This window comes from Anolis carolinensis, chromosome 2, assembly GCF_035594765.1.
Source record: "Anolis carolinensis isolate JA03-04 chromosome 2, rAnoCar3.1.pri, whole genome shotgun sequence".
NCBI classification, from domain to species: Eukaryota; Metazoa; Chordata; class Lepidosauria; order Squamata; family Dactyloidae; genus Anolis; species Anolis carolinensis.
Window position 1 is genome coordinate 182938132 of NC_085842.1, and position 1098428 is coordinate 184036559.

Below are 1098428 nucleotides of genomic sequence, written 5' to 3' on the forward strand. Positions count from 1 at the left end.
AGAGCCGGCATTGTCTGTAGACACCTCCAAGATCATGTGGCTGGCATGACTGCATGGAGTACTATTGGATAAACATAGATGTCTATTCTAAACAATGTAATGAGCTATACAAAACACAATAATGGTTCAAAACATAAGTAGTACACAATATGTATATTAGAGCATCATATACAAATTACATTCACAGAATTAATGCTCAGTCCTTTGGTATCTAACCCAAAAATATCTAACTCAGTATTATAAATCAAACAAAATGATATAAGTCTCTGCAGTCCTAAAAAGATTAGATTGGCTAAAAGGCAAACCAATTCAGAGTCTCTGCAGTTCCGGCAAATGTTTTAATATTTCTTTATTGATGGCTCTGCTTCAGGTATTATGTTTGCAGTATCAAGCACCACAAAATCCACAGCAGCATATTGATACTGCAAACATAATACCTGAAGCAGAGCCATCAATAAAGAAATATTAAAACATTTGCCGCTTACCAGAATAAGAGTTACCGAAACTGGGATAAAACCCGGGAACCAGTTGTAAATGGCTTAAACCGATATATTACCACCTACTCCAGGCAATAACCAGCTACTCAGGATCTACATCAACATTGACTCTGTCTCCTTGGCTTTACTATTGTTTCAAAACCTGTGGAGTCTTGAGGAATCCTTCCGGACCTGCAGAGAGTCTGAATCAGTTTGCCTTTTAGCCAATCTAATCCTTTTAGGACTGCAGAGACTTATATCATTTTGTTTGATTTATAATACTGAGTTAGATACTTTTGGGTTATATACCAAAGGACTGAGCATTAATTCTGTGAATGTAATTTGTATATGATGCTCTAATATACATATTGTGTACTACTTATGTTTTGAACCATTATTGTGTTTTGTATAGCTCATTACAATGACTGCATGGAGTGCCATTACCTTTTCTCTGGAGTAGTACTTATTATTTCCCATTCTGAGATAGTTGGTTACACCTGTAGCTGTGGTTTTTGATAATGCTCTTTCTTTTCTCATTTTGAAACTATAATCCACATAGTCATCATGGATTTGGAGCATCTATTTGCATACCTTTTAGCACTTCAGTGGGGGGTGAAATGTCTTTTCTGTCCATAAAGAAGCTTCCCTCTCCATACTTGCAGAGCATCCAAAGCAACGGTACAGAAAGTAGATAACCATTCAAACTAAAGACTAGCTGGTGTTAGGGAAATGTGATACTACTTTTAAAATATCAGAACCCTATGACAAGCTGCTCTGAGCTACAGGTATTTTGAAAGTTGCTTTAAGACCAATGGGGCATGAGAGAACACAGCACTATATGAGCTCTGTATCTATGGGCCCAGTACCTATGTTTTCACTTACCATGTCCAAAAAAAAGATATTCTGTCCAGATGTTTTCTAGGTCCTGTAGCACAATTCCATTGTATGCTTCTAATGAACTTGACCACAGAGTCATGCTGGATCTCTAAGCATTTTCTAAGGGCACTTCCACGTAGCTGTATAACCCAGAATATCAAGGCAGATAATCCACAATGTCTGCTTTAAACTGGATTGAGTCTACACTGCCATATTATCCAGTTCAATGTGTATTTTATACAGCTGTGTGGAAGAGGTCTACGTCTTCCAGTGCAATTTTATGGCATGCTTCCACCAGAAGCCATTCGTTTAAATACAGTCACTTTCACATTTCCACAATAAGCCCTTGTAGAGATAGGAGTTGTACTGTATCTATCAAACAGCAAGGTAATATGTTTCATCTCAAAGATGAAAGCTTTTAAAATCAAGTCAGGGGGAAACTGTGATTTTTAACTTTGATAATGTTTTAATGGATTTTAACTGTGAAATTTTTAATACTGTTTATATTTAATTCTGTTTTAATGTTTGCATATTTGTATATTTTAAATTGTATGCTAATGCTGTTATGTTAAGCCACTTTGAGTCTCCTTCAGGAGAGATAAAGCAGAATAATAATAATAATAATAATAATAATAATAATAATAATAATAATAATAATTGTGCGGTTTTCTGGCATTGTATATTTCTGCCGCTTCTGTGACTGTTCATTTGTATTTTGATTCCGTAGCCCACTTGTCGATGGATGTCCAGAATCAGTAGCATCCACCGTGGTCCTTTTTATCCTGGGCGACGACCGAGCCAGTATAGACTTCGTTTTGATTTGATTCTCCATAATGCTAATGGGTTAGGTTCTCTTAGTTCTGCTCCTCAGCTGAGGCCTCTCTGGCTTGGTTGGACTTGCCAGTAGTTACACTACCACCAGCACAGCCCTCAGTCATCATTGGAGCAGTTAAGCCCCCCCCCCCCCCACGTCAAGATGGCACCTGCGGGGAGGGGGGGGGGCTGGCTCTGGCTCACGAATGAGACCCTGAAGAAGGAGACAGAAGGCCTGATCCTTGCAGCCCAGGAGCAAGCTATCAGGACAAATGTAATTAAGGCCAAGATCGAAAAATCAGCTGATGACCCAAAATGCAGACTCTGCAAGGAAACCGACGAAACCATTGATCATATCCTCAGCTGCTGTAAGAAAATCGCACAGACTGACTACAAACAAAGGCACAACTATGTGGCCCAAATGATTCATTGGAACTTATGCCTCAAGTACCACCTTCCAGCAGTAAAGAACTGGTGGGATCACAAACCTGCAAAAGTATTGGAAAATGAGCACGCAAAGATACTGTGGGACTTCCGAATCCAGACTGACAAAGTTCTGGAACACAACACACCAGACATCACAGTTGTGGAAAAGAAAAAGGTTTGAATCATTGATGTTGCCATCCCAGGTGACAGTCACATTGACGAAAAACAACAGGAAAAACTCAGCCGCTATCTGGACCTCAAGATTGAACTTCAAAGACTCTGGCAGAAACCAGTGCAGGTGGTCCCGGTGGTGATGGGCACATTGGGTGCCGTGCCAAAAGATCTCAGCCGGCATTTGGAAACAATAGACATTGACAAACTTACGATCTGCCAACTGCAAAAGGCCACCCTACTGGGATCTGCGCGCATCATCCGAAAATACATCACACAGTCCTAAACGCTTGGGAAGTGTTCGACTTGTGATTTTGTGATATGAAATCTAGCAGGTCTATCTTGTTTGCTGTGTCATACAATAAAATAATAATAATAATAACAACAACAACAACAATAGCTGCTGTAGGCCAGTTTGAATGTGGTGTTCTCCTACCAAGTGCACTATCCCCGACAACAGACATGTGGTAAGACAGCAGCACTCATGAATGCTAAGTAGATACTTCACTGGGAGATGGTTTCCATTTGTCAAATCGCATCTCCCTGTATAGACCATCTCGGGCTCTTTGGTCAGCGGACAAGGCCCTGCTCTCGGTCCCACCCACCCCCCCACCCCCGTCACAAGCGCGGCTGGTGGGAACGAGAGAGGGGGCCTTCTCCCCTCTGGAACTCTCTCCCTAAAGAAATTAATATAGCCCCCACCCTCCTCTCCTTTAAGAAACAGTTAAAAACACATCTATGCACCTTAGCATATGGAGAGGAGGAGGACTAACATAACTGCCACCCCATAGTAGCTATGGTCTAAGTAAAACTGAACAGTTTCAGCAACTTGGTCACTTTAACTGGTCCAGGTATACGCTCGCTCTGTGCAATAATGTTTTTACCGATTTTCATGTTTAAATTCATTGTTTTTTTAATGTGGAATTTTTATTATAATGTGTATGTTATGGTCATTTTATACTTTTGAAATTATGAAGAAATTGTGGCACTGAATGTTAGCCATTTATATGTATGTTAACTGCCCTGAGTCCCTTTGGGGAGAGTGGGCAGTCTAGAAATAAAGTTCTATTATTATTTTATTGTTGTTGTTGTTGTTGTTGTTGTTGTTGTTGTTAAATGTCTCAGCAGATGCAGGAAATATTGAAATTCTCCTCCACACAAATTACAGTCTGATGCCTTCCCAGCCTCCATGGTTTGTTTTCACTTTTAAAAAGATTCAATCCCAAGTCGTACAATAGTGTCATGACTGGCTTGCACTTAACCCTCTCCCCAGAGAAATCCCTTCCAATTTACGTCATTGGGACTTCATAGAGCTTTACTAAGTGTGCATCTACAATTGCTGCAATTTTGGCACCTCTTGCAATTGCCATGGCTCAATGGAATCATGTTTGGCATCTCCCCAAACTACAAACTCCAGGATTCTATAGCATTGAGCCATGGTGATTTAAGTGGTGTCAGACTGCCTTAATTCTACAGTGTAGATGCATCCTAATTCTCAAATCAGGCTAAGCGTAGCTTGAACTGAATGAGATACCGGTAATCTCTTTATAGAGTGACTAGCTTTGCCCGGCCATGCGTTGCTGTGGCTTATGGGAATCCTTTGTTGGCCAGGTGGAATAGCAGTGAATAGCCTTGCAGTCTCAAAGCCTGGCTGTTTTCTGGAATAGCTGGAGCTGTTTATTGTATGAACGTAGAGGCATGGATGAGGGGTTGTGGTGCCAAGTTTAGTGTTTCTGGGATGTGTAGTTTTGTTGTTTTGTCCTAGGCCGAAATTTCATTACTCTTTTATATATATAGACTAGCTGTGCCCTGCCACGCGTTGCTGTGGCGAAGTATGGTGGTATGGGAAATAAAGTATTGAGAAATTGGTGGTAGTTAAGGTAAAGGGTAAAGATTTTCCCCTGATGTTAAGTCCAGACGTGTCTGACTCTGGGGGTTGGTGCTCATCTCCATTTCTAAGCCAAAGAGCCAGCGTTGTCCGTAGACATCTCCAAGGTCATGTGGCCGGCATGGCTGCACGGAGCGCCGTTACCTTCCCGCTGGAGCGGAACCTATTCATCTACTCTCATTTGTAAGGCCTAACTCTGCCTGTCCCCTGGGATGAGTGGGTTGCTAGGAGACCAAGTAGGTGGAGCTTAGCCTTCTAACTGGCAGCAATTGGATAAAAACAATTATTCCTCTCCCTCTAATTAGGACTTTATTTTTCTTTTCTTTTTGTTGTATGAATGTAGAGGCATGGATGAGGGATTGTGCTGCCAAGTTTAGTGTTTCTGGGATGTGTAGTTTTGTTGTTTTGTCCTAGGCCGAAATTTCATTACCCTTTTATATATATAGATTCTGGCTTTATAGAGCAACAAATCTCCAGCCGTTTCCCTCTCTTAGGACCCTTCCATACAGCCATATAAAAAACCAGAACATCAAGGCAGATAATCTACAATATCTGCTTTGAACTGGGTTATCTGAGTCCACACTGCCAGATAATCCAGATAATGCCAGATAAACTAGTGAGGAACAATGTTAACTTATTGTCAGTTCAAGTTAAAATCATGTGCCAGTCAAATAAACCTGTGTATGGCCTGGGAATTGTGGGTTGGATCCCTTTTGTCCTTTGCTTCAAGCAGAAAAATGTTTTGGATTGTCCTCTACCATGATGGCTTGTAAAACTGGAATTATTTGGCACACATGTAGAGCACAATTCACACAATGTATTTCCAATGAACATGACAAGGCAGTGCTGCATGTGAACCAGCTTCACAAATTCTGTGCAAGACACAACTATCCATGTCAGCCTGCTGGATCTTGAAGCTGAGGGTGCAAGTGAGAGAGAAAACAGTGCCACACAGACTAATCAAACGACAGCCATTCCTACATCTTGTTACAGTTTTCACTTGTTTATTGACACACATTGGGGAGAGGAGGGGAATCACGAAGGAAACAACCCTTCTCTCCCTCAGTCCCCACAAGAACCACACACGAAATTTCCAGCTCTGAGCAGTACAGCAAAGCAAATGTTCAGTCTGATAGGAGGGAAAGGACAAGTGGCAAAGGGTACCGAGTGGAAGGAGAGAGGTTGGCTGACCTCTCCACACTTCCTGGCCATGATCCTTTCTGGGGACATAAGGGTTGGTCCACACTTTTCTAGGTTACTTCTGGGCTCCATTCAAGGAAGCAAATCTTTTTCAGACTAGGTCGCAAAGTAAAGCAAGTTCTGCTCTACTACAAGGAGTGGAGTACAATCAGTGAAAACTCCAACATTTATGTAGCCCTGACTTATCCTGAAGCCCATATTTTCTCATGACATGATACAGTTAGCTTTCTCCTTCCCTCAAATTCCATCTATGCTTGGTCCAACTCAATTTCACTGAAACACCAAACCAACCAAAGGTGAAGACAGATGTAGTATTCTACTAGAAGTTCTTGTTGACACACATAAGAATGGCCTCTGCTTCACAGCATAAGTTAAGTCAATGATGGGCAACCTTTTGCGCTTGGTGTGTCAAAATTCACCAAAAAAAACCTAGCATGACTTGAGTGGTGTGTCACTTCGAGAAAAAAAACATAATTTCACAATATGTATAGTTTAAATAACAAAAAATGTATAATTGTAATATATAACTGTATTTAATAAATCAGAAACTATTTACTACCATTATTTCCATGTACAACAATCTATGGTACCTCTTGCAGTTTCCACGCTGATTTCTCTCTATTCTAGTTTCAATGTAGTCATGAATAATGAATAATATAATAATAATATAGTAAGAATATAATATACTACAATAATAATAGAATAATAGAATGATATAATAATAATAATCTATATCTATCTATATCTATATATAAAAAATGTAATTTTCATAATTCCCATAGTGTAAACAACAAAACCACTGGACCAAATCACACCAAATTTGGTCACAAAAGACATAGTAATCCAATCAATCTGCATGTGGCAGTGTGTCAGCAAAAATGGCTAGGCGTGTCAGTGCTGACACGCGTGTCATAGGTTGGCCATCACTGAGTTAAGTGCATACCAAAAATTCAAATGTTGGTTGGAAAGGGCCAAGGAGATGGTTTGATCCACAGTCTTGCCTGATGCCAAGGACCTAAAGTCAGTCTGACTCTTTTTAATCTGCTATTTTTGAAAGGAATACATATGCTTTTATATTTAGCTACCTTCTTTTGTTTTGGACTCTATGGAGTATAAAAAAGGTAAAGGTTTCCCCTGACGTTAAGTCCAGTCATGTCTGACTCTGGGGGTTGGTGCTCATCTCCATTTCTAAGCCGAAGAGCCGGCGTTGTCCATAGACACCTCCAAGGTCATGTGGCCGGCATGACTGCATGGAGTATACAATACAACAAAACACCTCAGAAACATAAGAATGTCACATACATTTTAACAATGGCTGCAACCAAATGGCTACAGTGTATGGAGAAAGGAAAGTGAGGTATTTTTAAGTACTGGCCGGTAAGTGCTTCCCACAGCAGGTGTTTCCCTGGTTCGTAGTAAAGAACCGCAAACCTGCTCTGCTTCCAGGCACAGAAATGTACATTTATTTGGAGAGCAGGAGCAAGGCTATCAGATCACATCCCCACTCTTCAAATGTTGCATCTGTCTCAACCTCTGGGAAGTCTGGTGCGGTCTTCCCAAAATGCAAATCCTGAAGTCTCCAAGCTGGCCACCCAATTGGATCCTCTTACTCGGTTGGATGTTACTAACCATTTCAGAATTTGAGATGTATCAAGCCTATTCAAGCTGATGGCTGCCCTCTAACTCTTCCCGGTTCCATCTTCCCCATGTCTTTATATTCTGCAATCTTTCAGCTCCAGATCCTAGTTTCCATTTTGTGACTCTCTTGGGAGAGAAAATGTAGCCTCAAATCAGTTTAGGAATTACCCATTGAAATTGGAAAGGGAAGAGGATGTTTTCACCTCTCCAACCCTACCACCACCACATCTCCCAGTTTTGCAGCACATTACAAGCCTCTGCAACAGACATAGATGGATGTGAGGTGAGTTAACGCAGCAGGATTGTGATGAGTCCACAGCCTCACAGGGATTGGACTTCGGGCCCAGGCAGGGTGACTCTGAGCCCTCCTAATGGCAGACTGGAACGGTGGTTGAGCTTGGCTGTTGTTTTTAAATTCCTGGGCCCCTCAGGGCAGAGATATCCCCAGACGAGGGAGCAGGAAATGGAAGGACAGCCCCCACCCCTTGGGCGAGGGTGCTGGCGCAGCGTCGTGGCTGTGAAGCCGCATGCAGGAGGGTAGCTCATGCAAAGGGCAGCGGCCCAGGCTCTTCAGGCACCTGCGGACAGCAAGAGACAAGTTAAAGAGAGGAAGCTGCTGTGGAAACCAGACTCCATCCTGACTTCAAACAAATTCCTATTCCAAGCCACCCTCGCCCCAATGCAATCCAGAGACCTTTCACATCTTCTCATCCTAGTGCCAACTGACCTAGGTAAAGGTAAAGGTTTCCCCTGATGTTAAGTCCAGTCATGTCTGACTCTGGGGGTTGGTGCTCATCTCCATTTCTAAGCCAAAGAGCCGGCATTGTCCGTAGACACCTCCAAGGTCATGTTGCCAGCATGACTGCATGGAGCGCCATTACCTTCCCACTGGAGCGGTATCTATTGATCTACTCACATTAGCATGTTTTCGAACTGCTAGGTTGGCAGGAGCTGGAGCTAACAGCGGGTGCTCACTCCGCTCCTGGGATTTGAACCTGCGACCTTTCGCTTTGCAAGTTCAGCAGCTCAGTGCTTTAACACATTTCGCCACCGGGGCTCCGCCAACTGACCTACACATTCCTATATCACAGTCTTCCCCAACACTGCATCTTATAGATGCACATGGACTATAACTCTCATTTTCCCAATCAGGATGGTTGAGGAAAAAGTTGATTGTGGCCCAATGTTACAAAAATATAATGTGCAGATTTGATAAATGCGGACTTAATATGTGTGGATATGAATTAACTGTATGTAAGGAAGGAATTAATGAGAGCTAATAATTTTGAAGACACCAGTCTAAAGACTAAGGCCTGCAATGACTAACTACCTAGAATCATAGAATCATAGAATAGTTGAGTTGGAAGAGACCTCATGGGCCATCCAGTCCAACCCCCTGCTAAGAAGAAGGAAATCGCATTCAAAGCACCCCCGACATATGGCCATCCAGCCTCTGCTTAAAAGCCTCCAAAGAAGGAGCCTCCACCACAGTCCGAGGGAGAGAGTTCCACTGCTGAACAGCCTTCACAGTGAGGAAGTTCTTCCTGATGTTCAGGTGGAATCTCCTTTCCTGTAGTTTGAAGCCATTGTTCCGTGTCCTAGTCTGCAGGGCAGCAGAAAACAAGCTTGCTCCCTCCTCCCTGCTTGCTGAACTGTAATTAAAAGGTGCTAACTGTGATAAGACCTGTGACAGTGATAAGATAAATGTTTACATCTGTTTACATCTGTCAACATTTGCTGACTTGATGAACTTTTGAGGCAGAGACAATGGTTCTTTTAAGTTAAAGATGTTAAGAAGGAAGTCAGCACAAGGCCAACACTAATCAAGAAGAGTCAAAATCTGGTTCAGGAAACTGAGATGGAGCCAGGCTGGAAGACGTCTATCATTCACTTACAACCTTGGGACAACATCAGCAAATATATTGCTAGATAAGTGACCTTATGACAATACAGAAATAGTGATAGACAGCGATGCTGTTCACTTGCATGCTCAATGGAGATGGTTTATGGGAACATGGCAGATTTGCAATGGAATTAATCTGGTCACTGGGCCTCCTTTTCTCAAGGGAAGAGGAAGGAGTGCATTTTGGAGTCATGATATGTGTTGCAGGGAGTCAGTTCTGCTGTATGGAAAACAGGGGTCTGATCCCTGGCATCATTCTTAGGAAAAAAGAATGCATTTTGGAGTTTTGAAGTTTTGGCGTTATGGAAGTTTTGGAACTATGTGTTGGCAGGCTGCAAAGGAAGCAGGGCCTGGCCTAAGCAGGTGCTTCTCAAAGGAGGGAGAAAGGATATGGTTATATTTGGATGCATGAGCATGAATGCATGTACACATGTGTGTATGTTGAGTGAAAACCCAGGCTGTGGCGCAAGCTGGTGAGCAGCCAGCTGCAGCCAGCTGAGACCAATCACTCTGACCAAGAGGTCATGAGTTCGAGGCCAGCTCGGAGCCTGCGTTTGTCTTTGTCTTTGTTCTATGTCAAGGCATTGAATATTTGCCTTATATGTGTAATGTGATCCGCCCTGAGTCCGCTTCGGGGTGAGAAGGGAGGAATATAAATACTGTAAATAAATAAATAAATAAATAAATAAAACCCCACTTTGTTTGTTAGCCAATGTACTAGGGTTATTGTGAATTTAATGTAGTTGCATAGAATATGTATGTCTGTATGTCTAAATGTTGTTCTGTAAAAGTTCAGATATACCTCTCACACTGAAATTGCAATAAAAAGTGCCTATGATTTAAAGTTATTGAAAAGTTATTCATAACACCAATGCATCCAGAAGCCCTGGACTAAGGAAGGCAGATGGATGAACTCAAATATCTGTCACTATGCTTTTTTATGGCACACTACTTGTCCCATAAAAAGCAAGGAGTTTGGGGAGTTATTAAAAACACCAGGCACCTGGGTCAGATTAATGCCCTGGAGTGTGACTAGTTTAAAACCAGCTACATAACAATTGCCCTATGTAACATTGAATGTTTGCCCTATATGTACATAATGTGATCCGCCCTGAGTCCCCTTCGGGGTGAGAAGGCCGGAATATAAATACTGTAAATAAAATAAATAAATAACAGAGCTGGGGAATATGATTGCAGTTCCATCACCAGTGTTAGCTGGTATCATGAGGTGAAATAAGGAATAACCATCACGGATTGTGGAAGCAGCAGTTCAGTGTGGGTCACATTCTCTAGCTTGGCTACATTGGGTCTCTCATACAACATTTCAATTTCTGCTGCCCCCAGGCTAAAATCACATCACCTGGAGCAACAACCACTGTGCTGCAGGAAATGGAAGAAAACTACCTAAGGATATGGGGTACATTTGGAAATACTGTGAACTAGATGTCCCAGCACAAGAACCAAGCTGGGCACTACCAGCCAGGAGTCAATATAGCCACTGATAGTAGTTCATGCTACAATAGACTCTGCTGTCCATTCAAGTCATGCACGGACATGTGCACACTGTGCAACTGACACATGGGACTGCCATCATGCAAGAAAATAACAATGATTAGAAAAAACATATATTATTAGGAATTATAACTTAGATTCAAAAAATTTCTAGCTTTGTTTTTTTAAAAAAGTTATCATGATAAAGCACTTGTTCAAGACCTGTTTTTAATCTGCCTCTGGCTGGGACATGAGAAGATGAATGTGGAGTTAGGCTAAGAATAACTCTCTGCCTTGAAGAAATGGCCTCTCGCATAGTTTCCAACTCTGTGCTGTCAACAGCACTTTGGCAGAAAGTTTCACCATCCATCTCCAAAACTGGGGAAAGTTCCATCTGCTTTCTTTCTACAAAAGACAATGCTATTTAAAATGTATGCACAGTTATCTCCTCCAAGATCTCAGCATCTCCTTTGCACCCACCTCTCTGGTCACCATTTCCCATGCTGTCCTCCGGACGTGGCTTCTCCAATTTCCTCACCCTCTGCACCAGGTCCCATCTTGGTGATATGGCGCAAAAAAGAGGTGGCATTGATTGCTCTCTGTGAGGAGATAAACACACATCAGGGTTACCAAATGGACACAAATAACCCACGTTATTCTTTTTGAGACTTCAAGAGCAACTTTTATTGGCAAAAATCAACAGAAAAATTTTGAAGCAATGATAAGTGTTAGGTCTGTGCAATCAATGAAAACAAAATTTCAATACTCATTACAAAATTAGGGTGCAGGGAGGGGGATCATTCCTAAAGTGTTCCCAAAATTGGACAGGGTCCGTATCATAACTATAATGAATTAACTACTTTTTCGTTACATTTTGTTAAGTAATTGTGCCAATGAGAATCTTCAGGGGCTGATTTCTCCCTCGTTGTTAGAGCTATTGGCACGGAACTTGCTATGATTATTTTTGTGCATGTGTAAAGTTTTATTGTGGTATAGTGTGATGACTCATGGGCCTTGTAGTCCTGTTCCTAGTACTATTGTGACAGACGAAGAGGAAAACATGGGATTTTCGCCGGTTCAGCCAGAGCCGGAGCCTCTTTACCTGCAGGATGTTGATATTTGCCCACAAGAATCCAGCCAAACAGGCCTTGGACAGAACTCCCCCCCCGTTTTCCCGGAGGGACAATTATACCAAAGATAGGGGAGTCAGGGAGGCTAATCGCAGAAGCCTGAGAATCGCTGCCAAACAAATGGCTGATTAGGCCTGCTTCCCTTGGGAAATTCTAAGGAGTCATGCATCTGGACAGAGTTGGGTTTCGCTTCTCGTTCTCTAGGGAAAGAGTTCTGTTGGCGGGAAAACGAGACCCAATATAGGTGCTTAGCGCCAGGGATACTTTGCGGAGTCAATTGATCAGCTTGAGGAGAGAGATCGTGTGTGGACTTCATAATCCCAGTTCCTTGCTTCCCGGATCAAGTTTCAAGCCTTGCCTTTGTCTCATGTTTTTACCACGGACTATGTTTCATCTTCATGTTCGTCTTGCCTCCAGTCAAGGATCTAGTCGAGAATCAAGTTTATTCAGCCTTGTTGTCAAGCTTCATTGGACTTTAAAGACTCTGTTATTTCCCCACACTATTGCTTGGCAAAGTGTGTGTTTCGGTCAAGTGGATTAAAACTTTGAACTCTAATATCTTATATTGGACAATACATTTCTGGACTATATTTGACCTTATCTGAAAGGTCTGCTTCTGAACTATATTCTTCACTTGTTTTTATTGATTTTATATATTTCTTTAATAAAGATATTAGATAGAGTCTGGCCTCTGCGCATGGTTATTGGTGTTCTGCAGCCTGGGTCCTGACATATATGAAGAAAAAAACAATCTTCAAAATTCAACAATCGAGATAATTAAACGTATTTCGCTAATGCCATCACCTCCCCATTCCCACCCATGAACCACCACCCATGATTATAGAACACATTTACCACTGTTAGCTCATCAATTTTCAGAATGTTTCACTCATCCACAGATTATTGGGAATTTTCAAAAATTTTCGCTACAATTCCCGTTAAAAGGGCCAGGCTATGGCGCAGCTGGTTAGTAGCCAGCTGCACTAAATCACTACTGATCGAGACGTCATGAGTTTGAAGCCAGCTTGGGCCGGATTGAGCTCCCAACCAATAATATTTATTTATTTATTTATTTATTACATTTATATCCCGCCCTTCTCACCCCGAAGGGGACTCAGAGCGGCTTACAAATTAAATTTACATACAATATTATATTATTAGCATAGTACAATACTGGCAATAAATTTCTATATTGTACTATATCAATATATTGTAATATTATTAGTAATATTGCATATAAAATATAATATATAATATTATATTGTATTAGTATTATATCGTATTACAATATAATATTATGAATATTATATGCATATACAATATGTTATATTATTATATATTACTGTAAATTATATTGTGTGTGTGTGTGTGTGTATGTGTGCTAGCATAGAATGTACTTCAGCTGATGCAAAGAGACAAGATGGAACTCTCTTAATAGCCTAGCTCGTTGTTGACCTAAGCAACTCGAAAGACAGTTGCATCTGTCGAGTAGAAAATTTAGGTACCGCTTTATGCAGAGAGGCTAATTTAACTAATTTACTACACCATAAAAATGTCCAGCAGCATGCGGAAGAATGAGAAAGTACTCCACCAAGGACTCGGTGTCACAAGTGGACGATGAAGCGGCAGTTCCCCCTGTGGCCGGAATCGAGCATACCCTCATGAAGCCGGAAGTTGGAAAATGTTAAATTGCCTCTGTGTCAGTGTCTGTCTATTGTATGTCTAATGGCATTGAATATTTGCCATGTATATGTACATTGTGATCCGCTTTGATTCCCCTTTGGGGTGAGAATGGCGGAATACAAATACTGTAAATAAATAATAAATAAATACAATTCCCATAATCCCTCAGCTAGCAGAATTAGCAGTCCTGCTCTGTTGTCTAAACAGGCAATAGTTCCCAGCTCTGTTATATATTCAGGCTAAAGCTCCATTTGGGTTATTTTTAAACTCAAGTTTACAAAGACACAATATGGCCTCTACTTATGTGGAGATTAAAAGCAAGAGACCCCAGCAAAAGTGGGGAAATCAAGATAAAGATAGATCAATAATTAATTTCCCACTTTTGCCACACTTATCTAGTAATCTCTGTTCTCTCCAGAAATCTTGAAAACCTCCACTGTGACTCTTTCAGCAGAAGTTGACCATATCATTTAAATTCATCGAATTCACCAAAGTTAAACCCGCAAATGTGGAAGAGCAACTGTAAAACCTTTCTCCTTACCTTCCATTGACTGCGAGCAAAGTTCTTCTGGATCTGCTCACAAACAGAGCCATGAATGTCTTTCTCCAGTGCTGTGTCCCCAGAAATCCTGAAATGCACAAGTGGCAGAGGGAAAGCTTCCATTAGATTTCCACCCCCGTCTTCTGAAATGGATGTGCAATTCACACCTTGAGCATACTTATATGAGACCATCTTGACACACTTGTCTTCTATCAGCTTTTGACACTGTCTGCATAAAAGAGTGAAGGTGGTGTAAGCATAAGCAAACACAGAGTAAAGCTGTTGGAATAGCCTCTCTGTCAGCAGACATTTTTAGTGTGTGGGTTTTCCTTCGAATATCTGGCCAAAGATTTCATTCCGTGTAAATAAGTTTTCTGAAGCCAACTAAAACAATAAGCCATACATCTGCAGATGAAACCCATGGAATAAGCAATACATGTTGTGTAACTAGATGTAATGAAGTACAAATTTTTGGTTTACAAATGTTATGTTTAATTGTGTGTTTGTGTTTTAGAAGGGTAAGTATTGCAGTTGCTGCTCTCAGCACTCAGAGGCTGGTTGCCATGGAGAAGTGGGCGGAGCCAACTGCCGTTTTGCTGAAGAAGTGCAGAGTTTTAAAAAAGAGAGCCAGTCTGTGCTCTGATGAGGCACAGGGAAGACTGATCCTAGGTTAAGGGGATCAGGGAGACTCAATTGGTCAATTTGAGTCAGTTTAAAATAAGTTTGGTGACATATCACAGGAGTGACTGTGGTATAAAAGTGGCTGAGGAATGGAGTTTAACTACCTTAAGTAACAGAAGTAATATTTTAGAGAGTTGATTCATCTTATTCTAGTATTGTAACTGCTAATAAGAATACCTCTTCGTGAGAAACATCATTGTAACCATTAAGCTTTGTGCCTGAATAAATTTGTTCTTGTTTTTCCAACATCGAAGCCTCTGTCATATATATATATATATATTATAAACCAAGTATGCTACCATCTAGAGTGAATAAAAAGGAAGAAAGAAGTAAAAGTAACAGGTCTCCTCCCTGAGTCTTTGGTGGCTAGATCATCTCAATTGGTGGTTCCATCTTTCCAAATTGGTGGCAGTCATAATTAGCTCCATTACAAATTGGTGGAAGTGCTGGGATTAAAAAAAATTCCCCCCTGCTAGAAAGAGCCTTAGACGTAATAATAACCCCTTCACACTAGAAAACAAAGATTGGTCACACTTGTGCTTTATGCCTTTATAAGACCTGAAGCAAGGGCATTTTAAAGGAAATTATTACTTGGGAGTCCATTCTCGCATTCAAAAGGTTCATAAGCAGAAGCTTTTCCATTACATACAGTCCTGACATTCAGATTGTGCTAAAAGTTGTTTAACCAAAAAGGAGAAAGTCAATACAGAACTGCAAATACATTTGCAAACATCAGTATCTTGGCAATGTTTAGCCTTCCTCCTGCTAAAAAAGACTCAAATTAAATAATAAGTCTTGTCATCTTAGAAAAAAATGTTTTTAAAAGATATGTAACAGGGAAAGAAGAGGAAAGGGAAAAGGAGGAGGAAGAGGAGGAGGAAGAGGTGGTGGTAGTAACAGAAGTAGAATAAAACATCTGCAATAACATGCAGAATATTGGAAGCTAAGCAGATTCAGCCCTGATGAGCACTTGCATGGAAGACCACCAGTCCATACAGTTGTTATTAGCTACATTTCAGAGGAAGAAACTGGTAAACCACCTTTGACTGGTCCTTGCAAAAGAAAATCCTGTGAAATTCATGGGGTCACTTTAAGTTGTCAGGCAACTTAAAGACCCACATATGCATATCTATATATATAAAAGAGTGATGGAATCACGGCAGCGGACAAAACAACAAAGGGTTTGGGCTGTGGCGCAGGCTGGAGAGCAGCTGCAATCAATCACTGCAGTGAATCACTCTGACCAGGAGGTCATGAGTTCGGGGCCACTCGAAGCCTATGTTTGTTTGTCTTTGTTCTATGTTAAAAGGCATTGAATGTTTGCCTGTATGTGTAATGTGATCCGCCCTGAGTCCCCTTCGGGGTGAGAAGGACGGAATATAAATGCTGTAAATAAATAAATAAAATAAACAAAACTAAACACCCCACAACCTCGAAAATTGACAGCACAACCCCTCATCCACGCCTCTAGGTTGATACAACAAAAAGAAAAGAAAAATAAAGTCCTAATTAGAGGGAGAGGAATAATTGTTTTTATCCAATTGCTGCCAGTTAGAAGGCTAAGCTCCGCCCACTTGGTCTCCTAGCAACCCACTCAGCCCAGAGGACAGGCAGAGTTAGGTCTCACTTAGGCCTCTTCCACACTGCCTATAAAATACAGATTATCATATTTGAACTGGATTATATGGCAGTGTAGACTCAAGGCCCTTCCACACAGCTATATAACCCATTTATAATCTTATATTATCTGCTTTGAACTGGATCATCTTGACTCCACACTGCCATATAATCCACTTCAGTGTGCATTTTATCCAGCTGTGTAGAAGGGGCCTCATATAACCCAGTTCGAAGCAGATAATATAAGATTATAAATATACAGTAGAGTCTCACTTATCCAACATAAACAGGTTGGCAGAAGGTTGGATAAGTGAATTTGTTGGATAATAAGAAGGGATTCAACTACCACCAATTCCTCAATACTTTATTTCCCATACCACCATACTTTGCCACAGCAACGCGTGGCAGGGCATAGCTAGTGCAGATATATAATGAAGAAGACATTGACACAAGGATGGAAATCTTGTGGTTCACTGATTAAAGTCTATGTGTCTATTTGTCTCCACTGCAAGTCCAGACATCATGAATTGGTGTCCATTTGGACACACAACTATTAAAAATAATGGATTGCTTGGAAACACCATTAAAATGAATGACTTCCAATCCCAGCATACCACAGAATTGCACTAGATGATGAAGAAATTGCTAGAGCTATCTTCTCTAGGCATTTGCAGCACAGCTCCAGCTCAGGGGAAGCATACAATAGAATAGGTAAAGGTTTTCCCCTGATATTAAGTCTAGTCGTGTCCGAATCTGGGTGTTGGTACTCATCTCAATTTCTAAGCCGAAGAGCCGACATTGTCCATAGACACCTCATGTGGTCGGCATGACTGCACGGAGCTCTGTTACATTTCCACTGGAGCGGTACCTATTGATCTATTCACATGTGCATGTTTTTGAACTGCTAGGTTGGCAGAAGCTGGGGCTAACAGTGGGAGCTCACTCTGCTCCCCAGATTTGAACCGCCGACCTTTCGGTAAGCAACTTCAGCAGCTCAGCAGTTTAATCCAATACAATAGAATAGGTCTGGAAAATAACACTATGTAACATGATTTTTGTTCCTGGGTTATAAATGTTATTTCCTAATTGGTTCTATCATAAAAACATGAAAAAGGTTTATTAAACTGCAAAAACCTTGTTTTTGCGATCTGTACAAAAGGTTAAGAAATGGCATATGAAAGGTTAAAAATGGCAGCCACAACAACGAAGTTTCTGGAGTATAACAACTACTTTCAAAGTAAGTCTTGTACAATTAAAAAGGAAATAACACTTTCAAACTAGGAACATTTTTTCCCATAGAGATCATTTTCCCCTTGGATTCTGCAATTAGGTGGAGTATTCCCATCCAACAAGAAATTACCGCCCCTTCCAATGTGACTTACCATGGGTGTTGTAGAGCCTGTTCACAGCTGAATCGTTTCTCTGCATCACGTTCTAGAAGGTGTCGGATAAAATCCTTGGCTAGATGGAAAGAAATACATATATAATAGTGATATATATCACTCATAATCCTTTGAACCAGTGTATGAATGCATTTGCCGAGAGAAATATATGGCAACATTAAACCATTACCAGCACTGTACATGACTGAACACACAAGTTGTTATACAGCTTTGTTACCAAACAAACATATTTCAGATTTTGGGTGAAGACAGGCATACTATAAAGACCTTGCTGGGAGCAGACCCTCAACTGTGAGATGCAACCAGCATGACGAACGAAATTAAAATATTCATGCCAGCTAATCAAAAGCTGGCTCAGCAAGTGTGTATTTCTTCATTCAATCTTTGGCTAAATTATTAGGGAAGTGAAGCTAATGTTCTTGTGATTAGGAAGGATTTTCAAGGCTGACACAGTGTGTATGTGTTGGACCTACAAAGCTGGTTTCAGTGCAAAATTATAGAAATCACCTACTGACTCTAAAAAGAGGAGTTGTGTTTAGATAGAATAGAGAGGTGATATTTTTTCAGAGCCTCTCAAGCCGTTCTAAAAATAATAATATAATAATAACTTTATTTTTGTTTCTTGCCTCCATCTCTCCAAAGGGACTCAGGGCAGCTCACATGGGAACAAACCCAAACAACATAAATTAAAACATAAATCAGTAAAATTAAAACATTATAGCCACATAAAACAACACCAAACAATTCATGAAACTTCAAGCCTGCAACAACAGCTTACAAAATGGACTATAATTGTCAGAATTTCTCATCTAATATGGACAGTGATGCTGGCTGAAATATCCTTGGGGGGAGAAGTAAAAAAGGGTGACTTGTCCAAGCTCTACCTCTACCAATACTGAATTCCCCAACATTTCACAGATGAAAGCCAAGGCATGTGCAGCCAAGCAATATCACAATGTGGACAAGATGGCAAAAGTTATTAATAAAGAAGTCAGGAGAGGCTGCTATTGTTAGTAACAGTAACAGTAATAGTAGTAGTAGCAGTATTGGTAACCTGCTTTTTCCCAGGTTGGGACTCCATCTCTTTCTCTACTGTGTTAAATGCCAATGAATTTTCTACTTTAAACTCAGTTTGCATTTGAAGGCAAAGAGGGAAAGGGAGATGAAGACAGAAAAACTAGGACATTTTAAAAGCATCTGACAAAGCATGAGGATCTCGGACAAATGGAATTAATTATATATACGTTTTAAAGGTTTTTATAATGTGTTTTAATAATGCTATTAATGGATCTGTTTATATTGTTTTGGTTTTATGATTGCATTTTGGGCATTAAATTTTGCCAATTTTTGTAAGCCGCCCTGAGTCCCCTCAGGTGAGAAGGGCGGGGTATAAATGTTGTAAATAAATAAGTGGGATGACAGAGAATTAATTAGGACTGCCCCTGGCAAGTAAGACTGTTGAAAGGTATACTCTCCAGGCCTAAACTAGATGGATCATTTGCTTAGTTCAGTGGTTCTCAACCTTCCTAATATCGCAACCCCTTAATACAGTTCTTCATGTTGTGGTGATCTCCAGCCATACAATTATTTTTGTTGCTACTTCATAACTATCATTTTGCTACTGTTATGAATCGTAATGTAAATATCTGATATGCAGGATGTATTTTCATTCACTAGATCAAATTTGGCACAAATACTCTATACATCCAAATCTGAATACTGGTGGGGTTGGGTGGGGATTGATTTTGTCATTTGGGAGTTGTAGTTAACCTACAATCAAAGAGCATTCTGAACTCCACCAATGATGGCATTGAACCAATTTTGGCACACAGAACTCCCATGCCCAACAGAAAATACTGGAAGGGTGTGGTGGGTGACCTTGAGTTTTGGAGTTGTAGTTCACCTACATCCAGAGAGCACTGTGGACTCAAATAATGATGGATCTGGACCAAACTTGGCTCAATATGCCCAAATGTGAACACTGGTGGAGTTTGGGGGAAAGAGACCTTGACATTTGGGAGTTGTAGTTGCTAGGATTTATAGTTGAACTACAAAGTGCCCCTTGAACCCCACCAACAATAGAATTGGGCAAATTGAGCTTTTTCTGGGAGGATTCGCCATCTGTTTCCAAAAGGGAAGAGAAGGACAGGCAAATTGATATTCAGCCTTCTCTGCAAAACGGGTTTCAAAGACCATCAGAAATATGTGGTTTCTGATGGTATTTGGTGAACCCTCCAACACCCCCTCGTGACGCCCCCCAAGGGTCCCAACCCCCAGGTTGAGAAACATAGGCTTAGTTCAAGTACAAACAACTTGAGGTGCTTTGGATACTTTTGGATTTCAACTCAAAGAAATGCTATCCAGGACAGTCAATGACAAGCGATCAAGGGAGATTTACTACAAAACACCAGTGAGACAGCAGCAAATGTTCACCTCTTGCACACAATCCAACAGATACCCAACACTGTTTTCTGGATAGCATGCAAAAAGGGCTGGGAACCATTTGTCCTATGTACGGCTGTATTATATTCTCTTGTGGGAAATCTGTTGAGAATTGCATGCATGGTGGATAAAACTGAGCCATTGAAGGAATCAAATGCCCTTTTCTTTTCTTTTTCTCCTCTTTTCCTACTAGCTACCATTCATTTTCATTTTCTCTCCTCCCCTTTTTGTTTTCTAATCTTCCCAGCAAGAAGAGAAATTAAAACCGATGGCTTTCAGAGGGTATTAGAAGCAAGATCCATGACTGTCGGAAATGCTCCAGGCTGGACCCATTCTCACTGCCATGTTCTGTTGACTGTCAGAGGATGGCAGCGGCCTGTGGCTAAATGCCATCTGTGTGACTATTTGGCAGGTAGAGAACACAGCCAGACTAACACAGAGCCGACAAAAGATCTGAGTGCACAGAGATGCTCAGGCTATTGTGTCTACTACAACCTCATGTTACCCCAAACCCATGAAAAAAGAAATCACCATAATTGAATCCTAACAATGATATCAGCCCCAAGGAGTTTCTTTTCTTTTTCTTTAATTGGGAAAAGTTTTCCACCCCTGGCTCTCCATCGCTCAAAGATCAGCAACTGACATTCTTTGGGTTAAACGGGGCCTCTTGCATTTTCCACAGTTGCCAAATAAGAGGCAAAAGTAGTATAGGAAAGGAGAAAAGGCCTAGAATGCTGTGCTCCCATTTTGAAGAATACAAGGCAATACTTAGGATTTTTTAAAACACACTGCAACTCTCACAACCTTACACTGGCTGGAAGTGATAATTCCAAAAAATATTTTGCTCCAAGTACTAAGAAAAATACAGGAAGTTGCCTTACACCAAGTCTGATCACCTAGCTCAATATTATGAACTCTAACCAGCAAAAGCCTTCTTCTGGGATTTGGAGCAGGATGCTTTCCTAACCTTACCAGTAAAGCCAAGCATTGAGCCTTGGGACATTCTTTACCACCAGGCCATGGCTAAGGCTCTTCAGGGAAATTAATCTCTGAGCAATATCTTAATTGTAATCTATATAAATAAAATTGTAATGTCCGTCAGTGTGGGACATCATATCTTCAAAACTACTCCATTGATTAATATAAAATTTTGACGTAACATAGCATTCGAACTGATGAGTGTTTTAAGCCTACTCTCACAAACCTGAACCACCTGAGAAAGGTAAAAACAAGCCCCTAAGCAACGCCAATCAGTCTCCCACACCCTTAGCAACCATCCTAACAGACAGCTCCTCTCCTTAGCAACAGAGCAAGCAACGTCCAAGCAGACTTCACCCTTTAGCAACTGGCATGGCCAGGGCTGTAAAGGATGGCTTGGCCTACCTCTTCACCAGTCAAATCAGCTGGGCAAATGAGAGCTAGCCACGGAAAGGGAGTCAGCAATGGAAAGGGAGTCAGGAGCAACTTGAGAAACTGCAAACCGCTTTTTCCATATCTGTGGAAGGTCTAGAGTGGGAGAAACAACTTTTTTCTGCATGTGGCAGATGTGAATGTTACAACTGGCCTGCTTGAATAGCACTGAATAGCCTTGCAGCTTCAAAGCCTGGCTGCTTTCTACCAAGGGGAATCCTTTCTTGGCCAGCTTGAATAGCATTGAATAGCCTTGCAGCTTCAAAGCCTGGCTGCTTCCTACCAAGTCTATTACCAATCAGAAGCTAGAAATGAGGAGATTAAAATACAATAGTTTAATCTGCAGAAAATATTAAGGGGTGATGTTGGTTACAATCAAGTCAAGAAAGCTTATATTTTAATATGTTTAATGGTTTTAAATTGTATTTATATGACGATCGTTTCTAATGATTTTATGTTATGTTTTATTTGGTTTGTATAATGAGACACTGAATTTTTGCCTAGATGTATGTTGTATGTCATTCTGAGTCCCCTGCGGGGTGGGAAGAGTGGGATAGAAATGAAGTAAATAAATAAATAAACTCTATCCTTCAGTTCAGGAGCCCCGGTGGCGAAGTGCGTTAAAGCACTGAGCTGGACACCGAAAGGTCCCAGGTTCAAACCCCAGGAGCAGTGGGAGCGCCCGCTGTTAGCCCCAGCTCCTGCCAACCTAGCAGTTCGAAAACATGCAAATGTGAGTAGATCAATAGGTACTGCTCCAGTGGGAAGGTAACGGCGCTCCATGCAGTCATGCTGGCCACATGTCCTTGGGGGTGTCTACGGACAACGCCGGCTCTTCGGCTTAGAAATGGAGATGACCACCAATCCCCAGTCAGACATGACTTAACGTCAGGGAAAACCTTTACCTTTACCTATCCTTCAGTTAAGGAATGCCTCTGTTTTTCCTTGTCCCAATTTGTTCCAAAACAAAACAATCTTACTCAAAACAATCTTCTGTGCAATTTTACCTGCTCCATCTCTGCCTTCTCTTCTTCACCTTTACCCACATCTTTTCCCGTAGTGCAGTGGTTCTCAACCTGCAGGTCCCCAGGTGTTTTGGCCTACAACTCCCAGAAATCCCAGTCAGTTGACCAGCTGTAAGGATTTCTGTGAGTTGAAGGGCTAAACATCTGGGGACCCACAGGTTGAGAACCACTGACCTAGTGTTTGGCAACACCATCTCTCCCAAATTCCTTCACTCTCTTCTAACTCCTCCTTCCCCTCTCTTTAATCTATTCTTTAACTTTATCTTTCTTGTAAATTTCACTTTGCACATCTTAGCTCTTTTGCCACAACACTCTCTGCACCAAGGGTTTCCACTCACCTGACTCGGAGATATCGTCCCAGTAGGGAGAATCAAACTCATATTCAGCTTTCAGGATCTGGTTGAAAAGTTCAGAGTCATTCTCATCGTAGAAAGGAGGGTATCCGCAAAGCCTGCAGAAGAGCAGAGCAAAAGGCATCATAAGATCTTATGCCCGCAGAGCATAGGCAACAAAACAGAGGCCACACATAAGGCTACACATGTGACAGATGGAAAAGATACACACAGAATGTAGGAGATGACGCCAAGCGCCCAGGAGTCCACAGCTTTTCCATATGGCTTCTGCTCCAGGATCTCAGGGGCTGCAGAAGACACAATGGCCAAGAGTAAGAGAAAATTCAGGGTTCTTTATTCCAAATCTCACCTCCATTCCAATTTCTTCTTCCTACAGGATGGTAGATCACCTCTAAAGGACCACCCTGCCTCACCAATACTACAATCCCTTGTGAGGTACTGCTGGCCTCCTAGACTTGCACGTACATTCTCTCAGTGTTGCCATAATATGCCTCTTTCCTCCAATGAGCCCAAGGGGTAGTGTGTGTGTGTACTTATATACATTGTTATTTTACATGCCTTCAAATCATTTCTGACTCATGGAGAAGCTAGGTTGAAACTATCATTGGGTTTTCTGAGACTAAATGTGTGTTGGTAGCCTAAGGTCGCCCTGTGGGTTTTCATGGTTGATTGGGGTTATTGTGCTGGTATGGCTGTACCAGAAGCTCCAACTTTATTTTCTTTCTGCTAATGTTTGCAGTCATAGGGCAGGCCGCCTGTCCATCATCATTAAGTTTGGTTCCGCCCCTTGTTCAGGGCTCTGGGAGGGAAGGAGCCATTTTTAAGTCAGTCTCACTTAAGGAAGCTAAGCTATAGGACGTAGACCAGCTCGCCCCATAGAAAAGCTTCATATCTCAGGAACATCCGGGGATATAGAACATCCAGGGATATAGAACATCCGAGGAATCAGAAACAGAAATTCTAGGGGAACGGTCCCAAAGGTTCTGGCTAAGAGCTCACAGCCCCTCAGCCTCACAGTTCCTGAGGGAAACAGCCCTAAATTTTCCAAAGAAACCTTGGAAAGGGAACAGCACCACAGATCCACATAACCCCAGCTGAAACATCTGCAAGCCTTGGTTGGTAGGTCCACTCGATACCCAGACACATTTGTAATCGGTAGTGGGTCCCACATCAGCTAGGACCATATAATAGACAGCCTGGAAGAGGTTATAAGGGGTTTTTCTTCTTATAGCGAAAGCACAGTTATCCAAAGCCAATTGTCTGTCCCCTGGGGACGAGACCGAAAAGGCCAACAGTTTATTAATGAAACCTTGAAGTGTTATTTGACTCCTTGAAGATTTATTATTTGTTCAATAATAAAGACTTTGTTATCTCATTAAAGACTCAAAGGACTATACTTTTCAGGAAAATCCTCAAGAGCCTCTCTTTGAGGCGCCCTGGCTTCCCGCTGGGCATAAAGTATACGTCCTATACAAAGACAATAGCTACAGGCCCAGCGCATGACAGAACAGTTATGAACTTTGTTCTCTAGAGTTGTACTTCAATGCATGAACCATGTGGTGATATGTATACTTATATCCCTACTTCCCACTACCACTATCAAACAAAGTTACAGGGAGAGATCTGCTCCCCTGTTCAAGGAGCTCCACTGGCTGCCTTTTATTTTCCGGTCCCAATTCAAGGTGTATACCATCACATATAAAGCCCTAAACGGTTTGGGACCCACCTACCTTTGTGACCGTATCTCCTACCACAACCCTACACGATCCCTTCGCTCATCAGGGGAAGCTTTCCTGTCCTCACTCCCGATATCCCAGACCCGCCTTGTGGGAACAAGGGAGAGGGCCTTTTCTGCTGTGGCCCCCCGATTGTGGAATTCTCTGCCCGCGGAGATTAGGCAAGCCCCCACACTAGCAGCCTTCAAGAAAGACTTGAAAACATGGCTCTTTCGCTGCGGTTTTGGAGAGTAACCATTTTATATTTCTTTTCCGTTGCTCCCCCTAATATCTATCCTTCAGAATACCCCACTCCCTTATGACCCTGTTCGCTGTGGTTTTTATTTTTATGTCTTTCTCACCCCGAGTTTTAACTTAATGTTCATGTGGTCTGCCCTTGTTTTTATTGTCTCCTTGTTTTATTTTGTAATGGATATTATTTACTGTATTGTTTATTGTATTGTGTTGTGCTGTTCTTTTATATGCTGTTTACATTGTATTGTTTTGGGCGTGGCCCCATGTAAGCCGCCCCGAGTCCCCATTGGGGAGATGGTGGCGGGGTATAAATAAAGTTTTATTATTATTATTATTATTATTATTATTATTATTATTATTATTATTATTACTTAAAAAGAAGATCTCAGCAGAAGAGGCAGGAGGTAGACTACAAGAGAAACACCATTCTGTGTACTCCCTTCTCCAGCCTACAATAGTATTACAGTAGAGTCTCACTTATCCAACATTTGCTTATCCAACATTCTGGATTATCCAACGCATTTTTGGAGTCAATGTTTTCAATATATCGTGATATTTTGGTGCTAAATTCATAAATACAGTAATTACTACATATCATTACTGCATATTGAACTACTTTTTCTGCCAAATTGGTTGTCTAACATGATGTTTTGGTGCTTCATTTGTAAAATCATAACCTAATTTGATGTTTAATAGGCTTTTCCTTAATCTCTCCTTATTATCCAACATATTCACTTATCCAACATTCTGCTGGCCCGTTTATGTTGGATAAGTGAGACTCTACTGTATCCTTCTTGAAGGCAAACTTACCTACATAGCCAGGTGTACCACAAGCAGTAGACATGATCCCATCAGCCTCAATCTTAGACAGCCCAAAATCTGTAATCATAATCTTGGCATCCTCAAATGGAGTGGCATAGAGGAGATTTTCAGGCTGAGGAGAGAATAGAACAAAATGAAGTTACCCGCATCACATTAATATCTTTGGCCTAGAAACAGTGTTAATCTCATATTAATCTCTACAGCAAACATGGAAGGTAGGTGAAGCTGAGAAGCAGCAAGCAAATCAAGATTTTCAAGGGCTAAATGAGAATTTGAATCCCTCAGTTCTTAGTGCCCTTCCATACAGCCATATAACTCAGAATATCAAGGCAGATAATTCACAAGATCTGTTTTGATTATCTGAGTCCACACTGACATATAATCCAGTTCAATGTGGAGGAGCCTAAGTCTGATTTGCTTCTATACCTGACTAACGTCCAAGTCCACAAACACTGTGTAGCCTATCAAAAGATATTCCCACCAAGCTTCCCTCGGTGGAGTCTTCATAAAAATAACAGTCTCCAGTACCAATTTCTGTTGAAACTAGAAACTGAAAAAAACATTTAGAATTTTATATAATCCTTGTAATTGATATGAAGAAATAGTTGCATTAAAAGGGCATAAGGGCCCCCTGATGGTGCAGCGGGTTAAACCACTGAGCTGCTGAATTTGCTGAACAAAAGGTTGGCAGTTCAAATCCGGGGAGTGGGGTGAGCTCCCACTGTTAGCCTCAGCTTCTGCCAACCTGGCAATTCGACAACATGCAAATGTGAGTAGATCAATAGGTACTGCTCCGGCAGGAGGATGACAGTGCTCCATGCAGACATTCCAGCCACATGACCTTGAAGGTGTCTACGGACAAGGCCAGCTCTTCAGCTTAGAAATGGAGATGAGCACCACTCCCCAGAGTGGGACACAACTAGACTTAATGTCAGGGGAAAATCTTTATCTTTACATTAAGAAAAATATACACAATTGTCCTTCTTACCCCCTTCCCTCTTCTTTTGCAACATATTTAATACAGTAGAGTCTCGCTTATCCAACCTTCACTTATCCAATGTTCTGGATTATCCAATGCAATCTGCCTCCCGCCTGGATCCACAACTGTTTTTCTAGGCAGCAAGGACTGAACTTTTTACGGATTTAACTTCTGACAATGCTGCTACTGTAAGTTCATTTTATGAAATTCTGTCTTTATTTGTAGCCAGTTTTTTAGTAGTCCATGTTTTCAATACTTTGCAGTGTTTTGGTGCTAAATTTGTAAATAATGACTACAGAATGTTACTGTGTATTAAACTGTTTTATCTGTCAATTTGTTGTAAAACATGATGTTTTGGTGCTTAATTTGTAAAATCATAACCTAATTTGATGTTTAATAGGCTTTTCCTTAATCCCTCCTTATTATCCAACATTTTCGCTTAGCCAACATTCTGACGGCCCGTTTATGTTGGCTAAGTGAGTTCTACTGTATTTGTCATAATTTAATTAACTAACAATAACTTCCCCATTTTTTTTGCTTTTCCTTCTGTTTTGTTGTATACATTTATTTTTGTAATAATAAAGAATTATGTATTGGGCTAAAACTACCAAAATCCCCCCCACCAACTTACGGAAGATTGTGCTTGTGAGGATTCTGGAAGCCATGATCCAAACATGCAATTTTTGCTACCCTCTGGGTTTCAAACCCAGTAAATGTAGGCTACATAGTATACAGTAGAGTCTCACTTATCCAAGATAAACAGGCCAGCAGAACCTTGGATAAGCGAAAATCTTGGATAATAAGGAGGGCTTAAGAAAAAAGTCTATTAAACATAAAATTACATTATGATTTTACAAATTAAGCACCAAAACATCATGTTTTACAAAAAATTAACAGAAAAAGCAGTTCAATACACAGTAATGTTATGTAGTAATTACTGTATTTATGAATTTAGCACCAGAACATTGCAACACTTACTACAAAAACAATGACTACTAAAAGGCAGACTGCCTTGGATAATACAGAACATTGGATAAGTGAAGCTTGGATAAGTGAGACTCTACCGTATTAGCATTAGCTGAGATAAGAAATCAAGGGCAGGTCTTTGAAAATGAAGCAACTGGGTTGTGCATGTGTGATTTTCAAGGAAACATGCTAGCCGAACAAATGTGTTACTCACTACAGACACATGAAATCACGTGAATATTTCATTGGGATGGAGAGAATTTTTAAGGCAGAATTAAAAGGTGAGAGAATCAAAGGGAAATACAAAAGTAGAGTTTTGAAAAACTAATTATGCCAATACTGGAGGATTCTGTGAATCCTCAAAGAAAGCAAACTTTCCAAACTCTGGACTCATAGGCAGCTTCCAAAGCATCCCAGTGTCCTCTGCAGTCTCACCTTGAGATCCCGATGAACAATGCCCAGCTCATGTAGGTAGTTCACAGCCTCCAATACTTGCCGGATGAGCTGGCTAGCATCCTTTTCTGTATAGTAGCCCCGCTCAATGATACGGTCGAAGAGCTCTCCTCCTGTCACCCTGCAGGGCAGAGAGACCACAACGTTGCATCTTGAATTTTCCAACCATCATTCTTAATACCAAGATTAATCTGACGGAAATGTACAACATTCTTTCTCAAACTGAAAGGCAACCAAGAAATCCTGATATCAACTTAGTATGGATGATGCAATTCTCAGGTTTAGTCGCAAGATGCCACTGGACTGAGTTGGGTCTCATTACTGTTTTCTTCCATTGTACAGAAATGTAACATTCTTTCTAGCTTTTTGACTAATGAAGAACTGAGAACGGGAACTCTTGGCTCATCAGATGTTTTTACCTACTACTCACATTGGTATCATACAACATGACCAATGGTAAGGGATTGTGAGATTTACAGTCCAGGTTTCCCCACCTTAATCTAAGGCCCTATCTACACTGTATATAATCCAGTTTCTGAATCCAGATTGTTTTGAACTGGATTATATGGCAGTGTAGACTCATTTAATCCAGTTTAAAGCAGATAATCTGGATCCAAAAACTGGATTATATGACAGTGTAGATCCAGCCTAAGCCTTCCATAGCACTGTTAATTTCTAAAAATTATCTTTTATTTTGAGAACTCTGATCTGCCTTTATACTAGGGGCAACATGTCTAATTTAATCTCACTCATAATTAGCTGGGATCCTAGAACAAAACATCCAAGAGACTGGCTATTTCCTTTCTTATCTTTCTGAAAAAGATACCCGAGACATCTGGCCTCACTCATTGCTCACCAGGAAAAAACTACATTCCTCTATGTGTGTTTGCTTCCTGAGCCCTTTCAGTCCTCTCCTAACTGGGTTTACTCCATGGTGCCTGTTCAAACTATAAACCTTTTGGATGCAGAGATATAAACTATGTCATGGTTTGCAAAGATACTATATGTGTGCTAACTGGAAAATCAAATGCATTAAGCTGAGTTTGCAAGGACCTGGGAATTGGTTTTGCAACTGTTACTGTCCTGCTGCTGGAGAACCAGTTTAAACAGTTTTCTCTGTGTGTGTATGTGAGTCTACTGAGTACTGACTGAAAAGAAGATGGCTCTGTACTCAGAGAGGTCTGACTATTTCTGATGCCTTGTTTGCTGCTGATCTTCACTGAAGCAGATTTATGGACTAAGAGAGGACTGCTTATGACCGCTGATTTCTGTAAGCAATCAGAGGGACTATTGTAAATACCACTGTTCTGTTGATCTCTTGGACTTAGTAAAAGTTCCTGTGTTACTTGTTTTGCAAAGCTGAGTGGTGCATCATTCTGCGGGGTGACTATGGACTCATGGGTACACATAAGAGCTATCTATCATCCACAATCCCCAACAAACTAGGGATCGGTAACTTCTGTGAGTCACATCCCATCCCATCCTGTGAGGGATTTAACAGGTACATATAAGATATTGCTCAGAGTTATTTGTTTAATCCTGCCTTGATGAATTTTGCAGATCAAAACAAATCACTTTGAAGTCTCTCAAAGAAATGGAATAAGACTCAGAATGTGTGCAATTTACATCCAGCTGGCATACATCTAATAACTACTGCAAAATTCACTATCATTGCAAAACTGCCAGAAGTATAATTTTCTTAAAACATTAGGCATCTTCAACCCCATCACCACATTCCTTATGTGTTTTGTTTTGCTACAACTACAATGAGAATGAATAAGATACAATAAGGACTGTGGCAAGGGTCTAAAGATCAGCCAGGGGCGATCCACAATTCATGGCCATCAGGTTTTCCATCTCCCTGTTGTAATATAATGTACACAGAGATGTGCTATAAAAACACACCTATTATGTCTGCCCACTCCCTACTTCTTGAGAAAGAATCAATCACCTTCCATACAATCTTGGATCAATCCTCCAACCCAGTCTGAAAAATTCCCAATGCAAGAAGCCGCTACTCACAGTTGCATGGTCAGGTACAGGTGAGTAGGACTCTCATAAATGTCCTCCAGAGCCACAATGTTCTCATGCTGAATCCTGTAATACCAGTGAGATTGACAAAAATTAAGAGATGGAAAAAGGAATAATATTTTTTTAATCCTGATTTCTACTCTGACTGATTGTAACAAAACCTAAAGATGTATGTACAAAAATGAGAATCAGGGTACAGTCTGTCCTCCATATCAATGGATTCTGCATCCATGGATTCAACCATTTGCAGCTTGATTTTTTTTTTATTCCAAAGAGCAACCATTGATTTTACCATTTTATCTAGGGGATACCACTTTATTATGCCATTGTGTATAATAATGGGACTTAAGCAACCAAGGATTTTGGTATCCACATGGGGTCCCGGGACCAAATCTCAGTGGATACCTTTACCTTAGGACCTTTTATATATTGGAATTCACTTTGTTACTTTAGGAACTTAAAATATATTATGTATAAATATATTGCGTTAAAATCAGGCTTTATAGACCTGTATTGTAAAGAATAATTTTTGTTTTGCCTCGCACATAAAAACGGGCATAATCCCAATAAAAAAACACAAGAGACATAAAAAAAACTCTAAAATCAGAACAGTAAATAAAGAACAACACTCTGAAAACAGGAATTCCAGACATGAATCAATCAGGGGATGTAACACCTCCCAACGAAGGATTCCCCCAGGCAGGAATGAAGCTTGCAAGGCCACTAATGCTAATCAAGGTGATTAATTACAACATTCGTACTGGCCTCCAACAGACAAAAGTCCTTTCTCCCACCCTGGACCTTCCACAGATATCTAAACCTTCCTTGCTTAGTTTTTCCAATAAACCTCATGACTTCTGAGGATGCCTGCCATAGATGTGGGCAAAACATCAGGAGAGAATGCTTCTGGAACATGGCCACACAGCCCGGAAAACTCACAACAACCCAGAAGAAACATTAGTAAAACAGAAGAGATTGTCTTTTCTAGTCCTCCCTCTTGTCAAGCATACCTAAACACCGCATGAAAAGAACTGAGAAAAGAAAACCAAGCCCAGGAACTTCAATAATCATAAACTGTGCATTGCCATCTTTCTTTCTTCTAAGTATCTATACCTCATCCTTCAATATATTTCATGAAAGTCTTCCTGTTTCAATGGTTTTTAGGATTTTTGGGCAGCTTAAATATGTCACTCTATCTGAAAGATTTTGTTCAATGTCGTAATCCATTTTTCCATTTTTTAAATTTTCTCAAGGGAAAAAAAAACTTTGGAAAAAAAAACCCAGAGGGAAATAATTATTTCTTGCTGCACATTCACATCTGTAGAAACAACATACCTACAGTAGAGTCTCGCTTATTCAACATAAACGGGCCGACAGTTCGTTGAATAAGCGAAAATGTTGGATAATGAGAAGAGATTAAGGAAAAGCCTATTAAATGTCAAATTACGTTATGATTTTACAAACTAAGCACCAAAACATCACGTTTTACAACAAATCGACAGAAAAGCAGTTCAGTACACGGTAATGTTATGTAGACATTAGTGATGTGCATGGTATTTGTTTCATACATTTCATTCGACTATTTGTTTAGTATCGTCCATCCGGATGTACAAAACAAAAGATGCCATTTTTGGACAAAACAAAAGGTGACACGAAAGAGAAAGCTGCACGATTACTGTGCTTGCTTTCGTTTTCCTTTCGTTTCGGGCTACGTAACAATAAGCAGGTACTGACAGAGTTATCCATAACTGATGTGTACCAATGGGTGTTAATCATAATATTAATATTAATAACAATTGTTATTCTGGGATCTGGGTCTGAGAGAGGCTTGCTTCCCCATGACAGCTGATGTGTGCCAATGGGTGTTAATAATAATATTAATAATACTAATAATAATAATAGTACTCTGGGGAAGATCCAAATGTTTTAAAAGTTGGTGGGCTCAAAGGGGTTGAAATGCCCTCTATGTGTGGCGATTTTCACCCCTCTAGCCCAAAAACCAAGGGGGGGCTGAACCTCGGAAGCCCTCCCATTGCTGCCAATGGTCTGAAATTTTTTATTTTTTTCTTAAGCAAGACAAAAATCCTATTTGTATAGGCATCCTGTTTTTGGAAACGGGAACAAATAAAAAACAAATGAAACTAAACAAAACAAACAGCGATTCCATACAAATGCACACCACTAGTAGACATTACTGTATTTATGAATTCAGCACCAAAACATCACAATATATATAACAAGTAATGTTTGCTTTTGGTTGCCAAACATTTAAAGTTCCAGAAGAATGGAAGAAAACATACACACACAGAAATCCACTGACTTACTTTTTAAGAACAGCAATTTCATTTTCCACAGCTGCTTCTTTGCCTCTCAGGGCTTTCTTGGGAATACATTTGAGGGCTACAAGTCGTTGGGATCCATGCTCCTGGGCCAGGACGACCTCTGAAAATGCCCCTCTGTCAGAGAAAGGCAGTAAATGGGTCAAAGATGGCAAACATTATAAAGGAAGAGCACCCAAGTTAGGAGAGTCTGACTCCTCTTCTCTTTTTTCCCCAATCCGACTTAATGGAGTGCAAAACTACCGTGGCACTTTGAACTCAGTTTGCCAATACACCAATGAAAAAGAGGAAAGAGGGTGAAATAAAAGAATCCAGAACATCTTAAAAACAACTGGAGAAATCGGGTAGCAGAAGATTAATTGAGTGTGTTTCTGCTAAATTGAGACAGTGGGAGGAAAACAAGAAATAGGTGTGCCTACTAATAAAATTATATTATTAATGTAGTCTCTTGGGGGACCTATGCTGAAGAATTAATGCATTTATTTGGGCAACAAAATCACATATAGTAACAGTCTGGAGAGAAAACATAAACCTTGCCAGCTCTTCACGACTTCATGGAATTAAGCATGAAGTTGGTTTGGTATTTTATCGCTCATTATTTTATTTTTTTATTTTGTAAAGAAACATAATACATCGAAAGTGGTGGAACAATATATTGATAGGAAAGTGAGGGAGGTGTAAAGGGTTCTGAAAGTAGGTGAAGAGAGAAAAACAGAGGGGGGGGGGGGGGAGAAAGAAAGAAAAGAATAGAAAGAAGAAGAAAAAGAAAGAAAAAAAGAATTTAAAAAAATGGTTGACTTCCCATCTTGACCTTGGAGTTTTCTCTTTCGTTGATTACATATTGGTATTTTCCCTTAGTCTCTTTTCGCTTAAACCGTTTTATATTGTAGATAAGTCTATCATGAGGTCCATTCTTCTTTTTATCAAGAATTTTATGAAGTTTGTCCAGTCTGTTTTATTTTTACTCTCTCTTATTTTTTGTGTTAGCTTATCCATTTGTATCATGTCCAAGATTCTGATTAACCATTCCTCAGGAATAGGAAGTTTTTTCCCTTTCCAGACTTTCGCTATTGTTAGTCTGGCCGCTGTGCTTATGTAGAAAAATATTCTGTCCTCATTTTTAAAAAATTTTGAATTTGTAAAACTTAGTAAATACATTTCAGGTTCCAATTTAAATTTGATTCCTATGATGTCCTTTGTTATTTGATGTATTGTCTTCCAAAATTCTTTTAATTTCTCGCAGGTTCACCATTGATGATAAAATGTCCCAATTTTTCCCCACATTTCCAACATATATTAGATTTCTTTTTATTAAATTTTGATAATTTTTCTGGGGTGTAATACCATCTGTATTGCATCTTGTACCAGTTTTCTTTAATATCCGTTGCAGCTGTATATTTTAGTTTCTCTTTCCAAATTTTTCCCATTGTTCCAAATTCAAACTATGGCCTATGTCTTTTGCCCATTTTATCATACATTATTTTATGTATTCCTCTTCTGTTGCCCATTCTAGTAGTTGTTGGTATAATATTTTTATTAACTTTTGGTCTTTTTTCATTATAATTTCCCATGTTCCCCGTTCTTGATTGAATCCCTTTTTGGCATCTTCTTTAAAGCTTATTTGTAATTGATAATATTGGTACCATGAAATTTGTTTATTTGTTTGTGTAATTTCTGTATGAGTTTTTACTTTGTACTCGTTATCAATCTTTTTTAATATTTGTTGGTATGTTAACCAATTCTCTCTACTAAATTCTCTGTTATGTTTAGCTTCTATGGGGGAAATCCAGAAGGGGGTTTTACTATAAAATCTATCTTTGTATTTTTCCCATACTTTAATTAGAGAAGCTCTTATGAAGTGATTACTAAAGTTTTTTTCTGTTTTTCTTTTATCATACCAGATATAATTGAGCCATCCAGATCTAAGATCATGGCCTTCTAAATTTAATAATCTGCTGTTTTTCAAAGTTGTCCAATCTGGTTTGGTATTTTAAATGGCACAATGAAGAACCTCTAATGTCAAAAGTGGCAAACCATTTCGAAATTGGGTTGTTGTATGTCTTTCGGGCTGTATGGCCATGTTCCAGAAGTATTCTCTCCTGACGTTTCGCCCACATCTATGGCAGGCATCCTCAGAGGTTGTGAGGCATGGATAAACCAAGTAAGGAAAGGAAAGAATATATCTGTGTAGAGTCCAGGGTGTGGCAAGAGTCCTTTGTTACTGGGAAGCCAGCATTAATGTTTCAGTTAATCACCTTAATTAGCATTGGAAAGGTTTTTGTCTCTTGCCTGGGGGCATCCTTTGTTCAGTCATTAGCCCTCAGAGTGTTGGTTCCCATCTACTGTTTTTCTTTTATCATACCAGATATAATTGTGCCATCCTCAACACTCTGAGGGCTAATGACTGAACAAAGGATGCCCCCAGGCAAGAGACAAAAACCTTTCCAATGCTAATTAGGGTGATTAACTGAAACATTAATGCTGGCTTCCCAGTGACAAAGGACTCTTGCCACACCCTGGACTCTACACAGATATATTCTTTCCTTTCCTTACTTAGTTTATCCATACCTCACAACCTCTGAGGATGCCTGCCATAGATGTGGGCGAAACGTCAGGAGAGAATACTTCTGGAACATGGCCACACAGCCCGAAAGACATACAACAACCCTGTGATCCCGGCCATGAAAGCCTTCGACAACACATTTCGAAATTGTTCACTAGAGCTCCCAGGATGCCTTCCGGTGTGGATCTAAATAGGGCTGCTCATTGTGCAATGCCTTTGGACAACCATCTCTGTCGACAAGAGTGTTTATACTGTAGAATTAATGCAGTTTTACACCACCTTAACTGCTGTGGCTCAATGCTATGGAGTCTTGGGAGTTGGTTCACTGTTTGGTGGAAAAGACGAAGGACCTTGCAAAGCCACAACTGTCAGGATTCCATAATACTGGTAAAGTGGTGCCAGACTGCATTCATTCCATGATGATGCACCCAACATATCACCAAGTCCACATGGAGCCATGGCTGAATTAAAAAGGTGCTTCTATCACTCCCTCTCTGTCCCATCAGCCAATTGAAATATTCAGAGGAGAGAAAAGAAAGGATTTGGTGTCTCAGTTTGGAAAGGGTTAACCCATGGGTTGCTCTGGCTCCATCTCAATTCCCTGGGCTCTAGGTCTATTATTGTCCCTTCTACGTCATAGATGTCTGGGAGCCTCTCTCAGCCATTGGGAAGGCCGTATGCAAAGGAAGGCAGTCAGGCTGCAGAATCCTGGGGCCTCTTGACTCTCTCTGCCAAAGTGGGGAAGACACACAGCTGCTTCTTGTTTATTGAGCATAGAGAGTCCGAGATGAGGCTGCAGAATGCAAGATATTATTGCCTGGGGCAGCAGATTAAAAAGAGTGGGTAGTGTGAAAATCCCCAACACATTAGCACAATGCAAAGCAAAACATGTCACCTTTTCCAGCCCGCTTGCCTGGAGGGAAAGCATCTTTCTGCCAATGTGTTTATAATCTGTGCACTATAAATGCGTGCACAGTAGTACTTCTTCCATTCTGAGATGCTGTTGATTGCAAGGCACCAGTTAATTTCAGTTCCAACGACAGCAACAATGGGATGCACCCACGTTTCTAAGAGGCACTCCATTTTTAGAGATGTTTATAGAACTGAAGAAATACAGCTGCATTTGCCCACACTACCATATTTGTGCTCAGGGGGCAAGGTGGGAAAAAGAAATCACAGTTTGATCGCATGAGGCTGGATATACTTTACCCTATATCCCGGGACCCGATCCCAGTTTATCTGCATTGAACTGGATTATATGAGTCTACATTGCCAAATAATCTGGGATAAGGAGCCTCCAGTGGCCTAGGGGATAAAAGCCTTGTGACTTGAAGGTTGGGTTGCTGACCTGAAGGCTGCCAGGTTCGAATCCCACCCAGGGAGAGCGCCGATGAGCTCCCTCTATCAGCTCCAGCTCCATGCAGGGACATGAGAGAAGCCTCCCACAAGGATGGTAAAACATCAAAACATCCGGGCGTCCCCTGGGCAACATCCTTGCAGGCAGCTAATTCTCTCACTCCAGAAGCAACTCTGGTTGCTCCTGACACAGAAAAAAAGCTGGTAATCTGGGATCAGATCCTGGGATATAGGGAAGTGTGGAAGGGGCCTGAGTTTAGCAATGCTGGACTATTGCAAAAATCAAAAGGAAACAGGTGTCCTGTGAAATTCTCAAGTCTGCAATGTTTGCTAATCTTGAAAGTGCAACTAGGCTCTCTGCTGCTTTTGCTTCAGGTTTAAATTGAATCCTATGGAATTCTCAAATTGGTAGTGTTTAAGATACCAACGAATCCCCTGCTGCTTTGCTTCATGTTAAAATCGATAAGAAGTATCCATCCATACTTGCTGCGTTAGGGGCACAGGACCTCTGTGAAAGTGGGGAAAATGCAAATTATTATTTCAACCTGAGCAAACATCCCCCTAGGAGTCTCTATGTCCTCCAGTACAACTCTATGGTCAACTTCTGCTAAACATTAACCATAGAATCACACGGTCCTACAAATAGGTGCTTTGAATGCTATTTCCTGCTTCTTGGCAGGGGGTTGGACTGGATGGCCCATGAGGTCTCTTCCAACTCTACTATTCTATGGTTCTATGATTCTATGAAATACCTAAAGAGATGTTCCCTCTAAGAATCTTCAAAAGTTGGTAGCCAACTAGGAAAATCTATGTCCTCCAGCACAACTCTATAGTAAACAACTGGTGTGAGTTGATTAAACCATCACACTTGAGTACCTAGATTCCAAAAGAGAACATATCAATCAAATCCATGAAGATTCAAAAGTGAAACCCACAAATGTGAGGGGTGACTGGATGGAAGGGCAAGGATGGGAGAAGAGGAAGGCCTCTTCTATACTGCCATATAATCCACATTATTTGCTTTGAATTGGATTATCGGAGTCTGCACTGCCATATAATCCAGATAATTTGGATTTTATGTGGCAGTGCAGAAGGGGCCTGAGTAGAAAGAGAAGAGACTGGCTCTGGCTACTGAAGAAGGCCATTAGAAGAAATATAGGAATGATTAGAGGATAAAATCATAGCTTTGAAAAACTATTATTTTGAACTATAGTATCCGGGATCTCCAATCTAGTATTACCAGTGAGAATGTTGGCTGGCAGATTCTGGAAGTTGTACTCCACAAGTGCAAGCACCAAACGCAAACTGAGGGCAACAGGCAAGGAGCTACATGGCACCCAGTGCCACCCCACCCATTTCTTGCCAGGTCTCCCTTCACTCACGCGCCAAGCTTCTCTTTGATATCGTAGACACTGGAAATGTCCTCCACCTTTTTCTTCCAGCCTTTCCCGAGCGGCATCGTGGACTGCTATGAGGGGGCCGTGCAGAAGGAGCTGAGAACAGAGATGGAAAAGAAGGAGGAGAAGAAGAATGTCACACACAGAGTCACGCATGCACAGAGATCACAGAAAGGGGGTCAGCCCATTCCCACGGCTCTCTCAGCTGGAAACATCTTGGTTGCTCCTCTCGGTCGTGAGATACAGAAAACAGCTTAGGACCAGACCAAAACACTGTGGTGCTCAATGTGGAAAATTGTAAAATAACCTCCACTTCTATATTCCATTTGTTCCACTTCTCAATGTTTGTTTAAATCAGGGCTCCCTAAATGAAGGCCCAGGGCCGAATACGGCCCTCCAAGGCCATTTACCTGGGACCCGCCATAAACTTTATACTTAGGGCAACGCTAAGTCTGAAACAACTTGAAGGCACACAACAATAACAATCCTAATTAACTTGAAAGCAGGCCCACACTTCCCATTGAAATACTGGTAATTTTATGTTGGTTAAAATTGTTCTTCATTTGAAATATGGTATTGTTCTTTCATGTTATTTGCACTACAATAAGATATGTGCAGTGTTCATAGGAATTTGTTCATTTTTTTTTCAAAATATAGTCTGCCCCTCCAACAGTCTGAGGGACCATGAACTGGCCCTCTTCTTTAAAAGTCTGAGGTTTAAATGAATGAAACACGGGAATTTTCAGATAATCTATATGGCTTATACATCAGATGAAATAACAGCCCTAAGCTTGGACAAGTGAGACAACTGCCTCTAGCAACACAGATGTGGTAATGGACTGTCAGGATCACCATAGCAGCCTGGAGTTGGTTGCTTCAGTTCTCTGCTATAAAGAAGGGAGATAAAGGGAAGGCTGGGTACAGGGTAGTGTAGATAAGGCATCTGTTTGTGAGGGAAAGAGAAATTGCAGTTAACAGACTGTGGGCACAGTGTTTGGGGCAGATGGGAGTTGAACTGTCATATTACAGGAGGGTTGAGCGGGAAATCTTTAGAACTGTTATTCAGTGATTGTGGAAAGATGGAATAAATTATTTGCTTCCAGCATATTATATGCCGTGTGCATAGGAATTCATTAATGTTTTTTTCAAACTATAGTCTGTGTGATGGCGCGAGTGGCGCCATCTATATGTGGAACTGTAAGTTGCAAGATTTGAATTGTATCATGCCTGATTTTGCCTTTTTGCCCTGTAACTGTAGTTGGACTGATTGGTTATTTATAGCTATCAATCAATGTTGTTTGCACCAGTTATATTGCTCCCTCAGCTCAATTGTTTGGCTCCACCTCTTCCTGGAGTAGGACAGTGTTGCCTTTTTCATTCCACCATCAAGTTTTCTACCAGATTGACATGAGAGAGAGACTTAAGTTACCTCTCAGCATCAGTTCTGAGGTTCTTACCCTTGAGACTTATGCTTCATGTTCAAGGCCAACCTGGACGATGTTGAGGAGTCTCAAGCACCTTCAAATCAGTTCTTTGGCATTAGAGGAAGACTGTGTCTTCAAACATAGACCATTTTGACTGAGGCTGAGGATTGCTCCAGCATTCACAGCCATTGAGAAAGAGGGACCTGGAAAAGCTTCTCAGCTGCAAAGCTCCTTGGATTTAAGACAACCAAAGACTGTAATGTATATTTTCCTTTTACCCCTTTGAAACTTCCAGCTTATTGGGATAATCTTTTGTGAACAATAAAACCAGTTTTGAGTTATCTACAGTGTTTTGGTCCTTGAGAGTTCCAGTTTCCCTAAAGGAGGGCAAGAAGCAATCCCCTGGGGAAAGATGTCATGTCCATGCCTCTTTCGCTAAGAGTTATGGCACAGTCTGCTCCCCGCCCCCCTCTGCTGGTCCTCTGCTTTAAAAGTCTGAGCCCCTCTCCCCTGGTTTAAATGAATGAGACCTGGGAATTTCCAAATAAGCTATATGGCTTATGCATCAGATGAAATAATAACCCTACCCTTGGATAAGTGAGGCAACTGCCTCTAGCAACACAGATGTGGTAGTTGACACAGTATTCCCTTGCAGATACTGGAGGAAAAGACCTTCTTTCAGCCTACTGAGGGCCCTTCCACACAGCCATATAACCCAGAATATCACGGTAGATAATCCACAATATTTGGTATGAACTGGGTTATCTGAGTCCACCCTGCCATATAATCTGGTCCCATGTGGATTTTATATAGCTCTGTGGAAAGGGCCTGTACCTACAGATTCTACATCTAAGGAGTCCACCAACCACAGTCTGAAAATATTTTTTTAAATCCAAAAGGCCAACCATAAAGTTGCCCTTTTATATAATGCATATTATTATACTATGCAATTATATACATAGTATTATTACACTATGTATATAATTACATAGATTTTAGTCTCCATGTAGTGTCCCAGTAGATACCAAGGGCCCATTGTACTTCCACTGAAATTGTCATGCAAAAATTCTGTGTTGGTTTCTTTTTTTAACACAGGCAGCAAAATCCCAGGAGAATTGCCCTGATCTCACCCAATAGCCTCCTGCTTCACCACATTTAGTGGTGCTACAAAAACCCACCTTTCCTAGCAGAAAAGCAACCACTGGATCCCCAACAGTCATGGCTGACTCTAAGCCCTTCCATGAATTGATCATAAAGGGAGATCGTAACCCGGTTAAGACAGGAGCCATGGTACCACCATGGCTCCTGTCTTAACCAAGTTACGTTCTCCCTTTCTCCTGGGATTTTGCTGCCTGTGTTAAAAAAAGAAACCAACACAGAATTTTTGCATGACAATTTAATCAAAAAGCCACTGATAAGAAATGAAATGTCAGGCAGGAAGTGAAGCCGGATTATCTGAACCTGAGAAGCTATTTTCAGTCCCAAGGGTCAATTCTGGAACACAGAAATAACAGAGAATCTCCAGCAACACAAAATGGATTTTGTTCACCAGGGACCACAATCAATCAATTGAACATCTGAGTCAAGGCTCTGGTTTCTTTGGCTGTTGATATCCTCTCTAATAGCTATTAGAGGAGCCCCTGATGACGCAGAGGGTTAAACTGCTGAGCTGCTGAACTTGCTGACCAAAAGGTCAGCAGTTCGAATCTGGGGAGTGGGGCAAGCTCCTGCTGTTTGCCCCAGCTTTTGCCAACCTAGCAGTTCAAAAACATGCAAACGTGAGTAGATCAATAGGTACCGCTCCAGTAGGAAGGTAACGGCACTTCATGCAGTTATGCTGGCCACAGGACATTGGAGGTATCTACGGACAATGCCAGCTCTTCGGCTTAGACATTGAGATATGCACCAACCTCCAGAGTCGGACACGACTAGACTTAATGTTTTACCTAGCTATGTTTTACCTAGCTACCTAGCTACTATGGACAAAGCATTAGAAAGAACGGGTCTGATTTTATGTTTGAAATGTATATTTTTAATTCATAATGTATTTTAATAGTTTTTACTGTTTCATGTGCTGTTTTATATTGGTTTGTATGGGCATCTAATTGTTGCCACTGTTGTAAGCCACCCTGAGTCCCTTCGAGTGAGAAGGGCAGGATATAAATGTGAGAAATAAATAAATAGCTACAGTAGAGTCTCACTTATCCAAGCTAAATGGGCCGGCAGAAGCTTGGATAAGCGAATATCTTGGATAATAAGGAGGGATTAAGGAAAAGCCTATTAAACATCAAATTAGGTTATGATTTTACAAATTAAGCACCAAAATATCATGTTATACAACAAATTTGACAGAAAAAGTAGTTCAATACGCAGTAATGTTATGTTGTAATTACTGTATTTACCAATTTAGCACCAAAATATCATGATATATTGAAAACATTGACTATAAAAATGGCTTGGATAATCCAGAAGCTTGGATAAGCGAGGCTTGGATGAGTGAGACTCTACTGTATTAGAGAACATGATAGAGATATGTTCAAAGTGACATACGATTATTCATCCCTATCCTCTCATTGGAGGAGGTGGGCTTCGCAGATTCTTTTTGCATGGTCTGCCAGGGCTTTAATTGTGCTTCTTTTTTGACCTGGGTGATGGTTGGAGTTTTTATGTAGATATCTAGCTGTGTGTAGGTTTTTTTCTGCAGATCTAACTTATATAAAGCACAGGAACAGACAGATTGACTTACTGAGGAAGTGGTTTCTAATCTAGGAAAGTTCATGCTAAATAAATCTGTTATTCTTGAAGATGCCACAAGATTCTTTGCCAATATGCTGAAACATAGCACTGGAGCTAACCATTCAGAAATGACTATCTGTTTGTTTGTGTTTCTGGCCAGCAGAAATGACACATAGAAGAGCTCTTCCCAGGGAGTGGGGAGAGGGGACGATTATATAAATACCACACTTGTATTTATTCCTCTTCAGTTCTCACAAATACCAAGGAGCGTGCATAAAAATGAGGCATTAATGTCATATATGCTCACAGCAGCTACGATTGTTCTAAGTTATCTGCAAGAAACAGCAAAAAGATAATCGGTGATAAAAGAATGGCTGGCGGGGAGAAAGAGATTACGCATTAATGTCAAAACCGATTTGCCGTTTATGCACAAGAGATGGGGGAGGAAAGGATTGTTAGGAAAGATGGCCTTCTTTTACTAATTTGTAAAATAAGAGGGGCTGACTGATCAGGGTCAAATTTGTAAAGCATTTTATACCTCGTGGAAGTAGCGTATTATCTTGCACAATTCTTATGGACTGCCAGATGAAATATACCCAGCCCCACGGGTCATGTTGAAAAAATGGCATGTAGTCTCACAAAAACCTTTTGGGTGATGGTGCCAACATTATCATGGCTAACCTCTGAGTCAGAAGATTGTATACAGAAAAGGACTGAAGGAGAAAGCTGCCCTTTTAAGAACAAGAGGGTTCAAATCTATTTTAATTTTTTTTAAATGCTACCCAAGTGATTAAAAAAATTAATGCACAAAATACAATAGGTCCTACACTTTCATGGAAGGAGCAGTAAGGGGCACAAGATCCCTGGGAAATATTTAAAAATTTACTACAGTAGAGTGTCACTTATCCAAACCTCGCTTATCCAAGCTTCTGGATTATCCAAGCCATTTTTGTAGTCAATGTTTTCAATATATTGTGATATTTTGGTGCTAAATTCGTAAATACAGCAATTACAACATAACATTACTGCATACTGAACTACTTTTTCTGTCAAATTTGTTGTATAACATGATGTTTTGGTGCTTAAATTGTAAAATCATAACCTAATTTGATGTTTAATAGGCTTTTCCTTAATCCCTCCTTATTATCCAAGATATTCACTTATCCGAGCTTCTGGCGGCCCATTTAGCTTGGATAAGTGAGACTCTACTGCAATTCTATTTTGGAACTCAAGTGGACATCTATCTTGGAATCTCAAGGTCTTCCAAACAACATTATGGTCAATTTATGGTAGAAATTGATCATAGATTTGTGCTGGAAAACCTAGTTTCATAGGGCCCTACCACACAGCCATATAACTCAGAATATCAAGGCAGATAATCCACAATATCATCTTTGAACTGGATTATCTGAATCCACACCTCCAGATAATCCAGTTCAATGTGGATTTTATACAGCTGTGTTGAAGGGGCCCAAGAGAGAATGTATTAAGCTATTTGAGTCTTCGTCGAGAGATATAAAGCAGGGTATAAATAAATATAATATAATTAGTATAATTATTATAATTATTATATAATATCATTATAATTATAATGATGGAGGAGCCCCCGGTGGCGCAGTGGGATAAACCCTTGTGTCTGCAGGACAGATGACTTGAATGTTGGGTTGCTGACCTGAAGGTTGCCAGTTTGAATTCAACTGTTCTCCTCTCTGCCCTTTGAAGTCCCCATTCAAAGTCGAATCCAGGGAGATCGGGCAAGCTCCCTCTATCAGCTCCAGTTCCTTGTGGGGACATGAGAGAAGCCTCCCACAAGGATAGTAAAAACATCAAAACATCCAGGCGTCCCCTGGGCAACGTCCTTGCAGACAGCCAATTCTCTCACACCAGAAGCGACTAGCAGTTTCTCAAGTTGCTCCTGACACTAATAATAATAATAATAATAATAATAATAATAGCAACAACAATAATCAAATCTGCAAGAGTTAAAACTGCAAAATTGGAGAAGCAACTGTATGCAGGTTTTCTCTCACCCTTCCTTTTTGTTATATTATTCTTTAATTTGGTTTTTTTCTGTTTATGTATATGTGCTGGCACTGCTAGCAGACCCCAAGATGCTAGGATCAAGCCAAGATATTCTGCTGTTTTAAGTAAACCCTATTGGCCAGCCTTAAAGGAGCACATAGATATTTTGTCCCAAGCATCTTCTCTACCTGATGACATTGCAATATAGATCAGGAAGAAATCATAGAGGAAAAAAGTGAAAACCTTCCTCTTCTATGGCTTTTCCCATATTACAGTTTGGATACCCCTGCCCAAGAACTGAATGTGAAAGGCTCTAGGCCAGGGATCCTCAAACTTTTGAAGCCAAGGGCTGGTTCACCATCCCTCAGACTGCTGGGGAGCCAGGCTATAGTTTTTTAAAAATAATAATAATACATGAATGAATTCCTATGCACACTGCACATACATTATTTGTAGTACAAAAAAAGAAAAGAAAGGGAATACAATATTTAAAATGAAGAACAATTTTAACCAACATAAGCTTACCAGTATTTAAATAGGACGCGCGAGCCTGCTTTTGGCTAATGTTATGTTATGTTATGTTACCGTATATACTCGAGTGTAAGCCAACCCGAATATAAGCCGAGGCACCTAATTTTACCACAAAAAAACTGGGAAAACATTGACTCCAGTATAAGCTGAGGGTGGTAAATTTCAGAAATAAAAATAGATACCAATAAAATTACATTAATTGAGGCACCAGTAGGTTAAATGTTTTTGAATATTTACATAAAGCTCAAATTTAAGATAAGACTGTCCAACTCTGATCAAATCATTATTCTCATCTTCTTCAATGTAAATGTGCTTATGTATCCTTTTAATAATAATAGAGTAAAATAATACATGTAATAATAATAATAATAAATACAGGAAAATAATACAAGTAATAATAGAGTAAAATAATAAATGCAATAATAATAATAAGATCAGAGTGAAATAATAAATGTATTATTAATAATAATAATAATAATAGAGTAAAATAAATATAATAGTAGCAACAATAATAGAGAAAAATAATAAATGTAATAATAATACCAATAATAATAGAGAAAAATAATAAATGTACCATATATTCTCGCGTATAAGCTGACCCAAATATATGCCAACCAGGACCCTCACCCGAGTATAAGCCGAGGGGGGCTTTTTCAGTCTTTAAAAAAGGGCTGAAAAACTAGGCTTATACTCGAGTATATACAGTAATAAGGATGGTTGTTGTTGTGTGCCTTCAAGTTGTTTAAAATTTAAGGCGACCCTGTCTCAAGTTTAGGGTGGGGGGTAGGTAAAAGGCCTTGGAAGGCCCAATCCACTCAGCAGGCCGTTGTTTGGAGACCCCTGCTCTAAGCAAATGAATGAAAAAGAGAAAACCAGATCACCTGGTTTAAAGAATAGGACATCCCCTCTGCATTTGCCACCATCTCATCTAGTTTGACCTGTAGTGACAGGGATAGTTGGGGACAAAGAGCAGTGTATACGTACTTGTCCGAACGTATGATCTGCCTCACAGTTTAAGATCGTCGGGGAAGCCTTGCTCTCGATCCCACCACCTTGGTGGGGTCGAGAGCCCGGGCCTTCTCAGTAGTGGCCCCCCAACTGTGGAACTCCCTCCCTAATGAAATAATTGTTAATGTGGGATTTGTGTATTGATAGTGTTTAAATGCAATTTGTGCCATACTTGTATTGCAACTGACTGCATCATCCAGAATGTACCATAGTGTGGAAAGAGTTAATAGCCAAGAAGCTATGATGACCTTGATGTGTGGCTGGAACTAGGGAGTATCCAGACACAAATGTTTGTGCATAACGATTACATCAGTTCAGTTCAATTCAGTTGAGTTCTGTCTGCCTAGAGTTCGAGTCAAGTTCTGTTGGAGAACAGAACAATCCTGTGTTCGTCTGTTGTCTGCAAGTCTGTTTGTGTTGATTACTGCTGCATACAGTAAAACTTTGTAAATAGTTTTGAGTGTCTCTTTGTTCTGTGTTCCACTGCTTCCATCCAACTACTGCTGTGCTGCAAATTCTCTGACAATCAGGTTGGCTCCCTCCCTCATGTCCTTTCGTAAAAAAACGTAAAACTTGGGTGTGGGACCAGGCATTTGAGCAGCAGGTGAAACATTAATAGTAAAAATGATTTTATGACTTATAATGGACAGACCAGGATCATGACTTGAATTACGCTTTTTAAATTGATGTTTTTAATTAATGTTTAATTTGCTTTTAATTGTAATTGTTTAAAATTTTATGTTTTCTAGCATCTAATGACTGCTGAGTGTGAGGCCGCCCTGAGTCCCACCTTGGGGATGAGAAGGACGGGATATAAATGTCATAAATAAATAAATAAAACCTGCTTGCCCTCCACCAAAACATAGCCTAGCCTGTGTTGTCGAAGGCTTTCATGGCCGGGATCACAGGGTTGTTGTATGTCTTTCGGGCTGTGTGGCCATGTTCCAGAAGTATTCTCTCCTGACGTTTCTCCCACATCTATGGCAGGCATCCTCAGAGGTTGTGAGGTAAGGAAAAACTAAGCAAGGAATGTTTATATATATCTATGGGAAGTCCAGGGTGAGGGAAGAACTTCTGTCAGTGGAGGCCAGCGTAAATGTTCCAGTTAATCACCCTAATTTGCACTGAATGGCTACATCTACTAGCTACTTTCTGCCTGGGGGAATTCTTTGTTAACTACCCCTAGCTCCCATGTCTTCAGAGTGTTGTTTCCCATCTAATGTTCTGATTTTTGAGTTTTTTAATACTGGTAGCCAGATTTTGTTCATTTTCATGGTTTCTTCCTTTCTGTTGAAGTTGTTCACATGCTTGTGGATTTCAATGGCTTCTCTGTGTAGTCTGACATGATAGTTGTTGGAGTGGTCAAGCATTTCTGTGTTCTCAAATAATATACTGTGTCCAGGTTGGTTCATCAAGTGCTCTGCTATGGCTGATTTCTCTGGTTGAATTAGTCTGCAGTGCCTTTCATGTTCTTTGACTCTTGTTTGGGCGCTGCGTTTGGTGGTCCCTATGTAGACTTGTCCACAGCTGTATGGTATCCGGTAGACTCCTGCAGAGAAGAGAGGATCCCTCTTGTCTTTTGCTGACCTTCTCACAGAACTGAGAAGCTTAGCCTTCTCACAGAACTGGCATAGGAAATGTGCCATTTCTCTTGCCTGTTAGGCACAAAGCCCCCCTCCAGCAGCTGCCCGGCACAGAATTAAAAACTAGCACTGCGCTTCAACACAAAATGCCTCTGACTGAATGTGAATGGGTACACCAAGGCTGCACATTCTTGATTAGTGGGATGTATGTATCACCTGTAGCATGCCAGCCTGGAAATGTTCTTTTGCAGAACTACAAAGCACACTTTGTGTGTGAAAAATGATCCCGTAGCCTAGAAATGGAGACGATCATGACACCCAAGCAGAGACTGCTGTCACCACCAGAAGTGGTTTGATAGGATTCCTCATTTCATTCTTGGCCAATGTCTTTATCTTTGGGAGGGGAAGATGAGCAAAACTATGACACTTCCTACGGTAGCATTTGGGGATGGAAAATCACTCTCTTTTTTGAAAACAAAAATTGGAGTCTTATGTTTTGGGGGGTGTTTTGAAGGTCCTCAAAAAGAGACTGAGGGCTTTATGAGACCCACAGACCTCAGTGACCTTTCTTTTACTTTTAATTTATTATTTACTATTTAATTTACAATTTACTATTACCTCGCATTTTTGTTCACCAGCCCTGTTCTGAAATTCTATTGCCCAATTCCCTTTCCCCAAATTTAAGTACCTATCACTGCACAGATTATTGGTTGTTGATTATGCTGTTTTTGTGTTATTGTCTTCTATAATGTTGTTGATTCTATTGAGATATGTTTTAATCTATGTTTGATTTTAATTTTTGTTGGATCAGGCTTGTCCCCATGTAAGCCGCCCTGTGTCCCTTTGGGGAGATGGAGGCGGGATATAAAAATAAGGTTGCTGTTGCTATTATTATTATTATTATTATTGTGTAGGTTAGAAGAAAGATGAATTTTATGGCCAAGATATTGTGTGTGTGTGTGTGTGTGTGTGTATAATATTGTATTATATAGTATTATATTGTAATACGATATAATACTAATAATACAATTTAATAATATTAATTATATATTATATTTTATATGTAATATTACTAATAATATTACAATATATTGATATAGTACAATATAGTAATTTATTGCCAGTATTGTACTATACTAATAATATAATATTGTATGTAAATTTAATTTGTAAGCCGCTCTGAGTCCCCTTCGGGGTGAGAAGGGCGGGATATAAATGTAGTAAATAAATAAATAAAATATGATTGGTAAATGTCCTATGAGTAGGTTGTAATGTGAGCAAGTAAATTTAATAGCCTTTTATGAAGGAACAGGACTAGTCCTATCATTAAGCAGGGAAAGGCAAACCGCTCAGGAAGCAGATTTTGAATCTCAGGAAAGGACAGCAAGTAGTCCATTGTTTCATTGCTTATTATTTAATTTTTTTAATTTTTTTTACAAAAGAACAGGGTTTTCTACTTTCAGAACATGACTTGTTTTGGATGCAATGCACTTTCATTTGGACAGGTTGTGCCACTAATTACTTCTCCTCCCCAATATGTATTGGGATGTCTCTGCAAGAAACCAGATCCAAATGTCCCTTTTCTAAAACATCTTAAGAACAGCCATTTGACTTCTTCAATTCTTCTTGGTATGTGCCTTCAAGTCATTTCTGACTCATGACAAAGTTAAGGCAGATTTTGTTCAGTGGAGGTTTGCACTTGTCATCCTCTGAGGCTGAGGAAATGTGACTGCCAGTGGGTTTCCATAACCAAGTTAGGATTCGAACCCTGGACTCCTAACATTGGCTCTCTGGCTTCTTAAGTAGCTAGAGCCAAAAATGGGGAGTGGAGAAAACTAGTCTTCATAGCAAACAATGTTTCTGACAGATTCCTAAAATATCTGAGTTGAAGCAAGTTCCGGATTTCGGATAAATGAGGCGCTGAGCTAGTTAAGTTATGAGGTCCCTTACCTGGGCCCTGTATTTTTCAGGGTGACGGCACTTTGTTTTTCCATCTCAGGCTATCATAATGTAATGATAGTAAGGTAAAAAGGTAAAGGTTTCCCCTGACATTAAGTCTAGTCGTATCTAACTCTGCAGGTTGGGGCTCATCTCCATTTCTAAGCCGAAGAGCCAGCATTGTCCATAGACACCTCCAAGGTCATGTGGCCAGCATGACTGCATGAAGCACCATTACCTTTCTTTCCATTGATCTACTCACATTTGCATGCTTTCAGACAGTTAGGTTGGCAGAAGCTGGGGCTAACAGTGGGCGCTCACCCCGCTCCCTGGATTTGAACCGCCAACTTTTCTGTCAACAAGTTCAACAGCTCAGCACTTTAATCCGCTGCGCCACTAGGGGCTCCCACTCCACCTAATACTCCACTGCATTTCTTCAGTTCTAAGACAAACATTTGCCCCATATAAACATATTTAAAACAGAGTGAATTTTAGAATTGATGATCATATTCATATATATATATATGTATGTGTGTGTGTGTGTGTGTGTGTGTGTGTGTGTGTGTGTGTGTGTATATATATATATATATATATATATATATATATATATATATATAGCTGGTACTGAAATTAATGTGTGTGTTGCCATCAATGGCGTCTTAGAATAAAAGAAATAGGGAATTATATTATGCTTGCATTTTATAAATGAAGACTGGATAACTTGAGACCCTCTAGATCAGGCATTTTCCATTGAAAAATTCAGGGTGCCATGAGCTTGAATTGAAAAAAAAAATAATTTCTTATCTTTATTTTCTCTGGCCTCTAACTAAAATCTAGCATTTCCTTCTTTTATGAATATATGGAATGAATTACAGTAGTATTCATTTCTTATCGCATTATTCAAATTCCTAATTGCTTGCCGAAAATGACTGCTTGAACAGATGTTACACTATGTTAGGTTATCAGGGATTGCAATCATGGGAAAGTTGGAAAATGTAATTTTGGGTAATCTTAACATTAAAATACGTGTTGTGTGCCATAAATCTATCTGCTGTTACATTGTGAGAAGGGGTTAGAGGTTTTCACTTGACTGGCAAAAGGGTCTGTAGAATAAAAAAAAAGTTGAGAGCCCTTACTCTAGAGCAGACATGGGCAAACTTTGCCCTGTGGGTAATTTGGACTTCAACTCCCATAATTCCTAACAGCCTACCGGCTATTAGGAATTGTAGGAAACACCTGGAAAGTTTGCCCATGCCTGCTCTAGATGTTATGGGTCCCCATCATTCCCAGCCAATGGTAATGCTCACAATGACTGATATGAGTTACAATCCAGCAGCAACTAAAGGACTGCATATTCTCTTTAGAAACCCTACTACTCAGTTACCTCCTGGATATGTAGCTGTGAAAGGCTGAAAATGCCTTTTGTGTAGGAACCTGGGTATACTATAGCTATATGTCAGGTGTGGAGAAAGGATATATTAGATTGCTTTTACATATTTTTAATTAATGTGGATTCTCTATTGGGAAGCTGTAATGTTTTTGTTGTTTGCCTCCCCATGCTGCCTACATTTTGGGAAACTGTGTGAAAGCATGTGTAGATAACATTGTATGTTGTTGTTTGGTTTGCAGTGCCGCCATTGAAAAATAACATACAGTAGAGTCTCACTTATCCAAGCTAAACGGGCCGGCAGAAGCTTGGATAAGCAAATATCTTGGATAATAAGGAGGGATTAAGGAAAAGTCTATTAAACATCAAATTAGGTTATGATTTTACAAATTAAGCACCAAAACATCATATTTTACAACAAATTTGACAGGAAAAGCCGTTCAATATGCAGTAATGTTATGTTGTAATTACTGTATTTGCAAATTTAGCACCAAAATATCACGATATATTGAAAACATTGACTACAAAAATGGCTTGGATAATCTAGAAACTTGGATAAGCAAGGCTTGGATAAGTGAGATTCTACTGTACAAGTATATATGGTGTTTGAGATGCTATTTTGTGGAAAGAAATTTTATAATTTCCTGCATGTGGAAACTATAACATGCTAGCTGTATCTTATGAACACAGATGTGTTATTGCATGCTAACAAAATATTACATACATACAGGTGTCAATTCACAGTATTCTGGAAGCCTACATGGAAGGATGCGTCAGAAAAACCATGGATACATGTCTCTCACTACCTCTTTATGCATTATGTGTGTCGTATGAAGCACTTGACTCTGGTACAAACACCAAGAGCAGGAAAAACGTGGAAGTTTCTGCATGTGTTTGTGTATCATCATGGAAAGAGCGATCTGATGTTGTAAAGATCGATACGGAGACAGACATATGATATAAATAGGCATGAATGGGGATGGCTGGAGCAAATGGATTTGCTTGTAATGGCAGATAGGCAGATGGATGGAAATGGAGGCAGGCATGAAAGCTGGGGCAAATGTAAGACGATGGGGCATTAGCTAAAGGAGAGGAGCATTTCTACAAATGAGGCAGATAAGCATGTCAGAGGGACACGTGGAGACGGATGCAGTCAAGAAGATGGTTGGGCGAAGAGATGGCTGGAGAGAATGGATTCCAGGTAACAGAGCAGGGACAAAATGAAATGGTGTGGACAGAAGGAGGGATGAATGGGGTGAGTAAGGACAGGAAAAACATATTTGACAGCCCCACCACATAAGCCCAAGGCAAGCCAGTCTCGTGCATGCATTCAACAACAACAAAAAACAGATTAATTAAACAAACATTGCACATTCACACACGGGCAAATCCAGCTCTTCAGAAAATGATGCATCCACCTGTTTGGATACAAGTTGAGGAGGAAGGGCTTTGCCAAACACACACACAGAGAGAGAGAGAGAGAGAAGTCTCAAAACAGATCCACAGAAATACACATGGATTCATCTGCAGCAAAAGAGATGCCCACTCTTTGCCCATCAGCAAGCACCAAGCCCTCGAAGCACCCTAGACCCACAGAAAGTTTGTCAATAGTGCCTGTGGTAGCAGTTCGCCTGAGAACCCATTGAGGTCGACGCTCCGGTAAAGGTCTGAAATACCTCTGCGTCTTGGAAGCTAAGCAGTGTCAGTTCTGGGTAGTCCTTGGATGGGAGGCCGCCAAGGAATACCAGGCACAGCAGGCTAGATTTCAGAGAATGTGGATGGCGAAACTCCCTCTGAGGAAGAAAACCTCACAGAGTCACCAGCCATAGGTCCACAGGTGACTTGAAGGCAGCAAAATACCCAGTGTGCTCCCGCACTTTCCACCTATGTGCACACCTATTGTGCTCCGAGTGTGGGGTTATTTTTGAGCACACGGGGAAACACCTGTTGCCTACAGCCTTCTTGGGTTGTAATCTTTGGCCAACCCATTCAGCCACCAAGGTGGCCTTTAAGCCTCTGTTAGGGATGCTTTGATCGTGCTTTTCCTGCAGGGCTAAAGGTAGTGTGACTGGATGGCCCTTGAGATGACTCTCTTCCACGTCTGGGAGTCTAGGCTTTGATGAAGGCGCTGCCTGGGCTGCCAGTGCCATCAAGATGCGCAATGAGGCAGAGGATGGCCATCTGTCGGGGGTGTTTTGATTGTGCTTTTCCTACAGGGCTAAAGGTAGTGGGACTGGATGGCCCCTGGGATGGCTCTCTTCCAAGTCTGGGAGTCTAGGCTTTGATGAAGGCGCTGACTGGGCTGCCAGTGCCACCAAGATGAGCAAAGAGGCAGAGGATGGCCATCTGTCGGGGGTGCTTTGATTGTGCTTTTCCTGCAGGGCTGAAGGTAGTGGGACTGGATGGCCCTTGGGATGGCTGTCTTCCAAGTCTGGGAGTCTAGGCTTTGATGAAGGCGCTGCTTAGGCTGCCAGTGCCACCAAGATGAGCAAAGAGGCAGAGAATGGCCATCTGTCGGGGGTGTTTTGATTGTGCTTTTCCTACAGGGCTGAAGGTAGTGGGACTGGATGGCCCTTGGGATGGCTGTCTTCCAAGTCTGGGAGTCTAGGCTTTGATGAAGGCGCTGCTTAGGCTGCCAGTGCCACCAAGATGAGCAAAGAGGCAGAGAATGGCCATCTGTCGGGGGTGTTTTGATTGTGCTTTTCCTACAGGGCTGAAGGTAGTGGGACTGGATGGCCCTTGGGATGGCTGTCTTCCAAGTCTGGGAGTCTAGGCTTTGATGAAGGCGCTGCTTAGGCTGCCAGTGCCACCAAGATGAGCAAAGAGGCAGAGGATGGCCATCTGTTGGGGGTGCTTTGATTGTGCTTTTCCTGCAGGGCTGATGGCTCGTGGGGTTCTCTTCCAAGCCCGGGAGTCTAGGCTTCTTGGGATTCTATGCTGCCAGTGCCCAACCCAAGGGCAACCCCAGTGCTTTTGCCTCTCCACTGAGATCAAAATGATGGTGATGATGTTATTGAAACCCCTCTCCCTTCTGTAAAACAGCCTCGCTCACCTTTTCCCTCCCGGCTCCTTCTCCTCCGCCAGGTGTGCTGCTACCTGGCACCTACCTGTCCAAAGAGTTTCACTCTCTTCGGGGCTTCTCCCCTTCCTCCTCCACGCAGCGCTCTTCCACTGCAATCCGGGTTCGTTTACATTCCACGGGCGTCCGCATCCTGCGCGCGGCTCCCAGACTGGTGGGAGGAGTGGGCTGCGTGGCTCTCGCGCTCTCCCTCTCGCGTGGGATGTGCGCGCGCATGGGCGGCGGTGGGGGGCAACATGCCACCCCATCCTTTCCCTCCTCCCTCCACTCCTTCCAACCTTGGTGCCCCCCTCCCTCTGCCTCCTTACCTGCTGGCAGTCTTGGGCGCCCTCCGGAGTCAGCCCATGCTCCAAGCAACCCAAGTCCCCTCTTCTTCCCTCCCTCCTTGGCAGCCGGACCCGCCTCTCTTCTCCTTCCTTCGCCTCCCTTCCTTCCAGCATCTCTCCGGCCCTGCCTTGTAAGGGAATCACAGGCAGAAGGGAGTGGCTGAGGAGCCCCACACCAGGGCAGAAAGGCCGCCAAGGAAAGAGAGCCTCCACGTCCAGGAGCAGTGTATATTTCTGGGCCCTTCCAGACAGGCACTATCTCCCAGGATCTGATCCCAGGTTTTCTGCTTGAAACTGGATTATATGAGTCCGCACTGCCAGACTCATATAATCAGATCAGATCCTGGGAGATAGGGCCCGTCTGGAAGGGCTCATACTAGTAAGGAATGGGCGTAAAGCCATTGGGAGAGATCCTCCGTAGGCATGGGGCAAGGTACAATCAGTATGCTATTGATTTATCGTATCAGAGGTTTGAAATGGTTGAATAGAAGCTCTCTGAAGCTTTAGGTGCTCTTACTGCCTATTACAGGAAAAACCAGCTCATCCCTAATCCATCTAAAACGCAGACATGTGCTTTTCACCTTAAGAACAGACAAGCTCTGAGCTCTGAGCAGAGGCGGTCCAACAGCGAGGCGATGTAGGCGCCCACCGCAGGCGCACACCAACAGGGGGCGCTCTTGAGGCGCCACCGTGTAAGCACGGTGCCACTGCAGTGCCGGCACTGCCCGCCACCGCCTGCTGCCATCTTGCATCTTCTTTTGGCTGCACATCGCCTGGAAGGCGGGCCCAGGACAGTGTGCGTTGGCACGCAGGGTGGGTGGGTGTATGTTGTCCTGGGCCCGCCTTCCAAGTGACGTGCACGCTCTCAAGTCACCCAGAAGGCGGAGCCAGGAGAGGGTACGCCCACTCGCCCTGCGTGCCGCTGCACGCTCTCCTAGGCCAACCTTCCAGGTGACGTGCATGCTCTCATGTAGCCCAGGCGGGCACGCCTTCCAGGTGATGTGAGAGCATGCACATCACCCAGAAGGCTGGCCCAGGAGATCGTGTACACCCGCCCACCCTGCTTGCCGACACACGCTGTCCTGGGCCCACCTTCTGGGCGACGTGTGCGCTCTCATGTCACCCGGAAGGCAGGCCCAGGAGAGCGTGCATCGGCACGCAGGGCGTACGCTCTCCTGGGCCCGCCTTCCAGGCAGCATGAGAGTGTGCACCAGCACCATGGCCGCCGCAGCCACACCGCAGCCGCCGCCTCTGGTTTGTGTGGGGGTGGGGGTGGGGTTGGGCGCCAAAATGGGGGGGGGCGCCAAGTAGTAGGTTTGCCTACTACTTGAAATTACCTCAGGCCGGTTCTGGCTCTGAGAATCACCTGGGAAGGAATCCCACTGGAGCATTGCAGCACACCAACCCTGGACCATGCTCTGACTTACAAGAAGCACTGCTTGACCATCAAGCAAAAAGTGGGTGCTAGAAATAATATTGTAGGAAAGCTGACTGGCACAACCTGAGGATCACAGCCAGACAGTGAAAGCACCTGCCCTTGCTCTTTGCTACTCTGCTGCTGAGTACGCATGCCCAGTGTGGAACACATATCACCACATTAAAACAGAAGATGTGGCTCTTAATGAGATATGCTGCATCATCGCCGATGCCTTAAATCAAGAAATTGTTTTCTGAGATCTACAGAGATACTCACAGGAACACCTCAGCAAGTGAAAGTCCAAAAGTGGCAGGCTAAAACCTGGAACCTCAATCAGTGGCTGACTCCGGATGAGAGACTCCCTCCTGGGCACACAGAAGACTGGGCAACTTGGAATCATAGAATAGTAGAGTTGGAAGAGACCTCATGGGTCATCTAGTCCAACCCTCCGCTAAGAAGCAGGAAATCGCATTCAAAGCACCCCCGACATCTGGCTATCCAGCCTCTGCTTAAAAACTTCCAAAGAAGGAGCCTTCACCACAGTCCAGGGCAGAGAGTTCCACTGTCGAACAGCTCTCACAGTGAGGAAGTTCTTCCTGATGTTCAGGTGGAATCTCCTTTCCTGTAGTTTGAAGCCATTGTTCCGCGTTCTAGTCTGCAGGGCAGCAGAAAACAAGCTTGCTCCCTCCTCCCTACCCTGTTTCCCCGAAAATAAGACATCCCCAAAAAATAAGACCTAGCAGAGGTTTTGCTGAATTGCTAAATATAAGGCCTCCCCTGAAAGTAAGACCTAGCAAAGCTTTTGTTTGGAAGCATGCCCAGCGCCAGCCAAACAAAACACCATAGCATGCAGGGATTGGTAAATGTACATACCAGTTGTATATGGAAATAATGGTAGTAACAAGAAATTCTTGACAGGAGTCACAGTTTGTCTGGTTTAGTTATGTTGGTTTGTGATGACAACTACTGTACAGTATATAATAAATGTTCATTTTTTTGTTCAACAATAAATGTGAATTCTTCTTCATGGAAAAATAAGACATCCCCTGAAAATAAGACCTAGCGCATCTTTGGGAGTAAAAAATAATATAAGACACTGTCTTATTTTCGGGGAAACACGGTATGACTTCCCCTCACATATTTGTACATGGCTATAATGTCTCCTCTTAGCCTTCTCTTCTGCAGGCTAAACATGCCCAGTTCTTTAAGCCGCTCCTCATAGGGATTGTTCTCCAGACCTTTGATCATTTTAGTTGCCCTCCTCTGGACGCTTTCCAGCTTGTCAACATCTCCCTTCAACTGCGGTGCCCAGAATTGGACGCAGTATTCCAGGTGTGGTCTGACCAAGGCAGAATAGAGGGGGAGCATGACTTCCCTGGATCTAGACACTATTCCCCTATTGATGCAGGCCAGAATCCCATTGGCTTTCTTAGCAGCCGCATCACATTGTTGGCTCATGTTTAACTTGTTGTCCACAAAGACTCCAAGATCTTTCTCACATGTACTGCTGTCTAGCCAGGCGTCCCCCATTCTGTATCTTTGCATTCCATTTTTTCTGCCGAAGTGAAGTATCTTGGAATTATACCTGTTGAACTTCATTTTGTTAGTTTCGGCCCATCTCTCTAGTCAGTCAAGATCTTTTTGAATTCTGCTCCTGTCTTCTGGAATGTTGGCTATCCCTCCCAGTTTGGTGTCATCTGCAAACTTGATGATTGTGCCTTCTAACCCTTCGTCTAAGTCGTTAATAAAGATGTTAAACAGAACTGGGCCCAGGATGGAACCCTGCGACACTCCACTCATGACTTCTTTCCAAGATTGATGAGCACCCTTTGGGAGATAGTGCCCTCCAGACAGGCACTATCTCCCAGGATCTCATCCCAGGCTTTCTGCTTGAAACTGGATTATATGAATCCGCACTGCCGGATAATCTGGGATAAACAGAAAACCTGGGATCAGATCCTGGGAGATAGGTTCCGTCTGGAAGGGTTCTTACTAGCAAGGAATGGGCGTAAAGCCATTGGGAGAGATCCTCCGTAGGCATGGGGCAAGGTACAATCAGTATGCTATTGATTTATCGTATCAGAGGTTTGAAATGGTTGAATAGAAGCTAGAGTTAGATTGAGGGAATCCTTTCCCCGTTTCCAAAGCATGCCTAGATAGGATTCACCATTGTTTCCTGCTTCCCATCCTATTTAGGTCGGCCCACCCTTTGATGTTTCTAGAAATGTGATCTCTCCTAGGGCTTTGACGTAACTTCCCCAATTTGGCCTTTGGAATGTTTATGGCCCTAGAGAAGAAGCGACCCACAAGGCTTGGTCGCCATTCCAGCTTCCTGCTTTGTTCCAGAGAGGATGCACCTCTGTCCTCTAATAGCCAAGATGTACCTATCTAGAGCTTTGTTATTTTAATCCCTCTATGTGTATTAGAACAGGATAGATTAGATAGTTAGGTCCAAACCTTTTGTATCCATCAATGAATTTCCTTTTACCTCAATAAATGCTTTTAAACTTTAAAGCTAACTTTGTATCCCTTTGCCTTCCTGATGACAAAGAGGCCTTCCAAAATTCACACCGCGTAAGTCTCACCGCTGCAATTTTTACTCTGCTATTTTAATGGGAATTTACCTCATAAAGAGGGTGATTAGAGCTTAACAGCTCGTCCATTCCCAACACTCTGAAGCTTTAGGTGCTCTTCCTGCCTATTACAGGAAAAACCAGCTCATCCCTAATCCATCTAAAATGCAGACATGTGCTTTTCACTTTAAGAACAGACAAGCAGCTCGAGCTCCGAGGATCACCTGGGAAGGAATCCCACTGGAGCATTGCAGCACACCAAAAGACTTGGGAGTTACCCTGGACTGTGCTCTGACTTACAAGAAGCACTGCTTGACCATCAAGCAAAAAGTGGGTGCTAGAAATAATATCGTAGGAAAGCTGACTGGCACAACCTGAGGATCACAGCCAGACAGTGAAGGCACCTGCCCTTGCGCTTTGCTACTCTGCTGCTGAGTACGCATGCCCAGTGTGGAACACATATCACCACATTAAAACAGAAGATGTGGCTCTTAATGAGATATGCTGCATTATCGCCAATGCCTTAAATTAAGAAATTGTTTTCTGAGATCTACAGAGATACTCACAGGAACACCTCAGCAAGTGAGAGTCCAAAAGTGGCAGGCTAAAACCTGGAACCTCAATCAGTGGCTGACTCCGGATGAGAGACTCCCTCCTGGGCACACAGAAGACTAGGCGACTTGGAAGGCGATGAACAGACTGGGTTCTGGTACCACGAGATGCAGAGCCAACCTTGAGAAAAGGGGCTACACAGTGGAGTCCACGACATGCAAATGTGGAGAAGAGCAAACCACAGACCACCTATTACAATGCAGCCTGAGCCCTGCCACATGCACAATGGAGGACCTTCTTACAGCAAGACCAGAGTCGCCCCCCTGTTCAACTGGCCCTGACCAGAGGCACTCCAAGTGGCCAGCTACTGGTCAAAAGACATTTAGTATCATGCCAAGTTGTTGTTTTTTTTAAACTTTGTGTTTTCAAATACATTGCAACTTGTACCCTTGGTTCGCTTTCTGACATGATAAATAAATAAAATCATATCAGAAGCGAAACAGAGGGTACAGTTATAATGTATTTAGAAACACAAAGTTAAATATTTAGCATTATACTAAATGTCCTTTGACTCAGCCACTTGGAGTGCCTCTGGTGTCGCTGCGAGAAGGTCCTTCATTGTGCATGTGGCAGAGTTCAGACCACATTGTAGTAAGTGGTCTGTGGTTTGCTCTTCCCTAAACTCGTATGTCATGGACTCCACTTTGCAGCCCAATTTCTGAAAATTGGCTCTGTATCTCGTGATGCCAGAGAACAGTCTGTTCAGCACCTTCCATGTCACCCAGTCTTCTGTCTGCCCAGGAGGAAGTCTCTCATCCAGTCTCAGCCATGGATTGAGGTTCCGGGTTCTAGCCTGCCACTTTTGGACTCTCACTTGCTGAGGTATTCCTGCGAGTATCTCTGTAGATCAGTGGTTCCCAAACTTATTTGGCCTACCGCCCCCTTTCCAGAAAAAAATATTACTCAGTGCCCCCTGGAAAGGGGGCATGGCTTAGAGGGGTGGGTGTGGCTCCTGCTCAATAGGGTGGGGCTGAGCCTTTCCCCTAGTCCACGATGCAGGGCTGAGAGGGGGAGGGGGAGGTGGGTGGGGCCACAAATGGGTGGCCAGGACTGGGATGGGCGGAGTTACAAGCTCTGAGGCAGGGCTGAGCTATCCCTGTCCTGTGGTGCCTGGCCGTCTGCAAGGGCATTGCCCAGGGGATGCCCAGATGTTTTGATGTTTGTGTATCCTTGTGGGAGGCTTCTCTCGTGTCCCCGCATGGGGAGCTGGAGCTGACAGAGGGAGCTCTCCCTGGATTCGACTTTGAATCGCTTCAAAGGGCAGAGAGGAGAACAGTTGAAAACTTCTGGGTAAAATGAAGAGTGCATCTACTCTATAGAATTAATGCAGTTTGACTGCATTTTCACTGCATGGAATCCTAGAAGTTGGAAGTTTGATGAAGCACTCTTTGGCAGAGAAGATGAAAAACCTTGCAAAATTATAACTCCCACAATCCCATAGCAGTGAGTCATATTGGTTCAAGTGGTGTCAGATTGCATTCATTCTCATTGTATATGCATCCGCTATCTTTCTTTAGGGGACAGATATAGACTATGCTATATTCCCAAGGGGAGCCCCGGTGGCGAAGTGTATTAAAGCACTGAGCTGCTGAACTTGCAAACTGAAAGGTCGCAGGTTCAAACCCCAGGGGCGGAGTGAGCACCCGCTGTTAGCTCCAGCTTCTGCCAACCTAGCAGTTCGAAAATATGCCAATGTGAGTAGATCAATAGCTACCGCTCCGGCAGGAAGGTAACGGCGCTCCATGCAGTCATGCCAGCCACATGATCTTGGAGGTGTCTATGGAGGTGTCTTCGGCTTAGAAATGGAGATGAGCACCAACCCCCAGAGTCAGACATGACTGGACTTAACGTCAGGGGAAACCTTTACCTTTTACTATATTCTCAAGGAAGAACAAGACATTCATAAGTCAACAAGCAACTTGAGGGCACATACACACACATAACACCAAAAAAAGCATCTCTGTATATAGTAGTCTTCTGCATTTGTATAAAATCGCTACCCATTTCTGTTTGTTTCATTCGTATGGCCCCGTTTCCATGTCCGTCAGCTGCTTCCGAAACCAGCACCCATCCGAATGTGCCCTTTTCAGACCATCCAAATATAAAAATGCATTTGTCTCATTGGCGGCAATGGTCGGGCTTCCCAGGCTCCCCTTCCACACAGTTTTAAAGCTAGAGGGGTGAAAATCACGACACATGGAGGACATATCTACCACTTTTAGCCCTCCAACTCTTACAACTCATACCCGAAATTTTAGGGATTTTCTTTTTCTATAAATAAAATCTCCTTAAAGACATTCCCTCTTTCCCCACTGTTTCAGCCCTCTAACCTAAGGGCTTAAGATACCAGTGATTCTGAGATGTTTTATTCTTGATCTGCAGAGGAGACCTGAGCTTAAAGGGAGGGGCTTAAGGCACCACTGATTCTGAGAGGTCTCCCTCTCCATCTGCAGAGGAGACCTGAGCTTAAAGACAGAGGCTTAAGGCACCACTGATTCTGAGAGGTCTCCCTCTTGATCTGTGGAGGAGACCTGATCTTAAAGAATAATCTGACTGCAAGGCAGGCACTGAGGCAAGCAAGAGGCAACAAGTTTAGCAGGCAGAGGAACGAACAGCAACAAAGCAAATGGTTTTGTGCTGCTTTCACTTTTCTTTCACTGCTTCATCTGTGTGGGGAGGGATCTGCCATACCATGCAATATGAATGAACGGTAAAGTATGAAACCACGAATGAAACATATGAAACAAACACCGGGCCCTACTCTAGCATATAAGGTAAAGGTAAAGGTTTCCCCTGACGTTAAGTCCAGTCATGTCTGACTCTGGGGGTTGGTGCTCATCTCCATTTCTAAGCTGAAGAGCCAGCGTTGTCTGTAGAAACCTCCAAGGTCATGTGGCTGGCATGGAGTGCCATTACCTTCCCGTCAGAGCGGTACCTATTGATCTACTCACATTTGCATGTTTTTGAACTGCTAGGTTGGCAGGAGCTGGAGCTAACAGCGGGTGCTCAAGCCACTCCCGGGATTTGAACCTGGGACCTTTCGGTTTGCAAGTTCAGCAACTCAGTGCTTTAATGCACTTCGCCACCGTGCATATTACTATATGCACTCTAGCATATAGTAATAGAGAAAGACAGTGTTGTGCAGCTTGTGGTCCATAGATGGCATGCTTGCATCAGCTAGCCAAGTGACATGAGACTAACTGAAGCACGTGGCTCGCAAGCAGCAGACTACATAAATATAGGGATGACTGCAGTGTGAAGCGAGATGACGTGCATGTGTGGATGGGCCATGGCTACAGACTTCAGGTTGTGTTGCTTCTAGCGCCAGGCTTCTTTGCCAAGCATCTTCACACATTCAGTGTGTGAAGACATTAATTAAACTTGGGTCCAAAAGAGATAAATATGAACCAAGTCCATCTCCGGCAGATCTGGGAAGAGTTTTACTGTTTTGTTTTAAGCAAATGATTCTAATTCTAGAAAGAACAGCCTGTCTGAATATTGCCCCTTCTTCTCTATAAATGAAAATAAATACAGCTTAGAATAGAAAACATTGCTATTTGCATGTAGAGGACAAAGGCTCAGGTTAACCCCTCCTCTATATGTAGTTGTTATCTGCCTTTGAGTCATTTGAAAAAAATATCACAGGGTTTTCTTGACAGAATTTGTTTTGAGGCAGTTTGCCCTTTCTGGCTTCATTGTGGGGTGATAGATATTATAGAAATACATCACCTCTCACTGGCAGCTTGAATTAAAGTCAAGAAAAAGCTTTTTCGGTAATGGATTCTGGCAACTGGAAAAATTGGCCCCATGGACAACTGTCTAGGATTGAAGGCATATATGATTTGTGCCAGAAGGAGCAGACAGCTCAGTTGCTTCTGGCACGTTTCTATGGAGTGTGTCTATGAGAAGGAGAAGCAGCTTCAGCATTGCATAAAGACTCTGAGGGCCTTTCCACACAGCCAAATAGAATAATAAGACAGAAAATCCCACATTCAGCTGTTTGGAAGGGGTTCCAGAAACCCACGTTTAAATGCTTGTTTGGTCATGGAACTCAATCAGGTGGAGACTGCTCAAGTCGTAAAATCCAAGCACTAACGCTCTTTGGCAGGGAAGGCTAAACACCTTGTAAAACTATGTTTCCCACGATTCCATAGCATTGAGCACAGTTAAAGTGGTGTCCAATTGCACTAATTTTACAGTGTAGATGCAACCCCAGCCGTACAGACAGGCAATAGAAAAGCCCTTTAGAAAAAATCCAGCCAAGAAAACTCTGGTAGGTTCACTTTGTTGTAAGATCTTTTCTTGGCAAGACTTGTGCAGTGGGAGTTTGCCTTTGCCTTCCTCTAAGATTGAGAGAGTGTGATTTGTACAAGATCACCTAGTGGATTCCCACGACTAAGTGGGGATTCGAACTCTGTTCCCCGAAATCACACTCCAATCATTATACGAGTCTAAGTAAAAGTAAAGGTTTTCCCCTGACATTAAGTCTAATCGTGTCCGACTCTAGGGGTTGGTGCTCATATTCATTTCTAAGCCGAAGAGACGGCGTTGCTGTAGACATCTCCAAGGTCATGTGGCCGACATGACTGCATGGAGCACCATTATTTCCCACTAGAGCGGTACCTAATGATCTACTCACATTTGCAGGTTTTCAAACTGCTAGTTTGGCAGAAGCTGGGGCTAACAGTGGGAGCTCACCCCGCTCTCCGGATTCGAACCGACCTTTCGGTCAACAAGTTCAGCAGCTCAACGGTTTAACACACTGCACCATCGGGGGCTCTACACTTAATGTACGAGTCTACACTGCCATATAATCCAGTTCAAAGCAGATAATCTGGATTGTATATGGCAGTGTAGAAGGGTCCTGAGAGACAGGTGATTTGATTGTGCATCTTGGGCAAAAGGATGATTGTTACTCTCTCACACATGTCTGCAAAATGGGGACACAAAGGACCATTCTTACCATTTGGTAGAGGGGGACAACTACCCCAGGCATAGAACTGAGAAGTAAGATGCTGCTAATAAAACATAATGGTGTTGTTGTGTGCCTGCCATCCATTACTGACCTATGGCAGCCTTAAGACAAACCTATAATGAGGTTTTTTTGGCAGAATTTGTTCAGAGGGGGTTTGTCCATCTGTTCCTCTGAGGCTGAGAAAGTGTGACCTGCCCATAGTCAACCAGTTGGTTTCCACTTTCCAGCAGACATTCAGACCCTGTTCTCCAGAATCATAGCCCTATCACTCCAACCACACCAACTCCTGCAATATATTTCGTTTAATATCATAATGTATCATAGCAACAGATTCTTTATTAGACCCCAAAGTAATCTATTACCTGTACTAGATTACTTCAGGGGCTAAGGTAGGAGCAGCAGCATTAAATTGGATAATAACATAATACAGATTGGCATTGGTGTAATGGGAATCATTTGCTTCTTACCGTGAAATGTATTTTAGGGATTTGGAATTTTAAAAACAGTTGAAATGTATCACACTCATTCTTTTTCCTTATGAACAATGAATAATGACTTGCTTTGTGCTTTTAAAAAACAATACTAACATGCTAGCTTTTGGAATAACATTTCCAAGGTCGGTTTGTCCCAATTCCCTTGGTACTTTTTTTTCCTGCTGGAGGACAGAGCTGTCTGTGCCACGTCATCTTTCCTGTCCCCACGAATCGTCTGCTTTCCACAGAGGTGATTTAAGATACTCTCCTGAAGTCAACTTCAGCTTCCATTGCAGTTGGCTTCCATGTATGGAACTGGCAGTGTGTGGAAGGATACATCCTGTCCATGGCCTCAGGAGACATGGTACCTTATAGGTCAGTCCTGTCCCCAAGGCATATCACATACTGGAACTAGTCAGGTTCGTAAGAACTGCTGTGTCAAACTTCCTATCTCCAAATTCCCATTGCTGGGTGGTCAGCCAGGGACTTCAATTTATTTATTTATTTATTTCTCACATTTATATCCCACCCTTCTCACCCAAAGGAACTCAGGGCGGCTTACAACAGTGGCAACAATTAAATGCCCATACAAACCAATACAGGGCCCATACAAACAAGGGCCCTTCCACACAACCCTATATCCCAGAATATCAAGGCAAAAAAATCCCACATTATCTGGGTGTGGATTTAGTTAACCCAGTTCAAAGCAGATATTGTGGGATTTTCTGCCTTGATATTCTGGGATATAGGGCTGTGTGGAAGGGCACCAAGATAGCAATAATCAATGCATTTAGAAAACATCTTTTCCATGTTTTAATCCCTAGCAAATATCATCTGAAACATTTTCTCCTACTTTTTCCAACTGTAAAGCCTATTACTGTGGGAGGCCCTTTTTGTGGAACCTGGGGCCCCATCTACACTGCCAATTATCTGATTCCAGATAATCTACTTTGAACAGAATGATATTGTGTGGATTAATTTAATCCAGTTCAAGACAGATAATATGGAACCAGATATTGGATTATATGTGTAGATCCAGCCTGGTTCAACTTTGCAGCATTGCTAGATTTATCCTGGGCCATTTGCAGTTTTGCACTTACGGTCCATGATAAACCCGGCAATGGAACATTTCTATGTTCTTCCCCTTCCCTTGTTCTTTGACTTAATGGTTAATCCAGACCTAGCTGTACAAGGTTTTCAAAGAACTCTCTGGCTGATCATTCTGCATGTTCAGCCATACAGGGGCCAGGCTGTGGCGCAGGCTGGTAAGCAGCTGCTGCAATAAATCACTCTGACCATGAGGTCATGAGTTTGAGGCCAGCCCGTAGCGGGGTGAGCACCCGTTAATTAAAATTTTTTTAAAAATAGCCCCTGCTCGTTGCTGACCTAGCAACCCGAAAGATAGCTGCATCTATCAAGTAGGAAATAAGGTACCACTTATAAAAAGTGGGGAGGCAAGTTTAACTAATTTACAACGTTGGAATGAGGAAGTGCCATCAGAGTGGATGATGAAGCAGCTGCTCCCCCCTGTGGCCAGAATCGAACATCCCCTCAGGAGAAGGTTATTGCCTCTGCGTCTGTCTGTCTGTCTGTCTCTGTCTCAGTTCGATGTGTTTATGGGCATTGAATGTTTGCCCTATATGTATGTAATGTGATCTGCCCTGAGTCCCCTTCGGGGTGAGAAGGGCAGAATATAAATACTGTAAATAAATAAATAAATAAATAAATAAATAAATATAGAATAATGGACAATAAAGTGGGATCATATCACTCTAACGGTGTAGTGCGAAAGGGCACTGGCTTTCAAATTATTGTAAAAGAGCTATGGCTTAACTGTGTTAAAGGTCCTTGCAGACCCCAGGGAGAAATGTAGGACCCAACGCAGCTTACATTGTAACTTTTTTTTTTTCGTGTCAGGAGCAACCGGAGTTGCTTCTGGAGTGAGAGAATTGGCCGTCTGCAAGGACGTTGCCCAGGGGACGTCCCGATGTTTCGATGTTTTACCATCCTTGTGGGAGGCTTCTCTCATGTCCCCGCATGGAGCTGGAGCTGATAGAAGGAGCTCATCCACGCTCTCCCCGGGTGGGATTCAAACCTGGCAGCTTTCAGGTCAGCAATCCAACCTTCAAGTCATGAGGCTTTTATCCCCTAGGCCATCGGAGGCTCCCATAATGTAACTTAACATAACATAGCAAAAACAGTACATGGTACTAAAGTATTAAAAGCAATTGACCTGATTAAAAAAAACATTGATTTAAAACAGTTAAAACACACATTAAAACAGGTTACATATTAACAAACAGCAAGCACACTCATCTTTCCCAACCAGTTAGCAGTGGTTCTCAACTTGGAGTACCCAGATGTTTTTGGCCTTCAGCTCCCAGAAATCTTAACAGCTGGCAAACTGGCTGGGATTTCTGGGAGTTGTAGGTCAAAAACATCTGGGGACCCCAGGTTGAGAAACACTGAGTTAAAGGCTGCGAGTGAAAAGGGCCCCTTCTACACTGCCATATAATCCAGATTATCAAATAAACCCTTTAAACGTTTATTATATAACAAATACATTAAACAAGAAATACATGAACTCATTGCTCACTCAAAACTTCCAAAACCTACCTTACCCGAGTATAAGCTGACCCAAATATAAGCCGAGACAACTAATATTACCACTGAAAAACTGGGAAAACATTGACTCCAGTATAAGCCGAGGGTGGTAAATTTCAGAAATAAAAATAGATACCAATAAAATTACATTAATTGAGGCATCAGTAGGTTAAATGTTTTTGAAAATTTACATAAAGCTCAAATTTAAGATAAGACTGTCCAACTCTGATCAAATCATTATTCTCATCTTCTTCAATGTAAATGTGCTTATAAAGGTAAAGGTAAAGGTTTCCCCTGACATTAAGTCCAGTCGTGACCGACTCTGGGGGTTTGGTGCTCATCCCCATTTCTAAGCCGAAGAGCCGGCATTGTCCATAGACATCTCAAAGGTCATGTGGCCGGCATGACTGCATGGAGTGCCGTTACCTTCCCGCCGGAGCGGTACCTATTGATCTACTCACATTTGCATGTTTTCAAACTGCTAGGCTGGCAGGAGCTGGGGCCAACAGCGGCCGCTCATTCCGCTCCCGGGATTTGAACCTGGGACCTTTTGGTCCGCAAGTTCAGCAGCTCAGCGCTTTAACACACTGTGCCACCAGGGGCTGAGATAGTGACACCTTTATTTTCTGATGGTTCAATGGATATAAATGATTGCATATAAAATTAGCTTCAGGCCATATGAGACATAAATTAATTTAATATTTAGTTGGGCCCCTTCTCCAGAATGTCTCATCATATATGTGTAAGTACGCCAAAAACTTTTTAAAAATCCAGAAATCCAAACCACATTTTGCTAGTGTTTTTAGTTTACTTATTAGTGCGGGCTCTATTGTGCAACCTCTAGTTATTGTGTGTGTGTGTGCTTTTAGTGCATAGAACATTGCTCAGAGAACAAAAAGATGATATAAAAGTAAAGTGACACAGTGGGTTAAACCGCTGAGCTGCTGAACTTGCTGACCGAAAGGTAGGTGGTTCGAATCCGGGGAACCAGGTGAGCCCCAGTTTCTGCCAACCTAGCCGTTTGAAAACATGGAAATGTGATCAGATCAATTGGTATCTCTCCGGCGGGAATGTAACGGGGCCGGCCACATGACCTTGGAGATGTCTACAGAGAACACCGGCTGTTCGGCTTAGAAATGGAGATGAGCACCTATAATAATAATAATAATAATAATAATAATAATAATAATAATAATAATAATACTTTTATTCTTGTACCCCGCCTCCATCTCCCCGCAGGGACTCGGGGCAGCTTACAAATACAAAACAAGCATACATACAATAACATCAAATACCGAAAACGCACGAATGAAAATTAAAACATACGATAAAACCAACCCCCAGAGTCATACACAACTAGACTTAATGACAAGAGAAAACCTTTACCATTACCTTTACTATAGAAGCACAACATACGGTATCTCATGAAAGCCTTTAAAAAAAAGAAACCCATGATTTGTAAGATATCAACATACTTTCCCAAACTGTTTGTCATTTACAAGTAGCAATATGTAAATATGTGCAAGAATTCTCTCTCTCTCTCTCTCTCTCTCTCTCTCTCTCTCTCTCTCTCTCTCTCTCTCTCTCTCTCTCTCTCTCTCGGGCTGCTCCCTTGATGTATTCGTGACATCATAGACCACTTCTTATAAAGATCAGGAGACCTTTATGACCTCATAGAATTTCTCCATGCCTGATGTTCTCATATTGAAGCTTCTCTAACAGAAGTAGTTCTGGTTGACTACTATACAGTAAGAATATTTCTTGGAGCCTGCTCTTATGTGCTTCTCTTGGGGACTGTAGTCTTCCTGCAGAACGTTCTCAGTTATGAAAAACCAGCCTGGGCAACAACTGGCTTGGATTTGTCATCTCAAGAACGAGAGCAACTGTGGAAGAGAGAGCCATTTAATGTCTGTATTATTTTTGGCCTAGACATTTCAGAAAGGACTCTAAAGAAGTGGTTTATTTGTGGTGCGGTGCTACTAGTTACAGCGATTTGTATATTTATACTCTACATTTTACGGAAACACATGAAAAACGTTAAGGTAAGTTATATGTATGCATTACACAATGAACGGTATGGTCCACCCATTTGAGTGTCTCACATATTTTATTTTATTTGCATATTTCTAATGAAAACGTATTTGCATTGTTCTCTACGCATGCAAGAAGAAGAACCTTACAAAAAGGTTACAGCACTTTTTACAGGTCTCCTCCCTGTATTTAACAGCAGACTGACACTTTGAGAAAATGTCACTTTAGTCTGTGCTTTCTATGCTTACTATCTACACATCAAGCTTCTGTTAAGAGACACAAAGATAGGGAGAGTAAAACAAAATGGCCATTTTGATAAACCTCTATTTCTTTTTTCCCTTAAATTGTTTTGTTGTTTTTCCCAGCCCAGTCAGGCCATGACTGAAACACCAGCCACTTTAGAAGTGGAATACAAATGGATCTAGGATCATACAAAAATGCTGGAACAGTTGTGAAAAGCACCCACAAGATCGATAAACGCATGGAGAGGAAAATAATGAAATCTCAATTACGAACAAGAAGAAAGATCTATGAAACTGAGGGCGGGGATTCAACCCCAGTGTGTTTCTCCTCCGATTCTGGTCGAGAAGAAGGAAGAAGGGGAGTGTAATGAAGTATGAATTTTTGGTTTACAGATGTTATGTTTAATTATGTGTTTATGTTTTAAAAGGGAAAGTATTACAGTTATTGCATCTCAGCACTTGGAGGCTGGTTGCCATGGAGAAGTAGGCGGAGCCAACTGCCGTTTTGTTGAAAAAGTGCAGAGTTTAAAAAAGGGAGTCAGTCTGAGCTCTGATGAGGCACAGGGAAGATTGATCCTAGGTTGAGGGGATTGAGGAGACTCAATTGTTCATTTTTGAGTCGGTTTAAAATGGTGACTTATTTAATGTAGTCTGTGTCCTGGTAAGGAACAGAGAATCTGTTATCGTATATCACAGGGTGACTGCGGTTTAAAAGTAACCGATGAAGAAGTTCTAACTACTTTAAGTAAAAGAAATGACACTTTAGGGAGTTTGTCTTACCTCATTCTAGTATTGTAACTGTTAATAAAAATGCCTCTAAGTGAGAAACAATATTGTAACCACTAAGCTCTGTGCCTGAATAAACTTGTTATTGTTCCTCCAACATCTAAGCCTCTGTCGCATATATTATAAACCAAGTTGGGTTACCATCTAAAGTGAATAAGAAGAAAGAATTTTTTTTTAAAAAAAAAAAGGTCACCTCTCTGAGTTTTTGGTGGTTGCATCTTGACAAATTGGTGGCAGCAGTGGGATAAAAAGATTCCCCCTGCCTGAAAGAACCTTAGTCGTTCTTAGTCCTTTACAAATTGGTGGCAATCGTTAATAAATCCTTTACAGGGAGAAAGGAGAAAGGCAAGAAAGAAAAAGGGGATGGGAGGCGGGGGAAAAAACAGGAATGTGAGAGTTAGTGAAAGGTAAAAGGGGGTGGGGAACTGAGGAGGGAAGGTTGGGAGAGTTAGAGTTGGGGGAGGGGGGAGTAGGGGAAAGGGATAGGTGTAAAGTTAATTCAGATGTTTTAAATAAAAGTTGGCCATGTTTCAATCCACACTGTTGTCTGGTCTCTTATTGCAGGGGTGGGATGGCAAATGTGACACAATATAAATTAAAGCAATGCAATTGTACTGTACTAAAATATTAAAAATACATTTTAAAATGACAGCTAATTGCCTTCCCCCAAAACTGCATTTACAAATGAACTACAATTATGTACTTTTAAATCTAATGTCATCTGTTTACAAACTACATATAGTCTTTTATGTACTTTTGCCTAGTTCAGTATGGAATGGGAACTAAAGAAAGGAAAGCTTCTTTCATATATTTTCCCCTTATCCTACCCCTATACCCGTGCATGTCAAAATATATTAATTAAATATGATTTTTGCCAAAATCGCCTCCCACTGACCTTACGGAGGAATTTCCTAAGGCTTCGGGTTGGGCCAATCCCTTGAACAAAGGTGACCATCCAAGACTCATCAGGTGTGTGTACAACCCAGGGGGAGACTTCTGTTCCTGAACTGGTACTTGATAGACCATGGAAACGGAAACCCAACAGATGCACACAATGGACTCCTTTCTTTCCGGCCAAGATTTTATTGAAGAAATTGCCACTTATTGTTCTGGAAGCCCGCACCCTTGTTTTTTCCCAAGGAACTTCCTTCTTGCCAAAGACGGAGACAATGAAAGCCGATCCAAAATCCATTTGCATTTATTGATTCAAACACTAGACTTTTCTGGGGCTTGCCTCCCTTGTGTCATAATGACTCATGTCATACAACTATGAGCTCCCCAGTACTGACACAGAGCACATGGCCCAAAGGGAGGATAGGATGCTGGAAGGACACATGAACCATAGAGGGCCATAGAGATCAATTGCCCGGATATATGGGGATGGGGTATCTGGTATATAGGAAAGAGCAGGCACGAGAGGTTTTGAGTGATTTCTGACACTGTAGTATAGCCTCTTGTATTCTGAAAAATAAAGATGTATGGTACCTTCAGTCCCTGTGTGTCTTTTAGGAGGCTGCCCCTAACAGCTGACTGGCCTACTTGAGGCCAGCCCCTTCCATCTCCTCTCTTTCACCAGGGAATCTCTAACTGGGGCGGCAATGTCATCGGAGAACCAGCCAATCAGGGTGCGAATCCAAGCCGGACCCTTTTTTGGTCAATCATGAAAGGGAGCAGGCAGAGTGGAAATGTTTTAATAGCTGTCATATGTATAAAAACTCATGTCTCTGGATTCATGGTTATGCATGTACTTTTGGCACGACCCTTGCCCGTTTCCCTTCTGGCTGGATTGCGAAGAAATCTCTGTAGATGCCTTTGGTGAATGTGTTCTTCAATTGGGCAAATTGGTCTCTTTTTTCGATAGAGTTACAAGTTGGGTAGATGCAGGGAATGCCGTGGATGCAGCATATCTGGATTTCAGTAAGGCCTTCAACAAGGTCCCCCATGACCTTCTGGCAAACAAGCTAGTCAAATGTCATCTTGGCAGAACTACAGTTAGATGGATCTGTAATTTGCTAAGTGAACGAACCCAAAGGGTGCCTACTAATGTGTCTTCTTCCTCCTGGAAAGAAGTGACGAGTAGAGTGCCATAGGGCTTTGTCCTGAGCCCAGTTCTGTTCAACATCTTTATTAATGACTTAGATGAAGGGTTATAAGGCATGATCATCAAGTTTGCAGACAACACCAAACTGGGAGGAATAGTCAATACTCCAGAAGACAGGAGCAGAATTCAAAACGATCTTAACAGATTAGAGAGATGGGCCGAAACTAACAAAATGAAGTTTAGCAGGAACAAATGCTAGATACTCCACATAGGCAGTGTTGGGAATGGACGAGCCGTTAAGCTCTAATCACTCTCTTTATGAGGTAAATTCCCATTAAAATAGCAGAGTAAATTTCAGCAGTGAGACTTACACGCAGTGTGAATTTCGGAAGGCCTCTTTGTGATCAGGAAGGCAAAGGGATGCAAAGTTAGCTTTAAAGTTTAAAAGCATTTATTGAGGTAAAAAGAAATCCATTGATGGATAGAAAAGGTTCAGACCTAACTAGCTAATCTATCCTGTTCTAATACACATAGACAGATTAAAATAACAAAGCTCTAGATAGCTAGCTACATCTTGACTAATAGAGGACAGAGGTGTGTCCTCTCTGCAACAAAGCAGGAAGCAGGAAGGAATGGCAACCAAGCCTCATGGGTCGCTTCTTCTCTAAGGCCATAAACATTTCAAAGGCCAAATTGGGGAAGTTACGGCAAAGCCCTAGGAGAGATCACATTTCTAAAGCATCAAAGGGGTGGGTTGACCTAAACAGGACATGAGGGAGGAAACAATAGTGAATCCTATCTAGACATGCTTTGGAAACGGGGAAAGGATTCCCTCAATCTAACTCTATCATCTATCTGACTACATTTAGACTTGAGTAGTCCAGGATGAATCCCAACAGGCAGAAAAAATGAAATGCAAAGATACAGAATGGGGGATGCCTGGAGACCCAGGGTGCAGAACCATGGCTTCAAACTACAGGAAAAGAGATTCCACCTGAACATTAGTAAGAACTTTCTCACTGTGAGAGCTGTTTAGCAGTGGAACTCTCTGCTGTAGAGTGTGGTGGAGGCTCTTTCTTTGAAAGCTTTTAAGCAGAGGCTGGATGGCCATCTGTTGGGGGGTGCTTTGAATGTAATTTCATGCTTCTTGGCAGAATGGGGTTGGACTGGATGGCCCACGAACTCTCTTCCAACTATGAGAAATTGGGTTATAGCATCAACCCTCACCGGGTGGGGCCTTCATCGTGATCTGTAGTCTAAATTCGACCTCAATAGAACATCTAGTCTGTTCCATTATGAAGCTGAATCTACTTCTTCTTCAATGTACTCTTCCAATCCCAATGTCTTTTTCTTCCTAAGGGACAAAGCATACTGGAGACAGATTCCAATGAAAGGCTTGATATCTATTCTGGAATGAAAGCTAATATGAAAGGTAACAATATCCTAATCCTCAAGATAACTAGAAAGGCTCTGTCTGTCCGTTCACCTTTAACACCAAGGGACAGAGCCAACCTAAAATATTTTGCTAAGAAGAAAGACACAGTGGCAAGTCTTTCCCAGTCCACACACAGAAGGTGAGTGGATAGGCAGTTGGATTTTACTTTGACATCGGCAATGGGGCAGTGCCATTCATTATACCGGAGGCGGCAGACCAGTTTAGACAGGCAGGAGAGGTTTTGTGGCATAAATAGGAAGTAAAACAGTTGGAAAGCTCAAAAGGAACACGAATGTTGTTTTTGCATCTGCTGCCTGATGTGGAAACCTCACGCTACATAAACACAGGGCCAACCCTGCCAATTACATGTTGTACTTCCTCTTTTACCAGATCGTTCCTTGAACTGACAGCCCAAGGCTATATCTATACCGCAGAATTATAGTAGTTTGACACCACATTAACTGCCATGGCTCACTGCTATGGAATGTAGGAATTTGTAGTTTTGTGTAATATTTACCCTTTGCAGTCAGAGAAGCCTAGTGCCACAAGAAACTGTTAATCCCAAGGATCTATGAATTGGAATGATGGCAGTCAAAGTGGTGTCAAAGTGCCATAATTCTGCAGTATGGAGAGTTTCCAGTTCCCAGGCTCTCAGGAAACTAATAGTGCATCCACATTCTACAATTAATGCAGTTTGACACCACTTTTAATGTCAAAAATCAAGTCTATGGAATCCTGGGAGTTGTAGTCTGTTGAGTTCCCAGCATCTTTTGGCAGAGAAGGCTAGAGACCTTGTAAAACTACAACTCCCAGGATTCCCTAGCATTGAGCCATGGCAGTTAAAGTGGTGTCAAACTGTATTATTTCCAAGGTGCAGATCACACATGGGCAAACTTTGGCCCTCCAGGTGTTTTGGACATCTGGTAGCTATTAGGAATTGTGGGAGTTGAAGTCCAAAACATCTGGAGAGCCGAAGTTTGCCCATGCCTGGTGTAGATGCATCCCAAATAGGCAAGTTTCAAGCCATCTCAAATTGAAATGTAGTTCCATGGGGTTACAGCAGAGGGCACCATTTTCATTCCAAGCTTGCTAACATTGCACTGTCTAAACCAGGGGTCCCCAAACTAAGGCCCGGGGGCCGGATGCGGCCCATCGAAGCCATTTATCTGGCCCCCACAGCACAAGCGCAAAAGGGGGTTGGGCTAAATGGCCCAAGGGGTTTCTTCTTCTCTTACAACCATTATTATTATTATTATTATTATTATTATTATTATTATTATTATTATTATTATTATTATTATTATGGCTGGGTGGCCATCTGTCAGGGGTGCTTTGCTTGTGCTTATTGCCTTCTTTGAACTAAAGGCCTTCTCAAACTGGAGCTTAAAGCAGGGGTCCCCAAACTACGGCCCATGGGCCATATGCAGCCCATCGAAGCCATTTATCTGCCCCCGCGGTGGTTTCTCCTTCCTCCTCCGTCGAGGAAGGCACGTGCGGCGCGAAGGAGGGAAAGGTGTGCACCTTTCCCACCTCCTCACTCGCACCGCACACACCTTTCCTTCCTCCTCCCTCACCCAGTGCGCGTCTTCCAAAGCTTTGCTTGTTTATAGCAGTATTATAATTATTATTTAAGTAATTATTAATTATTACGGGCTGCTTTGATAGTGCTTTTGGTGTACAAAGGCAGAAGGGGGCTGGACTAAATGGCCCAGGGGGTCTCTTCCAACCTTCTTTATTATTATCATCATCATCATTATTAACATTGAGGCTGTATTTTTCCCGTTTTGTTTTTTTTACTTCAAAATAAGATATGTGCAGTATGGATGGGAATTTGTTCATAGTTTTTTTTAAACTATAGTCTGGCCCTCCAATGGTCTGAGGGACCGTGAACTGGCCCCCGGTTTAAAATGTTTGGGGACCCCTGGTCTAAACTCAGGACCTCATTGACTTATAGGTAAAGGTAAAGGTTTTCCCCTGACATTAAATCTAGTCGTATCCGACTCTGGGAGTTGATGCTCATCTCCATTTCTAAGCTGAAGAGCCGGCGTTGTCCATAGACCCTTCCAAGGTCATGTGGTCAGCACGACTGCATGGAGCGTTGTTACCTTCCCACCAGAGTGGTACCTATTGATCAACTCACATTTGCATGTTTTTGAACTGCTATTGGCTTCTAAGGCCCCTTCTATTCTGCCATATAAAATCCAGATTATTTGAGCATACATACAAACACTGAGATAGATAGATAGATAGATAGATAGATAGATAGATAGATAGATAGATAGATAGATTTTACACTTGACTTTTCCACTATCCTTCTTTTTGTGTGAAAAATAATCTATTCACATAATGAAAGAGAAAAATATGTGTGTGTGTGTGGCTGGGGCGTCCACTTACATAGACAGGCTCCCACTTCCATGAATAGCTATAGCTCCCACTAAGGAGTCACCAAAGGCCTTCCCTCCAATTACATTGCAGGTTATAGAGAGTGCTATGAACATGAATAAGAGCCCTGTCAATGTCCTCCACAAACACCGTCCTGCCCACCACCCAAGTGAAGGCTTTCATACGAGGACAATTTCCTCCTAGATTTTTTGTATTTCCTCCACCATTGACACATCCCAGTGTTCCTTATGCTCTCCATTGGTGTGGAATTTGCATGACTCCGCCCACTGCCTCTCCCTTAACCCTTTCCTATTATTTTCTATAGCACACAGCAAACAGGAATTGATCAGCAACTGAACATACTAGAGAGGTTTGGGAAGAAGTCACCATGATTTAGTTGTAGGTACTGGGATATATAGTTCAACTGCAATCAATGAGCAGTCTGAACTCCACCAATGATGGACCTGGAACTAATTTGGCACACAAAACCCCCATGAGCTACAAAAAAATACTGGAGGTCTTTGGAGGGATGTATAGGAGTTGTAGTTCACCTATATCCAGAACGCACTATGAACCCAAACAATGATGAATCTGGACCAAACTTGGCATGCATACCCGATATGCCCAAATTTGAATACTGGTGGGTTTTGAGGGGAATTGGCTGGACATTTTGGAGCTGTAGGTACTGGGATGTATAGTTCACCTGCAATCAATGACCACTCTGAACTCTACCAAAAATGGAATTGGACCAAACTTGGCACACAGAGCCCCCATGACCAGCAAAAAAATATTGGCGGTCTTTGGGGAAAATTCACCTTCATTTGGGGGAGCTGTAGTTCACCTGCATCCAGACAGCATGTGAACCCAAACATGGATGGATCTGGATGTCACGCCCTAGCAGCGGAGCACTAAGAACCGACACACGGAGGCCAATAACAATCTAATATCTTTATTAAGGAAATATTATAGTAGGATAAAAACAAATAGAAAATGTAGTCCAACAATAGACCTTTCTGGGAAGGTCAAATATAGTCCAGAAATATATTGTCCAGTATATAATATTAGAGTCCAAAGTTATAATTCCAGAATTGAAACACACTCCACTTCCAAGCAGTTAGAGTGGGGAAAGTGTCCAGGAGTTTTTCTGAAGTTAATGTAAGTCCAAGGCAGGGAGTTGGAGACAAGATTGGATACTTGGCACAAGATGCAAGGCTGGAAAACACGGCGAGATAGGTCATGAAACACGGCAAGGCAAGGCACGAAGGAACTGGAGGTTGCAGACTCAAACACAGTCCACACTTGGCTGGAACCGAAGTTAATCCTTAAGCTGATCTGTTGACTCCGCAACGGATTCACCAGTGTGGGGAACTTTTAAAGAACTTTAATCTTCCTGCAGAGCAGGTGTCCAGAGCTTCCTTTCCCAAGGGAAAAAGAAGCGAAACACATCTTCGTCCATATGCGTTTCCTCCCTGAAAGCTCCCAGGGGAAACTAGCTAATTAATGTCCTGTCTGGCTGCTAATCTCGCGCTTCTCCTCGTTTGTTCCCTTTGGAAACGGCTTGCCTGATAGAACTCCCTTCTCGCAAAGGGGGGAGAAGCGCTGGGAAGAACTGGTTCAAGGTCTGTTTTAATGAGTTCTTGGCAAGAATTGTCCACAACAGGCATCTGGAATGGCTCCGTCTCCTGCTGAGACGGCAAAAAACCCATGTTTTCATCATCATGATCCATGATGGCGCTGGGGTCAGAACTCCGAGGCCCATGGGGCATCACACTGGACCAAATTTGGTACACATACCTGATGTGCCAAAATTTAATTACTGGAGGGGTTTGGTGGGAGGGGAGGGGCGACTGACCTTCCTTTCTGGGAGTTATAGTTCACCCACAATCAAGGAAACTGTGACCTCCACCAATGATGGACTGGAACCAAACTTGGCACAAAGAATCACCATGACCAACTGAACCTGCCGGAGGGGGTTGAGGGGACTGATGCAACATAGTGGGAGTTGTAATTCATTCTACAGTCAGAGACCACACTGAACACCACCAATGATGCATCTTGAACAAACTTGCCCAACATAACAAACTTTAACTACTGATGGAGTTTCTCAGGGTTAACCTGGCATGATGTCAGTTGTAGTTCACCCACATCATTATGCATTTTGTACAAAAATTGACTTTTTCAAATAACCCGGGCAATACCAGGGACCCAAGCTAGTAATAATAATAAAAATAAATATGCACAAACTGCATTTCTGGTTAACATCCTGTAATTTACAAAATACTCAGTTTGGAAACCCTTTGGAATTCAGCAGTTAAGCGTAAGGGATCCCGATCCCTGTTTGAGATACAGTGGGCTTTCAAAGGACCTGGCTGAATTTTCACTGTTACTTTTGAAAGGGGAATTGAAGCTTACCTGGTTATTTGGCATAAAGAAAACAAAAGTTAATCAAAGTACAATTAGGTTCTGCAAATACTTTTGCGTTTAAAATAACAAGGAGACAACACCGGATGGGAGAATGATGTAGTATTACATTATGTTGTAGCCTGAAATGTGATCAGAAAAGCATTGATTCACACAAGAGACTCACATGATTTTACGCCTGTGCCAGCGGACAAAGCTCTAAGAGATCAAATGATGTGTCCTAGGTTACGGAAGAAATGTGAGGCAGAGCCAACAATGACTACCCTTCTCTTTCTCTTTCTATGCTTCTTTTCATTCACTCACGCTCCTTTAAAAAATCCCCAGAGTGGTTTTGGTTGTTCTGTACAAATATCAGCAGGTCTGCGGATCATCGCCAGCGTTTCTTGCCAAACCCAGATGGTCTGCTAGCCAATACCAAATCCCAGAAGGCATTTGATGAATTGCAACGGAAATTTCCCCTCCTTCTGGAATGAGGTGGAAATCCCCCCCTTTCCTCCCATGTCATCCATATTTTGGTCACCATTTGTTCTTGATCACAAAGAATGTTACTCACCATCTGGTGACTTTTGCTCCATCTGGGATACGTGGCAAGTACAGTAATATGTCAGCTGAAGAATCCATGTCTTCATGCACATACTATGTCCCACAGAGGCCGTGACCTTTTTATCTATGCAAGGAGACATGAGAAGAGGGAATGGGATATGGGGTCTGGGTGAGGTTTTCAATTCCGATAAAAGTCGAAGGGCAAGAGGGATTTTCTTGTCTCAGCAGGACAAGCTAAATGAGTGCAGTGGAACTTATATTGGGCTTTTCTCTTTCAAAAAGCCTTTTATCCTGCATATTTTTTTTTATCAATCTCACCGTACTGGTGAAACAGCAATTTTAGAACACATGGGACTTTTACAGAATCAGTCGGGAGACACCGTGCCCCTTGGAGTTTGAAATCTAACAATGCAAAACAGTGCAAAAGCAGAATTGGTGCTTGTTATGATTAGATAAGAGATGTGTGTAAACAGGGAAAGCCAGAGCTCTTCACTAACAGATACTCTCTGTTGATGGGGATAAAAGTATAAAATCAAAGAGATGTAGAGACCCACTGACCTTTGGGTTCAGCTTGTCAACCAATTACAAATCCATCTAAAACCAATTACAAATCCACCTAAAACCAATGATGAATCCACCTAAATCCACCATTGTCTCAGCCAAATTTTATAAGCTTGTTTGCCAGAATATAATGGAAAACTTTGTCAAAGGTCTAACTGAAATAAAAATGTGCTACATCCACGGCATTCTTTTCCTCTTCTATCTGAAAAGAGAGAGAGAAGATTAGTTTGGTACGCCTAATTTTGAGAATCCCATGTTGACTTTTAATTATCATAGTCATTCCTTTTGAAGTGTTTCTAGATTGCCACTTTAAAAGCATCCCTGGTATTGATATGAGGCTGATCAGATGGCAATGATTTAAGCCCTCCCCCCCCCCCGCCTTTTTGAAGATGGGAAATTTGCCCTCCTCCAGTTTGCTGTTCTTGAACAACGCTCTAAAGCCCCTTTCTTCACTGCTATATAATCCAGATTATCAAAGCAGATAATCCACATTATCTGCTTTGAAAGGGAGTCTACAGTGTTATATAATCCAGTAAAGGTAAAGGTTTTCCCCTGACATTAAGTCTAGTTGTGTCCAACTCTGGGGGTTGGTACTCATCTCCATTTCTAAGCCAAAGAGCCGGCGTTGTCCGTAGACACCTCCAAGGTCATGTGGCCGGCATGACTGCATGGAGCGCTGTTACCTTTCCGCCGGAGCGGTACCTATTGATCTACTCACATTTGCATGTTTTTGAACTGCTAGGTTGGCAGAAACTGGGGACAAAGCAGATAATCTGGATTTTATAAAACAGTGCAGGTCCTTCCACATTGCCTCTATATCCCAGGATCTGATCCCAGATTATTTGCTTATCCCAGTTTATCTAGCAGTAGGGACTCACATAATTCAGTTTAAAGCAGATAATCTTGTTATCGACCGCGATTTAGTAGGGATCAACCCTGTGAGGGAGATCCGATCCGTCTCTCGGATGAGGGAACGAACCTTGGCGAGCCGACCGAAAAGTAGAAAATAACCCGGAATATAATTTACCTGAGACCGAAAGGAAAAAGGCTCTGCCAAGTTGAAGGAAAAAACCGTCAAAGCGTTTTATTTAAGCCATTCAGCTGAAAAGGACATCAAGCCGCGATAGTTTGACATGCAAAATGTAACATTACAGTGAAAATAAAGCCATTTTATACATTTCCAAGTTTGAAGTCTGTTTGAATTTTCCATCCCGTCCCTCCGCCCATCTGGCTGCTGATATGTCGAGGGCGCCGCACTAGGTGGGAATTGGTTTCCTGCCCTGCGCCTTGGCCAATGAGGAACAACCTTCGTCTCTGTCAGGGCCAATCAGGTTGAGGGAGGCGGGAGTCAGCTAGACAATGGATTTTGGTAAATGAATCATTGGAGATATCTTATGCAAAGTGATTACCTGAGGCTAGCGCCTTCTAAGATAATCTAAGATTATTGCTGTCCGGGGTTTTACGCACGTACACAGTTCATGAACACCTAAGGTGTGGCGGAGGTGACAGCAAATATTGATAATATGGGGTTATGGTGGCAGGACCAGCGGGGGGCCTTCCTATGGCTCCCCAGGGGTCCAGGTGAGTTAGTGGTCAACATTACATATGAGATTTAATCACCCGGGGGACTGCTCCGATCTGGGGTGGCTCAATCTCTCGCTATGGGCCATGCAGATGCAAAATAGATTAAATTTTATGGTGACAGTTTATCCTTTTTTGTGTGTGAAGCCCAGAGTACAGGGTGAGGGAAGGCGGGAATTTTCGGGGTTAACTAGAGTTCAGGCTATGCCTTCATTGATTAAAATATACCGGGGAATGATATCTAAAGTAATAATTAAAATAATATCTAAGATATGCCATACACTCACCGAGGGGAAGTTCATGTAGAGTATTTGGGGAATTCAGTGTGTGTGTGTGTAACAGCAATTCATAATATAATCAAAGTTCATGTACAGAGTTCATAGACAATAGAGGAAGTTCATAGACATGTGGTTCAGAGTTCATGAAAAGTTCATAAGCAGCTCAGGCACCTGGAAGTTCATAAAAATAATAAAGTGAAAGAATTCAAGTTGATTTCTGTCCTTGGGGGCCCGGCAATCCATGGAACTGTAGGTAAGTATATGAATGAAGAATTCGGTCATTCATAAAAATGAATGAATGAACAGAAGAAGTTTGTCCGGGAGCCCTTGCCGCCATGGAGATCACAGCTGGTCCTTGAAGAAACTACATTCCTCTTCCAGGGGGGATTGCAGTCCACCACCAGCAGCCCTGGGAAAAACCCATGACCTTGCAGAGGAAACCCGCCAGCCACGAAAGCCGAGGAGTGGCTGCGGCTGGGAAAGAGCAATCAGAACCGGCTTTTTGACAGTCAGCTGATCCGAAGTTTTAAACTGGACCGATTCTGGCGCTGTTGGTTGTCCCGGAACCAGGAGCCTCCAAAAGTGTTAGATATAAAAGATAGGCATGCTTGGAGTATTTTTGATGAAGTTATGGGTCAAATTGTTCCGTCCGCCATGTTACTCAATGGCAGGGAGAGCCCGGGAGGCTCCCCGCCAGAGTTTGAATGGCGGCTGGGTTAGTGGAGGAAAGGAGAGAGGTTTTTCATGCAGAGGAGTCAGAAAAGGGATACAAAATAACCATTTGAGAGAATTTCAAGTTAAAAGAAAGGATACTTTTATTTAGGGATTAGTTACAATGTTAGGGCTGGGGGAAAGTAATGAAAAGAATTTAATAATACTTTGTTGCAGTCAGAACACTTTCCCACTCCGCTGGCAATCCGGATCTGTGGAACTCCCCGCAGTAGGTCAGATGAGCTTAAAAGCGGGGGTCTCCGCTATCAATCTGGGATCAGATCCTGGGATATAGGGCAGCCGTATGAAGTCCAGATTATCTGCCTTTAACTGGATTATATGGCAGTGCAGACTCAGATAATCCACTTCAAAACGGATGTAGATTATCTGCCTTGTTATTCGGGATGATATGGCAGTATAGAACGGCCCTAAGACTGATGCCAATGTTTCTGGGTTCACTTTTGTTAGTTTTTTTTAATGCCTTTGGATGCAGTTTCTCTGACCCTGGAAACTTGAATTTGTTTGGAGTAGTCAGGTATTCCTATGCAACCTTTTTTGCTATTCTGTGCTGTTTTACCTCTACTGAGGGTCCTTCCAGACAGCACTAAATCACAGGTTTTAAACAGGGGCAAAAAAATCCCAGGACTTCAGAAGAGGTCCACATACAGACCTGTTAGTCCCAGGATTCCTGCCTCCGTTGTCCAGACTTGCTGCTTTGTTCCAAGATTTAGAGGCTACCAAGATGGGACTTTCGCCGGAAACCTTGGCAGCTTTTTTTTTTAAGCCCTGGGATGCGGATATATGGATATGTGGATAAATGGATATGTAGATTTCTACAAAGTTCTGTTCTTTGTCCTGGCCAGAAAAATGGTGCCCTCCAGACATTTTATGAAGTATCTGCCACACAAACAAACCTAATGGGGTAGGACCACTTCTGGCCAAGTCAACACTGCATAATGAAACAGGAGCACACACTTTCAAACCAGAAACAGAACTTTGTCATTATTGACACTTTTTAGAGCCTGGCTGCCTGGCCATCTGTCCAGACAGATTTGGTTGTGTACTTGTGGCATGGAACAATAGGGTGCTGTTCCTGGGTTACACTTGGCTTTTTTTAGCCAGCTGCATGACCTTGGCTCTCCGTATTTACATTCATCTCCAGCACATCCATGTCCCAACAGCCAGTAGTAAGTTTTTGCCATTTACTGTACCCATGTTGTCAGCATACACTCAAATGAGGAACAGACAAGTATAACCCGGCAACATCATCCAGTTGTTTCCTGGCACAAGTACATTGTGAAACCTGTCTGCACAGATGGCCATACAACAAGGTCTGACTAATTACAGTAATGGTGACATTCTGTTCCTGGTTTGAAAGTGTCTGTTCCTGTTTCATTATGTACTACATAATGTGACAGTACTTGTTGTACCCCAGGAACTTCATTTATCTGCCACAAACTTCATTAAACAGGTGAAGGACGAAGTTCCTCTTCCCAGGACAAAGTTTTTGCCTTCTACTCAAGTGTCACCCTCATTTTAGGAACTGGCCAATCAGGAATAAACATCTATATGGGAATAAACATCTATGTGAAGTTTTGACTCTGCCTTTTCCTCTCCTCTGCTTTAGTTCCCTCTGTTTAGGTTTTCCTAATAGTGTAGATACCTCCACTTGTATTAGTTTTAGGTGGAGCATAAAATCCCCTAGAGACCAGCCTTAGTCTATTCCATTTGTCTTTATAGAGCTTTCTTGTTAGACCCCTCCATTCTTTCTGCAGCAGAGCTACAGTGATTAGAGAACTGGTCATTGTCTTGGGCCCAGGCAATCCAAAAACAGGCATCCTTAGCACCTGCATTCAGCAGTATTCATATACCACCAGTCCCAGAGACAACAGAAGCTTTTGGTCAACCTACTTTTCACAAAGTAGAAGATCAAGATAGCTTACAAGTAGGTTTTCCCCTGATGTTAAGTCCAGTCATGTCTGACTCTGGGGGTTGGTGCTTATCTCCATTTCTAAGCCGAAGAGCCGGCATTGTCCGTAGACACCTCCAAGGTCATGTGGCCAGCATGACTGCATGGAGCGCCCTTACCTTCCCGCCGGAGCGGTACCTATTGATCTACTCACATTGGCATGTTTTCGAACTGCTAGGTTGGCAGGAGCTGGAGCTAACAGCGGCTGCTCACGCTGCTCCCGGGGCTTGAACCTGGGACCTTTCGGTCTCCAGCTCAGTGCTTTAACACACTTCGCCACCGGGGCTCCTTAGCTTACAAGTATCAACTTGTAAACCATCGCTTTGCATCAGAGGCAAAAGACTTTCAAGATTTCTAGAGAGATGACTGCAACCAGCAAAATCTCCTTTTGTAATGCATTGTTTTATGCTGTCTTACAATAGCCCCTGGTGGAGTTAACCCTTTATTCATCTTGTTTTCAGTAAACTCATTTTGGTTATCTTTTCATCTTGCCTAAAGTGCCTATCTGTGTTAAGGGTCTTGATCTTAACAGAAGGTATACAGATAGCCCCCGAGTAAAGCCAGACACTATAGTTTTCCCAAACGCTCAGGTGTGCCATCACAATCTAAAACCCGGGAACAAACCCGGATAAAACATTCTGTAATTTCCAATTGCAGGGACATACAGACATGCTAAGATCTGGATATTCGGCTAAAAACCGCGATATCCCCATACCTGGAAATCTCGCATTTTTTGCCTTTTGTAGCAATTGCTGTCGAGTTTACAGGGAATGGTGTCTGGCCACGCTCCTGTTTGCTGCGGAAGCTCCTGGGATAAAGGTACTGTCTGGACGGGCCCTGTGTCATTTTCTCCATTGTTTGCCTCTTGGAAGAAAAACCAAGGCAAAGGTGTTTTAATAGAGCTCCCTTTTCTCTGTCTTCCTGTTAGCATTTGGCGATCTTCTCCACACAGTCACCCTACAGTTTTTCTATTATTTCTTTTGCCAGGGACATAGGTTAAAAAAAGGTAAAGGTTTCCCCTGACGTTAAGTCCAGTCATGTCTGACTCTGGGGGTTGGTGCTCATCTCCATTTCTAAGCCGAGGAGCCGGCGTTGTCCGTAGACACCTCCAAGGTCATGTGGCTGGCATGACTGCATGGAGTGCTGTTACCTTCCTGTTGGAGCAGTACCTATTGATCTACTCACATTGGCATATTTTCGAACTGCTAGGTTGGCAGGGACATAACAAGAGTCAAAACATTTTTTATCATTTGTAGTTGAGCTCATTCTGAACCTTTCTGACCTTCTCCTCATATATGTTTACTAGCTGTGCCCGACCACGCGTTGCTGTGGCGAAGTATGGTGGTATGGGAAATAAAGTATTGAGGAATTGGTGATAGTTAAGGTAAAGGGTAAAGGTGTGGAGTCCAGATAATCCAGTGCAAAGCAGATAATATAAGATTATAAATGGGTTATATAGCTGTGTGGAAGGGCCTTGAGTCTACACTGCCATCTAATCCAGTTAAAATTTGATAATTTGTATTTTATAGGCAGTGTGGAAGAGGCCTAAGTGAGGCCTAACTCTGCCTGTCCCCTGGGTGAGTGGGTTGCTAGAAGACCAAGTGGGCGGAGCTTAGCCTTCTAACTGGTAGCAATTGGATAAAAACAATTATTCCTTTCCCTCTAATTAGGACTTTATTTTTCTTTTCTTTTTGTTGTATCAACCTAGAGGCGTGGATGATGGGGTGTGTTGTCAATTTTCGAGGTTGTGGGGTGTTTAGTTTTGTTGTTTTGGCAGTCGCCAGGATTCCATCACTCTTTTATATATATAGATAGAGCCAGGAGGGTCCCCATTTTATGGACAGAGCCTATTTGGGATGGCATGACTAGAAGGAAAACCCACAGGCAGAGCTCAACACACAATCTGCCTGTTTAGCGAAGGCGTACAGTTTTCAGCAAATAGCACAGGAGGTGAGGTAGCCTTCCCCTGATTTTCTGGCAACCCAAGGCAAAACAACAACCAAGCTATTTTTGTTTCCTGGTTATTTGGCAGCAGCGCACGCCATGAACAGGCATCTATCCTGTTCCTCAGTGGGTAGGAGGTGGGGGAATGAGCCTCTTCGGGGAATGATTGGTACACACATGCCCATCCCAAGAGGGAAAAGCTTCCCTGCCCTAGGAACTGACGGACAGTAAGGAATAGAGCCTGGCTGGGCAGCTGGCATCCTTCCCTGGCATCATGTGCCTGAGCTTGGATTCCTTTTTTTAAAGCGATCCCTCCCAGGCTGGGTTAAGAGGCAAATCCTGTTTATTTCAGGAGGTTGGTGGCTTATGCAGCGTGCTGGCGAAGCAAAGTGATTAGAGACGTAAACTATCTTATATCTCCAGCCAGAGACTGCTTGCTACTCCCACATTCCTCTGACACACACATACACAACACACCACCACTGTTCAACTCCTCCTATTTTGTGAACAGATGCAATTGTACAAATGGACATTTAAAGCAACAGAAAGCAAAATTTCTTAGTCGGGGTTCTGTCAATTATGAATTTTAAATCCACGTCCTGTGTCTACGGTATTTTAATCTTATGTTCTGTGTATTTTAATATGTTTATTTTATATAAATATGTTTTAATCTATGTATTTTACTGAATGTTTTTATGATTATATGTTTTCACTATATTGGGCCTTGCATTGAGCTGTGAGGAGAGACAAGCATAAATACATTTTTTTTCATAATCATAATCATCATCATCATCATTAATCCCTGGACACTGCAAAGTGACTAAAAGTCCCATATTGTGATATAATTCATTTTGTATCTTTCCCTTAAACCCTGTTTCCCCTAAAATAAGACATCCCCAGAAAATAAGACCTAGTAGAGGTTTTGCTAAATTGCTAAATATAAGGCCTCCCCCGAAAGTAAGACCTAGCAAAGTTTTTGTTTGGAAGCATGCCTGCCAAACAGAACACCAGAGCATGCAGGGTCGGTAAATGTACATACCATAAAGTCTTGTACATGGAAATAATAGTAGTAACAAGAAATTATTGATAGGACTCACAGTTTGTCTGGTTATGCTGGTTTTTGATGACAACTACTGTACAGAATATAATAAATGTTCTTTTTTTTGTTCAACAATAAATGTGAATTCTTCATGGAAAACTAAGACATCCCCTGAAAATAAGACCTAGCGCATCTTTGGGAGCAAAAATTAATATAAGACACTGTCTTATTTTCGGGAAAACACTGTAGTTCTCAACCTTCCTAATGCTGTGACCCCTTAATACAGTTCCTCATGTTGTGGTGACCCCCAACCATGAAATTATTTTCTTTGTTACTTCATAACTGTCATTTTGCTACTGTTATGAATCGTAATGTAAATATCTGATATGCAGGATTTATTTTCATTCACTAGACCAAATTTAACACAAACACCCAATATGCCCAAATCTAAATACTGGTGGGGGGAGGTTTGGGGGCGGGATGATTTTGTCATTTGGTTGTTGTAGTTGCTGGGATTTATAGTTCAACTACAAGAAAGAGCATTCTGAACTCCACCAACGATGGAATTAAACCAAACTTGGCACACAGAACTCCCAATGACCAACAGAAAATACTGCAAGGGTTTGGCGGGCATTGACCTTGAGTTTTGGAGTTGTAGTTCACCTATATCCAGAGAGTACTGTGGACTCAAACAATGATGGGTCTGGACCAATCTTGGAACAAATACTCAATATTCCCAAATTTGAACACTGGTGGAGTTCAAACCTTGACGTTTGGGAGTTGTTGTTGTATAGAATGGATCATTTGCAGGTGCATGCCTTTTGTCTTTGACTTTCTACTTTTACATCTGAGTGTGTGCTGTGTGTATTGCTTGTGCATCAGGAGAGATGTGTGCTAGGAAATTTTTCCCTCTCTTTCGAACTCTAGGGAGATGGAGTTATAGACTAGCTCTGACCCAGTTAATTATTAAGAAATTTAGTTATTATTTTTGTAAATAAACCTTTTGTAATCTTCAAGATTGAACACTGGATCTTTTCCTCCTACGCTGTAAATTCTTTACAGCCACATAGCACTTCATGCTCTTCTTGCTGTGAGCTGAATGCTCAACGATGAGCATCCTCATGTTATATATATATATTGGTGCTCTGCTGTATTTTTAGAATTTTCCCTAACAAAATCCTAACACATATCAGGCAGTTTCTAACATTATATGGGAGTGTAGATGGGATCCTGGGCTAGGAGTAAAAGTGGGAAAACTAAAATTATTTTATGCATCAGCAAAGAGCGAGTACTTCAGTGGTCTCTTGGAAGCATGTGAGAGAGGAAAGCAGCTAACGAGACTAGTAAGAAAAACTGGTAGAAAAAAAAATTAAAAAATTTTGAACTTCCGTTCAGCCCTTGTTCCTGTTCAAGTTTATTTTATTCTGCTTCTTTTATTTCTCTCCCGTTTACTTTAAAAGAAAATCTTTTCGCCTATCTGTTCTTCAAGGATTGTACTTTAAATTCATATACTCTTCAAATACCGACCAGTCAGTCTTCTTTACACCCTTGCCAGTGTTTTTTTTTTTTTCAAATAATATGTTAACTGGTCCATATCTTTTATCTCCCATACTTTTTTTAACCAGTCCTCTCTGTCTGGTATCTTCTCCAACTTCCACATCTTTGCAAAGGCCATCCTTGCTGCCGTTGACAAAAATATAATTAATTTTTCTTTATTAATGTCCTGAAAAATGTCTTTGTCCAGAATGCCCAAAAGCTAAGTCTCTGGTTTCATTGAATAGTTCATCTTTAAAATTTTCTGATTTTCACCATGCACCATATTCCAAAATTCTCTTGCTTTGTTACAAGTCCACCAACAATGGTAGAATGTGCCCTCCTTGGTCTTACATTTCCAACATTTATCGTTGGCTTGTTTGTACATTAGACTAGTTTTTTGGGGGTCAAATACCATCTATGTATCATTTTTAAACAATTTTCTTTTAGATCCGTGGCATAAGCGAACTTCATTCTTCTTGTCCAAATCTCAGTCCACTCTGAAAAAAAAATTAACCTACCTATATTTTTTGCCCAATTCATCGAATTCTTGACTACTTCTGTTTCCATTTCCCATTCCAACAATTTATTGTATAATTTTGTTATTAGTTTTTTTTCCGACTTTAATATACCTTCCCAAAAATCTTCCTTCACCCTGAAGCCTAATCTTTGATCAGAATTAAAATGTTTGTTTGTCTGCATATATTGTAACCATGTTACATCTTTAAAGTCTTTTTTCACCATCACATGGCTTCTTAATTTTATTTCATTATGTTCCTCTATCAATAAGTCTTTATATGTGGGCCATCTTGTCCACCCTAATAGGCGTCTTTGATTGGCTTCTAAAGTAGATAGCCATCTAGTTGTTCTTTGATAAAAGTATTTTTTTATATCAATCCCATACCCGGATTAATGACGAGCGTATAAAATGATTCCCAAAATTTTTCTCTTTGGCTGATTGTCCGTACCAGATATATGAATGCCATCCTTTTCTTAAATCGAAACCTTCCAGGACTAGGATTTTTTTCCTCTCTTCTTTTTTATTATTTTCATTTGTCTTTGGCTCTTTACTTATTTTTCCAAACTTTCCTATAAATATTGTTCCCCCTCTTTCGATGTATAAGTAGTTTGAAAATCTCTAATAAAATTATTACACAAAAAAAAAGAAAAACTGGTAGGCAGTTACTGCTTCTTCCCAGTGTCTGCTGCCCCAGTTTGCTTGTTGATGGGGCTGGAAATGCCAGTTGCCACACTGCCGTCATCACACACACAATCATCAGCACCCGCTGTTCCTGCTTAAGCACAGCCTGGACGTGGAGGAAGAGCGAGCAAGGAATCCCCTTCTACGGTCTGTCATACACCGCCCTGCTGAGAGAGCCCTCCAGGAACCAAACTGCATAGCTTGATACTGTGTCTGTGTGTGCATGTGTGTGCACATTACAAAACTCAAGCTCAGCAGGAAGCAGTCTGATGGGACCATAAAGATGAGGAAATTTATTGTGGCATTGGATATTTTATGGAGCAAAAACAGATGCCACTTGAACATGCTTCCTGGAAATGCTGATACTGAACACTGACACTTGCTTAATGACAAAACACACATGCACACACAGGTTTGCTTCTTTGAAATGTGGGCATCAACCCAAAATCTGACTTCTTTGTTGAAAATAGCTGGCAACATGCCCGGAGAACACTAAAACCTGGACAACTGTTTTGTTTAGGTTGGCATTGTTGGCAATCAAAGTACTTCCAAACCAATAAAATTTATTTCTCCTTCCTTTATTTGGAAATTTGAGTTCAGGAGGTGGAAACTACCGGGTTCTATTGTTTGTTAGGAACAGACAGTAGAGCTGACACTAAAGGCAGCCCTTACTGCTTTTTTCAAATGAACAATTCTTAGGTCTAAAGGCTATACATGACGGGTGCAGCGGTCGCTGTATTCATTGGCAATGGTCTCAATTCAAAGTCCTGGCTTTAGCTTACAAAGCCCTAAATGGTTCTGGCCCAGTCTACCTGTCCGAATGTATCTCCCCCTACAAACCACCCCTGAAATTGTCTGGGGAGGCCCTGCTCTCAGTCCCACCACTTTCGCAAGCGTGGTTGGTGGGGACGAGAGATAGGGCCTTCTCATTGGTGGCCCCTCGGTTGTGGGACTCCCTCCCAAGGGGTCAGGTCAGCCCCCTCCCTCCTGGCTTTCAGAAAGAGAGTTAAAACTTGGCTTTGGGAGCAAGCCTTCAAGAAGTAGTTGTGCAATACGTTTACTTGAAATTGTGCCATTGACTCTGGATTGGCCTTAGACCTTGCTTTTTGGATGCTGTGTCTTAACATTGGATTGTACTGAAATATGTTTTTATGTATGCTTATTTTAATCCGGAGCCCCGGTGGCAAAGTACGTTAAAGCACTGAGCTGCAGACCAAAAGGTCCCAGGTTCAAGCCCCGGGAGCAGCGTGAGCAGCCGCTGTTAGCTCCAGCTTCTGCCAACCTAGCAGTTCGAAAACATGCCAATGTGAGTAGATCAATAGGTACCGCTCCGGCGGGAAGGTAATGGCGCTCCATGCAGTCATGCCGGCCACATGACCTTGGAAGTGTCTACGGACAACGCCAGCTCTTCGGCTTAGAAATGGAGATGAGCACCAACCCCCAGAGTCAGACATGACTGGACTTAACGTCAGGGGAAACCTTTACCTTTACCTATTTTAATCCTAATGTAACTTTTTTATGTTTTATGTTGTAGGCACTATGTAGTGCCATTTGTAAGCCGCCTTGAGTTTCCCCAGGGGTTGAGAAATGTGGGATATAAATATATGGGGGTAAATAAATAATAAATTTCAGGCTTAGTTTGAGGCAAAATTTGGTCCAAAAGCCTATCAGTATCTGAATTTTGGATGTAGAACCACAGAGAACCTATGGCAGCATATGTTTAAAAACCTCCTTTTCTGGAGGTTTTTAAACAGAGGCTGGATTGCCTTCTGTCAAGACTGCTTTAATGGTGTGTTCCTGCATGGCAGACAGGGGTTGGACTGGATAGCCCTTAAGGTAGTGGTTCTCAACCTTGCTAATGCCGTGACCCCTTAATACAGTTCCTCATTTTGTGGTGACCCCCAAACATAATATTATTTTCATTGCTACTTCATAACTGTCATTTTGCTACTGTTATGAATCGTAATGTAAATATCTGATATGCATGATGTATTTTCATCCACAAGACCAAATTTGACACAAATACCTGATACACCCAAATTTGGATACTGGTGGGGTCGTAGGGGGGGTGATTTTGTCATTTGAATTTATTTTTGCTGGGATTTATAGTTCACCTACAATCAAAGAGCATTTGGAACTCCACCAACAATGGAATTGAACCAAACTTGGCACACAGAACTCCCTTGACCAACAGGAAATACTGGAAGAGTTTGGCGTGCATTGACTTTGGGAGTTGTAGTTCACTTACATCCAGAGAGCACTGTGGACTCAAACAATGATGGATCTGGATCAAACCTGGCACAAATACTCAATATGCCCAAATCTGAAAATTGGTGGAGTTTGGGGAAAACAGACCTTGACGTTTGGGAGTTGTTGTTGCTGGGATTTATAGTTCATCTACAATCAAAGAGCCCCTTGAACCCCACCAACGATTGGATTGGGCCAACCTTCACACACAGAACCCCCATGGCCAACAGAAAATACTGGCTTTTGGCAACCCCTCTGAACCCCCCTCATGACCCCTCGCAGGGGTCCTGACCCCCAGGTGGAGAAAGGCTGCCTTATGGTCTCTTCCACCTCTACGATTCCAGAAGCAACTTCAGTTCCTCTTAGACATAAACTAAAGAGTGTGTGCAAGTTTTCAATTTATGGTGACCCCATGCATTTCACAAGATCTTCTCAGGCAAGGAATACTCTGAGATGGTTTTTCCAGTTTATTCCTCTACATAAACACAGCAAGGGCTACATCCTAAGTCTTAAAAATGCCAAATATCCCTGCATGCCATCAAACATTTCACAGATGAAACCTGGGATGTGTCCACACAATAAAGATCAGAGTATGGTCATGACTACAAAAGTGGAGCCTCCAGTGGCGTAGGGGATAAAAGCCTCGTGACTTGAAGGTTGGGTTGCTGACCTGAAGGCTGCCAGGTTCGAATCCCACCCGGGGAGAGTGCGGATGAGCTCCCTCTATCAGCTCCAGCTCCATGCAGGGACATGAGAGAAGCCTCCCACAAGGATGGTAAAAACATCAAAACATCCGGGCGTCCCCTGGGCAACATCCTTGCAAACGACCAATTCTCTCACTCCAGAAGCAACTCCGGTTGCTCCTGACACGAAAAAAAACTACAAAAGTTACTAACAATGGAGAACAGACAAGCTGGGGAAGGCTGCCGCAGTTTTCTTTTGACTGGGCTACTGGGAAAGGCAAGATATTTGCCCCCCCCCCCCAAACTTGGCGTTTCTCCTGCTGAGTTGAGTGCAAACAACTCCTGCACTTTTACTCAGTTTGCCACAAGTGAAGTAAATTGAGAGCAAACAGCGAACGTAGACGAGAGAATCTTCTATTTGAAGGTAATTGATGCTGTTGAATCCAAACGTGGTTTATATATAAAGATCTCATAAAGCAAAGAGCAGCTAGGGGTATTTTCCAGTGAACAGCACCTGGGTGACAAGCTGAATTGCAGACTAGAGATGAAAGCAGCAGATCCAAAGAAGCATCATCCTAAAAAGTCTTGTCCAAACAGGATCTGTCACTAGGAACGAAGGATTCATTGCCCTCAAAATTGGCAAAGTTATTTGTGTATGTGCCAGCAGCAGAAAATATTGTGTTCCTTTTCGAAGAGAAGAGATGGAGGTGATGGAGAAGACAGATGAATTATTATCTGCACCCAGTGTGCCGATCATTATGATGATGATGATGATGATGATGATGATGATTATTATTATTATTATTATTATTATTATCTGCTGAGCAAATCAAGCGCCAACTGCTTTTGCACTTTGAAATCAATTTGGAGCAACTGAAGTAAGCTGAGAACAAAGAGGTAATAGGGAAAGAAAAACTGAGATGTTTAAAAATACAGTAGAGTCTCACTTATCCAACATAAACGGGCCGGCAGAACATTGGATAAGCAAATATGTTGGATAATAAGGAGGGATTAAGGAAAAGCCTATTAAACATCAAATTAGGTTATGATTTTACAAATTAAGCACCAAAACATCATGTTATACAACAAATCTGACAGAAAAAGTAGTTCAATACACAGTAATGCTATGTAGTAATTACTGTATTTACAAATTTAGCACCAAAATATCACGATGTATTGAAAACATTGACTACAAAAATGTGTTGGATAATCCAGAACGTTGGATAAGTGAGACTCTACTGGAAAAGTGAGATAATGAGTGTTAATCAAGTTTGCCCCTGCCTAATTGGGACAGTCAGAGTGTATGTTCACATTATTAAGTATTTATTATTTTCATAGTAAAGTTAAAGGTTTTCCCCTGACGTTAAGTATAGTCATGTCTGACTCTGGTGGTTGGTGCTCATCTCCATTTCTAAGCCGAGGAGCCGGCGTTGTCCGTAGACACCTCCAAGGTCATGTGGCTGGCATGACTGCATGGAGCGCCGTTACCTTCCCGTTGGAGCAGTACCTATTGATCTACTCACATTGGCATATTTTCGAACTGCTAGGTTGGCAGAAGCTGGGGCTAATAGCGGGAGCTCACTCTGCTCCCCAGATTCGAACCGCTAACCTTTCGGTCAGCAAGTTTAGCAACTCAGCGGTTTAACTTGCTGCGCCATCAAGGGCTCCTATTTATTTTCATAAATGTTATTAAATGAAGTTGTCCCTCCCAGATTGGGGGCCTGGGGGGTGGTGCCAGCACATTTTCAACAGTTTTTTTTTTAAAATCAAGAATCACTGGAGTGTTGTGTAGTTTTCAGGCTATATGGCCAGGTTCTAGCAGCATTTTCTCCTGATCTTTTACCTGCATCTGTGGCTGGCATCTTCAGAGGATCATGATCCTCTGAAGATGCCAGTTACAGATGCAGGAGAAACATGAGGTGAAAATGCTACTAGAACCCGGCCATACAGTCTGGAAACTACACAATACTCCAGTGATTTCAGTCATGAAAGTCTTTGACAATACAAATCGAAAATCAGACTAGCTGTACCACAACAGAGGCTGGGTCTATACTGCCATTTAATATAGTTTGGGACTTCATTATGTAGTAAGTGTAGATCCATATAATGCAGTTCAATGCAGTTCAAGAGAGTTATATGGATCTATACCATTGATGGCCAACCTATGACACGCATGTCAGCACTGATACGCCTAACCATTTTTGCTGACACGCTGCCGCCTGCAGATTGATTGGATGACTTTGTCTTTTGTGGCCAAATTTGGTGTGATTTGGTCCAGTGGTTTTGTTGTCTACTCCAGGGGAATTATGCACATTACATACATACATACATACATACATACATACATACATATATATATATATATATATATATATATCATTCTATTATTATTCTATTATTATTGTAGTATATTATCATATTATTACTATTATAGTATTTATTATTCATGACTACATTGAAACTAGAATAGAGAGAAATAAGTGTGGAAACTGCAAGAGGTACCCTAGATCGTTGTACATGGAAATAAGGGTAGTAAATAGTTTTTGATTTATTAAATACAGTTATATATTACAATTATACATTTTTGTTATTTACACTATACATGTTGCAAAATTATGGGGTTTTTTTCTCGAAGTGACACACCACCCAAGTCATGCTGGGTTTTTTGGTGAATTTTGACACACCAAGCGCAAAGGCTTGCCCATCATTGATCAATACTGACCATGGAGCCCTCGGTGGCGCAGAGGATTAAACCGCTGAGCTGCTGAACTTGCTGACCAAAAGGTTGGCAGATCAAATCTGGGGAGCGGAGTGAGCTCCCGCTGTTAGCCCCAGCTTCTGCCAACCTAGCAGTTTGAAAACATGCAAATGTGAGTAGATCAATAGATACCGCTCTGGCGGGAAGGCAACGGTGCTCCATGCAGTCATGCTGGCTACATGACCTTGGAGGTGTCTACAGACAACGCCGGCTCTTCTGCTGAGATATGGAGATGAGCACCAACCCCCAGAGTCGGACATGACTGGACTTAATGTCAGGGGAAAACCTTTATCTTTACTATACTGACCATATAATGCATTTCCAAGCTATATTATATGGCAGTGTAGATTCAGACACAGTGAGGCAGCCATTCTAGGTGACATAAAGTGCAAAAGAGTGGCAGCAAGGTGTTAGGAGAACTGAACAACATGGACCACATGATTTACCCTATGCCTCTAAGCCGGCTTGTCATCTGTAGAAGAAAACTATGCTATCCCCAATACCCTGTTCCCCCTAAAATAAGACATCCCCAGAAAATAAGACCTAGTAGAGGTTTTGCTGAATTGCTAAATATAAGGCCTCCCCCGAAAGTAAGACCTAGCAAAGTTTTTGTTTGGAAGCATGCCTGCCAAACAGAACACCAGAGCATGCAGGATTGGTAAATGTACGTACCATAAAGTGTTGTACATGGAAATATTGGTAGTAATAAGAAATTCTTGATAGGATTCACAGTTTAACTCAAAACGCAGATGTCTATAGTCTACAGTGAAACGTAAAAAGATAGTATGGTATGTAATGTGTGAGTACTATGTTAGTAATGTAATATTATCTTCTATATAAACAAGTTTTAGTGGCACTTGTTATGCAAGCTGCCAAAGAAGGGGATTATGGTATCTTATTAACATCAATCAAAATTGGATTTGATTATTAACAGTGGTAGATCATAGCCCTCTAGAATCTCTTACATTTACTGATAGTATATATTACAATGAATACTTTACTTTAGGTATCCACTACCTGTATTAACTTTGACTACATTGGTATGATTCTTAACATAAATGGAATACACTCAGCAACACTTACAAAGGTATTATGGAAAAACTATTCCTCTTTATAGTTTCAGTGTCAGTTCTGTCAAATAGAAATCAAAACCAGACAAAGTCTTATTGTTGACTTAATAACAATCAAAATAGTTGTGGCAGCGTTGAATCGAAGTAAATAAACAGTTCTTAACATATATATGTACAACAAGACAACCCTTCACATAAGTCTTAACATAAAACTGTTGTAGTCTCTAGATTGGTTACAATCTTATCCAATCAAATAAATGAAAAATAAGCAGAATCTACTGCTTTCTTAATAGTGTTCTCAAGTATTGCTGGAGCGTAGAAAAAGATAGTTCAGTAATTAATATATCATCTTTATAAGTTCTTCTCAGAGTAGCTCCTGGATACCAGACATACATCCATGTCTTAAGAGTTAAATGAATAGGTTGTTGTTTTTAGATGTTGATACCAATCCGTTGTAGGGTATCTGGGATGGCCAAGTGATCTGTGGTGCCGGGGATGGTTACGACTGGTTTCCCGGGTATAGGCCAGTTTCGTTGCTTCTTCAGGTAAACAAGATTTCCCACTGTTTGTTTGGGCTAAAGAGTGGTGTGGCTCTGCCTTCTTGATTCTTCTATACATATAGAAATACAAAGAACAACTATCTAATATACACTTTAAAGGTAAATTAAAAGTAAAATATACCATACTTTAAATAGACATGTTAGAAAACACCCCAATAAATGTATAACAAAAGAGAAGCATAATATAAGGATTATGGTTAGAACTTACATGTCCTAGGAGGATCTTTACACACAGTAAATGTAAGAGATTCTAGAGGGCTATGATCTACCACTGTTTCTAATCAAATCCAATTTTGATTGATGTTAATAAGATACCATAATCCCCTTCTTTGGCAGCTTGCATAACAAGTGCTACTAAAACTTGTTTATATAGAAGATAATATTACATTACTAACATAGTACTCACACATTACATACCATACTATCTTTTTACGTTAGGATTCACAGTTTGTCTGGTTATGCTGGTTTATGATGACAACCACTGTACTGTATATAATAAATGTTCATTTTTTGTTCAACAATAAATGTGAATTCTTCTTCATGGAAAAATAAGTCATCCCCTGAAAATAAGACCTAGAGCATCTTTGGGAGCAAAAATTAATATAAGACACTGTCTTATTTTCGGGGGAAACACGGTATTAAACAAAGAAATCCAATCAAATTCTTTATAAATAATTGAGAAGAGGGGCACAGAAGCTGAGGCATGTTTTTCCTTTTCCACCAAGAATGAAGATGCCCTTGACCAGCTCTACCCACAAAATGCCTTGACTTTACCAGTGGGAGCCTTGTCTAAAGCATTCTTGGCACCAGAATGAGAGCAAGAGATACCGAGAGGAAGGCTTGTGCTGAAGAAATTGTTTAGTCTACAAGTACACAGAGAAATACCCAGTCCTTTGTATAAATTGTGTCTTTCCTTATCACCACTTTTTTTTCCCATTGTCAGTACCTGTGTGTTTTATGTGGGAGAGATGAGTGTGAGATGGTACATAGGGTACAATTGTACACACTCACAGGCACAAGATGTGTGGTTGACGTGTCAACAAGTCCTTGAAGGAGCAAAAGAGAAAGGAGTGCCTCTAAGCTACTACCAGGAATCAGAACACACTTCTGGAATTATTGCTGCAATTCATATTCCTGGAAGAAAGCCCTATTGAACTCCACTGACCGACCTGAGTAGGACATGGGCACTACTGTATTGCAAGCACAAAGGTGGGAGGCATGCGTCACTCCCCATGTTGTTGAGAAATGCTGGGAGTTGCAATGCAACTGCATCAGGGGGGCATCTCAATTCCTGCATACCACCATACTTTGTCTTAGGGATGTAGCTTATGGAGGGCACCATCCCAAATATAATTTTTGCCCACCTCCAATTAGATATTTTTTCCCTTCTTTTTCCAGATTTCTAGCATTGCTGTACCTTCAAGCTTCAAATGCTCCAATCAATTGAAGCATCCAAAGAAAAGGAATATTAATATTTACTAAGAGAATGCAAAGAGAAGAATTCTAGCTGTCACCGAGTCCTCTCTCTTGGCAATGCATGCCTCAATTTTAACCCAACCCTTGTAGTGCCACATATTGTGCTATAATTGACAAACATGCTCTGATTGTAAACTTTCTTACAGGAATATGAGTCTAATATAATTCAAGTAAGTTTATGAGGCTTAAGGTTCAAGATGTATACTGAGATCACAGTCTTGTAGGAACATGCTTCTAAATTTATCGTTGTTTTGAACAACTTTCATGCCGCTCAGAGCAGCTCCCATAATAAAATATACTGTATATACTCGAGTATATATACTCAGCCCCTTTTTTAAGACTGAAAAAGCCCCCCTCGGCTTATACTCGGGTGAGGGTCCTGGTTGGCTTATATTTGGGTCAGCTTATACTCAAGAATATATGGTACATTTATTATTTTTCTCTATTAATATTGGTATTATTACATTTATTATTTTTCTCTATTATTATTGGTATTATTACATTTATTATTTTTCTCTATTATTATTGGTATTATTACATTTATTATTTTTCTCTATTATTATTGGTATTATTACATTTATTATTTTTCTCTATTATTATTGGTATTATTACATTTATTATTTTTCTCTATTATTGTTGCTACTATTACACTTATTTTACTCTATTTTTATTATTAGTAATAATACATTTATTATTTCACTCGGATATTATTATTATTGCATTTATTATTTTACTCTATTTATTATTACTTGTATGATTTTCCTGTATTTATTATTATTATTACATGTATTATTTTACTCTATTATTATTAAAAGGATACATAAGCACATTTACATTGATGAAGGTTAGAATAATGATTTAATCAGAGTTGGACAGTTTTATCTTAAATTAGAGCTTGATGTAAATATTCAAAAACATTTAACATACTGATGCCTCAATTAATGTAATTTTATTGGTACTGTATCTATTTTTATTTCTGAAATTTACCACTCTCAGCTTATACTGGAGTCAATGTTTTCCCAGTTTTTTTGTGGTAAAATTAGGTGCCTCGGCTTATATTCGGGTCAGCTTATACTCGAGTATATACGGTATTTAAATCTATAAATTGAAAAAATATATTTAAATCTATAAATGTATTTAAATATGTTTAAGATAAGCCAGAGTTTGAAAATTTACTTGTTTAGGGTAGTTTGTTCCTGACAATTATCACAATGCTATAAAAGTAATGAATTATGTAACTCACAACACTACTCCCTACTTAAGATTGCTTTTAAAAAATAGAGTTGGTTAGAGAATGGCTTGAAACTTGAAAAATCTTCCCCAAAAAACTCTAAAATTGTCAGTAAAGGTAACTTTGGTAAACAGCTAGAAACAGTTACTAGCTATAACACTAAAGGATGGTTGATCCCACTTGAATTATCTCTGAAATTCCCCAAAGAACTAATTAAGAGTAACTACAGTTATTGCAGTTCACTACTTCTAAACTTAGACCAGCCACTTATCAAGGAGTTAAAAAATATAATTAACTAGTTGTGCCTGGCCACAAGTTGTTGTGGTGAAATGTGGTGGTATGGGAAATAAAATATTGAGGAATTGCTGGTAGTTAGTATATGTTGTTTCCTAAAGCTTGTGACTATACAATATTTCTGGTTGTTCCTTTCTTTTTTTGTCTGTTGGAGATGAGTATAAATGCTGCAATTAGTCAGAATGATTAGCATGTAATGGCCTTTCAGCTACAAAGCCTGGTTGCTTCCTCCCTGGGGGAATCTTTTGTTGGGAGGTGTTAGTTGGCCCTGATTGTTTCGTGTCTGGAATTCCCTGTTTTCAGAGTGTTGTTCTTTGCAATTTTTTATGTTCTTCTACCGTCTGTGTAGATGAAGTGCTTGAGTGCACACACTCAAAAAGAAAGGCTGTGGCCCTCAGAAAACATAAGATTTGCCAGGCTTTGATGATACAAGGCTATTCAGTGCTATTCATGTTGGCCAACAATGGATTCCCCTAGGTAGGAAGCAGCCAGGCAAGTGGGGTTCATATCCCTGTAGAATAATGTCCAGGGTGGGAGAAAGAAATCTTGTTTGTTAGAGGGAAGTATGAATGCTGCAATTAGCCTGAATAATTGGCATTTAATTGCCTTTCAGGTTCAAAGCCTGGCTGTTTGCTCCCTGAGGGAAACCTTTGTTGGGAGGTGTTAACTGGCCCTAATTGTTTCCTATCTGGAATTCCCCTGTTTTCAGAATGTTGTTCTTTATTTACTGTTCTGATTTTAGAGTTTTTTAAATACTTGGAGCCAGATTGTGTTCATTTTCATGGTTCACAGCAACACAGTAATAATAATATTAATCGCAGTAGTAATAATAATGACTCTGATAATGCACACTACTTTTCTCCCTCCTCACCTTCCTCCCTGGGGGAATCCTTTGTTGGGAAACATCTGACTTACAAATGACTCACAGTTAAGAACGGGAGGTGAGACAACAGGAAGAGAGAGAACTCTACCCCTCAGAAGGGAAATCCACTCCTGGAAGAGTTATGATCTTTGGGAAAAGGTGTCTCCACTGCAGCTTTACAAAGACAAATATCCACTTATTACAATAATACAGAAATCATTAAACCTAAATTTAGTATCAATACATCAATATGAAAACAGATACAAAAGGAGTTGTTAAACAATCCACTGCAGCTTTATCACCAATCCTTGTTTCCTCAACAAGCCACATTTTTCAAAATCCAGCTGTCACAAGGACAGAAAGGGAGGTGAAATCTTCTGAACAGGGGCACAAACAGCAAAACAAACATCACAGACTTGTTAGCTCTTCCCTATGCTTTCCAAAGCTGAGGTGTGTGTGTGTGTGTGTGTGTTTATGGCTGGAGTTACACTTTAAAAAGTCCCTGTTCCTACTCACATACAGATTCAACCTATACTGTAAATACACACACATACAAATGTATTGTATATACATTGTATACATTGTATATACACACACATACACATATACTTATTGTATACTATACACTGTGGGGGCCCCTGGTGGTGGCGCAGTGTGTTAAAGCGCTGAGCTGCTGAACTTGCAGACCAAAAGTTCCCAGGTTCAAATCCCTGGAGCGGAATGAGCGCCTGCTGTTAGCCCCAGCTCCTGCCAACCTAGCAGTTCAAAAACATGCAAATGTGAGTAGATCAATAGGTACCGCTCCGGCGGGAAAGTAGCAGCGCTCCATGCAGTCATGCCAGCCACATGACCTTGGAGGTGTCTACGGACAACGCTGGTTCTTCAGCTTAGAAATGGAGATGAGCACCAACCCCCAGAGTCGATCACGACTGGACTTAACGTCAGGGGAAAACCTTTACCTTTACCTATACACTGTATACAATATATGCAATATGTACATATACATATACACCCTTATTGTATACTGTACTCTGCATAGACACATATATGTAAGGAATATGCCTTTGGATTGCGTGATTTTAAAGAAATTGGTTTTAAGATTATGATATTTTAATTATGGATTTTAATGTATATGTGTTGTTTTTACCCTTAGTATGTACATGTGGCATTGAATTGTGCCCTTTTTTAGTCACCCTGAGTCCCCTTTGGGGTGAGAAGGACCAGATATAAATGCAGTAAATAAATATATACACATTTATTGTATATGATATACAATATACTGTATATTACGTGCCTTCACATATATACACTTATTGTATACTACACACATATTCACACATTGTATATTATATACATTATACTGTATATATGTGATGTCGAACTAGAATTTGGAGGGTCTCGCCCAAAGGGAGAGAGCCCGCAGAACCACCAAAAGAAAACGGTCCAATACCCTGGCAAGAAAAGAGAGCCTTTAGGATCCGAATTTCCCCTATATTTCCCAAATAAATCTCACCAGAGCTGAAGAAAATGCCACCGAGTTGTTTTATTGCGATCCAGCTGGAAAGGATGTCAAACCGCGATCATTCGTCAAGCAGACATACCACACAAAGCATTACAGTATACTTTATAGCAGAAAAACAGGGCAGTCAATTTTGAATCTCCTGCTCCCTCCCCCTCTGCCGGCTCCATGATGATTGGTTGTTGTCATCAGTTGGAGAGGAGGCGTGGATGCCTCAGCCAATCAGAGAGCCAGCACCACTTCGGCCTCACAACCTCTGAGGATGCCTGCCATAGATGTGGGCGAAACGTCAGGAGAGAATAATAATAATATAATAATAATAATAATTTTATTCTTGTATCCCGCCCCATCTCCCCGTAGGGACTCGGGGCGGCTCACATGGGGCCTTGCCCAACATCACAATATAAAAACAAATCAAAACACAGAAATTTACAACAATAAATCAATAATATCAGTAAACACATCATAAAAACAATATTGCAGGAAAAAGCGTTAAAAACAGATATAAAACACAAGTCTAGGCCAAAGGGCGAATGTGTCAAATCGGGGGGAGGTAGTTACGTAATTGACATATCCATTAAAGTACTAGAAATGACAATAATGACAATAAGAAGGCGAATCAGTGGGTCTATTATTACGTAGGCAGACAACTTGAACCAACAGAATTCACTCATCAAAGGCTTTCCGGAAAAGCCAGGTTTTCAGGTTCTTCCGGAAGGAGAACTTCTGGAACATGGCCATACAGCCCAGAAAACATACAACAACCCTGTGGATGCAAGTCGCTATTAGGACTTCAGTAAAGAAGTATGTCTTGTAGACTTCAGTGAGTATAACTATACCTAAAAACTATGGACTATTAAGAATGATACCCTGCGTTCTCAACACACAGACAGAACTGCATCCTATCTATAACTGAACTTAAATAAGAAATGTGCCTGTTTGCTGAATTAATACAAGATGTTTGTGAGTAAACAAGATATGCTATTTTTCAAATGCTTTGTTTTTTAATCTTTGAGTGCATATTTTAAACTTTTTTTCTTTTTCTTTTCGTGTCAGGAGCAACTTGAGTTGCTTCTGGAGTGAGAGAATTGGCCGTCTGCAAGGACGTTGCCCAGGGTACGCCTGGATGTTTTTGATGTTTTTACAATCCTTGTGGGAGGCTTCTCTCATGTCCCCACATGGAGCTGGAGCTGATAGAGGGAGCTCATCCGCACTCTCCCCGAGTGGGATTCGAACCTGGCAGCTTTCAGGTCAGCAACCCAACCTTCAAGTCACTTAGTCCACTACGCCATCTGGGGGCTCTTATTTTAAACTAAGAGGTTTCAATGGAGTGTATATCTCTTGTGCTATTACAACTGCAAGCGCAACTGCAATTTCAACTTCAAAGAAACAAGCATTGTCTGCTAACTGAATATATTTTTGTAGAGGCATGTCTTTGTCCTTGACAGTTCAAAGACATGGTTCTTCAGTTTAACAGCTGAGTTACTTGAGTGCCACTACATGAATGCTTATGAGTATCACTTGTTCAAAGGGTTGACTTCTTACAAGGTCATGCTTTTCTTGACTAGTGGTTTTCAAAAGGTGGTCTCCACATGTTCATGGAGATTCACATTTGCCAAATGGATACAACATCATTTTTCCTTTTCAATAAGGTTAAGATTGCCATTTATTTCCAAAAGGATATGTGCCCAGAAACTGGGTGCAGTTATTTTCATTTATTGTATAGTGTATGCTATATATATATATATATATATATACACACACACACACACACACACACACACACACACACACACACACATACTGTATACATACACATATAGATACACCTATTGTATACTGTATACCAGACATGGGCAAACTGTTTTGCCTTGGGGGCCACATTGTGGGCCCATCTTGGAGCTTGTCCTCATGGCGTAAGGACAGGGCTGCTCACCCCATCCTTCTGCTGGGAGGAAAACTAGACGTTTGCAACTGCCCCGTCCTCTCTCAATATTCGGGCTGTCCTCTCGGCATTATGCTGGGAGGAGAGTGAGGCAGGCAATGCCTGAGAGCACCCCAGAGGGCTCTCAACCGCTGCGTGCCTTCCTCAAGCTGTCCTCCCAGCATAAAAGATAACCTATTATCACCAAACTCCACCAGTGTTCAAATTCGGGCATATTGAGTATTCATGCCAAGTTTGGTACAAGTTTGAGTCTACAGTGCTCTCTGGATGTAGGTGAACTATAACTCCAAAACTCAAGAGTCAATGCCCACTAAACCTTTTCAGTATTTTCTGTTGGTCATGGGGGTTCTGTGAGACAAGTTTGGTTCAATTCCATTGTTGGTGGAGTTCAGAATGCTCTTTGATTGTAGGTGAACTACAACTCCCAAATGACAAAATCAATCAATCCCCCAACCCCACCAGTATTCAAATTTGGGCGTATCGGGTATTTGTACGAAACTTGGTCCAGTGAATGGAAATACATCAGATATTTACATTACAATTTATAGGAGCCTCCGATGGCCTAGGGGATAAAAGCCTTGTGACTTGAAGGTTGGGTTGTTGCTGACCTGAAAGCTGCCAGGTTCGAATCCCACCAGGGAGAGCACGGATGAGCTCCCTCTATCAGCTCCAGCTCCATGCAGGTACATGAGAGAAGCCTCCCACAAGGATGGTAAAACATCAAAACATCCGGGCGTCCCCTGGGCAACGTCCTTGCAGACAGCCAATTCTCTCACTCCAGAAGCAACTCCGGTTGCTCCCGACACAAAAAAAATTACAATTTATAACAGCAGCAAAACTACAGTCATGAAGTAGTGATGAAAATAATTTTATGGTTGGGGGTCACCACAACATTATGGCATTAAGGGGTTGCAGCATTAGGAAGGTTGAGAACCACTGGTATACACAGGGAGAGAGAGGGGGGAGGGAGGGAGGAAGGAATTGAGGGAGGGAGAGAGGAAGAAAGAGGGGGAGAGAGCAAGGGAGAGGGGAGAGAGGAAGGGGAGAGGGAAGGAGAGGAGAGGGGGACGGAGAGAGGTGGAGGGAGCTGGAGGGAGTGGGGGAGAGGGAGAGAAGGAGGGAGGGGGAAGGAGGGAAGAGTGGGAGAAGGGGAGGGAAGGGGAGGGAGGGGGAAGGAGAGAGGGAAGGATGGATGGAAGAGGGGAGGGAGAGGGAGGGAGGGAATGGGATAGGGGGAGGGAGAAAGATGGGGGAGGGAGAGGGAGGGGGAGCAGGAGAGGGTGGGAGAGGGGAGAGGGGGAGAGGGAGGGAGCAAGAGAGGGGGAGGGAGAGGGAGAAAGAGGTAGCGGGAGAGGGAGTAGGAGAGGGGGAGAGAGAAAGAGGGGGAGGGAGAGGGAGCTGGAGGGAGTGAGGGAGCAGGAGAGGGAGGGAACGGGAGAGGGGGAGTAAGAGGAGGAGAGGGAGGGAGCAAGAGAGGGGGAGGGGGAGGGAGAAAGAGGGGGAGGGGGAGGGAGTGAGGGAGCAGGAGAGGGGGAGAGAGAAAGAGGGGGAGGGAGAGGGAGCTGGAGGGAGTGAGGGAGCAGGAGAGGGAGGGAACGGGAGAGGAGGAGTAAGAGGGGGAGAGGGAGGGAGCAAGAGAGGGGGAGGGGGAGGGAGAAAGAGGGGGAGGGAGAGGGAGTGAGGGAGCAGGAGAGGGGGAGAGAGAAAGAGGGGGAGGGAGAGGGAGCTGGAGGGAGTGAGGGAGCAGGAGAGGGAGGGAACGGGAGAGGGGGAGTAAGAGGGGGAGTGGGAGGGAGCAAGAGAGGGGGAGGGGGAGGGAGAAAGAGGGGGAGGGAGAGGGAGTGAGGGAGCAGGAGAGGGGGAGAGAGAAAGAGGGGGAGGGAGAGGGAGCTGGAGGGAGTGAGGGAGCAGGAGAGGGAGGGAACGGGAGAGGGGGAGTAAGAGGGGGAGAGGGAGGGAGCAAGAGAGGGGGAGGGGGAGGGAGAAAGAGGGGGAGGGAGAGGGAGTGAGGGAGCAGGAGAGGGGGAGAGAGAAAGAGGGGGAGGAAGAGGGAGCAGGAGGGAGGGAGTGGGAGAGGGAGAAAGAGGGAGAGGGAGAGAGCAGGAGAGGGGAGGGAGGGGGAGGGAGGGAACGGGAGAGGGGGAGGGAGAAAGAGGGGGAGAGGGAGGGAGCAGGAGAGGGGGAGGGAGAAAGAGGGGGAGGGAGAGGGAGCGGGAGGGAGTGAGGGAGTGGGAGAGGGAGAAAGAGGGAGAGGGAGGGAGCAGGAGAGGGGGAGAGAGAGGGAGCTGGAGGGAGTGAGGGAGCAGGAGAGGGAGGGAACGGGAGAGGGGGAGTAAGAGGGGGAGAGGGAGGGAGCAAGAGAGGGGGAGGGGGAGGGAGAAAGAGGGGGAGGGAGAGGGAGTGAGGGAGCAGGAGAGGGGGAGAGAGAAAGAGGGGGAGGAAGAGGGAGCAGGAGGGAGGGAGTGGGAGAGGGAGAAAGAGGGAGAGGGAGAGAGCAGGAGAGGGGAGGGAGGGGGAGGGAGGGAACGGGAGAGGGGGAGGGAGAAAGAGGGGGAGAGGGAGGGAGCAGGAGAGGGGGAGGGAGAAAGAGGGGGAGGGAGAGGGAGCGGGAGGGAGTGAGGGAGTGGGAGAGGGAGAAAGAGGGAGAGGGAGGGAGCAGGAGAGGGGGAGAGAGAGGGAGCGGGAGGGAGGGAGGGAGTGGGAGTGGGAGAAAGAGGGAGAGGGAGGGAGCAGGAGAGGGGAGGGAGAATCAGGGGGAGGGAGTGGGAGAGGGAGAAAGAGGGGGATGGAGCAGGAAGGGGGAAAGAGGGGAGAGGGAGAAAGAGGGGGAGAGGGAGGGAGCAGGAGAGGGGGAGGGAGAAAGAGGGGGAGGGAGAGGGGGAGGGAGCGGGAGGGGGGAAAGAGGGGAGAGGGAGAAAGAGGGGAAGGGAGGGCCAGAGAGGGGGGGAAGAAGAGAGAGGGGAGGGAAGGAGGGAGAGGTAGAGAAAGTGACTGTGGGAGTGAAACAGGGAAAGAGGGAGAGGGAGGGGAAAGAGAGGGAGGAGAGAGGGAGAGAGGGGAAGGGAGAGCGAGGGTGGGAGGGGGAGAGAGGGAGAGGGAGGGGATGGGAGGAATGGAGGGGGAGAGAGGGAGAGATGAAGAGAAAGGGAGGGAGGGGGAGAGGGAGGGAGGAGAGAGAGGGGGAGAGAGGGGAGCGAGGGGGGAGAGAGGGAGGGGATGGGAGGAATGGAGGGGGAGAGAGGGAGAGATGAAGAGAAAGGGAGGAGAGAGGGAGGGAGGGGGAGGGAGGGGGAGGAGAGAGGGGGAGAGAGAGTGAGATGAAAAATACGGAAGGAGGAAAGAATGATCCAAGAAGGAGCCAGAAGCCATTGCACCGCAAAGGGCATCATGGCAGAGCGCTGGAGGAGAAGGCGAGGAGGCGGGAACAGGTGCAAAGGGAAGGAGAGGAGCGGAGGCCCTCCCTCTCCAGCCAGGGATGGCTTCTCTCGCCTCATCGCGGCGCTGGAGCGTGAAGGGGAGGAGGGGGAGGCGGGGAGAGCGAGGAGGGGCGCTGACGTCACGGAGGGGCGGTGATTGAGAGGCGGCGGCGGCGGCAGCAGAAGCGGAGGCAGCGGCAGGCACAGAAGCTCCCGGGCAGCTCCCAAGGAGAGGCAGCCTCGCCGCGGACGGGAAAGGCTTCCTTTTCTTCCCCCTCCGGGTGGGCTCCTGTGGGGGTCCCCCCCCTTTCTCTCTCGGCAGCAGCAGCCCCTCCGCCGCCGCCGAGCCCCGTCCTCCGGCAGCCGCCTTCCCCCCTCCCCGCACCCATTGACCACATGAGGTTTTTCAGGTTGACCTTCAAGTGCTTCGTGGATTGCTTCTGATCCCCCCGCCTCCCTCCCCCGTGTACTCCCGCGGACAGTCCCTTCCTTCCTTCCCTTCCCCCAGGCCAGACCCAGACCCACACCACTACAGAGACCCCCGCCCCAATTCCGCCCTCTTTCCGTCCCCTCTTCGCTTCGCCCCGATCCGCCTGGAGGGGGGCGGCCGAGACTCCGGGGCTCCCCCCGGAGCCATGGCGAAAGGGGCTTCTTCGGAAGGAGGAGGGGGAGGAGGAGGAGGAGGCATCTACAGCGTCTCCTCCGGCGACCAACTGGACAAGAAGTCGGGGGGCGCCGCCGCTTCTGCCGCCGTGGCCGTGATGTGCCAGGGAGCCCCCCCGCCCGGCAAGGGGGAGCCCCTGGAGCCCCACTGCCTGCCGCCCCCGCAGAGGGAGACCTGGACCCGGCAGATGGACTTCATCATGTCCTGCGTGGGCTTCGCCGTCGGGCTGGGCAACGTCTGGCGCTTCCCTTACCTGTGCTACAAGAACGGCGGAGGTGAGCCGGCCGCACGTGGGGACACGCGGGGAGGGGAGGGGAGGGCCCACGGCACCCTCATCTGTCCAGGGAGCGTGGATCGGGTCCTCCTGCAATGGCACGATGGAGTTGGACTGGACGGTCTTTGGGGTCTCTTCCAACTCTAGGTGATTGGCTCTCAGAAGAGGCAAAGGGACAGTCAAGGAATATGAGTCTAAATGGGTGGCCCTTGGGGTCTTTTCCAACTCAGTGATTCACTCTCAAAGGAGGCCAAGGGGCAATCAAGTGATGGAAGGAAGGAAAGTGTGGAAATCTGGGTAAAGGGTGGGCTGGACCCCCTCTGGCTGTTGGACAGGGCTTTGATTGGGTCTTCCAGTATGGCAGGATGGGGTTGGACTGGACGGCCCTTGGGATGTCTCCCAAATCTAGGTGATTGGCTCCCAGAAGAGGCAAAGGGACAGTCAAGGAATATGAGTCTAAATGGGTGGCCCTTGGGGTCTTTTCCAACTCTAGGATTCAGTGATTCACTCTCAAAGGAGGCCAAGGGGCAATCAAGTGATGGAAGGAAGGAAAGTGTGGAAATCTGGGTAAAGGGTCGGCTGGACCCCCTGTGGCTGTTGGACAGGGCTTTTATTGGGTCTTCCAGTATGGCAGGATGGGGCTGGACTGGACGGCCCTTGGGGTCTCTTCTAACTAGGATTCTAGGATTCCCTCTTGAAGGAGGGAAGGGAAAAGTCAAGGAATATGAGTCTAGGAAGGGGACTAGATGACCCTTGGGGTCTCTTCAAACATTAGGTTTCTCTGATCAACTCTCAAAAGAGGGAAGGGGCCAATCAAGAAATGAGGGTCTAAGGAAAGGCAATGGGTGGCCCTTGGAGTCTCTTCAAATTCTAGGATTCTCTAATCCATTCACAAAGAAAGGAAGGGGGCAGTCCAGTGATAAAAGGGAGGGAAGTAGAAATGTGGGTAAAGGGTGGCCTGGATCCACTCATGAGCAGGGCTTTGGATCTTTCTGCATGGCAGTATGGGGTTGGACTGGACGGCCCTCTTCCAACTAGGTTTCTCTGATCCACTTTCAAAGGAGGCCAAGGGACAATCAAGTGATGGAAGGGAGTGTAGTGTGGAAATCTGGGAAAAGGGTGGGCTGGACCCCTGTGGCTGTTGGGCAGGGTTTTGATTGGGTCTTCCAGTATGGCAGGATGGGGTTGGACTGGACGGCCCTTGGGATCTCTTCTAACTAGGATTTTATGATTCACTCTCAATGGAGCGAAGGAATAAGGGTCTAGGAAGGGGAATTGGTGGCCCTCGGAGTCTCTTTCAATTCTGGGATTCTATGATTCGCTCTCAAAGGAGGCAAAGGGGCAGTCAAGGATATGAGTCTTGAAAAGGGAATGGATGGCCCTTGGGGTCTTTTCCAGCTAGGTTTCTCTGATCCACTCTCAAAGGAGGGAAGGAGGCAGTCAAGTGATGGAAGGGAGGGAGGGAAGTGTACAAATATGGGTAGTGTGAGCTGGACCCACTTTTGGGCAGGGCTTTGATTGGGTGTTCCTGTATGGCAGGATGGGGTTAGACTGGATGGCCCTTGTGGTCTTTTCCAACTCTAGGATTCAATGATTCACTCTCAAAGGAGAGAATGCAGCAGTCAAGTAATATGGGTCTAGGAAGAAGAATGGGTGGCCCTTGAGATCTCTTCCAACTCTGGGATTCAATTATTCACTCTCAAAGGATGGAAGGAGGCAGTCAAGTAATGAAAGGAAAGGAAATGTGAAAATGTGCGTAAAGGGTGGGCTGGATCCACTGGTCGGCAGGACTTTGGGTCTTCCTGTATTGCCGGATGGGGTTGGATTTTATCGCCCTTATGGTCTCTTCCAACTCTAGGATACTATTATTCGCTCTCAAAGGAGGCAAAGGGACAATCAAGGAATATGAGTCTAGAAAGAGGAATGGGTGGCCCTTGGGGTCTCTTCCAACTAGGTTTCTCTGATCCACTTTCAAAGGAGGCCAAGGGACAATCAAGTGATGGAAGGGAAGTGTGGAAATGTGGGTATAGGGCTGGCTGGATCCACTGATTAGTAGGGCTTTGATTGGATGTCCCTGTATGGCAGGATGAGGTTGGACTGGATGGCGCTCGGTGTCTCTTCCAACTCTAGGTTTCTCTGATTCACTCTCAAAGGAGGGGAGGGGGCAGTCAAAGAATATGGGTCTATGAAGAGGTCCGGGTGGCCCTTGGGATCTCTTCCAACTCTAGGTTTCTCTGATCCACTCTTGAAGGAGGAAAGGGTGCAGTTAAGTGATTGGAGGGAGAGAAGTGTGGAAATGTAGGTAAAGGATAGGCTGGATCCACTGGTCAGCAGGACTTTGTTTGGGTCTTCCTATATGGCAGGATGGGGTTGGAATGGATGACCTTTGTGATTTCTCCCAACTCTAGGATTCTATGATTCGCTTTTGAAGGAGGGAAGGGAGAAGTCAAGGAATATGAGTCTAGGAAGGGGACTAGATGACACTTGGGGTCTCTTCAAACATTAGGTTTCTCTGATCAACTCTCAAAAGAGGGAAGGGGCCAATCAAGAAATGAGGTTCTAAGGAAGGGCAATGGGTGGCCCTTGGAGTCTCTTCAAATTCTAGGATTCTCTAATCCATTCTCAAAGAAAGGAAGGGGGCAGTCCAGTGATAAAAGGGAGGGAAGTAGAAATGTGGGTAAAGGGTGGCCTGGATCCACTCATGGGCAGGGTTTTGGATCTTTCTGCATGGCAGTATGGGATTGGACTGAATGGTCCTTGGGGTTTCTTCCAACTCTGGACTTCAATGATTCACTCTCAAAGAAGGGAAGGAATATGGGTCTAGGAAGGGGAATGGGTTGCTCTCGGGGTCTCTTCCAACTCTGGGATTAAATGATTCACCCTCAAAGAAGGGAAGGAATATGGGTCTAGGAGGTGGAATGGGTGGCTCTTGGGGTCTCTTCCAACTCTGGGATTAAATAATTCACTCTCAAAGAAGGGAAGGAATATGGGTCTAGGAGGTGGAATGGGTGGCTCTTGGGGTCTCTTCCAACTCTAGGATACTATGATCTACTCAGACAGGATGGAAGGGGGCAGTCAAGGGATATGATTTTAGGAAGGGGGCTGGATGTTCGGCTGTTGGGGTGCAGTTATGAGATGAATAGGTTAATCCTGGCAGGGGAATATTTTGGAATAGAGAGATGGAGGAGGGAGGGTGCTCTTCCTTGTGACAAAGATCCAGGATTCAACTTGTTCCTGCCCATTGGAAAGCTAAAACCTGGCAGAGCATTCAGCCCTGAGGACAGAGACTCGGTGTGCTTCCTCAAACTTCTCTTCCTTTGGCCTCCGCAGCCGAAGGGTGACTGCCCTTCATTCTGTTCAGACACAATAAAAAAGGGCAATTTTGATGCATTGGAAGGACTGGGGCTCATTCTTTCCTACAAAAGGAGCAGAGAACAAAGCCGATTCTGGGGCATGTGAGCATTTTGCTGCAGGAAGCCTCCCTCTTAAAAAAAATCCTAGAATGGTTTCAAACCCAGAGGTACTGGGACAACGGCACCATGTCCCAGCCCCGTCCGCTCCTGGAATTGACCAGAGAGGGTGTGGGATTCCTGAGCAATGTTGACAGGCCCTTGCATTGGGGAAAGGAGAAATGAGCGGTGAGTCATAACATCACGAGGGAGCCTTGCCAGGTTGATAATCCTGGAGGCAGCAGATGGATCCCAGAGGTGAGATGCCAGGAAGACAGAGGTGCAGGTGCAGGTGTGCGTTGGAGAGAGCCGTACCTAAAAAACTCCTTGGGCTGAAGGAGTTCGATAAAGAGGCCCCAGCCGCCTCTTCCCAAGAAAGCTGGTTTAGAGTATCTGCAAATGATGCGTGGAATGGGATCTTGATCTGCCCAAACTGAAATCTGAGTGAGTGGAGATAGAGGTGAGATTAGATACAGGAGGAGGAATCCTGCTTCGGCTGGAAATGCCCAAGGCCAGGGGAGGATAAGACTTGTTGGCACAGCGCTGTCCCAAGTATGACACCACCCCACACATCTGTTTGATAGGCAAGGAGCAAAGTGCAACCTCAGTGCCTTGCAGAAGGAAGTGCTGGTTGCTTAAAGCAGCAATATTATCCTTCTCTGGGCAAAAGAAGAAAGAGAGAGAATTGTCGTCATCAGAGGTGGTATAAAATAGATGAAGCCTGTACTCAGCTGGACATGGGCAGGAGGGCAGTGCCATCACTAACAATGCAGACGAGCAAGGATTCAGCAAAAGTCCCTCTTTACTTGTCTGGTATACTAGATTGTACCATCAAAGAGACTTTTAGATTGGTTCCTCACAGTCTTTGGGATCCTCTGAAGATGCCAGCCACAGATGCAGGTGAAACATCAGGAGAACATTAATTCATTTATTTATTTATTTACAGCATTTATATTCCACCCTTCTCACCCCGAAGGGGACTCAGCGCGGATCACATTACACATATAGGCAAACATTCAATGCCTTTTAACATAGAACAAAGACAAGACGAACATAGGCTCCGAGCGGGCCTCGAACTCATGACCTCCTGGTCAGAGTGATTCATTGCAGCTGGTTACAGCTGGCTTGCTCTCCAGCCTGCACCACAGCCCGAGCCCTGGGCTTCTAGAATACGGCCATACAGCCTGGAAACCACACAACCGCCCCTTTTGGTACTTGTTTGCCCATCCCAGTGTCTTCCCCTGTTTGACATGATGCAAATATCTCTCCTAAGCTTACCCAAGAAATGTTTATGGCTCAGGTTGGAATGGGACCAAGATCCATACGTAGCATTTGTGCATACTAGTGCACGCACGCACACACATTTCCTTTTAAGCAGGGATGTTCTCTCGCACTTCTAGTCCTGTTGCATGAGCAGGAGCTGGGCAAGAGCATGACTTTCTAGATTCTGAGCCATTGCTGCTTCCAGATCCTGCCTGCCACCTTCTTTCAGGGCATCCAGAATTTCCCTTTTGCAGTAGGACTGCCTCAGCCTGTGACAGCAAGATGGGGCAAATCCAGCTGTAGGGCAAATATGGGGTTGATGATTTTGAAACAGCAGTGGGGGAATAGCTGCAAGGCTTTGCTCTGCCTTCCCTTATTTTCTGCCTTCCCCTGTTAAAGAAATGGTCCCTCACCTGTTACCAAGAAGCATTTGGTGAAAAATAAGCCCACTCTGATAATTTGTGAAGGCACTTTTGTAGGCGATAGTGGGCAGGCATCCCTTTCGCTTAGGCTCCACTCTTCCCTTGTATTCACTGTTACATTGACAAATATGGGTCAAAGGCATGCATGCCTCTAGTTTTTTGCTTTGAGTCTTAGGGATTTGTTACTTGTTTATTACATTTATCTTTCTCCTTTTCTTCAAGGAATTCAGGGCATCATACATAGGTCATATATGACCCTGACTCCCATTCTTTTTATCCTGTGTGGTAACTGACCTAAGGTCACCCAAGAAGCTCCATTATTATTATTTATTGTATGACACAGCAAACAAGATAGATATGCTGGATTTCGTTTCACAAAATCACAAGTCAGACACTTCCCATGTGTCTAGTACTGTGTGATGTATTTTCGGATGATGCGCGTAGATCCCAGTAGGGTGGCCTTTTGCAGTTGGCAGATCGTAATTTTGTCGATGTCTATTGTTTCCAAATGCCAGCATGGCACCCAGTGTGCCCATCACCACCGGGACCACCTGCACTGGTTTCTGCCAGAGTCTTTGAAGTTCAATCTTGAGGTCCTGATAGCGGCTGAATTTTTCCTGTTGTTTTTCGTCAATGCGACTGTCACCTGGGATGGCAATATCAATGACCCATATTATTAATATTATTTATTATTATTATTATTATTATTATTATTAATATTCTTCCCTTCTCCCTGAGGCGACTCAGAGTGGATTACAGCATATAAACAGACACAGGTAAACATTCAGTGCTTTGTTACAGTGAAATACAATAAGACACAAATACACAGACAAAGGCAAAGGCTTCTGCTTTCATTTCTGGTTCTGCTCATCTCCGGCTCTGGAGGAGGTGCTCTTCTCCATTTCCAAGCCGAGGAGCCTGCATTGTCCATAAACACCTCCTGGTCATATGGCCGGCATGGCTGATTGGAGCGTCTTTTTGACTTTTCCCACCGAAGCAGTACCTATTGATCTACTCACATTTGCATGTTTTCAAACTGCTAGATTGGCAGGTGCTAGGGCTATCAGCAGGAGTAAAGAAGTGGAGATGTGATTCAAGCCCCAAGTCCTCCTTTGGCATTCTAATTTCCACTTTCCACTTGGGCCCCTTCTACACTTCCATATAATCCAGTTCAAATCAGATAATCTGGATTTTATAAAGCATTGTAGAAGGGGCCTGGCTCTCCAGACTAGAGGTGCTGCTTATCTCTTGAGTTTCAGAGAAGCCCAGGCTTACTCATAAGCTTTCCCACCTTCCAAAAACACCCAGCACTTACACTAGAAGTATCACAAACTGATGCCTTCAGGGTGGATATTTTTGTTTCTTGTTTGGCTTCCATCATGCCACTGGGGCTAGTAGCCAGAGAATATGGGAGCTGAGTAGACCCAAACATTGGAGAACCATAATTTGGGGAGAAACTGATTTGGGGTCTTATAGTCATACATTGTACACAAGAAGGCAAACGGCAAGGGTGTAACTGCCACAAAGACTGAATCTGCAGACAGCCTGGATAGACAAGAACTATCTGTCAGGCCTATTTCCCCTCAGTCAAGCTCCAAATGGTCATCCCACAGTCTTGGAGCTAGCACAAAACAGTTTGTGATTGTCAAAAAGGACAATCATGCAGAGAAGGAAATCAATGCAACTCATTCCCAGACTGGTGCGTTTCAGTAGCTCAGCATAATGCCAAAGTGTTCTACTAAAAGTACATGAAAAGAGTGAGACGGTAGAGGGAGTGGAGAAAAGGTAGACATCACCATCAGGGCTTGAGCTGAGCTGCAGGACCTATTTCTCCAGCCGAGGCTCTGATGCAAAGCAAAGGAAGAAACAGCTATGCCTACAGTACATTCTGTGCACCACCACATAAAGTCTGGTAGTCAGCCATCCATGTATAGAGGTACAGTATAGCATGATTTCCAAGCCAGAAGTTCAAACCTTTCAGCCTAGCTTGGATCTTCTTCTGGCATTCCTGTACTTAGAAATGGAGAACAGGGAGCTGGCTCGGGAGTCTCCTGCCTGCCTGTGATGCAGTGTCTGGATCCCACTCTGCCTCATGTTTCTGTCATTGCTCTGTTCTTGATCCAGTGCCAATTGACTAGGTAGGACAATGCCAAGTTTGCCATCTCATTCTCCCTAAAGATCTCATGGTTTTTTTTTTTTGGTGTTTTTTTTTTTTTTTTGCTTACTGCCTTTTGGAGGAGTGAAAGGAAGGACGACTCAAACATAGACTGCAAGGTGAAGGTTTTCTTGTGATCACATACTCAGCTTGATTGATTGACTAGTAAAACCACCAATACAGCTGCGACCTCTGTGTATGTTTTCCCCGAATCAAGTACCTTTTAACCAAGCCAAGGTAGTTGGTTTTGTACTTGGGGAATTTGGGATCATACATCTGCTCAAACTGATGAAAAATTACTTGGTGATGTGTGTTGTCGAAGGCTTTCATGGCCGGAATCACTGGGTTGTTGTGCATTTTCTGGGCTGTTTGGCCATGTTCCAGAAGCATTCATAATAATAATAATAATAATAACAACAACAACAACAACTTTATTTTTCTATTCCACCTCCATTGCCCCACAGGGACTCAGGGCAGCTAACACAGGGCCAAGCCCAAAAACAAATAATTAAGATAAAATACAGCATCTTCAACTGAATAAAACACATTAAAACCAAACGATACAATATAATAACAGTAAAAACCAATTTAAAACATGGTATAATGACATAGGAGGACCACCTTTTAGGAGAAGTAAAATGGGAGGGCGGTCTCTCCTGACATTTTGCCCACATCTGTGGCAGGCATCCTCAGAGGTTGTGAGGTATATGGAGAAACTAAGCAAGGGAACACTTCCTTTGCTCGGAGGTGTTAGCTACCCCTGATTGATTCATGTCTGTAATTCCTCTGTTTACAGAGTGTTTTTCTTTGTTTACTGTTCTGATATTAGAGTTTTTTTAATAATAAAGAATTCCCCCAGGCAGGAATGAAGCTTACAAGGCCATTAATGCTAATCAAGGTGATTAATTACAACATTCACACTGGCCTCCAACAGATGAGAGTCCTTTCTCCCACCCTGAGCCTTCCACAGATATATAAACCTCCCTTGCTTAGTTTTCCAATATACCTCACAATGCCTGAGAATGCCTGCCATAGATGTAGGTGAAACATCAGGAGAGAATGCTTCTGGAACATGGCCATACAGCCCGGAAAATGCACAGCAACCCAGTTACTTGGTGACTTTGGGCTAATCACAATAGTATTAATAGGAGCCTCCAATGGCCTAGGGGATAAAAGCCTTGTGACTTGAAGGTTGGATTGCTGACCTGAAGGCTGCCAGGGTCGAATCCCACCCGGGGAGAGCACGGATGAGCTCCCTCTATCAGCTCCAACTCCATGCGGGGACATGAGAGAAGCCTCCTACAAGGATGGTAAAACATCAAAACATCCGGGTGTCCCCTGGGCAACGTCCTTGGAGACGGCCAATTCTCTCACTCCAGAAGCAACTCCGATTGCTCCTGACACGAAAAAAAAACAATAGTATTTCCCATTGTGTGTATGTAAACATCATTCTTTGGTAGCCAGAGCCACATGTATTGTGCAAGGAATATGACTGCAGTGAAAGGGCCAGCTGTATTAACATCTTGTCTTTATTGAGGACTAGAAACTTGAAGAAAGTGTGCATTGAAAAAATAAAAGAACATATATTTTGACAAGGATATGTTTTTTTGTTTTGTTTTTTGTGATTTGGGTGATTACAACAGAAAGTTCAAACCTTCATATGTGTTTGTGAAGTCAGTGTCCCCTATGTTATTTTCAAGGGATTTATTTAGGCAGTATAAGCAAATTCTGATTTCACTTTCCTTCTGATAGAGAGAGAAGGAAGCAAGGAGAATATTTTTCCCAATCTCAGAAGTGACGAGGCAGTCGAAATTGGCCAACAAAGCTGGAGAACAAAAGGTTTCAGCCCTAAGCTATTTGATGCAAGCACCTTCTGGGAAGCAGGAATTATTCCCTTTTTTCACTGGATGGGTCTGGGATTTATCCTTCCTGGATGTTTTGACACAACTTGTAGATCTTGTTATGCTAATAAAGTCTCGTAAAATGGACTGAAGTTGAGCTAACACCCAACTATTTGCCAAAACCTTGAATTTGGCAAGTGGCCTAGAGGCAGTGTGTGTTTGTCTAAGTGTATGAGAATGGCACATGACCCATGCCATTAGATGCTTGGATTTTGCTTTTTCCTCCCCTGCTACTGTCCTAGACCTTGGGAAAAGAATGCATTTCTCTAGACCAGTAAAGAAGGGGGGGGGGGGGAGAGAGAGGGCAAAAACAACCCTTAGCATGGCCAATATATCTCTCTTGATTCTCAGCCATGACAGGGTGAGAGTTTAAACTGCTCTAATAATATTTTGAGGCTTATAGGAGCTCAGGAGGAGAAAAAATATGATCCTGGCAATCAAAGGAGTCAGAAGTGGCTGCAGCAGTCAAGAAGAGAATCATAGACATGCAATGGGATACAGAAAGTTTAGAAAAGGGTTGTGTTGGAATGTAGGGGATTGTCAGTATTGGTTGCGGGTAGGTTACAGCTGAATTTGGAGATAAAGAGGCATTCATTGGGCAACCTCGCCAGCCTGGAATGGCTTTTTTTTCTTCCAGCTTGGCTGCACTTTCTAAGGAAAGTGTCTGAAAGGGGGAGAGTGCTGGCTTATGCTGAGGCTGGAATCAGCCAGTGCTGGCCTTTGGAGTGAGGGCAGCACAACGGAAACTACTTTGTTTTAATGTGCCGCCAGCCAGTACCAGCTTTGATAAATTGTAAAGATGTCCCAGAATGGTGTGGGCCAAGGCCGCAGTTCCTGGGGGCTGATTCCATGGTGGCAGGTGTCTTCCATGCTGTATATCTTGATGCCTAGTTTGGCTGGGGGCTGGAGAGTCTTTTCCCGTGGCAGCGAGGAGAGGGAAATTGTCTTTGCAGCACAGTGTCTGTGTGGGCTCATTCAAATGCGCAAATAGCTATATAATTTTTCAGCCAGTGATTTGTATGTGTGGGCTCACTTATTTTCCAAACCGGAATTTTAGGGCATCTTCTGTTGCCGGCTTGTCACAAGATGCCTGGTGACGTCAAAAGGAGTGGGTGACTCAACCTCGGTCTGACTCTGGTCTCCCAAAGGCAAATCACTGACACACCACTAGCAAGCTGGTGGTCTTTTCAATGCAGCCATACCTTTGAATAGGAGGAAGGTCAGCACAGGTTTCTTTCAGGTGTGAATTCAGCCTTGGCTGTCAGGAGTCCCTTCTGAGGCTTGGTTTGTCACTCCCATTTCTCCTGTCCTCCTGTCTTCTTTGGGTATTAATTTATTTTTCTAATTCACAAAGAGAAGGAGGAAATCTCTTCTTCCATTGAAATGAAAATAGTCCCAGGATGGCAGATTTATTAGGGCTGCGGCCCACTTCCATCATGATTTGTGATCCAAAATCTGAGCTGCAAACAGTGGGCAGACTGGGTTGTTGTATGTCTTTCGGGCTGTGTGGCCATGTTCCAGAAGTATTCTCTCCTGACGTTTCACCCACATCTATGGCAGGCATCCTCAGAAGTTGTGAGGTATGGGCAGACTGTGTTGTCCAAGGCTTTCATGACTGGAATCACTGGGTTACTGTGAGTTTTCTGGGCTGTATGGCCATGTTCCAGAAGGATAACATGATCATGAGCTGGTCATTGACCATAATAAAGTGAACTTGCAACTAACATGGTCATCCAGCCCGGAAAACTCACAGCAACCCAGCGCGAAGACTGTGGACAGTGAAGGTTAGAGAGTGGAATTCAGTACAGAAAGTACTGACAGTGGCAATTGCATCATGAATGCGGGCCATTCACAAAACCTTTGTTGTGTGTGGTGTGAGCATGCTGGCTCCAGGCAACCAGCCTTCTGAAGCTGTCCCCATGCAAATAGTTGCTGCCGAGTAAAAACTATGTGCTCAGAAGTAGATTTCTACCTCCTCTCATCTCTATCTATAATGAGTCACTCATCAGTTATGTAGAAAAAACACATGACATGCATTTATACTCCACACATATATTGACATCATAACTCTCTTAATTGCCGTTGCTTTCTTCAAAGTATCCTGGGAATCAAAGCTTCAAAAGAAGGCTGAAAATGTTGTTGGTTCTCCATCATAAAACTCCAATTCCCAGAGTTCTTTGCAGAGGGAGAGGAGAAAAGGAAAGAGTTTGAGACAAGTACTTTTGAAGCATTTAGCACTAGCACCTGGAAAGTAAACATACCCATTATACTAGAACTGATAATTAAGAAAACTAACAGCCAGATTTGCTGAGGATTACATCTGATTAGAATCCACATTTTCTATTCTGGAAGCCCTGCTTACTAATCCCAGGAGTGCAGCGCTAGTTACGGTGATTCTGTGCCGCGAGCTCTACAGAGCGCTTGGAAAAGCTCCTTTTTTGGATTACAGAAATGTCAGTGGCCATGTTGGCTGGGGGACACCGGAGGGGTCTCCGTCCAAAGAGCTAGTATTTCCAAGCTGTCTTAAAAATATTTTGAATATTCTTAGAGGCATTCTTTTCTTTCATTATTTCTGCACGTAATCAGTAATTGATTCTGACTTGAAAACTGAGCTGGGATTTAACTATGAGAAACACTGGACAACACTAAAGATAGTCAAGCAGGAGACAGCTAGATATGACTCATGAGGCACAAACCTGATACTGTGCAGCTCCTGTTTGTCTGAATTTTTCGGAAATAAAAACTTTGAAAGTACACACCAGCTTAGCTTACTTCTGATTCAGGTCCTGTTCTCATGGTACATTAAAGCAGCACAACTACAGATGGACAATCGTTGTGGTTATTTTAAAAAAACAAATCCATGCATATTAAAACTGAGGATAGGAAGGAAACAAAGCTAGAACCATTACCTCAACATGTTAGCTTTCTAAATGGTAGGACTCCATCCCTTTTTGTCCAGGGTTTTGTGTTTTAGCCTTCAACATGCCTTTGTTTTTTTAGCCTTTTAGATTTTATGTACATGCTTCTATAAGACTGTATCCCACTTATGCTGGTCTATGACCATAATAAAGATTTTGATTTGATTTGACAGAACTAAAAAGAAAAATAATGGAGAAGTACAACTAGTGCTAGGCTGCAGAGAAAGCCATGCACCCTTCTTGGTCCTGGATACCTTCTCCACCTCCCAAAGATGAATGGGTTCCCCAACTGCGGCCATGTTAATCCACATGGGAAAGATCTTACGTCCCCCAGATTATCCTCTGAACTGGGGATTTGCAAGAAGAAGAGCAGGGCTCAGGGCTCCCCATAGCCCAGGGAGTGTGGATATAAATAGCATCCCCTGAGGTGATTCACACTAAGACCCACGTGTGCACTGGGAACACGCAGTCTTGTCAATCATAGCCTTGGGGCTGGTGTGTCAGTGTCACAACTGCAACAAGGAAAGCTAACGGCTGTTTAGGGAAGTAGCAGAAGTGCAGGATTGCCCACAGAAGTGCAGATATTGTAGTCGATATGGCTAAAGCCAGGTACCAAGGGGCTCCTTCTGGTCCTGGGAACTGAAAAGAGACTTCACAAAGATGAAATTTAGACAGACCCAGGCAGATTTTTTTTAACATAGAGAAAACAGAATGTTTTCTGCTTATCCTTTTTCTAGCTCCCTAGCAGCTATCTCAGACATCTGTTCTCCCTCTCTATTTTGCAGCCCTTTGTCCATTCAGAGTTTTGCCTTGGAAACAATAAATCTCCCAACAGAGCTGCCAGGATGTATCTCTGTTCAACAAAAGCGATTTGGAGGAGAGTGATTAAGTGGTGTGGGTTCTATGTAGATTGTAATTCACCAAGAAATCCAGGTATTGGTACTGACTGCCAAATGCCTTCTATATGTAGGTTGAGCACCCCTTAACCAAAACATGAAATGTTGCATATTCCAATATTATCCACATGTGTGGCTGAGATCAGTAACAACTCTGTTTTAGGGTACACAAACGCTTTGTCATGCACAAAGAGTTTGTGTGTATGAAATGACCTTCAGGTTATTTGTATGAGGTATATGTGAAACATCACTGAATTTTGTGTTTATACTTGGGTTCCTTCTCCAAGATATCTCATGAGTATGTATTTGCAAATATAGGTGTTCCAAATCAAAATAAATCTGAAATCCCAAACACTTCTAGTTCCAAGCATTTCAGACGGGACATACACAACCTGTATAGAGGTATGGATTGAGTCTAGACCAAGAATAGTGAAGAATATACTATGGGTATACTGGCTTGGTGATATCAGAGAAACCCAAAGGATGAATGAATTAATGAGTTTGCATCTATTGTCCTGTATAGACTCAAGTCTTTTACCACTGAAGAAAGCAGAAAGCCAAGAAAATCTTTGAATTAAGAGAGTTTATTGGAATGTCTTTATTTTCTACATGACATATGGCACAATTTAGATCACTTGATAAAAATATATTTTGAAAAAATATTGGGGCTAAGATAGAAATATGATGGGGCTCTTGCTTACTTTGTACTGCTCACCTGGCCACAGGTGTGTTCCTCATCCCTTACCTTCTTATTGCCCTCATTGGCGGGATTCCCATCTTCTTCCTGGAAATTTCCTTGGGGCAGTTCATGAAGGCCGGGAGCATCAACGTGTGGAACATCGCACCACTGTTTAAAGGTAAGAAATTCCCCATACCTTGGGCCTACGAGTTCCTTCTTTTTTCTGTCTGTCTCTGGGATTGATTCCCAACAGGTTGCTACCTGTTGCAAAAGTTACAGCTCAGCTTCTGAATTCTCTCTCCTTCTGCCTTAATAAGATTCCGTGGTGTTTACACCATGGTGGCAAAAAATAAGCGATGAGTAGCCCTATAAACAGCCATTTTAATGTCCCATGATTCTCTGAAAATCACATGGTGGGAAATTATTATGTAGCCAGTTCTGAAGGCCAACTCACAACCCGAAATTGGGAGCTGGCTTGTTTGTTTCTGAGGTTTTCTATTTGATCCCTTTCTCACCCCGAGTTTTTTAATTTAGTGTTCATGCGGCTCGCCCCTGTTAGATTGCTTCTTGACTTTGTGTTATACTGTATATTTTATCAGTTGTGTTGGTTAATTGTATTTTGATATGTTGTTTTTATGCTGTTTTATACTGTATTGTCCTGGGCAGGGCCCCATGTAAGCCGCCCCGAGTCCCTTTGGGGAGATGGTGGCGGGGTATAAATAAAGTTTTATTATTATTATTATTGTTGTTGTTGTTGTTGTTGTTGTTGTTGTTTCTTGATGAGAGCCTGGGTCTGATACTGGCATTAAGCCCTCTTAGGTCATTGAGAACCCTAGGTTGCTAGATGTTGGCAGTGGTTCTGATGGAAATTCCTATTCACATTGCCATGGATGAGAGCAAGATCCTCAAACTTTTAAAGTGAAGGGCCGGTTCACAGTCCCTCAGACTGTTGAGTGCCCAGACTATGAAGAATTAGGATTCTTCTTGTTGTGTGCCTTCAAGTCTTTTCAGACTTTAGTCAACCCTAAGTCTAAAATTTAGGACAGGGGCCAGGTAAATGACTTTGGAGGGCCGCATCCGGCCCATGGCCCTTAGTTTGGGAACCCCTGGATGAGAGAGTCTGGAATAGGGTTGATAGATATTGCAATGAATTTAGTCTGCTTCCTCCCTTCCTCTTCCTTGTGGTTGATTGAAAGATCTTTCCATGACTGTTGATCTGAAGGACACAAATTCACCAGCTCCTTCATTCAGCTGTTGTTCTCAGAGTTCCTCTTCTTCAGGAGTTGTGGCCATTCAGATGTTATTTGGCTCCAACTTCCATCATCCTTTGCTGGCTCTTAGTGGAGTTGCAGTATAGCATTGGTTGGAAGGGCACCCAATCCCCACCCCTGCTGTTGAAGTTGCAGTTCCAGCCGCACCAGTTGATTCCCGAGGTCTCTGTAATCATGAGCCACCTATCCTGGATGGGAGATTTGGTTCATACTTTGAAAACATTAGGCTGCAGGCCAGGATTAGGAATTGTGGGCTCTCCAGTTATTATCGAACTGTTTGCAGCCTTAGCAGTCATAGATGTTGGGAGTTACAATTTAACAATATCAAGAGGGAGAGTGATTCCCATTACTACTTCTAGTCAAAATGATTTTCAACTTCGGGCTATGCAATTCTTTTGGACTTTACTTACCATATATTTCAGCCTGTATGGAAAACGGGATGGAAATGAAAGAAATCTGGAAAGCTATTGGTTCAGAACTCCTGCTCTAACTATTCAGAGCTGATAACCCCATTATTACTGTTAACTGCTTAATAGTGGACCAACAACCTGACTGCAAATCATAATTTTTTATCGAAAGATTTCATGGTCGGAATCACAGGGTTGTTGTGTGTTTTCCGGCTGTATGGCCATGTTCCAGAAGTATTATCTCCTGATGTTTTGCCCACATCTATGGCAGCCATCCTCAGAGATTGTGTGGTATATCTCACAACCTCTGAGGATGCCTGCCATAGATGTGGGCGAAACGTCAGGAGAGAATACTTCTGGAACATGGCCATACAGTCCAGAAAACGCACAACAACTCAAAGCATAATTGATTCATAGGCAATGGATTGGGGAGAAATGAGTTGAGCAAGTTGAAGTTAGGATGTTCAGGAGAAATGCAAAGTATGAAAGGTCTAGTACAGCCAGCCTTCCAAATCAACAGATTGAATCCTCCATTGCTTGAAAATATTCCCCCAAAAAGTCCATAAAACAAATCTTGATTTTGCCATTTTATAAAAGAGACACCATTTTACTTTACAATTGTATTTAATGGGACTCGAGCATCCATGTATTTTGGCATCCAAACAGAAAAGGGGGACCAAACCTCAGCAGATACCATGATTCTTGAGGAGCACAGCATGTCTTAATGGCTGCCTAATTATTTCTGATAATCTTAACTTTTCATTTTAAAAAAGATTTCTAGACCTAATGCATGAGTAAACAGTGCCTAATGGACTCTGAGAAGCCAAGGAGATGACAGAGTATGACTTCTAATGATCAGAGATGGAGCAACAGTCCTTGAATTGCTCTTAGATTCCTCTCCATAAGTAATAGAGGCATAGTCAATTACCCAAATGATCCAAATTTGCTTAAATGACATACTTTATACCATCTGGAGAATACTAATTTAGTTGGTGCAGAATTAAAACTTTTGCAGAAACTATCCCAGTTAAATGAAAACCAATTTGCTCATTGAAATGGCTGGGACCTGAGGCAACACTTGACACTTTTAGAGAAAAAGCACCTCCTTATTGCAGGCTTTTCTTTACAAGTAACATAACTTCTTCAAACAGGATTGGGGTTTGCATCCATGGTGATTGTCTTCTACTGCAACACCTACTACATCATGGTGCTTGCCTGGGGTTTCTACTACCTGGTGAAGTCTTTCACGGCCACCTTGCCCTGGGCCACCTGCGGGAACCCGTGGAATTCCCTGGAGTGCGTTGAGATCTTCCGGCACGAAGACTGCGCCAACGGCACTGCCCATGGCAACCTGACCTGTGATGAACTTTCTGACAAGAGGTCACCAGTCATCGAATTCTGGGAGTGAGTCTGGACACTTCTCTAACCCCCTGGAGCCCTTGAGATGGGTTTATTTTTGGTGCCATCTTGACCAGCCTGCTGGTTTGAGAAAATACCTTCTCCCACAACTTCTTCTCAGTGTTCATGTTTCTTCTTCCTGGTTGCAGGAACAAAGTGCTGAATCTTTCGGGAGGCCTAGAGTTCCCTGGGGCCATCAATTGGGAGGTGACCTTGTGCCTCATCGCCTGCTGGGTCCTTGTCTATTTCTGTGTCTGGAAGGGTGTCAAGTCCACGGGAAAGGTAGGTTGCTTGGAGGAGATATCTTGGCTGGAGAAGGTGCTGGAATCTGAAGGAGAAACAGTGAATCAATTCTAGCAGATGTGAATTTATACTGTAGAATTTGAAACCACAGTACGTGCCATAGTTCAGTGCTATGGAAGTTGTCGGAGTTCTGGTTTTACATCGGCTTTAGCCTTCCCTTGCTTAGTGTGTGGATACCTTTCCAGTCTACAATTCCCAGGAGCGATGACAGTCAAACTGCATTAATTCTACAGTAGAGAGGCACCCATATCCTGTCAGAAACATATGCTGTACTGTATTAAAGTATTCTCAGTTCTCTTTGAAATCATCGTTTTCCCAAGGAGCCATTGCTCCTGGCTCCGTGGCCTACTCTGACTGGTCTCATGCCCATTGAGGAGGCACCACACTTGGATGGGAAGACTTGCATTAACATGTCTGCTTGTACCTCTTTCCTTCCAAAGAACTGGTTCGCCTCCCAGTTTTCATCTTCTCAATGATCTTATACATTTGGTTACTGAGATTGATGGCTAGGGAGATGATTGGTTCTCAAGAATGGTGAGGATTTGTGAGAGTGGGATGACCAGCCCTCTGGCATCACCATCCAGCACCTGCAAACCAGTATTGGGTATAGCTTTATGACACAATGGGGCTGGTGGATTCAACAAGTGCATACTTGCATCCTATCAGTTAGTGTTGGTAGTGACAAGATAAAGTCAAGTATCTAACTCAGTATTATAAATCAAACAAAATGATATAAGTCTCTGCAGTCCTAAAAGGATTAGATTGGCTTAAAGGCAAACCGATTCAGAGTCTCTGCAGTTCTGGAAGGATTCCTCAGGACTCCACAGGTTTTGAAACAATAGTAAAGCCCGCACCACAAAATCCACAGCAGCATATTGATACTGCAAACATAATACCTGAAGCAGAGCCATCAATAAAGAAATAATAAAACATTTGCCGCTTACCAGAAGAAGAGTTACCGAAACTGGGATAAAACCCGGGAACCAGTTGTAAACGGTGTAAACGGATATATTACCACCTACTCCAGTCAATAACCAGCTAGTCAGGATCTACATCAGCATTGACTCTGTCTCCTTGGCTTTACTATTGTTTCAAAACCTGTGGAGTCCTGAGGAATCCTTCCAGAACTGCAGAGACTCTGAATCGGTTTGCCTTTAAGCCAATCTAATCCTTTTAGGACTGCAGAGACTTATATCATCTTGTTTGATTTATAATACTGAGTTAGATACTTTTGGGTTATATACCAAAGGACTGAGCATTGATGTATATGATGCTCTAATATACATATTGTGTACTACTTATGTTTTGAACCATTATTGTGTTTTGTATAGCTCATTACTTTGTTTAGAATAGACATCTGTGTTTATCCAATAAGATAAAGTGAAGATAAAGTGATAGATAGCTCTTTGTAGTTGCTTGTCAGAATTGCGGCTGTATAGGCCCCACTCCTGACTATGCGCATGTTGGGAGCAGTAGCCCCATAATTAGTAATTTGTCATTAGTGACCTCACACACACTTTACACATTTAATGTGAAAAACAGAGGAATAGGGAGCTAGAGGAAATAGAAAATTCTAGAGAGAACGTTGTAGGAATTCCTAGGTGCTCTAGTGCTGTTGTATGGTAAGCTTCCAGTAGAAGTCAACTATGGAGTCATGATGGAAGAACCTCCAAATTACTAGAGAGATGTTCTCCCATTTAAAAAACCTAGCATTTTTTAAATTCACATTTTCACTTTCATGTGTGTCCTGCATGGTGTAGTGGTTTGAGCATTGGACTAAAATTCGGGGAGAGTTCAGGGTTCAAATCCCTGCTTAACCGTGGAAACCCATTGGCATCAGAGGGAAGCAAGAAAAAATCTCCTTGGAACAAATCCTGCAAAGGAAACCCTGTAACATTTACTTTTGTGTCACCATGAAATCAGAAATGGCCTGAAGACACACAATAATTGCAACCATTCATTTCAAATATAGGAGACAGCAGTGGTAGCATGTAGAAATGTTGTCAGTATATATCGGGGTCCTCAAACTTTTCCACGGTCTCTCAGAAGGTTGGGGGGCCCAACTATGATGAAATTGTCCAAAATTAGGATTGTTATTGTTGTGTGCCTTCAAGTCGTTGCAGACTTAGGTCAACCGTAAGTCTAAAGTTTAGGACAGGGGCCAGGTAAAGAACCTTGGAGGATCGCATCCAGCCCATGGGCCTTAGTTTGGGGACCCCTGATCTAGACAATCTCATAAGACCATAGGTAAGGAAAGTGACCCTCAAAGGCCATCTAGACAATCTCATAAGACCATAGATAAGCAAAGAGACCTCCAAAGACCATCTAGATGGTCTCATAAGATCAAAGGTAAGGAAAGTGATCTCCAAAGACCATCTAGATGGTCTCATAAGACCATAGGTAAGGAAAGTGACCTCCAAAGACCATCTAGATGGTCTCATTAAGACCATAGGTAAGGAAAGTGACCTCCAAAGACCATCTAGATGGTTTCATAAGACCATAGGTAAGGAAAGAGACCCTCAAAGGCCATCTAGACAATCTCATAAGACCATAGATAAGCAAAGAGACCTCCAAAGACCATCTAGACGATCTCATAAGACCATAGATAAGCAAAGAGACCTCCAAATACCAGGTAGACTTAGGTCAACCCTAAGTCTAAGTTTAGGACAGGGGCCAGGTAAAGGACCTCCGGCCCACGGGCCTTAGTTTGGGGACCCCTGGTATATATGATACACATGAAAGCGTCGGTCAGGTAGTGGCAAGTAAAAGGCAGGAGAGGTCCTGAATATGTTGCTTCCTGAGACAGAAAATCCAAGAGGACACTCCTCGCCCTCTTTCCAAAGAGCAATGATACATTTATAAGTTCTCCGGTGCTTCTGCCATGGGTGGGAATGGGTGCTGTCCTTCATGTCATTGGGGGATTCCATAGGAAAAACGTTTTGATTTTCAAGCATGACGTGACATCCACAGCCATAGCTCTGGTCTTGCCTCATCTATATAAAGCAGAAGAGGGTAACAAAATACATAGTAGGGCCTCGGAGGGCAGGTTGAACTGTTCCCCTGCCTGCATATTTTGCCCAAAACATTATATGGCCCAGCTGTCGCCTTTTTTTCATTCTAGTAGGGCTTGCTTCCATTTTGGGAGCCCATTTGTGGGGGACAAACAGCAGCTGGGATTTAGCAGCTGTGAGGCAAACATTTGCATGCAGGAAAGTGTTCAGACTTTTTTTCCCCGACTGTTCATGCCAAACTTTATTTCACACTAGTATAAGTATCCAGCATTGCCCAGGTGTCAGGGGGGCTGCTGCCCTACTCCTTTAATCCTCCTGTCTCTATCGCTTTCCTCATATTGTTTCCACTTTCCTTTGTTTTCCTTCCTCCTCCTCCCAATCTCCACTTTTCATATGGGTTTGACAGATAGTCCAGTTTTAACACATAAATCTTCTCCAGGCTCATTTTTTTTTCTTTGGTTGATTGTATTTCTGAGTTTGTCATGGTTGATCTAAGCCCAGAACTGCATCCTGAAGCAAATGCCTTATTTTGCTTCAACTGCTATTTCATATCCTGGGCAAAAGGTGCTCACTTTGCAAAGTATGTGGTCTGATGGGAAACATGAATATCCTTTCTTATTCAAGCTGTTCTGTGGCTGCATTTACTCCCCATCCATTTGTTGGGAATGTGCAGATACTGAGGCAGCTTCCCTTATAAGGTAGAGGTAAAGGTTTTTCCCTGACATTAGGTCCAGTCGTGTCTGACTCTTGGGGTTGCTCATCTCCATTTCTAAGCCAAAGAGCCAGCGTTGTCCATAGACACCTCCTAGGTCATGTGGCCAGTATGACTGCATTGAATGACGTTACCTTCCCACAGAAGCAGTACCTATTGATCTATTCACATTTGCATGTTTTTGAACTGCTACATTGGCAGAAGCTGGGGCTAATAGTGGGAGATCACTCCACTCCCCAGATTCGAACCGCCAACCTTTCGGTCAGCAAGTTCAGCAGCTCAGCGGTTTAATCCACTGAGCCATCGGGGGCTCCTATGAGGTCTGATGGGAAACATGAATATCTTTTCTTATTCAAGCTGTTCTGTGACTAGGTTAAAAAGATTTTCCTCTGACATTAAGTCCAGTCGTGACCAACTCTGGGGGTTGGTGTTCATCTCCATTTCTAAATTGAAGAGCTGGCATTGTCCGTAGACACCTCCAAAGTCATGTGGCTGGCATGACTGCATGGAGCACCGTTACCTTCCCGCCGGAGCGGTACCTATTGATCTACTCACATTTGCATGTTTTTGAACTGCTACATTGGCAGAAGCTGGGGCTAATAGTGGGAGATCACTCCACTCGCCAGATTCGAACCGCCAACCTTTCGGTCAGCAAGTTCGGCAGCTCTGCGGTTTAATCCACTGAGCCATCGGGGGCTCCTATGAGGTCTGATGGGAAAGATGAATATCTTTTCTTATTCAAGCTGTTCTGTGACTAGGTTAAAAAGGTTTTCCCCTGACGTTAAGTCCAGTCATGACTGCCTCTGGGGGTTGGTGCTCATCTCCATTTCTAAGCCGAAGAACCTGCATTGTCCGTAGACACCTCCAAGGTCATGTGGCCGGCATGACTGCATGGAGTGCCGTTACCTTCCCGCCGGAGCGGTACCTATTGATCTACTCACATTTGCATGTTTTCGAACTGCTAGGTTGGCAGGAGCTGGGGCTAACAGCAGGGGCTCATTCCGCTCCCGGGATTTGAACCTGGGACCTTTCGGTCTGCAGGTTCAGCAGCTCAGCACTTTAACACACTTCGCCACCACCAGGGGCCCATTCTGTGGCTACTATCTGCATTTACTCCCCATCAGTTTGTTGGGAATCTGCCGGTATTGAGGCAGCTTTCCTTATAGTGGGCAATATTTCGCACTTACTTCACTTCTTCACTTCACTTTATTTCTTAATTAGTCGCTCTCCACCAGAGTGCTCCGAGCAACTTACAATTTAAAATATCATTCCACAATATAAAAACGTTCAACATAAAAACATTCAACCTAAAAACATTCAACAGTGACTATTTGGCAAATTAGATCTGATTTACTTAAATGCACAACCAAACAGCCAAGTCTTGAGCGCTTTTCCAAAAGGTCGCAACTCCGATATTGCTCTAACATAACTTAGGCCATGGCTCCTCATTTTTCTGGTTGCAAAATTATCCTGAGAAGGAACGTTTCAGCATTCTTGTCTTTAAAGAAGACAAAGAATCGAATAATAATGCTAGTGAGGTTTGTCCGGGATTGTGGCTGTCTGTGGCTCTCAACACATCTTCCAATTGTGGGAGTGGACCAAAACAAAGACAAAAACGTTTTACCCCAACTTTGACTGTCAGTCCAAGCCTGATTTCCCCTGACTATAATTGTCAATCTGAAAAAGGACATTGTGGCAAGTTGGCCATGAGGCAGGGACCTTCCCTTTCTCAGCCTACTGCCAGAGTCTTTCCTAAATGGAAATTCTAGGGTTTAAACTTTAGGCTTACGTGTGCAAAATTTGAGCTCTGTCCCATTCTCAGGCATGTGTCAAAACCTTCTTTGGCCACACAGGGAGCCTATAAAATGTTTCTTTCTCTGTCACACACACACACACACACAGACACACACAAAGGCATGCTTCTTTCCCCCCTCAGACTCCCAGTGCCTGCTTCTCTGTCTCCTCGGCATTGCAAACTGATTTGAAATCCCACCCGTCAGCAAGTTCCACGCCTGAGAGCATCTGACATTTCTCCCCAGACAGCAGCTGGAGGTGGAAGGCAGGAGGCTCAGGGCCCCAGCAGACAAGCAGGCAGGCTGGCAGGCACACACGTGGCACCACTTCCCACACTTGGCCACTGGTGTTCACGTGGCCTGGGTGAGGGAGAGGTTGCCCGTTTGAGAGGCAGATGCTTCTCCAGAGCAGTGTTCATTCTCTCTCTCTCTCTCTCTCAATCTCTCTTTGCTGTGGGTATAGATTGAGATGTAGAGTGATCCTATGAAAATAAGGACAGAGCTTCTGAATGATAAGAAATGCCAGCTGAAATGCCTAAACCAAGGTTCAGGGCTTCTGTCTTTTTTCGGCCCACCTACATTGCCAGATAAGGAGCCCGCAGTGGCACAGTGGGTTAAACCGCTGAACTGCTGAACTTGCTAACCAAAAGGTTGATGGTTCGAATCCAGGGAACGGAGTGAGCTCCCGCTGTTAGCTCCAGCTTCTGCCAACCTAGCAGTTCAAAAACATGCAAACGTGATCAGATCGATGGGTACTGCTCCAGCGGGAAGGTAACAGCGCTCCATACAGACAATGCGGGCTCTTCAGCTTAGAAATGGAGATGAGCACCACCCCCCAGAGTTGGACACAACTAGACTTAATGTCAAGGGAAAACCTTTACCTTACACTGCCAGATAATTACAGTCCCCGAGTTACAAACATCCGACATACAAATGACTCATAGTTCATAATGAGGGTGAGTTCATAATGAGCTGCCCCTTGGAAAGGAAATTCACTCCTGAAAGTGTTATGATCATAGGGAAAAGGGGTTTCCATTGAAACTTTCTCATCAATCCTTGTTTCCATACAAGCCAAACCTTTCAAAATCCAGCTATAACAGGGACAGAAAGAGAGGTGAAATCTTCTGATCAGGGGCACAGACAGCAAAACGAACACCACGGGGGTATTAATCCTTCCCTGTGCTATCCAAAGCCCGCTCTCTCCCTCTTTGTGTGTGTGTGTAGCTGAAGTTGCACTTTCAAAATGTACCTTTTCTGACTTCAAAAACAAACCTACACAACCTCTCTTGTTCGTAACTTGGGGATTGCCTGTAGCGAAGTTTCAATACATTACTGAACAAAACTCTTTAAGTATAGGCAGTGCATTTAGATCTGAATCCTTTGTTCCTTAACGTGTTTCTTCTAATGCCAATTGAGAAAAAAGTTGTTAAGAAGTGGCGCCTAAGCACTGCTTCAAGGAAGACAGTATTGATTACCTGTGGGTTTATTAATCTGTCAGAAGGAAGCGAGATGAAAGCCAGCTCCTTAAAGTGTGTGTGTAGAGAGAGAGACAGAAAGAGAGCACTTCCATCTATAACAGTAGGCACTTTGTAACTGCTGGCATCCCAACAATCTACTGAGTTCATGAATATATGGGTCCGCTGCCTGAGCATCTTAGAGGGTGCCTGTGTAGTTTTACATATCCCGATGCACTAGGAAATCAGTCACTTTCTGATTCTCCAAAATGTTGTGTTTTGGAGAATCATTGTAGTGTAATGGGGTGAATTTCAGGTGTGCCATGATAGTGACTGGAAGAAAATGGAGAAAGGCAGTACATGGATGCTGGGATTTCCTTTCCTTGCACAGCCTAAAGGGGTGTAGGATTTTTGGAAAGTGGGCCCTCGCAGGCTGGATCTACACTGCCATATAATCCAGTTTCTGAATCCAGATTATCTGCTTTGAACCGAATTATAGACTCATATAATCCAGGGTTCTCTAGCAGTGTAGATCTAGCCACAGTCCGTGTTGAGGGCAAGGGGTGGTGGGATGTTTTCATCCTAGGGTTGGACCATAATATTTTGCTTCATGGGGCAAATAGTGTCACCCTTCCAATTACAGGCTTCTGCCAACCTAGCAGTTCTAAAACATGCAAATGTGAGTAGATCAATAGGTACCGCTTCGGTGGAAAGGTAACGGCGCTCCATGCAGTCATGTCAGCCACATGACCATGGAGGTGTCTATGGACAACACCGGGTCTTCAGCTTAGAAATGGAGATGAGCACCAACCTCCAGAGTCAGACACACACCATTACCTATCCAATTACATTGTTCCCTAGACTGGCCAGTATCAATATGGAAAGAAATTGTGAGGTTTTCAGAGATAGAAAGTAAAGCAAACCACAGCCACCCATACACTACATGGGGACGATGGATTATAGTGAGACACAAACACCCTGCTATGGTAATGAATACAAGTATAAACCTGGGTAAATTGGCCACATGGACAGGCTTTTCCCATACATCTGTCACAAAACCTAAAAGTAACAAATGACCAAAAAGTTGTTAAATTAGTTGCCTTGTTGTACCAAGAATATAACAAAGTTCCCTTTGAAAAGAAAAACATTGTTGAGAAAGTAACAGTTTCTAATTATTTTCAAGTTAACACATTTTAAGAGGCATTTTGACAGGACATACTCTCTTATCTGTGAAAAGGGTTTGGGGGATACCTTATAAAGTAACAAAAAGTACTGGGAAAATAATGATAAAAGCAACAAGAAAAGTATTTTTATCATCATTATGAGGCCTCTTCTCCACTTCCATATAAAATCCAGATTAGCTGCTTTGAACCAGATTATATAACAGTGTAGACTCATAATGTGGATTCTCTGCTTTGAGGATCTGAATTATATGGCAGTGTAGAAGGACCCTTAGGCCCCTTCTACACTGCCATACAAAATCCAGATTATTTGCTTTGAACTGGATTGTTTGACAATGTAGACTCATATAATCCAGTTCAAAGCAAATAATGTGGATTATCTGCTTTGATCATCTGGATTATATGGCAGTGTAGAAGGGGCCTAAGTCACTTTAATCAGTAACCGTCCTGAGTCCCCTCAGGGAGATAGGTGCGGGGTATAAATAAAGTGTTATTATTATTATAACAAAACAAATTACTCTCCAACAGCTGGCACCAAATCACCCCTCCTTCCCTTATGTTTTCCCAGCAATAAAAATAATGGCAATGATCAGGATAAGGAATTAAAACGGGAATTTACTGCCCTTTCATGACACCTGGAATCAAGCAGCCAACTTTGAGCACTTTATTCTGCTTAATGGTGAAGCCAGCCTTGCTTTCTCCACCCACCCATTCTGCCCTTTGGGGTTTAAAAAGAAAACTTCACTTCAATCTGAAATGTCAGTGGATGACTGTTTCCCAAACAATTCAACGTCAATGCGCTAACACTGACATTTTCGAGGTTTGACAAGAATCCGCGACTACTGAATTTTTGAAATCGCAGTGGAAGCTCAGGGATGGTCAGTAGTTTCCCTGCTGAATGTGTTAGGCCCCTTCTGCACTGCCATATAAAATCCCGATTACAGTAGAGTCTCACTTATCCAACGTTCTGGATTATCCAATGCATTTTTGTAGTCAATGTTTTCAATACATCGTGATATTTTGGTGCTAAATTCATAAATACAGTAATTACTACGTAGCATTCCTGCATATTGAACTACTTTTTCTGTCAAATTTGTTGTATAACTTGATGTTTTGGTGCTTAATTTGTAAAATCATAACCTAATTTGATGTTTAATAGGCTTCTCCTTAATCTCTCCTTATTATCCAACATATTCGCTTATCCAACGTTCTGCCAGCCTGTTTATGTTGGATAAGTAAGACTCTACTGTATCTTTTTTAAACTGGATTACATGGCAGTATATACTCATATAATCCAGTTCAATGCAGATAATGGCAGTGTAGATCCATCCTGAATAATGTGGCAAAAAAGTGAAAGGTTAATTCGTCCCAGGAGAACCTAAAAGAAGCACCAAGTCTTTCTACTCTCAGAACCTTTTCTGGCTTTTTTGGATGCCTGAGCAGGGAAATGGTGGCCAGGGCTTCACATTGTCTTCTTTGAACTGGATTATATGAGTCTACACTGCCATATGATCCAGTTCAAAGCAGATCTTTCCCTCTCTGTGATATGATCTTCAACATCTATAGGACTTATATATGAGGTAAATTTATACATGAGTATATACCGTAGTTCCTGCACTCCCAATTATGGTTGGCACAGACAAAGGCAAAGGCTTCTCCTTTCATTTCTGGCTCTGGAGGCGGTACTCACCTCTGGCTCTGCGGGAGGTGCTCTTCATTTTCAAACTGAGGAGCCTGCATTGTCACCTCCTGGTTGTGTGACTGGCATGACTGCTTAGAGCATCTTTTGTGCCTTTCCTAGTATCTATTTTTTCTACTCACATATGCATGTTTTCAAACTGCAAATTAGCTAGGGCTAATAGCGGGAGCTCACCCCGTCCCATGGATATGAACTGCCAACCTTCAGGTTAGTGGTTCAGCAGCACAAGGGTTTAACCCATTGTGCCACCATAGCCATGTTGTGGTAATCTCTGAGCGGTTAGACTCAATTTAACCCTCTCTGGGGGGGATTCCACCAAAAATCAGCCGAGTAGCAAAAGCAGAAGCTTTCAAATGCAACAGTCACTTACACGGGGTGAGCAAGAGAAGCCTTTGACCATTTAGGATTGCAATGGACTGCAGAGTCTCAGTAAAAGTTCAAAAAATATTTATTCAGGTAAAAAGAACTCCATTGTAGATAGAAAGGCTTGGGAGCTGTCTAGTCTACTCTAGACTGGTTTCTAAGGAAAAATAAGAATGGAAAAATAACAAATATCTAAATAGTTACATCTTGCCAGGAGAGATGGCGAGATGCTTCTTGCTAGAAGAACAAAGGGAGAAGAGACTGAACCAAAATGGTTCGAACTTCATGGTCCAGTTTATTGGGGCCATAAAAGACATTCTGACCAATGAGAAGTTACTGACCCTAGAGATTCACATTTCTACTAACTTCAAAGTAAGGGATGTGACGTAAACAGGATAGAGTGAAACACAGTAAAGCCTGTCTAGGCATGCTTTGGAAACAGGGAAAGGATTCCCTCAATCTAACTCTATCATCTATCTGACTACATTTAGACTTGAGTAGTCCAGGGTGATTCCCAACAGGCCACACAATATGTATTGTGCATTTTATTTATTCATGATATGTGAAGAAGTGCATATGAGATTAAAAAAAAGCATTTCTTGTCTAAATTTGCATGTGATCTCCAAGATGTCCCATTACGTAGGTAAATGCAAACATGGGTATTCTCAGATCCGAATTCCAAAAGACTTAGAGTTCCAAACCTTTTGGATAAAGGATACTCAACCTGTAAAGACTATGAACTAATGGTAACAGATTGCATTTTTGGAGAAACCCTCCAATCTCTGATCTCTCTCCCTGCTCCCTTTTTCTCTCTTTCAACCCAGATTGTCTACTTCACTGCTACATTCCCTTATGTGGTGCTCATAATACTACTTATTCGAGGGGTGATGCTGCCTGGAGCTCAGGATGGGATCATCTACTATCTCAAACCCGACTGGTCCAAACTGGCCGCCCCTCAGGTAAGTGGAGGGCCTGGACGAGAGTGGGGCTGGGTGGAGCTGAAGTGGGTTGACAACTTATTAACTGCCTTCTGTAGCTGGAACAGCACTTTGGTATGTAGAAATCAATAGAGAACACTCAACAGTGCAATGCCTTAAAGCAAATTTCTAATCCCATCTTGTAAAAAAAAAATCCAAAAGCAAACAGTTGTGAATATAAATCTAGATATGAGGAAGACATAAATCCCAAAATGTTAGGAGCACATGGTTTAGTGTTGTTGTGTGCATTCAAGTATTTTCTAAATGATGGTGACCATATCACAGAATTTTCCTGGCAAAATTTGTCTAGAAGAGGTTTGCTCCTGCCTTCCTCGGTGGCTGAGAGTGTGACTTAGGGCCCTTCCACACAGCCATATAACCCAGAATATCAAGGCAGAAAATCCCACAATATCTGCTTTAAACTGGCTTATGTGAGTCCACACTGCCATATATTCCAGTTCAAAGCAGATAATGTGGGATTTTATTCAGCTGTGTGGAAGGGGCCTCAGCCAAGGTCACCCAGTGGGTTTGATGACCAAGTGGAGATTCGATCCCTGGTCTCCAGAGTTGTAGCTCAGTGCTCAAATCACTATACCACAGTGTTCCTAAGCTAACACAAGGTGCTACAAATCTTTTGTTTTATTCATGGCTGTCCTGAAGAATTTTAGTACCTAAAGCTGAATCTACACTGCCATATAATGCAGTATGCCACTGCATTATACAGTCAGTGCAGACCCTGATAATATAGTTCAGTGCCGTTAAACTGCATTATACAGGTTTACACTGACCACACAGTGCAGTTCCAAACTGCCTTATATGGTAGTGTAAATCCAGCCTGAGACAGATTATCATATACAGTAGAGTCTCACTTATCCAACACTCGCTTATCCAACGTTCTGGATTATCCAACGCATTTTTGTAGTCAATGTTTTCAATACATCGTGATATTTTGGTGCTAAATTTGTAAATACAGTAATTACTACATAGTATTACTGCGTATTGAACTACCTTTTATGTCGAATTTGTTGTATAACATGATGTTTTGGTGCTTAATTTGTAAAATCATAATCTAATTTTATATTTAATAGGCTTTTCTTTAATCCCTCCTTATTATCCAACATATTCGCTTATCCAACGTTCTGCCTGTCTGTTTATGTTGGATAAGTGAGACTCTACTGTATGACAGATTTGTGTGGCTCTCTTTTAAGAATATTATTTTTATGTGCATCATAGTAATAATACAGATTCTATTCAAAGCATAACATTTAATGAGTCCACAACATCTGTGACCAGGAGCTATTTTGGTCCAAAAAAAGTTAAAATGTTCAAGCTCTGATTTTATTTACTGTTTATACTCCACTCTGTGAGATTTGCAAGTCCTGGAAAGTGTTTTAGAAACTGAGTAGCAAATGACATGAACGAATTGAATAAGCCACTCAAAGTAGTAAACAGCACTTAAAACCTTTCACAATGGGAAGGTTGAAGGGGCTGGTTGGAAAACTGGCAACTCTGTTCAGGAGTGCCTTGGAGCCAAGGACTTCAAGTTTCATCTCCAATCCCTGTCTCAATCTCTCTCTCTTTCTCTTTCTTGTTCCCTTGCAGGTGTGGATCGATGCCGGGACCCAAATCTTTTTCTCGTATGCCATAGGACTGGGGGCGCTCACTGCCCTGGGCAGCTATAACCGGTTCAACAACAATTGCTATAAGTGAGAGCCCATTTCCTATGTAGCTATCTGAAGGCAAGCCAGCAGGGCATGGGAAGACTTGGTGCTATTCCCTGAAGGGTTGCCACCATTTCCCCCCATCCACCCCAGCCCTGGCTCCTGACCACTTGATAGACATTCAACAGGCCAAGCACCATCACCCATTGCCTCCAAGCTAGGAAGAGCTGACCTGTTGGTTTGTGAAGACGTTAGCCAGAGGTCTCCATACCACACAGAAGGTGTCACCTGCTGTTTTCTGCACATCAAAGGGATGTTAAAGGAGGAAGAACCAGCTTTTGTTTACTACTTGGTTATTTATGTCCAGTTTGCAACCCAAGTGATTGAGTCATCTAGGGTGCAGAGCAGCTTTTCTCAAGAGCCTATTAAAAAGGCATGGCAGAGTAGGACAGGGAGAGGAAAACATTCCCTTTGCCCTCTCTCTAGTTTCCTGTTTTCTCATACTTTATTGCATTCTGAGCTGCAAGTTAAAAGTGAAGATGACCAAGGAGGGCAGAAGGTATATCGCAATCTATTTGCAGATACCTGGAAGATTAGTCAAAGCAGATGCTCAAAGACTTCTCATTCCCACTATATTCAGGAGCAGATCAGCTAATAATGCCTTTCCTATTTCTAGAATGAATAAAGCTTAGAGGGACCAGGAATGCATTTTTGAGTGGAAGGACTTTTGAGTCCCTTTCAGTTCTGGTGCTCAAATTTAAAACGTCTTAGTATATATGTTTTTTGCACTATGTTGGGTTTTTTTTTTTAAAAAAAATCTATTACAACAAATGAGATTTCTATCCATTTTGTGATTTGAAAGAGGGCCATGAATTCAATTATTAAATCTCATTATTCATTTTAATAGCTTTATGTAGTTTTTTTTTAGTAGCCTTAAAAAACTGAAGAAGTCCATACATATTCAAAGACAACTCCATGGAAAAATACAGAGAAAAAACCATTTTCCATCTCCTATCCTCTCCCCCTACTGAGATCATTGCGTACTTTGAACTCAGTTTTGCAGGAACTGAGTGTGTACCCAGTTGGATTAAAAAGATCAGAAAGTCCCAGGTGTTTCTGTTCTTTCTTATTTGATTATTTATTGTGCACATTTTCTCACAGAATACCAGAAAGAAAAGGAACAAAATCTAAAGCTTTTCAATCCGTCTACATGTGCCCAAGTTCATACCTCGACGACTGCAAATGTTCATAACCTGTGGCTGAATTTAGTAGTCAACTTATTTTTTTTCTTAGTGCCTGTAAATTCCAATCCCAGCATAATTCCATAGTGCCTGTCATGGTAAGACCATGCCTAGACAAGCTGGATCCTGTAACCAGAATCCTTTTAATAAAAGAAAGGACTTTTTGAAAGATTTGTTCATTTATGTGTTTGTATAGAAAGATGAACTGAGCCTTGTGCGCAGTGACTGCTATAGACATTTCTCACAAGCCGTGCCACAATGGAGTGCTCTAAGAGAAAAAGTGGAAAATTACTGAAAAGGCTTATAGTATGGGCTTTCTGCCACTATCCAGCGGCCACAGGATTGGTCAGTTCTGATACTGAAATTTGGTGACAGTCGCTGAATTTTCCAGTACCAAAGTTGCTGCCCAAATTCAGCAGACCCTGTAGCAGCTCTTTTATGATGCAAGAGATATTCGAGCTAACCCACTGAGTATTGCCAGATTGCAAAGCACATAGGGCAGTGGTTCTCAACCTGTGGGTCCTACAATTCCCAGAAATCCCAGCCAGTTTACCAGCTGTTAGGATTTCTGGGAGTTGAAGAACAAAATATCTGGGACCCACAGGTTGAGAACCACTGACATAGGGCAAAGAGAAGGGAGAGAAGGAAAAAGAGCAATCTGATATAGTTTCTGTAACATGGATGGTGGGGATAAGAGCAGCAGGACCTTCAAAACAGGGAAACAAGAGCTGCCTAAACCTCCAAGGCTGTGAGTTTCCCATTCTTGCTTTGGAGTGAGTCTTGAGCCATTAGGAGCTATTAGTATCCCAAAGAAATATGAAGCATGAAGATCATTTAAGTAGGAAACCTTTGTCTGTCCACCAGAAGTTTTCGATACCTAGTACAGTAGAGTCTCACTTATCCAAGTTTCTGGATTATCCAAGCCATTTTTTTAGTCAATGTTTTCAATATATCATGATATTTTGGTGCTAAATTCGTAAATACAGTAATTACAACATAACATTACTGTGTATTGAACTGCCTTTTCTGTCAAATTTGTTGTAAAACATGATGTTTTGATGCTTAATTTGTAAAATCATAACCTAATTTGATGTTTAATAGACTTTTCCTTAATCCCTCCTTATTATCCAAGATATTTGCTTATCCAAGCTTCTGCCGGCCCATTTAGCTTGGATAAGTGAGGCCCGGTGGCGAAGTGCGCTAAAGCACTGAGCTGGAGACCAAAAGGTCCCAGGTTCAATCCCCGGGAGCGGCGTGAGCGGCCGCTGTTCGCTTCAGCTTCTGCCAACCTAGCAGTTCGAAAACATGCCAATGTGAGTAGATCAATAGGTAACGCCCCGGCGGAAAGGTAACGGCGCACCATGCAGTCATGCTGGCCACATGACCTTGGAGGTGTCTACGGACAACGGCAGCTCTTCGGCTTAGAAATGGAGATGAGCACCAACCCCCAAAGTCAGACATGACTGGACTTAACGTCAGGGGAAAACCTTTACCTACCTAAGTGAGACTCTACTGTACTTCATATTTTGGCCTTTTCATCTGAAGCCTCTGGAGTCCAACATACCTAGAAGGATAAGGGTTCTGCTCCCTTGTTTTGTACAGTTTTGATAAAGTAGCTTAAAATTTGCCACTAAACTGAAAACAGTTTCTTCAGATGTTGGCAACTGAGCAGTCTGTAGCTTCTACTACCAAATATTCCAATGAATGGGATATTTAGGAATCTTCTCCGTGCAGAATTAGCTGTGGAGTGAGTATGCATAGGATCACACTAACAGTGGAAAGGAGACAAAAGGAAAAAACACTTAAATAAAAACCTTTTGACCATACCAGGACTGAATCATTACCTTCTCTTGGAACAATTTCTCCCCATAGAGATGTTCAATGTGTTGTCGAAGGCTTTCATGGCTGGGATCACAGGGTTGTTGTATATCTTTCGGGCTGTGTGGCCATGTTCCAGAAATATTCTCTCCTGATGTTTCGCCCACATCTATGGCAGGCATCCTCAGAGGTTGTGAGGTACCTCACATAGGTACCTGCCATAGATGTGGGCGAAACGTCGGGAGAGAATACTTCTGGAACATGGCCACACAGCCCGAAAGACATACAACAACCCTGTGATCCCAGCCATGAAAGCCTTCGACAACACATTACCTTCTCTGTTTACTCACAAGGCTGATGAAATGTTTTATGAATCCAGCAATGAGGAGCTGCCACAAATCCATTAAAAAATCCTGAATGCCCAACACAGCTCAGTTCTAGTGAATGGAACAAAGAGCAAGCAACCTGTGCCACCTTCAAGGCTCTTTCTGCCTTTGGACTAACCAGGTTTCCTCAAACCACAGCCCTCCAGCTGTTTGGGCCTCCAACTCTCAAAAGCCTTAGCCAACTTGTCCAATGGTCAGGAATTCTTGGGTTTGGAAGCCCAAACAACTGGAGGACCACAGTTTGAGGATGCCTGGTTAGTCCAAGAACCTTGAAAGTGGCACAGGTTGCTTTGCCCTTTGTTCCATTCACTAGAACTGAGCTGTGTTGGGCATTCAGAGCTAAACAACAAAACTCCATACTATAGCATGGTCTCAAGGAGTGCTTGGAGGTTCCTCCGCCAAACTATCTCTGCACCTCCACTTCTGCCCAGTATGCAACATATCCTTCCTAGTGGTGCTCGATTTCAGGTCCCAGCAATTTTAGTTAGTATAGCAAGTGGTTGCCCAACTATCTGGAGGACCACAAATTGTCCACACATGTCCTAATCAACTGCTTGGATATGCATGCATGCTTGCCCAATGAAATGCTCTACATATCTTTCCAACCCCAAGCTTTATTGTTTTGGGTTGAGTGGCAACCCTTCACTGCCAACCTTCACCTGGTCTTATGAGATCACTGAAAAAATACATGGATGACATAAGTCTAACCCTCTTGCGTTCACCTCCATGCTTCCTCTTCTTGCTTCTGTGGCACAGACCCTCCCTTGCCACCAAACCTCTCTGCCTCCTGCTTCTATCAATTCTTCAGCAACCTGATCCCATGCAACATTAGGCATGCCTAATTCCCATTAAGCCCAGGATCACCTGTTTCTCTTTTTGAGCTTCGGATCTCCTAATACACAGCCATCAAGTTCTAGAATTGTTGTCGTGCCTGCCAGTGGAAAATGGATGTCCTTGTCCTCTGCTGACAAGATGCCAAGCCCATGACTTTGTATCTGCTCACTGAGTTTATTAGGCATTGCTGGTGAAATCTGCCTTTTCTTTCTTATTTCTTACCAAATAAGAATATTTAAAAGTAAAATGAGTTGCTATCTTAGTATCAAGTGCCCCTTCAAATGTAGTTAGCTGCATTCTAGTGGTGCTTTTTAAAAACTAGAACTTTACTTCCTCAAGTCTCCCAACTGAAATAGCTACTGCTTGGCTACCTTCTAAAATATTTGAATCAAGAAATAAAAAGATGCACCCCTCCAGATGTTGGACTGCAGGTCCCAGCAGTTCTAGACAGCATAGCCAATGGTAAGAAATGCTGATCTGAATTCTACAGAGCAGAACACATTAGCTTCACATTCCTCTTACCATTACCTCTGAACCCACAAAAGCACACAAGCCATGGGATATTCCTATTATTTAGCAAGGCCACAAATAACCATATAAGTAACTAAAATATTCAGTTATATATGCAAAAGGAATGTTATTAAATTACTGTTGTACTTACTAGTTTCTATAATAATAATAATAATAATAATAATAATAATAATAATAATAATAATAATAATTTTATTTTTGTACCCCACCACCATCTCCCCAGAGGGACTCGGGGCGGCTTACAGATATAAAACCAGCATACGGTAATATCAAATATAAAAACACACAAATAAATTTAAAAGGCATAAAAAAGAGTAGTTACAGTCTGCCTTCCACATTTGCATATACAGTAGAGTCTCACTTATCCAACACTCGCTTATCCAACGTTCTGGATTATCCAACACATTTTTGTAGTCAATGTTTTCAATACATCGTGATATTTTGGTGCTAAATTTGTAAATACAGTAATTACTACATAGAATTACTGCATATTGAACTACTTTTTCTGTCAGCATGGTGTTTTGGTGCTTAATTTGTAAAATTATAACCTATTTTGTTGTTTAATAGGCTTCTCCTTAATCTCTCCTTATTATCCAACATATTCGCTGATCCAACGTTCTGCCGGTCTGTTTATGTTGGATAAGTGAGACTCTACTGTTTAACTTTTGCAATTTTGATTATATGTGAATTTAATACATTATCTCTGGGATTCTCTAGATCATTCAGCATAACTAAGAGGTAAACTTCTTCCAGAGGTTCACCATATAGTAGCTTTGAGGAACGTAGAGGTTCCTAGAGAGAACATTTCTCTAGGCATTTGTAGGTGCTTTGGCTGGAAGCTGATTACAGAGTTGTGCTGGAGGACTTAGATAATCTAGAAAAGTGTCCCCATGGATAAAAAAGTGGTTTTACTTATTCATGGATTTCTGTTCCAACCAGCTCAATGTTCTTTGTGCCGATTACCAGTCACTTTCCAGAGTCCCAGGCAGCTTCAGTAAAAACCCCTTCCCATTCCTTTCCGCTCCAACAGTATTGACCTTACTTAGTCTTTACCTTCCCTCCCCAGAGACGCCATCATCCTGGCGCTTATCAATAGTGGGACCAGCTTCTTCTCCGGCTTCGTGGTTTTCTCCATTCTGGGCTTCATGGCAGCAGAGCAGGGAGTAGACATTTCCAAAGTGGCCGAGTCAGGTGAGTGCACCAGCAAGACACTTTACCTGAGAGTATGAGTGCTTGGTTGAGTCCCTGTTTCTGTGATAAGTTACTTAAGATCAGGGGAGAGAAATCAACCCGTCCAAAGGTATTTGCACAATATGACTTAGATGCAGGCTTTCGAACAGACCCATATCTCCCCATATGATCCTGATTGAAAGAGCTCCTTCTTCCAACCCCTCCATTTTTACAGATATGGTTGGTGAAGGAACCTTCTCAAAGGATGCCCCAAGTTTCTGAAACTAGGATGCCTGAAACAGCTCCTCCTTACTGTCTCTTCATCAGAAGACAAAGAGTGTATCTACACTGTAAAATTAATGCTGGGAAGATTGTGGGTAGAAATTGGAGAGAGTTGGGAAAGATACTTAGTTTTAAATGTAATTTTAATTTTATGAGTATTTTTGTTGTCTTTTAATTGTATTTTAAGTTGTATCTATGACATAAATATGTAATTTTTAATTTTTTAATGTTTTTAAATGTATTGGGTTGTGTCATGTTATTGTAAGCCACCTTGAGTCTCCATGGGGAGAAAGGTGGGGTAAAAATAAAGGTTATTATTATTATTATTTTAATAATTTTAATAATAATAATACTTTGGACAGAAAAACAAGAAAACTCATGACCATTCATCATTCGCTGCACCCTTGCAGTGATGTTGACCAGCAATATCTGCCTAGAAGATCAGGGGGCAGAGGACTCTTACAAGTCAACAAGCAGTAAAAGAAGAAGAACATGCCCTGGCAGAATATGTAAAGCAAAGTGAAGAACCTGCTTTGATTGAAGTCAAAAATCAGAAACTCCTCAAAGCACAGCAGACAAAAATCAGTACAAGAAAACCACACTACAAACTAGAGCTGACAGCTAGCACAACAAAACAAACCGACGACATTGATCATCTCCTCAGCTGCTGTAAGAAAATTGCACAGACAGACTACAAACAGAGGCACAACTACGTGGCCCAAATGATTCATTGGAACGTATGCCTCAAGTACCACCTCCCAGCAGTAAAGAATTGGTGGGATCACAAACCTGAAAAAGTATTGGAAAATGAGCACACAAAGATACTGTGGGACTTCCAGATCCAGACTGACAAAGTTCTGGAACACAACACACCAGACATCACAGTTGTGGAAAAGAAAAAGGTTTGGGTCATTGATATCGCCATCCCAGGTGACAGTCGCATTGACGAAAAACAACAGGAAAAACTCAGCCACTATCAGTACCTCAAGATTGAACTTCAAAGACTTGACAGAAACCAGTGCAGGTGGTCCCATTGGTGATCGGCACATTGGGTGCCGTGCCAAAAGATCTCAGTCAGCATTTGGAAACAATAGACATTGACAAAATCACAATCTGCCAACTGCAAAAGGGATCTGCACGCATCATCCGAAAATACATCACACAGTCCTAGACACTTGGGAAGTGTTCGACTTGTGATTTTGCTGTGTCATAATAATAATAATAATAATAATCTGACTGGCACAACTGTCAAGGACAGAACGCCACAAGATAAGATATAACAAAGTTTATTGGAGTTACAGAACCAAAAATGCCCGTAAAAGACAAGGGCTAGGCAAACATTGGCCTTAAAAGTAAAAAGACACAAGGAAAACGTCCAAAAGATAAACCGGATTAAACCGGAGTTTAATCCGGGTTAAACCAAAAAAAGCTTACTTCAGCCTGGGACTAAAACAAACAAAAACTGGTGAACAAAAGGTTCAAAGGAATACAAAAAACTGGCAGCAGATGCTTCTCTGCTGCCAAAAGCTATGTTTGAGTAACTAAGAGGTTACTCCTCCACACAGCAAGCAATTTCCAGATACAAACGCAGCATTCAAGGGCAGAAGCGGTCAGCGAAGTTCCAATCCGGTCCGAAGGTCTTAAGGCAGGTACAGACGTTTGTAGTTCACCAGGTCCAACGATAATCACAGGAAGGAGAGTCCGAGGCCGTAGTCAGTCAGTCAGTCAGTCAGTCCAGAATAAACAGATGGCGTCCGTCAAGAAGACGACGGAGGTCCAAGCTATTAAGATTAAGCACAGGTTGCACAACAAAAGCCCACACAGTTCCTCCCGCCGTCTATGCCCAGTGTCCTTGGTAACTTACGTAGTCAGCAAACGAATCACACCCGTCTTCAGGAATTTCCCACACAGAGCCCAAGCGTTCGTCCAGATTACCTTGCCCAACGCAATTAGCCATTGCTTCCAAACCCCATTTTATGCCAGTTTACAGCTCCTCATCACTATCAGCTGTTACACTAATTCCAGGCGTTTCCTCATCACTTTCCTCATCAGAACTGAAACACCTTTGACTACGCCCCACAGCATCCCCAGCTGTGGATCCCGTCCCATCCCTCCAGCTTGTCCACGGGTCTAATCCTGAAGGTCCCCAATAGCCTTCCATACTATCATTGCCAGTGGCACCCAAATCCTCCCTCACATGAGTCCATTCCATGTCATCCTCCTCTGAGCTAACCATCTCTTCCTCCATTCTCTCAGTAAAACCCTCAAAGGAATCCTCGTCAGATGGTTCTGCAAATAAGTCCCGCAGCCGCTTCCTTTCTCGCTCCTCGAGAGTATCTGACTCCCGAGGAGTCTTACGACCACGTCTCCCCGTATCGGAGCCATAAGGCTCAACCATAACAACAACCTGGGGATCACAATCAGAGACAGTGAAGACATCTACCCTTGCGCTTTGCTACTCTGCTGCTGAATACTCATGCCCAGTGTGGAACACATCTCACTACGTTTAAACAGTGGATGTGGCTCTTAATGAGACATGGCACATTATCACAGAATGTTTATGCCCCACACCACTGGATAAATTATACTGTTTAGCCGGTATTGCACCACTTGACATCTGCTGGGAAATAGCAGCCAGCAATGAAAGGACCAAGGCAATGACATTTCCAGCCCCTCCCCTGTTCGGATATCAGTCAGCATGCCAACGTACCACTTTAACTGCCATGTCTTAATTCTATAGAAGTCTGGGATTTTCAGTTTGATGAAGCACCAGTAGTCTTTGGTAGAGATTATAACTCCTGTTGTTCTATGATGATTAAAGTGATGTCAAATTGTAGATGCAGCCAAAAACTGCTTTATATGCAGGGTTTAAGAACTGAAGGCCTTTAGGGAAAAGATTGGTAAGAAGGTATATATTATTCAAATTGTACTGTATAACTTTTAAAATTATTTCTGAAGCATTCTTAGATTGTTCTTTGTTAACGTTTTGTATGTTTCTCACTATATTGCAGTCGTTTTTGTTGGTACACTACCTTGACTCCAAATCATGGAGAAAAGATGGGGTATAAATCAAGTTAATAATAGCAGCAATAACAACCATTGCCAGTCCAGGCTAGGTTGCTACAGCTTGGGGCAAATGACGCACTTCTCCCAAATGGTGACCAGTATAAGCATCAATAGCACAACTGTGCAGCCAGGTTCATTTGTAAGCAGGCAAGTGAGAGATTGATTTCTGGGCAATGTAAGTGTAAGTGATTTACACAATCAATCAATTCATGGCACACAGCATATTTTGATCCAAAGAGTCAGACCATTTGGAGGGTTGAGCCTTGGAATCAGAAATGTGTTGTGCATCATTCTTTTCTGGCTAGGGTTAGAGTTTCTTTATCAGTTCTTTGCCTATTTGGGGAGCAGGTTATTGGCATTCCAGTAACAGCCAACACTAGTACTCCGACCTTTACTGCAATAGAATGAGAGATCATTGTAGAAATATAATCAGATTTGGAAAGAAGTGAATGGACCACAGGTTATCCCATAAAAGGAATCTTCGGCAAATCCCAACTTTTATTTTAAAAAGGGGGAAATCAATATATAGATAAAGCAGGTTCTTAATGATTGTGAGTCTAAATGTCAGTTCTGTGCTTTGGCACAACAGAAAAATCCACCTTATACAAAATAAATAAAATTTATACACATAATAAAAATGAAAATAGGTATGTATGTGTGTTGCTGGGGTGGCCACTTACACAGACAAGCTCCCACTTCCACAAATAGCTTTAGCTCCCACTACCCAGGACACCAAAGGCCCTCCCTCCAATGACATTGCAGATCATAGAGAGCACATTGAACATGTCCAAGAGCCCAGGCCAATGTCCTCCACAAACACTATACTGCCCACCACCCAAGTAAAGGTGTTCATACAGGGACAATTTTATCCTAGATTTTCTGTTTTTCCTACACTAAAGATACTTCCTTACTCTCTCCATTGGTGTGGAATTTGCACGATCCCGCCCACTGTCTCTCCCATAACCCTTTCCTATTCTTTTCTATGGTTTTGAGGGGAATTGGCCTGGACATTTTGGAGTTGTAGGTACTGGGATGTATAGATCACCTGCAATCAATGAGTACTCTGAACTCCACCAAAGATGGAATTGGACCAAATTTTACAGAGCCCCCATGACCAGCAAAAAATGCTAGAGGTCTTTGGGGAAAATCCACCTTGATTTGGGGGAGTTGTAGTTCACTTACATCCAGAGAGCACTGTGAACCCAAACACTGATGGATCTGGGCCAAACTTGGCACACATACCTGATTCTAGACCAGAATGAAGAAGGCGGGGCCAGGAAGACATCTTTCCACCATGTCTCCTGTATCAATTTAACAATATAATAATATATAACAATATTATACTATACTAATATTATAATATATTGTATATACATGTAATATTAATAATAACATGATGATGTAGGTAAAAGGTAAAGGTTTTCCCCTGACGTTAAGTCCAGTCATGACCGACTCTGGGGTTGGTGCTCATCTCCATTTCTAAGCTGAAGAGCCGGCATTGTCCGTAGACACCTTCAAGGTCATGTGGCCGGCATGACTGCATGGAGTGCCCTTACCTTCCCACCGGAGTGGTACCTATTAATCTACTCACATTTGCATGTTTTCAAACTGCTAGGTTGGCAGGAGCTGTGGCTAACAGCAGGCGCTCATTCCGCTCCCAGGATTTGAACCTGGGACCTTTCGGTCTGCAAGTTCAGCAGCTCAGTGCTTTAACACACTGCGCCACCACCAGGGGCCCTATTACGATGTAATACAATGTAATAATAATTATACTTCACTATTATAATTGTATATTTATATTACATGCAATATTACTAATAATATTGCAATATAGTCTTATAATATAATATTCTGTATGTATATATACTTGTAAACAACCCTGAGTCCCCTTCGGGGTGAGAAGGGTGGGATATAAATGTCGCGAATAATAATAATAATAATAATAATAATAATAATAATAATAATAATATGCTGAAATTCGATTACTGGAGGAGTTTGGGGGAACTGACCTTCCTTTCTGGGAGTTGTAGTTCACCCACAACCAAAGAAACTGTGACTTCCACTGATGATGGATATGGGCCAAACTTGGCACACAAAACCCCCATGACTAATTCGATCTACTGGAGGAGTTTGAGGGGACTGACTCACAATAGTGGGAGTTATAGTTTACTCTACAGCCAGAGAGCACACTGAACCCCACCAATGACGCATCTAGAGCAAATTTGCCCAAGATAGTAAACTTTAAGTACGGATGGAATTTCTCAGGGTTAACCTGGTATGTTGTCAGTTGTAGTTCACCCACAACCTTATGCATTTTGTACAATTTTTTTAAAATGACGTTTTCAAATAACCCAGGCAACGCCAGGTACCCAAGGTAGTATTAATGTAAATCCAGGATATGGTTTAAGGGCACACAATGCAGCCACTTTACTGAAATTAAGTGGCACTGGGAAGTTCTGAGAATCCCGTTTGTGAGTTTCATCTAAATAAATCAACCCAATATTTTCACACGTATTTCCTCCAGAACTGGGTTTGCAGACTGTTATGATTGTCAGTTCCAGCTCTCTTTTTTTCCAAACATTGTTAAAGCAGGAAACTTTCCACTGTCTAGTGTACCCCATTCTGCTCTTCACTTCGATTCATCTGTGTATCTTTTAAATCACTCTGTAATTGGAAACTTGGCCTTTGTTGCTTTTTCGATCAAAGAGTAGCCACTGTGTTTAAGCAATGAGGCATTTTATGTGAATGTGGCCAAGAATGCAGGAGAAGTTAACATCAACTATCTAACCAGGGTCGATGGGAGTTGTAGCCAAATACATCTGGAAGGAAGGTTCACTGGAACAGGAACGGGCAACAGCAGATGATTATAGCTCCTATTGGGTCTTACTATTGGCTATGCTGGCATGGGTTACTGGAAATTGTTTGTAGTTGTGCTCCCACCAAAAAACCAAATAACATTCCCAAGGGTTATATTTGCTTATTACAAGTAGAGATAAGCTTTGTAAACTCTAACCAGAAGTGAACCAGGGGTACAAGTTGTAATGTATTTGAAAACACAAACAAAATTTAAAAAAACTTGGCATTATACTAAATGTCCTTTGACCAGTAGCTGGCCACTTGGAGGTCCTCTGGTGTTGCTGTAAGAAGGTCCTCCATGGTGCATGTGGCAGGACCCAGACTGCATTGTAATAGGTGGTTTGTGATTTGCTCTTCTCCACACTCGCATGTCGTGGGCTCCACGTTGTAGCCACAGTCTGTTCAGCACCTTCCAAGTCACCCAGTCTTCTGTGTGCCCAGGAGGGAGTCTCTCATCCGGCGCCAGCCACTGATTGAGGTTCCGGGTTTTAGCCTGCCACTTTTGGACTCTTGCTTGCTGAGGTGTTCCTGCGAGTATCTCTGTAGATCTTAGAAAACTATTTCTTGATTTAAGGCTTTGGTGTGCTGGCTGATACCCAAACGGGGTGGGCCGGAGATGTCAATGCCTTCATCCTTTCATTGTTGGCTGCTACTTCCCGGTGGATGTCAGGTGGTGCAATGCCGGCTAAACAATATAATTTTTCCAGTGGTGTGGGGCATAGACATCCTGTGATAATGTGGCATGTCTCATTAAGAGCCACATCCACTGTTTAACGTGGTGAGATATATTCCACACTGAGCATCCATATTTGGCACCAGAGTAGCAAAGCGCAAGGGCAGATGTCTTCACTGTATCTGGTTGTGTTTCCCAGGTTGTGCCAGTCAGCTTTGGTACAATGTTATTTCTAGCGCCCACTTTTTGCTTGATAGTCAATCAGTGCTTCTTGTAAGTCAGGGCACGGTCCATTGTAACTCCCAAGTATTTGGTGTGCTGAAATGCTCCAGTGGGGTTCCTTCCCAGGTAATAAAATAATAATAAAACTTTATACCCCGCCACCATCTCCCCGCGGGGACTCGGGGCAGATTACATGGGGCAGAGGCCCAAAAAAGAGGTAATCCTCAGAGCTCGAGCTGCTTGTCTGTTCTTAAGGTGAAAAGCACACATCTGCTATTCTTGAACATATATTTTCCTCCTTTAATTAAAGGACTAGACATTTTCACTTCCTCCCTTCCCCCCGGTCTTGTGTTAAAATCAAAATGTTTCAACAGAATGTGATTTGGTAGCATTGCAGAAGCCCAATTATAGGGATGCTTGTACATCCCTACAGCTGGAGATGAAAATGTATTTAATGAAGTGAGGAGATAAGTGAACCACGACTCTATGTCAGCAGAGGAAATGAGAAGGAAGATTATCCTCATTACCTCTTTAGATGTCTAATTAATGACCAGATTACAGAAAAAAACTATCTCAGGGATTTGTTGCATAAGATTCATAATTGGTCATCTAGATTTAAATGTCTTTTATTCCCTAAGTGGAGTTCATAATTTATCCATACTTAAGATTATTTATTATGTTTGGTCCGCACCAGTACTAAAGCTGGATTTGAATGTATGTAATTTTACAATGGAGACCGCGGTGATGCAGCAAGTTAAACCGTTGAGGTGCTGAACCTGCTGACCAAAAGGTCGCCGGCTCAAATCCGGGAAGTGGAATGAGCTTCCGCTATTAGCCCCAGCTTCTGCCAGCCTACCAGTTCGGAAACATGCAAATGTGAGTAAATCAATAGGTACCGCTCCGGTGGGCCACATGACCTTGGAGCTGTCTATGGACAATGCCGGCTCTTCAGCTTAGAAATGGAGATGAGCACCAACCCTCAGAGTCGGACACGACTAGACTTAATGTCAGGGGAAAACCTTTACCTTTACTAATTTTACAATGGAGTGAGGAGCAGATGTTGGACTGCAGATCCGGTGAGACCTTGCCATGCTATGCAGCCAGAACAGGGGTTGTGTGAATTGAAGTGACAGCCCAACAGCATCAAGAGTGTGTACACATTCCCCACGTTGTTCACAATGAGTATGGAATTTATGTCACATCACTTTTCACTTGTGATATGAGTCACCATATAGAACAGGAGATGGAGTTGTCAGGATTTCTTTTACACAACTGAACCTTTTTATCTGTTATTCTGCATACTCGGCATTAAGAACGTTGCTTAAACATTGTCTGCTGTTTTGTTTTGTTTTTTCATTAGTGGTCAAATGGCATCCATCCCTTGCTATCGGTTACTTTATCAAATAAACTATGGATAAATTGTTCTTCTGTTCCAAGAAAAACTGGTTTTTGAGATCTAGATCTATTTGAGCAATTTGCATTAGCAATTCATATGTCAGTGGTCACATGGAAGGCAATGAACTGCATGGAGAGTTTAGGTCCTTTCAAGGTGACAGCACTAAATGCTTTTGTTTTTGTTTTTTTCTCTTGTTCATATTTTGCCCATGGACCAGTCAAAGCCATAAGATTTAGGCCCGTTCTGCACTGTCCTTATATCCCAGGATCTGGTCCCAGCTTATCTGCTTTGAACTGGATTATATGAGTCTCCACTGCCATTTAATCTGGGATAAGCAGATAATTTAGGATCAGATCCTGGGATATAAGGACAAAGTAGAAGGGGTCTTTGATACCTTTTTTTTTCTTTTGAAGTAGGGAAAGTAAAAGCTGAGATTCTGTGGGTTCCACATTTCAAAACCAGTTCAATTTAGGATTTCACAATACTGGAATTTTGAGAATAACTAGCCCAGTGTGAAATTTACTCTGATAGCATCCAGTTACTGTGGCAATTTGAGCCCGCCGTCCTCCACCAATTTTGCAAGTCACTTGATCTAAGATAAGGTTGAAAACAGTACTGAGTCCTTAACTCTTGGCAACTGGAGTTACAAAAGTATTTCTTCAGCCACAGAGACTAAACACCTGTGTTGCTGTTCGTAAACTAATGCTGAGCATTTGCAAATGGTTGTTGTGTGCCTTGAAATCATTTCCAACTTATGGTTCCCTAAAATGAAACTATCAGGGGCCGGGCTGTGACACAGGCTGGTAGCAGCCTGCTGCAATAAATCACTCTGACCATGAGGTCATGAGTTCGAGGCCAGCCCGTGGTGGGGTGAGCACCCGTCAATTAAAAATAAAAATAGCCCCTGCTTGTTGCTGACCTAGCAACCTGAAAGATAGTTGCATCGATCAAGTAGGAAATAAGGTACCACTTATAAAAGTGGGGAGGCAAATTTAACTAATTTACGACGTTGGAATGAGGAAGTGCCGTCAGAGTGGATAATGAAGCAGCTGTTCCCCCCTGTGGCCAGAATCGAATATCCCCTGAGGAGAAGGTTAAATTGCCTCTGCATCTGTCTGTCTCGGTTCTATGTGTTTATGGGCATTGAATGTTTGCCCTATATGTATATAATGTGATCCGCCCTGAGTCTCCTTTGGGGTGAGAAGGGCAGAATATAAATACTGTAAATAAATAAATAAATAAATAAATATCATGGGGTTTCCTGAGGCTAAGAATGTGTGACTTGCCCAAGGTCACTCAGGGCCCATCCAGACAGGCCCATATCCTGGGATCGATCTGGGTTTTTACGAGGGGCATCCAAACAACGCTTCCGGTAAAAACGAATTAACACGGAATAACCTCTGTTATTGCAAATTAATTAAATAGCACACTAGATCCAGGCTTTCCCAAAAGGTATTAGGCCTGTGGGGACTCACTCCCAGGACTTCCTGGGGGTGAGTTCCCATTTGCCACCCCAAATCTTTTGGGCTTCTGGAGCCCAAAGGTCTGGGATGGCATACAGCCCCTCCCCCAACCCCACAGCAACCCTTAAAAGTTAAAAAAAACTTACCTGGCTGCCATTAAGGTTCTCCTTGCATCCTCCTGGCGCAGGAAATGGCGTGTCATTTCCTCATACCAGGAGGACACAAGGAAGATTTTAATAATGGTCACGTAAGCTTGCTTTACTTTTAAGGGTTGTTTTGGGGGCCTTCAGGGTGGCTGTATGCCATCCTGGCTGGGAAAGCTTGGGTTTTGGGTGGCTTGTGGGGACAGAAATGTGTGCCAACGCGAGTTTTAAAAACCCACTTTGGCATGCATTTCTAGCCTGCCTGGAAGCACCCTCAGTGGGTTTTCATGTCAGAATGGGAATGCAAACCCTGTTCTCTAGAGTCATAGTCCAACATTTAGGCCAATGCGCCATGTTGCCTCCATATATTTGCAGGATAAACTGAAGTTGAGGGGTTAATAAATGAGGAGGAGTTGTGAACAAATTAAGGTAACTGCTCAGTCTGGAGAAAAGCTACTGGCAACTTCATTGCAGATAATGAATTCAATGTGGGGTATTAGTTTGTGTGTGTAAAATGACATTATTGTTGTTTTAAACTGTTTATTTTATGATGTTTTATACTTTTTATCAATGTGTTTGGATTGTTGTTTACATGATTTAAATATGTTGTGTGGCACTTTGGGTCCTGTGAAGGAGAAAAGTAGGATATAAATAAAGATTTATTATTATTATTATTATTATTATTATTATTATTATTATTATTATTGACACAACGACGTTGTATGACACAGCAAACAAGATAGACATGCTGGATTTCATGTCACAAAATCACAAGTCGAACACTTCCCAAGTATCTAGGACTGTGTGATGTATTTTTGGATGATGCGTGCAGATCCCAGCAGGGTGGCCTTTTGCAGTTGGCAGATCGTAATTTTGTCAATGTCTATTGTTTCCAAATGCCGACTGAGATCTTTTGGCACGGCACCCAGTGTGCCCATCACCACCGGGACCACCTGCACTGGTTTCTGCCAGAGTCTTTGAAGTTCAATCTTGAGGTCCTGATAGCGGCTGAGTTTTTCCTGTTGTTTTTCGTCAATGCGACTGTACCCTGGGATGGCAACATCAATGATCCAAACCTTTTTCTTTTCCACAACTGTGATGTCTGGTGTGTTGTGTTCCAGAACTTTGTCAGTCTGGATTCGGAAGTCCCACAGTATCTTTGCGTGCTCATTTTCCAATACTTTTTCAGGTTTGTGATCCCACCAGTTCTTTGCTGCTGGGAGGTGATACTTGAAGCTTTACTTCCAATGGATCATTTGGCCACACAGTTGTGCCTCTGTTTGTAGTCTGTCTGTGCGATTTTCTTACAGCAGCTGAGGATATGATCAATGGTTTCGTCGGTTTCCTTGCACAGTCTGCATTTTGGGTCATCAGCTGATTTTTCGATCTTGGCCTTAATTGCATTTGTTCTGATGGCTTGCTCCTGGCTGCAATTATTATTATTATTATTATTATTATTATTATTATTAACTGAATAACTTCACAATTTTGTGTAGCACCAATTCTGGGAGCCGGACACCCTGAGAATGTTCTCTTCTCTCTTCTTTCCCTCCCTACACAGGGCCCGGACTGGCATTTATTGCATACCCACGAGCAGTCACCCTGATGCCAATTGCTCCACTCTGGGCTGCCCTCTTCTTCTTCATGTTGCTGCTCTTGGGCTTAGATAGCCAGGTGAGATTTGTGGCTGGTTGAGAAGATACAGGAAGAATGAAGTAGAGAGCAGCAAAGAAGCTTGTCGCTCTCATGAGGCAGAGAAGGGCAGCAGGTCCTTCGCCCAATATCTCATTTTCTCCCTCCCTTCTTTTTCCTTTTGCTTAACCTTTCCAACCTGGCAGTTTGTGGGTGTTGAAGGTTTTATCACTGGCATCCTGGATTTCTTCCCAACCACCTACGCCTTCCGATTCCAGAGAGAGGTCACTGTGGCTGTCACCTGCGTCGTCTGCTTCTTCATTGAGTTGTCGATGGTGACTGAGGTAGGTCTGCCTGCAAAGGCACTGCATGTTGGTTGGTTGGGTGAGCAGCTAAGTAAAGAAAGTATGCCTGCTGATTTTGGGGAGGAATTGGAATTAAAATGGGAAGTTTAAATGGAAATACACTGAACACAGAATCATAGAATCATAGAGTTGGAAGAGACCGCATGGGCCATCCAGTCCAACCACCGGCCGAGAAGCAGGAATCCCCCGCTTCCTCATGAGATTTAGTAAATGTGAAAGGGGTTTCAAGGGACAAATGCTAATTCACATACAGATGCCTATGCAGGAATCAATGAAATGAATAGTGATATTCAGATCCTCTGAAGATGCCAGTCACAGATACAAGCAAAACATTTAACATATTTATTAATGACTTAGACAAAGGGTTAGAAGGCACGATCATCAAGTTTGCAGATGACACCAAACTGGGAGGGATAGCCAACACTCCAGAAAACAGGAGCAGAATTCAAAACGATCTTGACAGACTAGAGAGATGGGCCAAAACTAACAAAATGAAGTTCAACAGGGATAAATGCAAGATACTTCATTTCGGCAGAAAAAATCGAATGCAAGGATACAGAATGGGGGACGCCTGGCTAGACAGCAGTTCATGTGAAAAAGATCTTGGAGTCCTCGTGGACAACAAGTTAAACATGAGCCAGCAATGTGATGCGGCTGCTAAGAAAGCCAATGGGATTCTGGCCTGTATCAATAGGGGTATAGCGTCTAGATCCAGGGAAGTCATGCTACCCCTCTATTCTGCCTTGGTCAGTCCACACCTGGAATACTGCGTCCAATTCTGGGCACCGCAATTGAAGGGAGATGTTGACAAGCTGGAATGTGTCCAGAGGAGGGCAACTAAAATGATCAAAGGTCTGGAGAACAAACCCTATGAGGAGCAGCTTAAAGAACTGGGCATGTTTAGCTTGTAGAAGAGAAGGCTAAGAGGAGACATGATAGCCATGTACAAATATGTGAGGGGAAGTCATAGTGAGGAGGGAGCAAGCTTGTTTTCTGCTGCCCTGCAGACTAGGACGCGGAACAATGGCTTCAAACTACAGGAAAAGAGATTCCACCTGAACATCAGGAAGAACTTCCTCACTATGAGGGCTGTTCGGCAGTGGAACTCTCTCCCCCAGACTGGTGGAGGCTCCTTCTTTGGAAGCTTTTAAACAGAGGCTGGATGGCCATCTGTCGGGGTGCTTTGAATGCGATTTCCTGCTTCTTGGCAGGAATGGATGGCCCATGAGGTCTCTTGCGACTCTACTATTCTATGATTCTAGGAGAAAATGCCGCTAGAACACAGCCATACAGTCCGGAAACCACACAAGACCCCAGAATAGAGATATTGTTTACAAGGGATTGGCACACAATATTCCTTATGTAATGGTATATATGTTCTGAAATAATCTTATGTGTGTTACAGCCTATAGATCAAACATATCTTTGATAGATTTCAAGAAGCTCTGAATGTTTTTTGACACATTTTGCTCAATGATTTGCTGTGTAAGGAGTACAAAAGCTTACATACGATTTTAAGTTATTTTGGTTGGCTTAAAGACCACAATCAACACTATACAGATTTTGGAAAGTCTGCCACCGTTAATGGCATCAAACACTTTGTCCGTACTAGCACCAGCTTCTACATAGCTGCCGTAAACGAAGTACTGTATATACTCGAGTATAAGCCGACCCGAATATAAGCCGAGGCACCTAATTTTACCACAAAAAACTGGGAAAACATTGACTCCAGTATAAGCTGAGGGTGGTAAATTTCAGAAATAAAAACAGATACCAATAAAATTACATTAATTGAAGCATCAGTAGGTTAAATGTTTTTGAATATTTACCTAAAGCTCAAATTTAAGGTAAGACTGTCCAACTCTGATTAAATCATTATTCTCATCTTCTTCAATGTAAATGTGCTTATGTATCCTTTTAATAATAATAATAGAGTAAAATAATACATGTAATAATAATAATAATAATAATAATAATAATAATAAATATAGGAAAATAATACATGTAATAATAAATAGAGTAAAATAATAAATGTAATAATAATAAGATCAGAATGAAATAATATTTATTTATTTATTTATTTATTTATTTATTACAATATTTATATCCCGCCCTTCTCACCCAACAGGGGACTCAGGGCAGCTTACAATAAAACACACATATAAAACCTGTACAATACACTATAAATCAGTTAAAAATTAACTTACATAAAACATTCATAAAACGCATTATAAAATACAGATAGGCGTGTAAATAATAAATGTATTAATAATAAAAATAGAGTAAAATAAATGTAGTAATACCAATAATAATAATAGAGAAAAATAATAAATGTACCAAATGTACCATGTATTCTCGAGTATAAGCTGACCCAAATATAAGCCAACCAGGACCCTCACCCAAGTATAAGCCGAGGTGGGCTTTTTCAGTCTTAAAAAGAGGGCTGAAAAACTAGGCTTATACTCGAGTATATACAGTACATTCGCCTTGATTTAGAAATTGTAGCTCTTTGACCTTTCTTATTAATTCTAATGATTCAACCCTTTCTTGTTTCTTGTCACTGATCATGCAACAAAACTGCTATACTTCTTTTTTCAAGTGATGCTGATAATTATAATGGAGAAAACACATAAAAACACTACTTCCATACTATTAAAAAAAACTATGCCCCAGTAATGAAAATTGATATATGTCTGCACACAAGGTTTGCAAACTTCCCTTAGTATCCATCCCCACTCCTGAATGGCTGCTGTTGCTCACTTACCCACTATTGATACCATCCCTTGATAGCAGAATATAGTGTGTTCCTATATCAACAGAACTCCTACCCGAGGCTTCATTTATTCATCTTCAAAAAAAAAAAAGGTGTTCTCTAGGCATTTTCTAGGTCCTCCACCATGTTTTTTATGCTTTGTTTATACTGGAAGATGGCCAAAGAGTTGCTCTGAAGGGTCTATAACCACTAGAGAGATGTTCTCACTTGGCTTTCTCTAGGACAGGCATGGGCAAACTAAAGCCCAGGGGCCAGATGCAGCACTTACCACAGGCCCTCCTAATTCTCCCTGTCATCTTGGCATAATGACACAATGGCCTGCCATGGGAGGAAGGCACACAGCAGCTGAGAGCCCTCTGGAGCATTCCCAGCCACTGCGTGTCTCATCTTCCTCCCGGCATAAGGACGGGGCAAGCAGCCCCATCCTTATGTCAGGAGGACAGCTCAAGGAAGGCACGAGGTGGCTGAGAAACCACCAGAGCACTCTCAGCCACTGCCCAGCATAATGCCAAGAAGACAGCCTGAGGATCAGGGGAGGAGGATGGGGAGGAGGATTGGGACAGTCGTTGCATGTCTCACCTTCCTCCCGGCATAAAGATGGGGCAAGCAGTCCCGTCCATATGCCGGGAGGACAACCTTAGCATGACCCAGGCCGTGCTCTGTCCCTTCCTGGCTCAACCCTCTCCTGGTCCCTCCTGGCCCAGCGTGTGCCCAGCCATCCTTCCTCCCGGCATGCGGCCCTAAAGCAAAAAAGTTTTCCCATGCCTACTCTAAGACCTTTGACATTATTCTATGCTATGTTTCTGTCAGAAGAGGTTCATTCAGTAGGGTTTGCTATTATGGGTAGTTTTGTATTTCCATTATAAGTGCTGGGAAATATATTCCACAGTTCTAGGGGATGTACTGCGTAACTTTAGGTATCGGTAAATGCAGCTTCTAAACTTCTTTACCAACGGGCATTTATGGCAGCAGCTTTTGGGCAACATTAAAGTGAAAGGAGCTGCCTGTCAAAGGCTGGGATACTTTATTTATACTTCTTCTATTGATACGGTATTGACTCTATTGATAAGAGGAGACATGATAGCCATGTATAAATATGTGAGGGGAAGTCATAGGGAGGAGGGAGCAAGCTTGTTTTCTGCTGCCCCGCAGACTAGGACGTGGAACAATAGCTTCAAACTACAGGAAAGGAGATTCCACCTGAACATTAGGAAGAACTTCCTCACTATGAGGGCTGTTCGACAGTGGAACTCTCTCCCCTGGACTGTGGTGGAGGCTCCTTCTTTGGAGGCTTTTAAGCAGAGGCTGGATGGCCATCTGTCGGAGGTGCTTTGAATGCGATTTCCTGCTTCTTGGCAGGGGATTGGACTGGATGGCCCATGAGGTCTCTTCCAACTCTACTATTCTATGATTCTATGATACTTGAGATATGTGGGAGAGTGTATGTCGACTGAGCAACGTTCCCTTTTGCACGAGGCCTGCTGTTGTCTTTCCTTCACCCTTTTCTCTTCCCAGAGGGGAAGAAGTGGGTTCACACATGCATTCATCAGAAAGGAATGTTGCTCCCACCAGCTTTTATGGGCAAATGTGCTGCCCTTAGCAGCTCCCTATGAAAAGACTCCCTCTGTGTTTCAAGCATTTGGGGTTAGGGAGGGAAGAAGTGGGTACTAGATAGCAGGGGCTGAGAGGGATCAATTTTGAAAGTGTTCTGTTATGTCAGGCCAGCCTCACACTCAGGCCCTTCTCCCCAGGGGGGCATGTATGTCTTCCAGCTCTTCGATTACTATTCAGCAAGCGGCACAACACTTCTGTGGCAGGCCTTCTGGGAGTGTGTGGTGATCGCCTGGGTTTACGGTAAGTGGGAGTTCTATATTTGAAATTAGGTTGAAAAGACAAGGAATGTGGCGCAAATATTGGCACTCTGGACCAGGGTGGACATCTACATAGAACCTGATGGTCAGTTTTTACCAGCCCCCTCTCTGCAAATCATGCATTACCCAAACAATGCTCCCAATATCTCTATCCCACCCGAATCCTTCCCTAAATGGTGTCTAGAAGTATTGTCCCTCACTTCCAATCATCATTTTGAGGACTCCAATAATCTTTGGAGGTGCTGTAGGATTCTGATGGTTTTTTTGGGTGGTTTTTGGTGCACATTTTAAAATTGTGCAACTTTGACAGGGGTTGGGGGCCTTTGGGAAACGGACAGGGAGCCTTCAGGAGGTACAAAATGCCTTACCCACAGAGATCCACTAAAATGACAGTCACTTCTCACACAGATATTGTAAAGAGGTTTAATAACGGCTGAGGTTCTTCTAGGCAGGGGGGAAATCTTTTGAATCCCACCTCTGCCACCAAATTGCAATGATGTCATCAAGGGGGAGGAATCTTTATATTTTATATCCGCTGCCACCAGTTATTAAAGATGTTTTATTTAAAAGCTGCCACCAGATGTTAAGGGGATTATCAACTCTTGCCACCACTATAGAAGATGTAGCCACTGGCTACTTAGAGAGGAGACTTTTAAAATTTTATTTTTCTTCTTTCTTGTTTGCTTTTGATGGTAATATAGATGACAGAAGCTTAGATGGTAGAAAGAACAATAACACGTTTATTCAGGCACAAGCTTAATGATTACAGTAACTTCTCTTTAGAGACACTTGGACTAACCGTTGCAAAGCTATATTGAGGTGTTTCAAACTTTTTAAAATGTTACTTCATTCTCTACTGCTTTAAACTGCAGTCATCCTGTGAATTACAATCAGACTTCCTTATCTGGAAACAGACTACCTTAAAATAAGCCACCAAACTTATTTTAAACTGACTCAAATAAACCCCTACTGCTTTAAACTGCAGTCACCCTGTGAATTACAATCACAGACTATCTGTTCCAAACTTATTTTAAATTGACTCAAAATGACCAATTGAGTCTCCCTGATTCTCCAACTGAGAATCAGTCTTCCCTGAGCTTCAACAGAGCACAGACTGACCGCTTTTTAAAACATTCCCTCCTTTTTCTCCAAACAGCAGTTGGCTCCACCCTCATTACTATGGCAACCTGCCTCAGAATGCTGAGCTGGCTACCATCCCCCACGCACTGGTGACTCTAATACTTACCATTTTAAAACACAGTTAAACATGACTTTTAAAACGTAATTAAACATGATATCTGTAAACTAAAAAATTCACACTTCTTTACAGATATGTACAAGACAATGCTTTTAGTCCTTAAGAATGTGAAGGGAGAAAAACGTGGGACACATTGCATGCATGACCTTCCCTCCAACACAAACATATAAGGTCAATTGCGGTCTAGAGTAGTATAAGATTACTACTTGTATAGTTCAGCATTAGCGCATTCTATATTCCATATTCAAAGCCCAAGTGGCTAAAGAATTCAGAAAAGCATACTTCAAGGTGGAGGTGAACATTAATTGACATTACCTTGTATATACAAAGCCTCGTGTTTAAATATCACCTCCTGATTCTGAGTTCACAATTGCTAATGTAGATTATAATCTGCTTGGTAAACATTTACTGGCGAGAGTGAGGAGGCGGGCTTTTCCCTTTGCTTCCATTCAGCCATCTAAGTGAGAAGTATGGAATATGCAAGGGGCATTTAAAGGGCACTGAGCAGTAACTAATTCATTTGAACTTGACCAGTTAATGATAGTGTGTTCAGGGACCCAGAGTTTGGAAGCAATTCCAACTTAATATTATTGGAAGTAATGGGAAGTATGATTTTGCGCTTGTAGCAAATATTGTCAAATGTTGGGCTTGATGCATGTTCCATTTGGCGCCATCGTCAGTCAAGGGCATCTCTGTTTTCACTTTCTGCCAAGGCAGAAACTTGTCTTTGAATGGCCCTCAACTTATCTCCAACCATTGGGAAAGGAGGAGCCAGTCCAACTAGGTAGAAGGAAAGCAATCCAAGATACCAGGAAGTAGCAGGTTGGATCAAATAAAGGAGCACATAGGAAGCAGAAACTTTTGCTTTGCAGAAAGAGCCTGCCTGTGAATATCAGCCATGGGGAGCATGAACAAGAGGATGCCAGTTTGTCCTACCTGTGGCATTTCCCAAAGATTTTGGTTGGCCAGTGTGTGGAAACAAGGTAGATACCATTGTGTGGGGACAAATGGTCCAGCAATAAATTTTCAAGTGTAAGTGGCCAGCAGGACCATATCAATTGCTCACCCTCACTCTCCAATGACAGTCTAAAAATTCAAGGGAGAAGGAAGGAAAGACAAAAGGCAAAGGAAGGGAGGGAGAGAAAGAAAGGAAGAGAGGGAAGGAGGGAAAGGGAAGGAAGAAAAGGACAAAAGAGAAGGGAATGGGGGAGGGAAGGGAGAAGGAAGGAAAGACAAAAGACGAAGGAAGGAAGGAAGGAAGGAAGGAAGGAGAAGGAGAAGGAGAAGGAGAAGGAGAAGGAGAAAGGAAGAGAGGGAAGGACAAAAGGGTTGAAGGGAAAGATGGAGGGGAGAAAGAAGGAGGTAAGGAAGAATGGGAAGGATGGAAGGAGAAAAGAAAGAGAAGGAAGGAAGGATAAGATAGTGAGAGAGAGGGGGGAGGAGGGCCTAAGAAATAAGCCCAAAGGGCCACATCCGGCCCCCAGGAATGGGTTTATCCATACCTGTACTAGATGCTGTTGAGACATTACATCAATGTAATTCCAAATCGTGCTAGTGGTGGTCTTTCCTACTCACTGACATAAGAAGGCATCCAGTATCACCTTACACAAGCAGCAGTACAGTCAGATAGCTTAAAGGCCAAAATGGCACGTAAGCACTGTAGTGTCCTTCCATGAACTGCTAATACTACTGGAACATCATGCCGAATGTCAACGTAGCAATGCAGTGGGTAAAGCATTGAAGAGGATTGTGGCCCCCACAAGATCAAAATGGCTCTATTGCATTGCAATTAGATAGTTGGCAACACTATATATCTCCTTTCCTTCTCCACCACCACACTACTTTGAGGACTGCAGTCAAGCTCAGAGAGAACAGGGAAGCCCAAAGAAGGTGGGAGATGAGATCATGGTTGCTGCTAATCCAAAGGCTTTGGATGTTTTGACTTTGCAAGCCTTGTCTCCCCAAAGCACTCACTCTGATTCTCATACAGGAAGGCTCTCCTCTTATTCTTTTCAGTTGAACCTCCCTTCTATATTGGTCTAGGTGCTGACCGTTTCATGGATGACATCGCCTGCATGATTGGCTACCGGCCCTCCTCATGGATGAAGTGGTGCTGGATGTTCCTGACCCCTCTCGTCTGCCTGGTAAGAATGCTGTGGGAGAGATTGATTTCAGAGAGAGAGAACTGCAATGCAGAGGGAGGCGGAGACTTGACTTCTAGTCTGTCCACACAAAAGCTTTTCATTATCTAAACTCACTGGTTGCTTTTCTCTGGCAAGAACAATTAAGCAAAACCTGAGAAGCAGAAAGTCAGCTCACTTGTTAGACCTGTGCCTTGAATCTCACAAGTAAGGCCAGCACAAAGAGCTGCTCAAACCAAAGTACTAAATTCACTAGTGCTTTAATGCAACAAGTGAACCTTTCATGGCTCAATATAAGGCATCTTCTTTTGAATTGCATCCTTTTAATGGCAGCTACAGACATGCATGTATTTTTGGACACTGAAGATTTTTCTGGCCCAGAAATAAGTTGGAATATTGTTATGGTAAAGAGGATTAGTCCACCCCCAAACAAAAGGGTCAATTCATTGCTTGCAACCAAAGCTAGGCTTTTAACAGGTGTAGGTGGGAAAACGGTATAATAATAATAGGGGGTTTTTTTTGTTATTGATTGTTATGGCTCGAAAGGAAAGAAAAGGACTGGTTCAAAAGAACTAGGCAGATATTTCCACAGAAATGATTGTGATCATAATCAACCTTTGCACTAGAGATGGCTTATATAGAGCAGGATGGGCACACCAAGCCCTCAAGGATACTTTAGTGCCCTTCCACACAGCCATCTAACCCAGAATATCAAGGCAGATAATCCACAATATCTGCTTTGAAGTGGGTTATCTGAGTCCACACTGTCATATAATCCAGTTCAATGTGGATTTTATACAGCTGTGTGGAAGAGGCCTGAATGAATCTTGACTTCTACCCTTTTTCTGACAAATGAGTAGAGTAAAAACTATAGCAAAATATGCTGCAGGATGTCCCACCAAAAAAAGTTTTTGTAGTTTGATAAACCTCTAAGCTTTAATGAAAAAACCAATTAGGAAATGACATATATAACCCAGGAACAAAAACCATGTTACATAGTGTAATCAAAGCACTTCCAAATGATGACCATCCAGCCTGTTTAAAAAGCTAATATTCAGGTGGAATGTCTTTTCTTGCAGTTTTAAGCTGTTGCCCTGGAGTAGCAAAAAACCAGCTGGTGCCATCTTCAATATAACATCATTTCAAATTTTCATTTCCTTGTACTATAAAAATAAGACACGTTGCCTCCCACAAATGGCTAACATGGACCTATGTAGTGAGGCTCAATGGCATCCACAAAAGCAGTGCCCATAGCATGGATTCTCCAGAGAGAATTTTGAATTCTTCCTCTCAGTCTTCTGGGTTCTTATTAGATGAATGTTTCTTCAGGCAGAACACATTGCAGTAGCACACTATAGAGTCCTTAGCATGAGTCCTGTCCTTTCATCTTGGATTGTTTTTTATCTGACTAGCTTGGGTACCTGGCAATGCCCGGGTTATTTGAAAAGGGCCTTGTTTGTTTTTGAATGTGAGATAATATCAGTTTGGTCATATGTTGCTCTATTTCTTAGAAAAGAACTCAATCTTTGCTTTTGTTGTTTATGATGCTCCCATTAGAAAATGCATAAGGATGTGGGTGAACTACAATTCCCTAAAATCTTGGGTCAATCCTCCCAATACTCCCCCAGTATTCACAGTTCGCCATGTTGAGTCTGTGTGCCAAATATGGGTGACCTATAACTCCTGGATGTCAAGGTCAATCACCCCCAAACCCTGCCAGTATGCAAAGTTGGCTGTGTTGGGTCTGTATGCCAAGTTAGTTGCAGGTCCATCGTTGGTGGGGTTCAGACTGCTCCTAGATTGCAGCTGAACTATACATCTCAGTCACTACAACTCCTATAAATCATGGTGAATTCTCCCAAAACCTCTCTAGTACATTCAGTTGCTGATGAATTCCTCTGTTTGCTGTGTGCCATAGAAAAAGGTAGAAAAGGGTTAAGGGAGAGGCAGTGGGTGGGGTCATGCAAATAGAGAGAAAAAGGAACACTGGGATGTGCTCACTGTAACCTACAATGTCCTGGGAGGGAGTGACTTGGTGGCTCCTCAGCACTGAGAACTATAGCCTGTTTATGGAGGCCGGAAGCTGTCTGCGTGAGCAGACACCTGTGCCGCATACACACATACAGATTTTCACTTTTATTATGTGTATAGATTATGCATGTAGGCCCATGCAATCCAGGATGGCAGTTCTTGCAGTGGGCGGAAGAAATTCTTCAAATGCTTCCTGGAGATGCTACCATTTGTTGCCATACATCCCTCAAAAAGTTATTTTCTTGAATTGCCGCTCCTACAATGCCACTGGTCATTCTGGTTTGGGGATTCTAAAAGTTGTGGCCCAGAGAAACAAACTGTCACATTTATGAAATATTAGAGAGGTGTAGCAAAAGCCATCCCCCCCCCCCCCAAGTGTAATCTTGTGTGTGTATATCTATATATATAAAAGAGTGATGGCATCATGGCAATTCACAAAACAACAAAAGTACAGGCCCCTCAACCTCAAAATTTGACAACACAACCCATCATCCACGCCTCAAGGTTGATACAACAAAAAGAAAAGAAAAATAAAGTCCTAATTAGAGGGAGAGCAATAATTTTTTTTATCCAATTGCTGCCAGTTTAGAGGGCTAATCTCTGCCCATCCTAATCATTTTTCCTAATTGCAGCATTCATACTTGCCTCCAACAAACAAACAAAAAACCAATCAGAAATATTGTATATTCACAACCTTTAGGAAATAATATCCCCTGATGGCGCAGCGTGTTAAAGCGCTGAGCTGCTGAACTTCTGGACCGAAAGGCCACAGGTTTGAATTGGGGGAGCGGAGAGAGCCCCTACTGTTAGCTCCAGCTTCTGCCAACCCAGAAGTTCGAAAACATGCAAATGTGAGTGCATCAATAGGTACTGCTCCGGCGGGAAGGTAACACCGCTCCATGTAGTCATCCCACATGACCTTGGAGGAGTCTACGGACAACGCCGGCTCTTCGGCTTAGAAATGGAGATGAGCACCAACCTCCAGAGTAAGACACGCATGGACTTAATGTCTGGGGAAAACCTTTACCCTTGACCTTAACTACCACCAATTCCTCAATACTTTATTTCCCAGACCACCAGACTTCGCCACAGCAACGCGTGGCCGGGCACAGCTAGTATATATATAATTTGAACACAGGAAATGTGATTGCTGTAGTGTTGGAAGAGTGTTGGAACAAGAGTGTTGGAGAGATTTTTCACATATCCATCATCTATTCCCAGGGCATCTTTCTTTTCAATGTTGCCTACTACAAGCCATTGATCTACAACAACAGTTACACCTACCCCTGGTGGGGAGAAGCCATCGGCTGGGGTTTTGCACTATCCTCCATGCTGTGTGTCCCTCTTACCGCCCTCTACAAACTAATCCGTGCCAAGGGAACGCTGGCAGAGGTAAGACAGGTTTCTAAATTGGTCGAACTTTAAAAAAAAGATGGGGATTCAGGACACTCATGACTAGCAAGTGTGGGTCTGGATGCATGTGCAAGATAACTTGCCACATAATGTCTAGAATACAACAGTAGTGAACAAAGTTTAGCATCTACAATAGTCTAGCTATCATCCATAAATCAGACATGGGGATCCATGCTGAAGTCACATACGTGGAACTGAACTTCTCATCAGAAGATTCAGTGAAATCAGCCAACTGCCACTGTTGAGCAATGACTGGGCTGGGCAGGGTTGGGCAAGTGTGGAATTTATAGCACAGGTGGATAGTGTGTGTTTGTATGATACAGCAATAGTTTTCAAGCTATAGTCCTCTAGAGTATTATACTTCAATCCACAGTCATTGTAAAAATATGGTCAAGTGTTAGGAATTCTGAGATCTGAAGTCCCAGGCATCAAGATGGGAAGAGTTTGAGAACCAATGCCATAGGGCAAAAATGATAACTTGCCCCTGCCGGTGACATCATTAATTTGCAAAGGGAGAGTGTCTCTTCATTCACTAAGGCTTTTCTTGGCAGCCTTGACCACAGCTTGGAAAGTTACTTGGCTGCTAGCTGAGGGATTTGGGATGCTGCAGTCCAAAAAAGCAGCACTTCTAATCCCTCAGCTAGCAGCCAAGTAACTTTCCAAGAATTGAAACCAGAACATTCATTGGTTATGCACGGGCCAGTCTGATTCTGTTTAGTCAGGCTTCTCTCAACATGCTCAACTTCGTTTCGTGTTCAAAAAGGGGCCACAATCATTCATTGCCATTCTGCTAGTAGTAAGACTGAAGGCGTTTCCACACAGGACTAAAATCCACGCCGAAGCAGGTTTAAATAACCTGCTTTGGCGTGAGTTTCAGTCCCCACACCCAAACAAAAACCTGGGCTTTCCCAAGGAGGGTGGCTATATGCCATCCCGATTAAAATCCCTTAGTTCCGAATTAATTTGTTTTTACAGGAGGCATAATTTGGACGCCTCTGGTAAAAACCGAGACATGTCGAGCATTTTGGGTCTGTCTAGATGAGACCTGAGTGCGTGTATATGTGCTTCCAGGTTTATGGCGACCCCATGAATTTCACAGGGTTTTCTTAGGCAAGGAATACTCAGAGATTGTTTTGTCAGTTCCTTCCTCTGTAATATTTCAGGTATTTCTTGGCTGTTTCTCAACTAACGACTAATCAGGACTGGCCCTGTTTGGCTTCCAAGATCAGACAGGATCTAGTACCTTTAGGGCATGCTTTTAAATGCTCCTGTAATCCTTGAAATGCAACGTGGATTTTTTTAAATGTAAATGTATGGGGAATGTAAAACTGGGGAACATCCTATTACTTGCCCTCTAGTAAAGATAAAGGTTTCCCCTGACGTTAAGTCCAGTCGTAACCGACTCTGGAGGTTGGTGCTCATCTCCATTTCTAAGCCGAAGACCCCTCCAAGACCCCTCCAAGGAGATGTGGCCGGCATGACTGCATGGAGCGCCGTTACCTTCCCGTCGGAGCAGTACCTATTGAGCTACTCACATTGGCATGTTTTCGAACTGCTAGGTTGACAGGAGCTGGAGCCAACAGGGGCCGCTCATGCCGTTCCCGGGGTTTGAACCTGGGACCTTTTGGTCTCCAGCTCAGTGCTTTAACGCACTTTGCCACCGGGACTCCTCTATGTACCTGTTAAACATAGGTTAAAACTGCAGCTAAACAAATTAGATATTAAACTAAACCTAGCAGAAATATTTTTTTAAAAAAGTATTTTTTTAAACATTCAGGCTGCATATAACCTATAATTTGGTTATAACTTTTTTAAAATGCTCTAGGAGAGCTCTGGTTTACATTCATTGAAATGAGTCTTCTCTGGGTATTGGTCTACCTATGTCAATGATGGACAACCTTTTGCACTTGGTGTGTCAGAATTCACCAAAAAACCTAGCATGACTTGGGTGGTGTGTCACTTCGAGAAAAAAACCCATAATTTCACAATATATATAGTTTAAATAACAAAAATATATAATTGTAATATATAACTGTATTCAATAAATCAAAAACTATTTACTACCATTATTTCCATGTACAACAATCTATAGTACCTCTTGCAATTTCCACGCTGACTTCTCTCTATTGTAGTTTCAATGTAGTCATGAATAATGAATAATATAATAATATAATAGTAATAATAGAATAGTATACTACAATAATAATAAAATAATAATAGAATATATATATAATGTAATGTGCATAATTCCCATGGAGTAAACAACAAAACCACTGGACCAAATCACACCAAATTTGGCCACAAAAGACATTAGTCATCCAATAAATCTGCATTCGGCAGCGTGTCAGCACAAACGGCTAGGCATGTCAGTGCTGACACGCATGTCATAGGTTGGCCATCACTGACCTATGTAGATGTCACAGAATTTGTTTTAGCTTTTTAAAAAAGAATGCACATTGATGGAGTGGCATGGTTATGCAATTGAATCGGAAGAGCTGAATGGGGAAAGGTATATAAAAGGGGCATGTAGACAACATGTGTGTCTCAGTGCTCCTTGTGCCTGGGAATGCTTGCTACTTTGTGGGAGGGAGAATGAGTAATGAACACAGAGAACACAGAGAAGGTATTACACACTGATTTACAGTACAGAAGTTGATGTAGATTGGCATTTGTCAAAACATCTCTCTCTCTCTTTCTCTCTACCTCCCTCCTCTACAGCGCTGGCACCACCTCACCCAACCAATCTGGGGGTTGCACCATTTGGAATACAAGGTGCCCGAATCCGATATTGGCGTTCTGACCACCTTGACCCCGGTCTCAGATGGGAGCGCCAAAGTTGTCATCTTGGAAAGCGTGATGTGACCAACACCCGCTCACTGTACCCTAACAAGAAGCATCATTTCTCTGTGCCACTCGACCCCTGGGTTTTGGTTGGGATGGGAGGGGAATGCATGTTGCCTGCCATGAGCTGAGTTGGGGGGCAGTGCTCCCTGTGTGTTGGGAAAAGGTATTACTGGTTCTTTATCCACTTCCCACCTTTACATCTCTGGGCCCAGAATTAACCCTGGCTGAGCAGGAGAGATAGCCAACTGCTTCGATCTCTGAGTGAAAGGTGGGAGCTTTAAAGGCCATAGGGGTGGTGGGAGGGACGGGGGGAAAGAGAGCCTTAGATTTACATTTTTTTAAAAAGAAAAAAACATTATTTTTAAAAAATAAAGTATTTTAAATTTCTATATATACATTATATATAAATAAAATAAATATATATGTGTGTATTTAGCCAAATGCATGGGAGGCAGAGTACCCTCCCACCAAATAGGTTGTATTTTTGGGATCCAGAATTCCTAAACTTTTATTTCCCTGCCCTCTGCAATCATACCTGGCTCCAGTTGGGAGATCTGATTCCTATCTCCAACCGGTGTGAGGGATGCAGAGTCACAGAGGCAATTGGAAAAAGCAAGAAGGGTTAGAAAGGGCTATGGGAACAAGGACACCTGGGATTTGGATGGGGAGATAAAGCCAGTAGTTTGCAAACTGCTAGGGCCCTCTCCTCAACTCCTTCCCAGTTTGGTTGGGTTGTTAAATGTGCTCGTTCTTACAGCATGTCCACAGACAATTGGGTCCATGCAGTTGCCTTGCCTTCTGGCCCCATTGCAAGGAGACTGAATGTGACAGCAGCCCTTTTTGGCCTCTCTTGATCAGCCAGTCTCAGTATTACGGGAAGTCCCTTTCCCTACCTTTACTTCTCTGGCTGACATTTATAATCATGTGGAAAGGAATTACAATCTTTGTCTACCTGGGAGCTGCCAAAGCTTGGAAAAGTTAGCTCGTTCAACTACAACTTCCAGAAATCCCCAGGTAGCTTAACAGTATTCTAAAACTTACCATTACCCCAAAGAGTAGGGAGTGTCTTTATCCATCCATACAGCTGATGGAGGAAAGAGCTAGGATGTCTTAATTCAGAATAGAAAGGTTCTTTTGGGACAACCTTGCTTCTTTCCCACCTCCCTTCTCTTGTGAGCGCCGGTAGTGAGTGATTTTTTTTTTTCGTGTCAGGAGCAACTGGAGTTGCTTCTGGCGTGAGAGAATTGGCCGTCTGCAAGGACGTTGCCCAGGGGACGCCTGGATGTTTTGATGTTTTTACCATCCTTGTGGGAGGCTTCTCTCATGTCCCTGGAGCTGATAGAGGGAGCTCATCCGTGCTCTCCCCAGGTGGGATTTGAACCTGGCAGCCTTCAGGTCAGCAACCCAACCGTCAAGTCACAAGGCTTTTATCTCCTAGGCTACCGGAAGTTCCTAGTGAGTGATGAAAATAACCCGCCAAGCTCTTACGTCCTCAGTGGTGTTTTTTTACACACTGGAGGTTGTACATTAGAAAATGAAGCAGACATTGAGTTGCCTCCCTCACTTGCAGTATTCAAGACACAAGACCATTTTGTACAGTGGCTGGGAGATATGTTCTCTGTTGTTCCTTGCCGTTTCAGTATCTGTGTACCAGACTTGTGTGCTGGAAGAGAAGAGGAATGTAGAATTCTCCCTTAACAGAGTCAATTTGATTCCAGCAGAGGGTTCAAAGTGTTAAGAGATTAAAATAAAGACAAAAGAAGTGATGCGAAAAGACAGGAAGGTTACAAGTAAGGGCCCTTCCACACAGCCCTATATCTCAGAATATCAAGGCAGAAAATCCCACAATATCTGCTTTGAACTGGGCTATCTGAGTCCACACTCAGATAATGTGGGATTTTCTGCCTTGATATTGTGGAATATAGGGTTGTGTGGAAGGGCCCTAAGAAGATGTGTTATCTGGAAATACCTCCCCACCCTTCCAAATTGCCATGGAGCTAGAAACACTCCTAAAAAAGAACCCAGGTGTCCTGTGTCTCCTAAGCCAAGACTATGTTTCAGACTTTTCCCCTGCATGAGAGATAAAATACCAACATCTACCTGAATATCAAGGATGGGGAACCTGCAGCCTTGCAGATATTAGACCACCACTATCGTGATTCCTCTCGTGTTCCTCATGTAAGATGGGGTTGATGGGAGTTGGGGTCAATCAGCAACCAAAATCCTGTTCAGTACCAGCAGATCCATATACAGTTGTGATGTACCAGCCAATCTTTTGGTGGTTGTGTCAGATCCTTGCCAGTAATGAGAGATCTTTGCCATTGCAGGTGCTGGGGACTATGGGCAAGGGGCTACTGGATACATCCTTATCTAACAAAAACAAGATCCCTCAAACTGGAATTACACAAGGATTATGGCCATAAATTGCAGGGCCAGTTTCCCCACCCCTGCTCTTCATCTAGTATCTGATGTTCCTCTGTGCTCAATTGCTCCTCCCAGAAGGCGGGGGACAACCTATTTGTGGCTTTTAATTTGCACATTTTGTAAAAGAGAGAGAAACACTGTATGTGTATATATATGTGTGTATGTGCATTTTATACATGCACGCACACGTCACTAGCAAACTGAACGTTAATTGTGTGGAAAGCTACCCACTTCTCTATTTTTTTAAGGAAGTATGCAAGAAAGAGAAATGATGGATTTTTCTTAATATTTTCTGCAGGGTATACAAAAATATATATGGCAGAAGAATGAGAGATATCACAGAATTTTATTTTGTGGCAAGAGTTATAAATATTCTGTCTATATTTGTTTCATAAAACATACATCTATACATATATATATATATATAGACACACATACATGTGAGATAACATAACAAGCCAACCTCATGATATAGGGATTGGGATATTTGGGGTTTTAGGGGATAGTGGGGTTGGGGAGGAGGGATTTTTTTTCAGTATAGCAGGTAGTGATGGTGGAGGGAAAGTGGACAAGATCGGCAGGGGGGTGGGTGGGGTTGAACTAAGCTGTGTCCACACTAGCCAACCCGTTGTGTGATTTGTTCCATCCTCTGCTCTGTGTAGCTTGCTTTTGTCTGCACCGGATACCGTCTTCTGCTGAGATCTGCTTTCAGGGCTTTTAATGTATTAATAGCAGCTCCTTCACATAACAGGTGAGACACTTCAGGCATGACAAAAGTCCTGGCACTGAAAGCTGAGTGTAACTTCCACATTCAGGTGCTGTTTATACCAAGAATACTAATGGCCTAATAGAATATGAACAGGAAAGGTTTCCAGTTCATGCCCTGCCTATAAGCCAACATTTGGGAATCTATGGTTTGTTTGGACTATGGGTTCCAGACTCCCCAGCCAGGTTGGTCCCTGTTGGCAGTCTGGTGGATTCTGAAACACAACCAATGTTCTGAAGCTCAGTTCAAAAGTATTGTGTTTGCTCCTATTGCAAAGAAGACATTGAACTGGAGGGATTCATCATCCTATAAGAGTCCTTCTTAAGGCTTGATGTTCAATTATTTTTTTATTATTGTTGTTTACTGTATTTATATCCCGCCTTCCTCCCCAAGGGGACTCAAGGCAGCTAACAGTCACACACTTTTGATCAATTTAAAACAAAGCAAATACAAAAATTTAAAAAACCAATTAAATAATACTGTGTGTGTTAGGTTACAAATACAGTAGAGTCTCGCTTAACCAACATAAACGGGATAAGAATGTTGGATAAGCAAAAATGTTGGATAATTAGGAGGGATTCAGGAAAAGCCTATTAAACATCAAATTACGTTACGGTTTTACAAATTAAGCACCAAAACATGTTTTACAACAAACCGATAGAAAAAGCAGTCTCAACTGCGCCCCCGTATGTTTTGCGCCCGAAGCGACCGCTTAATTCGCCTCATTGTTGGACCGGCTCTGGTCTCACTTATAAAGGTTCATAAGTAAGGCCAGCACAAAGAGCTTCTTAAACCAAAATACTAAATTCACTAGTTCTTTAATGCAAAAAACCAATAGAAAAAGCAGTTCAATACACTGTAACATTATGTAGTAATTGTTATATTTATGAATTTAGCACCAAAACATTGCAATGTATTGAAAAAATTGACTATAAAAACATTAATTACTAAAAGGCAGACTGTGTTGGATAATATAGAACATTGGATAAGCAAAGATTGGATAAGCGAGACTCTACTGTAGTCAAAATACTATAAATACAATTAAAATGCATTTTAAAATACCAAATCCCCCCGCCCAATCCTATATTTACTTTTAGTGGGAAAGAGCACGAGACATGCCTGTACCACCTTGCATTGGATCATCATACTTACTTCATTTTGCTGTGCTCACAGCTGTCCCTGTATTAGGCCTAATAGTCTACATGCAAGCTATCTGCTATTTCGTGCACTAATGTATGGAAAAATTTGTCATGTCTCAACTGTTTACTGTGATGTCTTTTGGTGCCAGTTTGGGCAATGAGTTTAGATCCTTTCCATTCTGGTCGTCCTCTTCTTCCATCAGTTTGCTTATCGGTCCCACTCTGGCTAATTATTGAATGCTTACTTGATCTGTTGCCTGCCTTCTAACCACTTAAATAGAAATATATTTGTATATTACCAAAATGTCTAATATGGGTGCCTTTCTGAGATGTTTGTCATATGATCAGCCTAAGGTTGTATGTGACTCAGTGTTAGAATGAAAAGGCCATCTTTTAACGTTTTCCTCTGTTGTTTCCCTTTATGGTAGATGATCAGAGCCAAAATAGCCTCAAAAGATCTGTGCTTTTTATTCTCAGCCACAAAAGTCAAGGCTGCCCTTCTGCCCCCCTGCTGTTCAACTAAAATTGAACTTTGCAGTCCTCTTTCTCAGGCCCATATCTGCTCAGGTTCAACAAGCTTTATTAACAGAGGCGCCCTTTCAGTCTTTTGCACTGGCCCACATGTCCATTTGTACATGCTTCATAATCATCTTTCCAGTATTTTTAAATGATTTTTTTGCACGCGCACATGCACACACCACTTTGAGCAACATCTAATGGGGGGTACAAATCAAATGCAATTTTGTTTTGATTTTTAAACAAAACCTACTGCAATTGCATCCCCTAAACCAGTGGCTCTCAACCTGGGGTCCCCAGATGTTTTTGGCCAACAACTCCCAGAAATCCCAGCCAGTTTGCCAGCTGTTAGGATTTCTGGGAGTTGAAGGCCAAAAACATCTGGGGACCCCAGATTGAGAACCACTGTCCTAAATGGAAAGAACAGCTGTTTTTCCACCTCCGTTATAAGAAAGAAAAAATTTCCTATGTTGTAAACAGAATACAAACAATGAAAGAAAAAGCAGCATGTAAGAACAATATGTTAAAAAAAGCAATATATTAATTTAAGGATTCTGCTGTGGGAAGCAGAAGTCAGTTTTGGTACAGGAAATGGATAAATTCCAGGTTATTATTCTTTTTGGCACTTTGGGAAAATTAATTAGGATCTCATCAATCCTGTTAAAAATTATTGCTACTAACATACTGGTCTGTTTTTCATTTCTTTTCCGAAACATCTATTTCAATGCCCTGTGGCTCCGACCCCATACCCTTCACAAAATTGTAAATACTGTGCCATCCAGTGATATTTTTATTCACTCTTTCAGCAGTCCTATTGAATCTTTTGCTTTTCAAAGCCATTCTGCTGCTGCCACTTGGACTTTCAGTAATGTGAGCAATGGTGGTCATGGAGGAATCATTAGACATAAAACTGGCCAGGGATTACTAGCACTGTAGGAATTAATCCCTGGCCACTTGTGATAATTGATGACCACTTTTCCGATCTCGGTGGACAATCACATTATAGGTTTGCCTCAGAGCTTAGGAAAGTTACCTTTTTTGGACGAACCCTTAAGAAACCCCAGCCAGGCAGTCATGTGATTCCAAAATAAGTTCTGCTTTTTGTCCAGCTTGAGATGGAAGGGGTGTTTCTAGCATAGGAGTGACACATCCCTTGCCAATTTTACACTTCTCTAATGGTTCCTCATCTCTTCCCCAGTTCTCCTTTTCCGCATAGCCGTTAGTGCTGGTCTCTGCCTGACACAGGCCCTGTGCCACCCCACATTACCAGTAAACAACAGGACCTTTGATACAGGAGTTTGAGGTTCCAGGACTTCAGACTGAAGAAGAGTTGAAATTCAGCCAGCTTTTGCTGTGGGAGTCTCCCCGCCCACCAACCCCCCATGCCAAAGGCTATTAGCCACTGGCATAGGTTGCCAAATACACAGCCATCAATTTCCTCTCTCATTCCTAGACCAAAGCAAACCTCTAAAGAGATGATAAATTTAACTGCCTTGCTCATATAATGATTAGAGAGGAATTTGAGCCCGCTTGCCAATTATCTGTACTCTTTTGTTCTTGCTCTCAGTCGGGCAGCACTCTCCTTACGTGCTGAACTGTGGCACTAGTTTATTTATTTGTACACACTTTTCATGTTTCCTATACTAAAATGCAAGGCTAGAGTCAAGGTAATATGGCCATCCATATTTTCCATTATTGGATCCTGCGGACATGAGTTGACATGGCATAGGAGGTGCAAGGTGAATTGTGTAAATATTAATTCTGGGCTTCTAGTCACATTTGTGCTCTGAGATCTGAGAATTTCTAACCAGTCCCACCAGTTCCTGTTTCCATGAGAATTGTTGGAATTCCTCTCTTTGCCCATTCTCCCTGCGCAATTGGGTCCCTTGCTATGGATATTTCCAAGCACTTGTTGCTTCTGATAAGATGGCCGCAGCTTTGTGAAAGTGCCAAGTCTTATTTAGTCTCCTTTCAAAGGAAGGAGCAAGTGGCTATCACCTGCTCAGGGCCAGATTTCTCACAGAAGGGCAAATCCATGTCTTCTCACACATACACGCGCGCGCACATGCACTCACGCCTGCATTCGCAGCACTGTGGGAGAATCTAAATGCCGTCTTCCAGGGTTTCAGCTTTAACTCCACCAGTGTTGTCTCAATGCCAAGTGTTGTTTCCAAACCGTCCCCTTTGCGCCCCGAGCCCTGCCTAGTGCAGGTGATGTATACTGTTTGTGGTTTTTCATTTTTGTGCGCTGACTTTATCATGGAACATAGCAATAAAAGGAACCACCCTGACTTTCCATCCAACTGAATGTTCGTGTTTCTGTCTTTATTGAGGATGGCAGGGAGGGGGTGAAAAAGGTAGGGAAGGAAATTCTGTGTAAAAGCCATTAGATCTGAATGTAGATTCTGAACAGAATTCTTGCAAGCTTACACACACATTAGGCAAGAAGTACAAAAAATTCTGAAATGGCATATGTATATAATCGTCCAGTCATTTCCGACATATGGCAAGCCTAAGGCAAGCCTATCATCGGTCTTGGCCAGATTTGTTCAGAGAGGATGTGCCTTTGCCTTCATCTGAGGCTCAGAGTATGACTTGTTCAAAGTCACCCAGTGAGTTTCTACACTGAGTAAGGATTTGAACCTTGGTGTCCAGAGTCATATTTATTATTTGTTTACCATATTTATATTCTGCCTTTCTCAACCACTGGGGGACTCAAGGCAGCTTACAAACAGCACTACGTGGTGCCTAAGGCATAAAACATAAAAATGTTACATTAAGATTAAAGTAAGCATACATAAAAACATATTTTTAAATACAATCCAATGTTAAGACACAGCATCCAAAAACAATGGCTAAGGCCGATCCAGAGTCAATTGCACGATTTCAAGTAAACTTACTGCACAACTACTTCTCGAAGGCTTGCTTCCAAAGCCAGGTGTAAAGAAGTGTGAAGTTTTTAGTTTACAGATGTCATGTTTAATTGCGTTTTAAAAATCATGTTTAACTATGTTTGAAAGGGTAAGTAAAAGAGTTACCAGTGCGTGGGGGATGGTAGCCAGCTCAGCATTCTGAGGCTGGTTGCCATAGTAACGAGGGCGGAGCCAACCGCCGTTTGGGGAAAAAGGAGGTAATGTTTTAAAAAGCGGTTAGTCTGTGCTCTGTTGAAGCTCAGGGAAGACTGATCCTCAGTGAAGGTATCAGGGTGGCTCAAATGTTTCATTTTGGGTCAATTTAAAATAAGTTTGGTGACTTATTTTAAGGTAGTCTGTAATCTTAATTACTGTTAAGACTGATTCTCAGTTGGAGAATCAGGGAGACTCAAGTGCTTATTTGAGTCAGTTTAAAATAAGTTTGGTGGCTTATTTTAAGGTAGTCTGTTTCCAGATAAGGAACAGATAGTCTGTGATTGAAATTCACAGGGTGACTGCAGTTTAAAGCAGTAGAGAAAAAGTAATGTTTTAAGAAGTTTGAAACACCTCAATATAGCTTCGCAACTGTTAGTCCAAGTGCCTCTAAAAAGAAGTTACTGTATCCATTAGGCTTCTGCCAGAATAAACGTGTTATTGTTCTTTTTAACATCTCAGTCTCTGAAATCTATATTACCATCAAAAGCAAACAAGAAAGAAGAAAAATAAATTTTAAAAATCTCTTGTCTAAGTAGCCAGTGAATATATCATCCCATAGTGGTGGCCGCACTATAAACATCTTTAATAACTGGTGGCAGCGGATATAAAATATATAACAATAATATAAATATAATTAATTAATAGAAACTCCTCCACATCTCCGCAATTGGTGTCAGAGGTGGGATTTTACAAAGATTTCTTCCCCCTTCCTGACATCTTGGCAATTTGGTGGCTGTGGTGGGATCAAAAGAATTCCCCCTGCCTAGAAGAACCTCAGCCGTTATTAAACTTCTCTGCACCAGGTTTTAACTCTTTCTGAAATCCAGGAGGAAGCGGGCTGACCAGACATCACTAGGAAGGGAGTTCCACAGCCGAGGGGCCACCAATGAGAAGGCACTATCTCTCGTCCCTACCAATCGTGCTTGCGAAGGTGGTGGGACCAAGAGCAGGGCCTCTCCAGACAATCTCAGACTCCGAAGTGGCTCATAGGGGGAGTCCAATGCTGAAACTTATTACCCCACACTAACTCTTGGTCACTTCATACTCTCTAACATTTCATAGCAGAAAACCAGGCTATATGTAGTCAAGCAACATCAGAGTGTAATCAAGATGGTAAAAGGGATGAACGAAGGACAGGCAGGCTAAGAGAGGCTGCAGCAATTTGCTTGTCTCTGAATCCACCTTTCCTGTTGGGTTAACAAGAAGCTTTTTATTTTGCAGTTCCAAACTGCATTATATGGCATTGTAGATGCAGCCTCAGATTTGAATGAGTTGAATGATATACTATGAGTAACTGTGATTGATGCTTTATGACAGCACCAGGGAGTGCCCCTTGATATAAGGTCATCCCTAAGTCTAAGGTTTATAGCTCAGGATCTGGGATAATCCTGATTTGACAACCTGACACAAGAGATAGTAAAATTAGAAAATTATTAAGCTTAAAGTCCAACTGAAATGCTCATGTTGGCAGGAGAGGAAAAGATAACTATTACAGTTATTTAAGTTTAAGTTGCCAGCATCCAATAGTGGCCTGTCTAGAAAATTTGAAACTTGAAAATGCCATTTTCCATTTTGCTCCATGTTCCCCTTCTCTTGGTCTTGAGCTCAGGACAAAAAAAAACTGTATGAATTTTTAAAAACCCCATTTTTTGTCTACACCACCCAAACACCCCTTCCTTCCTCTCACCACTATAACATAAAATTAACACCTATATGTGCAGGAGTTAGGGGTACAGGACTCCTGTGAAAATAGAAAAACCACAGATAAAACATCCCACTCTTTCTACCCAAGAACATCTGTCTAGGACTCTCTTGGTCATACATCATGATTCTATGGTCAACTAGAAAACTTAGAGCAGTGGTTCTCAACTTGGGATCCCCGGATGTTTTTGGCCTGTTCCTGGTGTTATTTGGGGCACTGAGTCAGAAAATTGCATTGGATAGACCACATCAGCTTTAGATTATTAAATATGGTTTTATGTGGGCGAGCAGATGACAACACAGATGACGACTATTGGATGACATATGTTGTGTATCAGAAACTAGGGCTGATGTGGTCTATCCAATGCAATTTTCTCATTCAGCACCCCAAATAACCAAACAAATCTAAAGTTGACCAAAAACAGATTCATAACCCTTTTGGTTCTAATGTTGGAGAGTGGTCTCTGGTTAAAGTGATCCCTGGTCAAAAAAAGGTTGGGAACCAATGCACTAGAGCAGGGGTCCCCAAACTTTTTAAACAGGGGGCCAGTTCACGGTCCCTCAGACTCTTGGAGGGCCAGACTATAACTGAAGAAAAAACTATAAACAAATTCCTATGCACACTGCACATCTCTTATTTTGAAGTTAAAAAAAAACCAAACAGAAACAAATACAGCCTCAATGTTAATCATAATCATAATCATAATAAAAATAATAAAAAGGGTTGGATGCATCACACAGCCCTAAACGCTTGGGAACCTGTGATTTTGTGACACGAAATCCAGCATACCGTATATACTCAAGTATAAGCTGACCCAAATATAAGCCGAGACACCGAATTTTACCACAAAACAACTGGGAAAACATTGACTCCAGTATAAGCCGAGGGTGGTAAATTTCAGAAATAAAAACAGATACAAATAAAATTACATTAATTGAGACATTGGTAGGTTAAATGTTTTTGAATATTTACATAAAGCTCAAATTTAAGGTAAGACTGCCCAGCTCTGATAAAATCATTATTCTCATCTTCTTCAATGTAAATGTGCTTATGTATACTTTTAATAATGATAGAGTTAAATAATACATGTAATAATAATAATAATAAATACAGGGAAATATAACAAGTAATAATAAATAGAGTAAAATTATAAATGCAATAATAATAATAAGATCAGAGTGAAATAATAAATGTATTAATAATAAGAAGAAGAAATATAGTAAAATAAATGTAATAGTAGCAACAATAATAGAGAAAAAGAATAAATGTAATAATACCAATAATAATAGAGAAAAATAAGAAATGTACCATATATTCTCAAGTATAAGCTGACCCAAATATAAGCCAACCAGGACCCTCACCCGAGTATAAGCTGAGGGGGGCTTTTTCAGTCTTTAAAAAAAGGCTGGAAAACTAGGCTTATACTCGAGTATATACAATACAATACTTATCCAACACTCGCTTATCCAACGTTCTGGATTATCCAACGCATTTTTGTAGTCAATGTTTTCAATACATTGTGATATTTTGGTGCTAAATTCGTAAATACAGTAATTACTACATAGCATTACTGCGTATTGAAGTACATTTTCTGTGAAATTTGTTGTAAAACATGATGTTTTGGTGCTTAATTTGTAAAATCATAACCTAATTTGATGTTTAATAGGCTTTTCCTTAATGCCTCCTTATTATCCAACATATTCGCTTATCCAACATTCTGCTGGCCCGTTTATGTTGGATAAGTGAGACTCTACTGTATATATCTTGTTTGCTGTGTTATACTGTGTCTTTGTGTCAATAATAATAATAATAAAGAGGATTGGAAGAGACCACTTGGGCCATTTAGTCCAGCCCCCTTCTGCCTTTGTGCACAAAAAGCACCAGCAATTAATTAATTAATAATTAAATTAAAATAATAATTAATAATTAAAATACCATTATAAACAAGCAAAGTTCTGGAAGGCACGAACCGGGCGAGGGAGGAGGCGGGGGCCAGATAAATGGCTTCGATGGGCCGCATGTGGCCTCCGGGCCTTAGTTTGGGGACCCCTGCACTAGAGGATCTACTGATTCCAGAGAGGTATTCTTCCAATATGATTCTGTTGTCAATTTCTGGTAAATGTCAACCATATCGTTGCACTGGAGGATCTAGAGTAGTGGTTCTCAACCTGTGGTCCCCAGATGTTTTGGCCTTCAACTCCCAGAAATCCTAACAGCTAGCAAACTAGCTGGGATTTCTGGAAGTTGTAGGCCAAAACACCTGGGGACACACAGGTTGAGAGCCACTGCTCTAGAGAGTCTCAAAGAGAACATTTTAATCAAATCCATGAATAATCAAATCCACAAAAGTCAACCCTGCAATGTGGAGGACTGATTATAATCGCCTTAGCCTCATCTTTTTTTAAAAAAACTTACTACAGAAGTCAAAAGACTCAAGGTTAAGAATTTCAAATTTCAGTTTCCTGGAACAAATAAGCAGCCTTTGTTCGATGCCTCACGTAGAATATTATAAACTATCTGAATACACAGCCAGCCTTCTGCTGATTTTCTCTTATTACTTGATGGTTTGAAACTTTTTAACCCTTACAATTGGTTGAACCATTTCTTTTTTTCCTAATGATTTTTATTAATTACCCATTTTCCAATATAATAAAAAAGCAAAATGAATAAACAATGCATACACACGATGAAAAAACTTTAAAAAGCGGGTGAGGGGTAGATAATAAAATAACACTATAACAACAAAACCACCCAGTATAAACACTTCCGATTGTCTTTGGAGTGATCTAGTCTTTTCTTCCATCCTAAACCAGTTCTTAGCCCATCTGTCACAGACAGAACGCCACCAGATAAAGTTCAACACAGTTTATTAAAGGTACAAAACTAAAAAGTGCCCGTATGAAACAAAGGACTAGGCAAACACTTGCCTTCAGTGTAAAAGATACACAAAAAAGACTCCGCTGATACTAAAAGCGGTTCAAAAGATAAACCGGATTAAACGGGAGTTTAATCCGGGTTAAACAGAAAATGCTTACTTCAGCCCGGCAATTTAAACAAACAAAAGTTGATAAACAAGGATTCAAAGAAACATAAAAAGCTGGCAGCAGATTCCTCTCTGCTACTCGAAGGCTGCAAATGAGTAACTAAGGTGTTACTCCTCCGTGCAACAAACGGAATCCGGATCCAGGCACTTCAATCAGGGTAGCAACGGTCAGCAGGGTTCCAGTCCGGTCTGAGGTCGAAAGCCAGGTACAGATGTCTTTGGTTCACCAATTCCACCGAAAGCCACAGAAGGGGTAGTCCGAAGTCGTAGTCAGTCAGTCAGTCCAGCGTCAATCCAGAATAGGCAAATAATGTCCGTCAAGAAGACGACGGAGGTCCAAGCTAATAAGATTAAACACAGGTTGCACAACAAAAGCCCACACAGTTCCTCCCGCCGTCTATGCCCAGTGTCCTTGGTAACTTACGTATTCACCAAACGAAACACACCCGTCTTCAGGAGATTCCCAACAAGAGCCCAAGCGTTCGTCCAGATTACCTTGCCCAACGCAATTAGCCCTGGATTCTAAACCCCATTTTATGCCAGTTTACAACTCCTCATCGCTGTCACCTGTTACCCTAATTCCAGGTGCCTCATCATCATCATCCTCATCAGAGCTAAAACACCTTTGACTACGCCCCACAGCATCCCCAGCTGTGGATCCCGTTCCATCCCTCCAACTCGTCCACGGGTCCGATCCTGCAACCCACCAGTCGCCTCCCATACTAGCATTGCCGGTGACACCCAAATCCTCCCTCACACGAGTCCATTCCATGTCATCCTCCTCTGAGCTAACCACCTCTTCCTCCATTCCCTCGGTAAAACCCTCAAAGGAGTCTTCGTCTGTTGGTTCTGCAAATAAGTCCCGCAGCCGTTTCCTTTCTCGCTCCTCAAGAGAGTCTGACTCTCGAGGAGTCTTACGACCACGTCTCCCAGTATCGGAGCCATAAGGCTCAACCATAACACCATCTCTCCTCTTTCTTTTAAAATCCGGCGGGATAATTCTTTATATTATTACTTTCTTCTTATTTCTAATCATGTAATCTTCTACTTTCAACCAGTCCATCTTCTTTATTGGTTTTCCTTGATGTTTCTTCATTAAATATGTAAATCTGTCAATGTTTCTCATTTCCCACAGTTTTAATATCCATTTATCTTTTGAAGGTATTCTGTTAAGTCTCCATACTTTTGCAAATACTATTCTTGCCGTGATCACTAGATAGTTTAATAATATTTCCTCATTCTTTTCTAATTTTATATCTGTAATACCAAGGAGATATAGCTCCGGTTTCATTTGAAATCTTTTCCCCATTATTTTTTGACACTCTTTTTGTATTTCTTTCCAATTTTTTTTTTTGCATGACCACCACATGTGGTAAAAGGACCCATCACTTTGATCACATTTCCAGCATTTCGTCTGTAATTTCTTGTTGTATTTGCCCAATTGTTGTGGCGTGATGTACCACCTGTACATCATTTTCTAACAGTTTTCTTTCAAATCAAAGGCATATGTGAACTTCATTTTTCTATTCCAGATACTTTCCCATTCTTCATATTTTATTGGTCTGCCTATGTTTCGGGCCCAGTGTATCATGCATTCTATTATTTGTTCCGTTTCTGTGCTCCATTCCAATAATTTCTTATATATTTTTGTGATTGGTTTTTTCTTCATCCAAAAAACTTTGTCCCAATAAGTTTTTCTCTCCATGAATCCTCTTTGTCGATCTATATTGTATCTTTCTTTTATTTGTCTATATTGAAACCAGGAGATGTTTTCAAAAGTTTTGGCAATCTCTTCCTGTGTTATTATCTTGTATTCTTTTCCTTGTCTTCTTAGGATGTCTTCGTAAGTAGGCCAACTCGTTCCACTTGATGTCCTCCTTTGCAGGGCTTCCAAGGATAAAACCCAGAGGGAGGTTTTAGGAAACATTCGTATTTTATACTTCTCCCAAATTTTAATCAATTGGTTCCCAATTTTTTTTGTTTTCTTTTTATTGTACCATACATAGGAGTGCCATCCCATTCTGAGATTGAATCCCTCTAGGTTTAGGATCTTTTCTCTATTCAACCAGAGCCAGTCCCTGATCCAAATAAGGGCACTGGCTTCATAATATAATTGAAAGTCCGGTATAGCTATTCCTCCTTTTCTTTTATCATCTGTTAAATTTTTATGCTTGATCCTTGGTTTTTCCCTAGCCAAATAAATTTTGTCAATTCTCTTTTCCACACTGTAAAGGCTTTCTGATTTTGTAGTATGGGTAGATTTTGAAATAAATAAAGTAGCTTCGGGAGGACACTCATTTTGATAGCAGATATCCTTCCTAGCAGTGACAATTTCAGATGTTTCCAATTGTTTAGTTCTGTCTTAATCTCTTTCCAACTTTTTCATAATTATTTTTCAATTGGATAAAAGAGGAACAAACAGTATTCCTGCTAAATAGAAATATAAAAGATAATGCTAGAACAATTCTGGACTTGATAGAATATTATGAAGAGAAAAATCATTAAGAAGCACTATTCCTAGCCCTAGACACGGAGAAAGCATTCGACAATATAAATTGGGATTTCATGAAATTATTGATGGAGTTTGATTGGGGATTTCAAATCCAAAACACAATAGAGGCCATATATGACAAACAAGAAGCCAACATAATTGTAAACGGGTTGCAAGCTGATAAGATAAAGATACAGAGGGGTACAAGACAAGGATGCCCTCTCTCACCGCTATTATTCATAATGACTTTAGAAATTATACTGAATAGTATAAGGGAGGACAAGAATCTAAGAGAGGCCAACATACAAGGACAAACATATAAGAGCTTTTGTGGATAATGTAATATGTGTTATTGAGGACCCAACTGACAATTTTAAAAAGTGGATGGAGAAGATAAAAAAATTTTGGAGAGGTGGCAGGGCTCAAGATAAATATGGAAAAGACACAAACATTGACAAAAATATCACAAAGAGACAGATGTTGCTAATTGAAAGAACAGGGCTGAAAATAATTACAAAAATGGCATGTTTATAACTGCCAAAATTCCCAGTGGTTGAACAATTTCTGATCAGGGACAAAAGTAAACAGAGATTCCTACTTTCTATTAAATAACCACTTGGGAAATGTAAAACTTATCTGTGTTTCTTATCATTAAATAACAGAATCAGTAACTGAACTGGGATGAATGTAAGACTGGAAGTCCAATCTAAGTCAATCCATTAAATTCAAAGATAATTGTCAACAAGTACCTTCCCCCCCTTTTTAAAAATAGAAACAAATTGCTTGCAATTAGTTATTCCTATTGGAAGGATGGAAAGGGAAACTGCTAAAGAAAAATAGTTGTAGCAACAATACAGACCTTAAAGCACTTTAAAAGTTCAAATCAAAAGTTCTTGATTTTGCGTTGATTTTGTCTGCATTGACTATTACTGGTTCTTGTCAAGCACTGATGTGTCCAATATTATGACTCCCATATCCATTGTTTTATTTATCCACATCCAACAAAACATATTTTCTCTAGTCCTTTCATGAGAGATTTAAAATAGTCTTTCCTTTGTTCATATGGATGAATTCCTTCCAGCAGCTCATGAAGAAAGAGTACATTTTAAATTCTGTTATGTCTCTCTCTCTGCTTCTTTCTTCCAACTGTCTCTGCGCCTGCTTAACTCAAGCCTGAACAAAATTGCAACAGTATCAAAAACTCCCAGGCTAAACAGCTCTCCAGACATGGCTCAACCAATCAGCTTCATGCATCTTATTTTACAGCTGGCACACACATTAACTGATTTCTTACATATCGTAACAAGAGGCTTTTAACATTTTCAGGAGAGAAAATTTAAGTGTGGGCTATCATAGACTCAGACTGCTAGAATTTGGCAGTCCTCCATAAAGTTTATTGCAATTGAGTCAGGACTGACAAAAGGGAGTATTTATTCACACTCTGCACTGTTAACTTAGGAAACCACAAATGTGGTGATGGACCCTAGCCAGAACATCTTTTTTAATAAGAAAAAGGGATTTAGACAAATTCATAGATAGGCGCATCAAGATTGTTTATTAACCAAGATGGTAAAAGAGCGCCTCTGTGACTAGTCGCTGCTGGACAACAGGGGAGCCCTCTTCTTCAGCCAAATGGTTTCTATGTCCTTATTTTTCAACATTTACTAGAGAGAGGCTAACCTCTCCCAGCGGTTTCATGTAGATGTTAAAAAGCATGGGAGAAAGAATGGAACCTTGCGGGACCCCACAGGTCAAAGGCCAGGGGTCCAAGCAGGTTTCCCCCAGCTTTACCAACTGGTTGTGGCCCTCCAAGAGTGGAACCACTGCAGAGGAGTGCCCCCAATACCCATTCCGGAAAGCTGCCCCAGAAGGATACCATGATTGATGGTATCGAAAGCCGCTGAGATGTCCAGGAGAAACAACAAGGACACGCTCCCCTTGTTGTCCAGAGGTCATCCACCAAGGTGACCAAAGCTGTCTCGGTGCCGTGACTAGGCCTGAAACCAGATTGCGATGGTTCCAGATAATCAGTTTCGTCCAAGAATCCCTGGGAAGTGGTTGTTTCAGGGGAAACAATGTTTGTTGATGGAAGGATAAGACTCCTTGATTAAACAATAGATAGTAGCAGTCCCAGGATGATGGGTTTGGGATTTCTTTCCTTATAGAATCATAGAATAGTAGAGTTGGAAGAGACCTCATGGGCCATCCAGTCCAACCCCCTGCCAAGAAGCAGGAAATCGCATTCAAAGCACCCCCGACAGATGGCCATCCAGCCTCTGCTTAAAAGCCTCCAAAGAAGGAGCCTCCACCACAGTGTGGGGGAGAGAGTTCCACTGCCAAACAGCTCTCACAGTGTGATCGAGGTGACCACCCTCCCCCCCAGGACTTTGTAAAAGATAGTTCAAAAATCAAGACTTTATGTTCTATATTCCATATATTTATAGTAGAAGGTGATTGAGACTTTTTACTGGAGTTTACTGTGGATTATCCCTGCACTCTGAGGCAAGAGATAACAACTTCATGAATTGTAAAATCATGCTGCTAAAACTCCACTTTTATGAATTTCCATATTGGGTTCCCCAGATGTTATGAACTTCGTACTTATCAAATGTTTTTCAATTGTTTATATCACTCATGATTCCCCTTTATGCAATGTAACTCACTTTTATGGATTCTCCCTTATTTCCATGAAATCTATCTGTCTGCCTATATGTATTTGTACTCTTTGGGATCCCCGGAAAATATGTATTTTTCCCAGCAGGGTTTATATTCCAACTTTGTTTTATTTTTCATTTTATTTCATATAATTGTCAAGTCATGAAATCAAATAGGAAATATTCTGAACTCAACCTGAACCCTAGAACCCATCCCAGCTCCTATGACCCAGGCTTCCCTTCCCAAAAACAAAAGGTGATTCGCCCCCAAGGCAAACATTGTCATATCTCATCCTAAGGAAATTCCAGGACACCTCAGGAAGGCGCCCTGCAGAGCCTGTAAATATGGCTCATTACCACCCATCCTTACTTCCACCTCTGACACCCCAAGGCATATCTAAAATCTGTATACGTGACAGGAACCCTTGATTGCTGTCATTAATCCCTTTAGAAATCGGTCTAGCAGGAATTAATATGATATTTCCTGCCCTGTCACTTCATTGTTTCAATAACTCCTGCCTTCTCCTTCCTGATTGGCCCGGGTAGAGACAAAAAGCAGCTCCCTATTGGGCCAGCAGAGCAAGGCGGGAAACGAAAGCCCGCCTCGTTCAACACTCTAGCCTATCCGCGATCAGATGGGCGGGGGAGCGGGGCGGGAAATTCAAGGGGCTGTCAGACTGAAACATTGTATAAATATGGCTTTATTTTGGTTATATGGTACCCTAGTAGACTGAATGATCACTACTAGAGTCCTTTTCAGCTGAATCGCTCAATAAAGACTCCTTGGCGGAATTTTCCTTCAACTTTGGCGGACCTTCTTCATTTCGGCTTCAGGTTGTATTGCGGCTCATATTTTCCTATTGGCTCCGCCAAGGTCCGTTCTCTCAGGACCGGATCGGGACTCTCCTTAAGGGCCCGATCCCCTAAAGTGCGGTCGACAACAACAGTGAGGAAATTCTTAATAATAATAATAATAATAATAATAATAATAATAATAATAATAAGTTTATTTATATCCTGCCTCCATCTCCCCCAAAGGGGACTCGCGGCGGCTTACAGCCAAATCAAAATACAAGCAATGATAAAATATAAAACATCAAAGGACAAAAACAAAAACCAATAATACAATATACACAATAGGTGAAAAAACACAACACAGAATTAAAACATCAAATTAAAAACAATGAGGTTGCAATAGTGGATAAGCAAGGAGCACATAGAATCATAGAATCATAGAATAGTAGAGTTGGAAGAGACCACATGGGCCATCCAGTCCAACCCCCTGCTAAGAAGCAGGAAATCGCATTCAAAGCACCCCCGACAGATGGCCATCCAGCCTCTGCTTAAAAGCCTCCAAAGAAGGAGCCTCCACCACGGCCCCGGGGAGAGAGTTCCACTGTCGAACAGCTCTCACAGTGAGGAAGTTCTTCCTGATGTTCAGGTGGAATCTCCTTTCCTGTAGTTTGAAGCCATTGTTCCGTGTCCTAGTCTGCAGGGCAGCAGAAAACAAGCTTGCTCCCTCCTCCCTATGACTTCCCCTCACGTATTTGTACATGGCTATCATGTCTCCTCTTAGCCTTCTCGTCTGCAGGCTAAACATGCCCAGTTCTTTAAGCCTCTCCTCATAGGGCTTGTTCTCCAGACCCTTAATCATTTTAGTTGCCCTCACCTGGACACATTTCAGCTTGTCAACATCTCCCTTCAACTGCGGTGCCCAAAATTGGACACAATATTCCAGGTGTGGTCTGATCAAGGCAGAATAGAGGGGGAGCATGATTTCCCTGGATCTAGACGCTATACCCCTATTGATGCAGGCCAAAATCCCGTTGGCTTTCTTAGCAGCCGCATCACATTGCTGGCTCATGTTTAACTTGTTGTCCACAAGGACTCCAAGATCTTTTTCACATGTACTGTTGTCTAGCCAGGCATCCCCTATTCTGTATCTTTGCATTTCATTTTTTCTGCCGAAATGAAGTATCTTGCATTTATCCCTGTTGAACTTCATTTTGTTAGTTTCGGCCCATCTCTCTAGTTTGTCAAGATCGTTTTGAATTCTGCTCCTATCTTCTGGAGTGTTAGCTATCCCTCCCAGTTTGGTGTCATCTGCAAACTTGATGATTGTGCCTTCTAACCCTTCATCTAAGTCGTTAATAAAGATGTTGAACAGAACCGGGCCCAGGACAGAACTCTGCGGCACTCCACTTGTCACTTCTTTCCATGATGAAGACGATGCATTGGTGAGCACCCTTTGGGTTCGTTCGCTTAGACAATTACAGATCCACGTCACCGTAGTTTTGTCTAGCCCACATTTTACTACGGTAGTTTGTTTGCCAGAAGGTCAAAACAATTATTAAACAATAGTAATTGATAGCAGTCCCAGGATGATGAGTCTGGGATTTTTTTTTTGGAGAGACCTTATCATATTGGGATATAGGACCTTATCACATTAGAATATAATTCATTTATATCAGTATGCATCCCATTTTTAAAGAACTGGATGCATACTGTATTGAGACAGGATGCATACTCTCCTCATCACACTTGATTATTATGATTCTTATTATTTGAAAATACAGTAGAGTCTCACTTATCCAACATAAACGGGCCGGCAGAACGTTGGATAAGCAAATATGTTGGATAATAAGGAGAGATGAAGGAGAAGCCTATTCAACATCAAATTAGGTTATGATTTTACAAATTAAGCACCAAAACATCATGTTATACAACATATTTGACAGAAATAGTAGTTCAATACGCAGTTATGTTATGCAGTAATTACTGTATTTACGAATTTAGCACCAAAATATCACGATATATTGAAAACATTAACTTAAAAAATGTGTTGGATAATCCAGAACGTTGGATAAGCGAATGTTGGATAAGTGAGACTCTACTGTACTGTGCTTTGACCCATCACACCACGAAAGGCTAGCTCCTCCCAACCCATTCAAAACGCCTCCTACATCACTCTACGACCTTTTAAAAAGTATCATTGCTGATGGGATGTATACAGATTTTCCTGTCACACATAAAAACAGTGCTTCAGCAACTGAAGAATCTGTAGTATTTCAAAAAAACACAGTTAGAATTCCATCTGCAAATAATCCGTTTCTGCGATGCTTTGCAGACGCATTCTGATGGAATACTGACGGGATGGGACAAACGTCATGTGATGGGACCAGTTTGAATTCCATCTCAAACAGACTCAGAAATAGAGTATTTCCTAATGTGATGCGGTCCTCATTCCAATCTCAGTTCTAAATCCAGGGATGAGGCTGAAATGGAAATTCTAGCACCTTGAGCCGATTATGTGGAGATGGGGGAAAGGAAAAATTGGCAGTGATGCTTGGCCTGAGGTGTTTTCCTGCTTCCAAAGCCAATCTGAACCCCCATTTTGGAGGTCCCAGTTTCAGATAACAGCAGGTAACCACAAAGTGCAAATTCAAGGACTCCATAGGATGTTGCCCCAGCAATTAAAATGAAATCATAGTGCTGTAACTCTATACTGTGAAAAATCCCTTCTTGGAATTTTCACATACCAAGAGCAACACAATCATTTGCCAAAGAGGGAGAGGTATCACATAAAATAAAGTAAATATTTGGAAATTCCATGTTAGTGGATCTTTCTCAAAGATTGACTTTCTCTTTGCCCTTAAGTAAAGGCCAAGCTAGATATCGCCATGTCTATCTTGGCCCTCAAATGAAGGCAAACACAAAACTAATCTAATTGCCAGGTATTTTTTAAGCATATGAAGAGCTAAGGATATTTGTTGCCAGCCTGATGCACTCTTCACCAGTGAATTCAATCTTTTCCATTCCTTTTAATGCTGACCTGTAAGAGGTTATATTTGGAAATTTTAGAGAACAGATAACACAGATTTAAATGCCGTTCTTTGCTGTAGTCATTTATTATTAAAATATAGACTCCATACTTGGATAACATATCTTGAGCCAACCCAAAGTGCACAAAAATATGCATGCTTTTGAGGTCTTCAGATTTCTTCATCAGCTGAGAGGCATTGTTTGGGGTGAAAAAATGAGCACATGCTCAGGAAACATCCAAGGCCCTAATCTACACTGCCATTCAAAACTCATATTATGTACTTTGATAATCTGGATTAGATGGCAGTGTAGAAGGGGCCAAAAATGATGAAGAAATCTACTTCAGCAAATTAAATATCCTCTATTTCACACATTTCTGGCATTGTAGAGTGAAACAGTGAAAATCATTTACATCTAGGATGTCCACACTCACTGAGGTTAGGGACACAGGATTCCTACAAATGTAGGAGGAAAGTAAATAACAATTTCAACAAAAAGTTCTTCCTCTTCTTCTTCATTATTACTTGAGAGAACATGAATCTAGATACCTCTCGGTCCTCCAACATGGCTCTATAGTCAACATGGTGGAAATAATGATAGAATTGTACTGGAGAAGCTAGATATCAAGATAATCAATTCCGCAAAAGACAACCCCACAAATGACTGGAAAAGCACATTCACGATAGTCCAGTCCAAATCCAAGAAACACAGGAACCAGGAATGCCAAGCTGTAGAGCCAGGACCCAAAGCCCAACAGGAAAAACAGGCAGGGACAAACCTACGCCAAAATGACACTTTGCCTTCTGCAAAGGATCCCTATTTCAGACCCTATTTTTATCTTACACATCATTATCTGAAGATGAGCTGGCCTCCACCCCATCATCATCCCTCACAGCTGTTCCTGTCGTTACACGTGAACCCCGCCCATCATCCCTCCAGCGCCTCCATCTTCTATCAAGACTTAGGTTTCCCCATGCCCTGGGTGTATCAGCTGTTTGCCAATCCTCCTGTCCTAAAAACCCCACAAACGTATCACCAGAAGTTGGTTCTGCAAACACATCCCTCATTTCTTGTACCCTAGTCCAGTTCAATGTGCCCTCCACATTTTCATCACTCCCAGACCCATCATCCCCAGAGAAACCCAAAAACGACTCCTCCTCTGTGGGAGCAGTAAGTATATCCCAGAGCTTTTTCCTCTCCTTTTCCTCATCTGATTCCTGCTCCTGAGTAACCCTTTTAATTCCTCTATTCACATCCATCCTGTTTCCTCCCTCAATCATTGATTCCTCATCACTTGAAAACCCTTCAAACATGTATTCCTCAGAAGGTGCCATAAGTATCTCCCGGATCTGTTTCCTTTGTTGTTCCTCATCTGGCACCTGCTCAAGATTACCCCTTTTCCTCCTACTAGTACTTCTACTACTGTTTGTAATATTGCCAGGCGACTCAACTACAACACTTAGGTGCTCTTTTGTAAAAGCATGTCCATAGCAGTGCGTTAAATACTTTGATAAAAGAAGAGATTATTTAAAATATCTTGGGCCTTCTCCACCAAAATGTCTTGGTCCTTTTCCACCAAAGAATGCTGATGCCTCATCCAACTAAAGATCCTAGAATTCCATAGCATTGTGCCCTGGCCATTAAATTACAGATGTCATCCCTCAAATAGAAGCTGCAAGTGCTCCTGAAACAGCTTTCCCTTTTTCTTTGGCTTAGCATTACGCAAATCTAATGCACACCCTAATTTTGCAAGGTGATTTAACCAAAAAAGGTGAGCATTAAATTTGAGTAAATACAGTAATATGAATGGACCCTTAATTAATGGTGTCTTTTCTTATCTGCAAGAATGGTGAGGAGAAACAACCAGATGGGCATTTTGTTTCTGCAGTAAGAGAAAAGCACTCGCTGTCATACTTTGTCTAATGGGCAGAGACGGCTGAAGCTATAAGCCGGGTAAGCAACTGCGGGTGGCGCAAAATCCGCTAGGGACACCGTTGAGGCGCCGGGGCCTGGAGCGCCCAGGGAGGGTTGCGAGGTTGCCGCCCAGCATCCTGGTTCAGCCCCGAGGCCTGGCCCTGAATAATGATCATTATTATTATTTCTTGATCATCTGGAAAAAAATACACTATGTTGTTGACGGCTTTCATAGCTGGAGCCATTGGATTGCTGTAGGTTTTTCGGGCTGTATGGCCATTTTTCAGAGGCATTTTCTCCTGATGTTTGCGGGGAGGGGCACCAAAATACTGTTTTCTTACACTTGAAAATTACCTAGGGCGGCACTGCTAATGGGAAACCTGCTATCATACCATAGACTGCTGTGAAGGAGCAGCACAGCAAAGGCCTTGGGAAGCTGTTAACCCAATATGGGATAAAATACAAATACCTTTGTTTACAGCCATCCCAGGGGCCAAGCACAAGCTGTTCCGACAGACAAGCCCTTACTTCTCTTGAGCAGTGCAAGAAGCCAAATTTCTGACTCTCGGCTCAGGAGGTTGGGCTCCTCTGGAAGCCTAGGGCATCAGGTTTTACTACACTCCCATTTCCAGGAAAGGGCACATGGGAGAAGAGAGGGTCATTGAAGCCAATACAGACCAAGATGTTTGTTTGCTTTCTCTGAGTTCGTTCAGCAGAAAAACACATTCAGAAGCTTGTTTGGGAGGCGGTTGTTAAAGAACCATGGAGATAGGTCAAGGGAAAGGTGGGCAAAGTACAGCCCTTGTGCTGCCCTGTTTGTTTGTGTGGTCCCCAGAAGGTAAAAAATTGTAAACTTCTTTTTGGATGAATGTAATTTTGTTACAAAATAATTTTTCAATTATCTTTAATGGATGTAGAGGGTATTTCCAAGTTTTTGGAATTTTACAAAAGTAGGAAAAAAAATGTTTGCCTCTACCCAGGAAGGTCCACAAATATGTCCCATAAAGGCTATATGGGGAAATTTGAGTCCCTTTTGGGGGAGATAAGGCAGAGTATAAATAAAATAATAATCATAATATATGTATTTGTGTTGTCGAAGGCTGTCATGGCCAGAATCACTGGGTTGCTGTGAGGTTTTCAGACTGTATGGCTATGTTCCAGTAGCATTCTCTCCTGATGTTTCATCTGCATCTGTGGCTGGCATCTTCAGAACTTCTATTGCTAGTGAGGCAAGTGGGGTGTGTATATATATACACACACACATATATATAGAGAAAGAGGTAAAGATTTTCCCATGACATCAAGTCTAGTCGTGTCCAACTCTTGTGGGTAGAGGGGTGTTCATCTCCATTTCTAAGCCAAAGAGCTGGCATTGTCCATAGACACCTGCAAGGTCATGTGGCTGGCACGACTGCATGGAGCACTGTTACCTTCCAGCCGGAGCAGTACCTGTTGATCTACTTACATTTGCATGTTTTCAAACTACTAGGTTGGCAGAAACTGGGGCTAACAAGTGGGAGTTCACCCCGCTCCCCGGATTTGAACCGCCAACCTTTTGGTCAGCAAGTTCAGCAGCTCAGTGGTTTAACCCACTGCACCACCGGGGGCTACACACACACACACACACACACACACACACACACACACACATCTATTTGAATCAAGTGTGTTACAATTAGCAATTAAAAACCCCAGAATAAAGACAGTAAATAAAGAACACTACTCAGAAACAGGTGAATTCCAGACAGCAAACAGCCAAATGCCAGTAAACACCTCCCAAACAGAGGATGCCTTCAGGCACAACAGCCAAGCTAGCTCTATGCAAATACCTTGACTGATTGACTTTGCAGCTGCAAGGCTACTCAATACAACTCAAGTTTGCGAACTACAACACTCACACTTGTTTCAAAGAGACAAGGGTTCTTTCTCCCACCTTGGACATTCCACAGATATATATACACCCCACTTGCTTCACTTCCAACAGACCTCTGAAGATGCCAGCCACAGATGCAGGTGAAACATCAGGAGAGAATGCTAATGGAACATGGCCATACAGTCTGAAAAACTCACAGCAAACCAATTTATGTATTTATTTATTAATGCTATCCTAAGGTATACAGAAGGGCTGATGTGGGTTCCTAGTTTTTCATGGTTGCCCATCCCTGGAATAAAGAAGGAGGGAACTGCAAAAGAGAGGATTTGGCGTCTGTGATGAATTTCACTCAAGGAAGTTTACAGAGAAGGTTAGGGGAGGCTGTGGGTGCATCTACACTGTAGAATGAATAGAGTTTGATATATAATTCTTAAACAAGGGAAATATAATAAAAAGAGGATAATTTGGGAGAGGTATTTAAAATAATAGAAAAATCTAAAGAAAAGGGTGACAGAAATAATATATACATTGATGGTTAAGGATAACGAATACATGGTAAGAACAATACAAAACTAATTGCAAAGAGAAGGCCCTCTCGCGAACCAAACAATGCAGAATATAATGAAGGGGATGAAGAAAATTAAAATGGAGAAGCATAAAGAACTGGAAGGAAATGTATACTAAAATGGTACAGGAATATGGCCCAATTATCATACATGATAAAAGGATTAAGCCCAATGTGTTGGCACTGTGGTACAAATAAGTGATGGGAATCCCCAAAGGCAACTCCCTTTTGGGAGAGGATAAAGAAAACAATGGAAAAAATATTTAAAGTGCCACTATGGGTAGATTTAGTGGGATAATAGGTGATAGCAGAATGAAAACAAAAGAATAAAAACTGTTCAAAAGTATGATTCTGACAGGGCAAGTGGTAATTGCATAGCAGGGAAAGATGAAAAAAATGGACGATGGAAAACTGGAATCGTTACCTATATGGTCAGATCCAATTTCAAATTATAACAGGCATAACAAGGGATGATACACAAGAAGACAAAATAAATGAAATAAAGAACAAACTGATGAATTATATGGAATGGGTTAAAAAGGGGGAGGCCAACACAAACATCTTACAGAAATTAAAAAAACCTGTGTGCATGGTTAAAGATAATTATATATATAAAAGAGTGGTGGAATCCTGGCGACCGCCAAAACAACAAAACTAAACACCCCACAACCTCGATAACTGACAACACAACCCATCATCCACGCCTCTAGGTTGATACAACAAAAAGAAAAGAAAAATAGAGTCCCAATTAGAGGGAGAGGAATAATTGTTTTTATCCAATTGCTGCCAGTTAGAAGGCTAAGCTCTGCCCACTTGGTCTCCTAGCAACCCACTCACCCAGGGGACAGGCAGACTTAGGCCTCAGGCCTCTTCCACAGATTATCTAATTTGCACTAGATTAGATGGCAGTGTAGATTCAAGGCCCTTCCACACAGCTATATAACCCATTTATAATCTTATATTATCTGCTTTAACTGGATTATCTGGACTCCACACTTTTACCCTTTACCTTAACTACCACCAATTCCTCAATACTTTATTTCCCATACCACCATACTTTGCCACAGCAACGCGTGGCCGGGCACAGCTAGTATATAATAAATATGTGGTCAGAGGGAGGGTTGGGGGGTAACACAGGTGACTTTAACATTTTAAAAATTATTTAAATGTTTATCCATTTTGAAGAGAAAAAAGAATGTATATAAGAAGACTTACGTTAACAGCCTATTGAATTAAAATGGAATGCATTGTTGCGCAGCTGGTTAATTACCAGCAGCAATAAATCACTGCCGACCGCAAGGTGGCAAATTCAAAGCCTGAGTCGGATTGAGCACCTGACCGTCTAATAGCCTAGCTTACTGTCCACCTAAGCAGTTTGAAAACAGCTACAGGTGTGAGTAGATAAATTAGGGACCGCTTAAGCGGGGAGGTTAATTTAATTTACGACACCATAAAACTGCCGGCGATCAAAGAGCAAGGAGGAAACTTTCAAAAAGGCCTCGGCATCATAGTGGATGAAGCGACAGCTCCCCCTGTGGCCAGAATCGAGCATAACCTCCTGAAGCCGAAGTTGGAAGAATGTTGAATTATCTCTGTCTATCTGTATGTGTTGTATGTCTATAAATAGCATTGAATGCTTGTCACGTATATGTGCATTGTGATCAGCCCTGAGTCCCCTTTGGGGTGAGAAGGGCAGAACATAAATACTGTAAATAAATAAATAATGCATTGATATTTTATAGAACTATACTATATATGTATGTGTGTATATGTGTGTATATATATATATACACACACAAACACACACACTCCGTTTCCCCCAAAATAAGACCTACCCTGAAAATAAGGCCTATCATGATTTTTCAGCATTTCTGAGGATGCTTGAAATATAAGCCCTATTTCAAAAATAAACCCTAGATATAGTTCATTTAAAAAGACAATTTGGAAAAATAAGACTGCCCCTGAAAGGAAGCCCTAATGCATCTTTTGGAGCAAAAATTAATATAAGACCCTGTCTCATTTTGGAGGAAACAGGGTACATAATTTGCACTTTCGGCCCAGTTCCTTTTGGAGCCAACCCAAGATTTTATCATTATAGTTTCTTGTATGTGATTTTTTATTACCTGTTTTTATTGTTGTTGTTGATTCATTTGTTTTATTGCTTTGTTTTTATATTGTTGATGTCCAGGCTTGGCCCCATGTGAGCCGCCCCGAGTCCCTTCGGGGTAATGGGGTGGGGTATAAAATTATTATTATTATTATTATTATTATTATTATTATTATTATTATTATTATTATACATATACATACATATTGTTTGTACACTGTTATTGTTTTGTATCTGATATTTCTGTAAGCCGCCCCGATACAAATAAACTTATTATTATTATTATTATTTTACTGTATGACACAGCAAACAAGATAGACATGCTGGATTTCATATCCTAAAATCACAAGTTGGACACTTCCCAAGTGTCTAGGACTGTGTGATGTATTTTCGGATGATGCGCGCAGATCCCAGTAGGGTGGCCTTTTGCAGTTGACAGATCGTAATTTTGTCAATGTCTGTTGTTTCCAAATGCCGGCTGAGATCTTTTGGCACAGCACCCAGTGTGCCCATCACCACCGGGACCACCTGCACTGGTTTCTGCCAGAGTCTTTGAAGTTCAATCTTGAGGTCCTGATAGCGGCTGAGTTTTTCCGGTTGTTTTTCGTCAATGCGACTGTCACCTGGGATGGCAACATCAATGATCCAAACCTTTTTCTTTTCCACAACTGTGATGTCTGGTGTGTTGTGTTCCAGAACTTTGTCAGTCTGGATTCGGAAGTCCCACAGTATCTTTGCGTGCTCATTTTCCAATACTTTTGCAGGTTTGTGATCCCACCAGTTCTTTACTGCTGGGAGGTGGTACTTGAGGCATAAGTTCCAATGGATCATTTGGGCCACATAATTGTGCCTCTGTTTGTAGTCTGTCTGTGTGATTTTCTTACAGCAGCTGAGGATATGATCAATGGTTTCGTCGGTTTCCTTGCATAGTTTGGGTCATCAGCTGATTTTTCGATCTTGGCCTTAATTGCATTTGTTCTGATGGCTTGCTCCTGGGCTGCAAGGATCAGGTCTTCTGTCTCCTTCTTCAGTGTCCCATTTGTGAGCCAGAGCCAGGTCTTCTCCTTATCAGCTTTTCCTTCAATTTTGTCAATGAACTTTCCATGCAATGTTTCATTATCTATATATATAAAAGGGTAATGAAATTTCGGCCTAGGACAAAACAACAAAACTACACATCCCAGAAACACTAAACTTGGCAGCACAACCCCTCATCCATGCCTCTACATTCATACAACAAAAAGAAAAGAAAAATAAAGTCCTAATTAGAGGGAGATGAATAATTGCTTTTATCCAATTGCTGCCAGTTAGAAGGCTAAGCTCCACCCACTTGGTCTGCTGTCAGTTAGAAGGCTAAGTTCCACTCACTTGGTCTCCTAGTAACCCACTCAGCCCTGGGCCACTTCAATCAGGCCTCTTCCACACTGCCTATAAAATACAGATTATCTGATTTCAACTGGATTATATGGCAGTGTAGACTAAAGATGAGCACCAACCCCCAGAGTCAGACAGGACTGGACTTAATGTCAGGGGAAAACTTTACCCTTTACCTTAACTACCACCAATCCCTCAATACTTTATTTCCCATACCACCATACTTCGCCACAGCAACGCGTGGCCGGGCACAGCTAGTATATACTAAAAAAGAATGAATAGAATTCAATACCACTTTAACTGCCATGGCTCAATGCGCTGGGAGTTAAAGTTTTGCAAGGTTTTAAGCCTTCTCTGCCAAAGAGTGCTTGTGGCAAAGTGGAGTCAAGCTGAATTAATTCTACAGCATAGACACATTCCGTGATTCAAAATCCAGCACTTGGGGATGGGGGGGAGGTGATGGAGGCGCATTCACTGGAATTTTCCCAACTCTCTGCTAAACATTTTCTTGAAAATACTTGCATTTGTCCAAGAGGAAAAACACATCCTGCCGTTGAGAAAAGGAGGTCAAGTCCCCCTCCTGTCCTTCCAGGGCTCTTGGCCAAACTCGTCCTCAAGAAGGAGAAAGAACAGGCCTGCAATTGAGAAGGACTCTCTCCACCTTGCCAGGAAAGCTGCCTGAGAAGCAGCTTTTAAGGCTTGTTACTCCTGGCTTCAGCCCTGCTTTTTCACCATGATAAATTACCTGGCAGGGCCTGGGAAAACAGATCCACCAGAGCACGAGCACAAGCCCAGGCAGGGGAGGGAGACAAAATTTTCCACTTCAAGCTGTAGGTTTTGGAAGGCCAGGCAGAAACCCTGCAGTGATGTCCACATAGACTTTGGGCCAACTCTCTTGCAAAAAAACAAAAACAAAATAGGTAACATATTACTTAGTTCTGGTTTCAGGGAAGGGCATGGATGATTGTTATTAGCAAAACACAGTAAGTTACACACCCAACACTGATGATGATAGATGGCCTCATGTGATGGATTATTGACAGCAGTGAGCAAAGGGTGAAACCCATCAGATGTGGAATAGGAATAAAGCCAACCAGCTAGAGCCTTTACTGGCTGCTCCAAAGTCCTTTACATAAGTTTAAACCACGTATATTTATGCAGAGCATGGAAAACACACTATCTTGAGTTCTTAGAGTCCCTATTTGCCATGCTGGCAGGAGGGTTCTGTGGATGTTTTTTGCTCCAAAAATGTAACATCCCCAAATTCTGGAAGGAAATACGGTAGCCACTAGCTATATTACCTTTAAAGGTTTTGGGTTTTTTTGCAATATAGTTTTTATTTATTTCTTAAAGATAAGGATACATCGAAAGTGGGGGAACAAACTAGATAGTGGAGAATAGTAGGAAAAGAGAGTAAGTGAAGGAAGGACACAGAGAGAAAAATAACAATAGGATTATATATATATGCAATAAGAGGAGGAGAAAAATAAATAAATAAAAGGGGAGGAGTGGTGCTTTGACTTCCCATCCATGCTTCAAAGACTTTTCTTTCGTTTTCTTTGACAGTTTCTTTCATTTATTCTAGCCTCCATCTTTTTATTTGTTTTTATATGCAAGACAGATGTATCATGAAGTTCATTCTTCTTTCTCTTAAGAAGTTTACGACTTTTGTCCAATCTGTTTTATTCTTCCCTTCTCTTATCTTTTGTGTCAGTATATCCATGTGCATAATATCTATTATTTTAATCAGCCAATCTTCAACATTTGGGACTTCTTCCTTTTTCCATATTCTTGCTAAAGTCAATCTTGCTGCTGTGCTAATATGGAATAATATTCTATCTTCATTTTTGTTTAATGTTGTAGTTGTGAATCCTAATGTTTCTGGTTTTAATTTAAATTTAATTCCTAACATTTTTTGCATCATTTTGTGTACTGACTTCCAAAATTCTTTAATTTTTCTATTACCTTTAAAGTTTATGTGGAGTAGAGGTTGTTTCATCCAATGTTTTCGCAAGACACGTTTGAGAATTCGCAAGTTCTTTGTCCTCATTGCACCACCACGGATCACACTGAATATGTAATTCAAGGATCAAGTTGATGTTGTTGTTGTTTTCATTAACAACTTTATTTATACTTCCCCGTGTGGCTTGAGCTGTGTCTGGTAGTCTTCTGTGGTGTGGAGGAGGTTAACAAGGTGGACAGGGCAAATATATGTTTTGTACCACAGGCTGGCATTTTATGCTATTCAGGGGTTTCATAGAATTATAGAATAATATTTACTTTATTTCTACCGGGGACTCAAGAGTTGGAATAGACCACATGGGCCATCTAGTCCAACACCCTGCCATGCAGGAAAAGCACAACCAATGTATCCCTAACAGATGGACATCCAGCCTCAGTTTAGAAGTTTCCAAGGAAGAAGCGTTCACCACACTCCGAGGTGTTGAAAAGCTTGTATGGTCAGGAAGTTCTTACTAATGTTCAGGTGGAATCTCCTTTCCTGCCATTTGAACCCATTGCTGCAAGTCCTAGTTTCAAGGGCAGCAGAAAACAAACCTGCTCCCTCTTCCTTGTGCCATCCTTTCACGTATTTCTACATGGCTATCATGTCTCCTTGTTTTAAAGTAAAAGTTAACCAGTTTACTTTCTTCTGAGAAATAGATATGGAATACCTTTGTTTTAAATAAAAAGGCACAACACTAAAAGCACTGACTGGCAGAGGGAAGATGTTGATTAGTAAAAAAAAAAAAAAAAGTTCCACATTTTAGAGTAATACCGTGTTTCCCCGAAAATAAGACAGTGTCTTATATTAATTTTTGCTCCCAAAGATGCTCTAGATCCTATTTTCAGGGGATGTCTTATTTTTCCATGAAGAAGAATTCACATTTATTGTTGAACAAAAAATTGAACATTTATTATATACTGTACAGTAGTTGTCATCACAAACCAGCATAACCAGACAAACTGTGAATCCTATCAAGACTTTTTTGTTACTACCAATATTTCCATGTACAACACTATGGTAAGTACATTTACCGATCCTGCATGCTCTGGTGTTTTGTTCGTTGGGCATGCTTCCAAACACAAACTTTGCTAGGTCTTACTTTTGGGGGAGGCCTTATATTTAGCAATTCAGCAAAACCTCTACTAGGTCTTATTTTCTGGGCATGTCCTGTTTTAGGGGAAACAGGGTACATCCTATCAGTATAATTTCTCTAGTGCTATTTCTGTATGACCAAGTGAAAAAAGAAGGCTGCTCAGAGACAAATGGTAAGACCCAGGTCTCTTCCACACAGCTGAATAAAATCCCACATTATCTGCTTTGAACTGGAATATATGGCAGCGTGGACTCAGATAACCCAGTTCAAAGCAGATATTGTGGGATTTTCTGCCTTGATATTTTGGGTTATATGACTGTGTGGAAGAGCCCCAGATCTACTGATTTAGGGCCCTTCCACACAGCCCTATATCCTAGAATATCAAGGCAGAAAATCCCACATTATCTGTTTTGAACTGGGTTATCTGAGTCCACACTCAGATAATGTGGGATTTTTTGCCTTGATATTCTGAGATATAGGCCTGTGTGGAAGGGCCCTTTGACCCTAAGCATTTCCTCATCTGTCGAAGATGGTGTGGGGAATCCTGCAACTTTCCAGAGATTCATGGACTGCAGCTTCCAGCATTCAGCACATTTGTCTATGCTGCTGTCAATTGCAGCCTTGCAATATGTAGTAGACTGCTTGATTTCCATGTCTACCAGAAGTTAAAAGGAGCTGTCTCCATAAAAGGCATTCAGCCTTTGTTTTAAAAATAAAAGGGAACTTCTTAATGTCTGCTACTAATGTTCAATACACACCATTTTTCAATATGATTTGAGCATAATTGAATAGAGTGCTTTCATCTCCTGCCGAAAATAGCATACCAAAGAACAGCAATTATGTCCCGCAACTCTAGAGCTTCTGTCCTAAATAATTCTAAAAGAGAAAGTTCTGTAGATTTGAAAATGTATAGACCCTAATTTTAAATTGCTTCAAGCAATCCCACTTTTTATTTTTCAGGTGATTTGTCACCACAAGACACCCAAAGAGGGCAGATTTCAAATCAGCAAAGGTTCCACAGGACCAGCACCTACAACAGCAGATCAAGGCTGGATCTACACTGCCATATAATGCAGTTTCAGAATGCAATTTAACTGCATTGAACTGGATCATATGGCAGTTTATCCTCATATAATACAGTTCAATGCAATTAAACTGCATCTGAAAATTTCCACTTTCCTATATGTCTCTATTTCACCAGACGTAAGGACAAAGATATCAAGTCCAATTTCCTCCTACATTCATTCACTTGACTGAAATTGTGAAACTATTCCAAGGCCTCACTATCTTAAGCAATAGAACAAATTCCTTGGGTGGACTGGGGACCTCTTGCTCTAGGAGAGGGTTAGGGAAGGTGTAGTCATCATGTTGTTGTACTCCAGCCATCTATGTAAAATGAGATTTACAAAGCAAATCTCACATGAAGCCCAGATGTCTTAGTTCCACCTCCACACTTGTCTACAAACCTTACCCTATACTTCAACTATTTATGTTGGGCACATGTGCCATTAAGCCCAGCATCACTCAACACATGGAGCTGAAGACATGAGCAAATTGGATGTCTGCCCTGCTTCGCCCTCACTCAAATCCACTTTTATAAACTGGTCATTGTAAGCTTTGTGTTTTCATGTACATGCGAGGGAACATTTTCCAAGATGCATCAGTTCCCATTCTAAAATGTATCTGTTCCACAGCTGCCTGTATTGGAATAGTAATCAGTATTGCCAGATGGTCATTTTGAAGTCTTGTGACCAAGACTTTAAAAAAAAAATCTCATGTGCTCTTCAGAATTTTTAATAGGGCAGCAGGAGAGATGTAAACTTCCAGCATAATCTCTTTCTATAACTCTTGTGGGTGATATGACAGGCCACTTCATTGCAGGAAATGCTTGACATGATAGTCACTAGGCTTGCTCAAATAATTCGATTTCCCCGTTACCCGTTATTAATTCGTTATTTTCGTTTGTTTTGAAGCAATATACGGCCTTGATTGTCCACACGTCTGGATATTGCGGTTTCGAATCGCGAGAGGCCGTTTTTTCTTATTTCTTCGTTTTTTTGTTAGGAAAAAAAAGCTTTTGCAAATCACCCAAACTCCCACCATTCAGGCCCTTTCCTTTTGCCCCTCAGCAAAAGGGGCGTCACGGGCTCAGCCAATGGGAGGGGGCGAAGGGGAAGGAGGCCGAGGAGGAGGAGGAAGACGGAGGGAGGAAATGGCCGCCGCCGCCTCGCCTCAGCTCAGGCCTGGAGAGACCGAGAGAGACAGAGAGGGGCCCGGCGGTGAGGAGGAAGAGGCCCGGGATGCGAGGGGGTGTGGGCCAGGCCCGTCCTCGGCTGCTCCCGGGGAGGGAGGGAGGACTACGACTCCCAGGGGCCCAGATTCGCACCCTCCCTCCCCCCAATACAGGTCTCCATACCACGCTACATGAACTTGAATGGATACTGTGGTTGTGTTGTCGAAAGCTTTCATGGCCGGGATCACACTGTTGTGGTATGTATTCTGGGCTCTATGGCCATGTGCCAGAAGCATTCTCTCCTGACGTTTCACCCACATCTGTGGCAGACATAGAGGTTTTGACGTCTGTGCGAAGCTAGGCAAGTGGGGTTTATATATCTGTGGAAGGTCCAGGGTGGGAGAAAGAACTCTTGTCTGTGGGAGGCAAGTGTGAATGTTGCAATTGGTCACCTTGATTAGCATTGAATAGCCTTGCAGCTTCAAAGCCTGGCTGCTTCCTACCTGGGGGAATCCTTTGTTGGGAGGTATTAGCTGGCCCTGATTGTTTCCTGTCTGGAATTCCCATTTTCTGGGTGTTTCTGGGAAGGTAATGGCACTCCATGTAGTCATGCCGGCCACATGACCTTGGAGGTGTCTATGGACAACACTGGCTCTTGGGCTTAGAAATGGAGATGAGCACCAACCCCCAGAGTCAGACATGACTGAACTTAACGTCAAGGGATACCTTTACCTTTACCTATATATACACACACACACACACACACACACATATGCAGGGACTATATATATATACACAGTATATATCACACACACACCAATTTAACAAAGTTTCAGCCACAAAAACAAAGTTTCTGAAGTAGAACAATGACTTTCACAGTAAAGACAACCCAATTTAACAGGAAATAAGACTTTCAAACCAGGAACAGATTTCTGCAATTATTAAAAAATGGTTTATTATAAAAGCTATGAAAATTCGCCAAAAATCAGAGGATAAGGGAAACGTTCCAAATTTTGGTGAGCTATCAGTGTTAAATGTGTTCTACCACTGTACCAAGTTTGAAGAAGATCACTCAAAAAATGAGGGTGGGAGAGTCCTGTAAAGTCCTCTCCCTCTGTGCTGTTTTTGGGAATTGCGCATGCGCGTCCGCCATTAACGAATTAATTTTGAAAATAACGAATTTTCGTTAATTTCGAATTTTTTGGGGGGCAAAATTCGGAAATACCTTCAGAAACGAAACGCTGCCCCCCTCTAGTTTTGAAACGAGTTTAGAATCAAATTTTTCGTGGATCGATCAAGCCTAATAGTCACACCTGTTATTTTGTGACTGCAAACTCAAGTACCTTACAAAAAATTGTTAATGAGTTGTAGGGGAATCCTAATGTAAGTGAAATTCTTAACCAACAGAAGAGCAATGTTTAATGCTCACCATTTCCCTTTCTGCCACTCTAAATCATCTCCATGAAAGCTACTTGTAAAGAACTCAGGCAGGGGGGAAATCCTTTGAAATCCCACTGCTAATACCGATTGTGGAGAAGGATGATGTTTCTATTAATTAATTATTATATATTTTATATCCAACTACATCCGCTGCCACCAGTTATTAAAAATGTTTATTTACTTAAAAGCTGCCACCAAATTATAGAGGTTTTATGATGCTGCCACCAAATTACAAAGGGATTATCAACTCTTGCCACCACTATTGGAAGATTTAGCTACTGACTACTTAGAGAGGAGACTTTTAAAAGTTTATGTTTCTTCTTTCTTCTTGCTTATTCTTGATGTGTGTATGTATGACAGAGACTGAGATGTTTGAGAGAACAACAACAAGTTTATTCAGGCACAAGCTTAATGGATACAATTCTCACTTAGAGGCACTTTCCTTAACAATTGCAATAACAGAATGAGGTGATTCAAACTTCCTAAAATGTAACTTCTTTCTCTACTGCCTAAACCTGCAGTTGCCCTGTGAATTTCAGTCACAGACTATCTGTTCCTTATCTGGAAACAGGTTACCTTAAAATAAGTCACCAAACTTATTTTAAACTGACTCAAATCCAACCTTTGAGCTACCCTGATTCTCCAACTGAGAATCAGTCTTAACTGCAATTCCTCCGATTACAGATTACCTTAAAATAAGTCACCAAACTTATTTTATCCCTGATCCCCTAACTTAGGATCAGCCTTCCCTGAGCTTCAACAAAGCCCAGACTTCCCTGTGGTTCACTGACCACTGACTGACTGACTGACTGAGTTTCCCTCCAAATTCTGCTCTCTCTTCAGCTAACCCAGTTGGCTCTGGCCCCTTCTCCATGGCAACCAGCCTCTGGTGCAGAGTAACTGAAATATTAACCCTTTTAAAAACATAGTTAAACATGACTTTTAAAACACAATTAAACATGGCATATGTAAATAAAAAATCACACTTCTTTACACTACTGTTCTCAACATAAAGCACAGTTATATCTTGGGCCCAACTTCTGAACATCTGTCCCATGATTGCTGGCAGATACAGTTCAATAGCATCTGAAAGACATCAGGATTCCCTGAACGTTGTACTCAACATTGAGGGAACTTGTGGCTACCTAAGGACGTTCTCAGTGGGCCGCTCACTGGGATCAACAATGCACAGGAGAGAAAGACAAGAATCATCATGGGGATCTTTTGGGGAAGGGTCAGGTCCCAATTACACTATGTAACAAAAATTGAACAAAAAATGTTCCTGGTTTGAAAGTGTGATTTCCTTTTAAATTGTGCGGTACTTATTTTGTTATACTCCAGAAACTTCATTTCTGTGCCTGCCACAAACTAAGTTTAATTGGTTGAAACTCAAATGAGATATTCATTGAAAAACTATAGCAAAATGTACTGCAGGATGTCCCACAAAACCAACGTTTTGGCAGTTTAATAAACCTTTTCCATGTTTTTATGGTAGAACCAATCAGGAAAGGACATTTATAACCCAGCATCAAAAATCGTGTTACATAATGTTATTTGAGTGGAAAATAAGTGTCAATGGCAATGTTGGATTAAGAGGGCTGGGGACCTGTTCTTCTTCTGTTCTGGACACAGAAGAAGTCAAAGAGGTCATGATAAAATGGGCAAGGGAGGTAGGCCATACTATTAATTTAGAAGACTGGGAGAAGATTTGGAAGAAGAAACTGAAATTCACATATGCAGCAGAACTGAGGGAGAATTGTTATAAGACCAGTTATAATATAATATAATTATATTATTGTTATAATATAGATGTATATCACACTGGAAAGGCTGGCGAAATTTAGTAAAGGCAAGGCGGATGGGAAATGTTGGAAGTGCGGAAAACACAAAGGGGATTTTATACATATGTGGTGGAGGTGTAAGAAGATTAAAAAGTTTTGGCAGGAAGCACGCAAAGAAATAGAGAAAAAACTTCAAATAAAACTTGACCTAAAACCGGAATACTTCCTCCTAGGATTAACCGACTTTCAGATGGACTTTAATACGGAAAAGCTCTTTATATATATGATAACGGCTGCTAGGATTAATATAGCAAAATTTTGGAAGAGACAGAAAACCCCCTCAATAGACAATTGGATGTTGAGCCTAATAGATATTAAAAATATGGATTAACACAAATTATATCACAGAATATTTCATTGAAACATAAGACAGATTGGACTAAATTAAGACAATACCTGAAAAGGGTAAACACTGAACTTTTATGAAACAGGTTTACAAGCAACCTTAAGCAACCTTAGGCGGTAGGATGTTCACAGATGTTCGCCGGATAATATTATGAAACGAAGAAAATGTATTTCCTGGTGCAGAGGATCTGGAAGGATACATACTTTGTTGGGTGTGTTGTTGGGGTTTTCCCTTTTTTCTTTCTTTCGTTCTTTCTTTTTTTTCCCCCTTGTCTTTTCTTATAATCTGTCTTTCCTATACCTGTTTATTGTTCCCCCACTTGTTATGTACATTCAAAACTATAAATAATTAAAAAAAAAAAAAAAAAGAGGACTGGGGACATGGAGCAACTCCCCAAGTAGGACCTCCTTTATGTTTATAAGAAGGCTGTTCTGGGAAAAGTGAAACAAATAAGTAAATAATAAATTGCTGAACACAATAAAGCAGCAGAGAAATCTTCATATGGGAGACAGCAGTGCAACTTCATTGAGTTTAGCAACTAGATTCCATACACTTTCATTCCGTTTTTTTACACACAACGCACAAAATATTGGTAACAGAAACCTTAGGAGGTTCAAAAAGAGACTGCAGAAGCATCAACAGAAGCAACATACTCCTTTCTCTTCCAGCACTGGAGGCTCTCAGAGAAATTGCACCACTTGGAGAATCTATAATCAAACCCTGCTCAATGATCTAAGTTGGAATAGGCTAATTATGGGACCCGTGTCTTCCAAAAGAAAACTTTTTTTTCTGTGGACCACCTGAATAACCAAGCACCTCCTTGCAGAGGTTTGTTGTATAAATCAGAGATCTATGAAACTGAAGTTCCCATGAACCCCTGCCAGCCAAGTTAATGGTGATGAATGCTGGGAAGTGAAGTGCAATAACATATGGAGGGCTGCATTATTTCCATCTCTATTTTTCTTCTTCTTCTTCTTCATTCACACAGTCGTCTCCGACTCTTCGTGACCTCATGGACCAGTCCAAGCTAGAGCTCCCTGTCGGCCGTCGCTGCCCCCAGTTCCTTCAAGGTCAAGCCAGTCACTTCAAGGATACCATCCACCCATTTGGCCCTTGGTTGGCCTCTTTTTTTTTCTTCCATTTTCCCCAGCATATATCTCTACTATATCCACCACTAATGGGTATAAAAAGGTACACAGCAGTACTCTCTTTTGCCTAAGTTGGTGAATGGTAGCAAAGTACAAAAAATGTCCTTTATATGTAGCATTGCTAGAAACATGACCTGTAATATGACCTGATCTTGCCAAGGTGGTCCATGCCTTAGTTACCTCTAGACTGGACTATTGCAATGCGCTCTACGTGGGGCTGCCCTTGAAGACAGCCCAGAAATTTCAACTAGTTCAACGCTTCTAAATGGAGCTAATTATAGGGAGGGGTCATCCCTCCTGCTTAAGGAGCTCCACTGGATGCCATTCACCTTCCGGACCCAATTCAAGGTGCAGGTGATCACCTACAAAGCCCTGAAAGGTTTGGGACCCTCCTACCTTTGTGATCGCCTTTCCCCCTACGAACCTGCACGATCTCTTCGTTCTTCGAGGAAGGCCCTCCTCTCGCTCCTGCCTCTGTCATAAGCGCGATTGGTGAGGATGAGAGAGGGGACCTTCTCCATGGTGGCCCCCCGGCTCTGGAACTCACTCCCCAGGGAAATTAGGCAAGCCCCCAACCTGGTGGCATTCAGGAAGAGCTTGAAAACCTGGCTTTTCACACAGGCCTTTGGATAAAGATTGCCCATCCCCATAACAATCATGTTCCATGACCATTTCTGTACCGGTTGCACTTTTTCCTGGTTAATTTGACAATGAACTCAGGGTTTCTCCCATCCCAAATTGCTCTCCCGTGAATTTGCAGCACTTTATCGGTTACCTCGAGTTTACAATTTTTACAATGTGCACTTTACCTAGTCTATTATTACAACCTTGCTGTTTTTAATTTCATGTTTTATTAAGTCTGTTTTTTATTTTTATAGGTTAATGTTTAAATTTTATCACTGCGTACGTTTTTGTCTATTGATGTATTGTACATTGTTATCATTTTTATCTGGGCCTGGCCCATGTAAGCCGCCCCAAGTCCCTTTCGGGGGAGATGGAGGTGGGGTATAAATAAACTTATTATTTGAAACACTGCAAGATGAGTCTACAACAGACACTCTGCTGGCTGCTGAATTGGATCACACGTCGGACACTTCCCCAGTGTCTAGGACTGTATGATGTATCACGAATAATGCGAGCAGATCCCAGTAAGGTGGCCTTTTGCAGCTGGCAGATGGTAATTTTTGTCAGCGCCAACTGTGTTTAAGTGCAGGCCAAAGCCTTTAGGCACTGCACCCAGTGTGCCGATCACCACTGGGACCACCTTGACTAGCTTGTGCCAGTCTTTGTAGTTCGATCTTTAAATCCTCATATCGTGTCAACTTTTTCAGTTGTTGTTCCTCAATCCTGCCGTCACCTGGGATTGCAACATCAACAATCCATACTTTGTCTTTTAACACGATCGTAAGGTCAGGAGTATTGTGCTCCAAAACCCTGTCTGTCTGAATTCGGAAGTCCCAGAGTAGCTTGACATGCTCATTCTCTGTAACTTTTTCCCACCAGTTCTTTGTCGCAGGCAGATGGTATTTGTGACACAAGTTCCAATGAATCATTTGAGCAACGGTGTTATGCCTCTGCTTGTAGTCTGTATTATTATTATTATTATTATTATTATTATTATTATTATTATTATTATTATTATTATGGCTTTCCCTGCAAGGATTACACTGGGCAATACTGCTCCTTCTAGTGTGTTTGCCTACCAAAGCTTGTTCAGAGGCCTTTAATTCTCGCATCTCTGTGAGAATCCCCACGGGGCTTGTATCCCCACCCACTCTTCCATTAAACCCCTTTCCTCTTTCTTGGTGAAATGTCTCAACCGGAACAACTTGCCCCACCCTCTTCTCTTTTCCCCAGCTATCCTGCACTCCTTTACCCCAATCATCAGATCTCTTTTCACCTTAAGAGTGAAATACTTTCCTTGTTTTCTGATGTGCTTGCAGTTGGAGGTGTCTCTTCTGTGGCCACCTTTTTGGCACCAAATGAGAAACTGCACACACTGGAAGCTTGTTGTCCTGTCCCTGACTGACCGCAGGAGAGGTAAGGTCAAGTACAAAGAAACAACATCAGAGCCTTGTGCATAACTGGACTGAGGAGCCAAGCTGGAAGGAGATAAACACAGATGGCGCAGCCCAGGCTGGGAAAAGAGGAGCTAAAGAGCCGTGGGCCTCAAAGGCAATCATAGAGATGGTCTGTGGTCTAGCCAGGTAGACTCAAGATGTTCACCCATCATTAATCCAGAACAGAACATTCAGTGTCAAAAGGTCAAAGATATAATGTGTGGGGAATCAGATTCAACACCATAGGCAGAGCAATGGCTACCATTTTGGATGGCATGTGAAAGATGCAGATACAGGTCCTCCTAGTGGACAGCCAGCAGGTCACAACATAGATTATACAGGCCTTCTCTTGAACCCTACATGGTTCAACCTATCTGCTAATTTCTCTCAGAGACCACACCACAAACACTGTGCCAGAGATTTAATGTGAAGCTTTATACAGCCACTTTGTCTGTAGTATACACATATAAAAAATTAAGAGGAGTGCGGACACAGATCTTTCTTCCCTCTAAGACCCAGTCAATATCTACAAGAACACATAAGCACACAGATACTCATGTTCCTTCTAGTCCTGGGATATCACACTCAAAGACTCTGGGAACTCGGACACAGCTGAAAGGCGAGGGGCAGCAGCATGAAGAGGGCACGCCAAAGTAGCCAGTGGGCCTTCAGCACGTGCTTTTGACCCTAGAAATCCAGTCTCCCCTGCTTCCTCAATAAGAAAAGCTTCTCCTAGCCCTTTGGGATAAAATCCCTTGGGATGCTAAATCAGGCAGCTTTAGCATTTTGGGTAAAGTGATCATCAGTCTCTGATCCAGAAAATTTTAAACAGTGGGCATAGAGAGAGTTAGCAGTCCATTCAAAAGCAGTAGCATCAAGGACGTTGTGTGAGGGACTAAGGTGTGTGGAAGAGAATGATGCTAGAATGGGTATACCAACCCAATCCATACCCAGGATATGGGGGAGGGGACTCAATTCGTTCCCAGCTCTCACCAAAAAGAAAAAGAAGAAAAGGATGAATGTACAGCAACCAGCAGGTAGGGTGGAGTTTGGCCAGAACTGTTGGTCTGGGGATCACTCTTCCTTCTTATCCTTTGGGCCATCGTAAGATGCCTGAGAGAAAAACAAAGAAAAGAAGAAAGTGTTAGGAGAAGAGTGGAATGGTCTTGTTTTGCAAGCTTAAGAACAGAGTTATAGATTCTGTTGGCCCTTGGTATCCACTGGGGTTTTGTTCTAGGATCCCTAGTCGATATTAAAATCCATGGTAAAATGGTATCTCTCCTCTGGCAAAGGGTATTCTTTTTGAATTAAAAATATTTTCAGGGTGTAGAATGGTTGGATCAGTGGATAGAGTAGATTCAGAATCCGTGGATATGGAAGGTCAAATGTATTCCATAGTGAGGGATGAGATGGGAGGGGCCTGCATCTGTATAACTAAGGCTGCATTTTGCAACCAGCAGAAACTTTAGAAGCTTGCATAGTTAGTTCTACAAATTTTCACTAGAGAGATGCAAGTTGTTATATAGGGCAGGGCAGTGTTAACTAAAGCCACAGGGAATGTTATTCAACTACCCATTGGCTTCTGAGATAGCAACAGGTGCTGAACCCACAAACATTCTAGCCTGTACACAGGCATTAGGGATTAGAAACCTGGGGAGAGCAGAGAGCAAATGGAGGTTCCAAAGAAGCTGGATTCCACATCTATTGCCACATTCTGTGCTTCTGTTGCACTCCTTCAGCATCAAGCCTAGGGACAGATCTACTTAAGAGGCCCACAAAGCTACACAAACAGCAGGATAGAACTGTCACTAAGGGCGTTTCCACACAGTCATATAACCCAGAATATCAAGGCAAAAAATCGCACAATATCTGCTTTGAACTGGGTTATCTGAGTCTACACTGCCATATATTCCAGCTCAAAGCAAATAATGTGGGATTTTTATTCAGCTGTGTGGAAGGGGCCTAAGATAGTCTCTGCAGCTGAAAACAAAAGACAAGCCCACTGTCACTTTAGGCCAACAATAGGCCAGTCATAAGATTCTGCAGGCTCAAATACATACTAGAACAGGCTGACTCTCTGCTGGCTGATGACGTAACATCTCTATTCAAACCATTGTTCTTTGTATTCTGCAAGGTTATGAGCTGTTCATTCTTAGGCACATCATTCAATTTTGTCACATTTGTCTCTGTGTCATACATGCCGCAGGGTGGTCAGCGCAACCCCGGCCTTGTGAAAGCAGTATTCTGGCATATTTCCTCAAACAACTGCTGGCTGTATCATACCTACTGAATGGTTAAGCATACTCAAACATTAGCAAATGTTTACTGCATGCCACAGTTATGTGGGAACAGAGATCAAGGTACTGTTGTGTTAGGAGAATACAATGTTGCTTCCTGAAGACCAACTTTTTCATAAACAAATCTAGTTCTTGCTGCCTCCAAAATACAATTGAAAAGGCATGAGCAGTGCCTACTGATATTTTACAACGCCAGCAAGGGACCGCTGAACAGGATTTTGAGGGATTCAGTGACCCATAGTGTTTCCTGTTTTATTCTATCACTATTAAAACTAAAATTTAAATTAATGCAAATGCAGTTTGGTCACTATATTTTCTGGGATTAGGAGCACAAGAACCCTGGAAAAGTTAACTACCACAAATAAGAATCCCACTATTTTTTTAACGTGACAGAAAACTTCTCTCGGTCCTCCAGAGTGATTCTATGATGAACTTCCACCATATGTTTACCATAGAGTGACTGTAGAGGACCTAGATAAGAGAGAACATGTTAATCAAATCTGTAAATAATCAAATCCACAAAGTCAAACCCACCAATGTGAAGGCTGTACTGCGTATATACCCTACTTTATATTACTCCAAACTTGGATCTGAGTTTAGGATTTGGATTGCCTCCCATGACACACTGGCATCTTTGGTAATCTGTCCTGTGAGCAACTGAAATTGCTGTGTGACGTTACACAAATCCGTGTATCTTAGGCTAACTTACCACATGAGGTTGGTATATAGATAAAACAAAGATGGGAAAATCTGTATGTGCTGTTTTTGAGCTCAGTGGAGGAAAAATCAGATAATGTGATGGGCACACGGTTTGGATTCTAGCTCAGCCATGGAAACCTACTGCTTGACTTTTGACAGGCCAATCTTTCTTAATTTCAAGAGAAGACAATGGCAAAACCTCCTCTGAATAAATCTTGCCAAGAAAACTCTATGAAAGGGTTGACCTATACTGGAGTCGACTTGAAGGCTTACACAACAACACCATTAGGAAATAATCCAGCTTAGAGTAGCAGGAAGCTGAGGCTGAGATGTAATGCTTTAGCTAAGGCCACAGAGGCGACATTTGAATAGGGAACTTAGGTTTATAGCTCAGTCATAGCCACTCAGTGAATCACAGGCATCAACTAAAACTAGCTAATCAGCTTGAAAGCCACAAGTGTTCAGTTTCTACTGGAGCAAGTTATATTAAGGTACGTGAGTTTTTACATGAATTAGAGCAGTCCAATGGCACCACAGTCTAAAGGAGAAAGACAGAATGGCTTCCACTGGACCAGAACGAAAAATTGTTTTCGGAGTGAAAATACTCTCATACTAGATGACCAGCCATGCTAGAAAAAATCCTATCCCATGATTAAGTGTCAAGCTCGGTTTTGTTGAAACATATTCTGCCCAGCTGTCGTTCCATAAGAGCAACAGCAACAATTGAATTTTGCTTCTCCGCCAATTCTTTTACTAGTGATCCTAGACGAAAGATTCATTTACAAACCTCAAGAGGCAGGAAACCACCTAGCCGCACGGGGGGATTTTTACTACACAACTTGAAAACCACAGAAAGGAGCTGATTGAGATAACCATGGTGACAATCTCCCTTTCAGAAAGCCGAAGTATTAAAAGAATTAGTTGGCTGCTCAAAATGCTCCTGACTTACTTTCCTTGGAACATGTGGGCTGGAGAATTCTGCTGATCATCCATAACTTGGATTGCCTCTTTCTTTTGGGTCTCACTTTCACCCTCTTTCTGCAGGATTGCAACCCATTAACAGTCAAGCCATCACTTCCTTCATTCAGTCCTAGTATATCTTCCTCTTTTCCTACTGCCTCTCACTTTACCAAGCATAACTGTTTTTCCCAATAAGTAAACTATGAGAGAGCAGAAGCAGCCTCTTGGAACTCCATTTATCAGGTGCTTTTTTTAAAAACCACAAAATGAGAAAAGATAGACATGTGATGGTTACTCAGCAGAAAACTTTGTTGGGAAAAAGGTGTGCCAAACCATACTGTGTGGAGTCCTGCTCTTCAGATCTGTTGGATTATAACTGCCATAATTCCCAGAATAGTTTGTATCCCTTCTAAGGTTTTTTGTTTTTGTTTTTTCGTGTCAGAAATGACTTGAGAAACTGCAAGTTGCTTCTGCTGTGAGAGAATTGGCCGTCTGCAAGGACGTCGCCCAGGGAATACCCAGGTGTTTTGATGTTTTACTTTCTAAGATTAAGGGAAGCTATATTCGTCACTATTCTCCACATCACCTACATACACGTAAATGCATTGGAGAAAACTGAAACAACTTGATTCCTGGCTATAGAAAATGGAGAATTCTGTGCAATGTAGAGAATAGACTCATCGGCTGGAACTAATCCGAGTTCCAACTCAATACCCCCACCTCTCCATACACACAACCTTGGAACTCTTTCACACTATTCAACTGTAGTAATATGATTCCATTTAGTTAGCCATTCTGTCTATGGAATTATGGGGCTTGTAGTTTGGTGATGCTCCCTGATTAAAACTATGAACCCCATCCCCACAAAACCCAGGATTCTGCAGGGTGTCATTGTAAAAGTTAAAGTACAGTATGGCACCCATATCCAAAGGGGATATCTTCCTGGACTTAGCATGTAAACATGAAAATAGTGATAACAGCAAATCTTATTGAAATGAATGACTTCCAAAGCAAGAATACCATAGAATCACATTGGAGGGCTTAGAAAACTCCTAAAGAGAATAGCTCTCTAGCATTTTAAAGTCTTTCATTATAACTCTATGGTCATCTTCCAGCAGAAGAAGAAAGATCTAAAAATGGCTAAAGAGAACATATCTTTTCAGATGTAGATAAGTGAAATTGCAAACACCAGGTACAGTGCAGGAGTCATACTGTAATATTATATTTGTGTTGTGTGGCAGGGCCAACACAACCACAAAATAAGAACAAAAAATCCTTGCTGTTGTTCTTAACATGGCGGTAGTGATTCTGCAGCCTTTTGGAAGTTGTTGCATGGCCATTCCAAGCATTCCTTGCCACTGAGTTAGTTTGTAGACCAAAATATGTAGAAACCACTTGCTTTTTAAACCCTGCACTAGAGACACCATTGTCTGGGTGCAATATGTTCAAGGGCACCCAAGTGGAGAGGGATGCTTCTCTTGCAGATGCCAAGCTGAAAGAGATGCCATTCCTCAGAGGTGGCAGCAAAGTCATTAGAGCAGCCAAACAGAGGTCCTATTTATAGGCAGCTAGGGAGGGAAAACTATTACTGGAGTATGGCAGCCTGATCACGCTGACTGTAACTGCACAGAAGGGAGGAGAGAGCGTGGGGAAAGGAGAAATTGAGAGGGGGGGGGGAGAGAAAAATTCAAGCAGATGGCTGCAGATGGCAAAGCCAAGATAGAACTCAATATGGGAGGGGGTGGAGAAGCACTGGAAGGAGGATATTCCTAGACAGTGCATTAGAATTAGCTCTGGTCAGAGCCAGCTCAAAGACACTGCTAAGGAGGCAGTGTATGTATGTGTATGCTAACTCAGTTCTGGAGGCTGAGGACTTATTTAGTAAGCACTATCTTTGGAGTCCAGAAGACCTCAAGACATCAACTGCAGAGCCATATATGTGTGTGCCCGAGATTAAAAGGCAAGCCAATGGCACTTCTCCCAATTTTGTCCTGGGTCCCAGAAGGATGCAGTTATACACAGTGATACCTTGAGTTAAGAGATTTAATTGTTTTGTGACTGAGCTCTTAACTCAAATCACTTATTTCAAAGCTAATTTTTCCATTGAAATACAATTAATCTGTTCAGAACCCCCCGATTTTTGGTTACATGTTTTTAAATAAGAACATTTACTTTATAAATAACAAATAATAAATAAATGGGGGGGGGGGGCTGGTGGCACAGTGCGTTAAAAGCGTTGAGCTGCTGAACTTGCAGACCAAAAGGCCCCAGGGTCAAATCCCGGGAGCGGAATGAGTGCCCGCTGTTAGCCCCAGCTCCTGCCAACCTAGCAGTTCGAAAACATGCAAATGTGAGTAGATCAATAAGTACCGCTCCGGCGGGAAGGTAACAGCGCTCCATGCGGTCATGCCGGCCACATGACCTTGGAGGTGTCTACGGGCAACACTGGCTCTTTGGCTTAGAAATGGAAATGAGCACCAACCCCCAGAGTCGGACACGACTGGACTTAACATCAGGGGAAAACCTTTACCTTTACCTTTAATGAATAAATGCACATTCACATGGAACAATAAAAAGAAAGATCAACTTTAAATGATAGAGCCACAGTTATGGCAAGGAAGCACATTTGAGGAAACAAAACGTTTTGCCCAGTGTAACAACAAGGCAAAACCTGCACATTCACATGGACCAATAACAAAAAAAAGAGAAAGACCAACTTTCTAATGGTATAAGTACAAAGTTGTGGTAAGGAAGCACAAAGCACACAGTGAAGAAGCAGAAGCATCATTTTCTTCATACTGTACTCATTCCAGCTTCCCTCCCTCTCTCTCTTCATGAAGCCAAACATACCAGGAATAAAAACGACACAAAATCAATTAACCCCAAATTCCTCAAAGCATACAAGACCAAAGCAGACAACAATCTTCCAAAGCAGACAAGAGTGCAAGGCATGAGGCACAGAGCTGCTCCCTCGAAGCCCTAAAGCCCTGTACTCTGGTGCTAGCGCTCCTTCTTGTGCTAGCACTTCTGCTGGTGCTAGATCTTAATTCAAAATGCATTTGATCTTATGTCAAAAGAAACCCCAGGACGAGTGATGGCTCTTAATTCAAAATGCCCTTAAGCTGGGACACTCTTAAGTTGAGGATCCATTGTACAAAAGAAACTTTGGTCTTCCATTTATCAAAGCCTCATCTCAAATAATAAAGCTTTCCACGTGCTCATAATAATCAAACAACGAACTCTAGCTACTCTTTCTTTGACTTGACTACTTGTTCATGTTTCTTCCACTGAGTCTTTGATACAGCGGCTGACCAACAGAACCCCAAATAATTTGCATGAGCAACTCAACCTTTCCCCCCAGCCAGACTGACATACGGAAGATACCAGGAATCTCTTCAAAATATTCACCTCACTCTGAGACCCTAGTAAAAGTTGTCTAGTACCTTGGTGAAACAGGTGGGAATGGAAAGTGGCATTAACCAAATTAAGTTGGAAAGACATGGGGAAAAACTAGAGGGGCATTAGAGATATATGTACGTACACAAAGAAAGGTCTCTGGTGTTCTGATTTACCCAACACTGGCAACATTTCTTTGACCCAAAAACAAGAATTGGGAGCTTTCTCAAAAAAGTTCTAAACTTTGGGGAAATCAGTCAGGCCTGAACGTCCACAGTATCTCTCACATCTTTGTGAGTTGCACCCTCTTGCCTGCCAGTGAAAGAGAAATGAAAGGGCCCAAGCCCTGCTCCTGAACCTATCTTATTCAGTCACTTCCTCATAACATGCTGGGCCTGCCTGCTCCTTCACCTTTATCAAGCTGCTCCCAGGTGAGGCAGTCTTATGACATGCTTACGTGCCACTGCAAACGTAGAGGGATGTTTGCCAGGAAAGCTCCCAGGGAAGGCCTCCAACTGGTTATCCTCCTCTTCCCTGGAACCCAAGGCAAGAAGGAGAGGAGGAAACCACAGCCAAACCATGCTGTAATGTTCTTCACAACCACTGCATGGAGATTAGGTTGTCCTGGCAACAGATGTTAGATTATTTTTAGTCATACGTGTGTGTTAGAGAGAGGTGAATATAGTGTGTGTGTGTGCTCATGCTGGGCTTGCAATTTAATTGTCATCAGTCTCTGATTCTGAGTGGCACAATAAGTCTTGTAAGTGTTCATATATTTAGCTAGGAATCAAAGACTGTCTGTCAGCACACTGGATTTTCTGTGCATTCCTATTCCCTGAAAATAAAGTATTTCTCCTGTTGTAATGGCGTTTTTGGTGGGCAACAGTTGAAAAATGGAGGCCCCAAAGCTGTAGACATGGGCCATTCCATGACTTCCACAACAGACAAATCTTAGAATCATTATTAGAAACAAACCAAGAGAAAAGTTCAAAAAGAGACTTTGATAGGGTTCCTAAAGGTCAAGAGAGGAGCTCTTATGAGGAAAATTCTAATTGGCTTTGAGGGCAAATGGGGTATTTTTAAAAAAGAAAACAAAAAGAAGAGTAGAATTGAGGTGGCAACTAGGAATTGAAGGATAACAGGGTTCATCATTTCCTTGAAATCTCAAACACATGTAAGCTATGTGCTTCTTTAGGCAAAACAGTTTACCTCTAGAACAAAAAATAATTAATGGTGCCATTTTGTTGGAGACACCTTATATTTCCTGCCTCGCAAAACACTGAAACTGCAAGATCCCCAGGGAATGGCTGCAGAGAAGCATTTCCACTTGGAAATTCACCATTTACTATCGCACTCTAGATTAATCACAGTCTTCTACCTTTATCTGTTATGTCCTGAAAAGGTAACCTTGGTCTACATTTCTCTGAAATCACTGGCTATGCTGGCTGAGACTTCTGAGAGTTGAAGGTCAGAAGAATAACTTAACCAGGTTCTGCATTCAGTGAAGGGCAGTTGGATGCTCCGAGGGGGAAAACCTCCATGCGAGAATGAAGCTTCCAATAAGTAAGCCTGGGAGCGAGCAAATGTAATGAACAGACTGAATGAATTGTCTGTCTGGGGCCTAAAGGTCTGGCAAGGCTGAAGACACCATCCCAAAAATGAAATATGGAGAACAAAGGAGGTGAAGAATTCGATGAAGTATAGTAAGAGAGGTGCTAATGAGAACTGAGCTGAAAACTCTGTTTACATAGTCAAAGTTCTTTATGTTAAAGATGTTAAACAAACTATCTGTTCCAGTATTGATGTGGTTTCAGCAGGTCCGAGCTGAATAACAGAGATTATCTAAACAACCAAATAATGGATAACCAAAAATCGCTACATAAGGAGACCCCTTTCCATAGTGTATGAACGTCAGATCTGAAGGATGTAGCTCTGTCCACCCATCTCTCTTCTCCAGCAGCAGGCCTGAATGGAGGAGGATGGTGAGCATGAATGTTTAATGTATGTGAGTAAATGCTGAGTATATGTGATATTTCCCTTTTGCCTGTGTAACCAATATAGCAATTATAAAAACCAGTACTGGGGTCTGTGTACCTACTTCTTTCTCTGAAAGTGCCTGATGTACTCTGCCCCACTGAAAATGGATTAGAGAACATGTTTAAGGTTCAAAAAGTCTTTATGACACAAAAAGGGCAAGGACTCACCTTCCTTCTTAGAAGATGTGGATCATGCCCTTAGTACTGCACTTCTAAATGTGACCAGAGTCACGTACTCTCTGCAAGTTGGCAACAGAGCCTAACGACACATGTGCCATGGTTGCCTTCTTCTGGCCCTCATCTAGAATACTTTTATCTCACAGCAGCTTTAATAACAACAAATGCTTAGGGGAGCGTGATAAGTTTTGGTTTCAGTTTCCTAACAGCCCAGTAAGACCAGGCAGCAATGTGTCAGTTTTTGGCCACTCCATTTCCCTCCCCTTGGCACCTGAAGCTTGGCATGTTCATCCAGCAGTCTGTCATACTCCTTGGTCAGTCCTTCAGCCTGTTTGCGCATAGCCAGGGCCTCACTGTCGGCTTTCTCCAAAGCTAGAGAACAAGGAAGAAAAGATAAGGGACAGCATTAGAGAAGTAAGGTATTGTCAAATCACCAGTTTGGGAATAGCAGGCCAAGTCACAGGCTGTTTGGGGTGGGGGTGGCAGTGGCGATTTCTACACAGGAAAAGAAGTCATCTCAGATTAACTGGGGGATGAATGTGGCAAAGGCAGATCATAGCTTCTTTTCTCCTCCAGGATTAGAACAAATCGATATTTTTTCCAATCAGTGGCAAAGCTGTGATCTTCTGCAAGTCATCTCCTCTGATTGCACTTATGCCACAACCATAGAGCCTAGGTGAATAAGCTGCAAACAACAGATTTTGCACCAATTTTACAATCAAGGAAAAGGTTATCTATCAAGTAATATTTCTTTAAATTAGCAGTGTGGAACTCATTTCACACAGTCTGGCACCTAGCTACCCTCGGCTGCTGAAAACATTTTTTTTTAAAAAAAATTTATTTATGAAATTTTTCAAAAAATACAGTGAAAGTGGGAGAACATTATGGGTTATAGTACAGTGGGAAAAATAGGAAGTGTGACTTAAAAAAGAAAACAGAAAAAAGGTAGAAGGAGAAAAAAAAGAAAAAAAATGGATAGAAAATAAGTAGAGAATATATATGAAATAAAAATAGATTGAGTCCATAGACTTCCATCTTCATCTATATTGATTCTGATCCTTATGGGGGTCTATCCCAATGGTTCTGTTTTTTTTTTGTTTTTTTTCCTTTTGATTGAAGCTTCACTATCGTTAATATTGTTGTTATACTTGTATATATTTATAGGATTGTCCCTCTTTGGTTATTCTGTAATTATGTTACTCTTAAATTCTTTTCTTTCATTAGAAAGTTTATTAGTGGTTGCCAGTCGGTATTTTTCTTTGGTAATCCTTGTTGTTTGACTAATAGGTATGTTAATCTGTCCATGTTCTTTATTTCCATTAACTTTAGTATCCATTGATCTACATCCGGTATTATTTCTTGTCGCCAATTTCTTGCGTAGACGATTCTCGCCGCTGTTATCATATAGTTGAGTAGGAGTTCTTCATTTTCTTTTAAGTTTTCTTCCAAGATCCCTAATAATAGGTATTCTGGTCTCATTTGGTATTTTATGTTTAAGATTTTTTGAGTTGTCTCGTGGATTTCTTTCCAATATTTTTTTGCTTTCTCACAAGTCCACCACATGTGGAAGAAGGATCCTTGTTCTTTCTTGCATTTCCAGCAATTAGTCTGTTGAGATTTGTTTATGAGTCCTAATTGTTTTGGGGTTATGTACCATCTATGGAACATTTTTATCCAATTTTCTTTTAAGTCATACGAGTACATTTGTTTTAACTTTTTGTTCCAGATGTTCTCCCATTGATCCATATAAATAGTTTTCTTAATATTCATTGCCCATTTTGTCATACACTCTTTTACTATTACTTTCTCCGTTTGCCATTCTAGAATTCTTTTGTAGATTTTTGATGTAAATTTTTTCTCCGATTTCATAATTCTGTCCCAGAATGTTTCTTTTGACATGAATCCTTCTTTCCTATCGTTGTTATAATATTCTTTTAGTTGAATATATTGGAGCCAAGAGAGGTTTATGAAGTTTTTCTTGATATCTTCTTGGGATTTCATCTCAAAGTTTCCGGCAGTCTGTTTTAATATATCTTTATAGGTGGGCCATTTCCTCCAGCCTAACAATCTCCTTTGTCCCGCTTCTAGTGGGGATACCCAAAGGGGGGGTTTTGGGTAAATTCTAGCTTTATATTTGTTCCAGATTATTACAATTGCTGATCTTACGAAGTGATTTCCAAAGTTCTTTTCCAATTTTATTTTGCCATACCATAGGTATGCATGCCACCCTATTCGGAGGTCGTGTCCTTCTAACGTTAACAGTTTTTCTTTCTTGAATGTCATCCAATCTTTAATCCATATGAGGGCATTAGCTTCGTAATATGATTTCAGGTCCGGTACCCCTAGACCGCCTCTTTTCGTTTCATCAATTAAATTGATATATTTAATTCTAGCTTTTTTGCCTTGCCAGATAAATTTGGTTAACTCCTTTTCCCATTTTTTAAATATTTTCATATTTCTGAGGATTGGTAAATTTTGGAATAAGAAGAGCATTTTTGGCAGAATATTCATCTTAATTGCCGAAATTCTTCCTAAAAGTGAGAGGTTTAAATTTTTCCAGTTTTCCAATTGTCTGCTTATTTCTACTGCTGAAAACATTTGTGCTGGAGCAGCAGTTAGCTCAAGAGTTAATACAATGATTCACAGATCTGGGTAGTTTTTGAGTGCAATTTCTACTGAGCAGGACAGAAAATAAACAAGCAGAATGTGTTTTCCTCTAAAATGGATGAAGATATTATTACTATTTTAACGACATGGCTGTATTCACAGTAACCAATTTTTTAAAAAGTGGATTTTGCATCTTTTCAGGATATGGTTGGAAACAAAAGTAGAGGATGTAACTCACTCAGGGTTGCAAATATGGAATCAAGTGGTGGTAATTCTAGCAGGGGAAAATAATGTACGTCATATAGATTGACTGAAATATCTTAAAGGCATCAGATACTGTCTGATCTTGGGAGCTAAGTAGGGTAAGACCTGGCTAGTACTTGGATGACTCACTGCCAATAAAGACCATGTGCTGTAGGCTATATTTTAGAGCAGTGGTTCTCAACCTGTGGGTCCCCAGGTGTTTTGGGCTACAACTCCCAAAAATCCCAGCCAGTTTACCAGCTATTAGGATTTCTGGGAGTTGAAGGACAAAACATCTGGGGACACACAGGTTGAGAAACACTGTTTTAAGAGACAGGAACTGGCAAAAACCACCTGAGTATTCCTTGCGCATATGTATCCTAGCTTGGCCTAGATTTTATTGTCTTTGCTTTGCTTTGTTTTGAGTGAGTGCTTTATCTTTATTTCAGTGTATGTTTCTCCAAGCACCACAAGTTTGGCTTCTGGGAATTAGCTGTTTTTCAAAACATTTACATCTGTTGTGGCAGCCATTTAGGAAAGGTGGAATGAGCCCCAAATCCCCTCTTGTTCCATTTCATGGAAACCATACTGTGACTGCACCTAAGGCATTATTTCCAAATTCCAAAATAGGCCCACCAACCTATCCTACTTGGGACAGTTCACTTTGTGAGGAACATGGTACTAAAGAGACAAAGGGGTCTCTAGTTTACATAAACTACCCTGCCAAATCCAGCAGCTTTTCTGACTTTTCGGTTAGCACTAGTCAAGTGCTTTATGCCAGAAAAATAAAACATGATATAGCACTCTCTACCCAACTATAAAAAGGGCCTGCTGGAAGAAGAGTAATCTTACTTTGCCCTGGCATTAACAGACAGCTGCTCTACCTCAATGCTAAATTCTCTTGCCCCTCATTGCCTGCCCCAGTCCCCAAAACAACGCAACTGTCATAATGAACATGAAGGTCTCTTAGCCTCTTGCTGTGAGAAGGGGAGGAAGGTAACAGAGGGCAATTGTGATTTCGTATACATGCCCACTGTTTCATTCAATCTGGTGGGACGGTAGTGGAGATGGAAGTGGAGACCATGCTGAAGAGTTACACTGCCCTCTCAGCAACGAGAAGGTCAAAAAGGTTACAGCTTCACAGCTCCTGGATTCCTGCTGAGCTGATGTCAATGCCCTTGATTTGCTGGCTCTGGAAATGGGATCTAGAGAAGCAGCTCAAACTGGTTGATGCTGCTGCTGAAAACAGCAGTCCCTCCCTTTTTTATAAAGGGAAAAAGCGTAAACAAACACACACGTGGGGGAATCCTATTACACTAGTGCACAGTTCAGGAGCTGTCTATCCTTCTCTCAGAGCTGGTCAATGGTAGGGGTAGTCACGGCTAGTGTCTACCACAACCCTGTTCTTTGTTATGAAAGTATTAAAGGTTTTCGTTGTAGCCCTGTATTCACAACAAAGGTTCACCACACACACACACACACACACATACAATCATACCTACAGCCCCACTCTCCCAAAGAGGCCTTGCTGCCATCTACTTGTGTGCAGAGTTAATTTCTCAGGTATGCTTTTACTGGACTTTGTCCTTGCGGCAAGGTCTTTTTATAGCTATGGAGGTTTGTGCTACACTGCACCTTCTCTCCAATGCCTAGGAGATTGGGACTGGTGCCATATTATCGGTTGGGCTCACAATGTCTCCTCCCGGACAAAGATAATTCACTTGGAATGGAGCTTTGGGAATAGATGGACCAAGGTCTTGAAGTACACAGACTCTGGAACAAGTCCTGCCACCACTGGAATTCTGACACCCCATTTACTTGCCCTGTACTTTCTCACCGTAGACAATGAAAACTCAGAAGCACCCAGAAGGTCCTGATGTATTATGTATGTTGGCTTTGCCCAGAGTAAAAGATGCAGAAGGCACACACACACATATCAAACCCGTACTTATTTCTGAGAGCCCTACATAGTTTGAGTCCAGTTACCTGCAGAATCGCCTTCCCCAGTATAATGTGCCCCTTAGCACACAGGTCCTCTGAGTGAGTTTACTCCAGCTAGCCAGAATCTGACTGAAAACCATCACCCAGAGGAACTTTTCATTGGCCATCCCATGACACTGGTATGACCTGCCAGAAGGTCGTATGGCTAAAATGAATTATCTGAATTCAAGAAACAATTGAAGATCTATCTTTTCCCACAGACCTACTCAGTCGATTTTAACTGTAAATTTTAACTTTACACATTTTATTAGTATTGATGATAATCTTTGTTCTGTGTATTTTGATATATGTATTTTAATACAGTTGTATGATATTTTAGCTCTCTGTTTTAACCATGTTGTATACTGCCTTGAGCTGTAATAAATAAATCAATATTATTATTATTGGGTTGCTGTGAGTTTTCAGGACTGTATGGCCATGTTCCAGAAGCATTCTCTCCTGATGTTTCGCCCACATCTATGCCAGACATCCTCAGAGGCTGTGAGGTCTGTTAGAAACTAAGCAAGTGGGGTTTATGTATCTGTGGAAAGTCCAGGTTGGGAAAAGGAGCTCTTATCTGTTTGAGGCAAATGTGAATGTTGCAAATGGCCAGCTTGATTAGCATTTAATGGCCTTGCAGATTCAAAGCTGGTTGCTTCCTGAAGGAATCCTTTGTTGGGAGGTGTTAAGTGGCCCTGATTGTTTCTTGTCTAGAATTCCCATTTTCTGAATGTTGTTCTTTATTTACTGTCCTGATTTTAGAGTTTTTAAATACTGATAAGAATTCTTTCTCCCAGTGTATTATAATATCTCAGAGATTATGCGTTGAAATACAGCATCTCTTCCAGCATGCCTATGTAGACTATAAATTTTAACTTTACATTTTATTAGTGTTGATGTTTTTATCTTTGCTCTATGTATTTTAATATAAGTATTTTAATGGTATTGTGTTTTATCTGGGTGTTTAACTACCATATGTTGTACTCTGCTTCATGGTGTGAGGAGAGAAGAATAACAACATTTATTGTTGTTGTTGTTGTTGTTGTTACTACTACTGCTACTACTACAATTATTCACATCATCTGTCTGGGCTGAGGAGAGCTGCAAGTCCAGCAGTATTTGAAGGGACACAGCTTGTCCTGCCTCTGCTCTAGCAGCACCTTCTGATAAATTGTTATGTCCTTAAACAATTCCCCTTTGTTTCAATGGCTCATGCAGCAGACATCCCACTCCGTTGTGCTTCATGGCTCAAGATGACATCCCTTTCATTTCCATGAAACTGCCTGATCAATTCACCACACTGCAGGGGCCCCTCTGGGATCATGGTAAATCAGGACAGTTAAACCAACTTGAGCTGCATTTAAGTCACAGGAGAAGGATAAGGGAGTTGGACACTAAGTTGTTTTTAATGGATGTGGGGGCACACAGAATGATATTGTTATAGGATTGGATCTGATAAGAAGTTTCAATCATTTCAAGACAGCATTGCATGTGCTAAGATACCCACTCTTAAAAATGCAAGCACTCTAAAATCTGGAAGAAATTGCCCCTTTGCCATAGCCTATTCAATTATCAGGACAATTCATTCTAAAGGCAGAGATTGGGAGGGGGGGGGCGCTGCTGCTTTGAGGGCAGCGAAGAGCCAACCTCGTGATTTCAGATAAATCCTAGTGTTTACAAACAAATGCTGCAGGGCTGGTCCATTTATTCCCAAAGCTCCATGCCAGGCAAATTATTTTAAGCAGAGAGGAGGGATGGGGCATTTTGAGTTAGTACACGAGGAAAGCACATGGATGTACAGCTCTTGGGGATATAAATAGATCCTGTATCACCCTTTCACTGGCTTTCAGCCCTGATGAGCCAGCTGTGCACAATTTGGAGGGGAGGATATGGCAAAAGGGAGAAAGTCAACTCCTCTGCTATCTTTTCCTAATGAAAATGTGTGGCCACTATTTGGAGAATGAAATGGCTCCACAATTGTCCGCCACCTCTCACCTCTCTTTGTGGAGGTCAACTCTTCCTTCAGCTTTCGGACTTCAGCCTGCAGGGCTTTGTTCTCTTCCTCAGCCCCAGCACCTTTGGTGTCCAGATCAGCTACTTCCACTCCAGCCAATTTCAGTTGCTGTTCATGGGGTCAGGGAAAGGAGAAGAGAAGAAGGGCACAAAAATAAGCAGGTGCAAAAAGACCAAAAGCAGCTAACAACTTAAAAAACAATACGGTTAAGAATACAGAAATGGTAAATACTGAAATAGAATTCAACTAATTCAATTATTTAAACAATTGAATTAAATTAAAGGATAAAATTAATGAAACAATCTGTCAAAAACATATCAACTAAAACAATGAAACACTCCCTAGCCTATTTCTGTTTCAAAATCCTACCTGAACAAAGGTTTCAGTCTGCTGCCGGAACAACAACAAGGAGATACAATCTGGCCTGAGTGTGAAGGAAGTTCCAGAGCTGAGCTTAAGAAGGCCCTCTCTCGTGTTCCCATCACACCATGCTTGTGATGCTAGTGGGGCTGAGAGAAGGGCCTCTCCTGATGATTTCTCAGAGGGAAACACAGGGAGATATGATATGCCAAACAAGCTGAACCTGAACAATATAGAGTTTTCTAATCTAAACTATTGATTTAGACTATTGTTTAAAGTCTGTCCGGAAATCAAATGGCAGCCAATACAGCTATTGTAGAAAGGGGGTTTAGCCAGCCCCAGTTAACAATCTGGCCACAGCTCTTTGGACCAGATGAATACAAACATTCTTCAAAGGCATTACAGTAATCCAAAAGAAGCAGTCCTTTCAGATCAGCTTCCCAAAACCAGAACTATATGTGGCTTTTCACCAATTTGGATTCTTTATCCCTGTGAAGGTACAACACCACGGGAGTCCAGATTCCTCCAGAATTCAGAGTTGCTCTTCTCCAACTCCATGTCCTTTGGATCTGCTGGATTACAATTCCATCATTTTCTGCCAATCTGGCCCTGGGTGGATGGGAGTGGTGCAAGTTGTAAGTTCAACAGATCCATAAGGTAGGAGATTGGTATGAAGGAAGCTAGAAAGACAGGGGCCCCTTGGATAGCCATGGTTTCTAGTCCACTGGAAGACGGTATTTAAGAGCCACATGCTCCCTCTACCTTTCTGCCTGACCACCACAACCATGTCTCTTTAAATATTTCTGGACACAACCAATACAATGGAGGAGGTTACAGGCAGACAACCCTTTAGAGCAAAAGCCCAGGAAGGTGTTCGGGGAAAAGGAGAATTGCTTTGGTGGCTGGATCAATTTATATATTGTGAATATCTAGTCCCTTGTTATAACAGCTTCACTGGCTGCGAGTTGGTCTCCAGACGAAATTCAAAGCACTGATCATTAGATAAGCCAATTTTACATAAAAGAATGCCTTCCCCCATCCCAGAAAATGAAATGTCACCTTCTTCCTCCATGTTTCTTTTCCCTGCATACAGTACTGTACACCAAATTCTAATACTATTTTTTTATTTACAAGAAACCCCAAATGTTACTTGAAACAGTTATCCCTTAGCCCATACAATTTTTTTCTCCCTATCCAGTAAAAGCACCGAGTAATTCCACCCAGCGATTGAACTGCCAATTGCGGACTTAGTTTGCAGAAGAGGGTATTACTTCCAGGCAGTGCTGAATGGAAAAAGACAGAGAGAATAAAAGCAGCGGAGTGTTTTATCTTCCAGAAAGCAGAAACAACTAACACAAAGTGTGTAGGAAGGGAAAAGGGGGCAGAGTTTGTGTAAGGTTTTATCCTTAAATAAAAGGGAAGGGGTGGGAGTATTTCCTACAGCATAGTTGCTCTTCTATGAGGAGCAGCCATGACTGGAAGCACTGGTATGGGAGACAGCACCAAGGAGGAATCTTAACATTAGTGATGCTATGTATAGAAAAACTGTTATACAAGCTCTACGTAAGAGAGGTGAGCATGCCTGTGGCAAGTCGTGCCAGTGAGTGTTTATATCCTTTGTTCTCCTTTTCCAGTTTTTTTTTTCTCTCTCCCTCCCTGTCCTTTTCCCTGTGACAAACAGGCAAGCTGTATGCGTTAACAGGATGGCGAATTTCATTCACTCACAGCATAAATACCATCTACACCCCTCCAGTCTTTTAAAAAAAGTCATCCTGTTACAGAGGTTGCAACAAATTCTTGAAACTTCTTCTAGATAGGTAACATTCAAAAGCAAGTCTCACTCTGCAAAGATACATGAACATGTTTTGGATGGGAAATGTTCCAAAGAATGTGGGATTTGATCAAAGGCCCGTTTAGTCCTATCCACTGTTCCAAAGTGGCAAATTAGATACCCCAGCGGGAAGAATGTGAGCAGGACATAAGTCAAATTGTACCCTCCTGCTCATTTCCCACTTGCAATTTCGATTCAGAGGCATGTGACCTCTGACAGTGGACAGAAAAGAGAGCCATCAGGACTTGTGGTGGTTCACAACCTTTTCTTCAGAAACCCATCTAATTCCCTTTTAAAGCTGTCCCATTCAGTAACATCACTCTAACTCTAAAATCTCACTAGGAGCTTTGTGAAGACCAGCTTAAAAGCACGGACTGTATTATTTGCTTTGTGATAAGCCATTGTTCCAGCCCTCCAAGGTGGCTAGATCTCGAAGCCATACTAGTCTGTTTATCAACACAGAGCTAAAGAAGCTAAAGACTTGAAAGGAAAAGAAAAAAACAAGGGCCCTTTTGTTGTGCTTTCCTACCTCATTACTTTATATACCACACATGAGTCCCCGAGCAGAAGTTGGCATAATTAAAAGAAGATTCATTTGTAGAAGGGTGATGACATTCTGATACTTACTAGAATGCATAGTGATCACCAATCAAGCCAGCTTTAAAGAACACAGGAATCAGAATCCAACATTCAGAAGACAATGTGCATAACTGGTTTTAGCAATCTCTTGCTGAGCAAAAAGATTAGACCCCCCTCCATCAACTGATTCAAGAGTCACAAACACTAATGAAGCTACTATGTATACAGAAAAACCATAAAGCGTGAAGTCAGATCTAGCCTTCAATGAACGAGAGACTATGACAAGAAATCCAACATTCTATGGAAACAAAGAAGTGAAAGGTTTCCCATGATGCATGACACTATGATAAAGCTGAGTAAAGAAGACCTGCAAAACCACTCCTGAGTAAACTTCAAACAAGGACTCCCTTTCAAGCAACAGCTGACCTTAGGACCAGTGTTCGGAAATGCTGCTCCTCTGAAATACAGCTTTTATAAATCCCCACAACTAGCATGCCCAATGGCCATGGAGGCAGGAGAGGGTAGGTCCAGAAATTGTAGTTCAACAGGTACATTTTCCAAGTTCTGCTTAGAACCTTGGGGATGAAGACTCATCTAGGTAAGCTTGTTGTGCTTCAAGCCCTCCTTCACAACACAGGTCTAAGCAAACAAAGGATGGGCAAGTCAAGCTGAACTGTATAGCAAAATAAATTGAGCCCTCCATTTGCATGATGCCTGCTCTGTTCACCATGGGAAAACCTGACTACAAAGCTCTATGCCATCCATACACCTTCTACTATCACTGATCTGGAACCAAGCCAATACATTCCATTGTAATTTTGATCATCTGATAGTTTCAAACTAGATTGTATTGTGGAAAAGGTGGATTCTTAAGTAAATAAATACATAAAATCTGCACCAAGGAAAGATCCTCAACCCTCACACTCCTCAACCCCACAAAATTAAATCAGGTCTAGATGGTGGAAGGTTTCACACAGTCAGAGAAAAAAGAGAAAAAGTCCTTCCCATGGATAACATTCTCCAGATGACGCTACGTGACTCCGGTGATAGATGGGGCTGGGAGTTTGGTTGTTGGACTAAGACTAGAAATACAGGGTTCAAATTCCCATTCATTTACAGAGACCTACCAGGAGACCTTGAGCAAATCAGACTCCCTTGATTTCGGAAAAGGCAGTGGTAAAACGTTTCTGAAGAAAACCTACCAAGATAACTCTGTGACAGGGTGGCCACAGGGTCACCATAAGTCAGGAACAACTTGAGGACACAAAGCAATGGGTAGAATTCCACCCGTTGGACTACCACTTTAATCTGTTTTAATGCTTGGTCAACAAAGAGCATTTAAGTATAATCTCAAGGATTACGTAACAGTGAAGACACAAGACCTGTCCTCTTCAACCATGAGAATCTACAATTAGAACCTACTGCAAATATAGCCAGCATGATATGGGGCATTGGAACCACAGAAACTATCTAGTCCAATCCCTTGCTATGCTATTATTAACACCGGCATCCCATTTAACAATTCTCAGAACATCTCAACCTTACAGAGAACACATATGCTTGCTAGTTTCAGTATTTAATTTCCTCCATGTAGATTGGGGGGGGGGGGGGGGGCTTTCTTGCCAGCAGAGATATTGTTCATGTGAGCTGATTCCCTGAATCCTTAAAACACATTCTTTTACGCTGTGATTTCTGCACAGTGATAAGAAATCTGCGGCTTTGTGTAAATTTCAGGGCCAGTCTAAAGAGCAACTGATTGTTTATTAGAACAGAATCCTAATTTTATTATTCAGGTTGAATCCCCCCTTTCAGTGCAAATGAAGATTCTGTTATTGTTCCTGTTGTATGCCTTCAAGTTTATTTATTTATTTATTATATAGTAGTATCTCATTTATCCAACCGTTGCTCATCCAACATTCTGTATTATCCAATCCAGTCTACCTTTTAGTAGTCAATGTTTTTGTAGTCAATGTTTTCAATACATTGCGACATTTTGGTGCTAAATTCATAAATACAGTAATTACTACATAACATTACCATGTATTGAACTGCTTTTCTGTCAATTTGTTGTAAAACATGATGTTTTGTGCTTAATTTGTAAAATCATAACATAATTTGACGTTTAATAGGCTTTTCCTTAATCCCTCCTTATTATCCAACATTTCAGCTTATCCAACGTTCTGCTGGCCTGTTTAGATTTGATAAGCGAGACTGTACTGTATTTATACTCTGCTCTACTCACCCCAAAGGGGACTCAACACACCATACATTTCTAATTTATGGCAACCAAAAGGCAAACTTGGAATTTTAATATCAAAATTTGTTCAGATATGTGCCTTTTGCTTCCTTGGATGAGTAACATACTCAGTCACCCAGTTGTTTCTATGACCAAGCAAGGATTTGATCCATAGTCTCCATAGTTATAGTTCAATGATCAAATCACTATACTACACTGGCTCTCTTCAGTTAGACATTACCAAATCATTCTTTTTATCTTTTATTGTGTATGCTGTGAGGATAAGTGAATGCAATTAAGTCTAGTTAATGATGATCCCATGATCATCATAAAAAGACTGGTTGGTTGAACTGAAGCATTATCAGAAAGGGAAGTGGTAATACTCTTATGTCCTTGAACAATGTGTGTCTTTTTTTAAAAAAAAACTTGCTGTTCTGCTTATGGTTACAGCTTGGAGAGATATCCAACCACCTCTGCCATTCAGCAGGTCAAGGCTATCTGCTAATGTGCCACTTTTAATTAACTTGACTCCATAAACATTCTTCCCTATTTGAAACCATGTGCTTGTAGCAACCTGAGATGTGGGGTCTGACTGCCCTCTCGAGGCTGATGCACACAGTGTTTGAGAAGGCGAAGGGCTTTAAGAAGCAGCTGTGAGCAAACAGACCAATGTGAAAAGTCTCCTCTCTTTCTCCACCCCCATCCACCCCCTATTCTTTAAATAGACCTTATGCAACATTTGTTTGAGTTTTTATATAAAAAAATCCAGGAATTTCCATGATCCAGGTTGTTGGCTTTTCCCATTATGGAAGAGAGAAAGTGGGGCTGACACACAGAGGAAGACTGCAACCAGACAAAATACATAGAGGGAGGGATGGGGAGGAGAAGGAAACTGGACCCAGATCATACAGCTCTAATACAGCCTCAAGACATCCCAGTGTAATCCCCTAACCTATGGGCAATTTCCTTCTGTTTTGCCCATCAAGAAGCAGAAGACTGGTCCCTTCTAAAGAAAGAAACCTAGAAATGTCAGGATTTGGCAGCCACTCCCTGCTTGTGTACTAGAGGCCTCAGCAGCAACAGATTCCCAGAAATCCCAACACACTTGGGAAGGCCAATGTGATTTATTTTGGCCAGGCTGTATTTTTCACATTTGCACTGTCCACGTGAGCTCAATAATCTCAGCGTTCACTTAAACCTTGAAAAGACAATAGCCATAGAGACTATCTGAACATTTAATAAGCCTTTGCTTAGCAAAATCTTCAAGGAAATCAGGGGTAAGGAGGAATGTTGATGTGAATCAGGCTTTTTAGCATCCAAGCCTTTCAAATATTTCTCTTCCAGGGGCAAGCAGGCCTCAGGTTTTCAGGCTGCCCCCTTTCACTCTCAGCCAGGGGAATTGCTACCCAAAATAACCAAATGCCATGCACATTAATAGGGTTATTGTTTTTACTGCTTCAAAATATCCCGTGGGTAAGCTCAATCCCCCCCCCCACTATTTTTATGCACGTACTACAGAATCCTCTTTGCCATTGCTGCTAACACATTCAAGTTGCAAGCCACACAGCAATCAATACAATGTCAACATTCGAGAAACCAAAGAGCAGCAGGTGGGACTGATTCAGCTACCCAGATGCTGCTGAACTGGGGCCCCTATTATTGCTCATTGTGGACTGCATTGGTTGGTGATATTGGGAGTTGCAGTCCAACATCATCTGGAGGGCTGCTTATTATTTTCCTGCTCCATTCCTGCAACCAGATCATTGCCACAGCCTGGAAAAATTGCTTTATTGTACTACCTCTCTTAGAATTTCTTACCCAGTATGCCCACTGATTAATCTGGCTGGGGGAATCTGAAGCTATAGCCCCAAGAACAAAAACAAAAGCTGCATGCAAAGACTTGCTGTTCCTGTCCGTCTACACTCAGTGGAGGAAGGCAAGTCCACAATGCACCCCATAATTAGAAACATAGAAGTAGGAGGAACCATGGCTCAGCAATAGGAACCTTTGATACAGTCTTATAAATATATTAGCTTTGGATAGCAGGGGTAACACCCCTGTAATATTTCTTTTGCTGTCTATGCCCCTGTTTGGAATACTTCATCTCATTTTCTATCTCTGACACCTGGATTTTGAAAAAATTGGTTTTTTGTAGACACAAGGAGTGCTGGGAAAGCTTCAGTGAAGACACCCTTTTCTAATGATAACTCTTCCAGGAGTGAAGTTCCCTTCCTAGGGGTAGATTTATCTCACTTCCTGTTGCCTCACCCCTGTTCTTAACTATGATTTGTATGTAAGTTGGATGTTTGGAACCCAAGGACTGCTTGTATAAGTCAGAAAACAATATGCCTCAGCCATAAGACAATCAGAAAGCACTAACTAGAACCATTTTTGAGGAATGTCGTGGTTTTTTAGGTGCCTTCAAGTCAACGCCAGCTTTGGTGACAATTTAATAGGGTTTTCTTGTCAAAATTTCTTCAGAGTTTGTTTGTTTTTTTGCCATTGCCTTCTTCTTAGGATGAGGAGTGTGACATGACTAAGGTCCTATAATTCTTTTCCATATTGCAGCATTTGAGGATCTGAACCCTGGTCTGTGGGACTCCTAATCCAACACTGAAACCACTACTGCATGCTAGCTCTATAATGTTTTACTTGTGCTAGATCTTGGAGAAGTCATATTTTGAACTTGGCCAGTAACTATGCAGGGAAAAGATGGAGTGAGTAGTGAGGGCAAAGACAGCATAGAAAGGAATCTCCGAAGCCCTGAAGATGGGGTAGAAAGATTCTGGGGTTATAGCCCTAAAAAAGAGCACCTCCTCCAGCTCCGATTTATTTGCACAACCTCAAGTCTCTTGCTAAGGAGAACAGGAATCGCAACGCCAGCTATGCTATGCTTGACATTCGCTAGTACAGCAAATTAGAAGAGTCAAATAATCCACAAGAGTATTCCTGGAAACCACACGGCATCACTGTATGGTTAACCTGGTAAGGTTACTGCCATAAAAGGGGAGCTAGTGTATAGAGTGACAAACAAGTTCTTAGCCTTATAAGATTACAACTCCAACTAATAAATAAAGGCAACCATAAATCACAGTTCAGGGTAGGAAGAACAGGACTTGGCCAATGGAATTGTCCACAAGGGTTTTTCATCTATTTCCACCAGCACAGCAGAGGCCTACAAGCTAGGGTGTTGCAAGCCACTTTCAAAACTCAAGGAGCTTAAAAGTAGTTTGTAAAACAGTGTACAGAGAGATACAGAGTGTTAGACAAACTCTTAGCTTTACAGGAGAGCATCATCAACAAATAAAGGCATCCATATAGGAGGACTCTGAAATCTGCGATATATCTTTGAATGTCAAAATCTGGCTGGTCCATGCCATAATAGAAAGCTGATGGGAAGAGAAGCAACTCGTTCAAAATACGGCACTGGAGAAGAGTTCTGCTGATACTATGGACTATCATAAAGACAAATGGGTGGATCTTAAGAGAAAATAAGCCAGAACTCTCCATAGAAGTCAAAATGGCTAAATGGAGGGCACTGTATTTTGGATATGTATAATTCGAAAAGACAATACATCTTGGCATAATGAAAGGCAGTAGAAAAAGGGAGAAGACCACATTATAACAATTAAAGCCTTAGCAGGGCTATTAATGACAGAGTAACTTGAAGATTTCTCATTCAAAGAGTCACAATAGGTGAAAAGCAAATTAAGGCCAATTAACAAAGACAATACTTGATCAAAGTAAAAAAAAAAAAAAAGCAGATGGTTCACCTTAAGGAACTTCCTAAAATTTCAAATAAAAAAAAACATCCAGTACCTTGAGCCACCTCTTAGGAATACAAATTTAAATTTTGGTTTTCCAAGAATCTCGGCATGTATCTGCAACTTATTTTTAAAAGCACATTAAAAGACTGGCTCCCAACTCTGGCAACCACAGTTTCCTCTCCTGATTTCTTTCACAGATTGAGAATCTACATTTGGATGAGAACTCCCAGATACATCTACAGACTGAAAACATTGACCTGCATGCTTAAACTCTTCTGGTTATTTTGGGACTATTGACATGATTAGTGCAATGAAACAATTTACTTGTTTTTTACAACAGTTAACTCAAAAATTCTTCTCTTTGGTAACACAATCCCCCAATCTGTTTGTATTGGTTTAAAACAAAACAACCATTGATCAAAAACATCAAAAAGGACCAGTTTCTAGTCCTCTTGATGTGAACCATCGGCTACACTCCCAATGTGTGTTACAATTTGTTAACTGAGGAACTGTTTAACAAGGTTTTCTTTCTACTCCATTTTCCCCCTATACTCATTGTAACTTCTTTCTTTCTGCTTGTTATGTCCCGCATTGCCAAGCAGCCACATCTTTCCCTCTATCCATATTTTCCCACCCAAAGAAAACGTGACAAAGATATATGTGAGTACACTAGCAGGGCCATATTTGTGCAAGATCTTTTAGCACAGAACACAAAATTGCTCACCAACCTGGTCTAACTAAAAATGTGTTAGGACAAAACAAACAATCTAATAATCCTTTTTAAGTTTGCTTCCTTTGTACCCAGCAAGAAATGGAAAAGAGGTGTATCCTTCCGGATGTTTTTGAATTTCTAAAATCAGAATCCCTGGCCAGCATATCAATGGCTAGGAATTAAGAAAATTGCAGTCCTACATATGGAGGCCCATCCCTACAACAAAATGTTAGTTGCAAGGCATCCTCATGCTAAATTTCTTCAGCAAAGGAAACTCAACATCCTCAATCCCATTTCAGGTTTATAATATAATGTATACATCAGTATGCAGAGAACGTCAGACATCATGGGGTTATAATTAGAATATAATATCACAAGATCTAGTTTGCAGAGAGCCTGAGTGTAGTTGGGATGGGAGTTTCAGAGAAGCCACATTTCTTGTAATTACACATACACCTAATTTTGCATGTGGATGAATACATCTTAATATCTATACAAGGAAGGAAGGGTTTCCTGTACACCTTCCTTTATAGAAAAACATTATCCACTTAAATGCCAACAAGAAGCTAGTGTAGGGAGTTGTCAAGATGTCAGCACTTTATCCCCATCCCTGGTCCTATTGTCCTACATTTTGCACAATCCTTGCCCTCTCCCTTACAACTTATTTAGCCACTTCTTGTTCTGATGTTCATGGATGTATTTTATGATGTTTTACTCTGTGGTTTCAATTGTCTTTAATTTACTGTTGTTATGTATTGTATTGTATTGTATTGTATTTTATTTTATATATATTTGTTTTGGGCTTAGTTCCCCATGTAAGCCACCCTGAGTCCCCTCGGGGAGATGGAGGCGGGTTATAAAAATAAGGTTGTTGTTGTTCAAGATGCTACTCTTCTACAGCATCCTTACTCAACCTGGTTGCCTCCAAATGATGCCTTGCCACTAACCATGTTAGCTGGAACTGATGTGATCTCCATCAAGAGGGCATGGGTTGTGGAAGACTGTTCTTGACAGTAGAAACATGTGATGTCCCAAAACCACCATTGACCTCACAAGATTAGAGGCAGAAGGACTACATTCCTCTCTCTGAAGCCCTCCATTCCTCAGCACCATTACCTTCTTCAGTTTGTCATTCTCCTCCATGTACTTCTTGGCTGCATCACTGGCTCCTTCGGCCTGCTTCTTGAAAGCTTCGTTAGAGGCCAAGATGGTGGCATGCTGGGAGATCAGGGTGACTAGGCGTCTCAGCAAGCTGTGAAGAAACACAAAAGCTATGACACTGAGAGCACTAAAAGCAGGTCCAGAGCCATCAGAGCTACTTCTCTGCAGCCACCCCATCATCATTCCCTCCCACAACTACTGAACTATTCTCATTGTCCCTGCACTTTAACATGGACTAACCCTTTGAAGCTTAAAACCCATGGCTGTTTGCCTTGGCACGACCTTGAGCTTATGTGCCTTCCCATTGTCTGTGATTTATGATGTTTTCATTCATTTCTTAAGCAAAAAATATTCAGAAGTGGGTTTTGTCAAGTCGCTTGTCAATGTATGGCAAACCCATGATTTTCATAGGCAAGGAATGTGCAGAAATTGTTTTGTCAGCTCCTTCCCCTGAAATATAACTGAGAGTACCCGATATGATATTCAGTGGCAAGCTTTCAAGGTCAGATGGGATCTGGTGCTTTAAGAATATTTAAGTCCACTTGGCACCACTAGAGAGCATAAATACAGATCAACACGGCCATGTAAAGCAAAGCTCCCAACCTACACATAGCATTGAGCTGGGATAGGCAGCCCCCATTCTTCTCTTTCTCCATTTCAAAAAGGGTAGCTACACTTCCCAGAGGCAAGGGACCAAACACCACAGAGGAAGAGACAAAAAAGCAGCACTCTTCCCCCAGACATGCACCTTCCTGCTGCACAGCAAGGCTTATGCAACTATCCACTCGAATGCTTGCTCATTTTCCCCCAAAGGAAAAACTGCCACTTCTTGGAGCTCCCAGAAGAGACATGCTGTGCCAAAGTGGCAGCAGGAAATAAGCAAGAGCTTCACCCACAGACTCCACTTTTTCCTGTGATCAGCCACACCAATGGGGTGCCCGCCATCACTGACAACCTGCTTGGTAGCCATAAACCAACATGGTCAAGAGAAAAAGAGCAACTGCACAGGGTGTCAACACAGCTTGGTGCAGCTTCCTTTGACTCACTTAAGAGATAGTTGCTGGCTCAAGTCAGTGAGACTATCAGCTTAGTTTTACTGATTCCTGTAGTAGTGTATCAGCTCGATCTCCTGCACGCAACCCTTGCCCAAACTGAACACCAAACAGGAGGCTTCACAATTATCGTCTGGCCAAAATGGGAGTCACAGTACTATATAATTGTATAATGTGAAAGCGACTGAAGAAAGGGGGAAAGCAGGGGGGGGGGAAGAACCTATCTGATGCCAGAGTCATCTTGGGAAGATCCAACATCCATCTTTGCAGTACTTAAAAAGATACTGAACACAGACGTGGCAGTCTCAGGTCCAAAAGATAGAACATCCTGTACTTGGTGGCTAGGTATTCAGAAATGGACATTATGGCTCGACTCCCTTTCCCAGTCCCAGCTGCAGTATCTTGCGGCTGACTTTTGTATGCATCACTGTGTCCAGACTGCTGATTTACAACCCATGGGTATTGTTTGCTCGGTTTGTCTGCTGCCTCTGCTCCCGCCAGCCAGGAGCAGCTGGCAATTCAACATAAGAGCTGGAGAGGCAGCCACCAGAGTAGACAGTGAGACCCTCCCAGTGCCAGGAGGGAAGGACACAATTGTCTCATTCAGTTGTGCTGAGGAAAGTTGCCACCAGTGGCGAGAATTGCCAAAATGGATAACGAACATGAGAGCTCCTTTATAGTGGGAAGAAAGTTTTACACTTAGGACTCTCATTTGTTTTTTGCTGTGAAATCCAAATACATGTGGGCACGCAAAGCTCATGGGGCATATGCACCCATCTGGTATCTGTGGCCTTTGCTGCCCCTCATTTGCTGCTGCTAAGATCTCAACCGTGAAATTTGGCAACAGCACTTCAGGAATTTTTTAAAAGAACAATAAAAAGGTACAGAAACTACAAGATCCCCTATTCTAAAATATGAAAAGGGTACATTCTGTCTTAAACATTAATATGTTCCTGGATCACAAAGAAGTGCCAGCATTGCTGCTGGATTTCTACAGCAGTATTTTGGACCCTGGTAGGATCTCTAGCATCATCAAAATGCCCCCGACAGATGGCCATCCAGCTCTGTTTAAAAGCTCCAAAAAAGGAGCCTCCACCAGACTCCAAGGCAGAGTTCCACAGTTGGAAAGCTCCTATGGTCAGGAATTTCTTCCTAATGTTCAGGTGGAATCTCCTTTCCTGGAATTTGAACCCATTTTCCGAGTCCTAGTCTCCAGAGCAGCAGAAAACAAGCCTGCTCCCTCATTCCTTGTGCCACTGGGGCATATTTCACCAGATTTTTCATCCCACATGCTGTTTTAGACCCAGGAGAAGCCTGTTTGGAAAACACAAAATGATTAGAAATATGCCTTTCCATGGCCTAAAACAGCTGACAGGAGCAATAAAAATGAAATGAAATTTCCAGGACTCCCAAAAGTGGGGTTAATTTGTCTTGAAATGTATTCAAGGTGGTCCAGGGGCCATAAAACAACGTTGAGTGCACTTTTGTTGCCTCTGTTCTAGTTCTTTATGAGCTCTGAGGTTGCCTAAACCCCCATAGATGAGAAAGAAAACCTGCCTTTCACCAAGAGGCAAGAAAAGATTACACTGGTCTGCCACCTTGTGGTAGCACAGGTCAGCTTGTTCCTGTAGCAACATCATTTTAAGTTTGTTTTTATATTTTTAAAAATTGGGAAAACCAAATTTTTCAGACTGTTATGCTACTAGCATTTCTGGGGATTCCTTCAATTAAAAACCCCAAACATGTCCCACATCATACTAGTAAGGCAAACAGAGATTAAGGCCGGAACCTTTAAAAGGCTAAGCTGGACATCTGTTGATTTTTGATGTCAAAATCGAGTGACACCCAAAAGAAAAGGCATTATTCCTTTAATGTGTTGCTTTGACATTTAATAAATCAGAACAAGCTGTTCATCTGCCTCCCTGAAAAGCAGCATCACAGTGCCAGGAATGCAGACACACTCTAAATCAAAGGTGATCAAGGAGTGAATGCCTCCCCTTAAAGCAGTGGTTTCTAAACTCTGATCCTCTAGATATTTTGGATCTCAACTTCCAGAAGTCAAGAAGCATAGTAAATGTTCAAGGGTTATGGGAGTTGCTTTCAAAAACACCTGGAGGCCCAAAGGTTGAAAATAATGGAAACAGAGACAAAATAGAACTTTTACTATAAATGTGGTATGCTATACATTGCTGTGTCACACATTTTCAGAGGCAAATCATTTATGATGACCGGGAGCCATGAGGGAACCAACATCACCATAGTCAAACTGCTAAAAGTAAGAAATTGTACGAGACAGCCACCAATGCCCTATGATCAGTTCACGCAACATCACAGCAAAGCCTGTGACACCTCATGTTCCCACCATGTGTAGTAAACAGATGATTTAGAACACACATATCAAATGCAAAGCCTATGGGCCAAATCCAATCTGCCGTGTCTTTTTATGTGTCTTACGAGGCTTTCAATGCTAGGACATAATGGTTACATTTCTGCAATCTTATAATTACAAATGGCCCATTGAAGGCTGATGTAGCCCTCGGTGAAAATTAGTTTTGACACCCCTGATCTACAACATGTCAACATTTTTTCCGTGGCTTCAGAACATAATGGGCATAGGCTCCTGATACACAAAGAACATCAGCGTCATCTAAAGATCCCAGAGAAATAGCAGATCCTTCTAAATGCAAAGATATGCTTTGGAAGCATATGGACATTTATCCCCAGGGAGACCCTAATAGCAGGAGAAGCTGTTGAGTAAGATTCTCAGAGTTTGGAGGAAATATTTCAAGGCTCTGCAAAGCTCTTTGTCACTCCCTCAGAACTAACAAAATACAGATGGTAAACATGCTCAGCCTTCACTGTTTACAGTTCACAGTATTCAGTTTGCCTTTTCTATTATTAGTTTTGTTCTTTACAACCCACCCTCTTAGGGAGTTTTCCCAACCGAGACAACTTCATGATACACAGATATAGTATTTAAAAGTGCACACAATTTATTTGTCTTTTCAAAAGAATAAAGAACGCCTAGGCCCATGCTGTACATAAAGCATTGCTGAAGAACCAGTTGCACAATTTATAATATGCTCTGTCTGCAGCTATCGCATAATTCAGGATCACTGGGCCAAACGTTCATTTTATGCAATTCATCAACCCAACAACAAATGTATTTTTGGATCAAATTGAAGAGAATCAAACCCCTGGAGACCTCAAAAGCCAGATATGTGGCCTCACTCCATCAGAAGATATTATTATCTGTTTGTTTATAATTTAAGGGGTAAATAGTTTGGGAGTGAGACAAAAAAGTTTTGATGGGCGCAGACCACAGTGAATCCCTGTAGGAAATGGCTCAAACCTACAGAAGTTCCCCAAAACAGATTCAAGAGAATTGGACAAGGGGAGATGACCAGATCTGCCTAAATTAGAGGTGTGGAAATTTCGGCCCTCCAGATGTTTCCGACTTTATCCCTCAAAATCCATACCCAACAGGGGAGTGGAAAGGCATTATGGGAATTTTGAGGTCTAGATACTGTTCTCTACCAAGCAGAGCATAGGGGTCTCCTGCAATGGAAGGCCAAGGATACTCCCTAGGGAACTTCATACAAGAACGGACTTTTCTGCATTTTGTTGTCACAATTTAGAACTGAAATGGATTTACCTGGCATGGTTACCACTTGATGTAAGATAAACAATTTATTGGTTTATTGTGTATGTTTGTGACACTCATGTGAAGTACATTTCTGCATACGAAGGATATGCTGGGAACCTCCCCTAACACATCTGAAGGACACCACAGGCATGAGAAGGTTAATTTTTGGTCTTCCTGACAACAGTTTTGCTTTTGCTTTCATGGTAATGCAAATTGGTTGCAGCTGGTATCGCTACTTTTCTTAGAAGTGGTGGCTTCAGGGCACCTTTCTAGCATCTCCTACCCTGCTGGGCATCAAATGTCAACGAGATGTCCCTTCTCCCAAAGATACTTACAAGGCCATCAGTAAGGAAAAGCCGGCAATGTAGAGGTTTCGTTGGGCTCTGAAGAGCTTCATGTGAAAGTGCTCAACAGCACCAGGGTTGTTCTGAAGGTTTACTTTCTCCGTCACATCATCATATTTCCGGATCTCACGAATGGCATCTGTAAAAGAGTGAAAACAACGTCAGAGACCTCTATGGATTTGAAAGTTGTTTGCAAAGCCTCCCTTGAAACCAAGTGGCACCTCTTTGCTAAGCATTTAGCCCCAGGTCAAGCACTGTTCTGGAAAGTAGTTTTTAACTTTTCTCTAATAAATACATTTCTAATATATGAAAGAAAATGTCTAAAATCAGGAATGGGAAGCATGCCGCCTCCATGATGCGTTGGATGGCATCACCCAGTCTTATTCCCCATTGGCTAGGAATAAGAAATGGTACAACATAAATTTCTACCAGTACACCAGTAAGCCAGGCTTACAATGGATCATTACACAACAGGTAGCGATGTCTCACTTTCCCTGTTGCACAACCATTACACCACTCATAAAAACCCTGACATAGGCTGCCACAAAATGCAACCACTTTAAAGTTTAGCCACCAATAAAGTACAACAGTATTTAAACCAGCATACATCATTAAGGAGCCAATGTGACACAGTGCTTTGAGCACTGGATTAGGAGGCTAGGGCTCAAATCCCTGCTTGGCTATGGGAACTCACTAGCTGACCTTGACCAAGCCTCACTATTTCGGCCTCAGAGGAAGGCAATGGCATCCCCCTCTAAACAAATTCTGCCAAGAAAGCCCCGGTTGCCATAGGTCAGAAATGACTTGAAGCACCTAGCAACAACCACAGGCCTACCTGGCAGCACCAAGATTCACCGTTCAACGTTATCACAGAAAGGTTGCACAGTTCCCATTCCATCCCTCAATACAACAATGAGAGAAGAACCATTGAATTAATACAAATTTGGTAAATCATTATGGATGGAAACACTATTGAATCAACAGGCCTACTTTGCTTGGACTACCAACTGGATTTAGGCCAAGTTATTGAAGCAACAACTAAAATTAACTGAGGTCCCGATTAGGTGTGGCCGATACTCTTGATCATATGTTCAGGGAAACTTCACTTCCAGCAACATTCTTGGCTACTAATAAAGGATCCTACATTCATTATCTATGACAAATCAGCAACTGCCATGGATAAAGCAAGGGTTACCTTTTTGGACTATAACTCTTGTCAGTCTAATCCCAAAAGGCAACATTTCTAAGTTCTGGCTATTCCAGTCAGAGGTATTCTCCTGAATAATTTTTAACTGGGTGTTGTTGGCAAAGAACTCAAGAATAGAGAAATATGTTTTAAATTGATTAAACCATTCCACAGTAGTAATTATATAAATATTGTATGTATACATTATGATCAAATGCCATGTGGGTTATGAGCCAAGTTAAACAAATTGAATATCCCTTATCAATATGCCTCATGTGGGGACATAGAATCATAGAATCATAGAATAGTAGAGTTGGAAGAGACCTCAGGGGCCATCCAGTCCAACCCCCTGCCAAGAAGCAGGAGAGAAGCCTCCCACAGGATGATAAAACATCAAACATCTGGGCGTCCCCTGAGTAATGTCCTTGGGGACAGCCAATTTTCTCACATCAAAAGCGACTTGCAGTTTCTCAAATCGTTCCTGATATGAAAAAAAAATCGGTATTTATTTATTTATTTTATACATTATATCCTGTCCTTCTCACCCCCGAAGGGGGACTAAGGGCGGCCTTACAAATGACAATCATGAGATGCCAACACAACAACAATAACAAGTACAGTTAAAACAATTATGCCAGGGATCTGAAGTGTATTGGATTTTAGAGTTTAGAACACTTGTATTTGTATATGCATGCATAATAATAAGTAATGTAATAAGTAAGTAATGGATAATGACTAGTAAGTAGATGATGATGATACAAGCAACAGATAATAATCTGTAAATAATGGAAAGAAGTAACTAGAGGGCTGGGTTCATGATTTGTTACATGCATTCCTTTTTTTTGTCCATCAAACAGAGCTAAAAATAAGTTGTCTTTGATCTCCTGCTTCTTGGCAGAGGATTGAACTGGATGGCCCATGAGGTGTCTTCCAACTCTATGATTCTATGATTCTATCTCATTGTGCAGTCTATATAAGGTTCAAAAACATATATTGTATGTTTTATACCTTGTTGTTAGCCACTTTGAATCCCTGATGGGGAGGACAGGGAGATATAATTATTTATTATTATTATTATTAATAATAATAATAATAATAATAAATAAATAAATAAGCTTTATTTATATCCCATCCCCTCTCCAAACAGGACTCATGGCGGCTTAAGTAAAAACACAAATTACAAAATTTCAACATACAGTAATACATACACAATAATATCAAAAACCTAAAAAATAAACCACAATACAAAAAAAGTAAAAATAAAATATACTTAATGATAACATCAAAAAACTTGACAGGCCGACATAACAATAACACAATAAAATAACATGAATTAAATTTTTTTTGCTGGGTTTAAACATGTTGTTGACCAGAGGCAAAACCAGTTCAAGCCAGTTGGCATTGGTGTAACTAAAAACCACCAAAAATTTTGAATGCCTGCTTCCATGTCCAAGTTTTTAATTTTTTCCTAAAGGAAGCTAGGGAGGGAGCCTGTAAAATTTCTTTGGGGAGGGCATTCCAGAGAGGGGAGCCACCACCGAGAAGGTTCCCACCAACCATGCTTGTAAGGGAATAATAATAATAATAATAATAGTAATAATAATAATAGTGAGATACCTTGGAGACTGAGCCCAAATCTAAGTCCAACATTCATTTACATCTTCACACAGTCGGAAGTTAATTTTATATACATTATTTGAAATAATTTTATACATGAAACAAAAGTTTGTGCCCATTGAACTATTAGAAAGCAAAGGTGTTACTATCTAAGCCATCCATGTGAACCATTTTGGAGTATTTCAGGTTTCTGGATAAGGAATGCTCAACCTGTACTCAGAAACCTCTTTCAAGACAATGGCTCTCCATATCAAGGGCTTGCCTGTAGGAGCCTTCATTCAAGACAAATGGGGAAGGATGTCCTGCCCCTGCCATTCCTCTAAAGCACATCACGGTAGCAAGGAACCTAATGCATGCTCTCCAGACATAATAAAGCCTACTTCTACCTTTAAAGTGTTCAATAACTAGCCTTGCAAACAAGTCATTAAAATTCATTAACCCACAAGAATGTAGAAATTGAGCTACTGACATGTCATGCAAACATGGTTAAGCTGGTAGCTATAGAGGCCTTCCTACCTGATTGCCTAGAGGTAATTCATATTTATCATAAGCACTGGTGCTCTTTTCAGTTTCCATGACAGCAGGCTCTGAAACTAGCATAAGAAGCACCTGAACAGTCTCTCTATATACTAGAAAGACTGGCCATAAAACAAAAGTGGGCAACTGTTGTTTTTCTGTTTTTGCACTTCAACTCCACCATTTACTATGATGGCTAGGGCTATAAGCCAAGAATGCCTTGATGCTATTCCTTGACCATGCCTGTTGTGCAAGAAAGGGAAAGAGCATAAGAATTTTTGCAACATTATGTATTGTGTTGTAGGGGAAACTCAGGCTCCTATAGGCTATATTTCAGAACTATGAACACAAGATACTGTATGCACAGCACAGAGTATTTATCATAATAGGCTGACAGTAGGATCCCAAATCACATCACAACTGTGGGTCACAAACCCAAATGGGGTCCCTTTAACACAATGTTAGAAGCACAAAAATTTGAAAACAGTTTAAGGTTTCTGAATACCACTCATTTACACAAATCTGTCAGCAACAACATGCAGTGTTTACAGTGGATTCTGCAAAAAATGCTTCAGCTGTGCTTGACAAAAGAAAAAACAGACTGTTTAGCAAACCCATCTAATTTATTATCATTAATATTTGTTTTTTATACCTATTTTATATAACAATATACCTGGGACACATAAAAATGTCAAAAGTAGAAAGGCATTGCAAGTGGATTTTTTTAAACCCTTATATAAACCATTTTACCTTGTGTGGTATTTGTGTGATCTTATAGCAGTTTTTGGGTTGAAAGTTGCTATTGATTGTCTTTTGCCAATGCAGCCAATGGTGAAGGATGCTTGGCGCTGCCATTATACCTGGAGAGCCACATAATTATCTGATGAGAACCTAGTTACCATTCCCACAGCAGCTTTGCTCCCCTCCTAGCCCAGCCAGCTCTAAAAAGATGCCTTTCCCAAGCAATGTTTTGCTGGATTAGGATGCAACAACAAAGGCCTTGCTTGGAGATAATAATAATAATAATAATAATAATAATAATAATAATAATAATAATAAATAATCTTTATTTATACCCCACCACCATCTCCCCGAAAGGACTTGGGGCAGCTCACAAAAGCACTTCAAGTGCCATACATAACAAACAATACATAAGCATATAAAACAGAAACATAACTGTAAAAAAACCACATATACAACCCCATCTAATAAAATTGTACCATTCATAAAACACCGTAAGAGCTGCAAATAAAGCTGGCTATCTACAATTAACAAATCAAAGTGGCAGAGTGAAGCAATCGCTGAGTCCTCAATCTGACCACAGATTACACAAGATCAAAGGTCTGTCTAAAAAGCCCTTTTTAAACTAGCCCAAAAGGCTTGGAGAGTGGGGGCTAACCTAACTTCTCTAGGGAGGGTATTCCAGAGCCACGGGGCCACCAGTGAGAAAGCCCTCTCTCGCCCCCACCAACCATGCTTGATAGCTTTTGGGGGGACATTATACTTCTTACAAGAGTGTCACATGCTACTGGTTTCTTTGCAGATCCAACTAGAGGCACTGGTTTTTCGCCTTTAGAGCTTCAGGCGACCTGGATTTAAGCCCAGGCATCAATGGGACCAGCTCAAGTGGTTTCACCTACATGCATTTGACAAAATATATCCCCTCTAGGTACTGTTTATATCCCCAGGTTGATTCTATGGTGTGCTCTTATCAGACACTGTCTTAAAGGTTTGATGGAGAACATAGTAAATCCCACCTCTCTACAAAGTTTCTAGGTCCTCCAGTGAGATGGTAGGGTAACTTCCAGTGGAAATTGTTCATTTCAAAAGGATTCACTATTATCCATCATTTCCCATTTCAACAGTAAGTTCAGGTGAAACAGACAGGCACATTCTTGCCCATCCCAATGCAAATTTCCTCAGTCCGCTATTTCAGAAAAATAACAATGGAAGATTGTAGTTGAAAATTAATGAGAATAATTTTCTTCATACAACTCATAAGAGAAAGCCTTTTCAAAAAGTATGACCACTTGTGGTGTTTGTGTCAGTCTGCACAGAAAAATGCACTTCTCATGGATACTTCACTACCATCCTCTGGAGACTACGGAAACTCATCAAGAGCATTGAAGTACCCATCTTGGCTCTGAGTTCTGCTCCACAGTCTCCAGGGGCCAGCATAAACCCATGTTCAACCTAGCTCCACCTCCCTCTACAGAAGCTTATGGAAATGCTAGGGATAGTCCAGGATCTCTTGCTAGATGGGCCAAAACTAGAGAAACCAGTTGGAAAGCAAATACCTAAGAGTGCTTCAAGGAAAAAAGTGGCTGCCACTGTCCACATGATACAGCCAGAAATTTCAATGCCTAGAAGCCCTGCTGTTAAGTCAGAATGGGGCAGCTTTTTAGATGAGAGAAGGGGGGGGGGAATATGTAGCCCTTCAGATGTTGACAGACACAACTCACATAAGGTCTAGACTGCATAGATAATGGAGAGGGATGATAGAACACATATTCTCAATACAAACTTTAGTGGGATATGTGTCCCTGTGATTGCGTCATGTTCCTGGTGACATTCTCAAATGGAAACTAAAGACTCAGATCCTTTATTTATTTATAATGCATGTGTTACTATTCTATCTCAAAGACAAGTAAAGTCTCTATATAACTAATATGGCATTATAAAACAGGATTAGCAGCAACACATCAAGAGGAGATTCATAGGCTTTACAATAGACCCCTGTGCCGCCATAAAGAATAACAATGTTATTATAGTACAGACTTTTGTAAGTAGGCTTTTTAGAGCCCACTTTGTCAGTGTTGTGTTACTCTGAATCTTCAGATACTGCAGCGAGATTTGAGGCAAATCTATTCAAGGAAATAGTGACACTGATAATTAACTAACACTGGCCAATCACAGAATTGCTCCTCTTAAAAACTTCTTGGCACTAGGTTAAGTTGTTCTAGTTCAGGCCTACACAACCTGTGGCCCTCCAGATGTTTTGGACTTCAGCTCCCAGAACTCCTGGTCATTGGAACAGCTGGCTAGATTTCCTGGAGTTGGAGGCCCAAACACCTGGAGGGGCGCTGATTGTGCACCCTAAATAAAAAAGCACACAACTGATGGAATAAGTTCATAAAATAGTTCATAGGAATCACTCATAAAAGCTTAGGTTATAATAAATGTGTGAGTCTTTAAGGTGCTATATGGGTCTGGTGTTTTGAATTCAACATAGCAATACCATTAGCCCTCTGGAAATATTTGCAATGGGAAGCACCAATGTTTATAAGACATCAGCCCAAACAGAGTTTTGTACTACAGCCAAGATGATTCCATCCCACAAAGATGAAGATTCAATCCCTGGCAATGCAGGAACACATAACAGAGGATGTCAGAGGTCACCTACCATAATTATAAACTAGACTCTGAAAAAGCAGAGGGGAATCAACCCAGCAGCCCTCTTTCACAACATTTCTGCCTTCTTGGGGTCTGCTGACTCAGACACTAAATATGTGGCATGGAATCATATGACCATGGTGTACAAACGTGATATTTGGCCTCTCGGTTCAGTTCTCGATACAAGGTGGAGCTGTCTAGTCTCTAGTTCCCATTGAGGCATACACAATGATGGGTCATAGTGCAGTGTGCAGAGATAATAAGCCCCAGGGAAGACCCTTTAGAACAAAGACCTATGGTATATCCCTTCATGTCCCATCTTGATATCTCCCCCACACCTATTTTTGGTTATTCTTCTTCTTGCATTTTTAAGAACACAAAATGCTCAAGTAAGTCCTTTCCATATCTTCACAAGCATGTTGGGTGGAAATTTAAAAAGAAGGGGTTTGGCCTGGCCAACCACAGAGATTCGTTCAAATAGGTCACATCTGAAAAACAGTATTTTGTAGCCAGATTGAACATTCTGGATAAGTCAGTCTTAGGTTTGCATTTGAGGCAATTCAAAACAGTCCTCTTGATTCAGGAAAACACTCACTAAGATCAGGAGGAGGGGTGCATTCCCCTGGCCTTCACCATTCCTGGTTACAACTCTGATTTGTTGGCACCCCCAAGAGCCAGCAGCAGGAAGCAACAAGGGAGCAGAATGCCCACATTCTGAGCAGAATCCAGCAAAAAAAAGTAAAGGCAGGAGTATACATCCCATGAGAGACTGGTAATAAAAGCCCCCACCTTCCCATCTTCTACTCACCAAGAAATAGCAGGATAAGGATGATAATGAGCACAATGAAGAAGGTGTTTCCATATGCCACCACAAGCTGCACCAAACGGGACTTGAAGATCTTCTGCCATCTATGGAAAAAAGGTTGAGATTTAGGATCAACATGACATACAGTGTATGCTGTAGCCTGTCCACTGGAGACAAGGGTTTTTATCTCAAAGAGGCAGTTTCCTCTTTGTACCAGATTCAGGCGTTTATGACATTTTAGATTCAGGGTGGGTTGCCTACAGGCAGACCCTAGAAAATACATCTGCTGCCTCTAAAACTTTCCACCAGTCAAAGAACCCGGCCATATATTGTAGGGCAATTTGTGCTTGAAAACTGCAGAAAATACCACCAACGTATGAAAACACACAAAAATAGCCCACACCATTCCAAATTCCTCTATTTTTCTCAGTAGTTCCTCTCAAAGTAGTTTCAGGAACTGAACCAACATCACTTCCAGTTGCCATTTTGACAAGAGTCTACAGAGAAAACTATTTTTGCTTGCTAAGGAGGAGGCAAGTTATTGGCCACTGCCTTCCATGCCCACCACTGTTTAGATCAGTTATCATCAAACTTCAGCTCTCCAGCTGTTTGTGCCTCCAACTCCCAGAAGTCCTAGCCAGCTTGTTTAATGATTTCACCTTTCTCCCTATTTCAAGATTACTGTCCAACAGTAATGGTTGCCAAAATGGTGCCTTTCAGATATATTGGGACTACATGCCCCATCAGCACTAGCCAACATGACCAATGGTCTGTGGTGATGGAAGCTGTAGTCCAAACGATGTGGAGAATAAGTTGTCTACCCTGATACGGATCAAACACCTCCATCAAGTGAGATCAGGGAGCTACTTCAAGGTGGAAAGAATTTTAGGGATGCAGATAAACATAAGCTTTGGAAAGAGAACAGTGTTAGGAAGCAGTTACTAAACAAGTACTCCAGGTTTCTCGTGACTTTTGGCCCACCTTGTATTTTAAAACATTTAGATTCCACTTAATCTCTGCCATAAGGTAACTAAGAACAAATTGACTCATTCAAAGTTGTGGCACTACAACAGTATAGAACAAAATAATATAATTCACAGTGGTCTTCTATTCTGCATTTAAGTCAAGAATGAAGCTTTGTCAGTCAAGAGCAACAGATCTTGTTCACTGAATTATGCAGTTTGAAAAGGCTGGTGTAAATCTAGCTTTTCTAGCAAGTATCAGTCCTCTTATAATATCCTGGAAATGACATTCAGCACGCACAGACCAGTAATGAGAGTCCTGCTGCAACTTTTGTCATGTACTAGAAGTTTGTTAACAAAAAAAAAAATCCGTTCTTCATGCTAAAACCAAAGGAAGCCTGAGAAACTCTTCACCTACTTCCCTATCACCCACAAATAAGCATGCCAATTATTCCAGCTTCTCATTGATTCCCAGAAGCAATTGTCAAAAGATATTTTCTTATCAGTAATGGCTGTAATTAATCCTCATAGGTCCTTACTCAGAGTCATCCCAATGTTGGATCTTGGAAATCAATGTTGTAAGTCTACTGCAACCTCACACAAGCTAGGCTTTTCTTCTGTGCTGCAAGACAACTCCCATCATCCAGTTTTCAGCCATGACAACTAGGGATGATGGGAGTTCTACTCAAAAATATCTGGAGCACAAACAACTTGAAAGGGGGGGGGGGGCTGGCTCTGAGGCTTTTTGAACACATGACCCACCAAGGTTCCCAAAACTATCCATGCACACATGACATACAATTGGTCCTGTGCCCAAACTGCAGCTCCTCACCTTGTTGCAGAAATGAAAGGTATGCATAGGAGAAAGACAAGGAGGACTTCTGCATACAGAAATGTGGCCACTGTTGCCCACTGGAGACTCATGATAAGAGCTTTAGAAGGGATTCAGCTCCTAAAGGGTGTTTGATGCTGAGTGGAATTCTTTTCTGGAAAGATAAGAAAATAACAATGATAAAATTTGAATGCAAGATTTGAAATGCAAAGTCCAGCATCCAGGAGCTTTGCAATAGTCACTAAAGAGCTCAGCTGCAACATGATTTTCAGTAAATGCAAGAGAGCGTACAAATATAGATGTGTCTTTTATTCACCTTTTGAAAGCCTTCCTGGGCTACACATCATCACGTTTGCTTTGGATCATGATGTCAAAGGTTTTCAAGTAAGCCTTTTAAATGAGGTTTGCGTTACTAATAAGAGAATATAAGAAAGGACTACATTTGCCTCCATATGTTTCCGACAAACAATTCCAATCACTACCTTCCCAATGGTAAGGGATTGTGGAGGTTGCAGTCCAACAAAATTTGGGTGACCTCATGTTCCTCATCTTTGCCCTAGGAACAACACCTGCCTCTTCCTTCCACTGGCTGGAATAGATCTCATAAGCATGTGCTTAACATCACATTTGCCTGTCACCCACAAAAGGCAAACAGATGATGGACTCCATCCCTTCAATTTGAACAGCTTCTCTGCACTTTCAGGAGAACCAGCAACATTAGTAGAACAGCAAACAGACATGTAAAGTTCTTCCCTCATAAACAATGTTGAAGAAGAAAATGTTTACAAATTAGCTTTTCCCATTAACTCAAGACAGTAAAGTTGTGGGAGAAATAAAAATTCTTTCTTCCTAAGAAATCTAACACAAGGTATTCTGCTGGAGGGCTTTCCACAGCTGGCAACTGGTTAGCTACTGTGTGAATAGCATGTCAGATTCCACAGGCTCTTGAGCTGAACCAGCAAAGTCTACCCATTGTCTTTTTTTCAACAAAAGGGGGGGGGGCACCAGTCTCCTGCAAATTTGTGAGAAACCTCAATACTCCAAACTGTGTTCCTCCAGATGTTTTGGACTTCAGTTTCCACAATTCCTAACAGCTGGTAAGCTGGCTGGGATTTCTGGGAGCTGAAATCCAAAACACCTGGAGTAGTTTGAGAAACTAGAAGGCAGCCTTCACACATGGTGTACCACATAAGTCTCTTTCAAAGGTCTGTAAGATTTTGATGACAGCCCTCGAAAATCCAAAGGGCTAATCAGGATAGCAGCTGACTCTTTTGAGACCAAAAAGATTGTTTTTCGTTTACTGATGACAACAAGCAGATAATAAGCTTTCCAGAGGCAGGTGGACAGTTTAAATCACAAACTATATCAATTTGTGCCATGAAACAGTCACCACACCTAATTTTATAAGCACCCTTGGAAAGCCACATGATTTTATTTTGATTAAGAAATCAAAACTTTCAAGGGATTAAGGCAAGTAATTAAAGACTAAACTAGACTCTCCTTGTTACTGCCATTCCGACTTCTTCGAAAGTGGCAAGCACATTTACATTAGGAACATAGCATCATATGGGTTGAAATTTGGCAACAGGTAAAGAAAGTTTTGGTGTATGTTGGCTTTGATGCATTCATTAAAACCTAAAATGTTGAGAACATTCAGACTCCAAACAACTTAAAGGGGAGAAGAGTAGGGAGGTGCTACCATATATCAGTGGTTCTCAACCTGTGGGTCCCCAGATGTTTTGCCCTTCAACTCCCAGAAATCCTAACAGCTGATAAACTTTCTGGGATTTCTGGGAGTTGTAAGCCAAAACACCTGGGGACCCACAGATTGAGAATCACTGCCATATATAGTAAGGTAAATGTTTTTCCCCTGACACTAAGTCCAGTTGTGTCCGACTCTGGGGGTTGGTGCTCATCCCCATTCTGAGCCGAAGAGCCGGCATTGCCCATAGACACCTCCAAGGTCATGTGGCCGGCATTACTGCATAGAGTGCAGTTACCTTCCCGCTGGAGCAGTACCTATCGATCTACTCACATTTGCATTTTTTTTAACTGCTAGGTTGGCAGAAACTGGGGCTAACAGTGGGAGCTCACCCCGCTCCCCAGATTTGAACTTGGCAACCTTTTGGTTAGCAAGTTCAGCAGCTCAGCGGTTTAATCCACTGCACCATTGGGGGCTCCTGCCATATATACTCATGTATAAAATGAACTCACATAGAAGTGATATGGCCTTTTGATATGGCCTGTGAATACTTCAAGGGTCATTCTGAACATTGCTATTTTCCACCATTTCCACACAGCCATCCACCCCTCAGTGAAGTCTCTGAATCAGAAGATTTTAGTGGGGATGATTTAAATTGGTGCTTGTTGTTCGCCTTCAAATAATTTCCAACCTATGTTGATCCTAAGAAGAACCTACCACAGGGTTTTGTTTTATTTTTGCAAGATTGGTTCAGAGGAGGTTTGCCATTGCCTTCCAGGGAGGCTGAGAGTGTGTGATTAATTCAAGGTTACCGAGTGAGTTTCATGGCTGAGAAGGGATTCAAATATCTGTCTCCAAAGTTATAGTTTAATGTTCAAACTGCTACATAACATTGGCTCTACATATTAAAAAAATCCAGGAAGCATCAGTAAAAAGTAAAGCAATGCTCTAATCAAATCATTTAATATACTTTATGGTTATGAGTGTATTGAATTAAATACTGTTACGCTGTTGTTGCTGCTACCTTAAATGAATTGTATACTTTTAATGATTTTCTTTATTAACTGCCTGGGGAGGTTGTCTTGTCTTGTCTTGACAAGCACAGAAATATACTTAAATAAACATAAGAAACCTCCTCTTTCACAAGCTGCAAACTTTGTTGAACAGACACAAGGAGACTGAATTATATGCATTAACCAAGCATTTACATGAGCTCAGAAGAGAACTGAGATGATGTAAAAGCTCTGCAACTCCTTGTTGCACTATTCAAATATTTCATTAAAAACAAAACCATTCTGAGGCCTGATAAAAGATTTGCAAAAACGAGAGGGATGTTTATCTTTCTATGATTTACCTCCACACCCTACTTTCTAACAAATATCACAGAAAACATCAGAAAATCTTTGTGAATCTAATACTAACAGTCTCGTGGAAGAGATTTTAAAAGTAGGTGGAAAGAATAATAATTAGGAGTATAGAATCCATGTGAAAGTGGAAAACCACAAATAGGATTTCCTAGGACTTTCAGCATGACTCTATGGCCAGCTTCCAATGTAAGCTGACCACAGAATTTCACTGAAGGACCTTTGGAAAAGGTGTTCTCTTTAGAAATCTCAAGGTCCTCCAGATAGGAAGTTGACTATAGTCACACTGGAGGACTTAGGTTCCTAGGATCAACATTTTTTTATCAAGTCCATGAATAATCAAATCTGCAAAAGTCAAAGCCAAAAATATGAAGGAACATCTGTACACCATGTGATACAATGGTTAGAGTAAGGTTTGGGAATGTGTAGTCCTCCCAGTGTGGCTGAATTCCAATTCTTATCAATCCTTATCAATTCCACAAACTATGTTGAAATGGTTGAGGCTCTATGAGATATTCATTGAAAAACTTGAGCAAAACGTGCTGCAGGATGTCCCACAAAAGCAAACTTTTGGCAATTTAACTTTTCCCATGATTTTAGAACAGAACCAATTAGGAAATGATATTTATAACCCAGGAACAAAAATTGTGTTACATAATGTTAAGATCTCTGGGTGGCTTTATTTAAACTCCTTCTCTTAGGCTAAGTCCCCTTCCACACTGTATAAAATCCATACTGAACTGAATTATATGGCAAGGGACTCAAGATAACCCAGGGCCCTTCCAGACAGGCCCTATATCCCAAGATCCGATCCCAGATTTTCTGCTTTAAACTGGATTATAAGAGTCCATACTGCCAGATAATCTGGGATAAACAGAAAACCTAGGATCAGCTCCTGAGAGACAGGACCTGTCTGGAAGGGCCCTCAGGTAACAGCAGATATTGTGGATTATCTACCTTGATAATGTGGGTGATATGGCTGTGTGGAAGGACCCTAAGCTACCTACCAGAGGAAAAAATGGGGGAAATAATAAAATGGGGAGAAAGGATGAACTGTTTACGCTCCTCTTCAAGTTGCGCTGAGGAAAGCTGGGATATCAGTGTAATAAATCAAGCATTGTGATAGAGGCAGACGTAACAAGCACGGAATACCTGCACTTAAAGACACATAATAATTAGTTCTTCATGCCACAGAGAGTGCCAGCAAGTGCCCCTGACTAAACTGCAAACTTCAGGGCTTCATGGGATATAACCATGGCAGTTTATCTTGGCGTCACCTTAGATCGAACACTAACATTTAGGAAACACTGTGTGAACAAGCACAAAGTAGCTGCCCGCAGTAACAACCTGTGGAAATTTGCTGATAGCACATGGGGTGCAGACCCAAAATGAGTAAGAATCAGCTCTGGCCTTGTCTTACTCAACTGATGAATATGCCTGCCCTGTCTGGCATAAATCTGCCCATGTGAAGCAGGTGAATATAGCAATGAATGAGACATGTAGAATAATCACAAAACGTCTTAAACCTACACCTGCTGACAGACTTTATAAGCTAGCTGGCATTGCCCCCTCCCCCAATGTGCAACGGGAAGTTGATGCCAATTGCGAGAGAAATAAGGTTGAACACTGTGAAAGCCACCCACTGTACAGGTATCAGTCTCCTCCCAGTAAACTCAAATCAAGGAAAAGTTTCACGAGAACCACTTTTCTAAATGTTCCTCCAGCAACAGCAAGAATATCCCTGTGGGCAACAAAATCAGACAATGCCAACTGTATGACCCCTTACGGGTATCTTCCTCCAGGGGCAAACCAAGAATTGACAACTTGGAAGTCCCTGAACAGACTCAGAAGTGCAGTTGGCAGATCAAAAGACAACCTGGCAAAATGGCACTACCTAAAAGAATTCTCCATTTTGTGTGATTGTGGAGAACAAACAACCCAGCATCTGTATGCTTGCCCACCATGCCCTGCCTTATGCATGGAAGAACTGTTTAAAGCTACAGACAATGTGATCACTGGGTTGTTGTATGTCTGTAGGCCTAGTTTATCCATACCTCACAACCTCTGAGGATGCCTGCCATAGATGTGGGCGAAACGTCAGGAGAGAATACTTCTGGAACATGGCCACCCAACCCGAAAGACATACAACAACCCTGTGATCCCGGCCATGAAAGCCTTCGACAACACAATGTGGTCACTGTTGCCCGTTTTTGGTTCAAAATTATTCAGCAGCTTGTGCTCCATTTATTTTATGTTTTATACTTATTTATGAAATGCTTTTGACACTAAATAAATAAATGGAAGCTAAAGTGGAATCATAGTGCTATAGCTGTGTGGTGTGACTAGCCCGAAGGGCAATTAATGGAGTCGGTGGTTTTCAAGAGGAATTGCGGAGGCTGCTGAACAGGTTGATTCACATCTCTCCCCCTGGGCCCCGCCTATGGATCTGCAGGCCCTTTCCACATTCTCAGCTCCTTGCAAGATTTCATGTACCGAAAGGCCACGCCACGGCCTTCCTCCTTCTCCAAGGCGCCTGGACTCTGCAGTTGGAAAACAGGGCAAGGAAAAGACGACACAGGGAAACAGGCTAGCCCCACACCCAGGGAGGGATGTGGGGCCAGAATAATTGCACACCACGAAGCTCTGGCTGGAGGAGAAAATAAGTATTAGTGGGATTCACCAGCATGACACAAGCAGGGAGGCTTCCAATAGGGAGTCACCACATTAAGAAACCAAAACATTAAGAAAGTGGGACATGAATACACCTAAAACGTAGGGTGGGTAAGTTTGTAGTCCTACTTTCTTCCATAGGAGTATTATTAAGGAATCATAGCCCTCTTTCCTATTGAAGGAAAGGAGGCCTTTCTCAACCCGCAGAAAAGTACAGCAACACCCATTACATACCACACTGACTGCCAGGCCAAATTGCTTCCAGTTGCACAGCTGCCTCAGCCACGAGCGGAAACAGGGGAAAGATTAGAGGGGGAGGAAGAGGAAGCATAAAGGTGGGCGGTCCCCTTGGAAAGAGGTTCCCCGCCGCCCAATGGTAAGCAGCCCTTCCTCACCCAGGGACAGGAAAAGCCACCAGACAGGCAGCTGTAAGGAAGACGGAAGTGGCAGCGCGATTGGTGGCGGTGCTTGTCACTCAAACACAGGGTGGGAAGGGAGAGCTAGACGCGCTGCCATTACAGTAGAATCTCACTTATCCAACATAAACGGGCCGGCAGAATGTTGGATAAGCGAATATGTTGGATAATAAGGAGGGATTAAGGAAAAGCCTATTAAACATCAAATTAGGTTATGATTTTACAAATTAAGCACCAAAACATGTTTAACAACAAATTTGACAGAAAAAGTAGTTCAATACGCATTGATGTTATGTTGTAATTACTGTATTTACGAATTTAGCACCAAAATATCACGATGTATTGAAAACATTGACTACAAAAATGTGTTGGATAATCCAGAATGTTGGATAAGCGAGTGCTGGATAAGTGAGACTCTACTGTATAGGGAACGCGCCTCGAAAGAGAGGAGGGAGCATTCATATGAGAACCTTCCCCTTTTAGTCTCGACATATCCTAGGGCCCTTCAACACAGCCCTATATTCCAGAATATCAAGGCGGGAAATCCCACATTTTCTTCTTTGAACTGGAATATATGGCAGTGTGGACTCAAGATATCCCAGTTCAAAGCAGATATTGTGGGGGCCCTTCCACTCAGCCATATAACACAGACCAGGGGTCACCAAACTTTTAAAACAGGGGGCCAGTTCACGATCCTTCAGACCGTTGGAGGGCCGGACTATAGTTGGCCACCAAGCAATAATAATAATAATAACAAAGAGGGTTGGAAGAGACCCTTTGGGCCATTGAGTCCAACCCCTTTCTGCCTCTGCACCAAAAGCACTAGCAAAGCATCCCTGACAGATGGCCACTCAGCCTCAATGTTAATAATAATAATAATAACAATAATAATAATAATAATAATAATATAAAAGAGGGTTGGAAGAGACCCCTTGGGCCATTTAGTCCAACCCCCTTCTTCCTCTGGGCACCAAAAGCACAAGCAAAGCATCCCTGACAGATGGCCACCCAGCCTAAATGATAATGATAATAATAATAATAATAATGGTTGGAAGAGAAGAAGAGACCCCTTGGGTCATTTAGCCGAACCCGCTTCTGCCCTTGTGCCGTGGTGGCCGGATAAATAGCTTCAATGGGCCACATCTGGCCCCCGGGCCTTAGTTTAGGGACCCCTGACCCTAACAAAACAGAACAGAAAATGTCACAATATCTGCTTTGAACTGGTATATCTTGAGTACACACTGCCATATATCCCAATTCAAAGCAGAAAATGTGGGATTTCCCACCTTGATACTGTGAGTTATATGGCTGTGTGGAAGAGGCCCCAGACAGACCCTGTATCCCAGGATCTGATCCCAGGTTTTCTGTTGATCCCAGATTATCTGGCAGTTTAAAGCAGAAAACCTGAGAGAAAACAGTAGGTAGCATAAACTCTTCTAGGCAAAGGGTGTATCTAAGGGCCCTTCCACACAGTCACATAATCTAAATATCAGGGCAGAAAATCCCACAATATCTGAACTGGGTTATCTGAGTCCACAGTGCCATATATCCCACTTCAAAGCAGAAAATGTGGGATTTTATTCAGCTGTGTGGAAGGACAACGGAGGTCCGCATAGTCAAAGCAATGGTATTCCCCATAGTAACCTATGGATGCGAGAGCTGGACCATAAGGAAGGCTGAGCAAAGGAAGATAGACGCTTTTGAACTCTGGTGCTGGAGGAAAATCCTGAGAGTGCCTTGGACCGCAAGAAGATCCAACCAGTCCATCCTCCAGGAAATAATGCCCGGCTGCTCACTGGAGGGAAGGATATTAGAGGCAAAGCTGAAGTATTTTGGCCACATCATGAGGAGACAGGAGAGCTTGGAAAAGATCATGATGCTGGGGAAAATGGAAGGAAAAAGGAAGAGAGGCCGACCAAGGGCAAGATGGATGGACGGTATCCTTGAAGTGACTGGGTTGACCTTGAAGGAACTGGGGGCGGTGACAGCCGACAGGGAACTCTGGCGTGGACTGATCCATGAGGTCACGAAGAGTCAGAGACGACTAAACAACTGAGCAGCAGCAGTGTGGAAGGGGCCTAAGATGGAATTAATGCAGTTTGACACCACTTTAACTGCCCTGGCTCAGTCGATGGAAGCCTAGGAGTTGTAGTTCTGCAAGGTCTTGAGCTTTCATTGCCAGAGAATGCTGGGGCCTCACCAAACTACACCTCAGGATTCCATAGTCTTGAGCCAGGGCAGTTAAAGTGCTGTCCAACTGCATTCATTCTTAAATGCAAATGAACCTTAACACTGCTCAGACCTAATTTATATTACTCACCATCTCGCCCACCAGCTTTTTAAAAATCTGTTCAAGCATTCATCCAATTGTTTTCCCCCAACAGATCCTTACATTATTACCTATGCTATGCCTCATGTACCTAATTGTATTTTACCTTCCTTACTCTAATACATTCAACGCCAGATCTGGCTCTTTAACATCTACATGAAACCGCTGGGTGAAGTTGGGTGCCAGCTCTATGCGGATGACACTCAATTTTACTACTCTTTTCCACCAAACTCCAAGGAAGCCTCCTGGATCCTGGACCAGTGCCTGGCTGCTGTGATGGAATGGATGAGGGCTAACAAACTGAAACTTAATCCAGGCAAGACAGAGGTCCTCCTGGTCAGTCACGTGGCTGATCGGGGGTATAGGGTGACAACCTATGCTTGATGGGGTTACACTCCCCCTGAAGTCACAGGGGGTCCTCCTGGACTCAGCACTGACACTTGAAGCTCAGGTGTTGTTGGTGGCCAGGAAGGCCTTCGCACTGTTAAAGCTTGTGTGCCAACTGTGACTGTACCTCGAGAGTGCTGATTTGGTCACGGTGGTCCATGCCTTAGTTATCTCCAGATTGGATTACTGCAATGCACCCTGTGGGGCTGCCTTCGAAGATGGCCCAGAAACCCCAATTAGTACAAGGGGGGGTGGGCGGCCAGGTTGTTAAAGGGGGTGAATTATAGGGAGCAATCAACCCCCCTGTTTAAACAGCTCCATTGGGTTTCCGGTCCCAATTCAAGGTGCAGGTTATTACCTACAAAGCCCTAAACGATTCGGAACCTGCCTATCTTCACAACCCCTGCGAATCGACGCGGACCCTAAGATCTGCTGCTCCATATCTTTATCATTGTCCCCTGCCCTATAGATTTAGCATTCTAAATGACATTGCCCTTCTAGCCCTAATTTATTATTGGCTCCTGCACTTTCTCAACAGCCCTGTCTTAAAGCTCTGTTACACAAGCTCCTACCCTTTGAGTTTCTATATTTATTACTGTTCAGGCTACTGGTTGTTGATGATGTTGTTTTTATGTTGTTTAAATTTTTCTAGAGTTGTGTTTTACTCTATATATGGCCCCATGTAAGCCGCCCCAAGTCCCTTCGGGGAGATGGAGGTGGGATACAAAAATAAAGATTATTATATTATTATTATGGTCACGATAGTCCATGTCTTAGTTACATCCTGTCTGGATTACTGCAATGCTCTCTACATGGGGCTGCCTTTGAATACTATTCTGAAGCTTCAGCTGGTTCAGAGATCAGCAGCCAGACTATTAACTGGGGCTTCATACAGGGAGAAAACCACTCCCATGTTACGGCAGCTCCACTGGCTTACCAGTCTGCTTCCAGACAAAATTCAAAGGGCTTTAAAGCCCTAAATGGTTCGGGCCCAGACTATCTAGCTAACCGCATCTCCGCATACAAGCCTGCCCAGGCGCTGCAATCAGCAAATGAGGCCCTGCTCTTGGTCCCACCCCACCCCATCTCAAACACAGCTAGAGGGAACGAGAGAGGGGCCTTCTCCATGGTCACCCCGTCTTTGGAACTCCCTTCCTAAGATTAAAGCATTGCCATTCTTGCTCTCTTTTTAAAAAAACGAAAGACCTTTCTATGCTCACAAGGATATATAAAATACCTGGCACAAATGGAATGGAATGGAATATGAAATGGCATGTTATTCTGGCTTTTAATTTTTAATGTTTACATCCTATTAGTTTTAATTTCTAAGCTTTGTTTTCAAATGCTTATTAGTTTAAATGGGCATTTTAGCAGTGTGATGCCTAATTTGTTGTGATGTTTCACTATTGTCTTATGTTGATGCCTAATATGTTATTAGTTGATTTATGGTTTGTTTTTGGTCGCACTGGCATTGAATGTTTGCTGCTGTATGTTGTGAACCCCCTGAGTCCCCACCAGGGAGATATGGCAGGATAGAAATAAAGTTTTTAATTATTATTATTTATTATAACAATATATTGCTGTGAGTGGGATTTTGGGGTGCTGTCTTGTTTTTAAATGTGATTTCAATTATATTTTAGCCTTTACACTCATTACATGAATATTTCATTGATGTTTTAAATATATATTCATATGTATGCGTTTTTGCCATTTTAAATTTTGTTGTATTGTATCACGTCATTGTTAGTCACCTTGAGTCTTTATAGAAACGTGGGATAAAAATAGAGTAGATCACCATCGTCTTTTTTTTAAGTCTGTATTATCATATGTCTTGCCAAGCTCCAAATCATCTGGTAGACAGCAGGATGACTAAAATGGTAAAATGTTGAAAACTGAACCCTGTGACACATGCCTTAGGGAGCTGGGTTTATTTACTTGGAGTAGAGAAGACTGAGAGGTGGCACGATAGCCATCTTCAAACATTTGAAAGAATATAATTTAGAAAAGGTGTCCGCCTGTTTTCTGCTGCTCCAGAGGCTAGGATAAGAAATGATTAATTTGAAGAGAGGTTCTGCTTAAACATTAGGAAAAATTTCTGATGGGACTGGCAGTGGAATGTCCTGGATGTACGGTATCAAAGTACTATTATTGTGTAGCATGAAAGGTGTCACGGTTTGTTGTCACAGTGTGCCTTGAAATCCTATAACAGGGTTTTCTGGGGCTGAGAGTATGTGACTCACTCAATGCCATTCAGTGGTTTCCTCAACTGAGCAGGGGATCCAACCCTGGTCTTTAGAGTCACAGTCCAATGATCAAACCACTCCAATAATTGACTCTCGTATACCAGAACAATAAAAAAACAGTTTACTAAATTCACTTTAATTAATGGATTGTGACATCCTTGGCCCTTAATGAAATCTAGTTTGAATACAAAGGTTTTTGTTCGCAATTTATTTATTCTATATATTGATTAAGGAGCCCCCGATGGCGCAGCGGGTTGAACTGCTGAGCTGCTGAACTTGCCAACCAAAAGGTCAGTGGTTCAAATCCAAGGAGCGGGGTGAGCTGCCGCTATTAGCCCCAGCTTCTGTCAACCTAGCAGTTTGAAAACATGCAAATGTGAGTAGATCAATAGGTGCCCAGCAGGAAGGTAGCGGTGCTCTATGCAGTCATGCGAGCCTCATGATAATGTCAGGGGAAAACCTTTTCCTTTACTATGTATAGATTTAATAGGGCCTGTTATAAGAAGCCAGCCAAGCTTTCCAAATACACATAGATTCAAAGAAGGAAGAAACTATGCAATTATAAAACGAGTGCCAGACAATTATGAGTTGGAAGAGACCTCACAGGCCATCCAGTCTAACCCTGTGCAAGAAGCAGGAAAATCTCATTCAAAGCACCCCTGACAGATGGCCATCCAGCCTCTGCTAAAAAGCCTCCAAAGAAAGAGCCTCCATCACACTCCGACACAGAGTTCCAGTGCCGAATGGCTCTCACAGTGAGGAAGTTCAGGTGTTCAGGTGGAATCTTCTTTCCTGTAGTTTGAAGCCATTGTTCCGCGTCCTAGTCTCCAGGGCAGCAGAAAACAAGCTTGCTCCCTCCTCCCTATGACTTCCCCTCACATCATGTCTCCTCTTGGTCTTCTCGTCTGCAGGCTAAACATGCCCAGCTCTTTAAGCCTCTCCTCATAGTGCTTGTTCTCCAGACCCTTGATCATTTTAGTCACCTTCCTCTGGACGCTTTCCAGCTTGTCAACATCTCCCTTCAACTGCGGTGCCCAGAACTGGACACAGTGTGATTCCATGTGTGGTCTGACCAAGGTGTAATAGAGGGGTAGCATGACTTCCCTGGATCTAGATGCTATACTCCTATTTATGCAAGCCAAAATCCCATTGGCTTTTTTCACCATCGCATCACATTGTAGGCTCTGTTAATGTAGGATTTGTGTATAGATAGTGTTTAAATGAAATTTGTGTCTTTCCAGTATTGCATACTGATTGCATCATCCAGAGTGTACTATAGTCTGGAAAGAGTTAATTGCTAAGAAGCTGTGTTGACCTTGATGTGTAGCTGGAATTGAGGAGTGTCCAGACACAAGTGTGTATGCTTTACTGATTACATCAGTTCTGTTCTGCTGTCTGCTGAGAAGTCAAGTCCTGTGTCCATTGTCTGCAAGTCTGTTTGTATTGTACAGTAAAACTTTGTATATAGTTTTACCATTGTCTCTGATGTCTCTTCGTTCTCCATTCCTCTGACTCCATCCAACTGCTGCTGCTCTGCGTAAATTACTCTGACAGGCTCATGTTTAACTTGTCCACGAGGACTCCAAGATCATTTTCACATGTACTGCTGTTGAGCCAGGCATCCCCCATTCTGTATCTTTGCATTTTATTTTTCTGCCTAAGTGGAGAATCTTGCATTTGTCCCTGTTGAACTTCATTTTGTTAGTTTCGGCCCATCTCTCTAATCTTTTAAAATCGTTTTAGATTCTGTTCCTGTCTTCTGGAGTGTTGGCTATCCCTCCCAATTTGGTGTCGTCTGCAAACTTGATGATCATGTTTTCTAACCCTTCATCTAAATCATTAATAAAGATGTTGAACAGAACCGGACCCAGGATGGAACCCTGCTTATGGCACTCCACTCATGACTTCTTTCCAGGATGAAGAAGACGTATTGGGTTCGTTCACTTAACCAATTACAGATCCACCTAACCGTAGTTTTGCCTAGCCCACATTTGACTACTTTGTTTGCCAAGTCATGAGGGACCTTGTCGAAGGCCTTACTGAAATCCAGATAGGCTACATCCACAATGTTCCCCGCATCTATCCAGCTTGTAACCAATGGCATATACAGTGGGGCCTCGGTTCCAGCGTCTCCCATGAATACCAGCCTCTAAGGACAGGTACGATAGTGACCTCAAGCCCAGAGAGTAATCATTTCATTCATCATCTTCCTTCCGACGTTTCTGAAGATCCAGATATGGTCGCCTCCAAGCGGAACCGGAAGTAAACTGCGGTAGAATTCTTATTCTTAGCCACTCCCTTTTCTACTCTATTCCTCCAACCTGAGCTCCGCTCAGACCCAAAGGACTTGATGGTTGCTTTCAAAGGCTAAAGATCTCCGGGAATGAGTGCCACAGACAAAAAGCGCCACTCAGGAACAATGGTATTTCCGGTTCTCAGATGACATTGCCACCCTGCTAAATGCCCAACAGGTTTGTTCAGAGATCAGGATTGCGGCCGAGGTCGACTTTCAATTTAATTCTGGAAGTTAGTTCAGAGCACCATTCTGTATTTTCTCTAGGAACAAATTAAAGGCGCCGGGAAAAAAATGCCCAAAGAGGCAACGCTCTCCCATTCTGTCGCTAGACTTCAGGTTTCCATGCGAAGACAAAAGAGAGCTAGATTCATTCATCTGTCGGCTACTCACGTTTCCTCCTGAAAACCATCAAATAAGCAGGGTGTGATGTAGTTCTTCCTTAAATCAAAAATAAAGTTATTTTTAATTGCTAGATGGAGCTTTGGTTGTGACACATATAGAAATGGTGCTATGCCACTTAATTTCTCTCCTTTCTTCTCCTAATAGGCTTGCCAGGGGGGAAACAGGAGTCGTTTCCTGTATCTTTAAACAGGAAGCTTAAATTTGTGTATTGTTGTTGTGTGCCTCCATTTCCCACTTACGATGACTCCCAGGGTTTCCTGGGGCTGAGAGTGTGTGACTCATACAGTCAATCAGGAAGCTTCCACGGCCGAGACAGGTATCGAACCTCAATCTCTGGAGCCATTGTCCAAAACTCAAAACACAAGGCCACACTAGCTCTTGCCACTTGTTACCTAGCAGCACCTACTTCAAATTGGCATGTTGTGGCTGATAGGAGAAATAATACCAAAAGAAATCCTTTTGGGAGGCTTTAAATAAAGGAATAGTTTATTTTAAGGAAAATCAGCTGGAACTGACAATAGCGTGGATTACTCCAAAAGGCACTAGAGTGAAGACGAAGAGCTATCCTCCTTTATTTATACATTTTCAGGATACAGTCAAACAAAGAACATTTTTTGGCATATGTATCATCACTGGTGGCACAGTGCGTTAAAGCACTGAGCTGCTGAACTTGCGGACCGAAAGGTGCCAGGTTCAAATCCCGGGAGTGGAATGAGCGCCCACTGTTAGCCCCAGCTCCTGCCAACCTAGCAGTTTGAAAACATGCAAATGTGAGTAGATCAATAGGTACCGCTCCAGCGGGAAGGTAACAGCGCTCCATGCAGTCATGCCAGCCACATGACCTGGAGATGTCTATGGACAACGCCAGCTCTTCGGCTTAGAAATGGAGATGAATACCAACCCCCAGAGTCGGTCACGACTGGACTTAACGACAGGGGAAACCTTTACCTTTACCTTATCATCACTACGTCACTTTACACATCATAAAAAGCCCCTTTTACCTTTTCTACATACATGGGACACATATATGCATGTCCCCCAGCATTTTCCTATCTAAGGCACTCTGAAAGCAGCTTGCAGGTTCTGCTGTAGAGATCAATCAAGGGGGGCTGTTTTGACCTATCAAGAGGGAGGAAGAGAAAGACCCACTACTTAATTTAAGTCTATGGCCCATACCAAGCTGTTCTAGGCCTCTGGAATGTATAGATAACAGCCCCCCCTTTCCTACCTGTCCTGCCAGCTTGTGCATCCCTAAGAATCTAACACATAGAGAGTCTAATTTTTCTACATTTCAGTGCTTCTAATGTGCATACAATATATGCTCATTTGTTTTTGAGTTTGTTGTACCTCGACTCAAGCCAGAGGCAGGTAATAAATGTGTTGTTGTTGTTGTTGCTGTCGCTAATATAACTGCTTGGATTCCAGAAACTGCACTATGAGGAGATCATACTAGAGATAAACAGTAGAGTTGACTGGAACCAACATAGACATATCTATATGCTGATCATATAATGCAGTTTAAAGCTAACTTCAAACAGAAGCAGCCAGACAACACACTCTGCACTGCAGCGTGCTTTAAGGAGTTTAAACCAACTTAAGGTATGTTGCGGGAAAGCCCAAAATAAGGAAAAACGATTCCACCTAAGCATTAGGAAGAATTTCCTGACGGTATTCAGCAGTGGAATATGCTGCTTCCTTGGAGTGTAGTGAGTCTCTTTCTCTGGAGGTTTTATAAGCAGAGGCTGGATGGCCATCTGTCAGGGGTGTTTTGATTGTGTCTTCCTTCATGGCAGAAGGGGTTGGACTGGTTGATCCTTGTGGTCTCTTCCAAGTCTAGGGTTCTATCATTCTAAGCCCTGAATTGCTGCAGCATGGGTGCATTTCAAACCACATTGCATTGGGAAATTGGCTCCGCTGATATACGTTGTTAAATTTGGGCATGGTATGAAAAATGCCCCAAGGGTATTTCTGGGCAGCAGTAGCTCATGGGATAGGAAATGGAATATATCCACTGCTATCGTTTTCTGCTTATCTTTTGCACCTTGTGTGCCTCCAAAGCATGTGTGCATCCCCCCCCCCCCTGGAAATGGGAGAAAAGATATACATTCTTCAGTAGCAATCAAGCAATAAATACAGCAGTTCAAAGCCACCTTCCAGAGTTAATGTAATCACCACCCTGGCCTCGGACCTGTTCCAGAAATGGCAATCAAATCATCTGTACAGTGAAACTGGTTTCTGCAAAACTGGTTTGGAACCAACCTCAGCGGCCGTGTAGATGAGCCCTCAATTGAACCAGTTCACCTTATAGCAAGCTCCAAAAACTGGTATCCCCTGTGTTGCTCCAGCTCTAGCCACCACAGTCAATATTAAGGAATTGCAGTCCAGCAACATCTGGAGATGATATGATTTCCACCCATTTGACAAGCTTGGATGTGAATGCTTCTTGGATTCTTGTTATAGACATTTTTTGGGGGGGGAAGCTTATTATAGGTAAAGGTAAAGGTTTTTCCCTGATGTTAAGTCCAGTCATGTCTGACTCTGGGGGTTGGTGCTCATCTCCATTTCTAAGTCGAAGAGCTGGCATTGTCCATAGACACCTCCAAGGTCATGTGGCCAGCATGACTGCATGGAGCGCCGTTACCTTCCCGCTGGAGCGGTACCTATTGATCTACTCACATTGGCATGTTTTCGAATTGCTAGGTTGGCAGAAGCTGGAGCTAACAGCGGCTGCTCCTGCTGCTCCCAGGGTTTGAAACTGGGACCTTTCGGTCTCCAGCTCAGTGCTTTAACACACTTCGCCACTGGGGCTCCTAAGCTTAGAATCATAGAATTGGACGAGACCACAAAGGCCATCTAGTCCAATCCCCCTGCCCTGCAGAAATACACAGCCAAAACATCCCCAACAGAGAGCTTTCCAGCCTCCAGAGAAGGAGACTCCATCACCCTCCAAGGCAGTATATTTCACTACTAAACAACTCTTGTCATCAGGAAACTTTTCCTAATGTTTAAGTGGAATTTCCTTTTCTCCAATCTGAATCTATTGCTCTATTGCAGTGGTTCTCAACCTGGGGTCCCCAGATGTTTTTGGTCTACAACTCTCAGTAATCCCAGCCAGTTTACCAGTTGTTAGGATTTCTGGGAGTTGAAGGCCAAAAAACATCTGGGGACCCCGGGGTTGAGAACCATTGCTCTATTGTCTCCTAGTCTCCAGAGCAGCATAAAATAAGCATGGCCTCATTCTCAGTGAGACATCCTTTATCCTGTAACAAGACTCACAGACCCCATCTTGATCCTGACCTTTGCTTATGTAAGTGTGCATTGTAGTGATAAACTGCCTCACATCCAATGAGAACACATATAACTGTGTTCTCGGGTATACCCATGGAGTCCAGGAGTGCACTTTGACTCACAGATAAAGAATGTTAGAGCAGACTGAAATTTCTTCTGGCTTACCACAGAGGAACAACATCTCTTTCACCTTCATTCCAAAGAAACGAATACAGGGATATATAGGGGAACCTATGAAACTGTAGACAAAGAAGAAGCAGATATTAGTCTGGAGCCTATGATACCTTTAGATGTATTATTTAAATAGAAAATGGTGACCCCTTAAAGAAAATATATTATCTGAGAAAGGATTATGGGACACTAATAGCTGGGAAGTATTGCACAGTATACAACAAACACTTATAATGTATGTCTATTTGAATAAATAAAAAATTGAATATCTATTTTGGTCACATCATGAGAAAACAGGAAAGCTTGGGAAAGATCATGATGCTGGGGGGAATGAAAGAAAAAAGGAAGAGAGGCCGACCAAGGGCAAGATGGATGGACGGTATCCTTGAAGGGACTAGCCTGACCTTGAAGGAGCTGGGGGCGGCGACGGCCAACAGGAAGCTCTGGCTTGAACTGGTCCATGAGGTCACAAAGAGTTGGAAACGACTGAATGAATAAACAAAAATCTATCTATCTATCTATCTATCTATCTATCTATCTATCTATCTATCTATCTATCTATCTATCTATATTTTAACCCCCTTGCTATTTTTGTGGCCATCAACTCCTCCATATTTTGTGTGCGAATGAGGTGTATCTCCTATAATACCCATATGAATCCATCTTTTCAGTAGGTGGAAGGGTTCCAGTGACACATTCCTCTCTTGTCTAAAACTGGAAATAATAGAATCATAGAGTTGGAAGAGATCACATGGGCCATCCAATCCAACCCCATTCTGCCATGCAGGAAAAGCACAATCAAAGCACCCTTGACATATGGCCATCCAGCCTCTGTTTAAAAGCTTCCAAGGAAGGAGCTTCAATCACACTTCGAGGCAAAGAGTTCCACTGCTGAACAGCTATTACATTTAGGAAGTTCTTCCTAATGTTCAGGTGGAATCTCTTTTCTTGTAATTTGAACTGATTGCTTAAAGTCCTAGTCTCCAGGGTAACAGAAAACAACCCTACTCCTCCTTCCTTGTTTCCTGTTCTTTCCAGGACTTTTTTCTTTTATTTCTTGCGATCTCCAGATGAGCAGGAAACTGGCCCCCAACCTGCTACAGTGGCTGACACTTGAAGGAGTGGGACAGATTCTGGATGGTGCTGCTGTTTTTGAGAACTGTATCTGAAGAATGACAACCTTTAGCCTCTTCCGATTGAGAAAGCACCTTTTTGGGGCTAAGCCAGACAACCCACAGAGACAAGTTGGAGGGCAGAGTTTAATTCTAATCTCTGTGGTGCTAGCTGTGACCTTTGCACAACCATTTCTGCTGCTCGTGGTCCTTGAACTACCGCTTTTCTTTCTTGCATGTGGCCAGTTTCAGCAGAAGGGAGTCACAGAGTCAGGGACACCACAAAGTTCCCTCCTGTCACATAAAATACATCTGCTATGGCTCAGGATTCATTCTCTCTCTCTCTCTCTCTCTCTCTCTCTCTCTCTCTCTCTCTCTCTCTCTCTCCCCCCCCCCCCCCCCAACCCGGAGGTTTTTAGATTACAACACCCACATCACCACTGGCTATTCCTGAGGCCATGGAATCTGAGGGGGCACAGTCGTCCAGCCCTGGATTACGACCTTTGAGTCTGCATGATGCCAGCTATCTTTTTCAAGCACCCATAAACTGCATTATCTTCCTCTGGCTGGATAACACTGAAGAACTTTTGGCACCAACTGTTTGCAATGGCAGAAATTGCATAATGGCTCCTAGTGCGCTCACACATACATCTCAATGAGAATAATGGTGATGAATCTCCTCAAAGTCTTGTGAAAATGGACAAGAAACAAAAAGGCAACTAGGCTTGCAACAGGACAGAATTTTCACCTAACAGGATAGACCTTGATATGGTCCAATAAGGAAGTCTGCCAAAGTGAAAACTGAGGACAGCTCCTATCTCTTTAATAGTTGGGTGGAAAAGAGAAATTCAACTGGTGTTTGTCATACAACCATTTAACAAGAAACTACATCGATTTTTACACAGCTTTTCTCAGTTTCCACTCTGAAGAACTAGCAGGCTTACCCAGCCAATTTTAAACAGCAAATATTAAATTTATATTCTATTGGTATTTAAAATATGTCTTTGCATTGTATTTTAATCATTGCACTATGTATTTTAATTTACGTATTTTGTGATTGTGTGTTTCATTACATTTATTTGATGGTATGTGTTGAATGGTGTTGTGTTTTAACTGAGCCATGAGGAGAGGTGGGTAACAAATAAATTCTTATTCTTAGTTCCTTTTCTTCCACACATACATACACTTCATACATCAGGAACACACATTCATTGATAAGTCCTTTCTCAACCAGATGACAAAAAACCACCAAATATTGCTGTCAAGCCCTTAAAAAAACACAGCCATCCAAATTAACATTTTTTCCACCCCAAACATTTTGATTGTTGTTGTTTATTCGTTCAGTCGCTTTGTGACCTCATGGACCAGCCCATGCCAGAGCTCTCTGTCGGCCGTGGCCACACCCAGGTCCTTCAAGGTCAGGCCAGTCACTTCAAGGATACCATCCATCCATCTCACCCTTGGTCGGCCTCTCTTCCTTTTTCCTTCTATTTTCCCCAGCATCATTCCCTTCTCCAAGCTTTCCTGTCTTCTCATTATGTGGCCAAATACTTCATCTTTGCCTCTAATATCCTTCCCCCCAGTGAGCAGTCGGGCATTATTTCCTGGAGGATGGACTGGTTGGATCTTCTTGCAGTCCAAGGCACTCTCAGAATTTTCCTCCAGCACCACAGTTCAAAAGTGTCTTAACTTCCTTCACTCAGCCTTCCTTATGGTCCAGCTCTCGTATCCATAGGTTACTACTGGGAATACAATTGCTTTAACTATGCGGATCTTCATTGCCAGTGTGATGTCTCTACTCTTCACTATTTTATTGAGGTTGGTCATTGCTCTCCTCCCAAGAAGTAAACATCTTCTGATTTCCTGGCTGCAGTCTGCGTCTGCAGTAATCTTTGCGCCTAGAAATACAAAGTCTGTCACTGCCTCCACATTTTCTCCCTCTATTTGCCAGTTATCAATCAGTCTGGTTGCCATCATCTTGGTTTCTTGATGTTTTACTGCAACCCACCTTTGGCACTTTCTTCTTTCACCTTGGTGATAAGGCTCCTCAGCTCCTCCCCGCTTCCAGCCATCAAAGTGGTATCATCTGCATATCTAAGGTTGTTAATGTTTCTTCCAGCAATTTTAACTCCAGCCGTGGCTTCATCAAGTCCCGCACCTTGCATGATGTGTTCTGCATGCAAATTGAATAGGTAGGGTGAGAGTATACAGCCCTGCCGTACTCCTTTCCCAATCTTTAACCAGTCTGATATTCCCTGATCTGTTCTGACTGTTGCTACTTGGTCGTTATGCAGATTCCTCAAGAGACAGACAAGGTGACTTGGTGTCCCCATACCACCAATTTTGCGTTTTGATATTAGGAACTGAAACCACTCCTTTTTGTTAAAACCCTCCTTGCCAGAGCTTGTAATGATGGATGTGCCAGATCAATCCAAACCAACAAAGCAATGGAGGTTAGACAGCATTCTTGCAAATTCCTAAGCATATTGACTAGCTGGGACAGGTACTTACTTAGGCGATCCCTCGTAGCTCGAGGAGGATTGTCTTCCATCTCTGGTGTTTTGGGGGTGGGTTCTTAGGTGGCTGAAGAGATCTATTCTTGATTTGCATGTTCTCCCACAGTGAGGACATCGGTTTCCAGGTGGAAGGCGGTCCCGGTCAGGGTTGGCTTGACGGGCCTTCCTCTTGTTGTCGACCGCGTTTTAGGGGATCGGGCCCTTAAGGAGAGACCCGATCCGCTCCTGAGAGAACGGACCTTGGCGAAGCCAAAAGGAGAATTACGAGCCGCAATACAACCTGAAGCCGAAATGAAGAAGGTCCGCCAAAGTTGAAGGAAAATCCGCCAAGGAGTCTTTATTGAGCAATTCAGCTGAAGAGGACTCTAGTAGCGATCATTCGGTCTACTAGGGTACCATACAATCAAAATAAAGCCATACTTATACAAAATTTCAGTCTGACAACCCTTTGAATTTCCCGCCCTGCTTCCCCGCCCATCTGATCGTTGATAGGCTAGAAGGTTGAACGAGGCGGGCTTTCGTTTCCCGCCTTGCTCCGTTGGCCCAATAGGAAGCTGCCTTTTGTCTCTACTCGGGCCAATCAGGAAAGAGAAGGCGGGAGTTATCGAAACAATGAGGTGACGGGGACAGGAACCAGAGGATTAAATCCTGCTAGACCGATTTCTAAAGGGTGCTTAATTTATTAATGGCAGCAATCAAGGGTGTCCGGGTTTCTGTCACGTATACAGATTTTAGATATGCCTTGGGGTGTCAGAGATGGAAGCAAAGATGGGTGGTGATGAGCCATATTGACAGGCTCTGCAGGGCGCCTTCCTGAGGTGTCCTGGTTTTTCCTTTGGGTGAGATATGACAATGTTTGCCTTGGGGCGAATCACCTTTAGGTCAGCAAACTCCGAATTCGGCGACTCAAGCCCTATATTGTCCATGCAATTTGAATTTGATTGGGTTTAGCGGTGGCAGATTATCCTTTTGTTTTTGGGAAAGGAAGCCTGGGTCATAGGAAATGGGATAAGTTCTGGGGTTCAGGTTGAGTTCAAAATATTTCCTATTTGATTTCATGATTTGACAATTATATGAAATAAAATGAAAAATAAAATAAAGTTGGAATATAAACCATGCTGGGAAAAATACATGTTTTCCGGGGATCCCAAAGAGTACAAATACATATAGGCAGATAGATAGATTTCATGGAAATAAGGGAGAATCCATAAAAGTGAGTTACATTGCATAAAGGGGAATCATGAATGATATAAACAATTGAAAATATTTGATAAGAACGAAGTTCATAACATCTGGAGAACCCAGCATGGAAATTCATAAAAGTGGAGTTTTAGCAGCATGATTTTACAATTCATGAAGTTGTTATCTCTTGCCTCAGGCTAAAAGGTCAAACACCTTTTGTGCAGAGAGTCACAGTAAACTCCAGTAAAAAGTCTCAATCACCTTCTACTATAAATATATGGAATATAGAACATAAAGTCTTGATTTTTGAACTATCTTTTACAAAGTCCTGGGGGGGGGGGGTGGTCACCTCAATCACACTCTTGGCATGTTTCTTCCTTGAGCCCTCCAATCCATGCCTCTTCGAACTCCTCAGCACTGCTGGTCGCAGCTGACCTCCAATTAGAGCGCTCAAGGGCCAGTTGTCAGTGTCTATGCCACAGTTTTTAAGGTTGGCTTTAAGCCCATCTTTAAATCTCTTTTCCTGCCCACCAACATTACATTTCCCGTTCTTGAGTTCGGAGTAGAGTAGCTGCTTTGGGAGACGGTGATCGAGCATTCGGACAACGTGGCCAGTCCAGCGGAGTTGATGGCATAGGAGCATCTCTTCAATGCTGGTGGTCTTTGCTTCCTCAAGCACGCTGACATTTGTCCGCCTGTCTTCCCAAGAGATTTGCAGGATTTTTCTGAGGCAACGCTGATGGAAATGCTCCAGGAGTTGAGTGTGACATCTGTAGACCGGCCACGTTTCACAGGCGTAGAGCAGGGACGGGTAGCCTCATTACACTAGAGCAGGGGTCCCCAAACTAAGGCCCAGGGGCCGGATGCGGCCCTCCAAGGTCATTTACCTGGCCCCCGCCCTCAGTTTTATAATATAATATTTTATATCATTTTAAATAATATAATATATTGTGTATACATATAATATTGATAAAAATAGTATAATGTTATACAATATAATACTAATAATAATACCATATAATAATATTAATTATATGTTATATATTACATATAATATTACAGTATAGTGGTATAGTTCAATATCTATATATATAAAAGAGTGATGGCATCAGGGCAGTGGACAAAACAACAAAACTACAGGCCCCCCAACCTCGAAATTTGACAACACAACCCATCATCCACGCCTCTAGGTTGATACAACAAAAAGAAAAGAAAAATAAAGTCCTAATTAGAGGGAGAGCAATAATTGTTTTTATCCAATTGCTGCCAGTTTAGAGGGCTAATCTCTGCCCACTTGGTTGCCTAGCAACCAAGGGACAGCCAGGTTTCAGTTAGGGGACAGGCAGATTTAGGCCTCACTTAGGCCTCTTCCACAGATGATCTAATTTGCACTGGATTATATGGCAGTGTAGACTCAAGGCCCTTCCACACAGCTATATAACCCATTTATAATCTTATATTATCTGCTTTGAACTGGATTATCTTGACTCCACACTGCCATATAATCCACTTCAGTGTGCATTTTATACAACTGTGAAGAAGGGGCCTCATATAATCCAGTTCTAAGCAGATAATATAAGATGATCAATATACAGTAGAGTCTCACTTATCCAACGTAAACAGGCCGGCAGGATAAGTGAATATATTGGATAATAAGAAGGGATTCAGGAAAAGCTGATTAAACATCAAATTAGGTAATCGTTATACAAATTAAGCACCAAAACATCATATTATACAACAAATTTGACAGAAAAGGTAGTTCCATGCGCAGTAATGCTATGTAGTAATTACAGTAGAGTCTCACTTATCCAACACTCGCTTATCCAACGTTCTGGATTATCCAACGTATTTTTGTAGTCAATGTTTTCAATATATCGTGATATTTTGGTGCTAAATTCATAAATACAGTAATTACTACATAGCATTACTGCGTATTGAACTACTTTTTCTGCCAAATTTGTTGTCTAACATGATGTTTTGGTGTTTCATTTGTAAAATCATAACCTAATTTGATATTTAATAGGCTTTTCCTTAACGCCTCCTTATTATCCAACATATTTGGTTATCCAACATTTTGCCAGCCCACTTATGTTGGATAAGTGAGACTCTACTGTACTGTATTTACAAATTTACCAGTAAAATATCACAATGAATTTGAAACACTGACTACAAAAACATTGATTATGAAAAGGCAGACTGTGTTGGATAATCCAGAACATTGTATAAGCGAATGTTGGATAAGTGAGATTCTACTTTGATATGAAATTATTTCTAGGATAGAATAATGCAGAACAATATAATCTCTAAAACCAGGACAGTAATAAAGAAATAAAGAAAGTAAATAAAGCAAGGAAATTGGAAATTCCACAAAGGAAACAATCAGGGCCAGCTAACACCTCCCAAGAAAGGATTCTTCCAGAAAGGAAGCTGAGAAGGCAGTGAAGCACTATGTATTACCAAAGTCATTATTATTACTATATTACTATCCTTACTATTATTATTATTATTATTATTATTATTATTATTATTATTATTATTGTGTTGCGGTCAACCGTGAAAATGAATACAATCTGGCTCCAAGTATTCAAAAACACTAAAATCAGAATATATAAAAATTAATGTGGTATAATAAAACAGAACAATACAATCTCTAAAATCAGAACACTAAATAAAGAACAACACTCTGAAAATAGGGGAATTCCACACAGAAAACAATCAGGGCCAGCTAACACCTCCCAACAAAGGATTCCCATCATCAAAGTCTGGCCAATCCTCTGTTTTCTCAGGGCCACAGACAGTAGAAGCATATAAAATATCGCAAACAACACCACTCTGAAAACAAGGTAATTCCAGACAGGAAACAATCAGGGCCAGCTAACACCTCCCAACAAAAAAATCACTCAGGGAGGAAACAGCCAGGCTTTAAATCTGCAAGGCCATTACATCCTAATCATTTTTCCTAATTGCAGCATTCATACTTGCCTCCAACACACAAAAAAAACCCAAAACAATCAGAAATATTGTATATTCACAACCTTTAGGAAATAATGTCCCCTGATGGCACAGCATGTTAAAGCGCTGAGCTGCTGAACTTCTGGACCGAAAGGCCGCAGGTTTGAATTGGGGGAACTGACAGAGCCCCCACTGTTAGCCCCAGCTTCTGCCAACCCAGAAGTTCAAAAACATGTAAATGTGAGTGCATCAATAGGTACTGCTCCGGTGGGAAGGTAACGCCGCTCCATGCAGTCATCCCACATGACCTTGGAGGAGTCTACAGACAACGATGGCTCTTCGGCTTAGAAATGGAGATGAGCACCAACCCCCAGAATCAGACACGACTGGACTTAACGTCAGGGGAAAACGTTTACCCTTTACCTTAACTACCACCAATTCCTCAATACTTTATTTCCCATACCACCATTCTTCGCCACAGCAACGCGTGGCCGGGCACAGCTAGTAGTAATATATAATGCTAATATTGTGCTATGCTAATAATATATTGTATGTACATACAGCTGCTCTGAGTCCCCTTCGGGGTGAGAAGGGCGGGATATAAATGTAGTAAATAAATGTAGTAAATGAATAAATAAATAATTTTAGACTTAGGCTCACCCAAAGTCTGAAATGACTTGAAGGCACACAACAACAACAACAACAATTCTAATTAACTTGACTATCTCATTGGCCAGAAGTAGGGCCACACTTCCCATTGAAATCCTGATAGGGTTATGTTGGTTACAACTGTTTTCATTTTTAAATATTGTATTATTTCATTGTTATTGCTGTTTTGCACTACAAATAAGACATGTGCAGTGTGCATAGGAATTTGTTCGTTTTTTTTTCCAAATGATAATTCGGCCCCTCCACAGTCTGAAGGGTTCTTTAAAAGTTTAAGGACCCCTGCACTAGAGCATGAATCCACTTTAAATCCAGTTTCTGACTCCTGCAGAATTCTGGGGTTTGTAGTTTGGTGAAGCCCAGGACCTGTCTAGCTGAGCTGTTTAAAGCCCCCTCCTAAAGTGGATTTAAAGTGGATCCAAGCGCTAGTGTGATGAGGTCCTATGTCTCATTTAATCCCACGGGATTTAACTTCAGGGTTGGTCTTAAAAAATGATCCCACGCTTGAGCACAGAGAAAATGCCTTTCTCTGTAAAACCTTGGTTTGTGCAGAGGTCCCTGCGGTGCTCCATCTAGTGGCCGCCTGGAGGAACGACCAGGCCTCTGTGTTGTTTTTTTCCCTCTTCCTGCTACGTCTTCTCTAGGCGTGGCCTCAGGGTTTTTCTATGATCTAGAGGAGGGTGGCCCTTTCCCTGTCCCCTCCCAGAGTGTCAGTTGGAGGGTGGGTCATTATGGGATGAGAGCGGAGCCTGGCTGAGAAGCCAGTGTTGCCACAGCCAGGCAGAGAGCACTAGGCTGAGCTGGAGGAGGAGGCAGAGGAAGAGGTGGAGGAGGAGGGAAAGGGGTCAGCAGCAAGGGGCCTTGAGCCCACCTTGGTGGCACCATGCCCCTAGCCACTGCTAAGGTGGCATCGCGGCTGACCCAAGGGGTGACGGCAAAGAGAGCTGCAGTGGCGCTGCTGGTGGCTGCATACGGTGCCAAGAAGTTGTATCCCATCCTCAGGAGACAGTGGGCCACCTCTGAGCTCCGGGCAAGCTCAAACAGCAGCCCCAGTGCCAATGGATCACCAACTAAGTGGGAGACGCCAAGTGAGGCAGCTGCGGCATCACCACCCGGGGTCAATAGAGTCTTCTTCCTGCGCCTCCTGCGCCTCCTGCGGCTTCTGTTTCCAGGGCCACTGTGCCGGCAAACAGGGCTCCTAGCCTTGCACTCTGCCGCCCTTGCCAGCCGCACCTTCCTCTCGGTCTATGTGGCCCAGCTGGACGGGCGCCTGGCCCGCTGCATTGTCCGCAAGAACCCACAGGACTTTGCCTGGCAACTTTTGCAATGGCTGCTCATTGCCCTCCCAGCCACCTTCGTCAATAGTGCCATCCGGTACCTGGAGGGGCAGCTGAGCCTGGCCTTCCGAGGGCGCTTGGTGGACCATGCCTACCAGCTGTACTTCCAAGGCCAAACCTACTACCGGGTCAGCAACATGGACGGGCGCCTGCGCAACCCAGACCAATCTCTCACCGAAGATCTGGTGGCCTTTGCCAACTCGGTGGCCCATCTCTACTCCAACGTGACCAAGCCAGTCCTTGACCTCATCGTGACGTCCTACACCTTGGTCAGTTCGGCCAGATCCAAGGGGGCCGACACTGTCTGGCCCTCGGTTATCGCCGGGCTGGTGGTGGGCATCACGGCCAAGGTGCTGCGCGCCTGTTCACCAAAGTTTGGGCAACTGGTGGCCGAGGAGGCCCGCCGGAAAGGAGAGCTGCGTTACATGCATTCCCGGGTGGTCGCCAACTCTGAAGAGATTGCCTTCTATGGGGGGCACAAGGTAAAGTTGTGGAGAACTTGGCGAGAAAAGCCAAGTTGCCCTGATAGTTGACAGGCTAATGGTAGAAGGAAACCTTAAGAGGGAATTGAACTATGGAAAATTTCAGAAAAGGTGGTTGGGTGTTTTTATTTTTTCCTAAAATTCCCATTTCCCCTTTTCTATAGAAGTGAGCTGTGAAATGAAGGCAGTCAACTTCTTAAATTCCTGCCCAGGCTGAAAGGAAATTGGCTCTGCAAAAGAGACAATATGCAGCCCCGTTGTTTACTTCTCTTCTTTTGTATGCTTTTTCATTGACTTTGACCCAGGCAAGGCTGAGGCCCTGACCTGATTTTATCTCCTTCGGGAAGTGTCTCCTCATGCTTCGGGATTGGTAGCTTTCCGTTTTCCTCTAGAAACCCTGCTTGGTTTCTGTTGCTCCCCGCTTGATTCCTGCTTGAGCAGTCAAAACAGCCCCGGGGCCTTCCATGTTTGGCATCAAGGTGGCACTTAAAATAGTTTTGCATTCCCAGAGAGCAGAGTAGATTGAAGAGTAGCAACTGTGAGTGCACCAGGATGACTACGTTCTTTCTGTCATTGTTTCTGAAGGACAACAGAATAAGGTTTTGTTATATCAGAGTGTCTTCCTATTCACAGTCAGATATATTTTTTGCTTTCCCTCCCTCCATTGCAAATACAGCTGCATCGGGGCACTTTCAAGGCCGGAGGCTCTCCTACCTCAGGCAAGTTGCCAGAATAATAAGCAATTTTAGGTCACGCACAAGAAGTACATAATACTTCCCTCCCGCCCCTTCTCACTTCCTTTCTCTCCCACTCTCTCTCTAATGGTTATTAGTCTTTTGTTCTCTGCTTCTTCTTAGAAGCAAGATGTGTAGGGAAAATGAAGAAACACTCATACCCAGATCCTTTGTACAAAAAGGCTTGTGTGCAACAGTTGTTCTTCGAAAAAAGGCTAGACAATGCATCCCATGACCAGCTATTACTCATCAGAATATTTGTTGTACAGCAACAGGTTGCATGGTGTTGTTAACCCTGACATTCACAGCCCACTCAAATGCTCAAAAGCCTTCTAGGCAGGATTTTGGTGCATTCACGATACCCTCCCTTACCTAAGGGGCCCCTTCCACACAGCTGTATAAAATCCACATTGAACTGGATTATATGGCAGTGTGAATTCAGATAACCCAGTTCAAAGCCGACATTGTGGATTATCTGTCTTGATGGTCTGGGTTATATGGCCGTGTGGAAGGGTCCTGAGTTTGTCTCTGACTTAAGATGATTCCCCATACTGGCTACGCACGGCAAAGAGGGACCAGGGCAGGAAGGAAATCCCTAGGCAATAAAAACACAGAGCTCCTAAATCTTGTTCTCATTTGAAAGTCACACACATAATAGAATATCCCCCCCTTCCATTCACATGCTTCAAACACCTTAAACACCCTAAACCAGGGGTGTCAAATTCATTTTCATCGAGGGCAACATCAGCCTTATGATTGCAATGCATTAAATCCATGGATGGAGAATCCATACAGAGGGACAACTATGATTTTTTGTTTACCTAGCAGTCGGTGCTCTTTATTTTTTACTCAGTTTGGATCCCCAGATGTTAATCAAACAACAACTCCCATCATTTTTTATTATCTGCCATGCAGACTGGGGATAATGGGTCTGCAACCCAATAAATAGCAATTGTCAATCTTGGGTTGAGAAAGGCCAAAAGATCAGATATCATATCCACAAGCCTTGTGTCTCAATTCAAACCCCACTATCTTGACTAAAGAGAACATATTGCTGCCTTCCAGATGTTCCTGTATCACAACCCCCATTACCACTAATCATGATGTCTAATTATGGGGAATACATGAGTTGTAGTCCAGCATCTGGAGGGCCACATAAAATGACAAGGCTGTCTGGATTTGCCCTGCAGGCCTTGAGATTGACATATGTGCTGTAGGCTATACGCTGTTGATTCTCTCTCAGTAAATGCATTCATTGGGAAGTGCTGATCCATGGGAAGTCTTACTCAGTGGCTTGACTATCCTATCTGAGGGCCCTTCCACACAGCCCTATATCCCAAAATATCAAGGCAGAAAATCCCACATCTGAGTGTGGATTTAGATAATCCAGTTCAAAGAAGATATTGTGGGATTTTCTGCCTTGGTGTTCTGAGATATAGAGCTGTATAGAAGGGCCCTGAGTGATTCTGAAAGCTGTAATCCAAACACTAGCTTTCCTATGCTCTTAGGCTGACTGAGACTGGATCTACACTACTAAATAATCCAGACTGCTTAAACAGATAATCCACACTATCTGCCTTGAACTGGATTATATAAATCCACACTGTCATATAATCCAGTTCAAAGCAGATAATCTGGGTTTATATGACAGTGTAGATGGGGCCTGACATAGCACACTTTCAGTCCCAAGTTTGACCTTAACACAGGGTTGTACAGTCAAAAGTCCTGTGTAGACTAATTTATTGGCATTTTTGCAGTCAGGTTTAACATAATCTATCAGGCCAATAGCCAACGAGGCTAGTTCCTATGGAGTTTTAGAGACAGATATAAGTTCAAATGCAAGGAGGAGAGAACAGTATAAGAGAGTGACACCACAGCCTGAACTTCCAGTATTAAATTAAAATCCGGCATAGGTCATGACTGTCTATGGATGCAAACAGGAATATTGCTTCAGCATAGTTCATGTACAATAGTGATTCTCAACCTGCGGGTTCCCAGGTGTTTTGGACTACAATTCCCAGAAATCCCAGCCAGTTTACCAGCTGTTAAGATTTCTGGGAGTTGAAGGCCAAAACATCTGGGGATCCCGTAGGTTGAAAACGACTGCTGTACAATAAAAGCCTCAATGATAATACTGGCCAGCATTCATTTGCTGATTCCAAAAGGCACCACTTTCCCCCTATCAACTCCAGTTTTTGAGATACAGAACATATGCCATTTACCAGTCGTCATCTACCAGTCTTCATCTGCTCACCCATAGAAAACCATGATAACAATATCGTAAGAAATTAGAGTTGATGCAGTGTATCTAATGCAATTTTCTGAATCAGCACCTCAAATAACCTCAGGAACAGGCCTACAAACCAAGACACCAATGTATATTTGTTGAGTTGTGTAATCGGTGCAAAGCCAGTGAGGGATGCCTTTAGAACTGAGGTGTCAGTTTGTTTGTTGAAAGTTTGTGTAAATTCAAGTGATATGCCCCTTGGCAGACTTTCCCTCTCTTTCATTTAAAAACAGACACATAAGAAGCTTGAGAACATGGCTTTTTAGCTTGATGATTAAAGCCAGTAAACCAAGTTCCTGTTGTTGAGGCTCTGGGGAGGCCTAGATTCATTTCCCCTAACCTGGCATACTCTAGATGTACTAGAATACAACTTCCAATTTCCCCAATTATTTTTGAAGAGGTGGGACCTGTTCTCTACCTCATCTGCACAGTTGTCGATTGAAAAAGGCTGAAGTAGAGTCTTTTAGGCTTCCATTCTAGGCAAAAATCTGTGTGAGCAAGCCTACTGAACATAATTAGGACTTACTTTTCAGTTGATCCGTATTAGGTTATGCTATAAGGCTAATATTCTAAATATCATCATATTTCATGGAGAGTAGGTTCCATTGAACTTACTACCAAGTCAACAGACACAGGCTTGTGCTGTTAGAACAAGTAAAGGGCAAACTCCATCATTTGCTTAGTCCATCATTTTCCCTTGGGAAATAGTTTCATATCCTTCCCTATACCACTTAAAATTATCTAGTTCAATCATAAAGTCACAGTGTTGGAAGAAAGCACAAGGGCCACCCAGTTCAACCCCCTTCTATGCAGAAATATACCATCAAAGCACTCCTGACATGTAGCCATCCAGCATCTGCTTCAAATGAAGGAACCCCTGCTATGCTCCAAAGCAGCATATTCCACTGTCAAACAGCTCTTACCATCAGAAAATTTCTTCCTAACGTTTAGGTGGAATCTCTTTTCCTGTAGTTTGTATCCATTGCTCTGTGTCCTCGTTTCTGAAGCAGCAGAAAACAAGCAAGCTGCATCTTCAATATGATATCCTTTGAATATTTAAACATGGGTATCATGCCACCTCTTAACTCTCTCTTCTCCATGCTAAATATACCCAGCCCCTTCAGCCATTTCACATAGGGCATGGTGTGCAGAACTTCAACTATTTTGGTCACCCTCTTCTATACATTTTCCAGCTTATCAATCTCTTTTTTAAATTGTGACATTCCCAACCAGACTCGGTATTCCAGGTGAGGTGCAACCAAAGCAGAATAGAGTAATATTATTACATCCCTCGATCTAGACACTGTATTCCTGTTGATGCAGACTAAAATCACATTAATTTTTTAGCTGCCACATCATTCTGTTAACTTAAAATCTACTAAGACCTCTAGATCCTTGTCATATGCAGTGTTATCTGTCTACATGTACTACTTTCCATTTATTTGCAAAGAAATTATTTTTGTTTGTTTTGACCCAGCTTTAATTAGTTATAAAGTCATTTTGAATTCTAATCCAGTCCTCTGGAGTATTAGCTTCGCCTCTCAATTTGATGTCATCTGCACATTTGATAAGCATGTCCTCTGTTGCATCATCCAACTTAGGTAGAAAGATGTTGAATGGCACTGAGAAGATCCCTGTGGCACCCCACCAATCACTTCTCTCCAGGATGAGGAGGAGCCATACAACCATATAACCCAGAATATCAAGGCAGGAAATCTCACATATCTAAGTCCTCACTGCTATATATTCCAGTTCAAAGCAGAAAATGTGGGATTTCCTGCCTTGATATTCTGGGTTATTATGGCTGTGGAAGGGCCCCTAACAGTAGGATTGTCTAGCTCACATTTTATTAACTTGTGTATAAGAACATCATGGAGGAACTTGTGAAAGATCTTACTGGTAGATCTACCAAACTTAGTAAGTGAAGGGAATGCTTTAGATACACTAACCCCACCGCATTCCCTTCATCTACTAAGTTTGCAACTATAAAAAAGAGATAGGTCTGACATGACATGTTGAAACCCTTATTGACTTTTAGTGATCATGACATTCCTTTCTAAGTGCTTACAGACTGTGTTTGTAACAATTTACTCTAGAATCTTTCCTGAAATTGATGCAAGGCTGACTGCCAATTGAGTCTTTTTTCCCCCTTTGGCATTTGCATTCTTCCAGTCTTTTGTTCTCCAGAAATTTGCCTTTCCTGTTTTGTCTATTTCTCTAAAATAGGTCCTTATTACTACATTCCATTCATGAGACTCATCCCACCAGCTTTTGATGATGCTTATTATACTATATTTGCATGGCTGTGTCAAAAGTTCAAGTTTAACTTGTTTATTTCTCATGTTCTGTGCATTAGTGTAGAAACTTCTAGAACCATGGGCCATTCCTCCTCGTTGTTTATTTAAGATCTTTTTACTTCCTAGTGTTGAGTTCTGGAACTGTTTGCCCTATTGTCTCCATAGCAGTTGGGCTATTAAGTTAGGCATGTTGCCAGATTACTTATAACTTGATAACTAGTAAACAGAGAGCTATGTCTTCTTTTTAACCAGCCTCTGCCTTTATGTATTTATCAGTAGTTTGCTTAAAGTGGTGGCTGAAGCATTTGTTGTTGTTAAGATAAACAATTTAATATGATTGTGCTGTTGGCAACCTTTCTCTGTTGTATTTGCATTGTATTCATCTCAGAATTCTGTATGTTCAGTTAGAGAACTGCTCTGGCTCATTCATATGTCCCAGTCAACTTTTATACTGCCTCAAGACATCCTTCGCTATGCAATCCTTCGCACAGCCCATTGTGTTTCTTGTAGCAAAGAACAACAAATGGCTAATTAAAGTTGCCACCTATCTTTGGCTTTTTTTTTTTTACAAGGATAGGTCTTTCTGTCATGTCTTTAAGAACAGGCCAAAGTTCACAAACTGAGCAGGTGCTACTCTTCCTAACATGACAACTAAGGCCCCTTCCGCACTGCTAGTTAACCCAGGTTATCAAAGCAAAAAATCCACATTATCTGATTTGAACTGAATTATTTTAGGACCCTCCTACACAGCCATGTAACCCAAAATATCAAGGCAGATAATCCACAATATTTGCTTTGAACTGGATTATCTGAGTCCACACTGCCATGTAATCCAGTTCATTGTGGATATTATACAGCTGTGTGGAAGGGGCCTAAATCTACACTGCCATATAACCCAGTCAAAAGCAGATAATGTGGATTTTATACAGCTGTGTAGAAGGGGCCTAAATCTACACTGCCATATAATCCAGTCAAAAGCAGATAATGTGGATTTTATACAGCTGTGTAGAAGGGGCCATAGTGATAATGAAAGCATCACCGAGGGCCCTTCCACACAGCTATATAACTTAGAATATCAAGGCAGAAAATCCCACAATATCTGCTTTGACTGGGTTTTCTGAGTCCACACTGCCATACATTCCAGTTCAAAGCAGAAAGGTAAAGGTTTTCCCCTGACATTAAGTCTAGTTGTGCCCGACTCTGGGGATTGGTGCTCATCTCCATTTCAAAGCCGAAGAGCCAGCGTTGTCCATAGACACCTCCAAGGTCACATGGCCGGAATGACTGTATGGAGCGCCATTACCTTTCCGCCAGAGCAGTATCTATTGATCTACTCACATTTGCATGTTTTTGAACTGCTAGGTCGGCAGAAGCTGGGGCTAACAGCAGGACCTCACCACATTCCCTGGATTTGAGCCTCCGACCTTTTGGTCAGCAAGTTCAGTAGCTCAGCGGTTTAACCAGCTCCACTACTGGGGGCTCCGCTCAAAGCAAAAAATGTGGGATTTTATTCTGCTGTGTGGAAGGGACCTTAGATCTTTATGTTGACCAGTCCATTGCTAACGGCACTAGAGCAGGGATGTGTAAAGATGACTACTGTAAAACTATTGGACCTTCTTATGATATGCATACAGATAGTGACACAAAAATGTTGATATCTGAGGGCACTTCCACACAGCCATATAGCCCAGAATATCAAGGCAGATAATCTACAATATCTGCTTTGAATGGGATTTCTGAGTTCACACTGCCATATAATCCAGTTCAATGTGGATTTTATACAGCTGTGTGGAAGGGGCCTGAGTATCAGGCCTCTATTTCCCACCTTGCATGGTTCCTTTCTGGATTACCAGTTAGCCCACAAGCACAAAAGCATTCTTTAAACTGGGGTGGAAAATGTTAAGCCAACTTCAGACATTGTTAGACCAATTTCAGTTTATGGCGGCTCTATGAATGAAAGACAATGAAGTCATCAGTACTGCTCAGGTCTTACAGACTGAGGGTTGTGGCATTCTTGACTGAGATGATGATGATGATGATGATGATGATGATTAGAGCCACTGTATGTTCCCTGAATGTCATCTGTTGCAACGCTTTATCTGAATGTCTCTTTGGACTGCTCCCTTCTAGGTGGAATTGTCACTCCTAAGGCACTGCTATCGTGAGCTGGCCTCCCAGATCAATGTATTGCTCCTGGAGAGACTCTGGTATGTCATGCTGGAGCAGTTCCTCATGAAGTATGTGTGGAGTGCTGCCGGGTTGGTCATGGTGGCTGTACCAATTATCACTGCCACTGGCTACTCTGAGACTGGTGAGTACATGCAGTAATGCAATCAGCACGGATCAAGAGGGGAACTTTCCTTAAGTTCAACCACACAGCCATATAACCCAGAATATCAAGGCAGAAACTCCCACATCTTTGAACTGGGTTATCTGAGGGCCCTTCCACACAGTCATATAAACTAGAATATCAAGGCAGAAAATCCCACAATATCTGCACTTGAACTGCGTTATCTGAGTCCACACTGCAATATATCCCAGTTCAAAGCAGATAATTTGGGATTTTATTCAGCTGTGTGGAAAAGACCTGAGTCCACGCTGCCATATGTTCCCATTCAAAACTGTGTAGAAGGGCCCCCTGAGAGCAGGAATGCAGTGAATAGTTTTGTATCATCTTTAAGACTTCCAGGATTTATTTGTTAGAAACTTTGATGGGTTGCAGTCTCTTAGTAAAGATCATTAAAGTTTCTCTTGAAATTCTCACCATTCCAGCTGTAATGCCAAGGAATATATTGAATGCATATAGAGAGTCCTAACTTGCCAGGTGAGTAGAGGAAAAGCGTCTAGCGCAGTGGTTCTCAACCTATGGGTCCCCAGGTGTTTTAGCTACAACTTCCAGATATCCCAGCCAGTTTACCAGCTGTTAAGATTTCTGGGAGTTGGAAGGCCAAAACATCTTGGGGACAGATAGAGATCACTGGTCTAGAGCAGGGGTCCCCAAACTTTTTAAACAGGGGGCCAGTTCACAATCCTTCGGACAGTTGGAGAGCCGGACTATGCTTGGCCACCGAGCAATAATAATAATAATAATAATAATAATAATAATAATAATAATAATGGGTTGTAAGAGAAGAAGAGACCTCTTGGGTCATTTAGCCCAACCCCCTTCTGCCCTTGTGCCGTGGGGGCCGGATAAATCGCTTCGATGGGCCGTATCCGGCCCCCGGGCCTTAGTTTGGAGACCCCTGGTCTAGAGAATGGCTGAGGCAAACCAGCAGGTGTAGGAAAGGATCAGCACGCATGTTACTTGTCTATCCAAGTGCAGAAGCTGTTCTTGTTACACAGTAGAGATGAGTATTCCCAAATATCTCCTTCTGTGCACAGTCGTTCATTAATTCTCCTTGATGTTGGTTCCTGGACTATGTATGTATACACACAGGACTGAGAGCTTGTGTCCTTCAGTACAAGCTTTGCCTTTGGAAAGAGATTTGAGCTAGAAAGAAAGAAAGAGAAGTTGTAGATCTGCAAGGGGCAGAAAATGTGTGGCATTCCAGATAGCGTTGAACTGTGTCTCCTATAATTCCTATCATAGTCAATTGTGAGGGATGATGGACATTGGAACTCAAAAGCATCTGGAAGATGCCACACCTTCCTCTTTTTTGACTTCTCAGACCACAGTGTTATACCAGTGCAAATAGTGGGTTTGGGAGGATCCTCTGTGAAGGGTGTCCTGTAAGGTGTGTGCAAGGAAATTATATACGTACATATATGATAGATGGTTTATGATACGTAATGGCAACTCTCTCAATTAATCATAATTCATTAGCTGACCAGTCAGCCTATGTGTCCCACACATTTAAACACCTGCATGAGTTACTGTAAGATTATCATCAGGATAATATGTAGTTTGTTGAAATCTTAAATCATTTCGTAGCTCCTAATTGATACTAATAATCTATTATTAAATAACAAGTATATGTGGGAAACAGTGTAGTTCGACATTGACATGTTGGTGTGCAAACCACCCTCCATATGTGGCTCAGACTCACAGGGCTTTTTTTACACTACACAGATATTTATTTATTTATTTATTTCAATCATTTATACCCCGCCCTTCTCACCCGAGGGGACTCAGTTATAGCAGTATGATTCCATTTCAACTGCCATGGCAACGTTCTGTGGAATCCTGGAATTTATACTTTTGGGAAGGGCATTTAGAATCCTCAGCCAGAGCTCTGGTAAATCTGGCCAAACTTCCATAGAATGCAGCCATGGTAATCAAACTGAAATCATAAGGCTATGGTAGTGTAGTATGCACGGGCTTCTAATGAAATTTCCAGAAGATGGAGAAATTGCATTTTTGATGCACAGTTCCCATTCATCATTCTGGCTAGGGCATTTTCGAAACTGTAGCCTGATGTAACATTTCCAAATTCTGGAATTGACCCAGGAAGAGCAAAATTAGCTGATCACCAAATTCCTTCTCTTGAGTTTTAAAACAGGTGTCCATAGATCTTTCTTGAGCCAGTGCCAGGCTTTCTGAATAGCTCTACCCTTTAAGTCTAGATAGGCTTGCTAGTCCTGGTGTGCTGGACTACTATCATTCCCAACCTATGTAGCCAATGGAGATCACTATGGAAAGAACTCAAGCTGGGAAGGACCTTTTTGGTGCGCAGTGATTTGCTTAGTAATTTTGAGTTTCTAAGCTTTCTCTGCCCTCATTTGCTTTATTTATTTTCATAAAGCCTGAAAAGGGCCTTTGTTAGTTTTAATCTCTGCAGCATGTTCAGATAAAGTAAAGAAAGGTCATGGGAAATCATGATAACCCACAGGGACCTCTTGCTTGTTCCTAGCCATGGTATCTGATATTAATGGGATAGTCAGGTTAAAAACAGGAAAGGGTTCCTATATCTTTAATAGTTATGTGCCTTCACGTCATTTTTTAACTTATTTTAGCCCTGAAACAGACCTATCGTGAGTTTTTCATGGCTGAAGTTGTTTAGAGGGGGTTTGGCCTTGCCTTCCTTTGAGGCTGAGAGAGTGTGACTTGCCCAAGGTCACCCAGCGGGTTTCATGATTCGATTCGAACCTTGATCCCTCAGTTTAGGCCCCTCTACACTGCCATATAAAATCCAGATTATCTGCTTTGAACTAAATTATATGGCAGTGTAAACTCATATAATCTAGTTCAAAGCAAATAATGTGGATTATCGGATTTGATAATCCGGATTATATGGCAGGGTAGAAAGGGCCTTAGTCCAACACTCAAGACTCTGTGGCTAACAGCAGGAACTCACCCTGCTCCCCAGATTTGAACCACCGACCTTTCAGTCAGCAAGTTCAGCAGCTCAGCAGTTTAACCCACTGTGCCACCCGTGGCTCCTATATTGAGGCATTAGAACAGAGGAACTGCATACAAAAGGATGAGATTTCCAGGCAGTGTTGAAATCAGAAGTACATTAAGGATGTAGAAAGCTATGCTGCCTAAGAGTGTTTGTTGATATCTTCATGCATCTCCTTCAATCTCACAAATTTGGTTCCATGCCAGACTCGGAGGCAGTGAAGCAAGCGGCTTTGGAAATGGAGGAGCAAGAGCTAGTGAGCTTGAGGACCGAAGCCTTCACCACCGCCCGAAGTCTGCTGACTGCAGCAGCAGATGCAACAGAGAGGGTCATTTCATCTTACAAAGAGGTACAGTTTGCAACTAGGCTAGCCTTCCCCCAATTTGACACCCTCCAGATATACTGGATAGCTCTCATTCATTCTGGCCAACAATGCCAATGGTTCTGGTGGATGACTGTGAAGGGAGTTGCAGTCCAGCTCAGCACTTGAGTTGCTTGACATGGCAGGCGATGAGGATTTCTGATTCTTAGAAGAAAGGAATGATGCTGGATCTACGCTGCCATATAATTCAGATTATCAAAGCAGATAATCCAGATTATCTGATGTGAACTGGATTATGAGTCTACACTGCCATATAATCTTGATTTTATTTAGCAGTATAGATGGGGCCTGAGAGACAGCCCTAAGAAATGTTTTTAAGTGGCATTGAGGCAGCAATCAGCAAGACCTGGTTTACTCAAGGCAGATCAAGGTTCAGTCCTGATCACTCTAGGTGCAAAGCATCCACACATTAGCTGCCTCACAGCACTCTGTCTTCTGATTCTTTATCTGGTAGTATTTTCCCTCACCCACTGATGTGATCTTTGACCTAAGACTGCTGTCTGCTGATTCACAGTGTTTATGTTGATGTACAACAGTCGAAATACTTTGAAGGGAGCATACCCAAATATACCATCATGTATGCATGTTTACATTGCTTAAATAATATCCTGAAGGCATCAGATTCCATTTGACCTTAGAAGCTAACCAGGGTCAAACCTAGTTATTATTTGAATAGTAAACCACCAACAAATACCAGACATTTTAGACTATATGTCAGAGGAAGGAACTGGCAAAACCACCTCTGAGGGCCCTTCCACACAGCCCTATATTCCAGAATATCAAGGCAATCCCACATTATCTGAGTGTGGACTCAGATAACCCAGTTCAACGCAGATATTGTGGGATTTTCTACCTTGATATTCCAGGATATAGAGCTATGTGGAAGGGCCCCGAGTATTCCTTTCCTAAGAAAACCCAATGAAATTAATTGGTTCAAAATAAGTCAACAGGCAAATTGAAGGCATATACACACACATACAAGCTTGCTCAGGAGCCAGTCACATTTCAATTCAATGGGATTTGCATGTGAGCAAATAGGCCAAGGAATAGGCGAGAATGTTGGTTACAATAAATAGTTTTTCCAAACTCTCAAAGGGACTAACATGCTCACTCTTTCTCTAAAGGAGGATCCACATTGCTGTTGTTAACCCTTATTTTGATTTGAATGGAATATGCTTAGCTATTTTCTCAAAGAAAGTTAGAAATCATACTTTCACAAATGAACTTTCTTGATGGTTGATTCCCACCCTTCCATTAAGTTACTGTTTGTGGACTTAGGCAGTTGGAAGGAAGGTCAGCAAGACAAAACTGAAACATTTTATGTTTAGAATTCCTTAGATTATTAGGACACTGGGAGAACAGTGTGAATTCCTGTTCGGCTTTGGAAACTCACTGGGTGACTTTGGATACTATTTCAGTCTCAGAAGAAGGCAAGGACAAACTCTGTGAACCAATACTGCCAAGAAAAGCCTGTGATAGGGTCACCTTAGTGTTTCCTTAAAGTCGCCATAAGCCAGTAACCACCTGAAAATACACAAGACGACTAATAATTTTCTCCACATATACTATGACATCTGTGTATCATAGCCATGTGCAATCTGTTGCTGCCTATAGAAGCTTTCAGTTTATGCTCTGGATATACTGAATTGCAACTCCCAACTTTCTCATCCAATATGGCTACTGGCTGGAAATAATGAAAGTACAGTATGCATGGAGGGCCATGTATGGTTCCTGGTGAGAACCTCTGCTTTTGGAATTTTCTGCCTTTGAAGTTTCCTTTGGGAAGTTATTAAAGCCTCATTTTGAGTGATGAATCAGTCGTGAAGCATTAAAGGGACTTCAAGTTTACTCTTAGACATCTCCAGCATAAAGGCTGAGGTGATCGGAAAGACAGAGTTGAGAAACTACTACCAGTTAGAGCTGACAGTATTGGGCAAGCTGAATGTATGGTCTTACCTGGCATAAGGCAGTTTATCAAATCTATATATTAATCTATGGATCTGTAGCAGGAATGGGCAACTTCAAAGGTATGCTAGGATCACATCAGGCCTCACTCTACCTTCTGGGCACCACAACCATTTCTTGTTACCCCACTATTATCATTTTGTGGTCTTTACAGCAGTTGGCAATGATAACTAAAATCCAGTTGAACAATGAAACACTTAAAATAACAACTCATCACAGTGACCAATAGCCACAGTCATAGCAATTCTGAACTTTTGAGTCCTGAATGTAAATTTAATTATACCTTCTCAGTGTCTCTTGCAGGCACAAACCTGCATGTTTGCAGACAAGTTTCCAGTAGCATAAGGATTAACAAAATGTTAGAATGTATTTCGGATGTCTCAACCTAGTTGTCAAGTTCTGAGCTAAGTATTTCATCTCAAAAATATCCCCACTCTGAGGCAAAGACTAGAAAAGGCAACCTCTGGCTTTCCTTTCAGCAGTAAGATTCTATGTTTCTTCCTTCCTCTGTTAGGTGACTGAATTGGCTGGCTATACTGCCCGGGTATATGAGATGTTCCAAGTGTTTGAAGATGTGCAACATTGCAACTTCCGGCGTCCTGGAGAGTTTGAGAAGGGGCAGCCTGGTACAGGGACAACAAGGCAGCATGGCGTACGGGTGGAAGGACCTCTCCAGATAAGAGGTAAGCCACTCTAGCCGTTTTGTGGATTTGGCTAAAGAAGTGTGATTTTCCTCTTACTGCTGGCTTAATAACTGCTAGATGAGCTCTGCATGTGGGTTCTCACAGTAGTTGACTCTTTGTAGCATCTGACACCATCATGGGATCAAATCAAGGCTGCAAACATTTGCACGCCTACCTGGAAAGAAAACCAGTGAGACTTTCTTCCAAACCAATGTTTATAGGATCTAGTTATAGAAATCCAGAGGTAGCTGAATGTTACCAAGAAGCATCTTCCTAACTTTGAACTAGCCTTTCTTTTTTCAATTCCTAGCCTACATTGCCTGAGACTCTTGACTGGTCAGGCCTCAAGTCCTTGATATTCTACTTAGTTTTCAGTGCCATGAGCAACTTATGTTGAGTTTGTGTCAATTCAGGCTGCAGGTGGTGTCTTTGCAGAAACTGACTCAACTCAAAACCATGGGTTTGGTTAACTGTTGACCACCCCTTTCTTTGAACAATAGCTAAGGATATTGATTTTCAGTGCTTTGTTTTATTCATTTGTTTGTTTCTTCCAAAAGTCTCAGTACATGAATGGCTGAAAAGAAAACTAGCATGTCACAAAGAAGACTAGCTAGGATGTGTCCCCCAGTGGTGGTTCTGGCACCTCAATGGGAACCAGGTCTCAGACTAGAAAATTGGGGATGTCTTCTAGCCAAAGTCCCTGATCTGTTTGATTTTCTGTCTTTTCTCCTTCCTTTGCAATGTAGTGTATGATTGCAGATGAGAAGAGACAAGCTGTATCCATTGTTGTAACCCATAATAACATATGTTATCTAAGTATCAAATCTTTGTAGGCAACATATCTTATTATGGGTTATGACAGTTGATACAGTTGATTAACTACCATAAGATAAGGGCAAACTAAACCACAAAAAGAACCTCAAACCAGTTTTGATAATAAGAATGGTCACAATTATCCATATCTAGCTAAGCATCAGATGGTTTTGTGGCAGAAAGTTCCTTTCGGTCTTTTAGTTTCTGCTGCTTTGTGTCCACTCTTATTCTTCTTTCCAATGTTGTATCTCTTTCCTTTCTCTCTCTCTCACTCTATGTCTCTCCAGCCTCATGCCTGCTTCTTCTTTTACTATCCCAAAGCAACCTTTTCTCCTTTCATTTCTTCCTTCACATTCTACACTCCTTTCATAGTCCATTCACCCAGCAGTCTATCCTATTATGGAAGTCGGCAGTATGTATGCTCCTTGTTGTCTGTCACCAGTTGCTTCCCTGGCTTCTAGACAATGCAGTTCTAATCCAGAATCTGTGCTTGTGGTTGGTTGGTTGGCTGGTTGTGTGTATGGTGTGTGTGGGTGACAGAGAGAGAATTAGATTTATATCCTATCTTTCCACAAAGAAAAAAGGAGGATGGCCAATAATGCAAGAATTGATAAAGTTCATCAAGGCCAACACTCTCTATTGTATGTCTGTAGATTTAAAATATCATTTTTAAAAATCCTCTAGGTCAGAATTGTCAAACTGGTGTCCAGATGTTTCAGACACCAACTCCCAGAAGCCCTAGTCAGCTTGTCCAATGGCCATGATTTCTGGGAGCTGAAGTCCAAACCACCTGGGGAGGCCATACATTTGATGCGACTGTGAGTCTAAGATAATAGGACAGCCAAAATCTTTCCTTACTCCTTGGTAAATATAATGAAATTTGGGCCTTCTCTTATATTTGGAACACATGCTCAGCCAAATCATGTCCCACCTTAGTACCTGTGTGTTAGGGTCAGTTTGGACAACATACCAAACCACAATTCACCTTCTTTGATTGTGGTTTAACATGTCTGAGTTGACAGTGGGTGTGCCTCTGTATGTGTGTTTGTATGTACATATTTCCATACAAGGAACGGAGCATTGGAGCACTGACTTTCATTGTAGATTTGATGCCCGGTCTTTTCGTCCCTACCCCCCATCCTATGCACCTTGCCCTTTTTTGCTGACAGGACGTGTGGTTGATGTGGATAATGGCATTATCTGCGAGAACATCCCCATCATCACACCTACAGGAGATGTGGTGGTCGCGAGCCTCAATATCCGAGTAAGTAGTCAAGACATTATCAGGTGGGGTGGGTGGGTGTCAGAAAGACCTTGACTGGAATAGTCACACTTAGACTCTCCCCATGTAGTGCAGAGGCACATGGTACATAAAAATCAAGTCCTCTAACCTGAATGTATGCATCTGTGACTTCAAAAATGTGAGTCACCAGTTCAGGTTACTCCTGCTGGATAAGGTGGCCTACTTCTGACAGAGTTGTACCTTTAACAAGGAGCAAATGATAATACAGTTCATTGCTGGACCCATGGGACCAGCATCCATGGTTTCTTTTATTCATGCTCCAAAAATATGTCCTCTCTGGGCAATTTCTATGTCCTACAGTATGAGTCTATGATAGTCTTAGTCCAGAAGTCCTTCATTTCAATAGGGTTCACTATTATCTTAAGTTTTGCCCATCCATGCAGAATCTAGAAATATATCCCCCCCCCCCCAATTCAGGGTTGTATTGTACCAATAGCCACACTATGACTAATTTCTGCTGATCACATTGCTGTGGAAGATTAAATCTATTTCTTCCTCCTCATCCCTTTCCTGCTTCCTATTCCATTGACAAACTTGTACATATTACACATGTTGTATTTTGTATTATTGCTTTATACATCCTGAGACAAGGTGTTGGTGCTAGAGAAAAAAGTTGGTTTTCTTACAGGGTATTCAGCTCTGATGTGTGCTTGTTCAGTCACTGCAGTAGAACAGAGGCAAGCAGGAAGAGTAGTGGTGTTGGGATCACTGGCTTATTATTATTATTATTATTATTATTATTATTATTATTATTAGTATTATTAGTATTATTATTATTTGCTAGAATTCAGAGTACAAAGGATGTGTAGCAGCAGAGCTGGGAACTTTGGGTTCATACTAACTTTGACCCTTCCAAGGTTAGATAGCAGGGGTAAAGGTGTTTGTGGGGTTGTGATAAGACTGTGATTGCAACATTCCAGCCATTATCTTTTTGTGAGTATGTAGAAAAGTCTGGGAAAAGGAGTGCAAGATTGGATGTGGAAGAGAGAGAGTGAGCTGACGTGGGACAGAGATTGCTATTAAGGCCCCAAATGGCATGTGGCCTCAGTTGGTATATTGCCTAGAGGGGCTGACAGGTTATGGAGATAGAAAGGGAGGGCACTGACTGTAAAAGCAAAGGGAAAGCCAGTCCTTCCTAACTTTCTCTGCTACCTCTTTGCAGGTGGAGGAAGGCATGCATCTGTTGATCACAGGCCCAAATGGCTGTGGGAAGAGCTCACTGTTCCGAATTCTGGGTGGACTCTGGCCGACGTATGATGGCATCCTCTATAAACCTCCACCCCATCGGCTGTTCTACATTCCACAGAGGTATCACAAGGCAGAATTCAGATGATCTTCAAGGATGGGGAAGGAACGTGGCATAATCAGAGCTTGTTTATCTTTATTAACGACTTAGACACAGGGTTAGAAGACACGATCATCAAGTTTGCAGACGACACCAAACTGGGAGGGATAGCCAACACTCCAGAAGAAAGGAGCAGAATTCAAAACGATCTTGACAGACTAGAGAGATGGGCCGAAACTAACAAAATGAAATTCAACAGGGACAAATGCAAGATACTTCACTTTGGCAGAAAAAATGGAATGCAAAGATACAGAATGGGGGAAACCTGGCTAGACAGCAGTACATGTGAAAAAGATCTTGGAGTCCTTGTGGACAACAAGTTAAACATGAGCCAGCAATGTGATGCGGCTGCTAAGAAAGCCAACGGGATTCTGGCCTGCATAAATAGGGGTATAGTGTCTAGATCCAGGGAAGTCATGCTCCCCCTCTATTCTGCCTTGGTCAGACCACACCTGGAATACTGCATCCAATTCTGGGCACCACAGTTGAAGGGAGATGTTGACAAGCTGGAAAACGTCCAGAGGAGGGCAACTAAAATGATCAAAGGTCTGGAGAACAAGCCCTATGAGGAGAGGCTTAAAGAACTGGGCATGTTTAGCCTGCAGAAGAGAAGGCTGAGAGGAGAAATGATAGCCATGTACAAATATGTGAGGTCAAGTCATAGGGATGAGGGAACAAGCTTGTTTTCTGATGCCCTGCAGACTAGGACACAGAACAATGGCTTCAAACTACAAGAAAGGAGATTCCACCTGAACATTAGGAAGAACTTCCTCACAGTGAGGGCTGTTCGGCAGTGGAACTCTCTTCCCCGGACTGTGGTGGAGGCTCCTTCTTTGGAGGCTTTTAAACAGAGGCTGGATGACCATCTGTCGGGGGTGCTTTGAATGCGATTTCCTGCTTCATGGCAGGGGGTTGGACTGGATGGCCCATGAGGTTTCTTCCAACTTTACTATTCTATGATTCTATGATTCTTGTAATTGTAAAGTTTTGCAATTAAGTTCCCAGAATCCTGCATCTAGATGGAAATCCTGGTTGGAGGATTCTAGGAATTATAATCCAGAAAGTTTCTTTTGCATTTGTATCACAACTCAGTGCCAATTTCATTCCAATGACCTACTTTAGAGGACTGTGGGGAACACAACTGAGGGAAGTTATGTGGGGAAATGCTTTGGAGCCTCTCATGTGAAGGCTAAACATGATATGCCTATTTGTCCTTCCAATTCTAGGCCATACATGTCTGTGGGAACCCTGCGGGATCAGGTGATCTACCCAGACACAGCAGCAGACATGGCATGCAAAAGAATGACAGATGCCAATCTGGAGCAGATTCTGGACATTGTCAACCTCAACTACATTGTGCAGCGTGAGGGAGGTGGGTGCCAGGGATGGTGTGGGCAAAAATAGGGCAGTGCTGGTGTTGAGTTCATGGAGAATAGCTGGAAACAGAAATTGTGTAATGTTGCTTCCCAGTTGTCCCTTTGCTCAAATGAAGAAGGAAATGACAGCACAAAAAGGTGGTGTGGGAAGGTACAAGACACGGTCCCAATTATGTAACCATTGAAATACCATGTCTTTCCATTTGTGGCCAGGCTGGGAAGCAGTCAGCGACTGGAAGGACGTGCTTTCCGGTGGCGAGAAGCAGCGAATGGGGATGGCACGAATGTTCTACCACAGGTTAGTGGAATGACGAATAAGGAATACAGCAATCATCTTCCATCTAATACATTTGCACCTCCTCCTCCTAGCTTAGCTATAAATTGTGTGAGGAGTGTGATCATAAATATGTCCAGAGCAAAGGCTGAGTGACACATCAGGGAAAACAAAGAAAGATGCAGATGAGAAATGTAAGATCACAGACAAAAGGTAGAAGAGGAGATGCAAACGGTCATGAGTGAGAAACAGGAGGAGGTGAAGAAATGTAATGAAGGAAAGGGGAAGATAGAAGAAGTGCAGACGGGGTCAACACTGAGAAATGATGTGTGAAATCGCAATGAAGGAGTGGGGAAGATAATGTGCTCTGTGTAGTATATACCAAGTGAACAGCCACTTTAGATCTCTAATTTTAGCCTTTGATTATTTCTCAAGGCCACAATATGCTCTCCTGGATGAATGCACCAGTGCAGTCAGCATTGATGTAGAAGGCAAGATCTTCCAGGCAGCAAAGGATGCTGGGATAGCCCTACTCTCCATCACCCATCGACCTTCATTATGGTATGTCTCCCCATAGATTCGAAGCCAGCATTCTATGCTTCTTTTGGTCTTCCTTACCCAATTCACTGACCTTTGCTCTGTGTTATTTAAAACGAAATACCGGTATATGTCTATTAAACAAGTATCCCAGAATAACATGGGGACTCAAAGAGTTACTGATCAAGTGTCCCATTCACCAAATGTTATTTTGCACTTTATTGTCGATTTCAACCGTGAAATACCTTCCCCATTCCGGCACATTCTGTACTGGGTTTTATGAATTAGTCTCCTGTTTTAATATTGTATGCTTCATGTTGATTTTATCGATTGTTTTACTGATAATTGAGGTTTTATTGGTATAATTGTTTTATTGTTGTATCATTGATATTTGATTGTTTTATCGGGCTAGGCCCCATGTAAGCCACCCCGAGTCCCTTCGGGGAGATGGGGCGGGGTATAAAAATTAAGTTATTATTATTATTATTATTATTATTATTATTATTATTATTATTATTATTATTAAATCTCAGTAACTTTGCAACATCAGACTCCCTCAGGCTTCTACCCTTTAGATATGCTCGAGGACTTTTTCTCCTACAACAGTATTCTTCTAAAGGCTCTGAGCAGAAATCAAAGATGTAGCAGTGTTAATCTGGACTATCAGTATGCAAAGGGATCTTTTAGCATCTTAGATACTAACAGAGAGAATGAAGTTTAGGTAGCATAAGATTTTGTAAACTAAGTCTGAAGAAAGTAGACTTACAGTCTATGAATGCTTTCTCTGTCAACATTGTTCTCTCAAGTTAGTTTCAAGGTGGTGCAAAATCCCTTTCCACAACCCCTTCTGGAATCACCCAGCCACACTTCAGAGCTTATGTTACTGTTTATGTACTTACTATGTACCATGTACTATGTAGTTACAGTAGAGTCTCACTTATCCAAGCTAAACGGGCCAGCAGAAGCTTGGATAAGCGAATATCTTGGATAATAAGGAGGGATTAAGGAAAAGCCTATTAAACATCAAATTAGGTTATGATTTTACAAATTAAGCACCAAAACATCATGTTACACAACACATTTGACAGAAAAAGTAGTTCAATACGCAGTAATGTTATATTGTAATTACTGTATTTATGAATTTAGCACCAAAATATCATGATATATTGAAAACATTGACTACAAAAATGGCTTGGATAATCCAGAAGCTTGGATAAGCGAGGCTTGGATAAGTGAGACTCTACTGTACTTAGCATGTTATATTTTAACTATGTTGATTGGGCTCGTCCCCATGTAAGCTGCCCGACTCCCTTCAGGGAGATGGAGGCGGCTTACAAAAAGAAGTTGTTGTTGTTTGTTGTTGTTGTTTTCTTGTTGTTGTTGTTGATATTATTATTATTATTATTATTATTATTATTATTATTTGGAGGCAAGATCAATAGAATCCCTGCCAAGTACTACTTCAGTGGTGCACCATGAGAATGTACCCCACACAATAATCTCTGTGCACCAAAACATCATGTTATACAACACATTTGATAGAAAAAGTAGTTCAATACGCAGTAATGTTATATTGTAATTACTGTATTTACGAATTTAGCACCAAAATATCATGATATATTGAAAACAATTGACTACAAAAATGGCTTGGATAATCCAGAAGCTTGGATAAGCGAGGCTTGGATAAGTGAGACTCTACTGTACTTAGCATGTTATATTTTAACTATGTTGATTGGGCTCGTCCCCATGTAAGCTGCCCGACTCCCTTCAGGGAGATGGAGGCGGCTTACAAAAAGAAGTTGTTGTTGTTTGTTGTTGTTGTTTTCTTGTTGTTGTTGTTGTTGATATTATTATTATTATTATTATTATTATTATTATTATTATTATTATTATTATTATTATTTGGAGGCAAGATCAATAGAATCCCTGCCAAGTACTACTTCAGTGGTGCACCATGAGAATGTACCCCACACAATAATCTCTGTGCACCAAAACATCATGTTATACAACACATTTGACAGAAAAAGTAGTTCAATACGCAGTAATGTTATATTGTAATTACTGTATTTACGAATTTAGCACCAAAATATCATGATATATTGAAAACAATTGACTACAAAAATGGCTTGGATAATCCAGAAGCTTGGATAAGCGAGGCTTGGATAAGTGAGACTCTACTGTACTTAGCATGTTATATTTTAACTATGTTGATTGGGCTCGTCCCCATGTAAGCTGCCCGACTCCCTTCAGGGAGATGGAGGCGGCTTACAAAAAGAAGTTGTTGTTGTTTGTTGTTGTTGTTTGTTGTTGTTGTTTTCTTGTTGTTGTTGTTGTTGTTGTTATTATTATTATTTGGAGGCAAGATCAATAGAATCCCTGCCAAGTACTACTTCAGTGGTGCACCATGAGAATGTACCCCACACAATAATCTCTGTGCGCCCATCAAAAATCACAGGTTATCCCTTTCATGCTTATTTCCATCCATGGATAGACTTGGGACTCGGTAGAGGGTGGGTAGACGGTGTGCTCACCTAGGCAGAACATAAAATAAAACTGGAATGATATAGGGAAAATGAGCATGATCCATAAAAGGTAGGCTGGGAGGGAAGGAATGGGGAGCTGGTTGAGGACCAGATTTGGGAGATAGTGAGTTTTATATATTTTTTACATTATATCTTGCCTTTCCTTCAATGGATTTCAAGGTAGTGCTACTGCACCTAGACTACCCAAATTTACCCTCACAAAATCACAAAAGACGAGTCAGAAAAAGAGCACGACTGGCTCAAGACTATCCAGTGAGTGTCATGGCTCAGTGAGCATTAAAGTACCATACAAAATTGGGATAGGTAGAATAAAAAAATAGAACCAACGCAAAAGTAGAAATACAATAGAAGATGCATTTTGAATAACAATATAAAATCACTGCAAATATTATCTACAATAACAACAGTCACACTAGAACTTAGGTGTCACAACCATACTGTAAAAGTCTTCTATTGTCAATCACTGTTGAAATGTAAAGAACCAAAGATTTTACAACCTCAACTCGAGTTTTTTGGGGTTTTTTTGTGTGTCAGGAGTGACTTGAGAAACTGCAAGTAGCTTCTGCTGTGAGAGAATTGGCCATCTGCAAGGATGTTGCCCAAGGGACGCCTGGATGTTTGATGTTTTACCATCCTTGTGGGAGGCTTCTCTCATGTCCCCACATGGGGAGCTGGAACTGAAAGAGGAAGCTCACCTGCTTTCCCTAGATTCGAACCAATGACCTGTAGGTCAGCAGTCCTGCCGGCACAAAGGTTTAATCCATTGCGCCACCAGGGACTTCCGGCCTCAACTCCAGTGGTGTAGAGTAGGTCATAATAAGACTACTGTAAAAATCACTGCACAGATTGTTGCACTTTCTCAGAAGATGTGTACATGCAGTGTCTAGCTAAGCCAGTTGTTCTGCATTTGTACATAAACAAAATTCTCTTTAATATTTGATTTGGTCAGTGTGGAACACACTTATTGTTTCACAGCAGCTGACCTCTAGTGTGACTGCTGAAACTCTGAAAAGGCCAACGTTTCAGCGGTTTAAAATATTTAGCTGAAACATTAAAGATGTTGGTGGTGAATAACCCTGTTATTCATTGACTTCCAATTCCTCCCCAGTCACAAAACTGACAGAATGTAAGTCCCAGTCCAACACCCTGAACAGTACTCCCCTTGGCTATAGTTTTCTCAGGAGGCTGTCTGTATCACATCACTTCTTCCATTGATCTGATTCTGCCTCTCTTGGAAATATGCTACATTCTTCCAACCACATGCCTAGGTTAGGTATACCTCATTCCTTCAATAACACCGTTGCTCCAAGTTAATGTTTATTCTGATTGCAGTTGAAGTTGACCAACATACATAAGGATAGGAAAGGCAATCATATATCCGTCTAAACATTGATAAAATTATTACACAATTTTAAAAGCTACATAACAACTCACATTCAAATATATGTATCACTACAAATGGAAAACACACTTTTCAAGAGAGTCGTTTAGTCCTTGGAAAAAGTAAAAAAACAGATTGATGGCTGCAATGGCATTTCAGTCCTTCATCTGATATAAAATCAGTTATCATCATTGGGGAGTGCATATCTTCAAGTTATCTGGTGCCACCTTCACCATGAAACACCTTAAAAAAATAAACTGATGAAACTGTGGGAAGGGGAAGAAATTTTAGTGCAAATCTGTTATGCATACATTTATTCTTTCAAGGTTGTTTTATGGTTGAAGAAGACAAAACCTGTTTGTAAAAAAAATGGCTTTATATCACATGAAGGCCCAAAATACAAGTTAAATGTATTTGTAGTGATATATTAATCTGGATGTAGATTATTTTTGTCACATCTAAACTTGTGTAATAATTCCATAAATTTCCATGAATTTAGTTGCATATCCTAACTTTGTCCATTTCCATTGGTATACGTTAGATCAGTGGTGTTAAAATTGTGGTTTTCCAGAGGTTTTGGGTTTCAGCTCCCAGAATTCCTAGTCAAGTTGGCTAGGGTTTCTGTCAGTTGGAGGCCCCAGCATCTAGAGGGCGACATGTTTGACACCTTTGCGTTAAGATTAAAACTAATAATTTTATAAATTAAAACAGGTTTACTGTCATTTTCTAACTTCTGTTGGTCAATTTCTGTTGGTTTAAGTAAGATTATAAGGTTAAAAAGGTTTTCCCCTGACGTTAAGTCCAGTCATGTCTGACTCTGGGGGTTGGTGCTCATCTCCATTTCTAAGCCGAAGAGCCAGCGTTGTCTGTTGACACCTCCAGGTCATGTGGCCGGCATGACTGCATGGATCCCCGTTACCTTCCCGCCGGAGCGGTACCTATTGATCTACTCACATTGGCATGTTTTCAAACTGCTAGGTTGGCAGGAGCTAGAGCTAACAGCAGCCGCTCACGCCGCTCCCGGGGATTGAACCTGGGACCTTTCGGTCTCCAACTCAGTGCTTTAACGCACTTAGCCACCAGGGCTCATAAGTTAGATTATACTTACTTTCTTTTCCGGCTGTGGTAATATCAGTTTCCGGCGGTAATATCAGTTTCATTATCTCATCTTCCCTTCTGCCATCATGGTAGTGGCTACTATATGTCTCCCTCTCCAATATGAATTCTTTTGCCTCTGTCGCCTGTGTCTTCTCTTTTGGGGAAATCTCCTGCAGCACACATTGCTATCTTTTTGCAAGGCCTGGCAGCTTTCCTTGAACCCGGTGTCCTTTCCACACCAAAATAATTATACAGCATTTCAATATGAATGAAAGTGATACATGTAGCCTTTGCAACTCTTTTCCGTCACTTGACCTCCATTTGTTGCCATCACGGGGCTGCAGGACCTAGATGATGAAATCTTGGGCCACTTTTTTTTCGTGTCAGGAGCAAGCTGAGTTGCTTCTGGAGTGAGAGAATTGGCCGTCTGCAAGGACGTTGCCCAGGGGATGCCCGGATGTTTTGATGTTTTACCATCCTTATGGGAGGCTTCTCTCATGTCCCCGCGTGGAGCTGGGGCTGATAGAGGGAGCTCATCCACGCTCTCCCCGGGTGGGATTTGAACCTTCAAGTCACAATGCTTTTATCCCCTAGGCCACCAGAGGCTCCTTATGGCTACTTAGAATGCCATTTGAGGAAGCTGTACCTCTACGTGTTGTCGAAGGCTTTCATGGCCAGGATCACAGGGTTGTTGTGTGTCTTTCGGGCTGTGTGTGCTTCTGGAACATGGCCACACAGCCCGAAAGACACACAACAACCCTGTACCTCTACCTCGGGAGGCATTTGGGGTGAAATGGCACAGCAAGCAAAGAAAACATTATTTCAGGCTCATAGTTTTCAGCTTTCTACAAACCTGTGCTAATCCTCAGCTGATAAAGACCTCCTTTTTGAGAAGGCAGGCAAGTTCCCACCCCACCCATAGCCACCCACTTTTAAGGGCAACAAGGAAGGCTTCCTTGCGATGCTGGACTTGAGGTTTCCTCCGTGACCAGCAGAGGTTGCTGGTGTTCCCCTGGTTTGCCTTGGCTGGAGTTGGGACAGCTCAAAGAGTTTCCTGGGACCACCTCCTAACACAGCTACCTGATCCCAGATATCCTGAAGATCCCTTTTAAATAACTAAACTGTTCTGAGAAGAGAAAGGAAGCATCTGCTAGAATCCTCCTTCCTGCTTACTTTATGAAGGGACAGGAAGCTGGGTGTGTACAGAATCTGGCCATACTGGGGCTTGCCCTCCTTCCTCCCAGCTCCCAATGGCTTCCTCTCCTTCTAGTCTCTCTCCCTGTTTCCTTCAGCCCCTCTAGTCCCTGGCTGCTTTCCCAAGCAGGGAGTCACGTCCCCAGCAGGAAGCAGTGGCGGGGGCGGCCATCACAGTCTCATCTCTGGGGACTGAGAGCCGCTTTGTTCCTGACTCCCCCAGAGTGGTGGAAAAAAGATCCCTCTCCAGGAACAGATGGGCATGCCAACCCCACCCACACATCAGAGCACTAGCTGGACCCAGAGGAATGAGGGGCAGCAGCTGGAATGGGGCGGCAGTGGCCTTGCTAGAGATAGGAGGGAGGTTTTTTTTCATGTCAAGAGCAACTTGAGAAACTGCAAGTTGCTTCTGATGTGAGAGAATTGGCCGTCTGCAAGGACATTGCCCAGGGGATGCCGGGATGCTTGATGTTTTACTATCATTGTGGGAGACTTCTCTCATGTCCTCGCATGGGGAGCTGGAACTGACAGAGGGAGCTCACCTGCTCTCCCTGGATTTGAACTGCCAACTTATTGATCAGCGGTCCTGCCAGCACAAGGGTTTAACCCATTGCGCTAAGAACAGTATCTCAGTGGCCTCTTCTTTCTTTCTCCCCCCCCCCCTTTCCAGGAAATACCACACCCATCTCCTCCAGTTTGATGGGGAAGGGGGATGGCGTTTTGAAAAGTTGGACCCTGCGGCCCGCCTGTCCCTCCGGGAAGAGAAGCAGCGCCTGGAGCAGCAGCTGGCTGGCGTCCCCGAAATGCAACAGCGTCACAATGAACTCTGCCAAATCCTGGGAGAAGACACAACAGCCTCTGTGGCAGTGGAACAGGTTTAAAGTGTGGATGCCCTGAAATGTCCACTTCCAGCTCAGTCTTGTGCTCAATAAGAGGGATCCTGGTCGCTGTGCTTTACTCTCAGGAGCTGCACACGGAGGGACCGGGATCACCCCAGCTCAATGAAGGAACAATCCTGTTTTTCCCCTTATTGGGGCAGTACTCATTTCTGGCACCTATTTTCTGTGCACTTAGTAACCTTCTCTCACACCCTGCCTTGGTTCAGGGTAGGGAGGGGGGTCAGTTTATACTGCCAAGCATCTATGAACTCTGCCCTTCCATATGGGAGCTAGCTTCCTATAAGCACAGTGCCTAAATATTCCCCAAAGCTCCCTGTCCAGTGTGAATCTGATGCCCCACTGCCAGCTCATCTTCTGTGTCTGCTGATGTTTCAGGGAGGCCTCCCTCCAGCACCCATCACTATCTTTTTACAAGGATTGGCAGTATGCTTGGGCAGGTTCTGGCCTTTCCAAACCAAAATGACTGCACAAAGTTTTCAACATGAATCAAAGCCATGAATGTAGCTCATGCAACTCTCATCCCTTTGCTGCCTTCTTCACCTGACCTCCACTTTTTGCCACTGCTAGTCTACAGAATCTAGTTGGACTGTGTGATGCTGAAATCCTGGGCTACTTGGGATCCAACTTGAGCGTGGGGCAGGGGGCCCAGTAAGTTAAGAAAACATTGTTCTATGCTCAATGTTTTCAGCTGTCCTCTATGAACCCCTGCTGTTCCTTAGAAGACCAAAGGCAAAAAGTTCCACATTTAAACAGGTATGTCCATACTGTCCCACAGCAGGACTCCAATCTGAGACTCATTTTAAGTGTGTTCTTTGGGTGCCATAGTTCCAATTTGCTTGGCACCCATATATATGTATGTGTGTGTATGTGTGTATATATACAGACACACACACATATGCATACATACATTCACACATACATATATATATAACACCCTGGAAACTACTCTCAGAAGAGAAACTTAAGCGGCAAAGAGGTCTTACAGCAAGTTGTTTTTGAAAACCACTGTTCTAGGACCACTTGAGACACACATACTTGATCACAGTGCCACTTGAAATATCCATACCTTTACAGCAACCTTGTCCACATTTTTTTTTTAGTCTTGAACTTGAATGCTTCTTTATCTTGCCAAAGTAATGGGTGAGTGTCCCCAAAGATATGCCCTAGAGAGAATGCAGTGCCATTTGTGCACTGTTGTTGGACATTGTCATTTCAAATATGCCAGTCCTTCAAACATAAAAGCGGATACAGGAACTCTCAACCCTTGTCTAGAGCAGGCTATATAGATAGGAGCTTGGAAAAGCTGATTTGGAGGACTGCTTTCCTGAGAATTCTTGGAGTTGTAGTCCAAAAAAGCAACTTTTCCTTCTAATTCAGAAATATTTTTACGCGCAAATGAGGGGACCTGCACCAATGAAGTTACATTTATTCAGCTTTCTAGTATTTCTCCACATAAAGAGGGCAGCAACTTGTCTTTTTCCCCCCTCTTCCTATTGTGTGTGATGTTACTGACAACGGGGTAAGGCAAGGGAAAGAAGAAACCACATTTCCTTTTTTTAGAAAATGGTTGTGCCTCCTCCCATGTAATTTTGGCAGTATATCTTCACACAGATGCTTCTGTTTTCAAACAAACAAACCCTGCGCTGTCCTGCAACTCATGAAGGTTGTTGTGTTGCTTTTGTTGTTTGAATACTTGCTACCAGTTGTGTTTTCCATGTGAAGGAACAGATCAGCAACCTAACTGTGATCTGCTATAGCATTTGCTGTAGCTATAAAAGAGACCCTTTCTGCAATTCTGAGATGCTGGCTTCAGGGGTCATGATTTGAGTTGACAAAGTGCAGAAAGCTTGATATTTGCACCTTGCTGACCTTTTTCTCTCAGCTCTGCCATTTTGCACGCATGTTTCACATGAAGCCATTGCTGCTGTTCCAGAGTGTGCTTCTCCCTGGGTGCCACTTCTGTTTTAAGTGAGAAAAATGGCTGCTAGTGAAAACAAGTGAACTCACATCCTGTTTCTTTTTTCTGAGGAATTAATCCTATAGGGCTGGCATCTGTATTCAAAACACTTGGGCCTGATGATCACTTCCCCTTCTATGTTTGGGTCAAGGAAGCCATACAAAATGCTAAGTTTATCAGACGACTCCAGAGCACTGTGGGAATTTTAGAAAGTTTGCAGCATTGGAATGTTTGCAGTTAGGAATGGGAATCATACAACCATTCAAATTTCATTGGATGGCAGCTCCCAGCATTGCTCACCATTGGCAATGCTAGCTAGGGCTGATGAAAACGGTGTCATAAAAAGAATTTTATTCCCCACCTTTTTTGCTTTATGCTATGAGCAACCATTAGGGCCCTGCTTATTGGTCTGTGGTCAGGGGATACCTTGGGCTTTTAAACCCATCCAAGCAGGCCTCTGAGCTACTGCCATGTGTCTTTCCTGCTCTATTTAGGCAATTGCTTTCACAGCTTTCTTTGTTGCTAGAAGCAGCAATTGTCACTCTGGTCCACACAAGGTAATTTTGTGTGGGCATAAACACAAAGAAGCACATAGGCAAAGGGGGAGAGGGCCACCAAGATGGATCATCCTACACTGTTCTGTTACAGTGTCCTCATGATTTCATCACAGCTAATGCGGGCAATTGCCATATCAACCTCATGGTTAGTTTTAGAAGCACACGGGCCAGGTCTCTGACCACTTTCAGCTCAGGCTGGGACATCTTTCAGTGTTGCTCTTGGGCAAAGGCTGCACACATAGGAGAATGAGGTGGTGCGATCCAGAGTGGGTGAAAGAGTCAGTTCAGACTCTCATTTGAAAAAACATTTCCTAAGAAATATGTGCAAGAGCTTTACTTGCAAACTAAACTGGTGGGGAATAGAGCAGGCTAGAATCCTGATCACTTCTCCCCGATATTACTATTTTTTATTTGCAGAGAGTCTGCATATCTGCCAGCATTATAAAAAAAATCTGGGTTTCCCCATCTGCATTTGAGGTTGCCTGTCACTTTTTGCATATGCAGTTATAGCTTTAGGTTTCTTTCATTTCTGCTTTTTTGAAAAAACAATTATATTTTCATTCTTTCTTTAGGTCTTGAAAAGTACATTTGGCAATGTTGTTTTGTTCCTACTTACTCGCAGCTCCTAGAAGCTCATTCTTTTAGCTGTCATTGCTAGTGGGACTAAGGGGGACTTGTGTCTCCTGCTTTCCAAATTCTGTTGCAGTCCTGATCATAGACCCTCATCTAGCCAACTCCATCCAAAGCAGTTAAACTGAGCCATTTTTAGGCAAGTGCAAGCCCACACTACAGTTCCATTAGGATCAAGTCTGTCACCTACTTTATTGTGGCTATGAAGTTTCCATGAGACTATTGGAGCATACAGGATTTTGGAGTGGGCTCAAGTTAAATGTTAGAACTGAGAGAAGAAGGTTCAGCTTGTTTTCTTCTGTGCTTTACTGTACAGGTTCCTAATTTATTTAATTGCATTTGATCCTTCTGTCTGTGTTTTGTAAGATGTTTTTAAAATGCATCGTTGAATCCTTCTGGGGCAATCTTTTGAGTCTGCCATCCACTGGATGCCCTTCCTAGAATGGAAATCCCAAGAAGCCAATAGTAAGTTTTTATTGCTTTATTTGGGGGGATAGAAAACCAAAGTGTGTGCCATTGAGGTTGAATGTGTGTCAAAATTAAGATTCTCACAGAGGAATGATGTTGTCACTATCTGTCACCTCTGATGTTAGAATTTTACAAACTATGCAACAAAGTTCTCTTTTTTTGTAGCTACAGAACTACCCCACCCTACCCTTTTCTCTTTTCCTCAGTGCCTTTGACCCTGGCAATAGCCAGGTTTCTTCAGATAATAAAAATATTATATATCACAAACAGCTGTCTGTGTGATTCTGAATTCAGTGGTGGCTACTAAACTCGGGCATGACCTCTGCCAAGCATAGGAGCAATCACAAATAGCAGAGAGAGAAAGTCTAGATCAGTGATTCTCAACCTGGGGTCCCCAGATGTTTTTGGCCTACAACTCCCAGAAATCCCAGCCAGTTTACCAACTGTTAGGATTTCTGGGAGTTGAAGGCCAAAAACATCTGGGGACCCCAGGTTGAGAACCACTGGTCTAGATAAACTTCCCATGAAATTTAAAATTTCAAAACATGTAGACGGTAATACTGCTCCATCTTATGAACTAGTAAACAGCATAGTTTATCAAAAGGGAGTGCTTTGACACACTCCCCTCCCCTTTGTCCCAAAATTCATTGACCTGTTTCCCCTTGTTCAGCCTCCTTTAGTCTCAGTCCCTCCATAGGTTTTGGGCTACTGTTACACTCTGTCTCAGTCAGCATGGTCAATGGTTAGGGATAATGAGAACTGTAGGCTAAAACAGATGAAGGGAGACAATGGAGGAAGACTGTCCTATTCATCCAGCCACATTTTAAAGCAAGGTGGTGGATCATGTAACTCTCCAAATGGTGGTGGTCTAACTCCCTCCATTAATAACCCAACATCTGGAGGACAACATCTGCATGATCCCATTCCGATGTCATGAGTCCATCCCTCCTCACAGTTCAGAGGTATATTATTGTCTTTCATTCTTGTGTCTCGGTTGTTCTAGTCTTCTCATTGGATTTTCAAGTAAGGAGGTTGGGTTTGCACAAAAAATATCCTTCCTGCGCTTCTAACTCCTTGGAAGCCAAGAGCAAAGAGAACATAGCCCAGCAGCCACCAGCTTCCTGAAGCTCCCAAAAAAAGCCATTTCCCTAGTATTTGCAGCGGGCAAAAAGGAGCTAGACAGGGTTTGGGTATGAATGGGCTTCATGAAAACAGCTTAGTGAAGTTATAAATATGGTGCCACTTCAGTGGCATTGGAAGGCACCTATGTGGCATATCATTTATTTTAATTTTTTGGAAGTAGGTGAGAAAGAGGGAAGATGGAAGTGCACTCAAGGGTCTGATTGAAAAAAGGTATGTAATGAATGAAGGAAGATGGTGGACCCTTATAAGTCATCTAGAAATCCAAACAGAAAAAATTATTCAGGGATCCTAAGGAGTTCAGTCTAAATGAGGGAGAAAAATCAAGTCCCAGCAGTTCTAGCTAGCTTGAGAAAAATGTCGAAGAGTTTCAGTCTCCCGATTTTTCACTGGGAAACAGCAAATGCCAAAGCATAGCAAAGGATTATCCTATTCCCCTTGCACAATCTTCACTAATAGATGCTTTGTTTTAATGGTTTCCTTTAAAAAATATTTTACATTAAATATAATTAGTTCAATACATTATGTTAAATTAAACCAGCACCCAAGGGCTTCTCAGCCTCTCCCAGTGCATCTGCATTAATAAACAGCAGACAAGAGTGGGTTATCTGGCTGATCAAGTCTGTGTAATACAGCTTTGTTTCTTTCTTTGCTTATTTCTTTTGTTTGTCTTTGTCACAAGTTGAAAAGTCAAGAAAAGCATCTTGGAACCTCAATACTAAATACAATGGGTCTAACAGAACTGAGCAGAACTTCTTTCTGAGCCTGTGTTTCAAGGACTCCATGGTGAATATCCCAGGGGGAATCATATGTATAATAGGTCTTTCCTTCAGATTTAATCTACACGGTAATTGCACCCCACTGGAAGGATGGTTTTTTTTTTCCTGTGGCATAGCATCCTGTTTTTAGGGTGTTTTAAATAAAAGTTGCCACTAACAGATGTTCCCATGGGAAGCCTTCAGGTGAAAAGCCTGCAGTGAACTTGCAGCCTACATTTTGACAGCAGGGAAGACAATAATAGTAAACAAAGCAGTTCTACATCCTTAGGCTTAAATATAATGGATGTTGTGGAGTCACAAGTTAATTCACCTTTGTTGTTGTTGATATGTGCCTTTACGTCAACTCCATGTGATGGTGCCATTCATCCTAAGGGTTTCCTAGGCCGGATTTGTTTAGAGAGAGTTTGCCATTGCCTTCTTCTTCGGCATGACTTACTGAATGGCACCCAGAAGGTTTTCCATGGCTAAGCAGAAATTGAAATTCTGTGCTCACAGAATATATTTATTGGTTTTTAACTGGGAATTTTTAAATACTACTTATATTTAATCCTGTTTGCATATTTGTATATTTTGAATTGTATACTGATGCTTTGATGTTAAGTCGCCATAAGTCAGAAACAACCTTTTTTCAATCAGACCCTTCAGTTAAGGTGAAACTATCACAGGATTTTCTTGGCAGTTTTGTTTTTAGAGGGGGTTTGCCATTGCCTTTCTTTGAAGCTGAGAAAGCGTGGCTTGTCTGAGGGGACCCAAGTCTGTCTCCATGGCTGAAATTCAACTGCTGCAACCCGTCTTAGCTTATGTGTTCATCTTTGCTTATAACTTGTGTCTTTTGACCACCCTCTGATGCCCCTTGGCCAAACATATTCCACCTATTGAATGTTGGAGAGTATGTATCTGTGGCCCAGCCCTGACAATAACTTCATCTGCAAGAGATAGCCCTCTTGACTCCGATAACTTTTATTTCAGAGTGAATAAAAAAGGTCACAGAAGTTTCCTTTTTTTATTAGAGCCCCTGGAATTTGCCATTCAGAATGGCTACACAGGTTATTGAGGGTGAGAGTGGGAGTGGTGCTGCAAATTTGTATTTTCCAAGGTCTGGTATGGTCAACCAGTATTGAATCTAGCTACATTGTTATGGATATCTTGTATGCACATATAAGTGGCTTGGCTGCTTCTGGAAGTGGAAAAATCACATCCTCTTGAAAGTGTGGGTGGCAATGCAAGCAGTTTTTTACTGTTAAGTATTTTGCAGTAAATAATGAGGCTAAGCTGGGAGTAGAAAATTAATATTGGTAAAGATGTTGATTTTTAAGGTTTCTTGTTCACACTCCAGTTCTTGCGCATCCCTCCCTTAAGCATATATAAATAAAAGCAGACCTTTGAAAGCCACATGGGGCAATGTGGCATTTCAGTAATTAGTGATACAATACTTAAAAGAGAATTTGTCTGGAATGTTTACAACCCAGATTTGGACATTTGCTGTAACAGGTAAGTTTATAACATCTATGTGGAGCTGCTTAAATCTTGGGGACAGCCACTTTATTCTATGCTTTTTTGAAAACGTTTTTGTAAGATATTTGGAATCATAGAAAAGAATCAAAGGATTGCAAGGGGATTCATGGGCCATCTAGTACACACACACACATATTCAGTATCAGATTTCCACTTATATTTTCCATTTATTTAAAACTAGCTGTGCCTGGCCCCGCATTGCTTTTGCCCAGTCTGGTTCAACGGGAAAGAAAGGATAGACAAAGAGTAGGTTTCAGATATATGTGATTTCACAATGCCTGTGGGTAGCCAATATTTGTGGTGGTTCCATTGTCTGTGCAGATATGGAAATTGTTTGGTTTGGCGACTCTGAAACACGGAACATATTACTGTCCATGTGATAAGCAATCCGTGTCCTGATGTAAACTGTAGAATTCTAAAGATTGCTGCTGAGTGTAAACATAGATAGATAGATGGATGGATGGATATAGATCTCTTTCTTTCTCTGCCCTCCCCTTTGGGAGAATAACAGGGGGTGTGGCTTTCTTGTTGGCCATGCCCCTGTTATTTTCCTGCTGGGAGAGGCCTTAGGCCCCTCCCAGGGAGCGCCCCCAGTGCCTCCTCCTCCCTGTTATTGAAAAGCTGGCTACCAGTATTTAAAAAGTCTAAAATCAAGAAGAGTAAATAAAGAGCACCACTCAGAAAACAGAGGAATTCCAGACATGAAACAATCAGGACCAGCTAACACCTCCCAACAAAGGATTCCCCCAGGCAGAAAGAAGCTAGACTTCGAAGCTGCAAGACTATTCAATGCTAATCAAGCTGGCCAGTTGCGACATTCACACTTGGCTCAAGCGGAAAAGAGTTATTTCTCCCAACCTGGAACTTCCACAGATATATAAAGAGAAGCCTCCCACAGGATGGTAAAACATCCGAGCATCGAACTGGGTGGCAAGGAGGTGGACCTAGCCATCCCTTGCGGCCACACCCACGCTGGTTGCTAAAGAGAGGAGACTGCTTGGCCATTGCTAAGGGGAGGAGCCCTCTGGAACAATGGTTGCTAAGGGAGGAAGAGACTGATTGGCTGTTGCTAAAGGACATGGTTTTACCTGTCTCAGGTGTGACAGGTTTGTGATAGTAGGTTTGTGAATACCTTAAAACACTCAATAGTTCAAATGCTACATGCTATCCAAATTTTGTAGCAACTTCAGTGTAGAAGTTTGGAAGATATGAGGTCCTCACAAATGAACATTACATTTTTATTTATATAGATTAAACTTTAGCAAATATTCTACTTTCCTGTCTGAAGACATGGCAGATAATGGTAATAAAATCCAACCAGAATGTACACCTGAAAGTTGCAATCTAAAATGTTTGAGTTTTAATAATTGTTTCCCAATGTTTCATAAACTCCCAACTGCGCTGTTGAACAGATAAGTTTTTTGCTCATACCCAATGATCTGCCCAGATTTAGCAGAGAGAAAAACCAAAAAATATTATATACTGTGAGCGTTGAGTTCTCTGGGGAGCAACATCATTTCCAAATAAGACCTCTATGTCAATTTGGCATTTCTAGAGAGTTTTTTTCTCAATTTATCCTTTCTGTATTTGTGAATTGTTCTTTTGCTGATTGATGTTACATTTATCCATCTGTGCATTTGTACTTTATGACTCATACACTTATGCAGTGCTGGATTAATGTATTCCACTTTTACTTGCTGATTTCCTTTGCAACATTCATGACGGCATTGTACTATGAGTAGCACTCTGTCAAGCTTTGAGGAGGCGGACAATTGAAATCAATTGGTCTACAGTTCAAATTTGTCTTCAGGGTTTCAGTGGATCTGCTATAAGCATAATTAACTAACTGTACACCAACATCAACAACATGAAGGCTATTCCTACCTGCTCCATGTGCATTTGCAGAGCCTGGACTAGAGGCATGGGTGTCCTGCCCTGATCACACATATTGATCTGGATGTAACGTGGAAGAAAACTCTGACAGCAAAATGAAATTATTATTGTTATCATCATCATCATCATCATCATCATCATCATCATTATTTGATACCTACCTCTCCTAACAGCTCAAGACAGAGTACAGTGTTCCCTCACTTATCGCGGGGGTTACTTTCCAGGACCACCCGCAATAAGTGAAAATCTGTGAAGTAGGGACACTATATTTATTTTAATATTTATACATTACTAGCTGTGCCCGGCCACATGTTGCTGTGGCTTATGGGAATGATTTGTTGGCCAGGTGGAATAGCAGTGAATAGCCTTGCAGCCTCAAAGCCTGACCATTTTCTGGAGTAGTTGGAGTAGCATCCTCAATCAAAGATTTGAAGCCTGGCTACTTCCTTTGTAGGGGAATCATTGTTTGGCCAGATCGAATTGCACTGAATAGCCTCGCTGCTTCAAAGCCTGGCTGCTTTCTACATAGGGCATCCTTGCTAGGTCAGGTTGAATGGGACAGAGTAGCCTCGTGGCTTCAAAGCCTGGGGATTTTTCAACTAGGGGAAATCTTGGTTGGCCAGGTTGAAAAGCACTGAATAGCCTTGCTGCCTGCAAGCCTGGCTGCTTTCTACCTTGGTTGGCCAGTTTGAATAGCAGGTATGAATGCTGCAATTAGGCACCTTGATTAGCATTTAATGGCCTTGCAGCTTCAAAGCCTGGCTGCTTCCTGCCTGGGGGAATCCTCTGTTGGGAAGTGGTAGCTGGCCCTGATTGTTTCCTTTCTAGAATTCCCAATTTCCCTGCTTTCAGAGTGTTGCTCTTTATTTACTGTCCTGGTTTTAGAGATTATATTGTTTGTATTATTATACCACAGTAATTATCTCATACTCTATTTATAATCTTATATTATCTGCTTAGAGGTGGATTAGATGAAGCCCCTTCTACACAGCTGTATAAAATCCACACTGAAGTGGATTATATGGCAGTGTGGACTCAATATAATCCAGTTCAAAGCAGAGAATATAAGATTATAAATTGGCAATATAGCTGTGTGGAAGGACCTTGAGTCTACACTGCCATATAATCCAGTTCAAATCAGATAATCTGTATTTTATAGGCAGTGTGGATCAGGCCTAAGAGCACACTACCTCTGCCCTGGGCGCCATTTTGGCTGAGGGAGTTGCTAGGATACAAAGGGGGCGGGGCCTAAAGGCAGCGGGGGGGGGGGGGGGCTAAAGGCAGCAGAGCCTACCTTTCTGACTGGCAATTAGGGAGAGAAAGGCTCTTCCTCATCCTCTGTAATTTGGACTATTTTTCTAGGTTTTTTTTAATTGAAAGGCATATTTTGGATGACTATGTCTTTTGTCCAAGACATTATAGAAGTCCAACTTTGAGGAATTCCAGCAGTGGAATGGCACAACAGTACAAAGTATAGAATCATAAAGTTGGAAGAGATCACAAGGGCCATTCTATCTAACTCCCTGACATGAAAGAATGCACCTCACAACAGATGAAAAGAGAGATTGGGATAGGGAGGATAAAGGACTGCACTACAAGAAAATGCTTGGCTATTTGGAGGAAATACCAGAGGACCAAGAAGAATGTGGATGCACCAAAACTGCATCCATTCTGCACCACTGTTTATCATGCCCAGCATTGATGGAAGTGGCAGGGAATGGCCCATGTCTTGCTTGTGGAAGTAATGTACAGCTGTACAACAGTCAAGACAGTTACCACATTAAAAGCTAAAATTTCAAAAGAAAAGAACAATTTCAGTAAGGGCTCACGAGAGGTCTTTGCCCCCCCCCCAAAAAAAAACACACCTTTAGAAGCCCATTTGAGATTGAACAAACTATGGAAAAGCAGGTATATCTTATACAGTATTCTGCCACCAATGCAGAGCACTCTTCTATGTATTTGCAACTTATGTGGCAGCACCTTTGTTCAATTATGGCAAATTAGAATAACGCAAATTAATCATTATTTAAAATGCCGGACACCAGCACAAAACCACCACAATACCCTCATCAACTAGAAGATAGAAAGGGAAGAGGAAGATATCATTTCCACTGAAGCCGAGAGGAATATGGGAACTGCAGTGAGAGAAACCATCACACAGGAATTAAATTGTGTCCCTGGTGGTGGCGCAGTGTGTTAAACCGCTGAGCTGCTGAACTTACAGACCGAAAGGTCTGAGGTTTATTTATTTATTTATTTATTTATTTACAGTATTTATATTCCGCCCTTCTCACCCCAAAGGGGACTCAGGGCGGATTACAATGAACACATATATGGCAAACATTCAATGCCAACAGACAAACAACATATATAGACAGACACAGAGGCATTTAACATTTTTTTCCAGCTTCACGATTCCGGCCACAGGGGGAGCTGTTGCTTCACTGTCCACTAGTGGCTGTACTTCCTCATTCCTTTTCTTGTGTTTTGCTGGCAGTTTTATGATGTTGTAAATTAGTTAAATTAGCCTCCCGCATAAAGTGTACCTAAATTTCCCTAATTGACAGATGCAACTGTCTTTCGGGGCTGCATAGGTCAACAGCAAGCTGGGCTATTTAATGGTCGGGGGCTTAACCCGACCCGGGCTTCGAACTCATGACCTCTCGGTCAGTAGTGATTTATTGCAGCTGTTTACTAGCCAGCTGCGCCACAGCCCGGCCCCAGGTTCAAATCCCGGGAGCGGCATGAGCGCCCGCTGTTAGTCCCAGCTCCTGCCAACCTAGCAGTTTGAAAACATGCAAATGTGAGTAGATAAATAGTTACCACTCTGGCGGGAAGGTAACGGCGCTCCATGCAGTCATGCCAGCCGCATGACCTTGGAGGTGTCTATGGACAACGCCAGCTCTTCGGCTTAGAAATGGAGATGAGCACCAACCCCCAGAGTCGGTCACGACTGGACTCAACGTCAGGGGAAAACCTTTACCTTTATCTTTATAGCAGCAGTATGCAGGCAACTGACACTTTTCTCCATTAAAGCGGAAACGTGCCACAATAACAAAGCCAAGAGAAAGTAATGGGAGAGACTCGACATTGTGTGATAAATTCCTCCAGCATATTTAATCATCCTGTCATAATTGTAATGGGTCAGGCTCGTATGATAATATCCTAAGTCTAGACCAGTTCCATAAATGATGGTGCTTGCACCCCACTTTTTCTCCATACAATTCAAAGCAGTAGGCATGGCCCTCCCATGTTTTATCCTGTAGCAAATTAGGTTGACAGTGTGTAACTGGCCTAAAATCACCCAGCAGCTTAATGTTTGAATAGCTTTCAGAGTTATTACTTTTTTCTTCTTCTTTTCTTTTCACTTCACACTTCACACTTCCCTATCAAGACAACTATCATTTGGTTTTAAGTAAATGTTGTAATTCCTCACTTCTCTCCCCACCCACACACCTCAAAATCTTTGAAATAAAAATGATTTAACAGAGTGATGACTGTCTCAGTCACTGCACATCACTGAGATCATCAACATCATCCATAATTTTTCGTTTATTACCCGTCTCTCTTCACAGCTCGAGGTAGGACACAACACTGTTAAAATATATCATCAAAATAAATGCATTCAATAAAGTGCATATATTAAAACATTTTGTTGTTGTTTATTCATTCAGTCGCTTCTGACTCTTCGTGACCTCATGGACCAGCCCACGCCAAAGCTCCCTGTCCGCTGTGGCCACCCCGAGCTCCTTCAAGGTCAAGCCAGTCACTTCAAGGATACCATCCATCCATCTTGCCCTTGGTCGGCCCCTCTTCCTTTTTCTTTCCATTTTCCACAGCATCATTATCTTCTCCAAGCTTTCTTGTCTTCTCATTATGTGGCCAAAGTGCTTCATCTTTGCCTCTAATATCCTTCCCTCCAGTGAGCAGTCGGGCATTATTTCCTGGAATATAGACTGGTTGGATCTTCTCGTGGTCCAAGGCACTCTCAGGATTTTCCTCCAACAGTTCAAAAGCGTCTGTCTTCCTTCACTCAGCCATCCTATGGTCCAGTTCTCACATCCATAGGTTACTACGGGGAATACCATCGCTGTAACTATATGGACTTTTGTTGCCAGTGTGATGTCTCTGCTCTTCACTATTTTATTAAGATTGGTCATTGCTCTCCTCCCAAGAAGTAAACGTCTTCTGATTTCCTGGCTGCAGTCTGCGTGTGCAGTAATCTTTGCACCTAGAAATACAAAGTCTGTCACTGCCTCCACATTTTCTCTCTCTATTTGCCAGTTATCATTCAGTCTGGTTGCCATCATCTTGGTTTTCTTTTCTGCAACCCGGCTTTTGCACTTTCTTCTTTCACCTTGGTGATAAGACTCCTCAGCTCCTCCTCACTTTCAGCTATCAAAGTGGTATCATCTGCATATCTAAGGTTGTTAATATTTCTTCCAGCAATTTTAACTCCAGCTCTGCATGTCGCATGATGTGTTTTGTATACAAGTTGAATAGGTAGGGTGACAGCCCTGCCGTACTCCTTTCCCAGTCTCAAACCATCTGTTGTTCCGTGTTCTGTTCTACTTGGTCTTTATACAGATTCCTCAGGAGAAAGACAAGGTGACTTGGTATCTCCATACCACCAAGAACTCATCACAATTTGTTATGATCCACACAAAGGCTTTAGAATAGTCAATAAAATAAAAATAGATGTTTTTTTCTGAAATTCTCTGCCTTCCTCCATTATCCAGTGGATATTGGCAATTTGGTCTCTCATTTCTCTGCCTTTTCTAAACTCAGCTTGTACATCTGGCAGCTGGAGTCTACCTTGCAGGATTTTGAGCATTACCTTACTGGCATGGGAAATAAGTGCCACTGTACAAAAGTTTGAGCATTCGTTAGCATTTCCCTTTTTTGGTATGGGGATATAAGTTGATTTTTTCCCCCAATATGATGGCCATTCTTGTGTTTTTTGTATTTAATAATAATAATAATAATAATAATATATTATTATTATTATTATTACTATTTTTCGTATTTGCTGGCATATGGCATGCATCACCTTGACAGCATCATTTTTCAAGATTTTAAACAACTCAGCTGGGACCCTGTCATCGCCACTGCCTTGTTATTAGCAATGCTTCTTAAGGTCCAGTCCACCTCACTCTTCAGGATGTCTGGTTCTAATTCACTCACCACACTGTCAAGGCTATCCTCAATGTTATTATCTTTCCTACACAGGTCTATTTAGCTGTTTGTGATTCCTTTATTTTATCACTTTTAAACTTATTTTTTGTGCAATACTTTTGACACAATTTTTTTTAAAAAAGGTCTTTTGTATAGTCTTGCCACCTTCTCTTGATCTCTTCAGCTTCTGTAAGGTCCTTGCCGTCTTTGTTTTGATATTTTTTGCCTGAAATTTACCTCCGATTTTTGCCTGAAATTTACCTCCGATGTTTCTAATTTTCTGGAAGAGCCAGAAAACATATTTCTACAAAATAGACATATTAAAATACAAACAAAGATTAAAATACAAGAAACACAGAATGTTAATTTAAAATTCATAGTTAAATACTGACTGGGTATGTATTATCTGACCTCATCACAACAGATCAGCATGAATAAGGAGGTCTTTTTATGAGCATTTCTGGCATTTAGCTTTGACCCAGTACAGAGTGGTAATGGATTTTCTGCACAAGTATTGACACACAATCAGTCTATTTATTTGTAAACAACAAACGAGCATGGATTAAACTGCACTTCCACCTAATCTATAAACAAGTTCAATTTTAGTTGTTGGATGTATTCCAAACTGTTTTATAACTAAATGCTCCAGCTGAATTGCCTATGCAACTCAGCCATTGTCTTATCCTAAAAGTCAGAGTCAAGGTTTTAGAATGCAATTTAGCAAAACATTGTGTTAAAGACACCAGTCTTAAAATTTATATAATTTGCAAAAAATTAAAAAAGAAGAAGATGCCTTTTTTGGCCCAACAGTTTTCAGCACAATTCCCAATGAGTACTTTTCTGGAAGCCTCAGTAGTATAGTTTATCAATGAAGAACTCAGATAAACATAACCATAAATCATGGGTATTTGATACAAGACATAAAAGGAAGAGTGGCGAGGATCCAAAACGTTATTTTAGACATTCCACCTTCAAATCAATCATCGCCATCCCCTTACGTAGCAACATATCCCCCCCCCCCCCCCCCAAGTGTTGCTTCCTCAGAGGTGGGGATAATCCTGGCCTGGAGTTACAGGGATATATCACCACTTGTGAGTTAAAATATTATTTCACAGATGAAAAGTGGCCAAGCAACATTAGGGTGAGATCAAGGTGGCAAAAGTTATAGATGAAGATGAGCACACAATTTAGGAGAAGCTGCAGCAATTTGCCTTTGCCTGAGCCTATTGGAAAGGGATCATGTTATTTACCTATTAAGCAGTAGACCCTCTGGATTGTTTTTAGGATTCATTCAGCACTTTAAGTATTACACCTGCTGTATAATTATCCCTCCCTGATAACTTGATATTGCTTTGCACTTGGCCTGGATCTTTTGACTCAAATCGGGATTTTAATATTATTGTGTATATTGACTTTTATGACTGTTTTTAATCATGTTGAAGTTTTACTGCTCGGTTTAATGTTTTATCTGATTTCTGCTGTCGTGTCTGGGCATGGCCCCATGTAAGCCGCCCCGAGTCCCTCCGGGGAGATGGGGCGGGATATAAGAATAAAATTATTATTATTATTATAAAGTGCCCCCTGCTTATCTCTCCTTGCTAAGTTGAGTGAAAAGCATTTTTTTTTTTTGCAATTTGAACTTTGTTTGAAACAAGTATGGTAAGCTGAGGACAAAGGGGGAAGGTGAGAGGAGGCCAGAGAAACTGGAGCCCCTTCTACACTGCTGGTAGATATCCCAAGATCTGATCCCAGATTATCTGGCAGCGGAGACTCATATAATCCAGTTCAAAGCAGACAATCTGGGATCAGATCCTGGGATATAAGGACAGTGTAGAAGGAGCCTGGGACATATTAAAGTAGCTGAAGGAGTGGTAGGAGTGGTAGGAAGGAGTGGGGAAGGAGCTGGAAGGGTATTTTTTATTTTTTTTAGTTGGATGTTACTCTGTGTTCCAGGAAGCAACAAAGCAAGAGGGATGGATGGACAGATGAATGGCTGTATGGACAGAAGGAAGGAAGGAAGGAAGGAAGGAAGGAAGGAAGGAAGGAAGGAAGGAAGGAAGGAAGGAAGGAAGGAAGGAAGGAAGGAAGGAAGGGAGGAAAAACCATGGTTGGGTAGATCTGTAATTGGTTAAGCAAACAAACCTAAAGGGTGTTCCCCAATGCTTCCTCTTCATCCTGGAAAGAAGTGACGAGTGGAGTGCCAGCAGCAGGGTTCCGTCCTGGGCCCGGTTCTGTTAAACATCTTTATTAATGACTTAGAATAATGAAGGGTTAGAAGGCACAATAATCAAGTTTGCAGACGACACCAAATTGGGAGGGATAGCCAATACTCCAGAAAACAGGAGCAGAATTCAAAACAATCTTAATGGATTGGAGAGATGGGACGAAACTAACAAAATGAACTTCAACAGGGACAAATGCAAGATACTCCACTTAGGCAGAACAAATAAAATGCAAAGATACAGAATGGGGGACACCTGGCTTGACAGCAGCATGTGTGAAAAAGATCTTGGAGTCCTCGTGGACAAACAAGTTAAACATGAGCCACCAATGTGATGCGGTGGCAAAAAAAGCCAATGGGATTTTGGCCTGCATAAATAGGAACATAGTGTCTAGATCCAGGGAAGTCATGCTACCCCTCTATTCTGCCTTGGTCAGACCACACCTGGAATTACACTATGTCCAGTTCTGGGCACCGCATTTGAAAAGAGATGTTGACAAGCTGGAATGTGTCCAGACAAGGGTGAATAAAATGATCAAGGGTCTGGAGAACAAGCCCTATGAGGAGCGGCTGAAAAAGCTGAGCATGTTTAGCCTGCAGAAGAGAAGGCTGAGAGGAGACATGATGGCCATGTATAAATATGTGAGGCAAAGTCATAGGGAGGAGAGGGCAAGCTTTTTTTCTGCTGCCCTGGAGACTAGGATGCGGAAAAATGGCTTCAAACTACCTGAACATTAGGAAGAACCTCCTAACTGTGAGAGCTGTTCAACAATGGAACTCTCTGCCCTGAAGTGTGGTGGAGGCTCCTTCTTTGGAGGCTTTTAAGCAGAAGCTGGATGGCCATCTGTTGGGGTTGCTTTGAATGTGATTTTCCTGCTTCTTGGCAGGGGGTTGAACTGGATGGCCCATGAGATCTCTTCCAACTCTATGATTCTAAAGATGGACAAGAGGCAGACAGGCAGGCAACATCAGTGGAAGCAAATTCATAATGCCCACCTGCTGTTATGAGAGCTAATCACTAAATTATAACTATGTCTAAATACCTGTGTGTGCTCTACATAGTCTGTGATTCATTTCTTCTTTATATTGTCTTCCTGACTAGACAAGGTCTCCTCCCCCCCCCTCCTTCCACCGCACCCCAGACAAGTTATAAAACTGCTGAGCTTAATGGTTTGCTCAGGCAATTTCTCGTCACAATGACTGTTTGAAATCCAACAAATGCAGTACTATGGAAAAGAATGAGAGGCTGCATGCCCGCGCCTGCGTCTACACCAACAATGTCAAATCAATTTCCTGAAAGAATCCAATATTTCTGTTTGTATCAAGTTAAGTAAACATGGAACAAAAGGTGCATCTACACTGTAGAAATACAGTAGAGTCTCACTTATCCAACACTCGCTTATCCAACATTCTGGATTATTCAGCGCATTTTTGTAGTCAATGTTTTCAATACATCGTGATATTTTGGTGCTAAATTCGTAAATACAGTAATTACAACATAACATTACTGCACATTGAACTACTTCTTCTGTAAACTTTGTTGTATAACATAATGTTTTGGTGCTTAATTTGTAAAATCATAACCTAATTTGATAATTAATAGGCTTCTACTTAATCTCTCCTTGTTATTCAACGTATTCACTTATCCAACATTTTGCCGGCCTGTTTATGTTGGATAAGTGAGACTCTACTGTATTGCAGTTGGAAACCATCTTAACTGTCATGGCTCAGTGCTATGGAACCATGGCCTTAAGTCTTCCCTGTCAAAAGAGTGCTGCTGCCTCACCAAATCACATTACCTATGATTCTTTAGCATTGAGACGTGGCAGGTAAAGTGGTGTCGAAATGCATTAATTCTCCAGTGTAGATGTACACAAAGTTGCGGTTGAAGTATTTACCACACATAACAGAACATCCACTTTAGTATGATGTATGCTCACCTATTTCCCAAATACATTTTTCTAGTTTCTACAGGTAGAGAATATGTACGTAAATATCCAGATGTTATTATATCTAATTTATGAATACAGTGTTCTGTCACTTATCATAATAATAATAATAATAATAATAATAATAATAATAATAATAATAATAATACTTTATTTATACCCCGCCACCATCTCCCCAATGGGGACTCGGGGCGGCTTACATGGGGCCATGCCCAGACACCATACAATATAACAAAATAAAACAGCAAATCATAACACAATATAACAGTGCAAAATCATCACATATATTACAACACAAATCAGAGAAAACAATGAAAACCAGGGCAGGCCACATGAACACTTAATTAAAAACTCGGGAGAGAGAGACATAGGAATAAGGGAACAGGGATATAAAATGGTGAAGCAGTCTAAAGTATAAAATCCAAGGGGAATAACCAGAGTGATATATTACATTTACTCCCCAAAGGCACATCGGAAAAGCCATGTTTTTAGATCTTTCTTAAAGGCTAACAAGGTGGGGGCTTGCCTGATCTCAGTGGGCAATGAATTCCACAGTCAGGCCACAGCAGAAAAAGCCCTCTCCCTCGTTCCCACAAGACGGGCCTGGGACAAAGGCAGTGGCGAAAGGAAGGCCTCTCCGGATGAACGAAGGGAACGAGCAGGTTTATGGTAGGAGATACGGTCACTAAGGTAGGTGGGTCCCAAACCGTTTAGGGCTTTATAGATGATGGTCTGTACCTTGAATTGGGACCGGAAAGTGAACGGCAGCCAGTGGAGCTCTTTAAACAGGGGAGTAGATCGTTCCCTGTAGCTCGCCCCTGTTATTAATCTGGCCGCCGAACGCTGAACCAATTGTAGTTTCCGGGCCGTCTTCAAGGGAAGCCCCACGTAGAGCGCATTACAGTAGTCCAGTCTAGAGGTAACTAAGGCATGCACCACCGTGGTCAAGTCAGACTTCACGAGGTATGGTCGCAGTTGGCGCACAAGTTTGAGTTGTGCGAAAGCCCTCCCGGCCACCGCCGACACCTGAGCCTCAAGCGTCAACGCTGAATCCAGGAGGACCCCCAAACTGCGGACCTGTGATTTCAGGGAGAGTGCAACCCCGTCCAGCACAGGTTGCCACCCAATACCCCGATCAGACGGGCGACTGACCAGGAGGGCCTCTGTCTTGTCAGGATTGATCCTCAGCTTGTTCCTCCTCATCCAGTCCGCCACAGCGGCCAGGCACTGGTTCAGAATCCGAGGGGCTTCCTTGGAGTTAGATGGAAATGAGTAGTGGATTTGCGTGTCATCTACGTAGAGATGGCAACACCCTCCAAAACTCCGGATGACCTCTCCCAACGGTTTCATGTAGATGTTAAATAGCATGGGGGATAAAATAGACCCTTGCGGGACCCCACAGGTCAATGGCCAGGGGTCCGAGAAGGTATCCCCCAGCTTCACCATCTGGGAACAACCCTCCAGGAAGGACCGGAGCCACTGCAGAACCGTGCCACCAAGCCCCATCCCGGAGAGCCTCCCCAGAAGGATACCATGGTCGATGGTATCGAAAGCCGCTGAGATGTCCAAGAGGACCAGCAGGGTCACACTCCCCCTGTCCAGCTCCCTGCGGAGGTCATCCACCAAGGCGACCAGAGCCGTCTCGGTACTGTACCCAGGCCTGAAGCCAGACTGCGAGCGGTCCAGAAAATCAGTGTCATCGAGGAACTCCTGGAGCTGCGTGGCAACCACCCGCTCCAGAACCTTGCCCAAAAACGGGAGGTTGGAGATTGGTCTGTAGTTGTTACAAACAGATGGATCAAGCAAGGGCTTTTTTAGTAGTGGTTTTACTACCGCCTGCTTAAAGTAGAATGGAACTGACCCCTGAACCAAAGAAGCATTTATTATGGTCACAAACCAGTCCAACAACCCATCTTTGGCCAGCTTAACCAGCCAAGAGGGACAAGGATCCAGAGCGCAGGTGGTCGCCCTCACAGACCCAAGAATCCCCTCCATCAGGAAGAACAAGCCGGAAAGAATCCCATAAGATCGAACAGACAGGTACCTCGGTTACCTCCACTGAGACCACAATTAAACTGGAGTCTAGCTCAAGGCGTATCTGAGCAACTTTGCCTGCAAAATGGTGCGCGAAATCGCTGCACCCAGTTGCCAAGTCATCGGGAAGCCCCTGGGCCTCAGGAGGCCGCAGGAGCTCCCCCACAACTCGGAACAACTCCGATGGCCTGTTGGCTGCAGACGCTATGCGGGCAGTCGTGAAAACTTTCCTGGCTGCTCGCAGAGCCACGGAGTACGCCTTAATAGCGGCTTTAGCCCGTGCTTGGTCGGACACGTCCCGAGATTTCCTCCAGATGCACTCTAGTCCCCTCCTCCTACGCTTCATCACAGCCAACTCCTCGGTAAACCAAGGAGTCGACGCGACTCTACGCAGTGAGAGGGGACGTTCGGGAGCGATCGTGTCCAATGCCCTTGATAGCTCACTATTATAGCGATCAACCAGGACATCGACAGGATCGCCAGTCTCCAGAACAGGAAGATCCCCAAGAGACCTCAGAAGTCCATCCAGATCCATCAGTCTTCTGGGGCGGACCATCTTAATGGGTCCACCACCCCTGCAGAGGTTAGAAGGCACGGCGATACTTAAACAGATCAGATGATGGTCAGACCATGACAATGGAAGAATGTTTTGCTCTTCCACTCTGACTGTCCCACCGTCCACAAGGTCCAAGGTGTGTCCCGCCTGATGTGTGGGCCCTGATATAACTTGAGACAGCCCCATGGTTGTCATGGCAACCATGAAATCCTGAGCTGCACCTGTCAATGTGGTCTCGGCATGAATGTTAAAGTCTCCCAAAACTATCAGTTGTTGGGAGACAAGGGCCGCATTGGAGACCACATCTGCTAGCTCGGACAGAGAGACTGCTGGGTCGCGGGGTGGACGGTACACCAACAGAATCCCCATGCTGTCTCGGGTGTTACATTCCAGGACCGCCCGCAATAAGTGAAAATCCACGAAGTAGGGACACTGTATTTATTTTAATATTTGTACCTTATTTTAGTACAGTAGAGTCTCACTTATCCAACATAAATGGGCCGGCAGAACGTTGGATAAGTGAATCTGTTGGATAATAAGGAGAGATTAAGAAGAAGCCTATTAATGCAGTTTGATACCACATCAATTACTAAGAAGAATCAAATTAGGTTATGATTTTACAAATTAAGCACCAAAACATCATGTTATACAACAAATTTGGCAGAAAAAGTAGTTCAATATGCAGTAATGCTACGTAGTGATTACTGTATTTACGAATTTAGCACCAAAATATTTCAATGCATTGAAAACATTGACTACAAAAATGTGTTGGATAATCCAGAACGTTGGATAAGCGAATGTTGGATAAGTGAGACTCTACAGTAGTTAGGTGGCCTTTCTCTCCTTCGCAAGCCCGTTTGGCACTGTAGTTGTTTTAGTTTGGTGAGGTGGGCAGCAATTTGGCAGAGAAGGCTGTAAACCTGCAACTCCCAGGATTCCCAGGGATCCAGTGAAGCCTTTCCGGAAGAAGGGGTAGGGCGAGAGCGCATGTGCGAAAGAGAGGCGCTGCCGCAGCCTAGTCTTCCGTAAGTTGCTTTGTGTTGTTTAATTGGTTAGTTTGATAGATAGATACCACTTTTGATTGGATAACATTAAGGTCCAAGGCATTCTGAAAGTGCTTTGGACCACAAAAAAAACCCACGAAACAGTGCGGTTGTGAAAAGTAAACCGTGAAGTAGAGAGGGAACACAGCAATCAATTTGAAAAAAAATCAGTCCCGCAAATGAGAAGGAATAACTCCACTTGTTTTAAATTGTAGGCTGCCTTTTGTCCTCATTTTGAGAAAAGGTAAAGGTTTCCCCTGACATTAAGTCTAGTCGTGTCTGACTCTGGGAGTTGGTGCTCATCTTCATTTCTAAGCCGAAGAGCCGGCGTTGTCCAAAGACACCTCCAAGGTCATGTGGCCGGCATGACTGCATGGAACGCTGTTACCTTCCCGCTGGAGCAGTACCTATTGATCTGCTCACATTTGCATGTTTTCGAACTGCTAGGTTGGCAGAAACTGGGCTATCAGCGGGAGCTCACCCTGCTCCCTGGATTTGAACCGCTAACCTTTCGGTCAACAAGTTCAGCAGCTCAGCAGTTTAACCCGCTGCGCTACCAGGGGGCCTATTTTGAGAAAAACAGGATATAAATACAGATGATGGTGACAGTAATGATAACTGGAGTACAGTCCCCATCATTCATCACCCGTAAAGTCAGTGGTGACAGGTGATGGAAATGGTAGTCCATGTTATTTATTCCTCATTCTTGATTTACAGCAGACCTTCTCTGTCTATTTGATGTGAGAGATTGGATATTATTTTTGTATAATGTGAAAGGGATCTAATTGTTTCCCACTGGGTTAAATTGTTTCTTTCCTTTCTGCAAAGAATCAATTGCCAATGGCTTGGGGAACACTGCTAGCCCAAGGATCATGACTATAAGTAGCACTCATTTAGTGGGTTGTTGTACATTTTCCAGGCTGTATAGCCATGTTCCAGAAGCATTCTCTCCTGACGTTTCACCCACATCTATGGCAGGCAACCTCAGAGGTTGTGAGGTATATTGGAAAACTAAGCAAGGGAGGTTTATATATCTGTGGAAGGTCCAGTGTGGGAGAAAGGACTCAACCAGAGAAGTCAGCCATAGCAGAGCACTTGATGAGCCAACCTGGACGCAGCATACTATTTGAGAACACAGAAATGCTGGACCACTCTAACAACTACCATGTCAGACTACACAGAGAAGCCGTCGAAATCCACAAGCATGTGGACAATTTCAATAGAAAGAAGGAAACCATGAAAATGAACAAAATCTGGCTACCAGTATTTTAAAAAACTCTAAAATCAGTGATTCTGGCCATGAAAGCCTTCGGCAACACCCTCATTTAGTGTTGCCTTACTTCAGGATCTTAGTGAGAAAAATCATTTTAGACATTTTGGAATAAACAGTCCAACAAAAAGAACAGCATCCAGAGGTGATATCTTTCAATTTTGAAATGCAAGGGGAATTTTACCTTTCCTGTTGCTGTCTGTATAAGTGCTATTTTTGCCTAGTCAACATGTGGAGTGTCTTAGAAGTTTCAAGAGCAGTGTGAGGAACTGCTGTAGATCCCGCAGAGTCAGCTCCATGCTCCTGATGATGTGTGCCTTTTGTTCTTGTTGTGACTTTCACATGACTGCCCATTTATGTCTATGTATATGCATTTTCAGACTCGATTAGCAAGCAACATAACACTAGTTCTGCTTTATGGGTGCTCCTTGTCTCTGGATACATCTACAGTACACTGTAGAATTAATGCAGTTCGACACCACATTGACAGCTATGCTATGGAATCATGGAAAATGTTGTTTTACTAGGTCTTTACCCTCCTCTGTCAAAGAGTGCTCATGTCTTACTAAACTGCAAATTACAGGGGTTATAGTGTCGAGCCATAGTAATTGAAGTGGTATCAAACTGCATTAATTCTACCAGGTAGACGGACCTCTTGCTAACATACAGTTCTCACAGAGGAAAGATGCATTGTGTTCTCCTCTTTCTTCCCTACTTAGCTTCAGATACAGTGTCACTACAATCTATATATATAAAAGAGTGATGGCATCAGGGCAGTGGACAAAACAACAAAAGTACAGGCCCCGCAACCTCGAAATTTGACAACACAACCCATCATCCATGCCTCCAGGTTGATACAACAAAAAGAAAAGAAAAATAAAGTCCTAATTAGAGGGAGAGCAATAATTTTTTTTATCCAATTGCTGCCAGTTTAGAGGGCTAATCTCTGCCCACTTGGTTGCCTAGCAACCAGCCAAGGGACAGCCAGGTTTCAGTTAGGGGACAGGCTGATTTAGGCCTCACTTAGGCTTCTTCCACAGATTATCTGATTTTAACTGGATTATATGGCAGTGTAGACTCAAGGCCCTTCTACACAGCTCTATAACCCATTTATAATCTTACATTATCTGCTTTGCACTGGATTATCTTGACTCCACACTGCCATATAATCCACTTCAGTGTGCATTTTATACAGCTGTGAAGAAGGGGCCTCATATAATCCAGTTCTAAGCAGATAATAGAAGATTAGAAATATACAGTAGAGTCTCACTTATCCAACATAAACAGGCCGGCAGGATAAGTGAATATGTTGGATAATAAGAAGGGATTCAGGAAAAGCCGATTAAACATCAAATTAGGTAATCGTTTTACAAATTAAGCACCAAAACATCATGTTATACAACAAATTTGACAGAAAAAGTAGTTCCATGCACAGTAATGCTATGTAGTAATTACAGTAGAGTCTCACTTATCCAACACTCGCTTATCCAATGTTCTGGATTATCCAACGCATTTTTGTAGTCAATGTTTTCAATATATTGTGATATTTTGGTGCTAAATTCGTAAATACAGTAATTACTACATAGCATTACTGTGTATTGAACTACTTTTTCTGCCAAATTTGTTGTCTAAGATGATATTTTGGTGCTTCATTTGTAAAATCATAACCTAATTTGATGTTTAATAGGCTTATCCTTAATGCCTCCTTATTATCCAACATATTCGCTTATCCAATATTCTGCCAGCCTGTTTATGTTGGATAAGTGAGACTCTACTGTACTGTATTTACAAATTTACCACTAAAATATCACAATGAATTTAAAACACTGACTACAAAAACATTGATTATGAAAAGGCAGACTGCGTTGGATAATCCAGAACATTATATACATGAATGTTGGATAAGTGAGATTCTACTTTAATATGAAATAATTACTGGGATAGAATAATGCAGAACAATATAATCTCTAAAACCAGGACAGTAAATAAACAGGGGAATTCCACACAGGAAACAATCAGGGCCAGCTAACACCTCCCAACAAAGTATTCCCATCATCAAAGTCTGGCAAATCCTCTGTTTTCTCAGGGCCACAGACAGTAGAAGCACATAAAATATCGCAAACAACACCACTCTGAAAACAAGGGAATTCCAGACAGGAAAGAATCAGGGCCAGCTAACACCTCCCAACAAAAAATTCACTCAGGGAGGAAGCAGCCAGGCTTTAAAGCTGCAAGGCCATTACATCCTAATCATTTTTCCTAATTGCAGCATTCATACTTGCCTCCAACAGACAAAAAAACCAATCAGAAATATTGTATATTCACAACCTTTAGGAAATAATATCCCCTGATGGCGCAGCGTGTTAAAGCGCTGAGCTGCTGAACTTCTGGACCGAAAGGCTGCAGGTTTGAATTGGGGGAGCGGAGAGCCCCCACTGTTAGCCCCAGCTTCTGCCAACCCAGAAGTTCAAAAACATGCAAATGTGAGTGCATCAATAGGTACTGCTCTGGCGGGAAGGTAACGCTGCTCTATGCAGTCATCCCACATGACCTTGGAGGAGTCTATGGACAACGCTGGCTCTTCGGCTTAGAAATGGAGATGAGCACCAACACTCTGAGTCAGACATGACTGGACTTAATGTCAGAGGAAAACGTTTACCCTTTACCTTAACTAACACCAGTTCCTCAATACTTTATTTCCCATACCACCATATTTTGCCACAGCAACGCGTGGCCGGGCACAGCTAGTCTATATATATAAAATGATAAAGTTGTTTGCGCAGTGACTATAACAACAAAACTAAACATCCCAGAAATACGAAATTTGGCAACACAATGCAAAATGCTTGCCTCCAGGTTACAACAACACAACCACACCACAAAACCACAATCCGGACCCACAAAACTCACAACAACGCATCATGTGATAACAACACAACTAAACACCCCAGAAATACAAAACTTGGCAACACAATGCAAAAGCCTTACCTCCCAGTTGTAACAACACAACCACACCACAAAACCACACAGGACCCACAAAACTCACAACAACGCATTGTGACTATAACAACACAACTAAATGCCCCAGAAATACGAAACTTGGCAACACAACGCAAAAGCCTTCCCTCCAGGTTGTAACAACACAATCACATCACAAAACCACAATCCGGACCCATAAAACTCACAACAACGCATCGTGACTATAACAACACAACTAAACGCCCCAGAAATACGAAACTTGGCACACAACTAAACACCCCAGAAATATAAAACATGACAACGCAAAAGCCTTGCTTCCCGGTTGTAACAACACAACCACACCACAAAACCACAATCCGGACCCACAAAACTCACAACAATGCATCGTGACTATAACAACACAACTAAACGCCCCAGAAATACGAAACTTGGCACACAACTAAACACCCCAGAAATACAAAACTTCACAACACAACACAAAAGCCTTGCCTCCCGGTTGTAACAACACAACTACACCACAAAACCACAATCCGGACCCACAAAACTCACAACAACGCATTGTGACTATAACAAATACAAAATTTGACAACACAACTCATCCACCTCCCCAATCACTACATTCACACTTGGCCTCCAAAAAAACAATTACAATAACAACAACAATAAGAATCAACACCATCACAGGCAAGAAACAGCCAGGCACTGAGACTGAGAGGCCAGTCAGTGCTACACTGGGCCTCCAAAAAACAATACAGTAGCATCTAACTTATCCAACCTTCATGACCACAACAACAACAACAATAATAAACACCTAAACAGACAAAACAAAAAAGGACTATTGTACCACAATAAAAATATAAACCGCACTCAGCAGAATCAGACATTACAACTAACAACAAACCAAAGACAACAGGGATCTCAAGCAATTATCAATCAACACAAAAATTGAAGACGGTAACAGACTTCAAATACTACTACTAATGTGAGTATAAAGAAGGTGGAGGTCACAGCATCAATACAACCTAATGTAGACTGACCAACACCACCAGACTAAGCCACAGCAACGCGTGGCCGGGCACAGCTAGTACGATATATGAATGTTCAGGAGATTCAACCTGAAAATTAGAAAGAACTTCCTCACTGTGAGAGCTGTTCAGCAGTGGAACTCTCTGCCCCAGAGTGTGGTGGAGGCTCCTTCTTTGGAGGCTTTTAAGCAGAGGCTGGATGGCCATCTTTTGGGGGTGCTTTGAATGTGATTTTCCTGTTTCTTGATAGGGGGTTTGACTGGGTGGCCCGTGAGGTCTCTTCCAACTCTATGATTCTATGATACTATGACAGTGCTTTCTTCTCTCAGTTATGAGTCACCGATAACAATAAATTATACGACTTTCTCATCTACATAGTGTACTCATCTCATTTTGTGACCTTCGTTGAATTTTAAAAAGTGCTTCCCATAGATGTATCCGCACTGGATAATTGTAGCAGTTTAATTGCACTTAAACTGCCGTGGTTTCAGCCAATGGAATCCTGGGGTGTTCAGTTTGGTGACAGATCTAGGCAGGAACCTGGAACTGTTTTTAAGATGGGAGGGGACCTTAAAACTGACAGACAAATTGTTATTGATTTTGTCTCTTTGCTGTTACCCGCTGGAGGAAGGAAATGCCTTTTCCTACCACTGTCAGTTAAATATGAAGATTCTTACACGCAGAAAATATACATAGAACAGTCCTCGTCCAGTGCACTGCAGGTGTGTATTTATTTATTTATTTATTTATTTATTTATTTATTTATTTATTTATTTACAGTATTTATATTCCGCCCTTCTCACTCCGAAGGGGACTCATTACACATATAAGGCGAACATTCAATGCCTTAACATAGAACAAAGACAGAGACAAATGTCCGAGCTGGCCTCGAACTCATGACCTCTTGGTCAGAATGATTTGTTGCAGTTGGCTGCAGCTGGCTGCTCACCAGCCTGCGCCACAGCCCGAGCCCATAAGATGAATTACAGGCAGTCCTTATTATTCCTGGCCCATTAATTGTTATTGTTATTGGATTTATGACATCCTTCATGATCTCTGGGCACTAACTGCCCTGCTCAGGTCTTGCAAGCTCAGATCTATTGCTTCTTTAACTGAGGCCCTTTCCACACAGCTGAATAAAATCCCACAATATCTGCTTTGAACTGGAATATATGGCAGCGTGGACACAGAAAATCCAGTTCAAAGCAGATATTGTGGGATTTTCTGCCTTGATATTCTGGGTTATATGGCTGCGTGGAAGGGCCCTGAGTCAATTCACTGTTGTGCAGACTCCTTCTGTTCCTTCTAACTTCCAAAGCAGTATAATCTTTCCCAATATTTCATATGGTCTCAAACCTCAATTTTTTCACTTCTGGTGGGAGTGAAAGCTTGATTTGCTCTGTTAATAGTATTTCTGATGTCTTTGTATGGTTGGGACAGCAAACAGAGAAGAAAACTGCCAGGAAATAAAATATCTCATTTGAGATTTGGTGCTGGATGACAATTCTATGGACATTATAAACTGCTAAAAAGACAAATGAATGAGTCTTATAACAAGTCAACCCATGGCCAATGCACAGGCATTACAACAGAGGATCCCAACCTGTAGTCCATGGACCACCAGTGGTCCCCATGAGCTAAAATATGGTCCACAGCCTCACCGTTACTACATTGTTGCAACAAGAGCGACTGGTCTTGCGAAACCATCTTATAGTGCCAAGGCAATGGGGATGTCTGGAGGGGAGAGTCTGACTACCCACGAAAAGCACAACAGCAAGCCTCCTGACTGCTGCTTCTCCCCCTCCCTCCCTCCCCCTGAGCAGAGCCAGTCCATGTGGCACTTGGAAGCAGGGCAGCCTTGGTGAATCGCTTTTAGGCCTTTCCTGGAGTTATTTGGGGCACTGATTCAGAAAATTGCATTGGGTAGACATCTGCTCTAGATTATTAAATATGGTTTTCTGTGGGCAAGCAGATGGCGATTACTGGATGGCATATGTTCTGTATCAGAACCTAGATCTGATGTGGTCTATCTCATGCAATTTTCTGAATCAGCACCCCAAATAACCAAACCGAATCTAAAGTTGACCAAAAACTGATTCGTAACCCTTCTGGTATTAATGTTGGAGAGTGGCCCTTGGTCAAAGTGGTCCCTGGTCAAAAAAAAAGGTTGGGAACCACTGCATTATAGGGATTATATCTCCAATATGCTTACATCTGACACAAACAATTGTGAGTCATTGATTCAGTGTAATGGTTAAGATTCTCCTTGACTGGACTTTGATCACCCTCCAACATTCGGCCTAATGGGTCAGGAAAAGTCTATGCAGTCCAAAGCTGTGCATATACTTTCCTTGACCCATTAGTTGGAAAGATCAACTATTAAATCCTCCTTCAACCAACACCTATGGTAGGGATTTAGGCATAAGCCAAATAATCTACAGCTCAAGGATATGCAGCGGTGACCCTCTAGAGATTTTCCCCTATAACTCCCATCAGCTCTTCTCAGAACATCCAAACAGAAGGATTACATGAGTTGAAGTCCAAAAACTTCTTGAGGATCAAAGTTGCATGTCAGGTTGTTAGGGCTTCATATGTATGTGTGTGTGTGTGTGTGTGTGTGTGTGTGTGTGTGTGTGTGTGTATATATATATATATATATATAGAGAGAGAGAGAGAGAGAGAGAGAGAGCAAAACAATGGGGCTTCTTAAACTTGATACATACCCCAGCCAGCCCTCCACATTCACTCAGGCTAGTGGCATAGGACCTCTGTGAAAATAAAAAAATAAAATAACATTTTGCTTTTTTTTTGTCTGAAATAACATCTTTCTAGAAATCTTTAGGTCCTCCTGCAGGAATCTATGGTCAACTTCTGGCCGTATAGTTAACTATACAGTTGCACTGGAGGACGAAGAGATTCCTACAGAGGACATTTTAATCATATCTGCAAATAACGAAATCTCCAAATATGGAGGATCAACTGGACTTTCAATCTAAACATGTCTTGTTCTGAGAGGGTGCATTTTATTTCAGAAAACCAGCAAGGACAAAGGATTAACCACATCCTCTCTGTGTTCCATGCCTTCTCCTGCATATTTTGAGTTCTCTGTCCCTGTTTTAAACTTTTAAAGTCAGCACATCCAGTCATATACCATCTGTATCATGTGGGGTTTGGTCCTTACCATCCTAATAGTGGAGAAAAGGGAGTTTCCAAAACACATCTATTGTGCCAGCACAGCATATATTAATATTCTGTTGAGCTATGGCCATTTCCATGTGATAGCAAATGGGTCAAGTAGCTGGAATATACTTTCCATGGAGGTTAAATTCTTCCCATTTCATCTTTTTGCAAGGCTTTACAGATAGCCACTGTTCTGCTTTGGGCAACAGCTTTGCCATCTGTGCATTTTATGTCAAATTAGATGCAGTTAAAAGAACATTATGAAATCCGATTCTCAGATCAGTTCCTTTCTGAGACTGTAACAAAGGGGAAATGTCTAATCCCTGCCTTCTCTTTCACTTGGAGGAACAGAAATGGTAAAAGGGGAACATTTTACTCTAAGTCGCTGCTCTTCACTCCTAGTCCGAGTTCAAATTAGCATTATGGGAGGAAACATGTGCCCTCTAAACCCATCTTTCTGGGCTGTAACATCTAGCATTCTACACCATTTCTATAATATGGTACATAGGATAGTCAGGGATTGCAGCCCCACGGCATCTGGAGGTCTTCTCTTTACCTGGATTAGGGCTTCTGTTATTGCTCTTCGAAAGAAAAAGACTTGGAGTACTTCCAGATGAGCTTTTCATCTCACCATAATCCTGCCTCATTCATGTGGTGAGGGGGGAGCAGCCTGGGATGCAGATGACATTATCTTTTACTCATACGTTTCCTATGCTTTCACACAGTTTCTTGAATTTTCTTCTAGAGAAAAAATAAGAACGGGAACCTTGCGTCTTTCATGTTGCACACTTAGAAGCCTAACATCTAGAAGTACCCTTGGTTAGACCCATGTGAAGGAATTAAAAATATGCATATGTAGCCCGAACTTTAGCTAACAGCTGACGCTGAAGGGACCATAAGCCGGAAAATAGTAAACTATGTAGCTTTGCCTTTGCATATGCCCCTCCCTTCTTGTGAGCTAGTGCCTTTCTCCAGAAAGTTCCAAGACCAAAAGTTAGCTTGAAATCAACAAGTGAGGTCACAGGTATCACTTATGCCAAGTAGGTGTGGAAGGTGAGGAAGACCCTCAGCAATTGGTCAATTTTAGATACGCCAAAGGTATATATTCTTTGCTTGCTACGCACATGTTGCGGCAGCCATTTGCAAGTACAAACCTTTTGGGGTGTACGGCTGTTCGCCTTCTCACAGCTGTGGTGAAAATAAACTTTGCTTTTTGCATCTCTCACGAGACTGAGTTTTTCTGCCTGATTTCCCTCCTGAGCCAGGACCCCTTGAAGGTAATTGACTTACAACACAAGTAAAGCAGGAGAGTAGCAGAATAATATGTGTATCCTGTTGTGCAATCATATATGCTCCAGTTTACTATGCAATCTATACACATAATAAAAGTGAAAAATGTGTATATGTGTATGTTGTAGAGGTGTCTACCTACACAGACAGAGTCCCACCTCCACAGACACGCTATAGTTCCCACTGAGCAGGAGACACCAATGGCCCTCCCTCCACTGACATGCAGGTTATAGTGAGTGCCATGAACATGTAGCCCAAACCCTGCCAGTTTCTTTCACAAACACCATTCTGCCCCCCACCCAAGTGAAGGCTTTCATGCAGGGATAATTTCTTCCTAGATGTTTTGTTTTTCCTCCATAATGGATATCTCAGGGTTCCTTAATTTGCATGACCCCACCCACTGCCTCTTCCTTAACCCTTTCCTACCCTTTCCTATGGCACACAATGAACAGAGGAATTGATCAGCAACTGAACAAGAGGTTTGGGGAGAATTCACCATGATTTACAAGAGTTGTACTTGACCTACATCCAGAGAGCACTGTGAACCCAACCAATAATGGATCCAGACCAAACTTTCCATGGATGATGGGACTTGCAGTACCTTCACTGATACTGTAACTCCCACCAACAATAGACTGGGACCAAACTTGGCATAGAGAAGCCCCATGATCAACTGAACACACTGCAGGGGTTAGTGGGAATGGGCCTTGATTTTGGGAGTTTTGGAAGTCACCTACATCCAGAGAAACAGTGACCCCCACCCAGAGCCGGCCCTAAGTATTTTTCCAGTGTAGGCGAACAGAATTTTGCCCCCCCCCCAAACCAATCACTGAAAAATAAAAGTGTTGGATAGGTGAAAATGTTGGATAATAAGGAGGGATTAAGGAAAAGCCTATTAAACATCAAATTACATTAAGATTTTACAAATTAAGCACCAAAACATCATGTTTTACAAGAAATCAACAGAAAAAGCAGTCTCAACTGTTTTGCGCCCCAAGTGACCGCTTAATTCGCCTCATTGTTGGACCGGCTCTGCCCCCACCACCAATGGACCAGGACCAAACTTGGCACAGAGAAGCATACTGCAGAGGTTATAGTTATAGTTCACCTGCATCCAGAAAGCACTGAACCCAGCTGACGTCACATTTGGACCAAACATGACACACAGACCCAACATGGCCAACTGTTCATACAGGCAGGGGCGACTGAACCTATACGCAAACTATGCAAATGTGGAAGGTGCCAATCCCCTGGGGGCACTATTGAGGCGCCCGGTTCGGTGCCTAGAGAGAGAGAGAGAGAGAACAAAAGTTCTAGGAAACAGCAATGTGCCCTGGGTTTCCCTAAACCAGGTCTTTGCTGGAGGGAGGAAACTCTTCCCCAGCACTTTGGGGAAATCTCCATGGCTCTCTTCTTCCACTCTCACTACATTGGGAGGGAGGGGGGGCGCCAAAATAGTGTTTGCTTACACTTGAAAATTGCCTAGGGCTGGCCCTGCATACAGGCCTGGTTTGAGGCTGATTGACCTCGGTTTTGGGAGTTGTAGTTCACTAAACTTGGCACACAGACCCAACATGGCCAACTGTGAATACTGGCAGGGTTTGGGGGTGATTGCCCTGGGAATGTGGGATTTGTAGTTCACCCTTATTCAGACAGCATTGAACACAACCAACGACAGATCAGGAACAAACTTCACTGATATTATCTAACATCACAAAACAAACAAAGCAGGTCCCCAAGCTGCTGCTGCTCAGTCGTTTAGTCGTCTCCGACTCTTCGTGACCTCATGGACCAGTCCACGCCAGAGCTCCCTGTCGGCCGTCACCGCCCCCAGTTCCTTCAAGGTCGAGCCAGTCACTTCAAGGATACCGTCCATCCATCTTGCCCTTGGTTGGCCTCTCTTCCTTTTTCCTTCTATTTCCCCCAGCATCGTGATCTTTTCCAAGTTTTCCTGTCTTCTCATGATGTGGCCAAAATACTTCAGCTTTGCCTCTAATATCCTTCCCTCCAGTGAGCAGCCATTGGGCATTATTTCCTGGAGGATGGACTGGTTGGATCTTCTTGTGGTCCAAGGCACTCTCAGGATTTTCCTCCAGCACCAGAGTTCAAAAGCGTCTCTCTTCCTTCGCTCAGCCTTCCTTATGGTCCAGCTCTCGCATCCATAAGTTACTATGGGGAATACCATTGCTTTGACTATGCGGACCTTCGTTGCCAGTGTGATGTCTCTGCTCTTCACTATTTTGTCAAGGTTGGCCATTGCTCTCCTCCCAAGAAGTAAACATATTCTGATTTCCTGGCTGCAGTCTGCATCTGCAGTGATCTTTGCACCTAGAAATATAAAGTCTGTCACTGCCTCCACATTTTCTCCCTCTATTTGCCAGTTACCAATAGGTGTGGTTGTCATGATCTTGGTTTTCTTGACGTTTAACTGCAACCCAGCTTTTGCACTTTCTTCTTGGTGATAAGGCTCCCCAGCTCCTCCTCGCTTTCGGCCATCAGAGTGGTATCATCTGCATACCTAAGGTTGTTAATGTTTCTTTCAGCAATTTTAACTCTGGCCTTGCATTCCTCAAGCCGTGCACGTCGTATGATGTGTTGTGTATACAAGTTGAATAGGAAGAGTGAGAGGATACCGTCCTGCCGCACTCCTTTCCCAATCTTGAACCAGTCTGCTGTTCCGTGATCTGTTCTTACTGTGGCTACTTGGTCTTTATACAGATTTCTCAGGAGACAGACAAGGTGACTTGGTATCCCCATACCACCAAGAACATGCCATAGTTTATTATGATCCACACAGTCGAAGGTTTTAGAATAGTCAATAAAGCAGAAGCAGATGTTTTTCTGAAACTCCCTGGCTTCCTCCATTATCCAGCGGATATTGGGAATTTGGTTTCACGTTCCTCTGCCTTTTCTAAACCCAGCATTCCCAATTTGAGAGCATTCCCAGGACAGTGCGTGGCTGGCATTCCGGCCTCGGCCGGCAGGGGGCGCACGTGAGCCTTCGGGGAGGAGGCGCCGGGAATAGGCTGCGAGGAGCCGAGGAGAAAGAAGGGAGCCGCTCCGTTGTTGGCGGCGGTGCATTGTGGGCGAGCGGCGGAGAAGGCGAAGGAGGCAACGGAGGGCAGAGTTCTTCTCAACTTCTCCGGCCAGGTAAGGCTTTGTTTTTTTGGGGTGGTGGTGGCGCTCCTCGGTTTTCTTTCCTTGGAAGAAGAAGGGGACCGCCCTTCTCCAGGTCCCCACTTCTCTTTGATGCAATTCATGCTCAGATTTTGAGCTCCCCAAACAATCCCTGCACACTTTCGCCTTCCTTCTTTCTTTCCTTCCAAGGCTGCATCTCCACCTTCGAATGGATGCAGTTTGACACCGCTTTAACCGTGTTGGGATCGGAAAGTTTGGCAAGGTCTTTCTCCTTCTCTGCCTCGCCTAAACCACAATGTGATCCCATAGCATTGAGCCAGCCAAGGCACTGCAAGTGGTGTCAAACTGCATCAACTCTGTAGTGTAGATGCACCCCTTGCAGAACTACAACTCCCGGGTCCCATGGCATTGAGCCATGGCAGTTCAAATACAGTAGAGTCTCACTTATCAAAGCTAAACGGGCCGGCAGAATTTACGAATTTAGCACCAAAATATCACGATATGTTGAAAACATTGACTACAAAAATGGCTTGGATAATCCAGAGGCTTGGATAAGCGAGGCTCTACTGTATTCATTCTGTAATGTCAATGCACCCCTTGTAAAACTACAACTCCCGGGATCCCATAGCATCGAGCCATGGCAGTTCAAATAGTATCAAACTACAGTAGAGTCTCACTTATCCAACGCTCTGGATTATCCAATGCATTTTTGTAGTTAATGTTTTCAATACATTGTGATATTTGGTGCTAAATTTGTAAATACAGTAATTACTACATAGCATTACTGAGTATTGAACTACTTTTTCTGTCAAATTTGTTGTATAACATGATGTTTTGGTGCTTAATTTGTAAAATCATAACCTAATTTGATGTTTAATAGGCTTTTCCTTAATCCCTCCTTATTATCCAACATATTCACTTATCCAACATTCTGCCGGCCCGTTTATGTTGGATAAGTGAGACTCTACTGTATATTAATTCTGTAGTGTAGATGCACCCCTTGTAAAACTACAACTCCTGGGATACCATAGCATTGAGCCATTGCAGTTCACATAGTATCAAACTATATTAATTCTGTAGTGTAGATGCACCCCTTGTAAAACTACAATTCCCACGGTCCCATAGGATTGAGCCATGGCTGTTCAAATAGTTTCATACAGTATCAATAATGCAGTGTAGATACATCCCTTGTAAAACTACAACTCCCGGGATCCCATAGCATTGAGCCATTGCAGTTCACATAGTATCAAAGTGTATTAATTCTGTAGTGTAGATGCACCCCTTGTAAAACTACAACTCCCAGAATCCCATAGTATTGAATGATAGCAGTTCAAGTGGTGTCAGACTATATTAACTCTGCAGTGTGGATGCACCCCTTGTAAAACTACAACTCCCACAATCCCATAGCATTGAGTCATAGTAGTACAATGGTGTCAGACTGTGTTAACTCTGCTGTGTACATGCTCCACTGGTAAAACTACAACTTCTGGGATCTCATAGCATTGAGCCATAGCAGTTCAAGTGGTATCAAACTGCATCAACTGAACAGTTTAAAGCTACAGTATCCCATAGCATTGAGCCATGGTCGTTCAAGTGGTGTCAAACTGCATCAACTCTGCAGTGTAGATGCACCCCTTGCAGAACTAAAACTTTCCCCACTTTACTATTTATTTGTTCCTTCTTCAATCTTTTGTACCCCCTCTTTCCCCAATTCCTTCTCTTCCTTGCCTCCTCCCCCCTTCCGTGGACTTCTCCCCGTTTCCCCTCTTTTTTAAAAACCTCAGCACATATCTTGACCTCTCAACAGATAGAATGGAAGTACCTTGGATCAGTGGGAGCGCCTGAGTTTTGAGATCTTGCTGGTGTGCGCCTCCAAGCCCTTTGAGACCTCTGGCCACAGGGTTTTCTTGGGAAGAAGAGGTTTGCTCTTTCCCTCTCTGAGGCTGAGAGAGTGTGACTGGCCCAAGGGTCAGTCAGTGGGCTTCCATGGGACAAGTGGAATTCAAATCCTGGTCTCCAGAGAAAGCTCTAAGACTCATGATTTTGAGGGTCGAAGGAAAGTGATGTGGGGCAGGATGGGGTAGATCTTTGGATGCTTTGTGTGAGTTTTGCTTGGCTTGGCTTGTCTGGGAGGATCTGAGAACAAGCCCTGGGAAACAGGTGCCTGGGAAACTGGGTGTGGAGGTGGAAAGGCTGTGATTATGCTTTTGAAAGACTGGGAAGGGGGTGTGTGGGTGAATCCTGGGTGCGGAAGGGTGTGTTCCGGTTTGGAAACTCACCTTCCCTAGTATGCCTGTAATTTCACTTCAGAATGAAAGGATGCCGTTTGACACCACTTGAATTTCCATGGCTCAATGCTATGGGATCCTGAGAAGTTTAGTTTCACAGCTGAATAAAACCCCACATTTTCTGCTTTGAACTGGAATATATGGCAGTGTGGATACAGATAACCCAGTTTAAAGCAGATATTGTGGGATTTTCTGCCTTGATATCCTGGATTATATACAGTAGAGTCTCACTTATCTAAGCTGAACAGGCTAGCACAAGCTTGGATAAGCGAATATCTTGGATAATAAGGAGGGATTAAGGAAAAGCATATTAAACATCAAATTAGGTTATGATTTTACAAATTAAGCACCAAAACTTCATGTTATACAACAAATTGGACAGAAAAAGTAGTTCAATACGCAGTAATGTTATGTTGCAATTACTGTATTGACGAATTTAGCACCAACATATCACGATATATTGAAAACATTGACTACAAAAATGGCTTGGATTATCCAGAGGCTTGGATAAGCGAGGCTTGGATAAGTGAGACTCTACTGTATATGGCTGCGTGGAAGGACCCAAGGTCTTTAGTCTTCTCTGCCAAAGAGTGTTGATGCTCCTCAAGGCAACAAGACTCCAGAACACCATAGTATCGAGCCTCAGCAGTTAAAGTAGAGTCAAACTGTTAATTATACAGTGTAGATGCCTCCTAAGACTGCGGGCCCCTCCACACAGCCCTATATCCCAGAATATCAAAGCAGAAAATCCCACAATATCTGCTTTGGACTGGGTTATCTGAGTCCACACTGCTATATATTCCAGTTCAAAGCAGAAAATGGGGGATTTTGTTCAGCTGTGTGGAAGGGGCCTGAGAGAATGTGACTTGACCAAATCAACTGTTTGGTTTCCAGGGCTGAGTGGGGATTTGAACCAAAGCAATACAGTAAAACTGATCCTACTGAGCCCCAGAGTTGCTTGGCAGATCCTGACACCATCCCCAAAAAACCCTTTCATAGGATACAGCTACACTGTAGAAGTAATGCAGTTTGAACTTTTTGAATGCCATAGTCCACGCCATGGAATCCAGGGAGTTGTAGTTTTACAAGTCCTTTACCCTTCTCTGCCAAGGAGTGCTCACTGATCTATGACTCCCAAGAAAGTCTATAGCAGGGCCCCCCAAACTAAGGTCCATGGGCCAGATACGGCCCTCCAAGGTCATTTACCTGGCCCCCGCCCTCAGTTTTAGACTTAAAAGTAAATGTAAATTAAGTTAAGTCCAGTTGTGTCCGACTCTGGGGGTTGGTGCTCATCCCCATTTCTAAGCCGAAGAGCCGACGTTGTCCGTAGACACTTCCAAGGTCATGTGGTCAGCATGACTGCATGGAACGTCGTTACCTTCCCGCTGGAGCGGTACCTATTTATTGATCTACTCACATTTACATGTTTTTGAACTGCAAGGTTGGCAGAAGCTGGAGCTAACAGTGGGTGCTCACTCCACTCCCCGGATTTGAACCTGGGACCTTTCTGTCTGCAAGTTCAACAGCTCAGCGCTTTAACACACTGAGCCACCGGAGGCTCCATGTTTTAGACTTAGGCTCATCCAAAGTCTGAAATGACATAAAGGCACACAACAACAATTCTAATTTATTTATTTATTTATTTATTTGCAGTACAGTAGAGTCTCACTTATCCAACACTCGCTTATCCAACATTCTGGATTATCCAATACATTTTTGTAGTCAAAGATTTCAATACATCGTGATATTTTGGTGCTAAATTCGTAAATACAGTAATTACTACATAACATTACTGCGTATTGAACTACTTTTTTCTGTCAAATTTGTTGTATAACATGATGTTTTGGTGCTTAATTTGTAAAATCCTAACCTAATTTGATGTTTAATAGGCTTTTCCTTAATCCCTCCTTATTATCCAACATATTCACTTATCCAACATTCTTCCGGCCCGTTTATGTTGGATAAGTAAGACTCTACTGTATTTATATTCCGCTCTTCTCACCCCGAAGGGGACTCAGGGTCGATCACAATGTACACTTACATATCAAACATTCAATGCCATATGAGCATAGAGACAGAGACAGAGCCGGAGACACAGAGGCAATTTAACATTCTCCAGCTTCCAGCTTATTGAGGGTATGCTCTATTCTGGCCACAAGAGGGAACAGCTGCTTCATCATCCACTGTGACACCGAGTCCTTGATGGATACTTCCTCATTTCTCCTTCCAAACGTTGCTGGATGATTTTTATGGTGTCATAAATTAGTTAAATTAGCCTCCCCGCATAAGTGGTACCTAAATTTTCTACTTCATAGATGTAACTATCTTTCGGGTTGCTTAGGTCAACAATGCGCAGGGCTATTTTTTAATGGTCAGGTGCTCACTCCGACACGGGCCGGCTTCGAAGTCATGACCTCTTGATCATAGTGATTTATTGCAGCTGGCTACTAACCAGCTGCGCCACAGCCCGGCCCTTCACTAATTAATTTGGTTTACTTTCAGGTGGGAAAGGAGGGAGATTCCCAGTTTATTTCTATTTACCCCACTTCCTGCCTAGAAACATCAGAGAACTGAAAGTTGAATCAGTGTGAATTTGAGGAAGGGCAAAATGAGCTCCTCCTTAAAAGTCAGTTTGCTCAGGTTAGTCGGGGCTGTTCCTCTAACTGGGTGCGGATGGGGGCATGAGTGATCTTTCCCTGGGGTTTAATTTGTGGTAGAACCGATTTCTGGTCTCTGTTTTCACTGCTGGGGATGAAGGGTCCCAGAGGAAGTGCAGAGTTCGTTTCTTTTATTACTGTTGAACTACAGAAGGAACCCAGGCACAAAGAATAAGGCAGAAGCACTGTCAGGTCAGACGCTGTGTTTCCAGGCAGACTTGAGCTTCGTCACCCTGAAATAAAATTAACAATAAGTACGGAACAAATTCACAAAAAGCACAAATCTGTTTTTTCTCAGCAGAAAATGTCATAGTTCAAACAGGCAGGAGAAGAAAGATTTTGTTGTCCATAAGGCAGTGATAAAGCATGTAAATTAGATTCAGAAGGGTCCTGGATTCATTTTGCAGAAACATTTGGGAAAGTCCCCTGTCCAGAAATATAGAAAGCTTCCTCCTAGTGAACACATAGACCAGGGGTATGGTGGAGCCAGGGGTGCATTTTCTACACTATAGAATTAATGCAGTTTTAAACCATTTTCACTGCCATGTGGGCTTGCCTTTGAAGACTGTTTGGAAGCTTTAAGTCAGGGGTCCCCAAACTAAGACACATGCAGCACATCAAAGTCATTTATCTGGCTCCCGCTGCGGCAGGTCCCTCCCTCCGTCACCCGGTTCGCGCCTTCCAAAGCTTTGTTTATTTATAATGGTATTTTAATTATTATTTAATTAATTATTAAGAGGTGCTTTGCTAGTGTTTTTGGTGCAAAAAGGGCAGAAGGGGGTTGGGACTAAATAGCACAAGGGGTCTCTTCCAACTCTCTTTGTTGTTGTTGCTGTTGTTGTTATTATTATTATTATTGGCACAAAGATATATTATAACATAGCAAATGAGATCTATATGCTGGATTTTGAATCACAAAATCACAAGTCGAATGCTTCCCAAGCATTTACGACTCTGTGATTTTTTATTATTATTATTTTATTATGACATCAAACAACATAGATATGCTGGATTTCATATCACAAAATCACAAGTCGAACACTTCCCAAGTGTCTAGGACTGTGTGATGTATTTTCGGATGATGCGTGCAGATCCCAGCAGGGTGGCCTTTTGCAGTTGGCAGATCGTGATTTTGTCAATGTCTATTGTTTCCAAATGCCAGCTGAGATCTTTTGGCACGGCCCATCACCACCGGGACCACCTGCACTGGTTTCTGCCAGAGTCTTTGAAGTTCAATCTTGAAGTCCTGATAGCGGCTGAGGTTATTATTATTATTATTATTAACAACATTGAGGCTGAGTGGCCATCTGTCAGGGGTGCTTTGTTTGTGCTTTTGGTGCACAAAGGCAGAAGGGGGTTGAACTAAATGGCCCAAGGGGTCTATTTCAACCCTCTTTATGATGATGATGATGATGATATTATTATTATTACTATTATTATTAACATTGAGGCTGTATTTGTTCTCATTTTGGTTTTTTTACTTCAAAATAAGATACAGTAGAATCCCGGTAGTCCGAGTTAAATGGGCGGACCTCAACTCGGTCAACCGGATAACTCGGATTACCAGGCGGGACGCAGGCTGGATCGGAAGGTGCTGCAAACGCCTCCCGATCCAGCCCTCGTCCCCACGGAGAGACCTCCCCGCGCAACGAAGGGGCTCTCCCTCCCTTTGGCGGAGGCCTAGAGCCAGGGAAGTGACTCCCGCTTCCCTGGCTTCAAGCCTTCGCCAAAGGAAGAAAGCCCCTTCGTTCGGCGGGTGGGTTAACGGGGAGGGTCGCAAAAGCCCTCCCCGTTCACCCACCCACCCGCCCGCCCGTGCCTCGGCTCCTTCGTCACGCCGGGGCGGCAGCAGTGTGGCAAAGGAGTCGGACGTGCGTGTTGCTAGGTAGATAGCAAGCTACCTAGCAACACGGACGGGGCGCTCGCCCCTTGGGAGGTGCCCCCTGCGTGTTGCTAGGTAGCTTACTATCTACCTAGCAACACGCAGGGGCCACCTCCCAAGGGGCGAGCGCCCCGTGCATGTTTCTAGGTAGCTTGCTATCTACCTAGCAACACGCCTCCCCGTTCACCTGCTTGGATTGCACGGAGGCTCGAACGAGCAGGGCTCGAACGAGCGGGGTTTTACTGTATGTGCAGTGTGCATATGAATTTGTTCATAGTTTTTTTAAAAACTATAGTCTGGCACTCCAAGGGTCTGAGAGACTGTGAACTGGCCCCCAGTTTTAAAAGTTTGGGGACCCCTGCTTTAAGTAGTCCAGTGGGCGGCAGCCAGATTGCTAAATGAAGCAACATACAAGGTGCACACAACTCTCCTGTTGCGCCAGCTCCACTGGCTGCCAGTCTGCTACCGAGTACTATTCAAAGTGCTGGCTTTAGCCTATAAAGCCCTGAACGGTTCCAGCCCAGCTTACCTGTCTGAACCTATCTCCCTCTGTGAACCAGGACGGATGTTAAGATTTTTTGAAGAGGCCCTGCTCTCCGTCCCACCTTCTTCAGAGGTGCAGCTGGTGGGGATGAGAGACAGGGTCTTCTGGGTGGTGGCCCCTCAACTGTGGAGCTCCCTTCCTAGCGATGTGAGATGAGCCTCCTCGCTCCTGGCATTTAGAAAACAAGTAAGATCCTGGCATTGGAACCAGGCATTTGAAGATTAGCTACAATGCAATAGACAGCTGTGAATTAATCTGACTGTAACTGGAATGGCTCATGGACTCTGATTATGGGCAGTGTGGTTGTTTTAATTGCTGTTTTAAATCCTGTTTTAATTAATTGAATTTATATGTTATTGTTTTATGTTTAACGATTTAATTTTTAAAGTATAATTGGTTGCATTTATATTTTGATGTGGCATCAAATTGTGCCTACCGTGTTTCCCCGAAAATAAGACAGTGTCTTATATTAATTTTTGCTCCCAAAGATGCTCTGGGTCTTATTTTCAGGAGATGTCTTATTTTTCCATGAAGAAGAATTCACATTTATTGTTGAACAAAAAAAAAAAAAGAAGAACATTGATTATATACTGTACAGTAGTTGTCATCACAAACCAGCATAACCAGACAAACTGTGAATCCTATCAATAATTTCTTGTTACTATCATTATTTCCATGTATAACAATCTATGGTACGTATGTTTACCGATCCTGCATGCTGTAATGTTCTGTTTGTTGGCATGCTTCCAAACAAAAACTTTGCTAGATCTTACTTTCGGGGGAGGCCTTATATTTAGCAATTCAGCAAAACCTCTACTAGGTCTTATTTTCTGGGGATGTCTTATTTTAGGGGAAACAGGGTAGTTGTAATCCGCTCTGAGTCCCCCTTGGAATGATATAGGGCGGGATAGAAATATGGTAAATAAATAAATGGGTTCTTGGGGGTTGTAGTTAGGAAAGGCACCATCACTCTTTGGCAGAAAAGGTAAAGATTTTGTAAATCTACAACTCCCATTATTCCATAGTATTGAGTCATTGCATTGCCCCAGTGGCACAGTGGGTTAAACCGCTGAGTTGCTGAACTTGCTGACCGAAAGGTCAGCGATTTGAATCTGGGGAGCGGGGTGAGATCCCGCTATTAGCCCCAGCTTCTGCCAACCTAGCCGTTCGAAAACATGCAAATGTGGGTAGATCAATAGGTACCGCTCCGGCGGGAAGGTAATGGCACTTCATGCAGTCATGCAGGCCACATGACCTTGGAGATGTCTATGGAAAACGCCAGCTCTTTGGCTTAGAAATGGAGATGAGCACCAACCCCAAGAGTCGGACACGACTAAGCTTAATGTCAGGGGAAAACCTTTAACTTTACCTATTGAATCATAATAATGAAGTGTTGTCAAGCCACATTAATTCTACAGTGAAGATGTATCCCAGGACTCAAAGGATCACAGTGCCAGGACCTCTTCCCATGCAGGAAAAGAATCTTCCCTATTCCCCAAAGTGATTTAATATTCACTTTTAAGCATAGCTGCTTTATATTAATTTCCTTGATGCCTGGAAAAGAAATTCCTGGGCAGGTAGGTAGAGTGGGTGAGCTTAGTAATCAGACAGTGAACAAAAGGAGAAAACTTAAACCCCTAAAATAAATGGGGCACCGTACCTGGCGTCATTCATGCTGACGTCAGTGTCACAACCTGATTCACCTGCCCTTCTCCTTTAATACATTGTTTTTATTAAATTAAATTATTAAATTATGCAGATATTTCAGACAGATTACACATACACCCAAGCATAAAATGATAGTATAAATGACAGGTTGAGCATCTTGTATCCAGAATTCCAAAATACTCCAAAATTGGCCCCATGGTAGTTGAGATGGTGATACATTCACTTTCTGATTCTTCACAAAATTATTACAAAGATTGTATGCATTTCCTGTCAGGCTGTGTGTATAAGATATGGAACATTGATGACTTTTGTGTTTAGACCTGGGTGCCATCTCTCATGATACATATGCAAATACAGGTATTCCAAAATCTGGAACACTTACAGTCCCGAACATTTTTTTTATAAGGGACACTCAGCCTCGACTAGCAGCGACGCAGAACAAAGAAGGGTGAGTGGTAGGACACAAGCAATCTGTTGACAGCACCACGCCCACCCACCATTTGCTGAGTTTAGGGAATTGCCTTGCTGGAAAACCCATGCTGGTTTTGCCCTTCCCTCCTTCTAGTTCTCCCCCGCCTGCTGAGCCTGTTGTGGTTTGGGGAGAGGATATCTAAATGGATATGCTAAATGGTACCAAGGCAGCTTTTTCCCCTCAGTGCAGTGCAGCTGCAGTTATAACAGAGTAAGCAGACATGCGTTTCTGCCCAAGCTTGGGAAAATCACTGTTTGGGACTACAACTTCCAGAATTGCCTTGCCAGCCAATATGATTTGCTTTCGTAAATACTGGTGGGGTTTTTTTCCTGGGCAACAGTGTGTGGTATTGGTACTGACAGTGACTCTGTGTGTATTCAATAATAATTAAAAAGGTAAAGGTTTCCCCTGACGTTAAGTCCAGTCATGTCTGACTCTGGGGGTTGGTGCTCATCTCCATTTCTAAGCCGAAGAACCGGTGTTCTCCGTAGACATCTCCAAGGTCATGTGGCCGGCATGACTGCATGGAGCGCCATTACCTTCCCGCCGGAGCGGTACCTATTGATCTACTCACGTTGGCATGTTTTCGAACTGCTAGGTTGGCAGGAGCTGGAGCTAATAATATAATAATACAATATCCCTATATAATAGTAATAGTAATAATAACAACTTTATTTATATCCCACCACATCTCCCAAACGGCCTCGAAGCAGCTTACAAGACATCACATATTAGTGCTATAACACACAAAATACAAATACAGTAGAGTCTCACTTATCCAACATGAACGGGCCGGCAGAATGTTGGATAAGTGAATATGTTGGATAATAAGGAGGCACTATGGAGAAGCCTATTAAACATCAAATTAGGTTATGATTTTACAAATTAAGCACCAAAACATCATGTTATAAAACAAATTTGACAGAAAAAGTAGTTCAATACGCAGTAATGCTATGTAATAATTACTGTATTTACGAATTTAGCACCAAAATATCATGATGTATTGAAAACACTGACTACAAAAATGTGTTGGATAATCCAGAATGTAATACAAATAATAAATATATAAAATATATATCTGCATGGAATGTTTTTCTGGACAACACATTGTTTTTCTGAACTTTGTATGGATACATGAAACTGCAAATAATAGCATACCCTATTGAAATGAATGACTTCTAGTCCAATAATATAATAGAAAATGTCTAAACAGGTGAGACTTTGTTGTTTAGGGCTTTCATGGCCTGAATCACTGGGTTGTTGTGCATTTTCCGGGCTGTTTGGCCATGTTCCAGAAGTATTCTCCCCTGACGTTTCACCCATATCTATGGCAGGCATCCTCAGAGGTTGTCAGGAGAGAATGCTTCTGGAACATGGCCATATAGCCCGGAAAATGCACAATAACCCAAGTGATATTTTGTTGGGAGAAATGAAAATATGGGTTCTTATCCTATGGATATGGGAATCAGACTGTATATCAACTCTTTCCAAACTATGTATCATGGTACGTTAGTGTCACCTGCAGTGTGTAGGTGTGTTCTTGGAATATAATGAAACATCTCGTCTGTGTGAAACAAGCAATAAATCATATACAGTAGAGTTTCATTTATCCAACATTCGCTTATCCAATGTTCTGGATTATCCAACGCATTTTTGTAGGCAATGTTTTCAATACATCGTGATATTTTGGTGCTAAATTCGTAGATACAGTAATTACTACATACTGGGTACTAAGCTACTTTTTCTGTCAAATTTGTTGTATAACATGATGTTTTGGTGCTTAATTTGTAAAATCATAACTTAATTTGATGTTCAATAGGCTTCTCCTTAATCTCTCCTTATTATCCAACATATTTGCTTATCCAACGATCTGCCGGCCCGTTTATGTTGGATAAGTGAGACTCTACTGTATTTTAGAAAATATAAATGAAATGTTTTTGTGAGCTATGTTGTGTCCCCATACATTTCATTATTACAGTTTATGTTTGTGTTGTATCATTTATAATGGGTTTGTTTAACCTCCAGTTTGCCAGCAAAACTGAATTTCTGTGTTGTGAAAGGATACATGTCTAAAAAAAGTGTGTCACCAACATGAAATGTTTGGAAAGCTCTGCCTTAGAAAGGCTGTATTTTGTTGGGATAAATGAAAATGTGGGCTCCAGTCCTGTGGATATAGAAATCATGCTGTATATGGTTATAGGAGAACTCACAGGGCAGGCTGTCATGTGTCAGTCTGCAGGTGAAATGGGAGTCTCTCCTCACTCTTGGATTTCTTGATGTTGACTCCAAACAAAGCCCAACAGGCTTGGCTACCATCAGTCACATAGCGTTTGAGTTGACAATAACTATGTGCTGATTACTTCACCTTTTAAAAGGTTTGGAGTGTATTTAATTTGCTCTGTGTGGGAGGGAAGAGGAGCAAAACAGATGTCATACTATGCTTTTTTCTCTGCCCAGAGACTTGAGCCAGTGGCTTAAGTAGTGCATTGGGATGGGTTGTTGCGGGGAGGCCTGGATTTACCAAGAACTCAGGATCACATGATTCTAATCCGGTGGCAGCATCCTTCTCTTCTTCTGCTCCTCCTCCCTTCACACAGTGTTGTCAGGGATGGAGAAGGATTAGTGCCTGTCTTCCCTTAATGGGACTGTTTACCAGAGGCAAGCAAATAGTGCTTAATGTCTGCCTGGATTATATAACAAACACAATGCTTATCTCCCAGTCTCTCTTGCCTCCATACAGTTTGTCCTGCTTGGGACTTGGTGGGGTGGGATGGGTGGAGGAAGAACTATGCTGTGTGATTCCCTTACAGTTGTGGGGTCTCTTCTCGTGGATTGATATTCTTTTGGTTGTGGGAATGTTTGATTGTGCAAATTCTTCCATTTGTTTATCCGTCTCTCTCACACTGAAACATCCTCCACAACCACACTCCCTTTTTGTAGTCTCCTACAGTGACTTCCAGCCCCACTTGCTGCTGGTGTGATGTATGTGTGAGATTATCAGAGGCTGCCCACGCTTTTGATTCTTGTGGGCACCAGTGGTGCTGGGTTGGCTTTTCCACTGTGTTGCTTGCAGCCCAGCGCGGCAACCGGTGCCAGGTACATTGCGGGCAAAGCGAGAGCCGGCTTTCTCACGGAAGCAGGTGTGTTTGCAGAGCCTGAGGGTGGTGTAAGCAAGAAACCTGTGGGCAGTGCGTTGAGAAGCAGTGGATCCCACTCTGAATAATAATGGTAGGTTATTGTTGGTGTGTATTTCTGTACCTGTTGCTGGATGCCAACTTGCTGGATTGAGATGCAAAGATATGCTGAATTTAATGGGGTAATGCTGGGGAGAGTTATGCAGATCCTGAAGTGTGAGAAATTTAGAAACAGAAGTGGGTCGTGGCATGGTACCAACGCCCCCATTTTGGCTATGGTCCCTTCACGTCTGGCCCACATTTTTGCTGGTGTCTCATTTCACTTCACGCTCTGACTTGCTTTGACGCCTTCTTTGAATTCTCTGCATGTTTTCCTACCCCAGAACTTGTTACCTTGGAAGGAGCTCAAAGCCCCATTGATTTCCTCCTGTACCACCGGCTGCTTTCCCTGCCCTCCTCCGTTCTCTTTTCAACCCCTCTTGGTAGATAAGCCTTTGTCGGGTTTACAGATCCATAGGTTGGAATGGAGGGGGAGAGAAAGATGCCAGGTTACTCCACCTGCCAGTGTTGGGGCTTCCCAATAGATTGCGGCTGGGTTTTGGTCCTTGTGGGGTTAAACAGGCTAGGGAAGGACACCCAGAGCCAGAATCTCTCATTATCCCTTGGACTGTTATCAGAGGTGGCTCTTTCCCTGCCCCCTACCCTGAGCCGGACAAAGGGGGCATTCAGAAGCCCCTGGACTGGCATGGCTCTCCCTACGCCTGTTTCCCGCTGTGGGGGCGGCTGGGCTGGGTGCCCGCCAAGGAACTGCAGCTACTTCATGACCCTGACACCTCCCCAGCCTCTGTCTCTTCTCATTGAGGGGGGCACAGATAACTTCGGAGCTCAGAAGTAGGTATTGTTGGGGTAGAGAAAGATGGATGAGTTTAGCATGAGGTTTTGTCTGTAACAGACTTGCATACTTGCCCTTATTCCTAACTTTACAGGGATGGGAAGGTAGGTGGGATTAAATATGCTGGAATCTAGTTTTCTTGGTAGGACTAGATGAATCAACACCTAAAAACTAGGGGTGTCAAACTCATTTTTATCAAGGAGCCCATGGTGGCGCAATGGGTTAAAGCCTTGTGCCGTCTGGACTGCTGACTTGATAGTTGTGTTGCTGACCTGAAGGTTGCCAGTTCAAATCCGGGGAGAGTGTGGTTGAGCTCCCTCTGTCAGCTCCAGCTCCCCGTGAGGGGACATGAAAAGAAGCCTCCTACAAGGATGGCAAAACATCAAAACATCTGGACGTCTCTTGGGCAACTCGCATCAACACTGGTGTAATGATAACGGGAGTTGTAGACCAGCATCTGGAGGGCCACATAAAATGACATGCTAGTCCAGATTCAGTCTTGAGTTTGACACGTATATATTAAACTTTTGATTGTTCGTTCTCTCTCTCTCTCTCTCTCTCTCTCTCTCTCTCTCTCTCTGTGTGTGTGTGTGTGTAGCTATACACACATACAGTCTTCATTGCATATTTGCTGGAGTTAGGAATATGCAACCTGAGAGAACATTTCTCTAAGGTCAAGTTATACAAGTTCCTGAAGAGGTGTTCTCTCTAAGAATCTCTGGATCCCCCAACATAACTCTATAATCAACTTTTGGCAGTAGTTGATCATAGAATCACACTGGAGAACTGAGGTTCCTGGAGAGAATATTTTAATAAAATCCACATAATTCAAACCTGCAGAAGTCAAATCTGTAAGAATGGAAGGTCGACTGTATATTTACATATACACACAGTATGTTTACTTTCTGCCCCTCTGTTTCTAGCCTCATCCCTAATTCTTGCCACCGCCCCCTTTGCTGGCAACAATATTAATCTTGCTCCCACTCCCATATGGGAAATGCTGTGCCTATCTCTGCTCATGCCAAATGCCCCAGATTCTTTGGCTTTTTGCATAGAAGGGTCGATGGGACTTTAATGGAATTGCTAGTGTTGGGAGGATATAATAATAGTGTGGAAGAGGGCTGTTTCCAGGGATTGAGGTTGGAGGAAAGGTGTTAGCACGGATTAGCCGGACAGCTGCAGATTGACGCTGAGTCCCATCATCTGCCAAGCCCACAGAGGCCTTGGAGCATAGTCAGCTCAAAGACTGTTTAGAGTTTGCGCAGTCAGGCCTGCTATCACTCATGTTTCTGAACAGAGCTTAGGAAAATGACTCTTTTAGATTCCCCAAACTCTCAAGTTGCATTACCAGTTATAGTCCAAAAACAGTAATGGTTCCAAGCTGGGCTTCAGAATCAGTTCCAACATGAGAAAACTGCATGGTGGTAGCAAGATTAGAAATTAAGGAGTCTTTCCACATCCTCTGATTGTAACACAGTAAATCCACTTGAACTGACATGTGTAACTTGAGTTTGACAGGGCGTCTTGTTGTGTGCCCTCACAATGTATGGCAACTCTAAGGTGAATCTATTGCAGGGTTTTCTTGGCAAGATTTGTTCAGAGGACTTTTGCCTTTGCTTTCCACTGGGGCGGTGAGAGAGTGATTTATCCAAGGTCACCCAGTGGGTCACTATGGCCAAGATTCAAATCTTGTACTCGGAATCAGACCAGTACACCATCTCTTCCCCAATTTATATTTTGTTGTTAATTCATTCAGTCGCTTCTGACTCTTCATGACCTCATGGACCAGCCCATGCCAGAGCTCCCTGTCGGCCGTGACCACCCCCAGCTTCTTCAAGGTCAAGTCAGTCACTTCAATGATACCATTCATCCATCTTGCCCTTGGTTGGTCCCTCTTCCTTTTTTCCTTCCCTTTTTCCCCAACATCATTGTCTTCTTCAAGTTTTCCTTTCTTCACATGATGTGACCAAAGTACATCATCTTTGCCTCTAATATCCTTCCCTCCAATGAGTATGGAGTATGAACTGGTTGGATCGTCTCAGGATTTTCCTCCAACACCACAGTTCAAAAGCATCTATCTTCCTTCGCTCAGCCTTCCTTATGGTCATCAATTTGTAGATCTTTGTATACCACAGATTGTTATTCTGGCAAAGTGAAATCATAGTGCTTTGGTTCTGTAGTGTGAACGGGTCCCACATCTGTGAGACCCAACAAATGGGGAAGTCCTGTTCAAAATAGCCAGGATCTTCCTCCAGTAGGCTTTGTGAGCGAGAATTTTGCCATAGATTGGACCTTGGTATGCATTACCCTGTTTCCCCGAAAATAAGACATCCCCTGAAAATAAGACGTAGTAAAGGTTTTGCTGAATTGCTAAATATAAGGCCTCCCCTGAAACTAAGACCAGCAAAGTTTTTGTTTGAAAGCATGCCCGCCAAACAGAACACCAGAGCATGCAGAATTGGTCAATATACGTACCATAGATAGTTGTACAGTAGAATCTCACTTATCTAACATAAACGGGCCGGCAGAACGTTGGATAAGCGCATATGTTGGATAATAAGGAGGGATTAAGGAAAAGCCTATTAAACATCAAATTACATTATGATTTTACAAATTAAGCACCAAAACATCATGCTATACAACAAATTGGACAGAAAAAGTAGTTCAATATGCAGTAATGCTATGTAGTAATTACTGTATTTACGAATTTAGCACCAAAATATCACAATGTATTGAAAACATTGACTACAAAAATGTGTTGGATAATCCAGAACATTGGATAAGCAAGTGTTGGATAAGTGAGATTCTACTGTACATGGAAATAATGGTAGTAATAAGAAATTCTTGATGGGATTCACAGTTTGTCTGGTTATGCTAGTTTGTGATGACAACCACTGTACTGTACAGTATATAATAAATGTTCATTTTTTTTGTTCAACAATAAATTTGAATTCTTCTTCATGGAAAAATAAGACATCCCCTGAAAATAAGATCTAGTGCATCTTTGGGAGTAAAAATTAATATAAGACACTGTCTTATTTTCGGGGAAACACGGTAGGAGCAGTGCCACAGAAGACATGCATTTTTTCTTAATCGTGTCAGAAGCAACTTGAGAACATCCTGCAAGTCGCTTCTGGTGCATGCACACACATGCACACACACATTGCAATAAACTCGAGCACTAAATTTTAGGAGACTAAACCAGGAGGAAAGCCGAAACGCCTAGACAATTAGCAAGGTTTTGAAAACAAACTTCAAATTTGGGAATGAGTTTGTAAATTGGTTGTGTTTTGCATTTTGACTTGTTTTTGCCTTGCTTAAAAATGCCTTGCACTCCAAAACTCAAATATGGAGTTGAAAAGTGCCCCCTGAAGTCCCAGGAAACCAGGCACGATCACACCCACATTTCTGTCCGTCTCTTTTGCATTCTGTCCCTTCCATTAATCAATAACTCCATGCAAACAAATTACAAGGGCTTCTTCTGTTCCCCGCCCTGGGGCGAGACACAAGTCCTGACCTGTCCATTTCTCCTGCTGCTTCAGCCTCTGTCCCGACACCCGTCTGATCAGCTGATGCCCTGGCTTGCTTGCAATAGCTGCCTTCTTCTTTCTCCTCTCTCTCTGGCAGTGGCCTTCATTCTTCACCCACTACCCCCCCATTCCCTCCACCCCGTGTTCATTTTCTCTGGGGTGCCAGGGTCATGTGTCTCAATGCTGTGAGAGCTCTATTGCTGTGGGATAAAGGGCCCCTTTAGCCCCCGTGTGGCTCTGTGATGGCACAGCCGAGAGGGGAACAGTGGGGGCTTTGATGGGAGGGGGACGCTGATCACAGCAGCCATTGATACAGCCTTGAATTGCCATCTAACCCCAGCCCCCCTCCATATCAACTCACACGCTGCCTTATCGCTTTCTTCTAGGGATGTCCGCGGAGCCCTACGGCTGCTGCCACTGCCTGACGTTACCATGCGGGAGCTGAAATGTTCTCAGCGTGGCCAGCGGGTAAGTGCAGGGAAGTGATACGTGCGTGGGACCAAAATGGGATTTAACGGTGGAGATCAGAGCCTGTCAGCAGTTGGAACTCCTGAGTCTGAATCCGATCATGGTCCCAAATAGAGGAGAATGACTGAATTCATGAAACTTACATACGTTGTGGGGCTACCCAGTTGTCATTTAATTAGTGAGTGTATTCTAGTTTGGACTAACAGTGGGATTTCAGTCCAGGATTCTTTCTCTGGGAGGAAAAAGGTGGGCTGTATATGTTATGAAGTAAAGTTAGTATTGGAAAGATCCAGTTCTTTTGGGTAACATCTTTCTCTGTCAGGTACTACAGTAGAGTTTCACTTATCGAAGCCTCGCTTATCCAAGCCTCTGGATAATCCAAGCCATTTTTGTAGTCAATGTTTTCAATATATCGTGATATTTTGGTGCTAAATTCATAAATATAGTAATTGCAACATAACATTACTGCGTATTGAATTACTTTTTCTGTCAAATCTGTTGTATAACATGAAGTTTTGGTGCTTAATTTGTAAAATCATAACCTAATTTGATGTTTAATAGCCTTTTCCTTAATCCCTCCTTATTATCCAAGATATTTGCTTATCCAAGCTTCTGTCGGCCCGTTTAGCTTGGATAAGTGAGACTCTATTGTATTTGCAAATATTGTGATTCAAATGTTAGTATCACATAATACTGAAGCATACATTTTGGTAACATTCTGGGACTTCTATCTGTGTGTCCATGTGTGTATCTGACTCTCATTAACCACATATAATTTCCAGTATGCAGACAATATTACTTCAGGGTTTATTTCTTCTCGGACTTTGTGATCCCCCTGTAACTATAATTTTGTAATGAAAAAGCATCTGGATGATTCAAAAGCTCACACATGTTGTGAGGCTTTTATTTAGCTGAGACACTAACAAAGATATTTGAATTCTTTTTTTCTTCTGACAACTAACCCTGCTTTAGGTTGCTTCCATGCTGAGAGAGTATATTTGGAACTGGCATCCCGCACACACATATGTTTTCATTCCCCTGGAAATGTATGTGCGAGAGGGGTGCCTTTTGTCTCCTTCGCAGCCCCACCCCTTTGCCATTGTCTGTGAATGCGTCTCGTGCACCTTCCCCAGGGAGGTGTGTGTTTGTATGAAGGAGTGTGTGTGTATATATATGATGGTGCTGTTACTATGCTGCTGCCTCTGCTCCCTTCCAGCTGTGGCCAGAAGGCAAGAAATGGGGGCAGGGTCTCCTGTAAGCTCCTGTGGTCCCTGGCTTCCTGCCTGCCCATCCACCCCCACCTGATACTGAGTGGTGGGTGTTCGGGTGGCGGAGAAGCAGAGGAGAGGCAGGAGCTTTGATTTCCAGCCAGGATGTTTGCGTGTCTGGATTCTTCTTCCCTTCTAGTAGGCAGATGGTTGCATTTGCTGGGTGATGAGATAGGAAAGGGTTTGGTAGTATTGGGGGTGGGTGGGTAAGAATTCAAGAGTGCCCTTCTACTAGAGCAGTGGGGGTGAGGCATAAAACACCTTCACATCTGTGTGTTTCGGCAACAGCTGGGCCAAGGGAATTGGAGCAAAGATGGGGGGAGGTTGTCCTTTCTCCCTCTCTCTTAAGTGCTCTCTTCCTGTTGGTATCTGTCTGTCTGACCCACAGGGAGAAGGGAGCAAACCTTGAAAATTTGCACTTCTTTGTTGGAAGGGTGCAAATGTGGCAAAGTAAACTTTGTCTGTGTTGGTAATACGCTCTGTGTCCCTCAACTGATGTTGTTAAACCTGTTAAAAAGGGATATTTCTTATTTCCGGTTGGTATGTAATTTATTTCAAAATACTACTACTACATGGAAGATATGATCAATATTAAATTCCAAGGATCACACACCCAGACCCTCTCGCCTTCCCTTGAGGGAAGAGTTTGGGTGTTTCTGCAGTTCGTACCTTAGTAGGTCATTCAAAATACACAAATGCAAATTTCCTAAAAGCATCAGGTCCTGTCTGGTCTTGGAAGCTAAGCAGGGTTAGCTCTGGTTAGTTCTTGGATGAGAGACTGCCAACAAAGATCCGCTGCTGTAGGCTATATTTCAGAGCAAGGCTCTGGCGAAACCACCTCTAAGTATTCCTTGCCTACGGAAACCATGGGTCTTTTTTCATGTCAGGAGCGACTTGAGAAACTGCAAGTCACCTCTGGTGTAAGCAGGCATGTAGCCAGTGGGGGGGGGGCTTGAGGGGCTTCAGCCCCCCCCCCCCAAATTCTCAGGGTGGTCCGCGAGAAGGCCTTACATTTATTATTTAAACTATGTTTATTCATATCATGATCTGATCACCATGTTCAATATACCCCATATGCATGGGGGTATTGGGATAACGATACAAAAGGTTTGCTAGGGTAGACCCTCTCCCGCTCAGACTCAGCCCCCCCCCCCCGAACCAAAATCCCCCCCCCCCTCCCAAAACAAAATCCTGGCTATGGGCCTGGTTGTAAGAGAATTGGCCATCTTCAAGGATGTTGCCCAGGGGACGCCTGGATGTTTGACCATCCTGTGGCAGGCTTCAGTCATAATAATAATAACAACAATAATAATAACGACAACAACAACAACTTTATTTTTATATCCCTCCTCCATCTCCCCGAAGAGATTTGGGGCAGCTCACATGGGGACAAGCCCGAACATCACAGTTAAAATATAGCATAGGATTCATAAAAACAACATCATAATAAACAAAATAGGCAGCACACAAAATAACACAGTATAAACACCATCAAGCCAAACACTGGTCTGAATAATAAACAGTTCTGAGGGGCGTAGCAGGACTAGTGCAATTCAGTTGCAAGGACAGGGCTCATAGATAAAGTGCAGGAGTCATATGATGAAATTGCGGGTGGGGGGCAATGTAAGATGGAGCCCTATATCTTTCCTAAAGTGCAAGGGTTAGACTTAGGTCATGGCCAGGCCAAACTTATCTGGCTAATCAAAAGCACAGTGGAACAGCCAGGTTTTGAGATCTTTAGGAAAGGTGGACAGGGTGGGCACAAGTCTAATCTCCCTGGGGAGAGAGTTCTAGAGCTTGGGGGGGGGGGGGGCACTGAGAAGGCCCTCTCCCTTATCCCCCTCAGCCGCGCTTGTGATGGAGGTGGGAGCAAGAGGAGAGCCTCCCCAGCCAATCTTAGGGATTGTGCAGGTTCGTAGGAGAAGATGCGGTCATGAAGGTAGGCAGGTCCTGAACCTGTTTAGGGCTTTATAGGCGATAACCTGCACCTTGAATTGGGACCGGAAACTTATTGGCAGCCAAAGGAGCTGTTCAAACAGGGGGTTGACCGCTCCCTGTAATTCGCTCCAGTTAGTAACCTGGCCACATGTTCTCATGTCCCTGAATGAGAAGCTGGAGCTGACAGATGGGAGCTCACCCTGCTCCCCGGATTCAGACTGCCAACCTTTCAGTCAGCAGTCCTGCCAGTAAAAGGATTTAACCCATTGTGCCATCGGGGGCATAATAAGTCCACAAGCAATTTGAAGGCACTTACATACACACAGTAAGAATAGAAATGGGGCTAGACGGGAGGGTACTTGGGGAAGAGGATAAAACAAAGAGTTTATCCAGTCACTGCCTGATTTTGATGGGGAAGTTCTGGTTCTGTCTGCTACTGTTAAAAGCCTTGGGGTTGTGTTGGACTCATCGCTGACGATGGAGGCCCAGATCACTGCCATAAGTAAGCAGACCTTTTTTCATCTTCGCCAGGCAAGGAAATTGGCATCCTACCTTTCGACAGAAGCATTGGCCAGGGTAATCCATGCAACAGTCACCACTAGGTTGGATTATTGTAATGCCTTATACGCCGGCCTTCCAAAGACAAAAACCCAGAAGATCCGAATGGTCCAAAATGCGGCGGCCAGGCTGCTAGCGGGGTCATGTATAAGATCCCATATTACACCGATTCTGAAACAACTGCATTGGCTACCAATAGAACATCGGATCTCTTACAAGATACTGATCCTGACATTTAAAGCTTGAAATGGTCAAGGACCATTATATCTTAGGGACCGCCTCATTCCTTTTTTTCATCAATGGTCACCTTGATCCTCCCAGGAAAATCTCCTATACGTACTGGGCCCTAGGGAGGTACACCTGGAAGCTACAAGGCGTAGAGCCTTTTTGACCTTTTCCAATTCTGTGGAACTCATTGCCTCCATATGTTAGAGCAATGTCGGAGTTGCGACCTTTTGTAAAAGCGCTCAAGACTTGGCTGTTCGGTTGTACATTTAAGTAAATCAGAACTAATTTGCCAAATAGTCACTGTTGAATGTTTTTATGTTGAATGTTTTTATATTGTGGAGTGATATTTTAAATTGTAAGTTGCTCGGAGCATTCTGGTGGAGAGCGACTAATTAAGAAATAAAGTGAAGTGAAGTGAAATAAGAGACTATGAACAGCATACAGAAGAGTTCTGGCTGTGAATGATTTTCAGTGTTCCACTCTGCAGTGCAAAACTAGTAGGTAAAAGTAAAGGTTTTCCCCTGACATTAAGTCTGGTGTCCAAATCTGGGGTGTGGTGCTCATCTCTATTTCTAAGCCGAAGAGCTGGCGTTGTCCGTAGACACCTCCAAGGTCATGTGCCTGACATGACTGAATGGAGCACCGTTACCTTCCTGCTGGAGCGGTACCTATTGATCTACTCACATTTGCATGCTTTTGAACTGCTAGGTTGGCAGAAGCTGGGGCTAACAGCAGGAGCTCACCCCACTCCCCTGATTTGAACCGCTGACCTTTTGGTTGGCAAGTTCAGCAGCTCATCGGTTTAACAAGCTGCGCCACCGGGGGCTCCTCTACTGACAGTAGAAGGGGAAAATTCATGCATGAGGGCTATGTCCTCAACCCCACCCCACCCCCCCACCACCACCACCACCATTAGCTATATTCCTAGGCTGAAGGCAGAATAAGGGCTGGGCAGTGAAACTGGGATCATCTGTGTGCCATTCATGCCCCCACCAGCCACTCTCTCCTGCTGTGTCTGGCGGGTGTCTGAGCTGTGACCTCTCTGAGAGAGGGGGGTTAATCCCTATGGGACGTGGGCTTAATCGGCCTTCTCTGGGCTTCTAAATCCCAGCCGGGTGTTGGAAAGGGGGAGGCTAGTGCTCATGTCCAAGGTGAAAGCGGCTTGAGAGAGTGCTGCCCCTCCTTCCAGTTGGACTGAGGGGATGCTATCATCTTCCTTCCTCTCCTTTCAGGACCGTCCCTGCCTATGATAGAGGATAGAGTGGACCACTTCTGGTAGCACCGTGAAGGAGAGGCTATGCTAAGGCAGGGATTTATTCCTTTTTCCCAGTAATATTGTTACTAATTTTTAATTGTTTCAATCCTCCCAACCCCACCACCCAACACATATTTACTCTATATCTTTAACCATGAGCACAGCTTTCTTATTTTCTGTACAATATTTACATTGGCTTCACCACTTTTTATCAATTTCATATAAACCCTCCATTTATCTTTAATTTCTCTTATTTTTATCATCCTTCGTTTCATCCTGAATTAAATATTCTATAATTTCAGATTGAACCTGATCGTAAAGATAATTACTGTATATACTTGAGTATAAGCCTAGTTTTTCAGCCCTCTTTTTAAGACTGAAAAAGCCCCCCTCGGTTTATACTCAGGTGAGGGTCCTGGTTGGCTTATATTTGGGTCAGCTTATACTCGAGAATATATGGTACATTTATTATTTTTCTCTATTATTGTTGCTACTATTACATTTATTTTACTCTGTTTTTTATTATTATTTATTATTATATTTTTATTATTAAGACATTTATTTTTTCAGTCTGATATTATTACAGGAGAGTCTTACTAATCCAAGCCTCACTTATCCAAGCCTCTGGATAACTGAAGCCATTTTAGTAGTCAATGTTTTCAATATATTGTGATATTTTGGTGCTAAATTCGTAAATACAGTAATTACAACATAACATTACTGTGCATTGAACTACTTTTTCTGTCAAATTTGTTGCATGACATGAAGTTTTGGTGCTTAATTTGTAAAATCATAACCTAATTTGATGTGTAATAGGCTTTTCCTTAATCCCTCCTTATTATCCAAGATATTCGCTTATCCAAGCTTCTGCTGGCCCGTTTAGCTTGGATAAGTGAGACTCTACTGTATTATTATTGCATTTATTGTTTTATTCTATTTATTATTATTTGTATTATTTTCCTGTATTTATTATTATTATTATTATTATTATTATTATTATTACATGTATTATTTTACTCTAGTCTTATTAAAAGGATACATAAGCACATTGACATTGAAGAAGATGAGAATAATGATTTGATCAGAGTTGGACAGTCTTATCTGAAATTTGAGCTTTATGTAAATATTCAAAAACATTCAACCTACTGATGCCTCAATTAATGTAATTTTATTGGTATCTATTTTTATTTCTGAAGTTTACCACCCTCGGCTTATACTGGAATCAATGTTTACCCAGATTTTTTGCGGTAAAATTAGGTGCCTCGGCTTATATTCGGGTCAGCTTATACTCGAGTATATATGATATCTTTAATTTCTCTTATTTTTATCATCCTTCGTTTCATCCTGAATTAAATATTCTATAATTTCAGATTGAACCTGATCGTAAAGATAATTATTCCAGTTTTCCATAGTCTTTTTTTGTCGTTTTTTTGTCGTGCTATTATTGACTGTCCTGCTAAGATTATGGTTTTGAACCATTCTTACTCTTTTGCATTAATCTTGTTGTTGTGTAATTAGCATCAAATCTATATTCACTTGAAGTGATAAATAGTTTTTATCTATTTTTTTTCACTATTTTTCCCAAAAGGCTGTTACTTTTTAACATTCCCACCACACACAGGCATACCATCCTTTAATTCACTGTGCCAACACATTGGGCTTTTCCCTGTTACCATATATGAAAGTTGAGCTGGGGTCTTAGACCATTTCAATATGAATTCCCTTTTCAGTTCTTTGTATTTCTCCATTTTAATATTATTGATCCCCTTCATTAATCTCGCTATTATTTGACTTGTGAATGAGCCTTCGTTCTGCCATTCTGGATCTGGATTCTCTTGGCTTCCAGTTGTACTGTTCTTGGGCTTGTTTTGAGTGGAAGGGAAGGAACTTGATTCACTGCTATGTATTGTCCTGTGTCCTCAAGTAGTTTTTGACTTATACTGACCTGAAGATGACCCTAGAATGGGGCTATTTTGGAAAGATTTGCTCAGAGGAGCTTGGCTTTGCCTTTCTCTGAGACTGAGAGAGTGTGACTTGCCCAAAGTCACTCTAAGGTTTTCCATGAATGAGCTTTCAATTACTCCTTAGCATCCATCTTTTTGGGATAGCCTAAATATCCTGAAGGTGTCAAATCCAATCTTACCTTGGTAATTAAACTGAATCAGGCCTGGTTAGTATTTGGATGAGATACTGCCAGGGAATACCATATGCTGGAGGCTATGTTTTAGAGGAGAGCAGTGGCAAACAATCTCTTAATGTTTCTTGCCTAAGGGAACTCCATTAAATTAATGGTGTCAACATAAGTTGATTGGTGATTTTAAAGCACATAGCAGACACAACACAGATCTGGGAATTAATGTGTGTTTGTAAAGAGTGTCATTTGTAAATGCACTGAAAACAAGAAATAGAAGCATCAAGGGCAGTGTTATACTAGTATGGTTTGTTGTTGTTTGTGTTGTTGTTTTGTGTGTCTTCAAGTTGTTTGTGACTTATGTGACTCCAAAGTGACCCTATACAGGTTTTTCTGGGGCTGAGAATGTGCAAATAACCCAAAGTCACCCAGTGGGTTCCCATGCCTAATGGGAAATCAAACTCTCAAGCAACTATACCATGCTGCCTTTTTTTTTGGTTGACTTATGGCAGTGGTTCCCAACCTTTTTGGGAGCCCCTGATGGCACAGTGGGTTAAACTGCTGAGCTTCTGAACTTGCTGACCAAAACGTTGGTGGTTCGAATCCAGGGAGTGGGGTGAGCTCCCTCTATTAGCCCTAGCTTCTGCCAATCTAGCAATTTGAAAACAAGCAAATGTGAGTAGATCAATAGGTACTGCCTCAGCAGGAAGGTAACTACGCTCCATGCAGTCATGCCGACCACATGACCTTGGAGGTGTCTACGGACAAGGCCAGCTCATCGGCTTAGAAATTGAGATGAGCACAAACCCATAGAGTCGGACACGACTAGAGTTACTATTAAGAGGAAATCTTTACCATTACCTTCCAAAAAAAAATTTCTGATCAGGGACCACTTTGGCCAGGGACCACTTGACCAGAGTAGCAAAAGGGATACAATTCAGTTTTTGGTCAACTTTGGATTCGGTTTGGTTATTTGGGGTGCTGGTTCAGGAAATGCATTGGATAGACCACATCAGCTGTAGTTTCTGATACAGAACATATGCCATCCAGTAGTCGCCATCAGCTTGCCCACAGAAAACCATATTTAATAATCTAGAGTTGATGTGGTCTATCCAATGCAATTTTCTGAATCAGCACCCCAAATAACCTCAGGAACAGGCCTTTAAAATAATTTTGGTTGGGATGTGTTATTATCCATAATAGTAACTGAGGCTGTGGACCATATTTTAGTTCTTGCAGACCACTGGTGGTCCATGGACCACAGGTTGGGAACCACTGTCTTATGGCAACCATAAGACAAGCAGCCTGTAAAGTTTGTCAAATAGCCCATAAAGCTATAGCCTTTGAAAGTGTGTATAGCAGAGGTGAGCAATGTTTCAAGGCTGGAGTACATACTATCCCTTATTGTTGGTGATGCTATCTGACGCTAATGGGAGTTGCAGTCTTAAAATGCTACTCATACATGATATAGAAGGGATTATACCTCTTCTCCATTTGGATACATCTCAGTTATTACTCTCTGGCTCCCTAAGCCTGCTGGCTGGCTAATAATGACTGGAATTCCAGCTTCACTTGTCAGCATATCTTTAGCAGAGTGGAAATAAATCTTCCTTTGTCTCCTTGAAATGTCATCAAATTGGCAGAATGTCTTTTAATTTGCACAAATTAGTCTGGGGTGGGTTGTTGTCTAGTCTTAGGACTGGGCAAAAGGGGATGCTTACGCAGGCTCCTTTTGCAATGTTATAACTTTCCAAAAAGAAAATCCAGACCTTGATCAGGAACAGAAGAGGGGAAGATTTTTTTCCATAGGAGAGAAAAAATCTGGTGTAAAATTACCCCTCCCTTCTAGAAGAGCAAGAATTCATCCACACACAATTGCTCTGTGTCAAGCATGGTAGATCACTTTTTGAAAACTTCTTGTGCAAGTAACATGCATGTCAGATACAACAGAATTGACACTCTTTCAAGGAGGGTACCTGTTATATGCTTGCGTGAGTCCTTGCCCTGGGCCTGACAGATTGTCATTCAAGGAATATGCCCCAATCAGCAATATGTGCAGAATGAAAGGGACAAAACAAAGTCAAATGTGTCTTACCATTGTACACACTAACATGTGCGGCCCTCCAGATGTTGGTGGACAGCAACTACCAGTGCATACTAAAAGGTTTTTTTAAAAATAAAAAAGGTTTTTCAAAGTATTAATATTGGACAGCTAAAACAACACAATAATTGAGAGACTTTCTGCAATGGCTGATTGTTAGTCAAAGGCTTGAGTAAACAAAAAGGAGAGAGAGATGGGAGAGAGTGGCAACTTGGTTTCCTGTTGAAGGCGGTTTTACAGCCTGGAAGCAGCCACCAAGAAGGCCCTCCATTGTGCTCTGTGACCATAACAGGACTGAAAGAAAGCCCTCCCATTATGAGTTTAAAACCGGGTAGGCTTATACTGGGAGGTACAGTTTTTCAGATAACCTGTGCCTAAGTTAGTAATAGAATTTGGTTAAAGTGGTCCTTTCAAACCTAATCTTAGGGTCTGCAAGGTAGTTGAAATTGAAATTGAATCCAGACAAGACAGGTCCTCCTGGTCAGTTGTAAAGCCGAACAAGGCATAGGGTTACAGCCTGTGCTGGATGGGGTTACACTCCCCCTGAAGGCGCAGGTTTACAGCTTGGGAGTGATCCTAGACTCATTGTTGAGCCTGCAATCCCAGGTCTCAGCGGTGCCTAGGGGAGCTTTTGCACAACTAAGACTTGTGCGCCAGTTGTGACCGTACCTTGGGAAGCCTGACTTAGCCACGGTGGTCCATGCTTTGGTTACATCCCGTATAGACTACTGGAACGTGCTCTACGTGGGGTTGCCTTTGAAGACTGCTAGGAAGCTTCAGCTGGTCCAATGGGCAGCAGCCAGGTTGCTCACCAGAGCACACAACTCCCTTGTTATATCAGCTCCACTGGCCGCCAGTCTGCTACTGAGCACAATTCAAAGTGCTGGCTTTATCCTAAGTAAAAGGTAAAGGTTTTCCCCTGACATTAAGTCCAGTCGTGACCGACTCTGGAGGTTGATGCTCATCTCCATTTCTAAGCCAAAGAGCTGGCGTTGTCCGTAGACACCTCCAAGGTCATGTGGCCGGCATGACTGCATGGAATGCCGTTACCTTCCCGCCGGAGCGGTACCTATTTATCTACTCATATTTGCATGTTTTCGAACTGCTAGGTTGGCAGGAGCTGGGGCTAACAGCGGGCGCTCATTCCGCTCCCGGGATTTGAACCTGGCACCTTTCAGTCTGCAAGTTCAGCAGCTCAGCACTTTAACACACTGCGCCAGCACCAGGGGCTTTAAGCCTATAAAACCCTAAATGGTTCCGCCCCATACCTGCCTGAATGTATTGCCCCCTATGAACCACCTCGGAGATTAAGATCATCTGGGGAGGCCCTGCTCTCAGTCCCGCCTGCCTTGCAAGTGCGGCTGGTGGGGATGAGAGACAGGGCCTTCTCAGTGGTGGCCTCTCAGCTGTGGAACTCCCTCCCCGGTGACGTTATATCAGCCCCCTCCCTTTTAGCCTTCAGAAGGAAAGTAAAAACTTGGCTCTGGGATCAGGCTTTCAGTGATTAATATACCAGTTCAATAATAGACTTGGAATAATATATAATTGACGACAGAATGGCCTTGGATTACGATTTTCGGATGATGTGATTTTAATATTGAATGTGATGTTTTTAGTTGTTTAATATGTATTAATTTTAAATTGATTTTTAGTCTCTGTTGTATGTATTTTAAGACATCTAATGGTTGCCATATATGAGCCGCCTTGAGTCCCCTTTGGGGTAGAGAAAGGCAGGGTAGAAATAAGGTAAATTAAAAAATTAAAAAATAGTACTTAGGGTTATTAATCTTGAAATCTGACCGTCCTTTCTCTTTTTCCCCCTTTGTCTAGGATTGGACCATGTCCCTCGGCCACCTGCTGCTATCCCCTGTAGTTGTGGTGACGCTCTTGCTGCCATTGTACTCAGCTGCACGTCCTCCTTCTTACCCATCTTTCCTGGCCCCTAATGCTACCTTTAATCACCTGGCCCAAGCCCAGAACACAGGGGCCCTGTATGTGGGCGCCATCAATGCCTTGTACCAACTGAGCCCTGAACTGAGGCTCGTGGGACTGGCACGCACAGGGCCAGACCAGGACAGCCCTGAGTGTCTCCCCTTCCGGGATGCTCGTGAATGTCCACAGGCTAGGCTCACAGACAATTCCAACAAGCTGCTGTTAACAAACGAGCGGGCCGGGGAATTGGTGGTCTGCGGACAGCTGTTCCAAGGAGTGTGCGAGAAGCGAGCCCTTGCGGACATTGCCAAAGTACTATACCGTCCTGAAGATCCTGGTGACAACCAGTTTGTGGCTGCCAATGAGCCACGCGTTTCAACTGTGGGCTTGCTGGGACGGCATGGTGGCCGCGACCTGCTCTTTGTCGGCCGAGGGTTGACCGCCAAGCTGTCTGGAGGGATCCCGCCATTTACCATTCGTCAACTGGAAGGAGCCCAGGCTTTCTCTAATGAAGGAATGGGCAAGTTGGTGGTGGGAGACTTCTCTGACTATAACAACAGTTACGTGGGTGCTTTTGCTTCTGATGGCTACGTCTACTTCCTATTTTCTCGCCGTGGAGCGAAGGCCCAGATGGAATACCGCACCTATCTCTCCCGGAGCTGCATGGAGGACACCAATCTCTATTCCTATGTTGAGCTGCCCCTTGAGTGTCAGGATGCTAAAGGACGTATTTACAATCTGGCTCAAGCGGTGCATCTGGCCCCTGGTTATGCTGGGCAAGGGAAAACTCTCTTTGTTGTCTTAGCTGCTGGGCAGGGCTCCACTGCAGCCCCCACAACGCAGACAGCTCTCTGTTTGTACAGCCTGAGGGACGTGGATGAAGCCATGGAGCGAACCCGGCAACTGTGTTATACCTCAGCCGGAATTGGCCCCACTAAAGAGGAGGAGGCTGCCATAGAGTATGGTGTGACCTCACGCTGCAACTCATTACCCAAGGTGAGAGAGAGGACAAAAGGGACATCATTTTAAAGGGGAAATTATGAGCTCCCTATCCCTCCATGCCAGGTGGCTGCATTTCTGTCTTATTTTCCATATGGTCCATTTTCAGGAATCCCCAGAAGCCTACCCCTGTGGGGACGAACACACACCTAGTCCCATCGCTAGCCGGAAGCCGCTAGTAGCTGAGGCTCTTCTGACCACTGTGCCAAGCCTCACAGCTGTGGCAGCCATGGTGGAAGCAGGGCATACCATCGCATTCCTGGGAGATGGCGTTGGGCAGCTGCATAAGGTAATTGCAGCAGTATCTGTAATTCCTGTCTATGTACCTAAACCAGAGCCCTCCAAATGTGGTGACCCAGAACCTCAGAATTGTCTGTACTGGCTAGAGCTAATGGGAGTTGTGATCCAGGAGTCTTGGACAACTCTTTAAGTTACAGAAAACTGCCTCATTGTTTCTCATCCAACTTGAGTTTGTTATCCTCTGCAGTTGATGGCTTCCATGCAGATACATCCTTGTTAGTTTTATCATTCTTCCAACATAGGAAAGAGTAATAATCTCTACACAGAGGTTCAACATGTAGAATGGCTGTCATGTGTTAAAAGGGCTGCCCTCTCCGAGGCATACTCCTGTAGGGATGCTTTATGTGTGTCTCACTACCAATTGTGTGTAAACTCGTACAATCAACCCTCCACAGTTATTGGGATTAAGGGCACATGACCCCCATGAAAGTGGAGCCAGGGGATGTAAATTCAAAAATATTAATCTGAGAGAACACCACCTTAGGAATTTCTAGGTCCTTCAGCACATCTTTTTGGTCAACCTGTGCTAACAGAAACCCTATGTTGGTGCTGAAGAACCTAGAAGTGCACAGAGGAGTGTTGTTTCTAGTCCATCCAAGCTCAGTATAGCAAACGGCTGTCCCAAAAGTACCTGGGCTTCAACATGTTGGAGCTGTAAAATACCTTTGTAATTTGCTATTGACTTTGACTTATAGTGTCCTATGAATGAGAGACCACCCAGACAGCCTATTATTATAACTGTCCATTTCAGGTCTTGCGAACCCAGGGCTTTATCAAAGCAATCCACCTGTAAAGTGCTCTCTATCTTTTCCTGTTGTTTCCAGCTTTACCAGGCTTTATCATCTTTTGCAATGGGTGATGTGTGTAACCTAGAAGTGGAGAATTTGTGAATTCTGAACTCTTGCTTCTTTTTCACTGTATGCTAAGTTTTAGACTTGGGGTAAGAAACTCAGCATTTGGGTGTTTCCAGATTTATAAGACTGCACGGAGGTGTTTGCGAACCACAAAAAGTGGTTGTTTTCACAGATGGAGCTAGGGGAGGAGCAGGCAAGTAGCTGTAAAGTTTCAGAGGCCCCTTCTACACTGCCAGATAAAATCCAGATTATCTATTTTGAACTGGATTAGATGGCAGTGTAGACTCATATAACCCAGTTCAAAGCAAATAATGTGGATTGTCTGCTTTGATAATCTAAATTATATGGCAGTTTAGAAGGGGCCACAAAGATGCCTTTAAGGAGATGATCAATGTGTCATAATGCTTCTGATACCAAACAGGAAGTCGAGTGGGATATTCAGTTCTAGGAGGGGTAAGAGTCTGCCAGATATTGTTGGGCTACAACTCCCAACATTCCTCTCTGCTAGTTATGCTGATACAGCTTTAGGAACTTGTGGTTCAACAATAACCGGGAGCAGGGGTGGGGAGGAATGTCCACATCTAAATATAAAACAATAATTCAATATTATTATTTCGCCTCTCCCTGAGTGGAAGCTAAGGAAACAAGTACAATCCTTCTTCCAATTGCATCATGTTTACAGACTTCAGAATATAGCAGAGTGTGGTTCACCCCAGAGCAGAATTTAACTTTTTTTTAGGTGTCAGTATGAGTTTGATAAAAGGTATAATTTTCTGTGACTTACTGAGTATAAGATGCTTTATCTTCCCACAAATGAAGGACTGACTGTTCAACCTGTTTGTGGGGGCGGATTTGATGTTTTTGTTTTCATTTAGTGAAATTCCATGTCTCGGGCAATTTAAAATTGCAAGCTTCATGTATGCTGTATCAGCACCTACTTCTCTTTTAGGCTATACCTGAAATCTCCCATCAGGCATAGCAAAAAACCACCTTTTCACTGGCAAGATATTTGAAATGTCCTTGTGTAAGATCATTGAGATAGTCATTATGCTTGCGCCATGTGATGAAAGAATAAATTGTAAATTATACTTAACAAGACACATACACACAGATCCATCATAACAGGCAATCTGTCTAGATATGGCTGTTAGAGGGCAGAGTGCTCCATTGTAATTTCTGATTTTCCTGTAAGGATGGAAGTGAAAGGAGGAAGGTACCTCCCATCACACTTTCAGCTCTGGCAAAACAAAAAAATGCTGATGCATGGATCAGAGGGGTACCTCGTGTCCTCATACAGCTTGCCAGCTCTGTCTGTCTTCTGGAGAATTTCTGGCTCTCCCCTGACATGTGATTTCCTCTAAGGGCTGTCCACTGATTAAATGGTTTTGTTGATTTATTTGCCTTTTAACAAATTTGCCAATTTAAACCCATTAAATAAATTTGTTTATTATAAAAAACTCTCAATGTAATTGCCTAGTAAGGATAATGAAGGAAATGCAAGAGAACATTTTACAATGTAGTAAACTGCCTTCTTTCCTCTGGAGGAAATCCTTCCACAACTTTTAATATTTTCTTTCACATTCCAGAATAAGTCATACTCAAACAACATGTGGGCCTTTCTTTTGTACTCTGCCACAAAGATGGGGAGCTTTTGTCTCTCCAGATGTTTCATCCTGCAACACTTATTTACCTGGTCCAGCATGACCAGTAATCCATGCTGGATTTTGGGAATTGTAAGCCAAAATACCTGGAGGGCCAAGGTTTTCTCCTTACCTGCTCTAGAACTGGGAAAGTCTAATACAGTGGTTCTCAACCTGGGGTCCCCAGATGTTTTTGGCCTTCAACTCCCAGAAATCCTAACAGCTGGTAAACTGACTGGGATTTCTGGGAGTTGTAGGCCAAAAACATCTAGGGAGCCCAGGTTGAGAACCACTGGTATAATATTTTTTAATTCATAGCTTCATCAGCAAAGGCAAATTTTAAAAAAAGCTTCCTGTCAGTTAAATCAATTATTAACTAATATCATGTTTGAATACCATATCTCCCTGTCTTTCCTGTTAGTGACACATTTTATGACTTTCCCCTTAACTCTAATTATCAGTGCAGAAGCAAGAGTAATGATGCATACCTATCCCTAGCTTGGTGCCCTGCCAAGATATTTAACTAAGGGTGCATCTACACCAGTTATGGGCAAACTTTGATCTTCCAGGTGTTTTGGACTTCCACTCTTAATTGGCTTTTAGGAATTGTGGGAGTTGAAGTCCAAAACATCTGGAGGGCTGAAGTTTGCCCTTGCCTGATATACACAGTAGAATTATTTTGGTTTGACACACCTTTAACTACCATGGCTCAGTCTTATGGAATCCTGGGAATTTTCTCTTTGTCAGAGAAAGCTAAAGATCTTGTAAAACTACAAAATAACAAAATCCAGCATATAGATCTCATTTTCTGTGTCATACTATGTATTTGTGTCAATAATAATAATAATAATAATAATAATAATAATAATAATAATAATAATAATAATTTAAAGATCGAACTACAAAGACTCTGGCACAAGCCAGTCAAGGTGGTCCCAGTGGTGATTGGCATACTGGGTGCAATGCCTAAAGACCTTGGCCTGCACTTAAACACAGTCGGTGCTGACAAAATTACCATCTGCCAGCTGCAGAAGGCCACCTTACTGGGATCTGCTCGCATTATTCGCCGATACATCACACAGTCCTAGACACTTGGGTAGTGCCCAACATGTGATCCAATTCAACAGCCAGCAGAGTGTCTGCTGTGGACTCATCTTGTTGTGTTTCAAATAATAATAATAATAACAACAACAACAACAACAACAACAACAGACATCACAGTTGTGGAAAAGAAAAAGGTTTGGATCATTGATGTCACCATCCCAGGTGACAGTGGCATTGGTGAAAAACAACAGGAAAAACTCAGCCGCTATCAGGACCTCAAGATTGAACTGCAAAGGCTCTGGCAGAAACCAGTGCAGGTGGTCCCGGTGGTGATGGGCACATTAGGTGCCGTGCCAAAAGATCTCAGCCGCCATTTGGAAACAATAGGCATTGACAAAATTACGATCTGCCAAATACAAAAGGCCACTCTGCTGGAATCTGCGCACATCATCCAAAAATACATCACACAGTCCTAGACACTTGGGAATGTTCGACTTGTGATTTTGTGATACAAAATCCAGCATATCTATCTTGTTTGCTGTGTCATAAAATAATAATAATAATAACTTTATTTTTGTACCCTGCCTCCATCTCCCCAAGGAGACTCAAAGTGGCTTACATGGGGACAAGCCCGGCCAACATCAAAAATATAAACACATTAAAATACATACAGAAAACCCATGATTACATAGCATTGAGACATGGTAGCTAAAGTGTTGTCAAATTGCATTAATTCTACAGTGTGGATAAACCCTATGCCTTCCATCTGCATCAGCCTGCTGTGCGGAGTTGTATACCCACACATGTAGAAGGCTCCAGGTTTGATGGATAGTTTCATGTAGAGTGTTTTGTCACAGCTGTGTAGCAAATTCATTGAGTTTTCTCAGCATCAAAAGCCTTGTACATGAATAATTCAGGAAATAGTCAACTTACTCCATATTGTTCTGCAGGTTAGCACATATATTCTAAAGGCTCACTGTTGCCCTTAAGGGCAAAATTGACTTACATTTAGCATCTGTGAATTAACAGTGTGATGTGTTGACAAAAAAAAATCTAATACAATTCCAATCTGCTTTCACAGGAGTTTAGTGTCTAGAATCAGATCAAGGGAAGTAATATTACCAGTATTACCTGCTTTGATCAGGCTTCTCTGTGTTCAGTTCTGGATGCCATAGATCAAGAATGATACTGCCTTCATATTATAATTTATTATGCTTTATTTTATATAATAAAAACATTCCTAAAATAAAAAGTGATACAACAGACCATAGGATAATTCTGTCTGAAATGCAGGCATTTATATTCTACCATCTAAGAAAATACATTAGAAAGTATTTTAATGTACTAAAAAGCAAAAATATACTATCCTAGGAGTAAGAACATGATTTATTACTAGCCTTAATGAAATATAGACTTATCATAAATTCACATTATATTACTCTTTTATATCTCTCTGTTAACCAAATGATGACATAACTGCTTGGAAATTCTGACTATTATTATTATTATTATTATTATTATTATTATTATTATTATCCAACTGTTGTACTGGAACAACAATGATTGTTTAGTTTAACTTTAACAGTTATTGGCAGTTCTTTGTTAGAACATTACAAATGTCAGCTGCTTCTAACCTAGCGATTTTACTCGAAGTGTTTAATGCCAGTGCTAATGCTTTTTTGCTTTTGCTTTTTGGTGTGTTTCTTTGCCAAGTATTTTTGCATTTTTATATCGCCATTTGTTCAGAGAGAGAGAGAGAGAGAGAGAGAGAGAGAGAGAGAGAGAGAGAGATATGTATATATATATATATATATATATATAGAGAGAGAGAGAGAGAGAGAGAGAGAGAGAGAGAGAGAGAGAGAGAGACTTAAAAAAAAAAGAATGATACTGGGATGTTCAAAGATGGTAACCAATTTGGAAACCAAGTCCTATGAAGAACAGCTTATGGAGCTGAGGTAGTTTAGCTTGAAGAAGAGAAAACCAAGAGGTGATATGAAAGCCACATGTAAATATCTGAAGGGGTATCAAGGACGGAGCAAGTAACGTACTTTTGCATGGAAAGGGGTTGGATTGGATGGTCATTGTGGTTACTTTCAGCTCTATAGTGTATGATCCCGAGAACCTCAACTGTATTTCTAGAAGGCGAGTGGGGGACATAACAAAGTGGCATAGCCCACGTTTTGTAAGCAGAAGGAGGTCTCATGTCCCGTCCTGTAAGACAATGGTGGTGCATGCTAAGAAAGATATCTCCTTGTGGCCCCAAAAGATCTTTCTCTGTGGCTGCTGGTGAGATTAGCTCTTGTTGTGCTAGATAAAGAAACAGTTTGGTTTGAAACTGTGGGTGATACGTGGTGACATTTCTAACATTTTCCTGGAACTGAGTGGACCTTCCAAAAGTCTGGCTTTGATGCCAGCTCTCCCTCCCTGTGGAATGTTTTCTAAGCAGTCTATTTCTGTACAAGAGAAAACTGGACAAATATATATATTTTTAAAAATTGTGGATGGAACTGTTCATTGTTATCAGTCACAATGATTCTTCAGTATCAGAAGGAGAATGCCTTTGAATATCAGTTGCTGGGGAACTCTAGTGGGAGGGTGCTTGTGCCTTCATGTCCTGTTGGCTAAATTCCCTTAGGCTTCTGGTTGCCCACTATGAGAACACAATGATGGATTAGATAGACCTTTAGTCAGATCCAAAACAGCTCTTCTTATGTTCTTACATTCTAGGCCTGTGGTTCTCAGCCTGGGGTCCCTGGATGTTTTTGGCCTTCAACTCCCAGAAATCCTAACAGCTGGTAAAGTGGCTTGGATTTCTGGAAGTTGTAGGCCAAAAACATCTCGGGACCCCAGATTGAGAACCACTGTTCTAGGCTGAATTAAGAAAGTTGATTTCAGAGGACATGTGTCTTCTGAGCCCATGTTTTCCACGCAGTCTTGCAGTCCTTTAAACTAAATCGGGATGAGATAATAGATCAAGGTGTACTTGTTCAGCTTCTAGGTGATTTGAAATGGAGTAACAAGCATGTCTGATTCCCATGATTTAATGTTATTGTTGCTTTGTGGCTTCAAGTGAACTCTGACGTATGGAAACCTTGTTGCAGGGTTTCTTGGCAAGCTTTCTTTTGCAGAGATTAGCCATTGCCCAGAGAGTGTGAGTTACGCAAGGTCACAAAGCAGGTTTCCATGGCTGAGCTAGGATTCAACCCTAGTATCCTTAGGAGTCCTGCTCTAGTGACACTGTGCTGTCTCCACCATTATTTAATATCAGCAGTCGAAATTAGGTCGTTGAAATGAAGAAAGCATGGAGTAATTGGGAATGAATTTTTTATATGAAAGGATTGTCATTACAATTCTCTTATGCAATCCACATATAATCCAGATAATCAAATCAGATAATCCACATTACTTGCTTTGAACTGGATTAATCGAGTCTACACTGCCATATCATCCAGTTCAAAGCAGATAATCTGGATTTTATATGGCCGTGTAGAAGGGGTCTAAGAGTAGCTCTCAACATATCTCAACATAGTCTATGATGGCTCTATTCAGCAACAGTTATTCTTCATTCTAGTGAATCCCCTTCTACACTGCCATATAAAATCCAGAGCTTTGAACAGGATTATATAGCAGTGGAGACTCATACAATACAGTTCAAATCAGAAAATGTGGATTGTCTGCTGGATTATATGGCAGTATAGAAGGGGCCTTAGAGGTTTCCATGTGGCCCATGTTCTGCTTCCTCCCATTTGTTAATGATAATTCTAACCCAATCACGAAATTGGCCCTTAACACTAATTGAATCTACTCACTTCAAACGGCAAAACTTCCAACTAGAATTTTTTTAAAAAACAAAACATAATATAAATGTGACTTCCAACCAAACTGTCATTGCCAGTTGTCATTGGATGTGCTGTACAGTTTGCCAATAGCTGAAAGATCCAACAATAGACTAGTGACTCTTTGTACGTGCTCAACTCCACATTAGGCAAAGTGAGATATCTGCCCAGGTGTGGTGAACTGTGTTGCCTCCAAGGCTGACAAGACCACAGATCATTACCTGGATCTAGATCAGTCCTTCTCAAGATATCTTATGGGAGGGGGCAATAGGGCCCCTTCTACACAGCCATATAAAATCCAGATTATCTGCTTTGAACTGGATTATATGGCAGGGTAGACTCACATCACCCAGTTCAAAGTAGATAATGTAGATTGTCTGCTTTGATAATCTAGATTATATGACAGTGTAGAAGGGGGCTAGGTTCTCCCCACAAACAACATGCCAGGGGTAGTCCCCATCTTTGTGCCCATTGACTACAATTCTTTTCTTTCTTTCCTGGATAAGAGACTCAACGCAGACTGACATTCAATAGTTTGCATGCTGCAACAGGTTTGCAGACCACCACTTGGACTCACTGTGACCTAGAGGACCCTCAGGGACAAAATTGGGTGGTTCTCAGGGCAGCATGCCTGACTCAAGCAAGATCATCTCTCAGTCATCTTTTTGGGATCTAGCCAGTTCTCGGGGAAAGTGGAAGGAAAAAGGAAGAGGGGTTGACCAAAGGCAAGATGGGCCGACCAAAGGCAAGATGGATGGATGGTATCCTTGAAGTGACTGGGTTGACTTTGAAGGAGCTAGGGGTGGCCACGGCTGACAGGAAGCTCTGGTGTGGGCTGGTCCATGAGGTCACGAAGAGTCGGAAGTGAACAAATAAACAACAACAACAAGCCAGTTCTCTGAATAAGCAACTGGTGCTGTTCTCCATTGGGCTCTCTGTGTTGCTTTCAGAGTTAGACTGAGAGCAGTGGCCATGATTGGGTGTAGGGTGCCTGCAATTCTCTTAATGCTCAGGCGGACAGGCCGTCAGTCATTTATTTCTTTTCACCACGCCATGCTCTCATTCTCAGCTGGCAGAGGTCTAGCCACCTGCACAGTCCTCTCTATTGTTGGGGATTTTGTCTGTAAACATGAGGATGCCACAGATGGGCAACCCGTGACTGGTGGGTGATGACTCCAAAGATTAGCAGGCACTCCCTCAAAATATTTCCTGCTGCATGATTAATTTCCCTAATATTTAATTGTTACAGGGTATCGCGGTCCCATGGTTTTAATTCTGTGTTTTGAAGTCAACTCTCACTTACATCAATCATCTCATAGGTTTTTCATGACAAGGTTTATTCAGAGGAGGTTTGCCCTTGCTTTCTTCTTAGGCTGAAAAAGGATTTTTTTTCATGCCAGGAGCAACTTGAGAAACTGCAAGTTGCTTCTGGTGTAAGAGATTTGGCCATCTGCAAGGACGTTGCCCAGGGAACGCCTGGATATTTTGATCTTTTTACTATCCTTTTGGGAGGCTTGTCGCATGTCCTCGCATGGAGCTGGAGCTGATAGAGGGAGCTCATTCACGCTCTTCCTGGGTTGGATTTGAACTGGCAACCTTCAGGTCAGCAGCCCAACCTTCAAGTCATCAGTCTGGCTGGCCCAAGGGTTTAAATCACTGCGCCACCAGGGGCTCCACTGAGAAAGGATGACATGCTGAAAGTCACCCAGTGGTTTCCCAAGACCGAGAGGGGATTTGAATTCTGATCCAATACTAGTCTTAATCCAGTACTCAAGTTTGTATGCCACACTTGACTCCCTGCAGCCTTAAGTACCATAATTTTAACTCCTTGTTTTCCTAATTGTGATTTCTTCATCTCCTTTCACTTCCTTAGCCTATTTGCCTTCTGGGATTGCTCATAGTTTGGGGTGAAATATAGCTTATTCAGACTTTATTCCACGTGCTGCCATGTACCTTCCTTGAGCTGTCTTCCCGGCATAAGGATGGAGCTGCCACACAGTCCTTATGCCAGGAGGAGGATGAGACACACGGTAGCTAAGAACGCTCCAGAAGGCTCTCAGCCACTGTGTGTCTGCCTTCACCATGCCATGTCCTTATGTCAAGAGCACGGAGAAAACAAGGGAGGCCTGAGATAAGTGCCCAGGGAGCCACATCCGGCCCCCAGGCCTTAATTTGCCCATGCCTGATCTACATTGTAGAATTAATACAGTTTGAAAACACTTTACCTGCCACTGCTCAGTGCTATGGTATCCTGGATATTGTAACTCAGTGAGGCATTAGTAGTTTTGGCAGAAACTTTGTGAATCTACAACTCCCATAATTCCATAGCATTGAGCCATAGCGGTTAAAGTGGGGCCAAACTGTATTAATTCCATGATACACCTCAAGAGTTTTCAGTACTTATTTTCAGTGCTTAGACTTCTCAGATGTCCTTAGCTTGACTCAGAGAACTAACTCCGAATGTCTTTCTTGCACTATGAGCTTTCTCTCTTTCAAGCAGAATGCTTCAAGGCTCTGGCCCTCTTTATCTTTTCCCTTTTATCCTATGAGTCACTCATCTAACGTTTATTATCACTTTTAAGCCACCACTTTTTTCATCTTCTGTACTACCTTTGCCTCCTGTGTGCCTGTGTTTGTGTGTTTAAGTTTGTGTGCTTGCCTTTGTTGCTATTTCCGTCTATCTATTTTCTTATTGCGCCAAACATAACCATTTGAAACTGATCCCTTGTGCTGTAGCTTTCTCTTTATTCCCCTCTTTAATCTGTTTCCACGCCTCCCTCTCCCTAGCGTCTTTGGATATTTTTTCCTTTTCTTCCTTTAGTCAAATAATGTCAGTATCTGTTGTTTTCAACTTGAAGGTTACAGTCCTACCCTCTCAGGGTGGTTGTTGCAAGGACTGCCAGTGTAGTGTAATGTTTTTACTACAACTCTGGAGATCAGGAATAAAATCCCCACTCGATTATGAAACCCAAAGGGTGACCTTGGTGAGTCACACTTTCCTAGCCTCAGAGGAAGGCAAGGACAACCCTTTTCTGAACAGATCTTTCTAAGGAAACCCGTTGGTAAGTTCTCCTTAGGGTTACCATAGGTTGGAAACAACTTGAAGGCATACAACTACAAGGATATGGCAGATCTCTCTTTCTGCCCACTGCCCCAGACCTTTGTGTTTTGAGCATGGAAAGCTTGGTTGCTGGTTGCTGTTTTACAATTGATATGACAAAGGAAGAGGGTGATTCCAGAGGCAAATGGAGAACAGATTAAGATTTGTTTGTTGTTGTTTATTCCTTCAATCGCTTCTGACTCTTCGTGACCTCCTGGACCAGTCCACACCAATCGCCACCCCCAGCTCCTTCAAGGTCAAGCCAGTCACTCCAAGGATACAAACCATCCATCTTGCCCTTGGTCAATCCCTCTTCCTTTTCCCCAGCATCATTATCTTCTTCAAGCTTTCCTGTCTTTTCATGATGTGGCCAAAGTACTTCATCTTTGCCTCTAATATCCTTCCCTCCAATGAGCAGTCAGGCATTATTTCCTGGACTATGGGCTGGTTGGATCTTCTCGGGGTCCAAGGCACTCTCAGAATTTTCCTCCAACACCACAGTTCAAAAGCATCTATCTTCCTTCGCTCAGCTTTCCTTATGGCCCAGATTTGTTGTGGGTTTCAATTTTGCACACACAAAGGGAGGAAAGTATGTCAGTCCTGAATATGGTGCATGTAATTTTCAGAATTTGGAAACATAGCTTTTTGGGACCACACCTCTCAGAATTACCAAGCCAGTAGCTGAGGGTATTGGTACCAATGTAGTCCAAAAAGTTTTCAAAGTTCTGCTCATTTTCCTTCCAGTTGCCCCATGTCCCAACCATTTGCTCGGCAAGGCGTTGTCTCCATGCCCTCCCTTCCACTCTTGTGTTGTTCTGCCTTGCAGAAAACTCAGCACTTTTTGCTTTCTCTTGCTACTGGCAGGTCCTGCTCTCTACTCTGCTCTGGATATGATGAGCCCTCCTTCGCATTCCCAACTGGGAAAAGGCTTGAGGTGGGGAGAGGGCTGTAGCCGGGAGGGGGAGTTAGGGGTTTAACCCCCCCCCCCAAATTTTCAGGTTTGAAAAAAAATGGGTTTACTCATTAATTTTAACTGGTTAACCAAATCCCCATGAGTATCCACTGAAGTTTATCAATAGAGCCTGATTTCTAAATTATTTTGTGTTATGGAACTACTTTTGATGATTTGCTATAAAAAGTTTCAACTCCCCCCTCCCCGAATTTTTTTTCTGGCTATGGCCCTGGGTGGGGAGTATCTAGGCACCAATGCCACTGTTAGTGTTGTGTATTTCTTCCTCAAAGTGTATAATCTTTTTTGTCCTAAGCTAAAGATGTCAAACAGTCCTTTCCTCTATTGTATGCTGTCTACTACGGCTGTCAGCACAGTGGCCCTAAACAGTGGGATTCTGGAGCTCATGAGAATATGGATGGGTTTTGGCTTTTAAATTCCATTATTAATGTTTTTTCTCCTTCCTTCTCTGCTATATCCATATCAGCGTACAGTATCCTCTTACTTGGCTGTTATTATTATCTCTTCCTTCTGTTTTTGCCTCTTTCTTGGCTGGTATCTGTTCTCAGAACTATTCCTGTGCTTTCTCCCCCACCACACATCTTGTTTTGTCCACATTCCTCCTTCGTTAAACTCCCTTTCCTGGCTCCTTTCTTTTAATCTCTTCAGTCTTTGTGTTGCTTCTTTATCTTACTTCTCTCTTTAGCTGTCTCTCTTTGCCATTTTGTTCATTTCTGCTCTATAGATCAGAGTATTTTCTTCTGTTTTAGGCTTTCTCTGTTTGGCGCTCCTGCTAGTCCCTGTGTCTGCAATATTTAGATTCTCAGCTGCCCCTCCTTGTAAGTGTTCACACAGCATCCCCAAATTTTTTTTTTTTTTGGTGCTGCTTTTTAAAATGATCTCTGGCCCTATTTACACTGTCATTGTAATTTAGATTGAACTTCATTATATGGTCAATGTGGACTCATATAATGTAATTTTACTGAATTGAACTGGATTATATGAGACTACACTCACCGTGGAGCCCTCAGTGGTACAGTAGATTATACTGCTGAACTGCTGAACTTGCTGACCAAAAGGTCGGCAGTTCGAATCAAGGGAGCGGAGTGAGCTCCCGCTGTTAGCCCCTAGCAGTTCGAAAATATGCAAATGTGAGTAGATCAATAGGTACCGCTCCGGCGGGAAGGTAACAGCACTCCATGTTGGCCACATGACCTTGGAGGTGTCTATGGACAATGTCCCAGCCATTTGCTTTGGCTTAGAAATGGAGATGAGCAGAAGCCCTGAGAGTCAGACACGACTAGACTTAATGTCAGGGGAAAAACCTTACCTTTTTACACTGACAGTATAATGAAGTTCAATTTGCATTGTAATGGCAATACAGATGGCTTTTGCTATCCCCCCCAGGTATTGTTTTGATATCCCTTACTTTTTTATAATAGTTTGGTATTATGTGCTTTAAACTGTAAACCAAAGAATTGAGTTTGTCCTCTTAAAATTAATCACTCTACAAAACTACAGTCTGAAGTGTCTTAATATTCAGGTTAAAATTATCAGACTGGGCCCTTGGTATCTGCTGAAGCTTGGTTCCAAGATGCTTCATAGATACCAAAATCTGTACATGCCCAGATCTCAGTATATGCATTGGCACAGTACAAGGTTCCCCTTATATAAAATGGCAGAATCAAGCTTTGTTTTTTCAAATATTTAAAAATATTTTCAAGCAGTGGTTGGTGAAATCCATGGATATAGGGTTTGTGGGTGTGGCAGGCCAACTGTGTTATTCCCTGTGGCTGAAAATAGGAAGAGCACTGAAAAATGCAATACAAGATTCAGATTTATTCAGACAGCTGAGAATATTTTCCTTGGTTTCGGGCCAGCAATTTATCTTGACATTTGGACACAGTAGCATGCATAGTGTCCAGCAATGGTAGCTACTCAGATGCTGCTGCTTTGCAATTCCCTTGATCCCTAGACAGTGTGGAAGGATGCTGGGTGTCCTGGTTGAACAGCATTTAAAAGACCACATATTCCCCATTTCTGACCTGTAGGTTGGATTAGGTTTGTGTGTAGACCCTAACCCAGAGGTCCTCAAAGTTTTTAAGTTGGGGGCCAGTCCGCGGACTCTCAAGCTGTTGGGGGGCCGGACAATAGTTTGAAGAAAAAAATATGATAAAATACCTATGCACACTACACATATCTTATTTGTAGTACAAACAAACAATGAAAGAACAATACCATATTTAAAATGAAGAACAGTTTTAACCAACTGAAACTTACCAGTCTTTCAATGAAAAATATGGGCCTGTTCTTGGTTGATGAGATAGTCAAGTTAATTTGGATTGTTGTTCTTTTGTGCCATCAAATCAGTTCAGACTTAAGGCAACCCTCAATCTAAAGTTTAGAGCAGAGGGCAGGTAAATGACCTTAAAGGGCCGCATCCGGCGCATGGGCCTTAGTTTGGGAATCCCTGCCCTAACCCAACTTGCACAAGATGCTCCTAAATTCTCCAAGATTACATAAGGGTATTTTGTTAAGCTGCTTAGAGCAGTGTGCATGATTCTTTCTGTTTTTATTCCCACACCAATCCAGTGAAGTAGAATATGCTAAAAGAACATGACCAGTTTTGTTAGTTTTGTATCTGAGACCCCTTCTACACTGCCATATAATACAGATTATCAAAGCAGATAATCTGGATTTTATATGGCAGTATAGAAGGGGCCTTTTGAATAGTCTTCTCTCAATTCAATATATTAACACTATATTTTATCTACCATGAAAAAATATATTAAGATGAAATTCTGTCAACTTTTATATGTGTATGTGTGTGTATACACACACACACACATGTACAGAGCTATAACTATGATCTGTAAAGCAGCACGCAATCAAAATACTATATTATGGCAAAAATGCTTCAGAAAATACAAAAGTGAGCAGCCGTGCTTAAAAGTGTGAGATCCCATTCTTAAAGTCGGCCTAAAGCTAACTGTAGGTGAATGAAGAATTATTCGACCAAAAAAATATTATTTTTAATTAGCTTCCAACTGATTAGCTGAGAGAAAACTTCCCTGGATTCAGTTCAGCTTGTTCTGAATAGAATAGATAGGTTTGTACTGTTAATTAATAAAGTCAACTCTTACGTTTGTGAGTTTGATTACACTATGTAACCCTATATGGAAAAAAATTCTGTTCCTGGTTTGAAAGTGTTATTTCCTGATTAATTGTGCAGTACTTACGGTATATACTCGAGTATAAGCCAAGTTTTTCAGACCCTTTTTGGTGCTGAAAAAGTCCCCCTCGGCTTATAGTCAAGTGAGGGTCTTAGCAAGAAGGCGTGGGGCTGGAAGAAGCCCTTCTTTCAACCGCACGCCTTCCTGCCAAGACCCTCACTTCTTCACACTGTGCCGAGTGGGGAGGAGACGATGTGTGCCTTCCTTTCCTCAGTCCTTCTCACTTCCTCTCTTCCCACCTTAGTTTCCCCCCCATGTTTCCAGCATGTCTTTACTATCCCCAGCCCCTCTCTCCTGGTACCTTTCCGTCTCCAGCTCAGTGCTTTGGTAGATAAAGGTAAAGTAAAGGTTATCCCCTGATATTAAGTCTAGTCTTGTCCGACTTTGGGGGTTGGTGCTCATCTCCATTTCTAAGCCGAAGAGCTGGCGTCGCCCGTTGACTGCTCCAAGTTCATGTGGCTGGCATGACTGCATGGAGCGCCATTACCTTTCCGCCAGAGCGTATCTATTGATCTACTCACATTTGCATGCTTTTGAACTGCTGGGTTGGCAGAAGCTGAAGCTAACAGCGGGAGCTCACCCCGCTCCCCGGATTTGACCCACCAACCTTTTGGTCAGCAAGTTATGCAGCTTAGTGGTTTAACCCACTGCACCACTAGGGGCTCCCAATTTTTATTGGTATTTATTTTAATTTTGAAATTTACCAGTAGCTGCTGCATTTCCCACCCTTGGCTTATACTCGAGTCAATAAGTTTTCCCAGGTTTTTTGTGGCAAAATTGGGTGTCTTGGCTTATACTCAAGTAGGTACTTTGAAAGTAGTTGTTCTACTCCAAAAACTTGATTTTTGTGGCTGCCACAAACTATGTTGAATTTGTCGAGACTTTATGAGAGATTCATTGAAAAACTATAGCAAAATGTGCTGCAGAATGTCCAGCAAAAACAAAGCTTTTGCATTTTAATCCATTTTGCATTTTTTCCATTTTTAAATGATAGAACCAATTAGGGTGAAGGTAAAGGTTTCCCCTGACGTTAAGTCCAGTTGTGTAACTCTGAGGGTTGGTGCTCATCTCTATTTCTAAGCCGAAGAGCTGGCGTTGTCCAGAGACACCTCCAAGGTCATGTGGCCAGCATGACTGCATGGAGCGCCCTTACCTTCCCGCCAGAGCGGTACCTATTGGTCTCACATTTGCATGTTTTCGAACTGCTACCCTGTTTCCCCGAAAATAAGACATCCCCGAAAAATAAGACCTAGTAGAAGTTTTGCTGAATTGCTAAATATAAGGCCTCCCCCGAAAGTAAGACCTAGCAAAGTTTTTGTTTGGAAGCATGCCCAGCGCCTGCCAAACAGAACACCAGAGCATGCAGGATTGGTAAATGTACATACCAGTTGTACATGGAAATAATGGTAGTAACAAGAAATTCTTGATAGGATTCAGTTTGTTTGGTTATGCTGGTTTGTGATGACAACTACTGTGCAGTATATAATAAATGTTCATTTTTTGTTCAACAATAAATGTGAATTCTTCTTCATGGAAAAATAAGACATCCCCCAAAAATAAGACCTAGCATATCTTTGGGAGCAAAAATTAATATAAGACACTGTCTTATTTTCAGGGAAACACGGTAGGTTCGCAGGAGCTGGGGCTAACAGCAGGTGCTCATTCCGCTCCCGGGATTTGAACCTGGGACCTTCTGGTCCGCAAGTTCAGCAGCTCAGAGCTTTAACACACTGTGCCACCAGGGGCCCCAGAACCAATTAGGAAATGACATTTATAACCCAGGAACAGAAATCGTGTTACATAGTGTTATTAATAGATTTGTTCTCTTTCGAGTTTCTTCCAATGCGACTCTGTGATCAACTTCTGCCAGAAGTTGACCACGGAATTGCTGTAGGAGACCTAAGGATTCCTAGAGATGTGTTCTCATGGGTTAAAAAGAATGGAGTTTTTCCGCTTTCAAAAGTTAGCTCACCCTTAACCCCAGCAGATTTGGTTGGCCTACTATAATTATGTTAAAGGTCCTCATTATGTTTATTAAACAAACATACACTATTATGCTGAGAATTCTTGTGATGCCACATTGTGAGGCCGCAGCACCTAGCACCCCCCCCCCCCCAATTGGTTTTACTGCCTAGGGCTGCTGAGAGTTGCAGTCTAAATATCATCTGGAGGTTGTCCGGATGAGTTCCAACCCTGCTCTTGTAGCGCCATAAGGGCTGCAGTCCATAGACAAGCTCATGCCTCTACTGGCTTTCCCACACAATGGCCCCTTCTTGCAGAATAATCGCGTCCCACATCTCTGCCTGTTTGCCTTCTCATAAATGACTTTGTGAATACATGAGTCAGATCTCTATCATTGGAAAGCTGAGTGGGAGGGGAAGGCCAGAGGCAAGGCTTGCCATTTTTCACCTGGGAGAGAAAGAGAATGAGAGAGGGAAAAGGGGAGAGAGAAAGGGGGAAGAATTCTCTCAAAATGACCCTCTCTTTTAAGAATGATATTTGAAATATATATCTGATTTAGAAATGTTATTTTATTTATTTATTTACAGTATTTATATTCCGCCCTTCTCACCCCGAAGGGGACTCAGGGCGGATCACATTACACATATAAGGCAAACATTCAATGCCTTAACATAGAACAAAGACAAGACAAACGCGGTCTCCGAGCTGGCCTCGAACTCATGACCTCTTGGTCAGAGTGATTTGTTACAGCTGGTTGCAGCTGGTTGCTCAACAGCCTGCGCCACAGCCCGGGCGGTGGGCTGTGTAATCTATTGATTACACAGCATAGAAATAAAAACACAAGTTGCTGACAGCAGTAGTTTGTGCGTTCCAATCACCTGTTATATTCTACCAATCTCATGTATTTCAAAGGATATTCTTGTGCAAGGAATACTCAGAGGTAGTTTGCCATTGCCTTTGAATGAAATATAGCTTATAGCATCATTTATTCAAGTGGTTCTCAACCTCCCTAATGCCGCGACCCCTTAATACAGTTCCTCATGTTGTGGTGACCCCCCAACCATATTTCTTTTTCGTTGCTACTTCATAATGGTTGTGAATCATAATGTAAATATCTGATATACAGGATGTATTTTCATTCACTGGACCAAATTTGGCACAAATACCCGATACGCCCAAATTTGAATACTGGTGAGGTTGGGGGGATTGATTTTGTCGTTTGGTAGTTGTAGTTCCTGGGATTTATAGTTCACTTACAATCAAAGAGCATTCTAGCGATGGAATTTAACCAAACTTGGCACACAAAACTCGCATGACCAACAGAAAATACTGGAAGGTTTTGGTAGGTTTTGACCTTGAGATTTGGAGTTGTAGTTCACCTACATCCAGAGAGCTCAAACAATGATAGATCTGGACCAAACTTGGCACATATACTCAATATGCCCAAATGTGAATATGTTTTCTGATGGTCACCCCCTTGCGACCCCCCCCCAGGTTGAGAAACGCTGATGTATTCCTTAGCAATGTCATTTCCAAGTACAGTAGAGTCTCACTTATCCAATACTCACTTATCCAATGTTCTGGATTATCCAACGCATTTTTGTAGTCAATGTTTTCAATATATCGTGATATTTTGGTGCTAAATTCGTAAATACAGTAATTACTAGATAGCATTACTGTGTATTGAACTACTTTTTCGGTAAAATCTGTTGTATAACATGATGTTTGGGTGCTTAATTTGTAAAATCATAACCTAATTTGATGTTTAATAGGCTTTTCCTTAATCTCTCCTTATTATGGAACATATTCGCTTATCCAACGTTCTGCCGGCCCGTTTACATTGGATAAGCGAGACTCTACTGTACTTACCAGTCTTGATCCAGCATAGAGGTTATGTATTTATTATTATTATTTAACTAAAAGACCCCAAATCCCCATCAGCCAGGTATCCCTTGGCATTATCATTTCCCAGTGCTTACCAGACCTGATCTGGCATAGCTTTCAAGGCTATTTATTTATTTTTTAGACTATAAGTCCCCAAATCCCCATTGGCCAGGTATTCCCCAGTATTATCCTTTCCTAGTACTTACTAGACCTGACTTGGCTTAGTTTCCAAGGCTAAGTATTTCTGATTTGGACACCAAGTTGCCAAAGTTGATTTTCCATCCTGTGTTTGATAGTTTGGCAGGGAAGCAGATTGTAAAAGTCTATGACTTCTACGTGAGGGAGAGTGGATCGGAAAGAAAACAGAATAAATTATAGATTAAAAATATAGTAGCAAATTCCCCTACAGGTACTCTTGCCTCTAACATTTTAACATGCTTTAGCTACAAAGGGTAAAAGGCTGGCGGCCAAGAATGTGTGTGGGAACACAGAGGTGACCAGCCCGCAGCATTCACCTGCATACATTCTTCATGTTCTAGACATGCATTTGACCGTCTGTAAGATTGGAATCAGTGGTGCATTAATTTTGCTAAACCGCAGGCAATTAAGAGAGCATCATTTAACAAATTAACTCCCTAGTAGGGGTACAACCTCCTATACTGTATGAATAGGAAGAATTATAGTTCAGTGGTATAACATCTATGTGACATGTGGAACCATTCAGGTTCAGTTCTTTCTGTATCGCAAATAGCAGAGTCTAGCATGTCTGAATAGACTGTACTGGTTTGATTCATTATTTTAAAAGCTCCTTCCTTGGAAGCTTTTAATCAAAGGTTAGATGGCCATCTGTCAGAGGTGCTTTGATTGTGCTTTTCCTGCATGGCAGGGGGTTGGACTAGATGGCCATGTGGTCTCTTCCAATGCTATTATTCTATGATTCTATGAAAAGAGTTTAAGGTAGTTACAATAACTGAGGCAGTCTTACCTTTTCTCATACCCCCTACATTTTTAGACTATAACGCACATCATCCCCAGCTGATGCCATACTGACTGGTAGATGGTGGGGTTTGTAGTCCACTGTGACTGCAAGAGTTCATAATCGGGATAGGTGGTTTTGATCTTCATTATGAATATGTGTTTGCTTTGGAGTTGACAGTATAAATATTGTTGTATCTTATACTTGTAGTCAGTGTTTGTATACATTCTGGCTTCTGTGTATTTGCACCAATATAAGCATATTGTTTAAGTCCTCCTAACATCCTTGTGAAATATTTGTGTTGCGATTTGGCATGATGCACCACACTGACGTGACGTCTGCCTGTCTCCCGAAGAATGGTCTGCTATTTCCGATAGGCATTAAATGTGTTTAGGGTTGTCTCTTTAGCATAGTAATCCTATTGAGCTAAGAGGGGTTTTATGCCCTGCTAAAGATGCATAGGATGGAATATACAAATACTTTAGTAAAGGTAAAGGTTTCCCCTTGACATCAAGTCTAGTCGAATCCGACTCTTGAGTGTGGTGCTCATTTCCATGCGAAAGAGTCAGTGTTGTTCATAGACACCTCCAAGGTCATGTGGCCAGCATGACAGCATGGAGCGCCCTTCCCGCCGGAGCAGTACCTATTGATCTACTCACATTTGCATGTTTTTGAACTGCTAGGTTGGCAGAAGCTGGGGCTAACAATGGGAGCTCACCGTGCTCTGTAGACTTGGTCAGCAAGTTCCGCAGCTCAGCGGTTTAATCCGCTGTGCCGCCGCGAGTTTGATATTTTAGAGATTGATAAATGTTCCCCACTTGTTTCTGTGGGGTTGCTCTCTGGGGCCCCCTTTACACTGCCATATAATCCAGATTATCAAATCAGATAATCCAAATTATCTGCTTTGAACTGGATTATATGAGTCTACACTGCTATATAATCTAAAGCAGTTAACCTGGATTTTATATGGCAGTGTAGAAGGAGCCTGACTGTCTCCTTTACTTTAAAAATTTCTGGACTGCATTATAGGGGAAAGCTCTCTCAGGGTATCTAAAAGTAAAGCATGATGCCAATAAGATGAAGACATCAAGACAGTAGTTAACACGTTTGAAAGTCTAGCATCACATATTAATTTGAAAGCTCTAAGGAGGAGCCCACAACCAAGAAGTCAGTTTAGTATTAAGTTTAATCTTTTCCTTTTAAAAACAAAAGGCTGGGAGACAAAGGCTATGTATGTCCAGGAGGAATGGCGCTTCTGTCCCACCTCAATTTATGTTGACTTTCCCACACTACCTGTACTGGGCCTACCATTCAGTGGAGGTGAGGTGGTTGCCTCCAGCATGTTATGTTGGGTGCTTACAAAGTATTCATTACCAGTTTATATTTTTTGTAGGATGGGATAGGTAGGGAGTGAACCGCTGGGAGCTTTCTCCTCAAGCACATTAATGTTTTGAACCTTCTCTGATCCCTTGTTCTCTAGGTGTTGCTCTACTTTCTTTCCACAAATATTCCAATTATGAGTTTGTGCATGTGTGTGTGAGCATGAACACACATAGGTAGATGCTACCTGCAAAACAGGCTTTTGAAACCTTATGCAAAACAAGCACCTGCCCACAAATAGATTTGTGTAATTAACTTAAAGGGCGGCTTTTGGATTGCCTTGGCCGTAGAGTTGATAAACAGCATTTATTTTATAACCATTTTGCACACAATGACATAAAACATTATAAGTGAGTCTTTGTTCAGGTGCTACACTTTAGAAGTATTTATTGCTTTTCACGGCTTGACTTGACTTTTATTTGTAACTAGCTTGGGTACCCAGCGATGCTCGGGTTATTTGAAAAGGGCTTTGTTTGTTTTTAGATATTACGGTAGGTAATATAAGTTTGGTCATGTGTTACACTATTTCTTAGAAAAAAAACTCAGTCTTTGCTTTTGTTTTTTATGAATGCTCCCATTAGAAAATGCATAAGGTTGTGGGTGAACTATAATTCCCAAAAATCTTGGGTCAACCCTCCAAAATCTCCACTAGTATTCCCAGTTGGCCATGTTGGATCTGTGTGCCAAATTTGGTCCAGATCCGTCATCTACTGGGTTCAGTGTTCTCTGGATAAGGGTAAACTACAATTCCCAGATTCCCAGAGCAATCACCCTGAAACCGTGCCAGTATTCACAATTGGCCATGTTGGGTCTGGGTGCCAAGTTTGGTCCATATCTGATGTTGGCTGGGTTCAGTGTTTTCTGAATACAAGTGAACTATAACTCTTTGATGCCAAGGCCAATCATGCACAAACCCTGCCAGTATTCACAGTTGGCCATATTGGGTCTGCGTGCCAAGTTTAGTCCATATCCATCACTAGCTGGGTTCAGTGTTCTCTGAATACGGGTGAACTATATGCCAAGGTCAATCACCTCAAGTTGGAAGTGTTGGGTCTGTGTGCCAAGTTTGGTCCAGAACCATCATTGGTGGGGTTCAGAGGGCTCAGGGAATACAGGTGAACTATAACTCCCAGAGATAAAGGTCAGTCACCTCCAAAGTCCACCAGTATCCCCAGTTCATCATGTTGAATTTGTGTGCCAAGTTTTGTCCAGATCTGCCATCAGATGGGTTCAGTGTTCTTTGAATACGGGTGAACTTATGGTCAGTCACCCCCAAACCCTGCCAGTATGCAAATTTGGCCATGTTGGATCTGTGTGCCAAATTAGTTCCAGGTCCATCATCGGTGGGGTTCAGAGTGCTCTTAAATTGCAGGTGAACTACATATCCTATAACTCATAATCATGGTGAATTCTCCCCAAACTTCTCCAGTATGTTCAGTTGCTAATCAATTCCTCTGTTTTCTATCTTCCATAGGAAAGGGTAGGAAAGGGTTAAGGGAGAGGCAGTGGGCAGGGTCATGCAAATAGCGAGAGAAAGTAACACTGTGATGTGCTCGCTGTAACCGGTAATGTCCTAAGAAGGAGCGACTTGGTGGCTCCACAGCACTGGGAACGATAGCCTGTTTGTGAAGGCCTAAGGCTGTCTGTGTGAGCAGACACCTGTGTCACATGCGCATATACAGATTGGAGCAGATATGGGAGAAATCAGCACACGGACCAGGGCAAAAAGCTGTATATTCTAAGCAATAAAGATCCGCAACTGAAAACAAGTTCCTCATCCAGTTCCCAGGTAGTACAGTTTGCTCTCCTGAGGCACAGGATTCTTGCTAAAGTAGGAACTTCACAAAAAGACATTTTTTTAAAAATCTGAGAGAACGCTTCCCTAGTAAAATAATAATAATAATAATAATAATAATAATAATAATAATAATAATAATAATAATAATAATAAACTTTATGTATATACCACCCTTTCTCCCGGAAGAAACTCAGGGAGGTTTACAGCAGGTACAGACATACAGTACATAACAATATAAAACACAAAAAATAAATTTACAATAAAATGACAGTCAGTAAAATCACAGCAGCTTCCAATCGGGAGTCAATAATGCCATAGGTTAACATGGACCATGATCAGAAAAAGATGAGACTGTATAGTATATCTAATCTTTCAGTGCAACCTTATGGTCAACTTATTCTGGGAGTTGTCTGTGGAATTGTATTGGAAGACCTAGAGATTTCTAGAGATATTGTATCAATCAAATCTGTGCATAATCAAATCTGCAAAAGTTAAACCCACAAATGTGGAGGGCTTGTTTTATATTGTTGTGGACAGTCCTTTCAACAATCTGCGGTGTCTGTGGACTTTGCAGTTTAGGAAAAAAACATTCAGGATTCTCAGCCAGGTAATCCTAATGACTTCCCAAATTACAAGTCCCAGCATTCCACAGGATGCAGCTATGGCAGTTCAAATGGAATTATGTTGTTATATTTATATAGTGTAGGAGGATCCTTACAGTTGCTTTTTTTCTATGACATCCCACAATTAGTTTGCTGCACACAAACAGACCTAAGTCAAAGCAGTATCAACAACAATGGCCAGCAGTGGAATTCAAGGACCAAGAATACATGATCAAGCACAAAAGCAGGCGGGGGCATTTGTAGCCATCCAAATGTTGCTGGATTACATTTTTCACCATCCCTCAGACATAGTCAAGCTGGCTGAATCTGATGAGGAGTTGAACTCCAGCAACATTTGGAGAGCTGCAAATTCCCCAGATCTGGACTAGATCTATGTAAACTGAGATACCTCCTTGGTGAGATATGTGCTAGATATCTTAGTAATAGACAGCGATGCTTCTATTATTTCGTATAGGTTTATCTGAATGGCTCTGCAGCACAAGTCTACAGCACAATACCCACTGGTCAGCGCTCTCCAGTCAATCCAGACCTCCTTCTTGATACCAGCGGGGCGTACCTGTATGTGATGACAACGTTCCAGGTGAGTTGCTATAAGGCTTAACTTTCCTTTCTATCTGCATTTCTTTTGAGCATGGTCATCAGTTTGTCCAGGGGAAATTCTGTATAGCCTGTTGTTAGTAGAAGCTGTTGTAGTCCTTTTGCTGTTTCCTCTACTTTTCTAACAAAGTAATATACTTTATTTATATTCCGCTGAATCTACCAGAGGGGACTCGGAGTGGATTACAGGTACATGTATGGCAAACATTCAATGGCGTTATACAGTTGACAAAGACAGAACAGTACATAAACAGAGGCAGACTTCCCTCTTTTTTCCATCTCTTATCTGGAGGCTGTGCTCAACTCGGCCATGAGGAGGTGCTGTTGCTTCATTCTTCCACGCCGAGGAGCTTTGTCGTTTATAGACACCTTCCTGATTGGACCACTAGCATGTTTTTCAGGGGCGCTATTTTCTTCCCCGCTAAAAGCAGTATCTATTTATCTTCTCACGTTGTTGTTTCCGAACTGCAAGGTAGGCAAAAGCTAGGTTCACTCTGCCCGCGGCTTGAACTGCTGACCTTCTAATAAGCAGGATCTTTGTAGCTGGCGGTTAACTGGCTGTGCTATGCCACAGTTTTGGTTTTGAATATGTGCAACATTTACTCTACTTGTGTGTGCAAGACATTATATATATGCTTAGAGAAAATCCAGTTGCCCCATTAATGATGGTGATAACAATTTTATTTCTTACCCTCCCTCCTCACGGCTTGAGGGAGGGCACAGCATAGTTAAAACACATCATCATAAAGGTAAGGTAAAGATTACAGAGGATGAGGAAGAGCCTTTCTCCCCCTATTACCCATTTATAATCTTATATTATCTGCTTTGAACTGGATTATTTTGAGTCCACACTGCCATATAATCCACTTCAGTGTGCATTTTATACAGATGCGTAGAAGGGGGCTCGTATAATCCAGTTCTAAGCAGATAATATAAGATTATAAATATTATATGAAATAATTACTGTGGTATAATAATACAGAACAATATAATCACTAAAACCAGGACAGTAAATAAAGAGCAACACTCTGAAAGCAGGGAAATTGGGAATTCTAGAAAGGAAACAATCAGGGCCAGCTAACACTTCCCAACAAAGGATTCCCCCAGGCATTAAGCAGCCAGGGTTTGAAGCTGCAAGGCCATTAAATGCTAATCAAGGTGGCTAATTGCAGCATTCATACCTGCCACACTGAAACTCTTAATTGCTATTCAAACTGGCCAACCAAGGATTCCACAAGGTAGAAAGCTGCCAGGCTTGCAGGCAGCAAGACTATTCAGTGCTGTTCAACCTGGCTAACCAAGATTTCCCGTAGGTAAAAAATCCCCAAGCTTTGAAGCCACAAGGCTACTCTGTCCCATGCAACCTGGCTTAGCAAGGATGCACTATGTAGAAAGCGGCCAGGCTTTTAAGCTGCAAGACTATTCAGTGCAATTCAATCTGGTCAAATAAGGATTCCCCTACAAAGGAAGTAGCCAGGCTTCAAAGCGGCTCTTTGATTGAGGCTGCTACTCCAGCTACTCTAGAAAACGGCCAGGCTTTGTGGCTGCAGGGCTAGTCACTGCTATTCCACCTGGCCAACAAATGATTCTCATAAGCCACAGCAAGTGGGCACAGCTTGTGTTTAATATATCTATGAAATATATATATTAAAATACACAAAACAAAGATTAAAAAACAGTAAACACAGGACAAATTTAAAATTCGCAGTGAAAAATTGGCCTGTTGGAAGGGATAGATTTTCAGTTGTCTCTTAAAGGGAGTAATTATCTCATTACTTCCTTAAGTGGAGGGATGGAGAATATGAGGTCTTCTAGACATTAACGGATTACAACTCCGATCACCTTTTAGTCATCCTTACCAGAAGTGAGGGATAATAAGACTTGCAGTTCAGCAACATATAGAGGACCACTTGCTTTCCATTCCTGAATTACAGAGTTGACCATTATTACTGAAAACAATTTACAGAACATTTTTCTTATGTCTGCCTTCCTTTGCAATGTATGGCTTGGTTCATTTGTTTTTAAGATACCACAAATCTCCTCCGTTTATATTAGACCCGTGGAATCAAAGTCCATTTGTTCCTTTCTCTACTGTTGCCACCTTTTCCTTATTTATACCATTCTTTTGCCATTCTAAAATGGTAAATTTTATCAATCCCCCCCCCCCAATATAAAGTAGTGAAAAGATGCAGTGGTAGCAGCTGCAATAGTAGTCGTTTTGGTTTTATAATCAATCTGCACTTTGTTTCATTTTGGAAATAGAATGAGTTGTCTTCAACTCAGAGTGGTTCTATCACACATTTTTCTGGGGCTGAGAGTGTGAGGCCCCTTCTACACTGGGGTTGTTGTGTGTTTTTCGGGCTTTATGGCCATGTTCCAGAAGTATTCTCTCCTAACCTTTCACCCATATCTATGGCAGGCATCCTCAGAGGTTGTGAGGTACAGATCCCATAGATGTGGGCGAAGCGTCAGGAGAGAATACTTCTGGAACATGGCCATACAGCCCGAAAAACACACAACAACCTTGTGATTTCGGCCATGAAAGCCTTCTACACTGCCATATAAAATCCAGATTATCTGCTTTGAACTGGATTATATGGCAGTGTAGACTCAAATAATCCAGTTCAAAGCAGATAATGTGGATTATCGGCTCTGATAAACTGTATTATATGGCAGTGTAGATCCAGCCTATGACTTGGCCAGGGCCACCCAGTGGGTATTCAAGGACAAGCAGGCAACTGAACCTGGTCTTCATAGTTCAGTGCTTAACAGTGCTACACTATTTCTGGTTCTCAAATACAGATTGCCTTTCTTTTTCCTCTGAAGGAGAATGGAGCTCGACAATGTTGACTTTTTTTTCTGCTGCAGGTTTCCAAGGTCCCGGTCTCTGAATGCCCTCATTTCCAAGACTGTGCCTCATGCCTGCGTGCCAGGGACCCCTTCTGTGGTTGGTGTGTTCTTCAAAGCAGGTGTGTCTTGGCTGAAAGACAGCAGAACAGGCATGTTTCCTTAAAAGGAAGGCTCTGTACTCAGTTGCCCCCTCTCTAATACATTTATCTGATTTCGCAGGTGTACCCGGAAGCTGGAATGCGAACGCCATGAAATGTCCAATCACTGGCTGTGGAGCTATGGAGTTGATACCCAGTGTTTGAGAGTGGAGCAGATGTCACCAGCCAACCAGAGCCGAGAAGAACAGACAGAGGTGAATGCAAAAGATGGAAGTATTTTTGTGAATAGGGCCTCTCTAGTCCAGTGGTTCTCAACCTGGGGGTCCCCAGATGTTTTGGCCTTCAACTCCCAGATATCCTAACACAGTGATGGCCAACCTATGACATGCGTGTCAGCACTGATACGCCTAGCCATTTTTGCTGACATGCTGCCGCATGCAGATTGATTGGATGAACTAATGCCAAATTTGGCCAAATTTGGTGTGATTTGGTCCAGTGGTTTTGTTGTTTACTCCATGGGAATTATGCACATTACATACATACATACATACATATATGATTATTGTAGTATATTATTATATTATTACTATTATATTATTATTATATTATTCATTATTCATGACTACATTGAAACTACAATAGAGAGAAATCAGCGTGGAAACTGCAAGAGGTACCATAGATTGTTGTACATGGAAATAATTGTAGTAAATAGTTTTTGATTTATTAAATACAGTTATATATTACAATTATATATTTTTGTTATTTAAACTATATATATTGTGAAATTAAGGGTTTTTTTTCTCGAAGCGACACACCACCCAAGTCATGCTAGGTTTTTGGTGAATTTTGACACACCAAGTGCAAAAGGTTACCCATCATTGCCCTAACAGCTGCTAAACTGGCTGGCATTCCTGGGAGTTGTAGGCCAAATACCTGGGGACCCACAGGTTGAGAACCACTTCTCTAGTCCATGGTCCAGGTCCAGTCACTGGGGAGAGTCCCCTATTCAGTTTGCATGCTGATGTCTTTGTCATTGTTAATTCCTATTAAAAGGTAACTGATAAGCCATAAAGTCTCCAAGATTTATAAATTGGGTCTCCTTCCAAAACAGCTCATTTGGTGAACTAATGTGACCAAAATTAGAACGTTCCTGTTGAGACTGTAAAATAGGGAAGCATGCTATTTTTTCTAAAGCAGAAAAACCAGTCTAACAAAATTCCAGTTTTTAAAAAATATGTGCCTTCTGCTCTTCTCAGGTCTCCCTATTGATCCCGCATCTCCCTGCACTGGCTGAAGGAGAGAGTTATCACTGTGCCTTTGGGACCCAGGATAGCCCAGCCCAGCTGCAAGACTCTTGGGTGCGCTGCCTTTCCCCAGTTCCCCAGCAAGTGCCGCCCAACCAAGAGGGGAAAGGTGAGATGTGGATCTGGTACCTAGCTTTACAATAGGGCACATAATTTGCCGCCTCTCCACCGTTTCCAACAATGGGGGCGTGGCTGACAGCACAGCGTTTTAGCTACGCTGCAGGAAGGGAGAAGGGGGAAGGGCTGAGGACACAAGCGGGGAATTTACTGGAGCAGTACTTCTCAAACTCATTTATCTATATGAGACATGCCTAGATTTCAATGGGGATTACATGAGATTGTAGTATTGGGATGTGTCTTTTAGCTTCATATGGTAAATTATTTCTCCTATACTTTGTCCTTTTTAAAATCCAAAACATAACCTACTTTGTGGATAGCCCTCGTACATACATACATACATACACACATACACTTTAGATAGCATAGAAAAGGGTTAACACCCCTGTGGTTTTTTTTTTGCCGTCTGTGCTTCTGTTCAGATGATCTCTGAATCGGACCAATTTCAAATCTTCTCTTTTTGGGCAAGGTTCTGGAATGAATGGTGGCTTCTCAGTTTCTGGATTTCTTGACTGAAACCGATTATCTCGATCCATCGCAGTCTGGTTTTAGGCCTGGTCACAGTATGGAGACAGCTTTGGTTGCCATGGTGGATGACCTCCGCAGAGAGCTGTCCTTGTTGGTTCTCTTGGATATTTCAGCGGCTTTCAATACCATCGACCATGGTATCCTTCTGGTGCGGCTCTCTGGAATGGGTTTTGTGGGCAATGCTTTGCAGTGGCTCTGCTCCATCCTGGAGGATCGTACCTAAATGGTGAAGCTGGGGGACACCTGCTCGGACCCCTAGCCTTTGACTTGTGGTGTCTCACAAGGTTCCATTCTATCTCCCATGCTTTTAAACATCTACATGAAACTGCTGGAGTTTTGTAGTTTGGTGCCATCTGTACGCAGATGACACTCAACTCATTACTCTTTTCCACCTAATTCCAAGGAAAGCCCCCCGGATCCTGGAACAGTGCCTTACAGCAGTGATGGACTGGATGAGGGCTAACAAGCTAAAGCTTAATCCAGACAAGACAGAAGTCCTCCTGGTCAGTCACAAGGCTGATCGGGGTATAGGGTGGCAAGCTGTACTCATCAGAGTTACACTCCTTAAGGACACAGGTCTGCAGCTTGGTGGTCCTTCTGGATTCAGGTGTCGGTGGTGGCCGGGAGGGCCTTTGCGCAGTTAAAAGTTGTGCGCAAGCTGCGACCGTACCTCTAGAAGCCTGACTTGGCTACGGTGGTCCATGCCTTGGTTACATCCAGATTGGATTACTGCAATGCACTCTATGTGGGGCTGTCTGAAAATTGCAATTGATACAAAGGTCGGCAGCCAGGCTTCTAACGGGAGCTGATAATAGGGAGCGCACGACTCCCCTATTAAAACAGCTCCACTGGCTGCGAATAAGTTTCCGGTCCCAATTCAAAGTGCAGGTTATGACCTATAAAGTCCTAAACAGTTCGGGTCCTGCCAATCTTTGAGACCGCATCTCCCCCTATGAACCATTGCGTGCTCTAAGATCAAGTTTTCAAATGAAAACTTGTCATTTGACAACGCTTAGTCCCTAGTTATAAATGCCCAGTCCTTAGGTTCCCTGATAATATTTTGTTCTTTGCACTTCATCCAATATCCCGGCCTTATGTCATGCTGCTTGCATTATCCCATGTCCAGCCCTTTTATAGCCTTGTCACGCCCATTGCACTACTGGCTATTGGTTTTTGTTGAGCATGTTTTTGATTGAGTCCCAGCACTGCTGTTTTGTATTGCTATGGTTTATTTTAATTGTGCTTTTAAATGTTATAAATGATTGTTATATTTTACTATGTTCTTATATTAATTATGTTTTGCTCTAATTCATATTTTGTATTCATGTCTTGTGGGCATTTTGTCCCATATGTATGCTGCCCCGAGTCTCTTCGGAGAGATGGTAGCGGGATAGGTAAAAGTAAAGGTTTTTCCTAACATTAAGTCTAGTCATGTCCAACTCTGGGAGTTGGTGCTCATCTCCATTTCTAAGCCAAAGAGCTGGCGTTGTCCAAAGACACCTCCAAGGTCATGTGGCCGGCATGACTGAATGGAACACCGTTACCTTCCCGCCTGAGCGGTACCTATTGATTTACTCACATTTGCATGTTTTCGAACTGTTAGGTTGGCAGAAGCTGGGCCTAACAGCGGGAGCTCATCCCACTTCCTGGATTCGAATTTGGTCAGCAAATTCAGCAGCTCAGCAGTTTAACCCGTTGCGCCACCAGTGGGATATAAGAATAAAATTATTATTATTATTATTAATCTCACCTCCCTTTCTGTCCCTGTGATAACTGGATTTTAAAAAAGTGGCTTGTTGTAGAAACAAGGATTAGTGATGAAGCTTCAATGGAGACATTTTTGCCCCATGATAACTCTTTCAGTGAATTTCCCTACCAATAGGAGTTTCTTTTCCTATGGGTGGATTCCTCTTTCTTAATGTTCTTAAGTATGAGTCATTTGTAAGTCGGATGCCTGTAACTCAGGGACTGTCCCAAGCCTCGAGATAGAATACAAAATGGAATGAAAATACAATACATAATTCACAACATAATACCCATGTAAAACACATAGATTAAGATCACATAAGATTAGAACACACATTAAAAGCATCCATACTTATAAAATGCCTATTTAATATTTATAGTTCAAAACCGACTGGCTAGACCTGCTGGAAGAGATTGATATCAGTTCTTTAAAAAATCAGATCATATGTTTAGCCGTCGGATCTCTTCTGGCATGTTAGCCCACAGTCTAAGCGCAGGCAATGAAAAGGTCCTCTGAATGACAGTATTCAATAAATAAATATGTTCCTACACACAGAAAGTTCACATGTCAGGGACGAATGTCCTAGTGTGTGTCCTTGCTTGATTTGTGTAGAAATGACTGAGTATGGACCCTTTTTGGAAATGTGTATAGGTTTGATCACAAGTAAATTCCCATTAAAGGAGGTGTGCATATATGGCATCATATTCCAGCCTTTGTAGATAGATAAATATATATGTAGATATATAGATATAGATGGATATATATATGCACATATATTTTTACTACAGTGGCTGGAACTGGATGGCGCTGTCATTGATTTCAGGCCCGTGAAGCCTCTTGGGCTGCCTTTGAAAATGTTTAAGATTCAGGGCCAGGCTGCCTTGTGGATTTAGTGGGAGAAAATGTGTGCGTGTGTTGCCTAGTAACCAGGAATGCTTTTGGCCTACACCAAAGAGAGAGTGGCCTTCGACAGGGAGAGAAAGGAAGAGGTCACTTGTGTGTCTGTGTGTGTGTGTATGTGCCAGGCCGTTCCACCTTGCAGAGTGCATAAATTGTAGGGAGCATGCCTTTCCCGGTGTCTCAACATCCCCTTTTTTTCTCCCCTCAGATCATGTGACGGTGGCACTAGCTCTGATGTTTCGGGACGTTGTTGTGACCTCTGTGGGGTTTTCCTTCTACAACTGTAATGCTGTGAGCCAACTCGCTGATGCCACCCCGTGAGCAAATGTTGAGTGGGGATGGATGTGCGGGGAGGAGGTGCGGATTTGGGATTGAGGGGCATTTGCAAGATAATGGGTTCCTACTAGGGTCCTTCGACTGAAAACTAGAAGTGGTTCCTATACATGTAATGGTTGTGTAGCAGATAGAGCTTCTACAAGTGATGCTTGTCATGCAACCAGGTAACAAGCAACACCTCCTGAAGTTTCCTTTTCTGCTAAGGAATTAAAGTTACCGTGAAACCTCAACTTAAGAGCATCCCAACTTAGGAGCATTGTGAGTCACTTGACCCAGTTTTGCTTTGACATAAGAGCAGTGTTTTGAGTTAAGAGCTAGCAACAGGCAGCATAAGCTGAAAATACAGGGCTTTAGGGCTTCAAGAGAGCAGTCTCCATGCCTTGTGCTCTTGTCCACTTTGGGGAAGTTTGGGTTAATTGATTTTGTGTGGTTTTTATTCCTGGTATGTTTGGTTTCATGAAGAGAGAGAGAGCAAGAGAGGGAGGAGGCTGGAATGAGTGCAGTATGAAGAAAAGAATGCTTCTGCCTCCTCACTTTGCTCTTTATAATAATAATAAAACTTTATTTATACCCCGCCACCATCTCCCCGTGGGGACCCGGGGCGGCTTACATGGGGCAGAGGCCCAAACAACATAAGGACAAAATATAAGCAACATAATACAATCACAATATAAAACAGATAAAACAGTAATGCAATACAGTAGAGTCTCACTTATCCAACACTCACTTATCCAACGTTCTGGATTATCCAACGCATTTTTGTAGTCAATGTTTTCAATAAATCGTGAAATTTGGTGCTAAATTCGTAAATACAGTAATTACTACATAGCATTAATGTGTAATGAACTACTTTTTCTGTCAAATTTGTTGTCTAACATGATGTTATGGTGCTTAATTTGTAAAATCATAACCTAATTTGATGTTTAATAGGCTTTTTCTTAATCTCTCCTTATTATCCAACATATTCGCTTATCCAACATTCTGCCGGCCCGTTTATGTTGGATAAGTGAGACTCTACTGTATATCAATTAAAACAACAATACAGGATAAAAAAATTACATTAAAAACACATAAAAGGTAAGACCATAATAAATACAGGATAGATTATTAAAAACCCTCTGGGGCTGATTAATTAATGACTGTATCTCTGAAGGCCTGCTGAAACATCCAAGTCTTCAGTTGTTTTCTGAAGGAAGATAGAGAGGGAGCCAACCTAATCTCCCTGGGGAGGGAGTTCCAGAGTCGAAGCACTCTTTGTGCTTCTACCCTTCTAAAGTTGATCTTTCTTTTGTTATTGTTCCATGTGAATGTGTATTTATACATTATTTGCTATTTATAAAGTGCTTTTCTTATTTAAAAACATAACCAAAAATGTGGGGTTTTTTTTCGGGGGCCAGAATTCAGTGGGAAAATTCACTTTGGGATAAGAGCATTTTGAGTTGAGAGCTCGGTCATGGAACAAATTAAACTCTTAAATCAAGGTATCATTCTATAGGATTCCACTCCATTTTTAACCCTGAAAACACTTTTTGTTTGAATGTGAGGGAAAGCCATCATGGGGGGAGGCAAGAAGCTTTCCACTGGAAAGAAGATTCTATGTAATTTCCCCCCAAAAGCTGCTAAAGAAAAACCAAATTTTGGGATTCCTCAGTAAAATATAGAAGTTTAGTATAAGTACCTATACTCAGTTTGATCTTTCGAAGTTGATTATTCTATAGAACTGCTGCTTGAAGTGTTTTAAATTAATGTTCAAGGCTTAAAAACCAAGATAGCAAGATTTTTTCGTTGAGCTGTAATTGGTAGTGTGATAACAACCAAAAGTGTTTCCCCTCACTGCTAGTGGTCCCAAACCTCCAGGTTGGTAGTCAAACAAGGCATGGTAGGAGCTTGCACTTCATTTTTTTAAAAAGTGCCTGTCCTTCTTGATGCTTTTGGCAATGCAGGTCTCCTCTCAGAAAGGGTGTGTTCCTTGGGAGCCTTGTTTTCAGCCTGAAAATGCATATTGAAGTCCACAACACTTGGCAGTATTTGTCCGTGGGGTGGGCCTTTTTGTTGCCAACCTCTTCTTATGCAGGCTAAAAATAAAAATAAAAGGAAAACGTTATAATTTTTGTCAGTATCAAGTTCACAAGGATGTCCACTCCCTTTTCTTGCTTAATCGTACTGGTTAAAAATCCTTTTGTTTTGGCTGCTTTCTCCCATAGGTGTGGAACATGTGTAGACAGTCCCTGGATGTGCCACTGGTGCCCATCCAGTCACCATTGCATTCCCGGAGGTCCCTGTCCGAAAGGAGAGAGACTTGTTTACAATCAGAAGGTGAATGATTTTAATGGCTTGGTAACAAATGAAAACAGGGAAATAACAAAAATGTGCAGCTGCATATAACCCTTCCATGTCTTCCAGGTGCTCACTGAAGAGCTCCGGGGTGCAGCTGCATGTCCAAGTGTGGGGAGCATTGGGGAGGGACACCTAATTCCTGCTGGTGTAGAAATGCCACTGAATCTGGTTGCTTGGAACTTGCCCTTGTTGATGGTGAGTAGATTAAGCATCCTTAGTCAAGACAGGAGGGTGAGAGAAAATCGGGAGCTGGAGAAAATAGTTGGTGACATTAATGTATCTCATTTGCAAAGTGGATCTCTTCCTAATGTATCCTAAACCAGGATATCTTCATTTTTTCCACTCACGATTACTTTCTACCCAAGATTCTTTTTTGTGACCCTTTCCCAACCAAACATTTTTTACCTGACCCTGGATATATAGGTAAATAAAATAGGTATAAAGATCAAACATTTACAGATAAGAAATCAACATTTGTAAGTCTTGTGAAACAGATGGATTTTTCTTTTTATGAAGTATAGCTGAAGCATCTTCTGCAGAGTCCACTGCATGTTGTTGCAAAAAGTAAAGATAAAGGTTTACCCCTGACATTAAGTCTAGTCATGTCTGACTCTGGGGGTTGGTGCTCACCTCCATTTCTAAACGGATGAGCTGGCGTTGTCTGTAGATGTCTCAAAGGTCATGTGGCTGTCATGACTGCATGGAGTGCCGTTACCTTCCAGCCGGAGCGGTACCTATTGATCTACTCACATTGGCATGTTTTCGAACTGCTAGTTTGGCAGAAGCTGGGGCTAATAGCGGAAGCTCACCTTGCCCACTGGATTTGAACCACCGACCTTTCGGTCAGCAAGTTCAACAGCTCAGCAGTTTAGCCCGCTGCGCCATCGGGGTCACTGTTGTTGCTAAAAGATTCATGTAAATGTCTGAAACAGCCACTAGATATCATTCAGAAACTTTTTATTGTTGCCAAGCTTTTCTTGACCCCAACATTGAGCTAAGAAGACCACATTTGGGGTCAGGACCCACATTTAAGAAGTAGTGTCCTAGACCAATTGTTCTGAAGTTAGTTGTCTATTTATTTATTTACAGCCTTTATATTCCGCCCTTCTCACCCTGAAGGGGACTCAGGGCGGATCACATTACACATATAAGCAAACATTCAATGCCTTTTAACATAGAACAAAGACAAGACAAACATAGGCTCCGAGCGAGCCTCGAATTCATGACCTCCTGGTCAGAGTGATTCATTGCAGCTGGTTGCAGCTGGCTTGCTCTCCAGCCTGCGCCACAGCCTGGGCCCAGAAGCCCAAGCAGCATAGCTAATACAGTAGAGTCTCACTTATCCAACATAAATGGGCCAACAGAATGTTGGATAAGTGAAAATGTTGGATAATAAGGAGGGATTAAGGAAAAGCCTATTAAATGTCAAATTACGTTATAATTTTACAAATTAAGCACCAAAAACATCATATTTTACAACAAATCTACAGAAAAAGCAGTCCAAAAAACAGTAATATTATGTAGTACTTACTGTATTTATGAATTTAGCGCCAAAACATTGCAATATATTGAAAACATTGACTACAAAAACATTGGCTACTAACAAATTGATTCCAAATAAAGATAGAATTGCATAAACTGAACTTACAGTAGCAACATTTTCGGAAATTAAATCCATAAAAAGTTCAGTCCTTACTGCCAAGAGAAACAGCTGTGGATCGGGGTGAGAGGCAAACTGCATTGGATAATCCAGAACGTTGGATAAGCGAATGTTGGATGAGACTCTACTGTATTTTGGAAAACTGAGACATGAAGTCCAAAATGTCTAGAAGACCAAAAATTGAAAAATCACTGTCCCAAACATTCTGGGAATTATCCTGGCCATGGCAGTTCTGCCTCTTATCTTGTGGGTACAGATAGGCTTTGCAGACTAAGATCCCCAAGATTTTGAGGGTTTCTGGAAATATTAACAGGTTTGAAGAAGGTCATAATTTTGAGACGTGTCCTTGGTACTGCCTCTTTGAAATGTCTGAAATAACTCAACAAGGTAGAGGATAGCAGGACTTCGGCACCTAGAACTTCAGCCAAAATAAATAATGGAGAGAAACTGGGTGAATTTTTTCCCAAACATCATAGGGCCATATTCCCTAACACAGTGGTTCTCAACCTTCCTAATTCCGCGACCCCTTAATACAGTTTCGCTTATTGTGGTGACTCCCAACCATAAAATTATTTTCGTTGCGACTTCATAATTGTCATTTTGTTTCTGTTATGAATTATAATGTAAATATCTGATATGCAGGATGTATGAAATTTGCCACAAATACCCTATACGCCCAAATTTGAATACTGGTGGGTTTGGGGGGGGGGGGGCGCGTTATAATTCACCTACAAACAAAGAGCATTCTGAACTCCACCAATGATGGAATTGAACCAAACTTGGCATACAGAACTCCCATAAACAACAGGAAATACTGGAAGGGCTTGGTGGGCATTTAGCTTTGAGTTTGGGAGTTGTCGTTCACCTACATCCAGAGAGCACTGTGGACTCCAAACAATGATGGATCTGGACCAACTTGGCACAATATATCCAATATGCCCAAATTTGAACACTGGTGGAGTTTGGGCAAAATAGACCTTGACACTTGATTGTTGTAGTTGCTGGGATTTATAGTTCACCTACAGTCAAAATGCCCCTTGAACCCCACCAACAATAGAATTGGGCCAAACTTCCCACACCAAATCCCCATGGCCAACAGAAAATACTGGAGGGGTTTGGATTCCAAAGACCATCAAAAATATGTGTTTTCTGATAGTCTTCAGCAACCCCTCTGAAAACCCCCTCACGACCCCCCCCCCCCCCAGGTTGAGAAATGCTGCCCTAACAGCATGCTAGTTCGCTGTAAAGATTTGACAAGTGTGGCAGTCCCTGGCACTTCACATTGCATTCATAACTGAAACTAGCATGGAATTGGTTTTTGGAAAGCCAGATGGGTAGATCAGAGCTCAACAGTCTTTGGAGTAAGCTGATGATGAAGTGATTGTTGAGTCACACAAGCTCTTGACTCCTTGTCTTCTTTTTAAGGGTCCAATAACAATCTCCTGTGTGTTGGAGGTGGAAGGAAGTCCGGTTTTGGTTCCAGCAACTCTGGAAGAAGGTGACAGAGGAATATCCCATCGGGTGCAGTGTCTGCCTCAAGCATACAGCTATACACAGCCTGTTTCAGAGCTACATGTTCCTCTGTACATTCTGGTAGGGAATGACCAGCGCCTTGACAGCCGTGGAGACCTCCATGGTAAGAGATGAGCCCTAGAAGCTGGATTATAGAGCTGTAATATGCCCAAATCTATATATGATCCATAGTCTCATATTCAGCTCCCTTTTAATTCTGAACAAAAGCTTGTTTCTAGTCCACATGCACACAAAGATGAATCTGAAAGTGTATGGATAGTGAAAGTTTAAATGCTGGGAGGGATTGGATGGGAGATACATGTTCATTTCTGTACAGGTTATGGATGGGCTTTGGATAGTCCTCTCCATCTAGAGGGACCCCTGGTAGTACAGTGTGTTAAAGCGCTGAGCTGCTGAACTTGCGGACCAAAAGGTGGCAGGTTCAAATCCCGGGAGCAGAATGAGCGCCCACTGTTAGCCCCAGCTCCTGCCAACCTACCAGTTCGAAAACATGCAAATGTGAGTAGATCAATAGGTACTGCTCCGGCGGGAAGGTAACGGCGCTCCATGCAGTCATGCCGGCCACATGACCTTGGAGGTGTCTATGGACAACTTCGGTTCTTCGTCTTAGAAATGGAGATGAGCACCAACCCACAGAGTCGGTCACGACTGGACTTAACGTCAGGGGAAAACCTTTACCTTTACCTTTTTATCCATCTAGAAATGAAAGAACATGAGCTCATTGGATAATAGATTAGTCCAATCTAGCAAATATATTTTGGCTCTTAGAATTTCAGCATAGTACACAAGGTTGGATAAGCAATAATTGGGCTACCCTGATTCACCAGAATTGTTTTTTGTGACTTCAGGAGGCTTCACCATTGAAACTCCTGCTGGCTTTGCTGGATTTCCGCAATGGCAACAAAACCTGAGTTTTTCTTTAAAACATAAGGATATAGCACATGAGGAGCCCCGGTGGCGAAGTGCATTAAAGCACTGAGCTGGAGACGAAAAGGTCCCAGGTTCAAACCCCAGAAGCGGCGTGAGCGGCCGCTGTTAGCTCCAGCTCCTGCCAACCTAGCAGTTTGAAAACATGCAAATGTGAGTAGATCAATAGGTACCGCTCCAGCGGGAAGGTAACGGCACTCCATGCAGTCATGCCGGCCACATGACCTTGGAGGTGTCTACGGACAACGCCGGCTCTTCGGCTTAGAAATGGAGATGAGCACCAACCCCCAGAGTCAGACATGACTGGACTTACGTCAGGGGAAACCTTTATAGCACATGAAGGCTTACCAGAAGTTTGATTCTGCTTTAAAATAAGGCACATGCATGCCTGTTTAATTTGTTATTTAAAGGAAAATGTGTCTTTTTTGTTTTATATTACAAAAATTTGGCAGAGGAAGAGAGCTCTTTTCAGCTACCTGGAGGCTTAAAAAGGATCCAGTATACTTTCAGGATGTTATTTCTCCCTGTTTTAAAGCTGACAGAAATGATGGGGTTTTTTTTATTTCAATGCAAAATGTTAATGCAAAATGGGTTTTTTTTTGTTTTCAATGCAAGATGTTATTTCTCCCTGTTTTAGAGCTGACAAAAATAATGAGTTTTTTTTGTTTTCAATACAAAATGTATTGTTTGTTTTCAATGCAAAACGCAAATGTTTTGTTTTCAATGCAAAATGCAGAATATTCTGAATATACTCCATTGCTACCACCTCCCTTTCTTTAATACTGCTACCTTTAAAAATTCAATATGCTCCTGCCTACTTATTCTTCCTTGGTTAACAAATCAATTATGTCTGGTAATAGAAATCTTTGTAGGAACAATGCAATTTGAATGCCATCTTCCCTGCCTTACATTTTTCCTCCTCAGTGACGTTGTACAATTGTTCTGCCGGCCGTTCTGACTGCAGCCGCTGCAAGGCTGCCCCCCCACATTTTCGCTGTGTCTGGTGTCCTAGCAAAGAAGTGCCTGGCTGTGTCTACGAGGAACTATGTCCAACCAAAACTGTGTCAGTGGCTTGCCCATCACCAGTGATTCATTCGGTAAGCACCCATCCTATTAGGACCATTGCTGCTTTTGTCTCCAGATCCTGGTTAGTTTTTGTCCAGAGTTTGGAGCGAGAAGCAGATAGGGACCCAATTCTGCTCACTTGGACCCTTTTGGCCAAAAGCTGGGTCTGGTTTGTTTCACTTCACATTGCTTATAGGAGGGTGTATAATTGGGCTTCCTTGTAAAAGGAGTTTCATAAAAGGCACTGTAGACTAACTCAACCAGAAAAGTCAGCCATAACAGAGCACTTGATGAACCAACCTGGACACAGTATATTATTTGAGAACACTGAAATGCTGGACCACTCTAACAACTACCATGTCAGACTACACAGAGGAACCATTGAAATCCACAAGAATGTGGACAATTTCAACAGAAAGGAGGAAATTATGAAAATTAACAATATTGGCTACCAGTATTAAAAAATCTAAAACCAGGACAGTAAATAAAACACAACACTCTGAAAACAGGGGTATTCCAGACAAGAAACAATCAGAAAGCAGCCAGGCTGTGAAACTAGAAGGCTATTTAATTCTAATCAAGCCGGCTAATTGCAACATTCACACTTGTCTCCAACAGATAAGAGTTCTTTCTCCCACCCTGGACATTCCACAGATATATAAACCTCACTTGCCTAATTTCCAACAGACCTCACAACTTCTGAGGATGCCTGCCATAGATGCCTGTCAGGAGAGAATGGAACATGGTCATATAGTCTGGAAAACTCACAGCAACTCAGTGATTCCAGCCATGAAAGCCTTTTACAACACTTAGTCTCCTAAGTTAGAAAACACATAGAGTAGAGTCTCACTTATCCAAGCCTCGCTTATCCAAGCCTCTGGATTATCCAAGCCATTTTTGTAGTCAATGTTTTCAATATATCGTGATATTTTGGTGCTAAATTCGTAAATACAGTAATTACAACATAACATTACTGTGTATTGAACTACTTTTTCTGTCAAATTTGTTGTATGATGTTTTGATGCTTATTTTGTAAAATCATAACCTAATTTGATGTTTAATAGGCTTTTTCTTAATCCCTCCTTATTATCCAAGATATTCGCTTATCCAAGCTTCTGCCGGCCCGTTTAGCTTGGATAAGTGAGACTCTACTGTATAAGTATTCATGTTGGGTTGTCATTCTTACTGTGATTGTTAATGATGTAAAGACTATTGAATTGAACAAGAATTCCTAAGTTGGACATCTGCTCTTAGATTCTCTCATCCTTAAATGTTTATTATTTATGTGCCTCTTTGTGCCACTGTTTGCAGCTGTACTCAGAATGTTAGACTTTACAGTTCTAGTTTGTTTGTTTTTAGTAGATGTCAATATTGAAATCTGCCCAAACTAGTTTTAAAGTGCCATTGTGGGTTTTGTTTTGTAGCTGTTGTCATATTGCAGAATCTGGAAGGAGAAGCTAGTTTCAGCTGTAATGCCTTGTTTCTGTTTTCTAGATCTATCCCCTTAGCGGACCATTGGAGGGGGGCATCTCTCTCACGGTGACAGGATCCAACCTGGGTCATCGATTTGAGGATGTGGCCCAGACTGTGACGGTGGCTGGGTTGACATGTATTCCTGATCCTTCCCAGTATCTAGTCTCTACCCGGTAAGGGAATCAGTAGTCTCAAAGAGGAGCAGTATTGGATCGAGCATCACAGGAGAGCTTAGAGGGCTTCATTCCCACAAAAGTGTCAAAAAGTGCTTTGCCTTTATATGCTGCAGAATGTCCCCTGGAGTATGTGTGTGTGTGTGGTGTTTGTGCCACTCCCTGTGGTGTTTTAGGCTGGGGAATTGCCTTTTGCACATCATAAGACCTTCTAACAAATGAACTAGTCAAATGTGGGCTAGGCAAAGCTACGGTTAGGTGGATCTGTAATTGGCTAAGCGAACAAACCCAAAGGGTGCTCACCCAAGGCTTCCTCTTCATCCTGGAAAGAAGTGACGAGTGAAGTGCCATAAGCAGGGCTCCGTCCTGGGCTCGGTTCTGTTCAACATCTTTATTAATGACTTAGATGAAGGGTTAGAAGGCATGATCATCAAGTTTGCAGACGACACCAAACTGGGAGAGATAACCAATACTTCAGAAGACAGAAGCAGAATTCAAAACAATCTTAGCAGATCAGAGAGATGGGCCAAAACTAACAAAACCAAGTTCAACAGGGACAAATTCAAGATACTCCACTTAGGCAGAAAAAACGAAATGCAAAGATACAGAATGGGAGACACCTGGCTTGATAGCAGTACATGTGAAAAAAGATCTTGGAGTCCTCGTGGACAACAAGTTAAACATGAGCCTACAATGTGATGCGGCAGCTTAAAAAAGCCAATGGGATGTTGGCCTGCTTCAATAGGAGTATAGTGTCTAGAACCAGGGAAGTCATGCTACCCCTATATTCTGGCTTGGTCAGACCACACCTGGAATACTGTGTCCAGTTCTGGACACCAGAATTTAAGGGAGATGTTGACAAGCTGGAAGGTGTCCAAAGGAGGGCAACTAAAATGATCAAGGGTCTTAAAGAGCTGGGCATGTTTAGCCTGAAGAAGAGAAGGCTGAGAGGAGACATGATGGCCATGTGAGGGGAAGTCATAGGGAGGAGGGAGCAAGCTTGTTTTCTGCTGCCCTGGAGACTAGGACATGGAACAACAGCTTCAGACTACAGGAAAGGAGATTCCACCTGAACATTAGGAAGAATTTCTTAACTGTGAGAGCTGTTCTGGAACTCTCTGCCCCAGAGTGTGGTAGAGGCTCCTTCTTTGTAGGCTTTTAAACAGAGACTGGATGGCTATCTGTCAGGGGTGCTTTGAATGCGATTTTCCTGCTTCTTGGCAGAATGGAGTTGGACTGGATGGCCCATGAGGTCTCCCAACTCTATGATTCTATAATTTTATAAGAAGACCTTGGGTAGAACCAGGAAACATAAAAATGTCCTGAAGAGGAGGAATGCATGGATCCTGCGGGTCACACAACACTACTATCCCACCACACTATCTCTTCTTTATTCATGTTAAATGCCTTAGGAGAAAATACTCCCATTTTTTCATTGTCCACTTTGAGGGAAACTCTGGACTTATGAAAGAAAGCTTTGATTTTAGCCAAAGCCCTAAGAAAAACCTTGAGTTTAGGCTTGCAGATGGCTCAACTTCTGTGACGTGGGCAGCTTTATTGAAGTTAGGGAATGCAAAATAAACATTAGAAATATGCTTCACAATGAAACAATAAAAGCTTGCAGTCTTGTCTGGCTTACATGAGTAAGTTTTGAGAAGAATCTTCAAGATGGTTCATCTATAGCTTCAGAGACAAAGATTCGACTTCTCCTTTATAGAAACTGTTTTATATAATGTTGAATCACAAATTGGTTGCGTACTTCCATTTTTCCCACAATGGAGAACGATAAGGCTGTATCAGCTTGGGAAAAACCCTCTTTGTCTCTAGTTGACTCATGTAGCCTTGACCGTTTGTGCACCCAACAATCTATCTTCTCTCCTGATAGTATTGATTTATTATATTTGTTTGGTTTTTTTGCTACAAATGAAAGAGACTGTCCAACATCGCTAGAGAGGCCTGTAATGTACAGGCATGGTTTTTCATTCTAAGATCTTGAAAAAGGAACTTTTCAAGACTACAGAATGTCTTTCAGAATGTGCCAGTGCTTTCTTGGGGATTATGGGAGTGGCAGTCTATTAAAGTAATATTTCAAAAGTCAGCTCCCTCTCTAAATGTACAGCTGGCTGTTCACATTTACAGGGGCACCAGCACTGGCTCCTTTCCAGTGCCAGATAAAAACATAGTCCAAACCTGCACACGTCCATGGGTTGAAATGGTTTTAAACTGTTTTAACTAGCATTGAAGTATCTCATTTTAACATGGTAAATTGTTTAATACCTCTTCCATTTGTTTTGAATGATTTTGAAACATTTACATTGGTTTTATTGTATGCTACTCTGAGGTCCCATGATATGGGATGGAGAGTAAAATAAAAGATGGTGGTAAAGTTTTCGACTCTCTCCATCACATACTTAGATTTCTCCCAAAGAAATATTTCAGATTTCTATGTTGTTTTGCTTTAGAATGCACATTTAAAAACTTACTTTGTGAAAATGTGATATTAGACCTAGGTGTTCATGAAGATTCTGGAGCCATCGGTTAACAAACTCTTTTTTTAAAAATGCTAATTTTGGTCTGTTTTACTCAATTTGAAATAAGTGAAATCATCAGTTGCCCATTGCGCACAGCTATCTACATTTTTAAGTACAGCTTTCTATGTTTTATATATTTTTCTGTTTTTAAAAAGCCATACTCTTATTATACTATACTAATATTATAATATATAATATATTGTATATACATATAATATTGATAATATTATGATGTAATACAATGTAATAATAATAATACACTATTATAATTGTATATTTATATTACATGCAGTATTACCAATAATATTGCAATATAAACGTATAGTACAATATAATAATATATAATGCTTATATTGTGCTATACTAATATAATATATTGTATGTAAATATAACTTGTAAGCCGTCATGGTTCCCCTTCGGGGTGAGAAGGGTGGGATATAAAGTAAAAGTAAAGGTTTCCCCTGACATTAAGTCCAGTTGTGACCGACTCTAGGGGTTGGTGCTCATCTCCATTATTAAGCCGAAGAGCCGGCGTTGTCCATAGACACCTCCAAGGTCATGTGGCCGGCATGACTGCATGGAGCGCCGTTACCTTCCCGCCGGAGCGGTACCTATTGATCTATTCACATTTGCATGTTTTCGAACTACTGAGTTAGCAGGAGCTGGGGCTAACAGCGGGCACTTATTCCGCTCCCAGGATTTGAACCTGGCACCTTTCAGTCCGCAAGTTCAGCAGCTCAGCGCTTTAACACACTGTGCCACCAGGGGCACAAATAAATAAATAAACAATACAGTACATTTCAGTCTTTCTCTGTACATAAGTCAATAGTTCTTTTTCTAACTTTGGATATAGACTGGAAACAATCCCCCCACTTTTCTGATTGAGGTGGAGGACAAAATGGAAAGCTTGTCCTGGAAGCATCAACTGAACCTTTATTTGAGCTAAATTTAATTTTTCATCTCTTACATCCAAGCCCAATGCATTAACTGTGAGGACAGAAAACATAATGAGTCTGTCATTTTACTTATATTTTCTCATACACTTCTTCTGCTGTTTTTCTCTTACATGTGCTATCTTATTATTCTTGAATGTGTTATCTTGATTAGAGGATAAGTATCATATATACCCAGCATTGCCTACAATTGCATTTTGTTTGTGACTCTTTTCTTCCTTTTCCCTTTTTTCCTTGTTTCCCCTCATACACTTTCCTCTTTCTTTCTGTCTTTCTTTCTTTCTTTCTTTCTTTCTTTCTTTCTTTCTTTCTTTCTTTCTTTCTTTCTTTCTTTCTTTCTTTCTTTTCCTTCCTTCCTTCCTTCCTTCCTTCCTTCCTTCCTTCCTTCCTTCCTTCCTTTTCAAAAAAGATTAGAAACTTTTCTATGCCACCATAGGGTTTTAACAATAGCTGGCAGACTTGACAACTATCCAAATCTATTCTTCATCTTTTTAAAGAGTCTATGCTATGTGTTTCTTTAGGCTTTCTATAACAGAGTTTGTGTTCATATTCTTCAGGATTATCTGTGATGTATCTCCTGGAAGGCGAGGGTTATCTGGCCCTGTTGAGGTCACTGTAGGAGACCAACCACCAGGGATTTCTGGAAGTTACTTCACTTACCAGGTTAGTGTCTGAGTAGGGCAGATGTCCAAGGGAATTACAGTATTTTGAAAGCAATGGTAAGAGGATAAAGATAGCAATGTTTTTCATCAGTGGTTCCCATATAATGTGCGCATTTCTTTTATCACTCTTTGTCTTAGAAAGGGTATGGGAGGAGATTACCAGCTTTCATTGGCCGGAATGAAACAGCTGCTACAAGCAGCAGATGTGGGCTGTTTCCCAAAAATGATGTTTTAGTTGCTCGAGGGGGTTAGAGGTGCTTGTAGGACTTTGCATCAGGATCTAATCAAAACATTTCCTGTTCCACCCCAGCAGTAAAATGCCTTGACCCATCACAAACTGTGACTACCAACAAGAATAGCTTGCACCTGTAACAAGTACTTCTTCCCTCAGGATCCCACTCTTCTTGATCTGCACCCCAAGCTGGGCCCCATGGTTGGCGGCACCCGCATCACCATCACTGGGAAGGAGCTGGCGACAGGCACTGAGATTGCTGCCTACGTCGGGGACCTGCCATGCATCATGTGAGTTGGGGGTCTTTCTATCTCCCCCAGCGATGACTTTCTCCAGTCCATTTGATCATAAAAAATACCCTAAGACCTCACAGACTCTCTTTGCTCTTTTTCACCTGGCAGTGAGGAGCCTGTTGAACCTGGGGCTATTGTTTGCCGCACTAGTGCCAGCTCCAGACCGCAAGAGGCACAGGTCTGGATCCAGTATGGTGGAGTCCGGCGCCAATTGCAGGAGAAAGCCTTCCATTATATGCTCAACCCACATCTCACTGGCGCTTTTCCTTCCTCTAGCTTCCAGGGGTAAGCACTGACATGGTTGGGGAGCCAAAAAAATCTTTGTCAACTTATCTGTTCAAATCTTTGTTAATGAGAATGAAGGCAGGAAAAAATAATCCTGTATATACTCAAGTATAAGCCTAGTTTTTCAGCCCTTTTTTAAGACTGAAAAATCCCCCCTCGGCTTATACTTGGGTGAGGGTCCTGGTTGGCTTATATTTGGGTCAGCTTATACTCAAGAATATATGGTGTATTTATTATTTTTCTCTATTATTATTGGTATTATTACATTTATTATTTTTCTGTATTATTGTTGCTACTATTACATTTATTTTACTCTATTATTATTATTATTTTATTATTGTTGTTATTGTTATTAATACATTTATTATTTCACTCTGATCTTGTTATTATTATTAAATTTATTATTTTACTCTATTATTATTATTATTATTATTAAAAGCATACATAAGCACATTTACATTGAAGAAGATGAGAATAATGATTTGATCAGATTTGGACAATCTTATCTTAAATTTGAGCTTTATGTAAAAATTCAAAGACATTTAACCTACTGATGCCTCAATTAATGTAATTTTATTGGTATCTATTTTTATTTCTGAAATTTCCCACCCTCGGCTTATACTGGAGTCAATGTTTTCCCAGTTTTTTTGTGGTAAAATTAGGTGCCTCGGCTTATATTCGGGTCAGCTTATGCTTGAGTATATACAGTACTTATTTTTTGTATCTGTGTATCATGACAGACACCACATTCTAAAAGGCATCCTTGGAAGAGGAGATGGGCTGCTACATCTAAGCACATGTATTCCATTTTCAATACTTACAAATAATTGACTGTTATCCTGTTAGTGAGTGCAATTTACCCCATTGTAACTAATCGCTTGAGCCTCTGGTGACACAGTGGGTTAAACCGCTGAGCTGCTGAACTTGCTGACCAAAAGCTCAGCAGTTCGAATCTGGGGAGCGAAGTGAGCTCCTGCTGTCAGCTCCAGCTTCTGCCAACCTAGCAGTTTGGAAACATGTAAATGTGAGTAGATCAATAGGTACCTCTCCGGTGGGAAGGTAACGGCGCACCATGCATTCATGGCAGCCACATGACCTTGGAGGTGTCTATGAACAACGCCAGCTCTTCGGCTTAGAAATGGAAATGAGCACCAGCCCTCAGAGTCAGACACGACTAGATTTAATGTCAGGGGAAAACCTTTACCTAACAAATCGCTTTGGTGTTCCAGAGATTGGGTTTCTTTACTTATAGCACAAAAATTCTGCCCTCTTCTCCAAACCCACCATTTCTTTGCTATGCTCCCCCAACATGACTATTGCCTGGAGGGTAGGGCTATTAGCCATGAATCATCCAACTCTATTCCTATTTCAATAGATCCTCTGGACATCCCTAAGGAAGAGAGGGACCTAGACACAATATAGTGTTCTTACACATGTCTGATCTATCTCCTTATCCAGGATGTTTAAAATCTCATGACTCATAATGAGTGGTGTCTTTTATAGCGAGCCTTAGGACTATGCAGCTCTCTAGATATTGCTGAATTACAGCTCTCATTGTTCCTCAATATTGTTTAGACTGAAGTACAGCACCTTTTATTATTCATTAAAGGGATTTTTAATTTGTTTAGCCTAACAGATAATCTGCCAAGCGTTGCATATGTGATATTTGCTAATATTGATGTTAATAGCACAGCAGTACTATCCACATACGTGAGAAAATAAGATAGGTCCTTGCTCCAGGAACATGAAGTATTAAGTGCCAAATCAAACATGGTTTTGCTTACATCTGTAGCCTGTGTTTGTTAAAACAAATAGTTGGTGCTATAGTGGGGGTTGCAGAGAGAGCAAAATCTGAACTATGTGTGGTATTAAACTTAAATTCTCTGACCCTGCCTCCCCCTTGGTCCAAATCAATATCCTCCTGCAACAACTATTAATTTATTTTAAAATATACTGTATGTCATTCCTTCAAGATCTAGTTGCAAAAATGTCATGTCCAGCTTGATTCTAAATGTTGCTACCAATGGGGGGGGGGGAGCGAAAAAAGGTAAACAGGAGTGTCAGAACAAATATATGCACATGCATTACCTTGCATTCCTAGGTTTGATTTCACCAGAGAAATAGCCCTTAGTTCAAGTGGGCCTTGAGTCAGGCAGGCTCTTGAGTTTTTAATTATATAGCGTTAGCTAGTGTAGTGTAATAGTTCAGGTTTTGAACTACAACTCTGGAAACCAGGGTTCAAATCTTGGCCATGGAAACCCACTGGCTGACCCTGGGAGTGTTATACTCTACCAACCTCAGAGGAAGGTAGAGACAGCTTGTTCCAAAGAAATTTGCTAGGTAAACCATGTGACAGGTTCAATTTAGGGTTGTCATAAGTTGAAAATGATTTGAAGACACACAACCACAAAGTAGTGTGAGTAAAATGGTGTTTGGTATTTCATTTTATTTTTAATCTGTTATTAATCATTGTGCCTTAAATGTGTTTGCAAGTATTCTAATCATGGCTTTTAATCTTATTTCATTCTTCAGAAACGTTTGTAGAGTGAGATTTTAATTTAATCTCATTTTAATCTTCTGAGTTCCATCTCAGCAGAAAGGCAGGGTATACATTCAATGAATAGAGATTTTTGTGCCAAAAGTTTCACATAGGGTAGAGGTCTTGAGCCTGGTCTTGAAGGGAGGGAGAAAAATTAGAATGTGTAAATTGGGAGGGCACTTCCTGCAGAGCGGAGAGCCATGTTTTTACTTGACTGGCCATTTAGGTATTTTATCTCTGAAGGTGCCATGGCATAAGGAGAAGTAGGTGGCAATGAGTAGTATTTGAGAGCAGGGATAAACAGAATTGGCAGAAATAAATCAGGTAAAAGATGTAAACATGAGGACTATAGGCTGGTTTCATTACAAATATAAAATATAAAGATATTAAGGAATATCTTCCCAAACCCACCAAGAATTAATTAATTGTTATTTGAGGAGATGATCTATTAGTGATATACGGTGTTCCATCACTTAATGCAGGGGTTACATTCCAGGACCATTTTCAAAAGTGAAAATCCACGAAGTAGAGACGCTATTTTTATTTTAATATTTATACATTATTTTAATAGTTAGGTGGCCTTTCTCCTCCTTGCAAGCCCTGGGGAGCCAGTGAAGCCATCCCTACCAGTGCTGGCAGGCCCCTTTCTCCATGCCTGCCATGTTGCTCTGGCTGCCTCTACTCCTGCAGCCAGGGAAGAAGTAATGCCAGTCCGCCCAGTGAGTGAGCGAGCAAGCGAGGGAGGGTGGATAAGAGTGAGGGTGGGCGACAGTAGCGGCGGCAGAAGCAGGAGCCTGAAAGAGGCGGCCAAGCTTTTGCTTCTGCCACTGCTCCAGCTGGGCCATGCCTGGAAATGTGGAGGACTCAAAAGAGGGGGCGGGACTCATGGAGGACTCTGCCCCTTCTTCCGAGCCCTCCACGTTTCCCGGCGTGGCCCAGCTGGCGCGGCGGCAGAAGCAGTAGCCTGGCCACCTCTTCCAGGCTCCTGCTTCTGCTGGCGCTGCCGCCCACCCTCACTCTCTCACCCACCCTCGCTCGCTCGCAACATGGCAGGCACGAAGCAAGGGCACAGCCTGAGGAGGAGAAGCAGCAATGGGGTAAATAAATAAATAAATAAATAATTTTCCTGCAAAAAAGCAAGGGAGCGAAAAGTGAACTGTGAAGTAGCAAGGGAACACTGTATTTAATATTTATTTATTTATTTATTTTTCAAACTTATATGCCGCCACTCCCCTAGGGCTCGGAGCGGCTTACAAGAACCGGCTAAAATCAACAATTTAAAAAACATTTTAAAAACATCTTTAAAAAAAAAAACATCTTAAAAACATCCTAAAAGCACCTTTTAAAACATCAGCAACAAAACTCAAAAGCCTGCCGAAACAGGTGTGTCTTACATGCCCTGCGGAAGGCCAACAAGTCCCGCAAGGCACGAACTTCAGGTGGCAAGGTGTTCCACAGAGATGGCGCCACTACTGAAAAGGCTCTGCGTCTAGTTGCAGTTAGACGCAAGGTCTTAAAACTGGGGACTTCCAGCAGGTCTTGGTCCTCAGAACGGAGGGATCTCTGGGGTTTGTAGGGGGTGAGGCGGTCCCTCAGGTACATCGGCCCTGGACCATGTAAGGCCTTGAAGGTAAGCACCATCACTTTGAAAGTGATCCGGTGCTCAATTGGTAACCAGTGCATCTGCCGTAAGATTGGTGTTATGTGGCATCTTATCGGGACTCCCGCAAGGAGCCGGGCAGCTGCATTTTGCACCAGTTTGAGCTTCCAGATCACCGACACAGGAAGGCCAATGTAAAGGGCATTACAGTAATCCAGTCTCGAGATGACTGTAGCCTGGATCACTGTAGCCAGGTTGTCCCTAGATAGATGGGGGGCTAGCCGTCTAGCCTGCCGAAGATGAAAAAAGGCAGTTTTGGTAACGGCGGAGACCTGGGCCTGCATCGTCAGTGAAGGGTCCAAGAGGACTCCCAGACTCTTTACTAGTGAAGACGGGCGTAGCACTTCGGCATCCAGGGTTGGCAACTGGATATCCCCACTGCCCGGTCGGCCCAGCCATAGGATCTCCGTCTTTGCTGGATTCACCCTCAACCTACTGGAACGCAACCATCCAATAATGGCCTCGAGGCACTGGTGAAAACTGTCGGGTACAGACTCCGGTTGGCCTTCCATCTTTAACACAAGCTGAGTGTCATCAGCATATTGATAACACTCGAGCCCGAAATCTCGGACCAGCTGAGCAAGTGGTTGCATATAGATGTTAAACAACAGAGGGGAGAGAATGGCCCCCTGAGGAACCCCACAATGTAGAGGGGACCTCTCAGAGACCAGGCCTCCCCTCTCCACTCGCTGTCCACGGTTGTGAAGAAAGGAGGCCAGCCAATTTAAAGCTGTCCCCCTAACTCCAGCAACGGCAAGGCGGTGGGTTAGAAGATTGTGATCGACTGTGTCAAATGCTGCTGTGAGATCCAATAACACAAGCAACACCGACCCGCCCCGGTCAAGCTGGCATCGGAGATGATCTGTGATGGAAATATTGCTGGAGGAACTATGAAATTTAATGTCCTGTTACAGTGTAGACAGTAATACTGTCCAAAATGAAGGTTTCCTGTTCCACTTGAATGGGGAAACCCACTAAAGCCTTTGAAATACAGTAGAGTCTCACTTATCCAACATTCTGGATTATCCAACGCATTTTTGTAGTCAATGTTTTCAATATATCGTGATATTTTGGTGCTAAATTCGTAAATACAGTAATTACTACGTAGCATTACTGCGTATTGAACTACTTTTTCTGTCAAATTTGTTGTATAACATGATATTTTGGTGCTTAATTTGTAAAAATATAACCTAATGTGATGTTTAATAGGCTTTTCCTTAATCCTTCCTTATTATCCAAGATATTCACTTATCCAATGTTCTGCTGGCCCGTTTATGTTGGATAAGTGAGACTCTACTGTACTTACAAAACCCAAGTTTCTGCTTGATTAATAACTGACAAGATAATTTGACTGGTGTAGTCAGTTGCATGGCATGAGGGAATTAATGGTTTAGCATCCAATTTTGTCAGAATACTATGACAATATTTGATCAGTGAGTTTCCATATTTAATTTTGCAGGGTGGGTGGGAGGGAGTTGGAAAGTCCAGCAGAACTGCTGAGGGCCTCACGATGTCCAACCATGACATGTTATTGTCAGCGGGATTTTCTGTTCCTAAGAGGCAGCAGGGAAGAAAGGACAGAGAAGTAAATAATAGATTTTTGGAAGATGAGAGTAAAACCCCTTCTACACTGCCGTATAATCCAGATTATCAAAGCAGATAATTTGTATTATCTTCTTTGAACTAAATTATCTGAGTCTACACTGCCATATAATCCAATCCAAAGCAGATAATGTGGATTTTATGTGTGAGCGTAGAAGGGACCTGAGAGAGGAAGGAGGAATCAAGGATGGAGCAAATTGACAGAAAACTTCAAAAGAAAATCATGATTTCAGATGCTGTGAGCTTTGGCCAGCCTCATGGGTACTATGCTGCCCATCACTTTGACATGAATACTGTCAAGCTAATGCCCTCCATTTGTGCATTACAACTCACAGTATGGCTGGGTGGAGGGTATTGTGGATTTCATTTCAACTCATCTAGAGGGTACCAGCTTGAGGAAGGATGCCTTTGCATTTTTGGGCTTGTTTACATGAACACAAAAACCTGAACTCACCTTGAATTTGCCACTGGTTGTCTAAACGCACAGGTGCTTCCTGAGAGTATCTTCTTTTTCTGCCCTTAACCTAAATTTGCTGTTTTTGGCAAAATTGGGGAATATTTTGTATTTTACAGCAAACTCTGGGGTATCCCGGGGCTTTGCAATCGTAGTCCATTTTGAACCGATCCACTGTACATGCAGACACTACCGCTTCTCTCCACTGGCCACAAAGCCTCCTGCAAGCAACTAACCATCATGACTGTTGATGTCGGAATGCTATACCCATGCAAAGAGAGTAATGCTAACCTCTCTTTGCTGATCGCATGGTTTCCTCATTCTGACATCAGCAGACACAACAGGAAATAGCCAGGTGCTTGCAATGAGTTTGTGGAGAGTGGGGAGTGGCAATGCTGACATAGGGACAAAGGGATGGGCCAGGCAGGAGATGGGGTAGGTGCTGTATCCCAGCAGAATACCCCAATGTAACCTCTAGATATAGCCTGTGTCAAAGTGATGAGTGGCCTGAGAAACACCTCTGTTTCCATGATATAGAAGTAGCCCTCTGATGTAGCCACTTTTCACCTTCCCAAATGCCATGTCTTTCCAGGGGTGGACGGATCATCTATGTGGAGGGGACTAATTTGGATGTGGTGCAACAGCCACTCATCAAAGCAATCCTGCAACCAGAGGAGGTGAAAAACAGGCGGAAGAAAAGAACGTGTGGCACTTTTCTGGGTTCCCATGTCCCATTGACCCCTGCACCTCCACGTCCATGTGCCGAGGTGGGAGATTTGTTAGAGGTGAGTGCATGAAGGCATTTTTGGCTTGAGACGTGCAATTTAGGAAGCATTTTTTTCCACTAGCTTTCTCACCTAATTTTTGTATCTTGACAGTGTTGGGAAACTTGCTGCATCAATTCCTCAACTCTCCTTCTCTGCCCATCACCGGCTATACCATCGAATGCTCAATTCCGGAACCTTATTTTTGAGATGGATGGACTCCGTGTCCCTTTTAGCAATGCCAGCGAAGGCCACGATTTCTCCTATCATCCCAATCCTCACTTGCGCTGGCCTGGTCGGGATTCCTCAGGACGTCCTTTTAGTCTCAAGCCAGGCAATATCTTGGACATAGAGGTGAGTGCTAGATTAGGGTGGGAAGGTAAAATATGACCATGTGAAGCAGTAGTTCTCAGCCTAGGGTCTCCAGATGTTTTGGCCTTCAACTCCCAGAAATCCCAACAGCTGGTAAACTGGCTGGGATTTATGGGAATTGTAGGCCAAAAACATCTGTGGACCCCAGGTTAAGAATCACTGATGTAAAGTGACCTCTCACAACCTCTGAGGATGCCTGCCATAGATGTGGGCAAAACGTCGGGAGAGAATACTTCTGGAACATGGCCACACAGCCCGAAAGACATACAACAACACAGTGATCAGCCCTCAAGTGTTAATGAAATCCAGTAGTATATTGTATATTGAGACATGCTAATATGTCAAGTGATTATGTCATAGTCTACCTGAAATTTTGAATTAGGCTTGCCAAATGGGATGAAAGAGACTATAGTTCACAAAAGTTCATTATGTGGTAAATTATGAGAAATTAGACTTTAAGATGCGCCAGGAGTCTTTTCTGCTCTGGGCATTTTGGCCATTCATACCCCTAGGATTGGAAAGGCTGACAGTGGAACTGCCTCCCTCCTCCTCCCAAACTCCTGACGTTTGATGTCGGAATATAAAAATGTGATTTGTGGATTCTGTAGTTTATAAATATTTTATGAAGGATATCAAGGATGGTCTGCAGGTCACTGATGCTACCTGCTGCCTAGTGCTGAGCTTTAGGCTGGCCAGAAGCCTCAGTATGGGCATCATCGCTGCCCTAAGCCTTGATCGATGGGGGAAAGAATGGAAATGCCAAGAAAGAATATTAACTGCTGTCTGCAAGCCAGCCAAGAAAATATGTGTTTTTCTTTGAGCACACAAATGAAATCTGTGTTCAATTCCAATCCAACCAAAATAAAATTTATGATCAGATTAGCAAAACTTGAAAACCACATCCTAGTACAGTGGTCCCAACCTTTGGGCCTCCAGGTGTTTTGGACTTCAACTCCCAGAAATCCCTGCCAGCTTACCAGCTGTAGGAACTGTGGGAGCTGAAGTCCAAAACACCTGGAGGCCCAAAGATTGGGAACCACTGTACTTGTAAAATGCAGTTCAGTTGCCCTTGCCATTCATCCTGCCAGATGTTCTGCTCCTTCCGTCCTTCCTTCCTTCCTTCCTTCCTTCCTTCCTTCCTTCCTTCCTTCCTTCCTTCCTTCCTTCCTTCTAATACGTCTTCCAGAAACTCACAACCAGTATGGCCACTAGAAACACTGGCTAGGAAATTCTGAGAGATGTAGACCCAGAATTAACATTTCCAAACTCTACTTCCATATAAAGCTGGTATCCATGTTTAACAGGTCTAGAACAATCCCTATGAGAAGCAACTTAAAGAGCTGGGCATGTTTAGCCTGCAGAAGAGAAGGCTGAGAAGAGACATAATAGCCATGTATAAATATGTGAGGGGAAGTCATAGGGAGGAGGGAGAAAGCTTGTTTTCTGCTGCCTTGGAGACTAGGACGCGAAACAACAGCTTCAAACTACAGGAAAGGAGATTCCGTCTGAACATTAGGAAGAATTTCTTAACTGTGTGAGAGACCTGTTCAGCGGTGGAACTTTCTGCCCCGGGGTGTGGTGGAGGCTCCTTCTTTGGAGACTTTTAAGCAGAGGCTGGATGGCCATCTGTCGGGGGTGCTTTGAATGCGATTTTCCTGCTTCTTGGCAGGGGGTTGGACTGGATGGCCCACGAGGTCTTTTCCAACTCTAGGATTCTATGATTCTATGATTTTTAAAAAGGATTATTGTGTTATTCTAATTTTCCATAATTGGATAAACGTACTGCCATGTCAGTTGCAAATACATAGAAAAGTGCTTGGCATTTGTGGCAGAATATTGTGTGAGATATAATTACTTTTCCGTAGTTTGTTCAGTCTCGAATGGGCTGCCATAGATTTTTTGGGGGGAGGGCAAAGACCTCTCTTGAGCCCTTACTGAAAGTGTTATTTTCTGTTGAAATTTTAGCTTTTAATGTGGTAATTGTCTTGACTGTTGTACATCTGTGCAAGACATGTGCCATCCCCTGCCACTTCCATCAATGCTGGCCATGATAAACAATGATGCAGAATGGAGGCCGTTTTGGTGCATCTATACTCTTCTTGGTCCTCTGGTATTTCCTCCATATAGCCAAGCATGTTCAAGGCTCAAGTTTGTCCTTCACAGCTACAGTGGAGTTGAGGAGTACTGTATCTGTATTTTTCCAGCAAGAATAAACTGTTGCAAACGTTTCTTGTCAGGAGATATGAATATTTTTTGTTTTGTAAGGTCCATTACAAAAGACCCACTCATTGAACAATGTAAAACTTTTGCAAATGTTGATATAGAGCTTGCCTGCATTCTGGGAAACATTCCTGAAGAGGCGATTATAGGGATGAGCACATACTCTTAAAATTTTACCATTGCAGCTCTGGCTGGTTAACTAAATTCATCACAGGTAGTATAGATCTAGTGTCATTTTTACCCTTGCCCCCGCTTAAACCTTACCTTAAGGGAATAATTAATTTTAATCTTTTTATTCTGTATTTGCACAACTACCTAGGAGTGGGTTGGTAGTCTAGTAGGCCGGGATGCTTTGTTTTTACATGGTTAACATGGTTTTACTGTATGTACGGGTAAGTGTGTACGTTTTGTATGTTTCACATGTTTTCATATGGTCAAAATTGACTAATCAATAAAGAGTTGTTGTTGTAGTGTCATTTTAAACTGTCAGCATAGGGAGTTATGTACTTGCTCTGCTTGGTACTGAAAATTTTATTTATTTATTTACAGTACTTATATTCCTCCCTTCTCACCCCGAAGGGGACTCAGGGCGGATCACAATGCACATATACATGGCAAACATTCAATGCCATTAGACATAAGACATATATAGACATACACGGAGGCAATTTAACGTTTTCCAGCTTCCGGCTTTATGAGGGTTGCTCAATTCTGGCCACAGAGGGAGCTGTCACTTCACCATCCACTTGTGACACCGAGTTCTTGATGGAGTACTTCCTCATTCTTCTGCACACTGCTGGAAGGTTTTATGGTGTCGTAGATTAGTTAAATTAGCCTTCTCGCATAAAGCGGTACCTAAATTTTCTACTCGACAGATGCAACTGTCTTTTGAACTGCATAGGCCAACAGCAAGCTAGGCTATTAATGGTCGGGAGCTTAATCTAACCTGGGCTGGCTTTGAACTCAGGACCTCTTGGCCAGTTGTGATTTATTGCAGCTCGCTACTAAACAGCTGTGCCACAGTTAATAAGAGCTTTCTTATTAAATATCAACTCTGTACTGCAGTTTGAACTGGAGTGTGGGGACAATTGCATAAGTATACACGAAGCAAATGTGCACCATTCCTTGGACCAGTTGCCAAATCTGGCCCCAGTCTGTTTGGTACTACCACTCCAAGAATGCCTTATCTTTTTTTCTAACTGGTTGGGCTTGATGGAACTGAAACCCAAATCATAAGGAAGACACCCGATTGCGAGAAGCCTGTTTGGTACTTAGAGCAGAGCAGCATTTATCTTCAAGGGAAAGGGACTGAGGATGATGTTACACAAAGCACTGCCCCAACTTTAGAGTGCCTACATGACACTGCAGATTTGACTTTTTACCTCACTTTCTCCATCCCTGCAGGGAGAAGGCTTGAACCTTGGCATCAGTAAGAACGAAGTGCGGGTCATTATCGGCAACAGCGCCTGCATCATCAAGACTCTGACGCCCACCAATTTGTACTGCGAGCCCCCTCTGCTGCCCCCGCAGCCACTTAATGCCTCGTCTGTGCTGCCAGAGTTCATGGTGAGTTCAGGAAGCAGAATGGTGGGAGTGGAAATACATGACATATTCAAGAGTCCTCAAACCCACCCACTTCTGTTTTGCACCCTATGGGAAAACTTCGATCTCCCCTGGCAAACTTTGAAAGGCTCTACTTCATTGTGGAATGAAGCTCCCTCTTATTGAGGCCTGTGACTTGCTTCAGATACACAGACAAGATCACACCCTTGTAGTTTGCATAATAGCAAATGATTCTGTAATCATGGCTTCTACTACAAGTTAGATTTCCCACGCCACCCATAAAGCAAGCTGCAAATCCGTTGTACAAATATGACCCTGCTTTTTAAAACTGTGCCTTCATTCCTCATAATTTTGCTTTATTGCTTTATGGTAGGTCTGGAAACCTCCTGGGGATTTGCACAAATGAGAGAAGCTATTCTGAGGCAATGATAGTGATTTGTTGTCATTATTCCATGCCTTTATGTCTTTTCTGACATATGGTCACCCTAAGGCAAACCAATTATGAATTTGTTCAGAGAGGGCTTCCCCGGTGGCTGAGAGACTGTGACTTGCCCAGTGAGTTTTCTTGCTAAGCAGGAATTCAAACCTTAGTCTCCCAGAGTCTTGTCCAGTGCTCCTCTCATTACACTGTGCTGTGATATTGATCTAGTTGTATTCTGTTGTTATTATTTTGGATTGTTAGTATTATTTTCATTATCAGTTTATGTTTATGGTACTCTTAATTAAACCTGGTTCTGCTGAGAATTCTTATATCCCCGTCCCTTCTGCTGGCAGAGAACTGGAGTTCCCTGTGGAGAGGGAGTGACTATTAAACTAATTTATGTGGGTAGAGTCAATGTTCCTTAGAGATACAGATCTGTTTAACAACCCTTTCTCTGTCTGTACTATGAATACAAAGGGATTAAAGGGGTGGCGAGCTGAACTGTGTGGCCCCGAATGTACTTCCTTTCTCTTCCTAACAAACATCTATTCCAGGCCAAATAGATGTTTGTTGTTAGCACAACTAAGCCTAATCTAGAGGTGGTGTTTGTGAATGAACACTTTAACACACTCAAACCATGCTGCTTGGGTGAAATCAATGCCCCGCTGCCACACAGTTGAACAGAATAACACGGGGAAGCAATTTGATACCAGTAGGCCCTTCCAAAATGGCAGAGGAGATTTGCCTCCCTGTATCTCCTCCCCGGTGGAGCCCCGGTGGCGAAGTGTGTTAAAGCACTGAGCTGCTGAACTTGCAGACCGAAAGGTCCCAGGTTCAAACCCTGGGAGCGGAATGAGCGCCCACTGTTAGCCCCAGCTCCTGCCAACCTAGCAGTTCGGAAACATGCCAATGTGAGTAGATCAATAGGTACCGCTTCGGCGGGAAGGTAATGGCGCTCCATGCAGTTATGCCGGCCACATGACCTTGGAGGTATCTACAGATAACGCCGGCTCTTCAGCTTAGAAATGGATATGAGCACCAACCCCCAGAGTCGGACATGACTGGACTTAACGTCAGGGGAAACCTTTACCTTATCTCCTCCCTATTTGCAAACACCCCTTTGTGTTTTAGTCATGTTGAAGACTGGACAATTTTGGATTCATAGCCAATGAAAGAAAGTTTTCTTCAAGGAGTCTTACCCGCTCCTGAAAAGAATAAACCTTCTGCGTTGTACAGAATAGGTTCTATATTGGAATCTTTACCAACATGTCCTAACTTCTGCATTGCCCATTATTTAACACACATTATTCTGAGAGGTCTTTACTTTCTTTTAAAACAAAACACATGCTAAGTACGCCCTTGATATTTTGGGAAGTTGGAGAAACGGGTGCAAAAATCAGAGGTTTGTAAGAATTCACTCCTTCCCATTAAGCGATCACTTAATGCAAGGGAGCCCCTGGTGGTGCAGCATGTTAAAGCGCTGAACTGTTGAACTTGCTGACCGAAAGGTCGCATGTTCGAATCCAGGGAACGGAGTCAGCGCCTGCTGTTAGCCCCAGCTTCTGCCAACCTATCAGTTTGAAAACATGCAGATGTGAGTAGATCAATAGGTACTGCTTCGGCAGAAAGGTAATGGCGCTCCATGCAGTCATACTGGCCACATGACCTAGGAGGTGTCTACGGACAACGCTGGCTCTTTGGCTTAGAAATGGAGATGAGCACCAACTCCCAGAGTCGGACAGGACTGGACTTAATGTCAGGGGGAAAACTTTACCTTTTTTAGTCAGCAACCCAAGTTCAGGGCTGCCACATCTGCCCCTCACGTTCCTCCCGAAAGTATTATTTTTTACTTTAAAAATATTTACCTCTCTCCCTGTGCCTCCTGTATTCTCATGGGGATGATGCAATGCCCGCCAATCTGTTTGAGGCCTCAGAGGGAGTTTTTCAAACCAGGAAGCAACCTTAAAATCACTTCTTGTTTGGAAAAAGGTTACCTTTGAGCTTCAACAATTTCACTTAGAGGAACATGATAAGAGTGTCTCTACTCTCTATAGAGATTGCAAGAGCAGGATATCTTAGCAATTTGACCCTCTCCCATAATGCATCTGTAACTGTCGATGATTCACATTATTTTTGCTCTTTGTGTGAGCATGATGGTGGCCTTTGTTATCTTTTGCTTCCTGTTTGCTTTGAGAGTACTGTTCTGGGTAACCTGAATCTGTACCTTTTGTCATGGCCTTGGGCTAGTACAATAAACTATTTCAAATTGATAACCTTGATAGTGAGCAGACAAGGAGCTCTCCACATTCACTGTGGTTAGGGATGCAGGACAGCCATGAAAGTAAAAAATTACTTTTTTATCCCTGAACTAATACTTCTCTAAGTATATCTTTGTTTTCCAGTATGACTTAATAATAATGATAATTTTATTCTTGTATCCCACCCCATCTTCCCGAAGGGGCTCGGGGCAGCTCACATGGGGACCAAGCCCAATAATACACAATAAAATACATCAACATAGGTACATTGATGGTAAATGTACCTACCTGCACCGGGCTGTGGCGCAGGCTGTTGAGCAGCTGCAATAAATCACTCTGACCATGAAGTCATGAGTTCGAGGCCAGCCCGTGGCAGGGTGAGCACCTGTCAATTAAAAATAAAAAATAGCCCCTGCTCATTGCTGACCTAGCAACCTGAAAGATAGTTGCATCTATCAAGTAGGAAATAAGGTACCACTTATAAAAAGTGGGGAGGCAAGTTTAACTAATTTACGACCTGGAATGAGGAAGTGCCATCAGAGTGGATGATGAAGCAGCTGCTCCCCTCTGTGGCCAGAATGAAACATCCCCTCAGAAGAAGGTTAAATTGCCTTTGCGTCTGTCTCTGTCTTGGTCTCTGTCTGATGTGTTTATGGGCATTGAATGTTTGCCCTATGTGTGTATAATGTGATCCGCCCTGAGTCCCATTTGGGGTGAGAAGGGTGGAATATAAATACTGCAAATAAATAAATAAATAAATATCTGAGAGTCACCTATAGAGTTACACTGGAGATTTTTAGAGATAACAATTTAATCAAACCTGTGAATAATCAAATCAGCAAAAGGCAAACGCATAAATGTATGTGGAAGCTCCTGCCCAGTATAAATAGGTTTTCAGATCTGATCTCTTCTCTCAGGTGTGACTGTATTTTAACAACAGTGGAAGACTTAGGCCCTATCTACACTGCCATATAATCTAGGTTCTGGCAGTGTAAACTCACACAATCCAGTTCAAAGCAGATAATCCATATTCAGAAACTGGATGATATGGTAGTGTAGATCCAGCCTTAGCAGCCTTTCCCTACATGAAGCCTATTCTAGCTTGGGATGATGAGTTCTGTAATCCAAACAATTTTGTAGTGTGCTAGATTGGAGAAGAGTGAATTTAGAGGATGAACATAGAGAAAGATAGGAGTCCAGTTCTTCAGCTGTATACAGTATGTTTTAGGTGACCATTTAGCTCCTTCTCACTACCTTTCATGCATCAGGTGGAGTGTGCTTTGGCTCCCAAATACTCAATAGGTCTGTTAGCTTTCTCTCATTTTCTGCCTTGGGTAATGTATGTGCCTCTTTAGAATGGATCTTCTATGTTCTCATCGTTGCTACGCAGGTCCAGATGGGAAACTTACGCCTGGATCTTGGTCGAGTTCGCTATGACACAGAACCACCATCTCGATTCCCCCCGGAAGCCCAAATTGGTTTAGGGGTGGGAGCAGCAGTACTGGCTTTCGTTGTGTTACTGCTTATCCTGATGTACAGGTAACAGTGGAGGGTGATGGTTAGTTGATGGGGAGGCAATATGTGTGCATCGGAAGTAGGTAGTCCTGCTTCCTTCATCATCACGGCTCCTTTCAAAAGCTGTATCTTCTTTTTCCTCCCTATCTACTACACCCTCTGGGCAGACGCAAGAGCAAGCAGGCTTTGCGGGACTACAAAAAGGTGCTGGTACAACTCGAGAACATGGAAATCAGTGTCGGGGATCAGTGCCGCAAGGAATTCACAGGTATGGAAGGAGAAGCAATTGGGGATGTTGTATTGCTTTTTTTCAACTTGGGGAACCCTGCGTGTGTTGGACCGAGGCCTTTATTATCACCAGCAGTCTAACTGCAATGGGGGATGTTAAGAATTGCAGTCCAATATATTCCAAAAGTCTCCTCTTGGAATTAAAGGCACAGAAGCAGATCCTATAGGAACTGGCCAGAATCGAACATCCCCTCATAAGAAGGTTACATTGCCTCTGCGTCTGTCTGTCTCTGTCTCGGTTCAATGTGTTTATGGGCATTGAATGTTTGCCCTATATGTATATAATGTGATCCGCCCTGAGTCCCCTTCGGGGTGAGAAGGGCGGAATATAAATACTGTAAGTAAATAAATAAATAAACTGCGGCAGTGGGAGAAACCTGTGTTGCTTGAGAAGATGGTGAGCTCTTCCCCATCTACCTTGACCATTGGTGAGGAACCACAGGAATAATACTTCATCAATATTTGGAATATCATAGGTTTCCCAGTCATCACAGTTTTTTCCTTCAGAAAATAACCTTCAGGTTCACGCAGCTCTGACATAAAATTTATGGGGATTTCAGAAGCATATTTGCTAAAATATGAAGCAGCTGTGTTTTGACAGTTTTTTCACTCAGATTTTTGTTTGTTAGTTTGTATGGATAACGGAACGTTCCCCACTCATTTTTTCCTCTTCTTTGCCCTTGTCGTCTTTTGCCTTGCTCATCCTCTCTCTCCCAAACAATCCCTTCTGCTGGCTTCAGATCTCATGACAGAAATGACTGACTTGAGTGGGGAGCTGGAGGGCTCAGGGATCCCTTTCCTGGACTACAACACCTACACCCAGCGTGTCTTCTTCCCGGCTCAGGGGGATGTGCCACTGCGGCGTGTGTTGGACCTGCCGGAGGGGCGCCGTGCCACAGTGGAGCAGGGCCTAGGGCAGCTCTCCAATTTGTTGAATAGCAAAGTCTTCCTGCTGACGGTGGGTATCTTGGGGAAAGAGAACATTCTGGGAAGCAGCTGGGCTGGGGGATAGAGACTAAGGCCCCTTCTATACTGCCATATAATTCAGATTATCAAAGCAAATAATCCACATTATCTGATTTGAACTGGATTATATGAATCTACACTGCCACATAATCCAGTTTAAATCATAATCTGGAAGAGGCTTGAATGCTGGTCGTGTGGGGCAGGGAGATGGGAAGGGGGTATAGGTCATTCTGTAAGTCAGGTGCAATTAAAAGGCCAGTCTTCAGCTGTTGTTGAACTGCAGCTATCCTGGTCAGTGGTGAGATGGGAGTTGCAATCCAGCATCATTTAGAAAGCCAATGTTTTTCCCACCCCTACAGTAACTGGATATGTGTGTTTATTTGTGTGGAGATGAGATAGGTTGTTATGCAGAGACCAGCACCAGATCTCTATACTATTAGTTGTAACAGGAGACAAAGCAGGCTCTAAGGAGCACAACTGACCAGTAGAGTTTCACTTATCCAACGTAAACGGGCCGACAGAACGTTGGATAAGCGAATATGTTGGATAATAAGGAGAGCTTAAGGAAAAGCCTATTAAACATCAAATTAGGTTATGACTTTACAAATTATACACCAGAACATCATGTTATACAACACATTTGACAGAAAAAGTAGTTCTATACGCAGTAATGCTATGTAGTAATTACTGTATTTACGAATTTAGCACCAAAATATCATGATATATTAAAAACATTGACTACAAAAATGCGTTGGATAATCCAGAACGTTGGATAAGTGAGACTCTACTGTACTTGCATTCTACAGTACAGTCAACCCTGTACATTTGCAGGTTTAACTTTTTCAGGATTGATTATCCATGGATTTGATTAATGTGTTCTCCATCAGGAAATATAGAGCCTCTGTGGTGATCCTGTAGTCAGCTTCTGTTAGAAGTTAACCCTGTAGGATCTAGAGATTCCTAGGGAGGTGTTGTCTCATTTTTAAAAAGTGGGTTTTTTAAATTTGTGTTTTTTCCACTTTTGTGGGGATTTTTTGCCCCCAATCCTACAAAAATAAATTATTGTCGTAGGAGAGACACTGTAAATGCATGGGCAAGGGAGATCTACTGCTGAATATCTTCCCTCTATTTAAAGATATGCCAACTCAGCTCTAATAATAATTTTAATTGAACTTTTAAAGAGTTTTAAAGAACTTATCATGTTGTAAAGTGTGCACTGTATTATTGCTATGTTTACTTATGCTGTTATATTATTTTTATTGAGTTTGCTTTTGATCTATGTTGTTTTTGGTTTTTGACATTGAATGTTTGCCACTGTGTTTTTTATTATAAGTCGCCCTGAGTCCCCTTGGGGAGATAGGGCGGGTTAAAAATATTTATTATTATTATTATTATTATTATTAAACTAAAGAACAGTGCTGATTTGTAAATTTTTGCTTGACACATCCAAGATTGTTGTGTGTGGAATATACCAGATTATGTTAGACTACAATTTCAAAGGCCCTAGACAGCTTGGCCATGGGTGCACATAGAAAATATAATCCCATTACACCATGGCAGGCCAGTCCTTCCACATCTCTTATCGGAATAGCTGATAATCTCAGCTTCTGCCCCAAGTTGTGTTTCCAGCCTGGTAAAGGAGTGGTACTTTTTTTTCTCAAGTCAGGAGAACTTGAGAAACTGCAAGTCGCTTCTGGTGTGAGAGAATTGGCTGTCTCCCAGGGGGCGTCTGGATGTCTGATGTTTTACTATCCTGTGGGAGGCTTCTCTCATGTCTCCGCATGGAGAACTGGAGCTGACAGAGGAAGCTTGCCTGCTCTCCTCAGATTCAAACCACCAACCTATCAATCTAGCAGTCCTGCCGGCAAAAGGATTTAACCCATTGCACCACCGGGGGCTCCAGGAGTGGTACTGAAGCGGTGACTAATGTAGGACAGGGATCCTGGCAAAAGGAGATAATCTTTTCCTGTCTCCCCAGTTAATTCGAACATTGGAAGCCCAACCTACCTTCTCACAGCGAGATCGATGTCATGCAGCATCACTCCTCTCGCTGGCTCTTCACGGGCGTCTGGAGTACCTAACGGACATCATGCAAACTTTGCTGAGTGACCTCGCTGCTCACTGTGTCTCCCGCAATCCTAAACTCATGCTCCGCAGGTAAGCCTGTTCACGGGAAACTGAGTGCTAGCACCGTGAAAAGGGACAGAGGAATGTAAGGTGCAGAATGGCGCCCTTTTATCAAGATATATCCAGTAACCAAGTAAACGCACATGCCTTCCCATTTGGTGGTGACATCTCTAAGGGTTGCCAGCGCAAATGTTTTTCCTTCCTGGCCTGAATCCTCCCTCCCTAACCTGCCAGAGAGTAAATTGTCATACCAAATAATACTTGATATTACTGCTGGTACAGTGAAGTAGCTTTTGTTGACACAATGAGTGATTGAGACTTACTGGGCCTCCAGAACAACAAATGTTTGTGCTACAATGCACTTGTTTTCAGTTCAAAAACCACCAAGATGCACTTGTTTTGCTTTTCAGTCTCTATGGAAAAAAAAAACCTCCATGGTATTTTTGATAGTTGTAAACAGAATCTATTCTCAAGAACTTAGATTGAACTCTATTCAGAAGTGGTCTCTGTACTTAAAAAACAAAAACAAAACCACAAGCACACTCTAAATTCATTGTAAAGAATTCATTTGTGTAAGGCACCAGAAGCTTCAGTATCAACACTATTCTATTGAAATGATTCTATTAATCCCGATACTCCATTCTGTAGAATGAAGTTTGAAAATCACAAGTTCAGGCACTGCAGGCAGTTTATGTTCTTCAACACCATATGATCAGAAGAAGGCTTGCTATATGCTATATTGGAGTGAGAGGGAGAAAACCAAGTCTAGGGGGAAGCCTTGGCAAGAGGGAAGAGTGGGAAATCATTGGAATAACTGTGCTTATGCTCCATAACTGTTCTGCAGGACAGAGACTATGGTGGAGAAACTGCTGACCAACTGGATGTCCATCTGTCTCTACTCCTATCTCAGGGTAAGCGGTACAGTCTGTAGTCTGATTTTCCCAAGTGCTTACTTCAGAAAAGTCTCTTTCAAAGTCCTATTTCTTAATACATAAATAAATAGAAATCAGTGACCAAGTGGGAAATAGATAATCTTCCAGATGTTGGACTGGAACTCTCATCATTTCATGGTTGCAGGAGAAACTGGAGTTCAAATTCAGCGTTATGTGTAAACTGTCTTACCCGTGTCCAGTCCCCTTGTTGGAGATAGACAGAACCACAAATGTTGTATATATGATACTTGCCATTGTGTTTCTGAAAAGGAAGTAATGTTCTAATTCTCACAAATCGTGTCTGTCAGGAGACAGTACTAAATGGCCCTTGGGATTGCTTTCAGCTCTTGTTCGTGTCATTCTGATTCCTGTGCTCTGTATCTAAGGCCTCTTCTACATTGCCATTTAAAATCCAGATTATCTGATTTAAACCGGATTATATGGCAGTGGAAATTCAGATTATATGGCAGTGTATCTATATGGCAGTGTAGATTCAGATAATCCAGTTCAAAGCAGATTATCTGCTTTGATTACTGGGATTATATGACATTGTAGAAGGGACCTACCGGTAAATTGGGAAAGGTAGCAGAGAGAGTGGTTGAGGGAAAGGGGATGGGACAAGAAACAAGCCTAGACTTGAACACTTGGATGTTTTAAGATGATGTTGCTGTGTTGCCACTGGTGTTTCCTCTTCTGTTTACTGTTTCTACCTTGTTACTTGACTTGCAAAGTCTTAAAAGGGATACCTTTCAAACAAACTCTCCTTGCCCTCTTTTGGCTTCTCTTAAAAGATGGTCATGGTTTAAAAATCCTATCAGCACTCCTATCCAGACACACTCTGGATACAATCTACTTTATTGTAAGTGGAAAATGACATTAGTTGGCCTTCCATATCCACAGTCTCTGTATCTATGGATTCAAACATCCATAGTTTGATTTTTTTAAAATCCAAAAAGCAAATCTTGATATTGCCATTTTTCATAAGGGATACAATTTACTACTTCTGTTGTATATAATGGGACTTGAGCATCCACAAGAGGTCCTGGAACCAGACCTCAGTAGATACCAAGATCAGCTGGATTTCTTGCCAGTTTTCAAAAGGAACTTGAATAATCATGTGTAGGGTTTCCCCACAACTGCTTTTGATTCTTACAACATCCCCACCTGTCTGGTATGTCAAACTGGGAGAGAACAGTTCACTCAAAGTCAAACTTATACATTTTGTGCTAAATGGGAATTCTGAGTCTGGGCCCCAGTAGTCCTGGAGACACACCTGCCTGTTTCCGCCTCTGGTGCTCAGTAGCCTGTCACATGAGTGTCTGTGTCACCATAGTTTGTGATAGGGCTGCCTCCCATTACCAGCTAGCTGTTGAAGCTCCTGCCCACATTGTCTGACAGCCTTTAATGTCACAAAGATTCCCATCCCACTCCTTTGGCTATTTTCATTCTCATTTATTTTGGTGATCCCACCTACTCACAGCTCTTGAATAGCCAAAGGAAATACAGTAGAAAAACAAAAATGTGTTCCCTTTGCTACAGTCACTGCAATTGCCTGTTTAGCTTTCAATTTCTTTGGCTGTTTGCTTTTCACTCATCCACCGCTCACATCCATCTGTTGGGAGCCACCCTTCTACTGCCAATACTTAGAATATAATCAGGACTATGTTTATTCTAAAAAAATAAGTCAAACATAAATTGGATGCCAGCATCATACTAGCCAAATAAGAAGGAAATTGTGTGACTTGTATCAGCAAATTAAAAGATTGCATGATTATTTTTCATCCCGTGTCCTTTTTCTGCTAGTAGTGGAAGTTAAATATGAGCCTACAATGTGATGTGGCTGCTAAAAAAGCCAACGGGATTCTGGCCTGCATAAATAAGGGTATAGCATCTAGATCCAGGGAAGTCATGCTACCCCTCTATTCTGCCTTGGTCAGACCACACCTGGAATACTGTGTCCAATTCTGGGCAGCACAGTTGAAGGGAGATGTTGACAAGCTGGAAAGCGTCCAGAAGAGGGCAACTAAAATGATCAAGGGTCTGGAGAACAAGCCCTATGAGGAGCGGCTTAAAGAACTAGGCATGTTTAGCCTGCAGAAGAGAAGGCTGAGAGGAGACATGATAGCCATGTACAAATACGTGAAGGGAAGTCATAGGGAGGAGGGAGCAAGCTTGTTTTCTGCTGCCCTGCAACTAGGACGCGGAACAATGGCTTCAAACTACAGGAAAGGAGATTCCACCTGAACATTAGGAAGAACTTCCTCACTGTGAGAGCTGTTCGGCAGAGGAACTCTCTGCCCCGGACTGTGGTGGAGGCACCTTCTTTGGAGGCTTTTAAGCAGAGGCTGGATGGCCATCTGTCGGGGTTGCTTTGAATGCGATTTCCTGCTTCTTGGCAGGGGGTTGGACTGGATGGCCCATGAGGTCTCTTCCAACTCTATGATTCTATGATTCTATAAGATTGAGGGACAGGCAGAAGTTTCACTGGATTGGTAGCTGAACATGGCAATGGGAAATAGTTCATCACCATCCCTTATACCCTTAGAGCAATGGTTCTCAACCTGTTCTCAGGTTTTTTTGGCCTACAACTCCCAGAAACCCCATCCAGTTGACCAGCTATTAGGATTTCTGGGAGTTGAAGGCCAAAACATCTGGGGACCCACAGGTTGAGAACCACTGCCTTAGAGCAGCAGGCTGGCTTAGGGGATGAAGGAGTAGCTGTGCATACAAACAACTCTGCTCCAGTGGAGGTGGCTGGCTGAAATGAGGTTCAAAAGAAATGGCTTTGGTGGACTTCTACCTGTGTTCCACTGGAAGCAAATGCCTCACTGTGCCTAGTGATGGGATTGAGGGGAACCCTGGCTTCATTATTATCCAATTTCTCTCATTCTTGATGAAGGAAGTAGCAGGGGAGCCCCTGTATATGCTCTTCCGAGCCATCAAGTATCAGGTGAACAAGGGCCCCGTAGATGCGGTGACCGGCAAAGCCAAAAGGACGCTGAATGATGGGCGGCTCTTGCGTGAGGATGTGGAGTATCGGCCACTCACCCTGACGGTTCTGGTGCGTGGGGCTGGCCCTAGTGGTGGCTCTGAGACTCAGCGCATCCCAGTCCGTGTCCTCGACACAGACACGATCACCCAGGTGAAGGAGAAGATTTTGGACCAGGTTTACAAGGGCGTGCCTTTCTCCCAACGCCCCTCCGTGCACTCCCTGGATTTAGGTAAGATCTGCGCCCTGGAGACTCTCATTCTGTTCTCCAGGGCAGAAGTTTTTGCTTTAGATAAGGAAGGATCAACATCTCTTGGGGATGACTCATTCTCTTCTGCTGATCTTTTATCTTATGTCTTTTAATGGATCTGTTTTAAAGGGCAGCAATTCTAGGCATTGTTTAATAGTATTTTAATATAGTCAGCCTTCTACATTTGTGGTTTGACTTTTGTGGTTTTGATTATTTGAAAATTTAATTGAAATATTCTTTCAAGAAATCTCTAGATCTTCCATCTCATTTGAGATGGAAGACCTAAAGATTTCTAGAAAGCATATTTTCAGGAAGAATACTAGCTGTGCCCCGCTGTCAGGACCCTGGCTGCAGAGCACCAATAACCTTACACAGAGGCCAGTCTCTATCTAATATCTTTATTAAAGAAATATATAAAATCAATAAAAACAAGTGAAGAATATAGTTCAGAAGCAGACCTTTCAGATGAGGTCAAATATAGTCCAGAAATGTATTGTCCAATATAAGATATTAGAGTTCAAAGTTTTAATCCACTTGACCGAAACACACACTTTGCCAAGCAATAGTGTGGGGAAATAACAGAGTCTTTAAAGTCCAATGAAGCTTGACAACAAGGCTGGAAATAAACTTGATTCTTGACTAGATCCGTGACTGGAGGCAAGACGAACATGAAGCATGAACAGAGTCCGTGGTAAAACCGTGAGACAAGGCAAGGCTTGAAGCTAGATCCGGAAAGCAAGGAACTGGGATTACGAAGTCCACACACGATCTCTCTCCTCAAGCTGATCAATTGACTCCGCAAAGAATCCCTCACGCCAAACACCTATATTGGGTCTCGTTTTCCCGCCAACAGAACTCTTTCCCTAGAGAACGAGAAGCGAAACCCAACTCTGTCCAGATGCATGACTCCTTAGAATTTCCCAAGGGAAGCAGACCTAATCAGCCATTTGTTTGGCAGCGATTCTCAGGCTTCTCCGATTAGCCTCCCTGACTCCCCTATCTTTAGAATAATTTTCCCTCCTGGAAAACGGGGGAGAGTTCTGCCCAAGGCCTGTTTGGCTGAATTCTTGAGGGCAAACATCAACATCCTGCAGGTGAAGAGACTCCGGCTCTTGCTGAACCGGCGAAAACCCCATGTTTTCCTCTTCGTCTGCCACAATAGTACTAGGAACAGGACTACAAGGCCCATGAGTCATCACACCCGCCACGCGTTGCTGTGGCTTATGGGAATCCTTTGTTGGCCAGGTGGAACAGCAGTGAATAGCCTTGCAGCCTCAAAGCCTGGCTGTTTTCTTCTTATGGAAATCCTTGTTTGGTGAGCTGGAATACAATGGCTTCCTGCTTGGAAGGCTGTGTATTTGCGTTCTAGGGGAATGGTTTTTTTGGGCTGCTACAGTAGAATTGCAATGAATCGCCTCACTACTTCAAAGCCTGGCTCTTTGCTACCTAGAGAAATCTTTGGTTGGCCATTTTCAATAGTACAGAGTAGTATCGCTGCTTCAAAGCCTGGCCATCTTCTACCAAGGTTAATCCTTTGTTGATCTGGTTGAATTGCACTGAATAGCCCTGCAACTTCAATGCCTGGCTGTGTTATACCTAGGGGAATTCTTGTTTGGCGAGCTGGCGTAGCACCCTCAATCAAAGAGCCACTTTGAAGCCCGGCTACTTCCTTTGTAGGGGAATCCTTGTTTGGCCAGCTTGCACTGAATAAGTGAACCCTGCTTGTTCCCTGGGTGCCATTGTACCATTGTGGCCGAGAGGGTTGCTATGACACGAAGGAGGCAGGGCCTAAAGGCAGTGGGACCTACCCTTCTGACTGACAGCCAGGGGGAGAACTGTGTGTTTGAGGAGGGAGGGAAGTCCCTCCAAGAAAAACAGCCCTGGTAGCTGGCTCTCTCTTTACCTGCTCTACTCCATGTGCCAGGCTCCCCGTCATCTGTAAACATAGCCGCCGCCCCCGCCCCCGGGCAAGGGCAGAGAGTGAAGGGAAAAGAGGGGAATGTACCATTCTGGCCAAAAAGGGAGGGGGGGGAAGTGAAAAATAGATATAGGCCAATTGGGGTTTTTTGGGGGGTGGGTTGAGTGAAGGATGTACCTTGGATGTGTTGGTGCATTGTGGCCAAATTTGGTAGCATTTGGTCCAGTGGTTTTGTTGTTAACTCGGTCCTAATTATGTACATTACATTTATATATACAGTAGAGTCTCATTTATCCAACATAAACGGGCCAGCAGAATGTTGGATAAGTGAATATGTTGGACAATAAGGAGGGATTAAAGAAAAGCCTATTAAACATCAAATTACATTATGATTTTACATATTAAGCATCAAAACATCATATTTTACAACAAATTTGACAGAAAAAGCAGTTCAATACACAGCAATGTTATGTAGTAATTACTGTATTTACGAATTTAGCACCAAAACATCACAATGTCCACGCTCTCGTTACATCCCGTTTAGACTACTGCAACGCAGTCTAAGTGGGGCTGCCTTTGAAGACTGTTCGGAAGCTTCAATTAGTCCAACGGGAGGCTGCCAGGTTAATAACTGGAGCGGCGTTCAGGGAGCGTACTTCTCCTCTGTTACACCAGCTCCACTGGCTGCCGATTAGCTACTGAGCACAATTCAAGGTGCTGGCTTTAGCCTATAAAGTTTTAAACGGTTCCGGCCCAGCTTATCTGTCCGAACGTGTCTCCCGCTATGACCCACCTCGAAGCTTAAGATCCTCAGGTGAGGCCCTGCTCGCGGTCCCGTCAGCCTCACAGGTGTGGCTGGCGGAGATGAGAGACAGGGCTTTTTCAGTAGTGGCTCCCCAACTATGGAACGCCCTCCCCAGTGAAGTCAGGCAGGCTCCCTCCCTCCTAACTTTCCGTAGGAAATTCAAAACTTGGTTGTGGGGCCAGGCCTTCGAATAACAATTAGCAGCGCTAATTATTATTATGTACGCTGGAACTCAATTGACAGACCCAGTCTTTTAAACTTGAACACACCCATTTGTATTTTAGAATGTTTTTATGAATGTTGATGTAAATTAATAATTTTTAATCTGATTTATGTGTACTGTATAATTTTTATATGTGTGTTTATTGCAAGCCGCCCTGAGTCCCCTCTCGGGTGAGAAGGACGGGATATAAATGTTGTAATAAATAAATAAATAAATAAATAAATAAATAAATGTATTTAAAACATTGACTACAAAAACGTTAACTACTAAAAGTCACACTGCGTTGGATAATCCAGAATGTTGGATAAGCGAATGTTGGATAAGTGAGACTCTACTGTATATAGATTTTAATAGAGCCATACTGGAAGACCTAGAGATTCCTAGAGATGTTTTCTCTCAGGTTAAAAAAAATTCAAATTTCCAGTTTTTCACTTTCATGGGGACTCTGTGCTTGTAATCCCAGTGAAAGTGGAGGGCTGACTGTAATACCTTTTAATATGTTTCCCACCTCTCTTTTTATAACCGTTTTTATGTAGATTTATTTTAACTTTTGTAAACTGGGTTGGGGCCTAATATTGGGAAAAGCGCATAATATAAATGAAATGTTATTACTGTGATAAACAGTGGATTTGGACTCGGCAGCCTTTTGTAGAGACTGGGGAGAGAATGTCAAAATAGAAGGTGCTCACCTGCTACTCTTCTCTTCCTCAGAATGGCGATCGGGCGTTGCTGGGCACCTGACACTGTCTGATGAGGACCTGACATCTGTCACGCAGAAAGAATGGAAGAGGCTCAACACACTTCAGCATTACAAGGTGTCGGATCAGATAGATAGGAGTGAATGGGAGAAGGATGAGGGGAAGTGGGGTGATGGTCTACTTTATTAATGAGCATTAAAGAATGCCACTGCTGTTGAGCAGAGTAAGATAGCTGCCTCAAATAGCAGGTTCTGGGTATGTGTTGGTTATTTTTTACCATCAGGACAGAAGAGAGGCACTTGAGAGATGTTCTGCCTCAGGTGCAGAAATAACTCAGCTGGCTTTTAAACACTTGTCATTCTGACTTTGATAGTTTAGGGCACAATTTTTTGCTCTTCCTTGGGCAGTAATGTATCTTGTGACATCCCTGGTTGTGATAGAGGCTTTTCCCTGTGCCGGCGGTTTGTTAGATTAGTTCTTTTTTCTTTTCCTTCCCAACTTCATTATATGAGAGGAAGACTTCTGTTTTTGATTCTCTCATTCAAAGATATTCTCTTCATGCTGAGCCTAAATGTTCCTGCTTTTTCATTGCTTATTTCCTTTCTTTCCTTTACTTTCCCCTCCAGGTTCCAGATGGAGCCACAGTGGGCCTCATCCCTCGTCTTCACAATGACATCTCCCAAGGCACAGGACAGAGTTTCTTCTCTGGAGAAAGTGAGTATCTCTGCCTGTCTCTTGCCCTAAAAACCTTGTTGTCTTGTGGAAAGGCTCATCCCCCCGCCCCAACTTCTCTTATCTTTGCCTTTTAGACTTCCCTCAACATGGTATTCCCTGGCTTCATCCACAGCTTAGAATTGGGAAAACCCATATTTCTTATTATGGAGTAAAGTAGTAGGTGGAGGGGAGGGGGGATCCATTCTACATTTGTTATAATTTTCGACACCTTATTTTTCTGTGTAATAATGAAAAAGTTCAGGGGTAGAGGACTGCAAAATCTTAAGCTTCTAAATTGATGTTCGTTTTGTTGTTGTAATTTTCTTGGTTTTGTTCTCTTCTTTTTCTTTTTCTAGTTAATGTCAATGTAAGCTGTTGGGGGTAGGATATCTTATTTGCATGTGCATTAGTATGCTTTTCAAAAAAAAATGAAATGAAAGAGTGTGGCAATCTGCATTTTTTTTGGTCTGGGAAAGAAAAGAACAAATAAGTAAACTGGTATTCAACAAACATTATATTCGGTGTTGCAATGTGTTAAATCTTTTATATATTGTATTTTACTATGTTATTTAACTATTTTAATTGTTGTATTATTTTATTGTATTATGATATACTGGTAGTGATCCTGCCAGTTGTGTAAGCCGCCCTGAGTCCCCTCGGGGAGAAGGGCGTGGTAGAAATATCAGAAATAAATAAATTGTGGGAATGCTGACAAAAGGGTATATGGGACTAGAGCAGTGGTTCTCAACCTGGAGTCCCCAGATGTTTTTTGGCCTACAACTCCCATAAATGCCAGCCGTTTTACCAGATGTTAGGATTTCTGGGAGTTGAAGGTTAAAAACATCCAGGAATCCCAGGTTGAGAACCACTGGACTAGAGGCATTCAGAATAGCAATTTTAGAGTGGCAGTGAAACCTCTTAAGTTGAGTGATGTAAACCTATCCCTTGGTGGTAAACATTTGGGTTTTTTTTTCTTTAATGCTTACCCATTTTACGTTTTTCTTCGCTGTTATGATGACCATATACTTGCCAGTTGGTTTCTGTGGAAACAAAGGGAAGCGTAGCCTTTGTGAGAGCAATTGAGATTCCTCATCTCAGTAATATTTGTTGTTTTCTAGTATAGTCTTGACCTTGATACAGAATCATAGATCCCTGCACTGCAAACATTAGTATCACTTTCCTTTGTGATTCTGGCCTATCTTGCTTGTTTTTTCAGCAAACAGAGCCAGCAATCCTCCAGTTCAAACTGACTCAGAGAGGGAAAAAGAATTATCTGATTTAGAAAGAAGACCCTGGGAGCTCATTCCCATTGTAGACTTATAGCGTTATTATTCCCCTTTACCTGCCATGTCTCCTTCCTGTAGAATCCTAGGACTTGTGGTTTGATTAGAGGCACCAACCTTGTTTCCCATTTGAGAAGTCTGAATGCCCCTCTAAACTGTAAATCCTGGGATCCCATAGGATGTTGCCATGACATCTAAAGTGGAAGCATAAAACTATAATTGAGTGTGAAAGGGGCTCTGGGGCTCTAAATACTCCTTCAAACAAGTCTCACCTTTTCCTTCACACATTTGTTCGCTGCTGCCGTTGGCCAGTATTAGATCAGCAGGAGTGACTGCAAGTTTCAGCTGCGCACAGTAAGAGGGGTTGGTCCTTAAGGCCTCCTAATAAGGGTTGTGGTGGCCCATATTCATGTTCTTAGAGGTCCTACAGGTTGAGAGTCTCTTATCTGGAATTCCATTATTCAAAATTGTCTATGTGGGGAGTTGAGATAGTGACATCTTTGCTTTCCAGTTAGTTGTTCAATGTACCCAAAACGTTGTGCATAAAATGATTTCAAATGTTACATCCAGGCTATATTTGGAAGGCATTTGGGAAATTTGAATGACTTTTGAGTTTCAATTATGGTTTCCTCTCCAAAACATCTCCTATAGACCTATATAGAAGTACAAGTATCTCTAACCCAGGAAAAACTCTAAAACACTTCTGATGCCAAGCATTTCAAATAAGGGATACTCAATCAGGACTGCCTCCTTTGTAGATACGCCAATGCTAGAGGATGGTGAGGAAGGCGGGGTGCGACTCTGGCACCTAGTGAAACCCTCTGAAGAACCTGAGCCCACAAAGCAGCAACAGGACCGGCGCAGCAGCCTCCGAGAACGGGCCAAGGCAATCCCAGAAATCTACCTCACTCGCCTGCTTTCCATGAAGGTAAGGGACAGGGCTCCCCCCCCCCCCCCCACACACACACACACATATCCCCATTCCACAATAATATAATTTTTAGACACATGCCTTCCTATATCAGTAATAACAACCCAGCTTCCCTAGAAGACATCTCATCCATTACAGTCAGTCCACCATTGCCTTGCTAAATTCCAGAACCACGTTGATTGCATTCAGTGTGTTTTCAGTTTGCACAAAGGGGCATATGTTCAAGACCCAGAAGTTGCATGAACTTGGAACTCATTTAAAAAAAACTAAGGATATTTTCTACTTTACTCTTCAAAATAATTTGACCTCCCCTCCCCCGCTCAAGACATTGCAAACAAAGCTGGCATTCTGGTATGAGAGAATTGGCCATCTGCAAGGAAGTTGCCCAGGAGATGCCCGGATGTTTTTTGATGTTTTTACCATCCTTGTGGGAGGCTTCTCTCCTGTCCCCCTATGGAGCTGGAGCTAACAGAGGAAGCTTATTTGCCCTCTCCCAGGGTTGGATTCAAATCAGCAACCTTCAGGTTAGCAACCTAACCTTCAAGTCATCAGTCCTGTTAGCACCATGGTTTAACTCACTGCACCACCGAGGGCTCCCATGATCAAATAGAATACAGAGCTGAAGAAAACATGGACAGTTTTTGCAATGGACAGGTATAAATGCAGGGCCATTTAAGGATCTATGTTGCTGGTAATGCTTTTAAGCATGTTCTTTAATTATCTGGAGGTAGGGATAAAACAGCAAGGTGGGCAAACCAACTAATGATATCCAAATACAGTAGAGTCTCACTTATCCAACATAAACAGGCCAGCAGAACATAGGATAAGTGGAAATGTTGGCTAATGAGGGATTAAGGAAAAGCCTATTAAACATCAAATTTTACAAATTAAGCACTAAAACATCGTGTTTTACAACAAATTTGACAGAAAAAGCAGTTCAATACATTATAACATTATGTAGTAATTTCTGTATTTACAAATTTAGCACCAAGATATCACAATGTATTGAAAACATTGACCACAAAAACATGAACTACTAAAAAAATTGACTACAAATAAAGATAGAATTGCATAAAATGAACTTACAGTAACAACATTGTCAGAAGTTAAATCCGTAAAATGTTCAGTCCTTGCTGCCTAGAGAAACAGCTGTGAATCCGGGCAGGAGGCAGACTGCGTTGGATAGTCCAGAAGGTTGGATATGCAGAGGTTGGATAAGTGGGACTCTATTGTAACACAAATAACAACAATAGATCAGCGACAAACTCTAAAAGGTTCTTTCCAGAACGGGAAAACTGGGATTAAAATGGCAATTACAAAGGAAGTAATTGTAAAGAGGTGCACATCATGCCAGAAAAATCCTAACTAATGTATACTTTGTTGAGCTTTGAACTGATGGGAAGGGATCTTTGGGGTTGTGTCAAGTACATTCATGAAAATACTGATGGAGTGTGAAATTGCTGTAAAAATGCAAATTCTATGTTGGGGCCATTAAGGAAAGAACCTAACATACTGCCTGTATCATGATGCCTATCTATAACTCTACAGTATGATTGTGCTTAGCATACACCGTATAGTTCTGATCACTATATCTCAGAAAAGATATTGTACCACTAGAGAAAATTCAGAAAAAGAGAATCAGCATGTTAATAAGGGTGAGGAAAGATTAAAGCCCTTTAGCTCCAAACAGAAAGACATCAAAAGAACTGTGTTTAGACATCAAAAGAACAAGAAAAATAAAATCCTAATTAGAGGGAGAGGAATAATTGTGTTTTTTTTTTCTCCCATTGCTGCCAGTTAGAAGACTAAACTCCGCCCACTTTGCTCCTAGAAACCCCTTAAGCCATTTAATGGTGCCCAGGGCTGCTTCAATCAGTCCTCTTCCACACTGCCTATAAAATACAGATTATCTGATTTGAACTGGATTATATGGCAGTGTAGACTCAAGGCCCTTCCACACAGCTATATTACCCATTTATAATCTTATATTATCTGCTTTGAACTGGATTATCTGGAGTCCACACTGCCATATAATCCACTTCAGTGTTTATTTTATACAGCTGTGTAGAAGGAGCCTCATATAATCCAGTTCTAAGAAGATAATATAAGATTATAAATATACAGGAGAGTTTCACTTATCCAACATAAACACCCCGGCAGAATGTTGGATAAGCAAATATGTTGTATAATAAGAAGGGATTAAGGAAAAGTCTATTAAAGTCAAATTACGTTATGATTTTACAAATTAAGCACCAAAACATCATGTTGTACAACAAATTTGACAGAAGACGTAGTTCAGTGCGAGGTAATATGAAATAATTACTATGGTATAATAATACAGAACAATATAATCTCTAAAACCAGGACAGTAAATAAAGAGCAACACTCTGAAAGCAGGGAAATTAGGAATTCAAGAAAAGAAACAATCAGGGCCAGCTAACACTTCCCAACAAAGGATTCTCTCAGGCAGGAAGCAAACAGGCTTTGAAGCTGCAAGGCCATTAAATGCTAATCAAGGTGGCTAATGTTAGCATTCATACCTGCCACACTGAGACTATTAATTGCTATTCAACCTGGCCAACCAAGATTTCTCCTAGATAGAAAACTCCCAAGCTCTGAAGCCACGAGGCTACTCTGTCCCATTCAACCTGGCCTAGAAAGGATGCCCTATGTAGAAAGCGGCCAGGCTTTTAAGCTGCAAGACTATTCAGCGCAGTTCAAGCTGGCCAAACAAGGATTCCCCTACAAAGGAGGTAGCCAGGCTTCAAAGCGGCTCTTTGATTGAGGGTGCTACTCCAGCTACTCCAGGTAATGGCCAGACTTTGAGGCTGCAAGGCTATTCACTGCTATTCCACCTGGCCAACAAATGATTCCCATAAGCCACAGCAACGCGTGGCCGGGCAAAGCTAGTCTCTTATATATTTCTTGTAGAAGTGAATTCCATAGTTTGACATGTGCACTTTTTCACAAGTCTCCACCATTCTTATAATTTCCATTTTGGTGGCCAAATATATAGATCTTCATTCTCTTTTTATATCCTTGTTGGAGAGGGTAAATCATACGTGTGTCCCCCCCCCCCTTTTTGCATTTCATGCATGCTTAGTAAGGACTTTCTGAGGCATCTGCTTTTTACACAGCTTCAGTTGGAATGACTAGAGTAAAAGTCCACTTTCCCCCATTTTAAGATTCATTGCACTGCTTACTACAGACTTACTACAGCAACCTAACTCTAAAAATCTCTTGTTTCTCAAACTCTCCTTTACCATACTCCCAATGCTGAAGCTGCTAAAAACCTTCCCTGTTGCAGACAAAGGTTGAAAAAAATTAATGCTGGGCTGGCACTTTGTTAGAAGCTTTGTTCCACTGAGGTCTACCTGTGTTTGTGTACCAGCCTTAGGCCTATTCTTGCAGACAAACACATTTGCAATACACCCGAGTGTATACTAAATACACTATAGATTAAGAGCTTGTTCTGTGAGAATAGAAAAGGGCTCAAGTAGCATATTAACTGCTCCCAAGATAAATTTCTCTCCTTGACATGAATTGTTTGTCTTATCTGTACCCCATCAACAATATAGCAGGTTAAAACTTGTTTGGGTTGGACTTGTTTCATTCTGTCGCCATTGGAGAGTAAGCTTACAGGTCACTGAACTGAAGATTAGGCAAATTAATTCATATTGTTTTACGATTAGTTCCAAAAAATTTCCTTCCAGAGATCTGTGTGTGTGTGTGTATGTGTGTTTGTGTGTATGTGTCAGGAGCAACTTGAGAAACTGCAAGTCGCTTCTGGTGTGAGAGAATTGGCTGTCTTCAAGGATGTTGCCCAGGGGACTCCTGGATGTTTGATGTTTTTACCATCCTTGTGGGAGGCTTCTCTCATGTCCCTGCATGAGGAGCTGGAGCTGACAGAGAGAGCTCATCCGCACTCTCCCCAGATTCGAACCAGCAACCTTCAGATCAGCAACCCAACCTTCAGGTCAACAGTCCTGCCAACACAAGGGTTTAACCCACTGTGCCACCGGGGTCTCCTCCAGAGATGAGAACTCAGTAGCACATGTTTCATTAGTTTAAAGATATGCCATAGAAGAACACATACACACAGAGAGAGTCTTTGAAGATAGGCTTTTGGATGCAAACTTTTGGTTGTCTATACAGCAGAGATTACTTGAAGCGGTTAATGTCCATAGGTGGGATGCATTGCCACTGAAACTTGTGCTTCCTAGAGATCTCATGGGTTCTTAACCCCCTTTTCTCCCATTCATCCTCTAAAGGGAACACTACAAAAATTTGTGGACGATGCTTTCCAGGCTGTGCTGAGTGTTAACCGGCCAGTACCAATTGCTGTCAAGTATCTTTTTGACTTGTTGGATGAGCTGGCGGTGCAACACGGGGTCAACGAGCCAGAGACGCTGCATATCTGGAAAACCAACAGGTAGGATGAGCAAGGTGGACTGAGCCAGGAATGAACAGCAGCAGCAGCAGGGATTAAAATTTAGGAAGTGGCAGGCAGCATTGGGGGAATTTATCATTATTAGGTTTCAAGGTATAAGAAAGCTACATTTGATGTAGAAATGTAAATACAGTAGAGTGCCACTTATCCAAGCTAAACGGGCCGGCAGAAGCTTGGATAAGCAAATATCTTGGATAATAAGGAGGGATTAAGGAAAAGCCTATTAAACATCAAATTAGGTTATGATTTCACAAATTAAGCACCAAAACATCATGTTATACAACAAATTTGACAGAAAAAGTAGTTCAATACTCAGTAATATTATGTTGTAATTACTGTATTTACGAATTTAGTACCAAAATATCACGATATATTGAAAACATTGACTACAAAAATGGCTTAGATAATCCAGAACCTTGGATAAGCGAGGCTTGGATAAGTGAGACTCTACTGTAGATAGTAGCCTAGAAGAAGTTTGATGGTTTGGAAGTTATCTGTATTTTTCCCTTTGTATTTTATTTTAGTTAATAAATAAAAATAGTAATAGCTTTATTTATATCCCGCCACCATCTCCCAAAAAAGACTCAGGGTGGCATTACAGCACATAATGGTGCCATACAAAACACATACAATAGAGTCTCACTTATCCAACATAAACGGGCCGGCAGAACGTTGGATAAGCAAATATGTTGGATAATAAGGAGGGATTAAGGAAAAGCCTATTAAACATCAAAGTAGGTTATGATTTTACAAATTAAGCACCAAAATGTCATGTTATACAACAAATTTGACAGAAAAAGTAGTTCAGTACACAGTAATGCTATGTAGTAATTACTCTATTTACGAATTTAGCACCAAAATATCACAATGTATTGAAAACATTGACTACAAAAATGTGTTGGATAATCCAGAACATTGGATAAGCAAGCGTTAGATAATTGAGACTCTACTGTAGTTGTGTGTAGCCATAGCTAATTTCTTTTTTTCTTGAAATTTGTTTGTATGTAGTTGCTTTAGTCTTGGTATTTGTATTTTTCCTATATGTATATTTCATGTGTACAGGTGTAAATGCATATATGCCTGTATCTGTATTTGTATTCATACATACCTACATACATACACACAACACATATATATAGTCAAAATATGTCTGTCTGTTTGTATCACAAAGGCTGTTTCTAGAGGAAGTGGACCCCTGTGATGTCACTAGATTGGCTATTGCTAGGTGAAATGGCTCTCTGTGATGTCACATGGAAAGAAAGGTGACATGTATATGAAGGGAATGGAGGGAGGGAAGAAAGAGCCATGTAGCCATGGAGACATTGTGAGATATGCCCTTTCAGATCTGGAGAAGGGAGAAGAAGGAAGGATGGTAGGAGAAAAAAAGAAGGGAATTGAGAAAGGAAGGAGGGAGAGAAAGAAAAAAGGAAGAAAGTAAGAGAAAGTAAAGGAGAAAAGATATGAAGGGAGGGAAAGAGAAAGAATTAATGAAATCAGGGGGGCAGCAGTACCAACAACATCTGTGTATATGCACTACTATACGTGTGTATGATGTTAAAATATTTTTTAAAAAACATAGGAAATGGTAGTGGCAGAGACTGAATACTGGCAGATAGCGAGAGAGTGTCAATCACCCAATTTTAAAGGATTTCCCCCCTTTTGCCCTCCCCAGTCTGTTGCTGCGTTTCTGGGTGAACACGCTCAAGAACCCCCAGTTCATCTTCGACGTGCGTGTCTCTGACAACGTGGATGCCAATCTGAGTGTCATTGCTCAGACATTCATTGATGCCTGTACAACAGCTGAACACAAAGTTGGCAGGGTAAGTCTATGTATGTGTGCATTTGCAGGAAATGGGCCAAAGGGCTTCTGAGTGTGTCAGTATAAGTTTGGTAGCAAAGCCCATGCTTGGCAAGCAGGAGGTCCCAAGTCTGATGTCCCGCATCCCTGGATAGGTGGGTGAGAGTTCTGCCTGAAGCCTGAAAAGTCTATGTTGACAGCACCAGGCTTGATGACCTAGAGGCCTGACAAGATATAAAACAATTTCTTTTGTTTCTCATTCACATCAAAATACGTTAGAGGTTATTATGATCCAATTTGACAAAGCATGAAGTCCTAAGATTTGCTGGGTTATTCCACTGCTCAAAAGAGGGTCCAACCAAAGCACCGAACTTGCAATATTAGCCCCAACGCTACTACCCTAAGTCATTCTAATGTGAAGCAAAATGGGTGCATTTAAGGGTAGCAGCATGAAAGATGGGACCTATAGAATCCGCAGTCTACTCAGGTGTTCTCTTACATTCATCTTCTTCACTGAAACTTGTTTTGGGGAAATACTTCCAAAGGGTTATGCACAGTGTTAATTACAGAGCCCAGCAAAAAAATCCTTGGTTTTTAGGCCTGTTCCTGGAGTAATTTGCAGCTCTGATTTAGAAAATTGCATTGGATAGACCACATCAGTTCTTGTTTCTTAGATATGGTTATCATGGTTCATCTGAGCAACCCATGACTGCTCAGATCAAGACTTTATTTTTATTTGTTCAGTCGGTCCCTCTTCCTTTTTCCTTCCATTTCCCCAGCATCATTATCTTCTCCAAGCTTTCCTGTCTTCTTGTGATGTGGCCTAAGTATTTGCCTCTAATATCTTTCCCTCCAGTGAGCAGCCGGGCATTATTTCCTGGAATATAGACTGGTTGGATCTTCTTGTGATCCAAGGCACTCTCAGAATATTCCTCTAACACCACAGTTCAAAAGCGTCTATCTTCCTTCGCTCAGCATTCCTTATGTTCCAGCTCTTGCATCCATAGGTTACTACAGGGAATACCATAGCTTTAACTATGTGGACCTTCATTGCCAGTGTGATGTCTCTACTCTTCACTATTTTATCAAGATTGGTCATTGCTCTCCTCCCAAAAAGTAAATGTCTTCTGATTTCCTGGCTGCAGTCTGCGTCTGCAGTAATCTTCACGCCTAGAAATCCAAAGTCTGTCACTCCCTCTACGTTTTCTCCTTCTAGTTGCCAGTTATCAATCAGTCTGGTTGCCATAATCTTGGCTTTCTTGACATTTAACTGCAACCCAGCTTTTGCACTTTCTTCTTTCACCTTGGTGATAAGGCTCCTCAGCTCTTCCTCACTTTCAGCCATCAGAGTGGTATCATCTACATATCTAAGGTTGTTAATGTTTCTTCCAGCAACTTTAACTCCAGCCTTGGATTCCTCAAGCTCCACACATCGCATGATATGTTCTGCATACAAGCTGAATAGGTAGGGTGAGAGTATACAGCCCTGCCGAACTCCTTTCCCAATCTTGAACCAGTCTGTTGTTCCCTGGTCTGTTCTGACTGTTGCTACTTGGTTGTTATACAGATCCCCAGGAGACAGACATGGTGACTTGATATCCCCATACCACCAAGAACTTGCCACAATTTATTATGATCCACACAGTCAAAGGCTTTAGAATAATCAATAAAACAGAAATAGATGTTTTTCTGAAACTCCCTACCTTCTTCCATTATCCAGCAGATATTGGCAATTTGGTCTCTCGTTCCTCTGCCTTTGCTAAACCCAGATGAAGACTGGTATATGGCATATGTTCTGTATCTCAAAAACTAGAGCTGATGAGGGAGAAATTTGTGCCATTTTTGGAATCAGTCCATCGGATATACCTAGGAACAGAGCTAACATTTGGAGCACTGGCCAAGTTTGGATATCCTGCCTCTGGCACCAAATTACCATGGCCTTAGTCCATGGTTTGAGCTGTATAGTTAATGACTTGCTATAATAAGTAAAGAGTGGAATTCAACAAAGTGTTTTTATCAAACTATTTGAAAAGCAGCATAATAAAACAGTCCAGATTTCTCAAGGAACCCAGTCAAGCACTTTTGTACTAGAATATTATACAGTTTTTCATAAGAGTGTTTAACCATATCCACAGAAACCACTGCACCTAATATCCCAGTTTCTGATTTCCCAGAAATAGTCAAAGATCTTGAGCAAAAGAGGTGAAATGGCTGATATTAAGTGTAAGCATGACTCCTCACATCTGTGGATAAAGGCCTGGACCTTCCTGAGTCAAGATGTTGAGGATATATGCAGAAAATGCATTTTGAATTCAGGGTATTTTTCATTCACCAAAATGTCTCCTCTGTTCCATGGGGCCTGTTGTGTTTTCACCCTGTTTAAAAAACACATTTGTACAAAATTGCTGATTTCAAAATGCTTATTGCTGATTGTGTGGGAATGCCCATCAAAATTATGGGACTGTTTAACATTCAGACATTTTTAATTGCATTGCAATTAACACCCGGTGTTGCAAAATGTCTCTTTTTCCACATCGTAGCATTTTCTCATTTTGCATAGTAAATTGCTAGCTTTAATTTTTTCCACCTTCTATATGGGTGTGCACTAAGATGGTGACTGAAAATAGCTCTCAAATTCAAGAAAACATGGACACTTCAGATGACATCCCACAGGCTAAATCCGACGCCCGTGTGTTCAAAGTCTAACTTCTTCTCATCATTTTGAGTCATTTTTTTCAGATGTGCAGAAATCATTATAGTACATTGAAGGATCAGAATAAATTTTTCTTACGTACTTAGTCCATTTCACTTCATGTTACCTATAGAGCAAAAATAGTATAGTGGTTTGCGTGTTGGACCACGATTTAAATCTCCACTTGACCTTGAGCAAGTCACACTCTGAATAAATCTTGCTGAGAAAACATCCTGATAATTTCCTTTTAGGGTTGCCATAAATCAGACACATACTGATGACACAGCAACAATGTTAGCTAATTTTCAAGTGATCGTTGTTGCTGAATAAAATCTGTGATTATAGGCATGTCGACGTGGAATACCAAGAGGCTTGGAAGGTATTTCATTGTTATTCTAAGGATCTGCAGTTCCACCACAATTCTGATAATCCTGGAATTACAGGGGCTCCATTTCCTTTTTGAAAGATGTGGAAGAGAAACTCTCCAAATACTCAATGATACTCGTTTTGCGTAATACAAATACACATCATTTTTATAGGCTCTAGGCTTGAGAGCTTGGCTAAAATTAACCTCCATTTTACAAATCCATTAGTCCCATACCAGTTCCTGGAAACACCTTGTTGAATATCTCAAAATCTCAGGGTAACTAACAAATATCTATATATTTTTTATGAAATAGTCATTTAAAATCATCATAAAACATACAAAGTAACTTTAAACATATGTATTGGTTAAGCTTTTCAACCTTGATTTTCAAAGTATCTGAATCTATGTATGCATAGATATAGAAATATATGGTAGATCCATGAGGAAGGGTTTGTTGGTTCTGCAATATGTTGAACATTAATGTTTGCATTCAAGATATTTCCAAATAACCTTTGTTTTCATCTTTCTAATTTTTGTTGGTTATTGCTTAAGGTGAATTCCCAGTCCTTATAATGGCATTTGCATAATGCCTTTGGGATAAATTCTTTTTGATTTGCATAGAAAGCCTACTTTTGCAATCAGGAGTGAGGCCAGGAAGAAATCTGGAGTGTTAGGGAGAAAATAACTTTGGGTGCTCTTTTGTACAGAAAAAAAAGATCTCAATCTCACTTACAACCTGTTGAACTGGTCAGACCAGACGAAGACCTTGTTGCGGCTCCTTTCAGTACCAGTGGTTCTCCTGTCTCACTTTCTTTCCTCCATGATCAAGAGCTCATTGAATGAATGATGCTGTCTATGCTTTTTAGATGCAGGCATTTTTTTACTTAATTCGGAATTTGGTTTACCTTTTTTCTTAGTAGATTTTTTCCCCTACTTATGGCATTCTGCTTGGCATCCCTTTCCAGGAATGCCTAGACTTGGAAGTTTTAAGGGTAATGAGTGTTAAGAGAAGTTGTCAGATAAAAGGAATGGGAAAGAGGATGAAAAGAATGCTTGTCTTGGGAAGAATAATATTGGGAAGACCAAGATTATGATGCCTCTTACTCATCATAATCTATAGTGGAGGCTCCTTCTTTGGAGGCTTTTAAGCAGAGGCTGGATGGCCATCTGTCGGGGGTGCTTTGAATGTGATTTTCCTGCTTCTTGGCAGGGGATTGGACTGGGTGGCTGTGAGGTCTCTTCCAACTCTGTGATTCTATGATTCTTAAATGTGTGTGTGTAAGGGGACAACATACTTTATGACGTTTCCTGCATTGTTTGTTTGTTTATCTGCTTGTGTTTTAAGACTTTTTTCTGCTTTTCAGTATAATAATTCCAAAGCAACTTTACAGTCTTGTAAGAAACCACACTTGGCCATACAAACCTAAAGGGCGATCTTGGCCCAGTCACACTCAGCTTCAGAGAATCGCCTTTGAGTAAATCTTACCAATGAAACCCAGTTTCTGGGAGAGTCAGCACAACTTATGCTGGACAAGGACTCTTGAGAGTCCAAGCTTTCATTCTCGTCTCAGCCATGGAAACCCATTGGATTCCCTTGGCAAGTCACTCTCAGCCTTAGAGGAAGACAATGGCAAGCCTCCCTTTACTGAATTTTATCAAGGACACTCTATGAGAAGGTCACCATAAGTTGCAGATAGATAAGAAAGTAACAAACATTAAAAGCTCAGGAAATGCAATAGCTGTCAGGAAATAGGGTCATATATTCATATGTGGTGGTCATGTAAAATTACACAAAATATTTGGGAAATGATATTTAAAGAAATAAACACAATCAGTATTATTACTTATTCATGACAATACAATCCCCTCACAAGAGGAGAAAGAACTGGTTTCTACTTTGATAACTGCAGCAAAATTGCTAATAACAAAAAACTAGAAAGAAAAGAAGGAAATTCAGTTAGAATAATGTACAGGGAAATCTGGAACATAGCTATTAATGACAAGCTGACTTGCAATATTAAAATTAAAAAGGGAATATCAAAGCAAACAGATTTTTGTAAAATATGGGGAAAATGAATTGAGTATATATTTAATGAGGGAAAGGGGTACAAGCCAGCAACAGAAGCAATGAAATTTTGGACTTGTGAAACAATATGAGTTGGTTGGTGAAGTGGGCACAAAATAAGGGGAAGGGGAAGAGGGGGGAAAGGAATAATAATAATAATAATAATAATAATAATAATAATAATAATAATAATAACAACAACAACAACAACGCCAAAAGATCTCAGCCAGCATTTGGAAACAATAGACATTGACAAAATCACTATCTGCCAACTGCAAAAGGCCACCCTACTGGGATCTGCACGCATCATCCGAAAATACATCACACAGTCCTAGACACTTGGGAAGTGTTCGACTTGTGATTTTGTGATACGAAATCCAGCATATTTATCTTGTTTGCTGTGTCATAATAAAATAATAATAATAATAATAATAATAATAATAATAATAATAATAATAATTGGGTGCCATGCCAAAAGATCTCAGCCGGCATTTGGAAACAATAGACATTGAGAAAATTACGATCTGCCAAATGCAAAAGGCGACCCTACTGGGATCTGCGCACATCATTCGAAAATACATCACATAGTCCTAGACACTTGGGAAGTGTTCGACTTGTGATTTTGTGAAACGAAATCCAGCATATCTATCTTGTTTGTTGTGTCATATAATAATAATAATAATAATAATAATAATAATAATAATAATAATAATAATAATACATGTATAAGTAGATAAAAGGTGCGTAGTAGAGAGATATGTAGTAAAGTTGTAATGGAAAAGTTAAAAACTGATAAGAAATATGCTTAAAGATCTGTTTGATTTTTACTTTTTTTTTACTGTCGGATTGTATACAATATGACATACTCCGTTGTCTAAATATTGTAAAAAGATGAAAGAATGTATACTTATATATTTTGATTGATAAATTAATTTAAAAATTAACAAAAAAGGAAATGCCATAAATCCAGGGAATAAAACAATAATGGTTAACTGGCTAGGCTGATGATGATTAAGAAAATGCCTCTACAAAGAACTCTTCAACTAGCAGCTAAAACATGTTTGGAGCCTTCATTCCACTATGTCAAAAAGCAATAGATTTGCCTTTCATATCTTTTTTTTTTTTGCTTCACAATAAGCTTTTTCCTCAAGCCTTTTTAAAGGTTTGTTTTGAAGGCAAGCTGAGGAAAGCACACCTTCTTATGGCTCCACCATCATTCAACAAGGTGGTACATCTGTGGCTGTAAGCAAGCTTCAGACTGCAAATGGGAAGTTACGCCACACTTCTCCTCCTTAGAAAGCAACCTGAACAACACTGTAAAAAAGAGAGCCAGTGTGTCTGGGAAAATACTTGTGTTTGGACTATTCTCCTTGAGATCATCTCTTCTATAGACGGGGAATTTTTCTCTGGATGTGTTGAATTCTGTCATGTGAGCTCCACCTGGAGTCTGAAGTGGTGCAGAATAGCACTGATACAAGTTTCGTGCCCAGAGAGAGAACTAGACTTACTTAAGCCTGCTTCTCTCTCCTTCTAACTGAAGAATCCTGGCAACAAGCCCGCTTGCCTTGGGCATGCAACACAATCAGTTCCCTTATTGTTGGGAGTATGTTGTGCCTGCTCAGGAATGTGTTTGGAAAGGGTGAGGGAAGATTAAAGCATGCTAGATATTAAGTGACAAGTCAAATAGCAAGCATTTTTAAAATCAGGAAATGTGTCAAGGCTGAATTTTCCCTAGAAGTCATGCTCTTTGAACTAAAACAGTTGTACTGCGACTGAAGATGTGAGACCATGTTAGGACTCAGCACATGCTCAGAGGAACCTCCTTCCTCCCCTTTTTTCCACTTTATATCAGTTATGCAGGATCTTCCATTTGAAGTGGGATTTGGAATCCAAACATTTATTCACATTGCGTCCAGCTTTGGTCAAGTTATATTGCCAAGTCTTCTCTTCTTTTTAAATTCTTTTATTAAAATATAGGTTTAATTTTTTTTAAAAAGGTTTTAGTTCACTTTAAGACCATAGCTCCCCCTGTGGCCGGAATCGTGAAGCTGGAAAAAAAACGTTAAATGCCTCTGTGTCTGTCTATATATGTTGTTTGTCTGTTGGCATTGAATGTTTGTCATACATGTGTTCATTGTAATCCGCCCTGAGTCCCCTTCGGGGTGAGAAGGGTGGAATATAAATACTGTAAATAAATAAATAAATAAATAAATTGATTTAGAATAAATAAATTGATTTTTTTTAAAAAAACATGGCATGGATTTTCAAAGTTACTTGAATTGTGATTTTAATGTTATTTTGTGACAGAAAACTTTAGTAATTAATCTATTTATCATATTTATGAGGAGCCCCTGGTGGCACAGTGGGTTAAACCGCTGAGCTGCTGAACTTGCTGACCGAAAGATCAGCAGTTCAAATCTGGGGAGTGGGGTGAGCTTCCACTGTTAGCCCCATCTTTTGCCAACCTAGTTTGAAAACACACAAATGTGAGTAGATGAAGGGAAGTCATAGGGAGGAGGGAGCAAGCTTGTTTTCTGCTGCCCTGCAGACTAGGACACGGAACAATGGCTTCAAACTACAGGAAAGGAGATTCCACCTGAACATCAGGAAGAACTTCCTCACTGTGAGAGCTGTTCGACAGTGGAACTCTCTCCCCCGGGCCGTGGTGGAGGCTCCTTCTTTGGAGGCTTTTAAGCAGAGGCTGGATGGCCATCTGTCGGGGGTGCTTTGAATGCGATTTCCTGCTTCTTAGCAGGGGGTTGGACTGGATGGCCCATGAGGTCTCTTCCAACTCTACTATTCTATGATTCTATGATTCTAGATCAATAGATACTGCTCCAGCAGGAAAGTAACAGCTCATGCCGACCACATGGCCTTGGAGGTGTCTACGAACAACGCCAGCACTTTGGCTTAGAAATGGAGATGAGCACCAACCCCCAGAGTCAGACACGACTAGACTTAATGTCATGGGAAAACCTTTACCTACCATATTTATACCCCGCCTTTCTCACCCCGAAAGGGACTCAGAATAAGAAACTTTTAAATGTCAGGAAGACAGTTCTTTAGTTCTGGAGCTGTTGTAGAAGAGACTGCTTTCTGTCTTTATCAATGGATTTCACACAAAGGACAAATGGTGCAGACTGAAGTCATGATCTCTCTGTTTCCCCATCTAAGCCATCTCACAGGGTAGTTGTGAAGGAAACAATGAGTGTGTACATGTATGTGTGTGTACATACATATGCACACATCCAGCACAAATTATCTTTGCACTAGGAGAGCTCATCTTCTACTTTGTCACATTTGCATCCCACCCTTCCTCCAAGAAACTTTCTTGCGCTTGTTTATCCCCTTTTTATCTTGCAACCACCTTGTGAAACAGGTCAATGGGTGGAAACATGAATCCATCCCCAGTGTTTTCTCCAGAGCACAGCACTGTGTTCCACACTGGGACCAGAACCACAGTGCCCTCTGCAAACTTGTACCTTGCCATCTGAAAAATAAACCTATAGTATACTGAGATGCAGAAATGTATTTGAGAATTTGTGTACATGCTTATGCGTGTACTTTCTAGAAGCCCTTTTAATCAGTTTCATTTTTCTTTTCTTTTTTTTCTTTTGGCTCTTCCTCTCTTTTTCTGCAGGATTCACCAGTCAACAAGTTGCTCTATGCCAGAGAAATCCCGCACTACAAACAGATGGTGGAGAAGTAAGTGTGAGCATAAAGTAAATAAGGTGGGAGTAGGAGAGAGAAGGAAAGTACTTCCTCCTGCTGAAAACATGGGTTTGGGGCAGGCATACTTTTTGGTACTATGACCTCTGTACTTCAGATGACTGTAGTTATGTTTATATTGTATAGGAATACCTCAGTTAACACAGTAGATCAATTCCTGGGCATTACTTCCTGAATAGTAATACAGGCAATACCCGAGTTACAAACATCTGACGTACAAATGACTCATGATGAAGAATGGGAGTGAGACAACAGAAAGTGAAAGAAATCTACCCCTAAAAGGGGAAAATCTCCTCTGAAAAAGTTATCATGGGGAAAAGGTATCTCAGTTGAAGCTTTCTCATCAGTCCTTGTTTCCACAACAAGCCATTTTTTTAAAATATCCAATTATCATAGGGACAGAAAGTGTGGTGAAATCTCTTGAACAGGGCACAGACCACAAAACAAATACTACAGGGCTGTTAATACCTCCCACTATGTGTGTGTGTCTGGAGTTATACTTACAACATGTACCTGTTCTGACTTACAAACAAATTTAATTTAAGAACAAACCTGTTCATAACTTGGGGACTGCCTGTATTAAGGAAGAAATAACATGAAATGAATATGGAGAGGTTCCTACACCACAAAGAATAGTTTTAAATGTTTCACCATTTCTCCCAAAACAAATAATATGCGCATGTGAAATGAAACAGCCATCGTTTTAATTGTGTTGCTGTTTAATACTGCTTTAATCTTAATTTCATGTTGTTAATCATTTGCATGTTTTTTACTATACTGTATATTTTTTTATTGTATCGTCTTCCTTTTTGTAAGCCACCTTGAGCCCCAGTTTGAGAGAAAGGCAGAATATAAATAAAGGGATTAATAGAGACAATTACACCCCTCCACATTAAAAACAAACAAAGTTTGAAACAAACCTCTGACATGTTACATCTTTGGCTGATACATTGTTTTGATGTTTACTGTTGGGATGTACACAAAATGTTGTAATGTAGGAGGCTCCTGTTCAGTGTTCTAGCCAGTCAATAACATTACACAGCATGGGTTTTTTTTTGGTTTTTTTACAAAAGGCTATTTTGACTATATCAAATATTTTGTAGCTCAGCTTCCAGAATTCCTTGGCAGCATACCTAATGGTCAGGAATTCTAGGAGCTGACGTTCAAAACACCTGGAAAGGATTTTGAGAATCATTGAGCTATATGTGATGAAAGGATTTTGGGGAATGAGCTCAGTAGTCATGGTGCAGCATAAAATCATAAAGCAAAACCACATGGGCCCCCAGTGGCACAGTGGATTAAACCACTGAGCTGCTGAACTTGCTGACCGAAAGGTTGGCGGTTCAAATCTGGAGAGCAGGGTGAGCTCCCGCTGTTAGGCCCAGCTTCTGCCAACCTAGGAGTTTGAAAACATGCAAATGTGACTAGATCAATAGGTACCATTTTGGTGGGAAGGTAACGGTGCTCCATGCAATCATGTCGGCCACATGACCTTGGAGGTGTCTACAGACAGCATTGGTACTTCGGCTTAGAAATGGAGATGAGCACCAACCCCCAGAGTCGGACATGACTAGACTTAATGTCAGGAGAAACATTTACCTTTACCTAGTCATGGTGCAACATAAAATCATAACACAAAACCACATGACTTTTTTTTTTAAAAAGAAGGTATCAACTCATTAATAATAATAACAATAATAATAACAATAATAACAGCAACAACTTTATTTTAATATCCTGCCTCCATCTCCCCGAAGGGACTCAGGACGATTCACATGAGGACAAGCCCGAACAACATAGATTAAAACAAGAATCAATAAAATTAAACATTATAACCAGATAAAACATCATACAACAACATCAAACAGTGATTTAAAACCTGAACAGTAATAATTACTGAATATTCAGAGGGTAAAAATTGTGCATAGAACTCTGCGTTGGGCTTGTGGATGGTGTAAGGGCAGTCATAAATAGGGGCAGAAGAGCAGCATCAATGAAACACTAAAATCTATAGGGCAAAGGACAATGATAAAGTGCAGTAACTGGTAGGAAGTTATAAATACATCATTTAAAATGATGTTAAAATGAAAGCAACAATAATACTTCAAGCACTAGGTAGATTGGCCTCATCCCCTGCTGGCAGCTACTGGGAGAGCTGGACCACTCATCCCATTTCTGTCTTAGGCTAGCCCCACAATAGAGTCCTTTTGCTCTACACTAAGGCCAGGGTAGACTCATACAATGCAGTTTAACAGCATTAAATTCATTATATGAGTCTACAAGATCATTTAATGCAGTTACAAACTACATTATATGGCAGTGTAGGTGGAGTCTAAGAAACTGTCCTTAGCATCAGCTTGTATTGAGAGGTAGTATTTCCGTGGCAGGGACTGTAGGTTACAACTATGCATTAAGCCTTGAGCTTTTTGAAATGTGCTATGTAGCAGTGAGAGAAAGATCCCTTTAGATCTCCACCTGTTTACAGCAACTGGTAAACAGTCTTGCTCACATGTTTTTGCTTGTTATGAAACATTGCTGTGTGAAAAGAAACAAAGCACACACCATGTCATTTTACTATGCTAAACATGCAAATTCGGATTGGGTGGCTGAAGCTGATGCATTAATGGGTAAAGTGCCTTTTATTGCCAGGTTGACTTTTCCCATTTGTTCTTCTGACCTCCTAATCCTTTTTTCTTTTCTGCTTCCCTGTCCTCTTGTTTCTGTGGCCAGGTATTATGCTGATATTCGACAAACTGTTCCTGCCAGTTATCAAGAGATGAACTCGGCCCTGACAGAACTTTCAGGGGTAAGTCATTGCTGCTACTCTCTCATCAGCCACAAATTTGTGATCCGAAATAAGAGATATATTCTAATATTCTAATTTTAAACGAGCATTCCTCGTTTGAAACTTGTCTATGTTTGATTTCAACCAAGGAAAGATTATACACAGATCAAATAAATCCCTCAGATCTCTAAACATTATCTGACTCCTTCTCTGTATCACACCCACACATTAATTGATCTTTTTGGCAGAATCTGCAGTAAAGATATCTGGGATATGATACAGCCAATCCTTAAAATAAAGTCTTTAGAAAGTAGAGTGAACAAAGACTGCTTGTGTCAAGATTTTTATGACTTGGACCATTTACCAGATGGCTTTGTCACATGCCAGTCCACTGAAAACACATTCTGTAAGCTTCTGATAAGCACTGGAAAAAGGACTTTAAAAGTCTGTGCGTGCTGGCCTCAAATTTGGTGTGTGTGCATGAGAGTGAGGGGGGGCATTACTAAAAATATACACTGTTAATACAATGTGTACAAACATACAATGTAAAAACAGTTGTACTACCATGAAAAAGAAATCATAACTTTTTTCCCACGTTGTCTTTTTTTAACAGAAATACTCCTCTGACCTGAACTGTCTAGTGGCTCTGCAAGAACTTTACAACTATATTAACAAGTATTATGACCAGGTATAGTAAAAAAAAAAATTACGTTCTAACTCAGATCCTCCAGAGAGGTTGTCTGTAGTGTAGGACCAGACATCCTAGAAGGTTTCCATATAGAACAAGCCACTAGTGGCAAGAAAGCTATAGAGCTTATGTTGACAAGATATTTGAACAAGTGGTAGACATTTTACTAGATTGCATAAGCAGGTTTCTAAGTCCTATTTATACAAGCACTCCCCCAGGTTATACTACAGACCATACCCGGAAAGTTGTTGTTTTTTCCGGTAAATTTTTATTAATAATAAATTTTAATAATAATAATAATAATAATAATAATAATAATAATAATAATAATAATAATAATAATAATAATATAATAAATACATGGAAAATGGGAGAACAATATGGGTGGGGAGAAAGAAAGAAAAATGAAGAAAAAATGAAAGAAAGAACAAGGAGGGGGGGAAAAGGTATGTGGGAGGGGTTGACTTCCATCTATTCCTTGGTGTTTGTATTGTGACTTTCTGTATTTTAGTATTTTATAGTCCAAACCGTCTTCTTCCCCTTTGTCTCTAATATTTTCTTGTTGTTCTTATCATTTCAAATTATAAGCTCCATTTTAAGTTGATTAAAATATTCTTTTACCGTGTCCCAGTTCGTTTGTTTTTTCGGTAGTCCTTGGTTCTGAGAGAGCCAGTAAGTTAATTTATCCATATTCATTATTTCTAAGACTTTATTTTGCCATTCTTCTCTTTTCGGTATTTCTTTTGACCTCGACTTCTTCGCATATATTATTCTGGCTGCTATTGTCAGGTGGTTAAATAGAATATCTTTGTCTTTATCCAGATCCAACATTCCTAGCAAGAAATATTCTGGCTCCTTTTTAATGTTAGTCTTTAATATTTTTTGTATTTCTCCATGTATATCTTTCCAAAAAAAATTTACAAAAATTTTACAAAAATGTCTCCAACAAATGTTGGAAATGTGAACAACAGGTAGGTACTTTTTTCATACATGGTGGACCTGCCCAAAAGCTAAAAATTTTTAGAAAGGTATTCCAGAAAGTTGTGTTATCATTTCTCCTCACTTCCCTCTCCAGCCTGTGTGTTTAAAGCCCTCCACTGTTTCGCAGTTTTGCGGAATCTCAGGATCTCAGTTAATACACTCGTTTTGTGTTCCTTTTTTCAAAAAACAGATAATCTTTGCCCTAGAAGAGGACCCATTGGGCCAGAAGATGCAACTTGCCTATCGATTGCAACAAATCGCAGCTCTCGTAGAGAACAAAGTGACTGACTTGTGACATTCCCCAATCTGCTGCCTGCCCAGACTGAGTGCGACAACAGTGCAATCCTAAGCATGTTCGTTCAGACCTAAATCTCAATGAGGCTTACTCCCCAGTAACAGCAATCTACAGTTGCAGCCTAAGGGAACCTGAAAGTTCCTTACTATCCAGTTTCGTGTTTGCACGCACACATTGCTGTCCCTCCCAGTGCCTTAACTGCACAGATGCTGCCGAGTTCTCCTGCATTCGGTGTGCTCATGTGCTGTCTTGCTCTCTCTCTCTGTCTCTCTCTTTTTAAAAAACTAGTTGTAAAGGGACTCCTCCAGTCTGATACACTGGCTTTGTAAATAAAAGGGTGTATTTATTTCTGTCGCTCTCTGAGGAGGGTGTTGGCTACTGTCTCCCATTGGTGGGGCAATGGGTTTTCCGCAGCTGACCACTACAGCGTTTGCAATTTGGGGGTTTCTCCCTTCCACCCCAAATGCCCTCACTGGTAATGCACTAATATTGGGGTGGAACTTTCCAGTTTCCTTGGTACAAACAGACTCTTAACTAGTCCCTATTTTAACCCTCATCTCTTATTCCCTTCCCAATTTTATGTAATATATAAATATGGGAGCTTTCTGCTCCAGGACTGTATTTATTTTATTGAGAATTTGAAGAATAAAAAACAAAACTTTTCAGAAAAAATACACTTGTCTGATTTATTCTCAGAATCGAAAAGTGGTGAGAAGGAAGGGAGGAATGGGTCCTGTTAAACAAGATTACTTCCTCTTATGAGTGAAAGCTGAAGTTACTAAGGAGGGAAAAAATTAATAGCTCAGTCATTAATCAAAAAGAATACAGTCAAAAATCAAGAAAAGACTAATACAGTGTTCCTTCACTTATCGGGGGGTTACGTTCCAGGACCATCTGTGAAAAGTGAAAATCCGTGAAGTATATTTGTGTTGTTTGAAAGTAGCATCTCTGTCCCCTCTTCACCTCTCAAGCACACGCATGTGCGCTCCCACGGCTGCTGCTGCCTTGTGAGATGAAAACAAAGCTGTTTCAACCTCTTTTTCTCTGTCTTCCTTAGGCTTCTCCTTGGGAAGGAAGTAGAAAGAAGGATTTATAAGGGATTTATAATATTATTTTATGATTTATACTATTTTAGGGCGCAAAAAAGTGAACCACAAAGTAGCGAGGGAACACTGTACTTGTACATTCCTTCTGGCTCTGTCTTGGGACTATGAGACACAGAATAATTTATGTGACATGAGATCAAATGGTTATCTTATATAAGGCTCTAGAATTGAGGTTTTCTTTATACAAGAATGTGGGTTAGTATAGAATTTTGATATATGAGGGTTGAATGAAAAGTAATGTCTCCACCTTCGTTACTTCAGTTTGAATGGGAGTATTTTAATAAATCAAACGCAGAAATAATCCTTAGAATGTGCTCTTTAACTGCCACTATTCACTTTTCCACATAATCACCAGAATTGGATACATGATGAACAAGTTTTCTGAAGCCATCACGGAAGAAGTCGACACTCTGTTTCTGCAACCAGCGTCTCACAGTACCCGTCGTGCACAGATCTTCCAATAGCCAAGCAAAGCAATAATGTGATCCACATGTTCTTGTGAAATGCCGATTATGCTTGAAATTTCTCTCTGAGTGATAAAACAATCATCCTGAATCAATCTGTCAACCTTTTGCTTGTGAAACTCGGTGGTTGCTGTCACAGGACATCTAAGTCAGATATTCCCACCTCAACATCTTTAAACTTACTCACCCAACGACGCACAGTACTCACATCAACACAATCACCATAAACAGCTTGCATTCTCTGATGAATCTCTTTTGGGGTGACACCTTCTACTGTAAAGAATTCAGTGACTCCATGTTCCTTAAGTCTCATTGACTGACTGTCTGCGCAGGGTTCCATACTTCGCACTTTAACAACACAACCGTTCAATGCTAAAGCTTCCCGCCAAATGGAACTGTAGAGGAGAGTCTACTGAACAAGCCAGTATTTGCCATATACCAGGACTGCCATCTGTTGAGTTATGAAGGTGGAGGCATTACTTTTCATTCAACCTCTGTGTGTGTGTGTGTGTGTGTGTGTGTGTGTGTGTATGGATGGATGACACTAAGCCTGAATGAAGTCTCAATTGAGATTCTGCTTCAGTCACCAACCTGCTGCATGGCCTCGGGCCTATTAATAAGTCCCACCAAGTCTGTTCGTTCCTGACTACAGGCGATAATATAGCAATCCTGGATTTTGTTTAAACAACAGTGTTATATTAAGTTCAGTCACTGACTTGCATATGCAGATGGGCAGGTGATCTGAAATAAAACAAGTTACATGAAGGAGTAGGTCACTAAATTCCCTTTAAACATACTGGGGGGGGGGGGGTGATATTTGGAAAAATAACAATTCCATCCCTGGAAATTCAGCTTGACTTCCATGGAGAATAACTATTGAGAAAAGCAAACCCCATTGAACCTATCCATGCCTCTAAATAGAAAAGTTAAATTACAAGTTTAAAAGGTTTTTTAAAGTGAAGGAAAGGAATCTAGTAGCACCTTTAAGAGTGAATTTTCATGCAGTTCAATGAGCCTCTTCAGATGCATTGAATGGAATACAATATTCAAACCACAGGATGTATCTTCCATACCATCAGACGTTTGCCTTCATGGATTCAGTATCCACTGATTCAACCATTTGTGGCATGAAAATATTCCCCTTCCCCACATCTAAGAAATGCCTCTTTTTGACATTTTATATAAAGGATAACATTTGAACATGCCATTGAATATACAATAGGACTTGAGCATCAATTCATTTTGGTAGCCCAGAGGGGTGGGGTGTTCCTGGAATTAAACTCCAGCTAATACCAAGGGCCACTGTAGATTAACTATATTTTATGAGAAGATACACTACCTTCTCTTTTTTTCTTGAACCTCCTACAAATCAGGCTAATTGAATGACCCCAACTTATTGTCATGGAACCCAGTTACAGGGCTTTGGTAATTCAGCCCTGTAACTGGGAGTCATAACATAAACAATCCCAGAAGCACCTGGCAGAAGAAGATAGAATATGCCTGGGAACTTGGGGCCGAAAGTATAAACAATTATAATTGGTCTAGTGTGTGAAAATGGTAGTAATGTGATATTGGGGGTGGGACTTGATGATGATATTTACGTGTGGTGTTACGTAGCATCAAAAGTTATAAAAATAGTTGTATGTAAACATTGGGTCATTCCTGACTTTTCCAAAGTCATGTATTCTTCAATAAAGATTGGATTTGAGAGCAGTTATCTCTGATCTGCGTTCAGACTGATCCTTTGAAGTGAGCAGGACAATTAAGTCAGGAATCCCGTTCTCACCCTCCTGCAAATTTGCAGTGAAGTGATAATGAGCAGGGAAGGAGATCAAAGCCATGACGGAGCAAAGGGGCCTTCGCTGGGAGCTCGGCCGTTGGCAGAAGAGACATTGCAAGCCATAGCTTCCTCTACGGGGTACCCCAAGCCGGATGGCGTGACCCAGAGGATTCCCAGAGGGGGAAGAGGCGTTCCGGCGGCGGCAGAAACCAGTTGGGGATCTGGAGGAAGCATGCCGGAGACCGTGGCCCTGCGGTTATCCATCCTGGAAACTCATTTATCCAGGCTGTCGGATACCGTGGGGAGAATAGTGCCAATATTGGAAGAGAATCTCCAAAAAGAGCACATCCGATATGGCGCCGAGAGAGAGCCAAGCAAAGGAGGCGATTGGAGCCAGAGGGGACAGCGAGCTTCAACGCAGAGTCCCGCGGCGGCAAGGGACGAGGGAGACGAGGAATATTGGCAAGAGCTGGAGTTCCGGGACAGAATGGCGCGCGAAGTGGAGCGCCAGCAAGCTCTGGGAATTCTGAGGCCGCCAACCCCAACAGAGCTCCCAACCCCCCGAATGGGCGTCGGAGTAGAAAGACCACTGGGGCCAGGGATCGGGTCCAGTGGATTAGCTGACGAAGGCGGAGAGGAGCAGGAGATCCAGGAAGAGGAGGAGGACGTGCCGTACGACGAGGAAAGGCGAGATGCGGGGGCTACAGCGAGGCCAGTATGCGGATGGGGGGAAGGGCCGACAGCGGCGGCAGGATTTCGGGAGCCGCGCAGAATGACCACCGGAGTGGGGCGCGGCGTGTTCCAAGGGGCCATCCAAGGAAACCCGATGCAACCCTTCCCCATGCCTCCCAGACAGCATCAACGGGCCACCGAATGGATGCCAAGAAGGGAAGATCTCAAGCTAGAATACGGAGGGGAATCAGCCGAGCTGAACTTTTTTCTAATTAGCATCAGGGGATACATGGAAGACAATGCACACACATTCCCCTCCGAAGCAAGCAGGGTTCGGGCCATCGGCAACACACTAAAGAGAGGAGCGGCCAGCTGGTATGTGCAACTACATGCCAGACAGGACCCATGCCTGAGGTCAGTGCCCCGCTTCCTCGCCGCACTGGAAAACCGGTTCAGAGACCGGCTAGAGCAATTGAGAGCTCGAGACCAGCTTAGAGGAATAAAGCAGAGGGACAAAACGGTGCCCGAGTACGCAGAGGAATTCCTCAACCTCGCGGAAAGGGTGCCGGAGTGGTCCGAAGTAACCAAAGTGGAAATATTTAAAGAGGGACTACGCCCCGAGGTTTTCAGCTGGGCAGCGCACAGAGATGACCCCGAAACGTTACAGGGATGGATTCAACTAGCGGGGCGCGTTGAATCCACCCTGGCCCAAGTAAAGCGCTTCAGGAGCAGCGGCGGCCAGCAAAGACCGGTGGCGAGAGGTCGAGGAGAAACGAGGAAGCAGGAAGGACCCGGAGGGAGACCGGGGATTCCCTCCAGAGGAGATGACAACAAACCTAAACCGGGATGCTTTGTATGTGGGAAGACGGGCCATCGAGCAGCAGAATGCTGGGCCCGGAAGGGGGAGCCGCCAAAACCCTCAAAGCCCAAGCCAGCAACCGGGAGGCGTGCGGAGGAGGAGGTGCAAGCCCCAGAATCTTCAGAAAAATTGGTGAGTCGGGACAAACGCATGATAGTAGTGCCAATCTGCCTCTCGGGGCTAGAGAATCGGGCCACCTGCAAGGCATTTGTGGATTGTGGTTGTTCCAGGAATATTATAACTCCAGAGTTAGCAGGAGCGTTGAAATGCCAGCAGATGGCGCTTGACTCCCCAATTGCGTTTTCGCAGCTAGACGGATCAGTTGCTACTGGGGAAGTATCTACAAAGGAAATACGGGAGGTCCCATGTAAAATAGGCAAATGGGAAGGAAGAATATCCTTTGTGATAGCCCCTATTGCCACATACCACGTAATATTAGGGATACCATGGCTCGAACAGGCAAATCCCGAAGTAGATTGGAGAGGAAAGAGCCTAGCATTTAAAGAACAGCAGACGCAATGGGAGATAAGCAAGATTGCAGAAGAGGAGGACGAGGGAGATGAAGAAGGTGAAATAGACCCACAGCTATTGCCACCTGAATACAGAGACTTTGTGGATGTGTTCAATCAGAAAGAGGCAAGTAAATTACCTCCCAAAAGGAATATAGAAGTAGAAATTGAAATAACCCCAGGAGCAAACTTACCAAAACCAAAAGTGTATCCCATGTCTGTGCAGGAGAAGGAGGAATTGAGGAAATACATTGATAAAAACCTGGCGCGGGGCTTCATTAAGCCATCCAATTCTCCTCTCGGGGCCCCAGTGTTATTCAGGAGAAAGAAAGACAACTCCCTAAGATTGTGCATTGATTATCGAAATTTAAATGCAATTACTAAGGACAATAAATACCCTATGCCCTTAGTAAAGGATTTAATTACCGTATTGAAAAAAGGGAGCATATTTACTAAACTTGATTTAATTGAAGCATATCATAAATTAAGGATCAAACCGGAGGATACTTGGAAAACTGCATTTTCCTGCGCATTCGGCCATTTTGAATATAAAATTTTGCCTTTCGGATTAAAAAATGGAGGCGGGTGCTTTATGCAGCTTATAAATGAAATACTGCACCCATTGTTGTACAGAGGGGTATTCATATTTCTTGATGATATCTTGATTGTGACTGAAGATAAGGAAAAGCACGTGAAATTGGTCCGGGAAGTTTTGCAGAGACTAAGAGAAGCAAAGCTGTACGCAAAACTGTCCAAATGTGAATTTAATAAAACTCAAATTGACTTTCTGGGGTATCGGATATCTCCAGAAGGGTTAGCTATGGATCCAGCTAAAGTATCAGATGTAAAAGAATGGGGAGTGCCTCAAACAAGGAGGCAATTGCAATCGTTTCTGGGGTTTGCAAATTTTTATAGGTCCTTCATAAAAGGCTTCGCGCAAATAACCGCACCCCTTACTGAACTTTTAAAAACAAAAGGGAAAGGAGAGACAGCAAAAGTAAAAGCTCCTGGCGCCAAACTAAGTTGGACGCCAGAATGCCAAAAGGCATTTGAAACCCTAAAAGAATGCTTCACAGAAAGACCCATTCTAAAACACCCCGATATCAGGAGCCCTTTCATAATCCATTGCGATGCCTCAGACTGTGCGTATGGGGCAGTACTATTGCAAAAGGATCAAAATGGGAACTTAAAACCCTGTGGATATTTGTCCCGGAAGTTCAGCGAAACTGAAAAATGTTGGCCGATATGGGAAAAAGAGGCACTAGCCATATTAAAAGCCTTAGAATGCTGGCGACACTTTCTCGAAGGAAGCGGAATCCCATTTGAAATTTGGTCTGACCATAAGAACCTCCAGTATTTAAAGTCCCCTCGAAAATTGTCCCCCAAACAGATTAGATGGGCACAATACTTCAGCAGGTTCGATTTCCAATTAAAGTTTTTTCAAGGGAAGCAGAATGTCTTGGCAGATGCTCTTTCACGCATGCCTCAACACGAAGGAATACCCACAGCAAAAGAGGGGACAATATTCTCTGATAAACAATGGGGCTTAGCTGTCAGAACAAGAGCACAAACCCAAAAGGAGAACACTGCTATGGTTGAACTCGACGGAAAAGATAATTGGGGAAACGAGCTGAAACAGTCTTATGAAGGAGACCAGTGGATCGCATCCAATGCAGAACAGGGGGAGCAGAAGGGGGGATTTTGGTTTGTGAACAAGAAACTGTATATCCCAGCAACATTAAGGATCAAGATTTTGCATCGTTTTCACAATAACCAGAGCGCTGGTCATACAGGAATTACAAAAACAACAAAAGCAATAGCAAAACATTGCTGGTGGCCAGGGATGAGGAAGGACATAAAAAATCATGTTGTTCAATGTGATGATTGTGCCAGAAATAAATCGAGAGGAGGGAAGCCAATGGGATTATTACAAACAGTAGCAGAACCTACCAGACCTTGGGAATGTGTAGCTATGGACTTTGTGGGGGAACTACCGGTTAGCAAAGGACATCGTTATATTTGGACAGTATTGGACCTGTTTTCTAAACAGGCCCACTTTATAGCACTGACGAAACTACCATCAGCCGAGAAACTAGCTGAATTGTACATAAACCACATTTACAAACTGCATGGATGTCCCAGTAGAGTGGTCAGTGACAGAGGAGTACAATTCACAGCAAAATTTTGGGGAAAATTCCTGGAAATGCTAGGAGCAGAAAGGAGTTTAAGTTCTGCTTTTCACCCCATGACAAATGGGGCGGTAGAACGTACTCAGCAGACACTTGGGCAGTTCCTTCGAATGTACTCTAACATGAGACAAAATGACTGGTCTCGGTGGTTGGCTTTTGCAGAACTAGCTTTTAATTCGACTATACATTCAGCAACAAATAAAACCCCCTTTGAAGTAGTTTACGGGTATGAAATACAGCCTCTGCCCCAGCTGCCGAGATGGACAGAGAATGAGGGAACAGAGGCAGGGAAATGGAAAGCGCAAATGATGGAATGCTGGAGTCAAGTGACTGCATCCTTAAAAGAAGCACATAAAAAGTATAAAGTATTCGCAGACAGAAAGAGGGTGGAAGGTGATAAATTGGACAAAGGAGATTTAGTGTGGCTAAGTACCCAAAACATCAAACTGGGGCTACCTTCGAAAAAATTGGGCCCTAAATATATTGGACCATTTAGAATACAGGGTGTTATCAACGAGGTGACTTTCCAGTTGGCATTGCCAAAAAGTTTAGGGAAATTACACCCTGTATTCCATCGTAGCTTACTGAAAAAATATAGGGGTACTTTGGACAAAATGGACACATAGAATTATTGTTTTGTTTCAGACTTGTGATGAAAGAAGAACCGAAGAGGAGGACGAAGAAAAGGAGGGCACCATGTCATGGAACCCAGTTACAGGGCTTTGGTAATTCAGCCCTGTAACTGGGAGTCATAACATAAACAATCCCAGAAGCACCTGGCAGAAGAAGATAGAATATGCCTGGGAACTTGGGGCCGAAAGTATAAACAATTATAATTGGTCTAGTGTGTGAAAATGGTAGTAATGTGATATTGGGGGTGGGACTTGATGATGATATTTACGTGTGGTGTTACGTAGCATCAAAAGTTATAAAAATAGTTGTATGTAAACATTGGGTCATTCCTGACTTTTCCAAAGTCATGTATTCTTCAATAAAGATTGGATTTGAGAGCAGTTATCTCTGATCTGCGTTCAGACTGATCCTTTGAAGTGAGCAGGACACTTATACTATGAGAGATTGCAAAATCTATCCACAATATAATTCCATCAACCTTTGGTAAGTTGCGAGTACACTTCACATCACACCACATTTCGGGGGGTGGGTTAGTACCCCTTCTACCTTACGGAAAATGCCTATCAACATGTCTTTAAATGCAGGATTCCTAAATAAAGCCCCGAGACTGTTGGTTGTATACTTGAGCTTTGTATGCAACATGACAACTTCTTTGTTCTCTGCTGCCACATCTGGTATTAGCTGAGAGGTCAGCCTATGACATGGCAATGCAGCTGCTTCAACATCATCCTTCTGTATTGGAATGCCACATATATGGGTTTTATTTGCTGTCACCATTAACCACACTGATGTTCAGTTACGTGCAGATCAAGTACCGAGCTGTGATGCAGCTGGTTAGTAGCCAGTTGCAATACATCACTACTGACCAAGAGATCATGGGTTCAAAGCCAGCCTGGGTCGGAATGAGCTCCCGACCATTAATAGCCTAGCTTGCTATTGACCTAAGCAGCTCGGAAAACAGTGGCATCTGTCGAGTAGAAAATTTAGGTACCGCTTTATGTAGGGAGGCTAATTTAATTAATGTATGACACCATAAAAAACTGCCAGCAACCTGCGGAAAGGAATGAGGATGTTACCATCAAGGACTCAGTGTCACAAGTGGACGATGAAGTGGCAGCTCCCCCTGTGGCTGGAATTGAGCATATCCTTATGAAGCTGGAAGCTGGAAAATGTTAAATTGCCTCTGTGTCTGTCTATATGTTGTATGTCTAATGACACTGAATGTTTGCCAAGTGTATGTGTGCACAGTAATCAGCTCCGAGTCCCCTTTGCAGTGAGAAGGGCGGAATATAAATACTGTAAGTAAATAAATAAATAAATAAATTCAATGCTTTTGAAAGGGTGGTTCCATATTCCTTTCAGTGAATTTGTGCCACTGACTGCCTGTAACTTGAGAATTTATAATCCAGTTGCTCCCCTTTTTGATTGCTAGGATCCTGTTTCTTGAATCAGTTGTAAAGGAACACAACTTTGCATTAGGTGGTGTATGGTTAGTGTCATCAATTTTAACAGATGCATTTTGCCTCTGGAAAATTCCAAAGTTTTCATCACAGTGCAGAACACCTGTACAGAAAAGGTTATAGGAGTCCTGCTCCCACCTAGCATTGTCATAATGCAAAAAGATTATGGAAGTTGCAGTCCAACACATGTTATAGAACTGGTGAATCATAATTCCCATTAAGGTAACATTCCTGTATTTGAGGTATACCATCTGAGACCACAGGTAAGTTCAGATCTCTTATGAGTAACCCTTCTCCACATAGAAGATCTCTCTCCACATAAAAAGCTGGCATGACAAGAACACACACACCTTCCTGGAGTATTTTTCTCTGTGTGGAGGGATGTCCAGGCTACCCACCAATATCAAAGAGTTCTACATCTGCAGATTCAACACATCCATGTCTTGAATATGTTTTTTTAATCCCCAAAGACACATGAATTTTGACATTTTATATAAGGGACATCATCCTACTATGGCATTGTATATACAGTAGAGTCTCACTTATCCAACATAAACGGGCCGGCAGAATGTTGGATAAGCGAATATGTTGGATAATAAGGAGGGATTAAGGAAAAGCCTATTAAACATCAAATTAGATTATGCTTTTACAAATTAAGCACCAAAACATCATGTTATACCACAAATTTGACAGAACAAGTAGTTCAATACACAGTAATGCTATGTAGAATTTACTGTATTTACGAACTTGGCACCAGAATATCACAATGTATTGAAAACATTGACTACAAAATAGCGTTGGATAATCCAGAACATTGGATAAGCGAGTGTTGGATAAGTGAGACTCTACTGTAATAGGACCTGAGTATCCATGTATTTTGATATCCACATGAAGTCTTGGAGTCAAATCCCAGTGGATACAGAGGCTCGCTGTATTGATTTCACCCTCCAGGCAAAAATGAGTCTTGCACTGTTAGTACAGGTTCCCATGATGACAACTAGCCCTCATCTGTCTATTATGGTTTAATAAGTAAAATATTCTTCATATAGTTCCATGTACAGGCCACTTCAGATATGTCTTTTCTCTCAGATAGAAAGGACACAGGACTCCTACAAAAGGGGAAAATTGCAAACAAAAATTGTTGTTGTTGCTGCTGTTGTTACCTGAGAGAACAGCTCTCTAGGAATTTCTAGGTCCTCTGGTGCTAGAAGTTGATTGTACTGAAAGGCCTAGGCATTCATAGAGATGTTATTGAAATCATGGAACCTCAAAAACCATGGTCATGGAAAGATCTTAAAGAAGTTTCCGAACACCCTCCTGGGTTCTCTTCCTGGGAACCCATTTAGGCAGTTTAACACCCATTGCTACCCATTATTCCACCAACATGTACCCCAATATGGGAAACGACCACAGTTAGCACCCATTACCTCAAACCCATCCACATTCTTTCCTTCACACACAACATGAGAGGCAGAACAAACAACAGCCCAAAAGGGTTGTTGTATGTTTTCCGGGCTGTATGGCCATGTTCTAGAAGTATTCTCTCCTGACGTTTCGCCCACATCTATGGCAGGCATCCTCAGAGGTTGTGAGGTATTGAAAAACTAAGCAAGGAATGTTTATATATATCTATGGGAAGTCCAGGGTGAGGGAGGAACTCTTGCCAGTGTGAATGTTCCAGTTAATCACCCTAATTTGCATTGAATGGCTACATCTGCTAGTTACTTTCTGCCTGGGGGCATTCTTTGTTAACTGCCCCTAGTTCCCATGTATCAGAGTGTTGCTTCTTATTTACTGTTCTGATTTTTGAGTTTTTTTAGTACTGGTAGCCAGATTTTGTTCATTTTCATGGTTTCCTCCTTTCTGTTGAAGTTGTCCACATGCTTTTGGATTTCAATGGCTTCTCTGTGTAGTCTGACATGATAGTTGTCAGCCCAAAACTTAATATGAGCAATGACAATTTTTTCCCCAAACCCAGAGACCAACTGGCCATGATGACAGACAGCGCATCCCTGCCAACCAGCCTGCAGATCCTAGTCTGCCATGACCTGGACCAATTGACATTCAAGGCAACAGAAGCCCTTTGTTTTAAACTACTGTCAAAGTGCTATAAATATTTCTGTATGTTTGCATTGAGGTATGTCTGTTCTTTGCAGTGACATCCTCTTTGACCACTGAGAAAACCTCTGATTTTCCTTTCATCTGGCCTCTGGGACGCTTGACACTCCAAGCCCCAAATCCATGGTTTTAGCAGTGCCGAAATCACACAACGAAGAGGCCATATTAATCAAATCCACAAATAATCAAATCTTCAGAAATTATACCTGCAAATGTTGGGGGCCATCTGTAATACTGTGGCACTATAGATGCTTGGTTCTAAGGGAGGCAGTGCTTTGTTTCATCTCCAATCACCAGACCAAAAAGTATGCAAATTTCAAAGTGAGCTGCCTACAAGTCTTCCTACAAAGAGATCAGGTTTTCCAGTCCTGGTTTAGCTCTAGGTTGGCATCAGAAAGCAGAACAATTTATATAAGCCAATGATTTGAAATGAGATCCTACAGTTGTTACGCCATCACTTGTGGATTGCTCAGGTAGGGTTTAGTCAAGGCGTTGTGCTGAGAAGTCATGGGCTATGTAGTCCATAGGTTGGGCTACAAGCTGAAACATGCTAGATAATGAAAATTCGTTATAAATTGCCTGGAGGGCCCATTGAGGGTCAAAATGAGAGCGGGAAATTTAACAACTCTCCCACCCACCCACATGCGCACAATATTTCGTCATTGAATTTTGCATAACTTCAGTTGCAACTTTCCAACTTATAGGTGTAAATATTTAAAATTCAATGTGTTGTCGAAGGCTTTCATGGCCGGAATCACTGAGTTGCTTTATGGCTATGTTCCAAGGCATTCTCTCCTGACCTTTTGCCTACATCTATGGCAGGCATCTTCACAACCTCTGAGGATGCCTGCCATAGATGTGGGTAAAACGTCAGGAGAGAATGCTTCTGGAACATAGCCATAGAGCCTGGAAAATGCACAACAACCAATTTAAAATTCAATTACACTATGTAACAAAATTTGAAAAAAATTATGTTCTTGGTTTGAAACTGTTAATCCTGTTTCATTGTGGAGTACTTACTTTGAAAGTCATTGTTATACTCCAGAAACTTCATTTTTGGGGCTGCCACAAACAACGCGGAATTGGTTGAGACTCTGTCAGATATTCTTTGAAAAACTATAGCAACATGTGCTGCAGGATGTCCAGGAAAACAAAGTTTTTCCAGTTTAATAGACTTTTTCCACGTTTTTAAGATAGAACCAATTAGGAAATGACATTTATAACCCAGGGACAAAAATTGTGTTACATAGTATTATTATTATCATCACAGAAAACCCAGGTGATTATTATCACAGAACACTGTTCTAGCACTATTATTCCACTTTAGCTTCTATGGCAACACCCCATGGATTCTTGGGATTGGCAGTGAAGCGATCTTCAGTCTTGGAACTCTGAACAAACTACAAATCCCAGGATTTCAAAGGATGCAGCCATGGTACTTATAATAGAACTGTAGTGCTTTAACTGTGAGTGTGAATAGACTCTCAATTTCAGCATCAAATTATTTGGAGAATTATCCTGCATAACAGCTTTAAGATGTTAAGTCAAGCATGGAAGCATTATTGCCCCTGTCACGACCCAGGCTACAGAGCACCAATAACCATACACAGAGGCCAGAACCTATCTAATATCTTTATTGGAGGAATATAAAAAGTTAATAAAAACAAGTGTAGAAAATAGTCCAGAGTTAGACCTTTCAGGAAAGGTCAGAATTAGTCCAAAGAAACAATGTTCAATATGAAATATTAAGGTCCAAAGTTGTAATCCAATAACCGAAACACTCACTTGTCAAGCAAGTGAGGGGAGATGACAAGGTCCTTTAGTCCATGAACTTGAGCAAGGCTAGGAAATAACTTGATACTTAGAACACAAGGCTTGATTCAAGGCAACAAGGTAACGAGGAGCAAGAACAAGATCCGTGGAATTACTTGGCAAAATCCGGGAAAACAAAGCAAGGCTGAGCCCTGGGAAACAAGGCAAGGTCCGCGAAGGTAAACAAGGCTGGAAACAGGAGCGAAGGCTTGGAATCAGGGACAGGGCTTGAAACAGGAGCGAGGCTTGGAACGGAGCGCGCTGTCCAGACACAACTCGCTCCGGAGGCTGACGAATTGACTCCGCAAAGTTACTCCGCGGGTAAAACACCTATATCGAGTCTAACTTTCCCGCCGAGAGCAGTTCTCTGGGAACCAGAAACGAAAGCTAATCTCTGAGACCAGATGTTTGACTCCTTAAAGATTCTCATGGAAAGCAGGCTTAATTGGCTAAATTCTTAGCAATTATTCTAGCACTCCTGCGCGAGGCCGCTTCCAAACCTCTCTGTTGTTTACAAAACTCATGGCGAGAAAACACAGGAGATGTAGCCTCAGTGTTTGTTTGACATACCTCTGGAACATAACCCTCTTGCAGGTGCAAGGTTCCCAGATCTGGCTGGGAAGAATCTGTCTGGGAAGAATCCAGTTCTGACTGGGAAGGTAAAAAACCCAAGTTTTCTTCTTCATCAGGCATCACAATGCCATGAGCAGGACTACAAGGTCCATGAGTCATCACAGCCCCTAGGGAAAAAAATTATGATAATGATAATGATGTCTGTACGTAAAAAATGTCTCAGTTCAGAGTCAGCATGGCATAATGCTTTGCGTGTTGTATGACTCCAGACTATGGTTCACATTCCCACTCTTTTGTGGAAATCCACTGGGGGACCTTGGGCAAGTCACACTCTCTCAACCTCAGGGGAAGCCAAAAGCAAATAGTCTCTGAACAAATTCTGCCATGAAAACCCTGTGACAGGGTTGCTTAGGATCATTCTAAGTTTGAAATGATTTGGACACACCACATTAGAGAAAAGGATGTGAGAAGTGTGATTCCATGCACTGGGATTCAAGCCAGACTGCGATAGAGCAGGCATGGACAAACTTTGCCCCTCCAGGTGTTTTGGACTTCAACTCCCACAATTCCTATCAGTCTACAGACTATTAGGAATTGTGGGCGTTGGGAGGCCAAAAGACCTGGAAGGGCAAAGTTTGCCAATGCCTGGGATAGAGACTTAAGGTCTTCTCTTAGCCACCCTCTCCAATTGCTCAATATGGGGATTAATACAATACCGGCCCAACAAATATTTTAATACCCATAACAAAAGCCCAATCCGACATGAAATGCAATTTAAAGCTAGATTGTATGGTCAGTGTAGACTCATACAATGCAGTTTATACGGCTTCAACCTGGATTCTTTGACAGTGTAGCTGAGGCCAAAGAAATAGCTGTCCCACCCTCTACGCTCTTCCTAAATAGTACTGAAATCCAGCCAAGTTATTCTACCACAGGATGGAGATATTCCTTAAAGCACCCGTCCCTTTCTTTAGCAGTAAAAATAGTATAATTTTAACACATGAGATTATTTATTCTCCCTTCATGACACTCGGCTGCCAGAATCCCAAGTGACGGATTCATCTATATGGCAAAATTAATGCAGTTTGACACCATAGATCAGCTGGGAAAATGTTGGATAATAAGGAAGGATTAAGGAAAGGCCTATTAAACGTCGAATTACATTATGATTTTACAAATTAAGCACCAATACATCATGTTTTACAACAAATCAACAGAAAAGGTAGTTCAATACACTGTAACATTATGTAGTAACTACTGTATTTACGAATTCAGCACCAAAACATCGCAATTTATTGAAAACATTGACTGCAAAAACATTGGCTACTAACAAATTGACTACAAATAAAGATAGAATTGCATAAAGCGAACTTACAGTAACAACTTACAGATAAATCCATAAAAAGTTCAGTTCTTGCTGCCTAGAGAAACAGCTGTGAATCCAGGCAGGAGGCAAACTGCATTGGATAATCCAGAATGTTGGATAAGTAAAGGTTGGATAAGTAAGACTCTATTGTGTTTCACTTTCTGTTAGGTTCTTGAGATGGCCGTTTATGTATTCTGTTTTATTATTTGCTTTGGTTTTTGCACTGTGTTTATTTTCTGCAAGCCCTGTTTGGAGAGGGGGCAGGATATACATTATTATTATTATTATTATTGACACAACGACGTTGTATGGCCATGTTCCAGAAGGATTCTCTCCTGACGTTTCGCCCACATCTAAGGCAGGCATCCTCAGAGATTGTGAGATCTGTTGGAAACTAGGCAAGTGGGGTTTATATATCTATATACCTTATTATTATTCTTGTATTGATCTGTTGTTGTTTATTCGCTCAGTTGCTTCCAACTCTTCATGACCTCATGGACCAGCCCACACCAGAGCTCCCTGTTGGCCATTGCCACCCTCAGTTCCTTCAAGGTCAAGCCAGTCACTTCAAGGATACCATCCATCCATCTTGCCCTTGGTCAGCCTCTTTTCCTTTTTCCTTCCATTTTCCCCAGCATCATTCTCTTCTCCAAGCTTTCCTGTCTTCTCATGATGTGGCCAAAGTACTTCATCTTTGCCTCTAAGATCCTTCCCACCAGTGAGCGGCCGGGCATTATTTCCTGGAGGATGGACTGGTTGGATCTTCTCGCGGTCCAAGGCACTCTCAGGATTTTCCTCCAGCACCAGAGTTCAAAAGCGTCTATCTTCCTTCGCTCAGCCTTCCTTATGGTCCAGCTCTCGCATCCATAGGTTACTATGGGGAATACACTTGCTTTAACTATGCAGACCTTCGTTGCCAGTGTGATGTCTCTACTCTTCACTATTTTATCAAGATTGGCCATTGCTCTCCTCCCAAGAAGGAAACAGCCCCACCTGCTTTGGGGGCCGGGCTGTGGTGCAGGCTGTTGAGCAGCCTGCTGCAATAAATCACTCTGACCATGTGGTCATGAGTTCAAGGCCAGCCCGTGGCGGGGTGAGCATCCATCAATTAAAAATTAAAAATAGCCCCTGCTCGTTGCTGACCTAGCAACCCGAAAGATAGTTGCATCTATCAAGTAGGAAATAAGGTACCACTTATAAAAGTGGGGAGGCAAGTTTAACTAATGAGGAAGTGCCGTCAGAGTGGATGATGAAGCAGCTGCTCCCCCCTGTGGCCAGAGTAAAACATCCCCTCAAAAGAAGGTTAAATTGCCTCTGCGTCTGTCTGTCTCAGTCTCTGTTTGATGTGTTTATGGGCATTGAATGTTTGCCCTATGTGTGTATAATGTGATCCGCCCTGAGTCCCCTTTGGGGTGAGAAGGGTGGAATATAAATACTGTAAATATATAAAATCTTCTGATTTTCTGGTGGCAGTCTGTGTCTGCAGTAATCTTTACGCCTAGAAATAGAAATTCTGTCACTGCCTTCACGTTTTCTCCCTCTATTTGCCAGTTATCATTCAGTCTTGGTTTTCTTGATGTTCAACTGCAACCCAGCTTTTGTGGATCTACCTGACCATATAGGAGCCCCCAGATGGTGTTGTGGACTAAGTGACTTGAAGGTTGGGTTGCTGACCTGAAAGCTGCCAGGTTCGAATCCCACCCGGGGAGAGTGCGGATGAGTTCCCTCTATCAGCTCCAGCTCCATGCAGGTACATGAGAGAAGCCTCCCACAAGGATGGTAAAAACATCAAAACATCCGGGCGTCCCCTGGGCAACGTCCTTGCAGACGGCCAATTTTCTCACTCCAGAAGTGACTCAAGTTGCTCCTGACACGAAAGAGAGAAAAAAAAAACACCTGACCATATAATCCAGCTACACTAGATTCTATGGGTTCTCCATTGACCATAAAATGAGTGCAATGACCCACTGCATTGCATGGATCATTCAATCTACACTGACCTTATAATGCAGTTGCAACCTGCTTTCTATGGTAGTGTTGTCGAAGGCTTTCATGGCCGGGATCACAGGGTTGTTGTATGTCTTTTGGGCTGTGTGGCTATGTTCCAGAAGTATTCTCTCCTGACGTTTCGCCCACATCTATGGCAGGCATCCTCAGAGGTTCTATGGTAGTGTGGACCCATCAGAAGTCTCCTCCTCCTCCCCCCTCCCTCTCAGCCTCACGTGGTGGAAGCCCAAGCAGCTCTTGCAGCTGGGAAGGGGCCGGTCTGCGCATGCGCAAGGGTCTCTTGGAGCTTGCATGGAGCTCACAGGGGCCGGGGGGGCCATGAGCAGCAAAAAAGGTAATGCTCGGGATCCCAACAGCAAAAAAAGGAGGGGAGGCATGCATTAGGGGGGGAAGGGTAGCAGAGGTCTTAAAAGAAAGGAGACCTATTTGGGGGGGGGGGGATGTGCCTCTTCTTGGGTTGACTTTTCTGCTGCCTGTCTGGGAAAGTTTTGCAAGCAGAAGGATCTTTCCTCCAAGCCCACGTTCACTTACTCTAAATAGATTCTCCTCCTCTTCTTTTTTGAAAACCCCGGATCGCAGGCAATGGTCGAGGCAAGAAGAAGAAGCATAAGAAGGAGAAGGGAGCACCCCCTCCCCCGCCCGCGGAAAGCGAGACCCCCACTGGGTGAGCCCTGGAAGGGATTCTGGGTGGGAGGCCAGGAGAGGGATTGCATGCACTTCTGCACATGGCTGCCTTGGGTGCAACATGCTGTGTGTGGGACCTCCCTTTCTGGGAGCCAGCCTGCTTTGGGGGCTGGAGGGGTAGCAGGCTCAGACCCCTTCCACTCTTGCCCCTATATCCCAAGATCTGATCCCAGATTGTTTTGTTATCCCAGATTATCTGGTAGTGTTCAAAGCAGATACTCTGGGATCAGATCCTAGGATATAAAAGGTAAATGTTTCCCCTCCAGTCGTGTCCAACTCTGGGGGTTGGTGCTCATCTCCATTTCTAAGACGAAGAGCCGGTGTTGTCTGTAGACACCTCCAAGGTCATGTGGCCGGCATGACTGCATTGAGCACCGTTATCTTCCCGCCAGAGAGGTACCTATTGATCTACTCACATTGGCATGTTTTCAAACTGCTAGGGTGGCAGAAGCTGGAGCTATCAATGAGCGCTCACTCCGTTCCCTGGATTCGAACCTGCGACTTTTCGGTCTGCAAGTTCAGCAGCTCAGCACTTTAACACACTGAACCATAGGGAGCACCGTTACCTTCCTGCCGGAGCGGTACCTATTGATCTACTCACATTGGCATGGAGCCCCCTGTGGCATAATGGGGTAAAGCCTTGTAACCTGAAGGTTGGGTTGCTGACCTGAAGGCTGCCAGGTTCGAATCCCACCTGGGGAGAGCGCGGATGAACTACCTCTATCAGCTCCAACTCCATGCAGGGACATGAGAGAAGCCTCCCACAAGGATGGTAAAAACATCAAAACATCTGGGCGTCCCCTGGGCAATGTCCTTGCAGACGGCCAATTCTCTCACACCAGAAGCGACTCAGGTTGCTCCTGACACAAAACAAATTGGCATGTTTTCAAACTGCTAGGGTGGCAGAAGCTGGAGCTATCAATGAGCGCTCACTCCGCTCCCTGGATTCGAACCTGCGACTTTTCAGTCTGCAAGTTCAGCAGCTCAGCACTTTAACACACTGAACCATAGGGGGCACCGTTACCTTCCCACTGGAGCGGTACCTATTGATCTACTCACATTTACATGTTTTCAAACTGTTAGGTTGGCAGAAGCTGGAGCTAACAATGAGCGCTCACTCCACTCCCTGGATTCTAACCTGCGACCTTTCGGTCTGCAAGTTCAGCAGCTCAGTGCTTTAACACACTGCGCCATAGGGGGCTCCATCCTAGGATATAGGGCAGCGTAGATCTAGCCTTAGTGGGTTTTCAGGGACAAGATCAGGAGCAGATCTGGTCTAGCAGGGCAGGTGCATCTACACTGGGAAACCAGTGCAATTTGACACCACTACTACTGCCAGGGCTCAATAGCATGGCATCATTAGTACAGTAGAGTCTCACTTATCCAAGCTAAACGGACCGGCAGAAGCTTGGATAAGCAAATATCTTGGATAATAAGGAGGGATTAAGGAAAAGCCTAATAAACATCAAATTAGGTTATGATTTTACAAATTAAGTACCAAAACATCATGTTATACAACAAATTGGACAGAAAAAGTAATTCAGTACGCAGTAATGTTATGTTGTAATTACTGTATTTACGAATTTAGCACCAAAATATCACAATATATTGAAAACATTGACTACAAAAATGGCTTGGATAATCCAGAGGCTTGGATAAGCGAGGCTTGGATAAGTGAGACTCTACTCTAGTTTCAAAAAAGAAAATGGGTTCCCTGGAACTACAAAGACAAGTATCCACTATTACCGCAATATAGAAATCATTAAACCTAAATTTAGTTCAATACATCAATATGAAAACAGATACAAAAGGCGTCTCATGTAACTATATGTGTTGTAAACAACTGGTAGCCACTATCTGTGTTCTCTATAGGATTCACATTTAAAAAACTCAAAAAAAAAACCAACTGAAAAAAAGACTACAATACACCTGATGAAGACTCTTTTGAGTTGAAACCGGTTGTGGTTTTGCAGTCTATAATAAAGAAACAAGAACAATCATTATATATAAGAATAGCCCTTATCCAAAAGGCTTGCATTTCAGATCCTTCTGGATGTCAGATCTTTTTGGATTTTGGAATCACCGTATTGGCACATATAATCTTGGGCCCCTTCCACATAGTTGTATAAACTCCACATTGAACAGGATTATCTGGCAGTGTGGACTCAGATATTCCATTTCAAAGCAGATATTGTGGATTATCTGCCTTGATATCTTGGGTTATATGGATATGTGAATGGGCCCTTGGAGATGGGACCCAAGTTTAAACACAATATTCCTCTGTGTTGCGTATTGGCCTTATAAGCATAGCCCAAAGGTCATTTCACGTGCAATATTTAGAATAATTTTGTGCACAAAACCAAGTTTAAGAGGATTGAAGAAAGCAAAAGGTATCCCTTGCTCAGCCAATTTTGGAGTACAATCAGCTCTCTGTATTTGCCAATGTTAGAGGCACAGGGCCCATGTGAAAGTGAAATACTGTACCATGAATAAATAATAATAATAATAATAATAATAATAATAATAATAATATGTTGTTGTCAAAGGCTTTCATGGCCGGAATCACTGAATTGCTGTGAGTTTTCTTGGCTGTATGGCCATGTTCCGGAAACATTCTCTCCTGATGTTTTGCCCAAATCTATGTTGTAAAGTTGTGGATCTGAGGATACCTGCCATAGATAATGACGTTTTTATTTCTTATCCACCTCTCCTCGTGGCTCGAGATGGGTTACAATATAACTAAAACACATAAACATTATATAAAATAGGGGAAAAAAAGATAAAGGTTTTCCCTGACGTTAAGTCCAGTCGTGTCTGACTCTGGGGGTTGGTGCTCATCTCCATTTCTAAGCTGAAGAGCCGGCGTTGTCCGTAGACTCCTCCAAGGTCATGTGGCTGGCATGACTGCATGGAGCTCCGTTACCTTCCCGCCGGAGCAGTACCTATTGATCTACTCACATTTGCATGTTTTCGAACTGCTAGGTTGGCAGGAGCACATATATATTAAAATACACATATATTAAAACATATTTCTACAAATACATATGGTATATTAAAGTACACAGAAAAAAGATTAAAATGTAGTGAACACAAGATGAGAGTTTAAAACTGGGTAGAAATTGCTGTCTTAAAAAAATACATGACTCTGATTGACTTTTTCTGGAAGCTGACCATGGAATCGCACTAGAGGAAATAGAAATTCCGAGAGGTATGTTCTCTTTAGAAATCGCAAGGTCCCTCAGCAGGACTGGGAGAAATTGACCCTGGAGTTGCCCTGGAGGACTAAGGGTCCTTCCACACAGCCCTATATCCCAGAATATCAAGGCAGAAAATCCCACAGTATCTGCTTTGAACTGGGTTATCTAAGTCCACACTGATATATATCCTAGTTAAAAACGGATTGTGTGAGATTTTATTCAGCTGTGTGGAAGGGGCCCTAGAGATTCCTAGGATGAATGCTTTTATCAAATTTGTGAATAATCAAATATGCAAATGCCAAAACTGCAAATGTGCAGGGACAATTATTTTTCAGATTTCAGAATTCCACCTAAGGGATGAGTCTCACTTGTGAATGGCTCAACATTGTTGGTGTGACTCCATACGGAAGTCACCTGAAACACAGTGTTTTTCAAGGAAGGAATTTCACTTCAGCACCCATCTTTGGCTGTTGCTCATGTTCCGCTAACTTTTACTGCCTTGCAGATGGCCGTCTTTACACAGGCATATTCGTCACTGGATGATGTGCATGTGTGAATGGACCATCTGAGGCGTGACATCTCATAAAGAACTTCAGCATGAATGGCAAGTCAGTGGAGTCAATTTACACATTCGGCTGAAAACAGCTGAGGTTTGAGAGAGCCAAATCATGGGCATGGCTGTGCAAATCAGGCTTAATCCCTTTTAGGAAAAGTAAAGGGAAACACACGCAGACACAACATCACAGTGATCTTACTGCAGTGGCAACAGTTATGCTCATTTTTTTTGCAGGAAGGGCTTTGTAGCGTATGCTGCTTCACTGATGCGTGAGATGGAGATGAAAAATGATAAATAATTCGGGGATTTCACACTAGGCTTAGCTGTTCATCAGCTGCAAAAAAAATAAAATCTAAATTATGCTGGTTATCTTTGCTTTCCTTGGGGTCTTTGCCTCTTGCCTCCTTTTTTGTTCCCATTATCCTGCTTCTTAGGATGGGAGACTTTGTTGTCTTTGCTGCATTGCTGCCATTGTACATAACTTGTGATAACCATGTGGTCGTGCTATAAGTTTATGTGGTTCATAAACTTGACCAGGCATATTTTGCTGTGCAGTATCTATAATGGATGAATAGCTCAGGATTATTTAAATTAGGGGTGTCCAAACTTTTTAAGCTGAGTGCCAGTTCATGGTCCCTCAGCCTGTTGAGGGGTCAGACTATAGTTAAAAAAAAAACATGAACACATTCCTATTCTCACTGCATATGTTTTATTTGCAGTGAAAACACACACACACACACACACACACACAAAACAATGCAGTATATAAAATGAAGAACAATTTTAGCCAAAATAAACATACCAGTCTTTCAGTGGAAACTGTGGGCCTGCTTTCGCTGATAAGAAAGTCAAGTTAATTAGGATTGTTGTTGTTGTGTGCCTTCAAGAGTCTGGTGGAGTCTTCTTTAAAGGGTTTTCAGCAGAGGCGTCATGGTCATCTGTCATAAAGGCTTTGATTGTGGTCAAGAAAGGGAGGGAGTGAAGAAAGAAGCAAAGGAGGCCTGGAAAGAAAGGACCAGTAGAAATTTTAGCAGGGGCCGCAATTGGCCCCTGGGCTGGAATGTGGACATGCCTGATTTAAGTGAACCAAGTTGTCTAATTTCAAGGTAAAGCTGTTACCCTAAATGTAAGCCTTGCACATTTTCGAGGGCTAACTCTTTGGGCCTGTCTCTAAAAAGCACCTGCAAGTTACTTCTACCTCCAAATATCTGCCATTTCAAGGATCTCACGAGCAAAAAAGCACAAATTAGTGGTATTGAGAGGAAGGAATAGGGTTGTACTAAGAAAGCTGTGTACATCTTAATACATTTTAAGTATTGAGCAATTTGTTGACATCAAAAACTTCAAGGTGTATATGTGTATGTGGCGCAGTGTGTTAAAGCGCTGAGCTGCTGAACTTGCAGACTGAAAGGTCCCAGGTTCAAATTCTGGGAGCGGAATGAGCGCCCGCTGTTAGCCCCAGCTCCTGCCAACCTAGCAATTCGGAAATATGCAAATGTGAGTAGATCAATAGGTACCTCTCTGGCGGGAAGGTAAGGGCGCTCCATGCAGTCATGCCGGCCACATGACCTAGGAGGTGTCTACGGACAACGCTGGCTCTTCGGCTTAGAAATGGAGATGAGCACCACACCCCAGAGTCGGTCACGACTGGACTTAATGTCAGGGGAAAACCTTTACCTATATGTATGTGCACATACCTTTAAATGGCAATATTTATTGTCTTGGTACAACAATCCTAATCTCTGGGTGTTTTGGACTTCAGCTCACAAAATTTCTGACCAGTGGCCGAAGTGGCTGAGGCTGCTCGAAACAGATGTCCAAAACACTTGAAGGACCAGTAAAACTTAGCAGAATATATTCTACAATGGGAGTTACTGCCTTAGTAGACATGCTAAGTGTGTCCTGAGAAATACAAAATGTTTCCTTATCATAAGATGGCTTCCTCTGCAGTAAGGTTCTGTTTATCATTTGGCCGTGTGATACCGACCTCATCTAACTTTGTGGTTTTAGATCAAGTGGTTCTCAACCTGTGGGTCCCCAGATGTTTTGGCCTTCAACTCCCAGAAATCCTAACCTGGCTGGGATTTCTGGGAGTTGTAGACCAAAACATCTGGGGACCCACAGGTTGAGAACCACTGTTTTAGATTATCGAAAACCAAGCCAAGAACCTATGTATTTGTTGTATTGTTGTATTAAGCTGGTTGCCTCTCAAATAAGTAGGGCCATAGAGAAATGTTGTAGTTGGGTGGTGGTGTTGAGGGACCTTATTACGAAAATAAAAATAGAGACTCATCTGTGAATGGGAGACAGAGTTGCATAGCTTAGTGCACGGGTCCCCAAACTAAGGCCCAGGGGCCACATGCGGCCAATCGAAGCCATTTATCCGGCCCCCACAGCACAAAGGCAGAAGGGGGTTGGGCTAAATGACCCAAGGGTTCTCCTCTTCTCTTTTTTTATTATTATTATTATTATTATTATTATTATTATTATTATTATTATTAACATTGAGGTGGAGAGGCCATCTGTCAGGGGTGCTTTGCTTGTGGTTTTGGTGCACAAAGGCAGAAGGGGTTGGACTCAATGGCCCAAAGGGTCTCTTCCAACCCTCTTTATTATTATTATTGTTATTATTATTATTGTTATTATTAACATTGAGGCGGGGAAGCCATCTGTCAGGGGTGTTTTGCTTGTGCTTTTGGTGCACAAAGGCAGAAGGGGGTTGGACTCAATGGCCCAAAGGGTCTCTTCCAACCCACTTTATTATTATTATTATTATTATTATTATTATTATTGTTGTTATTATTATTATTATTAACATTGAGGCAGGGAGGCCATCTGTCAGGGGTGCTTTGCTTGTGCTTTTGGTGCACAAAGGCAGAAGGGGGTTGGACTCAATGGCCCAAAGGGTCTCTTCCAACCCACTTTATTATTATTATTATTATTATTGTTGTTGTTGTTGTTATTATTATTATTATTATTATTATTATTATTATTAACATTGAGGCAGGGAGGCCATCTGTCAGGGGTGCTTTGCTTGTGCTTTTGGTGCACAAAGGCAGAAGGGGGTTGGACTAAATGGCCCAAAGGGTCTCTTCCAACCCTCTTTATTATTATTATTATTATTATTATTATTATTATTATTATTATTATTATTATTATTGCTACTACTACTACTATTGTTTGGTGACCAACTATAGTCCGGCCCTCCAATGGTCTAAAGGATCGTGAACTGGCCCCCTGTTTAAAAAGTTTGGGGACCCCTGGCTTAGTGCGTATTATATATACAGCATTTGGGGAGATTGATTTGTTGTGAAGAATAGTGCCCAAAGAGGGGGAAAATGATGAGAAAGTAAACAAAGTCCATAGCCAGTTGCATGGGAGTTGTGGCTGCAAAGGAAGGCTCCTGTGTTTGGATGTTGTTCAGATCCACCTGTTACCCCCACCCCGCAAAGTCTGCACAGCAAACTTGGATATTAGAATACTGTGCAAAACATCTTCTCCCTGGTAGCTGGGCTTTGAAAGGGATTGTTTTCTTTGATGGAGACTCATCCAGATATGTGAGGCCACACCTGCAGCCTGCAGTCCTCTGGTTCAGACCTAGGATTACTCCTTGAGAGGCGGGTCCCACAACAACCAGAGCAGGCTGCTGTCCCCAGGCCAGTCTCACCCCCTCCTCCCAAATGCCATTCCCATCCTGGGTGGCAGCTGTTGGGGGCTGCTGGGCTATTTTTAAACCCCTGTCAGCCTCTTGTCTCTGTACGCATTTGGGCTGTGACTGGGAGGAGGGTTCTGAGCTCACGCGGTATTAATTCCTCTTTTACTAATGAGAGGAACATGTGGGACGGAGAAGGCGGCTGGGCACCAGCCTTCTCTGCTTGGACAGGATCTTCCCGTTTCCATCCCAAAGGACACTGGACGTCGGCAACCCATATCTAGACCTGAGAATCTCTCCTCTGACAGGTTGTGCCTTCTCCCTGGGGAAGAAGACACCAGAAACCCAACTGAAAGGTGTTGGATGATCCACATCCACCAATATATAGCCTTTCTGGCAAACATTTTCCATTTATGATTAGCCTCTGTGAATCCCTCCCCTGTGTATCTTTTGAGATGGGGGAAACAGAACAAGAGGGACTTGGAGGCAGTAGGTAGGTACAAAATATTGCGGGAGAGGATGGTGGCATTTCTGGTTTGCTTAACGTGGTGTTGATATATCTTTCAGAGTAATAAAAAAGATAGGCCTTTGCCCTGACATGTCAGATTTCACCAAAAAAAGTGATCGAGTTAAAGGGGAAGAATATGAACAAATGAAGCTTTAATACAGGGGTCTCCAAACTAAGGCCCGGAGGCCGGATGCGGCCCTCCAAGGTCATTTACCTTAGTTTTAGACTTCGTCTTGCCCAAAGTCTGAAATGACTGGAAGGCACACAATACCAACAATCCTACTTAACTTGACTATCTCATTGGCCAGAAGCAGGCCCAGACTTCCCATTGAAACCCTGATAGGTTTATGTTGGTTAAAATTGTTTTTAATTTTAAATATTGTATTGTTCCTTCATTTACTAATACTGTGCTATGGTAATAATTGAATATAATGTGTATACATATAATATTGATACTAATATTATAATGTAATACAATATAATGCTAATAATTATACGATCTAATAATATTAATAATACAGTAGAGTCTCACTTATCAAACACTCGCTTATCCAACGTTCTGGATTATCCAACGCAGTTTTGTAGTCGATGTTTTCAATAAATCGTGATATTTTGGTGCTAAATTCGTAAATACAGTAATTACTACATAGCATTATTTCGTATTGAACTACTTTTTCTGTCAAATTTGTTGTCTAACATGATGTTTTGGTGCTTAATTTGTAAAATCATAACCTAATTTGATGTTTAATAGGCTTTTCCTTAATCCTACTTATTATCCAACATATTCGCTTATCCAACGTTCTGCCGGCCCGTTTATGTTGGATAATTGAGACTCTACTGTATTAATTATATATTATATTAAATGTAATATTACTAATAATATTACGGTATAGTGGTATAGGACAATATAGTAAGATATAATGCTAATATTCTGCTAAGCCAATAATATTATATACTGTATGTTCATACAACTTGCAAGCCGCTCTGAATCCCCTTCGGGGTGAGAGAGGATGGGGTATAAATGTAGCAAATAAATAAATAGTTGTTGGTTTTTGGTTTTTTTTTGCACTACAAATAAGACATGTGCAGTGTGCATAGGAATTTGTTCGTATTTTTTTTCAAATGATAATTTGGCCCCTCAACAGCCTGAGGGACCATGAACCGGCCCTCCACTTAAAAGGTTTGAGGACCCCTGCTTTAATATCTTCGTAGGGTTGTCCATATGTGCGAATTCCACAGAATACCACTCAAGAAAAACAGTTACAGGTAAGCAACTACAGTAGAGTCTCACTTATCCAAGCCTCTGGATTATCCAAGCCATTTTTGTAGTCAATGTTTTCAATATATCGTGATATTTTGGTGCTAACTTCGTAAATACAGTAATTACAACATAACATTACTGCGTATTGAACTACTTTTTCTGTCAAATTTATTGTATAACATGATGTTTTGGTGCTTAATTTGTAAAATCATAACCTAATTTGATGTTTAATAGGCTTTTCCTTAATCCCTCCTTATTATCCAAGATATTCGCTTATCCAAGCTTCTGCTGACCCGTTTAGCTTGGATAAGTGAGACTCTACTGTATATCTTTTCCGGGCTGTATGGCCATGTTCCAGAAGTATTTTCTCCTGACGTTTCGCCCACATCTATGGCAGGCATCCTCAGAGGTTGTATACCACACAACCTCTCAGGATGCCTACCATAGATGTGGGTGAAACGTCAGGAGAGAATACTTCTGGGACATGGCCATACAGCCTGGAAAAACACAGCAACCCTGTGATCTCGGCCATGAAAGCTTTCAACAACACAATATTTTAGTAACTTCGCAGTTCTTTGTTTTCAAGGGTAGTTCACTCAGAAAGGCGTGAAGGATATCTGACTGATCAGGAGAAGCAAGATAAAAATGAAACTAAATCAGTGCATGTTGTTATATTCTTGGTGTCTTATGATGACTTGCCTTTCTGTCTCTTTGTTTGTCTCCCTTTCCTTGGCTGCCCATTTTAAGGCCGCTTAGTCCGTCCTGCTTAGAGGATGCGTCATGCAACCCCTCAATACCTCCTCTGCCTCTTCCTGCTGCAATCAGAGGGGGTCTCTTGGGATCTGATGATGAAGAACAAGAGGACCCTCGAGATTATTGCCGAGGTATGTATTTCTGCCAACCTAGCAGTTCGAAAACATGCCAATGTGAGTAGATCAATAGGTACCGCTCCGGCGGGAAGGTAACGGCGCTCCATGCAGTCATGCCGGCCACATGACCTTGGAGGTGTCTACGGACAACGCCGGCTCTTTGGCTTAGAAATGGAGATGAGCACCAACCCCCAGAGTCAGACATGACTGTTCTTAACGTCAGGGGAAACCTTTACCTTTACCTATGTATTTAGGCAGTGTGTGGAGCAGGATGTACTTTTCCCAAGGCAATGTGGGGAGCAGCTCACTTTACATAAATGGGGATGGGACCCTCAAAGGTATCATTTGTTTGCCTAACACATGGTGGGAGCAGACACTGAGCTGGCTTTAATAATAGTAGTAGTAATAACAACAATAATAGTAATAATAATAAATTTATTATCCACCTCTTCCTGTGACTCAAGGCAGGATACAGCATATTTGAAACAAGTGATAAACCACTATTAAAAGACATACAACATGATAGACAGAGTTAAAATACAAGTCAAAATGCAGATTAAAATTCACAACTTTCCTTCCACAGCTTGGATGGCATACTATTGGTTAGTCACAAATATAGTATGGAACCCCCAGTGGTGCAGTGGGTTAAATCCTTGTGCTGATAGGACTGCTGACTTGAAGGTTGCCGGTTCAAATCCGGGGAGAGGGCAGATGAGCTCCCTCTGTCAACTCTAGCTCCCCATGAGGGGACATGAGAGAAGCCTTCCACAAGGATGGTAAAAACATCAAACATACAGGCGTCCCTGGGCAATATCCTTGCAGACAGCCAATTCTCTCACACCAGAAGCGACTTAGTTTCTCAAGTCACTCCTGACATGAAAAAAAACAACAAAACAAACATTGATGATACAGCAGTAATTGAACCACTTATTGAATGATGAGTCTACATGTAGGCAAATCTAATTGATCCATTGGGTTTACTGTATAAGGAAAATTATCTTGATTCATTAAATTGGAAGAGACCCCCCAGAGCCATCCAGTCCATCCTCCTGCCATGTATGAATGCACAATCAAAGCATTCCTGATAGATGACCATCCAGCCTCTGTTTAAAAACCTCCAGAGTAGGAAGCTCTGCCATGCTTCCAGGCAGCAGATTCCACTGTCGCACAGCACTTCTAATCAGGAAGTTCTTCCTGATGTTAGGTGGAATCGCTTTTCATGTAATTTGAATATTTCACTCTGTGTCTTGGTCACTGGAGCAGCTAAAAACAAGGTTTCTCCTTCGTCAATATGACATCCTTTCAAATATTTAAACATGGCTTTTATCTCCTGGCTATTGGCCAGGACTCAAAGTAGAAGATAGTGCTACTGAGATTTGAAGGAGCACCTGCTCTTAAGATAAGATGCTGGGTTGTCGAGTCTTTTACTGAAACACTCAACAAGCCTAGTTGGCACAGGTCCTGGTGAAATATGATTGGAAATGGGACTCTTAAAACATTGGAAAGACCATAATATTTTAAATAACAACAACAACCAAGGTATAAACATTTTTTAATATAATTTGTTGATACAATACAATAGCATTAGGTTGAACTTGTTCTGAATTCAGTGAGTCAGTGCCTGTGTGTATTCCTGGCTCTCCATGTGCCATGGCTCTTGCAACTGGTACAATTAACTAGCTTTATCTCGTCTTCTTACTAGGTGGTTACTATCCTGTAAAAACTGGGGACTTGTTCAACGGACGCTACCATGTTGTGCGGAAACTTGGCTGGGGGCATTTTTCTACTGTCTGGCTTTGTTGGGACATTCAGTAAGTACTTATTTTTATTTTCTATTGCCTACTAAGAATGGATGTGAGAAATAGAGTGGTAGAATCCGTTTTTTAGCAACGTGGAAAAAAGAGATAAAAGAAATGCAAGTTGTGCATCCTTTATTTGAAATGCTTGGGGCCAGAAGTGGTTTGGATTTGGGATATTCCCCCTTAGGTTTTATCATTCATGGACTTGCATATATAGTGGGCCTTCATACATGGATTCCATCATCATGTCTTACATTTTTTTTAAAAAAATCCAAAAATCAAACATTATATTGTGTCTACAATTACCTTCATGCTATGTGAATATAAATAAAACATAAATAAATGCAATGTTTTGCTGTGGGTCTCATCTCTAAGGTATTCCATTACGTATCTACAGTAGAGTCTCACTTATCCAAGCTAAACGGGCCGGCAGAAGCTTGGATAAGTGAATATCTTGGATAATAAGGAGGGATTAAGGAAAAGCCTATTAAACATCAAATTAGGTTATGATTTTACAAATTAAGCACCAAAACATCATGTATTACAACAAATTTGACAGAAAAAATAGTTCAATGCACAGTAATGTTATGTTGTAATTACTGTATTTACAAATTTAGCACCAAAATATCACGATATATTGAAAACATTGGCTACAAAAATGGCTTGGATAATCCAGAGGCTTGGATAAGCGAGGCTTGGATAAATGAGACTCTACTGGTTCTAAGCATTTCAGATAAGGGATGTACAAGCTGTATTCTTATAAGAGTGCAGCCTATGGCTCATAGTTAGCTATACCATAATCACAATCACTAGGGAGGTTGAAACTTACTAGTGCAGTTACTTACAAATCTTAAAGTGACACCTGCAGTTTCAGGGTTTCTCAGGGATAAGTGTATCTATGAGAATGAGATGATAGGCAATGATAGCCAGGTGGCTTATAACAACACATACTGCTGTTTGCACTGAGTTATTTGATATTCAATTTTGAACTTGTTTAATAAATCATTTTAATGTTCTTTCTTAAAACCTTATTGTAAACAGTTTTGAGGTTGGTGTTGGGGCCGTGAAGTAGAATCTAAACATTTCAGCAAGTAGAAGCGGGAAGCCAACAAAACTTCACTTGCTCCTTTCCTTCTCCTCAAAACAGGCGGAAGCGTTTTGTGGCCCTCAAAGTGGTGAAGAGTGCGGTGCATTATACGGAGACAGCTGTGGATGAGATAAAGCTGCTGAAATGTGTGAGTTTTGTGTGTTGCCTCTCCATATTCTCCAAGTCCTGCACCCCTAAATCCTGCGAAAACTTTGGGGAGAGTTGGCTTATGCAATTTAGCAGCAATATGCATGTTCAGAAACCCTCTCCTGACAGAACTGAGTAGTTGAGCATCTTAAGAACAGTGGTACTCTGGATCGGTACATTTCCCGAGGATGCTCTACTTCGGTTCTCCTCTATGCATTTGTAGATGAGCAGTAAAATGTTTCCTTCTTCTAGGCTCTTAACAGATTCTTTCTTTGTTTTGTTTTGATACTTCTATTTTGATTATAAGTTGCCTTTTGCATTTATTAGTATAAATCCTGAAAATAAATAAACAGAGACCACTCTGTTTACATTTGTGCATTTCAGACAGTAGTTGAAGGACTTAATGTTTTCTTCCATTAATAAAGGTTGAGAAATAGCACAATGGAAGCAGGGATTATGTTTTGATCATCTGCCTGAAATGCTAGGTGTCTACATGCAAAGGGTTCAAAATCATTCTTAAACATACAGTGCTTCAGTGGCAGTCATATAATTAAGCTCAATATGTAAAGTGACTATAATACCATGGGGCCACAATGGGTTAAACCCTTGTGCTGCTGAACTGCTGAGCTGAAGGTTGGCAGACGAGGTGAGCTCCAGCTGTTAACCCTAGGTCCTGCCAATCTTAACAGTTCAAAAACATGCAGATGTGAGTAGAGAAATAGGTACCACTTCAGTGAGAAGTGCATAAGATGCTCCAAGCAGTCAGGCTGGTCACACAACCAGGAGGTGACAATGAACTGTAAATGGAAAGGGAGAAAGAGTACTCCCCCCAGAGCCAGAGAAAGCCGTAAATGAAAGGAGAAGCCTTTGCCTTTGTTTGCGTATACGTGTCTCATTGTATTGTAACAAGGCACTGAATGTTTACCTTTATCTGTTTACATTGTAATCTGCTCTGAATCCCCACAGGGAGAAGGCCAGAATATAAATAAAGTATTATTTTATTATGACACAGCAAACAAGATAGATATGCTGGATTTCATATCACAAGTCGAACACTTCCCAAGTGTCTAGGACTGTGTGATGTATTTTTGGATGATGTGCGCAGATCCCAGCAGGGTGGCCTTATTATTATTATTATTATTATTATTATTATTATTATTATTATTATTATTATTTCATGACACAGGAAACAAGTTAGATATGCTGGATTTCGTATCACAAAATCACAAGTCGAACACTTCCCAAGCGTTTAGGACTGTGTGATGTATTTTCGGATGATGCGCGCAGATCCCAGTAGGGTGGCCTTTTGCAGTTGGCAGATCGTAATTTTGTCAATGTCTATTGTTTACAAATGCCAGCGGAGATCTTTTGGCACGGCACCCAATGTGCCGATCACCACCGGGACCACCTGCACTGGTTTCTGCCAGAGTCTTTGAAGTTCAATCTTGAGGTCCTGATAGCGGCTGAGTTTTTCCTGTTGTTTTTCGTCAATGCGACTGTCACCTGGGATGGCAACATCAATGATCCAAACCTTTTTCTTTTCCACAACTGTGATGTCTGGTGTGTTGTGTTCCAGAACTTTGTCAGTCTGGATTCGGAAGTCCTACAGTATCTTTGCGTGTTCATTTTCCAATACTTTTTCAGGTTTGTGATCCCACCAGTTCTTTACTGCTGGGATGTGGTACTTGAGCCATAAGTTCCAATGAATCATTTGGGCCACATAGTTGTGCCTCTGTTTGTAGTCTGTGCGATTTTCTTACAGCAGCTGAGGATATGATCAATGGTTTCGTTGGTTTCCTTGCACAGTCTGCATTTTGGGTCATCAGCTGATTTTTCGATCTTGGCCTTAACTGCATTTGTTCTGATGGCTTGCTCCTGGGCTGCAAGGATCAGGCCTTCTGTCTCCTTCTTCAGGGTCCCATTCGTGAGCCAGAGCCAGGTCTTCTCCTTATCAGCTTTTCCTTCATTTTTGTCAAGGAATTTTCCATGCAATGTTTTGTTGTGCCAGCTGTCAGCTCTAGTTTGTAGTGTGGTTTTCTTGTACTAGTTTTTTGTCTGCTGTGCTTTGAGGAGTTTCTGATTTTTGACTTCAATCAAAGCAGGTTCTTCACTTTGCTTTACATATTCTGCCAGGGCATGTTCTTCTTCTTTGACGGCTTGTTTTACTTGTAAGAGTCCTCTGCCCCCTGATCTTCTAGGCAGATATAGCCGGTCAACATCACTGCGAGGGTGCAGTGAATGATGAATGGTCATGAGTTTTCTTGTTTTTCTGTCCAAATTGTCCAGTTTCACCTGTGTCCAGTTTATAATGCCAGCAGTATATCTTATGACAGGTATGGCCCAGGTGCTTATGGCCTTGATGGTGTTGCCTCCATTGAGCTTGCTTTTGAGAATTTTTCTGACCCTTTGTGTGTATTCTTACTGACCACAGTTTTCACATGTTCATGCTTGATGTTGTCCAGCTGTAATATGCCCAGATATTTATAGGCCTCTGGCTGGTGACACTTGATTGTTTGGCCATTATGCATATTTATGCTCTCACTTTCAATGATTTCTCCCTTCTTCAATGCCACTGTCGAACATTTGTCCATGCTGATATCAGTGCTAAAAATTCGGACAGTGTTAATCAGAGACTGGATTTCAGTTTCCGTTTTCCCATACAGCTTCAGGTCATCCATGTACATCAGATATGAAATTTTGTGAGATTTCTTAGATATTTGATAAGGTTTGATTATTATTATTATTATTATTATTATTATTATTATTATTATTATTATTACCATCATCAGACAGTCTGTTCTCCTTGTAATGGGGATGGGTAAAACATGAACTGAAGAAGGAATAGCTTGATGAGATGCCTTAATCAGCGGCTGATTTCCTCTTATGGGTTAGCTTGTGTTGGGCTAGAAATTGAGCTCTTCTCCTCTGAAGTTCTTTTTGCATCCAGTTTTTGCTTAGAAGCCTGTAGTCGCTAACCTCAAGAGTTGCTCCTGAAACTTGTAGTTCATGAAATCACTGTTTACTTGGTACTTCTCTTTTCCTCCCTTCCAGGTGCGAGACTCTGATCCCAGTGACCCCAAGCGGGAAACCATTGTACAGTTGATTGATGATTTCAAGATCTCAGGGATCAATGGTGTCCGTATCCTTCCTTCGGGGACTCTGAAAAAAAATATTCACTTGATGTTCCTGTTCAAACAATATTGGCATCTTGTTTGAAACACATGGTTTCTTAAAGCACCTCACCTGCATGTCTGGTCTAGTCAACACTTTGTAGATAGCAGGCAAGGCAGTACATGATCAGCAAAACAAATAATGATGCTACTATATTAGTTAGAAAGCTAACAGATAAGGGAGAAAGCAAGCCTCATGCACGTTTGGTGATGTTTCTCCAGGAGATCATTAAGTTCTGCAGCCTGCCTCCAGCAATCTTTCCAAGGACAGTTTGAACTAGAATGAGCTTTTTTTTGTATAAGATTTGGGCATGGACTGTAAATACTTGTTGCTTTTTATTGGTTGACCGGCGAACAATGGCACAATTGTTCTAGGGCTATTGAAATATTTTTCTCCAAATTCAATGAGAAGGAACGTTCAAGGTGTTTGTAGTGCATAATGCCTCATACAAGCTGGGCTTATGCAAGCATATGTGTTTGTAAACTCATTCATTGTGCAAGAGAATATTCACTGTATCCCGCCTCGAGCCGCATAAAGAAGCAGGTAATAAATTCATTATTATTATTATTATTATTATTATTATTATTATTATCTTTTTTCACATTTATTTCGTGTCAGGAGCAACCGGAGTTGCTTCTGGAGTGAGAGAATTGGCCGTCTGCAGGACGTTGCCCAGGGGACGCCCAGATGTTTTGATGTTTTACCATCTTTGTGGGAGGCTTCTCTCATGTCCCCGCATGGAGTTGGAGCTGATAGAGGGAGCTCATCCGTGCTCTCCCCAGGTGGGATTCGAACCTGGCAGCCTTCAGGTCAGCAACCAAACCTTCAAGTCACAAGGCTTTTATCCCCTAGGCCACCGGAGGCTCCTTTTCACACATCTTTTCTGGAGATGCTGGAAACGAAAAACATTTTTTCTCTAAACCACAACCAAATTCTGGCCAACTCCCCCTTTCTTCTTTCAGCCGCTGAATGGCCATTAGTGTGGTGAAGTTGCTTTCCATATGGAGGAAAGTGTTACACAAAGAGGATACCTTCTTGCATAGTGAATGTCAAAGCATCAATGGTTGGCCCTCTATATCCATGGATTCAGCCATGAAATTTTTTTAAAGCTTAAAGCAAACCTTGATTTTGCCATTTTATATAAGAGATACAATTTTTCTATGCTATTTTAAATAATGGGTGCATCCATAGATTTTTGTATCTATGAGGGAACCTGGAACCAAACCTCAGTGGATACCGAGGGCCTACTGTATGCGTGCGAAAGCCCTGGTTGTATTAGTGCATGTCACCAACCATCTTCCAGCTGTTATTTTCTAAGCATATTCATGATGCAATGCACACATTACGTATTGTGGCTGTACACCATCAGAGTACTGTAGTAACTGGTAGCCCTGACAAATGGGGAGCAGCTGCCTAGGATCCTATATTGGGAAAGAGGCGGCATATACATTCAGTCAACCAACAAGATATGCAGGATATCTGTAGTTTTTTGTGAAAGGTTTTTAAAAGGTGATAATTCTCCTGCTCTTTATTATACTCTCTTAAAATACTTTTTTCTAACAAAGTAGAGTCCAAATTCATAGCTACAGTTGATCATGAAGCTCTGCTTCTTGTTATTGTGAGGATGAAAATGGAGAAGATATTACTAATTTTTGCTCTTTTCAGCTAGGAGAGAAATGTAATTAATTAGTTGGGGTTGTTGTATGTCTTTCGGGCTGTGTGGCCATGTTCCAGAAGTATTCTCTCCTGACGTTTCACCCACATCTATGGCAGGCATCCTCAGAGGCTGTGAGGAATGCCTCATAGATCTGGGCGAAACGTTGGGAGAGAATACTTCTGGAACATGGCCACACAGCCCGAAAGACATACAACAACCCTGTGATCCCGGCCATGAAAGCCTTCGACAACACAATTAATTAGTTGACACCTTTATAATACTTATATGTGGTTTAGTGGATGGAGTTCATCTCCATTGCTAATGTGTGCATCCGCCTCTGCATTCAAAAAAGCAAATGCAGCAAAGCAACCAACATTTTCCTGCGAAAAAGTTTCCCTCTGCATTCGTACTTAACTTACTTACTTACTTATTTACTTAGGCAATGCCTCACTGTCCAAGGATGATTGTCTTTCAGGTGTAGTGTTCTGGCGGTGGGTACGTAGGTGACTGTGGAGCCCTATTCTTGACCCGCATGTTCTTCCACAGTGAAGACATCGGTTTCCAGATGGAAGGCGGTCCCAGTCAGGGTTGGCTTGATGTGTCTTCTTCTTGGCACGTTTCTCCCTTAAGTCCTCTATTCATGCCTCTTTAAATTCCACAGCACTGCTGGTCACAGCTGACCTCCAGCTAGCGTGCTCAAGGGCTTCCAGTTCTCGGTGTCTATGCCACAGTTTTTAAGGTTGGCTTTAAGCCCATCTTTAAATCTCTTTTCCTGTCCACCAACATTCCGTTTTCCATTCTTGAGTTGGGAGTAGTGTAACTGCTTTGAGAGACAGTAATCAGGCATTTGGACAATGTGGCCAGCTCAGTGGAGTTGATGGCATAGGAGCATCGCTTCAATGCTGGAGGTCTTTGCTTCTTCCAGCACACTGACATTTGTCCGTTTGTCTTCCCAAGAGGTTTTCAGGATTCTTTGGAGGCAACGCTGATGGAATCTCTCCAGGAATTGAGTGTGACGTCTGTACACTGTCCATGTTTCACAAACATATAGCAGGGTTGGGAGGACAATACCTTTATAAACAAGCACCTTGGTCTCCCTACAGATGTTGCGATCCTCAAACACTCTCTGCTTCATTCGGAAAAATGCTGCACTCGCAGAGCTCAGGCGGTGTTGTATTTCAGTGTCAATGTTGACTTTTGTGGGGAGGTGGCTGCCAGAGGTTCTCTCACAAATCCCGCAACAAAAAATGAGGGATGAGCTTGCAGAGCTGCCTAGCTTGGAGGAAATCTGCAATGCCATCAGCCAACAAAAAAATAGCAAAACCAGCAGACCTGATGGGATTTCTGCTGAAATCTTTAAAGAGGGTGGACCCGAGCCCTCTGCATTCACTGTGCTATAAAAAAAGAACCCAGGTTTTGTGGATTTTTGAAACTTCGCCATGTCTCTGATGCAAATGCAGGTGTCTCGAAGACCTTTATTCAGCATTCTTTTCTCTGAAGGATATTGGTACAATTCTGTTTTTCTCTTCTTGCCCATAATCTTATTTTTTGGAAAATTATTCATTGATAATTTTTGGGAGGAAATGACAAGGGACACTGCCCTGATAGGTTCCTCACTTCAAGAAAGTTATTCTGACCACTGTGATTTCTTCTTGACTTGACCGTCTCCAGATGTTTGCATGGTCCTAGAAGTTTTAGGGCATCAGCTGTTGAAGTGGATCATCAAGTCCAACTACCAAGGGCTTCCTATTCCTTGTGTCAAGAGTATTCTACGTCAGGTAAAGGTGGCTTTTGTTAGCATGTTTCCTGCAAAACGATGGTTTGTTTGTGGTCTGTTTGTGCAGCCAAAATAATTTCTTTCTTATTTGATTTGTTCTTACATAATTTGCTGTTTATTGAATGAATAACTTCCAGCAGAAGGATACCATAGGTTTGTGCTAGAGGACCTAAAATGCCTAGCGAGAACATCTCTCTGGGCATTACTAAGTCCTCCAGTGCAATTCTATGGTCAGTTTCCAATTGAATTATAGAATCATCTGTTGGACTTAGAAAATGGCTTGAGAGAACATACTTTGTCAGATGCAGGGAGAAAGTGGTCACACTGGGAGTCAAGGCTCTTCTGGATTCTTGAACCAGTTCTTAAACATGCTTCTGGAATGAGCTTTGTGTATTCCAAATAGACTGGAACATACTTAGTCCTAATCTTTTTTCTTATACTGGTTTTAAACTACTTCTCTGGATGTGTTGCAATAGCAGATTCCCAGATTAGTTTAGTGCTTACACCTTATTTTAATTTTTTGGTTATTTAATATTTAATGTTTATTTTACTTAAGTGATATTTGTCTTTAAAGTTCTAATGTAGCACAACTCCTATGTAAAATCATACTACAGTAGAGTCTCACTTACCCAACATAAACGGGCCAGCAGAATGTTGGATAAGCGAATATGTTGGATAATAAGGAGGGATTAAGGAAAAGCCTATTAAACATCAAATTAGATTATTATTTTACAAATTAAGCACAAAAACATCATGTTATACAACAAATTTGACAGAAAAAGTAGTTCAATACGCAGTAATGCTATGTAGTAATTACTGTATTTAGGAATTTAGCACCAAAATATCACGATGTATTGAAAACATTGACTACAAAAATGCGTTGGATAATCCAGAACGTTGGATAAGTGAGTGTTGGATAAGTGAGACTCTACTGTATGTATTTTTGACATTAATATTGAAATCTGAAATACATACAGAAAAACTTTACTTTGCTGAAGTAAAACTGTGAGTCACAGTCCAGCAGATTATAGTGTAATGTTGATCAGACTACATTCTCAATATTTATGAGATATTAGCATCATTAAAACTCTGAAGGATTACTGTTTTGGATTACAACTCTCAGCATCATCCAGGAAAAGCTGGATGTTGTTTTACAGGAAAGTAATTTTGCCACATCAGCTGATTTTCTACTTCCTTCCAATCAGAGAGTTTATGGATAGTTCACAATTCTTTCTCTCTTTCTACTTGTGGGGCCTGTTAACACAACCTACAGTACTAAATTGGCTCAGATGTTCCCAATTTGGACTCTAGAGTAATGGACATAAACATTGTGAAGAAATCTCAATTTCTTGGCATGGAAATTGAAGAGACTTTTATTTGTTTCCCACTTGAGCATGCATATTCCTCCCAAGGTATTGCAGGGCCTTGACTACCTCCACACCAAGTGCAAAATCATCCACACAGACATAAAACCGGAGAATATCCTGATGTGCGTAGACGAGGGCTATGTGCGACGCCTGGCAGCTGAGGCCACCGTTTGGCAACAGACTGGGGGGCCTCCACCTTCTGGGTCTTCAGGTAAGCCGTCCCATCCTACTGAGTACCTCAATTCTGATTAAAAAAGGGTTATGCCTTCTCCTACTTCTGATCTGGTGTGTGGCAAGGCAGGATTTCTAACCTCTGGGGAAGTCAAAGTTGTAGCTTGCAAGCAAGCAAGCATATCCATTAAATGGACCTTAAAAATCCTGAGTTTTTCTGAATTTTGAGGAACTTGGCGAATGAAACAGCTTTGATAAGCCAGTTAATACATGAGACATACAGCTAAAGTTAAAAGATGGGGAGGGAAGGCTGGAAATCATATATCCAAAAAAGGAGAATAGAAAACTTCAGTTGAGCAGAAAATTCAGGTAAAAGTAAAATAGCACAGAGATAACATTGATTATTACTAGAGTTTCCTTTCTGTTTGACAGGTAGTGGATATGCATGAGAAAACATATGAGTAGGCCAGAAGGTTAATAGAAGGATGCAATGAAAACTCTAGACAAGACAGGAATGAGGACTTGAGGTGGGATACAACAGGGTTGAACAGAATGACAAAACACAACACTATTAAAATACATATACAGTAGAGTCTCACTTATCCAACACTCACTTCAGTCTACCTTTGAAGGTGAAGTGGCCCATCCTTTGTTCAGCAAGTACAGTAGAGTCTCACTTATCCAACACTCACTTATCCAACGTTCTGGATTATCCAACGCATTTTTGTAATCAATGTTTTCAATACATCGTGATATTTTGGTGCTAAATTCGTAAATACAGTAATTACTGCATAGCATTACCGCGTATTGAACTACTTTTTCTGCCAAATTTGTTGTCTAACATGATGTTTTGGTGCTTCATTTGTAAAATCAAAACCTAATTTGATGTTTAATAGGCTTTTCCTTAATGCCTCCTTATTATCCAACATATTCACTTATCCAACATTCTGCCAGCCCGTTTATGTTGGATAAGTGAGATTCTACTGTAAAAGTAAAATTGCACAGCGATAACATAGATTGATTATTACTAGTTTCCTTTCTGTCTGACAGGTAGTGGATATGCATGAGAAAACATATGAGTAGGCCAGAAGGTTAATAGAAGGATGCAATGAAAACTCTAGACAAGACAGGAATGGGGACTTGAGGTGGGATACAACAGAGTTGAACAGAATGACAAAACACAACACTATACAGTAGAGTCTCACTTATCCAACACTCACTTATCCAACGTTCTGGATTATCCAACGCATTTTTGCAATCAATGTTTTCAATACATCGTGATATTTTGGTGCTAAATTCGTAAATACAGTAATTACTGCATAGCATTGCTGCGTATTGAACTACTTTTTCTGTCAAATTTGTTGTATAACATGATGTTTTGGTGCTTAATTTGTAAAATCATAACCTAATTTGATGTTTAATAGGCTTTTCCTTAATCTATCCTTATTATCCAACATTCGCTTATCCAACATTCTGCCGGCCCGTTTATGTTGGATAAGTGAGACTCTACTGTACGAAACACAAGACCACATCTGCAAAATGTCACTTAAATCATAATAATTATGATGATAATATTAAGTTGTCATATGTGGATAATGAAACTGCAGGTACGAGTTTCATGAGTAGCAGTAGTCATAGTATACATGAAAATGATCCTTCTTACTGGGTCTTACGTTGGTGTAAATAGCGGTTGTATTCATGTGAGTTGGGAATAATGGTGTCCTCCTGGTGTTGTTCAACTGCAACTCCCAGCAGAAGACAACAGCATAACTAATAGTGAGGAATTTAGGGAATTTTGGTCCAGGAATGCCTGGGAAAGTACATGATTGCCACCCTTTCAATAGTGCAGCATTTCTCGGGACCCCTGAGGGGGTTGCGAGGGGGTGTCAGTGGGGTTGTCAAAGACCATCAGAAAACACATATTAATTCACAGTACTTTCTGGAGGTAGGTGAACTACATCTCCCCTAAATCACTGTCAATTCCTCCCAAATCCCTCCAGTATTTTCTTTGTATTCTATCATTGGTGGGGTACAAGGGGCATTTTGATTGTAGGTGAACTATAAATCCCAGCAACTACAACACCCAAATGTCAAGGTCTATTTCCCCCAAACTCCACCAGTGTTCATATTTGGGCATATTGAGAATTCGTGCAAGTTTGGTCCAGATCCATCATTGTTTAAATCCACACAGTGCTCTCTGGGTGTAGGTGAACTACAACTCCTGAACTCAAAGTCATTGCCCACCAAATCCTTTGATTGTAGGTTAACTATAAATCCCAGCAACTACAACTCCCAAATGACAAAATCAATCCCCCCTCCAACTTCACCAGTATTCAAATTTGGCATATCGAGTATTTGTGTCAAATTTGGTCCAGTAAATAAAAATACATCCTGCATATCAGATATATACATTACGATTCATAACAGTAGTAAAATGACAGTTATGAAGTAGCAACAAAAATAATTTTATGGTTGGGGGTCAACATGAGGAACTGTATTAAGGGGTTGCGGCATTAGGAAGGTTGAGAACCAGTGCACTAGTGGATCTGTTTCTGATGTTGCGTAAGGAGATATCCAGTATATCCTTACACAAGAGGTTTGCTCATACAGAATAATTGCTGCCCAGTGGCACTCAGGTCCAGTTCTGTCTTACCAGGCACTTATTGGCCACAAGAGTGCATCAGAAAGAACTCCCTCATTTTACTGGTGAGGTGGTTGCTTCCATCCTGTCTCCCCAGTAGCCCAGCTTCTGATAAGTACATTGGCAGAATTTGATGCTCTCCCTGCTTCATACACATATATACATGTAGCACCGTTGCTCCAAGCACTGTAAATCTTTGGTCTTCCTGTGGTTTTAGAAATTTTACCAGGCATTCATAACATGATTTCAAGGATAACTCTGGCCGCCATATGTCTAAGCACGTGGTCTTTATATAAAGGAGGATCTGAGATCCTCAGTATATAGACTTCTTGGGACATAACCAAGTTATTGATATGGCTGTTGTATAATGAACAATGTTAAAAGCTCAATTTTTGCTGTAGTCCAAAAGTGTGCAAGACATATTAGATGAGGGCAAGATTGCTAAAATATTCAAACATCACTGTAGTGGTTGAACTCTAGGATAAAGTAGGTTTGGGGGGAGGTGGAGGTGGGAAGAACTAGGACATCACCCCCCTATATATATACAGTAGAGTCTCACTTATCCAACACTCGCTTATCCAACGTTCTGGATTATCCAACGCATTTTTGTAGTCAATGTTTTCAATATATTGTGATATTTTGGTGCTAAATTCGTAAATACAGTAATTACTACATAGCATTATTGTGTATTGAACTACTTTTTCTGTCAAATTTGTTGTATAATATGATGTTTTGGTGCTTAATTTGTAAAATCATAACCTAATTTGATGTTTAATAGGCTTTTCCTGAATCTCTCCTTATTATCCAACATATTCGCTTATCCAACATTCTGCTGGCCCGTTTACGTTGGATAAGCGAGACTCTACTGTATATTTTAGTTAGCTTGGAGCCTTGGAGATTTCCCCCCTCTTTTTTCCTGCATCTTAGCATTATTGGACAATACATGTTTGCTTTGAATTCCTTGGCTTTTTGATTCTGGGATTCAATTCTGTCTCGTTCTCTCTCCCTCTTTTCTCTCCTTCCATCTATGCACCTCTTTCCTCAGTCAGCTCTGCACCCCAGGAAACCCTGGTAAGTCCCCCTTTCCCTCATCTAGAAGTGATGAGAAAATGAAGTTTTGTTTGCCTGTTGTTGTTTTTAACCCTGTTTGCCTTGTGGAGCTAACCGGCTTCTACTCCCCACCTCTGTTGGCTTTAAGTGGATTACTTTTTCTTCAATAATAATAATCATAATTATAATAATAACAGCAACAACTTTATTTTTGTAACCCACCTCCATCTCCCCGAAGGGACTCAGGGCGGCTGACCAGGAGGAACTCTTGTCTTGTCTGGATTAAGCTTCAGTTTGTTAACTCTCATCCAGTCCATCACAGCAGCCAGGCACTGGTCCAGGATACGGAGGGTTTCCTTGGAATCCGGTGGAAATTAGTAGTAGAGGAGTGTCATCCGTGTAAAGATTATCTTAGGCTAGTGATTGAATCTGCATTTTCCAATAGTCGGCTGGTAAATCCAAACGTAGGCAACCATCTTCCATAAGCAAACTGGTTTCATAGCCTCTGAACACTGGGGAACGACAAGGAATAAGAACTGTGCCTTGGCTTTCTTATAGCAGGTTTGATAGCTTGGCATCAATAATAATAGGTCCATAACTCATCAATAATGATAATAATAATAATAATAAAAATAATAATAATAATACAGTAGAGTCTCACTTATCCAAGCCTCTGGATAATCCAAGCCAGTTCTGTCGTCAATGTTTTCAATATATCGTGATATTTTGGTGCTAAATTTGTAAATACAGAAATTACAACATAACATTATTGCTTATTGAACAACGTTTTCTGTCAAATTTGTTGTATAACATGAAGCTTTGGTGCTTAATTTGTAAAATCATAACCTAATTTGATGTTTAATAGGCTTTTCCTTAATCCCTCCTTATTATCCAAGATATTTGCTTATCCAAGCTTCTGCCGGTCCGTTTAGCTTGGATAAGTGAGACTCTACTGTAATACATTTTATTTATTGCCCGCCTCGCTGATGGCTTGAGGCTGGATACAGCAAATTAAAAAACAAATTAAGAAGAGTTCAACAGCTCAGTGGTTTAATCCGCTGAACCACCAGGGAACCTAGTTATCTTTAAACAATATAAGCATGGTGAAGGCCATGGGGAATTTGTGAATGAGTTGGACTGTCTTGGAGAAGAAATGGCATGCCTTGAGGATTGCTTCCAAATGGTTAAGGAACTCTAGATTAAATATCAGAAACTTCCCAAAGTGGCAGATTCATCTTACTTCTTCTCCTGTGATGCGTTCATGCTCATGAATCCTACCTTCCATATCCATATTCCCATAGGATGAAGGGTAACAGCAGTGTTTCTCAAACATTGGTCTTCCAGCAGTTTTGGACCTCAGCTCCCCAAATACATGACTGTTGGCCAAATTGACTGGGGCTTTTGGAGGTGAAGTCCAAAACAGGTAGAAGAAGGAAACTTGGAGATCACTGGATTAAATATTTCCTTATTCTTGCAAGCTTGCTCTCTTGTTACCTCTTCTTTCATTTTTTTATTCTTCTATTTTGTCATATGCCTACTTAACTATTGTGTGGGTTTCTTTTTTATCTGTCATTGTGTTAGTGTTGTTGTTGTTACAAAGGCTTATCTTTATTAATGAGCCTGCAGAACAACTGCCAGTCAGAAGATATAAAATGCGGGTAGATAAACTGCTCTGGTATAAGTGAACTTCCTGTTTTCTGATACTAATATTTGTACGATTAATTTTTCTTCCTTGAAAGAAGGACAGAAGCAGATATATAACAAGGCTTTTTTGCCCCAAGGAGCTCTGATGTGCATTCTGGGATTTCGGAAAATGTCTTGGGTGAAATCCATAGAACACCAGAGCTTGGAAAAATGTTTTTTTATATATAAATAGCTTGGGTATCCGGCGATGCCCAGGTTATTTGAAAAATGCATTGTTTGTTTTGAGATGTTAGGTAATATCAGTTAGGTAATTTATAATGCTATTTCTTAGAAAAAGGTCAGCCTTGGTTTTTGTTTATTATGAATGCTCCCATTAGAAATAGGGTAAAGGTTTCCCCTGACGTTAAGTCCAGTCATGTCTGACTCTGGGGGTTGGTGCTCATCTCCATTTCTAAGCCAAAGAGCCGGCGTTGTCCGTAGACACCTCCAAGGTCATGTGGTCGGCATGACTGCATGGAGCGCCGTTACCTTCCCGCCGGAGCGGGAAGCTCAAGTACTTAGTGGCACAATATATCTGCATTTAACATTTTCCACGTTATACTAGATATGGAGCGGTATTCAAACACATGAGCCTGCATTTGGTGGGGGGGGGGGGGGATGGAGAAATAATCCTTGCGCATAGAATACTGACCTCTCAGAAAACTTCTGTACATAATAGTTTTCCATATTTGTAGATCAGCTTTTATGGTCCCAGTAGCTGCAAAAAGGTTTCATCACATACTAATCGCCCCCCCCCCCCCAAAAAAAATGGAGGGGAAGTGTGAATATTATAGGATGAAATACAGTATTATGCCTCTTTGGGGCACAGCACTCTGTTGAATCTTTACATGTGTCTATGTACGGACCTTGTTTCAGTGGTCAATAACATGGCTTATATGTAGGTAAAGGTAAAGGTTTTCCCCTGACATTAAGTCTAGTCGTGTCCGACTCTGGGGAATGGTGCTCATCTCCATTTCTAAGCTGAAGAGCTGGCCTTGTCTGTAGATACCTCCAAGGTCATGTGGCCGGCATGACTGCGTGGAGCGCCGTTACCTTCCCGCCGGAGCGGTACCTATTGATCTACTCACATTTGCATGTTTTCGAACTGATAGGTTGGCAGAAGCTGGGGCTAATAGCAGAAGCTCACCCTGCTCCCCGGATTCGAACCACCAACCTTTTGTTCAGCAAGTTCAGTGGCTCAGCGGTTTAACCCACTGCAGCACTGGGAGCTTACATGTAGATGGCCTCAAATGCAATCTGAAAATAAATAAGATAAGAAAAAAATTCTTTTCTAAGTTGCTTCAGATATTTTGAATGGGGAATCTGTGGTCCTGTAGCTGTTGCTAAGATTCTAACTCCCATCATCCTTAGCCAAAATAATGGCTGGAATGTCACTCTCGTCTCCATCTATATATATAAAAGGGTAATGAAATTTCGGCCTAGGACAAAACAACAAAACTACACATCCCAGAAACACTAAACTTGGCAGCACAACCCCTCATCCAACAAAAAGAAAAGAAAAATAAAGTCCTAATTAGAGGGAGAGGAATAATTGTTTTTATCCAATTGCTGCCAGTTAAAAGGCTAAGCTCCGCCCACTTGGTCTCTTAGCAACCCACTCAGTCCAGGGGACAGGCAGAGTTAGACCTCACTTAGGCCTATAAAATACAGATTATCAGATTTGAACTGGATTATATGGCAGTGTAGGCTCAAGGCCCTTCCACACAGCTATATAACCCATTTATAATCGTATATTATCAGCTTTGAACTGGATTATCTTGACTCCACACTGCCATATCATCCACTTCAGTGTGCAGTCGGACACAACTGGACTTAATGTCAGGAGAAAACCTTTACCCTTTACCTTAACTACCACCAAGTCAATACTTTATTTCCCATACCACCATACTTTGCCACAGCAACGCGTGGTTGGGCACAGCTAGTGTTTATATATGTGTCCTGAGGATCCCATGTTGGTCCAGTCAGTATAAATCACTGAAATGGTACTGATTTCATTCCATTTGGTTCATAACACCTGCATTCTTTTATAAACTATTCCTAGTGCTTCTCATATATATGTCATGCATTTTTGCTAAGTCTTTTTACTTTTTGTTTGTTTATTTGTACATATCTATCCCCTTGCACATTGTATGTTATGGTGTGGGGTCACACAGTCTTGTTTTCCTAGGATCCCCTTACCTACTTGCTTCCAGGGGATCCCTTTGGTTTGTTCCTTCCCTTTCCCTCTTGACATCCCCAAGCATCATGAGCTAGCATGTATCACATATGCATGCTCACCCAACCTCCTCCTCCATCACTTTCCTGCACCTCCCTGGGAATTCTGAATAGTAGGGCAGTGTGACATGGGGCCCTCTCATCTCCCAGAATGGGAAGCTGTCCAAGAACAAGCGGAAGAAGCTGAAAAGGAAGCAGAAAAGGCAGAGCCAGCTCCTGGCCGAACGCCTTCGGGACCTTCAGCAGCTGGAGGACTTGTCCGTTGCAGCCGCAGGGGATGCCAGTGGATCTACCCTGACTTCAGGTGAGTTTGAAGGTAGAGAATTACCTGCAAGCATAATAATAATAATAATAATAATAATAATAATAATAATAATAATAATCCCAGGGGACAGCAGGATTGAAGAAAAACAACTGGAAAAGCTGACACGATATGAGGACTTAAAGATCGAATTGCAAAGACTCTGACACAAGCCAGTCAAGGTGGTCCCAGTGGTGATCGGCACACTGGGTGCAGTGCCTAAAGACCTTGGCCTGCACTTAAACACAATCGGCGCTGACAAAATTACCACCTGCCAGCTGCAGAAGGCCACCTTACTGGGATCTGCATGCATTATTTGCCAATACATCACACAGTCCTAGACACTTGGGAAGTGTCTGACGTGTGATCCAATACAACAGCCAGCAGAATGTCTGCTGTGGACTCAGCTTGTTGTGTTTCAAATACAGTAGAGTCTCACTCATCCAAGCCTCGCTTATCCAAGCCTCTGGATTATCCAAGCCATTTTTGTAGTCAATGTTTTCAATATAACGTGATATTTTGGTGCTAAATTCGTAAATACAGTAATTACAACATAACATTACTGCACATTGAACTACTTTTCTGTCAAATTTGTTGTATAACATGATGTTTTGGTGCTTAATTTGTAAAATCATCCCTCCTTAATCCCTCCTTATTATCCAAGATATTCACTTATCCAAGCTTCTGCCGGCCCGTTTAGCTTAGATAAGTGGGACTCTACTGTAATAATTATTATTATTATTATTATTATTATTATTATTATTATTATTATTTATATTCCGCCCTTCTCCCCGAGAGGACTCAGAGCAGATTATAGCATATAAACAGACAAGGCAAATATTCAATGCCTTGTTACAATGAAATACAATGAGACACAAATACACAGACAAAGGCAACAGCTTCTCCTTTAATTTCCGACTCTGGAGGCAATTCTCATCTCTGGCTCTCGGGGAGGTGCTCTTCTCCATTTCCAAGCTTGCATTGTCCGTAGACACCTCCTGGTCGTATGGTCGGCATGACTGTTTAGAACGCTTTTTTGCCTTTTCCTGCAGAAGCGGTACCTATTTATCTGCACACACTTTGCATGATTTTGAATTGCTAGGTTGGCAGAAGCTAGGGCTAACAGCGGGAGCTCACCCCATCCCGCAGATTTGAACTGCCAACCTTCAGGTCAGCAGTTCAGCAGCACAAGGGTTTAACCCATTGCGCCACCGCACCATAACAACCCCATCATCGTAAGTGATACCTCGTGGTTGTCTTCCAAGGGTAGAATCTTGGCAGTGTGTTCATAAGTGACTTTAGAGATCTAATTGGATTATGCAACCCAAGGTTACTCTCAACATCCTGTTTCTACATCTCCATTGGTGGCATTATGTACAGCTAAAAAATCTAGACCTGTATAATTTCCCTCACTGCTTTAAAGTTGGTTTCCATAGGTTTACATGGCCTGTTGTTTGTTTCTAGTAATGACATGCTCCATTGCAAGCTTGGCTTCTAGGCTTGATCATATGTCATTGTACTGCACAGGTTATTGACTTAGCCAGCCTGTCCTTGTTGTGTAGCTTTGCATTTCTATGGGCAGCTTCTGCTGGGCATATTTACTGAATATCATGGGCTTGTCTACAGTGGGTAGTTTAGCAGTCTCATAGCAGTCTCAAATCCAGCACGCATATGTTGAATCCAAGGCTGTTGTTCAGATGGGCTGGGACTGCATTGGCCCTGCTGGACTTTCATCTTCACTCTTAACAAGCCACGGAGCTCCGTGCAAACGCCTGGCCATTGCTAGGTGCATCTTTGATATCAAAATGTCATGCCTGTGAGGCCAGCAAGAAGGACGAAGTTAACATCCCCTCCTTCCTGGTCATATGAGTAGACATAGATACAATAGGCGATGGCCAGGTGCTTGAATGGAGCTCCATGCTTGGTTAGGAGTGACAGCAGAAGCATTATTGTATACCCTTCTCCTTGACTTATGTCTGAAGGAATTATGAGCCCCATCCTTCAGTGTGAGATAGTGCAGCCAGCAGACATAAGCCAGCCGCCTCAATGAGTCACAGTGACGACTAACTGGTATGCTTTGTAAATGCTGTTAATTAGGTAGAGTTGGCCTTCTACATGTGCAGCTTTGACTTTTGCAGACTTGACTATTTGTGGATTTGATAAAAATTCTTTATCTAAGAATTTCTCTGTCTTCCAGAACAACTCTTATGTTTTGCCTTCTGTGATAAGTTGATCATTGAGTCATGCTAGATAACTTCGAGTAGGCCTCCTCCAGCTGTTTGGGCCTCCAATTCCCAGAAGCCCTGGCCAACTTGTTTAATGGTCAGGAATTCTGGGAGTTGGAAGCCCAAACAGCTAGAGGACCACAGTTTGAGGATTCCTGGCTAAGAGAGATTTCTTTAAAAATGCAATTCTATGAGCAGCTTTCAGCAGAAGTTAAACATAGAGTCATGTAAGAGGTTCTAGATCAGTGGTTCTCAGCCTGTGGGCCCCCAGATGTTTTTGGCCTTCAATTCCTAGAAATCCTAACAGCTGGTAAACTGGCTGGGATTTCTGGGAGTTGTAGGCCAAAAACATCTGGGGACCCCAGGTTGAGAACTACTGTTCTAGAGATTCCTTGAGAGGTATGTTTTCTCAAGTTAAAAATGTTATTTAATTTACAATTTTCACTGTGAATGAGGCTGTGTGTCCCCTAACCACAGCAAATGTGGAGAGCGGACTGTATTTGTCATAAAAAAGTTTTTAAAAATATTTTAATATTCTAATTATGGAGTAGGTTTGTCTGTTTGATAATGTAAAGGCAAACCGATTCAGAGTCTCTGCAGTTCTGGAAGGATTCCTCAGGACTCCACAGGTTTCGAAACCAGAACCTGGGAACCAGTTGTAAACGGCGTAAACGGATATATTACCACCTACTCCAGGCAATAACCAGCTACTCAGGATCTACATCAACATTGACTCTGTCTCCTTGGATTTACTATTGTTTCAAAACCTGTGGAGTCCTGAGGAATCCTTCCAGAACTGCAGAGACTCTGAATCGGTTTGCCTTTAAGCCAATTTAATCCTTTCAGGACTGCAGAGACTTATATCATTTTGTTTGATTTATAATACTGAGTTAGATACTTTCAGGTTATATATCAAAGGACTGAGCATTGGTTCTGTGAATGTAATATGTATATGATGCTCCAATATACATATTGTGTACTACTTATGTTTTGAACCATTATTGTGTTTTGTATAGCTCATTACATTGTTTAGACTAGACACCTGTGTTTATCCAATAGTATTGTCTGTTTGATAGTCAGGTCTTGCTTTTTTTCCTTGGATGACAAGTCTCTTCTCTAAAGCATGTAACAAATGCAGCTGTGGGTTGCTGTGAGTTTTTCAGGCTGTATGGTTCTCAACCTGGGGTCTCCAGATGTTCTTGGCCTACAACACTCAGAAATCCCAGCCAGTTTACCAGCTGTTAGAATTTCTGAGAGTTGAAGGCCGAAAACATTGTGGGACCCAAGGTTGAGAACCACTGCTGTATGGTCATGTTCCAGCAGCCTTCTCTCCTATCATTTCGCCTGCATCTGTGTCTGGCATCTTCAGAGGATCCATCTTGACCAATTACACAAGGTTAATAAACTATGGGATATCCTTTTCTTTCTTTCTCCTATAGAATTGCAGGGTGGGACCCCCATCTCTGTCTCCACAGTTGGAGGAACAGAGCCCTTGGGGGGCTCTCTAGCTTGCAGCCCCCAGAGCTTGACCTCCTCCTCTGGTTTCTACACGCACAATGCCTACGACAGCTGCAATGGACATTCTCCCCCAGGAACTGCCAGCCGCCACTTCAGCCCAGAATCAGCAACTTCCGGCTTCTCAGGGTCCCTCTTCTCCGGCTCAGCCATGTCCAATGCCTCTAACCAGCGGGAGCGTGGAGGTCTTCTTTCCCCCAGCAGTGAGTATCTTTTTCTCGCCCCATAATCCTGGTCTAAAGGAGTTTGTTGTCCCCCTGCCCATTTATCATGGTACCTCCAACCCCAAGATATGATAGCAGAAATAAAACTGCAAGTGGACTTCACTCTCGCAGCCCACATATTTAATTTTTGTGTTTAAAGCAGGCATGGGCAAACATGAGATGCCTTGTATTTTGATCCTTGGTATGTTGAGAGTGGTTTTTGAAAAGTGGCATCTGAAATAATAATAACAACAAAAACAACTTTATTTTTGTACCCCGCCTCCATCTCCCTGAAGGGACTTGAGGTGGCTTACATTCTGCTCCTTTCCAGAAGAAAGGAGCAGAATTCAAAACGATCTTAACAGACTAGAGAGATGGGCCAAAACTAACCAAATGAAGTTCAACAGGGACAAATGCAAGATACTTCACTTTGGCAGAAAAAATGGAAATCAAAGATACAGAATGGGGGACGCCTGCCTAGACAGCAGTACGCGTGAAAAAGACCTTGGAATCATCGTGGACAACAAGTTAAACATGAGCTGACAATGTGATGCGGCTGCTAAGAAAGCCAACCGGATTTTGGCCTGCATCAATAGGGGTATAGCGTCTAGATCCAGGGAAGTCATGCTACCCCTCTATTCTGCCTTGGTCAGACCACACCTGGAATACTGCGTCCAATTCTGGGCACCACAGTTGAAGGCAGATGTTGACAAGCTGGAATGTGTCCAGAGGAGGGCAACTAAAATGATCAAAGGTCTGGAGAACAAGCCCTATGAGGAGCGGCTTAAAGAACTGGGCATGTTTAGCCTGCAGAAGAGAAAGCTAAGAGGAGACATGATAGCCATGTATAAATATGTGAAGTGAAGTCATAGGGAGGAGGGAGCAAGCTTGTTTTCTGCTGCCCTGCAGACTAGGACGAGGAACAATGGCTTCAAACTACAGGAAAGGAGATTCCACCTGAACATTAGGAAGAACTTCCTCACTGTGAGGGCTGTTCGACAGTGGAACTCTCTCCCCCGGGCCGTGGTGGAGGCTCCTTCTTTAGAGGCTTTTAAGCAGAGGCTGGATGGCCATCTGTCGGGGGTGCTTTGAATGCGATTTCCTGCTTCTTGGCAGGGGGTTGGACTGGATGGCCCATGAGGTCTCTTCCAACTCTACTATTCTATGATTCTACATGGAGACAAGCCCAATCAATATAGTTGAAATATACACATATGAACATACTAAGTGCATACATAGTACATAGTAAGTCCATAAACAATAACAGAAAAAAGGAACATTATAACAAAAATAAATCAACCATCAAACCAGCCAATAAAGTTGAAATAACTGTCAGTTCCTAGGCCTGGGAGGGCAAGCTGGTGCAAATCAATTTTAACGGGATTACCCATTCCCATTGCATTAGACACCAAATGGAAAGAATGCGTGCTTTGAGCTGACAAGGAGAGTTTAAATTGTCTGATTTGTGTGTCTCATGATTCTCTAGCCTGCCTTAGCAGCATACCCTGGGCTCAGTGTGGAGCTGAGCCCTCACTCAAGTTAATTTGCAGTAATTTCACCACTGTATGCTGTCTTAACAAATTCTTCACTTCACTTCACTTTATTTCTTAATTAGTCGCTCTCCACCAGAGTGCTCCGAGCGACTTACAATTTAAAATATCATTCCACAATATAAAAACATTTCAACATAAAAACATTCAACAGTGACTATTTGGAAAATTAGATCTGATTTACTTAAATGCACAACCAAACAGTCAAGTCTTGAGCTTTTACAAAAGGTCACAACTCCGACATTGCTCTAACATGTGGAGGCAATGAGTTCCACAGAATTGGAGCAGAGGTCAAAAAGGCTCTATGCCTTGTAGCTTCCAGGAATACCTCCCTAGGGCCCAGTACGTATAGGAGATTTTCCTGGGAGGATCGAGGTGACCACTGATGGAAAAAAGGAATGAGGCGGTCCCTAAGATATAATGGTCCTTGGCCATTTCGAACTCTAAATGTCAGGATCAGTATCTTGTAAGAGATCCGATGTTCTATTGGTAGCCAATGTAGTTGTTTCAGAATCGGTGTAATATGGGATCTTATAGATGATTCCGCTAGCAGCCTGGCCACTGCATTTTGGACCATTTGGATCTTCTGGGTTTTTGTCTTCGGACAAAAAATTTCTCCCATGGTTCTTCCCACCTCAAATGATACTCCTGCTATCACCTTTATGGAGCTAAAAACTTTTATCTTCTCCATTGCACTTTTCTCACTTCCTTTCTTGGCACCTATTTCCAACAGTTTATAGTGCATTGTACAATTTTTATATATGTGTTTTATTGTAAGCTGCCCTGAGTCCCCTGTTGGGTGAGAAGGGCGGGATATAAATATTGTAATAAAAATAAATAAATAAATAAATAAATAAATAAATAAATAAATAAAACAGTGAGATTAATAGATCCTGTATATGCACAGCAATATTTGTATTTTGTTTATGGAATTTCCCACTCCGCTGGAGGTGTTTTTGGTGCATACCTGCCCAACTACATTTGAAACAGTTTGCTGGTTTTTCAGTTTAGAAAGTGGATGCTAAGTGTGTGTGTTTGGCTCTCTGTTACAAACAAAGGCTTGTGTGGGTTGCTGTGAGTCTTTCGGGCTGTATGGCCATGTTCTCGAAGTTTTCTCTCCTGACATTTTGCCCACATCTGTGGCAGGCATCCTCATAGGCTATGAGATAGGCTCTGAGGATGCCTGTCACAGATGTGGGCAAAATGTCAGGAGAGAAAACTCTATAATATGGCCATACAGCCCGAAAGACTCACAGCAACCCAGTGATTCTGGCCATGAAAGCCTTCAACAATACAAAGGCCTGTGTGTTTGTTTATCATGCGGCTTCCCTAACTTTGTTTATCTCAACAGCTTTTGGTACCTCTGAATTTCTGGTGAACCCCTTGGAACCGCAGAATGCAGACCAGATCCGGGTGAAGATAGCAGATCTAGGCAATGCCTGTTGGGTGGTAAGCGTGTTACAGGGCACTTCCCACAATAGTAGTTTTGGTGGGGCTGTCAGGGGGTAGTGGGGATAGAAAACGGTTGTATTTCTCAAAGTATGGGTTAATTTGTGGGCCTAAACGGGGAGTTGCACAAACTCTAGCAGGAGAAATAAAGGAGATTTTTCACAAGACTTCGTCTGTGAAGAACATAAAGCTAATACTTCTCTGGAAATATAAAGAAGGGATTTGGACTGGATGGCTCTTGTGGTCTCTTCCAGCTCTATCATTCTAAGACTCCCCCTGTCCAACTCCAAAGAAAACAAAATAATAAATTACAATTGCAAGGAACTATATGTTTCCTCTTAATGTGCATAACCTATAATGATTTCAGGTTTTTCCTTGCAATGCCACAAAGCTTTGAAAGCAAATAAACTCAACCTTACTCCTCTCTCTTTCTTCCATAATTTTTAAATGATTGTGAATTTTCCATCATCTTTACGTGAACTTCCTAACTAAAGTAAGAAAGGTCCATACATGCAGTGTGTGTATGTATGTTTGTATGTACACTCACATACACATACACATAACACATACATATATACATACATTCCCCAAAAATAAGACAGTGTTTTATATTAATTTTTGCTCCCAAAGATGCACTAGGTCTTATTTTCGGGGGATGTCTTATTTTTCCATGAAGAATTTATTATTGAAGAAAAAAAATGAACATTTATTATATACTGTACAGTAGTTGTCATCACAAATCAGCCTAACCAGACAAATTGAATCTTATCAAGAATTTCTTGTTACTACCATTATTTCCATGTATAACAAGTTATGGTACGTACGTTTTATCGATCTTGCATGCCCTGGTGCTAGGTCTTACTTTCAGGGGAGGCCTTATACAGTAGAGTCTCACTTATCCAACATAAACGGGCCAGCAGAACGTTGGATAAGCAAATATGTTGGATAATAAGGAGGGATTAAGAAAAAGCCTATTACACATCAAATTACGTTATGATTTTACAAATTAAGCACCAAAACATCATGTTATACAACAAATTTGACAAAAAAGTAGTTCAATATGCAGTAATGCTATGTAGTAATTACTGTATTTACGAATTTAGCACCAAAATATCATGACGTATTGAAAACATTGACTACAAAGATGCGTTGGATAATCCAGAACGTTGGATAAGTGAGACTCTACTGTATTTAGCAATTCAGCAAAACCTCTACTAGGTCTTATTTTCAGGGGATGTCTTATTTTTGGGGAAACAGGGTACATACTTTTACCATATCCAGTTTTGTCCAGAAATCCATGGACTATATAAATATGGATTCTCTACTTGTGTGTATACATAGTGTACCTTAGTTGGCATCCCAGTGGGCACTGCCAAAGAGCAAGAGATGGGCCACAGGCATGGGTAGCCAAAAAGGTGCAGGACATTTGGAAATTAAGTAGGACGACAATTGGTAAGCCCTGAATACCTGCTCTGAATTAGTTGTCATGTCGGAAGAGGTTGACCCACTGCACTGTTATTTGAAGGGGTTGCCTGTTAAGGATGTTGTATTGTGGAGAGTGCTGACTGAACTGTTTCACCTATTTATTATTATTTTTACTTGTGTCAGCCAGTGGAATATTTACCTTGTTCATAATGTCCTCAGCACAAACATTTTACAGAGGACATTCAGACACGGCAGTATCGGGCACTGGAGGTCCTAATTGGTGCCGCCTACAACACCCCGGCCGATATCTGGAGCACAGCATGCATGGTATGTTCCCAGTTCCTTCCTAGTTTTTGTTCCTTATCCTTTTAATGCAATATTCTGGTTGCTTATTTCATTACTTTGGTTTTAGGTTATTAAAACATATCTATAAATGGTTGCGAGATTGCTACTTGACCATGTCCTGCAAATGGAAGGGAAAACTGTTAGAGTGGTATACTCATATTCTTTTTGTGCTTTCCCCCCTTTCTCTGGCTGTTTGCACCAAACCAGTCCCTCAGTTCTAGAGGTCTCAGATATATACTTTAAGTAGTATGGGTTAGTAATAGGCTTCAAAACCAAGGGAAAGCTATCATTGCCTTTCCAGATCTCTTGCAGACTGGTAGAAATCTGTGAAGGCAATGCCACCTTGCTTCTCCAGTCTGCAGAAGAGCATTGGATACCACTCCCAAGCAATTTGTTAACTATTTGTGCTCAGTATATCTGGTAGTTCTGACTCTTCTTCTCCTGTTGGCTTCTCAGGTTTTTTCCCCTCCCCTTTCTGACCCTGATCTTAAATTTCTGCTTCTGGGTAGTTACAGTAGAGTCTCACTTATCCAACATAAACGGGCAGGCAGAACGTTGGATAAGCGAATATGTTGGATAATAAGGAGAGATTAAGGAGAAGCCTATTGAACATCAAATTAAGTTATGATTTTACAAATTAAGCACCCAAACATCATGTTATACAACAGATTTTACCGAAAAAGTAGTTCAATAAGCAGTAATGTTATGTTGTAATTACTGTATTTATTTCTTTCTTTCTGATATTTCTACCCCGCCCTTCTCCCCAAGGGGACTCAGGGCGGCTTACACAACTGGCAGGATCGCTACCAGTATATCATAATACAATAAAATAATACAACAAAATTAGCACCAAAATATCACGTTATATTGAAAACATTGACTACAAAAATGCATTGGATAGTCCAGAACGTTGGACAAGCGAATGTTGGATAAGTGAGACTCTACTGTATATGTTTCTCTTTTATATCTCAAACTGAGAAAGAAGGTGCAGTTATCCACCAGGGTCGGGGCCAGGCTGTGGCGCAGGCTGGTTAGTAGCCAGCTGCAATAAATCACTCTGACCAAGAGGTCATGAGTTCGAGGCCAGCCCTTGGCGGAATGAGCACTCGACCATGAAAATAAAACAAATAGTCCCTGCTTGTTGCTGACCTAAGCAACCTGAAAGATAGTTGCATCTATCAAGTAGGAAACTTAGATACCACTTATATGTGGGGAAGCTAATTTAACTAATTTACGACACCCTAAAAATTGTCCAGCAAGCATTGGGAATGAGGAAGTTGCTGTCGCTGTGGATGATGAAGCAGCTGCTCCCCCTATGGCCGGAATTGAGCATACCCTCAGGAAGCTGGAGAAGTTTAAATTACCTCTATGTCTGTCTCTGTTCTATGTGTATATGGCATTGAATGTTTGCCAATTATGTGTATATTGTGATCTTCCCTGAGTCCCCTTCGGGGTGAGAAGGGCGGAATATAAATACTGTAAATAAATAAATAAATAAAGTGCAAGACCTCCATGGATGTGGGAAAACATGACAAAGAAAACCCTTAAAAAAAATTAAAATCGGAGACAACACTTCTCTAGAAATCTGTAGGCCCATGACTTTTTAGTCAGCCGCAGCTGGAATTTCTCTAGGAATGTCCATATTCTCCAGCATGACTTTATGAGCTATTTCTATAGAGTTGCCCTGGCGGGTCTAGAAATTCCTGTAGAGAACCTTTTAACCAAATCTGCAAATAGTCAGATCCACAAAAGTAAAACTTGTAAATGTAGAAAGCTGACTGCAGTTTCTTGTCAGTCTTCTCCCAGGCTCTTTCTATACCACTGTATAAAATCCACATTACCTGATTTGAACTGGATTATATGGCAGTATGGATTCAAGGCCCTTCCACACAGCCATATAACCCAGAATATCAAGGCAGAAAATCCCACAATATCTGCTTTGAACTGGGTAATCTGAGTCCACACTGCTATATATTCTAATTCAAAGCAGAAAATGTGGGATTTTATTCTGCTGCGTGGAAGGGCCCATAGATAACCCTCAGATAATGTGGATTTTCTGCTGTGATAACACGGATCATCTGGCGGTGTAGAAGGGGCCCCAACTAATTTTCTCTTTTCAGGGCCCTTCCACAAGGCCCTGTATCCCAGAATAACTAGGCAGAAAATCCCACATTATCTGGGTGTGGACTCAGATAACCCAGTTCAAAGCAAATATTGTGGGATTTTCTGCCTTGATATTCTGGGATATAGGGCTGTGTGGAAGGGCCTTCAGAGGTATTGTTTCCTTGTTGAATTCTGTAAGGCTTGCTTCCTTCACTAACCTGTTGTTGTTGTTTTTGTTTATTATTATTATGTTTATTATATCTATTTATGTATACCCCACTTTATCTCTCCTGAAAGAGACTCAAAGCAGCTTAACATAAAAGCACTAGCATACAATTTAAAAATATGCAAATATACAAACATTAAAACAGGATTAAATATAAACAGTATTAAAAATTCCCAGTTAAAAGCAATTAAAACATATTCAGCGTTGATCTTTATCAAACATTTAACTTTCCTGCTTCCTGTGCTAAACATCTTGATGTCTATATCTTAACTAAATCTTTCATTTCTAAATGATTAACCTTCCAAGTGATTTAGCTGCCAAAATAGAGAAGTCGGTCACATTATTTACAAAGATTATTGAGAGCTCCCCAGTGTTCTCTTAGACCTGGAGAAGTGTGTTGAACTTTTGCAAATTCGGAAAGACATTTGGTTCCTAGCCATAAAGGTTACATAGAACTTCCAGACTCAGAAACAATTGAATACAAGTTACAGGAAAGCTACAACAAACAAGATTTACTGCCTTCCTGTCGGGCAGGCAGCTGGTTGGCCCTTGGGAAAAACAGGATACTGAATTCAATCAAGCTTTGGCTGGTTCCAGTGTTCCCTTGTTTATGTTGGGATGCAAAAGACGTTTCAAGGGAGAAAAGTCTCCTGAACATAGTGGTGAACTTTAGAGGGACTTGGAAAAACAACAAGTTCATCTCAAACAGCCAGTCCCTGCGTTCTGTAGGGCAAGACCATTGTAGTTGAGATGTGTACATGGAAAAGACCTAACAAGATTGATCACCATCAGAAGAGTCCTAAGTTCTAGGTCCTAATCCTCACTATGCAGTACATTTTGAACATGACAATATCTCTGGAGTTTTGAAATGTTAAAAGTAGTGTCTCCTTCCTACAACAATGTGGTGTGCATATCTGCGCCTTCAAGTTGCCTGTTGACTTATGGCGACCCCACAAATTTCATAGGGTTTCCTTAGGCAAGGAACACTCGGGTGATTTTGCCACTCCCTGGTAGCTTATCTTTATTCTCACTGTCCTCACACCACCATTGCAGGCTTCTGTGCTACAGTTGTGAAAAAGTGAAATGCTAAATGGTGAACGAATTAACTATCTATATATAAAAGAGCGATGGAATCCCGGCGACCAACGAAACTAAAGGCCCCCCCAACCTCGAAAATTGACAGCACAACCCCTCATCCATGCCTCTAGGTTGATACAACAAAAAGAAAAGAAAAATAAAGTCCTACTTAGAGGGAGAGGAATAATTGTTTTTTATCCAATTGCTGCCAGTTGGTCTCCTAGCAACCCACTCAGCCCAGGGGACAGGCAGAGTTAGGCCTCACTTAGGCCTCTTCCACACTGCCTATAAGATACAGATTATCTGATTTGAACTGGATTATCTTCCACTGCCATATAATCCACTTCAGTGTGCATTTTATACAGCTGTGTAGAAGAGGCCTTATATAATCCAGTTCTAAGCAGAAAATATAAGATTATAAATATACAGTAGAGTCTCACTTATCCAACATAAACAGGCCGGCAGAACGTTGGATAAGTGAATATGTTGGATAATAAGAAGGGATTCAGGAAAAACCGATTAAACATCAAATTAGGTAATCATTATACAAATTAAGCACCAAAACATCATGTTATACAACAAATTTGACAGAAATAGTAGTTCCATGTGCAGTAATGCTACGTAGTAATTACTGTATTTACAAATTTAGCACCAAAATATCACGATATATTGAAAACATTGACTACAAAAATGGCTTGGATAATCCAGAAGCTTGGATAAGCGAGGCTTGGATAAGTGAGACTCTACTGTACTTTATTTCCCATACCACCATACTTGGCCACAGCAACGCGTGGCTGGTCACAGCTAGTCCTTATTTATAGGAAGTCAAGTTTGTTATGCAGTAGCCACACATTTACATAACCCTAACCCTAAAGCAAGGATTTGTATCAAACCTCACATCTGCTAGAAACGTTAAGACAGTTGTGATAGACATGTCTGAGATTGACTTATCTGGCATCAGTTTTGCTTTGCATCAGAGTTTTCGAAACATTTCATGTTGATGACAGACTATTTTTATACAAGCATCATTTTGCGACACAGTAATTCAATGTTACTGGCAAACCAGAGGTCAAACCAACCCCTTGTAACAAATGCAAACACATATATAAATTGTAATAGTGAAGTGTATCAGGACATAACACATCTTCATGAAATCTTTTCATTTGTATTTTTAAAGCATATAATATAATATAATATAATATAATATAATATAATAATAACTTTATTTTTGTATCCCGCCTCCATCTCCCCAAGGAGACTCGGAGCAGCTTACATTATATTCTATGATGTTGACTCAGGATGAGCCCGGTCAACATCATAGAATATAATCACATTAAAATACATACACAGTATCATAAAACAGAATAAAACAACAACAATTATAAACAACATAACAGTTGTGATAGAATAAAAGCAATCTCAAAACCAACCATCAACGAGCCTGTAATAAAGTCCATTTCTAGGCATGGATGGGCAGGCTGGTGCTACTCACTTTTGAAAATAGGGTTAATGGATAAAGTGCACAAGCCCAATGAGTAAGGGTTAGCAATGTAAGTTGGGGAATAATATCTTTGGGTAGAGGTATATGATTTACTGTTTATTGCATATAAACTCAGAGGTTTCTTATTACATTCATGCAACACAATAGCTGACATACTGACATGCCGTGACACACAGTTTGGAAAGCTTTGTTCTACATAGAAGATGTAAAATGGCCCCTTGTGATGCTTTTGTCATATTGTTAAAATTCCCATGGAGCTGCTTAGGGTGCATTAGAGGCAGTTTCTTCTAAGGTGCAAATATTTCAAAAGGAAAGACTGACTGGCTAGATGTCCACATAGCCCCCTCCCATCCCAGCCTTAACTTAAACATGTTATGTCAGTTACTGACATGAACATTACAAGACAGCTGGGTATACAAAAAGTAGTCCACAAAACACGTCAGCATGATCGTCACATGCTGAGAATAGCTCTCTCTCTCTCTCTCTCTCTCTCTCTGCATCTTGCCAATGTGATTTTACTTGTTGGTGGGACAATAATAATAAATAATAATAACTTTATTATTCTATCCCACCACCATCTCCCCAGAGGGACTCGGGGCAGCTAATTTATTTATTTATTTATTTACAGCATTTATATTCCGCCCTTCTCACCCCGAAGGGGACTCAGGGCGGATCACATTACACATATAGGCAAACATTCAATGCCTTTTAACATAGAACAAAGACAAGACAAACATAGGCTCCGAGCGGGCCTCAAACTCATGACCTCCTGTTCAGAGTGATTCATTGCAGCTGGTTGCAGCTGGCTTGCTCTCCAGCCTGCGCCACAGCCCGGGCCCAACTAACACAGGACAAAAGCCCGAAAGCAGTAATAAATTACAACAAATAACAACATATTACAATGAATAAAAACACAGTAAAATCGACATTGTGCAAGAACAATACAATAGAGATAAAAACTCATTTAAAACTTACAATGAGTAAAAAGAATCAAAACAAATTATTCAGGTGCTCCTTCTAAGTTTTTTCTTGTAAAAGGAACAGGGAGGCTGGGTAGTGCTATATTGGATTCCCTTTGCGGCTTAGATCAGTGACTAATCCTGCCTGAAAAAGATTTACAGAGTTCAGGCAATGCTGTACAAACTTTTTGGCCTGTTGCTTTGGGTTCCTTGTTGCCTTCATTAGTTTCCTTGATGTTGCAAACTTTTATAGAGTTGAAAGGTGGGCGGTGACATGCGTTGATTCATATTCCACTTAATTTTGGGCTTGAGAACTTAGCTTCACATTGGCACGAGCCTAGCATCTTCCATTGGCAGCAGGTTAACTCAAGGGATGCACAGCATGACATATGTGACACATACCTGTCTATCTTCTGACAACTTGCTGCCTCATCCCACCTGCTAGAATCTGTGGTGATCTCAGTCTGGGCCATCCCTAGGCAGAGGATAATTTTCTTAACTATAGATGTGGTTAACCCCATGAATTGGTATGATACCCCTGGTACATCTTTCTTTGACAGGCATTTGAGCTGGCAACTGGCGATTACCTCTTTGAACCTCACTCAGGCGAGGATTATACCAGGGATGAAGGTAGAGTGCTCTAGTTGTTTGAATCAGTGGGAATGGGGTATATAATGTTGGGAAATTGATTTTACTGGGGATTGTTTATTTCAAATTATGGGCACTAATGGGTAATTTCCCAAAAGATACAACACACTGAAGGGTTTGCCTTCTGCTCAAGTTGGCCTTTTCTTCTTCAGCAGATCTGATTTTAAAAAGGAAGTGGAGTAGAAAAGGAATTACAAAACAGAGCCATGAAGCAAAGTTGTTGTTTTTTAAATTGTGCCTTCAAGTTTATTCCAGTGTAAGATGATCTTCTCATAGAATTTTCTTGGCAAGATTTATTCTAAGGAGGTTTGTGCCCTTGCCTTCCTCTGTGTTTCAGGGATCACACAGTGGGCTTCCATGACCAAGCAAAGATTTGAACCCTTTTCTTCCAAAGTCCTAGCTCAGCACTTAAACTATTGCAGCCCACTGCCAATGATAGTTAAGAAGGTACATCAATCAACATTTGTGAGGCTGTTATTCCAAGATCACCACACATAATTGTCTCCACATGCCCTCTTTTTATTGGACGGAAACCCAGCTTGCGCTCCTTGCTCAGTTCCCATCTATGCAAGTTGCTAAGATCTGGAGCATAGTCTCCCAACAGCATAGTTGTTGAGTGTGACATGGCTGTGTTACTGGCTTAACAGGGAAGATTATTCCCATCGCAAGGCCTGTAGCTTCTGTGCGTTCTGTTTTTCAGATCATATTGCTCACATTGTTGAATTGTTGGGCGACATCCCTCCACACTTTGCTCTTTCGGGGCGCTATTCGCGTGAGTACTTCAACCGAAGAGGTAAGTTGGCAAATGTTAATTTTGCTGTGTTGGAGGATATGTTTTGGAAGGGTCAATATTGTATTGTTTTTACCACTGTTCACTGCGGTATCATCATCATCAGCAACAGCATCATCATCTCTGGTGCATGTGGTTTTGGTCTCCCAATAATAATAATAATAATAATAATAATAAAAATAACAACAACTTTATTTTTATACCCCGCCACATCTCCCCAATGGGGACTCGGAGCGGCTTACATGGGGACCAAGCCCGAAAACATACAACAATAAAATGATAAAACAATTTTTCCAACAGTAAAACATCAATATCAATAAAACCATCATAGTAATCAACATATAGCATAAAATATTAAAAGCAGGAGAGTAAAACAAGGATCTGGGCCAAAGTGCAAAATATATCAAAATGGGAGAGGTAGTTTCTCAGTAAAGTGCAAAATAGTAGTGGCAGAAAAACCTGTAGTTGGATGGGCAGATAGTTCAACCTAATAATTATCTGAGAGGAGTTGTGAAAAGTGGGGCACATAGATGAAATGAATAAAATCAGGGATTGGGTGGGATCCAGTCAGAAAATGTGGAGGCTCTGCTTCTCCTGATTTATGGTAAAGGCTAAGATGACCACCCTATTTATTGGAAATGGGGTTCTAGCATGCTTTCATGCACAAGAACCATAACCACCATGGTAGTGTTTAAAATATGGTGTGTAACCCATATTTTTTGTTTAAATTAACATCAGAATTTAATCTTGTGTACAATCCTTGTTCATCTAGGCTTGTATGAAAGAATGTAGTGAGGGGAACCAATTGGAGGAGGAGTTGCCCTAGATGGGGAAGGCCAAAGGGCTTCTTCACATTTGTACAGTATTTTGAGGCTGACCTGGAATAGGCTGTGACCATAAGAACATAGAGAATAGGGCTGTGCAGAGACCCAGGACTAAGCATCAGGCTTAAGAAACCACTGTTTGTGGCATCCTTTCCTTTTAAGGATGCTACAAACAGTGGTTTCTTAAGCCTGATGCTTTAACCCAGGGCTAGCTGAAGGAGATTAAAGAAAAGGATGCCAGAAACAGTGGTTTCTTAAGCTTGATGCTTTAACCCAGGGCTAGATGAAAGAGATTAAAGGAAAGGATGCCAGAAACAGTGGTTTCTTAAACCTGATGCTTTAACCTAGGGCTAGCTGAAGGAGATTAAAGGAAAGGATGCCAGAAACAGTGGTTTCTTAAGACTGATGCCCTAAAAATGATGGAAATGAGAGCCTCGTAAGTTCCCCATTGCCACCGATGGGCCAGATCTTCCCGAATCTTTTGGCTGCCAAACTAAAAAACTGATTTCTCCCTGGCAGAATTTGGGGGCCTCCCGAAAAACAAATCGAAAGGGCCACCAAAATTGCACACCCCTAGTAGAGAAAGAACATAATGTCAAACAGAGGTTTTAATGTCTTTCAGATTTTTTATTTTTAAATGACAACATTTCTTCTTGCTGTAGATAGACATTTGAACACATAATGGGGTAGTGTCTTGAAAAGATTCCCTTTAGCACCTTGCATAACTTGAGCACTTTTGTTTCTACCAACGATTTCTTGAGTAAGATATATAACTTATACAACATTTCTCAGTGTGTGTACATTGCCAGATTCTCTCTCAGTGTGAAATGGGCACAACTCTGACCGTTGCTCTTTCTTCACCAGGGGAACTGCGGCACATTAAGAACCTGAAACACTGGGGCCTGTATGAAGTCCTGGTGGAGAAATACGAGTGGCCTCTTGAGCAAGCGGCCCAGTTCACAGACTTCCTCTTGCCCATGATGGAATTCCTCCCAGAAGAGCGCAGCACAGCCGCCCAATGTCTGGAGCACCCTTGGCTCAACTCCTAATCCTGAAAGGACTGGTTGCTCATAGAAAGGAAACCCCTGCTCATGAGGATTTCCCTGGTAGAGGGATCCTTGTCCCCTCAGAGAGGCGAAGTAGGAGGTTTGTGTTTTCTCCAGGGCTTCTCCTTCTCCCCACTCTGTGATTCGAGACGGCTGCTCCAGCCAACAGTTTACATGGTGGACTAGATCCCCAGAAGCCAGGTGATCATTTTGCCGCCAGTTCCAAAGCACCCATCATCTCTTGTCTTGTCTCCTTTTCTCTGGAGATGTTGCCTTCTTGGAGTGATCAATAGCCATCTTTTTCTTTTTGGACTGCCCTTGACTGATGTTGTTTGATTCTTTTGTTTTGTTTCATTTGTCATGGGAGTCCTTGCAGTTTACTTCCCCCAACCCTCATGAACACCAGAGTGGATGTGAAGCAGTGCAAGAGGAAAAGTTCTCATCGTGTGTGAGTGTGGTACAGGAAACATGCATGTGGGTGATCTGGAAGAGGTACCTGGATGTTTGCGTGGTAAGATGGAAGTGATGGAATCACCTCGCCATTTAAACCTAGAGTGGACGTGATGTATGCCCCTTCTTTGTCCAACGGTCCAAACCGAGGAAATGTGGCCTTTCTTGCGTAAACAGATGAATCTGATGTAGCCTTGGTCTGGTTGGTCAATGATAGGGCTACTTGGGAAAACAGGAGAAGGTAGGTAGCCCCAAAAAGAAAGTAGTAGTAAGTTAAATAAGTGGCAAAGGGGAAGGTAAGGAGTTGTTTCTAGAGGGTTGTCTACCTTCTAGCATCTCATATAGCTGTCTATACAGGCACTGACTGAGGAGCATTTCTAATTGTGATGAATTCATTAGGGCGCTTCCATATTTGCAAGTCCTTTTCCCCACTGCTTGTATGTATTATGCTGTCGTCTCTAACACTTCCCAGGAACTCAGTTCCAAATATCTGCTCATAATTTGATATTCCGAAGAAAATTAGCTGTGTATATTTGAGTTTGGGTGACTACCTTCCAGTACATCTCCTGTGTGTGTCCCGTCACCCGCTAACATTGTTACCATCTGAAGCGGTTACTGCATTTCTATTTAACATGTTTATTACCTGTGATGACTTTCTCATGAGAAAACAGCTACTTCGTGCCTTTTGAGAAAAAGCCAGTTTGCTGCATGTGATGAAGGACTGAAGAGACTGGAGCTAAAAGAAGACCCTCCCAGTAGCAGGCCTGTAGCGAGGGGGGGGGGAGTTAGGGGTTCAAACCTCCCCCCCCCCTCCCGAATTTTTTCAGGTTATAAAAAAAACCTGGTTTATTCATGAATTTTAACTGGTTAACCAAATCCCCATGCTAAATCTATGAGACGCAAAACATTAAGAGTCCCTCCAGGCATTATCTCAAGCAGATATTGACAGGTTTGTAGTGGGGGGGGGGGGGGTGCCAGGGGTTCAACACCCCCCCCCTCCAAATTTTTTTTCTGGCTACGGCCCTGCCCAGTAGCAGTGGTTTCTAGTCTTGTTTGTTAGAATACATGCTGGCCATAGTTTGCTAGGTTTTGGGGGACATCATGTCCGGTAGCAGGATAAGAAAGCCACAGTGGGTTAGGCAAAGTGGAGTCCCCAAAGTCATTATTGTGACTCTCAGGCCACTGAAGGTATGACCGCCCTCCCCCCAGATACCCTCTGGGGTGTTTAGCTGATATTTTTTTACCAAGGTTTAGATTCCTTGAGCCATTTTAGGTCCAGAAAATGCCTTTTTTAACCAGGAAGAAATCTATCCAGGGCTTAGAGCACTAGGAAACTGCTCCTCCACAGCCCCAGAGGCCATTGGGAGTATTCCCCTTGAAGTCTCCTAATGCAACCCTTTACCCTCCTATAGTTGCCCACTCCTGCACTATGTTGTAGCCTCCTCCCCCCAAGGTTATGATCAGAATAAGCTAAAGAAAAGGCATGGGATCATTGTAAAAAGATCCCTGGAGCCAATTTTAACACACCCTACCCCACAACATTGCTCACTTGATTGATCCCCAAGATAGCATCTAAACTACAGTAGGTTGAGCCATTTATTTAATTAAAAAGTACATTCAACCCACCTCTGTCAACAGTACTGGCACCTAACTGTTGCCTTCTCCCCTTCTTGCATGCTGAAGTCTTAGCTTGCTGTAGGGTGTAGCATTACCCTAGGGGACCTCCTTTAAGCCAAAGTTGGGTTCAGGACAACTTGGCGTTAGAAAAGTGAGACATTTCCTTGCACTTCAGTCTCTTGAGGGGAAAAATAAGCCATGGTGTTTGCTGCGGATGTGGTCCATGTGTGCTAGTGTTGGGGGAGTATGTATGTGTGTGTGTGGTTGTTCTGAATCCCCCCTGTGCTGTTACAGGGACTGAATTTAAGACTTTTCATTAAAAGATTTGCGATAGCCTCTGTCTCCTCCTCTCTTAGAGCATGATATAATCAATCATGGTAACGAATGAGGAAAACTGATCCACAGCTGCTCCTTAATTTTTACAAGGGAAGAGGGCTATGAGGATTATACCCTTATGAAGAATTTTTGCAATTTAGGTGTTCTGCTCCTTCCCACACATTTGTCATAGAACAAGATAAGAGCTGTGGAAAACTGAAAGTCCCAAAAATTAATGTAATTCAGGAGCCTGGCAGTATCAGCTTCTCATTTGAAGGAACCAGTCAAGGGTTACAAGGTGTCTGCTGATGGATAAGCAAGACTCCCATGAGGATCACAGTGCGTCTTCAGGCACAAAACTGCTTTTTCTCCTTGCCTATTAAGATTGGCTGTATACTTTGAAGGGCATGCAGCTTCTGGTCACTAGCACAAACATAAATGTTACATCAAAATATTCTTCTTATCCTATTTAATCATCTGGAAACATAGCTCCTTGATGCAGGATCTGAGGCTATAGTTTAATTCAGGGGTCCCCAAACTAAGACCTGAGGGCCCTTCAAAGTCATTTATCTGGCCCTTGCCCTCAGTTTTAGACTTAGGCTCACGCAAAGTCTGAAACGACTTGAAGGCACACAACAACAACAATCCTAATCAGCTTGACTATCTCATTGGCCAGAAGCAGGCCCACACTTCCGATTGAAATCCTGATAGGTTTATGTTGGTTAAAATTGTTTTTAATTTTAAATATTGTATTGTTCTTTCATTGTTGTTGTTGGGTTTTTTTTGCACTACAAATAAGACATGTGCATAGGAATTTGTTCATATTTTTTTCCAAATGATAATTCGGCCCAACAGTCTGAAGGATTGTGGACCAGCACTCTGCTTAAAAGGTTTGAGGAATCCTGGTTTAATCTGAAAGGGTGATTTAAAAAAAAAACTATTATCATCTAAAAATTAAGAACATACAGCTAAATGGCAAAATAAATATTTTTGGTACCATCCTATTCTTTGGACACCTAGATTTTGCCTGAAACCAACTCTTTCCAAACCAGGTAATCCTGGCCACTAAACCCACATGCAGTCTTTACTTACATCTGTGAGTTTCTCAAAAATATTAGCTTAGGAAAGGAAGCTAGGACTCGTAGCAATGGGTTCAAATTACAGGAAAGGAAATTTCACCTGAACATTAGGAAGAACTTTCTGACCGTAAGAGCTGTTCAACAGTGGAACATTCTGTCTTGGAGTGTGGTGGGGGCTCCTCTTTGGAGGCTTTTAAGCAGAGGCTGGATGGCCGTCTGTCAGGGGTGCTTTGATTCTGCTTTTCCTGCATGGCCAATAAGGTCTCTTCCAACTTCCAACTCTCATAGAAGGAGCCCCCCAGTGGCGTAGTGGGTTAAAGCCTTGTGACTTGAAGGTTGGGTTGCTGACCTGAAGGCTGCCAGGCTCAAATCTAACCCGGGGAGAGCATGGATGAGCTCCCTCTATCAGCTACAGCTCCATGCGGGGACATGAGAGGAGCCTCCCATCAGGATGGTAAAAACATCAAAACATCTGGGCGTCCCCTGGGAAACGTCCTTGCAGACGGCCAAATCTCTCACTCCAGAAGCAACTTGCAGTTTCTCAAGTCGCTCCTGACACGGAAAAAAAACTCTCATAGAATAATAAGAGTTGGAAGAGATCATGTGGGCCATCAAGTTTGCAAATCTCTTAGAGAAAACATTCCTTCCAACTTCTATGTGATGCAATCCATCCTGTGCCAGGAGCCCATCTTCGTGGAAAAGCAGGCCATGGTCCAAGAAGTCAAATCATTCTTGATGACAGCATTTACAGAGCCAGTTGTTCACCTCTATTTTTCTCATTCTTCCTGGGCCGCATCATGCAACTGGGAGATGAAAAGACAACCGGGATATTACGACCCTTTAGTTTTCTCCAAGGAGCTTCAAAATCGCTTCTGATATTTTGTAGACTATGCCTTGCAGCATCTTTGGTTCCCAAATGAACCAACATCCCAAAGGGTCAGTCTGATGAGGAGTCTCATCAGCGAGTCAGTTACATAGTGGATTTTTGCCCCAGGAAAATAGCATAATTCTTGAGGCATCCTGTCATGTTTGCAAATCAGCGCTTCTATTCCTCTTAGGAGAGAGTCTCCTACTATCCTACTATGTTTTCTCTGGGGAGTGACAGGGTCCCTTTCCTGTGTTGACTCTGGTAAGATGCAGATCTCATGAGAATTGACCTTGTTTATTCCTGCTCCTCTTCATTTTCGACTGAATTCTGCAGCTCTGAACTATCCGCTTCCTCAGAGATATCATTCTTGAATTCATCAATCCACTCAGCTGTGTCCAAGAACTGCTCATCCTCCCCAGAGTGTTCTTGTCCTGCATCATTTATGAATGGGGAAAGAGCTTCCACTCGATTCTGTAACTCCAGATTCTGTTTGTGAACTGCTCCTCCTCCTCAGAGACATCCAGCATGCATTCATCAAGGAAAGCCCACTCAGTTGTATCCAAGAACCTCTCATCCTTGCTAACATGTTCTAATTCCTCATATCATCTCTTGACAGGGTAGAGAACTTCAAAGTGATTCAGTAATTCCAGATTCCCAGAACAATACTTGGTCCTCCTCCTGCTTCTTCTGTGTGTTACATTCCTCCAAGCATCAACCTCCTCCACATTTGAAGTTACCTTCTCTTAGCTATTCTCTGTAGGTTCAGTTGATAAGTGTTGTACGTCTAAGATGGTCTACTGAGATGTTTCCAAGTAAAACTCAAGCTCCTTGTTGTCCTTAAGTGTAGAGATTCGTGCCTCCAGTTGCTGGATCTTCCCAACCAGAAAAGCAACTGGTTTGCATTTGCTGTTGATGTAGTTTGCCAGGTGTTCTTGCAAAACGACAAACATTCCACAGGTCCTGCGGATGATTGCAGCTCCATCTTCCCACTCTATAATTGGGTGATGTAGGTTAAAAGCAGGAACTTTTCTCAGAATTCTTATCCCTCTCTTTAAAACACCGCAGTAATCTCCTATTTTACTTTATTCAGAGCAGAATGCACACAAGCCAACTAAACCAGTCAAAACGGGTCCCCAAATGTTTAGGATTTTTGGGAGTTGAAGGCCAAAAGCATCTGGGGACTCCAGGTTGAGAACCACTGCATTGAACCAATATTAGAGCTTTAAAAAAACACCACTTTACAAAGAAATACCCAGCCTTTAAACAAGAAACAAACACTCAGATTTCAAGCATACTCCAAAAGTTAAGGTTTTCCCAAGTAACAGTTCACCTCCTGCTCTATTGTATGATTCACGTACAATCCATTTCTTTATACATTCCTACTAGACCATCTAAAAGAGACATATATGACAAGATCTCACAACTGTATTTATTTAATTTGCTGAGGAAACGCCAACTCAAACACTATGTACAGAAGGTGAATGTTGTGCTTGGACACTTTGGAGTGGAAGGACCTGCTCCATTTATAGACAACAGATTTTATTTTCAGCAGTAGGGAGCGAACATTGCTTCAGCTTCATGTTGTCACTGGAAAAAAATGAGGGTAAAAGAGTTAACTTACAACTTTGACCAAGCTTATTTTTCCCGTTATGCCCACTTACATTTCAGTATGTACAGAAACTTTTTTTAAAAGGGGAGAAATACCCTCAAGGATAGCAAATCCCCTTCTACTCTGCCAGATAATCCAGGCTATCAAAGCAGAAAATCCACATGATCTGACTTGAACTGTATAATCTTAGGCCCCTTCCACACATTATCGGCTTTGAGGAGCCCCAGTGGCGAAGTGTGTTAAAGCACTGAGCTGCTGAACTTGCAGACCAAAAGGTTGCAGGTTCAAATCCCGGGAGCGGAGTGAGCGCCCACTGTTAGCTCCAGCTTCTGCCAACCTAGCAGTTCGAAAACATGCCAATATGAGTAGATCAATAGGTAACGGCACTCCATGCAGTCATGCCGGCCACATGACCTTGGAGGTGTCTATGGACAATGCCGACTCTTCAGCTTAGAAATGGAGATGAGCACCAACCCCCAGAGTCAGACATGACTGAACTTAACGTCAGGGGAAACCTTTACCTTTTCTTATCTGCTTTGAACTGGAATATATGTCAGTGTGGAATGAGATATCCCAGTACAAAACAGATGTGGGATTTTCTGCCTTGATATTTTTGGATATAAGGCTGTGTGGAAGGGCCCTGAGTCTACACTGCCATATAATCCAGTTCAAAGCAGGAAATGTGGATTTTATATGACAGTGTAGAAGGGGCCTGACTTTTAACTGGTCTCTGCTTCTGGGTACTTCAAGAAGCCCCACTGACTTTCTCGAGGTTCGAGAAGGGAAGAGCTAAGCTTACATCAATCTTGCTGTCCATCTCTCCCTATTTCCTGCATTACATTTCATTCCTAAAGATGGCATAAACTACCAGGAGACATATAAACATGGTTTGTCATAATGGGTTAACTTTTTTTCTTTGAAAACAGTTTGCTTCTTGTCCCACCACTGTTCTTATTAAAGACTGTAAGCAATATGTTAGAAGCAGCAACATATTATTTTCAACTTCTGCTAGAAATGTCTACCTCAGCTTTCTGAGGATTCAATCTTGCACACACCATGCCCTCACCTTAAAAGGTTTCTGGTTATGTATATGTAAAATAAAACATTCAATATAGTATGTGAGCTTATTGAATAGTTTCAGTTATACCCAAAGAGCTTTGAATAACATAGAACAGAGATCCTCAAACGTTTTAACCACAGAGTCAAACAGTTGGAGGGTCAGACTATAGTTTGAAAAAAACATGAACACATTCTTATGCACACTGTATATATCTTTTGGTAGTGCAAAAAAGAAAGAAAGAATACAATATTTAAAATGAAGAACAATTTTAACCAGCATAAACTTACCAGTCTTTCAATGGGAAGTGTGGGCCTACTTTTGGCTGATGAGATAGTCAAGTTAATTAGGATTGTTGTTGTGTGCCTTCAAGGCATTTCAGATTTAGGGCGACTCTAAGTCTAATGTTTAGACTAGGGGCTGAGTCAATGGCCTTGGAGGGTTGCATCCAGCCCCTGGTTTGTGAACCCCTTCTATAGAATAATGCACAAGGACCTATTGCTTTCTCTAGGCCCCCAGTTTGTTTCCATGGTCAACCTCTACCAAATGTTGACTACAGAATTGTGCAAGAGGTATAGAGGGTACATTTCTTTAGGCATCACCACGCCCTTCTGCATGATCCTATTGTAGATTTTTGCTGGAGGCCAAGGGCAAAATCCATTTCAGGTAATTAAAATAGAGTTCCACATTACACACAAAAACCAGGCCCTGGAACAGGCTCCTCATTCCAGAGTGAACATGAAACAGGCTTCTCATGCAATATGTGGGTCTATAAGAAAACAAAATCTAAACATTTTGATGATACCAGGAGGCACAAAAAAGCCTAATGCATGTAGCCATCCTGTCTATCTTACCTGCATCAAGCCAAGATCTGTCTTCTTGATATGTTTCAGAATTGACTGAACTGCTTCTGAGGTGGTTCCCTGGCCGCCAATATCTAGGGTATGGGTCTGGGGAGATGAAATAAAAGAATTATGGTACATTCTCTAAACCCCATTCACAGTATTGCAGTGTAGCTAAATCAGAATACAAAATGTACTGTATAGCCTTCCCTGAGATAAAACATTTTCAGAACTTGGAGCCCATTTAGTTCAAATACACAGTTTAGAAGCCAATTCTTGAGTATTTTGCTATATATTTCTACAATCTGAGGGCTGGAGAGTAATCCACTTCAGTAGCTCAGGTCATGCCCCTCTGTAATGGACCCTCGCCTACCAACTGGAGATCAATAATCACATTATTAGTCAAACCTCCAGTAGAACAATGGGGATGTTTCTATACTATGGCACTTCCCCTGTCATACAGAACTGTAGTCTGGGTTCAGTAGGGATTTTACCAAATTAAAAAAGCTAAGGTATGGCTTTCCGCAAGTGAAACGCACTTGGTTGCTAAGTGAGGCCTACACTTCTTGACCTGCAACCCCACAAACACATGACAGTTTTTGTAGCTCAGAACCCTCCAAAGCAACTGCCTGAAATAAAAGGCATTATTGTATGAAACTGTTTCTCTGTAGGTCCTGAGGACAGAATTCTTACATGTGGAGGGAGAAAAAAGTGAAGGAAATAAGCTGCTTTTTCCCATGCTCAGTCAACTCACACCAGCTAACTAGGAGATAGTGGTGGGATCAGGGTACCTCTTTTTTGACACTGCATTCAATGGTGCAGAAAGAAATGACACTACCTACAGAACTGGCATTGTTTCCTACCACTACTCTACAGGTGGATTGGGAATGGAGGAATTCTGCATATGCTATTTTTGCACACTTGTTTTAGACGTTTCCACTATTAAAGGAATTCCCATGCCAAAGAAGCACTGACTTCAGATATTTCCACTACTGCAGCTTGTGATCATGCGCTTAAAAAACCTTGCAGATCAGACGGCCCCTTGTCTCAGGATTTCCCTGGCCCATTTGCAGGCTGCTTGTTAACATCAGACAACTTCCCACTCTGCCATCTTTGATTCATCATAATTTCTTTAGTAATTATTCCAACCTGAACATGGACCCATATCTTGGAATGCCAAGGCCTGCTGTGTATTCATTCCAGGATGAACATGAAACCAACTGGAAATATTTAGCACAACTTTAAAAAACCACACATTATGACTCTGACTCAGAGAATCCCTTTTTAGCAGGTTCCCAAATGTCTTGATTCACAATTGGTCCAAGAAGAGAAAAAGGACAACTCACGACTGGATCATCCATAGAGGCCAGGACTGCCTTGCGGATAACAGATGCGTAGTTGTGCAATCTGAAATGGAAAACAGATCAAAAGGATAAATGCCAACCTAAATGCCCCCTCTATCCATCCCATTCCATTTCCACTGATTGGGATATTGATTCAATTCATCTTTATCTCATCCTTCCTGCAAGTAGCTCAAGGCAGCATGTGTTGCACTCTCATGTTATCCTTGAAATGCTATGTTGACCCACTGCTCAGACTACTGACACCTATGTTTTATAGCAAAGCCACTATTAGAAGGCATGCCTCCTTATAGGAAAATCCCTTACCCCTCAATCCCTCTCAATTATGAACTGGAATTAACTAGATCTGAGCAGCAGTGTTACAGCTGCTTCTGGGGATCAGGAGAGGAGGGAAAGGGCCAGAGCACTTACTTGAGATGGTCCAGCATCATGCAGCCAGCTAGCAGTGTAGCAGTAGGGTTGGCAATGTTCTTGCCAGCAATGCTCTTGCCAGTATTGCGTGTGGCCTGGAAAGATAAGGGAGGGGGGAAAAGCGGGGGGGGGGGGAATCAAAGGTGTGACACATAAAAATATCGGAAATTATAACAAATGGATCACTTCTGAGCAACTGCCAGAAACAGGGATCGTTATGTTGCCGAAGGCTTTCATGGCCGGGATCATAGGGTTGTTGTATGTCTTTCGATTTGTGTGGCCATGTTCCAGAAGTATTCTCTCCTGACATTTCGCTCACATCTATGGCAGGCATCCTCAGAGGTTGTGAGGCACAACCTCTGAGGATGCCTGCCATAGATGTGGGCGAAACGTTAGGAGAGAATACTTCTGGAACATGGCCACACAGCCCGAAAGACATACAACAACCCTAGGGATCATTATATTTTCACGGTCTAGTAGAGATCCTGGTTCTTCTGGTATCATCTGTTCCAGCTTTTTGGGTTTTTTTCCTCCCAAAAAGGTATTTGAGCTGAGGCCTAGCTAGAAATTGCATTGGTTACATTGGGCACTCTTCCTCCAGGGGCTGACTGCACACAGAGGGATGAAATAAGGCAGTAGTGGCAGCAAGAACCAATCCCACAGCAGCCAGCCACTACCTGGCTTTCCACTGCCTTTAAGGTAGCAGTTTAATAAGTAATTCTGGACATCTTGGTTTTTACAACACCTCTCTTTATGCCACACAATTCCTCCTGCATTTTTGAAGCTACTGCCTTCCTTTCCTCTATTCCCTCCTCATGCCCAAACCCATACCTTGCAAGTTCCCTAGGGCAGGAAATATGTTTTAAAAGAAATCCCTTCTGTGAGCAAGGGTTGACAATATGTGGCTCACAACCCCACACCAGACTGTTTTGTGGCCTGCATCTCTATCCCTCCCCGCTTTCTGATGCCTCCTTGCCTTTGCAGGAAATATCCACCCCCTTAATCCCCCAATATTACAGCTGGCCATCCACATTTGCAGGTTTCACTTTTGCAGATCTGATTGTTCACAGATTTCATTGAGCATCTCTAGGTACTCCAGCACAGAGGCTGACACAGAAATTTCTAGAGAGATCTTTCCTCTAGTCATTTGTAGATACTCCAGCATGATTCTATGGTCATACTTTCAGCAGAAGGTCACTATAGAGTTGCACTGGAGGGAGGATCTAGAGATTCCTGGAGAGTTCTCTCTCAAGAGGTTGCTTTCTAAACTTGTTTTCTTTTCACTTCTGCAGGGGTCCTTGTGCCCCTAACCCTAGTAAATGTGGAGAGATGACTGTACATTTAAGTAAGATGGCCATCCTTCCCCCTAAATAAAATATAAAAACTGAAAAACCAGTGACTATCTCTGGCCCTGGATTCTACAACTATACCACTACAGGGTTTTCCTACAGGTATAAGATCCCTTCTACCACATCAGTGTTGCAGTGCAGCACCTGGTTTCAAATTTTGGTTAAGTTGAAATTCCCGATGGCCTCAACCATCCCTACTATTGGGATGGGAAAAAATGGGAAATGGGAAAAAATGGTCCAAAATGCTGTGTCCTGCTCTTAATGACATCAATAAGGATCTCAAACATTTCAGTTTCTATCACTGTAAAAAAATCAGTTGGGAAGTGCTGGAACTCAACCATATCCTGTCCAAGTTTATACTCCTCATCAAGGAGCTAGACAGACAGCTGAGTTAGCTGGCAGGTAGGGAAAGCCTTTCCCCTATTTGCTCTCTTTGGCCGCTTCCACACAGCTGAAAACGATCCCACATTTTCTGCTTTGAACTGAAATATATGGCAGTATGAACTCGGATAACCCAGCTCAAAGCAGATATTGTGAGACTTTCTGTCTTGATATTCTGGGATATAGGGCTGTATGGAAGGGCTCTTTGTCTGCCTCTATTTCACTCCTGCTGTTATTTCACTCCTGTTAGAATGATACTTCTCAGGGACAGGCCTCTTTTTAGTCAGTTTCCAGACTGCATGGCAAGCCCCTGAATTCTCTATTTTGTTCTTCCCTCATGAGCATGAAGAAAGAGACAGGATATCTCCAGAGAGATAGGCCCTAATTTTTCTATATAGAAATGTAATTCTTACAAGAAAGTCTTTTGCAACTTTTAAAGCCTGACTCTGTTCCTGTAATTGCTGAAGCTCATTCATTCTACTGCTAGCTCAAGTTGCTTCTAATCTGTTAAAGCTACAGTAGAGTCTCACTTATCCAAGCCTCGCTTATCCAAGCCTCTGGATTATCCAAGCCATTTTTATAGTCAACGTTTTGAATACATCATGATATTTTGGTGCTAAATTTGCAAATACAGTAATTACAACATAACATTACTGTGTATTGAACTACTTTTTCTGTCAAATTTGTTGTGTAACATGATGCTTTGGTGCTTAATTTGTAAAATCATAACCTAATTTGATGTTTAATAGGCTTTTCCTTAATCTCTCCTTATTATCCAAGATATTCGCTTATCCAAGCTTCTGCCGGCCCATTTAGCTTGGATAAGTGAGACTCTACTGTACTACTATTGCTATTGCTGCTGATTTAATTTTAAAAGGCTTTTTCCTTTTTTGAAATTACCTAACAGGAAGTACATATTGCTATCCACAGCTGCTGTCATATCACTCCCCCGCCCCCAGTTTTACTGAAACTTTGACATTTCAATCTTGTTTTCACTCTCACCGTTTCAAACACCGCATAGTTGCGACCGTAATTAGCCCCTGGCACCAGACCCGGGCCCCCAACCAATCCAGCACAGACATTGTTGACAATGTTGCCGTAGAGGTTTGGCATAACCATGACATCAAATTGCTGTGGACGGGACACCAGCTGTGAATTCAGAGAAAGCAGTGAGTGGGAAAAAGTCAACAGCGATCAACAGTAGTCAGGATGAGTTTGGGAACAAAAACTACTAACAAACCAGTAGTTCTTCAATATCACTACAGAATTTCACATTGTTTTGTGAAGGACAGTTCTCAGTAATAATTTTATCCACAGGAAGGCTATGGGGAGAGAGGCAATAATTTAGAAAGTGGAAGTGTCGCTTTAGGAAAATCCAAGAAAACATGCAAAAGCAACTTAGGAAATGTAAAGAGTATAAAATAAAAGTATATTTTAAATAGTATAAAGCCCTGAGCTTCGCTGCCAAGGGAATGCAGAAAACCAAGGCTTGGATTTTCTTTGCAGACTCAAAAAGTTGTGCATTTGAAAATGCATCCAGACACGAAATCAGAGTGGCATCCGTGTACCTGCATTGTAGTGTTGTCAACAATCATGCTCTCAAAGGTGATGTTTGGGTACCCTGCTGCCACGTCTTTGCAACACTGCAGGAAGAGACCATCACCCAGCTTCCTTTAGGAGAGGAGAGAAAGAGCCAAGATCAGCCAAAGTGCATTGACTGTAGCACAGGCAGCAGCATTGATATAAACCATAGGTAAGGAAAATAGTCTATGGAGTTGGGCTGGATATCAGGTCATGCTTGCTTCTCCTCACTATACTAAAAGGAAAACTGCTCCAAGGCACAGCAGCCATTCCTGGAGTATATATAACACTGGCATCATTTCCTCCAGGGGAAAACTGTAGTACACTAGGTACTATGAGCCAAAAAACTCTTACCCTAAACTACAACTATCCTGGTTGACCCTCTACACCACACAAACGCCCACCGCACAACTCACATGATGTTGGCTTTGTGGACAGCTGTCACCTTCTTCCGCCCTGCTTCATGTGCCAACTTGAAGGCATATTCAGCAATGCGCAGGGACTTGACCCTGGTGATGATCTTCAGGCTTTCCACGACACCAGAAACACTCTGAAGGGAGAAAGTGTCAGAGTATTTGCAGCGCAGCAGTAGTTGGATGGAATCAGTGGAACACAGAACGAAGAGACATCAGAGACGTTAGTAAAACTATATACAAAGTTTTACTGACTTCAGTAATAATCAAGACAAACGGACTTGCAGACAATAGACGAACACAGGACTTGACTCTCACTCTAGGCAAGTTTTACTGACTTCAATAATAATCAAGACAAACGGACTTGCAGACAATAGACGAACACAGGACTTGACTCTCACTCTAGGCAGACAGAACTCGACTCAACTCAGAACTGAACGCAATCAGTAATGCACAAAACACTTGTGTCTGGACACTCCCTGGTTCCAGCCACACGTCAAGGTCATTACAGCTTCTTAGTAATTAACTCTTTCCAGACTATAGTACACTCTGGATGATGCAATCAGTAAGCAATACAGGAAAGACACAAATTTCATTTAAACACCATCTATACACAAATCCCACATTAACAGAAAGAATCCCAGGATTGGTTCTACATTGCTAAGGTGGTGCCAAGGAAGAAATGAGGGCTGGGAAGAAAAGGAGACCTATTGTGCAAGGATGCTGCCAACTCTGATTCAGAGGACTGCTAACCCTAGGAAGCCAGTATTTCTCCTCCTGGATCTCCATCTGACATATCTCAGAAACAACTTTTTACAGGAGCTGCATCATTCACTAAACAGCTCCTGAGTTCGCCTGTCTATTTAATTCCATGTTAAAGTAAAAAACCAGCTGCATTTTGTCATATAAACCAGAAACTAGGCTGGTCACTTCCATTTGGCTTTCTTTGATTTAGCGCAGGCTGGGCAGCCAAGAACTAGAGGATGAATAATCTGCAAAGTCATTGGCTATTTGAACCAAGGAGAAGAGGAGGAAAAGAGGTTCTCTGTTCACTGGGTTGCTGTGTGTTTTTTGGGCTCTTAAGTCAGCTATAGAAGATCACTTGATGAACCAACCTGGGCACAGAATATTATTTGAGAACACAGAAATGCTGGACCACTCTGACAACCATCATGTCATTGAAATCCACAAGCATGTGGACAATTTCAACAGAAAGGAGGAAACCATGAAAATGAACAAAATCTAGTTACCAGTATTAAAAAAACACCAGAATCAAGACAGCAAATAAAGAACACCACTCAAAAAAAGGAAAATTCCAGACAGCTAACAATCAAGTGCCAGTTAACACCTCCCAAACAAAGTATCCTCCCAGGCAGCAACAGCCAGGCTTTGAAGCTGCAAGGCTATTTAATGCTAATCAAGCTGGCTAATTGCAATATTCACACTGACCTCAAACAGACAAGAGTTCTTTCTCTCACCCTGGAAATTCCACAGATATATAAACACCACTGCCTCATTTCCAACAGACCTCAAAAACCTCTGAGGATGCCTGCCATAGATGCAGGCGAAACATCAGGAGGAAATGCTACTGGAACATGGCCATACAGCCCAAAAAACTCACAGTAACCCAATGATTCAAGTCATGAAAGCCTTCAACGACACAACTCTCGTTCATATCATGGTTAACTTAGGAGAAAGCACTGGGTGGTATCCTCAATCAGAAAAGAGATCTTTGAGATTATTGGCTATGTTGACAATTCGGTTGAAACCCTGGAATAACAGTTTCAGGTATTACACAGGATCCAGCTCAGACAGTGAACTAAAAAAGACAATTAGTTCACACTCACAAGATACATCTCTAGCCACTACGCACGATAGGTCCCAACATGGCTCTCCTGCTCTAGAGAGCTGACTAGGCCCGTTAAAAGGCAGTTTCATCTTGCCTAACCCTACTGAGGGGGTAGGTGGTCCCCAGGGGGGAAAGATTGAGGTCTTGTGGGGGAGGAGGAGAAGCGGTCACCAAAATCCCAGGGAGAAGCGCAATAGAACACTTGCGACCCTGGAGAAGGAAAGGCGTGGTAGTCCTCATGACAGTCCCTTCGGGCTTAAAGTCCTGCTGTTGAATGCCAGGTCTGTTAATGGTAAGACCTCCGTCATCCAGGATTTACTCCTGGATGAGAGGGCAGACCTGGCCTGCATCACCGAGACCTGGTTGGATGAGCTGGGTGGGGTTAACCTCACTCAGTTGTGTCCTCCTGGTTTCGGGGTGCATCAGCAGGCCAGGCTCGGGGGGCGGGGAGGAGGGGTTGCGGTGGTCTTTCGGCAATCCATCGCCGTGGCCAGGTGCGCTGTTCCGCAAGCCTCAGGTTTTGAGTGTGTCCACCTGAGGGTAGGTGTCCGGGACAGTTTGGGGATTCTGCTGGTGTACCGTCCACCCCGCGACACAGCAGTCTCCCTCCCTGAGCTTGCAGAAGTGGTCTCTGGCGTGGTGCTGGCCTCCCAGCGCCTGGTGGTGCTGGGTGACTTCAACATTCACGCGGAGGCCCCTTTAACTGGTGCAGCTCAGGACTTCATGGCTGCCATGACAACCATGGGACTGTCCCAGGTCATCTCTGGACCCACCCATCAGGCAGGACACACCCTTGACCTAGTATTTATTGCCGACAGTGGATTGGTTGGAGTGGAAGAGCAAACTATTCTTCCATTGTCATGGTCCGACCATCACCTGGTCACTTTAAGACTTACCGTGACCACTAACCTCTGCAGGGGTGGTGGACCCATTAAGATGGTCCGCCCCAGGAGACTAATGGATCCAGACGGCTTCTTGAGGTCTCTTGGGGATCTTCCTGTCATTGAGGCTGACGATCCTGTTGATGTCTTGGTCGATCGCTACAACAGCGAGATGGCCAGGGCGATAGACACGATTGCCCCTGAACGTCCCCTCTCAACCCGCCGACGCACCAGGGCTCCCTGGTTCACAAGGGAGCTGGCCGTGATGAAGCGGTCGAGAAGGGGTCTAGAGTGCTCCTGGCGGAGAACTCGTAGGGTATCCGACCGAACACGGGCTAGAGCCGCTATTAGGGCCTATTCTGCGGCCTTGCGGGCAGCCAGAAAGGCTTTCTCGGCTGCCCGCATAGCATCTGCAATCAATAGACCAACGGAGTTGTTTCGGGTTGTTGAGGAGCTCCTCCATCCTCCCCAGGGGGAGGAGACCCCTGACAACCCAGCAACCCAGTGCAGCGATTTCGCGCACTTTTTTGCAGATAAAGTCGCTCGGATACGCTCTGAGTTAGACACTGGGGTTAGTGCAATGCCAGGTGAGGTGCCTGAGGCATCTGTCTGTCCGATCTTGATGGATTCGTTTCGGCTTGTTCGCCCTGATGACGTGGACAAGTTCCTTGGAGCTACGAGAGCGACCACTTGTTCCCTAGATCCTTGCCCCTCCTGGTTAATCAAACTGACCAGGGGAGATTTGTTAATTTGGCTTGAGAAAATTATCAACTCATCTCTGGAACAAGGGGTTTTTCCATCTAGCCTAAAACAGGCAGTAATTAGGCCTTTTCTAAAAAAGGCATCCCTGGATCCGTCTACTCTTAACAACTATAGACCAATTTCCAATCTCCCTTTCTTGGGCAAGGTACTGGAGAGGGTGGTTGCTTCTCAGCTCCAGGGATTCTTAGACGACACTGATTTTCTGGACCATTCACAGTCCGGCTTCAGGCCTGGTCACAGTACTGAGACGGCTTTGGTCGCCTTGGTGGATGACCTCCGCAGAGAGCTAGACAGGGGGAGTGTGTCCCTTCTGGTTCTCCTGGACATCTCAGCGGCTTTCGATACCATCGACCATGGTATCCTTCTGGGACGGCTCGCTGGGATGGGCCTTGGGGGTACTGCGCTCCAGTGGCTCCAGTCCTTCCTGGAGGGCCGTTCCCAGTTGGTGAAGCTGGGTGATACCTGCTCGGACCCCTGGCCTTTGACCTGTGGGGTCCCGCAAGGTTCCATTTTATCCCCCATGCTCTTTAACATCTACATGAAACCGCTGGGCGAGGTCATCCGGAGTTTTGGAGTTGGGTGCCATCTCTACGCAGATGACACTCAACTCTACTACTCATTTCCACCTAATTCCAAGGAAGCTCCTCAGATACTGAACCAGTGCCTGGTCGCTGTAATGGCCTGGATGAGGGCGAACAAGCTGAAGCTCAATCCTGACAAGACAGAGGTCCTCGAGGTCAGTCGCAAGTCTGATCGGGGTATTGGGTGGCAACCTGTGCTCGATGGGGTCGCACTCCCCCTGAAGGCGCAGGTCCGCAGCTTGGGGGTCCTCCTGGACTCATCACTGACACTTGAGGCTCAGGTGTCGGCGGTGGCCGGGAGGGCCTTTGCACAATTAAAGCTTGTGCGCCAGCTGCGACCATACCTCGTGAAGTCTGACTTGGCCACGGTGGTCCACGCCTTAGTCACCTCTAGACTGGATTATTGCAATGCACTCTACGTGGGGTTGCCCCTGAAGACGGCCCGGAAACTTCAGTTAGTCCAACGTGCGGCTGCCAGGTTGTTAACTGGAGCAAACTACAGGGAGAGATCTACTCCCCTGTTCAAGGAGCTCCACTGGCTACCGATTATTTTCCGGTCCCAATTCAAGGTGCAGGTTCTTACCTATAAAACCCTAAACGGTTTGGGACCCGCCTACCTTTGTGACCGCATCTCCCGCTATGAACCCACTCGTCCTCTTCGTTCATCCGGTAGGGCACTTCTTTCGCTCCCGCCACCATCCCAGGCTCGGTTGGCGGGGACGAGGGAGCAGGCCTTTTCTATTGTAGCTCCCCGGATCTGGAATTCCCTTCCGGAGGAGATCCGGCAAGCACCCACCCTGGCTTCCTTTAAAAAGCTGCTTAAAACCTGGCTCTTCCGCTGCGCCTTTGGATAACCGAGCCCATAGCTATAGTAGTTGCACAGGCCATCTCTCTGACTTGAAACACTGCACTTTATTCCTCTGCCCCAAAGCATCTTAGAATATCACATTGCATTTTAGTTCTAGTGGTCCCTCCAGGCCATCCTCTCCTCCATCCCAGTGGTCTTTTTTTCCCCTCTTTCTTTGCGGATTCATGTTATTTGAGTGATTATATTCCTTCTGCTTATGTGATTGATTGTTTTAGTCAATTGTTATGTTTTGTTTTTGTTCTTATAGCGTTTTATAGTGTTTTCAGTGTTTTAATTCTTATAGCGTTTTATAGTGTTTTCAGTGTTTTATTGTACAATGTTTTATGCTGATTTTATATTGGAAACCGCCCTGAGTCCCTTTTGGGAGAGAGGGCGGTATACAAATAAACTTTTACTTACTTACTTACTACTACTCTGCTGGCTACTGTAGGTCACTTTGAGTTGGTCCTATCCCTATACCCTTAGCTACACCTGTTCACCAATTCCTTGCCAAATTGTAATTCTACTGAGGCTAAAAAAGGTTCTCCAACCCTCAACACTTTTGGATCTGAAACAAACAGACAGTATGGAAAACAAACAAGTCCACCTAGATCGGAAAGGGTATTGATCTCATGAAAAGCTGGTTCCCTTGACCAATCAGTACCTCATGCTCCAGGTTGCTGTACTCCCCCTCTGTGTTCTCCCGGATGATGAGGATGTCAATATCCTGGTGCCTGGTTGCCACTCCTGGAAGGCTCTTGCAATGAATAACATTAGCAAAGAGATCTAGGTTGGTACTGTGGAAGCAGAGGGGAAGGAGAAGGTCACACAGAATAGACTCGGTCACCAAAATTATTCCAGAAAGCATTTTCCCCATTTCTGCTGTCCCAGACGTCAGCTTCTTCCCCATCTTTCCAAGAGGCCCAGCTAACTAAGACTCCTATTATTAACATTATACACTTCCCAGACATAGGAAGGAAGTGAGACTAGTAGACCTAACTAAGGTCGGGAATCCTTGGCTTGTGCTTGCATTTGCTGGGCTATCTTGTAGTCTGCTAATCCTCAATTCAACAGAATAGTACAAACCCAACCCGGTGTTTTTAATAGTCCCAGAGAGGCTCTTCACAATGATGGACACTAATGGTGGACTTTCTATAAAAGGTCACAAATTGAATGAGATTCATTTAGCCAATTCCAAGACTTGGCCTAGCCTCTAAGACAGGCCTCTTTCATCTCACCGCAGGATGTTGTTCCGAGACTTGTGGGAAGGTGGGAGGTTATGGTTCGTCTCAATATTTCCTATAAAACCAGAAAAAGAGAACTAGTCAATCAGAAGTCTCACTTTTGGGTCTCCCAAGCATGAGATGATGAGATGGGGCAGCTTTGTAACAGTGCCGATAAAGACTGAGCATCCCTTTTCTGGAAGTCATTTCCATAAAGCTCACTATCACCCAGTTTCCTGTTTTCACAGGAACATATCTCCTGTGGATTACCCAGCTCATTCTGTATATCTTAGCTTTGACTTTCAAACCCTCTATCACTGTGCTCCACAATAGCAGCATGGAGGAGCAGCAGTCTATAGACTCAAGAGGTCCACTACAATTTTTACGAGAACTACAAGGCCCCTTCCACACAGCTGAATAAAATCCCAAATTATCTGTTTTGAACTGGAATATATGGCAGTGTGGACTCAGATAACCCAGTTCAAAGCAGATATTGTGGGATTTTCTGCCTTGATATTCTGGGTTATATGGCTGTGTGGAAGGCCCCCAAGATCCACCAAAGAAAACCAAAATACATATTCCACACCAAACCCAATACATATATTCCACATGAACAGAAATACATATTCAGAACTAAAGAAATATAGAACTCAGGAATTTGTTTAAAGTAACCTAACTGCAATGTTCTCACAATCCTTGCCATTGTGGTTGTGACAGTCTTCCTTCAGAAATATTACTTAGAGTGGGAGTCATTTCATTGCTGATCTACTGAAAATCTCCTAGAATGTAACAGTAGATCCAGATCTACTTTCCACCTAATCCAAGTTACCACATCACACAAACACCATCCCCACTCCATCATTTCAGTCTACCTTTGAAGGTGAAGTGGCCCATCCTCTGTTTAGTAAGTATATGAACAGTCAAACTTTTTACCTTTGAGGGCCACACGGTTACGCCTAATGGCCATCAAGGCATTCTTCATATCCTCTTCAGATGCCGCTGAGCTCACAAGAACCTCTTCGAAGTCCACAGGTACGCAAGCATGCCTGGGCGAAAGGAGAAAAGGACAGTCCTGGTCAGTGATTGTCAATCCCAATTCAAGTTCTGGCAAAGGCATGAGATCCTAGCTGAATATTTATGAGTCCTCTGAGTTAGGCTGTCTGTATTTTATGCCTGGTTCTAAGGCAGCACAGAAAAGAAATTATAGGATCAGGCTGGGGAGTGGGAGATCCTGTTCTGAGTCTCCACTGAGTCAAAAGATTCATTGTTAGCCTTGTGCCCATTCTTCTGGCTCTCTCTCAGTCTTGCCTACTTTGTGGGGATGATGTGCAGATAAAAATGTGCAAGGGAAGAGCCTTTGAGTCACCAGAAGAAAGGCAGGATATAGAGCAGACTAATAGTATTAGAAACCAAGTATAATATAGTGGTTTGGGTAGAATTATAACTTTGAAGACCAGGCTTTGAATCCCTGCTCAGCCATGGAAACCCATAAGTTACACTGTCTCAGCCATAGAGAAAAGTAATGCCAAACCTCTTTGGAACAAATCTTGCCAAGAAAACCCCATGATGGCTTGCCATAAGTTGCTAACGAGTAGAAGGCAAACAACAAACCACATATAGGTATTAAGCTCTGGATATAGAGAAGTGTAGGTTTTTGTACCTGAAAACCTCCTTGACATGAAGCATGAGCTCTGGCCCAATGCCATCTCCGGGGATCATGGTAACGGTGTGCCGTCCCCCATATTTGGCAGGAGGTGGCTATAAGGCAAGGCAAAGGGACATAAGCAGATGAGAACAAAATCCAGGCATTTCATTCCTTTTGGTTACTACACCCTTTCACTGCATGCTAACTGGGGAACACAGTTGTCTCGAAGGCTGTCCAGTTCAATGGAAAATTGGGTTGGAAGTGAAGAGAAAAAAACTGGCTCACTTTTCCTTTTAAAGAGGTTGCAGGAAATCAGAACCACTTTTAAAACTGCTGAAGTAAACCCTCTGTCCACAACTATAACGAAAACTTTTAAAGTGTACTCCTAACCATGTAACATCCAATGCGATTCTTCAAAGACTGCATACATTCTGCACAATATAATAAAATATGTATATATAGTTCATATCAAACTATATATAAAAGGAATTATGGATGCATAATTCCCAGAGTCTTTAAATTATTTTATCCCCCATTGCAACCCTAAGTGGGGACATTTCTTATACTCTTTACCCCTTGTCCATTGCCATCCAGATTTGGGACTTCTACATATTTGGTTCTGGACAGAAGGGCTCTGACCATTGGCTAGAAGTTTTACTTTAACAATGCCAGCACTGAGAAAACTACTTACAATTGTCTGTTGCTGAAGACCAGATATTGGGGGAGAAAAAGACAAAAAAATATGTTTTAGACAGCATGTAGAAGATGCAACCTTAAGGAAAGTAATGCCTGCATAGATTATTCAAACAGTATTTTTATCAGTCTTATATTATTACCATCACTCAAAATTTGTCACAATATTTGCAATATCTATTTTTAAAATATAGTTGCTTCTTTTCACAAAGCAGTACAGCCATCTAAGGCTGTTATTATGTTGGTGAAAAGTGGGAGGCCTTATGTACAATGAGGCAATTGCCTCAGGCAGCAAATGTGGACAGGCAGCTTCTTGGCTGTTTCTTTTGAGCTGCTCAGCTGTTTCTCTCAATTTTCTCTCACTTTCTGTTGCCTCATCCCCATTGTAACTAGGAATCATATGTAAGATGGAAAGTTGTAACTCAGGGACTACCTAGATTTGTCTTACAACTCCATACCAGGCTGTTTTGTAGGCTGCATCTCCCTCCCTCAGAATTTCCTGATGCCCCATTGCCTTTCCCCCTCCTAAATAATCCCCCCAATATACAGTTGTCCATCTATCTGCCCACTGCTATTATTATTATTATACTTTCATCTCCAAAAGGAGACTCCTTGACCCACTGCTGTCTTAGCAGTGTTGGAGAACATTCTCATATCATTAGTCTTGAAGTAAGATTCAACTGACAAGTGGCTTGGAATAGAGAAAAGCATTATCTCGTCCTTTGCCTTTACTGTCTGGGGATGTGGGACAGTGGTAATATGCAGCAGGTTGTGGTAATATGCAATAATCCACGACTGTCTCCTTGATCCATCTTTTTAGAATCTCTCTCCCATCCAGAATAATTCTTATATGAAAAATAATTATGAGTTATACAAACCGAGGCCACATTTCTGCGGTTACTGTCCTTTAGAGCCTGGACCTGTGAAGGACAGGAAAAATCAGATTAAATCTGAGAAGGGCATTTGGGGAATCAGGAAGTCATCTCTGTTTATAAGTATAAAAAATAACTATTTGAGATTACTGATGCACTAAACTGGGATTGGGAAATAATCAGTCAATTGGTCTTGCAGCTCTTCTGATATCTGTTGTGGAATAACCTTTGGCCTGTAGAGCCCAGTTTAGGTGGTTCAGTTCACCTTGGAGGAAGTGGGGTTAGCAGATTATTTTTACATGGTCTGCCAGGGCTTTTTACTGTGCTTCTTTTTTATACCAGGGTGATAGCTGGAGTTTTAGCGTAAGTATCTATCAGTGTGTTTAGGCTTTCTGTAAACTGTGTGGCCCAATTGTTGATTTGGTTTGCGGATGACTAGGACATCTAGAAATGGTAGTTTTTCTTCATTTTCTTTTTCTATTGTATATTGGATGTTTGGGTAGATGTTGTTGATGTGATCCAGGAACTTTTTTAGTTCTTCTTCTCCATGGCTCCAAATAATGAAGGTGTCGTCCACATATCTGAACCATATAGTGGGCTTTTTTGTTGCTGTTTCCAGGGCTTGAGTCTCATAGTGTTCCATGTAGAAATTTTCTATGTTCGGGCTAAGAGGGCTCCCCATGGCTACTCCATCTTTCTATTCATAGAATTCATTGTCCCATTGGAAGCAGCTTGTGGTGAAACAGGGCTGTGATGTCTTCTGGGAAATTCCAGTTGATGAGTGCGATGGTGTCTGCTATTGGGACCTTGGTGAATAGGGCACCAGTTGAAGCTGATCAGTTTGTCATTGGTGCTGAGTTTGAAAAGGCTAATTTTTTTTCTATGAAGTGGGCCGAGTCCTTAATGTAGTGCATAGTGAGCCCAATATGGGTTTGTAATTATGTGGCCAAAATTTTTGCCAAATCATATGTGAGGGATCCAATGGCGCTTAAGATGGGTCTGAGTGGAGTGGAGTCCTTATGGATCTTTGGGAGTCCATAAAGCCTAGAAGGGAAGGCTTTATATTGTAAACCGCCCTGAGTCCCCTGATGGGTGAGAAGGGTGGGGTAGAAGTGATGTAATAAATAAATAAATAAATAAATAAGGCTTCTGATTTGCATAGTTGTTGGCGTATATTATGATTAATTGAGGAGTTCTTAAAGTATTGGTTTTTCTGCTGATTTTGTAGGTTGGGACCTGTTTCAGTTTTTGGTATGTTGTGGGAGTTGTCTGATTTTTTCTTTGTATGGTTCTATTTTCATGATTACCATGGCATTCCCCTTGTCTGCTGGAATTCCAATATTTATTGCAACGAAATCAAGGGCAATCTTTGTGTCTGAGATATTAACTAGGTAAAACTTTATCTAACAAAAGAAAATAAGCAGGCACTTTCTTTGGGTTGTTGTGTGTTTTTCGGGCTGTATGGCCATGTTCCATAAGTATGCTCTCCTAACGTTTCGCCCACATCAATGGCAGGTATCCTCAGAGGTTGTATTGGAAAACTAAGCAAGAGAGTTACAACCTCTGAGGATGCCTGCCATAGATGTGGGCGAAACGTCAGGAGAGAATGCTTCTGGAACATGGCCACACAGCCCGAAAGACACACAACAACTAAGCAAGAGAGGTTTGTATATCTGTGGAAAGTCCAGGGAGGGAGAAAGAACTCTTGTCTGTTGGAGGCCAGTGTGAATGTTGTAATTAATCACCTTGATTAGCATTAATGGCCATACAGCTCGGAAAATTCATAACAACCCTGTGATTTCGGCCACGAAAGCCTTCGACAACACTTGGCCCCATGATAATCCTCTGGTGAAACGGCCCTGACTTCACCCCTTTTTAAACCATCCTTCAATCCACAGCCACACTATTTCTATCACCCAATCGGAACGAAGCCTGGCGCACCTAATCCCGCCCACCCGTTGCCAGGATAGAAACTCTTCCTCATCAACCATTCCGGGGTTCTGAACCAATTGAAAAATCGTCTTCTCCCTTTTGGCCCGCCTATCACCTACTCAGCAGCCAATCAGAAAGCTTCGTACCCGACCTTTTCTTTTCCTTCCCCTCCCCCTCAAGCTTCCCTTGAAACGAAACCCAACATGAACGTCAATTCCCTTCGCGAACCGCAGTCAGGCTTCTCACCGAGCGAGGTGCCAGCAAAGCCGGCCTCCAGAGGTGCCTGGCGGTGCCCAAAGCGACCGAAACTGCCATCTTTAAATCTCCTTGAAGGGGGGAGGGGGGGGAGAGGAGGCGTGGAATGGAAGAAACTTATCCAAGCAACGCGAGGGTTGGGACGAAATCGCGCGAGAGGTTCCCAGAATACAGTCTTGCGAGGGCCCGCCTTCCACGAGGCAAGCCCCGGCATCTATGCTCCCAGCCGTCCTAGAGCGGTCGTGGTAGATAAGCCCCGCGCAGGCGCGTCCCCGCTCTCTTTTCCGCTCGGCGAGGTGAGTACGAGGAGTGTGAGGCGGGCGCTGAGAGAGGAGTGTAGGCCTCAGGCCTGTCCTCGGTGGCGTTGGAGGCCTGCAATTGACATTCTCTGCCTTTCTCTCCTTCCAGACCCGCAGCCATGGGCCGCCGACCCGCCCGTTGGTGAGTTCCCCGCCTCCCTCTTCCCCAAACGTAGATTCGTCGTGTTTGATTGATCACCACCCACTCCTTGGCTGGGTCTGGACGTTTTGTTTTCGCCATATTCATGTGGCCCCTTGGGTCGGAGCCGGAATGCTGACTCATGGTGCATCCACACTGCACTTTGGGCCGCACCAGACAGGCCCTATAGCCCAGGATCTGTTCCCAGGTTTTCTGTTTATCCCAGATTATCTGTCAGTATATAATCCAGTTTAAAGCAGAACACTTGGGATCAGATCCTGGGATATAGGGCCCTTTGACACCACTTTTGTTGTGTCTGCTCTGGATCCAATGCTGTGGAATGCTGGGATTTGTCGTTTCTCAAAGCCTTCTCTGCCCAAGAAGACTGGGGCCTCACCAAACTGCACATCCCACAGCATTGAGTCATGGCAGTCAAAGCATTGGTACATACTTACATGGTTTTCTTAACGTTGAAATGTATAGGTTTTTAGATACTTGCCTGCCAGTTTGTGCCCTCATTGGAAAGCTTGGCATAAGAATCTATGCTGGGATAGGTTATGAGGAGACACTCGGTCCTCCGCATTCGCAAATTTAGACACATCCATGGCCTGAAAACACTCAAAATTCTGAAAAGAAATTTTTAATTTAATAGTAATAATAATAATTTTATTTCTTGCCCGCCACTCCTCACGGCTCGGGGTGGGTTACAAAACAATTAAAATACATAAACACAGCAAAAACACTACAAATTCACACATTAAAATGTACATAGACGTTACATATCAAAATGTATCTCTGTGAAATACATATTAAAATAGGCAAAACAGATTAAACAAAGGACATGCATTGTAATTTATGTTTATGTTTAAAGACTGTCTCGGTAGGTCTGCTGGAAGAGGCAGGTCTTCACTTGTGTCTTAAATTCTGACAGCTGATTTAACTGTCAGAGTTCTACCGGCGACTGATGAAAAGGTCCTCTGGGTGGTAGTTGCCAGTCGGGTTCTGGATAGTTGGAGCAGACACCCCCCAGAGGACCGAATTTATATAATTTATTTGTAATATGAGTATAGTATAATATGAGTGTTATATATTATTATATTGTTAAAATTGATATAGGAGACATGGTGGAAAGATGTCTTCCTGGCCCTGCCTTCTTCATTCTGGTCCAGGATGGCAGTTAGACCTTAGTTACTTAGTTAGATTGGTTTCGGAAAAGATGATACTGTAGGTAACCTGGACCCAAACCATGTAGGGCAGCAGTTCTCAACCTGCGGGTCCCTAGATGTTTTATTGATTGATTGATTGATTTGCAGCATTTATATTCCGCCCTTCTCACCCCGAAGGGGGCTCAGGGCAGATCACATTACACATATAGGCAAACATTCAATGCATTTTAACATTTGGCCAGAAATCTCAGCCAGTTTACTAGCTGTTAGGATTTCTGGGAGTTGAAGGCCAAAACTTTGGGGGCCCACAGGTTGAAAACCACTGACGTAGGTCTTTAAAGATCAAAATGTTTAGAGATTTGGTTGTTTTATTCAAGGAACACCATTTCATAGCACCATTGTGGTGCTACTTGAGTAAAATCAAGACCCCAGAGGATATTATTATATTTATACCGAGCTTTATCTCCCCAAAGGGCAAAGCAGTTTGACTTAAAAGCATTGGTATGCAATTTAAAATATACAAATATTAAAACAGAATTAAACACAAACAGCCCTGAAAAATCACAGTTAAAATCCATCGAAAACATTCATAGTTAAAAACCACAGACCCCATGACTAGATCTAATTTATTCAGTGATGATCGTGGCAGTTTTTCTAAATGTTCTACCTTACACTGTGTCTTCTTGTCTAGCTATCGGTACTGCAAGAATAAGCCTTATCCCAAGTCCCGCTTCTGCAGAGGTGTTCCTGGTAAGTAGAGTAGTGACCCAAACTTATAAAATTTTATGTGTGGCAGGGGCATAAGATGAATTATAAATAAGAGTTTTCTGATTCTAGAAAGCAGTACAAGTTTTAATTTGAGATTTCTTGTTGAGACGCAATGTCAAAGTGGTGCAGGCTGAGTATTCCTTATTGGGAATTCTCAAATCCAAAATGCTTCCAAAATTGTCCACATGGATTGCTGAGATAGTGACAGCTTTGCTTTTCTGGTTGGATAGACACAAACTTTCTCATACACAGTATTAAAATATTATTTATAACCTCTTCTGGATGAATGTATGAGTAAATATGAAGTATATATTAATTGCATGTTTAGACTTTAATCCCATCTCCAAGATATTTGGAACACTTTTGGTCCCAAGCATTTTGGATAATGGATACTCAGCCTGTATTAATTTGGCCAGTAGCTTCCCTACCTTTGAATGTCAAAGGCTTTAGCTTTAGATGTTTGTCTGTACAACTCTGTCCAAGTAGCTGATGTAATTACATTTTCCTGCAGACCCCAAAATCAGGATTTTTGACTTGGGCAGGAAGAAGGCGAAGGTTGATGAGTTCCCTCTCTGTGGGCACATGGTGTCCGATGAGTATGAACAATTGTCATCAGAAGGTAAGGAGTGCTGAGATGTCATATAGTGTGTTGTGGGCAGTAATGTTGCAGTCTGTCTCCTACCTGCCTCACTTTCTCACTCTGTCCTCACAGCTTTGGAGGCTGCCCGGATCTGTGCCAACAAATACATGGTGAAGAGCTGTGGCAAGGATGGCTTCCACATCAGAGTGCGCCTCCATCCCTTCCATGTCATCCGCATCAACAAAATGTTGTCCTGTGCTGGAGCTGATAGGTAAGAAATGGGTTAGAGACTTGGCTCTGGTTGTAGCTAACATTGAGACTCTGCAGTCAATTAAGCCGACCAGCCCCTGTTGCTATCAGTGGATGGTGTGCAATGACTGCACACAGCAAACTCCCTTGGTTGTGTACGTGCTCCGTTCCTTGTACAGAGTACCTTAAGGGACCTTGGGAACACCTTTGACTCTGGGTGAAGTAGTACCTTTGGTGATGGACTCTCTCTGCTTACATTTTCACCAAGAGAGTTTAGCTGGTGCCATGACAGCATTGTTCATACCTTGGAAGTCATAGACTAAGATATTATGCTGTGGATTCTGTTGTAGGCTCCAAACGGGGATGCGTGGAGCCTTTGGCAAGCCTCAGGGGACCGTAGCTCGTGTTCACATTGGCCAGGTCATCATGTCCATCCGTACCAAGGTGCAGAACAAGGAACATGTTATTGAAGCCCTGCGCAGGGCCAAGTTCAAGTTTCCTGGACGTCAGAAGGTAATGTGTGACAACCAGTCTTTTTTCCCAGTACATCAGCCTCCAAAACACTTAATTGAAACCATCTTGTTGCTTTGTTGTTATAATGAATTCATCATGGACCCAAGGTTTTTAATCTCATTACTGACTTGCTTTGTAGGCTAGTAGGGAAGACTGGATTATGGGAGCACTTGTGCAGTTGCTGAAATGTAGTAGTAAATGCCAGTAGTGATGCTTGTGTTAAGTCACATGCAAGAGAAATTTGGGAATTGTGACTCAATTGTTTGATAACTCTTTGTGTTGTTCCACAGATCCACATTTCCAAGAAATGGGGCTTCACCAAATTCAATGCTGATGAGTTTGAGGAAATGGTGGCTGAAAAACGTCTCATCCCTGATGGTTGTGGAGTGAAATACATCCCCAGCAGGGGCCCTTTGGACAAGTGGCGTGCCTTACATGCAGCATGAGGGCCTGTCAATAAGATGCCCCATTGATTTATTCTTGAAAGAAAATTCATAAGAATAAAGAGTGTTCTCTAGTTCCTGTGTTGTTAAATGTTTTGGCCAACTGGTGGGAAGTGTTTCTCTATTGCAGGGGTCCCCAAACTAAGGCCTGGAGGCTGGATACTGCCCTCCAGGCTCATTTACCCAGCCCCTGCCCTAAACCTTAGACTTAAGACATGATAAAAACCATCCTCATTAACTTGTTTCTCTCATCAGCCAAAAGCAGGCCCACACTTTTCATTGAAATACTGGTAAATTTATATTGGTGAATATGGTTCTTCATTTTGAATATTGTATTGATTTATTTTTTGCACTACAACTGAGATGTGTGCAGTGTGCATAGGAATTGGTTAATGTATTTTTGAAATTATAGTCTGACCACCCCAACAGTCTGAGGGACCATGAACCAGCCCTCTGCTTAGGTTTGTTGCAAAGTTGATATTTGTTCCAACACCTTATGGATATGATGGCTGACTTTAAAGTGCCCTTTAATCTTTCCCCAACCTCAGAGCCACAAGTGCTGTTGGGTTGCAATACCCATTTTCCTCAATTTGTATGGCGGATCATCAAAAGTGATGAGAGCTGTTCAATAACATCTGGGGAGCCAAACCGAGTAAAAACTAAAAAGCAGTGACCAATATGTAAAGAAATAGTTTGCCTTCTGTATACATGGATTCTCCATCCATGGATTCAACGGCCCTTGGAAGGCAACCATAAGGCTGATGTGGCCCTCTATGAAAATGAGTTTGACACCCCTAATTTACATCAAATGTATCTTAGACTCGGGCTTTCCTACTTAATTTTCTGGTGTGGGGATCGGGTATATGCTTGCACATGTAACAGTTTTGAGAGCTTTGATATCACTTCATGGATAATTAAAGAATCGTGATGCTTCATTAGAAAATGAAAATGTACACTACCAAAATCTTATTTTTGTTTCAAAACATGCCAATCATCATCAACAACAAAATCTTCAAAATTTGGCAAAAAGATATATTTGAGCTGGGAAAAAACCATGAGTAAAAATGAAGATGCTTAATGATGATAAAACAAGAGGCGGCTTGTCTCTTCCAAATTTACAACTACTTTCATGCATGCTGTTTTGACTGGATTAAAGAATGGGTGACCCTGGAAGATAATGAACTATTAGATTTAGAAGGCATAAATCTCCCATTTGGATGGCATGCATATTTGGATATACAAAAGGCCAAACCAACAGGGATATTTAATTATCCTTACACACGAAGACCAATTCTAAACACCTGGAACAGATACAAAAAAAGAATTTACACAAGGACATCAGAGTGGATGTCCCCACATGAGGCATACTACAAAAGGGAGAACATCTTACAAGGGAAATGGTTAACTTACAGGGAACTGGTCCAGACCAACTTAGAAAATTCAGAAATGAAACCCCTAGAAGAACTGAACCAAATGGGCCTTAAATGCAATTGGCTTCTATATAGACAACTGTGAGTAATTTAAAGAACAACTTAGAACCTCAGGCTTCTAGACTGCAAAAACATGGTTTGTTGTGGCGATGTTCCAGAAACCAAAAGGACTTCCTATATATACAAAAATCTGATTTGGCACACAGAAGAGGAAGTAGTAAAGGACTCAATGGTTAGATGGGCTCAAAACATTGGCCAAGAGATAAAAATGGCCCAATGGGAAAAAACATGGAAGAGAAGACTGAAGTACATGGCATGTCAAAACCTAAAAGAAAACATCTATAAAATGCACTTGCGATGGTATCTCCCTCCAGAGAGATTAGCGAAGATGTACAATTGCACCGACAAATGTTGGAAATGTGGGAAAGAAAAAGGCACATTTTATCACCTGTGGCGGTCATGCAACAAAGTAAACAACTACTGGAAACAGATTCATGTACATCTAGAAAATATATTAATACAAATTTTAAAATGTACCTTTTGAACATGCCCGAAGTAGAACTGGAAAGGACATTCGGAAGAATTTTGTTTTACGTGACAGTGGCAGCTTGAATAATATATGCTAGATATTGGAAAACCTCAGAGGTACCTCCCTTAGCAGAATCGGAACAATACATTACAGACTTCCTGATAATGGATAAAATAACTGTACACTTAAGAGGAGAACCTTTAGATACCTTTGTTAATGAATGGCAACCAATGATCCAATATCTCAATGTAAAATTAACTTTAAAATGTACATAGAGGAAGCTAAAAGACTGAAGGCAAGGAGGAAACGGATATTAAGTTGGAGCCTATAATATCTTTATATGTACTATTCAAACAGAAGACTGTGACCCCTTATTGAAAATATATTATCTGAGAAATAATTATGAAAGACTAATAGATGAAAAGTACTGCACTGTATGCAACAAACACTCGCAAATGTATGTATAGTTGAATGAATTTTTCCTTACATTTTCTTTTCCTATATATATATATATATATATATATATATATATATATATATATATGAAAAGAAAATGAAAATGTAAGGAAAAATGGGAGTGTAAAAACTTCTGAGAAATTAACACTTTTAATCCATTAGTTTGAAAAGGAAGAAAAATACCTGAGCCTTGGAATAATTTTATTTATTTATTATTTATTTACAGTATTTATATTCCGCCCTTCTCACCCTGAAGGGGACTCAGGGCGGATCACATTATACACACATAGGGCAAGCATTCAATGCCCATAAACACATCAAACAGAGACAGACGCAGAGGCAATTTAACCTCCTGAAGGGATGTTCGATTCTGGCCACGGGGGGAGCAGCTGCTTCATCATCCACTCTGATGGCACTTCCTCATTCCAAGTCGTAAATTAGTTAAACTTGCCTCCCCACTTTTATAAGTGGTACCTTATTTCCTACTTGATAGATGCAACTATGTTTCGGGTTGCTAGGTCAGCAACGAGCAGGGGCTATTTTTTTTTTTAATTAGCAGGTGCTCACCCTGCCACGGGCTGGCCTTGAACTCATGACCTCATGGTCAGAGTGATTTATTGCAGCAGGCTGCTCAACAGCCTGTGCCACAGCCCGGCCCCTTTTGTATGGTGGTTAGATTTTGTATGGTGGTTAGATTTGGACTGTTCTATGTTTAGGGGGCAAGCAAGCTATCTGTCCCAATGTGGTTCACTCTCCATGATATTTGCAAAAACAGGGATAACCCTGGGCAATACCCCCAGTTCCTTTGTTTTGCCTTTGAGGTCTAAGGAACAGGAGAGAAGCTGAAGATTCAGAGCTCTCGCTGGGCTTTAGGGGCAAGCCGCAGGTTCACCTCCACAGGATAATGGTCACTGATTCCTAGGGCCTGTAGAAAGGAGATAGTTGAGGATCATTTAGGTCTCTTCCCATCATATTCAACATAACAATTTGTGCAGCATCCATTGCATGTTTCTTTGTATTTACTTTCAAGGGAGCCCATAACTTCACCTACCTCTTCTTCGGATAGGCCAAGTGCTTGCGTAAAATTGAAAGCCTTTGCTGATCTGGGCACAACAGCACCAAGCAGCTCTTCTCCATGGACTATGATCCTAGCAAGAAAAAAACAACGTCAGGAGGGAAATGCGTTGCTCTACCTTTAACAATGAGTGTGTTATGAATGTGACCAATATATTATCACAGGAAGTAGAAGTCAATGGTATAGTTCAGGGGTCCCCAAACTAAGGCCCATGGGCTGGAAACGACCCTCCAAGGCAGGAGTCCTCAAACTTCTTAAGCAGAGGGCCAGTCCACAATCCTTCAGCCTGTTGAGGGGCCGAATTATCATTTGAAAAAAAAAACTGAACAAATTCCTATGCACATTGCACATGTCTTATTTATAGTGCAAAACAACAACAGCAACAACGACAACAACAACGACAGAACAATACACTATTTAAAAATAAAACCAATTTTAACCAACATAAACCTATTAGGATTTCAGTAGGAAGTGTGGGCCTGCTTCTGGCCAATGAGATGGTCAAGTTAATTAGGATTGTTGTTGTGTGCCTTCAAGTCATTTCAGACTGTGTGAGCCTAAGTCTAAAACTGGGCCCCTGGTGGTGGCGCAGTGTGTTAAAGCGCTGAGCTGCTGAACTTGCAGACCGAAAGGTCCCAGGTTCAAATCCCGGGAGCGGAATGAGCGCCCGCTGTTAGCCCCAACTACTGCCAACCTAGCAGTTCGAAAACATGCAAATGTGAGTAGATCAATAGGTACCGCTCCGGCGGGAAGGTAATGGCGCTCCATGCAGTCATGCCGGCCACATGACCTTGGAGGTGTCTACGGACAACACCTGCTCTTCAGCTTAGAAATGGAGATGAGCACCAACCCCCAGAGTCGGTCACGACTGGACTTAACATCAGGGGAAAGCCTTTACCTTTACCTAAGTCTAAAACTGAGGGCGAGGGTCAGGTAAATGACCTTGGAGCAGGGGTCCCCAAACTAAGGCCCGGGGGCCACATGCGTCCCATCAAAGTCATTTATCTCCCTCCCTCCTTCACCCGGTTCGTGCCTTCCAAAGCTTTGCTTATTTATAATGGTATTTTAATTATTATTTAATTAATTATTAATTATTAAGGGGTGCTTTGCTAGTGTTTTTGTTGAAAAAAGTGCTGAAGGGGGTTGGACTAAATAGCACAAGGGATCTCTTCCAACTCTCTTTATTGTTGTTGTTGTTGTTGTTGTTGTTATTGGCACAAAGACATATTATAACATAGCAAATGAGATCTATATGCTGGATTTCGAATCACAAAATCACAAGTCAAATGCTTCCCAAGCATTTAGGACTTTGTGATATATTATTATTATTATTATTATTATTATTATTATTATTATTATTATTATTATTATTAACAACATTGAGGCTGGGTGGCCATCTGTCAGGGGAGCTTTGTTTGTGCTTTTGGTGCACAAAGGCACAAAGGGGGGTTGGACTAAATGGCCCAAGGGGTCTCTTTCAACCCTCTTGATGATGATGATGATGATGACTATTATTATCATTGAGGCTGTATTTGTTCCCATTTGGTTTTTTTTACTTCAAAATAAGATATGTGCAGTGTGCATATTAATTTGTTCATAATTTTAAAAAAAACTATAGTCCGGCCCTCCAACGGTCTGAGAGACCGTGAACTGTCCCCCAGTTTAAAATGTTTAGGGACCTCTGATATAAACAAAACAGCAACCAAAATAACAGAACACTTGTAATACTTGCAGGAAAAAAATGTGATATGAATCATAATTGTAATTAGATAATGTCAGCTCTGTGCCAAAGTGCATAAGAATTAAAGGAGTTTCAGCAAGTATAACATAGATGTTTAGCCTTAATGCAGTACTTGGAAGGTGGATTTACAAAAATGTTTATGTGATTATATCTAACTATAGGGATATTTTGACACAAATTGAATTTTTTTTGCTGAAACACTCCACAAAAAATTTATAGATAGTAATCTTGATGTCACCTTTTCCAACGGTATCACTTAGTGCAGTTGCACCTGATGAGTGATACCACTAGCGGAAACCAGCTTATCCCAAGATGAGCAAAAGTAGTGTTCATTGTCATTTGGAGGAGCACATGTTTCCCATCTTCTTGCAGGAATGGTGATGGCAGACCTGTTTTTGTGACTGGTGAGAACACCAACTTTGGAGAAAGAGGTTAGCTGGATCTGAAGGTTTTGTTTTGATACCTGTCATAGGCACAGCAGGTCCGGTGGCTCACTGTGGTGTCCTCCGTGTCGCTGATGAGCCAGTGAAAGCCAAGGTCTTGCCGCAGGCGGATCCTGGCCCAAGCATTTGCTGGGATGTAAGCACCAGCAGCATTTAGGTCTCCCAGCACCATCACATTCTGCTCAAATGCAAGTGGGGAAAGTGATGGTGAGTATTTACCCGATTAGCATCTGGAGCCCCCAGATGACGTAGTGGACTAAGTGACTTGAAGGTTGGGTTGCTGACCTGAAAGCTGCCAGGTTCGAATCCCACCTGGGGAGAGTGTGGATGAGCTCCCTCTATCAGCTCCAGCTCCATGCGGGGACATGAGAGAAGCCTCCCACAAGGATGGTAAAAACATCAAAACATCCGGGCGTCCCCTGGGCAACGTCCTTGCAGACGGCCAATTCTCTCACTCCAGAAGCAACTCTGGTTGCTCCTGACACGGAAAAAAAAAACCCGATTAGCAGCCTCCTCCATCCCCACATCCAAAAAAATGGTACCTCAGTTTTCCACTGCTCCATCAGTTCCTTGCACATATCAAACAGCAGGTTCAGCTCATGGGCAGCTTCACGAGGACTAGTATGATGTACTATGAGCACAAAATCCAGGATGGCTTTAGTTGCACAATAGCGGTTCAGATGTAGGGAAAGAATTATATATGTATTATTTAAAGGGATAGTCATGTAATTCTGTTTTCGGTTTAAATGTACAGTCAGCCTTCTGTATGCACGAGTTCTGCATTCACAAACTCAATCAGCCCCAACTTATACTCTACAGTCCATTATTTTCATCCGTGGTTTATACTAGAACTTCCTTTTTCCCTGTTAGGGTCAAAGGTTCTAGAGCAGTGTTTCTCAAACTCTGCTCTTCCAGGTGTTTAGAAATTCAGATCCCAGAAATCCCAGCCAGCTTACCAGCTTACCAGTTTGTAGTCCTTCTGGATGAGAAAATGGCATTGAAAGTACAGTAGAGTCTCACTTATCCAACATAAACGGGCCGGCAGAATGTTGGATAAGCGAATATGTTGGATAATAAGGAGAGATTAAGAAAAAGCCTATTAAACATCAAAATAGGTTATGATTTTACAAATTAAGCACCAAAACATCATGTTATACAACAAATTTGACAGAAAAAGTAGTTCATTACACATTAATGCTATGTAGTAATTACTGTATTTACAAATTTAGCACCTAAATATCACAATGCATTGAAAACATTGACTACAAAAATGCGTTGGATAATCCAGAACGTTGGATAAGTATGTGTTGGATAAGTGAGACTCTACTGTACCAGTGGAAATGGACTGATCAAATTCCAGAAATAGTGTGTATATTTTTAATGTTAAAAGGCATATTTGGAGCAATGGTACTCTAAATCAATTTAGGAAGAAGATACAGCGAGAGAACTATTTGGTGAAATAGTAACATTAGCTAAACAAATCACTTAGATTTTATTATCTTCTGTAATTTATATTGGCTGAAAGGACAGTCTGCATTCTGTATTCTGCAACCATCCATGGCTTGAAAATATTTGAAAAAAACCCCAAAAAGCAATAGTTTGATTTGTTCATTTTATATAAGTGATTCCATTTTAATATACCACTGTTTATCATAGGACTTTAGCATATAAGGATGTTGGTATTGATAGTTTATCAGGAATCTCTGGATCCATACTTTCTCATAAAAAACTAAGCATTACCTGTAAATAAAGAGTGGAAGCGAGCCGCAAATGGCCCCCTAACAAAGGCTTCAGTGTTTCCAATCTTCTCATCCTCAAATTGGCGCCAGTCAATAATAGATACAACATCCATCCTGGCAGTTGGGGGAAAATGGGGAGAAGGAGAGACAAAAAGACACAGCATCCAAGCGGTATCATGGTTCAAAAGCTCACACTAGGAATCCTCCCTCAGGAAGTCTTAATGTTGGCAGCAAAGTGTGGAAATCCTGGAAAATCCATTAAAAACAGCTCCAGTCCATTAAAAATAGCTCCAGATCCCCATATAATCTGTAGGAGCAATATTTTTGCCTCCCCAGGGCCATTTGGGCTGAAAGGATCAAAGGGGACTGAAAAAATGTAGCAGATATTTCAGGGACAATTACTTTAAAAATTTGCTTTGGGTGACTCTCTCATTTTATTTATTTATTTATTTATTTATTTATTTATTTATTTATTTATTTATTTATTTATTTATGGTACTTCTACCCTGCCTTTCTCAACCTTGGAGGGGATTCAAGGTGGCTTTACACATTGGTAGCTATTTGATGCCTTTAAAAACAGAGTATAAAAATAAGCATTTAAAATGGAATGATAAAAACAATTAACAACACTAAAAACATTACACAATACCATCACAATGAATCACATGATTCACAACCACAATCTTATGGCAACCCCATCAATTTCATAGTGTTTTTTTTTTTGGACAATAAATACTCAAAGATGGTTTTGCCATCTTTTGAAATAAAGCCTATAGCAACTGGTTCTTATTAGTGGTCTCCCATCCAAGTACTAACTTAAAGATCAGATCTTAAATTTACCTTGATCCAATCTATGAGAAAGTGAATTTGGACCTGGGCACTATGGGCCTACTGCAGGCACAATGTAGCTTTGTTAGTTGATGTTTTTATGCCTCTTTTATTCCAAGCATATCTCAGTCTTTTTATCCTCACAATAACCCTATAAGGCAGTGATTGATCCAAGGCCACTCTGATGAGTAAGGATGTGGACTTTAAGTCTTCTTACCACAAGTCCTAATAGAATACCACTACACTCCCATCACAAGTCATATGATTCTAATTTCCATGGAAAGGGATTTATTTATTATAATGATAATCATATCAGTGTAAGACCCACTCAATAGTTTCAGTAATTCATTCCAAACATAACTACAGGCAGTTCCTGAGTTATAAACATCCGACTTACAAAGAACTCCCTCAGAAGGGGAATTTACTCCTGAAAGTTATCATGGGGAAAGGGGGTCTCCTCTGAAGCTTTCCCACCAATTCTTGTTTTCACAACAAGCCAATTTCCCCCCCCCCCCCCAAAATCCAATTATCACAGGGACAGAAAGTGAGGTGAAATCTTCTGAACAGGGGCGCACATAGCAAAACAAACACCACAGAGATGTTAACCTTCCCTACGTTATCCAAAGCTTATTTATGGCCAAAGTTACACTTTAAAATGTACCTTTTCTGGTGTACATACAAATTCAACTTAAGAACAAACTTGCAGAACCTATCTTGTTCGTAACTTGGGGAGTGTCTGTATATGATTCTAGTGAGAGACAGGACTCAGTTTCTCTATACGTTGTGTTGTGGGAAAGTATGGTGTCGGAGATGAAAGAGATGACATTATGACATCCAGGTTCAAATCATAGCTCGACTTTGACTAAACTTAGGAAGTCACTTTCTTGGAGTGAGATCTGTCTAGCACACTTGAACGCGGTAAGTTCAAAAATCTGGAAGAAATCAGTGACCTATATTAACATGTATACATTATAGTGGAAATCTGAGCAAGTACTATGGAATGGGTGGTTAAAATATCATTCTGAGGCTAGCTGGAGCTCCTGCATTGAGGGGAGTAGGGGCAGGACTGGATTTGGTAACCTATGGTTTGCTTTCTAGTTCTCTCATTATATAATGCATTTTGTTATGAAGTTTTAGGACATTACCGATACACAAAGACGTTCTGTTCCTTGTAGCTGCCTCGACCAAGTCTCTTGCTCTCCAGGCGGCTATAGTGATGAGAACGATCATACCTGCATACAAGAAAAAGCCCATCATGCCACTTATATGCCCTCCCAGAATAATTGGGAATTGTGTTTGATTTCCTTTCTCCCTGCTCTAAAATGATTTACCAGTCAGGCCCCTTAGGATGTATGAGACATTAAAATACTAAGATACTAATTGTACCTGCCTCCTGTCGGCTCCTATTTCAATGCTATGCTGAATCCATAGGAGTCTTATGGCACTGGATCTATTTAATACAGTAGAGTCTCACTTATCCAACACTCACTTATCCAACATTCTGGATTATCCAACGCATTTTTGTAATCAATGTTTTCAATATATCGTGATATTTTGGTGCTAAATTTGTAAAAACAGTAATTACAACATAACATTACTGCGTATTGAACTACTTTTTCTGTCAAATTTGTTGTATAACATGATGTTTTGGTGATTAATTTGTAAAATCATAACCTATTTCGATGTTTAATAGGCTTTTTCTTAATCTCTCCTTATTATCCAACATATTCACTTATCCAACGTTCTGCCGGCCCGTTTATGTTGGATAAGTGAAACTCTACTGTAATAGGATTCAGCACCCCAGATAGCTCTTTTGAAACTTGGATTAAAGCTTGTATACACTTGTAGAAGATGACTGCAAAGTTGGCTCATTGTTTTTGCTGCCTGAATCATGACAATGAGCAGATGCCTCCCTCCCTGCCAAAGCAGGCCGAATTGTTTTTGAACCTGTGACATAAAATTCCCCTAGTGATTCTCCTTAGAAGTACAAGTACAATCATAAATATCCAACAAGGATTTGCTTTCATTATTCACAAATTTGTCTGTCAAACACAGCAAACTCACTTGGCTCCATTTTAGGAATGGGGGTTATAAAAAAACAGAATGGACTGTAGTGGCAAGTGCTGTGTTTGTGGATGTGTGGATATTTGTGCATGCCAGGCTCTGGCACAGCTGGTTAATAGCCTGCTGCAATAAATCACTACTGACCGAGGGGTCATGAGATCGAAGCCCTGATTGGATTGAGCTCCCGACCATTTAATAGCCTAGCTCACTGTTGACCTAAGCAGCTCAAAAAACAGTTGCATCTGTCAAGTAGAAAATTTAGGTACTGCTTTATGTGGGGAGGCTAATTAACTAATTTACGACACCATAAAAACTTCCAGCAGCATGTGGAAGGGAATGAGGAAGTACTCCATCAAAGGACTTGGTGTCACAAGTGGACGATGAAGCGGCACCTCCCCCTGTGGTCGGAATTGAGCATACTGGAAAATGTTAAATTGCCTCTGTGCCTGTCTATATGTTGTATATATAGCTACGGACAATGCGTTTGCTGTTGCCCGTTTTTGGTCTAAAACTATTTAGTTGCTTGTGATTTCCTTTTTTTTCATCATTTTAAAATGTATTTGTTATGCAATGCTTTTGACACAAAATAAATAAATATATGTTGTATGTCTAATGGCATTGAATGTTTGGCATGTATATGTACATCGTGATCTATTCTGAGTCCCCTTCGGGGTGAGAAGGGCGGAATATAAATACTGTAAGTAAGTAAGTAAGTAAGTAAGTAAGTAAATAAATACCTCATTGCCATAAAAACTCACTATGACTGTCAACAAGATAGCACAACCTTCCCTTAACTATGGCCTTCTGGATATTCTGCTCTGTAACCTCTGTTAGTGGTAATACATTATAGCAATTAGAATCCAAAATATCTGCTGGGCACTGGATTAAGGAAAGTTTTAACAGGCATAATCAGGGATTAGAAGCCTATTTCAGTCTTTTTCTTGGCCTGAGATTTCCAAAGTGCTGCTTAAAATAGTACTTGGTTTTTTTATATATCACTTGATCTGATGTAGATGGGAGCTATGATGTAGATGGCAGAATTATCACCTGTTCAGCTCCCTCAGCAGCATCTGAATAGCTATACCTCTGGAGTCACGCACTTCTTGAATGGCAGTGATATCACACCGAGAAAGGATCTGGGAGAGGAAGAATAGTAAGCAGGTAAAAGTTGGAGAGAGACACCTTTTTAATGAATGAGTCTCTTTCCTGTTGGGACACTCCGGCTACTGATCATCCCCTCCAAAACCAGGCTGCTTCAAATCTCAAAAGAAAGTGTGGATAGTGATGAACTTGAGAGATATTTTTTGAAACTTTCTCAAAGTACAGTCTTCTGCATCCACAGATTTTGTATTCGTGGATTTAACCATCAAGAGCTTTAAAAGATTCCTTTCCTCCCACCCAAAAACAAAAAGTAAAGCCAGATTTCAACATTTTATATAAGGGATGCCATATGACTATGTTTGTTGTGTTCATATTCCCTGGGTAACTTTGGCTGCCCCTTGTCTTTGGGTGCTGAAACCCTACTTCTAAATGCTCAATTGATGTTCTAAGTTACTTCAGTGATAGCAATTTGATGACTGGAAGAGGAGGGAGAGAGGAAAGAAAGAAGAAAGGGAAGGGAAGGGAAGGAAGGAGAAAGATAGAAAGGGAAGGAAAGAATGAAGGACAAAAGGGTGGAAGGGAAGGAAGGAGGGAAGGAAGGAAGGAAAGAGAAAGGAAGGAAGGATAGGACGTTGAGAAAGAGGAGGGCCTGAGAAAAGACTCCCAGGCCTGGGTTTGCCTATACCTGCCTTACAGTATGTGTTCGAAAAGTAACACGTGATTTCAGTTTCGTTACTATTTTTAAGGAAATGGGATTGACTTGAAGCATTTCAAAATGTCTTAGTTTATAGTGCCTAATGATGCTCTTCAAAAAGTAGTCATAAATAGTCATAAGTAATTTTCCCTTCCATAGCTTTGTTCCTATGTATTGCGTTACTTGCAACTTGTCACTGCCAAATTTTGGGATACTTTGAGGAAGGAGCCCCGGTGGCAAAGTGCGTTAAAGCACTGAGCTGGAGATCGAAAGGTCCCAGGTTCAATCCCCGGGAGCAGCGTGAGCGGCCGCTGTTAGCTCCAGCTCCTGCCAACCTAGCAGTTCGAAAACATGTCAATGTGAGTAGATCAATAGGTACCGCTCCGGCGGGAAGGTAACAGCACTCCATGCAGTCATGCCGGCCACATGACCTTGGAGGTGTCTACGGACAACGCCGGCATAGAAATGGAGATGAGCATCAACCCCCAGAGTCAGACATGACTGGACTTAACGTCAGGGGAAAACCTTTACCTTTACCTTTGAGGAGGGGAATGCTGAAACTCTAGCCACTATACCAGATTTCTCTCTCCACATAACATAATTTCCAATGAATGTTGACAGCTAGTACTCATCCTAGAAGAATCAGAACATCTCATTCTGTAGCACCTACACTGTAGGAGCCCCTGATGGTGCAGTGGGTTAAAGCCTTGTACCAGCAGGACTGGTGACTTGAAGGTTGGGTTGCTGACTTGAAGATTGCCGGTTCAAATCCAACCTGGGGAGAGAACGGACGAGCTCCCTCTATCAGCTCCAGCTCCATGCGGGGACATGAGAGAAGCCTCCTACAAGGATGGTAAAGACATCAAAAACATCCAGGTGTCCCCTGGGTAACGTCTTTGCAGACGGCCAATTCTTTCACACCAGAAATGACTTGTAGTTTCTCAAGTCGCTTACACGGGGAAAAAAAAATACACTGTAGAATTAATGCACTGCTCTGATCCAATGCTATGGAATAATGGGAACTGTAGTTTTACAAAGTCTTTAGTCTTCTCTGCCAAAGAGTGGTGCCTTACCAAACTACAAATCCCAAGATTTCATAGCACTAAGCCATAGCAGTTCAAGTGGTGTTAAACTGCATTCATTCCACAGTTGCATATAGACTCACCTGGACAAGAGCTCCCATGACCTTTTGGTTGGCTGCCTTGGCTCTTCCAAAACTACGTATGTTGAAAGCACAGATTTTGAAGGCTGCGGCCACAAGATGCACACCCAGCAAGGTGAGCAGAAAGGTGAACAGGCGTGCCATGGCACTGGCCCATCCTGTGATTCCTGGATGAAGGTATGTGTCCGACTGGACAAGAGGAGCCTGTGGGTCCAGAGGACTCTGTTGCTGTGTCAGCAACCAGGCAAGGGAACATAGGGCCTTTTGTCCTGCCTGCGGAGTGTGTCATCTGACAATCAAACAGAAAAACAAATGGGATTCCTGCAGAAGGGTCACTGACGCAGGGAGAATGGAACCCTGCTTTTCTCCTCTTTGCTCTGTGTTTATTTCACTGTCTTGAACCATCAAGCAATCAGAAGGAGCCCAGTGTGCTAGACGTATAATGAAAACATGCAAGTCCATTCACCTTTATGAATTTCTGACTTTATTGACCTTTTCAAATTTGCTGTTGAGTTCACTGAACAACAAGAGCATATCACAGATGAGGCTAGAGTAAGAAAGAGAGAGTGTATGTGTTATTGTGTCTGTGTGGGTGGGATGCATCTATCCTGTAGAATTAATTCAGTTTGATCCCACTTTAACTGCCATGGTTCAACACTATGGAAGCTGTTGTTTGACAAGCCTTCTCTGTCAAAGAGTGCTGATGCCCTGCCAAGTAAAGGTAAAGGTTTCCCCTGACGTTAAGTCCAGTCATGTCTGACTCTAGGGGTTGGTGCTCATCTCCATTTCTAAGCCGAAGAGGCAGCGTTGTCCGTAGACACCTCCAAGGTCATGTGGCCAGCATGACTGCATGGAGTGCTGTTACCTTCCCGCCAGAGCAGTACCTATTGATCTACTCACATTTGCGTGTTTTCAAACTGCTAGGTTGGCAGGAGCTGGAGCTAACAGCGGGTGCTCAAGCCGCTCCCGGGATTTGAACCTGGGACCTTTCAGTCTGCAAGTTCAGCAGCTCAGCACTTTAATGCACTTCGCCACCGGAGCTCCTATCACATTAATTCTACTCTGTAGATGCACACTGGGTGACCTTGGGAGAATCATGCTCTCTCGGCCTCAGAGGAAACCCCTGTGAAAGGTTTGCCATGACTTGGAAACAACTTGAAGTCACACAACAACAACAACAACAACAACAACAACAACAACAACAACAAGCCATGTCAATTAGTGCTGTTAACCCACAAATGACACGGAATGATAGCAAAGAAAAGAGAATACAAATCAAGACTTTAGGAAATGAATCCTGGAACCTGGAAATGAACCTGGAACTTTGCTGAGGGCAGTTCAGACAGCATTGCAATATGTTAAAAATTACAAAACCTTTTCCATTGAAATTTAAACAAAAAATAGTATAGAAAAATAGAATAGTATCTGAAGCTTCTGCAGGCAGTAGTGAAAACTGGAAGGCACACAGAAATATAGAGTTGCAGAAAAACATGATGGAGTTCCATGACATGATGATCATTGAATTAGAAGTTCTTACAAAATCTTGCCAGAATTCTTCTAAGAGGTAGAGTCCATCATGTTTATGCTTTTCTTTGTAGAAATTGAATTTCAGATGAAGTCTAAAACAGTAAGGCTATGGGAGCAACTCCACATGTGCAATATTGTCCTGAGCCAAACATAGGAAATCTAACAATGTATTTAATCTTCGAGATGAGTCCCTGTTTTTACATTTTTATTGTTTCTTCCTTGACCTAAATTGCTTTGCTGTTCAGCAAGAATGAAATGCATCCTATAGAGGTTTTTTGTTTCAAAAGATCCTCTACAGAAACTTTCTCTGCAATCCAGACACACTTGCAAGGCAAGTACATTTTTCATCCTGGCCACTAAGGATGATAGGTAAGACAGTAGTTTTAAATCAGCAGACCATTTCTGTATCCTTCAAGATGCTGTTGGAGTGTCGGGCAGTGCTAGGCACTACAGAGGATAGTGAGGAGTGCTGGCAGTTGTAGTCCATCAACAGCTGGAAGCTGCCCTGTTCGCACCACTGATTTAAACTACAGAGGTAGATCTAAGACAAACATTACAAGTAATTACTCTTGAGGAGCGCTTCAACACTGAGCAGATTAGAGAGGAGTCAGAAAGTGCTTTTCCTTTCAAACTGGAACACATCTGTGATGGACGCTTTAGGCGTGGCAATGTCTGATTTTTAAACTTTAATGAAAAAGGTATATAAGGCAAGCTTCCTTGTTTTTCTTTGATTTAGAATCCAAGCAGAGGATTCTATTTTCTAAAGCCATTCCCCACTTTTAGGTGTTCTGCTTTTTTGTCCCTTTTCAATTATACTATTGAATAAACACAGATGTCTATTCTAAACAATGTAATGAGCTATACAAAACACAATAATGGTTCAAAACATAAGTAGTACACAATATGTATATTAGAGCATCATATACATATTACATTCACAGAGTCAATGCTCAGTCCTATGGTATATAACCCAAAAGTATCTAACTCAGTATTATAAATCAAACAAGATGATATAAGTCATACGGCGTAAACGGATGTATTACCACCTACTCCAGTCAATAACCAGCTACTCAGAATCTACATCAGCATTGACTCTGTCTCCTTGGCTTTACTATTGATTCTAAACCTGTGGAGTCCTGAGGAATCCTTCCAGAACTGCAGAGAATCTGAATAGGTTTGCCTTTAAGCCAATCTAATCCTTTTAGGACTGCAGAGACTTATATCATCTTGTTTGATTTATAATACTGAGTTAGATACTTTTGGGTTATATACCATAGGACTGAGCATTGACTCTGTGAATGTAATATGTATATGATGCTCTAATATACATATTGTATACTACAGTAGAATCTCACTTACCCAACATACACGGGCCGGCAGAATGTTGGATAAGCGAATATGTTGGATAATAAGGAGGCATTGGGGAAAAGCCTATTAAACGTCAAATTAGGTTATGATTTTACAAATGAAGCACCAAAACATCATGTTAGACAACAAATTTCGCAGAAAAAGTAGTTCAGTACGCAGTAATGCTATGTAGTAATTACTGTATTTATGAATTTAGCACCAAAATATCACGATATATTGAAAACATTGACTACAAAAATGTGTTGGATAATCCAGAACATTGGATAAGCGAGTGTTGGATAAGTGAGACTCTACTGTACATATGTTTTGAACCATTATTGTGAACCTATATATTCAACACATAGCCTTCTCCTTCAACCTATATTATTATGTTTTCACAACCTTCCACATGTTTCTACAGTCATGTGCTACTTTTTTGTCTGCCAACTGTGTTGTTTAGCTTTTGTGCACATTTGGAAGCAATATATAGTTCATTATACAGTGGGCCCCTCGGTATCTGCTTCCAGGATCATTCTTGGATAACAACATTCATGAGTGTTCAAACACCATTATGTACAATTACACAATAAGGTGGCACCTCTTATTTAAAAATAGTTTGACACCACTTTAATTGCTGTGGCTCAATGCTATGGAAACATGAGAACTGTAGTTTTACAAGGTGGTGGAGGATCCTTCTTTGGAGGTTTTTAAACAGAGGCTGAATGGCCATCCGTCGTGGGTGATTTTAATTCAATTTTCCTGCTTCTTGGCAGGGGTTTGGACTGGATGGCCCACAAGGTCTCCTTAATTTCTATGATTCTATGACTCTAAGGCATGGGTCCCCAAACTAAGGCCCGGGGGCCGGATGCGGCCCATCGAAGCCATTAATCCGGCCCCCACGGCACAAGAGCAGAAGGGGGGTTGGGCTAAATGACCCAACGGGTCTCTTCTTCTCTTACAACCCTTATTATTAATATTAATATTAATATTGAGGCTGGGAGGCCATCTGTCAGGGGTGCTTTGCTTGTGCTTTTGGTGCACAGAGGCAGAAGGGGGTTGGACTCAATGGCCCAAGGGGTTTCTTCCAACACTCTTCATTATTATTATTATTATTATTATTATTATTATTATTATTATTATTATTAACATTGAGGCTGGGAGGCCATCTGTCAGGGGTGCTTTGCTTGTTCTTTCGGTGCACAAAGGCAGAAGGGGATTGGACTCAATCGCCCAAGGGTTTATTATTATTATTATTATTATTATTATTAACATTGAGGCTGGGAGGCCATCTGTCAGGGGTGCTTTGCTTGTTCCTTTTGTGCACTAAGGCAGAAGGGGATTGGACTCAATGGCTCAAGGGGTCTCTTCCAATCATTATTATTATTATTATTATTATTATTATTATTATTATTATTATTATTAACATTGAGGCTGGGAGGCCATCTGTCAGGGGTGCTTTGCTTGTTCCTTTTGTGCACTAAGGCACAAGGGGATTGGACTCAATCGCCCAAGGGTCTATTATTATTATTATTATTATTATTATTATTATTATTATTATTAACATTGCGACTGGGAGGCCATCTGTCAGGGGTGCTTTTCTTGTTCCTTTTGTGCACTAAGGCAGAAGGGGATTGGACTCAATGGCTCAAGGGGTCTCTTCCAATCATTATTATTATTATTATTATTATTATTATTATTATTATTATTATTATTAATTATTATTGCTCGGTGGCCAACTATAGTCCGGCCCTCCAACAGTCCAAAGGATTGTGAACTGGCCCCCTGTTTAAAAAGTTTGGGGACCCCTGCTCTAAGGTCTTTAGCCTTCTTTGCCAAAGAGTGTTGGTGTCCCACCAAGCTATACATCCTGGGACTCCATTGCATTCAACCATGGCAATTAGTACTGCATTGATTCTATAGTATAGATTTACCCTGTGTCCTAGCTGGAGATGGGAAAAATGGGACCTTCTGCAAGCAAAGCATAACTCCCTTAGAATTATAGTTCTCTCTGATTGGAATTGCATAGAATACTAGAACTCATCCTGGGAGCCTGAACCAACTAGATTAGAACCTTTGAAAACACACGCAGATCCCTGGCAGGGACCAGAATTCGGATTCATGACAGTGCAAAACAGTGTGCTGTGGATGAGGAAGCAACCTCTTCCCAGCAAAGCCAAGGTGCATTAGTACTTTGATCCGTTATTTTGTAATTTGAGGCAGATACAACTGGCGCTTTTTATGGCAGTGAAAACAAAGAAAGTCTAAATCATCCGAAATTAAACAATGAAGGATTTGCTAGCCTTCTTATACCACTCAAAAAGCGGCGACCTGAGACAAACATCTTCCTCTGCTTAATGGTAAGACTAGCTGACTTGTGTTAACACATGGCTGCCATTTCAACTGCCATTGCTATATCTTGATGTAGTCTGGGGTTTATAGTTTGGTCAAAGACACCAGAAGAACTTCCTGGCAGAGCATTCTAAAGGCCCCTCTCCAAAACTGCAAATCCCAAAATTCTGTAGGATGGAGCTATGGCAGTCAGACTAGAATCATTGTGCTATAATTCTGTATTTTCAATGAGTCCAGAAGACATGTTCAACTGAACCTTGCTTAACTAGAAGCCTTCTTTGATACTTTTCTGTTTAGAAGATCCAAAGGACAACCTGGATGAGTGAAGTCCATCCATGACCTAAAAGTATTTTATTCAGCTGTTCAGTGGTCCGACACATAGTGAAGAATGCAGATCTGGCAGGTTCATCCCGATTCCTAGAAACTTGCATAACTTACTTAAGTGATCCCTCGTTGTCTGAGGATGATTGCCTTCCAGGTGCAGTGTTCTGGCAATGGGTACGCAGGTGACTGTGGAACCCTATTCTTGACCAACATGTTCTTCCACAGTGAAGAACAGATGGAAAGTGGTCCCGGTCAGGGTTGGCTTGACGTGCCTTCCTCTAGGCATGTTTCTCCCTTTTGCCCTCCATTCATGCCTCTTCAAATTTCACAGCACTGCTGGTCACAGCTGACCTCCAGTTAGAGTGCTCAAGGGCCAGGGCTTCCCAGTTCTCAGTGTCTATGCCACAGTTTTTTAAGGTTGGCATTAAGCCTATCTTTAAATCTCTTTTCCTGTCCACCAATATTCCGTTTTCCATTCTTGAGTTGGGAATAGAGTAACTGCCTTGGGAGATGGTGATCAGGCATTCGGACAACGTGGTCAGTCCAGTGGAGTTGATGGCGTAGGAGCATCACTTCAATGCTGGTGGTCTTTGCTTCTTCCAGCATGCTGACATTTGTCCACCTGTCTTCCCAAGAGATTTGCAAGATTCTTTGGAGGCAACGCTGATGGAATCATTCCAGGAGTTAAGTGTGACATCTGTAGACGGTCCACGTTTCGTAGGCGTAGAGCAGGGTTGGGAGAACAATACCTTTATAAACAAGCACCTTGGTATCCCTACAGATGTCCCGATCGTCAAACACTCTCTGCTTCCTTCGGAAAAATGCTGCACTTGCAGAGCTCAGGCAGTGTTGTATTTCAGTGTCAATGTTGACTTTTGTGGAGAGGTGTCTGCCAAGATAACTAGAAGCCTTCTTTGATACTTTTCTGTTTAGGAGATCCAAAGAACAACCTGGACAAGTGGAGTCCATCCATGATCTAAAAGTATTTCACTCAGCTGCTCAGTGGTCTGACACATAGTGAAGTATGCAAATCTGGCAGTTCCATCCTGATTCCTAGAAACTTACATAACAGGCACTTGTAGATGAGGCGTTCACTATACAATCACATTGTCCCAGTTGAGTAATTTTAAGGGAGGGCCAGACAATTATGTCTTTTTCTGTAGCCATCTCCATGTTCCTCTACTCTTTCACAGGAGCATTTTTGTCCCTTTGGAAGTACTCAACATTTTCAAAACACGGATTACACCAATTAAATGGATCCATCTCCTTTGAGGCTGTTGTTCTTTGGACAGATGAGATGACAAGACCCACGTAAAAAGATGATAATGCTTTGTAAAGCAGAAAGCAGTAGGAAAAGGAGAAGATCACATCCCATGTAGATTGGTTGAATTGAGGAAGTAAGGCTGTCCTGAGTTTGCAAGACCTGAGCAGAACTTTTCATGATTAGGGCTCTCAAAGATCTTTCATTTATAGGGTCTCCATGAGCTAGAGTCAACTTTGGCAGCAGTTAGCAATTGATACAAATCTTGGACAGATGTCACAATCCCGGGAGATTTGGGAAAGTTTCAAATGCCATGTCCTGTACCAGACAGCATGGCTATAGCCAAGAGGAAAAGACCAAATGGTTGGATTGGCTGGAGTCCCCAACAGGCTGAATACAGCTCCACCTCAACAGGATAATGATCACTAATTTCCAAAGCCTGAAACAGTGAAAAGAGAAAGAGAGAATATCAGGATGTTCTGGTATTTAAACTATGAATAAATAACATTAAAAAACAGAAATACAATTAGCCCTCCACATTTGCAGGTTTGACTTTTATGGATTTAATTATTCTCAGATGGGTTGCTGTGAGACCTCTGAAGATGCCAGTCACAGATGCAGGCAAAACATGGCCATACAGCCGAGAAACTCATAGCAACCCAGTGATTCCGGCCATGAAACGTTCAACACATTGAATATTGTCAGATGGTCTCTCCGAATTTCTGCATTTTCCAGTGCAATCCTTTGCTCACTTTCTGCCAGAAGGTGACCATCGAATTGGGCTGGAAGACCTAGGGATTCATAAAGACAATTTGCGGCCAAATGCACATCGGTGCAAAGTCCCTCTTTGGAAGGTAAAAGTGCCTGTCCTCTTTTGCATCTGCTTCCCACATTTACTGCTCATTGTGGCCCCACAACTGTGTGTGTAGGGACTGGTGCATCTAGAGTCACTACAGTTGGATGGTGCACTCAACTCCACCATGAGCCCTCATGCATCTATTTTATTAACAGGAATTGGTTATGGTTGCCTTTGAATCTCATGCAGCTATTCAGGCATGGGCAAACTTTGGTCATCCAGGTGTTTTGGACTTCAGCTCCCACAATTCCTAACAGCCGATAAGCTCTCTGGAATTTCTGGGAAGTCCAAATAACCTGGAGGACCGAAGTTTGTCCATGCCTGAATCTATATATATAAAAGGGTAATGAAATTTCGGCCTAGGACAAAACAACAAAACTACACATCCCAGAAACACTAAACTTGGCAGCACAACCCCTCATCCATGCCTCTACGTTCATACAACAAAAAGAAAAGAAAAATAAAGTCCTAACTAGAAGGAGAGGAATAATTGTTTTTAGCCAATTGCTGCCAGTTAGAAGGCTAAGCTCCGCCCACTTGGTCTCCTAGCAACCCACTCAGCCCAGGGGACAGGCAGAGTTAGACCTCACTTAGGCCTCTTCCACACTGCTAAAATACAGATTATCAGATTTGAACTGGATTATGTGGCAGTGCAGACTCAAGGCCCTTCCACACAGCTATAAAACCCATTTATAATCTTATATTATCTGCTTTGCACTGGATTATCTTGACTCCACACTGCCATATAATCCACTTCAATGTGCATTTTATACAGCTGTGTAGAAGGGACCTCATACAATCCAGTTCTAAGCAGATAATATAAGATACTTTATTTCCCATACCACCATATTTCGCCACAACAACGCGTGGCCGGGCACAGCTAGTATCCTACTAAAAGGATAGAGACTTGCATTATTATAGCCCTCCAGCCTATCAGAACTAGAATAAGTGAGGTCAAATTATACAAATGGCAGAGTGTATTCAGACTTCAGAAAAATACAGACCATGCTGGCTGGGGTATATGGGGAGTTGTAGTTCAAAAAAAAAATGTAAACTTCTCAGAAACTCTGAGAGAACAATGCAGGATTGGAAGAAGAAGAGGGCATCTACACTGTAGAAATAATGTAACTTGAGCCCACATTAACTGCTGTGGCTCAAAGCTATGGAGTCATGGGAGTTATAGTTTGACATGGTCTTTAGCCTCACCAAGCTACAACTCCCAGGATTTGACACCACTTGGGAGTTGTAGTCTGGAGAGCACGAACACTCTTTGGCAGAAAAGGCTAAAGACCTTGTCAAACTATTACTCTGCATTGAGCCAGGGTAAATACAGCTTTTTAAAAATTCAGACAGGTGTTTAAAGATGAAGGTTTTTAAAATCTAGTTGGGGGTGCTGTGGTTTTTATCTTTGAATATGTTTTAATGGATTTTAACTGTGAATTTTTAATACTGTTTTAATGTTTGCATATTTGTATATATATTTTAAATTGTATGCTAATGTTTTTATGTTAAGTCGCTTTGAGTCTCCTTTGGGGGATATAAAGTGGGGTATAATGATAATAATAATAATACTAATAATATTACTACTACTACTACTAATAATAATAATAATAATAATAATAATCAACTGCAAAAGGCTACCCTACTGGGATCTGCACGCATCATCCGAAAATACATCACACGGTCCTAAAAACTTGGGAAGTGTTCAACTTGTGATTTTGTGATACAAAATCTAGCATATCTATCTTGTTTGCTGTGTCATACAATGTTGTTGAGTCAATAATAATAATAATAATAATAATAATAACAACAATGTCACACTGTATCAATTCCTGAGTGTAGATGCACACAAAGAAGAAGGCACCCAAGTATGAGCTGCAGGGTCAGCATCTTGGGATTTTCCAGGAATCTGATACAGAAATAGTCTATATGCTGCCTACAGCTTTCCCCTGTCATTGTACTGCATGGATATCTTCTAATAAAGAATATTACAATGACATTGGAAATCTCTTGTACTTTCACTTCCAAAAATCATTATCTCAATTATTCAGGCTTCCTAGTTTTTAGGAGGGGAATACTTGAATAGATCTTGGCTTTTGGTCAGGTATCATTCAACAAATATGGGACTGGAGGCTGATAAGCATAGCCTATGTTAAGATCTAGTTTTGCAAGAGTTTATCAGTTAGCTCCTTCCCCTTCTATGTAGTGCAGTGTGTAAATGGATCTGGCCCTACTTCAGGTTTACTACGCTGGCTATCCAGAGATGTGAGGTTGTCATAAAAGGGAAGCAAACTTGTTAGCTGCTGAAATGTTTATTCCTTATTTGTGGTTTCTCAGGCTCAAGTGACAATTGAACTTGGCCAGGTTTGGGTGTTATCGTTTCATGAACACCCACCCCACACTTTCTATGACAATTGGAAGCATTGGTTTGATCCACAAACCACCAGTGGTCCTCATAAACCTCAATTAATCTGTTCATGAAGCAAAAAATAGCTTAAGCTAGGCCTAGAACTCATGCCAGGCCTACAAGGCTGTGGCAATTTCTATTTCAGTAGGGTGATGTATCCATTGTGAGTTTTAGCCTGAATTTTAGAGGAGTATATAGTCAACCCTCTGTATCCAGATTCTACATCAATGGATTCAATTATTCATAGTTTGATATTATTTAAACAAACAAAACCCCAAAAATCAAATATTGATTTTGCCAATTTATATACTGGACGCTTTACTACTCCACTGTATTGAGCTCCTGGGTTGATACCAAGGATAATTTGAAACAAAACAAGGATCAGCACCACGGACAGTATCTTTAACATTCATGCTAATCTGGAGTAGATTTATCACTCTATTCATAGGAAAGCCACTCTGAAATACACTAGAGTCTCGCTTATCCAACCTTCGCTTATCCAATGTTCTGGATTATCCAACGCAGTTTGCCTTTTAGTAGTCAGTGTTTTTGTAGTCAATACTTTGCGATATTTTGGTGCTAAATTCGTAAATACATTAATTACTACATAACGTTACTGTGTATTGAACTGCTTTTTCTGTCAATTTGTTTTAAAACATGATGTTTTGGTGCTTAATTTGTAAAATCATAACACAATTTGATGTTTAATCGGCTTTTCCTTAATCCCTCCTTATTATCCAACATATTTGCTTATCCAACATTCTGCCGGCCTGTTTAGGTTGGATAAGTGAGACTCTACTGTACTTGGATTGTGTTTTGTATGCCTTTTTTTTTTTTTTTGCTAAAGTGTTCCAATACAGCATTGTGTAAAAACTATTTTGTTTGGTTACTAGTTTGTTTGTTGGGGCAATTCACAATCTTAGTTTTCACTTACAACGCTCTAACTGTTATGACTGCTCTCTCTTTGAAAACAGGACATAATCATAGTGCTTCTGGAATGGAATGGTATTATGCACATATAACAAGCAATGGCTTTCATGTCCAAAAGAGAAGCCCTGGTACCTTTTCCTCCGAGAGTCCAAATTCCTTGGAGAAATCAAAAGGCTGAGCAGAACCAGGCACAATTGCATCCAGACAGCGCTCACCATGCACCACAATCCTGTTTAGGAGTCAGGGAGAATAAGACATGCATTAAAACAGAACAAGTCATGACAATTTTCACCTGAGTTACTGTATTCAATCTAGTAAGATCATTTGAAATGCTTACATACGTATTACACCAGGGATGCAAATCCTTTGGGCCTGCCAAATGTTGTGGGCTATCATTTCAACACTCCTTTATCATTAGCAATACCGGTTTCCCAAATCCCTGATTTACACAGACTTAATTATTTCCTTTGGTCCACTCTTCAAATTGTGAAATTTGGGGGCACTCTTGTTCATCAGGCACTGATTCATGGGTCTGGGACTTGGTTTCTGGACATTTGCCCCAAAGGGAGCTTAAATGCCTTAAAAGCATCAGATATTAACTCGGAAGTTCAGCAGGATCACCCCTGGTTAGTATTTGAGTAGAGACTGCTGAATATCACCTGTACACTATACTTCAGAGGAAGAAACTGGCAAATCACCTTTGAGCATTCCTTGCCTAAGAAAGTCTTTTGAAATTCATAGGGTCACTATAAGTCAACTGGCTACATGAAGGACACACAAAGACAAGTATGTACTGTTGGAAAAAAAACAGGGGGTTGAGGGTGGGTAGGTACAGTAGAGTCTCACTTATTCAACATAAACGGACCGGCAGAATGTTGGATAAGTGAATATGTTGGATAATAAGGAGGCATTGGGGAAAAGCCTATTAAACGTCAAATTAGGTTATGATTTTACAAATTAAGCACCAAAACAACATGTTATACAACAAATTTGACAGAAAAATTAGTTCAATACGCAGTAATGCTATGTAGTAATTACTGTATTTACGAATTTAGCACCAAAATACCATGATGTATTGAAAACATTGACTACAAAAATGCGTTGGATAATCCAGAACGTTGGATAAGCGAGTGTTGGATAAGTGAGACTCTACTGTATGTGATTTATAGTTTTCTTCTTTCTCTATCACATCCCTTCTATGTTGCACACCAGACAGATTGCCTCAGGATAAGCTATTAATCAAACCAAACATTGCAGAGTCTTTTATCAGTAGTCAGCAGAGTTTTACTGCACATCCCCCGATCTTGTTACTGCACACTGTTTTTAAGAAAACACTTAACTCTGGTTTTCATCCAGACTTTCAGTGGAGGCTTTAATCTTGACATATTGCTTATGTACAGCAATATACACATCAGGATTCCCTGATTTCCTATCAGTATATACAAAGTTATACTCACAACTGATACAGCAACAATACAGCAAGAGTCGTGCCAAGAACACCCAGGCAACAACAACATCAACAAAAATAACAACAATCATAACAACAGGAAAAACTCAGCTGCTATCAGGACCTCAAGATTGAACTTCAAAGACTCTGGCAGAAACCAGTGCCAGAGTCCGGTGGTGTTGGGCACACTGGGTGCCATGCCAAAAGATCTCAGCCGGCATTTGGAAACAATAGACATTGACAAAATTATGATCTGCCAACTGCAAAAGGCCACCCTACTGGGATCGGCACGCATCATCTGAAAATACATCACACAGTCCTAGACACTTGGGAAGTGTTCGACTTGTGATTTTGTGATACGAAATCCAGCATATCTGTCTTGTTTGCTGTGTCATAATAATAAATAAATAATTAATTAATAAATAATAATAATAACTTTATTTTTGTATCCCGCCTCCATCTCTCCAAAGGGACTCGGGGTGGCTAACACGGGGCCAAGCCCAAACAATTATAATAAAATAACATCAAATACAAACAAGACACACAACAGCATTCAATATACAATAACAAAGTAAAACAAACGTAGTAACAATGGCATAATAAAACAAAGTATAAAAACAGTACAAAGTTTAAAATGAAGGCGAGCTGGGATAAAATGCAAGGCATAAAAAGGTAAAACCCGTGGGTGAGGTAGATAGGTAAAGTGCTGCATGTAGTGAGGAAACTCTGGTGGGCTAAACAATGAAATTACTCTCAGGTGAGGCATAAGATAAAGTGCATCAGGAAAAGAGCAAGGCTAGAGATGTATGGCAAGAGAGAGCACATATACCAGCTATTCTCTTTTATACCCACAGCTTCTAGTCATCAAACAGGGACAACAATGAATTACAGACCCCTCATCATGCTTGACACATGGTCATGTCCCTCCAATTCCACATCATCGCTTGCTTAACCCTTTCAGTGGATATGTGCCACATGTCTATTAGAACTGTATTTTTCCAAACAGTAGTGCACAATGGAGTTACAGACAGTGCATTTCTATCTAACAGTGCATTATGTACCTACCATGTACCTGCCCCAAAGTCCTACATTGATGGCACCAACAATCCTACCTGTCATAGGCACAACGAGTGTTCTCTCGAACAGTAGTGTCAGCTTTGTCACCAATGAGCCAGTGAAACTCAGGCTTTTGACGTAAGCGGATATTCCCCCAACGTTTCTTTGCCACGTAGCCACAGTCTGCATTGAAATCACCCAAGAAAATCATGTCCTATGATGGGAACAAAAGAGAGTCTATTAGGTCTCCAAAAGTCTTAAAGTGAACAACAAGGACAATGGATAACTACAGCACAAAATATACAGACATTGTACAGTAAGACCTCTGAATCCACCAGGGATAGCTTGCAAGTTAGGCTGTGGTTAAATGAAACTGCATATGCGACTGAATACCATTAAATTACCTGACTTCCAGTCCCAGCATACCATAGAGTCACTCTGAAGATCATAGAAGAAACTTCACAAAGAATTTGCTAGGTCTTCCAGGGCAACTTTATGGTAACTTCCAGGGGAAGAATATGATAGAATTGCCTGCAGGACCTAGAAATATCCTAGATACAATTTTTCCACAGGTGTGGGTAAGCAAAACAGAGGCTATTGTTCCGCAGTTATATCAACTGCATGGGAGTTTTTTGGTTAGATGGCAAAAGAATAGTTCTTTGAGCCGTATCCAAAAAGGGACCTATACACAAAAATGTCACTAAAAGGATACCAAGGCAGATCTACCACTTTTGGCAGCCATGCCTAACACTAGGACTGACCCTAAAACTGGGTTCTCACCCAGTCTGGTATTAAAAAATAGCAACCAATATTTATAAACTGTTTGTTGAATGCCAATAGCATATCACGAAGATTGTCTTATAATCTTTACAAAGGCCAAAATTATTACCCCCTCCCCTCAATTGGCTTTGCAAAATGATGGCCTACCTAACAGCCTTGTTGTGGGATTAACAGTGGAAAAGTAATACAGTAGAATCTCACTTATCCAAACCTCGCTTATCCAAGCCTCTGGATAATCCAAGCCATTTTTGTAGTCAACGTTTTCAATATATCATGATATTTTGGTGCTACATTCGTAATTGCAACATAACATTACTGCGTATTGAATAATAAAATAATAATAAAACTTTATTTATAGCCCGCCACCATCTCCCCAACGGGGACTCGGGGCGGCTCACATGGGGCCATGCCCAAGACAATACAATAGACAAAATATAAAAACAACATATCAGAATGCAATTAAACAATGCAACAATAACACTACACAATACAGAACAAAAAAGCAGAACGTAGCATAACATAACAAGGGCGGGCCGCATGGACACAAGGTTAAAAACTCGGGGTAAGAAGAGATAAGAATAAAACCATGGGAACAGGGTCTACAGAATACATGTTGGGGAGAGAAACACAGGAGGTATATACAATTACTCTCCGAAAGCACACCGGAAGAGCCATGTTTTTAAAACTTTCCTAAAGGCTAAAAGAGTGGGGGCTAGCCTGATCTCAATGGGCAGTGAGTTCCACAAACGGGGGGCCACAGCAGAAAAGGCCCTCTCCCTTGTTCCCACAAGGCGGGCCTGTGATAAAGGCAGTGGAGACAGGAGGGCCTCCCCAGATGAACGAAGGGCTCGGGCAGGTTTATAGTAGGAGATGCGGTCACGAAGGTAGGCGGGTCCCAAACCGTTTAGGGCTTTATAAATGATGGTCTGCACCTTGAATTGGGACCGGAAAATGAACGGCAGCCAGTGGAGCTCCTTAAACAAGGGAGTAGATCTCTCCCTGAAACTCGCTCCCGTTATTAATCTGGCCGCCGAGCGTTGGACTAGTTGTAATTTCCGGGCCGTCTTCAAGGGAAGCCCCACGTAGAGTGCATTACAGTAGTCCAGTCTAGAGGTAACTAAGGCGTGCACCACCGTGGTCAAGTCAGACTTCACGAGGTATGGTCGCAGTTGGCGCACAAGTTTGAGTTGTGCAAAAGCCCTCCCGGCCACCGCCGACACCTGAGCCTCAAGCGTCAACGCTGAATCCAGGAGGACCCCCAAACTGCGGACCTGTGATTTCAGGGGGAGTGCAACCCCGTCCAGCACAGGTTGCCACCCAATACCCCGATCCGACGAGCGACTGACCAGGAGGGCCTCTGTCTTGTCGGGATTGATCCTCAGCTTGTTCCTCCTCATCCAGTCCGCCACAGCGGCCAGGCACTGGTTCAGCATCCGAGGGGCTTCCTTGGAGTCAGATGGGAACGAGTAGTGGATTTGCGTGTCATCTGCGTAGAGATGGCAACGCCCTCCAAAACTCCGGATGACCTCTCCCAGCGGTTTCATGTAGATGTTGAAAAGCATGGGGGAAAGAATAGACCCTTGCGGGACCCCACAGGTCAAAGGCCAGGGGTCCGAGCAGGTGTCCCCCAGCTTCACCATCTGGGAACGGCCCTCCAAGAAGGACCGGAGCCACTGCAAAACAGTGCCACCAAGCCCCATCCCAGACAGCCGTCCCAGAAGGATACCATCGTCGATGGTATCGAAAGCCGCTGAGATGTCCAGGAGAACCAGCAGGGTCACACTCCCCCTGTCCAGTTCCCTGCGGAGGTCATCCACCAAGGCGACCAAAGCCGTCTCGGTACTGTGCCCAGGCCTGAAGCCAGACTGCGAGCGGTCCAGAAAATCAGTGTCATCGAGGAACCCCTGGAGCTGCGTGGCAACCACCCGCTCCAGAACCTTGCCCAAAAATGGGAGGTTGGAAATTGGTTTGTAGTTGTTACATACGGATGGGTCTAATGAGGACTTTTTAAGTAGCGGTTTTACTACCGCCTGCTTAAAGCAGGATGGAACTGACCCCTGGCACAAAGAGGCATTAATTATAGTCACAAACCAATCCAACAGCCCCTCTTTGGCCAGCTTAACCAGCCAAGAGGGACAAGGATCCAGAGCGCAAGTGGTCGCCCTCACAGACCCAAGAATCCCCTCCACGTCATCAGGAAGAACAAGCCGGAAAGAATCCCACAAGATCGAACAGACAGGTACCTCGGTTACCTCCGCTGGAACTACAATTAAACTGGAGTCCAAGTCACGGCGTATCTGAGCAACTTTGCCTGCAAAATGGTGCGCGAAATCGCTGCACCTGGCTGCCAAGTCATCGGGGAGCCCCTGGGCCTCAGGAGGCCGCAGAAACTCTCCCACAACTCGGAACAGCTCAGTTGGCCTATTGGCCGCAGACGCTATGCGAGCAGTCGTGAAAGCTTTCCTGGCTGCTCGCAGAGCCACGGAGTAAGCCTTAATAGCGGCTTTAGCCCGTGCTTGGTCTGACACGTCCTGAGATTTCCTCCAGATGCACTCTAGTCCCCTCCTCGTACGCTTCATCACAGCCAGCTCCTCAGTGAACCAAGGGGTCGACGTGGCTCTGCGCAACGAGAGGGGACGTTCGGGAGCGATCATGTCCAATGCCCTTGCCAGCTCACTATTATAGCGATCAGCCAGGACATCGACAGGATCGCCAGTCTCCAGAACAGGAAGATCCCCAAGAGACCTCAGGAGTCCATCCGGATCCATCAGCCTCCTGGGTCGGACCATCTTAGTGGGTCCACCACCCCTGCGGAGGTTAGAAGACACGGCGAAACTTACACAGATCAGATGATGGTCAGACCATGACAATGGAAGAATATTTTGCTCTTCCACTCTGACTGTTCCACCGTCCACAATAAAAACAAGGTCCAACATGTGTCCCGCCTGATGTGTGGGCCCAGATATAACTTGAGACAGCCCCATGGTCGTCATGGCAACCATGAAATCCTGAGCTGCACCTGTCAATGTGGTCTCGGCATGAATGTTAAAGTCTCCCAAAACTATAAGTTGTTGGGAGGCCAGGGCCACATTAGAGACCACATCTGCTAGCTCGGACAGGGAGACTGCTGGGTCGCGGGGTGGACGGTACACCAGCAAAATCCCCACACTGTCTCGGGCTCCCACCCTCAGGAAGACACACTCGAACCTCGAAGTTTGCGGAACGGCACATCTGATCAGGGCGATGGACTGCCGAAAGATCACCGCGACTCCTCCTCCCCGCCCCCCAGCCCTGGCCTGCTGATGCACCCCAAAACCCGGTGGACACAACTGAGTGAGGTTCACCCCACCCAGCTCGTCCAACCACGTCTCGGTGATGCATGCCAGATCCGCCCCCTCATCCAGGATTAAATCCTGAATAACAGCTGTCTTACCATTGACAGATCTGGCATTCAGAAGCAAAACCTTAAGGCCGGGGGGTCTGTCCTGAAGACTACCACACCTATTCCTCTCCAGGGTCGCAAAAACTCTGTTGCGCTTCTCCCTGGGTCGCAAGTGACCGCTCTTCCTCCTCCTCCTCCCCCACACTACCTCAATGGTGCCCCACCCGTGGGAACCCTCTACCTCCTGGGGGGTTAATTGATTAGGGTTGCCTTTTAAGGGGGTTAGTCAGCTGTTCTGAAATGTGGGGCCCACAGAGGTATTTGTTTGATTAAGGAAGGGACCCATCTCCATTAGAGGTAAAGAGAAGGAGTCATCTGACTTAACGTCATCTGACATTGACAGGGGGCTGAACAAGGGTAATGTCTGTGGGCAGGGTTGAGAGGTGGGACCGGCATAGTTTAAAATTGGGGAGGGAGTCTCAAAGTGGAACTCTGAAAAGGGGGCCAACACCGGCGAGCGTTCGACCCAGTTGTTAGAGGTTACTAAATCTTGTGTGTCGGAGGTCAGCCCGCTGACCAAGGGGCGAATCACTGGATCTACTAATACTCTTCTAAGAGTGATGCCCAGCAGTTGTAATTTAGGCCCAAGCGAGAGCAGTTCCTCCAATAACAATTTGTCTTCCAGTCCAATGAGGAGGCGTATGGAGCGGTTCCAAGAATGGTGATCTCTACGAAGCCAGTCAATAGTCTCAATCTTCACTTCCGGCCGGCTTACAGATAGTATTTGTGATAGAGATGTCTGTACCGCTCGCTTAGATGACCATCTGCCTCTGTTCAGTATTGAATCTGAAACTTCCACTGCCACCCTATTAGTTCGTAACAGAAGCTGGGGATTGCAGGGAATGTCCAGTGATTGTCCAATCAATTCAGAGGATGACGCCTTGTTAGTCCTCCAAGAGGCTCTGTTGATCTCCTTCCACCCATCCCTCCCCTGTCCCTCTCCCCCAGATAGCAGCCCCCTTCCCTCACTAGTCACTTCAGCATCTAACCCATTAGCTACCTTCTGCTCCTCCAGCCTCTTCCTCCTTTGGCCTTCCAGAGCACTAAATTCCTCTTCCAGGTTAGCGAGATTGACTGGTATAGTTGCTGTACTGTCTATAGGGGATGGATTTTCCACAATCAGGGAAATTCCTTTAAAAAGAAGATCAATTTTCTTGTTCAGTGTCTCAATCTGAAGTAAGACAGCACTGAACGATTTCCCCAAAAGGTCACATAGGTAGGAGAGATCGTTCTTCCGCCGAGTTTCCTGCATACTCAATGTCTATTACCTTCTCAGTGACCTTCTTATAGTAAACCACTCAGATCTTTCTTTCCTATAGTAAACCACTCAGATCTTTCAACAAATTCAGAGCTGACATCCCATTCCTGATATCTAATTCTGTCAGCCTCTTGCACATTAATATATCAACCTACATACACGAACCATCTAACACATTCCAAAAACCATCAGATTCAACCATCAATTGAACTCGAAGTACTCTCTAATCCTATGTGATTACTTCCTATGATCTTTGATACCAGACTCTCACATCCACTTCCTATCACAATCGGATCTGTATCCCCTATTAGATTAAATTAAATTAAAATAAGTCTTTCTTACTCCCATCCTTAATACACAACTATATACACACACACATACACTCAAAAAAAAAAAAAAAAAAAAAGGCAAAGTGGCAAGCTGTAGCACTGATGAATTCTAGGAGGTGCTGCTCCACACAGGACCACCCGGTCCACACGTAGCCTCTGGTGATCGAACGGAGAAAGGCTGGCCGCGAGGAGAGCTGGTGGGTTCACCCGGTACAGCACAGTCTCCAATGCCTAAGGGAGGCTAGAGGAGGCCGCCCGGTACGGCGCGACCTCCGATGGCCTGGCTCGCTTCTGGGTGACCAAGGAGTAGGTTAGAGGTAAAGGAGGCCACCCGGTTCGGCGCGGCCTCCACAGGCCTGGTCTTTGCAAAGATCGAAAAGCAGGATGAAAGATGAAAGAAGCCACCCGGTCCGGCGTGGCCTCCAAGGCTGAGGAAGGCCGATGAAGAAGCCAAGAGAGGGCTGTAGGAGGCCGCCCGGTTCGGCACGACCTCCGAAGGCCTCGATCTCTTGGAAGGCCGAGAAGGGGGCTGGCGGTAGGTCGCCCGGTCCGGCGCGGCCTCTACGACCCTGGATATCCCCGTGAGAACCCGCTGGAAGCTATAGCCGAATGCACACGCGCGGCGGCCGAAGGAGTTAATGGAGGCCGCCTAGTTCGGCGCGGCCTCCACAGGCCTAGCCTCTCCTGGAGCAGATGTAAAGGCTACAGGGAGCCGCCCGGTTCGGCGCGGCCTCCAAGGGCCTTGTTGTCCCCTAAGGGTTGGAGGAGGCCGCCCGGCACGGCGCGACCTCCAAGCCGGAAAGGAAGCCGACGGGGAAAAAGAAGATGGTCGCCCCGGAGGCCGAGGTGGGAGCAGAAGAAAGCCTCACAAGCTAGTAAGGCGCCCAAGGAGGCAGATGGAAAGGGCCTGGGGCTGCAGTCTACTCACAAGGAGTCCCAGAGGCAGCAACAGGCAGGCTGGCTGGGGATGTTTCTGGCCTCTTCTGCAGCACAACAGCAGGCTTCTCAGCCCTGCCAGGGCCTTGTGGACTCAGGCTTTATAGATGGTCCTTCTTAGGAAGTGCTGAGTCACACCCAGATGGAAAGGGCCTGGGGCTGTAGTCTACTCACAAGGAGTCCCAGAGGCAGCAACAGGCAGGCAGGCAGGCTGGCTGGGGATGTTTCTGGCCTCTTCTGCAGCACAACAGCAGGCTTCTCAGCCCTGCCAGGGCCTTGTGGACTCAGGCTTTATAGATGGTCCTTCTTAGGAAGTGCTGAGTCACACCCAGATGGAAAGGGCCTGGGGCTGTAGTCTACTCACAAGGAGTCCCAGAGGCAGCAACAGGCAGGCAGGCTGGCTGGGGATGTTTCTGGCCTCTTCTGCAGCACAACAGCAGGCTTCTCAGCCCTGCCAGGGCCTTGTGGACTCAGGCTTTATAGATGGTCCTTCTTAGGAAGTGCTGAGTCACACCCAGATGGAAAGGGCCTGGGGCTGTAGTCTACTCACAAGGAGTCCCAGAGGCAGCAACAGGCAGGCAGGCAGGCTGGCTGGGGATGTTTCTGGCCTCTTCTGCAGCACAACAGCAGGCTTCTCAGCCCTGCCAGGGCCTTGTGGACTCAGGCTTTATAGATGGTCCTTCTTAGGAAGTGCTGAGTCACACCCAGATGGAAAGGGCCTGGGGCTGTAGTCTACTCACAAGGAGTCCCAGAGGCAGCAACAGGCAGGCTGGCTGGGGATGTTTCTGGCCTCTTCTGCAGCACAACAGCAGGCTTCTCAGCCCTGCTACTTTTGAACTACTTTTTCTGTCAAATTTGTTGTATAACATGAAGTTTTGGTGCTTAATTTGTAAAATCATAACCCAATTTGATGTTTAATAGGCTTTTCCTTAATCCTTCCTTATTATCCAATATATTTGCTTATCCAAGCTTCTGCCGGCCCGTTTAGCTTGGATAAGTGAGACTCTACTGTACGTAATTGCAACCAGTTACTATTGTTGAAGCCAAGAATAATTTCCAAAGTAGGGCATTGTGATCTGTTTTATGTTGTTCTGTTATTCTGAAATACTTAACAACATAAAGAGCCCTAGAAGAACTCTAACTAGTCTATCTTTATTGGTCATTTGTTAGTCTTAATTTATAACCCTCACTTCTAAGCTTTATCACACTTAATAGTATAAAACATGAATCAATATTAGAGACCTTCTTTTCTATCTGATGCTTTTCCCCACCGGTTGTGGATGAGTTGAATTAGATGACCTTTATGGTCTCTTCCAACTCTATGATTCTATGAAAAAACAGGAGAGATCTTTTTTTTTTTACAATACATCCTTGCTCACATCCTACCTTGGTATTCCAGCGTTCTTTCACATTCAGGAAAACATCATAGAGTGCATCAATTTCAGCTTCAGCCTTGGAGGGCATTGTATGTTGTGGGATCAGCACCAGCTCAGGAAGTGCTTGAAGGTGTGGAAATGGAGAATATCACCACAAGGGAGAGAAGAGGCATGCCAGCTTGGACTTCATTTCTCAGATATTAAGACTATCTCATTTTACATTTCTCCCTCTCCCTCTCCCTCCCTCCCTCCCTCCCCCCCCTCTCTCTCTTTCTCCCTCCCTCTCTCCCTCCCTCACTCACTCAATGTAAAACAGGATACAGGATGATGAAGAATATAAAATGAGTACTTTTAAGAACCTCAGACTATGTATAAGATTAATAGGATTCTGAGTGATAATAGAATAGCTGGTAAAATCAAGGGAAATGATTACATGCTTGATCATACTGAGGTATAAATATTCAATAGCATTTCTGTACCATATTATGTAAGGAGAAGTCAAGAGTGGGGATTTATGGGTGGGAATGGGGAGGAAAAATACTTGTATTTTGATTGTGGAATATCAAGATTATATGTTTCTATGTGTGTGTGTGTGTGTGTGTGTGTGTGTGTGTATCTATATATATAAAAGAGTGATGGCATCAGGGCAGCGGACAAAACAACAAAACTACAGGCCCCCCAACCTCGAAATTTGACAACACAACCCATCATTCACGGTGTGAATGATACAGTAAAAAGAAAAGAAAAATAAAGTCCTAATTACAGGGAGAGGAATAATAGTTTTTATCCAATTGCTGCCAGTTAGAAGGCTAAGCTCCGCCCACTTGGTCTCCTAGCAACCTAGGGGGACAGGCACCATTAGGCCTCACTTAGGCCTCTTCCACAGATTATCAGATTTTAACTGGATTATATGGCAGTGTAGACTCAAGGCCCTTCCACACAGCTATATAACCCATTTAGAATCTTATATTATCTGCTTTGCACTGGATTATCTTGACTCCACACTGCCATATAATCCACTTCTGTGTGCATACTAAACATAAAGACTACCATACAACAGACATTCAATACCACCACTACCTCAACAATTTCTCACCAACACCACCAGAAAATGCCACAGCAACGCGTGGCTGGGCACAGCTAGTATATATAAGTGTGTGTGTGTGTGTGTGTGTGTGTGTATATATATATATATATATATATATATATATATATATATATATAAGCTGTGCCCGGCCACGCGTTGCTGTGGTGAAGTCTGGTGGTATGGGAAATAAAGTATTGAGGAATTGGTGGTAGTTAAGGTCAAGGGTAAAGGTTTTCCCCAGAGATTAAGTCCAGTCGTGTCTTACTCCGGAGGTTGGTGCTCATCTCCATTTCTAAGCCGAAGAGCCGGCGTTGTCCGTAGACTCCTCCAAGGTCATGTGGGATGACTACATGGAGCGGCGTTACCTTCCCGCCGGAGCAGTACCTATTGATGCACTCACATTTGCATGTTTTCGAACTTCTGGGTTGGCATAAGCTGGGGCTAACAGTGGGGGCTCTCTCCGCTCCCCCAATTCAAACCTGTGGCCTTTCGGTCCAGAAGTTCAGCAGCTCAGCGCTTTAACACGCTGCGCCATCAGGGGATATTATTTCCTAAAGGTTGTGAATATACAATATTTCTGATTGGTTTTTTTTGTTTGTTGGAGGCAAGTATGAATGCTGCAATTAGGAAAAATGATTAGGATGTAATGGCCTTGCAGCTTTAAAGCCTGGCTGTTTCCTCCCTGAGTGAATTTTTTGTTGGGAGGTGTTAGCTGACCCTGATTGTTTCCTGTCTGGAATTCCCTTGTTTTCAGAGTGGTGTTGTTTGCGATATTTTATGTGCTTCTACTGTCTGTGGCCCTGAGAAAACAGAGGATTTTCCAGACTTTGATGATGGGAATACTTTGTTGGGAGGTGTTAGCTGGCCCTGATTCTTTCCTGTTTGGAATTCCCTTGTTTTCAGAGTGGTGTTGTTTGCGATATTTTATGTGCTTCTACTGTCTGTGGCCCTGAGAAAACAGGATTTGCCAGACTTTGATGATGGGAATACTTTGTTGGGAGGTGTTAGCTGGCCCTGATTGTTTCCTGTGTGGAATTCCCCTGTTTATTTACTGTCCTGGTTTTAGAGATTATATTGTTCTGCATTATTCTATCCCAGTAATTATTTCATATTAAAGAAGAATCTCACTTATCCAACATTCGCTTATACAATGTTCTGGATTATCCAACGCAGTCTGCCTTTTCATAATCAATGTTTTTGTAGTCAGTGTTTTAAATTCATTGTGATATTTTAGTGGTAAATTTGTAAATACAGTACAGTAGAGTCTCACTTATCCAACATAAACGGGCCGGCAGAACGTTGGATAAGCGAATATGTTGGATAATGAGGAATTAAGGATAACCCTATTAAACATCAAATTAAGTTATGATTTTACAAATTAAGCACCAAAACATCATGTTAGACAACAAATTTGTCAGAAAAAGTAGTTCAGTACACAGTAATGCTGTATAGTAATTACTGTATTTATGAATTTATCACCAAAATATCACGATATATTGAAAGCATTGACTACAAAAATGCGTTGGATAATCCAGAACGTTGGATAAGCGAGTGTTGGATAAGTGAGACTCTACTGTAAATACTACATAGCATTACTGCGCATGGAACTACTTTTTCTGTCAAATTTGTTGTATAATATGATGTTTTGGTGCTTAATTTGTATAACGATTACCTAATTTGATGTTTAATTGGCTTTTCCTGAATCCCTTCTTATTATCCAACATATTCACTTATCCTGCCAGCCTGTTTACGTTGGATAAGTGAGACTCTACTGTATATTTCTAATCTTATATTATCTGCTCAGAACTGGATTATATGAGGCTCCTTCTTCACAGCTGTATAAAATGCACACTGAAGTGGATTATATGGTAGTGTGGAGTCAAGATAATCCAGTGCAAAGCAGATAATATAAGATTATAAATGGGTTATATAGCTGTGTGGAAGGACCTTGAGTCTACACTGCCATATAATCCAGTGCAAATTAGATAATCTGTGGAAGACGTCTAAGTGAGGCCTAAATTTGCCTGTCCCCTAACTGAAACCTGGCTGTCTCTTGGTTGCTAGGCAACGAAGTGGGCAGAGATTAGCCCTCTAAACTGGCAGCAATTGGATAAAAACAATTATTGCTCTCCCTCTAATTAGGACTTTATTTTTCTTTTCTTTTTGTTGTATCAACCTAGAGGCGTGGATGATGGGTTGTGTTGTCAAATTTTGAGGTTGGGGGGCCTGTAGTTTTGTTGTTTTGTCCACTGCCCTGATGCCATCACTCTTTTATATATATGGATTAATAATTAATAATTAAAGATATGGACACTCATTAACTACAGTTTAAACAAATCACAGTTCCTTGGAACCAGACATCCAAAGGAAGGATTTAAAAATAAATACTTCCCGTTACCTCCTCCAGCATGCAAAAGTGGAGGAGAGTGGAGATTCGTGACAGGTTCATCTTAGGATTGACCTAAGTTATTTCTAAAAGCACACAACAACAAAGGATGACATTGGGAAGCTAATGAAATCTTCCTTTCCCAATATAAAAGGTAAAGGTAAAGGTTTCCCCTGACATTAAGTCCAGTCATATCTGACTCTGGGGGTTGGTGCTCATCTCCATTTCTAAGCCGAAGAGCCGGCATTGTCCGTAGACACCTCCAAGGTCATGTGGCCGGCATGACTGCATGGAGTGCCGTTACCTTCCCGTCAAAGCGGTACCTATTGATCTATTCACATTGGCATGTTTTCAAACTGCTAGGTTGGCAGGAGCTGGAGCTAACAGTGGCCGCTCACGTACCAAAGAAGTACTATTAAGAACAGAAAGAAATGGATTGTGTGGATCAACCATAGCCCACTGGTATAATTTCCAGTATTCCTAGTTACCTTCACAAATATATAAAGTGAAAGGAAGGTTTACTTTATTATTATCCAAGAGAACTTGGGCCCCATCTACATAGCCATAAAGGCAGTTTGAAAATTTAAATCCTGTGTTTTAAGTCCTGTGAATTGTTTTGCCTATTTTTGTTCAGGTGAGCATTTTTAGAAAAATTAACACAATCTTTTTTTGAGCATCACCCATCTTTCTTCTGTGCAATTTCATGTTTCATCTTGTATTTTTTGAAATTGTGGTTTAGTATTTGATACTCAGGCACAACCTGTGAATTATAATCACTCTCTTGAGAAAATTGCCTAGCACCATCATTTAGTGCATGGGGTGTAGACCCAAAATTAAGAAGAAAGTCAGTCCTGGCCTTGTCTTACTCAACTGCTGAGTATGTCTGCCCTGTCTGGCATAAATCTGCCCATGCGAAGCCAGTGAATATAGCACAGAATGAGACATGTAGAATAATCACAGGATGCCTTAAACCTACACCTGTTGATAAACTCTACAAGCTATCTGGCATTGCTCCCCACCCCCCATGTGCGATGGGAAGTTGCTGCCATTTGGTAGAGAAATAAAGTTGAACACTGTGAAAGCCACCCACTGTATGGTTATCAGCCTCCTCCCAGTAGACTGAAATCAAGGAAAAGTATCATGAGAACCACCACTCCTCTAAATGTTCTTCCAGCAACACCACGAATATCCCTGTGGGCAGCAAAATCAGGCAACCCTAATTGAAGGCCCCTCACAAGGGTTTTCCTCCAGGGGCAAACCAAGAATGGGCAACTGGGAAGTTCCTGAACAGACTCAGAACTGGAGTGGACAGGTCAAAAGACAACCTGGCTGTAACAAAGTGTGAATTTTTTAGTTTACAGATGTCATGTTTAATTGTGTTTTAAAAGGGTCAATATTTCAGTTACTCTGCACTCATGAGTTGGTTGCCATGGAGAGGTGGGCGGAGCCAACTGCCGTTTTGGTGGAGAAGTGCAGGTTTGAAAAAGAAGCAGTCTGTGCCCTGATGAGGTACAGGGAAGACTGATCCTCAGTTGAAGGGATCAGGGAGACTCAAGTGCTTATTTTTGAGTCATTTTAAAATAAGTTTGGTGATTTATTTTAAGGTAGTCTGTCTCCTGATGAGGAACAGATAATCTGTGATTGTAATTCACAGGGTGACTGCAGGTTAAAGCAGTAAAGAAAGAAGTGACATTTTAAGAAGTTTGAAACACCTCATTCTAGCTTTGCAACTGTTAACTAAAGTGCCTCTAAGGAGAAAGCTACTGTAACCATTAGGCTTTGTGCCGGAATAAACGTGTTATTATTCTTTCAAACATCTCAGCTTCTGTCATATATATTACCATCAAAAGCAAACAAGAAGAAAGAAGAAAAACAAAATTTAAAAAGTCTCCTCTCTGAATAGCTAGTGTCTACATCTTCCCATATTGGTGGCAGCGTTTAAATAAAAACATCTTCACACTGGTGGCAGTGGTTATAATATAATATTATATATATATATATATATATATATATATATATATATATATATATATAAAATTAAATAAAAACAACATCTCTTCTCTGCACTGGCAAAATAACCCTACCGAGAATAATCTTCCACCTTGTGCGACTGTGGAGCAGAACAAACAACTCTGCATCTATATGCTTGCCCAGAATGCCCTGCCTCATGCATGGAGGAAGGACTGTTTAAAGCTAAGGCAATGCAATCACTGTTGCCCGTTTTTAGTCAAAAACTATCTAGCAGCTTGTGATCCCTTTTTATCAGTTTTAACTTATTTATTTATGCAATGCTTTTGACACGAAATAAATTTATAAAATCCGGTTTCTAGATCATTTTCCTTGTGAAATTGGTATTTTGTGCTGCTGTATGAAGTCAAATATTGAGCTGGTTGTTTGGGGATGAGATACAACTTCTACTTTGTATTCATTTTCTTAGGCACCTTGCTTATATTTGATGTGGACTTCAGCAGGAGCCATGCCATGACCCTTTATGCCAGTAGGGCAGATATTTTGGGGCATTTTCTTGTGATCATTATATGACCCCCAATCTTCCCACCCATTCAGAACAGCTGGGCAATGGAGCACGGTCATTTAATGAGTTTGGAAGAAATATGAAGAGGACTTAATAATAATTAATAAATAATTTATTATTATTATTATTAATTATTAATTAATAATTAATAATTAATAAATAATAAACTGGGCCCCTGGTGGTGGCGCAGTGTGTTAAAGCGCTGAGCTGCTGAACTTGCAGACCGAAAGGTCCCAGGTTCAAATCCCAGGAGCGGAATGAGCGCCCACTGTTAGCCTCAGCTCCTGCCAACCTAGCAGTTCGAAAACATGCCAATGTGAGTAGATCAATAGGTACTGCTCCGGCGGGAAGGTAACAGCGCTCCATGCAGTCATGCTAGCCACATGACCTTGGAGGTGTCTACGGACAACGCCGGTTCTTCGGATTAGAAATGGAGATGAGCACCAACCCCCAGAGTCAGACATGACTGGACTTAACGTCAGGGAAAAACCTTTACCTTAACCTAGGAAATTATTGTCTCCCTTCATCATAACATCACAATTTCCAAACCCTGAGATAGAAAAATAACTTCTGATATTTTCTGAGCCTTTACCTTTGTTTGGCAAGCTGAAGCGCACAATGAAGGGCTCACGCGCAAAGACATCAGGCCGCTCTGGATGTTCATCTTCATATTTATAAGAGTCCAACACCCGTGTTCTCTTATTCCTACAGGGATTGAGAGGCAGAGATAAACAATGGGAGATCTGGCTTCAGGGGGGAAAAGAAAAGGTGTGACACTAAAAGTGTGTGGAGTGTCCCACCAAAGGAAATAAATTAGCGGGAAAAGAGGCAACCCCACGCAGGGACAAGATGGTGTCCCTCACCTGTAAAAGAATACATAGCGTTCTTGATAGTTGCTCCGACCCAGTAGAGGACTGGTGATGTAGCTGTAGATATCGGCCCCATTTTCAAACCTGATGGGAAAGGAGGCAATGAATTTGTTTGAAAAAATAACAAAACAAAGTACGTATGCAATAGCAAAGCTCTCCATCCCACCTCAACAAGATATAAATGGGCAGTCCTATTGGTTTCATGCTGGGTCTTCTTCTTTCTGCTGCTTTCAGAGATACTGGTGACAAGATGGGACCAGGTCATCAGGCTGGAACATTGCCACCAAATGTCTTTATTTTGTGTGTCAGATGATACTGGTGAATCAGCCTTCTGTACTACTAGCAATGTTTCTCACTGCCCTCTTACACCACTATCCCTTCCCCGATCAATGTCCCCTTGATAGCATTTCTCTCCCATTACTTATGCTCACTGATTCAGGGCTGCTGCCAAAGCAGGAATGGCTTTTCCCTTTGCATCCATCACTTCTTGTAAAACAGCAATATCACAACGAGCCAGGATCTGTAGGATGTGCAGGAAAGGGGTACCAGTTAGCAAATACTTTTTGAACCGATTTCTTTTTTCCTCTGTGGCACAGTGGGATAAATCACTGAGCTGCTGAACTTCCTTGCCGAAAGGTCGGTGGTTTGAATCCAGGGAGCAGGGTGAGCTCCTGCTGTTAGCCCCAGCTTCTGCCGACCTAGCAGTTCGAAAACATGCAAATGTGAGTAGATCAATAGGTACCGCTCCGGCGGGAAGGTAACTGCACTCTGGAAGGGAGTGACTTGTTGGCTCCTCTGCACTGGGAACTGTAACCTGTTTGTGGAGGCTGGAGTCTGTCTGTGTGAGCGGACACCCGTGCCACATACACACATATGGGTTTTCACTTTTATTATGGATATAGATATAGATATAGATATAAATAGATATAGATATAGATGTCTATGCTGTTAGTTCCTTATGCAGTACGTGTGAAAAAGACCTTGGAGTCCTTATGGACAACAAGTTAAACATGAGCCTACAATGTGATGCGGCTGCTAAAAAAGCCAACGGGATTCTGGCCTGCATCAATAGGGGTATAGCGTCTAGATCCAGGGAAGTCCTGCTCCCCCTCTATTCTGCCTTGGTCAGACCACACCTGGAATACTGCGTCCAATTCTGGGCACCACAGTTGAAGGGAGATGTTGACAAGCTGGAAAGCGTCCAGAGGAGGGCAACTAAAACGATCAAGGGTCTGGAGAACAAGCCCTATGAGGAGCGGCTTAAAGAACTGGGCATGTTTAGCCTGCAGAAGAGAAGGCTGAGAGGAGACATGATAGCCATGTATACGTGTGTGAGGGGAAGTCATAGGGAGGAGGGAGCAAGCTTTTTTTTCTGCTGCCCTGGAGACTAGGACACAATGGAACAACAGCTTCAAAGTACAGGAAAGGAGCCTCCACTTGGACATTAGGAAGAACTTCCTCACTGTGAGAGCTGTTCGACAGTGGAACTCTCTCCCCTGGGTTGTGGTGGAGGCTCATTCTTTGGAGGCTTTTAAGCAGAGGCTGGATGGCCATCTGTCGGGGGTGCTTTGAACGCGATTTCCTGCTACTTGGCAGGTGGTTGGACTGGATGGCCCATGAGGTCTCTTCCAACTCTATTCTATGATTCTATGATTCTGCTATGGTTCAGTCACATGGGATCACTGGCCATGATTCTCCTCCCCTCCTTCATTCTCCTTGCTTTTTATGAGCAGCCTACTTTTGTTCCTACCCCCATTTCTTTTCTTTTTTCTTTTTTAATATTGCATTTCTAAATTTGCAAAATGGTGGTTCAAAAAGAGAAAAAAATTAAAAATCCCCAGAGTGATGCTGAGTAGGACATAGGGCATCAAGATGAAGTTATGAAGGCTATGAAGACAGATCCCAAAGCAGCGCCAATGTGCTAGTGCAGATAAATGTGACAATAAATGTCCTAAACATGGTATGTTTCCACTCCCTGCACTAACATGATTGCCACAAGGCAACAGACTGGCCTGATTAAGTCCAATGCCAATCTAAGATAAGGCACCCCACCCACACTAGTAGCACCACGAGAGTTCAGAAGATGCTGAAATGAGATCTCAGCTTCCTTCCACGCTCTTCCCTCCCTGGGATTGTATTGACACTCCACCTTGACAAAAATGTCCATGACGTGGGCTTTCTCCACCTTCCCTTGGGCGAAGCGCTGAGCATTGAAGGCACAGATCCGGAAGGAGGCTCCCAGGGAGCACAGCATCAAAAGGAGCAAGATGGACAGAAGGCACGGGGGAGCCATTCTTTGGGATTCTATCTGGTTCCTTTGTAGATCCTGTGGGAAATCAAACAAACAGATTGAGGAGGAGCTGGGGACTGCAGGGAGAAATGACTGTAGAGCTAATTGCGGGTGTTTAGGACCCAGCCTTTGACATCATCTAAATATAGAGGTGAGGAGCCCTACTGAATGAAGAGCAAGGACAGCTGCAACATCCACAACAGTTCATGCTTCCGGTGCTCATCACAGTACAATAAGTACAGTCAAGCAGTACGTACTGGAATGCTGGTTTTCTTTTGAAAGGAACAGCAGATACGGAAGAAGAGTGTCAGAGTGAGAGAAACAGAGACAGAGAGGGAAAGTGAGAGCGATAGTTTTTACTTGTTCCATAGTGCTAAGGAAAGCATTAAGCTTGTCAAACTCTGAACTATGCACGTTACAGTCCTGACTCTGATTGGGGGCTCATCCTGGAATTTTAGGCAACAAATCATATTAAATGCAATACAGTGTTCCCTCACTACTTCACGATTCACTTTTTGCAGATTTGCTGTTTTGTGGTTTTTCAATAAACTCTAAAACAATATTATAAATCATAAAAAAATTACAATTTATAGCCTAAGGAAGGGAGGAAGGAAAAGCTGAAGGGAGAGAAAAGGAGCCCAAGCGACAACGGGAGGAGAAGGAGGTGATTTATCAACACACAATTGGTTGATAAAGACTTAAAATAGTGCATAACTACTAAAATAATGTATAAATATATGGCGTCCCTACTTTGCGGATTTTCACTTAGTGCGGGTGGTCCTGGAACCTAACCCCCATTATAAGTGAGGGAACATTGTAATGTGATTCATTTAAATCAGGGGTCCCCAAACTAAGGCCCAGGGGCCGGATGCAGCCCATTGAAGCTATTTATCTGGCCCCCACGACACAAGGGCAGAAGCGGGTTGGGCTAAATGATCCAAGAGGTCTCTTCTTCTCTTCCAACCCCCCCCCCTCCTCCTCCTCGTCCTCCTCCTCCTCCTTCTTCTTCTTCACATTGAGGCTGGGTGGCCATCTGTCAGGGGTGCTTTTTTTGTGCTTTTGGTGCACAGAGGCAGAAGGGGGTTGGACTAAATGGCCCAAGGGGTCTCTTCCGACCTTTTTATTATTATTATTAACATTGAGGCTGGGTGGCCATCTGTCAGGGGTGCTTTGCTTGTGTTTTCGGTGCACAAAAGCAGAAAGGGATTGGACTCAATGGCCCAAAGGGTCTCTTCCAACCCTCTTTGTTATTATTATTGTTGTTGTTGTTGTTAATTATTATTATTATTATTAATTATTATTGCTTGGTGGCCAACTATAGTCCGGCCCTCCAACAGTCTGAAGGATCGTGAACTAGCCCCCAGTTTTAAAAGTTTGGGGACCCCTGATTTAAATCCTTGTTACACCTGCAACTACTGGCAACAATAGGCCTTAGACCAGGCATACGCAAACTTCGGCCCTTCAAGTGTTTTGGACTTCAACTCACAGAAACCCCAGCCAGCTTACCTGCTATTAGGAATTGTGGGAGTTGAAGTTCAAAACACCTGGAGGGCCCATGCTTGCCTTAGACTATGGGTACGTCATCTACACTGTTGAATTAATGCATTTTGACACCACATGACCTGTCATTGTTCAATGCTAGATAATCATGGGAGTCATAGTGTTATATGGTCTTTAGCCTTCTCTGTCAAAGAGTGTGGAGTCCTAACGCAACTACATCTTCCAGGATTCCATAGCATTGAGCCATGGCAATTGGGGCTGGGCTGTGGTGTAGCTGGTTAATAGCCAGCTGCAATAAATCACTACTGACCAACAGGTCATGAGATCAAAGCCTGGGTCGGATTGAGCTCCTGACCATTAATAGCCTAGCTTGCTGTTGACCTAAGCAGCTTGAAAGACAGTTGCACCTGTTGGGTAGAACATTAAGGTACCGCTTTATGCGGGGAGGTTAATTTAACTAATTTATGACACCATAAAAACTTCTAGCATCGTGCGGAAACAAATGAGGAAGTACTCCATCAAGGACTCGGTGTCACAAGTGGACGATGAAGTGGCAGCTCCCCCTGTGGCCGAAATCGAGCATACCCTCATGAAGCTGGAAGCTGGAAAATGTTAAATTGCCTCTGTGTCTGTCTATATATGTCGTATGTGTAATGGCATTGAACATTTGCCATGTATATGTGCATTGTGATCCACCCTGAGTCCCCTTTGGGATGAGAAGGGCGGAATGTAAATACTGTAAATAAATAAATAATAAATAATGGCAGTTAAAGAGAGGCAATACTGCATTATTTCTACAGTGTAGATGCTGCCTTTGTTTCTTCCATCCCTGATCATCTGACCCATGGACTGAACAGGGTATGTGGTATAGTGGTTGGAGTAAGATTCAAGAGAATCAGTTTCTAATCCACTCTGAGCCAAGGAATATACAGAGCAATTTTGAGAGGTGGGAGCTTACTCTCTCTGCCTGATCTACAGATTGTTCTAACCATAAAGTTGGGAAAATGAAAGCTAGATATGTTGGAGGAATGAGTAGCATGAGATCGTAGTAGCCACCAAATCGCAGCAGCCCAACATTCAAACCCAGTAGTGAGAAATGCTGAGAATAACATTTTAATCACATTCCACAGGCTACGTGTTTCTGGCCCCCGTTTTACTGAAACGGAAATATGTACATTCAAAATACTTCCTCTTTCACTCCCAGCAACAATACGACCAAACCCACACAAAAAGACATTTTTTTTTAGATTTTAATAATGTACCCTTCCTTATCTGAGTGCTCTCCAGAAGTTCCAGATTACAACTCTCATCACAATCTGGCAGCACATTATTTAAGGATGATGGGGAGTGTAGTACAACACATCTGAAAGGGAAACCAGCTTGGGGAAGGCTGCCATAGCATTTTACAAATGGTACAATAACTTTCTGTTCTCGTTGAGAGGGTCAATCTTGTCGCTGCAGTCTAGTACAGACAGGCCCTATATCCCTGGATCTGAGCCCATGTTTTCTGCTTTGAACTGGAGTCCGCACTGCCAGATAATCTGGGATAAACAAAACACCTGGGATGAGATCCTGTCTGGAAAGGCCCTTAGACTCACTGAGAGCTCAAAGGCACTTAATCCAGTCTGATCTTGGAAGCTAAGCTGGATCAGCCCTGATTAGTAGTTGGATGGGGGACTACTAAGGAATACCAGAGGCTGTTGTGTGGCTTCAAGTCTTTTCCTCCTTCTCCTATTTATCATGTTTATTTGTACCCCACATTTTCTCTCCACAAGGAGACTCAAACTGGCTTATAGTGATCCTATCTCTGTGTGTTTAACTTGCCCAAGGTCTCAGCGGGTTTTCTTGGTTTAGCAGGGATTCGAACTCTTGTTTCCAGAATCACAGTGCAACGCTCAAATCACAACTCAAATGTTATCCTTGGATCTATTGTTGCCAAATTTCCAGGAAAGAATAAAACATTTGCAGTATAAATATTGGGCATAAATTTAGTGCCTATCCCTGGGGAAAATATTGGCCAGTCCTCTTGATCAAATAGTTCTAGATGCATAGATACAGGTTCAATTACAGTAGAAGGGAACAGCAGGCTTCAAGGCAGATGTGTAAACACAAAGAGATAAGAGATTCATTAACCTGAGCAGACATATAAAGTGAAATTCTCCAGCAGAGCTTTTCAAACTATGCGTTGCAACATATTAGTGTGCCAGCTGTAGTATGTAGGGGTGTGATGTGAACCTGTAATGAGAAACCACTGAGTCTGTGTAAAATAAGCAATAAATCAAGACTGTCATGAAATATTTTGTGTCCCCATACATTTCGTTATTACATTTCATGTATGCATCCATATTTCTTTTAAGGGGTTGATTTATCCTCTGGTTTGCTATTGAATTACTATGTCATGAAATGATGCCTGTCTAAAAAGTGTTTCACCAGTGTGAAATGGTTGGAAAGCTCTCCCCTACAGCATACTCAAATATTGCCATCAATGTGCAAACCAACAGAAACCGTAAAATTACAGCAACAAACAGATAACATTTAGCACCAACCACAACATGCCCAAAAGCGCAGCCCCATCTCAATTCAAAGCAATGAACAGGTGTTGAAATTGCTTTAGGTAACGGTAAAGGTTTTCCCCTGACATTAAGTCTAGTCGTGTCCGACTCTGGGGGTTGGTGCTCATCTCCATTTCTAAGCCAAAGAGCCGGCGTTGTCCATAGACACCTCCAAGGTCATGTGGCCACATGACTGCATGGAGCACGGGTTCCCAAACTTTTTAAGCAGAGGGCCGGTCCACAATCCTTCAGACTGTGGAGGGGCCAAATTAGTATTTGAAAAAAAAAAAAACAAATTCCTATGCATACTGCACATGTCTTATTTGTAGTGCAACAACAACAACAACGAAAGAACAATACAATATTTAAAAATGAAAACAATTTTAACCAACATAAACCTATCAGGATTTCAATGGAAAGTGTGGGCCTGCTACTGGCCAATGAGATAGTCAAGTTAATTAGGATTGTTGTTGTTGTTGTTGTTGTGTGCCTTCAAGTCATGTCAGACTTTGGCCGAGCCTAAGTCTAAAATTAATTATTTATTTACTGCATTTATTTACTACATTTATATCCCACCCTTCTCACCCCGAAGGGGACTCAGAGCAGCTGTATGTACATACAATATATTATATTATTAGCATAGCACAATATTAGCATTATATATTACTATATTGAACTATACCACTATTCTGTAATATTATATGTAATATATAACATATAATTAATTAATATAATAACATAATATTATTATCAATATTATATGTATATACAATATATTATATTATTTAAAATGATATAAAATATTGTATTATAAAACTAAGGGCGGGGGCCAGATAAATGACCTTGGAGGGCCGCATCTGGCCCCCGGGCCTTAGTTTGGGGACCCCTGGCATGGAGCATTGTTATCTTCCAGCCAGACTTAATCTACTCACATTTGCATGTTTTCGAACTACTAGGTTGGCAGAAGCCGAGGCTAACATCAGGAGCTCACCCTGTTCCCCGGATTCAAACTGCCAGCCTTTCGGTCAGCAAGTTCAGCAGCTCAGTGGTTTATCTATGGCAAAAACTAACAGCAGATTCTCCCGCTGCCATTACCCTGGGTCTCCTCAAACGTTCATGGTGTGTGTCTGTGGGACAGAGACACTTTTCAAAAGCCTCTTGATAGATCTGCCTTCCTGCTCAGTATATTTTGGATGCATCTACACTTGCAAGGGCCCCTGGTGGCACAGTGCATTAAAGCGCTGAGCTGCTGAATTTGCGGACCAAAACGTGCCAGGTTCAAAACCCGGGAACGGAATGAGCGGCCGCTGTTAGCCCCAGCTCCTGCCAATCTAGCAACATGCAAATGTGAGTAGATCAATAGGTACCGCTCCGGCGGGAAGGTAAGGGCGCTCCATGCAGTCATACCGGCCACATGACCTTGGAGGTGTCTACGGACAACGCCGGCTCTTCGGCTTAGAAATGGAGATGAGCACCAACCCCCAGAGTCGGTCATGACCGGACTTATCGTCAGGGGAAAACCTTTATCTTTACTACACTTGCAGGATTAATGCAGTTTGACACCACTGTAACTGCCATAGCTCAAGCGTTGCAGTTTCAGCCTTCTCTGCCGAAGGGTGCTGGTGCCCCAGTAAACCAAGAATCCAAGGATTCCATAGCATTGAGTCATGGCAATTAAAGTGGTGTCAAATTGCATCAATTCTACAGTTTAGCAGTTTACTCAGGTTACCAGATCCATCACAATATTCAGTCGAGGATTTAAGACTTGCAAGGCAATACTCAGCCCAGGTGAGTATTGGCAGCAAAGAGGAAAAGGAAGTCAAGGAAGCCAGAATAATAATAATAATAATAATAATAATAATAATAATAATAATAATAATAATAATAACTTTATTTTTATACCCCGCCTCTATCTCCCCGGAGGGGACTCAGGGCGGCTTACATGGGGCCAAGCCCGAATAAAAACAGTAGCAGTATAAAACACAGCAATAGACAAAAACATGCACAATAATAATAATAATAATAATAATAATAATAATAATAAAAAAATTAAACATTAGCCAATGAAAAACAAGAACTAATAAAAACATGGTTTAAAACTGAGAGATTGTAAAAGTAGACTGGGTAAGGTGCACCATATAAATATTGTAAACACGAGGTGACTGATAAAGTGCTGCAAATTCTTGGAAGTGCAAATTGGGATGGGAATAGACCCTGTGTCTATATTGAGTTGACAAAGGTAAAAAGTGCAAACCGGTACAAGAATGGTCACAGATACAGATTGCTTCTGGATTAGCAATCTTTATCTAAAGGCTTGAGTAAAGAGCCAGGAATACTTACAAGAATAACTGCCGTTGACACTGCTGGATGTGTTGGTTGTGCATGGAAGGAAGCCCGATCTTGCAAGAATCAACAGTAGATCCCCAAACTGTCAGATCTGGAATCCTCAAAGGATGCCTCCCTTCCTGGAGAAAGATCAGAATAAATTTTCCTGGGTGGATTTCATCTGGCATGATGACACACTTAAGATACTAGAAAAGCCAACCAAGGGCAGCTCCCATTGCTCGGTGTGTGTGTTGGGTGTATGAGTAAGTGTTGCATATATAAGTGTGCTGTGTGTATGTATGTTTTCTCCTTCCTTTCTCCCCCCTTCTGTCACTCCGCTTCCTTTTCCTCTTTGCTGTCAATACTCACATCTTTTCTTACTGCTCCCCCATCTGGCTGCAATATATTACATGCCATACCCTAACAAGAGAGAGAGAGAGAGAGAAAGTTGCCGCCTGCCTCCAAGGCCTGATGTTGCAACCGAAACCTGAGCAAGATTGGTGACAAAGTCCTGACAAAGCTGTTTCTCAGCTAGATCAGACTGTGGGCGAAGCCAGTGAGTGCGCCTCTGAGCATGTACAGAGAGGGAAGGGAGCGATGACAGGTTTCTGCCTGAGGCAAGAATGGCAGTGTATTTCTTCATCTGGAGCCAAGACTGTTCTCATTTTAAATTAAAACTAATTACTGTTGAAAGCACAGGACTTTATTTTTCAAACAAAATGCATTTGAAAACATCACCCTGAAACACAATAAATAAAACAAACACCATCTACAAATAAACTAACACAACTGCAAAACAGTAATACAACATACAGTATATATTCTACCCTTCAGAACCGATGTCTCATTCAACTCAGTGCATCACTCCATATGTTACAGCATTAGTACAGCAAATAAATATTAACCATAACTGTTTTATGTACAAGTCTCCATTCAGTTGCTTGACTCTTTGTATAAACTTTCGGAGAGAGCAAAGTCCCTTGTTTTTGCATACTGCAATGTGATGTTCAGTGCATTTCCTCATTTCCATTGCTGAATTATTAACTCTCTAGTGGCCAAAGGAAATAAAGAACTTTCAAAGAGGAAAGTTTCCAACAGACTTCACAACCTCTGAGGATGCCTGCCATAGATGAGGGCAAAACGTCAGGAGAGGATGCTACTGGAACACGGCCATACAGCCCAGAAAACACAGCAACCCACTGATTCCGGCCATGAAAGCTTTCAACAACACAAGGAACTAAATAAGTTGTCTTATTAAAAACATTAATGTAATGTACATTGAAAGGCAAGTAAAACATAAGGGTGACAAAATTATCTTGTGGCTTGGTGGTTGTATGTTTTCCGTGCTGTATGGCCATGTTCCAGAAGTATTCTCTCCTGATGTTTCGCCCACATCTATGGCAGGCATCCTCACAACCTCTGAGGATACCTGCTGCCATAGATGTGGGCGAAACGTCAGGAGAGAATACTTCTGGAACATGGCCATACAGCCCGGAAAACATACAACCACCCTGTGATTCCGGCCATGAATGAAAGCCTTCAACAACACATACCCTGTGGCTGTTAAGTGCCTTCGATTCTGACTTATGGCAATCCTATCACAGGGTTGTCTTGGCAAGATTAGTTCAGAAGAGGGTTGTCTTTGGCCCCTTTCACACAGCTGTATAAAATCCATATTGAACTAGATGATATGGCAATATGGACTCAGATAACGTAGTTCAAAGCAGGTATTGTGGATTCTCTGCCTTGATATTCTGGGTTATATGGCTGTGTGGGGAGCTCCTGATTGTGCAGCAGATTAAATTGCTGAGCTGTTGAACTTGCTGACCGAAAGCTTGGTGGTTTGAATCCAGGGAGCAGGGTGAGCTCCCACTGTTAGCCCCAGCTTCTGCTAACCTAGCAGTTAGAAAACATGAAAATGTGAGTAGATCGATAGGTACCGCTTCTGCAGGAAGGTAATGATGCTCCATGCAATCATGCCAGCCACATAACCTTGGAGGTGTCCACGGACAACGCCGGCTCTTCGGCTCAGAAATGGAGATGAGCACCAACCCCCAGAGTCGGACACAACTGGACTTAATGTCAGGAGAAAACCTTTACCTTTACCTTATGGCTGCGTGGAAGGGCCCTTTTGTCTTCCTCTGAGGCTGAGAGTGTGTGACTTGTCCAAGGTACCCTAACAGGTAACTATGGCTGAGTGGTGATTCAAATCCTGTTCTCTAGGGTTGTAATCTAATACTCAAATCACTAGTACGCTCCAATTATAGGGCTTTATAGGTCAGCACTGTCACTTTTAATTCTGCCTGAAAATGAAGGAGTAGTTTGTGAAGCTGTTTTAACAGGATAGTTACACATTCTCTGCAAGCAGCCCCACTTGTTGTATTTTCCAAATAACTGGTTGTATTTTCGAAATGACTCTCCCTATTTCTGACCCAAATTGAAATACACATTACTCAAAGGCAGCCAAGTCATTTTGGAATCTGATGAAGACAACCCCATTATGTGTCTCATTTTCTGTCTTTAGAAGGAAAAAAAAATCTAAATGAAATATTTGATAATATACTTCCATTTCATGGCATATTAGGGCCCTTCCATACAGCCATATAACCCAGAATATCAAGGCAGAAAATCCCACAATACCTGCTTTGAACTGGGTTATCTGAGTCCACACTGCCATATATTCCAGTTCAAAGAAGATTATGTGGGATTTTATTCAGCTATGTGGAAGCTCTGCCTCATATTGGGCCAGTTGCCCTGCTGAAGAAGCATACCAAGTTTGATCGGGAAAGCTAGCTTTTGAACTACAAATCCCATTATAGCAAAATCAGTGGGGCCACGATGCCCAGGATTTGGAAATTGTATCCAGATGGGTTGGGGCGCCCTGGTGGCACAGTGTGTTAAAGCGCTGAGCTGCTGAACTTGTGGACCAAAAGGTCCCAGGTTCAAATCCCGGGAGCGGAATGAGTGCCCGCTGTTAGCCCCAGCTCTTGCCAACCTAGCAGTTCGAAAACATGCCAATGTGAGATCAATAGGTACCACTCCGGCGGGAAGGTAAGGGCGCTCCATGCAGTCATGTCGGCCACATGACCTTGGAGGTGTCTCTGGACAACGCCGGCTCTTCGGCTTAGAAATGGAGATGAGCACCAATCCCCAGAGTCAGACACGACTGGACTTAACGTCAGGGGGAAACCTTTACCTTTACCTTTCCAGATGGGTTAACCAAGCTTCCAGGATATATTGAAATAAATATAAATAAACCTAACAATAATATTGATTTTGTTCGAATCTCAAACAAATGCAGTCAGAAGGGAACTGTAACTAGAAGCAATCCTTTATTTAATGTTACAAATTATCTATAAAGAATAGTGCAACATTGAGGGAAATTGTCTCACTTGCCATTAGAAAAAAGGGAGAGAGAGCTGGGTCATATGAACTGGTATTTAGGGTTTGGGATTGCAAGTTTCCTGCATTGATACCTGTTAACACAACCCAAATGAGGATATGGCAATTTCTGTAACTGTGGTCTCTGTGTGATCCATCTTTGTTGTTTATTTGTTCAGTCGCTTCCGACTCTTCGTGACCTCATGGACCAGTCCACGCCAGAGATCCCTGTCGGCAGTCGCCACCCCCAGCTCCTTCAAGGTCAAGACAGTCCCGCCAAGGATACCATCCATCCATCTTGCCCTTAGTCGGCCTCTCTTCCTTTTTCCTTCCATTTCCCCAGCATCGTTCTCTTCTCCAAGCTTTCCTGTTTTCTCATGATGTGGCCAAAGTACTTCATCTTTGTCCCTAATATCCTTCCATCCAGTGAGCATTTGGGCATATTTCCTAGAGTATGAACTGGTTGGATTTTCTTGCGGTCCAAGGCACTCTCAGAATTTCCTTCTAACACCACAGTTCAAAAGCATCTATCTCCCTTTGCTCAGCCTTCCTTATGGTCCAGCTCTCACATCCATGGGTTATTACAGGGAATACCATTGCTTTAACTATGTGGACCTTCATTGCCAGTGTGATGTCTCTGCTCTTCACTATTTTATCAAGATTGGTCATTGCTCTCCTCCAAAGAAGTAAACGTCTTCTGATTTCCTGGCTGCAGTTTGTGTCTGCAAGAATCTTTGCACCTAGAAATACAGTCTGTCACTGCCTCCACGTTTTCTCCCTCTATTTGCCAGTAATCAATCAGTCTGGTTGCCATAATCTTGGTTTTCTTGATGATCAACTGTAATCCAGATTTTGCACTTTCTTCTCTTACCTTGGTGATAAGGCTCCTTGCTTTCAGCCATCATAGTGGTATTATCTGCATATCTAAGGTTGTTGATGTTTTTTCCAACAATTTTAACTCCAGCCTTGGATTCATCAAGCCCTACATGTCGCATGATGTGTTCTGCATACAAGTTTAATAGGTAGGGCAAAAGTATACAGCCCTGCCGTTCTCCTTTCCTAATCTTGAACCAGTCTGTTGTTCAGTGGTCTGTTCTGACTTTTGCTTCTTGGTCGTTATACAGATTCCTCAAGAGACAGACAAGGTGACTTGGTGTCCCCATACCACCAAGAACTTGCCACAATTTATTATGATCCACACGGTCAAAAGCTTTAGAATATTCAGTAAAACAGAATTGGCCCAAACTTCCCACACAATATTATTTTTTTAATTATTATTAAACTTTATTTGTACCCCGCTAGCATCTCCCGAAGGACTCGATGCGGCTTACAAAGGCCAAGGCCTCAACACACAATATAACAATACAAAACAAAAGGCAAATTAAAACAGTATAAACAACAAGCAATAAACAATACGCTAAAACACAATAAAACTGGGCCGGGCCAGAGTAATGGGTACAAGATTAAAAGTGCTGATGTGACAGGTGATATATAAGGCTTCTAGGGCAAGTGCAGAGTGCGATATACGATCTAGTTCTAATAAAGTGCTTATGGGACTTGGAGTTGGAGATTTCCTATTAATCTGGGAAGGCACATTGGAACAGCCAGGTCTTCAAGTTCTTTCTGAAGACTGCCAATGTAGTCTTTCTGAAGACTGCCAAGTCTGAGATCCTTGGGGAGGGTGTTCCAGAGTCAGGGGGCCACCACAGAGAAGGCCCTGTCTCGTGTCCCCACCAACCGCGCTTGCGACGCAGGCAGGATCACGAGCAGGGCCTCTCCAGATGACCGAAGTGAACGCGTGGGTTCGTAGACGGAGATGCGGTCACGGAGGTAGGATGGTCCCAAACCGTTCAGGGCTTTGTAGGTAAGCACCTGCACCTTAAATTGGGCTCGGAAAGTAAATGGCAGCCAGTGGAGCTCCTTGAACAGGAGGGTTGACCTCTCTCTGTAAGGGGCCCCAGTTAACATCCTGGCTGCCGCTCATTGGACCAGTTGGAACTTCCGAGCCGTTTTCAAGGGCAGCCCCACGTAGAGCGCATTACAGTAGTCCAGTCTGGAGGTGACCAAGGCATGGACCACCCCGGCCAGATCAGCCTTCGCGAGGTACGGTCGCAGTTGGCGCACGAGTCTCAGTTGTGTGAAGGCCCTCCCAGACACCGCCGACGCCTGAGCCTCGAGCGTAAGCGATGAATCCAGGAGGACTCCCAGACTGCGGACCTGTGGCTTCAGGGGGAGTGTAACCCCGTCCAGCACAGGTTGCCACCCTATACGATCGACCAGGAGGACCTCTGTCTTGTCGGGATTGATCTTCAGCTTGTTCCTCCTCATCCAGATAGACACAGCGGCCAGGCACTCGTCCAGCACCCGAGAGGCCTCCTTGGAATTAGGTGGAAAGGAGTAGTAGAGTTGTGCATCATCTGCATAGAGGTGACACCCAACTCCAAAACTCCGGATGACCTCTCCCAGTGGTTTCATGTAGATGTTAAAGAGCATGGGAGACAGAATAGAGCCTTGCGGGACCCCACAGCTCAAAGGCCAGGGGTCCGAGCAGGCGTCTCCCAGCTTCACCATCTGGGATCGACCCTCCAGGAAGGATCGGAGCCACGACAAAACCGTGCCCTCGAGACCCATCCCAGAGAGTCGTCCCAGAAGGATACCATGATCGATGGTATCGAAAGCCGCTGAGATGTCCAAGAGAACCAACAGGGTCACACTCCCCCTGTCCAGCTCTCTACGGAGGTCATCCACCAAGGCGACCAAGGCTGTCTCGGTGCCGTGACCAGGCCTGAAACCAGACTGTGACTGATCTAGGTAGTTGATGTCATCTAGAAGGCCCTGGAGCTGGGAGGCAACCACCCGCTCCAGCACCTTACCCAAGAAAGGGAGGTTGGAGATTGGTCTGAAATTGTTCAGCACCGTGGGGTCAAGGGAAACCTTTTTAAGGAGTGGACGAACCACAGCTTGTTTCAGATGAGATAGAAGAGCCCCCTGCTCCAACGATCATTAATGATCAACACAAACCAATCAACCAGCCCCTCCCTGGCCGATTTAATTAGCCAAGACGGGCAAGGGTCCAGAGCCGACGTGGTTGCCCTCACAGCCCCAAGGACCTCCACCACGGTCTCAGGAAGAACAAGCCTAAAAGAATCTCACAAAATCGGAAAAGCAGATGCCTCAATCACCTCCCCTGGCACTGTGGTGAAATTGGAGTCGAGCTCAAGGCGTATCTGAGCGACTTTGTCTGCAAAATGGTGTGCGAAATTGCGACACCGAGTTGCTGGGTCGTCAAAAGTCTCCTCCACCACAGGTGGCTGAAGGAGTTCCCCAACGATCCGAAACAACTCCGATGATCTATTTGCTGCAGACGCTATACGGGTAGTCATATAGGACTCCTTGGCTGCCCGTATAGCCACGGTATACGCCCTAAGACAGGCTGTAGCCCGTACTCAGTCGGACACGTCCCGAGAACTCCTCCAAGTGCACTCTAGCCCCCTCCTCGTATGCTTCATCACAGCCAGCTCCCCGGTGAACCAGGGAGATGGCTTGTCATGACGCAACGCGATGGGGCATTCGGGAGCGATCGTATCTATGGCCCTGGTCACTTCCCTGTTATAGAGATCGACCAGGATGTCGACAGGATCGCCAGGCTCCATGGCAGGAAGGACCCCAAGATTCCTCAGGAATCCCTCCGGATCCATCAGTCTCCTGGGGCGGACGATCTTAATTTGTCCTTCACCCCTGCGGAGGTTTAGGGTTGCCGAAAGTCTAAAACTGACCAGATAATGATCAGACCATGACACAGGAAGGGTGTTTTGTTCTTCCACTCTGATCATTCCACTGTACGCCACAAAAACTAGGTCGAGTGTGTGTCCAGCCTGATGGGTAGGACCAGCTATAATTTGTGATAGCCCCATGGTCGTCATGGCGGCCATGAAATCCTGAGCTGCACCAGTCAAGGGGGTCTCAGCATGAATGTTAAAGTCTCCCAACACCACCAGGCGCTGGGAGACCAAGGCCGAATTGGAGACCAGCTCTGCTAGCTCAGTCAGGGAAACTACTCGGTCGCGGGGTGGGCGGTACACCAGCAGAAACCCCACGCTATAATAATAATATAATAATAATAATAATAATAATAATAATAATAATAATAATAATAATAAAAAAGTGGGGAGGCAAGGTTAACTAATTTACGACCTGGAATGAGGAAGTGCCGTCAGAGTGGATGATGAAGCAGCTGCTCCCCCCCTGTGGCCAGAATCGAACATCCCCTCAGGAGAAGGTTGACTTGCCTCTGCGTCTGTCTGTCTCGGTCTCTGTTTGATGTGTTTATGGGCATTGAATGTTTGCCCTATGTGTGTATAATGTGATCCGCTCTGAGTCCCCTTCGTGGTGAGAAGGGCGGAATATAAATACTGTAAATAAATACTGTAAATAAATAAACTCTGAAGTAGATGGTGTTATAACGAGAAATGGCAGAAACCCCCCTCTGACCTGGCAAAGGCTTTTCAGTGACAAGTGAACTCCATTCCCTCCCAACTGCCCAGTTTCTGAAACAGACACAGAATGGCTCCATACACAGAAATGCTTTAATTGAATAATTAAAAAGATTACAAAATTAATCAAAGAAACAAATGCAAAGGAATTAGGGCAGGCTATAATGGGACAAATGCCTGACCCCATAGCTATGTCACGGCACAAGTTTAAACCTACACACCTCAAAACTCACCAGGGCTGACCTAGGACAAGCAATGCTCCATGGGCACCAATCCACCCCATTCCTCCATAGCACCCCATCCCATCATCTCTCCAGCTGATCCTTCTCTGCTCCTCCCATAGACACACAATCCTAAAATCATTTCATTTAGTATTGAGTTGTTTGATTGGTCCCAAGAAAGGTGGAGAAGAAAATTTGTGTTGGTCTCGAAACTCTATTTTGAGTCAAGATTCTGTCACATAGGAACTGCAAGGCTTTCACACCCTAAACACAAGATTTTGGGAAGCAATGCAAGAACCCAGGGCAACACACAGTGGCCAGATGCCAATACTTCCTTTTCTCCAAATCAACATGGCCCTGCAGAAGAATCAGACTTGAAACAGTGGGAGAAATTCCCTACAACCATAAGCATCAAGGACTAAGTCTTGCATTTTCCTTTTTTGCACCATGGCCTCCCCATATCCTGTCAAAATGCATGAAGCCCAAATGATGGAGTGGGGGGGGGGGGCTATATGGGCCAAGAACAGTTTCCAGCTAAATTTCCTTATCAATATAGTGCCATCAACTACAGATAGGGCTTTCACCTTGTCTCACACAGGAGCAGCTTTACTTTACTTAGGCCCCTTCTACACTGCCATATAATCCAGTTCAAAGCAGATAAATCTGGATTTTATATGGCAGTGTAGAAGGGGCTTCGGTTGTCCCCAGATACATATACTAAGTTTTGAGTCCATATACAGAAAAAGTGAGGGGAACCTCAAACTTTGGCCCTGCAGACACTTTTAGACCACAGTCTGCAGGCTCTTTGACCATTGTCCCTGCTGCCATGGGCTTCTGGGAGCTGAAGTCCAAAACAGCTGGAAAATCAAAGTTTAAGGAACCACTGCTGCAACTGTTTTGGAATTCAGCTCCGAGAAACCCCAAACAATGTGGCCAAGGGATTATGGATTTGTAATACAAAGTATCTGGAGGGCAATATAATTCCCACACCAATACACAATGAGAGAGAGAAATGTGAACATATGGCCTTAGATTCATGATTTGACTTCTTCTCAAGGTCAGGGCTTACAGATCATGTCCTATCTATACAATGTGAGGAAACCCCTATCTCTCTAACATCAAAGAACACTGTGCCGCCACATGCAGGAAGAAATACAACAGAGGGACTGGAACAAAAAGCTAAAGACTGCCATTCCCTACATAGGCATATAAATTAGGAAATTTCCCCATCCCCTTTCAAAAGAGCTTGGGATCCAACCAGAAATTTCCGTTTCATGCCTTCTGGATCTCACCCAAAGGAACCCACTTGCACAAAACATGCTTAACTAATTACAGGACATTTTTTTATGACTGCTGGAGACTGGGGGTTGTTAAGGAACAAATGTATCCCCCTTCCTCTCCACGCAAATTCAGCAGCAGTTTTCTCCATCTGAGCATATAATGACTCAAAAGAAATGTACAGCAGTTTGGGAGTGGGGACAAAAATCATGTGCTTTATGATTAGACACATGAAATGGAGAGAAAAACATTCACCACATCCCTCTTAAGAAAAAGGTGGCACAGTACTTTCTTAGCACTGAGAAGGGCAAGCTGGGTCTGATTGGAAGCAAAAGTGCCCTCCTCCTCCCCAATTCCAAAGTCTCCCCGCAAGTGCTCTCTGGGTTTACTTGTGCCCTGTCATGGCGTGCACTTTGTCCAACTGGAAGCAATGAGGTTGCTGGTGTTTGATTCATGGCTGCTGGTAGTATTGCATTGATGATCACTGATATTTGGCACATCGAAAGCCCTTTTAAACACTATGTTCAATTCCACTGAGGTCAAATGATCGTAGATTGTGCTGTATCCATTATTCATTGGCTCCTCTTTCCAAACGGAGTCACATTAGGAAGGTACAGCCATGTCCACCCCGAACTTCATTGTGTGAGCCAAGCTCTTGGCTTCAAAGAGAGTCTATTAAACAAAACACAAAAAAGCCATACATTCCATTAAGACTCAACCACATAATCCAAGTTCTAAAACTCTACCTAGTGTCTCTTGTAATGCAGCTGGACCATTAGCAAAACAGAAGCTATTTTGCAACATGGAAGTTGTTAGAATGTTCGAGTAGCAGAAAAAAACGGAGCTCAAATCCCACTGCTCTGCCACGGTGGCGCAGATGGTTAGCAGCCAGCTGCAATAAATCACTACTGACTGAGAGGTCATGAGTTCGAAGCCAGCCTGGGTCGGAGTAAGCTTCCTACCATTAACAGTCTAGCTTGCTGTTGACCTATGCAGCCTGAAAGACAGTTGCATCTGTCAAGTAAGAAATTTAGGTACCACTTATGCGGGGAAGCTAATTTAACTAATTTACAACACCATAAAACCTTTCAGCAGAGTGCGGAAGAATGAGGAAGAGTACTCTATCAAGGACTTGGTGTCACAAGTGGATGGTGAAGCAGCAGCTCCCCCTGTGGCCAGAATCAAGCATACCCTCAAGAAGCTGGAAGCTGGAATGTTAAATTGCCTCTGTTGTCTGTCTATATATGTCATATGTCTAATGGCATTGAACGTTTGCCATGTATATGTGTATTGTAATCCACCCTGAGTCCCCTTCGGGGTGAGAAGGGTGGAATATAAATACTGTAAATAAATAAATTAAATAAATAAATTACTGTATGTGCCCTAGCTTTATAGTCCCTGGATTCCAGAGCAATGAATCATGGCAATTAAAGAGGTGTTAAAGAAGTAAGTGTATTAATTCTACAATGTAGGTTCACCTTAAGTCACCACTTTTGTCAAGAACAACAAATTCAAAGCCACAAAGATGTGAATTTCATCCCAACAGTTCAGTAATTCCATGCTGATGGGACACAAAACTCTGGCAAAAGAAGTGGCAGGACTGCATAATGGCTCCTACTCTGTTCAACATATTCCTGTATGATTTACCTCAGGCTTTAGCGTTGGTGAATGGTCATAGTCCCAAGTTCCACGATACCCATGTTCCCTTACTCTTATATGCAGATGATGCTGTGCTATTGTCTTTATCTAGTATTGGCCTTAAACACTTAATGCATTGTTTTGCCAATTACTGTGAAATAAATAGACTGGAAATTAGCTATGTTAAATCCAACATTCTCATTTTTGCCTAAAAGTGGAAGCCCATGTCTTGGCAGCTCAAAGGCTAAAAAATTGAACAGGTCAAATACTTTCAATACCTTGGTATTTGCTACAGATGTTTATCTAACTGCATCTCTCTATATAGACCATCTTGTGCACTGTGGTCAGCGAAGGAGGCCCTGCTCTTGGTCCCTCCTTCATCACAAGCATGGTTGCTGGGAATGAGAGAGGGGACCTTCTCCGTGATTGCTCCCTGCCTCTGGAATTCCCTCCCCACTCTCCTTTCCTTCAAAAAACTTCTGAAAACACACTTATGTACCTTAGTGTATGGAGAGGAGGAGGACTAGTACAGTCTAATTAGCACTTTATGGCTGCTACGGTTACCCCTTTATCACTGCTATGGCTACTATGGGCCCCTGGTGGTGGCGCAGTGTGTTAAAGCGCTGAGCTGCTGGACTTGCAGACCGAAAGGTCCCAGGTTCAAATCCCGGGAGCGGAATGAGCGCCCGCTGTTAGCCCCAGCTACTGCCAACCTAGCAGTTCGAAAACATGCCAATGTGAGTAGATCAATAGGTAGCACTCCGGCGGGAAGGTAACGGTGCTCCATGCAGTCATGCCGGCCACATGACCTTGGAGGCGTCTACGGACAACGCCGGCTCTTCGGCTTAGAAATGGAGATGAGCACCAACCCCCAGAGTCGGTCACGACTGGACTTAACATCAGGGGAAAACCTTTACCTTTATGGCTACTATGGCTTGTATGGACATTACAATTAATGGTAAGCATTTTTAAGTTCTAGTAGTTTCTGTGTTAGGATATATGTTTTTGTGAAATTATGTTTTATTAGTGCAAGTATGTTTTATTTAAGTATTTGTATTTCTTATAATGTTTAATTTTAATTATTTATGATAAGTTTTTTAATATTCATTTCCTATTTTTGACTGGTGTGTTTTAAGCATAGCATTGAATGTTTGCCTGTTTTATATATACGTAAACCGCCCTGAGTCCCTACGGGGAGAGAGGACGTTCTAAAAATAAAGCATTGTTGTTGCTGTTGTTGTTATATAACCTGCCATGGCTCTCACAGCGACAAGTAGCAATGGCTTCTGCACATACCAATATTGCAGCAATATATTGTTTCTTCTACAGTAAGGGTAACCAATATATCACTGCTGACTTCAAAGTTTTTGAGGCTAGGACTGGGTATCTGTTACTGTATGGCTCCACTATTTGGATTTCCATAATCAATATTTTTAATACATTACATTCCAAGTGTCTCTGGAAACTAATGAGGCTCTCTAGATGTGTGTCTTATGCCATGCTATGCATTGAGACAGGTCAAACCACTCTTGAAACCTTGGCATGGATGAAAGCTATAAAATTCTGGCAACATATACATTTTCAAGTAGACCCCAATAGCTATATTCCCTTTCTGTTATCAGATCATTTTATTTCAGAATGGTATTCAGAAAAATCAAAGCAATTGGTCTGTCTTTGGAAGCACTCTTAATGCTTACAAATGTGGAAGCCTGCAAATCAGTCAAGAGCAGACTTTTGGATCTTGACTTTCATAATCTGCAGCAAAGACAACTTGTTCCCCTACTACATCATTCATTCCATGCAAATGTGGAGTCATGACAACTTATCTTCACATTTTGATTAATCCCACACAGAGGAGAGCTTTAGCGACTGCAAGATGTAATGTGTTGCCATTCGCTCTTTTCGATGGGAGATATAAAAAGTGGAATGTTCCAAAAGGGTTTGTTCTTGTGACTTGGTCTCTGTTGAACCATTTTACCATTCAGTTTGTTTGCCCCAAATATGAAAATATACAGCTGAAATGAAGGAATTTCATTTTTTCATAGTGTTCCCAATGGCAAGGGTGTTATAAAATTCCATATCTTCTGAGCAACTCTAATACATTCTTTTGTGAGACTGTTGCAAATTGTATTCCTGGGATTAGTAACTTTTAAGTATGTTTTACTTTTTATCTGTGACTTCCTCTTGTTGTATATGCCTGTGCTGTGATTTTGCTGGTGTATGCTAATAAAGGCCATGTGTGTAAGAGGTGGCATAAAAAACAAGAAAGACAAAACGACTCTGCAACTCACCGGGTGGTGGACGTAGGCTTGGCACTCATAGCACCAGGCAGAGAGATCTGCAAAGCTGAGCACCAGCGGATGCCCCGATTCTGAATTGTGAGCGACCATGTGCTGATTAATATAGCGACCACAGCAAACCTGAATGGAGTGGGACAAGGGGATGGGTAAGACTACAGAGATAAACCAGTGGCACGTTTGCTAAAAATATCATCAACCTTCCCACACACATACATACACTAATGAACACAGAGGTAAAGGAAATTTGGTTCTCCAGATGTTTTGGCCTACAACTATTGGCAGGCTAAGGATGAAGGGAATGGCAAGTTACTGAAATGGCCTGAGATTAAAATCATATCAAATGAACATCTAATTAAAAAAATGAAAATACAGGTGTATTTCAAGGGATTCTGAACCTTGTGCAAAATAGAAAACTAACTGAGCATATTTATGGAGAAATTGTTATATTCCTGGGAATATCTGAATAAGCATGGCGATCTCTGGGATATCTTACTGGAGTGCTTTACTGGAAAAGCAGGGAGCTAGACTGTTTAATTGATGACCTCTGGAACAATAGATAGTATAATTAGAACAGGATGGATTCAACGTTGGTATTTTCATTAAGACATCCTAGTCTATATATTTGTAGAAATGCTCTGACTCACTGCCTGCATATTATAATTTATTATGCTTTATTTTATATAATAAAAGAACATTCCTAAAATAAAAAAGTGATACAACAGACCATAGGATAATTCTGCCTGAAATGCAGGCATTTATATTCTACCATCTAAGGAAATACATTAAAAAGTATTTTTAATGTACTAAAAAGCAAAAATATACTATTCAAGGAGTAAGAACATGATTTATTACTAGCCTTAATGAAATATAGACTTAGCATAAATGCACGTTTTATTATTCTTCTATATCTCTCTGTTAACCAAATGATGACACACTGCTTGGAAATCCTGACTATTATTATTATTATTGTTATTGTTATTATTATTATTATTTTTCCAACTGTTGTACTGGAACAACAATGATTGTTTAGTTTAACTTTAACAGTTTTTGGCAGTTCTTTGTTAGAACATTACCAATGTCAGCTGCTTCTAACCTAGCGATTTTACTCAAAGTGTTTAATGCCAGTGCTAATGCTTTTTTGCTTTTGCTTTTTGGTGTGTTTCTTTGTCAAGTACTTTTGCATTTTTATATCGCCATTTGTTCAGATTTATTATATATATATATATAGAGAGAGAGAGTGAGAGTGTGAGAGAGAGAGACTTTAGCTTTGTTTTTGGTTTTTGGTTTTTCTCTCTCTCTCTCCCTTTTTGATCCTTCTTTAATTGCAGTTTTCCTACTTTCTATACAATCAAATGTTCTCACTCTTTTGATGTTAATTTATCTTATAAGGTAAAACTTCAATAAAAATATATTTTAAAAAAATAAAGAAAAAAAATGAAAATACTCTGCACTGCTGCATTAGCCAATGGTGGGACAAGGAATCCAATCCATGTCTCTGTGGGACAACCACCTTACCTTGTAGCAAACCAAGCAGATCCAATTCTCCACCTTGCTGCCGCATTCTGAACAAGGCTCCAGCACATTCAAGCCAGTGGGAGGAACAGGTAACACCGAGTCAAGGTGCGGACACCATGATAAGGGTGTGACAGCATAGAACAGCCCCTAGAAAGTAACCATATAATAATACCTGTATGCTGGCATATTAACCTTTGCAAAGTCCAGGAAATTCAGTTCCCTTAGCCTTAGGAAAAAGACCTTCCCCTCTCCTTCTGCCCACACTAAAGGGAGGTGGGCTGTCCCAAACTCACTCCATCCACTGGATCATCTCCAAGTGTCTCACAGAAGGAAGAACATCCACCTGTGGCTTCATCCAGTAGCTCTATCTCAACTTTTACTGTGGGGTGGTCTGGTGGGCTCACCTGGGGAAGGCACGGCACAGGACAGAGAAGAGATTAGAATGACATGGTTGATACAAAATATATCTGCAGTTTACACCAAGCATAAAAATAGCCCTGCTGTGATTGCTTCTCTTTAACTTTTTTGTTTTGATGGTATTGGGATGGCAATATTCTCTCTTTCAGTCACTTAGTTGTTGTGGAGAGATGTAAAATTTCCAGGTTTTTAAGTTTACTGTATTTTTTCCCCAAAAGGTTTTTAGGGAGAAACGGAGGCTATTACCACCAGTTCAAACTAACATGTCTGGTATATTAAAAATAGAGTTAAGTGAGACAGCAGTTAAAAACTGAATTCCCCTTTTAATTGATTTTATTGCAAAAAGGTATAAGAACCTCTTTGGTTCTGCTATTTTATTAGAACAAGAAAAAAGGAAAAACACAATCAACCAATAACTCTATGTAACAAAATTGGAAAAAATATGTTCCTGTTTTGAAAGTGTTATTTTCTGTTTAATTGTGTGGTACTTACTTTGAAAATTGTTGCTCTACTCCAGAAACTCCCTTTTTGTGGCTGCCACAAACTATGTTGATTTGGTTAAGACTCGATAAGATATTCATTGAAAAACCACAGCAAAATGTGCTGCAGGATGATCCGCAAAAACAAAGTCTTTGCAGTTTAATAAACTAAATATGATAGAACCAATTAGGAAATGGCATTTATAACCCAGGAACAAAAATTGTGTCACATCATAGTGTAATATTTTTCCACTCCAAAGAACAGAAAGAGAAGAAACCATCAACATTAGCCAAAAAGATAAAATTACTTTTTCTCCTCGAGTCTTCCACAGTGTCAGGTGGATATAAACCATTCATTTCTATAAAAACAAGTGAGAACAGGATACCAAGCACAGGAATTGCAATGATCAGATGTTGTACCTGGATTACATAAAGGCCTTGCTGTTAGATAGCTTTAGAAATTACTTTGGTGAATAGAATATATGAACATCTTACTCTAGATTTTTCCTAATTGTTATAGAGGAAAATATTCCAAAATTCATCCTGTCCCCTTTTCCCATATTTTCATTTTTTAATGTAAAAAAAAATATATGAGGTTGTATGTGTGTCAGTTCTCCAGGGCCTTCACATCCTTATACTGGATTTGGGAAGAAAGAGAAGATCATGACAACACAAATATGTTGTTGGGTTTCTTTTAGTGACAGGCTCCTCGGTGAGGAGATAACTAAGGGCCTTTCCACATAGCCATATAACCCAGATTATCAAGGCAGATAATCCACAATGCCATATAATCTACTTCAATGTGGATTTTATACAGCTGTTTGGAAGGGGCTAAAATTAATTTAAACACAATAAAATGTGATTAAATAATAATTTTGATAAAATAGGATTAAATTCTAAAATGAAAGCAGGGGGAGTGACGAGTGTAAAAGAATTTAAATAAGCTCATTGCCATGACAAGGGTCCCCATTTTGTGAGATAAAGAGATTTCCCAGGTGGGCAGCTTTTATGATTAATTTGACTAAGCATAGATTCCCCCCAGAAAGAAAATAGGACAGCTTGGCAACTGGATCCCAGTTGGTTGTTCTAACGATAGTGGTTCCCAACCTTATTTTGACCAGAGACCACTTTGACCAGGGACTACTCTCCAACATTAGTACCAAAAGGGTTACGAATCAGTTTTTGGTCAACTTTAGATTTGGTTTGGTTATCTGGGATGCTGATTCAGAAAACTGCATGGGATAGACAACATTAGCTCTAGTTTCTGATACAGAACATTCACCATCTGCTCACCCTCAGAAAACTATACAGTAGAGTCTCACTCATCCAACATAAACGGGCCGGCAGAACGTTGGATAAGTGAATAGCCAGGCTGTGGCGCAGGCTGTTGAGCAATCAGCTGCAGCCAGCTGCAACAAATCACTCTGACCAAGAGGTCATGAGTTCGAAGTCAGCTCGGAGCCCCGTGTTTGTCTTGTCTTTGTTCTATGTTAAGGCATTGAATGTTTGCCTTATATGTGTAATGTGATCCGCCCTGAGTCCCCTTCGGGGTGAGAAGGGCGGAATATAAATATTGTAAATAAATAAATAAATATGTTGGATAATAAGGAGGGATTAAGGAAAAGCCTATTACACATCAAATTAGGTTATGATTTTACAAATTAAGCACCAAAACATCATGTTTAACAACAAATTTGGCAGAAAAAGTAGTTCAATACGTAGTAATGCTATGTAGTAATTACTGTATTTACGAATTTAGCACCAAAATATCACGATGTATTGAAAACATTGACTACAAAAATGCGTTATCCAGAACGTTGGATAAGCAAGTGTTGGATAAGTGAGACTCTACTGTATTTAACGATTTAGAGCTGATGTGGTTTATCCAATGCAATTTCTGAATCAGCACCCCAAATAACCCCAGGAATAGGCCTAAAAACGAACACACCAAAAACGAAAACACTGAGGTACCCCACTTCCAGGCACCACTTGGAAAGGCTCTACTCAGGGGGAGGGAGGAGGAGAAGTAGTAGTCAGGAAGCTTGTTGTTGTTCCTTTCGTGGCTAGTCAGCCTCTCCCCTACTGACATCTCTGTTGCCTCGGCACAATAAGAGGGTTTCGCAAGGCCAGTCACTCTCGTTGCAATGGTGTAGTAATGGTGATGCTGCAGACTATATTTTAGTTCTTGGGGACCACTGGTGGTCCATGGACCACAAGTTGGGAACCATTGTTCTACCCAAAAACAGTTATAAATATTGGGATCTCATCTTGGCATACAGATAACAATCAAACAAAATATACACAATATGGCTGGTGCACCACAGACGCACGTTCATTGAGAAAAGAGATAGATTAGACAAGCCAGCATGACACTTACTTCTGCCTCTTTGTCCGAAGACTCCACTTCGACAGAGGAGCTCCCCGTTGACATGCCTTCTCTCTGGCTCTCATCGGTCGGCTCAGTCTCTTCCAAGGAGCTCGCAACTTTTGGCTGAGCCTCTTCACTTACTGAATTGGAATCAGGTGAGAGAGAGCTGGAAGCCATGTCTCCTTCCTCCGCAAGGCTGTCCTCTATTTGGAGGGAGCCCAAAGCCACGACCACTTCGTCAGCAGGATTCACGAGTTGAGCTGTGGGGCTCTGAAGGAGTTCCTGGGAAGCTTTTATAAGGAAGTCATTTGGAATGGGAAATCCCTTCCCAGACCGAGTCCTAGGCTTCTCCCACAAAAGAGCAGGCACTGGGGAGGGGAAAATACACCAGCTTTACTTTCCCTCTTCATTCTGGGGCAGGGCTACTTAAACTTTTCCACTAGGGACCCATTTCGGCCTGAGGAATTTTTATTCCCCAGATATATATATGCTACATTATAAACATTGCACAATAAATTCCCCCTTCCCCCTAATGCAGGGCTTCTTAACCATTCTAAGACTGTAGAATGACCATCTCTTCAGGCAGGTCTATCCAGTCAATTTAACTGCATTTATCAGTGGATTTTAACCTGTAATTTAACTCTGTATCTTGTTGTAGATGTTTTTAATAATGTTTTACCTCTTGCTTTATTTTTTGTATAAATGTTTACTGTGATATATGAGAAAAAAACAACAACATACAATCTTCAAGATCCAATAATCAAAATACAAGTATTATTTCCCCTGTCCCACCACCTCCCCATTCCCACCTGTGACTTCCAATACCACACCATATGGTACTAGCATCTCACAAAAATCCATCCTCATCTTACATGAATAAATTCCCCGTTCGGCTATTTCAAAATCTATTTTTGTCTTCTTTTTATAATACCCAAAGGCCAGTCTCCATTTTCTAATGAATTCTCTTTTGTTTCCTCTAATGCTATTGGAGATCATGGCCATTTGGATAGACTCAACTACTTTTCTTCTCCAATCCTTAATAACTAGTTCTTTCCCCCTCTTCCAAGATTTTGCTATAACGATGCTCGCTGCCACACAACTATATTAACAAATTTCAACATTGTTTTTGCCAATTCTCTTCTGAAACAAGCCCAATAAGCACATTTCTGGGGTTTTCTTAATCATTTTGTTGATTTCTTTAGTCACTTTGTTCCAAAACTTTTTTGCCACCATACAGGTCCACTAAACATGGAAGAAGATGCTTTTCTGCATTTCGCATCTATTGTTTTATTGATATTGTATTCCAACCTCAAGCTGTAAAGAGAGACATGTAATAATAATAATAACAATAATAATAATAATAATAATAATAATAATAATAATAATTAATGTTAAGCAATGTGCAACTGTGGAGCAGAACAAACAACTCAGCATTTATATGCTTGCCCACAACGCCCTGCCTCATGCACAATTCCAACTGGATGGACCCCCAAGGAGGGTCTTCCTCCAGGAGCAAACCAAGAATAGGCAACTTGGAAAACCCTGAACATACTCAGAAGTGTAGTGGGCAAATCAAAAGACAAAATGGCCCTACCTAGAAGAATCCTCCACCTTGTGCGATTGCGGAGCAGAACAAACAACTCCCCAATTGTATGCTTGCCCACAATGCCCTGCCTCATGGACGGAGGAAGAACTGTTTAAAGCTACAGACAATGCAGTCGCTGTTGCCTGTTTTTGGTCTAAAACTATTTAGCTGCTTGTGATCCCTTTATATTATCAGTTTTAAACTTATTTATTATGCAATGCTTTTGACACAAAATAAAAAATAAATTATTATTAATGTAAGTGCTAAAACAGGCCCCCGGTGCGCAGTGGGTTAAACAACTGAGCTGACTGAAAGGTCGGAGGTTTGAATCCAGGGGAGCAGAGTGAGCTCCCGCTGTTAGGTCCAGCTTTTGCCAACTTAGCAGTTAGAAAAATGCAAATGTATGTAGATCAATAGGTACTGCTCCGATGGGAAGATAACGGCGCTCCATGCAGTCATGCCAGCCACGTGACCTTGGAGGTATCTTTGGCTTAGAAATGGAGATGAGTACCAACCCCCAGAATCGGACACAACTCGACTTAACATCAGGGGAAGTCTTTATCTTTACCTAAGTGCTAAAACAGTCACGAGGTGAAACAAAAATTGGCAGACCTCAACACTGAGGGTTTTTTTTGTGTCAGGAGCAACCTGAGTTGATTCTGGAGTGAGAGAATTGGCCGTCTGCAAGGACGTTGCCCAGGGGACGCCCGGATGTTTTGATGTTTTACCATCCTTGTGGGAGGCTTCTCTTCTCAACACCAGGGAGATGTTGACAAGCTGGAAAGCGTCCAGAGGAGGGCGACTAAAATGATTAAGTGTCAGCTCACCACAGCCGCTCCTGAATGAACACACGAGACTCTCTGTGGTATCACCAGGAACTTTTACTGTAGGAAACATGAACATCAGAAAAGCCAAGAATGGGAGGCTCCGGCCAACCCTCCTTTATATACCCTCCCCCTCATTTGAACAGTCTCTTCCCGCTCAGTAAAACCCCGCGCAAATTCCCCGCCAAGTCCATCAGCCGTTTCTCCTCCGAGTCCTGGGACGCAGGTGTCTTATCAATGTCAGTGACCCTGAAACTCAGAGCCACATCCAGGCTCTAGTAGCAGGGTTCTGACATGGCGTCCTCCTCCCCTTCGTCCTGGAAGGAAAAGATTAAACACAACTATTGTTCTCCGCTGTCCAGAGTTCCTTTATACTTTTTTAACAGGCTGCAATGGAATACCGGGTGTACCTTTCCTAGGTCCTTTGGTAGCCTCAGCTCATAGGTCACTTCGTTTATTCTTTTTGCTACCCTGAATGGCCCTATATAGCGTGGAGCCAATTTCTTGGATGGGAACCCCAATTTCAGGTTTTTTGTGCTCAGCCAAACCAGATCTCCTTCGCCCAATTTGTCCCCCTCTCGGCGCCTACGATCCGCAAAGAGCTTGTACTTCTTTTGTGTTTCCCGCAATGCCTCTACCACGGTTTGCCACCCTTGCTTGATTTTGGCCGGCCATTCCTCGTCGGTCTGGCCCTCCCCTTCCTTCCACTCGGGTAGCCTGGGGAAAGGTGCCACCTCCTGTCCGTATACTATTTCGAATGGGGCACGACCTGTGGCCGAATGTACGGCCCCGTTAAAAGCCATCTCAGCAAACGGAAGAAGGTCCGCCCAATCATCCTGTCTATAATTGGTGTACATCCTTAAGAATTGGCACAGTGTCTGTTGGGTACGTTCGACCCCCCCGTTGGTCGCGGGATGAAAGGCCGAGCTCAGGTTCCTTTCTGCTCCTAACAGCTGTAAGAATTTTCCCCAAAATTTTGCAGTAAATTGGACTCCCCGGTCACTAATTATCTTGTCGGGACACCCATGTAGGCGATATACATGCTTCACATACAAATCAGCAAGTTTTTCAGCTGAAGGGAGTTTTGGCAGAGCCACAAAGTGTGCCTGTTTTGAGAATAGGTCCAATATTGTCCAAATGTATCTGTGGCCTCTGCTGGGGGGTAGTTCGCCTACAAAATCCATGGCTACGCATTCCCATGGCCTCATGGGCTCCACCACCTTCTGCAATAGCCCCTGGGGCTTCCCCGGTGGTGTTTTTCCCTCTGCACATAATTCACACTGCGTGACGTATCCCCTGGCGTCTTTCCTCATTCCGGGCCACCAGCATTGTTTGGCCAACAGTTTAATAGTCCTGGTGGGGCCTAGATGACCCGCACCCTTGTTATCATGGTACTTCCTTAACATTTCTCGTCTTAAACATTCAGGAATATACAATTTCTTATTTACAAACACCAAATCCCCACACAATTCTCCCTTTTCTTTGTTTGTTTGTAACCATTTGTCCATTCCATACGCTCGCTTCAACTCTTCCTCCCATATTTCTCCTCCCCCCGTGGAAATGGCAGTACGTTTGTTTTCTTTGGCCGCTTGTGCTCGAGTTAGTACTGCCAGGCCCCATTGCTTATCAAGAAAAATACTCCCTTCAGATTCCTGAATTCCTCCCCCGTGCTGAGGCATCCGAGAGAGAGCGTCAGCGAGTATATTATGTTTCCCCTGGAAGAATCTGAGTCTGAAATCAAAACGGCTGAAATATTGGGCCCATCTAATTTGCTTCGCTGATAGTTTACGAGGGGATCTTAGATACTGTAAATTTCTATGGTCAGTCCACACCTCAAACGGTGTTCCACTTCCTTCCAGAAAGTGTCTCCAGCACTCTAGTGCTTTTAGAATCGCTAAGGCTTCTCTCTCCCAAATCGGCCAGTTTTTTTCTGTATCGCTAAACTTTTTTGACAGATAGCCACATGGCTTCAGGTTCCCCCCCTCGTCTTTCTGTAGCAGAACTGCCCCATATGCCCGGTCTGACGCATCGCAATGTAATACAAAGGCTTTAGACATATCAGGGTGCTGTAGGACAGGCTCCTCAGTAAAACGCTTTTTAAGGGCTTCGAAAGCTTCCTGGCATTCTATTGTCCAGGTCAGTTTGGCCCCTGGGGCCTTCACTTTGGCTGTTTCTCCCCTACCTTTAGTCTTTAACAAATCCGTTAATGGCAAAGTGAGGCGCGCAAAGTCCTTGATAAATGTTCTATAGAAGTTTGCGAACCCTAGGAAGGATTGCAGCTGCTTCCGTGTTTTGGGGGCTTCCCACCCCCTCACGTCTTCTACCTTCGCAGGGTCCATCGCCACTCCCTGGGAGGAAATCCTATACCCCAGAAAGTCTATCTGGTCTTTATTGAACTCGCACTTGGCAAGCTTCGCATACAGTTTTGCTTCTCTCAACTTTTGCAGGACTTCCCTGACTAGTTCTATGTGTTGCTCCTTTGTCCGAGATACTAACAATATGTCATCTAAAAAAACAAAGACTCCCTTGTACAACAATGGATGCAACACTTCGTTGATTAATTGCATGAACGCGGCGCCTCCGCCGCACAAACCGAAAGGGAGCACACGATAATTGAATAATCCGAATGCACAGGAGAAGGCCGTCTTCCACCTGTCCTCTGGTTTAATCTGCAATTTATGGTACGCTTCAATTAAGTCCAATTTAGTGAATATCTGTCCCTCCGATAACTGGGCGATCAAGTCCTTCACTAAAGGTAGGGGGTATTTATTTCCAGAACTGATTGCATTCAGGCCCCTGTAGTCAATGCAGAGCCTCAGCGTTTGGTCCTTTTTGCGCCTGAACAACACAGGCGCCCCTAGAGGGGAATTTGAAGGCTCTATGAAACCCCTCGCTAGGTTTTTATCAATGTATTTTCTCAGTTCCTCCTTTTCCCTAGCCGACATTGGGTATATTTTTGCCTTAGGAAGCTCTGCTCCTGGGACTAGCTCTATCTTCACTTCAACTCTCCGCTTCGGTGGGAAACTGTCTGCTTCCTTCTCATCAAATACGTCCACAAAATCCCGATACTCTGGGGGTAATTTATCTGCCAGTTCTGCTATCCTGATAGAGTCTTCCTCCCCCCTTTTCCCCGGCTCCCTTTCCACTTCCTGGCTCCCTCCTTCCAACTTCATCCTGAAGATCATGCTCTTATCCTCCCAGTTGATTTGCGGGTTGGCCTGCCCCAGCCATGGCATGCCTAGTATAACATTATAGCTGGCTATTTGTGATATCACAAATGACACCTTTCCTTCCCAACTCCCTATCTTACACTTTACATCTTCGGCACTGTACTTAGCTAATGATCCCGATGCTGTGGATCCGTCCAACTGCGAAAAAGCTATTGGGGATTCTAGGTTCGTTCTTTCGCATCCCAATCCCTCGGCTAATTCAGGGGAGATGATGTTCCTGGAACATCCACAATCCACAAATGCTTTGCAGGTTGCTTGTTTGCTGCCACTTTCCAGCTGAATGGGGACCACTATCATGGCTTTGTCCTGACTTACCAACCCCCCCGAGTGGTGCCTCATCGGTGGTTCTTCCTCGGCGCGTTTCCCTGCCACGGCTCTTGGTTTGGGCGGGCCTCCGCCTTCCCCTTTTCTCTGCCAGCACTCGGCAGCCCTGTGGCCCAAACGGCCGCACACGAAGCAGCCCCTCCTGCTGGTGCTCACGTTCCCTGTCGGCTCCGTTCTCCTCCCGGCTGGGGTTGATCCCTCCTTCCGGCTCCCCTCTTTCATCTGCGGCCGCTGCTGTAGCCCTCCTCGGTGCCTCCTCGCCTGGGCCAGCGATGTCTCGATGCGCCCCGCCAGCTGAATCCATCCGCGCAGTGTGTCAGGCTCATCACGATGCACCGCCCAGGAGAGGATCTCCCGCCTGAGCCCCTCTTTGAAGAGTTCTATCTTTGTCACTGCAGACCATTCCGGCACCTTTTCAGCGAGGCATTGGAACTCCTCCGCATACTCAGATACCGACCTCTGCCCCTGGGAGACGGTCTTCAACTCCTCCCTCGCCCGGATCTGCTCCAGTGGATCTCGGAAACGGGTCTCCAGGGCCCCCATAAAGCGTCGGAGTGACCCCAGACATGGGTCGCGCCGCGCGTGTAGTTGAACGTACCAGCTGGCCGCTCCCCTCTTCAACACTGCACCAATGGCCCGTACCCGGCTGGATTCCGTTCTAAAAGTGTGGGCATTGTCCTCCATATAGCCCCTCACCGTGGTCAGGAAAAAATCCAGTTCAGAGGACTCTCCCCCAAACTCGATCCTTAGTTCCTCTCGTCTCGGTAGGGGTCCCTGTGGTGGCAATCCCCAATTCTCCGCCCGTCGCAAGCCCCCTTGCGGGCCAGTGGGCCCCGCTGCTGCTTCCCTTTGTCCTGTGCCACGCCCGGCATTCGCCAGGGGCACCAGGGTCTCAGTTGGGAGCGTAGCCGGGATTCTCGGAGGCTTTTCCCCTTCGTCGTCACTCTCCTCCACCCGCGTCAGGCTCGTTTGGATCTTGGGCCGGGCACCGGGCTCCTTTCGCATTTCCCTTCCCTTCGGTGCTGGGAGGTCTGCAAAGCCCTGGCTGCTTCCCATGCTCACGTCCCACATTGAGCTAGCCCGGAGTTCCCTTCCTCGCTCCGGCTCCGCCAAAACCGCCAGGCGCTCCATCGCCCTCGACATCACTGCCAGGGTGGTCTCCATCGCCGACATCCTCTCCTCCAGAAACACCATCTTTTGCGGGCCTGGGGAAGGTGAACCTTCCTCTCCTCCGGTGCTATCTCCCCGCACCACTCCGCGCCTCTGGGTTACCCCATTTGGCTGGGCATAAGCGGTGGATGACGCCAGGGCCGCCAGCTGGTGGAACTCAGCGTCCGTCTCGGGAGTGGCCCTTTCCGACCTTCCTCCTCCGGCGCCCAAGAGCTCTTCATCCTCCACTTGCATGTTACACCTCACCGCTACAGCGGGATGGTGTCCGTATTCTTGGCTTAGTGTCAGCTCACCACAGCCGCTCCTGAATGAACACACGAGACTCTCTGTGGTATCACCAGGAACTTTTACTGTAGGAAACATGAACATCAGAAAAGCCAAGAATGGGAGGCTCCGGCCAACCCTCCTTTATATACCCTCCCCCTCATTTGAACAGTCTCTTCCCGCTCAGTAAAACCCCGCGCAAATTCCCCGCCAAGTCCATCAGCCGTTTCTCCTCCGAGTCCTGGGACGCAGGTGTCTTATCAATGTCAGTGACCCTGAAACTCAGAGCCACATCCAGGCTCTAGTAGCAGGGTTCTGACAATTAAGGGTCTGGAGAACAAGCCCTATGAGGAGAGGCTTAAAGAGCTGGGCATGTTTAGCCTGCAGAAGAGAAGGCTGAGAGGAGACATGATAGCCATGTACAAATACGTGAGGGGAAGTCATAGGGAGGAGGGAGCAAGCTTATTTTCTGCTGCCCTGAAGACTAGGACACGGAACAATGGCTTCAAACTACAGGAAAGGAGATTCCACCTGAACATCAGGAAGAACTTCCTCACTGTGAGGGCTGTTCGGCAGTGGAACTCTCTCCCCCGGACTGTGGTGGAGGCTCCTTCTTTGGAAGCTTTTAAGCAGAGGCTGGATGGCCATCTGTCGGGGGTGCTTTGAATGCGATTTCCTGCTTCTTAGCGCGGGGTTGGACTAGATGGCCCATGAGGTCTCTTCCAACTCTACTATTCTATGATTCTATGATTCATGCCCCCGCATGAAGCTGGAGCTGATAGAAAGAGCTCATCCGCGCTCTCGCCGGGTGGGATTTGAACCTGGCAGCCTTCAGGTCAGCAACCCAACCTTCAAGTCACAAGGCTTTTATCCCCTAGGCCACCGAGGGCTCCAACACTGAGTTATATATGTTCATGCTTTATAGCTGAATCCTAGAACTCAGACTTGGATAAAAGATTGAAGCACTGAATACTCTGATTTACATCAAATTTTACAGGTAAATAGATACAGGTTATGATATTGTGGTTATGGTTATAAAGTCCATCATATTGGTACTGATAATATCTGAGTTAAAGGAGCCTCTTTTGGGATGAGGACCCACAGTTTGTAAAGCAGCGCTCTTGAAAAAACCCAACAGATGCTGAGACATGCACAAGATAAGGGACCATAAAGTGGGTCCATAGCTGGGGACAAGTCCCTTCTTTGCACCCCTCCCCCCCCAAAATATCATTCTTCCCTTCTTGGCACCTGTATTTTTCTCTGACATTTATTTCCACACTTCCTCTATCTTGTTCCTATCTTTTGCATTCCTACCTCTGGTCCTTCTGCCTGTTTCTACATTCCCTTTCAGTACTTCTCTTCTGCAACCCACTCTTCTCGGGAGCCTTTGTGATTTGCAGCACTCATGCTGCCAAATCCGTGTTTACTTACCCCCATCTCCGGTGTATTTATCTCTGTATCTTTAAACTGAAAGCTAAGGGGGGGGGGGGTTGGCACAATGGATGCTGACATCACAAACCCCTTGCAGCCACCCCCTACTCACAAAGCAAGGCACATCGTATGAAACATATGTACAAGTGGTCTGTACATGTGTTGAAAAAAATCACTGAGTTTGCAAAACGTCCTATTTAGCTGTGCCCAGAGGAAAGCGTTCTCTGTTCCATAAGTAAATCTGCTCCCCTTCTCTGCCCTGCTAGAAATATATCTGCGCCACTTCCTACATGGTGCCAAACCTTCCTAGTTCTCTGATCGCTCCCTCTACTCCCAGCAGCTGTGTAAAAAAATAAAAATAAAGGGAAAGGAAATATAATGTCACTTCTTTGAAGGGCAGCTGCAGGGAAAATGTGGATTCAGAAAAGAGCACAAGAGCTTTGCCATTCATTCCAAGTTTGAAAAATTAAGCAAAGTGCAGGAAATACAATCTAAGTACAATTACTTACCAAGATTGCAACCCTTTTCCTATCAGTAGCAAAGTGTTCGAGGCAGTAAACCAGACCCAGGATGCTTTGCTCCCTTGTCAGTCAAAAGGGAAAGGCTTCAATGGTGCACTTAATAGGCATCACTGAAGCGATGCCCTTTTGTGGGCAGCAACTGAATCAGCTAGCTTACTTCCTGGACCAATGAAGAAGAAGAGTTCCCTTTAGCCTTGAGCAAATCTCCACATCTGGACACATTCTAAATTTTCGACAATGTCTGATTAAATTATATGTGCACTAAAAATGTATGAATATAACCCTAAACTCTTCAACAGCCTGTAATTCTTGCAGGAGAGAAAAGCTATTGCAGGAGGTTGCATTCAGAGGAGAGCAGTTGTCGCTTGTCCAGCACAGCATTTCTCTCCATTTCAGGATGACACCATCACAGTCAATTTTAAACTATGGATTTGATAGTTAGCATCCTATGACTTTGGATTTTAATCTTTGTTCTGTGCACTTTAATATGTAGAAGTGTTTTTCTACATACAGTAGAGTCTCGCTTATCCAACATAAACGGGCCAGCACAACGTTGGATAAGCGAATATGTTGGATAATAAGGAGGGATTAAGGAAAAGACCATTAAACATCGAATTAAGTTATGATTTTACAAATTAAGCACCAAAACATCATGTTATACAACAAATTTGACAGAAAAAGTAGTTCAATATGCAGTAATGCTATGCAGTAATTACTGTATTTACGAATTTAGCACCAAAATATCACGATGTATTGAAAACATTGATTACAAAAATGCGTTGGATAATCCAGAATGTTGGATAAGTGAGTGTTGGATAAGTGGGAGTCTTCTGTACTTGCTGAACAAAGGATGGGCCACTTCACCTTCAAAGGTAGACTGAAGTGAGTGTTGGATAAGTGAGACTCTACTGTATATGTATTTTATAATGTATTTTATTATTTTTATCATGTCAGAAACGACATGAGAACGTACTGCAAATCGTTTCTGGTGTGAAAGAATTGGCTGTCTAAGAAGACGTAGCCAAGGGGATGCTTGGATGTGTTGCTGGAAGGCTTCTCTCATGTCCCTGACAGACAGGAGTTCACCCATCTCGCGAATTCAAACTGGCAACCTTCAGGTCAGCAACCCAACCTTCAGGTCAGCAGTTGAGCTGTCACAAGGATTTAACCCATTGCGCCCCTGCGGCCCCATGTATTTTATGATGACGTATTTTAACTGAGTTGGGTCTTGCCTTGAGATGTGAAAAGAGTTGGGTAACAAAATAGCAACAACAACAACAACAACAACAACAACAACTTCAGTTCCAAGACACACTTCTTTTCCTATATAAACATCTTATGTATTTATTTTGATAGTGGTAGTGGTAGTGAAATTAGGATGCATCCTACAATTGACAAAGTTTTACAACTGAAGAAATATGGTATGCTGTTGTTGTTATTGTTGATATTGTTGTTTATAACCCATCCTTCTCCCCATGGGGACTCAAGGCGGTTTGCAATCCCACACTGGTCATAGTTTAAAACAGGGGTTCTCATACTCAGAGAGCCGCAAAGCCCTTTCATAGAGCCCCAAGAAACATTTTGGACACAGGGGCAGCATTGTATTTTAAAATTTGACAGTTGGGCCGGTCCAGCGGCAGATGGGTGGAGAATGTTTGTGTGTACAAATTGAAAAAAACATGAAAAAATTCCTATGCACAATGCACATATCTCGTTAGTAGTGTGAAAGAAAGAAAGAACAATATAATATTCAAAATGAAGAACAATTTTAACTAACATAAATTCAACATAATTTCAGTGGAAGACCCGAGGAGCCATCCTGCCTTTGCAATAATAATAATAATAATAATAATAATAGTAAAAATAATAATAATAACACTGCATGGAAAGTTCCTTGACAAAATTGAAGAAAAAGCTGATAAGGAGAAGACCTGGCTCTGGCTCACGAATGGGACCCTGAAGAAGGAGACAGAAGACCTGATCCTTGCAGCCCAGGAGCAAGCCATCAGGACAAATGCAATTAAGGCCAAGATCGAAAAATCAGCTGATGACCCAAAATGCAGACTCTGCAAGGAAGCTGACGAAACCATTGATCATATCCTCAGCTGCTGTAAGAAAATTGCAGACAGACTACAAACAGAGGCACAACTGTGTGGCCCAAATGATTCATTGGAACTTATGCCTCAAGTACCACCTCCCAGCAGAAAAGAACTGGTGGGATCACAAACCAGCAAAGGTCGTGGAAAATGAACACGCAAAGATACTGTGGGACTTCTGAATCCAGACTGACGAAGTTCTGGAACACAACACACCAGACATCACAGTTGTGGAAAAGAACAAGGTTTGGATCATTGATGTTGCCATCCCAGGTGACAGTCGCATTGATGAAAAACAACAGGAAAAAATTAAGCCGCTATCAGGACCTCAAGATTGAACTTCAAAGACTCTGGCAGAAACCAGTGCAGGTGGTCCCGGTGGTGATGGGCACACTGGGTGCCGTGCCAAAAGATCTCAGCCGGCATTTGGAAACAATAGACATTGACAAAATTACGATCTGCCAACTGCAAAAGGCCACCCTACTGGGATCTGCACGCATCATCCGAAAATACATCACACAGTCCTAGACACTTGGGAAGTGTTCGACTTGTGATTTTGTGAAACGAAATCCAGCATATCTATCTTGTTTGCTGTGTCATACAACGTCGTTGTGTCAATAATAATAATAATAATAATAATAATAATAATAATAATAATAGGAGCAACTCCGGGGGCCACCCAGTCCAACCTGTCTCTGCCATGCAGTAAATCAAAGCTCCCCTAACAGATGAACCATCCAGTCTTTGAAATAATAATACTAGTAAGAATAATAATAGGAGCAACTCCAGGGGCCACCCAGTCCAACCTGTCTCTGCTATGCAGTAAAAGCAAAAAGCAATGCACCCCTAACAGATGACCATCCAACCTTTGAAATAATAATAATAATAATAATAATAATAATAATAATAATAATAATAATAATAATAATAGCAATAGCAATAGTAATAATAATAGCATAATAATACATCACACAGACCTAAACACTTGGGAAGTGTTCGGCTTGTGATTTTTTTATATGAAATCCAGCATATACATCTCGTTTGCTGTGTCATACTCTTTGTGTCAATAATAATAATAATAATAATGATGATGATGATGATGATGATGATGATGTATGGGAAATGCAAACTGAAATCCAGTCTCTGACTAACACTGTCTGAATTTTTAGCACTGATATCAGCATAGAGTTTGGTTTGGACAAATGTTCGACAGTGGCATTGAAGAAGGGAACAATCACTGAGAGTGAGGGCATAAATATGCCTAATGGCCAAACGATAAAGTGTCACCAGCCAGAAGCCTATAAGTATTTGGGCATATTACAGCTGAACAACATCAAGCATGAACATGTGAAGACTGTGGTCAGCAAAGAATACAAAATTGAAGGAAAAGCTGACAAGGAAAAGACCTGGCTCTGGCTCACAAATGGGACCCTGAAGAAGGAGACAGAAGGCCTGATCCTTCAGCCCAGGAGCAAGCCATCAGAACAAATGCAATTAAGGCCAAGATTGAAAAATCAGCTGATGACCCAAAATGCAGACTGTGCAAGGAAACCGACCAAACCATTGATCATATCCTCAGCTGCTGTAAGAAAATCACACAGACAGACTACAGAGGCACAACTATGTGCCCCAAATGATTCATTGAAACTTATGCCTCAAGTACCACCTCCCAGCAGTAAAGAACTGGTGGGATCACAAACCTGCAAAGATAATGGAAAATGAACACTCAAAGATACTGTGGGACTGACAAAGTTCTGGAACACAACACACCAGACATCACAGTTGTGGAAAAGAAAAAGGTTTGGATCATTGATGTTGCCATCCCAGGTGACAGTCGCATTGACGAAAAACAACAGGAAAAACTCAGCCGCTATCAGGACCTCAAGATTGAACTTCAAAGACTCTGGCAGAAACCAGTACAGGTCGTGCCGGTGGTGATCAGCACACTGGGTGCTGTGCCAAAAGATCTCAGCCGGCATTTGGAAACAATACACATTGATAAAATTACGATCTGCCAACTGCAAAAGGCCACCTTACTGGGATCTGCGCACATCATCTGAAAATACATCACACATTCCTAAACACTTGGGAAGTGTTCGACTTGTGATTTTGTGACACGAAATCCAGCATATCTATCTTGTTTGCTGTGTCATACAACGTTGTTGTGTCAATAATAATAACTTTATTTTTATACCCCGCCTCCTTCTCCCCGAAGGGACTTGGGATGGCTTACGTGGAGACAAGCCCAATCCAACAGAGATTAAAACCAAACATAATTTAAAACATATATCTATACAATTAAAAACATTGTAACAAAACAATAGTATAAAAACAACATAATCAGCAACCAATAGGCTAGACAGCAGTAAGTACTGAAAATTCGGAGGGTTGTGCAACAAAGCTTTGGAACAGCTGGTGGAAAAAATGCAAGGGCCAATAATAAATTAAAAGAGCAATGTTAATTTAAAATGTTAAAACCTATAAGACAAGGGACAATGATAAGGTGCTCGCGATAACAGCAATTGATCCATATTTGAAAGCAACAGCCATATGAATCTTTTCCAGCATAAAAGAAAGGAGAAATATCTGAGTGGGACAATCTAGCAGTATCTCTGAGACTGATTTATTTTAGGGGGAGCTTTTGTGGATTCTAATTATTTAGACCCACCAAAGGAACTAAAATGATTCTTACAGTGCTGATTGGCTGTGTTTCACCGCCCAGGCTGGCTCTACACTGCCCTATATCCCAGTATCTGATCCCAGATTATCTGCTTTGAACTGGATTATATGAGTCTACACTGCCAGATAATCTGGGATACGTAGATAATCTCATGAGAGATCCTGGGATATAGGGCATTGTAGATCCAGTCCTAGTTTCAGCTCTGTTTCCCATTGGAAGGAATGGCACAATTGGAGAATTCCCACAGGCAAAAATGGGGACTCCCAGCCAGTTTGGTACCAGAGTCTGGTTTTCCCTTAATCTGGCCTGTATGGTACCTTCGCCTCTTCTCTTTCACAGATGCTGAAAATATATACTTCACACTTACATTAAGCCTAATAACACTATGTAACATGGTTTTTGTTCCTGGGTTACAAATGTCATCTCCTAATTGGTTCTATCATAAAAACATGAAAAAAGTTTATTAAATTGCAAAAACTTTGTTGCACATTTTGCTATAGTTTTTCAATGAATACCTCATAAGAGATTCAATCAATTCAATGTAGTTTGTGGCAGCCACAAACATGAAGTTTTTGGAGTATAATATCTATTTTCAAAGTAAGTATTTCACAATTAAACAGGAATAACACTTTCAAACCAGGAACAGAATATTTTTCAAATTTTATTACATAAAGTAATTTTTAGAGAAGCCCCTTTATTCAATAGCATGAAATGAGGGGCTGAGCCAATAGCCTGCCTGTCACCCAAACTGAATTCACTGAAGAGGCAAGAGATGAATCTGAGACTTCTAGGCCTGCCACCAAACAAAACGGCTAATGGTCTGGAAAAAATACTCACCTTCTAGTCGGAGGCTGGCCCAGTACTTGCGGTGCACAGATGCTACACAGGCCAAAGACTGCAGAGCGCTGGGGTGAGGAGCCTTGAGGCGTCCCAAGGCAGGGGGAGGATCCCCTAGGAGGCTGCGAGTGCACATGGTCATGGACTCCGATATGGACTCTAGGTTGTAGCCGCCCTAAACGGAGGGAAGTTGTGTGGGAAAGAAAGAGAAAAGAAGAAACAGATTATGTGTTCCAGCCCATGAATGACATTTGTCCCCTTGGGAGGGTTCTAACCAATTACCCCACAGAACCGTCACTCTCCAGAGTCAACCTCCTTAGTCCTAAGCATGTTCAATGAACCCTGTTCACCAATGTTGGTACTTCAAATCTAAACCAATTCCCCTGTGGAGGTGGTAAAGGGAAGGGTAGAAGACAGATGGACTGCAAGGGGCTAGGGGGAAAAAATGAGAGTCGTAATGGATAATCAGCTACATAGGATCCTCTGCATCCAAGGATTCTGCACCCATGGATAACCAAACTTCAGGAGACATGGATAACTCTAAAAAAGGTAATACCTAACATAGTGCTTGGGTGTTCAAAGCACTTCCAAAACATCAGCTTCATGATTTATAATTCACTTGCTCATACAAGAGATGGCCTGTATTGAGGCTTCTAACTGGAGCAAATTCTTGCACTGACCTTATTTAACATCTTCACGAACGATCAGCCACTACCACCACTCACAAAGAGCTTTATATATGCTGATGACCTTGGCCTTAACAACACAAGCGAAAGATTTTGAAACAGTTGAAAACCAACTCACTAATGCCTTGAAAGACCTCTCCAGCTACTACAAAGAGAACCACCTGAAGCCTAACCCTGCCAAGACAAAAATGTGTGCTTTCCACCTACGTAACCGTGAAGCCAACAGGAAACTGAAAGTTACTTGGGAAGGCCAAGAGCTCGAACACTGTTTCCATCCTAAATATCTTGGTGTCACCTTAGATTGAACACTAACATATAGGAAACACTGCATGAACACCAAGCACAAAGTAGCTGCACGCAACAACATCCTGCAGAAACTGACTGGCAGCGCATGGGGTGCAGACCCACAAGTAATAAGAACATCAGCCCTGGCCTTGTCTTTCTCAAGTGCTGAGTACACCTGTCCTGTCTGGCAAAAGTCTGCCCATGCGAAGCAGGTGGACGTAGCACTAAACGAAACATGCAGAATAATCACAGGATGCCTTAAACCTACACCTGTTGATAAACTCTACAAGTTAGCTGGCATTGCCCCTCCTGATGTGTAACGGGAAGTTGCTGCTAACGCGAGAGAAATAAGGTCGAACATTGTGAAAGCCATCCACTGCATGACTATCAGCCTCCTCCCACCAGACTCAAATCAAGGAAGGGCTTCATGAGAACCGCCACTCCTCTTGATGTTCCTCCAGCAACAGCAAGGGTGTCCCTCTGGGCAGCTAAACCTGGCAATTCTAACTGGATGGCCCCCCATGAGGGTCTTCCTCCAGGGGCAAACCAAGAATGGGCAACTTGGAAGTCCCTGAACAGACTCAGAAGTGGAGTGGGCAGATCAAAAGACAACTTGGCAAGGTGGCACTACCTGGAGGAATCCTCCACCTTGTGTGACTGTGGAGCAGAACAAACAACTCCGCATATGTATGCTTGCCCACAATGTCCTGCCTCATGTACGGAGGAGGAGTTGTTTAAAGCTACGGACAATGCGGTTGCTGTTGCCCGCTTTTGGTCTAAAACTATTTAGTTGCTTGTGATTTCCTTTTTTCCCCATCATTTAAAAATGTATTTATCATGCAATGCTTTTGACATGAAATAAATAAACTGGAGTGAATTACAGGGAGCGGCACACCCCCCTATTTAAGGAGATCCATTGGCTGCCATTCATCTTCAGGACCCAATTCATGATGTCAGCAGCAAGAACTGAATATGCAAAACATGCCAACATCAGAAGATTGGATTACAAAAGTTTTTGAGATGGCCAAAATGGAAAGATTAACTTTGGCTTTACAACAAGGAAACATCTAAAAAATTCAGAAAGAATGAAATCCTTAATGGAACTATAAAGAATCAGAGAAAGATGATTTGTTGACTAAAAACACTTTAAAATATTATTATTATTATTATTATTATTATTATTATTATTATTAAAAAGATTATCATTATAAAAAAGCACAGCTCTCAGCATTCTTGGAGCAGTTAAGCCCCCCACCACAACAAGGTGGCACCCATCAAGGAGGTGGTTGTTATTATTATTATAATTATTATAATTATTATAATTATTACTGTTTGTTCATTTTCTCTCCCTCTCTCTCTCTCTCTCTCTCTCTCTCTCTCTCTCTCTCTCTCTCTCTCTCTCTATATATATATATCTATATATATAAAAGGATAAAGTTGCGGGCGCAGTGACTATAACAACAAAACTAAACATCCCAGAAATACGAAACTTGGCAACACAATGCAAAAGCCTTGCCTCCCGGTTACAACAACACAATCACACCACAAAACCACAATCCAGACCCACAAAACTCACAACAACACATCATGACTATAACAACACAACTAAACGCCCCAGAAATGCGAAACTTGGTGACACAACGCAAAAGCCTTCCCTCCCGGTTGGAACAACACAACCACACCACAAAACCACAATCCGGACCCATAAAACTCACAACAATGCATCGTGACTATAACAACACAACTAAATGCCCCAGAAATACGAAACTTGGCACACAACTAAATGCTCCAGAAATACAAAACTTGACAACACAATGCAAAAGCCTTGCCTCCTGGTTGTAACAACACAACCACACCACAAAACCACAATCCGGACCCATAAAACTCACAACAAAGCATCGTGACTATAACAACACAACTAAACGCCCCAGAAATACAAAACTTGGCACACAATTAAATGCCCCAGAAATACAAAACTTGACAACACAACGCAAAAGCCTTTCCTCCCGGTTGGAACAACACAACCACACCACAAAACCACAATCCGGACCCACAAAACTCACAACAACGCATCGTGACTATAACAACACAACTAAACGCCCCAGAAATACAAAATTTGACAAAACAACGCAAAAGCCTTGCCTCCTGGTTGTAACAAACACAATCACACCACAAACCTACAATCTAGACCCACAAAATTCACAACAACGCATCGTGACTATAACAACACAACTAAATGCCCCAGAAATACAAAACTTGGCAAAACAATGCAAAAGCCTTTACTCCCGGTTGTAACAACACAATCACACCACAAAACAAAATCCGGACCCACAAAACTCACAACAATGCATCGTGACTATAACACCACAACTAAACGCCCAAGAAATACAAAACTTGGCACATAACTAAACGCCCCATAAATACAAAACTTGACAAGACAATGCAAAAGCCTTGCCTCCTGGTTGTAACAACACAACCACACCACAAAACCACAATCCGGACCCATAAAACTCACAACAATGCATCGTGACTATAACAACACAACTAAACGCCCCAGAAATACAAAACTTGACAACACAACGCAAAAGCCTTGCCTCCCGGTTGTAACAATACAACCAAACCACAAAACCACAATCTGGACCCACAAAACTCACAACAACGCATCGTGACTATAACAACACAACTAAATGCCCCAGAAATACAAAATTTGACAACACAATGCAAAACCCTTGCCTCCCAGTTGTAAGAACACAATCACACCACAAAACCACAATCCGGACCCAGAAAACTCACAACAACACATCGTGACTATAACAACACAACTAAACGCCCCAGAAATACGAAACTTGGCAATACAACACAAAAGCCTTCCCTCCCGGTTGTAACAACACAACCACACCACAAAACCACAATCTGGACCCAAAAAACTCACAACAACGCATTGTGACTATAACAACACAACTAAACTGGATGGCCATCTGTCTGAAAGGTTTGGGTGGGTTCTTCCTCCATGACAAAAAGAAAGAAAGGGGTTGGACTGGATGCAAACTACAAATTCCAGCACCCCATGGCATGGAGTCCATGCATTTCAATTAAAGGCCTCTTCCTTCTCCCTTTCCCTGCCATCCAACCCATTGACCCAGTTCCATGGCTCCGCAGGCAGGAAAGGCTGGGACGAATAGAACGAAGGAAGGAGGGAGGGAAGGGAAGCGAAGGAATGCCAAGTACAAGAGCCCTCCCTCTCTGCCCGGAAGGTCAAGAGCAAAAGGGAGAGAAAGGCCATTGATCCAGTTATATTTACCCTCCTTTCTGACCAGTGTGTTCTTATCAGCGAGCTCAGGATTGGAGCAGAGAAAGGGAACAGCATAGGAATAAAGGAAACAAGGAGAGCACCCACTCTATCTATCTATCCACTCACCCACTAATAATAAACACCTACACAGGCAAGAATCAGCCATGCACTGAGTCTACAAGGCCATTCAGTGCTCATCCACCTCCCCAATCCCTACATTCACACTTGGCCTCCAAAAAAACAATTACAATAATAACAATGACAACAACAACAACAATAAGAATCAACACCGTCACAGGCAAGAAGCAGCCAGGCACTGAGGCTGAGAGGCCAGTCAGTGCTACACTGGGCCTCCAAAAAACAATACAGTAGCATCTAACTTATCCAGCCTTCATGACTTCTACAACAACAACAATAATAAACACCTACACAGGCAAAACAAAAAAAAGACTATTGTACCACAATAAGATGTAAACCGCACTCAGCAGAATCAGACGTCACGATTAACAACAAACCAAAGACAACAGGGATCTCAAGCAATTATCAATCAACACAAAAATTAAAGAAGGTAACAGACTTCAAATACTACTACTAATGTGAGTATAAAGAAGGGTGGAGGTCACAGCATAAATACAACCTAATGTAGACTGACCAACACCACCAGACTAAGCCACAGCATCGCGTGGCCGGGCACAGCTAGTATATATATATAAAGGGTAATGAAATTTCGGCCTAGGACAAAACAACAAAACTACACATCCCAGAAAACCCAAACTTGGCAGCACAGCCCCTCATCCATGCCTCTACGTTCATACAACAAAAATCTCCAGCTACTCCAGAAAACAGCCAGGCTTTGAGACTGCAAGGCTATTCATTGCTATTCCACCTGACCAACAAAGGATTCCCATAAGCCACAGCAATGTGTGGCCGGGCAAAGCTAGTATATATATATATTTCTTATCCCTTTTCTATACCTCATCATCTAAGAGACTTTGGATATTTAATATAGGTTTATTTTCTTTCCCTTACTATTTCTTGATTTTTAAAAATAGTGATATACAAACTTGGTGTATTGTTTTAAAAAGGAAGAAATGATGACAGTGAAATATATTAAAATTTCACTTTATACAATATTAATTTACTAACGGATTAAATTACATTTTAGATTGATAATATAATAACTAAAATTAGAAAAAGAATTTAAAACAAATAATTTGGTTATAATAATGAAGATGAACTTTTAGTGGGGAAGAGCTGGTGGAGGAGACTAGAAGACCATGGGATAATACTTGAAGAAGATATGTTTGGTGGCAATATTACTCCTCTCTTTGATATAGCAGATACATGGAATTTTTGGTATTTTAGATCATTTTTGTAATTGTAATTGATATGAAGAAATAGATGTATTAATAATAACTTTGTACACTGACAATTGTTTCTACTTCTCTTCAACTCCCTCCTTCCCTTTTTATGACATACTGTATATATTCAAGTATAAGCCTAGTTTTTCAGCCCTTTTTTAGGACTGAAAAAGCCCCCCTCGGCTTATACTCAAGTATATATGGTACATTTATTATATTTCTCTATTTTTATTGATAGTATTACATTTATAATTTTACTCTGTTATTATTGTTACTATTACATTTATTTTACTCTTTTTTATTATTAATACATTTATTATTTCACTCTGATATTATTATTGTTACTACTACATTTATTATTGTACTTTATTATTATTATTATTATTATTATTATTATTATTATTATTATTATTATTATTATTAAAAGGATACATAAGGGCATTTAAATTGAAGAAGATCAGAATAATGACCTAATCCAGGGGTCCCCAAACTAAGGCCCAGGGGCCAGATGCAGCCCATCGAAGCTATTTATCCGGCTCCCACGGCACAAGGGCAGAAGGGGGTTGGGCTAAATGACCCAAGGGGTCTCTTCTTGTCTTACACCCATTATTATTATTATTATTATTATTATTATTATTATTATTATTATTATTATTATTAACATTGAGGCTGGGTGGCCATCTGTCAGGGGTGCTTTGCTTGTGCTTTTGGCACACAAAGGCAGAAGGGGATTGGACTCAATGGCCCAAAGGGTCTTTTCCAACTATAGTCTGGCCCTCCAACGGTCCGAAGGATCGTGAACCGGCCTCCTGTTTAAAAAGTTTGGGGACCCCTGATCTAATCAGAGTTGAACAGCCTTATTTTAAATTAGAGTTTTATGTAAATATTCAAAAACATTTAACCTACCGATGCCTCAATTAATGTAATTTTATTGGTATCTATTTTTATTTCTGAAATTTACTGCTCTTGGCTTATACTTGAGTCAATGTTTTCCCAGTTTTCTTGTGGCAAAATTAGGTGCCTTGGCTTATACTAGGGTTGGCTTATACTCGAGTATATACAGTACTTGAGATCTGTAATGATTTAACTTCCTAATAATAACTCCCTTCCCCCTTATTTCTCATTATGTTAACTTTTTTCTCTTTCCTGATTTTCCTTTCCCCCTACTTGTGTTGTAAAATTTGGAAATGATATATATAGAGTAGAGTCTCACTAATCCAAGCCTCGCTTATCCAAGTTTCTGGATTATCCAAGCCATTTTGTCATTAATGTTTTCAATATATCGTGATATTTTGGTGCTAAATTCGTAAGTACAGTAATTACAACACAACATTACTGCGTATTGAACTGCTTTTTTCTGTCAAATTTGTCGTATAACATGCATGTTTTGGTGCTTAATTTGTAAAATCATAACCTAATTTGATGTTTAATAGGCTTTTCCTTAATCCCTCCTTATTATCCAAGATATTCGCTTATCCAAGGTTCTACCGTCCTGTTTAGCTTGGATAAGTGAGAATCTACTGTACATGTAAGAAAAGTTAAAAACATGGCACCAGGGAGCATTTAACTCCTTCTCTGTCTGCCCATTTCCTCCTGGAGTTTCCCTTTTCAATGGTTTGTTAGCCATACAACAGGAATTGTTGAACTGCAACTTCCAGCAATCTTTGCCAACATAGGCAATGATGAGGAATATTGGGAGTAGCAATCCCCTAAGTCAGATAATTCCCACTCTTACCATGCAGGCAACCAGACGGAAGTTTTCAAAGAACAAGTATATAAAGTTAGGTCCCTTCCAACACTCCTGCCTGTAGCTTATCATAAAACCAACCCCAGACTTCCACGCTTTCCCCAATTTATCCACTCCCGCTCTTCTTCTGAACCATCCATCCCAGAACTGGTTCCCATGTAATGCTCTGTGAGATATTAAAGCTCATCTCTGACATACCTCCAGGACAACTACCACTTTGCCTCCTGCCAGGCCCAAGAGAAGATGGGTCATGTGTGCATAACATTCGGGGGTCACAAGGCATCCACCCAGAGGGTCCCCGCGAGCAGCATCGAAACCAGCAGAAACCAGGACCAGCTCTGGATTGAACTGCAATGTAAACAACACCAGTGAGGATTCACTTCCCATACTAGTCCATTTTCTTCCCTTCCCACTGTTGGCCAGAGAGACAAAGCAGAAAAGTTGCTAAAATAGAGTCTCGCTTATCCAACCTTTACTTAGCCAACGTTCTGTATTATCCGATGCAGTCTGCCTTTTAGTAGTCAGTGTTTTTGTAGTCAATGTTTGAAATACATTGCAATGTTTTGGTGCTAAATTCGTAAATACAGTAATTACTACATAATGTTACTATGGATTTGTTTTTTTTTTCGTGTCAGGAGCAACTGGAGTTGCTTCTGGAGTGAGAGAATTGGCCGTCTGCAAGGATGTTGCCCAGGGGACGCCCAGATGTTTTTTTTGATGTTTTACCATCCTTGTGGGAGGCTTCTCTCATGTCCCCGCATGGAGCTGGAGCTGATAGAGGGAGCTCATCCACGCTCTCCCCAGGTGGGATTCGAACCTGGCAGCTTTCAGGTCAGCAACCCAACCTTCAAGTCACGAGGCTTTTATCCCCTAGGCCACCGGAGGCCTATGTATTGAACTGCTTTTTCTGTCAATTTGTACTAAAACATGATGTTTTGGTGCTTAATTTGTAAAATAATTACGTAATTTGATGTTTATTAGGCTTTTCCTTAATCCCTTCTTATTATCCAAAATTTTGTTTATCCAACGTTCTGCCAGCCCATTTATGTTGGATAAGCGAGACGCTACTGTATTTGCAAATGAACAATTCTTTCCAATTCCTTAGATCTGGCAGACATCTCCCTTGGTACCTTTAAACTTCAGGTGTGAAAATCATTTTTGCCTACACTCTGCCAGTAGATGGAGAGGTCCCTGTCTGTCTCTCTGTGTTGCTCTCTTATCTTTTTCTCTTTTTTCCTCTTTCTCTCTCTCACCTGATCTAGAAGAGGACACATTGCTAGGGCTCGGACGTAATTGCTGGCCTTTGGAAATGAACCGTAGTTCAGTAAAGCTGTGCTACGTTTGTCACATAGACAGGGCCTCATGGCTTCCACTCTTAAAGAGTTTGAATGTGGTCAACGCTGTCCTCACCTACCTCATAGGCAACAGGCATGACAATCTGATGGAAGGCAGCCAGGTATTCGGGGTCTCCCATCCGGGGACAGTTCCAAGGCACATTAAGGGTGAAGCCCTTGCCAGGCCCCAAGCCCACCTGGTCATAGTCCGCATCCTCAGAGGTGGGGAAGAAAGTCCCATTGTCATATCGATGGATGGAGATGTACAAGACACTAGAATGGAAGTGAAAGGGGATAAGAAATGGGGGTCAATGAATGCCTAGCTTGTTCACATCTACTGCATAGTTACTAAAAAGGATATCAACAAATTGCACAGTTATAACTGTACAAAATCTGCTTGCCAAGCATGCCTGCTCTAACAGGGGATTTTATTTCTATAAGGTCAAAGACCACAAAGAGCTTAACAACAACAACAACAACAACAACAACAACCTTATTCTTATACCCCACCACCATCTCCCTCCGGTGGTCTAGGGGATAAAAGCCTTGTGACTTGAAGGTTGGGTTGCTGACCTGAAGGCTGCCAGGTTCGAATCCCACCCGGGGAGAGCGCGGATGAGCTCCCTCTATCAGCTCCAGCTCCATGCGGGGACATGAGAGAAGCCTCCCACAAGGATGGTAAAAACATCAAAACATCCGGGCGTCCCCTGGGCAACGTCCTCGCAAACGGCCAATTCTCTCACTCCAGAAGCAACTCCGGTTGCTCCTGACACGGAGAAAAAAAAAATCTCCCTGAAAAAACTTGGGGCAGCTTACAATCGGCACCAGTCCCAATAACAGAGTTAACCACATAAAACACATTTAACATGCAGATCAACATATAACAAGCTGATTTAAACAATTAAAACAATAAGTATCATCTTACACAGCCAGGGCAAGGGGATACAGACTTCAGGCTTGTTTTACTTTCTTCTACATTGCCATATAATCAAAATTATCAAACCAGATAATTCACATTATTTGCTTTGAACTGGATTATATGAGTTCACACTGCCATATAATCCAGTTCAAATCAGATAATCTGGATTTTATATAGCAGTGTAGAAGGGCCTAAGATTCAACTATTGCAAAATAATAGTCTGAGGAAATGTGGATGGGGCAAGGTGGAGGACATACACTTTGACAGAAGAAACTTGGTGCTTCTGACCACATTCCATTCCCAGAGGCTTTTTTCCATCACCAGAACTGAACTGAGCTCACACTCTTCACACAAAAGCTCATTCTTAGTTTTCCCTCAAGCTTTTTTTATTTCAGTAATCAATCAAAAGTGGTGAAAGACCTCCAGTTGCTGTCACTGCTAAAGAATTAGAAGCCAAAACACTTTCCCAGTCTATTGGTGGAATGACTTGCTGGAAGAGATTCAACAGCTAAAGAAGCTGTCAGAATTCAAGCCACATCTACCCTGTCAATTTTAACTTGTGAATTTTATCACCACCATCATCATTACGACTGTTGCAAATCACTCAGAGATGTATTTATTTATGTATTCATCATGTCAGAAGCAAACCGAGGATACACGTTGTAATGTACAGTAGAGTCTCACTTATCCAACATAAACGGGCCGGCAGAATGTTGGATAAGCGAATATGTTGGATAATAAGGAGGCATTAAGGAAAAGCCTATTAAACATCAAATTAGGTTATGATTTTACAAATTAAGCACCAAAACATCACGTTATACAACAAATTTGACAGAAAAAGTAGTTCAATACGCAGTAATGCTATGTAGTAATTACTGTATTTACTAATTTAGCACCAAAATATCACAATGTATTGAAAACATTGACTACAAAAATGTGTTGGATAATCCAGAACGTTGGATAAGTGAGACTCTACTGTATTTGAAAACACAAAGTTTTAAAAACTTAGCATTATACTAAATGTCCTTTACCAGAATCTGGCCACTTTGGCGTGCCTTTGGTGTTGCTGTAAGAAGGTCCTTCATAGTACATGTGGCAGGGCTCAGACTGCATCATAGTAGGCAGTCTGTGGATTGCTCTTCTCCACACTCGCATGTTGTGGACTCCACTTTGTGGCCCCATTTCTTAAGGTTGGCTCTGCATCTCGTGGTGCCAGAGAGCAGTCTCTTCTGCGCCTTCCAAGTCACCCAATCTTCTGGGTGCCCAGAAGAGAGTTTCGCATCTGGCGTCAGCCATTGATTGTGGTTCCGAGTTTTAACCTGCCACTTTTGGACTCTTGCTTGCTGGGGTGTTCCTGCAAGTATCTCTGAACACTATTTCTTGATTTAAGGCACTGATGTGCTAGCTGATACTCAAACAGGGGATGAGCCGGAGATGTCAATGCCTTGGTCCTTTCATTGCTGGCTGCTACTTCCCGGTGGATGTCAGGTGGTACAATACCGGCTAAACAGTAAAATTTCTCTAGTGGTGTGGGGCATAGACATCCTGTGATAATGCGGCATGTCTCATTAAGAGCCACACCCGTTGTTTTAATGTGGTGAGATGTATTCCACAATGGGCATGCATATTCAGCAGCAGAATAGCAAAGCGCAAGGGCAGATGTTTTCACTGTGTCTGGTTGTGATCCCCAGGTTGTGCCAGTCAGCTTTCGTATGATATTATTTCTAGTGCCCACATTTTGCTTGATAGTCAAGCAGTGCTTCTTATAGGTCAGAGCACGGTCCAGGGTAACTCCCAAATGTTGGTGTGCTGTAATGCTCCAGTGGGATTCCTTTCCAGGCAATGGACTCAGAGATCTATTGGAAGATGTCAATCTCCCTTCTGTTTACCCCTGTACTAGCCTTTGCACACCCCCAAGTGATTCTTCCAGATGAGGACTAACCAGGCCCATCTGCAGAATTTTACAGGAATAGACGAGAGGAAGAGATGATTTTGTAATTCTCCCACCCTTTCCCACAGGTTCTTCTGTTTATCGCAGAACATCCATTAAAGAGGGAAAGACAGAAGAGTGGCATTGTCCCTTTGCACTAGCTGAACTGGAAGTCAGCTGCCTCAAAGTCCCACAGAAATTTCTATTAGATTGTTTCCTAATATTGTGAAATTGTGGCCTGTTGTTCTCTCTCCTCCCCACTCCATTCCAAGCATCTCATTTAGAAAAACCATCACTGTTTTTAAAAATTGAAATAATAAATGAATGCTAACAATGCTCCCGGTGGCACAGCTGATTAAACTGCTGAGCTGCTGAACTTGCTGACTGAAAGGTTGGCGGTTCGAATGCGGGGAGCGGAGTGAGCTCCCGCTATTAGCCCCAGCTTCTGCCAAACTAGCAGTTTGAAAACATGCAAGTATGAGTAGATCAATAGGTACTGCTCCGGTGGGAAGGTAACGGCGCTCTATGCAGCCATACCGGCCACATGACCTAGGAGGTGTTTACACACAATGCCGGCTCTTCGGCTTAGAAATGGAGATGAACACCAATCCCCAGAGTCAGACACGGTTAGACTTAATGTCTGGGGAAACATTTACCTTTACTGACAATCTGAAATTTACTCCTTACAACATTAATAAGTATTCCTGCCTCAGCTTCAAAGCTATGCTGAGCTCATTTGATGGATACATGCTATTAAAAAGACTGAATGAAGAAATTGTTCCATAATTTTTAATATCCATGCCACATGGATAAATGAGGTTTCCAACAGCAGAACATTAAGGCTTTATCCCCAGTGGGAAACCATCATTGGAAGGGAACAAAAATGATCCATCACAAAACAGAAGTGAAGGCCAAGTTAAGCAAATGGTATTTTAAAGAAAAGAAAAACAATTAATTCCATTTTCAAGAGAAATCAATTTCAGGATTTCTGTAAAAGTGCTGGAGAAAGTTACCTGGGATCATTTTCAAACATATGCTGGGTCCCATTGCCATGGTGAACATCCCAGTCCAGTATCATCACCCTAAAAATGAAACCACAATTAGACAAGTACCTAAATCCAAAGTATTAACTCAGGTAAAGTCATCCTAACCAGCACAGCATCCCCCCAAAGGAGAAGGTCAGCAGAGCTACAGCTGCTGGGATTCCTGTTGCAGAACAAAGCACAGGTGCTCAACCTGCGTTTGTGGAAGCAGATGTGTTCCATGGCTCCTGGTGCCACAGCCGCCTCACCTCATAGGCCTCCCAGTCAGGCGCTGTGCATATCGAGCAGACAAGGCCACAGAGTTGAAGAAGCAGAAGCCACAGGCGGTGTCCGATTCAGCATGGTGTCCGGGGGGTCGGACAATGGCCACAGCATTTTGAACCTGAAGCTCAAAAGAGGAAACACTACTTTGGAGTACTGTCTGCAGAAACTACATCACAGCAGGGTTGATGTATGTTTTCCGGGCTGTGTGGCCATGTTCCAGAAGTATTCTCTCCTCACAACCTCTGAGGATGCCTGCCATAGATGTGGGCGAAACGTCAGGAACATGGCCATACAGCCCGGAAAACATACAACAACCCTGTGATCCCAGCCACGAAAGCCTTTGACAACACATTGTACATCACAGCAACTGAAGAACCTGAGGCAGAAATGCATCTCCAAATTGACAAAGATATGCAGAAAAGACAGATTTCTATTGTAATGAAGTATGAATTTTTGGTTTACAGATGTTATGTTTGATTGTGTGCTTGTGTTTTAAAAGGGTAAATATTGCAGTTATTGCTTCTCTACACTCAGAGGCTGGTTGCCATGGAGAAGTAGGCGGAGCCAACTGCCGTTTTGTTGAAGAAGTGCAGTGTTTAAAAAAAGGGTTTCAGTCTGTGCTCTGATGAGGCACAGGGAAGATTGATCCTAAGTTGAGGGGATCAAGGGAGACTCAATTGTTCATTTTGAGTCGGTTTAAAATAAGTTTGGTGACTTATTTTATGTAGTCTGTGTTCTAGTAAGGAACAGAGAATCTGTGATCGTATATCACAGGGGTGACTATGGTTTAAAGGTGGCAGAGGATGAAGTTCTGACTACTTTAATTTAAAGAAGTGACACTTTAGGGAGTTTGATTCACCTTATTCTAGTATTATAACTGTTAATGAAAGTGCCTCTAAGTGAGAACAATATTGTAACCCTAAGCTCTGTGCCTGAATAAACTTGTTATTATTCCTACAATATATAAGCCTCTATCACATATATTATAAACTAAGTTACGCTACCATCTAAAGTGAAGAAGAAAGGAAAAAAAGTAAAAGGCCTCCTTTCTGAGTCTTTGGTGGCTGCATCTTACAATTGGTGGCAGTCGTTATTAAGCTCCTTACAAATTGGTGGCAGCGGTGGGATTCGAACCCATGCCACCGTAAGACTGCATCTTACAATTGGTGGCAGTCGTTATTAAGCCCTTACACCTATGTTGCAGATATTTATTTACCAAGCATTTTCCTGGTCACTAACTTTATTATTTTATTGTTGTTTCACTATGTTATTCCTCCATATCTGCTGTGGTTAGGAGCCTAAGACTCCAATGAAAATGAAAAAAATGCAAATTTTAAAAATGCTGTTTTTTAACCAAGGAGAACATCTCTCTAAGTTTACCCTGGGTTCTCCAGCACAACTTTATTGTCACCTTCCACCAAAGATGACTACAGACTCACACTGGATAACTTTGAGATTCCTAAATAGGTGTTCTCTCTAGGAAACTCTAGTGGATCTGGAGATTCCTAGAGAACATTTTAATCAAATCCTCAAATAATCAAATATGCAAAAATAAAACCTGTAAATGTGGAGTGCTAATTGAATTGCAGAAGGAGCCCCGGTGGTGAAGTGCGTTAAAGTGCTGAGCTGCTGAACTTGCAGACCGAAAGGTCCCAGGTTCAAATCCCGGGAGCGGCTTGAGCACCTGCTGTTAGTTCCAGCTCCTGCCAACCTAGCAGTTCGAAAACATGCCAATGTGAGTAGATCAATAGGTACCGCTCCGTCGGGAAGGTAACGGCGCTCCATGCAGTCATGCCAGCCACATGACCTTGGGGGTGTCTACGGACAACGCCGGCTCTTCGGCTTAGAAATGGAGACAAGCACCAACCCCCAGAGTCAGACATAACTGGACTTTAAAAAGTCAGGGGAAACCTTTACCTTACTAATTGAATTGCATTTTGCTTCATGTTTCATACTGTAACATGCTTTGGCTTTGTTTGGCTTTTTAAAAGGGAAACTGAAGGCTGATGGGAAATGCAAGGCCTTCTCAGAAGTCTTAATGGCAGCTTGACACTAATGCCACTCAAATGGAGCTGTGGCCTAAAGACTTCAGAAACCACAGCAGCTTACAGACTCTCAAATGGACCAACTTACAGCTACCAAAACAGTTGCATGAGCAGAAATGGGAAGACATGGCTATTTCGTAACAGGATAATTGGTTAATGATACGATTTTGATGAGATGGATAAACTGGTAGTTTTGATTAGGAAAGTCATTAAGTAGTTTCAGTAAGGATTGGAAATTAATAATTGCATTCTTATGCAACTATTGATGGAAAGTCCCAATAGTTAGATTTGAAGAACAGCAGGATTCAATAATACAGCAGAGTCTCACTTATCCAAGCCTCTGGATAATCCAAGCCATTTTTGTAGTCAATGTTTTCAATATATCATGATATTTTGGTGCTAAATTCGTAAATACAGTAATTACAACATAACATTACTGCGTATTGAACTACTTTTTCTGTCAAATTTGTCGTATAACATGAAGTTTTGGTGCTTAATTTGTAAAATCATAACTTAATTTGATGTTTAATAGGCTTTTTCCTTAATCACTCCTTATTATCCAAGATATTTGCTTATCCAAGCTTCTGCCGGCCCGTTTAGCTTGGATAAGTGAGACTCTACTGTACATAGAATTTCATTTGATGTAGATTTTAGATAAAGTATATTTCTGTACCTAGAACCGTTAGCTGGAAAGTTAGAAGTTATTTTGCTTTCTCATGTTTTGTTTTCATTTGTAGTTTTTTTTTCTTTCGTATCAGGAGCAACCGGAGTTGCTTCTGGAGTGAGAGAATTGGCCATCTGCAAGGACGTTGCCCGGGGGACGCCCAGATGTTTTGATATTGTACCATCTTTGTGGGAGGCTTCCCTCATGTCGCCGCATGGAGCTGGAGCTGATAGAGGGAGCTCATCCACACTCTCCCCAGGTGGGATTCGAACCTGGTAGCTTTCAGGTCAGCAACCCAACCTTCAAGTCACAAGGCTTTTATCCCCTAGGCCACCAGAGGCTCCTTCATTTGTAGTGTATGTTGTGATATAGTATAGTTGTTTGTAGTCTGTAGTATTGGTATAGCCTGCAGTTATATTTTGCTTAAAAAAGGTAAAAGTTTCATCTGACGTTAACTCTGTCCAACTCTGGGGGGTTGGTGCTCATCTCCATTTCTAAGCCAAAGAGCCGGCATTGTCCGTAGACACCTCCAAGGTCATGTGGCCAGCATGACTGCATGGAACGCCGTTACTTTTGCTTACTTTTACGTTATTTTATGTGATATAGGAAAAATGTCTGTTAATAAAGGTATACAAAAATGTTGAAGGCCTCCCCTCAAAAGTTACCTTACCGAGCAGAAATATGTAAGGGGATGGGTCTGTCAGTATGTTTGAAAATGGCAAAAATAAGATTCTCTGTGTCTTGCTTTTGTGAGCAATGTCAGAGTTGCAATCTTTTGTCAAAGCACTCAAGACTTGGCTGTTTGGTTGTGCATTTAAGTAAATCAGATCTAATTTGCCAAATAGTCACTGTTGAATGTTTTTACGTTGAATGTTTTATATTGTGGAATGATATTTTAAATTGTAAGTCGCTTGGAGCACTCTGGTGGAGAGCGACTAATTAAGAAATAAAGTGAAGTGTTTCCAAAATGGCTAGCCCCAATGAGGAGGTGCTTGCTGCTGCATCCTTGCCCCCTGCAGAGGGTGAAGCTCACCTCCCCAGAGAGCACAGCTTCAACGGCGCTGAAGGCGGAACCAGCCGCCAGCCGGGCACATTCATAGGAGCTGGTGCAGATGAAGATGGAATTGTACTTGTCACCCTGGCGATGCAGGTCGCGGGGCTTCATGGTGGCTGTTGACTTCACTGTCTCCACATAGGCCAGGCTGGAGAGTGAGAAGAGAAGAGAGACAGAGCTGGTAAGACGTCTGGTTCTAGAGTTAGGATATACACTTTCGGAGGTCAGTGAATCTTGCACCCGCCAAAATCCCTGTATGCTATCCAGAAGACTCAAACCTGCATGTAAACAGGGACCTGTCCCTACCTATGGCACATCCGCAGCTCCTCTTCAGAGGCAAGCCGAGCTGAGAGCCGACAGCACCGCTCTGTGAGACGTAGCTCCCCATGGCGCTGGAAGATCCGGGAGACTCTCTGAGGCAACTCTGGGTGTTGACTGGGGAGAAAGAGAGGACACACTAAGAGGGACAGAGAGCCATGGGAAATCTCTCTGAAATTTCCTGCTTCTTAGCGGGGGGTTGGACTAGATGGCCCATGAGGTCTCTTCCAACTCTACTATTCTATGATTCTATGATTCTAAATTGAAGAGGGAGTGTTGATCCTCTGAAGATGCCAGCCACAGATGCAGGTGAGACGGCAGGAGAAAATGCTGCTAGAACATGGCTATACCACACAGCACACTGGAGTGCACATTCTCCACACTTTAGCCTGGGCTGTGGCGCAGCTGGTTAGTAACCAGCTGCAATAAATCACTACTGACCGAGAGGTCATGAGTTCGAAGGCAACCCGGGTCGAATTGAGCACCCGACCATTAAAATAGCCTAGCTCGTTGTTGACCTAAGCAAGCCGAAAGATAGTTGCATCTTTCGAGCAGGAAATTTAGGTACTGCTTTATGCGGGGAGGCTAATTTAACTAATTTACAACACCATAAAAACATCCAGCAGCGTGCGGAAGAATGAAGATCGAGGAAGTACTCTATCAAGGTCTCGGTGTTACAGTTGATGATGAAACAGCAGCTCCCCCTTTGGCCAGAATCGAGTATACCCTCATAAATAGGGGTATAGCGTCTAGATCCAGGGAAGTCATGCTACCCCTCTATTCTGCCTTGGTCAGACCACACCTGGAATACTGTGTCCAATTATGGGCACCGCAGCTGAAGCGATATGTTGACAAGCTAGAAAGCGTCCAGAGGAGTGTGAACAAGCCCTACAATGAGCGATTTAAAGAACTGGATATGTTTAGCCTGCAGAAGAGAAGGCTGTCAGGAGACATGATAGCCATGTACAAATATGTGAGGGGAAGTCATAGGGAGGAGGGAGAAAGCTTGTTTGTTGCTGACTTGCAGACTAGGACGCAGAAAAATGGCTTCAAACTACAGAAAAGGAGATTCCAGCTGAACATCAGGAAGAACTTCCTCACTGTGAGAGCTGTTCGGCAGTGGAACTCTCTGCCCCGGACTATGGTGGAGGCTCCTTCTTTGGAGGCTTTTAAGCAGAGGCTGGATGGCCACCTGTCGGGGGTGCTTTGAATGAGATTTTCCTGCTTCTTGCAGGGGATTGAACTGGATGGTCTGCGAGGTCTCTTTCAATTCTACGATTCTATGAAGCCAGAAGCTGGAAAATGTTAAATTGTCTCTGTGCCTCTGTCTGTATGTCATATGTCTAATAGCATTGAATGTTTGCCATGTATATGAACATTGTGAGAAGGATGGAATATAAATATTGCAAATAAATAATTGTCTGGGAAGATGAAGGGTTACAGAAACAGCCCCAGAGATCTGTATTTATTCCAGGGATCATACTTTGCTTACCTCTGTTCTAAAGGCATTGAAACACACTCCTCTTGTCAAAAAAACCCTTCACATCTGCCATTTGGTCAACCTTTCTTTGGATAGAGGTCTAACAAGCAAGTTGTTGGCCTCATTAATGAAGTACCTTGTTCCCAGTATCCATTTTTGTTTGTTTGTTTTTGTTTCGTGTCAGTCACTTCTGGTGTGAGAGAATTGGTGGAACATCCCGAATTTCATCCAATAAATCTGGACAAGTGTTTGCCTCAGTTAACCACAAACAGGTGTGCATGCTGAAATGGAGATGAGCAGTCTTCTTTGCACCTTCATCAAATAATTAGAAACATGTCCCACCTGTCTCAGTAACATCTACGGTAGAGGTGAGAAGGCTTTGGCCCTCCATATGCTTTGGCCTACAGTTACCATCAGGCACTGGGAAAGAAATCTGTAAGCAGCCCTCTAAGGTGAGCTACTATCTTCATCCCTCCGCAGAGCATGTGTGGAAAGGGTGGCAGAATCATAGAAAAAATAGAGTTGGAAGAGACCCCAAGGGCCAACTGGTCCAATCCCCTGATATTCAGGAAAAGCACAAACTCTTTAAGCCATTCTCCATAGTGCATGCTTTTCAGACTTTTGGTAATTTTTAGTCCCTCTCCTTGACACGTTCCATCTTGACAAGATTTGACCTAGGTCATCTTGATCCACGGTTCTCCCTATGTCTCTTTTTAACCGTATTCTTATATTAACACAAATACAGATACAGAGGACATAAGGGATGGGATGGGATATAAACTACAGGAAAGGAGATTCCACCTGAACATCAGGAAGAACTTCCTCACTGTGAGGGCTGTTCGACAGTGGAACTCTCTCCCCCGGGCCGTGGTGGAGGCTCCTTCTTTGGAGGCTTTTAAGCAGAGGCTGGATGGCCATCTGTCGGGGGTGCTTTGAATGCGATTTCCTGCTTCTTAGCAGGGGGTTGGACTGGATGGCCCATGTGGTCTCTTCCAACTCTACTATTCTATGATTCTATGATTCTATAAAGAGCCCATTCAACACATCTTTAAGCAAAAAATAAATCCTTACCTGTCCCACATATTGTAATGCTCCATCATCTTCTCATCATAGACTATCCCTGTGCGTGAAGGTGGCAGGGGTTTCATCAGTTCAGCTGCTGACTTAGACAGGATCTCATTTACAGATGGGGTGCTGAGTGGTTGCAAAGTTACACTGACTTCTCCATTTTCCTGAGGCACGTCAACACCTGTGGTATTTCATTAGTTACATTGTAGTGGAACTTGAGATGGTATACAACAACCCAGACCAACATTGTTATCAAAACAGTAAGGCTCTCATATCTGTGGAGACCTGGAACCATGGATACTGTCGGAGTGGGGGTCAGGGTGCGCGCCGGGTGGGTTTCTTCAAAACACCATTGATCATCTTCTCCAGCACCCTGATGAATTGGTTGCAATCGTCTGCCACACCAATTCCTCTGTTCAATGTCAGACTCAAAGACATCTCTAGTCTAAAGTCCAAACATTTATTCAGTATCTACAAACATATTTACAAAGCATAGCAAAAGCCATCGCTCTGAGCTGGTATTTCTCTATTGCCTCTCGCCTCGGCAAGCACCAGCTCAACACAGAGATAAGAAAACACATTCCTCAGTCTGCAGGAAGTGCCCGACCTCCAAGGCCAGAAATCATGCTTGATAGGTCATAGCAGACTGTCAGTCAAAACTAGCCTGCTGTTAACTGTTTCATTACTGAAACACACACAAAACAGCAGAAAACACTTGATTTACATTTCATACACATACAACCATAATCCAATAGATACAACCAAACCATGGATCCAACCATGCATTTATTTAACTTTCTTTTGGTTCCAGCATACCATTGTTGCATTTGAGGACACAGAAATTCCTAAACCTCTCTACAAATTTGTTAGATTCTCCAATGCAACTCTAGAAATTTCTGGTGGAAGTATTGCCTGCAGGACATAGACCATTTTCCCACAGACATGGGTAATGGAATTGGCAGATATAGTGATTTATATCACATTATTAGAAGAAGAAAAGGAAGAAAAGTGTAGAGGTTTTAAGGGGCAATGCAATTTTGGAGCCCACTGGCTGAGAAGGCACTTCTTGTTGCCTATGGAATGGGGAAAATAGGTCTCAGCCCAGGTACTTACTGATCCTTCTTAGAGCCTTCCAGAATTTGCTATGAGCTGCAATCGTCTGGGACACCGAATGGAGGGCACTGCCAGGAGGGAAAATGTTTAAAAATTGCCAGTCAGCAGAAGACATGCAGCCTGGGGATGGGGATGACACTTGAGGAGGACAAATCCTTTCTCACCTTCTGCATGGTGCAAGGGGTGAGTCCAGCAGAGGGCAGGGGTCTCCAAGAAGAGCCTTGAGGACTGTGCAGGTTCCCTCTGCCAAGGACTGGAGATTGTACCCACCCTGAGGAATGGAAGGAAGAAGAACAGAAGGGGAGCAGACTCAGTATTTATTAGCGTTGTTCTTCCATGAAGTGACTAGTAGCCTCACCACCTGAAGACAGCAATGATAATCACTTACCTCAAGAGACAGAACCAGCTTGCCTCCAGACAGGGGCATCAACAGATGTGCCAGGTGAGCAAAACATCCAGGGGTGGTGGCCATTTCTCCCTATGGGTGTAAAGAAAGGATTCTTTAACTTTCTGGTCTTTTTCCTTGGCAGGAATGGGATAGGAAAGGAAGAGCGGATTCTACTACAGAAATGTTTTTTTTAAGGAGGAAGGGACACTAATAATGAGGAAGGTTGGCAGCCTCCATTGCATCAGCCTCTCAAAAGCATCTCAAAAGCATCTCAAAAGCTGTAATAGCCACACCTCGAGGCAAACAACTATGTTAGGGCTAAAGAGATATTCTTTGCATCCACGCGGTCTTCCTATAGTTCAAGCAAGATTAGGAAAGTAATTTGGCACTACTTTTCATATTCTCCAGCTAGTCTGATTCCACCTGAACATCAGGAACAACTTCCTCACTGTGAGGGCTGTTCGGCAGTGGAACTCTCTCCCCCAGACTGTGGTGGAGGTTCCTTCTTTGGAAGCTTTTAAACAGAGGCTGGATGGCCATCTGTCGGGGGTGCTTTGAATGCGATTTCCTGCTTCTTGGCAGGGGGTTGGACTGGATGGCCCATGAGGTCTCTTCCAACTCTACTATTCTATGATTCTATGATCACTGAGTGATGTGGCTATGAGAATTATAGGACTGTAACCAATGTGGCATAATCATCTGAGACTGGACTTTAATTCTGGAGACCATGTTTTGAATCCCTGCTTGGTAATAAAAATTCATTGGGCAACCCCAGGAAAGGGATTCTCAACTTCAGAAAGCTCAGTGACAGGGTTGACATAAGTAAGAAATAATAATAATAATAATAATAATAATAATAATAATAATAATAATAATAATATCCTTGCAGCCAGGAGCAAGCCATCAGAACAAATGCAATTAAGGCCAAGATCGAAAAATCAGCTGATGACCCAAAATGAAGACTGTGCAAGGAAACCGACGAAACCTTTGATCATATCCTCAGCTGCTGTAAGAAAATCGCTCAGACAGACTACAAACAGAGGCACAACTATGTGGTCCAAATGATTCATTGGAACTTATGCCTCAAGTACCACCTCCCAGCAGTAAAGAACTGGTGGGATCACAAACCTGCAAAAGTATTGGAAAATGGGCACACAAAGATACTGTGGGACTTCCGAATCCAGACTGACAAAGTTCTGGAACACAACACACCAGACATCACAGTTGTGGAAAAGAAAAAGGTTTGGATCATTGATGTTGCCATCCCAGGTGACAGTCGCATTGACAAAAAACAACAGGAAAAACTCAGCCGCTATCAGGACCTCAAAATTGTTCAAAGACTCTGGCAGAAACCAGTATAGGTGTGTGATGGGCACACTGGATGCTGTGCCAAAAGATCTCAGCCGGCATTTGGAAACAATAGACATTGACAAAATTATGATCTACCAACTGCAAAAGGCCACCCTACTGGGTTCTGCGCGCATCATCTGAAAATACATCACACAGTCCTAGACACTTGGGAAGTGTTCGACTTGTGATTTTGTGAAACAAAATCCAACATATCTGTCTTGTTTGCTGTGTCATACTATGTTGCTGTGTCAATAATAATAATAATAATAATTTCTATTCCAGTTTATCTCTCTAAAAAGAGAACCAAAGCAGCTAACACTATAATAGGACAAACAATTTAAAACCTGAAAAAAACATGTAAACATTAAGAAGGGTGAAATATTGGCAATATTAAAACTAAACTGTTAAAACCACTGAACACCATTAAACACCTATTTAACATGCTTAAAACACTCCATCTCACCCCCTTACTGATTCTTAAAAACATACTTCTTCAAAAGCCTGTCTGAATAAAAAGGTTTTAGCCTGTTGCCAGGACAGCAGAGAGGGGATCATTCCAGATTCCCTGGGAAGAAGGGAGTTCCAGAGTCAAGGGGCAGCCACCGAGAAGGAAGACCTGCTCTCTCATTCCCACCAACTGTGCTTGCGATGGAAGTGGGACCGAGAGAAGGGCCTCTCCTGAAGATCTCAGGGCCTGGTCTGGTTCGTACAAGGAGATGGCGGTCAGCCAAATAGCCTGGTCTTGAACCATCTAGGGCTTTAAATATCATAGCCAGCACTTTGAATTGTGCGTGGAAACAGACTGGCAGCCAGTGGAGCTGCTGCAACAGGGGGGTTGTCCGCTCCCTTTAGCCAGCCCCAGTTCGCAACCTGGATGTAGCTCTTTGAACCAGCAGAACTTTCTGAACATTCTTCAACATGTAACATGTAGCGTATGTTATATTAATCCAAACTGGATGCAACTAAGGCATGTAGCACCATGGCCAGGTCTGACTTCTCCAGGAACGGGCACAGTTGGCAAGTTTTAAATGCGCAAAGGCACCTCTGGCCACTGCTGAAACCTGGGCCAGAGTCCAGGCATACAAAAACAACAACACTTTTCTTTGTTCTGGCTTAGATCGAATTAGGAGCGGGAAGAAAGATCCTTGCCTCATTACCATCACTTGCAACTCTCCATTCAAATCACTGTCAACATTGTGAAAACAAGAAAGGAGGTGCAGGCCCTCCTTTCCAGTCTGCCAACTGCGGCTTGGTAGGACTGTAGGGTGGAGAAGCACATTTGTTCCCTTTATTCTCTTCTGTCAAAACTCTAAACTCATCCTTCTGTTGAATAATATGGGTGCCCACATGGTCAGCAGATGCAAAATTACCAGAGAGACCATATACTGAAATATATTATTTCATGTTCAGGGCCCTTGGTGGTGGCACAGTGTGTTAAAGCGCTGAGCTGCTGAACTTGCAGACCGAAAGGTCCCAGGTTCAAATCCCAGGAGCGGAATGAGCGCCCGCTGTTAGCCCCAGCTCCTGCCAACCTAGCAGTTTGAAAACATGCCAATGTGAGTAGATCAATAGGTACCGCTGCAACGGGAAGGTAAGGGCGCTCCATGCAGTCATGCCGGCCACATGACCTTGGAGGTGTCTACGGACAATGCCGGCTCTTCGGCTTTGAAATGGAGATGAGCACCAACCCCCAGAGTCGGTCACGACTGGACTTAACGTCAGGGGATAACCTTTACCTTTACCTTACTTTATGTTCAGAGAATATGAGATATATTTTCAAGATGGTAGGTAAGAAGCTAGGTATCCAGTTTACCTAAAAGGCTTTGTGCGGACCATACGTCAGGTCTCTACATTAAGTTAACCAGCTCTAGATCACAGACATTATCACAGGCCCATATTTGGGCTGTCTGACCCAGGACACACTCCCAAATCATGTTTAGAGTGCACAGAAGGGAGAGGCACAAGCACTCAACAACAGATCTGTATTCCCTACAGAAAAAAGGGAGGAAAATGCTGAGACTTATCTTGCAGAGAGTAATAGATATATTTTCATACCTTAGGGTCACCAATTACAGAGTCAAAGCCAGCAGCAACCAGTACCAACTGGGGCTGAAACTGAAAATAAAAGAGAAGATGCCACCATAAGCTTACACCATAAATCTCACTGGCCACATTCTGGCCAGCCACTTCCTTCCCTCAGCCTCTTCAAAGGGCCCCTTGGCTATAGGAGCACAGAAGGACTGAAGTAAGTTGCCAATGATGTCTAGTTGAATTTCTTACCTCTAAGGCCACAGGCATCAGGATATGCAAAAAGGCAGCGAGGTAGTCTGCATCCCCCATTCCTATCTAGAGGGACAGACAGGAAGATAGCAGCTTGTAATCTGGATGTGACAAATAAATTCCTCCTCCCCCACGCATATAACACTACACTGAAATTAGAATTCAAAATTATCAATAATTCCCTTCGATGCTGAGAATGGAGTCCAAAATTATTCTCTTTGATGCTGAGATTAGAATCTAAAATGATCAATAATTCCCTTTGAAGGGTGCTATTGGGCACTTTACTGTCCTGGGGGATAATTTTAGTCCCTCTCACATTTTTTAAAGGATAGTCAGGAAAAGAGCTTCTTTCCTGCCTGAAACATATAAAGGGGCATTCAAGTATAGCAAACTAACCATTGTTGTCTCCCCAAAAGCCTTTGAAAGGCATGACTGGCAAAAGGTTTTGAGTAGAAATGTGGGTACAAACTTCCATGGTCCTGCAAAGAGAACCATCTATTCCCCCACAACATAGCCTCTATCTAGCATTTGTCCCACCCCGTTCGAAAACACACAATGCACCCCATCTTCCTACCTGGTCCCAGGGCACGTTGATGTTGTATCCCTCTCCCCGACCTCTGCCCACGGCATGGCTGTCGGACTCAGGGAGGTGTGGCCAGAAGTTGCCACCTTCATAGCGATGGATGGAAAAATAACAGACACTAGGAAAAGAGACCAGAAGAGAAACAGAAATGAATCAGCTCGGCCACAGCAATCCATGTTCAGGCCCCTGTTTGATGACCCCTTCCTTTGCTAACTCCTAATTTTCCAACATGGTATGCTCCCCAGCCTCATTTTTTAGCCTCCCCTCCACCCCGTAGAACCCTTGAACCAAAGCAACCTCTGCGTTTCATACCTGGGATTGTCTTCAAATAAGTACTGGGTGCCTTGCCCGTGATGCACATCCCAATCAACAATAAGCACCCTGGAAAGAAAAAAAGAAAACAAATTTGATAAACGAAAGAGACAAAATAGGATCAGCCTTTACTGCCAGCAGCATCCTTCCAAGATGTTCTGCTGGCTGTAGTCTTTCAGGAGGACTGGGATCCTTAACAGACAGGTCTTGACAGGCCCACTGAACTACAGTTTCCAGGATCCTGAGTATTGCTTATGTTTGCATGTGTTTTTAGCTCTGGAAGGGGAAATGCAGACAGCCCTCCATGTGCTGATGGGACTGCAGCTTCCATCAAGTCCAGCCAGTAGAGGTAATAATGAGAGATGACTAAGAGTTACAACATCTAGAGAGGGCAAAGATTCCCCACTTTGAGGAAGTTCTAGACAGAGTAATCAAAATTCAGCTATTTGGAATACACTTCTTTGCTAATTTAATTTTTGAAGATTCAATTAATATGTCCAGGGAGATTCTGTGATCAGCTTCTGGCTGAAATTGACTATAGAGTCACCATCAACAATCCAGATATTCCTACTGAGGAGTTCTCTTTTGGTCATCTGTATTCAATGATCCTTTAATCAGAAAATGAAATGGATTATAACTGGATGGTGACTTACACAGCCCAACAACAAACAAGTCTTGGTATCTTCGTTTTAAACTCTATTTTTGGGGGACCGATTCAGAAAATTGCATTGGATAGACTGTATCAACTCTAGTTTCTTAGATATGGTTATCATGATTTTCTATGGATGAGCAGATGGTGACTAGTAGATGTCACATGGTCTGTGTCTCAAAAACTAGAACTGATAGGGGAAAACTGGTGCTATTTTTGGAGTCAGCAGGTTAAATATACCCAGAAATAGGGTTAACATTTGAGGCACCACACTGTGTGTTGGCTGGTGTTACAGTAAGGAAGCATCTCATATCAAATAACTGGGCAATTACTTGAATATGTAACATCTGATTCAATATACAAATACTGCTATTTCAAACATGTTTCAAGTGTTCAGAATATATTACTCCAATAATTATTTAGCAGTCCTGTAGGCAAAGGTAATAGTATTGCACCCATGATGTATATGAAGTGAAATGTGGTCAATGTTGGCTTCCTTTGAGCTAACCCATGAGACTGTAGGCACCTTTGGCTTGGATCCTACTACTCACCGGTCAACTCCCAATTTCTGCCGAGCATATTGGGCTGCAATGCCTACATTGTTGAACATACAGTAGCCATCCATCTTATCATGCTGAGCATGGTGTCCAGGTGGCCTGAAAGAGCAAAGAAGCAACATGGGGTAATCGCAGAACTACAGAAAGTCATGGGTTGGATGTCAGGAAGTCCACGTAATATAGAATACTGAGGCAGCCAGACTTTAAAACTGTGTTGGCATGAACTCTTATTTGTCTATTGAGATGTCTAGACAGATACCCCCAAAAGACTCAGGGCGTGCACAGCACAAAACAAGAGAAAATTATCAAATTAAGACAGAATCTTATGACACCTTACAAATTTATTTTAATATAAGCTTTTATAAGAATGGATAAAAATGAATCACCCCTTCACCAGGCTATGAAAGTGATTAGACATGATATAAAATAAGTTCGTCAGTGAGCAATCTTCTCCATTTCAATGTAACAGTAGAGATCCATAGAAGCTAGAAGCAAAACATCACACAGTAGCAGTAGTTATATCACAGAAATAGAAATGGGTTGAACAAAAGGGTTACATATTCTATATCACAGTTAAATATGTACAACCCAAATCATATGATAAAGTCCATTTCCTCTTGCATGTTGATCTTTAAAAAGGTCAAAACTAGGATATAAAGCAGGAATAAAACCGAATAGCCATATTTATTGAAAATGCCTCATGCTCTCAGCAGTAGATGTGCACTAAGGCACTAAGATGGGTTATTAACTCTCCCAGCCTTCTATTTGTTTTCAGTTTTATTCAGCTCAGAATCAAAGACTTTAAAAATGGTCTGGAGAAAAAATATCCTGGAAACAAAGGACTATAAGGTGTCATGTGGCAGGATTAGATCAGTTTGTATCATCCTTGCACACAAGCAACAACACACTGGGAATCATGTGTTCACTTAACATTTAGTTCTTCAGCATGGTCACTGTGAAATATGCCCCTGTGGTATTTCCTGCATCCACACAGCTGATTTGGATCCTTACTGCAAGCTCTTTAGCAAACGGACTCTAGCCTCGCCCATCACCTGAGGATATAATGAAATTGTGGGGCTTGGAGCCTCTGTTCCTTTCATCTACAAAAGCAGCAGAATTCTAAATTCTATCCTCAACAAGTAGAAATTCTGTGCATAGACTTCTTTGTGTCGCCACACAACGCCAAGTGCCAGTTTTACGGGACACACCTTCCTCATCATCATCACATAGGTTGCTTTCCTTTTGGACTGGTCGAGCACTCTCCTCTAGATCTTCCTGCCTCTACTGCTGTTGACCAGAATGAAGGCGAGGATCCAGGTGGAACAAGTCAATTGCATCCTGATCACACCATGGTGGCCAAGACAGTTGTGGTTTGCCATTCTACTACAGTTGGCCGATGCCGTTATGTGCGGCTGCCACTCAGACCGAATCTCCTGACTTCCAGCATGGGCAATGTTCCCTACTCTGAAATCAAGAACCTCAGACTAACGGCATGACTGATCAAAGCGCGTCCCTCTTGCATCCAGTAAGACACACCTTGGATTTTGCATACAGGCCCACCACGAAACAATTGTATGTCAGTAAGTGGCGTTATTTCATCTCTTTCATGCAGGAGTGAAAAGACGATCCCCTCACAGTGTGCACTCCGCTTCTCCTGGACTTTTCACTCTGCCTTTCACTATCATCCATTAAATGCTATTTGGCAGCTGTAGCTCATTACAGAGGTAAAGCTTCTCTTCCTTCTCCATTTGCGGGCCCTCTTGTCAGGACTTTCCTACTAGGTTTTAAGAACTTCCGCCTTCAGGTAGCCCCAGCACCTCCTTCCTGGCGGCTAGTGGTCGTTTTGTCAGCCCTATCAAACCACCTTTTGAGCCTATGGCTGTGTCTCATACTTCCCATCTCTCTTGGAAGACAGCGTTTTTAGTAGCAATTACCTCTGCACCCCGAGCGAGTGAACTCACTGACCTTCGGGTGAATGAGCTATATCTCAGATTTCACAGAAATAAGGTAATCCTCCACACAGATCTCTCCTTTTTACCTAAGGTGTCATTGAGATTCCACATGTCTCAGGACATTGTCCTTCCAACCTTCTTCTTAGAGCCCTCAACTCCCCTGGAGTGTTCTCTACACTGCCTCAACGTCTGAAGGGCCCTCGCGTTTTATGTTCAATGCATACTCCCACTGAGAAAGTCCTCAACACTATTGCAAGGACATTGTGGGCCTTCCCATATCCACTCAAAGACTATCAGCCTGGATAGTGTTGACAATTTTTATATTGTGGAATGATATTTTAAATTGTAAGTCACTCGGAGCACTCTGGTGGAGAGCGACTAATTAAGAAATAAAGTGAAGTGAAGTGAATACAACTTTCGTACCAGTTAACCTGGCAGGTCCATGCTCATTCAAAATGGGCAGTTGCTGCATCTACAACATTTTTGAGGGGCATTCCGCTGCAGGACATTTGTTGGGTGGCCGTCTTGTTGACACACACCTCTGTGTCTCATTATAAGCTGGACCTTCTTGCTAAGAAGGATGCGACTCTTAGAAGAGCAATATTATTTTCAGTACTGGCATGACACCCACCATCCATGGGACAGCTCGCTTGTCTACCACAGATGCATATTTCATAGTGACCAGGCTGAAGAAAGATAGGTTGCTTACTTGTAACCGTGTTTCTTTGAGTGGTCACCTGTGAAATTCGCATGTCCTTCACACATTGTCGGCTGCTGCTTTGCGGTATGGGAACTGAGGTTCCAAGCCCCACATATTCATTATATCGGGCTTGGGCTGTGGCGGAGGCTGGAGAGCAAGCCAACTGTAACCAGCTGCAATGAATCACTCTGACCAGCAGGTCATGAGTTCGAGGCCTGCTCGGAGCCTATGTTTGTCTTGTCTTTGTTCTATGTTAAAAGGCATTGAATGTTTGCCTATATGTGTAATGTGATCCGCCCTGAGTCCCCTTCGGGGTGAGAAGGGCGGAATATAAATGCTGTAAATAAATAAATAAATATCCCCAGGGGATGGGCAGGGCTGGAGTCCATTTGCTAAAGAGCTTGCAATGAGGATCCGAATCAGCTGCATGGACGCAGGAAATACCACAGGTGCAAATTTCACAGGTGACCACTCAAAGAAACACGGTAACAGGTAAGCAACCTATCTTTCCAGCCTATTCTTGGAAACTTCCTCTAGATGTCATATTAAATTTGATTTCTTATAACTTAATCTGTTTCCTCTTCTTATTTTATGGCTCAGGAAAATCATTCCTTTCTTGGCTGGTAGAAAGAGAACAGTATTCGTTAGGCATAGCACACTGGGAGCATAGCGCTATTGAATTCATGCTTCCAGACTGGGGTCAAATTTGGACTTTCCAGCTCAAAGGAAGAAAAATTATATGTCGAAAGTCCCGACAACTTTGCAGGAACATTGTGTGTGTGTGTTTCCAGCATAATACAAAGTGTCCAGCTTTCTAAAACTACACAAGAGTTAAAAAAATTGTGCAGCTCTGCAATGCACAGAAAAGTGTTCAGTGTTGTGGCTGCAGCCTTCGCCAGTTCAACTGTTGTGCAGCTCAAATGTTAGCATGAAAGGAAACTTAGACTTACAGAAACTTCAGCTTTTGTCAGTTTTGAAAAACAATGCAGTGTTCTAGGCAAGCCTCACAATTTAAAGGAAAAGTTGCACACTTTCCTATGATTCGGGGGGGGGGGGGGGGGGATTCATGACCATCCAGAAACTACAGGATGAAAATTGATTCATTATTCTTGACATCTATCATGAGTAGAAAGAACCATGACTTATCATCCCTTCTGTGCACAACACATAGGAAAACTGTATGCTCATCTCCCAAATCTTATTAGAAAGAGATATTTATACAATATCCCAAGTGGAACTTCATGGCCACATTTAAAATAAAATCTGTTTAATGAAAGCATGCCCAGGACACCTGGTTTTTGCCTCACCTGACCACAGCAAGCCCATTACGGAGCTCCCCAGACCAGACTTTCTCCACGACTTGCAGGACAGATCCAGCAGCGAGGCAGGCACAGTGGTAGGAATTCTTGAATGGAGAAGAGAATCAGTTCACAACTCCTGCTCCAGCAACAGCTGCCACTCACTCCAGAGGATTAAACAGAACTCTTACATCAGCCAACAGCTTGACAGCTTGCCTACATAGGTCTTAAGAATTGTACTCTAGTGTCGTCCCACAAATCCTTATACAAGTGTCAGATCCAGTGCTCTTTCTGTCTCTGCAATGTGTGCTATGACCTGGTTATTTAGCACAGGTGGTAATTAGGCAGCCTTCCAAATACTGCTGTATTGCAATTCCAATTACTTTTCCACCACCCTGGATAGGGCTGCTGGAAGTTGCAGCCAAATATCATACACAAATATACTTTTGTCTGGAGACGGCATGTAGCCATGGAGGAGAAACAAAAAGATACAAAAGACATTGAAATACCATCTCTCTGGGATCTTCTGCTCAGTTGCCTCTTGGAAATTTTTTGAAGGTGTGCAAATGAATTCTCCTACAAGTTGGCTGCAATTTGTTACTTGTTACAATGGCTGGGAATGATTGCACTTCCAGGAGAAGATGACCTGCAAGTACTATCACATCAATCTGATACCATCCTTCAGTGTGGCTGAGACCCCTTCTACACTGCCATATAAAATTCAGACTATCTGCTTTGAACTGGATTATATGGCAGTGTAGAAGAGGTCTAAGGCTGCTGTGGATCAAAGGCCTAAAACATCTTATGGGCTGTGGTTCCACAACCTTGTTTTAACCATTGTTGGCCTAAATTCATCCGCTCTCACATTTCTCTACTTTGTCCAGGTTTTGCTGCACAGTAGGCACATCATAGCAACCGCATCAGAGAAGAAATACAGTCCGCCCTCCACATTTGTAGGTTTGGCTTTTGCAGTTTTCATTATTTGCAGATTTGATCAATATGTTTTCTCTAGGAAACTCTGGGTCCTTCAATATGACTTTGTGATCAACTTTTGCCACCAAGTTGAGTTGGAGAATCTAGAGATTCCTAGACAGAAAGCAGACTTGTGCTTCACCAGTTTTATATCTCAAACACATACAACTCTGGGGATACTCACTGGATGTAGATAAACTGAATCAAATGTGTCTGACAGGGATTTTAGCTCAGCCTTGCTCATTGTTTCAGTTGATTTCATCAGTGCCAGGTACTCCGGACTGTTAAGAAGTATATAAATATGTCAGTAGATTAGACAATCACATATCTTGACCACTGCCCCTCTACCTTTCAAGCCCACCCAACTCCAATATTTGCTTTCACCTGTGAGCCAAAAGGATCTCTTCCTCAGAAATTTCTCGGGCCTGTAAGGAAAGAGAAATGCATGAATAGCTGCAAAAGGAAACTAGATTTCTTTTTTTTTTTTTAATTTTTTATTGAAGGGTAAGTGAAATACATAGACACAATTTTAAAAACAAATGACAGTGAGGGATAACTAAGAAGGGAAATAAAGGGAATGGGAGGGAGTGGCAGAGAACAAACACATAAGGATCAACACGGAAGGGGTGAGGGTACAGTGAAGACTTCCATTCTATCCCCTTTTCGAAAAACAAGTTCATTAATATATAATTGTTACTATGTCCCGGTTCAATTTACTGTTTTAAGCTTTCGCTAATATATAAGTCAAATTTTTCCCAATTTGTCTTTTTAATCAGTTTTCCTCTACTTGTTTTCAAATAAAAAGTTAATTTGTCCATGTCTTTAATTTCTTCTACCTTTTCCAACCAGTTTTCCAGTTGCGGAATCTCGTCTGTTTTCCATCTTTTTGCAATTATTATTCTTGCTGCAGTGCATATGTACATAAATAGTTTATCATCATTAGTATCTAATTTCAGCGATATATCTGATAGTCCCAATAAGTAGTACTCAGGTTTCATTGGGAATTTCACATTCAAAATTTTTTGCGACTCTACGTGGATCATTTTCCAAAATTTTTGTAACCTTTCACATGTCCACCATACATGAAAAAATGTCCCTTCCTGCTTTTTACACTTCCAACACTTATTCTGGTAATTTTTATACATTGAATTTAACTTTTTAGGGGTCATATACCATCTGTGGAATATCTTTAGCCAATTTTCTTTTAAATCCCATGCATAGGTATATTTTAACTTCTTATTCCAAATTTGTTCCCATTCTTCCATTCTTATTGGGCGGCCAATATTTTTTGCCCATCTAATCATACAATTTTTCACTAATTCAGTTTCCGTAGACCAACCTAGCAACATATTATAAATCTTAGAGATTTCCTTCCTGCTTGTCGATAAGATTTTATCCCATGTACTCTCTTCTCCACTGAAACCTACTATTTTATCCTTTATAAATTGCTCTTTAATGTGCGCATACTGGAACCAGGAAATACTTTTAAAACTATCTTTCAATTCTTCCTGAGGTTTTAATTCATATTTACCCTCCTTTTTCTTCAAAAGATCTTTATATTTGGGCCAATTCTTCCATCTTAGTATATTTCTCTGATTCGCTTCCAGCGACGAGATCCATAACGGGGTTTTATTATATAAAAAATTCTTATATTTCTCCCAAATTTTGATTAAGGATGCTCTAATGAAATGATTTCCAAAATTTTTCTCTACCGCTCGTTTTCCATACCACAGGTATGCATGCCATCCTCTACGCAAATCGAACCCCTCAAGGGTTAAGGTGTTTTCATCCGCCAGGGTGACCCATTCCTTGACCCATTTTAGGGCGCATGCCTCATAATAGAGCTGTAAATTTGGCAGACCAAATCCCCCTTTACTTTTAAGATCTGTCATTACCTTGTAATTTACTCTTGGCTTTTTATTCTTCCAAATAAATTTGGATAACTCCTTATTCCAAATTTTAAATTGTTTTTGGTTTCGAAGAATTGGTAAGTTTTGAAATAACTGTAACATTTTTGGGAGAATGTTCATCTTAATCGTCGCTATTCGGCCTAGCAAGGATATATTTAATGATTGCCATTGTCTTAAATCTTTTTGTATTTCCGTCCATTTGTCCTGATAATTATTTTTCAGTAATTGAGCGTTTTTCGCTGTTATCCAAATACCTAAGTATTTTAGTTTTGGTGTTATCTTTAAGCCAGATAGTTCTTGTAGAGCAGCCTGATTTTTCTTGGAAATATTCTTTGTTAACATTTTTGTTTTCTGTTTATTTAATTTGAATCCAGCTAGGTTACCAAAACGTTCTATTGTCGCCATCCATTTGCTAATTTGTTGTCTTGGTTCTTCAATAATGCATATTACGTCATCCGCAAACGCCCAAATTTTATACTCCTGATTTCTTATTAATTAATAGTTCCAAAGCAAAAATAAATATAAGGGGTGAGAGTGGGCAACCTTGTCTCGTTCCTTTTTCGATCTTAAATTCCCGTGATTGTTGATTATTTATCGTTACTTTGGCCGTTTGTCTACTATATATCGCATCTATAGCATTCAGAAAATGGAAACCTATGTCTAATTCTTTAAATAATAGTTTAAAAAAAGACCAATTTAAATTATCGAATGCCTTTTCCGCGTCAATGGCTAGCAAAGCAATTTCTTTTTCATGATGGAGTTCGTAATATTCAATATGTCCACGATACATCTTACATTTTCACTCATGTTTCTACCTGGGAGAAAACCTTTTTGGTCAGGACTTATCCACTCTTTTAAAAACTCCTTAAATCTATTAGCTAGGATTGTCGTAAAAATTTTGTAGTCTGCGTTCAAGAGAGAGATTGGTCTGTAGTTTCTTATATTGGTCAAATCACTATTTTCCTTCGGGATGGCAACAATTTCTGCCTGTAGCCATGATTCGGGCATTTCCGAATTTTTTAAAACTGCATTCATGATTTTTTGTAAGTGGGGTAATGTTTCTTCTTGAAAGACTTTATAGAAATCAGCTTGAAACCCATCTGGACCCGGAGCCTTGTTCGATTTCATTGTCATTATTACTTTTCTAATCTCCTCTATTGTTATTTCTTTATTTAGAAGTTCTCTTTGTTGATCCGATATTTTTTGGAACTTAAATTCTCCTAGGTATTGAGATATCTCATTTATATTAACCTCTTCTTTTCTATATAGATTCGTATAGTACTGTTTGAATGTCTCTAATATTTCCTCGTCTGTTGTATGTATTTGACCATTCTCTATTATGTTTGTTATCTGTTGTCTTTGTTTTTTCTTTCTTATCCTTCTCGCCAACCACTGGCCCGGTTTATTTGCATTTTCGAAATTATATTGTTTAATAAATTTCAGCTGTCTGGCGGTTTCTTCTAATTCCCTTTGGGTTTTCTTTTTCTTCCAAGCTGATAGTTCTTTTGTTATTTCTTTGTTTGATGGATTTATCTTAAGATTAGATTCTTGGGATTCTATTTCTTTCTTGATTTTATTCAATTCTTCATTTTTCCTCTTGTTTCTCTCTGCCTTTTGTTGAATAAAATAACCTCTTATGACAGCTTTAAATGCATCCCATAGAGTTTGGACTCTAATTTCCGGTGTATTGTTTATTGTAAAGAATTCCTTTATCAGTTGTTTGTTAATTTTTATGTCTTCCTCTAATTTCAATAAATTTTCATCTAATCTCCATCTGTAAGTCAATGTTTTCCTATAGATCGTAATAGTTATGGGGCAGTGGTCTGATTTATCTCTAGGATGTATTTTGATTTCTTTTATTTTGGTACATAATGAATTAGAGACCCAAGCCATATCAATTCTCGCCCAGGACTTGTGCCTTGCAGAGAAAAAGGTATAGTCCTGTACTCCTGGATTGTGGATGCGCCAAGCGTCTTGTAAGTCGAATTCTTCTTTTAATTTTACAAAATTTTGTGGAATTAATCTGGATTTGACATAGTTTCTGTTTTTAGTTGAATTGCTCGTATCAAGTCCAACATCTAAAACTCCATTGAAGTCTCCCAGTATTATTAGATGGTCGAAATTTACTTTCATTATATTTTTCTTTAACTCATTCACAAAATGTTTTTTGGGACCATTTGGGGCATAGATATTGCAAATGAGGGTTTTTTGTCGATCCATGTCAATCAAAACTGCTATATATCTTCCTTCCATATCTTTAAATTGAACTGTTGCTGGGATATTTTCTTTAATATAGATTACTACGCCCCTCTTTTTTACAATATCAGACGCAATGAATTCTTTACCGATTCTCTTATTTGTTAAGTGTAATGCATGTTTAGCTAATATATGAGTCTCTTGTAGGGCCACAACATCGTATTTTCCTTTTATTAATTGAGACATTAGCGCTTTTCTTTTACATGGGGAATTTAATCCGTTGACATTGTTAGAGTAGATTTTTAAACAATACATCTGAGTTCCTTTATTCATGTTCACTTTCGGGGGGTTCATCAAATTTCATTAGCTCTTGGTCTTCGTCCGATTCTTTTCCTACTCCTGGTGGTATTTCTTCTTCTTCTTCTTCCTCTATCTCTATCTCATCTTCTTCTTCTTCTGTTTCTTCCTTTTCGTCTACCAGCCTTGTTGTTTGAGGCTGTAAACTTTTCCTAGATTTCTGATTCACCCACTCTATTCTTTCTTCAACCTTAATTTTAACAAAATTGTGAGGTAACTGAGAGCATGAATCAGTATGCCTTTTCACACTACACAATTATAGCGCTATAATTCCGTATTAACTGCCATGGTTCTGTCCTAAGGAGTCCTGAGAGTGCAGTTCAAGGAAGCATATTTACAGTTTTAGCCAGAAAGCTGCTTTAGTGCCTCAGACCTAACTACAGATCCCAAAACGCCACAAGAAATAGGTAGGCTCAGAATGCTGCAACAGAATAATGCAAGAGGGTCCTAGTTCAGGGCTTTAAAAGAGCTTCCAATATTGATCCTCATCAACAGAGCTTGGAAGTACAGTGTTCCCTCACTTATCGCTGGGGTTAGGTTCCAGGACCACCCGCAATAAGTGAAAATCCGTGAAGTAGGGACGCTATATTTATTTTAATATTTATACTTTATTTTAGTAGCTACACACTATTTTAAGTCTTTATCAACCAATCGTGTGTTGATAAATTGCCTCCTTCTCGTCCTGTTGCCACTTGGGCTCCTTTTCTCTCCCTTTGGCTTCTCCTTCCTCCCTTCATTAGACTGTAAATTGTAATTTTTTATGATCTATAATAGTCTTTTAGAGTTTATTGAAACTTATTGCGAATCCGCAAAAAGTGAACCGCGAAGTAGTGAGGGAACACTGTAGTCAAAAATAGTTTGGCAAGGTCATTAGATTTTTTTTTTCTTATTTATATATTTTTTAAAAATCCTAGGAAATGGCTATTAGCTTATTCAAAATATCCATAGTTTCACTTACATATCCTCAAAACAACAACAACCCACTATACCCAAACATTTTTGTCTCTAGGTCCTTCAATGCAATTCTATGGTATATTTCCAGTCCCAGTATAGTAAAAATACAAAGTTCAATTTTATCCACAATATCTGGTGCCCACAGAGGGTCTTGGAAGGTATCCCCAGTGGTTATGGGGGTCATAATGTTCTACTAGTATTGAATCCCCAAATAACATTTAACATTTTTACAGGAAGACACAACTAAAGCATTTCTGACACATAGCCATCTGGCTTGAGAAGGAGACTCCATCACACTTGAAGGCAACACATTCTACTGTCAAGCAACTCTTACCATCAGAAAGTTCTCCCTAATGTTTAGGTTTGCTATTAAAGTAGCATAATATTCCAAGGTCATGCTAAGATATGGATGTGAAAGTTCCCAAGTTCTCTGTAACAACTAGATTGCCTTTCTGCCCATTCCCAAATTCCTGCTTGCTCCTGGCCAATCTCTCTCACCAGCACTGGGACACAGCGCTCCAGCAGTCCACATTGCAGCAGTTTGTCTCGGATGGCCACCAGCCGCTCTGGACACTCTGGAAAACTAGAGAAGCGGAAAAAAAAGGACATGTGGGGGTAAAGAAAATACATATCAATCAGGCAGGTTGCCAAAAAAATAATTCTGGGGGTCAACAAATATAAATGAGAAAGGGATACACATCTTACCCTGAGGGAAAAAGACAGAACAACATCCATCCCAAACAAAATACATGTGGACAGAACTGATCATTCCCAGGCCAAGGCAAAATTTGAAAGGCGTCTGATTAGAGGCAGATTGGCAATCTTTTTAAAGATCCCAGTCCTTTAATCTGACAGATCAAGATTACAGCAAAACAAACAGAGTTGGGGGGAGGATGACATGACAGCAGGTTGCATCAGGGCACATATTGGTCTTTTTTAGACACTTTAGCTGCCATGCTCATAAGTGCAAAAGCAATATTCAAGAGAGGAAGACAAGAGAGGGATGCAGGAGGAGCTGGAATAGGAAGGGAAGGAGGTAAGTATAATAGTTAAGGTCCTTTAGGGCAAGTGAAGTGATGGCTGCCTCCCAGATATTCTCCCTGAATAAAAATGTTTTATTTCGTTGGAACATTTTCTGCTATATCTTTAATGGTTGCACAGAAGTAGGGTTTTCAGTAGGTGTTGCTTGTCACAGAACTAGATAACAAAGAACACATGCTGAAATTTCCTCTTTGAAACAACTACTAAAAGCACAGGAGCTCTCTCCAATTTTCATCCTGCCAACTACAGAAATCTTTTACTTTATCTCAGGTGGAGAAATGCCTTCTGCCAGCCCTGATTATTATTCAGAGGAGCAAAGGCTGCAGCCTCAGCTATCTCTCTAGTTAACTTGAGATGTTTTTTTCTGCAGAAGCTAGGGGCATGCAGTCTTTGAATCGGTCTAACAAACACTTCACTGTGGATTGCATGTTGATCTGGTGCAATAATGTGAAACTAATGTTCTACAATGCATATATTTTTTATCTAAATTAAGCTCATGCATGGGGAAGGCATCCCACCCCACTCAGAATTGAACCCCCAGGCAATGGGATCTGCCCTCTTAAGTTCTTCCTAAGATGTCGGAAGCAATTATCTAATCACTACAAAATATACCATACTATAACTGTCTGGAAACATTTTATCTCTCTCCCAAAAAACTACCATCTTAAAAACAGAGATCACATTTGCTGTAAAATGGGCACATTATCTAAGCCAGTGGTTCTCAACCTGGGGTCCCCAGATGTTTTTGGCATTCATCTCCCAAAAATCCTAACAGCTGGTAAACTAGCTGGGATTTCTGGGAGTTGCAGGCCAAAAGTATCTTGGGACCCCAGGTTGAGAGCCAATGATAAGCATTCAGAAATAAAATGAGCATAGATTTCTTCTTTAAACTGGTTTTCTTAAAACAAATCTCATATGGATAAAATGTTTTTGAAGTAGCCTCTTAAAATTACAATTAAATGTAAGGTCTGAAGATAATGCATCATAGAAAGGAACTGGATTAAAACAGTAGATTACAAGTATCTCTGTGTATGTCTATTTACAAGTAAATCCACTGAATTCAGTGCTTACTTTCAAGCAAATTACACTATGTAACACAATTTTTATCCCTGGGTTATAAATGTCATTCCTAATTGGTTCTATCATAAAAACATGAAAAAGGTTTATTAAACTGCAAAAACTTTGCAGGACATCCTGCAGAACGTTTTGCTATAGTTTTTATTTGATAAGAGTCTCAATCAATTCAACATAGTTTGTGGTAGCCACAAAAATGAAATTTCTGGAAATTTCAAAACAAATATCAAACAATTAAACAGCAAGTAACACTTTCAGACTAAGAACAGTTTTTTTTTCAAATTTTGTTACATAGTATTATTCACAGGATACGAGAAATTTAGGAAACACTTCTGCACTGCTGAATCCCATACTGTTCCAAAAACATCTATTGAGAGGAAAAAATGTCTTCTTAGACCACTGGGTCTTCACAGAGAATGCTCCCATACTCAGCTGGTAATTTATGAAATAGCCAACATGAAATGGGGAGAGGATTTGTATGAGAAATGATAAGGGTTTTGTCTAGTCAACTACCTAATCTGAGATTCTGGGAGGGGTTTGGGTGAGGTTCCCCACCCAGCCACAAACTTATTCTTCAGTAAGTCCTGTCCATTTCCACTATAATATTCGCTGATCACAAGTCAGAGGTAAGAAATGATCACTGATCTGACGTAAGAAGGTATTTAAAGACATTTCAACTTCAAATACCATTAAGCAAAAGAGCTAGGGATTTACACATCTGTATACAATTGCACAGACGCAAGTTGTGACTTCTATGCCCCAAACCTGCGATGTACAGAAGAGACTTAACCCTGAATAAACATGTCTAGATTTGAGCTGTGCTTTGGATGCCTGCTGAGCAAGCGTCCAAATTGGCTAATTATATCTGACCCTGCTCACTCTGCCCTCCCCCAAGGCCCTTAGCCCCACATTGTTACCATGTTTTCCTGAAAATAAGACAGTGTCTTATATTAATTTTTGTTCCCAAAGACACGCTATTTTGTTCCCTCCTTCTCCTTCGCGTCGCATGTGCCTTCCTCGGCGACTGCAGATCCCTCCTCCTGGGTCTTACTTTTCGGGGATGTCTTATATTTGTCAAATCACCAAAACCTCTACTAGGCCCTATTTTCAGGAGATGTCTTATTTTCAGGGAAACATGGTAGAAGGGGCTTCCAAGCCAACTTCTCAAATTGGATTTCAACCCCATAATCGGAGGAAAATCATGTTAGCAGCTTTATTCTATGCATATTTACTCAGAATAAAGTTTCCCCATGTTCATCAGAGGTTGCTTTCAAGTAAGAGTGGGCATAAGCATTGAAATCTCTACGAGGGCTATCCAGAAAGTAGGCTACGTTTTAGATTTTAAAAAGATCAAAGTATAGGATAAATAATTTATCATATGCAGCTGAAAGACACATCCCAAAACTACAATCTCATGTAATCCCCATTTAAATTTAGCCACCTTTCTTATAGATAAATGAGTTTGAAAAGTACTGCACCAGTAAATTTGCCGCCTCTCTCCTCCATTTCCAACAATGGGGGTGTGGCTGGCAGCGCAGCGTTTTGGCTACGCTGCAGGAAGGGAGAAGGGGGAAGAGCTGACGACAGAAGCGGGGAATTTACTGGTGCAGTACTTTTCAAACTCATTTATCTATAAGAAACGTGGCTAAATTTAAATGGGGATTACATGAGATTGTAGTTTTGGGATGTGTCTTTCAGCTGCATATGGTAAATGATTTATCCTATACTTTGATCTTTTTAAAATCCAAAACGTAGCCTACTTTCTGGATAGCCCTCGTATTATAAGATTGCAGGCACTTTTTAAAAAATGGGGAATGCTGCATGAGGTAAAAACAAGATGTTTGTTTCAGGAATTAAGACCTAAAAAGGAACAGTCATAGGGTCAGAATCAGGACTGGGTATTAAGGGCAATAGAAGGAACCAAAACAATAGAGAAATACAGCATAGTGGGTCACCATGTGGAGAGTACATGATGGGGTTGTGTCGAGACTATGCTGAAAGAGTGAGCAAAGTGGGATGAAATCAAACCACCATAGATTTACAGGCAGCACAGAAGGGGGTAAGATCAGGATTATATATTTACCCACATCCAAACCAAGGGTACTTTTCCCCCCCTGCCAGGAAAAAAATAATCAATGGTTTTGGAATTTGGAAACATACATTAGATTCTCCCAACTGCTTATATAGAGCACGTAATGGGAAATGTAGTCCAACAAGCTCTGAGGGCTACAACAGTCTGATCCAGTTTAGCATGCATCTTGAAAACAATCCATTCACCCCCTCCCTCCCTCCCAATTTCTCGTCTCACCTTTTAAAGGATTCAAATTTTGGTAAAAGCAAGTATAAAAAGTTCAATGGTGAATCATGACTGCATATACAGAAAGCTTAAAAATGGAGGCATAACATTTTGGTCAGGTACAATCATCCTTCCAAAATTAAGGGAAAGAAAGGGCAGAAGATACTTTATACCAACTCCTAGTAGAAGCTAGCAGCCCAAGGTGCTGAGTAGGAGGTACCTGGAACATCACTAATCCATCTCACAATAGATACCCCACAGTTCTAATTTTTAGAGATGCCTGTTCAGACCAGATGTGATATTAGGATTGCTAAAAGGGCCAAGCATAAATGAGTCTGAGGTTTGATGCAATGAGGAAGAATAAGGTCTGAGCACAGTGGTGAAACCTAAAATTGGCTCAAAAATGACATTTTGGGGTTGATTATCTCCAATTTTAGAAATGAGCCATAAGTCTACTGAAATCAAAAATGGAGGATATATGACTCTCCAGATGTTGCCTGAACGCAATTTCAATTATGACTCAACACTGGTTGGCTAGGGCGGGCAGCCAGAAATTCTCAGGAGACAATATCTGGAAGGCTATATGTTCTCCATCCCTAGCATGCACTGGGAAAGAATTGGGCCATGGTTGGGATGCTGTATTATTAATTTTATGGCAATTTGTACTGGGTTGTATTGATTTTTAAATTGGACTTTTGTATTGTGTTTTTTTTTATCTTAACAGTTGTTATCATTAATATGTGATGTAATTTTACCTCTATTTTATGTGTTATGGCACTCTATGTGCTTCTGTAGACACCCCGAGTCCTTCTGGAGTGCCTACAGATGGTAGCAGAGTATAAATATATTATTATTATTATTATTATTATTATTATTGTTGTTGTTGTTGTTGTTGTTGTATGACACAGCAAACAAGTTAGATATTTTTATCCTTTACAATTTTATCTTGTAAATTGCCTAGAGCATCTTGGATGGAGGGCGATTAATAAGTAATTAAATGATGATGATGATATGCTGGATTTTGAATCACAAAATCACAAGTCGAACACTTCCCAAGTGTCTAGGACTGTGTGATGTATTTTCGGATGATGCGAGCAGATCCCAGTAGGGTGACCTTTTGCAGTTGGCAGATCATAATTTTGTCAATGCCTATTGTTTCCAAATTCCGGCTAAGATCTTTTGGCACAGCACCCAATGTGCTGATCACCACCGGGACCACCTGCACTGGTTTTTGCCAGAGTCTTTGAAGTTCAATCTTGAGGTCCTGATAGTGGTTGAGTTTTTCCTGTTGTTTTTCATCAATCCGACTGTCACCTGGGATGGCATCATTATTATTATTGATACAGATTTTGTCAAATTTAGAGGAGATCCACTGAAATCTGTGACTAACTTAACCTTCACCAATTCCAATAGACCCACTATTCCTGGATCTGGATCCATTTTTTAACAATGTGAAGTTTTTACAATTCTTGATCAGAAAAACTACCACATTAATTACTTTTAGCCTTGTTGTGTTTTAAGCTTGAAATGAGTGACAATTTAAGAGTGAGAAAATTGCTTGATAGGGGCAAAAATCCATAATAAGCAACTAAATCTAGAAGTGCAGGTTAAAATTACATGGACATTATGGCTATGATCAGCTCCTTCCTAAACATGCTGACTCGAACTAAACATGGGAGTTGCAATGTTAGCAGATCCCAATGGATCTGACAAAGATCCACAACATGGTTCCAGCAGTGACCTGCAGATGTCCACAACTTTCCCTTTATTTGGGCTTCAGCATCTGGTTCAAACATCTATTATCTCCAGCCACAGTTTTTCCATAAAGCTGCCATGGCTCAAGATATAAACAGACAAACAGATCTTCCATCAATTTGTCTAATTATGCCTTTTGAAATCAGTCTGCTTCAGATAAAATAAACATGCCAAAGTCTCCTGAAAGAACTGCCTGAAAGCTAATCAAAGTTACAACTCCACTACAGTAGAGTCTCACTTATCCAAGCCTCGCTTATCCAAGCCTCTGGATAATCCAAGCCATTTTTGTAGTAAATATTTTCAATATATCGTGATATTTTGGTGCTAAATTCGTAAATACAGTAATTACTACATAGCATTACTGCGTATTGAACTACTTTTTCTGTCAAATTTGTTGTATAACATGATGTTTTGGTGCTTAATTTGTAAAATCTTAACCTAATTTGATGTTTAATAGGCTTTTCCTTAATCCCTTCTTATTATCCAAGATATTCACTTATCCAAGCTTCTGCCGGCCCATTTAGCTTGGATAAGTGAGACTCTACTGTATTAGAGTCAAGGATCACAAACCCCTCCTTCATGCCAAATACCTTTCATCCCATGGACAGCAAAACTCTGTCATCCGTTCATCAAACACCAGGCCCGTTCCTACTGGCACTGTACATTCTGTTGTGAGATCCTGGTACGAAAAAACAATATTAAACAGGGTATGAATAGGAAAATAATGTCTTTTAGCACTAATCTTCCTTTTCTAATTTTTTTTTTACATCTCATCCACTTGAGGTCACATCTTGCTTTCCCTTCTCAAAAAGCAGGGCTTTGTAAACCTTTTTCCACTTGCAATCCCTTTCTGCCCAAGAACATTTTGCATGGCCACAGGTAAAGGTAAAGGTTTTCCCTAACATTAAGTCCAGTCGTGTCCGACTCTGGGGGTTGGTGCTCATCTCCATTTCTAAGCCAAAGAGCTGGTGTTGTCCAAAGACACCTCCAAGGTCATGTGGCCGGCATAACTGCATGGAGCTCCATTACCTTCCCGCCAGTGCGGTACCTATTGATGTACTTACATTTGCATGTTTTCAAACTGCTAGGTTGGCAGAAGCTGGGGCTAATAGTAGAAGCTCACTCTGCTCCCCAGATTCAAACCGCCGACCTTTCAGTCAGCAAGTTCAGCAGCTCAGGGTTTAATCCGCTGTGCCACTGGCGGCTCCAGGTATAGAAAGTAGGTATACAAATCAACAAATATGCTGATAATAAACCAGCATTTGCAAAGCTTGCGAAGACAGCCGATTTCCCTTTTTATAAAGTACAGCTGAAGCATTTTTCTACAGAGACCACTGTAAATACTCCAATTTGTTGCTAATAGATTTGTGCAAATGGGGGGCGTTCAGAAACCTGTTACTATTGCCAAATATTCTGTAACCCCAACATTGAGCTAAGGGGTCACTGAGGCATTGTAGGTCAGAACCTGTAGCTTAAGAAGCATGCTCTATACTAACAGTAAGCCTGCCCCATCTACACTACCACATAATGCAATTAAACTGCATTATGAAACTTCTTTATATGACAGAGGATGGGGCCAAAGAGCGATTTATTTTCTGAAGGCCATTGTTTATGTAGCAAAATGACACCATCCATCATTCACAAAGGCTGACCACCATTCACAAAAGCTGATTGCTGACTTACTTGTGGGGCAGAAAACCTGAATGAGGGGAAATGGAAAGGCAAAGGGCACAGCTGGCTGTCATTCTGATCAGGTGCACCCTGATCAACAACATTTTGTTGTGGAGCACAATAAAGAAAGGTATTTCTGTGCATATGTATAATGTATCTTTTCATTACCCCTGAGCAAAAGGGCATAGGGTCCTTCCAGACAGGCCCTTTATCCCAGGATCTTATTTCAGGTTTTCTGTTTATCCCAGATTATCTGGCAGTGGGGACTCATATAATCCAGTTTAATGCAGAAAACCTGAGATCTGATCGTAGCATGTAGGGCCGCCTGTCAATCATCAAGTTTGGTTCCGCCCCTTGTTCAGGGCTCTGAAAGGGAAGGAGCCATTTTTAAGTTAGTCTCACTAAGGAAGCTAAGCTATAGGGCGTAGACCAGCTCGTCCTGTAGAAAAGTTTCATATCTCATTAACATCCGGGGATATAGAACATCCGAGAAAACAGAAACGGAAATTCCAGGGGAAAAGGTCCCAAAGGCTCTGTCTGAGAGCTTACAGCCTCTCAGCCTCACAACTCCTGAGGGAAACAGCCCTAGAGTTTCCAAAGAAATCTCAGAGAGAGAATGGCACCACGGATCCATGGAACCCAAGCTGAAACATCCACAAGCCTTTGTTGGTAGGTCCACGCGATACCCAGACGCACTTGGAATCAGTAGTGGGTCTCACATCAGCTAGGCCCATATGATAGACAACCTGGAAGAGGTTATAAGAGGGTTTTCACAGTTATCCAAAGCCAATCGCCTGTCCCTTGGGGACAAGACTGAAAGGGCCAACAGTCTGTTAAGGAAACCTTGAAGTGTTATTTGATTCCTTGAAGATTTGTTATTTGTTCAACAATAAAGACTTTGTTATCTTATTAAAGACTCAAAGGACTATCCTTTTCAGGAAAATCCTCAAGAACCTTTCACTGAGGTGCCCTGACTTCCCGCTGGCCATAAAGACAAATTTACAGGCCCAGCACGTGACAGAACATTAACTAACGCCTCTCTTTAAAAAAAAACAGCTCCCCAAAAATTGAAAAATGTTAAAACTGCCTCATCCAGTGTTGCTGACATTGTCACTGAAAGATTTTACTTACACTGCTATTGGAAATACTTCTTTTGTGACAGTCCCTAGAATCCCTCAAGCATCATGACCACTGCCATACTGGATGGGTGATTCTGGAAGTCAGCTTTTATAACCCTTGCATCCTTCTTACTTTCTCCTCTCTTTTAGAGTCAAGGAAGAACTCCAGAGTGCTTTCCCAGGGCTTAACCTACCAACCGCTGCATGCTCGCAAGCAGTTCCTCCGCATCTTTGTTCAACCGCTTGGCCCGTCCTTTCCTCTTGGCCTCTGGCAAACCTCCCTTTCTGTTCGCTTTTTTCTGGGGAAGCCGAGAGATGAGAGACGCTGTCAGTTTGATGTATATCCAGTTTTTACAAATCATTTATGACAGTTGCTTCTCCCATGCAACTTTACAATCACAGAACTGGAAGAGACTACGAGAACCATCCAGTCCAAAACTTTGCCATTCAGGAAATACACAATCAAAGCAAAATAATAATCATTATCATGGTAAAACTTTATTTTTATACCGTCCTATCTCCCCGAAGGGATTCAGGGCAGTGGGACACAAAGGACTAATCACTGCCTCCCAACACCATAATAAGTTACTTTACCAGAGGTGCCCGAGGTACAGATGGAGGATCCAATATAGGGTCATTTCCCAAATCTGAAGCCATTACAGGGGCAACAGATGCCCCCCGCCAACTCCGGTCCTGTAGAAGACAAGAACACAAACATGCCTTGTTATAGATTCTGGATTTTATAGATTCTGGATACCCCATATCAGGTATGGGCAAACTTGGGCCCTCCAGGTGTTTTGAACTTGATCTCAGTCAACACCACAGATTCAAACATCAGGTTAGCCTAAAACTCACTAACCACACATAAAGAGAGACCCGACGAGAGATTAAGGTTCCAGTCCTCAATCAGCTATAGGTTCATTCTGTACCTTCCAGTTGTTTCCAGTTTACAGCCACCCTAGTGCAAAGCTATTAGAGGTCTTTCTTGCCAAGATTTGTTCAGAAGGAGTTTGTCATTGCCTATCTCGGGTCCTTCTACATTCCCATGTAAAATCCAGATTATCTGCTTTAAACTGGATTATATGGCAGTGTAGACTCAGATAATCCAGTTCAAAGCTGATAATGTGCATTATCTGCTTTGATAATCTGGATTATATGGCAGTGTAGAAGGGTCCTCATAGGCTGAAAGTGTATGATTTGCCCAAGGGGGTTTCCATGGCTGAACAGGGACACAACCTCTGGTTCCCCAGACTCCTTTCTAGCCCAACACTCAAAATACTACACCACACTGGGGCCAATCTCTCCTTCAGTCTGATCTACCTGAAATACAGGGATAAAGTGGGTAGGAGCAAAACCTTTGTTCCCTCTTTGAACTCACTGGAACAAAGACAGGACATAAACATACTGCAACTCACAAATAGATTTAAAAATATAAAAGGCATCACTCATGTAGAATAAGAATCTATATCCCATTTAGGATTCTCTGAGCGACCTCAAGAAACAACCCCAGCTGCCCCTTCAATTTTAGGATTATTATGGGAAATCTGCCCTCAAGAGAAGAAGTCTCCCTCTGCCCTAGAATTAGCCCGTCAGTTCCTATTATCTGGGATTCATTACTGTCAGGCTAGACAATGTCTGTAAGGTAATAGTGTAATAGGACACACTGAACACAGGGGGAGGGAGGGAATGCAAAAAGGAAAAAGAGGCAAAGGGCTGTCATTGCGGGCTGTCAATTAGAGAGAAGGATGCATGTATGCTATAAAGACAAAGCAGTAACGTGAGTTTTTAGAAAAATCTGAACTGGGAAATTTTCCAGAGCTCTAAGTAAAATTTTTTGATCCAGCATATTTTGCTTTAAATATTATCTTCAAATATACTCAAAGTTTTATGTGGAAATTATTTTACTGGAATATTCTTTCACTCTGTAATACTGTTCCATTTCAATTTAGGAAAAAAAGATTCAGTATAACTAGTTTAACACTATTTCACTAGTTTGTTGTTTGTTTTTATTTGATGCTTAGACCATAGGTCTTTCACATACAAGGCAAACAAATAAAAACATGAAAACCAGATTATTAAATACAATATAAAATAATAATAAGGCACACCAATGAAAGAAACTGATTGGTCAAATTTTGAGGAATACGCAAGATCAAGAACGACCCAAGAGGGGTGGGTGACCTAAGAAACAGGAAACCCAAAAAAAGAAAAAGAAGAGGGCGGAAAGGGAAAGGGAAAGGAAAGGGAAAGAAAGAGAAAAAAGAAGAAAGGGAGAAGAGGGGAAAGAGGAAGAAAAGGGGAAAGAAAAAAGAAAATAGCACCGCAAAATAATACCCAAAGAAGAGAGGACCTCCCTTCTCTGAGAATATCAAGGATCTCCAACAAACAAACAACAAACTACAGGGATCATCAAGAGACGATACTTCACCACAAAATCAATCATTTCACTAACTCCCCCACATGCACCCCCACCCCCATTTTTCCTGCATGATATCCCTCTCCCCCCCCCCAAATTACTCCTAATTTCTACCCCTACTCTTCCCTTACAACAAATTGATCTTTATTGATCACTATCATGTACCAAAAGTTATCAATACAAATTAAATTTAAAAAAATAATAATAACTTTATTCTTATACCCCGCCCCATCTCGCCGAAGGGACTCGGGGCGGCTTACATGAGGCCAAGCCCGGACACAACAATATAAAAGCAAAAGCAAAACAATAAAACAATTCAATCAGCAATAAAACATCAACAACGATAAAAACAGTCATAAAAAGTCACATACAAAAATAAAATCTTAAAATCCCAAGGATCACCATTAAAATCCTATATAAATCATTAAAATGCTACATATATCAATGGTGAGATATGCCCTTAAAATACAACATAAGATAGTGCATGGACTAGCACCCGCATAATTAAAAACCAGGTAAAACCAAGTGAATATAGCATTGTTAAAACTTAAGCAGGGAACACCTTGGATATAAACAATCACTGTTAGTTAAAAGCATCCCCAGCACAGTCAACTGCAATTTCAGAAACTATTTGAACATCTTATTTTACTAGTTGTAAATCTTTGGACTCCGGCAACTTATCACATTTTCTCTTTATTGTTTACACTAGCGAAACATTGAGAAACAAGATTTTCTGTGAAAGAGGAACTAGCTTAGCAGCACATTCATTTGTGATTCTGTTCCTCTGGTTTGCCTCTTTTGAAGAATAGTGAGAACTTTATATACAATATTTAAGTCCACCTTGGAAAAATATACCATCTGCAGAAAATATTCCACTCTGCATTTCTCTATTATATCCAAGATTCATTATGATGTCAAAATGTTTACTCTGACAAAATTAGCCCCTACTGAGTTCTCGAAGCAGTTTGGGACAAGAATCACAAATAAAATCTATTTTAGCACATCCACACATGTACAGAGTTCCCTAAAGTTGATGCAAACAGCTGGAAATTAAAGCCAGATCATGCCTCAAATTCTAAACAAGAAAATTTTCTTAAGTTTGTTGTCAAAGGCTTTCATGGCTGGAATCACTGGGTTGCTGTATTTATTTATTTATTTGCTACATTTATATGCCGCCCTTCTCACCCCAAAGGGGACTCAGAGCGGCTTACAAATTAAATTTACATACAATATTATATTAGTATAGTACAATACTGGTAACAAATTACTATACTGTACTGTATCAACATATTGTAATATTATTAGTAATATTACATGTAAAATATGATATATAATTAATATTATTATATTGTATTATTAGTATTATATCGTATTACAATATAATATTATGAATATTATATGTATATACAATATGTTATAATTATTACATATTATTGTAAATTATATTGTATATATATATATTCATATATAAACACACACACACATATGTGTGTGTGTGTGTGTGTGTATATATATATATATACATACATACATATATATACATATATATAAAACTAGCATAGCATGTTATTGCGGATAGGGGCCTCCAGCTGATGCAAAGTTTTCTGTAAGTTTTCTGGGCTGTATGGCCATGTTCCAGAATGCTTCTGCAATGGCCCTACAGCTCAGAAAACTCACAGCAACCCAGCTTCATTAATTTCTTTGAATTTTAGAGGATAATTGCTCAATAAAAATCCTTCAATAATAATAATAATTTTATCTCTTACCCACCTCTCCTTGTGGCTCGAGGCAGGTTACAGAATAACTAAAACATACAAACATTGTAAAAACACCACAAATACACATATTATTTCTTTCTATAAAAGATACATATTAAAATGTATTTCTAGAAAATACATATTAAAATACACAAAGCAGAGATTAAACGAAAGACATTAGTTGAAAATTCATGCTTAAAAACTGGCTATGAAGGCCTGGCAGAAGAGATAGGTCTTTAGATGTTTTTAAAATTCTGACAGCTCATTTAGCTGTCAAAGCTCTTCCGGCAGCTCCTCTGAGTGATGGCCACCAGTCGAGTTCTGGCTGGTTGGAGTAGCCGCCCCCCAGAGGACCTCAGCTTTTGGGGTGAATTGTACAAGAGAAGGTGATCCTTTAGGTGATCTGGACTCAAACCATATAGGGTGTAAAACTCAAAATACCTTCTACTTTATATTTTAGATGTGGGCGAAACGTCAGGAGAGAATACTTCTGGAACATGGCCACACAGCCCGAAAGACATACAACAACCCTGTGATCCCAGCCATGAAAGCCTTCGACAACACCTTCTACTTTGCTCAGAAACTCATTGGCAGCCAGTGGAGTGACTATAGTATGGGTGTAATATGCTCACTTCTAGATGTTCCTGTAGCCAATGTGGCTGCCATATTTTGAACCAACTGGAGTTTCTGAACTTGGTACAAAGGTAGCTCAATGTAAAGTGCAGTGCAGAAGTCCAAATCTGAGGTTACCAGGGCATGCACTACCACATTCAGGTTCTCCAAATCTAGGAAGGGGCGCAGCTGGTGTATCAGCCAAAGCTGATAGTAAGCACTCGTGACCCTCATATCTACCTGGGCTGACATTTGGAGAGAGGGATCGAGGAGAACTCCCAAACTATGGACACAGTCTTTCAGGAGGAATGTAATCCCATCTAGAACTGGCTGGCACACCTCCATTCCCAGATTAGGACCAGAGGCGGTCCAACCGCCAGGCAATCTAGACATTTGCCTGTGGCACCATCGTCCTGGGGGCGTCGTCGAGGCCCACGGGAGGGTGGCACTACCCCCCACCTCCTTCACCTTCGGGACAGGCCTTCCCGCCACGGCCTGGGCCTTGTCGCCATGCGGCCCGTGCAGCCTGCCCCCACCATGCAGCCCGTACGGCCTGGCCACGCCTCCTGGCCCATGCAGCTTGGCCATGCCTCCCGCGCGGCCTGACCCTTCTCGCCGCGGCCTGGGCCTTGCTGCCATGCGCCCCGCGCCACTGCCCCCCCCCCCCACTCTGCCGGGGGGGGGGGGGGGCGGCGGCGCAAAAATTACCTTTGCCTACTACATTAAAATACCTAAGGACGGCTCTGATTAGGACCCTTGATGGCAAGCCCTGTGTCTTGTTTGGATTCAGTTTCAATTTGTTTTTCTCATCCAGTCCATTACCTCCTCCAGGCATTCATTCAGAGGAGACACACTATTCAACCTCTGCTTAAAAGCTTCCAAAGAAGGAGAATCCATCACACACCGAGGCAGAGAGTTCCACTGCTGAACAACTCTCCCAGTTAGAAAGTTCTTCCTAATGTCCAAGTGGAAGCTCCTTTCCTGTAGTTTGAAGCTGTTGTTCCATTGTGTCCTAGTCTCCAGGGCAGCAGGAAAAAAAGCTTGCTCCCTCTTCCCTATGACTTCCCCTCACACATGTCTGTCATACATACATGGCTGTCATGTCTCCTCTCAGCCTTCTCTTCTGCAGGCTAAATATGCCCAGCTCTTTAAGCCGCTCCTCATAGAGCTTGTTCATTTTAGTCATCCTTCTCTGGACACATTCCAGCTTGTCAACATCTCCCTTCAAATGCAGTGCCCAGAATTGGACACAGTATTTCAGGTGCGTTCTGACCATGGAGGAATAGAGGAGTAGAAGGACTTCCCTGGATCTAGACACTAGACTCCTATTTATGCAGACCAAAATCCCATTCGCTTTTTTAGCTGCTGCATAACACTGTTGGCTCATGTTTTACTTGTTGTCCATGAGAACTACAATGCTATCGAGCTAAACGCCCCCCATTCTGTATCTTTGCAAATGGAGGATCTGCTGTCCCTGTTGAAGTTCATTTTGTTAGTTTCAGCCCATCTCTCTAATCTGTTAATTCTGCTCCTGTTTTCTGGAGTATTAGCTATCCCTCCCAACTTGATGTCATCTGCAAACTTGGTGATCATGCCTTCTAACCCTTTATCTACGTCATTAATAAAAGTGTTGAAAAGAACCGGGCCCAGGATGGAACCCTGGGGCACTCCAGTCATCACTTCTTGATGGCTGGAACATTGAGAGTCTACATTGACATATTCTCTGTGGATGGGGTGCATGACCCCGTGAAAGTGAAAAACTGCAAATAAAGAAATTGCTTCCTTATGTTTTACTTGAGAGAATACCTCTTTAGGAATTTCTACATCCTCCAACATGACTGGAGGAAGTTGGTCACAGAGTCACACTCAAAGATCTAGAGATTCCTTGAAAGAACTAAGGATTAAACAAATCCATGAATAAGACTGTCCAACACACATTTTGGTGCCTCAAATGAGAGCCCTGTTTCTGGGTATTTTGGAGCTGCCAGTTCCAAAAATGGCATCTGCTTTCATCTTAATCAGCTGTAATATAAATAAATAAATAATATTTGAGATGCAGAACCAATGCCATTAGTAATCATCATCTTCTCAACCATAAAAAAACATGATAAACATATCTAAGAATCTATAGCTAATGCAGTCCATCCAGTGCATTTTTCCAAATCAGTGCCCCAAATAACCCCAAGGACAAGCCTAAAAAACAAGACACCAAGAATGTTTGTTGTTGAGATGGAAACAAATCTACAAAAGCCAAAACCACAAGGGATGACTCCATTCACAACAGACATCAAAACAGGCTACAGGATTGAAATGGGATCGAAAATCCACCAGCTCAGACATCCACGAACCGGTTTACAAATCTCCAAATGAGCGCATTTAAAGCTATATTTCTTGCACGCCAACATGCAACAGAGATGTCCAAATGCACTTTGAGTGACAGAATCAGAAACATCCTCTTATGAACATTTGAGGGTACCAGTGGTTACGCTGTGATCTTTCTGCCACTGCTAGTCTGAATGGCTCTATTTATACCAGGGGTCCCCAAACTTTTTAAACACGGGGCCAGTTCAAGGTCCCTCAGACCGTTGGAGAGCCGGACTATAGTTTAAAAAAAAAACCCTATGAACAAATCCCTATGCACACTGCACATGTCTTATTTTGAAGTAAAAAACAAAACAAAATGGGAACAAATACAGCCTCAGTGATAATCATCATCATCAAAATATTAAAGAGGGTTGGAAGAGACCCCTTGGGCCATTTAGTCCAACCCCCTTCTGCCTTTGTGCACCAAACGCACAAGCAAAGCACCGCTGACAGATGGCCACTCAGCCTCAATGTTAATAATAATAATAATAAGAAGAAGAAGAAGAAGAAGAAGAAGAAGAAGACTGTGCAAGGAAACTGACGAAACCATTGATCATCTCCTCAGCTGCTGTAAGAAAATTACACAGAATACAAACAGAGGCACAACTACCTGGCCCAAATGATTCATTGGAACTTATGCCTTAAGTACCACCTTCCAGCAGCAAAGAACTGGTGGGATCACAAACCTGCAAAAGTATTGGAGAATGAGCACGCAAAGATACTGTGGGACTTTCGAATCCAGACTAACAAAGTTCTGGAACACAACACACCAGACATCACAGTTGTGGAAAAGAAAAAGGTTTGGATCATTGATGTTGCCATCCCAGGTGACAGTTGCATTGACGAAAAACAACAGGAAAAACTCAGCCGCTATCAGGACCTCAAGATTGAACTTCAAAGACTCTGGCAGAAATCAGTACAGGTGGTCCCGGTGATGATCGGCACACTGGGTGCCGTGCCAAAAGATCTCAGCCGGCATTTGGAAACAATAGACATTGACAAAATTACGATCTGCCAACTGCAAAAGGCCACCCTGCAGGGATCTGCGCGCACCATCCGAAAATACATCACACAGTCCTAGATACTTGGGAAGTGTTCGACTTGTGATTTTGTGATACGAAATCCAGCATATCTATCTTGTTTGCTGTGTCATAATAAAATAATAATAAATTTTATACCCTGCTTTTTCTCTCCACAAGGAGACTCAAAGCAGCTTACATTAAAGGCATTTCAATACAATTTAAAATCTACAAATATACAAACATTAAATCAGAATTAATTATCATTGGTATTACAAAAATTCAGTTTAAACCCATAAAAACCTATTCAGAACTAAATACTCTCTTCCTACCTACCCCACCTCTTAAAGCCAAGCCTCTTTCTTTCCCCTTTGCATTGTCTCCATTGTGTGCAGTAGATTTCAACTCCTCCTTCTCCAATCCCTCATTCATCTCAACCTCTCAATTTGAGCAGAAGGAATCCAGGCTGCAATCTGGTGCATAGTTACCAGAGATTAAGCACACATTGACCAGATTTGGAGATTTATTTCAAAGCAAACAAGCACAAGACGCCCCTATTGGAACCTGAACCTTTGGAATGAAAGCACTTGCTTTCCTGTGCCACCATTCATACATTCCTCAGAGTCAGGCACTGAATCCATTGCATTGGCAGACAGGGGAAGAAAAGGGGTCGCAGAAGGAAATCTTTAGTTCTGACAAAGCACACAATGCCGTCCAGGGCTCCAGATGAAATGGCAGTATGTGCTTATGTGTTTGTATATGTGCCATCAAGTCGCCTGTCGACTTATGGCAACCCTATACATTTAATTTTTTTAAGGCAGAGAACTCTCAGAGGTGGTTTTGCAACTCCCTTCCTTTGAAATAGGACCTACAGCTCATGGAATTCATTGGCGCTACCAATCCAAGTACTAACCAGGGCTGACCCTGCTTAGCCTCTAAGATCGGACAGGATCTGATGCCTTTAGGGGATTTGCCTATATAGATGCTATTTTAGGCCCCTTCCTCACAGCTGTATAAAATCCAAATTGAATTGGATTATATGGCAGCGTGGACTCAGATAATCCAGTTCAAAGCAGATATTGTGGATTATCTGCCTTGATATTCTGAGGGCCCTTCCACACAGCCATATAACCCAGAATATAAAGGCAGAAAATCCCACAATATCTGCTTTGAACTGCAATATATGGCAGTGTGGACTCTGGTTTCTTCCACACAGCTCTATACTCCAGAATATCAAGGCAGATAATCCCACATTATCTGCTTTAAACTGGGTTATCTGAGTCCACACTACTATATATTCCAGTTCAAAACAGATAATGTGGGATTTTCTGACTTGATATTCTGGGATATAGGGCTGTGTGAAAGGGCCCCGAGGCTGACCCAGCTTAGCATCCAAGATCAGTCAGGATCTGTTGCCTTGAGGCACTCTGTTGATGGCAACTCCGTGATTTTCCCAGTGTTATCTTGGGCAAGAAATACTCAGACGTGATTTTGCTAGCTCCCTCCCCTCGTCTATGTTGGTGATATCCTGCCCAAATGTTAAGTATAGCTTAGGGCCCTTCCATACAACCATATAACTCAGAATATCAAGGCAGAAAATCCCACAATATCTACTTTGAACTGGGGGCTCTTCCAGACAGGCCCTATATCCCAGGACCTGATCCCAGGTCTTCTGCTTTAAACTGTATTATATGAGTCCAAGCTGCCATATATTCCAGTTCAAAACACATAATGTGGGATTTTCTGACTTGATATTTTGGGGTATATGGCTGTGTAGAAGAGGCCTCAGATGAGAAACTTGCATCACAGACCAGACTGTATTGCAGAGAAAGGAGCTGGAGAAAACCACCTTTGAGTATAAATGTTGGAAAAGTCAAGGAGTTGCCACGAATGGACAAGCAAGTTGAACACACACATCATAGTAAAGGTGAAGCTTTCCCCCTGACTTAAGTCCACATAATGCAGTTTGAATCTGCATAATATCCTCAGTGTGGATTCATATAGGTAAAGGTAAAGGTTTTCCCCTGACATTAAGTCCAGTCGTGTCTGACTCTGGGGGTTGATGCTCATCTCAATTTCCAAGCCAAAGAGCTGGCATCGCTCATAGACACCTCCAAGGTCATGTGGCTGGCATGACTGCATGGAGCGCCCTTACCTTCCTGCAGAAGCGGTAACTATTGATCTACTCACATATGCATGTTTTCAAACTGCTAGGTTGGCAGAAGCTGGGGCTAACAGCGGGAGCTCACTCTGCTCCCCGGATTCGAACTGCCAATCTTTCGGTCAGCAAGCTCAGCAGTTTACCCCGCTGCACCACCGGGGGCTCCGCAGACATCATACACATGCTAAATTATTATTACTAATAATATTACCATATAATGATATACAGTAGAGTCTCACTTATCCAAGCCTCGCTTATCCAAGCGTCTGGATTATCCAAGCCATTTTTTGTAGTCAATGTTTTCAATATATTGTGATATTTTGGTGCTAAATTCCTAAATACAGTAATTACAACATAACATTACTGCGTATTGAACTACTTTTTCTGTCAAATTTGTTGTATAACATGATGTTTTGGTGCTTAATTTGTAAAATAACCTAATTTGATGTTTAATAGGCTTTTCCTTAATCCCTCCTTATTATCCAAGATATTCGCTTATCCAAGCTTCTGCCAGCCCGTTTAGCTTGGATAAGTGAGACTCTACCGTAGTAATTTAATGCTTATATTGTGCTGTGCTAATAATATATTGTATGTTCATTTGATTTGTAAGCACTAATTATTACAGTAGAGTCTCACTTATCCAACATAAACGGGCCGGCAGAATGTTGGATAAGCGAGTATGTTGGATAATAAGGAGGCATTAAGGAAAAGCCTATTAAACATCAAATTAGGTTATGATTTTACAAATGAAGCACCAAAACATCATGTTAAACAAAAAATTTGGCAGAAAAAGTAGTTAAATACGCAGTAATGCTATGTAGTAATTACTGTATTTATGAATTTAGCACCAAAATATCACGATATATTGAAAACATTGACTACAAAAATGCGTTGGATAATCCAGAACGTTGGATAAGCGAGTGTTGGATAAGTGAGACTCTACTGTATTATGTACGCTGGAACTCAATCGACAGACCCAGTCCTTTAAAATTGAACACGCCCATCTGTATTTTAGAATGTGTTTTATGAATGTTTGATGTAAGTTAATTATTTTTAACTGTTTTATAGTGCATTGTACAATTTTTATATATGTATTTTATTGTAAGCCGCCCTGAGTCCCCTGTTGGGTGAGAAGGGCAGGATATAAATATTGTAATAAATAAATAAATAAGCCGCGCTGAGTCCCCTTCGGGGTGAGAAGAGCAGGATATAAATGTAGTAAATAAATAAATAATAAATGCCCTAAAGGTCCCACATCCTGCTTGATCTTGGAAGCTAAGCAGGGCCAGCCTTGGCTAATACTTGTAAGGGAGACCACCAATGCTGACCAAGCTGCATTTCAGAGGCAGGATCTGGCAAAAACACCAGCCAGGAATACAAAAATGACTTGAAGGCACATGCATAAAGAGAAAGTAAGAAAGAAAGAGAAAAAGACATGTGAGACCATACAGCCCCCTCCCACTCTTTTTAGCTAACAGTACTGTCCCCAGCCATTCACGCCCAAGACATGTACTGGTGCAACCCATGTATCCAAAGAGAGAGAGCTTTAGAGATCAAGTTCAAAGGCAATGCCCAGCCCAAGGACTTTGCATGCGTGCAGCAGGACCCGATCCACTCACCGCCCTGGCCTTGCACCAGCTGGAGGATCTGCCAAAGGAAAGCGGGAGGGAGGCGGCAGTTCCAGGCAACCGAAAAGGCGGCTCGGGAGACAGCCGCGCCCGCTCCTCGTCCCGCCTGCCCCTCCTCCCCGCGCCCCTTCCCCAGCCCGCCTGGGGGGGGGGGGGCGTGTCACCTCCTTACCTGGAGACCTCGCTCCCCCTCTCGTGCGCGGGGACTTGGTTTCGCCCAGGGCGCCGCCTGATGCTGTCACTGGACACAATCGAGTGGGAGCTGGGCGAGGCCATTCCGTTCGAAGGGGGCGTGGCTTTGAAAAATGGGCGAGACCATTGAGGAGACAGACAGAAAGCGGTCAGTGTGTGAAAGGAGGAGGAGGGGGTTGGACGAGGCCATTTGCCTTCAAGAGGGGAGTCCAGCAACATATTGTAAACGCGTGTTTCAGCTGCTGATGCCCCATCTGCAACGCCATGTGATGCAGTTGGGAACTGCGTTGTATGATCAATGTAGACCCATATAATGTATTTATTATTTATTTCCGATATTTCTACCCCGCCCTTCTCCCCGAGGCGACTCAGGGCGGCTTACACAACTGGCAGGATCACTACCAGTATATCATAATACAATAAAATAATAAGACAGTTAAAATAGTTAAAACCTAATAAAATACAATATAATGCAGTCTATTATATGAGCCCCCAGTGGCTCAGCGGATTAAACCGCTGAGCTGCTGAACTTGGTGACAGAAAAGTTGGTTCGAATTTGAGGAGCGGAGTGAGCTCCCGCTGTTAGCCCCAGCTTCTGCCAACCTAGCAGTTCAAAAATATGCAAATGTGAGTAGATCAATAGGAGGATGGTAACGGTGCTCCATGCAGTCATGCCGGCCACGTGACCTTGAAGGTGTCTACGGACAACGCCGGCTCTTTGGCTTAGAAATGGAGATGAGCACCAACCCCCAGAGTTGGACATGACTAGACTGAGCTGGAGACCGAAAGGTCCCAGGTTCAAACCCCGGGAGCGGCGGGAGCAGCCGCTGTTAACTCCAGCTTCTGCCAACCTAGCAATTGGAAAACATGCCAATGTGAGTAGATCAATAGGTTGTGCCGTCGCGCCTGGGGCTGTAAACTCTTAGTGAAAGAGGCATGGACGTGACATCTTTCCCCAGGGGATTGCTTCTTGCCCTCCTTTAGGGAAACTGGAACTCCCAAGGACCAAAACACTGTAGATAACTCAAAAACTGGGTTTATTGTTCACAAAGGGGGTAAAAGAAAATATACATTACAGTCTTTGATTGTTTAAGTCCATGAAGCTTGTCCAGATCCCTCTTTCTCTGGCTGTGAATGCCGGAGCAAACTCAGCCTCAGTCCAATGACCTATATCTGAAGACAAGAGTCTTCCTCTGTTGCCAAAGGACTGATGTGAAGGCGCTTGAGACTCCTCAACGTTGTTCAGGTTGGCCCTGAACATGAAGTGTGAGTCCCAAGGGTAAGAACCTCAGAATTGGTGCTGAGAGGTAACTTTTGAAGGGCTTTTTGAGCCAAGCCTCTCTTTCACGTCCATCCGATAGAGGACTTGCTGATGGAATGAAAAGGAGGAAACACAGTCCTACTCCAGGAAGAGGTGGAGCCAAACAGTTTTGCTGAGTGAGCAATGTAACAGGTACAAACAACATTGATTGACAGATATAAATAACCAATCCAACTACATTTACAGGGCAAGGGCAAAATCAGGCATGATTCAACAATTCAAATCTTGAAACTTATAGTTTGACATATAGATGGCGCCACTCGCGCCGTCACACTCCCGGCCTAGATTTCCGGACTTTCGGAAATCTAAACAAAATGGAGTTAAATACCTTTAACTCTAATAACTTTAAGACTGTATGTCTTCTGAAAATAACACAACCATGTCGCTGATAGGCCTGTCAAACAAAGAAACCTTTTCGTTAGAGACGACCTTAACCTGGGCCTTGCGCACTCTATTGTCAGGACTAGGATATAATTTTGACACAATACCCTTAGCCCATTGGTGTCTAGGAGCATCTTTTTGTTTAAGTAACACCAAATCCCCAACCTTTATGTTGGCACTTTCACGTTGCCAGATCTTTCTTTTCTGTAATAAACTCAAGTATTCTGACTTCCAACGTTTCCAAAATTGGTTAGCCAGAGATTGGACACGTTTCCATTGGGCTCTATATGACCCTTCTGCAACAGGCAACATGATATCGTTCCAACCCGGAACCTTATGAGTCAAAATCAAAGCAGGAGTTAACAACTGGGGATTGTCTGGGTCGCTGGTAAGCGGGGCCAGTGGTCTGTTATTGATAATGGCTGAGATTTCAGCCATGAATGTGACAAGCATTTCGTGTGTAAGATACTTGTGTTCTGTTAGGATGGAGCTGAGTATCCTTCTGCAGATACCTATCATTCTTTCCCAAGCACCGCCCATGTGAGACGCGTGAGGGACATTGAACATCCAAACTATTTGCTCTTGATTTGAAAATTCACGGATGGCTTCATCCTTCTCAAATAGGGTCAGACAATCGAGCTCTTTAGTAGCTCCTATGAAATTGGTCCCATGGTCAGACCTGATGGTCTTAACGGGGCCTCTGATTGCTATGAACCTTTTAAGGGCATTGAGGAAGGAAGATGAATCCATACCTTCAATTACCTCTATATGTACTGCTCTAATCACCAGGCATGTGAAAAGTACTGCCCATCTTTTGGAGTTGGCGCTGCCACCCCTAGTTTTCCTTACAGTGACCTCCCAAGGGCCAAATACATCAATGCCGATGTGTGAGAATGGGGGGTCAGTGGCTGTCCTATCTGGTGGTAAATCCGCCATAAGTTGACTTTGACAATCACGCCTAAGATGTCTACATTTGACACAATTATAAATCACTTTACCAACAAGTTTACGAGCATTAACAATCCAAAACCCATTGTTTCTTAGGGCAGACTCAGTAAATGTCCTTCCTTGGTGTTTAACTTTTGTGTGGAAATGCTGTGTCAACAGCTGAGCTATGTGGTTATGGTGTGGCAAAATAAAAGGATTTTTAACACAGGATCTAATCTTTGCTCTTTTTAGTCTACCTCCAACCCTAAGGAGACCCTCATTGTCCAGGAAGGGGTTCAAGTCCTTTAAACAACTATTTTTGGACAAGGATGCTTTTCTTTCTAGACAAGCTATTTCTTCTAAAAAACACTGTCTTTGAGTGGATCTCAGGATGACTGTTGAGGCTTTTGAAAGATCTTGGGGCTGAATTGCACCACTGTTTTTTGTAGTGATGTAATGTATGAGCCTGGCAATGGCTGCCTGAAGTCTAGTCCATTTTGAAAATCTTTCAAACTTGGCTGGATTTAAACCTTGCCTTGATAAGTCTTGGCCATCTGCACTAGCGTCAAAAACAATACGGACTTCGTCAGGTTTCTGAGGATGAGTCACTTTGTGGTATGGCAGGAACCACTGCTCTTCTCTCTTCACACACATGCTGGCTGGTTCAGTGTAGTTGCTTCTGAAGAGGTCTTCCACAAACTGGGTGATCTGGGTCTTTACCTTCGGATCCTTTAGCATCCTTCTTCTTAAGGACAGGAGACGATGAAGGGCAACATCTCTGTTGTTGGGAAGAGATGGTCTTTCCGGCTTGAAAGGTAAAGGTGCTATCCAATTACCTTCAGGGTCTTGAGTGACTTGGTTGTTCATCATCTCAAGAAACTTCTGTTCATTTTTAGAGAAGGCTGTTTGCTCATCTCTCTCTGTGACTTCAAAGATGGAAGAGTAATCGGGCATTACTCCCTGGCAGCAAACTGAGATGTGGCTGGCACATCCTTGCATTAGTGAAGGCCTTTTAGTGACAGGCTGGAACATCTTGTTCAGGCAGACTGGGCCTAACACCGTCCATCCTAAAGGCAACTGCTGGGCCATGGGTGATCCCTTAGGACCTTCAATCTGGTTGCTAACACGGAACAGTGTGGGACAATTTGCACCGATAAGCATTACGATGTCTGTTTCTAAGTCCAAAGCTGGAATTAGATCTTGAATACCTTTGAGATGAGCATGGGTTTGTACCACCTCCTTCGTGGCTATCTGTTCTTTGTTCCTGGGAATCAGGCTGCATTCTATAAGGTCAGGAAGATCGTATCTGACCTTTTGTCCGACAGGCGAGATTTTGAACTTTGTTGCAACTCTGCCATTCATCTTATTCTTTCCAGAACAAGTGGATATGGTGTAATCTATTGTCTCGGTATGAAGGTTGAACATGTCGAAGAACTCTGGGGTTGCAAGAGATGCGTCACTTTGGGCATCCAAGGCGACGTAGACCCTTTTCTTATTCCACGGCTGCTTGTCTGGATACACCTCTGCCAGGCAGATTGGGTGGCAAATCCTTGGCTTGTGGCTATTTTGACAAAGCTTGGTGCAGGCAACCGTAGGAGCCTTGAGGGCTACCTGAGGTTCTGTAGGCTTTTGGTCTTCTTTGGTTTCTTCTTTGGCAGGAGAACTTAACTTTGCTTTGAATTGAGGGGAATCGAAGTTGTGCATTGCAGAGCAATGCTTGATGCTGTTGCAGTGTTGGCATTTAACCTTTTCTTTGCAGTCTTTGGAGAAGTGAATAGTGGCGCCGCAGCATCTAAAGCACACCTTGGCCTTTTGAACTATTTGGAGTCGTTCTTTGTAAGGCTTCTTTGCGAACTCTCTGCATTCAGCTAGGCTGTGTGGCCTTTGATGAATGGGACAGGATATGGTGTTGTTGCTGACTGGTTGAGCAGAAGTTGCAGGAGTTGCGTCTGTCATCTTGACACTTAGGTTCCTACTAAGATCTTTGCCCTGGGCTTTGTCTTCTTTGGAGGTCTTTTCAGGCTTTAGGTCTTGGTACAAAGCGAGAAGACCTGTTTGAGGGTCATTCCTCTCACGGGCTGCTCTAGTGACGAAATCCACCAAAAAGGTGAAGGGCGGGTATACATTTGCATTCTCCTCTTTGTACTTGAACACCTGTTTTCCCCAAGCTTCTCGAAGAGGAAAAGGAAGTTTGCAGAGAATGGCACTCTGCAACGTGTGCTGGTCCAGACATGCTAAACCTGGCAGCTCTGGATTTCCTTTGGCTGAAGCTAGCTCTAGTAAAAGATCACTAAAGTCCCAAAGCTGTTTGCAATCTTTCATCTTCAGTGATGGGAACCTGTTGAGTCGATCCATGAGGGACGCTTCTATCTCAGTGCTCGCACCGAAGCGCTGGTCCAAGCGAGACCACGCTGTGGACAAAGCTCTTTGGGGGTCTGCTACATGAGCAGCATAAAGTCTTTTTACTTGCTCAGCTGAGCTGGGTCCAAGCCACGCCATAAGAAGAGACAGTTCTTCATCCGCTTCTAGCTTGAAATCTCGAATGGCCCTCATGAAGGTGATTTTCCACAGAAGGTAGTCATCCGGTCGGTCAGTGAATTTCTGGACGCCTTTGTCTCTGATGTCTCTTCTTGAATTTCTCAAGAGGGAACCCAATTGAGACTCCAGTGTGTAAGGGTACATCTGAGGAGTGTGATGTGGCCCGACGAAGTCAATGTTCTTCGGTTGAACACATCTTGTCTCGATGGTAGGCGATGCTGGGTTCAGCAGATTGCTGGCAGGCAGCACCTCTGAAGCCTTCATCTTCAGCGATGGGAGAATTGACTTGGTATGCAGGGATGAATGTGGTGGTTCACTCCCGGCCATGCCTTGCCAATCTGAATGGACATCTGGATGTTGTTGAAAGACGTCATCCTTTCGTTCCCAAGTAGACGGGTGGTATTTCTGAGGCCTAAGTACAGGGATGGACTCTGACAGAGATGATGGCACTCTCCCGGCCGTGCTTTGCTGTACTTCTGAGGAATGGGCTGGCCTTGAAGTTGCGAACATTGGAACAGGTGAGCGATCTTCAAGGTGGCGAAAGGAGATATGACTCTGCACTACAGGTGGTGCCAGTTGCAGGTGTGCTGAAACCTTTGCTGTAGGCTCTTGTGTTGGCAGGAAACTAAGGTTTTCTTGGGTTAGTTCCTGTGATAGGGCTTTGGCTAGAATGTTAGCTCTGACTATCTTTTGTGCTGTGTCTCTTTTTACTTGAAGCAGATCTAGATCCCGTTGCAGCTCATCTTGCTTGGCTTCAGCCATTGCAAGCTCTATTTCTCTCTGGGCCCTGGCCTGTGCTAGGTCAGCTTCTTGTTAGGCCCTAGCCTGCGCTAGGTCAGCTTCTTGTTGGGCCCTAGCCTGCGCTAGGTCAGCTTCTTGTTGGGCCCTAGCCTGCGCTAGGTCAGCTTCTTGTTGGGCCCTAGCCTGCGCTAGATCAGCTTCTTGCTGGGCCCTAGCCTGAGCTAGAAGCAGTTTCTGCTTGGCTTTAGCCTGTTGAAGGAGGAGTTCCTCTTCATTGAAGGCAAAGTCTTGCCTAGCCATTTCTGCAGACGCCTCTGCTTCTAAAACCTCTTTTCTAATTTTCAAACGGACAGCCTCTCTGTTGTAGTGGGCTGCTTTGGAAGAAGTACTGATGAATGAGTGTGTGGATTGGGAGGAACTGCTATGCCTAGATGAATGCTTGGATTTAAGGCTAGCATCATTAGATGGAATCTTGAGCAGACTGGATCTAAGGCTTACACATGGGGAGCCTTGAACCCTTTCTTCTGCACCTTCTACAAGGGGGGATTTGACCCTTGTTTGCAAAATCTCATTGCTATGACTTGACATTCTGTGAAATTCAAAAGAAAACTTATCCCAAGTTTCAAACAGTACAAAATGCAATACTATTTAACTATACAATTAAAGGCACACAAAAGGGCAATGCAATATTTTAAACAAGACAATTAAAACAGCTGCTTAACTGGGAAGTTAAGCCTGGGCTTTCATAAACTTGCAGCAGGCTTTGAAGAAATGGCAGGAACTGCAGAAGGTTGGAATTTATTGCTTTGCAAACTGGTTTCTGGAAGAGGCTTGGTTGCTGTAAAGGCTGGCTTCTGGAGAAATGTATCTACTTTGCAGAAACCTGGATTTTGCTGCAGTTGCAAGAGCTGGATGTAGCGATTTGCTGGCTTGAGAAACAGAAAAGGCGGGAAACTTAGCAAATGTATCAATTTTGCAAAGGCTAGGCTTCTAGCAAATGTATCCACTTTGCAGAAGGCTTCAACTTGTTGCAGCTGCAAGAGCTGGATGTATCAATTTGCTGGTGGCTTGAGATGCAAAAAGAGCGGGAAAGCTTGCAAATGTCTCAATTTTGTGAAGGCTGGGCTTCCCTCTGGAGGCAAAGGCAGGCTTCTTTTGACTTCTTTATCTTTAGGAGACTATGGGCTTGGCAAATTCAAGGCCCTTCCTGGCTCCTTCTTTTCCCTTCTTAGCACTTCTGGAAGGCTTCTTTCAGCAGTTCTGGAAAAGAAGGCTCCTCTCTCAGTACTTCTGGAAAAGAAGGCTTCTCTCAGCACTGCTGGAAAAGAAGGGTCCTCTCAGCACTGTGCCGTCGCGCCTGGGGCTGTAAACTCTTAGTGAAAGAGGCATGGACGTGACATCTTTCCCCAGGGGATTGCTTCTTGCCCTCCTTTAGGGAAACTGGAACTCCCAAGGACCAAAACACTGTAGTTAACTCAAAAACTGGGTTTATTCTTCACAAAGGGGGTAAAAGAAAATATACATTACAGTCTTTGATTGTTTAAGTCCATGAAGCTTGTCCAGATCCCTCTTTCTCTGGCTGTGAATGCCGGAGCAAACTCAGCCTCAGTCCAATGACCTATATCTGAAGACAAGAGTCTTCCTCTGTTGCCAAAGGACTGATGTGAAGGCGCTTGAGACTCCTCAACGTTGTTCAGGTTGGCCCTGAACATGAAGTGTGAGTCCCAAGGGTAAGAACCTCAGAATTGGTGCTGAGAGGTAACTTTTGAAGGGCTTTTTGAGCCAAGCCTCTCTTTCACGTCCATCCGATACAGAACTTGCTGATGGAATGAAAAGAGGAAACACAGTCCTACTCCAGGAAGAGGTGGAGCCAAATAGTTTAGCTAAGTGAGCAATATAACAGGTACAAACAACATTGATTGACAGATATAAATAACCAATCCAACTACATTTACAGGGTAAGGGCAAAATCAGGCATGATACAGCAATTCAAATCTTGAAACTTATAGTTTGACATATAGATGGCGCCACTCGCGCCGTCACATAGGTACTGCTCCAGCTGGAAGGTAATGGCGCTCCATGCAGTCATGCCGGCCACATGACCTTGGAGGTGTCTACAGACAACTCCGGCTCTTTGGCTTAGAAATGAAGTTGAGCACCAACCCCCAGAGTTGGACATGACTGGACTTAATGTCAGGGGAAAACCTTTACCTTTACCTATATGAATCCACACTGAGGATATTATGCAGATTCAAACTGCATTATGTGGAAGTGTAGATGGGACTTGAGTAAATGAAGACTGAGAAGTTCATGGCTGACATACCCCTAATACCATAATAATGGCTCCCAATGTCATCTACTTCCCCATAGTTAAAAAGTCCACAATTGGATTGGGGTTTTTTTTAATTATTATTATAGCAATATACAACGTTGGAGGTGGAAATGTTCTATTACTTTGCCCTTTCATACAAGGATAAGGTCATGAGAATTTTTAGACATTCTTCCAATTTATATATAGGGCCCCTTCCACACAGCTGAATAAAATCCCATGTTTTCTTTGGGGTGGGTCTCAGGGTGACTTGACAAATGGCAATCATTAGATGCCAAAGGTAAAAGTAAAGGTTTTCCCTTGACATTGAGTCTAGTTGTGCCCGACTCTGGGGGTTGGTGCTAATCTCCATTTCTCAGCCAAAGAGCCAGCTTCCTTCATAGACACCTCCAAGGTCATGTGGCTAACATGACTGCATGGAGCGCCGTTACCTTCCCACCGGAGCAGTACCTATTTATCTACTCACGTTTGCATTTTTTCGAACTGCTAGGTTGGCAGAAGCGGGAGCTCATCCCATCCCGTGGATTCAAACCACTGGCCTTCTGGTCAACAAGTTCAGCAGCTTGGAGGATTATCTCGCTGCGCCACTGTGGCCACGGGGCTTATGCCACAATAAATATGTCTTTAAGGTGTTTTGTGTCTGCTGCTGCACCAATGCCATCTCAGGGATCCAGCAGCCCCAGGCCTTTTCCCTACCCAGGCATTCAAAAAGACCTTTCACCACTCTACTTAAAGAAGGAGATGGTTCATGGAGGAGAGGATAGAGGGGGTATATAAGTCAACCCTGACTTTGGGGTCGATTTTTTGATAAAAAATAACTCTCAGGACAGTATTAACGTTTTAATGTTTTAGTTCATTGTATAACGGTGTAATGGCATCAATTGCCACTTGTAAGCTGCCCTGAATCCCCTCGGGTGAGAAGGGCGGGGTATAAATAATTGAAATAAATAAATAAATATTTTATTGCTATTGTGAAGCGTAAAATAATCATGTTGGGAAAGGTGCTAATATGACTACAAGTGTGTAGGCAAGGTGACAAAGAGTAAGTCACACAGCCACCATGTTATATGCTGCAAGGAGGTGGTAAGAATAGCTCTCTAACAGGTCCCACGTATTTTTAAAAATAACACATCTGTGAATTGGATGGAAGATTGAGAAAATTGGTGGGAAGATCAAGGTGCCACTTAAAAATGGCAGAGGCAGACCTCAAGTTATGGATGCATCTGTGCCAGTGGTTCTCAACCCGTGGGTCCATAGGTGTTTTGGCCTGCAACTCCCAGAAATCCCAGTCAGTTTACCAGCTGTTAGGATTTCTGGGAGTTGAAGACCAAAACATATGGGGACCCACAGGTTGAGAACTATTGGCATAGATGCATCGATAGCTTGAGGTCTGCCTCTGCCATTTTTCAGTGGCACCTTGATCTTCCCACCCATTTTCTCAGTCTTCCAGAATTAATACCACTTTAACTATTGCATCCTTTGGACACATCTTGTTTCATGATATGCTTGGGATGCTTTTTGCTATTTTCCTCTAGCCAAGAAGTAGGGAATTCCACTTTGAGTCTCCTTCAGGAGAGATAAAGCAGGATATTAATAATAATAATAATAACTGGGAGCCACTGGGTTAGATGGACCAATGATCTGACATCATATAAGACAGCTTCCTATCTTCCTAAAATGTAATCTCTTGTTTATGGTCCATGAGATGGGCTTCTTTGTGCAAAATCTTAATTTTCTTCTTGTCTTGGCTGTTTTTGAGAGCCCTTCCACACAGCCATATAACCCAGAATATCAAAGTAGATAATCCACAATATCTGCTTTGAATTTGGCTATCTGAGTCCATACTGCCATATAATCCAGTTCAATGTGGATTTTATACAGCTATGTAAAAGGGGCCTAAGTACAACACACACTAAAGCTTCCTGTGGCAGAAAGCAGGGTACTAAAACCAGTTTCATCAGAGCCTCTTATACAAGAAGAACATCCACCTGTGATCTGAAGCTTTCCAACTAGTCTAGCAAACTACCTTTCTTTTCATCCCCTGAGAACTTGGTCTTGCACATTAGTCGATTTGGTATCTACTGCTTCTGGACAAAGTAAAACTCTATGATTTAGCCCTAAGCTCAGCAAAGTGGGTGGAGGAACTTCAGCCAAGACCTATCCTCATCCTGCCTTGTACAACTTTTCAATGTTGTTCCCAGCATTGGTGCCAGCCCCTTATCTGAGATAGTAGGGGGACTGCGTGGGGAGCAATGATCTCATTATGCTGTCTTCCAAGGGTTATGCCTTGATGGGCTTGATAAAGCCCCTGTTGCCTCCTTTGATAGCTCTATAGAAGGATGTGGGAAATGGAGAGGAAGAGATCTTAGGAGATAAGGCCCACACCATCAAGGAAGATCAAAACTGGGCCCATGCTATAATTGAAGGGATCTTCCCCTTTGATTTAGCAAACATCGCTGGGAAAGAAATCATGATGTGAGGAATGAGCTGAGCATGTATGTCCAAAATCAAGATTCCTAGCCAGAATTGCTGTGCAGCAATATCTGCTGGGTTTGGGTATCCCTTCTATAAAATAGCAAAATCAAGGTTTGCATTTTTAATTGTGTGTGTGTGTGTGTTCTTTTGGTTAGAATATTTTCAAGGACCGGGCTGTGGCGCAGGCTGGAAAGCAAGCCAGCTGCAACAAATCACTCTAACCAAGAGGTCATGAGTTCGAGGCCTGCGTCTTGTCTCTGTCTCTGTTCTGTGTCATGGCATTGAATGTTTGCCTTTATGTGTGCAATGTGATCCACCCTGAGTCCCCTTCGGGGTGAGAAGGGCGGAATATAAATGCTGTAAATAAATAAATAAGTCATGAACGGTTGAAACCATGGATACAGAGAGCTGACAGTAGTCACCCGAACCAGGAAAAGGATACTAATTTTTAGAAGAGTATCGTAGCAGAGATGTGGCAAAGCATTCTTTAGGAGTGTCCTTGTCACTACTTACACAGGTTTCCAACCCAATAAACATTGCTACCCATTTCTTCCTTACTGCCCAAATGAAAATTTTTCCCAGAATATCTATATAATGTGATCTCTCTCTCAGTTCCACCTGCTCTGTGAGTCATCACTTCAGATTAAAATGAAGCATAAAATGACATACAGTAGAGTCTCACTTATCCAACATAAACGGGCCGGCAGAACGTTGGATAAGCGAATATGTTGGATAATAAGGAGGGATTAAGAAAAAGCCTATTAAACATCAAAATAGGTTATGATTTTACAAATTAAGCACCAAAACATCATGTTATACAACAAATTTGACAGAAAAAGTAGTTCATTACACATTAATGCTATGTAGTAATTACTGTATTTACGAATTTAGCACCAAAATATCACAATGCATTGAAAACATTGACTACAAAAATGTGTTGGATAATCCAGAACATTGGATAAGTGAGACTATACTGTATTTGCATACATGCATATCCATCTGTTATCCCTGCCTTTCTCCCCACTCTCACCTGCAACCATGTAGTGTGTAAGATCTTTGGGGCTGAGAACTCTTTGTTTATGTTTTCATATTTAAAAAAAACACATGCACTGATTATGCTACAGAAATCCTATTCTTCCAACACTTTCCCTAAGAATTCTTTATATCACAAATGTAGGTTGGAACTTTTGAAAGCTGAAGAAGTGATAGGTTACTGTCCGTCTTGAGGGCAGCACATTTCTCAGTTTGATAATAGAATCAACTGTTTTACTTTCTGGTGATATTGTGCGGAAAGTAGGATTATGAGATGAAACGTTCTTTCTTTGATTTAAATCACCCTCCTTTGCAAGTGTGCTGTGGGATAGATATGTACAGTAGAGCATTTATCATAATGTATAGTTCCACCTGAATGTAAAAACAATTACCTATTCTCTGCTCATCATAGAATCATAGAGTTGTAAGAGACCTCATGGACCATTCAGTCCAAACTCCTGCCAAGAAGCTGGTAAATCGCATTCAAAGCACCCCGACAGATGGCCATCCAGTCTCTGCTTACAATCCTCCAAAGAAAGAGCCTCCACCACATTTCGGAGCAGAGAGTTCCACTGCTGAACAGCACTCACAGTGAGGAAGTTCTTCCTAATGTTCAGGTGGAATCTCCTTTCCTGTAGTTTGAAGCCACTGTTCCTTGTCCTAGTCTCCAGGGCAGCTTGCTCCCGCCTCCCTATGATTTCCCCTCACATATTTATACATGGCCATCATGTCTTCCCTTAGCCTTCTCTTCTGCAGGCTAAACATGCCCAGCTCTTTAAGCCGCTCCTCATAGGGCTTGTTCTCTAGACCCTTGATCATTTTAGTCACCCTCCTCTGGACACTTTCCAGCTTGTCGACATCTCCCTTCAATTGCAGTGCCCAGAATTGGACACAGTATTCCAGGTGTGGTCTGACCAAGGCAGAATAGAGGGGGAGCATGACTTCCCTGGATCTAGACATTATACTCCTATTTACGCAGGCCAAAATCCCATTCGCTTTTTTAGCTGCCGCCTCACACTGTTGGCTCATGTTTATCTCGTTATCCATGAGGACTCCTTTTCCACAAACTACTGTTTTTGACAGGGTAAAAAAATTGTTTACACTAGTGGCTACAAGTAATCAGTGAGTACTTGCCTCACTTCCAACAGACCTCTGAAGATGCCAGCCACAGGTGCAGGTGAAACATCAGAAGAGAATGCAACTGGAACATAGGCATACAGCCAAAATAACACACAGCAACCCAAAGACTTGTAAAACCACAGCCCTCATGATTCCGTAAAATTGAGCTATGGAGCTTAAAGTAGTGTCAATCTGCATTAAGTCTACATTGTAGGTAGCACATAAGAGATTTAGGCCAAACATTTAAAGGACCCTCAATTTAAATTCTGCTTTTAATTCAGTAAAGAACAGCTTGAATATCCCTTATCCGACCAAAAGTGTTTTGGATTTTTGGAATATCTGTATTTGAATAGATGTACATAATGAGATATCTTGGAGATGCGACCCAAGTCTAAACATTACATTCCTTTATGCTTAATATATACACATAGACTGAGGGTAAATTTTATACAATATTTTCTATACTTTTATGCATAAAACAAAGTTTGTGTGCACTGACCATCAGAAAGCAAAGACATTGCTATCTTAGCCACCCATGTCGGCAATTTTGGAGTATGCCAGAATTCTGGATAAAGAAAGTCCAACCTGTACTTCAGAAGGCTAGCAGTTCTTCTATAGCGAAGAAGTACCATAACTGAGATGTATTCAAAAAACAAGTTATCCTCACTCCTGTTATTAATGGAAAGTAGCATGTAAAAAGTATTTTTTTCTAATAACCTCAAAACAATTTCAGTCTCAAGTAAAAAGGCATCAATGGAAGCTTAGCACAGCAAATGTACAAGCCAGCCAAGTCAGTGGAGTATATCAGATAGTATACTCTGCTCAGAACCAACATGATCCTCTCACCTTTCTCCTGCTACTTTAAAAGTGGGAGTGGAAACATTAACTCATCCGTCACTCATCTGTCTCGGTGGGAGAATGTGTGAGGTGTGGGGATGAAAGGACAGATTCATTTTGGGCTGGATTATAATGGAAGAGTGAGCAAATGGAAGAAAAGGAGTTGTATTGAGAGACATTTGAGAAAAAAGAAATAGGTAAAAGGTAGACTGGAGTTCACTGGAGCTGTTGATTGTTGAAAAGTGAAGCAGACATCCTGTTTGGGTATCTTTGACTCAGTGTGAAAAGAGCAATAAAACTGGAAAATTAGGAAAAGACTGGAGATATAAACTCTGAAAAGTGGAGACATCCTGTTTGCATACTGATGCCTGACTGGTGGAAAATCTGATATGGAACTAAAAGATGTTGATAATGTTGTGGGGAGTTGAAATTCTTTGCCCTCGCCCCATTCAACCTGCATTTGTTGTTGTTAATTGCCATCAGGCCAACCTTCAGTCAGAGGTTGTGAGGGATGATGGGTTTTCCGGTGTATGAAATGAGAGGATTTTGGATCAGGATTCTGCATGGCAGAATGATCCTGTGTGTGATCAAATAGAAATGGCTTCAGAGCAGGGAGGAGATGGAGATGCTTTGGCATGGGAAGATAATGAGGACCTTTCCCTTGGTCGTTCCTTGGCAATGAAAGAGAAGGAGCTAGAAGAGAGAGATCTTTCCCCTGGGGAAAAACCTATGGTCAGTAGGAGTATGAGATTCAATTTATGGGAGGAAGTGAGATTACGGAGGTCACAGAGAATTTGTGAGAAATCGGTGAAAGAGACTAGTGAGAAATCCTTGAAACAGAGCAGATGTCAAAGGCATGACTTCATTGTTTGTGGACCTTAAATTACCATGTTGTTCACTGAAAGGTTTAGATCAGGCAACGCTGCATTACCATGTACACCAGGCATGGGCAAACTTTGCCCTCCAGTTGTTTGGACTTCTGCTCCCACAATTCCTAACAGCCTATGGACTGTTTGGAATTGTGGGAGTTGAAGTCCAAAATACCTGGAGGGCCAAAGTTTGCCCATGCCTGACGTACACCTTGGGTCTTGTTCTCGTTCTACGTTCAAGTCTATGTCTAAGATCTCTGGGAAAGTCTTGCGCTCATGTTCATGGATTCATGTTTTGAAAGAAGTTCCTGTATTCCTGGTTATGGATCCATAACCAGGAATATAGGAACTTCTTTCAAAACATGAATCCATGTTTTGATTCCTTTGTTTTGATTCCTGGTTTTTCCATGTATCTCGTCACTTTTGAACAGAACATTGCTGTTTGGACTATTGTCTTTTGAAGGCCTTTTTTCCTATTGCTTCTTGAACATTGCTTTTTATATTACCTTTTACCTTTTTATATGTACAGTAGAGCCTCACTTATTCAACGTTCTGGATTATCCAATGCATTTTTGTAGTCAATGTTTTCAATATATTGTGATATTTTGGTGCTAAATTCGTAAATACAGTAATTACTACATAGCATTACTGCGTATTCAACTACTTTTTCTGTCAAATTTGTTGTATAACATGATGTTTTGGTGCTTAATTTGTAAAATCATAACCTAATTTGATGTTTAATAGGCTTTTCCTTAATCTCTCCTTATTATCCAACATATTCGCTTATCCAACATTCTGCCGGCACGTTCACGTTGGATAAGCGAGACTCTACTGTACTTTCTTCAATAAACTGTTCAGTTAGTAATACTGGACTCTTGTGTGGTGTTGGGTGCAAAGGTGATTCCAGGCCAGAGTGCAACAGGTAACCTTGTTGTCAACAGCCCTCTTTAGGTCTTGAAAACTCAGCACCATGGCTCTATCCATCTGTGGCCAAATATTACAAAATGTGTCCTGTAACGTTCTTCCTGAGAAAACCAAACCTTGGCAAACTGTTTACCCTTCCAAGAAATATTGTACTACTGGGGAAAACCAAGGAGTTACTGTATAAACCACATCACTATGGGCCAGCAGGAGTGAGCGACAGATTTGTAAAGGCAGATGTTTTCTAAAGCTTTGGCTGATGCCCACAGTGACATGAAGCATTTTAAAGAACCTTATGCTCCCTGGCATATGGAACAGAGTGATGAGTAGATAAGTGAAAATAAGTTCCGTATATACTCGAAGATAAGCCGAGTTTTTCAACCCTTATTTATGAACTTAAAAAAGCCTCTACTGTCTTATAATCGGGTCAAGGTCAAGGCCAGCAACAGAGCCTGCAGGCTATTGCTTGCAATATGTGATCTATTTCTCTCTTTTCCCTACCAGTGTGTTTTCTTTTGCAAAGGCTCCCACTCTCTTAATCAAGGGAATGTTTTGCAAAGAGAAAGACACCCTTGCAAGTCAGGAAGAAGAAAATATATATATTCATTCATCTTATGAAAGCATTTCCCCCTGAAATATTTGTTAAACTCTCCTACAGATATATAGGCATTAACCCCTTGCAAACTTTTGCCATCTCTATGTGTATATACATTAATTTTATATATGAATTTGCCCTCATATGTTTGCAGGTCTTTGCAAATCCTTTATATATATAGATCCATGTACCTGTGTATTTGTAGCCACACATATACATTATTTTTATATATGTTTGCAAGTCTCTGCAAATATCTATATAAAGAGAGATGTCTGGATAGATATGAATATATTCTTACCTACCTATATATAGGGCTCGCAAATATTACAGGGGGAAATGAATACACAAATATCTATAGACATGTCTAGATATGGCTTGCAAATATTGTAGGGGAAATGCACACACACACACACACACACAGAGGGGATTTGCAAACGTTTCAGGGGGAAATGCATATGTGAAATTAGTGTCTATAATTATAGATCTATATCTAGCTCTGCATTGTTTATATAAGCATTGAATGTTTGCCTGTTCCTATGTTGGAAGCCATGGGGAGATAGGGTGGGATCCAAATGAAGTTGTTGTTGTTATTATTATTATTATTAGGTTATTGTTGTTTTTGTTGCCCCTACTTTTTCCATTTATAGAGCTAGTTTGTTTTTCTTTGAAATACGGTAAATATTCAAAAACATTTAACCTACTGATGCTTCGATTAATGAAATGAAATTTTATTGGTATCTATTTTTATTTTGAAATTTACCCATAGCTGCTGCATTTCCCACCCTCGGGTTATACTCGAGTCAATAAGTTATCCCAGTTTTTTGTGGTAAAATTAGGTGCCTCGGCTTATATTCGGGTCGGCTTATACTCGAGTATATACGGTAAGAAGACTTAGATAGGGAGTAAACAGAAGGTGGCGATTGACTGGTTGAGTAAGACAGGGTCTATTTTGAGATTAACAAAATGGGATTAACAAAATGCACTCTCTCTTGCTGCATGTGCATGCCTCTCTACCATGGAGTGGGTGGCAGTGTGGAAAAATTATGGTTTCTGCTAACGGTGGGCCAGGTCTCTGATTTTGTGCAGTTACAATGACAGCAGAAATGGCTAATAAAAGCTTGAAATGAACCTTTTAACCTATGTCCAGACTATGTAATATCTGTTGTCGAAGGCTTTCATGGCCGGGATCACAGGGTTGTTGTATGTCTTTTGGGCTGTGTGGCCATGTTCCAGAAATATTCTCTCCTGACGTTTCGCCTACATCTATGGCAGGCATCCTCAGAGGTGTGAGGCACCTCACACCTCTGAGGATGCCTGCCATAGATGTGGGCGAAACGTCAGGAGAGAATACTTCTGGAATATGGCTACACAGCCCGAAAGACATACAACAACCCTATGTAATATCTAATTCAACAATTGCAAGACAGACAAATAGGTTCAAACTCCACGGGGATAGAAGGATGCAGATGTGTTAGGGATGTTAAAGAATGGGAAAGGAAGATAGTACGTGTGGACAAAAAAGGAAGAAGTTATGTACAGATTAGAGGAACTGGATGATGGCATGGATAATTCAGTGTAATGGCCGAGTTCACACCAAGAACGATGGTGTAATAAGACAGTGTTTTGGGACACTACTGCCTTTTTTTTGGCAGCAAGTGAGCACTTTCATACATGCACACAAACACTCACACCCAACACATACGAAACTAGATGTCAAGGAGAAGGTTTCTAGAATAGTCACCCCCATCCCTTATGCCCATTTTTGCACAAAGAGTGATTGTTTTCCAACATGAAGAAGAACATAACCACACCATTCCCCACCTCCAACCTGAAATAGTATAATCTGGAAACATATCTCCAATTATCACCTCCTCATCTGCTACTGCTAAGTATTATACCATGCTAGTCTTCTGTCTCTTCTGATGAGGGTGAGGGTTCATATTACCCTGCCAATATTGTCCTTTTGTCCTGTCATTTCAAGGAGCAGTGAATATAGCTGTTTTTTAAAAGTTACCAGTGGGGAAATGTTTCTTTCTCAATCACATCCCGGAGACTCTGTACATCAGTGTGGGCTTGTACATTACAAGGCTCTTTATCCTAGTGCAGAGACAACTCCAGGAGAGCTATGTGGAACAGGTGAAGCCTGTGAAGGATAGCCTGGCGGAGCCCCTAAAAGGTGTGGGTTGTGCCCAAAAGGGAGCAGGTGTCCTGGCAACATCATAGGGCTGAGAGTATAGATGGCAGCAGCTTCGTCCCCCATCAGAGGAGGTGACATCATCTCCAAGGAGGCGGTTGTGGCCATGGTCGCATCCCCAGAATTTCCTTTGCGCTTCTTGGACTTGGAAGAGGAGACCTTGCGGTTCCGTGTCTGGATCCCATCTTTGCGCATGGCCAAGGGACGATTCACCTGCAAGGAATCAGCAAAGCCACAAGTCAGTGTGAGATCAGTGTCACTGTGCTGGTACGGCTGTACCAGAAACTTTAGCTTTATTTTCTTTCTGTAAAAGTTTGCAATAATAGGACAGGCTGCCTGTCAATCACCATTAAGTTTGGTTCCGCCCCTTGTTCAGGGCTCTGGGAGGGAAGGAGCCATTTTTAAGTTAGTCTTACTTAGGAAGCTCATCTATAGGATGTAGACCAGCTCGTCCCGTAAAAGGCTTCATATTCCAAGACCACCGGGGATAAAGAACATCAGGGATAAAGACCGTCTGGGGTTAAAGAGCACCAGGGTTAAAGACCACCAGGGATATTGATCGTCCGAGGATACAGAACAACAGCACAGAAACATCTGCAAGCCATTTGCTAGTGGGTCCACTCAACAACTAGACACACTTGGGAGTTGGCAGTGGGTCCCAGACCAGCTAGGCCCAGATAACAGATAGCCTGGGAGGGGTTATAAGAGGGTTTTCACAGTTATTCAAAGCCAATCGCCTGTCCTGTGGGACAAGACTCCTTGAAGATTTATTATTTGTTTGTCAATAAAGACTTTGTTATTTCTTTAAAAGACTTCAAGGCCATCTTTTCAGGGAAATTCCTCAACGACCTTTCTTTAGGCACCCTGGCTTCCCGCTGGGCGTAAGGCGTACGTCCTATATAATAGACAATCAGTCACAGGCCCAGCATGTGACAGAACAGTCACCTAGAAATCAAGACAGCCAATACCTGGTACTGAGCTAGGGGTCAGAAGGTCCACAGACCAGAACCATGAAAAAACATCATAAAGGAAAAAACTAGTAGAAGTCAGGGATTCATAGTTCAGAATTTCCAGTGTCCATAAAAGTTGTCATCAGCAGAGCAGAACCACAAGCCTGGAAAAAATTCAGCCTTTCTGATGATTTGACCTACAACACCAACAGTCTTATACTGGTCATGTAGGTCAAAATATCTGAAGCATGCACATATCCCTAACCACAGTGTAAACACGGGTTACAGGGTCAGCCCTATTGTACAGGTAATCTTAGCCGATCAAATGTCCAAGGGACGATTCACCTGCAAAGAACTACAGTGTTCCCTCACTACTTCGCGGTTCACTTTTCGCGGATTTGCTATTTTGCGGTTTTTCAATAAACTCTAAAAGACTATTATAAATTATAGTAAAGGTAAAGGTTTCCCCTGACATTAAGTCCAGTCATGACTGACTCTGGGGTGTGGTGCTCATCTCCATTTCTAAGCCGAAGAGCCGGCGTTGTCCGTAGACACCTCCAAGGTCATGTGGCTGGCATGACTGCATGGAGTGCCGTTACCTTCTAGCCAGAGTGGTACCTATTGATCTACTCACATTGGCATGTTTTCGAACTGCTAGGTTGGCAGGAGCTGGAGCTAACAGCGGCCGCCCACGCTGCTTCCGGGGATTGGACCTGGTACCTTTCGGTCTGCAGCTCAGTGCTTTAACACACTTCACCACCAGGGCTCCAAATTATAAATAATTACTATTTACAGCCTAAAGAAGGGAGGAAGAGAAGCCAAAGGGAGAGAAAAGGAGCCCAAGTGGCAACAGGAAGAGAAGGAGGCGATTTTTCAACACATGATTGGTTGATAAAGACTTAAAATAGTGTGTAACTACTAAAATAATGTATAAATATTAAAATAAATATAATGTCCCTACTTCGCGGATTTTCACTTATTGCGGGTGGTCCTGGAACCTAACCCCCACAATAAGCAAGGGAACACTGTACTGAAGCCACAAGTAAATGTGAGTTCAGTGTCCCCACTGCCTTTTAGAAGGGACATCCAAAGGTAGTTTAGTTTCTCCTTCATACTCCAGGAAATGTAGGAACTAAGGTTGCCAAGCATCCCTTTTCATAAGTCTCTGTTCCACACAGCTGTATAAAATCCACATTGATATTGTGGGTTATCTGCCTTGATATTCTGGGTTATATGGCTGTGTGGAAGGGCTCTAAGTTATCAATTTATATAAATTGTTTATATGTCATATTCACTGTTTGGGAGCTGAAAAGCTTTCTCCTTTTTTGTTAAAGAAGCAAAACATTCCTACATTTTGGAGTGTGAGCCCTTTATTAGGGCACAAATGTATGTATCGTTTGTGGGCCGGGCTGTGGCACAGCTGGTTAGTAGCCAACTGCAATAAATCACTACTGACTGAGAGGTCATGGGATCAAAGCCTGGGTCAGATTGCGCTCTCAATCATTAATAGCCTAGCTCGCTGCCCACCTAAGCAGCTCGAAAAAAAAGTTGCATCTGTTGAGTAGAATACTTTAACTAATTTACGACACCGTAAAAACTGCCAGCAGCGAGTGGAAAGGAATGAGGAAGTACTACCATCAAGGACTCGGTGTCAGAAGTGGACGATGAAGCAGCAGCTCCACCTGTGGCCAGAATCGAGCATACCCTCATGAAGCCGGAAGCTGGAAAATGTTAAATTGCCTCTGTGTCTGTCTATATGTTGTATGTCTAGTAATAGCATTGAATGTTAGCCATATTGTTTGTGCATTGTAATCTGCCCTGAGTCCCCTTCAGAGTGAGAATGGTAGAATATAAATACTGTAAGTAAATAAATAAATAAATATCATACAAAGCTACGTGACCTGAAATCAACATGTTTATTTCCTCTTTAGGCAGAACACAAACTTCTTAATAGCTGTTTTCTGATTGTCAACCCTACATGCCATTTATTTTGACTATTATTTATGGCTTTTTTGAAAACCTGTCAACACTAGTAGGAAAAGAGTAAGTTCTGCCTAAAGCGGGAGGGCAATGTTGGCCCACTGAGATATTTTCAGCTCTTGTATGGAGAGGGTCCATAGACTGTTTGTCTGAATGTGAGGCTAAGTAGTACAGGAAATATAATCCATCCTTTTAGCGGGGGCAGGAAAATTAGTCTGGGAAATATGGAGGAGTCTAGGGTCATAGAAACAGCAAAAAGTCCAAGCAGCAGAAAACTGCCCTTTACATTCACTATTTTTGTCTACTCAGAAACAGAAATCAAGTATAAAACAGATGTAATATATACTTTGGCTGAAAAGTTTGTTCAAGCCTTCTGTGTGGGTTCATGGCAATGCTGACATTCATGCAGTCTTAACCACAGCATTGTACCAGCTCCTCATATTCTAGCTGTTTTGTTCAAAAATGTGATAAGTTCCCAATGTATTTCAAAATATTAATTCAAAATGCATTTGCACTAGGAATGTGGTGGGTGATGATGCAGCGATTTTCTGTTTTCCAGGAAAAAATTTTTAAAGAAATTTGTTCTTTAAATGTCATGGGACATGAGCTGCCACTGAGCCTAAATGAAAGCGATTTGTTTGTTGCTTTCCTAATTTGCATGACTTAAAAACTAGGTTACCAGAGTGAACATTGGAGACACCATCTGTCTCTTTAATGACTATGTAAAAGGGAATTTCCACAGGTCTTACTTGTCGTGCAAAGAGGAAATTCCCTCTTCTATGTAGTTGTTGAAGAGACAGAAGATTTTTCCAGTCTCCACTCTGGCAACCCATGTCATTCACCTGTGAAATGTTAGTTGTTATTATGAAAGCAACAGGGAAAAGATATGCATGAGATGATAGCGAGGAGATGCTAAGCTCTTTCATTTCTTCCACCAAATATTCCAGATTCAGTTTTTCTAGATATAGCCTTATACCAGCAGTTCCCAAACTGTGATCTGTAAGACCCTAAAGTTCTGTAAAAGCATTGTAGGGGTCCCGCAAACAATATTTTATGACAATATTATTGAATTTCATTGTACCTCTGCTTTAAAAATTAAATTTAAATCTGTGCCACTGAATGACTGTGAGATAAGACTGATAGACGTGCAGTTGACAGTAGTTAGAAAGAGTATTAGAGCAATGTTCCTCTTCGTGTTCATCGATTTAACGCAATTCAGGCTTTTCGGATTATGCTTACACCAAAAACAAAATTTCAGAGTAAGTTGGATGTGGCTCTGAATTTACGTATTCATTCGGCATAAAGCCCAATTTCAAAACCATGATTTCGAAGGACAAAAATGAAACAATGTCATTCATCACTTTAGGTGTGAATCCAATACAGTAGAGTCTCACTTATCCAAGCCTCGCTTATCCAAGGTTCTGGATTATCCAAGCCATTTTTGTAGTTGATGTTTTCAATATATTGTGATATTTTGGTGCTAAATTCGTAAATACAGTAATTACAACATAACATTACTGCGTATTGAACTATTTTTTCTGTCAAATTTGTTGTATAACATGATGTTTTGGTGCTTAATTTGTAAAATCATAACCTAATTTGATGTTTAATAGGCTTTTCCTTAATCCCTCGTTATTATCCAAGATATTCACTTATCCAAGCTTCTGCCGGCCCATTTAGCTTGGATAAGTGAGACTGTACTGTACTTTCTATTTGTGAGAAGATGGAGGCTGAGAGCTGACACATTATTGCCATTAACAAAATCCAAACTTAAATTTTACTATGGACAAGACACTTGTTTTACTTACCCCTGTCCTCGTTCAAACCTTACCTTAGGATATTACTAATTTTAACCTTTTTACTCTGTATTTGTATGCTTATCTAGGAGCGGGTTATTAGGCCGCAGGTCGGGATGTTTTTTATCTTTACATGGTTTTATTGTATGTATGTGTAAGTGTGTACGTATTGTATGTTTTACATGTTTTGATATGGTCAAAAGTGACTAATCAATAAAGAATTGCATTGTATTATTGTACCAAAATAAAGGCTTGTGGTTAATAGTTTTGTACCAAATTGTTTTGTACCAAAATAAAAGTTTGTGGTTATATTTAAAATGCTTTCTCTATTTCCAAACCTATTCCATTATACAAAACACTGAGACAATAGGAGCAAACGAAAGTAGAAAGAACTTGGTGGGTTCACAATGCTTAGGGACAGAGTTAGGGTTCTGCGGGAAAATCAGGGGCAGAGTTGGGGGTCCGTGGAAACAAAAAGTCACCTCCATGGCCAAAAATATTTAGGAACCATTGGTCTTACACACATGCAGGCACACAGACTGGGAAGGGAGAGATGTTTATGTTCCAATTCACCCATTTTGCTTAAACAACTTACTTTTTTGGTCCACAATTCCCAGAGTTCTCCAGCCAGTACAACTCACTGGCTGAGGAATTCTGAGAGATGTACTAACTTTGCTAAAGCTCTGGTCACTCAACCCACCATTTCACTGTTTCAACTTACATTGTGCAGCTTGAAGTATAGGCCACATGCATTACAGACGGGTTCTCCATTCACGTTCCGGCGCCAGAGGGTGGTGGTGGTGGTTTGGCAGTTGCTGCACTGGGTTCCAGCTCGCTTGCTGACAATCTGCATTGTTTTAATGGAATGATCATGAGTTATGCACATTTATTCTTTGTATGGTCACAAATATGCAGGGATCTAGATAGGAAAATAAGTATGGGGCTCTTCTATGTTCTCCCACAGAGGCAGGGCCAAAGCCAGAAAACATTTGGAGGGGGGTTTTGAAACTTTTTTTTTAGCGACTCATGAAGAGTAGTTCCATAACGCAAAATAATTTAGAAATCAGGCTCCATTGATAAACTTCAGTGGACACTAAAGTCCCCAAACTAAGGCCCGTGGGTAATTTACTTCCAAGGTAATTTACCTGGTCCCTGTCCTAAACTTTAGACTTAGGGTTGACCTAAGTCTGAAACAACTTGAAGGCACACAACAACAATCCGAATTTTGGACTATTTCATCATAGTCTGACCCCCCCCCCCCCCCAACAATCTGAGGGATCATGAACTGGCCCTCCACTTAAAAGGTTTGAGGACCCCTGCTCAAGACACTCATAGGGATTTGGTTAACCAGTTCAAATTCATGAGTAAGCCAGTTTTTTTTCCAAACCTGAACATTTTCAGGGGGCGGGGTTTGAACCCCTACCCCCTCTCTTGACTACAACCCTGCTCAGAGGAGAGCTACAGGTTTTGATGTTGATGTTTTATGCTGGTTTGTGTGTTTATACTATTTGACCAGTTTTACATTGGTTTAATTATGTATTTTATTGTATGTTGAAACTGGGCTTGTCCCCATGTGAGCTGCCCCATGTCCCCTCTAGGGAGATGGGAGCTGGATATAAAAATAAAGTTGTTGTTGTTGTTATTATTATTATTATTATTATTATTATTATTATTATTATTATTATTTTATTGTATGACACAGCAAACAAGATAGACATGCTGGATTTCATATCACAAAATCACAAGTCGAACACTTCCCAAGTGTCTAGGACTGTGTGATGTATTTTCAGATGATGTGCACAGATCCCAGTAGGGTGGGTTTTTGCAGTTGGCAGATCGTAATTTTGTCAATGTCTATTGTTTCCAAATGCCGGCTGATATCTTTTGGCACGGCACCCAGTGTGCCCATCACCACCGGGACCACTAAACACTATTCTAAACTCGTTGCAAAAGTAGAGGGGGGCAGCGTTTCGTTTTTGAAGGTATTTCCGAATTTTGCCCCCAAAAAATTTCGAAATTAACGAAAATTCGTTATTTTCTAAATTAATTCGTTAATGGCGGACGCGCATGCGCAATTCCCAAAAACAGCACAGAGGGAGAGGACTTTACAGGACTCTCCCACCCTCATTTTTTGAGTGATCTTCTTCAAACTTGGTACAGTGGTAGAACACATTTAACACTGATAGCTCACCAAAATTTGGAACGTTTCCCTTATCCTCTGATTTTTGGCGAATTTTCATAGCTTTTATAATAAACCATTTTTTAATAATTGCAGAAATCTGTTCCTGGTTTGAAAGTCTTATTTCCTGTTAAATTGGGTTGTCTTTACTGTGAAAGTCATTGTTCTACTTCAGAAACTTTGTTTTTGTGGCTGAAACTTTGTTAAATTGGTGTGTGTGTGATATATACTGTGTATATATATATATTCCCTGCATATGTGTGTGTTTGTATGTGTGTGTGTATAGGTAAATGTAAAGGTATCCCTTGACGTTAAGTTCAGTCATGTCTGACTCTGGGGGTTGGTGCTCATCTCCATTTCTAAGCCCAAGAGCCAGTGTTGTCCATAGACACCTCCAAGGTCATGTGGCCGGCATGACTACATGGAGTGCCATTACCTTCCCGCCAGAGCGGTACCTATTGATCTACTCACATTGGCATGTTTTCAAGCTGCTAGGTTGGCAGAAGCTGGAGCTAACAGCGGGCACTCACTCTGCTCCCGGGATTTGAACCTGGGACCTTTCGGTCTGCAAGTTCAGCAGCTCAGTGCTTTAACACACTTCGCCATCGGGGCTCATGTATATATAATATACATACACATACACACAATGTGGAGAATATGTGGAAAGGTAGATAGATAGGTAAGTTGGGAGCCACAGCGAAGGCACCTTCCTGGGAGCAAGGTCTAATAATAATAATAATAATAATAATAATAATAATAATAATAATAATAATAATTAAAAAAATCCCTTACAATATCCAAGATGGGTACCATTATTGGCAGAGAAAGCCAAGCTGTAGGAGTTGAAATCCAATCATTTATCCTCCCTATAGAATCAATTTTATATGCATTTTTAGCTACAGAAAAGCTAAAATCAGGACAGTAAAAGAACAACACCCAGAAAATGGGAATTCCAGACAGGAAACAATCAGGGCCAGCTAATACCTCCCAACAAAGGATTCCCCCAGGTAGGAAGCAGCCAGGCTTTGAAGCTGCAAGGCTATTCAATGCTAATCAAGGTGACCAATTGCAACATTCACACTTGCCTCCCACAGACAAGAGTTCTTTCTCCCACCCTGGACCTTCCACAGATATATAAACCCCACTTGCCTAGCTTCGCACAGACGTCAAAACCTCACCGCCGGGCCCCTCTCTGTCTCTCTCGGTCTCTCCATTCCCGGCTCCATCCGCCGCCTTCCCGCCTCACAGAGAGACACCAGGCCTGAGCTGAGGCGAGGCGGCGGCGGCGGCCATTTCCCCCCTCCGTCTTCCTCCTCCTCCTCGGCCTCCTTCCCCCTCGCCCCCTCCCATTGGCTGAGCCCGTGACGCCCCTTTTGCTGAGGGGCAAAAGGAAAGGGCCTGAATGGTGGGAGTTTGGGTGATTTGCAAAAGCTTTTTTTTCCTAACGAAAAAAACGATGAAATAAGAAAAAACGGCCTCTCGCGATTCGAAACCGCGATATCCAGACGTGTGGACAATCAAGGCCGTATATTGCTTCAAAACAAACGAAAATAACGAATTAATAACGGGTAACGGGGAAATCGAATTATTTGAGCAAGCCTACAAAATAGTCTCAGGTCAAGTGGTCCCTGGTCAAAGTGGGCCCTGGTCAAGTGGGCCCTGGTCAGAGTGGGCCCTAGTCAAGTGGTCCCTGATCAGGTGGTCCCTGGTCAAAAAAAGTTTGGGAAACCCTGATCTATTCCCTTGCTAGAGTACAGTGGAAATCCAGAAGAGATACAATTGTTCTTTCCTTCCAGTCATAAGAAACTCCTCTCCAGGTGCCCCACACCCACCCTAGCCATTAAACGAATCACTCCTGACACTAAATAGCAGAGAGAACATGCTCTTTCCTGTTGCAATAAGCCAGCAGTTCTCAAACTGTGCGAAGCAAACTGAGAGGCTTTGGGCTTTCCTCATCCACCCTCCTTCCTCCTCCCCTGCTCTAGTTCAGCCTCTGGGCTTTCTGTTATTGTTGTTGTTGTTGTTATGTTGTCAAATTATTATTATTATTATTATTATTATTATTATTATTATTATTATTATTATTATTATTATTATTATTATTCGGTGGCGAAGTGGGTTAAAGCACTGAGCTGCTGAACTTGCAGACCGAAAGGTCCCCGGTTCAAGCGCCCGCTGTTAGCTCCAGCTTCTGCCAACCTAGCCGTTCGAAAACATGCCAATGTGAGTAGATCAATCCGGCGGGAAGGTAACGGCGCTCCATGCAGTCATGCCAGCCACATGACCTTGGAGGTGTCTACGGACAACGCCAGCTCTTTGGCTTAGAAATGGAGATGAGCACCAACCCCCAGAGTCAGACATGACTGGACTTAACATCAGGGGAAACCTTTACCGTTTTACTACTACTACAAAGTCTGAATGGCTATCTGCTGGGGTGCTTTGATTATGTTTTTCCTGCATAGCAGAAGGGGGTTAGACTGGATGGCCCGGAGGGTCTTCCACTGAAATATTGTTAGGTTTATGTTGGCTGAATTTGTTCATCTTTTTAAATATTGTATTGTTCTTTCTTTCCTCCCCCCCCCCCCCCCATACTGTGTGAATTAGTTCACACAAACACTCTCCATCCATCTGCCACTGGTCCGGCCCATGTCCGATATATATATATATACATTATATATGATATAATATAATATAATAACATTTCTTGGGGCTCCATGAGAAACTTTTGCTTCAAAAAGGGCTCCACAGCTGAAAAAGTTTGAGAACGCCTGCAATAAGCTTATGGTGGAAGACATTCAGCAAGGAACTACTGGATAGCTCCTTGTGCAATGGGTGATATAAGATACAGTAGAGTCTCACTTATCCAACACTCACTTATCCAATGTTCTGGACTATCCAAAGCATTTTTGTAGTCAATGTTTTCAATATATCGTGATATTTTGGTGCTAAATTCGTAAATACAGTAATTACTACATATCATTACTGTGTATTGAACTACCTTTTCTGTCAAATTTGTTGTATAACGATTGGCTTTATTGGTTTTCTTGTCTTGATTTTATTGTTCTGTTCAGGCTTGGCCCCATGTAAGCCGCCCCGAGTCCCTTCGGGAAGATGGGGCGGGGTATAAGAATAAAATTATTATTATTATTATTATTATTATTATTATTATTATTATTATTAACACAACGACGTTGTATGGCACAGCAAACAAGATAGATATGCTGGATTTCGTTTCGCAAAACCACAAGTCGAACACTTCCCAAGTGTCTAGGACTGTGTGATGTATTTTCTGATGATGTGTGCAGATCCCAGTAGGGTGGCCTTTTGCAGTTGGCAGATGGTGATTTTGTCAATGTCTATTGTTTCCAAATGCCGGCTGATATCTTTTGGCACAGCACCCAGTGTGCCCATCACCACCGGGACCACCTGCACTGGTTTCTACCAGAGTCTTTGAAGTTCAATCTTGAGGTCCTGATAGCGGCTGAGTTTTTCCTGTTGTTTTTCATCTATGCGACTGTCACCTGGGATGGCAACATCAATGATCCAAACCTTGTTCTTTTCCACAACTGTGATGTCTGGTGTGTTGTGTTCCAGAACTTTGTCAGTCTGGATTCGGAAGTCCCACAGTATCTTTGTGTGCTCATTTTCCAATACTTTTGCAGGTTTGTGATCCCACCAGTTCTTTACTGCTGGGAGGTGGTACTTGAGGCATAAGTTCCAATGAATCATTTGGGCCACATAGTTGTGCCTCTGTTTGTAGTCTGTCTGTGCGATTTTCTTACAGCAGCTGAGGATATGATCAATGGTTTCGTCAGCTTCCTTGCACAGTCTGCATTTTGGGTCATCAGCTGATTTTTCAATCTTGGCCTTGATTGCATTTGTTCTGATGGCTTGCTCCTGGGCTGCAAGGATCAGGCCTTCTGTCTCCTTCTTCAGGGTCCCATTCGTGAGCCAGAGCCAGGTCTTCTCCTTATCAGCTTTTCCTTCAATTTTGTCAAGGAACTTTCCATGCAGTGTTTTGTTGTGCCAGCTGTCAGCTCTAGTTTGTAGTGCGGTTTTCTTGTACTGGTTTTTTGTCTGCTGTGTTTTGAGGAGTTTCTGATTTTTGACTTCAATCAAAGCAGGTTCTTCACTTTGCTTGACATATTCTGCCAGGGCATGTTCTTCTTCTTTGACTGCTTGTTTTACTTGTAAGAGTCCTCTGCCCCCTGATCTTCTAGGCAGATAGAGCCGGTCAACATCACTGCGAGGGTGCAGGGAATGATGAATGGTCATGAGTTTTCTTGTTTTTCTGTCCAAATTGTCCAGTTCCACCTGTGTCCAATTTATAATGCCAGCAGTATATCTTATGACAGGTATGGCCCAGGTGTTTATGGCCTTGATGGTGTTGCCTCCATTGAGCTTGCTTTTGAGAATTTTTCTGACCCTTTGTGTGTATTCTTTGCTGACCACAGTTTTCACATGTTCATGCTTGATGTTGTCCAGCTGTAGTATGCCCAGATATTTATAGGCCTCTGGCTGGTGACACTTTATTGTTTGGCCATTGGGCATATTTATGCCCTCACTTTCAATGATTTTTCCCTTCTTCAATGCCACTGTCGAACATTTGTCCAAACCAAACTCCATGTTGATATCAGTGCTAAAAATTCGGACAGTGTTAGTCAGAGACTGGATTTCAGTTTCCGTTTTCCCATATAGCTTCAGGTCACCCATGTACATCAAATGTGAAATTTTGTGAGAATTCTTAGATGTTTGATAGCCGAGATTTGTTTTTTGTAAGATTGTTGACAGAGGGATCATGGCGATAATGAAAAGCAGAGGGGACAATGAATCTCCCTGGAAAATTCCTCTCCTGATATTGACAAGTCCATAGCTTTCATTTCCAACAAACAGTTCAGTTTTCCAGTGCTCCATCATGTTTTCAATGAAGGTGCCAACTGTTTTACAAATCCCGATGGCGTCCAGGCACTTGATGATCCAGCTGTGTGGGAGTGAGTCAAAGGCCTTTTTGTAGTCAATCCACGTCATGTGAAGATTAGCTTTTCGGCTCTTACAGTTCTCCAGAATCATTTTGTCAATCAATAACTGGTCTTTTGTGCCCCTGCTTTTCCGTTTGTTGCCTTTCTGTTCATCTGGCAAGATGTTTTTTTCTTCAAGATAGTCTTGAATTCTGTCAGCTATGATGCCAGTCAGTACTTTAAACATAGTGGGCAGACACGTTATTGGCCTGTAGTTTCCTGGTGCTGCTCCTTTTGCTGGATCCTTTTGTATCAGGTATGTTCTTCCAGTTGTTAGCCATTCACTGATACTTCCTTTCTGCAGCATCTCATTGAATTGTTGGGCCATTTTTCCATGTAAACTAATCAGATGTTTGAGCCAAAATCCATGAAGTTGATCACTACCAGGCGATGTCCTGTTCTTGACTTTTTGCACTCGTTTGCTGATCATTTCAGTTGTTATTTCCATCAGTTCCATTTTGTTCTGTGAGAATTTTCCTTCAAACTCCTTTATCCACCCAGCGTTTTTGTAATAATAATAATAATAATGATGATGATGATGATGATGATGATGATGTTTTGGTGCTTAATTTGTAAAATCATAATTAATTTGATGTTTAATAGGCTTTTCCTTAATCTCTCCTTATTATCCAACATATTCGCTTATCCAACATTCTGCTGGCCCGTTTACGTTGGATAAGCAAAACTCTATTGTACAACTGGCCTTCCCTATTCACAGATTCCCGATTCACAGATTCAGCCACGCACAATTAGAAAATATTTTTTAAACATCCCAAAGGCAAACTTTGATTTTGCCATCTTATATAAGAGGCACCATTTTACCACACCATTGTCTATAATAGGATTTGAGTATCCACAGATTTTGATATCCACAGGAGGGTCCTGGAACCAAACCAAAAACAGCACGGGCCATTGTAATATTATTATATGAATTACCAAAGGAGTGTGATTATTATGCGGTGAAATATGGTGTTTTAAGTACAAGACCTCATACCTGAAAAGCAAACTCATATCTTTTGAATAAGCAGAAAACTGCAATTCTCAGAAGGGAACTTAAAAGGGGCAGCAAAAGGGGAAACTTACCAGTCGCTTCTTGGGCCGGATGAGGGGCCGGTTCTGTCCATTCATCTTGTGGTAGAGTCCGCAGGCATTACAGAGATAGTGGCCAGTCCCGTCCCTTCGCCACAGAGGAGTGGCAGTGGCCCCACAATTCACACACTCACGTGCCTCTGTGGAGATAAATGGAGTCAAGAAAGAACGGGCAACATACACTCACAAGGGAACAGGGAGAGGCTTCTCAGTTAAACCCACTTTTCCTCCAATGAGCCGAAGATGGCAAACAGAGCTCTTCCCACCCTCCACTTCAATCTCACAACATCTTGGTGAGATGGGGAAGCCTGGCAGACAAACAATGCCATCCTATATATGCCTATTCAAAAGTATGTTCACTATGTTCAGTGGAGCTTACTCACTGGAAACTGTAAATAGAATTGCAGCCAAGATCACAGAGAGTGCATCTATAGTGTATAATTAATACGGCTTGGTACCACTTTGACCCCCAGTGGTGCAGCGGGTTAAACTGCTGAGCTGCTGAACTTGCTGACCAAATGGTTGCCGGTTTGAATCCAGCGAGCGGGGTGAGGTCCCGCTGTTAACCCCAGCTTCTGCCAACCTAGCAGTTCGAAAACATGCAAATGTGAGTAGATTGATAGGTACCTCTCCAGCAAGAAGGTAAGGGCGCTCCATGCAGTCATGCCGGCCACACAGCCTTGGAGATGTCTATGGACAACGCTGGCTCTTTGGCTTAGAAATGGAGATGGGTACCAACCCTCAGACTTAGACACAAATGGAGTTAATGTCGGAGGAAACCTTTACCTACCTACTGTAACTGCCATGGCTCAATGCCATAGAATCCTGGGAGCTCTAGTTTTACAATCATTTGTCTTCTCTCCAAAGAGTGTTAGGGCATCACTAAACTAAAAATCCAAGGGTTCCAGCTCTGACAATGGCTAGTGTTCTGGGTTTTACCTTTGTTTTCTGAATAAAGCTGTTTGATGTTTCTTGGAGCTAACTTTCCTGAACCAGAATGACTGGGACATTATAAAGACTCACTACCAATACTCTTGAAATGTTTATGTTTGGCACTAAGTAGCACTATTCTTAAAATTCAGTTTATTTACAAGCTTTATTGCCTGCTTTCCTACTGTACCAATTGGCAGGGGCAGTTCCAACCAATCGTTTTTTATTCCACTTTTCCAATCATGTTCTTCATCCCACTTTTCCCTCAGTGTATTTTCATTGGTGCAAACTGAGTTCAAAGTGCAAAAGTAATTTGCACCCAAATAATGCAAGACTCTACATAAGCAGATTTTTCATGATAACCATTAATGTCAAGATACATCTTCTATATGACTTGCATTATTGCCACCCTTTTTCTTTTACACATTAAATTATTTTAATATTTATGACCAGCACTGATGTTAGCCTAATTTCAATACCAACATAAAGCTGGGCTGCATTGACTCAAGTTTTTTAGGATACAGCAACCCAGGCTTGTTTCTGGTCTGTGTTTTAGTGTCTTGATTTCAATTTCTCAATGTATTTTTAATGTTTACAATTATTGTCATCATTATCATCCTTCCATTTGGGACTCAAGACACAGACTAACAAATCGTATCAAAAAACAAAAATGTAAAAGTAATTAAACTATCAAAAACATTAAAAAGAGTTTAAAATATATACCATAAAAAACAGCACAACAACAACAAAAAAAGAAAACCCAGCCCATTTAAAAATACTGTATATGTTTGTGAAAGAAGTGTTTTTGTGTAAAATTGTTGAGGTTTTAGTGTAAATAATTGTGCACAAACAACCCCCAGGTATTTCTGTACATTATAGTTACCTATAACACGATCGATTGTGCAAATACCATGCAAAAACTGCAAAATTCTCATCTGTGTTATCCTTCCCTAACCAGGTTTTCAAGTGCAGGGAAATCACTTTTTCCACCAGAAAACACACTATTTCCATTCCTACAACAGACTTTTTCAGGGCAATGACTCGATGGCACTGAGAGCTAAACTCAAGAATATGTTTTTCAACTTTTTTCCAGAGGTGCTCAAAGTATGAAAGATGTCTCTTTGCCAAAACATATACCTTTCACATACACATATTATGCATTTAGCATAATATGTGACATCTGTTACATAGTACAATATCTGTTTTGTGACATGATTGGAAAATAAACATTGAAATTCATTTGGCAAGGGAGGAAACCTAGGATAAAATTACAAAATTTGACAGATGAAAAGAAAAGAGGAGGCCTCTCTATGCCGGACATAAACTTATACTATGAAGCCTGCTCTTTGACTTGGCTAAGAGACTGGATGACACTAAAAAAGGGAAAGATCTTATCATTAGAAGGATTTGATCTAAGGATAAGATGGCATGCCTACTTCTGGTATGACAAAACAAAAATTCAAAAAAAAAATGGAAACCATTTCATTAGACCAGCCTTGATAAAAATATGGAAAAAAATACAAAGAAAGAATATACCCAAAAACCCCACTACAAGCCTCACAAAGAAGATTATTAGATTGGATGAAATGGCCTCTATATAAGGAAACCTTGGAAGAAATAGGAAGGAGACTGTGAGTTAAAAACTCAAGAAGAAATTAACCAAGTATACAAAAACATATTTTGGTTCCAATACAGACAGTTAAAAGAACATTTTAAGAAAGATAAAGTACCTGGATTTTTCTAATTTCATTTTATGTATAAATGAAAATTCAATAAATATTATTTCAAAAAAAGTAAACACTGACTCAATTTGAAAGTCTGTTTGTCCATGTATCTCCCATTGTGTGAAACACACTAATTGTCACATTAAATTGCCAGGAATGAACATTCCTCTAAATAGCGACCTGGATTGTAAATACTTGACTGTAAACCCCCACCTGGAAAATACCAAAAATATTTCCAATTCACCCTAAGGCACAAACATACACTATGCCTCTGTAACTCACCACAGATTAATCACAATCAGCACTAAACTCTTCTTCCACTGCCTTGTTCTGCTGAATTGACAGAGAATAAGCCTACATGTTGTGTCTTACTTATCTCATATCATCCTTTATCAAACTGTGTGAGAAGATGTGTGGATGGTGTAGCTAATGTCACAGACCCCAAAGAAAGCTTTATTTTTTGCATGTAACAGGTGAGATAGTAGAAAGGGTCGGACCACAGAGCAGGGTCTCAGGCTTTCACGACAATCCCAAAGAGAGCTTGAAAGTGCAAGCTGTTATTTTGATATGTACGTGTATATGGGTTTAGTGCACACATATAAACCCAACTGACATCTTTATCATCATGCTGGGGAAATACACAGAACTACTGTGAAGACTTCAGCTAGGCTTAGGACTTCATTAGAGGTCTTCAGGCTCCATTTCCACTGAGGCCATCATGTAACTTAAGGGAACTTCTGGTGGAATTCCATAGCACTACATTCCCAAAGTTCATGGAAACGGAGCCTGAAGACTGTGTTACTCAACTCCAAACTGGAGAAAGTAGGAGAAAGTGGGGAAAAGACGCAGAAAAACGCAGAAAGAACGTGGGATGGTAGGCCATCCCAAAAGATAAGGAAAGACGATAGGGAACAGGGTAAGACAGTTCCCCCTGCCCGTCGGACGAAGTTCTTAGTGGAAATCCCTTCAACAATACTGGGTCACTTCATAGAGATGGAAAATTACCATATATACTCGAAGATAAGGCGAGTTTTTCAGCCCTTATTTATGAGCTGAAAAAGCCTCCCCCGGCTTATATTCGGATCAAGGTCAAGCCAGCAGCAGAGCCTGGAGGCCACAGTATGTTTTCTTTTCCAAAACCTCCCTCCTCTGCTTCTCCTCCCAGGCTGGTTATCTGAATGTTTTCAAAAGAGAAAGGAGAGTGTGAGAGAAACCCTTGCAAGCCAGATTGCATGGGCAGAAGGGGAAGAAAAAAAGATATTCTTGCAAATTTGCACGATTCATTACTATTATTATTATTATTATTATTATTATTATTATTATTATTACTACTACCCTGTTTCCCCTAAAATAAGACATCCCCAGAAAATAAGACCTAGTAGAGGTTTTGCTGAATTGCTAAATATAAGGCCTCCCCTGAAAGTAAGACCTAGCAAAGTTTTTGTTTGGAAGCATGCCCGCCAAACAGAACACCAGAGCATGCAGGATCGGTAAATGTACATACCATAAAGTGTTGTACATGGAAATATTGGTAATAACAAGAAATTCTTGATAGGATTCACAGTTTGTCTGGTTATGCTGGTTTATGATGACAACTACTGTACAGTATATAATAAATGTTCATTTTTTTGTTCATCAATAAATGTGAATTCTTCTTCATGGAAAAATAAGACATCCCCTGAAAATAAGACCTAGAGCATCTTTGGGAGCAAAAATTAATATAAGACACTGTCTTATTTTCGGGGAAACACAGTACTACTACTACTATTATTATTATTGCAAGAACATTTGAGTCCAAAGGGAGGGAAGGAGGGAAAAGAGAGCAACAAAAGATGTGTATTTCTTTTTATTCGTAAGGAAACAAAAATGAGGTGGGTTTTTTTGGGAGGTTTTAAAAAACCTTTTCTGGCTACTTTTAGAGTTTGAAAAAGGGAGAAAGAAAAGAGGTGGGAAAGGGCAGGAGAAAAGAGGACAAAGTTGTTTTTAGGGGGGCTTTGCTTGAATTTCTTCCTTGGGTAAATGCATGCCCCAAAGCTTCTAAATATTTATATAGATGTTCCCTCTACAAATACATTAATATATGAATTTTCCCCTCATATGTTTACAGGTCTTTGCAAATCCTATGTAAATATAGATAACTAGCGATTTTCATGTACCTGTATATCTGTTCCTATATGTATACATTAATTTTATATATGAATTTTATATGAATTTTACCCTCACATGTTTGCAAGTGTAGAGGGAAAATGCGCACACGCGCACACACACACACACACACGTCTAGATAGATATAAACATTGATAAATAGGATTTGCAAATATTGCAGGAGGAAAATGCACATAGTGAGAGGATTTGCAAATGTCTCAGGGGGAAATACACATGTGAAATTAGTATATATAATGATAGATCTATATCTAGCTCTGCATTGTTTATGTAGGCATTATATGTTTGCCTGTTACTATGTTGGAAGCTGGCCTGAGTCCCCAGGGGGAGAGAGATAGGGCAGGGTACAAATGAAGCTGTTGTTGTTGAGGATGATGATGATTATAAAGTTATTGTTGCTTTTCCACTCATAGAGTTAGTTTACTGTTTTTCTTCGAAATACAGTAAATGTTCAAAACATTTAACCCACTGATGCCTCCATTAATGTAATTTTATTGGTATCTAATTTTATTTTTGAAATTTACCAGTAGCTGCTGCATTTCCCACCCTCGGCTTATACTCGAGTCAATAAGTTTTCCCAGTTTTTTGTAGTAAAATTAGGTCCCTCGGCTTATATTCGGGTCGGCTTATACTCGAGTATATACGGTATGTCATTTCCCATTTTAATGGGTACTTCAACTCTTGGACTCACTACAACACAAGACTCCAACTTGCTGACTTTTTAAATAAGCTCCCTTGCCAAGATTTTTTTTTTTTTGCTTGTCAATAGATGGAATTAAAAAAATATTGGATGACATCCCTTTGCATGCAAGTTTTAATTAAGAAAGCACCTAAAATTGGAATTCACTCACCCAACCTGGTTTTTTTAATCATTTCTGTACACTCTTATGATCTTATTTTATTTTGTGGCGCCCACAGTGTCCAACAGAAGATCTTACCAGTGGGAGAGAGCTGGGCTACTCCTCGCACTTTGGGGGAGTATCTGGCTGTCAGAGGACTCCCAGCCTGCTGGAAGTATCCATATTCCTGCCCCACAGCATAAGGGCTGTGGGCCACAGATCCAGTTGAGGTCCCCAATGTTAGCAGCTCAGCGTGAGGGGGGCTTGCCCGCTCCGTCTTCAGCATCTCCAGATATCTGGGGCTCCCTTTCTGGTCCTCGGGGGTAAGGTCCTTGGGTGAGGGAGGTGCTTGGAGAGTCTGAAAGGAAGCGGTTGAAGAGGAAGTGTAGAGAGGGAGTCCAGCATGAGGCTTCCCAGGAGCCCAGGCTGCTGTGCTGTAGGGGTGTCCATCCACCCATTGCAAGCCATTGAGCAGAGGATACAACTGCCGCACTGTTGGGAAAATGACCAAAAACACACAAAAGATTAATCATGCAGTGGTGGTTGTGTAGTAGTAGCAGAAGGCTGAATTAAGCAGAAGTCAGATCTCTGCCTACTGGCCGATCACTCCATGATTTGTTGTAGATCAGCCAGGATTCTTGATTCCAAGTAGCCAGAAAATTATTCTCTGCCTTACGTGCATTTAATTACATTTAAACCTCAAATGAGAAAGGAGGTGTGCTCTTGGACATGAATTCTTTTTTCTTTCTTTCAGTTTTTTATTTAAATTATTGAAAAATTTGAATTTTACATATTCAGTACTTAAAACTTACACATTCTTTAACATATTTGCAATACAGAGTTAGGTATATCATAGCTCTTATGGTATTTTCACTCTCTAACTATATTACATACTCATATTATTTACCTTTTGTTATCCTTCACCAAGTGCTATCCCTTCACCCCAGACCAGCCAATTACAATATTTATTTCCAAAATTCCATTGTTTCTTTTACAGGTTTTCCCCCCTTTCCTTCTACGTATACAAACTCTATAAATTTTCCCCATATCTTCCCAAAATCATCCTTTTTTTAATAACCCTCTTTTAATTTTAATATTACATGTCAATTTATCATTTATTGCAATATCCCAAATCTCCTTATACCATTCTTCCAATTGGCACTCCTCCCTTCCTTTCCATTTTTTGGCTATTAACAATCTTGCTGCTGTTACCAAGTTGGCGATTAGTTCCTTTAACTCTTTTGATATTTGAATATTATCCATAAATGACAACAGTGCTATTTCAGGCGTTCCTATTATTTCTGTTTTGGTGATTCCCTTTATTTCTTTAAAAACGTTCTCCCAAAATTTTTGAACATATTTACAGGACCACCACATATGTATATATGTACCGATTTCCTGACAGCCCCTCCAGCACTGCTTAGAGTATTTCTTATCAATTTGATTTAATCTAATTGGTGTGAGGTACCATCTCCAAACCACTTTATAATAATTCTCTTTTATTCTTATAGACATGTTTTTAATATACACATATTCCACATTTCTTTCCAGATTTGAGGGTGTATTTCCTTATTGCAATCTCCCACATTTCTTTAAGGTGATCCTGCTCCTGCTCTTTATCTATTAGCAATTTGTAAATATCACTTGTTATACCTTTAGTTCTTTCTTTTCCTTCCCTTCCCCCCCTCCTTTGATTAATCATTTTCTCAAATGTTGTACGTTCTCTATCTCCCTTATATTTCTTTCTTATTTCCCTTGGACATGAATTCTTTAACTGAAAATTTGATCCCAGAAATAGCAGTGAAACAATAGGGATTGTTTTCTACATCACAAAGAAGAAGAGTACAGTGGGTCCTTGGTATCTGCTGGAGTTTGGTTCAAGGACCTCCATGGATACAAAAATCTATGGATGCTCATGCTCCATTGTATACAAAGGTGTAGTAAAATAGTGTCCTTGGTATACATTGGCAAAATCATGGTTTGTTTGGGGTTATGGGGCCGGGCTGTCGCGCAGGCTGGTGAGCAGCCTGCTGCAATAAATCACTCTGACCATGAGGTCATGAGTTCTAGGCCAGCCCATGGCGGGGTGAGCACCTGTCAATTAAAAAAAAATAGCCCCTGCTGGTTGCTGACCTAGAAACCCGAAAGATATTTGCATTTATCAAGTAGGAAACAAGGTACCATTTATCAAAGTGGGGAGGCAAATTTAGCTAATTTACGACGTTGGAATGAGGAAGTGCCATCACAGTGGATGATGAAGCAGCTGCTCCCCTTGTGGCCAGAATGGAACATCCCCTCAGAAGGTTAAATTGCCTCTGCATCTGTCACTGTCTCGGTTCTATGTGTATATGGGCATTGAATGTTTGCCCTATATGTATATAATGTGATCCACCCTGAGTCCCCTTCGGGGTGAGAAGGGCGGAATATAAATACTGCAAATAAATAAATAAATTATGTATGTGTGTGTGTGTGTTTACTTTCCAAGTTGTGGATGATGGAATCTGTGCACTTTTTGGACCTTGTAGATATTCTTGAAAGATTCCTTCAAAATGTATCCACTGATTTTTTTTTCTTTCACCAGCTTCTATTTAGTGATTGATTGGTTGATTGATTGATTGTGATGTCCATTTTAGCAGAAAATTTTATAAATGTATGCTTCTTTAATATGCTGGAAGATAACTGGTGAAGTAGGCTTATATGTTTTATCCTTTTCTGTTGTTCAAGCATATTCAGTAAGAGATTCTGGAGACAGCTACTGCTCCCCTTACCTGTTGTAGACAGGCACACAGATCTACAATAAAGTCAGCCAGAGCAGAATCAAAATCTTTCCCAGCTCAAGTTTGCATTGCATTGATCATTGCTGCAAACCGACATTGATTCTCTCGCACCCAGTACCGTGATGCTTCTAACTTCCATTTGAACAGAGAACAAAGATCAAAAGAAAGCTGGGGATGTGACAATACTGTGTGAAAAGGAACTCCTTTGTTAGACACCTTTTTAACTGAAGTACGGTTTTATATCCCTGAAATGAAGAGAACCTAGCAGTAATTAGGAGTGGATTTTTGTGAGAAAGGATAGTGAGGTCCATTACATTCTGGTACCCAAAACAATTTACTAGGTCCAGAGTTCTTTGGGTTGTTTTTTTAAAGAATATCCTTTGTATTTTTTGCTCTAAGCTTTGGTTGATTGATTTGGGAGCCCAAGTAAACAACACACACACACACAACCATAACCAGGTGAGCATCTAGAACAGTGGTTCTCAACCTTCCTAATGCCACGACACCTTAATACAGTTCCTCATGTTGTGGTGACGCCCAGCCATAAATTATTTTCTTTGCTACTTCATAACTGTCATTTTGCTACTGTTATGAATCGTAATGTAAACATCTGATATGCAGGATGTATTTTCATTCACTGGACCAGATTTGGCACAAATACCCGATACACCCAAATTTGAATACTGGTGGGGTTGCATGGAGGGGGATTGATTTTGTCATTTGGGAGTTGTAGTTGCTGGGATTTATAGTTCACCTACAATCAAAGAGCCCCTTGAACCCCACCAATGATAGAATTAGGCCAACCCACACAGAACCTCCATTACCAACAGAAAATATTGGAAGGATTTGGAATTGACAGGTTTTTTTTTTGTTTTGTTTTTTTCGTGTCAGGAGTGACTTGAGAAACTGCAAGTCGCTTCTGGTGTGAGAGTATTAGCCGTCTGCAAGGACGTTGCCCAGGGGACGCCCAGATATTTTACCATCCTTGTGGGAGGCTTCTCTCATGTCCCCGCATAGGAAGCTGGAGCTGACAGATGGGAGCTGTTAGGGCACAGTATTAGAGACAGAGGAAAATGATCACTTCTGTTATTACTTCTAAAATGCCTGTGAGAATATGCCTCAATTCTTGGCATGTAGGGATAGTTTTCTTTTTTTAAAAAAATCAACATAGTTTTAGGATACAGTCCAAGGTGAAAAGTCTCATTAATCAACTCATTTCTAAAAGAAAAGAGAAATTTCCAGATTACATGGCATAATGTCCTGTCCTGTCTTACAAATGTTCCTTAAAATTAGTAGTCTGTAAAAATGTAAGATGGGCCATATTTATGGTTCTTACAGGTCTATGTCAACCTTATTGAAAGAGCTACTAAAAAGGTTGAAGCAAACGCTGTAAGTGACCAGGGAAATAATAGGGATTTTGGATTGTACTATTCAAGGTACTTTCTCAGTTATTGACAGTGCTTAGAGAAGAGTTGTTGGTTTTTTTTTTTGGACTACAACTCACAGAACCCACTCATCCCCACCTTGCATGGCAAGTGGGTTTTTACAAATGTCTTTGGAAGTCTATTGATCACTGTTTTAGTTTCACTTAATCTTCTTCTCCCCATGGCAGCTTCTCACATCTTCCAAAAACAGAGTCTGGAGGGTTTCCAGGCACCCCAGAAATGTTTTGGGGAAGGCAGGGAAGGCTGCTGTGGGATAGAAAACATTTCCTTCCACTAGTGGTGGAATTTGTTAAAATCCACCTTGCCCTTCAAGCACATTTCTAAAGTAAATTCCACATTGACAGCATTGGAAAGAAGAATCACTGGCATGGATGTCAGTGGCTGCAAGAGCCCATTGTAGATCACCCTAAATTTAGAGACCAAAGGAAGTTGTTTCAAAACCAATATCATCTCAATGAATGAGATCTACTGGGTCAAACAGTTCTTGAGTTCATGAAACTGCTAATTTTTGGAATTTTAGATTTCAGTTAATGAGCAAATACTGTGCCAGAATACTAACAAATACGTTCTGAGATCCTCAGATACTTCACTCCCTGAAAATTTTAATTCCTATTTGGATGTTAACCTGCAGCATTTTTGACATAGCATAGTAGCCTGAGAAAAAGGAAAAAAATGGCTAGGAATTGACAGTGATTTAGGGGAGATGTAGTTCACCTACCTCCAGAGAGCACTGTGAACCCAAATGACTATGGATTTGGACCAAATTTGACACAAATACCTTATTCACAGAAATTTGAATACTGGTGGGGTTGGGGGGAGATTGATTTTGTCATTTGGGAGTTGTAGTTGCTGGGATTTATAATTCACCTACAATCAAAGAGCATCTTGAACTCCACCAACAATGGAATTGAACCAAACTTGGCACACAGAACTCCAACAGAAAATACTGGAAGTGTTTGGTGGGCATTGACCTTGAGTTTTGGAGTTGTAGTTCACCTACATTCAGCCTTCTCTGCCAAAGGGGTTCCTAAGACCATCAGAATATTTCTTAGGAACCCCTTTGGCAGAGAAGGCTGAATGTAGGTGAACTACAACTCCAAAACTCAAGGTCAATGCCCACCAAACACTTCCAGTTTTCTGATGGTATTTGGCGACCCCTCTGACACCCCGCTCGTGATCCCCTCCAGGGGTCCTGACCCCCAAGTTGAAAAAAATCTATTTAGAATGTGCATGGGAGTATTGAGATCAATCAACAAGAATTGAAGCATCAGTGGTCTCTATAAATCGATGGTCTCAGTCTTGCATTCACATTACCTACCTGGTGAGTGTCTATAAGATTCAGGTGTGCGAGAGTAATATGTGGAAATCGCTGCTGTATCATTGCCATCTGAACCAGGGAAGAAGAGGTCTGAGTCATCACTTGCTTGTAAATGGGCAGATTCCAAATAATGGGGGGAAGGATCCTGACCCCCCACACTGGAGTAATCCATTGTTGTCTCTCTCGTTTAGAATTTGGTCCACGGAGGATAAGACCTACCCAATAAAGAAGAAAGCTGTTACAAGGAGCCTGGAGATGGGTCTAATTGTTATACCTCTCTTTCCCATTTTGGAAAGATAAGATGTAAGTCCAATAAACAAACAAACAGGGAGTGTAAGGAAGATAGGAAGAAAAAGTTAAGTGTTTTATTTACTTGATTGATTTATGACAATGTTTGATTATCAATAGTTTTCCCTTGCATGACAAGCAATGCTTGCTAACATTCTCTCTTTTAAAGGTACAGGATCCCATGCCTTATTTCACCTGACAAGCCTATTCCAAAACTCTCTACAGGCAACTGTATTCCAAAACTCTCTAAAACATTCTGGAATACGAAGTAAAAAAACTGGAAAATTTCTCAATTGAAATCTGATATATAAGCATGTACAGTAGAGTCTCACTTATCCAACGTTCTGGATTATCCAACGCATTTTTGTAGTCAATGTTTTCAATATACAGTAGAGTCTCACTAATCCAAGCTAAACAGGCCGGCAGAAGCTTGGATAAGCGAATATCTTGGATTATAAGGACTGATCAAGGAAAAGCCTATTAAACATCAAATTAGGTTATGATTTTACAAATTAAGCACCAAAACTTCATGTTATACAACAAATTTGACAGAAAAAGTAGTTCAATATGCAGTAATGTTATGTTGTAATTACTGTATTTACGAATTTAGCACCAAAATATCACGATATATTGGAAACATTGACTACAAAAATGGCTTGGATTATCCAGAGGCTTGGATAAGCGAGGCTTGGATTAGTGAGACTCTACTGTATCATGATATTTTGGTGCTAAATTCGTAAATACAGTGATTACTACATAGCATTAATGTGTAATGAACTACTTTTTCTGTCAAATTTGTTGTATAACATGATGTTTTGGTGCTTAATTTGTAAAATTATAACCTATTTTGATGTTTAATAGGCTTTTTCTTAATCTCTCCTTATTATCCAACATATTCACTTTTCCAACATTCTGATGGCCCGTTTATGTTGAATAAGTGAGACTACTGTATATATCCATTTCTACATGTATTTGTGTGTGTGTTTATACGGTATATATAAAATCACACTTATGGAAAGGCTGACACCTATTGTACAAAATGATATAAATGACCAGTCAGAATTACACTTCTTTTCAACTTGTTTTCTTTTTATAAATTTGATCCATATTGTTCCACTTTTCAACTACAGTAGAGTCTCACTTATCCGACATAAACGGGCCGGCAGAATGTTGGATAAGCGAATATGTTGGATAATAAGGAGGGATTAAGGAAAAGCCTATTAAACATTAAATTAGATTATAATTTTACAAATTAAGCAGCAAAACATCATGTTATACAACAAATTGGACAGAATAAGTAGTTCAATACGCAGTAATGCTATGTAGTAATTACAGTATTTACAAATTTAGCACCAAAATATCACGATGTATTGAAAATATTGACTACAAAAATGGATTGGATAATCCAGAACAATGGATAAGCGAGTGTTGGATAAGTGAGAGACTACTGTACTTTTAAATTTCCCAGTACTTTCTTTCTTCCTGCCACTTTTCCTCTTTATCCTCAGCTTACATAATTCATCTAAAACTTCGTCAAAGTGTGAAAGTAATTTGTAATCAATTAACTCAGGATGGGAGAGAGAAGAAGAGGAGGCAGACTCTCACTCCAACTGATCTGTTACTCTTCATTAATAATTTTGCCAACTTGTCCACACTATGATGTCACTTGGCCACATATGTCCTGGTGAAATATTGGAGGGCAATGTCATCATTGCCCTCTGCAATCTGACAGTGAAAATTAAGGCACACACAACATTCAGGCACAACACAGCTTCAGTCTGTATGGGCATGCTTTTTTGGTTCCAGACTATCTTGCAAAGGAAATCTCATCCCAGCATCCTAATAGAGATTATCCCTATTCCTCATACAGCATTCAACTTTGTCCAGAATCCCACTGGAGCATTGCAGCACATCAAAATATTTGGGAGTTACCCAAGACCACGCTCTGACTTACAAGAAGCACTGCTGACTATCAAGCAAATTGTGGGTCCTAATAATAATATCATGTGAAAGCTGACTGACACAACCTGGGGATTGCAACCAGATACAGTGAAGATATCTGCCCTTGCACTTTGCTACTCTGCTGCTGAAAGTGTGGAATACATCTCACCATGTTAAAACAGTGAATCTGGCTCTTAATGTGACATGCCACATTGTCACAGGATGTCTACTCCCAACACCACTGGAGAAATTATATTGTTTAACCGGTATCGCATCACCTGACATCCATTGGGAAGTAGTAGCCAGTAATGAAAGGACCAAGGCATTGACATATCCAACCCATCCTCTGTTTGGATATCATCCAGAAAAACGCCTTCAATCAAGAAATAGCTTCCTAAGATCTACAGAGATACTTGCAGGAACACCTCAGTAAGCAAGAGTCCAAAAGTGGCAGGCTAAAACCCAGAACCTCAATCAGTGGCTGATACCAGATGAGAGACTCCCTCCTGGGCACACAGAAGACTGGGCGACTTGGAAGGCCGTGAACAGACTGCGCTCTGGCACCACGAGATGCAGAGCCAACCTTAAGAAATGGGGCTACAAAGTGGAGTCCACGGCATGCAAATGTGGAGAAGAGCAAACCACAGACCACCTATTACAATGCAGTCTGTGCTCCACCACATGCACAATGGAGGACCTTCAGAGGCACTCCAAGTGGCCAGCTTCTGATCAAAGGACATTTAGTATAATGCTAAGTTTTTAACTTTGTTTGTGGTTTTTTTTATACATCTTACAGTATGCTCAGCCTGACTTACCAGGCGGAGATATTGCAGTGGCAGTCGTCCCACGGCCCGCCATCTCCTTCCCAGAAGCCCCCTGCACAGGGTGAATTGTATTCTTAATTTGCTTCTGACACAATGAATAAATATTCAACCAAAGCTTAGAAATTTCTAATAAGACGTGTCCCACCAAAACGGAGGCCAAAAGGAAATGCTAGTTTGCCCCAACTTGCAAATGCTTATTTATATACACAGATGCAAAATTAGATATTGATTTAAGAAAAATTACAATATATCTTATACAAGTAGAGAAACCTAATGAATTGGGGTTCATATACACACAGGGCTAAAATGCAACTTAGTCCTGATTCCAATCCTCACGTGAGACACAATGTTTGCTGTATCAAAGAGCAATTCCAAATCTTGTTATTGTCTGGGAGTTATTATTAGAGATGTGCACGAAAATTTTTCCTTCATTTCCTTCGTGCCATCATTTCATTTCGACCGTTCAGCTACACAAAACAAATGATAACATTTTCGTAAGAAATGAAAGCCACATAGTCATCGTGCTTGCTTTCGTTTTCCTTTTGTTTCTGCCCTGTAACAATAAACAGGTACTGATAGAGGGCTGTTTCCCATTACAGCTGATGTGTACGAATGGGTGAGATATATATATATATATATATATATATATATATATATATATATATATATACATACATACACACACACACACACACACACACACACACACACACACACACACACACAAACACACGATAGCTACTCTGGGAATCTAAGCTGAGTCTGGGAGAGGAGTGAAGTAAAATCTTTTGGAGCTTGCTCCCTGTTTCTGTCCAAATATTTCCATCCACCACAGATAAAGAGGCCAGCAAGTGTGGCTTCTCTGCATTGACTCGCCGTACACAACTGGCAAATGTGTTTCAAGGGCTTATACTTTCTTGCCTGCCGTGATGTTTCAATCTCCCTTGTCGCTATCCTTTTCGGACCCTGTTCCCCTCTCACAAATGGCAGCTAGATTTGGTGCCAGGTCTTATCGTCCCATCAGGCATGGAGGGAGGTACAAAATGAAACCATTGAAATCAGCCTTGAAGAGCTGCCAAGTTTCCCCGAATGTGGGCCTAGACACCCTCTTCTTTTCTGATTCACTTCCTCCCTCTTTTCCATCTCTGGGACCTTTAAAGGACCTCCTTGCCTCCTCTCTCAGATGTAGAACAATGAATTATGGTATTCCACCCACACATCTTATATTTATTTGGTTTTATTTTAATACTGCTGCCCCACTTTGTAGCCCCAGAGGGAGTGATCGAGACATCTCATAACTAAGGAACAAAATGGCAAAACATGAGATGCAATTTAAAATAATAATAACTCTATGAAATCAACTAAAAGCACAGATTGGTTATACTAATATTCTAACAGCACTTTCAGCAGCATTCATATCTGTCCCAACATCCATGTCCAACAGCTTTCTGAACAACATAGGGTGATCAAGCCTAGGGCCCTTTCCAGACAGGCCTTCTATGCCAGGATTTGATTCCAGGTTTTCTGCTTTAAACTAAATTATACAAGTCCTCACTGCCAGATAATCTGGGATAAACAGAAAACTTGGAATCAGATCCTGGGATATAGGGCTTCTCTGGAAGGGCCCTAGATCCCCCAGTTTTTGAGGAACCAGATATAGCCAAAGCAGTGATTCAAATCCAGTGATTCAAAGCCAAGAATGGACAATCATGGTTCATCATGGGTACCATTTGAATGTGATGCTTGATATTCTAATATGATTGCTGGGATTTATTTTTCCATGCAATAGGGCTTGCTTTTCCATGCAACTATTAAACGCCACCCATTAAATAATTGTTTTGCTATCAACTCACTCCATAAGATCAATAATGAAGTGAGAAAGCTATGTTGAGACATTGTGGCAAACTACTTGGTTGGAATCATACATGGCTGCTGTGTTCAGAAATGTGAGTCTCTTGGAGTGAAAAAGCAGGGTATAAATAAACATAAACATAGTAATAGTAGTAGTAATAATAATAATAATAATAATAATAATAATAATAATAATAATAATTGGGTTCCGTGCCAAAAGATCTCAGCCAGCATTTGGAAACAATAGACATTGACAAAATTACAATCTGCCAACTGCAAAAGGCCACCCTACTGTGATCTGCGCGCATCATCCGAAAATACATCACACAGTCCCAGACACTTGGGAAGTGTTCGACTTGTGATTTTGTGATACGAAATCCAGCATATCTATCTTGTTTGCTGTGTCATAAAATAATAATAATAATAATAATAATAATAATAATAATAATAATAATAATAATAATAATAATATGTAGATTCTGAGAGGAAGTATTTAGGACATACAAGACAAAGTCCACTATAAAGGGATGCTGTTAAAGGTAAAGATAAAGGTTTCCCCCTGACATTAAGTCTAGTCATGTCTGACTCTGGGGGTTGATGCTCATCTCCATTTTTAAGCCAAAGAGCTGGCATTATCCATAGATGCCTCCTAGGTCATGTGGCTGGCATGATTGCATGGAGTGCTGTAACCTTCCTTCTGAAGTGGTACCTATTGATTTAGGCACATTTGCATGTTTTCGAACTGCTAGGTTGGCAGAAGTTGGGGCTAGCAATGGGAGCTCACCCCGTCTGCGAATTCAAACTGCTGACCTTCCGATCAGCAAGTTCTGCAGTATAGCGGTTTAACCCACTGCTATGAAAATGAAAACTTGTCAAATTATGATCTTATAACACTGCTGTTAAGTGCTGCAAAAAATAGCTAAAGCATGGCAAATCTATATATATAAAAGAGTGATGGCATCACGGCGACTCACAAAACAACAAAAGTACAGGCCCCGCAACCTCGAAATTTGACAACACAACCCATCATCCATGCCTCCAGTTTGATACAACAAAAAGAAAAGAAAAACAAAGTCCTAATTAGAGGGAGAGCAATGATTTTTTTTTTATCCAATTGCTGCCAGTTTAGAGGGCTAATCTTTGTCCACTTCGTCTCCTAGCAACCAACTCCTAGCAAGCCAAGGGACAGCCAGGGTTCAGTTAAGGGACAGGCAGGCTTAGGCTATCTAATTTGCACTGGATTATATAGCAGTGTAGACTCAAGGCCCTTCCACACAGCTATATAACCCATTTATAATCTTATATTATCTGCTTTGCACTGGATTATCTTGACTCCACACTGCCATATAATCCACTTCAGTGGGCATTTTATACAGCTGTGAAGAAGGGGCCTCAGATAATCCAGTTCTAAGCAGATAATATAAGATTATCAATAAACAGTAGACTCTCACTTATCCAACATAAACAGGCCGGCAGGATAAGTGAATATGTTGGATAATAAGAAGGGATTAAGGAAAAGCCTATTAAACATCAAATTAGGTAATCGTTATACAAATTAAGCACCAAAACATCATATTATACAACAAATTTGATAGAAAAAGTAATTCCATGTGCAGTAATGCTATGTAGTAATTACAGTAGAGTCTCACTTATCCAACACTCGCTTATCCAATGTTCTGGATTATCCAATGCATTTTTGTAGTCAATGTTTTCAATATATCATGATATTTTGGTGCTAAATTCATAAATACAGTAATTACTACATAGCATTACTGTGTATTGAACTACTTTTTCTGCCAAATATGTTGTCTAACATGATATTTTGGTGCTTCATTTGTAAAATCATAACCTAATTTGATGTTTAATAGGCTTTTCCTTAATGCCTCCTTATTATCCAACATATTCCCTTATCCATTATTCTGCCAGCCCATTTATGTTGGATAAGTAAGACTCTACTGTACTGTATTTACAAATTTACCACTAAAATATCACAACGAATTTAAAACACTGACTACAAAAACATTGATTATGAAAAGGCAGACTGCGTTGGATAATCCAGAACATTGTATAAGTGAATGTTGGATAAGTGAGATTCTACTTTAATATGAAATAATTACTGGGATAGAATAATGCAGAACAATATAATCTCTAAAACCAGGACAGTAAATAAACAGGGGAATTCCACACAGGAAACAATCAGGGCCAGCTAACACCTCCCAACAAAGTATTCCCATCATCAGAGTCTGGCAAATCCTCTGTTTTCTCAGGGCCACAAACAGTAGAATTACATAAAATATCGCAAACAACACCACTCTGAAAAAAAGGGAATTCCAAACAAGAAAGAATCAGGGCCAGCTAACACCTCCCAACAAAAAATTCACTCAGGGAGGAAACAGCCAGGCTTTAAAGCTGCAAGGCCATTGCATCCTAATCATTTTCCTAATTGCAGCATTCATACTTGCGTCCAACAGGAAAAAAATAACCATTCAGAAATATTGTATATTCACAACCTTTAGGAAATAATATCCCCTGATGGCGCAGCGTGTTAAAGCACTGAGCTGCTGAACTTCTGGACCGAAAGGCCACAGGTTTGAATTGGGGGAGCGGAGAGAGCCCCCACTGTTAGCCCCAACTTCTGCCAACCCAGAAGTTCAAAAACATGCAAATGTGAGTGCATCAATAGGTACTGCTCTGGCGGGAAGGTAATGCCGCTCCATGCAGTCATCCTACATGACCTTGGAGGTGTCTACGGACAACGCCGGCTCTTGGGCTTAGAAATGGAGATGAGCCCCAACCCCCAGAGTCAGACATGACTGGACTTAATGTCAGGGGAAAACCTTTACCCTTTACCTTAACTACCACCAATTCCTCAATACTTTATTTCCCAGACCACCATACTTCGCCACAGCAATGCGTGGCCGGGCACAGCTAGTGTTATATAATCTCTTAATACAAAAATGATTAAATATATGGTCCAAAACTCTTTCAGAAAAATTAGCATGCAATTTAAAGCTAGCAAGGACAGACATAAAAGACAGTATATTTGAGATTACTTGGAAATCATTTATTGTTTATATTACTAAATATAATAGTGGACTTAAAGACTTCCTTTGACTCAAGAGAGATTTTGGAAAAATGAGGATTGAAGTATTAATGCATAAACAGCATGCAAATATTAGGAAGACAATTTACATTAATGGTGATTGACAGGGATAAGGTTCATGACTTCATGATTTGTGGAGGGGAGAGCAAACCGCAATATAAGGAGTTATTGTATTATCAGGATTAAAATGATTGTATAAAGCAATATACATATATAGAGAGAGGGGGTGGGAAGGGAGGGAGAGATGGACGGAGCAGTCTTCAAAACAAAAAGCAACCGATTCCTTGTTATGTATGTTTTTAATATCTCAAGTCAGTCATTAATCAGAATGGAGACTGCAGTCAAGAAATCAGAAGAAGGACTTGAAGGAACTAGGCAAGATCCTGAAGTGCAAAGATGCATCATTAAATACTAAAGTTAAGACAGTCCATATCATCAGATATCCAGTTTGTATGCATGCTTGTGAAAGCTAGAAACTGATAGGGGAAAAATTGACTCATTTGAAATGTATTTATTTGTTTGTTTGTTTTATTTAAAACATTTATATTCCGCCCTTCTCACCCCGAAGGGGACTCAGGGTGGAGCACAACATATATACGGCAAGCACTCAATTCCGGGACATAAAATAATTATAAATATAAACAAACATTAAAATCAGTTATATCTACTTTAAAATCAGCTATTTAAACCAAACTAATGTCGTGCTGGAGAAGAGTTCTGCGTAAACCCTGGGCTGCTAAAAAGATCCATAAATGGAGCAAATCAAGTTTGACCTCCCCCTAGAAGCCAAGATGATTGAGTCCATCATACTTTGGGTATATGAAAAAATAGGACTCTATGCAGCAGGAAAAGTGGAAGACCCCATTTCAGATAGAGAGACTCAACCAAATGAAGTCATAGTTGCCCTGAAACTGCAAGGTCTCTAAATGGTTTGGGGTTTTGTTTGTGGGGTTTGCCAGGAGAGGGAGTTGCTTTATTGTAAAGGAAATGCTTGTCCCATACGAGCTTGGTCCCATCTTGTATTTGTCATCAGACACCTTGCTTCCTACCGTGTTATCAGATATCCCCAGTCCACATGGCAGATAATCAAAAGTGATGTGACTTGTCATTCAATAACATCTGGAGGCAGAATGTGGGTAAAAACTAAAGAGCATCCGCCACTACATAAAAATATTGTTGGCCCTCTGTATCCATAGATTCTTTGTCCATGGATTCAACGCCCATTGAAGACAACCATGACTGATGTGGTTGTTCATGAAAATGAATTTGACATATCTGATCTACATCCAAAGTAAACCAAAACAACATATATACCTTGGACCTTAGATATCGACACACACCTCCCATCTCTGAAATACCTCAAAGCAACAACATGGCCACAAACATCAGAGATATCACCTTATCTCTGATGTACACGCACACACCAATCTTTATCAGCAGAAATTATATTTCCTTTTGCATATTTTAATCTCAACCCAAATTACAGTTGCTGTTTTGCCAATTCACCATCCCACTATGTGCCTAAATATGTGGAAAGAAGGGGCCCCAGCTATTATTATGTAGAGTCTTATCACTAGCCCCTCAGATACTTCAGATACTTATCTATCGGGTATATTTTTTTTTATCAGGGCACCCGGGTTGTGGAACCAGAAGCAGCAATGTTAAGCCACTGTGAAACAGTGAAACAGATCAGAGACACTTCCTACCATGAGACCAGCTTGACTTCAGACTCATGGCTTCCTTCTCAGGCCACTTTGCAAGAAAAGGGATCCCTCCCAGAAACCGAAGAGCCTAGGCTGAAAGTAAACCAGCGACTACAGAGTGAATGACTTGGGGGAATCCCTGATTATACATTTTGCAGGAGATCCAGATGGAGTATCCCTTATCCAAAGTGCTTAGGATAGGGTTTTGGGGGGGGGGGGGGTTGGGGGGGGTTCATGTTATGTCATTGTCTTTTGTAATGTTATTGATTTTATTGAACTATGTTTTAATCTATGGTTGGTTTTAATTTGTTGTTGAATTGGGCATGTTCCCCATGTAAACCGCCCCAAGACCCTCCGGGGAGATGGAGGTGGGGTATAAAAATAAAGTTGTTATTATTATTATTATTTTATTATGACACAGCAAACAAGATAGATATGCTGGATTTTGTATCACAAAATCACAAGTCAAACACTTCCCAAGCGTCTAGGACTGTGTGATGTATTTTCGGATGATGCGTGCAGATCCCAGTAGGGTGGCCTTTTGCAGTTGGCAGATCGTAATTTTGTCAATGTCTATTGTTTCCAAATGCCGGCTGAGATCTTTTGGCACGGCACCCAGTGTGCCCATCACCACCGGGACCACCTGCACTGGTTTCTGCCAGAGTCTTTGAAGTTCAATCTTGAGGTCCTGATAGCGGCTGAGTTTTTCCTGTTGTTTTTCATCAATGTGACTGTCACCTGGGATGGCAACATCAATGATCCAAACTTTTTTCTTTTCCACAACTGTGATGTCTGGTGTGTTGTGTTCCAGAACTTTGTCAGTCTGGATTCAGAAGTCCCACAGTATCTTTGCGTGCTCATTTTCCAATACTCTTGCAGGTTTGTGATCCCACCAGTTCTTTACTGCTGGGAGGTGGTACTTGAGGCATAAGTTCCAATGAATCATTTGGGCCACATAGTTGTGCCTCTGTTTGTAGTCTGTCTGTGCGATTTTCTTACAGCAGCTGAGGATATGATCAATGGTTTCATCGGTTTCCTTGCACAGTTTGCATTTTGGGTCATCAGCTGATTTTTCGATCTTGGCCTTAATTGCATTTGTTCTGATGGCTTGCTCCTGGGCTGCAAGGATCAGGTCTTCTGTCTCCTTCTTCAGGGTCCCATTCGTGAGCCAGAGCCAGGTCTTCTCCTTATCAGCTTTTCTTTCAATTTTGTCAAGGAACTTTCCATGCAATGTTTTGTTGTGCCAGTTGTCAGCTCTAGTTTGTAGTGCGGCTTTCTTGTACTGATTTTTTGTCTGCTGTGTTTAGAGGAGTTTCTGATTTTTGACTTCAATCAAAGCAGATTTTTCACTTTGCTTTACATTATTTATTATTATTATTATTATTATTATTATTATTATTATTATTATTATTATTATTATTATTTGGAATGCCTGTATTTGCAGAGATGTACGTAGACATATCTTCGAGAGAGCACCCAAGTCTAAACACAAAATTCATGGATATTTCGTATATACCTTATACACAGATCCTGAATTTCAGATGACATTTTTGATTATTTTCTCCATGAACCAAATTTTGCGTATGCTGAAGCATCAAGAAAACAAAGGTGCCACTGTCTCAGCCACCCATGTAGTCAACTGTGGATTTTGAAATTCTGTATAAGAGATGCTCAACCTACAACTTGGAATCTCATCGTATTGAATCCCATTTTTCAGATACCGTTCCAGAATGTCCCGTTATCAAGAACTGAACAAGCATGAAATGCATTTGCTTCTGGAATCTGAAGTTATAGAGAGGAAAGAAAGATTCACGGAAAGCCACCCCATCCTGCACTCTGAAATTATATTCTATTTTTGTTACCTGTCAAGAGATATACTCTTTGCCTTCCTATGCCTTCATCTTTACTCTTGATATATTTCCTTGTTGCTGGGTTTTGTTTCTTAAGGTGTGATTGACATGCTTTAATGCAGTCATGCCGGCCACATGAGCTTGGAGGTGTCTAAGGACAACGCCGGCTCTTTGGCTTAGAAATGGAGATGAGCACCAACCTCCAGAGTCGGTCACGACTGGACTTAACGTCAGGGGAAAACCTTTACCTTTACCTATATATATATATATATACACCCACAAGTACAACAATATGCATTGGTAAATGGTCAATAAACAGGTATAATTGAATGAAATACAGTAAGTACAAAATTTACAATTGTAATGTTAATGTTCCGAATATCAAAATGAATTTATAACCAAACAATGGGTCAAAACCGGTCGTGTGTTCTACCTGTTCTTCAGTTCAACTGATTGATTTCACAAGCGGCAAATTTATGTATAGAGCAAGCATTGTTCGATTATATATTCATTTTGATGTAACATTACAATTGTAAATTTTTTACTTATTGTATTTTATCAATATAAGTTTATATTTTATACCTGTTTATTGACCATTGCCAGTGCATATCATTGTACTTGTGGGTATATATTAGTTTGATGTGTAACCAGGAACCCATTTACTTAATATGCTTTTAAAAATCCAATTTATGGCTACTATCCCTACCAACTTTCACGTTTGCTATTCCTTTGTTTGCAGAAACCATTCTATCCTTGCGCTGCATATATTTGTTAATGTATAGCAATGCTTCCATATTTGGTGCCCTGTTGCTCCGAAGAGTGTCTGGTGGGAAATCTCCATTTTGAATGTTGCCTTCGCCATGAACCCACTAAGTACCTTTTAGTGAAGTACTTTCTCTCAACTACTACCCCTGAGCATATTATATATGGATCTTAAAATACCAATTTTCCCTAGAAGATTGTTATTTTGAACTAAGATTTATTCCAACATGGTCTAGTCCAATTTTCCCATTCCAGCTATCATTTAGGTGAATTAGAGCACAAGTTTCATCTACTCAACTACATGGAGTCATGTACACTGTAGAACTAATGCATACATATACAGTAGAGTCTCAATTATCCAACATTCTGGATTATCCAACACATTTTTGTAGTCAATGTTTTCAATACACTGTGATATTTTGGTGCTAAATTTGTAAATACTGTAATTACTACATAGCATTACTGCGTATTGAACTACTTATTCTGTCCAATTTGTTGTATAATATGATGTTTTGGTGCTTCATTTGTAAAATCATAATCTAACTTTATGTTTAATAGGCTTTTTCTTAATCCCTCCTTATTATCCAACATATTTGCTTATCCAACATTCTGCCAGCCCATTTATGTTGGATAAGTGAGACTCTACTGTACTACTATACATGAACTGCTATCTAGAATCTCAGGCATGTATATGAGAGCCAATGTAGTGTAATGATTTGAGTGCTGGGTTAGACCAGAGTTTGAATTCCCACCGGGGCCCTTCCACACAGCCATATAACCCAGAATATCAAAGCAGATAATCCACAATGTCTGGTTTGAACTGGGTTATATGAGTTGACACTGCCATATAATCCAGTTCAATGTGGATTTTATACAGCTGTGTGGATGGGGCCTTAGCCATGGAAACCCACTTTGGCAAGTCACCCTCTCCTGGGTTCAAAGGAAGGCAATGGCACATCCCCTCTGAATATTTCTTACCAAGAAAGCCCCATGATAGGATTGTCCTAGGTAACAACTTGAAGACACCAGCAACAAATGTACAGAACACGCCAGCCATGTATACTATATCTAAATATCAAAAATTCTCTGTGACACACTCCATGCCTATGTTGACTTAGGCTACCGTCTGTGATAGCTTGTGCTATAATACATTTGGGTCGTTGTATGTTTTCCGGGCTGTATGGCCATGTTCTAGAAGTATTCTCTCCTGACGTCTCGCCCACATCCATGGCAGGCATCCTCACAACCTCTGAGGATGCCTGCCATGGATGTGGGTGAGACGTCAGGAGAGAATACTTCTAGAACATGGTCATACACCCCGGAAAACATACAACAATCCTGTGTTCCCAGCCATGAAAGCCTTCGACAACACATATAATACATTTCTTAAGAGTTAATGTGCTATATGACATTTGTGAGGTTTCCTTTTTAAAAAAAAAAAAGTTTGCCAGCCTTTTTATTTTTCACTTAGGCTACCCACCCATTTCCCACACAGCAAATGCTCTTCAGACCTCCAAGTTTATCTTCTCAATTCTCACTTCATCCTTTGTCCAAAAGAAAGAGGATTTGTGTTTGGGAATTTGCATTTCCAGTGGCCAAGATGGTGCGAGGAACACTTTCTTTTCTCCTTTTTGGCATGATTTGTTTTACTCTACAATGCCAGTATCAGTAAGAAAACTCAAAGAACCTTACTGAACCCTGTACCTTTCAATAGTAAACCCAGGAAAATTCACCAGTATATGCATGTGCATGTTCTATACAGCACTGTAATCTTCATCCCATCCAATGTTGTTCCTGACTTGATTTTCTATTATCAAAACTTTGACCACCTAATGGGACTTTAAAATCAACCACATTTGGCTAGACATTCATCTGTTAATCTATACATTCCTTCCCCTCGTTGATAAAAGTTGTTTGTGAGCACATTTAGATTTTTGGATTTTTAAAAAGATGTCTACAAATTGCTTTGCTGGCAAAAAAGATCACCAAGATTATAGAAAACTTTTTTAGGCTCCATTTTTTAATCTACTGCATAAACAGCCTTTCATGCAACTAAAAAATGAGAGCCTGCCCTGCTCGTCTGTACTAGTTAGTTTCTGTTGTGATCACTTGATGTTTTAACCTTTGCAAACTGTTCAGCTGTTATGGGTGCCTTTGGACTGGGTGCTGCCCGTTCCAACACACTTCACCATCTGAAGAAAGAGACAGCGGATAGGATACCTACTTGTTGCACTTTCTCTATCTATACAACTTATGTGGTACTTCTGGTGATTCTGTGGTTTTATCATTTCAGATTTATGTATTATCTATATGTGGCACTTTGCTGTATTTTGTTGACCGCCTCGAGTCCCTTCGGGATATGTGTGTGTGTGTGTGTGTGTGTATAAAGGTAAAGGTTTCCCCTGACGTTAAGTCCAGTCATGTCTGACTCTGAGGGTAGGTGCTCATCTCTATTTCTAAGCCGAAGAGCCGGCGTTGTCCATAGACACCTCCAAGGTCATGTAGCCAGCATGACTGCATGGAGCGCCCTTACATTCCCGCCAGAGCGGTACCTATTGATCTACTCACATTGGCATGTTTTCGAACTGCTAGGTTGGCAGGAGCTGGAGCTAACAACGGCTGCTCCCGCCGCTCCCGGGGTTTGAACCTGGGACATTTCGGTCTCCAGCTCAGTGCTTTAATGCACTTCGCCACTGTGTGTATATATATATATTTATGAAAGGTCAACCAAAGTGAGGAGTAGTCAGAGCTTAGCCTTGAAAGTTGTTTTTAACGCCGAACTCCATCTCAGACCATGTAAAACAACAATTAACAGAAGGGTTCTCCCATGTCAACAGCAATAGTAAGTTCCAACAATTCAATTGCAGTGAGAAGGGCAGTCAGAGTAGAGGATGTGACTTTCAAGTAGATGAACCCCAGGGTTTCTTTTTGGTAAATAAATACTTCTCCTGACCCAGCCATGGTATTATCTCAAATTTCCACTTATCAGCTTTTTTAAAAAAACAACAACAACAGAATTCCCATTTCTCTCTTATCGTTTCTTTATTTCTATTCTTAGCTCTTTCTATCTATCCCATAGACAAGTCAACAGTAACAACCTTTAATATACCAGATCTGGTGCGTCCATTGAATGAAACTGACCTGATGTGGAGCCCAAAGTTTGATAACTTTCTGGATGACTCTTGGTCCTTTGGTTGAACAGGAAAAAAAGGCTGAGATAGCCGTGGAGAAAATTTTCCCACTGCCGTCAGTTGATCTGCCTCTCAGTTGAGTCCTCCCCACAAGATCCTGGGCTGTATTGATGGCAGAAAGAGAGCTCAACAAACAAGGAGGGGACTAACAGCCCAAAAAGAAAAAAATGACACAGCAACCACCACCCAAGTGCTGTCTCCGCCTCTGTCAAAAGGGACTAGCAAGAAGGATGAAGGATAGAAAGAGGGAAAGAGGTGGAAAGACATATATTCCCCATATGTGCCCAATGACAGGGATGGTCCCCAGTTGCAAAACTCTAGTTTGTGGATCTGGAAATGAAACTCAGGCTTCCGGTTCTGATGTTTGCATCCAGGTCTGGACAAGTACAATGTCAAGCACGGTGTCATGCACGGAAGCCCAAATTCCCAGATTTCATCCCAAAACTATGGAAAGAAACGAGAGACTAGGCTTGTTCAAGTATTAAAAACAAAAAAGTGGAAGTCAGCAATCTGTAATATCTTTTGCAGTCTTATCTCTCACTAGTAGAGTTCCTGAGTACAAGATATCTTTTGCACAGCCTTTCACGCTGTGCAAGGGGTGCAGCTGTAGCTGCATGTGTTTATTCTATTCTATTTTACTTTATTTTATGGCCTTCAGACTTTATATTACTGATGACCACAAGAAGAGTTCATAGAGGATTTGTAAATAGGTTGAGTGAGAAATCCTTACATACACATATGTCCTTCTTCTCATCATTTCTGTCTTTGCATATTTAAAGAACAGTAAATAGTCGCATGAGGCAGAACCGAAAGGCCGATCTGATTGATTTGCAGCTATGGACATATCTATAGTATTTACAGCACGATTGTTGGGCATCCAAATTTCTATGCAGAAAGTGATGTCAAATAGGTCAGAAAGAGAGAACAATAGCTGACATGCTACAACTTTTCAAGGCTATTGAAAATAATGCTGCTTTTCTGTCTGTCTTTAAGTAAAATGCTGTCAGTGTATTACTGCCAAAGATATATAAACCCCACTTGCCTAGTTTCCAACATACCTCACAACCTCTGAGGATGCCTGCCACAGATGTGGGCTAAACGTCATGAGAGAAAGCTTCTGGAACATGGCCATACAGCCCAAAAGACTCACAGCAACCCAGTGATTCTGGCCATGAAAGTCTTCGGCAATACAGAGAAACTGGATATTTTAAAAGTAGATGAAAAGGTGGAATGGCAAAGCATTAATAAGAACTCTCCCCAGGACAGTTGGAGATCAATCACCCTGTGAACATGATTCCACTTTAACTGCCATGACAATGTCCAATGGAATCTGGGATTAGTAGTTTGATAAACTAGCAGAGCTATCTAGATTTGAATTCCAAGTACCTCTCCATAAAATTGAACCATGGTGGTTCAAGTGGAATCATCTCACTATGTTGCTGTGTGTTTTCCGGGCTGTATGGCCATGTTCTGGAAGCATTCTCTCCTTACATTTCTCCCACATCTATGGCAGGCATCCTCAGAGCCAGATTTTGTTCATTTTCATGATTTTCTCCTTTCTGCTTGTGGATTTCAATGGCTTCTCTGTGCCCGCAGCATTATCAATGCCTGAGTGGAGCAGCACACTGGGGAGACCCTCTTGCTCTTGGTCTCTATGGGGCACTTTTGTGTCTATCTGGTGCAGTGGCTCTTTCGAGCATACTGTCCAGGTTTTGAAGTTGCTCCTGTAATACACCATGGCTTACTTGACTCAAAACTAGTTACCGTATATACTCAGGTATAAGCCGACCCGAATATAAGCCGAGGCACCTAATTTTATCACAAAAAAAAGCTGGGAAAACATTGACTCATGTATAAGCCGAGAGTGGTAAATTTCAGAAATAGAAATAGATACCAATAAAATTACATTGAGGCATCAGTAGGTTAAATGTTTTTTGAATATTTACATAAAACCATAATTTATGATAAGACTGTCCAACTCTGATTAAATCATTATTCTCATCTTCTTCAATGTAAATGTGCTTATGTATCCAATGTAAATGTATCCTTTTAAATTCCAAATGACTTTACTGCACTTTATCTGTCATCTTGAATGTACAACTTATAATGCGCACTTTAGCTTATCTATTACTGCAACCTCGCTGGTTTTAATTCTAAGTTTTATTAAGCGTGTTTTTATATCATATGTTAATGTTCAGATTTTATAATTGGTGCATGTTTTTGTTTATTGATGTATTGTATACTGTTATTGCATTTATTTGATATTTCTGTGAGCCACCCTGAGTCCCCTTCGGGGGAGATGGAGGTGGGATATAAATAAACTAAATAAATTAATAATAATAATAATAATAATAATAATAATAATAATAATAATAATAGAGTAAAATAATACATGTAATAATAATAATAATAATAATAATAATAAATAGAGTAAAATAATATATGTAATAATAAATAGAGTAAAATAATAAATGTATTATTAATAATAAAAATAGAATAAAATAAATGTAATAGGAGCAACAATAATAGAGAAAAATAATAAATGTAAGAATACCAATAATAATAGAGAAAAATAATAAATGTACCACATATTCTCGAGTATAAGGTGACCCAAATATAAGCCAACCAGGACCATCACCCGAGTATAAGCCGAGGGGGGCTTTTTCGGTCTTAAAAAAGGGCTGAAAAACTAGGCTTATACTCAAGTATTTCACTAGGAAGAGTACAGCAAGCACCTCAACGTTCATGTGCTAGAAGGGAGCACTGGCAGCCACTGAACCTTCCCTCCTGGAAAGCCTGGCCCATTTCCCTTTTTCCGAGGACAGAGTGATGTGCTATATAGCTGGATTCCACCATTTAAATCCAGCTGTCATACCATTTGGAGCCAGTTCACACTACGTTATAATTCCACAGTTCCATTTGAACTGCCATGGCAACATCCTGGGATTCACAGTGTAGGCAAATGGGCTTAGAATCCACAGCCAGGGAGATCCACTGGCAATTCTGACAAACTATAAATCCCAGGATTCCTTAACGTGCAGCCATGCCATTAAGGCGGAATCATAGGACTGTAATGATTGTCCATTTATCACATTTTGGAAGCAAGATCAGGCAGAGTTGACTCATGGATAGAAGGCCACCAGGGACTAATTTGGATCTCCAGTTAAGATTAGAAAAGGACCCTGGCTGAAACTCTGAAGAGTTGCTCCCATTCAGAGTAGAGCAAGATGGGCTCAGTATATTGCATTCTCAGCCTTGTTTTGTCAGATGTAGTAGAAGAAACTAAAATACAACAGCCAAGTTAGTTGGCTTCTGTACATAAAGTGGAAAGGGTGGGGAGTCCTCATGTGCTTTGTCTTAGGCGGCATAATATCTTTGGTCGTCCCTGGTGCTCTTGCTAACAGTGGTTTAGGTGGCACTAAGGGTGCCAGTGTAGCTACATGTATTCAGAAGTAGACCGCAGTAGTATGCCAGTGATAATGGAGAAGAAATTTCCTAAAAACTTAAAAAATGTGATGGATAAGGAATTGAAAAGGAAGAAATTAGACAAAATTGGAAGTTGGAGGGAACAAATAAAGGAGAAAAGCAACATAAAGGGAATCCTAGGTGATTTAAATATATCATGGCTTCATTGGGTCCAATTAGATAAATGGTTCCAAAATTGGCAAAGAAAGAGCTGGGAGGAAAGAGAGCCAACAAAATTTGAAAATATAGTATTAAAAGAACAGACTAAAGAGGGAAATGCATATCCGAAAGGGATAACCAGTATGATATATAAAATATTAATAGAGATTAAAGGTGGGAGGAAAGGGATATTAACAAGGGAAATATGGGAGGAAGAACTGGGAATAAAAGTAGGAGAAAGAAATTGGGAAAAATTATGGAAAGCAAGGCATCTCAAAAATTTATCAATTAGAATAAAAGAAAACTATTACAAGATAGTATTGAAGTGGTATTTGAACCCAATAAAGATATATAATATGGATAAGAGTTGTTCAGAAAAATGTTGGAGGGGTTGTCAAGAAAGGGTCCATATATTCATATGTGGTGGGAATGTAAGTATGTACAGAGTTTTTGGGGAAAGGTCATAATAGAAATAGAGAGTATCATGAAGAAAAAAATTAATACAAACCCAGCGACTATACTATTATCTATTTATAATACAGATGAATGGAAAGAAAACGAAAAGAATTTGGTAACAATGTTGCTAACGGCCGCAAGGTTATTAATAGCAAGGAATTGGAAAGGGGAGGTGGAAATTAAAATAGAAGATAGGTACCAGGAAATTTGGAAATTAGCAATAAATGTTAAATTAGTATGCAATTTAAAAGTCAAAAAAGGCCTAAGAAAGAAAAATGACTTTGAAAGTATATGGAAGAAATTTATTGAAGAAACATTAAGGAGAGAAGATGGGGATCAACCCCCACCAGACCAAATGAGGTTCTGGTTGGACTATAAAGAAATGGACTCCGATGATGGGGAGCACAACGGGTAGAACACTGGGGGAAGGAAAAGACTTAATTATATGAATTGTAACAAAATTAATAGTAATGTAATAAAAAAAATATTCAAAAAAAAAAGAAGAAGAAGAAGACCGCAGGATAAGCTGGCACATCACAGAAGCCATTCTAGAGGTGAATGTGGCATATAATCCTTCCCATCAACAGCATTGGATGGGTTTAGAGAATGTTTGAATCTGATTACAATATGTAACACAATTTGAAAAAAATCTGTTCCTGGTTTGAAAGTGTTATTTTCTGTTTAATTGTGCAGTATTTACTTTGAAAGTAATTGTTATACTTCAGAAACTTTGCTTTTGTGGCTGCCACAAACTATGTTGAATTGGTTGAGACTCTTTATCAGATATTCATTTATTTATTTATCGTGTCAAAAGCAAACCGAGGGTATAAGTTGTAATGTATTTGAAAACACTAAGTTTTAAAAAACTTGGCATTATACTAAGTGTCCTTTGACCAGTAGCTGGCCACTTGGAGTGCCTCTGGTGTTGCTGTAAGAAGGTCCTCCATGGTGCATGTGGCAGGGCTCAGGCTGCATTGTAAGAGGTGGTCTGTGGTTTGCTCTACTCCACACTTGCATGTAGTGGACTCCACTTTGTAGTCCCATTTCTTAAGGTTGGCTCTGCATCTCATGGTGCCAGAGCGCAGTCTGTTCACCTCCTTCCAAGTCACCCAGTCTTCTGTGTGCCCAGGAGGGAGTCTCTCATCTGGCGTCAGCCACTGATTGAGGTTCTGGGTTTTAGACTGCCACTTTTGAACTCTCGCTTACTGAGATGTTCCTGCAAGTATCAGCCACTGGTTGAGATTCCGGGTTTAATTTTTTCATTGAAAAAAATATAGCAATATGTGTTTTAGAGTTTTGGCAGTTTAATAAACGTTTTCCATGTTTTATGATGGAACCAATCAGGAAATGACATTTATAAGCCAGTAACAAAAATTGTGTTACATAGTGTAATGTATTTAGACTCCAGTCCCCATTGTCCTCAACATCATGGCCAGTGTTGAGGAATTATGGGAGTTATATTTCAATGTCATCACCAGAACAAGAAGGGGGGAGGTGTTGTCTTTTAAATTGCATGAAACAATTGCTCAGAAACAATTCTGGATCACAGGGTTGTTGTATGTCTTTCGGGCTGTGTGGCCATGTTCCAGAAGTATTCTCTCCTGATGTTTCGCCCACATCTATGGCAGGCATCCTCAGAGGTTCTATACTTTCTATTTGATGTTATTTTATGCTAAAAGGTTTAACTTTCCCTTGGATCCACAGATCCAAGAAGATCCAAAAAAGGTTTTGCAAACCAGATTCTTCTCTGGGCCTCTCAAAACTCTTGAGCTGTGCACCATGTCTCATTGCTTTTGGGGTGGTGCTGAAACTGCAGCCAACCAGTTCTGAGCTAGCAGTGCTGGACAGCTCTGATAAGGCTTTATCAGATATCGGTGCTGACGGTTTGGGCAATGTGGGTGACAAGGCAGAGCCAGGAGGCTGAATGTCAGCAAGGGGGGGGGGAGCAGTCTTTGCATGCATGCATGCCTGCGTGTGTGCAATCATGCTATGCATGAAGCTTCAAAGAAGAACAAGAATTGGGTATTCCCCCCAAATATCCTGGAGAGGGATGAGTGGGAGAGAGTCGGAAGATAGGCCAAGAACAAAACGCAACTGGCAAGATGTCTGGGGGCAGTTGACCAAGTCTGAAACTTCTAGTCCTCTCATCCCAAGCTCCCTGCTCACACATAGGAACAACTAGGAAAAAATTCAACATATTCACATATTACTGGATATGCACTGTAACATGATCCAGTATTTCTTCCCCTCTCCCGTGCCCATTTTATTTTTCTTTCTTCCACTTGTTCTTCCCGAGGGTTGTAATTCCTTTTGCCTCATTCTCCTGTGTTTTTCTTTGCTCCCCATGGCTAAGCCTCCCTCTTCTTGCGCTGTTAAGCCTGGCTCCTTTCCCCAATTCAACCAGTGCTTCAAAATCCACTTTTTAAATATCTCCTGAATCATTCATAGGTAAAGGTAAATGTTTTCCCCTGACGTTAAGTCCAGTTGTGTCCAACTCTGGGGGTTGTCCATAGACACCTCAAGGTCATGTGGCTGGCACGACTGCATGGAGCACCTTTACCTTCCCACCAGAGCGGTACCTATTGATCTACTCACATTTGCATGTTTTCGAACTACTAGGTTGGCAGAAGCTGGAACTGACAGCGGGAGCTTACTCCGCACCCTGGATTTGAACCACCGACCTTTTGGTCAGCAAGTTCAGCAGCTCAGTGGTTTAATCCACTGCGCCACCGCAGACTCTGAATCATTCATAAGCAGTCCTCATTCAATGGAATGGCAAGAAAGGAGAAATTAGATAATATTAAAAACTTTTCTCCCTTGTCTTTTCCCTCCTTGTTTTTTTTTTGTTTGTGTCCCGTCTTTTCAGTTTGCAAACCCAAGAGAAAGAACAGTCTTGTCTTTGCTGACAGACAGGAGTCCTGAGAACCTGGACAGGAGTAGAGTATAAAAACTACTAGAAATAGATAGATATTTCTGCTGCCCTGGAGACTAGGACGTGAAACAATGACTTCAAACATCAGGAACTTCCTAACTGTGAGAGCTGTTCAGTTGTGGAACTCTCTGCCCCAGGCTGTGGTGGAGGCTCCTTCTTTGGAGGCTTTTAAGCAGAGGCTGGATGGCCATCTGTCGGGGGTGCTTTGAATGCGGTTTTCCTGCTTCTTGGCAGTGGGTTGGGCTGGATGGCCCAAGAGATCTCTTCCAACTTCTTGATTTTATATCCACTACTGCCATAGCCATGATAGTTAGAAAGCAGATATTATGTCTGGGGCCGGGCTGTGGCGCAGGCTGGTAAGCAGACTGCTGCAATAAATCATTCTGACCATGAGGTCACGAGTTCGAGGCCAGCCCGTGGCAGGGTGAGCACCCGTCAATTAAAAAAATTAAAAAATAGCCCCTGCTCATTGCTGACCTAGCAACCCGAAAGATAGTTGCATCTATCAAGTAGGAAATAAGGTACCACTTATAAAGTGGGGAGGCAAATTTAACTAAATTATGACGTTGGAATGAGGAAGTGCCGTCACAGTGGATGATGAAGCAGCTGCTCCCCCCTGTGGCCAGAATTGAACATCCCCTCAGGAGAAGGTTAAATTGCCTCTGCGTCTGTCTCTGTCTTTGTTCTATGTGTATATGGCATTGAATGTTTGCCTTATATGTATACAATGTGATCCGCCCTGAGTCCCCTTCAGGGTGAGAAGGGCGGAATATAAATACTGTAAATAAATAAATAAACAAATGTTGAAGTGTGGACATAATCATGCATAGCTGCATGTGTAGAAATGACAGTTGGTCTTACTATTTATGGGTTTGACTTTTGAGAATTTTATTGTTCATGGATGTGATTAAAATGTTCTCTCTAGGAATTTCTAAGTCTTCTAGTACAAGCCTATGATCAGTCTCTGCTAGAAGTTGATCATAAAGTCAGGCTGGAGAAGCTAGAGATGCCGACAGAGGTGTTCTCTCAAGTAAAAAAAAGGCAATATTTTTATTTACAATTTTTCACTTTCACATGAGTTCTATGCCCCTAACCACAGCAAATGTGTGTGTGGGGGGGGGGGGGGAGGGGGGGTTGTGTGACTGTATTGTGTAGTAAACTGATGCCAAAACTTCTCTGGCTTCGTAGCCATGGTAAAAACAAGGGGGAGGAGCAGAGTCACTTTTCTTCTGATGTAGAATTCAAGTGAATGTGGTAGTCAGTTCTCTGAAAAACCGCTTATCTCTAAGACCAGATAATGTGACGAGGAACTCCAGCAAGTCAGGGATGGCGAACACATCATAACCATTTTGGTCGCTGCTTCTGCTGATGGTCCCTAGAATCGTGTGCACTGAGCAACATGGTGCACAGTTACACCATATCAGTTTTAGCAAGTGCAAAAGAGGTCACCGAGGGCTCTACTTTGACATCTCCCACCAATCACAGGTGTAATATAAATAGAAATGGGATAATCTACCGTATATACTCAAGTATAAGCCGACCCGAATATAAGCCGAGGAACCTAATTTTACCACAAAAAACCTGGGAAAACATTGACTCCAATATAAGCCGAGGGTGGTAAATTTCAGAAATAAAAATAGATACCAATAAAATTACATGAATTGAGGCATCAGTAGGTTAAACGTTTTTGAATATTTACATCAAGCTCTAATTTAAGATAAGACTGTCCAACTATGATCAAATCATTATTCTCATCTTCTTCAATGTAAATGTGCTTATGTATCCTTTTAATAATAATAGAGTAAAATAATACATGTAATAATAATAATAATAAATACAGGAAAATTATACAAATACAGTAGAGTCTCACTTATCCAACACTCGCTTATCCAACGTTCTGGATTATCCAACGCATTTTTGTAGTCAATGTTTTCAATACATTGTGATATTTTGGTGCTAAATTCGTAAATACAGTAATTACTACATAGCATTCCTGCGTATTGAACTACTTTTTCTGTCAAATTTGTTGTATAACATGATGTTTTGGTGCTTAATTTGTAAAATCATAATCTAATTTGATTTTTAATAGGCTTTTCCTTAATCCCTCCTTATTAACCAACATATTCGCTTATCCAACATTCTGCTGGCCCGTTTATGTTAGATAAGTGGGACTCTACTGTAATAATAAATAGAGTAAAATAATAAATGCAATAATAATAATAAGATCAGAGTCAAATAATAAATGTATCAATAATAATAATAAAAATAGAGTAAATCAATGTAATAGTAGCAACAATAATAGAGAAAAAAATAAATGTAATAATACCAATAATAATAAGAGAAAAATAATAAATGTACCATATATTCTCGAGTATAAGCTGACCCAAATATAAGCCAGGACCCTCACCCGAGTATAAGCCAAGTCTTTAAAAAAGGGCTGAAAAACTAGGCTTATACTCGAGTATATACAGTATTTTCTGGGTTGATCCTTTGCACAAATACATTGCAAACTTGCTTCCTTTGGTGTGTGGAGGGCCATCAGCATGCACAGTACTTTGCAAAAATAAAAGAGAGAGAGAGAGCGCATTCATAGCACGAGTGAGAGCTCCCTGCTTGAGAGTCTTAGGGCCCATACAGACAAGCCCTATATGACAGGATCTGATCCCAAATTTTCTGTTTATCCCAGATTATCTAGCAGTGGGGACTCATATAATCTTTGATGTATTTAAAGCAGAAAACTTGGGATCCGTTCCTGGGATATTGGGCCTCTCTGGAAGGGCCCTTACAGATCTAAATACATCTGACGGCAAATAGCAGGAGAAAAGTAGGGATGAAAAGGGAAATTTGTGGCTATTTCAGTTGCATATACAGTGCCTTAGCCTGACTGGAAGAAGAACTTTTGGCATTCCAAATGTTTCAGACCATAACAGTATACAGTATATTTCAGATTTCAATGTTATTGTGAAAAATACATACCGGTAGTACATAAGTTTTTTACATAAGTTTTGTGCTCTATTGTAACCTGCCTTGAGCGACGAGAAGGGGTAGGTAATAAATAGTATTATTATTAATAATAATAATAATAATAACTAGCTGTGCCCGGCCACGCGTTGCTGTGGCATTGTCTGGTGGTGTTGGTGAGAACTTGTTGAGGTAGTGGTGGTATTGAATGTCTGTTGTATGATTGTCTTTATGTTTAGTATGCATTTGGTTGTTTGTGTACTGTGAAAGTGGTGAGGGTAGAGGGGGTCTATGTCCCTGTGTAGTATTGTATAGTATTTATATGTTGTCCATGTGTTGTGAATGCTTGGATTGTGTCCTGCTGCAATAGTAGAAAGGGTTGGGCTGGATGGCCCTTAGGGGTCTCTACAACCTCTTGGATTCTATGCTTCTATTATTATTATTATTATTATTATTATTATTATCATCATCATCATCATCATCATCATCATCATCATCATTATGTAGAGGCTGGATGGCCATCTGTCAGGAGTGCTTGGATTGTGTCCTACTGCATGGTAGAAGGAAGTTGAGCTGGATGATCCTTAGGGGTCATTCCAAACCTTAGGATTATATGATGATGTTATTATTATTATTAGTAGTAGTAGTAGTATTGAGAGGCTGGGTGGCCATCTGTTGGCCATGTGCTTGGAGTGTGTCCTCCATGGCAGAATTGGGTTAGACTTGATTACCACAGTAATTATTTGATATTACAGTAGAATCTCACTTATTCAACATTCGCTTATCCAGTGTTCTGGATTATCCAACGCAGTCTGCCTTTTAGTAGTCAATGTTTTTGTAGACAGTGTTTTAAATTCATTGTGATATTTTGGTGCTAAATTTGTAAATACAGTCATTACTATATAGCATTACTGTGCATGGAACTACTTTTTCTGTCCATATAATCTAGTGCAAATTAGATAATCTGTGGAAGAGGCCTAAGTGAGGCCTAACTGTGCCTGTCCCCTGGGCTGAGTAGGTTGCTAGGAGACCAAGTGGGCGGAACTTAGCCTTGTAACTGGCAGCAATGGGATAAAACCAATTATTCCTTTCCCTCTAATTAGGACTTTATTTTTCTTTTCTTTTTGTTGTATCAACCTAGAGCCGTGAATGATGGTTGTGTTGTCAAATTTCAAGGTTGGGGGGCCTGTAGTTTTGTTGTTTTGTCCGCTGCCCTGATGCCATCACTCTTTTATATATATAGATATAGATAATAGTTTCAAAGCTGAAGAAATTTCAGGTCAAAACTCCTCCAGAAGAAACTCCTTCAGCCATGTTTGAGACTTGGGCCCTTCCATATAGGCCCTATATCCCAGGATCGGATCCCAAGTTTTCTGCTTTAAACCAGATTATGAGTCTGCATTGCCAGATAATTTGGGATAAACAGAAAACCTGGGGTCAGATGCTGGGATAAAGGGCCTGTCTGGAAGGGCCCCTTGTCTCAGGGCCATTTATATAAATGGATAACTTAGAGCCCTTCCAGACAGCCATATAACCCAGAAAATCAAGACAGAAAATCCCACAATTATCTGCTTTAAACTGGGTTATCTGAGTCCATACAGCCATATATTCCATTTCAAAGCAGAAAATGTGGGATTTTATTCAGCTGAACTGGATTTTTCAGGCAAAGATATGCTCTCCGTTAACCAGAAAGAAAAGCAACAACCAGAATCTGTAGCAAATAATTGATTAAGAGGTTACGTTAGTTAATTATGAAATAATTAAATAGTTGTTAGTTAAGATTTAGTTGGGTATACTTAAATAAGTAACCTTTCCTGAACTGTCACACAATCTATTGGAAAATTTGCGTGGCATTTACAATTGCAGCAAGAATGTGACAATTATAATAAAGGCTTGTCTACATAGACCCCTTCTACACTGCCCTATATCACAGGATCTGATCCCAGATTATCTTCTGATCCCAGATTATCTGGCAGTGGAGACTCGTATAACCCAGGTGAAAACCTGGGATAACCTGGGATCAGATCCTGGAATATAAGTGATGTTTCCATCAGTTTAAGAGGATCAAGCCAGAAGACCTTACTTAAGGCTCTTCCACATAGCCCTATATCCCAGAATACCAAGGCAGAAAATCTCACATTTTCTACTTTGAACTGGAATATATGGCAGTGTGGACTCAGATAACCCAGTTCAAAGCAGATATTGTGGGATTTTCTGCCTTGATATTCTGGGATATAGGGCTGCGTGGAAGGGCCCTCAGTTAAGCCTTTACTTGGCTAAGTATGAGAATGTCTCTATGCAATGAATTGAAGACAACCAAACCTGGGTCAAAGCCAGGTCCATCCTATTTGTATACCAGAGCTTTCCAAATATTTCATGTTGGTGACACACTTTTTAGACAGGTATCACAGCAATTCAGTTTTACTAGCAAAGCAGAGATTAAAGCAACCCCTTATAAGAGATGCACAGACACATGCATAAATTGTAATGACAAAATGCATGGGGACACAACATATCTCAAGAAATTTTTTCATTTATGTTTTTTTTAAAATAAAATATTGTTTATTTCACACCGACTCCAAGGTTTCTTGTTCCAAATTTTTAACAAAACAAAGCACCAATTTTTATATGACCATGGACACAAAAATGTATTCAATTGGATACAAAAGGGGGAAATGTATTTTGGGAAAGAGATTAGCTTTATCACACACATTTAATTTTCAAATGGGAAATATTGGGGGTTTTTTCCGTGTCAGGAGTGACTTGAGAAACTGCAAGTCGCTTTCGGTGTGAGAGAATTGGCCATCTGTAAGGACATTTCTCAGGGGACGCCAGGATGTTTTAATGTTTTTACCATCCTTGTGGGAGGCTTCTCTCATGTCCCAGAAATACTGGTAAATTTTATATTAACACTCCTATCCAATGCTTGCTACCTCTATTGATGTTCATTGCAATTGATAATTTTAATATTTAAAAAGCCAGTATAGTATAGTAGTGAGAGTTCTGAGGTGGACTGGACATGGTCTCTAGTCCCCATTAAATCATAAAATTTATTCAGTGACCTTGAGCCTGTTGTACTCTCTTTCATTCAGGCCTATTCCACAGCATTGTTGTAAAATAAAATTATTGGAACAGAGAACAATGTATGTCACCTTAAGATCACTGGAGAAAAACAGGATATGAATGCATCTAACAGGCACACTTATAACTGTACTTGATTTCAGTTTCCAGTTTCTGAGGCCCCTTCTACACTGCCATATAATCCAGAATATCAAAGCAGAGAGTCCACATTATCTGCTTTGAAGTGGATTGTATGAGTCTACACTGCCATATAATCCAGTTCAAAGCAGATAATCTGGATTTTATATGGCAGTGCAGAAGAGGCCTGAGAGTAGGGTTGGCATGTTAAATCCCAGTCCTGAGATTTCAGCATCAAAGCTTGAAAACTAGGGAAGTCTACTTCTGATAGTGTGGGGGCACACTCTAGTGATGTTAAAAGGTGATCTTACAAGGGACAACTCCTTATTGTCATGAGCCATATAAACTAGACCAGAGATTCTTAAGTTTTTTTATTTGTGACCACTTTCCATCTGATAATTTTAATATAACCACAGATATATAGGTATATAGGTAAAGGTTTTCCCCTGACGTTAAGTCCAGTCATGTCTGACTCTGGGGGTTGGTGCTCATCTCCATTTCTAAGCCGAAGAGCCGGCATTGTCCGTAGACACCTCCAAGGTCATGTGGCCGGCATGACTGCATGGAGCGCCCTTACCTTCCCGCCGGAGCGGTACCTATTGATCTACTCACATTGGCATGTTTTCATACTGCTAGGTTGGCAGGAGCTGGAGCTAACAGCGGCCGCTCCCGCCGCTCCCGGGATTTGAACCTGGGACCTTTCGGTCTGCAAGTTCAGCAGCTCAGCGCTTTAACGCACTTCGCCACCAGGGCTCTAAACATATAGGTATATAAATAGGTATAAAAGTCAAACATTCATTTATAATAAATCAGCATTTGCAAGGCTCATAAACAGGCTGATTTTTGTGCAGTACAGCTGAAGCACTGTAAACACTGCATGTTGTTGCAAACAGATTTGTGTAAATGGGTGGCATTCAGAAACTTTTTACTATTGCCAAATTTTTCATGACCCAACATGACGCTAAAGGGGCCTCATTTGGTGTCAGGACCCACCGTTTAAGATGCAGTGCACTAGACCACAATTGCAGAGAGTGCACTATTTTTAAAGGCTAATAAATGAGAAAAATATATACACATACTTTTCAAAGCAGTGCTTTTGCCTTGAGATCTTTCTCTTTCACCTTGAAGGCTGGAGACAAGAGACCGGAGTCTGAGAACAATGCCTTCAAGTCTTTTTGTCAATTTATGGTGACTTATGAATTTCATAAGTTTTCTCAGATTTCGTAGATCCTGCTTCTTCCTCTGGAATATAACCTACAGCTACATTGGTGGTCTCTCATGACCCTGCTTACCTTCCAGTTTAGGTAAGGTGCTGTTATGATACTTAGCCTAACTATGGAACCCAGTTATAATTTATATGGGAATTGTGGCCGTTCTAAGAAACACAAAAACTCAACAGCAGAGTGTCGTACATTGAAAAAAGAGGGAGGGTTAGTTGTCCAGGCCAAGGTGTGCCTTCCTCCTATCTATGGGAATGGCAAAGTTCAAATTCAAAATGCCACCACTTTGCAGCAAGTGATTAAATAAGATGGACAGGCGAACAAGGTGAAGCTTGGCTAATAAAGACTAGTAGCTCATGATAGACAAGATGAATGACTACTGGCAAGAAAGAGAAACTGTCAAGGAATGCTTTGCCTACCCAACAGTTCGCCAAGCCCCACCCATTAGGCTGGAAATAAGGCGAGAGTCCATGATGCAGCAGGATGGGCAGGCAGAGATAAGAGTTATCTCCAAAGGCCAGGCAGTGCAAACAGCGGAAAGAACAAGCGGTGGGGCCTGTTGTAGGCCTGGCTCTGCATGGAGGAGTTCCTATCAGCATTATACCCAAAGTGTGCCAACTGAGCCTTTCCACTGCTTGCTTTCACCCCACCCGGGTCTACTTATTTCACTCTGCTCCCACAAATAAAACCAGAACTTCAAGTTCAGGTTGTAGCTTGCTTAACATGAATCTATACCTGTTATTAGAAATGCTTGGAATGAGAGGTGCCTCAGTTTTTGGAATGCTTGCACACACACACACAGTATATAGTCCAAGACCCAAGTCCAAACATGAAATTCATGGTATTTTTCATACCTGTCTTATATACATGCTGGCATTGTACAAGCTTTGGAATATATTCCTTGGTAGCAATTGTCTTCACAAAGAAAAATAAAAGAGAGTATGTTTTTCATTGGATTGATCATTAGGAAGAACTTCATGACAGTAAAAGCTGTTCAGCAGTGGAACTCTTTGCCTCAGAGGATGGTGGAGTCTTCTTCTCTGGAGGCTTTTAAACAGAGAATGGATGAACATCTCTCAGGGCTGCTTTGATTGTGTTTTTCCTGCATGGCAGAGGGTTGGACTATATGACCCATTTATTTATTTACAGTATTTATATTCTGCCCTTCTCACCCCGAAAGGGACTCAGGGTGGATCACATTATATACATATAGGGCAAACATTCAATGCCCATATACACATAGAACCGATGCAGTCTCTTCTAGCTCTATGATTCTATTATTCTAAGCACATCAGGCAAAATAATCACAGGTGAATTTCGACATCACAAGAAACAAAAGTTTGTGTATACTGAACCATCAGAAAGCAAAGGTGACATGATCTCAGCCACCCATGTGGACAATTTTGCAGGATTTTGGATTTTCCAAGTCTGGATTCAGGGATGATCAACCTGCGCATGTCGGGACTATGGGTTATACACTTCTTGCAAGAGGTCATTTGACTAGTGATTCTGGAAACTATATAAAAATACCAACATTTGTATAGACACATGTGCATTTATTATAAACGCTGGGTTTTGACACCTTAGAAAGAGGATCTAATAAGCTTGAACATAGCCTGGAAAAGCTCTTCTTTGAGCCAGGATTGCAGTTAGCATCCAAAACAAGTAATTTTTACAAGCATTGCATATACAGATTCTGGTGTTTCCGTTAATTCTTGTGCCTTCTTTCCTTTCGTTATTTTCACGCTGCCCTCTTTTCAGCTATAAATGAGCCTGCATAGCATTGCTGTTTCCGATGAATTATTGCTGTTTCCGTTACATGAAGTTTGCTTCTAAAATGTCAAATATGATGGCCTTCGAAGATCAAATCATCAAACCACTTTCCTCTGTGTAACTTGCACAATTTTTTTCCTGTTTAAGATGAACCGGCAAAAGGTTGTCTTAACTGGGCTGAGAAAGAGGGTTGGGTTACAAAACCCAGCACAAGTTAAACTGGCAGTTACAACCTCCAGCCCAAGTTTCATAGGACAATTTGTTTGGGAGAGTATTCTCATTAACTCTGACATGGAGTCACACAGATGGGAAGAACTGTAGGCACAAAATGACGCTTGAAATTCCAGTGAGCTTTACTGTCATTTACTTAGTTGTGAAGTTTACAAATCTTTATTGATTTTTATGTATAGATAACAGAGATGTGTGTATGTGTTTGTGTGTTGTTGGTTTGGATACTCGGTTGGCCACAATTCATACCTCTAATATTTCGGGAACTTTGCATGCAGTGCCAAATCTGGATTGTAACATATACTGCAACTATAGATGCTGTCTTTTATTTGATAAAACTGGTCCTGCAAAACTAAAAAAGGCAAAGACCCATCATCAATACCAAGTATCTGATTTAGGGAAATAATTACATATCAGCTCACACTTTTTATTAAAAAATTGTTCGTTTTCAAATCTAGATTCCTCCATAAAACTTGACAAGAACATATGGGTCAAATTGTAACTGATGAGACAATATTTGCCAAAACAATTCTAATGGAAATAAAATTGTTGGCACAACACTGCCCTTTTTTAAAAATACAGAGAGAATAAAAAACTGTCCATTTCAATAGAGGTCCAAAAATGAAGACTTCAGGAATGCTCATGGTAGATGACTTACTTTATGTGGATATGCACAAAAATTAACAGATATCCCCACTTGTATATAAAAAGGTCTGGAAGGATGAACGCTCTCTCCTTGATTGGAATCAGCATTATTTTCATTACAATTCTAGGAGGAGATGAGTATGTCCCCCATGAGATGGCTGTTCTTCAGGAGTGGAAGCAGAAGGCAGGACTCAATTCACCAGTTTTCCCATTCTGATACCTGTGGTAAGTGATCCAGCCAGCTCACAAGAAATCTGACTATGGTTGGAATTGATGCGCAGGGCAGGATATTAAACCACACCATGACTTGAAAAATCTTAAGTGCACATTTGAGAGAGCGCTAGATAACCTCGTCACCAGATCTTATTTGATCTTGGACATGAAGCAGAGGCAGCCCTGATACATGGATGGGAGACTGCCAATGAATGCCACCTGCTGTGGATTATATTTCAGAGTTAGTAACTGATAAAACCAGTAGTGAGCGTTACTTATCTAAGAAAACCCCATGAAATTCAGGGGGGTGCCCTAAGTCAACAGGCAATTCGAAGGCACACACAGGCTGATACACACACGTGCTCTTAATGGCAAACATTCATCTCAGCAAGCCTAGCAGATGTCCCATCTCTGAGAAAGCCAACACAGATTGATCCAAAAAGTTCACTGTGGTCATTTGAAGAAAGAGTTTAGGAATGTTCATAAATACAAAGTATTTAATTATCAAACTTTACAATGCTGCACAGAACCAGTGCCTTTACAAAAGTCTGAACAACTGCAGAAAACTAGAATGTCCTGGAAGCCCTAGAAAGTGCTAAAAAGAGTGGGGTGAGCTCCCTGTTATCCTTCTATGCTAACAATAGTTCAGTGAAACAAGAAACACTGCCAATGGGCAAAGGGTAAGATCAGGAAGGGCTACCTAAGCTTCCACAATGAGCAGAGCTTTTGTCTTCTCCCTCCCCACCAGCTATTGTAGGGATGCCAACTCTCATCTGTGCTAGTAGCCAGTATAGGAGGATCACAAAAGTTGAAATTCAACAACATACAGAGAGCATGTCCTCCTCCTTCCCTGCTTTATATGCTTGCATAAAAGCAGACTCTGGGCATGAGCAACTGCTTTATGTCTTACGGGAGTAGAAGCTCTACTGATGTTGTGGTCCCGCTTACTAGCTGAATAGTCAAGTTCCTCTTCAGGGTGAGCCAGTCCCTCAGTGGGAAAGACATACCACACATGTCTGTGAGCAAAATAATTCCCTTCTTCATGCGTCTATCACATATGGCGCCAAAAGCTCCAGATCCACGAGAGACTCTTCCAGCGGCTGCTCCACGTGGAAGTCACGCTGGTGCTGCGGCCCCTGGCGGGCCTTTTTGCCTCCACGCTGGGGAATAGGCAGCTCTGAGTGATGGGCGGGCAGTGGAGGGGTGAAAAAATAGGGGTGCAAGAGGGCCTGGAGAGGAAAAGAAAACAAGCATGGTCTCACTCAGTCTCGCCAAGGGCCACCTGATTCAACAGCGGCCAAAGAGAGGCCCAAGGAGTTCCACAGGAACAAAGGCATGTAGCATCTAAAATAGACACCCTACAACTGTGATCCTCCAGCTGTTTGGGCCTCTGACTCCAAGAAGCCCTAACCAGCTTGTTCAATAGTCAGGAATTCCGGGAGTTAGAGGCCCAAACAGCTAGGGGGGCATAGTTGTAGGATGTGTGATCTAAAAGTATACCATGTCAGTGAACTGCTGTATGAGCCTAGTCCCTCTTTCTTCACACAACTATGTCTTGTTTGCCTGAGTCTCAGTTGCTGGCTACTAAGAATGTATTTCTTGGTTCAGAATAAAGCGTATTTACAACCCTCTTTAAAATGATAATATGTTATTTTTATTTGGGTTGTCAAAGGTGACATGTCATATGATACTGGCATTAAGGCTATTGTATTTATTAATTTATTTACCATACCTGTATCCTGCCTTTCTCAACCCCGAAGGGGACTCAAGGCAGCCTTAGAAAGGCAACAATTAAATGCTGCATGTATACGTACATACATCAATAAATAAATAAAATATTAAAACCAACCAATTCAAACATAATATTAAACCTTGTTTTAATATTATGTTTGAATTGGTTGGTTAAAATCACATAATCCAAGTCATATTCCAAGGGCAGTCTGGATCATCTTTAAATTAGTTTATAGTCTATTATTGCACTGCTGCCATTATTGACCAAAAGCCTGGTCCCAAAGCAATGTTTTTAGTTTTTTCTGAAGGCCAGGAGGGAGGGGACCAATCTAATTTCAGTGGGGAGGGAATTCCATATGTATGGGCAGAAACGGGGGGAAAAAACAAAAGGATAATGGATTTTTAAAAGCTCAAAATTGCTGAAATGGGCAAATTACTTTCCCTGATTAGGAAGAAGTGCTGGAAAAGTTCTTAAAAGACTGGCGGCTGTTTTTATCTTTCATAAAGGAGGAAAATTGAAGTTTGTGCTTGCAGGATTTGAAGACTGAAGGTTTTTGTTTTTTGCTGGGCTTTAAATAATAAGATATCATTTAAGTGAAGTAGGATTCTCCCTTGGTTTAAATATACAGCGACAAGCAAGTCAACGGAGAAGGGTGTCCTTTCAGGCAGTCATTGGTAGGAAGTTGGCACTCTGGTCCTACTAAAAGTTAAAATACAATACACTACTTCTGCTCTCAATTATTTTGGTTAATGGATACTCAACCTGGGAGCAAAAGTGTTCCATGTTTTTAATTTTAGGATATTTGCATATAAATAATGAGGCATCTTGGAAATGGGACCCAAGATTAAACACAACATTCATTAATGTTTCATTATTTTGCAATAATTTTGTGCACAAAGAAAGTGTGCGTGTATTCAACCATCAGAAAGCAAAGGTGTCACTAATTCAACTCTTCATGTGGACAATTTCAGATTTTGGAGTATTTTGGATTGTGAAAATCCAGATAACTGATGTTCAACCTATTTTCACTATTTAAAAAAACAAATTAGTCAGTTTAGAGCTGCCATTTCATTGAAAGCCCTCTCACCCTTCCTATGTGATCCACACATTGACACCTGGCAGAACACATACTTTTAAAACAAAGCAGGTCTGCATGGCAACTTCTTTGGAAGCCTGCATTCAGCACACACCCAGGAAAGGTTATGATCTCTTGTTGTGCAAAACTCTGTGAGCATCTTGCCCAGTTTTCCTAGTGTTCCCCCTGCTAAAGAATAAGACAGGGAGTGCAGGGTGCCTCCAAGTGGTTAAACTTGAAATAGTCATTAGCTCCATGTCAGAACTACTCCAGACACCAACCCTATCTTTGCATCTGCCTACAGGAGATATTTTAAGTATCTACAGTGGGCCGTAATGGTTTCAGCATGAAACTACAAATCTGAAGTCCTGGGTTCAAATCCCTAACCAGCTTTAGATACCTGCTGGGTGACTTTGGGCAGGTCACTCTCTCTCAACCTCAAAGGAAAGCAAAAACAACTCCTCTGATCAAACCTTAGAGTCAAAACAGGAGTTGGAAATGACTTGAAAGTGGACAGCAAACTGACATAAAGCCTTTTCAGCCTAAGCCAAAAAGTCTCCTTGAGTTGCTTATACACAATTGAACACAAAAGAACTTCAGACTACAGGATTGGAATCTAAAAAGATACAATGCAGAAGAAAAAAAAAGGGCTAGATAATTGGTGAAAGAATAATAAGCAAGTGCTCTTTTGGTTGGCCTTAGGTCTCACCATATTTGCTGCTGATGGTGAGGTGATATAAACAAACAACTAAAGGCTCCAAGGGTCACTTTCCCCATGCCTGCCTTAAATTCGCCTCCTGCTTTTTCTGCCTGCACCGGAATGCAAAAATAAGTGGCAAACTCAAATGAACTACAATTAAGAGGACAAACCTTTTGTATCTGCAAGATCATTACTTGCAGTTTCCATTATATGCCTCTGACAAAATGTATTCCCTCAGCAGATCACAAGCATCCAGACCTATGATGTGCTTCTGCTAGATGTTGACTATACAGTTGTGTTGGACAAAATACTTAAAGAGGTGTGCTCTAAGCATCTCCTAGGTCCTCCACACAACTCTATGGTATTCTCCTACCAGAAGTAATTTGTTCAGTAGGGTTCCCCATTACTTTTGACACATACACTTGGAAGTCCTGGAATGTATCCCCTACAGATTCGGGGCTTGTACTGTAGTAGACTATTTAATAAATTTTGTAGGAACATTTGGGCCTATGGTTGCCAGTTGTAACAATGGTGAAGCAGTAGTCTCAATCAGTGTTTATACAAGAGACAGCAGAAGCTACTCCCTCTGTCCCGCCACTTCCCTCGGTGCACCAAAGCACCATCTCCTAAGCCACTGATCACCAACTTTCTTTGTGCCTAATTATGATCACTAAGGGAAGATGACACAAACTCCACCCACAGTATAAAGCTACTCCTTCCTTTTTAGTGCTCAAGAGCACCTACAATGAGTCCAAGAACAATTACATGGCTGATAAGGGAGACATAGGTGCATCCAGAGGGCCAGGTTGTGGTGTAAGGGCCTTATGGAAGATGATAAGAGATTATTTCCTACCACAGGTCTGACTACTTAATACAGTTAATACGTGGCTGCACACACGAGGGTTATGACAACATCTGTGTGCAGTCATAAGCCTCAGTTCCAGCTGTGTAGCTCAGCAGTATGCTGCTGGTCAATGTGTCCCACTACTTGCTGAATATGACATTACAAAATTCCTTGCCTGCAACATTCTAGCAGCAATGAAAACCAGCTAGGAACCTCCGCTAATCCAGAAAATAGGGTGTATTCAGCCTTACCTCTGCTGCCTGCACACGCTGTTTGGAAGGATAGACCAGGAACTGTTTCAGAAGCTGCACAGCTTGTGGGGAGGCATCAGGTACTACTTGCTCCAGAGGAATGGGCAATTTCTCTTTGAAGGAGATTTTGTTGTAATCAGGCAACTCAGTAATCTCCTGTCCCAACAACAACAAGAGATCTCTTTTACTTTGAAAGTCTCCATCCGTCCCATGGAGAAATAGCCACAGCCACAGCTCCTGTCTTAGCAAGTCATTTAAAGGGAAGGGGGGATGGAGAGCAAGTACAGACCTTCAAATGCTTTCAGACCGCAATTCCCAATATTCCTCACCACTGGCTAGGTGTGATGGGAATTACAGTCCAATGATAGCTGGAAAGCAACATGATTCTAACCCTTGAGCTCATGACAACTAAAGCTCACCGGCCAGATCTTCTGGTTCGGGGTCCCAAGCACTCTTAAAACACAGCATAGCTGCTCAATATCATTCTCTCCAGGAAAGAGGGGAGAATTGTTGAGAAGTTCCGCAAAGATGCAGCCCACAGCCCTGGTCAAAGGAAAGAGAATCAGTAGCCCAAATTACAGGAGATGAAACTGTAAGGTGGAGCTGAAACATCTTTGTTTCAGAATCTCACTAAATCCTAGTTCTTGGGTTCAAACTTCTGTAGAACTAGATTCTTTGTTGTGGTTCCCCTTCTCCCCACATAACTGTTATTCTCTTGATGGCAGCCATTTTTAATAGGGACTTACTGTAATAAAAGCCTCTCTGCCCCTATTAAAAATTGCCATCACAGTCTTTCTGCAGAGAGAGTAATGCAGCAAGCCCTTGTCAAAAAATGGTTACCGCTGTTCAGTTCCACCTCAAGAGCCCAAAATGGATGCATTCTTTGAGCTTTGTTACTACTGAATGCTACTGAGGCGGGGGGGGGGGAGTGAGGAAGGAAGGAGGGATGCCATTCTTTCCCTAATTTCAGCAAGGGATGGTTAATGGGATGGGAACTTCTCTCCTTTGCCTTTTGCCACTATCTTAGCACTGGGACCATAATAGAAGCAGACTGCTTTTCTTGCCCTTCTCCCCCTGCTCCCCATTTTTCCTTCTTCTTCCTCATTTATTTTCCTTTTGTCAGCTGTATTTTTAAAGATTTATACATTTTAAGATTAGCAATGCAATTTACACCCCACTCCATTGTACTCTCACAAATAAACAGATCTCCTCTTTAGCTCTTCCAAAGTCGATTCCTTTTATGCATTTTTGTTTTTTTTACATACCCCAATGTTGTATGTTCAACCGATCCAGATCATAGTGCAATCCACAATTTTCCCCCTCAAAACTATCCTCACCTTATTATGAGTTTGACTTATATTCAAGTATGTTCCTTTTATGTATTTGTAAAAAAAAGAGAGGGAAGGATTAATTTCTTACATATGCTATACTTAACTAGACATGGAATCAAATATCATCCCTATTTTCTTTTTGTCTAACCACTGCAATTTCAATAGGTTGGGGTTAATTTTCCACTCTCAAGAAAGAATACCCACAACATAGTGTCTGGATAAGAGTGTCAGGACTCTTATAGCAAAAAAGTAAGATAACGGTACTCACCACAAATCCACACCTTCGTCGTATTTCCTAGCACCATAGAGAAGTTCAGGAGCCCGATACCACCTCATGGAGAAGAAGATCACAAAAGACATACCTCTGAGGAGATCCAAACCCATTCGTCTCCATCACTCCTTACACATCAAACTCCACCCTTCTAATACAATCTATGTCACAGTTCCCAGCATCTTCCTACTCCATAGCTACACTTCCAAGCTATACTTCAAGAGTCTTGGAATAAAATATGTACTTGGGTGGTGCTGATTTTCATTTGTCGTTGTATGCCTTAACGCTTTTGACTCTAAGGTGTACTTAGGACTTTCTGGGGCTGAGAGTGTGTGACTCTCCAAAGGTTACACAATGGATTTTCATGATCAAACATGAAACAGAACCTTAATCTTGAGTTGCAGAACAATGGTCAAACCACTACATATTGCCTTAATTATCAGTCCACACGCCCTGCCAATCCCTATTCACCTGGTGGCTACTTGGTGGCTATAGAGCCTCTCCCCATCACTGGTAAAGACCCTGGCCAGACCAAAGTCAGCAATTTTCAGCTGACCTGTGGAGCTGATCAGCAAATTGGCTGGTTTCAGGTCCTGGAAAGAAAAGACAAAGATTCAGAAGATCTGCAGGTGTTAAGAGGAAAAGATAGGAAGTCAGTGCAGGCTCAGGAAAAGGGACACTGAAGGAAAAGAGTATAATCAGACTAGACTCAGGCCTTACCCGATGCATGATGGAGTTGGCATGGCAGAAGGCCACTCCCTTGAGCAGCATAAGCATGTAGCCTTTCACTTGAGCCTCAGTGAGAGGCTGTTCGGAGTTGCGGATCACCTCGGACAGATCAGAAAGCATGTATTCAAACACAAGCACAAACCCCGTGCCATGGGGAAAGACATCCTTCAATTTCACCACCTAAAAAGAGAGATGGAATTATTAGTTTTGCAGCCTCTTAAGATCTCATGCCAAAGGGAACAAACTACAAATTAGGAAGCCTCTTCCATACACTACTCAAATCACACCATGCTAAGAGAGAACACCAGAATGTTTGATTTAAGAAAATGAAAAGAAAATCAGCCCATCTCCAGCCATCAGATAAAAATTTAGTTCCAAGAACACCTCATGCAAACCACACTTTCCGCCCATTCTTCAATCCTTGATCCTTCTACTCTCAGAAGCTCCAGTCAGCATAGTCAACACTGGGAAATGAAGTCCAAAACACCTGAAAGGCTGGTGCATTAATCCACTTTCTGGAACACACTTCAACAAACTACTCACATGTTGGTTTTCTTCAATCTCTTGCAGGGCTTTGATCTCCCGAAGTGCTTGGTTGGGGATCCCGTCCTCTAGCTTCCGGAGAGCTACTTTCTTCAGGGCAACTGTCTCCCCAGTCTGACAAGAAAGAAAGTACAGTAAAAAAAAAAAAAAAACAGGTCTTAAACTTCCATATTTGAGAAAGAGGGTGAGTTGTTAAGCCCTGGTGACAAGAAGGATCCCACTTACCTCTATGTTTTTGGCTTTAAAAACAATGCCATGTGCCCCTTCTCCAATGCGGCCGAGGATGCTGTATTGGTCCATGGTGCTTCTATGAGTGAAAGAGAAAAAGATACATTGCCTTCTCGGTTGTGAAATGCAACCTGGAGTGCCTATTATGACAATAAGATCATAGAGTGGACCCTAGATATCCACTGGGGTTTGCTTCCAGGACCTTCCATGGATACCAAAATTCATAGATGCACAACATCTTTATACAATGGGATAGTAAAATGTTGTCTTTAATATAAAATGACAAACTATTCAAATGAATGCTAGGACCTTATCACATTGGGATATAATCAATATGCATCCCATATTTTTTTTGGACTGGATGCTACTGTATTGAATCCGCAGTATTTCAAAAAACACAATTAGAATTCTGTCTGCAAATAATCCATTTCTGCGATGCTTTGCAAACGGATTCCAACAGAACACTGACAAGGTGGGGCAAACGTCATGTGAAACTATTCAAAATCATTCTTAAACAGTCTCAGAAATGGAGTATTTCCTAATGTGACAAGGTCCCTAGAGAAAGCCCGGGGATCAGTGAAATGGCAGTGGACAAAACAGGTATGCCTACACATTAGCACAGTGGTCAGCAAATGGCAAAATCCAGGCTTACTTTTTGGATTTTTTTAAAAAAATCAGAGCCATCATTATTTGAATTCCCATCATTCTTCACCAATGGATATGCTGGCTAGGTCTGAAGGAAGCTGCAACTGTTAAAGGAGCAGATCTCCCAAACACACAGGTTGAGTACCACTTATCCATAATTCCAAAATCCCAAACACAATAGATCCTTAGATCCCTTCCACACAGCTTTATAAAATCCACATTGAACTGGATTATATGGCAGTGTGGACTCAGATACCCCAGTTCAAAGCAGATATTGTGCCTTGATATTCTGGGTTACATGGCAGTGTGGAAGGGCCCAAAGTTAACTGGTAGATGCTGGATTAATGTAGTGTTTGGCTGTTTCAAAAAAGGCCCAATTAATATGATATCCCATGTTATTCCATAATCATAAACTCTGTATTTGCGTGGTATTAATACTGAAACATGGTAATTAAAAGCAAAGACACATTTAATTTAATTTTAATTTTAAGCACTATTTATTCTAAATTTTTTGCTGGCTGCTTGGAACTGGATCAACACTGCTCTATAGCCCAAAATCTGATCCCAGATTATCTGCTTTGAACTGGATTATATGGGGACTGCCTATACACCAGCATGGGCAAACTTCGGCTCTCCAGGTGTTTTGGACTTCAACTCCCACAATTCCTAACAGCCTACCAGCTGTTAGGAATTGTGCGAGTTGAAGTCCAAAACACATGGAGGGCCAAGGTTTGCCCATTCCTGCTACACACACACACATATTTACACATAGCTAAAAGTAAAGGTTTTCCCTTGACATTAAGTCCAGTCATGTCTGGCTCTGGGGGTTGGTGCTGTGAGAGCTGTTCGACAGTGGAACTCTCTCCCCGGGGCCGTGGTGGAGGCTCCTTCTTTGGAGGCTTTTAAGCAGAGGCTGGATGGCCATCTGTCGGGGGTGCTTTGAATGCGATTTCCTGCTTCTTAGCAGGGGGTTGGACTGGATGGCCCATGTGGTCTCTTCCAACTCTACTATTCTATGATTCTATGATTCTATGCTCATCTCCATTTCTAAGCCAAAGAGCCGGCATTGTCCGTAGACATGTGGTCGGTACGACTGACTGTGCTGTTACCTTCCCGCCAGAGCAGTACTTATCTACTCACATTTGCATGTTTTTGAACTGCTAGGTTGGCAGAAGCTGGGGCTAACAGCAGGAGCTCACTCCGCTCCCCAAATTCGAACCAGCAACCTTTCGGTCAGCAGATCAGCAGTTTAACCAGCGGTGCCACGTGTAAATTAGTGTGTGTGTGTGTGTGTGTGTGTGTGTATGTGTGTGTGTGTGTGTGTGTGTATATATATATATATATCTGAATTAAATTCGTTTGTTTCCTATAAACCATCTATGTTTGATGTAGGGCCAATGGGAACACTCCAAGCACAAGCCCCAGCCTGGAGACCTGAGTCTGAACTCCTGTTCAGCCATGGAAACCTAAGTCACACTCTCTCAGCCTCAGGGGAAGGCAAGGGCCAATCCCTTCCGAACAAATCTGGCCAGGATCCCCATCAATCGGAAAACGCCTCGAAGGGACACATCCACAAACATCTCCAACTCACGCAGGCCCTAAAAAGAATTCCTGGGCCTCCTACAGAAAGCTGCCTCAGGCTCCCATTCTCGGCTCGGCTCCTTTAAATCTTGACATGCGCAGTTACAGCGGCCTGTCTTTTCCCCTTTTCCGTCATGCATCGCTCTCCCAGCCACCGCCTTCTCTTGGTTAGAATCTAGGGCTCGGTAGGGAGGGAAATCACATGAAACTTCAGGTTCCTAATCGCACTTGGTGGCATCCTCTCTGATCAGGGGTCTAACGTGGTGGAAATGCATAGGAACCTTTTTTAAACATTAAAATCCTAGAATGGGAAAGCCATCGTGTCTCAACACCACTCCTGCTCAATGCAGGATCTCCATCTAAAACAGTGTGCCCTAAACTTTTGTCCTCCTGGGTTTGGGACTTCAGCTCCCAGAATTCCTGGTTGTTGGGCAAGCTGGCCGGGGCTTCTGGGAGTTGGAGTCCAAGAATCTGGAGGAGGAAGGTTTGAGGAACACTGCATAGTATCCCAAGCGGGGAGTTATCCAACCTCTTTGGGGAGATTTTCGAGAGAGCTTTGGAAATCCCCTTTCTTCGTTGTTTTTTAATAAGAAAGCTGGATCAGAATTACTTTGTTCCTGGTACAATATATACTTTTGTGTGTGTGTATATATATATGTGTGTGTGTATATATACACATACATGTATATACATGTACACACATACACACCTATATGTACTAATACACACATGTGCACATGCATATACATATACACACATATATACACGTATAATCATACATATATACATGCATACATATTTATATATACTGTACATGTATATACATGTACATACATACAATACACATGTTTATATAAATATGTGTACACACATGTACGTACAATTACACACACATATGCACATGTATATACATAAACGCACACATATGCATGCACAGTCATACATATACACATATATGTATATGTACATACATATTTATATATACATATATACATATATGTATGCATATATGTATATGCATGTACACAAATACACATGTATATAAAACATGTACACACATGTATGTACACATATACACATGTATACACATGTACACATACGCACACATAGATGAAGACATACATGCATGTACACACATGTATGTACAAGTATACACATATGTACTTGTATATATGTGTATGCACAAGTATGTACACATACAGTCATACACATATATAGACATACACATACATTTATATACATGTACACACAAATGCATATAGACACATATACAGTAGAGTCTCACTTATCCAACACTCGCTTATCCAATGTTCTGGATTATCCAACACATTTTTGTAGTCAATGTTTTCAATACATCATGATATTTTGGTGCTAAATTCGTAAATACAGTAATTACTACATAGCATTACTGCATATTGAACTACTTTTTCTGCCAAATTTGTTGTTAAACATGATGTTTTGGTGCTTAATTTGTAAAATCATAACCTAATTTGATGTTTAATAGGCTTTTCCTTAATCCCTCCTTATTATCCAACATATTCGCTTATCCAACGTTCTGCCAGCCCGTTTATGTTGGATAAGTGAGACTCTACTGTATAAACACATATACACATGTATACACATGTGCACACATATACACAGATGTATGCACAAGTACACACATATATACACACACATATACATGTACATAAATAAATATATATACACACACATCTGAAAAATACATACAAAATAAGTATAAGCTCTGCAAGAAATTCTGATTTAGCTGTCTATATAAAACACACACACTTCATAGGGTTTTTTGATTCTTCAATCTTTTGTGCCATTTTTAGGATAGCTGGGTAACAGTCTCTTGCGATACAAATATTAATGGACTATAAAGAAAAAGTAGGGGTCATGGGACCCATTAGATATTGGATTGCAATTCCCACAGCCCTTTCCAGCATAGACCACTGGGAGCTGCAAACCAGTAGTTATCTGAAGGTAAGTGAATAGGCCACTGAATCCATTGCAGAACTATCCAAGGTGCTGAACATGTTTTGGGACAAGGGTTCAGTGTTTATAAAGTCGGAAACCTGAAGTAGAGCCATGAACTTCCCCTGATAAGAAAGCCAGCGTCTTCCAATGCCTGGAGGACCACATGACTCTCACATTGCCTTCAAACCTCCTGTTGCATTCCCCTATAAGACCCATAGAGCTCAATTTGGACTTCCTTTTGCATAGATATGCCTAGGATTTGGTTTTGGAATGGCTTTTGGACTACAGCCCTGAATCTCCACTCAGCCATGGAAACCCACTGGGTGACCTTGGGTAAGACACACTCTTCCTGCGGAAGGATCATTAAAATTAATTTTTTTTAAAAAAAAAGACACACTCTTTCGGCCCCAGAAAACTCTGCAATAGGACCTTCTTAAGCCAAAAACGGCCAGTACGTAGGTAAATATAATAAATTTAGGCACCTTTAGGTGCCTTTTCACAATGAGAATAAATCCAGTCTATCCCACCACATTAAGTAAAGGTAAAGGTTTTTCCCTGACGTTAAGTCCAGTCGTGACCGACTCTGGGGGTTGGTGCTCATCTCCATTTCTAAGCCGAAGAGCCGGCGTTGTCCGTAGACACCTCCAAGGTCATGTGGCTGGCATGACTGGAGGGAGCACCCTTACCTTCCTGCCGGAGCGGTACCTATTGATCTACTCACATTGGCATTTTTTCGAACTGCTAGGTTGGCAGGAGCTGGAGCGGACAGCATGCGCTCATTCCGCTCCCGGGATTTGAACCTGGGACCTCTCGGTCTGCAAGTTCAGCTGCTCAACACTTTAACACACTGCGCCACCACATTACAGATAGATTAATTCAATCAAGGAAGCCATGGCCCTCAATAGGGTACCTAATAACAAGTTCTCTTAGAATCATCTCATTCTTAGGATTGGCATAAGTCAAAGCCAACATGAGATCAAATTGATTATGCATGGCCCAATGGGCTTGGACTTGATTGCCCTTGTGATCTCTTCCAACTCCGGGATTCTTTTTTAAATATAATTTTTATTAAAGTTTCAAAAGTTTATACAGCAAAAGTGGGGAAACAAACTGCAATGTAGAAAAGTAGGGGGGGGGAGAGATAATGCAAAAATAAAAAATAAAGATAGTTCCAAAAAGAAAAGAGAGAGAATTTTTTAAAGGAGTTTTATATAAAGGTTGACTTCTGTTCTTCTTCCTTCTATTTTATATTCTTAATATTTTTCTCAAAGTTTGTAAAGATTTTTCTTTCCCCTTTGCTCATCTAATTTGAACCTCCTCATCTCTTTTTATATTTGATAGTTCAAATTGATGTAGTCCTCCAGTATTGACCAATCGGTCATTTTTACTCTTCTGCCAAGATTCTTTTCAAATAGGTATGTTAGTCTATCCATGTCCTTTATCTCCAATACCTTATTTAGCCAGTCTTCTTTGTCCAGAATCTTTTCTAATTTCCACATTTTAGCAAAAACCATTCTTGCAGCTGTCGTAAGGAAAATAAGAAATTTTTCTTTGTTAGGATCGCCTACGAGATCTGTCTCAAACATACCCAATCTCTGGTTTCATTTTGTAATTGACTTGTAATATTTTCTGGCACTCCTCACGGATCATATTCCAGAATATCATTGTCTTATCACAGGTCCACCAGCAATAGTATTATGTGACTTTTTTGGTCTTGCATTTCGGACATTTATTGTCCGACTCTTTATACATGATACTTAGTTTCTTTGGTGTGAGGTACCATCGATGTAACATTTTTAGCCAGTTTTCTTTTAAGTCCGTTGTATAAGTAAATTTCAATCTCCTTAGCCAAATTTCTTCCCATTCTTTCATCTGAATGGGTCTCCCTATATTCCTGGCCCATTTTATCATTGAATTTTTAATTTCCTCAGTTTCAGTAGCCCAATCCAACAAATCTATATATATAAAAGGGTAATGAAATTTCGGCCTAGGACAAAACAACAAAACTACACATCCCAGAAGCACTAAACTTGGCAGCACAACCCCTCATCCACGCCTCTACATTCATACAACAAAAAGAAAAGAAAAATAAAGTCCTAATTAGAGGGAGATGAATAATTGTTTTTATCCAATTGCTGCCAGTTAGAAGACTAAGCTCCGCCCACTTGGTCTCCTAGCAACCCACTCAGCCCAGGGGACAGGTAGAGTTAGGCCTCTTCCACACTGCCTATAAAATACAGAGTATCAGATTTGAACTGGATTATATGGCAGTGTAGACTCAAGGCCCTTCCACACAACTATATAACCCATTTATAATGGACTTAATGTAAGGTAAAACCTTTACCCTTTACCTTAACTACCACCAATCCCTCAATACTTTATTTCCCATACCACCATACTTGGCCACAGCAACGCGTGGCCGGGCACAGCTAGTTACTATATATTTTCGTTATAAGTTTTTTTTCTGTTTGTAATATCGTTTCTCAGAAATCTTCTTTTTCCCAAAAACCTAATTTCTCATCATTATTGTAATGCTCTTTGATTTGTAGATATTGAAGCCATATTACTTCTTTGTAGGTTTTTTAAATCTCCTCATGTGTTCTCAGCTCAAGGTTATTTTTCTTCCCTACCAGCAGATCTTTGTTCTTGGACCATTTCGTTCAACCTAACAGTCGTCTTTGGTTTGCTTCGAGTGTTGATAACCATCTTGGTGTCTTCTCATAAAAGTTTCTTCTATATCTTTCCCAGTACTTCATCTTTGCCTCTAATATCCTTCCCTCCAGTGATCAGCTGGACATTATTTCCTGGAGTATGGACTGGTTGGATCTTCTTGCTGTCCAAGGCACTCTCAGAATTTTCCTCCAACATTGTCATTGGCGCATTGGAAGTGTCCGTCTGCTTTATTGACACATCTCTGAGAGGGCATGATTGGAAAGGAATGTGGTATGGCACTGGAAATGAGTCCATGATGGGCTTCATGGGTTGGCTCTGGTTAATCAGATTAATCTTAACACACAATAAGGTGCTTTCAGGTGTTGATCAGTCAATACATCTCTCCCCAGAGAGCTGATACAGAAGTCTGGCAAAAGGAAACATTCACAGATCATGTTGTTGTTGTTGTTGTTGTTGTTGTTGTTGTTGTTGTTTTATTTCTATCCCGCAAAGTAGCAGACAATATGTGAACAAAACACTGCATAACAAAAATAAACATAATCATCAGGCCCAAACATATCTGATAAAAAAATTATAAAACCTGTAACACATGCTGGATAGGTCATAGATCATATAATGCTAGATAGATTAAAGGAAACCCTAAAAGCTCTGACTCAAATTCATTGTGTCTCCCTGTCCCATTCTTCCTAACTGATTGTGTGGAGATAAAAGAGATTTTCTCTGGGTGGAAGTGAAGCAAGGGCAAAGTGAGTTCGCATTACGGGAAATCTCCAAGGAATTTCATAGAAATGTTACTTTTCGGGCAATTATTGTCAGAGTAATTTGCAGCGCAGCAGCAGTTGGATGGAGTCAGTGGAATGGAGAACGAAGAGACATCCAGAGACTTTGGTAAAACTATATACAAAGTTTTACTGTACAAGACAAACAGACTTGCAGACAATAGACACAGGACTTAACACCTAGGCAAACAGAACAGAACTGAAGTAATCAGTAAAGCATACACACTTGTGTCTGGACACTCCCTAGCTCCAGCCACACATCAAGGTCAACACAGCTTCTCAGCAATTAACTCTTTCCAGACTATAGCACACTCTGGATGATGCAATCAGTATGCAATACAAACCAAGACACAAATTGCATTTAAACACTATCTATACACAAATCCCACATTAACAATTATTAATAACCACATAGCTTACTATGTTTTCCTATTCATAATTTGGGGCCTCATTTCTTGATGGCATATTGATCAACATTTCTGAAATGATTAACATGCTGGTTGGGTAAATTTTTCAGGCAGGGTCTCATCAGTACACAGCATCAGGATTTTTTTTGTTCTTCTTTCTTGTCTAGTGCTATTATTGCTGTGTGGGCATCACATTTGGAAGTGGACATAAGGCTTTGGCCAGATGGGACTTAATGCTTTTCCATAGAGCAGCAATTACCAAAGTGTTGCTGCGTTGTTTGGGCTGGCCCAAAGATCATCATAGGATTCAGGGATAACAGTTATAATGGCAACCTCAATTTCCATATTTATACATATCATCTGGAAGGATTATGCATTAATGTGCATGATACAAAAAGCATTATTTCAGTCAGGCGGAAATATTGTTTGTTTTGAATAGAACAAACTTCTGAAAACAGAGGCCTAAAATTTTAGATTTTTCACACACATTACACATAGGCCTGTATTTGGAAGGGCGACACAAGCAAATATCTGACATTTAATAATCAACTTCAAGACCGTAAAGCAAACAACTGTTGTATATGTCTGGTTGACTTTGAAACATAGTTGGAGACATAATATCCATTGTTATCATCTTATGTGTTCAAGTTTTAGGGCTCAAAGGACCCAGTTCAAATTCAGATTAAGTCCAATCAGCAACCTCAGATCTTTTTGAAGCCGTCATGGTGGCCTATTTTTGGTTTCCACACCAGCAAAACATTATGCTTTTCGGCTTTCAGCCTTGTTTCTTCATGAGATGCACTTCACAAAGACTCATTAAATAAATGAACAGTTTGTCCCAATTTATCCTTGGTCTAATTAACAAACAGTGCATTCCACGCACACTTTGTCATGGTCTTCTCACTTCAGAAATAGTGGGTCAAAGCCAAACCTGTATTCAAGGTTGAAGGACTCTGTTCCATATACTCTTTCACACCCCAATTTTTAATTGACGTCAGAGTCTCTGCTAGCAAACATGATGTATGATTTACCTTCCCCAAAAATGGTGGCTTTAACCTAAGCAACAACAAAAAAGATGCTTCCTTGAGAGAAATACGCTCATTCCATGTACAGAAATTAAGCAGGGTATAGGGCACATGTGGCATTTCAGATGTTGTTCATCTTACAGTTCTTATCAGTCCTAACCACCATAGCCAGTGGTGAAGTCTGATGGGATCTGTAGTCTGAAAATGCAATTGGCCCTTGTTAACTGCTGGAGTTTGGCTCCAGGATCCCCCCTTCACCCTGTGTATACCAAAATCTGTGGATGTTCAAGTCCCATTTTTAAAAATGACTGTTCAAGTCCCATTATATACAATGACTCAGTAAAATGTTGCCTCTTGTATAAAAGAGCAAGATCAAGGTTGGCTTTGGGGAATTTGTTTTTGAATATTTTCAAACCATGGAAATGTGTGCCAACTTATAAGCATGACTTATAAGTACAGTGTATTCTTATTAGGACTACTGATGCCATCTCTCTGTGTGTCACTCATTGGAACAACAGGGATAGCTTGGGAAGGAATCTATCGCATCATCAAAAAAGTCTGAGAAATTGATGGGACACAGAAAGACCTCTCCAGAAAACACAGAACTCTTGTGGGATAATAAAGTTTTAGTCCTTGGAACAGTCTGGACTCTAGCCATAATGGGCTTCATGGGTCATCACCAGAACTTTGAATTTTGGCCTGAAACAGTAGCGAGTGGAGCTATTGCAAGAAGGGAATGGTTTGATCCCTGTGTTCAGTCCCAGTTAACAATTTAGCTATAGCTTTTTAGGCCAACTGAGCTCCATTCAGATCACACTGAAGTAACCCAAACAAGATGTAATGAAGACATGTGTCATTATGGCCAAATCAGACATTTCCAAGCACAATGGGCACACTAGTAAATGCACTCATAGCCACCAATGAAACTGGGGCCAATAGGCTCAATAATGAATCCAGGAACATGCTCAAAATGCAATTACATTTTCATGGGAAATGTAATCCTATCTAGCATAGATTGAACCCGTATTCTCAGATCTACCTTTCAACTGACCAGGAGCACCTCTCTCTTCTCTAGATTAAGTTCACCCAGCTCATTATATTATATTATATTATATTATATTATATTATATTATATTATATTATATTATCACCCAAGCACCCATTTAGCACAGAAACAGATTCCATGGAACCCCATAATTTCAAATGATATTATATTAAACATTACAGGGACACAGAGCTCTAAGAGATTCCATAGGCCAGTGGCCAAGGAGCCATATGGGAATTTTCCATCACAGCATTCAGAAAGGGGCTCTCCTGGAAGGAATTGTGCTACAGTAGAAAACTATCTCCAAGCCCCATTCCAGCACATTAACCTGGAAAGACTACCATGGGTACCACAGTCAATGTTTTCTAATACCACTGAGAGATCCAGCTAAACCAATAGGGCTACACCCCCAATTCCCAAGCATCCCACTCAGGCTGAAATGATACATTAAAATATAGGATGGCTGTATGGAACTCTGGATTTGGAATATTTTAAAAGGTAGGCAAAAATATAGTAGGAATGTCAGCATGCTTTAATGTAAAGCATGCTTTAATGTAATAATAAAGTTCATAAATTCATACAAGAAATGCTATTTAACTGACCCTCCAGAATTCATTGTAATGGTATAGGTTGACTGGTTTTTTGTTTTGTTTTGTTTTGTTTTGTGTGTGTGTGTGTGTGACAGGAGCAACCGGAGTTGCTTCTGGAGTGAGAGAATTGGCCGTCTGCAAGGACGTTGCCCAGGGGACGCCCGGATGTTTTACCATCCTTGTGGGAGGCTTCTCTCATGTCCCCGCATGGAGCTGGAGCTGATAGAGGGAGGTCATCCACACTCTCCCCAGGTGGGATTCGAACCTGGTAGCTTTCAGGTCAGCAAACCCAACCTTCAAGTCATGAGGCTTTTATACCCTAGGCCACCGGAGGCTCCTAGGTTGACAGGTGACATTAAGGCATTTGAATTACATTACATGACAGATTAAATGGAGCTATAATAGGGATGTGCAAATGTAGAAGGCTGATGAGCACATTAACCCTCCAAGAGACCTTGGAGTGCCAGACACATACATATCACTCTACCAATTCCTGCAAAAAAACAAGCAAACATTTTTTTTTCCGTGTCAGGAGCAACCGGAGTTGCTTCTGGAGTGAGAGAATTGGCCGTCTGCAAGGACGTTGCCCAGTGGACGCCCGGATGTTTTTGATGTTTGACCATCCTTGTGGGAGGCCTCTCTCATGTCCCCGCATGGAGCTGGAGCTGATAGAGGGAGCTCATCCGCACTTTCCCTGGGTGGGATTCGAACCTGGCAGCTTTCTGGTCAGCAGCCCAACCTTCAAGCCACAAGGCTTTTATCCCCTTGGCCACCAGAAGCAAACAAATAAAACCATACTATGGATATGAAGAGTATTTTCACTGGATACTAGGATGCAGAATAATGGCTTTAAACTACAGGAAAGTAGATTCCACCTGAATATTAGGAAAAACTTTCTTACTGTGAGAGCTGTTCGGCACTCGAACCCTCTCCCCCGGACTGTGGTGGAGGCTCCTTCTTTGGAGGCTTTTAAGCAGAGGCTGGATGGCCATCTGTTGGAGGTGCTTTGAATATGATTTCCTGCTTCTCGGCAGGAATGGGGTTGGACTGGATGACCCATGCGGTCTCTCCCAACTCTATGATTCACTGTGGAAAGTGAATGAACATCACTTTCTGTTTCAGAAAAGGCCCCTCCTGGACAAGAGTTGACCCATGAGAGTAGAATGTGATGGGAATGTCTTTTATGTGCTCCAGGGGCCATTTCCATTGACACTGGAAATGGGGAGGAGCTCCAAATATAGTGGAAATGCCCTCCATACCCCCCCCCCCCAAAGATACATTTTGGAGCAAAATCCCTTCCTGAATATTCTTCGGAGGACCCTTGCAACCACAAAAAATGGCTCAGGGATTGCACTTGCCCGGCTCTGAGCCATAGGAATCTTTAGCGGCTCCCTATAAAATATCATTCTGTGTGATGTCAATTGTTTAACACTTCACCCTAAAGTGAGAAGTTGCAATACGAAGAGAAAAGGAGAGAGAAAAAGAGAGACTGACAAAGTTAGGCTCTTCTCCCAATGAAAGTAAGGGTAGGATGCCAAAGCCGTGGGAGGAGGCCTTGTGAGTGGGTGTGCTAGGAGTGGTTTTGGACAGAGACTATATGAGAGAAGGAGAAAGAGAGACAGGCAGCCTGTGGATCTCTCTCTGTGTGTGTGTGTGTGTGTGGCACGTTCTTTTATGGGCATATCAATCAAGCTCTAAAGCTGAAGAACCAGATTCCCAATCTCACACAGACACAGAGACCATCTGCTGGGTTACAGAAGGAGGGCTGGGAGCCAGGACATTGGGTTCCATCCCCAAATCTGGATGGATGGGAGAGCGGTTGAGTTGCGAGTTTAGAAAAGGGTTGTGATCCAGATCAAAGCTGCCAAAACAGTTACTTTAGATCCAGGACTTTGTGCTCAGTACTTCTCTCTCCCCATCGCCCTCGGAAAGGGAACAAACAGAAAAAAAGAGGGATGATGCTGCAGGGTTCAAAGGCATCCTCCATGGAGCAAATGGAGAGGTGAAGGAACTTCAGCACCAAGGACAGAGTCACAGGTAAGTTTCTATTTATACTATAGGAAAAGTGCCAGCTAAGGGGGAAGAGAGAGCAACTCATAATTTTCAAAATTTTTGTACCTGATGTCTGTAGGTGTCTTGGTATAACCAAAGGCAAAAAAATAAGTAACTGTCTCCTTTTTGTTGAGCTAATTTATAATTTTACAAACAAGTCAAACTAAAATGCAGTAGTATTCTACTATAATGCGGCTGCTGACATCTATAGCTAAAGAAGCTCTTATAAAGTTGGGAAGCCTATGCTTGAATAAGAGCTCACACGATCTCTTCTCACTGTGTGTTTCAAATAATTAGCATTTAAATCTTTCTTGATTTGAAAAATTTTGGATTGAGAGCTGGAAATAGTACTGAGGTGGCTAAAGAGTTATAACGGAAACCATGATACTTTTGAGCCACATATTAAATGCTCTCTGATTAGCACTTGGGTCACTGTTTTTCACCTAACCTGCTTCACAAGATTGTTGTGCGTAAATGAAATATGGACATACCAGAGCAATAAAACACACCTGGAACAGCCACAATAAAGCAAGAAATAAAGCATTTTAAACATTGCTAATCTGATCAATCACCCACACTAATTGCTCTTCAAATACAGTAGAGTCTCACTTATCCAACATAAACAGGCTGGCAGAATGTTGGATAAGCGAATATGTTGGATAATAAGGAGGGATTAAGGAAAAGCCTATTAAACATCAAATTACATTATGATTTTACAAATTAAGCACCAAAACATGTTTTATAACAAATTTGACAGAAAAAGCAGTGTTATGTAGTAATTACTGTATTTATGAATTTAGCACCAAAAGATCACAATGTATTGAAAAGATTGACTACAAAACATTGACTACTAAAAGGCAGACTGCGTTGGATAATCCAGAATGTTGGATAAGCGAATGTTGGATAAGTGAGACTCTACTGTAATGTCAAAGCAATGTGCATGGCTCTCTTCTTCCTCACTGTTTCCTTGCAACAACCCTGCAAGGTAGGTCTGGCTGAAAGATTGTGACTGCTCCTAAGTTGCCCTGTGAGTTTCATGGCTCAGTTTATGTCCATCATGCTTTATCGCTTTTTTGTGTGAAAAAGATCTTTGCTCTGAGAAGCATACTGTACAACACCAGATGAGAAGGGAAGATACGGGAAATGAAGTTACAGGTTGGGGACCACTTATCTGGAATTATGAAATACTCCAGAATCCAGCATCCAAAATAGTCCATGTGGGTAGGGGAGATAGTGGCGCCTTTGTTTCCTGGTGGTTCGATGTACATAACCTTTGTTCCATATACAAAATTCTTTAAAATATTATATATAATTAGTATATGTGTCTAAGATGAAACATTAATGAATTCCATGTTTAGATTTGGGTCCCATATCCAATATATGCAAGCATATGCAAACACAGTTATGACAAAATCCAAATAATCCCAAACACTCTCAGTCCCTAGCATTTTAATAAAGGATCACCAGATCTGAACTTTTTTCCCTATTTTTAATTTATTCAAACAGACACACATTTCTAAGTATTTGTTGAATACAGTGCAATATTTTCCAGCTATTAGTGTTCGATAATTATTTCTCTGAAAATATATTTTCTTTAAGGGGTCACAGTCTTCTGTTTAAATAGTACATATAAAGTTATCATAGGCTCTAAATTAATATGTTTCCTCCTTGTCTACAGTCTTATAGCTTCCCCTATGTACATTTTTAGATTAATTTTACGTTGAGATGTTGGGTCTTTGGTTGCCATTCATCAACAAAGTTCTTTAAAAGTTCTCCTCTTAAGAGTACAGTTATTTTATCCATTATCAGCCAATCTGTAATATATATTTTCCCATTCTTCTAAGGGAGGCATCTCTGAGGTTTTCCAATATCTAACATATTGGAGTTGCCACTGTAATGTAAAACCATTTTTCCCAATTTCCTTTCTAGTTCTTCATCAGGCATGTTCAAAAGGTACATTTGTGGTGTCATTTTGAAATTTATGTTTATTATCTTTTCGAGATATACATGAATCTGTTTCCAGTAGTTGTTTACTTTGTTGCATGGCCACCACAGGTGGTAAAATGTGCCTTTTTCTTTTCCACATTTCCAACATTTGTCAGTGCAATTGTACAACTTCGGTAATTTCTCTGAAGAGAGATACCATTGCAGGTGCATTTTGTAGACATTTTCTTTTAGGTTTCGATATGCCGGGTACTTCATTCTTCTCTTCCATGTCTTTTCCCATTAGGACATTTTTATCTCTTGGCCTATGTTTTGAGCCCATCTAGCCACCGAGTCTTTTGCTACTTCCTCTTTTATGTGCCAGCTCAGTAGATTTTTGTATATATATGATATAAGTCCTTTGGGTTTCTGGAAAATGGTCACATCAAATCATGTTTTTGCAGTCTGGAAGCCTGAAGTTCTAAGTTGTTCTTTAAATTTCTCACACAGCCAATTGCATTTAAGGCCCATTTGGGTCAATTCTTCTAGGGGTTTCCTTTCTGAATTTTCTAAATCGGTCTGGATTAGCTCCCTTTTATAGTATGCCTCATGTGGGGACATCCACTCCGGTGTCTTTCTGTAAGTTATTTTATATCTGCTCCAGGTGTTTAAAATTTGTCTCCGTATGCAATGGTCATTAAATATGCCTCTTGGTTTGGCTTTTTGTATGTCCAAATTTACAACTCTATGAAAATGCATGCTGTTTGGACTGGATTAAAGAATGGGGGACTCTAGAAGACAAGTTACTAGATTTAGAAGGCATAAATCTCCCATTTGGATGGCATGCATATTTTGACATAAAAGATACCCGATCTGAACTTTAAAAAACAGAACATTTCCAGATAATGTTTGTTTTAGTGGTAACTCAGTTGTTTCCTGTTCATTCTCATTCTGTAGTTGTCTAAGTCAAGAATATCAAGAACAGGCTACATCAGATTAAAGATTTCTCTGTGCCTAAAGTGGATGTTTTTATTATGATTTTACCATTTATGTGTTTTAAATGCAATTTTTTATCCTGTATTTTTTTAATTGATATATTGTATTACTGTTTTATCTTTTTATAGTGTGATTTGTATTATGTTGCTTATGTTTTGTTCTATGTTGTTTGGGCCTCTGCCCCATGTAAGCCGCACCGAGTCCCCGCGGGGAGATGGTGGTGGGGGTATAAATAAAGTTTTATTATTATTATTATTATTATTATTATTATTATTATTATTATTATTATTATGATGTTCAACAAGAAAGGGGGGCCAAAGAGGAGAACAAGGGCAAATAGCCTTCTTCAGGCATTGGGAGCAACTTCAGATCTCTTAAACCACAAGCAATCTGTGTCAAGCAACCCTAAATATGTGCTGTTACTTGATTTAAATACATCTATCCATTTTTATATTAAAGGGTACAAGATGCAAACACATTTTCAACATGATGAAAGGGGTCGGGGGAAGGAAAGTCCTAAAATAAGTCATAAGAAATTATTTTTAAAAACTTAACATTTCAAAAGGCAAGTTCCTCACTGTCATATTTTAAAATACAGACTTACATAACTTGTAATTTTAGATCTTGAGAAACCTATACTGTTGCTAAAGAACATAAGAAGTGTTGTATGAGTCAGAGAGGTAGAAAGCTTTCAATGACTAAGGCTCATTAATAGTAAACAATGGCAAAGCACTCATGCATTATTTGCCTGTGTTCACGGTCACAGAAAACAAGACAGAAAAGGTGTCATTTAGCCTTGAGACTTGGACACAAAGCAGCTAAAGAAGCAAACCCCCATGTCTGGCCACTGTTTTAATTGACATGATTAATTTGCACCCAACAGCATGATAATATCCTAGAACAGCCTTCTGCCCGATAAGCTGCAAAAGCCTAGGTGCCAACTTCAACTTGCCCAGCAACGGAGCCCCCTCTTTTGACATCACAGGCTAAATTCAGAGGAAATCAAAACACTTCCAACTAGTGTAAGTCCAAGGAATGATCTGAAGGTCTGTAGGGTGTCCGCCACTGAGTCTGCTCTGACGTGCCATGGCAGAGAACGGAAGACTCATGTCCTGCCGCTCTGAAAACTTCTGAAAAAAACGTGACATCTCAAGTTCATTTCATAATCCATACCAAATAAGCACAAAGAGGTCTTTCTAAATCTGTCCCTCATGTGTTGAGTAACAGCATGATCCTCTTGGTGTTCTGCAAACCTACAGGCACGGGGGAAGGAGAGAGCACATGCTGAAGGCATCTCCATTTGTATTTTCTCCCTCCTTCATTCATTTCTGGGATGGATCTGAACCCTGAAAAACAATAGCAATCCTGGACATTTAATTTTTTAAAATGTGTGTCAAAATATCAAACCCATATTGTCTCATGGGATAAATACCTGGGCATATGATAGGCATAGTAAAGGTAAAGGTTTTCCCCTGACGTTAAGTCCAGTCATGTCTGACTCTGGGGGTTGGTGCTCATCTCCATTTCTAAGCCGAAGAGCCGGTGTCGTCCGTAGACACCTCCAAGGTCATGTGGCCGGCATGACTGCATGGAGCGCCGTTACCTTCCCGCCAGAGCGGTACCTATTGATCTACTCACATTGGCATGTTTTCGAACTGCTAGGTTGGCAGGAGCTGGAGCTAACAGCGGCCGCTCACACCGCTCCCGGGTTTGAACCTGGGACCTTTCGGTCTCCAGCTCAGTGCTTTAACGCACTTCACCACCGGGGCTCCATGATAGGCATACACAACCAGTAAAAAATCTTGTAATAGACATATGTGCATATTTCTGATACTGAAGATGTGTGTCATACGCTACATGGCAGACATGGAAGAATTCTCCACTTCATCATGGCAGGGAAGTGGCCCTGGGTTTGTGAAGGATGTGGCAAGGAAATGTAAGCCATTAAGACTTTGTGACCTTTGTGCCGTCTATCTGTGAAGGACCGGTCTAGTATTTATAGAAAGTATCATCTCCAGTTGGCCATCACCTCATGAACTGGTCACAGCATGTACAGACTCAAGAATGGTAGATAATACTTGCAACATGCTTTAGTTGAAGAGCTATCCGCACTAAAGAAATTGCAAATCAGATTGATATACAGTCTAAACATCCCTTATCAAGGATCCCAAAATTTGAAATACTCCAAAAAACCAAAATTGTCTTTATTGTATCTGTTTTAGAAAATGGATGTCACGCTCAGAGCCAATGAGTCCTGCCAACTTTTCTTTAGAACCAGTTTGAACCCAGTAAAATTATATATCACAGGTTACAAGGGGTTGTTTCCCTTCCAAATAAAATTGAGGAAAACCTTATGTCCAATCCCCGCAAAAAACTGGTCAAAGCAAATCAATTCAAGAAGTTCTACAAGAGATCATAAGCACAAGGTGTTTTTTTATATATATCTTCTCTCCTTGATGCATTTTTCCTTCTTTTATGTTCTCCTCTGCAGATCTATCACAATGTGCCAATCTGCTCTGATAATTTGGATTTTTTATGTCACTCTGCTGTGCCAAGGTATCTGTGGTCAGCAGGTTCCCATTCACAGTCAACATCATCATCATGAACAGTATTGGTACCAGACCGCAGTGGATCAAATCCCAGTAATCAGTGAGTTCCTTTTGTGGTTTTGAGGGCAAGCAAGCAAGATATAAGAAGGCTGAAATTAGAAAGCTGTATGGAAGCTGAATTTAGGTTTCAAATCTATTTCACATTACATAATGATAACACCTTGATAATAACCTACAGGATTCTGAGAATTGAAGTTGAGGCATTTGGAATTCTCTGCCAGAAAGCAATGGTGCCTCACCAAACTACACATCCTAAGACTCCTTAGGATGTTGCCATAGCAAATACAGTAGTCTCACTTATCCAACATAAATGGGCCAGTAGAATGTTGGATAAGCGGATATGTTGGATAATAAGGAGGCATTAAGGAAACGCCTATTAAACATCAAATTAGGTTATGATTTTACAAATTAAGCACCAAAACATCATGTTATTCAACAAATGACAGAAAAAGTAGTTCAATATGCAGTAATGCTATGTAGTAATTACTGTATTTACGAATTTAGCACCAAAATATCATGATGTATTGAAAACATTGACTACAAAAATGCGTTGGATAATCCAGAACGTTGGATAAGCGAGTGTTGGATAAATGAGACTCTACTGTACAGTGATGATTTTGTTGTATGAGCAAAAACTAAAGTAGTCCATTCATGTTAAGAAATGTTTTGCTTACTAAAAAGATTCAAAATAAATAAATATGCAAACATAGTCAAATATACCAGTAATTTGCAGACTTCTGGACTGGTAGCGTTTGGCTCTTTATACATTCTAGATGACAACTCCATGGCCAACTGAGGAATCAAATCTTGATTTTGAATAATGTTCATCCCTAAACCATTATACCATACTGGGTCTACAATCTCTCAATGTCATGTGGAGCTTCTTGGGGTTACAGGCCAATACATTAGAAGGGACCAAAGCTTCTTTGTTGCTGCTTCAAGTTTTCCAAAGTGTGAGGGAGGTCTCCTCCCTGAAGCAGACTTACCAGCAGTTTCTGCCGCAATTCTCAACGTAAGCACAGAAAACAGTTTTGGGAGTGGAGACATTCAAGCAAGTGACACTTAACTGCTTCAGGGATAGCAACCTGGCTTTGCTTGAACAATCTCACAAGAGATGGGGTCATGGGTAAGACTTGGGGAAGAAGAAACTAGGTTTTTAGCATCAGCCATAGGCCATGGAGGTAGTTGACCAAAGATTGCCACTTCCAGAGAAAATAAAGGGAGATTTCAGTAACTCTCCAACCTTTCTTCTTCTCTTGGTCCCCATTCAAGGCGGAGGTACCTGCAAGGTGATTGCTGTTCGCCGCTGTTGTAACCACAATCACATTGAAGAACGGTCGCAAACCATCCAGTGTTCCTGCCTCCCAGGGAAAGTGGCCGGGACAACCCGGGGCAAACCATCTTGTGTGGATAGTAAGTGTGGAGCTACTGGCCTCCTTTCTGTAGTCCAAGGAGATAGTGAAACACAAGAGACAGAAAAGTAAGAAAAACTTGAATTTCTGACAAAGGGGAAGGGGAGTTAAATGGGTTCTACTGAAAGAGTGTGAAAGGAAATATAATTTCCTTTCAAAGGAAAGGATCTGGATTTGGGGAAGGACAATAATGCCAGGGAATTCAAGAAATGGTGGTTTAAAGCTTGGTAATTATAATTCCTTCTGAAAAATGGTCATTAAGGGAATTGAACCATCTGGTGTCTCCCCCTAGACAAAATATAAGATTATATGAGGGGTTGCTGGCATCTCAAGGCCAATAGGATGGACTCTATGTTTATTTATTTAAATAGAAGTGGGAAATAGTGACAAACTCAGCATGTCAATTTTTAGACATAGGATGTGGTAACCATTGGAATGGCCAAAATGCAAAATAAAATAAAAGGAAGTTACTGGAGGTCAGTTTCTGTTTTTGGACATGTATTTTGAGATTGAAAAGCCTATGAGGCAATCTGAGAGTTGAAATGACCACTTCAAGATTCAAATTTGGGGGTCAGATTAGGAAAAAAAAAAAGCCAGCTCAGAGGGATCAATGGCTGCAAAAACCACTGTGAAGCAACCTTTATATGATATCCTTGTGGAATTGTGATATTATCACTTGCTTCAAGTGCTTCAGAAAGAGCAAGTTAGCTAGAGAAAGTAGTTCTGACCTAGCTCTTTCCCTATAAGCTCATCATGACTTGGTGTCTAGGTGAAGTGGAGAGCCAACTATTTAGAGATCATATTAAAGGCAAAGTCCGACACTACAGAAATGCATATTACTTTGCCTCCACCAATTGACTTCCACTATGGAGCAAGTTAGAAATGCCAGTGAACAGCTGCAGGAACAAGCAACGGTGAAGAAAGATGGTTTTCTTATGTTGTTGAAGGCTTTCATGGCCGGGATCACAGGGTTGTTGTATGTCTTTCGGGCTGTGTGGCCATGTTCCAGAAGTATTCTCTCCTGACGTTTCACCCACATCTATGGCAGGCATCCTCAGAGGTTGTGAGGTATGGATACCTCACAACCTCTGAGGATGCCTGCCATAGATGTGGGTGAAACGTCAGGAGAGAATACTTCTGGAACATGGCCACACAGCCCGAAAGACATACAACAACCCCGATGCTTTTGTTCTTTTCAGCCTCCATTGTGACAGGAAAGTGGTGGTGCGACATGGAGCCCTGCCTGGATGGAGAAGAGTGCAAAGCTTTGCCCGACAACTCAGGATGGATGTGCTCTGTTGGGAACCGTGTCAAAACTACCAAGGTACTAGTCCTCTTCATGCCCCTATGAAGCACATTTGTGAAGACCATTCTTCTCGTGGCCTCCTCTCCCTGTATAGATTTTAGCTAATGGGCTTCCTGGGACACAGAGATGAGGTATACCCCAGGCCCCAGTCAATGACTTGTCCTGGTTTCTTTTTTCAGATCCACCCCAGATACTGATGAAGTCTGCAACTTAAAAAAATGTCTTCTAAGCGTTGAAGATGGATATTTGATGATGGCCAAAGACTCTGCTATGGACACTAGCTGGAAATGAACATAACTCTCATTATAGCCCATTGATAAGGCAAAAACACAATGGGAAACAGGAGGAACCTACCTTGTTGCTGTATGACTATGGAAAAGATCAAGTAAACTTGAGAGATTGGAAGCCGTCTTACAGATTTGGGTTTTGCCTGCCTTAAGGACTGCTACACTTGGATGAAGGCAGTAGAATGGGAGCTCTCCCAGCCTTATGAGAGGAAATTAGCAGCACTGTGGCATCTGCTCAGAGGCTTCCTGATGCAATGGATATATTGGTTTTTTATCTTCTCACCTCATTACTTACTCTCACATTTAAGCAGATATTGAAGGACTAGAGCCAAATAGCTCAACTGTATTTACACTAGCGTACATATATTACAAAAAATATTTTTGAATGATCCTGAAAGATAAGTAACTCAAAGGACAGGGAAATCAAGCCTGCTGTGCCAGGCTTGATTTTTATATAAAGCCAGTCTGCATTCTCATTTTAATGTATCACAACAAAAGCATTTTTAAAAAGAATATGATGGATATATACCCCATGTTTATAGCCCTTTGTATTGATGAAATGGATGCCTGGGCCTCTCAGAGTCACACTGGCATACATATGGGGGCTCACATCAATCTGGCTTACCCAATACTTTTGGATCATTCTACCTCCACAACTGCTTCAACAGACTGTATAAAAACAGTGGCCCTCCAAGCCATTTTGTTTCATAACTTTAAAGATGCTGCAAATGTATGCACTCATGCTTTCAGAATAAATCTTGGCCGCAAGATATATTTACTCTAAATGGAGGACAACCTATCAGCAATGTTCTTGTTGGGGTCTGCCAAACATTTTGGCAACCTCATTTTTGCAGAATCAAGGGGGAGGAAGATTATTGATCATCCGATACAAAAGTTTCACAATATGGCAGAAGTGCTACATTTGGCTTTGTTACCTCAGAAATCATGGATAAGGACATCTCTGAACTGCAGGTTCACCAGAGATATATGCTTGGAGCACTAATTAATGCCCCTACTTACCTACAAGACCTGGAAAAGAAAGGCACAGACTGTTCTTCCTAAAGATTTTTGAAAATCTGCAAGGGAAGGACTCTCCAATGTACTGAGAAAAAAGAAGCACAAACATGCCTACACACACAAGGTAGCCCTTTAAAAGTTCTTTGTTACAGTCAATGAACCATTACCATATTCTGGGACTTACAGAATGAGAAATTATTTGGGAATTGTTGCTGGGTAAGTTCTTGCATAGAACTGATCATGAGGTGCATCACTTCACTGACCCAAGATGTTCCCTGCCTCCAGAGAGGTAGATATTTCACAAATCCTCTAATCCTTCCCCCTGCTTCTTCTCTCCTAAGGAAAATTCTAGGAAGCAAATCCATTGCGGGCTTTGTTTGTTTGTTTCTGCTGCTGGGTGAAAGTCTCAAGGAGTTTCAAGGGGAAATTCCTGCTCAGTCCCTGAAAATTTCAGAAAGATCCTCGATTTACAACAGCTTCACTGATAGTGTCCATAGCCTGGATATCCTGTTGGCGGTGAGCCATCCTTCGGAGGCAGCTGGCTGGGATCTTCTCCAAAGGGGTTGGCTGAAATGTGAAGGTGAAAGACTGGTGAGTGATAAGCAAAAGACAGGGCTAATTCCTTAAGGGGTCAGGCAGCTCAAGGCATTCGGGACCAGAATGTGACAGGAGATTTCTAAATTGCGATTGGGAAGAAAGTGGCGAGGATTTAGATATGGATGACTCAATAGCAAAGACATGAGAAAGCCCAACTTTTGAATTTTCTTGCTACAAAAACAGGTTGAAATTTACACCTCTAAAAGGAAAGGGGGAAAGGTGCCAGACACTGTGAGAAGGTAGTGCGGTTTTAATATAATCTCACTACCAATGTACCAGTCATTTTGAGAAGAGGCTTGGATGAGGAATGTGCATGCACTGCATAATGGGGCAGGGGAGATGAGAAAGCACTCACTTCTGGGAGTTTTTCCTATTCCTCTCTGTTCATATGAGGAAATTGTGACTTTTCCCTTACAAAATATTGAATGACAGGATATAGAGGGATAAGTTTCTGCCCTTGACCGCATCAGTTAACTGGGATGAAATTTGTTTTTCCCAGATGAGATCCAGAATTTCTCTTCTATATTTATTTATTTATTTATTTATTTACAGTATTTATATTCCACCCTTCTCACCTTAAAGGGGACTCAGGTCAGATCACATTCCACATATACATGGCAAACATTCAATGCCATTTTACTCTACAAAACTCAATGCAAGCTACTGAGAACAAAGCCCCACCTGCAAATGCAATAGAATCCTGGCAATAGCCTTTCATGAAACAAGGCAGAAAGGCTGAGCACTGCCGCACAGCAGAATCCTCCTGATTTCTCAGCCACTCCCTCTATGACAAATTCATCTAATCGTTACCATTTTAATTTTATTTATTTATTTATTTATTTATTTACAGTATTTATATTCCACCCTTCTCACCCCGAAGGGGACTCAGGGCGGATCACATTACACATATAAGGCAAACATTCAATCCCTTAACATAGAACAAAGACAAGACAAACACGGGGCTCCGAGTTGGCCTCGAACTCATGACCTCTTGGTCAGAGTGATTTGTTGCAGCTGGTTGCTCAACAGCCTGCGCCACAGCCCAGCATTTAAAAAGTTTAAAAGGGGCTGAAGATCAGGGAAGCATTGCTTGAGGGTTCTTATTTTGACACAGGTTGGGCTAGGTAATCCTTGAACTCTGCCTCTAGCATTTTAATGATTCTAATCCGCATAGAATCATTATTTTGGGATACAGACAACAGGAAATGGCATGTGAGGATATCTGCACCCAGCAAAGAAGTCCTCTAAATACAATCTGTTAGGAGGATCTGAGGTTCCCTGTTCTTTGCCTCATTTTTCCAACATTAGGACTTACGATTCTGGAACTGCTGGGCTGTGTACCTCGTCAGCAAAATCCCAACGCCTTCTATCAGAGCAAGCAAGATGCCTCCCATCATGGCTGATCCAACCATGGCCAGGGGCCCACCTGAGAAAAAGCATAACTTGTTACAAAACCCTGGTTGAGAGTCAGGTCACTAACAATGAAGGGAAAGGACTTAGGGCTACATTTCCAGGACATTCACTTACTCCGAGATGCTAACACAGCCCCAGTGAGTGCTCCGCTGGTGATGGAGTTCCAAGGATCCTCCTTGCCCCGCATCTTCACCAGGCCGCAGTCAATGGTGGAAAAGAGCCCACCCCATACAGCAAAGCTGCCTATTATGAGGAAGAAGGGGAAGATTTGGATCCAGAGCCACTCCTCAAAGAGATCAATATTCTGAACCAAAGAAAAATGTTTGCTTTCTGTTATAAGTTTGTTGAACACAAATGCTGAACTGTACTGAGACCAGCCAGAAGCTTGAAATCCATTGGCAAAGAATGAGGTGGCACTGGTGGGAAAAAAAAATCACTGGCACACAAGGGACTTAAAGGGAAGAGAATTCAGTCTGAGTTCCCGGGGATAACAGGCAGTGCAGAACACAAAGATGTTTTATCCTGCTGAATAATGGATTCTCAAACTAAACTTAGAAACAGTGAGTTGGAACAATTCTTTATATTTACTTATAAAGAAATCTGCCTCATGAACTCAAGTTCTATGCAAGTTCTTGAAGTTTCATGTAAACAGAAGCAAACAGGCTAAAGAGTTTCCAATCTCCAACATCCATATATGGTAGCATGTTCCAACAGCAAAGAGCCTGGAGAAAAGCCTCTTCTCCTGCCCACCCGCCACTCCTACCCCTCATTGACGAAACAAGCATTTCCAAAGTGTAACTCTGGCATTCAGAAACCCAACCAAAATGGCAACGAGGTTCATAAACTTTATTTTTTATATCCCGCCCCATCTCCCCGAAGGGACTCGGGGCGGCTCACAACAGGGACAAGCCCGAACAACAACAACATATTTAACATAAACTTAAAACTCAAAAGGTTGACTTTTCAGCAGTCCCGCTGGCACAAGGGTTTAACCCATTGCGCCACCGGGAGCTCCAGACTTTTCACTATCATCTACTTCAACAAATAATCAACTGTTATATGGTGAGCCTGAGAGCTAAGTGTGCATTTTTATTTATTGGGGCCATTCACTTTAAGGCTGCAATTCACACTTTCTTTGACACTCATGTCACTGTATCCAGTGAGGCTAAGCAGGCACTAACAAGATGGGAGTAGGCTATAAACATAACTAAATAAGAATGAATTGAAACCAGCACTCTATTTGACACCTGCCTTTCTCCTTAATTCCCCTTTCCTTTTTTCAGTGACTTCTTTATGTATTTCAAGTAAATGACGTTTATATTCCACCTCTCCTCCCAAAAACATAAATAAAACGGTTACCTCTCATTTTATCCTCACAGTAAGCCAGATAGAAAGGACAAGTCCAGATATGGAAGGGAACGAGACAGAGCTTCATCCACTATCATATGCTGAGCCTGTCAGTTAAATGTAGATTTTACCCCAAATCTCCTCAGTCTTGATCCAACTCATTAGCTAGGTTCTTGGTTTTTCCATAAAAGACACTGTGAATTCCCACACTCAATCAACTTACAACCTTTCTGCCCCATCTGTAGAGTCGCACAGCTCACATCACACACGTACACTGTCCAAGGGGCTAGGGCTAATCCTTACCTCCAATCTGTGGTGCTCTGACCCTGATAGCATTAATACTGCCTCTGAATCGATGCCTGACCCCCTAGAAATGAAGAGAAACAACATCTACTTTAGGCACGGGCCTCCTTGGTTTATACAGAGGACTTAATAAACTCAAAAGAGTGGGAGAGGGGATTTCAAACAAGTGCGGAAGAATTCTACTTTAGGAAATAGAAGACTGAATAAAGGATACACCAGTGAGGAAGCAAGAGAACTATGGGAGATGTCTACTTCAGTCAGCCAAAATTAGGCTGAAGTAGGCATTTCCCAGAGGATCTGGAAGGACATTGAACTATATGGTATTATCTTTGGACACCCCAACTTTGGAACGATCTGCCAGAAGCTCCAGCTGAAATGTTAGTTTAAATCAGCAGTAAAGAACACTTTCCAGACGGGCCTATCCAAATTATTTTTAAATTGTAGTTTTTAGGTGTTTTTGATTAATTTTAATATGTATTGGTTTTATATACTGTTTTAACTGATGCTACGCTTGTTATATTATTTGTTGCTATTCCCTGCCTTGATCTGCATGGAGAGATGGGGAAGAAATAAATATTCTTATGATTAAAATAACAGTTTCTCCAAGTCTTATGATGCACATTGACCTTCCCAATCCCAGTATTAACATGGAGCCACAAACCAGTATTACCAGTTAACTGTTCATTTTCAGCCATTTGCTGATCTTTATGACAGCTGTACAGGGCAACTGCTTTCCATTTAAACCAGCTCTCCCCTGCTGTGCTTCTTGCTACCAATTAGTTTTATTCTCAGTGTTCTCAGAAGTGAAATGTGGTAAGTTGATAAACAATTACCACAGAAAGAGTCTCCATTTTTGCAATATTTTTGGTGTTGAAGATAATTTAATGTTATTATTCTTTATAAATATATTTATATCCCACCTGAAAACAAAGATTTCAAGGAAAGGTACAGACAGAAGACCAACTTTAATCAATCCTAGGGTGATCTTAACTCGAAAATGACTTGAAGAAACACTAAAACATCAAAAACCCAATTTGAAACTGTTTCAATATAATAACACTTCACCACCTAACCAGTCCAAGACATTTTGCTTCTTCATTTGTTTACTGCATTTCTCTCTCAACTACCTGGGAAATGCTTGTTGTAAAACAATGGGTTACACATGAAAAAATACAAAATAATACAATAAGGAGACAAAAAAAGGAAGGGGAAAAACAAAAAAAGGGGGAAACAAGGAAACAAGGAAGGAAGGAAGGAAGGAAGGGGAGGTATATGAGCGAAAGCAAGGGAAGAAAGACAGAAAAGACAAGAGAGAGAGATGGTTTATAAGGAAGAGGAAGGAAGAAAAGAAAGAGTTGCAAAGAAAATGCCAACCAGAGCATATACATTATAGTGTATATTCAGGAATTTTTTAAAAAAAATCTGAAATCTGAAATATGAAATTACCATCTCCATGCTGCAGAAATGAAAGTGAGAGAATAGAGGCATCTCTAAGACAGAACTAGGCAATTTTCAAGAGTGCCTGATTTACTATTTGGGGTGATTAAAAAAAAAGAGATTAGAACTTGGAACTCACCACTGGAGCATTGCGGAAGCCTTTCACAGCCTGGAAGACACCCCCACCAATCATGCCCATGGTGAAGGCGCCACCACAATCATCCACAATCCGCCATGGGCTGCCGGAAGGAATGAGAAGGAGAGTTAGCTCAGGCTGCTGAACCATCACTCTGGGGATTAGTGTGGTGGAACAACTTGATAGTGACCTTGGAGACTTGATAGCAATCAATGTCATTGTGACGGCGCGAGTGGCACCATCTATATGTCAAACTATAAGTTTCAAGATCTGAATTGTTGTATCATGCCTGATTTTGCCCTTACCCTGTAAATGTAGTTGGATTGGTTATTTATATCTGTCAATCAATGTTGTTTGTACCTGTTATATTGCTCACTCAGCAAAACTGTTTGGCTCCACCTCTTCCCCGAGTAAGACAGTGTTTCCTCTTTTCATTCCACCAGCAAGCTCTCTATCGGATGGACATGAGAGAGAGACTTGGCACTAAAAGCCCTTCAAAAATTACCTCTCAGCACCAATTCTGAGGTTCTTACCGTTGGGACTCACACTTCATGTTCAGGGCCAACCTGAACAACGTTGAGGAGTCTCAAGTGCCTTCACATCAGTCCTTTGGCAACAGAGGAAGACTCTTGTCTTCAGATATAGGTCATTGGACTGAGGCTGAGTTTGCTCCGGCATTCACAGCCAGAGAAAGAGGGATCTAGAAGGCTCCACGGACTTAAACAATCAAAGACTGTAATGTTTATTTTCTTTTACCCCCTTTGTGAACAATAAACCCAGTTTTTGAGTTATCTACAGTGTTTTGGTCCTTGGGAGTTCCAGTTTCCCTAAAGGAGGGCAAGAAGCAATCCCCTGGGGAAAGATGTCACGTCCATGCCTCTTTCACTAAGAGTACAGCCCCAGGTGCGACGGCACAGTCATTAATGTAGAGATACGACATCCCTCCAGCCAGATTTTTTATTGGTTTGGATGTTTTCCCCAGATACAGTGAAATCCTCAGCATGGTTATTTTCACAAATATTCTCAAATTTTTTATCACCCAGGGATTTAAGAATTTTAAAAATAAATGAGGTTCCCCAGTCACAATATGGCAATACAGTACATGGAAATAGTATTTAAGGTAAAAATTACTGCCACTTTTTCATTTTAAAAATTATATATTTATTAATTTTTCAGTGGTGCAATTGGTTAACATGCAGTATTTATACAGCACTTTTTGATACTGAATAACAGGATGTGAGGTTACTTGGTGGGTTTCCACGATTAAGGGGAAATTTGAAACTTGACCTGTCACTAGCATATCGAGAAAACCATTGACTCAGGGCGGTTTCCAGCATGTACTAAACAGTCAGTTGTCAAAACAACATACAACAGCATGAACAAATAAACATAATAAAAACAATATCATAAAACAGCAGTAAAAACAGTTCAATCTAAAATGAACACAGTTACAGTACCAATCAACATGAAGGAGTCCAATACAATAATCAGGGTTGCAAGGTAGACATAATCAATTAAAAGATAGGTAAAGTACTTCAGTGTACTTCAACAATCTGAGACTTGCTGACTAATCTTGTGCATAATTACTATAGCTTTATTTAAGTTTGTTGAAAGGCTATGGCCACTTTTGAAACAGATCTCATCTATCTTTTCGTAATGCTTAAATACATTTTCGTGGCACCATCAAAGAGGACAAAAGGAAGTATTTAAGAAATTATGTGTTGAGTTTATGCTACATAATAGGACTTCCATATTTGCGGGGATATGCTTCAAGACTGTGGATAATAGAGAACCTTATATTTTGATAATATTTAGGCCGAAGACATATTCCAGAATTATATTAGAGGACCTAGAGAGAAACACAGTAACTTCCACAGGAGTGAAATGGCAATATCTTTACAGCAGTGGTTCTCAACCTTTGGTTCTTCTAACAGCTGGTAAGATGGCTGGGATTTCTGGAAATTGAAGTCCAAAACACCTGGTGGATCAAAGGCTGTGAATCATTGCTTTAGAATATGGGTAAGTGGGTATCAAATCTGTGGATAAGGGGCTTGTAATGTACATACATTATTATAGGTACCACAAGTGTTACAAGTGACTCACAAAATCTGAAGCAAGGTATGTAATCACCTATGACACAGTCTAAACTTTGGCTGATACGCTGTTACTTTGGCTGATACGCTGCTGTTGGTGCTTTAAGGCCTCGCCTCTGCCAGGTATATAAAGCTGAGAGGAGCATTGCTGCATCTCCCTGCCTGCTGTTGGTGTTTTAAGACCTCGCCTCTGCCAGGTATATAAAGCTGAGAGGAGCATTGCTGCATCTCCCTGCCTGCTGTTGGTGCTTTAAGACCTCACCTCTGCCAGGTATATACAGCTGAGAGGAACATTGCTGCATCTCTCTGCCTGCTGTTGGTGCTTTAAGGCCTCACCTCTGCCAGGTACATACAGCTGAGAGGAGCATTGCTGCATCTCTCTGCCTGCTGTTGGTGCTTTAAGGCCTCGCCTCTGCCAGGTATATAAAGCTGAGAGGAGCATTGCTGCATCTGCCTGCCTGCTGTTGGTGTTTTAAGACCTCGCCTCTGCCAGGTATATAAAGCTGAGAGGAGCATTGCTGCATCTCCCTGCCTGCTGTTGGTGCTTTAATTCTCATTCAGCCTTTCCTCACACTGAATCACCGGGTTAAGGTCAGAGGTGCTTGTAACGTGTTGCTATTGTTCCTGGGTGCTCTGGGAGAGACTGGGCAGCAACCGTTAAATCTTGTGCCGCCTAGGTCTGATAAGGACGCTGTGGCCAGTGGTTCCGAGACGCCCAGAAGTTACGTGCACCTGGAGGCTCTGGTGGCGTCGGTATTGGCAGGCCGTATGAATTATCTGCTATGCACTTTGACCAAAGCGTCCCACTAGCTTAAGAACACTGGACCTCAAGAACATAGCCATCTCTACTAAGCACTTAATAGACAAGATCTGACTGTTGCACTTTATGGAACCGAACTTTAACGTGCTACCTCTTATATTATATCACAAACCCCCTATTAATTAGAACTGGCTCGATGAACTATTCCCGGATTGAGTAAAGAACACTACAGCATCTATTGTTCGGAATAATAAGCACTAATGCACTTTAGAGATAAACTGTATAGTTGCTATTATAATTAACATCAGCTGTTGGGTTAGTGCACAATTAGGGTAATAGTGGGGAACAGGGAGGGGTCGTTTAGGGGGCGGGAAGGCTCGGTGGATAATTGGTGCAAGAAGTGACCTTAAAAACAACACAAATAGTACAAAGTACAGATTATAGTGATGCATGCGGGCACTGTACTAGAGGCTGCGATCGTTTTAACAGTAAGCTTGATACTTCTTAACCTCCAGTTGAGCCTCTGTTACCCCAATGATTTTAATTTAGCTCCCGCCACCTTAGCACATAGCACTTTAACATTTGGGAGACTAGAAGGGAGAAAGTTACAAAGCCTTCTGGCATATAATACCTGCGCTGCCCCCAAGGTGAAGGAGAAGGGGAAGGAGAGAATTTTAATTAACCTGAAAGGAGGGAGAGGTACGACGCAGCAAATACTAGATCTGTGCCCTGATTTAAAAGCTGATATTAACATAATGATGGACCATGTGGCGAGAGGGTGGCCATCTAACAGCCGAGGAGTCCCCATAGAAGTAATTCAGGGGAGGGGGAGATACGGGAAAGGGAGGCATAAATTAATTCGGCCTAGGGCAAAAAAAAGAGTTCTTATAGATTTAAAACGGCCTCCTGATATGGTAAACTTGGGTGCCCAGGCTGGCGGTCTCTCCAGGTTAAAGGTGGTGCTGTTGAACGCCAGGTCTGTCAATGGAAAAACTGCTATCATCCAGGATCTTATCCTGGATGAACAGGCAGACCTGGCGTGCATAACGGAGATCTGGCTGGATGAGGCTGGGGGTGTCAACCTCACCCAGCTTTGTCCACCAGGTTACACCGTGCAGCACCAACCAAGATCTGGAGGGAGGGGAGGTGGTGTCGCAGTAATCTATAAGGAGTCCATCCCCCATACCAGGTGCCCCATCCCACAGTCAACCTTGTTCGAATGTGTCCACCTGAGGGTAGGTGACCGGGACAGACTGGGGATTCTGCTAGTGTACCGACCACCCCGCTGCACTACAGTCTCCCTGCCTGAGCTAGCGGGGGTGGTCTCTGGCCTGGCATTGGAGTCTCAACAGCTCATTGTGCTGGGGGACTTCAATGTGCATGCCGAGACCAACCTTTCAGGCGTGGCTCAGGACTTCATGGCCTCCATGGCAACCATGGGGCTGTCCCAACGAGTATCTGGTCCCACCCACAGAGCTGGGCACACGCTTGACTTGGTTTTCTGTCAGGGATTGGAGGAAAATGGAAGTGTGAAGGAGCTTACCATCGCTCTGTTGCCATGGACCGACCATCACCTGATCAGGTTTAGACTTGCTGCGCCCCCTAACCTCCGCAGGGGTGGAGGACCCATTAAAATGGTCCGCCCCAGGAGGCTCATGGATCCGGACGGTTTCCTGATGGCTCTTGGGGAGTTTCCCGCCACCTCGGCTGGTGATTCTGTTGATGCCCTTGTCGCTCTCTGGAATCGGGAGATGACTAGGGCAATAGACATAATCGCTCCAGAACGTCCCCTCTCGAGTACCCGAGCTAAACCATTTCCTTGGTTTACTGAGGAGTTGGCAGCGATGAAGCGAAAGAAGAGGGGACTAGAGCGCGTGTGGCGTTCAAAACCAAACGAGTCAAACCGAACACGGCTGGGCTCTTATCTTAAGGCTTATGCCGCGGCAATAGACGCTGCAAAAAACTCTTTCTTTGCAGCTAATATTGTGTCCGCACAGAACCGTCCGGCGGAGCTGTTCCGAGTTGTCAGAGGTTTGTTATATCCCGTCCCTCAAGACGGGATCCCTGACAACTCGGCAGTACGCTGTGAAGCATTTGCTCAGTTCTTTGCGGACAAAGTCGCTTTGATCCGCTCTGGATTTGACACCATATTAATGGCAGTCTCCGAGGATGTAACAAGTGCACCTGCTTGTCCTATTTTGATGGATTCGTTTCAATTGGTTCAGCCCGAGGACGTGGACAAGGTGCTTGGAGAGGTGAGGGCTACCACATGCATCCTAGATCCCTGCCCATCCTGGCTGGTGAGAGAAGCCAGAGGGGGATTGGCCGAGTGGGTGAAGGTGGTGGTGAATGCCTCCCTTCGGGAAGGCATATTTCCAGCGAGCCTGAAATTGGCTGTGATCAAACCGCTGTTGAAGAAGCCATCACTGGACCCCACTCAATTGGAGAACTATCGGCCTATTTCCAATCTCCCCTTTTTGGGCAAGGTCATGGAACGTGTGGTGGCTGCACAACTCCAGGCATTCTTGGTAGATACTGATTTTCTGGATCCGGCACAGTCTGGCTTCAGGCCGGGGCATGGTACCAAGACAGCCTTGGTCGCCTTAGTCGATGATCTACGCCAGGAACTGGACAGGGGGAGTGTGTCCCTGCTGGTTCTGCTGGACCTCTCAGCGGCCTTCGATACCGTCGATCACAACAAGGAGGGGAGGGGGGAAAGAGGAACGCAGCAAGTCAAATGTATGGGAAGGGACAGGGAGGGAAATTCCTCCCTAAAACAAGGTCGCTTTCTAGGAGGGGAGGGAACCACATAGACATAATAAAGTATAATCCACATGAGCATACAAATAAATTCGTTGTAAAAGGTGATGGGTATGATTATCAAGTTAATATCTTTGAATGTGAATGGCTTGTCGTCAAATCTAAAAAAGTATAGATTAATTAAATTAGCTAAGGCAGAAGGAGCTAGCATAATTTGTTTGCAAGAATCGCACAAAGATAAACGGGATCAATGCCCATTATTGAATTCTAGTACTTGGCAAACAGTTATTGAAGCTAGAGGTACTAAAAGAGCTAGAGGAACAGCAATTCTTATGAATAACAATATTAATTTTGAGATATTGGATCAACTGATAGATACAGATGGAAGATATGTAATGCTGAAATTTAAAATAGACAATAAAAAATTTACCATAGCTAATATATACTCCCCCAATAAAGGTCAGCAACATTTTTTGAGAAAAATCCTGAAGAAACTTCAGAATTTCTATGAGGGAGAAATTATTCTAACAGGGGATTTCAATTTAGATATAAGCCAACAGAACTTATACAAATTAGGAAACTGGGGACTAAAAGACGCATTTGAGATAGCCAACAAGAAAGCTAATCCTACATTCTATTCCAATAGGTATAAAAAATATACTCGCATAGATTATATAATGGTCAGAGAATCTAATGAGATGGAAATAAGAAATATATACACACAAGGAATTTGGCTCTCAGATCATGCTCCAATAATAATGGAATTAGAGTTTAATATAGAACATAGAAATAAGATATGGAAATATAATAATATAATTACAGGGAGAAAGGAAGATAGAGAGTATATGATCAAGCAAATTGGGTATTATTTTCAAGAAAATAGGGGTTCTTCCTCAGAAAGCATAATATGGGATGCAGCAAAAGCTGTGATCAGAGGACATTGCATCCTCAAAGAGAGATTAATAAAAAAGAAATGGTATGCAGATAGACAAAACAAAATTCAGAAGATAAAAAACCTCCAAGGACAACAACAGATTAAGTTTAAGGCTCAAACACAGAGCCAGATTGAAATGCTAAGAAAGGAACTAGATGAATTGGACTTTTTTTCAATTTGGAAAAGACAAAACTTAGTTAAAAATGAAATTCATAGATCTAATATTAATTCTATGAAGAGATTGGCAAAATATCTGAAAAACAGAAAGGAAAAACAGAAGATTAAGGCTATTAAGACTCAGGAGAACAAAATTACTCGTAACTCTGCTAAAATAAGAGAAGCATTTGCCTCATTTTATCAAGGATTATATAAGGAAGATAATAAAGGTCATATGGAGGAAAATTTAAATATAAGGTTAGGAGAGGAGGAAACACAAAGATTAAATTCGGAAATCACAGAACAGGAAATAAAGGAAGTGGTTAAGAAATTGAAAAATTCTAAATCCCCAGGACTGGACGGTTTCACAGCCGAATTTTATAAGGAATTTATAGAAATATTAGGCCCAGAAATGCAAAGATTATTTAACAACATAATGAGGGGAGAAAAGGCCCCTAATACTTGGAGGAAAGCAGAAATAAGAGTCATATTGAAACCACAGAGAGACCCAAAAGATACGGGCTCATATAGACCAATTAGTTTATTAAACCAAGACTATAAAATATTCGCAAAAATTTTAGCAAATAGATTGGAAAAAGTATTACCTAAAGTGATAAAAGAGGATCAATATGGATTTGTGAAAGGGAGGCAAATTGGACACCCAATCAGAAATATAATAAACATAATGGAGCATAGACAAGGAAAGAAATTAGCATTTTTAAAATTGGACATATACAAAGCATTTGATACAATAAATCATGAATTTCTATGGGAGACAATGATTAAATTTGGAATAGGAAATGCATTTATAAATGCAATCAGAGAACTATATAGGGAAAGTGAGGCGGTGGTTAGAATCAATGAGGGCTTGTCAGATGTGTTCCCCATTCAAAGAGGAGTCAGGCAAGGCTGCCCGCTATCGCCACATCTATTTATAATGGGTATTGAGATCTTGGCAGACAGAATAAGGAACAGCGTAAGGATAGAAGGCTTTAAATTTGATGGCGGGGAAATTAGGCTGAATACTTATGCTGATGACATTATGATAATATTATCCCATCCTTTAATAGGAATTAGAGAATTAAAAATTATATTAACAGATTTTGAAAAAAATACAGGATTGGGGGTAAACATAAAGAAATCAGAAATTATGTATTTTGATGTAAACAAAAAAGAAAAAAGAGAAATAGATAATATAACAGAAATGGGTATGGGTAAGAAGAAAATAAAATATTTGGGAGTGATTATACATAAGAATATGGGAAAGATGGTGGAGATTAATTATAAACAGGCATGGAAGAAAATTTCTAACAATATGGAAAATTGGAAAAACAAAAATCTGAGCACCTTAGGGAAAATAAAAGCAACTAAAATGTTTCTGATACCTAAATTATTATACTTATTCCAAGTTCTTCCATTGGAAATTAAACAAGGACAATTAAATATTTGGAATAGGACTATCAAGAAATGGATCTTAGGAGAAAAGAAATCAAGACTACCAAATAAAATATACTTTACACACCAGGAAGATCTGGGGTGGGGCATCCCAAATTTAGAACTATATTATGAAGCGTTCCAAATAAAACCATTATTCGAAAATATGAGAGAGAAAAGAGATAAATGGTTTAAGGTAGAGGAAGGAGTTAATAAGAGAGAGGCAAGTTTTGGAATTTTTACAAGGAACTTGGAAACAAGTATTAAAAGAACAAGAGGCCCCAGAAAATTGTCATTAAAAATTTGGAAAAAATGGAAATTCAAATGGATGCCAGGAATATCAAAATGGACCCCAATTGAAAGCCTTTACGAGAAGGAGTTTGATTCCGGCTGGTGGAGAGAAATGAGGGCCAAAGGATACTATAGGATTAAAGATTTATACGATATGAACGGCCATCTTATCCCCATAAACAGAATAATAGATAAGATGGGAGATAAAAATTGGATTAAGATATTGGGACTATATAATAAACTGAAACAAGGGAAATATGGAGAATGTATAGTTAAGGAGAGTATGATGGAACACATAATTAAGAAAGCACAGACTTCAGAGAAAGGGCTGGTGGGAGTAATATATAAAGCGATGACCAAAGATGAGGAATATATCATAAGAACATTACAAGAACGATGGCAAAAAGAGGGGGTACTTACAAGACAAACAATAGAGAACTTAAAAAGAGAGGCCACAAAAATTAAAATCGAGAAGTACAAAGAAATGGAAAGGAAATTCATATGGAAATGGTACCGCACCCCAGCACAATTAGCAAATATGATCAGGGACAAAAATTCAACATGTTGGCATTGTGGAGTAAGCAAGGGATGGTATGCCCACATGTGGTGGGAATGTCCAAGGGTAAAAACATTTTGGGAAAAAATAACAGGGAAAATAGAAGAATTATTCAGAATATCACTCCAAGTAAACATGGAATTAATGTTGATGGGGATATTAGGGAACAATAAGATTGATGTAAAACACCAAGATCTATTCAAAGCTATGATTCTTGCAGGGAAGGCAGTAATAGCATGGGGCTGGAGAGATGAAAAAAAGTGGAATATGGTGAATTGGAATAATTATTTGTTTGACCAGGTTCAATCAGAAATTATTGCAAATGTAACCTCTGAGGATAAGAAGGAAGATAAAATGAGGAAAGTTAAAGAGAAATGGACAATATATTCAGATTGGATAAAAAGAGGCGAAGCCAATGTAAATATTGTACAGAAATGGGAAAAGTTGTGCTCATGGTTGGAATTAAATTTCTAATGGAATTGTGGTATGGGGTAGGGGTGGGGGGAAGGGAGTGGGGTGGGAGAGGGGAGGGGGAGGGGAGGGGAAAAAAGAATGAATAGAATGATGATATATTAGATATGTGAGTAGACAATATAGATGGGAAGATGATTGAGAAATGTGATAAGAGATAAATGATGTGTAGGTATGAATGTTTGTATTAAATGTGCAATACACTCACAACATGAAATATGAGATAATATCAATAAAATATATATTTAAAAAAAAAAAAGATACCGTCGATCACGGTATCCTTCTGGGGCGCCTTGCTGGGATGGGTCTCGGGGGCACTGTTCTTCAGTGGCTCCGGTCCTTCCTGGAGTGTCGTCCCCAGATGGTGTCATTGGGGGACACCTGCTCGGCCCCACAACCATTGACTTGTGGGGTCCCGCAGGGGTCAATACTGTCCCCCATGTTGTTCAACATATACATGAAGCCGCTGGGAGAGATCATCCGGAGTTTCGGGGTGAGGTGTCATCTGTACGCAGATGATGTCCAGCTCTGTCACTCCTTCCCACCTGTCACTAAGGAGGCTGTTCAGGTCCTGAACCGGTGTCTGGCCACTGTGTCGGACTGGATGAGGGCGAACAAATTGAAACTTAATCCAGACAAGACAGAGGTCCTCCTGGTCAGTCGCAGGGCTGAACAGGGAATAGGGTTACAGCCTGTGTTGGATGGGGTCGCACTCCCCTTGAAGACACGGGTTCGCAGTCTGGGGGTCCTCCTGGACTCATCGCTGAGCCTGGAGCCCCAGGTCTCGGCGGTGGCCAGGGGAGCCTTTGCACAACTCCGCCTTATGCGCCAGCTGCGCCCGTTCCTTGGGAGGTCTGACTTGGCCACGGTGGTCCACGCTCTGGTTACAGCTCGTTTGGACTACTGCAACGCGCTCTACGTGGGGCTGCCTTTGAAGACGGCTCGGAAGCTCCAACTAGTACAACGGGCGGCAGCCAGACTAATAACAGGAGCGGCTTACAGGGAGCGTACTACTACCATGCTGAGCCAGCTCCACTGGCTGCCGATATGCTACCGAGCCCAATTCAAAGTGCTGGTTTTGACCTACAAAGCCCTAAATGGTTCTGGCCCATCTTACCTGTCCGAACGTATTTCCCCCTATGAGCCTTCTAGAACTCTTAGATCATCGGGGGAGGCCCTGCTCTCGGTTCCACCAGCCTCGCAGGTAAGGCTGGTGGGAATGAGGGACAGGGCCTTCTCAGTGGTGGCTCCTCGGCTGTGGAACACCCTCCCCAGCAACATACGGCAGATACCAACTCTCCTAGGCTTCAGGAAAGCCTTAAAGACATGGCTGTGCACACAAGCTTTTAATGAATAAGAACATGGACTTTACATGACCTGTACGAAGACTTGAGGATTCTGGATGAATGGATTTTAATCTTGGACATTCTTAAAATTTTATATAATGTGATTTTATTTTGTAATGGTACTTGTTTTATATGAACTGTTGTTTTGTAGATTGTTTTATATGTATTGTTGTTTTTACATTGTTTTTAGGCATTGAATTTTTGCCTGTTTACTGTAAGCCGCTTTGAGTCTCCTCGGAGAGAAAGGCGGGGTAAAAGTGATGCAAATAAATAATAATAAAATAAATACGCCAGCTGCGCTCCTTCCTAGCATCGGACGACCTAAAGATGGTAGTGCATGCGCTGGTAACCTAAAGGTTGGACATCTGCAATGTGCTTTACATTAGGCTACCTTCCTACCTAGTTCAGAAAATTCATTTGGTTCAAAACAAGGCAGCTAGATTGATTACAGAAACATCCAGGAGTGAGCATATTACATGCATAATAAAGTCACTCCACTGGCTGCCAATTAGTTCCTGGTCAAAGTACAAAGTGTTGGATTTGACCTTTAAAGCCCCACATGGGTGGGTGGGTCCAGGTTACTTCCAGGATCACCTTTTCTCGCACAAACCACCCTTTAGGACACTGAGGTCCTCTTGGGAGCAGCTACTCCAACCAGCCAGAACCTAGCACTGTGTTACTAGCACAAAATAGCAAAGACTTGGATTAGCTATTGAGGAAAGTCAAGAAAGTGAAAATACAAATCTTTCTTGGACAATAATTACTATAGATTAATTAAATAACTTTAAAGTAGACAAGGCTCTGAGATAGTCAAAGATTTGGTATGTCATTAATCACATTGGAGATTGTAGTCAAGGAATCAGAAGACTAGGACGTAGAAAGTCAGCTGTGAAGGAACTAGATACAATCTTGAAGTACAAAGATATATCAATGAATACCAAAGTCAATGTTGTCTATGCCATATCATTTCTAATTTCTATGTATGAAAATGAAAAAAAAATCTGAAGGAAAAAGGATCAACTCATTTGAACAGTGGAGGAGAGTGATACAGATACTGCTGACTGTCAAAATAGACCTATGAATGGGTCCTAGAACAAATCAAGCTTGAAGTCTCCCTAGAAGCCAAAGTGATTAATCGACTGTCATATTTAGGCTATACCACAAGAAGACATGGATTACTAGAAAGGCAAAGTAGAAGATCACATTAGGAGGATAGACCCAATCAAGGAAACCATGGCTGCTCTGAATCTCAAGACTTGAGTAGGACCCCTTCTACACTGCCATATAAAATTCAGATGATCTCCTTTGAATTAGATTATATGACAGTGTAGATGGGGCCGGGGTGACTTGGAGGCTATCATTCAAGTGAGTCATCATATGTCCATATGTTGATAGCAGTTAATAACAAAGACAGTTTTGGGTCCAAGAGAAACCCCTTTAAGAGAAGGGATGAAATTCTACATCTTGTTAGTAAAAGGCTCCCTAACCTTAAAATCAGTGAAATTGTCTCTCCAACTTTCTAAGACCCCTTCCACACTGCCCCTATATCCCAGGATCTGATCCCAGATTATCTGGCAGTGGGATTTATATAATCCAGTTCAAAGCAGATAATCTGGGACCACATCCTGGGGTAAAGGGCTGTGTTGAAGGGGCCTAAATCAGAACTTCCCAAACTGTGCACCGTGACATATTTTTGGGTCAGCTGCAATGTGTTGCTGTGTCATATAAATGCAATGAGAGACCTCTGAATCTATGTGAAACAAACTGTATCTTTTTTAAAAACAGAAAGAAAAGGTTTTCAGGAGTTAGGTTGCATCCCCATACATTTCATTATTATAAATCATCTATATCTCAGTATCTCTTGGAAGGGGTAGGTTTAACCTCTGGTTCGCTAGTAAAACTGAATTACTATCTTGCAAAACAATGCAGGTCTAAAACTGTGTGTCCCCAACATGAAATGGTTGGAAAGCTCTGCTCTTAGATATATTGGAGGCATTTCAAATAAAAGCATGGCACAACATTCTCACAGCAGTGGGATTGCATTTTTCTTTATCTTTACACAATCTTTCCCCCATAGATGCATCTCTATTGAAGAATTATAACTCAATGTTATGGGATGCTGTAAATTATAATTTTTGTGAGGCACCTAGCACCCTTTAACAGAGAAGGCTACAGACTTTGTAAAACTACAGCTGCCATGATTTCACAACAGTGAGACAACGCAGTTAAAAGTAGTGTCAAATTGCAATAATTAATGACTTGGTTGAAGGTTTAGAGCAGGGGTCCCCAAACTTTTTAAACAGGGGGCCAGTTCACGATCCTTCGGACCGTTGGAGGGCCGGACTATAGTTGGCCATCGAGCAATAATAATAATTAATAATAATAACAACAACAACAACAACAATAAAAAAGAGGGTTGGGCCATTTAGTCCAATCCCCTTCTGCCTTTATGCACCAAAAGCACAAGCAAAGCACCCCTGACAGATGGCCACCCAGCCTCAATGTTAATAATAATAATAATAATAATAATAATAATAATAATAATAATAAAAAAGAGGGTTGGAAGAGACCGCTTGGGCTATTTAGTCCAACCCCCTTCTGCCTTTATGCACCAAAAGCACAAGCAAAGCACCCCTGACAGATGGCCACCCAGCCTCAATGTTAATAATAATAATAATAATAATAATAATAATAATGGTTGTAAGAGAAGAAGAGACCCTTTGGGTTATTTAGCCTAACCCCTTTCTGCCCTTGTGCCATGGGGGCCAGATAAATGGCTTTGATGGGCCGCATCCGGCCCCCAGGCCTTAGTTTGGGGACCCCTGGTTTAGAGGGCATGCCTATCAAGTTTGCAAATGACACTAAATTAGGAGAGATAGCTTGGTGGATGAAGGGAATGCTGTGGCTCTAGCATATCTTGATTTCAATAAGGCCTCCAACAAAGTCCCCATGACCTTTTTGGCCATGCTGAAATCAAGATATGCTACATCCACAACATTCCCTGCATCTACTAAGCTATCCCTCCTAATTTGGTGTCATCTGCAAACTTGATAGGCATGCCCGCTAAACCTTCAACCAAGTCATTAATTATTGCATCACACTGCCCCAATCCTCCTCCCCCAATACTTGGGATGTCCTCTTGGCATTATGCCAGGAGGACGGCAAGAAAGGCGGAGGCTGGGAGTGCTCAGGAAGGCTCTAAAACTGCCAAGTGCCTTTCTTGAACTGTCCTCCCAACATAAGGATGGGCCGCTTGTACCATCCTTATGCTGGGAGGAGGACGGGTAGTTGAGAGTGCTCCAGATGGCTCTCAGCTGTTGTGGGCTGCTGTGTCTGTATGCTAAGAGGACAGGTTAAATGAGGAGGGCCTGAGGTAAGTGACCTGGGGGCCGCATCTGGTCCCTGGGACTTAGTTTGCCGATGCCTTGTCTAGATTGAAGGAAATCATGGTGCCCCTATATTATGCTTTGGTTAGACCTCACCTGGAATATTGTGTCCAATTCTGGGCACCACAGTTCAAAACAGAGATTAACAACTTGGACTGTGTCCAGAGGAGGGCGACTAAAATGATCAAAGGTCTGGAGACCATGAATCTATATGAGTAGCGTCTTAAAGAACTGGGCATGTTTAGCATGCAGAAGAGAAGGTTGGAAGGAGACATGATAAAAGGTAAAGGCTTTCCCCTGACATGAAGTTTAGTCGTGTCTGACTCTGGGGGTTGGTGCTCATCTCCATTTCTAAGCCAAAGAGCTGGCATTGTCTGTAGACACCTCCAAGGTCATGTGGGCGGCATGGCCTTCCCGCCGGAGTGGTACCTATTGATCTACTCACATTTGCATGTTTTCTAACTGCTAGATTGGCAGAAGCTGGAGCTGACAGCTTTTTACTCCACTCCCCGGATTTGAACCGCCGACCTCTCGGTCAGTAAGTTCAGCAGCTCAGCGGTTTAACCCAATGCGCCAGAGACATGATAGCCATGTATAAATATGTGATATGTTGTCATAAGGAGGAGGGAGCATGTTTGTTTTCTTCTGCCCTTGAAACTCCGATTTGGAGCAATGGGTTCAAATGACAGGAAAGGAGATTCCACCTGAACATTAGGAAGACCTTCCTGACTGTAAGAGCTGTTCAGCAGTGGAACTCTCTGCCTTGGAGTGTAGTGGAGTCTTTAAAACAGGCATGGGCAAACTTGGCGCCCTCCGGGTGTTTTGGACTTCAACTCCCACAATTCCTAACAGCCTACCGGAGGGCGCCAAGTTTGCCCATGCCTGATATAGGAAGAGGTCTCCCTCCCAAGGGCAGCAAAAAAGGCCTCTGATTCAATTCCCTCCCCGAGAAAGTCGAAAGGCCCTTGTCCAGTGCGAGCAACCGAGGCCAACCCCTTTTCATGGCAATGATACAGCAAGAAAAGCCTCCCCCCCCCTTCACCCCTCCCGCCCTCGAAGTCCGGTTACCAGGGTTCCCGGGCATATTCCTCCATCGCTCTCAGGCGAAAGCAGCGCCAGTCACGTGAAAGGAGGAACTAGAAAGTCCCGGATCACGCAACAGCCGCTGATTGGCTAATAGTGAGCGCGTGAGGCGGGGACAAACTTCTCCTCGTGGAAGAGCCGCCAATAGGCTCTTGTGGGATGGGGGTGGGGGAGTTGGTTGTCACTATAGAGATAGGAATAAAAGACTACATTACAGTTAAGTGAAAGGAGCCTCCGATGGCCCAGGAGATAAAAGCCTGGTGACTTGAGGGTTGGGTTGCTGACCTGAAGGCTGCCAGGTTCGAATCCCACCCGGGGAGAGCGCGGATGAGCTCCCTCTTTCAGCTCCAGCTCCATGCGGAGACATGAGAGAAGCCTCCCACAAGGATGGTAAAACATCAAAACATCCGGGCGTCCCCTGGGCAATTCTCTCACTCCAGAAGCAACTCCGGTTGCTCCTGACACGAAAAAAAGTTAGGTGAAGAGAGAGCCTAGCACTTTAAATCCTGAGGCTTCCTCCTGCAGCATTCTGAGGTTTGTACTTTAGGGAGGCCTAGGATTTCTCCCGCTGACGATTGCAAAGTCTCCCCCCTAAACTTATTTTATTTATCGTGTCAGAAGCGAACCGAGGGTACAAGTTGTAATGTTTTTGAAAAGTTAAAATACAAAAACAACTAGATGTCCTTTGACTAGTAGCTGGCCACTTGGAGTGCCTCTGGTGTTGCTATAAGAGCTCCATGGTGCATGTGGCAGGGCTCAGGCTGCATCGTAAGAGGTGATCTGTGGTTTGCTCTTCTCCACACTCGCAAGTCGCGGACTCCACTTTGTGGCCCCATTTCTTAAGGTTGGCTCTGCATCTCATGGTGCCAGAGCGCAGTCTGTTCAGCGCCTTCCAAATCACCCAGTCTTCTGTGTGCCCAGGAGGGAGTCTCTCATCTAGCATCAGCCACTGATTGAGGTTCTGGGTTTTAGCCTGCCACTTTTGGACTCTCGCTTGCTGAGTTCCTACGAGAATCTCTGTAGATCTTAGAAAACTATTCTTGATTTAAGGCGTTGGCATGCTGGCTCATATCCAAACGGGATGGACCAGAGATGTCAATGCCTTGGTCCTTTCTTTGCTGGCTGCTACTTCCGGGCGGATGTCAGGTGGTGCAACTGGCTAAATAGTAGAATTTCAATCAATCAATCAATTTATTAATGCTCCGACCAATGGTCATATGCATTCACAGAGACAACATCAAACAAACATCTATACAAAACACTGTAAAATCCAACACTTAAAAGTAGGATGCATAGTAGAATTTCTCCAGTCGTGTGGAGCGTAGACATCCTTTGATGATGCGGCATGTCTCATTAAGAACCACATCCACTGTTTTAACGTGGTGAGATGTATTTTACACTGGGCATACGTATTCAGCAAAAGAGTAGCAAAGCGCAAGGGCAGATGTCTTCAGTGTGTCTCGTTGTGATCTCCAGGTTGTGCCAGTAGCTTTCATATGATGATATTTCTAGCACCCACTTTTTGCCTGATGGTCAAGCAGTGCTTTTTGTAAATCATAGCACGGTCCAGGGTAACTCCCAGGTATTTTGGTGTGCTGCAGTGCTCCAGTGAGATTCCTCTCCCAGGTAATCCTCAGAGCTCGAGATGCTTGTCTATTCTTAAGGTGAAAGGCACACATCTGCATTTTAGATGGATTAGGTATCAGCTGGTTTTCCCTGTAATAGGCAATAAGATCACCTAAACCTTTAGAGAGTTTCTGTTCAACCATTTCAAAGCTCCCTGTTTTGGCGGTGATGGCATGATCATCAGCATAGATGAAACTCTCTGTCTCTTCTGGCAGTGGCTGGTCATTTGTGTAAATATTAAACATTGATGGAGTAAGCACACTCCCCTGGCACAAAAGCAAGGTGCTGGCTGCTGAAGCTGATGAACAACTGCATTGAATCCTGTCAGATTCCCAAAATCTGGAGGAAAGCAAGAGTCATAGCCATCTTGAAACCAGGCAAAGACCACAATGACCCAAAAGGCTATAGACCAATCTCCTTGTCGTGCCATCTTTACAAAGTTCTGGAGAGACTTATTTTGCATAGAATTATGGAAAAAATAGAGCCATGTATGATTTCACAGCAAGCTGGCTTCAGGAAAGGCAAAAGCTGCACATCGCAAGTGTTGAACCTGATTCAGCACAAAGAAGATGAGTTTGAAAGGCAGCAAATTACAGGAGCTGCCTTCATAGGCATCATCGCCTTCTCCAGAGAAAATTTTATAATACAGTTGAGTCTCACTTATCCAACACTCGCTTATCCAACGTTCTGGATTATCCAATGCATTTTTGTAGTCAATGTTTTCAATACATCGTGATATTTTGGTGCTAAATTCGTAAATACAGTAATTACTACATAGCATTACTGCGTATTGAACTACTTTTTCTGTCAAATTTGTCGTTAAACATGGTGTTTTGGTGCTTAATTTGTAAAATCATAACCTAATTTGAAGTTTAATAGGCTTTTCCTTAATCCCTCCTTATTATCCAACATATTTGCTTATCCAACGTTCTGCTGGCCCGTTTATGTTGGATAAGTGAGACTCTACTGTATCACAAAGGACTACCACCTCACCCGCTTCATAGGAAATTTACTACAAAACAGGAACTTTTTTGTTGACCCCCCAACTACAAATCCCAGAATTCTGCACTGAATTTAAAGTGGTATACACACGGTCTACTAAAGTGCCATGTGAAGAGTGTGACAATAGTAAAGTCTGATAACTTGCATTGGAAATTCCGGGTTCTGTTTCTGCGGTTATCACTCTTGTTTTGTTATATCTTACTCAGCCAACCAATGAGGCCGGTAGTTTCTTTAGATGGGGTCGAAGGCATCTCGTGGGGAAAAGAAGCTCGACTCTGATAGGTTAAGAGGGACTTAAAGGGCGGGATGACGTGAAAGACTTTCACTCGGATTGGTGCATTGCCCGTTTACCTGACGATCAATAATATATGGAGGGAAAGGGGAGAAAAAAAGATGCCGAATTCCGATAGGCTGTGGTGGTGTCACGTGCACAGGGAGAAAGGAAGCTTAAGCTCTTGGGGACGGAAGCTTTGTCGGGTCAAAAACCTTTCAATTCTGGAAACGGCTGTGTTGAGTGGGCTCGTTTAAGAAACGGTGCTTGGCTTCGGCGAAAAGACTGAGAACGGGGAATCAGGTATGAGCTTCTTCAAACAGAATGTGGTTTTTTTTTTACCTTTGTGTCGATGAAGAAGGGGGCACCCGATGATGTGCAGGTAAAACGCTGAAAAATAGAGTGCATCTACACTGCAAGTTAATGCAGTTTGACACCAGTTTGACTGCCATGGCGTAATGCTATGGAATCCTGGGATTTAAACATTTTTATAAGATGTTTTGTCTTCTCTGCCAAAATACCAAACTGCAGTTGAGCTATGGCTCAATAACATTGAGCCATAGCAGTTAAAGTGGTGTCGAACTGGATTAAATCTACACCACCCTGTCCTGAATTTTTGCCATCTTCGTTTATGGAAGCCGCCCTAGTTCCTTTGAGGAGAGAGGGCAGGCTAAAAATAAAGTTTTATTGTTTTTGTTCTTGTTGTTGTTGGGGAACCAGTGGAGCCCTCCTCCACAATTTCAAAATTATCCAAAATGTGTCACATGGGCATTAGAGACAGTGACACCTTTGCTTACTGATGCTCCAGGGTACATAGTTTCAGGCACAACAGTATTAAAATACTGTATAGTTTTATCTCCAGTTAGGGGCAACTAAGTTAGGAGCTCTTGGTGGCACAATGGGTTAAACCGCAGAGCTGCTGACTAGTTCAAATCTGGGGAGCGGAGAGAGCTCCCAGTGTTAGCCCCAGCTTCTAGCAATTTGAAAACATGCAAATGTGAATAGATCAATAGATACCCCTTCTGTTGGAAGGTAATGGCACTCCATGCAGTTATGCCGACCACATGACCTAGGAGGTGTCTACAGACAACGCCGGCTCTTTGACTTAAAAATGGAGATGAGCACCAACCCCCAGAGTCGGATACAACTAGACTTAATGTCTGGGGAAACCTTTACCTAGGGGCAACTTCAATAGGCAGAAGGGATGTGTTTTGAGGGTGGCATGGAGGAACAATCCACCCATTCTACGCTGCCATATAATCCAGATTATCAAACCAATATAATCCTCATCTGCTTTGAATTTAATTATCTGAGTCTATACTGCCAGATAATCCAGATCAAATCAGATAATCTGGATTTTATATGGAAGTGTAGAAGGGGCCTGGGTTTTAAGATAAAGCTTGATAGTAAATCTGCTGGAGAAAAGAAACGGGTTTAATGGCTCAACTGAAAAAGAACATGAGTCAATCCGTTTAAATCCAATTGCAATGGATTGCTCCTCCTGCTATCCCAGAATGAACCTTCACAGTACAGGCAGACCATCAAGGTAGGTCTGTAGGTTTGTTCTTAAGTTGCATTTGTTTGTAAGTTGGAACAGGTACATTTTTTTTAGTGTAACTCCAACCAAATATATATACATACTAGTTTGGGTCTCTGGCGTTGCCCAGGTTATTTGAAAAAGTGCGTTTTAATTGTAGAAAATGCATAAGGTTGTGAGTGAACTACAGTTGACATCATGCCAGATTAAGCTCTAGAAACTCCATTAGTACTTAAAGTTTGATGTGTTGAGCAAGTTTGCTCTGGATGCATCATCAGTGGGGATCAACATGCTCTCTGACTTTAGAGTAAACTACAACTCCAACTATTGTGAGTCAGTCCCCTCAAACTCCTCCAGCAGGTTGAGTTAGTCATGAGGGTTCTGTGTGCTAAGTTTGGTCCAAGTCCATCATCGGTGGAGGTCAGTTTCCCAGGTTGTGGGTAAACTACAACTCCCAGAAAGGAAGATCAGTTCCCCCCAAAGCCCTCCCATAATCAAATTTTGGCATATCAGGTATGTGTGCCAAATTTGGTCCAGATCCATCGGTGTTTGGGTTCATAGTGCTCTCTGGATGTAAGTGAATTACAACTGCCTCAAATCAAGGTGAATTTCCCCCAAAGATCTCCAGTATTTTTTGCTGATCATGTGGGCTCTGTGTGCTTTGTTTAACTCTAATTCCATCTTTGGTGGAGTTCAGAGTGCTCCTTGATTGTAAGTGAACTATACATCCCAGTACCCACAACTCCAAAATATCCAGACCAATTCCCCTCAAAATCCACAGGGATTCCAATTTGGACATATTGGGTATGCATGCCAAGTTTGGTCTGGATCCATCATTGTTGGGGTTCATAGTGCGCTCTGGATATATGAATGACAACTACTATCAGTACCTATAAAGACCTCCAGTATATTTTGTTGGTCATAGGGGTTCTGTGTGCCAAGTTAGTTCCATGTCCATTGATGGTGGAGTTCAAAATTCTCATTGATTGCAGGTGAACTATACCTCCCAATCCCTACAACTCCTATAAATCAAGGTGAATTCTCCCCAAACCTCTTTCTCTAGTACAGTGGTTCTCAACCTGGGGTCCCCAGATGTTTTTGGCCTACAACTCCCAGAAATCCCAGCCAGTTTACCAGCTGTTAGGATTTCTGGGAGTTGAAGGCCAAAAACATCTGGGGACCCCAGGTTGAGATTCACTGCTCTAGTATGTTCAGTTGCTGTTCAATTCCTCTGTTTGCTGTGTGCCATAGAAAAGAATAGGAAATGGTTAAGAGAGAGGTAGTGGACAGGCTCATGTAAATTCCACACCAAAGGAGAGAGAAGGAACCCTGGGATGCCCATTCTGGAGGAAAAACAGGAAATCCAGAATGAAATTGTTCTTGTTTGAAAGCCTTCACTTGGGTGAGGGGCAGTATGGTGTTTGTGGAGGACATTGGCAGGGCTCTTGGATAGGTTCATGGCACTCGCTGTAATCTGCAATATCAGTGGAAGGAATGCTTTGGTGGCTCCTCAGCAGTGTGGGTTAAAGCTGTTTGTGGAGGCTGGAGGCTGTGATAAGTGGATACCTATGCCATATACACACATACACATTTCACTTTTATTATGTGTATAGAGTAGACATACATACGCATATACCTTTTGATAGCATAGAGAAAGGTGAACACCCGTGTGGTGTTTGTTTTGCTGTTTGTGCCCCTGTTCAGAAGATTTCATCGCACTTTCTGTCCCTGTGATAATTGGATTTGGAAAAAAATGGCTGGTTGTTGAAATAAGGATTGGTTGAGATCTATTTCCCCCAGGATAACTTCCTGAAGGGAATTTCCCTTCCGAGGAGTAGATTTCTCTCACTTTGTTGTCTCACCCCCCCCCCCCCCCCCCGTGCTTAACTATGAGTCATGAACTGCATGTAAATCTAATTTTGCAGCCTCTTTTTAGTTTAGATGTTATGGCTGCACTTGAATCAATTTAATCAATGAATCACTGTATGGTAACTGTTTTATTGTTTTATTTTAACAGCGCCCACCCACCCCCCAAGCCTGGGTCCTGAGTGGATCAGACCCTGGAGCTGTTGTGGATCTCTCCCCTCCTCCTCTGAGGATCCAGTGCAGAAGAGAAGTGTTTTATCCATTATCATTCCTAGATTGGAGACTCCTCAATGCCGCTGCCAGTAGCCCTGCAGTCTCGCCTGGCCAGAAGAGGCCTGCTGAAACACGTGGAGCCTGGTAAAAACAGAAATATCCTTTCCTTGCAAGAGAAAAGAAAGGACTCTATGATGGAAAACCTATCACCCTCCTGTTTTTTTGTTTTGTTTTGTTTTGTACTTCAGTACCCATCAGCTCAGACAGTAGTAGGAGATTATGAGAGTTTAAGTCTAACAATGTTTAGGACTTTTTAAGTATTTTAATTTTAGATTCTAAAGCAATTATGGCCCATCTGTCATCCACAGAGCAGTCCCAGAACATTTCAGCTCCTATATGGATATATGATTTTCTAATTACATTTGCAGCTGTGGTGGCTCATAATATTTCATCAGGTGTCACTGATACATATCCTAAGGTTGGATCTACCCCACCATATAATCCAAATTCTGAATGCAGATTAACTACTTTGAACTGGATTATATGAGTTCAGTGCAGTTAATTTGCATTGAGAGACTGGATTATATGGCAGTGAAGATGGACCCTTCTTCTTACCTTCCATTTTCTTCAACAGAGCCAGAGGAAGAAATCATTGCAGAGGATTATGACGATGATCATGTTGATTATGAAGCCACTAGGATGGAGAACCTTCCCCCAAACTGGTACAAAGTCATTGATCCTATCTGGTAAGAACAGAAAAGCTGTGCAGAGCTCAGAATCTCCTTCTTTCAGAAATGATTGTTTTTCTATTAGGATGCTTTTATTTTATGTTTACAAAATTGGTTCATTCAGCAAAGTGAAAATATCACCAGAACTTGGAACAGATTTTTTGTGGGTTATGCCAAAATGTCCAGCAGTTGTTCTAGAGAAGGGATTCTGGAAATGATAATCCTCAAAAGGACTCTTTTAAACTCAGAGTGACTTCTAAAAAGCCTCTATTCTTGGCCAAAGTAGCAGGCTTTTGTTTCATTCACTGCCATAGGCCCTCTAGAGCACTGATTCTTAACCTGTGGGTCCCAACCCCAAACGGGTTTGTGTTATATCGCCAGAAGCAGTAATGTTTCGCTGTCTTCTTAGGATAGGGAAACTCCTGATTTCTAGAAATGCTGGTGTGAGTTAAGGTATCAAATGCATGAACTCTTTTTCCCCATAGCGGCCTCCCTTACTACTGGAACCTAGAGACTGATCTGGTTTCATGGCTTTCACCCAATGATCCCAATTCTGTGGTGACCAAAGCAGCCAAGAAACTGAAGAACAGTTTGGGTGAGTTTTTGTGTTTCTGTTTCTGATGGTACATGTTACCAATTTGAGTAAGATGGCATAGTGGTAGTGGGAACCAGGTTAAGAGGGCAGGATTGACTTCATCAAGGGACTGAAGACTGGGTTCAGAAGTGTAACACTGGCTAAGACCTGATAGCCAATGCAGTCTCCAGCTCTGCTCTAGTTGAGCTGACTTGTGATAGTTAGAATAAATACTTACGGTACATTAAATTATCAGGCATGTTTTCCTTTTTCTGTTATCCATCTATGAAGCTGCAGGGATATTATGTATTTTTGTGTGGCACAATAGAAGGTTTTTGTGGTGGGGATGAAGCAAGTGACTCAATTGTATATTCTCGGTTACCTACCTGGAAATCTTGCAGCTGTAACAGATTGATCTGTGTATCCTTTGCATTTTAAGACAAAGATTTGACTAGTGTTTCCCTTTGTGAGATACTGATGTGTTTAATTTTTTATTGGCACTATTGGGGCAAATAACTCAGAATTGATAGGTTGAAGAATGAGAGAATATAACTAAAGCCACCTGATTAAAATTGGTATGTAGATCAGGAGTGGGGAATGTGGGGCCCTTTAGATATTGGCGTTAGTTATCATGACTAAAGCTGACAGGCTGCAGTCCAACAGCATCTGGAATGCCATGTGTCTCTGGGACCTGATAAAACAGAAATCCTTTATGAATAGTATCTCATTTGATTGTGAGAAAGGAAAGAGAATCTGAATTTCCTTGCTGAAGGATCATGGGATTGTAGTCTGACAACACTTGAAGGGTTGCAACTGCCCAGAGATTTACATGACTAAAATCTCACACCAAGTTTGACTGTTAAATTAATCTTAAGTGCCAGCTAAGCATATACCAGGTTGAAATATTTTAAATATTCCTAAAATGTGGCAAGGAACAATCTGTCAGCACTAGGCAATTTTCAGGACCATTGACAAGCATCCATTCCAGGTCTCACCATGTTTATAAAGAAATGGGGAGTGTATAACTGTTTCAAGTCTTCAGGATCAAGGGGAAGTGGAAGGTGGAGGCCTGGGAACTGAAATGCAAACCACATGAATCTCCTACAGATGTTGAGGAAAAAACAGAGCGTTTGCATGAAAAGGTGGAGCGGGAAGATGTGAAGGAGCGCCGGTACCACCGACGAGAGGAGCTGGCCCCATACCCCAAGAGCAAGAAATGTAAGTGCAGCTGGTTTGTATCATGAGACACAGCCACTGGACTCCAAACCCCACAGATACTTCTTGATCATGCCAGACCCTTTGAAGCAGGGTTTCTGGGACCCCTTTGTCCTTGAGACCCTGCTAAGACAATGGCAGAGAACCTCTAACTTTCTAGGACATCAACTCCCACTAGCCACACCCACCGTAAATGGTAAGAGATTGAGGGAGCTTAAGTTTCCCTAAGCCTGCAGCTCGGTGGAGGGGAAAGTTGAGAGTTATGACAAGTGCCTTGCATCTCTCCTGTTTGTCCTATGCAGCAAGCCGAAAGGATGAAGAACTCGACCCCATGGACCCTAGTGCTTACTCTGATGCCCCTCGGTGAGTTTCCTCATTAAAGCTCAGTCCCCAGGAAAGAAATGAATAGAGGGCAGGTGGAAGATCACAGGCAGGTCAAATGTGCTCTGTGTGTCCAGTTCAGAGCCTTTGCTTGGGTTCCATCTAAGAACTCTGGCTGAGCTAATGCAGGGGTTCTCAAACCTTTTCAGCTGTAGAGCCCTTTTTGAAGCAAAAGTTTCTTGTGGGGCCCCATTAAATGTTTATATATTGTATTTTATATAATATTAATAAATGAATCCCCCCTATGTACCTGCGCAAGCGTTAAGATCTGCCGGGGAGGCCCTTCTTGCTGTCGCACCACCGTCACAAGCACGGTTGGTGGGGACGAGGGAGAGGGCCTTCTCGGTGGTAGCCCCCAGGCTTGGGAATGCCCTCCCCAGAAAGATTAGGCAGGCCCACCCTGTCCTCCTTCCGGAGGGAATTGAAGACTTGGATGTTTAGAAAAGCCTTTGAGAATGTCTATCCCAATGGTCTGCAATTATGATGCAGCACAGCACTTTTATCCCATTCCCTGGTCCCTTAGCTGCACTATCCCTTTCCTTTCTTCTTGTTTACAGTTAGCCATGTTTTTACAACAGATGACACTATAGGTTATTTGTGCTGTTCTGAGTTCAAATTATTGTTTTATATACTAGTGGTTTTATTTTGTATTGTACTGTTTGCTTATTTTATGTGTTGTTTTAGGCACCTTGTGCCATATGTAAGCCGTCCCGAGTCCCTTTGGGGAGATGGAGGCGGGTACAAAAATAAATTATTATATATGTATATGTACATGGAGAGAGAGAGAGAGAGAGAGAGAGAGAATATCTTTAAAAATGAACAAAAATGAATGCAAAATGGTTAATCTCTCTCCTGCGCCACCCAGTGGCTTTATGGGAGGACTGTAAAACTTGCTGATACAGGAGAAAAAAACAAGGGGTTGAAAGAGGATTTGATTGTCAGGATGTCAGGTTTATGCACGGATGGAAGTAAGAGTGAGGAGTACAAAGAGAAAGAGGTAGTTGATAGTGTAAAAAAGAGATTGGGACTGGCTCAAGTTTGCAGAGACAGAGTGAGAAAGACAAGCATCTGGTTGTCAGAATGGGGAAGGGAGGCTGGGGACAATTATTTTTGGGGCATGCATTGGGGTGGAAGGTATCAGGTGGTGCTTGAGCTTTATATGAAGTCTCTGGAATCAATCCACTTCATACAGAGGTCCCACCATATTGCTATCAAAGCAGGAATGGGAGAGAGAGACTTGAGCCAAAGAGTTGTGTGATGCTAGAATAGAAAATAGGCAAGGTAGATCATCTGGTATAGTTCTATATGGTTTCTAACTCTCTATCTCTCTCACTTAAGGGGAACCTGGTCCACTGGGTTACCCAAGCGAAATGAAGCCAAGACTGGGGCAGACACCACTGCGGCTGGGCCCCTCTTCCAGCAGCGTCCCTATCCAAGCCCTGGCGCTGTCTTGCGGGCGAATGCTGAAGCTTCCCGAGCCAAGCAGCAGGACTGAGACACCCATTCCCTCACCTTCTCTAATATATTTTATAATAAAGTTACAGGAAAAACATGTTTGGGGTAGGGTCATTTCTTGTCACAAGATCATAGAGGCTCTATGACAGTAATGGACAATTGGCTTTCCAGTAATTAGAGCTGCTGGGAGCTACAGTTGAACATTGGGCAGGCCTGATCATTCCCATCCCTAGTCTGGACTTGCAGGAGATTCTGCCATGTTGCAAGACAAGACAGAGCCCCCTTCTACACAGCTGTATTTAATCCAAATTATCTGCTTTAAACTGGATTATCTGGCAGTGTAGACTCAGATAATCAAGTTCAAAGCAGATAATGTGGATTATTTGTCTTGATATTCTGGATTATATGGCAGTGTAGAAGGGCCCAGTGTTGGCAGAATTACAACTGTTTTGGGGTTCTGCCAATCTCACTAATTTCTACCCATAAAAGTACCTCAATTCTTACTTGCAATTATTTTCTTCCTTTTCACTTATAACTCAGAAGCAGCTTCTATCTTCACTCAGTGTAATAGTATTGCTCTCAATGATATTGTCAATATTCTGCATCTGCTATTTAATTCCATAGTCATAATTAAGCAATGCCTCCTGACCTACCTTAACAGCTCCACTGAGCAAATAAAAGTATGTTAGGCTGCCAATCGGGATACAAGAAAGATATTTTCAGCCTCCTACCAGTGTGTGAGGTTGTCACAACGAATTGCAATACAGGTTGCCAGCTAACATCTTTCTAGAGATATAAGGGCTTCCATTATACTGAATGCCTCCCCCACCCCACCTCCCAAACAGTGTCCTATATTTGAACATCATTTCCACTCCCCTATAAGCAAAGGGTTGTACTAGCTGTATGTGTTTTGTCATACAAGCCAAGATAAGAAAGCCCAAATTGTACTTGGCTCCAAATCTTTTGATGCCTTTAGGAAATGTCCATCTTACAACCATAGCCACAGCCATTTAGCTCAAATTAAATGACCATTCCACATCCCACCTGTTTGCTAACAAAGCTGTATTAATGTCTACATAAAAAATAAAAAAAAACACCAGTGAAACAAGCAGTATCATGAGCACCAAAAATAGAACTCCAAGCATGGAATTCATTAAGCAGTTTCTTCATAAGAAAATTAATACGGAGTGCAATGCTTTAGTCCCACAACAATGAAAGAGGAAGGTGACAAGCTAGGACTGCAAATCCTACTTACTGCATACTATAATTCCTCCTCTTAATGTGAGGTAAGAAGCAAATAGGCCCATGCAATGAGCCAGGGATGGCAAATTAAGAAAATCAAGGTTTTTGGTATCCTGGAGTCACAAATAGCTGGTCAAAAGTCCATGTTCCCCTTTCATCTCTGTGGGCCACAAAATCTGAAATGCCTATTCCAAACAATGCATTGGTCCCATTCTTTTACATGACGAATCTGTCAAAACCCGAACAGTGCCATTAAAGCATGGGTGAGCAAATGCCCAACTCTCAAGGCTACAGTTTCCATTGGCCATAACTAATGGTAAGAAAATGAAAGAGCTGCAATCTAGCAACATCTTGGAGGTAATGGACTCCACTGAAAAGCATTTGTCTGAGACTATTTGAAAATGCAACAGAGCTGTGATGCTCCCCTCCCCAAATTGGTCCAAAAAACCAAAATAAAAACTTTAACCACAAACTAGGTAAGAAAACACATTATCAGGACTGCTCAAAATTTCACAAAGAATTTGAGCACTATGAGTCTCTTCACCATGGGAGAAGAGGCATGAGCATGGAGAGAAAAGGACGGATGGCATTGTCTCAAATGCTGCAGCCTATGACAATGTTTTAAGATGGAGTGCAGGAGAAGTTCTTGAAATGTAAACTAAATCAGACCCTCGGAAGCTGCAAGTTGGAGTTCGGAACAAGTCTTGGTGACTGAGAAGCAATCATGGCTGCCCCACCATTTAAAAAATAATAAGTTGGGTAGCTCTTCTGTGATGGTCTAAAATCACAAATGGAAAACCATTGTTCGATCTCACTTGCTTTTTGGCATGAATTGTGCTGGTGTGAACCAGGCCTTAAAGGACAGCCAGTTTGAACTGAAAGCACATGGATTTGTCTTCTATATAACAGGCAAAGCCAAAAAGCTGCCATCACTAGGGTGGTTTCTGCACTGATGTAAATAAAATGAGACTCCTACAAAGTGTCAAAGCCAAATCTTTAACTTAGAATTCTTCAGCCCATCAAAGTGCCGGAGATGAAACCCTACTGAAGTCTTGCCGGTTGTCTCTGTCAATACTTTATGATCCTTTTTCTTTAGATGAAATCCTAGGAGAAAGCAGGAAAGCAAACAATGATTAAGCTAAGATAAGAATGCAGTTCACTGATTTGGTTACCTGCCCTCAAGCTATTTGCTTATAGCAAGCTATAGTTATCCCAAGTTAACAGGCTATTCTAAGCTATAGCTGCCCGTGAGCTAACAGGTTATACCAGTGTTGGTGAGACGTCGAACAAGTCACTTTATTTCTGTCTACCTTTCCTTATAGGATTATTGTGTGAGAAAAACTGGGGCGGGGAAAGAAGTGATCTACATTATCTTTGAGCTTCCTGGAAGAAAGCTAACAGATAATTATTTTCAATGGCCCCATGTAAGCCGCCCCGAGTCCCCGTTGGGGAGATGGTGGCGGGATATAAATAAAGTTTTATTATTATTATTATTAATGTATAAAAACAATCTCATTCTGGAACGCTGAACACTTGGGAATACCGCCTATCGTCAGTGAAGCCAAAGTCGGTCTTGATGTCCTTGTGAGATCTCTAATTCTCTGTGAGATCTGCAGTAGAGCGATAAAGATTTCTAAGAACCCTGGAGGACCCAAGTTTGGTAAGCACTGGGCATGGTGACAATTTGCTAAAAGGTCACATTTCCGCCACAGGGTGTTGGATATGTGCCTATACAAAAGCAAGGGTGCATATTGCTCCATGATTGTGGAATCTATTACTAGGGAATTCAAAAGTTGCCAAAATACAGATTTCATTAAACAAGCAAACCTACAACCCAAATGCACCTAACTCCAAGAATAGGTTCAACAGTATGCAGGCACTGAGTGAAATCTCCAGTTCAACAACAAACATCAGGAAAGATTTCCAATAGCCAAGGCCAGAGTTTGAGTCTTCGGCAAGCGCTCACATCCCCCTATGACTATAAGAGACAAAACCCATTCAAAATGGTGTTTTTCTGGTGTGCAATCAAATAATTGCTCATGGGCCCAGCATTCCTTTGCAGTCTGAACTACATAGGGTAGTCTGAAACTTCATAGGGTTTGTCTGAAAATAGCTATTTTGGAGGGGAAGCAAAATGTGATCAGTCAGTAAGTCACCCCTGCTAGCCTAAGCAACAGACTCAGGCACAAATGGTACAGTCCACAAAGAGGAGCAATGTACAAACATTTGGGGAACAATGTGGTATGCCCTGTTGCTTATCTCTCCAGATTACGGGCATGAAAACATACCAAAGCATGAGTACTACAGGTCTAAGTTTAAAGTGTGAGGGTTATGCCAAATTTGATATTCTAAACCAGGAGTCTCCAAACTAAAGTCACTGTGGTGGATGCAGCCCTCCAAGGTCATTTATCCATTCTAAACTTTAGACTTCACGTAGCCCTGAAATGACTTGAAGGCACACAACAACAATAATCCCAATTAACTTGACTGTCTCATCAGCCAAAAGCAGGCCTACACTTCCCGTTGAAATACTGGCAAGTGGCTAAATATTGTATTGTTCTTTCATGTTTTTTGCACTACAAATATGTGCTCATGCTTTTTTCAAACTATATCTCAACTTCCAAAAGTCTATGGGATTGTGAACCAGCTGGTTTGACAACCCCTAATCTAAACCAAGTGCCTGGGGAGGTTAGTTGTTCATTCCTTTTCTCCCTATGACTGAAACTAGTCATCTGAAAGAAGGAAATGTGACAGTAAGATGCTGTTCTTGCTGAGCTTAGAATCATAGAATCATAGAACAGTAGAGTTGGAAGAGACCTCATCGGCCATCCAGTCCAACCCCCTGCCAAGAAGCAGGAAATCGCATTCAAAGCACCCCCGACAGATGGCCATCCAGCCTCTGTTTAAAAGCTTCCAAAGAAGGAGCCTCCACCACAGTCTGGGGGAGAGAGTTCCACTGCCGAACAGCCCTCACAGTGCTTTTTAGCTGAAGGGAACATTGTTATGGTTAATGAGGCAAGGAAGGCAAAAGGGTTAATACTAACTCAGACAGTTCTTCATAATTTATGGGAAAATAAACCCAGTTACTTACTTACAGACACTCCTTATTAAACTGTGGCATAGTGGTTTGAATTACGACTCTAGAAAACAAGGTTCAAATCCTTGCTCAATCATGAAAGGCATTATTATGCATTTCCCGTTTTGCAGTATTTAGCTGGTTTTACAGCTGTAAAATCCAAAGAATCAGGTTTTTAGGTACAGCCGGCAGCAGGAGGGCGTGGGGAGGAAATGAAACCATCAGTGTAGAAATATGTATGACGTTAGCATACAGAATAACTAAAAGTGATGAGGAAGTCGGCAATGATGCCTCAAAAGGCTTTCCCCCCCATTCCTGAACATTTCCCCTGACAGTACCAACTGCACATTTCCTAGACTATAATGAAATCTGATTCATTGTGTAATCAAAATGCAAATATTGCTGAGTGCAAGGTCAGGAATGCTTAAAAGCATAGAAATATTTTTATGTCATGGCTGCTATCTCACATAGAGCTGGGGACAGGGATGTAAATCAAAGCTTGGGATTTTGACACTTCTTCAGTTAGGTGTCTTCATTCAGATAGGACACCACCTCAAGGATCCCCAAGTTGGTGCTGAAAACCAAACAGGGTTTGGATTGTGGTTAGCTGTTCTATTTTCGGCCTTTCCCAGCTAAAGCAGCCAGGCCACAGTAAGTGACTGGGTAGTGGGGAGGATTACAACTTCCAGAATGCTGTTTGTGGAAATTTGGGACATTATCACTCCCTCAAAAGGTAACGCCACATCCCCCAATTCTTTACAAATGGAAACCGGAACCAAGAATGGCCAAGCAATATCAATGTGTGATCAAAATGAAAAGATGCTAAGATGGGCCACAGCAGTGGGGTTTTGCCTGAAAGTACTGGGAAAGCAAGATACGTATCCTCTTTTTCCTCCTGCTGAGTTAACAGAGTGCAAACTAGGAGGGTTAAATGGAAAGTAATGCCTCCACCTTCGTAACTCAACAGATAGCAGTACTGTTATGCAGCAGGTACTGGCTTGTCCAGTAGACTCTCCTCTACAGTTCCATTTGGCGGGAAGCCTTAGCATTGAACGGTTGTGTTGTTAAAGTGCAAAGTATGGAACCCTGCGCAGATGGTCGGTCAATGCGACTTAAGCAACGTGCAGTCACTGAATTCTTTACAGCAGAAGGTGTCACCCCAAAGGAGATTAATCAGAGAATGCAAGGTGTTTATGGTGATTGTGTTGATGTGAGTACCGTGGGTCGTTGGGCGAGTAAATTTAAAGATGTTGAGGTGGAAACATCTGACTTGTGTGACAAAGAAAGAGTTGGACGCCCTGTGACAGCAACCAGCAAATTTCACAAGCAAAAAGGTTGATAGATTAATTTAGGACGATTGTCTTATCATTCAGAGAAATTTCAAGCATAATCGGCATTTCACAAGAATGTGTGGATCACATTATTGCTTTGCTTGGCTATCAGAAGATCTGTGCACAATGGGTACCCAGGATACTGATGCCTGAAATGAGAGCGCACAGACTTGAAATTTGTCAGGAACTCCTCTCGCGTTACGAGAATGAAGGTGACACCTTTCTCCTTTGGGGTGACACCTTCTGCTGTCAAGAATTCAATGACTGCACGTTGCTTAAGTCACATTGCCTGACCGTTTGCACAGAATTCCATACTTCACACTTTAACAACACAACCGTTAAATGCTAAGGCTTCCCGCCAAATGGAACTGTAGAGGAGAGTCTACTGAACAAGCCAGTACTTGCCGAATACTAGTACTGCCATCTGTTGAGGAGTTACGAAGGTGGAGGCATTACTTTTCATTCAACCCTCGTACTTGTGCTCTTTCAACTCAGTTTCTGGCACTTGAAGCATGCTGAAGACAGAAAGGGAAATGAGGAGAAAGAAGCAGGGATATTCTAAAGAGTTGAAAAAGTGGGACTGAGCCTGCCAAATCAAGGTGTTTGAAGGGTATGTAATATGTCCAAGCTCTGGGTCTGGACAGCACAGGTAGCTAAAAGGAGACCAGTATTTACCAAATCAAGGTCCAAGTCACACCAGGAGCAAATTAGTTGGTAGCCCTTATTTTGCAGTTGATTATAAAGATTGTTGCTTTGATGCTATTTTCTTTTTCTGATAGTAACATATTTGTGATTTTAAACTGCAGGGGAAGGGGATGAGGAGATTGAAGACTGAATAGAATATTTTGGTAACTACTGTTCATAGATTGCTCCACTGACAGTGGGCTTTCAATCCATTCTACTTTTAAAAAATTATGTGCAGAACATAAGAAGCTGCCTTGTCTCATTGCTGAGGTTCTTCACTATTATACTGTCTCTTCTGGCAGCATCTCTCCTAGTTTCAGTCTTTCTTGGGTCTTCAGGCAGATCCAGGGAAGGCAATGGGGCCTTTCTGTTTGCAAAAGAGATGCATTAGGCATACACTAGTCCTTCTGGATCTAGACCAGACCTTTTTTAATCTCATTTCCTAGTTGTAAGGAGTTGTATAGAGGTTCAGTTCAACCACATGATCTCTCCTCACCTGCAGGCTGAAGTGGTATGGTCCAAAACCTGCTGTTCTTCAGATTATTATCTCTCAGAATCCCCCAGCCAGCATATGGGTGTTGCTCTGCAAGCTTTTACAAAGTTGGGGTGAAGACAGAGGAACCCAATAAAATGAGTCATCCACTCTCAGAAGACTATTCTAAACTCTCTCAGTGTGACAAGGGCTGTCCCATGAACTCTGGTATGGGCAGTTCATATTAACATTACTTTCCAATATTTCAAATATTTCAAAGGACTAGTTCCCTTTTATGCTCTTTCTCATCCCACTTCCAATTAAAAAAATGAAGATTTTAACTTAAAACATTTCTTTTTTTGAATTATAACTCCCAGAATCTCACACCTAGCAACTGTGACTTCAAGTCACAATTAACAACCAATCCTGAATTTCTGGGGAAAATGCACGGCAGAAAAATGAATTGAAATTGAGCACTACACATTGCAAAAATTGGTATCTCAAGAATCTCTTCCATAAATAATGAAAGGTCAGGATAGGAGCCAAATAATAGGATGTGCCTTATTAAAAATAAATCTTTTAAATGTTATGTCTAAAGGCCACTTTCTGGCTCTGTCCCCTGACACTGTGGCAATCTTAGCAGGAGCTGCAGCATCAGTCCGTAACTCTGGACTGTCATTGTATGCTCCTACATCTTAATATTTTAAATAAGGAATTGCTGAAGTCAGGCCATCCCAGGACTGCACAATCTGTGGCCCTCCAGATATTTTGGATTTCTGCTCCCAGAATCCCTGCCAATTGGAACAACTGGCTAGGGCTTCTGGAAGTTGGAGTTCCAAAGATCTGAAGGGTCACAGGTTGTGCAGGCCCACTAGCCCAAGATTGCAGTATTTAATCTATGAACCTCTTTATCAAGAAGGTCCCCAATTAATTATGCCTTGAGAAAACCAGGACTGAATAGTTTCATCTCCAAAGAATGGTATAGGGAGCAAAATGAAGGCATCCCTTCCAATAAGAATTCTGTCCTCCCTTTCAATGAAATTTTCCTTTATTCTCCAAATTTCAAACATTGCAGGAATTAGAAACTTCAGGTGAGCATTTAGAAATAGTTTAGGCATCCCCAAATATGAGAATTCAAAGTGTGAAAGGTTTTCTGTGTCTGTCTCTGCAATGCCAACAATTTGAGGACTGAGGGAAAATGTCATGTGTGTTGGGGGTTGGAATCTTATCTGGATTCTTTTGCCCCTATCCCCAAAGCTACACTTCTGCTGAAGAGCAATCCCACTAGTTTATAGATATTACATTAACTGGACAAACTAGAATCCAAACAGGTCACCCTGTTTACTTCTAGTCTCAATTTTGGGTCTAGCTGTAGCTACAGTACTTCAAGTGATGAGCAAAAAGTAAAGCTGAGCCAGTAAATGGTGAACAGCTTCCTTCTTTCTTTGTGTTCTGAGAAACAAAACAGCCCTGCACCAAGCCCTTGCTCAAAAGCCAGCCCTTTCCTGCTTGTCTCTTATGACATTTGACTGCCCCCACTCCCCAACCCATGGAAGGAAAGCCTCCCTCCCTCTCCCACCAAACCAACCCAGTCCCTTCCCAGTGTTAATAGGGTTAGGCATGCAGTGAGTGAGATGGAAACCTGCCCCTTTCAAGGCTTCCTCAATCATTCAGCAATACGGCTAAATAAATACACTCTCTTTATTCATCTGTGGTTATGTACATTGGCAAACAGTACAGGCTTTTTTGTTTTGTTTTTCCTTTTTTAAAAAATCAGGATTTGTAGAAAACAATCAACGGTCTTTAAAAAAAAACACCCCAGTTATATACACTGTGTTACTTTTGATTATCTTTTCCCCGTGCTCCAGCACACAAAAACCCAATCTGTACTGCTGACATCAAGCCCCCATCCCCAAGCCTTCTAGGGGCTAGTGCTTCCCGTTCCACCTCAACCCACCACCCAACCAACAACCAAGCAGTAGAAAATACATAAAGGCAGGCCCACCCCCAGTAACCCTCACCCTGCCAGCTGGAAAACAGATATCATGACCTGCCTGTATGCCCTGTTTGCTCTTCAGTTGTAAAGCTATAGGCCCAAGCCCATAAACAACCGATCCACTAAGATCACCATTGCCATACTAACGTGCTTTCCAGCCTACAAGGGCCTCCTACACTGAGTACTTGGAGGGTCAAAGCCAAGAATATGTGGAACAACCTGGCAGGCTACAGGGACATGCTGCCTTCATCTTACTGCAGTGATTCTCAACCTGTGGGTCCCCAGGTGTTTTGGCCTACAACTCCCAGAAATGCTAGCCAGTTTACCAGCTGTTACAACGTCTGAGAGTTGGAGGCCAAAACATCTGGGAACCCACAAGTTAAGAACCACTGACTTAGTGGCTCTTCTACATAGCTCAAGGGCAGTTGCTTTTTTTTTTTTTTGGCACTCCTGCTCCCAGAATCTCAGTGGCATTCCAGCTGAAGAATTCTGGTACTCACTGTCCCAGAAAAGTAGCCTGTCCAAACTGCAACCACATGTGGTATGTGGCTGAGAGATGACCAGGAATCCTGGTTGTAATAGATGGACACACTCAAACCCCATTTCATAAAATAAACAGATGACTACTCAGTATCCCGCTATACATTCACCCCTGCAGGTACCCTTCAGTTCTAAAAGAACTGGTATTCAAGTTTCAGTTTCCAAGTATCTCCACTCAGCAGCAGCAAAGATGTGACATAAAGGATTTCTTGCCTGACTCCATTCCCCACACTATCCAAACTTGACAAGCCTGTGCAAACCAGTCAGTTTCCTCAAAACTCTTTCAAACCAAATTCTCAATGAGACAACTCATTTGTCCTTCACCCATGGTGAAATCTCAATTAGTAACTAGTGATTATGCTCCCTTGCCCCATCCCAAGTGACCTTCAGATGCTTATGGACATCAAATATACACTGAAGGAAGTAAATAATTAAGGATGTCTCAGATTTAGCTCACATTCCATTATGATTCAACAAGTCCCACTACACTCCCAGAGCTGGAAATAGGAGTAATCAAGTTATTGTCAGTTTCTCCATGCAGGACTCACAACCCATCCATCCCTTACTTTGGTAACTCACACACATGAAGTTGGGTCTGTTTCATAATCCCCCTCTGTACTCAACTCTCTCCCACCCTAAGTAAATACATCTGTCATAAAAGACAAATCTGACAAATTCCCACTGACCACTTTTAAGCATAGAAATCCCTACCATTCATTGATGTCACCTTTATAGACACCCACCCCTATTCTTACTCACACACACACACACACACACACACACAGAATATTGGTATACTTGAAATGGCAAGTAAGATCTCCTTCCACCCTCCAAGTAAACAAGGATTTCACATTCCCCCCCACCGCCACTTTGATCCATCATTCAAAGTGTTCATATAAAAATACATCTCTTTGTAAATTTTCTCCCTGTAGACCAAACAAGAGGGATAACTTGGAAGGTCTTAGAGCAAAGGGCGTGCGCAATTCAAAAGCCACCACCCTCCTTAACTGCTTCGTCTGGAGCAGACAGTACTCTTCAACAGGGATAATGGGAAAACAAGTAAAGTGTAAAGGAGCTGGGAGAAGTTAGATAGCTTGAGTCGGGCAATGACAGAAGCAGCTTGTAGGAGAGGAGATACATGAGTGCTACAAAGCAAGTCCAATGAAAGAGGAGATCTGTTAAGATGACTAGTAAAGGGACAGCTGGGAACAGAAAAGGAACATGTACAGTTCAGCACAAAGAAGGGAGAAAAAAGCAATAGAAAAAGGAAGGAGCGGAATGAGAGAGGGGGGGGGGGAGGACCAGAAGGGAACCATAGGTGACTGGGTGGGGTGGCCCAGTGTTGTGAAAACTCCTTGAGAAACCCAGGGTAAGTATGAAGGATGTGGTCTGTTGTTCTCAATTGACCAGCACTGACTTGGTCAGGAAGCCATCTGTCGTCACGGAAGGAAGTTCTTTGCTCTGTGCTGGGTGGCCCTGCTGCTGCACAGCAGTCCCCATTAAGGACCGGCTGGTCAAAGGTCCCTTGGGCAAGCTGTATAGATAGACGGCCCCTATGACCAGCCCTGCTCCTAGAGCAAAGGGCAAGTTGAGGTGGAAGTCAAAGAGGTAGATGGAAGCCACGGTGGACACCACGATGGAGAAGGAGGTGGCAAAGCCCTTGAGGATGTTGTCCGCATATTTCACCACTACTGCCACCAGAAGGCCCCCGAAGGCCTGGTTCAGAATCACGCCCCACACCAGTGGGGTGTAGCCAAAGAAGAATCCACGCTCAGCTACGGCTGCCCCATCTGTGGACCACATGCCCAACAGCCCCAGCAAGGTTCCGAAGATGCCCAGTTGGACGTTACGGAGCCAGACCGAGCCTGCGCTGCCTTTGAGGATCTTTTCAAAATAGACTCCGGCAAAGCCGGACGAGAGGCATGACACCACCACAGCCACCAGCCCCACAATGTAGCTCTGCTGCTGATGTGTCCCTTGGCCCCCGGGGGTTCCTTTGCCCCCTGCCTGCTGTTGCTCCACCTGGACAATAGCCACGCCAGCAAAAAGGAGCATGAGGGAGAGCCACTGGAGACGGGACAGGCTCTTGCGGAGCATTAGCACTGAGAAGACAGCTGTGGTGAGGATCTTCAGTTGGTAGGTGACCTGAAAAAGGCAGTGCAGTTTAATAGGCATCGCAATATGTCACAAAATAGGACAGCTGCTGGTCAGGGCAGGACTGCGTCTATGGCCTATGTGTACTCTCTAGATAGGTACAGAAATTCAGACTCTATTACTGAGATCAGATAAATGCATTGGATGATGGTGTGTAGTCTAGCCTCGTAATGCTGTTCACATTTCATCTCATTATCCATATAACATTCTAGAGTAAATTCTCAAAGAAACTTGCACTGATTTCATAAAACCAGGAACAAACATAGGTAACTGTTTAACCTCATGACAATAAGGGTAGGGCTGTTGAACTGAAAGGGGAACAGAAATACTTATTCAAAACTGTTGTAGCATTTGGAAATACAGCCTGTCAATTGGTTTGAGCATAAAAAGATATATAGCACCTTTGAGACTAAATGGGAAAAAATCATTTTTATCATAAACTGCCGTAACATTAGTCAACAATGTGACTGTTCTCTTGCAGATGATGTAACAAGTCTACAAAAGCTTAGCGCTAGATTTTTATTCTTCCTCACTAGTCAGAAAGGTATAAACAGATTTCTTTAATCTGTGTGTTCATACTGTGATTCGCGGGGAAAGGGGTAGGGGAGATACAGAATACAGAGCAGAAGTAGAGGAGCAATGGCACTACTAATCATATCTGCGTTCATGGTAATAAAGTTTCTCGCCCTTACGATTGCCTAACTACATACTTGAGAATAAATGGACAGTATTTGAGCAGATGGCTCTTTTCTCCAGCTACCAAAACCAGAATACAGGCAGACCCCCAACTTACAAAAATCCAACTTACAAATGACTCATAGTTAAGAATGGGGGTAAGACAACAGGAAGTGAAAGAAAACTATCCATAAGAAAGGGAAATTAATTCCTGAAAGAGTTATCATAGGGAAAAGGTATCTCCACTGAAGTTTTATCACCAATCCTTGTTTCCACAGCAAGCCAATTTTTTAAAAATCCAATTATCACAGGTACAGAAAGTGCAATGAAATCTTCTGGACAGAGACAGCAAAACAAGCACCACAGGGGTGTTAACCCTTCCCTGTGCTATGCAAAGCTTACATATATCTATCTATCTCTCTTTGGTTGGAGTTACACTTAAATATTTACCTGCTCCGACTTACAAACAAATTCAACTTAAGAATAACCCTACAGAATCTACTGTTTATTTTATTTGTGTAATATATATAATCACATAATCCATCTTTTCAGGGAGAAAACATGCTGTCTCTCATATATCCTGTTCAAAAATAATATTTAAATATTTCCTTTTGTAGAATTGGTGCTTTGCTTTTTAAGAAACATAACAGCCTAAGCCCTAAGCCTTAGTAAACCCTGCATATAGGTAAACCCTAGAACTTGTGTCTCACCTGGAAGGTGGCTGCAGGCAGGTTGGAAATAGCCACGTACTGGAGGTTGTTCTGGAGAGTGTAAATGAGAGAAGGCACTGCTAGTTTGAGTGTGTCCATGTACTGCACCACGATGGAGTCATACAAGGAGCTAGCAAACTGTTTCACGTTACCTGGAGAAGGAGAAACACAATCAGACTCTACTGCTTTGGTTGCTAACAAACTTTTAACAAGGGCAAAGAAAAGTCTGGAATGCCAATAACAATGGATCAGGAATGCACAAGGGTTCTTCATTCCCATCCTTTCTAGCCTGAACAACAGTGATGGCATAGGGAGGCCCACTTTTGCCTTGGAGAATACAAGACAGTCAGGACTGTGCTACACTCAGTCATCCAGTCATCCACCCACCCACCCACCTACATACTCATCCACACAGTCACTCAATTGTTGATGGATGGGCAACGGTTTTCAACACTAGTCGAGTAAAAAATTACTGTTTTGGAACAAAAAGGCCCCTTTTGCTCACATAATAGTTGCACCCACCTTTTCTGACCAAACAAAAAGGGGAGAAAAGTCACTATTATGCAATGAATATGGTATGTTGTTGGCCACTGCGGCTAATAGTCAGAGGTATCTTCCATTCTGTCTCCTTTAAATGGAATTTATGTTAGTGATCATCTACATACTATTATAAGTAAAGATTTCTCTTTATTTAACTCTGTGGCCTACTTGTTTGAGTAGATGACTGCATTTTTATTTTCTGATATAGATATTTTATTATTTTTGACATACAGGGAAAGAGCACCACTACTCCTTCATCTTTATAGCAATATCATTAAAATCAAAACAAGCCAACTCCAGATGTAGCAATAATATATCTAAACGATTACAGTTGAAAAACATTTCAGATTTTTCAGGCAAGTTGCTAGATTGAAAAGGCAAAAGCTCAAAAGAAATACTCTTGACTAATGGTGCACCTACATTGTGGAATCAATATAGTTTGACACTACTTTAAGTGCCATGACCCAATGCTGTGGAATTCTGGGATTTGTAGTTTGAACAAGACCCAATACTTTTTGGCAGAGAAGACCAAAGGTCTTGTGAACAACAGCACCCATGGTTCCATAGCATTGAGCCAAGACAGTTAAAGTGGTGTCAAACTGCATTAATTCCACATGCATCTCATGAAATAGGAAACAAGAACGGGATGATTGTTGCATGTAGCCTGAGGTATAAGATACCCACCTTTCTTCTGAATGAAGATAAGGAGCAGGCAGGTGACTCCCTTAAGGACTTCAGCCATAACCACTGCTGATGTGGCAAAGAAGCGGTCCCCAGGCAGTGTGCGAACATAGCGGATGCTGAGGATGAGAGAGGCATTTTGCACCACCAAGACAGCTAAGCTGATGTACTTCAGCTGTCGGTTACCTGAGAATGAAAGAACAGGAATTACATCAGAATTTTGCCCTTCAAGGACAAACAGCGACCACCACTGCCCAGTGCTGAAAAGAAGCACAAATCTGAGAGGATATCCTTATAGCAAAAATACTGAGGATGGCAGAGGAAGAACACAGAAAACCCAGTACAATGGGAACTGACTTATTTTTATAGAATTCCACGTGCCAAAAGGCATTAAGGTGAACACAAGTAACTGGAATTAATTTAACAGCCCATCCATGTCTTGGAATTGGCAACTTCACCTCATCCCTCCAGCAGCTTCCAACCCAGAGAGGAAGAATGGAAGCAGTTCATTTGGACAATTACATTCAGGGGAGAAAGAAACTTGATCCACAAACTGCTATTTCCTTGAAAGTAACTTGACCTATAGTAAGCTGCTGACCTTGTCTGGATCAAGCCAGGCCTTGGTATATACAAAGTGTGACAACAAGGGCCAAAACTTTTAAGATGCAGGCAAGATCAGTATTCATAAAAACCCGCTTTAGGTCATGTTGAATTGTAAAACTTTTTCCTACTGGAAATGAAATTGCTACAACAGTACATTAAGGAAAAGGCTCTGTCTGCTCAATTATGCCTAGAGAACAAAATCCCCATGCTGTTCTCCCCATCTGTTGAACTAGGTGACTTGGACTACAATAACATGAAAGAAATCAAGGTCAGAGGTTTCCATCCTGCTTTGCTGACGCTTAAACCGGATCCTAGAAAGAGCAGGCATCCTGTTCTGTATGGCTTTACAAACACTCCCTTGCACCTGTCAGGGAAGATAACACCTAGCAGGAAATGAGAACAAGGCAACAGAGCAGCCACATCTAGTGAAACAACATTCCATTATCAGGAATAGTAATGATCTATTTCCTGGAAAAGAATGAAATTTAATGCAAAGCAAAGAAATGCTTCAAGTAAAGGACTGGGCAGGCATTCAACAATTTAGAACCACAATTCAATTATCTGTCACTGATGTCCTAAATGGCATCTTCTACAGCCCAATTCTGAGGTTTACTTACCTTTGGATTGCAACAGTAGCATTAAGGCAAACACTCCTACTTATTTAATCCACTGCCTCATCACTCACTGCAGCTAACCAAATGCTCACACAGCTTCTTTAATGAGGACCATGATGTGTTCATGCTTATTCCCAACATCATGCAGTTCAAAGCATATTGTCACTGAACCCTGAAGCTCCACTTCTAGTTATCATAACCAATACAGATGACTTATCTACCACTAATGAGTTCTTCCCATAATCAATTGTCATATTTGTGAACAGATTCAAATACAAGAAAAGTGATTCCACCTAAATGCTAGGAAGAATTTCCTGATGATTTGACAGTAGAAAGTGCTATTCTGGAGTCTAGTCCTCTGGAGGTTTTTAAGCAGATGCTAGATTATCATCTGACATGGGTATTCCTGGATGGCAGAATGGGGTTGGACAGGGTGCCCTTGCCCTCTCTTCCAACTTTATGATTCTACAAATATCACCAACTTGAGAGTAATATACTCTCCACCGGTTCAAGGATGCTACTTAAGAAACAACTCTATTAGGTGTTTATTTCTTTAAATATTAAATAAATGAAAGAAAAAGTGCAGGGCAGAAGTGTCTAAGGGAAGAATGACATTCATAGCCCCTTCAGCAATCTGAAATGAAACAACACAAATCCCCTCCCCATCTGCTAAAGGCTGCATCTCCCTATAGCAGAGCTTTTTAAACTATGTGTTGTGACACATTAGTGTGTCAACTGCAGCCTGCAGGTGTGCTGTGCGAACCTAACAAAAAAAAACCCTATTTAACACCCCAAAAACTTGGTTTAATGTATAAAAACGTGGACAATAAATGCTGGAGATGCAAAGAGCAAATAGGCTCGTATTTCCACATGTGGTGGGGTTGTAAAGATATTTTTAAAAAACTGGATAGCAATTCACAGCGAATGCAAAAAAATTCTAAAAATGGATTTGGAATGTAGACCAGAGTATTATTTATTGGGATCATATGATATACAAAGTACTGAAGGTTCAAATAAAATTAAAAACAAAGATAATAAGGGAAAAATGTTTTACATACTTAGTCACGGCAGCTAGAATAGTAGTAGCTAGGCATTGGAAAGGAGCAATTATCCCCACTGAAGAAATGTGGTTATAAAAATGATTGATATTAGAAATATGGATAAATTAACTTATTTAATTAAAAGAAACACCGGTAGGGTCATGAAAGAAACGGACTGGTCAAGTTTTGAAGAATACTTAAAAGAAGAATTGAGATGAGAAGTTAATAAAGGAAGCAATCAGAAGACAGAAGATCGGAAATCTACCCCCCCCCCCCCCAATTTAGGTCATTCTTCTCCTGAGTCTGGATACAGACTCTCCCCATTCCCGTCTATCCCTACTGAGTTTTCCCTTAACCTTTCCCTTTCCCATATCCACAGTCAGGAACCTCACCACACCCCTATCCCTATACATCCACAAACCCTTTTTTCTCTCCCTCTATTTTTCCTATGCAAATGTGAGTAGATTAATAGGTACTGCTCCGGCGGGAAGGTAATGGCGCTCCATGCAGTCATGCCGGCCACATGACCTGGAGATGTCTACGGACAACGCCAGCTCTTCGGCTTAGAAATGGAGATGAGCACCAACCCCCAGAGTCGATCACGACTGGACTTAACGTCAGGGGAAACTTTTAGCTTTTATTCTTCCTATTACCCCTATCCCATACATACCCCCTTTCTTTCCCTTAGCAACACAATTGTAATATAGTATAAAACCTTAATAAAAATCATTTAAAAAAAAAACCTGAGTCTATGTAAAAAAGGCTATAAATCATATTTTTAAAAATGTATAAATGAAAGATTTTTATGAAATATGTTGTGTACATACATATAGTTATTACACTTTATGAGTATGTATCCCTTATAATGAGTTGGTTTACCCTGGTTTTCAAGTAAAACTGAATGACTGTGTCACAAAATGATGCATGTCTAAAATCATGTTTCAAAAATTTTCTGTTGTAAATTGCCCTGGATCTGTGAGCCGCCTTGGGTCCCACTTTGAGGGAAAGGGGTGTATAAATAAATAGTGTACAAATAAATAGAATAATTAAAATAGAAATAAATGCAGTAAATATGGGCACCCCCCAGGCCACACACGTTCCTCCTTGCTGCTTTCCATACATAAAGACCTGTGGCAAAGCAAGCTCAACTGAGCCCTGTGTATAAGCAGGGAGAAGCCTTGCCGGCGACACCTTGGCGTTCTATGCCAGGAATGGGCAAACTTGGGCCCTCCAGGTGTTTTGGACTTCAACTCCCACACTTCCTAACAGCCTACATTCTTCTATGCAGTCGGCTGGCCCCTCAAGGAAGGGCCTCTCCACCACTCGGCCCAGCCCAAGCTCACCTCCTGAGGCCGCCGGGCTCCCGCTCCCGACGCCGCCATTGCCTTTCCCCGGGCCCTCAGCCGCTGCCATGGTGGCAACTGCTGGGCAACCGAGCTGCCCCGCCGTCGCCGGCACTTCCGCATCCCCCTGTCACCAGCCGACTTCCGCTTCCGGAGAAGGAGAGGAAAGGCTGAGAGGGGACTGAGTGTGGGGAATGCTAGGTGTCATAGAGCGCCACGCTCGTAGTGGGCGGGGCGAAGAAAGCAACACAGACTTACCCAAGGGGTAGAGGGACACACAGCGTCCAACTTCCAAGTTGATTCTGGTCCCTTCCACACAGCTGAATCAAATCCCACATTATCAGCTTTGAACTGGAATATATGGCAGTGTGGAGACAGATAACCCAGTTCAAAGCAGATATTGTGGGATTTTCTGAATTGATGGGTTATATGGCTGTGTGGAAGGGCCCTAAGATCTACAGATAACCCAGGGCCCTTCCACACAGCCATATAAGCCGGAATATCAAGGCAGGAAATCCAACAATATCTGCTTTGAACTGGAATATATGGCAGTGTGGATTCAGATAACCCAGTACAAAGCAGATACAGTAGAGTCTCACTTATCCAACACTCGCTTATCTAACGTTCTGGATTATCCAACGCATTTTTGTAGTCAATGTTTTCAATACATCATGATATTTTGGTGCTAAATTTGTAAATACAGTAATTACTACATAGCATTACTGCGTATTGAACTACATTTTCTGACAAATTTGTTGTATAACATGATGTTTTGGTGTTTCATTTGTAAAATCATAACCTAATTTGATGATAGGCTTTTCCTTAATCCCTCCTTATTATCCAACATATTCACTCATCCAACATGCTGCCGGCCCGTTTATGTTGGATAAGTGAGACTCTACTGTAATGTGCGATTTTCTGACTTGATAGTCTGAGTTATATGGCTGCGTGGAAGTGTCCAAAGATCTACAGAGAGTTTGCAAAAAGTGAGAGTCCAAAAGTGGTAGGTTACAATCCGAAACCTCAATCAATGGCTGAGGGCCCTTCTAGACAGGCCCTATATCCCAAGATCTGATCTCAGGTTTTCTGTTTATCCCGGATTATTTGGCAGTTTAAAGCAGAAAACCTGAAATCTGATCCTGGGATATAGGGCCTGTCTGGAAGGGCCATGAGACTGGATGAGAAACTCCCTCCTGGGCACACAGAAGACTGGACGACTTAGATGACATGAGAGATAACATCAAGAGAGATCCTTTGAGAGGCCAAAAAGTCCGGTTTTTTATATTCAACTGAAGACTCTGGAAGTGGAATCTCTTCCGAAAGAAAACCAGAGCCCCGATCAAGGCGTTGACATTGCCTTTTATACATTTTCAGACAAAGAACATGCTTCTACATACATCTCGTCATTAGTACGTCACTTCACATGCTTACATACATGGGCATAAATATGCACAATCAGCATTTTCCTATCTAACCACTCTGTAGCAAGTTACAGATAACGGCTTGGCTTTACGTAGTACATTAATCAGGGGCCTACTTCTGCCTTGTCAAGAAGTCTGCTCTCCCTCTAATGGAATGTATAGATAACAGGCCCCCCTTCTCCCAGCTTGTACATTTACACAGGATCTAACACAGAGAGAGTCTGATTTTTTCTACATTTCAGTGCTTCTAATGTGCATACAATATATGTCTAAAAATCCATATTTTTTAGTTCCTCATCAAAGGCACTGAACAGACTGCGCTCTGGCACCACGAGATGTAGAGACAACCTTAAGAAATGGGGCTACAAAGTCCACGACATGCAAATGTGGAGAAGAGCAAACCATAGAACATCTATTACAATGCAGCCTGAGCTCTGCCAGATGCACCATGGAGGGCCTTCTTACAGCAACACCAGAGGCACTCCAAGTGGCCAGCTACTGGTCAAAAGACGTTTAGTATAATGCTAAGTTGTTGTTTTAAAAAAAAACAAAAAAACTAACTTTGTTTTCAAATACATTACAACTTGTACCCTCGGTTCGCTTCTGACACGATAAATAAATAAATACCTGGGCAGAGGTCACAAGGGAGTGCTAGAGAGAGAAGGATAGTCCATTTTACAGGGCTGGGGTTGAAAGACATATAAAAAGACATTTATCATCTAGCATTTTCTTCCCTGATGTTGCCCCGCTTTCCATAATGACATTTCCCCTTTTCCCAGCAATGGATCTTGTAATCCCATCACTCTGGAGAATATGCTACTTTGTATTATAAAGGACACTGGTGCAAAGTCACCAGGCCTGTGAGGTCGGGGTTCATTAAGACAATCATCACAACAATAGAACTCATGGGACCCGAGGTGAGAGAGGCATGGGTTTAAAAAGAGAATTTTCAGGGATAGTTCCAATGACTATAATTCCCATATGTTCTGATTTACTGCTATTTGACCTAATTTGCAAAAGGCCTTTGTGAGGCCTATGTTTTAGTGAGGCCTATGTTTGAGAGAAAACGTGGATGTTTGGAAAAAGAGTTGTTGCAGAAAGGGGGTTACTTTTCAAGGATAACAATACATCAAGACATAACTGGTTAGATAGTACTCCCTAAGTTTCCCAGCCATTTTGGACTTATGCTTGCAACAGAAGTAGATAAGCAGATGCAGTGTTCAGGGTCAGAAAACATGAATCATGAATCATACGTTACTCTTTGTGTGTTAGAAACGGAAAACCAATGAAATTGCATTTAAGTAAAGATGCTGATGACGTAATCAATTGTTAACCCAAATAAATTATTGATCTTTGAGAACCAATAATAATATGTTTTCTACTTTCTGTAATACAGTAGTGATAAAAAGCCTTGCAACCCATTTCAGGTTGTGACAAAACCTTTGATTGCATTCCTGTATGCATTTTTGTCGTTATTGCTAAGCTCGCAGTAAACAGCTTGGAACAATGTAATCCAATAATAAAATTATATCTTCTTTGTCCATCCAGCCCCTCTTCAGCCATTGGAGAGCAAGAATCTGCATTGGAAGCAGGGAATGCTCCTGATCGACGGGTTGCAGTCTCTCCTCAACACGGAATCCCCGCCCAGCTGATTATGACATCAACAGGGCTCAGCCAATCACGGTGGAGCTGGCTCCAACTGGGGCGGAAGCGGCAAATTAAAAGAACTGGTGGTGGCGCAGTGTGTTAAAGCGCTGAGCTGCTGAACTTGCAGACCGAAAGGTCCCAGGTTCAAATCCCAGGAGCGAAATGAGTGCCCGCTGTTAGCCCCAGCTCCTGCCAACCTAGCAGTTCGAAAACATGCAAATGTGAGTAGATCAATAGGTACCGCTCCGACGGGAGGGAAACAGCACTCCATGCAGCCATACCGGCCACATGACCTTGGAGGTGTCTATGGACAACGCCGGCTCTTCAGCTTAGAAATGGAGATGAGCACCAACTCCCAGAGTCGGTCACGACTGGACCTAACGTCAGGGAAAAACCTTTACCTTTACCTATTATATAAAAATGTATGTTTTTCACTGTAATGGTATCTCAGCTTACTTTGGCGGGTAACCACGAGCTTGCATCACTTCAGCTGACTTAATAAACTACCTTGGTGGCTTCTTCTTCAACTTGGTGAAATTTATTTGGGAATATTGGGCTTATTCGTCTCGCCAAGCACACAGACCCACAGGGCGGCCTGTCACCGGTACCCACATACCCACTGGGTATCCGCACTTGAGGTTCCACTATCCGTGGCTCGGATCTCACTATCTGCAGCCATTTTAAATTGCTCTATTCCATGCACAAAGCAAGAAAGAAAGGATGGGAAAGAGTCTTGATGTTCCCTACAGGCGCAGGCAAAAGCAAACTGCTTCATCTTCCTTTGGCTTGTCTATTCTTTCTCAATAACTTCCCATCTTGATCCCATTCTGATATTCTGATTAGGGGCCGGGCTGTGGCGCAGCTGGCTAGTAACCAGCTGCAATAAATCACTACTGACCGAGAGGTCATGAGTTCGAAGCCTGGGTCGGGTTAAGCCCCCGACCATTAAATAGCCCAGCTTGCTGTTGACCTATGCAGCCCCAAAAGACAGTTGCATCTGTCAATTAGGGAAATTTAGGTACGCTTTATGCGGGAGGCTAATTTAACTAATTTACAACATCATAAAACTGCCAGCAAAACACGAGGAATGGAATGAGGAAGTACAGCCACTACTGGACAGTGAAGCAACAACTCCCCCTGTGGCCGGAATCGTGAAGCTGGAAAAAAATGTTAAATGCCTCTGTGTCTGTCTATATATGTTGTTTGTCTGTTGGCATTGAATGTTTGCCATATATGTGTTCATTGTAATCCACCCTGAGTCCCCTTCGAGGTAAGAAGGGCGGAATATAAATACTGTAAATAAAATCTCATGGCCACATGTGTAGCAGTTTCATTTGCTGAAATGTTGAATGGTATGTATGTTTGTTCAGCAATTCTTCCAAGCTAAGAGGAGCTTTCTCCCAGAGAGAGTAAGCACTGGATTGCAGGCCAATGCAGATCCTGAGAGGATCCTGAGAGATATAGGGCCATGTAATGACATTAGATGGTTTGTAAGGATAATAAATGGTTTGGTTTTAATTTGTAGCACTGTGATAAAATACTGCCTTCCAGCTGAGTTACAATACAGTTCCCATCATCCCTGGGTAGAATTGGTTGTGAATGTTGGAAATGAGAGCCCAATACATCTGGAGGGCACAAGATGTTGAGAAAGCTTAATCTACAAGTAATAATAACTTAGTGATTGCTATTTGCTTCTCCCTTACTTGACTTTGTAACAGATTAACTTCTTTGAAACTCTGAATTTCTGCCTCTTTCAAAGCCATCAGTGACTCATTTTCCTGTCCCTGTCACTCATTTCTTGAATTTCAACCTCTGACCGGATGCTGCAACAGGGAAGGGCCACGGTAGGGATCCAGAGCACTCATGCAGGAGCCATGCAGGTGGGTGGCACAAGTCCTGTAGCAAGGTGTGGCAGGGAAATGTGTACTCGAGTGAGCAAGTAAACACTAGAGTGACGCCTGGGTGCTGTAGTGCGTCACTTCTTGATCCATTCCCGGATTGACATCCCCAGTGGAGAGGATTTACGGGAAACACTCCTCTTGTGAGCCTTCCATCTGGCATTGCTTCTCACAAAGGGAGTGGCAAGCAGCAGGCGAGAAGAGAGCCAAGGGGCACAAGTCCTGCTAGATTCCGATATATCTCATGCATAAGACTCATGCTAATCCAGTTTCAGCATGTGGATTATCTGTGTCAGTCGACACTGCTCTTTAATCCAGATCAATGCAGTTAATCCATTCTGAAACTGGATTATAGAGCAGTGTGGATCCAGCCTCAGTGCCTTATAGGAGTGAGCAACCTACAGCTTTCCAGATGCTGTCAGAGTGCACCTTCTGACAGCCATGATTTGATGAAGAATGATGGAAACTGCAGTGCAGAAATGCCTGAAAAACTCCTATTTCCTATCAGAAAGGAGCTTAATGAACAACATATCTGATTTTGGAGAATTAGTGGTGGTGTAGTAGTTCGTTTGAGTGTTGAAATCGAACTCTGGAGACCAGGGTTTGATCACAGCTCAGCCATGGAACCCATTGGGTGACTTTGGGTGGGTCACATTCTCACAGCGTCAGTGGAAAGCAAGGGCAAATCCCCTTGGAATAAATTATACCAAGAGATCCCCACCCCTTCCACACATCTGAATAAAATCCCACATTATCGGCTTTGAACTGGAATATATGGCTGTGTGGACTCAGATAACCCAGTTCAAAGCAAATATTGTGGGACTTTTCTGATTTGATATTGTAGGTTATATAGCTGTGTGGAAGGGCCCTTTGTGGGAGACAATCTCAAGACACACAACAAAAATATCTGTTTTTCTTTGGGTGGGAAGACAGGATTTGGAGGAACAATCCCAATTAATCATGTCTTTTTAATTTTCAGTCCCATTTTTATCTCCTCCTCCCTTTGTTCTCAGCTTGTTCTGTTGCTTTAAAAATGCAAAATCAGTTTGCACTCGGTGAACTCAGCAAAGGGATGGGTGAGAGAAGAGTGGAATCATGCCCTTCCCAGTGGGTTCAGGCAAAACAAACTGCAGCAGCCTCCCCTAACTTTTGTGTTCTCATTAATCACTTTATCCTGAGCGTACTCTGATGCTGTTTGGTCATAAATGTCTTGTTTCCATCTGTGAAATGTTGGAGGGCATATTTTTATCTGTATTCAGTGGTACTGTTGAACAACTAAGTCAGGCACATGTTAATTTATGGAAAACGTCTATCAGTAAATCCTGAATTAACTGCAGTTCCCAAACTTTTTGACATAGGGAGATCTGTCAGCACAGAAGCATGGCATTTTAAACCTTCCTGCATTTAGAAGGCACAGTGGGCCCTTGGTATCCGGCGAGGTTTGCCTCCAGGGCCCTTGTGGATATCAAAATCTGTGGATGCTCAAGTCCTATGATATGCAATGGCATAACAAAATGATGTGCCTAATAAAAAAAGGCAAAATTAAGGTTTGTCTTTTGGGATATTTCTTTGAATCCATTCAAGCTATGGATGGTGAAATCTGTGGATGCAGAATCCATGAACACAAAGAGCGGACCATAGGAAAGAAAACCCTGAGAATACATTATTAGAGAAGCTCCACCTAGATCAATAAGTAGAGGATGGGAGAAATGGCAAGCAGCAGGTTGGGGTTTTATGAATGGATGGCAACTTTTCATCCATTTATTTGATTATCATCTTCCTACCAAAGAAGAGTTGTTTGAGGACTCTTCTGCCTTAAGTACCACCTTTTCCCACTTTAGATAATGAATTAAGTGTAAAGTTTTGTTGTTTTGCCTCCGGCATGGATGGAAAGGGAAAGCCAGTTAGAATGCAGTGATTTACCCATGAAATCTTGTGGTTTTTTCTAGGGATTTGTCTGAAATGCACGCAGAAAAGCCTAATACTTTGAGAATGGTCCAATTGTTTTTGTTTTTTAACTATAGCTGTCAGATCTCAAGCTCTGGCCCTTCTCTCTAGTTTTCATGGGTTGTTTCCAGGTGGGAGATGAGGGTATGCTCTCTCCATTTTTGGTGATCTCTGCTCTATGATTAGGCTGTGTGCAGCTCTCCAGCTCAGCTAGTAAAACAGCAACTTACTGAGTTTTGCAAGGCTTTAAAGGTTGCTTCAACTTACAAATACTCCCTAGGCGGTATGTGTACAGGTATTTGTTTCCTCCTTCCTTCCCACTCACTAAGGTATTAAAATTCTGGACTGAATCCAAGACACTGTCAGGAAGGCAGCCATAGAGAAAGAGAAGCCTCAGTGCATAACAGATGAAGCCCTCCAAGCAGTCAAGGACACCTGAGAAGCAAAAAGTGACAGAAAACAATGCAAAGAGAAGTACTATAATAATCAATGCAGAGAAATAGAAAATGACAACAAAAGAAAGAAAAAGAAATCTCTTCTACAAGATCTGAGAAATCAAAGATAAATTTAAAGGAAAAGTGGGACTGCTGTATAATCAGCTGGATTGCATCAGCATTACATGGCCTTGAAGAAGTGCAAAGATGATGGAAACAATACACTGAAGAACAATATGAAATAGATGAAAGGATGACAGATTCACTCAAGGAAGAACCATGGGAGAAGAAACTACAATGTTAGAAAGTGAAGTGAAAGATATACTAAGAGCTGTTGGGAAAAATAAATCACTAAGAATAGCTGGCATAACAATAGCTGCTTCAGGCTATACAGCAAGAATTAACTCTTATTTCTAACTAAAATTTGTCAACAAATATGGGGGGGGGGGGGGAAACAATGGTCCATAGATTGGCAACACTCTTTATACATTCCAGTTGCCAAGAAAGTGGACACCAGAGATTGTAAGAACCACATAATATTTGCAGTGAGAGATCCAAAGTACATTCTTGATAATTTTGCACAACAGAGTAACTTCAAGTCCAGGGCTTATGTATTTACATCCTCTTTCCCTCTTGGTTGTTGTGCTACCAGAACACGCTTTCCCCTCTGCTCCACCTTTTATATATTGAAGAATTGTGTCAGTGAACTGAGACAAAACGGTTCTTTGACCGTAGAGAATCAAGAATAAGGACATTTTACAAAATGATTTTTAAATTTATTAAATAGATTTCACTGTTGGACAAAACTTGTCTGCGCAAATGTTTCCTTAAAAAATAAAAGGACACACACACACACACCCAAAAATACATAAATGCACACATATAAGACTTTGATAAATCTCAGAGGGTCTGAAAATAATTATTGAGGGCCAGTAGAAAACCACGCCTAAATTCCATTTCTCCCCAAAGGTTGGGGGAATAATAATACACAAGTATTTACATTTATGGAGATGTCTGGTCCCTGGGCAGGCCAGAGTACAAACATAATTTGGGCTATTGAGAGTAAGACTTCTGAGCTGAAATTCTACAATTCCCTTCCACAGCCCTGTTTCCCTCATAAATTCATTCAGTTCATTTTAAAAACCTGTAAAACCAGGTTAACTTTTTTTCTCGGCCAGTGACCAAGTTTGGCTGCCTGAGATTCAGTGAGCAACAGTCCCATTAGCACCGACCCATCTCAGAGGGGGAGGAGGCAAGAAAAGAAGAGTTAGGTCTCTCCGTTGCTTCTGTTGCAAAGTGTGGCCCTGAGAGATGTAGACGTCTGCAGCTCTTCGTTTTGAAGAAGCAGGTCTGGTTTCAGCCACGGATGCAAGAGCACCTGCTCCAGCGTGGGACGTGTAGAAGGCTCCAAGGCCAAGCACCATCGGATGAGGTCTTGGCAGTCTAGAAAAGAAGAGTCAACACAGTCAGAAGGAAGCCAGACATCCTTGCTATTCAAACCTATCCCCAGTATGTCAATCCCAACTATAACCAAGAACTGGCATTACAGCCATTTTTACTGCAAGACAAATGTACATCTCTATAAACTCAAATTTCTACATTTGTTTTTAAACACAACAACAAACTAACTATCAAACATATAGAGAAGAGATAGGATGTATACACTGCCTTTGGACAATCTCAGAACGAAGAGGAGGGTAAAAGTGAGCACCTGAACACCAGGTTTTCGTGTGCCTGTTTCTACGGATGTTTCCGGGACCAGTGTGTTAAAACTGCTGTGACTACCCTTATGAGGAAAGCACACACACACACATACATGTGAGTGTGAGATCCGACACAATAGCAGTGGTTTCCATTTTGAAATAGGATTCCTGGAGAACAGGTTCAAATCTTCTCTCATCCATGGAAACCCAGCAGGTGACCTTGAGCAAGTCACATCTCTCAGCCTCCAAGGAAAGCAATGGCAAGCCACCTCAGAAAATCTTACTAAGAAACCCTTAGAATAGGGTTGCTACATGTCAGAGTCAACTTGAAGAAACATAATGCATGAGAATGAATGAACAAGCCCAAGTTTAACTACTGGCTTGGCCAAAACACAGCAGGGGTTTGGACTGGATGGCCCTTATGGTCTCCTCCAATGCTATGATTCAATGAAAATTTAAGTGTCTTTTCTTCCTATTCTCCAAGACAAGTCAAGGTACCCAGAACCTGCCACATTATTTTAACACCCATGGAAGAGTCTCTCCCTATTCTTCACAATAACAAAGAAAAAAATAACAGAATTGAAAGACAACACTGTTAAGTCTGGAATATCAGTATGAAAAGGGAACTTGTAACATTTTAGAGACTGAGAGAATGAATTGGGTAGCATATGCACCCAAGGAAGCAGAATGACAATGAATCTACACCAGGGTTTGCAAACCTTTTCAGCTAAGGAGTCCTTTTTGAAGAAAAGTTTCTAGTGGAACCCCAAGAGATGTTTACATATTATATTATACTAGCTGTGCCTGGCCACACATTGCTGTGGCAAAGTATGGTGATGTGGGAAATTGGTGGTAGTTAAGGTAAAGGGTAAAGGTTTTCCCGTGACATTAAGTCCAGTCATGTCTGGCCTGTTTATGTTGGATAAGTGAGACTGTACTGTATATTTATAATCTTATATTATCTGTTTAGAACTGGATTATATGAGGCCCCCTTCTACACAGGTGTATAAAAGCAGATAATGTAAGATTACTAGCTGTGCCCAGCCACGCGTTGCTGTGGCGAAGTATGATGGTATGGGAAATAAAGTATTGAGGAATTGGTGGTAGTTAAGGTAAAGGGTAAAGGTTTTCCCCTGACATTAAGTCCAGTCATGTCTGACTCTGGGGGTTGGGGCTCATCTCCATTTCTAAGCCCAAGAGCCGGCGTTGTCCGTAGACACCTCCAAGGTCATGTGGGATGACTGCATGGAGCGGCGTTACCTTCCCGCCGGAGCAGTACCTATTGATGCACTCACATTTGCATGTTTTTGAACTTCTGGGTTGGCAGAAGTTGGGGCTAACAGTGGGGGCTCTCTCCGCTCCCCCAATTCAAACTGTGGCCTTTCGGTCCAGAAGTTCAGCAGCTCAGTGCTTTAACACGCTGCGCCATCAGGGGATATTATTTCCTAAAGGTTGTGAATATACAATATTTCTGAATGGTTTTTTTTCCCTGTTGGACGCAAGTATGAATGCTGCAATTAGGAAAATGATTAGGATGCAATGGCCTTGCAGCTTTAAAGCCTGGCTGTTTCCTCCCTGAGTGAATTTTTTGTTGGGAGGTGTTAGCTGGCCCTGATTCTTTCCTGTTTGGAATTCCCTTTTTTTCAGAGTGGTGTTGTTTGCGATATTTTATGTAATTCTACTGTCTGTGGTCCTGAGAAAACAGAAGATTTGCCAGACTCTGATGATGGGAATACTTTGTTGGGAGGTGTTAGCTGGCCCTGATTGTTTCCTGTGTGGAATTCCCTTGTTTATTTACTGTCCTGGTTTCAGAGATTATATTGTTCTGCATTATTCTATCCCAGTAATTATTTCATATTAAAGTAGAATCTCACTTATCCAACATTCACTTATACAATGTTCTGGATTATCCAACGCAGTCTGCCTTTTCATAATCAATGTTTTTGTAGTCAGTGTTTTAAATTCATTGTGATATTTTAGTGGTAAATTTGTAAATACAGTACAGTAGAGTCTCACTTATCCAACATAAACGGGCTGGCAGAATATTGGATAAGGGAATATGTTGGATAATAAGGAGGCATTAAGGAAAAGCCTATTAAACATCAAATTAGGTTATGATTTTACAAATGAAGCACCAAAATATCATGTTAGACAACATATTTGGCAGAAAAAGTAGTTCAATACACAGTAATGCTATGTAGTAATTACTGTATTTATGAATTTAGCACCAAAATATCATGATATATTGAAAACATTGACTACAAAAATGCATTGGATAATCCAGAACATTGGATAAGCGAGTGTTGGATAAGTGAGACTCTACTGTAATTACTACATAGCATTACTGCGCATGGAATTACTTTTTCTGTCAAATTTGTTGTATAATATGATGTTCTGGTGCTTAATTTGTATAACGATTACCTAATTTGATGTTTAATAGGCTTTTCCTTAATCCCTTCTTATTATCCAACATATTCACTTATCCTGCCGGCCTGTTTATGTTGGATAAGTGAGAGTCCACTGTTTATTGATAATCTTATATTATCTGCTTAGAACTGGATTATATGAGGACCCTTCTTCACAGCTGTGTAAAATGCCCACTGAAGTGGATTATATGACAGTGTGGAGTCAAGATAATCCAGTGCAAAGCAGATAATATAAGATTATAAATGGGTTCTATAGCAGTGTGGAAGGGCCTTGAGTCTACACTGCTATATAATCCAGTGCAAATTAGATAGCCTAAGTCTGCCTGTCCCCTAACTGAACCCTGGCTGTCCCTTGGCTTGCTAGGAGTTGGTTGCTAGGAGACGAAGTGGGCAGAGATTAGCCCTCTAAACTGGCAGCAATTGGATAAAAAAAATTATTGCTCTCCCTCTAATTAGGACTTTGTTTTTCTTTTCTTTTTGTTGTATCAACCTGGAGGCATGGATGATGGGTTGTGTTGTCAAATTTCGAGGTTGCGGGGCCTGTACTTTTGTTGTTTTGTGAGTCGCCGTGATGCCATCACTCTTTTATATATATAGATAAAAGAGTAATATAGCTGTGTGGAGGGGCCTTGAGTTTACACTGCCATATAATCCAGTTAAAATCAGATAATCTGTATCTTATAGGCAGTGTGGAAGAGGCCTAAGTGAAGCCTAACTCTGCCTGTCCCCTGGTCTGAGTAGGTTGCTAGGAGACCAAGTGGGCGGAGCTTAGCCTTCTAACTGGCAGCAATTGGATAAAAACAATTATTCCTCTCCCTCTAATTAGGACTTTATTTTTCTTTTCTTTTTGTTGTATGAACGTAGAGGCATGGATGAGGGGTTGTGCTGCCAAGTTTAGTGTTTCTGGGTTGTGTAGTTTTGTTGTTTTGTCCTAGGCCGAAATTTCATTACCCTTTTATATATATAGATATCATGTAGATATATCAGGCATGAGCCAAGGCAGTGGCAGATGGCTGGAGAGTATTTGTATGGATTAATTCACATTAGTCTAAAAGGGCTCTGCGGAGCACACTTTGTGAACTACTGATCAACGCTATAGAAAATGCAGTTTGATATAACTAACTGCCATGACTCAGTGCTATGGAAGCACAGGAGTTGTAATCACAAGGCCCTTAATCTTTTCTGCCAGGATCCCATAGCATTGAGCCATGGCAGTTAAAGTGGTGTCAAACGCATTACCTCTACAATGTAGGTACAACACCTTAGTCTATAAAAGTGTATGGTACCAACTTCATTATCTATAAATCTCTAAGCTGTAAAAAGGCTCTTTGCATAATAAAGTAATTACACAAGATCTTCATCTCACACTCAAAACGTATGTTGTATGAGGCAGCTCCTTCATACTGCCTAATGGTAGGGGTCAGCCCAACACCAATTTAAAACTGTATTGATCTATGCTGATAATGCAAGAATCCAAAGAAAACAAGAGGAAGCTACTGCCCAGCACTCACCAGCAGAGACCGGAGTGCGGAACTCAACACTGGCCGCCAGAATGTCCTCATCCCTTTCAAAGGGGATATCGCCACACACCATATCATAGAGGAGGATGCCCAGGGACCAGACCGTGGCCGGAAGAGCATGATACTGCTGGGTTTCCACCCACTCAGGAGGACTGTATACACGTGTTCCTGAAAGAAAGGCAAGCAGAAACAAACAGGTTACTACGACCATCAGGCAACATCTTGATAGGAGGACGATTCTGCACATACAGTTTTGTGTTAATGTGTGCATGTGTGCGCCTTCAAGTCACGTGTCAATTTAGGGCAGGCTTACACAACCTGCGGCCCTCCGGGTATTTCGGACTTCACCTCCCAGAATTCATGGCCATTGGAACAGCTGGCCAGAGCTTCTGGCAGGGCCACAGGTTGTGCAGGCCAGGTTTAGGGTGATCCTATGAATTTCATACCCTGCAACACAACACAGGTGAAATGTGGAAAACATGGCCTAGCAGCATTAGGATGTGGCCAAGATCATGCAAGCTAGCACAAGCTAGGAGACGCCACAGCAGTTTGTTTTTGCCTGAATTATAGGAGAGAGTGAGTTTTTCTTTTCCTCTGACTGCAGCATGTCAACTGCATGCAAATTATTTTGTACCTTGATTTCAGACTGCAAGAGAACAAAAGGGAAACCAGGAAGGAGAGTAACTATGGCATTTTAAAAAGGAGGATGACAGTTTTTTCCGTATGAGGACGGTTGGAGGGTATGCAACTTAAGTGAATTTCTTAAAAACAAAGCACCAAAAGCAGCATCCAAATTAGAACCAGGAAATGTAGAAATGGGCATGAATTCAATTTATTGCTCCACTTAATCAACGAGGTTCCCATAAGTGTTGACTCACCCTTTAGCAATGAGTCAAAGGATCCACTCTAGTTCAGACTAGTCCATAGGATATAAACCAGTATATTAAAAATGAATTCAGAACATCGGAAGGGGCAATACAAATTATCCCTTTTCTAATTCAATTGTTCTAGTATTAAACAACCTAAAATGATTAGAAGCACTTAAGGGTATCTGCAGATGTTAACTTCAGCTTGAAAATTGCTAGCAAAATTCTGGAAAAAACAAGAAGTGTCATCTTTAAATGAATAGAACAACATTAAGATGGGGCATTAACAGATTAGATTTCACTTTACAACAAATCTTCTGGGAAAGCCAAGTTGTTGGGTTTTAGAAATCGTTAGAACTATGGCATAATTGTATCTATTTTGGAAAAATAAATTAAAAGCTATAATAATATGAGTAAGAGAGTCCTGGAAGCAGCATCAAAATGATCTCTACCTAATTAGGTTACTAGATGACATCTATCTAGTTATATAGAGCCAATGTGCCATAGTGTTTGGGCACTGAACAATGACTCTGGAGAACAGGGTTTGATTTCCAGCTCAGCAATAAAAAGCCATGGTGTGATTCTGAGTCATGCTCTCAGTTCCAGAAAACCCAATAGAGTCATCATAAGTCAGAAACAATTTGAAAGCAAACAACAACACAACAACATATCTAGGTAGCTAGAGATATAGACCCAAGGGGCCTTGGTGGCACAATGGGTTAAACCCTTGTGTTGCTGAACTGCTGACCTGAAGGTTGGCAGTTTGAATCCTCAGGATGGGATGAGCTCCCACTGCTAGCCCTAGCTCCTGCCAACCTAGCAGTTTGAAAACATGCAAATTTGAGTAGATCAATAGGCACTGCTCCAGCGGGAAAAGGCAAAAAGACGTTCCAAGCAATCATGCTGGCCTCATGACCAGGAAGTATCTACAGACGCAGGCTCCTCGGCCTGGAAATGGAGAAAGAGCACCTCCCCCAGAGCCAGAGATGGGCACCACCTCTGAGCCAGAAATGAAAGGAGAAGCCTTTACCTTTATATTTGTGTCTCATTGTCTGTCATGTAGCAAGGAATTGAATGTTTGCCTGTGTATGTTTATATATATTGTAATCCGCTCTGAGTCCCTTTTGGGAGAAGGGTGGAATATAAATAAAGTGTTATGATTATGATTATTATTAATGGCTTGAATGCTGTGCAATGACTCTTGAAAACAGGGTTCAAATCTGCACTCAGCCATGAAAATCCCCTTGGTGAGATTGGGCAAGTCACTCTCTCTCAGCTTCAGAGGAATACACAGACAAATCTTGCCAAGAGAACCTCCTGATAGTCTTGCCCCATGCATAAAGATATGTAGCTACACATATACACACTGTGATTTTTCTTCTTCTTCTTCTTAGACTCAGTTTTATATTGCTTTTACACCCACCAAAAAAGCAGCTGATTCAGCTAGCCCTTGCAACCTACCATCAAAGTCTGTGTAGACAGAATCCCTCAGGACAGCCCCAGAACCAAAGTCGATCAGCTTGATGTTGCCTGTACGTAAGTCCACCAGGATGTTCTCATCCTTGATGTCCCGATGGACCACCCCCTGAGCATGGCAGTGGCAGACTGCTTCTACCACCTGGTGGAAAAATTGCCGGCACAGCTTCTCGGGGAGGGCCCCCTGCTCAGTCACGTAGTCAAAGAGGTCCTGGCAATGCTCGGGTCTCTCCAGCACCAAGAAGAAGCCTTCAGGAGCCTCATACCAGTCCAAGAGCCGAATCACACCACGGTGCCCAGCTCCTGAGCACACAAGCTTCATCAGCACCACCTCCATAGGTGCCACCATCCCGTTAGGCTGCAAAAAAGAATACAGGGGGAAATTCAACACAAGGACGAAAGAAAGGAAATCCTAAAATCCATTCAGTGGTCCTTCCAAGATGGGTGAGGAAAATGTGGTCCTCTACCTGGTTTTGGCCTTACAATTCCTATCACTCCTTTCTAGGGGTTGTAGTTCAAACCAACTTGTCCCCGCCAATCGTGCCTACAATGGGGGCTGGACCGAGAGCAGGGCTTCCCCAGAAAATCTTAACAATAACATCGGATCATGAAGGGAGATGCGTTAGGAGAGGTAAGCCGGACTGGAACCATTATATCTCATGATGGGTGGGGTTTGCAGTTCAAAATCTGCAGGGGCAGAAGATGCCCACCCCTGCCTCAGAACTAAACTGAAAGAAACAAAAGATCTACACTATGAACTTAAACTGGTAAATAAATGTCATAGTTCCCTTGAAAACATGGGTTAGGGTAAAATCTACGGTCCTCTAGATTTTACTGGAAGAGAAACGGAGTGCATTTGAGTAACCACGGGGATGTCCTCTTGAAACTCACCAGCTTTGCCCACTCTGAAACTTTGTTCCTGGCAACATGCTTGATTGCAACCTGAGGAGGAAAACAAAGGAAGAGGTAAGAGCCTAAGTCAAACTGCTGACACTCTTCTTCACCCCCAAGAAGAGCACCAGGGCCAGAGACAGAATCTCTGTAGCCTACGGAGTTCTACAGACTTATTCCTTGCTAAACATACAATGCATTCATGTGCCGGAAAGTCATGAGGAACACTGGCAATACGTGTTTATAATTTAAAAACGAAGCAGGTACAATCTTTGTGACCCTTTCAATTTAAGCAGCACCTGCCAAAATTCCTTCTTCAGTTATTTGCGACTCTAAACCTTCCATACATAAATCTACTCATGATTTCTCTTTCCACCTCTCTTCGTATCTTATTTATTTACTATATTTATACCCCACCCTCTCTCACCCTGAAGGAGACTCAGAGCGGCTTGCAAGTTATATGTACATACAATATATTATATTATTAGCATAGCACAATATTAGCATTATATATTACTATATTGTACTATACCACTATACTGTAATATTATTAGTAATATTACATTTAATATATAATATATAATTAATATGATTATACTGTATTATTATTACTATTATATTGTATTACATTAGAATATTATTGTCAATATTATATATATACACAATATATTATATTATTACCATAGCAGAATATTAGTATTCTATTATTTATTTATTTATTTATTTATTTACTATACTTTTACCCCACCCTTCTCACCCTGGAGGGGACTCAGGGCAGCTTACAACATGGCAATAATTCAATGCCATTTAAAACAATTACAAAGAATTACAGAAAAGTCGTTTAAAATATACCTTGATTTACAATAAAACACAATTAAAACCATCAGCATTACATGATCCAAGAGGAAGGTCCTGGCAGTTTTTTATAGTACTATGTTGTTGCTTGGGGGGGGGGGCAGCTGGGGGAGGAGCCCCCAACTTATGCACTCACACAAAGGTTTTTTTTTCCAATCATGGTGTGGTGTCATTTTATTGCTGCCATGGTTTATCAGCTGGGAAAGAAAAACCTTTGCCCAGTTGTTGCCAATCATCCAGAGATCTACCACTAGATCCTGTCTATCTTTTGCCCAACCTTTCTCTTGGGCACACTTTATGTTCCAACCTTCTTTTATGGGCTTCTCTTCTATCTTGACTCAGCTACTCTTGCATTCCCAGCTGGATAATCCCATTGTTCTTCTATGACCGTGGTTCTCAACCTTTGGGCCCGCAAGTGTTTGGGCCAACCCACAGAAATCCCAGCTGTTAAGAAGTGTGGGAGCTGAAGTCCAAAACACCTGGAGGCCCAAAAGTTGGATCCACTGTTCTATGACATCACAGAGGCTCAGCCAATGGGAGGCAAGATTCTCCACAGCTCTCCAATACAATGAGGCAGTTCAGCCAATCACTATTAGAAACCTTCATAGCTTATTATTGCCACAATCTTCAAGCACATTATGATCAAAACATCAAGAAGTTTATTTTTTCAGCACTGGCTGGGGGGCAGGTTGTGAGAGTGATAGTCCATCAAAGGCAGAACTTTTCCAGATGACAACAGGGATACAGGAAGGCCTTGGTTTTTTATTTCTCCTACTCCATGCAGTTATGAACTTAACATCTGTTTGCATATAATCAATGAAGCAGCCCTAGCTGCCATCCACACCAATCTCACCTGCAGTCCATCAGCAATCCTGTGCCCAGCATAGACTGTCCCAAAGCCACCTTTGCCCAGCAGAGTCCCTCTCTTGTACAGAGCCTCAAAGGATTCTTTGTCTTTCCCTAGAACAGACACAAAAACAACATTATAAATAGACTGAATTTCCACTAAGGCACCTGAGGACTTTCAAGCTCCAGTTTCCTGTCACGGTCCAGACACAGTCATACCTAGACCACAGCTGTTCCATCAGCAGGTCTAAGCTTCCAAGGAGGAATACAGTTCTTGAAAAGTTAATGGGCACAAAAAATTGCTAGTTCCTGATCAATTAGAGGGGAAAGACATTGCTAGTCCCCCAAATCGAAAAGTTTACAGAGCACTGAAGGAGGGGACTGCTAAGCAAAACAAGCAGGTGAAAGGTTTTTTTTAAAAAAAATCCTATCTCTCCTGCCAGAAGTATGTGTCATGGCAAAGCCACTCCAATCCTTACAATGACTCACAGGAACGGACAAATCCACCCTACAGGAACCGGCTTCCCCAGCCTAGCAACTGGGAAAATTCAACACAGTGTCTTTTGATTAAACACATCTTGGCCCAGGTAAGATATGAAGGTAGAAAGAGGGAAGGAGGGGAGGACTCTGAACTCCAGATATCTGGGTGTAATGTTAATATTTATGAATGGAGACGTATTCATTTTTAGTCATCCTTTTCATAAATGGCAGTTCCTTTATTGTTAACAGCTGGGAAGCATGGCAAAGATCAACAGGTGAAGCTTTCTCTAGAAAAGAAAATTCAACAATAGAGAAAACTGCACCTGTTCCTTTTTACCTGTTGCTGCACATCTGCCCAAGGTATTGGACCTTTCCAGTAGATAAAAGCAGCAGAGGAAACTATAAAGTCCTCTATAGCAGTAGTTCTCAACCTGGGGTCCCCATGTGTTTTTGGCTTTCAACTCCCAGAAATCCTAACCGCTGGTAAACTGGCTGGGATTTCTGGGAGCTGTAGGCCAAAAACATCTGGGAACCCACAAGTTGAGAACCACTGCTCTATAGCAAAGGGTTGAGAACCTGCCACATCTGTGCTTGCAGAGATCACACAAGTGAAAACTAAAACATCAGTGGTTCACCCTCCCTGCCTTTTTATAGCCCCACAGACAGGAGTTTACCTGGTGATTCCCTCTTTTTCAAAGCATAAAGAGGATCAAAACATTCTCAGCTGAAATTGGAGAATTAAAAGTGAGAGAGATCTTCCAAGGAAAAAAATAAGAGGGAAATGGTGCAAAGAATGCCTTTGATATACTTTACAATCCATGTCACAGAAACCTCTCCATCAGCCATTTTTTCCTAAGGCAGCATCCCTTTGTTCGGCAGACTATCTGTTAATTAGCTCCAAGATGCTTGGTTGATGGTTCAATTAAGGGATTTAATTGTTTGTAAGTGGGCACTTGACTTGGAATCCCTCTTTGAATTTGAATGAGATATCTTAAAGGCACTTCCAGGTGAAGAAGACTATATTTTGTAGGCAGGAACTGGCAAAAGCATCGCTCATTACACTATGTAACACCGTTTTTGTCCCTGGGTTATAAATGTCATTTCCTAATTAGTTCTATCATAAAAACATGGAAAAAATTTTATTAAGCTGCAAAAACTTTGTTTTTGTGGGACAACCTGCAGCACATTTTGCTCTAGTTTTTCAGTTAATATCTCATCCAATCTCAACCAATTCAACATAGTTGATAGCAGACACAGAAATGAAGTTTCTGGAATATAACAACTACTTTAAAAGTAAGTACTGCACAATTATACAGGAAATAACACTTTCAAACTAGGAACAGAAAAATTTTCAAATGTTACATAATGTTATTCCTTGCATAAGAAAACCTATAAAATCCATTGGGTCACCATAAGCCAAAAGACGTTTTTACATACATACAGTATATACATACACACACTGATCTGAACACGGAGGTGATATTTCACCAAGAAGAAGGGAACAGCTTGTGAAAGTATGAGTGTGCATGTGACAGAGAAGTAACAATTGATAATTTGAGTGATCACACAGTGGGAGATATTTTTCAGTGGTGATTTAATTGCATGCATGCATGGCAATTATGAACTTAATAACACTGCAGTTACGGCCAAACCTTCCAACTTATAGGACTGCCTGCTTTCTTTCATTCCTGCTTAATTTGCATTTGTTTATAAATGAAGCTAATGGGATGTTGTGTGTTTTTCGGGCTGTATGACCATGTTCCAGAAGTATTCTCTCCTGATGTTTTGCCCACATCTATGGCAGGCATCCTCAGAGGTTGTGAGGTATCCTCAGAGGTCTGAGGATGCCTGCCATAGATGTGGGCGAAACGTCAGGAGAGAATACTTCTGGAACATGGTCATACAGCCCGAAAAACATACAACAACCCTGTGATTCCGGTCATGAAAGCCTTTGACAACACAATGAAACTAATGTTCATCAAAAATTTGGAGAGGGCTGGCTTCTACCTGCACTGACAGCCATCCAAGCCATCTCAACTGACAATAAAAGCAACAAAATGCAGGGCTGTGACTCTAACAACATTGCTATTCTTCTCCTATATGATTTCCAACATCTTTGCCTGATGAAGAAGCTAATATACTGTAGCTTCAAAAGCTGGCACGAGGCATTTTGTGCATTTGGTTGGCCAACTTTCATGCATTTGGGATTTCAGATTCCTGGTGATTTTTTTTTATTGTGTCAGAAGTAAACATACTGCAAGTTGCTTCTGGTGTGAGAGAATCGGCTATCTACAGAGACGTTGCCCAGGGGACACCTGGATGTGTTACCATCCTGCTGGGAGGTTTTTCTCATGACTCTGTGTGGGAAGCTACAGCTGAAAGTGGGAGCAGATTCCAGCCGCCAACATTTAGGTCAGCAGTTCAGCCGGCACAAGGGTTTAACCCACTGCGCCACCGAGGCCCCATCCTGGTGAATGGGAAATAATGCCAGCTTTGAACTCATTGTGCACATACACTTTCCTCTCGGCAGAGGGTAGCAGAGAGTTAAAGGCCACTGAAAGATGCTTCAATGTCTTTTTTTTTAAAACACACCCAACTGCAAAGACCTTTCTAACTCTGCTGCTTGCTTGCTTGCTTACTTACTAGGTGTTGTGCCCTTTCACCAGCCCCTGGTTGTACACAGTACTCTGATCCCTACCTATCAAGTAGTTACACCCAAGGTGACTAGATGCCATGGAGAACTGGGGTTCCTATATCTTAAAGGTGCATCTGTAGAAAAATGTAGTTTGATACCACTTTAATAATACTATATAACACAGTTTTTGTTCCTGGGTTATAAAACTCATTTCCTAATTGGTTCTATCCTAAAAACATGGAAAAGGTTTATTAAACTGCAAAAACTCTGTTTCTGCGGGACATCCTGCAGCACATTTTGCTATGGTTTTTCAATTAATATCTCATTGCGTCTCAACCACTTCCAAATAGTTTGTGGCAGCCACAAAAACAAAGTCTCTGGAATATAAACAGGAAGTAAGTAATACTTTCAAAGCAGGAATAGATTTTTCCCCAATTTCTGTTACATAGTGTAATAATGGTTCAAGGCTATAGAATCCTAGAAAGTGGTGGGAAGGCTACACACCATGTAAAACTACAACTCCTTGGATTCCATAACATTAAGCCATGGCAGTTAACAGAGTGTCAAACTGCTTTAATTTTACAGTGTAGATGAATCTTCAGAAAGAATGGGCAAATAAATGGGGTGGGGGATCTTGACAATCCTGTTCATAGAGCCTCAACTAGCCACAAGTTTTGTCTGTCTACTTCCTAAGGTTTCTCCTAATTCCATCACACCACAAAACGACTGGAAGTGCTAGAACTCAGTTCTGGCATCCTGGAGAAATTCCAGAACTTTTAAGAGTTTGGTAAGAAGCCTAAATTGTAGGAATCCATAGTATAGTTGTGGAAGTCATTGTGGTGTCACATTGCATTCATTCTATTGTGCAGATGCACCCTGCTTGTTTGTTTTGTTTGCCTCCGGCGCTGCAACCCGGCACCCAAAATATTTAGCTAAAAGCAAAGAGGAGGAATCCTGGTATGGTATGTGCCAAAACAACAGCCAATCCTTCAAAGTACAGAAGGTGAGCACAAACATCAATACTATATGTTGTTGAAGCTTTCATGGCCAGAATCACTGGGCTGCTGTGAGTTTTCCAGGATGTATGGCCATGTTCCAGAAGCATTCTCTTCTGACATTTTGCCAGGCATCCTCAGAGGTGTGAAGTCTGTTGGAAACTAGGCAAGTGGGGTTTATATATCTGTAGAATCTCCAGGGTGGGAGAAAAAACTCTTGTCTGCTGGAGGCAAGTGTGAATGTTGCAACGGGCCACCTTGATTAGCACTGAATAACCTTTCAGCTTCAAAGTTTGGCTGCTTCCTGCCTGGGGGATCCTTTGTTGGGAGGTGTTAGCTGGCCCTGACTGTTTCATGTCTGGAATGCCCCTGTATTGAGAGTGGTGTTCTTTATTTACTATCCTGATTTTAGAATTTTTTAAAATACTGGGAGCCAGATTTTGTTCTTGTGTTATTTAATTTTTTTTTAAAAAACAATGAAAATGAACAAAATCTGGCTACTAGTATTAAAAAATCTCTAAAATCAGGACAGTAAAAAAAAGAGCTACATTAAAAAATAGGAGAATTCCAGAAAGGAAACAAGCAGGGCCAGCTAACACCTCCCAACAAAGGATTCCCTGTGGCAGGAAGCAGCCAGGCTTTGAAGCTGTAAGGCCATTCAATGCTCATCAAGCTTGCCAATTGCAATGTTCACACTTGCCTCCGACAGACAAGAGTTCTTTCTCCTACTCTGGACCTTCCACAGATATATAAATCTTATTTGGCAGAGAAGGCTAAAAGGAAAACACACTTGGCAATGAAAGTGGTGCCAAACTGCATTAATTCCAGAGTGTATGCACCCAAAATCCCAGGGAGGGGAAGCAATGTTCTCAGAGATGATGATTTATTTCCTGCTTTCTTCTCCTAAAGGACATTCAAAGTGGCCAACAACACTCAAAACAATATCATTTAAAACTTTATAATACAGAGCATCCCAAAAGTCGCTTTAGGTAGGCAGAAATAGGAAATGGTAGCTAAAAGTACCTTTGTTGACAAATCATTTGTGACAAAGTTTTACAAAATGTTTACAAGACATTCTCTACATGCTGTATATCATATATCAATACACACACACATGCACCCATATAAAATATTAAAATACATAACTATAACAACTATTTATAATACACAGAACATAATATGAAAAGTATACAAATATATACACATATAAAATATATCTATATCCATAGACATAAAAATGATAGAATGGATAAATACAACTAAGTATAAAACATACAAATAATATGAAAATTATACCAATATTATGTATATATAGAAATATAAATATAACAACTATTTACAAAATATACAATATGAAAGGCATACAAATATATATATATATGTATGAATGATATAACTATATATAATAAATTATATAAAATATATGAAAAGAATAAAATACATATACACACACATATTATATACAGTAGAGTCTCACTTATCCAACGCATTTTTGTAGTCAATGTTTTCAATACATCGTGATATTTTGGTGCTAAATTCGTAAATATAGTAATTACTACATAGCATTACTGTGTATTGAACTACTTTTTCTGTCAGATTTGTTGTATAACATGATGTTTTGGTGCTTAATTTGTAAAATCATAACCTAATTTGATGTTTAATAGGCTTTTCCTTAATCCCTCCTTATTATCCAACATATTCGCTTATCCAACGTTCTGCCGGCCCCGTTTATGTTGGATAAGTGAGACTCTACTGTGTGGATATATATATATATGAAAAGTACAGAAATATCCATACAAATACATAATATGTGTGTATGTGTGTATTTTATTCTTTTCATATTATATTTTATATATTTTATTATATATAGTTATATCATTCATACAGATATATATATATATACACACATACATGTGTGTGTATATATGTATTTTATTCTTTTCATATTATATTTTATATGTTTTATTATATATAGTTCATATAGTTTCATATATATGCTGTGTATGAAAAATATAAAAATATCCATAGATACACACACACATATATCACTATAACAACTATTAATAAAATATAACTTTGCCAATTATTCCTATGTATGGGGACTTTTGGGACACCCTGTGTATAAACATGACAGTAGAATTAAACGGAAGAACTATTCCAAATCGTTAAGATCATATGAAAAACAGCAGGTGTTACCTGTTGGACTCCAAGTCACTTCGTTCCTTTCGGGGACCATCTTCCAAAAGGCAACGTATCCACCGCGAAACGTCCTCAAGAGCCGGACTACTCCCGCCCGAGCGGCATCATCGCGGGACAAATCCAGAAGCCAACTCGCCTCGACACTGACATCGAACGCTACTGCCCGAACCGAAGCCCACGCCGGAGCCTATCAGGGAGCCCAGTCGATTTGCATAGCCCCGCCCACAAGCGTCGAATGCCCCCCCCCGGGATGCAAATGAGCCTCTTCCTTATATGGAAAGAGGAGGAAGCGTCGCGCTCCGGGGTTTCTCCCCGCGCTCTTGAGGGAGCATTTTTGCGCAATGGTTACGAAAGGGAAGGAAAGGGCGGGAAAAAGAGGCCACGTCATGGAAAGCCACCTTCTGTGTACATGGCTAATAGGGATCCATTTCAAATTAGTAGAGTTCATTATGCGGTTTGACATCACTGGAAGGAATCATGGCCGTTATGGGTTTATAAGCTATGGCGGCATCCATGTATTTTGGACTTCAACTCCATGTGTTTTGGCCAATCAGCTCGCTAATCTACTGGGGTCACAGGGTTGTTGTGCATTTTCCGGGTTGTATGGCTATGTTCCAGAAGCATTCTCTCCTGACGTTTCGCCCACATCTATAGCAGAGCACTTGATGAACCAACCTGGACACAGCATATTATTTGAGAACTCTGAAACGCTGGACCACTCTCACAACTATCATGTCAGACTACACAGAGAAGCCATTGAAATCCACAAGATTCAACAGAAAGAAGGAAACCATGAAAATGAACAAAATCTGGCTACCAGTACAGTAGAGTTTCACTTATCCAACATAAACGGGCCGGCAGAATGTTGGATAAGCAAATATGTTGGATAATAAGGAGAGATTAAGGAAAAGCCTATTAAACATCAAATTAGGCTATGATTTTACAAATTAAGCACCAAAACATCATGTTATACAACAAATTTGACAGAAAAAGTAGTTCAATATGCAGTAATGCTATGTAGGAATTACTGTATTTATGAATTTAGCACCAAAATATCATGATGTATTGAAAACAAAAGTGGCATTAAACTGCATTAATTCTGCCATTTAAATGCACCTGCAGCATAGAATGGATGCCATTTGACACCATTTCTGTATTTTAATATGTATTACATATAAATGTGTTTTAATATGTAGCTTTTATAGGAATATGTTTTAAAAGTATATCTGTAGTGAATGAATGAGTTGTAGTATTTTTGCAATTTTTATGTGTGTTAATTATTCTGTAACCCGCCTCAAGTCATGAGGGGAGGCAGGTAAGAAATAAAATAATAATAATAATAAGGCCTGATTCTTGCAGCCCAGGAGCAAGCCATCAGAACAAATGCAATTAAGGCCAAGATAGAAAAATCAGCTGATGACCCAAAATTCAGACTGTGCAAGGAAACCGAAGAAACCATTGATCATATCCTCAGCTGCTGTAAGAAAATCACACAGACAGACTACAAACAGAGGCACAACTATGTGGCCCAAATGATTCATTGGAACTTATGCCTCAAATACCACCTGCCAGCAGTAAAGAACTGGTGAGATCACAAACCTGCAAAAGTATTGGAAAATGAGCACACAAAGATACTGTGGGACTTCCGAATCCAGACTGAAAAAGTTCTGGGACACAACACACCAGACATCACAGTTGTGGAAAAGAAAAAGGTTTGGATCATTGATGTTGCCATTCCAGGTGACAGTCGCATTGACGAAAAACAACAGGAAAAACTCAACTGCTATCAGGACCTCAAGATTGAACTTCAAAGACTCTGGCAGAAACCAGTGCAGGTGGTCCCGGTGTTGATGGGCACATTGGGTGCCGTGCCAAAAGATCTCAGCCGGCATTTGGAAACAATAGACATTGACAAAATTACGATCTGCCAACTGCAAAAGGCCACCCTACTGGGATCTGCACGCATCATCCGAAAATACATCACACAGTCCTAGACGCTTGGGAAGTGTTTGACTTGTGATTTTGTGATACGAAATCCAGCATATCTATCTTGTTTGCTGTGCCATGCAAAATATGACCCCATTATTATTATTATTATTATTATTATTATTATTATTATTATTATTATTTGAACTGCCACGACTCAGTGCTTTGAGAGCTGTCCTTTTACAAGGTCTTGAGCTTTCTCTGCCCAAGACTTGACTGGTGCCTTGCAAAACTACAACTCCACAGCATTGTTCATTGTGGTGCCAAACTGCATTATTCTGTAGTGTTGATGCAGGCGAAGACTCTGATTTAGCTATGGAAGCCCACCTTGGGTTGGTCACCCTCTCTCAGCCTCAAAGGAAGAGTGAAAGCAACACTTTCCTGAACAAATCTTGCCAAAAAAACCAAAAACAACAACCCTAGATTGGATCGTGATACATTGGAAATGACTTGAAGGCACACAACAAAACAGCAAGATAGTAAATTGGATTTGTCACTACGTTGGGTTGAGTTGGTCTGCATTTACACCAGGCATGGGCAAACTTTGACCCTCCAGGTGTTTTGGACTTCAACAGCCAATAGGCTGTTAGGAATTGTGGAAGTTGAAGTCCAAAACACCCGGAGGGCCAAATTTTACCCATGCCTGATCTACACTGTAGAATGAATGCAGTTTGACATCACTATAACTGCTATGGCACAGTGCTGTAGAATCAGGAAAGCTGAAGTTTTTACAAGGTCTTTTGCCTTCTCTGTAGCCAAAGAGTGCTGGTGCTTCACTCAACTCCCACTTCCACAATTCCACAATTCCATTACTGAAGTGGGGCCAAATTGCACGAATTCTTCAGTGTAGATCCCCCTTGGATGCCAGTCCTGCTCGTCTTGTGGGAACGTACTTCAGAGGAGGGTAGCATAGCACAGACCGATCACCTTGTCTGTTTAGAGATAACTGTATTCCTTTGCTTTAGTATTAGAAAAGACAACAAGGAATCAAGGTACATCTCTGAGACTAACTGGGAAGAAGACATTTCTATCATATCGGTTTTTATGGACCAGAAGTCATTCGTTCAATAGAGTTCACTGGGGTTTTAGGTATCCATGCAAACCTTTGGAATGTGTTCCCTGCAGATGCGGGCGTTATCCTGCATAAAAAATCATTAATAAAGGTGTGAATGTAAGAATGACTATAGTTAAAAAGCAATAAAGCACTTAAAATTCATTAAAAGGCCAAGGCAAAATCTAAAACAGCACTGCCCAGCATTAAAATCCCAGCCCCAGCCCTGATGGCATTAAAACACTAAATGGCTGAAGAAAGTAGAGCAAATATGGGGTCATCCTGGCCTCACTAGGAAGGGGGTTCCCCAAATCTGGCCTTCTCTCTTGTACTCACCAAAGGAGACTGCGAAGCTAGCGGGACAGAAAGAAGAGTCTCTCCAAATAATGGTAGACCTCTAAGGAACTCATAAAGGGAAACACATTCTAGTCTTTCCAATTACCTGGGCCCAAACTGAGTTATAATAAAATAATTTCCGAAGGTCTGCTTGAAAGGAAGTTTTGATGAACCAATCGGAAATTCATTCAAAGGAACGTGAGGTAAGGTTGGGTTGTCCTCCACCCATTCAGACAGAAAGCCCAATTTAATTCCTTGGCATTTACATTTGAGTAAGTGTACACAGAACCAGGCTGCCTGCATGATTTGGAAATTATTAAAATTACCAATGGCTCCTCTTCATCCAGAAGAGAAGAGACCAGTGGGGTGTCACGGGGATCTGTCTTGAGCCCAAGGCTAATCAACATCTCTGTCAATGACTTGGATGATGGAATAAAACGTGTGCTTATCAAGTTTGCAGATTACACTAAATTAGGAGGGAGAGGTAATACTCCAGAAGACAGGATCAGAATTCAAAATGACCTCACAGATTAGAGAGCTGGGCCAAAACTAACAAAATGAATTTCAACAAGGGGAAATAGACAGCACCACACTTTGACAATGAAAATTAAATGCATCTATATATATATATAAAAGGATTAAAAAAATCGGCCTAGGATAAAACAACAAAACTACACATCCCAGAAACACTAAACTTGGCAACACAATCCCTCATCCATGCCTCTACATTCATACAACAAAAAGAAAAGAAAAATAAAGTCCTAATTAGAGGGAGAGAAATAATTGTTTTTTATCCCATTGCTGCCAGTTACAAGGCTAAACTCTGCCCACTTGGTCTCCTTATATCATGCAGGAGGACACAATCCAACCACTCCTGACAGATGGCCATCCAATATCTGCATAATAATAATAATACACATCGAATCATAGCATCAGACAGTTAGGAGACACCCCTAAAGGCCATCCAGTCCAACCCAATTCTGCCATGCAGGACACAATCCAAGCACTCCCAACAGATGGCCACCCAGCCTCTCAATACTACTACTACTACTACTACTACTACTACTACTAATAATAATAATAATAATAATAATAATAACAACAACAACAACAACAACATCATACAATCCTAAGGTTTGCAGTGGATCCAGATCAACTTCCTTCTACCATGCAGGAGGACACAATCCAAGCACTCCTGACAGATGGCCATCCAGCCTCTACATAATAATGATGATGAAGATGATGATGATAATAATAATAATAATAATAATAATAATAATAATAATAGAAGCATAGAATCCAAGAGTTTGGAGAGACTCCTAAGGGCCATCCAGCCCAACCCTTTCTACTATGCAGCAGGACACAATCCAAGCATTCACCACACATGGACAACGTATAAATACTATACAATACTACACAGAGACATAGACCCCTCCTCTACCCTCACCACTTTCACAGTACACAAACAACCAAATGCATACTAAACATAAAGACAACCATACAACAGACATTCAATACCACCACTACCTCAACAAGTTCTCACCAACACCACCAGACAATGCCACAGCAACACGTGGCCGGGCACAGCTAGTAGAATGGATGACACTTGACTTGGAAACAGTCCATGTGAAAGAGATCTAGGAGCCTTAGTAGACCAAAAGTTAAACATGGGTCCACAATGTGATGCAAGATGCTAAAAAAGCCAATGCAACTCTACGCTGCATCAATAGTGCTTAGATTTAGGGCAGTACAATAGTATCCCTCTGTTCTGCTTTGGTCAGACCTCACCTGGAATAATCCTGCATCCAGTTCTGGGCCTCACAATTCAAGAAGAATATGGACAGGATGAAAAGTGTTCAGAGAAAGGCAACCAAAAATGATCAAATAGGAAACCAAGCCCTATGAGGAACGACTTAGGAAGCTGGGTATGTTTAGCTTGGAGAAAAGAAGGCTGGGAGGGGACATGATAGCCATGTTTAAATACGTGAAAGGATGTCACAATGAATGGGGGGAGGTGTTTTCTGCTGCTCTGGAGACTAGGACACAGGGGAAAAAATCCCCTTAAACGTTAGGAAGAACTTCCTGACAGTAAGAGCTTTTGACAGTGGAATATGTGGTGGAGTCTCCTCTGGAACTTTTTAAATGGGTGGCTATCTGTCAGGAGCGCTTTGATTGTTCCTGCATGCAGACTAGGGTTGAACTGGATAGCCTTTGTGGTCTCTTCCAATTCTATGATCCTATTCACAAAGAATTTATGTTGTGCAAATCACACTTTCAGCACAATATTTACCCAGAATTATGCTTAAAAGGAAAGGGCTCTTCTATCTTTAATACATCAATGAGATGGAGTTCAGCAAGTGTCGTTTGTCTTATTGTAACCATATGTTACATAATGGAGAACACCAAACAATTTAATGGAAAAATCAGCCCATGTCTATAAATTATAGCAACAGCTTTCATTATGTAAAACACTAAAAGAAACTATGGATTACTTTGAAAGAAATGGGTGCGCCATAACACTTTATTGTCCTGGTGCATAACCTATACTCAGGACAAGAGGCTACTGTCAGGACAAGATGTGGAAATTGAGGGGTTTATAATTGGCTTCATGTTAACACGCTATCAGTAATTTATGTGCTGAACATGTCATATGGAAAATAGGATTAGGCTCAGAGGAAGGCGGTGTCGAAACTGAAAGAAGGAACATCAATTATCTCAGATACGCAGATGATACTATATTAATAGCAGAAGACCGCAAAGTCTTGGAGCACCTATTGCCTAAAGTGTAAACATATAAAATTGGATAAAAGTCAGAATTGTTCGTGCCATCTTAGCTCCAATTTCTATTATTGAAAAAGCTAGATAGAAAAGTAAGCCGACAGGAAGAAAATCAACTCATATAAAATGTGCTGAAGGAAAGTTCTATGGATGCCATGGACTATTAAATGAGACTTAGGGACTGTCCCTGGAGGCCAAAATGACTGAACTGCTTTGGTCATAATCACAAGGCAACATGACACATTGGGAAAAATAACAATGCTTGGATATCGGAGACAGTTGACAAACAGGAAGACTATATTACAGGTGGATAGACTCAAACTAGGAAGGCAGGATTTGGGTTTCCAGCACCTGAGCTGGACTGTTGATTATAGGGTTTCTTGGAGGCGTCTCAGTCATAGTCCCCATGAATTTAAGCTTTTCTAATTGACTGGGATAGTCACAGCTACTCCTCCATGCTAGTTTTTCCATTGATTTTAATCTTGTCCTTCCCAGGAGGCTAAGGCAAAAGAAAACTGTTACAGCCTCCTCTAACTTGTCTGTTTTTCCTTAAACTTTTGCCATCTAGACCATACTGTAAACTTGCTTGGCCACACATATTCCACTACTTCAGCCTCTTCTAGACTGTCTGTTATTCCCCCTTTATTTGCTATCTTGGCCACATGGATGTTGTTTAGCCACACGTCACAGTTTTCATCTCAGAGGAAGGCAATGGCAACCCTCTTCTGAACAAATCTCAAGAAAACCCTGTGATGGTTTACCCAAGAGTCCCCTTAGATCAAGAAATGACTTGACGGCACATAACAACTGCAAGAGCATGTTCAGAAGGGGAAACCAAACTGCTGACGGGTTAAAGAGCCAGGTTAAAGATGCCAGGAGGTCAGTGGGGCCCTTCATGGTGAAGAAATAGTAGGGTGCCTTGGAAGTATTCCCTTGAAGAACACGGCTGCATCACGCTTCAGAAACAAATACAGAACTGGATGAAGCATTCTGGTTGGCAGTGTGACTGGAACATGTCCTTCTGGTTTAGCCACCGGCATGTCCCAGCTGCACAAGTGAGTGACTCAGGTCCAAAGGATCCAGTCGGACTTGATTTGGCATTGGGAACCATGCAAAGAAGTGCTGGATTCCTTTCCGTGGCTTTTCCTTGTGCTGCCCATCATCACCACCAGGAAGGAGGAAGTTGGGGCAGGACATAATTAACCTCCAGGATTTGCTGCTATTCAAATTGTTTGCCCAGAAAATGTCAAAATGAAGAGCAAACGTCAGTTGGCAAGAGAAGATGCTATTTCACCGCCCTTTCTGGAGATGTTGAAAGGTTTTATATGGATGGTTGAGATTCTGCAGGTTGGAGTTAAGATTTTTCTTATCACACCTTGGGTTTCATGACTGGAATTCTCTCCTATAGCATCTAAAGTCTCTTCATAGATAGTGCAGCTGCAGTCACTGTCTGGCTTCACAGTCATATATTTTGTTATTTTGTTAATCCTGTAAAGCAAGTTTTTGGATCTCCCAGCCAGGCATTCTCAGCAACTGGCCCAAATTTGACAGAGACCATTCTGATTAGTAGACTACAAGTTGAACATGAGTTAACCATGTGAGGCAGCAGCTCAAAAGGTCAATGGATTTTTGGCCACATTAAAAGTATAGTGTCTAGATCAGTGGTTCCCAACCTTTGGTCTTCCTTCAGCTCCCACAATTCCTAACAGCTACCCTGTTTCCCCTAAAATAAGACATCTACAGAAAATAAGACCTAGTAGAGGCTTTGCTGAATTGCTAAATATAAGGCCTCCCCCAAAAGTAAGACCTAGCAAAGTTTTTGTTTGGAAGCATGCCTGCCTAACAGAACACCAGAGCATGCAGGATCGGTAAATGTATGTATCATAGAGCATTGTACATGGAAATATTGGTAATAACAAGAAATTATTGATAGGATTCGTAGTTTGTCTGGTTATGCTGGTTTGTGATGACAACTACTGTACAGTATATAATAAACATTCATTTCTTTGTTCGACAATAAATGTGAATTCTTCTTCATGGAAAAATAAGACATCCCCTGAAAATAAGACCTAGCACATCTTTGGGAGCAAAAATTAATATAAGACACTGTCTTATTTTCGGGGAAACACAGTAGTAAGCTGGCTGGAATTTCTGGGAATTGAAGTCCGAAACACCTGGAGGACTAAAGATTGGGAACCACTGGTATAAATCAAGGGAAGTCATGGCACCTCTCTATTCTGCTTTGGTCAGATCTCACCTGGAATAACCCTGTTTTCAATTCCAGGCACCACAATTTCAGAGAGATATTGACAAGATGGAATGTGTCCAGAGGACGGCAACTAAAATGATCAAAGGTCAGGAGACCATGAATCCCTATGAGGAGTGGCTTAAGGAGTTGGCATGTTTAGTCTGCAGAAAAGAAGGGTGAGTGGAGACATGATAGCCATATTTGAAAGAATGTCATATGGAAGAGGAAGCAGGCTTGTTTTCTGCTGCCCTGGAGACTAGGACTCGGAGCATTGGGTTCAAATGATAGGAAAGGAGATTCCACCTGAACATTAGGAAGAACTTCCTGACTGTAAGAGCTCTTCAACAGTGGAATATGTTGTTTCCTCAGAACTTGGTGGAGGCCACTTCTTTGGAGGCTTTTAATCCAAGGCTGGATGGCTATCTGTCGAGGATGCTTTGACTGTGCTTTTTCTGTATGGCAGAATGGGGTTGGACTAGATGGCCCATGTGGTCTCTTCCAACTCTATGATTCTGCCATCCCATTTTTTTCATTTGCTTTTAAAATGCCTCAGTTTCTCTTCCCTTCCCACACTTCCCTCTTTGTCCTCAGCTTACTCCAATTGCTGTAAACTAGGTTGGAAATGAAAAAGTAGTTTGCACCCAATCAGCTCAGCACAGAAGAGATGGCAGAATCTTGACTTTCCCATGCAAAACCGAACTGCTGCAGCCTCTCCTAGTTGTCTCTCCCCCCCCCCCCCCTTGAGAACATTTGTCATCTTGACCACATTGTAATGTTGCTTAGCCACACATGTCCTGGTTTTACTCTGTGAAATATTGGTGGTTATGGCATGGTGGTTTGTCAACAAAATCAACATTCAGATGTCATGGGCTCTAACATTGTAATTTTGTTTACGAAACCAATTTCGCTGGCTAGAAGATGCCCAGTAGGACAATAGAGGTGTACAGAATCTGATATAGCCCAGACATGTCAGAACTTCAGCATGAAGTTCATTCAAATTGCTCAATAAGACAAATTGAGGGTTTGTAAGCTGTTAAAACATGGCTTGTTAAAGCCATTGGGTCCTGATCTCTGTCATATATATATATATGTGTGTGTGTGTGGAGTTTAAACGGTTCTAGCCTTTTGTTGTTTTAACTTCGTGAGCTGTTCAATGTGCTTTCATCCTATTTAAGTTGTTTTAAATTGTTTATGTACATTGTTTTAATGAGATCTAATGATGAAGTGTTTTAATTTGTTTATATTGTTTTTAATGAGATCTTATGATGGAGTGTTGGTTGGACATATATTAATACATTATGAAAATAAACAGCACACAGACGGGAAGCTGTAAAAACAAGGCTAGAGGAATGTGCCTCTCTAGGTGTTTTTGGACTGCTACTCCCATCAGTGTGAGCATTGCAGTCCAAATATATCTAGGCCAGGGTGACGCAACATCAGCAACATATTTTGGGATGGTGACATCAATATGTATCAGATACAGGCCAAGACAAGGCATGGGATGCTTTGCTTGCCCAAGATACAGAACTTCAGCACTGGTCCAAAACATAGTGTTGTCTCTGGACAGCAAATGGCAGCTGTTGCCTCTCAAAACCAAGGTATGTAATGCAACAATCTAACAATGTTATATTGAGGCAATCAGGAGCCTCTGGTGGCCTAGGGGATAAAAGCCTTGTGACTTGAAGGTTGGGTTGCTGACCTGAAGGCTGACAGGTTCGAATCCCACATGAGAGAAGCCTCCCACAAGGATGATAAAACATCAAAACATCCGGGTGTCCCCTGGGCAACGTCCTTGCAGACGGCCAATTCTCTCACTCCAGAAGCAACTCCGATTGCTCCTGACAGAAAAAAAAATTGAGGCAATGGAATCTTGCAGACATTCCTTCCTTTTCATGTAATTGAAAATAATACAATCATGATAAAATAACTTAGGGCCCTTGCAGACTGCCCTTTATCCCAGGATCTGATCCCGGATTATCTGCTTTAAACTGGAATATATGTGTCCCCACTGCCAGATAGATAATCAGGGATCAGATTGTGGGTTATAGGGGCAGTGTGGAAGGGCACCAAGATTGCTGCATGGTTAGGCTACAGTCCAAATCTGCTGCCTGCTTTCACATAATGGGAAAGCCAACTCTGCATATTATGTCTATTAAAGAACAACAAACACATAATCGTCCATCCACATTTATGGTTCTACTGTTGCGGATCTCATTACTATATTTTCCCTGGGAATCTATAGATCCTCCAGCACAAGTCTGGGGATCAACCTCAAGCAAATGTTAATAGAGTTATGCTGGAGAACCTAGAGATTCCTAGAGAGATGTTCTCTCAGGTTCTTTAAAAAGTGTTTTGTTTTTTTTTAATTTGTGGCTTTTCTATTTTAATGGGAATTCTGGTCCCATAGCCCCAGTGAAAACGGAAGGACAGTTGCAAATTAAATGACCTGATTTTTTTCTCTGCTTGTTCCCATAGGAGCTTCTACATTGTGGAGTTTCTGCCTTGTGTTCCAAGTTGTCTTGAGCTGCCTGGTATCATAAGGTTCATGAGTTTTGGCAAAGCTATGGATTTGTTGGAACTGCTATCTGGGAATCCTGTGTGTGAAAATGAAAGGGCACAAAAACACAACAATGGGCATGCTATCTCATAGTAAAGCACCTTGCTCACTGCTACCACTCCCCTTGCAACACATAGCTGGAGGGAAGCATCTGTTTCATTCATCCATGCCAACTCCTTTGATGGGAAAAGAAGAGGCCTAGCCTTTCTTCTGCAGGAATGGGGTGTGTGTAGGCCATACATAGTGAGAACTTGCCCTAGAGCCCTGTGTAACTTGCAGGTGTCCTATGAGAGACTGGGCCAATGCTCTCCAACATTTCATGGATTAGGACCAACACCTATATGCCTGAGCTACATGAAAGCACCTTTGGCCTTCTATATCCAGGGATTTTGAATTCAGGGATTCCACCATCCGTGGTTTTGTTTAAAAAACTCAAAGGCAATTTTTTATTTGTTTTTTTTTAATATAAGAACCCATTTTACTACATCATTGTATTTAATGGGACTTGCACATCCACAGACTTTGATATTCATACCAAAGGTCCATTGTATGGTCAAGGGGGTGTGATCGCAAAGATGCAGAAGTTATTAATAAGGAAAAACACACCGAACAGTGAGAGAGAGCAGAGAAATCCTGAAATTTATGTACTGAGTTAAAGAGGGGCATGGCTCTACCCATTATATCTGCTTGTAGCAACTGAAGTTAGACAACCGTGAGAGGAGAAGAAACTGGGACATTTTAAAAGCCAATGAGAAAGTGGAATGCAGAGGATTAATCTGTCCTGCCAAATTGGGACAGCTAAAGACACCTTGAAAAGTCTTCCCATGTTTTGAAAACTATGAAATGAGGAAAAAATTTAATCAGTAAGATATCTGTTTATACAGCTAACTATTGTTCTAAGTGATTTATATTCACCTTTCCCAAAATGCATAATTCCTGAACCCAACTTCACTACAGGCAGAACTGGCTCTTGCCATTAAGGGAGCGAGGCAGCAACCTCAGCCAATAGATCTTGGGCATCACAAAAGGGCAGAAAGAATATTATATTTACTGAGTTGTTGTCACTGTCTTTTTACTGCCAATGCCATAGGGGAAGTCCTTGTGGCATTTTTTTTGTCTCAAGTGTCAAAATAACTTGGTCGGTAAACTTTGTTACTATAGCACATTGACAACTGTAGGGTGCCATTTACTGCTCTGCCTTGGGCTGCTCTTGATAGTAAAGATCAATAAAATGAGATTTTCTTCAAAGCTGACAGACCCTTATCTTACCCACCACAGTATATAATTAGAAAAAATAGGATAATAGATTACTGCAGCTGAAACATGGTACCTTTACTGTTGTTTGTCTTCAAGCCACTTTTGACACTAACATTGATTTTTGGGGGGCAAGATTTCCTCAGGGTCATTTCCACTTTTGAAGATGAATATAACCCAAGATCACCCAGTAGGTTTCCAAGGCTGAGCAGGGATTCAAAACCTGGTTTCCCAAAGACCCACTTCCAACACTAAAATCATGTTTGTGGCTACTGCAGGTGATAGTCCTAGTTTACTTCCAGAAAGGTCCTTTTCTTGGATCTGCCCCTCTTGTGCCTTTCTTTTTGGTATGTAGCATGAAGCGTTTCTTCGCCACAAATGTCACAGAGGAAGAGCTCCTCTACATGGGCCATCTAATCTAATACACTATAATGCAGGAATATATAATTCCTACACTGGCTGTTATTATCCCATTAAGGTGGAGATGTCATGTTATGAGAAAGATCTCAATGTTTAGGTCCAGACCTTCTAATGTTCCATATTCTCTCAAGTAAGTCTTTCTCTTAGGTCCACCGCCATCATAGGAGTGGCTGGTGAAAATGTGAGCAAGCGCCTTCTTGGTAGCTGCCCCAGGTACTGGAGGATCCCAGTACATCTTGAGAGCTTCCCAAGACACCACTATCCCAGCCTTATATTTTCAGTCTGCCACTGTGAAGGAAAAGGATTTTAATGGGTAGACTACACCTCCCTTAAACATCTTTTTGTAGTGGTTTGATTTTTGGTACAATTCAAAATCCTCGTTATGAGGTAGACTTATTTGATTGGTCAGGCTCTCTAATAGTTCATATCTCAAGATCCTCAGGAGAGGCATTTCATTGTTTCCACAATCCTCATAGGCATGGATATGACACAAGGCCTTTTTGATGGTTCCTTGTCATTTCCTGAGTTCGTCAAAATGATCCCATCCTTTCTATCCTATCAGTAGTCAAGCAGTTCTCTTCCAATAGACTTGCAGGAATTGGTTTTAAAAGAGCTTTAATATCTTTATTTCCAGACTTTCTAATGGATATGGCTTAAGCTGTTCTTAATACTATAGTTTAACTATATTTTAACCATATTGTTTGTATATTTTCATCTATATGCATTTTGACCTGTTTGATTTTTTGGAAACTGTCTTGGGTCCAGTTTTGGAAGAAAGTCAAGATTCCAATCACTACCACTATCATCAAATTAATCTACTTCTGTCAATGATTACGCTAATGATTGAGGTACAGGAAGCCAGCAGGAGGGATGACATACAGGAAATGGGAGTGAATCTGAATTCTGAGCCAAAACAACAGGTTTAGAAAATTTATCCATCACATGCTGAGGAACATTTCACAAAATGTGATCAAAATGGTAGAGGTTGTTAAATGAAAGAAGTACAAGATAGGTGAGGGCACAGTGGTTTGCAATTGCCAGAGTCTGCTCCTTCCTTGTTTGTTGTGCCCCTACCATTGACTTAGCGCATGGTACTTTCGCAATTGAAATAAACCAAGGACAAAGAGGGAAAGGAGGCGGCAGCGAGAAATTGGAATTTGTCCAACTTCTCCCAGTGGGCTTCTATGGCAATTTGAGCTCCCTGTGACTCAGCGCTCGAGTCCAACATTCAAACAGCATTTACATTACACATGTAGGAAGTGATTCAAGGCCAGATCTAGAAAAGCCTCCAGTTCTACCATTCAGAAAAAATAATGGGAAGAGAGAATTGGCCATTTGCAAGAATGTTGCCCAGGGGACACCTGGATGTTTGATGTTTTTACCATCCTTGTGGGAGACTTCTCTCATGTCCCTGCATGGAACTGGAGCTGACAGAGGGAGCTCATCCGCACTCTCCCCGGGTTGGATTCAAACCGGCAACCTTTCAGGTCAGTAACCCAACCTTCAAGTCAGCAGTCCTGCTGGCACAAGGGCTTAACCCATTGTGCCACCGGGGGCTACTGAAAGCTGGCAGTGGGCCCAGAGAAAGATAGCATGATGTCACCTTTCCTAATTCTCCCTACAAACCAACTGTCACTGCTGCTGCTACTACTAGATTCTCTCAGAATCTGTTACATTTTGACATGTCTGAATCAAATTAATAAACTGGGATGGAAGACGCACATGCTCAGATAGAACAACAAACATTATAGCCGTTCTGGGTTCTTGAGAACTTGCAGTTTTGTTTATAATGTATTGTTTAATGTTCAGGCAAGATTCTGCAAGATCTGGATCATAGGGGTTTTGTTCATTCTGACCCACCTTCTGAGAGCCAGTGTGGTGCTTTGAACATTGGACTAGAAGCTCCAAAGGACTAGGGTTCAAATTCCTAATCAGTCATGGAAACCCAGTGTGTGATCTTGGCAAGTCGTATGATTTCAAGGAAGGCAATAACAAATCCCCCTCAAACAAAAATTGCCAGGAAAAACTTGTGATATGGTCACCTTAATGTTATTATAAATTAGAAATGACCTCAAGGCTTGTAATAACCAAGTTGTAGTTTTTCCCCCAACCTTTTTTCTCTTGTGACTTTGAAATACTGGCATCAGAAATAGGCAGGATAGAAATTGGGGCACTAATTCTACTCATAAATGGGGTAAAGGACCCTAGGGCACATTTTACTGTTTGGAGCGGCGAAAAAATGCATCTGCCCTGACAAAAGGCCCTGAAGGCAGGGGGTTAGACTGGATGGCTCATGTGGTCTCTTCCAACTCTGTTATTCTATGATGTTACGATTCTATGATAGTAAGGTTCTGGGGGATTCTTGCCTTATTTGTCCTGTGTAAAGCAGGAAGACAAATCCTAGGGCTGTCTAGCAGTCTGGAAATATTACCTTAAAAATAATTTGTTGGTCAAAAGTTTCAATGATATTTATAACGTTAATGTTACTTACAAATGGGAGTAGGCTTGGAAGGGTCAAGGTAGCAATGGATTGATAGATGCTCCTTTTCTGCTGACCTAGGTAATGGTGCCATTGCAGACTAGAAAATCCAGAAATATAAAGTTTTGGGATAGTCATGTAGATAGTAATATGGATTAAATTATTTTGAAAAGCAATATGACAGTCGTGGCTAGGCTTGGAGAGCACATCTTTACAGTGAAGACCTGGATCTTTGTCCTGGGTTGCATTTACACTGTAGTATTAATGCAGCTTGAGTCCAATTTCATTACCCTGACTCAATGCTATGGAATTCTGGGAGTTATAGTTTGGGAAGGTACCCGAACTCTATGGGAAAGGTGGTCCAAGACCTTATAAAAGTACAACTTCCAAAATTCCATGGCAGAGTGATGTCAAATTGCATTAATTCTACAGTGTAACACACCAGATGTTGCCCCACTCACAGAATTGGCAGTTACAGGGGAAATTTAGGGACAATGGAGTAAATGGCACTAGAAATTACTTGAGCCTGTGGCTTGGATACTATAAAATCTTTCTCATATCCAGCTAATTGCAAGCATGGGCACATTGGGTGCCGTCCAAAAGATCTCAGCCAGCATTTGGAAACAATAGACATTGACAAAATTACGATCTGCCAGCTGCAAAAGGCCACCCTGCTGGGATCTGCGCGCATCATCCGAAAATACATCACACAGTCCTAGAAACTTGGGAAGTGTTCGACTTGTGATTTTGTGAAACAAAATCCAGCATATCTATCTTGTTTGCTGTGTCATAATAAAATAATAATAATAATAATAATAATTAATTTGTGATCAGCACATTGGGTACCGTGCCAAAAGATCTCAGCCGGCATTTGGAAACAATAGACATTGACAAAATTACAATCTGCCAAATGCAAAAGGCCATCCGACTGGGATCTGCGCGCATTATCCGAAAATACATCACACAGTCCTAGACACTTGCGAAGTGTTCGACTTGTGATTTTGTGAAACAAAATCCAGCATATCTATCTTGTTTGCTGTGTCATAATAAAATAATAATAATAATAATAATAATAATAATAATAATAATAATTTATTTGTGATCAGCACATTGGGTGCCATGCCAAAAGATCTCAGCCGGCATTTGGAAACAATAGACATTGACAAAATTACGATCTGCCAAATGCAAAAGGCCATCCGACTGGGATCTGCGCGTATCATCCGAAAATACATCACACAGTCCTAGACACTTGCGAAGTGTTCGACTTGTGATTTTGTGATACGAAATCCAGCATATCTATCGTTTGCTGTGTCATAAAATATAATAATAATAATAATAATAATAATAATAATAATAATAATAATAATAATAATAATAATAATATATTTGTATCCTGCTCTATTTTCCTGTGGGAACTCAGAGTGGCTGGTCAAAAAGTATGGTCAAATCCTTCTGGTAGGTAGTGAGGCAACTGCCTCATGTGGCAGGTCCTGCATGGAAAGCTTCATCCCTTTTCTTAACTCCCTCTTCTTCTCAGTTGGATAGCAGAGTGAGCTGTACCACAGACTCTATTCTGAGCTCTCTAAACTGGCTGGTGTCCTGACATGTGGAACCTACTGCTTCACTCAGTGTTGAAGTATGGCTCAATTGTTATACATCCAACTGATATACATGAAATGAATATTGTCCATAGTTCCACACTACGAAGTATGTTGATCTGCTCTGATTGTATGATGGACTGGCCCTAAGACTGGCAGTACACCTTGCATTTTTCATAAACGTGAGGTAGCTTAGAAGTCTAAGCTGCCTATTAGTCACAAAATATGCATTAATTCATCCTATTGTAAATGGGAGTTATATGCCACCTTCAGACTACCACATTGTGATTTCGAAACCAGTTCTCCCTAAAGATCGAAGGGTGGCAATTCTAATGGTGGATCACAGTAACCTTTGAAGCCATCTCAAAAAGAAAGTGGAGATAAGGTGACAAGACAGCAAGCAAGGAATGAGGTTCAGATCAAAGGACAGATCAACTAGATAGTGCGTATTTGTTTAACTTACTCTAAATACATAAAGTTCTGAGTGCAAGGACATGGGTTTTCCAAAAGATTTGCTGTCAAAATCTACCTTCAAGCACACAATCCATGAGCACCTCAGGTTTTTTGCTCTAAACAAACGGACAGGACACAAGGCAGCAAGAATCCTAAAACACCAAGATAATGAATCAGGTTATCTGGTGGCCACTCTCCCCCCACCCATCCTTCTCAGTGCCCTGTATTTTTTACAAGCCCATTAGACATTCCTAATTCCTTTCAACCTCCTTTTGTAATTCCTTAGATACAGCCAAAGGAACAATTACCAATGATGCTGAGTGTGCATATCCTTCCATTTAATGCATCTCAAAGTCAATTTGATTGCTTTACTAGATCAAAACAAAGTTGTATTTACATGATTTACTCTCCTTATACCATCCTTGCAGGAATCTGACTGACTGTAAACCAGCACCTAGGTGACATCAAGGGCAGAGAGGATCCCATAAAGCATTGTTATGAACAGATGAAGATCAGAAGCTCTACTTTCATTCTCTTGGATGATCAAGGTCCATGATCCTTTAGCCATCCAGATGTTTAGGATTTTAACTTCTAGAAGACCCAGCTAGCAGGGCCAATCATCTTGAGAGTTCATGCCCCAAATGAAGGAACAAGGCGCTTATGTGGAAGCAAGGAAAAAACTATCGAAGTCCAGCTACTAGCGACATAGTTTTTTTGAAAACTAGAAAGCACCATCGACGTAATCTGTAAAGAAATGTGCTTAGAGGTTTTGTTTGCATGGACTATAAGTGCATCCCAATTGTTTTAGCTTCTTTTTTTCCTTTTGTTCACAGAATCAATCACCCATCTCACACATGAAAAGGGAAGGGAGGAACAGAGAGAAAGAAGTGAGAGTAGGAGGTCAACTCTCCCATATTTTATTATCAGGCACCAAATTTAACTTTTTAATCCAGTCGTCCATGGATCCAATTTATCTAAAGCAGCAGTCTATCTCCCTTCCCCCTTTTTAAGTTGCCTCTTTGGAGCCTCAGAAAGCAACAAAAGGAGGCAGGAACTCCAGAAAATCCCACTCACCCCATGGATTTTGGACTCAGGGTGAAGATGGAGGAGTGGTTGAGCATGGTCTGCCATTACATAAAAGTGGAAGTCAAAAACGTGTGTTCAGAGCGAGGCTTGGAGAGCAAACATTGCCACTGTATGTGGGTTATAACTACAGTTGTAGTGAGGAAGACAAGCACCTGGGGGAAGGGAAGTTGCCAGAGATTCTTCCTTTCTAGGGCTTACTGACCTTTAGTCCAGGACACAGGAAGATATATGTATGGCCCTGTTTCAACTTGCTCTTGCCGTGAGAAAGCCTGGCACCTTCCCCACTGCTGCCTTTGCAACTTCCATCTTTTGAGTTCATTTGGTGACCAACACCACCTCAGCCTTCCACTACTAAGACCTGGCCTACACCCAGGCAAGTAGGGACACTGGGTGGCCCCTCCCCTGCTGCTAGGCACAGGGAGAATCAAAGAGGCAGCAGCAGGAGAGACAAAGGAAGGCCAAAAAGAACATCAGCAGCACCAGACGGACCACGGTGCTGGACAAGCCACTGCAACCATGGAAACCGTGGCCCCTGTCGGGGTGGTCAGGAGCCATGAGTGAACACATGGGAAATTACACACAGGTGGGAAGCAAAAAAGAAGAGGCATATACTGCAGGGAGAATGAAGTGGCAGCCGTTCAGTTGGCCCCCCCTGCACATGTGAGGAAGAGTTGTTCTTCAGAGGTGATGGCAGATCGGTTCAAATGGTTACAAGCTGAAGAGCCCTCTCCAATGGAAAGGCAGAAAACAATCGCCCACACTGTCAACCCCTCTCTCGTTGTCTAAAATGCTAGATCCCACCTCCTCACAGTGTATTAGGGGAAGAGGGAACCAAAAGCAGCTATGCCTCATTGCCCTCAATTCAACTTCGGTCCACTTTCCCTCATCCTCCATAAGAAAATTGCAACATTTCTTCCTCCCCATGGACACACATCCCAAGGTGGGGAGGGCTTACTTAGGACAAGATCAATTATTCCTTTTTTAATAATGAAAGAATGGCTGATGAAGGGGAAGCCCAGCATGCCCCAGCTTGTGCGTGTTCCAGCTCCTTTGCGAGGAGGTCCTGTCCCTCTCTTGCTGTCTCCCCTGACAAACCAAGGGGAGCGGGGGACTGGATGCAGAGAGTCTAAAGTGGAGGAGGAGCAAAAGGAGCAGCCCAAGGAGCACTGATCAGCAGCAGCAGAGGAGGAGGAAGAGGGAGAGGAGGGGAGGGGTCCCAGATAATGTTGTCATCCTTCTGGCCAAAAAACATGCACCTAAGGGTGTCAGGCGAACACAGGAGTCGCCAGCGAGTTATCAACTCTTGTCGGAGCCACTGTCTCTGTGCAGGGTGCTCTTCTTCATGCTTTCCAAGTACTCCTGTTGTGACACAGCCAGCACAGAAGCCAGGATCTCGTCATCATCCCAGTCACTCAAGCCTGCCAAAAGAGAAATAATGGAAATGTTTGAAGATGGGGCTACAGAGCAGGAATGTGGGAAAGAGGGAGCCTTCCAGAAGTTGTGAGACTACAGCTTGCATCAGACCTCACAAGTACAGAAAATGGGGAAGAACTATGGAGGCTGGCCTACACCCGGCCTATTCATTCAAGGAAGGCACAGTTACCCCTATTTCTGGTCTATAATGTCAACCATTAGTCTCGTCTAGCCTTGTCCCGCCTGTGCTCCCCAGCCCTTTGCATGCTGGCACCTATGTCCAGTCTACTGCATTAGTTCCATGTTCTGCTAGGCTGTATCAACACAAAGCTCTATGCCCTAAAGCCTTTTCTACCGTATTTACTCAAGTATAATTTGCCACTGACTGTAATGTGCACCTCAATTTTAAAAGGTGTGCATTACAGAAAAAAAGATTTGCTGTTGAATATAATGAGGCAGCGGTGGCTGCAGTAAGCTGGTGGGAAGCCATGCCCTTCCAAATATAATATGAAGCGACTATGACTGTGAAAAGTCTGCCTTTCATCAGACCAAGGTTGGTGAATTCAAGTGAGGCCATCTGGGAACCGCTCAAGACTGGCAAGTTTGCCACCATTTTCACAGCCCCTGCAAGTTCACATTAAATTTGGAGGTGTACATCTTCCCACCAGCCTTTTTGTGGCCACCGTCTCTTCTCCATCCCCAGATGAGATCTCTTGCCCCACATCCACTTCATGCACCCTGGGACAACACTTTCTAGATTGTCCAACCTAGGAGATAAGGCAGCCCTTCCTCAGGCCTCACCTTCAGAAGAATCAAAGCAGTGCTATTGAATCGAATACACACTTCAATTATGACAATGTAATTTAACCCAAAAATGTGTGCATTAGACTCAAGTAAATATGATAATACAGCTTCATTCACATAAGCTATCTTAGCGTTTACACCAAGATCTCAAAATGTACCAGTAAATCCAAACAAGTTTTCACTTGCCTGAAGACACACGAAATCCAAATTTTCCATTTCCAAAATTTATAGATTTTGGATTCAGGTACTCAACCCAATTTAAGAAAAAGTTTATTTTCCCCGCTTGAGAATATTTAATTTTACATAATGTAAGACACAATTACTAGAAATAACTTTAGGGTTTAAACCACTATGATCCACAATTTCTACATTTTGTAATACTTTATTTTCTTCTACACTGTGTCATAACATAACATGACTTGGAGCCAGAAGCAAATTAGGCAAAGGATGACATCTCATAAGAAGCTATAGGATTCAGCTTCCCGCAGAACTGCAGTCTCTAGCTATTTTAGACTGCAAACAGAATCATTTCTGATTATCAGCTAGTTGGGGCTGGTGGGTGCATCTGGAAAGACCCTTTTATGGAAAGCTGTTGCTGTAAATGACCATGCAAGAAAGTCAGCTTATTCCTATGAATTCAATACAAAGGATAGAGAAATTTGCATGGAGTGTGCCACCTACTATGGAATTCAATTATTTATCCAAGATTGTAATAGCAAAGGCAAGTTTCTGGTCCACATGAGGATAGGGAAAAAGGACGGAAATGGGTTAAAGCTAACTTGACCTTAACTATATTTACGAGTCTGTAAAAGAAAAACATGGAAATCTTATAGTTATAATCTGGGATATCATTTTTTTAACAGCTGAAAGGACAGAGCCAGTTCTCCATGATGTCCTGGCTGCCTGGCAGGAGGGTACTCACCGAACGCTGTGGGTGACATCTGTTGCATTATTGCCCGGCATTCCAAGGCTGGATACAATGACACTAAGGGAGGGGTTGCTCGGCCACTGCCTGCAGAAAGCTGGCTGCTTGTTCCTGCGTAGGTGAGGAAAGACAGGGTGGAATATTCAGCTATGTCAGAATACATGCAAGTTAATTCACATTCTGCTACCCATCAGAGGCCACCAACAGCCTTATAATTGGATTCTCTTTTTGTTTTTAAAGGGTCCCAGGAGATCTTCAAGGGCAAAAATCAGGATGCCCTCTAGCTGCAACAAAGGCAGATAAAAACCTTCCAAGTGATTACGATACAAAAACAGTCAAAATATTGGTTACTGAGGATGGAGGTGAGAGCTATGTGAAGACTCAAATTCGTATTTGAGGCAAGGAGAATTTTAATCCAGCACTGTGAGTATGCATTACGGAAATGGTTTCTGCTTGCTTGGCTTATTCTCTGTAATGCATGTGCTAGAAACCAGGCCTGGGCAACTTGTGGCTCTAGAATTACCTTCAGATCAGGTCAGTGTAGTCAATGGCATGGGATGCTGAGCACTTCAGTCGAGCATTATCTGAAGAGAAACATATTCCACGCCTTCTCTTCAAATGTTTTTCAGGCAGTAAAATGTGTGGAGGTGCTCAAGCAGGAAAATAGCCTTTTTAGGGAAGCCTGTCTGAAAAGAAATTCCCTTCTGCTTTTGACTTTACCTTAGACTGGAATTTTTGGGTTTTTACATAACTGTAAGATTTGAGCATTACATCATACAAGGTTTATTTAAAGTTTTGAGGCAAAGTGTACTTTACAACTAGATCCCTTGTCTGAAAGGGGCTTTATTTCCAGCTTTTGATTGCACAGAATTATTATGTACTGTTACTTTATCATCTTCTGTTACATTCTCAGATCCTGAATTGAAATTTTGTTTTGTTTCTACCTAACACTTAAGGTAAACTATTCCAGGCATCACAAGAGGAAAGGTAGTTGAGACACCTGTAAAGGTAAGAGTCAATTTCTTGTTCTGTCATTATGCTCCAATGCCAGATACTAGATTATATTCTCCAGCCTGTAGTTTCTTATCCGCTTTTGAAAATGACTACAAGGATGAAACCCTTGAGAAAGAGGCTGCAATGCTGCATAATAGTAATGGCACCTATAGCGCTTCCACTCTATCAACAACAAAAAGAAAGGCTCAACCTTCACAGAATTATCACTGGGCCAAAACAGAACATCATTTCAGTGTCTGTGGAGATGGATGCATTCCTGTTGCACAGGAATACAAATTCAGATAGGAAATCTCCTGGTTCTCTAGATAGGAAAGTGAAAAACTGCATGGCTGTTTCCTGACAATGAGGGCCACCAGAATCAACACACCCATGATGGTTTACAAGTGTACTGTGTACTGATGTTTGGAAATGGGTATGGTGTGGCTTGAATGTGTCAAATCCATCTTCCAGCTCGTTCCCTGTGGCACGGTGCCCCCAAATCCCTTGGCATGGCGGAAGCCCATCCCTAGAGAGGAAACCTGGTGCTCCCTGCCCTGACCCACATGGCACTCACCAGGAGCACATGGCGAGGGGGGTTTGGTAAGTGCAAGAGCTGCTGTGCTTCCAGGGGAAGGCGGTTTGGCAGCATTCAGCTCATTGTGCAGGTCGGGGTGCTCTGGGGAAGACGCTGAACTGCGCTGACGCGGAGAGCGGCCACTCCATTCTTCCAAACCGCTGGCTGCGGCAGCCGTGGCAGAGCTACAAGTAGCACTGGCTTTTCGGGGCTGTGGGGAGAAGAAAATGGGGATGCTGCTCAGGGCTACAGGGAGGCTTCTTCACCTTCCCTGAATCAGTCTGGCATGTGAGCCAGTTCCTAGTGGGCAGAAGAGACCCTCAGCCTCTACTGATCCCTAAGATATTTCCCTCATTCCCCTTGTGTCTGAGGGATCCAGCCAAACCTGTCTGGCCTGCTTTTCCTGATCACGTAGCCACTGTAAATAGGACTCCCTGGCAACCTGCTCTTCAATGGCTTCGTTGGTTGCTTCCCAGTCTGTTGCCCGTTTCTTATCTTCCAGCATCTGCTGCTCAATCCATGACTCTTCTGACGTCTTGATTGCATTCTTCATCAAGGACTGTTCTGCATACTGTAAGAAGTAGGAGAGGTTCAACATATACATGGAAGCCTCTCACACACTAGCCAAGCCCTCAGCCCACTAGCCAAGACTCATTTTAAAAGGTTAGCTCCTGTCTTCCAAATGAGGACAGAGAGAAAGAGACTGGCCCTATCAGTCATGAGTGCAACATAATGCTAATGTATAAGTTGAAGGAGAAGGAGCAATGCTTGCACTCTGGCTATCTAAGAAGAACACATGTATTCTCTTTCTCCTTTGCAGAGAGTGGAAGGGACAGGATTCATTTACTATAAGTGTGCTGTGGCATCACCTCTGCACAAAGGGAAGCTAGAGAAGCTAAGCCGGATTGTCATACCTGAAGTAGAGGGTGACACCATAGGACTAGCAGAGAGTCATTCCACTCTGGCCAGATTCTCTCGTCCCCACCACAGGGTTTGGGAACCTCTTCTGTATGGTTCCAATCTAACCTAACCCTATTAGCTCAGTATTACCAACGGCGAATTGTGGGGGGCTGCAGTTCAAAAACCACATGATGAGACACCGTGGCTCACCGCTGTTCTAACTAACAGGCAGGCTGGTTAAGTACTAGGCCATTCCTCAAGACCATGCTGGAAAGGAAGGGATCTTTCTGAAGAATTGTGAAATGGAAATGTTTTATTTAAAAAAATACTACTACCCACAAACAACTATACTAGGGAATGCATAGTAGACTGCATCTTTGTCCATACCTTTCAGCAAATCTATTTTCTCCCTACCCCTCTTCTTCTATCAAAATTCTCCTTGCCATCTCTCATCTCTCCAAACAACCTTTTATCCTGTCAGGAGAGCTAGCAGGAGCTGGGGGTGGGAGAGGAAAATACTGATACTTCCAGTCTCTTGCTCAGACTAAAAAAAAAAACAACTTGTCCCATTCCCTACATCTTGCCCATAAAAGGCTCACCCCTGGTTTGAAGGAGGGCAATCCCAGCCCCACACCAATTGTAGCTTTGTTGGGGTTCACCACCGAGTTGTAATGGATGTTGCGGTGATAGCTCACTCGGATGGGTTCATCCTCGTTCTGATGAATGCCGTGAAAAGTGTTAATGGGCTCTGGAAAGGAGAGAAAAAACAGCTCAAAGAGAGGTGGGGCACAGAGAAGCCTGTTTATCTAAGCACCCTTGACACAATCAGAGACAGACAGATAAGAGGAAACTGAAACTGGAGTTTGGGTGTACCTGTGCCATACTGGTAAACCTCCACAGGTCGATTGTACATCTCCGCCATAGCCTGCATCTCAATGTGGTTGCCATGGCAGTTGTTTTTCCGCTTCCGGTTGATGTAAGTGGTGAAATCTTCGGTCACATAATTGGAGAAGTAATCGGCATTCTTCATCTGTAACATGGAAGGACATTAAGATCAGGTGGAGAAAGGCTCCAACATGGAGCAACAAGAAGAGGAAAGAGCTGCTCAAACGAAAGTGGCTCCTCTGAAGCTAAGGCAATGGGACAGGTCCCTCTGTGGCTACATGATCTCAAAGGGCTAGGACCAACCAAACTACTTTCAGAACAATTCCCCAAGAGTTCTCTAGGCTGAATTTTAAAAAAGAGATAATTTAATATGGAGATTTGCTCTGGCTTCCTCTAAACCTTTTCTTGCAGTTTTGAGAGCTAAAAAGACTTGCACAGCTCTAAATGGATGAGAGACAGGATAACTTCAGGGCAGGACATGAGTGCTTTTTGCTTAAAAAGAACCTCTAGATAAGTAACCCTACCTCTTCACTGACTGGTAATGTTCACAGAACATTAAATCCCTGCAAACTCCAGTTTTGGATGCCAGATTTAGAGGCAGTAGTAGAAGCATGATCTTGAAGAGAACCTTCCCCTTGCACTCACCAGGTAATCCATACAATGCTTCCGGACCACTTCATGCATGTCCTGGTCACCGTATACTTGGTCAGCTGCAAAAAAAGTGGAAGATCATCGACGTCATACAATGATTGCTTGTCCCAAATTTCTCTCATTTCTCATACATCTAGTCTGGACCTACAAGTGACCCATTCTAGAAAATCCTGCTTCATTCCTTTTTTATTTTGTGTTTTAGATCGCAAACCAGTGGCCAAAGGATATTCTGTTTTTATTAATCACATGTAAGTTATATGGAAGACTTCCTAGTAAGAGAGTAGGACTGAAATGCTTCAAACAAATATATTTAATAGCTGGAGACACACAGGAATCTGCAGCCATATCAGAGCTCAATCCTAGATAGGTTTCTTTATTTTAAAAAGCCATTCTTACCTAAACAACACTGGGAGGGAAATTCCATCCAAACTCTACTATGAAACTCCATGGAATGCTATACAAGCCATGTTTCAGGTTCTTTTCTAGCACAGTCCAAAGAAAACCAAGTGGACACCATTCTGAAGATGGGACAGAATTTGATAGTGTATCTAATTGCAAGTACACATCATCCACAATACTGGGTATTGTAGTTAAACACATCTGCAGCATGCCATGTCAGGAAAGTCTCTGGCTAAATAGATAATGAAGCCTTTTCTATCAGCCCTAAACCCAAAATAGCAAGCAACTCTTGGCTTCCATGTCTTAAATACTTAACTTGGATGTGGGTACACTGATTCCACCTGGCATCTGGAGGATGAGAGTGATCATGTATTTGAGATTAGAAATGACTCTTTTCCTAACAGGATAAATTGGTTAGCATTAAGGGGCAAGAATCATATCCTTATAGCATCCATTTTTATTCTGTAAGCCCTCTCCGTAATACATCTTCCCCCTGCCTGTAGCTCACTCATTCTTGAAATATGAGGACCAGATCTCTGGTCACACAAGTCCTCCATTTCAAAAGAAAAAAATCAAGTATAGTTCATCCAAGGAGAGAGTTTGCAGCTGGGAAGGCTGTGAAACTTTTAGAAAAATCAAGACGTTTTTAGAGTTTCCCTTGCACTTTCAGTGTGTATCTGGGGCTACCATCTGCAATACCCATCCCCATCGCTGCTTTCTGCTTACAGTTCACAGGTTGGTTCATACAAACATTTGTTGAGTAATCTAACATTTAAAATATATAACACTAATTTCATTATGTGTCAACTCAGCCACAACAAGGCACAAGCGAAACTGATCAGAGCCTGCACTGAAACTGACAGATGTGCTGAAAAGAAAGATCTGACAGGCTTCTCACTATCCAAGAACGCATTTGCAGATGTGCAACTTTGTCTAGTGGCAAGGGAGGCAAAAGCAGTTGTGGAAGAACCACAGAATGACAGAGCAGAAGCAAACACTGTTGGGAAGCTGGCTTCCTGGAAGGCATGCTGGCACAAGAGTGAGCCCAGTCTATCAATAAAGTCTGACAGAGAAAAATCCCAGGTTCTTTTGATTTACTTACACGCCCATATGTGAATATGATGCTGTAATCCAATCAAGGATATACACTACCACAGAGCTCCTGAGGTTTTACCACATTCACATTCATTGAACTGAGACCCAATCATTTAGTTGTTGTAAGGGCAATGGTTCTCAACCTTTGATCCTCCAGGTGTTTTGGACTTCAGCTCCCAGAAGTCCAGCCAGCTTACTAGCTGTTAGGAATTGTGGGAGCTCAAGTCCAAAACACCTGGAGGACCAAAGGTTGGAAATGACTACAGTAAAGTGTCAACCAAGAGTTGATAAATTCCACAAGTCTGGGGGACACTCTCTTTATGTGAACTGCTCTGGATCACACTGTTCTCAAAACCAAAATTGCCCATAAGTCCATTTCTGTTGTGGGGATTGCTCTAAAGCAGTGGTTCTCAACCTGGGGTCCCCAGATGTTTTTGGTCTTCAACTCCCAGAAATCCTAACAGCTGGTAAACTGGCTGGGATTTCTGGGAGTTGTAGGCCAAAAACATCTGGGACCCCAGGTTGAAAACCACTGCTCTAAAGGAAAACTTTTTGTTGTGTTCCTTCAAATCATTTCTAACCAAGGGTGATCATAAAGCGAACCTTGGCTAGATTTGTTCAGAAAGGATTTGCTGAGAGTATAGCATATCCAAGGTTGCCCAGTGGTTTCCAGGGCAGAGAAAAGATTCATACGCTCATCTCCAGTTGTAATCAAATGCAAAAACTACTGCACCTGGCTGGCCTCAAGAAACTGAAACATCAAATTTTGCTTGGTCTAGGTTTAAGTGCACAGTATATATGATACAAAGGCAGTCAAATCAAAAGGAGAAAAAGAGTAAACCATCCAACAGATGTGTGAGGACAAATACTGACAAGGGACCCAAGGCCAGAGTGGTTGAGTGATGGGTAGCAAGAACAACCTCTACCTTTAAAGGTTTGGAATGGCTTAAGACAGGCATCCTCAAACTGAAGCCTTCCAGCTGTTTGGGCCTCCAGCTCCCAGAATACCTGACGACTGAACAAGCTGGTTCGGGCTTCTGGGAGTTGGGGGTCCAAACAGCTGGAGGACCGTACTTTGGGGATGTCTGGCATAAGGTTTAGAAACCAGATGGGAAGGTTTGGGGTCAAAAATACTTGATATCATAAGCTGAGGATTATTGATAAGCTGAGGGTCATTCCACAGAGAGAGGAAAAGTCAGTGCCATCACAGGGAAGTAGTCACTTCTGACCCTCACTGCTATTTCCTCTCCCAAATATTCAAAAAGGCCAGAAGTAGCATTGCTGTGGAGAAAGCAGAGAAGGGATGTCAATACTTTTTTGGGTTCTCCCAGGGCAGACTAAGGCTCTTGCCTTTTGCAACTCTACTTAATAGAAGGACATAGTCCCTTTTTGATAAAAGTTAATGTACAGTATATTACACAAACCTGTTGATAAATCAACCCACGTTTTGAGGGTTGGTTTCTTTTACTAAAATTTCTAAACTAATATTTTTCCTGCCATTTTTATTATTACTGTATATTACATACTTAATAATCAAGACAGTTTCCGCAGTCATATCTTGGGGATTCCACTGGAACTGAGTATGAAGCCCAGTGATCAACGCTGTTGAATTGCTACATTGAGCCACGTGTGTCACTGGATTGTACCATGCAGGGGACACACAAGTGTTTTTCTAACATGTCCAAGGCTGGTGTAATATTTTTGCCCATTGTCTTCTGTTCTGGAAATTTGCCACAGGCTGGCAACTGATGGTTTGTGGATCAAAACTAATCCACAGGTCACAACTGTAAATAGTATTAACCTACATTTCCCAAGCACTTGCCAAGAATATAGGTGACTGAATCCAATCAACAAGGACACTGGAGAATGGGGTGAAGGGAAAAAAGGAGGTCTACCTGTCTGCAGCAATCATCATGGCACTGCATTCTGAGCAATGACATTCATTCTATATTGTAGAACTAATGGGGGAATGAGTCTCAAGCGAGGGAGAGAAAGAAAGTGAGTGTGCATAAAGGAGATGCCAGGCAGGAAAGAAAATGAGAGGCCTGTGACAGTTGCACAAAATCACACTAAATCACCAAACTAGTTCAAGGGACAGGGTATGAGCAGAACATAAGTAAGGCAATGGGCATCAAATAAAACAAGGAGGGGAAAGAGCCCTGTAGCTCTTATAGAAGCTCTGAGCATCAGAAGTTTGGAGATAGATCTTGGAAAAGTTCCTTCTCTCTGAAGATGCCAGCCACAGATGCAGGCAAAACATCAGGAAAGAATGCCACTGGAACAGGGTCATACAGCCTGAAAAACGCACAGGAATCCAGTGATCCGGCAATGAAAGCCTTTCTCATCAGTTCTTTTAATCTTTACAGCCATCATAGAGGCAGATGTTATTGTCCAAAAAGGAACTTTCTCCAGCAGTGGAAATGAAGGATCTCGAGAAAGATGAGGACTCATTTCTTTCTCCCTCCAGTCTTGATTGGCTATGGGTGGGAGTTCAGCTTTGCTTGAAGAAAGCAGAAGAGTTTGCATCATCTCTCCTGCCAGCCAACTTTGAAAGACTCATGACAACCATTTATTTATTATTTATTGTGTCAAAAGCAAACTGAGGGTACAAGTTGCAATGTATTTGAAAACACAAAACTTGGCATTACTGTATACTGAATGTCCTTTGACTAGTGGCTGGCCAGTTGTAGTGCCTCTGGTGTTGCTATAAGAAGGTCCTCCATTGTGCATGTGGCAGGGCTCAGACTGCATTATAGTAGGTGGTCTGTGGTTTCTGAACTCTTTGTTCATGAGAACCATGAACAGGGAGTTCACAAGTAGGGAGGTGCATCATAATATAAAATCTCTCAAAGCAAAGATGTGTGGCTAGTGAACTATAACAACATACACTATGTCTATCCATGGACTACAAGCCAGCAGCTGGAGAGTTTTCAGAAAAGCAAGAAAACAACTGGAATCTGAAATTCTAGAAAACAATACTATTGGTCCCTCACATCACATAGTTTAAAAATCACTTTACTATATCACACTAACTGGCATCCTGGCTGTTATACAAGGTAAGTGGCTGTTGCTAAACTCAGAAAGATAATGCTTAATTTTAACTTCTATGGCAAACTCTCAAATAATTCAGCCAGGTGATGGTACAGCAAAACATCATTATTTTACACACTCTTTCTCAAATAATTCCTGAAAGGAAAAAAACAGTAGAATTACATATTTAGAAGCTTGCAGTCAGGAGAAGATATCTTCCCACCAGTACCTTTGGCACACAAATTGTATTTCCATTCGGTTGTGATCTGCAAATGGCAGGAGCCAATTTTCCCAGGGAGAATAGGGAGAGCCCAAATACGAGGGTGGGGAAAGCCCTAATATGAACTACAGAAATAGTAGCCTGGAGCAATCACAGCATGCAGAGGTAAGAAAGAAAGTAAGAGTGGCACAGAGGAAGAGGAAGAAGCATGGGGATCCCCAAGGTCATAAATCAAATGTAGAGAGAATGTTTTCTAAAGAGTGTTATGCCAGTCATATGAGCTTACTAAAACAATGGCCTATCCACAGTCCCACATTTTAGTGATGTGATAGGTGATCTCAATGTCTTCTCTTACAGCCTAAAGTAGCAGTTGCAAATCAAGACTGAGACTGACGTGGGTCAACAACTTTTTTGGCGGGCTTGTGCATTGCATCATGGGAGCAGGTGACTCATCTCTAACCTCCATGTAAACAAGGATGTGGTTTCCGCTGAGGGGAAGTAGAGGCAATAGTTCCAGCAAGTCACATGATGCCTGGGCTTTTCTCCGAAACTTATGTGTTGTGGTCACCAGTCTAAACTTCGGGTTATATTGATGATTTGTGTGTGTGCATGCAAGTGTGAACAGACACACAAATGGAAACCACACAAATAGAAACCATAGCCCCCCTCTCCCCCCCCCAAATGTATGTAGGCTCTATTGATTAACTCTGAGTTATAGATGAGCAGTTACAGGGAGAGTTGGGTGCTATAATCCCCACTATATTCTATGGCAACGAACTGTTCTTAGAACAGAAACAGATGACGACAGAGTTACAAAGCACCCCAGATTCATGTTGTTTTGCAGCTCATGATTTCAAAGAATACCAATAGAGGTCATTCAAGCTTTGATATAAGCTTGTTTATTTGATGGCGTTTCAGAATTAGCCCCACTACAGGAAGTCTGAAACTGGCAATATTCAGCAGTGTAAGGTTATAGTACAATAACTGTGGACAACCTAGACAGCCCACTAATTCAGGATATTTTTTTAAAGGAATTAAAGATGTTCTAGGAAAAGACTACCATAGTATGACTTCCTTTCATTAATCTTTCATCTTAAAACTTAATTCACAGAATTACAGCAGAATAGCCCCGCCAGTATGATGAATAGCTGGCACAGAAATATCAGTAATGTTCTTTAAACCTGTCTGTTCAGAGTTCAAAAACCTGTGCCTCTTTTGAAAAGCTGCAAATCTTATCGTGCACACAGCCTATCTGCTTCTTTTTTCCTTGCTGTGTCAAACAAAGTGAGTGCTTCATAAAGCCAACTAATCTTCATTAGATGATTAAACATGGCCAGCCACTGGCTTTTCCGTATCCCATGTGGTCCTTTGCTAATCAATGCACAGTCACCTAGCTGCTACCTGCTGACCAATGTGATGCCATGGCCCAGCAACTACACAACGAACCAAAGAAATCTAGGTAATTTGACTCGATCAATCAGAGGAACTGAGTAGCTAGGTCAAGAGACAGTCTTCAGAAGCAGTTAGCCTCTGCAGGAGAGAGACCGTTACAAGCACTCTTCTAATTTCTGATGTTTGGTGGTGAATAATACCATTCCCAGTTATAAGGCCTTAGCTGCACCATAAATGTCCAACTAAGAAAAAAATAAAGGGAGAAAAAACCCTTAAGTGCTAGTGATGGAAACCAGGGCTGTGGAGTCAAGAGTTATCTGAAATGTATCAACTTCAACTTCAAAATAAGAACCTGAGTATTCTTTCTCTGAAATGCTTGGGATTAGAAGAATTTTAGATTTTTAACCACCCCCCTCCCATTTTGGCATACCTGTATTTGGAGATGGGACCGTGTCTAAACACAAAATTCATTTCTATTTCTTATATACATAGCCTGAATGTAATTTTATACAATATTTAATATAATGTTGTGCATGAAACAAAGTTTGGGTATACAACATCACTATCATAGCTATCTAAAACTATTCATGGTAGATAATATCATTTTATATTTACATTTTACTGTTTGAAAATCATTAAATGTCTAGCTTTCTGCATATATACTTTCACAGAAATTCAGGAAATGTCTCATGTCCAGAAATCTTAATCAAATTCTGTATTTCTTCAATTGCAAGATGCTATCAATTGTAAGATGGACCCTAATTTCAGTACAACTACCGCTAACAAATGTTCATAAGATATATCTGTGATTCCAAGACACCCTGTATTTTAAGAAATGTTTATCTAGGAAAAAAGTGAGTGTCAGAATTGAAGAAATACAATGAATCTATCAATTTAAGCAGCCTGATGATTAACATGGTGGTGATAAAATGCCTTATGCTACCATTCTACAACAGCACATTTGTTATTATGGATTAATACACATTTGCTATTTATTTGAAAGAACCCAAGTTGCAATGTAGAAAAATACAGGAGTTGTAATCAGAGCAAAAGGTGAGGGATGTCCTTAATCCTGTTGGAACTCCACAGAAATTTCAATGATGGAAGCCTGAGAAAGCTGATTGATGGGAGCCAGAAACTTGTTAGCGGAAGAGGAATAGTATATCCTGAAGAGAATGACTTGACTGTTAACACTCTTATTTTTACCTTCTGTTAGAAAATAGGAAGCTTTTATTATAAGAGTTGGTCTACATAAGAAGAAGGGAAGTTGTCATACATTACTGAAACAGAAGGTGAACTATAATATATTATTTAGAAACTTGGTGGTCGAGACTTCATTGAAAAATCCATCCTTAACCAAATTACTTGGGGAACTCCTGATTAGGATGAAAAAAGAACTGGTCTGGAGCAGTCAGTGAAAGGGGAAAACAAAACACAAAGTATGACTAGCTCAACCACATAAAACAGAATGAGAAGTTGTCAGGAAAGTGAAGGAGACTGAAGAAGCTAACAAAAATTCACTGCCTAAAGCTAAGACTTTCTCAAGACTATCCAATAAATGTCCATGGTTGAGAGGAAAATCAGGGTTTCAATCCATATTTAATCATGGAAACTCAGTCCTAGTCCAAGTATCATTGGGCTCAAACTACCTTATGTACAGACTCATTATACCATAAGCAATCCTTTGTCTTTCAAAAATAGTGTCTTGGTGGTGGGTCCACAATTGACTGTAGAGACCTATTCTGGATCTACATGGCCTGTCACAAGGAGGACATAGGTTTCTAGGTGGAAGGCGATTGCGACATGGGTCTGCTTGATGTGCCTTCCTCTCAATATATTTCTCCCTTTATTCATGCCTCTTCAAAAACCATGGCATTGTTGGTAACAGCTGACCTTCAGTTAGAATGTTAGAGTGCTGGGGATTCCCAGTTCTGTGTGTTTATGCCACATTTTTCAAGGCTAGCTGTAAGACTATCGTTAACTCTTTTGGTTATTTTCCTTTTGAGTTGTACTCCTGATCTTTGTTCTTGTGATATTAAAAAAAACTCCTCAAGATGGTGATACCATGTAGGCACTTGACAGGAACCCCACCTTTCTCTTTTTGCTCATCTCCTGCCTCATGGTTGTTCAAAGGGGATATAAGTAATGTGGCTAAAGAGGGATGAGAAAATGAGGATAGACTGTGTTGATGTGGCCACCATAGTGGTTATAGCAATACCTTTTTTAAAAGCAATTAAAATGGTTTGGCCTTTTCTCCTAAACTGTCAATTTAATATTAACCATATTTTTCACACATTAACCTTTTCTCATTCATCCTTAACATGTATCTCCCATTTACCATTCAAACTGGCAAATTGTGTAAAACTTCTTCAGCCACCAGCTCAGTGGATTTCGCAAGGTTGCCTCATGCATTGGTTTTCAAAACTATGTTCTAAGGAAGTTTGAACTTCTGCAGAAGCATACCGAGGTCAATAATGCTAGACAGACAGCACTACCAGCTTTTGGAAATCCTCTACAAGCGAAGTTTGGTTTCTTCTAGGCATACTCATCATTTAGGCAGAACACATGGCCTCTGGAGTCAAGGAGAAACAGTGAGGGCAAATGACAACATTCTACCTTGCATTCATTGCTACCCTTGGCCTAAATTCTATTATGTAATTCCAACCAGGACAGGACCACTGGATGACGAGTCAACGCACAGATAAATCTGACTGATTCAATAGGCTTGCTTTACTTGGGGATAATAATAGGATTCATCCTCTTGTTTCTTTCTTTGCCCTACGTGTGGAGGGAAACTTTGAAAAGGGAGCCTCCTCTATCCAGGGAGTCAACCTGAGAAAATTAGAGTGTTAGTAAATAAGAATGACTTAATTTACTTTTGTGTGGTAACTAGGAAAACTTTTTAGAAGTCTCCTTGATGGAGGACACTCTGAGCTTTGGAAAAAATCCTTCATGCAACTTCATGAGTGTTTTGCATTTTTATAAGTACAGTACTGGAAAATCAAAGTATTCCTGCCTTACCCCCAAAAGCACTAGATACGCTTTTTGTGTATTCAGAATCTCTCTGAAATGGGCTCCACAAAGGTTGAGGGCTAGCCTGGGATTGGGAGGACCCAAAATGACGAGGTGGCCAGCTAAGTAGATTGAACAGGAGACAAACATGACTTTATAAAACATTTTCTCCTGGTTTGTCCATCCAAATAAATTTAATTCATTTATTACCCACATTACATTATCCCCTCATTGTACCAACTTTGTCTTTGTGATTTATCGCTATTAATATTTATGCTGACAGAACACACATTGCTGTTGATATATTTTAAAAGAAAATTGCTTTATTAAAGCTCAAATTTACAAACACTATTAAGAACATGGTGCATGACAGAAAGCATGGTGTCTTTGCACTTGTCAACACAGGCTTACATAGGTGAACAAGACAAAATTAACTCTCTACACTAAACACACGATTTATTTAGACCAGTGGTTCAGACACGTTGGCCGAAAAGACCTAAAATAAGGTCCGTGGCCAGAGGTGTGTGCCGCCATTGGAGGACAGCGAGAGAGAGAGAGAGAGAGAGAGAGAGAGAGAGAGAGAGAGAGAGAGAGAGAGAGAGAGAGAGAGAGGACAGGGAAAGAAGGAAGGAAGGAAGGAAGCCAGTACTGTTACCTCACCCTCTCGCAGCTTCCCCAGTGCCGTTGGAGGAGAGGGAGAGAGAGAAGGAGAGGGAGAGAATGTAGGAAAAAAGGAGGCCAGCACCACTGCCTTTGCCCTCTCGCGGCTTCCCCAGCGCTGTTGAAGGAGAGCGAGAGAGAAGGAGAGGGAGAGAAGTAAAGAAGGAAGATGACCAGCACAATTGCCCTCCTTGGTCTATCCAATGCAACTTTCTGAATCAGCACCCCAAATAACCAAACCAAATCTAAAGTTGACCATAAACTGATCAGTAACCTGTTTGGTATTAATGTTGGAGAGTGGTCCCTGGTCAAGCAGTCCCTGATAAAAAAAAAAGGTTGGGGATCACTAATTTAGACAATGACGTATCTTTACTTTGTTTTGAAAACACATTTCATTTCCACATTTGAATATTATGGAACAGACTAATTCTGCAAGACTTGGGTTGGTTTATTGAGAGTTCAATAAAGTATGTATGTGTCTGTGAAAGATAATTTAGCAAACTGTCAAATTCACTGAAAAAAATACCAAAGTGGTACAACTAGTCAAAACTGATCTAATCACTAAGCTGTTTTTTTGCATTGAAAATGATTTAGCTTAGCAAGTTGATTTTACTAAAGTTATTGAAACATTTGCATCAACAAAAGCTAGAAAACATGATTTGAGATAACTTTTAATTATATTGTAAGTTTTATTAAGTAAATCCATATCGCTTTTAAAATAAATAAATTTAGGTTATTATTTCAATTGACTTATTTTACCATAAATCATGTAAAGCAGTGGTTCTCAACCTGTGGATCCCCAGGTGTTTTGGCCTACAACTCCCAGAAAAACCAGACAGTTTACGAGCTGTTAAGATTTCTGAAAGTTGAAGGCCAAAACATCTGAGGACCCTCAGGTTGAGAACCACTGCTGTAGAACATCACATTGTCTTTAACCCTAGCTATAGGTAGGGGGACCCACCAAATATCCTGGCCTGAAGCCCATTACAGTATGTTGGAGGGGGGGGCATGCTCTCTGTCTACCCTATTGTGCTTGCACAACATACATGTACTGAGTTTCACAAATAGAAAAGACAACTTGTTTTGTGTAGAAACAGAATTTTTAAGCAAACTGTATTTTGCACAAATTATGAAACTCATAATGGAAATAATAATTTTGGATGCTGTTTTGGTCCCATACTGAGAGAAGGGTTTATGAATATTCTCAGGACAGCCATGTTCCCAGACAAATTCACATAACATCAAGGTTTTCCCCCCATATCCTGGGGCAGAACCCTGATTGATGGGTGCTTGGGAAAGTACAGACCTAGCATGCTTGTCTCCTTCTCCCCTCTTTGTGTACAGTAGCTGCATGCTTGGAGACTACCTGTGTAAAGGGTACAGGGGACCCAGCTATCCTGCAAAGTATTCAGCATATATTCTCTCAAACAGCGTTTCTACTTTTGCAGTCCATTCTAGAAGTATTGCACAACAGCCCCCCATCTATCCCAACCTAAAATAGCCAACACTGGCTGGGATAATGGAAGCCATAGTTTAACATATTGGGGGGGTATCAGGCTGGGAAAGCCTGGACGAGCACACACAGATTAGCCAACGTGGAAAGGTTAAAGATTTGAGAAACACTGGCATTGGGCATTCCTTCCCTAAAAGGAATTACCTGGCTTCACAAAGAAGGCACTGGTATAAGATACAATTTATCTTATAAATTGTGAAACATTTCCAGAAATATGGAAGCCAGTGAGGTGGGAAGACCTCAGAAATGCAGACATTTCAGAAGAAATAGAAATACATGTATGTAACATATGATTTTTTAAAATCAAAGTTATTAAATTGCTTTAAAAATGCACCATTCGTAGCACATGCACAATTTCATGATTTTACTTACATTATGTTTTTGTACAACTTGGGATGTTCATTATATCTATAACGTAATCCTGAGCATATTTGTATTTGTCGGGTTTCTTTATATTATACTGTATTCTGAGTGTTTCTGTCTCAATAATTTGCTTTACATAGTTTTATGTCTGCATCACTCCCTCCTACTATATACTGGTATGTATATGTGTGTGTGTGGTTGTTTTAGATTGTAAACCTTTGGTAGAGCTAGCTCTTTTTGTTCTTTTACTTGTGAAGTCCCATGTATATTGATAATGCTATACAACTAAATAATATTTATATTTACTATATTTGAGGCTGCAGCCCTATGTGTAAAATGACTGCAGCCTAAAAACATCAACATTTCAACTCTTGCCCTTAATTTTCCATACTCCAATATAGTGAACTGTCACTCTGTCCCACATTTTTCAAAGTGTAAGTGATGCCTGGAGTGGGGTGGGGGGATAGGCTGAAGAGGTCCATAGATCTCTAGAAATTACCCATTGCAGTGTGATCATACTGTAAATGATTTCTACTGTTGAGGATGCAGTCCTATGTTTTACTGGGGATTACACTCCTCTAAATGAGTGTGTTTTTCCTTCTGGGCATGGTTACTCAGAAGGAAAAGTCAATTCCATTCAGAGGGACCTGCTGTAGGTAAGACATAGTATTGCAGCCTAAAAAGTAAAAATCACATACTGTGCAATCTTTCACACTAAGGAGGTATGGTAATATGCTTAGGATCCAGCCCAAATATCCTAAAAGCACCAGATTCCTGTCCGATCTTGTGAGCTAAACAGGTTTAGCTCTCGTTAGTGCTTAGGTTACAGACTGTCAACCAATACTAGGTGCTGTAAGCTATATTTCAGAGTAACCACCTCTGAATAATCTCAGCCTAAAATAGACCTATGAAATTCATGGGGCTACAATACATCGATAGACAACTTGAAGACACGTATTTATGCCTGACATCCAACTCTTTTTTCCGCAAAGGCATCCTATCATAAATATTAATTTATTTAGCAAACCAAGAATTATAGAGTTGGAAGAAACTATAAGGACCATCCAATTTTACTCCCAGTTATGCTGGAATATACAGAAGGCTATCTACCCTGTTTCCCTGAAAATAAGACAGTATCTTATATTATTTTTTGCTCCCAAAGATGTGCTACGTCTTTATTTTCAGGGGATGCCTTATTTTTTCATGAAGAAAAATTCACATTTATTGTCGAACAAAAAATGAACATTTATTATATACTGTACAGAGTTGTCATTACAAACCAGCAAAACCAGACAAATTGTGAATCCTATCAATAATTTCTTGTTACTACTGTACCATTATTTCCATGTACAACAATCTATGGTACATGGAGAAGAGCAAAGCACAGACCACCTAGTACAATGCAGCCTGAGCTCTGCCACATGCACAATGGAGCTTTCGACAATACATTAACAATATACTCTTAATATTCCAGATGATACAACAGCACTTGAAACAGTCATTTTAGTTATGTTTTAAACCACCTGCACTCCATTTTTGCTCACCCCTGTTACACATGGCTATTTGAAAGAAAGAAAGCCTCAGAGAAATTCAGTAGGATTCAGTCTAGAATAAGTCTAAAGTTGTAAGTCCTTAACTTTACACAAGTGGCTAGTGAACACGGCTGGGAGACTCACTTCTAACATCTCCAAAACAGGTGAAAGATCACCAGGAGAAGGTGGCAGGGAAGGGCTTGATACAGCTTCTCCAATGAACCAATAACCTTGATGTGCTAGAAATAAATGTTAGATCTGAATGTTGCACAAAGCTACACTACACACAGGAATGTCCATACTCTTATGTTGCAGACTTAGGTAATGTCTTACTTATCTTTAAGCCAAACATTGTGAGCAGAACAGGGATGAAGCAACATACAAGACATGGTTTACATGCAGACTTTAAGATTTCCCTCTTGCCTGTTCTTAAAAATACTGCTGAATTTCTGTGATAAATCACGCCATTGTATTTCAAAAGTTACTTGCTTTGAAAAATAACAAAACTTTAAAACAAGCATTGAAAACAAGTTTTAATGCAGAGGGTGGGGGTGTTAACGGGAGCAGGGCTGTATTTCACTGTCAAAAATTCAGCAGCAAAACTGGAAACCCCATTAAAAAAAACACCAAGCATTGCTTATCTAAATGTTTTTTCCCAGTTTGCTACTGAAATGTAGTGGCGTACCAGAGAGGAGGAGTGTAGCCTGCATTGGGTCCCATGTCATGTGAAACTGGCTCCCATACTAACCCAACCTGTCCACCACAGGATAAATCACACATTTCCTTCCAGATATTGCAGCAGCTTCCAGCATTCCTCACCACTCACTACCATAGGAGTATTTTTTCAATGTTGAAACATTTGAAATGTTTTCCAATGGAAATTGTTCTATCTCTGCTCCTGATCTAGTTGGGTGTAAAAGAAAAATACATTTCTACCTGGGTTTTCACCTTTCTATTACTATTCCCAGATCTCCAGTTTTTAAATACTGAGTGAAGCTCATGAAATAGAGCTAAAGAGAAGTTTGCACAAAAGTTGAACAAAGAACGCTAATTTAAAGTCCATTTGCCATTTTCTTAAAAATTTACCCTACACAGTACTTTTTTGAAACCAATTTTTATTCTGTGAATCCTGGATGTTGTGTAGGATTGAAAGGACTACTTAGACAATTGCCAAGATCTTTGGGCATGCCCAGTAGAATTTTCTTTAAAATATTTTTTCTTATTGATCAATTAACTCCCATGCAATCTACAGCTTGCTTTTGTAGACCCATGTCATCTTTTTCAACAGTGCATTTCCATGTGGCTTTGGAGGGAAAGCAGCTACTGCTCTGGAAGAGACAGAAAACCATTCTGGCACATTCCTTTAAATGCCCACCATTACAATCAGCAATAAAAAATCCCCAAACCAGATAAACACAAACCATCGAAATTCCACATATATCCTACAATAGTGTCCACCAAAAGCTTACACATTTTACATTCTGTGCAAGTGTTAGGAGAACTGTACAGAAATTAAAATTATTATGTCTATACAACACACCGCTGCCCCATACTCCAATCAGGTTTCTCAAAGTATACTGTTAATGGGAAATCTATGGATGGCATTACTTAAAAGGCCTGATTCCACACTCCTGTGTGATTCTGTTTATAGGTTCCTGTTTTTAAGCACAATGCAATTGATTTTTTTTAATAAAAGGACATTACTCATGTTTTCCATCTGCTTGGCCCCACCCATGCATTTTTGTAGTTCTTGGTGCATTCTTGCATGAGTGTGTATTCTGAAACACAACCATCTTTCTGTTCTTCCTGCAGCAGAAAGAAAAGGCTAGAGTAGGGAAACGAAAGTAAATGATGAGAAGGATAATGAGTAATTTGTTTTGAGAACAAGCCTTTGGAAGAAGAATCAAAAGAAGATTGGGGAGCCTCAATATATGATATTTGGGCTACTGTCAAGATGATTTCACAGTGATTTTCTGTGGGGCTAGAAAAAAAACAGAAAACACCCCACACTACTAGGTGTCTAGTCCACTTATCAGTAACCAACTCTTTTCCTGAAGGAAAAGTCAAGAATTCTGAAACTTGAGTTTTATGTCCTTTAGCAACTGGATTGCCAGCCCTTCCTTCCAAATACATATTTGCCTTGTTATTCTTTTGTTTTTTTATCAACAAAACCTTTGAAAGAAAGTACCAGATCATAACTTTAAAAGCAAAATGTGTTCTGTGGAGGCCTCCAATAAAATTGCAATATGCATAAGCCCATGGGAGAGGGGTGCACTCCCCCCTCTAGTACCCACTCTTCAACTCATTTGATAAAAGTCCAATTTGTTTCTGATAACTGATTTACTACAGGCACACTTTCCTTGAGAGGGACTTCTCTTGCAAAAGAAAGAGAGGATCTGGGCCACTGATTAGCAGAAAGAGTGTAGGAGTGAGGGGAAAAAGGAGGGGATCTGAAAGCTCAGGGGAAGAGTGTAGAACAGCAGGGGGAAAAACCTCAGCATATTTTGATGGAAACTGAAAGTGTTGGTCATAGGTAAACTTCACAATCATGCGCTGCAAAATGGAATTCCCAGTGTTGCTTCCCACACTCAGCAAGAAAGCAATACAAGGCTTGGAGTGTGAATGAAGGACCAAACGAGAGCTCAGGTGGGCAGCAGGCAGCTAAGTTACAACCACTTGTACCCACTGTGGATCCCCCCCCCACACACACACACACACACTCACACACTCTGGTCAGCATAATCCTATCAGTGACTTCATCCTTCTCCAGTGCATCAATCCCCAGATATAATGGAGTAAATCCCATTATCACTAGTCAGGATGTTATTGAGCCATGGCACCTCCCTCTCCAAAGATTTATAAACCACTAGCTTTGCCCGGCCATGCGTTGCTGTGGCTTATGGGAATCATTTGTTGGCCAGGAGGAATAGCAGTGAATTGCCTTGCAGCCTCAAAGCCTGGTCGTTTTCTGGAGTAACTGGAATAGCTGCTTTGAAGCCTGGCTACTTCCTTTGTAGTGGAATCATTGTTTGGCCAGCTTGAATAGCACTGAATAATCTTGCAGCTTAAAAGCCAGGCCGCTTTCTACATAGGTTGGCCAGGTTGAATAGCACTGAACAGCCTTGCTGCTTGCAAGCCTGGTTGCTTTCTACCCTGTAGAATCCTTGGTTGGCCAGTTTGAATAGCAATGAATAGTCTCGGTGTGGCAGGTATGAATCCTGCAATTAGCCACCTTGATTAGCATTTAATGGACTTGCAGCTTCAAAGTCTGTTGCTTTCTGCCTGGAAGAATCATTGGTTGGGAGGTGTTAGGCCCTGTTTCCTTTCTGGAATTCCCAATTTCCCTGCTTTAAGAGTGTTGCTCTTTATTTACTGTCCTGGTTTTAGAGATTATATTGTTCTGTATTATTACACCACAGTAATTATTACATATCTATATATATAAAAGGGTAATGAAATTTCGGCCTAGGACAAAACAACAAAACTACACATCCCAGAAACACTAAACTTGGCAGCACAACCCCTCATCCATGCCTCTACGTTCATACAACAAAAAGAAAAGAAAAATAAAGTCCTAATTAGAGGGAGAGGAATAATTGTTTTTATCCCATTGCTGCCAGTTAGAAGGCTAAGCTCCGCCCACTTGGTCTCCTAGCAACCCACTCAGCCCAGGGGACAGGCAGAGTTAGGCCTCACTTAGGCCTCTTCCACACTACCTATAAAATACAGATTATCAGATTTTAACTGGATTATATGGCAGTGTAGACTCAAGGCCCTTCCACACAGCTATATAACCCATTTATAATCTTATATTATCTGCTTTGAACTGGATTATCTTGACTCCACACTGCCATATAACCCACTTCAGTGTACATTTTATCCAGCTGTGTAGAAGGGGCCTCATATAATCCAGTTCTAAGCAGATAATATAAGATTATAAATATTCAGTACACTCTCACTTATCCAACATAAACAGGCTGGCAGAATGTTGGACAAGTGAATATGTTGGATAATAAGAAGGGATTCAGGAAAAGCCAATTAAGCATCAAATTAGGTAATCATTATATAAATTAAGCACCAAAAATGTTATACAACAAATTTGACAGAAAAAATAGTTCCATGCGTAGTAATGCTATGTAGTAATTATTGTATTTACAAATTTACCACCTAAATATCACAGTGAATTTAAAACACTGACTACAAAAACACTGACTACTAAAAGGCAGACTGCATTGGATAATCCAGAACATTGGATAAGCGAATGTCGGATAAGTGAGATTCTACTGTAATATGAAGTAATTACTGTGGTAGAATAATACAGAACAATATAATCTCTAAAACCAGGACAGTAAATAAAGAGCAACACTCTGAAAGCAGGGAAATTGGGAATTCCACAAAGGAAACAATCAGGGCCAGCTAACACCTCCCTAGAAAGTATTCTTCCAGAAAGGAAGCTGAGAAGGGAGTGAAGCAGTGTGTATTACCAGAGTCATTATTATTATTATTATTATTATTATTATTATTATTATTGTTGTTGTTGTTGTTGTGTTGCTGTGAACCGTGAAAATGAATACAATCTGGCTCCAAGTATTCAAACACTAAAATCAGAATACATAAAAATTACTGTGGTAGAATAAAACAGAACAATACAATCTCTAAAATCAGAACACTAAATAAGGAACAACACTCTGAAAACGGGAATTCCACACAGGAAACAATCAGGGCCAGCTAACACCTCCCAACGAAGTATTCCCATCACCAAAGTCTGGCAAATCCTGTTTTCTGAGGGCCACAGCCTTTTTCCTTTTTGAAATGTGTGCGCTCAAACACTTCATATGGGTACTTCTTCATATACACAGACAGTAGAAGCACATAAAATATCGCAAGGAACACCACTCTGAAAACAAGGCAATTCCAGACAGGAAACAATCATTGCATATTCACAAGCTTTAGGAAATAATATACCCTGTTGGCGCAGCGTGTTAAAGCGCTGAGCTGCTGAACTTCTGGACTGAAAGGTCGCAGGTTTGAATTGGGGAAGCGGAGACAGCCCCCACTGTAAGCCCCAGCTTCTGCCAACCCTAAAGTTCAAAAACATGCAAATGAGAGTAGATGAATAGGTACAACTCCAATGGGAAGATAACAGCGCTCCATGCAGTCATGCCAGCCACATGACCTTGGAGGAGTCTACGGACAATGCCAGTTCTTCGGCTTAGAAATGGAGATGAGCACCATCCCCCAGAGTCCTACACAACTGGACTTAATGTCAGCGGAAAACGTTTACCCTTTACCTTAACTACCACCAATTCCTCAATACTATATTCCCATACCACCATACTTCGCCACAGCAATGCGTGGCCAGGCACAGCTAGTTATATTTATAATCTTATATTATCTGCTTACAAATGGATTATATCAGGTACCTTCTACACAGATGTATAAAATCCACTCTGAACTGGATTATATGGCAGTGTGGACTCAAGATAATCCAGTTCAAAGATGATACTGTGGATTATCTCCCTTGGCATTCTGGGTAATATAGCTGTGTGGAAGGGCCTTGAGTCTACACTGCCACATAATCCAATTCAAATCAGATAATCTGTATTTTATAGGCAGTGTGGATCAGGCCCAAGTGCACTCTGCCTGTGCCCAGGGTGCCATTTTGGCTGAGGGAGTTGCTAGGATACAAAGGGGACGGTGTCTAAAGGCAGCGGGGGTGGGGGTCGGGTGGGGGGTGGGGGTGGGGGGGAAGGCATAGTACTGTATGGTTAGGTGAGAGAGTGGCAATAGCAGGACAGATAAAGGTTATTAGCAGAAACCGTTTGATCCACACATGGCAACCAAGTAAGGAGACATTATGCAGATTTGTTCCAATATCCATATTGCAGGATATTGAATGTTTCTGGATTCTAATTCCCTCAGCCTGGTTAATCATATGACATGACAACATCCAGGCAGAGACATATTTTCCTCAGTGACATAATAGGTTAAAAACTTAAAAGGTGCCCTGCCAAATACGTAACACAAAAGGAAGATCTTCAATTTTCCCATTGTGACTACACTTCTAGGAAGCACACAAGAAGGGCCTGATAGAAACAGTTATCTCGTGCCACTGATCTTCAATGGCTGATTGATAAAGGGAATCCTGCTGTCTCTGAACATGGTAGCGGCATGATGCTTCCACATGACAACCACTGATATCCCATTCACTAGAAATTCATCTTTGGTACATAATTAACACACACACACACACACTCCTGGCATAACGCCATCAAAGCTCTTTATCCTAACAAACTTATCTAATCAGAACAGAAGACTTCTTCAGATTTCACATGATTTCTGCATTTTTATTAAAAAATACTTTTTTCCTGATAACTGTATTTCACCACAGTAAACCGTGCAGTACCGCCCTGTGAAATGAAAGATGTCGTCCTCCTTCAATGGTACTACACTGGAGGTAGCTGGGACAAATTTGCAATAAATTTTGCAGTCAATTCACAACAGAGGCAGAATGAATTAAAGGCTTTTCAAAACAAGCTCTCACCATCCAGGGTCTCTCTCCTAGCATGTCAACTTCCTCTTTTTATTTAATCTCATTACCAAAGAAAGAGCGAGAAAAACCACAGCCTTCTTGTGAAGGCTCTTCCCTCTAAGGAAGTTTTCCATTTAGAAAGGGGTGAGAAGGAAAAAAAACCCAATGAAAGGCTAAGGTGGAAGTGATGGCAGCAGCCACACGAAATGGAAACATTTTCTACTACAGGAAAATATGGAGACAGAAATAAGCCCACTTGGTCTGCAAAGACTTGTTCAGCAGACTTCGTCAATTGTATCTGAAATTTCCCTGAAAGCCTAAGGACAAAGTGTGCCTCTGAGAATAAAGCCAATTCTCAGAAAGCCAACTGCTGTGTCAGAATCTAGAATCCTTGTTAGTGCCTGCTGCTGATACACTAAACCCAAACAGCCTATCACATGTGGGGAATAAACGGCCCCAGACCAGAGAGGATAGATAAAGAAAGAGAAGGGGAGGCAGTGAGTTAAGACAATGTCTCAAGTTGCTCACTCAAGATTTTAGAAGAAAGGGTATTCTGCAAGATACCCCTTTTCAAAATCCAGGTACAAGCCCAGAGCAGCTGCACCCGCAGAAATGTGAGTCAACAGCAGTAAGTACTTCTATGAGGTTTTTTCAGTAAGAAAGCATTCTGGATTCTTCAAGACTATGTTTTGGTTATAATTCGCTCACAAAGAACAACTAGCAAAGATCTCTTTCCTCTTTCCTGAGAGGATTGTGTCCACTAGTCTTATAGGAAAACCCCAGGGGACCGGGGTTTTCCTGGAAGAAAATCAAATACTGAGTCTTATACACACAAGATATATATAAACTAGTAACACAGGAATTAAGCCATTATTTTATGGTCTCATCTTTGCTTCTATTTCATTCTCCATGAGGGTGGGGAGGGAAGAAAACGAATAAAACAACATTAAGAATTTAAATGTGTATGCATGTACTCATGAAAGCTAAATGCAACACAGGTATTGTGAGAAAGTATACTATGTTCATCAAGAGCACAGTTCCTTTGGCACGCTTGATATTTTGGATTCAACTCTCCAAAACTCTAGCCAGTATGGACACTAGTAAGGGAGTATAGGGGCTGCAGTACAAATCCCTGAAGATAAAGATTTCCCTAACTTTCTATATGCTTCTTGGGTCTAATTTAAAATACAATTACACTAATTGGGTACAGCTGCCATTTAGCAGGAATATATAATTTGGACACCATTGCATTATCAAGCTGGGTTGGGAAAGCCTTCTGAGAAATCCTAATGAACAGCCAGCCACTGACATGAAGTGGGCCCTTGAGAGATTGTTGAGCCACCAATCCTCAGAAACCTAATCCATGAAGAAAAATGATAGGAAGTGCAGTTCAGAAAATATTGGAAGGGGACACCGCTGCTCAGCCCTCATGCAGAGAATACTAATATCACTAAACCGGGCATATGACCACTTCCAAAAATCTTGAGTTAAAAATGCTGTACTTACTATGCTGGAAAAAAATGACAAGTGAAAAATAAGGAGGAATGAGAGTGTAGTGTAGCACTGAAAATAGGACTTCTGTGGAACAAGAAGAAGCCCTCATCTATACACATAATAAAAGTGAAAATCTGTATGTGTGTGTGTGTGTGTGTGTGTGGCACAGGTCTGCTCACACAGCCTCCGGCCTCCACAAAACAGGCTATAGTTCCCAATGCCGTGGAGCCACCAAGTCACTCCCTCCCAGGACACTGCAGGTTATAGCAAGCACATCCCAATGTTCCTTTCTCTCTCTATTTGCATGACCCCACCCACTGCCTCTCCTTTAACCCTTTCCTACCCTTTCCTATAGCAAACAGCAAAGAGAGGAATTGATCAGCAACTAAACATACTAGAGAGAGAGGTTTGGGAAAAATTCACCATGATTTATAGGAGTTGTAGGGACTGGATGTATAATTCACCTGCAATATAAAAGCCCTCTTAACACCATCAATGATGGACCTGGAACTAACTTGGCACACAGATCCAACATGGCCAAATTTGCATACTGGCAGGGTTTGGGGGTGATTGACCTTTACATCCAGGAGTTATAGTTCATCCGTATTCAGAGAACACTGAATCCATCTAATGATGGATCTGGACCAAACTTGGCACACAAATTTAATTGATTGCTTATGGATGGCTTTTGAAATCAGGCCAAGCAACAGAGTTGCTGTTATTCAATTACTTTGCCAAGGAATTAGATATAGGAAGGAGGGATGGACTATGACAAGGAAAGAAGGTGCAGCAAAGCTTAGGGATACTAGAAGTGAGAACATGGGTTTGTCAAGATAATCGATTACAGTGGTTAGTGCAAAAACAGAAGACGCTTATCTCATGAATAATCAAAATAGGCCCAAGGGATTCCTAGAATCCTGAACCTTGTAGGGGCCACAATTGCAAGGGGGACCAAAACATCATGATTTTATAAGGCTGATTTTTGAGCTAGGAAGTTTAGAACCAGAGCACTGAACAAGTCAGAAGTTTGTAACGGGTAGTGTCTGCTTGTGCTAGTCCTCAGAAGATTTTAAGTCAATTTTGACATAAAAAACCCCATCCCTATCACCCTTCAAATTCAAGTTTTTCTACTCAGTTAGATGAGAATCCTGATTTGTGGGACAGGCTCCAAATAAGTCCCATCTGAAGTAAGTATCCAATATACGAATACTTTTCTGGACACACACACACACACCTCTCTATTTCTGCTACAAACTACTCTAGGCTCCAAATGCTAGTAACCTCAAGCATCAGTTAATAAACAAAACATGCTTATGTAAATTAAGCTCACCCGCCTTGGTAATATTGATGTGCTATTATGAGAGCGCAAAAGCCTTGAGGTTAACATGCAAAATTTCAGACACTTCAGACATATGTTACCCAGGGCTTAGCTTTTATAGCAAATGTATTCAGATTTCAAGATCTATCTGCATCTTCAGATGCGTCTCAATAGAGCTTGTCTGGTAAGCTTACAAGTTCAAATGAACCCTGGGGCTTCCCCTTCATGCCACACACGACAAGCCTCAGCTGAGAAAACCAACACTTGATCTGCAAGGTTGTATTTAAGAAATATGGTGTGAAGTGATGATCTGGGCAAGTGTGGTTTAAAGCCAGCTAACCACAGATCATGGAATGCTGTGGACGTGTCCCTATGTAGAAAAAGGATAAAAACATGAGAGGCTGGAATGTTCAAGAGTCAGATAGGAGCAGGATGAAATAGAGTTAGGGCCGATAGAGATTGGGAAAACAGAAATGGATAGAATTTAAAGAGTGTTTTGGGAGCTGGCAATGTGGACAGAGTTCATAGCTGTTATATAATGAATCTGTAATGGTTTTATTATTCCACAAATGTGTCTTATTGTTTTCATTTACAAAGTGAATGGGATAACTGGTCACACACTCTTACAGTGCACCCACTAATCAACACAGCCACTTGTTCAAAATAGCAATCACCCTGAGGCCTGAGTATCAGATTCAGCTAATGATCTTGAAGCTAAAAGGGTGTGTGATAGGAACTGCAGGGTCAACTTGGAGAGGGGTTCTCTCACAGATATTGATGTAGTCAAGACAGGAGAATGCAGATAATTGTTAATGAGAAAGAAGGCAAGTAGACTGAAGAAGGGCTTAATATTTCACTTCTGCATCAATGTATCTTCTGTTTCTGTACTGTAAGCCAATTTAATATATATACTGTATTTCTTCAATTCTAAGACACACATTTCCCCCATATAAATATCTCTAAAAATGGGATGCGTCTTAGAATCATGGGTGCTTTTTTACATAAATGTAAATAAAGCTTTGTTTCTGAAAGTGGTACTGAAATTAGTGTGCACCTAACAACTGGTCACGACTTTGAATCTAAGAAATATGGTATATATTTGCCCCCTATGCATGAGGTATTCACATGAAGGGACAAGGAGCTATTTTGCAGTTATTTAATAACTGTCCACATATTTTTCAGCGAATCTTCAAAAACTCTTGCAGACTAAGATAGGGCTGGAAGATGTTAAACTATTCTTCCTTTCAGCCCATCATGTGGAAAAGTAGACACCCAAACACTACATTAAAAGCTTTCTTAGAAGAAAATGAAAAAAGGCATCTCCTTTGCAAGCTGAATTCTCCAGCCAAGTACAGTACCAACAGCATTTGTGTCTCGTATGGACAGAATCATAGAATCATAGAATAGTAGAGTTGGAAGAGACCTCATGGGCCATCCAGTCCAACCCCCTGCCAAGAAGCAGGAAATCACATTCAAAGCACCCCCGACAGATGGCCATCCAGCCTCTGCTTAAAAGCCTCCAAAGAAGGAACCTCCACCACAGTCCGGGGCAGAGAGTTCCACTGCTGAACAGCCCTCACTGTGAGGAAGTTCTTCCTGATGTTCAGGTGGAATCTCCTTTCCTGTAGTTTGAAGCCATTGTTCCGTGTCCTAGTTTGCAGGGCAGCAGAAAACAAGCTTGTTCCCTCCCCCCTATGACTTCACCTCACATATTTGTGCATGGCTATCATGTCTCTTCTCAGCCTTCTCTTATCCAGACTAAACATGCCCAGTTCTTTAAGCCTCTCCTCATAGGGCTTGTTCTCCAGACCTTTGATCATTTTAGTTGCCCTCCTCTGGACGCTTTCCAGCTTGTCAACACCTCCCTTCAACTGTGGTGCCCAGAATTGGACGCAGTATTCCAGGTGTGGTCTGACTAAGGCAGAATAGAGGGGGAGCATGACTTCCCTGGATCTAGACGCTATACTCCTATTTATGCAGGCCAGAATCCCGTAGGCTTTCTTAGCAGCCGCATCACATTGTGGCTCATGTTTAACTTGTTGTCCACAAGGACTCCAAGATCTTTTTCACATGTACTGCTGTCTAGCCAGGTGTCCCCCATTCTGTATCTTTGCATTCAATTTTTTCTGCCGAAGTGAAGTATCTTGCATTTGTCCCTGTTGAACTTCATTTTGTTAGTTTCGGCCCATCTCTCTAGTCTGTCAAGATCGTTTTGAATTCTGCTCCTTTCTTCTGGAGTGTTGGCTATCCCTCCCAGTTTGGTGTCGTCTGCAAACTTGATGATCGTGCCTTCTAACCCTTCGTCTAAGTCATTAATAAAGATGTTGAACAGAACCGGACCCAGGACGGAACCCTGCGGCACTCCACTTGTGACTTTTTGTGTTGAATAAATACAAATCTCCTTCTATGAAGATACAAGGTGCCATCTTGAATCATACTAGACTGGCCAGGGATCATCCACTCACAAAAAGAGTAGCCTGTCATTAATTGCTAAGGGTGAACTAAAAAGGCAGACTTGCACCCTGAAGAGTAAATACAGTGGAATTCCTCAAAGATTATTCCATTGGCTCAGTCATTATTCAGTATTTGCTGGTGGCCTTGGTAAGGGAAGAGAAGTAAACTGGGGGGCATTGTTGATTCAGAGGAGGATTATGTAGAATGAACAAGATGACCTCAGGCACTGGAGTAAAGGAAACAACATTTAGTAGGGTAAAGTGCAAGAAGAAATAGACAGGGTCTAAGTGTAAATCTGTCTGGAGATGCCAACCGAAAATAAAAGATGAACACTGATATTACAGGATCTCTGTCATTCTTAAGACTGAGATGGTGATAAGGTAGCTGCATGTGGCAGCAAATGCTCAAGTAAGGCATTTCCTTGTTCAAGATGCATCTAAATACAGATTATATAAGGCATTCAATTGACAACAGCACCCATTCTTTCAACACAAATGTTACAAGACAATTCATCTGAATGAGATGCAAGAAAGACATAGTTAGTAGGACTGGTGGAACAAACAACTTTTTCCACAAAACAAATTGAAGAGATTTAGAATAACTGTGGAAGGCTCACTGAAAACTTTAGCAATGTGTACTATTGTGATGATAACAAGAAATTCAATTTTGGAATTAACATGTAGTCCTCCAATTAGCCCATCTACACAAAGATGTTCACAGAAAATAGAGAAAAACTGCAACTAAAATGAAAGGAAGAGATTGATTACACATCTTTCCTTGAAAGAAAGGAGCAAGAAGTAGTTTTTTTAGTTTACAAATGAAAGATGGATAAGTGTTTGATGAATGTGAAGCATTTTCTTGAGAGATTAACATTCATGTTCATCCAACAAAACAGCCTGGTAATACAGAGAGGAAGAGAGTAAAGTATGCAGTTAAATTATGGACTTTATTTCTACAATATATGGCAGTGTCCACTGGCTAAGACAGTTCCATAGCACACTGAACATACTGGCTGGAGGATTCTGTGACTGCAGTGTGAACAAATAATTTTCCAAAGCTCTGGTGTAGTAAGACTAAACGTGGTAGCTCAGGGATGAAGAATGTGTAGTCCTTCCATTATCCCTCGCCACTAGCCATGCTGGTAGCTGAATCATCGCCATCCTGGCATTAGGACTCCAAAATGGACATTAAATTGATTAAAGCAAAAATGAAATTATTTATATTTATCTGACACACTTTCACGTGCACCTACATATGTAACATATACAAGATTTGTTTTATTTGCAGCAGCCCCAAGGCCGTTCTACATAATCACCCACTACCCACACAAAACTGACAAGGGGTTGGACAGCATAAAACCATCTGCTCTTGATCCTTAGCCTAGTCCCAATTCTCTCAAAAGAGGAGTATCATAAGACAATTTGCAATGTCATGTTTTCCCCGAAGAGCTGTTGTATGCTGAGTCAGTAAAAGCAGGGTGTGCCATGAAAAGCTCTATGGAGTGCTTTATCTCTGAACTACAGCTGAAGGCAGCAGAAAGTTGAAGTGTAAACCTTACACTGCCCTCTGTTGAGCACAATTAAGAATGAGTACTCACTGTCTTAAAAATCTAGCAATTTGTCAAGAACCACCATGTGTATCCACGGGTGCTTTAACAACTCTCTCTATATGTGCGCACCTCCATGAATTAGGCAGGAAATTCATGGGTCATTTTGCCAGTTCCTCCCGATGAAATATAGCCTACAGCACCTGATATTAACCAGAAGTGGCCCAGCTTGGACTTCAAGCTCAGCCAGGATCTGGTTCCTTTAGTGCACAAGTGTGTGCAGAGCCAAATGCACCCAAACCTTGAATGAAAACAGAAATAAAACATAAAAATAGAAAGGAAAGAGGAAACTATCAAAGCAGACAAACAGGGGCCGAGCAAATTCAGTGGCATGGAATGCTGAGTGACATAGAGGAAAATAAAACCCCTCGAGTGAGGGAGTATGGGTGGGAATGATTGGAACCTCAAAGAGAAGTACTTGTACACAACATTTTGTTGCAGAGTTCCACTTGTACAAAGTTAGTCTGGCATGACTCTGATTCCCTTTACTGCAGCTGCTCTCGGGAGTTTATCCATAGATTGATTAAATATAAAAGCCCACGCTTTACATGGGAGGAGAGAGCCAATCACAGATGTCCTTAATTATCTAACTGTGTCTTCCTATCCTGGTCAGGCAATCATTATGTAGCAATGGGTGATTGGTTCCACCTATCTGACATTGTGGCTTTCACACTCCTACTGTAGCATTTAAGGGATGCCCAAAGATATAGCTATTACTAATGCACAAGGTCTGGCTGCTTTTATTTAAGACCAGTAATGGAATTAGCAGGCCTATAGACAGTTTGGCATGGAAATAAGCATATTTGGTGAGTGCTTTCCACTTCACTTGCTATACACACTTGTCAATGGTTCAGTCTGCTTAAAGTAAAAAAGTTAGGAAGATAAAAGGAATAAATACATATGCACAATAACTGTCAACAGATTTTAAAACAATTATTCACCAAAACCTATAAGGCAGAATGGATTTTTTCCCAATAGCTTTCATTGTTTTTTAAAAAACCTCCCTTGCTTCTAAGGAAACATTGTGATAAGTCTATGACAGTCCCCCAAGATGGAGATGTAATGAATAAATAGTTCAGTTCAGAAAAACATAGAACACTTTCTCATAAAATATGAATCAGCAAGGAAATTACCAGTGTGTTGTTCAAACCTGGGAGTTTTGGTTACTTGTACCCAAACAAGCCATGATCTCAAACCAAGTTCAAAACGAGAGTTTTGATTGGCTTAAAAATCTTGACTTTTTGAGCCATAACCAAAGTCACAAATCTTGCATACAAACCCTTGTCTGTTTATCTGCTGGAGAAAGGAACGAATAAGTGCATATATGTTATGCTTTATTAAACCAGGATTTCTTTTGGCTAAAAACAGTAAATCTAAAAACTGAGGGAACTGAAGCTGTTGGGGAACAAAAGTTAACAGACAATAAACATGGCCAAACCCCTGACAGGAAAAAAGCCTGTTGCAATCTCAATCAACATTTACCATTTTATCAACTCAACAAATATCTAATCTAATCACAGTCTTTTTAATTACTTCATTCATTTGGTGCTGTACTCTGGCTCACATGTATTGCGGTCTGGCTGATCTCTACTACATATATTAATGCAGAAATGCTTAAACCACAATAGATGGTGCAAATCTAACACATTTCTCCTTGCTATGTTAGAGCGCAATACAGACATGATCTTTTTCTAGGTACAAATGAAGGTTCACTTAGAAAAACAGACAATGAGTAACAAAGTGGTCAGCATCTTCACCACTGCTACCTTTCAGGAAACTTACAGCCTACTTCTCGTAATAGTGACTAAGTCGCTGTTCTTTCCAGTAAGTGCATTTCTGATATGGGAAAGAAGTGATAGCTAGAAAGAACCATTTCCTTTTCAAAAAAAAAAAAAAAAAAGGGGGGGGGGCTTGGGAATTTACAACCAACAGCTTCTACAAAAATTAGAGCTGTGTGCATCGCAAGAGGGTTCCTTCAATAACCATTTCAAAATGGTAGTCAGTCCACAATCTAAAGTTCAAGGAATTACTGGTCAACGATATATTTTGATTAGCAACTCTCATAGTCCCTTACCATTAGCCATACTTACTAGGGAGCAGATGGGTGGACAAACCTGATTTCTGCTTTAAAAAAATACTTCTGAGCCTAAAACAGACTGGAGAAGAATATGGCAAAACTGATATTTATGCTTTCTAGGAGGCGCAGGGATCAGAGGTCAATTTGAATAAGTAAGCCCATAGAGCACATTTTGGCTACTCTGGATTTATGGAAATCCAGCTCTCGGTCATTTGAAGCATTTTCTATCAGGTAGACATAAAATCAACAATCCTAACAACAACACAAACCAACAAGTATTTTTCATCAGCTATAATTTTAGGTCGTTCTTCTGCTGAATTCACATTCACATTTTTTCTCTATCACGTGTAGTTTTTGCAATGAGGCTAATCAAAGGACTCATGCATTTACGCACTGATATCAATTAGATTCTATTGATATCAGTGTGTAAATCTATTAACTATTCAATTAGCCTCAATGCAAAAACTACATGTGATAGAGAAAAAATAAACACAGATCTGAATTCAGCGCAAAAAAACGCTATATGAATGACCTAAAATTATATCTGATGAAAAATACTTGTTGGCTTGTGTTACACTAATATGATGTGAAATGTACAGACTTTACAGTAGTTCACTGTAATGTACCATTCATCATATTATAAAAAGTTGATGTGATGGGAAAAAGACATACAATATTTAAAATAAACATAAAAATTAATTTAAACTGTGATACTCTCATTTCTGATGATTACAAAAAGTTTGATTTTGTTGGCTTGTGCAATCATAGACATTTGACAGTTATTTCTGCTCTTTTAAACACTCAATTAAAGGCAGAATGGTTAAAATGTAATACTGTTCACAAGACTGCCTTTGAAATGGTCCAGAAATGTCAGCTAGTCCAAAATATGAAGGCTGGACTGTTAATAAAGATGAGTAATCATATATTATTGAAACAGAGAAAAAGAGGTAAAACTGGTGAGAAAAACTTATATGAATACTTAGGCTTAGTTACTAAGGGGGCAATAACTAAAGATTAAAATTAGGCCTGGGAACATGTGACCCTCCTGATACAATTCACAACATGCTTGAACTTATCTTATATAATCTAAAGTTGATGGGAACCGTGAAACTCACACATACCACAATGACAGTGTAAATCAAAGGTTTTTAAACTGTGGGTTCCAAACCTGTATCCCAAGATGTTGTTCAACCTCAGCTCCTAGAATCTCTAACAACCAGCTGCACTAGTTGGGGCTCATGGGAAGAGAAAAATCCATCATCATTAAATTGGACAACCACTGCCTTCTAAATAAGGTGTATAGAAGAAGGTTTGAGGTCACACAGATGTGTTGAAAAGCTGCCAACCCCAAAGGCTTCTACACAGCCCTCACCCACATCAGCCCTTCTGCTTCTTTGATACTATTAATCACTGCGATGAAAGAAAAGAGAAAGGGTGACAAAAAGAGGAAGCTTCAAGATCTATAAACAGCAGCATTCTCAGGAGAAGAGGGGTGTTTCTAATGGGCTGGTCACTAACCCCCACTTTCACATACAGTAGAGTCTCACTTATCCAACACTCGCTTATCCAACGTTCTGGATTATCCAACGCATTTTTGTAGTCAATGTTTTCAATATATCATGATATTTTGGTGCTAAATTCATAAATACAGTAATTACAATATAACATTACTGCATATTGAACTACTTTTTCTGTCAAATTTGTTGTATAACATGATGTTTTGGTGCTTAATTTGTAAAATCATAATCTAATTTGATTTTTAATAGGCTTTTCCTTAATCCCTCCTTATTATCCAACATATTCACTTATCCAACGTTCTGCTGGCCCGTTTATGTTGGATAAGTGAGACTCTACTGTACCTACCAAGCACTCAGATCCTTGTATTCTTGTTAGTAGCATTCAAAAAACAGTTATCAGGCACTACCTACTGATCATCAAGTTGGTGATAGAAATCTATAATACTAAGATCTAGTATCACATATAAATACTTCATGAAATATCTTATATATATTGGATCTTAACTTTTGCAGGACTTCAAAGAAAACAGAGAACAGAAGTTTGTTTCAGTTCTAGTGCCCTCTGCAGTCCAATCTCTAAAAGAACGATCCACCAGCAGGCAGGACTTACCTACAGCCCGGAACAAGCAGGCTCCATCTTCCTTCATTTGTTTTATGATGAACCCTTTCTTCTCCCTCAGAGCTTTCTCGAACCTGTGTTCCTGCTGGTGACAGGAGGGGCAGATGTCAGCAAGTTAGACAGCATCTCCAACGCATAAACTAGGGGAGGGGGGAATATATAGTTTCTTCTCTCTAGGCACACATGCCCAAACAAGGGGAAACCTCCTTGAAAATCTACACCAGAGAAGAATGGGATTTCCCCCTTTCATGGTTCCTACAGAGAAAAGCTTATTAAACTGTGGGTCACATCCCTACTTGGGATCCCCTAACTGAATGTGGGGATCATGGAAAAACTGGGCAGCTGTTTTAGATATTTACACAAACCTCTTAGCAATCAAATGCTTCAACTGTGTTTCATTAAAAAGGGAAATAAGCCTGCTTTATTTAGAAAGGCCAACACTTGAAAAAATTACATTAATTACAGATTCTGTGCTGATTGGTGGAGAGTGGCATGCAAGATAAGTCCTGACAGCTATTGTATTGTAAGATGATAACAATCATGTGCTTCACTGTTATATTCACAGCTCAACTCATGGAAGCTCTATGGCTCTGTATAACTCTTCACAGATAATGTTGCAGATAAAAAAGACTGACTGATCAAGGATGTCAATAGCACAAAGCATGTCTCCATCCCTCATAATTAGAAATACACATTTAGCATTATAATCACCATCCACTCAAATTGTAATGCTTTGAAAAATCAATACTTCTTTGCAAGCCTCTTCCATTTCCTTCTAACCAATCTGCCTATAAAATTATTCTTCCATTTTTTGTGCCACCCCAAAACTGAGGACTATGGCTACTTTTTCAAACAAAGTGAAAATGTGCACGAGATCTTACTCGAATTTGCGAAAATTGGCAGGGTTAAATGATTGGAAGTCTTGTTTGCCTTTTTTGGCATTAAACCCAATCAGTACCATGAGCATCGTTTAATCACCATGAGGTCAAATCTAGAAAACATTATTACAACATCCTGCTTCAAAAAACACTTCAGTGGTATAAAGAAACAAACATTTAATACCTATTATTTAATGGTTGGAAAACCTTTGTGCTGTAATTATGTACAAAAACATTTATTTTGAACATATAGTCTGTTTATATTAATGTGCATGTTGATATCTTATGCTTTCCACTTTATTTTATAATCTTTTTTACTTATATTCAACATATTCAATTTTTAAAAGAAAAATAGGTAAATGTTCCATTTCAACCAATGTGTCTAGAAGATGATATATACCAGTGGATTCCTTAAGTTCCAGCTGCCTTTAGATGAGCTCAGCACTTGTCAAAACTTCAGAAGAAAATCCTGTCCTTCTGATTAAGCTTGAAGCATTTGTGCTGCCATCTTCTGGGCAACAGAAATAGCACAGCTTTGTAGGTTACCATGGTTTCCTCAAGTTTACGGGTTGTCTAAATAGTTTTTACCCTTCACTGTCTTCATATTGGAAGTCCTACACTTAATTTGAAGAGCTGTGATGAAGAGAAACATAAATGTGCACACTTAAGGACATAGAAAAGAGATGTAATCTCTGTTTCTCTCCCCCAACCCCAATTCTACCATCCATTTTGTAAACCAAAAAAGGGGATATATAGTCTCTCAGCTGTTGGATTGCAACTCTCATTATTCTTTGCCATTGGCTGATGAGAGCTGTGGCCTGACACCAGCAGGAGGACTACATTCCAGATATTTCTAGTTTGAAACTCCCCTCGCTCCATGTAGGGCTGATAGGAGGCCCCTCCATTTCCCATCCCTGTGGTACAACAGAACCTCAGATGTTCGGATCACTTGACAATATCTCAAAAACAATGACAAGGGAAACAAAAAAGAATGACTAGAGTGACAAGGTACTTTTTGTAGGAACTTCACAGACAGGCTTGCTGCAATAATGTCCAAGAGGATATGAAGCCATCAATAATTCACACCTAAATTACAAATATAGGTTGTGATTGGAAACAGTGCTTTCTCCTAGGCCACTTAATTGTTTCATACCTGACCACTTAAAAACTCAAGCTCAGTATGTTAAATACTACAATAGCAGCAGAGCCCACACACACTCTTCAGACTATAGCAGACAGGCTATAACTGAGCACACGTTCTACAGAAACAAGCAAGCAGGTCCTGAGTAATCCTGTACCAACAGTATAATCTTTATTTCATTGGTGGGGCCCTTTCCCCTTTGGCTCAGCTTTCAGCATGACACTCATATGACACTCATGTCATATGTTTCTGCTCAATGGAATGAGCAGTCATATGCACAACAAGCTTGGAGATCTGACAAATTGGTGTGAGCAATTCCATAACAGCTGTGTTGGTCTTACAGAAGAATGTGGCTACTCATATGGTTCTAGAGAGAAAAGTACTGAAAGATGCTGAAAGATGCAACCCAACAGGTTGAGGTATGTGTTGCTACCCCACTTTCCCTGCTACCCTCAGCCACCAGAAGTGTGCTTTTTGAAAATAAAAATGAGCCTAACTGTAAAGAAACCAAGTTCCTCTTTCCTCACAATTATGATAACAAAAAGTCTACTATTTCTGAGAATTATATTAGAAAACATATTTTCTACTCTTTCCTGCCATCTAAAACATAACTAGACATTGTAAAACTTTTGCAGAAAGAGACAACTGCTAGCCTATGTATACGTCTGCAGTTTGCTGTTTGTAGCTTCACAAAAATGCAGAAGATTGTGTTGTCCTGGAGACTTATAAAATAGCATCTTGTATTAGGCACTTTACTGAGATAAGAAGCCTCCAGGCATCTGTGCTTATAATACATAAAGTGGACAAGGCAGGAACATGATAGCCCTGATATTCTCCCTGTTGGTTTAAACCTTGTCTAGGAGGTCTGGCAAAATAAAGATGTGCAGAAGAAATGGTGATGACTTACTTACAAAGAAAATGCAATTATGTCAAGATGTTGGAAGAGCCACCTCAGCTTTGTAAATAAGTTCAGAAAAGTTGCTAATTGCTGCAGGCTGGAAGAAGACAAAGAGCACATTGCTACTGCCCGAGATTCATTATATTCTGTGTTGAAAACACAGGAGGACTGGAGGACTCTATTCCTTGCCCACTAACCTGCTTGCTCACTTGCATAGAATTCCGTCTTGCCTATGGCTAGCACTGAAAGACACAGATAGTGATACATGGAAAGAGACATAAGCCCAAAACCTTTAAAAATACATGAACAGATATATGGAAAAATTGTCTGTCTAAGTCAGTGCCTACTGACACTTCACTTTGTGATGATGGTGGCACTGTTAAGATGTCATTCCCTTGGTATTCTTAACAGCATCTGCTTGCTTGTGCTCTCTCAATCTCTTCCTCACATATATTTTTTTTACCCCCAGGGCACTCAAACCTCTGAAAGACCCCACTAGTTCACCAATTCCCTGCAGAACTCTTTAAATACGCAAGTCCACATTATTTCTGGCCCTCAGAGAAAGACTTAACATAACACAGCAAAGGAGAGAAGAATTCCTCCATGTTTATTGTAGAACTTTTCTAGGAGAAGAACACTTTCTTCTAACCAAATCACTTTCATGACTGTACCTTACCTACTTCATCCACACCCACAAATTTTGGCTATATTTTCATAAACAAAAAGTTGCAGCAGCTCAGTTTTAAGCTGGGACTATTTAAGGACAAATGCCTATAAGATTCTAGACTCCTGGGATTCTGACCTTCCTGTACAGATGATTCACTCCAATTACTTCCTTGTAGGTTAGTATGTTAATCACACACTTCCTTCAATTAGTAACAACATTAATAAACCAGAGCAGCAATTCCATCAATTTATGAGTCCATGTAGGCCCAACTATAGAGCCCAGGCATGGATGTACTGAATGTTTGAGATACGGCTGCTATCCCTTCCCTGGGATACTTTGGCAGAGTCCAAGAAATGCTCACTTCGATAACAGAATCTTGTGGAGAATAAAGCCTGTATCTTACTAGATCATCTTTAAGAAAAAGAAGAAAAGGAAAGGCTACTTCACGTTCTACTTATTTCCTGTACTAAAAATCCCCTTAAGTAGTAGCAACCTATTTTGCATGGAGACTATGCAGAAGAGAGGTCTAAATGCTAATTTCCCTATCTACTGAAATGAGATGCTGAAGAACATGTGGTGTGTACAATAGGAGAGATGGAAGCATCAGGCATCATGGGGCATCAGTCCTAGACATATTTAATGACTGTGGACAACAAGACCACCTCTAGTATGAAGCTCACAAACCACTATTGCATTTGGCTCTTAGGAGAGGGGACATTTTCCATCACTGCAGGGAATCCATAAAACATTACAAGAATATAGCTGGCCCTACATATCGACACATTTTGCATACATGGATTCAACCAACCATAGCTTGAAAATATTTGGGGAAAACATCCCAAAAACAAACCTTGATTTTGTTGTGTGTGAATGTGTACCCATGCACTGCTGTAGCCTTCCGCCACTGCATAGATGTTAAGGCTCTCTGTGACACTCATTTCAGATGCTTGCCATTTTATAAAAAGGGATGTCATTTTACTATATTATTATAAATAATGGAATCTGAGCATCCATGAATTTTAATATCCATGGGCAGGTCCTAGAACCAAACCACAGCACATACTACATTTACTATATTTCATACTCAAAATTTAATATTTCATACTCAAAAATTAAATAAGATTTACATTGAAATTCAACATTTACTGGCAAAAAGTAAGAAAACAAAACATTTTTCTATTCTTAATAGAAGGGAAGGTCAGGGAGAGCAACAAGGCCGGGCTGTGGCGCAGGCTGGAAAGCAAGCCAGCTGCAACAAATCACTCTGACCAAGAAGTCATGAGTTCGAGGCCAGCCCGTGCCTGCGTCTTGTCTCTGTCTCTGTTCTATGTTATGGCATTGAATGTTTGCCTTTATGTGTGCAATGTGATCCGCCCTGAGTCTCCTTTGGGGTGAGAAGGGCGGAATATAAATGCTGTAAATAAATAAATAAATAAAACTGTTTTGAATCAAATGACATCACAGCCCATTGTGGGATGGGTCACAGTACAGATACTGATCCAAACAAAAACTTTAGTGCCAGCTATATGTCAAACACCTTACAAATGAGATGGACTCTCTGCTTAAGCAGCATTTGACTTGTAGCTACATACTGTATTGGGCTGGTATGGCCTTGGCTAGATATTTTAACAGCCTGGTGTTTTAGTGTGAATGCTTACTTTAGATCATAGTACATGCATGTTGGAGCCTCTGGTGGCTCAGTGTGTTAAAGCGCTGAGATGCTGAACTTGCAGACCAAAAGGTCCCTGGTTCAAACCCGGGGAGCGGAGTGAGCGCCCGCTGTTAGCTCCAGCTTCTGCCAACCTAGCAGTTCGAAAACATGCAAATGTGAGTAGATCAATAGGTACCGCTCCGGCGGGAAGGTAATGGCGTTCCATGCAGTCATGCCGGCCACATGACCTTGGAGATGTCTACGGACAGTGCTGGCTCTTTGGCTTAGAAATTGAGATGAGCACCAACCCCCAGAGTCGGACACGACTGGACTTAACGTCAGGGGAAACCTTTAACTTTACATGCATGTCTGATGAAAAAAAAAGTTTTGGCATATGCTCATCTTTTGGCCAGGCAAAAGAGAGCATCGCTTATGTTCGCTTAAGAGTCCTTGTGCCTGTTGGATTCAAATTCCCATCATCCTCACCCAGAACAACCAGTGACCACAGTGACTGAGGGACAAGATATCTGAATGCACATCATTACAAAGAATTAAGCTAGATGATTAGGACTCTCAGAAAATGAGTGGAGATGAATTCATCATAGCTAGTGTGAATGGGAAACTTTCTATAAAGTGTTGCCTACCCTCAAGACAGAGCCTGACTGAGTTCTATAGAAGTCATAAAATACCCAATCACTTGAGCATCAATAAATAAATAAGCAGAATATAAATAGTTATATATTCAGTATTCCATATCCATGGATTCTGACCTCATGGATTCAACCAATGACTGCTTGAAAATATAAAAAAATAAAAAGCAAATCATGACTTTTCCATGTGCTGTGAACTACATTGATGTGTGGGTATAACTTGAGGTAGCCACTTTTTGTTTCACAGATCCTATGTCTCTATGGCATTTGTTTGCGTCTGACATTTTATAGAAGGGAAACCATTTTAATAAACCACTGTATGTAATAGGAACTTGAGTATCCATGGATTTTCCACAGAGGGCCATAAAATCAAACCCAGGTAGATACCAAGAGCCCACTGTATGTCATTACAGGAGTGGTTCTCAACCTGTGCAACTCCCAGAAATTCCAGCCAGTTTACCAGCTGTTAGGATTTCTGGGAGTTGAAAGCCAAAACATCTGGGGACCTACAGGTTGAGAACCACTGCATTACAGGGATGAGCAAAACATTTTTTGGGCCAATTACAGCTAGAAGCCTCTTTGCCGAGTCGGCCACCTTGCACAAACATTTCTGAGATCTAGCACATTCCTATATTGGCAATCTGGCTTCTGCACTTTATCCATCAGCCCTGTCCACCCTAAGAAACTGTTTACTACTCAGGCTATCGGTGGTTGTTCAATGGTGTTTTATACTGTATTATGTAGTGTGTTGTTTTATTTTGTTCTATTATGATGTTGTTTTATCAATTTTATTATGCTATATTTTAACTATGTTGAATGGCTTGTTCCTACGTGTCCCTTTGGGGAGATTGAGGCGGGATAAAAAAAATAAAGCTATTATTATTTATTATTATAAGTGTCCAAGTGCTTGGTGATAGTTTAGACTCGGTTTATTGTGAAACAAAAAAATAAGAATAAAAATAAATAAAAATAATAAAATAAAAATGAATAAATAATAATCCACTCACTTTTTTCCTATGGATTCCATTGTGATTACCACTTTTTGTATGTCCCATCACAACTCTCTTTTAACTAAAGATCTATCTTCAACAATAAGTAGTCCAAGGGTGGGCGTCATATGGCCCACATAAGGCTTTTGTCCATTTTTGCACCCCTTAGGCTTTCCATATTAGAAAACAAAATCAATTGAAAAGGAAGCTATAAGAAGCAGTAACTGTACTATAAAGTAAGGCACAGGATCTTGCTTTGGTATGTATATGAGAGAAAACTTTTCTCCTTTCACTAAAAGAAAAAGAAAAAACCAAAAAAATTCTGGTCACTCACAGTTTTGAAAAAAAAGGCCCCATTATTTTTAGAATGGCAGTATACTGGAGAATGGACACATGGTGGTTATCCACCTCAGTCTAGGCACCGTAAGAACACACCTTGAAATGGCCTTAACTACAGAGGTTACTGAGAGTCAAAGCCTTTTTAGTGCCACATTTGCCAATTTGCTTGAAGATCCTATAGTGGCCTACAAGGGTGAAACAATCATCAAATGCTAGAGAAGTGAGATATTGAAGCTCCTGAAAAATATCAGTTTCTAAACAAGGCCACATAACTATGCAATTAGCTATAAAACACTAACATCATATAATGTACACCAATGGGAATCCACCCCGAACTTGGCTGTTGGTAGCCTGGGGATAACTATGCATGGCTCTGAACCAAGGCCAGAGAGTCTCAGTCTCTCCTCTCTCTCTCTCTCACACACACACACACACACACACTGTTGCACATCATTCCACGGCTCATAGTAGTTGCCAATGCCACAAACACATGCCTGATAAGGCATCATGGCAACTGGAATCCAGCATGTAAACAATCACCACGTGGGTGGGGAAAACGGTGCCAAGCTGGTCCAGCTAATAAGTTAATTGAATTACACTACAGCTTTGACTCCCTGTTAAGTGAACATTGATAATGCCTTTCCCTTTGACACATTCAATGCTGTTGTAAACAACTTATCCCCTCCAAACTTGTGGATAGGGCAATATAAACACTTAAACACATTAATATGTATTGTTTTGTCCTTAAAAATACAAATTCTGCAGATCTTCTAAGCTGTTTGTTTTGTTGCCCAATCTCTGCATTTAAGTTATGTTCTATCCACTGTAATTAATAAGGCCAAACACACAGTGTAGCAATAAAAATGGCTGCCTTGTCTTCTCTCTCTCTATAGCAATGGAAACAATTTTTCCGATGGTTCTGAATCTGGCAGAAAAGTTAAATTCCAAATACATAAGGAATTCTTTTTCAACCATATAACATCTGGATTTTACATAACTTCCAAAAAGAGCCTAGATGGTAGTGTTTGCTGTTCCATCTCTGGTTACCCTTATTAACCACACTAATATCAGAATGAGACAGAGCGCCTGGTGGCGCAGTTGGTTAAATCTTTGTGCCGGCAGGACTGATGACTTGAAGGTTGCCAGGTTGAGTCCAATACGGGGAGAGCATGAATGAGCTCCCTCTATCAGCTCCAGCTCCATGTGGGAACATGAGAGAAGCCTCCCACAACAATGGCAAAAACATCAAAAAACATCTGGGTGTCCCCTGGACAATGTCCTTGCAGACAGCCAATTCTCTCACATCAGAAGCAACTTGCAGTTTCACAAGTCACTCTTGACACACCCAAAAAAAATCAGAATGAGATAAACTTCTGTTACTAGATTGGGTTAGAGGAAATAAATGTTTGGAAGATTTTAATTAAAATGTAGTCTACTGTATTGAGTAATTTAAATTATGCCCCCAAATCTTCTACAATGAGAGGATTTATGTGACAAGCATGTAGATCTGGAAAATGTTTCCTGAGCAGAAAACATGAATGTGGAACCACCCTGATAGTACCAATCTCAAGCAAGCTTTGAAACATATGTTAGCTTCACTGACATAACAGCGGATCTCCTTGCTCAAATGTTTTCTTATTCATCTGAAAATTTCCAACCATCTCTTGCTCCTTGCAAGATGAAAATCATAAAACTTTTCTCACAGCAGTATTTTCACCTTAAAAATGACTATTCTATACTATAGGACTTCCACTGAGTGGACTAAGATGATCTTAAGTAATTCAATGGAATAGTGCTATTCAGAAACAATACAGAAAGTATGTTCTTGAACATATGAGGAGTCTAGAAAAATGATGCAACCTAATTATACAGAATAAAGCCTAAAGAAAAATTATCTAATAAGGTCAAAAGGAAGATAAGGGGGAAAGGGGATTCTAGCACCACTTATAAGATGATTTATTTTACCACTGATTTCATTTCACTTTTCTAAATTCTCTGTAATAGGGGGATTTATTAATATTCTGTATGGGATAAATATGTATCCAATTCTGTATGGGGAAGATCTCTCCATTTTACTAATCCAGCACAATACTAGATTCAGCCTCCAATATTTCCAATTAAGGGAATTCAGGAAGCCACAAAGGTGCAAAAGTATTTGCTTCATATATAAGCTGCCACTCAGAAGAAAGAATTCCAGGCTGGACAGGACAGCAAGTTAGACTCATATGCTCATTCACTGCAGGATAGGCAACCTGGTAGATGCATATGGTTTGGACTACTATGCAAGCCCAGTTTACACAGCCAAACACCATGGGTTATAGAAGCAACAGTCCAAAACAAGGCCCACCATTGTCTACCCCTAGCATAGATGGTAGGGTGCGTCCTGTTACACCGTACACCAAATCCAGACCGGATATTTAATCTATAGGAACTTTCACCCACCCTTCCACCATAAGGTGATGTACTACTACACCTCCGTTGCTCTGAATGTACATTATTTTCATTGCCGTTCTCTCAATAAGACAGGTGTCCAAGCCCTTTCTGGTCTCACAAGACAACTTCATGTTCTATGCAGGATGTATTTTATTTCAGAATGAGGTCATCCAACATTACCTTCATTAGCCAGTCAGACAAATCAACAAAGAATCTTGTACTTCACGCCCACTTCCTGTAGTGTTTTCCCTCAGTTTTTACAATGGCACTTCTTTATGCCAACCCCCTCTCGCAGTTTTCATTAGACTGAAACAAATCTCCTTGAAATGGACTACACAACCCTTCACTTCAATGATTAAGGGAAGGCACCTAAAGGTGCCTTTAGTTTCCTTATTATACAGAAGCTTGACAATTGTACAAGCCATTCTATCTAATTGTCTGCCACAATAATAAGCCTGATCCATTTTTTGTTTTCCAAGGGCACCACAAAAAAGTCAAACAAATATAATGACAAGATAATATAATGGCTGCAAGACTCTTGTTCCTATGGATTATTTCATTTGGCAAAACTGAACAATTATTGCAAAGCCAGTCCAGTTCTTTAAAGGAGAGAAGCTCCTCCAGTTATGTCCTCACGCCTATGCCACATTTATTTCTAATACACAAGCCAACTAACCAAACCTTCAGTGACAGGAATTTTGGTCCAATGACAGCATCACATATATTAATAAGCTCTAAACTCTGGTTATCTAGGCTTTTTGGACCAAGCCCCAGCAGCCTCAACCTCTCTGGCCAGAGAGATTCTGGCCAGAGAGGTTAGAGATTCTGGGAGCTGAAGTCCAAAATACCTGGAGAAACAAAGTTTGGGGATCACTGAAAAAATCCCTCTTCTTGAGGTCACATGCCATAGGGCCTATTCATATATACAGTATTATTCGGTGTTCCCAGGCCATATGCATTTTTATTCAGCTGTGTGGAAGGGGGCTCAGTTAACCGGGGATTGGTAGATGCTGGGTAAAATTGGAGCCCTTCCACACAGTCATATAACCCAGAATATCAAGGCAGATAATCCACAATATCTGGCTTGAACTTAAATATCTGAGTCAACACTGCCAGACAATCCAGTTCAAGTGGATTTTATACAGCTGTGTAGAAGGGACCTGACTGAATTGCTTTATCTTTTTCTTCATGGCAGGATGGGGTTGGGCTGGATGTCCACTGGGGTCTCTTCCAGATTTAGGACTCTATGGCCCCTTCTAAACTGCCATATAATCCAGATTATTCAAGCAGATAATCCACATTATCAGCTTTGAACTGGATTATATGAGTACACATTGCCATATAATCCAGTTCATTGTGTATTTTATATGGCAATGCGGAAAGGGTCTGAGGGCCCTTCCACACAGCCATATAACCCAGAAAAATTTATACGATTTATGTGGGAGATTCCTTCTGACGGAGGGGAAGAACTGAAGTGTCTCCATGCTGCTAATTTTGTTTGTTCCAAAAATATGCTGCATTTTTATTATTCATTATGATAAAGCCACTGCCGTGGGCCTATAGCAGCTTTCACATACACATGATGCTCCGCATGTGAACCAAGGCTCCCTTGTTCTTTGTAGCTGCTGGCCCATGATCCATATGAAGAGGCTAGCTTTTGCTCACACACAGGGCCCTTCCACAAACCATATAACTCAGAATATTCAGGCAGGAAGTTCCCACAATATCTGCTTTGAACTGGAATATATGGCAGTGTGGAATATATGGCAGTGTGGATTTAGATAATCCAGTTCAAAGCAGATATTGTGGGATTTTCTGCCTTGATATTCTGAGTTATATGGCTGTGTGGAAGGGCCCACAGCTTCATGTGTGTAACCTCAGTCCGCTTCTTTTCTTGTATCATATTGATCTAGAGATCTCAGTAATGTTTTTTTGGTTTTGTATGTTTTGCACCTTAAGATCTAGTCGCTGTCCTGTCTTAAATTCCTGATTTAGCTGCTTTACCTTTAAGGGAGAAAATCCCACAATATCTGCTTTGAACTGGGTTATCTGAGTCCATACTGCCATATATTCAAGTTCAAAGCAGATAATGTGGGATTTTATTCAGATGTGTGGAAGGGCCCCCGGAATATTACGGCAGAAAATCCCACAATATCTGCTTTGAACTGGATTATGAGCCCACACTGCCATATAATCCAGTTCAGTGTGGATTTTATATCACAGTGCGGAAGGGTCCTTAGTCTGGTGGTGCCAGGAATCCCATTTGACAGGGCAGGGAGGGCACAAGGCCCCACTCCTCCTAGCTGGCACTGAGCCCCAGCTCCTGAGGCTGTACCTGCTCCACGGTGGCCGGGTCCATGCTTTCGATGCGGGCCGCCGCCGTCTCGTACTCGTCCTCGCTGTTATAGCCGGCGCCGGCCTCGTCCTGCTCGGGGCTGTTGCCGCCGCCTCCTCCTCCTCCAGGCCCCGAGGGTCCCCCAAGGCCTCCTGCGGGCCCGCCGCGCCGCCGCCGCTTGCTATGTCCAGGCCCAGAGCAGCAGCCCCCGCCTCCGCCGCCCCGCGCCTCGGCCACGCCGGGATCCAGCAGACCCAGGCCCGAACCGTCCCCGCCGCCTCCACCGCAGGGCCCCACGCCGGGGTTGGGCGGCGGCGGGGAGCCGGCGGCGGGGGACAGTCCCCAGCGGGGCGGCGGGGGAGGCGGCGAGGCGCGAGGCCTAGCTCCGCCGCGCTCCCCGGGCCCACCGACGCCTCCGCCGCCCACGCCCACGCCGCTGGGGCCTCGCGGGTGGGAATCCGCGCCGGAGCAGCCCCGCGGGTCCGGACCCCCGACGCCGCCGGGTCCCCCGGGCCCGCCCTGGCCGCCCCCTCGGGAGCCCGGCTGGTCCCGGTCTCCGTCGCCGGCCGCCGGGCAGGCCTTCTTCTTGGGCAGGATCGTCATGGCAACCGAGGGAGGGAGGGAGGGAAAGAGGGAGAAGAATCCTGAGCCGCGCGTGAGGGGCACAAGTCCCCGGATGGAGAGGCTAAGCAATGACAGCTAAACCAAGGCACTAGGGATGGAGCAGGAGGACGAGGGGGCGGGGGGGGGGGGGAGAAGAAGGAAGTACCCGTATGGAAGGGCTACCACTCTGGTGAGTTTGGGGATTCTGGAGGAGAGGGGCGAAAGAGGCCCTCTCCCCTCCACTGGGATGGAGAGCGGGTACCCGGATGAAGAGGCCCGGGACCCGGATGAAGAGGCCCGCTGAGAAACCAATTCTTTAAGGAAGGGAAGGAACGCCGGGTTGGGGAGGAGGAAGGGAGGGGGGAAAGGAATGCCCGGATGACAGGCTCAGTCACAACCGCATCGCGCCCCCCGCTGCGGCTCGGCAGGCGGGTAAGAGAGGGAGCGGGCTCCGTCAGCCCCCAGGAGGCGCCCGAGGGGGAAGCCTGGCTCCTGCAAACTCTCTGCCTCGTCCTTCCCTCACGACAGCTTTTCGGGCCTCGCGCGGCGTCGCCTACTACTCCACAGATCCGGCCTAGTGTCAACATCAACACAGCCGGCCTCTGACCCCGGCGAACTCCACTTCCGTTTCCACGCCCCCTTTATTCCTTAGCGACGGGGGCGGGCCGTAGCAACGGCGCCGTTCTCAAAAGGTGGCCCACGTGACTCCACGCTCAGTGGCTGGACGGTGGCGGAAGTCCCTCCGGAGTGGCCAGCGGCGCTTGTCACTCGGGCGGAGCCCCGCCTCTTTCTAAATCACCCCCGCCACTCGCTGCCACTGAACCCAAGCGGCGGATTATCATGCCGAAAGGGCTCTGGGAAGCGGACTTCAGGGGAGACGCTTCTTTGGTTTATGATTGGCTAATGGGAGGGTTGTTTCCGATTGGTTGAAAGCAATCCCAGTCGTTGATAGGTTGAGACGCAAGTTCTTTGGGCTTCCTTCTGTACATCCTTTCTCTGGTTTTCCAGGCTGTATGGCGGGCCTGTGCAAACTTGGGCCTCTCTCCATTCCATTCCCTCATACACACATGACCTAGCAGCAGCCAATCCATCAAGATCCTTTTCTTTCCCTCTAATCTGGGCCCAAAAGGAGTTGTTTTTAATTCGAAACACTCCGTTATTTTAAGATGGATAATGAGGGGGTATGTGTGCCAAGCCATGCAGGAACAGGGTTGTTGTATGTCTTTCGGGCTGTGTGGCCATGTTCCAGAAGTATTCTCTCCTGACGTTTCGCCCACATCTATGGCAGGCATCCTCAGAGGTGTGAGGCATGGATAAACTAGGCAAGGAATGAAAAAAATTATATCTGTGGAGAGTCCAAGGTGTGGCAAGAGTCCTTTGTCAGTTGGAAGCCAGCATTAATGTTTCAGTTAATCACCCTAATTAGCATTGGAAAGGTTTGTCTCTTGCCTGGGGGGCATCCTTTGTTCAGTCATTAGCCGTCCTTGGGGCTCCTCTGCCATCAGTGTGTTGGTTCCCATCTACTGTTTTGATTTTAGAGTTTTTAAATACTGGTAGCCAGATTTTGTTCATTTTCATGGTTTCCTCCTTTCTGTTGAAGTTGTCCATATGCTTGTGGATTTCAATGGCTTCTCTGTGTAGTCTGATATGATAGTTGTTGGAGTGGTCCAGCATTTCTGTGTTCTCAAATAATATATTGTGTCCAGGCTGGTTCATCAAGTGCTCTGCTATGGCTGATTTCTCTGGTTGAGTGAGTCTGCAGTGCCTTTCATGTTCTTTGACTCGTGTTTGGGCGCTGAGTTTGGTGGTCCCTATGTAGACTTGTCCACAGCTGCATGGTATCCGGTAGACTCCTGCAGAGGAGAGAGGATCCCTCTTGTCTTTCGCTGACCGTAGCATTTGTTGGATTTTCTTTGTGGGTCTGTAGATAGTTTGTGTGTTGTGCTTCTTCATCAGTTTGCCTATGCGGTCAGTGGTTCCCTTGATGTGTGGTAAGAACACCTTTCCTCTGGGTGGATCTTTGCCTTGACTCTCATGGCTTGTCCTTGGCCTTGCAGCTCTTCTGATGTCTGTGGTGGAGTATCCATTGGCCTGTAGAGCCCAGTTTAGGTGGTTTAGTTCACCTTGGAGGAGGTGAGGTTCGCAGATTCTTTGTGTACGGTCTGCCAGGGCTTTGATTGTGCTTCTTTTTTGACTTGGGTGATGGTTGGGGTTTTTATGAAGGTATCTATCTGTGTGTGTAGGTTTTCTGTAAACTGTGTGGCCCAATTGTTGATTGGGTTTGCGGATGACCAGAACATCTAGAAATGGCAGTTTTCCTTCCTTTTCTTTTTCCATGGTGAATTGGATGTTTGGATGCATGCTGTTAAGGTGGTCCAGTAACTTGCTGAGTTGTTGGAGTGCTGGACCACTCCAACAACTATCATGTCAGGACAACCCATGCAGGAACCTTTGTGATACAAATAAGCCAAGATATTTTGACTTGTATAGATAGATGTGTATACGCACACATATATCAGAGAAAAGGTGTGTGTATCTAACTCTCACTGCATTAATACTAGGAATACTGGGAGAAAGAAAATTATATGTACAGTAGAGTCTCACTTATCCAAGCTAAATGGACTGGCAGAAGCTTGGATAAGCGAATATCTTGGATAATAAGGAAGGATTAAGGAAAAGCTTATTAAACATCAAATTAGGTTATGATTTTACAAATTAAGCACATAAGCACCAAAACAACATGTTTTACAACAGAAAAAGCAGTTCAATATGCAGTAATGTTATGTTGCAATTACTGTATTTACGAACTTAGCACCAAAATATCACGATATATTGAAAACATTGACTACAATAATGGCTTGGATAATCCAGAAACTTGGATAAGTGAGGCTTGGATAAGTGAGACTCTACTGTATTTGAATGTATGTGTGAATCTGTGTCTATCTATCTCACCATATTATCAATCCTATGAATTAGTTGTGTGCGCACGCATGTGTCATGCACACAACTTCACATACTTACTTAAGCAGGGATTGGTAGATGCTGGATAAATGTAGTTTCTAGTTGTCTAACTAATACCGTACCCACACTATGCTGTACCATAAACCCTGTATTGACTCAATATTAATAATGGAATACAGTAATTAAATGCAAATTAAGACAAATTAAAACAAACCTAACAATGCAGCACAGTTTTGCTGTATTGTAAAAATAGCCTTGTAAATGCAGTGTGCTATTTTAGTTAAATTGCAGTCGATAAACTTTTGCCAATTGTTTGGGAGTTCCAGTTGCTTGAATTCCAGTTAACTGACCATTACCGTTTATGTGTGTGTATATATGTACGGTATGTATGGCTGAATCAACACTGCCCTAAATCTCAGGATCTGATCCCAGAAAGAATTATACTGATGTGTAAAAAATTATTGTTAAAGCTGTGGGGATTAGCTGATCTGGACAAATGGGCAACCTTAATCAGGTTGAAAAAAAACTGGTATCTTTTTTTAAAGATTTTTTTTTTCAGAACAGCATGCTGACTGGAGGTCGTAAATGTTGATCATATTTGAAAATGTTTTATTTTTATATACCCATTGTTAGGAAGGTTGGGAGTCAGATTTATATACTTTTTCTTGCTTATAACTATGTTTCTTTTTTCTTTTTCTTTTCCTTTGCTTTCTATGAGTCTTTGTTCGAATTGAATATGAAAATATTTAATAAAATATTAAATGAAATACACACACACATATATACACAAATGTGGAGTTTGTTTTCCCAGAGGTACCAAATCCAAAAGAAAAAAGAGTTAATGCTTTGTTGGCTAGGCAAAGAATATTATGCGTCGTTCAAAACTATCCAAACGTATCAAATTGCTTCAGTGTGGTGTCTGGAAAATTGTATTTTATAGGAAACTAGCTGTGCCCGGCCACGCGTTGCTGTGGCGAAGTATGGTGGTATGGGAAATAAAGTATTGAGGAATTGGTGGTAGTTAAGGTAAAGGGTCCCCTGGGCTGAGTGGGTTGCTAGGTTGCTAACTGGCAGCAATTGGATAAAAACAATTATTCCTCTCCCTCTAATTAGGACTTTATTTTTCTTTTCTTTTTGTTGTATCAACCTAGAGGCATGGATGAGGGGTTGTGATGTCAATTTTCAAGGTTGTGGGGTGTTTACTTTTGTTGTTTTGTCCGCTGCCGTGATGCCATCACTCTTTTATATATATAGATGAATGCAGATCCTCAGCATGTTTTTTATTCCTGTAAAATGGGTTTAGTACTTTTTTGAAACAAACCACACACACATATTATTAGTTCCTGGTATTACTCTTGAGGGAGAGTTACAGATGTACTGCTGCTGCTCAGTCCACATAGTCGTTTCCAACTCTTAGTGGACCAGTCCACACCAGTGCTCCCTGTCAGCCATCGCCGCCCCCAGCTCCTTCAAGGTCAAACAGTCACTTCAAGGATACCATCCATCCATCTCGCCCTTGGTCGGCCTTTCTTCCTTTTTCCTTCTATTTTCCTCAGCATCATGGTCTTTTCCAAACTGATGTACACATATATCTATATCTTGTTCTTATACACCTGTGTGTGAATAATTCCCAGCATTTAAAAAGTTGGCAGTGTCTGTTATCATCTCATGCACCCAAAGGCAGACTAATTATTTTTCTATTTATAGAGAGAGAAATAAATTTCCCTTTATTTCTCTTACAAGCCATTTTGAGATATATGCCAAGAAAAAGAATGGGAGAAAAAAAGATCCTCTTAACAATTTCTGAGTTCACAAGGCATAAATCCCATAATCAAATGTCCTCAAATCACAACTGGGTTTTTTTTTGGGGGGGGGGGGGGGGGGGGAGGGGTCGTTTTCTTGTCTGGGAAACAGTTTAACCCAGTATTTTTCATGACAGGTCTTTTTTAAATCATCAGGCTTTAAATAGGAGGCCCAAAAGATCCAATGATTGTTACCCACTCACCCAAACACATCCTAGAAAACTAGAATGAAGAACGTGACACATGACTTTTGTTTGAGCTCTCATTCGTTTTTTTAATTGGCACAGAACTACAGCAGCGTCCCACCTCCTTTGAGCAGCTTCCCTCTCACACACATCTTTACTTAATCAGTATATATTATAGATTTATTTCTATTACTATTCCCCCAAGGCCACCACCCCTCACAACCCCCCTTGACATTCTCTGTCTCTTTCTTGGCCTATTTGGACAGGACACATTCTTCAAATACATCTCACTTTGGGTCAGTGTTATTCTCCCTATTTGTTCACAAACAGGAACCTGAGTTGAAGTGACTTGACCAAAGTCACACACAGAGCACATTTGCAGATGGCATAGGGAACCTAAGCTGCTTCATCCCCAGCCCTCTCAGCTTTCTTTATAACTGTGTAGCCAACACTCCAGTTTTATCGTAGTAAGGGTCAAGCCCAAGCTAATGTATGCACTTTGCAAAACTGAATTGCATGTGTATGTGTATTTTTCTTGGAATGTACTTCAGATTGCAAATGGCTTTGTTTTGTTTGTTTATATAAATACTCCTCTAAAAATTAAAAAAAGCTTCCTACATGCAAAATAATCAGTCATGGCAAGAGGTCTAGCCAGGTCTCCTCCCTGTTGTGCAACTTTTCTACATGCAGGACTTTTCTACATGCAGGGAGGTGTTTCCTCACCACATACGGAGAGGGACATTCTCACATGTGCCAATATAACCAGGAGGCCTGCAGCACAAAAGTGATTACAGGGCACACAAAAATACACTTGATTCAATGCTCTTGATTCTGATGATTGAATCAAGTGGTTTTTTCCCTTACTTTACAGAATCAATACACTCAGTTCTGGTGCTTTGCCACCAATTATGCACAAATTCTGAAATGCAGTTTCTCAATTTATATGCCACTTTATGTCTCTTTTCTTACTTAAAACTGCTCTGAAAGAGAACAGTGGATGCAGGGTGTAGTGAATTGGTCTGGCAGGGATTCCAAATGTTAGCCATGTGTTTGTTGACCAGATACCTCCTAATATTTTCCTAATTCACTCGGATGGGTTTCTAACTCACCACATAGCACATCTGTACTGATTGTGCCATCTCACTTCTGTGAGTCAGTCCCTTGAGCCTCCTGAAGACTGAGACATAAAGGGGTGGTATTTGTCTAGGTGTCATTCAATCCAGGACAGAGCAAGAGATAAAGTAGAGTATGGCAGGACATAAATTAATTAAATAAAAAAGGCAATGTGGGGAGTTTAACATTTTTTTCATTAGGGAGTCCAAGTAATCATGATCAAGTAATGATGTTCAATGACTTCCAGCTTATATCAACATGAATTGGCATTTGAGACTAAAAATAAAATAGTTACCCTCACCTGCAAATTAATATGAGGCACAACCCCCTGAGAAATCCCTGTGCAAGTCTGCTGAGCTGAAAAGAAAATGAGCATGAATATCCAGGAGAGACTTACTGGAACAGATCAAGAGGCTAGTTCAAGAGTTGGGAAACTCTCCAGATGTTTTGGCCTGTAACTCCCAAGACAATTCAGGCTGAATCTACACTGAACTGCATTACTTGGGAGTGTAGATCCAGTCTCGGACAGCACTGCCAATGGTAATTGTAATCTAATTGTAGTTAAAGTCCAAATCACTTGAAGATTCTATAGTTATCCTGCACTGGTTGAGCTTGTCCAGTATTCTGTTTCTATAAAGAAATAATCAGATGCCTATAGAATCTCACTACTGAATCATAAAGTCAGTGGTTTTTGGTATACATCCATACTATATTGCTTCCCTAGACAGTTTCTATTTAACTATTGTACATTTCTTATTCTTTTGTAATTTGTTTAATTCTAAAATTCTGTATAGACACTATTTTCCGACCTTATGGTAGGGATTTCCATAAGTTAATAAGGCATTATATAATGCACAAAGTGCTGAAAACCAAATAATACTTAGGGAATAAAGCTCTCAATACTCCTCGGAAGTTTGGGAGTCATGATCTTAAAAAAACCAACTCTTCTAAAGTCCTGGGCTGCAGCAATTTCAGGAGAAATAAGCTACTGCATTTAGTTTCCAACATTTTCATTTTTAAATTTTCGCTATCTACACTATTCCAAAAAGCATGGGAAATAAATAAGATGAACCAGAATTCTTAATATAAGGAGGCAAGTGGGATGAGTCATGATTAAAACATAGTGATGAAAGGGTAACTTATTCCAAAGAACTAAGCAATACAGAAGGGAAGAGGTAGCACCACTATATATCAAGGATATACCAACACTACCATGCACCTTTTGGCTTTCTGATTGCAGAGGTTATGTGTGGTATGAATAATCCCCATTCGAGAAGAGGGGACAATTGCAGCTGTCCTCAGGCTCATAGGCTAAACATTCCCTATCCCAAGCATCTAGGATTGCCGTATTTGCACTTCTAAACAGTTTCTAGGGACAAAGGCTTAGCAAACACAGTGGGTTGCAATCCTTAGGAACCATACTGAAGATTACACTTTCTCCTTCACCACCACTGCTTCAAAACTCCCTATTATTTTTGGACAGGTGCCTCTTAATTTCCATGATTTGTAGAAGTCACAGATCATCCCACCCAAGTCAGTTCAACAGCACAGACAGGATCTCTTCCCCCCCCCCCCCCCCCCCCGGCAGAGAACCCAAGGAAGATGCTGGCAGATCCTTCTACAACAGCAGGAGAAAGGAAATGCATCTTGCAATTTTTCTAGTGAAAGAGCCAGTTGCTGCAGTGTTCTTCTTACATCCCTCACTTCAGCAGTCAATATTGCTCATCCAAACAGCTTACAGGGTTTATCTGGCTTCACTGATGCCTCCTCTGGCACTTCAGGTACATCCAGAATCCTTCATCTTAGACATCTTAACTCTTTCCCCAACATCTTGTAGCATAATGTGCAGCAGGATTGGCCCAATTATTAGGTATAATGAAGCAGCTACCTTCAGTGGCAGCAGGTTTCAAGTGGCAGGAAACAAGCCGGGCAAAATGCTATCTGTTCTGCTCTGTACCCTCTAAGCCAGGGGTCCCCAAACTAAGGCCCGGGGGCCGGATGTGGCCCTCCAAGGTCATTTACCTGGCCCCTGTCCTAAACTTTAGAATTAGGGTTGACCTAAGTCTACCTGGTCTTTGGAGGTCTCTTTGCTTACCTATGATCTTATGAGATCATCTAGATGGTCTTTGAAAGTCTCTTTGCTTAGTTATGGCCTTATGAGACCATCTAGATGGCTTTTGGAGGTCCCTTTCCTTATCTATGGTCCTATGAGACTGTCTAGATGGCCTTTGAGGGTCCTTTTCCTTACCTATTGTTTTATGAGATTGTCTGGATGACCTTTGGGGGACTCTTTCCTTACCTATGGTCTTATGAAACCATCTATATGGCCTTTGAGGTCCCTTTCCTTATCTATGGTCTTCTCATGGCCTTATGAGATCATCTAGATGGCCTTTGAGGGTCCCTTTCATTACCTATGGTCTTATGAGACCATCTAGATGGTCTTTGGAGATCTCTTTGCTTACCTATGGTCTTATGAGATAGGGGTTCCCAAACTAAGACCCATGGGCCGGATGCGCCCCTACAAGGTCATTGACCTGGCTCCTGTCCTAAACTTTAGACTTAGGGTTGACCGAACTCTGAAATGACTTGAAGGCACACAACAACAATCCTGATTTTGGACTATTTCATCACAGTCCATCCCGCCAACAGTCTGAGGGACCGTGAACCGGCCCTCCACCTAAAAACTTTGAGGACCCCTGTTATAGGCTATGCACTGGGAACTGAATCCCTTGAGTCCCTTCTGGGTAGAGAAAGGCAGGGTAGAAATGTCATAATAAATAAATAAATAAATGCTATCCTTTTGACAATCATAAAGATTCAGTTGCCATTCTAAATTGGCTTAGGATACAGAAGGGACCATTTCCTTCAACCCTGGCTGGGGACGACACTCCAAGCTAGTTCAGGGCTGGCCAGAGGCTACACTGCCCATCGTCAAAGCAACACCAGAATCAGTTCAGAACTGCTCACCCACAACCCTTACCTTGCCCCCTTGATCTGGTGTTTGCAGTATCCACCAGGTACAAAAATGGCACTCTTGGTTGTTCAGCACCCCAAGTATTGATATGCAGATGGATGAAGTCACTAAGGAGGGAGAAGTAAGAACTGCCTCCCTTTTCCCCTCTCCCTTCTCTTATTGCCTTGGTACTCTGGATAGCATCACTCTAGGTCAGTGGTTCTCAACCCGTGGGCCCCCAGATGTTTTGATCTACAACTCCCAGAAATCCCAGCCAGTTTACCAGCTGTTAGGATTTCTGGGAGTTGAAGGCCAAAACATCTGGGGACTCACAGGTTGAGAACCACTGCACTAGGTGCTAAGCCACGCACAGACACATTTTTGTGCCCAGTAGGTACTGCAAACAACAGATCAAAGGGGATTATAGCCCCTGTCTGGGGCCTGGCCAAACCTGTGGAAAGCATGTGATCGCAATGTAAACAACTGCAGACACTTCCCAAATAAGAAGAACATGTGCTCAAAGTCATGAGTTATTCCAAACCTTTGGGAAGATTATCAGAATTTCATGAAACAAGGCTGTGGAAAGATAGTTGCATTGTTTCAGTTGCTGCTGGACTGAAGATCTCATCAGCATTATGAAGTCATTGCCAAAGTTGAAGAATACAGGGCATTGTAATCTAATTACATCGGCAAGGGCATAGTGTCCCCATTACTTTAGACTAATCTGGGCATCCTCACTGTAAACAAGGATTTGCAAATATTGCATGTTTTCCAAAATGAAGAAATCTTAAGGACTATACTGCACTTCAGTGACCCATGCACACACAGTTTTTTTCTAATAGAAAGTGGGCTGACCAGTATAGAATATCCATAATGTGCAAAAATCAACCAGGCCCAATGTTCCCCAAAATGGCAAGCTTCCCAGTGATGGTGCTGGCATGGAAATTCACTTAATCGGTCTCTACTTGCCAAAGGTGACAGAACTTTTGCCTGACCAAGACCAATCTATTGAGTAGTCTGGATGCCCAGTTTATTTCATAAAGCAATTGAGATTGCAATTGTAAAGGAAGAGAACCCCCTTCCCCACTATAGAAACTTTAACTAGACTCCTTTAACATAGAAGGAGGGCTTTGTTTGCCCTTTGCATATATTGTAACCTGGGGATATTGCTATTAGTTTCAGGGATCTGGAAAAATCCAGTTAATTTTTCAGGAACTTTGGGATGTGAAGCTTTGGGATATTGTCCCTGTTAACTAGAAAACAGAGTTGTGTTCAGAAAGATTTATATTTTACCAACGTGTTCTTTTCAGTGCAATTCCGTATAGGCGGTGGAAGTAAATGATGCATTGATCCTTCAGGAACAGAATATCAGACTATTGGGGAAGGTATCAAAGAATAAGTGTTCCTACATTTAGGAACAGACTCAGGATAGATTGAGATATAAAACAGCCTAAAGGAATGCTTCCTTCACTTTCTTAGATTGGAACTGCTATTTGTTTCCCAGTCTGAGGCTGGAAGACAACTAGATTGATGGTAGTTTCAATCTTTCACAAATTTACTTGAAAAAACATTCTCTACAGCTCAGTGGGCTTTGTTTCTGTCTAAGTGTCCATAACACTAATCAGATGAGATGCTAGGATATAATGTTATTTGCCCCCGTTCTATGGTACAGAAATTCACAATGGAATGTTTTCTTCCACATAAAAGAATTTTCTTTTGGCTTCACCTGTTTCCTCTCCAGCCCACTTAGGAGATATTTTCACCGCCTCTACTATTACTTATGCATCCTCCATGGTTTCCTTCAAAGTGTATTATAGTTCAATAATCAGCCAAAAAGGGTAAAGTAGCTCGTGGGCATTTCTTTAACCACCCAGTAAGTGTCGCTATTGCTTCACTTAATTGTTGCAATGAAATGAAAGCTCTGGTAATGGAAGGAAGGGGATTATAACCAATATGCTTAACTGTCCAAGATAGTCATCAGCACCCACTTAGATCTCGCTTGCCACTTCTTTGCCAGAGCTTGGGTCTCAAACATAGAAATTTGGTACCTGAGGAACCACATCATATGCTTACGACAAAACATGCAGTTATTTTTTCCTACCAGGCCTCCAATTTAACTCATTAAAGGATTTGCAACTTTGTGCTTTCCAGAATATTTTCAACTAGACCTTCCACAAGGCAAATAGTAATCAATCATTATGGGAATTGTAATCCAAGCTCACATAGTGCATACTCCTCCACTTGATCTGAGGTGGAGAACTTGTAACTCGTCTGATATTGTTGAACTATAACTTGCATCATGCCTGATGGCCACTGACTGCACTGACGAGAGTTGGAAGACCAAACACAGCTTTGGGAAGGGCATAGCTTTCCCATCCTTTCTGTAAGCGATCACTTATTCTATCAGTAATTCTCAGCTGCCCGTTCTTTAAAAAAATGTAAGAAATACGCCATGCTTAAATCCAAGATACTTTGCAAAAGAAGAGAAGACCAAGAGGGAGAGCAGATCAAAACCAAAAGGCCATTCCTGTGGAGAGAAGCACCTTGTCCAGGATGCTGAGAGCCGGGCAGTTTGAGGCATGCTATGGGACAAGTGACTCGCCTGATACCTAGAACGGTACCTGCTGTCATTGCACCAAAGTTCTTCTCCTGCTTTGTGCCGTATCCACATTCCTTCTTCAGTGACAATGAAAGGTGTAAGAATAGTTCTCAAGAAAACAGTCTCGCTTGCTCACTATTTATAATAACGGGGTTTTTGGAAAGAGGGATATCTGAAGGAGGAAGAAGATGGTGATGGCACAAGCCACTTCTTTGCTCTACAGGGGTTTCCCCCCCAGTTCTTCACAGCATTATCTTCAGTCTGGGGTGTGTTGGCTGAGAACAGGGAGGCTGGCTATGCATGCTTGCGATGTTCTGTAGCTGTGGACTCAGGATTTCTTGCTCTCGGAGGAAGTATTGTACACATGCACAATCTTGATGCGACACGGTGAGGAGGGCTGCAGGTGTGTCTGTGTGTTTGTGTGGTCAGGGTGGGAAAGTGTGATGTATGAGATTCCCATGAGGTGTTGCGTTTTGGTGCAATAGACTGTCTTTGCTGTTTGTTGTTTTTGTTTTTAAAGTGCAGTTTCCTAGAGACAGAACGAGGACTGGGAGGATAGGAAGGCTGAGAGAGAAGAGGAGAAAGAGGCATATAGGGTGACATTCACCCCAGTAACGTCTTTGTCTCAGGCAGAAGAGACTAAAGATGAGGAAGAAAATGGCTGGAAGCTTAGTGGATTCAATTTCTGTGTTTTTCTCCCTTCTTTTCCCATACGATACCTCATCCTCAGCTGGAATAAACTCCACAGTCCCTGTTTTTAATCCTGCAGCATGACTTCCCTGATGGTACTGTGGGACATGATCCAAGAGAGCTTCTGTCCTTAAAAAGAGCCCATGTTTTTCTCAGTAAACGTTGACCATGGCAGAAGAACATGCTTACGCAAGAGATTTTCAGTCCCATTATTAGGCTTCTGCTCTCTTCCAAAGCCAAAGGCTTTGTTTCCTGTCCTGGCCATTCTTCAGGTCTTTTGTAAAGTTAGAAGACGAGGAAACCCACACAGGAATCTCAGCTCACACCTAAGCCCTTGCCCCATTTCCCAATGCAGGGGACAACTGACAGATTGAAATCGTCTTTCACTTTCTGTCTTTCCCCCAGTGTTTGGGACAGACTCCCTTAGTGGAGCACCCGTATCCCCCTACCTCTGTGGTTGCATAGCATCTGGCACCCACCTCCCCTCTCATATATGGCTTTGATTGCAGGAGTGAGGGAGGGGGATCAGGCAGGTGTTGGAAGCTCTGGGGTCCCAGCTCCCCTCATTGGTGGCCACCAACATTGCTTCAAAACAAAACAAAAAAACTTGGTGGCACCCAACGGAGCTCCCCCAGGCTGTAGCTCAAGGGCAGGGTGGGAGGCCTGTGAAGAGAGGAGCTCCTGACTGGGACCCTGAGGGCCAGCAGTGACTTTGGGAGAGGAAGGACAGAGGAAGCGGCCCACCCCGCCCCAGTCTCCTCTTACAAGGAGGAGATCTTGACAGTCTCGTGGAGGATGTATGGGGTGGAGAGGCTGGAATTGCGCAGAGGTCCACTGGAGCCACCTCCAGGCGAAGGGGGCCGGCTCTCGTCAGGCGTGTTGGCAGGAGGAGTGGGAATGCAGATGATGGCTGCAGTGAAGTCTGGGGTGTCACAGTTCAGCTTCAAGTTGTCGTGGGTCTTGGCATTCAGGCTGGAGCGACTGGGAAGAAGAGAGACACAGGGAGACAAGAAAGGTAACAACAGTGGTTTGGACATCCAGCCTTTGTTCCTCCCTTTGCCAGGCCTCCTCAGTCATGACCACCAGTTTATCAGGCTGTAGTGGTAATCCTGGGATACCTGACATACATTACAAAATGATGCTCCAGAGCATGTGCAAAGCCATTCCCCCCAAATGATAGATAGGTCAAAGTAGGACTGGGAAGAATATTACTTTTTAATGTTGCGGTTAAAAAGGTGTTGGAAAACCTCATTGAGAAGAATAAGAGACCAATTTGTGCAATTTCACCTAGTACAGTAGAGTCTCACTTATCCAAGCTAAACGGGCCAGCAGAAGCTTGGATAAGCGAATATCTTGGATAATAAGGAGGGATTAAGGAAAAGCCTATTAAACATCAAATTAGGTTATGATTTTACAAATTAAGCACCAAAACATCATGTTATACAACAAATTTGACAGAAAAGTAGTTCAATACACAGTAATGCTACATAGTAATCACTGTATTTACAAATTTAGCACCAAAATATCACGATATATTGAAAACATTGACTACAAAAATGGCTTGGGTAATCCAGAAGCTTGGATAAGTGAAGCTTGGATAAGTGAGACTCTACTGTAGTCAAATACTCTGAAATTTTGCAAAAGAATTAATCAGCATGGAAAAAGAGGTATTTTGGGCACAACCTCTCCTGTTCCATGCACAGAAAGTAGGTTTACTGTGCAATTTCCTCCCTTTTTCTGCTTGAAAGAATTTATTTTATACAAAAGCGAGGATTTTTGCACATGCACACACACACAAAATCCCTTTGCAACCCTTCTAGATGTCCCAATATCGGGAGAATACAGTGAAGAAATATTCATTTTCTCTCACTAGATGGAGAAATCTATCATAATTATTTTTCATTGCATGCAAGGATGAAATAGTCAAGGATTTTCTTCGGTCAGCAGACGTATGATTTCCCAGGAGAAGAGCTGAAACTCACAGCCTTCTTTAATACTGAAATTCATTTCAAAATAAAAAAAGGCCACAGAGTTTCAGCCCTCTCAGGAAACTGCATACTTTAAATCATAAACCTTTCATAACTCTTTCTATGTCGGGAACAGCCAAGGGACCCTCCATGGATGGTCCCATTCTTCACGCTCTGTTCCATCTTCATGACACAGTGCCCATCACCAAACATTTAGCAGTGTATTTACAGGCACATATTTATTGGTAAATATGTATTTATTGGTAAATATGTATCATGCTTTGCACCATATTTCATGGGCATAGTGGAGAAGTCAAGCAGTTCTAGTTCAAATTTCTTTTATAGACCATTAAAGTTCAAATGTATTTCACAGGCCATTTTTCTGACGTCAAGAGAAATTATGTCCTTCGAGAACATAGTTATAGTTAAACGCCTGGAGGCCTGATTCAGCCCCTTGATAATCTCCAGTGTAAAAATAATTCCACAGTGGAGACAAAGACTCAGAGGCTGGAAGCTCTGGGATTTTCTTTTGATGAGCAGAGACTATGACATAACCTGTCCTCTCTGCCACCCCTTGGATTTCCTCATTCCCTCTGGGTTCAGCTGAAGGCCCTCCCCATACTAAGCAGAAAGGAAATAGATTTTCTCAACAACACCGTGAAACAGCCTTCTCCTGATCTTCCACTGCCCTGGGCTGTTGGCTTTAGGGATGTAGCCACAAATGATGGCACTACCCTCCACAAAGAAGTCTGTCTCTAAGTGAAACTTCCCTTCAGGACTCAAATGTATAACTTTGCAGTCCTTTAGTTAAGCATTCAGAAACAGGATTTAGGTGTCTAAAGAAAACAGACAGGCAAAGTGACCAAGGGAATGTGAACACAGCAAATGTAACAGTTCTACAGCTAAACTATTTTCATCACCTCACTCTCTGAAGTCCTGAACATCCGGAGGTGTAATTCCTATTTGGGAAGGCAATGCCCCCACTGGCATTTGCTCTGAAAATGGCCCCATTCCTATCTTTTTAAATATTGGGGGGCTGTCTTCTGTATTTCAGCTGCTGATAGTCTTCATGTCATACTGGTGTTGTAGGAAGGAAGGGAAAGCTGTTGTAAGATGGTGAGGCATTATTTCCTTCTTTCAGTTTGATTCCTGTAGTCCACTTCTGCTTCGGAAAAAGCAGGTTTATAATACAGGAAAGCTTAGGCTGAAATGATCTGAGTAAATAGGGTGCCGCCGTTAGCTCCAGCTCCTGCCAACCTAGCAGTTCGAAAACATGCCAATGTGAGTAGATCAATCCTCCGGCGGGAAGGTAAGGGCGCTCCATGCAGTCATGCCGGCCACATGACCTTGGAGGTGTCTACGGACAACGCCGGCTCTTCGGCTTAGAAATGGAGATGAGCACCAACCCCCAGAGTCAGACATGACTGGACTTAACGTCAGGGGAAACCTTTACCTTTACCTATGATGAGTACCGTAGTGGTTTGAGAACTGGACTATGACACTGTAGGAGGATCCCACTCAGTCTCAGAGACTATCAAATCTTGCCAAGAACATAATATGATAGGGTTCCCTTAGGGCAGTAGTTCTCAACCTTCCTAATGCTGCAACCCCTTAATACAGTTCCTCATGTTGTGGTGACCCCCAACCATACCATTATTTTTGTTGCTACTTCATAATTGTCATATTGCTACTGTTATGAATCATAATGTAAATATCTGATATGCAGGATGTATTTTCCTTGACTTGACCAAATTTGGCACCAATACGCGATACGCCCAAGTTTGAATGCTGGTGGGGTTGGGGGGGGGGGGGTATTTTGTCATTTGGGAATTGTGGTTTCTTGGATTTATGGTTCATCTACAATCAAAAAGCATTAGGAATCCCACCAACAATGTAATTGAACCAAATTTGGCACACAGAATTCTCATGACCAACAGGAAATACTGGAAATGTTTGGTGGGCATTGATCTTGAGTTTTGGAGTTGTAGTTTACCTACTTCCAGAGAGCACTGTGGACTCAAACAATGATGGATCTGGACCAAACTTGGCACAAATACTCAATATGCCCAAATTTGAACATGAGTGGAGTTTGCGGAAAACAGACCTTGACATTTGGGAGTTGTAGTTTCTGGGATTTACAGTTCACCTACAATCAAAGAGCCCCTTGAACTCCACCAATGATCGACTTGGGCCAGACTTTCCATACAGAACCCCCATGTCCAACAGAAAATACTGGTATTTGGCGACCTCTCTGAACCCCCCTTGCGACCCCCCAAGGGGTCCCGACCCCCAGGTTGAGAAATGCTGCCTTAGGGTCTTTATAAGGCAAAACACTTTGAAGGCATACAACCACAACATAAAGACATTATCTTTCCCCCCCTCTTTTTATCCCCTCTTTCAAAAACAGCCATGGTGCTAATGCACTTGAGGGAGGGCATGTCTATCTCTACTCACCCTTCCACTATAATGAAGTTTGTGAAACAGCTACTCTATATCTGGGCCTCCTTGCATTAATCCTTTAACTCAGTGGTTCTCAATCTGGGGTCCCCAGATGTTTTTGGCCTACAACTCCTAGAAATCCCAGACAGTTTACCAGCTGTTAGAATTTCTGGAAGTTAAAGGCCAAAACATCTGGGGACCCACAGGTTGAGAACCACTGCTTCAACTAGTTCTTGGATGCTTGGACCTACTCATGGAATAGGGTTCCAGTCTGAACAGTATCTCATTCTCTGCAATGCTATACATTTGGGACCTGAAAAGATTGTGTCAGGGCAGAATTGCTATTAGTAGAGGACAATACTTCAATTTTGATTTGCCTAAGGTACAACCCTGCGATAGGTCGATATATGTGGGTGAGTATAGGGGTGGGCAATGTTAACTGGCAAGATTTTATTTTTCCTCAAATACTTCTCCAATGGGCCATACCTCACAATTTTTGGCTGAAAATAATCTATAAATCATCCCTAGAAATGACTGGAAGTCTGTTTCTGGTTTTGAGTTACATTTTCATTTATTTGAGATCCATGTTGATGGGTTTCTCATGTTACCACCAATTCAGGCAGCATTTTCACACACTTAGAGATGATATTTTTGCATACCAAATATTAATGGTGCAGAATGTGGGTTTTAAGGGCTCCGAGAGTACTTGAAGATTTCCAAAAATAGGTTAGGAGATTATTTATGTATTTACTCAAATCTAACGTTCACCTTTTTTGGTTAAATTTCCTTGCCAAAATTTGGGTGCCCATTACATTCACGTAATAGGGAAATCTTAGTGCTGAGCTAAAGCAATAGGGGAAGCTGCTTCAGGAGCTGAACCTGGAGCTCCTATTTGAGAGACTTCATTTGTAATTTCATTGTCATATCTCAATGCTATGTAATCCTGGGATTTGTAGTTTGTTGAGGCATCTGCATTCTTTGGCAAAGAAGGCTTGAGACCTTTTAAGATACAGCCCATGATTCCATAGCATTGAACTAAGGTAGTTAAAGTGGATTCATTCTACAGCATAGATGCACCCCAAGGTTTCTTGTCCATTTGTGTTCTCGAAGGTTTTCGTGGCCAGAATCACAGGCTTGTTGTGAGTTTTCCGGGCTGTATAGCCATGTCCCAGAAGCATTCTCTCCTGATGTTTTGCCCACATCTGTGGCAGGCGTCCTCAGAGGTTGTGAGGTTCTTTTCAATTGCTGAAAACTTTGGTGTTCCAACATAATTGTTTCGAAGGAAGGAATTCTAAGCAGGCAGCAACTGTAATGGGCATATTACAAAGAGTGCACATTTTGCTGCTGCACATTACATTCATCAGCGAATCCTTTTTTTATTTCCGGGTATTGAAAATTGAGGTGTGCATTAGATTAAATGGCGCATTTACATCAGGGGTGGTGGTGGTTACTTTTCTTGGCCTTCATCTATACTCAAAAAATTTTTTCACAAATTATATTGATTCTATTACAACTAGACACCACACAAAACAGTTTCTTGATCACAGAATGCAGCTTATACCACTTGGCTATAACCCAACATTAAAAAAATTAAAATATAATTGGTACCCTTTGAGGATCGGAGCCAGCAACCATGATACGGTTGTCAGCTTAGATATGCTGCCGCCTGCCAGTGTAACTTTGCTCCTAAAGAATCCAGGCTCTGACCTCAAAAGCTAAAGGCTAACTGGCTACCCATCTCTAATTTTCATCTTATGAAGTCAATGCACAGTTGCTCAAAAACTATTTGGATCAGGATACTGTGTGTGACATTACATCCCTGATGTTAGCAAAGGCAGCAGTTCCATCCTTCCACTTTAAAAAAACAAACAAACAAACCCCGGAGGAGTGATTGATAACTGATGCAGAGAAACAGCTTAATTTGGCAAAATTGGAACCCTAAAATTGGCACCTTATTCTTAACATGCTTAATATATGAAATTTCATTCTTACTGCTTCCCTGGTTCCCTTGTATCTCTTTATCTCTCATGCACAGCTCCTTCCATCCATTTCTACCCCCTTTCCCTCTCCCTTTTTCTTTAGCTTTAAGATCTTCAGCTAAACTGATGTAGTAAATTTTGCAGGCTCTACAGAACTGAGAGGGGATGGTCATAGAGTAGGGTTGGCCTTTCTGCATCTAGACAAGAATAAACAGCAGTAGGTTTGGAGTGTCATGAAAGGATGAAACAATATCGGGTTATTGAGATGGGTATTCCTTTATTTTTATTGCTAAGAATGTAGTGCTTAGAATATTATGTTAAAAATAAATCAGTAATAGAATAGCTATAGTTCCAAGCATCTCATCCTGAAAAGTTAATTATGTTAGATTTCTTTTTATTGTAATGATGTAGGTTCAGAAGGCTGTGTTGAAAAATAAATAATTATTTATGCTCCCTGAAATTATTATTTTTATTTTTTATTTATTTAATTAATTTTATCCCACCTTTCTCTCCATAGGGTCTGAAGGTGGATAACAATAACATAATAAAAGTAAATGTCTTAGTCAAGTCTGGCTCTGCGGGTTGGTGCTCATTTGCATTTCTAAACTGAAGAGCTGGCGTTGTCCATAGACACCTCCAAGGTCATGTGGCAGGCATGATTGCAAATAAAAACTCTATTTTAAAACTGACCCTTTTTATGCAAAAAGTGCTGGCCATCCGCAAGAAGATGGAAGCGGAGAGCTGTGATATTAATGCCAATAACAAAATCCAAATTTAAAATTTACTATGGACAAGCCACTAGTTTTACTTATCTTTGCCCCCGCTTAAACCTTACTTTAAGGGAATAATTAATTTTAATCTTTTTATTCTGTATTTGCACAAATACCTAGGAGTGGGTTGGCAGGCTAGTAGGACAGGATGCTTTGTATCTATACATGGTTTTACATGGTTTTACTGTATGTATGGGTAAGTGTGTACGTTTTGTATGTTTCACATGTTTTGATATGGTCAAAATTGACTAATCAATAAAGAGTTGTTGTTGTTGTGCATGGAGTGCCATTACCTTCCCGCCAGAACAGTACCTATTGATCTACTCACATTTACATGTTTTTGAACTGCTATGTTGGCAGAACCTGGGGCTAACAACCAGAGCTCATCCTGTCCTGCAAATTCGAACTCATAGATAATGTAGCCCAATAGAATGCAAAAACAGGGCCAATACAAAAAAGAAAAACAATTTGTATGTTACAGTTCAAGCTGTTTTCTTAAAAAAAATCTTTGTTTCCTCTTTCTCAAAAGTAATGGAAAAGATAGTTTTTATTTAATTAAAGGGAAAACTGAATGTTGCCAGCCTCTGGTACAAAATAACCTAGTGTTGGCTCAGTGCTTACGGCGTGCATAATAGCTGCACAAATAAGAGACAGAACCGCATAACACTCCTCTTCAACTTCTTAATGAGGCAACTCTCATGTAACTCAAAAGGAGTTGAAAAGTTAACAGTTACAGTGCAAAAGGAGTGAATTTATCTCTTCTTAAGGTACAATTGTTATATAATGATGTTATAACTTCGTTATTGGTGGGGGGAAGGAATTCATTGCACATAACTAGTTATTTCCAGCTAGTAATTTCCAAGCCCAGCTGGAATGAGGGAGAGCTGCCTATGGGATTTCTACTTTGTGTGCCAAAATAACTTAGCTGGCTTTTAGAGCTCTTCACCCAGACTTGTGGAGGAGACACTTAACACTCTGTATCAGGCAATAAAATGTCTTGGCTTTTCCCTGTTAGAGAGCTGTAATGGACTCAAAGGTCATCCAATTCAAACCACAAAACTCTTCAGCCTTAAAAAATAATTCTCTCCAGCACTTGCTTATCTTAATTCTCCCGCTTGCTCTATTGCTCGTCCATTCTTGCATCTAGGAAGCACTTCCAGAGGCCCACGCGATGCCTGCTTTGCTGCAATTGGTTTGTCTCATCCTTCCCTGAAGGATCCAGTTAAGCAGCCTGTCATTCTCCCACCGTGTGACATCCTTTTCAGACATCCAAAGTGGTTTTATGATTTCAGCCCCCCCCCCCCCCTCCAACCACCACCACCACCTTAATCTTCTTTCCTCTGAGCTGGTCATGTCCAGCTCCTTCGGCTTTTCCTCATACATCATTCATTCAAAACCCTCTGCCAGCTCTCCTCTCTTCTGAATCATTCTTGAAACATGGACCGCAAATCTCAATCCGCACTCCAGGGGTGCTTATCATTACCGCCCCCACCCTCCTGGAAGCAAACCACCCGGCTTTCGGCAACCCACTCCGAAATAGCATTGGCCTTTTCTCCCTTCTGCTGCAATCGCATCTCATTGCTGACTCATTTCGATCCCAGGTCACAATGAGCTGGAGATCTGTGGCCCTCGAAACTGGAGGCGGGACTCTCCAAAGAGCAGTAATTAGTTTGCTGGGGATGTCTACCAATGTTTCTGACTTTCTCTTCTTCCTCACGTGCTGTTCTAGGCAGGAAGAGCGGCCCCCTTAGATCAACCACAAGAGTAGTTTGGGATAAAGGCAACAAACTGCATGTGATGCTAAAGGTATTTGTTGCAACTGTTGGGGATCTAAACATTTGCTAATTTTATTCTTGCATGCAAGAAAGTCGTTTTTCAAATGCTCTGCCTGCTAGTTGAGATTTTTTAGTGCTTTATTGTTTTTTAGGACTTGAAAAATAAATCCAAAACAACATTTTGCCCAGAAAACAGTCTACTTTGTTAGGCTGCTTCACATCAAATACTTGAATCAAGTGAAATTTCACAGGGAGTTCTAGAGCAGGGGTCCACAAACTTTTTAAGTGGAGGGCCGGTTCATGATCCCAGGGACTGTTGTGGGGCCGGACGATGATAGTCCAAAATTAGGACTGTTGTTGTGTGCCTTCAAATCGTCTCAGACTTAGGTCAACCCTAAGTCTAATGTTTAGGACAGGGGTCCAGTAAATGATCTTGGAGGGCTGCATCCAGCCCACGGGCCTTAGTTTGGGGACCCCTGTTCTAGAGTCTAAGGGCATCCATGGGACTGTCTCTCACATCTTCAATAGCCTAGTATTGTTTCCTTTGATTGGTAGCTGGACTCCTAAGCATCAGCAAAAGCCTGTGCCATCACCACTGGCCTCTTCCTTTGAAAACAGGGATGGGAATCACGTGACCCTCCATCTTTTATTGGAGTGCAACTCCCATGGGCAATGGCAATTCAATAACATTTGGGCGGCCACCCGATTCCTATACCAGTTTTATATGGAGATTCCGAGGACTGAAACTGGGGTTGTAAGTGTTCAGAACAGAAGCCCCTGCACTTGGGCAGCTACAGTGCCTTCAAAACCCTGAAAGTGTGTGCTTGGAAAACCAACAACATCTCCAGGCAGGAGGCAGTAGATTTAGTTTGTTAAAACCCTCATTTAGCTAAGGTGACTTTGTAAAGTGAAATGCTTTCCCATTTATCACATCCACTGTGAAAAGTGACATTACTGCACAAAAGCCATTGAAGTCATTAGAGGCCTTCAGAGCAAGAAGATCATCTGGGAAGACTCAATTTCAACCCATTGGGTGATCTTGGGTCAACCACTCTCTTGTATCCTAACCTACCAAGTCTATGCTTACTGTGAGTTCAAAGATGAAAATCAGGACATTTCTTACGCAGTTACATAACCTCCCTATTCCCATGCCAGGGATTGCTGCCTGAGCTTCCCATCAACACCCGTATATTTTGCGGAAAGCTCTTCACTCCCCACTTCCTGTGACTCCATATCACCGCCAGCCCTGCTGCTGTAAAATGAAGACAGTTTCTGTTACTAAACTGTACTTCTCTTTTTAAAAATTAATCCTAAGAATTGTTAATGACACAACAGATCTGGCTGTCCTTACAGCTTAGCTGTTCCCTAAGTCCAAATAGTTTCTCTTGGCAATGAAACAAATCCAATAGCATTTAGTGGATGGATCAGCAGTTATGGGAGATGAAGGAAAAAACAAAGCAATGTGGCATTTGATGCCCACAGATGATTGTTATTGCTGTGGCTCAGTTTTAATGGGCTGTAATGCAGTTTCAGCTTGATGATATGTTATGATGACCTGACATTTATGATGTCCCTATGAAATGTTGTTCACCACCTTGGGATGAGCAGCTCTGCCTTGACTGGTCTTTAGGTGGTGATGGTGAGCCAGGAAACACCACTTAGCGGCAGCCAGCACTACTACCAGACAAATATTTGCGTGTTTGCGTGAGTTTATAGAAGTGGGATTCCAAATATAGTTTGGAGCTAAAAGTGACTCTTCTCAACATAATAACTGATAGTTCCATGGCAAATCCACTCTAGTTTTTAAGTCTGAACTTTAAGGAAGCTATCCTTTTGGGCAAAGGGTTCAACACTTCAGAAAACTCATTTAAAGTGTGGACTCATTTAAAGTGTTTGCTGATAATGGAAGCCATTGGCTGCCACAGCATCTCAGGTCTAAAAAATCACAAGACTCAGACTATATTCCTAATAGTATCACAGAGGGAGAGACGTAAATGAATACGAAGGTTAGAAATCTGTTGCATGCCAATATTCTTACAACTCCTGTTACAGCATTGAACATAGTTGGTACACCACAAGATGGGAGAAGTCCAGAATAGGTTTGTGCAAATGCCCTATTGCCTGTGTAAGTATTTGCTGGGAGTTGTATATTTCCTAAAGTGCATTTGTGAAAATCCTAATTGAAGTATATCCCTAATTGTCAGAGGTTGCAAAAGCAGAATCGCAAGCTAGACATTTCCGACTTACAATTGCTTGTGCAAGGGTGCAACCTTGTATAAGCATATGTTTGTATCAATAACTATTGTAATTTGTTGTGTGTCTTAAAGCCATTTGCAACTTATAGTAATCCATTTGTTCAGAAGGAGTTTTCTGTTTGTTTCCATCTGAGGCTAAGAGAATTCAGCTTGTTCAAGGCCACCCAGTGAGTTTCCATATCCAGGCATGGATCGAGGCCTAATTACAGTTACAGTCCAATACTCAAACCACGCTGGATCTCATAAATAGCTATACAAATGCTAAATAATATCTTGGCATACACAAGTGTTCTTGAGTATTTACTACAGATTGAGTATCCCTTGTCCAGAATTTTGAAATCCAGAGCACTCCAAAATTGTCCATATGGGTGGCTGAGATTTGCTTTTTGATGGTTCAATGTACCCAACATTTGTTTCATTCACAAAGTTATTTAAAATATTGAACAAAATTACCTCCAGGGTTAGGTAATAGGTATATTTATGTTTAGACTTGGATCCCATCTCCAAGATGTAGGGTAGGTAAAGGTAAAGGTTTTCCCCTGACGTTAAGTCCAGTCATGTCTGACTCTGGGGGTTGGTGCTCATCTCCATTTCTAAACCGAAGAGCCGGCGTTGTCCGTAGACACCTCCAAGGTCATGTGGCCGGCATGACTGCATGGAGCGCTGTTACCTTCCCGCTGGAGCGGTACCTATTGATCTACTCACATTTGCATGTTTTCAAACTGCTAGGTTGGCAGGAGCTGGGGCTAACTGCGGGTGCTCATTCCACTCCCGGGATTTGAACCTGGGACCTTTTGGTCCACAAGTTCAGCAGCTCAGTGCTTTAATACACTGTGCCATCAGGCCCCCCCCCCCCATTATATGTTATATATTACATATAATATTACAGTATAGTGGTATAGTTCAATATAGTAATATATAATGCTAATATTGTGCTCAGGCGAAGAGCCGGCGTTGTCCGTAGACACCTCCAAGGTCATGTGGCCGGTAACGGCGCTCCATGCAGTCATGCCGTCTGCAAGTTCAGCAGCTCAGAACTTTAACACACTGCGCCACCACGGGGCCCAGATGTAGGGTAGGTAAAGGTAAAGGTTTTCCCCTGACATTAAGTCCAGTTGTGTCCGACTCTGGGGCTTGGTGCTCGTCTCCATTTCTAAGCCAAAGAGCCAGTGTTGTCCTAGGTTATACGACCAGCATGACTGCATGGAGCGCCGTTACTTTCCCTTTCAGTCAGCAAATTCAGCAGCTCAGCGGTTTAACCCGCTGCCCCACTGGCTGCCTACATGCAAATACAGGGACTGTATTCCAAAATCCAAAACACTTCTGGTCCCAAGCATGTTGGATAAGGGAAACTCATCCTATATGTTACCTAAATTTACTAAAGCTCAGCTTGTAGAGGTCACATTTTTTAGTCTTCTATCCTATTTGTTCCTTCCTTCCCGCTTTGGTATGATCCTCAGCATAGAACACATACAGGCAAAGGCTCCCACAGAAAAGAAGTGGCCCAATCGAAAACGCATTCACCAAGAGCAGCACAGGAAGAGATATGGAAAGATAGCCCTCACCTCTGGGGGGCAGCACTTTTTTGGCTGTTTATCGTATCCAGCTCCTGAGCACTGGCGCGGCTCATAGTCATGGTGGAGTTGGTCAGGCGGGTGGGGCGGCGTTTGGTGCGTCGGGGGCAGCAGGAAGAGCTGAGGCCCCCTTTGCTGCCTTGCTGGGAGGAGAGAGAGGTGCTGCGGCTTGTGCGGTAGCCCAGGGGCTCAGTCAGGCAGAACTCGCTGTAGGAGTGTTCATCAGTAAACTCATGACTCTGCAGGTGGTAAGAAATTTGACAGGAAGAGAGGTAAGCAGAAAATAATATTTGTATAAGTGTCCCCCTTTTGTATACTCTGCCCCCATGCCATACACATTCTGGCTCTTTCTTTATTTTATTACAGGGTTCAAACTGCAGGAATTGAGATTCCACCTAAACATTAGGAAAAACATCCTGATGGTAAGAGCTGTTCAACAGTGAAACTGCTGCCTGGGAATGTAGTGGAGTCTTTCCCTGGAGGATTTTAAACAGAAGATGGGTGGCCAACTGTGAGGAGTGTGTTAATGGTGTGTTCCTGTATGTCCCTTGGGGTCTCTTCCAACTGTATGATTCTTATGAAAATCTACAGGCATTTTAAAAAGAAAGTAATTCATACACTATTATGCATATACAAAATGCTACCAAGTTTTTCATGTTGCTGACACGCTTTTTAGACATGCATTCTTTCGCGACACAGTAATTTAGTCTTATTGGCAAACCTCATAAAAGAAAATGGGTTCCCTGGAACTACAAAGACAAGTATCCACTGTTATAGTAATACAGAGATTTTTTGAATGTCATTAAACCTATATAGAGTTCAATGCATCAATATGAATAAAAAAACAACAAAGCATTGCTATAAAACAAAGGACTGTTACATTCAAGGTAAAAATAATATTTTTGTCTCAAAAGATGAATTGATTCCTCTTCTCATAAACAATAATTGTTCTTTACTGGGAAGTAGTAGATCCCAAATACATAAATTGACTCCTCTTCTTATATATAATAATTGTTCTCATTTTTTCCTATGAATAGTAGACTCCAAAACCGCAACTGGTTTCAACTCAAGAGTCTTCATCAGGTGGAATGTAGCCTATTACCTGTGTTGTTTTTCTGAGTTTTTTTATATGGATCCTATAGGGAACACATGTGCTTCCCATATTAACAGTGAGACTAGTTACTCAGCTTCATACTCAAATTGGAATCAAACTGCCTGCAGAGTATGAATGTTAAGAACTAGATCTTTCTGTGAGTATAATTTTTTACATTATCTTTGTTATGTATCTTGTATGTCTCATGCAATTATGTGTATTTTAAATAACCTTTAGCCACTATATATGTTCCCTAGGATCCATATTAAAAAATCTAAGTTTTTTTTACTAAACAAGAGGTTAAATCAACTCCTTATAAGATTTTCATATAATATATAATATGTATTAAATAATGTATAAATATAAGTTTCCCGTACTCTTTACTGTATAAACAAGGTTTGGAATTTTCCCTTTACACTTCTCATGTACTACAGTTGATTCTTGTGTATTTTCCTCCATAGCTGCTCCATGTGTTTCATCACAAACATCATTGTCAACAGATTATCTTTTCTTAATTAGAAACTTAGCCATTTTTGTGGCATTTACTGCAACTCAATCAACAAATTGTGCAAATTATAAAAATTATAAGAGTATCTACACTTGAACATCACCAGCCTTTGGTGGTGGGGGGCGACACACAAATTACATTTCTCATGCAATGTACCTAGGGACTACAGGCGACATACTAGTGTGTCCCGACATACAGTTTGAAAGATGTGAACCATAGTTAATTCATAAGGTAGACATTACAAAAACCATAGCTAAACCAAATACATACATAGCAAGAATAAAATGCCAAACTACAAAAGAAAATAAATGCATTCCACCTGAGCATTAGGAAGAGCTTCCTAACTGTGAGAGAGCTGTTCAGCATTGGAACTCTCTGCCCCTGAGTGTGGTGGAGGCTTCTTCTTTGAACGCTTTTAAGCAGAGGCTGGTGGTGCTTTGAATATTATTTTCTTGCTTCTTGGCAGGGGGGTTGGATTGGATGGCCCACAAGGTCTCTTCAACTCTATGATTCTATGATTCTAGGAAAAAGTTGACTTCCAACTTTCTTATAGATGGGTACATGATACTAAATCCTACTCCCCTTTTATTACCACAGTTCTACTTCTTATTCCTAACTACTGTTTCTCAAACTCCTTCCACTCTCTACTCTTTCCTGCAAGAAAGACAATCTTTTTGGCTCTTGGAGGATATGCTGTTTTATTGATTTTTGTATTTTTCCTTTTGGACAGATTGTTTTTAAATTGATTTTATTCTGATGAGAATTTAACTGCATTTTAACAATACTTTTAAAGATAGATTTTAACCGATTTCTTTGTGCTTTCATTTGTATTCATTTTACAGTTTGCAAGCCAAATTGTGTATCTTTTTGAGGGGTGCAAGTGAAGTAACAACAGTGACGACAGCAGCTCTCGAAGTTACATTATATAATTTAAGGCTAATATTGTGACTCTGCTGCACGTATACGGTCATAATGTTCAAATGAGGAAGGTTGAATATGTTGCAGAATTTACTGCCCCAAGAATATCAGCTTGGATCCTTTCCTTTTCTGTAAAGACCAACATTTCTAATCTCCATGACTGTAGATATGTTTGAATTTATAACGGTGGAACCCAGAGAGATCTGATAAACCAGAGGGATTTTCTTCCAACTATCCATCTAAGCCTTCCTTACCAATGCTAACTCTGCCACTGCCAGCTTAGATCCTTATCTCTGACTCTGTATGAGAACAGTTGCCTGTTGACTTATGGCCATCTCAGTAATTTCAGAGGAACACTGGAGAGGATGCCATTACTTTCCACTGATATATACCTCATAGCTTTTGATATTCAAGTACTAATTTGATCTGGTTCTGCTTAGGGCCCTTCCAGACAGGCCCTATATCCCAGGATCTGATCCCATGTTTTCTGTTTATCCCAGTATATCTGGCAGTGGGGACTCATATAATCCAGGTTAAAGCAGAAAACCTGGGATCTGTGACTCACTGTGACTCTAAGGCAAATCTATCATAGGATATTGTGGACTGAGAGTGTGTAAATTTGCCAAAGGGCCACCCAGTGGGTTCCATGGCCGAGTGGAGATTTGAATACTGATCTGCAGAATTGTAAGTCTAACACTCAAAGTGCTGCACCACACTGATGCCTATGTAGACAAGATCAAATCCCGTTAACTCCAGGTGTATCTACACTTTAGAATTAATGTAGTTTGGCACTACTTTAACTACAATGGCTTAGTGCTGTGGAATCATGGGAGTTGTAGTTTAGCGGCGCCCCTGCACTCTTTAGAAGAAAATGCTAAAGACCTAAAACTACAACTCCCATTATTCCATAGCATGATTCTATAATTGCAGTGTAGATCAGTGGTTCTCAACTTTCCTAATGCCGTGACCCCTTAATACAATTCCTCATGTTGTGGTGATCCCCAACCATGAAATTATATTCGTTGCTATTTCATAACTGTAATTTTGCTATGGTTATGAATCATAATGTAAATATCTGATATGCAGGATGCATTTTCATTCACTGGACTAAATTTGGCACAAATACCCGATATGCCCAAAATTGAATACTGGTGGGGTGGGGTGGGGGGATTGATTTTGTCATTTGGGAGTTGTAGTTGCTGGGATTTATAGTTCACCTGCAATCAAAGAACATTTTAAACTCCACCAATGATAGAACGAACCAAACTTGGCACACAGAACTCCCATGACCAACAGAAAATACTGGAAAGGTTTGGTGGGCATTGACCTTAGGTTTTGGAGTTGTATTTCACCTACATTCACTGTGGACTCAAACTATGATGGATCTGGACCAAATTTGGCACAAATATTGGGGAAAATAGACCTTGACATTTGGGAGTTGTAGTTGCTGGGATTTATAGTTCACCTAAAATCAAAGAGTCTTTTAAACCCCACCAACGATAGAATTGGGCCAAACCTCCCACACAGAACCCCCATGACCTTACAGAAAATACTGTCTTTGGCGACCCTTCTGACACCCCCCTTACGCCCCCCCCCCCCCGGAGTCCCGACCCTCAGGTTGAGAACGCGGGTGTAGATGCACTCAAAGTCAAGTCAAAAGCCCAAGAAGCCCAAACAGACAGCTGAAAACAGGACCTTGGACAGTGCCAAGCAAACACTGTTGTCTCAAGCTTTCTCCAGGGTTCTATTGAGGAGCTTTTTGTGCCCTGAGTGTTTTGAATTACAACTCATGTAGTCCCTTAACATAAGTCATGCTGGGGTTTCTGGAAGATGAAAACCAATGCATCTGGTTGGTCAAAGGGACCATTACATGTCTCATTAATGAACTAAATTCCTCTGAAGTTTTCTTAGAGACTACCAAGACCTGTAGTGTGTGGTTTGATTCTCCTCCACTAGAATTACAACCATCCTTGGCAGAGCTGACTGGATTGTTAGACAGAACCATAAATTCTAGATTTCAAAGAGACCACAAGGGCCATCTAGTGAACACACAATCAAAGCACTCACAACAGATAGCTATCCAGCCTCTCTGTTCTTAGTGGAAGTGCTAATTGTCTACTACATCAACACTGTAATCAGTATTACTATATTAAATCTATGCCTTGATATATATGCAATTTTTTGCAAGTTATGTCTCACTGAGGACAGCCAGCATGGTATACTAGTTCAAGTCCTGAACAAGAATGCTGGGAGACCAGAGTTTGAATCCCAAGGAAATGCAGAGTGTGACCTCCGGCCAGCTATGTGCTATCAGCCTCAGAGGAAGGCAGTGGCAAACCTCCCTTGAATCAATCTTGCCAAGAAAATGCCAGGGTAGGTTTCGCTTTAGAGGTGCCAAACATCAGAAAATATTTATTTTATTTTATTGTTTTAATTATTTATGCTGTTATTGTGTTCTGCTTTTATCTGTTAATTCTTGGGCTTGGTCCCCATGTGAACCACTCCAAGTCCCTTTGGGGAGATGGAGGCGGGTTATAAATAAAGTTGTTGTTGTGGTGGTGGGTGGTGGTGGTTCTTCTTCTTCTTCTTCTTCTTCTTCTTCTTATTATTATTATTATTATTATTATTATTATTATTATTATTATTATTATTGTTGTTGTTGTACTTAAAGGCACATAGCAAGCCTCCCTCTGTTCAGCAATGCTTGGTCTTCGGAGTGTATGCATCAGATTGAAACTTTAATGAAGGAATTTTTTGCTATTGAACTTCAACTTTGTTGATGAAGACCTTAAATGTCCAGAGCAAGAAAGTGAGGTCGGCATATACTTCTTGCTTTCCAGAATACCAGAAGGGACAACCTCACTTTTTAAAGCTACCCAAGTCTGTATAAGATGGAAAGCAAGCAGATGACATTACCTATCTTAAAAGCCCCTTGAAATCACCACGCTCAATCCATCCTCCACCTGTTTTGCCCCCATCCCTCCTTTGTTACTCATATATTATCCATATATTGTTACTCACAGTAGTTTTCTCAAGGCAGTGCAACAAGTGATGGTGCTGCTGCTCAAAGGCTGAGCGGTTGCGCACAGCCAAGGCATGTGTGTCTGGATCTCTGTCCTGTGGGAGAGAAAGGGGATGAGAGATGTTAGACTGAATTAGACAGGATGCACCACACACAGCACTGACATGCATACACACACGCTCTCGTTTACATCTAAATTGGAGAGTCTGCCTTGAATGCCAATGTGCCTTTGCATCAGGACAATCTGTGGGCATGGGAACATATGTGAGCAAATAGAGTGCTAGTGTATGTAGGCCAGCTTTAAAGCAAGCAGCACAGGATCATGTTATGTCTGGCTGCAAGTGGGTAACAGAAGGTTGGAATGCTTTTCCACTTGAAAGTAATTCCCTGCATACTGAAAAGTAAAACATGCTATGGCTTGGCCAGATCTATACTCCTCTCTACTTTTTTAATGTCGTTTTATTACTCGGGGTGGAGCGGAGGGAGAGCCAGGAAAGTAAAAATTGATTAGAACTGGGTCAGTCTTCAGAAAAATTCATTATCAACTGGTGATATGTTTATTTTTTTCACTTTAAAATACTCATACCTGTATCATAACAATGTATAAAACTAAAATTATTTTTTAAAAGTAGTAAAAGAACAATTCATTCAAATCAGAGAATACAAATGACACATAAAACTCATCAGAATGAGAGGATATAGTAGTTAGTTCCCATTTCCAATGTCCCCCTAAAACAAATTGGGATTGTGATAAGCCAGAGAGGTACCAGCAGTAACAGGAATTTTTTGTTTGACAGCATTGAGGCTGGAGCAGAGAAGGCCTGCATCTGATTTCCTTGTATCTAAAGTAGGGCTTCACTAGAACATGTTAAGTCAAGTATACAATTCCCTCAGATGGTGATGAACTATCACAACAGCCCTTGCCAATAATATCTGGACTTCTGTTGCCATTCTCAGTGGCTCTATTGAGTGTTGAGAAGGGTTCTATGGAAGAAAATATTATCTGAGGGCACAAGCGACCTGTCTCTCCCCATAAGAGCTGCCCAGACCTTGAGGTCCGGAGAGGTCCCATTGCCTTCACAGACACGGTTGATGTGGACATGAAACAGCACTTTTTGGTGGCCGCTCCCAGACTCTAGAACTCCCCCCCTTTTTTTTATTCAGACGGGCTTTCATTATAGAACATTTTAAAAGAATGGCCTGAGGCTGCTGTATTGTTTTAAATTGCTTTTTATATTTTCAATTACATCTTATCTTTCTAAGCGTCAGTTTAAATTGTTTTAATATTATGAACAGTTTAATCTCATTGTAATGTTCACTTCTGGTATATTTTTAGCTGTATTGTTCTTCTTCCTTTTTAAAAAAGTAAGCTGTCTTGAGTCCCAATCTTGGGAGAATGATGGGATATAAACAACACTAGGGCATGAAATAACCAAAAAGTGGTGCCTCTTACTTCTACTCTAAGGGTGGGCAATCTATGTCTATATTAGGAGAGTCATGTGGCACTTGCATTCATTTTGAAAGCTCTGTCAGTTCAGACCTTGGTAAGTTCACAGACCACTAAAAGGGCAGGGAAATGGAAGGGAAAGAAGCAGGTGGCTGAAAGCAGAAGGCAGTGCTGGCAGATAGTGGAAAAGAAAAGACGGGTTTCCAATCACTGTAGGATCTTGGCCTGCCCATCATTGCCTCTCCTTGGGGTACAGTCTCTGAGAGATTACCCATAGGACAGGGGAATATATATCTCAGTAAGAGAAATGAATCCCCAATTCTTGCTGGAATCTCTCAAGAAGGTGAAAGCTAGGAGACCTCCTACTCTGGACAGCTCCAACAGAAGTTGCGGGCAATTAGTGGGAAGAAAGTCAGGGAAAAAATGAAGAAGACCCTGATTTACTTTTCCAAAGTAAACCCCAGGCAACTAAGGTTTGTCAGTGTCCTGGAACCACTGAGAGTCTGATTAAAACTATGGTTGCTACATCTCTACCCCACTCCACCCACCAAACACATACACACACAGTTTAGCACCATTTTCAAAATACAGGCATCTCCCAAGCTATGAACAAGATAGGTTCTGTAGGTTTGTAACTCCACCCTTTATCTATCTATCTATCTATCTATCTATCTATCTATCTATCTATCTATCTATCTATCTAATCTAAGCTTTGGGCAGTATAGGGAAGGGTTAACACCCCTGTGATGTTTCTTTTTCTGTCTGTGCCACTGTTCAGAAGATTTCACCCCACTTTCTGTCCTTTGTGACATTTGTATTTTGAAAAATCTGGCTTGTCATGGAAACCAGGAATGGTGATAAGGCTTCAGTGGAGACCCCCTTTCCCCATGATAACTCTCAGGAGTGAATTTCCCTTCTGAGGGGTAGATTTCTCTCACTTCCTGTGGTCTCACACCCATTGTTAACTTTGAGTTGTTTGCAAGTTGGATGGTTGTAACTCAGGGACTGCCTCTAACCAGAAGGAAATTGAAGAGAAGATTATTTATTTGCTAATCCTTCCAGTCTGTGAAACCCTTGAAGTCTATCCATGAAACCTTAGGGGACCACAGGTTACGAGCTCCTGAGCTAAGGAAAAAATATAATAATTCCAAAGGGGACAAGTGTACAGCAGTCAACCCACTTGTTTAATCAGCTCCACTGGCTGGTAAGTTTCCGGTCCTAATTCAAGGTGCAGGTTATCTATATATATAAAAGAGTGATGGCATCACGGCGATGGACAAAACAACAAATCTACAGCCCCCCCAAACTCGAAAATTGGCAGCGCAATCCATCATCCCCGCCTCCAGTAAGATACAACACAAACAAACAAAAAACACAATCACAACACCAAAAAAACACAACAGGCGATGTGCGCATGCGCACAAACACAATCCTCCCAACTCTTCCCCCGCGTGCGCGTGCACACACAAAACCGTCCCCCCTCCCTCCCCCTCTATCGCCGCCTCCACCGCCGAAGCCAGAGACTCGCCAGGAGAAGGCACATCTCCGCCTCACGAGGCTGAGCTCCCCATCCTCGAATTGGGAGTTCCACTCCAAAACACCCGGAGGGCCTATGCTGGCCCGCCCCTGGCCTCACATCTCGCCTGGGAAACAAAAAAGGCTACTTTCCCCCTCCCTCAGTACCTTCCCGGTGTTTCGCGCCAACAATGTTACCTCCGCTTGAGGCGCTTGGGAAAGCGAGTCCTGCCTCTCTCTGTGTGTGTGGAGGTTCCTTTCCCACCCCTTTTCCTTCCTCTCGGCCCTGCAGCGGCGGATGAGCGCCCCATCGCCCGCCTTCCCGGCCCCGTTCTCCCCCTCCTCCTCCTCGCCGCTGCTCAGGCCTCCTCCTATCCTCCTCCGCGGGAAGAACATGGAGGCCGGCACCGGGAAGCGCGAGGCGGGGAGGAAGCCGCTACGCCCCGGGCCTGCGCCTCCACCGGAGCCCGCTCTTCCCTGGCCTACCAGGCCTGCCAACCCACCACCACACCGGCGCCGCCTTCGGTAGGAGAGGGAGGGCCGGGATGGAGGGGCAAAGGAGAAGGGCAGACCTTACCCCACCACGCCTCCCGCCTGGCCCCTGAGCAGGTACAGAGCGCCTTCTTCTCCTCTTCTCTTATTTATTTACCCTTTTCCAGTGCCCGGGGATGACGCAAACGCCTTCCTTACAAAATTATAAATATACAGTAGAATCTCACTTATCCAACATAAACATCCCTGCACAACATTGCATAACTGAATCTCTTGGATAATAAGAACAGATTCAGGAAAACCCAATTAAACATCAAATTAGGTAATCGTTATACAAATTAGCCACCAAAACATCATGTTATACAACAAATTTGACAGAAAAAGTATCACAATTTAAAACACTGACTACAAAAAAATTGACTACTAAAACGCACACTACGTTGGATAATCCAGAACATTGCATTACCAAATGTTGGATAACTGAGATTCTATTGTAAGATGAAATAATTACTGTGGTACAATAATGCACAACAATATAATCTCTAAAATCAGAACACTCAATAAAGAACAACACTCTGAAAACAGGGAAATTCGACACAGGAAACAATCAGGGCCAGCTAACACCTCCCAACAAAGTATACCCATCACCAAAGTCTGCCAAATCCTCTGTTCTCTGACGCCCACAGACACTAGAAGCACATAAAATATCACAAACAACACCACTCTGAAAACAAGGGAATTCCAGACAGGAAACAATCAGGGCCAGCTAACACCTCCCAACAAAGTATTCCCATCATCAAAGTCTGGCAAATCCTCTTTTCTGACGCCCACAGACACTAGAAGCACATAAAATATCACAAACAACACCACTCTGAAAACAAGGGAATTCCAGACAAGAAACAATCAGGGCCAGCTAACACCTCCCAACAAAGTATTCCCATCATCAAAGTCTGGCAAATCCTCTTTTCTGACGCCCACAGACACTAGAAGCACATAAAATATCACAAACAACACCACTCTGAAAACAAGGGAATTCCAGACAAGAAACAATCAGGGCCAGCTAACACCTCCCAACAAAGTATTCCCATCATCAAAGTCTGGCAATTCCTCTGTTTTCTCAGGACCACAGACAGTAGTAGCACATAAAATATCGCAAACAACACCTCTCTGAAAACAAGGGAATTCCACACGGGAAACAATCAGGGCCAGCTAACACCTCCCAACAAAAAATTCACTCAGGGAGGAAACAGCCAGGCTTTAAAGCTACAAGGCCATTACATGCTAATCATTTTTCCTCATTCCAGCATTCATACTTGCCTCCAACAGACAAAAACAATCAAAAATTTTGTATATTCACAACCTTTAGGAAATAATATCCCCTGATGGTGCAGCGTGTTAAAGCGCTGAGCTGCTAAACTTCTGGACTGAAAGGCCACAGGTTTGAATTGGGGGAGCGGAGAGAGCCCCCACTGTTAGCTCCAGCTTCTGCCAACCCAGAAGTTCGAAAACATGCAAATGTGAGCAAATCAATAGGTACTGCTCTGGCGGGAAGGTAACACCGCTCCATGTAGTCATCCCACATGACCTTGGAGGAGTCTACGGACAACGCCGGCTCTTCGGCTTAGAAATGGAGATGAGCACCAACCTCCAGAGTCAGACATGACTGGACTTAATGTCAGGGGAAACCTTTACCCTTGCCCTTAACTACCACCAATTCCTCAATACTTTATTTCCCAGACCACCAGACTTCGCCACAGCAACGCGTGGCCGGGCACAGCTAGTTACCTATAAAACTCTAAACGGTTTGGGATCTGCCTATGATGGCCTCTGGCCATCCTCTCACTTCCACCTCTGTCTCAGGTACAACTAGTGAGTCAAGAGAGAGGGCCTTCTTGGTAGTAGCCCCCCAGCTCTGGAACTCCCTCCCCAGGGAGATTAGGCTAGCACCCTCCCTGTCCACTTTCTGCAGAGCTAAAGATGTGGATATTCCGCTGTGCTTTTGAGTAGACAATAGCTAGTCTCAGATAGGACCAAAAATCTGTCCTCACACTTTACTAATGCTCTTTTCCTCACTGCTGCCATATGACTTATGCACTTTAGTCATTAGCCTATCCTTTAAATGATTGTTGCAGTAGTCCACCCACCCGTGATGATAAAGTGAAATTGTTATTGGTTGTTGGTTCGATGCCTTTTTAATATATAATGTTGTTGTTTTATTTTGTCTTATATTCTTATTATGCATTTTAATGTATTACATTTTAAACTGTGTCGTTCGGGTTTGGTCCCATGTCAGCTGCCCCGAGTCCCTTTGGGGAGATGGAAGTGGGGTACAAAAATAAAGTTATAATAATATTATTATTATTACAGGAAAGCGAACCTGCAGTTAGCATCCATACCTCAAGGCCTCCATTCTGTTTATACTGAAGGAAAGCGTTAGTAGTGCCACTTTTGGCCAGACGGATCCGGGTCAGACGAACCTTCTGCAAGGGGGAAAAAAAAGAGAGAGAGAGAAAGAGATGAGAGTCAAAGAAGGACTCTGCCTGTCCACCCTTTGTCTTTTCTTCGCTTCTTGCTTTTTCTCCGTTACCTGCTGTGCTCGTCGCTTATCTGCCCGCTGGTTCTGGTGGTAGATCCGACTGAAGTTGGAAACGATGACAGGAACAGGGAGGGCGATGACCAGCACCCCGCTAAGAGAGCAGATGGAACCAAAGATCTTCCCTGCAATGGTGCTTGGGACCATGTCACCGTAGCTGGAAGGGATACAGCAATTACTATAGCTCTTGGCATATTCCCTTACTTCACTCCAACTGACAATTGTTCATGTACACCAGGCATGGGCAAACTAAGGCCCGGGGGCCAGATGCGGCCCCCTGGATGCTTACCTCAGGCCCTTCTCATTTTCCCTGTCCTCTCGGCATAAGGACACAGTGGCCTGCTGCATCCTTATACAGAAAGGATGGGAGAGAAAGGCATACAGTGGCTGAGAGCCCTCTGGAGCTCTCTCAGCCAATGCATATCTCACCCTCCTCCCGGCATAAGGACAGTGCAAGCAGGCCCATCCTTATGCCGAGAGGATGGTCCAAGGAAGGCACACAGCGGCTGAGAGCCCTCTGGGGTGTTCTCAGCCATCACCTATCTTGCCCTACTCCAGGCATAATGTCAAGAGAATAGCCTGAAGATCGAGGAGGATCAGGGCAGTCACCTCAAGTCTTGTTTTCCTCCTGGATAAAAATGGAATGAGCGGCCCCATCCTTATGCCAGAAGAACAACCTGAGGATGACCCAGGCCCTGCCCCGCCTCCTCCCAGCCCACCCTTTCACAGGTCCTCTCCCCCTCGAGCCCGTTCCACCCAGTGTATGCCCAGCCACCCTCCCTCCCAGCCCGAACCTCTCAGTTGGGTTCACAAGGCAAAAAAGCTGGCCCATACCTGAAATACACAAAGAAGTCCCTTCTGTCTCATAGAACTAAGAACTGACCACTTTCCTAGAACCAGAACTTGGTCAAATCACTTTTAAATACAGTAGAGTCTCACTTATCCAACACTCGCTTATCCAACGTTCTGGATTATCCAACGCATTTTTGAAGTCAATGTTTTCAATACATCGTGATATTTTGGTGCTAAATTCGTAAATACTAAATGGCATTACTGCGTATTGAACTACTTTTTCTGTCACATGTGTTGTATAACATGATGTTCTGATGCTTAATTTGTAAAATCATAACCTAATTTGATGTTTAATAGGCTTTTCCTTAATCCCTCCTTATTATCCAACATATTTGCTTATCCAACATTCTTCCGGCCCGTTTATGTTGGATAAGTGAGACTCTACTGTACTACAACTGCCAGAATCCTTTTTGTCATTCTAGTCAGACAATTCCTGGAGTCATACTGTTTGGGGATTATAGTCCAGAAAAGAAACTTTAAAAGTCTCCAACATTTATCAGATGGAAACTTGGACCTACGTGGCCAAGCGACATCAGAATAGACTCAGTATGGCAAAAGCTATGAAGAAGAGAAAGGTTAGGAGAGGCTGCAGCAGTTTGCTTTTGCCTGAGCATAATTTCACACTTTTCTTCCCTTTTCCTCCCACTGAGTAAATACAGTCCAGACTGCTTATGGATTTTGAAGTCAGTTTAGAGCAGATGAAGTAATTGCAGAACAAAGGGAAAAGTGGGCAGAGGAGAGAAAAGCTGAGACATTTTAAAAGCAAATGAAAAAGCGGGATGACCAGAGCAACTGGGGCAATCCCTGCCTAGTCATGACAGTTGGGAGAGTATGAAAAGGCACCTACCTCCCCAGGGCCATAGCCAGAAAAAAAATTCAGGAGGTTGAAACTTTTTTTTAGTATTTCCATAATGCAAAATAATTAAGAAATCAGGCTCCATCAATAAACTTTCATGGACATTCAAGACAGATAAGCTTCAGTGGTCACTTATTGAGATTTGGTTAATCAGTTAAAATTCATGAGTAAGCCAGGATTTTTTTTTTAAACCTGAAAAATTTCAGGAGGGGGGGTTGAAACCCTACCCCCCCCCCCCCCCCCGCTACAGCCCTGCCAACCAAGATATCCACCAAAACAATGTGTAGGTGAGTTATTGTGTCAACGAAGTCAAGAAATCCCATTAGCATGTTTTCTCATACCAGGCGGTAAAAAAGAGGAACAAAATTTTAAAAAAGTAACAATTTACGGCTCTTTTACAAGATCCAAAACCTCCGTTTACACCCTTTCAGCTGTAGCGGGGCATCTTCTCAACTCTTCTCAGCATTTAGCAAATTACAAAATTAGAAGGCTGTGGTCGTGACAGAGGAGGAGGGTGGAGATGCGTGTGAAATGTTGGATGGGATGTCAGAGTTTCCACTTTTCCTCCTCACACACTGGGAACTGCAGCGCCACAGCAAAGCAAGCAAGGATTTCCTGATCTCTTTAGCCTTCAAGCTGTGAAAATCTTAACCTGCATGGCAGGTTGCTATCAAAGACACCGGAGGACAACCAAGAATAAGTCACAGCAACCCTAACAGATAGTTTGTCTTTCAGAAGTTGCATAAGGATTACATAAGCATGGGATTTCACGTTTAGCATATAAGTGAACTTTCATCATCCCTCTTCTCTCTTTTGCTTTTGCAATCTGTCTTCCATTAGTCCACAGACCAGCTTGAAACATGAGAGCAATGCCTACTGGGGGAAAATATCACAAGAACCAGTGTAGGGACAACCAAGGCTTTCACTGTTTTGCAGTGTCCTAGACATTTTATTCCTGAAGCACAGCAGAAATAAAATTCCATACTCATCCAAGGCAAGGTTCATAATACCAGGTCTTCTTAATAATTTTTCACTCATGACCCCTTTCTGCCTCAGATTTGTTTACGTAAACTCAGGTATATAGGTACCGCATATGAAATAGGGAGCCCCAGTGGTGCTGTGAGTTAAACCGCTGAGCTGCTGAACTTGCTGACCAAAAGGTCGGCAGTTCAAATCCAGGGAGCAAGGTGAGCTCCCGCTGTTAGCCCCAGCTTCTGCCAACCGAACAGTTCGAAAACATGCAAATGTGAGTAGATCAATGGGTACTGCTCTGGCAGGAAGGTAACAGTGCTCCATGCAGTCATGCTGGCCAAATGACCTTGGAGGTGTCTATGGACAAAACCAGCTCTTTGGCTTGGAAATGGAGGTGAGCACCAACCCCCAAAGTTGGACACGTCTAGACTCAATATCAGGGGAAAACCTTTACCTTGGTATATGAAATAGGTATAAAAATCAAACATTTGGTGATAATAGACCAGCATCTCCAAGGCTTGTTAAACAGGCTGACTTTTCTTTTTGTGGAGTACAGCTGAAGCATTTTCTGCAGAGTCTACTGTAAACACTGCATGTTAAAAATTGCATAAATGGGTGTCATCCAGAAATGGTTTATATCAAATTTTTCATGACACCAAAGGGATCCTATCGGAGTCAGGACCCACTTTTTAAGAAGCAATGCTGTAATTATTTTGACATCGCAGGCATCCCGTTTCCACGCACAGGTGCCTTCTTACATTTATCAATTGAGGGAAAGAACAAACAAATCAAAAATAAATTTGTTGATTTCTGGAGGTCTTTCTTGGAATACTCCAGTAGCATCATCTTAGGCAATGGCTTGAGATGTGCTGCTGGATTTTGAGGGCCCTGCCTGTCAAATCTGTGACAGTGTATACATCTTCTAACAATGTGGGATTTTCCTGAGCAAATCAAATACTGTTAGTAACCAAATTCTTTCATGTGCAAGTCAAGTGCCTCTTGACATATGGCTTTGCATGGAGTAGTGGTGTGAGCATTGGACTAGCATTGGAGGCTCCTTCTTTGGAAACTTTTAAGCAGAAGCTGGATGGCCATCTGTCAGGGGTGCTTTGAATGTGATTTTCCTGTTTCTCGGAAGGGGTTGGGCTGGATGGTCCACGAGGTTTCTTCCAACTCTAGGATTCTATGACTATGACTCGGGATACCTGGTTCAATTCCCTGCTCAGTCATGGAAACCCACTAGGTGAGCTTGGGCAAGTCACACTCTCTCAGCCCCAGAAAATGCCTTAGGGCTCCCAAAACCTGGAAATGACTTAAAGGCATAAAAGAACAAAATTACAGCCCTTAAGCTTCTGCGAATATAGAATCATAGAATCATAGAGTTGGAAGACACCTCGTGGGCCATCCATTCCAACCCCCTGCCAAGAAGCAGGAAAAGCATATTCAAAGCACCCCCGACAGACGGCCATCCAGCTTCTGTTTAAACGCCTCCAAAGAAGGAGCCTCCACCACATACCGAGGCAGAGAGAGAGTTCCATTGCTAAACAGCTCTTCCTGATGTTCAGGTGGAATCTCCTTTCCTGTAGTTTGAAGCCCTTGATCTGCATCCTAGTCTCCAGGGCAGCAGAAAACAAGCTTGCTCCCTCCTTCCTTTGACTTCTCCTCACATATTTATACATGCCCCTCATCATGTCTCCTCTCAGCGTTCTCTTCTGCAGGCTAAACATGCCCAGCTCTTTCAGCTACTCCTCATATGGTTTGTTCTCCAAACGCTTGATCATTTTAGTTGCCCTCCTCTGGACACTTTCCAGCTTGTCAACATTTCCCTTCAATTACGGTGCCCAGAATTGGATACAGTGTGATTCCAGGTGTGGTCTGACCGGGGCAGAATAGAGGGATAGCATGACTTCCCTGGAACTAGGCATTATAGTCCTATTTATTCAGGCCAAAATTCCATTGGCTTTTTTTGCCGCCACACTGCATTGTTGGCTCATGTTTAACTTGTTGTACGCAAGGACCCCAAGATCTTTTTCACACGAACTGCTGTCAAGCCAGGCATCCCTCATTCTGTATCTTCACATTTCCTTTTTTCCTGTCTAAGTGAAGTATCTCGCCTTTGTCCCTGTCGAAGTTATTTTGTTAGTTTCAGCCCATCTCTCTAGTCTGTGAAGATCCTTTTTAATTCTTCTCCTTAGCTATTCCTCCCAGTTTGGTGTCATCTGCAAACTTGCTGATCATGCCTTCATCTAAGTCATTAATAAAGACGTTGATAGGAGAAATTGACAAATAAAAAATGATGAAATGTGGAAAGAGACAACAATACAGTTGATGACAAAAATAAAGACAAATAGGAAAAAATGAATACTAATAACAGCAGCTGAATGGCACAAGTTCCTTCCTAAGCTGCCATATCATATAACATTTCATAAACGAAAAATCCAGATTTATGTGGTCAAGCAACTTCAAAGCCAAGTTGGGAAAAACTATTCATGAAGAAGAACAGAGAAGCACAGCAGTTTGCTTTTGCTTGAGCCTACTTGGTAGTTTTCTCCTCTTCTCTCTGCAAAGTTAACTGAATGCAAACGGGTTCTTCACCTTCAACTTTGTTTGCAGCAACTGAAGTTAAGTCAAGGACAAAAGGGGAAAGTGAGGCAGGGAGAGAAAAACACAACATTTTAAAAGCATCTAAAAAGATGGGTTGACAGAGGATTAATTGGATTGTCTTTGCAATATTTAACTAAAATAGTTGTCTTTGCAATATTTAATCATAGTACCATAGAACCTAGAAAGTGGGAGAACCTTACTCTAAAGATAGGGCTGATCCTGAGGCTGGAATTTCAAGTATTCTCCATGGCTCCCCTTCATCACCAGGTTGTATGAGAGTAGGGAAAACAGTTGAAATATTTTGAAATAAAAATTAGAAGTTTAGGGTTTTTACTAGGAAACGGGCATCACTTTGACACAGGATTTTGATTTTTTTTACTTGAAAATGCAATGAGTGAACAGACACTCCTAGGTCTGCATGAGGGAAAAACCTAAAAGTCCCAGTGGCGCAGTGGATCAAACCACTGAGCTGCTGAACTTGCTGATCAAAAAGTCGGTGGTTTGAATCCAGGGAGTGGGGTGAGCTCCCACTGTTAACCCCAGCTTCTTCCAGCCTAGCAGTTCAAAAACATGCAAATGTCAGTAGATCAATAGGTACCGCTCCGGCAGGAAGGTAATGACACTCCATGCAGTCATGCTGGCCACATGACCTTGGAGGTATCTATGGATAATGCCCGCAGTTTGGCTTAGAAATGGAGATGAGCACCAACGCCGAGTCGGACACAAGTAGACTTAATGTCGGGGAAAACCTTTACCTTAATATTACAATCTTGGTCTCTTTCAAAGAAGAAAACTCTTTACCCTCATGTTTGGTAGAAAATATATATTCTGAAATGACAGCAGGATTCCATTATATGCTGCTTGTTTTCCTGAATGAACTTCATTCAATATCTAGCATAGATATTGTTAGATCTTGCATTTAGAGAAAATATTCTTTGCAAAACTCAAAATCAGGCAACCATGCTGGTTCATAAGAACAAAATACAGACAGGCAATAAAATAATATCTCCACAAGGGCCAAAAGTTGTATTGGAAGTGCAGCCTGTGGAACTCAGGATTATTTTTTCTTTATAACCAACCCAAGGCAGTGTTCTATGAGTATGCAATCCTCCATTCCCTCCAGAAATTACATATTGCACTGGGAACTCTGGTTAGTCCTAAATAAGGACATTATGATACGAACTCTATTCATCTTTTTGCCACAGTTCACCCTGTCCCAAAAGGAACAAAAATAGTAATCAACGTCTAGGTCTGGGACTTGAAAATAGCAATTACATTTTTATTTGAAGATAGCCCAACTCATTTTGAAAGCCATTTTCCCCAAGGACAAAGGGCCTTTGCATATATATATATATATATATATATATATATATATATATATATAGGTCTGGCATGCTAATTTAAACAGTTCACTCTAGAGGTACATTCCTTGGTCTATCAGCTAAAGCAATTGATCTCAAAAGAAGAACTTCTTTGAAAGGGGTCAAACAATTTTCCAATAATAATTGCTCTTTTCAAGCTGCCAGCCAATGACTTCCCACTCCCCTTTCTTCCACGTCCCTCACAGAGTTTAGACACGTCCTTTTATTTTAATTCTGATTGTGAAAGCCTTATGAAAGGGACAGGACCAGTCCTACCACTAGGCAGAGCAAAGCAATTACTTCTCACGTGGCATAGAGCTGTTTGACAGTGGAATATTATGTCTCAGAGTGTGATGGGGTCTCCTTCTCTGGAGGTTTTATCTGTCAGGAGTGGATGGTTATCTGTCAGGAGAGCTTTGATGGTGCATTCCTGCAGAAGGAGGTTAGACCGGATGACTCTTGGGATCTTTTTCAACTCTATAATTGTATGATTTTAAATACTGAAGTAGTCTCTTTCAACCAGTCCTGGTGAGCTCACCCTACCTCCACAATGCCACTTCTACACTGCCATATAATCCAGTTCAAAGCAGATAATCTGGATTTTATATGGCACTGTAGAAAGGACCCCAGTCTCTCTCAAAAGCAAAATTCTTCTAAAATTATGCAGTGCAGTGAATATGTCCTAAGAGGAAGGGAGCATACAGTGCAGTTGTTTCAGTGCTGAGCCACAGCTCTGGAGACCAGATTTTAATCCCCACTCAGCCATGGAAACCCGTTGGGTGACCTTGGGTGAGTCACACTCTCTCACCCCTAGAAGAAGGCAGAAGCAAACTCCTTATGAATCAATCTTGCCAAAAAAACTTCAGAATCATTTATACTTAAGGTTGCCATAGGTCACAAACGGATTGAAAGCACATAACAACAACAAAATATAATCGAAGTCTCATCTAGTGGCAACTAACAATTGGCCAATAAATCAAAAGTGATGACACTACCAATAACAGGCAACTTTTAGGGGATAATGAGGACATAATGGTGTCACTTTTGTAAAATAATAACAGGTGTCTTCAGCTTATTACTATAATGAACCACAATAATTACTCCTAAAATGTTATTAGGGGATTGTTTTGGGAGAGTTTTGGTCATACTTATATTTTTAAGAGCATTTCTCCATATAATAACTTAGGTTAAGAGTTATTTGATTGTTGAAAGTGAGGAAGAGCTGAGGAGCCTTATAAACAAGGTGAAAGAAGAAAGTGCAAAAGCTGGGTTGCAGTTAAATATCAAGAAAACCAAGATTATGGCAACCAGACTGACTGATAGTTGACAAATAGAGGGAAAAACATGGAAGCAGTGTCAGACTTTGTATTTCTAGGCGTAAAGATTACTGCAGATGCAGACTGCAGCCAGGAAATCAGAAGATGTTTACTTCTTGGGAGGAGAGCAATAACCAATCTCGATAAAATAGTGAAGAGTAGAGACATCACACTGGTAACAAAGGTCTGCATAGTTAAAGCAATGGTACTCCCCATAGTAACCTATGGATGTGAGAGCTGGACCATAAGGAAGGCTGAGCGAAGGAAGATAGATGCTTTTGAACTCTGGTGCTGGAGGAAAATCCTGAGTGTGCCTTGGACCGCGAGAAGATCCAACCAGCCCATCCTCCAGGAAATAATGCCCAAATGCTCACTGGAGGGAAGGATATTAGAGACAAAGATGAAGTACTTTGATCACATCATGAGAAAACAGGAAAGCTTAGAGAAGACAATGATGCTGGGCAAAATGGAAGTAAAAAGGAAGAGGGGCCGACCAAGGGCAAGATGGATGGCTGGTATCCTTGAAGTGACTGGCTTCACCTTGAAGGAACTGTGGGTGGCGACAGCCGACAGGGAGTTCTGCTGTGGGCTGATCCATGAGGTCACGAAGAGTTGGAAGTGACTGAACGAATAAACAACAACAACAACAGTGATGCCTGCAATGTATTATTCAATTTCTGTTCTTTAAAAAAAAAAAGAGAGGAGTGAAAGCAAGATGAAATGTATTTTGGGGGCTATCCAGAGCTAATTGTTGTTGTTGTTTGTTTTTAAAGTTTGCACTGGGCTTTTTTGTTGTTGACAATGTGCTCTCCCTGAAGGAGATTGTTCCTGAGCATTACTTATGTTTTCCTATAGATTCACTACAGATTTATGCTGTTTAAAAACAACTTGGGGACAGCTGCCATTTAACTGGTCTGTTGTAGGTAGAAACACTCAGGCTGGATCTACATTGCCATATACCGTATATAAGCCGACCCAAATATAAGCTGAGGCACCTAATTTTACCACAGAAAATTGGGAAAACATTTACTCCAGTATAAGCTGAGGGTGGTAAATTTCAGAAATAAAAATAGATACCAATAGAATTACATGAATTGAGGCATCAGTAGGTTAAATGTTTTTGAATATTTACATAAAGCTCAAATTTAAGATAAGACTGTCCAACTCTGATCAAATCATTATTCTCATCTTCTTCAATGTAAATGTGCTTATGTATCCTTTTAATAATAAATAGAGTAAAATAATACATGTAATAATAAATAAAGTAAAATAATAAATGCAATAATAATAAGATCAGAGTGAAATAATAAATGTATTAATAATAATAATAAACTAGAGTAAAATAAATGTAATAGTGGCAACAATAATAGAGAAAAATAATAAATGTAATAATAGAAATAATAATAGAGAAAAATAATAAATGTATCATATATTCTCGAGTATAAGCTGACCCAAATATAAGCCAACCAGGACCCTCACCTGAGTATAAGCCGAGGGAGGCTTTTTCAGTCTTAAAAAAAGGGCTGAAAAACTAGGCTTATACTCAAGTATATACAGTAATCCAGGGCCCTTCCACACAGCCATATAACCCAGAATATCAAGGTAGAAAATTCCACAATATCTGCTTTGAACTGGGGCCCCACAGCTGAGTAAAATCCCACATTTTCTGCTTTGAAATGGGATATATGGCAGTGTGGACTCAGATAACTCAGTTCAAAGCAGAAATTGTGGGATTTTCTGCCTTGATATTCTTATATGGCTCTGTGTTATTTGAGTCCACACTGTCATATATTCCAGTTCAAAGCAGATAATGTGGGACTTTATTCAGTTGTGTGGAAAAGGCCCTACATTATCAAAGTAGATAATTCATATTATATGCTTTGAACTGGAATATATGAGTCAACATTACCATATAATCCAATTCAAAGCAGAAAATCTGGATTTTATATGGCAGAGTAGATGTGGCCATAGTTACAACAGAAGTGGTTACAATAGAAAACACTATTTCCAAGGTCAAATTTCGTGAATTCTGAAATTTATGGCAGACAGACTGCTGCAACCTGACACCAGGTTGTGTTTCTCCAGTCCTTTCATTATCCCTCTCAATGGCGATGAATCAAACACCAGAGCCCGCCTGATGTAGTAGTTCATGTGTTTGACTCTGGAGACCAGGATTCGCATCCCTGCTCACCCACTCTCTCAATCTCAGGGGAAAGCAATGTCAAATCTCTTCTGAACAAACCTTGCCAAGAAAACCCTGTAATAGGTTCATCTTGAAGATACATAGGTTGTAAAGGTAAATCCCCTGATATTAAGTCTAGTCGTGTCCGACTCTGGGGGTTGATGCTCATCTCCATTTATAAGCCAAAGAGCCGGAATTGTCTGTAGACACTTCCAAGGCCATGTGGCTGGCATGACTGTATGGAGCGCCATTACCTTCCCACCTATTGATCTACTCATATTTGCATGTTTTTGAACTGCTAGGTTGGCACAAGCTGGGGCTAACAGCAGGAGGTCACTCCACTCCCCTGATCTGAACCGCCAACCTTTCCGTCAGCAAGTTCAGCAGCTCAGCGGTTTAATCCACTGCACCACTGGGGGCTCCTGAAGATACATATAAAGAACAAAAAGGACAAAGAAGAAAAGAGGATGAGAGACGGTACAGGGCATAACAAGACTATGTAAAAAAGCTTAACTATCAAAAGCTTTGTTAACTTGGTAAAAGGCAATGACCACAAGCAATGAGTAATATATATTGTTTTAGATTCCAAGTTCTAGACCTGGGGTTCCCAAATGATGGCTCCAAGGTAGTTTACCGCCCCCTGCCCTAAACATTATTAAGGTTGCCCGAAGTCTAAAACAACTTGATGGCACACAACAACAACAGTCCTAATTAATTTGACTACCTCATCAGCCCAAAGCAGATGCACACTTCCAGCTGAAATACTGGTAAGTTTATGTTGGTTAAAATTGTTCTTCATTTTAAATATTGCATTGTTCTTTCAAACTTTTTTGCACTCCAAATACAATATCTAAAGAGTGCATAGGAATGTGTTTTTTTTTTCAAACTATAGTCCAGCCCCCAGCAGTCAGGGGAACCAGGAACCAGTCCTCAGCTTAAAGCTATGGTTCTCAACCTGTGGTCCCCAGATGTTTTTGGCTTACAACTCCCAGAAATCCCAGCCAGTTTATCAGCTGTTAGGATATCTGGGAGTTGAAGGCCAAAAGCATCTGGGAACCCCAGGCTGAGAACCACTGTCTTAAAAAGTGTGACGACCCCTGTTCTAGACCCAGATAATGATCATTATCTGGTTAAATCTGAAGAAGAGCATTTTGCCAATATGTGGCTTCAATAGAGGCTAAGATCTCCAAGCAACTTATGATAGTGCAAGCTTAAATCATCTTCTCCCCTTCCTAGTTCAGAGTTTGAAAAAAAAATTACCTTTTGAACTACACAGATTAGAATCAGTGTGACTACTGATTATTCAGGTGGGGGAATTCTAGAAACTATGATCTAAACATGGTGGTGGCGCAGTGTGTTAAAGCACTGAGCTGCTGAACTTGCAGACCCAAAGGTCCCAGGTTCAAATCCCAGGAGCGGTATGAGCGCCCGCTGTTAGCCACAGCTCCTGCCAACCTAGTAGTTTGAAAACATGCAAATGTGAGTAGATCAATAGGTACCGCTCTGGCGGGAAAGTAACAGCGCTCCATGCAGTCATGCCGGCCACATGACCTTGGAGGTGTCTACGGACAATGCCGGCTCTTCGGCTTAGAAATGGAGATGAGCACCAACCCACAGAGTCGGTCACAACTGGACTTAACATCAGGGGAAAACCTTACCTATGATCTAAACAATATATTTTTCCCAAGCTCTTTTCCTCACCCAATTGAGTCTCCTTCTCTGTGACAACTTTCCTGTTGTCATTCTTGAGCCTGCTCTGGAGCAAGCTGTGTGCAACAAGTAAGTAGACTTATGGGCTGAGCATCTACGGCTCGTGTCGGGGAACAGCAGGTTCCAAGAATTATGGCCTTAATAACTCCTTGGTTCTCTCTGATGGACGGGCTCTTGGGAGATCATTAATGGAAGCAATGCTGGGCAAGGGAATAGGGGAAGCAGGTAATTGAATATTAAGACACAGCAGGGACTGGAATGAATGAATGAACAAAGAAATGAATGAAAGGCTGGAGATTTCATCCAATCCGTTACAGTTCCTCGGGTTATTTCAGCACCTTGCCTACACACTGTCTGATGGGGAAACAGAGAGAAAGAGGGATGGAAAAGGCACATGTGAAGATTTTATAGTTCTGAAACTCTTCCAAGCCCTTTTCTCATAAGATACTTTGTATGGGAGCACCTTGGCAAGCCCTACCATTAGGCAGAGAGAAGCAAATATCTGACATAGCAGAAGCCATCAATCCTAGAATGGAGGTACAAAACAGGCTTCACCCCCCCCCCCCAAAAGAGTAGAAAATAGGGATCTAAACAACATCCATCCCCCCAAAATGATTTGGCAAAATTGGACCAACAAGAGTGCATGTAGTTGAGTCTCCCTAGGAATAATCAAACATGTGTTGTCGAAGGCTTTCATGACCGGGATTACAGGGTTGTTGTGTGTTTTCCGGGCTGTATGGCCATGTTCCAGAAGTATTCTCTCCTGACATTTCACCCACATCTATGGCAGGCATCCTCAGAGGTTGTGAGGTATATCAATATACTTCACAACCTCTGAGGATGCCTGCCATAGATGTGGGCGAAACATCAGGAGAGAATACTTCTGGAACATGGCCAAACAGCCTGGAAAACATACAACAACAACCCAATAATCAAACATTTAGTAAATGATCAATCACTAATAAGAGACAGTTAAGACAGTGATTGTCACTGAGCCATCCTTAGGAAAATAAGGGCTGCCTTCAGGCGACCAACACTACACTGAATGTGGAGTAAGCTACACTGAACACATTGAGGACACATCGAAGTTCACACCATGCTTGTAACATTCTTTCTACCTAAGGATGTTTCCGTGATAAGGGATGGGAAAAGTAATTTGTCCTTCCTTTGCAATATCTCCAAGCAGGAAACATTAGTAACAACATGCCTACCGATGTTGAAACCTCCATCTTAAAAACAGTTCAGGATACCTGGCAGAAGCAAGGTGAGGGTCAATGGTAATAGTCCCCTAAATGTTTCTCCTGAGACCCCTGCCTTTTACTCCTCTTAGAGGACAGTGCCACAGTCTATCAAGCAACACTTAAACTGTCTGCTGGCCTAAGATGTGGTGAAGGATGCTGATCCCATTATTATAATTACATTATTATAATTGAAGTAAAAATCAGCTCCCACTCCAGCTGGCCTCTGTTCTTGGAATCTGGCTTTTTGTCTTTGGCATTGAAGAGTTTTGGGCCAGTTCTGTCAAGCATAAAGTACAAAATACACACACTTTATGCAGGATATGCAGGCTCCTTATATCATTTCATACATACATATTGACTTAGTGGATCTCATCAAATCTATCAATGATTCACCCAGTCAGCTTCCTCCAGTATTGATATTCAGAAATAGTGAAAATCAAGAAATAATTTTCTAAGATTTACAGAGATACTTGCACGAACACATCAGCAAGCGAGAGTCCAAAAGTGGCAGGCTAAAATCCAGAACCTGAATCAGTTGCTGACGCCAGATGAGAGATTCCCTCCTGGGCGGACAGAAGACTGGGCGATTTGGAAGGCGCTGAACAGACTGCGCTCTGGCATCACGAGATTCAGAACCAACCTTAAGAAATGGGGCTACAAAGTGGAGTCCACAGCATGCAAGTGTGGAGAAGAGCAAATCACAGACGACCTATTACAATGCAGTCTGAGCCCTGCCACATGCACAGGGGAGGACCTTCTTACAGCAACATCAGAGGCACTCCAAATAGCCAACTTCTGGTCAAAGGACATTGAGTATAATGCCAAGTTGTTGTTGTTGTTGTTGTTTTTGTTTGTTTTTTTTGTTGTTGTTTTAACTTTGTTTGTGTTTTCTAATACATTACAACTTGTAATGTTTGCTTCTAACATGATAAATAAATAAATTCAGAGGTAGGCTGGATATGAAGGCACTTTTTAGTCCCATATCACCACCAATGAAGATGTAAACATCTACTATCTATGAATTTATCTTCCCCCTAAGATTTTGTAAAAGCCATACTATTCACCTTTCTCTTTAAAATGTGTATCAGGTAGGGTGGGGGACAGACACAATATTTTCTGGTTACCATAACTGAGCATTTTCAAGAGGAAAATTTGCATTTGATGTCATTCAAAGATCCCACAGATTATCGTTTGCATTTTGTGAAAATGCTCTTTTCTGCATAAATACAAAATATCTAAACAGTCTTAAATAGTGAACTTTTGATCAAAGACATTGCAATGAGTTTTTGCTTTATTTCTTATCATTTTGCCCATGAACTATAGACACACCAGCAGCTGCCTTATCCTGAGTCAAAGCATTAATCTCTTTGGTTAAGACATGGGGTGAGGGAACATGTGGTCTTCAAATCTCATCAACTAGTGTAATGGGGCAGTTTTAATTCAACATCTGGAGAGCCATATATTCCCCAACACTAGTCTACTTATTGACTGGCAGTGGCATGCCAAAGTTTCAGGAGAGTTAACCAGCCATACCCAGAAACCTCTGGGATTGAATGTGGGGCTTTGGGGATTCAAAGCATGCACTCTGCTACTAAACTACAACTCTCCTCCCCCCACACTCCATGTCATAGGGCCGTGGTTCTCAACCTCGGGTCCCCAGATGTTTTTGGCCTTCAACTCCCAGAAACCTAACAGCTGGTAAACTGGTTGGAATTTCTGGGCATTGTAGGCCAAAAATAACTGGAGACCCCAGGTTGAGAACCACTATCATAAGAGAACAGAGTTTCTGGGATACAGTCATTAAAAACCATTACAATGAGGCTGCCAAATTGAAACTGTTCCGAGCAATTTCCATTTTTGTTCAGCTTGAAGTAAGACACAGATATTGCACTGGTCAGAATCATTCTCTACTTCATAATTACTGTATTTTCTCCATGTTTTGAGTCCCGGCATTAAAAATACATCTTAGGTTCTGATTTACAATACACCTTATATTTGAGAGCACCAAACCTTCTATCCTTTCTTTCCCCACTTCCCATCCCCACAATGTATTGCTCACAGTCATAGATCAGGATGAGCAGAACTGCCCATGAGCAGTCATAAATCTTGACTCTTCATATCTGTTTTGTGTATCAGAAAAAAGCTAACCACTTCCCCTTTTTGCTCCTGAATGTGATTACTAAACAAGAACTCTTCTTTCATCCTTTCCCCATGAGTGCTGCTTGCGAAATCCTTTATCATCTATGTAGTTTTTCTTTGATCTCTAGTTCATTTACATCTCTTTTAAAATTATGTTCAACCTGTCCAGGTATGGAGAATCTGATCTTGTGGGCACAACTCTTTACCCAGCTCTGCCCAGCCTGGCTTTTGGTGAGGGAATATGAGAGTTACACTCCAAAAGGTTTGAAGGTCAGATACTGCTGTTCGACAGGTGAGTTAATATGCCATGTGCTTGACATCTTCTGTAGAATTCTGCCTATGACTATGTTGTACGTTCTGCACTATTTTCACCAATTTTGGGTAGAGCAACCCAACCTCTTCGGGAGAAAGGTTATGCTGTCTAAAGAATTCTAACAAGTCTGCTTAAGGCACTGATGGACTCCTGTGACCTTCCAGATATTGTAGCACTACAAATCCCAACAGTGCTAATCCCAGCTGCTCTGGAAAGCTGGAAACTACATTTTAACAACATCTGGAAAGCAGCAGAACCATCCCAGGTTTATAGGAAGCTGCCTTATATCAACTTAGGACCGTATCACATTGATGAGGGGCAGTGGGGGGATTCGTCAGCCTCCATGGCAAATCTGTGGGGCAATCTTGTTTTCCCACGTCCGGCATCACCTACAGTGATGCTTCCCCATCACATTCCTATTGGATTTGGGAAGCCTCCTGTGTTCTGGGCAGAGCGTTGTAGTACACTTGCATTACAGTTGATCTACAGAGCCTTGCCAGAAGTGAGTGTTCATTGTGTGATGGGCGGTGTGGGGCTTCGTCGATCAATTGTGCTTCAGTGTTTTGCTTCGGTAGATTTCAGGCATGTCAAATTCTCTTCCTATCTCCACAACATCTACCAATTAGGCCCTGAGAAATAAATCATAAATTTAATAGTGTAGAATTCTGAGCCCAGAAATATATGGATTTGAATTTTAGTACAAGAATGGAACTCGTTCCATTCACACCAAAACCTCCTCCAGGTTTCCTGGACTTTCTTAAACTCAACAGTATAATTTAAAAGCGAGAGGCATCATTTTGTCATATCTATTGTTAAACAACTGTAAGTAAGCCATCTTTGCCATTCTATTGCAAATCATCCAGAGGTCTATTAGCAGGAGTAACCTTTGCCCACTCCACTCTGTCAGTTACTGTCCAGCATCTTCGGCAGAGGTTAAGACCCTCTTCCATACATACACACTTAAAAAAGACAGACAAGTCTGGGATCAAACATGGGACTTTCTGCAAAGACAGCATGTGGTGTAACACTAAGCCATGACTCCATCATGTGCTTCTCAAGTCTGGCCATGTCCCATTTGAACCCACACAGGCTCCACCTAGACTGCCACCAAAAAATCCAGAGTATCTGCTTTGAACTGGATTATATGGCAGTGTAGACTCATATAATCCAATTCAAAGCAGATAATCTGGGGTCAGATCCTGGGATATAGGGCAGTATAGATGGGGCCACAGACTCTTCATGCTAAAGTCCTCATAATTTGTCCTTTAACTCTAACCTGAACCTGAATCTGAACCTGAACCCTGAGTCAGACACAATCCCTGGGCTATTATCTAACAATCTAATCTACCCAACATGGTGGTTGTGAGAACAAAAATGTTAAAGAGATCATTTCTTTATGTTCCATCCCTATCCACCTGTGCAGGAGGCAGTTAGAATATTAGTGTAAAAAATAATACGTATGGTAAGTAAGATCACATTAAAAGAATACATGCCTGAACATATGCAGAATATATTTTCCTTGACACAATGCTCTAGTACTTTTCAAAGTTCCTTAGTACTTGATGTTCTAATACTTTTCAAAGATTAGCACATCTAATCCCCGACCCTGGAGAGTCTTTTGAGAGAGTTTGTTAGGTTAAGGCTGTTGTGTCTGTATGAGCCGAGTAGATGGGTGCTTCTTAGTATTCAATTGTTCTTTTGTCTGTAGACCTGGCCTACACAACTTGGGCGTAGTAAGGAGCTGAAATTAAATAGGTTAAACCTCCTGGGGCTGCAAATTAAGACCTCACTTTCAAAGTAAGGTATAATTAGTATACCTAAGGAGGATGTTTACTTCAGCTCCTATGGGCACTATGGCATTCATGAAAAGATGATAAAGGATAAAGTGTGCACTGAAAGCTATCATGATTTCATATATTAAAATCCCCACATCTTTAGAGATAAGGTAGGTGCACCTCTGTTTGTCACAGGTGATGAGAACTATTTCCACAGTTGAGTTTGTAAGACTGTTTGCTCTTTTAACCATGGTTGACCCTATGGACACAGTTTCAGAGTCAGTTGTGGATGATTTCACTGTTTCCAGGAGCTTCACTATGGTGGCCTTTATTTGCTTGTTTTGATAAAAAGAATTCAGTTACTGACAACCTTGGGATCAGTGCAATGTTAAAATGTTTTATGTTTATGCTTGATGGTTTAAAGTTTTTAATTCTATAATTTATAGCTATATGTTATTGTTTTAGATATGTGATATACTCTTTTTATTGTATGAGAGGCATTGATTTTTTGCCTTTTATTTGATGTGAACCAATAAATAAATAAATGAATAATATAATTAATTAATAATTAATTAGGATTGCTGTTGTTGTGTGCCTTCAATTTGTTTTAGATGTAGGACAACCCTATCACAGAGTTTTCTTGTCAAGATTTAGTCAAAAGGAATTTGCTCTTATTTTCCTCTGAGGCTAAGAAGGTGTGACTTTCCTAAAGTCATCCAGTGGGTTTAGAGCCATAGTTCTAGGTTCAAACCACTACCCCACACTTTCTGAATTCTGAATTCCTACCCTCTCTTTTTCCTACCTCCCTTTCTTCTTTTTATCCCTCTCTCCTTCCTTCCCTCTCTTTTTCCTAGGTAAAGGTAGGAAAAAAGTCTAGTCGTGTCCAACTCTGGAGGCTGGTGCTCATCTCCCTTTCTAAGCCGAAGAGCCGGCGTTGTCCATAGATGCCTCCAAGATCATGTGGCTGGCAAGACTACATTTTTTTTTTCGTGTCAGGAGCAACCTGAGTTGCTTCTGGAGTGAGAGAATTGGCCGTCTGCAAGGATGTTGCCCAGGGGATGCCCGGATGTTTTGATGTTTTACTATCCTTGTGGGAGGCTTCTCTCATGTCCCCGCATGGAGCTGGAGCTGAAAGAGGGAGCTCATCTGCGCTCTCCCCGGGTGGGATTCGAACCTGGCAGTTTTCAGGTCAGCAACCCAACCTTCAAGTCACGAGGCTTTTATCCCCTAGGCCACCGGAAGCTCCATTTGGCAAGACTACATGGAGCACCATTACGTTCCCACCGAAGCAGTACCTATTGATCTACTCACATTTGCATGTTTTCAAACTGCTAGGTTGGCAAAAGCTGGGGCTGACAGCGAGAGCTCACCCAGATTCAAATCGCCCATCTTTCGGTCAGCAAGTTCAGTTGCTCAGCGGTTTAACCCACTGTGCCACCAGGGGCCATCCTCTTTTTTTACCCACCACCTACCTACCTACCTACCTACCTCTCCTTCCTTCCTTCCTTCCTTCCTTCCTTCCTTCCTTCCTTCCTTCCTTCCTTCCTTCCTTCCTTCTTCCCTTCCCTTCCTTCCTCCTTTCCTGTCATCCTCCCTCCTTCTCTTCCTTCCTTCCTTCCTTCCTTCCCATTACTCCCTCCCACTGACCTTTCATCTCATTTTCCTTTGTGTTGTTGAAGGCTTTCATGGCCGGGATCACAGGGTTGTTGTATGTCTTTCAGTCTGTGTGGCCATAGAGATTTTCCTTTGTTTGCGTGCTTAGCCCATGGGCCATATGTTGTGCAGGACTGGTGTAGACCCAGCTCTTCTGCTTTCGCACATGGTCTCAGGTTACTGGGCATCATCTAAGACAGTGTTTCTCAACCTGTGGTCCCCAGGTGTTTTTGGCCTTCCAGAAATTCCAGAAATCCTAACAGCTGGCAAACTGGCTGGGATTTCTGGGAGTTGTAGGCCAAAAACAACTGGGGACCTGAGGTTGAGAACCACTGTTCTGAGAGGAAGGCAGTCAGAGACTTGGTTGGAGAGAAGCTTGTAGGCACTGGCTCTCTCTATAGCTGCAGCCCCAGTTCCTGGAGCTCAGCAAAGAGTAACAGAGGTATTTTGCATAGATGGTTAGTGGGGGAGACCTGGAATTGTGTTGCAGTGCTTACTTAAGTATATGGAATATGGATGGTGAGAGGAACACTTTAGTCATCTGCATAGCTATGGCATGTTTTTGTTCTTATCAGCAGATTAGGGTAGCTAGCTACACCTGTAGCAAGTGCAAATTGGTGAACATATTGTAAGAGGAGGTCCAACAACTTGAGATCCATGTATCTCAGTGGTTCTCAACCTGGGGTCCCCAGATGTTTTTGGCTTACAACTTCCAGAAAGCTGAGGGCCAAAAACATCTGGGAACCCACAGGTTGAGAACCACTGATGTATCTACTCTTTAGCATGTTAGAATGAAGTTTTCTTGAACTGAGTGTAACTGACTGTTCTGGATGAGGAACACACAGGAGGAGGTGGGGGGATGAGAGGGAGATCACTTCTCAAATGCAGGATATAATAATAATAATAATAATAATAATAATAATAATAATAATAATAATAATAATTTATTTATACCCCGCCACCATCTCCCCAACGGGGACTCGGGGAGGCTTACATGGGGCCGTGCCCAGAACAATACAATGTAATACAATGTAACAAAATATAAAAACAACATATCATAACACAATTAAAATACAATAAATAATAATGTACAGTACAACACGAGATCAGAAAAGCAATATAACATGGGCGGGCCGCAATAACACTAAGTTAAAACTCGGGGTGGGAAAGAGATAAGAATAAAAACCACGGGGAACAGAGACATAAGATAGTGGAACAATCTAGAGGATAGATGTTGGGGGGAGTAACAAAAGAAGTATATGACAGTTACTCTCCAAAAGCGCAGCGGAAGAGCCACGTTTTTAAATCTTTCCTAAAGGCTAATAAGGTGGGGGCTTGCCTGAATATAAACTTTGGAGGAATATGGAATTAATTATATATAAGTTTTTAAGGTTTTTATAATGTGTTTTAACAAAGTTATTAATGGATTTGTCTATATTGTTTTGTTTTTATGATTGCATTTTGGGCATTAAATTTTGCCAATTTTTGTAAGCCGCCCTGAGTCCCCTCGGGTGAGAAGGGCGGGGTATAAATGTTGTAAATAAATAAATAATAAATAAATGACACATAGAAGTAGATGGAAGCAATTCATAGCTCTCTCTGTTATCAGAGATGACAAGATACAGGAAAAAGAGAATGGGAAGATGACTTTGGAAGATTCTGCTTCTGTCAATCCCCAAAGGAGTCAGAGGTGGTGGTAGGAAACACTCTGCTGAGGGAACAGAAGAACTGGTTTGCGGGCACAATGGGATTTCTTGAGAGGTATCCTGTTTCTCTGAGGGAAAAATATGTGATGCAACAGAGGCTGACAAGACTCTTCAAGCCTACTGACTGTTACTTTTTCCTTGTGGTCCATGTGGGAATCAGGGATTATGAGGTTCTGTGTGGAAAGCCGAAGGACCTTGGTGCATGGGTCATTTTGTTTCTCCTTCCAGTTGAAGAACATGGCCAGGAGAGATGAGTCAACAGTGTTTCATTAATGCCTTCTTTGCCTCGGTCTTCTCAGAAAAAGAAAGCCATCTTCAACCTCAGCAACACGGAATGGATGAAGGATTGGGGGAAATCCAACCCCAAATAGGGAAACAAGTTGTCCAGGAACACTTGGCCTCTCTAAACGAATTCAAGTCCCCAGGGCCAGATCAGCTACACCCAAGAGTACTGAAGGAACTAGCGGAAGTTATTTCAGAACCACTGGCAATTATCTTCGAGAGTTCTTGGAGAACGGGAGAAGTCCCAGCAGATTGGAGGAGGGCGAATGTGGTCCCTATCTTCAAGAAGGGAAAAAAGAACGACCCAAACAATTACCGTCCGGTCAGCCTCACGTCGATACCAGGCAAGATTCTGGAAAAGATCATTAAGGAAGTGGTCTGCGAACACTTAGAAACAAATGCGGTCATTGCTAATAGTCAACACGGATTTACCAAAAACAAGTCATGCCAGACTAATCTGATCTCTTTTTTCGATAGAGTTACGAGTTGGGTCGATACAGGGAATGCTGTGGATGTAGCGTACCTGGATTTCAGTAAGGCCTTCGACAAAGTCCCCCACGACCTTCTGGCAAACAAACTAGTAAAATGTGGGCTAGACAAAACTACGGTTAGGTGGATCTGTAATTGGCTAAGCGAACGAACCCAAAGGGTGCTCACCAATGCGTCGTCTTCATCATGGAAAGAAGTGACAAGTGGAGTGCCGCAGGGCTCCGTCCTGGGCCCGGTTCTGTTCAACATCTTTATTAACGACTTAGACGAAGGGTTAGAAGGCACGATCATCAAGTTTGCAGACGACACAAAACTGGGAGGGATAGCTAACACTCCAGAAGACAGGAGCAGAATTCAAAACGATCTTGACAGACTAGAGAGATGGGCCAAAACTAACAAAATGAAGTTCAACAGGGACAAATGCAAGATACTTCACTTCGGCAGAAAAAATGGAAATCAAAGATACAGAATGGGGGACGCCTGGCTTGACAGCAGTGTGTGTGAAAAAGACCTTGGAGTCCTCGTGGACAACAAGTTAAACATGAGCCAACAATGTGATGCGGCTACTAAAAAAAGCCAATGGGATTCTGGCCTGCATCAATAGGGGAATAGCGTCTAGATCCAGGGAAGTTATGCTCCCCCTCTATTCTGCCTTGGTCAGACCACACCTGGAATACTGTGTCCAATTTTGGGCACCACAGTTGAAGGGAGATGTTGACAAGCTGGAAAGCGTCCAGAGGAGGGCAACTAAAATGATTAAGGGTCTGGAGAACAAGCCCTATGAGGAGCGGCTTAAAGAGCTGGGCATGTTTAGCCTGCAGAAGAGAAGGCTGAGAGGAGACATGATAGCCATGTACAAATACGTGAGGGGAAGTCATAGGGAGGAGGGAGCAAGCTTATTTTCTGCTGCCCTGCAGACTAGGACACGGAACAATGGCTTCAAACTACAGGAAAGGAGATTCCACCTGAACATCAGGAAGAACTTCCTCACTGTGAGAGCTGTTCGACAGTGGAACTCTCTCCCCGGGGCCGTGGTGGAGGCTCCTTCCTTGGAGGCTTTTAAGCAGAGGCTGGATGGCCATCTGTCGGGGGTGCTTTGAATGCGATTTCCTGCTTCTTAGCAGGGGGTTGGACTAGATGGCCCATGTGGTCTCTTCCAACTCTACTATTCTATGATTCTATGATTCTGTGTGATGCTGCAGTTAAAAAGCCAATGTGATTCTAGGTTGCATCAACAGAAGTAAAGTGTTCCCTCACTTATCGCAGGGGTTACGTTCCAAGACCACCCGCAAAAAGTGAAAATCCGCCAAGTAGGGATGCTATATTTGTGTTACAATCTCACTGGCAAGTAGTGTCTCTGTCCCCTCCTTGCCTCTCAAGCACGCACATGCCTTGTGAGGCGAAAACAAAGCTGCTTCAGACTCCTTTTCTCTCCCTTCAGCTTCTCCTTCCTTCCTTCCTTAGGCTTCTCCTTAGGAAGGAAGTAGAAAGAGGGATTTATACTATTATTTTATGATTTATACTATTATTTTAGTGTTTATTTTTTTAGAAGCCCTGCAAAACAGCGAGGGCGTGAAAAGCAAACCGTGAAGTAGTGAAGGAACACTGTATAACATCTACTAAGGAAATTATTAGAACCGTTCTATTCTGCTTTGGACCTCACCTGGAATACTGTATCAAGTCTGGGGCATTGCAATTCAAGAAAGATATTGACAAGCTGGAATGTGTCCAGGGAAGGGTGATTTAAAATGGTAGAAGATCTGTAAGCCATGCCATATGGGGAGCAGCTTAGGAAGTGGGTATGTTTCGTCTAGGGAAGAGAAGGTAAAGAGGTGATACGATAATCATGTTTAAATATTTGAAAGGATGTCATACTGAAGATGGAGCAAGCTTGTTTTTTGCTGCTTCAGAAACTAGTACATGGAACATTGGGTACAAACTAGAGGAAATGAGACTTCCTGATGGTAAGAGCAGTTCTATAAAGGAATATGCCTTTGAGCATAGGTAAAAGGTAAAGGTTTCCCCTGACATTAAGTCCAGTGCTCAACTTTGGGGCTGGTGTTGATCTACTCACATTTGCATGTTTTCAAACTGCTAGGTTGGCAGGAGCTGGGGCTTACAGTGGAAGCTCATCCCGCTCCCCGGATTCGAACCACCAACTTTCGCTTAATAAGTTGAACAGCTCAGTGGATATGTATAACAACATCATTTGTGGGCCATACCTTTATTTATTTAGTTTATACATTTACTATAAATAAAATATATAATAAAAAGTAAAGGTTTCCCCTGAAGTTAAGTCCAGTCATGACCGATTCTGGGGGTTGGTGCTCATCTCCATTTCTAAGAGCCGGCATTGTCCGTAGTCATCTCCAAGGTCATGTGGCTGGCATGGCTGCATGGAGCGCCGTTACCTTCTCGCCGGAGCGGTACCTATTGATCTACTCACATTGGCATGTTTTTGAACTGCTAGGTTGGCAGGAGCTGGAGCTAACAACAGCCGCTCGCGCTGCTCCCGGGGTTTGAACCTGGGACCTTTCGGTCTCCAGCTCAGTGCTTTAACGCACTTCGCCACCTGGGCTCCTAAAATATATAATATAATATAATAAATTATAAAACTAAACTTCCAAAGTTGGCTCAATCTGTAAAAACAAGAGCAGAAGAAGCAGAATGTGTCAGCACAAAGAGAAGAACCCAGAAGCGGCTTGGGTCTGAATAGTAAGTGGCACCTGGCCCTCAAAAGAGAAACAGGAGGCGGGTTAAGTGGGAGGACTGGGGCAGGTGTCATCCCCTTCTCTGGGCAGATCAAATGATTTCATGTGCCTTATATAGTCTGCAGGCAAGACATTCCCTACCCTTGCATTATGTCTTGCTGAGGAATTCCTGCCAAAATCACCTTGGGTGAAGACAGCCCAAATTGGAGGGTAAATGCCTGAGAGGCAAAGGCATAATAATCATGCTCCCACCTCCTGCAATGCTGCCAGTTTATGAGTCCCTTCATCCCCGTGCCTACTCTGAAACCACAACACACCAGGCAAAAGGGATCCACCAAATCATGGCCAGGGATCTTGTGGAGCAATGTAACATCTTACTGATCCAGCCTTGAAAAGAATGGAAAGAGGGCCAGAGGAGGACAGCCAGGGCTTATACAATCTCTGGCCCTGCCTTCCCCACATAACCTGCCTCCGCAGGCACACAAACCAGACAGTTTAACCCTGGTATCCATCCAGGGAGGCCCTCAAAGGTGCTCCCTCGTCCACAATTGCATGGTCTTGTGTACAAATTATTTTGCTTTGATCACTGATCCTGCATGTTGGATTTTGAACATATACAACGTTCATATTATCGACTATTGAGGTATTTTCTGTGTACTCTAATTTCCTTTATCTTCATCTGAGATTTGGTTTTTGCAAGGTTTGTTAAAGGTATGAAATCTGAGTCAGTACTTGGTGAGTATTTGGGTGGGAGACAAAGGGTCAGACTAAATGATCTCAGAGTCAAAGCAATTACTGTATATACTCGAGTATAAGCCTAGTTTTTCAGCCCTTTTTTTAAGACTGAAAAAGCCCCCCTCGGCTTATACTCAGGTGAGGGTCCTGGTTGGCTTATATTTGGGTCAGCCTATACTCGAGAATATATGGTACATTTATTATTTTTCTCTATTATTATTGGTATTATTACATTTATTATTTTTCTCTATTATTGTTGCTACTATTACATTTATTTTACTCTATTTTTATTATTATTAATACATTTATTATTTCACTGATATTGTTATTATTGCATTTATTATTTTACTCTATTTATTATTACATGTATTGTTTTCCTGTATTTATTATTATTATTATTATTATTATTATTATTATTACATGTATTATTTTACTCTATCATTATTAAAAGGATACATAAGCACATTTACATTGAAGAAGATGAGGATAATGATTTGATCAGAGTTAGACAATCTTATCTTAAAATTGAGCTTTATGTAAATATTCAAAAACATTTAACCTACTGATGCCTCAATTCATGTAATTCTATTGATATCTATTTTTATTTCTGAAATTTACCACCCTCAGCTTATACTGGAGTCAATGTTTTCCCAGTTTTTTTGTGGTAAAATTAGGTGCCTCGGCTTATATTCGGGTCAGCTTATACTCGAGTATATACGGTAGGTTTTCTGGGAGTTAAGTCCCAAGCACCCGGAAGATGAGAGTCTTCTAAAGGAAAATGTAAATGGTTATATCCCATTTTTATTATCCTTATCTCTTTATTATCCTTAACCCACTGCACCCCTGATGGCGCAGCGGGTTAAACCACTGAGCTGCTAAACTTGCTGACTGAAAGACTGGCGATTTGAATCCGGGGAATGGAGTGAACTCCCACTATTAGCCCCAGCTTCTGCCAACCTAGCAGTTCAAAAACATGCAAATGTGAGTAGATCAATAGACACCGCTTCTGCGGGAAGGTAACGGCGCTCCATGCAGTCATGCTGATCACATGACCTAGGAGGTGTCTACAGACAATGCTGATTCTTCGGAGATGAGCACCAACCCCCAGCGTTGGACATGACTGGACTTAATGTCAGGGGAAACCTTTACCTTTACCTTTATCTCTTGGAGCTGGATTAAATTGAGATATTAACTGGCCTAAGGTCACTTCATGAGTCAGTGAGGATTTGAACCCAGATCAATTCACATCTAACCTTAAACTCTATACTGCCTTTCTGGGATTGAAAGTTAGGATTTCTTTGTCAAAGAGTTCCCTCCTCTGGCAGCTTGGAGCCCTGAGTCTGATTTCCTTTTCCAACTCCCTCGTCTTTCTCCCGCCCCCACACCCTCCGGCGTGTCTTTTGGCTTTGCTTTCCCCACAGCACTTTATATTAATCTCGCCCTGAATTTCATCGTCTTGATGACAAGGCTGTCTCGTCAATCCACCCAAACTCATTCTGGATTCTAATCCTGACCCCTCCAATGTAATGCAATCAATGCCGGCTTTGCCATGGCTCTGCATTTGATAAGGCTCTTCCCTGCTCCTTCATCCGAGTCCTTCACACAAAATGCTGAACAGCGAGCAATAGCATGATGAACCCCTACACAGATCACTTTGGGTTTCCTCTTTCTTTGTTTACTTTGGAGGTGCGAATTACTCACAGAGTCTTCAGAAGGCACATTCGAGCTTGACAAATGGATAAAGACTCCCACCAAAGCATGGCCACTGCCAGACAGCTTGGCCACTGCTTGGTCTTTTTGCAAAGAAGACTGTGGGCCCTTCCACACAGCCCTATATCCCAGAATATCAAGACAGAAAATCCCACAATATCTGCTTTGAACTGGGTTATCTGTGTCCACACTGCCATATATTCCAGTTTAAAGCAGAAAATGTGGGATATATAAACCTCCCTTGCCTAGTTTCCAACAGACTTCACAACCTCTGAGGATGCCTGCCAAAGATGTGGGTGAAATGTCAAGAGAAAATGCTTCTGGAAGATGGCCAAACAGCCCAAAAGACTCACAGCAACCCAGTGATTCGGGTCATGAAAGACTTTGACAATACATGGAAATTTTACCGTTACCATGAATCTCAGACTGATGATAAGAGCAGGATTCCCTATTGTGTTTTCAGCTGGGAGGGCAGTTCATGTTTCCTCTGATATTGGAGGCAGTAGGAGCATTTTCAATGCAAAAGGAGACCACAGGAGGAATGGACATCTAGCTGGGGAGGAACTGTCAGGGGTACTTTAATTGTGCTATTCCTGCATGGCAGGGGGTTGTACTAGATAGTCCATGTGGTCTCTTCCAACTCTATTATTCTATGATTCTATGAACTGGTGATGTCAACAGCGTACAGAGGTTGGGAGAACACTCCGTATGACATTACCTTGCTTCCAGAGAGCAATCCGTAGCCTCACAGACCAATCCTCTTCTCCACCCTTAAACTGTATCTTAGTTCATGTTAAAAGAGTCTGATTAAGCTCACTTGCTCTGTAAATTTAAAAACTATCCCAATGGACCACCTTGCTTTGTCAAAGATAAAAGGAAAACCAACTATCACAGAAAACTGAGACAGCAAATCCATTTGTATTTGAAACTACTCTGTAGTCCAGTGGTTCTCAACCTGAGGTCCCCAGATGTTTTTGACCTTCAACTCCCAGAAATCCTAACAGCTGGTAAACTGGCTGGGATTTCTGGGAGTTGTAGGCCAAAAACATCTGGGGATCCCAGATTGAGATCCACTGCTCTAGTCAGTCCTTAATATTTTCACTCTGACTAACATATACTAACCAGCTGTGCCACAGCCCAGTAGGGCAGGGCTGTGGTGCAGCTGGTTAGTAGCCAGCTGCAATAAATCACTACTGACTGAGAGGTCATGACATCGAAGCCCAGCTCGGATTGAGCTCCCAACCATTAAATAGCCTAGTTCGCTGCCCACCTAAGCACCTCGAAAAACAGTTGCATCTGTTGAGTAGAAAATTCTAGGTATCATTTACGCGGGGAGGCTAATTTAACTTAATTTATGACACCATAAAATCAGCCAGCAGCATGTGGAAAGGAATGAGGAAGTACTGCCATCAAAAGGACTTGATGTCACAAGTGGACAATAAAGCTGCAGCTCCCCCTGTGGCCAGAAGCAAGCATACCCTCATGAAGCCGGAAGCTGGAAAAATGTTAAATTGCCTCTGTGTCTGTCTATATGTTGTATGTCTAATAATGGCATTGAATGTTTACCATGTATATATATGCATTGTAATCCGCCCCGAGACCCCTTCGGGATGAGAAGGGTGGAATATAAATACAGTAGAATCTCACTTATCCAAGCCTCGCTTATCCAAGCTTCTGGATTATCCAAGCCGTTTTTGTAGTCAATGTTTGCAATATATCGTGATATTTTGATGCTAAATTCGTAAATACAGTAATTACAACATAACATTACTGCGTATTGAACTACTTTTTCTGTCAAATTTGTTGTATAACATGATGTTTTGGTGCTTAATTTGTAAAATCATAACCTAATTGATGTTTAATGAGCTTTTCCTTAATCCCTCCTTATTATCCAAGATATTCGCTTATCCAAGCTTCTGCCGGCCCGTTTAGCTTGGATAAGTGAGACTCTACTGTAGTGTAAATAAATAACTAAATATACAGAGGAGGCTTAAATCTTAAACTGTCATTTAAGATACAAAGATGACACCCTATTATTAGCAGGAAAGAGCAAAGATTTGGAAATATTACTGATGAAAAAAGTAAGGAAGAAAGTACAAAAGCAGAGTTACAACTGGATATTAGGGGGGGAAAATAACAGCTGCAGTTGATGAAGACACTAAAATAGGTAAACATTTTTCTGTGTCTTGGCCTTGCTATTAATCAAAATGGTGAATGAAGTCAATAGATGAGAAGATAACACCTGGAAAAGCATCTATGAAGGAACTAGATAGGATTTTGTGGTGTAAAGATATGCCCTTGCATATCGAACTTAGAATCACACATATTTAACTCTTTCCAATTTCCATCTATGGCTGAGAAAATTGGGCAGTGAAGAAATCTGACAAAAAGGGGATCGTTTTATCTGACATTTGGTGCCTGGAGCACGGTGGTTATGATGGACTGCTCAGATGATCAATATATAGGTCCTGGAGCAAATCAAGCCTGAACTCTCACAAGAAGGCAACTTGACTAAGCTGAGGCTATGGCATTAGGACTTATCATGAGACAACATGACTCACTGGAAAAGATGATAATACTGCTTCTGCATAATAAGGCTGAAAGAAGGCAATAAGGAAAGAGGAAGGTCACACTATAAGTGGATTGACTCAGCCAAGGAAGCCAGAGCAATAAGTCTGCAAGACCTGATCAGAGCTGTTGCTGACCCAGGCTCTTGAAGGACTCATTCGCAGTACTGCCATAAGTCAAACTGGGCTTGATGGCAAACAATAGCAACATCATCTGCATTTGATTAAATAGACTTAAGTATATGAAAACCCATGGTGCTAACTTCTTCCTCTCAGTTAGTCTCAAAGTGCTACAAGATCAATTTGAGAAATATTAATAACTTTTTTCCCCATTGGCAAACTATTTTACTGAGAAGTGATCATCAGTGAATTTCAGGGAAATGGCTAGTCACACAAGCAATCATACTAACACAACGTCCAATCCCAGACATTACCTTGTTTGCTTTTTGTTTGTCTTGTTCTTGGTTTGGCAGTAAATTGAGAAAATCTACACCTAATGAGCAATTCAAATTATGCCATTACAGCAAAAGATATTATTGCACTAAAGTGTTTTGCATTTCAGAGACACATTATGGATTCAAATAACTGCAGTAATGCTTTGTGTTCAAAACACATCTCAGCTAAAACATTTGTTCTTCCTTTTCTGAATTATTCAAAATGTGCACTGGAGTTTTGAGTTTCCTCTGAATCTGGCACCCATCTGCGCCCTCCCAACTCTATTTCACAAGATGTCTTCCACGGGTCTCCTTGTGTTTGGCTGAGTCAGACCACAGACCTATCTATGTGGCATTGTGTTGACACAAGGGCCACCAGCCAGCAGGAAACACTTTGCCTCTGCCTATGGTCCTGGATGTAGCACACAGTAGCAGGGAAATGAAATGTGAAGATGTTGAACTATAATGCTTATCATCCCCAACTCCTGACTGTACTAAGTGGATGGCTGATGGGAGTTTTAACGCAACAGCTTCTGGAGATTCACACATCCTGAAGTCCCTTCGGGGAGATATGGCGGGTTACAAATAAAGCATTATTATTAGTAGTAGTAGTCGTCGTCGTCGTAGTATATACACAACAAGATTAGTACACAGCAAACTAGATCACTATGCTGGCTATTATATTGGATCACACGTCAGACACTTCTCAAGTGTCTAGGACTATGTGATGTATCGGCGAAAAATGCATGCAGATCCAAGTAGGGTGGCCTTTTGTGGCTGACAGACAGTAATTTTGTCGGCGCTGAATGTTTTTAAGTGCAGGTCACGGTCTTTAGGTACTGCATCCAGCGTGCCGATCACCACTGGACCACCTTTACTGGCTTGTGCCAAAGTCTTTGCAGTTCGATCTTTAAATCTTCATCTTGCGTAAGCTTTTCCACTGTTATAATATTCCTGTTTTATACTTTACTGCTGTTTTTATCTATTTTATGCTGTGACTTGTGCATTGTGTTTTTGTTTACTCTATTTTGTGTCGTCGGGCTTGGCCCCATGTAAGCCGCACCAAGTCCCCACGGGGAGATGGTGGCAGGATACAAAAATAAAGTTATTATTATTATTATTATTATTATTATTATTGCTTCTCGTTGACTCTGCTGTCACCTGGTATTGCAACATCGATGATCCATACTTTGTTCTTTAACACGATTGTGTCCCAGAGTCCCAGAGTAGTTTGACGTGTTCATTTTCTGTAACCTTTTCAGTTCTTTGTCACAGGCAAATGGCACAAGTTCCAATGGATCATCTGAGCAACGGTATTATGCCACTGCTTGTAGTCCATCTATGTAATTTTCTTGCAGCAGCTGAGGATGCGATCCATCATTTCATCTGCTTCCTTGCAGAGTCTACACTTGGAATCTGTAGTCGGCTTTTCAATTCTGGCTTTGATGGCATTTGTTCTAATTGCTTCTCTTTGGGCTGCAGGGATCAGGCCCTCAGTTTCCTTTTTCATAGTTGAGTGTGTCCTCCACCACAAATGTCTTAAAGCCAATGAAATTGGTGGCTGCCACTATGTCTTCTGAGATTCAAATCCATAGTTTTCATGGTGGACTTACGGTAGGCCCATTCAAACATACTAATTCTCCTTGCAACTAGAACTGTATGAGAAAGAGGGAGAAGGAACAAGAGAGGGAAGAGAAAGATGCAACAACTCCACTCTCTCCCCTGCCATCATCTTCACCTTCCAAGTGCAATCCGAATCCTTGGAGGAATTGAATTCTAAATCACATTCAGTACTTCCAATTTGACAACACCCACTCAACTCATGCAGTGCAATGGGGATGGAAAAGAGTAGTGTGAAGCCAAAACGCTTATAATCCATGTCTCTCAGCAAGGGAGATGACAGTGGGTGGGATAGAACAGTGCTTCCTAAGGTATCGGATGTGGGAAACCAGCAATCCCCTCCCCCCCCATGGCGCCAAACACTAATACCATATTTGTGCCCATTGGCTAGAATTGTTCTTTCTTGGAAATTCTCCTAGGATGGGCAGCAGATAGCTCAGGGACTGGCATTTGTCCATGGACCCACACACCGAGCAGCAATGGCTTAGAGCCCCCAAATTGTGGGCAGAAGTATTCTCCTGAATATGTCACCCTTCAGTTTCATAGGATGAGCTCAGATTCCAATGTCATGACAGAGGAAGAATATTCTCTCTGCGTCTATCTTTTCTCACAACATGCTTAATTGGAGATACGTAGCTGGGGGGTATTTTGAGAGTTCTAGACCAGGAAGGGAAAAAGCAATATTCAACCTGTACCCGGATTTGTGTAAAATATAGTAAAGGTAAATGTTTTCCCATGGCATTAAGTCTAGTTGTGTCTGACTCTGGGGGTTGGTGCTCATCTCAATTTCTAAGCTCAAGAGCCGGCACTGTTCGTAGATGCCTTCTAGGTCATGTGGCTGGCATGACTGCATGGAGTGCCATTACCTTCCCACCTGGAGCGGAACCTATTGATCTCTCACATTGCATGCTTTCAAACATCTGCGTTGGCAGAAGCTGGGGCCAACAGCGGGAGCTCACCCCACTCCCTGGATTTGAACTGCCAACCTTTTGGTCAGCAAGTTCAACAGCTCAATGGTGTAACCTGCTGCGCCATTGGGGACTCCTATGTAAAATATAAGGCAGCCAAATCCATCACCTTAAGAATCTTAATGAATGTGGCTGCCATATATCAGAAAAGTTAAAGGCTCATGGCAGCTGCAGCAACAAGTAAGTAGTCTAGACTAAACTTCTGGCCCTCATACCTAGGGAATAACTCTGATAAAGAATAAGCAGCAGCTAATAAAATTCAGGGACAGGTTCCATTAGTATGGGATAGGCTTTCATTATCTGTTCTCATAGTAAACATAAGCACCCATGCTGCGTGATCCCATTCAACCCTGCTTAGAAAAAAAAAACTCCACACCATTCAATGTGTTTCCCTTTAAGATAATTGCACCAAAGATGCAAATTAGGAAACACAGGGTATCCCAAAAATGTATACCATATGACCCCTGTATTTGTGAGACTGATATCCGTGGTTTCATTTACCCACATCTGTCAAAAAATTCTCTTTAGGCATTTTCAAGGTCTTCCAGTGAAATTTCATGTTATTCTTCTTCCAGAAACTGACCATAAAACAATGCTGGAAAATGCAGAAAAGCTGGAAAAATGTATATACCTTTAACAGAATTAAGGAATTCAATAGTAGAAAAGTGTTGCAGAATTACAAGAGAAACTTTAGGGGAGATCTGCAACTCTGTGCTTTAACAATGATAACAACACATTGCTGTGCAGGTATAACAGTTTAAACATAACAATTTATGTGCCACCGGGAGCCCCTGATGGTGCAATGGATTAAACCACCAAACTGCTGAATTTGCTGACCAAAAAGTCACGGTTCGAATCTGGGGAGCGGGGTAAGCTCCCACTGTTAGCCCCAGCTTCTGTCAAGCTAGTAGTTCGAAAACATGCAAATGTGAGTAGATCACTAGGTCCTGCTTCAGCGGGAAGGTAACTGCACTCCATGCAGTCATGCCGGCCACATGACCTTGGAGGCGTCTACGGACAACGCTGGGTCTTTGGCTTAGATATGGAGATGAGCACCAACCCCCAGAGTTGGATACGACTGGATGATGTCAGGGGAAAACCCTTACCTTGCAATTTAAGAGTGAATTTGTAACTAATTATATCAAATAATAAATGGTACAATAATTATTTAAACGTATTTACTTAGGTTTCGGATAATCAGAATCATGACAATTAGCTGTTAGAGGTTCAGCCTCGGCAAGCACTTGGGAAGAGGCCCCGCCCCCTCCTCTAGCCCCGCCTCCTGTGTCCTGGCAGGCGCCGCAGGACAGGGATGCTCAACCCTGCCTCAGAGCTCGTAACTCTGCCCATCCCAATCCTGGGCACCCATTTGTGGCCCCGCCCACCTCCCCTTACAGCCCTGCATCTTGGATTGGGGAGAGGCTCAGTCCCACCCTCTTGAGCAGGAGCCACGCCCCCTCTAAGCCACGCCCCCCCTTTCCAGGGGGCACTGAGTCATATTTTTTCTGGAAAGAGGGCAGCAGGCCAAATAAGTTTGGGAACCACTGTGTTAGAGGGTATATGCTTTTTGAAGTGACATCCTTATCACACAGCCCACACAACACTTTAGCGCTTTCAACTAAGCAGAGGATCCTGATTATTTTTTTCTCCACCCCTTTTCTTCTTTCCATGACCTCCCCCACCACCATTACTACTACAGCAATTTTATCAAATAGTGGGGATTGAGGCATCTCTTTCCACATCAGTTTTCCTTTGCCTTGTGGGTGTGTATAGGCACATGGAAGTATACACACAGCACTGCAGATCCAATCTGAAACATGCAGAAGAGAGGTAAAAAAAGAATGAAAAGAAGAGACTGGCAGACCAGAAAGTATCTGTTAGGGAACACATGCATACCCTGCTGGTAGGAACAAAAAAGACTCTGGATGGGAGGGGAGGAAAGCCTGAAACATCCTGGAATTGCCAATGCATCATCTGAATCACGGAAACAGAAGCGGTAATTACACAAGCAAAAACCACGTTCACCAAATATAGGTCCACTCTGAATGAGCTCTAAGTCTATCTGGATAATTCCAAATAGCACAGGCAGCTATTTCAGGACCTAGGAGAGTTCCCTCTATTTCTGTAGCAGAAAGAGCAAGTACATTTCACAATGTTTCAGAGGGAGGGGGAGAGAGGTCTTCCTATCAAGGAAGTGCATAAAGTTTCAGTTTGTTTTTGATAACATTTTATCAAACCTGATCTTTCCCTCTTCTATATGTGAAACAGAAAGAACTTGAGATGTAAACATTTGCAACACAGAGAAGCCAAAATCTACAGTTTTGTCTGTACTCTTAAATAAAAGTCAAGGTTTGGATTCCTCTATATTCTACTATGTTATGCTAAATAACAAGTAGCAACAGTCAGAACAGATCACGGAACAACCGACTGGTTCAAGATTGGGAAAGGAGTAGGACAGGGCTGTATTCTCTCATCCTACCTATTCAACTTGTATGCAGAACACATCATGCAACCTGTGAGGCTTGATGAATCCAAGGCTGAAGAAACATCAACAACCTCAGAAATGCAGATGATACCATTTTGATGTCTGAAAGTGAGGAGGAGCTGAGGCTTTATAACCAAAGTGAAAGAAGAAAGGGTAAAAGCTGAGTTGCAGTTAAACATCAAGAAAACCAAGATGATGGCAACCAGACTGATTGATAACTGGCAAATAGAGGGAGAAAACATGGAGGCAGTGACAGACTTTGTAGTTCTAGGTGCAAAGATTACTGCAGACACAGACTGTGGCCAGGAAATCAGATGACGTTTACTTCTTGGGAGTAGTAAAAATAGTGAAGAGTAGAGACATCACACTGGCAATGAAGGTCTGCATAGTTAAAGCAATGGTACTCCCCGCAGTAACCTATGGATGTGAAAGCTGCACCATAAGGATGGCTGAGTGAAGGAAGATAGACACTTTTGAACTGTGGTGTTTGAGGAAAATTCTGAGAGTGCCTTGGACCGCAAGAAGATGCAACCAGTCCATACTCCAGGAAACAATGCCCAAATGCTCACTGGAGGGAAGGATATTAGAGACAAAGATGAAGTACTTTGGTCACATCATGAGAAAACAGGAAAGCTTAGAGAAGACAATGATGCTGGGCAAAATGGAAGGAAAAAGGAAGATGGGCTGACCAAGGGCAAGATGGATGGGTGGTATCCTTGAAGTGATTGACGTGACATTGAGGGAGAAGTGGGTGGCCACAGCCAACAGGGAGTTTTGGCATGGGCTGGTCCATGAGGTCACGAAGAGTCAGAAGCGAATGAACGAATAAACAACAACATGCTAAATAAAGATTGCCACTTCTTTCTTATCAGATTCTTATAATCCTTAAAACCTCCATGGCAACACAAGGCATTCCCATGTTAGGTATAGTCACACTTGTTGAATTTAACCAATGCAAACAAGAGACAAATTGCATTTCAGATCTCTTCTGAAAATTCTGCCCAAACATGCAAATCACATCCATGTTGAAGGCTAACTGAGCTATGAAATTTTCGAAATGATCTGGGGCTAGTCACTCATCCTCATGTTGACCTACTTCACAAGGTTGCTATGAAGATAAATCAGAAAGAGAGATAAGGATGCTTTCTTGAGCTTATTGGAAACAAATCTTTGTCATCATCACCACCACCACCATTACTGCCTCCAGAATCACTGACTAACTCCAACATTAATGTTTTCTAAAGCAGTGGTTCTCAACCTGTGGGTCCCCAGATGTTTTGGGCTTCAGCTCCCAGAAATCCTAACAGTAGGTAAATGGGCTGGGATTTTTCGGAGTTGTAGGCCAAAACACCTGGGGACCCACAGGTTGAAAACCACTGCTCTAGAGTAAGGTAGGATTCAAGGTGATATAGTTGTGACTAACTTCAGTTCTTGACTGTTTTCACTGGAGTATTTGAGGTTGGGGAAGGAGTAAGATTTGTCCAGTTCCCAAGAAAAGTAGCCTGACTCCCTGTCCTTTAATCCTCAACCCACTACCCTCCATCCTATATAATTACTTGACTAGAGCCACGGTCAAAGGCCAAAAGTCAGCCACTGTTATATCTCACTCTGTCTCAGATACAAAATTTTGTTCTGAAAGGAGGAGTGATCTGGCCGAGGCTCAACAATTGCTTTCGCTCTTTGGTGAGCCAGCAGGGCACCTTCTCTTGGGACAGTAACTGGTGCTGGAAGATTGTAGAAAGCTAAATAGCTTATATAGCAACATCATTAATCTGACTAAAGTGATCTGCTATTATGTAATAAAATACGCTCAGAAATGACATTACTAATTTAATGGGAGCAGGGATAAATCAAACACTCATAAGAGAAAGGGAACCGGCAATGCCATTTGTGCAAAGGGAAAGAGACCCAGCAAGGACGAGCCCAGCTTTAATTAAGGATATTCCAAACTTCTTCAGGAAGAAGGCTAGCCAACTTTTTGAATGTGGCCTCTGTTCACCTCCATGCTCTTCAGCTTCAAATCTTCATTGGCTAATTCTTGCATGTTGAGCTGCCTCTGAAAGCAGAAAAGCAGCCCAGTTCTGCTGGCAAACAATGACACGTGGATGATCCTGGGCACACAGAGGTGAAGTACTAGGGCTTGCAGGTTAAGGTTAAGTAAAGGGGATTAAAGCAAGATTTCCTGTTTCCTCTAAGTTTGGATGCATTCGTCACAGCTGCTGGGGAAAGGGGAGGTGGGTGGAATTAATTTCCTCAGCACTGATATATTGTTGTCAGCTGCAATCCTCTTATTATTTAAAGTACTTCAAGGTAGTTTGATCCTGAATGAGCAATTCAGACCCATTGGCTCTAAAAAAAACTGTTAGAACTCTTGGGCTTTGATACAGATCAACAAACTTGTTTGCTGGGTTGCTGTGAGTTTTCCGGGCTGTATGGCGATATTCCAGAAGCATTCCCTCCTGACTTTTTGCCCACATCTATGGCAGGCATCCTCAGAGGTTGTGAGGTCTGTTGAAAACTAGGCAAGTTTGAGGAATGTCCAGGGTGGGAGAAAGAACTCTTGTCTGTTTGAGGCAAGTGTGAATGTTGTAATTGGCCTCCTTGATTAGCATTAAATAGCCTTGCAGCTTCAAAATCTGGCTGCTTCCTGCCTGGGGGGGAATCCTTTGAAGGGATGTGTTAGCTGGCCTTGTTTGTTTCCTGTCTGGAATTGCAACATTCACACTTGCCTCAAACAGACAAGAGTTCTTTTTCCCACCCTGGGCATTCCACAGATATATAAACCCCACGTGCCTTGTTTCCAACAGACTTCACAACCCCTGAGGATGCCTGCCATAGATGTGGGTAAAATGTTAGGAGAGAATGCTTCTAGAAAAGCCATTCAGCCTGGAAAACACACAACAACCCAGTGATTCTGGCCACGAAAGCTTTCTATAACACAAAATTGCCTGCACTTTTAAATTGTCATTGGGGACATTAAAGTGTAAAAGCTCATTGCCACAGCTAACATTTAGCTCCACCCCACAAGTACATTAACTTTGATTCAAAGAATAAAAAAAAATCACAGAGCTGGAAGAGACTACAAATGTCACCCATTTTGCCATGTAGAAACAGACATCCAAAGCACTCTTGACAGAATGCCATCTGCATCTAGCCTCCATTTAAAACCTTCCAAAAAAGTCAGCATATTCCATTGTCAAACAGCTCTTGCATTCAGGAAGTTCTTCCTAATGTTCAGGTGGAATCTCTTTTCCTGTGGTCTGAATTCATTGCTCCATGTCCCAGTCCCCGGAGTAGCAGAAAACAAGTTTGCTCCATCTTCAATATGATATCCTTTCAAATATTTAAACATGGCTTTCATGTCACCTCTTCACCTTCTCTTCCTTAGGCTAAGCATACCAAGCTTCTTAAGCTGCTCCTCAGAGAGCAAGGCTTCCAGACCATTTATCATTCTGGACACCCTCCTCTATTACAAACATTCTATTGACATGTCAGTACAGTGATCTCTACTGGAGTCTGACTCCAGGACTGCCCCGCCCTACTCGTGGATAACAAAATTTGTGAATGCTCATTTCCCCTAATATGAAGTGGTGCAGTGAAACAATATCCCTTACACAGAATTACCAAAAGATTTGATTTTTTGGAATTTTTAAAGGCGGAATATTTTCAAATCATGAATTACTGAATCCATGAATACAGAATCAGGGAATATGGAGGGCTACAATTATACTGTGCTTTCGGGTGTAAACTTACAGCCTCTGTAAAGGTGTTCCAGGGGCCATAGGATACTATGAAGCTGGTGGTTATTATTATTGTTATTAATTATATTTATCTGCATGCTGTCTTCTGAATCAAGGCAGCATACAATTTAAAAAGAAAAGTGAGAGAAGTTTTCCTATTGAGATTCCAGCTCTGTGGCAATGGGCTTTCCGCCCACATTGGCTGTTCAGTTAGTGATTAGGCCATATGTAAAAAACCTGAGGCTGAGAGACTGCAACTGAGCTTGGTAGACAGATGCAGGCAACCTCCAGATGCTGTTAAGATGCAGCTCCCATCATCTGTAATCATTGTCATGCCAGCATGAGTTGGAATCCAACTACCTATGGAAGTCTGTGTGTCTTCCATCTCTATTTTTTTAAGTCTGCCATAATAACTTTATCATAATAATAACTTTATTTTTATATCCCGCCTCCATCTCCCCAAAGGGACTTAGGGCGGCTTACATGTGGATAAGCCTGATCCAACAAAAATCAAAATGAAACATAGATTAAAACATATCTCAATAAAATCAACAACATTACAACAAGGCAATAACATAAAAACAGCATCATCCACAGACAATAGTCTGAGCAGTAATGGATACTGACATTTGGCACAGAGGGAATTGTGCAATAGAATTTCAGAACAGGGCTGGTGAACAAAAATGCAAGGGCCAATAATAAATTAGAAGTAGAAGAGCAATGTCAGCTTAAAATGCTAAACCTATAGGAGGAAGGACAGGGATAAAGTGCGGGAACTGTTGGTAGATACAGTTGGGGACCAAATATCTTGTAAACTGTTTAATCGAAAGCACAATGTAACATCCATGTTTTTAGCTTTTTATGGAATGTGGACAGGGTGGGTGTCAGTCTAATCTCCCTGGGGAGAGAGTTCCAGAGTTGGGAGACCACCACAGAGAAGGCCCTCTCCTTCATCCCCCACGAAATGTGGTTGAGACGGAAGCAGGAGTGAAAGGGTCTCCCCTGCAGATCTTAGAACCCACGTGGGTTCATAGGGGAAGATGCAATTGCGAAGACAGGCAGGTCCCAAACCATTTAGGGCTTTATAGATAATTATCTGAACATTGAATTATTGGCAGTCAGTGGAGCTGTTTAAACAGGGGAGTTGACCGCTCCCTGTAGTTTGCTCCAGTTAACAACCTGGCCACTGACCTTTGTACCAACTCCAATTTCCAAGCCATCTTCAAAGGCAGCCCCACGTAGAGTGCATTACAGTAGTCCAATCTAGAGGAAACTAAGATGTGAACCACCATAGCCAGACTTCACAAGGTACGGCCGCAGTTGGCACCCACGCTTTAATTGTGCAAAGGCACTTCCAGCCACTGTCAACGCCTGAGCATCAAGCGTCAGTACTGAGTCCAGGAGGACCCCCAAACTGCAAACCTGCATCCTTAGTGGAAGTGTGACCCCCATCGAGCACAGGTTGCCATCTTATGCCCTGACCAGCCACACGACTGACCTGGAGGACCTCTGTCTTGTCAGTCTTGTCAGCCTGTTAGCCCTCATCCAGTCTATCACAGCGGCCAGGCACTAATCCAGAATCTGGGGGGCTTCCTTGGAGTTTGGTGGAAAAAAGTAGTAGAGTTTATGTCATCCATGTAGAGATGGCACCACACTCCAAACTCCAGATGACCTTGCCCAGTAGTTTCATGTAGATGTTAAAGAGCATAGGAGATAAGACTAGAACCTTGAAGGACCCCAAAGGTCAAAGGCCAGGGGTCCAAGCAAGAATCTCCCAGGTTCACCAACTAGGTACAACCCCCAGGAAGGAGCGGAGCCATTGCATAGCAATGCCCCTAATACCCATTCTGCAGAGCCGTCCCAGAATGATATCATGGTCGATGATATCGAAAGCCGCTGAGACGTCCAAAAGAACCAACAGGGACACACTCCCCCTGTCGAGCTCTCTGCGGAGGTCATCCACCAAGGCCATCTCCGTACTGTGACCAGTCCTGAAATCAGACTGTGATGGATCATTGGACCATAGTCATTGTTTAGCTCTCCTAGCAAACCGCAGAGGTTTAGGCTACACATCTTCATTGCTGCTAACTCTGATGTACACTCATATTTGTATTATTTCAGTGTGTTCATCATGCAGTGCTATGGCTTTGCCTCTATTAGCCTCCACTTTGCATCAACCTTTACTCTCTGAATCACCATTTTTCTTCAGGTTCACTTTCAACTACAGTAAAAAAAGGGAGGGGCATAAAACTTTGATGTGTGCAACACCTGGAAGAAATAAAGTATCATCCTAATTTTAGAATCATATAATGTTAGAATATTAAAATACCGAAGGTCACTGAGTACAACTTTTATCTCACCAGAGTATTAAAAACATAATGGGCCTACACAATTCCAAACTGCCATTGCTATAACCGGGGGATCAGCTCCCTGAAGGAAAACTCTCAATCTCCATGACGCGACATAGTTTGAAGAAGTGAGCCAAACTATATAATGAGGGAACAGATGAAGGAGCATTCATTTATCCTCCCTCAGGAAAATTCCTTCCTGTACTAACACACTGCCATTAGGAAACCTGGAGCATAACCAAGACATATCCTAGTAAATCCATCTAAAAAGAAAATTATATTGAGCACAATATGTCAATAACTTCCAGAGAGAAAGCAGTGTTGGCCCATTGCAGCAAAAACAAGGAAGAGCAGTGATACTTTAAAGAGATCAATTTTATTGTGGCATAAGCCTCTGTGGACACTTTCCTGCTATAAAGGCCTTTGGTCGTCTTTTCAAGTGACACAGGACTCCTTCTCACTCCTTCTTGTGAGACTAACAAGGCCTTTGGCAATGGTTCACTTTTCCCTTCTCAGAAAGTGGGCTGAGCTCCATAAAAGGTGATGCCAAAGTAAAGTTGTCTAGCCTTTAAGGTGCCCAACGCTGCAAGACTGGGCACCTTAAAGGTTTTCATTTCTCTCTCTCTCTTTTGGCAATATTGTGATTCGGAGAAAAAGCTAATACCCCATCCAGGAATACAGGCAGTCCACAAACAAGATACCGTGTTTCCCTGAAAATAAGACAGTGTCTTATATTAATTTTTGCTCCCAAAGATGCACTAGGTCTTATTTTCAGGGGATGTCTTATTTTTCCATGAAAAAGAATTCACATTTATTGTTGAACAAAAAATGAACATTTATTATATACTGTGCAGTAGTTGTCATCATAAACCAGCATAACCAGACAAACTGTGAATCCTATCAAGAATTTCTTGTTACTACCAATATTTCCATGTTCTTTTCGGCGGGCATGCTTCCAAACAAAAACTTTGCTAGGTCTTACTTTTGGGGGAGGCCTTATATTTAGCAATTCAGCAAAACCTCTACTAGGTCTTATTTTCTGGGGATGTCTTATTTTAGGGGAAACGGTAGATTCTGTAGTTATGTTCTTAAGATGAATTTGTATTTAAGTCAGAACAGGTACATTTTTAAGTGTAACTCCAGCCATATGTATGTATGTGTGTTTTTGCCTTGGATAGTATACGGAAGGATTAACACCCTTGTGGTGTTTGTTTTTCTGTCTGTGCCCCTGTTCAGAAGATTTCACCTCACTTTCTGTCCCTGTAATAATTAGATTTTGAAAAATTTGGCTTACTGTGGAAATGTGGATTTGTGAGAAAGCTTCAGTGGTAACAATAACTCTCTCAGGAGCGAATTTTCCTTCCGATGGGTATATTTTTCTCTCACTTTCTGTTCTCTCACCCCCATTTTTAACTATGAGTCATTTGTACCCAGTTTCCCCAAAATTAAGAGTGTCTTATATTAATTTTTGCTCCCAAAGATGTGCTAGGTGTTATAATCAAGGGATGTCTTATTTTCAGGGAAACACGGTATAAAACTGCCACCTCAAACACACATACAGTAGAGTCTCACTTATCCAACATTCGCTTATTCAATGTTCTGGATTATCCAACGCAGTCAGCGTCTTGCCCAGATCCACAGCTGTTTCTCTAGGCAGCAAGGATTGAATTTTTTACACATTTAATTTCCGACAATGTTGTTACTGTAAGTTCATTTTATGCAATTCTATCTTTATTTGTAGTCAATTTGTTAGTAGCCAATGTTTTTGTAGTCAATGTTTTCAATGCATTGCAATGTTTTGGTGCTAAATTCATAAATGCAGTAATTACTAAATAACATTACCATGTATTGAATTGCTTTTTCTGCCGACTTGTTGTAAAATATGATATTTTGGTGCTTAATTTGTAAAATCATAACGTAATTTGACGTTTAATAGACTTTTCCTCAATCCCTCCTTATTATCCAACATTTTCACTTATCCAATGTTCTGCCAGCCCGTTTATGTTGGATACGTGAGACTCTACGGTACATATACATGTGAAATAGCATATTTATCCCAGAGGCAACAATAGGCATGGACCGTGGCAATGGTCTAAAGTTCTCAGTGGCTTCATTCATGTAGTTATGATACATGCATCCAACTCTGATAGCTGTGTAACTGCTTGAATATCTTATTGTATCCTAGTAAGTCCTCTTCCAGCACCTGCAAATGCAGATCCATTTCCTAATTATTTGGTGGTCTCTGTAGTTACTAAACAAATTCATCAGTACTTATCTAATAACCTGGGGAAAGTAATACAGTTAAATAAAATCAATAAAATATTTTATTTTTATTGTTGATTTCAATAACAAGGCTATGTTATTTTCCTCGGCGGTGGTGGCGGCTCCCTCCTCCTCCGCCGAGGAAGGTGCATGCGACATGAAGGAGAAGAAGGGAAAGGCCTTTCCCTCCTTCTCCTTCACACCGCATGCGCCTTTCTCGGTAGCGGTGGCTTCCTCCTCCTAAGTCTGACTTTCAAGGATGTCTTATATTTGGCAATTCACCAAAACCTCTACTAGGTATTATTTTCAGGGGATGTCTTATTTTTAGGGAAACACGGTAAGTCGGATGCTTGTAATGCAGGTTCACTTGTACCTGTACACATAAATGTACACATACATGTAGGCACACACATATATGTTCACACTCCTCTTTTCTAGAACATGTACTCATCAGTTTAGAAAACCCAATATTCTTGCTGTTTAAATGTTCTTTCTTGAACCGATTTTGCACCTTTGTTCTTGGAACGGATCCGGGCAGAACTGTCTCATTAGCAGTAGAGGGAAGCAACCCATCTCCTACTTTCTGAGCTAAATTTGCCAGTGCTCAATATGCTTCTGCCTCATTCCTTAATTTGTTTATACTATTAAGGCATGCATTTCACAGAAGACACAAGTGGAGAAATGAGTCTCTAGTAAATTAAGGGCTTTTGCATTGCCTGGATTTCAAACCACAATGCAACACTGTGGTGACTTGGCTTCATCTCTTAAGTGCTGGGTTCTCTCTCTTTTTCTTCCTCTCAGCAAACTTTCTTTCCCACATCTGACCCTGCAGCACATTCCTGCTGCCATAAAACACTTCAGCCCTGATGCTCAACACAGGTGAAAGCAGACTTCAAAAACATGCCACAAAACCGGTCAAGGTTGCCAGTCACTTATAGTGAAGATGCAACACTTTGAAAAGCTGGGGAATTTACGATTTTCCAGATGTTCCTGGTTATAGTATCTTCCATCCCACACCATGGGTCAGGCTGCCTTACTTTGATAGAAACCAGAATCCAACAAAATCCCCAGAATTAGAGCAAACCAGTCTTCTCTAGTCCAATGCTCTTTAGATGTGAAGATTTCATAACCATCCATAGGGGCTGGAGTATGACAGGAGTTTCATTCAATACAGCTTAAGGGCACATTATTTGGGAAGTCTGGCTCATGAGTGTCCATTGAGAAAAAGAGAATGCTGGGTTCAAAGCCCACTCACCCAATAGATTTCTTGGATAATGTTTTCACACTGAATAATTATAGTGCTCTATGATTACAATTCAAGTACCATGGCAATATAGATTTCCAGTATAGAGAAGGGGTATTTAAACTGATCTGCCAAAAAGTTTCTTCAGTACTTCTGATCAAACTATAAACCCTAGGAGTCCATAGGATATCGCCATGGCAGTTACAGTGGAAGCATCTATATATATAAAAGGATAAAAATGCGGGCGCAGTGACTATAACAACAAAACTAAACATCCCAGAAATACGAAACTTGGCAACACAATGCAAAAGCCTTGCCTCCCGGTTACAACAACACAACCACACCACAAAACCACAATCCGGACCCACAAAACTCACAACAACACATCATGACTATAACAGCACAACTAAACGCCCTAGAAATACAAAACTTGGCAACACAACGCAAAAGCCTTGCCTCCCGGTTGTAACAACACAATCACACCACAAAACCACACTGGACCGACAAAACTCACAACAATGCATCGTGACTATAACAACACAACTAAACACCCCAGAAATACGAAACTTGGCGACACAACACAAAAGCCTTCCCTCCCGGTTGTAACAACACAACCACACCACAAAACCACAATCCGGACCCATAAAACTCACAACAATGCATCGTGACTATAACAACACAACTAAACGCCCCAGAAATACAAAACGTGGCACACAACTAAATGCCCCAGAAATACAAAACTTGACAACACAATGCAAAAGCCTTTCCTCCTGGTTGTAACAATACAACCACACCACAAAACCACAATCCGGACCCACAAAACTCACAACAACGCATCGTGACTATAACAAAACAACTAAATGCCCCTGAAATACGAAACTTGGCAAAACAAGGCAAAAGTCTTGCCTCCCGGTTGTAACAACACAATCACACCACAAAACACAATCCGGACCCACAAAACTCACAACAATGCATCGTGACTATAACACCACAACTAAACGCCCCAGAAATACGAAACTTTGCACACAACTAAACACCCCAGAAATACAAAACTTGACAACACAATGCAAAAGCCTTGCCTCCTAGTTGTAACAACACAACCACACCACAAAACCACAATCCGGACCCATAAAACTCACAACAATGCATCGTGACTATAACAACACAACTAAACCGGATGGCCATCTGTCTGAGAGGTTTGGGTGGGTTCTTCCTCCATGACAAAAAGAAAGAAAGGGATTGGACTGGATGCAAACTACAAATCCCAGCACCCCATGGCATGGAGTCCATGCATTTCAATTAGAGGCCTCTTCCTTCTCCCTTTCCCCACCATCCAACCCATTGACCCAGTTCCATGGCTCCACAGGCAGGAAAGGCTGGGACGGATAGAACGAAGGAAGGAGGGAGGGAAGGGAAGCGAAGGAACGCCAAGGACAAGAGCCCTCCCTCTCTGCCCAGAAAGCTAAGAGCAAAAGGGAGAGAAAGACCATTGATCCAGTTATATTTACCCTCCTTTCTGACCAGTGTGTTCTTATCAGCGAGCTCAGGATTGGATCAGAGAAAGGGAACAGCATAGGAATAAAGGAAACAAGGAGAGCACCCACTCTATCTATCCATCCACTCATCTATCCATCCACTCACCCACTAATAATAAACACCTACACAGGCAAGAATCAGCCATGCACTGAGTCTACAAGGCCATTCAGTGCTCATCCACCTCCCCAATCCCTATATTCACACTTGGCCTCCAAAAAAACAATTACAATAATAACAATGACAACAATAACAATAAGAATCAACACCATCACAAGCAAGAAGCAGCCAGGCACTGAGGCTGAGAGGCCAGTCAGTGCTACACTGGGCCTCCAAAAAACAATACAGTAGCATCTAACTTATCCAGCCTTCATGACCACTACAACAACAATAATAATAAACACCTACACAGGCAAAAAAAAAAGACTATTGTACCACAATAAGATATAAACCGCACTCAGCAGAATCAGACATCACGATTAACAACAAACCAAAGACAACAGGGATCTCAAGCAATTATCAATCAACACAAAAATTGAAGAAGGTAACAGACTTCAAATACTACTACTAATGTGAGTATAAAGAAGGGTAGAGGTCACAGCATAAATACAACCTAATGTAGACTGACCAACACCACCAGAATAAGCCACAGCAACGCGTGGCCGGGCACAGCTAGTAATGCTATAAATGTATTGTTGTGGAAGAGCCTATTGCTCATCCTAACCTATCTTACAGGTTTATTGTCAAATTAAGTAAATGGAAAAGTAAAATATCCTAATTGCTTTTGGGGAATGATTGGGATAAAAATGTAATAAACAATGAATTAATAAAGTTGACTCCAGAAACAAAAGGTTATCTCGAAAAGCCAGTTCTTATATGTCCCTGTTTGGTGATGTAGTACCATGGATCTACCAAAGACATCCAAATAATAGTTTCTTACCTATGGTCAATAAGTAGATGAGCATAATTTCTACATTGTCCCTGACTCGGTCATGGAGCAAAGGTAGCAATTTAGAGCAGAAGCACCAGCTCTACCAAGCAGAATGATAAGGCTGTCACAGGCAGTAGCTTTTAACAGGGAAAATAAATGCTTAGTTAGTGATTTTGCTGTGTTTTTTAATATCAGGAAAAGGGATTTTGTGGGCTTTTCTCCCTCATGTCTCCAAATTACCTGGCTGTGTTAAGGTTTCTGGCAGGCGAGGCCATTTGCTGCCACCAATTATATTAAATGTACCATTGCTACCACCAATTATAACATACCCTGTTTCCCTGAAAATAAGACATCCCCAGAAAATAGGACCTAGTAGAGGTTTTGCTGATTTGCTAAATATAAGGCCTCCCCTGAAAGTAAGACCTAGCAAAGTTTTTGTCTGGAAGCATGCCCGCCAAACTGAACACCAGAGCATGTGGTATTGGTAAATGTACATACCATAGAGTGTTGTACATGGAAATAATGGTAATAACAAGAAATTCTTGGTAGGATTCACAGTTTGTCTGGTTATGCTGGTTTGTGATGACAACTGCTGTACAGTATATAATGTTCATTTTTTGTTCAATAATAAATGTGAATTCTTCTTCATGGAAAAATAAGACATGCCCTGAAAATAAGACCTAGCACATCTTTGGGAGCAAAAATTAATATAACACACTGTCTTATTTTCGGGGAAACACGGTATGTGTCACCGCTCACCAAAGCCAGTACACAGAGCCTCCCAAAAATGGTGGGGAACTCTGACGTTTAGAACGATGGTTAATAAGCAGACATGCCACCTCCTAATATTGATATACAGAATGACACACTGAAAACTTGAGGTGAAGTAAAAACAGAATTGAGATGTTTGAACAAAAAGGTTGCGTATTGGTTACAGAAGAATAACAAGCTGGTTACTTAAAATAAAATTGTTCTTTTACTTGGCTTCTTCAGAAACTATATTCCCTCACAAGAGAACAAAACAGGCTTTTAAAAAACTCACAGACCTACCTTCCAGAGGCTCTTTAACATAAGCACTCGAACCCTTAGAGGCTTACTACAATATCTAGCACTTCTCTCCAAAGGCTAATTTTAAACTTTTCTCCTCACAAAGGTTCCTCTCTACCAGCTCTAAACTTTTCCCTTCTTCCTTTTCAAACCACACTCCCTGACTGAACTAACTCTCTGTCTGAATATCTCTTCCTGCCTCTTTGGCGCCACCTGCGTCCTGTTGCTAGGTAACTCCCTCCAATTCCATCAACCAATGAGAATCCACTACCATATATGGAGCTGCCTGATCTTTCCTCCCCTTGTCTAGCTCTGCCTTTCCACCAAGGCCTAGAACTAATTTACACACCAACCCTGCAAGGTAGGCCTAATCCGTTACAGGGTTCAATGCTCGCTGAGAAAGGTAGATGCCATGTGCATCTCTTCCCAGGCAAAAAAAAATGTTTCAGGAAACCATGCAGAAGAGATCACTAGAGGCAGTGAGAAAAAACATACGTGACTGGATAGCTTTAGAAATTCTCAAATGTCCTGCCTCTGCAGTATCAGCAAACACTCCAGTGTAGAAGACCTGAACTGTAGGCCATCATAAAGAAAATGAATCATATGGGTACCAAACTCACCAGGTCAGGCTTGCAAAGCAGAGGCCCAGCATATGATAAAATGGGAGTCCCAGCATGTGATAAAAGCGATGTGTGAAAGGTCACTGCTATGTAGAATTTGTGGATTCAAATTCAGGCTGGCCGGGGCATTCTGGTAAGTGCAGCTCCCAAAAGTAACTCTTCCAAACTTATGAAGTTCAACAAAACACTGACTAGATTCCAAGTCATGCTTTATTTATTGTCAATGGGAATGTTTTAAAACCTGCCTCAAAGGCCAATTCGGTTAATCTTAACTGGGTTCCTAATTCTGCATGGCATCTGCACCTCTAAATGCCAGAAAATCAGTTTCCCTGAATTTTCAGCAGTACAAGGCTTTTTGAAAAACAAAGAAAGAGAAAAGAAAAGAACAAGGAGGGTGGGAGTGAGTGAGAGAAGGAAGGAAGAAAAGGGTTTTACCAAAACTAAAGTATAAGGAGGATCAAATATCTAGAGGAGTCCATAAAAGAAAAAACCCAAATGTAAAGTGTGGACATTATTGGAACAGTCCAATTTTGGGGAACCAGGGTCCACTTTCAAGCCTCAATTTGAAATGGGATACAATTGGGAAAAAATGAGATAATAACCACATATGTCCCTCCCTATCTCCGCCTTTCTCAGGGCATATCTGCACTGCAGACAAACTAGTTGAACAGTCATCCTTTCTCCCAAGGAAGCCCTAGTAGAAATCATAGTTCCTGTGTGCATGTGTGTGTGTGTGTGTGTGTGTGTATATATATATTATAGGATTATTTGGAGGGGCTGTAGGGTAGAGGAAAATGTCAGGAGAAAACCAGTATTACATGTCTTACAGCAGAAACCCTCATTCTCTTCCCATTACCTTTCTATTCCTGTTTATTTTTTAAAGATGCCAAAGTCCAAGGCATTGTGAGAAATTGCTAAACCTCAGATCCTGTTTTTTTGGATATATTCTACCTTGCGCAGTTGCTGCATGTCATGCTGCATGCACTATAAGCAGTAGCCTCTATCCCAGTGGTTCCCAACCTGTGGTCCGTGGACCACCAGTGGTCCCTAAGAACTAAAATATGATCTGTGGCCTCACCGTTACTACACTGTTGCAATGAGAGTGACTGATCTTGCAAAACCCTCTTATAGTGCTGAGGCAACGGGGATGTCGAGAAGGGAGAGGCTGACTACCCACGAAAGGTGCGACAGCAAGCCTCCTGACTGCTGTTTCTCCTCCTCCTCCCTTCCCTTGAGCGGAGCCATTCCATGTGGTGTCTGGAAGCGGGAGCGCCTTGGTGTCTTCATTTTTAGGCCTTTTCCTAGTGTTATTTGGAGTGCTGATTCAGAAAATTGCATTGGATAGACTACATCAGCTCTAGATTATTAAATATGGTTTTCTGTGGGCGAGCAGATGGCGACTACTGGATGGCATATGTTCTGTATCAGAAACTAGAGCGGATGTGGTCTATTCCATGTAATTTTCAGCACCCCAAATAACCAAACCCAATCTAAAGTTGACCAAAAACTGATTTGTAATCCTTTTGGCACAAATGTTGGAGAGTGGTCCCTGGTCAAAGTGGTCCCTGGTCAAAAAAAAAAAAAAGATTGGGAACTACTGCTCTATCCTCTCCACCTTGTTTCAAGATTTGGAAATATGATTACAAGCTGAAGGGGTTCTGACATAGAAGTAATTTTACAAATTTTGCAAATTGAATCCAAAAAGATAACACACTGATGGGTAGTAATGACAGAGGCAAGGAGGAAGGGCATCCACTCGGTGATGATGGAGGGCAGCAATGAAGGCATTTTGATCCCCTTCCCAAGACTGGATGTAGCACTGATCATATTATGATTCACTTGTGGGTCTCAAGTCATTTTAATGTAGGTGAAAAGTATGCTTGGTAGAATATAGACAGCAAGGTTGTTTTAGTGACCTACGCCTTGCCTTGAAAATGCCACTAGAGCTTGGCATTGATTTGCAATATTGATGGGGAAAGCAGAAGTTTTAAACAAGCAGGAAATTAAAGCTAATGTTTCAGAGAAAGGGTGGGAGAGCTATAGCCCTTAGGTGTAGTTGGACTACAATCCCTATTATCCTTCTGCACCACAAAGGTTATTCCAGGAGGAGCTGATGGGAGTTGGAGTCAAACATCATCTGGAGGTAAGAGAAAAGTGCTACCAGGAAACCTTGGTCAGCCCTTAGGATCTCTAGTACGAATCCCTTCTAGCAACAATATGGCACCTGCAAACAATCCTTTTTTAAAACTCACATGGCCTCTGACAGCAAAGTTTCAAATATGGAAATAATTCCAATACATTGCTCTGTTTTAAGGAAATGGCAGCTTCAGACTGCAGAATCGAGCCAGCGGAGCATATATTAGAACGTTTTGGTGAACAATTTGTGATCCAAGAGTTGCATCCCAATATCTTTTGTAATGCCATAGATAACACTGGAGTAAGGCACACTTCTCTTGTTCCTGAATGCACCCTTTGGACTGCTTACTTTCAATATAGGTTTGGGCAGAAGAAAAGGTTTTGGGATAGATGTTACTACACAGAGGCTAGCCCCATCCTCGAGAATGACAGAAGTCTTCAACTTCATACTGTTTGGTCTTTCGTGTGTGTATGTGTGTGTGTGTGTGTGTCTTTCTCTCTCTCTCTCTCTCTCTCTCTCTCTCTCTCTCTCTCTTTGGATGGCCGAGGAGGAAAAAAAATCAAAGCAAAGGCAAATTGGCAATTAGAAACTCATTACCTAACTTGATCCCTTTCGCCTCTGCAGACGTCAAGGAGAAGACATTTGTAAGGGTGAGAGGAAGCGGGAGGGACACCAGGGCAGTAAAATAAACACCACGGATCCCTCCTCTCTGCATTGGAGAAGGATATATTTTGCTGGCACAGATTATAAATACGGATGGCATGAAATATTCATATAATCCCCAGGTACCAGCTCACAGCATTTCCGCTCCAGTGGAAAGAGGATGCAGTAACCTTGTGTTGCAGATTGCCACGGCACAGGGGGCGAAAGCGTAATGGGTAGCAGGGCCAAGGGTTCTCGATTGACAGGATCCGTGGGCTTCTGATCGAGTGGAGCGAGGGCACAGCTCAGAAACAAGCGGCTTTGGACAAGCGTTGCTGGCACGCACGCAACGCTGCCGAGGCCTGTGGTTCAGTTAGGGCTGCAAAAGTCAGTGGAGCCCCTGCTGGATTGGTAGTGGCAGCATCTGCCACCAGGAGCTAGGATTTGGAGCAGCGGGTATGAGCGTGTGTATATGTTGAGAGATGATTTGGTTTGTCAGTGTGTGTCTCCCTTGTGGTGGAGGCAATGCTTCACATGGATCACGGAAAGAGTCCGTCTTCCCTCATCTTTGCTGAAGGAGAGGATGATGAGTCAGAAACACGGAGGCTGCCCAGAACGCAGTCAGTGGTGGAGTGGCAAGGCACTTTCATGCCATCCTGCCTTGGCAAGTAGGAAGGGCTGCGGGCCTTAATGGGCTTAAAGTCTGCAGAGTAATCCTCTAAAGCCAATGAATTGTGTAGCCAGCAGAGGCCAATTTTAACAAATAAGTCCGACACTCAAGGCCTTCCTGTTTAATCTGGGGGCAATTTTGATTATGAATTGTGTAAATTAAGAAGAGCTTGGTATAAGTCTTGTTCTATATTAGACAAAGTAAAGCAACAAATGCTGTGTTGCAGCAGTGGCACTCCTCTGTTGCAACAGGGGTGGATCCACATCACACAGTCACAGCAGTTTGAATGTTCTACTCCAGAGAACTCTTGTCTAAGGCCCCTTCTACACTGCCACATAATCCAGATTATCAAAGCAGATAATCAACATTATCTGCTTTGAACCGGATTATATGAGTCTACACTGCCATATAATCCAGTTCAAAGCAGATAATCTGGATTTTATATGGTAGTGTAGAAGGGGCCTATGTTGCTCTATGCAAGGGCTTCTGAAACGTTTTCCACTTGTAACCATTTTCCAGCCAAGAAATTTGTATGTGTCCCCAGATATATAGGTATACAAATACTACAGATACAAAAATCCAAATTTTACTGATAACAAATCAGCATTTGCAAGGCTTGCTATACAGGCTGATTTTCCTTTTTGTGGAGTACAGCTGCATCATTTTCTGCAGAGCCCATTGTAAAAACTGCATGTTGTTGCTAACAGATTTGCGTAAATGGATGGCATTCAGAAACCTTTTATTGTTGCTAAAATGTTTGTGACTCCAACACTGAGCAAAGGGAATCCCATCAGGGGTCAGGACCCACAGTTTAAGAAGCAGTGCCCTAAATCAGGGCTGTTGAACCCCCTTTGGCTACAGCCCTGGCCTGAAATTTTTCAGGCTTTAAAGAAAACCTGGTTTGCTCATGAATTTTAACTCATTAGCCAAATCCCCATGAGTGTCCATTGAAGTTTATCGATGGAGCCTGATTTCTAAATTATTTTGCATTATGGAACTACTCTTCATGATTCGTTAAAAAAAGTTTCAACCCCCTCCCCCCCCCCCCCATTTTTTTTTGCTGGCTATGGCCCTGCCTTAAGCTTTCTGGCCTAAAAACCTTACTGAAGCATAAACCTAGGAATATACAGGAAGAAGCCATGACAGTGAAAGTGCCATGATAATGTTATAACAGAATAGTGTCAATACATCCTGGTCCCTTCAACTGGTATTATTATTATTATTATTATTCTTAAAGGAGAATATGTTGGAAATAGCAACCTCCCAAGCCTTTCACTATTTATTGAGAATCCTCTGCCTTGTGTGGCTGTGCAGCAGAACAAACAACTCTGCATATGTATGACTGCCCACAATGTCCTGCCTCATGTACTGAGGAGTTATTTAAAGCTACGGACAATGTGGTCGCTGTTGCCCGCTTTTGGTCTAAAACTATTTAGCTGCTTGTGAATCCTTTATTTCATCACTTTCAAACTTATTTATTATGCAATGCTTTTGACATGAAATAAATAAATAAATATTTCTTTGTTAATGTATATATTTGCTAATCTGCATGTGTATGTTGATTTGCCAGTTTGACTGACCTCTTTGGTGTGGGAGGGGTTATAGACATGTGATTGTACTGAGCATGTTCAGTCTCAGGACTCCATTTTGTATTCAGTATGTGTTTAGTCTTCAATGAAAGCAGGTTGCTGTTTGGACTTCAGTAGAGAAGTCTGCTTTACACCTCAGTGGAGGTGGATGCATGTATGTTGCTGTTTGGACTTTAATATAGAAGTATGCTTATGTACTTCAGTGAGTATGAGTTTACTCGAAGACTATGGACTATTGATTAAAAATGATACCCTGTGTACTCAACAAAGAGAGAAGCTACATCCTATCTGTAACTGAACTTTAATAAGAAATGTGCCTGTATGGTGAATTAATGCAAGATGTTTGTGGGGGAAAAGATACATTACTTTTCAAAGAAGACTTTGTTTTTTATCTCTGAGTGCATATTTTAAACTAAGAGGTTTCAAGGGAGTGTATATCTTTTGAGCAACCGCAATTTCAACTTCAAAGAAACAACCATCCTCTGCTAACCAAATATATTTTTGTAGTGGCATGTCTTTATCCTTGGCAGTTTAAAGACATTGTTATTCAGTTTAACAGCAGAGTTACCTGTATGCCATTACATGAATGCTTATGAATATCACTTGTTCAAGGGGTTGACTTCTAACAAGGTCATGCATTTCTTGACTAGTGGTTTTCAAAAGGTAGTCTCCACATGTTCATGGAGATTCACTTTTGCCAAACTGATATGTGCCCAGAGACTGGTTATGGTTATGGAACCAATAGGATATGGAATACACAGAATGCTGTGTATCAGCAGTTCTGACCCTGACAAATTAACTGGCTACCTCAGGTATTGTAGATAACATTATCTAATTGCCAGGGTTGACATGAGATTCAATTACCACTCTAGCTTGCACTTGTTAATGGGATGGGAAGGGATGCCATCCTGTCCTTAGTCTCAGGCAGCACATTTCTTTGGCCAACCCTGCTATATGCAGCACATTTTTTGAGAACTCTGGCAATGTACAACATAATAGACTGCAAGCAAAACAGGGCTACTTAGGTCAAACAAACGTGAGAAATTATTTACTTTTCACCTTCTGCCTACTCTCACCTCCATCTTTTACCTTCTCTGTTTGTTAATCCGCAACCCAGAGAAAGAGCGGATGAGCTCCCTCTATCAGCTCCAGCTCCATGCGGGGACATGAGAGAAGCCACCCACAAGGATGGTAAAAACATCAAAACATCCGGGCGTCCCCTGGGCAACGTCCTTGCAGACAGCCAATTCTCTCACACCAGAAGCGACTTGCAGTTTCTCAAGTCGCTCCTGACATGAAAAAAAAGCCTTCTCTGTTTCCTGACCAGAATGCCTACTAGGAAATCCTTTAAGAAATTTAACGGAATAGCTGTAAATACTTGTGTAAAAGCCCACCTCATGTATATGTCAAATAAAAGGTTTGGGGGACATTAATTGAATTCTCAACTTTTGGTCCTCCAGTTTTTTTGGACCTCAACTCCCAGAAATCCCAGCCATCTTACCAACTATTAGGAATTTTGGGAGCTGAAGTCCCAAACATATGAAGGACCAAAGGTTGGGAACTACTGTTTATAAGCTATCCAAAATAAAGACTGGAGAGGCTTTTATGGACACAGAAAATAAGCAATACCTACTGAAATTACCTATGCAACCATCAAAGTAAAAAGAACCAACTCCAATTAATGGTGGCAACTCTATATACAGTACTAAATCTGTTGAACATCACACAACTCCATGGTGTTTTGGACTACTACTCCTTTGTTAGTGTTATAGAAGGCACACGGAAATGACAATTGTATTTCCTCCTGTTTATCATTTATCATCTTATATATGCATCTTTTAGACAGTTGGTAAATTATAGGCAGAATACACAACATTAGTAATACTATTAGCATGATTATACAGAAAGCAAGAAACAATTCTTTTAACCATTGATGGTAGGCAACTTGTTAGCCAATTGAAAGAGTTTGAAACCCCATGAGTGTTATGTTCTATTAAATCAGTCATCGGATTCAATTCGTCTTCAATTCTTATTAAGATCTTGAAATCTAACTTTACAACCTCTTTCATCAGTTTACAAAAACCTCGATGTTGCAAAATTAGGACATTTATCAGTTTAACTTTCACAGGTTTGATTTTTCATAGATATGATTAATGTGTTCTATTTAGTACCTCCATGATGGTACTATGGCCAACTTCCATTGGAACCTTACTAGAGAGTCCTAGAGAAATATACTCTCGGTAAGAAATAGCAAGTTTTTCATTCCAGTTTTTCCACTTTTGTGGGGGTCCTGTACTCTTAGACCCAATGAATGTGGAGGGCCAACTGTACTCCTATCAACATTCCCCCACTCCAAAGCATGCAGCTATTTTCAGCCAATTCTTTCAGAGTTCCTCCCACTTGTAAGCTCTGTTTAAAAAGCTACAAAGAAGAATATTCCACCCCACTCCAGGTGTGCATATCCCACTGAGAAACAGCTCTTACTGTCAGGACATTCTTCCTAATATTAAGACATTATCTATTCCTGCAATATGAATCCATTGCTCTGTGTAGCAGAAAGCAAGGTTGCTCTTTCCTGACCATCATGTCATCTCTTAACCTTCTCTTCTCCAAGGTAGATATACCCATGTCCTTAAGCCACTCCTCATATGGCATGTAGCATGTTTCAAAGGAAGATAATGTGTTTCAGCTAAATTCCTCTTTCCCTAAAGTTCATACCCCTTTAAGGTTGGCTTGCATTGCTTTCCACTGAGAGACTCAGATGACACTTGGTGCTAATGAGTTAGGTGATACAACAAGACCAATCTGTTGCTACTAGCTACTATCAAATCTCTCTGATCAGTTTTCTTCCTTCATGACAACTTATTTCTGAAGAAACATCTCTAGGTCCTTGTCTGATTATCTGTCTGTAGGTCTCATCCTGAGCCTGTTAATGAGCATAGGTTCTCACGAACTTCAGAGTAAGTTTAGGATGAGCTTTGACCAAATCAGTCTGTACTGACTAGCCTCAATATCTGACACAACCCAACTGTACAAGTTGCTCAACTGTGGAGTGAAAATATTTTTATTTTTATTTTAGTGCTAAGGTAGTAGCACTTTGAGAGTTTTGCTTCACTCTAGCAGGGTCAGTCCTGGTTAGTACTTGGAAGGGAGGCCACTAATGAAGATCAGTTGCTGCCGGCTATATAATTCAGAGGAAGGAACTGACAAAACCACTTGCCCAGATTTTCCCACCTAAATGTTTTCGATTATCTATCCCTGTAACATAGTTATATTAATGTAGCAGCATTAGGATAAGAGGAATTATATGTGGACGATTCTATTTAAAAATTACATTATAGACTAGACCCTATGTATTAGGCTAAGGCAAAACACTTTTCTAAAGGGCAAACTGTGCCAGCTCTAGATCCCCAAATCAAGGGACACAGTGTCCAAGGGTAGTCAGAATGTGGAAGTAGAAAATGTGAAGTAGAAAATTTCATAAGTAGCTCTCAACATTTCCAGGCAATATGAACATAATAATATAGGTATCTTGTGTTTGACATTTCAAAATTCTAAACGTTCCAAATGTTGGAGCCCCTGGTGGCTCAGCATATTAAACCACTGAGCTGCTGAACTTGCTAACCAAAAGGGTGACAGTTCGAATCGGGGAGGTGGAGTGAGCCCCCGCTGTTAGCCCCAGCTTCTGCCAACCTAGCAGTTTGGAAACATGCAAATGTGAGTAGATCAATAGATACCACTCTGGCAGGAAGGTAACGGCGCTCCATGCAGTCATGCCGGTCACATAACCTTGGACAACGCTGGCTCTTCAGCCTAGAAATTGACATGAGCACCAACCCCCAGAACTTAATGTCAGGGGAAAACCTTTACCTTTACCTCCCTAAATGTTCCAAAACCCAAAATTATTCACATGGGCAGGTGAGACAGTGACACCTTTGTTTTCTGGTAGTTTAAGGTATACAGATTTTGTTTCATGCACATAATTATTAAAAATATATTGTGTACAGTATTCCTTCAGGCTATTCATAAAAAGCCGTATATGAAAGATAAATGTAATTAGGCTTGGGTCTTATCTCTAAGATAGGTAATTATGTATCCACAAGTATTTCAAAATCTGAAATATGGAACACTTCTAGTCCCAAGCAGTTTGGATCAGGGATACTCAACTTGCTGGAAATGAAATAGCAAAGTACCATTTGCTGCCCTTCCATGACGACTCAAATCTTTTGCGTAAGACAGTCACCTCATTTTTCCTAACGTAGGACTGGCAATGGTGTGCGCCAGGGCCATAGCTAGAAAAAAATGAGGGGGGGGTGGAACTTTCTTTTTTTTTAGCGAATCATGAAGAGTAGTTCCATAACGCAAAATAATTTAGAAATCAGGCTCCATCAATAAACTTCAGCAGACACTCAAGACAGATAAACTTCAGTGGACACTCGTGGGGATTTGGTTAATCAGTTAAAATTCATGAATAAACCCGTTTTTTTTAAAACCTGAAAAAATGGGGGGGGGGGGTACAACCCCCCCCCCTTGGCTACAGCCCTGGCGTGCACATACCTGTAGACATGCACATCATCCTTCACTCTTTACAGCCCTAGTTCAATGATAAATTGCATGCCCCATACCATGTTAAGGGCCAGAGGTTCCCCTGGCACCATCAGGAAACATTTCTGCTTGAAGAGCCTCCAAGGAAGACAGTTTGAGACCTCAGAGTACTGGATCATGATGAACAATTGGCTTGTCTCACTATGGAGGCGGTTGCTTAGGAGGGACTTCAGAGTCCTGCCTTCACAACCTGGCAGCTAACAGCATTGAAAGGATGACAGGGTCAGTGATTCAGCAAATATGGTCAGGCCCCAGGAAAGCCAAAGGCCAAGTCAAAAGGAAGTCAGCTCTTTCTTCCAGGGCTGCTGCTCCCATTGCCCTTCACCTCACTCTCAAACCACAAGCTCCTACAACGCCTGCTCATTCAGAGATTACAAATTCCCTCCTCCACCATCCTGCTTCTTCACAATCGGCTGAGAGCACTCTCTTCATCTTGACCTTAATAGCTGGCATCATAAGTCAAGGGCACTCACTCCCAACAGCAGCTCCACAATTACAACATTCTGTCGGAGATTAATTTCTAAACAGAGTAGTGCTACCACTCAAATCTGTCCCCAAAGTCAGACCTTGATTTCGTGAGTTTACAGAAGACCCACAAAATGTTGTTGTGAGCTTTTACTACTGCTCCTTATGAATGCCAGCCTTTGTGATAATTTTTTTCTAGTCCTTAGAGCGACAAAGTGGGTGGTCAATGTCTGATCAGTCTCTGAAACAGGATTGCCAGATTGAGAACTTGAGGTGGCTTTAGTGGTTGCGTAGAAGAATTTTAGCACATGTGGCTTATCACACAACGAGGCCGCAAGCAACACCTAATGAAACTCTTGCTTCTGCACAACCACACAGGAATCATCTTCAGTTTTTACTCTAGCAACTCTACTGAAACCGAATGAGTAGCTGGATAAAATACTGAGGAGTCAGTACTCCGTGAATCTTCATTCCTTTATGACTTGAAGGTTCAATATATGCTGCACAAAATAGGTGGTTCGGGGTTTATATCATCCAGTGGGAGAAAGTGGGGTAGCCTCTAGCACCATGAACCCCACACAGTCTTAGAATTTTGAATTATTTTGATTCAGAACTTGCACTAAACAAGTGTCAGATATGCACAGTCTAGAAACAGTTAGATTTGTTTATCAGGATGTCTTCTACACCAGGTAAATGTTACTGTCATGGCTGAAGACAGTAGTGCAAGGGAGAATGCACTTAATATATCTATCATCCTTTATTATTCATGCATGCCCTCGCACTAATAACAAGTTCTAGGGATGAATCCAAACCAAAGTTGGACACTTCCATTATGTTTGTCCTGGTAGAGGATGGGATGGGAGGTTGCCAGTTGATATTGCTACAGTCAATTCTGGGGCAGATAGCTGATTATTTCCAAATGATTTTAAATGCTGTAATTTCCAATTTTGATATATCTCAAGCCTACATGTCTTTAAATGCTGGAAAAAATAGGCTTCTGCCAAAAATGATGGCCAGCTTTTGATTTAATGTTGGCTCAATAAGGTCAGGAAAAAGCAGAGCCAATGACGGTCAAAGCTTGACAGATCATACTGATGGAAGAGTCTGGAGAACCCAAACAGAGACAAGTCAAACTCTCAGTACATTAATGAGAAGATGAAATTGGCTGAAATTGGCTGAATCTTTAGCATCTGACTTTTAAAGATCTCAATAACAATAGTCTCTGTGAACAGGATTTAATAAGGGCTAGTAAACTATGACCAACAATGATATGATAAACAATGACCAACCTATGACTAAACAACTATGATAAACAATGACCAACCTAGATAAAATAGTGAGGAGTAGAGACATCACACTGGCCACGAAAATCCACATAGGTAAAGCAATGGTATTCCCCATAGTAATCTATGGATTTGAGAGAGGGACCATAAGGAAGGCTGAGCGAAGGAAGATAGATGTGTTTGAACTGAGGTGTTGGAGGAAAATCCTGAGAGTGCCTTGGACCACAAGAAGATCCAACCAGTCCATCCTCCAGGAAATAATGCCCGGCTGCTCACTGGAGGGAAGGATATTAGCGGCAAGGACACATAATGAGAAGACAGGAAAGCTTGGAGAAAATAATGATGCTGGGGAAAATGGAAAGAAAAAGAGGGGCCGACCAAGGGCAAGATGGATGTGACTGGGGATGGCCACGGCCGACAGGGAACTCTGGTGTGGACTGGTCCATGAAGTCATGAAGAGTCGGAAGTGACTGAAGAAATAAACAACAAAGTAACATATACATAGTTATATGTATAACTATCTAGTTTTTTTAATGTAAGTTCTTAATTTTAATGTAATTTTTAATCTAAACGAATTTTTAAACGTGATATAAATTGTTCTGATGTATATGCTCATATTGCAAGCTGCCTTGAGTCCCCTGAGGGGTGAGAAGGGCAGGGTAGAAATGATGTAATAAATAAATAAATAAATAAACTATGTGCTCAATTATTGTTGTTGAACTCCAGGTTCCATGAGCACTTACCATAGGCCTACTGGTGAGGTCTGATGGGAGTTGCAGTCCAACAATGTTTGAAGGGCATTGAATACTTCCCAACTGTCCCAATTTGATAGGGACATTACACATTAATCATCTGCCATCCCACTTTTTCAGCTGCTTTTAAAATGTCTGTGTTTGATCCTAACTTACTTCAGTTGCTGCACACTAAGTTCAAACAGCAAACACAGTTTGCACTCCATTAACCCAGCACTAGGGAGAAGAGAGGAGGGGTGACATTTTGCCCTTCCCAGTAAGCTCAGGAGAAAGCAAACTGTTGTTGCCTATCCTTTTTTGTGTGTTCTTCCTCATTAATAATGTTTGCCATCTTGACTACATTCTGGAGATCTTTGGCTACATGTTTCCCAGTAATGTTTGGGGTTATATCACAATTAACTCCCTTGGGTTTCACTGCAGATGTGGTCAGCTGGTGCCTTTAGTTCCACATCTTCCTGCCTTACAGTCCCCTTTGCATTAACTCTTGGGCGCCAACTTTACCCACGTGTTTCAATCCCATTCCACCCATCTACAATCCTGGCCTGTTCCCAATTGACTCCTCGTCTTTGGACAGCTCTTTACATTGTAAGTGTTTGATCAAAATGCCATTTTCAGTGGCAGTCATTTCTCTCGGCGCTCCCTGGCCCTGCCATAAATAATTCAATTCCTACGGACACTCCTTTACTGCCTGGAAATTTATTTATTTCGTTCCTCTCCCTTTGGTTACACATTAAGTGACTTAAGCTGTAAAGAGAAATTACTCAGCAACAAGAATAAAAGCTCAGACTTGCTGACCCGTCTGCATCTAAACTGGGGGAAGCCTGGCATTGGAATCACTGTTAACAAACATGGTTCAGCAGGTAAATATTTCCTCAAAGAAGCCTCAGATTACAAAGGGGATGTCTTTTGGTTAGCTTGGGCTCAGGAGTAGGGCTATGGGGCAGGGCTGGGGAATAGGAAAAGCGATTTGCACAATAATGAAGGCCTCCCCACTGCCAGCTTCTGCTGATGTTGCTTGCTCCGAGACAAGAAACCCATTTATACAGAAAGCTGCTGTTCCCCGGTGCGGTCTTTGATTTATATTGCTACGCATGAAGTGGTTTTGTCCTTGGCACAGACTAGCTGAGCAAGGGAGAAGACTGAGGACTAGAAAGATGAATGTAACAGAAAGACGTCTTCCAAGAAGTAGGGTTCAGGAAGCCCAAAAACTGAGAAGCTGATAGAAATAGTGTGCAGTGGGCTGAAAGCACGGCCGGGGGGTGGGGGAGAGAAGAAATATGGTCAATGAAAGGGGGTGACTCTGGAAACATACTTTCTAAGGCAGCAAAGGAACCATACACTCTTCTACATATTGTACTGTCAAAGGTTTTCATGGCCGGAATCACTGGGTTGCTGTGAGTCTTTTAGGCTGTATGGCCATGTTCCAGAAGCTTTCTCTCCTGACGTTTTGCCCACAGCTGTGGCAGGCATCCTCAGAGGTTGTGAGATATGCTGGAAAGGTTTCCAACACACCTTAGAACCTCTGAGGATGCCTGCCACAGATGTGGGCAAAACGTCAGGAAAGAAAGCTTCTGGAACATGGCCATACAGCCTGAAAGACTCACAGCAACCCACTTTTACATATTGTTGGGACTGCAGCTTCCAGTATTCCTTATCAGTGGCTCTGCTGGCTAATGCTGATAGGAGCTACAGCCCCAGAAGATACAGGCCATCCTTGAGCTTTACATTATTGATAGGACTTGAGAGCTAGAGGTTCTGAACAACTAAGGAAGACTATGCAAGGGTCAAGATAGTTAGCAGAGATGGCCATGGACCCAACTGAAAAGCAGATGCCCAACAAAACTGTCTGTGGTGGTGAAGGGGACAGCACAAGATATTTTATTGTTTGAGGCCAAAGGCAAGATGGCACCTGCATCTGAGAATAAATCATTAAATATATACCTTACCTCTCTCCAGACACGGGGTCCAAGATGCTGAATGGTTTGCCAGCTGAACATTGGCAATGAAAGTTCTAGCCAAATTGGAAGCTGAGTATAGTTGGCCATGGATGGGAAACCACCAAGGAATACTGAGTGCTGTAGGTTTCAGAGGGGAAAAAAACTAGCAAAATGGTATCCCTTGCCTAAGAAAACTCTGAAATTCATAGGGATGTCATAAGTTGACAGATGACTTGAAGCACATACACACACCTAAACCAGGCATGTAGCCGGGGGGGGGGGGCTTGAGGGGCTTCTCCCCGCCCCCCGAAATTCTCAGGGAGGTCCGCGAGAAGGCCTTACATTTATTATTTAAACTGTTATGTTTATTCATATCATGATCTGATCACCATACTCAATATATCCCATATGCATGGGGATATTGGGATAATGATACCAAAGGTTTGCTAGGTTAGAGCCCCCCCCCCCCCCCGAACCAAAATCCCAGCCCCTCCCGAAACAAAATCCTGGCTACGGGCCTGGCCTAAACAATTGAGCCCTATATTCCAAATGCTGGGGGTTTTTTTTAGATCTTTTAAAGCACTGCTTCCCAAACTCTGGTCCTATGGGTGTTCAGCCTCCAGAATTCCTGAAGGCCCAAGCGGAGGCTTCAGGAGCTAAAGTCCAAAACTCCCAGAGGACTGAATTTAAAGTCTAAGCTAAAGTACAGAACAGCATATACTGCCTTGGGTGATCCTCGCATTCTGGAATGAGTGGAGATGAACCAAGGCAAAATCAGGGGAAAAGGAAACTTGACTGCAAAGTGTCCTGGCAAGCAAGCAGATCGAGGCAAGGTCAAGCAACAGTAGATAAGTGTCATATATTGATTCAAATTAACAAATCAATTGTTTGGCTGCAGGTAGCACTTGTAAGTGCTTTATGTTATTTATTGTATTAAACCTGAACATTCATCTTGTGAAGTTTTTCAGCACTATTGTCTTTTACAAACAGCAAGTCAAAACAATGCTATACTGACTTATCCAGTGCAGTGACTCTGTAAGAAAGAAATGGGAAGAATACAGAGATAGATCTACTATTGCATCTCTGAGTGATTTGCATTAGATCGGAAAATACTTTTGATTGCTAGTTCTATAACAATAAAAACTACAAAATGACTCCCCACCAGGCTCCCACAACTCTATTGTTGAAATGAACAATTTGAGATCAATCAGGATTTTTGATGGAAGGGCTGGCAGTTCCAATACTCAAAATACATTCTTGGGATGTAAAATGAAATCTGCATTTATCTTTTGTGCCAATCTTTTGTTGGTAACTCCCAGGAAGAACAAACAAGCTGTTTGCTTTTGCCTGGATCTAAAGGGAAGGGCAAGAGTCTACCCACTTCCCTCTGATGAGTTTATTAAGCAGATACTATTTTTGCACTTGGAACTCAGGCTGGATCTAAACTACCAAATACGGCAGTTTCAGAAGGTAGACTGAGCTGGATTATATGAGTCTACACTGCCATATAATCCTGTTCAGTGCAGTTAAACTGTATTCTGAAACTGCATTATAGGACAGTGTAGATCCAGCCTCAGTTTGCTGCAATGGAAGTCAAGTGAAAATAAGGAGAGAAAGTGGGAGAGGCGAGAGAAACTCAGACATTTTAAAGCCTGAGGAAAAAGTGGTATGAAAGAGGGTTGATTTGGATATGCCCTACCAAATCAGGACAATTGGAGGATGAGTTAGGGTCTCATTAGGAATCTTAACGGTACAGGAAGAGGTGTGAGGCAGCTGCTTCATACAGGCAAAGAGACAGGATGTAACGTTGCTAGGCCAGGTCTGTGTTTGCTGCGGTGATAGTGAGCTAGTCTAAATAGTCTGCTGCTTAAAAGGTCCCCAACTGCTAAAGGCCAGTCCAGAGCCACCCGACATAAAAGCAAAGGAAAAACTGCATGAGGGCAGTTGGAGAACATCCAATAGAGGTTGCAGTGAAGAATAAAAGAGCCTTTATTCTGGGTGCAGAAGGGTAGTTACAGAATATTACTCCCAGGACCCCCAGTTTTCCAGCTCAGTTCCACGAGGAGAAATTGGCTAACACATCTTTCTACCCCTTTGCATGGAAAGGAAATATCCACAGAGAGAAAAACTGCCTGGCATTTGTTAATGTGCTTCAGGGTGTATTTACATGGGCAGCTCATCAGTGCTGGGAAAGGGGGGGGGGCAGGCAGTTGTCGACAATGGGTGTCTCCTTGGCACACGCACAGGCAAGTTATTAAAACTTAATTGAGCGGATGGGAACTAGACGGATAATTAAGCTTCCCAATAACGGGAACTGCTAAGCTTTAGGAGGGGAAAGGAGAAGTCGAATACTGGGTCCAGTGCCCCAGCTCTTAAGCCTGGTAGAAAATGAGAAAAGGAATTGGGCATTAAAAGATTGGATTGTAGTGCTAGCAGTGGCCCTGGCAGGAGCCAGGGCAGAGAGAGAGGATGAGGAAGGATGCTCAGAGGAGTTCTTGCTAGCTCAGCTGCTGACACCAGGGAAATGTTACAGCAACCGGTGGATCCTCATTAAATGTGGACAGGGCCATGTGTAAAAGAAATATGACTTTTCTCTCTATCCCAACCAGTCACCACCTGTTTTTTCTGCACTCCCCTCCCCAGCTGATAATCCTGATCTGCAGACCCAAACTTTAGTCACAAACATCACCTCCTCTCCTGCATACCCCTCTTTTTCCAAAATACATTTCCAGTCCATCCTGATATTTGTCTCCTCTCTAGAGGCACCAATGTGTCTGCGGATAACACAGGTGCAGAGCAATGCCAGCTCATCTGATGGGAAGGGGGGAAAGCATCCGCCACCATGCCCCTTCTTTCCACATATGGCCCTATAGACCCACAGTATTTCTGGCTGTCCCATGACTTCGCCGAACCTCTGGGGCATGGAAGATCGGAAGCCAGCTACAGCAACTCTGTCAGCTCATCCGTCATCCAGCCTCTCCGCCTCAAGCAAGATCTGGTAGTTCCAAGTGGTAAGATAATAAATAACACCCCGCTTTCCCCATTTCGCCAGTGATCTGCAAAATTGATCATTTATTCCCTGGCCAGAGACAGGCCAGGGAACATACACCAAGGCCAGCTGGTACTCAACTAAAATCTTGCCTTCTTCCTTGCAGGGATGAATCCTCAGCATTTGCCAAAGCTCAGTCCTAGTGCTTCTTTGGAAGAGTGGGATTCATTCCTGTTAAAATCATTTGAAGGGTGACTCTGAGCATGTGCAAAGTGAAACTCACTTGCTTCTGAATACTACAACCAATCTGGGTATCTGGGATTACAAACTATGTGAGAAGCAGTGGCTCTGGGAAACTTTCTGCCCTGTGGCTGACCAGAAGGATTGTCTGAAGTAGGATTAGCTCTGGCTGCACCCTAGGACTTCTTTTCTTAGAAATTAACAATATTCCTTCTCACAGGTGCAGGCAACCCAGACTTCTGAAGCCAATACCAGTATCTGAAGCCAATACCAGGGCTCTTGGGAGTTGAAGTCTAACAATATCTGGAGGACCTCATGATCCTACCCTGTTATGGAGGACCAAGAGATGCAGGGGTGAATGGACTGAGAGATGGAGAGAAAGCTTTATTCCACATAGGGAAAAATGGTTGAGCAGGCTTGATACTATGCAACAGGGGTGAGCAACGATGGCCTTCTAGATAGTAACTAGATTGCAGTTCCCATCATGTCTCCTCATTAGCCATTCTGGCTGGGACTAATGGGATCCTCAGTCTACTACAGTGGTTCTCAATCTGTGGATCTCCAGATGTTTTGGTCTTCAACTCACAGAAATCCTAACAGTTGGTTAAACTGGCTGGGATTTCTGGGAGTTGTAGGCCAAAACCCCTGGGGACCCACTTGTTGAGAACCACAGGTCTACTAATATCTGCCTACTTCCACTATGCTATCCAAACAAGGTTGGAAGCTATTGAACAAGACAAGAACATGCAAGGAAATTGATTGCAGGGAAAAGGTATGAAGAAGGGGAAAGCAAGGTACTTAGCCATCCATCGGTATGTAGTAACAAAACCAGCCAAACTGAGAATTTGCACAAGACCCCAGATTTTCAGTTAAACCTTCTACCAAAAATACATGCAAACTACATTGTGTCACTACTGGGATTCCCAGCCTGCAGCCCTGAAGCCTTTGATGCCAAGCCTACTTGTGCCAAGAGGCCCAACACTATGTCCAGGTACAAGATTAGCAGCTTTGTGCATTATTCAGTTATTCAGGGAGGGTCTGGACTGAAGAAAAGGTGGAGAGAAGAGACAAAAGCACAAGGACCCTTTTGAGTTACAACTGGCTAGACACCGCTAAGGGAGGAGGAAGGTGAAGGATAACCACAGAGTTGTCCGCTCTCTAGACTTAGAGACAGGAGCATGGTAGCTGAGAGGTTATGACTGGTAAGGCAATGCCTGGTGGTACTTAGCAAACTGGCCAACATAAATGCCAACCCCAGACTTTCCTTTCTAGAATCTAGACTCCATTTCTTTCTCATCTACAGACATTATGAGACACACTCCCAACACATATCTTCCACCTGACTGCCCTGAGTTTCTTCCCAGCCAATCTGGTTTGTCACAGTAAGAATGTTGGCCTCACGTCTGGCAACCCTGAGCCTAAAACCCTATGTACAGTAAAGATCACTTTGGGCCAGCTTGATCACCATCTTTGTCTGATGAAGTAAGCTATCAGCTTCAAAAGCTGTAATAATGCATTTTGTGCCTTTTGGTGGTAATGTGAAGAACTTTTTGAGGAACCACCTGTGCTCAATCCGATGAGGCATATCTGACAGAGTTGTTGAAAGGGTAAAATTGAGAAACCACCATGCACAACATACCCAGAAGAGTAAGTAAGAAACAAATAGAACACAAAACCTTCCATGCTCTTGGGACACTTTCCCAGATGGGAGCCAACAGATTTTAATTCATGCCAACTTTTGACACAGCACTGAGCTCCACAACGCCCTGGCAATAAAACATCCGGATTCAGTTGGGAATCCATATTTTAGACCTTGTGGAAATGATTGCCATAAATGATGATTATTCATAGGTAAGAAACACATTGTTGCTAATAATCCCAGGCCCTTCCAAAAGAACAGAAACAACAAATGACTGAGCGCCTGAAACACTATGCCTTCCACGGCATTCTTCCAGTCCTGTGTCAATCACTTGTTAACTTTGCCCTTTACTCCCTTCTTTCTGCTGGCCCCTAATACTGTTTGCATCAGGGGTTCCCAAACTACGGCCCGCAGGCCACATGCAGCCCCCTGAACCCATTTATCCAGCCCCCCACAGCGGCAGCTCCCTCCTCCTCCGCCGAGGAAGGTGCATGCGGCGCGAAGGAGGGAAAGCCGCATGCCTTTTCCTCCTCCCTCAACCAGCGCCTGCCTTTCCCACCTCCTCCCTGGCCCAATGCGTGCCTTCCAATGCTTTGCTTGTGCTTTTTATCACAATATTTTATTTATTTATTTATTTAATAATTAATTATTATGGGGTGCACAAAGGCAGAAGGAGGTTGGACTAGATGGCCCAAGGGATCTCTTCCAACCCTCTTTATTATTTTTATGATGATGATTATTATTAACGTTTAGGCTGTATTTGTTCCCGTTTTGGTTTTTTTTACTTCAAAATAAGATATGTGCAATGTGCATAGGAATTTGTTCATAGGGTTTTTTTTAACTATAGTCCGGCCCTCCAATGGTCTGAGGGACAGTGAACTGGCCCCATTTACAAAGTTTGTGTACCCCTGGTCTACATGTCTAGTGTAATGTAAACATTTTAAGACAAGAGCTTATCTTATGCCAAGGTTTCGATAGTAGGGTGCACTACTTTCAATTTTTTTTTGTATTTTCTAATGATTATGTTTCTAAAGCAGTTTAACCCTAACTGTGTTTTACTGATTTGGATGGTTTAATTTTATCTTAAGACTGTAATATTGTGTTTTTATTTCTAGCCATTTTAAATCAGTGGTGAGCCACCTTAGGTACACATTCTGGGAGGACAGTAGGATATAAAATCAAAGCAAATCAATGAATATAACTGATGGTGCTATCAACAACATCATGCAGTAAATAATGGGTGGAGGACAGTCCCAGGGTAACCCTACATTATTCTGTAACTAAAATATGATGTAGAAATCTGATGAGATGCCACTTTTTCTAGTTTTAATCCAATGCCATGGATGACATCAGCAAACAAAAGGGGAGGCCATCCTTTGACCCTCGAAAACAAACCTCTTAAGGCAGCCAATCTTATCAAACACCATAATTTTACCACCAATTTTTGAAGATCAGAATGTGTGTATATGTGCACATGCATGCTGGAATTCACCATTCCAGAATAAAAAGCTGAACACAGTGCTACAAAATTACACAGTATACACTTGCTGTCCAAGCATGTCAGAATGCTTACCAAAAACAAGATTTGAACAGCACACTGGTGGAAATGGTGCTCTGAAAAGCCCAGAGTAAAGTTCTCACTCACACTAGAGACACAAGGCAATTTCTCTTTCCCAGGAAAACATTCAATTCCTTCCCATTCATCTTTCCCAAAAAAAACCTCTGCTTTTTTCCCTCCGGATCCCCTTTCGTAAATGCAATTCCTGCTCCATTGCCACAAACAGGGCTCACTCCAATCTTCACTGTCTCCCCTTAGGATGCCTTTCTGCTTCACTCCAAGGCTTGCAACATGTTTTGCCCACCTTCCTTCAAGATCCTACAAAAAGCTTTCAGAAAAATCCCTGATTTCAGAGGCCAAATTTTCTCCCTTCTTTTTGTGGTGCCATTCTGCTGCCCACACTTTATGGAAGTTTGGAGTCTTGAAATAAGGTAAAACAGCTACTTTTCCAGAGAACTGCCTTTAAAGCTAGGTAGACGAGAGATCCTACTTTCCTAAGTATGGTTTCAAGGCTTGCCCATCTTTTAAGTCATCTCCATGTCATTTCAGTCGCAAAGAAGAGAAAATCACATTGCCTAATGTAACACAGTAACAGTGTGTTCCCTAGATGCCTCCCTAGATGTTTTCTGAATTACAACCATCACAATCCATTGCCACTGGGTGGGCCTTCTGGGAGTTGAAGCCCCAAATTCACAGAGTCCCATCCCTACCCTACACCTGTATAGAAGCTCTTAAACCCCCATTATCCGTTATATGGGGCATGTCTGCCACAGGGTACTTGCAATATGGATGAAACCAAGATGCCAGTGGGGAAAATATTATGTTAAACCAGAAAATGTGGAAATCACACCCTTTAAGGCAAAGTGGTTGGAGGAGTTCTCTGGGGAGTAGCACAAAGGAAACTCAAGTGATAGTATTAGGAGAGGAGGCCCAACCTCACAGGAGCATATTTTGGATGTGCACAACTCACCCAAGTGTGGTCATGGTGACAATTGTGTACCAGAAGGCAGCGGGGATGCTGGTGAAGTTGGTCTCTGCAGTGCCCTTCTCAGCATAGAACATTACAGTGGCAAAGATGATGATGGCCATGGTGAGCGAGAAGAGGAGGAAGCCCAACTCCGAGGCACAGCTCTTGAGGGTGTAGCCCAGGATCCTCAGTCCTTGCGAATGCCGGGAGAACTTGAAGATACGGAAGACCCGGAAGACCCTCAGTGTCACAAAGGCCCCACTAACGTTTTCATTTTCTGGCATCACAAGCCCAATGTAGTATGGCATGATGGCCACCACATCAATTATGCTCATCACACTCTTCATGAACTTGAATCGGCTCGGGGCTGCAAAGAGTCGCATGAGATACTCAAAGGTAAAGATGAGGACACAGGCGGTGTCCATGCAGAAGAAAGCATTGGGGAAACGTTCTCCACAGGGCTGGTTCCTCTTCTTCCCGGGAGGCGGCCGGCATGGGATGGTCTCCACCACATTGGCAATGACCGACACAGCAATGAAGAATCCAGTCACGTAATAGAAGACCAGAGCCATGGTGCTGGTGTGGGGGTTCTCGAACGCTCTCCAGAGCCGTTGGCGGAAAGTGCTGTCCGGCGGTAAAGCTGTGTCAGTGGCAATCTCAGCCTCTTCATCCTCCGCTAGACGCTCCGCATTCTCTTTTTTCCGGTCCCGGTACTCCTCCAAGCAGCAGTCACCGATGAGCTCTGGAATGATGCCGTAGAAGGATAGCTCTTCATCGAAGGCCTGGATGCACTCATGGCGGGGGTAGTGGAGCCGGCCCGTGCGGTAAAAGTTGAGGATGTGGCGGAACATCTCCGGGTCACGATCGAAGAAATACTCTGTGCTGTCTTCATCGTAGAAGAATTCCTTCTCCGAGCTGCCTAGTAAAGTATCGGGATAACGGTCCAAAGTATTCTTCCAAGTCTGGAAGCGCTTCCCACTGACATTAACCACCAAAATTTCATCAGTACGACGTTTCTTGTCAGGAGGAGGCTTGGGCATTGGCTTCTTGGCCAGTGGGAGCCAGCCCACGGCCGCTGCTCGAGCAAACGGCAGCCACGCTGCCACTCCTGCAGCCATCTTGCACAGAGCTGTGAGAGAAGAAAACTTTTACAAAGAGGTCGTCACCATCAAAACCCAATTGCGTTCCCAACTAGCGCAGGGACTGTCCAAAGAAGGATGCTTTGGAAGACTACTGGTGAGCTGCTAATTTGTTCAGTTGCGGCCAAGAATCAGCGGATCGGAGGGCCCTAGCAAAGGCATGGCTATCCAAGCTAGTTTTGCTGCAAGCATAAAAATCCAGGCATATGCGAGTGTTATCCAACAAGGAAGGGTGCTTTTATCACTTCCACCCCACTGTTCCCAGTACAATAATATCCACACTTGTTTCAAGGGAAGGTGAGCAAGTTCAGATGTAGCTAGAGGTTTCCCAGCCCAAAAACATCCACATCTTTGTTCAAGTTAATTAAGATGTTGCTCTGAAAATACCGTAATAAACTTCAGAGGTTGCGGGCAGAGATCAAAAGAAGATAAAGCAGATGCAAGTAGTACACGACACTTCATCACCAGATGAATTAGTTCAGGTAGAGCTGTGTAACACGAAGAGGAGTCGAAGGTCCTCTCTGGAGATCTTCAACAATATCCTGTTGTATTCCTTGGCTGTTCTTTTTCCTCAGATCCGTCTTTCCCAGTGGGAGAAGGAGAGGGAGAGGGAACATGGGTGGGAAGATGCAATGGGGCAAGGGAAGAAAGGGGACTCAGTCAATCTGGTCGCTTTTACAGGGGAAGATCACACATTGCTGTAGTGATGGGAGGGAGAAGAGAGAGAGAGAGACAGAAAGAGAAAGGCAAAAAACTATGAGAGACGAGACAACAGTGTGCGAAAAGGCTGCAATTGTCAGAACAAATGCGGCAGTTCTGAAGTTATAAACTAGCCAGGCTTTTTACAACAGAACATTAGAAACGGTATTCGAAATGATAACATAATCAGAGTAGCATTACAGCCAGGGAGCTTTGGGACACAGGGAGTCCCTTGCCCCATTTTGGAAGGAAACAAGCCGGGAAGAATAGTGGGACCCAAGATTTCTGCGAAGAATAATTGGGGTGTGAAAGGGCAACTGGGAATCAACTCTCATAAGTGGATCGTTGTCAGTTTTCCAGGCTGTATGGCCATGTTCCAGAAGCATTCTTTCCTGACGTTTCACCTGCATCTATGGCAGGCATCCTCAGAGGTTGTGAGGTCTGTTGGAAAGTAGGCAAGTGGGGCTAATATATCTGTGGAATGTCCAGGGTGGGAGAAAGAACTGTTTGAGGTGCTAAAGTTTCAATTGGCCACCTTGATTAGCATTGAACAGTTTTTCAACTTCAAGGTCTGGCTGCTTCCCGCCTGGGGGAATCTTTTGTTAGCTGGACCTGATTGTTTTATGTCTGGAATTCCTCTGTTTTCTGAGTGGTGTTATTTATTTAATGTCCTGATTGTAGAGTTTTTTTAAATATTGGTAGCCGGATTTTATTCATCTTCATGAACACCACTTAGAAAGCAGAGAAATTCCAGACATGAATCAATCAGGGCCAGTTAACACCTCCCAACAAAGGATTTCGTAAGGCAGTAAGCAGCCAGACCTTGAAGCTAATCAGTGCTAATCAAGGTGGCCAATTGCAACATTCACACTTGCCTCCAACAGACAAAAGTTCATTCTCCCACCCTGGACATTCCAGATATATAAACCCCACTTGCCTAGTTTCCAACAGACCTCACAACCTCTGAGGATGCCTGACATAGATGGTGAAAAGTCAGGAGAGAATGTTTCTGGAACATGGCCATACAGCCCAGAAAACTCACAGCAACCTAGTGATTTTGGCCATGAAAGCCTTCAGCAACACAACTCTCTTAAGGTTTGCTCTGGCTGAGCTTTATTGAGCTCTGGATTGCTGGAGAAGTAAAAGGGACTTGCTTTATATAGGAAGGAGCCATAAGGAACATTTAAGGGAGGAATAAGCCCTAGGAGGAGCAGCTGAAAGAAATGGACATGCTTAGCCTGCAGAAGAGAAGGCTGAGAGGAGACAAGATGAGGGCCATGTATAAATATGTGAGAGGAAGTCATAGGGAGGAGGGAGCAAGCTTGTTTTCTGCTGCCCTGCAGACTAGGACGTGGAACAATGGCTTCAAACTACAGGAATGGAGATTCCACCTGAACATTAGGAAGAACTCCCTAACTGTGAGAGCTGTTCATCAGTGGAACTCTCTCCCCTGGACTGCGGTGGAGGCTCCTTCTTTGGAGGCTTTTAAGCAGAGGCTAGTTGGCCATCTGTCAGGGGTGCTTTGAATGCAATTTCCTGCTTCTTGGCAGGGGGTTGGACTGGATGGCCCACAGGGTCTCTTCCAACTCTAGGATTCTATGATTCTATATAATATTTGCATTGAATATTTGCCTTTGTATTTGGAATCTGTCCCTTCAGAGTGGATTAGAAATAACATTTTATTATTATATTATTATTATAGGAGGCGAGGTCACACTCTCTCAGCGTCAGCGAGCTGTTCTGAACCAACCTTGCCAAGAAAAGCCAGCAATCGGGTTGCCATGGGTTGATGGAAGCGATGTCAGGAGCGACTTGAGAAACTGCAAGTCGCTTTTGGTGTGAGAGAATTGGCCACCTGCAAGGACGTTGGCCAGGGGATGTTTTGATTTTTCTTTTTACCATCCTTGTGGGAGGCTTCTTTTATGTCCCTGCATGGAGCTGGAGCTGACAGAAGGAGCTCACCTATGCTCTCCCTAAGTTGGATTCAAACCGGCAACCTTCAGGTCAGCAACCCAACCTTTGAGTCAGCGGTCCTGCCGGCACAAGGGTTTAACCCATTGCGCCACCGGGGTGTTTAAGGGTGCCCGGAAAGGAGAAGCGTCCCCCCTGCAGATACAGTAGAGTCTCACTTATCCAACGTAAACGGGCCGTCAGAACGTTGCATAAGCAAATATGTTGGATAATAAGGAGAGATTAAAGAAAAGCCTATTAAACACTAAATTAGGTTATGATTTTACAAATTAAGCACCAAAACATCTTGTTATACAAAAAAAAATGACAGAAAAAGTAGTTCAACACACAGTAATGTTATGTTGTAATTACTGTATTTACAAATTCAGCACCAAAATATCACGATGTATTGAAAACATTGACTACAAAAATGCGTTGGATAATCCAGAACGTTGGATAAGGGAATATGTTGGATAATAAGGAGGCATTAAGGAAAAGCCTATTAAACATCAAATTAGGTTATGATTTTACAAATGAAGCACCAAAACATCATGTTAGACAACAAATTTGGCAAAAAAGTAGTTTAATACGCAGTAATGTTATGTTGTAATTACTGTATTCAGCACCAAAATATCACGAGGTATTGAAAACATTGACTACAAAAATGCGTTGGATAATCCAGAACGTTGGATAAGTGAGACTCTACTATATATATTTTTGTTATTTAAACTATACATATTGCGAAATTATGGGTTTTTTCTCGAAGTGACACACCACCCAAGTCATGCTAGGTTTTTTTGGTGAATTTTGACACACCAAGCGCAAAAGGTTGCCCATCATTGCACTATCTCAAGCAGATATTGACAGATCTGTAGCCGGGGGGGGGGGGGGGAGGTAGGGGTTCAACCCCCTCCCCGAAATTTTTTTCTGGCTACGGCCCTGCCGGCAACCGTCAAGTCAGCAGCCCTGCCGGCACAAGGGTTTAACCCATTGCGCCACCGAGGGTTTTAAGAGTGCCTGGAAAGGAGAAGCGTCCCTCCTGCAGATAAAAGCAAAGCAACCCCAAATGTAAGGAAGTGGGGGGAAAGGAGGCAGAGCTCTTGCCAGGAAACCAGAAACTTTCCCATTAACCCTTCCCCTCCAAGCCTGGGAAAACCTTGAGATGAAGTGGGGTGAGGGAGTGGGTGGGGGGAGATGAACCTCCTGACACTGGTGGGCAGAAACAATTGGTTTTCAACAACAAGAACAACATCAGAACAACACCCACCTGGCCCAAATCAGGGATGGAACGAAGCAGAGAAGGAAGGGAAGAAGGAAGTTAAGTGGGGAAGGACGCCCCAAAGGGACTCAATGAGGGATTGGAAGAATTGAGGTAAAGGGAGGGAAGGGGAGAGAGCGGTGTTGGGATGTGGACTGTGTGGTAAGGAAAGCGGATGGCGGTGCTCTTACCCGCGGGATGCAGGGGGCTCGGTGCGGGGAAGAGCGGCGGAGGGGCAGCAGGGCTCGGCGTGGCGGGGACCCGTGTGGGAGGGCGGAGGGGCGGCTGTATTGACACCCGTGGACCCCGGCGGCGGCGGCAGCGTCGACGACGATTCTCCTCATGGCTCCCTCCGGCTCGCCCCTCTGCCGCGCTGCCAGGCTCCCCCTCCCTTTCGGCGTGTGTATCTCTCTCTCTCTCCCTCGCTCGCGCTTTGCCTGTGTCGCGCGTGCAAACTGCATTCGGGAGGGAGGGGGGCCCGGCGAGGAGTTGGCAGCCGACAGAGGCTGCATCGCAGGGAGAGACGAAGGAGCCGCTCAACAGGAGAGCCCAGCGAGGAAGGAAGGCGAGGGCTGCAGGGAAAGAAAGGGCGGACTTGCAAGAAGAGGGATTGGATTGCTGGCTCCAAGGGCTGCAAAGTGGCCCCAAGAAGGAGAAGAAGGCACAGGAAGAGCCAGAGGGGCGTGTGGATGGAGAAAGACTGGCTAGACAGCAGTACATGTGAAAAAGATCTTGGAGTCCTTGTGGACAACAAGTTAGACATGAGCCAGCAATGTGATGTGGCTGCTAAGAAAGCCAATGGGATTCTGGCCTGCATCAATAGGGGTTTAGTGTCTAGATCAGGGGTCCCCAAAGTAAGGGCCGGGAGCCGGATGCGGCCCTCCAAGATCATTTACCTGGCCCCCATCCTCAGCTTTATAATATACTAGCTTGGGGACCCGGCGATGCCCGAGTCATTTGAGAATAGTATTATTTGTGTTTTAATGTTATGTATTCTGTTTGGAGTGGGTGAACTACAATTCCCAGAATCGTGTGGTGCAGTACTCTGTGGATGGGGGTGAATTACTGCAATTTCCAGATTCCCTATCTATCAGTAGTCACAGCAGGCAATATTCAGTCTGTGTGTCAAGTTCAGTCTGTGTGGCAAGTCTAGCCACATTGGCTGGGTTCAGTGATCTTTGAATGGAGGTGAACTACAACTCCCAAAATCAAGGCCCCTTCCCACAAATACCTGCATTCTGCCTTGGTCAGACCACACCTGGAATACTGTGTCCAATTTTGGGCACCACAGTTGAAGGGAGATGTTGACAAGCTGGAAAGCGTCCAGAGGAGGGCAACTAAAATGATTAAGGGTCTGGAGAACAAGCCCTATGAGGAGCGGCTTAAAGAGCTGGGCATGTTTAGCCTGCAGAAGAGAAGGCTGAGAGGAGACATGATAGCCATGTACAAATACATGAAGGGAAATCATAGGGAGGAGGGAGCAAGCTTGTTTACTGCTGCCCTGCAGACTAGGACGCGGAACAATGGCTTCAAACTACAGGAAAGGAGATTCCACCTGAACATCAGGAAGAACTTCCTCACAGTGAGGGCTGTTCGGCAGTGGAACTCTCTCCCCCGGGCTGTGGTGGAGGCTCCTTTTTTGGAGGCTTTTAAGCAGAGGCTGGATGGCCATCTGTCGGGGGTGCTTTGAATGCGATTTCCCGCTTCTTAGCAGGGGGTTGGACTGGATGGCCCATGAGGTCTCTTCCAACTCTACTATTCTATGATTCTATTATTCTATGATTCTATGCAGTATGTTCAGTAGGTCATGAGGCTTCTCTGTGTGAAGTGTGCTCCTAATGCATTGTCGGTGGGGGTCCGTGTTTATCTGGTTGCAGGTGAACTATAACTCCATTTTCCCCAAACTTATCCAATATGTTGTATTGGTTATGGGGGCGCTGTGTGCCAAGTGTAATGCTCATTCATTGCAGGTGAACTATAAATCTTAGTACCTAGTACTCCTGAACTTCCAGTCCAGTTCCCCTCCAAACACACCAGTAGTCAAATCTGGGCATATCTGGTCTGCATGGTAAGTTTGGCCCAGACTCATCCTTGTTTGGGTTCATAGCATTCTGGGTGTAGGTGAACTCCAACTCCTGTATATTCCCCAGTAGGAGTGACAGTGCTCTGACTTGATGCAGGGTGAACTACAACTTCCACCATGTGGAGCCAATCCCTAAACTCCTCCAGTAAGTTTAGTTGCAGCTCAGTTCTGCTCTGTTTGTTATGCAGAGAGATTGGAAAGGAAAGGGCAGTGGGCGGGGCCATGCAAATGCCACAGCAATGGAGAACCCTGGGATGCCTGCTTGTGGTGGAAGAAAAAGCAAAATCTAGGAGGAAATTGTCCCCAAATGAAAGCATTCCTTGGGTAGTGGGCTGTAGTGTTTGGGAAGGACATTGGCAGGGTTTGGGCTGCATTTTCATGGCGCTTGCTGTAACTGTAATGTCGGTGGAAAAGAGTGACTTGCTAGATTTTTAACCCTGGGAAGTATAACCTGTCTATGGAGGCTGGAGGCTGTCTGTGTGAGCAGACATCCGTGCCACATACAGGTTTTCACTTTTATTATGGATTTAGATAGATAGATACTATAGCTAGATTAGATTTAGATAAAATTAGATTTAGATATATTAGATTAGATTTTTATCATAGAATAGTAGAGTTGGAAGAGACCTCATGGGCCATCCAGTCCAACGCCCCCCCCCCCCCCCCCGCTAAGAAACAGGAAATCTCATTCAAACACCCCTGAAAGATGGCCATCCAGCCTCTGCTTAAAAGCCTCCAAAGAAGGAGCCTCCACCACAGCCCGGGGGAGACAGTTCCACTGTCGAACAGCCCCACAGTGAGGAAGTTCTCTCTGTCTCTCTCTCTGAAGATTTAAACCTGCTCCTTTACCTCCAGTTTGAACTGGCACAATCAATAAAGCTACCAAATATACATCCTTGTCCCAGAGTCATCATCACGACCTGAACAGACAATATGAATTAACATTAGATAACAAGGAGCAATTATAATTATTTGTGTCACTCTGCTCCATTTTATGCTCATTGGAATGTGGTGAGTGTTTGGGGGGGGGAGTTGGTGTGATTTTAAAGTGTGCTGCTTTACTGGGCTGATGTTTTTGATTTGATGCATGTTTCTCTGAGGGCCTTCTGACAGAAATAGCTCTCTGCAAACAAAACCAATCAATACTTATCGCCACCAATGAACATCACACATTGCAGGGTGACAGTTGCCCAAAAAAGAGAGAACGGAGCCCCTGTCCCTAGAAGAGAGCATCATGGCTGTTGCAATCAGGTTCTCTGAACTACCCGACAACATGGATGAGAATTCATTGCATCACGGTGAAACTTACAAGCATGAAGAAATGCTGCCTTTAAAGTCAACAACAACCTTGAAGTCTTTGACAGATGCAAAATAGCATAAAATTAAAAGGTTTGGCAGAAAATTGATCCTTTTTCACTACCTGTTCATGTAAATAAAAGTTCATTTTCAAGACATGGGCCAAGGAGAGGGACAGGACACCCAGAACACTTTTATTCTACCTGGTTATTTATCAAGTCAGAAGCAAACTGAGGGTACAAGTTGTAATGTATTTAAAAACACAAACAAAGTTAAAAACAACAACAATAATATATAATAACTAGCTGTGCCCGGCCACGCATTGCTGTGGCGAAGTATGGTGGTATGGGAAATAAAGTATTGAGGAATTGGTGGTAGTTAAGGTAAAGGGTAAAAATTTTCCCCTGACATTAAGTCCATTATAAATGGGTTATATAGCTGCGTGGAAGAGCCTTGAGTCTACACTGCCATATAATCCAGTTAAAATCAGATAATCTGTATTTTATAGGCAGTGTGGAAGAGGCCTAAGTGAGGCCTAACTCTGCCTGTCCCCTGGGATGAGTGGGTTGCTAGGAGACCAAGTGGGCGGAGCTTAGCCTTCTAACTGGCAGCAATTGGAATAAAAACAATTATTCCTCTCCCTCTAATTAGGACTTTATTTTTCTTTTCTTTTTGTTGTATGAACGTAGAGGCATGGATGAGGGGTTGTACTGCCAAGTTTAGTGTTTCTGGGATGTGCAGTTTTGTTGTTTTGTCCTAGGCCGAAATTTCATTACCCTTTTATATATAATAATAATAACTTTATTCTTATACCCTGCCCCATCTCCCCGAGGGGACTCAGAGAGGCTTACATGGGGACCAAGCCCAGCAATATACAATGCAATACAAGAATATAAAATGCAATCCAATCACGACAAATTAATACATCCAAATTATAAAACACAACATCAACAACAACTTGGCATTATATTAAATGTCCTTTGACCAGAATCTGGCCACTTGGAGTGGCTGTAGTGTTGCTGTAAGAAGGTCCTCCATTGTGCATGTGGCAGGGCTCAGACTGCATTGTAATAGGTGGCCTGTGGTTTGCTCTTCTCCGCACTCGCATGCTGTGGACTCCGCTTTGTAGCCCCATTTCTTAAGGTTGGCTCTGCATCTCGTGGTGCCAGAGCGCAGTCTGTTCAGTGCCTTCCAAGTCACCCAGTCTTGTGTGCGCCCAGGAAGGAGTCTCTCATCAGTCAGCCACTGATTGAGGTTCTGGGGTTTAGCCTGCCACTTTTGGACTCTGATTTGCTGAGGTCTTCCTCTGAGAATCTCTGTATATCTTAGAAAACTATTTCTTGATTTAAGGTGTTGGCATGCTGGCTGATACCTGAACAGGAGATGAGCCGGAGATGTTAATGCCTTGGTCCTTTTATTGCTGGCTGCCACTTCTTGGCGAATGTCAGGTAGTGCAATGCTGGCTGAACAGTATAATTTCTCCAATGGTAACATCATACGAAAGCTGACTGACACAATCTGGGGATCACAACCAGACAGTGAAAACATCTGCCCTTGCACTCTGCTACTCTGCTGCTGAAGACAAATGCCTAGTGTGGAATACATCTCACCACATTAAAACAGTGAATGTGGCTCTTAATGAGAGATGCCACATTTTCACAGAATGTCTACACCCCACACCACTGGAGAAATTCTATCTGGTAACCAGTATTTCATTTTAAAGAAACACTGGAACATCCCATTGGAAATTGTTAGGTTTTGAAGGGACATATTTAGTTGAGAACAGTGATCTGTTCTTGTCAGATAAGCTGCTCAGATGTCATTATTCTTCTCTGTTTTATCTGTCCATATTCCAATATAAATTATTGAAAAGGAGATATGGGCCAAGGAATGAGGCTGAAGTTGATTCTTTATTCCCACTTGGTTGGGAGGGTATATAACACTATATAGCATGATTTTTGTTCCTGGGTTATCAATGTCATTTCCTAATTGGTTCTGTCATAAAACATGGAAAAGGTGTATTAAACTGCCAAAACTTTGTTTCTACTGGACATCCTACAGCACATTTTGCTCTAGCTTTTCAATTCATATCTCTTCGCGTCTTAGCCAATTCAACATAGTTTGTGGCAACTACAAAAACAAAGTTTCTGGATTATAATATCTACTTCCAAAGTAAGTACCACACAGTTAAACAGGAATAACACTTTCAAGCCAGAAACAGACAATTTTTCAAATTTTGTTACAGTGTAATTTCACTGGAGTTTCTTTTAGGAACAGAATATATTTTCTTTAAGTATAATTACAATCTTCCGCAATCATTTATCAATGTGTAATTTTTCAAAATTGCCGTCATAGAAGTTGCAAGACTTTTTTATTATCTTGAAGGAGGTGATTTTGAAGGGGATTATAGTACAATGCAACATGGAGAATTTGGAAAATGTTTTTTGGGGTGCAGAAACTCAAGACTCCTGTATTCATCTAGTTTATCTGTGTTTTGAATTTTTGTGCAAATACGAAACGGAACGAAGAACGAGCTTAATGAAATGAAACTTTATTTATAAACTGCCCTATCTCCCCGAAGGGACTTGGGGCGACTCACAACAAAATACACAATGGCAAATATTCAATACCGACAGTAATATATAAGCAAATCAATAAACAAATCAAGAACTACTCAATAAATTATAAAGCAACATAAATGAACAAGACATAACATAATCCACATAATTACTAACATTAAAACCTTAAAATATTTAAAACCTCTAAAATTAGGCTAAAATTGTTGGCCTAATTTTGTTGGCCTAAAAATTGTTGAAAAACAGCAGATTACCATGGTGGCTACTATTGGCTACGTAAGGTGCAAATACCACAGGTAAAGGTAAAGGTTTCTGTCTGACATTAAGTCTAGTTGTGTCCAACTCTTGAGGGTGTTGCATATCTCCATTTCTAAGCCGAAGAGCCAGCGTTGTCCGTAGACACCTCAAAGGTCATGTGGCCAGCATGACTGCATGGAGCGCCATTACCTTCCAGCCAGAGTAGTACCTATTGCTCTACTCACATTTGCATGTTTTCAAACTGCAGAAGCTGTGGCTACAGTGGGAGCTCACCCTGCTCCCTGGATTCAAACTGCTAACCTTTTGGTCAGCAAGTTCAGCAGCTCAGCAGTTTAACCCTCTGCGCCGCTGGGCCCGCTGCGTCCTATACCATATACGTACTTGAGAAGGGGGTGGTACCAAGTGGAGAGCCCCCTCCGCCGACCAAAGTGCATGTGTTGGTTTGTATATGGACTTGCGGTCTTTCAAATAACCTGGGCCCGAACCATTTAGGGTTTTATAGGTAATAACCAGCACTTTGTATTTAACCAGGAAGCACATCTGCAACCAGTAACATAGTTGTTCTCTCCCTGTACGGCACTCCATTCAGTAGCCTGGCTGCCGATCTCTGAACCAATTGTAGCTTCCAAATTGTCTTCAAAGGCAGCCCCACATAGAGAGCGTTGCAGTAGTTCAAACAGGATGTGACCAAGGCGTGGACTACCATGGTCAAGTCTGGCATCTCAAGATATGTGTTTTATGGTGTTTTTACTTTTTTGGTTTTAATTGTTTTAATTGTATTGTTTATTTGTTATGTGTTTCTAATTTTGTAACTGGAATTCTCTGTTTATGCTGAGCTTGGTCCCCATGCAAGCTCCGCCGAGTCCCTTTGGGGAGATGGAGGCGGGTTAAAAGTTGTTATTTTATTATTATGACACAGCAAACAAGACAGACATGCTGGATTTCGTATCACAAAATCACAAGTCACAAAATCACTTCCCAAGTGTCTAGGACTGTGCGATGTATTTTCGGATGATGCGTGCAGATCCCAGTAGGGTGGCCTTTTGCAGTTGGTAGATCGTAATTTTGTCAATGTCTATTGTTTCCAAATGCCAGCTGAGATCTTTTGGCACGGCACCCAATGGGACCACCTGTACTGTTTTCTGCCAGAGTCTTTGAAGTTCAATCTTGAGTCCTGATAGCGGCTGAGTTTTTCCTGTTGTTTTTCGTCAATGCGACTGTCACCTGGGATGGCAACATCAATTATCCGAACCTTTTTCTTTTCCACAACTGTGATGTCTGGTGTGTTGTGTTCCAGAACTTTGTCAGTCTGGATTCGGAAGTCCCACAGTATCTTTGTGTGTTCATTTTCCAATACTTTTGCAGGTTTGTGATCCCACCAGTTGTTGTTGTTGTTATTATTATTATTATTATTATTATTATTATATGGGTGCAGCTGGAGCACAAGTTTAAACTGTGCAAAGGCGCTCCTGGCCACTGCCGAAACCTGGGGTTCCAGGGTCAGCAATGAGTCCAGGATCACCCCTAGACTGCGGACCTGTGTCTTCAGAGGGAGTGTGACCCCATCCAACACAGGCTCTAACCCCACACCCTGATCTGCCTTCCGACTGACCAGGAGTGCCTCTGTCTTGTCTGCATCTACCTTCAACTTACTGGCTCTCATCCAGTCCATCAATGATGCCAATAAAGAAAAAAGAAATAAAGAAAACGCACTTAGATGTTGCACCTGTTTTGCTGTACATATGGCTCCTTCACATGCATTTCTTTGTCACCGCACATAACAGTCAAACTGAGTGCGAGGAAACTGGGTAAATCCATTTCCTGTGGAAATGTCTATTGAGCTCCAATGGTCAAAGCCCATTAGGAAAGGCTAATGGCCTGTTTGTACCTGTAGCTTTTCAAGAAGAGAGGTGAAATCTTGGCACAAAGGAAGAAGGGGAATGACACTGGATTATGCTGGACAGATTGAGCCAAAGAAATGGAAAGAGGGAGGGAGGGAAGCATGAAGAACAACATTGCCAAACTCAAAAGTTAGGAGATGTGGTTTCAAACGCTTTGAATTGCCAGCAGGATCCGAGGCACAGATGGTATACTTTAGAAAGAACGTTAATAAATAGTAACAACACCAATTAACATGCCAGTTTTTAACCCACTAATGCTATCACATTCTCCACAATTCTGGCTTGAATTAATCTTGATAGGTAGGACTGTGATTTTTCCCATGCTGGAACGGAGAGAATTGATTATCATTAGGGAGTTCCTGTAGCTGAATTTCTCAGGTCTGGAATTTGGAAGGAGGATCGATATGGAACACAAAAGAGGTCTGAAGAGCTACATCTATCCCCTGCTGGTGACAGGCTATTTTGTGACCCAGGCAAGACTAGCTCCTTGTACTCCAAATTTCAATTCCAAGCACACCAAAATCTGACCTTCTGTTTATTCGTTCAGTCGCTTCCGACTCGTGGACCAGTCCATACCAGAACTCCCTGTTGGCTGTCGCCACCCCCCCCCCAGCTCCTTCAAGGTCAAGCCAGTCACTTTAAGGATACCATCCATCCATCTTGCCCTTGGTCGGCCCCTCTTCCTTTTTCCTTCCTTTCCCCCCAGCATCACTATCTTCTCCAAGCTTTCTTGTCTTCTCATGATGTGGCCAAAGTACTTCATCTTTGCCTCTAATATCCTTCCCTCCAGTGAGCAGCCGGGCATTATTTCCTGGAGTATGGACTGGTTGGATCTTCTTGCGGTCCAAGGCACTCTCAGAATATTCCTCCAACACCACAGTTCAAAAGCGTCTATCTTCCTTCGCTCAGCCTTCCTTGTGGTCCAGCTCTCACATCCATAGGTTGCTACGGGGAATACCCTTGCTTTAACTATGCAGACCTTCATTGCCAGTGTGATGTCCCTACTCTTCACTATTTTATCTAGGTTGGTCATTGCTCTCCTCCCAAGAAGTAAACATCTTCTGATTTCCTGGCTGCAGTATGTGTCTGCAGTAATCTTTGTGCCTGTCACTGCCTCTATGTTTATCCCTCTATTTGCCAGTTATCAGGCAGCCTGGTTGCTATGATCTTAGTTTTCTTGATGTGTAACTGCAACCCAGCTTTTGCACTTTCTTCTTTCACCTTGGTTAGAAGGCTCCTCAGCTCCTTCTCGCTTTCAACCATCAGAGTGGTGTCATCTGCATATCTGAGGTTGTTAGTGTTTCTTCCAGCAATTTTAACTCCAGTGGCATGATGTGTTCTGCATACAAGCTGAATAGGAAAGGTGAAAGGATACAGCCCTGCCATATTCCTTTCCCAATCTTGAACCAGTCTGTTGTTCTGTAGTCTATTCCGACTGTTGCGACTTGGTCATTATACAGATTTCTCAGGAGACAAATAAGGTGACTTGGTATCCCCATACCACCAAGAACATGCCACAATTTAATATGATCCACACAGTCAAAGGCTTTAGAATAGTCAATAAAACAGAAATAGGTGTTTTTCTGAAACTCCCTACTTTCTTCCATTATCTTAGCAGATATTGACCTTCTATGCCTTCACAAATATTGTGCCCCTTTCCCCCTAGATCTCTTGATCTGAGGAAATATGGACACCTCAAGCTCTCCAGATGTTGCTAGACTTCCTTCCATAATCCCTGCCCATGCACACTGAGGCTAGTGATAATTAGAAACCAACTACATTGGTAGGAACCCCAATTCCCCATCGCCACACTCAGTTTAGCTACTGCCCTGTTTGGAAGTGCAACAGAGAGAAGCCATGCATCCTGAAAGGCACTCTATGGCCCAAAAAGGATGTGTGATCCGCAACAGAGCAAGTCACACAGAAAGCAATCCAGATTTAGTATTTGTGAATTTATTTTTTTTTAAAGGGAGGAGAATGCACCATGAAGAAAATAGCTTTCCTCTTGTAACTGCAGGAAAGGAGATTCCACCTGAACATTAGGAAGAACTTCCTCACTGTGAGAGCTGTTCAGCAGTGGAACTCTGCCCCAGAGTGCGGTGAAGGCTCCTTTTTGGAGGCTTTTAAGCAGAGGCTGGATAGCCATTTGTTGGGGGTGCTTTGAATGTGATTTTCCTGCTTCTTGGACTGGATGGCCCGTGAGGTCCCTTCCAACTCAATGATTCTAGGTGTATCATAAAATGAAGGTTAGCGTGTGATTTTCAGCACAGATTGCTTTCTCAAAAGATAATGAGAATGCAATACATTCAGGGAGACTGATTTTACACAGTGGTTTTCCACTGCTACACTTCCAGTGAGTTTGTACATGCAGATGATTTAAGTAGTAAAGCTCTACCTGAACTGACCCACCTCATGCTTTGAGGAAGAGGAGAGGGGTGCATTTTTTTAATGCTGCTGGAAATGACACACAAACACATAACACACTTGAGGTAACAAGACTCCTTTTACACACTGCCTCTTTTCTTTGTTTTCTTTCTTTCTCTTTCATGGGAGAGAGTATTTAATCATACACTTGCTTTTATTCAGGCCAGAAAAAAAATAGTTTATCATTCCCTTCTCCAGACTGTATCAAATGGCCCTGAGATCAAGCAGAGGAGCTGACCTACGGCAAGTGGCAAGAACAGTGCCATCCTTGTTGGAGTCCTTGGGGATCATGGGCTAGGCTACAGCGGGAAATGGACCCATCTTCTGGAAAGTTGTGAGGAGGAGGAATGCAAAAGCTGTAAACACGTGGTTCTCACTCTCAGCAGTGACAAGGCTCTTCTCTGGCTCTGTAGAGAACTGGATGATGCCAAAAATATAATCTTGTCTGATCCAGTCATTCCAGAGAAGTGGATGGATCTTAGAATTGTAGAACGAGACCATAAAGTCATCCAGTCCAACCCCCTGCCATGCAGGAACACACAATCAAAGTACAATCTATTGTTGAAGGCTTTCATGGCCAGAATCACTGGGTCTTTCGGGCTGTATGGGCATGTTCCAGAAGCTTTCTCTCCTGACATTTCACCTGCATCTGTGTCAGGCATCCTCAGAGGTTGTGAGGTATTTTGTAAACCAGGCAGGGAGGTCCATATATCTGTGTAAGGTCCAGGTGGGAGAAAGAACTCCCATCTGTTGGAGGCAGGTGTGGATGTTGTAATTAATCACCTTGATTAGCATTTGATGGTCCTGAGGCTTCAAGGCCTGGCTTCTTCCTGCCTGGGAGAATCTCCCATTTTTGGAGGTGTCAGCTGTCCCCAATTGTTTCATATCCAGAATTTCTCCATTTTCAGAGTGTTGCTCTCTATTTACTGTTCCGATTTCAGAGTTTTTTTAATACTCATCGCCTCCCTTCTTTTGAAATTGTCCACATGCCTGTGGACTTCAATGGTCTCTCTGTGCAGTCTGACACGGCAGCTACCAGAGTGGTCCAGCATTTCTGGCTCTCAAATAATATTCTGTGTCCAAGTTTATCCATCAAGTGCTGACCTCCCTGGCCAAAGTAGTCTGCAGTGCCTTTCATGTTCCTTGACTCGTGCCTGTGCACTGTGCTTTGTGGGCCCTATGCAGACCTGTCCACAGCCACATAGCACATGGTAGACCCCTGTAGAGGTGAAAGGATCCCTTCCGTCCTTTGCTGAATGCATTATTTGTTGGATTTTCCCAGTGGGTCTGCAGACAGTTTGCAGGCTGTGTTTCCCCAGCAGCCTCCCCATGCGGTCAGCAGTTCCTAGATGTATGGCAAGAACACCTCTCCTCTGGGTGGATCTCTGTCTTTTTTCTTGTGACCAGTTCTTGATCTTGTAGCTCTTCTGATGTCCACGGTGGACACAGCCTGCAAACTTTGGCCTTGAGGCCACAGCACCATCAAATGCTAATTGTTCTGTCACGCGCTGGGCATGTAGCTATTGTCTTTGTATAGGACTTAGACTTTATGCCCAGCGGGAAGCCAGGGCGCCTCAAAAGAGGTTCTTGAGGATTTTCCTGAAAAGGATGGTCCTTTGAGTCTTTAGAGATAACAAAGTCTTTATTATTGAACAAATAATAAATCTTCAAGGAGTCAAATAACACTTCAAGGTTTCCTTAATAAACTGTTGGACTTTTCAGTTTTGTCCCCAGGGGACAGACAATTGGCTTTGGATAATTGTGCTTTCTTTATAAGAAGAAAACCCCCTTATAACCTCCCCCAGGCTGTCTATATATGGGCCTAGCTGATGTGGGACCCACTACCGATTCCAAATGCGTCTTGGTGGACCTACCAACCAAGGCTTGCAGATGTTTCAGCTGGGGTTCCGTGGATCTGTGGTGCTGTTCCCTCTCCGAGGTTTCTTTGGAAACTTTAGGGCTGTTTCCCTCAGGAGCTATGAGGCTGAGAAGCTGTGTGTTTTTAGCCAGAACCTTTGGGACCTTTCCCCTGGAATTTCTGTTTCTGATTCCTCGGATGTTCTATATCCCTGGGTGTTCTATATCCCCGGTTGTTCTTGAGATATGAAGCTTTTCTATGGGACAAGCTGGTCTACGTCCTATAGCTTAGCTTCCTTAAGTGAGACTGACTTAAAAATGGCTCCTTCCCTCCCAGAGCCCTGAACAAGGGGCAGAACCAAACTTAATGATGATGGACAGGCAGCCTGCCCTATGACTGCATATATTAGCAGAAAGAAAATAAAGTTGGAGCTTCTGGTACAGCCGTACCAGCACACTAATCAAGATGATTAATTACAACATTCACATATGCCTCAAACAGACAAGAGTTCTTTCTCTTACACAGATATATGGACCTTCTTTGCCTGGTTTCCAACATACCTCACAACTTCTGAGGATGCCTGCCATAGATGTGGGAGAAACGTCAGGAAAGAAAGCTTCTGGAACATGGTCGTACAGCCCGAAAGACTCACAGCAACCTATCCAAAGTACATCTTCTTACAAAGTGAACCCTCAACCCCCTTTTTCTGCTTTTCTTGCTGTCAACAACACTCTCCGACCCCCTTACAAACCCAACCTGCACAAACTAGAGTCAATTTCAAGATGAGGTACCTGCTTGGCCTCTCCTGTCATTAAGAGAGAAAGAGGGGACACAGAAGCCCCCAAAACCTCTGTGGTGACTCATGTATGACAACATGGGAGTGTTTCCAGTCTCCTTCTCTTGCTCTTTGAACCACCAAGAGGATGCCATATAGCGAGAGCTAAAGGGGCCTCTTCACATGTATCCACACTACATAATTCTATCAGTTCGATGCCATTTTAACTGCCAAGGCTTAATGCTATGAAATTCTGGACATTGTAGTTTTGTGAGATATTTAGCTTTCCCTGTCAGACAGCTTTTATGCCCACAGCAAAATCTAAATCCCTGGATTCCGTAATATGGAGCCATGGCAGTTAAAGCAGTCTCAAATAGTTATAAATCTACAGTGTGAACAAAAGGGGTGAGGGAAGCTAGGGATGGAACGATGTGGGGCCACCAGGGCAAAGACATTGTAGGAAAGAGAGAGATAGCGGGACCCTCTAGGGATGCCTTTTCTCTTTCTCAGCCTTTGGCCAAGAAGGAATCTTGTTCATGCCACCTTTCATAGTGATGGTGGTGGTGGTATGCTGCTTTATCAAAGAGGGGAAGAGGCTGCTTCTTCATCTTCTGTCTGGTACAGCACTTCAGCATCTCCCTGCATAAACAATTGTGTCAGGAAGCAAAGTCTACTTGCGTATTCTCTCCTCTTCTCCCCATACTTCAGTTTTATATGTTGCATTGCAGGAGGAAGTCTTTTAAACAGCCGTCACTGAGAGGAACATTCAAACAAAACAATCCTCTGCACACAAACCCAGTCTGAAATGTAGCAGTACCAAGGGCTTGCTTCTTCAATCTGGTACCTCTCTGGGGTGCTGAATCAAGTTTCAAGGGCAGCAGAAAACAAATCTGCTCCCTCTTCCTTATGGCATCCTTTCACATACAGTAGAGTCTCACTTATCCAACATAAACGGGCCAGCAGAATGTTGGATAAGCGAATATGTTGGATAATAAGGTGGGATTAAAGAAAAGCCTATTAAACATTAAATTACATTATGATTTTACAAATTAAGCACCAAAACATCATGTTTTACAACAAATTTGACAGAAAAAGCAGTTCAATACACAGCAATGTTATGTAGCAATTACTGTATTTACGAATTTAGCACCAAAACATCACAATGTACTGAAAAGATTTGAATTCTGATCCTGTCCTCTGAAGTATTAGCTGGTCTTTCCAATTTGTAGTCTTCTGCAAACTTGATAAGCTCACCCTCTAAACTTTCATCCAAGTCGTTAATAAAGATGTTGAACAATACTGGGACCAGAACCAAACCCTGCGGTACTTCACTAGTCCCAGGATGAAGAGGAACCATTGGTGAACACCTTTTGGGTTCAGTTGCTTACAGATCCACCTAATAATAGTATTGCCTAGCCCACAATTGGCTAGTTTGCTTGCAAGGAGGTCATGGGGGACTTTGTCAAAGGCCTTGCTGAAATCAAGATATGCTATATCCACAGCACTCCCTGCATCTACCAAGCTTGTAAATCTTGAAAAAAGAGATAAGATTAGTCTGGCATGAGGATGGAAACTTTAGACAACATAAAGTTGATAATTGGTAACAGAGTGTGTCAATGTGGTGTAATGGTCTCAGTGCTAGGCTCCAAAAACTTGGGTTCAAATTCCCAGCCAGTCACGGAAACCCACTGAGTGATGTTAAGCAAGTCACACTCTCATAGTCTTAGAAGGAGAGAAAAGTCAAAGCCCTTCTGAACAAATATTGCTAGGAAGATCCTGGGATACATTTGCCTTAGTATTGTCCACAAGTCAGAAGAGATAAAGACACGGCAGCATCTCCTCTAAATCTAAACACAGTCATCAACATGAACACAACAAAGAAGGAATAGTTTGTCCTACAAGAACTGAACTTCTGCCTCCAGACTGAGCAACATCGGGGACAACAATGGAATCATGTATTTCATTCTGGCATGAAATTAGAACAGTAGCATTTTTCTAACAGACAAACACATAGCACCCAGAATTGTTAAGAATAATTTTAGAACATATTCACAAGATGTCCATACAAAAAAGGTTTGTTACTTAGATCCCTGCCAAGTAACAAATAGATCTGGAATGTGTCCACGTGAATTCAGCTCAGACCAAATTCAGTGATGATCACTGAAGCCATTTTCAACTTTCCGTGAAATATTTATAGGGAGCAAAGTTGAAAGTGCACCTACAGTTCTATATAGTCTATTGGTCCAAAAGAGAGAGAGAGATTTAGGAGAGGGAGGAAAACAACAAAACCTAGGCCCCTTCTTCACTGTCATAAAATCCAGGTGATCAAAGCAGATAATCCACATTATCTGCTTTTGAACTGGATTATATGAGTTTACACTGCCATATAATCCTGTTCAAAGCAGATAATCTGGGGTTTACATGGCAGTGTAGAAGGTATCTAGGCATTAGATATGTTCAAACTGCATTGCTGTTTATTCGTTCAGTCGCTTCTGACTGTTCGTGACTCATGGACCAACCCATGCCAGAGCTTCCTGTTGGCTGTGGCCACCCCCAGTTCCTTCAAGGTCACGCCAGTCACTTCAAGGATACCATCAATCCATCTTACTCTTGGCCAATCCCTCTTCCTTTTTCCTTCCATTTTCCCCAGCATCATTTTCTTCTCCAAGCTTTCCTGTAGTCTCATTATGTGGCCAACGTACTTCATCTTTGCCTCTAATATCCTTCCCTCCAGTGAGCAGTCAGGTATTATTTCTTGGAGGATGGACTGGTTGGATCTTCTTCAACACTCTCAGAATTTTCCTCCAACACCAGAGTTCAAAAGCGTCTATTTTCCTTCGCTCAGCCTTCCTTATGGTCCAGCTCTTGCATCCATAGGTTACTACAGGGAAGTGCCATTGCTTTAACTATGCATTAGTAAGCAATAAAACAAGCACTAGAATAACAATCTCACAATTGCCCAATGAGTGAAATACTATTAAGTTTTCAGAGTAGCCGGTATCAAAATCTGTAATTTAAAGCAATATTATAAACCAAGAGTCCCAATATAAAGTTTCCACAAGGAGCAATCTGTGAATTAAATTTGCATAAACATGGAAACATCAATACAACAAACTCAAGTTATCGGGCGGAACTGGTAGCAGTTTTAACAGTTTTGTAGCTCTTATGCCCCCGATGGCGTAGTGGACTAAAGCCTCGTGACTTGAAAGTTGGGTTGCTGACCTGAAAACTGCCAGGTTCGAATCCCACCCGGGGAGAGTGTGGATGAGCTCCTTCTATCAGCTCCAGCTCCATGCGAGGATATGAGAAAAGCCTCCCACAAGGTTGGTAAAAACATCAAAACATTCAGGCGTCTCCTGGGCAACGTCCTTGCAGACGGCCAATTCTCTCACTCCAGAAGTGACTCAAGTTGCTCCTGACACGAAAAAAAAATCTCTTACCAAAGCTATTTTGCAATCTAGGTGATATAAATAAATGCTATGTTCATCCATTGGCATGTAAAAAAGGGGGAAGTATTTCAATTTTATTTCGACACTGGCAGTGGAATAGCAGCAGCTCAAGAGGGCCAAATTTAAGTTCAGAGAAGTTATTAGGGATCACATTTAGGGGAGGAGAATTGTCAAAAACAAAAGGGTGGCTCTAGAAATACTATTATATTTTAGTTGAAAACTCTTCATTAAACTTTTAGATAGGCATGTCAGCCTTTTAAAACTGAAAGGGAAATATCAAAGAAAAGTTGGGAAACTACAGGTGTTTAGCATCTTGTTCACCCATCAAGTAACCCCATTTCGAGTGAGATGGTTTCATGCCATGGAGTCCTGGCTTTTGTAGTCTCATGAGGTATTTGGAATTTTTCTGCCTGGGAAAATTCTGCCTCCTCAAACAACAAATTCCAGAACTCAAGAGGATTCCTTGGAGATAGGTGGAATATGCATTCAATATATAAAATGAAAATAACAGTTACAGTAGGATCTGAGTGCCATAATTGTGTAATGTGAAAGAGGATTTGGGGGAGAAAATATGGCTATCTGGAGAATCCTAAAATGCTGGATTGGGGTTTGCGGGGTGAGTATTTGGCCTCTGGGACTCAGGTTGTCCACTATTGTACTTCAGAGTGGAAGAATAGCTTTGAAGGCTTAGGAAATGTCATGCATTACTCCCAGGTCTGCTGCCTAAGGTGACTACCTCAGCTCAACTAATTGCAAAGCCAGCCCTGCCTTTTTGTGTATCAGTTAGATTCAGTTCAGGAACCTTATATAATTATTTTGCCCCAGGCAAAAACATCACAGCAAAGTATATATAGCAGGAGGAAGTATTTTGGCTATTCCTATAGTGTTGGACTGTGCCTCTTCTCCCTTATACACTTTCATTTTCAACTTTCCCCTGAAGCACATTTATTAAGTCCTACATGCAGTCTACAAACAGGTATTTAGCAGAAAGATGAAAGGATTGTTATTTAAGCCCAGGAACCTCAATACTCGTGGCCCCAGGAGTGCAAAGAAGGTTCTCAGTCATAGTCCGTGGGTGAGCTTTCCCCAGAAATCCAGTTCAGCTAGCCTCCACAGACAGCCTCTAGCCTGGATCTACAAAGTTGTACAAGCATGTATACATACACCAGGAGGAAACATGGGAAAATCCTATCATCCCTCCCAGCAGTTGACATAATTCCCATCCAATATCTCCATGCATCCAACCATGCGTTCAGTCCAAAAGTCACAGAAGTTGCCTAATGCCTTGCCTTGCGCTTTCCTGAGAACCCATTCAAGCATGCCAACATTCATTGCCACCCATTGTGTAGCCAGTCAAGACCCATTGCCCCACCTTGGGATGGCAGGAATACAGTCATTGGCACCCATCAACTCATATCCTACTAACATTCCGTTTTGCTACACACCCACAAGAGATGGACCAAGAAGCAGCCACAAAACTTCAAACTGAGCAATGGCAGTTTTTTAAAGTTTCCACCAGACCCAGAGACCAATCAGCTGCAGCAACTAATTGCGTGCCTCACCCAATCATTGTGCAGATCCAAGCTGATCCTAGCCTGCTTCAATCAGCACTTAAAGTAGAAGAGGTCCATAGTTTTGCATAGCTGTCAAACTCTTATAAATGCTTCTTTATACTTCCATTATCTTTATATCATATATATATATATATATATATATATATATATATATATATAAAAAATGAATATAGAAAAATATAGACAATATAGAAAAAGAAAATAGAAAATAGAAATGAATATAGAAATATAGAATAGATATAGATAATATAGAGATAGATAGATAGATAGATAGATAGATAGATAGATAGATAGATAGATAGATATCACAGTGTAGATGCTTCTTACTGACTGAATAAAGCCTCTTTACCTTCAACCCATCTGTGTCTCATTCAATCTTGGGAGGCTAGGCACTTTGGAACTCCGAACCTGTGCTTTAGCAGAGCTGAAAACACTTATCAGAACCTTCTGGGTGATCTGAACTCTAACTCCCATTACATCTTGCAATTGCCATGCAGTCTGAGGTTTCTGAGGTTTCTATCTGAGGTTTCATTCAAATGCTCCCTATCTCTGCTTGAGCAGCTTTGGCAGTCATATTCAAACAACCTTGTTTATAATGTATCCACAATTGTATTAATCCACAGCCTTTTTTTAATATCGAAACTCAAGCAACTTTCTTCCTGACACTTTTTCAGAAGCTGCAGGTTAAGTCACCCTATTCAGTAAGTGCAGGTTTTCCTGGCATGAAATAATAATAATATAAAAAAAAATTCTGCTCTTCTCCCCGAGGGGACTCAGAGCAGATTACAGTATATAAACAGACACAGGCAAACATTCAATGCCTTGATTACAATGACATACAATAAGACACAAATATATAAATAAAAGCAAAGGCTTCTCCTTTCATTTCCGGCTCTGGGGAGCTGGTCTTTCTCCATTTCCAAGCCAAAGAGTCTGCATCCGTAGACACCTCCTGGTTGTGTGGATGGCATGACTGCTTGGAGTGTCTTTTCCCGCTGAAACGGTACCTATTGATCTACTTGCATTTGCATGTTTTCGAACTGCTAGTTAGGCAGGAGCTAGGACTAACAGTGGGAACTCATCCCGTCCTGCAGATTCGAACTGGCAACTTTCAGGTCAGCAGTTCTGCAGCACTAGGGTTTAATCCATTGGCCATTCCAAATCATGGATTTTTGTGTCAAATCCATGAGCACATTAAGTTATCAGATTCCATAGTATAACAACTAAATATTACAGATCTGCCATCTTTCATTCCTTGAGAACTCCTCTACTGATACCACACAAGACACCACAAAGAAAGCAAGGAGATGAATTTTTTCTGGCACAGATAATAACGTACCTAACATAGAAAAAGTTATTCTTTTACCCTTTCTGCATGTTGAGAGTGCAAATAATGTGCATATAATCAACTTCGACTGAGAATATGCCCAATATTTTATTAGTGTATGGAAATTACATCTTTGATTTAACATCATATTGAGATTTTAAAAGGGTATAAAATACTAATGGATCTACTAAAGCTTCTTTTGAGTTATTTAAAAGGTGATGTAAAAATGTTTGATTTAGAGATGATTATTAATTTGCTGACAACAGCCAATTTTTTTTTACTGTATCATATTTTTAAAAATAATACTGCCTCTCCCTTGATAGATTTTTTAAAAAAGATTTGGGATGTGGAAGCTGCTCTTTGACAGAAATTGACTGACTATATAAAAGCAAAAGATAACCCAGGGTCTTAAAACGGTACTGAAAAACATGTTATGGTCAGATTTTAGAGTAACAAACTTCAGGATCACATTTGACCACACTGTTCTTTTTCCTAAGTTTGAATGCAGAACTCATGCATTCAAAAGATGATGTGTTGTGCATTTTTATCACCCTCATCCTCATCTTAATTTTAGAAAGCTATAAAAATAATGATTCAACAAGTATGCAGCCTTGAAGACTGTCAACCACTTTGTGATGCTGCAATGTGAAACAAGCAGTGCATATGAAAGAAAGGCTGCTCTTTGCTGCTTTAAGACCAGAAAATCTACCATGGAGCCTGATGGTAAGCAAAACCAACACAACAATGAATGGTGCTAATCTAATCAAAGAATATTGAAAAAAAGAACACACTCATGATAAAAGCTGTTACATTTTGACCTGATCAGTGAATTGGCCACTGCGTCGGCAATACGTTGCTTGACATTGACATTTGTCCGCCTGTCTTCCCTAGAGATTTGCAGGATGCTCCGACGCCATCAACTCCACTGGACTGGCCACGTTGTCCAAATGCCTGATCACTGTCTCCCAAAGCAGTTACTATACTCCCAACTCAAGAACGGAAAACGGAATGTTGATGGACAGGAAGAGAGATTTAAAGATGGGCTTAAAGCCAACCTTAAAAACTGTGTCATAGACACTGAGAACTGGGAAGCCCTGGCACTTGAGCGCTCTGACTGGAGATCAGCTGTGACCAGCAGTGCTGTGGAATTTGAAGAGGCACAAATGGAGGGCGAAAGGGAGAAACGTGCCAAGAGGAAGGCACATCAAGCCAACCCTGACTGGGACCGGCTTCCATCTGGAAACCAATGGCTTTACTACAGAAGAACATGCAGGTCAATAATATGTCTCCACAGCCGCCTACACATCCACCGCCAAGACGCTACACTTGGAGAACCATCATCCTTGAGCTACGAGGGATCGCCTAAGTACATTGTTTGAGTTCCAGAAAACAGAACTGGCTGCAGGATCTGCCTTATAGTAGTGTTCACTCTAGCTAAATTAGACCAAGTTGGGTTAGGCTCTCCAAATGATTTAGTTCATACCCCCTATTATCTCTATGGGCCATGGTTAGTGCGAAGGGACAGTGTGAGGGATAAGTCCATAAGCAACTGAAAAGCCACAAGTCCTACCGACTTGATTAAGGCAGCTGTCCAATTCAGAGATGGCCAGTTATCCTGCACTGATCCTCAAATGTCTGCTTTGTTTGTTTATGCTCTCCTTTTGAACACTGGCCCAGGATTTTCTGCCGGACTGTCTGATTCATTAGCTTCCACTTGAGCTGGGGAAACTCCTCGTAAAGCCGAGCTGAAGGGCTACATCGCTAGCCGTTCCAGCAGGACAGCAGCCGCCCCCGCCATTGGACTTCTCCCGCTGCATCTCCGAGCTGGACACTCCGGCATGAATCAACCTCTGAATCAGCAATGAAGGAACAACCAGCACTTAGCAGCGATCAATACAGGCCCTGGCTAAGAGCTGTTCATTACACTGGCTAAATGCCAATCCTTCCCTCCCATTTCCAAGGCTGGCATGTAACCAAAGGCAACTCCCCCTGCCCCCCCCCCATTAGAAAAGAAAGGAAGAGAAACAACAACAACAACAAGTACTACAACCCAGAGTCGGCCCTAGGTATTTTTCAAGTGTAGGTGAACAGAATTTTGGCACCCCCCCCCACAAACCAATCACTGAAAAATAAAAGCGTTGGATAAGCGAAAATGTTGGATAATAAGGAGGGATTAAGGAAAAGCCTATTAAACATCAAATTACATTAAGAATTTACAAATTAAGCACCAAAACATCATGTTATACAACAAATCAACAGAAAAAGCAGTCTCAACTGCGCCCCCGTATGTTTTGCGCCCGAAGCGACCACTTAATTCACCTCATTGTTGGACCGGCTCTGCTACAACCACAACAACAGCTATTAGGAGAGTCTAACTGAATCAGGGAGAATGGTTTCCTCAATGTTAAAGAGATGCCAATCTAGAAGACAGGGTTACCACTCCGTAATGATCAGATCCCAGCCAACCATAGGTTTGGTTTAATCGGCCTCAAAATGGACAGCCTGACTTGTCCACGGTAGTCCACAACTTAGTTACATATAGAATGGACTACTGAAATGCACTCTGCGTGGGGCTGCGTTGAAAACGGCTCGGAAACTGTAGTTAGTGCAAAGGTCGGTGGCCAGATTACTAACTGGAGCTGGTTATAGGGAGCACACCATGCCCCTATTAATAGAGTATGCTATGATAAAATTTGCACAGTATGGCCAGTCTTTCAAACTCACACAACAAAATGGCAACCCAATGTAGAATAAATGACAGAGATGGAACTTGGAATTTGGGTGTGAATGACAAGTGCTAGAATCTGATTTCTCCCACCTCTCCTATTCCTGGCAATAAAAATATAATTAACATCCATTTAAAATCCTGTCTTTTCTATGACACACCAAACTTGCTGCTTGAGATTTCACTGGAGAACTGGCCCTGTAAGATGGGGCTTGCAAAAAGGGCTTCTGTCTGTTTCCATAAGTAAAAATTGATTTGGGACATTCAAATATAAATCAAATTCCTTCTGATATAAATTGAAAGATCTTCCAGGATATCCAGTGTATCTAACTAATTCATTCTGTAACATGATTTTTGTTCCTGTGTTATAAACGTCATTTCCTAATTAGTTCTATCATAAAAATATGGAAAAAGTTTACTAAACTACAAAAACCTTGTAGGTAATTTTTAAGTGTAAGCGAACAGAATTTTGGTCCCCCCCTCCAACAAATTACTGAAAAATAAAAGCGTTGGATAAGCAAAAATGTTAGATAATAAGGAGGGATTAAGGAAAAGCCTATTAAACATCAAATTACATTATGATTTTACAAATTAAGCACCAAAACATCATGTTTTACAAGAAATCAACAGAAAAAGCAGTTCAATACATGGTAATGTTATGTAGGAATTACTATATTTGTGAATTTAGCATTGAACTGGGATATAGGGCAGTGTGGACTCAGATAACCCAGTTCAAAGCAGATATTGTGGGTTATTCTGCCTTGATGTTCCGGGTTATATGACTGTATGGAAGAGCCCTGAGGGTCCTTCCACACAGCCATATAACCCAGAATATCAAGGTAGATAATCCACAAGTATGTTTCAGTCTACTTGGAATACACGAAGTATGTTAAGAACCGGTCCAAGAATCCAGAAGAGCCTTGACTCCCCATATGACCATCATCCCACTTTCTTTGCTAGTCAACTTGAACCCAGTATGCTTTATTATGCCAATTGTTTGCCTTAGATCAGGCATGAGGCAAATTTCGGCCCTCTGGGTGTTTTGGACTCCAATTCTCACAATTCCTAAGTTTGCCCCATGCCTGCCATAGATAGTTGAGCAAATAGTTTTCGTGGTTGCCCCTTGCTGTTAGGAATTGTGGGAGTTGAAGTCCAAAACAACCGGAGGGCAGAAGTTTGCCTATGCCTGCTGTAAAGTAAACAAATGCAACTTGGCAGCACTTTTAACTGCCATGACTCAATGCTATAAAATCCTGGGAGTTTCAGAAAGTCTTTGGGCTGGTGACTCCCTCCCTCAAGCCCAGGTATATGAAGCAACCAATCAGGAGGCCGCACCTCAGCCCTCCCCGGGAACGCTCGGACAGCTCCTTCAACCCCATCCCGAACCCGCCCGCCCCGAGTCCCGGCTTTCAGCGCTGAGGAGTCGGGAGAGGACTTGGGGCTGCTGCAGGAAGCACCACAGGTCGAAGGGGCTGCCCGTCTTGGCCACTCCATAGGCACCCCCGTTGCCCTGGCCCCCGCTTTCCACGCCGCCACCCTCCATTCCTCGCCAGTGCTGGGAGCAAGCTGTGGCCGCCACGCCCGAACTTGAGTGGCCTCCTCCTTAGGCCCCGCCCCCTGGGAGGAAACTTCAACTCCCAACAGCCTCACTGCTTTGGCTGATGCTCGGGGTTGGTGGGAACTGGAGTCCAAAACACCTGGGTCACCACCGAAGCTTGGGAAGCACTTGAAGGAAGTGACTCTGCGCCTCTGCATTAAAGTGAAGGCACCTCGGTGCCACTTTCAATTGCCATGGTGGCCCAGCCACCACGGAGGCCAGGCCAGGCCGCAGCTGCGGAGGCAGGAAGGCCACGCTTGGGCAGAGGTGCCTCAATGGCACCCCCTAGGCACCCCCTAGAGGATGGCGCCTTCAGAAACCACATACTTCGCCTAATGGTTGAACCGCCCCTGGGAGCAATAAATCACTACTGACAGAGAGGTCATTGGTTCAAAGCCCGGGTCCGGATTAAGCTTCTGACCGTTAATAGCCTAGCTTTCTGCCCACCTAAGCAGCTTGAAAACAGTTGCAGCTGTGAGTAGAGAATCTAGGTACCACTTAATGCAGGGAGGCTAATTTAACTTAATTTATGACACCATAAAACACCGGCGTGCGAAGAGCAATGAGGAAGTACTACCATCAGAAAGGACTCGGTGTCACAGCAGATGATAAAGCGGCAGTTCCCACTGTGGCTGGAATTGAGCATACCCCTCATGAAGCCGGAAGCTGGAAAATTTTAAATTGTCTCTATTGTCTGTCTGTATATTGTATGTCTAATATTGGCATTGAATTTTTGCCATGTATATGTGCATTGTAATCCATGCTGAGTCCCATTTGGAGTGAGAAGGGCAGAATATAAATACTGTAAAAAAAGGTAAAGGTTTTCCCCTGACTTTTTTAAGTACAGTCATGTCTGACTCTGGGGGTTGGTGCTCATCTCCATTTCTAAGCTGAAGAGCCGGTGTTGTCCGTAGACACCTCCAAGGTCATGTGGTGGGCATGACTGCATGGAGCACCGTTACCTTCCCGCCGGAGCAGTACCTATTGATCTACTCACATTTGCATGTTTTCGAACGGCTAGGTTGGCAGGAGCTGGGGCTAACAGCAGGCGCTCATTCCGCTCCCGTGATTTGAACCTGGGACCTTTCGGTCTGCAAGTTCAGCAGCTCAGTGCTTTAACACACTGTGCCACCACCAGGGGGCCCATACTGTAAATAAATAAAAAAAATCCTTGGATACAACTTCCATAGCAGCCATCAAGGGCTGTCTTGGTTAGGAATGATAGAAGCTTCAGTTAAAACGATACCTGGAGAGTCACATGGTCCTTCCCATTGTAGCATGCATAGCCTTGGATAAGCTTTTTATTATTATCACGATGTCATCTTGGAGTGAACGGTGTGCTGCCTTGCTGTTGTGGCATTCGTTTCTCTAGCAATCCGCTATGCAACCTCCCTTTCCCTTTGTGCAATTATTCTCCAACCCACTCAAAATGCTCCCAACTTCCCAAAATAGACCTGAGCTGAAGCCAGCCCCATCCCCACCCCCCAGTTCACTCCTCGCCACCTTCTACAAAGAGGCAGAATCCTTCTTTCCCGCCCCACCATGCCCACATCAGCTTTCAATTAGCTTGGAGTCTGTGACAACCACGGCTCTTTAATCTGGATCCTTCAAAGCCAGCCTCAGCGACAGGTGGGTGACAGTGACCCTGATATGTCAGTGCTTGGGAGAGATGCGCCCCAGAAAAACAACCGGCACAGGAAGAAGAAGGCTTATTACCACCCTACCTCCAGCCCCCGCATAGAATCGCTCTCTATTCCAGAGGTGGGAACGTAGAAATCTGCACCTCTAGAGGAAGGAAGAGCGACAGAACAGGGCTGCAGCTCTGTCACGGAGCTCATGTTTCCAGACTGGAGCAGGTGGCAATCCAGCTGGATCATATCCTCCAACATTTCAAACCAGGGGATGTAGTAGAGCAAGAGCAGAGTGAGGCCCAAATGGCAAAAGTTATTAATGGGGAAGGACACACAAGCCAGGAGAAGCTGCAGCAGTTTGCTTTTTCCTAAGACAACTGGGAAAGGCAAGATTCTGCCTCCTTCCTCTCTTGGATCCTAACTGCAAGAAAACTACTTTTGAACTACTTTTTTCAACTACAGTAGAGTCTCACTTATCCAACATAAACGGGCCGGCAGAACGTTGGATAAGCGAATATGTTGGATAATAAGGAGGCATTAAGGAAAAGCCTATTAAACATCAAATTAGGTTATGATTTTACAAATGATGCACCAAAACATCATGTTAGACAACAAATTTGGCAGAAAAAGTAGTTCAATACGCAGTAATGCTATGTAGTAATTACTGTATTTATGAACTTAGCAACAAAATATCACGATATATTGAAAACATTGACTACAAAAATGCGTTGGATAATCCAGAACGTTGGATAAGCGAGTGTTGGATAAGTGAGACTCTACTGTACTTTGAACTCAATTTTCAGCAAATAAAGTAATCCAAGGACAAAGGAAGAAGGTAGTAGGAGGAGAAAAACTGGGATATTTTAAATTGAATAAAGAGGACTAATTGGGGCTGTCCCTGTCAAACTGAAAGATATGCAAGGTTCCAAATGTCGATGTGCAACTCCCAAGCAGCCACTAGGTCATTAATGGGTATTTGCAGTCCATTACCATGAAGGCTGCCAGGTTCGAATCAAACCCGGGGAAAGTATGGATGAGCTCCCTCTATCAGCTCCAGCTCTATGCGGGGACATGAGAGAAGCCTACCACAAGGATGGTAAAAACATCAAAACATCCTGGGCAATGTCCTTGCAGACGGCCAATTCTCTCACACCAGAAGTGACTTGCAGTTTCTCAAGTCGCTCTTGACACGAAAAAAAAACACCATGTAGAGGGCCATATGACTCCTCATATCTAATTGCATCTTCCAGTGGATAGCAACAGCCTGGCATAGGTACCTTGAAAACATCAGATCCCATCTGAATTAAGAATTAAGATGCATTAGGCCTGGTTAATATTTGGATCGGGCACTACATGGGAATGCCATGTGTTATATGGTGAGTATTCTTTGCCTAAGGAAAACTTTTAAAATTCATGGGATCACCATAAGCTGGCATTTATTTATTTATTGTGTCAGAAGCAAACTGAAGGTACACATTGTAATGAATTTGAAAACACAATGTTAAAAAAAACACAACAACAACAACTTTGCATTATACTAAAAGTCCTTTGACCAGTAGTTGGCCCCTTGAAGTGCCTTTGGTATTGCTGTGAGAGAAGGTCCTCTGTTGTGCATGTGACAAGGCTCAGAGTACATTGTAGTAGGTGGTCTGTGGTTTGCTCTTCTCCACACTCGTATGTCATGGACGCCACTTTGTGGCCCCATTTCTTAAGGTTGGCTCTGCATCTCGTGGTGCCAGAGCGCAGTCTGTTCAGCGCCTTCCAAGTCACCCAGTTTTCTGTGTGCCCAGGAGGGAGTCTCTCATCCGGCATCAGCCACTGATTGAGATTCTGGATTTTTTCCTGCCAGTTTGGGACTCTCGCTTGCTGAGGTGTTCCTGCGAGTAACTCTGTAGATCTTAGAAAACTATTTCTTGATTTAAGGCGTTGGCATGCTGGCGTGTAATGAAGTATGACTTTTTGGGTTACAGATGTTATGTTTAATTGTGTGTTTGTGTTTTAAAAGGGTAAGTATTACAGCTATTGCATCTCAGCATCAGAGGCTGGTTGCCATGGAGAAGTAGGCGGAGCCAACTGCCATTTTGTTGAAGAAATGCAGAGTTTAAAAAAGGGATTCAGTCTGTGCTCTGATGAGGCACAGGGAAGATTGATCCTAGGTTGAGGGGATCAAGGAGACTCAATTGTTCATTTTTGAGTCAGTTTAAAATAAGTTTGGTGACTTATTTAATGTAGTCTGTGTCCTGGTAAGAAACAGAGAATCTGTGATCGTATATCACAGGGTGACTGCGGTTTAAAAGTAGCAGAGGAAGAAGTTCTAACTACTTTAAGTAAAAGAAATGACACTTTAGGGAGTTTAACTCACCTCATTCTAGTATTGTAACTGTTAACGAAAGTGCCTCTAAGTGAGAAACAACATTGTAACCACTAAGCTCTGTGCCTGAATAAACTTGTTATTGTTCCTCCAACATCTAAGCCTCTGCTGCATATATTATAAATCAAGTTGCGTTACCATCTAAAGTGAATAAGGAGAAGAAAGAATTTTTTTTTTAAAAGGTCTCCTCTCTGAGTCTTTGGTGGTTGCGAATTCCCCCTGCCTGAAAGAACCTTGGTCGTTCTCAGTCCTTTACAAATTGGTGGCAGTCGTTAGAAATTTGTTACAAATTGGTTGCAGTTGTTATAAATTCTTTTACCCAAACGCGATGGGCCGGAGATGTCAATGCCTTGGTCCTTTCATTGCTGGATGCTACTTCTGGCGGATGTCAGGTGGTGCAATGCTGGCTAAGCAGTATAATTTCTCCAGTGACGTGGAGTGTAGATATCCTGTGATAATGAAGCATGTCTCATTAAGAGCCACATTCACTGTTTTTACGTGGTGAGACGTATTCCACATCGGGCATGCGTATTCAGCAACAGAGTAGCAAAGCGCAAGGACAGATATCTTCACTGTCTCTGGTTGTGATCCCCATAGGTTGACAGATGACCTGAAGCTGCATGCACACAAACAGGGGGGTAGGTCAGACTCTATTTGATATTTCAGATAGAATTAATATTTCTGGGGGCTCTCCGTCTTTAAGTCTCCCCTCCAGAAGTGTACTTTATAGAGGGACGCAGCAAATACAAAATTTCCAGGGGAGGGCAAGAGTCTCAAGAAAGATTAATAGTTGTGCTCAAGATTACACTGAAAATAAGGAGGGGGAAAAAGCAGGACTGTCACTACTATTTAAAAATACCTCTGTAATAACTATAGCAAAGCTATCAACACAAATCAAAACAGCCTCTTTTTAAGCGAAAAAGATATATGCTTTTTGACAGGAAGAGCTAGCAACACAGGCCCATTTACATTGTTTATAACAGTCGCTGGATGCGTACAGAAAAGCAGTGAGAGCCAGAAATACAAGCGCTTCTGCGGGATAAACCAGACCCAGTGCAAGGATGGCACCAAAGGCATCTGGAGGGGGCTCACGTTTGTGCAGGCTGCCCATTTTTGATAGGAGTCCCCAGGACCTTTTCCAACTCTTTAGCATTGCAAATGGCTTTTTCAGTCACAGGGTGGGAAGATGCTATCTAAAAGTTATTCGTTATAGTAATTAATTGTGCCCCCAAAATCAAGTCCCCAGGGCCAGATCAGCTACATCCAAGAGTATTGAAGGAACTAGCGGAAGTTATTTCAGAACCACTGGCAATTATCTTCGAGAGTTCTTGGAGAACGGGAGAAGTCCCTGAAGATTGGAGGAGGGCGAATGTGGTCCCTATCTTCAAGAAGGGAAAAAAGAACGACCCAAACAATTACTGTCCGGTCAGCCTCACGTCGATACCAGGCAAGATTCTGGAAAAGATAATTAAGGAAGTGGTCTGTGAACACTTAGAAACAAATGCGGTCATTGCTAATAGTCAACACGGATTTACCAAAAACAAGTCATGCCAGACTGATCTCTTTTTTCGATAGAGTTACGAGTTGGGCCAATACAGGGAACGCCGTGGATGTAGCCTACCTGGATTTCAGTAGGGCCTTTGACAAAGTCCCTCATGACCTTCTGGCAAACAAACTACAGTAGAGTCTCACTTATCCAACATAAATGGGCCGGCCGAATGTTGGATAAGTGAATATGTTGGATAATAAGGAGAGATTAAGAAAAAGCCTATTAAACATCAAAATAGGTTATGATTTTACAAATTAAGCACCAAAACATCATGTTATACAACAAATTTGACAGAAAAAGTAGTTCATTACAAATTAATGCTATGTAGTAATTACTGTATTTACGAATTTAGCACCAAAATATCATGATATATTGAAAACATTGACTACAAAAATGCGTTGGATAATCCAGAACGTTGGATAAGCGAGTGTTGGATAAGTGAGACTCTACTGTAGTAAAATGTGGGCTAGACAAAACTACGGTTAGGTAGATCTGTAATTGGCTAAGCAAACGAACCCAAAGGATGCTCACCAATGCATCGTCTTCAGGGGCTCCGTCCTGGGCCCGGTTCTGTTCAACATCTTTATTAACAACTTAGACGAAGGGTTAGAAGGCACGATCATCAAGTTTGCAGACGACACCAAACTAGGAGGGATAGCTAACACTCCAGAAGACAGGAGCAGAATTCAAAACGATCTTGACAGACTAGAGAGATGGGCCGAAACTAACAAAATGAAGTTCAACAGGGACAAATACTTCACTTCGGCAGAAAAAATGGAAATCAAAGATACAGAATGGGGGACACCTGGCTTGACAGCAGTGTGTGCAAAAAAGACCTTGGAGTCCTCGTGGACAACAAGTTAAACATGAGCCTACAATGTGATGCGGCAGCTAAAAAAGCCACTGCAAAGACTCTGGCACAAGCCAGTCAAGGTGGTCCCAGTGTTGATCGGCACACTGGATGCATTGCCTAAAGGCCTTGGCCTGCTCTTAAACACAATTGGCGCTGACAAAATTACCACCTGCCAGCTGCAAAAGGCCACCTTACTGGGATCTGCACGCATTATTCGCCGATACATCACAGTCCTAGACACATGGGAAGTGTCCGACATATGATCCAATACAACAGCCAGCAGAGTGTCTGCTGTGGGCTCATCTTGTTGTGTTTCAAATAATAATAATAATAATAATAATAATAATAATAATAATAATAATAATAATAAGTGTTCGACTTGTGATTTTGTGAAACGAAATCCAGTATACCTATCTTGTTTGCTGTGTCATACAACGTCGTTGTGTCAATAATAATAATAATAATTTTATTTATATCCCACTCCCATCCCCCTCTTCACAAGGGTTTGGGGCGATTCACAACAACTTGGGGCGGCTCACAATATTGGTATTTTCAATTGAGGGGATCTGATCTGGCAACATAGAGGCAGAAACGTTTCCAGAAATAAAATAAAATCATATCAGGGAAAATAACCTAAAGTGTTTTGGATTTGGATTTTTCAAAAAATTGTGATCATGTTTTTTATATTTAACTGCCTTTTAAACAAATGCCTTTGATATGGTTGTTTATTTTTGAACATTTGTAATTACCATAATTTAAACTTTATTCAGATTTAACGCAAATTGTTAACCACCTTGATCCCATATTGGGGGAAAGTGGGATATACAGTCATTCCTGCACATTTGCTATGGTTAAGGGCTCAAGAACACTACAAAAATAGAAAAAGATATGAATTAGAAAACTATTTTTTTTCCTGAGTGAACATCTGTCTAAGAATCTCCAAGTCCTCCACTGCAACTCTATGGTCAACTTTTGCTGGGACCATAGAATCACACTAGAGGACCTACAAATGTCTAGAAAAGTGTTATTTCTAGAAATTCTCAAGTCTTCCGGCACAAGTCTATAGTAGAAGTTGGCCCTAAAGCCACACTGAAGGATCTAGAGCAGTGATTCTCAATCTGTGGGTCCCCATATTTTTCGGCCTTCAACTCCCAGAAACCCTGGGAGTTGTAGGCCAAAGACCTGGGGATCCACAAGTTGAGAACCATCCCTCTAGAGATTCTTAGAGAGGAAATATTAATCAAATTGGTGACCAATCAAATCCACAAGTCCCTTTGGAGAGAGAGGGCGGGTTAAAAATAAACATCATCATCATTATTATTGACACAAAAACATAGTATGACACAGCAAATGAAATCTATATGCTGGATTTCGTACCACAAAATCACAAGTCGAACACTTCCCAAGTGTTTAGGACTGTGTGATGTATTTTCAGATGATGCACGCAATTGACGGATCATAATTTTGTCAATGTTTATTGTTTCCAAATCCTATTATTATTATTATTATTATTATTATTATTATTATTATTATTATTATTATTATTATTATTATACATTAAATAAATAAAATTAAAAATAAATAATCGCTGTCCTGTTATAGAAATATGATTGCATCATATTAAGAAGTCAAAGCAGGTGACTGTGCCCTATGTTGTTAAAATACAAAATCTTGCACGTTCCAAACATAACATGTTAAACCAGGGGAATCTGTGACAAGCTTTGGTTTAATATGTAATTAAACTACACCTCCCAACTTCCTCCTATATTCCAACATTTTCATGGATGAAAACCAGGACATGTGTGATCAAACATTATCACAGTGTGGTCAAGTTGGCAAAAGTTATTAATAAGGAAGAAAAGATAATAATGATAATAATGCTTATTTATAAGCTAGGAGATGCTGCAAGGTTTTGCTTTTATTTGAGCCTATGAGGAAGGACAGGGTTTCTCTTGTTTGAGCACAAGCTACTTTTAAACTAGGTTTGCAGCAATTGAAGTGAGCTAAAATGAAATGGGAACATGGGAAGGGGGAGAGAAAAATCAGAACATTTGAAAAATAGGGAAAAACAGTGATAACAGAGGACTATGAATGCCTGGAGGAGATAATGGGCTGGATGAGGAAAAACAAATTGAAACTGAATCCAGACAAAACAGAGGTGCTTGCCATCAAGGTCCTAATCTGGGAATGGAGGTGTGTCAACCAGTTCTGGATGGGGTTAGACTCCCCCTGAAAGACAGCTTGGGAGTGCGCCTGGATCAGTCCCTCCAAATGTCACCCAGGTAAATGCGACAGCCAGAAATGCTTACTACCAACCTTGGCTGATATGCACGCACTGGTAACCTCAACGCTGGACTTCTGCAATGCACATTACATTGGGCTACCTTTGTATCAAGTTCAGAAACTCCAGTTAGTTTAAAATATGGCAGACAGATTGGTTACAGGAACATCCAGGAGTGAGCATATTACATCCATATTACAGTGACTCCACTGGCTGCCAGTACAAAGAGTTGGTTTTGACCTTTAAAGTTCTACATGTTTTGAGTCCAGGTTACCTAAAGAATTGCCTTCTCTCGTACAATCCACCCAGAACACTTAGGTCCTTTGAGGGGCTTCTGCTCCAGCCTCCCACAAACTGACTGGTAATCACTACCCAGAGGACCTTTTCATCGGCCACCCCAAAACTGTGGAATGACCTGCTGGTAGAGCTCTGACAGATAAATGAACGGTTGGAATTTAAAACCCATCTGAAGATCTCTCTTCCCACAGGCCTACTCAACCACATTTAATCACCAATTTTAAATTTGTGTCCTGTGTTTTAATCTTTGTTCTGTGTATTTTACTATGTATTTTGTAGAAATCTGTTTTAATATGTGTATTTTATAAAATGTTTTAGATGAATGTAACAAAATTTGGGGGGGGGGGGGAATCTGATTCTGGTTTGAAGGGGCTATTTCTTGTTTAATTGTGCAGTACTTACTTTGAAATAGTTGTTCTACTCCAGAAACTTCGTTTTTGTGGCTGCCACAAACTTTGTTGAATTAGTTGAGTCTCAGTGAGGTGTTCATTGAAAAACTATTGTAAAACATGCTGCAGAGTGTCCCACAAAAAAGTTGTACCACTCCAGGAACTTTGTTTTGGTGCCTGCCACAAACTATGTCGAATTGGTTAAGACTCTATTAGTTATTCATTGAAAAACTATTGCAAAATGTGCTGCAGAGTGTCCTGCAAAACAAAGTTTTTGCAGTTTAATAAACTTTCCCCATGTTTTTATGATAGAACCAATTAGGAAATGACATTTATGAACCCAGGAACAAAAACCATGTTACATAGTGTTATGTTTTTTGTGATGTTGTAACCCACCTCAAGCCACATAGAGTGGCTTGAGGTGGGTAAGAAATAAAATTACTACTACTACTACTACTACTACACAGAATTTTCTCTGCCAAATTGTGATACACATTACCTAGACTGATGGCAACCTAAACTCAACAAGTTCTTGAAGGCCACTATTTCACTGGCCCCTATTTTTGAACCAATAGCCAAGATTTTCTCCTTTTGTTTGTGCAGAGAAATTTTAAATGATAAAAAGCATTAACACTAAAGAGGAAGATAATGAAATTGCATTAAAATTAAAAATTTGTCTCCCATAGAAGTCTTGGCCCAGCTTCCCACATTTCCTCTGACAACAACTGTATTTGCAGAGCTCCCATCCACTTCAGTGGGAGTGCATTTAATCCCAAAGGCAGGCCTCCTTTGTGAATTTGCTGTCTGAAACAGACATACCTTGAGGTTGTGGCTGCCAGCCTTCAGGCTCCAAGCAGTGGTTCCATATTCTCATTTTTCAGTAAGCGCCTTGTGTCCCATCTTTTATGACAAATTGATTGACATCCTGGCTCAGTCGATAAAGAATGCTGCAGGCAAGGGAGGGCAGGAACTGTAACTGCTTTTCAGTAGCACTTAATAGATTTAGAAATAAAGAAATTATCAGGGCAGCATCCCTATAGTGTTCCCACGCTACCCCACAGTTTTTCTCCTTGTTGCTAAATCAAGGCAACAAGTGGGCATCTGGATCTCAAGTCACTTCTGACTGACATCGACCCTAAGGCAGAAAGAGTTGGTTATTGTCTCCTTCGAGGCTGAGAGAAAGAGACCTGCCATGGCTGAAGAAGTCCTATCCAAACACTTAGACAACTACGCCACACTGGTTCTCTTGAGTAACAAGGTTAGCAGGCTGAAACATGTTAAAGAATTCACTATTCAAAATGATTACCACTGATTAAAAACCTATACTCATTTGAGGAAAGGCTTGAATCAAAAGCTATGTTTTATCTTAGTGCTGGAATGAAGCCGTTGGACATCCCACAAATAAGGAGCTATCAAGACACCTGTTTTATATAGTTTGGGCTTTTCTTATCTGGAATTTCAAAATCAGAAATATTCAAAAAATCCTAAAATTGTCCATATGGGTGGCTGATATAATGACTCCTTTCTGATGTTTCAACATACACAAGTTTTTTCCTCCTCAAAAATCATTAAAATTATCTTTAGGCTATGCATGGAAGGTTTACATGAAACTGAAATGAGTATTTTGTTTAGACTAGAGTCAAATCTCTAAAATATCTCATTGAGCATGTACAGGAGAGTCTCGCTTATCCAACATAAACGGGCTGGCAGAACGTTGGATAAGCAAAAATGTTGGATAATAAGGAGGGATTAAGGAAAAGCCTATTAAACATGAAATTACATTATGATTTTACAAATTAAGCACCCAAACATCATGTTTTATAACAAATCTGCCACTTGTTTGTGTTGTGGTAATCCCTGAGCGGTTAGACTCAATTTAACCCTCTCTGGCGGAGATTCCACCAAAAATCAGCAGAGTAGCAAAAGCAAAGCTTTCAAATGCAGCAGTTACTTACACGGGGCAAAGAGAAGCCTTTGACCATTTTGGATTGCAATGGACTGCAGAGTCTCAATAACAGTTCAAAAAGTATTTATTCAGGTAAAAAGAACTCCATTGTAGATAGAAAGGCTTGGGAGCTGTCTAGTCTATTCTAGACTGGTTTCTAAGGAAAAATAAGAAAGGAAAAATAACAAACATCTAAATAGTTACATCTTGCCAGGAGGGATGGCAGGACGTGTTGTTAGCTTGAAGAACAAAGGGAGAAGAGAGAACCAAAATGGTTCCAACCTCATGGTCCAGTT

At 42.0% G+C, this 1098428-nt stretch overlaps 21 protein-coding genes, 6 long non-coding RNA genes and 1 other non-coding gene across 45 annotated transcripts; 12 read left to right on the forward strand and 16 right to left on the reverse strand.

The window, feature by feature from the left end:
- Positions 1-5632: 5632 nt before the first annotated feature.
- pnck (pregnancy up-regulated nonubiquitous CaM kinase) lies at positions 5633-54209 on the reverse strand. 2 transcript variants are annotated; one of them, XM_062971256.1, is made up of 12 exons: positions 54060-54209; positions 38029-38139; positions 32713-32844; positions 30380-30454; positions 28340-28478; positions 25948-26071; positions 23379-23454; positions 23153-23265; positions 17917-17995; positions 14237-14324; positions 11363-11481; positions 5633-8066 (listed from the first exon to the last, which is right to left on the reverse strand). In XM_062971256.1, exons 2-11 carry the CDS (start codon positions 38103-38105, stop codon positions 11371-11373), a joined length of 1014 nt encoding a protein of 337 aa, XP_062827326.1. In that variant the 5' UTR covers positions 38106-38139; positions 54060-54209; the 3' UTR covers positions 5633-8066; positions 11363-11370. The 2 variants fall into 2 exon arrangements, with proteins under 2 accessions (XP_062827326.1, XP_062827325.1); XM_062971255.1 differs by lacking the exon at positions 54060-54209 and adding an exon at positions 53780-53955.
- A 53420-nt stretch (positions 54210-107629) lies between these two features.
- On the forward strand, positions 107630-177903 carry slc6a8 (solute carrier family 6 member 8). 3 transcript variants are annotated; one of them, XR_010003123.1, is made up of 14 exons: positions 107630-108429; positions 122158-122289; positions 124941-125193; positions 125337-125469; positions 136528-136662; positions 138283-138386; positions 144218-144342; positions 155984-156096; positions 156261-156398; positions 160944-161046; positions 164365-164465; positions 167715-167885; positions 170625-172533; positions 172689-177903. XR_010003123.1 is itself a non-coding variant. In XM_062971257.1 (13 exons), the coding sequence occupies exons 1-13, from the start codon at positions 108126-108128 to the stop codon at positions 170766-170768; spliced, it is 1956 nt and encodes a 651-aa protein (XP_062827327.1). In that variant the 5' UTR covers positions 107630-108125; the 3' UTR covers positions 170769-177903. The 3 variants fall into 3 exon arrangements, 2 of the variants coding, with proteins under 2 accessions (XP_062827327.1, XP_062827328.1); XM_062971257.1 differs by having other exon boundaries at positions 170625-177903; XM_062971258.1 differs by having other exon boundaries at positions 108296-108429; positions 122238-122289; positions 170625-177903.
- Positions 177904-212840: 34937 nt separating this feature from the next.
- Positions 212841-259955, reverse strand: bcap31 (B cell receptor associated protein 31). The gene is made up of 8 exons (XM_003216891.4): positions 259813-259955; positions 253843-253996; positions 252052-252152; positions 244523-244670; positions 239445-239580; positions 228825-228951; positions 222271-222371; positions 212841-213547 (listed from the first exon to the last, which is right to left on the reverse strand). Exons 2-8 carry the CDS (start codon positions 253932-253934, stop codon positions 213509-213511), a joined length of 744 nt encoding a protein of 247 aa, XP_003216939.1. The 5' UTR covers positions 253935-253996; positions 259813-259955; the 3' UTR covers positions 212841-213508.
- Positions 259956-266957: 7002 nt separating this feature from the next.
- Positions 266958-267721, forward strand: LOC134296393 (uncharacterized). Its single transcript, XR_010003124.1, has 2 exons — positions 266958-267424; positions 267514-267721. It is a non-coding gene; the product is annotated as an uncharacterized LOC134296393 (long non-coding RNA).
- Positions 267722-280209: 12488 nt separating this feature from the next.
- Positions 280210-311689, forward strand: abcd1 (ATP binding cassette subfamily D member 1). 2 transcript variants are annotated; one of them, XM_062971259.1, is made up of 10 exons: positions 280223-281357; positions 288806-288986; positions 292224-292366; positions 294879-295047; positions 297030-297124; positions 298326-298471; positions 299735-299880; positions 300098-300182; positions 300594-300719; positions 307582-311689. In XM_062971259.1, exons 1-10 carry the CDS (start codon positions 280422-280424, stop codon positions 307790-307792), a joined length of 2238 nt encoding a protein of 745 aa, XP_062827329.1. In that variant the 5' UTR covers positions 280223-280421; the 3' UTR covers positions 307793-311689. The 2 variants fall into 2 exon arrangements, with proteins under 2 accessions (XP_062827330.1, XP_062827329.1); XM_062971260.1 differs by lacking the exons at positions 297030-297124; positions 298326-298471; positions 299735-299880; ... (1 more) ...; positions 300594-300719; positions 307582-311689 and adding an exon at positions 296148-297023 and having other exon boundaries at positions 280210-281357.
- Positions 311690-342508: 30819 nt separating this feature from the next.
- plxnb3 (plexin B3) lies at positions 342509-468751 on the forward strand. 3 transcript variants are annotated; one of them, XM_008103870.3, is made up of 35 exons: positions 342509-342621; positions 360063-360144; positions 371454-372551; positions 372664-372843; positions 396591-396716; positions 399602-399702; positions 399803-399935; positions 400938-401094; positions 404486-404594; positions 406818-406929; positions 407017-407145; positions 410036-410246; positions 411995-412167; positions 413630-413781; positions 417823-417928; positions 418319-418449; positions 418561-418737; positions 425585-425777; positions 425871-426110; positions 429753-429914; positions 433981-434129; positions 434273-434373; positions 435134-435351; positions 437338-437516; positions 438331-438397; positions 441318-441639; positions 445315-445418; positions 445928-446015; positions 448057-448226; positions 452501-452661; positions 454352-454499; positions 463242-463306; positions 466061-466136; positions 466729-466803; positions 467975-468751. In XM_008103870.3, exons 2-35 carry the CDS (start codon positions 360109-360111, stop codon positions 468077-468079), a joined length of 5754 nt encoding a protein of 1917 aa, XP_008102077.2. In that variant the 5' UTR covers positions 342509-342621; positions 360063-360108; the 3' UTR covers positions 468080-468751. The 3 variants fall into 3 exon arrangements, with proteins under 3 accessions (XP_008102077.2, XP_008102075.2, XP_062827332.1); XM_008103868.3 differs by lacking the exon at positions 342509-342621 and adding an exon at positions 347440-347537; XM_062971262.1 differs by lacking the exon at positions 342509-342621 and adding an exon at positions 359842-359861.
- Positions 346513-360149, reverse strand: LOC134296395 (uncharacterized). Of its 2 annotated transcripts, none has more exons than XR_010003127.1 (3): positions 360038-360149; positions 349966-350174; positions 346513-347787 (listed from the first exon to the last, which is right to left on the reverse strand). It is a non-coding gene; the product is annotated as an uncharacterized LOC134296395 (long non-coding RNA). The 2 variants fall into 2 exon arrangements; XR_010003126.1 differs by lacking the exon at positions 360038-360149 and adding an exon at positions 359664-359764.
- On the reverse strand, positions 446948-485814 carry LOC134296394 (uncharacterized). The gene is made up of 3 exons (XR_010003125.1): positions 485621-485814; positions 449316-449455; positions 446948-447055 (listed from the first exon to the last, which is right to left on the reverse strand). It is a non-coding gene; the product is annotated as an uncharacterized LOC134296394 (long non-coding RNA).
- Positions 485815-485851: 37 nt separating this feature from the next.
- Positions 485852-533648, forward strand: srpk3 (SRSF protein kinase 3). 3 transcript variants are annotated; one of them, XM_062971263.1, is made up of 17 exons: positions 485852-485961; positions 486207-486291; positions 495437-495490; positions 496233-496369; positions 498057-498165; positions 499301-499388; positions 502439-502526; positions 505887-505993; positions 507405-507570; positions 511217-511242; positions 515290-515443; positions 519105-519383; positions 522285-522382; positions 524027-524134; positions 530579-530648; positions 531367-531459; positions 533145-533648. In XM_062971263.1, the coding sequence occupies exons 1-17, from the start codon at positions 485919-485921 to the stop codon at positions 533327-533329; spliced, it is 1890 nt and encodes a 629-aa protein (XP_062827333.1). In that variant the 5' UTR covers positions 485852-485918; the 3' UTR covers positions 533330-533648. The 3 variants fall into 3 exon arrangements, with proteins under 3 accessions (XP_062827333.1, XP_008102073.2, XP_008102074.2); XM_008103866.3 differs by lacking the exon at positions 495437-495490 and having other exon boundaries at positions 485890-485961; XM_008103867.3 differs by lacking the exons at positions 485852-485961; positions 486207-486291; positions 495437-495490 and adding an exon at positions 493876-494209.
- A 5414-nt stretch (positions 533649-539062) lies between these two features.
- idh3g (isocitrate dehydrogenase (NAD(+)) 3 non-catalytic subunit gamma) lies at positions 539063-558348 on the reverse strand. The gene is made up of 14 exons (XM_003216890.4): positions 558191-558348; positions 556019-556060; positions 555139-555150; positions 554463-554560; positions 553736-553848; positions 552818-552878; positions 552244-552376; positions 546663-546796; positions 546234-546336; positions 545668-545814; positions 542936-543030; positions 542510-542570; positions 541176-541271; positions 539063-539242 (listed from the first exon to the last, which is right to left on the reverse strand). The coding sequence occupies exons 1-14, from the start codon at positions 558257-558259 to the stop codon at positions 539240-539242; spliced, it is 1167 nt and encodes a 388-aa protein (XP_003216938.3). The 5' UTR covers positions 558260-558348; the 3' UTR covers positions 539063-539239.
- Positions 558349-558471: 123 nt separating this feature from the next.
- Positions 558472-562430, forward strand: rpl10 (ribosomal protein L10). The gene is made up of 7 exons (XM_003216889.4): positions 558472-558495; positions 558608-558640; positions 560495-560553; positions 561083-561190; positions 561284-561422; positions 561751-561913; positions 562204-562430. Exons 2-7 carry the CDS (start codon positions 558618-558620, stop codon positions 562357-562359), a joined length of 648 nt encoding a protein of 215 aa, XP_003216937.1. The 5' UTR covers positions 558472-558495; positions 558608-558617; the 3' UTR covers positions 562360-562430.
- On the forward strand, positions 561473-561607 carry LOC134297246 (small nucleolar RNA SNORA70). Its single transcript, XR_010003975.1, has one exon. It is a non-coding gene; the product is annotated as a small nucleolar RNA SNORA70 (small nucleolar RNA).
- Positions 562431-565005: 2575 nt separating the features above from the next.
- LOC103277758 (deoxyribonuclease gamma-like) lies at positions 565006-574991 on the reverse strand. Of its 2 annotated transcripts, XM_062971267.1 has the most exons (6): positions 571743-574991; positions 569771-569883; positions 568573-568685; positions 568051-568208; positions 565823-565919; positions 565006-565696 (listed from the first exon to the last, which is right to left on the reverse strand). In XM_062971267.1, exons 2-6 carry the CDS (start codon positions 569880-569882, stop codon positions 565622-565624), a joined length of 555 nt encoding a protein of 184 aa, XP_062827337.1. In that variant the 5' UTR covers position 569883; positions 571743-574991; the 3' UTR covers positions 565006-565621. The 2 variants fall into 2 exon arrangements, with proteins under 2 accessions (XP_062827337.1, XP_016846281.2); XM_016990792.2 differs by lacking the exon at positions 571743-574991 and having other exon boundaries at positions 569771-570517.
- A 3622-nt stretch (positions 574992-578613) lies between these two features.
- Positions 578614-614091, reverse strand: LOC103277753 (deoxyribonuclease-1-like 1). 2 transcript variants are annotated; one of them, XM_062971265.1, is made up of 9 exons: positions 612801-614091; positions 606268-606444; positions 604550-604638; positions 604113-604202; positions 603842-603954; positions 597254-597366; positions 589179-589336; positions 586752-586848; positions 578615-582865 (listed from the first exon to the last, which is right to left on the reverse strand). In XM_062971265.1, exons 2-9 carry the CDS (start codon positions 606409-606411, stop codon positions 582731-582733), a joined length of 939 nt encoding a protein of 312 aa, XP_062827335.1. In that variant the 5' UTR covers positions 606412-606444; positions 612801-614091; the 3' UTR covers positions 578615-582730. The 2 variants fall into 2 exon arrangements, with proteins under 2 accessions (XP_062827336.1, XP_062827335.1); XM_062971266.1 differs by lacking the exon at positions 612801-614091 and having other exon boundaries at positions 578614-582865; positions 606268-607370.
- A 6643-nt stretch (positions 614092-620734) lies between these two features.
- Positions 620735-704116, reverse strand: hdac6 (histone deacetylase 6). 3 transcript variants are annotated; one of them, XM_062971268.1, is made up of 28 exons: positions 703983-704116; positions 692448-692546; positions 692048-692152; positions 689655-689743; positions 683397-683481; positions 677866-677906; positions 677666-677762; positions 676519-676616; positions 672554-672658; positions 671354-671422; positions 671033-671159; positions 670459-670524; positions 670234-670293; positions 666829-666918; positions 666605-666711; positions 666441-666508; positions 665331-665508; positions 662768-662896; positions 662441-662609; positions 658683-658816; positions 658405-658473; positions 654623-654815; positions 653407-653556; positions 645838-646012; positions 630885-631243; positions 627612-628015; positions 626088-626216; positions 620735-622830 (listed from the first exon to the last, which is right to left on the reverse strand). In XM_062971268.1, the coding sequence occupies exons 2-26, from the start codon at positions 692508-692510 to the stop codon at positions 627875-627877; spliced, it is 2967 nt and encodes a 988-aa protein (XP_062827338.1). In that variant the 5' UTR covers positions 692511-692546; positions 703983-704116; the 3' UTR covers positions 620735-622830; positions 626088-626216; positions 627612-627874. The 3 variants fall into 3 exon arrangements, with proteins under 3 accessions (XP_062827338.1, XP_062827339.1, XP_062827340.1); XM_062971269.1 differs by lacking the exon at positions 703983-704116 and adding an exon at positions 703802-703954; XM_062971270.1 differs by lacking the exons at positions 692048-692152; positions 692448-692546; positions 703983-704116 and adding an exon at positions 687097-687127.
- On the reverse strand, positions 633327-638604 carry LOC134296397 (uncharacterized). Its single transcript, XM_062971271.1, has 2 exons — positions 636830-638604; positions 633327-633601 (listed from the first exon to the last, which is right to left on the reverse strand). Exons 1-2 carry the CDS (start codon positions 638375-638377, stop codon positions 633560-633562), a joined length of 1590 nt encoding a protein of 529 aa, XP_062827341.1. The 5' UTR covers positions 638378-638604; the 3' UTR covers positions 633327-633559.
- LOC134296398 (uncharacterized) lies at positions 704027-750122 on the forward strand. The gene is made up of 3 exons (XR_010003128.1): positions 704027-704150; positions 746681-746792; positions 748648-750122. It is a non-coding gene; the product is annotated as an uncharacterized LOC134296398 (long non-coding RNA).
- On the reverse strand, positions 721910-762288 carry gata1 (GATA binding protein 1). Its single transcript, XM_062971272.1, has 6 exons — positions 761953-762288; positions 746490-746704; positions 741049-741441; positions 735288-735433; positions 727729-727854; positions 721910-722494 (listed from the first exon to the last, which is right to left on the reverse strand). The coding sequence occupies exons 2-6, from the start codon at positions 746659-746661 to the stop codon at positions 722180-722182; spliced, it is 1152 nt and encodes a 383-aa protein (XP_062827342.1). The 5' UTR covers positions 746662-746704; positions 761953-762288; the 3' UTR covers positions 721910-722179.
- Positions 762289-779729: 17441 nt separating this feature from the next.
- cdk20 (cyclin dependent kinase 20) lies at positions 779730-789351 on the reverse strand. The gene is made up of 9 exons (XM_003216855.4): positions 789193-789351; positions 786954-787035; positions 786729-786842; positions 786177-786365; positions 785928-786049; positions 785454-785516; positions 784274-784397; positions 783855-784010; positions 779730-780481 (listed from the first exon to the last, which is right to left on the reverse strand). Exons 2-9 carry the CDS (start codon positions 787026-787028, stop codon positions 780293-780295), a joined length of 1032 nt encoding a protein of 343 aa, XP_003216903.1. The 5' UTR covers positions 787029-787035; positions 789193-789351; the 3' UTR covers positions 779730-780292.
- A 9916-nt stretch (positions 789352-799267) lies between these two features.
- On the forward strand, positions 799268-808387 carry LOC100556300 (chemokine-like protein TAFA-1). Of its 3 annotated transcripts, none has more exons than XM_062971275.1 (4): positions 799268-799715; positions 805141-805298; positions 806531-806671; positions 807870-808036. In XM_062971275.1, the coding sequence occupies exons 2-4, from the start codon at positions 805151-805153 to the stop codon at positions 808019-808021; spliced, it is 441 nt and encodes a 146-aa protein (XP_062827345.1). In that variant the 5' UTR covers positions 799268-799715; positions 805141-805150; the 3' UTR covers positions 808022-808036. The 3 variants fall into 3 exon arrangements, with proteins under 3 accessions (XP_062827345.1, XP_062827344.1, XP_008102069.2); XM_008103862.3 differs by lacking the exon at positions 799268-799715 and adding an exon at positions 808156-808387 and having other exon boundaries at positions 804729-805298; positions 807870-807994; XM_062971274.1 differs by lacking the exon at positions 799268-799715 and having other exon boundaries at positions 804705-805298.
- Positions 808388-809392: 1005 nt separating this feature from the next.
- timm17b (translocase of inner mitochondrial membrane 17B) lies at positions 809393-829879 on the reverse strand. The gene is made up of 6 exons (XM_062971276.1): positions 829769-829879; positions 814517-814616; positions 812941-813004; positions 811405-811533; positions 811193-811303; positions 809393-809847 (listed from the first exon to the last, which is right to left on the reverse strand). Exons 1-6 carry the CDS (start codon positions 829792-829794, stop codon positions 809759-809761), a joined length of 519 nt encoding a protein of 172 aa, XP_062827346.1. The 5' UTR covers positions 829795-829879; the 3' UTR covers positions 809393-809758.
- Positions 829880-832825: 2946 nt separating this feature from the next.
- Positions 832826-840748, forward strand: pqbp1 (polyglutamine binding protein 1). Its single transcript, XM_003225802.4, has 7 exons — positions 832826-832985; positions 836237-836442; positions 836933-837044; positions 837512-837621; positions 838708-838818; positions 839118-839178; positions 840535-840748. The coding sequence occupies exons 2-7, from the start codon at positions 836376-836378 to the stop codon at positions 840689-840691; spliced, it is 618 nt and encodes a 205-aa protein (XP_003225850.1). The 5' UTR covers positions 832826-832985; positions 836237-836375; the 3' UTR covers positions 840692-840748.
- Positions 840749-841696: 948 nt separating this feature from the next.
- Positions 841697-858522, reverse strand: slc35a2 (solute carrier family 35 member A2). Its single transcript, XM_008118386.3, has 5 exons — positions 858353-858522; positions 854756-854938; positions 853532-853683; positions 851410-852137; positions 841697-842997 (listed from the first exon to the last, which is right to left on the reverse strand). The coding sequence occupies exons 1-5, from the start codon at positions 858420-858422 to the stop codon at positions 842970-842972; spliced, it is 1161 nt and encodes a 386-aa protein (XP_008116593.1). The 5' UTR covers positions 858423-858522; the 3' UTR covers positions 841697-842969.
- A 7931-nt stretch (positions 858523-866453) lies between these two features.
- pim2 (Pim-2 proto-oncogene, serine/threonine kinase) lies at positions 866454-882767 on the reverse strand. The gene is made up of 6 exons (XM_003225800.4): positions 882589-882767; positions 876290-876396; positions 874582-874632; positions 873676-874048; positions 871340-871516; positions 866454-867142 (listed from the first exon to the last, which is right to left on the reverse strand). The coding sequence occupies exons 1-6, from the start codon at positions 882626-882628 to the stop codon at positions 866967-866969; spliced, it is 924 nt and encodes a 307-aa protein (XP_003225848.2). The 5' UTR covers positions 882629-882767; the 3' UTR covers positions 866454-866966.
- On the forward strand, positions 876392-894814 carry LOC134296400 (uncharacterized). 2 transcript variants are annotated; one of them, XR_010003130.1, is made up of 3 exons: positions 876392-876869; positions 891027-891166; positions 893466-894814. It is a non-coding gene; the product is annotated as an uncharacterized LOC134296400 (long non-coding RNA). The 2 variants fall into 2 exon arrangements; XR_010003131.1 differs by lacking the exon at positions 876392-876869 and adding an exon at positions 888740-890089.
- A 5253-nt stretch (positions 894815-900067) lies between these two features.
- On the reverse strand, positions 900068-952028 carry otud5 (OTU deubiquitinase 5). 2 transcript variants are annotated; one of them, XM_062971280.1, is made up of 9 exons: positions 950797-952028; positions 938807-938897; positions 907977-908041; positions 907320-907476; positions 907046-907194; positions 905932-906117; positions 905547-905757; positions 903977-904090; positions 900068-902255 (listed from the first exon to the last, which is right to left on the reverse strand). In XM_062971280.1, exons 1-9 carry the CDS (start codon positions 951397-951399, stop codon positions 902134-902136), a joined length of 1698 nt encoding a protein of 565 aa, XP_062827350.1. In that variant the 5' UTR covers positions 951400-952028; the 3' UTR covers positions 900068-902133. The 2 variants fall into 2 exon arrangements, with proteins under 2 accessions (XP_062827350.1, XP_062827349.1); XM_062971279.1 differs by having other exon boundaries at positions 938807-938900.
- On the forward strand, positions 904099-909458 carry LOC134296399 (uncharacterized). The gene is made up of 2 exons (XR_010003129.1): positions 904099-904402; positions 904936-909458. It is a non-coding gene; the product is annotated as an uncharacterized LOC134296399 (long non-coding RNA).
- Positions 952029-961429: 9401 nt separating the features above from the next.
- kcnd1 (potassium voltage-gated channel subfamily D member 1) lies at positions 961430-1063291 on the reverse strand. Its single transcript, XM_062971278.1, has 7 exons — positions 1063165-1063291; positions 1057931-1059764; positions 988044-988206; positions 987853-987936; positions 982002-982097; positions 976453-976700; positions 961430-964683 (listed from the first exon to the last, which is right to left on the reverse strand). Exons 2-7 carry the CDS (start codon positions 1059043-1059045, stop codon positions 964464-964466), a joined length of 1926 nt encoding a protein of 641 aa, XP_062827348.1. The 5' UTR covers positions 1059046-1059764; positions 1063165-1063291; the 3' UTR covers positions 961430-964463.
- Between the last annotated feature and the right edge of the window lie 35137 nt (positions 1063292-1098428).

Excerpts from the sequence above, each read along its gene's own strand:
- otud5 (XM_062971279.1), bottom strand. The coding sequence starts at position 951,399 with ATGACGATCCTGCCCAAGAAGAAGGCCTGCCCGGCGGCCGGCGACGGA. Across the intron at positions 904,091-905,546 it reads CCCCTCGCCATGTGCTCCTG|GAACAAGCAGCCAGCTTTCT; the intron begins GTGAGTGCCATG and ends TCACCTACGCAG. Across the intron at positions 902,256-903,976 it reads GATGTCACCCACAGCGTTCG|GCTTGAGTGACTGGGATGAT; the intron begins GTGAGTACCCTC and ends CTCTTTTGGCAG.
- cdk20 (XM_003216855.4), bottom strand. The coding sequence starts at position 787,028 with ATGGACCAATACAGCATCCTCGGCCGCATTGGAGAAGGGGCACATGGC. Across the intron at positions 786,843-786,953 it reads TTAAAGCCAAAAACATAGAG|ACTGGGGAGACAGTTGCCCT; the intron begins GTAAGTGGGATC and ends CTTTCTTGTCAG. Across the intron at positions 786,366-786,728 it reads AGATTGAAGAAAACCAACAT|GTGGTGAAATTGAAGGATGT; the intron begins GTGAGTAGTTTG and ends CTCTCTTTTTAG.
- bcap31 (XM_003216891.4), bottom strand. The coding sequence starts at position 253,934 with ATGAGTCTCCAGTGGGCAACAGTGGCCACATTTCTGTATGCAGAAGTC. Across the intron at positions 239,581-244,522 it reads TTTTCCTTACTGATGGCCTT|CTTGCTGAGACGCCTAGTCA; the intron begins GTAAGTATCTTT and ends GTTTCTTCACAG. Across the intron at positions 228,952-239,444 it reads AGAATGACAAACTGAAGAAG|CAACTGAAATTGGCTGGAGT; the intron begins GTAATGGTGCTG and ends CCCCATGAACAG.
- plxnb3 (XM_008103868.3), top strand. The coding sequence starts at position 347,506 with ATGAGCTCCTCCTTAAAAGTCAGTTTGCTCAG. Across the intron at positions 426,111-429,752 it reads GCAATATCTTGGACATAGAG|GGAGAAGGCTTGAACCTTGG; the intron begins GTGAGTGCTAGA and ends CCATCCCTGCAG. Across the intron at positions 434,130-434,272 it reads CTGCTTATCCTGATGTACAG|ACGCAAGAGCAAGCAGGCTT; the intron begins GTAACAGTGGAG and ends CCCTCTGGGCAG.
- hdac6 (XM_062971268.1), bottom strand. The coding sequence starts at position 692,510 with ATGGCTTCAGATTTGGGAAATGACCCTATATTGGATCCTCCATCTGTA. Across the intron at positions 677,763-677,865 it reads GAGATCCTTTTGGCTCACAG|TCCGGAGTACCTGGCACTGA; the intron begins GTGAAAGCAAAT and ends ACTTCTTAACAG. Across the intron at positions 670,294-670,458 it reads TGATGCCTGTGGCCTTAGAG|TTTCAGCCCCAGTTGGTACT; the intron begins GTAAGAAATTCA and ends TTTTATTTTCAG.
- abcd1 (XM_062971259.1), top strand. The coding sequence starts at position 280,422 with ATGCCCCTAGCCACTGCTAAGGTGGCATCGCGGCTGACCCAAGGGGTG. Across the intron at positions 297,125-298,325 it reads TCGCGAGCCTCAATATCCGA|GTGGAGGAAGGCATGCATCT; the intron begins GTAAGTAGTCAA and ends ACCTCTTTGCAG. Across the intron at positions 300,720-307,581 it reads ACCCATCGACCTTCATTATG|GAAATACCACACCCATCTCC; the intron begins GTATGTCTCCCC and ends CCCCCTTTCCAG.
- idh3g (XM_003216890.4), bottom strand. The coding sequence starts at position 558,259 with ATGGCAGTTTCGGTCGCTTTGGGCACCGCCAGGCACCTCTGGAGGCCG. Across the intron at positions 553,849-554,462 it reads CATGTCAAGGAGGTTTTCAG|GCATGCTTGCGTACCTGTGG; the intron begins GTACAAAAACCT and ends CCTTTCGCCCAG. Across the intron at positions 546,797-552,243 it reads ACAGCAACCTGGAGCATGAG|AGTGTTTCTGGTGTCGTGGA; the intron begins GTACTGATTGGT and ends TTCTCCCTTCAG.
- slc35a2 (XM_008118386.3), bottom strand. The coding sequence starts at position 858,422 with ATGGCAGCGGCTGAGGGCCCGGGGAAAGGCAATGGCGGCGTCGGGAGC. Across the intron at positions 853,684-854,755 it reads TATCTTCATTCAGAAGAAAG|GTAACGTGAAACAGTTTGCT; the intron begins GTGGGTATCTTA and ends CTCCTTCTCCAG. Across the intron at positions 842,998-851,409 it reads ACAGATGGCTTCCTGACCAA|GATTTCATCTAAAGAAAAAG; the intron begins GTCAGTGCTGGT and ends GCTTTCTCCTAG.
- timm17b (XM_062971276.1), bottom strand. The coding sequence starts at position 829,794 with ATGGAGGAATATGCCCGGGAACCCTG. Across the intron at positions 814,617-829,768 it reads GAATATGCCCGGGAACCCTG|CCCATGGCGGATTGTGGATG; the intron begins GTAACCGGACTT and ends TCCTTCCGGCAG. Across the intron at positions 811,534-812,940 it reads CAGAGCACCACAGATTGGAG|GCAGCTTTGCTGTATGGGGT; the intron begins GTAAGGATTAGC and ends TCCTCATAATAG.
- gata1 (XM_062971272.1), bottom strand. The coding sequence starts at position 746,661 with ATGGATTACTCCAGTGTGGGGGGTCAGGATCCTTCCCCCCATTATTTG. Across the intron at positions 735,434-741,048 it reads AGCCCAGCTCTCTCCCACTG|AGGCACGTGAGTGTGTGAAT; the intron begins GTAAGATCTTCT and ends TTATCTCCACAG. Across the intron at positions 722,495-727,728 it reads TATACTTCAAGCTGCACAAT|GTGAATCGTCCCTTGGCCAT; the intron begins GTAAGTTGAAAC and ends GATTCCTTGCAG.
- LOC134296397 (XM_062971271.1), bottom strand. The coding sequence starts at position 638,377 with ATGTTCATGTTTCCTACAGTAAAAGTTCCTGGTGATACCACAGAGAGT. Across the intron at positions 633,602-636,829 it reads GGCACCACTCGGGGGGGTTG|GACGAAGGGGAGGAGGACGC; the intron begins GTAAGTCAGGAC and ends TTTTCCTTCCAG.
- pnck (XM_062971256.1), bottom strand. The coding sequence starts at position 38,105 with ATGCCGCTCGGGAAAGGCTGGAAGAAAAAGGTGGAGGACATTTCCAGT. Across the intron at positions 23,266-23,378 it reads GGCGTCATCTCCTACATTCT|GCTTTGCGGATACCCTCCTT; the intron begins GTGTGTATCTTT and ends GCTCTTCTGCAG. Across the intron at positions 11,482-14,236 it reads TTGCTCGCAGTCAATGGAAG|AGAGCAATCAATGCCACCTC; the intron begins GTAAGGAGAAAG and ends ATCTCCTCACAG.
- LOC100556300 (XM_062971274.1), top strand. The coding sequence starts at position 804,875 with ATGGATGTCACGCTCAGAGCCAATGAGTCCTGCCAACTTTTCTTTAGA. Across the intron at positions 805,299-806,530 it reads GGATCAAATCCCAGTAATCA|GCGGAGGTACCTGCAAGGTG; the intron begins GTGAGTTCCTTT and ends TCCCCATTCAAG. Across the intron at positions 806,672-807,869 it reads CAAACCATCTTGTGTGGATA|CCTCCATTGTGACAGGAAAG; the intron begins GTAAGTGTGGAG and ends TGTTCTTTTCAG.
- LOC103277753 (XM_062971266.1), bottom strand. The coding sequence starts at position 606,411 with ATGGCTCCCCCGTGCCTTCTGTCCATCTTGCTCCTTTTGATGCTGTGC. Across the intron at positions 589,337-597,253 it reads AAGAACGCTGGAATACCAAG|GACATGATTTTCTTGGGTGA; the intron begins GTAGGATGTGAG and ends TTCCCATCATAG. Across the intron at positions 586,849-589,178 it reads ACTCGTTGTGCCTATGACAG|GATTGTGGTGCATGGTGAGC; the intron begins GTAGGATTGTTG and ends ACTCCTAAACAG.
- pqbp1 (XM_003225802.4), top strand. The coding sequence starts at position 836,376 with ATGCCGCTGCCAGTAGCCCTGCAGTCTCGCCTGGCCAGAAGAGGCCTG. Across the intron at positions 838,819-839,117 it reads ATACCCCAAGAGCAAGAAAT|CAAGCCGAAAGGATGAAGAA; the intron begins GTAAGTGCAGCT and ends TGTCCTATGCAG. Across the intron at positions 839,179-840,534 it reads GCTTACTCTGATGCCCCTCG|GGGAACCTGGTCCACTGGGT; the intron begins GTGAGTTTCCTC and ends CTCTCACTTAAG.
- slc6a8 (XM_062971257.1), top strand. The coding sequence starts at position 108,126 with ATGGCGAAAGGGGCTTCTTCGGAAGGAGGAGGGGGAGGAGGAGGAGGA. Across the intron at positions 125,470-136,527 it reads GTGTCAAGTCCACGGGAAAG|ATTGTCTACTTCACTGCTAC; the intron begins GTAGGTTGCTTG and ends CTTTCAACCCAG. Across the intron at positions 164,466-167,714 it reads TGACCCCTCTCGTCTGCCTG|GGCATCTTTCTTTTCAATGT; the intron begins GTAAGAATGCTG and ends ATCTATTCCCAG.
- pim2 (XM_003225800.4), bottom strand. The coding sequence starts at position 882,628 with ATGGTCCCCGAAAGGAACGAAGTGACTTGGAGTCCAACAG. Across the intron at positions 874,633-876,289 it reads GGATTGCTGATGGACTGCAG|GTTGCAATCAAGCATGTTGC; the intron begins GTGAGATTGGTG and ends TTTCCTCCTCAG. Across the intron at positions 871,517-873,675 it reads TGTCTACACAGACTTTGATG|GAACACGTGTATACAGTCCT; the intron begins GTAGGTTGCAAG and ends CCTTTCTTTCAG.
- kcnd1 (XM_062971278.1), bottom strand. The coding sequence starts at position 1,059,045 with ATGGCTGCAGGAGTGGCAGCGTGGCTGCCGTTTGCTCGAGCAGCGGCC. Across the intron at positions 988,207-1,057,930 it reads GTCACCATGACCACACTTGG|CTACGGTGACATGGTCCCAA; the intron begins GTGAGTTGTGCA and ends TATCCCTTCCAG. Across the intron at positions 964,684-976,452 it reads AAAAGTGCTGCCCCCCAGAG|TCGCTCCAGCCTGAATGCCA; the intron begins GTGAGGGCTATC and ends TCTTCTTCCCAG.
- rpl10 (XM_003216889.4), top strand. The coding sequence starts at position 558,618 with ATGGGCCGCCGACCCGCCCGTTG. Across the intron at positions 561,191-561,283 it reads TGAACAATTGTCATCAGAAG|CTTTGGAGGCTGCCCGGATC; the intron begins GTAAGGAGTGCT and ends CTGTCCTCACAG. Across the intron at positions 561,914-562,203 it reads AGTTTCCTGGACGTCAGAAG|ATCCACATTTCCAAGAAATG; the intron begins GTAATGTGTGAC and ends GTTGTTCCACAG.
- srpk3 (XM_062971263.1), top strand. The coding sequence starts at position 485,919 with ATGGAGCTCACAGGGGCCGGGGGGGCCATGAGCAGCAAAAAAG. Across the intron at positions 511,243-515,289 it reads CTGCACCCCAGGAAACCCTG|AATGGGAAGCTGTCCAAGAA; the intron begins GTAAGTCCCCCT and ends CTCATCTCCCAG. Across the intron at positions 522,383-524,026 it reads TAGGCAATGCCTGTTGGGTG|CACAAACATTTTACAGAGGA; the intron begins GTAAGCGTGTTA and ends TAATGTCCTCAG.
- LOC103277758 (XM_016990792.2), bottom strand. The coding sequence starts at position 569,933 with ATGCTGTGTCTTTTTGTCTCTCCTTCTCCCCATTTTCCCCCAACTGCC. Across the intron at positions 568,686-569,770 it reads CTTCCACTCTTTATTTACAG|CCATCCTGGATTTTGTGCTC; the intron begins GTAATGCTTAGT and ends GTGCAACTAAAG. Across the intron at positions 565,697-565,822 it reads TTGGCCTATCCGAAGAAGAG|GCCCTAGGAATCAGTGACCA; the intron begins GTAGGTGAAGTT and ends TCCTTTCTACAG.